General features: G+C 43.3%; 1 protein-coding gene and 1 pseudogene across 2 annotated transcripts; one reads left to right on the top strand and one right to left on the bottom strand.

Moving 5' to 3' along the window:
- The first annotated feature begins 195,143 nt into the window (after window positions 1-195,143).
- On the top strand, window positions 195,144-197,145 carry LOC144828686 (elongation factor 2 pseudogene; annotated as a pseudogene).
- A 201,369-nt stretch (window positions 197,146-398,514) lies between these two features.
- On the bottom strand, window positions 398,515-984,927 carry MMP16 (matrix metallopeptidase 16). Of its 2 annotated transcripts, XM_078687068.1 has the most exons (11): window positions 984,652-984,927; window positions 715,005-715,153; window positions 700,192-700,314; window positions 691,536-691,840; window positions 623,696-623,773; window positions 597,915-598,076; window positions 583,358-583,575; window positions 490,246-490,384; window positions 442,203-442,353; window positions 412,172-412,287; window positions 398,515-402,670 (listed from the first exon to the last, which is right to left on the bottom strand). In XM_078687068.1, the coding sequence occupies exons 1-11, from the start codon at window positions 984,775-984,777 to the stop codon at window positions 402,336-402,338; spliced, it is 1,902 nt and encodes a 633-aa protein (XP_078543194.1). In that variant the 5' UTR covers window positions 984,778-984,927; the 3' UTR covers window positions 398,515-402,335. The 2 variants fall into 2 exon arrangements, with proteins under 2 accessions (XP_078543194.1, XP_078543195.1); XM_078687069.1 differs by lacking the exon at window positions 623,696-623,773.
- Between the last annotated feature and the right edge of the window lie 168,506 nt (window positions 984,928-1,153,433).

Raw genomic sequence — 1,153,433 nt, 5'->3', positions numbered from 1 at the left:
CAAAGAGAAAGTGTAATACTAATTTTTGAAATCTGAAAAACTAAAGCACCTGTTAGATTTATCCTTTCTTGAGGAGAATAAAGCTATATGAGGAGATTTGCCTTTCCAAAGGAAATTTGATAAAGTGAATATACTTTCTTAAAATTATACCCTGAGATGTGAACAGGAAGCATGGCATTAACATATAATGTCAGAGGAGTGAGAATCATTTTAATAGAATCATGCTGCCATACTAAGAGAGAAAGAGTGGCTGTCAGCAAGCAATACTATTGTTTAGGGTTTTGATAATGTATTCAATTTTAAAGTTTCCTTAATCGTCTGTGAAAACCACGATCCTTAGTATTTCATTTTGGAGGGTTCTAAAGCATAACCTGTGTGGTCAAAAAGTTACTTATTACATAAAACATTTAAAGGTAATACTTCACATTTATCAGTATTAAGCCAATAACCTGATAAATAGGAAAATGTAGTAACTTAGAAAAGGAGAAAGAGAAGGTGTAGGGTTGTAGAAATACATGAGAATGTCATAACCATAAACTGATATTTTAACTTGATGAGATCCAATTTGGAATCCTGGAATATGAGTGTCTTGTCAGATTTTGATTAGAAAGGGTTCAAGTGCAATAATAAAGAAAAGAGATGATAACGACAACCTTGGTGTACTCCTCTGAACAAAGGAAAATAGTCTGAGAGCATACCATTAACAAACATTACAGCTTTAGGGCCTGTATATAACAAGGAAGTTAAAGTGATCAATTTGGGTGAGAAACCAATTAATTTTAATGCTTCAAACATAAAATCCTAACCAATCCTATCAAAAGCCTTTTCGGTGTACAGAGCAATAGCACCAATAGGGAGATCTAATGTGGAGGCTTTGCTTAGCACAGTAAAAATGTCTTCAGCACTTTCAGAGGCTAATCGACCCCTTTTTTTTAGTTTTAAAAAGGATTTGTATTTGATAAATATGTAGAACATAATGCAATACGTCATTTAATAGTCTATAAGCATATAATAATAATGTTAAGACACGAAGGAGAGAAAACCAAAAAGAGGGGGAAGAGAGAGTGGCAAAAGAAGGGGGGTACCAGATACCATCAATCAAACAAACACTTATAGATTAATATTCCTAAAATGCATAAATATAAGAATGAACCAACAGAATACAATTCTGAAATAACAAAGTGAATAAAAATTCATGGAGGTTTAGGTACCTCTTCAATTTAAGGGTTACATGAGTATAACTTATTAGCAGAAGAATCTAAAAAATATATCATAGGTAACCAGAGACGATCCCTTTTAATACCAAGAGCAAAAGGATGCTCATATGCTCTGTCCAATCTGTGATTACAGGAGACTCCATATCACCATGTCTGAAAAGATACAGAAGACGCCTCTTTCAATGACTTTGTGATCTTTTGAAAGCAATAGCAAGTAGTAAATCAATTATATGTAAGCCTCTGGGTTGAGATGACCAAACCTCTGAAATGTTCCCCAGGAAAGTATGAGTTGGAGAAAAAGGGACATGTGTGTAAAAAATAGAGTTTATCTGTTGCCAGATATGCTTCCAAAAGTTGTGAATAGAGGAACATTCAAATAGCATGTGTTTAAGATTGGCCGGAGAAACAGAACATGACCAACAAGTAGAGGAAATATTGGGGGCAATCCTGTGTAGTTTGGCAGGAGTAATTAGGAGTCTACTATAAATAGAAAATACATATTGAGTGGAATTTACTGCTCTAGAAGATTTCCTTATTTTAGTCCAAATTTTTTCCATACTGGAATTGAAAAGGAAGTCTGCAAATCAGACTCTCAATAGCATTCTACCTCTGATTTATCTTGAGTAGTGTGAAAGAAAATTAAATGTTTATACATTTGAGATGCAGGAGAATTACACAAATTCAACTTTATATCAGGTGAAGAAGGACTGAGATTAAGATTAGAGGGGGGCGTGGCCTGGTGGAACCTAAGATGGCCGCACTTTAACGAGGCTCCTGTGCGGTACTCCCAAAGGCCCCTGACATTCGGCATTAATCCTCAAGCCTCACGATCCTAGATGCTACTCCTGCGTGGGGGAAAAGCTCCGGTGCTGGGCGATCCTGCTCCGGTCCTCCCTGGTCGCTTTGAAGTGCTGAGGCGCCCAAATGCAGTCCAGGGCCTCCTGGGGCCTATATGGTAGAGGAGGACGTTCCGAGCACCGGCCTCGCGTGATCCCGAGGCCGGCGAAGGAGGGACTATCGTGGCGAAAAGATCCGGGCAAGTGGCGGGCCCACCGGCGGACTGATACTGCCCCTGCTGCATCCCGCTTGTGGCCCCACTGTCCCGGCGGCCGTGTGGGGGTCCCTGGGGTCCCCGGTGCAGAGTGAGCTGCCCGGTCTGCATCCGCCATAGTGAAGATGCTGCGGTGGCCGCCTGAGGCCCGGCGGCCCCTGGGCGGTGAGTAGCACCCCTGGCAGGGGCTCTGCGGGGACAACAGACTGCCACCCGGTGGGCAGAGGAACCGGCGGCTGGCAAAGTGGGCCCTGGAAGACACGGGCGAAGAGTGAGATAGCGCTGGCCCTGGGGGAACTGACAGCCACATTGAGGAAGCGCCCATAGCAACACACGGCCTGCAGGCAGGTCACACGCCCGGCAATGGCCTCAACCATGGCAAGCAGGCCACGCAAGGGCTTAAAGGGGTAGAAAAGTGTGGATTACCCCCAAGATCCGTAATCCGGGAAGACAACAGTGGACAATTTCAGAGGGCATAATAGCAAGGCGGGAGCGGTTCCCGGGGCAGTGTGAGACCCATCGGGCAATGCAAGTGGAGGGCGCGGAACAGAGTTGAGGATGGCGCGACACCTGGGAAACAGTGGAAGGTGCCCCGGGAAGACAGGTGCCGCAGAAACGGTGAGAGAGGGCCCTGACCGGAGTGCAGTGCCACGGGCGGAGGACTTGGACGTGGTACCCTGTTCTCGCGGAGCGGAGTTGAGAGGGTCTCTTTGATGGTAGGGCCTGGCATGCTGCACCCAAGGGCGGACTGGAGGACCGTTCACCATGTGGAGGGGTCGCATTGATTGGGGGTCCGACGGGTCTCTCCGCTACTGTACCTGTGAGAGACCCCAAGTGACCGTGATGCTAACATCAGAAGGTGTGCTGAAGAGGTGCCCAAGGGTCTACGTGAGAGGGAGCCCTTCTTCCCCTGGTTGGTGGGACTAGCGTAGGCGGAGTCGACCATGTGTCCCAAGAAATCCCCGATGACCCAGACCAATACCATGGACAACTACACAACCGTCACGGGCGGAGGGGGTGAGGCGCTAGCCGGCGCCATGACAGATGCGCAGGAGCCATCCTTCACATCGATCATGCAGGTAATCCAAGCGCCGGGGACTATGCTGGAATCTAAGATCAACAAGGTGTCCATCGAAATGGCTCTACAAAGGGCAGTCTTGAATAAAACATCGGAGAAAGCCACTCAAAATGCAGTGGATATCGCGGAGCTCCAGAGCACAACCAAACAACTACAGCAGCAGGTCCAACGCCTCTCGCATCAGCAGAAGGTGGTGACGGCCCGCCTGGAAGATCAGGAAGGAAGGGCTCGCAGAAACAATATCCGCGTTGTGGGTGTGCCGGAGAAGATGGAGGGGCCGAGTGTGGACTTGTTTCTGGAGGACCTCATCCTCAAACACCTACAGCCCAAGCGCCTCTCAAAGTTCTTTGCTATTGAGCGAGCCCATCGTGCACCGGTCCCTCCGCCACGCCCGGGGGCCCCACCACGGACAATTATTGCACGGATCCTAAATTATCGAGATCGGGATGCTATCCTACAGGCGTCCCTCCAACATGGCGATCTGCGGCTCGATAATGCTACCATCCGCCTCTTCCCGGACTTTACGCTGAAGGTACAGTAGGAGCGCCGGTCCTTTGACGGCGTGAAGAGAGTGCACTGGGAAAAGGGCATTGAATATATGATGCTCTTCCCAGCAAAACTCAAGCTGTTGGCTGATGGGAAATCCTTTTTCTTCACCTCCCCGGAGGATGTCCATTCCTGGTTGGAATAGCACGTGGGCGGGTCCGGAGGCCACGGATCGGGGGCGGCTGTAGAAATACGGCCCGAGGTCACCAACCTCCTCAATCGAGTCAGCGGGGAGAGGACGTCGACAGTGGGGGGATATTATGCCCCCTACCAGGAACAGACCTCGCAGCCTGTCGGCCTCGCCGGACATGGGGTGAGGTGGCCCGGACTGATCGGAAGCGCAGGACTCGGCGAACGTGCACGTGAATTATTTTGACTCTTGCATGTTTGCATTGACTGCGCACTGGGGGTTGCTCTGGACTCTCTCCCGGAGGTTAGATTGCGGGGGGAGCCCCCTATGGGCTGGAGAACCTAATGGGGGGGCCACTCAATACTGTTTTGAAAGGAGGGAGGTTGTCCATTGAATGTGTTTTGGAGGCATGGCAGAAAATTCGGGGTGAATAGACCAAGTTGGGGCAGATGACAGGTTACCTTATGGGGCTGATGGGAGACCTCAAGTTGCGGATCTAGGTAGCAGTACTCACCCCCTGATTTTTCGTTGAAAGGGCTACAGGCGCTCTGCTTGTTGGGGGATGTCTGGCCCTGTTGGCAGACATAGCAGGGTAGCAGGGAGGGGGGTACGTTTTCGGGATTGGGGTACAAGTTCTTCATGTGATTTTCTCTTTCTTCTTCTTTTATGATGTGCTAGTTATGGCTCCGAAGGCACTATTGGTAGGCAAGCGGGAGGCGGGGGGAGGGGGGATCTGGCAATCGTCTCCACGGATGTTCGTGTTGGTTCTGTCCCATGCTCATGGCACACGCCCGACACATTAGTATTTTATTGTGGAATGTTAATGGCCTACAGAACAAGATAAAGCGTACCATGGTCCTCCAATACCTACATAGACATGCGCCTGACATTGTCCTACTCCAAGAAACGCACCTACTTGGGAACCACTATAAGGCCCTTAATAGATTTGGGTACACATTGCGAGCATATGCGGGCTTTACCACAGGCTCTAGGGGGGTGGGGATACTCATTAAATACTCACTACCGTTGACTATCGGGAGACACTGGCTGGACCCCCTGGGGTGCTATGCGGCACTGATGGCTCAATGGGAGGGTAAGACAATCAACCTCTGCTCGTTGTACATCCCACCTAAACTGCACGGAACCACTCTCCCAGACAAAGGGAAATTACTGCTGGAAATGACATAGGGGATCCTGATCCTGGGGGGAGACATGAATGCCGTACTGGAGAGGGGCCTAGACAGGTCACAGAATCCATGTGCCAAAGGGGAGAACTATCATTTCCGTGACTTTATACATGCGATGGGCCTAGTGTATCTCTGGAGGGCACACAATCCCCTGGTTCGGCAATACACACACATATCGGCTGCTCACGGCTCAGGGTCGTGTATTGATTACCTCTTCACACAGGTGGGGTGTATGGGTCTGTTCCAGGGTGGGTGTCATAGGGCCAGAGGGATATCAACCACTCCCCAGTGGCAGTATGTCTTAGGGGACCCAAACGTGAATGGGTTAATCCACCTTGTTTAGATACGTTCTTATTTCAAGACCAGGAGTTTCAGGAGGGGTTCAGGGAGCGAGTAGACCAATACTTCACTGAGAATGTGGGGTCGGTCAGCTCGCATAGTATATAAGACCGTAGCCAGAGATTATGTCCAGGCAGAGGTGGGTAAGAGGTGTAAGGACAAGCTCGCGCAAATAGACAAGCTGGAACGGGACTTGCAGGATCTGGAGGGGGAGGGAATTGGATCCCTCAAGCAAAATCAGGACAGGGGACATAGGAGACTGCTCTTGAAAAAAGAGATGAGAGATATGCTCACTGACCAGGCGAGATCTCATGCTCTAGCAATACAGAGACGAATCTATGACCTGGGGGATAAGGCCAACAAAATGATAACCTGGTTGGAGAAACGGGATCGGGAGCGGAACTGGGTGCCGGGTGTTCAGCGGTCGGACGGGGCGGTGGTAGCCACCGGCAAAGAGATAGCGGCAGAATTTGCACAATATTATGAGTCTGTCTATAGATCACCCTCCACCAGGAGAGAGTAGGAGTGCCGAGATTTTCTGGCCCCGATGCGGCTGCCTACCCTGGAGCAAGTAGATAGAGACAGCCTAGAGTCCCCAATAACGGTCCAGGAAGTGGAGGATGCCATGAGTGACATGCAGGCGGGGAAGGCACCGGGGCCCAACGGGTTTCCGGGCCGAAGCAATCGGGGGTGTGTCAAGCCAACTCGCGCCCCATATGCTAAATATGTTCAACAAAGCCAAAAAGTTGGGGGCACTTTCCAAGGACCTGCAGTCGGCGACCATCGTGGTAATCCACAAAGAAGGCAAGCTGCAGGAGTTATGTAGCTCCTACCTGCCAATATCTCTACTTAATTTTGAAACGAAGATACTCGGAAAGATCCTGGCTACTAGATTGGGGGCTGTTATCCAGTCGCTGATCCACCCCGACCCGTCGGGCTTCATGCCCCACAGAAGCACACGACTGAACCTAAGGCGTCTGTTCGGGGTCATGCAGGGAGTGGCGGCTAGGCCTGAGGTGCCTGCGGCCTTATTGTCACTGGACGCCCGCATGGCGTTCGACAGTATGGAATGGCACTATATTTACGCTGTCCTTAAGAAGATGGGTTTCGGAGACCAGTTTAGGAAATGGGTACAGCTGTTATACACCGAGCCACTCGCAAGAGTCCGGGTCAATGGAGTGTTCTCCAGAGAGTTCCATCTGATATGAGGCACGCGCCAGGGCTGCCCCTTTCGCCCACCTTGTTCGCGCTAGCGTTGGAACCGTTGGCGCACTGGGTTCGGGCAGACCCCATGGTGTGGGGCATAGACCTAGGTGGGGGCTACCAGGAATGTATTTCGTTATATGCCGACGACATCCTCCTCTATGTCCAGAGGCCGGAAGCTTCCATCCGAAGACTAATGTCAATTCTGCGTGAGTTCGGTGCCTATTCCAGGTACCGTATAAACTGGGACAAGTCCCTGGGGCATGTCCTAGCAGGGCCACAGCCCCAGATGTCGGAGGACTGTGATGGTTTGGCCTGGAAGGACATCTTTAAATATTTAGGAATCTGGATCACGCAGTCATATTCTGAGTTTTTGCGCTTGAATGTGTTAAAGCAGTTGGAACATCTTCACGGGGACGTAGAGCATTGGAGATATCTCTCTCTCTTATTGATGGGGAGGGCCGTCTTATTTAAAATGATGGCCCTTCCTTGCCTGCTCTATGCTCTGCAGTGTACTCCCTTCCCAGTTCTGGACCACATTTTCAGGACAATTGAAACTGAACAGCGTTCTTTGCTTTGGAGTGGGGAGTGTCCAAGAATAGCTCTTAGGAAACTGCAAAGGGGACCGTATGAGGGAGGGCTAGCTGTGCTGGATGTTTGCCTCTATTACTGGGCGACGCATCTGATCAATGTTAATGGATGGGTGTTTGCTCCATTGGAGGAACCAGCCTACAGGATGGACCGGATGGCCTTTGGGAGCGGTTCCTACCTTGCGGCCCTCTATGCCAGGGGTCGCCATGGCCGACCTCTACCTCCCCAAACGGCAGCGGTGGTGGGAGTGTGGAAACGAGCAACAAAATTACTAGGGTGGGAGTCAAAGCTCACGGAGCAGACTCCCCTATGGGCCGGAACCTTCCTACCGAAAGTGGTGAAATTGCGGACTCTACGTCAATGGAGCTTAATTGGTATCGATGTGCTGGGAGATGTATGGAAGAGGGGGAGGATGGTAGGTTTTGCAGAATTACAGGCTGAATTCCAGATGGGGAATGTGGAGTTCCTACACAACCAACAACTAAAACATGCCCTACACCGTCATCTCCCGCAGGGGAAAGATAGACCTGAGTACGCTCCGCTGTAGGATAGATTACTCCTGGACCCCATGATTGACAAAGCTATCTCCCTCACATACAAGAAGCTAATAAATGGCTGACACACTAGGGCCCCTGCGGAAAAAATGGGAGTCTGATCTGGGACTTTTGGAAGATGATGATTGGGGGGATGCTCTGCAGTGTCCGGAGAGGTGGCTATTCGGGCCAGGTTCAGGCTCGTCCAACTGCGTATCCTACATAGGTCATACTCACCACGCACGACACAATACCTCATAGGTTATGTGGACTCTCGCTTTTGCAACCGGGGTGTGGAGAGGAAGGGACCTTCTTCCATATATTGTGGGATTGTGCCAGAATCAGGACGTACTGGTCCAGACTGACAGGCATTATGTCAGAAGTGGTAGGAAATGGACGTTCCGTTGGAGGCCAGATGGCATATCTTAGGGGTCACCAGTGTCGTCACTTGGCCGAAGTGGAATACGATTTGGATAGCTCTGGCGAGCATGGTAGCCAATAGAAATATCATGAGGCTTTGGGGCAGTGATCTCTTACCTACGATAGAAGAGTGGGAGAGAGATCTAGATTGGTGCCAATGGGCTGAAAAGGTCATCTACAAAAGCAGAGGTTGCCCTAAGAAATGGGAGAAAATATGGGCGGCTTTGAGGAGGTATAGGGGAGACTGGCTGGACTCACAGGTGGATGACGTACAGTCCTGAAGGGAACAGAAGTGAAACCTGTTGCACCTGGTCCGGGCATCCGCCGAGGTGGCCCAGTGCGATCTGCGGTGCATTAGGATCCTTGAGCTAGGACTCTTCTATGACGGGACATGCTATACTCTTGTCGGGGGAGGGGGATTGTAATTTGTCTGTACTGCTGGGTTCAAAATTGGAGATCTACTGGGGCTTTGTCATTGTGTGGGGGGAGGGCACTGTCGGGGTAGCTGGGGCGGATCTTGCTAACTAATGTGCGCATGTTATGGAGCTGATTTGTTTCAATAAAAAGATTTTCCAAAAAAAGAGAGTAAGATTAGAGGATAATTAATTATAAGATGATTGAACCACTGCAAATAAGGACAAGTACTGGATTGATATGAGGAGGGAAGAAAAAAGCGAGGTTGAGCTACCGAAAAGGGTGCACAGACCCCATTGTGAAAAGGTTGATGAGACCATCTAAGTCCATTGGCTAACCAATCATTCCAGAAACCAGATTTGTTATTGGTTTTAATATGTTTATTATACCAAATTGATGAGTTTAAATACTGCATTTGTTCACCTTGAGTAAATATGAAAAATGGCTGGAAAATTGTACGAATATTCTTAAGAATAGCAAAAGATAGTGCCAAGGGAGTATGAGGTAGGGGCAATATACCCCTCAAAAGAGAAATGATAAAAAAAGACTTTTCATGGTCTACCCACACAGGAGAGGTTATAGGATAATTTTCTGACAATAGAGATGCAGATTGTTTAAGAAAGAAAGCAGTATGGTAAGAATGAAAATCCAGAAAACTAATAAAATGTTTTTATATAGAATAATGGATCCTAATTATTTTAAAAAGGTCAAATTTAAGACTGCTCGACACAGCATATCTATTTGGCGGGTGATTCTGCATAAAGGTAAAATATCTTCTTATCATGATAAATTTCCTCTATATTTAAATCCTGTCTTACCTAGCATATTTCACGATGTAGTGGGGAAACATTGGGCCAGATCGGATGTAGGATGCTTGGGCGATCTTTTTGATTACAGTGGTATAATCTCTTTTGAGAGACTCCAGCTCATTTATAAGCTGCCAAATCATATGTTGTTAAAGTACTATCAGATCCGAGATTACTTCTCAAGGCCTTTGAAGCTGACTAATACAACAGGGTCTGAGGTTTGGGATTTCATATATGATGAAGCATGGGAATCTATGATTAGCAAGGTATATAAATGGTTGGGCAGCTATAGAGTAGATGACTGTGAAAAACTAGCTAATCAGTGGAGTAAGATATTGGAGTTTCCTGTAGGAGCTAACATTATAAAGCAAGCACTGCGCAATATGAAAGATGTGGTGCATTCTACTAATTTGGGATTGCAACAACATCAAACAATATGCCTCCTCTATACTCCAGAGAGGATAGCTAAGTGGGCGGTCAACAGTATATTTACGGATAGGATAAAATGCCCAAGATGTGATATGCATAAGCCAGACATCAAACATATGTTTATAACATGTCCAGAGTTGAAAATATTTTGGCAAGATGCTCAGAATGTCCTCCATCAGAAACTGGGGGTGGAAATACCCTTGACAGTAGGGGAAATCATGCTGGGTTGTAGTAATGTCGGATCCAAAAGTAATGGTTTATTAACTATTTTATTAGTCTCTGCAAGGCTGACTATCGCCCGAGAATGGATATCGCCAAAGCCCCCAAATGTGATGTATTGGTGGCTTCTTGTTCGACAGACGTACGATATGGAACAGGCATTGGCTAAGTCAAAAGGCATCCGGTCAGTCGCCAAATGTAATGTAATGTGGGGGTCTTGGCTTTAGATAAACTCCCGGAAATATCAGGATATCAACGGCGGTGTATATAGCTGGGTGTGGTCCAATAATTATATATCTCATATAAATTTATGTTTGATCTTCCCCCTTCTTTATTAATTTATTTATTCCTTATTTATTTTCATGTGCTCCTTGCCTATTTATTTTATCTGTGATATTATTCTTTGATATTGGCTATATGTAGTATTGATACTGCTCTGATGTATTTGTTTGTATTATGTATTACCCAATCGCTAAAAAAAAAAATAATAATAAAGAATAAACAAAAAGACATACTGAAAACTCATAATGAAAACGGGGGTTGTGGAGCCACATAAGGAAGACTGCACAACCAACTGGGAAATTGGGAGAGGAAACATCATCCTGATGGGATAAAAACTACACACTGAGGAACCATGAAGCTCGCACCTTAGAAAATATGTTATAATAAAAGTACATTAGAACACTAGAAAAACATGAGAGGAGAAGGAAAAAATACATAAACAGACACATTAACAAAACAATCAAGTAGTAGATGAACAGGCAACTTCCATTTCCTCTTCTTTACAGTTGTCCAAGAATTGCTTTAGAAGCTCAGGATCTTTATAATTGATAGTTTTATTTTTATAAATTACCTTAAAGAGGCAAGGATGAAAAAGACCATATCTGGCATTCAAATTCCGAAGCACAGGTCTCATATCCAAACATTTCTTCCTCCTATCCGCCATTGCCTTAGTAGAGTCTTGAAAAAATAAAAGAGCAGATCCCAGCCAGGAAATTCTGCCTATAAGTTGTGCTGCCTGTAAACATTTAAGTAAATCAGCATATTCCCAAAAATACAGAATAATGCCTCTTGATTTATTGGACAAAGATGTTGCTCACGGGACGCAACCTAGACGTGACCTAGACGGTGTGCTCTCTGTATGTTCAATGCTGGAATTTCAGGAAAACCAAGTAGTTTTGGGAGGAAAGATTGAAAAAAGGAGAGAGGATTAGATCCTTCAAGTCCTTCCGCCTAATGTGCAAGTTGTTATGTCTGCTGCGATTTTCAAGGTTTTTCACTTGTTCCTTAAGAAGCAAAATTTCCATATGTATACAAGATACCTGGTTCACAACAGTTTGGACAGAGTCAACTTGGTTTTCTATTTGATACATTTTTTGTTCCATATAGGACCATTTGTTATCGAGATTCTGAAGATGAATGTTTGTTTCCTCCATGTAGGTTTAAGTGCACATAACTCTTCAAGAATCAACTCCATAGATATTGGTGGTGGAGATATAGCAGGAGAAAGTGGATCTTTTTCAACTTTTTCAACTTGTTTACCTGACGAAGATGCCGAATAGGAGGGCAACATGAGCATGAGTTTAGAAGTATGACGAGAAGTGTTAGGTGACAGAAGACCTACGGGAAGGGATGCACTTTGCTCTGACTCTTCCATATTATATTATATATTATATTATATATAAATGGGCGAATGTGGTTCCTGAGAACTTTATGCAAGAAATTTTACCAAAGATTAGGCCCCACATAATGACCTGTCAGGAGGCTGGCACATCCGTACAAGCAATTATGAGCAGCTTTGAATCTATTTGCTCAGAGGTCTCTACCGCTCTAACTGTCAAACGCACCCAAGGTACTCCAAAACTACATAGGTGGTTTGACGATGAGTGCTCAAAAGCTCATAAATTACTAATGGGGGCACTGAAAAGTAGTCCGAGAGATAGGGTCAAGATCTCAGAAGCTAGAAGGGCGTACAAAGCTGCTATTACGGGGAGAAAGAAAGCGCTCAAAGAAGCGGATTGGGACAACTTAACTTCAGCAGCAGTTGTTCGGGATAGTTCACAGTTCTGGGCTACTGTGAACCAACCGTTTCTCTCTGAGTCAGAGAACTGCCCTATGGACTGTGTGATACCTGACGATAAGTGGTTAACTCACTTTGGCACCATTTATGGTCCTGGTGAGACGACCGATCAAACTGCATCCTGGGAACCCTCAGTGCGTCCACCATTGGTCTTTACCACAGGAGAGGTGGAAAGGGCCATTCTAGAAACTTCTAAAAGGAAAGCTCCAGGTCCGGACGGGGTACCTGGCGATTTTTACTTGTTTGCTCCAAAACTGTGGGCGGGGGTTTTAAGTCAGGTTTTCACAGCGGCAAACAGCAATACTTTCCCCAAAAGTTGGGCAACCGCGGTCATTGTGCCAATCTTTAAAAAGGGTCGGTGCGATGACCCAGGTTGCTACAGGCCCATTTCCCTTCTGGACTCTGCAATGAAGATCTTAGGCAGAGTCCTCTTGTCCCAGCTGAGAGAAAACATCAAGAAGCGGGTGGGGCTGTCCAACCTACAGTATGGATTTAGGGACAAGAGGGGAACTGTGGACCGATGTCTCAATCTGCAACTATTAATATCTAAGTACACAGTCGCCAAGGAGGGGTCCTTGTTTCTTGCATTCATGGACCTCTCCTCGGCCTTTGATATGGTCAACAGGGCCTAACTGTGGCCAGTCATGCAGGAGATGGGGGCGGATGGCTCTTTGGTGAACTTTATAGCCTCTTTACATCAGGACTTGTTTGCCAAAGTGAGAGTGACTAAAGAGGGCAGGTGCACCAATTGTTTCAGATCGGAGAGAAGGGTACGTCAGGGCTGCATCCTGGCCCCCCTCCTTTTCACGATCTATATAAATAGGCTTGAAAAACATCTGTTGGCTGTGGAGGGGGATGTCCCGCGTGTAGGAGAGAGAAAGATACCAGCTCTCCTATACGCGGACGATGCTGTCCTGATAGCTCGTACTGGGGTGGGTCTCCAACGCTTGTTGGACTCTTTCGGTGACTTCATGGACCAGCTTAATCTCAACATTTATACCATGAAGTCCCATACCATGGTGGTGACCCGAAAGAGGGGCAAAGTTAACGTATTGCACTGTAAGGGGGAGGTTTTATCCCGAGTAACATCGTTCCCCTACCTGGGCGTCACCTTCGACGAGAAGGGTACATGGGGTCCACAGATGAAGGTAAAAAAGCTGGCTATGACTAGAGCCGCTTCGGCTCTTGTGGGGTTCGCAAACAGACTGGGGGCAAGACCCATGGAGGCTCTTTTAAAATATATAATGCAAAATGCATAGCAATAGCCTTGTATGGTGCACCACTATGGGGGTACTTGTCTCATGATCTTTTACAAAGGGCAGAAAATAAATTTCTTCGACAACTACTTTCTGTCCCTCAATCTACCCCTACCTTCTCGTTGCACGCAGAGTTGGGCCTAGACTACCTATCAGACAACTGAAACTTGCTCCCTTAACGTACTGGCTGAAGCTATGGCTGAAAGAAGAATTATCTCTTAATCATGCTATCCTGATGGATGTTATGTCTCTTGATCACAGGAAGAAAATCCCCTGGCTAGAATATGTCCGACTAGCTTTTGAAAAACTAGGTCGCCCGGGACTATTCAATTTGCCATCATCTATCAGGGTTGAGAACATTAAATGGGTCAAGAAACATTTCATGGAGAATGCAAGGCTGGCACGGGAGGAGCTCGAGTTGTCAAAAACATCAGTAAGAGCACATTATATATTGCTATCCTCCCCATCTCTAGAGCCTTACCTTAGCTATGTTAACAAACCTTTACATAGACACCTCCTAATTAAATTTAGATTTAGTCAAATTCCTTACGTGTTGGGCTGCTTCAAGCATTGGAGCACGCCGGAATTGGGTGTCCCATGCAAATGTGATGATTTTTCGAGCCAGGATACGTTGCACTTTATGATGTTTTGCAGTTTTTTTAGAGAGAAATAAATATTTAGTGCCCGTTTTAAAAGATACTGGTTTTATTCAAGTTAGGCCTGCATTGCTATACTTACAGTCCTTAGGTAACATCTTCATTACATTCTCTGTGGCTAGTTTTTTAGTTGCAGCGTTTAGAATTAAGTCAAGGCTCAATAAGGGCATTACTGTACTATGAATGTTGACATATACGCCCTGTGAATTATGATTGTACATATGTCCTGCTTCCCATGATTGCTTACTGTGTGGCTAATTTTGATGAATTGTATGTACCCTTTTAACTGTATATATTATTGCGTTTTAATGTACTGTATTGGATTTTATGATTTTAATCAAATCGAATTAAGTGTATTTTGACTGACTTTGTTTACTCCATGTAGGTTTGAGTGCACATAACTCTTCAAGAATCAACTCCATAGATATTGGTGGTGGAGATATAGCAGGAGAAAGTGGATCTTTTTCAACTTTTTCAACTTGTTTACCTGACGAAGATGCCGAATAGGAGGGCAACATGAGCATGAGTTTAGAAGTATGACGAGAAGTGTTAGGTGACAGAAGACCTACGGGAAGGGATGCACTTTGCTCTGACTCTTCCATATTATCTTGAAGAATACTAAAAGGGTGATAGTCTGCCAACAATGCAGATTCAGGAGGACCTTCAACACTATGATGAGTAGATCTTATTTATGCCATTAACAATGCAGTATCCGTAAAACACTTCTGTTAATGAATTGATAAATGAACAAACGATGCCTCGACTGTGGTAGGATAAATCTCAGAGAATCCAATGAAAAATTCCACTAAAAAAAGTAATAAAGGCCACAAAAAGATATGAGAAAGCAGTAGAGGTTTAAAAATAAAAATGTGAAATCATCTGTGAAGACCCATTTGCAACTTGTAGAAGGAAAGAATTTATTGTATAGTTAATAAAAACCATTACAAAAGTGAAGGTACATTAGTTTAAAATACATTAAAAAAAACATTAAGAAGTATTTATATTCATAAAATGTCAGGTGTAAAACTCACTGCATCAACCTGTTTTATGTTAATTCTAAACAAGAAATGGTCTTTTTTCAGAGATTGAATGTCAGTGTAAATCGATCCATTTGCTGTTACAAAGCAGTTGGGACAGCTCTTCCTTCTCAAGATTTGGTCGGTCTGCTGCGGGTTATGTAAAACCATTAAATGGTGAAAGATAGCTGGTACATTTTCTTGCCGAGGAGTCGAACAAGGGTTCTTATTGCCTCTTTACATTATATCTTGATCTAAATTTTTAACGACCCGTTACAATGACACCTCTTTTGTTCTCAACAAACCTAACTGATCTACAAATGAATTGTGGATCCGCAGTACACAGAACTTGTATGATGGCGGATCGACAGGTACGTGTTCCATAGTCGTTGAATTTTGCCTTTAACCAACGTCGTCGTTCCTGGTCCAGGGTGTGACAGATGCAAAATAGGTGGATAAAATCTTGTTTTATGGCACCACATAAGTCACACTGCATGGTGTCCGTTTTCTTCCAATCTGGTTGATCTGCATTTGTTGGCAGGTTTCCCATCCTTAAGCTAAGGTATTTCAATTTGACAAATGATGAAAAGGATAACCCGAAATAGAATGCGGGTTTTGGCATAGTGTATGATTGAATTACCATCCAGGCATGTGCGCGATGACTGAAGATTGACTTGTCATTGATTAGCGAATGCCTGTTTGCTGCCCTTTTAACTACTTGCTTAAATGATGATGCAGGTAGCTTAGTTTGCCACAATGATGCAAGTTCGGTGGTATCAAGAGACAGTTTTAGGAACTTAGTGTATTGGGAGTTCGGACTATTTTGCATTGCCTGTAGAAGGAAAGATTATACTGTATTAGAAATATTTTTCATGAATAACACCATCATAAGGTATAACAGCAAGGAAAAACTTGTAGACGCAAAAATATGAGCATCACAGTGTCAGATGTTCTGAAGCTGTGAGGAGAGGAGTGCCCGAGTCGGTAAACAGTAAAAAATAAAATGGCGGCGGCGAGACCAGTGAGAGAAACGTGACTGAAAATATTCCAGTTCTTGCTCACCCCAGGTACGCCTCTTGACTTGCAAGTAAGCAGGAGCCTCTCACGGCCACAAGCAACCCATTTTGGATGCGGCAAGATAGACTGCACTGTCTGGAGACTTCCCGCTACTCCGGTCTGTCGTGGAGCCTCAGGTAAATGCAGCCATCTTCAACAGCGCCGAAGCCACGCCCCCAGAGGCTAATCGACCATTAACAAAGCTGGTTTGCTAAGGGACTATGATATCAGGTAGAATAGGGTCAATGCACTGGAAAAAATCTTGATTGTCATTTGGAATTCATGGTATTTTGGAAGAAGCCCTGAGATGCACCTTTAGCAATGAATGAGTGAAATAAAAGTAAAAGGTTGGGAAGGAGTAGTTTAGCAAAATGGCTTTAGCACTCAATAGTAAAGCCATCGGGCCCAGGAGCTTTCCCTCTTGAACTGCACAAGCAATGTCTGAAAGTGAGATATCTGCCCCTAATGCATCAAAATCAATATAGTGCGAGGGAAGAGAAGCAATGGTTTGAAAGTATTTGAACAGGTCTGATTGCAGTGGTTATGTTTCTGGAGGATATATTTTTGTATAAATTGCTTTGTATGGATTCTATTTTGGTTATGTATCTCCAGATTTTTGAATAGTTGGCCAGCAATTTCCCCATTCTATTTTGCCCTCAATAATAACAAGCTCTGCTCTTAAACAAGTAAGAGGAAGCAGCATTTTTGGTTAGTCTATAAATGGTGAGTTTGGCATCAATAAGATTTCGTAAGGAGGTCTCATTTTTAGAATGATAGTAGGTATATTCAAATTATTTATTTTGTCAAGTAATTGGATAGATTGGGCTTCCATAGATTTTCTTGCTTTGCAAGACAACATTTATTATAAAACCTCTTGCCGCTGTTCTAGAGAAATCCCAAATCATTGCAAAAGAAGAATCAGGCGTAGCGCTAATAGCAAGAAATTCAGAAGCAAAGACTTCAAAGTGGTCTGTGAAGTTAGAATCTAAAAATAATGAATTGTTAAAGCGCTATCTACCTGCATGCAGTGAAAAGGATATGAGGTCAAGGTCTGTGTATACTGGTGCATGGTCCGATATCCAAATTAATCCTAGGTCAGAATGCAGGATATTATGGGCCAATGATTTACTTAGAAAAAGATAGTCTATACAGGATTGTGAGTGGTGTGGGTTCGAGTAAAATGTGCATTCCCGGAGATCCGGGTCACATGGCCTCCAAATTTCAACTAATAATTTATGCTTTATTGTGGATTTGAATTGTGAGTGCATTTTAGCATGACCAAACTTGACTTTTGAATGTCTATCTAGTATGGGATCATTAATTTGATAACTGTCATCACCAAATATAGACCTGGGCGGTGAAATCCACTCCATTCGTGCACTTTGCAGTGTTTTCCACACTCCGCATTCCATGGAGCATGCAGAGTTCTGAAAAATTCCTCACTTACACACAACAACATTAAGTTGGCGAGCAAGGAAAATCCAACGCTAGACTACCTCCCACCGAGAATTCTAAATGCAGGTGGTTGTGGATAGTCGCGACCGCTCACATTGAGAACTCTACGGTTTGCATTGAGCAAGCTGCCGCTCAAGTAGAACATCTACTCGGATGGCAGAAAGAAGCAGCGCCCTCTTGTGCTGCACATGGTGCCATTCACACTGATTTTCCAGCACAAGACAAACACCCGGTGCTAAAAATCAAAGCAAACAGAGCAACCTAACGCACCCTGCCATTTGCAGAACTCTGATTAGCGCTGTGGAGTTTGTTTTCTAGGTCACTTTGCAGAGTTCTGCCCAGGCCGAAATATATTCATCATCACATAAAAACAGTTTTTCAGACATTTGGTTCAGAAAGTATTGTCAAAAGAAACTGGACGATATACGTTAAAAATAGTTAAAGGTAACTATTTTTAACGCAAGTTTCGTTTTGCAGTATTTATGGGAAATTTTGGCTGCACGAGGGTTGGGTCTCCGGCTGATCACTGCAATACAGGCAATGTGTTATAACCCTTCTGCAAGGGTCCGTGTGATGGGGAATATCTCCGATATAATACAGGTAGCGCAAGGGACAAGGCAGGACTGCCCATGCTCCCCAATCCTCTTTGCAATATACATCGATCCCTTTGTTAACCAGCTAATTCTAAACCCCGCAATTGAGCCATATCGAACTAATGGCTATGAGACTAAAGTTTTGGCCTATGCAGATGATATTGCCGTAGTAACATCTAGGCCAGAGGTGGCAATCAAGGAGTTCAAAACTATGGCAGAGGAATTCGGAGCGGGTCTGGCTACCGTCTCAATAAAAGTAAGACCCAGATAGTCTGTTCGAGACAATGTATATTTCAGGACCAATGACAGATCGATACAGCCACGTATTTAGGAGTAAAAATTGGCTTCAAATTGGATCAACTTTGGGCAAATAATCTCGACCCCATGCTTAAAGATATCAGTATTGAGCTTCGGCGAATTGACAAATTACATTTAACAATAGTGGGAAGGGTTAATGTCTTGAAGATGAGGTTTTTCCCCAGAGTTTTGTATCTATTCCGTTCAGTCCCCCTTGAGCTTACATTTGATATATTTCAGAAAATAAATACTATGTTTTCGAATTTTATTTGGAATTACCCAAAAATAAGAGGTGCTCTGAAAACATTACCGCTTCTGCGGGAGAGGGGAGGCTGGGCTGCTCTGAATCTGCTTTTGTATTACTGGGCAGCCTCTTTGCAACAGATGGGTACCCTGGTGGCAGAAGATAGGGTGGGTAGAGAAGATGGTCTACCGTCCATTTATCAGCTGTCTATGGGGAGGGAAGCAACAGGGCTATTTCTTAGGCAATGGGAGCTGAGGTACTATAAGAATCTACGCTTCCTTTGCATTAAAGCAGCAAGATCAGTCTGGGTTAAGGTGAAGAAGATCCTGAAAATTCCCAAACTTAGTAGATATTCTCCATTATGGGGGTCATCATTGTTTCTAGCTGAAGTAACGGATGGCATGGCCAGGGATTGGGAACAGATAGGTATATTGCATGTTGCAAGTATGTATAATGAAGGAGCTCAGTTAATCCCCTTCACGAATTTCATGGAGAAATGTGGAATTGATAGGCAGACTTACTTTAAATATATACAAGTAAGAGGGTGTCTTAAAAATTTGGAACAGGGTTCATTTGATTTAGGGCCTATACCTATAATGGATCAAATATATCAGGGGTGTGTCCGGATTGGGGATATCTATAACATCCTGATGGAAACTATACCAGATGATCTGGGGAAAACAGAGGCAAGATGGGCGGAAAAACAGGGGATGGAGAGATTGATTTAGATATGTCTTTCGAATTAGGGTAAAATATCTTTTTGGCTGCCAATTTAAAGTCACAGCATTATAAAACTCTTTTTAATTTGTATTATACTCCAGCCAAGCTTTTTAAGTGGGGAAAAAGACAGTCGGATTAATGCACAAGATGTGGCCAGGGACCAGCAGACATCATACACATGTTTTTCCTATGCAATTCTTCTAGCTTACTAATAAGGGGGATCGAGAAATTTTGGCAAGAAGTAACCGGTCAAGTGATTAGCATTACCCCATCTATGATGTTATTTGGATATGATAACCGGGCCAAGTTGTCTAGAGCTCATAGGGATTTTGTGGTTATTACAACTGCAGTAACAAGGTTACTAATAGCTACAAGGTAGAGAGACACGGAACCCCCGTCATATATGGTTTGGCTCCACCGGTTATTATCTGTGCATGTGCAGGAAATGTCTCTTTATATTTGTAAGGGCTGGTGTGCGAAAGAGAGAGGATATCAGATCTGTAGGCTGCTGAGCAGGTGGATTGGGAAAAAACTTTGTTATGAGCCCGCACATAGGATGGGTATTGGTTAAATAATGTCCTTTAAGGGTTTGAATGTTGTCTTTTGTTGCTGAATATTGAATGCTGGATTGTTATCATTTGTATTTGATTATGTATAGGCGTTTTCTCTGTTCGATAATAATGTAAGTAGGAACCATTATAATGATTTAAATTGGAAGGTTGCACGGAAGGAATTTGAATAATGGATATATATATCTTATGTACTTCAAAATATATTTGTATCTTGTGGCTAAAATAAGAAAAATAAAAAAATTGTTAAAGGTATGTTATCAAGAAGAAGTTTAACAATGATCCATCGACCTTCCGAATCAGACCCTTGATTAACAACTGTAACATGAAACTTTTTGTGGCAAAGAATCAGTACTCCATTGTGCTTTCCAGAGCTGGAAAAGTAAACACATAACATCCCCAGCATCTGTTTAATTTGGCCACCTCATGTTCAGAAAGATGTGATTCTTAAAGCAACAAAATATCAGTGTAATTTAACTAAATGGGGTAATATGCTTTTCCTGTAAAATAGGGTTACCCAACTATTTAATACTCCATGTGGTAACCCAGAATTCAGTAGCAAAACAGTAACATGAACAATCAATATGTCTACAGTTGCAAAATGTAGAACAAAATGAATCAAATATTGGAAGGAATAAGAGTTTTGCTTCTTAAGGAGAGGCAAGGAAAAAGAATGACAGGACGGAAGATTGGAAAGAAGAAAAGATCGAATGGAACCATATAAGGAAACATCAGTAAGAGAGTAATGAAATAAAGAGACAGTGCAAGCCATACAAATGATGACTGAGGCACATACCTACAAAGCAGAACAAAGGGGAGGGAGGGTGGCCACACCATAAGACGACTGCGACAGTACTCCAACTCCACAGTATGGCATAGTAGCCTTGACTTGAATGAAGACAACACATACAGAATTAGATGAAAGAGAAGATATTACTCAATGAATATTAAAAAGAAAATAGGCAAGGAAAACCAAGTGACATTCAAGTAATCTTTAAAGTGTCCAGATCCTATGCTTGTGCCGCTGATTAAACATCTTAATCAATCAATCAATCAATTTGATCTTTATTCGTATATGAATATATCCATAAAACACAGGTCAAATAACAGAAGACTAATATATTAAACAATAAAAATACATTTGCAATAAAAAACAGCAGCATCGTAAAAAAAGGAAGGAAATTCTTAATTGGGACTTGTAAACAGATGAAATAGCAGCAAGAAATACATTGGACTGTTAATAAACAATCAAATAAATGACAGTCCTGCTACATAATACAGTACCAAGAGATAAAATATACATCAATGGCATGCCATCTGCAAAAGTGTAATATTTGACATTTTGGGGCGACAATCCTGATGTTTAAACCGTGATCTTAAATTTGCAGATAAGTACACTTAATGGAAACAGCCTTCAATGGGTACCCATTGAAGCACATGCACAAACTGCCGCCTTCAGAAAGGATCCCACATGAACAATTAAATCATCCCCTTCCAGCTCAAGGATTTTCATGTAGGCTGCCTTATAATCAACTATGGCAATTTTCTTTAAAAATGGAATCAAGAACCATTTAGTATATTTTTGATAAAAACTGTGGAAAAATAAGAAATGTAACATGGATTGGGTACTATGAACATTGTAGAGAAATTGCATGTGATCGAGATTGGCGTTGTACCCTAATGGGAAGCAAAGTAAAACATTTTAAATGTCTGACCTTAAGTGAAAGAGCAATGCTCTCTCACAACGATCAATGGTTTTTAAAAGGTAGCTTGATGGTAAGTTTGATGACAAGTGGGATGCATCGACTAGGGACATGTACCTGGCAACAGAGGATTTTGAAGTCTCTTTTGCATATCTTCCATTTCTATACTGTATGTATAAAGCCTCCCGATGTTATGTGCACTATATCAGTTAGTTTTAAAAAGATATGTTCAAGATTCATGCTGTTTAGGCTCTCCCTCACAGCGGCAAGCCAGGGTATGTCCCTCCACTTTTCACATTTGAGGCAATCTATTATTATGTCTCTAGTGAGAGTCACTGACGGGTTTTTCCAGCTTGAAAGCCGAAAAATAGCTGGATGAGCTCTGATATAGTGCTCAATGTATGTTTGTTTCAATTCCTTGTGGCAAACATACTGTGAAGAAGAAATCGGGGCCCCCAGGAGTTTGCGACAAAATCTACTTTCCTCAACCTGGATGCTACTATACTTTGTGAAGCCCCAAACTTTAGCACTATATGTTGCAGTGGGAATAAACTGTCATTTAGCAACCTCTGCCTTTTTTGGTTGAGGGAGGAAGAGTATGGAGATAATGGCTTTCAAAAACTTGCTCCTACTATGTGCCACATGATCAGCCCAGGAATCATTGGCTGCGAATACCAACCCCAAATAGGGAAAAGTGCAAATGCAATGTAAACATTCAGAGCCTATATAAATTGTATTATTAAGATGCTTTTTTGGACCACAGGTCACTAAAAAATATTTTTTTTAATTGGTACAAAGGTATAAGCCAGCCATAAAATCTACAAATCCGCAAACTAAAGTGCCTAGTGCATTGGGTGTGCAACCCATCAGGACCGCATCATCAGTGTACAGCAGGGCAGGGAGTATATTGCCATTAATTCTGAGAACATCATTAGTAAGTTTAATCAGAGTGTTGTGAAGACCATTAATATAGAGGATAAAAAGGAGAGGGGCCAGGACACACCCCTGCCTGACTCCTCTGCCGATATTGATGTCCCTTGAAACCTCCCCGCCTTTACTGATCCTCACCCGAGCTTTTAGGTCCCTATGTAAATAGGCTAAAAAGTGAACTAAAACCTCATTCAACCCATAATTTAAAAGAATCGACCATAAGCGTGACCTGTTGATGTAGTCAAAGGCCGGGGTAAGACCCATAAAAGCCAAATAAATAGGGGATTTCTGGGTTATGGTATATTTTCCAATAATCAAGTTAAGGTTTAGGCACTGTTCAACTGTACCGACTTTACTTCTAAAACCTAACTGACAAGAATTTAAAATGTGTTCTTCCTCGGTCCATAAGCTAATCTTGTTAAACAGGATCCTACCGAGAATTTTCAAAGTGTTATCAATCAGGCAGATAGGTCTATAGTAACTTGGTTTTGATTTATTGCCTTTTTTTTAAATTGGGACGATGATGCTGGTAGACCATGTGCTCGTAATTGTGGCATTGGTTAGGTTGTTAAAAATGTTTAATAAAAGGGGCGCCCAAAACTGAAGTTTATGTTTGATGAGGTTAATTGAAAGCCGATCAGGACCCAGAGCTTTGTTGCCCAAACTTTAATGGATGACATCCTCTACCTCTAGCAAGGATATATGAATCTTAGAAGCAATTTGATGATTGTAGAGATACTCAATTTTTAATGGGGCTAAATAGATTCTGGAAAAATGGGCTTCCCAAGCTTCGCTTGTTATGTTGCAGCTTATGGGGGTTAATGTATGGCCCATAGACCTCATATCTTTGACTGCTGCCCAAAAAACATTCCCAGTCTTAAATCTGGCAGTATATGCAACGGTGTCTCAACGCTCCTTTATAATCTCATCTTTCCGTAGGGTAATTGTAGCCTTATAGTGGTGCCTCAAAGAGTTGATGAGAGCCAGGTCTCTCGGGCTCTTTGTAAGGGCTTTGCGGAGTACTCTATTTACACGCGAGCACTCACTGTCGAACCATCTCGGTCCATGATGTGATTACACCATAGGCCTAGATATCATTAATTTGTTTCCCGCACAAAGTTTGCTAAAAGCACTAATTACCTCGGGATTATGGTCTGTTGGCAAAAAGCAAATATTAATAAGTAACAGATGTTCTCTTATCATTCTGAGAAATAAATCATTGTTGTCAACGCCACTCCAAATCAATCTTAAATTATCGTTAGAAGATGCTAGGTTGCTTGACCCACACTCTTTAGCAAATTCCCTTCTCAGGGCAATTCTTAACGTTAATGTAGTGGAATTACGGTCACCTTGAGTAGTAGGTACAACCTCAGCTATCATCAAGCAATCTTCTAAGGTACGAGATATAAATACATAATCAAAGATGGAAGCACTGCCTCTGCCTCTATATGTTGGCACAACCTGTTTATCCTTATGGGTACTGCCGCGATTTCCATGACATTAGATAGATTAGTCTTGGACAAGTGATCCAGTAATTCTATCCCCCTATTACATGGAAGTACATAAAAAGAGGAATCTATGTCTAATGTATTACCTCTGGAAATCCTGGCATTAAAGTCGGCGGCCTAAGCAGATTCCAGCTAATTTATCATAAACCTTTTGGCTCTGTAGGGTAGCAATGTAGTTGAACAAATTCAAAAAAATTCACGTTCGGTGTAGTAAAGAAATCATTATTAAATTTATAAAACAGATGGAAGCTCCCCATGTGTAGATCAAGGCCTGGAATTTGTCGTTATTTGTAACAAGAGCCTCATGCATTAATGTTAAACCAAATTGAAAGCCCTCCAGATGGGCTGCCGACCTTAGGAATGGGGACAATAATGTTAAAAAATTCAAACCCTTCTAAATATAAATCCTGTGTGGCCCAAGTTTCCTGAAGCATGAGAATGTCATATTTATAAACTATTTTTATCCAGTCTGGTATGTTTATTTTGGATGCCAAACCGGCAACATTCCAACCTAATATATTTAGATTGAGATTTGTCTCACTTGGAGGAGTAGTAGGATGGGTCTCTAAAATATGATGACCTGAGGGAACGAGCATATTCAATATAGTGGTGGACTCATCTAGTGTCGGGAAAAGTTCCAGTCAATCCTAATTATCAAGACCAGATAGTAGGGAGAACCTGTTGTGCGTGGTTAAAGTGAAAGTGTCCTTGGTTCTTGGCCCTGGGAGTTGCTTTTAAAAATAGCCCAACGGCAATGACCAGATGTGAGTTGATTTGGTAATATTTGGCTCCTGTGGCATGAGTAGTGATCTGACCAATGTCGGATAACAAAAATTAAGAACAATGCAGTCTCCCACAAAATTCTTTATGGATGAGCCAACCCGCCCAATCCTGCGTACCATGAAGATATCGCTAGTATGTGCCGCCCGGAACCCCCTGTGTTTTACCAGCCACTCTACACTTTTATTTTGCAATTGGTCCCATGTCTCAACCAAGACATAGGGGCATGCTGCTGGGGGTAAACTTATTACCTCCCTGCTCGGCTCATGAATTTCCATAATCACAGGGACTAAAACACCCTCATGTTGCATACCACCCCTGAATGAACTCTTTCTGGGACACTCCACTGTGTAGCACTAATGGCAGGTGGCATGTGTGTGCTTGTAGCAGGGAAACTACTAGCGATACCGACGGTAGGTGGATTATCATGAACAATAGTGGATTCTGATAGGAAACATTCCTTAACTTTGCCGCAAGTATCACAGGTACCAGTAGATGGAATAGATGTTGGCACTTGTAAATTAGTAATAGACACATCACTAGGTAAAAAATTAGAATTCAAGTTCACCCCGATAGAGTCAATAAAGGTATCACCGGGATTACTGCAAATTGGAACGGTAATTAAAACGTCCGTCTGGGTGGAAGAAGTTTGGTTTGATGCTTTTGTAGGGACAAGCTCAGCAGTAGGATCAACCGTGCCTGCATTTGCGGGGAGTGAAGAGCCCTGTACTCACAAGCTCAGGGCAGTGCGGGGTAAATTAGCATGAGGAGGTTGTTTCCTTTTTGAGCAAGTTGGTTTAACCATCTTACTTTTGGGTTTGGCCTGAGGCTTCAGAAATTATAGTTGGATTCGAGTTTGACAGGGAGTCAGCAGCACTTACTCCGTTACGATGTGCATTAAATGAATCCTCATTATTAAAACTAAGTCCTGAGGCAATGGAAGGTAGTAGGGTGCTCATAGCGGTAGACTGTGTGCTAAGAGTAGAGGGATAGGCAGCTCGACCAGTTGGGGTTACCCCTGTCGTGAGATCAGATTGTGTTGTCACAACTCCCAGGGACAAGCACCTTTCTGTTAATTCGATCTCAATGGCTACTATACAGACAGCCTTTTCCAGCATGCTGTCTATACTTGTTGCGGGATGGGGGCAGGGTATCCCGATTCGATTCCCCTTGAATAGTTAGTAGGATGACATTTGTATCTTTAATTCTGAGTGGCACTCACCTCGATAGATTAGGTGGATGGCAGGCGAAAGAGGGGTGGCCCAGTCCAGCCTCGTCCTGATGCGGACCTGTGCAGACGGGCCAGCCCTTGGCCCGGGCTTTGCCAGGGCTAGACCCCAGCATGCTCGCACTCGTCCAGCTCTGCGGGAGCCCACTGCAGTTCTCAACATGCCTCTGGGTGCTTGATGTGGGCATCAGTAGTGGCAAAGGTGCCTGGAACTTGAAGTCCTTGGTCGTTGGCCATTCCCCTCACGGCGGCGGAGTAGCGGGCTTCCCGCGCTGCAGGAGCATGCTGATATTTTTAACGTGACTCCGGGCATGGGATTTGGGCTTCGGTGGTGGCAAATGTGCCTGGGACTTGAAATCCTTGGTCGTTGGCTGTTCCCCTCATGACTGCAGAGTAACGGGCTTCTTAACTGCTTAAGTGCAGCCAGCTCTTTATAAGTGGTTGTTTTTTCTTTGTATGTCACTTTAAATAGGCAAGGATAGATTAAACCAAATCTAGCATTCCTAGCTCTCAGCTGAAGATGCATGTCACAAAATAGTGTAGGACGAGCTGCATAAGCTTTGGCTACGTCCTGTGAGAAACAAATTCTATGACCGTCCCAGAAAATGTGTTTTGGTTTTAAGGGCTGACATGAATTGTAGCAAGTCAGTATATTGCAATAGGAATAACATGACTCCTTGTGGTTTTGTTAACACTCTGGGACCAAGTCTGTGAGCCCTTTGTCTGTTAAGACGGGTAATAGTAGACATATGAAGAAGCTTTTGGCAGAAAAGTCTGAAAGTAGACAGTTGGATCAGAGCTCTCTGTGTTTTCAGGAAGTCCACATAAGCGGGGGTTATTCCTGCAATTCCTATTTTCAAGATCCTCTGTTTGTTTTTTGAGAAGAGCTATTTCTGACTTCAAATGGGAGGTACGAGAACTCACAATTTGCAGATTTTCTGTTTTTTGTTTCACCATTAGAACATGTGATTCCAAAGAAGACCATTTGTCATCCAGATGTTGTAATATCTTGTCAGTTTCTTCCATGAAGGGTTTTAATGTGCACATTTCTTCAAGAATCACATCTGCAGAAGCTGGCATGGATTTCACTGTAGATGGGAGAGCTTTTGTGGCATTTTATTTGACCCCACAAACCTTTTACCCTGCAACAATGTTTTTGGAATGGTATCTAGATAAGATACAGATTTCTGGGAAGTTGCGTCCTCCATCTTGTTAAAGTATGAATCTGATAATGTATTAATGTTGTAGGTACCAGAGGGTTTAAGGTTTCTTATTTTACCCATATAAGATAAACAAGACTGAAATAGGGAAAAACTGCTGGAGATTTCAAGTTCTCAATGAACATGTACAGCAGAAAATTATATAAAACACATTGGAAGCTTTAATAGCGCATGGAAAACAGTAGGTATAAACAATGAAATAGTGAACGGTATAATTTTTTATTTTTTTTTAAATAATAGCAATTATTTACCTTTAGAAAAGGGAATTTCAGCTAAGAGAGGGAAAGCAGCAAGCTGGATGCTCCAAAACAAGAAGGAAAATCTCAGGAAAATATGCGGAAATGTGCTATAATATGAGAGCCTTTGGCAGTGTCAAACAGCATTGTAAGGTATAAAAGGGCTCCACAAAGCATTCACACAAAGTTAGATGAGATTCGGAGGTAAAATTGCCTCTTGATGCATGAGAAAAAACTGCAGAGTACTCACCTTTAAAGTCAGGCAAAAATAAATTGGACAAAGAATTAGAGGCCAATAGGGAAGAAGCATGCAATTGTGAGGAAATATAATGTTATCAATACATGAGCGCAGTAATTAAAAAATGCGCTGTTGTAGTGAAGAATGCAAACGCTGCCTCTCAAAATGGCAGGAATGGCCCGAGGTGTGGCGAAATATCCCCCTGGGTGAGTACGAGCAAGATCAAGGAACGGTAGAATCACGAAAGGATCCAGTGACTCACCATTTCACCAGGATGAGATGCATTGTTGTCCCCCTTCTTTGGCGAATTCCAATTTATTATATTCTGGAAGTATTTGATTTACTATTTTGTAGGGAGTGGGGTGTTTTGGGTTTATCTATTGCATTGGGGTTAGGGAATGGAAATGTTGTGGGTGGAATCTTGGGGCGATTGGAAAGCGGGATGTTGGGTACCAAGACGGCCCCTGCTGCCTGGAGCCTGGTGTTGCTAGCAATACTTTGCACCATATCTGTGGTCTTTCTCTTCAATATCCCTTGACATTCTGCCTTTTTTTCAATACCCTGTTTTCCAGTATTGGAACTGTGTGCCCTGTGATGGCATCTTTTATTGTCACAGTGTGTGTGCTCTGTTCCTAAAATAATATTGATAAAAATCGTTTCACTTAATGGGGCTCTTTAAATTTTCTTCAGGTCCAGAAATGTCACTAGTGGCACAGGAGACAAACAGCTGCAGTGTGCATCTAAACAGCCAACATATATGACAATATTATATAGCTGGCTGGAATACCACTATGCTGTTGCTGGTTTAAAGGCACATCTCTAACAAACAATAAGGAAAAGAGCATTTGCTTTCAGAAAAAAGCTATTTTTATATATTAAAACATCATCCCTAAAGAATGCTTGGGAACCCTAGAAGGCAGGCTGCCCAATGCATAAAAAGTGGAAGATTAAATATTAGGAAATTATACCCTCATAGTGACGAAAGTCCTAAAAGCAATTTTCACTGTGTACATCCAGCTATATGTTCTCTAAGACAAGCCCAGGTGTGATTATAAATACTTAGTTCTGCATCTAAGTCTGAAAACATGTTAGAAATCCCATTCAAAGTTAATTGCCACTTAATTTTCAAAATGTGATTTTCTGGTAAAATTAGATTTTTAATTGCTTTACGTAAAATGCCTTTTTTAGGTTTCAGAACTGTGAGAAATTGGGTTGTTGGTTGATTGGGGTGTGAGCCCTGGTTAAGCAACAGCCACAATCCCTTGCAGGGTGAACTACAAAAAGTCACTAAATTAAACTGTGCGTAAGCCTGGGTAGCTTGGCACAAAAAACAGCCAGGCTTAACTTAGAAGTAGTGTGTAAAGCATTTATGCAGCACTTAAAAAGTAATAAAGTCAAAACGCAATATAAGAAAGATCTCCCAAAAGGTAGCAAAATAGAGCATAGTTGATATTTTTTTTTACACCAAATGACAAAAATCCAATCAGTTGAAAAGAATTATGAATTTTGTGAGACTTAGGTTCAAAACACCACCTAAAAGATCAAAGCCGCAATCATGGACATGTAGTCGCGCAAGACCCAACCAAAGTCGAAAGCTAAGGTCAACGTCTATGGATGGTAGTTTATATATAAGAAGTGGATTGGGCCCAGTCAGCGCTTACCTTTGGACTTAGAAACATTTCGGAACAAAAATGTCTGAGAAGGTAAAGTTCAGCAGGGCAAGGCTGCAGGAGGTTTCTGATAAGGGAGCGTCATCTTTGGATGGCCTTGGGTCAATGCCGCAGTGAAGATTTTTACATATGAACTTAGGGGCTGATTGCAATGTTGGTCGGAAAGCAAACCGTCGGATTGGTTCTGACCGACTCGCCTTCAGCGAGTCTCACCGACCGATTACGATGCATACAAACACCATTTGGGAAGTCTCCCATTGACTTCAATGGGAGCCTGTGTTCCGACCGACAACACAGGCTCCCATTGAAAAAAGGGGTGGTTATGGAACCCCTGCACCCTGTGGCGGGCACCCCATGGTGCCTGCCACACTGTGCATGGTATTGAAGAAGGGTCCCATGGGTACTCCCACGGTCCGTAACCGGAGGCCTCAGGTTTAAGGGGGGGCTGCGAGGGACTCCCAAAGTCTGTTTCCGACAGCCTTTTCATGTCGGACAGACGGATTCGGAAAGGCTGTCCGAATTCGACATCGTTATGCATTGGTCGGAAATGCAGTCCATAGAGCTGACCAATCGGCTTCGACCGACTCAGAGTTCTGAATGCTGGTCGGACCCAATTCGGACTGACCACAGGGTTTGCTTTCCAACCGAAGACATCATAATTGGTCGGTTGGAAATGTTTCCAATGGAGCTAGAAACATAGGTTCCGATACGGTTTAGGAAAATCCGACTGCCATTCAGAGCCTTTCCGGCCAACATCATAATCAGCCCCTTAGTCGTAGAAATGAAATAAAAAAACTCCAGTGGGACAAGGTGGAAGGCTATATCCGAAGACAGTTCCATGAGGTATAATACCACTCAGGTGAAGGATTGCACCTCAAACAGAAATGGTCCTCACACTTTACCCATCTCCAGCTTAACAACACCCTAATCTCCAATTGCCATACGTCCACAACCACCTCCAAAAGAACTCTGAAATAGCAGATCTTATACTTAACCAGGACCTGGACATCCTCATGCTCACTGCCACTTGGTTGAATAAATCATCAGTACCTATTCTGGACACACATATCACCCTAGTCATGACATCATTAGACCATAACGCTCAGGGAGTTTTGTAGTGTGTTTATACAGATCCTCACTTTCTGAGACATATTCACACACTAGTTGTCTGCTCTGTTGTGAATACTTCAGGGGTGACATCACCACAAATAACAACTCAAAGTGCTCTCTCTGCATGTTCTATCACCTGCCAGGAGAAACCCACATGCTCATCGAACAGATCATGGAGATTATCTCTTCTAACAACAAAAAACAAAACAACCAGGTTTTCCTTGGCGACTTCAATATTCACTGGAACAATTCCAGTGAGCCTCTCATGAACAGTTTCAAATCCTTCCTGCAGGACCTCAACTTTATCCAAGCCTGCAAGAGCCCAACCCATAATAAAGTCCACCCTAGACATAATCATTGTAACTGAGAACACTATAAAAATTGAATCCATTCTCCCATGCGATTGGACTGATCACCACTGCTTCACTTTCTTCATAAAAAAAAGATAATCACCTCTAAGGGCCAAGCAACAAAAGCCAAACACTGGGTCCAAGATACCCACAACATTAACTCACTCCCTTTGTCGACTCTTAGTAACAACATCCTGCTCCCGCCCTCCTCCATGAACGATGACCATGACCTCACTGATCACTACATCATCTACATGTCCAAAATCATGGACACCCTTGCCAAAAACTGCTAAAAATAATCCAGTCTAAAAGATCCCACCCCTGGCCCCCCTGAAACTTTAATGACAAATGACAACACCTCGGACAAACTGAAAGAGCATGGAGACATACTTCCTCCCTGGCCAAGCTCAAACTTTTACGACAAAGACGCAGCATCTACAATAGGCACATAAGGAACTCCAAAGCCCCTTTCTTCCAAAATCAAATACACACTGCAACTAATCAATGTACAAAACTGTTCAAAATTGTCAAAAACCTTTACCTAACTGCAAAACCTTTGCCTCCTTGTTTTCTGAGAATACCATATTAATCACTAACGATATCCAGAACACTATAAAGTTACTTCCACATGAACTCCCTACACCCCTTCCCACTTGATCATGAAGCAAGTCTGAGAAATCCCCAATCTTACCCAAAAATAACGCCACGTGGACTAACTTGAAAACACTTGAAGAAAATTGCATCTTAAATCTATTGACCTCCTTCAAATACTCCAACCACTTCAATGATTCCCTCCCCTTCAAAATCCTAAATGAGTCCATTCCACTCCTTCTACCACTATGGACTATGAAAATCAATGCAATGCCTCACTCACTCAAGTCTCCTTACCCAACTGCCTCAAAAGTGGCCAGGTTACCCCTATCCTAAAATAACCCAACTCCGAACAATGGACTCCAACAATTACCATCCTATCTCCAACATCCCTACTTTGGAAAAAGTCTTAGAAAAATGTGTGCCCCTACAGCTTCACAATCACATTGAGCAATTACAACTCCTCGCCTTTTGCCAATCTGACTTCCGATTTGGTCATAGCAAGGACACTGCTGTGTCCACATTGTCGACAATATCCTATGCTTACTCAACCAGATGGAATCTTGCCTCCTAAACCTCCTGGACCTGCCAGCAGCCTTTAACACTATCAACCATGCTACCCTTCTACACCTTCTAGAACACAGGATGGGTCTCTCTGGCGCAGTGCTGAAATGGTTTTCCTCTTTTATACACAACAAATCTCAGTGCATCCTAATCAATCACACTCTTTCTGATCAGTCTCCACTGTTGCTGGGCATACCCCAAGGCTCTATCCTCTCCCCAACATTAATTTTTTAACCTATATACGAATCCACTTACTGAAATCCTCAAACTCTCCCACCTCTCTTACCACATGCATTCTCACCCAAGAGGAAATCCAAATCCTCAACAACACTTTGACAAAAACACAACATTGGCTGACTCAAACGCATTGCCCCCAAAACTGAATTCTAACTGATCACACTGCCCACCACCACCCCTAACATCAAAAACGGTCTTCCTCTTCTTACTGCCTTGAATTGTTCCCCACACTTCATTGACTGTGCCAAATCCCTAGGTATAACCTTGGACTAAGACCTCTCCATGTAAAAACACATCAGCGCCATCACTAGAGGCGCTAACCATCAGTTGCATATTCTTAGCAAACTAAAACCTTTCCTCCGGCAAGCAGACCTCACAAATGTGGCACATGCACTTGCGTTGTCAAAATTACAGTAGTACAACCCTTGTTGGTCTCCTGAAAACCTCAGTTGCACCGCTGAAGGCTACATTGAACGCAGCAGCGAGGCTCATTACTGGATCAAAAAAGTGATCATATCACCCCTGGCTTTACAGTCACTGAAATGGCTACCATACATGGCCAGGATTCATCTAAAAATTGCTTATAGGACCCATAAAGAGCTACACCACAATACCCTCTCCTACTTGACCCAGAAACTGACTCTATCAGGTGGAAACAGATCTTCCAGAAGCAGTAGCTCCTTACTTCTTAAGCCACAAAAATTCAAGAAAAAGATAATGTACAACTGATCATTTTCTGGAATTGCATCAGAAATTTGGAACTCTCTCCCTAAAGACATCAGATGCAACCCATCCACATGCATATTCAGGAAAGAAGTAAAAATGTTAATACCAAACAAATTATTTTCACACTGAAGACTCACCTCCGTTCCCTCTTGGTCAAATCCTCCCACCTATTTGTTTGTTGCCTCTTGTCACGCTGGAATATGCGTAGGCCTGGACTAGTGCTAGATTATGTACTCCTATCTCTGTTTACCATATGTGCATGCATGTACTTCTATTTCTTCTTGTTCTATCCCATGTTTTTGTACACTATCTGTAAAATGCTCTGTCCCCGAAAGGGTCTTGTTCGCACTTTATAAAACACCAAATAAATAAATGTAGTAAGAGAAGTAGCAAAGTAAATCCGACAGGTGATGCACCTCGGGCGGATAGGCAAACAGGTTGGTCCCAGTCTCCACCTCCTTCTCCGTGCACTTTCTATCCACATTTTGTCTGTCCTCAGATTTGGAAATTAGCCATCTGGGCACTTTTAGCACCTCAGCCAAGTTTCCAGGACTTGTGGGACACCACTTAGGGGTTCAGGAGGCAATCAGGGTGGATCCAGGAGCAGGTTCAAGATGGTGGGATCCTGCTATGGCCCTGTGGCTCTGAACAGAAGGCCAGCAAACTAGCCCTTGGAGTCACTTCTGGTAGTCCTGGGTGCAGGTGTAGATGCAGGGCTCAAAAGCGGGGCTGGGCTCTGAGGGTTCAAGAAAGGCTTCAGATAGCAAATCAGTCCTTCCAGGTACAGTAGCAGTCTAGCAGGGTGCACAACATGTCACAGCAAGAGGCAGTCCTCTGAGAGCTTTTCCACAGGTCCAGTAGTAAACTGAAGAGTGGTGCTGAAGGTCCTATTTTTATACCCTGGTACCCTCCTTCTGGAAGGTGGAAGAAGCTTCTGGAAAGGTTGTTTTAAGGGGCATGGAATTTCCTGACTCCCCTGCTCTGGATCCAATCTGGCTGCAGTGACAATACGGTGTTGTCAGGCCCTTTGTGTGAAAGCAGAGCACAGGTGATGCTGGTGTAAGTGGGCTGTGCTGAAGTCTCACCCCATCCTGTCAGCAGATGGCCCATTCAGACACACCTAATCTATCTGTTTTGTGACTGTGAGAAATGTACAAAGCCTGTCAGCTACACCCAGTCTTGTGACCCAAGACAGGATACAGGCACAAACGGGCGAAGGGCAGGAAAAAGCATACCAGTTCCAGGATTCTTGTTTCCAGTCCAGGGAGGGCCCGGCTTGGCAGTTTGGGCTAGACTGTTCCCATGAGGAGTAGGGTCAAGACTGATTTGCATATGGCTGAGTCCAAACTGGGGTGGTGTAGTGAGCAAAAGAACAATGGATTTAACCCAGATCTCTTGATTGGGAGAGTATGTTTGATTTATTCAGCATTCCATCCGTCATTTGTTGCAGCAGCACTTTTCGCCCTAAGTGAGATGGGTGTGCCCGACATGTGTCCCTTGCTCGCTGTGCTACTGGATTCAAGCTAGCTTGGCTGATGAGGGGTGATATACCCTGAAACTGGTCCCAGGATGCTTGTTTCCACTCCAGGGAGGACCCGGCTTGGCAGTTCAGGCTGGACTGTTCCCATGAGGGCCAGGGTCAAGACTGATTTGCATATGACCGGATCCTAACTGGGGTGGTGTAGTGAGCAAAAGAACAAATGATTTAACCCAGATCTCTTGACTGGGTCAGAATGTTTGATTCATTCAGCATTCCATCTATCATGTGTTGCTGCAGCACTTTCTAAAAGTAGTAATATCAAAATTGTAATGAAAAATCCAACTTTACCATTACAGAGGGTTTATCATTCCAATGCCATAGGTACCAACCATGACATATCTACCTCCTCTCAATTGGGAATTACTGCTTATTAACTATAATACGGAATCCCCCATGTTATCCTACGCGACGGGTAGGCCTCACAGTAGTGATAACCGAATTTCGGAGGTTTCTCTATGAGGACATGTAAAACGTAAAAGTACATGTCAAACCTTTTAATAACACTGCCATCTGCCCTATGGGCTACCTAAGGCCTACCTTAGGGATGATGTATATGTAATAAAAGGGGATTTTAAGGTTTGGCAAGGGGATTTAAATGCCAAGTGGATATGGCAGTGTGATACTCCATTCAGGTGGCAATAGCAGTTCTGTGACATGTTTTAAGGTGCTATTTTAGTGGGCGGCACAATAAATACTGCAGGACCAATTTTGTATTTAATTTACAGGCCCTGGGTATATGGTACACCAGTCTACAAGGAGCCCATAAGTAGATGTTTAGTAGAGTGAGCACAATTGCTTTAGCACTGGTTAGCAGTAGTAAAGTGCACAGAGTCCTATGGCCATCAAAAATTAATTCAGAAAAAAATAGGAGGTTGAAAACAAAATGTTTGGGGGTGACCCTGCAGAGAGGGCTGGCTCCAACAAGAACTCAGAGCACTAACCTGGGGCTGTTCCTCCTGAGGGATTGACCTGTATCTGCCAGGCAACTGAAACCCCACTCTGCTATTTCTCTAGACTGACCTTTTGAGAGAAACACACATGTGAGTACCAGGAGAACAGGGGAAATGGGATGTGGTTAGAGAGAGAGAGAGAGAGAGAGAGAGAGAGAAAGAGAGAGAGATAGAGAGAGAGAGAGATGTGCTGCTGATTGGTACTGGGCAGGCTGGTCTCGTTCATCTATTGACGAGAGTGGTGCATTCAGTCTGCGGAATGTTAATTCCCGATTGGGTGCTCAGGTGTTACTGTGATCATAAATGCTGGAGGTACGTGCTTTCTCCCCTAGAATTTAACATAATCTCCAAATTGTCATGGTTTGGTTCTATTTCTACATAACTAACACCCCCCACCCAGTTTACCACTGTTGCTTCTGGAATTCTCGGACTCTATTGGCTGTTCATCTAAAGAAATGCAGAGATGACAGTGAGATTACGCCTTTAACTATAGTTCATACATTTTATTCAAGATTACCTTTTCTCTTCTCTTGTTTCTGGCTAGCTAGCGATTTAACTGAGTTACCATTACTGATCTTTTGTGGATTTTTCCTGGATACGGTACACTTGAGTTACACATGAATGTTGTCGCCACATGCAAGGTGCGAATGAGTTTTTGGTGTAAGAGTCCTTTACACTCTCACCAATTATTCTTCACCAAATGACTTGGAAAACTTAATTGTGCATACTACCTTTTCTCAAACCTTTCAAAACAGATTAAAATGTGTTGGTTCTATAATTAGTTACAATGTCCTAGTCGTGCATTCTAAGGTTGTCTCTGTTCAACCATAGGTTTCTTTTCGATTTTAGAAATCATGTACGGCCATATGTGCGAACGAATAATTCAGGTAAATTGCTTTATTTGCCTTATCTTAAATTATTGAAAGTTTTGTTATTTTTGTTATGTTCTGCTTTTACTTGTCACCATTCTCGGCAGTCTTGGCGGTGGCACCTCTACCTCTGGAGTCCAGTGTGGTCACTGGGAGCAAGAAAACAGGCAAATGAAGGTGCATGGAAGTGCACCTCAACCGCAGAGTCCTCGGTCCTCCAAGAATCCTGGCTAACAAGTGAGGTTGATGGTTTGTGCGTGGTTTCAATAATCTTGCCATGCCCAAAAATGGCCACAAACTCTGAGAGTGAGTTGAGAAGTCTTAAGGGTGCTTAATAATGTGAAAAGGGGTCCTTCATGCATGTGTCCATTCCCCTTCTGAAGCCAATGAATGTTTGTTTGTATGACTTATTGGGCCATCAGGGCTAAATGTATGTGCCTTGATGTTTGTCTGCCTAATTGGGCCTGCATGGCTAAATATATGTACCTCCATGGTGGGTGTCTCCCCTGCCCGGATACATTTGTTCATTACCGTTATAAGATCAGTTAGTATGGGTGGGGATATGCTAAGAGGTCGAATGGAAAGACAAATTAACAGGGAATCTCATTCATTGTATACACCTGCTGCTTTCCCCACATGGATAGGTTGACTAAAGACCAATGTAGGACATCAGTTTTAGTTTTAGACAAGAGTGGATCTCTATTATCTTCCACCAGGATAACGTCTATTTAAGGGGATGCTGAACAAATGAGCATATAAACATATGATATGTTAGAGGGAGGACTTCTCCTTTGCTCCAATTGATTGTATTCCGCTCCTGTTCAAGAACGCAAATGCGTTTTGCGTTCTTGAACAGGAGCTCCTGGATAGGTTCATAGCAAGGTCAAGAGGAATTGATGCAAAAGAAGGTGATGAATGTCAGAACCTAGCTTGCAGTGGGTTGCAGATTGTCTATAATCACAAGCTAATGCACAGGATAAATCTGGCACCTCACCCATAACCTCCTCAAAACATTCATGGACCTGGGGTGAATATAATTGAAGGGTAAGGGTATGCTGGAAGAAACACTGTTCCTGACACCGTCTGGAGAGAAATTACTTACTCAAGGATTCAAGGGCCCCTAGCTCCTACATTCATACAGGGACTAGAACTGCTCTCCAAAAGTCCAGGGATTGACCTCCTTCTTGCCCACTTCAGGGACACAAAAGCAGAAAGACTTCTGACAACAAACAATCCCTAACTGACCACAAAGGACTGGATTCCACAAGAGACCAGGTTTAAGGGAGAGCTGCCTAGACGTCTGCTTCTGGGAGCTGGGAACTGAAGGTCTGGCCAGAAGGAACTTTCATAGCTACTGGGGAAAAGTGGGACTTATTAATTTTTTCTACCTCTGTAGGTACAATTATTTACCAGGATGACCCATTTGGTATAATCAACCCCAGATAAATTGCAGACAGGCTAAAAGAGCACCTATTACAAACTAATGGGGGTAGTCCAAACTGGCCGAAGGACCTGGGTGCAAAACAATATAAAAATCGATTGGTTCTCTTGGCTACAATAGATAACAATACTCAATATTGTATTCACATCAAACACAGTTCATATGCAAGCAAGAGAGAGAGAGAAGGAAAATACAATTGGACACTGTATCATGAAAATCAATTCATTTTTTTAGACTGTAAAAAAAAAAATACTTTATTTGATTTGGTTTAAATCATACAAAGGTGGTTGACCGCTAAAAAAACTGTGGTTTAAAATTCATGTCTGAATACTAGTTAATTAGTAGACTTTCCCTTTAAAACATTGTAATCAGTAAGACGAAGGAAAGAGAAGAAAAACTGTGCAAATTGTGCCTTTTAGTCTTATGGAGTTGTTCAACCTTGCGGGATCTGGCTCTTGTGTATTTGCTTTGAAGTAAATGTCTAAGCGTTTTCTGAATCAAGTTCCGTGTCTTTCTTTTCTAACGCTTTTGCAGCTAGATTCAAAAGCTTTAATGATTTGCATGCCAATTGCACTGTTGACCCTCCTAGACATTTTATTACTGCAGACCTGCATGTCCTTATCAGTTCTTTTATCAATAACGGCCGCAGCAGTCTTTTCCGTTCTGATAATAGTGCTGGGCAAATACAAAGTAGGTGGAGCACTGATTCGTCATCTTGTCCGCAAAGGCGACAGTCCATTGAAGGCCAGGTGCGTTTCCATTTGGGTGTTAAATCTTTAGTTGGGTACACTCCCAGTCTCAGTAGAATTAATTCCTGTTTCATTCGGTTTGCAAAGTGTTCCAAAAGGTATGGTTGTGGCTTTAGCTTTTTATATGTCGGAAACACCATCCATGCATTTGATTTCATCAACAACGAGGCTTTGTCCTGGTCTTGGGACATTTGGTTGACCAATTGTTTGAACTCTGAGTAGGACAGTGCAGTGTGCCATGCTTCCTCTAACTTTAGAGCCTCTATTGATTTTTTTAGGAACGAATAGGCCGAATTAGTCAGTTTTGATTGTTTTTCGACCTCCAGCCAGCAGTAGTGTACCAGGGAGTCGTCCTCCGCTGCTCGCATTCTCCAGTAGTACTTGACCAGCGCTCCCTGTCTTGCAATAGTCTGTTTTTTTAGCCCAAATTCAAGTCTTATTCGATCTTGTGAGATATGGCGCAGGATATGGAACAGTTTTTTGAAGAGGCTGGATTGGGCGATATTCAAGGATGTTGCATCTTTGGCGTTTAATAGTTCGGAACCGTATGTGATTGAGGGTAGAAATTTTGATACCACGAACTTTAATAAGTGGGTAGTGGAACAGTCACTAATTTTTTTTTGCAAGGTTTTAAATGCAAAGAGTAATTGATTAGCTTTAGTTTTCCGGTGTTCTTGATGTTGCTTGTAATTAAGATGGCTATCCAGCGTTAACCCCAAATACTTGTATGTCTCCTCGCGGTCCAAACTGTTGCTGTTAATCGTCCAAGAGAATTTTGGTATTTTTTTCTGTGGACTTGAAAAACACATGACCTTTGTTTTTTTTAAGTTTATCTGTAGTTGGTTTAGGTCTGTGTATTCTACCAGTTTGTTTATTAATCGTTGTAGGCCACGAGGCGTTTGGGAGAGCAACACAATATCATCTGCGTATTGCAGACTTGCTGTTCTCTCATTCCCCAGTTTTGGAGGATCGCCTAATGTTGAACGTAAGTGGTTGTCTAGGTCAGCTTTGTATATATTAAATAAACAGGAGGCCAACACGCACCCCTGTTTTAGGCCATTGATGGTAGTGATTTTGTTTGTTAGGCTTCGACCATCTCCCATTTTTATTTGAACCCATGTTTTCGAGTAAAGGTCTATGATTGCATTTAATAAGTTTGAGGGTGCACCCCAGGATTCCATTTTTGCCCATAGGGCTTGTCTAGGGACCTTGTCGAAGGCCGCCTTAAGGTCCACGAAACACGCATACAGTACTTTGGAGTTTGCGATAGATTGATTGGCCAGGAGTGTAACGGCGGAAATGTTTGCTAAAGTGCCCATTCCGGCTCGAAAGCCCGTCTGTGTGTTGGGGATCAGTTTGATGTTTTCTACCCAATCTTCTAGATCCTTAAGCAGGTTTGCAGCGTAGATTTTTGCCTCGACGTCTATGAGGGCTATTAACCTGTAGTTTAAGGGGTTTGCGCGAGCCCCTGCTTTAAATATTGGGTGCAATATACTTCCTCGCCAGGAATCGGGGATAGTGTGGGATTCCCAAATGTTGTCAAACAGTGTGGCTTGTTGTCAAACAGTGTGGCTAGATGTTTGGACCAAACTTGTACGTCTTTTTTTAATAGGGCGTTTGGCAGACTGTTGGGTCCCGGCGCTCCGTCTGATCTCTGCTTTTTTATGATATTCATTACTTGTTTTTGTGAGGTCTGGTTGTCGACGACCAGTTGATCCGACCCTGATGTTTCCGGATGATTTTGGTGCAATTTTCCTTCTTTTTGTTTTGCTTGTGGGTTGCTATGATTTTCCAAATACGGGTTACTGGTCGTCTGGTTATATTTTTAGACTGAAAATTAATTCAATTCTTAATATTTTTAGACTGAAAAATTAAAGAATGCATTTAATCAATTAAGTGCTTTAAGGTTGCTCTTATAAGTGCACGGAAAAGTACTTGTGGGAGTGCTCAAGTGACGTCAAAGAAGTGGAAAAGAAAAATCTAAAAGATATAGACAATGTCACAGAACCGTATCACTTTGAAAAGCCTGTCGTGGGAAGGTCTCACACAAGTTATACAATGAATCCATATCAGAAAAGGAGGCCAATTAAACAAGGCACATCTGTCTTCATAATGATGCGAAAAATTATCCAGGCTTTTATGATAGTGTCGTCGATGTTTCGACCCAGACATTAAGTGTGGAAATTAAAGGGCTAACATTGGATGTTACGGAGTTAGGGAAAAGATGTCATGATTCACACTCCTTTCCCGAGAGCGATCTCCCTTTTAGAATAATTGGGGGTGCCTCTGAACCAGACTCTCCAAAGTTGAAGCCAGTGACCCTAATAATTAATTCGTTCATGGGCCATCTCTTTTTGTTATTTTGAACACTAATAGGCGGTATCCTTGATTTCTCCCACCCGCATGTCAGGCTAGCTAAGAAGCCTACCCACCCATCCACGTATTAAGATTGTGTGTGACTCTTTCACACCACTGAAGGTTACTCATGGTCCTCCTTTTACGTCCGGAAGAAGACCCACCTGTTAGGCCCTTAATTCCCGTGCTTAATATCTGGGTCGAAACGTCCATTCTATGTATTAGATCACACTTTCCCTGTTTTAAGGTGCGCCAGGCGCAAACAGGGAAAGTGCACCCTCTACATAAGAGGGCCCCTGGTGGTTGTGGTAATAAGGCAAATGAAAGATTGGGTGAAAGGCAGCAAACTAACTGCCTTTTAATGGCTTTTATTTGATTTTCTTCTGTAGCACTTATGGAGTCATTGTTTTACAAACATGTACCAGGCTCCTGATCCTAGGGAGCTTAGGAAAGAAGCTGACTTCTGTGTCCCAGAGAGAACTGTGGTGTGAATATGAGACATGTGAGTTAAGATGAGACCCCTTTAAGGTACCAAACGTTTGACAAGTTGAAAGAGTCCCTACCCTCTTCAGGGAAGTAAGAAGACAGGAACCACATAGGGGAAAAGCCATATGAGAGGTGCTGGTGAATTGTCTACAACAAGGGGTGGTGATGGACAGAGTCTCTGAATTAAGCAGAGTACTCTCACCCAGTCAAGAGATCAGGGCTAGATCCAACACCGTTTTTTAGCTCATTGCACCATCCCAGTTTCAGAACCTGGCTGTATGCAAATTAGTCTGTCCCTGGCCCAGTGCATCATGGGAACAGGGCAGACCAGACTACAAAAGCCAATTCTTACACTGGGAAGGAAACAAGCTTCCGGGGACCGGTTTCTGGCATTTCAGCCGTCTTCGGCCCGGCTTGCTTGAATCCTGATGGTGCAATGAGCAAGGGACTCACATCTGAGTATACCCTTCCACGCTTAGGGTGGACAAAATTATTTACAACAAGGGGTGGTGATGGACAGAGTCTCTGAATTAAGCAGAGTACTCTCACCCAGTCAAGAGATCAGGGCTAGATCCAACACCGTTTTTTAGCTCATTGCACCATCCCAGTTTCAGAACCTGGCTGTATGCAAATTAGTCTGTCCCTGGCCCAGTGCATCATGGGAACAGGGCAGACCAGACTACAAAAGCCAATTCTTACACTGGGAAGGAAACAAGCTTCCGGGGACCGGTTTCTGGCATTTCAGCCGTCTTCGGCCCGGCTTGCTTGAATCCTGATGGTGCAATGAGCAAGGGACTCACATCTGAGTATACCCTTCCACGCTTAGGGTGGACAACATTATTTACAACAAGGGGTGGTGATGGACAGAGTCTCTGAATTAAGCAGAGTACTCTCACCCAGTCAAGAGATCAGGGCTAGATCCAACACCGTTTTTTAGCTCATTGCACCATCCCAGTTTTAGAACCTGGCTTTATGCAAATTAGTCTGTCCCTGGCCCAGTGCATCATGGGAACAGGGCAGACCAGACTACAAAAGCCAATTCTTACACTGGGAAGGAAACAAGCTTCCGGGGACCGGTTTCTGGCATTTCAGCCGTCTTCGGCCCGGCTTGCTTGAATCCTGATGGTGCAATGAGCAAGGGACTCACATCTGAGTATACCCTTCCACGCTTAGGGTGGACAAAATTATTTACAACAAGGGGTGGTGATGGACAGAGTCTCTGAATTAAGCAGAGTACTCTCACCCAGTCAAGAGATCAGGGCTAGATCCAACACCGTTTTTTAGCTCATTGCACCATCCCAGTTTCAGAACCTGGCTGTATGCAAATTAGTCTGTCCCTGGCCCAGTGCATCATGGGAACAGGGCAGACCAGACTACAAAAGCCAATTCTTACACTGGGAAGGAAACAAGCTTCCGGGGACCGGTTTCTGGCATTTCAGCCGTCTTCGGCCCGGCTTGCTTGAATCCTGATGGTGCAATGAGCAAGGGACTCACATCTGAGTATACCCTTCCACGCTTAGGGTGGACAACATTATTTACAACAAGGGGTGGTGATGGACAGAGTCTCTGAACTAAGCAGAGTACTCTCACCCAGTCAAGAGATCAGGGCTAGATCCAACACCGTTTTTTAGCTCATTGCACCATCCCAGTTTCAGAACCTGGCTGTATGCAAATTAGTCTGTCCCTGGCCCAGTGCATCATGGGAACAGGGCAGACCAGACTACAAAAGCCAATTCTTACACTGGGAAGGAAACAAGCTTCCGGGGACCGGTTTCTGGCATTTCAGGGGTCTTCGGCCCGGCTTGCTTGAATCCTGATGGTGCAATGAGAAAGGGACTCACATCTGAGTATACCCTTCCACGCTTAGGGTGGACAAAATTATTTACAACAAGGGGTGGTGATGGACAGAGTCTTTGAATTAAGCAGAGTACTCTCACCCAGTCAAGAGATCAGGGCTAGATCCAACACCATTTTTTAGCTCATTGCACCATCCCAGTTTCAGAACCTGGCTGTATGCAAATTAGTCTGTCCCCGGCCCAGTGCATCATGGGAACAGGGCAGACCAGACTACAAAAGCCAATTCTTACACTGGGAAGGAAGCAAGCTTCTGGGGACCGGTTTCTGGCATTTCAGCCGTCTTCGGCCCGGCTTGCTTGAATCCTGATGGTGCAATGAGCAAGGGACTCACATCTGAGTATACCCTTCCACGCTTAGGGTGGACAAAATTATTTACAACAAGGGGTGGTGATGGACAGAGTCTCTGAATTAAGCAGAGTACTCTCACCCAGTCAAGAGATCAGGGCTAGATCCAACACCGTTTTTTAGCTCATTGCACCATCCCAGTTTCAGAACCTGGCTGTATGCAAATTAGTCTGTCCCTGGCCCAGTGCATCATGGGAACAGGGCAGACCAGACTACAAAAGCCAATTCTTACACTGGGAAGGAAACAAGCTTCCGGGGACAGGTTTCTGGCATTTCAGCCGTCTTCGGCCCGGCTTGCTTGAATCCTGATGGTGCAATGAGCAAGGGACTCACATCTGAGTATACCCTTCCACGCTTAGGGTGGACAAAATTATTTACAACAAGGGGTGGTGATGGACAGAGTCTCTGAATTAAGCAGAGTACTCTCACCCAGTCAAGAGATCAGGGCTAGATCCAACACCGTTTTTTAGCTCATTGCACCATCCCAGTTTCAGAACCTGGCTGTATGCAAATTAGTCTGTCCCTGGCCCAGTGCATCATGGGAACAGGGCAGACCAGACTACAAAAGCCAATTCTTACACTGGGAAGGAAACAAGCTTCCGGAACCGGTTTCTGGCATTTCAGCCGTCTTCGGCCCGGCTTGCTTGAATCCTGATGGTGCAATGAGCAAGGTGAATTGTCTGCCATCAGTCAAAGCACAGAAGTGGCCACACTGCAGAGCTGGCTAGGGTAGTACTGAGAGGAAATTTCCTGACAGGCAGGGCAAAACATGACCTAATGCAACTATTTAGGAGGTAGACCAAAAGGCCAGCCCAGTCTTTGGCATAGACACCCACCCTAAACAGGTGGGGTGCAAACCTTGAATTCATCGCCTCACGGGTTCACTCCTCCATTTAATATAATTGTACAGGCTTTGATATTTGCAGAGGGTTTTGCATTCTAGAGAAGCTCCATTTTGTATCTAATTAGTAATATACACACATTGTGCGCCTTTTGCCGCCTGTTCTAGAAAAGTCTTACTAAGATTTCTTTGATAATTAAAAGTTAAAAATAGCGATAAAATAGTAAATAAAATATCACAGTGTGACATATTACGAATATATTTTGACAACTTGGAAGTGCATAATCTCAAACTTTTGTTTAGAAATGTATTTTGTTGCACTGCATTACAGAAACTCACTTCTAAGCAATATTTACCATAATTGCAACTACTTTCAAAACATTATCTTTTAAGTCCTAAGATACAGAAAAAAGCACAACCTTTTTAGAAGTTTTAAACTTCGAGATATTGAAACCCTCAGGAGCCCTAAACTGCAAATTGTGACAACACTTTAGAGATTTCATCTATCTTGAAACCACTTAACGTGTCATTCATTCTTGAATCAGCACATAGATGAATGCCCTTGACATTCGTAAATTGATGTGTATTATTCCAAGTACTTGGCAAATGTACAAAATTGCAGTGGGATCTCCTGGTAGTTTTCCCATTGTCCTGTGCTGCAATCGAACACCCAAGAAAAAAAGTAAAATGCTGCTCTCAACAGCGAAGTAATTGAATCCAATATGTAGGTTAAAGAAAGGTTAAAAAGCAAACCACGATTTCCCATAATCATTGTTTTTATTGTATAGCTAAAGTAAAATGTTCACTTTGTGAAATGCACTTAATATTATGGGACAACATAATTCTCAGATTTGTCAAGTAGCAAATTTCAGATTAATTTGTGTAGCTTGGGCCTTATCTAAAGGGTCCCGGAGCGCAAGGGCCTGTGTGTCTGTTGTATGTGCCCACTGTGCACTGCAGCACTACAGAGGGCCGCTTGTACAGTCCCTGCTGTAATACAGATGCCGCCAGCAAACATAGAGCGCCATCTTAAGGGGGCATTTCCTCATTTGCAGACGTACTGACTGTGGCCTCTAGAGGGGTAAAAGGTGGTTCTGTGGCGCCCTGGCATCCTCTGGCAGGCGAGTGCAGTTACTCATTGCACCCGCCTGCAGAAGGATCTCTGTTCCCTCTTTCAAATGCAGTTGGCTGCTATCTGCCTGTGAAAGGCAGAGCAGCTGCTTCCAACAGCTACATCATCTTTCATTACTGCACTGCCCTCTGGCCGCAGCAATTTTGCATCTGCGCTGCAAGTAGTGCATTAATAGTAATAAGGCGAAAATCCCAGAGGCATCACCCCTCGAGGACCGCCTCCTTACGGACTTTATGCAGAAAAGGGCAACGTCACTCACGTATCGCAAACTGATCAATAACCTTATGGATCCAACAATAAAGCTGAGGGACAAATGGGTGGAAGATCTAGGCGACATAGACGAATCCGAATGGAACGAGGCTTTGGCGTCACCTAAGGAGGCTGGCGTTTCGGCAAAGTTTTGGCTTATGCAGCTCAAGATCTTACATAGGGTATACTACACAAGGACGATGCTCCATAAGATACAAAGGGCGCAAACTCTGTATTGCCTTCGCGGATGTGGGGAAGAGGGGACATTGTTTCATACTATTTGGGAGTGCCCTAGCATTCAGGAGTTCTGGAGACAAATCATGCGTACCATGTCTCAAACACTGGGGATGTCCCTGATTCCCGAACCACGGAAGTGCCTGCTCAACATATGGGGGCCCAATGACCTTACGCGACACGGACAACAGTGGTCCATGATAGGCATGATGATAGCTAAACGTGACATAGCGCAGAAATGGGGAGCGGTGGACACCCCGACACTGACACAATGGTGCTCCAACATGGACAGGGTTATGATCATAGAGCGGACAGTATACACCAGTAGAGCATGCCCACGTAAGTGGAACAAGATCTGGACCCCATGGAACGTGTACAGGGGGGACATATGTGAACCGCTGGAGGACGAAGACATATTGACATCAGATGAAGAGAGCGGGGACGACTAAGGAGGGAGGTGGGGGAGGGAAGGATGGAAACCCGAGGGAATACCTAGTTCAACGACGGGGTAGGGAAGAGAAGGGGAGGAGGAATGGAAGGAACTTACTGATTGTACTGTAGAATCACCCTACTGTGTATGGCTAACGCTAATGGGCACCCTGAGTGGTCTTAGATTGGCACCCACAAAATGGAAGCCTGGTGATTGAAATCGGACAGGGGGGTGTTACACACTTTCAGGTAGATTGAATGACCGAAAGTGGCAACTTCATGTTAATGTTGTTTATTGTTCTAAAATAAAATTGGACCTGTCAGTATCCACAGGCTGAGTACGAACCACCTGCACATAACCATGTTCAACGCCGCTGCACCTCCGGGGTGGCGGCATACAGGCTGTGTAATCAAATGTGTAATGTATATATACGATAAAATGGAGGCCGGCCCCAGAGGTTGTAGGCCAGAAGCTGTGTGCTGTTCGCAAATAAAAAAAAAAAAATAGTAATAAGGCACACAGGGCCATAAGTATCATACAAATTCGCATTCGCAAAGGCAGAAATTCGCAGAATTTTGGCCTTTGCGAATGCGAATTTGCTAAATGGGATGTATGAATGAAAATCCAGTGCAAAATAGGGAATCGCTAAATTTGCGATTCCTTATTTTGCAATTGCATTTAAGGAATCGCAAATTTTGCGATTCCTTAAATGCAGTGTATGAAGCTAAAAAAAATTGCTAATTGTCCCTAAGGAATCCGCAAATTACCACCAACTTCAAGTTGGTGGTTATTTGCGAATTTCTTGAAAAATGCCCATTTTTGCATTTTTCAAAGTGCCATGTGACGCACATGCATGCACCACATGTGCACCCATGCTTATTTCAGGGGTGCAACAGTGTGTCCTTTGGACACCCCTGCACCCTTGAAATTATTCTAAATTTGCGATTAGCAAATTGCGAATCGCAAATTGAGAATAAATTCCCATTCCTTCCTATGGGCCTCCTGGCCCATAGAAATGAATGGGAAAGTATTCCTTAATTGCGAATACGCAATTTGCGAATTCGCAATTAGGGAATATCAAGAAATCACTAAAAAATTGTGATTTTCTTGATACATACCAATTAGCGAATCTGAAATAACGATTTCTTAAAAATCTCTATTACAGAATCGCTAATAGGTACCTTGATACATAAGGCCCAATGTCCCTACTTGCACTTGGCATTTGAAGGTGTATTGTTTTTCAAACAAGAACATTGCCAACATTTTGTAATACGGTCTCTAGTCCCCCTGTGGTGCAAACGGGAACAGTGCACCATATTTGTTTGCATTATTATATTTTTATTTAGTATTCAAACCATAGTATACATTATATTGATGGTATACCAGATGCTATACATACAATTATGATCGTTTACGGATATGTACAGTACATATTTGCAAATATAAGTAAGCAAACAAACCCTCCAGCTGCTGTAAATCCAAATACCCCAAATGCCCCACGCTTGTCATGTACCAGTGAGAATGGCTATATGCTTATATATTAATAAGTGCTACAGACTGAAATGCGAAGGGGGAACTTTTTCCCAACTAATAATTTAATTTATATAATCAGTTCAGAGCAATAAAGGTTGATAATCAAATCGAACATGACAATTGCTATTCTCACAACAATGTTTCTTGTTAATTGAATAGAACGTGCCCCTAAAGAGCCCTAGTTTCCTCCCTCCCCATGGTCTCGACTCTGTTCCACAAGCACGCCAGTTCGGCCTCTCTTATGGATTAAAGTAAATGATGTAACAACTTTCCAGCTACTCCTACCACCTTTTCTATAGTGTATTCTATTCTAGTCTACTGTTGTTTTATCAATATAAAGGTTCACCGACTATTCTTGTCAGTGTTAGTGGTGCCAGAGGTAAGTAAGTAAATTATTTTTTGCAGATTAATTAAAATCATTACAAATGTAAGACACCGCGCATCAAGATAAAACAAGAGCAAATTGCAAAAATAAAACATTATAGGGTTAAAAAAAAAACACTTGTTGTTGATAGCGTCGTACTGTGCCAAAAGAGTTGACTTCATTCATTACGACTTTACGACCGGGCGCTATCAAAATGTGCAAGTGCGCATGTACCAACTTCAAATTGGAAAGGCTGATCAACATTTTGCAAAATGCCAAGGGTAGAATTGGATTTAAAAAGACTGCAGCCCCTAGGTGAAAGGGGGCTGTATATTTGGTGATAATTAGAAAATGCCACCTAAGTCGGCTAGTGTGTTCCGGTTGCTTTGTTATGTCCCTGCCCAGGAGGAGGGGCAGATTGTTGTCTTGCATGACAGAGTGTGCTGATAATAATTTGTTCATTTGTAATAGAAACTTGGCAGAACCACAGGAAAGCTGGATTGTTTTGCTTTTTAAAAGAGTCATCACCGCACTACGGCAGGATCTTATCTTGAGTGCCCGAAGGGCGGGGCAAAGTAATTTCTGTCTCAGTTGGTTAACAGCAGGACAAATGCACACAAAATGTAGTCAGCTTTCGGCCACATAAATGGCAAAGTGCATTTGGCTACCTTTGTTTCCAGGGCGGAACCTGGTATTTTGAGGGAAAAGCTCCCATTCGGATTATTAGAAAGAGATGCTGGATAGTTTGAGAGATGTGGCAAGTAAGGTATGGTTGAGGACCCTAATTGCTATAAGATTAGAAGACTGTCCAGCAATACTGTTTTCAAGCCATATTCTTTTTGACAAGTAAACAAGATTTTAGCATGGCTGTTTTGTTGGTGATTTCTTTGAACATAGTAAAGTTGATGTTTAGCTCCCAGACCTCGGAGAGACTAAGGAAATCCAAGGCTTGGTGGAACACTGTTAGCCAGCAGGGCCGGACTGGGAACCGAAACCGGCCCGGGGCGGGGGGGATGTTGGGGGTGCGATCGCGCTCTTTGCAAGGGCCGGTTTTCGGCCGATTTTGTTACAGGGTCGTTTTTGCAACTATGTAAGGCCCTGTAACAAAAACGGCCCCCAGGGGCCCAGAAACGGCCCCCACCCATGAGGCCCACCGGGATATTGCCCAGTGCCCGGAACGGCCAGTCCAGGCCTGTTAGCCAGTCATTTTTGTTGTTGTTGGTGTGCTGGCTTTCCATTTAGGATCAGCACAGAGCTTGTGAACAGTGCCGATTAGATTGGACTTATATTTGTTATATTTCATACGGCCGCGCGCCAGTAACATCTCCTGATTCAACTTCTGCCCTGCCATATATGTGTATATTTTTGTTGTTTATTCCGTGATGTAAGGCACCTGTTGTTGTTTTTTTGTTGTTTTTTCAATTAATAAAAAGATTTATAAAAAAAAAAGCTGAAGCAAGAACAGGGCGTCCCCACGGAAGGATCACAGCAGATTCACTGTATGCTAGGGTCAGCACTGACACCGCATCCAACATCTCTGGGAAGTAGGGTGCTGAGGTCCGGGAAGGGAGTTGAGCTGACAGGAGGGGTCAGCGCCCCCAGCAATAATGCAGCATGTGCTGAACTGGAGGCTCTTCCGTAATGCATTATCATGCACTGAAGATGCTGCACTCTTGCCCTTCTCCATCACTCTATCTGCCCTGCACAAATTGATTTGCTTTTTTTAATTCCACCCACGTCACAGTTCCATCTTTTTTGCTTTAAGCGCAACCCATTGTTCTGTTTAACCCTGCCTTCCAAGCGGTATTGCTGCCTAAGAATTAAGAAGCAGGCTCATCAGAGTTATGTCTGACTAAGATGTCCCTTACTCAGGACAAAACCCCGCCAATTGTGCACTAACTAGCTCAAGCCCTGCTGCATGCAAAGAACAGCTGGAAAAGCTGGTACTCTGGCAAAACAGACATTTTAATAAGGGTGTGCATCGGTAAACTCCACTACGTGGCGATGGGTGGTGTTTTTGCCAAGCAGAGCGTGGAGTGGGCAAAACTCTGTGAGTGAACTCCAACGGCGGAGTGGAGTTTACTGCCCACCCCTATGCAATATTTCATAAAAACAACACAGTGAAAACACCACAAAAGACCACACTCCAGGCTGGAAACAGAGAATATGATGTTGTAAATGAAACAAGAGCAAAATTACAAACATCCATCCAGCAGAATTCGAGATATTAATTTTTAAAGATTAAATGCAAAATATAACTCTTAGAAGAAATTAGCATCTACAGTGTTAGTTGGTCACACTGGAATGGTGCAAAGTCAAGAGTTAAGTTCAGCCACGATGGAGTATGAACTGGAAACAATACCCACGCAGGCCCGACTGAGAAAAACAGTGAGATATTCTGGTGATTTCCACGCAGTTAAGTGTTGCACCGAATTTCTCTATGCAACTGCAGTGATCCGATGGGTCAGTGAGGAAAGCTTCAGTTCTGAAGTGTGGCAGTTCTGAAAATGATGCATCGGGTTTTTCCATGCTGCAGAGGCAACTCATAGATCTTCTTCATGCAGTGGCAGTCCTGCGTCGGTTCTGAAGCGGTGGTTCAGAGTATGATGCATGGGTTCTGAGTCCCATTCACCTTTCTGGTTTCTGCGACAGGGACGATGAGTCGATTTTGTCTCGCAGCAGAGGATGTATAAGTTCCACTGGAACAAACCCCTAGGTCCACCTCCAAGGATCCAGGACTTGGGTCGTACTACTTGGCAGGACAGACTAACAAGCAGATGAGCCCAAGGGCTGAAGCAGGAGGGTTGTGTCCCTGAGACGAAGGCAACATGAGGCTAGCCAGCAAGACCTTGGAGTCACTCTGGTTTCAAGTGACTTAGGTCCAGTCCTTCTCACCCAGGCAGAGATCAGCAGGCAGCAGGACAACACAGGAAGGCAAGACGTCAGCAAACAGCAGTTCTGACAGAGTTGCAGTCCTTGAGCAGCACAGCAGATCCTCTTCTTCCTGGAAGAGTGGCCACAGGTCCAGACGTATACTGATTTAGTAGTGCTGGCGGTCCAGCACTTATACCCAGGGGTGTCTTTGAAGTAGGGAAGTGCACAGAGGCTCTCCCTTGCTGTCCTAGCTCCAGACATACTACAGGGGACTCAATCCTTTGTGTAGAGACAGGACACAGCCCTTTCAGGTGTAAGTGGTGCTCAGGATGGCCCACCTGCATTCAGAAAACCACCCAGGCACTCCTACCCTTCCTCTGTATGTGACTGTCTAGAGGAAATGCAGGAACCCAGCTGTCACCCATGCCATACATGTATTCCAGAGACAGGTAGAAGGCACGAAATGACTAAAGTAAGTAAATGCCTACTTTCTAAAAGTAGCATTTGCTAAACTGGAATTGCGATTCTCATATTTACATGTCTAGAGAATCCCGATTTTATTAAAGACACGGAGGCTGACATTATGCAAAGTCTTTTATTGCAGACCCAAGCAGCCGCATACATCACAATAGGCTAAGCTCTAAAACAGAACAATGGCAACACATAAAGCCCATGAGACAGCAATAATCTGCCTCTTTTAAATGAACAGTCCAAGAAAGGAAGAACCTCAGAAACTTGTAAAATCCAGGTCAAACACGAATGAAGAAGAGTGAAAACGATGAGTAAATGGATGGTGGAAGGAAATCCAATGAAGATAATGAAGAGAAGCAGGAATCAAGGATTTTCTGGAAAAGAAATCAGAAAATAAGTTCCGGAGAACAAAATTGCAGAAAGGCAATACAACAAAGAATACATTACAATCAAATGTAATAAACAACAAAGTAGTATAGCAAAATATTGCATTTAGAGAAAAAAATATTACAAACAATAATATCAATTATAACACTCACCACCACCAGAGGGTGGGAGGGAGGGATAATGTCAGTCTCCGTGTCTTTAATGAAATCGGGATTCTCTAGACATGTAAATATGAGAATCGCAATTTCATAACAAGACCGGAGGCTATTTTATGCATGTTGGTAGCTTTCTAAAACAACATTAGACATGTGCTCAATAGGTTTACAATAATGACGAGCAAATGTACTTGCATTAGACCAATCCGCAGCCTTAAGGATGTCATCTAACTTACCTCCAGACCAGAGAGACTTACTGGCCATAGCGGCCCTTAAGGAATGAGCTTGAAATTTATGTAAGTCAACACCAGCAAGACTCATAGCAGTTTTGATCCACCTAGCAATAGAAGTGGAGGAAATACCTTTATGGGGTTTAACAAAAGAAATTAGCAATTGGGAGACACCCTGAGGACGGAGAAGAACCATCCTTCGATCATATTCCTTCATGCATTCAACAACGCAGAGTTTAGGGCAAAGGTCAAAACGAGGATAAAAAATAGAATCAGACATAGTCTTAGTCCTCCTAAAAATGTCAAATTTAACACCAAAGACATTGTAAGAACGTCTTGAAATTTCAAGAGCTTTGACGTCAGAAGCTCTTCTGCAAGAAATCAGACACAACAAGGTAGCCAATTTAATAGAAAGATTTTTTCTGTTCAGAAAAGAGTTAGGAGGCCAATTGTTGAAGAGATCAAGAACCAAATTGGCGTCCCAAAGGGTCTCATATTTGGCTTTAGGGGGTCTCTTCAAACGGATACTTTTCATAACTCTACAGACAACAACATTTTTACCAATTGTTTTACCATTAATGAGAACATGACCAGCAGATATAGCAGATCTATAACAATTAATAGATCTCTAACTCAGCCCTCTATCAAACTGTTCAACCAGGAAGTTGACTATGTCAACAATAGGGGCCTCCAAGGGATCCAGGTCCCTTTCCAGGCACCAACGTACCCATATTCTCCAGATACTATTGTATCTGTAGTATATGCCAGGAGCCCAAGATTCCTTGAGGAGGGTTGAAGCCGACTCCGAAAGTCCTGAGATTTCATTAGATCTCCTGACACCTTCCAGGCAAGAAGGGATAAACTCTTGTTCAGAATAAGGGGGCGAATTCGACCGTCTATGTCGGTGAGAAGATCTCCCGGGGAAGGAATCAAGAAGGGGACACTGCAAGTCAGTTCCAGTACGGTTGGGAACCACGCTTGAGAGGTCCAGAAAGGAGTTATCAAAACGAGGCAAGATTGTTCTCGTCTCACTTTCTGAAGGACCCTCTGAATCATCGCAAAGGGGGGAAAGGCGTAACCCCGGACGTCTTTCCAAGATTGTAGGAAGGCATTGACTGCCAGAGCACCCGGGTCGGGCATCCAGCTGAAGTACTTCGGAGTCTGAGAAGTTAATCTGCTTGCGAATAAATCTACATCTAGAGGACCCCATATCTTGTTCAGGGTGCTGAAAACAGAAGGATTCAGCTTCCAATCGCTGTAGTCGATAAGGAATCTCGAATTCCAATCCGCTGAGAAGTTTGCTTCTCCTGGAAAATATTCTGCCTTGAGGGATATCTTGTGTTCCAGACAAAACATCCAGAGTTTCTTGGCTAGGTTTGACAAGTCCAAGGACTTTGTTCCGCCTAGACGGTTGATATAAGCTACAGCCGATATATTGTCCATCTTCAGAAGGACGGACCTCCCCTGAAGGGAGTGCCTGAAACTCATAAGGGCATATAAACCGGCAGTAAACTCTAGGAAGTTTATGTGATGACAAGATTCTTCTTGAGACCAAAGGCCACCCGTGTTTTGATTGAGAAAACAGGCTCCCCAGCCGTGAAGGCTGGCGTCTGATTCCAAGACAAATTCTCGCTTGGGGCCAAAGATTGCTTTGCCATTCCAGGCTTCTAGATTGTCTAACCACCAATTTAATTCTGAGCGGGCTTCTAGATCCAAAGAAATCCGGTCTTCGTACCAAAGTCCGGACCTCAGAGCCCTCGCTTTGATCCTTTGAAGGGCTCGATAATTGAGTGGTCCAGGGAAAATAGCCTGAATGGAGGACGATAGAAGACCCAAGAGTCTCTCAAGTTCCCTCAGAGATAAATCCTGATGTCTCAGAACATATCTTATCTCCTTTTTTATTTTGGAAACTTTTTTCGAAGGAAGAAGAAGAAGACAGCGTATCGTGTCCACGGTGAAACCTAGGAACTCGATGGACATTGTTGGAGTCAAAGACGATTGTTCTTTGTTTATGATAAATCCCAGGTTCTCCAGAAGCTTCATAGTGAAATTCAAATCCCGAACCAGTTGGAGAGGATCTTGAGACGTAATAAGGATGTCGTCGAGGTAAATAATCAGACGAATCCCTCTTGACCTTATATGAGACACTACCTCTCTCATCACTTTGGTGAAACACCAAGGGGCGCAAGAGAGTCCGAAAGGAAGAGCTTGGAATTGATACAAGCGATCTTTCCAAAGGAATTGGAGAAAGGGTTGGTGAGCCTCGGCCATGGGGATGGTGAAGTAGGCATCTTTGAGGTCCAGTTTGACCAACCAATCTTTCTCCAAGAGGAGATGCCTGAGAAGATGGATGCCCTCCATCTTGAAATGCCTGTAAGTCAGGAACTTGTTTAGGTCCCGTAAATTGATGACAGGTCTCCAACCTTTTTCCTTTTTTTCCACCAAGAAAAGGTTGTTTATAAATCCCAGCTGATCGAATGGGACTTCTAAGATTGCGCCTTTCTGAATCATAGAAGAGATCTCTTCTTCTACAATTTTTTCTTGCTCCAAAGACATGTGAATCTTCCTGGGAAAGGAAGTTTGAACAGGAGGATGAATGAAGTCTATCATAAAACCTTTTACGGTATTTAAAACCCAAGAGTCCTGAGTAATCAGTTCCCAATTCATTGAAAAATGTTTGAGTCTTCCGCCTACTTTTAGTGGAAAAGAAGGAGAAGGAAGAAAGGCAACATTCAACTGAGGGTGTGTTAGAATTGCTCGATCCGTGGGATCTGTAGCCTCTGCCTCTGCCTTGGCCTCTACCCCTTTGTGGGTAGAACTGCGGGGTATTAAACTGTTGCTGTTGGTATCCTCTTCCAAAGCCACGACCTCTTGAGAAGGGCCTTTGATTGTAACGGCCGGAAGATTGGCCTCGTCTTCCGGCCCGACCAAAAAGGTTATTTTTATTAAAAACCTTGCGCATATTTTGCTGCGCCTTATCAAGAGCGGTAAATGTGGAAACGTATTTTGCAAGATATTTAATTAGGTCCTCCCCGAATAGAAGCCCTTTAGGGTTTTTTGAGGGTTCTTTATCGGCCAGATCTCCTAATTTTGGATTTATCCTAGTAAGGACAACTCTACGTCTCTCAGAATTAATGGAAGCGTTAGCATTCCCCAGGATAATAGCCCTCTGGCTCCAACCTCTAATCATTTCAGTGTCCAAAGGAGTACCGTTGATGTGAGACTCCTCTGCCGAGTCCAAGATTCTGGCCAGAGGGCCCAGAACGTCCAGGAGACGATCCTGGCATCCCTTAAAGGATTTCTCAACCCCTTTTGTTGGGTCACGCCCAAGTTAGAACAAAAATTTTATAAGCTCTGGGTCCAAATTAGGTGTATAACAAACCTTGTCCTTGAGAGAAGGCCTTGAGCATTCAGCTCTGAGAACGTTCCGAGTCCCCCTGTCAAGGAGATTCCTGAGCCACTTTTTAATAAATTTTGACACGTGATCTTGAGGCACCCAGTCAGAACTCCTGGGATGTTTAAGGTGTTGAGGCGAAAGCATCTCCTCCCCCAAGGGGTCGAGGATCACGCTTTTGGAGGGGGAAGGGAGCTCATCCGTAAATTCATCAAACGGCTCTTGACCATCGTTAAGATCGAAGACATATTCATCAATGAATTCAGAGGAATTAACGGATATGTCATCGTCCATATCAAAGGTTGTGCCGCCAAGGAAACCCTGGGTATTAAGGGCGCGAAGGCCTCCACTGTTAGATGAAGTGCCAAGACCTCCATTGTCTGTCGAGGTGCCAAGACCTCCCAAAAGGTTGCTATTAAGGTGATTAGTCTTCTTAAGCCTTTTATCTCTTTGGTTCCCACTAAATTGAGGGTGGGGATGAGTGACGTCCTCCAAAGGGAGTGGACGTTTGGGACCCATTAACTCAGACAAGCTTTCCATCATGCAGGATTTAACCTCCATGTGGAGCATAGCTTTAAATGACCCTTTATCCAGGCCTGGAGTAGGGGCCGATGCCCCCATCAGAATCTGATTCTGACATATGTGGCAGAGTAGGGGTGGAGAAACAGGTAGGGAAACAAATAGCCTCTTTAAATGTGTAAGGGCTAGAAAAGGTACAAGCACCAGGAAAAACAGAAAGTATCAGAAAAGGTTCTGAGACTTAACAACAGAAAGGGAATAAAGAGCTAGGACTCCCTATAAATAAGGGTGATTTCCCTTCTTTTTTTTTTTTTTATAAATCAAAATCCGTTTTAAAGTGGATAAACGGAGGTAATGCTGAAGGCAGGTAAAAGCAGCTGATCGCGTCGGTAAACTGCTCGAACACGAGCGCAATCGTCTGTCGTCATGGGAATACTCTGAGCGAGTGCAACGCGGTCGAGGAAAGGCCCTGTGTAACAATAACACGCAGCGCGTGTGTTGCCTGTGGCCTTTCCTCTAATATACCAAAACCAAAAGGGGGCGAACGCGAATAACGGAAGAGAAGGTGTCGGAGTGTTTCACCAGGAGAGAAGCGGGGTATCTAGAAGGTACACGCTATCCTAAAGAAGAGCGTGTCCAAATGCCAGGGGTAAGCGCAACAGTTTAGTGCAGTAAGGGTATGTAGGCGCTAACTTTTGCTGCGCGGGGGGGGGGGTGACGAAGCAGGAGACATCCATAATGATGTTAACATGCCGCCCACGTCACTTTTGCCAAACGAGAGGCGAGCGGGGAAGAAGGAGAGCGCTCATCGCGCAAACAAATGGGTCGGTAAAAGCCGAGGTAAAAGGGTGACACACAGCTCAAGGGAGGGTGAAGGGAACAGAGAAAAAATCTCCATAAATTGGAGATTGGTAGGAAAGGGGGGTAGAAAGGGTGGGAAGTAAGCCACACTTCAACTAAAAAACACACTCTGAAAGAAAGTTAGAACAATCTAGCATAAATAAATATCAAAGATATTATAAGGTTATAAGTACAACAAGATATACTGTAAGCAAAGGATAACAATTTCTATGTAAGCAAGAAAGAAAGTTGTCAACTTCTCTGCTTGGAGCCGCATTTCAAAGAGGCAGATTATTGCTGTCTCATGGGCTTTATGTGTTGCCATTGTTCTGTTTTAGAGCTTAGTCTATTGTGATGTATGCGGCTGCTTGGGTCTGCAATAAAAGACTTTGCATAATGTCAGCCTCCGGTCTTGTTATGAAATTTAAAATCCAACTTCACTAAAAGTTGTGATTTACATTTAAAAGATGTAATAAGGTAATCTCAATGTTATCCCAAAGGAAAGATAGGCCTTGCAGTAGTGAAAAATGAAATTGGGAGTTTTCCACTACCAAGACATGTAAAATTAAAAAATATATATCCTGCCTTTTAAATACACTGCACCCTGCCCTGTGGGTTATACAGGGCTCATCTTAGGAGCATCGTATATGTACAAGAAGGGAGGTTTCAGCCTGGCAAAAGGGTTTACTTGCCAAGTCGACATGGCAGTGTGAACCTGCACACACAGGCTCTGCAGTGGCAAGACTGAGATATGGTTAAAGGCTTACTTATGTAGGTGGCATAATCAGTGCTACAGGCACACTAGTGGCATTTAATTTACAGGCCCTGGTCACAAGTAATGCACTTTTCCCGAGACTTATCAGTAGATTACATATGCCAATTGGAGATGAACCTATAGTGCCATGTTTAGGGAGAGAGCACAAGCCCTTTAGCATTGGTTAACAGTGGTAAGGTGCATAGAGTCCTAAGGCCAGTAGAACAAGGTCAGAAAAATGGAGGTAGTCAGGCAAAATGTTGGGGGAAGACTATCTTAAGGCAGTTAGGTATAACATAGAGTAGAAACTTTAGAGAATGATGAGAATGATTATCCTGCATTTTTAACATGTCGACAATAAAGTTCATTCACAGTACTTTTTGGTCAGAGGCAAGCACTTGGAAATTGAGAGCAAGTATTACTTTAATGTTGTGCTGAAGTTTCTAATAGAGATCTACAGTTTACTATGACTTAATTGTGTGCTTGTTCCTTTAGAAGCTGGATTCTCCGATCACTAGACAACATTACCAACTTTGAAACTTGCTGCTATGTGATCTGTTGACTTCCATCTAGATAAATCCAAATGCATGTATGGTATGCTCAATGCTTCTGTGGTATCTAGCTATGGTTCTGATAGCACCAATAACAAGTGGAGATGGGCTGTGGACTTACCCCTCGGCCGTCACCTACCCAGCCGGACTTTGGGCAGTCTCTCCTTCGTCTCTCCATCCATCCTGTCCTCATCCTTTCTCCCTCCTTAACCTTTACCTCACCCCCTTGCCCTTCTTAGCTCCATTTACCTTGTCTTCTGACGCACTTGAAATGTTTTCTTGGAACTGATGTAACTTGTAACTGATGTAATTTTGTAACTTTGTGGATCCTTATGTAAAGTGCTCTGATACCTCTGGGACTAGCCACCGCTATATAAAACTCTAATTAAAAAAAAGACCTTCCAGTGACACCATTGAGTAAGGACCTGCCCCTTCCATTGGTCAAATATTCACAGCTCTTTAACTAGAGGGAGTGTATAACCTAAAAGATACCCACTGCATCTCATCAGGTGAATCTACTTGATGTTCTCATATAGACATTGAGCCATGAATCCAACAGTGCTGCAGAAATGGTGAAGTGCTCCTGGATCTTAAACCTAGAGCTAGAGGTAACAACGACTAACTAACACAGGGATCTAAACACCAAAAGTAGTGTTGTCCCCTTGTTGGCAAATGTATACCCACTTTCATGTATGTATCCTAACAGTACCCTATCAGGAATGCCCACCATATGGGACAGATTAAAGGCCTTATTAATATATAAGTGAGCAGCTCATTACTTTATCAGGGAGATGGAGTAAATCATTCAATCGCCCTGATGGAGTTGCTGCCCGCCTAATTTAGATAAGGCCACCAAGCTGGCACTCATTTCTAAAGCATTGACAGGAACCGCCGTCACAACAGTTCCTGTTACTGCTGCTTACAGTTTGTTGCAGGGCTCCCTCAACATGATGGAGCTGTGTGCCAAATTGATTTCTTTTTTATTGTCCAAAAGAAAATCCAGAAGCGTTTTTTTTCTTTTTATGGAAATAAAAAATAAAATGTTCCCTTCTCCTTTGAAGTCCTCTCTCATAGTGAGGGGAGCATTTATCAGTTTATACTGTTCGTAACTGCCAGGGATTTCCCTTGTGGAATTAGAGCTCTGCCTCTGATGGCCCTTACTCCACAGGACTGTTGGAGGGGATGATCACACCTTTTTAACCAGAGGGAGTGTGTACCCTAAAAGATGTCTCCTGCACCGCATTAGGTGAATCTTCATGATGTCTTCAGATAGACATTGACCAATGAATCCACAAGTGCTGCAGAAATGGTGCAACAGAATATACATACAACCAAGATATAAATCAGACCATTTGTGTGAAAGATGGAACAAAAAACATTTGCCCCCAACAAGTGCTGCCTCTAGGTTAACTGTCTAACAACACAGGGTCTGGCTCTAATTAGCAAGGCTGAGCCTCCAATCGAGAAAAACAACAACAAACTTGCCTATACTGATCCTTATTTTAACCCCTTCGCCGCACGGCAAATTGCGCTTCAGTGTGATGGGGGAGCCGGGGCTGGGCGTGGCGCTCGGTTACTCGGGACAGCTCCGGGATGTCATGAGTCACAGTAGGCGTGTGCTCATGACGGCCGTGAGCCATACGAACTCCGCCCACTGATTAATTCTCCCGCACAGGCTGGGAATTAATTAAGCGTGGGCGGAGTGGCAACGTTCGGACGGCTCCCGGCCGTCATGAGCACACATCTACTGTGACTCATGACGGCTGGGAGCCGTCCTGAGCATGGAAGGAGTTAAGACTCAAATCTTCCAGGTAACAACAAACAAATTACCTTCTACCTACTCGAAATTTATTTGAAAATATATATTTTCTATTTTTCAATAATCAATTTGTTTTCACATATAACACGGTTTGACAATTGTACACATTACACCACAAGACCAAAGAGAAAATTGACCAAACAAAAGCAATAGATGACTCTGGGTCAATACACCAATGATAAACAGCATCAAGGACGACTCACTCACCTACAAGACATAGACCTCAGAACATATAACCTAGTGATCTTTTCTTTTCAGAATATTTTGACACTGATTAATCAGTCAAAAACAAACAGTGTGAAATCTTAGACGGAAGAAATTTCTGCACCATGCCAATGTATGGACATTATTTCACAGATCATTTACACAGGCAGAAAACCTCTTTACATTAATAACACTTGTTAAACAAAAACACAACTAGAAGGTTGACACGTTTCGAACCCTGTAGATTGTTGGCTGGGGGTTCTCTTCAGGACCAATCACTATTTAGCGAAATCAGCTGATTTCGCATTTAGACTCAAGCAAGTGTAGGCTTACAAGGCTTGCAGCACTGGTTGTGCCACCCACAGACGTAACCCTGGAAAGGTAACCCATACCTGACACTGCAGGGTCTGAGGGCAATTTGTAACTGTCATGTCGACCTGGCAGCCCCAACCTTCCCTTTTTCTACACCCTTAAGGTAGGCCCAAGGTACCCCTGTGCTGTGTATGGATTACAGTGTATTTCGTTTTTCACAGTTGCAAGGCTGTCTGTTCCTATTGGACAGAATGGGGAGTTTGTTTATAACATCTTATGAACATAAAAAGCCCTGGGAACAAGGTTGGAACATAAAGTTTAATATGCCTGAACTCAGAATGTTAAAATGCATCTTTTAGGGAGGGTGATTTTTACATTCTGTGTTTGAAAATACCACTTTTAGAAAGTAGGTATTTTCTCGCCTACCCATCCAGTGTGCCTGTCCTAGGTTTGTGTATTGCATGTCTCGCTTTTGGATGACAGGGGCTGGAGAGGGGTAGCGGCTCCAGAAGTCTGATGGGTCAGGGCTGGGCTGAATAGACCTGGGTTGCATTTAGAGTAGTGGGAGGAGATTTCCCTGCACTGGAATGGGCCTGGTCTGCCTTGCACAATGCTATCTCCACCCCTGCCAGGAGGCTGCACCAGTGAAGACAGAAATGGCTTTGGCTGGGTACAGACACTCTGCCTTCAGAGAACAAATGATTTGGTGGTATAAATATTGGGGCCCAGACCCCAGAACTTTAGAGCTTTTGAAACAAGAAGACTGCCAAGAAGTAGAGCTTGGGAAGCTGTGAGGAGGGACTTCCGCTTTGCTGTGTGCTTTGCTGTGTTGGCCTGCAGTGGCCGCTTCTGACTTGAGCAGTGAAAGGAATGGACTTGAACTTTCTGCAATCTCTTTTTGTGAGTTTCTCCAAGGGCTTGAGGTAGAACTGGACCCCTGTTCAAGAAGTCTCTGGAACAGCAGCAAAGACTTCAAGTTCTTCTGCCCTCAGCACTGGGGACTGTGTGTTTTGTGCTGCAACAGATGCAAAAGCAGCCTGACACTGTCTACGAGGCCGCTGCAGACCCTGTGTCCTGAAGGCGCCGCAGAGTGCATCGCAGAGTGCAACGCAACACTGGTCTCTGCGACAATGCCTGCTGATGCCGCCACCGAGCCGCTGATTGCACCGCGACCTGTGGGCACCGCACTTCGCACCGCCTCAATTCACGACGCTGCCTTGGTATCTCCGACGATGCCACTTTATGCTTGCACCACGGTTCGAGGGCCCCGATCATAAGTTACACAACGCACCATCCTCATCCTGCACTGCAACCTTGGCCTACCATCGACTCCAGTTCATCAGCCGACAACAGCGCTTCAGCAACCGCAACGCCGCTGCTTGCACCATGACCTGGCAGCACCACGATGAGCACTGCATCACTTTGCACTGCAGCCATTGCTTTACCGACACCGCTGGACGACTGTCACCGAGCAGCTGCCTGCACTGTGACCTGAGGGCACCACACGTCGCACCGCTGCACTTTGCACCACAGCACCACACGCCTGCCGACGCTCCTGACTTCAACCGTGAGGAGTTTGATCTGCAACGCGTGTGACTTCGAGGGCACGACGACGCCGGCACCAACCTCCAGAAGTGACGCCTGTGAACACAATGCTTTCGGAGCTCAACGAGAGGTCGCCTCTGCCCTGCACTTGTAAAAGTACTGTTTTGGGGGTCTTCCCGACACTGTAGCTGGCCCGCGATGCCACGGTCAGCCAGAACTATTTGGAATTCATTTCACGGCGCTGTGATAGCACCAGGCAGAGCTATTGACTTAAAGGAACTTTATTTCAAATTTATTTGGATAACTGAAGATTTTTAAGTACTGTATTGTGGATATTTATCGTTTTTGGTCTTGTGCTGAGTATATAAAAATACTGGATATTTTTCAAAACTGGTATGGAGTCCTTTTTGTAGTGCTTACACTATGTTACTGTTGGTTATGTGCAAATGCTTTACACACTGCCTCTAAGATAAGCATGACTGCTCGTACCAAGCTACCAAGGGGTGAGCAGGGGTTATTTTCGGAGTGTAACTCCTTTATCCTGACTAGAAGGAAGGGTCCCTACTTGGACAAGGTGCAAACCATTGCCAACTAGAGACCCCCCATTTATAACAGAAGGTGTCCTCTCAATTTTCAAGTCACTTTCATATTCTGCCTGAAAGGAAGCATGTGGAGCGAGCATTGACTCCACATCTGAAGGTTTATAGTAGAAGGTCTTCAGAAAAAGATGTAGACTCGGAGACTGAAGACAAGGCCATTGCAATGGATCTCTCCTTTTATTTGATATGTTCTGCAGGGAGAAGTCGAGGATGAAAATATACATTTAGTTAGGGTAGGGTTATAAAGGGGGTGACAGGTAACTCAGCCACAGCTGACCTTACTCGCTTCAGGTCACAGGCGGCAGCCAAGCATGCCTCACCAGCTCAGGCTCAGTACGTCTTATGCTGTTAGACTGACGTGATACCGGAAGCACTCTGATGTGACGAAGAAGCAACCTTTGACCTTGATGGTGAGGCGGGCAGGACAGGAAACACTGAGTGCAAGTTGAGTCAGGAAGGTAGCAGGCAGGGTGCATAGGCATGGAGAGGCGCATGGAGGGTGGAAGAACGAAGCGATCAGAAGAAACAGTAGGGAAGAGAAATGTGTGGATGGAACAAAGAGAGTTTTTATATAGCGCGGACTTTACCCGAAGGTGTCAGAGCTCTTCACAATAGGAACGTTAATGATACACGAGGAGAAAAAAAAGTGAACAAATTACAAAAGCAAACGTTAAGTTACATGAGGTAAAAGTGACAATTGTGAGCAAACAAAATACAAGAGGTAGCAACGGTGCATTACCGGAGGGAAAAAATGACGTGTGCAAGTTACAAAGGCGTACAAAGTACAAGTAGAAGTATAATACTGCAATAAATGGCAGACACTCAAACACAAGAACAAATGTTACGTAGGCAATGGTGGCACTTGTGCAAGTATCTAAAGCAAACAAAATGAAGAAGGTAGCAAACAATGTGTTACAAGAGAAAAGTGATATGTGCCTGTCACAATAGAGTACCAGACACAGGTAGAAGGATAATACTTCAATAAATGGCAGACCACTCAACACCACTCAAACTACAAGAACACACTGGGAAGGTACTTCCATAGTCATGGAGAATAGAATTTCCTATAATGGAAGGTCTTCCTTCAGATAATGGAGAGGGCGAGAATTATATTTTGAAGTGTCTTTGAAGGAGGAGAACTTTGAGGTCAGTTGTGAAGGCCTGGGAGGAGGTGGTGGTCCGGAGCTGCGGCGGAAGTGAGTTCCAGATTCTCACCGCATTGCCAGAAAAGGATTGGGCCATTGATCTTTCCTTCTTGAAAGTGGGAGGTTCAAGCAGTACATTTTCCGCATTACGTAATGGTCTAGAGCCTCCAGAGAGTTTCAGTTTATTCGCCAGGTAGCTAGGAGAGGAGGAGTGCAAGGCTTTGTGGGTGATACAGGCAGTCTTGTAGATAGATCTGGCCTCAATGAGAAGCCAGCGGAGGGTGGATAGCATGGGTGTGATGTGGTCGCTTCCTTTAGCCCCATTATCGAAACAAGCTGCTGAATGGAGAACAGATTTAAGGGGGGACAAGTGGGATTTGGGGAGGCCAGTAAGAAGAGAGTTACAGTAGTCCAATCTGGAGAGGATCAGCAATTGGACTAGGGTTTTAAGGTCTTGCTCCGGGAAGAAGCGACGAATTCCCCAAAGAAGGCCCAGTTGGTATCGAGCAGACTTTGCAACGGAATTGATGTGGGAGATTAGATTGAGTTTTTTGTCAAGTATGACACCAAGGGATTTTGCGCTGTCGACAATGATGGGTTTATTGTTAAGTAAATTCATCTGATCCATCCAAGATTGAACCGGGGGAGGAGAAAGTGAGGAGGAGAGGAGGAGGAATTCAGTTTTGGAGGGATTCAGAATCAGTTAATGAGTTGACATCCAGTTTTGAATGGAGTCGAGGCAACCTTGAGGTAGATTTGAGTGTCGTCTGCATAGAGATGATAGTGGATCCCGGATTTACTTAGGAGATTTCCCAGTGGTTCTAAGTAGAGATTAAACAATGTGGGTGCAAGTATGGAGCCTTGAGGAACACCTTGACCTACCGCCAAAGGAGATGAAAGACTGTTCGATATTTTGATCATTTGGGATCTATCAGAGAGAAAGGAAGCAAACCATTTGAGCACAGTGCCCACCATTCCCATTCTCTGTTGAAGAGTGTTGAGGAGGATGTATGACGTTACAACGCATACATTCACAACCCATACCATTACAATGACACTTTTACAATGCAGGATCCATTACAACGCATGCCATTACAACGCATGCCATTACAATGCAGATGCTATTACAAAGCATGCCATTACAACGTAAGTATGGGTAAGTCTTTTTTTTTAATTTTACTTAATGGGAATGTAATAGTAGTGTAAATGTTGGATAGTGTACGGGTTAAAATTACTACTCTAACTCCAGGGGGTGTAATAATAGGGTAAGTGTTGAATAGTGTAGGGGTTAAAATTAAATTTAATACTTACCCATACTTACGTTGTAATGGCATGCGTTGTAATAGCATCTGCGTTGTAATGGCATGTGTTGTAATGGATCCTGCGTTGTAAAAGTTTTGTTGTAATGGTAGTGCGTTGTGAAAGTTGCATTGTAATGGCTGTTTCCCGTTGAGGAGAGTGTTGTGATTGACAGTGTCAAAGGCTGCAGAAAGGTCAAGGAGGATTAGAAGATAGGACCCGGCCGAATTGAGTAACCGCAGCGCATCATCTATCACTTACAGCAAGGCTGTTTTAGTGCTGCAGTTTTGGATGAAGCCGGACTGAAAATTGTCAAGAAGATCATTGTCCTTGATATGATGAGAGAGTTGTTTCGCTACACATCTTTCTGTGATCTTCGCAAGAAAGGGTAGCTTAGTGATGGGGCGGAATTTGTTGAGATCATTCACATCAGCAGTGGGTTTTTTAAGCAGAGGTTTGACCTGCCCAGTTTTGAAGGAGACAGGAAGGGAGCCTTGACAGAGGGAGATGTTGATCAGAGTGGTCCAATAGGAAAGAGAATGGGTATAGAAGTCAATGTCACTAGGGATGGGGTCAAGAGAATGGTTGGAGGGCTTTGTTTCGAGTATGCAATTGAGGAGGGTATCTTTAGAGATGGGGTCAAAGTTCTGCCAAATGGCTAAGGATGTGCGCTCCTCTAGAGGGGTAGGATGAATGACCTGATCCACAAGTGATTTCACATTTTCGTCAAAGAATATAGCGAAATCCGCTTCTTTCTTTGTAGAATCCTCCAACTTGGAGGTTGGGGGAGAGCAGTTGGGATTCTTGAAGAGATCGAATAGTTTTTTGGGTCTATTTTTGGAAGAGTCAAGGAGGGCTCTAAAGTGCAACGCTTTCCCAAGGAAGATGTGCTAGTGGTACTTGGATCTTGCTGAACGAAGCGTGGTCAAATTATCGGTGGAGGGCGCTTGCCTCCATTGTTTCTCCCGGCATCTTGGGTGCTTCCTTTCTTCATAGAGGGATTTGTTGAACCAAGGTGCTGAGGGAGTGGGCCTTTTCTTTTTGCTTTGGAGAGGAGCAGCGTTATTGATTTCGACTGCAAGGACTGTGAGGCATTGGGAGGTGAGCTCATCAACATCTAGGTTCGGGTCTAGCCTTGGAAGTGATAGAAAAGCTGATTCACAGAGGGAACCGACATTAATATTTTAGTGTCACGGAACCCGGAGGTAGCCCTCTTAGGTTGGCCAAGAGTTATAGAGTGGGATAGGTGAAGAGCGAAAGGGATGAGGAGGTGGTCAGACCAGTCTACATGAATAGGGGTAGCGATGGAAAGCATGTCTGCTTTAGAGATAACAAGGTCCACGATTGAGCCCTTGGACTGTGTTGATTCTGTGCAGTGTTGGATTAGATCGTTTGCAGAGAGGAAGGTGGCCAGCAGTATCGCAGAACCGTCTTGCGGTGCGCCCCAGTGGAGATTGAAGTCATCCACAAAGGTCTGATTGTCACTTTGCGAGTATTGGTCGCTGATGAAGTCAGTGAGTTCCTCCAAAAACGAAGGGCAGCTACAAGGCGGGCGGTAAATGGCATGGAATCTGAGGGGTGAGCGGTGGTGTAATTGAAGCTCAAGAGATAGGCATTCAAACGTGTGGAAGGAGCTGATAGGAAAAGCCTTAAGTTGAAGGGTGTTTCTAAAGATGACTGCAAAACCTCCCCCAACTTTGTCAATTCTGTCATTCTTAACTATAGAGTAGCCTGCGGGTAATAGGAGATCAAACATAGAGTGAGAGGTATCGTTAAACCAGGTCTCTGTGAGGAAGAGCATGTCGATATTGTGAAGGGTGATGATATCGGAGATTTCAAGTTTGTGTTTTATTGCAGATCTGCAGTTGTGGAGCAGACAGCCCAGCTCTGTCACAACTGTTTTGGTGACGGGGGCACTTGGGCTATGAAGGGTGATAGGGATATTGTTCTTATACGGGGGTGCTCGGGTGGGTTTGGATGGGTGCTTGGTTTTGACAGAGGAGATGGTTGGAATAGTGTAGATAGTAGGGTTACTAGGAGGTGCAAGTTGAGGAGGGGTGGCGTTCAGGGGCTTGTGTGAGTTGAAGATGTTTGTAGACGAACAGACCGAGGGATGAGGAGGGTACACGGTCAAAGGGAGAGAGGAAGAGGATTGCGGGAATGCCAGCCTGCACACAGATAAGGATAACTGCGCCTTGCTTTACAGAGATGCTGTAATATGTCCTGATAGCCGCATGACAATATAAAGAATGCTAACTTCCAGTCCCCCCCCATATGAACAAGACCCTGGTTGCACACATAGGAATGGTATTGAACTGTGTAGCTGCCTACGAAAATTACTATATGCCATTAAATGCTGCCACTAGCAAACCACTGTCACTGTCTGATTTATGATGCACATTAGCATAAAAAAGATATGCGTATGACGGGGAGAAACACAAATATGAAAAAATGCAAAACAAAAACATTACTCGCTAATTCTATTGGTAAGCTGGTGTTTTTAGCACCCATATAAAGAATGAATTGAAAGAGAGGCCTGAAAAGCTAAAACTTGTTTAGTTGCTGTTGAACATCTTTTGAAGTAACCACATGTTCAAATGTATTAAATGCTTCGGGCAAGACGAGGGAATTGTCTTTAAAATGTTTTAATGCGTCTTTTCTTTTCTTATTAAATGGCAAGAAACGTTTTCATTTAATCAAACCGTCTATCTCAGTATTTAATTGTGGTACTTTACTTACAGCAATAAGGCTGTTTGCTAACTGATAACCACCGTAGACAAGCATGTTCTCTTTCCAGCTATTCTGACAAGATTGCAAAATGACTCGTTGCCAGAAATCCACACACAATCTCTTCTGAAAAACTCCAATCACTGAGTCCTGATAATTATTGTGACTGGTGGAGTGAGCCAATAGAATCTGAAGAATCACCAAATTCAGCTGAGCTCTATTCTTATTTGTAAGGCAAATGTCTCTTAGATTCACGATGGTTCGATGTGTTTATGTTTTTACCTCGATTAAAGTCAGAGCACATATGTACAATTACGGACTAGGATTCAGTCATCCCAAAATTATCTAATTTGGCAGCAGCCATACAGACTGCATCTTCCAGAACCAAAAAGTGCAATTCAAATAGTAGCAAAACATGTTTCCTAACCTACGTGGTGATTTCTTTTCAACAACACCCAACATTCTTTCAGTTTTTGTAGCGCAAATATGACCTGAATGTATTGGTGCGCTTTACATGAGTGCCATTTCATTACTTTACACACGGTCACATTAATTTAGATTTTTCATGCACCGGAAGATTAGGGGTCACATTTAATGTTATTTTATGCAAAGCGGTGGCACGAAGGAATTGCTGTGCTGCACTGTGTGAAAGGGAGAGAGATAAAAATGACCCACATTTGCAAAGATATGGAGCATTTCTGCTCTTTCCTTTCGCTGGCGCACTGTGTGCTGCCTAGCACCCATGCAGGCACCCTTTCATCATTGTGCAAAGGTGACTCCATTACGGACAGGATTATTTTTGTGCATAGATGGAACACCTTGCTGAACAAACCAATCCTTTGAGACACGTTAGCAGAAATAAAGATGTTTGTCCTTTTTAGGCATCTGTCAGGTGTGTAACTATTTTGGCATAAGCCTAGGTTTACAAGTCTTTGTAAATCTGGGTTTACTTCAAAATATATGAATGGAGGGATGGGAACGCCCATGCTGCTTCCATGTAATGCCTACCTGATCCAAAGTAAAGCAAAACAAAGCTATGTGCTGCCTTGTCCTGCTTTCGAAAACGCGCAAATCCATTGTTAGACATAGTCCTTTCTGCAGGGTCATCCCCAAAATATTTGGCTTCAGCCCTCCTGTTTGTCTTTTTTGTTAGCATTAGGAATCTGTGCCCTTTACCACTGCTAACTTGTACTCACTTCCTAAAATATGGAAACATTGGCTTACACCAGATTGGCATATTTAATTTACTGTAAATTAAATGCTACTATTGGTTATTCAGTACTTATTGTGCCACCCACTTAAATAGCCCCTTAAAACATGTCCCAGGTCTGCCTTTGCAAACGGGAATGCAGTTTTAGACTGCTACTCAACCTGGCAAAATAACCTCCTTGCCAAGCCATAAACTCCACTTTTATTACATGTAAGTCACCACTCGGGTAGACCCGAGGTAGCCCATAGGGCAGGGGGCATTGTAATTAAGAGGTTGGACCTGTACTTTTAAGTTTTACATGTCCTGTAAAAACCTCCTAAATCCACTTTTCACAATTGTGAGGCCTACCTTTCCCATAGGATAACAATGGGTTGCCTCATTACATTTAATAAGTACTAACTTTTGACTAGGAAAGGGTAAGCATTTCAAGTTTGAATTTTAAATCTTCTTTAACTGTAAAGTTAGGTTTTAAGTTACATTTTTGAAAATTCCAATTTTAGAAAATTGGTATTTTCCTGCGCCAACTGTTTGGTGCCTGCAGCCTGTTCCTGGGTCACATGGCTGGGTGTAGTTGGCAGTTGGACTCCCAGACAGTCACATAATAAAGAGATTAGGTGTGCCTGAAAGGGCCATCACTGGCTCAATGGGAGGGGCAGAGCTGAGCACTGAATAGGCTGTGCCCTGCCTACACAAAAGGGACTTGTCATTACTGCATTGTTCAAGCAGACAGACAGAAGCTGGTGCAGGGGAAGCAGAAAACATCAAGCACTTCAAAGGGAATTCTCTAGAAACTTTTTCTTCAGAGAATGCACAAGAAAAACACTTAAGAACCTTATACCCATTCTTCAGCTCACTTTCTGGACCTATGGAAGAACTTGCAGAGGACTTCCTCCTGCTTGCATTGATGTGCACTTAAGAAGACTGCTTTGCTGCATTTGGAAGGCCCGCTTTGCTGCCTTAAGCCTTCTTTGAACCCTCAGAGGCCTGCCTTGCTGCTGGAGGCCTATGCCGCTTCTTGAACCAAGGACTACCTGAGTGACCCCAAGGGCTAGTTGACTGGCATCCTGATGAGAGCCTCAGGGCCAGAAAATAATTCAATGATCTTGAACCCACTTCCGGTCCCAGCCTGAGGGAGACCTAACACCAAGTGGTCCCCCTCCAGTCCTGGACCATTGGTGGTGTTGTTAAAAGTGCCCGGATAGCCAAAATCCCAAACTTTGGAATTGTAGGGTAAAACCTGCTCTGAGAGCTAGGAACAGACAAGGAACGTCCTTCTCATCTATCTGCCCAATATGCATTGCCGGTCAGTCTGACAACACAGTACGTTCTTTTCCACAGCAGAAAAACTTTTTCAGCAGTCCTTTGCCAAAGGGGTGTCTGGCCTCATGGAACTCTCATTGGCACCAGCCTCCATCTTCATTCCACTGGAGATTTCGTCTTCCAAAACTAATAAATAATTTATTAAAATGTACTCTATTTTTCTAAATTGGTGTGGGATGTTTCTCGTGTTGGGTTTTCACTTTATTGCTGTTGGTGTGCTTCATAAATACTGAACACATTGCCATTAAATTAAGTCTGACTGCTATCATGCCAATCTACCAGACGATAGGCACAGGTTAATTTAGTGACTTTTGTGATTCACCCTGACAGGAATTGTGGCTGTTGCTTGAGCAGGGTCAAAACCCCACTGAACCAATAAGGTTTTTGAGGGTGAGGCAGTGTCCCCTAAACATCCACTCAGGTGTGGGGTTCCTCAGGGCTCCTCCCTGAGCCCCACTCTGTTTAATGCCTACATGGAACCTCTAGACAGGATAGTCCAACCCTTCGGTGTGCGTATTGTCACCTACGCGGACGATACCCAACTGGTGGTCTCCTTAGACCACGCGGAGGGATCGTCCCACACCTTAGGCCCCTGTCTAGAGGCGGTCGCCAGATGGATGCAATCTTCCTGTTTAAAACTCAATGGGGAGAAGACTGATGTCATCTTGCTGGGTAATTCTTCTCCCTCTGTCTTTGCATCCATCTGGCCACCATGTTTGGGCGCGCCCCCCATTCCCAAGCCCCAGATAAAAAGCCTGGGGATTTGGTTTGATCCAGCCCTGAACTTTTCGGTACAAGCCACAAAGATAGCGGCCACCTGTTTTGGGCTGATGAGGATGTTGCGGAAGGTGCTCCCCTTGCTTCCATTTCAGGCTAGGAGGATCCTGGTCCAGGCCCTTATATTATCGCGCCTGGACTATGGGAACGCACTCTTTATGGGAGCCCCCTCCTTTGTTATCCAGAAGCTCCAAGTCACCCAAAACAGTGCGGCCCGTCTACTCTACAACCTTCCTCGCTGGCAGTCAGCTAGGAATGCCCTAAGGGAACTTCACTGGCTCCCTATTGCGGCGAGAGTACAATTCAAGGCGATGTGTATTTTTCACAAGGCTTTTCATCACACTGGCCCTGCAATTCTACAGTCCTTGGTCACTCCCTATGTCCCGTCTCGTTCCCTCCGCTCTGGTTCCCTCCAGTTGGCTACTTCCTTCAGAGTTAGGAAAACCCGTTGGGGCGGCCGCTCCTTTTCACAGACTGCGGCCAAGCTCTGGAACACCCTCCCTTTACCCCTCCGGGAAACTACTAATCATCTTTCCTTCAGGAAAGCTCTGAAAACACACCTGTATGCGAAGTCATGCTGATCTGCCCTGAGTCCGCGCTAGTAAGTTTCAGTCATAAGCGCTACGAGGCCTCCGGGTAGATAGCGCTATACAAGTGTAATTTAATAATAATAATAATAATAATAACACAATTTCTCACAACCATGCAAAGTGGCTTTGTGCAGCTTAGTAAATGCCAAATATTATTGTGTCAGGGCTGCTTCACAAAAATGAAGCAACCTCAGCGCAAAATCAGAGACTATCTGGGTGCAAGTAACTTGCCTAGAATCATAGAATGTTAAGCCGATGCTGAAACTCTAACTCAGTTCTCCAGTTCCAAAAACAGCAGCTCTGGCCATAACTTCACATCCCCATGCTCATCCTATTGTTTATTTCAAATTGTTGCTGGCTTAGGGAAACTGAAAGTAAAGTTTGCCACTATGTATTAAAGTTACAGCTCCACATCAGCTTTAAATAATATGTTGATGGTTATACTAATGATATATCAAGCTTGTGACACATTTATGGCATTTATCAGTCTTGTAAATAGAAGTTGTTACTGTTGCCCAATTTATTCGCTTTAGAAATATTTTAGAGATGAATTTCAAAGTTAGCCCTGACAGAATTCCAAGTCACATCAGATATTAGCAGTGAGCATTCAAGTAACTTAGCTACCTAACCAGCTGTTTTCAATCCTGCCTTTAATATTTCATTTTTTTCCAAATACTTGCTGCAAATGGAATTGCTTATTGCTAGGGTTCGAAGATTCAATTATGTGTCTACTAATCGTCTGCGAACCTGAAGGTTAGCTTTATATTGTCCATCAGCACACCTGAATCACCCCTCCATTTATCTATTTATTAAGGTGATTTAAGATGCCACAGAATGATGGTGGTGATAAAAGTTACAGTGCAATTTTAGTAAAGAGAAGGTAATTTTAAGTAATGATACAGATTCCTCTTCCATCAAGTTTTTAATAATTGTGGAACTGATACATGGGACAGATGCGAGAAATTGGATACAAAATACTACAAGGAGAGAAAACCAGCCACAGGCCTGCAAATCTCAAGGGTCTGGTGGGACAATGAACTATAAAAGAAATAAAAACGAAAAAAAAAACATTTCAAACTGCGTAGCACCATGGATGCACCCAGACCAAGTGCAGAAGACAAGAGGAACCCCACGAGCCCCACGGAGGACCAGCATGGAACCCCGTTTTTGGGGAAGGGCAAGGACAAGAGGAAGACGGGGTTCAGTCCGCAGGAAGACCGGATCATCATCACGGAGGTCATTTGACCCTCCCAACACTATCCGCCACCTCCACTGCGGCACTGGAAATCCAAATGGAAATATAGCAGGCCATCGTCAACAACGTCAATGCAGTCAGAGTGGCGAGTGTCATTACTATGTTCACTCGCGTATGGAAGTATGGCTGGATGTAGGGACAATGATTGCACATGAAGGTACACCATGGTAACTTACATCTATGCGCATGTGTATCGCTGAGACACATGGCAAATTGGTTGACTGTGAAGGTGAGTACTAGCTGTGTCCCCATTGCACATCAACAAAACTCTCACGACCCCCCAAACTAGGCACACATTCATGTGTTGAATAGGGCTGTGGGTAGGACTGAACAAATCAATAGCAAGCCAGTAGTGATGGCCTACATCACATGTGACAACAGAACAGCATGTCGCATACCCACTTACACACATCTGTGCAGACACATTCTGTTATGATGTATGACTTTGCTCCACATGGTCAAAGGTTGCACGCCATACTCACATTGCTGAAGTCATGTAAGTGCGCATGTCGGCCAGCACTTATCCCAAATCAATGTCTGGCTCACAGAGGTTGAACTTGCAAAAGGGACACACCACCATTGCACATGCATCAGGCAGTCCCTCCCTCCTGTGTAGGGACGATGCTCATTGTTGCACACGAGTGGACAATCTAATCAACACACCTCACAGTTAGACACCAGTGGGGTGATATAGAGTTTATTGGCATGTGCGTGTCAGTACGGACGAGGCAATGGCCACATCAGGCAGGGACATGCTTAAGACACTTGCATGCAGCATGGGTACATGTTGAGGTTCATACATTGTTGTTGCAACAATGGCCGAAAATCATCACGGATGGCAACGCTCCCAGCCCACCTTGCCTTGCTAGATGAGTCATGTGTTGTTTGGTGTCTGCCTATTGCCCCGTGTGAGGGGGCACGACTCACTGCCCATGTTATCTACATAGTGCTCTGCCACCAGAGTGCGCTGATTGTCTGCTCTGCTGACAGTTATCAGGTGAGAGGGTCTGACAGGTTCATATGTCGTGCTAGATTGCCATGTGTGTGCTCTCCCCCAGCAGTGTTTCCGAATTGGCAATGTTGTAAAACGACGCTGTGTTGCTCCGAGCATGGTCCTGCATCACCTTGCACAGGTGTGTTCCACGCACATGCATCCTGAGTCTGGACGATGGCAGATGTGGAGAAGGGGACTATGACTCAATGCCATAATAGGTTCGCACTAAATAAGTACATTGGAAACAGAATGGCTATCCATTCTGCTCCCTTTCGATATTGATACATAGAATTATTTACACACAGTAGCTGTTTTTTAACTACCGCCTTCCTTCTCGTTTAGAATTCATTTTTTGACCCTTTTAGCGTGGTTTTCAGCCATTAATTATAGTCTGTCTGCATCCAGACATGTACTAATAACTTCCTCTTGAGGCAAACGTTCTAGCGTTTGACCCGTGTTCAACCAATCAGGGTCCCTGCATTCCGTGATATCTACACTTCCGGCGTTCGCGCCGTCACTCGTCCATTACCCGGTATCGAGTGAAGAGCCCGAGGATCTGCGTCTATTGAAACTTTTAAGGTAGGACATGACTAGAATTTTTAACGTTTGACCTTGGCTCAAATTTGGCTTTTTAAGAAACTTCAATTATAACGTGTGCATTGTCAAACGAGTTTACGCACTTGTTTGTGTATTTTTGTAGACTTATTCCGTGATTGACCACACAGCTTGTCAAGGGACCCTCGTTTGACCCTATGTGCATCGACACAATTTGATTCAGGTAGCATTTCACTTTTCACAACTGGGTGGTCGGGGTTTTTTACGCACTACAGCGTAACGTAGACTTTTTAACTTTATGAAGTACCCTATTTCGATCTCTTTTTATATAATTCACAGAACTTTCTTGTACCAATTTTCTAATGGATTGCCTGCAGTGGGTTTACTCCACTCCTTAATTCACTGGTAAGCCATAGGATATGTTTGCAATGCCTAATTCACTGCGTAGTCAGTAATTATGATTCGATCTCACATTACTCCCTTCATGGGCTTCAGTTTTGCTTTTATTGTTCACTTTTTTACCAGCATCTCGTGTTTCACCGCCAACACTGTAGCCCGGCAGGGTTGGAAATATCACCGGTCGAGGGGTAAGGTTCCCTCCATGGGTAGATCTTCTCCGTTTTCGTCTCTCTTGTGGTTCTTCCCCTTCTTTTTGCTGGTACTTTGGCTTCATTCTCTTTTCTAATTCTTGCCCACATGTAGGACTTTTACTCTGACTCTTTTTCCTTCTTTTGATGCTTTCATGTTTTCTTAATCAACATTTTTGTTCTCTATTTACATTCTAGTTTTCTACTCCATTCCTTAAATCTATAATCTATTCTCTTTATTCTACTTTTCTCTGCAGCTCTCACAAACTAATAGTGGAACATCACAGGTATTATTCGATATTTTTTTTGGTGCACAGACATAATATCGACTCCACAATATCGAATGGACAAAATATCGAGTAAAAAATATCGAATATAATAAAATATCGAGAACAAAAATATCGTTGTTAAAAATATCGATTACAATAATGATAATAAAATATCGAGTCCAAAAATATCGACTCAAAAATATCGACATGACAAAATATCGATTAATAGTCTAAGTAAAAAATATCGATATTATGTTGAAAAAAGGTAAAAAATATAAAGTGTAATAGTAATATAAATTGTAGTTAATGTTTAGGAGCGGGATGTTGGGTTAATAGGGGATAAGGGTGGGGAGTAATTTAAAATAAAGGTGGGGAGTAATTTAAAATAATTAATTAATTAATATATGTTTGTAAATATTTATATATTTTAATTAATTGGGAAATAATTAATATTAATTAGTTAATTAATTTATATAAATTTCTATAACAATTTTATTAGTAATTAATTGGTAATTAAATAATATTAATTAGTTAATTGGAAAATAAATCATATTAATTATTTAATTAATTAATATAATTGGTAATAAAATGTTATGTAGTAATTAATTGGTAATTAATTATTATTAATTAGTTAATTGGAAAATAAATAATATAAATTAGTTAATTAATTAATATAATTTGGTATAAATTGTGTATTAGTAATTAATTGGTAAATAATTGATATTAATTAGTTAATTACATTATTTAGAGTAATTGTTATAAATATAATATTTTGTTATAGTTCATTAAATAATTGGTGAACAATTTATTAATAATTACATGAAAATAATTACAGCTAATGTGCTAAAAAAAATTCATATTTGTTATTGGTATAAATTGTAGTTAATGTTTAGGAGCGGGATGTTGGGTTAATAGGGGATAAGGGTGGGGAGTAATTAAAAAGAAATAATTAATTATGATATGTTTGTGAGAAATTTAAATTATCATTTAATTGGTAAAGATTAAATATTAATTTGTTAATTAATTCATATAATTTGGTACATATTTATCATTAGTAAATAAATAGTAATTAATTAATATTAATTACTTGATTTAATTATTAATAAATATTGTTTTTCCATATATTATTATTATTAAATATTTGTTTGGGAATACATATTATAAATAATTATATTTAATTAATTACAGCTATTTTGCTAATATATTAACTTATTAATTATAGGTAATTAATCATTAATAGTTAATTAAATAATATTAATTAAATTTGGGTACAGAAGGAATTTTAGTGTTCAGGGTCAGTTTTCTCTCTTTAGGTAAAGGGGTATTTTTATGTTTCAATGTCAGTTTTCAGTTTTAGGGTAAAGGGGTATTTTTAGAATTCAGGGTCAGTTTTCAGTTTGTGGGTAAAGGGGTATATTTAAGGTTCAGGGTCAGTTTTCAGTTTTTGGGTAAAGGGGTATATTTAGGGTTCAGGGTCAGTTTTTATTTTGTGGGTAAAGGGGTATATTTAAGGTTCAGGGTCAGTTTTCTGTTTGTGGGTAAAGGGGTATATTTAAGGTTCAGGGTCAGTTTTCAGTTTTTGGGTAAATGGGTTTATTTAAGGTTCAGGGTCAGTTTTCTGTATTTGGGTAAAGGGGTATTTTTTAGGGTTCAGGGTCAGTTTTCAGTTTGTGGGTAAAGGGGTATATTTAAGGTTCAGGGTCAGTTTTCAGTTTTTGGGTAAAGGAGTTTATTTAAGCTTCAGGGTCAGTTTTAAGTTTGTGGGTAAAGGGGTATATTTTTAGGTTCAGGGTCAGTTTTAAGTTTTTGGGTAAAGGGGTATATTTAATGGGTAAGGGTCAGTTTTCAGTTTTTGGGTAAAGGGGTATATTTTTGGGTTCAGGGTCACTTTTCAGTTTTTGGTGAAAGGGGTATAATTAATGTTCAGGGTCAGTTTTCAGTTTTTGGGTAAAGGGGTATTTTTAGGGTTCTGGGTCAGTTTTCAGTTTTTGGGTAAAGGGGTTTATTTAAGCTTCAGGGTCAGTTTTAAGTTTGTGGGTAAAGGGGTATATTTTTAGGTTCAGGGTCAGTTTTAAGTTTTTGGGTAAAGGGGTATATTTAATGGGTAAGGGTCAGTTTTCAGTTTTTGGGTAAAGGGGTATATTTTTGGGTTCAGGGTCAGTTTTCAGTTCTTGGGTAAAGGGGTATTTTTTGGGTTCAGGGTCAGTTTTTAGTTTTTGGGTAAAGGGGAATTTTTAGGGTTCAGGGTCAGTTTTGGGTTTTTGGATAAAGGGGTATTTTTTAGGGTTCAGGGTCAGTTTTCAATTTTTGGGTAAAGGAGATTTTTTTGGGTTCAGGGTCAGTTTTCAGTTTTTGGGTAAAGGGATATTTTTTAGGGCTCAGGGTCAGTTTTCAGTTTTTGGGTAAAGGAGAATTTTTTTGGGTTCAGGGTCAGTTTTCAGTTTTTGGGTAAAGGGGTATTTTTAGGGTTCAGGGTCAGTTTCCAGTTCTTGGGTAAAGGAGTATATTTTTGAGTTCATGGACACTTTTCAGTTTTAGGGTAAAGGGGTATTTTTAGGGTTCAGGGTCTGTTTTTTGTATATAAAGTGTGAGAATTTTTTTTATAAATATTACAAATAATTGAAAGATTTTTGTGAAAAAATGTTGCTCATTTTTATGCTAATAATAATTTTTTGAAATACTCTGCAAAAAATATACTACTAATATATGTTAATAATATTTATAAAATATATATAAATATTTGACAAATTTTACACTATAACATTATACTAAAGTAGCTATTCTAATTTATACATGGTCAGTCTTCAGCACCTTTCCACATATTACTTTCACTTGAGTAGGAATAGTAAATAATAATTGGTCAGTGTCCAGCAACTTCTCTAATAATACTTTGACTGGAGTAGGAATAGCAATTATTAATTGGTCAGTGTCCAGCACATTTGCATATAATTTTACATTAGTGTGTTATTATATTACAAGACAATGCAAAATGGATGTTTTCAAAAAACTTTATTACAATTTTCCAATTTTTTCATGTGTAATACAATACAATCACTATCAAATATAACATAAACATTTTTGGAAATGTTGTATTTGCAGAATAACACATTATCATTTATGTACATGTTTTAATTTGTCACACAAAATTTTTTCACAAATTGTTTTATGTCAAAACAAAATATTATTATCAATCACTTTCTGTAACAAGTATTTATATTGAAATAAATAAAATTCAAGTTATTTTTCTGTTTGTTCCATTTATATTTAATAATGTTAATATTATATATTAATATTATTAAATATTTAATTTTAATATATACATTTTTATAAAGTAACATGACAATTATTATATTTGCTCAAGATATGGAAATACTAATTAAGACATTTTGTTTCAAATATTTCTGACAATGTTGTTTTTAAATTATACATATAAATATATTATGTTGTTAATTTTATAACTGTAAAGGGGAATAATATGTTTAATAATAATATCTGGTATTGGTAAAATATTATTTATGCAATTATATACTTTTATAATACTTAGACTTTATTATAAAAAAAATTAATTAATAAAAATAATAACAAATATATTTATTATTATTATTATTAATTAATAAACTTAAACATTTATCTTTTCTTTTCAGAAATACATACATTCAGAGAAATAAAAATACATTATTTAAGGGCATTATTTATATAGTAAATGGTTATCATTTTTGTATTAATAATAATAAATAAGTTATATTATTTATTATTATTAATTATTTACAAAACAATTAATAATGTTTAGTTATAAACAAACACAAACTTATTCCTATAAATGTACACAAAAATACATTTTTTACATATATCATTTCAAGTGTTACATAATTATTTTATATTATTAATATATATTAATTAATATACATTAATTAATATTAAAGAAATGTAAAAAATTTTAACAGTTTAAATTATAATGAGTCTACTTTATTAATTTGTTACAATAACAATGTGTATGTATTATATTTTTATACTATAACATTGTATTTTCTATGATACCTTTTCAAAATTGGTTTAAGGGGACTACTTTTTACCGCGTAAGGTTATTGCGCTTCATTCAAGACTGGAGAAGCTCGCGGTTGGGAGTTGCTTCGTGTGGAGAGAGGTAAGGTAAATTTTATATACCATTTATGACTGAGTGGTAATGTTTGAGGGTATATTCGAACTGTGTAGTGTTTTTGTGTGTATGTATGATTTGTTAATGTAGCGTTTAGGTGTAATGTCGTCGTTATAGATGCGTCGTGTATGTTTTAGTTCTAGTGTTATTTGAATTGTTAGGAAATGTCTTCTTACATGGTTAATGTTAATTGTGAGTGTATTTACAAATTTTATGGGCTATTTGTGGGTGGGTTTCGTTATGTATGTTTTTTTACAGGTTCCGGTTTCTCGCATGAAAACTACATGGAAGGAAGCGTGGTTTTTTTCGGAGATACTAATGTATGACTTATTATGGTTATATTTTTACGTGTATCTCCTATTTTTCGTGTTTGCCAGGAGCGGATTTTAATAATTTTAACCTTTTTTCGGGATTTTTGAGGGTTTTGTATTGGATTGATACATTGGTATGCGTCACCATTTTTTTTAAAGTTGTGTGTATATCACTTTAAATACTAAAGTGTCCACACTACTGTTTTCGGGATTTCCTGGAGCGTTTATTTTATTTTTACATAATTTTTGGGTTTTTGATGGTTTCCCATATTGGATTTTTCGTACTTTGTAATAGATTGTATGGATTGTATTTTGCTTCATTACGTCTCTTTCATCTACAGAAATTGTAATTATTTTTATATTTCTATTTATTGGGTGGGAAATGTCGATCTTTATGTAATGTGTATGTGTGATGTAATTATAAATATTGCATATTTGTTCAGAAATAATGTGCAAAATTTTGATAAGTTTGTAAAACAAATATGTCTTATTTATAATTGTTTAGAAATGTTTATGATTGTTATATGTATCATTATTGTAAGAAGATATTAGTATATTTAGTCGATATTTTTATGGTAGGGTTTTAGCTATTATTGCCAGATATTCTAATCCTCTAGTTGTAGGGTATAGTGTGACTTGACTTTGCAGTAGTCTGAACATTTGTTTAGTTTGTTTACTTAGTTTTGGACCAATTTGGGTCACAGATTGTTCCATTCTTAGTTCTTGATAGCTTTGTTCTTTTATCAAAGCTTCTAGTAGGTTATGGAATGTGGGTCTTGTTCTGCTTGTGGTAGCTTGGAAAGCATTATGCCACCCTTCTACACTGTTGTTGGTTTTAGACTCTTGGTTTAAAGTACTAAGATAGACATTCCACCATGGGATTTGGAATTTGGGTTGGCGTCGATGTCCAGATCTGTGCAACCTTCCCACCCAAGTATCTTCGAAATAATCCAGTAATGGGGTTAGTTTATCTTCATTCCTCTTGTAATATGTGCTGTCAATTAATAAATTATAGTGTTCTGCTACATCGGTAACAGGAACGTAGGCCAGTGCTATCAATTTTTTAATTTGATAGGCAAAGGTGCTATCTGTTGAGTACAAAATACTTAAAGTTGATTTTTGGAGATGTCTCCATATGCTCTGATTGAAATGATAGTAGCAACCCTGGATTGCTGTGTGGGGAAATAATTTCAAAATGCTATTAATCATAGCTAATTCGAAATCAATAATGATTTTTTCTGGAAAATAATTATTGATTTCATTTTTGAGAACATTTAATATTTCTGTGTAAGTGTTTTGCTGTTTGTTTGGTAGCAAACAGTAAATGAAAGGGATGTTATAGTTATGGTATAACCCGTGGATGGAATATAGTTGATAAAAAGGTTTTGGGCATGGTTTAAATGTTCCATCCATCATCCATTGGGGACACTGTTGGATTTTTCTTAAATTACTTGCAGTTGCAAACATTATGATTCTGTTTGTACTGCTTTCATTGTCAAAAAGGATACATTTGTCTTTATTGTGTGTGATGGACATTTCTGGTGAAATAATAATTTCCTCAAAAGTAGTAGGGTTGGGTGGGGTTGTGGAAGTGCGTCTTTTAGTGTATGCAATTGTGCGTTTTAGGGAGTCAATAGAGGGTAGTTGACCTGAAGCATGGGCTGGGACTTTTAACAGTTCCTCTTTAAGGATTTGTGTTGTTGGTCTATCACTTTGTGTGCTAGCAGTCTTTATACTTTCTAAAGCATCTCTTATTTCAATTTCTGTGACATTGGGGGGATGATTGTGTTCCCTGGTAAATAGCACATTAGTTTCCTCTGTAGTAGCCCTTCCATAACATTTGTTTGAGTAATATTTTGTACATTTCCAGAAAACTTTTCTACCACTTTGTCTTTCCTGGCTATAAACATAACCCATATAACATAACAGTAATTTATTTTTCTGTGACATAACAAATTCTGCACCTTCTGTCATTTTGTTTTACTTGTTCTAGGAAAGAGTAGAAAGAAACAAAATCAAATAACATATATTTCACTTAGTGGTGCTAACATAATTAATGTTGTATTTATACTTACGTTTACTAAAAGTAGTAATCACAAATGCAGAACTGTATTTTGAAGGACGTTCTTGTATGTATTTCTTTATTTACTGTTGGTATGAAAATATAGAAATGCTAAGTTAATGTTTATACATAACAAACGTTTTTCCTAGGAAAAAGCAGTTTTTTAATTTGCTTAGTACTACATTTGATGTGAACATTACATATACTTACTTGTTTAAATAGTTGAGTTGTAGTATTTGGTGGAGTACATCAAGGTAGTAAAGTTTAGATCTGTAGAGAAGATAGAATAAATACATGTCACATATGATAAAAATTATTTTGAAGCGTTGGGAAATTGGAAATATTTAAAAGTATACTAACTTCTAAATATGTACTTTTCTTTGCTGTAGGTAGAATAGATGTATGATGTATTCACAATATCTGTAGAGGAAATATAAAATACATAAGAATCGTATCAGGCAGAGGCAAGATGGCCGCTGAGGGATGCAGTGAGTGAGTCGCATTTCCACCTCCTCCCCACTGCCAGGGTTTTTGTGGTTCAATGGTGGAGCCTCGCCTGAAGAGGATTGCCGCTGGTTACTTTCTGCCTCCTGGGATCTGTACTGCTGACACCTTGCCCTCTGTGGTACAACGTGGTAACATTGTAGCACGAACTGTTTTGCGCATTAAAAGGAGACTAACCGAAGCTACCAGGCTGATTTTAAAAACCTGGGTTAGGATGCCTCCACGCCCGCAACGCGGAAACGATGTAAAAGATGGCAAGGGAGGAAAAGCTACAGATCCAGACGCTGTGAAAGGCTCGATTTCAAAAGAAAAAAATAAAGCGGACCTGAAAGCTGCTGCCCTAACCATTGCACAGAAAAGCGCTTCTAGCTTCAAGAAGACAACGGTAAAGAGAACCGGCCCGGACAACACGGTTTCCTTGAAAGAGCCGGTGAACGTTAATAAGACTAAAATCAAAGAAAACACGCTGCGCCAGCCTACGGTAACAGAGAGTTTTGCTAACGTACCGGCATCGGTAGGCGGCGGGACTGTGGGAAGCAAACCTGGTGATTTCAGTATTTTTACCCCGGACGCCAGAGCGGGAGAAGGAGCAGGAGCAGGAGTTGGAGCCGGCGTCAGTGTCGATGTTGATGTTGAAGCGGGAGCCGGAGCCGGTGCTGGGGTTGCTAGGCAACATGTAAGACCTACAGAAGGGAAGCCGTCTGAGATACTGCCTGTGGCCGCTACGGCTGGGGAAGGAGATCGAGCAGGCACAGGTTTGGAGGACCCCCAGGCTGAGACTGCTGAGACTGGTGTAAGGTACAAACCTGAGAACCACGATTCTAAATGCACTGAAAATTCAAAAGTGAGTAAAGAATTGGAGGGTTTAATAGACAGTCGGGCTATGGGTGCTCAGTTGCCAGATGAAAACAGGAGCTTTGCCATGCCGGTTCTTGGGCGGGGGGTAGAGTCAGAGACTCACCCGTATGCACAAATGGCTAGTAATGGAGGTATGGAAGGTGTTGTTTCTAACACTTTAACCTGGGCAGAAGTCATGGATTTAGATATGGGAAATGGAGTGAATAAAACAGGAGGTGAATCCTCTGCCTCTACCTCTGCTGAAGTGGGTATCACTAATGGAACTGCCTCCGCAGAGAAATTTTATTCTGTTGATGAAGACTCTCATTCTCAATCGCAGTCCTTGCCTTCTGACGAAATTAGCACAGATGAGTCCACTGGTATAGATACTGCCAGCAGTTCCCCAGCTCAGAAAATTACGCAGAAGAAACGTCTTTCTAAAAGAAAGCCCTCCACAGCAAGCAGTACCACTGATCCTACTAAAAAGCTAGCTTGGGACTACTCTACTACTACTTTATCTTTTTTGGAACAAGACAGTCCTGCTACGTTGATTGGTGATCAAGGTTTTACGCAGCCTCCTCAACCTCCGGTTACGCTTGATCTATTATTCAATACTTTGAAATTAATGCAATCTGAGGCTAGGGGCGAAAGTAGGAGGGCAAGGCAAGAATCAAGGAAGATTCAGAACAAACTAAGAAATATAAGCAAAAGGCAGGACGAGATAGTGGAGAGAGTTGCCCATGTGGAGGAAAGAACTGGCAAAGTAGAGGACGACATGAGAGATTTAAAAATGTATAAAGAGGAGCATCAAAAGGTGGCCGAAGACGTTAACTGGAAACTGGAGGACTTTGAGAATAGGCAGCGACGCAACAATATTAGACTGTTAGGCGTGGAAGAAGGTCTTGAAGGGGAGGATCCCAGAATGTTTGTTGTAAATCTGCTAAAGGGGGCTTTCCCAGAACTAACTACGTGGCAGTGGGAAACCGAAATTCAAAGAGCTCACCGTTTTCCACTTTTTCTTAAAAGGGGACAAGATGGAGCTCAGGGGGGGCGCCCGAGGGCTATGTTAATCTTTGTAGGGAATTTTCTCCTACGACAGTTGATACTGGATAAGGCTAAACCTGAGTCTAGGCGTACATTTAACAATGTCTCTTTCTTTGCAAGACCGGACTTCTGCCATGCCACAGTGGAGCGCAGATGGAGGTTGAGGCAGTTGGTACCGCATATTCAGGCATTGGGTTCAGAGGCGTATTTGCTATACCCCGCTAAATTGAAAATAGTGACCAAAGGCCAGTTTAAATTCTTTTTCTCCGAGATTAAGGCGAAGGCTTACATGAAGGAAGTTTTGGGTTATAAGGAGAAATAAATAAAATGGTTTCTTTGGAATTCTGAACGGCGGTGGGGAGGAGTGGCGACTGCTGCTTCCCTGGTGTCCACACATAGGTCATGGTTGACCTATTTGCCTGTAGGGGGGGTGGGGGTGGGGTAGTGAGGGGGGGGTCAGGGGTGTGGGAGGGGGGAGAAGGGGGGAAGAAAATGGCACACATCGCATGCACTGAGATACACTTTGAGGCAGTTACAGGCCTTACACAAATGGTGGAAGAAGGAAAAAAAGGATGAAAAAGAAAATTGGAAAGGGAAGATGGTACCGATTTTTGATGTTTTTTAATGGCTTGTCGAATTATTTCACTGAATGTTTGTGGTCTTAATGATCTTCAGAAAAGATTACGTGTTTCAGCTTTTTGTAAGTCATTATATCCAGATTTGATCTGTCTCCAGGAAACTCATGTGGAGGGAGGTAAGGGTTATCTGTTGGAGCAACTGGGCTTTAAAGTATTGGCATCCACTAAACAAGCCTCAAAAACACGTGGGGTAGCAATCTTGGGTAGGGGGAGAGATTGTACCGTGATTTAGAGTAAAGAAGACACATGGGGAAGATGGGTTATCATCGAAGTAGATTTTAGAGGTACTAGATTTACACTGGTTTCTGTTTATGGTTCAACATGTGATGAGCCAGATATATTTCAATTTTTGGATCAGGAATTATCGACCTGGGCGGAACCCACTGTTTGCTGTGGGGATTTTAACATTAACCGTGCTGCCAGTGTTGAGCTACAATTGGGCCATTGTTATACTGGACGTAAGAAAAGGGTCCAAAGGGCCATAGTAGACATGGCTGTACATACTGCTCTATCAGATGTTTGGGCCAATCTACACCCGATGATTGATGGTGATACTTTTTTCTCTGCACCACATAGAATCACGGTGAGGTTAGATTACTTTCTAATCTCTAATGTTTTGCTTTCAAATGCACAGATCAGGAAGTTACCCCGCCTGGTGTCAGACCATAACCCACTGTTATTGACAATTAGTTTAAGTGGTATCGCAAGGAAAATATATAAATGGACATTTGAGAGAGCCTTGCTAAAAGATGAGAACTATTGTAAGCATATGGAAAAATGGATAAGTGAGTTCTGGCTTAATAATAAGGGAAGTGCCAGTAGTGGCAACATTTGGGATGCCTTTAAAGCAGGAATAAGGGGTGAGACAATTAGCTTTACAACCTTTAGACAGAAAAGAGAAAGAGAGAGGATGGAACAACAAATTAATTCGCTCCTGACTGCAGAGGCAGAACTGTGTAGATTAATTACGAGTGGGAGCCCACTGGATCAAAAAATTCTGGAAATTATGATGTTAAAGAGTGAAATTGCTGAAAGGATTACTAGTAAAACTGCAGCAAAATACCTAGCAAAGAAGGAACAGGTGTTTGAGTACAGCGAAAGGGTGGGACATATTCTCGCTGTTAGAACCAGACAGAAAGTTAATGCAGGGGATATTAAAAATATGGTAGATAATTCAGGTAACTTGATCTCAGACTCTGCAGGTATAAGAAATGAATTTTGGAAATATTATACAGGACTGTACAATTCTGAAGCTGAGGTAGGCAGGGATAAAATTAAAGATTATTTAGGAAATATTCAACTTAATGAATTGGAATTGGAAGATCAGATTAAATTAGACTCTGCTATAACGTTAGAAGAAGTGACGGTAGCCTTATCAGAACTCCCGTCCTCGAAGGCTGCAGGACCGGATCTTATTCCGATTGAATTTTATAAAACATTTTATTCAACTATAAGACTGGAGTTACTGGATACCCTTATACAAGCTCAGAGGGAAGTCTCGGTCCCAAACTCATGGGGGGGTACTGAAATTATAGTTATTTTGAAAAAAGGTAAACCGTCTACTGCCCCTGGGTCATATAGACCTATCGCTTTAATGAATGCGGATGCGAAACTGTATTCCAAAATATTGGCAACAAGGTTGTCTACTGTTATAGATAAATTAGTATCCCCAGTTCAACATGGATTTATCCCCGGGAAGGGCACTACAACACATGTTAGGACAGTGATTACCTGTTTCGACGCCATGGAGATTGCCGGCGGCCCTGTCGCAGCTCTATTTCTTGATGCCGAGAAGGCTTTCGACAGGGTCGCATGGGAATATTTGTGGGAGATAATGAAATTATATGGCTTTGGTGATAATTATATTAGGGCAATTCAGGTACTATATAAGGCGCCAACAGCTAGAGTCAAGGTCAATCGAGATCTAACCGCGGCTGTACAGATAAAAAGAGGCACTAGACAGGGTTGCCCCAGTTCTCCTCTCCTCTTTGCACTGTATATGGACCCGTATCTACGTCATCTTAAACTTAATCCTAGTATTCCCCCTCTTTGTTCAAATGGTCTAGAAGTTAATGTGTTAGCGTATGCAGACGACGTCGCTATAATCACCACAGACCCATCTAAAGCAATGGGTGAGATTGAGTTAGAGGCCCGTAAATTTGGAATGATATCTGGATATAAATTAAACAGCGCAAAAACGCAGATCATAAAAAATGCAATGGTCCAATGCAATGACATACGGGTGGTTTCTGCAGCAGTTTATTTAGGGGTTGAGATCTCGCCTGATCTTGATACTGTGGTAGAGCGTAACATCTGCCCTTTAATGAGGAAAGTAAGTTTAGAACTGACCAGAATAAACAATCTTAGACTCACGTTAGTGGGCCGCACTAATGTAATTAAAATGCTTATACTCCCCAAATTTCTTTATTTTTTCCGCACAATACCTCTTATGTTTGAATCAATCTGGTTTAATAAGCTGGAGTTGATTCTAAATAAATTTATATGGTCATATGGAAAGACCAGAAGGGCTTATAAATTTATGACTTTACCAAGGGCTAGCGGAGGATGGGGGGTTCCGGACTTTAGGTTATATTACTGGGCCTCTGTACTCCAATATACCCAGGGTTTGACGGGAGCAAGTGAATCAGATTTGAATGTTAAATCCTTTTCAACTATGGTATATTCTCTTGTAATGGGTTCAGATACTGCAAATGCTTTCTTAAACTGCGCTGATTTTTCTTACTATAAACGTACACGCTTCAAGACAGTTATTGCTGCGTATAACACCTGGTCAGCGGTAGCGAAAAGATGTGGATTGGGTAGATACAACAGATATACTAGATTATATAGGAATAAAGCATTACCATCTTTAATCTTTTCCGATGCTATAATGGCAGAATGGGATATGAAAGGAATTAAAAAGATAGGAGATCTGTTGGGATTAGATGAAAATATATTACAATTCTCAGATTTGATGTCAAAATATAACATAACAAGACATAGTTTTTTTAAGTATTTGCAGATTAGGAGTTTTTTCAGTAAGAAAAAAGGAGGAGAAAGTGGATTTTGAAAAAATAATCTTATGGAATCTATAGAGCAGGGCGGGGAGTGCTCTATTCGTTATTTCTATGCCAGTTTAGCAGAATTAAAAAAGGATGACACTGGAAAATTTGGTGATAAATGGGCAGGGAAATTAGGGATACAGAGCCAGTGTTTCCTGGACTCACTGGAATTAGGATGTTCTGTTTTGTGCTCTGCCTCGCTCCAATCTCAACACTTCAAAACTTTATACCAACTTTACCACACACCGGATCGTATTGCACAATGGGGTGCGATCACAGGGATTACCTGCTTTCGCTGCAGTGCACCGGCAGCAGATAGTATTCACATTTTTGCACTATGCCCACATTTAAGCATTTAACTGAAGGGAATTGAAGAATTTATGGGTCATACACTTGGTTTGAATGTGATTTTAACACCAACTATAATTATGTTAGGGGTTAGGGGATTTGATGGTGACTATTCTGAATTTTTATTTTTAGCAATGGCGGTGTATAGGTTACTAATTGCTAGAGCTTGGCGGGATCCTTTACCTCCCACAACGCAACAATGGATTGCTTTATTATTGGGGACTTTCAACCTTGAAAAGGGCATATATGCTAGGAAAGGTAAAAGGGCAAGAAGATTGGGTATGAAAATATGGGAACCAGTTTATCATTGGAAAGAGAGACTAAATGTAAACTGTGGATGAATTAACAATATTTTGTTTTTCCCTCTTATATGTGTTTTTGGTTGTACGAAGGGAAAAAGATTTGTTTAATGTTATACAGTATCTCTTGACAGTAATTTTTTGTTTACTTAATTTCTGTATATATATTATGTATCTTGTGTAGGTTGTGTATGCTGTGTGCCAAGAAAATTTTTGTTTTATCTAACAATAAAAATATTTTTTTTAAAAAGGAAATATAAAATACATAACATGGTGTTAAGAACATAGTTATTGTTTTTATTGGAAGTTTTAGACAAATTGTATACTTACATTTTTTACAAGGGTAGTCTTGTCTTTTGGTATAGTTGATGTAGGATGTTTTTATTGGATCTGTAGGGAAGATGTAATATGCAAGATATGTTGTTTAGAAATTAGCATTTTAAATATTGGTTGTTTACTAACAAAAACATATATACTTACATGTTTAATTAGTGTAGTTCTATACATTTGTAGTGTTGAAATCAGAAAATCGCTGAATATCTGTGAATAAAATGTTTTAAATTAAGTATGAATCTTGTGAAATACTGTTTAAAAACAGCTGTTGTTGTATAACAGACCATTAATATATACTTACAATCTTATTTTGCAGGGGAAGAAATAGGAGCATGTATTAGGAATTTTTTTGTAGTACTTTCTATCAGAAAAGTAGGAGGAGATAAAAATTAAATAAGTGGAAGAGTTAGGAGATATAAGTAAAATAATAGACTACTAATTTACATTGTTAAATAATGGAATGTAACTTACTTGAATGATTAGCTAGTGAGCTGGATCTTTAAAGATGTTTGTTCAGGAACAAAATCTTCAGAGTGTTGGCATCTTCTTTCTATGGAGTTAGCAGCAGCAAATGGTAGAATGCATTTATCCCTTTTATAGTATGTGTATTTTGTGTGCTTGGATTTGATTGGTTGTAGGATGAAAGGAAGGATTGTATAGGCTAGTTTGAATTTTTTTATGTTAATTGGTGTGTTTGTTGATGTGAGAATGGTGGTATGTGGTGCTTTCCGCATTAAAACAGGTTAGTTGTTAAATAAAATAGATGTGTAAGTGTAAAAATATTATGAAAAGTTTAGTTACATGTAAGGATTCTTTTTAAAATGATAGAACGCATTTAATATAATGTATAGCAATGATGATAAATAGTAATGTTATAAAAGTAACAGGTATTATATGTAAAATGTTTTTTGTATAGAGCAATGACTTTTATAGATCATTAATATGGTATTTTAGACATGAAAGGGTACAAAAAATAACTCGATATTTGTTTAGAAACGATATTTTTGTACTCTATATTTTAGTAGTCGATATTTTTGTAGTGTTAGGTGTAATTTCATGAACAACGATATATTAGTAATCGATATTTAATAAGACGATATTTATGTACTCGATATTCTAAATACTCGATATTTTTAGTCGATATTTTTGTATTTTGTGTAATAAGTATACAAAGTCGATATTTTTGTCGTCGATAATTATTCAACGATATTATTGCTAGTCGATAATGTGACCGTCGATAATATTTCAGTGATCCGTTTTTTTTCTGTTGAGCCGTTTATTGACTTCTGTGTGTTTCCTAAACAGTAATACTCAGCTAATCACTTTCTCGTTTTATTTAGAATGATTTCACAAAAAAACTTTTTGTCTCTTTCACGTTTTTCTTAAATAATCACACTCATCCTCACCAATCCTGGGACGACTTCACTCCCTTAAAATCCAAACTTAGCTTATACCACGTGAGGTTGGTTGGGTTTCCACGCGTGTTTTTCATCATTTCTAATAGCAAGAGGGCTGATGTTGTAAAGCCCTTAGCTTTTCCCTTTCTTTATTTTCAATATATTTATTTGATTTATTGTATTCTTTCCCAGCCCTGAAGAACTCGCGGACCAAACACGTGTCGGCTGGCTTGTCTCTACATTCATTGCACGTTTGAAAAGGATTAAAAGATTTCAACCTGATCCATACAAGACCTTTTTCCTTTCATCTTGAAGAAACTTGTTATATATATGTTCTTTTCTCTACAGACAGATATTATGTCGTTTTACTGTCTTTTTTGTGTGCCTAGGCTATATATTGTATGTACTCTGTGTGTGGGTTTTCCTACACCCTAAATAAGGGGTTTTTAAGGGCATATCCCCTTGCCTTAGTTTGCACCATACTCACTCAATCTTTGTTACTTATACTTATTTGTGTGACTAGCTGAGCGCCTAAGCAAATCCCTGGTCCTGCTAAAAACCCCTCCTTCTTAGAAACATGTGTTGTTTGGTGTCTGCCCATTGCTCCGTGTGAGGGGGCACGACTCACTGCCCATGGTATCTGCATAGTGCTCTGCCACCAGAGTGTGCTGATTGTCTGCTCTGCTGACAGTTATCAGGTGAGAGGGTCTGACAGGTTCATATGTTGTGCTAGATTGCCATGTGTGTGCTCGCCCCCAGCAGTGTGTCCGAATTGGCAATATTGCAAAACGACGCTGTGTTGCTCCGAGCATGGTCCTGCATCACCTTGCACAGGTGTGTTCCACGCACATGCATCCTGAGTCTGGACAATGGCAGACGTGTCCACTTTTGTGGTGGGTAATGTGAGCAATACCCATGATGCTACAAGTTGTTGGGACCTGTGCTGTGGGTAACAATCGGATGTGGCTGCAGGTACGAGTTACTAGTCCATGAATACCTGCGCAGCTTCATGTGCAATGTGTTCCAATAGTCCGTTGTTGTTGACACAAGTCATACTCCAATTCATCTACGGTTGTGTTGGATAGGCAGGCTTCCATGGGACACTCGAATGTGCATGTTCGGCAGCGGAACTAGGGCTGGACGCAGGTGATGTAGGCAATGCGAAAGATGAGCCAGTAACTGATCCGCAACACTGCCAGTGGCACTGCACCCAGTAAATGCAGCATACATGCACAGTATTGTTCCACGTGACGGGAGTTGAGCATGTGGCCGATATAGCCTGCCATTGCCTTGGTGTGTCTTGTAGAACTGACACTGTTCTGATCTGCAGGAGTTGTGTGGAGAATATGCCACAGCTCTGTGCAATGATTCGAATGTGTATGCAACGTTGGACTGAACGGGTTGCTGTTTCCGTGAGTCGCAAGGGCATCCCATGCCGGGGTACCTCAGGCAGGGGCTTCTGTCTGTGGGGTGTGGATAAGTCAGATAGTTCATTTGTGCAATGCGTTGTGTGGAAGTCGTCTACATCTGCCATGGCATCTCTCTCAGGGCGCATTCTGGACCAAGGTCAGAGGTGCAGGTGTCCTCCCGCCTTCTACATTGGAACAATGGAGCTATCATCCCTGTTGTTTGTCTGACTACTACTTGCGTTTTCGGAATGTGATGTGGCTTTGGCCCCGAGATTGGGACACAGCCTTGTGCTCATGGTGTACGGATGGCGATGCACACACACATGTTGGCATGTGGAACCAGGTGCCCTGAAGGCCTTGCGCAGCTTGTGCAATCTCTCTCGCTCTCTCCCTCTCTTTCCTTAGTTGGGTGCTTGGCGCACCTTCTTCTCTTGGATTTAGTCTTCCAGGCTTTGTCCTACGGATTGTCCAGTGAGGACCCGCTAGGACTCCTCAGAATGGCTGTTTAGTCTTTTGGTTGTATGGTGTTTTATGTTGGTGATTGCATTGCTGTATGACTGATTCTCCACTTTCTGGCGAGGCATGTATTTTGATTTTCCTGCTTAAGCGACCTCAAGCAACATATATGTTTTGTGATTCGTGGTGTTGGTGTGCAGTTCCTTGGTCCCGGTTTGGGTGTGGGCCCCGGGGGGCGGGAGGGGGGTATGGTTGCGGGTCAGGCTGTAGTGTCGGTGGGTGTTGTGGCCCTCTTCGGTGTCCGTGCTGCATGTTCTGTTGCCCTTCTGATGATGCCCAGGGCTACCTATTGTGGTGCAGGCTGCCGTCCGACTTCACACCAGGTCAGAGCAGGTGTAAAATTCCTGCTGCTAACTCACCTTATCGCGTGTTTTGTGTTCTTATCGCCAATCTATCTGGTCTTTGTGAATGTTGAGGTGTGGTGTTGTCGCGGGTTTTGTCACAGGAACGCCTACTCTGCATCTCATTAACGATATTTGCGGGGTCCTCTGTGGCGATGTTTTTTGCGGCTGCTATCGCAGGAAAACTGGTGCTGTGGACTGTTAGCACCTGCTTGTGAATGGTGGGGTAAATTTATCACGACTTTGGCTGCCCAAAAGTGCTGTTCATTCGGCGATAGCTCCTTGTGAATATGCCCCTCTGTTGCAAATATATTACTAAGGCATGATGTGTTAGTGCACTGCTTTTTAACAAGGAGCACATTGTCCATTGAGGAAGCCACTACATCTGCTCAGGCATGTATTTTTGTTGATAAAACTATAAGGATAATGTGTTGAAATCGAGTTTCAATGAATAGTTATCATTTTTGCATCACAAATATAGTATTTTGATTAGTTATTATTGTAATATTTGTTTTCATCGGACATCAAACAAATACAAAAGAATGTGCTTTATTTGTGCGTTCCTAACAGCTGATGGATTTTTAAATATTTGTATGCTTCAAGTTCTGTTGTGTGTTAGCATTTTTTTATAACATCATACAGCCTTTCCTTTTACGCTGAGCAAGGTTGTCACAGTACACATTACAAAATCGTCACACTCAGCGGTCTGAGAAACAAAAGTAAACATCAGTCTCAATGTTAAAAGAAGGATCCATACGAGCCTTTAAGTATCAAGGATTAAGCCTGGTGAGAGTTCAATAAGTCAACAAACATGCATACCTGAATTTCATCTAGTTTTCCAGTCTGGCGACCTATTTGCACGGTGAGGCCAAATAGCATGTCTAAACTAGAAATGCTATAAGATAAATGTAATAAAGGTCTTCGGTCCGTTCTACTTTCTGCTATTTTTGAATATCAAAACCCACTCTCTCTCACAGAGGGGAGTGAACAGCGTGTTTATTTTGAGAAAAAATGATCCTTGTGATCACAGTGTCAAGTGAGAAAAATAACAGGAGAAGTCTTTCGCAAACACGTGTTAAATCTATAGTTATTCTGCCTTTTCCCAAGCATTAGATATTCAAATTAGTATATAAATACATGAATATATGAACTTTACGCATGCTATCAAAATGTTGGATAAAAGAAAAACATATGGCACATTAATGAAAACTTATGAATTAACTAGGCCCTAGCAAAAACATAATATATGGAGAAATGTAAAAGAAATGTAAGATGAAAGGTAAGACACAGTTCGAAAATGTAAGTCTTTTGCATTTGTGTAGGCCTGCTTAGAAAGCCAAGCTTCATTAAAGCAATGTTTTTCAATACCCTGATTGGGAAGCAGGCCACCACAGACAGGTTTATTTTCTTTTTCACTCTCGCAACATAGACTCCTGCACAGACTTAAATGTTGGTTTTATGGATGACATACTCTAAACGGTAAATAATGCTTTATTCAAAAAAGGTGGTGAAAACAAATATATAACAATGATTAGCACTTGTTCATTTTTACTATGTCAGAGAATCTGGTTGGATTACAATCCTGAAGATGCCTTAGTTCTTCTGGTAAAGCTCCTTAATGGGAGGCATAGCTCTAGCACATGGATACGCACCACTATGTAGTGTGTGTGTGTGTGTGTGTGCAAGTGTGCGTGTGTCTGTGTCTGTGTGTGTGGGCAGGTATAACCCACACCGTGGGGACCGGTTCAGTCCTCACAGCATGAATATATACTGCCCTTGGTAATGAGTATCTTTGTGTGCAAACATACAGTCTCTGAAGCCCTGACATGAATATATACAAATACCTTTTTCTGCATAGCAATGGCATTGCAATATATTTTAACTGAACCATAGCAAGAGCATAGTGGGGCTGTTGTAGAGATATATTCTTGCCATGTATGTTGGAGGTGTTTATACATACTGCAGCACACATCTACTATTTAACCTTCTATGCCACCGGTGCATTTTAGACACTATTTCTAATGGTCTTAAAGTGAAGTTTCATAGGCCAAAAATTGAGCTACAATGTACAGTACATGTCTTAACCCCTTTGACGCTCATGACGAGCTGGGCTCGTCATGAGGTAGCCTCCTGCTACGCTCATGACGAGCCCAGCTCGTCATGAATAATGGGTTTTTGTAAAGAAGAGCACAGGAGGGGAATTTCGCTAGCGCTCATGTGGTTAATGGGAAGCACAAGTTGTTGTTGTTTTATGTACTTTATACGATATAAAAATATCATAAAAGCATGTACAAACGTGATTTAGCAATCAAAGAAAACCATTGTTACATACAACTAATGACAATAATAATTTATCTAAAAAGTCATAAAAAAAATTAATACAGTATATACAATAAAAACACATGTCATATAACGGGCGCAATAATACAGATTTGGGACCCTTGAATCACTAACTAACTCTTGTTGTGTTTTAGCAGCTTAGTACGTATCAACCAGCACAGGTCATACTGAGATAAGAAGGATCTGTTTTAAATGTGCATAATGCTACCTTGTAATCCATAAACCCCAGATTTTTACAAGTGGGTTTGAGTCATTTCCTCCTGGCAGTCCTATATGCGGGACAAGCAAAGAGGAAATGGGGGATAGCTTCTGAGAGTGCCTGACAACCCGGGCATATCACAGAAAATAAACTATTGCTTCTCCAGCCCGCTACCAACTCATTAACAGGTAAGAATTCCTAACCTGAGCTTCATGTATAGCGTTCTATCTCGTGGAGATTGTATATAATCGAGATAGTATTCAAATCTAGCATCGGGCTTATGCTCCAGAAACTGTTCTATGAGAGTCCCCAGTTGGATTTTCGCGTCTCCTCCCCTTTTACCCATTCCCAGTATGCCTTCTTGATTATTTGCTTCGCTGGTGGGGTCTGACTTGCCCATGAATCTCTATACCCTATCACTGTTACCAACTGTTTTAATTTGCAGATCCATTTGATCTTGCTCCCTGTGTCTAAACTGATAATCTCGCTCAGTGCAGCAGCATAGTAGGCCAGTTCTGGGGTCCTTCTTAGGCGCACCCAAAAAAGTAGAGGGTGTAATCTTACAATCTCTGAAATGGAGTGCTTTCCAAAATCCTTTCGGAGTGGCGTTAGAGGGGTAGAAAGAGGAAGAGAAACCAGACCTCTGTAAAACTTGTTTTCTGATTTTTCTAAGTCACTGACATTCTCGAATCCCCATAAGTCCGACCCGTAGAGTGCTGAGGGCAAAGCTTTACCATCGTTGACCACGAGAGCTGGGCCTATTGGTCAACTAGATGAAAGCTGCTGTTCTCTCAAGATTGCCCCCACCACCCGCTTGTGATTAAGGAGCATCTTGGCCAGATGGGCATTCCACTTCATCAAGTTGTTCATCCGAATGCCCAGATAGTCAAAAGACTCTACGGTTTCTAGGGTACTGCCATTCAAAGTGATGCCATTCTTAAAACGTTGAGACGGGGAGAGTGTCATTAATTTCGTCTTACTAGTATAAATGGAAAGTCCCCGTAAATCGCAAAACTGACTGAACCTGTCTAACAATTTTTGTAGTCCACTAGGGCTTTTTGACACCAATAGGGTGTCGTCGGCGAATAGGAGGGTGGGGGATTTCTCCCCCGCCAGGGTAGGAGCGTCAGTTGAAACCTCTCTCAAATGGTCTACCACCCCATTTACAAAGAGAGAGAAGAGAGTTGGAGCCAGCACGCAACCCTGGCGAACCCCCCTATTCACCGCCACCCTTCCAGTCAGCTGTCCTTGGTTACCCCACCTGATTCTAGTGTAATTCCCCTCATGGAGGCGCTTGGTAAAATCGAGGGATGGGATGCCCAAATCAGACAACACCTGCCAAAGCTTGGCTCGAGGGACCAGATCGAATGCGGTCTTGAGGTCGATAAAGGCTAGATGAAAACTGCCTTTCCCGATGGTCACTACTTTCCTTCTTTTTCTTTTTTTTTTATATTGAGAATTCATAAGACACAATATACAGCACTATGCAGATTATCCCAAAAATACAAATACATTATAAGTACATTATAAATACGATCTTCCAGCAGTATATAAAACGGGAGAGATACAAAAAACGATTCGGCAAATCCCATTAATTAAAATCTGATTAAATTGATTCCATTCATTGGTTAATGAGCCGGCTCCCTTAAAACAGATAGGGCTGCTAGTAAAAACATGATGCTTAAAATATCTAAAATAAAATGAGATATATCAGGTTAATGAGAACAAGAGAAAACAACAATTATATACAATATCGTATATCCTATGGCATTTTTAGCACCAGAATAAGCCTGCTACATTCTGGTGACCCGCCAAGCAGCCACTGGTGCCCAGATCTTCAATCCCATTTCTCTTGTTTTTTTACCCTTAAGTTCATACAGGGCCGCCTCAACATTATGCATACCTAAAAATCTGGACATCCACATTTGAAAGGTTGGGGCCTCCGTATCTTTCCAAGCAGCTGAAATTTAGTGTACACAGTACAGCTGTAGAGATAAAACTTAGGCTTCAGTCTCAATATTTAGATTCAATTTGCTTTCACATCCTACGATCATCAATGTTGGGGATAGATTTGGAATATCTTACAGGATTCTGAGATATCCTGTCTGTTCCTTACGGAAACTTGGTTGTCTGATTTTTCTTCCCCCGATTTGGCTAATGCCGTTCCCTCCGCCTATAACATCTATAGGGAAGACAGGCCATCTGGTAGAGGCGGAGGAGTGGCTATCATAGTTAATAAGAATATTGCATGCCGTACGTTCTCTGTAGATAATATACAGGGCTGTGAAGCATTAGGCTTCACTCTCCAGCTCTCATCTTCCCAGGCTTGTACTGGTATCCTGGTCTACAGACCACCAGGCTCGGTGGGGCTGTTTTTGGAAGAACTACAGGCAGCCCTATCAATACCATGCCTTAGGTCCAATCATTGTTTTCTATTAGGTGACTTAAATATTCACATGGACAATAGTTCTGATCCGGACACTCTAAAACTGTTAGATATCACTTCCGTGCTTGGCCTATCTCCTTATGTGGCAGGACCATCTCATAGTAAAGGCCACACGCTGGACCAGATTTTTTCTACTCTTCCTATCTGTGTTGACCCTCCCATGCCAGTTCTGTGGTCAGATCATTTTCTCATCACTTTTTCCATCTCTGTCATGGCTTCATCACGGGTCAAACCAGCTGGGTCATTAAAGCATCTCTCTAAGTCTTTCCATCTTCTTACTAGAGAGATGCTATCAAATGCTTTAACTAACTTCCCGTGTCCCACCTCTGACAATGTAGAGGACTACATTGTTCTCTTTCATAACTGGCTCACAGATCGTCTAGAGAGCTCGGTTCCGGCCAAGAAACATAATTCTGTAGATAAGAGAATATCCGCCCCTTGGTTTACCCCTCATCTAAAAAAAGCACGACAAGATCTTAAGAAAGCAGAAAGAGCTTGGAGGCGTTCTTATGATCATACTGAGAGACTAAATTTTAAGACGCTGACTCGAGCTTACCATAAATTAATTTGGGAAGGTAAAAAATCCTATCTGGAATCTAGAATAAATGAAGCGGAGCATTCTTGCAAGGAAATTTTCAGGGTGGTTAAAGATTTCACCTCTCCCTCTGCCTATACTCCGACCCATGCTCACTCCGAAGCCTGGCTGAAGGAATTAGCTGTCTATTTTGTACAGAAAATTACCTCCATTCAATCATCTCTCCAGGCCACTTTTCAGCAGCATACGACAAGTTCGGGGTGTCCCTTGCCAGACCATGGTCCCTTTCTGTGCGATTTTCCCTCATTAGATCATGAGAGTTCTCTTGCTATCCTGACAAATCTTAAATCCGGATCTCCACAGGACCCTTGCCCTCCCAAGTGTCTGGCAAATATGGCACCTGTTCTAAATGACCTGATAAACCCTATCTTGAATTTGTCGCTCTCTTCCGGGGTAGTCCCCAAAGCTTGGAAGAGCGCCATGATCCTGCCACTCATTAAAAAACCAGCGCTCGACCCTTCAGTCCATGCAAACTACAGACCCATCTCCTTACTCCCTGCTCTGGCGAAAGTGACTGAGAGGTTTGCTCACAGATCTATTTCCAACTTCATCGAGGAAAGGGGTCTGTTGCATAGCACTCAATCTGGCTTCCGTGCAAATTTCAGCACGGAGACCGCGCTCCTTGAAGTCACAGATGCCATCAGGGAGGAGTTGGATGCTGGAAAAAAAGTGGTACTGATTATGCTGGATCTGTCGGCGGCTTTCGACACCGTTCCCCACGCACTTTCTCTTTCCAGACTATGGGAATTTGGTCTGCGGGGAACGGTGTGGAATTGGCTCAAATCCTTCTTAGCCGACCGTCGACAGACAATCTGGGCGCCTCCCTTCTCCGCCGAAATGTCACCGCTTGAAGTGGGGGTCCCTCAAGGTTCCATCCTGAGCCCCCTCCTCTTTAACATCTTTATGGCCCCCATGGCGGTGACAGCGGAGTCTCTCGGCGCCCGGATTGTCAGCTATGCTGACGACACCCAGCTCCTCTTTGTAAGTAACAAGGATGGCCAGTTTGATGGTGCCCAGGTCAAGAGCTGTTTGAGTGCTGTTTTTGAGTGGTTTGGACGTCATGGGCTGAAGTGCAACTCCGACAAGTCGGAGTTGCTCTTCTTTGGCTGCACATCTGAGCCTGATTGGAAAACCTGGTGGCCGCAAGATATGTTTCCTCCCACTAGCTCGTCTGTGAAAGCTAAAAATTTGGGAGTGGTGATTGACAACAAGCTATCTTTCGGACCACATATCTCATCTCTCACTGGGAAATGTTTCGGCATCCTGCGGATGCTTCGTAAATTTCTCCCTCTAGTCTCTATCCAGCACAGAAAAATTATTGTCCAGGCACTGATTGGCTCTAGGCTGGATTATGCAAATATTTTGTTTCTGGGACTTCCCAAATATCTGGTCAGGCGTCTGCAAATCGCCCAGAATTCTGCAGCCCGAGCCATCTTTGGTCTTCCAAGAAAAGCCAGAGCCACTGATCTTCTTTCCACACTGCATTGGCTCCCAATTGCTAAAAGGATTCTATTCAAAACTTTGACCACGACTTTCAAGGCCCTACATGGCATAGGCCCCAAATATATTTCCAAACGACTGTCTTGGTATAACCCCCCCCAGATCTCTCAGATCGTCGTCCTTATCAAAAATGAGTGTTCCCATTATCAAACGGGCAAGGACAGGAGGACGGTCTTTTCGCTACTTGGCTCCTCATGCTTGGAATGATCTTCCAATCTCTTTAAGACAGACCTCTAGTCTTCTGTCCTTCCGTAAGGCCCTTAAGACTTGGCTTTTCCCTTAATTTGATGCTGTTTCTGTGTTTGCACGCCCTCTTAGTGTTATGTCTCTCCCTTCTTCGGTAGGGTGCCTTCGTTAAAGCGCCGGGATACTCCAGTAGAGTGGCCGTGCGCTATAGAAGTATACAAATAACATAACATAACATAACATTTATTTTAACATCTAGCAGCCCCTCCCAGAATGCCTCAATCTCCGTTTTAATAAATTCAAGTTTCTCACAGTGATAAAACATGTGGGTGATATCAGCTGGGCCTTTAGAGCAACTAGGGCAGTTGTTGTCCGCCCTCTTGCCCCAATCATATAGCTTGGAAGGGGTATAGTATAGATTAAATAATATTTTAAAATGTTGAGCTCTTAGATTAGAAGAGCGTAAAAATCTTTTATCCATTAAAAGAGCTCTATCAAGGTCGATATCCGGATCCTCCAATTTGGAAGCCCAGGCTGCCTCTGTTTTACCCATATCATCCTGGGATCCCTCCATAAATAGCCTGTATACTCCCTTGATTCTTCGGCCTCCTCCCTTCAGATAATCCAAAATGCTGCACCTCTTATCTAGAGTGATACGAGGTCTCTTTGATTTGATTGTATTGACCACCTGAGCGTATTTGTAATCTTGGCTACCCTGGAGGGAGTACCTCTGTTTCAGATCTTCTAGAGAGCTACACTCGTCCCTCACCATGATTTGCCCCAGTGTCATGATACCCTGTCGCTCCCAGTGTCTCCAACTTCCATCATTACACAAATTAGGGAAGAGGCCAGAGTGCCAAAGTGGAGTATGGGGGTTGTATCTAGGTATTCCCAGAACTTTCTGGACTGTCACCCGAACCCCCCATATCCCTTCCAATATTTTATATCTTGACTTTTTATAATACCTTCTTTCAGTTCTCCTTAATAATACCCCGATTGCCTCACTACCTAACGCCAGCTCAAAAATAGAGGGAATAACATCTTGTTTGTTGGAGATGCTTACGCTGTTTCCCACAGGATCAAATAATATAGCCATCTGCGTGAGGAGACAAGACCAATGATATTATCTGAGGTTCGGCAAACCAAAGCCTCCCCTTTCCTGTGGCAAGGACATGTATTTGATAGATCTTCTAACCTATCCATATTGCCACAGGAAGTTCATGAAAATGGCTTCTATTTCTTTAATAATTTTTTCCTCTATTTTGAAGGGGATCGCCCGAAATTTATATAGAATCTTAGGAAACATGGTCAGTTTGATAACATTAGCACACCCTATTATTGAGAGGTGCAATGTGTCCATTCTTTTCAGATCCACCACCATTGATTTCATAAGAGGGATAAAATTATCTCTAATAATATGCTCCGGCTGTGCATTAATCGTTATCCCTAAATACACCACCGAGTCAATGAATCTGGAGTCTGATTTAATTATATTCTTAGAGCACAGTACCTGGGTCTTTCCCTCTTTTAGGCAATACCCTGACTGTCTCCCGAATAGGCTCGTAATACCCACCACTTCCCGCATAGCCACGTTGGGTTCAGTGGTAATGACAGCCAAATCGTCGGCATATGCCAAGATTTTTGTTTGAAATCCCTTCGTGACTACTGGTTTGATTACGGTGTTGTTCATTATCTGGCGTATTAAAGGATCTAAGTATAAAGTAAATAAGATGGGTGAACACGGGCACCCCTGCCTCGTCCCCCTTGTAATATAAATCTTCTCCGAGCTCTCACCCATCATTTGGATCTTGGCAACTGGGGTAGAATACATTGCCTGAATAGCCTTCCGGAATCTTGAAATTCGAACCCCCTTTCCTCAAGCACACTCCACAGAAAATCCCACCTGACGCGGTCGAAAGCTTTCTCCGCATCGAGGAGGACCATTGCGACCCCCTCCTCCCCGGCAGCATGGATGTCAAACAGCGTGATAGCCCGTCTGATATGGTCCGTAGTTCCCCTACCGGGGATGAATCCATGCTGCCAGGGAGAAACCAGGGCCCCAATGATCCCCATCAAGCGGGTAGCTAATATCTTAGCATATCATTTATTATCCGCGTTTATCAGGGATATGGGCCTATATGAGCCTATATTTTCCTTGGGCTTGACCTTTTTATAAAACACCACAATGTTAGTACTCATGCATGATTCCGGAATTAAGCCCGTATTTATGATCCCATTGAACAGGTCCAAAAGAAGTGGGGATGTTTCTTCAGATACTCATTTATAAAACTCAAGGGGTAAGCCGTCGGGCCCCGCCGCCTTCCCTGCCGCTAGGTCTTGTAAGGCCTCCGACAATTCATCTAGGGTAATGGCTTGTTCGAGGATTTCTCTATCACCCTGAGGCCACTTTTGTTCCCATTCCCGTCCACTCTGTCTTTGGTTCCTCTGTAACCGATTCCTCCTGATACAACATTTGGTAATATCTTTTAAAGACATTTAAAATTTCCAGCGGCTCCTCATAGCTCCGACCCTGCTCTTCTATGTGTGTGATGATATTTTTAGAGGCAACCTGACTAATGCGGAGTGCGAGTGCCCTCCCAGCTTGTTCCCCTGTTTCATACAGCCTGCTTCTCTGTGTTTGATATTCTGCAGCTGCTTTTTTGGCTAGTTGCTTCTGTATCTCTGCTTTGATGGAACTCACTCTTTCTAGACTTTCTGTGCCCTGCCTCCCCTGGGATATATCCTTTCTATGCTGCTCCTCAGTATCCGTCACTTTATTCATGAATTGTTCTCTCTCTAAATTAAGTCTTTTCCAATTTCGAGTGGTATAGCTGGTGGTTTCTCCCCTTAAAGCAGCTTTATAGCTATCCCAGACAGAGTTTCGTGATGCACTGTATCTGTTTGCATCAAAGAAAGCCTGTGACCAGTTCTTAATATACGCCAGATAAATACTATCTGTTAGAAGCTTCCTATCAAAAGTCCAGGGTCTTGATTTTTTAGCCGGCCTATTAATGTCCATTGTTAGCATCAAAGGGTTGTGGTCTGATAATATCATGGGTAGCTTGCAAATTTTAACCGAACTCAACTCCGTGGCGGATATCATAAAATAATCTAACTTAGAGTATTTCTGAAATGGATGTGAAAAATATTTAAATCCAGACTTCCCTGGTTCAATACTCCCCCAGACGTCCCTCAACCCATGTGATTGCATGATCGAGCATACTGCCCGATATACCCGGCGTTTACGTCTGGTGTATTCGTTTCCCCCCACGAAGTCTGCTGAGATATTCAAATCCCCACAAACCACTATGGGGGCTGGCCAACTCGTAAGTTCCTTCTCCATGCGGTCAAAGATATCAGGATCGTCACTATTGGCCCAATAGATACAACAGATGGTAATGCCCATATTCATTTCACATATTGCCCACCTCCCCATAGTGTCCGCCTTACATCGTTTGGCTCCTCCCAAGCCCACCTTACTTATAATAGCCACCCCCCTGATAGAAGGCGTTTGGGAGGAACAAGAAAGAATCTCATATCCTTTTAAATGTAACCAATGCTTTTTCCCCCAGGGCAAGTGGGTCTCCTGTATGCACAAGATATCCATCCGTACTGATTTAACAAATTCCTCCAGTCTTCCTCTTTTTTTCCAGTCATTTAGGCCCCTATATTCAAAGAGCAAATCCTGAGCTTAGACAGGCTTCTGTCTTAAATGCTTACTTCTCTTCAACTGGCCAATTATCATGCTGGAAATATATTTGGAATACAGATCTTGTTTCAACTTTATGAATAAGATTATGTTTGCATTAGTGTCATAAATCCTCTTTTTTGCATTTGCACCCCCCACCACCACCCGACCCCCACCCGCCTACCCCTCACCCCCTCCACCCTACCACCCCCCAGTCCCCTGACCCCCCTAACCCATGCACCCTCCCTCGTGAAGCGCTCAAAGTCTGTGCATATGATGGGTGCAGTATAGCAGTGAGGACTTCCTTACTTACTACTTAATTCCAGAACCTCATGATCCCAATAACATTATAATGGAGCAATCAGCAACACTTCTGGGGCTTCTAAGGTTTCCAGACTCATGCACTATACTCATAAAGTATACTATACAATCTTAGAAATAGCATGAGGCTGGATGAAACAAGCTAGGGAAAAGAAAAAAGAAGGAGAAAGAGAATGAGAGGGGAACACATAAGGAAACAGATTAACTGATTATCTGTTCATAGAGTCCAAGTACTCCTGCGCCTTAATTTCTGACGCGAAGTATTTCTTCCGCCCTTCATGAATTATTTTGAGCTGTGCTGGATTTATAAGGTATGCCTGCATTTTCTTGTCTCGGAAGGGTTTAATCAGTTGTCGTAGTCTCCAGTGCCTCTCGACCGTAGTATGGCAATAGTTCGGTCGGACAAAGAATGATACCCCTTCACTTGTTCTTTTAGCGTCAGGTCTTGCCTTTTCGGCAAAAGATTGTCTCAGGACAAAATTACCCAGAAAAATTAAGTTTGCCCTGGGTTTATCACCTTCCTTCGCATTGCGGCGTATCTTGAAGGGGGTCCGATGTGCCCTCTGGATTTCAGCGGCCCAGCTCCAACTGGCTAGCTCGGGAAAAGATTGCTCAAAGAGTTTGATGACGTAGGCTCTTACATCAGATCCCTCTGAGCCCTCGGGTATGGCCAAGACCCTTAAGTTATTCCTCCTGAGCCTATTTTCCAAATCATCGAGCTTCCATTGTATGTCCATTGCCTGGGCACCATACGATTCGACCTTCGAACAAGCGCCTTGAGACCCTTGCGGGTGAGTAGTGCGCTATACAAGTATCAATTTTTACTGGTAGCAGCAGCGGCCTCCGCCTCTGTTGAGACCACCATTTCCTCCAGATTCGTCACTCTGCTCCCACATTAACACAAGCCTTAGATAATTTCCTTACTACGCCCTACATTTTCCTCATTGCCGCTTGGGCCTTGCGATTATCTTGCCTGGTCTCCTCCCTATGTGCTATGATCTCCTGGTGAATTGCTTCCAGCATTGACAGTTGAGTTGATTCGAGGTTAGGGCTCCCCTGTAAAGGTGTTATGGATGAGTGGTCCCACCTCAGACCCCCTTGGGGATGTTCCTGACCTTTCAGAGGGGCGGCGGATTTTACTGCCGTTGATGGATGTCCTGTTCCGGATCGCTTTCTGATTCTGCATTGCTCTCACCTATGTCAGAGCTATGTCCTCTTCCTCCTCAGACCAAACAGCCTCCTCTGACACTGAAAAAAAACACTCACTGGGAGCCTTCTCTCTATCTATCTGAGGAGCCAGGGTGCCCGAGGGGTCAGAGTTTCCAATAACATCTTCGGGAGTATTGACCAAGTCCTGGATCTTATAGTTCTTATTTGGCATTGTGATTGATCCCGGTGCAGCATTTACTCGAGTAGCACCCTCCTCTGCATCGCCCATATCCCCCAATCCAACATTCTGGGGCGCAGTAGCCAAGCTTGAGGCATTCCCCAGCGAGTTAACTACCATTTCTTGAGAGGTGCTTTTGGATACTGGGGTGAGGGTACCTTCATTATCCTGGAGGGATCGACTGTCTATGGTGGCTTTTATACTACCATCATCTGCCAGACCCGCAGGAATACCATTGCCAGCGCCCTCCGTTTGGTGAGCAACCTCACACTCCCCCGTTATTACAGCCTCAGCCTCAGTTACTTTAGTCCCCCTCTCCTTACCGCTGCGGGTAACTATCTCTGCAATGGTTGTAGTTGCGGTTGTCTGTCGGGTCTTGACAGTGGGCTGCTTGCTTTTTTTCTCAGGCTCCTGATAGGGTGTTTGTGCTTTCGCCTTCGCCGGTGTTTCAGTCTCCACTCCTGCGCTAGTTATTCCACCGGTTGCTCCTGAAGCGCCTGTGGGATCATTACTAGCTTTCTTTTTTAGAGATGCTTTTCCCCCCCTGTTCACATTTGAGGCCATTGCTCTCACTCGCTGTTGCTCGGGCTGTGGGCGTGAAAAACTCGAGACACTCCTGGGGCTCCACGCCCTCCGTTTGCTCCGCTTCGCACTGCTTCCGAGCTCCGCTCCGAGCTCCACCTCCAGCATTCTCAGGCCGCTCCGCCCACCAATGCCGCGAACACTGCGAACACCGCCAGAGAGCCAGCAGCCGGGAGACAGGAAAGCCTGGATTACAGCCGCCGCCTCAGAGAGACAGCTCGCCGATCCCCGCAATATTACCCGGTAAGTTATCGCCGCATACATTGGGCAACAGGGTTAGAAGCTCCCTTTTGGTTGCTGAATGGCATACTCCTTGAGGCTTGACCGACTATGACCTCACTGCCTACTGCATCTCAGCCGCAACTACGCGGCCGCCATCTTGCCTCGACTCCCCGATGGTCACTACTTTCCAATGTAGCAATCAAAATCTAAACACTTGGTCCATTGTGCCAACTTTCTGTCTAAACCCTGCTTGGAATTGCGAAAGGACGTTGCCGTCATCCATCCATGACCATATCCTCATTAGGAGGACCTTGCCAATCACCTTCTGTGTTACGTCGATTAAACTAATTGGTCTGTAGTTGGCAGGATCCTCCCTATTGCCCTTTTTATATATTGCCATTACCTCTGCACCCTTCCAAGAGTCTGGGACTGGATGGCCTCTAGCTATCTGGTTCATTAAAAGCAGAATGAAGTCAGCCTACACTTTTGCTTCGCGTAGCAAGAGGTCGCCAGGGAGGCCATCTGGTCCCGCCACCTTTCCTACCCCGGCTATAGCAGAAGCAACTTCTTTGAGGTTAAAAGGTCCAAATAGTTTAGAGTCCTCATGTGCATCGTCGGATGCAAGTCCGCCAGCTGGTAGATTGGTGAGATAGTTCCAACATCACAATATAGACCAAGAAAATGGGCATACCATTCATGTTCTGTGATGTGGTTAGGGATTGGATCAGATCCCTTCCGGATGCCTTTGTTAAGTATTTCCCAAAATACAGTGGTGTCTCTCAATTGGGAGGCGACTTTAAGTTCCTGCCAATGCAGTTCTTCCCAATTGCGCTTAGCTAGCTCTACTGCCCGAGAGTACTCTTTCCTAACTATTCTAACCAGAGAGGGGTTGTTACTTTGTAGTGCCAAAGAAAGACTATGCCTCTTTTCCCTGCAAACGTCTGAGTACCACCGGTTAGAAGGCCTGGGGAGATTTTTTTTTGGTACTCTGATTGCTAGGGTGTGGAATGGCAAAGAACATTCCCAATCCGTCTATCATCTTTTGATAGAATTCAGGCAGTGGGAATTCTTTATATCCTCTGCGGCATCACTAATTGACACCAACGCTATGGTCTTATGCTCAATGAGTTCTCTTATACTATTCAATTTATCCTCCTGATATGCAACCTTATGCCATTTAAGACGGCGGTTACAATTGGAGGGTACTACCTCTTTTCTTGGCATCCTCACTGAATTGGAGGACTTAGAGACAGCCCAGTTGTTTCTTAATTGCATACAAAGGGGATTGTGGTCACTATCCTGGGTTGCCTTCACTTCCATATCCAAAAGGTCACCCCAGAGTCGAATGTCCAGCAAGATTTAATCAATCCATGAGGGGCAGCAAGACCTATTGTATGTATTGGACCCTTTTACATCAGAACGTGTCCTACTATTCAACGCTCTTAGATTGTACTCCGCGGTTAGGGCGTTCAATTGGATGGCCCTTACAGTCCACTTTTTAATTGAGGCTAAACTGAGCAGCGGAATAGCTAATTTGCTATCCTTCTCCCCAATACCCAACACATCCTCCCCACTCAGCGGTTCGAAAGTACAGTTAAGATCTTCCGCCACGATGATAACAGAGTTGGGAGGGATGGTAGACAGTACGGACTCCAATTCTGCTATGGTAGCTGATGGTTGGTTCCCGGGTGACCCTCTGGCATACACATTAAACATTTCCACATTGGGACTATTTGGAGGACCCTTCACCGACAGGTGTAAAATGCCGTTTGATGGAGTAATAAGCATGGTGGTTTTCCAGTTTAGAGAAATGCTGAGCCAAATATGGAGACCCCCCAATGGACGACCCCTCCCCTGGCTTACTGCTGGGATAAAGTAAGTGGCAAACCCAGGTTTATATCAGGGGACTAAGCTCCATGACTCCTGGAACAAGCAGATGTCTTGGGTGTCAATAAAATCATTCCACTCTGGGAGCAACAGTTTTTTTTGTAGTCCTGCTATGTTCCAAGAGGGAAGGCTGATTACCACGGATTTCCTTACGGTCCTAATGCACCCGTCACTAGTACTCCTCCCCTCCTCTCTGCCATTCTCTAAACTACTGGAACTTGCAGGCTCGTCTTCCCTGGGCTCTTCCTCTGCATCTTTACGGGGATCCAATATCCGGGCCTCATCCAGTCAATCAACTATGCTTAATACAGACTCTCTCCCCTCCCTCTCTAATGACCATAGTGGAGAGGAGCGTATCTGTATTGCAGAGTGCCCTGGTGGAAAGGTGCGGAACTCTAGTGCCACTAGGTTCTCAGTAATTACGGGCTTAAATATCTGTATCTCAATATAGTGACTCTGCTAACTTCCCAGTGTCACCCTCCTTACATTTGCCACATCCTCCATTATTACTGACCTACATCCCCTTATATGTCTCACCCAAAGTATAACTTTATTTTGAAGGGATTCGCGGCTTTCATAGCTTTGATCGCTCATGAGTTTTGGAACCTTGGTCATATAGATTGTGGGGAGAGATTTCTCAAAGGGGCTGTTTCCCATATGAGAGCCTGGTCTTCAGTGGGTACCCTGGCCTTCCCTAGTCGGGACAAAACTATGGTGGCTTACTTTAGGAGGTTGTCGAGCTGATTGAACCCATCTGTGTCCCACGAATGAAGCTGGCTCAGGATGAAGGTTAGCATTTCTACCAGGGTTGGACCTTTCGAAAGGTGTCTGTGCACGAACCATTTGCCCTGTCACTGGCCTCATCCCTGCTCCCTCATACTTCCCCGCCAGAGGCCTCATATATCTAAAGTACGGGGAGTAGGTAGTGTGGATGAAGCGGGAATAGCGGATGGTCTGTGCTCACCGCTGAAATTAGCTAGTACAGAAGGGGCAGGAGTGTCAGTTTGTCTGTAACTGAGTGCCTCCACCTTCTCTCTCATGGAGGCTAATTCTCTTTCAAGAAATTCTACTCTTAGTTGTAGGGCACTATTATTGGTACAGGAACTACTGGTCGTTGTGCTGACAGGTACTTCTATCACATTATCTCTGCACGAGATCTTAACTGTACTGCCTTCATCTATGGATTCCAAAACTGCAAATCTATTTGAACAAGGTACTTGAGCCTTAGATACACCTTCGTCTAAGGACCCTTTAATAGTTGCTTCTGGTGTTTCGCTTGCATTCTCTACTGGGGAAGAGGTCACTAGGGTTCCCTCCACCGATCTATGTACTTCACCAATAGTGTGCCTTTGAGGTGTTTTCTTACTAAAGATTGAAGGAATTACTCTTCTGTGTGACCGAGCTAATGCTTCATCCAATGGATTGTTGTTAACAGCTGAGAGAGTTGTGTTACTGTCCCCCAAAACTTCCTCACACTCGTTTACAAAAGCTTCAATCCTAGTTAGGACACAATTACTAGCCGCATGGGATACTTTCTTTGATTTCTTCCCTCTTTTAGTTGGTATTGACCCCCCCTCCATTGCCTTCCTCTTTCCCATTACTTATTACAGCATGAGGTGGGCTAAATAAATTCGGGTGAAAGTATCACCGGCCCCTCTTGTTGTACAGTTCGCTAGACCCCGTGTTAAACAAATGTAAACAGTAGATTTTTAAGAGACCAAACGCAAAAGAGTCACTACTCAACCCGGGCTGGTTACAGTAGACAGTACCTTTTGTCCTTGCTTCCCGCAAATCAAGTGGAAGAGGGGGGGCCCGGCCTCCTCTGGCCCTTGACAGCCACAGACGGCCCGCCCTTTGCCCGGGCTTAGCCAGGCGCTGCCCGCGCGTGTCCCGCGGGGCGGAAGCAGGTTGCTGGCGACATCCGGTGTCAGGGGGAGGGGCTGCTGCTCCGCTAGTGCCTCCTGGGACGATGAGTCCCTCGCACCGTAACCCCACAGCTCTCTCACAGGGCAAGGTGTGTGGCGCTGCGTCTCCCGCAAAGCAAGGTCCTTTAGTGCCCCGGTGTCAGGGGGAGGGGCTGCTGCTCTGCTGGTACCTCCTGGGACGAAAGTCCCTCGCTCCGTATCCCCCAGCTCTCTCACAGCTCTCTCACAGGGCAAGGTGTGTGGTGCTGCGTTAATTTTGCTATGCAGAAATTCTGTGAGTTCCTCCCATAACAGTCACCTGTGGATTGCGGTGGAGGATTTTTCTATTTGGCAGTCTGCGCTTTTAAAGGCTGGAGTTCTCGTTCAGTAAGCTAGCAGCGATATCTTTTCAGCCGTTTAAGGGACTCAGAAGCGCGGGGAAAATAACACCAGTTCACAATGCCGGCTGAGATTTGTAATTCCAGAATTTGGCCCTTTAAGTACTTGAATATTGTGCGCTGCACCCTCTGGGGCTTACATACAGACAATGTAATACAGTCTCGGCAAAGGCTAATTACTCCAAACGCCCCTCCATATACTGGCAATGTCTCTGTAATTACTTTCAATTACTTTAAAATAGGGCTCCCACGGAGTCTCAGTTCTGTACCTGGTTTCGCGGCCAACTCGCCTCCTGCTCTCTCTCCTCCGCGTTTCCAACTCGTTTCCAACTCGGGCTTTGCAGATCAGAGCCGCCGCCGCTGCCGACACCGCAGCATGACGGTCCCCGCCGCTCCGAGCTTGCTGTCACAAGCCTCAGGCCTCAAAAGTTAAAGTTCGGAGAGCAGACACCTCCATAAAGCGAGTGCTCCGCTTCTGACCTTGAGCCGCTGCTGTAGAATCCCGATGTTTAGCGCCACAATCCCCGGCAGTCCATCAGCAGGATTCTCTGTCAGCACGCCGGCCTGCCGCACGCCAGAAGCACCATTGTTGGAGGAGGGGCAGCCTGAGGTTAGAGGAGAGCACAAGTACTTTGCCGCTGTTTAAAAGTTCTAAAGCCAGTAAAGAGAGGAAAAGCGACCCCAACAAAAATGGGGTCATTTCTCACATTTCCTACTTACAAATTGTGAGTGAAAGCAATCTGAAACAAATCAGCAAACCTGGAAAGCTGTATATTTTTGAAAAGTAGATAAAGTTCTGTATTCAGAAAGGTTCCTTGATGCAGATTCTGCACTTGTTCTCGCACTACAGTTGACGGACAGATAATGGTAGCTGTCATTGCTTCACCAAAAAACAGCACAGCCCTGACAAAAGGTTTTCCACTCAAGTTAGGTGCGCAAATTATACTGTATGCTCAAATTCCAGGAGTGGGGGATAGAGTCATAGCAACTATGGATTGCAGGTTAGGATTAATACTAGCTGCACACAAGGGTCTGGTCTTAGCAAAGGTGTGAATCACTGCAACAGCTTCACTGCTGAAACAACGTTATTGGTGACCAGGTCTTACCAAACAGACAAAATATTTTGTCCTTAAGTTTGACATCTGTCAGCAGATGAAGGGCTCCACTGTAGCAAGTCTACCACAAACACCACTACTGATTTCAAACAAACCTCTCGCATGTGTCTATTTGGACCACTGTGGCCCCTCACAATCTGATGGGGCTTACAGGTGCATCTTGGTGGCAGTGGATTTATGCTCTAGATTCCTGTGGGTTTGGCCTCAGAGTTTGGCTGATGCCCGAACTGTTATAAAGGCTTTACGAGTCTTCATAGGGATATACGCAATTGGCACATTACATTCTGGCGGTGGCCCTGCATTTAGCTCTCGGGCTTACAAGGAAGCCATGGGAAGTTCGGGTGTTGCATTGCGGTATTACTCTCCATATCATCATGAGTGAAATTTGATTGTAGAGAGGAAAAACCGGGACTTAAAGCAATCCTTTATAAGAAAGGGTATTAAGAAGTTGGGTCAATCACCTGTATGATGTCCTGAGGGCATTCAATGACATGCCAAGAAGCTCCCTGGGAGGCCGTACACCATGTGAGGTCCTGTTTGGGATGAGAATGTGGGTACCCGACCTCGATTGCCGCAGCACAATGGCTGATGAAAAAGCTGTAGACATCAATATTCATTTGACTGTTTTACAGGAACTCAATGAATTCCATGCATTACAAAGCAACATCCAAGTAAAAGGCACATCCACTGGGGAAGTTAAAGCTGTTCTGGCAAGACCTGCCTGGGTCCCAAAGATCAGGAACCTGGTCAGAGAAAAGATTGTGGACAAAAAAGAATTTGGACCATCATACAGAATGCCTGTACCTGTCTTGGCTGTCGAAGAAACAAGAACAGTTCTTTTTCTTCCTCTTGCCGGCAAAAAAGAAAAGAGATTTGTCTCCATTGATCTGATTAAACCACACTATGTAATGAATAGCAGGTTGCGTGGGCTCCTGGGTAGCCATCGATCTCCTCTCGCTACCATACAGGAAGCTCAGACAGAAAGATTAATAACGTTTGAAGATTCTACTATATGAAGTAACTGAGTTGCCAACAATGGAATGGAACTTGTGCCTATTGAACTTGAACAACAACAAAGCACAAATGAAACACAGATCTCAATTCGGCCTAATACCGACATTTGTGTGAATATGTCTCAAAACGAGTCATCTGCCAGTTCAACAAAACCTGCTGAGCTACCAAAGATAGATCGAACAGCGTCTGGCTACTTCATCGATTTTGATCTCTATATAACCAAAAAAAAGAAAGAGACAGAAAAAAGACAATGAAAGAATAAAAGGAGAAACCAATAATGGCACCCATTGGCCAGAAAAGTATGCGAGAAGCAAGTCAGAGCAGTAGGAAACAAGAAGACAGAGAAGCAGAGAAATACAAATGATTACACATTGGGTTAAGGATTATCTTTATCTGTTTTCATATTTCCTTTGTCTCTCTCACTGCTCTTCTTGTCTCTCTTTGTTTCTCTCTTTCGTTCATCTAGCTTCTACATCTTGTTTCTGCCTTTTTCTTTTTCTCTTCAACTGTTACAGTGTTCTTTTCTGTTTTCTTTTTTGGAAGAAAGGAGGATATGTTATATACGGTGATGGATTAAACCCAGATCTTTTGACTGGGTGTGAGTGTTTGATTGGTTCAGATGCTCCGTCCATCACCACCCCCTTTTGTACCGCTTTGGCCGCCATAAGTGTGGCAGGGTATGCTCAGACGTGAGTCCCTTGCTCACTTTGCCACTGGATTCAAGCAAGCCGGGCTGAAGAAGGCTGTAATGCCAGAAACCGGTCTGGTTTCTATGTGTTCATGCTTTGCCAGTGAGGTCTTCCTAGAAATATGTAGTATGGAATGCTGGGGGTCAGAGACTACAGCTGGAGAAGGGCTGAGCAGCTTACTGGCTGCTCCTGTTGGGGCTAGTCCTGACTGAACATCTGGAAATGTAACTTGTACAATAAATACTCTTGAAATACTACCTGTCTGGACCAAGTTACTACAATGTAATACTTTAGGTGACACCAAAACAACAAAAATCCAATCAGTAGAACCAGTGATGTGCAATTTAAAGATTTAAGAAAACTTAGGGGCCCGATGTAGGTAAATCTGATTTACTGACTCTAGAATACCGAATTTTACCGATTCAGTATTCTAGATTCGGTAAATCAGATGTAGGAAAAAATTCGGTAATTTTTACCGAATCTCTATGATTCGGTAATTACCGAATCGGTATTTACCAATTCGGTAATTGCCATTGATTTCTATGGGCCTTGAGGCCCATAGGAATCAGTGGCAATTACAGAATCGGTAAATACCGATTCGGTAAAATTACCGAATTTGCAAGGGGGACAGGGTGTCACTTTGACACCTTGTTGCACCCCTGATTCTGGCTTGTGTGCCATGTGGCACACATAAATGCCCTTAGGGCATGTATGTGTGCCACATGGCACAGGTGTACATGCACACAGGTGCATGTACACAGGAATTCGTTATTTACCATGACATAGTATGTCATGGTAAATAACGAATTCTTAAGGGCCGGTGGCACTGTTTTCAGTGCCACCTACATCCCAAATTTGCGATTCGGTAAATTTACTGATTCGGTAATTTACAGATTCGGTAAATTGACAGAATCTGTAAATATACCGAATCGGTAAATTTAAGGCCCCCTACATCTGTAACTCCAAATACCGGTCGGTAACGGCCGAAATCGGCCGTTACCAACCGGTATTTGGCCTCCTACATCTGGCCCCTAGTGTCTAAAAGCACAATGCAACTACTGTGGTTCTCTGGTCGTGCCAGACTGGAATAAGTTCAGGACGACTGCGATTGAGTGAGTGCAGACCACAGGGACCCTGTTAGGTCCACTATGCAAAGTATGTTAAATCCTCATTGCAGAGGGTTGTGAGGTCCTACGTCAATTATGCCACGCACAGCAGTTATTCAGGGCTGTTTGAGATCCTGTGTCAGGAATGCATCTCACAGTGGTGGTTCTGAGGAGCTGCAGAGCTGTGATGTGAGGTCCTGTGTCAAGGATGCATTGTGTAGTGGCTGTTCTGAAGGGTTGTGAGATGCTGCCTCAGGGATGTGTCATGAGGCGGTGGTTCTGATGCAAGGCTGCAAGGTGATGCATTGAGCTAAATCATTTCTGTTTGGACCACAGCTGTGCTGGCAGAACACCTTCAGGGCCACTTCCACTTTGGGGCAAGACTCACAGCAGGGAGTGTCCAGGTGCAGGTAACAAAGTGGTTGGAATATTTACTGTCGCTGAGGGTCTGATCAGCAGGCCAGCCACGTAGCCCTTGCAGCCTCTCTGGTGGTCCTGGGTTCAAGATGCAGGTCCAGTCCTTCCCACTCAGGCAGTTTATCCGAAGGGGGGTACCCAAATAACCCCATTGAGTTTTGGTTGGTTATGTAGAAGAACAACAGCTGTGAATCTAGCGGGATACATTTAAACCCCTTAGTCTACATACATAAATTATTATTGGACATTACTGTAATTTGTCATAATCTTTGTCAAATATACTCTTTCTCCAGACACCTCCTGCAGAGTTGCCTAATATTCAATGTTTATTTATACATTACATATACATATTCTAAAAATCAAGCTATACATTCATCCTTAAAACTGCAGTCACACTGTCCTCACATAAATATCTCAATAAACAGACAGCCCAATGCACACTTTCTGCTGGATCCCTCATGAGATAGTTCACTTTCAAATCAACATAGTCGTCGTCTAATTTTCACATACTAAACATCTAATGTCATTAGGCCAGCAGTTCATGAATTATTCATATTTTTTAATTATTTATATGAACTTCTCCCATTATTTAGTCAATGCGTTTCGGTCCATTGATTTCCGGTTTCTTCATGACTTTACAAGGGAATATAAACCTGCTGAAGTAAGCCTAACAATCGTGAAAAAATAAATTTTAGATTGTTTTATTCAGAATTTTTCAATTTTAAATAATTTAAGTTGACATACCTTTATTTCCTTTGGTGTTTCCATATTGTCTATTTTCTATAGGAGGGGTTCGCAGTACCAGTGGCTTGCCATGTGTTGTGCTGGGCTTACTACTATTTTCTTCTTTTGAGTAGTAACTTACACTCAGGGGCCGATTCCGATTCGTTAGACGTCAGAAGGATTTCTTTCCAACCGAGCCATTCCGATGGGCTCAGTCGGAAAGGAATCCAACTCGGATTTCCGGCAAGCCCGTCTGCCATCCGGAAATCCTCCAGTAGTGGTCGCCTCTTTACGACCGAGGGAGTACGATGGCAGATTTTCACTGCCTGTTCGTGTCATTGTGTCCGGCATGAAAAGGTAGTCGGAAACTGTCTCTGGAGGCCCTCAGCAGGGCCCCATGGGCGTAAGGCCACCGAATGGTGGCCTGGGGGCATCTACGGTGCCACTCCGTTGATCCCTGCACCCGGTGGCAGGCACCTTGGGGTGCTGGTCACAGGGTGCAGGGATGAACTTCACCCCTGCATTTCACAATGAAAGGATGCTTTCCGGTCGGAATGCATGCTTGCATTGTGAATCATATGAATGCGACCGAACAGGGTTCAGTTGCATCGTACTAGCAGGGTTGTAACTGACCACAGCAGGTTGGTCGGTTATGGCTCCTGTCCGACATCAGAATAGGCCCCTCAGTGTTTGTCAATGCCAAAAAAATTTAAACTTACTCATAAGTTACCTTTGTGAAATAAGCCCTTTGTATGAGAAGTAAAACATAATAACAATAATATAGAACACACAAATATTGTAGAAATAGTGGTATGTGTATGGATTCATATTTATTATATACCATATTGACTTTAAAGCATACATTAACTTTCACAAATAGCATTGAAGTTTAAAAACTGTATACTTATAATACTACAATTTATATAAACAATTATAATTTCCAAACATAAAATAAAAGTATATACATTAAATTGTGTGCAAAACATAAGCAATATTTAAGAAAATATTAAAGCACAAGTAATAAAAACCGTAATGCAATTAAATATATCAAACACTAAGAGGCTTCTTACGATGGCAACTCTGACCAACACCATCTCGGACTCGGGACCGACCGTAAACCGCCCATAAAACTAGCCCCCATGAAAAAATTGGAGTGTATGTAAAAGTCTGCACCCTCTGGCAGGCACCCCATGGTAACTGCCACACAGTGCATGGATTTACAGGGTGGCACCCTAGGTACCCCCTCAGCCAACAACCGTAGGCCATGGAGGCAAGGGGGCCCTGCTAGGGGCCCTCAAAGTCTCTTTCCAACAGTCGACCCTGTCAGACAGTCCGGCATGGAAAGGCTGTGGGAAAATCAGCATCGTATTCCTGACAGCAGACACGCCATCAATAGGGGATTACAATGCGCTTTTGACCAGAAGGAAGACTCCGAAAGCTGGCCGGAACCAAGTCGGAATGACCGGACGGTTTACTTTCCGACCGCCAACATAGTAATAGGTAGGTTGGAACGCAAACCAACCGTGGGGGTCGGAAAGCTTCCAACTAGCGGTTGGAGGCTTTCTGACCAATATTGTAATTGGCCCCCAAATATAAAAAAATTCTATATATATAAAATACCATCTTGAAAAATAAATTAACAAAAAAAGATAAAAATACAAATATATTAATTCAAATAACAGACAAATCAAATAGAAAAATAAAATTGATGAAGTAAAATTGGCAACTCCCTCTAGCATCTGTGCAAAAGTAGGGAAAGTGGAGTTCACATTTACTATCCACACTCCAATCTAAGCAAAAGAGGGAAATTGATGAACTCTGGAAGGTTCAGATTTACTATTCCCACTCCAATATAGGCAATAGTAAGAAAAGTGTTGGACTATCGAGGTGCTAGATTTACTAGCCCATTTTCAATCTTAGCAACAGTAGAGAAACTGTAGGGGCCTGATTACGAGTTTGGCGCAACAGCGTTGGCGTAATTCCGCCTCCGCTGCGCCAAACCCACGAAGGACCGCTGGCTGTATTCCGAGCTGAACTCATGTAACACAAGTTCAACTTGTAATGCGGTCGGCCGTCCTTTGCCTTTCAAATGGCGATGCCTGGAAAGAGGCACCACAATGGGAATGGCAAAAAAACATCCACCACAGCATGGACATGACATCCATGCCATGCTGGAACTTTGTGGGGATACAGACAAAGGAGCACATGTTGTGCCCCCTCAATGTATCCCCATGGCAGGGGGCAAATGGGGGCCCACTTTGTTGCTCCACCACCAGTGTAGTGTAGTTCCTATATTCCCAATAGGCTCTGCGCATTGGAATAACATATCCTATAGATGTGACGTAGGACTGAGGTCTACTAGGTCTCTATCGAATATATTAGACTTAATTGTGAGTGCCAGCTAGCTCAGAGGTCACTAGAAACTTTCTCGAATTCACAAGAAGAGATTAGTTTCTGACAACTGCATAAACATGCCAACTTTGTTTCCCCAGGATAAAACTGATTATCAGAGTCGTGGAAACAATAGATAGATATTTCACTCAGTCAATCGTGCATGCTTTGTTTCACCAGAGGTGCAGAGAAATAGACAGACGGGCGTTTTCAATAAAAAGGTTTTATTGAACAGTCTTCTTTCTCAAGCATAAGAAATGAACTGCTACAATCGTAAAACTGGTTGTAAAATATAATGCATACAGTATAAAGAGTAGAATAAAATAATACTGTAAGAGCATTGTATGGTTCCTAAACCATTGATAAATACATACATAAATAACAGAGACTAAAAGTACTCAACTGGTGCTTCTAAAATACGCCTACCCGATGTACCTAACTTAAGCTTAGTACGAGGGAAGAGGTAAGTGAGGTGTAGCATAAATGTAGTATTCTTTTGCCAAGAATCTGCCCAAGATTTCTCTTAGGGTCTAATCAGCTCCGTACCTTAGTTTGGAATGAAGTTTGGAATGAAGAAGGTCAGGCTCAGGACTCAATTTCCCAGCAACCCGTTAGTGTAGCCTGGAAACACTGGACCTGGATTTTCTCGGCAGGAGAAAAGACAGCGTCTCTCTCAGTGCGTCTGCTGGAGGGTCGGCTTCTTTTGGCACTTGCTGTAGCAGGATGCGTCGGGCAAGTAGATAGTCGAGCTCCAATTGCTAAGGCAAATGTGGGCATATTTATACCTTGAAGTTGACGATTTTGTCGTAAAGGTGGACATAATAACGTCATTAAAGACTCTCGGTTCTTTGAAAACTCCATGAGTTCTTGGACAAGTCAGTTATCGAGCAAGGGAAAGTCCCTAGCTGCTGGAAGCTTGCCCTGCCGTATTTAGACTGCATGTCTAAATATGGTTATGATTCTTATGCCTTTATAAGGACTTAGGGCCAGATGTAGGTCGCCAAATACCGGTGGGTAACGGCCGAATTCGGCCGTAACCGACCGGTATTTGGTGATTGAGATGTAGGGGCCATAATTACACAGATTCGGTAAATTTACCGAATCGGTGAAATTACCGATTCTGTAAAATACCGAATTGGTAATTTTACCGATTCAGTAAATCCCAGATGTAGGTAGCACTGTTCACAGTGCTACAGGCCTTCAGAATTCGGTATTTTACCACACAATCCTATTGGGTGGTAAAATACCGAATTCAGGTGTGCATGCACATGTGTGCATGCACACCTGTGCCATGTGACACACAGACATGCCCTTAGGAGCATGTATGTGTGCCACATGGCACACATGCCTGTACTTGGGGTGCTAGAGGGTGTCAAAGTGACACCCCCTGCACCCTTGCAGGATTCGGTATTTACCGAATCTGTAAATACCGAATCGGTATTTCACATTGATTCCTATGGGCTTCAAGGCCCATAGGAATCAATGTGAAATACCGATTCGGTATTTACAGATTCGGTAAATACCGACTCTTACAGATTCGGTAATTTTTCACCTACATCCTCCTCCTTCCTACTTACCGACTCTTAAATACCGATTCGGTATGAGTCGGTGTTTTGGAGTCGGTAAATAGGAATTACCTACATCTGATTTATACCTAATTAAGGGCATGAATCAGGAAATTTACAATAGTGTCCTAAAATGGTTTACAACACCCACTCCATGCCATTATGTTCATCTAAGAGTAAATACTAAAACATAGAAGCCAGAGTATGTGTTTTTACAATCCCACCCTAAAAATACATGAAATGTATTTTAAAAATGGTCGGACAGAAAATGAGCATTTGTACAGTATGCATCTAAAAGCAATGATTTCATTGTAAGCATAAGATATGATATTTAGTAATGCTAACCAAATGAATCACGAAATTTACATTTATGAAATGGCTCTAGATACAGAAAAAAAAATCGAGACCATCCCATAGCAGAATATACAAGCTAGTTTGATTTGTGCATTAGGTCAATATTGTTTCTAGGAAGTAGTCAAAGAAATCTTGTTCTATAAGAATAGTTCTACTTTAAGCAGATTACTTTGTGCCAACGTTCAGTCTGTTTTTGAAAAAAGTCAAATTAAATTGTAGTGAAATAGAATTCCAAACTTGGAAGCTTTTATTTTGAAAAAAGTCAAGGTCGCATTTCAGTGTTCCAAAAAGAACGCTGTGTGATAATTTCAAAAGTTATTCTCGGTGTCAGGAGAAAACATTAAGTCATCAAGGTTGGCAAATAAATTGTCTACCACAGTAGATGAAAGTTCAACCACTTCATTAAGAAGGTCAATTGTACACAGATGTGAAGCATCGCCGTCAGCATCAGTCAGGTTAGCAATGTTCGCAGTAGATGGTACCTGTGTGCCTGTTGGTCTGCGTATCTCACCTCCAGTTGGATTTGCCAGTGAAATCTCAATGAATGCAGTCATCGGGATTGGTAGCCGTTGGGGGCAACACAACACATGAGCCGTTACCGGACCCAGTAATGCGTCAGCGTCCGTTGGCATAGCCGAGGGTACTGTTAGACAGATATCTAAAATGCATTCCTCTCCGCAAAGCAGGCATCGTAGGACAGGTAAGATGCAATCTTGCCAGATTGGTCTGAATGAAAGGAAACATGTGATATTCAGATCTCTCAAACGAGCCAAACTAAGGATCTGTGTTATTCTGTCACGATACCTCATGGCCTGGAGCGCATTCTCCATGCTGACTTGGGTATCGCTGGTGGCCGGATTTGCCATAACGGATCAGGAGGAATAAAAATAGTATCCCTCCTGCGAGTCCCAAAATAAGAGGCAGGCCGCCGAACACAGAGTGTACGAAGTTAGGAAAAATGCCCAGGACTGCTTCTAAGGGTGCTAACAGACCTGAAAGAATCGTCTTAAATACATGTGCAATACCGCTGGTATCAGACATGTTAAAGATACGACTTAACATTTCTTCGAAATGTATTGGGCAGTTTGTTGATATAATGCATGTATCTCTGCAGAGGACCTTGCAACTTGCAGATCATACGTCTCTCTGGGCGAGGTCAGTGGCACAGTTTTTTGCAAAAGAATGGCTTTCATTCTGCTTAAGGTATCAATTCGTATAGAAGAGATGTTCAGTGAAGGCCATAGCGGCGACACCCCATCTGTCTTGGTTTCGGAAACAATACTTGCATACAACAAGTGACCCTGGCTGACACAGTAACGAGATAGCCTATTCCTGGCATCATTCCACAACAGCTGTGATCATTTAACATAATGTAGCTACCATTGGAAAGCTGCCTAAAAATTGGATCTATCCCCGCTGTGGGCGAACCCTGCAGGTGGCAAGAAAGGTTATTGGAAGAACCGTCACAGGCTCCGTCTAAATTAATACCTTGACACAATAGTGTACCGCTTAGTGAGTTTTTACAATTTCTACCACTAAGAAATACCTCCTTTCCCCCACTCCAACATTTTTGTGTGTATGGTAAATCCAAGGTTGACTTAATGTATTCTTTATCCAACCTTTCATACAGGCCTGCTGGTATGTGCTTTAAGCAATACTGAAACTGGAAAGTCGTCACTGGTATCGTGATGGTGCCATGTATTATCCATTCAACTGATGGTTTATCAGAAACGGTCAAAGGTAATCTCTCCAGTTTTTCTATGCTTAGCACCGTATAGTCTGCTCCCTTCTGTGCCAATGAGATTTGTTTTTCTGTAAGGTTAAACACAGTAAACAATGATGTAGTGTTGATTAAACGCCAGGGCACATAGTCAGAACGAAGGTTTTGTAACGTGCAGCCTAACAGCATTATAGAACGTAATTGAGACTGGCCATGTTGTAACATTAGCAAATCCTGTTCCATTATGTCTATGGTAAAAGATACAATGCTGTCCAAAGAATATATTCTGGACGATAGAGTTGTTAACCCATTGTCAACTACAGAGAGTGATTTCTCTAAATTAATACGATCAATTTCTCGTATTCTTTCAGCTGTTTCAATTTGCGTGACGTTCCATGCTTCTTAGTATGCAACGTATATACCGGCGTATATGAAACGTTTATGACATGGATTACGAGGTCCCAGTAAGAATTCTCGTAAATCAACGCAATCTTTAAGCAAAGATAAGTGTTGTTTTATTTCTGGAAGTGTGGATCTCTGGAGCAACTCAAGGCATAGTTTTCCTACACTATAGGTTGTTATTATCCCTGGATCTTGTCTTTGGATATATCTTAGATCTGGCCGAGTTACTGTAAACCATTGTGTCTTGTTCAGGAATCTATCTTGACAGTTATTTTTGTCTGTGGACCAGATTAACCAATTTTTCCATTTAGGATTTGTTCTGTTCTGTTGTAAAATATAGTTTACGTCTACCTCCTCACCTGAAGTTAAATTACTATCAGGTGTTGGCTCAGGTATGGACGGTTTGTTTAAATCTTTTATCTTAGCAATGCCAAGACAAGATGTCTGTTGAAACGTGTCTTTTAAAAACATCATTTGATCTGGGATCATGCAGGCTCTAAACAATGCTTCTAAACCTTGTACTTGCCAGTCTTTTGTGACCCAAACAGTTTGGCCAATTGAGCATAAAAGGCCGCAGACCAAATTTGTTTAGTATTTGTCAACATACTTTTCATGCCTGTCTTATTTACATTTTTAAAGTAAAAACTTTGTGGGTTTGTAACATTAAAACCTTTAAAATATGGACATTTTCCAATAAATGTTTTAGAGCTACCTTTTGCAGATGTTGGGCAATGTCCCCATTGATTATAAGTTAAAACATTTCTAGGGTTTGCAGATTTATGCAAGTAATGATGGCCAAAATGATTAAAACAATAAAATTCTTCATAATTTAATGAACCTTATCAGTATTCATGTTTTGTAAATTTAGCTGACATTTCTAAATCTGCCATCATATTATTAACAGTTTCAAAGTCCCAATCATCAGAAAATGTGCTGGGTGAAACTAAGTCACTCAAGGAAACCTTAAATTGGTGTGGAATTTTCAGCAGCTCGACAGGGCTATAACATGTCATAATCAGTTGCATCCCAAGCTACTCTACCAGGTAGAGGAACTGCTGTGATGTTCACTGATGACAGTTATCGTTGTGGCTTCAGGAGCAAGTTGATGTTCTTACTTGCTGTGTCCATTTTAATGTGTTTTCCATCTATCAGTTTCCCCAAACTTAAAACAAGAATGAGCCATAGCAGGAGATAAAATACACCTACTCCAAACTACAATTCAGCTCATGGTGAAACCAGATATGTTTTGGCAAGCTCTTGACCAAGTTTTGTTAATTTTTCCTTGAAAGTTTTGTTTGCTGGTGTAGTTTCAGGTTCCCTGGGATCCTCAGAAAAGTTATCAAAGTTGAAAAAATAGCAAGAGGCAGTTCTGTCAATAGTTGGTATCGCACCCGTATTCTTTGAAATCGCTGGAGTTGCTTGTTCCCTTGACATGTTTGTATAGTCAGATGTACTTCATTGTAGACGGGAGTTTCCTGACGAACAGTTATTTGGGTTTCAAGAGGCACAAGTTCCATGGATGTGTTGCATAGTCCTTCATTTATTATTTTAGAATCTTCAAACGCGATGAGTCTTTCAGTTTGAACCTCTTGGATAGTAGCAAGATTTGGTCGTCTGCTACATCTTGGGAGCCCACTGGGCCTACTACTTATTATCGGTCACATGGTGTGGTTTTACCAGGTCAATTGATACAGACCGGTTCTCCTTTTTTCCAGCAAGGGGCGGCAGTAGCACTGTTCTTGATCCGTGGACTGCTAGAACTGGTACTGGTTTTCTGTAAGAAGGCCCAAATTCCTTCTTGTCCGCTATTGTTTCCCTGACCAGATCCCCAATCTTTGGAATCCAGACAGGTCTTGCTGGGACAGGTGGTTTTTCTTCAGTGGTCATTGGCTTTTCGCTGGTGTTGCTTAGACTTCTTCTTGTTTCATTTAAGTCCTGTAAAAAAAACCAAACGATCTTTGAAATCAAAGGGTTTTTGTTCCAACACTGAAGTGTGACGATCGAGATCTTCAACCAACATTCTAGTACTAAAAAGGATTTTATATGGAGTGATTCCACCCAGAGAATTTCTTGGCAGGTTATTAAGACTACGTTGGACATTTATTAGATGTTTGACCCACCCATCACCCGAACCTAACACCCTAGCTGTTATATATTGCTTTATGTCACGTTTTTTTCTCTTCACAACCGAATTTCTCTCAGTATGGAATGGATTCAAAAACCTCAATGCAACGCCCAAGCTGGCCATGGCCTCCTTGTAAGCCCTAGAGCTAAACGCAGGACCCCGGTCAGAATGTAGCGTGCCGATTGCGCATGTGCCGATAAAGACTCGCAAATCTTTTATAACAGTTTGGGCGTCAGCCGAGCGCTGAGGCCACATCCAAATGAATCTTGTGCATGAATCCACTGCGACCTTGATATATTTTTAGTTGCCATCCCTTTGTAAGGGACCACAGTGGTCCAGGTAAACACATGCTAATGGTTAATTGTTATTAATGAAACTGTGGCGGAACCACCTGCGTGTGCCGAGGCACGCCCTTCATGTGCTGCTAAGATTAGTCCTAGCCTGTGTTCCATGTTTGGGATTGCTCTATCCCCCATTCCAGGGATTCGAGCAAACGGAACATTATTTGCATCAGTTATATAGGAGTACTTGAGTGGATAGTCTTTTCAATCAATCAATCTGTACATTTATAGAGCACGCTACTCACCCGTGAGGGTCTCAAGGCGCTGGAGGGACGGGGGGGATGTCTCTACTGCTCGAAAAGCCAGGTCTTTAGGTGTTTCCTGAAGGTGAGATGGTCCTGGGTCAGTCGTAGGTATGCGGGGAGGGAGTTCCATGTTTTGGCTGCCAGGTAGGAGAACGATCTTCCTCCGTCGGTGGTTCTGCGGATCCGTGGGATGGTGGCGAGGGCGAGGCTGGCAGAGCGTAGCTGGCTGGTGGGGGTGTAGAACAAGAGGCGGTTGTTGAGGTATTCTGGGCCATTATCGTGGAGTGCTTTGTGTGCGTGGGTGAGGAGCCTGAACGTGATCCTCTTGCTGACAGGGAGCCAGTGCAGGGTTCTCAGGTGGGCGGATATGTGGCTGTGGCGGAGGATGTTGAGGATGAGTCGTGCAGAGGCGTCCTGTATGCGCTGGAGTCGTTTCTGAAGTTTGGCTGTGGTTCCTGCGTATAGGGCATTTCCGTAGTCCAGTCGGCTGGTGACGAGGGACTGGGTGACGGTCTTTCTGGTTTCGGTGGGGATCCACTGAAAGATCTTACCGAGCATGCGCAGGGTGTTAAAGCAAGATGACGAGACGGCGTTGACTTGCTTGGTCATTGTGAAGGAGGAGTCCAGGATGAATCCCAGGTTGCGTGCGTGGTCCGTGGGTTTTGGTGTGGAGCCCAGCGCTGTGGGCCACCAGGAGTCGTCCCAGGCGGAAGGGTATTGTCTGAGGATGAGGACCTCCGTCCTGTCTGAGTTCAACTTCAGGCGACTGAGTTTCATACATTCTGCGACGTCTTTCATTCCTTCCTGGAGGTTGGTTTTGGCGGTGGCTGGATCTTTGGTGAGGGAGAGTATCAGTTGGGTGTCGTCGGCGTAGGAGATGATGTTGATGTTGTGTTTGCGTGCTATGGCGGCGAGGGGGCTCATGTAGATATTGAAGAGGGTTGGGCTGAGTGAGGAGCCTTGAGGAACGCCGCAGATGATCTCGGTGGCCGCTGAGCAGAAAGGAGGTAGGCGGACCCGCTGGGTTCTGTCGGAGAGGAACGAGGTGTTCCAGTCCGGGGCCTTTCCTTGGATCTCTGTGTTGAAGAGGCGGATTATCAGGGTGCAGTGGCATACGGTGTCGAAGGCAGCCAAGAGGTCTAGGAGGATGAGAGCGGTTGTTTCTCTGTTGTCCATCAGGGTCCTGATGTCGTCGGTGGCTGCGATGAGGGCGGTCTCAGTGCTGTGGTTAGCTCGAAATCCAGACTGGGATGGGTCAAGCGAGTTTTTTGCCTCGAGGAAAGCAGTCAGCTGTTTAGTGACGGTCTTCTCGATGACTTTAGCCGGGAAGGGAAGAAGAGAAATGGGGCGGAAGTATTTGAGGTCTTTGGGGTCTGCTGTGGGTCTTCAGAAGGGAAGGTGGCCGACGTGAAGGAGTTGTTTATGATGATCCGGAGGTGGGGTGCGGTGATGAAGTCGGCTTTGTTGAAGATGTGATGGGGGCAAGGGTCAGAGGGGGAGCCAGAGTTGATGGTGTCCATGACGTGGGTGGTGTCTTCAGTGCTGATGGGGGTCCAGGTGCTGAGGATGGTGGTGGGGTCGGTGGTCCGGTGACTGGAGGCAGAGTCTGGGGTCCGAAGCTGTCGTGTATGTCTGTGATTTTGCGGTGGAAGAACGTGGCGAGGGAGTTGCAGAGGTCTTGTGATGGTGTGATGTCATTGTTGCTGGCGCTGGGGTTGGAGAGCTCTTTGACGATGCTGAAGAGTTCCTTGCTGTTGTGGGTGTTGCTGTCTAGCTGCTCTTTGAACGATGCCCTTCTGGTGGTGCGGATCAGCTGGTGGTGTTCGCGAGTGGCGTTCTTGAGGGCAGTCATGTTTTCGTAGTCTGATCGTGGCGCCAGGTTTTTTCTGGTGTTCGGCAGGATTTCTTTAAGTTTTTGACGGTGTCGGTGAACCATGAGGAATTCCTGTTGCGGGACTCGCCTGAGGGGTTCTTCAGTGGAGCGAGGTCGTCAGCACAATTGGTGATCCACTGTGCGAGGTTGTGGGCTGCGTTGTTGGTGTCCGCAGTGGCGGGTTCTGGCTCAGTGATGAGAGGAGCTGGTCTGTGGTGATTTTGCTCCAGCATCTGCGGGGGATTTGTTGCGTGCGGAGGTGGGATGTAGTCTTTTTTAAGGTGAAGTGAATGCATCTGTGGTCGGTCCAGTGTAGCCCGGTGGAGTGGCTGAAGGAGACGTGGTTGCTGGCAGAGAAGATGGGGTCGAGCGTGTGGCCAGCTAGGTGGGTGGGGGTGTTCACCAGTTGCTTGAGTCTGAGGTTGGCGAGGTTCTCGAGCAGGGTGGTAGTGTTGTTGTTGTTGTTTTTCTCCAGGTGGAAGTTCAGGTCCCCTAGGAGGATGTATTCTGGTGAGGCTAGGGCGTGCGGGCTGATGAAGTCGGCGATGGTTTTGCTGAAATGTGTGCGCGGGCCGGGGGGTCTGTAGATGAGCTTTCCTCTAAGGGTGGTCTTGGGGTCGGTGTGAATTTGGAAGTGTAGGTGTTCGGCGGCGGAGAGTGTGTCTTCATCGTTGGTCGTGATGTTGATGGTATTCCTGTAGATGATGGCGATTCCTCCTCCGGTTTGGTTGACGCAGTCCTTCCGGGTGATCTTGTAGCCGTCCGGGATGGCTATGGCGATGTCGTGGGCCGAGGAGGCATTCATCCAGGTTTCAGTGAGGAAGACCACGTCTGATGCTGTTGTGTCGAGGAGGTCTCAGAGTTCGACGGCGTGCTTGTGGATGGAGCGGGTGTTGAGGAGGATGCACTTGAGGTGGTTGTTGTCGGTGTTAGGTCCGGTGGGATGTCTGCAGGTTCGGAGGCAGGTGAATTTGCAGGCTTGACGGGTGAAGCGTCCGTAGGTTCGCTTCAGGGTGGCTCGGTAGCAGGCAGGTGGTCGTCCGGTGTTGAGTGCGTTGAGGACGGCGGAGTCGTATCTTCGTCGGGTAGCTTAGCTTCGGCGGGGGCCAGGGGTTCTGGCGCTGGGCGCGGTCCAGGCGCAGACGGGCTTGCCTGAGGCACGCCAGCGGCGCGGCCTCCCTCCATATGAGGGGATGTGGGAGATAGGAGCAGCTGGGAGGCGGGAGTGGGGCGGCGAATGGGAACAGCGGGGGCGGGGCCGCAGGGACGCAGCGGCGGGAAAGGTGGCACAAAGCGGAAAACGGGGAAGAGGATACAGAAGGTAAATTGGGGTAAAAGGGGGGCACAAAGGGCACAACAGGTGAAGGGAGTACAAAATAAAGGCAACAAGGCAGCAAGAACGGAAAACGGAAAGAACGGAAAATGGGGAAAAAAGGCACAGAAGGCAAATCGGGGTAAAGGGGGCACAAGGGGCACCACAGTAGAAAGAAAGGTGGTACAAAACAGATGGCAACAGGCAACAAAATGTAAAGGCACAAGGCAACAGGAGAAACGGGGGACAAAGACCAGACGAGGTGAAAGGGGACGGCGAAGGACTCATGTTACAGCTGGCAGGAGCAGGCGACAGCTAACAGCGGGGGCAGCGACACAGAGGGACCGTGTGGCGGCTGGGGGGGGCGACCTACCTGATGGCAGGGTCAAAGGTCGCTCCCCTCACTGCCACCCGGGCTCCATATGAGGGTCTGTGGGAGGGAGGAGCAGCTCGGAGGCGGGAGCAGGGCAGCGAATGTGAACAGCGGGGGGCGGGGCCGCAGGGGGGCAGCAGCGGGAAATGGTAATTTACTTACCTAAATGGCGCCAGCTTATGGGAATGCGAGACACACGATAATGGAGTAAGATAAGATGTGATCCGTGTGGGCCATTACTCACCCGCGATTGAGGAGCATGAGCCCCGTGATGATTCTGGAATTCTCCTACCTCGTCTAAATCCGGAATCTTTTTTTTTTTATTTCGAAGACACTTGTTTGTTAAGGTTCGATCAAGATTGTGAGGCATAGATAAAGGCTGTAATTGAAGTGGCGATAGGAGTATCTGATCACCCAGTCCTGAAGAGGCCAGATTGGTTGGAAGGCCGAAACGCGACCGCGTCGACACTTTCATTCTGGAGGAGTCCTTTATGTTATCTTGTTTTGGAATTTGTATCCATGTGACACGATCCCATTGTAGGTTCTGTATAATTTTCTTTCAGAACCACGTGTGTCTGACTACCTCCTAGTGTATCTTCTAGATTGAATAGGAGGACACTAATACTGTATTTTTTGTTGGGTGAACAAGACTATCCTTGTACATTGTTTTGTGTAAAAACTGTGGTGTGGTTTTGTATATAACTGTACATAATTGTATATAGAGGTATGTTTAATTGTGTATAGTGGAAAAAAATTTTGATAAAGAAAAACAAAGTACTTATGGAAAAAGAACCGGTTGGTGATTACAGTAAATAAAACTTGTTTTCACGTCCTTTACTTTTAGCGATGGCTTTGTTAAATAAACAATAGTAACAGTGGATTAAGGCCACCGAAATAGGAGAATTATTAGTCACCTATTTGTTAAATACTTTGTTATTTGTTCCTCCTTTTTCCAAAATTTCCTTTTTGCGCAGCGGGAAATGTGGCACAGAGCGGAAAACGGGGAAGAGGATACAGAAGGTAAATTGGGGTAAAAGGGGGGCACACAGGTCACAACAGGTGCAGGGGGTACAAAATAAAGGCAACAAGGCAGCAAGAACAGAAAACGGAAAGAACCGAAAAACGGGAAAAAAAGGCACAGAAGGCAAATCGGGGTAAAGGGAGCACAAGGGGCACAAGGGGCACTACAGTAGAAAGAAAGGTGGTACAAAACAGATGGCAACAGGCAACAAAATGTAAAGGCACAAGGCAACAGGAGAAACAGGGGACAAAGACCAGAGGAGGCAAAAGGGGACGGTGAAGGACTCACGTTAAAGCTGGCAGGAGCAGGCGACAGCTAACAGCGGGGGCAGCGACACAGGGGGACCGTGTGGTAGCTGGGGGGGCGACCTATCTGATGGCAGGGTCAAAGGTCGCTCCTTTTGGTAGTGTTTTACCACTGTCTTTTAGTGAAGCAGTTACTGCTTGCATTATTTCGCTGTCTATCTCAGTTTTTGAACGAGTAATTGCAACTACGGAAGCCGTTTGCACAGCTGCCTTCGGGGCTTCATCAGCCAATGAATTCCCTTCAACGGGAACGCCATCACGCTGATGAGTCAGTGTATGAATCACGTGAGTCTTTTGTAGTTCTTTCTGTAAAAGAACTACTTGTTCCCAAAGCATTTTACGCTTGATTGTGCCACCTTTTGCGTCTTTAAAACCATTTTGAACCCAGTTCTGCAGATATTCATTGTAAGACTGGACGCAGTAATATGAATAGCACACTATGAGTGTGGTGAATTTGCGATCGGCATTTTCAAGTGCCATCTTGAAAGCTTGGAGTTCAGATCGCTGAGCTGTACAGCCTCCTATAGATTGAGTTTTTGTGACCATAGGTCTGAATTAACCACCGCGCCAGCGACCTGTAACAATCGCGCACGCTGCACTATAAGCTTGTTCAACCCAAAATGCGGGCTGTGCTGATCCGTCTGTATATATTATACAGCCGTAATGTTCTAGAGGTAGAATTTCAGTAGGCAGAGGACATTCTTGTTTGTATTGGAGATATTCTTGTGTCTTCAAGTAAGGGTCAAAAATGTATTCAACGTCTGTTGCAGCAAGAGAATTAACCCATTGTATCCATCTCGGATGTAGAGCTTTTGCATTTGGAATGCTTGCCTTTGTCGCTGCCTCTAAGGCAGGTACAGGTGTAACGACTGTAATGCATTTACCCTGTGCGAGGGCTCTCTCCTTTGCTACCGCAGTTTGATCCGCTGTCCGCAATTTTTCTGTTGAAGTGAATTTCATTTCAGCTTGTGTGTACAAGTGTGATTTGTAAGCTATTGGTACCTTTTCACCTTCATTAACGTTTAGGTATGTGAATCCGCATTACACTGGGATGATTCGGATTACAAGGTTGCGTACATTGTCGCATGTTTGTAAGTGTGTTGTTGCCAACATATCAGTTTGTACTGAACGCAAAATTTCTCTGTTTTTTTAAGTCTAATTTGTAGGTTTTAAATCAGATTTGATTAGTTCGTAGAGAGGTTTAACCCTTTCTGCGTAATACAGAATGTAAGTTCTTCCAAAGTTTTGGAATCCATAAATATGACTGTTAGATTTTCAGCAATTTTTGAGGTTGGAGCAGCGCACATTTTTCTAAAAAGTTTGCTGCCAGGCTTTTGCCTTCACTTGAAAGTTTGTATCCTAAGAATAGGACGTTGAAGTGGGCAGTTCTTGATTTTTTAAAGCTGAATTTATACCCTTCAACGGCGAATCCAAGTATTATGGTGTTCACCCTGGTCAAGTGCCTGTCCAAATCATCATCTGTAAGATAGATGTCATTGACATAAGATAATGCCTCATCATCATACGTTTGTAGTACCTCTGTTACTCTGGCTGAAAACAATCCATGACTGTTGTTGAATCCCTGGGGGAGAAAACAAAAGTGCTGTTGTGTCCCCATTATTGAGAAAGCAGTCAAGTACCAGCTTTCAGGTGCAATGTTTTGACAGAAGAAACCGTTTGAAATATCTAATGTAGTTTTGTATTTCTTGCGAACAATGTTATTAATTAGTGCTGCACTGTGTGAATTTTGTACTGCAAAAGTTTTTCAACAAGAGTTTAAATGTCTGTAATTCAAAACTAGACAATATGTTTCGTCTGGTTTGGAAACAGAAAACAAAGGATTGTTCATTGACGAGGTGCATATTTCAATCACCCCTTGGTATTCAAGTTGATCTAAGATCTCTCTGACTTGCTTTTTAGCTTCCTGCTTTACTGGATACTGCCTCTGAGCAGTAGGTTGATTTTTTAACTAATTTTATGGTGAGGAGAGTCCTCATCCCATCCCACATGATTTGTATATAATGCTGGAGCCTGGGCTACAACCCATTTTCTGGCATGTTTTTTTTTTCTATTAATTGGAATATGATTTGAAAAGGCTGGCAGAATTATTTCTTTGGGCACTCCCTGACAAATTCAGGTTGCCAGTCTTTTTCAGCCTGAAGGATGTCATAACCCTTGGATTGTTTTTCCCAAAAGAGTGCTTTTATTTTTCTAGTTATGTCCCCCTCTATCCGGAGTGTTACTTCATATAACTCATGGGGTACACTAACTCTGGTGTCGGCAGTTTCAACCTGAATGCATTCATTCAGATCCACTGTCTCAAGATGATCTTTCAGGATCCTGCGAGCTATGGGGACCTCTGCTGCGCTGTCCAGCATTGTCTGGGCCTACTCCCCATTCTTGAGTTGTGTCCTCAAGATCCTCGGCATGTCTGAGTTTAATACTTGCTACCTTATTTTTGGAGAATAGATTTTTCTTATTTTTTCGAACGTGTTGATCGTCTTTGGACTTCACTCATTCTTCCTTGTGTTCTGATCGTCCTCTTCTTTTGTATTTCTGCGAGGAAGTCTGAAAAGTACGAGAGGAACGTGTATCAGTATCTTGATATCTATCAGGTTTTCTCAAAGTATCCCTATTTCTAAGGTAATACCTCTCTTCAGAGTGCTCCTTTTGAGGAGATCTACCTCTGGATTGAGAATTCTTCTTTAGGAAGTGACTGTCTACTATTTTTCCATTTCTTTTTAGAAGTAGTTAGATTATTTTTGATAATACCTTTTTTCAGGATTTTCTGTTGGTTCGGGCTTTACAGGTTTCCCTCCCAAACTATCTCTTCCTAGTTCTTTATAGGATTTTTCAATAATTCTGGCAAGTTCATACGGTTGCTAAGTAATATTGAGTTCTTTTCATTTTTTGCGGATTGCCATGGATGCTGCTTCACCTTTAATGTTAGCTAATAAAATAGCTGAGACCTGTTTGAAATATTGCAGTAATTTCATTCCAAGATTCAAGGTTGGTTCTGGTCCGTATTCATTTTGAATCTGTCTCAGAACGTCTGGTATCACCGCCATGGACGGAACACCATGTGTTTTTGTGTAAATTGAAGCAAAGACTATACCCCAAGTGTCACAGTCCTCCACCTGTGGTGCAATCCCCATTGGTAAACGGATTGTTAGAATCCTGTCTTTCTCATGAGGTGTACTATCAGGAAATACTGCCTCTATTTGAGTAATTTTCTGGGCTAACCAAAATGGAATTTGTTCCCTTTTTGCGGGCAATTTACCGATTACTGACTATATAGTCTGTGGTGTGATTTTGTTTGTGTTCCCCTGATGAGGGGTGTGCTGTGGAATTCTTATAGCAGGTTGTACTGGTAAAGTCTGCATGACATATTGTACCGATTGTCTATGTATTTTAATTAATTGTTTTAGCTGAGCTAACAGTTCTACATCTGACATTCTTTCAATGTTAGGATGTGGTGTATAGCTGGCTAGTACCGGCCATGTTGCTCTTGGTCTACCTAGTGGAACAAGCCTGGTAATGTGATTTTGATGTTGTAGGGCACCTTTAAACCAGAGCTGATGCTCTTGGTAAGTTAGTGGAATTTCACCGTCCTCAAAAGGAACGTATTCCGCTGGATGTTCCTACATCTTGTAGAACTGGAACACATGTGTTGTTGGATTTGCTTGTGGAAAGATTGTCTGCCGATATTCATGTGCCTCTATGACGAATATAACTGTACCACCTCTCGGTGATAGGCCATTTTCTATAGGTTTTATAGCAATGGCTTTTTTTACGTTTTCCGGGATGATTATGGCATCCGCGTCACTCCTTCATTAAACGCTATAATGTCTAAACCCGGTTGGGCTGCTGCAGCTCCACCGGTTGCGTTGTTGTCGTTATTCGACATTGTTTAATGAAAGTTTTTGGAACACTGTATCCTTCAACGTTGAACAAAACCAAAACTAATACAGAGGATTTTTCATCCTACTCAGTTTATGGCGGATATTTTATCCTTTAACCCACTCCATATGTCTATTGGAGTATTTACGGGATAAAGTGGTCTCTGTGAAAAGCACGACTGAGTTACTCTAGTATCTAGCGATAAATTAGTGACTCACCAAATGTTGGGTGCCATGTAGTGTAGTTCCTATATTCCCAATAGGCTCTGCACATTGGAACAACATATCCTATAGATGTGACGTAGGACTGAGGTCTACTTGGTCTCTATTGAATATATTAGACTTAATTGTGAGTGCTAGCTAGCTCAGAGGTCACTAGAAACTTTCTCGAATTCACTAGAAGGGATTAGTTTCTGACAACCGCATAAACATGCCAACTTTGTTTCCCCAAGATAAAACTGATCATCAGAGCCGTGGAAACAATAGATAGATATTTCACTCGGTCAATAGTGCATGCTTCGTTTTACCAGAGGTGCAGAGAAATAGAGAGATGGGTGTTTTCAATAAAAAGGTTTTATTGAACAGTCTTCTTTCTCAAGCATAAGAAATGAACTGTTACAATCGTAAAACTGGTTGTAAAATATAATGCATACAGTATAAAGAGTAGAATAAAATAATACTGTAAGATCATTGTATGGTTTCTAAACCATTGATAATTACATACATAAATAACAGAGGCTAAAAGTACTCAAATGGTGCTTCTAAAATACGCCTACCCCGATGTACCTAACCTAACCTTAGTACGAGGGAAGAGGGAAGTGAGGTGTAGCAGAAACGTAGTATTATTTTGTTAAGAATCTGTCCAAGATTTCTCTTAGGGTCTAATCAGCTCCGTACCTTAGTTTGGAATGAAGAAGGTTAGGCTCAAGACTTGATTTCCCAGCAACCCGCAAGGGTAGCCTGGAAACACTGGAGCTGGATTTCTCGGCAGGAGAAAAGACAGCATCTCTCTCAGTGCGTCTGCTGGAGGGTTGGCTTCTTTTGGCACTTGCTGTAGCAGGATACGTCGGGCAAGTAGATAGTTGAACTGCTCCAAACCACCGTGTGTTTGCTAAGGCAAGTGTGGGCATATTTATACCTTGAAGTTGCCGAGTTTGACGTAAAGGGAGACATAATAACGTCATTAAAGACTCTCAGTTCTTTGAAAACTCCATGAGTTCTTGGACAAGTCAGTTCTCGAGCAAGGGAAAGTCCCTAGCTGCTGAAGCCGAGTTTTCCAATAAATTGTTGTAGATTTTCGGAACTAGTGGAAGTAGCCCTGCTGTATTTAGACTGCATGAGCTATGTCTAAATATGGTTATCATTCTTATGCCTTTATAAGGACATAGTGATTTATACCTATTTAAGGGCATGAATCAGGAAATTTACAATAGTGTCCTAAAATGGTTTACAACACCCACTCCATGCCATTATGTTCATCTAAGAGTAAATACTAAAACATAGAAGCCAGAGTATGTGTTTGTACAATCCCACCCTAAAAATACATGAAATGTATTTTAAAAATGGTCAGACACAAAATGAGCATTTGTACAGTATGCAGCTAAAAGCAATGATTTCATTATAAGCATATGATATGATATTTAGCAATGCTAACCAAATGAATCACAAAATTTACATTTATGAAATGGCTCTAGATACAGAAAAAAAATCGAGACCATCCCATAGCCGAATATACAAGCTAGTTTGATTTGTGCATTAGGTCAATATTGTTTCTAGGAAGTAGTCAAATAATCTTGTTCTCTAAGAATAGTTCTACTTTAAGCAGATTACTTTGTGCCAACGTTCAGTCTGTTTTGGAAAAAAGTCAAATTAAATTGTAATGAAATAGAGTTCCAAACTTGGAAGCTTTTATTTTGAAAAAAGTCAGGGTCGAATTTCAGAGTTCCAAAAAGAACGCTGTGTGAAAATTTCAAAAGTTATTCTCGGTGTCAGGAGAAAACATTAAGTCATCAAGGCTGGCAAAGAAATCGTCTACCACTGTAGATGAAAGTTCAACCACTTCATTAAGAAGGTCAATTGTACACAGATGTGAAGCATCGCCATCAGCGCCAGTTGCATTAGCAATGTTCGCAGTAGATGGTACCTGTGTGCCTGTTGGTCTGCGTATCTCACCTCCAGTTGGATTTGCTGGTGAGATTTCAATGAATGCCATCATCAGGATTTGTAGCCGTTGGGGGCAACACAACACCGGAGCCATTAACGGACCCAGTATTGCATCAACATCCGTTGGCATAGCCGATGGTAGCATTAGATAGATATCTAACACGCATTCCTCTCCACAAAGAAGGCATCGTAGGACAGGTAAGATGCAATCTTGCCAGATTGGTCTTAATGACAGGAACCATGTGATATTCAGATCTCTCAAATGAGCCAAGCCAAGGATCTGTGTTATTCTGTCACATTACCTCATGGCCTGGAGCGCATTCTCCATGCTGACTTGGGTATCGCTGGTGGGCGGATTTGCCATAACAGAGCAGGAGGAATAAAAGTAGTATCCCTGCTATGGGTCCCAAAATGAGAGGCAGGCCGCCGAACACAGAGTGTACGAAGTTAGGAAAAATGCCCAGGACTGCTTCAAAGGGTGCTAACAGTCCCGAAAAAATTGTCTTAAAAATACATGTGCAATACTGCTGGTACCAGACATGTTAAAGATACGACCTAACATTAATGCAAAATGTATTGGGCAGTTTGTTGATAATAATTCATGTATCTCTGCAGAGGACCTTGCAACTTGCAGATCATACGTCTCTCTGGACAAGGTAAGTAGCACAGTTTTTTGCAAAAGAATGGCTTTCATTCTGCTTAAAGTATCAATTCGTATAGAAGAGATGTTCAGTGAAGGCCATAGCGGCGACTCCCCGTCTGTCTTGGTTTTCGGAAACAATACTTGCATACAACAAGTCACCCTGGCTGACACAGTAACGAGATAGCCTATTCCTGGCATCATTCCACAACAGCTGTGATCATTTAACATAATGTAGCTACCATTTGAAAGCTGCCTGAAAATTGGATCTATCACCGCTGTGGGCGAACCCTGCAGGTGACAAGAAAGGTTTTTGGAAGAAGCCTCACAGGCTCCATGTAAATTAATACCTTGACACATTAGTGTACCGCTTAGCGAGTTTTTACAATTTCTACCACTAAGAAATACCTCCTTCCCCCAATCCAACATTTTTGTGTGTATGGTAAATTCCAGGTTGACTTACTGTATTCTTTATCCAACCTTTCATACAGGCCTGCTGGTATGTGATTTAAGCAATACTGAAACTGGAAAGTCGTCACTGGTATCGTGATGGTGCCATGTATTATCCATTCAACCCATGGTTTCTCAGATCGGTCAAAGGTAATCTCTCCAGTTTTTCTATGCTCAGCACCGTATAGTCTGCTACCTCCTGTGCCAACGAGATTTGTTTAGCTGTAAGGTTAAACACAGTAAACAATGATGTAGTGTTGATTAAACGCCTGGGCACATAGCCAGAACGAAGGTTTTGTAACGTCCAGCCTAACAGCATTATAGAACGTAATTGAGACTGGCCATGTTGTAACATTAGCAGGTCCTGTTCCATTATGTTTATGGCAGAGGATATAATGCTGTCCAAGAAATATATTCGGGACGACAGAGTTGTTAACCCATTGTCAACTACAGAGAGTGATTTCTCTAAATTAATACAATCAATTTCTTCTATTCTTTCAGCTGTTTCAATTTGCTTGACTTTCTTATGCTTCTTTGTATGCAGCGTATATACCAGCGTATATGAAACGTTTATGACGTGGATTACGAAGTCCCAGTAAGAATTCTTGTAAATCAATGCCATCTTTAAGCAAAGATAAGTGTTGTTTTATTTCTGGAAGTGTGGATCTCTGGAGCCACTCAAGGCATAGTTTTCCTACACTATAAGTCGTTATTATCCCTGGATGTTGTCTTAGGATGTAGCTTAGATCTGGCCGAGTTACTGTAAACCCTTGTGTCTTGTTCAGGAATCTATCTTGACAGTTATTCGTGTGTGTGAGCCAGATTAACCATTTTATCCATTCCGGATTTGTTCTGTTGTAAAATATAGTTTACGACTACCTCCTCACCTGAAGTTAAATTACTATCAGGTGTGGGCGTAAAATATAGTTTACGACTACCTCCTCACCTAAAGTTAAATTACTATCAGGTGTGGGCTTAGGTATGGGCGGTTTGTTTAAATCTTTTATCTTAGCAATGCCAAGACAAGATGTCTGTTGAACAGTGCCATTTAAAAACATCATTTGTCCTGGGATGATGCAGGCTCTGAACAATGCTTTTAAACCTTGTACCTGCCAGTCTTTTGTGCCCCAAACTGTTTTTGTCTCAATGTTGTCTTTCCAAATGTCAAAGCCTAAGGTGGACAAATGAGCATAAAAGGCCGCATAATAAATTTGTTTAGTGTTTGTCAACATACTTTTCAATTTCATGCCTGTCATATTTCAATTTTTAAAGTAAAAACTTTCTGGGTATTTAACATTAAAACCTATAAAATATGGAAATTTTCTAATAAATGTTTTAGAACTACCTTTCAGAGGTGTTGGGCAATGTTCCCATTGATTATAAGTTAAAACATTTCTAGGGTTTGCAGATTTATGCAAGTAATGATGGCCAAAATGATTAAAACAATACAATTCTTCATAATTTAATGAAGCTTCTCAGTATTCATGTTTTGTAAATTTAGCTGACATTTCTAAGTCTGCCATCATATTAGCAACAGTTTCAAAGTCCCAATTATCAGAAAATGTGCTGGGTGAAACGAAGTCACTCAAGGAAACCTTAAATTGGTGTGGAATTTTCAGCAGATCGACAGGGCCATAAATTTAATAATCAGTTGTATCCTAAGCTACTCCACTAGGTAGAGGAACTGCTGTGATGTTCACTGATGACAGGTATCGTTGTTCACAATGAGATGATTTGTGTGGCTTCAGGAGCAAGTTGATGTTCTTACTTGCTATGTCCATTTTAATGTGTTTTCCATCTATCAGCTTCCCCAAACTTAAAACAAGAATGAGCCATAGCAGGAAATAAAATACACCTAATCCAATCCAAAATTCAGCCCATGGTGGAACCAGCTATGTTTTGGCAAGCTCTTGACCAAGTTCCGTTAATTTTTCCTTGAACGTTTTGTTTGCTGGGGTAGTTTCAGGTTCCCTGGGATCCTCAGAGAAGTTATCAAAGTTGATAAAATAGCCAGAGGCAGTTCTGTCAATAGTTGGTATCGCATCCGGATTCTTTGAAATCGCTGGAGTTGCTTGTTCCCTTGACATGTTTGTATAGTCAGATGCTACTTCATTGTAGACGGGAGTTTCCTGATGAACTTTTATTTGGGTTTCGAGAGGCACAAGTTCCATGGCTTTGTTGCATAGTCCTTCTTTTCTTATTTTAGAATCTTCAAATGTGATGAGTCTTTCAGTTTGAACCTCTTGGATAGTAGCAAGATTTGGTCATCTGCTACATCTTGGGAGCCCACTGGGCCTACTACCTATTATCGGCCACATGGTGTGGTTTTATCAGGTCAATTGATACAGACCGGTTCTCCTTTTTTCCGGCAAGGGGCGGCAGTAGCACTGTTCTTGATTCGTGGACTGCTAGGACTGGTACTGCTTTTCTGTAAGAAAGCCCAAATTCCTTCTTGTCCGCTATTTTTTCCCTGACCAGCTCCCTAATCTTTAGAATCCAGACAGGTCTTGCTGGGACAGATGGTTATTCTTCAGTGGTCGTTGGCTTTTCTCTGGTGTTGCTTAGATTTCTTCTTGTTTCATTTAAGTCCTGTAAAACAGCCGAACGATCTTTGATATCAAAGGGTTTTTGTTCCACCACTGAAGTGTGACGATCGAGATCCTCAACCAACATTCTAGTACCAAAAAGGATTTCATATGGAGTGATTCCACCCAGAGAATTTCTTGGCAGTTTATTAAGACTACGTTGGACATTTATTAGATGTTTGACCCACCCATCACCCGAACATAATACCCTAGCTGTTATAGATTGCTTTATGTCACGTTTTTTTCTCTCCATAACCGAATTTCTCTCAGGATGGAAAGGACTCGAAAATCGCAATGCAACGCCCACGCTGGCCATGGCCTCCTTGTAAGCCCTAGAGCTAAATGCAGGACCCTGGTCAGAATGTAGTGTGCCGATTGCGTATGTGCCGATAAAGACTCGCAAATCATTTATAACAGATCGGGCGTCAGCCGAGCGACGAGGCCACATCCAAATTAATCTTGTGCATGAATCCACTGCGATCATGACATATTTATTGTTGCCATCCCTTTGTAAGGGACCACAATGGTCCAGGTAAACACATGCTAATGGTTTATCTGAAATTAGAAGGGGCGTCTGCGGCGGGAGTTTCACTGTTGAAACTTTAATTTTTTGGCAGATTTCACATTCCAAAACATAATTTCTGGTTTGTTTCCTCATGCGCGGCCACCAATATCGCTGTTGTAATAATGAAACTGTGGTGGAACCACCTGCGTGTGCAGAGGCAAGCCCTTCATATGCTGCTAAGATTAGTCCTAACCTGTGTTCCATGTTTGTGTTTGCTCTATCTCCCACTCCAGGGATTCAAGCAAACAGAACATTATTCGCATCAGTTATATAGGAGTACTTGAGAGGGTTGTCTTTTGGTAGTGTTTTACCACTGTCTTTTAGTGAAGCAGTGACTGCTTGCATTATTTTGCGGTCTATCTTCATTTTTGAACAAGTAATTGCAACTATGGAAGCCGTTTGCACAGCTGCCTTCGGGGCTTCATCAGCCAATGAATTCCCTTGAATGTGAATGCCATCACGCTGATGACTCAGTGTATGGATCATGTGAGTCTTTTGTAGTTCTTTCTGTAAAAGAACAACTTGTTCCCAAAGCATTTTATGCTTGTTTGTGCCACCCTTTGCGTCTTTAAAACCATTTGGAGCCCAGTTCTGCAGATATTCATTGTAAGACTGGACACAGTAATACGAATCGCACACTATGAGTGTGGGGAATTCGCGGTCGGTATTTTCAAGCGCCATCATGAAAGCTTGGAGTTCAGCTCGCTGAGCTGTACAATCTCCAATAGATTGAGTTTTTGTGACCCTATGTCTGAATTTACCATCTCGCCAGCGACCTTTAACAATCGCGCACACTGCACTATAAGCTTGTTTACCCCCAATTGCGGGCTGTGCTGATCCGTCTGTATATATTATACAGCTGTAATGTTCTAGAGGTAGAATTTCAGTAGGCAGAGGACATTCTTGTTTGTATTGCAGACATTTTTGTGTCTACAAGTACGGGTCAAAACGTATTCAACGTCTGTTACAGCAAGAGAATTAACCCATTGTATCCATCTCGGATGTAGAGCTTTTGCATTTGGAATGCTTGCCTTTGTCACTGCCTCTAAGGCAGGTACAGGTGTAACGACTTTAATGCGTTTACCCTGTGCAAGGGCTCTCTCCTTTGCTACCGCAGTTTGAACCGCTGTCAGAATTTTTTCTGTTGAAGTGAATTTCACCTTGTGTGTACAAGTGTGATTTTAAGCTATTGGTACCTTTTCACCTTCATTAAAGGTTAGGTATGTGAATCCGCATCTCACTGGGATGATTCGGATTACAAGGTTGCGTACATTGTCGCATGTTTGTAAGTGTGTTGTTGCCAACATGTCAATTTGTACTGAACGCAAAATTTCTGTGTGTTTTTGAGTCCTATTATTAGGTTTTGAAATCAGGTTTGATTAATTCGTAGAGAGGTTCAACCCTTTCTGCGTAATTCAGAATTATAATTGACTGTAAGTTTTTCAGCAATTTTGGAGGTTGGAGCAGCGCACATTTTTCTAAAAAGTTTGCTGCCAGGCTTTTGCCTTCACTTGAAAGTTCGTATCCTAAGAATAGGACGTTGAAGTGGACAATTCTTGATTTTTTAAAGTTGAATTTATACCCTTCAGAGGGGAATCCAAATATTATGGTGTTCACCCTGATCAAGTCCCTGTCCAAATCATCATCTGTAAGATAGATGTCATTGACGTCAGATAATGCCTCATCATCATACGTTTGTAGTAACTCTGTTACTCTGGCTGAAAACAATCCAGGATGTTCCTGAAACCCTGGGGGAGATGACAAAAGTGTTGCTGTGTCCCCATTATTGAGAAAGCGGTCAAGTACCTGCTTTTAGGTGCAATGTTTTGACAGAAGAAACCGTTTGAAATAGCTAATGTAGTTTTGTATTTCTTGCGAACGATGTTATTCATTAGTGCTGTACTGTGTGAATTTTGTACTGCAGAAGTTTTGCAACAAGAGTTTAAATGTCTGTAATTCAAAACTAAACGATATGTTTTGTCTGGTTTGGAGACAGGAAACAAAGGATTGTTAATTGACGAGGTGCACATTTCAATCACCCCTTGGTATTCAAGTTGATCTAAGATCTCTCTGGCTTGCTTTTTAGCTTCCTGCTTTACTGGATACTGCCTCTGAGCAGTAGTTTGATATTTTAACTGAATTATATGGTGAGTAGAGTCCTCATCCCATCCCACATGACTTTTATATAATGCTGGAGCCGGGGCTACAGCCCAATTTCCTGGTATAGGTGTATTTTTTATGAATTGGTATATGATTTGAGAAGGCTGGCATAATTATTTCTTCGCCATGTGGGCACTCCCTGACAAATTCAGGTGGCCAGTCTTTTTCAGCCAGAAGGATGTCATAACCCTTGGATAGTTTTTCCCAAAAGAGTGCTTTTATTTTTCTAGTTATGTCCCCTCTATCTGGAGTATTACTTCATATAACTTATGGGGTACACTAACTCTGGTGTCGGCAGTTTCAACCTGAATACATTCATTCAGATCCACTGTCTCAAGATGATCTTTCAGGTTCCTGCGAGCTATGGTGACCTCTGCTGCACTGTTCAGCATTGCCTGGGCCCACTCCCCGGTCTGATTTTAATACTTGCTACCTTCTTTTTGGAGAATTGAGTTTTCATATTTTTTGGAACGAGTTGATCGTCTTTGGACTTCACTCGTTCTTCCTTGTGTCTGATCGTCCTCTTCTTTCGGATTTCTGCGAGGAAGTCCGAAAAGTACGAGAGGACTGTGTATCAGTATCTTGATATCTATCAGGTTTTCTCAAAGTATCCCTATTTCTAAGGTAATACCTCTCTTCAGAGTGCTCCTTTTGAGGAGATCTACCTCTGGATTGAGAATTCTTCTTTAGGAAGTGACTGTCTACTATTTTCCCATTTCTTTTTAGAAGTAGTTAGATTATTTTGATAAAAACTTTTTTCAGGATTTTCTATTAGTTCGGGCTGTACAGGTTTCCCTCTCAAACTATCTCTTCCTAGTTCTTCATATGATTTTTCAATAATTCTGGCAAGTTCATACGGTTGCTAAGTAATATTGAGTTATTTTAATTTTTGGCGGATTGCCACGGATGCTGCTTCACCTTTAATGTTAGCTAATAAGATAGCTGAGGCCTGTTTTTGAGCTCTTTCAGTAATTTCATACCAGGATCCAAGGCTGGTTCTGGTCCGTATTCATTTTGAATCTGTCTCAGAACGTCTGGTATCACCGCCATGGACGGAACACCATGGGGGTCATTAGGATGGCGGCCCCTATCGGTTATTGGGACCGCCCGCCGTAAGGGTGGAGGTTCCGTGGGGGGTATTAGGATGCGCCTGCCACTGTGGGGGGCGCATCCTGCATTTTTAGCATTGTGGCAGGCGGTGCTCTCATTACCGCCCACCACAATGCTAAAAATGCATGCATACATTTGCATGAACAAAGTAGCAGGCATCGCGTGGTGCCTGCCGCTTGGTTTATGCAAATGCAAGGGTGTACCAAAGGTACCCCTCTGTGTGCACCCCCACCTCTCCTTCTCTCTGGGGGCCCCCAAAGTGAAGACCGCATGGAAAGGCATCTATACAAGCCCATACTAATATGTCTGGCAGTGTCTATTAGACACCGGCACCATATTAGACCTTTTCCGCCCCGGTCGCATATTGGTGTGGGCATATTTATACCTTGAAGTTGCAGAGTTTGACGTAAAGGTGGACATAATAACGTCATTAAAGACTCTAGGTTCTTTGAAAACTCCATGAGTTCTTGGACAAGTCAGTTCTCGAGCAAGTGAAAGTCCCTAGCTGCTGAAGCTGAGTTTTCCAAGAAATCGTTGTAGATTTTCGCAACTAGTGGAAGTAGCCCTGATGTATTTGGACTGCATGAGCTATGTCTAAATATGGTTATGATTCTTATGCCTATATAAGAACATAGTGATTTATACCTATATGAGGGCATGAATCGGGAAATTTACAATAGTGTCCTAAAATGGTTTACAACACTAGCATTTCATGGCGGGACTCCCGCCATGAAATGCTGGCATTGGATGAACTCGTAAAATGCTGAGCCAGACTGCATCAGTCCCAGCTCAGCATATGGCTGCACTACTGCCAGCCAAAGACTATTCCCTGGCACAGGCGGCAGTCCACTGCCGATATGACTTTGAAAGTTATAATCAGCAAAACGGTGAAATGCCACTCCTGCGCCACCGCAAGACCACCAGACTCGTAATCATGCCTAAGGACTTTGGGAAGGTCAGATTTACTATACCCACTCCTCCATTTTTTGACTAAAATGTTTAAATATAGACCAGAACTATGTGAAACATTTAAAATAATAAGTGTTCATTAAATAAAAAACGAATAAATTAAATGTAAAGAATACACACATTTTATATTACAAATAATCGAAGTAAAATTAAAAGCACTCCTTCCCTATTACAATAAAAAAAATTACAATTAATATAAAAATAAATTAATGAGTTAATAAAAATAAACACTATTTATAATAAGTTAGTTATTAAAACATTCAGAAGTAAAACAATTAACACATATAAAATAAATCAACACAATGTAATAATTTGAACTAATCAAAGAGTAATTAAAATTAAGCAAATAATTAAAATAACTTAACCAATTCATTAATGTGCATAATTAATTATCAATTCAAAGTTAAATTGCATAAAAATACCTATAATTTTAAAATATTAATTTACATTTGTAAAAACTCCCATCCTCCCTGTCCAGAAATCCTCTACAAATCCAACAGTCCCCTATTAAATTAACAATTTATAATTACATTAAAAATTAAATAGTATCTAAACACGTATCGACTATATTACAACAAATTAAACACAAATATTGGTATAATACTAATTACTCATAATACTAAATACCTCATATTTATGACAGTAATTAAAAAACAAAGTGTTTTATAAGAAAAGTAAATAAAACAATATCAATGCATCTTTAATTAAAAACCAATATTAAAGTCCCAAAAAAATGCTTAATTACTTTATCTATTTTGTTCGGTCCAACTATAGTTTTGGCTTCACAATATTTTTTACACAATATTTTTTTGAATACTGATAAAACCATGTAGATTCCTCAGGTTTCAGTAAGGGAAAGTTCCAGAATCTGTGGGCATTGATAAATGTCCAACCACCCAGTGTTCCCACGTTTGTCTCTAAATGATACCCTATTTGTGTGGATGGACCCATACTTGTGACAGCTGGTCAAACTTGAAACATGTGATGGCAATGTAGAATCAATATGGTCTTCATGTTTACAGTTTTGGTCCTTTCATATAACATATGGTATACAGGTCAACCCACACATGGACGGAAGTGTTGCATTCAGGGAATTTTGGAAATGCAGACTTTCACCATTGTCTCGAAGTGCCTGCGATTTCTGTCACATACATATGGAAAATGTGCGCTTTTGACACACACCCTGATGTGGATGATGCATTGGGTTGGAAATGGTGTGGGGATGTTCATTAGGTATTTTGGGTAGGAAAAGTGTGTGGATGCTAGTCATACCACCCTGCAGTCCCCTTTCTCACTTAGGTTTTAAAAATACACTAGTTTGGTATGGTTATCTGGGTGCTTTCCAACAACAGGCCAGAATACTGCATCCATCACCCACAGAAAGAAAGAGGAAATTGGTTTATGCATATTTTGGATGTTCTGAGCATGGAATGAACTAAAATAAATTAAAGCCACGGTGGAGAGACAGAATATCGAGTAAAAAATCATCGAGTCATTAATATCGTGGGTCAAAAATATCGACAGCAAGAATATTGTGGTCCAGAATATCGAATTAAGGTAATTAACATCGATTTTGAAAATATCAAAGTGCTTAATATAGTTTGCAAAATATAGTTGTTAAAAAGATCGTATTTTTTATTAATGCTATGTATTTTAGTATATATTTTATATGTATATGATGTAGGCTTTTTATATAAGAATTGTTTGTATTTTTAATAAGTGTGTTACATTTATTGTAGTTATCAATTTTTTTTCTTTTAATGTTGCATTTTTAGTTGCATAGCGGGTTGTGGGTTTATAGGGGAATAGGGTGAGAAGTAATTTAATTATATTAACTTTATTTTTTATTTATTAATATTTGTTTAATTGAGAGGTTATAGTGCTAAATGTGTAAAGTAACTCATTATCAATTAATAATTGATTGTTAATTAATTGCTAATTAATTATGGTAATTGTGTAAATAATTTTAGGTGTGTGTTGTTTATAAGTGTAAAGGGTGAGAAGTGATTTATTTTTCATTTATGGATTAGTATGGATTAGTAATCGGTTGCTAATTAATTGTAATTCATTAATTGGTAATTGTGTAATTAATTTTTGGTGTGTTTTGTGGTGTTTATAGTTGTAAAGGGTGAGAAGTAATTTATTTTTCAATTATGGATTAGTAATCAGTTGCTAATTAACTGTAACTAAATATGGTAGTTGTGTGAATAATTTTAGGTGTGTGTAGTGGTGTTTATAGGTGTCAAGGGTGGTAAGTAATATATTTATAATTTATGAAGTAATAATTGGTTGTTCATTAATTATAATTAATTAAGTGGTAATTAATGATGGTAGTTGTCTAATTCATTTTAGGTGGGTGTTGTGTTTATAGGTGTAAAGAGTGGGACGGATGGGAATTAATTTATTTTTAATTGATCATTTAAAAACTGGTTGTTCATTGGTTTTGATTAATTAACTGGTAATTAATTATGGCAATTGTGTAATTATTGTAGGTGTGTGTTGTAGTGTTTGTAGGAGTCAAGGGTGTGAAGTAATTTGTTTATATATAGTTTGTTAATTAGTGTCAATTATTTGATATTTAATTTGTGTAATTGTTTATTTTTGTCTGTGTTGGCATTACTAAAGGGGTAAAGTGTGGGTATTATTTAAATATTAGTTCTTAATAGTAATCTTTTTTACTTTCAAAATAAATTTTAATTGTGTTTTTTCTATAGTTTAATTTAGGTGTGTGCTGTGGCTATTATAGTGTTAAAGTGTGTGTAGTTAAGTAATGTTTATTGTTTTAGTAATAATTTTTTTATTGATTATTAATTATGTAAATACATGTAATTAAACATTTCGAAGTGTTTTGTTATTGCTGTGATGTTTAGGGTAGGATATAAAACAAATACATTTGTGTTTTAATAAACTTTTTGTTTGTAAATATAATCTAGTTAAAAAAATGTATAAATGAATTCATTATTTTATTTTATATATTATTCGAAGGTTTTTGTTAGTGCAATTAATATTATAATATGTGTTATTGTTATATGTTTAATATAATTGATTTATGATTTTTTAAATATTAATTAGTAATTTGTAATACTTTTTTTTAATGGTTGAGTGTGAATAGTATTTTTTTCCCCTCCGCTATCCAACACTTTCCCTACTGTTGCACTCACTGGAGTTGGAATAGTAATTATTACCCCTCCGCTATCCAGCACCTTCCCTACTGTTGCACTCACTGGAGTGTGAATAGTAATTTTTACCCCTCCGCTCTCCTGCACGTTCCCTACTGTTGCACTCACTGGAGTTGGAATAGTAATTTTTATATCTCTGCTATCCAGCTCTTTCCCTACTGTTGATCTATCTGGTGTGGGAATAGTAATTTGTACCCCACCGCTATCCAACACATTCCCTACTAATGCACTGTCAGAAGTGTACCTGAACTCTTGGCTTTTCCGTGGAAGCTGATGACTTGAGGGAGGAGCCCTGTTGAGTAATTCCGAATTCCCTCACCTCCCTGGACCCGGATTTCTCCAAGACCAGGAACGGAAGGGAAAGGGGAAGTGGATAGACAAGAGAGACTGCCACACTGGTGCCTAAGGACTCTTCTACGATGGCCCAACTGCACCTAAAATATGAAGCACATCATTAATACAGTTCCCACAAGAATTGGCTTCCTACACTACTTGTATCCACTAGCTGCTCAATTTACCTTACTCAAGTGTGGAATTTGCTGCTCTCTAATTCTTCATATGATATATAATAGGCTTCCTAGAAATGTTCATGCATACAGTTCAGTGCTCATAGATTGCAGGTTGTAGGAAGAAGGTATGTTGGTAGACAGCAGTATTAATTATATGCATACAATGAATACCCCATTTACAACGCTCAAAGGAATGATGACTGGAAGATGCAGGAAGCTATGAAGATTACTGATAAATGTTCCAGAAGAAAATCTCAACTGAAGTTCAATGAGATAGCAGGTCAGCCCTAGGCTATAAGGCTGTTTCACAAAGGCTAATGCAGGCTTAATAACACAAGAGAGTTCACAAATGAAGAAACAAAGCAAGGAGCAATCCTACTGCATTGTCGTTTTCAGAACTGCTGTCAGGAATAATGCCCAGGAACTCTTCAAACGCCAAAGTTGCTGCCAGGAAACCAAACACCACAGGACTGGCACGAATGCTGGAACTTAATTTACAGTCTGACGGGAAAAACTGCTGAACGGTGAAGAGAGGCGGAAAGAAAATGAAGCCTCTGAACGGACAAGAAACGGGACTTGCACACGGGCCGATTAATCAACCAGAAATAATGGCCGAGTGTGCTGAGAGGCTCGTAATAAACCAAAGAGCCCAAAAAACTGGAACAAAAGCCCTCAAAAGACTAATTACAGTTCAGATTCGGAAGCGCTGAGGAAGCGCGACCTTCCAACTCAAAGCGACAGTTGAAGTGCGCAGAGCAGAGGGCTCTCGCGCACGAAATGGCGGACAGTCAGCGAACACTAGAACGCTGACCAACGAAATCTGGTGGCACAACCAGGAAGCCTTTACCTCCTATTTGACCACTGTTGCGCCACTCTCTGCCGCCAACTCCACATGGGCAAAAACGGAGTGGCACATGAAAAATGCCTGACCTGAATCGGGTGAGGATGAAGGCGGGATCTGACAGTACCCCCCACTAAAACCCCCTCTCTAGGCTTCTGTGGGTAAGTCTTGTGAAATTCAGATACCAGTCTGGGAGCGTGTACATTTGAACTGGGCTCCCAAGAACGATCCTCAGGGCCGAAACCCTTCCAATCCACTAAGTAGAACAGTCTATTCCTCTTCAATTTGGAGTCCAGAATTCTTTTCACCTCAAACTCTTGATCCGACTCCACCCGAACGGAAGATGGAGATGGCTCACATCTCAAATCGGGTGGACTTGGTTTGACCAAAGAGACATGGAAAGTAGGATGGATTCTCATGGATTTTGGAAGCACTACTCGCACGCTAACTGGATTTATCATACGATCTACTGGGAATGGACCTACATAACGAGGTTGAAATTTTTGGTTCCCCACTAATCTCATATGTTTAGTTGAAATCCAAACTAGGTCCCCAGCCTTAAAAACTGGACTTTCTCTTCGTTTCTTATCTGCTTGTTTCTTGTATCCTGATTTTGCCTTGGATAGATTGAGAGATGCAGACTGGAAAGCTGTCTGCAAATTCTGAATCACCTCTGCAGCTGCTGGGACCTCCACTTCCTCCCGACCAACTAGCATATTGGGATGACGACCTGAGTTTAGGAAAAATGGAGAGAAACCTGTAGCTGAATGAATTGAGTTATTATAAGCAAACTCCGCTGTACTCAATAACGAAGGCCACTCTCCTTCCTGATCCATCAAATACAGACGAAGATATTGCTCCAGGTCCTGATTTACTCTTTCCGTCTGTCCATCTGTTTCTGGATGAAAACTGGTGGACAGACGAGAATCCACCCCCAACCCCTTCAAAAAGGACCTCCAAAATCTAGAAACAAACTGTGGTCCCCGGTCAGAAATGACAACCTTCGGAATCCCATGCAACCGGACAATGTGTTGAATGAATAAAGAGGCTAGTTGTGGGGCTGTGGGTAAGGTCTTGAGGGAAATGAAATGACTCATCTTAGAAAATTGGTCAACCACCACCCAAATTACAGAAAATCCCTGACTGGAGGGCAAATCCACTATAAAGTCCATGAGGATAGTATGCCACGGGGACGGAGCTGATGGCAGGGGCATGAGTAAACCCTGAGGAGCCTGTCTAGAACTCTTCCCCTTGATACACTGCTCGCAAGTGGCTACGTGCTGTCTCACCTGAGCTTCCATTCCAGGCCAGGTAAAAGTCCTCTTCACCAATTCCACTGTCTTGACTTCTCCCTTGTGTCCAGCAAGTGGATGATCATGTAGAAGCCGAATGACTTTTTCTTGCAGTTCCTCACTGGGCACAAACATCTTTCCCAGAATGTAAGGTTTTCCCTCTCGAATTTCACGATCCTCTCCTTCCGCCAGCCAATTATGAAATTTCTCTTTTTGAAATTCTTCCCTGATTAATTTTCCCAGGTCATCTTCAGCCACAGTTGCTACGACCTTTTCTTGTGGGATGATATATCCTTCAGAAACCTTTTCACTCTGTTCTTCTGAACTGAGGCGGGATAATGCGTCTGCCTTTCCATTTGCAGATCCAGGCTTGTAGGTTAACACGAAGTCATAATCTGCAAAGAAGAGCGACCATCGCAATTGACGAGGTGTGAGGGTTCGAGCTGATCTCAAAAATTGCAAATTGCGGTGATCTGTGAAAACAGTTATCACATGTCTTGCCCCAAGCAAATAATGCCTCCAAACCTGGAAGGCATCCTTGACGGCCAGTAGTTCCTTGTCTGCAAAGGAGTAGTTGATTTCCGCAGGAGATAGTTTCCGCGAATGATACGCCACAGGATGTAACTGGCCCGTCTGATTATGACGTTGGGAAAGGATTCCTCCTATGGCCAGATTTGAGGCATCTGCTTCAATGTAAAAAGGTTCTTTTAAATTCGGGTGTTGTAAGACCAGGGCCGACACAAACGCTTCCTTTAGCAATTGGAAAGAATCTTCAGAATCTTGGCCCCAAACAAATCGCGCATCCTTCTTCAAAAGGCGGGTAATGGGACCCACCTTTTTCGAAAATTTTTGGATAAACCTCCGATAGAAATTGGCAAATCCCAAAAAACTTTGTATCTCTTTCACAGATCTGGGAGCTGGCCAAGATTTGATTGCCTGGAGTTTGGAGTCGTCCATATAAACCCCTCTAGGAGACAGAATAAATCCCAAAAACTCCACCTTTGAAGAATGAAAAACACACTTCTCCAATTTCACGAACAGGTGATGTTCCAACAGACGCTCCAAAATCACTCTAACATGTCCGACATGCTCCTCCAAACTATTCGAAAAAATGAGGATATCATCGATGTAGACCACAGCAAATCTATCCAAAAATTCTCGAAGCACATCATTTACAAAATGCTGGAAGGCAGCTGGGGCATTGCATAACCCAAAGGGCATGACTTGGTATTCAAACAACCCCAACCGCGTTCGAAAGGCTGTCTTCCATTCCTCTCCCTCTGCCATTCTAACAAGATGATACGCTCCTCGAAGGTCCAACTTGGTATAGATGCAAGCGTTCTTGACCTGATCTAAGAGTTCAGAAATGAGAGGTAACGGGTAGCGATTCTTTTTTGTCACTAGATTTAAAGCTCTGTAATCAATACAGGTTCTCAAAGAACCATCCTTCTTGGGAATGAAGAAGAGAGGCGAAGACACAGGAGACTGGGAGGGTCGTATGAATCCGCACTCTAAACTTTGCTCAATGTATTCCTTCAAATGCAAATTCTCTGGCTCAGACAACGCATAAATACGACTGCAGGGCAGAGTTGCTCCTGGCTCCAGCTCAATACGACAGTCGTAATCCCGATGAGGTGGTAATTTTCTGGCTTCTTGTTCATTAAACACCTCTGCCAAATCCTGGTATTCAGAGGGGATCTCAGGAAGCTCTACCGCACAAATCATTTGTGCTTGATCAGCCAAACTGGATGACAACGTGGTCTGCACCCTTTCAATTTGCTCACAGAAACAATGTTCACGACAGAAAGTTGAATTCATTTCCACAGTACGCCTAGACCAATCGATCTGTGGATTGTGTTCTGTGAGCCACGGCAATCCCAAAATCATCTGAAATTGAGGCGCGTCAATTAAATTGAAACTGATATTGCTTCGATGTTCTCCGGGACCTACTACCAAAATTGCTTCGGTGTCGAAGACAATAGGACCAGATGATAAGTTGGTACCATCCACTGCTCTAACCGCCTCCGGCCTAGGTTTCTTCTCAAATTTTATGCCCATAGTTTTTGCAAACTGGATATCGCAAAAATTCCCCGTGGCACTGGAATCCAACATGATGTCGACCTCTTCTTCTCTGTTTTCCCCAAAGCGAATTTTGCAGGACAAGATCAGATGTGGAGCTGCTGACTGGAGAGTGTTCGCTAATGATTGAGGTTTGGGAGTTGACTCAAAAGGAGCTCCCACCAGAGCAACTCCGTCTACTGGTGGAGCCTGTCTTTTACCCATTGCTTAGATTTTGGTTTCTTGGTACATTCTCGGACAAAATGACCAGACTGTCCACAATACATACAGAGCCTTCCCATTTGGCGTTTCTCCCTTTCTTCCTTGGACAGCGGACCACGAACTGTGCCAATTTGCATAGGTTCTTCAGGAACAACCCCTTCAGAGTTCTTAACTGGTTCCGCTCTAACACGATCAAATCTAGGAGGGACTGGCTTAAAGTCTTTTCTCTTTTCACTACGACGTTCAGACTGACGCTGATCAATTTGTAGCACAAGATCGATGAGCTCGGACACATCCGTGGGTCTCTGGGGAATCTGCGACAATCCATCTTTCAACTCATCCTTGAGGCCTCTGTAAAAGATTGCTGCTCTTTTTTCAGGAGGCCAATTCGTTTCCACAATTAATTTATTGAACTGAGCAAGGTATGCCACCAATTCTCGATTGCCCTGTTTCAAATCCAATAGTTCATTATCAGTAGTCTGGGAGATGGTTCTTCTGTCGAAAATTCGTAAGAACTCTTTCTTAAAATCTTCAAACTTGTACAGCACAGGATCATTAGAGGAGACCAATGGCATAGACCACGAAGCTGCGTCTCCACTCAGGTAAGAGAGCACGAAAGCCACCTTGGATTGATCCTCCTTAAACAAAATGGGCTTACATAAAAAATGGAGAGAGCACTGAGTCATGAAGATCTGCGCCTTATTGGGATCCCCCTGAAACCTCTCTGGGGCTGCCAAGGGAATGGTGGGGGACATGGCATGCACTACTTGAGTGGTAAGGGACGATGAAGCAGTTGGGGAAGGATCAAACCCTGGGGCTCTTAAATTCCCAAAATTAGGACTAGGACTTGAGGACATCTGATCAATTCTTTGCCGAAGAAAACTTGCCTCTTGATTAGATTTTCTAACCTCCTCCCTAGTCTCACTAAGTTGTTTCTGCAACCCTTCCAAAATAGAGGCTAGCGCTTTTACATCTAATCCCTCAGCCATCTTGCTCAGACGGAATAGAATTGAGGCACTTCAATCTGTCAGAAGTGTACCTGAACTCTTGGCTTTTCCGTGGAAGCTGATGACTTGAGGGAGGAGCCCTGTTGAGTAATTCCGAATTCCCTCACCTCCCTGGACCCGGATTTCTCCAAGACCAGGAACGGAAGGGAAAGGGGAAGTGGATAGACAAGAGAGACTGCCACACTGGTGCCTAAGGACTCTTCTACGATGGCCCAACTGCACCTAAAATATGAAGCACATCATTAATACAGTTCCCACAAGAATTGGCTTCCTACACTACTTGTATCCACTAGCTGCTCAATTTACCTTACTCAAGTGTGGAATTTGCTGCTCTCTAATTCTTCATATGATATATAATAGGCTTCCTAGAAATGTTCATGCATACAGTTCAGTGCTCATAGATTGCAGGTTGTAGGAAGAAGGTATGTTGGTAGACAGCAGTATTAATTATATGCATACAATGAATACCCCATTTACAACGCTCAAAGGAATGATGACTGGAAGATGCAGGAAGCTATGAAGATTACTGATAAATGTTCCAGAAGAAAATCTCAACTGAAGTTCAATGAGATAGCAGGTCAGCCCTAGGCTATAAGGCTGTTTCACAAAGGCTAATGCAGGCTTAATAACACAAGAGAGTTCACAAATGAAGAAACAAAGCAAGGAGCAATCCTACTGCATTGTCGTTTTCAGAACTGCTGTCAGGAATAATGCCCAGGAACTCTTCAAACGCCAAAGTTGCTGCCAGGAAACCAAACACCACAGGACTGGCACGAATGCTGGAACTTAATTTACAGTCTGACGGGAAAAACTGCTGAACGGTGAAGAGAGGCGGAAAGAAAATGAAGCCTCTGAACGGACAAGAAACGGGACTTGCACACGGGCCGATTAATCAACCAGAAATAATGGCCGAGTGTGCTGAGAGGCTCGTAATAAACCAAAGAGCCCAAAAAACTGGAACAAAAGCCCTCAAAAGACTAATTACAGTTCAGATTCGGAAGCGCTGAGGAAGCGCGACCTTCCAACTCAAAGCGACAGTTGAAGTGCGCAGAGCAGAGGGCTCTCGCGCACGAAATGGCGGACAGTCAGCGAACACTAGAACGCTGACCAACGAAATCTGGTGGCACAACCAGGAAGCCTTTACCTCCTATTTGACCACTGTTGCGCCACTCTCTGCCGCCAACTCCACATGGGCAAAAACGGAGTGGCACATGAAAAATGCCTGACCTGAATCGTGTGAGGATGAAGGCGGGATCTGACATGCACTCACTGGAGTGGGAATAAAATGTTTTACTCCTCTGCTATCCAATACTTTCCATACTGTTGCACTGATTGTATTCTGAAATGTAAGTTTAATTTATTTTTAATAGTTTAATGTTTTCATTTATTATAGATTTTTGTTTTTTTAGATTTTAAACCATTAACATATATTTTATTTTTTATATTATTTTAAACTTTTCACATAAATTAAAAAGGATAGTTTATTAATTGTTTTAAAGTAAATATATGTGTATAAATTGTTGTGAGGCAGATTACAATGGTGGGCGGACTTGAGTCCGTCCCGCACCTCCAATTACGATGCGACCGCAACCGCAGCGGCCGCATCTGGCAATTTAACATTGCGGTGGGTGCTGCTGGCTGCAGCACCCGTCGCAATGTTAAATGGCCATGTTGTGCATTTCCCTGCACATCGTGGCAGGCACAGTGTGGTGTCTGCCACCTTGTGCATGGAAATGTAGGGGGGTACTTAGGTACCCCCGGTGCACAACTGGCCCCCCCACCACAGAGGGGGCTGGTAATGGGGCCCCCGAAGCAAACCTATGCCAGCCTTTCCATGGCGGTTCCACCGCCGTAGAAAGGCTGGCTGATGGCAGCATTGTGATCGGACGGGCGGCGTCTGCTAGCCACGGCCACCATATCCCCAGGCTGAACTGCTCCGCCAGGCAATCACAATGGTTGTCTGTGGCGGAAGCGTGGCGGGTGCTCTTTGCGCCTGCCACACTTGCGGAACGATCCCCCCCACCATCCTGATGTGGTGGGGGAAAATGGGCATTCAGATGGCAGAGGGACCGGCGCTGCACGGCTGGCGGTGGCAATACCTCCGCCATCATAATCAGCCCCTTTGATTGTGTGTTTATGGTTTTTTATTACATGTATTTGTTATATTTTATTCAAATCTACATTAAATGTTTTTTTATGTTGTTAATATTATATTTAATATTTAATATATATTATTTTATTAACTGGTTATTTAAAAGTCAATATTTTATACATCTATATTTTTACATCGATATTTTTGAGTGGATAACTGTCTATATTTTTTTTCTTCGATGTTGTGTCATTGTACCGAAAGACACATCACACTAGCGTCCCATATGTCTATTGGTTTCAGAAATGCCAAAAGTTGGCCAAGTTCCCTTGGAGCTTGACAACAGTAGGCCAAAATACTGAAGCCACCATTTCTGGAAATAGAGAGGCAGACACATGCAGGCATTTAGAGAAGAAATATGTGCAGGAATTTATGCAGGCCATCCCATCCTTGACCCCTTTGGGTCTTTAAGTTTCAGAAATGCTACGGTTGGAAGGGTTCACTAGGTATTGGTCCAACCCTAGGTCAAAAGGCTGCAGCCATCCCCTGTGGCAAGAGAGGAACTGAGCATTTTAGGCACAGTTCAGACATTTTGGGAATTAAAACATACTGAGATCCATGAAAGTTACAGCGCTTCAAGTATTCAGAAATTAATAGGATTGGTAGGGTTCCCTGGGTGCCAGCTGACTAAGGGCCTGATTACAAGTTTGGCAGTGTGGGAGCAGGACCACCATGCCGCCACCCCACTCCCAGACCACAAAACCCATGTGCGTTTTGCACCCCATATTACTACTTTTACAGTCACTGGCGGGTGGTGCTTTGGCAGTGCCTTTGAAATAGGCACTGCAATGGGACCATCAAAGGAAGTATCTGCACAGGATGGACTGGTGCAGTCCATGCCGTGTAGGTACTTGGGTGCAACAAGTGCCACCCTGCATTCACCTCATGGACCTGAGGAAAAAGGGGGCCCTGTTGGGTCCTTTTTGTTTCCTTTCTGCCATGGTTTTCATGGAATAGGAACCACCATAAAAACCGTGGCAGAGAGGTTAGAAAAAGGCACAGACTCCCACTGCCTGAGTGGAGCATAACACCAGCCTGCTCATACCAATGCCCATGCTGCTCTCATAGTATGAGACCAGCGTCTGGGTTTGATGGGAAGTCTGTTCTCCCAGGGACTGTCGGGAGCAGCAGAACGGTTGAGCCCTGAAGTGTGAGGCGGCCACAGGAATAGGTATGTTTCAAAAATGTTTTTATTTCATTCTCCCCCTGCCCCCCTGTCACCCACTACCTGTCCGACGCCCCTGGTGTCCTGCCGCCCCACTACTCCATAGTGGCAGTAGCCACGACTGTGTGAGACGTATCTTGATACATCCAAGTATGAACATGCGTAAATTATGGCACTTGTGTGAGTACAAGGAGAAACTCAAAACAAGCAGCTTTAATGATGGGCAACTGCCCAGTATTGCTGTATGCTTGATGTAGCACTATTTGCTAAATCAGAATCCATTGAACCAAAGGAAACAAAGGTTGTTGCTCTAAAGGAATATCCAAGATGATGATCTTCTGGTAATTTATGTTCTGAAAGAGATGTGGTTGAAGCCTAGGAAAGCCCAGAGCTCACTGTTCACTTACACTGAAAAGCATATCTGCTCCCAGTGGAAAGCTATAGCCTGGTGACAGTGCACTTAACATAGATATGTTATACTGTTATTCAGATTGTCTTGAAAATATTATGAACATAGCAATAACGATACCAATGAAGACAGTTGATACACAAAACCAAGGAGAACAGCAACATTCGTTGTAAAATAAATTTGCAAAATATGCTGTGTCTCCTCTGCAGAGCACAATGTTTGAAAGTGAAATGTTTCTCCTGCTGAGGTGAAATACACATGTGTTTATGTTAGACAATAGAGAAATGTATTCAAGTTATCATCTTGCATTTATGTTGAATTGACCTACGGCCACATAGCAATACCAAGAGTCCTCCTTGTCCAACATTGTACCATTCTCTGAACCCTTATGAGATGAAAGTGTTCTTGGGTCAATCAGATGCATGCAGAATATAGGAAACATTGCATAAAATGGTAGAATAGGTAGAAATAAAAGAAGGAGCAGCTAGTAACTTACAGGCAAGACCAAGATTAGAGGGGTTACAAGACCCATGAATTGTGATCTTATCATACAGAAGTGAATTCCCTAAAGGATTAGCACAAGAAGAGATGTCAATGAAAATAGGATTTCCACTGGAATCATAATAAACTTTTAAAAGGAAAATATTATAAATTTTGAAGAAATGTATGATTTATTTGTTCATACCACGTAACATTGGTCTATTTCTGAAAGCTATAAAAACAAAAGGGAATGAAAGGTAAGAAACTAAATTCATGCAAGAGCCATATCAAATGTGGATCATCTGTAAATGAAAAGGTGATGCTGTCAGTCTGCTGAATACAGACATAAATGTAAAACACCTCCTTTTCATCAATAGTTTTGTGCTATGCAATCAAAAAATAAGGTAGAAATAGAGCAAGCCCAACTTAGTTGTATTAGACCATGCATCTAGTTTATACCTGTTGCAAATATTTCAAATATTCTTAAGAATGTTTAAAGCAGAAGATATGATATCAGATAGTATAGACATATTTAGATGCAGTGGGGAAACCATTATCAATTACTGTCAACGTAGTCTACATAACTTCTGTGTCAACCTTCCTTGATCTTTCAGCATCTTCTCCTGCCAAATAAGCTCTATTCTCTTCAAAAGCACCATTGATTAATGTTGCAATAATTGCCTTTTTTTCTCAAGAAATTTGGACGTACAAGAAAATCAATCAAGTTGATATCATTCTTTATTTGTAAATGTGGTTCATCACAGCACTGAGCCTTGAGTGTGACAGTCACGGACTGGCATAATTTGCCTACACTAAATATAGTCAGTGTTATATGAGAAAACGTAGAACATCTAGGATTGTTGCAGGGACTGAGGGCCAGATGTAGGAGCCTAAATACCGGTCGGTAACGGACGATTTCGGCCGTTACCGACCGGTATTTAAGAATTGGCATGTAGGGGCCCTATTTTACCGATTCGGTAAAATTACCGAATCGGTAAATTTACCGAATCGGTAAAATACCGATTCGGTATTTTTACCGAATCGGTAACTTCCCGATGTAGGTGGGACTCTTCTGAGTCCCAAGGGCCTTACAGAATCGGTATTTTACCACCCAATCCAATTGGGTGGTAAAATACCGAATCTAGGTGTGCATGCACATTTGTGCATGCACACCTATGCCATGTGACAGACAGACATGCCCTTAGGGCATGTCTGTGTGCCACATGGCACACATGCCTGTATTTGGGGTGCTAGAGGGTGTCAAAGTGACACCCCCTGCACCCTTGCAGGAATCGGTATTTACCGATTTGGTAATTACCGAATCGGTATTTCCCATTGATTCCTATGGGCTTCACAGCCCATAGGAATCAATAGGAAATACCGATTCAGTATTTACCAAATCGGTAAATACCGAATTTTAAAGAATCGGTAATTCAATTACAGATTCTTCCTAAATCTCCCTCCTTCATATTTACGGATTCATAAATACCGAATCGGTAAAATTCGGTATTTATGAATCGGTAAATACGATTCTCCTACATCTTGCCCCTAGTCTCTCTACCACGTCAGTACATGCAGGCTCAAATCCGTCTAGCTCACAGTGCCTCACTTGAGCTCCTAACCTTTCCAAAGTAGCTAATCATTTTGGCAAACCTGGAACATGAAACTTTCGTCCCCAAGGGAACCGTGGAAATGGATCATCATCTTTCATTTCTTCCTGATGCATGGCCATAGTAAATAAAGGAAAGACATAAAGAAAGTTTACAATAAATGTATTGAAACTATCGTAGTCTATTTTGAAGTAAGTGTACAGTGAAGAGTAAACAAATACAACTGAGCAACGTAATCAACATTACTAGCCAACTGTATACAATAAACAACCTAATAATGGTAACTGGTATACCTATCTAAGTCTACCCTCACTATATTAGTACAGGGATATATTAGTGATCTCTGGGATTAGCAACGGACCCATACCTGGTATGTGTAGTTATGTGGTCTGCTTCATAGGTGTAAACTCAGTTTATATAAGGGTTCTGCTTCCAATCCAGGACCAGTATCTATGCTAGGAATTCTCCTCTCTGCCACCCAAGGGGGTGAGACACCATTTATATGATAAGATATACTGTGTTAGAAAACTGAAGCGTGTTATGTCTAAAAATGTTTGGAGATGTTGCTGACTGGGCACAAGACAATAGTACCATGTTGTTCGACCTTGTACGAGATGTTTAAACTAAATTCAATGAAGAGTAACTGAATAGCAGATAGTATGTGCAGCGTATTTCTAAAATATTATCATGTCACAAAAACAAATACATTATGTGTGGCTTTGTAAAGCAGAGGCAGCCTAAGACAGCTAATACTTGCAACTAAAGAGAGAACCAAACCTGGACCGAACGGAAAATTACTACATGATCAGGTCTATGTGCCCAAAAGGCAGTAGCTTTAGACAATTACCTTTCCATACATATATTACCACCTAGTGGCCATAAAACTAACCCAATCAAATCATACAGTGACATGCCAAAGGCACTGTTTTGAATTCTTTTACTTATATCATCATCAGACACATTTCTTTTCATTTGACAACATTTTGTACCCCAAACGTTTTTATCTTTAATAATATCTATCCAATATGCATGACCAATTCAAGAAGTGATTCAAGAAACAACCTTTAAGTCAGTTGATTAAAATTGTAATACATTTTTCAGGCACATGTCAGATCTTTTGCCATGATTTAAATAGGTAAAGCACCTTTCGAATTCCTTAGAACTAACAATTGACGGTACCTGACAGTGTTCCCATTGTATTAAATATTATAGCTGAGAAGAACTAGAAGATCAATGAACATAGTGTTGACCATAAGTTTAGATATAAACAAACTCTCTTCAATTATGGGAATTCAGCTAAGGGTTGTTGTTACCAAATGAAGTATATCAGTTAAACAATCGGGGGGTTTAAATGAGCTACTCACCCGTGAGGGTCTCAAGGCACTGGGCGGTGCAGCTCCGGTTCAGCCGAAGAGCCAGGTCTTGAGGCTCTTCCCGAAGGTGTGCAGAGTAGGGGAGCATCTGATGTTGACTGGGAGCTCATTCCAAGCATTGGCTGCAATGTAGGAGAAGGCTCTTCCACCCGCTCTGGTTCTGGGAATGCGTGGGTTTCCGCCAGAGTGCGTTCGGCAGTGCGGAGGTTCCTTTTGGGTACGTGGAAGAAGACTCTTTCGCTGGGGTATTTGGTTCTGATGTTGTGGAGGGATTTGTAGGCATGGGTGAGTAGATTGAAAGTTACTTTCTTCTCAATGGGGATCCAGTGGACGTCTTGCTGGTGTTGGGTGATGTGCTCATGTTGTGGGATGCTGACGAAGAGTTTGGCTGCGGTGTTCTGGATGGTCTAGAGTTTGCATAGTAGAGATTTATTGATTCCAGCATAGAGCGTTTTTTCGTAATCCAGTCTGCTTGTTATGAGTGTGTGGATGACGGTCCTTCTGGCTTCAGGGAGATCCACTTGAAGGTCTTGCGGAGGATGCGGAGGGTGTTAATGCAAGTGGCGGAGACAATGCTGGTCTGTAGGGTCATGGTGAGGGAGGACTCGAGTATGATTCCGAGTTTCTGGGTGTGGTCCGTGGGGGTGGGGGTGGTGCTGAGGGCAGAGGGCGGTGGGTCACTAGGAGTTGTCCCACGCAGAGGGGGAGGGTCCAAGAACTAGGACTTCTGTCTTCTCCTAGTTGAGTTTCAGACAGCTGCTGCTCATTCAAGCTGCGACGTCTTACATTCCTTCTTGGAAGTTGAGTCTGGTGGTTTTGGGGTCCTTCGCGACGGAGAGGATGAGCTGGGTGTTGTCGGGTTAGGATACAATGCTTAGTCTATGCTGTTTGATAATGGTGGTGAGGGGAGCCATGCAGATGTTGAAGAGCGTGCGACTGAGTGATGATCCTTGTGGTACTCCGTACTTGGTCTCTGTGGGTTCGGAGAGGAAAGGCGACCTCCAAGTAGCCAAACTCTCCTGCAGATGCCTCGAAAATGATGGAGAAACAGCAAAACCATGGAGGACCTGACCGCCTACAAGAACTCCATGACACACTACCACCAACGCATAAGATCCACATAGAAGACCTTCATCTGGAACAAAATCCTCACCAACTCCAGCAACTCAAAGGAACTCTTCAATATCATCCAGCAATTCACCAAACTCCCCAGTGAAGCCACGGACGTCCCTCCCTCCCAAGACCTCTGCAACAAGCTTGTCTCCTACTTCCACCTGAAATACAAGGCCCTCTATGACAACTTCAGCGACCAGACTCCAGAAATCTCCCATCCCTCCAGTGCTGACAGCCGGTGTACCGTCACCACCTGGACCCTGGTCACCATCGAAGATGCCACCATGACCATGAAGAGTACTCACTCCTGAGCCCCAACACACCCCTGCCCTCCACATATCTTCTACAGAGCCGCTTCCACCATAGCCCACACAACCAAACATCCAGTTGTGGGGGCCCCTCCTGGTACAGGTGTTCAATGCTAGTTGTAGCATTAGTTTCTTGCCTACCTGGGTAGTCTCCACTATCGTGCCTATTTTTAAAAAGGGTGATAGGCATGATCCAGGATGCTACAGACCCATCTCCTTATTGGATGCAATTACGAAGGTGGTAGGCAGAGTTCTTCTTGAGCGTCTTCAGGACTGGGCTGAGGAGAACTCTGTTCTGTCAAACCTGCAATATGGCTTTCGCGCTGGGGTGGGGACTACTGTGCAGGGTATAAACCTTTCTCTATTGGTGGGGAAATACACAAGGGCTAAGAAAGGTAACTTGTTTTTAGCATTTGTGGACCACACAGCCGCCTTTGACTGTGTGGTCCATAATAAAGTGTGGTCAATTTTAGAAGTCATGGGGGTTGAACCAAACATTATTTATTTTATTAAACGCTTTTATTGTGAGGCCAAGGCCCACATCCGCTATGGTGTGAGGGGAGAATGCTCAGAAGCCTTTCCGATTAAGAGCGGGGTCAGACAGGGTTGTGTCTTTGCCCGCTCCTTTTTAACTTGTATATAAATGGACTAGGGGAGGCTCTTCTTAAGGATAACCAGGATTTTCCTATGGTAGCAGGGCGTCTGATCCCAGCCCTCCTGTACGCGGACGACGCAGTACTGATGTCTCGTACTCAAATAGGTCTTCAACGTGTTCTGGATAGTTTCTCCCTCTTTATGAAAGATCTAGGTTTAAGAGTAAACTCGTCCAAAACTTTCATTATGCGCTGTGGGACTGGCATTAAGAAGCATAAGGACATGTTTGTGGCAGGGCACAAATTGGTGTTGCAAAGAAGTTTTCCTACTTGGGCATTCTCTTTGCCCATAACGACACCTGGGCTCGAGCAGTTTTAGCTAAAAGATTGGTTTTATTACGTACTACATCTGCTTTAATCACTTTTACTAGGAAATTAGGGAAAAGACCCCCCCGTAGAACTTTTAAAATTGTATAAAGTGAAGTGCGTTGCAGCGGCACTCTATGGCAGCGGGGTGTGGGGTTTTGCTGATTTACTCCCGATCCAGAGAGTGGAAGGGTTAGGGCTTCCATTTTTCTCCGACCTGATCAGGGTTGAACCTGTGCTTTTATGGCACAGGCTGTGGTCAAAAGATGAGGCCAATTTAAATAGAAAAATCCTTGCGGATACGTTGAACCTGGAAGGAGCAATAAGGATTCCATGGCTAAGATATGTGTATAACTTTTTTAAGGATCTTGGCCATCCCGAGTTTTTCACCGATCCCCGCTCCCTTAAGCTTATAATAGGGAAGAAGCTAAGAAAAGAGGGTATGCTTCTGCTAGACTCTAACAGAATGTCGTCTGAAATCTTAAAACCCACCGTTATGCACAATCAGATGGTTTTAATCACTTTTAGCATTCAGCCTTACCTGACCTACGTACAAGGTGCCTATGATTGGTTCCTATTGACCCGTTTTCGGTTGGGAATTTTTTATCGACTAGTTACCTTTCCCACACCAAATGACTGGTCCCAAAATCTCCAATCAATTTTATATTTATATCATTTGTAGAGCGCACTGTAACCCCGCAGGCATCCTGGCGCTGAGAGATAGGTCAAAGGAAAGCAGTCAGCCGTGAGAGCAAAAAGAAGGTATACCAGCAGTAGTCTATTAGTATTGCACCTGGGGGATTATACCCTCAAAAAGAGCCAGGTCTTGATTTCCTTTCGGAACAGCAGTAATTTGTGCATTTTCATGCCCTTGTGATAATTTGTCCCCACAGTCCACAATCCATGTTACCCTTTTTTGTAAATTTTATACTGCTGCGTTTTTATGATTGTCTGTGCAAACAATCGAATAAAGCTTTCTTGACTTGACTTGACTGGCCACCATAGCAGGCATGGTTGGTCCGTCCAGAGGGGCTGCATGGTGTGGCTGAAGTGGATGTTGTTCCCTCCTGCAAAGATGGGGTCGAGGGTGTGTCCTGCCTTGTGGGTAGGAGTGGTGATGAGCTGTTTCAGTCCGATGTTCGCGAGGGTGTCCAGGAGGGCGGTGGTGTTGAGGATGCTGAGGTTATCGAGGTGGAATTTCATGTCTCCAATGAATATGTAGTCCATGGAGGCGATGACGTGGGATGCGATGAGGTCAGCAATGGTAGTGGTGAATTAAGCGTGGGGTCCGGGTGGGTCTGTACACAAGGGTTCCATAAAGAGTGATTCTAGGGCTGGTCTGGATCTGGAATTGAAGGTGTTAATGGTGGCGCCGGAGTCGCTTGTGGTGGAGGTGAAGAGTCGGAGGAAGCTCTTGTGTGAGATGGTGAGTCCTCCTTCTGGGCGGTTGGGGCAGTCCTTCCTCTGGATCTAGTAGCCATCAGGAATAGCGATGTCGGGGCGGAGGAGGCATTGGCACAGGTTTCTGTGAAGGAGGCAACATCTGGAAAAAGGGTGTAGAGGAAGTCCCAGATCTCTACAGCACGCCTGTGCAGGGAGCGCATGTCGAGGAGTATGCACTTCAGGGCTTCAGAGGTGTTGAAGTCCTGCATGGGGGCAGCGGCCGTGGCGGTGCAGAGGGTTGTGAAGGTTAGGTAGCAGTGGTGGCAGGAGAATTGCCCGTTGGTGGTAGTTTGGACTGGACTGTTCCCATGAGGCACAGGGTCAGAGCTGATTTGCATATAGCCAGCGTCTAACCCAGGGTGGTGTGGAGTGCAAAAAAACGATGGATTCAGGCCCAGATCCTTGTACTGGGGTGAATGTATGACATTGTTCTACATTCTGTCCATCAACTGTGTTTTTTGCAATTTTCACCCCGAGTGGGCTGGGTATGCTCAGACATGAGTCCCAGGCTCTCCACACCACTGGAGTCAAGCTATCCAGGCTGAATGAAGGCTGATAGCCAGAAACCGGTCCTTGGCTGCTTGATTCCGGTCTGGGAAAGACATGGCTTGGTAGTTCGGACTGGACTGTTCCCATGAGGCACAGGGTCAGAGCTGATTTGCATATAGCCAGTGTCTAACCCAGGGTGGTGTGGAGTGCAAAAAAACGATGGATTTAGGCCCAGATCCTTGTACTGGGGTGAATGTATGACATTGTTCTACATTCTGTCCATCAACTGTGTTTTTTGCGTTGGTGGTGTTCGGCATGGACAGCTGGCAGTTGTTGTTCCTTCTGGGGTTGAGTGCGAGGAGGGCAGCTGAGTAGTAGTGCTGGATGGTCAGAGATCCAGGGTCACTGGCGCTGGTCGTGGTCTGGTCGGGGACGGGCATAGACGGGATTGCCTTTGGCCCGCCTTTGGCACAGCAGCCTCCAATACATAGGGAAGGGGGGATGGAAGTGCAGCTGGGAGGCAGGAGTGGGATCCAGCATGGGGGAGAGCTCAAGGTATAACCATAGTGGGTGAAGATATTTGTCCCACCATAGTCAATGTGTAAGTAGCTATCTGTAGAGCCAACTGATTTCAGTTGTTGGTGTTTTGAGAAGAAACTTAAGGAAAACAACTATTGTATATCATCTGCAGTTGATGTAGATCTATTTACTGGTGGTGGTGGTGGAGTAGCTGCAATTTTAGGAATCATGTGTGGTGTTGCAAAAAGTTATATAAATTAGTACTTGACGTTAACAGCAAACTCAGGCATTCTTGAGATGGGACCAATGATTTTAACTTGCTGAGTTTCTCTTGTGGCAACTGCAGAGTAGGAAGAGAACATAGTGGTCTAATCTGGAAGCACAATGCCATCGGAAGCAGATCATTGAACAGAATTTACTACATGATACTCTTTGTGTTATTCTTCAAAACTTTCTGTCCCTTTTTCAGAATCAGGCAATGGTGGAAGGATTATGGTGTGAGTGCCTTCTACCCCCAGAACTGTAAGTTTACTATTACACTTTGTACTAAATGTACTACTTCGTGTAATTCTTCATTTCCAAATGTAAATTTACTTCGAAATGTAGACTTACATGTCTTCATGTCCTCTGTTTAGGGGGTTAAAGTTTGAATAAGCATACTAATAACTTTACAATTGTATTTTGCATCTTGCGTGCTTCCTAGGACCTCAGCACTCAGGGGGGGACCTCCAGTACAGAGGCAGAGACCTATGCATGGAAGGGAATGGGAGAATTCTGTACGTCTATACCAATTCTACCCATTCCCTTTCAACATCATATATACTACCCACATCATAGGATCTGCTTATTACCTCTTCAGCTTTGTGATGCTACCCCTTCCACATTCTGCCTGAAAGATCCAGACCAAAATAGTGTGTTGGGAAAAGGATTTCTGTGAGGAAGAGACAGCCTTTGAGATTACATTTGTGTTAAAATATTAGAAATAACTACATAGCTATCACCATTCACCATCAGTGGAACATAGAAGGCAGGGTAATAGTAGGAGATTACACACTCTGTCAATGCATTGGGGGATACTAAAGACAAGTGGCAAGATGAGAGGAGGCAGGTGAATGAGAAGTGCCCCAGGTGTTAGCTGGCACAAGTTCTTCATGGAGAGACCACTGGATCCCAAGTCCTTCTCACCTCCATTTAAGTGGCAGTCTTTTCTACAATACACTACTACTTGCTCATTGATATATCACTTAACTCGCTCTTTATTTTTTGTTTTGCAATCTTTATTTATTCAAAGTTAAACATTTTACAAGACACAAGAACCTTCCATATGTAGGCATGAGAATGATGCACATGGTATACAGAGCAACCCATCATGATACAGAATAGAGGGGAAGAAAACAATGGGGGAGTAAAGGGCACATTAGTAATCAAAATGGGACTAGCTTAGGGAAGATAGTTCCACTCAGTTTCACTCACTAAAAGCACACCTGCATTCTCTCTTTACATTCAACAACTATTTTGAGTATATTGGGTGCTTCAGCTGGCACAGGAGTCATTGCAACTGCAGCAAGGCAGCATGTACAACAGATCTTGCACTGCAACTCAAACATGTATGTTCTAATGGGAATAATCTGACCAACACACTAGAGAGGATTTCGATAACTTGCCACAATGTCAACACCTGCTCCTAGGAGTGCAACAATAACCTCACTGGAACCACACAGCAGACAGGTGGTAGGCATTGGTAAGTTACATTTGTTAATGTTGGTTTTTGGATCAAACTTTTTTATTTATTATTCAGAGAGTAGATGTATGTTTTTGTCACCCATCTTATTGGCAACATGCTCTATATGTATTGCTATTGTTTTAGATATTATCTATTGTCTTATAATTATACCATTATAATTGCCAATTAAAGGGTAGTACTATAAGATATCTGTTAGGCCGTCTCTACTTTGCAGGGGAGCAACCTTTGCGGATCTCAAAATGAGTAGTAAAACCATATAAGTAAAAGTTTCTTGTCTGATTTGCAATGGCTTTCTCCCCTATAAATGTCTCTCTCTCTTGTCAGCTTCTGTCATACAAAAGCCCTAAGAACCCTAGTCTCTACCTTGAGAACACAGATGACATCAGGATGATCCTGACAAGAGCTATTTTGCCTTCTACCATCCATCAGTTAGGTATGTCTGGGAACCTTTGATTTAAATGTTTTTCAGTTCATCATTAATCATTTCATTAAGTCAATTATAAGTATAGCAAATGGTATAGGTTTTTTAAACAGTGATGGTTTTTTTCCTTTCTTGTATGTATCTATAATGTCAATATTTGTGGTCATGATGACTTTTATAGATTGACAATATCCATTGAACATAATTTACATCTATATAAGTGCTGTATTTGTAAATGATTTAGAAACACAAACCAGAAGGGCATACGTTCAGTAGTTGATCTCATAGAGATATCCAAAAAAACAAATCTCTGTTCCAAGAGCTGGTTAGCTCACAGTGTTGAGATATAATGATTTAATCAGTGACTCATACCTTAATTTCTTATTTCATTATGCTCACATGGTACTAACTTTAATATTTATTTGTAAAGCAATGCTTATTAAAGTACTGTTTTAAAATGTAGATGCCAAACTGTACTTGATGCACTTCAACTGTTGATATCTTCTTCTAGTTAATGGGAAACTGCATCAGATGAAGATGCTGAACCATCTACAAGCTGGGAAAGTCACACAATTCAAAGAGTCAACTCCTCCAATTAACAATGTCAGCGGCCAGCACTTCCCGACAAGAAGAAGAGTAGGAGCAGGAGCTGGTCAAGGAGGAGGAAGAAGATGTGAATGAGGAGCAGGACATTGTAACCCCCACACAGAACCTCTTCAAAAAGGCTACTACATGGCTGGCGATTAGTCTTTGTCCTAAACCACTTTTGAGGATTGCCAGTTCCCAGTCATTAGCTAAGCAGCCACAGATGCTTGTTCTGCCAACTCATCAGTCGCCTCCATACTTCCCTCAACTAACAGGTACCTATTTATTATCTTCAACACACTCCTCCCATGCAGGTGCATCTCCAGTCTTCTCACAATCATATGAGGGAGAGAACACGCATGCTGAGCATCGGGCATCCAGTATCATTTGGAGACTTCTTTACTTTGGAGCTATCTTATTTGTAATTTGTCACCTTCCCACAACCTCCCAGGTGTTACCTATCTCCATTCTGGACACCCAGCTGCCCACTTCAGCTGACCATGCATGTGGGGGATTGGAATGGTCTTGTGCCGCAGCTGGATCAGTTTTACCAACACCAACACATAGGCCTGGGCAAAATTTTAATTACACTGGTGTAATCCATGTAATTTGGGGAATTTCGCATTAAGCTTGTTACAATCAATTCTCATAATTACACTAGTAAGCCACTTTGTGTAATTACTCTCTATTAGCAGTAAAAACTTAAATCAAACACATGGGAATAACAGAACACAAGTGGCTGCTGTTTGTGGTGCTTTTGATAGAATAGATGTATCCTTGTGCCAAACATTGATGCGATTACGCATTTGAAGATAAAATAGAGTGCAAAGTAAGAGATTTGCCTGTTGCATAATTATGCATAATTTCATGTAATTTGGCCTTAATTTCATCCTATTACGTGAAATCAAACTACACAAATTTGACACTCCCAAACCAGCAGCAGACTAATGCTTGGAAAGATATTTATGTATTGGGGGTTACTGACTGTGAGATAGCTGCCTTCCTTAAAGGATTCCCTCCAATGATTGACAAGCAGACCAGTGCCTTGGATAACATTGCAAAATGTTACCGAGACATGGCAAGGATGCACCAAGAATATTTTTGAATTTTTAGGGAAGGGAGGTCAAGGCAACATACCTTGGCCATGAAGATGATAGAAGCAATAAGCAAAAGATTTCAATGGCAGTCTTCAAGGAAAATTCATGCAAAAGATTTCACAGAGGCACCTCAGCATAAGCACAACACAACACCTGCCAACCTCACACTTCTGTCAATCAATCAGGTGGCTTGTAAAGAGCGACTACTCACCCGTAAGAGTCTCAAGGTGCTGAGGGGAGCGAGGGAGCTGCTGGTCTGTTGAAGGTGCTGTGGTTCAGTTGAAGAGCCAGTTTTTGAGGTCCTTCCTGAATTGAGGCAGTGATATTGATTGCCTTAGGTGCAGAGGCAGGGTGTTCCCGGTCTTTGCTATGAGGTAGGAGAGAGGAGCAAATTTAGTAGATGCCCAAAGAGTAGACATCAATACTTGCCACAGGTTTCCGCGTCCATCATCGGCAGGTTCTGCATCCAAATTACTGTTGGCAAGGTGAAAGCTTCCTCCCCATTATGTACTGGCATCCAGTATCATTTGGAGACTTCTTTACTTTGGGGCTATCTTCTTTGAAATTTGTCATCCCAGAACCTATTTCCTTTCCTGTCTTCATCTAATTCCTGTGCTCAACTTGCCAGGTGATAATAATTGAATTTGGACAGGTTACCCTACATAATGTCCGACAAGGACTCCCAGGAGACCAATAAATTATCCTCTATAATTTTACCCCAATTATTAACTCCCCCTTCAATCAGAGGGTTTATCAACTTGTCTCGGAGACATTGAGATTCCCCGGAGTATTCCATATTGGCGTGGAACTACTATGGTATGGTATTCCTAATGTCCATCTAACTTGATATCAAAGCTTGCAAACTGCCTCCAATATCTTTAAACTAACATTCTTTACGTACTTCAGGCAGCCGAATTTAAAATGGAAATAATCCTCCTTGATGGGCAAATTTTTATCATAGCTTTGGGAAGTGGGGTAAAGGTGCAATTATTCAAAAGTAGATATCTAATTTTCTTTAATTGGAAAGCCTGACAATCATGATAAAAATCTGGACTCATGGTGCCCCCATGTTCTTTTTTCCAACATATTTTCCTCCATGGCACTGTCACCCCTTTAGTGGGCCATATGAAACTGCTGAACTGCCCCTGTAATTTCTCAAACCACTAATACTTAAATTCAAAAGGTATTGCATTGAAGATAAATGTGAATTTTGGCAATGGAGTATTGTTATGGTGCTTACTGTATAATGCTCTAAAGAGAGTTCATTTGGGGAATGACTTGTTACTTTAATAGATTTTACAGATGTGGGTGCAGAGGTAAAGAGGCTGTAAGGAAATACCCTGAGTGAACAGAAAAAGGGCAGACATAAATATACATAAATATATACATAAAAATACATACTCTAGACAATACAAAAATCAAATTTAACATATGACAACGTAACATGACACATACCAAAAAGACATCTGTCACAAAATAACCACAACACTTACACAAAACAATATTTATATAAGACCATAATTCGAATTTCTTTTTACACATGAACATAACATATATTGTATATAAATATAAACAAAAATACAACAATGACACCATAGATAATACTTCGCATGATGGGAAAGAAAAGAGAGTACCATACAAAGAAACATTCAAACAAGAAACAAAACAAGGATAACAAATTCTCAGATTCATCAATGAGTTGGTAGACACACTGAAAGATAAAATTCTACATCTCAGGACATTAGTCCGTCCCTGCGAAGTATCCTAATCTACGTTTTGCAGCACATTGATTAATGACATACCAAAGGCAATCACCCCTACTGTCTTCTGAAAAGGAAAACACTGAGCCAAGTCATAAACCAAGAGAAAAAACGAAGGACGAATCAAAAGAACTCACCTTCTCAGGGTAATACCCGTTTTGAAGGAGAGAAATCTTTTAAGTTCTTATAAGCTGTGAATACAGCTGCTACTCTGTACACCAAAGGAATCCCAGTCAAAAGTAAAATAAGGATAATTTATCATACTTCACCCAAAAGGCACGTTTATGTAGAGAACCCTGATTGCCAGTAAATAGGTCTGACCTTTTGGAGGATGAAAAAATACTCCTAATACGGTCACAAATCAAGTAATATCGATGGGTCCAAGGACATTACCTCAAATATCTGGATATGGTATTTCTGCAGAAAGAAAACCACAAAACATAAACTTTTAAAAGAAACCGAAAATAAAGGACAATGTTGGCGAAGCACATAGATAGCCACCATAAATATAGGTCTAACCTGAGTCAAATAATTCCAGTAAAGAGAGGTCGCAATCCAAGCCACATGAAGATGGAGTCCAGCAAAATTTTAATCTTAAATGGAAGAAAAATTTATTCAAAATCCTCTCACTTAGGGGGCATGGCCAAGATGGCGGCGGAGTAGGACGTGTATCTGAGTCCCTTCGGCGCCACGAGATCTGCAGCCTTGTCCAGCACCCTCTCGGGGCCCCCATCCATCCGTGATTTCTTGCCTGGTTGTATCCCGTTGCTGCACCCATCCGACTGGTGGCTCCATTTCGCCCACCGAGTCGGTAATCACCGTGATTGGCAGTGCGGCCTGTGGTGCTGGCGGAGGGCCTGGCGGCGGGAGAGCCCGTCTCGGAGGGAGCGGCGAGGCGAAGGTGTTCCCCAGACGGAGACCAGCATACGAGGTACCTCCGCTTACTGTGGTCGGCGTTGGATGGGGCCGAGAGGCGCGGAGCCCACGATCCTCGGCACCCGTGAGTGTGAGTCACAGTTTGCAGACGGCGGACGCCGGACCCAAGAGCGCGGAGGCTCGGCGATGCTGCCCACCTGAGGCCGGGGCTTCTGGGCCTTGTGGGCCTATCATCGCGGAGCTGACCGTGGTTCTCTCGCTGGGCGGTATCTGGTGCCGGCGACCTCGAGGCCTTCCAGGGAGAGTTGGCGATTGGGCCCCTGCACCCTGGTGACGTGTGAGCATCGGCGGAGGAGAGCTCACGGGGCAGGAGCTCCGACCCATCCGGCGCACCCCTGGGGTATGTGTGGACCGGCGTGGGCCGAGACGAAGCAGTGGCTCTAGCCTGTGTGGACTGCGGCCTAGCACAGCCTGATTCCAGAAGGAGGCGTCCCTACCCGGCCCGCCCGGACTGTATCTGTGGAGGTGAGAGGCGGAGGGGTTCGACCTGCCTGACAGCCTGTGGGGAGGAGCAGTGGTAAATGTAAATGTAAATGTCATGGTACTTATAGAGCGCACTGTCACCAGACGGTCACCTTGCGGTGTCACCTATTCGGCTTCCTGGCACTGATACTCATACCGCTGTGGAACCCCTCCTGGCTTTCCCTGTGAAGTGTCCACTCCTGGGCACCCCCAGGGTGAAGCCAGGCATCCTTAGCGCTGTTGGGGCCGGTGTTGTGGCTAAGCAAGCTATTGCCCAGAGTTGCAGCGTGGGGGCCGTGATTAGAATAGGCACCGAGGCGAGAATTTACAGGTCTGAGGAAATTGAGCCCGAGACCCCGCCGAGGCGGGAATCGAACCCTGGTCCCTGGCCAGAACTCTGCATCAGGGTCTGCCGCTCAAACCATTGAGCCACACTCCTCCACTTGATCCTTGGCCGACACTCTGGAGACGGCCTGCGGCAGGAGCGACCCAGTGTTCCCTTTGAACGACCTATCTGGGGGTCCAGCACAGTGTTTCGCCCTCGCGCTGGCCACTGCCTCCGCGTGCAGCCTGAAGTGGGGCGTCTGGAAGTTGAGCTGAGTGGTGCACCGGAGCAGTGACCCGGTGGACACCTGGAGCGCAGGGGGCCTAGGTGGCTTTGCGTTAGGGCCCCCCTACTGATGCTTGGATGGCGATGCTTCCCTGTGCAGCAGAGGTGACACCCCCTTGCCTCCTGCGGGTCCTAGCAGTGGGGTGCGAAGAGGGTCAGCATGGCGACGGCCAGATTTAAAAAGGATAAATTAGGGAAGGACGGGTTGCCGAAGGGTGAGGTGCAAGCTGTGTCGCCGGTGGCCGATAAATCTCCGCGACAGGGGGTGGCAGAGGAACCTGCAACCAAAGCCTTTATGGTCGAACTCTTCGTGGCCATAAAGGAAGACATCGCGGATCTATGCTCCCAATTAGCGTCGGACCTACGAGAAGTTCGGAGAGACGTGAATGGAGTGAGGGATCGTGTAGCGGTGCTGGAGGAGCACGACTTGGGGACAGCGGAGGACATACACCAACTTCAGCAGGATGTCATATGGCTGACGGAGCAGAATTTGGACCTTCAGGCCCATGCTGAGGACTTAGAGAATCGGTCCTGCCGCAACAACATAAGGATTCATGCGGTGCCATGGAAGGGTGAGGGGTCGGACTTACGGGAGTACGTAGAGGCCCTTTTTAAGCACATTCTGTGTGATGAGGATGTACAAGAGATACATATGGGCCAAGTGCACCGCGTTGGTTTACTGTGGGGTCCAAAGGCCCCTCCGCCCGATATTCTAGTATGCGTTCATGACTTTCAGCTGAAAGAACGGATCCTCAGGAAGGCACGCAACCTCACTCCCCTGCAGTTCCGAGACCATCGCCCCTTGCTATTCCAGGATTTAGTGGCGTCGACATGGCAGAAACGGTGGGAATTTAGACCTGTCACCGCTCACTTGTGGGAGCACAACATAGCCTATGCCTGGGGGCATCTGTTCCGGCTTATCTTCAGGTGGCAGAATAAACTGGTCCAAGTGCGCTCACTCACAGCGGCTATGGATCTCTTGGGCATAGAACATCCTAGGCCCGAGACTGAAGGTGGTGGGTCGACTCCTAGACGGCGACGACGTTCCCCGTAATGGTAGAGAGTGGGCAGTTCCGTGTCGACGAGGGGGCCCGATCCGTCGACATGCCTCCAAGAGAGGGGAGCCGCGGTGGCGTCCGTAGCCCTAGTGACGGAGGCAGCAGCGGACGATGGTGCAACGGTTCCGTGAGGTCCTGAGAGGGTAGATTGCTGGCGTCGTGGGGGACCACCCCCAACAGGTACCTCTTGAACTCTATGTCCTTCTGTGTGAGTGAGTCCTGCATCGGGAATTGGAAGGTTGTTGACTGGTGCCACCTTTCCTTGCCTTTGAGGCCTGTATTACGAACTTTCTTACGTTGCTTTCTCTTTGTCCTACTCTGTTCTGTATTGTTGGGATTTGGTTCTACATGTGTGGTGGGCGTTGAGGGTGGGTGGGTGGGGAGGGGGGGCTCCGCATCAGATGCTGGGGGTTCGTGGATGAGTCTGCGCTATGGCTGTCCCCAGTCAGCTGCGGGAGGGTGCCTGGGAGGTCGATACAGAGATGGTGCAGTCGAGGGGGAGCTCAGAGCTGGCTCTGGTGTCTTGCTTGGAATGGGGCATACTGCTCACCCCTGCTGGGGCTTTGTGTGATAGCATTCCTACCCTGCTGGTGGTGTAATGACTAGGGAACTGAAAGTAGTGAGCCTCAATGTCCGTGGGCTCAATAATCCTGTGAAGCGCTCCGCAGTTCTGTCCCTACTTGAGAATGCGGGTGGGGATGTATGCCTCCTGCAAGAAACCCACCTCCTCCCTAAGGATGAGCGGTGCATGCGAGACAGGCATTATCCCTTGCAGCTTTGGTCCTCGAGCCCCACTAAGAAAAATGGAGTAGCACTGCTGTTTAGCTCTCGTGTAAGATGCAAAGTCCTGGCCCAGCTGGTGGATATCAGAGGGAGGTTTCTGGCGGTGCGGGTTCCGTGGGGGGACACGACTTTCACCCTTGGGTCCTTGTATGCCCCGAATACCCAACAGGAGCCATTCCTGCGCATGGCCTTGGCACAGGTTCTTGCTTCCCCTGACGCGCTCATATTGATTGGTGGGGATCTTAATCTTGTGATGGATGAGGGGTTGGACAGGTCTGAACACAGGATGTACCACTCCGGTGCATGGTCCCGGGAGGGGAAACAATGGCTTGCAGAAGGCGGGCTTCATGATGTGTGGCGCTTGCAGCATCCCGAAGAGCGCGACTATACTTATTACTCTGCTGCGCACAAGGGTAGTCAGACAAAATATCGAAATTAAAATATCGATATACAATAATATCGATGTTTTAATATCGATGGTATAGAATATCGATGTGCCATAATATCGACAGACAGAATATCGAGATTAAGGTATGTATGTTAGTAATATCGAAATTTTGTTGTTTAGTGTTATGTATTTTATTTTGTTGTTTATATGTTTGCTAAATATGTTTAGAAATGTATGTTTCAAAATTAGTAATTTTGTTAACATTTTGCGTTTTAGTATTAGAGCGGGTTGTGGGTTTACAGGGGAATAGGGTGGGAAGTAATTTAATAATAATTAATTATTTAATATATGTTTGTAAATATTTTTAATTAATAATTAATTGGTAATTAATTAATATTAATTAGTTAATTAATTAATATATGTTTGTAAATATTTTTAAATAATAATTAATTGGTAATTAATTACTATTAATTAGTTAATTAATTAATATAAATTTGTACATATTTTTATTTAATAATTAATTGGTAATTAATTAATATTAATTAGTTAATTAATTAATATAATTTTGTACATATTTTTAATTAATAATTAATTGGTAATTAATTATTATTAATTAGTTAATTACATTAATTAGATTAATTTTTTAATATATATAATTTTTTTTTAATGTTAATTAATTATTTGGGGAAATTTAATATTAATTAGTAAATTAAATTAATTATAGCTAATGTGCTAATATATTTACTTTATTGTTATTGTTAATTAATAATTAATTGGTAATTAAATAATGTTAATTAATTTTGGGTAAAGGAGTATTTTTAGGGTTCAGGGTCAGTTTTCAGTTCTTGGGTAAAGGGGTATTTTTGGGGTTGAGGGTCAGTTTTCAGTTCTTGGGTAAAGGGGTATTTTTGGGGTTCAGGGTCAGTTTTCAGTTTTTGGGTAAAGGGGTATTTTTAGGGTTCAGGGTCAGTTTTCAGTTCTTGGGTAAAGGGGTATTTTTGGGGTTCAGGGTCAGTTTTCAGTTTTTGGGTAAAGGGGTATTTTTAGGGTTCAGGGTCAGTTTTCAGTTTTTGGTTAAGGGGTATTTTTAGGGTTCAGGGTCAGTTTTCAGTTTTTGGGTAAAGGGGTATTTTTAGGGTTCAGGGTCAGTTTTCAGTTCTTGGGTAAAGGGGTATTTTTAGGGTTCAGGGTCAGTTTTCAGTTTTTGGGTAAAGGGGTATTTTTAGGGTTCAGGGTCAGTTTTGGGTTTTTGGGGTACAGGGGTATTTTTAGGGTTCAGGGTCAGTTTTGGGTTTTTGGGGTTCAGGCGTAAAGGGTAAAAATAAAATAAATTTAAATTTAATTTAAATCAATTAAATGAAATTAAAAAAAAAAAAGTACATTAAATTATTAAATTTTTAATTTATTTTAAATGTATATGTATTACTTTTAATTTGTTAATTATGTTTTAATGTTTTTATTAATATTTGTTAAATTATATGTATTTTAACATTATTTTTACATTATTATTAATACATTTAAAAAAACGATATTTTTAATTTCGATATTTTTGTACTACGATATTATTTTTTCGATATTTTTGTACTTACCTTTATGAAGATAGGATCCCGATATTATTGTCCTCGATATTTTTGTTGCGATATTTTTGTATTGCGATATTTTTGTGGTCGATATTATGTCATACATTCGCGCACAAGACGTATGCGTGCCTCAACCACTTCCTAGCCACATCAGCCCTTCTACCACACCTTTCTGAGGCCGACATTGCCCCTCGCTCTATCTCCGACCATGCGCTTCTATCGGTAAAAGTCTCCCTGAGCAGCCCGCGACCCCCTCAGCTGGCTGGAGGCTTAGAGACTCCATGTTGCACGCTGACTCCGTCGTTACAAAGATTAGGGACACAATCACTCACTATCTAGCCGAGAACACGGAGGGGGACACTGCGATAGCTTCAATTTGGGAAGCCCTAAAGCTAGTGGTCGGGGGGATTTCATTGCGCTTGCGGCCACATATGCTAAACTGCCCAAGAAGAAAAGAGAGGAGCTGGAGGGTGAAGTGCGGGGTCTAGAAGCTATACATAAAAGGACTGGTGCGCATAGGGTCTGGAGGGAGCTAGAAAAAAAGAGGCGCATGCTCAAACACCTGGATCTGGATAGGGCAGAACACGCTCTGTTGCGCCTGCGCCACAAATTCTACCTGAGCTTAGATAAAGGAGGCAGGATGGTGGCACACAGCTTATGCGCGTGGGCCCAGGCCTATGCCGTTACCGAAATCAGGGATCATCAGGCGACACCCCACACCAATGACGCCGCAATCGTTGTCTCCTTTCGCCACTTTTACCAGACACTATACACGAGGGAGGAGACATTGCCGGCTGATATAAATCAATATCTTGCGACAGCTGGCATTACGCCCCTTTTCCCTGATGCGGTGGAGGAACTGGAAGTGGAGATCCGCGTGGAGGAGGTAATTTCTGCCATCTCCCGGCTTAAGCTGGCTAAATCTCCCGGGCCCGATGGATTCTCGGCCATTTTTTATAAAACCTTCTGCAGGGAATTAGCTCCATTTCTAACCCGGCTCTTTAATTCTTTCCTTGACACCGGATCGGTCACCCCTACTATGTCTGATGTGGCCATCACGGTCATCCTCAAGCCTGGTAAAGACCCTGTCGAATGCAGCTCCTATAGGCCAATCTCGCTCCTTAACATAGATGCAAAATTATTCGCGGGAATACTTGCTGCACGTCTTAGCCCCCTCATGGACGGAGTGATTGACCCTGACCAAGCGGGCTTTATACTTACCCGGCAGGGTGGTGATAACTCTGAGAGACTGCTACATCTGCTGGATGTAGTGCATCGGTCGAAGGCGCAGGCCTTTCTACTGTCCATTGATGCGGAGAAAGCCTTCAACCGAGTGGATTGGGGTTTCCTCTTTGAAGTGCTGAGGGCGTATGGTTTTGGTGCCAACTTCTTGCGCTGGCTTCAGTGCCTCTATGCAGCTCCCAAGGCGGTGGTACGAATCAACGTCTGCAAGTCGGCATCCTTCCCCATCGCCAGGGGGACGCGGCAGGGGTGCCCCCTCTCGCCGCTCCTCTTCACGTTCTACATGGAGCCATTTGCCCAACGCGTCCGGTCACATCCTGATATCACCGGCATCCGCTTTGGGGCGGACGTGCATAAAATCAGTTTATATGCAGACGATGTTATCTTGGCGCTGCAAAATCCCTCCTCCTCCCTACGGCACCTGTCCGCAGAGATCCAGGCCTTCCACAGAGCGGCTACGTTTAAATTTAACTTCTCTAAATCACAAATTTTGAATACATCTATTCCACCTGCTGATGTGGCAGATCTGCAGAGGGACTTTGACTTCCGTTGGACCCAGTCCGACATCATGTACCTTGGCATTCGTCTGGCCCCGACATTGACTAAAACACTCTCCCTGAATTATACCGGGCTGATTGAACAGGTCTCTAAGTCCATATCCGAATGGTCCCGCCTTAACTTGGCTTGGTTTGGTAGGTTGGCGGCCATTAAGATGACACTCCTCACCAGAATTCTTTTCGTGTTTCAGATGCTACCTCTGACGCCGCCGAAGGGCGTGCTGAAGAAACTCCAGGGGCTGCTTAACAAGTTCTTCTGGAACAATAAGCGTCCACGTGACATGTTCACAGCGACTACGTACCCGAAGGCGGCCGGGGGTTTGGGCTTCCCTCAGCTCTTGGCATACTTCCAGGCTTCCTGCCTACATTATGTAGTAGAGTGGAATAGGCCCATTTTCAGTAAACATTGGCTTTTTATGGACCAAACGGTGGCAGGATGCAATATTTGGAGAGAGCTTTGGTTGCCGCGTAAAGATAGTGCGTGGGGCTGTACTCCTCACCGGTGACATCCCCGACGCTAAAGGCTAGGGACCAGTTGTCGCTTCATAAAGGGTGGACCTCCTTCCCCTCGCCAATGCCACCGATTGTAGACAACCCTGACTTTCCCCCCGGGCGTGCGCTGCCGGTCTTCCATCGTTGGCGGGAGAAAGGATGTAAGAGAGTGGGTATGCTCTTTGACCTGGATGGTCTGATCCCCTTCCCTGTGTTGCGGTCGGAGTACTACCCACTGGATGAGGAAGATGTTTTTTACCACGCACAAGTGGCACACTGGGTGACTCGTCCGGCCAATGTGGCCCTTATGTCGCGGCCTCTTACAGCTTTTGAGCACTGGCTCGTGTGTAAAAAAGACGATTGGAGCCTTATCTCCGAGTTGTATGCTATGATCCTGCGTTGCTCTTGGAGGCAGCGCACGAAGGCACAAGTGCCGTCGGAGGTAGAGTTAGGGCGTCCTCTCTCGACTAAAGAATGGGAATAAGTGTTCTATCGTGCGCATCACATGTCTTCTAACACGGCTGGAACTGAGTCGGCCTATAAAACAGCGACATACTGGTACTACACGCCAGCCCGCATCACAAAGTGGGATAAAGCGAAATCAGGTCTCTGCTGGAGGGGATGAGGGATGTCCGGGAACCTCCTTCACTTGCTGTGGCGTTGCCCGAAATTAGAACGTTACTGGACGATGGTGCTTGATGAATTGGACAGTGCGTTCAAGATCACATTGCCCAGACTTCCCGAACACACCTTGCTCGGGCTACCTCATCCTACCTGTTTCCCGCTACGCTCGTTGATTGGGCGACAACTTGCGCTGGCGTTACTGGCTGCGAGACAGGTGCTTTTGACGCGGTGGGGCTCCCCGGAAGTGCCTGACATACGCGATTGGCTGGTGCGTTTGTGGCACGCCCTTGCTAGGAAGCGTCTTTCCCTGAGTGTCGACGGAAGGGGTTCGGAATATGCTACCCTGTGGGTGCCGTTTCTGCAGCTCCTGTCCAAAATAACATGCCCAAAGTACCTGCAAATAATACAGCTCATCCCCTTGGAGCCGGTTGGCGCCGTGCCACGCACTTGAGGCTCTGGGAGTTGTGTGACCAGGAAAGGGGTATGCCTACGGGATGGTGGATCCTAGTTGTGACTGATGCGGAGTGGGGTGGGTGAGGCTGGGTGGGGGTGGGTGGTTCGGGGATGTGGGGCTGGGTTGGTGGGTAACGGGGTTGTTCGCAATGTCTTTCTCTGTTTCTGTTGGACTCTTCTTCTGTAAAATTGCGGACAATGTGCATCCGGTGGGCGGTTGCTGTTGCCTCAGATACGCGGGACCAACCTCCGGGTTGTAGGTCCAGACACTGTGTATGATACTTGTTCGAGTACGCCCTGCCAGCGAGTCGATGTAGGCAGCTGTGTACAATGGTGTTTGGCTGCATAATAAAATGTTTGATTCTAAAAATCCTCTCACTTAATTAAAAAAAAATTTTTTTTGTTTGAACATAATGGAAAAGCGCACAATAGTCACCTGGGGAAAGTTTGGATAACATTGCCTATGAAGGATAAGGTTTCCATAAGAGGGATATTCTCTGGTGTACAGAAATAGTCTGAAAACACAAAATATGAAAGCTTATTCAGATGTGTGAAGCCGAGCAGGGAGTTCCCTTCAAGCATGAGATACCCCAAAACACATAAATTTACCTGACGAAAAAAGAAGGGGCGAGCCTTGAAACCAATAAGTCTTCAAGGTTTTTAGAGCAATACTTCCGAAGTAAAAAGTGGGCACTAACCCCAGGCCACGATACGGCCTAAAAAACATAATAAAACATCTTGATATGATTCAGATCGAACATACAAAGTATTTGCTTCAATCATACTCCTGGTATGTTTCATATCATATTTCCTTTAGCCTAAGGATGATACCCACGCACACAAAGCACTCCACAACACAGGACCCGCCTACCTAAACAACAGACTCAACTTCTACACGCCCGCCAGCTCCGCTCCGCCAGCCTCGCCCTCGCCGCCATCCCACGCATCCAACGAACAACCTCCAGCGGCAGATCCTTCTCCTTCCTCTTCGCCAAGACCTGGAACACCCTACCCACCCACCTGCGGCAGACCCAGGACCTGCTCACTTTCAGGAAGCTCCTCAAGACCTGGCACTTCGAGCAGTAGCAGCAGCCCCTCCCCTCAGCGCCTTGAGACCCTCACGGGTAAGTAGTGCGCTTTGCAAATTCAATGATTGATTGATATGTCTAAAGAGACACACAAGTGCGGCAGAGGCGCACTAACATACATATCTCAATCAGTTGACAGGTGAACATAGTGAATGGCAGGGGCTAACAGGCATAATTTATATAACATTTCTTAAAGCCTAAGGATGATATCTTTAAAAAAAGACACACAAGTGCGGCGTAAGCGAAATAACACACCTCTCTCTCAATTAGGGGACAGACGAACATAGGAAAGGGCAGGGGCAACTGGTAACGGTTGCCACATTCACGTTCCTTCTCCTTACGAAAGTAACAAGCGACATAGTTCGCAATGCTCAAATGTCTTAGTTAGACTTAGTTCAAATTGAGGTTTGAGGTATTTTATATCAAAATTGAAAGCAAAGCGAGTCTGGGATATCCTGACAGTATTTTACATGTAGTCAATTACGAGACCAAACAGCTGGGACCAAGGAGCTATCTCCGCGCTTACCTGTAAGTGTGCCGACGGCATCCGAGATGAGTGTACCGACGGCGTCCGAGATGCCGGAAACAAAACGAATCCCGTGTTAGGCTTCAAATAGCAAGGCGATTTCCAGAATGGGCGTAGCCACCTAGGGTGCACCCATAATGTCATCACGCTTACTATGGGTGCTTACAAAAAAAGCTATTCGCAAAGGAAAAACTAATCAGAAAACAGTAAGGGCAGGGCCAGAGCTATACCAATCCTAAACATAGCCACATCAAGAGACATACGGGGGAGTGGAGGGGTCAGAATTGTAAGGACAATGATAAACGCAGTCGGAGAAAAAAAGGAATAAAAACAATGAGATTCCAGGAGAAAAGGGGGGTGGGCCAGCTTCACCAGAAGTACACCACAAAAATGCTCAATTATTTAAATGCCAAGACTTCTGGCATTAACATAAGATATGAAAGTATAAGCGCGCAACGCCAAAGCGAACATCCGAGCAACTCCACAGCAACGCAAATAAATTATGCGCGCAACTCGCAATGCAACAGTATTTAGTGGAAAATAATAACTATCAGAGCGCCTTCTTTAATAATCCCATAGAAACAAAATGGAAACACCCAAGAGATTTAAACCCAAGGCACTTGTGAATCTTAGCCATGGAGAAAAGAAAGCACTTGAGAGACTGCAGAATGATACTAGCATAGTTATAAGAGAGGCAGACAAGGGTGGCAACGTTGTCGTTATGAACACACAAGATTATATGGGTGAAATCATGCGACAACTGAATGATAATCAGTGCTACCAAAGCCTAAGAACGAATCCCATGACTGAACTGACTTGTGACATTAATCTAAGACTCACAGAATGGAAGGACATTTGTCTACTCTCTGAAAATGAATATCGCTATCTGAAAGTGGAGAATCCCCAATACTCTTGTATCTATGTCCTCCCTAAGATACATAAGGAGGGGGAATTTCCCCCAGGGAGGCCTATCATTACTGGCATTGGTTCCCCAACTGAGGGGATCTCAGAATATGTTGATTTGAAATTGCAACCAATGGTACATAACTTACCGTCCTATATCCATTATAGCAAGGATATTTTGACCAAACTTAAAGATTTTAACTGGTCAAGTGATTTACTTTTTGCAACTTTAGACGTGGGGAGTCTTTATACATGCATTGATCACCAATTTGGTATCACATCAATCAAATCTTTTTTGGATCAGGGCAGTACTGACCAATTTGAACATCAACAAATGATTATTGACATGACTGAACTATTTCTGACTAGGTATTACTTTTTACATGATGGCATCTGGTATCACCAAAATGTGGTACAGCAATGGTATCCAGGTTTGCTCCCTCTTACACCTGCCTCTGTATGGGGTGGTTTGAGAGGGAGTATGCCTGGGGCAGAAGTGCCTCCCCCTGGATGGAACATATTGTGTTCTGGGGGAGGTACATAGACAATATCATCTGCCTTTGGTCGGGTTCAGTGATCTCCCTACAGAGCTACCTTGAATATATGAATAGTAATCCTTTTAATGTCAGGTTTACCATGGAGTACAACCATGACACAATCAATTTCTTGGACCTGACCTCCTATTCGAAAGAGGGGGTTATACAGAGCACCTTGTACCGAAAAAGCACTGCATGCAACAGTGTCCTACACACTAGTAGCGCGCATGCTGGTTCAACCATTCAGAATATACCTTTTGGTGAACTAGTACGAATCAGGCGTAACTGCAGTGAACAAGGGACCTTCACTAGGAATATCAGAGATGCAAAAAAATCAGTTCAAAACCAGGGGATATGCCCATAAAGATTTAGAAAGAGCTGAACAGAGAGTACTCACCCTTGATCGAGAGGCGACCTTATCTGATAACACTGACAAGAGCAGAATCGACCAACATAAGGGGAGGGTGCTCTTTGTAACCCAATATACCACACACAGGAGTGAAATCTTTTGTTTGTTTAAACGGAATTGGCATTTGCTACAAGCAATACCATTTTCTTAAGCCCCTACATCTCAGTATCCAAATACCGGTCGGTAACGACTGAAAATCGGTATTTTCGTCCGTTACCGACCGGTATTTGGATACCTACTTCGGGCCCTATGTCTCTTGTTACTTTCGTAAGGAGAAGGAACGTGAATGTGGCAACTGTTACCGATTGCCCCTGCCCTTTCCTATGTTCGTCTGTCCCCTAATTGAGAGAGAGGTGTGTTATTTCGCTTACGCCGCACTTGTGTGTCTTTTTTTAAAGATATCATCCTTAGGCTACAAGAAATGTTATATAAATTATGCATGTTAGCCGCTGCCGTTTGCTATGTTCACCTGTCAACTGATTGAGATATGTGTGTTACTTCGCCTCTGCCGCACTTGTCTGTCTCTTTAGGCATATCATCCTTAGGCTAAAGGAAATATGATATGAAACATGCCAGGTGTATGATTGAAGCAAATACTTTGTATGTTCGATCTGAATCATATCAAGATTTTTATTATGCTTTTTTAGGCCGGATCGTGGCCTTGGGTTAGTGCCCACTTTTTACTTCGGAAGTATTGCTCTGAAAACCTTGAAGACTTATTGGTTTCAAGGCTCGCCCCTTCTTTTTTCGTCAGGTCAATTTATGTGTTTTGGGGTATCTCATGCTTGAAGGGAACTCCCTGCTCGGCTTCACACATCTGAATAAGCTTTCATATTTTGTGTTTGCAGACTATTTCTGTACACCAGAGAATATCCCTCTTATGGAAACCTTATCCTTCATAGGCAATTTTATCCAAACTTTCCCCAGGTGACTATTGTGTGCTTTTCCATTATGTTCAAACAAAAAAAAATACTTTTAATTAAGTGAGAGGTTTTTTAATAACTTTTTTTCCATTTAAGTTTATAATTTTGCTGGACTCCATCTTCCTGTGACTTGGATTGAGGCCTCTCTTTACCGGAATTATTTGACTCAGGTTAGACGTATATTTATGGTGGCTATCTATGTGCTTAGCCAACATTGTCCTTTATTTTCGGTTTCTTTTAAAAGTATATGTTTTGTGGTTTTCTTTCTGCAGAAATACCATATCCAGATATTTGAGGGAACGTCCTTGGACCCATCGATATTACTTGATTTGTGACCGTATTAGGAGTATTTTTTCGTCCTCCAAAAGGTCAGACCTAATTACTGGCAATCAGGTTTCTATACATAAAAGTGCCTTTTGGGTGAAGCATGATAAATTATCCTTATTGTTGTTCTCACGTCTGTTCTAGATAATGTTACTTTTGACTGGGATTCCTTTGGTGTACAGAGTAGCAGCTGTACTCACAGCTTATGAGAACTTAATAGATTTCTCTCCTTCAACACGAATATTACCCTGAGAAGGTGAGTTCTTATGATTTGTCCTTTGTTTTTTCTCTTGGTTTATGACTTGGCACAGTGTTTTCCTTTTCAGAAGACAGTAGGGGTGATTGTGTAGCCTTTGGTATGTCATTAATCAATGTGCTGTAAAACTTGAATTAGGATACTTCACAGGGACGGACTAATGTCCTGAGATGCAGAATTATTTCTTTCAGTGTGTCTAACAACTAGTTGAGGAGTCTGAGAATTTGTTATGCTTGTTTTGTTTCTTGTTTGAATGTTTCTTTGTATGGTGCTCTCTTTTCTTTCCCATCCTGCCAAGTATTATCTATGGTGTCATTGTTATATTTTTGTTTATATTTATATACAATCTATGTTATGTTCATGTGTAAAAAGAAATTCGAATTATCTTCTTATATATATATTGTTTTGTGGAAGTGTTGTGGTTATTTTGTGACAGATGTCTTTTTGCTATGTCCCATATTGCGTTGTCATGTGTTAAATATCATTTTTGTATTGTCTAGAGTATGTATTTTATATATATATATATATTTGTGTATATTTATGTCTGCCCTTTGTCTGTTCACTTTCAGCCCTGATGAAGTTTCCAATGAGAACGAAACGCGTTGGCTGAACTGCAAGTTATTTATGAAATATATTGAATAAAGAAATTTTTAGAATACGTCAGAGCAAATTCCTGGATATTCTTTTATCCCTGTGCACACCATTGAAGTATTGCTCTAGGATCTGGGACACAGTGACACCACAGAACGGTTGGTGCCTGGGTTTGTCGCACGGGACTGCCACATGCAATGAAATGGGTTTAGAGGTCATGGAGAAACAGTCCACCGTCCTTTGTTTTTGCTGTTAAAGGAAACCCACTGACTTTCACTATATAGAAGTGGTGTACAGTTATTTTACCCAAAGGTCAGCTTCTGTAAAGATGACTGAGGTTCGTTGAGACCCCCAGCTATGCCCTTGAAGGTGTTTGCAGTCTTTCACTGCACCTGCCTGCAGGGGATCTCTGCGCCCCTATAGAACGGAGTCTGGGTTGCTGCCTCTAGTGAAAGGCAGCCCATCAGCTTGAAACAGACGGGCCACCTTACACTAATGCACATTTCCCAGTGAATATTTAAAAACATTCAACACCCCCACCCCATCAAGGGTTACTCTATTTTGTCAGAATAATTCACACACCAATACACAGACTAGAACCTAGTTGACTGCTGATCCACTGTTGGTAATAAAATTCCTACTCACAACGGGTTGAGACACGGTCAGGGCAATTCTCTTTTCTATTTATTTTTAGGTAACCTCTCAAACACATTATATATAACAGGGTTTCCTCAAAATGTAGTAGTGTCTCATCTTAACGTCGAGGTTCAAACAACAACTGCTGCGTGGACCATAAATGCTTTGCAGTTAACCATAGCAAGCAAGACAGGGTTTGTCTTTAAAAGGAAGACGTTCAAGGCAATTTTGAGGCAGAGAAAGGGACTGCTTGAGACAGTCTCTTGTTATTGTCATATGGACTTGGTCCTCTGATGTGAAAAAATGTAGAGCCTCAGAGAGCATGGCTGGATTCACTTCAATTGCCTTATACTGTCTTATGGGCACAGCTTTGTTTGGAAGTTTTTGGAAGACCCACTTTGTTTCACAATGTGTTTTATTTCAGATTCCAAGGAAATCCTATGGAATCTCAGGGACTGGAATTATTTTGTCCCGAAACATGTTAATATGCACAATTCACTGCTGGTGATTGCTCATATGAACTAAGGTCGGGATTAGCATCATAGAAATCACCACTTTTTAATTTATTGACAAAGCTTTATGAGGTTTATGGTGTGGCCAGAAGTAACCTGTTGGCATTGAAATTGCAGCTAATAAACAAGGGAGAAATAAAATATATAACTAGAGTTCTCTAAAGGGTAAGTGGCAAACAGTATGTTGTTAAAAGTGATCCTTAAATGGTGTCTATTATAACAATGGGATTTGCCGTTGTTATTTGAATTACAGGGACTCTTTTAGCATATTGTATTGTCATGTCCCCATTTAAAACAATCATTAAGAACATTTCCATAACAAGCCCTGAAATACAAAATGCTAAAGGTTCAGATTGCTTTTGAATATTTGACACAGCTGGAATATTGAGATGCTTGTATTCCTGTTGCAAACATCGATAATAAACACATTTAGAAGTAAGCAAATTAAAATATGGAATTGTGAAAATAATATGAATAGGGGCCTGGTGTATGAAATGTTTTGGGGTTGCAAATTCAGCTTTTCACAAAATAATAGGCTTTGTGAAAACAACAACATAACATTCATGAATTGCAAGTATCTTTGCAACTCGGACTCTATGCATTCTGACTCCTTTTGAATTACTACAAAATGGGGCCGAGAAATGCATGTCCCCACTTTCTAGCTGTGTAAAATATAGTTTGAGACACCCCAGGGCAGTCCAATATTACTAGGCCCCAATCGTGTGAAAGAAGGTCTTTCCCTACTTGTATCCTGGGGCCTCCAAAACTGGAAAACGTAACCTCTTCACTTCTAGGCCTTCGCCTCACCCCCTTGCTAAGGCTTTTTTGGGGGTATTTGGGGTAGTTTGCCCATACCTCCCATAATCTTTTGTCCACATAAGGTATCCACACCAAATATTTTTCCAACATCCTGAGGATTCTAAAGATGCGCAAGGTTTGTGGATTCTGCTGGAGGGGACTGAGAAATTTGCCAAAATATAGGTAAATTTTGTGTTGTTGTGGGAAAATGGGATAAAAGTGCAGCAGACAGAAGTGTCTGTTTTTTCCCCCTGCAAATGGCATCAACAAAAGGTTTGTGGTGCTACAATCACCTTCTTCCTAGCTTTCAGGAACAGGCAGCCTTTTGTCAGAGAACCAACATTTTCTACACAATTTTGGCATTTTACCAGGTCATGGTGTAATTTGTGCTTTTAACCTCCTTCCAGTTACTGGTAGAAATATGTGTGAAACAAATAATGATCCCAGAAAGCTATGCATTTCTGAAAAGGTGATGCAATTTTTAATTCAGGAAGGGGTTATTTATGTAGAACCTTCAAGTTTTCCTATAGAAAGTAACAGTTGAAATAAAAAAATATTGAAATTTACTTAAATAAAATAACCATTTGTGCCTAAGTTTTCACCTGTAACTTCTTGAAACTATGGCAAATCTTTACAAGCAATATTCTGTTATGTCCGCTGGACCCTTCTGGTTGTGGGAATATATAGGGCTTGTAGGTTCTCTAAGGACTCAAGGTACCCAGAGCCTATACCTGAGCTGCACCTTGCAATGGTTTTTCATTGTGTACCCGGATAAATAGCAATTCATTTACTAAAATATAATAGGTTTTAAGGAACCTTATGTAATTCCGAAATGGGAGCAAGATGCGGGGTTTAGAATCAGTAGTTATTTGCACATCTGTGAATTTGTGGGTACCCATTATTAGCATGTGAATTAGAGGGCATTTTTCAAAATAACTTCTTTTTTACACACTGTCTTACATTTGGAAGGCAAAAATGCATAGAAAGACAATTGGTAATAAAACGTGTTCTACTATTCTGTGTTCCCCTAAGTCTACTGATAAAACAGGCACCTTCCTTGTGTGGGTAGGCCCAATGGCCCTGACTGGAAACGGGCCAAAACACAATGTGGGCACATCATGTTTTCCACTGAAAACTGACCCCTTGTTTGGAATGTGCCTAGCTGTGGATTTTGGGCCCTAGCTCAGCTAGCAATTAGGGAAACCTAGCAAACCTGCACATTTTTTTAAACTACTCGGGAATCCAGGGTGGGATGACTTGTGTGGCTCTCACCAGGTTGTGTTACCCCGAATCCCTTGCAAATCTTAAACTTTGTAAAAAACAATAAAACATGTTTTTCTCCCATATCTGTGAGACCTGGGGGAAAGCTGTGTGGTAGGAAATTAGTGTTGGCCCAGTGATCCCACATCTTTCCCACACAGAATTATGAGGAAAATATTAATTTTAAGCTACATTTTAAATCTGCACAGGATTCTGTGGAGGAAAACGTTGGGGAATCTGTGCAGGTCACACCTCGCTAGACTCCCCTGGGAATCTCATTTTCAGAAATGTCTGGGTTTGGTAGGTTTCCCTAGATGGCCACCAAGCTCAGGACCAAAAACACAGGCGACCCTCTTGCAAAACGAGGTCAGCCCCCATGCTCCACACAGATAAATAAATAGTCCCTGGTGCCTAGTGGGCTTTCTGCCTCCCGGGGGTAGATTGGAGACTATTGCATTGCCCTAGGGGAGGCAGAAAGAAATTGCCCCCATTTATATGGGGTGGAGGCATGGCCATGCCCATTGTGGGAGGCCCCCATTCATCTTTTAAAAACAAAATACCTGGTGTCTAGTGGGTTTCCTCTATCCTGGGGTGCAGATCAGAGCTAATAACCCCATTCGCCCCCTAGGGGGTTCAAAGACTGTCCCATTATTGTTTGGGGTGGTGAGGGGGTTTAGGCAGCGCCCACTACTACATATGAAAAACATAACATAATCCCTGGTGCCTAGTGGGGCGTGCTGCCATCCCAGGGGGTGTAGAAAGCCATTTTTCTAAATTTTATTTGGGTGGGACTTGGTCTTGCCTATTGTGGGCAACCCCCACCTATCTTCTATATTAAAAAAAATCCTGGTGCTTAGTGGGCTTTCTGCCCCCCCACACTCAGGCAGATCGAGGATATAACCCCCTTGTGGCCCCAAAGGGGTTGCAGAAAGGCTTTCCCATTTGTATTTTGGAGAGGGTGGGGGCATAGGCATGCCCATTGGGGAGAGCCCCCAGCCTACATATTCAAAAACATGTCCCCCCAGGAGGGCAGGCCTGTGGCAGTTGCCCCCATATGCCTCCCAAGGGGCATAAAGACTGTCCAATGTGTGTTTGGTCAGGGTTGAGACATTGGCATGCCCATTTTGAGCAGCCCCCACCCTTACGTATAAAAAAAACCATAATCCCTGGTGCCTAGTGGTCTTTCTGCACTGAGGGGGCAGATTGGAGGTTATTGCCTCATCTTCCCCCATGGGGTGCAAAAAAGACTACATTTGCCCATAATATAAAAGAGGGAGGAAAAGCCTATGCCCAAGAGGCCGCCCCCATTGGTGTTCAGTAGGTGGATCCCTGCGTGGAGAGTGCCCTCCTAGGGACGAGTACCATTGGAAAGGGGCGGTCCTCCCCTTTCCAATGATGCCTCCCCTGTCTGCCTCTGTGCTCAGGGGAGCTGAGAGAGCCTTGTGAGCACCGAAGCAGTGAAAATGAAATGAGCTGATTTTCTCAGTTCACTTTGGTTTTAGTGAAATAACATCAGCGTGCTCCCAAGGCTGTTTTGGAAGAAAGGCAATCCCTCTGGTGGGGGCCCCAGAGGGGTTTCCAGTGTCATGAGCGTGGACTACCGGAAGCCGTCTGACCCACATGTGCACTGGTCCGTCAGATAGCTCCCAACTGTCCGACGCACCGATTGGGTGAAAATGGGGAGTCAATAACCCTTCTAGCACTGAACTCTTAAAATAGCGAGGAAGAGCAGTCCTAGGTTAATTCAGGTAGATGATATAGGCTGGAAATTTGGGGCTCAGCAAAATGTACAACAGCACTCAATAAACTAATTTCCAGCCAATGCTTTTTCTTATAAAGAAAAAAGAATTTCAGAAGAATTGCAAATTGAATCCCTTTTTTAAGTGGCCTTGTTGTATAACTAGGGTGCAAGTCAAGTAGTACCCTAAAGATATATCACAGGAGGCAACTAAAGCAGTAGCAGTAGGTCTAGTCCATTTCCATTATTTCCAGGGACAGAGTGGTGATTTGTGCATCAGCAGGTCCTAACCATAAAATCCTGCAATGCCCCTTGACAGGCCCATTGCAACGCATCAATAGATTTTCACAATAGTAAAAGTATGGCTTACTGTCAGTTGTTTTCACAATACTAAAATAGAGGTCTAATTGTCAATCCATTTCATATTTAATCCAACCTATTGGCATGATCATTAGCATGATCATTAGCAAAAGATCACCACCTAGGCAGCCCTAGAACAACTTTTTGGCAAGCTAATATACAATTAGGAACGTTTACATGTAGCCTTTTGGATACATGAATACTTTGATTGGCTACAAAGATCCATTACTGTCCCGTATCCTCTCCCTCAGGAGAGGGCAAAATCTTTCAGCTAGACTCAGAATTTAGCAAGGCTTAGTGATCTCAAGCTTAGGAAGGCTGTGTGGCAACCAGAATGCTAGAGGAAACAAAAAAAGTGCATACCACTCTTTTATTGAACCATTGCTTCCCCTGCATATTATTGTTTGTTACACTGTATGTGTTTGGTGGGTGTACTCTTGAAGACTGGGATCGCTGTTCATCTGTGGGGAATCCACCTATTTGCTGGGTGACTTTCCTCAACCACCTTGCACCCCCAGAGGCAGGGGCTCTCTCTCTGCCCACCCTACAGTAATGGAGGCCATATATCAGCTCTCCCTGAGCTGTTCAGCGTTGTCAATCAACTTGCTCCTTCATCTGTGTTTGGGGATACAGTGAGCTGTAGGAAGTGTGGACAGTGGTCCTAATGCCCTAGAAGGAGTCACTGCCCATACAGACTGCTCTGATGAGGTCTAGGGGCTACACTGTTATTTTGCAGTGCCTCACCTCTAATCCAAGGTGCTAGTTTCCACAAAAAATCCTGCCTTGGCCAATGAAATGCTTATGATATCTCTTCTAGGGCCTGGAGCAATTGGTGCAGCATTAAACACATCCAGCACAATCTGCAAGAGGAATTAGGGATATCTTGACCACAGCGATCATTTGCGATGGGGTTGATGCCTTCTTCTCTTATTAGAGAGCTCCAACTACTTGTTCCACCATCCAGGAACCTTCTTGGCTCTATGTTTTATACAGGGATTTACTCAGCCCCTATCAGCCTCTAGCCCTCCTCCTTCCTATCTTTGGCAAAAAGCAGATTAGCTGTAGGACAGTGGACTTGCACTCCTCCCCAGCCCTGGTGACTGACTGCACTGGGGTATTCCTCAGTACCACCACAAAGGTACTTCAAAGCAGACCATAATCTTTGCCTGTATTTTGCAGTCACCCAGTCCTGCAGCCAATTGTCGAATAATTGTACACAACTGCAAAGGTGCACAGTATCAAATTTCCACAGCACTGTAGCAGAACTTGTCTAACAGACGATTGCTGGAATCTCGTTTTAAGGATCCCCAGAAGGTCCTCTCTCCATTAGCCCTGGGAGTGTGCCAGAGAGGCGGTGACAAAAGACCTGGAGGAATTCCACAAATTCCAAAGTACATATCTGGAGTTAGTGTACTTCAAAACATCTGCTATTACGGTCCCTCCTCAATCTCTTCTAGGCTTTGTCTCTGCTGTCTAAGCCAATGCTGTGGCTTAAGGTGAAAAGTATAGTTTTCTGTGATGGTGGGTCATCCAGCCTACCTAGAGGTGCCACAACAACCCTCTATTCCATAACATCAATAAACAAAACAGGTCAGTGCATGGCCCAAACCTTTATAGCATTCTCGCTAGATTTCAAGGAGTGCGGGTTTATGGACATCACAGTGATTCTCCTCCTTATACCATGTTCCAATCGAAAGTTACAGGTAAGCCCAAATTATACATAAAGTGCACAAGTAAAAACAAACTACAGATTGAGAAACAGTACTCAAGACAAATGGTTCTACAATTAAAGGATAACAGTTTAGACTGGGCATCATATGTTACATTGCTTCATGTGTGCAGATGCCCAGCTGAGTCACTCAACAGACTTACTTAACCTGCACATGTGCACCCATGTGTGCATCCCATGTCATGTGCAACCTGCTCAGAATGTCTTACCGCAACTCTTCACAGTAGCACAGCAGTATTGGTGGTTGCAGCTCAAAATTGATTTGAACAAGTAAATCACAGTAGATGAGACTCCATTGGGGGTCCCATACCAAACTAGAGTCCAAGAAACAGAGACTCAAAAGCAAATAAAATAGGTTTTCATGGTTAGAACCCACTTTGCTACATTAGTGATTCAAGATGATGTCTGCAGGCAATTGCATCAGTAGTATACTGACACTTGAAATGGAGTGACATATATTCACAAACCTGAAGCTGTGCACTTTTTAGGTCGAGCTTAGAGGCAGCGCACATGCGCTGCTCTGCATGATTTGTTGTAGTGGAGTATGGAATAGAAGCCGCGCCCACTCTCCGCCCATATTTGCCGTTGGCTTGTGTCATTGTCCTTCGTACAAGCTGGCTTCTGATATCTTAGCAAGCTTGTTAGTCCCTCCTTAGTTCTGCCTTGTCTTCATTTGTTACCTCCCATGTCGACTGGTCCCTTTACTTCGGTTGTTACACGATACCCCTTCTTTAGTCTGTCAGTACAATTTTTATTAATACGTTTCTCTTACTGCAGGCAGCACATGGTCACCCGCTTTCTATTATAACACGGGCACCCGCTATCACTTTAACATGGGCTCAATCCCCACCCATCCCACTTAATCTATCTCTGTCACCCTTGCGTCTGTCAGAGAGTAGCTCTCGTCTCCTGAGTCCGTAATTCTCAGGGTAAGATGTGTTCCTCAGGCTCTCGGTGGTGGGGCGCGCCCCCATCACATCACCATGACGTGGCAGGCGTGTCCCCACATCGATTGGACCCCGGGTCTCCCAGTGACCAGTAAGTGACTAAATCACTTCCGGGTCACTGTTGAACGAAGGCCAGGCCGGTTAGACCTGGCCTGACCAGGGAGGGGTTAAAAGGCCAGGGAGCACGGGAGTCGGCCTCTTTGACCCCGCGCTCCAGGGCTTGCCCCTTCACCCTTCAGCCTCAGTAGGCCCTGGGACTCCCACTGCCTACTGTGCCTTTTGAAATAAAACAAAGGCACAATGACAGTGTCCTCTTATGTAGATGAATACAGATATGCATCTGCCACCCACCCGCCTCTCAGCATGCTGCTCGGTTGTTCTCCAGCAGAAGTAGTACAAGGTGAGGGCCAGCACCTTGGAGTGGCCTGGGGTTGGGGTTTAGTTTGTGGTTTGCCAGCGAATACATGGCAGTGTCTAGTGGAAAAAGCAAATCTACATCAAATCTACATCATGTCATAAATGGCCCTGGTAATCTATCTCACAATACACAATGCTTCCAGTTCTGTCTCACCTCTGCATCAGTAGGCACAGCCACAATTTGTATTTCATTTACCAAATTCAAAGACAATTTGTGCAATTGTGTAACGTAACAGGTGCTCATGTAAAGTGCTCCAATACTTTCCGTTCGAGTTTGCTCTATAAATATATATGCAATAACAAAAAAAGAATTCTGCAAGAGAGCCTGATGGGGAGGGTCAGCTTGGATTCAGAGATGGTTCAGAGTATGTGCCGCCCCCCCTGCAAACAAAGTCGGGTTGTGCAAGAGAGGGGTGGCCCCTGGTGACGTGGGTGCTGCCTGCAGTCCAGCCAGGCGCAGGGGCACAGAGGCTGGATAAAGGGGAGTGCCTGGACACCAACTGCCGTGGAGGTATACACGCAGGCAGGACTGGTGCCAGAGGGGCTGGGCGTGGACCCCAGACCGAACCAGGCACAGTGAACTTTACACAAAATTCTTCTGACACCTAAGGCCTCATTTATGAAAAGTGAAGCATCGCTGCGTGAAAACAGCGATGCGTCACTTTTCACTGTGCCCTCCTTGCGAGACCAATGATGCATCATATTTACAGTATGACGCATCATGGCGCAAGGAGTTACAGATACGTCCGTATTTCTGACGTATCTGAAGAGGCAAGGTGTTTGATGCCATCATGAACTTCAAGAAAGAAGAGACCGCCAAACTGATCGAGAAACTGGAGATCAAGCTGGACAGTGAGGATAAGGACAAGGATGGCAAGCAGCTGCTGAAGGCGGTCATGAGGCGCTGGCTGCCAGCCGGAGAAGCCCTGCTCCAGATGATCACCATCCACCTGCCCTCCCCGGTCACTGCCCAGAAGTACCGCTGCGAGCTCCTGTACGAGGGCCCCCCCCCCGACGACGAGGCTGCCATGGGTATCAAGACCTGTGACCCCAAAGGACCCCTGATGATGTACATCTCAAAGATGGTGCCCACGACAGACAAGGGTCGCTTCTATGCTTTCGGACGAGTCTTCTCTGGTGTAGTGTCCACTGGCCTGAAGGTCCGAATCATGGGGCCCAACTACACCCCCGGCAAGAAGGAAGACTTGTACCTGAAGCCCATCCAGAGGACCATCCTTATGATGGGGCGCTACGTGGAGCCCATCGTGCCTTGCGGAAACATCGTAGGTCTGGTCGGCGTGGACCAGTACCTGGTGAAGACTGGCACCATCACCACCTTCGAGCACGCCCACAACCTGAGGGTGATGAAGTTCAGCGTCAGCCCTGTCGTGCGCGTGGCCGTGGAGGCTAAGAACCCGGCCGACCTGCCCAAGCTGGTGGAAGGGCTGAAGCGTCTGGCCAAGTCTGACCCTATGGTGCAGTGCATCATTGAGGAGTCCGGGGAGCACATCATTGCCGGCGCCGGGGAGGTGCATCTGGAGATCTGCCTGAAGGATCTGGAGGAGGACCACGCCTGCATCCCCATCAAGAAATCTGACCCCGTGGTGTCCTACCGCGAGACGGTGGCCGAAGAGTCCAGCGTGCTCTGCCTCTCCAGGTCTCCCAACAAGCACAACCGCCTGTACATGAAGGCGCGCCCCTTCCCAGACGGCCTAGCCGAGGACATCGACAAGGGCGACGTGGCTGCCCGCCAGGAGCTGAAGACCCGTGCCCGCTACTTGGCCGAGAAGTACGAGTGAGACGTCACCGAGGCCCGTAAGATCTGGTGCTTCGGTCCCGACGGCACCGGGCCCAACATCCTGGCCAACGTCACCAAAGGAGTGCAGTACCTGAACGAAATCAAGGACAGCGTGGTGGCCGGATCCCAGTGGGCCACCAAAGAGGGTGCTCTATGTGAGGAGAACATGCGCGCTGTTCGCTTCGATGTCCACGATGTGACCCTGCACACTGATGCTATCCACAGAGGTGGCGGCCAGATCATTCCCACAGCCAGGAGGTGCCTCTACGCCTGTGTCCTTACTGTGCAGCCCAGACTCATGGAGCCCATTTATCTGGTGGAAATTCAGTGTCCCGAGCAAGTGGTCGGCGGAATCTACGGTGTCTTAAACAGAAAGCGTGGCCATGTGTTTGAGGAATCCCAGGTGATGGGCACCCCAATCTTCGTGGTCAAAGCGTACCTACCTGTAAACGAGTCTTTTGGTTTTACAGCAGACTTGAGGTCTAACACAGGCGGTCAAGCTTTCCCCCAGTGTGTGTTCGACCACTGGCAGATTCTGCCTGGTGACCCATTTGATGCCACGGCCCGCCCATCCCAGGTTGTGGCTGAGACAAGAAAACGTAAGGGACTTAAGGAGGGAATCCCAGCACTGGACAACTTCCTGGACAAATTGTAGAACAGAAGCGGTCCTCCCAGCACCAACCAAACCAACTGTCATTGGACTCTTGAAGATTTAGCCATGGTAACGTGGGCGAAGCTGGCGCATTGTTAGACTGCAGTGACATCTCTTTGCCTTGAAGCAGAGCAACTTGATCTCCAGAGTACATTCGTATTCAGCCTTATAGGTTTATCTGTGTTGCACATTATTTTTGGGGGCTCCACGCGGTGCCGTTAACTAAACCATTTCCACTTAACCACACGACTAAGTCGCCTGGTTCATATTTATTTGCGACTCAAAGGAACACAGGTGCTTTTTAGGAAGGAACACTTTGGGAGGGATGAGGCCTATGAGGTAGCATCTTGAGGGCCAGCTGACAGAGAATTACTATGCCAGTTGGCTATAAAGGCTTGCGGGTACAGGGACTCCTGGTTTCTTTGGGGCGGGAGAGCTCGTTGGGAGCAGAAAGTGGAAGGCAGGATCTTGTTCAGTGTGGTTGTCAGCATGAACATCAAATGTGTTAGTGCCATTTAACCAATAAATCTGATCTGAATTCTCGAAAAAAAAAAAAAGTTAAATAAGCATTCACTTTGGATTGCCATGACTCTTGTGTCATTGGAGCAGCCTAGGGCATAAGTTACCCTGCCTCAGGCATGGTTCTCAAGGCCTCTATATTTCCATTTTGCCTGCCGCACGTGGCGGTCACTTCTCAACCATGGTAGGGCTAGCTCAGCGTCACCAGATGTCGACATCAGTCCTTTCTCTTGTTATTTTTCTTTATTAAAAACACAGATGGAAACCATAACCTAAAAGGACAAGCATTTGCAATGCAATAGGTCTCGCATTCACGCAAGTTTGAGGTATTTGCATTGTAAATGGCAATGCCTTTTATTTCTGATGTGGGTTTTAAAGCATAAAAAAGGCTTTGTCGTTTACAATACTAATAGCTTAAACTCTCGCAAATGCGAGACATATTGCATCGCAATGCTTGTTTTTTTAATGCACTTTTCCCTAGAATGGATGTAGAATGAGATTGCAGCATTTTGTGAATGCAGCGCTTAATCTAATGTCCCCTCTCCCTTGGAGGCCTCCATTTCTGCATTCACAGCCATTCGGTACGATCTGCAAAGGAACTCTCCCTCATTCCTATTACGAGGCAAGTTATTTTTGTGAATCCTACCAATGTCATTTTGCTCTGTGATGGATTAGTACATCCTTCACAGTGCAAAAATATTCTTGTATCACATACCCGTTGCTGTGAAAAAACAGTGCCGGTTTTGTGAAACAAATGAGACAATGGGCCTCTAGTTATACACTGCATTTTGTGGTTAGCTATGTTTCTCCAACTCAGATTTACTTGTAACAAAAAACTGCATAAAAGACTGCCTTTTTTAGCATCTGGTCTCCTGACCTTCAAAGAAAGTGACAGTGAACCTTTATTTGTGGTATGGCTGCAGCAAAGTTTCCTCTGAGCAGAGGGCACTGATGCAGCTAAAAGCATTTCTTTCTTAACGGCATTTGCCTTTAATGAGCTTTGCCACAGTCAGCTTTCTATCCATTCCAATCATTCAGACATGGTCTATGCCTCAAAGGTTAGTAGTTTATCAGCTGATCAGAAGAAGCTCTTCTGCAGCCCTGGCAAGCAGTGACTCATGCATTACAGTCAATCTAAAGCATCCTGCCCAGTCAATAGAAAACTATAACCTTTAGAATTTCCGTTTGTGTCTTTCTCTTGAAAATAACTTCCTCAGTGCACATGAAAATGCTAATTCGATTAAAATGTCGACTTTCCCTTTCAAAAGCTATTTTACCGACAAAACATTTGCACAACTATAACAAATGTTAAGAACATGATGGCAATTTAGCCTACTTCAATTAAATGAAAATAAACTGTCATTTTAAAATATGTTTGCTCTTTCCCTTTGGCGTAAGGTCTCTATGTTAGCATTGATCAAGGCTGATTAGCACTAAAGAATAGGCTTTATCAGGGTAACTAGTGTTTCATGTGCTGAAACTTGTAATTTGTCGGACAAAAACTACCGGTTCATGTTCTTATCCTGCTATGACTACAGACGTCAAAAGTTGATAAAATCCAATAAAAATTGTTTAAAAAAAAAAAAATACGTTTTATCAGATGTACAAGAGAAGGGCACAATAACAAAAGATAGAGGGCCAGATGTACGACCGGTTTTTGCATGAGCAAATGGGTTTGCAACTCTCTGGTTGGAAGGGGCGTTCCTTTCCAAATAGCGAGTCTCAAAACCATGTACTAATGTTTTGCGACTTCAATTGCGGTCGCAAAACACTCACAATTACCACCTACTTCAAGGAGGTGGTAATGCATTCGCAAATGGGAAGGGGTCCCCTCAGACCCCTTCCCGTTTGCAAATGCATGCAAAAAAAATTTTTAAGGGCAGGCAGTTGGCCCACATCTCATTATAGGCATGATTTGGTTTTGAATCATATTTTCTCTTCACTGTTTTCTTCAAGCTTATACATTATTCGAAGCATGACCAGATGTGATATGAGAAGAAAATATCCATTAGAATTGTGAGGATTCACATTAAATGATTGTTTGGACTGTACTTAGTGCTGTACTTTTAGTAGTACCTACTGAAGTCCATTTTGCACAGAATCATGATTGATTTACATGATCAATTATATGTAAATAAAACTCTATATAGATTTTTATGATAAATGAAATATGCATGTCAGCAGCTCCCCCTGTCCAAAAGCAATGCTAGCTCCCGCAGGAGGCGGGGAACCGTTAGGGACAGCGGGGGCATTGGGGTTCCCCCCGTGGTCCCCAATATAAGGGCAAGCCCCAGGGGATGGATTCCTTCTGGCCCGGGAGGGGGAGGCTACTCGTCCCCCTCCCTTTTAATTATTTTTTTTTAAACGGAAGGCCGGACCCAGAGGATGGGAACCCCGGGGCCATAATTGGCATCTGGAGGGGGGCTGCGTAGCCCCCCTCTAAAAATTAAAAAACATAAATAGAGGTTGGACATGCTCAGGGAATGAGGTCCCCAGGGCCAGAAGTTGCCCAGGGAAGGAGGGCCACTCAGCCCCCCTCCCGTAATAAAATTAAAAAAATAAGACCAGGCCCCATGGGATGTGGTCCCTGGGGCCAAAAGTGGCCCAGGGAAGGGGGTCCCCCTCCCATATAAATAATAATTTTTTAAAAACGGGAGAAGGGCTGCGTGGCCTCCTTCCCATTTTTTTAAAACTGGGTCAGGCCCTGGGGTTGGGGTCCCCAGGGCCCACAAAATATTAACAGAACGGGAGACACACAGCCTACCTTCTGAAAAAAATTAAGAAAAGCCCGCTTCCTCCCTGCACTACTCTGCAAAAGCACCTCCTGGTGCATTCTAGGTTGGGGGATTAAGTCCCCTTGAATCCTCAGGGTTCCTGGGGGCAAACTAGCCCAGCAGCTACCTCCAATAAGTCCTGCACAGTGGGATTGCTGAGAGGTGATCCGAGGCCATGCCCCTTTTTACACCACTCTTCAAACGCACCTCTTGGCGCATTACTGGTGGGGCGAAGAGGTTCTCTTGTGTTCTGAGGACCTCAGGACTAAAGTGGACTTCATCCCCCGGGCAGTAGTGCGCCAGGAGGCACATTTGCAGAGTGGTGTAAAAAGAAGGCATGGCCTCAGACCACTCTCAGCAATCCAGCTGTGTGGGGCTTACTGGAGGTACCTGGTGGGCTATTTGTCCCCCAGGGACCCTCAGGATTCAAGGGGTGTATGCCAGAATATTGAGTAAAAATAATCATGGGGCAAAATTCTATGGACTAAACATGGAGAACCAAAGTATTATGAAGGTAAGTGCATGTAGTTAAGTATACATTTACTGTTCTTAACTCCACATCTACATTCCTTGAAGGTAAATGGTACAAAAGTGTGAAGTTAAGTTCAGAAAATCTATACTTACCTGTATGTTCTTACCTTCAAAATATTTTGGCTCTCGATACTTTGGCCTCCAGATTCTGGCCCCACAATATATTCTGCTCTGTAGTCTGGTGGAAGACCATTAGGACAGCAGATATGTTGCTTAATCACAGGTATATGTCGCTTCAATTACATCACCCCTCTCCCTGTCACTTAAAACCCAGTGCTTCCTTATCACTCTACATCTAACGCAAAAAGGCCTCTGTCTTGAAAGTTTTAATTTCCCATCAGGCCTAAGTCTTCACCAGGTCTCGCCTTTGGGACCTAATAAGTATTTAGTTATGCATCACAATATCCTTGGTGCAACAAGATTAACTGTTGCATGGGTAAACACTTAGAAGGTCCCAAAGGCGAGACCTATTGGATATGCCATTGCTTGTCTATACTTATTTCCAGGACTGGGGACTCATTTTTGTTGATGTGGTAGCAGCTAAATATCTCATCTTAAGATCTGGTGGCTGCATGGATCACCCACAGAGTGAAACACATTTTTGGAGCCTTAATTTTTCCAAAAACTCTTGACTGGATTTACAACAATTCCCAAAGAGCATTATTGGACTAGCTTGATCTTTTTGCCAAGTTTTTGTAATGCTCAATTTTCCTATGTAAAAATGAAAGGGGATTACGCGATGTGGGACCGCACCCTTTTTCTTGACCCCCACTTGTTGGATGACCCCCAAACTTTTCAGGAAGGAGCAGATGTGACTTTTTTGGGAAAGGTTTGGGAAGATTAACCAAATGATGACAAAGTTATAAGCAAACAAAAAAATTTTTTGCCTATGGAAAGGCAGACCTAACTATAACCACCCAGTGACAACCGCCACTGGGTGATATATATATATATATATATATATATTCACTGAAAAAACCATAGGTTTCACCCATGTTATAGTTAGCTGGACATTTCTCTCATACAAAACCATTGAAATTCCCCCGTTATAGTGAGTTCAGCTAACTATAACTCGCGCGCCCGCAATGCACTGCTGATGACGTCACATACTACATCACTCATCACATGGTCAGTGACATCACTGATGACATCACTGATGACATCTTCGACTGAATGTGTGTCTATCTGAAAAATAAATATTTTTATATATGTATATCTAAAGGTCGATGGAAGAATAAATGGGTAAATAAATGTCTAAATGGATGTATTTTTTGTAAATTTCATTGTATAACTGACTTATTGAGTGTATCTTAGTGAATACATGTATTAGCGAGTAATATTTAAATATATAAATATCTGTATCAGTGTCTCACTTTGTATAAGTGGCTGCATGGGTTGGTGAGTAGCTACATGAGTGTCTATATGGGTTATTAGTTGGTTTTTGAGTATCAGAATGAGTGTCTGTGTGGTTTGGTGGCGGGTATTACTTAGGGCACAGATACCTGAATGACTGACTCACTGTTTGTATGTGTTTTGAAGACAGCGTGTGTGCAGGACTGTACGGGTGGATGAATGTGTGTATGGGTGTGCTAGTGAGTGAATGACTGCCTCAATAGTGTCTTTATGAGTAAGTACATATGTTTTAAACTAGTATATGTGAGTATTGATGTATATAAGTAAGGATATATGACAGTGACAGATTGAAAAAGTTCCTGTATAAATTAGTATGTGTTTCTATAACTGATTGTTTAAGAGAGTAAGTATGTGTGTATAGCTGTATATGCAACAAATGGATGTTTGATAGTTTATTTGCATGTGTGAGTATGTGTGTGAGTAACTCTATGGATGAGTATCGGTGTGTAACAGGATGTATAGGTGTATGAGTACATATGTTGAGTGAATACATGTTTAAGTGACTATATAGAACTGTTGGTGGATGAGTGGATGTGTATGTAGATGTTGGAATTACTGAATAGGTTGTTGTAACTGGTATTGGTATCTCCATTTTTTGGGAAATTTTAGTATCTATTTTTGAATGTGTGTATTATACGTTATATTAGGGTGAGAGGAGGTCTGCCACTCTTTCACATGGATAATTTCATCAGTGATGCCATCAGTGATGTCATTTGAGATGTCATCAGTGATGTCATCAGTGATGTCATTTAAGATGTCATCAATGATGTCATGAGTGATGTCACTGACCATGTGATGAGTGATGTAATATGTGACATCATCAGCAGTGCATTGCTGGCGCACAAGTTATAGTTAGCTGAACTAACTATAATGGGGGAATTTCAATGGTTTTGTATGAGAGAAATGTCCAGCGAACTATAACATGGGTGAAACCTATGGTTTTTTCAGTGAATTTCTAAGGTTTTTTAAATGCTAATTCCTAACTATAACATGGCTGAAACCTAAGGTTTTTTCAGTGAATTTCTAAGGTTTTTTAAATGCTAATTCCTAACTATAACATGCCTGAAACCTATGTTTTTTTAGTGAATATATATATGCACTGGAAAACTAAACACCCACTTCCTTTACAAAGAAAATGAAAGTTTGCATCTCTACAACCTCTCTAATTTTTCAGCTTAGTCATCTTCCACTCAATCAGCATAACAACCACAAATACACACACCTACTTGCTACCATTCTTGCCTAAGCTTATCAATTATTCTTTTTAATTCAAATTCAAAGTGTAGGCCCTTTATTCAGCCTTCTTGGTAACTACTACCCATGAATAGCAGTGGGTAATTTGCAGACTTCCGTCCTTTCTTGCGTCTTTTCTACTACACACTGGGGCAGGTTTACAAGCCCCTTGCGCCATTTTTGCATCATTTCTCCCACAACCATGTAAATCTGCCCAACTGTGTGTACTTTATGCACTATCTTTCTTCCTTAGTTGTTGTACTAGTTTCTCTTGCTCCCACTGCGGAATCCAACACCCTATCTGTGTAATGACCTGGAAATCCAAAGATCCACTTCACTGACAATGCAGTGGGTAGTTTGGGTCTCTCCAACCTTTCTTATTTTTCACGTTTTTCATCTTCCACTCAATCTACACATCATCCACACATACACACATCTAATTGCTGCATTCCTTAGCTGTTCTTATCAACTATTATTCTATTTTATATTCATATTCAAAGTGCAAGCCCTTTATCAAGCCTTTTTATTGTAACTACTGTTCCAGGAATTCTGCTCATACACAGAACTGTGCATAAAGACTTAGGACCTCAGTGAAGTACGGTGTACCAAAACCCACCTTACTACACAAACCCCCTACCACACTAGCAATCAGTGACTTATTGGTTCTTCGCCCTAGAGCAAAAACACCAATGACTAGTCAACCCATAACATGCGACTTAGATTACATGAAGTAAAGTGGATAACAAAAACACTCTTTCAATATAGTCTTACACCAGTCCAAAACAAGATGTAAATAAAGACATGTGCAACTTTGAAATGTTTATTTCTAACGCCATAATCTCATGCACAGTACCTTAGAAAATACAGCCAAACATATTATCAGAAACAAGGTTGTCAGCATTGTTACTATTCGATGAAATACAAACGGAAAAAGCATCCTATAATGCTAAAGGTAAACACATTTAAAATATACCTACATTTCACCCTCCCTACCTAGCAGATTAGTTTATAACTACAGAAAGTCTCATAGGATTACATGGGCAGACCCATACCTCTGGTACTCAGCAGTAGTGGATCACATTCAGTGCTCCACAAACTGTCAAGATACCAATGTTCTCCAACTCTGTGTAACTTTGCCTCCACAATGGATTATGGAACGTGCAAGTATCAGAGGTGGCCACAGCTCCATATGTATTATGGCTCGAACGTGCGAGGATCATTCTGAATAACAGACACAGTATTCAAGATAACCTTGATGTTCCATGCTCTCACTATACACACAAAACTAGTGAGGAAGTTTACACATCTAGCATACAAAATTATTCTCATATAAAGCAAAATACTCAGCCTTCTCTAAACAATATCACAACGTGTCGTGTGCAAAGCAGAGCAGGAAAGCAAAAATAGCGTGTAAGCTTCTAATAAACTCATGCTAACTTAACAGGGTGTGAGTGCAACGCTGTTAGGATGCTTACTTATAATATTCCATGATGCCACGTGAGTGTCAGCGTGCGCGTGGTACCTGGATTCTAGGTGTAGAATGTATGGATGCTCAGACGGCAGTTGCTGCCGAGACAGCGATGTACTGCAATGATTAAAGAAGAGCTTAACGTCTTACTGGAGTGTTACCTTCTTTTCATTGGCGACGAGGGTTCCCAGCATCAGCTGATCTCACGAGTGTTGCCGGACGTCCTGGAGGTTGTGTTCTTCCACGACAAGGCAACTGCGATGTCGTGTCAATTCCCCGAATTTCTGGCTGAACGACGGACGTATTTCTCAACTTTCCGGGTCTTCTCCTGCATGCCGTGAGTTCCTCTGCCGAGGATTTATCTAAATCTTTGCTGTTTGCCTATTATTCAGCCTGCTTCTTCAACAACGTTTGGTTCGCGAGTTTGTCTCTGCACGAGCCTCTTTCAGTGTGCGTGTGCTGCAGCGTAAGTCTCCCAGCGTTACCATGGAGACTTAGCATCAACATTTTGCCGAGTCAGTGCTTCCATTTGACAATGGCCTGCGAACCTTACTGAAAGCACGCGCATTTTTCAGCGCGTTAAAGGGCAAGCTCTCCATATTTCATTTCTTCGTGCTTAAGAGGATTTTAAGCAATTCTAACAAGCTGGGAACAAACTGCAGTGCAATGGAGAAGTTAATCCTGGCAATTATTTGATTATGCTTTAAAAAGCAAGCATTAAAAACATTTTTTTTTAAATGAACTTATGAACTTGGCTGACAGTGCACAGAGCCTCAGCGCGAGAGGAGTTCAACATTGAGGAATAAAGACATTTTAAACATTTAAAAATAAAAAAGGATAAAACATCTTGAATTGAATGCTGACTGTATCGCATTGCACACTAGGGAAAACTGTTATTTGGCACTTAAGCAATTTTAAAGTGTTGTATTCACATAGTCATTTTTTTTATTTTTATTCGCTTGGGGCAGCAACTCACACACGCAAATGGAGAAAGTAGCGTCACCACCTCCCCTTTTGCAATCTCCTGGTCCTCCTCCCATGATTTGGAAGCAAAGGATAGCCACTTTTGAGGCTTACATTGATGCAATTGATGGTGACATATTCACTTCAAAAAAGAAGAAGGCACTTCTTGTGTACAATCTGGGGTTTGAAGGCAGATCCATCCTAGAAACGCTGCCTCTGGAGGAAGTGAGAATACTCAACAATTCACGTGAGGATGGTGATTCACTGGTCATTGAAGAATATGCTTCATTGATAAGAATGCTTGATAAGAGGTTTAATCCCAAACGCAACATTGTTTTGGAACGTCATACATTTTTGCAACGTGCACAGATGCCTGGAGAGTCAATTGATGACTTTGTCGCAGCTTTGAGGATTTTAGCAGTGAACTGCAACTACAGAGAGTTCAGAGATGAGATCATTCGTGATCAGTTGATTGAACGCACATGTGACAAAAAAAGTGCGAGAGCAGCTTTTGTCGTCTGATGATCCTGATTTAGAGACTGCTTTGACTCTGGCTAAATCTGTTGAACATTCACAGTTCTGTATGAAAGAGATGATTGCACCTGCTTCTGCTTCTACATCTTCTACTGTAACTGAGATCAATGTACTCACTCCCAAGCCTTCGAAGTCTTCCAAGATTACGAACACGAGTGCTTCCCGGCCGTCAGTCTCTAAATCAAAGAATGATCCTCAAGGCTTATCATGTTATCGATGTGGCAGTAGGTCACATCTGGGGAATTTCAAATTTAGTTTTGCTGTTAATAAATCTTGCTTCAAATGTGGGAAAAGAGGTCATCTGGCGTGTATGTGCAAGGTTTCTGTTGTACAAAGAGGATCTGCACATACCGTAAAGAATATAGAGGAGCATAATGTGGATTGTGATGATGATGACACCTGTTATGAGTTGTTGATGTTATCGGCTTCTCCCATGGAGGCTGAGGGTATAGTGGAAATTGCATCCCTTGATGAATCCCAGAGGAGAAAATCTCCTATGTGTGCTATCAATCTTAATGATAAGTCAACCACATTTCTTGCTGATTCCGGCTCTCCTTTCACTTTAATTAATGTTGGAGACTTTGTGGTTCTGGGTGAAATCTCTTTGGCACCATCATCTATCAAGATGTTTGCTTATGGGGGTAAAAGAGCAGATGTTTTCGGCAAATTCAAAGCGAAGCTTGATTTTAAGGGAAAGTGTACATTATGTATGATTTATGTCGTTGAGGATGGCGTAAATGTATTAGGTTGGCATGAACAAGGGGAGCTTGGGATCATTCTTGACCCTAATCATCCTAGTATGGTTTATCTAGGGGTGAGGCAAAGCACTATTATGCCTCTCTTTCGGATGCTGAGCCCGTGCATTCTGTGTGTGCTTTGAGGGAGAATGATTGGGTTCAGAAGTATCCTGATGTTTTCAGTGATAGACTAGGCAAACTAAAGGGTTTCCAACATCGTATTGTTTTAAAAGAGGGTGCTAAGCCGATTGCACACAAAGTTCGCAAAGTACCTCTTAGTATGCGCAATGAGTTGAAGTGTGAACTTGAGAGATTGTGTGCCTTGGGTGCTATCGAACCTATTGAGGGGTCGGAGTGGTTATCTCCCATAGTTTTGGCACGCAAGCCCGATAATTCCCTTAGGATGTGTGTGGATTTGCGCGACTTGAACTCCTGCATTTGGATTGATAGCCAGCCCTTGCCCAACATAAATGAGATGTTGTCTACTCTGGAGGGGGCAAAATATTTCTCTACTCTTGACATATTCTCAGCGTACCACCAAATTGAATTATGCAAAGATTCTAGACATCTCACGTCATTTGTGACTCCTGAGGGGGCTTTTGGTTATCTTAGGATGCCTTTCGGACTGGCGTCGGCTTCTGCTGTGTCTCAGCGCCTTATGGGTAATCTGTTTAAAGCCACTGCAGGGGTTGTCTTCTTTCAGGACGATATTCTTATACATGGGAGGTCTATTCTTGAACATAATGAGAGGGTTAAGACCATTTTGGACATTGTAAAATCTTATGGTTTGACTTTAAGGAAGGATAAGTGCAGCTTTCTCAGGGATGGCGTAGATTATTTAGGTCACCATATTTCGGCCAAGGGTGTGGAACCTAAAATGAAACTGTTGGATGCCATTCGCAATGCACCTGAACCGCAGAACAAAGACCAATTACGTTCCTTTTTAGGACTAGTTGAATATTACGCAAAATTTGTTACCAATTTTTCTGACAGAACTGTGTGTTTACGTAATCTGCTGAAGAAAAATGCTAGGTATGATTGGTCTGAGCAGTGTGCTAATGATTTTAACTCTTTGAAAGAGGTAATTGTGCAGGCACGTCCTCTCAAGTTATTTGATCTCAATGATCAGTGCATCGTCGTTACAGATGCCAGTAATGTTGGCCTGGGTGTGGTTTTAATGCAAAGGAGATCTGATGATAGAGAGGAGGTAATAGCTTTTGCTTCCAGAACTTTTCGAGGTGTTGAAAGTACCTATTCAACTATTGAAAAGGAAGCTTTGGCCTTATGGTGGGGTGTACAATATTTTAGAAATTTTTTGCGGGGTAATCATATAATAATCAAAACTGACCACAAACCTTTGGTGGATCTCTTCACAACCAAGGGTGGTAGAAGAGCCACACCTCGCCTAGCGAAGTGGCAGTACAGACTGGATGAGTTCAATTATCATTTAGAGTATGTTCCGGGGGTAAAGAACAGTGTAACTGATTGTTTGTCGAGGTTACCCCTTTCTCACGATGATTTGGAGCTGGAATGTGACCAGTTGGAGATGGTGTGTGCTGTTAGTTCTGTGTCTGAGACAGACGCTTCGTTGTCTGAGGTTGATTGGAGACGTGCAATTTCTGAGGATGTTGACTTATGTAAAGTGATTGACTTTGTAACTAATGGATGGCCCTGTGACAAGTCTTTATCTGCTGAGTTGGTTCCATTCAGTAGAGTTAGTGATGAGTTGCCCTTGGTGGATGGTATTTTACGCAGGGGGGTTTGTTGGTTGGGCCCTAGTCGCTTTGTAAAACAGTTCTGGATTTAGCTCATGTTGGTCATTTGGGTATCCGTGCTATGAAGCGTAGAGTGCGTGAAGATTTTTGGTGGCCTGCTGTGGATCGGGCAATTGATCACTGTGTGCGTGATTGTGGAGCCTGTGTTTTAAGCGACAAGACTCAAGTTACTTGTCCTTCTGCTGTGAATCCTATCTCTGTTAAAGAGGTACCATGGTGCAAATTAGCGTTCGATGTAGCTGGTCCATTTTATGATTTGGGTAGTTCTCCCAGGTATGCATTAGTCTTAATTGAAAACATGTCAAAATGGGCGGAGGTTAAATTTGTTGAGGGTATTAATTCTGCCACGGTGATTAATTTCTTTACGGATGTTTTTCTGAGAGAGGACTTCCCAGAGGAATTAGTATCTGACAATGGTACCCAGTTGGTTCCTGCTGAAATGGAGGATTACTTTAAGAAACATGGTATTAAACCTGTGCTTACCTCTTTATATCATCCATGTAGCAGTGGTTTGGTTGAGCACCTGAATCGTGTTATTAAGGATCAATTACAATTGGCTTCTACAAAATGGCTTACATTGAAAGCAGGTGATTTCGGACATGTTGTGGGCTATGAGAGTTACCCCTCATGCTAGTACGAGTGTGTCACCTTTCACTTTACTCAGGGGTAGAGTAGCAGGTTCTAAGCTTAATAAGGATTGGATGTTAAGGAAGGAAATTGATGTGGGTAAAACTGGACGAGTAGCTGATGTTAGGGGTGCTGCTCAGGCAAAATATGCACATAAAAGCATCAGAACATCTCCTGTATGTCAAGGTGATTGGGTGAGGATCAAAAAACCTGTACTTGTGCGCAAGGGACATGCTAAATTTTCTCCTCCTGTTCGGGTCAAAGAGGTAAAAGACCATGTTGTGGTGCTTGACAATGGGAAGATTTGGAAAAAGTCCTGCATTTCTATTGTACCCAAATCCAAGGTTGATTTTGTGAAAGACAAATTTGTTTTGGGTTCCCATGTTTCTTCTGGCGTCATTAAGAATCCGAATGTGAGTATTACTGATAATGGTTCTGTTCCTCAGCAAAGGTCTTTAAGGATCAAATCTGTTCCTGCCAAATATTGTGATTTTGTTACATCTTGAAAATTGTCAGATACTGCTATTAGTTTTTCTCTGTGTTTTTTTTTCTTTTCTTCTTTTCTTTCTCTCTTTTGTGTTTTTGTTTTCATTTCTGGGAGGGGGAGTTGAACTTCTATGTTTTAAATGAAGGGAGGGGGATGTGTTAGGATGCTTACTTATAATATTCCATGATGCCACGTGAGTGTCAGCGTGCGCGTGGTACCTGGATTCTAGGTGTAGAATGTATGGATGCTCGGGCGGCAGTTGCTGCCGAGACAGCGATGTACTGGGACGATTAAAGAAGAGCTTAACGTCTTACTGGAGTGTTACCTTCTTTTCAAACGCTCAGCCCACGGCACCCTTTCTTGATCAAAGCACGTGATATAAACGTGGGCCAATTAGGAACGCAGAGTCCAAGCCTAAAAAGCAGAGTCAAGTTCATATTTCCCAAAAAAAGATATTCGCTCTTTGATAGAAAGCAGTAACTAAATAATAAAGAATACGTAGAAAAATCAAAGAGTCTCAATCCAACAGCGTGTAAGCACAGTATGTAGCAACAGTCTCCAACAGGAAGTCATTGTTCTCATCTGAAAACATTTCAGCCATCCAATTCAATAGTGGGAATGAACATACATGTTCCTCAATGACCGGAGACATTATCACCATCGGAGGAAAACTCGGGTCATCTTCAATGTAACTGCGTGCCAAGAACTCAAGGACCGCTGCAAAAACATTCCAACGTCCCATTATTCCATGTGTTGCTGCTAAGGCCATAATCCCGCCGCCAGAACAGAGCAAGTCATGAACCAGTAAGAGGCTCATCAGCTGGTCATAATCTGCATTGGGAGACACCATACTGCAGAGACACAAATCCAGGGCCCAGTCGAAATCACAGCTCAGGCAATGGAACGCAGGATGAAAGCATGTGAAAAAGGAAAATCGAAACGATAATCCATAAGCTGCACTCAATGTAGCCAAAGGCAGCGCTCCGTAATAACTAATCATTCGGTTGCAAAGCAGCAACAGCCGGGTCTGCTGCAGGGTGTGCATCCATATTTATGTAAACAAAGTAATAAAAGCACACCGGCAACTAATGCGAGTATTAAGCACAATCCACCAAAGATGCTGGAAAAAATCGAATGAAAAAGTCCCAAAAAGACACCAAATATACTTTCTACAGAAGTCACAAGGCCACTGCTTCTAACTTTAAAAAAATAAGGTAACCCCATAATCAAGGACACATTAAAGATACTCTAAATTAACTCCCCAAAATTCAAGAGCACGTCTGTATTTAATAAATCATGCACTTCTGTGCGGGTGTTTGCTACATGAAGGACAAATGTTTCTGTACCAGATATAAGAGCGACCTCTTTTTGTGACAATAGCGCTCTTATACGACTCATTTGGTTGACTCTGCTTTCAAGGTCGAATTCGAAAGCCAGATGGAAACTTCCCATGCAGAGGAGTTAACACAACTTTTTTTTAATCAAACCACACGCTCAGTTACCGTAATCATGTAAGCGATGCCTGCTAACATTGCACAACAATCTCCATTATTTCAAAGTAAATAACTCCTGTTTCCAGTAAACTGAACGTTGTTATGATAGCAGGTGTCAGACTACCTTTCAAAACTCAGTCCAAATTAGGCGCATCTTGTATACAAGAGCCATGCAATTGTATGTGTCTACAAATTAAAGAGTGATCTGGTACTATAGTGCAATCCTCGCCATTCACATAGACTTCTTTTCCCTCCCTCAGACACCTATATGTAAATGGTAATAACCAAGCTTCATGCAGATAAGCGCTCCCTAAACATCCATATCCACCTATAGCATAGTATTTCATGCAAACCTCAAACTTAAACAGGTTAAAAAATAACGTTATGAATCTGTGGATAAGCCACACACCTGAATTGGATCTCCAATGAGTGACCACTTCTAACCATTCTCATAGCTCGTCCTGTGCTCTGATTTGACAGTGAGAGAGTGATCACACCATAGTTTGTACTGCTAATCATTCTCAGCATACGCTACGAATACCCTTTGACGTTACACGTCGCGTCAAAGCTTCCGTGTGACGTCATGTACGGCACCCCGTACAAAAAAGACACGAATGTTTTTAATTGTTTAAAAACATATATTCATGTATTTAATGAACATACTAACAGAAGACTTAATCTAGGATAATTATGGAATACATTTTTTTTAAATTTTTAAAAATCCTATATTACTTCTATATGAGTGGAGCTGCGTGGCCCTCCGCCTGGTGCCCTAGACTCCACCACGCCGAGACCCGGTTCATAAACACGCGTGATCATCACCACAAAACAATTAGCACGCATATCGCTTTTCCGCAAATGCTTTTACAACTAGTATGCATTTACCACACATGATAAATGCATAATCTTAATAATGTTTTTTGTTGACCAACACGTGTTGTAATGACTGTGCCTTACGTCCTTCAAATTAGTATCTAGGTATACGTGTGACCAAGTCTGATAAGATCGGAGGCCAAGGACAAACACCGTGGTATCTGTGGCACGAAATCTCATCGATCACACAGAAAATATGCGCAGGGTAAAATGAAAGTAACAGGTATAATAAAAATAACAGAGGAAAACTACTAAAATGGCGGTTGGACGGGAGGATGTAATCAACGTTTGGCGCCTCGACACTATATTTCAAATAAATATACATACAATATGTTTATTAATATGTTACAAAAGTATAGCACCGGATGACACACATGACCGGGGAAAAGAAAGCGGCAAATTTAATACCTAAAATCAGGAGAGGGTTGCTCTTACGAACTTGAAAAAAAAGAAAAAAAAGTACACTTGCAAACAAGCCTGCGCATATGCGTAGAGAGTACAACTGATGCAGGTAAAAAAAACGGAAAGTTTTACATACTGTCATAGAAATATAGCTCTGAAAATTGCCCCCGTAATTTGCCCCCCCGCCCCCGGGACCTAATAAACAAAACGGACTTCTAGTTTTTTTCACCTTTTCCACCACGTACAAGTACTGCACGAGTACCCCGCCATTTTTTACTTTTTTCAAAATAAAAATTGAGCCTAAAGATCCATGTACCACCCCCCTGAACAAGACTATAGGGTCAGAATGTTTCTACCCTGCCCCCTTTCCTTATTTCTCAACTTTGTTATACTGTTTTCTTGTGACTCGGCTCTCGGGACAAACAAGATGGCTGCCAACATTTCCTGTTTTAGAGTATTGACAACCAATCAGCATGCAGCTCTTGCTCGTAATTGTACGTATTTCCATACGCGTACGCCGCGATTTTCATTAAAAAAAATAAAAATAAAAAATAGAGCCTAAACATCCATGTACGACCCCCTGAGCAAGCCTAGACGGTCAGAATGTTTCTAGCCTACCCCCTTCCCCTATTTCTCAGCTTTGTTTTACTGTTTTCTTGTGACTCGGTTCTAGTGAGGAACAAGATGGCCACCAACACTTCCTGGTTTTGTGTGTTGACAGACAGTTCACAGCCAATCAGCATGCAGCTCGCGCTCGTAATTGAACAGATTTCCGTACGCGTGCTGAACTCCATCTCTAGATATCGCTATGATTTTACCTGCAATTTTCTCGTAAACTACTGAACGGATTTACAACATTTAAGAAAAAGCACAATCTGCAAACAGAACTCTACCTCTCTGCCAAATTTCGTGTAATTCCGTTCAGCCGTTCGGGCTGTAGCCCTGGCTAAATTTCCCTATGGAAAATTAAATGGGGAAAACATGTTTTGGGACCCCCTTTTTCACGGCCCCCACTTGATGAATCACCCCCAAACTTTTAGGGAACGAGCAGAACCGAGCAGGCCATTTTCTTGGAGAAATTCACGAAGATTCGTCCACCGACGCCAAAGTTATTACAAATAGAATGTTGTGGATTTCCTATGGAAACTAGGTCCTAACTATAATAATAGGTAATTAATATATATATATATATATATATATATATATATATATATATATATATATATATATATATACACCAAATTTGCCAAAAATGTAGCCCTTGGCTTAGAAAGATCCCTTTTTGTTAAATGGTGTAAATCTGTTCCGTAGTTGCGATATTTAGAGGCGTGCAGGATCAGCGCACCCTGCACATTAGGATCCACGCACCCTGCTGATCACGAGCTGCATTCTAATTGGCTGTGAACACTCCAAACCAGGAACTGTTGGCAGCCATCTTGTGCCTCAGTAGAAGTGAGGCACAAGAAAAACAGTAAAATGAAGGCAGAAATTAAGAAGAGGGGTCAAGGTTGAAACACCATGATCCCCTAGGCCTGCTTAGGGGGTCCTACAAGGACCTCCAGGGCTAAAAAAACCAATTTTTGTTTAAAAATGCAGAGATGCGTGCTGGGTGTGCGGATCCAGCCGCGTAAATGAAAAAACAAAGCGCGGGCTCCCATGCTTCGTTTAAATAAAGCCCCCGGGTGGGCCAGGTCCTGGGGGCAGAAAAGCAAAAAGTGGGGGGGGGGCAAATTATTAAAAATGGGTGGTCCGTGATGGACCCCCAAGCCCGGGGACCACCACCCCTTGGGGCTTTGTAAATGTTGGAAGCTGGAGCCCTTGATGGCGCTGGGGACCGCCACCCCGCAAGGCCGGCTCCTGCAGTGTCCCGGGATGCGCACTCCCGGGACACTGCTGTTTTCTATGGCAGGGTGGGAGCCTCACGGGGAGCTGCAGGTTAGTAGCTCCCCATGTGGAAAAGCAATGCTGGTTCCCGAAGGACGCGGGGAGCCAGTGGGACCGTGGGGGCATTGGGGCTCGCCCCATGGTCCCCATCATTGTTTATAGGCCCCGGGGGAATAGAAATTAGTGGCCCCCTGGTGTGTATGCACAGGGTGCTCAACTCCCAGCTCAGCCCCCTGGTGTGAACACGCTGGGTGCGTGACTCCCAGCGTGGCCCCCTGGTGTGAACGCACTGGGTACCTGACTCCAAAACGTGCTGGGTGCGCACCTCCCAGCACACCCTCTGGTGTGAACGCGCTGTGTACGCGACTCCAAAAAGCTCTGGGTGCGCGACTCCAAGCAAAAAAAAGGATTATTTTTTAAATATACATCAAGCTTATATGTTTACATCTTGGGTGGCTCTGAAAAGAGCCCTTGAGTTTATTGGGAGATTAAGGTACCTACAAGTACCTATGCAGAGTCTAAAGTTGTTGAGGAAGACTATGTTACCCTCATCTGTAAAATGTACACCATCTCTCCTATAGATGCAGTCCATATTAAAACGCAGATTGTTGTTGTAAATGGACCCCATCCTATAATTCTGAGATAAGCAGAAACAGCTTTATTGACATGTTTCCTAGCTTTCCCAATTTGTGGACAAAATTAATTGGACCAGTTCCATTTCTGTCTTTGGCATATGTTAGAGTAGACAAAGGCAGTTTGTGGGAAAAGTAACATAAATTCTGCAAAGGTGTCCTTTATTACCATTTCCAGACCTACCCCAGTCAAAGTGCCTAGGTCATTGCCACCACAGTGCACAATTATGAGGTCAGGGTGTTGAAGATGCAAAAAGGATTTAACCAATGGCATTAATTGGTGCCAATTTTATCCTCTCTGTCAAATCCATTTAATGTCTACATTTTGCAAAGCTAGGTCTTTGTCGATACCTCTGCTTTCAGCATACCCTTTGCACCAGAAAACATAGCTGTGTCCCAAAATCCACATTCTTAGGATCTTGAAGGGAGGTCTGGATGCACTCAGAAGATATCTGTAGGTGAAGTAGGCAGTTTGTAAAATAAGATGTTTCTAAAATGGATGACAAGGTGCAGTTTAAAAAAAAGAAGAGAAATGATTGGCTGATTGACAACATTATACACTGAAAAATAGGGTGCATGTTTCTGTGTTTTAAAAGCATGTTTCTTATTGGTTAGTAAAAAGTTTCTGAAAGGTACATTAGATAAGATCAGCTTGTTCTTTGGAAAGTCAAGCACACTTGCTGTTTAAAATTGTAACTTTGTGCGCTGAACCTGTGACCTGTGTGTTCACTTGAGTGTTCCATGAACTGTTACTTTGGTAACAGGCATTAAGCAGAATGGGGGTAGGGTTGAATGTTATGTCAATAGGCAAGGGTTGAAATGTGTAACCAATAGAAATGTGCGTTAGCTTTTGAATTAATGTGGGAAGCAATGTGATTTGATATTTACAGGTATATGTGTGCAGAATGAGAGGGAAAGTTTGTAATTTTTTGGTTTTGCTAAGAGCAAGGCACTACATTCATTGTGTGCATAAGAAAATCTGGTGTGTGATTCAGATATTTCATAATCTACAAATCAATTTGAAAGGTGAGTTATTAAGTTGTGAGGTGTTCTATGTGGTGCCTTTGTTTTTAAACATAAAATATAATTCAAACATTTGAAGTTAGTGATATATTTTCTAATGAAGAAATATTTATTGCAGTTTTTTGTAATGTGTTTAAATGTTGTTTAATAAACACTTTGCATAGTATTAAGTGTGTTTTGGGCTTGGAAAATGAGTCAGGCATTCAGACAAGCAGTTGTATAGGTAAATGTGTAGAATGTGTGTGGTCCCTTAACCCCTTCCACACTGCTCAGTTTCTCCTGTTAAAGTCCAGGGAATGCTGTTGCTTGTCTGCAATCACACTGTGAGTCTATGTCCACTTTTACAACCATTCTGACAGAAGCATGTGCTTATTTAATCTCTCTGCAGACACATAAGTGCTTATAAACGTATCCTGATGTCAAGTACTAGCAGTATCAGAACCCAGTCACTGTTTATGCACTTGAAGAATGAGTCAGGCATTCAGACAAGCACTGGTACAGTTAAATGTGCACAATGTATGCAGTTCTCTAACCCCTTTTAGACTACTGAGTCTCTCCTGCTAAAGTCCAGGGAATGCAGTTGCATGTATGCAATCACACTGTGAGTCTGCGTCCACTTTTACAACCATTCTGACAGAAGCATGTGCTTATTTAATCTCTCTGCAGACACATAAGTGCTTATAAACTTATCCTGATGTCAAGTACTAGCAGTATCAGAACCCAGTCACTGTTTATGCACTTGGAGAATGAGTCAGGCATTCAGACAAGCACTGTTGCAGTTAAATGTGCACAATGTATGCGGTACTCTACCCCTTTCAGACTACTGAGTCTCTCCTGCTAAAGTAAAGGGAATGATGTTGCCTGTCTGCCATCACACTGTTATTCTGTGTCCACTTTTTCAACCATTCTGACAGAAGCATGTGCTTTTTTAATCTCATTGCAGACACATCAGTGCTTATAAACTTATCCTGATGTCAAGTACTATCAGAATCTAGTCACTGTTTATGCACTTGGAGAATGAGTCAGGACTTCAGACAAGCACTGGTACAGTTAAACGTGCACAATGTATGGGATACTCTAATCCCTTTTAGAACACTGAGTCTCTCCTGCTAAAGTCCAGGGAATGATGTTGCCTGTCTGCAATCACACTGTGAGTCTGTGTCCACTTTTACAACCATTCTGACAGAAGCATGTGCTGATTTTATCTCTCTGCAGACACATACGTGCTTATAAACTTATCCTGATGTCAAGTACTAGCAGTATCAGATCCCAGTCACTGCTTAAGCACTTGGAGAATGAATCAGGTATTGAGACAAGCACTGGTACAGTTAAACGTGCATAATGTATGCGGTACTCTAACCCCTTTTAGACTACTGAGTCTCTCCTGCTAAAGTCCAGGGAATTGTGTTGCCTGTCTGCAATCACACTGTGAGTCTGTCCACTTTTACAGCTATTCTGACAGAAGCATGTGCTTATTTAATCTCTCTGCAGACACATAAGTGCTTATAAACGTATCCTGATGTCAAGTACTAGCAGTATCAGAACCCGGTCACTGTTTATGCATTGGAGAATGAGTCAGGCACTCAGACAAGCACTAGTACAGTTAAATGTGCACAATATATGCAGTATTCTAACCCCTTTTAGACTACTGAATCTCTCCTGCTAAAGTCCAGGGAATGCTCTTGCCTGTCTGCAATCACACTGTGAGTCTGTGCCCACTTTTACAACCATGTTGATAGAAGCATGTGCTTATTTAATCTCTCTGCAGACACATACGTGCTTATAAACTTATCCTGATGTCAAGTACTAGCAGTATCAGAACCCAGTCAATGTTTATGGAGAATGAGTTAGGCACTCAGACAAGCACTAGTACAGTTAAATGTGCACAATGTATGCAGCACTCTAATACCTTTTGATTTCTGAGTCTCTCCTGCTAAAGTCCAGGGAATGCTCTTGCCTGTCTGCAATCACACTGTGAGTCTGTGTCCACTTTTACAACCATGTTGATAGAAGCATGTGCTTATTTAATCTCACTGCAGACACATAAGGGCTAATAAACCTATTCTGATGTCAAGTACTAACAGTATCAGAACCTAGTCACTATTTATGCACTTGGGGAATGAGTCAGGCATTCAGACAAGCACTGGTACAGTTAAATGTGCATAATGTATGCGGTACGCTAACCCCTTTTAGACTACTGAGTCTTTCCAGCTAAAGTCCAGGGAATGCTGTTGCCTGTCTGCAGTCACACAGTGATTCTGAGTCCACTTTTATAACCATTCTGACAGAAGCATGTGCTTATTTAATCTTGCTGCAGACACATAAGTGCTTATAAACTTATCCTGATGTCAAGTACCAGCAGTATCAAACCCCAGTCACTGTTTATGCACTTGGAGAATGAGTCAGGCATTCAGACAAGCACTGGTGTAGGTAAATATGCACAATGTATGTGTACTCTAACCCCTTTTAGACTACTGAGTCTCACCTGCTAAAGTGCAGGGAATGCTGTTGTCTGTCTGCGATCATACTGAGTCTGTGTCCACTTTTACAACCATTCTGACAGAAGCATGTGCTTATTTAATCTCACTGCAGACACTTAAGTGCTTATAAACATATCCTGATGTCAAGTACTAGAAGTATCAGAACCCAGTCACTGTTTATGCACTTGGAGAATGAGTCAGGTATTTAGACAAGCAGTGGGACAGTTAAACGTGCACAATGTATGCAGTACTCTAACCCCTTTTCGAACACTGAGTCTCTCCTGCTAAAGTCCAGGGAATGCTGTTGCCTGTCTGCAATCACACTGTGAGCCTGTGTCCACGTTTACAACCATTCTGACAGAAACATGTGCTTTTTTATCTCTCTGCAGACACATAAGTGCTTATAAACTTATCCTGATGTCAACTACTAGCAGTATCAGAACCCAGTCAGTTTATGCACTTGGAGAATGAGTCAGGCACTATGACAAGCACTGGTACAGTTAAATGTGCACAATGTATGCAGTATTTTTACCTCTTTTAAACTTTTGAGTCTCTCCTGCTAAAGTCCAGGGAATGCTGTTGCCTGTCTGCAAACACACTGTGAGGCTATGTCCACTTTTACAACCATTGTGACAGAAGCATGTGCTTATTTAATCTCATTGCAGACACATAAATACTTATAAACTCATCCTGATGTCAAGTACTAGCAGTAGCAGTACCCAGTCACTGTTTATGCACTTGGAGAATGAGTCAGGCATTCAGACAAGCAGTGGTACAGTTAAATGTGCTCAATGTATGCAGTATTCTAACCCCTTTAAGACTACTGAGTCTCTCCTGCTACAGTCCTGGGAATGATGTTGCCTGTCTGGAATCACACTGTCAGTCTGTGTCAACTTCTACAACCACCCTGACAGAAGCATGTGCTTATTTAATCTCTCTGCAGTCACATAAGTGCTTATAATTGTATTGGGCTATCAACTAGTAGCAGCCTGGGAACCCAGTCACTGTCTATGCTTTTGGAGAATGAGTCAGGCATTCACACAAGCAATGGTACACCTTGCTGTGAACTACTAGTACTCTAGGTACTCATTTACTGTGTATGCATTTGTAAAAAACGTATTCATTCTAATAATGCTTCAATTAGTACCTGTGTACTTCAGTGAATTAATTGTTATTACAAAACGAAGTGTTGAAATATTTTTTATATACAATGTGTTTGTTTAGTAATAGAAACTTATATTTTATTGATTTATTAAAATAATTTTATATATATTTATTTTTTACAGATATTGTTTATCATCATTAAAATAAACTTAGCATGACTAAAAAAACAAAAAAGAGAAAAGAACAGAAAAATGACTATTATTTGAAGAAAATTCAACAACAAGTATTGGATGACCAACACCATGTGGGGAAAAAGAATAAGTCTTCCGGTAAGAGAACAAAGGGATTTATTTTAAAACTTTCAACGCCTAGAAACAGTGTTCAGATTGTGAAAAGTACAAAGATTGCCTCAACCAGAAAAATGAATACGAATGAAAAAATTGTAAAAAATTGAAAATTACATTCAAAAGACACAATGTTTGGTAAAAGGATGCAGAGTCAGTATAAAGAAATAAGAAAGAAAAAGTTTTACAATAGAGTTGTCTTTAATTTGTTGAAAAATTGAAAAATACAAAAGAAGAGCACCATTTTATAAAAAGAAGAAAGAAATTGAAACTATTGTTGAGAAGGCTTTTGAATTAAATAGGAAATTATTCATTTTAGTTTTAAACAGATTTCGATCACTAGATAAACCAATCCATTTTATGAAGGCCAAAAGTAGAAGAAAAGAGTAATTAACAGAACTAAATTTTGTGATTTTTTTGGGGTGAATGGAAACACAGTTCACGTTCAGAACCTTTCTTTAATTATGAGAGTTATTTTCAAACCAATACTTTATTGCTTGCAGTTGGTCCAGTGGTCGAGCTTATGAGGTTAAAAATGGTTTTCCTATTGAGAAAGGAAAGATGATTTATAGAAATGTAGAAGAACTAAATGCTGATGAAGTTCTAGGGAGACGTCCTAAAGCCCCAGTGTATACTTGGGATTGCAGTAGTATTTGTAGTGTACAACAGGAATCTATTGATATTTGATGCAATTTCTTATGAGAGTATAGTAAAAAAAAGTGTTAAACAAAAGATTAAGATGTTGTAAGGACTAGATCCTTGCAAAGTGAGAAGAAATACTGGTTTGCACGGTCATTCTCTGGCTTGTCTTTCTAGGAAAGTATGTCAAAGTGTTTTTCATCATTTCAGATGTTAGCTGTACATCATTCTCAAATGCGGAAGTTAGTCAGAATATTGTATTACGCAAAAAGTCCAGCACTAATGTTAAGTGAGTTGAACAGTGCTCATTTGCGTGGGTCAGTATCAGATGTGAAAAATGTTTGTGATGAAATTAAGTTTTGTTACTTTGGGCCTGAACAAGAGAGTGCAGAAACTGACACACTAATAGAAGAAGATGTTGAAGAGAATGTGGAACATACTACTACAAAAAGTTTTGAAGAACAAATTACAAAGTTTAAGGTGATTTCAGGTGAAAGGCCAAATTATTCTTGTATTTGTTGCCGACGAACTCACTATAAAAATCAGACTAGGAGTGTTGATCGATATTTAAAAAGTGAAAGAGAAAATAATGATGAGTTGAAGGAATTTGCAACTTATTTGTTGGAAGAGAATTGCTTTGATTTGGGTTCTGATCAACGTATTTGTAAATATTGTTTTAACAAATTAGAAGAGAATAAAATGCATGCTTGAGCTGCTCCATAATAATCTAGAGTTGGTAACAATTCCTCCAGAACTGATAGATTTAAATACGTATGAGTCTATTCTGATTCAGTGTGCGCACCCATTTCAGGCTATTGTTCGTATGGAGCCTAAAACAGGGAAATTGCCTCCTACAATTTACAAAGAGGATTAATAGAAATAGCTGTATATTTACCTCTAGATTTAAAGAAAAATATTAAAACTATTGGTGTAGAAAGTGAACCACTAGTTATTCTAGTTAATGGTGTTCCTTCTAAGAGTAAGAAAATCTGGCACGAATCAGTGGATGTTAGGAAAGGGAAAAAGGCAACATTATATCTGATAAAAACAATGATTAGTATAAAAATGTGTATGTGGAAGAAGAAGAAATACTTTTAGGAGATGATAGTGAAATGTCAAGTGTTCAAATTGAAAAAGTGGAATTGTCCAAAAGTGAAGAAATCTATGAACATTATAGTGTACATCCACTTCATTCAAAAGAAGTGACGGGGAATACTAAAGAATTATTCCAAATAAAGAAAGCAAAGGGGACTCCCATGAGTGTATGGGAAAAAGGTTGGGAAGCTAGTTGTTTTCCGCAGCTGTTTCGAACTGGAAAAGGTGGATGATATGACAAATGATCAGTGCAGATTCCTGCATCAGTATATCAAACAACAAGATTGTATGCAGAAGATGCAAGATTTCGACTATGTATCCCATATATATTTCATCTTTGGTTGAGAGTAACTTGTCTGGACTTTCATATGCAGTTAACCACATATTAAAAACAGGAGTACATCTTCAAAATGTATATCAGAGAGATGATCATTTAGAATCTCAGCTGATTAATTGGATGGCATGTCAGCTTGGTACTAATGAGTATTGGTACCGTCATCATGGAAAACTTAAATGTATACTAAGGAATTTAGGAACTACTACGTGGTTTGTTACCATAAGCTGTGTTGAATACACTTGGGATGATTTACTTGAATTTCTTTGAGAAGCAAATTCGAATATAAAAAATATTGAATACAAGACACCTGAAAAATTGATTGTGCTCTTTGGATTCTGTTAATGTATGCATATATTTCAATCATAGGTTTGAAGCTATGATGTCTTTTATCTGCAATAAAAAGAATCCTCCTCTTGCAGAAGTTGTGGATTTGTTTTGGAGAAAGGAGTATCAAGCTAGAGGTGCTCCTCATATACATATGCTGTTATGTATCAAGGATGAACCCAAATTCGGAACTGATTCGGATGACACTTTTTTGTCTTTTATTGAAGAATATGCCACATGTGCTATACCAAAAAGAACAGAAGAAAACACCTTAAGGCAACAAGTCTTACGATTCCAAAGTCATCGATGTGGTAAATACTATCAACGAAAGTACAAGTCTAAGGAAAAGTTTTATACCAAATGTCGTTTTGGATTTCCACGTCCTGTAATATCCAAAGGAAGAGTAAACAGTTTTATGTCACCTATGATACATACCATCACTAGAAAATCTCCTAAAAATGCAATTTGAGAAGAACTGAAGAATCAAAATATATCAATGATTATAATCCAGTTATTCTCTCAATGTGGAATGCTAATGTGGATATTCAGAATGTTGGGGATAATTCCATTACTGTTGCCCGGTATGTGACGTCTTATATAATAAAATCAGAAAAGACAGAGTTGAAAGAAATGTGGGAAGACATTTCTCACGAGAAGAGTCTTAAAAAGAAATTGTACAGTTTCAATTTGAAGATCGAGAAATTGGAGCATATGAATGCTCAGATCGGTTATCATCTCCAGGGTTTATACTCAAAATCTAGAAGAATCATTTGGGTGAGTCTAGGTCTTGCTGCAACGTGAAATCGAGTACTTAAATCTGTACAAGAAATCGAATGTTTAGCAGAAAAAGAACCAGAAAGTACAGATATTGTCAAAACATTGTGGACACATATTATCCAAATAGAAGTCATCATCTTGAGAACAAATGTCTTTATGAAGTGCTGCAATATTACACTTTTAAAAGGAATACTACAGAATACATAAATGAAGGAAAATATGCAGTGATTGGTTTCGAAGGATGTTTGGTGAAACAAAGGAAAGGAAATTTGATTAATCACAGAAAACTGTGTTGTGATACTCCTGATAAAAGGGAATTTTACTTTTTAGCACTTTTGCAACTCTTAAAACCGTGGCGTACAGAATTGGAATTACTTGGCGATTCTCAGTGCTATGAAGATTCCTTCAAAGCTTGTAAAGATACCATAGAATGTACAGTTTTGCAAATTATCTCACAATGTTGAACGATGAAATTGATCAAGAAGCTGAGATTGCTAGAGACAGTTCTCAAGACAGTCAAAGTTCTGCTCCACTGAGTCAAGATCCACTAGGACAACTTATTCTTGAAACTGAAGTGGCAATCATTATGAGTGAAGTGGAAAAAGCAATGCATCAAGCTCAAGAAGATATTATGGACTTAGGAAACTTGGAAGAACAACTAAATGTTGAACAGAAGGAAATATATCAGCAAGTGAGACAACAGATTGATCATGCATTTCTTCATGAAAAGAAAGAATGCACATGCACATGCACACCATTTCAACCTATCCGCACACACCTTTAAAGGAATTACAGTACATCATTTACTTATGCTACCTGTACAGCATGAAAATAAATTGGAATATAACAAAATATCTGGAGAAATTTGCTATGAAGTTTCAAAAGTGCTAAAGAAAATGAAACTTCTGATTATTGATGAGGTAAGCATGGTCTCAAACTTACTGCTTGCTTTTGTGCACTTAAGAATGCAGCAAATTCTTAAAACAGAGTACGATGTCTTATTTGGAGGAAAACATGTGATAGTTTTTGGAGATCTTCTGCTACTTACTCCCGTAAAAGGACAATCAGTATTTAAAACACTTGTACATGAAGGCACCAAAAAGTCTTTGGGAAGTGTTGGAAATGTTAACATTTGGTCATATTTTGAATACAAAGAACTCATTAAAAATATGCGACAGGCAAATTATGTTGATTATGGAACTATTCTTCAAGATATAAGAGTTGGAGTATTGACACAACATGGCAAACAAGCTTTGCAAAGTCGACTACTTACAAACTTGTTTCCAAATGAAAATATAATTCCTGAAAAAATATATTTAAAAAATCAGAAAATAAATCTATGCTTAATGCCAGCACTGTGTGAGTGTTCTATATTTAATGAAGAACTTTTGAAGCTAGAAAATGAACAAATAATAAAAATGAAGCCATTGACAAAACAGAGCATGAAGGAATTACCATTATTTAGACGGAAACATTTAAAACAAAATTGAATTCTTTAGAAAAATCTATATCTAAAACTGCTGGTTTAGAAAAGAATTGATATGTATTGTAAACTGTCGCGTAATTTTACGGTGTAATTTGGATGCGGAAAAAGGTTTAGTAAATGGAGCAATGGGTAAAGTTGTTGATTTTGTTAATTGTCAAAATAGAGATGGAATAGATTTTTGGAAAATCAAATTTGATCAAATTAAAGAAGTAAAACAAATTGGTCATTGTTCAGTTTGTTTTTTGCTCATTAAAGATTTATATGTTCATAGAAAACAGTTTCCACTTTCTCTGGCATATGCAGTGACTATTCATAAATCAATCAATCAATCAATCAATACACTTGTAGAGCGTGCTACTCACCCGTGAGTGTCTCAAGGCGCTGGGGGGGGGGGAGTACCGCTACTACTCGAAAAGTCAGGTCTTGAGGTGTTTCCTGAATGTGAGGTGGTCCTGGGTAAGACGTGGGTGGGCGGGGAGGGAGTTCCATGTCTTGGCTGCCAGGTAGGAGAATGACCTTCCTCCGGCGGTGGTTCTGCGGATCTGTGGGACGGTGGTGAGGGCGAGGCTGGCGGAGCAGAGTTTGCGTGTTGGAGTGTAGAACGTGAGGCGGTTGTTGAGGTATTCGGGGCCTATGTCGTGGAGCGCTTTGTGTGCGTGGGTAAGGAGCCTGAACGTGATCCTTTTGCTGACTCTCAGGTGGGCTGATATGTGACTGTGGCGAGGGAGGTCGAGAATGAGTTGTGCCGATGCATTCTGTATGTGTTGGAGTCTTTTCTGAAGTTTGATTGTGGTTCCTGCGTATAGGGCGTTCCCGTAGTGAAGTCGGCTGGTGACAAGGGATGAGATGGCGTTGACTTGCATGGTCATCGTGAGAGGAGTCCAGGATGAATCCCAGGTTGCATGTGTGGTCAGTGGGTGTCGGTGCGGTGCCTAATTCTGCGGGCCACCAGGAGTCGTCCCAGGCAGATGGGGATGGTCCGAGGATGAGGACCTCCTTCTTGTCTGAGTTCAGTTTCAGACGGTTGAGTTTCATCCATTCTGCGACGTTCTTCATTCCTTCCTGGAGGTTGAGTTTGGCGGCGGCTGGGTCTTTGGTGAGGGAGAGTATCAGCTGGGTGTCGTCGGCGTATGAGATGATGTTGAGGTTGTGTTTGCGTGCGATGGTGGCGAGGGGGCTCATGTAGAAATTGAAGAGGGTTGGGCTGAGTGATGAGCCTTGGGGTACGCCGCAGATGATCTCGGTGGCCGCGGAGCGGAAGGGGGGGAGGCGGACTCACTCTCAAGGTTTAAGTGTAGATAATGCTTTGGTAAATATTGGAAATACTGTTTTTAAAGAGGGTATGGCATATGTTGCTTTGTTCCGAGTCAGAACTTTATCTGGACTGTATTTGATTGATTTTGATGAGGGAAAGATTAGTGCAGATGCAAACTGGGTAAAAGAGTATAATCGGTTAAGAAGTGTGTATGCTCCCAATTTAGGTGAATATCCCGTATATGAAAAGCGTGTAGTAGGTCGAAAAAGAAAATATGAGAATATCTGTAGTGAAGCTACAGAGAAGGAACAAAATCAAGTTAATGTTGAGATTGCAAGCAAAAAGAAAAAGGACACTATTGAAGAGATTGTCGGGTATCTGTTAGAAAATAGTTCAGGTATCAAGTGCTATGCCAATGTAGTGGTAAATTTTGTTTTTTTTCTAGAAAGTTTGCAACAGCAAATTATGGAGAATCGTCAAAAAAAATGTTGTTCCTTGTAGCATTGTATTTCTGACAAATTGAGAACTGATAAAAGGAAAACATGAAGTGTTTCTGATATTTGTAATCTTTTGGATGTATTTATTTATTTTTTTAATCCTCATTTTGCGATTGTGTAGATAAAGAGGTTTCGGGAGTCTGATGGTCTTTCGTTTTGTGCCTTCACTGCCCCGTCATTGTCGGCTGTCTTTGGGGAGTATCCCTTTCGATGTTATGATTCATCAGTTTTCTCCACTCAACCTTTATCGTGTTCAATAATTCCATTGTTTAGAGGGGGAGCTAGCCATCTTGGCTACTCGGCAGTAATAATTTCTGCCTAGAATTATTGTCATCGCCTTAATCATTGGATTTTTGTTTACCAGTGGCCCAGAAGGAGTTAATGATTTATTTGGAAGTGCTCCCAGAAGTTTATTCTTTTGGAATACTTCCCTTTCCTATCAAGCTTGTTAATTTTTATTATAGAATTTAACCAAATTGCATGTGTTGGCTGTACTGGTTTAACCCAGTTAATGCAAATCTCTCTCCGCGCTAGCAGTATCAGAACAAACAACAAGCTTTCCTGTTTTTTACTTAATTTACTCGTACCGGCATCTGTGATGTTATATATCCCAAAGATAATAAGAGGGGTACTTACAGTTATGTGGGTTCCCAATACCATATTCAACGTCTTACCAATCTCAAGCCAGTAGTTGGATAGTGCGGGGAAGTTTTAGAACATATGGGTGTCATCCGCTCTTGCCTCTCCGTACTTAGGGCAGGACTTAATGTTGGTTCCTTTAAATTTTGACAGTCTTTTTGGGGTCCAATATGCTCGATGAATCGTGAACAAATGATTCCTTTTTAATGAGGTTGGTTTTATACAGGACCAACATTTTTCCAGAGACTTTTGCCAGACGAGCTGTAAGTCCAAATCCTGATCAGGCATATCTTTCCTCCATGTTGCTTCCGGGACTAAAGAGTCTTCTTCTCCGGACTCAATGAGGGCCCAATACCATTTTGATATTTCTTTCTTTGTTGGTGTTATTTTTATCATTTCATTTTCAAGATTCTCACTGCCCCTTTTTCCCTCTGGTAAAGATTTAGCCCAGCTGGTTAGATGATAATATTTACATTTTGACAACTTGCCATCTGTGAGTTCGTATAGTTGATCCCATGGGATTATATCTTTGTCTACTAACAGTTGGCCCCATCTTTCAATTCCTGCTGTTTTAAGTGGTACCGCTAGAGAGTCTTTTAGACATTCTGGTGTCCCTGGGGAATCCCATATTGGAGCCTTCGTATTGTAATATGGCATGTTTACCGTGCTTCTAATCTGAATCCAGAGCCTTGCCGCGTTGTATAGAATCTTTAGTTTTTTATTTTTTTTATTTTGGATGGCCTAACTTAAATAGGAAGTGGTCTTTTTTTTCAGTCATATTCTGTAGGAAGCTTGGGTAGTATTGATGTTTCCCTAATAGTGGTCTAAAGTTCTTAAATTGAAACGACCTGTAATACTCAAACAAATCAGGACTAGCTATTCCGCCTTGCTCTTTCCTCCTCCTAAGTTTATTCCAGGCTATTCTCGTACTTTTCGATGCCCAGATAAAGCTGGCTATTTCACCCTGGATCTTCTTTAAGGGTTATTTTTTGAACTCTAATGGGATTGTGTTGAAAAGGTAAGTAAACTTGGGGATGATGGTCATTTTTATTGCATTGGATCTTCCCAAAAAGCTTAGTGGTAATCCCGTCCAGACTTTAAGAAGTCTTCTCATTTCCTTAGCAACTCTTGTCAGGTTTAATTGTGGGGTTTTTTCAATTTCTTTTACCAACATAATTCCTAGGTATTTTATTTTATCCCTACTGTATGGTGTATTAGGATTTGTGTTCCAGCTCATCGCCTCGGTTTTCTCTTGGTTTGTTAAGTAGCCTGAAACTCTACCAAAGTTGTTCATCGTATCTTCTATTACTTGGTAAGCATCTTCATAGTTATCTGTAAATACCATCAGATCATCCGCGTATAATGCCACTTTTTTTGACCAATTTTGATGTTTAAAAGGTGTGATTAGGGGATGGTTTCTAATCGAGCAGGCCAGTGGTTCGATGTAAAGGTTAAAAAGTAGCGGCGACAGCGGGCAGCCATGCCTTGTGCCTCGTTGTAGCTCGATGTTACTAGTCAGGTTCACGTTAACTATTATTTTTGCTCTTGGTTTGTTATATACTTCCCTTACCATGTGGCCAAAGCTTTTCCCCAGTTTGTTTTTCTCGATAATTTCATTAAGGAAGGCCCAGTTTACTCTATCAAACGCTTTGGCCGCATCGTAGGTGATTATAGTTAAGGGTAGTTTTTCACAGGTGGCTACATCTATTGCTGCAAATAACTCGTGGATGGTCTCATGAATTTGCCACCCTTTTATAAAGCCCTTTTGGTCTAAATTAATCAATCTTGGCCTTACCTTGGCTAGTCTATTTGCTATGACTTGCATAAATAATTTATAGTCACAGTTGAGTAACGATATGGGTCTATATGATTCACACAGCTTTGTTTTTTTTCCAGGTTTTAGGATAATGCTAATTGTCGCATCATTCCAGGTGTCAGGAATTTTTTCGTGGTCCAAATATACCTTGTTCATTAATTGATCGACTAGAGATTCTTTTAACGCCATGTAAAACTCATTTGGAAGCGCATCAGGGCCAGCGGCTTTTCCTCTTTTCAGGCCACTTATAGCCGCTCTAACTTCCTCAGGCTTAATTTCGCTATTTAGTTCTATCAATTCTTCTTCTGTTAATGTTGGAAGGGGAACAGCCTCAAGATAATTCCTGATCTGTTCTTTGGTTGGATTTGTATCTTCTTTGTATATGCCAGAGAAGAATTTTGAGAACTCCTGTCTTATTACAGCGTCTTCTGAGCTTTGTGACGTTTGATCTTGGATCTGGATGCATGGTATGTTGTTTCTTGACTGATCTGTTTTTATTCTCCATGCCAACATTTTCCCGCATCCTTCCCCATATTCATAACTAGCTAATTTGCTGTTTTCCCATTTTTCTCTCACTATGTTTTCCAAGTAGTTTGCCAGAGTCTCTTTAAGCTTTCGGCTCTTTTCTTCTAAATCTTCCTTTGGTTCTAAGTAGGTTCCATTCTCTAGTTGTGTCTCCACTACTTTGATGTCCGATTCCATTTTTTTGATCTCTAGTTTCTTTATTTTCGTTTTATGCGCTCCTAAACTAAGTAACTTTCCCCTGACCACAGCTTTGTAAGCGTCCCAAATAATTCGTTTCGATGTGCCGACTGCATTATCCTCGAATTAGGTCCAGACCGCAGGCCCATCTGCGCCATCAGGCCTCAGTGTGTGCTTTCATGACTGTGAGGGCGGGAAGGGCTGCATTAGCACTTGGTGTGTGGTTCCATGAGGGGACCTTCCAGGTCATTTGTCTGCATTACAGTAATGGCTGCTGAGCCTGGCTGGGTGTGTTGGTAGCTGAGACACGCCCACACACACAACTTACAATACAATATCAGGACCGGGCGTTCATGGGGCTGGGGTGTCTTCCCTCCACGGTGCACTTGTGCCATTACTATGTCCCATTCTTTCTGTCTTATTTTGTATTTCCCGCCTCATTTCTTCCATTCTGTACCTGTGTCTAGCAATCTAATGCTCTCTCTTCTCTTTATATCTCTCTCCCACTTCCTCCATATCGCTCCCTCACTATTTCCCAGTCACTTTCTCTCTCATCCTGTCCAAAACTTATGTCTGGCTCGGGCGCTTTAGTTATTGCTTCTTCTCTCTCTCTGGTCTCTCACTGCTTACCTTTCGCCCCTCTCAGCCTCTTTTCATCTCTCTCAGGATCCCTCTCTTCTCCATCTCCCGTTGTCTTCTCTCTCTGCCACGGTCCCCAGCTAACTTGGTCTAGTTCTCTGTTCCGCCCTCCTTCTTTCATGCCTCTCTGGTCACCTCTGGTCCTCTCCCCACTGTATCTTGCTATTTATCTATTTCTCTCTTATACAGTCTCTCTCTCTCTAATTCTCTCTCACTCTGTTTGTCTCTCTTACTATGCTCTGTCTTGTTATTAGCCCGTTCTCCCAGGGGCGTAGCTAGAGCTTCTGGCGCCCGGGGCTATCCCTCAAATTGGCGCCCATGGAAGGTAGCGGGGGGGATGGATGCTGGGTAAAAAGAACAGCGAGCACTTGAAAGAGGTCTAACAGACACGTGGTATCGCCGCTAATAGTTACCTCGATCATGCAAGTTACGTGCATGACACGGGCCAAGGCTACACAGTTGAATACACCGGCAGTATAAAGACATACAATTGATGGACGGAATGCAGAACAAATCAATACATTTACTCCCAGTCAAGAGATCTGAGTTAAATCCATCATTCTTTTGCTCACCGTGCAACCCCAGTTTAGACTTGGTCATACGCAAATCAAGACTGATTTGCATATGGCTGGGTTCAAACTGGAATGGCACAGGGAGCAAAAAGCGAAGGCTTTAGGCCCAGATCTCTGTACTGGGGTGAATGTGTGACATTGTTCTGCATTCTGTCCATCAATTGTTCTATTTGCAATAATAATATATAAGTAGAGAGGTATCAAGGTTGACTTGTTAGCAACCTCTGGCATATTTAACCAAAAATATGACCAGAGCAGTGGCAATGTGTTGGTCTGAATAGATGTTATTACACATTCCTAAACTGAGGCTAGTAATAACTCATCGAATTTGTTTCTGCTTTTGAGCACTCCTCAGTACTTTTTTAGTTTTTAAAAGTTCATAATTGTGCTGTATGACGGTCAGATGCTTGCTAACCAACCTGATTTCAGATCTGCGCTGTGTTTATTCGCAATCGTGGCTGCGACTCTCTTGGTGATGGCTCACAAATATGACTGGACACTTTCACTTTCATGCACACTGCGTCCCCTGTCCAGCTTGCTGGCCTGATTTCCTATAACATGCTGTTGGCTTTTTTTTCTTGGGAGATTATTGATGCCTGAGATGCTCACTGTAGGGCCATTGTCTCCGGCCTGGGTCAGGCTTGCCCTCACAGCAGCTCACTTGTAGTCAGTGTCCAAGGACAGTCAAAACCTTGTCTTGTTGCAAACCATTGCAAAGCTGTAAGAGGAATATGTCCAGAAATCAGATGTCAACCTAAAGTCTTAAGGTGCCGCCTTTGTGTGTAAGTGGCATAACATCCAGAGTCACACTGAGAAAGCATGAGCTGTTCTTGGTGGCCTTTGGTGGGAGGAAGTAAGAAACCTTTGGTAAGGCAGCTGGTTTTCTTTCCTTTGCACCCTGCATTCTCAGTGACTATGGCTACTCTAGAGCAATGCATGTAAAACGTGACTTGCACTAGCATAGAACACATGCTTGTACATGCTGATCCCTTGGGCTGTGCCTACACACATACTAGAACATAAATTTCACTTATTAGGTGGTGGCTATTTAAAGATCAAAATAAGGAAAAAAGATACCTATTAAGATTAAATTGTTCCTATCCATTGCCAACAACACCAAAGACAACAATCGCGAATTTCGATCTGAAGCAAACTTCAGTTTCTTTATCGCCTGCTGTTCGGTGCTCAGAGGCATGACAGGCTGTCTCCTAAACCCAGGCTAGCTTGAAACCTATGCTGAATAATTCTGTATCTGGGACCCTATGCTTCTTTACCCCATTCAGTTCTGAGTTTTTTCTTGGAGATCCATCTATGAATTTAACCATACACAATAAATAAAGCTCCTTAGGGAGTGCCAGTTTTCCTGATAGAGTTAGAGTGTGAGTCAAAAGCAAACCAGCTGAAACCTGGAATGGCTTAGGTTCCTCTCACAAATTAAGTTACTGAGGGAAATAATGACATTTTAAATGTGGCTGACAAATAAGGAAGAAATAATCTTTGTGATATTTTTTTAAAAACAGATGGAAACTTCATAGCTCTACATGATTATCAATAGGGGATGAAAGATCTAACGCACATTTTATAAACCCATAAAAAACACCAAATAGCTTGTTTAAATATTCAGGGGTCTTCACAAATAGGGTTAAACATAGAATCCCAATGAAACCAGGTGTGAGAACAATTGCATACATGAAAGTAGACTCACATTGCCCCAACATAAGAGTACAAGTGTCCTTTGCAATACCAGTTGTTTTGTGTTCAGAAAGTTACAGCCGGTAACTGTATGCACACAAATAACAGAAGGGAGTAGTCCTTTAAAATCTAAAATATATTGATAGATGAAAAAGTCAATCAGTGAATCAAAGTTGATACATCATTAAAAGTTGCAAGGATCAGATGCCTTTAAAGCACAACTGTTGGGCTCGAAACAGAGATGATGTGCATTAAGAAAACGAAGGGCCATAGGCGTAAATATCTGGTTACAAAGTGCTGGCTACATATTGCGACCAGTCAGGATTTTTAAGAAGTACTATAGCTTGATTCTTAAAAATCCAAATCATTGTGGGTCTGAATCTGACCTACCTTATGAAAACTAATAAGATAGATCACACATTGCGACACAGTACTATTGGAGAAAATTACAGGGATGGTGGCCCCATGTCTGTTACCTTTTAGTCATTTAAATTTTTGATGTTAAGTGGTGTGATATGCCAGTGGTGAAACGTTTTGATTTATGATTGGAAATGCAATAGGTGGTCTCGCAATTGTTTGATTTACAGCTATTGACATCGCAAATGTTAGTGTATAACTATAATAAAAAAGGTAAATGAAGCCTTTAAAGCATGCAGTGTAAAAAGTGACTGCGTGTTAGGGCCCCTGAACAGTTGTACTGTACAGCTTCCCCCTCCCCTGTTACCAGCAATCACCTGGACAGCCTACTCCAAATATAATTACCACTACCCTCATGGTCAAATTTCGGCCACAAACATTTCTCACATCATGTATGATCACCTGGTTAATTATCCATCGTAGCCCTTTCCCCTTCTTGGGCCTCTGTCTTCGGGTGGAGTGGGGAGGGGGGGCTTGTCCGCTCTTCATAAAGATTGCTGTGCTTCGCCATGCCTTTGTTCTCCGGCGCCGCTGCCTCCTGGTGCTGCTATCTCTGATAGTGAGCCCTGGTACTTAGGCCTCACCGCAGTAGCTAACTTGTGTGCTGTGCGGAGCAGGCCCTTTTCTTTCCCTGCTGCTTGGCCCGGCCTCTGATACAATGCTCCCAACCTGCCTTTCATTTCCAAGATGCACGTGCGACATGATCATCATTTGCAGGGAGAGACTCCGCTTCTTAGTGCCTAAGCCCCGCAATTTCCCTTCTCTCACGTAGGCTGCGAGGGGACTCGGTGGATGGTTTAACCTCTATAGTCTTGCCAGGTCCCGGTCCGTCAGCGCGTGATGGTAGCTTGCGTCACGGCTGCATTTTAACAGCAGTGCGCAGGGGCTGGCCAAAAATGATGCCCAGGGCCGTCATTCGTAGCGCTTTCGCGCACTACATGATTGACGGCCCTGCCCACCGCCACTATGCTGGGAGGTGGTGCGTGCGTCCCATGCAGTCGGTGCGGTTTCAGTTACGTAACTGCATGTCAAGTAGCATGCGGCTCCTCAGTCAGTGACAGACTGTCAGCTGCAGGTGTAGGGGAGGGCGGTGTCTCGATGATATGTGTGTCAGTGTCCACTGTCCCCAAATAAACGCTGCCGCCACGTGCCACTAGGGTCGCACAACTGCCACCCCCGAAATAGTGCCGCCTGTGGCGTACCACCCCCCTCGCCCCCCCCCCCTAGCTACGCCAGTGCGTTCTCCCCCATTTTTTGCTGCTCGCCCGAGTTCCTCTTACTTTTTGTCTCCCTTGTCCCTCTTGCTGGTATTAGTCCCTACTTCTCTCCCGTTTTCTGCTTGTCCTGCTGTGTATCGTGTCCTTCCTGTTTGCTTGCATCCAGCTCTCTGCCTTTCTGACTCTCTCTCTGTGCCTTTCGCCTCCCCTGCTCCCATCTCTGTTTTCCTGTCTCTTGGAGCCTGCCACCGAGTCCCCTCGCAGCCCTTTATTCATTCACTCCGGTCTCTGCTTCTTTCAATGACATTATTCAAGTTTCTCTCTTTGTTCGCCCCAACCCTCGCCTGTGGCCCCTCCCTCCCTGAGCAATGGACCTAGATGGCTTTGAGAGGGTCGAGCCCTGGGGGAGCCTCATCCTATTGGAGTGGGGGAAGCAGGGAGGCGCGGGATGGTTGGCATCATTTCTGCCTTGATTTATCCAAATGTGGCGCCGGAGCCGCAGGTGTAATCCTGTTAATTACACAGAGTTTATCTTCCAAACCCGCACAGAGGCTGTGGGGACGGAAGTGGGCATTGGGAACGAGAGCGAGATGGGGCTATGTTATCGGAGGGGAAGAAAATCTGTCAGTGGAACTAGGAAGGGGGCCAGGGATGGATTTTGGAAAAGGGAGGAAGAGATGGGCGGGAAAGGAGAAAGGCGGCTGAGGAGGAGGAGGAATGGGGCGGTGATGGGAAAAAGCAAAAGTCGGGCTGGTGATGATACATGGGAGAGTTGAGAAGGGCCAGAAGAGAGATATTAGGGGGATGATTGAAAAGGAGGATGGGTCACTGGGTGGCGGCAGAAAGGTTTGCATAAATAGGTAGAAGGAGACGTGGATGGAAGGTGGGAGAGACAGTGCGGTGAGGAAGGAAGGGAATATGATTATTTTGCAGCAACAGTGCTGTAGCTTTTTGGAGCTCAATGGGCAGGTCTGAGGGTGCTGGCGTGTTTGGGTCTCTCCAGGAGGGTCCATGGGTGTCTTTCCGGAATCAGTGGGAAATCTTCAGAGCGAGGTGCCTCAGCAAGCTGCGTGATGTGCCCCTAAGCATCACATCAAATCCCTTAGGGGCTCTGATTGGTGTCTTTTGAGGGTTAGCGGGGTGCCTGCAAGTGTCCAGGGGGTCCGCAGGAGCTACATCTATGGTGCTAAGTGGGTGTCGGCAGGAGCTACATTTGGTCCCTAACTGTAGAAAATTGACAGCGATCAGTGTTAGCATTTAGCTGAAGCCATTTTGTTTTCGGCAGCCATTTTGTCTGCCATGTGCTCACCATGTGCCTTTCCCTTCTTCTCTGTCGTTTACCCTTGTGCTCTGCTTAGAGGACTAGCTATACTTAGACTCTGCCACCATGCACATGCACAGAGGAATTTGTAACTGTTCATACACATGCTTAAGTCTGTAACTGTCAGGTTAATTTCACCAGAGTCAGCAACTGCTTGCTCATCCCTTATTGTTGACTATGCTTTTCTGTATGACCATTTATGTATGTAACTCTCCTATCTGTGCTTGTACCGACTTCTTTTGAGCCCCTGTGTGGGTATAAAAGACCCATGGTTCTTCTACTCCTTGTGCTACTTCATACACTGCCGCAGGGTGTTGTGTGAAAGTAGTTCCACCTAATGAGGTTTAATAAAACTCTTGTTTTACATTTCAGTTTCCGTGCCAACTTCTATTTACTTGTCTGAGGACTTGCGTGCAGAGAAGGGCGAACCCCTAGCACTGGTAGGCCTGGCTGAGGCCCACCTCTACATAAGGAGCTGAGTTTTTTCCTGCAGAAGGTCTGTGAGATGTCTGCAGGTGCTCAGTGATTTAAGTACTCTAATTTCACATTATTATTAAGCCAGACAGATTATTTAACAAATACTGTGCGAGCCCGGTCACATGGGACATTTGAGAAAAGCCATGTTTCATGGCGAGGGACGATCCGCAGCCCTTTGTCCTGTTAAATTTCAAGAGGGAATGTACTCAAGTTTCTTGTAGACAGGGGTTAATTTCCCGTCCCCTGGAATCCTCCTGCAGAAAGTTGGACTCGCTCGCTGCACTCACTCAGTACACTACGGGGCTGGTGTGAGCACACAAGTGTGACATGTCACTGGCTGCCCTGTGCCAAAGCACCCATGACCCGCACTAGCCCCTTGCACCGACATCTCTATCAGTCCCCCAATCCAACACTCCATGATAAAAGAAACAATTCACCACAGCCCGTCCCCAGGCACACACAGTACGTGGGTCTAATAGGTAGGCGGGGCCCGGTGTACTTACAGCCCTGCGGGCCTGGCTCTGGGGGCCCCTCAGACGGACTGAAAGGATCCAATAAGGGAAACTTGGCACCCAACGGCTGCTCCTGGATGGTCACAACCTCTGGGTCTATTCTCTGTGCCATCGGTAGATGGTGCAAGATCAGGGTGCACTTGTCGATGCTGTTTGTTTCTATCAGCATCTCTACACTCTGCGGTAAGAGGTGAGTGAAGCTTGCAGAAGTAACTCCAACAACTTGTCTGTCCCGCTGGCCCCTCCTATCTCTTCTGTGTTCCTTGAAATGGCATGACAAACAAAATCAAAAGCAATACGAATAAAGGAAAGTGAAGGTGAGCAAGAGAAAACAAAGGAAAAGAATCTCAGCCGAAGAATTGTATTTCGGGGATGCCCCCTGTAGCATTGCAAAACAAGCGCTCGCCATTCCTGCTGTTTATTTTTGCATCACGCTTTCACTTTAAAATGAAAAGCGCAATGCAAAAATAAGCACGGTGTCAAAGTGAACAAGCTATCGGCGTTGTGTAAGGTAATTAAGGAGAGTGTCTAACGCCGCAAGTGAGAGATCCAATCCCGGTCGGCGGGGCCAAAAGGAGACAAGGTGGCAACAAGGAGGGACTAAGAAGATTCCTGAACAATGAGAAGCCTGCATTTAGCCTAAGCTATGACGCGAGCCAATGGGAAGATGGGGCGGGGCTTCAAGTCCCCTTCCTCAACTGTATTGATTTCAAGAAGCCCTTGGATGCCGAGAGTAGCGCATGAGCGCTGCTATCGACAGCTGAGAGCTAAAAATAGGCCCTGGGGGCCTATATAGGCAAGTGAGGGGGGTCTGCATGCATCACTCATGACATGTTCTATGACATCATTTATTACATTACGTCTCAAATGACATCATTGATGACATCATCCAAGCTTTGTTTTTTCAATTATTGCTCCATAAATTAGTTTGGCATTAGAAGGCCTAAAACTAAGTGCAAAATAGCGCAGAAGAATATGAGACATCATTAACCCGTTAACCGTGGCCATTTTTTCGCGGCAGTGCGGCCGTTTTAAAGAGTGCGCGGGGCTGCATCGGCCGTTGAACGGGCGCAGCACTAGCCAGGTAGTGCTACGAACGTTCAACGGCCGACCGCAGCACTTAACGGGTTAATGCCATCACAGATACAACTCCCTTTGGTGTAGAAAGCATGGGTTATATGCAACATTTACCCTATATCATATACGTCATGGGTAGTGTAGTTAACATAAACAATCAACCACAGATGTATGAGAAACCCATACAGTGTTCAATCTATATACAACGGTTAAGAAAAAGTTTCCAAAGATACTCAGCCTCTGTTTAAAAACGAATGACATACTACTGGGAAGTTGTATCTGTATCAAACCACTGACAGTCACCAAACCTACATTGAAAAAGCAAGTTCATATGAGTGGAGAAGTGGGTATTTGTAAAGAGTATTCACTCCATAGCAGAGGTTACTCTGTACCACACTGTTTGCAGACAGCGAAACTCTCATAAGAAATACACTACGGAGTATTATAAAGAAAGAACTAAAAACAGTGTACACTCTATGCAACACTTAGTAAAAAAGAGACTATTCACTTAAAATAGGCAACGTCTGAAGGTGCTAAAGATTATACTACCTGCTGCCAAAGTTTACAGATAGCTCATCTTCTGAAGCAAAACAAGCAAATGTACATAGCTTACCACCTTCTGCAAACAGCCTTCTATGTTATGTATAAACTGTCATGCCGAGACGATTCTGTCTAATAATCCAAGGTTGCTTACAATACTTAGGGGCGTATTTACAAGGAAGTGGCAGAGCGCGGTGTTAGCCTCCTTGGCTTAATGCTGCGCTCCACCACTTCTGAAATGCAGGGCTGCACCGTATTTACTACAATACAGTGCAGCCTTGCGTTTCCCCTGCACTGGCACTTATTTAGCTGCCTAGCGCCAACGCAGGCAACCTTGGACCACAGTGCAAGGGTGCCTGCATTGAGAGGAATGATTGTTTATGTGCAGGAAGGTTTCCCTTCCTGCCTATAAACAATCTGAAATAGCGTTTTGAAACTACTATGCGTGCAGCTTAATGCAGTGCACATAGAAACTGAAAAATGTCACAGACACCTTCCGGCACATAAACAATCAATTGGCAGTTTGCTGATTCCATGTGCACTGCACAACGCAGCATACAAAGAAACAGAAAAAACAACAAGAAATTAAACAGTTCTCCTCCTTGTGCCAGGGTAAGACCAGGTTTTCCCTGGTCTTAATTTTGGTGCTGCCCCATATTTACGCCACCATTGTAAATATGGGGCAGTGTCAAAATCAATGTGTGTTGTGGTGGAACGCCCACCACAACACCCATTGCCCACCCCTTTCATACAAAGTATAGTGTGAAAGTGGGCTTTATTTACAAGGCAGCGTTAAGCCACGTTAAGTGGTTAACGCGGGAAATATAGTTTACAATGCAGTGTTTACACCGCACGACCTTTACCACGCAGCCATTACAACGCAAGTCATTACTATGACTTGCGCTGGATGGTGCTCTTGTTTATGGATTAGTGTGATTTTCTATTCCAACACCTTCCCTACTGTTACATGAATTGAAGTTGGAATAGAAAATCATATTAATCCTCAATTCAGCCCCCTCCAACGTAAGTGGTTGTAACGACTTGCGTTGTGAAAACTGTGATGTAAAGTACTGCGTTCAAAATGATCGCGTTGTACTGTCGTACATCCGGTTAACGCTGCCTTGTAAATGAGGCAAAACCCCTATCGCCACCACAATGTTGAGAAAATTGACATTATGGTGGTCATAGCGGCTTGTAAATATGCCCCTTAGTATGTCATATGTAGAATATTTTCCCAGTTGCGCACTGTAGGAGAGTGGGGTCTGCAATCCTATGGTCACCCCAGATTTTTGCTTTTTGCTTCACTGGTTTACGACTTTCCCTGGCTGTGGGCCTGCTAATCAGACCCACAGCCTAGCTGTTCTCTCTCTAAATTGACAACCATGTACTTTAGCTGCATTTACCAATTGGTACTGGGCCACCTTATCAGTCCCTGTACAGTGTACCTTAGGTACCCAGGGCATAGGTGTACCCAGGGCCTACCAGGGGCTGAAGAATGTATTATGCCACCCCTGGCTGGCCATCTAAACAGACACAACTGGCTGCACGACAGCTGGGGCAAGGTGGTGTAATCACCCTTTGCAGTAGATATAGTATACCTATATCTAACCCTAAAATGGACACATATATTCCTATCAGTCACTCCTCTGGCAGGCCTTATCAATCCCGAAGGTAGAGTGCTTGGAATTATGTGAGATGGTGCTCTGGCATGAGCTGAGCCCATCTGCAGCTTGCGGAACCAAGTCCTAATAGATGTTCCATGATAACGCTATACCATATACTCTTAAGTGCATTATAATCCTCGCGGTTGAATGCTAACTCTGGTATAGCATTATCAAAACATGTCGAGTAAGGTGTCATACGAATTGGAATACTACCCCCTCGCCAATTCTGGTGACGGGGGTAACATTCCACCCTTCTAGAGGGACACGACATGTATGTAACTGAGAACCCAGGTTAACGTTAACTCGAGCCTTGGCATCACAAAATGGATGCTGCCACCACAGACACACGTCTGACCTCCTGCTGCTCGGAGTCCTTCCAGCGAGGGAGGCTTGGACAAAGGGTTTCCTGCCTTGGGAGGTGCTAGCACCACCCCAGACAGGATTTTGTGTATTGGGTAGAATAGGCCTGAAAGGAATGAGACATGCCTGGGGCACACAAGGTGTCCTGTGCATACTCCGGTTCAAACCAGTTGCTGGGGCATCCCTGCCCCAGCTCTGGCGTGAAACCGGACAAAGGATAGGGGGTGTAACCACCCCCCTTCCTGGTCCCACCCAGGGGAGGGACCTAGTCACCAGTACAGCCCCCTTTAGCAGGATAAAGGTAGGAGCTGGTCCCATTCCAAATTAGATTAATCCTGAACTACTCTACAAGAAGAAACTTTGGACTTCGACGTTCTGCTCCACAGAAGACTGAAGAAATCTCCCTTGTGGGCAAAGAGTGTCCACCCTGCAACTGCAGGCACCACCAAGCGTCCAGCGGCTTCACTTTGTCGTCTTCCCTCGAGGATCCAGACTTCAGAGCCCGACGAGATCCGGATTCCCAGACCTCTCCGACCTCAACTCACATCTGCAGCACAGATGAGACCCGTGGGTGCGACGAGACACGTGGGACCGGCCATCTTGAAAGAAACTGCACTTCACTTCACTTCCAGCACGACTCCCGAGGAAAACTCGACCAAGTGCTTTGGGGATTGAGAAGCCCCAGCCCCGAGCAGCTTCTGCACCGAAGATCAGCCCTCCAGATTCCACGAGATCTGCGTGGGGCCCTTCTGCTTGTTTGCTGCTCGACGCGTTGTCTGGTCACTTGCCGGCTGGCTAGTGGCCTCCTAGACGACGAACCTTGAAATCTTCACTGCTGGTATGGTTGCTCCAGACTGGCCCTTGCTCCCTTCCAAAAAAGGGGTAGCCCGGACTCTCCTAGTCCGCACCAGATGCCTTTTCAACTCACCGCGTGGGTTGCCTTTGCCAAGGCCTGTTGACGCCGAATCCAGAACAGACACCGCCGACAGCGAGAGCCTACGTGGGACAGCTCGTGCCTCCATCCTGGTTGTCGAAGACACCTCCTGGTCCACGTGGCTGCAGAGTCAAGCGTCCACTCTCCACCTGATTGTGACGACGACATCTGGTTCCTTCCTGGTTCCACTCCAGTCACTGGCTAGTGACTTTGAACATTGTCCCCTCTGCTTTCAGGTCTTCAGCATCTCTGATCCACCCTTGGATCACACCGGACATCTTCCTCCTGGTCGTCTGCAGCATCTTTTCCTCCAGGCTCCACAGACTTCAACGCCGGAACCCGACACAACTTTGCACCTATGCACCCGCAGCCCGTGGGTGGGGTAACAAGAGCATTTCGGTGCTCAAGGGTAGATTGACTCTCCTAGTGTCCAGTTCCACAGTCATTTTAGTCCTAACTAGTCAGGATTGTCTGTACTCACCTTTTTCTTGAACTGTACTGTCCATAGACATTGTTACGCATCAAGCGTTCCGTGGGGCTCCTATTACTTACCTAAAGTTAGGAAAGCGTAGTCCCAGCGATCCTACAGCCTCTGGACAGCTCCATTCCTTCTATCGATTTCCTTATACCATTTACTTATATGGTGTGCCGTGCCCCTAGGGCACCATTGTAATTTTGTGCAACTGATCGTATTTTTCCTAAGAGATTGTCATGTGCTTAGCCCTCTGACCCCATAAAGAGTTCAGAGGTGTTTGTTATTAATAAATATATTATTTATTTTCATAACAACCTGTGTGGTGTCCTTTCATCTGGTATTCAAGGGGTTATATTGTGGTAAAACAGCTGGCTTCACATGCCAAAAGAGTTTAGCCTAAGACTGCTTTGTCCATGCTACCATTAGGATAGCTGGTCTATAAGGTTGACTTACAACCAATCACCATAAGGGTTGTTTGGACTGATACAAGGTGATCACTAGAACTAGTGAGCATCATATATCAGGCCACCTTCTCACATACACTTTGTCTACAGAGCCTAAAAACATGTGTGGAACATGCTGAAGACAAGTTGTGAACTTTCACCTGCACACAGGGTTACTCTTCAATGCAAACATTCATAACATGTTCAATACGTGTACACAGTTAAGGTGTATTAAAAGCAGATGCGTTTTTTAAACAAGTACATCCATTAGCTGGACACAGGCTGTACAAAATTAGATAAAGACGTACTATGGTAGTTACCCGCTAATATGCGCAACTACAATGGGTGGTCAGATGAATATCTGGTAATAATCTTTTTGAAACCAATACTGGGGATGGCTCACTACTTACAGATATGATACAACAAATTATTCATTCTACTATTGTTGTAATTCTATCTAGGACCCTAATTCAATATTCCTGATTCATGCCCTTATGTGGTTATAATAAATAATATCCTTATAGAGGCATAAGAATCATATCCATATTTAGTCATAGCCCATGCTGTCCAAATTAAGCAAGGCTACTTCCCCAGGCTCCTAGAAAGTACGACGAGATCTGTAAACAAACCAAACCTCCAGCAACCTGGGAATTCCCCATTGCTTTTGTTTTGATTTCGTCCTAAAACTCCTGTGAGCACTGTAAGAACGGCCAGTTCTTCGTGACATCTTTATTGACGTCTTATGTCCAACCTTACGTCAAACCCGGCACCTTTCAGGTATAAATATACCAACGTTGCCTTAAGCAAACACACGGTGGTTTTGGAGCAGAGCGGCTATCTACTTGCCCGAGAGCCTAGCTGATGCGAGAGCCCACGGACGCCGCCCCTCCCCTTTGACGCACTGAGAGAGACGCTGTCTTTTCTCCTGCCGAGAAATCCAGCTCCGGTGTTTCCAGATACCCTTGCGGGTTACTGGAATATCGAGTCCTGAGAGAGAGATACCAGACCTCCTGCTTTCTATTACCCAGGTACGGAGCTGACTAAACCCTTAAAGAGAATTCTTGACTCAGATTCCTTGGCAAAACCAACTTAACTTAAACTGTTACTTACTTACTCCTTCCCACGTATTAGGCTTAGGCCAGGTACACCGGGGTAGGCGTATTTAGAAGCACCAGTTGAGTACGTTAGTCAATGTATATTTGTATGTATATATTTTATCTATTTTAAAGTATCATATGGCTAAGAAACCATATCAATGCTTTTACAGTATTATTTCATAATACTCCTTTTACTGTACGCACTTTACTTTATGCTAAGTATTGCAATTGTGGCAATTCATTTCTCTTGCATGAGAAAGAAGACTGCTCAATGAATAAGACCTTTTATTGAAAACGCCTGTCTCTCTTTTCTCTGCACTCTGGTGAAACACTTGACTGAGTGAAATTGCTGTCTATTGTTTTCACACGACTCTAGAGATACACTCTTATTCTGAGGGAGCAAAGTTGTCATGTTTTATGGTTGTCAGAAGCTAATCCCTTCTTGTCTATCCAGGGAAGATAAACTCCTCCTTGTTTATTCGAGAAAGTTTCTAGTGACCTCTGAGCTAGCTGGCAAACCTTAAGTCTAATATAATAAGTAGAGACCTAGTCTACCTCAGTCCTACGTCTACACTGCTGTTTATATTATTCCAATGCGCATAGTCTATTGGGAATATAGGAACTACACTACACTATTAAGCTGCAATGTTTGTGAACCCTCAATGTGGGGGTAGCTTGGAAGTGCTTGGCCCAAGTCTTTCAGCTTACAAAAGGCACAATCCCTTTTACTCTGCTACTGCTACAGGGTCTACCAGTACCTCTGGGACACTTTACTGCTGATCAATTAGCAATCTGGTGTGAGCATTCCATTCAAGTTGTGTGGAATTTGTTTCAATTTGTGCTCCCTCTTTACAGGAAAAAATGATACAGAGGTCCTTGCTGAAGTAAGCATGCCATCTTCCAGGCGAAATCCCAGTATTTTACTGATCAAATTAGATCCGCCGATAATTCATCTAGCATGCTTTTTAAAATCAATAAAGAAATTACCGAACCCCTAAGAGCCCCACTCCTTAATCCTACCAAGACTTCTGCGGTGACATAGCTCTTAATTTACAGCAGAGTCCTGAAAATTGTTCAAGAATTTTCCTCCTCTGAGGAAATTAAGCCTGCTACGTGTTGCACTCTGGTAGTCCTGGCTACTATGCCTAACCTGGCACTGTTTCCAGCTATTACAGTTCCGCGTATTATGGAACTACTACTTGGACTCAACTCTGGGTCCCTGCTGATCCTTGTAGAGCCTCCACACTTAAGCTGGTGCACGATCTTATAGCAGAGTCTGTGTGTAAAATTTTTAATAACATCCTTTTATCTGGACATTATCCAGTCATCTGGAAGGAAGACACTGTCTCACCTCTCCTTAAGAAACCAAATGCCGACCCCTCAGAATTAAAGAACTTAAGGCCTAATTCTCTTCTCCTCACCCCAGCCAAATTGTTGGAAAAATGTGTTAACTTTGAACTCATAAAATTTATCAAACACACGACATTCTGGATAGCTCCCAAAATGGGTTCCGGGCAGGACACAGCACAGAGTCCACCTTGGTTGCAGCTTCTGACTGTATCCGCATACAGGTCAATCAGGGCAGCTCAGCAGTGCTGGTCCTGCTTGACCTTTCGGCAACGTTTGACACCATATCCCCAGTTCGCATGATTCAGCGACTGCGGGATGTTGGTGTCACGGGGAAGGCCTTACAGCTCCTGCAATCTTTTATGCACGACAGGACTAATGTAGTTAACTATGGCGGGTTCATAGCCAAATCCTTCAGTCTTCCTTGTGGGGTCCCCCAGGGCTCTTCGCTTAGCCCTGCTCTTTTTAATCTTTATGTGACCCCCTTGGCTTCATTGGTGAGATCTTTTGGTTTTCAAGTCCCCTCCTATGCGGATGACACGCAAATCATTATTTCAATCTCTGATGATTTGCAGCTAGTCGCTCAAAGGTTTAACGCCTGCATGACCAGCATAATACACTGGATGCAGGACAATTCTCTTAAAATCAACACGGTGAAAACTGAAGTTCTGTCTTTCGGCACTCAGCCCCTAATTTGGTCTGCCGCCGGGTGGCCTGATACCTGTGGCCCTCTTCCTGTCCCGGTAACAACTGCCAAAAACGTTGGTGTTATTTTGGACATGGGGCTGGCTTTCGACACTCAGGTGAAGCGCACAGTTAGCACCTGTTTTATATTCTTAAAATGCTTAAGAAAGTGTTGCCTTCCATTCCCCAAGATCTTCATCGACCTACCATCATTGCCCTAGTCACCTCACGGCTTGACTACTGCAATGCCTTATAACTCAATATTAGTAAAGGCTCACTGAACAAGCAGCAGGTTGTTCAAAACGCTGCAGCAAGACTTATCCTGAACATTCCCAAATATCACTCCATTAGTGGAGGAATTCAGAACTTTCATTGGCTTCTGATTAGGAAGCGCATCACCTTTAAGGCTCTGAATTTGGTGTACAAGGCTATGCATGGTATTAAATCATTGCATCTTGCAACATTATTCCACTGGTACACCCCAGGCAGATCCTTGAGGTCCTCCAACCAGAAAAAGCGTGTCTCGCCTAGATTTTATTGTTCCAGATATGGGGGTCGTTCTTTTTCCGTGGCGGCCGCCAAACTCTGGAACACTCTACCTCTATCTATCACCAAGGTTAACTCACTTGCTTCCTTCAAGAAGATGTTAAAGACCTGGCTTTTTGCATCATAGTTGGTGATTGTCTGCTTACCTATCGTTCTGCTCTTAGCGCCTTGACACCTTTTTGGTTTAGTGCGCTTTACAAATCTTTATCCTATCCTATCCTATCCTATCAGAAAGACCACTTGCTTACATTTGATCTGATATGTTAGGAATATACCATTCCCCCAACTCAGTTTCTACTACATGAGCAGTTATTAGGAGCCATCAAAACACTAGGGTGTGATGGACACAGAACCGCCAACACATGCAGTAATACATGCGCTATACACTTTGGCAGCAGGTCGACACCTAATTACTTGGTTTTACAAAGCCATCAGAGATGGAACACACTGGGCTCTCTCTGAGTCAACTCCATCAGGAATGGGAGGAGGCTTTAGCGTGCCCCTCCATGACAGTGAATGGATGCTAGCACTTAAATCTCCTCAGGCAATCTCTAGAAATGCACCTTTTAAGGAAATTCAATATTTGATTCTTCAAAGGGCATACCTCACACTTTCTTGAATAAACCGTATGTTTTCATCGGCTGATCGTGCCTGCCCAAGATGCCGAGCACTGTCAGCTGACCTTAGGCACATGCTTTTGACAAGCCCGGATTGTGCCAGTTTCTGGCATTCGGTACACGTCCTATTAGCTGCAGTTACAGAGCTAACAACTTTTAACTCATGAGAAGCTACAGAGCTGGCCATTTTTCCAATGAGGAAAAGTTTTAAAGTGTGGATACACTTTGCTAATTTAGCCCACCATTTAGCCATGCACATACTAACCAAGAGTTGGTGTACACAACAGCCCCCATTCTTTCTTCAGTGGTGTTGAGCTTTTCTCCGTTGGGGTGAAGCAGAAAACTCTGCACTGCATTAGGAGGAAGCCTGTACAATAAGAAAACGTCCCATAACAGTAGCTTGGGACACCAAGCTAATACAATTCAAAGAGCATATAGCAGAGTTTCCCTCTATGACCTCACATCAGTCTACTCCTCCTGTTTCCTCTTCTGATGGGGAATAACAGGGCATATGGTGGATCCGGCCCCACACTACTTATTCATGGCCACCCAACTAATATTGTGCTGGATCTGGCCTCGCACTACTCACTGACAGCCTCAAAAGCAGTATTGCGGTGGTCTGGTCTCACACTACTTACTCACGGCCCCCTAACCAGAATCCCTTCCATCCACTAATTTGCCTTAACTTGCTTTCCGCTCCTATAGTCCTCTTTGTTTTACCCTTTCCAAGTTGAACTTCCCAAACTTTTCTTATTATCTGTATAAATTGCTTCATGCTAGATTGACGGAGGACCATAATATCTGCTGTTACAGACATAGTGCCACAGTTGACTAACCCAACTACTTAATAGTAAGTGTTTTTAGGAGGGTGAATTCATCTGTATGTATGGCAAAAAAAGCTTTTTGTACTGTATTACTGTATTGAATAATTTAAAAGCATCATAAACATATTTGAATCAATATGTAAACTATAATTAAAAAAACACACTTATTGGAAGATGTCATCAGTGATGTCATTAATTATGTAATTTGAGATTTCATCAGTGATGTGATAACATTATGTCATAGAACATGTCATGAGTGAGGTTCGGACAAAATATTGAGTTGGAAATATAGGATGCAGAAATATCGGAAACAAAATAATGTAGCACAACAATACCATGATGCAGAAATGTTGTCACAAACCGCCACCTCCCTGGGGCTTTGAATTATTTTGGGCGGGGGGCCTCATGGGCCCCCCCAAGTGCCGGAGACCACCACCTCCATGGGGCTACATGATTTAAATGTGGGGGGCCACGTGGCACCCACAGCCCTGGGGACTATCACCTCCCCGGGGCTCCTTCCAAAACTAAAGTGTGGGGTGGCTTGAGCCCCCTCACACTGCCCCGGGGACCCCCACCTCCCTTGGGCATTGAATACGTAAATACAGGGGTCCGTAGCGGACCCCCAACCCTGGGGACCACCACCTGGAGCCCGGATGGCTCTGGGGACTGCCACCCCCATGGCCGGCTCCTGCAATGTCGCGGAGTGCCCACCCCGGGGACATTGCCGTTTGCTATGGCCATAGCGGACACTGCTTTGCTTCTTGGAAGCGAGAGCAGGAAACCTGCTCTCACTTCCAAGAACCAAAGCAGTATTGCTTTTGGGCAAAGGGAGCTGTATGTTAGTAGCTCCCTTTGCCCAAAAGCAATGCTGGCACCCGCAGTAGGTGGGGAGGTGGCAGGGACCGTGGGGGCATTAGGGCTCCCCCCATGGTCCTCAACTTGAGGGATGGCCCCTATGGGATGGGGTATTTGGGGCCAGAAGTAGCCTTGGAGGCCAGCCACTCGTCTACTTACCTTTTGATGTTTTAAAAAAAGGCTGGGCCCTGGGAGCTGGGGTCCCCAGGGCCAAAATTGGCCTCAGTAGGGTTGTCACTTGGCCCCACTCCCCCCCAAAAATACAGGCTGGCCAGACCCTTGGATATGAGGTCCCCGGGGCTGGAAGTGTCCCAGGGAAGGGAGCTACTCGGCCTCCCTCCTGGGAAAATAAAAAAAAAACAAGGCCAGGCCCGAGGGATGGGGTTCCTGGGGCCAGAAGTGTCCCAGGGGAGGGGGCCACGCAAGTAATAATTTGAAAAAATATATAAAAATGAGGCCAGTCCCATGGGTATGGGTCCCCAGGGCCAATAGTGAACCAGGGAAGGGGAGGCCACATGGCCCCTTCCCTTTTTTTTAAATAAGAAAATGTTCAGGCCCTGGGGGATGGTGTCCCCAGGGCCCAAAAAATACTAAAAGAAGGGGGGCCACACAGTCCCCCTTCGAAAAATATTTTTTTAAAGGAAAATCCAGCATCTCGCCAGGGGCCCCGCCCCCTCCCTGCACCACTGTTCAAACACACCTCCTGAGGCGTTCTCAATTGGGAGATTAAGTAGCCTTCAGTACTAAGAATCCTTTGGGGTCAACTAGATCACCAGGTACCTCCAGTAATCCCCACACACTGAGATTACTGAGCGGTGGCCCGAGGCCACGCCCCTTTTTACACCACTCTGCAAACACGCCTCTTGGCAGACTGCTGGTGGGGTGATGAGGACCTCTTGTGTCCTGAGGACCTCAGGACACAAAGGGACTTCATCCCTGAGCATCAGTGCACCAGGAAGCGCGTTTGCAGAGTGGTGTAAAAAGGGGCCATGACCTCAGACCACTCTCAGCAATTCAGCTGAGTGGGGCTTACTGGAGGTACCTGGTGGGCTCATTGGCCCCCAGGGATCCTCAGGAGGCAAGGGGACTTCATCCCCAACCAAGAGCACGCCAGGAGGCACGTTTGCAGAGTGGTGGACAAGGGGGGCATTGCCTGTGTCCACCTGTCAACGATCCCACTATCTGGGGAATACTGGATGAATCAGGTAAGCTAGTTGGTCCCTAAGGACCCCCAGCAGCAAAGTGGACTTTAATGCCCTTCCAAGAGCGCACCAGGGAGCACGTTTGCAGAGTGGTGGGGAAAGGGGCATGGCCTGCTATTTGAACTTAGCAATGATGCTCTGGAGGACTTATTGGCAGTAATACTCCCGTTAACTCCACTATGTCACACACAGTGTAATTGCTAACAGGTCTTCGGAGGCCACACCTCCCCTTTTTCCACCGCTCTGCAAACGTGCCTCCTGGCACAGTACTGGTTGGGGGATGAAGCCTACTTTACTCCTGAGGGACTTTGGGGGCCAAGAAACCCTCCTTGTATCTTCTGTATCCTACGCAGTAGAATTTCTAAGCGCTGGTTGGAGGCCTAGCCCCCTTTCTCCACCACTCTTCAAACGTGACTACCAATTAAAGAAACATTTGTAATTTAATAGGTCTTGCATTTTTATGAGTTAGAGCTATTGGTGTTGTAAATGTAAAGGGTTTTTACTAATGTTTTTTGGAGTGGATGTACGTTGTGCGTAGCGGAATTATGTGGTATGTTTTGCAGTGAAATTATATGGCTAGAAACTATGTAGTATTTAGTGTATAGGAATTATGTGGAGTGGGATTATTGTTATGGAGAGCAATAAGTCTGTGTTGTGGAGTGGTATCCTCAGGTTTAGTCTTCCTTGTTTCCATAGAAGCTAAACTATAAACTCAATGAGACAAAAAATAAGGCAACAATGAGGAGCACTTCTGGACCTAATCAGAGGTATTAGCTGGACCACTGGAATTATGCAACTGGGTCTGCACCAACGTTCGCAAAATTATACATTTTCCGCCTTAGCCACATAATAGATCATCTGCAGCCTAATCTGTAGATTTGAACAAAAAAGGCCTTGTTTCTAGCTCAAATGACTCAAACATTACCAAAAATACAGCGACAAGTGTTACAGCCTGGTGGAAGGTCCTTTGTAAACCTACTTACTTATTGCTAAATGTGGGTATTAAATTGGTACTAATGGTGTGCAAGCCACTCTTGCTTCGTTATGTGGCTCTCTTGCCTCTTTCTGAATTTCTGTTGCTTCTTTCTGCACTTTTCGTTCTTTTTCTGTACTTTTCGTGCCTCTTTCTGCACATCTCTTCTACTTTCTGCACCTCTGTTGCCTCTGTCTGCACCTCTGTTGCCTCTTTCTGTACCTCACTTGCTTCTTTGTGCACCCCTCTTGCCTCTTTCTGCGCCCCTCCTGCATCTTTCTGAACCTCAGTTCCTTCTTTCTTTACTACTTTTGTTTCTTTCGTCAAATCTCTTTCTTCTTTCTGCACCCCTCTGTTGCTTCTTTCTTCACTTATCTTGCCTCTTTCTCTACCCTTCTTCCCTCTTTCTGCATCTCTCTTGTTTCTTTCTGCATCCCTTGTGCCTCGCCTCTTTCTGCACCCCTCTTCTCTTTCTGCACTTCTCTTGCTTCTTTCTGTACCTCTGTCCCTTCTTTCTGTACCCCTCATGCATCTTTCACACGCCACTTCCTTCTTTCTGCACCCCTCTTGCCTCTTTCTACACCTATGTTCCTTCTTACTGCACTTCTTTTGTTTTTTTCTTCACCGCTCTTATTTCTGTATCCCTCTTGCCTCTTTCTCCACCCCACTTCCCACTTTTTGCATCTCTGTTGCTTTATTATACATTTCTCTTGCTTCTTTCTGCATCTCTATTGCTTTTTTCTGCACCCCTTGTGCCTCTTTCTGTACCTCTCATCTCTCTTTCTATAGTCCTCTTGACCCGTTCTGCACCTCTCTTCCTTCTTTCGGTATTTCTTTTGCTTCTTTCTGCACATCTCTTGCTTCTTTCTGTATCCTTTGTGCCTATTTCTGTATCCCTCTTGCCTCTATTTGCACCTCTGTTCCTTCTTTCAGCACTTCCTTTGTTTCTTTCTGCAGCTCTCTTGTTTCTATCAGCACCCCTTACTTTTTTCTGCACCTTTCTTACCTGTTTCTGTACCTCTCTTGCCTCTTTCTGTACCTTTGTTCCTTCTTTCTGCACTTCTTTTCCTTCTTTCTGCCACCCTCCTGCTTCTTTCTGCACGCTTCTTCCCCTTTTCTGCACATCTCTTTCCTCTTTCTGCACCTCAATTACCTCTTTCTTCACATCTCTTGGTTCTTCCTGCACTGCTCTTGCCTCTTTCTGCACGCTTCTTCCCTTTTTCTGCACATCTCCTGGTTCTTTCTGCACTGCTCTTGCTTCTTTCTGCACCTCTTTTGCTTCTTTCTGAATTTCTCTCTCCTCTTTCTGTACCCCTCTTGCCTCTTTCAGCACCTCCATTGCTTCTTTCTGTACTTTTCTTCCTTCTTTTTACATCCCTCTTGCCTCTTTCTGCACCCCTCTTGCCTCCTTCTGTACCTCTGCTGTTTCTTACCGCACTGCTCGTGCTTCATCCTGCACCTCTCTTGTACATTTCTGTACCCCTCTTACCTCTTTCTATATTCCTTCTGCACCTCTGTTCCTTCTTTCTGCACATTTCTTGCTTCTTTCCGCATCCCTCTTGCAAATGTCTGCACCCCTTGTGAATCTGTGTGCAACCCTCCTGCCTCTTTCTACTCTTCTCACCTCTTTCTGTACCCCTCTTGCCTCTTTCTACTCCTCTTGCCTCTTTCTCTACCCCTCTTGTCTCTTTCTTCACCGCTGTTGGTTCTTTCTGTACCTCTCTTGTCTCTGTGTGCACCCCTGTTCCCTCTTTGTGCATCTCTTTTTGCCTGTTTCTGCAACTCGCTTGCCTCCATCTGCACATTTCTTGCCTCTTCCTGCACCTCTGTTGCTTCTTTCTGTACCTATTTTGCTTCTTTCTGCACGTCTCTTGCCTCTTTATGCATCCCTCTTGCCTCTTTCTGTACCTTTGTTGGTTCTTTCTGCACTGTTCTTGCTTCTTTCTGCACCTCTGTTGTTTCTTTCTGCACTTCTCTAGCTTCTTTCTACTCCTCTCTTGCTTCTTGCTGTACCCCACTTGCCTCTTTCTGTACCATTCTTCCCTCTTGGCGCACCTCTCTTACCTCTCTCTGCACCTCTCTTGATACTTTCTGCATCCCTTTTGCCTCTTTCCACACCTGATTTGCTTGTTTCTACACTTCTTTTGCCTCTTTCTGTACCCCTCTTGCCTCCTTCTGCACCTCTGTTATTTCATTCTGCACTGCTCGTGGTTCTTTCTGCACCTCTTTTGCCTCTTTCTGCACTTATCTTGCTTCCTTCTGTATCCATCTTGCCTCTTTATGCAGCTCTGTTGCTTCTTTCTGCACTTCTCTTGCTTCTTTCAGCACTTCTCTTGCTTCTTTCTGCACCTCTCTTGCCTCTTTCTGCACCCTTCTTCACTCTTTCTGCACCTCTCTTGCCTCTTTCTGCAGGGCTACTTTTAAACGGATCTCAGGCTTAGCCGTGCACACATGCAAGTGTAGAAAAGGGCTGCTGGCCTCTAAACTGCTATGCCCTTTTATATGCTATGGACTTAGAGGTAGTTTTTATCCCCTAGCCCTATAATGCACTAGGGCCTTACAGGGGTCCTCGTGCCAATCACAGTGGTATCCCAACCCATAGTGTACCCAGTATATTGTATTCTAAGTGTCTTTCAGCATAGCACTGGCTCCAGGCCTGGTTAGGCAGAGCCCAGGCCATTCAGGGTCAGTTACCACCAGTACCAGTCAGCTAAATGTTGGGGGGTGCCCAGGGCCCAGGATGACTTTGCAACAAGGCATCTTTCTGTACCTCTGCTGGTTCTTTCTGCATATCTCTTGCTTCTTTCTGCCACTTTCTTGCTCTTTCTGGACCTCTGTTACCTCTTTCTGCATTTCTCTTGTTTCTTTCTGCACCTTTCTTCCGCTTTCTGCACATGTCCTACCTTTGTTGGCATGGTTAGATATTAGCATTTAAAAAACTATAGAAATTCACTGACAAAAACAACTATTTCAGGAACGTTATAGTTAGAAATTAGCATTTAAAAAAACATAGAAATTCACCGAAAAAAACATAGGTTTCAGGGACGTTATAGTTAGTTGGACATTTCACTCGTACAGATCCAGAGAAATTTGGCCGTTATAGTTAGTTGAGCTAAGTATAATTTGCGCCCCTGCAATGCACTGCTGATGACATCACATATTACATCACTCGTTGTTAGAACTGAGGATCTCTAGTTGGCAGAGGTAGGTACCTTTGATAAAATAGGGTCCCTTGCTTCTAGTCAGGGTAAGGGGGCACACTTCTAAAACAACCCCTGCTCACCTCCTTGGTAGCTTGGCATGAGCAGTCAGGCTTATCACAGAGGCAGTGTGTAAAATGTTTGTGAACACATACAGTAATACAGTGAAAACACTACAAATGAACACCAAACCAGTTTAGAAAAATAAGTAATCTTTACTAGAGTTAACACAATACCAAATTACAAAAATCCACAATACTGTAATCAAATATAGGCTTTAAAATGGTAGAAAATAGTTCAGTTCAATATAGATGTTAAATGCGACACTTTACTCTCAAAGTACCTTCGATGCATCACGCAATACAACAAAAGGGTAGCAGGGAAGGTGGTGCGTCGGTTCCTTGCTTTGGGGGAGGTGATGCGTTGATTCCCTACTGCAGCGCAGGGGAGGTGATGTGTCGGTTCTTTACCGGAGAGAAGGTGATGCGTCGGTTTCTTACTGTGATCCGGTGTGATGCAACAAGGTGGCACCTTGATGCAATGCAACAATCCGGTGCGATGCGAGAAAATGACATCTTGATGCGATGCGACAACATTGGATGTGATGCCTGCACGCCCGAGGGCCGTGTGGCGAACTCTGTAACTTCTGATCCACGACAGGCCCTGCGACATGCTTCTTTGGTGTTGCGACACGCTTTCTTGATGATGCGATGGTGAACAGCTGCAGCGGCGGCACACTTCTTCAGTGATGCGATGGCAACTGCTACGGCGGCGACACACTTCTCCTCGTTGCGTTGTGCTTCCAGCTCCCAGCAACTCCCAGTCTCTTCAGAGGGCCCCAAACAGCAGTAGGCACGTCTTTGCAGGCAGAATTCCACAGCAAGGGAATTCAGGGGAGCTGGGTTGAAGTATTGTATCCCTAAGACTTCAGGCAGGAGGCAAGCTCAGTTCAAGCCCTTGGAGATTCTTCTTCAAGATTGCAAAAGTACACACAAAGCTCCTTTTCTCCTTTCCTTGGCAAGTAACCACTGCAGGCCAACACCAACAGCACAGCATAGGGGCAGTCTCCTCTTTGCAGCTTCCTTCGTTCTTCTCCTTGGCAAACCTTGATTTCCAGAAGTGATCTAAAGTTCTGGGGTCTGGGTCCCCTCTTTTATACAGCAAAATTGTTTGTCTCTGAAGGCAGAGAGTGTATGTGCCTGGTCCAAACTAGTTCTGGACAGTCCTGGAGCACTTTATTTACAGGACTCCTTTTTCCTTTGACAATGTGGGCCAGGGTAATCAGACAACCTAAGAATATGAAGCCAGCATTATGGAAGGCAGGTACAACCCTGTTCAGGCCCAGGTGCAACTCCTCCCACCACTCTATATGCAGATAGGTCTAATTAGCCCTGTGTTATGTTATGTTAAAATCAATTTGTAAAGCGCTCGTACGCCCGTGGGCTTCATGGCGCTATAGGAAAAGTGAAGAATCCGTCCAACATAACACTAAGCAAACAATGGCTAATGGTAGGCTTGAGAGAACAGCCAAGTTTTTAATCCCTTACGCAAAGGTGAGTAGATCCTTACTCTGCCTAATCGGTAAGGGGATGGAGTTCCAAAGTGAGGCTGCTAGATGGCGAAAGCAGCAGCCTCCCTGTCGCTTCCTTTTAAAGCGAGACACCTCCAGTAGGGATTTATGAGCAGAGCGCAGGCTTCTGGTAGGTATATATTTAGAGATCAGACGATGAATAAAGGCAGGGCCTTTATCTTGTGTGGCCTTGAAGGTGATACAACCTGCTTTAAAGGCTATGCGCTGGGAAATCGGAAGCCAGTGTAGCTTTTCTAGTCCTGGTTTAATAGAAGACCATTTTGGCTGTTGTAAGATGAGTCTAGCCGCCTGATTCTGGACAAGTTGAAGTCTCTTCAACAGGCCCACTGGAAGTCCCAGATAGACGCTGTTGGAATAGTCCAAGCGGGACATGACCAAGGCGATAGTAACCTGGATTAAGGCAGACTGGGTGAGGAGGTGAGCAATTTTTTTTATTTTCCTCATTTGGAAAAAGCTTGCTGAGACCATGGCGCCCACCTGGGTTTTTAAGGACAGGTCCGAGTGGAGCGTGATGCCTAGGCTCTTTACAGCAGTGGACCTTACAGGGGGGATGCCCAAGTCTGCTGGCCAGAAGTTAACACTCCAGCTGGATAAACTGTTCCCGGGCAAAAGTAGTTCTGTTTTGCCCGGGTTGAGTTTTAGATGGTTTTCGTTCATCCAGCAGTGGATGTGTTTCATGGTGTTCTGAAATTCGGACACAGCATCAGGGAAGTTCAGATGAAATAATAGCTGCAAGTCGTCCGCGTAGTTGAACACCGTGACTTTAAACTTCTTAAGGGAATAAGGAAGAGGGCGGAGATAAAGATTAAATAATAAGGGGGATAATGACGACCCCTGCGGAACTCCACAGGTGGACGTATGCCTAGTGCCTATAAAGCTGCCCAGTTGAATTGCCTGAGTCCGGCCCTCGATAAAGGATGTAATCCAGCTCAACGCTGGTCCTCTCAGGCCGGCCTGTTCGACACGGTTGAGCAAGATGTCATAGTCAACCGTGTCGAATGCAGCCGAGAGGTCAAGCAGCACCAGGGCTTGGTGTGTATCGACATCCGCATTGGCTCTAAGGTTGTCCTGAACCGCCAGGATCACCGCCTCTGCTGAGTGACCCGGGCGGAACCCTGCTTGATTAGGCTCCAAGTAGTTGGTGGTCTCGATGAAATTAGAGACACTCTTAGAGACATGAGCCTCCAACACCTTTGGGAGATAGGGCAGCAGGGAGATAGGTCTATAGTTTGTAAGATCCGAAGGATCCTTCCCTTGTTTTTTTACCAAAGGTATAAGGAGAGCTTTTTTAAAATCTGTGGGGACTCTGCCTTGTCTGAGGGATTCATTGAGAATAGGCAGGAGTGCATGTGGGAGGGATAGGCCTAATTCTCTAAAGATAGAAGGGGGACAGATATCATTAGGTGACCCTGATTTGATCCGTTGAAGAAGTTCCGACAATTGTTTGGATTCAATCGGGGGGATGTGGTCTAAGATCTCTGGATTCATGTATGCGTCCTCAGTGATGTTGCTGGCAGGGTGTGGTGGTATACTTTGTTTGATTGTAATGATTTTGTTAATAAAGTAATTATTCAAATCATCACATAGAGCTTGAGATTGTGCGATAGGTAGTGACGTACGCTCATCGTTACAGAGGTCGTTCACTATTCTAAAGATGTCTTTAATTTGATTCTGGGATTTCAGAATTATGCCTGAAAAATAATCGGTCTTCCTCTTAAGGATGGTTTTTTGGTAGCGACGACGGCTCAGGCAGTAGACCTCTTTATCTTGTGGAAGATAATTTCTGCGCCAGATTCTCTCTTTTTGCCTGACCTCTAGTTTGAGTTGTTTGAGGTCCTCAGAGAACCATTTGTGAGCCTCTTTGTCGCGTGAGCGGGAGAATTTTACATTAGGGGCATGAATATTGGCAGCACTTTGGATCCACAAGAAGAGCGCCTCATAGATATCATCTACGTCCCCCATGTCGTCAAATGGTGGCAGTCCTGCCTGTGCTGACTCACCCTGTCTCCTGGAGCCCCCCAGCCTCTGTCACTCAAAAACCAGACAAGAAATACACAAACTAGCAGAGGCAGGCTTGGATAGTAGGCAAGAAAATACCTATTTTCTAAAAGTGGTATTTTCAAACACAGAATGTTAAAATCAACTTCACTAAAATATGCATTTTATCATTCTGAGTTCAGACATACTAAACTCGAATTTCTACCTAGTTCCCTGAGTCAGTTCGGATTATAAAATGTTATAATCAAACTGCCCATTCTGGCCTAAGGGGAACAGGTAGCCTTGCAATACTGAAAAATGAAAATGGCTGTAATTCACTATCAGGACATGCCACACACATCAAGGCATGTCCTACCTTTTACCTACAATTCACCCTGCCCTTGAGCTTACTTTAGGGGTGACTAATATGTAGAAAAGGGAAGGTTTAGGGACTGGCAAGTTGGTGCACTTGCCAAGTCATCATGGCAGTACCAGACTGCAAATACACTCAATTTATGGTCTCAGGGAAAATTTAGAGACTTACACGGATTAAATCCCCCTAATGCTACTGATTACACAACAACCGAATAATCCGTGGTCTTTAAACAACAAAGGTACCTCTAGATACAATTCTAGAGTCACAAACCGCCACTAGTGCTAGTATCCTAAGTGCAAAAAAAGGGTCAAGATGCAAAGTAGAGATTCATATAGAAAGTGAAATAGAGCGAACCCATTCAGGATTATTGGTATCCCATCATTTCACTTAAAGTGCCCAGTGTCATTATCTGGGGTTCCAAACAACTCTTTTTCTTTCCTCTCCAATCAAAGAGGAATGTTGAATGAGTTGTATCCTCTTGTAGGGTTCTTACCAGAAGAAAAAACATCAAAGGAACTCTTTCTTTTTAGAAACGTGCAGTGCCAGAAAAAGAAGAAATGTGTAGTTAAAATAGGATAGGCAACAGAGACAAAAGATGGTATTCCTCTTTGTTATAATCTCAAATTGCGTTCCTACTTAAAAACAGTGCTAGAGAAAGACAGCAGTTATAACTATTCACTGCTTGTATCTATCTATGGTCGACATGTTTCAGCCAATTGGATAACTCTCCCTGGCTTTCTTCAGGACCTCAGCACACACAATCTTTGCTACTGCGATAACCAAATTTCATACATACTGATGGGACATTACTATACCCTTTTGATCAGTGTTCAGATCCTCTCTATATACATGATGTATAGGACATCAATGCAATAAGAGGACTAGACCTCACCTCTCTCGGCACCAGCTCCAGTCAAAGAGGCCCGCTCTGTCCGTCCTTGCCTCCAGCTTGGACATTGCTGGGATGGAGGCTGCGCACAGGCTCTGCAATAGCAGGCCTGAGGCACACTTTAGAAGCTGCTTCAGTGGGTGGCACAATCAGTGCTGCAAGCCCACCAGCAGCATATGATTTACAGGCCCTGGCACACATGGTGCACTGTACTAGAGTCTGACAAGTAAATCGAATGAACCAATCATGGAGTCACTAATCCATGACAGCAATTTATAATATAGAGAGCATATGCACTTTAGCACTGATCAGCAGTGGTAACGTGCCCTGAGTCATAAAACAGCCAACAACAGGTCAGAAAAAATACAGGAGGAAGGCAAAAAGTTCAGGGATGACCCTGCAAAATGGGCCATGCCCAACACTCATGACATGGTCAGTGACATCACTGATGACATCACTGTACGATATGCGTATGGTGTGCAGTTCTCATTTTTCATGTTTAAAAAAGATAAATACATGATATACACTATAAATATATGAAATCATGTGTATATGCCTTATTAAAAGAGTTATAAAAGTGATATTTACATAAATAATATGGATATTAACTTCTTATACTGAAGTTACGTGAGCCACAACGCTCATGTGTAAACTCACATACGTATTTGCGGGCTCGCATCAGGAACGCGAATCCAGCGCAAGTTATTTACTTTTAAAAGTATATATTATATATATAGTATACCAAGGGATTTATATACAAATTTGTAAATTTGTATGTAACTGGAATAAAGATATATTATTGTAAAATATATTTTTGGAATCGCGTCTAGTGTGCACTGACTGCTCGTCGTGTACACGAATCCCATGTGACTGTAAAATAAAGCATTTAATTGGTTAAGAAGCCTTTTATTCTTGAACTTGCAGACCCCCACCGACATTTTTCACTCATCCAGGAACATCTGCAAAAGATACAGCTATTGTGTTTTCTGTTCTTGTTTATTGAATTTTTCGGTGTTTTTTTTATCCACTAGGAAAATGGCTTCTTCTACTCCACCACAGGACATTCCTGGAGAAGAGGATTTAGAAGAACCAATTAAGTAGCACAAGGAAAGAGTCTTGTGGGCTTTTTTTTCTATTCCACCAGGCAAAAAAAAGGTGAATGCCAAATGCGTTGCAGCTTGCGCAATTTAGTTCATTTTACCTATTTCTTTCTTTACCTAACTCTGATCTGCCATATGCCAGAGTTTACTACCTCCCACCCTGCCCCTCCCCCAACCCACCGCCCGCAGCGCTCCCTCCAGCATCTACTACTGCTCAGTACTAGAAGTGTGCTTCCATTCACCAGTAAATGTTTGACAAATGTTACTTCTATTTCCCAGTCTTTTTCTTTTACTTTTCTCCTTTAAAAAGTCCATTGTTTTATTTAGTGTTTTTATTCTGTTCAATATCAATATAAATAAATTTTGTTTAAATTCAAAAGCATTATCTACTGCCCTTTCAAGTTTTTGCTTCTTCTTATATGTTGCTGATCATCTTTTATACTTACAATCTTTCATTAAATTTAGAATTACTCTTTTTCGAAACATACGTGCATTTATGGCTTTAAATTGTTTTCTGTCTATTTGTGACATGAATTGTTTTCCCCAAATTGATGCAATCACTGATCAAGAACACACTCATCCATACAGCCCCTCTCACTATCACTGACTCACACGTATAGTCATTTCTATACACCAACTCTCACATACACTGCCCTTTACATACATAGTTACTTGGACATGTACCACTGAGACATCCATTCACTCACCAACACACCCATACACACACTCACCCAACCACACAGCCCTTCACAGATGCACTCATGAACCCATACACCCAGTGAATCAACCACTCAAACATCTATTCACAGAGTCACACACCTCCCATCTACCCACACACACACTCAGGCACCCATAAAAATACTCAGGCAACCACTCGATAACCCATATAGATACTCATATAGCTACTGACCAACCCATGCAGCAGCTTATACAACAGACAGACTGATACAGACATTTACACAGTTTAGTCACTAGCCCATGCATTCAGTGAGACACATGTAATCACTCACTTAAACAGTCAGTCACACACCTACTAAATGCAGACACTTATACACCCATTCATTCTTCAATACACCTTGCATATATATAATACATATTTAAACTTTATAGGAACACACAGTCACTGGATGATGTCATCAGTGATGTCATCAGTAATATCATTTGAGATGTCATCAGTGATGTTATCAGTGATGTCACTGACCATGTAATGAATGATGTGGAGAAAGGGGTCGTGGCCTCCGAACACATGTAGACCATCCCACTGTGTGGGATTTACTGGAGGTAACAGGGGGTCTTGTTGGCCCCCCAATGACCCTCAGCAACCAAGGGGACTTTAACCCCGACCAGCAGTGCAACAAGAGGCGTATTTGCAGAGTGGTGGAGAAAGGAAGAATGGCTTCCGTACACCTCTCATCAATCCGACTGTGTGAGAATTACTGAAGGTAACAGGAGGGGTTGTTGGCCTCCAAAGACCTTCAGCAGCCAAGGGAACTTTATCCCCCAACAGCAGTGCACACGGAGGCGTGATTGCAGAGTGGTGCCGAAAGAGGGCGGGATTCCAGCGTTGTGCTGGTAGCTTTTTTCTTTTTCTTTTTTTTAACAAAAGGCAGGAGAGGCTGTGTGGCCACCTTCCCTGGGCCAATTTCGGCACTGGGTACCCCATCGCCCAGGGCCAGGTATTTTTAGAATGGGGAGGAGGGACTGCGTGGCCCCCCCTCCCTAGGCTGATTGCAGGCCCCAGGGCCTGGCATTTTCTTTTCCTTTTCCAACCAAATCACAAGATGGCTGCCAACACTTCCAGGTTTGAAGTGTTGGCAGCCAATCACATCTCAGCACGAGCTTGGAAGGGGTCACGGATCCTACACTTTCCTATATATACAACTGGAAATGTCTTTACATAACTCAGCAACTACAGAACGTATGGATTTACACCATTTAACAAAAAGGTCCCTTTCTGGGCCAACAGCTACCTTTCTGCAAATTTGGTGTAATTCAGTTCAGCTGTTTGGGCTGTAGCCTTGCTTAAAATTTCCTATGGAAATTAACATTGCAAAAATACATTTTGGGACCCCCCTTTTTCTCGGCCCCCACTTGACAGATCACCATAAAACTTTGATGTCAGCAGCTGAAGTGGGCGGCGAACTGGTTCTGAAGATTTCGCGAATATTTGTCAAAACACTCTAAAGGAAACTACATCCTACTATAACTACCTACTGGCAACCGCCAGTAGGTAATATATATATATATATATATATATATATATATTACCTACTGGCATCAGTAATATCATTTGAGATGTCATCAGTGATGTTATCAGTGATGTCACTGACCATGTAATGAATGATGTGGAGAAAGGGGTCGTGGCCTCCGAACACATGTAGACCATCCCACTGTGTGGGATTTACTGGAGGTAACAGGGGGTCTTGTTGGCCCCCCAATGACCCTCAGCAACCTACCGCCAGTAGGTAATATATATATATATATATATATATATATATATATATATATATATATATATATATATATTACCTACTGGCAGTTGCCAGTAGGTAGTTATAGTTAGGATTGATTTCCATAGGAAATCCGCAACATTCTATTGGGAATAGCTTTGACGCCGGTGGACGAATCTTCGCAAATTTCTCAAAGGAGATGGCCCGCTCTGCTCTGCTCCTTCCCTGAAAGTTTGGGGGGGATTCGACAATCGGGGGCCGAGATAAAAGGGGGGTCCCAAAACGTGTTTTCCCCATGTTAATTTCCATAGGGCGGTTGGACTCACTTTTAGCCCGAACGGCAGAATGGATTTCCACAAAACTTGGCAACATTGTAGGGACTGGTAGCCCGATATGCCTTTGCTATGTCTCAAGATATGTGCTCCAGTGTATTTTGAGTAATTTAGGTTAAAAAAAAAATATATATCTGGGCGGAGCCTAACCACACATCTGATCTGATTGGCTGTCAGCACTTCATCCAAGAAGTGTTGGCAGCCATCTTGGGACCAATATACATGATAGCACCTCATTAAAAAGCATTGTAGTTAATAGAGGGTTTTACGACTTTAGTTACATTATAAATCATTTGTTGATGGTACCATACTCATTTTAGGAATTGTGGTGTGTTCTAATGTGATTTTACCATGTGAAAAAGCCTTCTGCTGTGATATCATGAATCATGTTTGAAAGAAAACTAATATCTCATGATTTTCCCACAGTGGTTTGGAAGGGGATCTATAAGCTAAACTGAAAGCATATTTTCTGTAAATTCACATTATCTTTCTCAGTCATGTGAGAATGAAGTCTGACATTCTCAGTAAAACATGTACATCCAACAAGGACAGAGACTGTCAGTTGATTTCTTTGTGTTCTACTGCAGCCTCCTAGAGTGTTCTAAAGAACAACTGAAGCGCTAACAGTCCTACTTATTACAAAGGTATAGCACACCTGAAGCCATCGTGATGGGAATAAAGTGGTAACTCTTAAAACATTTAAGTTAAAAAGGAACAAAATGAGGGGGTATATTATGCCATAGAAAGTATTATTAGTGCTGCAAAAAGAAAAATTAGGGCACATTTTGAGTGACTTCTCAAATCCTCTTCTATTTCATTAAAAAATTCTGACATGCAGTCTCCCAAGATGGCCACCAGAGACAAGAGCCCAAATGTAGCCCAAATATCACCCAGATGTAGCCCAAGTATAGCCCAATTACAGAATGTCCCAGAGTGTTCTAAAGAACAACCAGAGCGCTAACAGTCCTACTTATTACAAAGGTATGGCACACCTGAAGCCATCTTGATTGGAATAAAGTGGTAACTCTTAAAACATTTAATTTAAAAAGGAACAAAATGAGGGGGTATATTTTGCCATAGAAAGTATGATTAGTGCTGCAGAAAGAAACATTAGGGCACATTTTGAGTGACTTCTCAAATCCTCTTCAATTTCATTAAATAAATTCTGACATGCAGACTGAAACATGCACTTTGAATACCAGCAGCAGACTTCCCTGGTGAGCAGTAGCTTTACTACAGTGATCTAATGAGCAACTAGAGTGCTAACATTCAGAATTTATGGCAAATGTGTGACACATCTGAATGCCTTCTTGATGGAACCAAAGTAAACAAGCATTGAAAATGCAATAGATCTCACCCTCGTTTAAGTTAAAGCCATTCTGTTTGTAATGAGGTAGCTTTTTAGCTTTGCTTTTCTTAGTGTTTTTAAAACTTTCATGTAAATAACATGCATATGTATGCATATATGTATATTTATGCATGCATTTACATTTGTATTTATATAGATATGCAGATTATATATGTTTATATATGTATGTATATATATACACATACATAAATTCATATGCATATATATGCATATATATATATGTGTATATGTGTGCGTGTAGAGAGAGGTAGAGAGATAGAGGTGTAGAGGTAGAGAGATAGAGGTAGAGAGGTAGAGGTAGAGAGGTAGAGACTAGTAGAGAAAGAAGTAGAGAGAGGTAGAGAGAAGAGAGTGAGTAATAGAGTAGAGAGTGAGTAGTAGAGAGTAGTAGAGAGCAGTACAGCGAGTAGCAGAGAGTGAGTAGTAGAGAGTAATAGAGTGAATAGTAGAGTGAGTAGTAGAGAGTAGTTGAGAGTGAGTAGTAGAGAGTGAGTAGTAGAGAGTAGTAGAGAGTAAGTAGTAGAGTGAGTAGTAGAGAGCAGTAGAGAGTGAGAAGTAGAGAGTAGTAAAGAGTGAGTAGTAGAGAGTGAGTAGCAGAGAGAGAGAATAGTAGAGAGTAGTAGAGAGTGAGTAGTAGAGTCAGTAGTAGAGAGAGTAGTAGAGGGTGAGTAGTAGAGAGTGAGTAGTAGAGAGTGAGTAGTAGAGGGTGAGTAGTAGAGGGTGAGTAGTGGAGAGTAGTAGGGAGTGAGAGATACAATAGTATAGAGTAGTAGAGAGTGAGTAGTAGAGTGAGTAGTAGAGACTAGTAGAGAGAGAGAGTAGTAGAGAGTGAGTAGAAGAGAGTAGTAGAGAGTGAGTAGTAGAGAGAGTAGTAGAGAGTGAGCAGTAGAGAGAGAGTAGTAGAGAGTGAGTAGTAGAGAGTAGTAGAGAGTGAGAAGTAGAGAGTGAGTAGTAGCGAGTAGTAGAGAGTGAGTAGTAGAGAGATAGTAGTAGAGAGTGAGTAGTAGAGAGTAGTAGATAGTGAGTAGTAGGGAGTGAGTAGTAGAGAGAAAGTAGTAGAGTAGTAGAGAATGGGTAGTAGAGAGTGAGTATTTGAGAGTAGTGGAGTAGGAGAGAGTAAATAGTAGAGAGTAGTGGAGAATATTCCAAAGTTTGGCACAGCACCACTTGCACAATAAGTCCAATCAAATCATATCACTTAGAGTCCTTATTGAAGCGCTGAATCTTGATGTATATTCAAATGCTTTTATTTTCCTTAAGTTTATGTACCACAGCCAGTCGAAACGTTTCGCTCTGTACAACAGAACTTCTTCAGGGCGTTCTTATTTCCTTCAAGTTATGTCGGTATCCTGTTGTCATATAACTAGATATTTCTTCCAAATGTTAGACGAGACGTAAGTACATTCTTATTCAAAGTGACTAGGTATCAATTTTACCCACACAATTCGGGCAGACTTGAGTAATTTATAGCATCCTCAAAGTCAGTCTTTCAAAAATTCCAAAGTATAGGACATGATAATCCAAATCCAAATGTTTCTCAAGAAAAGTCATTTTCAATCGTTCGGAATATCGGTGTTTGGGCAGATATGACCCAGGGACCCCTAGTATGCAAGGGGAATTAGTCCCCCCTCTGCAAACGCGCCAGTGGCCTGCGTTGCAGAGAGGTGTAAAAAGGGGCATATCCTCATTACACCTCTGTGCAATGCAGCCCCCTGTCGCATACTGGAGGTTCCAGGTGGGCTAGTTGGCCCCCAGGGACCCCTAGTATGCAAGGGGAATTAGTTCCCCCTCTTCAAACATGCACGGGGGCTGCATTGCAGAGAGGTGTAAAAAAGGGTGTGGCCTCATTACACCTCTCTGCAATGCAGCCCCCTGGCATATATTGGAGGCTCCTGGTGGGCTAATTGGCCCCCAGGGACCCCCAGTATGCAAGGGGAATTAGTTCCCCCTCTGCAAACGCGGCAGGGGGCTGCGTTGCAGAGAGGTGTAACAAGGGGCATAGCCTCATTACACCTCTGCAATGCAGCCCCCTGGCGCATACCGGAGGTTCCAGGTGGGCTAGTTGGCCCCCAGGGGCCCCCAGTATGCAAGGGGAATTAGTTCCCCCTCTTCAAACATGCACGGGGGCTGCGTTGCAGAGGTGTAAAAAGGGGCGTGGCTTCATTACACCTCTCTGCAATGCAGTCCCCTGGCGCATACTGGAGATTCCTGGTGGGCTTTCAGGTCTTATATAGTTAGGAATTAGCATTAAAAAAAACTTTGAAATTCACTGAAAAAAACATAGGTTTCAGGCCTTATATAGTTAGGAATTAGCATTTAAAAAACCTATGAAATTCACTGAAAAAACCATAGGTTTCACACCAGTTATAGTTAGGAATTAGCATTTAAAAAACCTATAAAATTCACTGGAAAAACCATAGGTTTGACACCAGTTATAGTTAGCTGGAAATTTTACTACTGACATTAAACCATTGAAATTCCCACGTTATAGTTAGTTGGACTCACTATAACTTGCGGGCCTGCAATGCACTGCTGATGACGTCACATATTACATCACTCATAACATGGTCAGTGACATCACTCATGACATCACTGATGACACCATCCTTGTGACATAGTGACAGACCTCCTTTCAGTGTAATGTAACCCTTGAAACACATATTCAAAAATAGAAACACAAATTTTCAAAAAAATAGAGATACCCATACCAGTTACAACAACCAATTCAGTAATACCACCATCTATATACACATCCACTCATTCACCAACAGTTCTATATAGTCACTCATACATATATTCACTCATCATATGTAGTGAAACACCTATACATCCTGTTACACACCGACAGTCATCCAAAAGTTACTCACACACATAATCACACATGCAAATAACCTATTGAACATCCATTTATTTGCATATACAGCTATACACACACTACCACCTTACTTCTAAGGAAACTTACACATACTTACTCTCTTAAACAATCACTTATAGAAACACATACTTATTTAAACAAGAACTCTTTCAATCTCTCACTCTCACATATACTCACTTATATACATCAATACTCACATATACTAGATTAAAACATATGTAGTTACTGATAAAGACACTAGTGAGACAGTCATTCACTCACTAACACACACATATACACACTCATCCACCCACACAGTCCTGCACATATGCTGTCTTCAAAACACATACAAACAGTGAGTCAGTCATTGATGCATCTATGTGCTAAGTAACACCCCCACCAAACCATACAGACACTCATACTGATACTAAAAAAAATCTAATAACCCATATACACACACATGTAGCTACTCACCAACCCATGCAGCCACTTATACACAAAGTGAAACACTGATACAAGCATTTAAATATTTAAACAATACTCGCTAATATATGTATTCACTAAGATACACTTAATAAGCCAGTTAACCAATCAATTTTTTTTTAAAAACATCCATTAAGACACTTATTTAAACATTTATTCTTCCATCGACCTTTACATATACATATATAAAACATATTTATTTTTCAGAAAGACACACATTCACTGGATGGTGTCATCAGTGATGTCATGAGTGATGTCACTGACCATGTCATGAGTGATGTAATATGTGACGTCATCAGCAGTGCATTGCAGGCGCGCAAGTTATAGTGAGTCCAACTAACTATAACGTGGGAATTTCAATGGTTTTATGTCAGTAGTAAAATTTCCAGCTAACTATAACTGGTGTCAAACCTATGGTTTTTTCAGTGAATTTAATAGGTTTTTTAAATGCTAATTCCTAACTATAACTGGTGTGAAACCTATGGTTTTTTCAGTGAATATATATATATATATATATATATGTATATATATATATGCACAGAAAAAAACATAGGTTTCAGGCCTTATATAGTTAGGAATTAGCATTTAAAAAACCTTTGAAATTCACTCAAAAAACTATAAGTTTTAGGGGTGTTATAGTGAGCTGGACATTTCAGTCTTACAAAACCATTGAAATTGCTCCTATATAGTTAGTTGTACTAACTATATTTCGCGCACCCGCAATCCCCTGCTGATGACTGATGACATCACTGATGGCATCATCCAGTGAATGTGGTTTGCTTCGTTATTTAAATATGCATTATATATATAGCAATTTGCATTGAAGAATGAGTGGATATATAAAAATAAATATTTGGATGGAGGATTTAGTAGCAATGTAATTGACTGTTTACTTTAACAATGTATAGTGTCTCACTAAATATAGTGGATAGTGACTAAACTGTGTGAATATCTGTATCACTTTGTCATTTGTTGTGTAAACTGGTTCTCCAGTTGGTTACTAGCTATGTGAAAGTCTATATTAGTTATTAATTAGTTAACTGAGTATTTGTATGGGAGAGTGAATGTGTGTATGGTTTGGTGGGGGTGTGTGGCTGCCCAAATATGTGTGAATAGTTGATTCAGCAGATATATGAAGTTAAAACTACATGTTCTAACAGTTGTTTGGGTGAGTAAATATCTTGATAGGTGTGGTGATTAGCAAATATATTTCTCAATGGTACATGTCCAACAAACTAGAAAAATAAAAGGCAGTGAATGTGTCAGTTGTTGTATATAAATAAGTATACATAAGACTCAATGATTGTGTAAGTGACTATATGGATAACTGCATACTTGTAATAATGATTTTATAATACACTAAGTATGTCTGTAGCTAAGTAAGTATGTAAGTAGGATCCATTGTTTGCATAAGTGATTAGGATAACTTCATATGTGAATAGGTTGTGTGCTGGTGTGTAATGTCGATATAGTTTTTTCATAGTGTTCTATTGTTCATTGACAGCATGTATGAGTGAATTTACAGGTAAGTGATTAGATGTGTGTATACATCTAGGAATCACTGAGTGGGTTTTTAGATACTTGTATTGCTGTGTCAATGGATTCAAATATGATACTATGTATTTTACAAAGAGTGATGAAAGATGTTACTAGTGTATGAAAAGGTGTATGTGATTTTCACATGGATGATGTCATCAGTGATGTCATCAGTGATGTCATTTGAGATGTCATCAGTGATGTCACTGACCATGTCTTGAATGATGTAATATGTGACATCATCAGCAGTGGATTGCGGGTGCGCGAAATATAGTTAGTACAACTAACTATATAGGAGCAATTTCAATGGTTTTGTAAGAGTGAAATGTCCAGCTAACTATAACACCCCTAAAACCTATAGTTTTTTGAGTGAATTTCAAAGGTTTTTTAAATGCTAATTCCTAACTATATAAGGCCTGAAACCTATGGTTTTTTCAGTGAATTTCAAAGGCTTTTTAAATGCTAATTCCTAACTATAAAAGGCCTGAAACCTATGGTTTTTTCAGTGAATTTCAAAGGTTTTTTAAATGCGAATTCCTAACTATATAAGGCCTGAAACCTATGTTTTTTTCAGTGAATTTCAAAGGTTTTTTAAATGCTAATTCCTAACTATATAAGGCCTGAAACCTATGGTTTTTTCAGTGAATTTCAATGGTTTTTTAAATGCTAATTCCTAACTATATCAGGCCTGAAACCTATGGTTTTTTCATTGAATTTCGAAGGTTTTTTAAATGACAATTTGTAAATGTATTAATTGTTATTTTTTTATACTGATTTACTACATTTTTGCAGGCAGGTGTTCACAGGGCACGCCCCTTTTTACAACACTCTGCAGTGCAGCTCCATGGCGCTTACTGAAGATACCTGTTGGAATAGTTCCCTCTAGGGGGCCTCTGGATTGAACAGGAATTAATTCCCCAACTTAAACTGTGCAAACGCACCCTGTAGAGTGTTCCAAATTGGGGGATTACGTTCCCTTGCATACTAGGAGTCCCTGGGGGCCAGGTAGTCCACCTGAAACCTCCAGTATGCACCAGGGGACTGCATTGTAGAGAGGTGTAATGAGGCCACACCCTTTTTTACACCTCTCTGCAACGCAGCCCCCGGGCGTGTTTGCAGAGGGGGAACTAATTCCCCTTGCATACTGGGGGTCCCTGGGGGCCAACTAGCCCACCAAGGGGCTGCGTTGCTTTGCCCCGGGTGGGCGGCGGTCTCTGGGGCAGTGTGGGGGCATTGGGGACCACCCCCACTTCTTTATCACTATGCCCCCATGATTATGTCCCCCCGGGGGGTAATTTAAAAAAAAAAACAGACCGGGTTTAAAAAAAAGAAAATTGGGGCCTTTTTTGTCCTTGTGGGACCACCTGGGCAGGCCTAGGAGGTCAGGGTGTGTCTACCCTGCCCCCTTTTTGTGTTCTACACATTTGTTTTTCTGCTTTCTTGTGCCTCGGTCTACGGAGCACAAGATGGATGCCAACACTTCCTGGTTAGAAGTGTTGACAGCCAATGAGCATGCAGCTTTTTCGGGAAGGCATGCTGTTTGACTGCCACTGTCTGTCAACACTCCAAACCAGGAAGTGTTGGCAGCCATCTTGTGCCTCGGTAGAACCAAGGCACAAGAAATCAGTGAAACTAAGGTTGAAAACACGCAAAGGGGGCAGGGTAGAAGCACCCTGACCCCCTAGACCTGCTCAGGGGGTCCCACAAGGACCCCCCAAGGCCCCAAAATATATATTTATTTTTTAATTTACAGGCGTGCGTACATGTACCTATGCGAGGTACACGTACGGTGCACGTACCCCGCGATTAAAAAAAAATAATAATACATTTTTTTGGCCTTGGGGTTCCTTGTGGGACCCCCTGAGCAGGCCTAAGGGGCCAGGGTGCTTCTACCCTGCCCCCTTTTTGAGTTCTACACATTTGTTTTTCTGCTTTCCTGTGCCTCAGTCTACCGAGGCACAAGATGGCTGCCAACAATTTCTGTTTTGGAGTGTTGATTGACAGTGGCAGCCAATCAGCATGCAGCTCACGCACGCAAAGGTATGCGCATGGTACACGGACCCGTGCGCATACGGTGCGTGCTTATAGATATATAAGTTTATAAGTTCCTGTATAACTAAGTATGTGTTTCTATAAGTGATCGTTTAAGAGAGTCAGTATGTGTATGTTTGTGTGTATAGCTGTGTATGCAAGTAAATGGATGTTTGATTATTTGCATGTGTTAGTATGTGTGTAAGTAACTCTATGGATGAGTATCGGTGTGTAACAGGATGTATAGGAGTACATATGATGATTGAGTACATGTATGAGCGACTATATAGAACTGTTGGTGAATGAGTGGATGTGGAAGTAGATGTTGGAATAGGTTGTTGTAACTGGTATTGGTATCTCCATTTTCTTGAAAATTTGTGTTTCTATTTTTGAATGTGTGTATTAGAGTGAGAGGTCTGCCACTCTTTCACAAGGATGATGTCATTAGTGATGTCATTTGAGATGTCATCAGTGATGTCATGAGTGATGTCACTGACCATGTCATGAGTGATTTAATATGTGACGTCATCAGCAGTGCATTGCGGGCGCGCGAGTTATAGTTAGCTGAACTAACTATAACGGGGGAATTTCAAAGGTTTTGTATGAGTAAAATGACCAGCTAACTATAACTGGTGTGAAACCTATGGTTTTTTCAGTGAATTTCAAAGGTTTTTAAAATGCTAATTCCTAACTATAACGTGTGTGAAACCTATGGTTTTTTCAGTGAATTTGCAAGGTTTTTTAAATGCTAATTCCAAACTATAACGTGGCTGAAACCTATTTTTTTCAGTGAATTTCAAAGGTTTTTTAAATGGTAATTCCTAACTATAACGTGGCTGAAACCTATTGTTTTTTCAGTGAATTTCAATGGTTTTGTAAATGATAATTTTTAAATGTATTAATTGTTATATTTTTTATACTGATTTACTACATTATTTTAAATTATTTATTTTTAGATATTTTATTTTTTAAGTTACATATTCTTAATATAAATTGAAAAAAAAATGTTTTCACACCTCTCTGCAACGCAGCCCCCTGGCGCTTTTGCAGAGGGGGAACTAATTCCCCTTGCATACTGGGGGTCCCTGGGGGCCAACTAGCCCACCTGGAACCTCCAGTATGCACCAGGGGGCTGCATTGCAGAGAGGTGTGATGAGGCTATGCCCCTTTTTACACCTCTCTGCAATGCAGCTCCCTTGTGCGTTTGCAGAGGGGGAACTAATTCCCCTTGCATACTGGAGGTCCCTGGGGGCCAACTAGCCCACCAGGAGCCTCTAGTATGCGCCAGGGGGCTGCGTTGCTTTGCCCCAGGGGCCGGCGGTCCCCAGGGCAGTGTGGGGGGATTGGGGACCCCCCACACTTCTTTATCACTATGCCCCTGCGATTTAGTCCCCCCGGGGGGGTAATCTGAAAAAAAAGACCGGGTTTTTTAAAAAAAAATTGGGGCCTTGGGGGTGCTTGTGGGACCACCTGGGCAGGCCTAGGGGGTCAGGGTGTGTCTACCCTGCCCCCTTTTTGTGTTCTACACGTTTGTTTTTCTGCTTTCTTGTGCCTCGGTCCACCAAGCACAAGATGGATGTCAACACTTCCTGGTTTGAAGTGTTAACAGCCAATGAGCATGCAGCTTTCTCGGGAAGGCATGCTGATTGGCTGCCACTGTCTGTCAACACTCCAAAACAGAAATTGTTGGCAGCCATCTTGTGCCTTGGTAGACTGAGGCACAGGAAAGCAGAAAAACAAACGTGTAGAACTCAAAAAGGGGGCAGGGTGGAAGCACCCTGACCCTCTAGGCCTGCTCAGGGTGTCCCACAAGGACCCCCAAGGCCCCAATTTTTTTTTTTTGAAAAATCACGGGGTGCTTGCACGGTGCTTGCACGGTGCTCGCACGGTGCGCGCACGGTGCGCGCTTATAGATATATACATTGTTTTTCAAATTCGATTTTCTCAACAACTATTGAAGGGATTTACACCATTTAAACAAAAGCGTGATCTGCGAATCAGACTCTACCATTTTGCCAAATTTGGTGTAATTCCGTTCAGCCGTTCGGGCTGTAGCCGTGTCTAATCGTCCTATGGAAATTAACATGGGGAAAACATGTTTTGGGACCCCCCTTTTTTCTCGGCCCCCGCTTGACGAATCTACCTGTGACTTTCAGAGAAGAAGCGGAGCGGAACGTGCCATCTTCTTTGAGAAATCCGCGAAGATTCAACAACCGGCACCAAAGTTATTCCCAATAGAATGTTGCGGATTTCCTATGGAAACTAGGTCCTAACTATATATACCTACTGGCGACCGCCAGTAGGTAATATATAATTTTATATATATATATATATATATATATATATATATATATATATATATATATATATATATATATATATATATATATATATATATATATATATATATATATATATATATTGAGAAAGGCCTCTGTCTAGGCTGAAACGTTTCTTGTACCTGGGATTGAGGGCGACATGATCTAATAAATTGATGCCGAATCCTGAAACCACTTTGTGCCTGTGCCTTTTTCCACAGAGTTTTTCTTTGTGAGAGCCGGATGTTTTGTATATATATATATATATATGCTCCAAGATGGCTCCTGATTGCAAGACCCCTGGCGCTCCAAAGATTCGGTGCAAAAACTCCTCGGCTGAGCCCAGCCTTAATTATCTTTCTCACCCCCTCACTGCGAGGGATTAAGTTTGCACTCACAAAGGTTCCACAGTTTTCCAATTTTTTAGTTTATTTTCTCGATTTTCAGCTCATCAGTCAAAAACAACCGACGCGTTTCGCTGCTCCCACACGCAGCTTGCTCACGGTTAAACATTAGACTTATTCTCAACCCCACCTATTTCTACAGGGTAGGGCGCCAAATACATTACAACCATTTCCTGTATCACAACCGGAAGTTACCTGGGAATTGTAGTTTTTAGGTGTCATAAGGAACTACAGAAGTACGTTATGCATTACATGATCTTATTAACATTCTTTTATGTTTTTCCAATATTGTGTGCAACAGTACCATGATATAATACAATTTCATGCGTATGTGTGTCATTATGGCTACTATTGTATATACTTCCGTATAATTCATCCTCATTGTTTTGTGCCCCCTAGTGGGCTTCAAGAGTTAACGTTATTGAACCAATTAGCATAGAGTTGTTAATTTCTCTTTTTTTTACTCTCTACACATCAGTTACGACATTATCTCCGTCATACTTATTCTGCCCTCTAGTGGGCTGATCATATGTGTTGACCCATAACGTCTCTATTTGTTGCACACTCATTTTCCTTACAATATTTACATCTATCCCAGGCTGCCTCTCCTTGATTGTTAAATGCAAAACAATTCCTGCATATGATTCAATTAAACATCCCCTCTCTTAAGAAAAACATTCTGAAAATTGTCTGCTGTCATTCAACTTTTTGATACCACATATTGTCCCAAAGTTCTTTTGTCATGCGTCAAAGGTGTACATGCAATTCTTCACTCTGGTATAGGAGTAATGCATAACGTACTTCTGTAGTTCCTTATGACACCTAAAAACTACAATTCCCAGGTAACTTCCGGTTGTGATACAGGAAATGGTTGTAATGTATTTGGCGCCCTACCCTGTAGAAATAGGTGGGGTTGAGAATAAGTCTAATGTTTAACCGTGAGCAAGCTGCGTGTGGGAGCAGCGAAACGCGTCGGTTGTTTTTGACTGATGAGCTGAAAATCGAGAAAATAAACTAAAAAATTGGAAAACTGTGGAACCTTTGTGAGTGCAAACTTAATCCCTCGCAGTGAGGGGGTGAGAAAAAAAAATATATATATATATATATATATATATATATCTATATATATATATATATTTTTGCAGCAAGCGTCCCAAGATGAGAGGAGCGGCCACAAGCTGGTGCAGGCGGCGAGGTTCAGGACACCCTCGCAAATCAGTGATTACAGCAAAGTTTTCTTCAAAGGAAGACGCCGCACACCACCTCAAATTTTGACTTGTTTGTTTATTTCTTGTAGGTTCCCCACCTACGCGTTTCAGACAGGTAAACTGTCCTTGATCACGGTTACAAACACGTGTCCATCGTTTGTGTCTACCATTTATACTGATAAGCTCCACCTGGCAGTTTAGGATGCATTGTGGGTTCAGTAGTTTATTAAGCATTTGAATATCTAGCAATGCGTTTTGACCAGCCGGATCGCGGCAATACAATGGCATTGGTGAACGTTTGTTATTATTGGTCAGAAATTGTATCATTGAAGTAATTTCATGATACTATTAATATGACCAAATAGGAGCGATCATGGACTGAGTGTCCATGTGGGATGTTACCCGGCTAAGTGCCCGTTGGCACTAAACTTTGCTCCTAGTGTAATCGAGGCTAAGTGCCTCCGTTAGGTAATGTCATTGTATGCTTTGATCAACAGCAGGTTAGGCGCAGAGTTAAAAGCTATTAATTACATTAGGTCAAGGACAGTTTACCTGTCTGAAACGCGTAGGTGGGGAACCTACAAGAAATAAACAAACAAGTCAAAATTTGAGGTGGTGTGCGGCGTCTTCCTTTGAAGAAAACTTTGCTGTAATCACTGATTTGCGAGGGTGTCCTGAACCTCGCCGCCTGCACCAGCTTGTGGCCGCTCCTCTCATCTTGGGACGCTTGCTGCAAAACTATTGACTCATGAGAGAGAGCCCAGCATTATTTGGCGTGCTTTGACAGAAACAGATTTGTAAGGGTGTATTGTCGCAGAAGATTTTCTGTGGAACCACAACGGCGCTGCACGGATTTCCGCTACCTGCCGGCTCCTAACCCTTCTGCCAACGGAACCTCGTCCTAGCACGCAGATCCTTCAACCCACACACTAGCAAGACGCCACTGGTCTTTCCGCCGGTTGAGCGCCGACTGGAAGTGTCGGAGGGCACCACCAGCGACGGGAGACTCCCGGGTAAGTGAAACGGCGAAAAGCAAAAGAAAAACAAATCTTGTGGCGTGTCATAGCGCATGGGAATGCTGTAGCGAGCAATTGGCATAGCGCGCCTTCCAACTACTGAAACGCGCTGTTACTTTGTCACTGCTTCCAGACAGGAACCAGACTTTGCTCACCTCAAAAAGACAGTTTATTTCTTGTGTTGGGTATCACTAACAACAACATCGCATTTCTGAACTGCGCAAATCCCCATATAAAATAAATAACAACCACGTGTAAAAAAGGTCACGAATGTTAAATCTGCACAATCAGAAAATCGTAATTTATACCTGAATCCCAAACCCCCTCAAATTAAAATGGAACAACGCACAGCGAAAAGGCTAGAAAAAGCTGAGAGTATATTTGTCAAGAACACTGCAGCATCCAGTTCAACAACTGTCAGAAGTGCAACCAGCACAATTGTCAAATTAACTACTAAGCAACTCTTTTACCAACTAGAGAAACTCCAAAGAAAAGAAATCTCCAAAAGTTGGGAAATAATCACCCTGAATAAATACACGGAGCTAGGACTAGTTCCCAGGGGACTTCGCATTTTCACCCTACCGAACCACCCAGATACCAGTGCAGAAATGCTTGAAGAGTGGGGAGAGAACAATATGGAATGCTCACGTAGAATGATACTTATCATTGTCAAACATGCTAGAAAAGACTTAGAAGTCTTACATACCAAGATACAAGAAATGGAAGATCAAATCCAAGCACAAGGAGAAAGCGAAGAAACCATCAAAAATCTACGGCAAAACATGGATAAAAATCTCGACAAACATGACAGTGAAATTCAAGATAGAAAGGAACGCAAGTTCAGGCGTGATGAAGCAGACTTCGAAAATGGGACCATTTTCACATTTGCTAAACGTTTTGAAACGCTAAAAATGCAACATCAGACTGGACCAACAAATGCACATCAAGATAATACTGTTAGTGAAACCGAGTCCGAAGTAAGCGACGGGGAACAAACTAGAGTGCCATCAAAAAAGCTTACTTTTTTAGAAGAGCTAGAAATGCTCCACAAAGACCAACAAACCCCAAAAACACGGGGAAGAGGACGTGGCAGCATAAGAACAAGAGGAGGTGGAAGGGGACAGGCATCAAATCCTACACAAGGAGGAAAACCCGGAGAGGCAACAAATCAAAGATACCCTCTTCGCAACAGGACATTCAAAAAGTAAAAAAGGTCAACAAATTGGATCAAAAGTTAATAATCAACCTATCTGACTATAAGCTGACAACCATTGAAGAGACTATTCTGAGCAAAGGCTTAACCTTTTGCCCTGACAAGCACCATGATGAAGTTGAGACTAGAATTGACATCTATAAATATGTGCGAAAGCTGAAACTAAAGAAACTCTTCTCGCGAAAAAAACAAGGAGAGGAGTTGCCTACAACCAGCATCATCGCACAAACAAAACATCCAGAAACCTTTTCAGTCGCGGACGCGACAAGTTTACAAACAGCTCTTGAACTAGCTCACCAAGTGGAGCAAACGGACTTGACCAACACTCAATTCCTGTCTCAAATGGGTCAAGTGATAGGTACACATCCAAAGACCAATTTGAAAAAGAAGTCTAAATTCTGTCCTGTTCTTTACCCTGGCAATCGTGTTGATACATTTCATGATTTGGTAGTGGCGGAACTGGAGACAATGAAAAATACAATCAATAACAAAGAAAACGTAACTAAGAACGAACGCATCGCTCTAAAAAATCTCCAATCCAATCCAATGATTGAAATAAAACCCGCAGACAAGGGTGGGAACATTGTTGTTCTTAACAAAACTGATTATTTAGAGGAAGCACATTGCCAACTAAACAATGGGACCAATTACCAACTATTGGAGCACAATCCAACAATGGATATGATGCGGACTTTACATAAACAAATTGAGACATGGCAAGGAAGTGGCCTAATAAGCAAAGAAGAAAAGAACTTCTTAACAGTCACCCATCCCATCATGCCAACGGCATATTTCCTTCCAAAGGTCCACAAGACCCTGATCAAACCACCTGGACGCCCGATAATATCGAGCTGTGGCTCTCTATGTGAAAACGTATCTTCCTATGTTGATTATTTTTTAGCTCCTCTAGTCCCAACCCTGAGCTCGTTCATTAAGGACACGGGCGACTTCCTACGAATCATCATGGGAGTCGAATGGCAACCAGAGTATTGGTTAGCAACCATAGATGTCGTGTCATTGTACACATCGATCCAGCACGACATAGGTATGAACGCAGTAAAATACTTCCTCAATCAGAGACCGATATCTGAGTTAAGACACACAAACATGCTGACTGACATGATGTCGTTCTGCCTGGAGAACAATGTCTTCACCTTTGACAAGAAAACTTACAAACAAGTCTGTGGCTGTGCCATGGGAGTCTCCTTCTCTCCGAGCTATGCCAACCTCACCATGGGTTGGTGGGAAAAAAACATAGCTTGGAGAGAGGAGAACGAGCCATACACCACGGATGTGGTTGTTTGGCTCAGATTCATAGATGATCTGTTCCTCCTGTGGAAAGGGACCAAACAAAAACTGATGGAATACATCGAGATTTTGAATGTGAACGAGGTAGGATTACAGTTCACATCAAACATCCAAAAGAATGAAATCGAATTTCTCGACACGAAAATCTACATCAACAACAACAAACTGGAAACCACAGTATTCAGAAAAAAAACATCTACAAACAGTGTGCTCTATGGAACAAGTTTCCATCCCACTTCACTCAAACGAAGCATCCCCTACGGGGAATTCCTACGAATGAAACGGAATTGCTCGGAAGAGATTGAAATGGAAAACAAATTTACAGAAACTTGAGATCGCTTTATCCGGCGTGGATACAAACAGGCGGACATAACTAAGGGCGAGCAAAAAGCAAGAGCCAAAACAAGAGCTGAAACACTGATACCCAAAGGCAAACCTTTACAGAACGATGATGAAGAAAAACCACGACTGATTTTAACATACTCACGAGAAAGTTATAAAATCCGTCAAATTTTGGAAAAATTCTGGAATGTACTGAAAAAGGATAATGAGATAGGAGCGTCAATAGGCGATAGACCTCTAATCACTTTTCGCAAAGCGCCCTCCCTACAAGACACACTAGTTAATAGCCACTTTAAAAAGGAAATCAAAACTTTGAGTTGGCTAGAAAAACGACAACTGGGATTCAGTAAATGCACAACATGCAAAGCATGTACGATTGGCCAGAACATAAAAACCATAAAAGATCCGAAAGGAAGAACATTTGATATAAAGGACAAGATAACTTGTGAGTCATCATTCGTAGTATATCAGATTGTTTGCTTCTGATGAAAGAAGTATATTGGTTCAACCATCTGCCCACTTAAAAAAAGAATACTCGAACACACTAGAGCCATCCAGAACAATGACATGAGCTACGCAACGGCAAAACATCTGAAGACGCATCCTGGCAAAACATGGAAAAATATGAAATATGCAGGAATTGCCATGGTGGGAGAAAATGAAAGAGGAGGTGATCGAGTAACAAAATTGAGACGCCTCGAATCCAAACTGATCATCAGGTTTAAGACCAGACAGCCGTGGGGTCTCAATATGGACGAAGAACTGAGCGTACACTTATAATCATCCTTTCTGAACTGAACATTGACCTTGTAGATAACTAATTGTTGAATCCAAAAGTTTCATAACCTGATTGACCGTGCAATTTAATTTGACCTAATGTAATTAATAGCTTTTAACTCTGCGCCTAACCTGCTGTTGATCAAAGCATACAATGACATTACCTAACGGAGGCACTTAGCCTCGATTACACTAGGAGCAAAGTTTAGGGCCAACGGGCACTTAGCCGGGTAACATCCCACATGGACACTCAGTCCATGATCGCTCCTATTTGGTCATATTAATAGTATCATGAAATTACTTCAATGATACAATTTCTGACCAATAATAACAAACGTTCACCAATGCCATTGTATTGCCGCGATCCGGCTGGTCAAAACGCATTGCTAGATATTCAAATGCTTAATAAACTACTGAACCCACAATGCATCCTAAACTGCCAGGTGGAGCTTATCAGTATAAATGGTAGACACAAACGATGGACACGTGTTTGTAACCGTGATCAAGGACAGTTTACCTGTCTGAAACGCGTAGGTGGGGAACCTACAAGAAATAAACAAACAAGTCAAAATTTGAGGTGGTGTGCGGCGTCTTCCTTTGAAGAAAACTTTGCTGTAATCATATATATATATCTATATATATATATATATATATATATATATATATATATATAGATATATATATATATAGACAGCCGCTTCAGTGCGGACCCGTGATGGCGCCAAACGACGCTATCCTGACACGGGAGACCGGTGTCCAGGAGCAGTTGAATAATGACAACAGGACACCCAGCATTACAGCGCATCAGCCCACAGGGGTTTTATTTTGTTTTAATTTACTGCTACATTGAAGAACTCACTAGAGACTAATGCTCATGCACTACAGGATCCAGAATGCCGCAGGTTGCGGACACGCCCACAAGGGCAGGCCCTTTAAAATTCAGTGCATGATGAACCTTCACGGTATGCAGAAGCCAATGAGAAAGGGATTACATTCCCGAAACCGGTCTGGCTAAGGAAAGATGATGACTATTTCTTCTGCGTCTCCTGCTGCAGCTGTTCCTTAAATGAAATGGATGCAAATTTGCGATCAAGTATATATATATATATATATATATATATATATATATATATATATATATATATATATATATATATATATATACACACACACAGATAGGTATCCTGAACATATTTTTGGTCTCGATATTCCGTGTATATTTTTAAGGGGGGGTGGTAAACTCTGCTACAACAGCGGATTTCAAGGAGTTTCGCCCACTGCCCACTCCATAACACCTCCACCATGGCTGCCATGTGGAAGAGTTTATCTCCTGCTTAGCTTGCCAACATTAATTTGGCAAGTGCGAAAAATTGAGTGCTACACCACCTCTCAGCAAGATTGCTCAACACGGGCAGGCTTGCACATTGCTACCACTCGCATCAAGAAAGTTGCTGCTCGAGTTGCGAAAACTGCTGTTCAAGTAGACAATCCACTAGAACAGCAGAAAGAAGCAGCAGTGCCTGGTGCACCATGTGGTGCCGTTCACACTCATTTTACAGCATGGGACAAGCACCCAGTGCAGAAATCAGCTTGACAGACCGGAATCCTGCCGCTTGCAGAACTCCATAGAATTCCACGGAGTAAAACGAGTTCGGCCTACCTCTAGATATTTTTGTAGCATGACATATTTTGACATACAATCGTTGGCTGGCAGGGCATAGTAAAGAGAGAACTGTGTTCACTGTACATTAGGAAGGTGATCTTGGAAGAGAAATAAGGAGAAATATTTGTAGCCTAGATGCTAAAGTTGGAACCGAAGTTTGAGCGGAGGGAGTAGAATGTTGGAGTTGCGAGGGACGCCGAGTAGGTTTACCGGCAGGGAGCATGCCCGCACCAAATGGACCACGCGGACCTTTCCACCCCCTTATGTGACCTTGATGCTTATTAAAGCCTTCATATACATTCACCACAAATTTCTGAAGAGTCATATGTATATATAGTATTTGAGTGCTCATTGTTATGCATTATCTTCACGGTTTTGGAGTGGAAAACACAGGGCTGGTCCTTGTGATGTCCTGAGGAAGAGCTGAGGGGTACAGCTCGAAACTAGTTGGCTATCTACTAGGTTTCCGGTCCTATTAGACAACCGGCCCTAGCTAGAGACCCACCCCACCTTTTAATATATCTGCTAGGAGCACGAATAAAAGTCTTTTTCACCCACTAGTAAGATATTTTTAATTCACACCACGCCACTCACTTTTTCTCAATACACCACATAGTCCTCACTAATAGTGCTCCTACGTATTTCGCAAGTCGTAGCACGCCTCAACCCACAGCGGGTTGGGATGGCCCCTATGATGAAGCATGTCACCGTGAGGCAACTCCGGTGAGTGAGGGGACTCAAGAAAAAGGGTATCCCCCCCCTATTTTTCTAAAAATCACATCCATCTATGATAGTGACTCTGACAGCATAGCTAGGTTCCTTATCCGACACTTCGAAGCTTTTTGACACATGGAGTTGTGGAATAGTCATATGTGATTGAATTGAACAGTCGTAATACAGCACCACGCCCACTACAACAACAGCCACTTCTAGGGTTCTCCGATAAAAGGGGACCATGCTCTGATGCCAGTGGTCAGTGCTGAGACATATTCAGGAGACAGCATTTGAAATTAGACTAAGCCGTGAAAGACATATACAAAGCGCAGCAGCCACATGATCAAGAACTTCATATATGAACACACGGAGTCACCATCAGTTTTAACAGGCAAGGTTTTCAAAGAAAATGAGGTTGTATTGTGTTTGGGCATGGCTTGCAGAATTCTCAAGGAACATCAATATCTGTGATGGTGGAGGACCTCCAGAGTTGTGAGAACCCATATGTGGAGCATTTAGAGCCTGTTGCGCACTGCAAACACATCCATTGTCATAATTTGCAGCAGTGTCTCTTTGTGGAGCAAAACAGCACACGTATATTGATGTGCAATGGGACCCGTGAACTCGACTTTTGGACTGTGGCTCAGACAACCCCGTTTTGATTTTTACTATGTAAGTAAACAACTCCATGCAAAAGAGTCCTAGTTCCTTTTTGACTTGGCCACTGTAATGTTTATGAGATAAGGCACTTGTGATACTTTTTCTCAGAGTGGAGAGTGGCGGTAAAAACAGCCTGGAGGTAAGTAACCCCTGGCACATTTGAGCACCATTTTTCCTTAAATTACCCAAATGCCCAGATGCCACCGTTCGTACAAATGAGCGCAGAAAACCTCCAAGCGGAAATCTCCAATACACTGGACCAATGTGCCCCTAGCCCTAGACTAGAACAACCTCCGAAAAATGGTAATCAATAGATCTTAAAATATTAAAGAGAAAGTGCAAAGCACCAGAGCACATGTGGAGACTATCCAAACAAGACAAGGACAGACAGTCGTATAAGATGGAAATGAAAATCTACAACAATGCCATTAAAAACACCAAAAAGTCTTACTTTGCAAAGCGTGTGACAGCGATAGCAACTCATCTAAAGAACTCTACAAAATAGTTAATCCATCTAGCCTGTCCCAAGTCCTGTCCCCTCATTAGAAGGCTGTGAGGCAATCAGCAGATTTTTGCCGATAAAATCGCTGTGTATTATTCCTCATTTAGAGATCAGCACCTACCAGACGATACAGATTGGGAAACTTTAGACCCTCACCTTGATGCCCAATTCTACCTCAGTAACTTCAACCCCTTTACAGAGGAGCAGGTTACAAAAGCAATGGTCGAAGTTAAATCAGCGTCCCCATTAGACCCATGTCCTTACTTTGTTTTCTCCCGGATTATGCCAATTATATGCCCATACGTTACCCACATAGTTATCCAATCCTTACATTCTGCAGTATTTCCAGAGATCTAGAAAAAAGCCATGGTGGTTCCCCTACTAAAAAAAGTGGACACAGATGTTCAAAACCCGGCAAATTATCGACCAATACCTCAGCTTTCATACCTATCTAAAGTGATGGAGAAGTTGGTAAATAAACGATTAACCAACTACCTTGAGACTAATGAGCTCCTGGACCCTAACCAAACCGGCTTTAGAGCCACTAATAGCACTGAAACCTCCCTCCTGGCAGTGCTAGACAACATCAGATCTGTGGTCGACCAGGGTAGAGCCGCTGCGCTGATCCTGTTGGACCCGTCGGTGGCTTTCGACACTGTCTCACACGACCTCCTGTTGAAAACACTTCATGGAAAAGGTATACACTCTAAAGCCCTTTTTTGGCTTTGCTCCCTTTTAAACAATAGAACACAGACCATACAGCTGGGCACTTTTTCCTCAAAGCAAAAACCCATTAAGTATGGTGTTCCACAGGGAGCTTCCTTGAGCCCTACTCTCTTTAATGTTTATGTGTCCTCACTGGCCAAGATCAGCAAAAAATGGGCATCAGTATCTGCTCTTATGCAGACGATACACAACTGATGATTGCTCCCGATGGACACGAAGACATAAGGATCAGACTAACCAGCTGCTTTTCGGAAATGGCAGCCTGGATGTCCCACCACTGTCTGAAACTGAACGCAGACACGTCAGAGATTCTACTCTTTGGAGGAGCACACTAAGTCTGGAATGCATTCCATGGGCTCCCTGTGCAACAAAGGGCCACATTTAAACTGCTAAGCCATGCGAACAAAGTCTTACGCCATCTTGGCCCCAGAATTCTTCAAGATAGAGTTGAATCCTATGCCCCCACACAGAACTTAAGGTTGCACCACCAGGGACGGGCAAACACTAAATGCGTCAAGAAGACCAGGGCAGGGGGTCGCTCCTTTTCACACCTAGCAGCGACCCACTTGAATGAACTTCCATTAGAACTTCAGCTTACCAACGACAACCTGGTGTTCATGAAAAAATTAAAAACGCATTTGTTTCCTAAGATCTGACTAGCAACCTAGAGACCCTCTCTCAGAACCCCTCCCCCACTTAGGATGTGCACTCCTTAGCGCTGAGATATCCCCACGGATGAATATTGTGCTGTATAAATAGAGTGAGTCTTAGGGGACAGAAGTCGTTTTTCGTCATAGTCCCATCTCAGTTAGATGAGGGGCATTACAACTAAAGAGTTTTCTCACCAGCATTTCAGCGGAGTAACCCCTCTTGCACAGACCGATCAGTGCAAGAATCACAGCTGAATTGAACTAAAATAACATTTTGGTATGGCTGGTTATATTGGTGGAAATGTTGCTGTATAACTATATTTAATTTCCACCGATTACAGTATCGCCCTACTATTGCACATCACATATGCGAGTTGACGGTATAATTGGGAAGTGAGCCTGAGGACATTTGAATAAGACAGCACCAGAACTGATTCATAGCAGAACCAAATATCTCTCGTCTTCTTAACGTATGAGGAAACGTCCTACTGTGCACAATTCAGAATGAAAGCCTTGTACTGACTCCTGAAACAAAGGTTCTCCCGAAGGGGCCGGGCTGACAGCTATGGTTTGTTCGTGTTTGACAGCTAACATTCAAGGGTCATGGGCCTCGCGCCATTGTTTCTGTACAAGCCATCACTTGTCACTCGCTATAGTGAGGGCTGTGTTCACTTTATGCCAAGGTTAACCCAGCAACTCTGACTTTTTCTGTAATACAAGAGAGACCTGCGCTCCTCGCGTTGTGTCTTTTATCCATCAATTAAACGGCAGCCGAGCGGACCGTGGATAACAAGGAGGCCTCGCATGTCACTGCAGGGGGGGTTTAAAAATAGGCAAGCGATGGAAAAGAGTGGAAATGTAATCAATACCGTGATTAATGGCAGTAATTTCACGCGAACATCTGGGCAATTAGGCATGCTCTCAAGGAGGTGTTTCTTCCTGTGATTTGTGAAGGGATAAATGAACTTCAGGCCTACGGTAAATTTACATCAATATATTCAAGTGAGCAGAGGCAGGAACTAATTCCGCTTGGGACTGTTCCAACTTTCGCATTCCAAACGTGTTCACAAACATTTTTGGTTGTCGATGGCTCAAGGAAGCTAAGCAAAGGGTCCCGTTGTTCTCTTCATCGGAGCCTGTGGTTTTACGTCCAAGCTGGCTCTCAAGCAGCAGACAGTACCAGCCTGTTTGCAAACCCCCTCCAGGTGGCCAGTCTCCCCCATCTCGCGTTTACGCCCTGTCCTTTCCAGCCTTGCATCCTTTTCCCCAATAATAATTCTACTGATGACATGATATGGTGTATAGAAAAGGCCGCAGTTTTATTAGATGTGATTCATAAATTTCACAAATTTTGGTCGGTCATTCATAAACATCATGTTAATTTAACAGTGTGCATTGTCCTGAAACATTTGTTGTTGTTCATTTTTTGACAGCATTGTCCTTATTCGAGGTGCCCCTTTACACAAGTCTCTGTGCTTATGGTTCCAGGCTTCCCTTGCTACCGAATTTGTAGGCATCCGTTAGGACCCGCCCGGGTTGCAAGTGCCATTCCGCTTGCTTTGGACCCTTGCTCGCCACTCGCCTGCTCTTCAGTGCCCCTGCTGTGTGGCATCCCAAGAACCCGGTGTGAGCATTTCATCTACTCTGTCTGTGTCTGTGTGCTGTCATTCGCCCACTCAGTGCCCCTGCAGTGAGGCAACCCAAGGACACTGTGTTCTTCTCAAGGGGGGGGGGGGGTGGAGTTCATGAGCCCAGTCACGGTTTGCCACCCTTTTTGAAGCCCTGGCTGGTTGCCACCTCTTTTCTTGATTGAGTGGCTAGCGGTTGGCTTGTGGGTGACCAATCTGGTGCGCACCATTATCGCAGGCTTTGCCGTGGGGGGGGGGCACTCTCCCCCCGGGAAGGCGTTTGCCACGGGCCCCTACGGGGTTCAGCTTCGCCTTCCCGGATCGTGTTTCTATTGTCCTTCTTTACTTTGCAACTGCTCACCAGACATGAATGAGTAAGTCTAAAACAGTTTTAATTAAAAATTCATGCCAGGGTGTTGGAGGTAGGGGACTTAAATACTAAACACTAGTTGCAAAACACTGGTCTCCAATTCCGATCAGTGTGGAATTTGCCAACCCTACCTATATACTAATTGGAAGATTCACAGACCTCCATTTGCAGTGGGTCCTAACCTCATGAATGTTAATTAGGTAGATTGCAAATTGCAACTTACTCCATCCTGAATGCCATCACAGGTAAGGTGGCATGATAGCATTAGCAGTCCCTCAAGTCTGTCTTTTTTTTTTAAATGGTTTCCTTAAAGGTAACATGGCCATTTTTCAAAATAAAAGTTTTTTTTATATTCTGTTTGAGAGTTGGCCATGGTCCCCTGGACCACTTCGTACTCACAAATTACACAAAGGGAAAGAGACCCCCAAAGGGTTTTGTGAATGGCTTACCTCACCAACTTGGGATTCAGTAATTTTGTAATGCGTTACAACCTAATTATAGTAAAAAACATTGCTACATCTCCTGCCAATTTGTTATTGGGAAGGAATGACAACAGCATGCCCCTTCAAAATTGTGAATCAGTATCCATTCATAATCTCACTTTAGGGGTCGTTAAAATCTCACCTACTCTTAAAATGTAATTAGTACGTAGTAAAAACATATTTGCGGTTGCAAGCATACCTCGGATCGCAGTGTTTGCAACTGGAAAAATATACGCACCACGGTCTAACTTCTCATATGTAAATGGCCCTGAAAATGTGAATGGATACATGATGCATCGAAATCATGAGTACCAAATAAGTGGTGGGGTTTGCACAAAACTCGTTCAGTGCACGCTAATGCACTTTTTACTCTGTTTATATCAGCCTGTCACATACAGTAAGCATATATGTCTTTTGGCCTAATTATGAGTCTGGCGGTCGTGTGACTGCCAGACTTACGGTGGCGGTGATCCGTCCGCCACATTATGACATGAAAAGTTGTTGCAGTGGAGGACCACCGGTGACTGTTCTCTGGCGGTGGTGGATCTGCACCACAATGTAAGATGCTCAGCGGGACTGGCGCAGTCCCTCATAGCATATTATAAGCTCCGCCAGCCCTTTCTTGGCAGGGCTCCCGCCATGAAAAGACTAGCGGTGGAGGAACAAAGGGGTCCCACAGGGCACCCATGCCTCCGCCATTGTGCTCCCCTGTCAATATGCATCAAAAGTTTCCTTTTTTGCCGTTCCGATGGCAGTGCCTGTTTTCCAGGCACCGGCATGGGAAAGGCGAAGGACCGTCTGCCATACGCGAGTTCAACTTGTAATATGGGAAGCAGTCCTTGCAAGAGTTTTGGGCAGGTGCCGGCGGAGAGCTGGCGCAACTGCGCCAAACTCATAATCAGGACCTTAGACTTCAAACAGTCACATAGGTTGTCTATTGGCTCTGTTGCTCGGATAGGAATTTATCTTGAAAAAATTAAGAGAAAAGAGGTGTTTGACAAAACAGGAACACGTTGGTTTAATTAAACACAGCGGCCAGGACAGCAGCAACAGAGTGGTGTTTGAAGATTGTCTCGATGTGCAGATGGGCATTATATACAGTTCTTGAAGTACAATAAATGGAGTACACATTCTTGTAGAGCACATACATTTGGGCCTAGTCATGAACATAAGTTCAGCCATCTGATAAGGGGGCACAAGAGTCTTTCGATTTTGTGAAGAACCAATGTGGGCCAGTGTGTATATGTCCAGATGTTCTGCATGGCGAGTCATGATACCCCGTGTGTAGTGTGCATGCTGTGTTCTGATTGGTTGAGTGTGCCCAACTACATGTGGTGTGTGACTTTGGATAAAGGGATGCACGTTTCCAAAATACCACAAACGTGTTTTATTGGGGTCAGTTTTCTGTGACATTTTGTGGTGTAGCTGCCTATCTGAGGGATCGATCTGGGTTTTCCCTGTTTGCTTATTTGTCTTTGGGCACCCCACCTGTGACCTATTAATTGGTAGGCGTGGGCTTGGGTGGCAGGGCCTGTCTGACCACATATGGGGGGATTGATGGGGAGGTCATCTCGAGTGGATTTGACAGCAATGATACAAGTTTGTTAATATGTGTACAAACAACAAGGAGATCATTGATATCACATTTACCAACTTCTCACCGCTATGCATACATTTGTTGTGGCATACATCAACATTGTATTGACTGTTATTAACAACTCTTTTTGTTTTTGAGGGCTCCACACTTACAGTCATTTCACTATGGGTTCAAACAGAGGACAGAAAAGGCACTAACAGAAGGTAAGAAAAACCAAAGGTGGTGATGGACGGAGCGTTGACAATACAAACACTCACCCCCAGTCAACTGATCTGGGTTTAATCCATCACCGTTCTTTAGCTCACTCCGCCACCCCAGTTCAGACATGGCCATATGCAAATCAGTCTGACCCTGTGCCTCATGGGAACAGTCCAGCCCGAACTGCCAAGCCATGTCTTCCCTGGACCGGAATCAAGCTTCCCAGGACCGGTTTCTGGCATTACAGCCGTCTTCAGCCGGGCTTGCTTGACTCCAGTGGCAAAGTGAGCAAGGGACTCACGTCTGAGCATACCCTGCCAACTTAGGGCGAACAAAGAAAAACCAAAGGTGGTGATGGACGGAGCGTTGACAATACAAACACTCGCCCCCAGTCAACTGATCTGGGTTTAATCCATCACCGTTCTTTAGCTCACTCCGCCACCCCAGTTCAGACATGGCCATATGCAAATCAGTCTGACCCTGTGCCTCATGGGAACAGTCCAGCCCGAACTGCCAAGCCATGTCTTCCCTGGACCGGAATCAAGCTTCCCAGGACCGGTTTCTGGCATTAAGCCGTCTTCAGCTAACAGAAGGTATTCAGGCCTACATTGTGAAATGCTTCAAGTAGAATATATATTTTCATGTATTATTTCCAGACACATATTCCTTGTTTTACTGGGTTTGAAAAATAAAAATGAACCAGAGAACCCACACCCATGTTTATTGGACGTGATTCCACAAGTGATAATACCAGGTGCTGATTCAACATCAGAGAAATTGTATACGAGATTGCACCCAGAAATATGGTGTGCTGATTTATTACCACACCTGGTAAATCCATACAGAGTAATTATAGAACACTATTTGTTTCCATTTTCATAATTAACACCCATTCTAATTGTTGGTATAGTGATAAAATAGGTGGAAACATCACTGAACGGCTCTTCCTGCTCGAATGCTTAATCAGGAAAAATCACAATAAAACATCAAAAAACACATTTTCATGATGAAACTCACCTTTGTTCATACAATATGGCATCACACAAAGTTCCAACAAGTGGGTAGATCAATTTATTCAAAAGCCATGATCATGTCACATCCATAGACATATCAAGGGATCAAAATGAAGAAGTAGGGTAGGATGTAAGCACTGGTGCAAACATTTAGTCAATGTAGTCCCACCACACACACTTTCAAATGACATGACAGAAGGGCACATTTACAAAGACCTTATACTGGACAGAATCCTACTTCAGGTGTAGCAACCTAAACAATGGTAATAATAGGAGATTGCAGTACAGAACCAGCTGGTATTTGTTAAAATTGAGATCCTTGGCGTAGTTTCCCCAGTTTTTTTGCCTCCGACCTCCTGTTTAGCTGACTTTATTGTTGCTGGCTTTAGGATTCCGGGCACCTTATCACTGCTAACTAGTGCTAAAGTGCATATGCTCTGTACTCTAAACATGCTAACGTCGACATATCTACAATTGGCATATTTAATTTACCGATAAGTCCCTAGTACAGTGCACCCTAGCTGTGCAGGCATGTAAATTAAATGCTACTAGCAGGCCTGCAGCACTAATTGTGCCACACACTTAAGTAACACTTTAAACACGTCTTAGGCCAGCCACTGCAGAGCCTGTGTGTGCAGTTTAAACTGCCATGTTGACCTGGCAAGTTATTCTACTTGCCAGGCCCCAACCTTTTATTACATATATGTCACCCCTTTGGTAGGTCCTGGGTAGCCCTAGTGGAAGAAAGTAGTGTATTTAAAAATAAGACAAGTACTTTATATTTTACATGCCCTGGTAATGAAATACTCTTAAATTCATTTTTCACCACTGCAAGACCTATCCCTCCCATTCGTTAGGATGGAGACTGCCTTATAACATTTTATAAGTGTAGTTTCCCATTGGGATAAGATAGGAAAATCACATTTGGTGTCTGCAGACTCACAATTTAAAAACACAACTTATGATGAAGTTGGTTTTTAAATTGCATTTCTGAAAATGACATTTTTAGATAGTTGGAATTTTCTTACTTTAACCTTTCAGTGCCTCTGCATGTCCCTAGAATACATGTCTGGGTTGAATTACAGTTGACCTTTGTGATTTCACTCTAGAATGTAACACACAAAGGCAGCATTCCATCTATCATTTGGTTGATTAGCACTTTTCACCCGAAGTGGGATGGGTATGCCCAGAAATGGGTCCCTTGCTCACTGTGGCACTGGTTCAAGCTAGCCTTGCTGATGAGAGGTGCTCCTTTCCAATCCAGGGAGGACCTTGTTTGGGACTGGACTGTACACTAGAGAAGAAGGGTCAAGACTGGTTTGCAAATGGCTGGTTCTAAACTGGGGTTGCATGGTGAGCAAAACAGTGATGGATTTAACCCAGATCTCTTAACTGGGTGAATGTTTGATTTATTCAGCATTTTGTCCATCATTTGTTCGCGTAGCACTTTTTGCCCTAAGTGGGATGGATTTTCCCAGATGTTGGTCCCTTGCTCACTGTGTCACTGGATTCAAACTAGCCTGGCTGATGAGGGGTGATACCCTGAACACTATCCCGGGATGCTTGATTCCAGTCCAGGGAGGACCTGATTTGGCAGTTCGGGCTGGACTGTTCCCAAGTGAAGCAGGGTCAAGACTGACTTGCATATGGCTAAGTCTAAACTGTGGTGGCACGGAGAGGAAAAGAACAATGGATTTAACCTAGATCTCTTGATTGGAAGTGAATGTTTGATTTAATCAGCATTCCGTCCATCATTTGTTTGCGTAGCACTTTTTGCAATTAGTGGGATGGATATGTCCAGACATAGGTCCCTTGCTCACTGTGCCACTGGATTCAAGCTAACCTGGCTGAGCAGGAATGATACACAGAACCCGGTTCCGGGAGGCTTGCTTCTAGTCAAGTGAGGACCTAACTTGGCAGTTCGGGTTGGACTGTTCCTATGAAGAGCAGGGTCAAGGCTAGGCCTGGGCAAAGCACTACGCTACGCTCGCATAGTTTGCAAAGTTTGCGCAACTTCGCACTACGCGAACTGCACATAGCACATTGCGAACACGCGTAGCGTAGCATAGTGTAGCGGTCATTTTTGCTTGCTCACGATCCTCAACGTCAAGTTGGCGACCGCGAGCAAGCAAAATGACACCCTGGCGAGGCTTTTTCCTCGTTCGCGATCAGCAACATCAAGTTGCCGATCGCGAGCGTGGAAAATAAACCTCCCTGCGAGATTCTCAATGTGGGGAAGTCTGGTTTCTCATTGCGAGTGGTCACGTATGCTCGCGACAGCTCGCGATGAGAAACTACCAGACCGCGTTGAGAAAGCTGCCGCTCGAGTAAAAATCTCCTCGAGCGGCAGAAAACTACAGCTCGCACTGTGCAATATGCCTTTTTCAATGACTGCACAGTGGCGGATGCTTGTCCGAACTGTGCAATCATTGAAAATGGCATCTTGCACAATGCGAACATGCTACTACGCAGTTTGCGTAGTGCTGCGCGTAGCTCGCGTAGTGCGAAGTGCACTTCGCGTAGCTTCGCAAAGCGCTACTTCGCAAACTACGCCCAGCCCTAGTCAAGGCTGATTTGCATGTGGTTGGTTCTAAACTGGGGTGGCATAGTGAGCAAAAGAATGATGGTTTTAACCCAGATCTCTTGACTGGGGGTGAATGTTTAAGTTATTCAGCATTCCATCCAGCATTTGTTCATGTAGCACTTTTAGCCCTAAGTGGTATAGGTATGGCCAGATGTTGGTGCCGTGCTCACTGTGCCACTGGATTCAAGCGAGGCTGGTAGATGAGGGGTGTTACCCCAAAACCAGTTCGAGGATGCTTGTCTCCTGTCCAGGGAGGGCCTGGCTAGGCAGTTCAGGCTGGACTGTTCCCATGAGTCGCAGGGTCATGACCGATTTGCATATGGTTGTCTCGAAACTGGGGTGGTATGGTGAGCAAAAGACCAATGGATTAACCCAGATCTCTTAACTGTGGGTGAATGTTTGATTTATTCAGCATTCTGTCTGTCATTTGTTCAATTAGCCCTAAGTGGGATAGGTAGGCCCAGACGTGGGTCCCTTGCTAACTGTGTCACTGGATTCAGGCTAGCCTTGCTGATGAGGGGTGATACCCCGCAAAAGTTGCCAGGATGCTTGTTTCCTGTACAGGGAGGACCTGAATTGGCAGTTTGGGCTGGACTGTGGTGTCATGGAGAGCAAAAGAACAATGGATTTAACCTAGATCTCTTGATTGGAAGTGAATGTTTGACTTAATCAGCATTCTGTCCATCATTTGTTTGCATAGCAGTTTTTGCAATTAGTGGGATGGGTATTTCCAGACATAGGTCCCTTGCTCACTGTGCCACTGGATTCAAGCTAGCCTGGCTGAGCATGGGTGATAACCCGAACCCGGTCCCGGGAGGCTTGCTTCTAGTCAAGGTAGGATCTAACTTGGCAGTTCGGGTTGGACTGTTCCCATGAGAAGCAGGGTCAAGACTGATTTGCATATGGCTGGTTCTAAACTGGGGTGGCTTGGTGAGCAAAAGAATGATGGTTTTAACCCAGATCTCTTGACTGGGGGTGAATGTTTGATTTATTTAGCATTCCGTCCATCATTTGTTCATGTAGCACTTTTAGCCCTAAGTGGTATAGGTATGGCCAGACCAGTGGCGGTTTGTACATTGGGGGCGTTGGGGCATTGCCCCACTAATCAGCATGGCCACATTCTTCCTCCTCATTAACTTAACAAGGAAGATTAACTTTACTTCTCTAAGCACAGAGGCAGCGGCCCGCAGCCGGAGTCAATCAAGAGTCAGCTGAACGGGGTGGGCGCGCGTCTGGGGCATGACTGACAGCAGCAGCAGGGCAGGCCCAATGCGCATGTTGGGGTTTGGACTGATCATTTTACTGATCTGCCTGAACATGCGTGCTGCAGTGCCCTGCATTAGGACAGCGAGCGAGGGCGAGGGTTGCCAGTGGCCAGTAGCCGCAGCCCCCAGTCTCCTATGGGCAGGGACAGTCCCTGCTCACACCAATCCTGACGCTGCTGGATCAGCGTCTGAATTGGATGAGGTAGGTTAAACTTGCCACCAGCCACTCACTGTCTAAGGCGGCAACGCGGACCCCGGTCCAGGAGCACACAGCAGAGGTAGCGGGGACCGACCCGGCAGTCAGGTAAGTTTTCAAGTTTTCTTTTTCTTTCTTTTTACCTCCCCCCATGTGAATCCCTCCCCCACGTGAATCCCTCCCCCACGTGAATCCCTCCCCCACGCGAATCCCCCCGCGCGAATCCCCACCGCGCCACCCCAGCTCAATGTAAGCTTTAGACTCTGATTGTTATCAAAACTCAAAATGTACTTTTGATGTTAAATAAAAGAAACTATAGACGAGCATCTATTGTGCTTTAATCTTTCATTCTTGGCTAGACCTAAGGAAAAGAATCTGTTTTCAGCAGTACATGGATATCGAACTCAAAGTAGACACACACCCATATACACACACACCTCAGACGCACATTCATATACACTCTACGCACATGCACGCATCAGACAAGTATCCATACAAAGCAGGACAGACAGTATGGTCTGGAACTACCGACCACCCCCTCCCTGTCATGTAAAACACCACATCCACCCCTAAAGTAATTAGCCATACGAGGATTTTCTTTGGAAAGCAGGGGGTCTCACGACCCCCCGGCCGTATTTATTAAAATATGAAAACAAATTAAAAAGTGTTAAAATAAACATTATTTACACAATCATTAACATGCAAAATTCTGACATTAGATTTACAGCAATGTAGACAGGTATGAAGGGCTAACCTTAACAAATGTCTAATACAGCGTGTTCCTAACCGAATCTAACATCCTACGTATGAATTTTGCATCCTAACATTTTTGGGTATACGGCAAGGTCGTTAACCGGTGTCAGATCCTTATTGTCCAGCTACGCCTTCACGTATGAGTGCGCATGCGCAACAGCGCCCGGTTACCGGAAGAGTACGTCCCTCTCCTGGTTACCCCGTATGCTCCGTGAACTCCATTAAACCAAAAAGGAGGGCCCTTTCACTCGCGCCATTTGATGACATCATAGTGTATGTGCGGGGTGGCTAAGAGCCCAAGGAAAGCGTGACTCCCTCCCCCGCACCCTTCCAACCAAGTGGATATCCTGCCCCTGAAGTTCTAGGAGAGACCATTGGACCCTCCCCCTGGGCGACCCCATTCGAGAATGGGGCCGCCCCTAAGGACCTTAAATTGCTACTCACCGATCATGACCTTACCGCCACAGGCAAGCATAGTTGACCGACTATCTGCCCCCCCCAAAAAAATTCCTACACTGAAAGGTCATACCTACCTCGCAAAACCCTCTAACCATGTCAATATGTTCTTTGTTAGTAAGTCATTGCCTGCATTAGTCAAGTGGACCCCATCCTGTAAGTAGAAAAGATCCCCCCAGATGCACCCATGTGGAATACTCTGCAATTGAGGTGTTCGGAACAGTTTCTCTATCTTGTTGTTGATCCTCTTTACCGAGTGATTCAATGCCCGAACTGAATCTTCCCCCCTCCACTGCAGTCTAGGTATCAACTGAGACCATAGTATAATGTAATCCGGGAGCAACTTCGCCAGCCAACCCGTGGCAGAGATATTCTCTTCTAACAGGACCCTTGTGCCAAGTGTTACTAAATCGTTTCCCCCAGGTGTAAGATAACAACTGAGGGCGATGGGGCGTGTTTGTTGAGTAATCCTGTAAAGAAACCCCTAAGCTGATTAAGGCAGAGCCCCCCTTTACCATGAAAGGAAACCTTGAAACCCCCATGCTCCGCCCTCCGTCTACATTCACCTGAAAGGAAAACTGGTTTAGCACGTTTAATATAGGAATGACCAACAACCCATACTACATGAGTCCTCGTTCTGTCCTTTTGCGTCCGTCGTGTTGAAGATGGATGCCGTTGATGACCCGGCACCAGTTTCCGCTCTGCGTCACAGGCTTGAGAAACTGAAAGATAAACAGACAACAAGGCAGGTGTCAGGGTGATTTAACTGCACCTTACAATATGTGCAGCCGCACATAACGCTTATAGGCATCGGGAGACCATCTCCCGATCCTCTTTACACTGTTGGCATGCAACCCTCTCGCTGTTGCTTCAGTGGCCGCCCCGATTCGGAATGAATGTGTCCCGAAATCTTTGGGGTTCAAACCCGCCTTGCTGATTGCCATTGCCAACACTCATTTGAACTGAAACCTGGTCAATGGGGTACCATCTGCATGTACTAACAGTGCTCCTATTGCCGAGCCCACCCGCTGTCTGATAAATGCCTCTACATGTGCCACTGGGCAACACGGATTGGTCGGCGCCCGGTACAATACCAAGCTATCCCCCCGGGCCTCCTGGTCAGTTTTCGATTTCCGTATGTTTACCCACATTGACTCACCCCTTATATTAGTGTTGGCCAGCTGGAGACCACCTAGCGTGCCCAATTTGTTGTTAGCCACCAGTTCACTTACCCGCAATGCCCCATAAAAAGCCAGGTAAAATGCGGCTTTAAATAGGAGTACCTTACCTGGGAAGCTACACGTGTCAGACAAGTCATCCAATACCCCTGCCAACCGTTCCAAACCTATTGGTTATCTGGAATCGGCGCTGCTTGCTTGTAGGCGCCGCCATCCCCTCAATGCCTTCCGCACTATAAAACTGTTTGTGGGATCCTTGATACCCTTTAGCTGTGCAAAGAAAGAGATGGCCGTTTTGTGTCTGCTAGCTGTGGCCGCTGAGCGCCCCTCTCTGTGCAATGTGTCCATGTATGAGGTAAACCTCCCCTCCAGCTCCCACTCAGCCTCCCAGTCCTGTCCCAAGAAACAACAATAAGACATAAACGCCCCTTTGTATGCTGTCCTGGTCCTGGGTGCTAGGCTGGCTGCCATGAGGTTCTGTAGTTGGGGCACCAATTTGCCATAGTGTTGTTGGGAAGTGTGCTGGTGTAGCCTCTGCAGATGGAAGGTGTTCTCTGAATACTTGCATTTTAAAGCGAGAGAGTGCGTCAGCTGCGTTGTTCAAGACCTCTGGGACATGTTTGGTCCTAAACTGTACATTCAATTTCAAGCATCTTAGCACAATCTCCTTCATGAGGCGAAGTATAAACTTACACCGTGCCGCCTGTTGATTGCTACATTCCACTACAGTCATTGGTTCTGACCAGAAGATCACAGATTGGTTAGACAATTGTTCAGGCCAGACCGTAAGTGCAACCCATATTGGAAAGAGCTCCAAGAACCCGATGTTTGCTGTCAAGCTGCCTTCCTCCCACCACTCGGGCCACAGTTGTGCCACCCACTTGTTGCCAAGTATGGCACCAAAACCCACACTGCCAGCCGCGTCAGTTCATAGACCTAACTCAGCCGACGTAGTGGGGGGGCCGCACCACACTACTCTGCCGTTGAAATCCTCCAGGAATGCCATCCATATTCGCATGTCCTGGCGAACCTCAACTGACAGTCTAGTGCGATGGTGTTTGTCCCGCAGGCCCTTCATGGCCTGCGCGATTGAGCAGGAAAAGGGGCGTGCCATAGGTATCACTCTCAGTGCGAAATTCAGCTGTCCCACAGTCTGTTGCAGTTGCTGTAGTGTGACGTTCTTTTTGACCAAACATTGCTGTAGGGATACTCTGAACTTCATGATCTTTTCTTTGGGAAACCTGAAACAACCCTCTACTGAGTCCAATTCAAGGCCTAGGAATTCCAAACATGTTGATGGACCCAACGTTTTTCCTGGTGCCAGCGGGACCACAAAAGCCCGCATGAGCACGCAAAATTCCTGCAATGCCCACGCACACTCCTGTGAGCCCCCTGTCCCCAGCAATAGAAAGTCATCCAGGTAGTGCATCACATGTCGGTGCCCTGTTGCTTGCCTCATAACCCATTCTAGGAAAGAACTGAAAGTCTCAAAGTAGGCACATGACACAGAGCAACCCATGGGCATACACATATCCATGTAGTATTTACCCTCAAACGAGAAACCCAGCAGGTGTTGGTCCAAGGGATGTACTGGGAGTAGTCGGAAAGCTGATTCAATGTCTGATTTCACCATCAGTGCCCCGGGACCCAGAACTCTCAACATCTCCACTGCCTGGTCAAAAGACGCATACTTGACGCTGCAAATGCCCTCGTCAACTGCGTCATTCAAAGATGCGCCCTGGGTGCCGAGAAGTTATGTATGAGCCTGAATTCGCCCTTTTCTTTCTTTGGGACAACCCCGAGTGGTGAGCAGACAAAATTAGGTAGAGGGATGTCAGTGAAGGGGCCCGCTATCCTACCCAGGTGCAGCTCCTTCTCAATTTTTGAGGCCACTACAACTGGATTGTGTTTGACTGACAGCTGATTCCTAATTCTGCCGTCCCGGTATACCCACCTGCTGTAATGTGAAAACCATGTGAGAAACCTTCCTGCAGCATCCTTGCGGAGGCATGGTCTGGGTACCTGTTCAGCCAAGGAATCACAGCCAGTAGTCAATGGGTGAGTGAGCGACCCCTAATTCTTCCCACCTATTCCTGTTTCCTTCTCCCCCTGTTTCCCGAGGTGTTACCTCTCGAACGGCACGATGTTTCTGGGTGGGAAGCGTGGCCGCATATGGAACATGCATGTCTGAATTTGCAAGTGCCCGCTGCCCTGGTGCATGTTCGTCTATTGAAGTCCCAACACACGCCCTTACGGATCCCACTGCCTCTGGTCTTACCAGTCACATCCCCCCTGCGCTGGCCGAAAGGGCTGCTGGTATTTGATGGGATAGCTTTTGTTCCCGCTTGCGCCCACCCCCGCTGCCTGACCGCCTGAAAACTGGCCACATCATCCCAGGATAATGATTGGTCAAATTCTCTAGCTTTCCTGAAAGCTATGTCATACTCTTTCCATCCATCCCCCCCATGTTTGTCACTGAACATTGTAATCCTACTCTGGTAACAAGCCATCTCTGCCTGTAGGTTGGGTGAACGTTCTGCGGTGATTGCCATAAATACAGAAAAGGCTCTAATCCAATGAATCAGTGTCTCCTCCACCCTGAACTTAGCCAATTGAGACCGCCATTCGCTAGGAAACATCCAATCTTTTTGTGACTTGACATACTCCATCTCTCTGTTATCAATTAGTAATGAAAATATGTTCACATATTTGCCCGACCAAATCAGCTCCTTCACCGCTTGTGACACATGTTGTGCAAGGCAAAGCAACCTCCTTACCATGTTCATGGACTCGCGTTGGCTCTAAGATCTTGTCTTTTCCCGCATCGCTTGCTGAACCTGTTGTTTGGGGAGAAATAGGTGCGCCTGGCACTCCACCTCCACCCCTAGTGACCATGATCTTTGTTACCATTCTTTGGGCCTCCGCCGAGGCATCAGCCGCGGAGGGTAACATTCCCCCAATCCCCAACCAGGGGAGTACTGCCGCTATTTGTGCTGCCAGTTCAGGGGGCACCTGACCAACCCCAGAGAGCTCACTGACCGGGGAGGGTGATGCTATTTAGTGCCCCGTGGATGGCGTCAGGTGTACCCCTGGGCCTCCTGGAGTTACTGCTGGTATCACTGGTGTCACTAAGTTTGGGGGCGCCGGCAGCGTGGCTGAAGCCGGTGCCATCGGTATGCTTATCGGGGTTGGCGGAGTTGGTGTGGGCACTTCAGGTACTGCGGGCACTCCGTCAGGGACCGTCCCAGGTGGCCCCCCTACTACCCGTGACTTGGGGGCCCGAACATAGCTCTTCTTGGCTCTGCCCCACTTAGGCAACGCATCTAGTTCCCCCCTGGGTTGTGGGGGCACTATCACCTGCTTGGGTCTCCCTGATGGCCCTGCTTGCACCTCAAACTTCTGACTCATCTCCGCCACGGTCCTCCCCAACTGATCCACTTTCCCTAATCTCCTGTCCATCGCTGACATTCTGCGCATCATAGTCTGAAACATGAGTTCCATGCGGGAACTTTTTGCACTCCGCCTAGACATTCTTTCTCTGTGCTTCACAAACCTACACTGCACAAATGACACACTTATGGGCACGATGTGCCTTGTACCTGTACCAACGTTGGAGGCTCACTGGCTGGCCGTAAGCACCACGTGACTGTGACCGCAACACACCAGCTAGCCTGGGTGCTTGGGCGAGCGCACGCTAGCCCGGTGGCCCAACAGAAGCAGTGAAATGCAGGCCTGCCCGCGTCCTCGGATCGCAATGTCCACCGTACACTCTCCGGCAGCTCCGTCCGCAGCGCCCTCTGAATGTATGCCTACGATGAGAGAAAAGTTAAAAACAATCCTGGCTCGAAGAGACAGTGACCTTCGTAGTTGTAGGACCCCCATTCTCTTAACAAATCTTGCGCTGAGGTAAGAGTGCACAGTTTCTCAATGGAGCATGCGCACTGCTCTCTTTGTCCTTCAGATGCCTAGAAACACTCAACTGCAGACCCTGAACTATTGAAGACGCATCTATTCCTGGAATCTTTCTTGTAGAATCTTTTAGAATTTGCAAACAAGGTCTTAATGCTTTTCTAGAAGTGAAATGATGCCTTCTCCAGTTAGGATATTTGACTGCCTTTTTAAGACAATCACATCTTTGTATCTGACCATTCAATGTGCAAGCATTAGCCATGGTGTTCTTGACAGTACCTCTCTCCCAGATTTGGATGCATTCTATGGAAACTCTTCATCAGTCTAGGAGCATGAACATGAGAGGATGTTTCCCAAGACCTTTCTTCTGGCCCAAACCCCTTCCTCTCTACCAGATAATACAATTTATTCCGAGAAATTGTTGGGTCTAAGATTCTGCTAATTTCAAACACTTCTTCTGATTCCACTCTGATAGGTAAGGGTGATTTCTTCAATCTTACATTTTGAAAGTTCTTTTTCAAAAGGGATACATGAAAAACGGGATGGATTTTAATTAGTTTTGGAAGCTGTAACTTAAATACCACTGGTCTGATTATTTTCTTGATTTTAAATGAACCAATAGATCGTGGTTGAAATTTTCGATTTGCTTTCATTCTAAGATGTCGAGTGGACAACCAGACTTCGTCTACTTCTACAAATACTGGACCTGATCTCCTCTTCTTATCTGCATGTTTTTTTTATAAGATTCTTTTTGCCTTTAACAGATTCTCTTGAGCTTTTTTGTAAGCCTCCTGTAAATCTTCCACTATTTCTCTAACTGCAGGAACTGAATCATCTTTTCTTCCTATCACTACACCGGGATTTCTTCCTGTGTTCAAATAAAATGGATTATAACCGGTGGAATCATGCACTGGATTGTTATAGGCAAACTCTGCCGTCCAGAGCAGGTCTGACCAATTACCCTCCTGTTCTAACAAAGAGAGTCTCAAACACTGTTCCAATTCTTGATTTACCCTCTCAGTCTGTCCATCTGTTTTTGGGTGGTAACTGGTGGAGAACCTTGTATCTATTCCTAAATTGTGCACACATTTCTTCCAAAAATTAGACACAACTGGGATACTCTATTAGAGATTATGATCTGTGGTACACTATGAGATTTAACTATGTGGTGGTTAAACAATTGAACTAACTTAGAGGCCTTGGGAATGCTTTTCAATGGAACAAAATTACTAATTTTAGAAAAACAATCAACAAAAACCAAAATGGTATTGTACCCCTGACTGATTTGGAGATCCACAATTAAATCAATCAACACGGTGTACCAAGGATGAGGTGCATTTGGTAAGGGCTGTTATAACCCCTGGGGTGCTTGTCTACTGAGTTTCCCTTTAATGCATAACTCGCAGGTTGATACATACTGTCTTATGTGAGCAGGACTGTTAGGCCACCAAAAGTGCCACTTTCCCAAATCTATGGTCTTTTTAGTACCTTTATGACCCGCTAAACAATCATCATGACAACTTTTTAAAGCCTTCTCTTGAAGATTCTTTGTAGGTAAGTATAGCACATTCTCGAAGTAAGGAAGGCCATTCTTAATCTTTCTTCTTAAATCTTCTTTTGCCCAATCCTCTATATCCTTTGGCGGATAGATTTCTTGTATTTCTTTTGTGTAGTCAACAAACTGAGTGGCACCTACTATCTTATCTGAAGGAATGACAAGTTCTTCTTGAGGAGGCTTTGCATTTTCAGACATATTTAATTGTGAGAGGCCATCTGCTTTTCCATTCTTTACTCCAGGCTTGCATGTTATCACAAAGTTAAAATCTGAAAAGTACTCCTCCGGTCACAAAACCGGAAGCATCAGTTTTGACATAAAAGGCCTACTCCGGATATGGATGCATCAAAATAGGAGCTGTGGCGAATGCTTCCTTCAAAAAATGAAAGGCTAGTTCAGCCTCTTCTGACCACAAAAATGTCACTCCTTTTTTCAGTAATTTAGTAATGGGGCTGACCTTGGTGGAAACATTGGGTATAAACCATCTATAAAATTAGGCAAATCTGATAAAACTTTGGATTTCTTTCACATTTTTAGGAGTGGACCAATTCTTGATGACTTCCACTTTAGACGGATCCATAGCCACTCCTTCAGCAGACAGAACAAATCCCAGATATTCCACTCAATTCGTGGGAAATTAGCATTTTTCTAATTTTACATAGAGAAGATTTTCCAACAACTTTTGTAAAATTGCTCTGACGTGTTCCACGTGGTCCTCCATGTTCTCTGAAAAGATCAAGATTTCATCTATGTATACAACTGCCACTCGATCCACAAATACTCATAAGACATTGTTCACTAAATGTTGAAAAGCTGCTGGAGCATTACTCAAACCATATGGCATCACTTGGTATTTTAAGAGGCCGTGTTTGGTTCGGAAGGCAGTCATCCACTCATCGCCTTCGGCAACTCTTACTAGGTGATATGCTCCCCTCAAGTCTAACGTGGTGTAAACCTTTGCTCCTTTTACCTGATCCAACAATTGCAAAATTAAAGGCTAAGGATACTGATTCTTTACTTTAACATGATTCAAGGTACTGTAGTGTATGCAGGGGCGAAGACTCCTATCCTTCTTTGGAATAAAAAATAGTGGAGATGATAAAGGGGGAGTGAGAGGGCAGAATAAGCCCATTCTTCAGATAATCATCCAAATATGTGTTTACGTACTAGTTTTCTGCCTTTTCTGTAAGCGCATAGATGCAACTGCAAGGAAGGATGGCTCCTGGTTCTAATTACATTTTGCAGTCATACTCTAGATGGGGTGGAAGTTTCTCTGCATTTTTCTTGTCAAAGATACTGGCCAAGTCTTGGTATTCTTTTGGAATTTCCTTCAACTCCATGACACAGATCATATTGGTAAGTTGGGCTAAAAAAGGAAAATAAAAAGCCTGAGTCATCAGTGGTACTCTCAATCATTCCATCAACCTGTCGAAAATATAATTCTTTCTGAAAGGCCTCTCAATGCTAAATACCTGAATACTCACCAAGGTAAAATAGACTTTCTCAGAACTACAAAAAAGATGAACCGGTTTTGCTTTACTGAATCCTGGAACAGCTGTAATTCACAATCCATCATAGATTTTTGATTACTGCGTCAGAAGGCGGAGATAAGACACTTAAAAAAGGAGCAATATTGCTCAAATATACATAGACTCACTAGACTGCATGTCCATTCTCAGAAATATGCTTCTTGTAAGAAACTGAGTTATGAGTTGAGGGGGTTAGGTACCCACCTCTAGTAAGAACCATAATCCTTGTCAAATTGGATCACTAAATTCACTAAATAAACCTGGGCTCAAACCACAGGTAGCTACAACACAGAGCAGGAAGGTTTAAAATACAGCAAATGCTGAACATATGTAACATAGTTATGAATTTCTAAAGCTTTCATAAAGTAAAACTGCACAACAATAAAAATCTCAAAAGGACTTTTAAAACAAGAGTACAATTTAATAAACAAAATGGCACCTAAATGACAAAGATTAACTAAAGTTTTAAGTAGAACAAGCTCCAAGAAGCATTAAGTGCCAATGATAGTCAGTGGCCGCAGTAGAAAATGACCTAGGCGCAATATGATGCTGACCGCAATGGAGCACTAGTCGGATATATTGTCGCATTTGTACTGGGCCCTACATTTTATCAGTATTTCTGATTTAGATTCATCTAACCTCTGGTTAACTTATCACACTCTATTGGTCCTCTGATGGATCTTGTTCTGTGCTGAAAGGGACTAAATATTTTGAGGCTGAGCAATCATCTAATGAGGACCAGAAATAAGATAATTGTTATATTCAAATTATATTTCATACACTCAAGAAACCCAATGGACCAGTTAAATCAATTGATTTGCCCACAACGAATAATGAGTCACAATCAGCAGAATTTAGTTTAAGTTGCAGGTTTAGTTATTCATTTAGAAGTAAAGACCATTAAATAAACATCATACAGCCGAGAATTAAATTAGTACTGGGTTTAATCAAGTAATATTAATTCTCTGTAATCCAAAATGATGACAGGGAAAAATCTTTCTCAGGTGAGGGAGATTTTGGAGTCTATTGCATATGGGTCAATAGGAAATCAGTTGAGCCTCATACAAACCCTTAGGAAAGTTCAGTAATTTCCAAGTGACCAATTCCAGTTGGAAAGACAGAAATCTGTCTCAGTCTGTCACTGTAATACCAAATTCACAGCAGCATGACGCGAACTCTTCAGCCAAAAAGGTTCAACTGTGGTAGCACACCTGTCGGCAGCAGATCGTAGTATTATGTCATAGTTTGCTTTAGTCCTCAGGTGTCCAAGTCGTCATCGGTCACTGCTGCAAAGCTGATCACACACACACCTTCAGTTCCAAAAGTTGTACAATTATACTCCAAAGGTTTCCAGGGTGACACCCCTTGGCATCACCAGAAATGTCAGACCACTCTTTCCTATTAGTCATCTTCGATAGGAAGAGGATGTGCTGTGTAAAAAGAATAAAATCCTGAAGAATTAAGTAATTCAGGTTACGTGGTTTCTTTAAACGTTGCAAACTTAGGGGCATATTACCAAGGGCCTTATCGCCGCTTTAGCGGGAATTTTTCCCGCTAAAGCGGCGATAATTTTATCGCCCTACCTAGCTGTCGCTAACACCAGTTAGCGACAGCTAATAGGCGATAGCGGGCATTTAGGGGCCCACTATGCATGTCAGCGATAATTATCGCTAATGACATGCAAAGTGGGCGTGCCAAGATGTTAGCGACTGGAAACAGTCGCTAACATCGCTATCACCTATTACCAACTTTTGGAAATAATCGCGCTAAGTGTGATTTTCTCCAAAAGCTAACGCCTGCCCAGAGCAGTTCTTAGCCATGTTATCCAATGGAAGGTGGATAACATGGCTAAGAGCATTGTCACGATAATGCATGAATATCGCTGATTTTACAGCGATATTCATGCATTTCCCATGATTTTTAACGCTTTTGAGATAAACCTTGATAATATCAAGGTATCTCCGCGGTAAAAATCGTCGGAGCCCGGCGATATTTTAATACCCGCTAACCAAGCTTAGCGATAATTATCGCTATAGCTTGGTAATATACCCCAAAGTTGTATGAACAATGAACTATTTTAGAGAAAAGGACAACATTGCTTAAGGAAATGTCAATAATTCTTTCTCAAGCATCTGTTTTAGCATGTATCAGATGATGCTGCCATTACAGTCAACTGTACTGAGGATAACAAAGGAAACATTTGAGAGTTAGAATACAAATGGCAACTTCACTCAATGTACTCACAGACTTCAGACTATTCAGTTCATGAGTTCACGATTTGGAGAAAGAGAAAGCAGAATCTGAGGCCCACATGAAATACAGCTCATACACAATGGGTTTGTACTGATTTATGGACCTCATATTAATAACAACTGATAATATTTTCATGTATGAATGCATTGATAAACACTTAAATCAAGTCATAATTAATTCATGTAAGTATAAGGTAAATGTCAAAATTACACACATATATAGGAAAAGTACATTATTAATGTCTCTGCATATATGCTATTAGGCACAAACATTTAATATACACGTTAGATAAATTTTGCAAATACTCTTTTAACCAAAACCTGTGTAACACCAACTTTTCTTTTGTCATTTTCAGTGCACACTTTACAGCATCAAATAATTAATTTGTAAATTCTCACATGAAGAGTAAGCTATCACTCATGAGATTTCCTGTATTCATTAATATCACGTTATCAAATCATAAGATCAAAATCCTTAATAATGGTTAATAATTCACATCTATTAAACTAAACAGAAATATAACACAATCTATTCTAGCATTTTCATGCTTTTACAATGCAGTATCTGAATCAAAGTTGCATTTGTTGTTTTGCAAGCTTAACATACATTTTTCATCATTTATGTAATGTATTGTCAAAATCTTTTCTTTTTGTCACAAATTTGTTACATTAAATATCTGCTCTATAAATTTCCCCTTTGATGGTAAATCAAGCCATCACACTATTATCTCTTATCCGATGTCACATTTATATTGCTGGTGTTGTCAAAAGAGTTAACCTAAATTGCTCTAGGGCTTTTGTTTCGTGATAGTAAGTACATTGTCTCCCTTCTAGTTCAATTTCTGATTTCTTTCTTTTCAATCCTCTGGTTTCTTTCTTTGCTTTTATGCATTTATAGAATGTAATGAACATTATCATAAGTAATATAAATATAGCAATAGTCAGTATGGGTGTTAGTATTGTTCTTACTAAACTACTCCCAAGGTTGCAAACCACTTTTTCACAGAAGTAAACCCTTTCCCAATTGATTCCCAAGCAGCATCAGCCTTAAGTTCACCCAAATATTTTTCTAAATGGGTAATGTTGCTCATATATTCCCTGAAATTTTTACATTTGTCATGGATATAAGTACAACATTTTTGAACTTTCAGCATCCAGCAGACTCCGCCCTCTTTTGCAAGAAGTACGTCTAATGCAAGGCGGTTTTGTAAAACCATAGATCTGATAGCAACCATTTCAGTATCTATGGGAAGGAATCCTTCAATTGTACCAGTTGATAGACGATGAACTACAGCGGAAAGTTTTTTAATTTTGTGAGTAGTTGGAATCACCCCAACTGATTGTATTATTTCACCAAATGTATCTCCAATTACTTTTTGTTGGATCCATCTGTTTGTCCCACATGGTACTTTTTTGGGAATAATATTCCCATATAGCAGCATCCTTACAAATGTTTTGGTAATCTGTAATAGGCATTTTTCCAGCAGATATAATATATTCCAGCCGGGGGGGGGGGGTTGTCAGCTGAGGGGAAGGGTGTTCTTGGGAGGAAATGGGGGGTGTGGGTCAAGCAGGAGTGCTATTTCTAGAGCAGGGTCACGCAGAGGGAGAGGGTCTTATGGCCGATGCATGAGCAATGCGCGCGGGGAGGGGTGCTGGGGGTTTAATAAACGGGCAGAGAGGCCATGGTGCCTAAGATGGCTGTCGTGTCATGGGTCTATGCTGGCGGGATAACACAGTCAGTGTTTAGCGATATCCATTCTGCTTACAACAAGGGGTACAGTGAACACAAATGAACGCCGCTTATGTACATATACATTGCCATTTTCAACAACTCAGGATTTGCCTCAGTCAGTCTGTTCTTTTGGGCCAGCGGTCTCCACTTATCACTCACATTTCAGATCCTCTGTTCGCAACAATTATGGAACTATCTTGCCTAGTCAGGTCCCTTACCCCATGACTTTCAGTACCTACAGGAACTGACTCTCTACCACCCTTACTTGTACTAGTGCTTTAAGACCCAGTAGCTGCTATTTGACTGACCTGAGCCAGATGTCTCACCAAGACCACTGGTACATCCACTACAGGTACTGCACCTTCAAGGGGACATGGGACTTGGCGATTGTGGGCAGCATGTACCCATTTAGGCAGATCACAACATTTTAACCGTAGTTGTGATAACAAGGATCACCTGGTAGGGCCCCCTCCAACGAGGCTCCAAACACGGTTTGCATACTTGTTTCTTCACACCCAGTCACCGGAACTAGGGTCATGGCACTGCTCCTGTTGAGGTGAAGTGGCAGCTTCCTGAACCTGCTGAGACACAGAAAATACCACATCAGCCAATTCCTTACAGTAATCAAGTACCAAAACATCAGTTATGTTGACTAAATGATTAGCAGAGACAGCAGGCTGTCTCATAGCCCTACCCATAATGATTTCATATGGGGATAGTCCAGTGCTTCTGTCTGGGGTAATTCTCAAACTCATCAACACCAAAGGCAAATCATCGGTCCATTTTAGAGGTGTAGACGCACACACCTTCACCAACCTGGATTTCAGTGTTCCATTAACTTTCTTAACCACTCCAAATGCCTCTGGTTGATATGCACTGTGTAACTTCTGCTCAATTTGTAATGCTGCACAAAGTATCCGTAAAACATCATTATCAAAATGAATTCCTCTGTCCAATTCCCAAAAAGTTGGAAATCCAAAATGCGGTATGAGTTCTCATTGGAGTAGTTTTGCTACAGTAAGACTGTCATTATGCCTAGTTGGGTATGCATCCACCCAACGAGAGAATAAACACACAATCACCAAGACATATTTCAAACCGTTGCAAGGGGGCATTTCAATGAGTCAAGTTGCATCCTATGAAACCGTCCTCCAGATCTTCCCACAAGAATCATTTTGACCAGTGTTTTCTTTCCCACGTTTTGCTGTTGGCACACTACACATCTTTGACACAGAATTTCAGCAATTGCTCTAAATCAGGGATTAAACCATGTTTGATGAAAGAGCCGCTTCATAGCATCCCTCCCAACATGTGTAGGACCATGATATTTTCTTACCATGGGTGACAACAAACTATCGGGTAGGACTGGTCTTCTATCCATGTACAACTACACCTCATCTTCCTGTATCTGTGCACCCTCCTTTAACCCACCCTTGTCTTTCAATTTCTATCACTTCATCTTGCAAAGCTTACGACTACAACTGTCCAAAATCATGGACCACCCCGAAGCCATACTGTCCATCCAAACAAATTGTAACTCACAATTGTTCAGTAATGCTGCAAGCGCATGTTAAAACAACTAAGTCAGCAACCTGGGCAGAATCCACTCCCTGCAACCAGGATGCTTCCACTACTCCCACAACAGTACAGATGGCATACACAGCTCTCAAGTTTCCTTCTGCATCTCACAAACATGATCCATCCACGAACAACAACTGATCTGACTCATGTAATGTAACATCCAGAATGTCCGATCGAGGCTTTTTGCACAATACTGTCACATCCGGGCAATCAAGATCTGCTTCATCAATCACAACTTCATTTCCTGGCAGGGGCATCAAGGTAGCCGGATTCAAACTCTTACATCACATCAATGACACATTCTCAGCACCCAAAAACACTTGTTCCTATTTTGTTAATTTGCTACATGTGAGATATTGCATTTTAATACAAGTAAGCACAATCTAAGCAGAATGTGCTGAATGTATTTTTAATGGATAACCCATCATAATGCTCTCACACTGCTCCAAACTCAGACATGTGACAGAGACACCTTTTAGACATCCAGGCAAAGCTGCGACAACAGGGTCTGAAGTAGCCAAAAAGTATACAACAGGCCTGTGCCCAGTCCCACACATCTGCGTTAAAACTGACGATGTGCAGCCTTCGCACTCACTGGTGAACAGAGTAAAACTCTTGTTAAAGTTGGGCATTCCCAATGCTGGAGCTCAGCACAGACTCTCTTGCAGTTCATTGAAAGACTGCATGCATTTATCAGTCCTTGGAACTGGATCTGACACATCTTTATGTGTAAGTCTTTGGAGAGGTTTGAATGTCAATGGAAAACTTGGAATCCATTGTCAACAATAGCCAATCGTTGCCAGGAACGCTTAAACTTCCTTTTGTGCGATAGGAGGATTCATCTGCAGAACTGCAGTAATCCGATCCTGCAACACTTTCCTAGCTCCTTTTTCAACATGGTGTTCCAAACAAAGAACTTCTCTCCCACAGAATTGTAAATTCTCTAGTGATACCTTATTTCTACTCACTGCCAAAAGATTCACTAATGCAATGGTTTTACATATGCAAGCTTCCTGATTGCCTGATGCTATTAACAAGTCATCAATGTATTGAACCAACACAGAGTGATTTGATATTAACACTGACTCGAGGATTTTTTTCAATATTGGTTTGAAGATGGAAGGACTTTCCATATACCTTTGTGAAACTCAGTACAATGCTAAGACACAGTTTCCAAACCGGAAAGCAAATACAAATTGACTACCTGGTGCAGGGGGATGGAAAAGAAAGCTCGCCACTAGTCATTGAGACAAAACTTTTTGGCTTCACATGGAATCTGATATAGTATCACAGCTGGAATTGGCAGAACCATACAACATGGAATCCCAATCTGTTTGACCTTGCTCAAATACTGCACAATTCAATATTTCCCATTCATTTTTTGCATTTCCATAATAGGCAAATTACATGAGCTTCCCATAATCTCTTGCACAATTCCTTGCTCAATCAATGACTCAATTAAAGGTGTTATGCCTGCAATCGTCTCTGGGTTCAGGTTATATGGTAAGATTCAAGGACATTTTGCATTTGGTTTTAAAGTAATTCATATTTGAGCCACCCATTTGATCGAACTGATATCCTTTTCTGTGAAATCCCAAACCTCTGATAACACAGTGTTTCTTCATTCCAAAGTTAAATCATCCCTCATTGATAAGGGGAATAAACCTTTGGACCCAGATTTTTGTTGAGCCAATTTGAATACAATGACTTCCTCATTAGTGTGAAATTCAATTCCCTTTGGGCTACTGTTGGATCTGGGGGTCTCTAGTTGGCAATGGTATTCACCTTTGTCCAAATAGGGACCCTTACTTCTAAGTCAGGATAAGGGGATTACACTCCTTAATAACCCCTACTCGCCCCCTTGGTGGCTTGGCACGAGCTTACAGGCAGTGTGTTAAGCATTTGTGAATATACATAGTAATACAGTGAAAACACTACAGATGGTCACGACACAGGTTTTATAAAAATAAGTATTCTTTATACAGACTTAACACAAGACCACAAACGACAACAATCCACAATACTACACTTAAGATTGCTTTAAAGATGATAAAAGTTACTTAGTTCAAGTTGATGATGAATGCGACAAAGTTCTCAACAAAGTACCTGGATGCGTAACGCAAAGTAAGCAAAAGGCTCGCAAAAGGGTAGATGCGTCGGTTCCGGGATCCAGGGGAAATGATGCGTTGTGCCTCAATGCTTGCACAGAGTAGGGGATGCATCATGATCCTTCTCGGCCTGCGGGCCCTTTGCGATGGGCAAGATGGCGCCTTGATGCGACGTGATGATCCAGTTGCGATGCGAGAAGATGGCGCCCTTGATGCGACGATGCAATGACGCTGCGATGATGATGAGTAGGCACCCTGGCAGCTTTGCGACGACTCTGTACTTTGGAGCCGCAACAGGCCCTGTGACACTCTTCTCCGGTGATGCGATGGCGACCCTCTCGATGGCGTCACGCTTCTCCGGTGTTGGGACAGCAGGCAGCTTCAATGAACACACGTTTCCAGGGAGATGCGGCAAAGGCTTGCTTCTCCGGCAATGCGATGATTTCAGCTGCAGTAGCGACACGCTTCCTCTCGATGCATCTCGCTTCCAGCTCCCAGCGACACGTAAATGTCTGTAGATAGAATTCCCAGCAAGGAAATTCCCAGGGGGAGCTGGAGATGAAGTCTTTTGACCCTGAGACTTCAGCAGGAGGCAAGCACAGTTCAAGCCATTTGGAGAATATTCTGTAGATGATGAAAGTCCTTAAAAAGTTCCTTCTCCTTTCCTTGGCAATGAAGCAACCGCTGCAGGCCAACCCAGCAACAGCACACTGGCAGAAGGGCAGCAAAACTCCTGCAGCTTCCTTGGTTCTTCTCCTTGGCAAAAGGTTTCTTGTTCCAGAAGTGACCTAATTTCTTTGGATCAGGGTCCCAATATTTATACCCCAAAATCCTTTGTTCTCTGAAGGCAGAGGGGCCTCTGCCTAGTCCAAACCAGTTCCTGAGCACTTTGTTTATATGACTCTCTCCTTCCTTTCACTTTGCAGGGCAGAGACATCAGCCGCCCCACTGGAGGTGGAGCCAGCATAGGGGAGGGAAGGCACAGCTCTGGAGCACTTTGTTGACAAGATTCCTTCTCTCCTTTCACAGTGCAGGGCAGGCCCTATTCAGGTCCTATGTGCATCTCCTACCTCCCATCTAGATGCAGATCTCTCTATTCACCACTGAGCTGCCCCAGCCTGTCTCCTGGAATCCCCCAGCCCTGTCACTCACAAACCCAGACAAGGAATACACAACCTAGCAAAGGCAGGCCTGGACAGTTAGCCAAGAAAATACCTACTTTCTAAAAGCGGTATCTTCAAACACACAATTTACTAAAAGATGTATTTTATTATTCTGAGGTCAGGCATATTAAATTTAGATTTCTACCATGTTCCCTGAGTCAGTTAGGATTATAAGAATGTAATAATCTAACTACCCATTCTATCATATGAGAACAGGTAGCCTTGCAATAGTGAAAAACAAAAATGGCTGTAGTTCACTATTAGACATGCTACACACACCAGAGTATGTCCTACCTTATACTTACAATGCACCCTGCCCTTAGCCCTACCATAGAGGTGTCTAATATGAAGCAAAGGGACGGTTTAGGACCTGGCAAGTGGGTGCACTTGCCAAGTCGACATGGCAGTACTAGACTGCACACAGGCCTTGCAATGGCAGGCCTGAGACACACTTCACAAGCGGCTTCTGTGGGTGGCACAACCAGTGCTGCATGCCCACCAGCAGCATTTGATTTACAAGCCCTGGGCACACATGGTGCACTGTACTAGGGGCTGGCAGGTAAATCAAATAACCCAATCATGGAATCACCAATTAGTACATCAATTCAACATAGGGAGCACTTGCACCGTGGCACTGATTGCAGTGGCATAGTGCCCAAAGCATATAACTGGCAAAAACATATCAAAACAGATAAGGCAATCCGTCAAAATGGAAGGGAGACTCACGCTTTTGATGCCAGGTCTAACAGCTACAAGTTAACTGCACTAGAATCAGTTGACGACCTTTTACCTACATTTATCCTACCATTGTTCTACATCACAGTTGTGGCACTGACCTTTTACCTAGTTAGGTGCTGCATAAATGTTGTGTGGTTTTCTCCAAAACTATCCTCATTTATTATGCATGAGGATTCTAATTATCACAGCAGGATTACCATCTTCTGCATAATAACGCTGCATGAGGTTCACCATTATTGTCATCCTTGGCCGACATGCCCACAGTACCATGACACATCTAGATAGAAACTCTGCGGGTACTTTTCGGGTATATAAGTACCACATCTTCACTGGGTAAAAGAGAGGAGAAGATGCTTCCATGCTGACACGAGCCGCTGAGGTCCCTGCACAATGACATTCTAACACACAGTGGTCTAACATCCCTCGCGGGATGTCCAACTCGAGACCAAGATGGGGGTCCTATGTTCTCTCACATCAGGTAATGGGGTTGGCTCTTTCCTAGGGGGATTCTTGGCTCTACACCTAATTACATGCTAGGTACACTCGGGTACAGCCAGGCTGGCTTTAATCCAGTGGCAAAGTGAGCAAGGGTCCCACGTCTGGGCATACCCTGCCAACTTAAGGCAAACAAAGCAACCACAAGGAGATGATGGACGGAGCGCTGAACAAGCATTTTGGTTTGCCCTAAGTTTCAAGGTATGCCAAGACGTGGGTCCCTGGCTCACTTTGCCTTTGGATCCAAGCTAGCCTGGCTGATAAGGGGTGTTACCCCAAAACCGGTCCCAGGATGCTTGTTTCCAGTCCACGGAAGACCTGGCTTGGCAGTTTGGGCTGGACTGTTCCCATGAGGCACAGGTTCAAGACTGATTTGCATATAGATAGGTCTGAACTTGGGTGGCGAAGTGAGCTAAAGAACAATGTTAAATTCAACCCAGATCGGTGACTGAGGTGAGTGTCTGAAAAGTTTCAGCGCTCTGCCCATCATCCCTTTGTGTTTGCACTGTGAGCTAGCTGGTCTACAGGCTAACATATCCTTTGGGGTGTCTGGATTCAACGTGGACACTAATCCCTTAGTTTGTGTTGTCTAAGCCCACAGATTCTTTATAGATTTGTAGGAACTACATGCCATGACGCCGCCAACGTTGGTTTGGTTCATATATAACGGTTAAATCTGAGTAGCTCAGTCGTGCTTTCTCAGCGATGTCAGGAGTGAAAGAGAAAATCCGCCACAGCTTAGTAGGTGTACCCTATGTATTGGCTGTAGGTATATTCAAGCTTGAAGGATTATAGTTCCCTTCATTGTGCATAACTGTTTATCTCTCTTTCCTTGAAAAACCTTTTGAAATGTCTGGCCAATATGAGGCTGCACCTGCATTAAATGCAAATGCAGGGGAAGCTGAACAGGAATGTGCTATAAACATTTTGGAATATGTCAGGAATGTACTTACTTTAAAATTAGCAGATGTTCGAGTCTCAGCATTAGGTTCGACTGTTACATTTGTGATTGAGGCACACAAGGCATATAGGACATAGGTGTTCTATTCATGGGTCAAATTCCCATCCGCAGATGAACATACACATACGTTTCATTCTTATATAGCGGATGGAATACAGGAAGAATGCAATCCATACAAGGACAGAGAAGTCCTGTTAACGTACCAAGAACATATAGACTGGTGAAAGGTGCCCTCCCACACACCACTGAAAAAGTGAGACTCGGTCCGCTCAAAAGAGATGGAGCAACTTGGCCGGTCCTAGCTGCTTACACACCGCCTTCCAAAATTGACACATTGCCAATAGCAGACTTACGTCCACTTCACAAAGAAATAATAAATCTTTACAGAAATCTTCCACAGTTCGTTATGAGAATACTAACACTACAACCTACAAGGGTTACTCCAGCAGGTCAACTACAAGGGACCGCAACTAAAATCACCCCACAAACACTGAATGCAGTTATGGGAAGATTGCCCACTAAACCTGAGCAAACACCATTCTGGATAGCACAGAAAATAGCACAGCTACAGGCTGTTTTTCCATATACAGGCCCACAAGAAAAACACAGAAAATTAACAATCTGCTAGCCGCTGGGAATAGCATCCCAGACAGAGGACTTTACCACATGGGACACTGTTTTTGCTACCATCTATACCAGAACTCATGGCACACCATCAATAGCAGTGATACCAGAGGTATTAAGACTTAGGCCCCCATTAAGATGGTGGGCGGATCGCCCCCGCCAGGCCGGAAAAGGGTTTTATATGGTGGCGGTGTCTATCAGACCTGGGATGGGGATTTTACAATGCCTTTCCGTGGCGACAATGTGAAGTCTGCTTTGGGGGCCCGTTGTGGGCCCCCAAGGACTCCGGGGGATGGTGGGGGGTACCTATAGTACCCCCCAGCACCGCGCGGTCACCAGCAGCTTCTATTTCACATAGAGAAACATGTATAATATCTACCTATGGCTTAAAAAGACTTACTTTGTTTCTCCCTGGCTACAGCTCTGGATAGCAATTGGTCTACTGTTCCTAGTTCTCTGGATAGTTGCAGTGACTGATTTTCTTGCTCCTGAATGGACATTATCTCCCAGTATGCGCTGCAGGACAGCATGTAAACTTGGTCCTGAACCCACATACATCATCTCATTGTGAACATAGAGACCTGTCCTTTGTGAACATTACAGCAGTTCCGATTCCTGAAGGAATAGTTCGGGATAGGGTTTCATATGATGTATTTTGTCCCACTGTACATTTGAAAATACCACATGTATTTAAAATTTCTTTAAAAGATATCATCACATCCGGTACATGCTCTGATGATTGGGACTTTGAAACTGTGAGTAGTATGCTGTCTAATTTTGAACAATCTTCTGCATTCTCTAAAAATGAATTCGATGATGATAAATCTGATTTTGATACAGTGTATTATTACTGGAATTATGGTCATCATTTCTTACACAAAACAAGTATGCCACGTAACATTTATACTTACCATCAATGGGAACATTGCCCAACACCACCAAAAGGTAGTTCACAAAAGGTAGTTCACAAACATTTGCACAGACGTTTGCTTATTGTTCTGGGTTTAACACTTAAGACCTGACCTCATTATATTATAAGGTAGCACCTAATATGCTCACTAATACGAAACAGATACACTCTGCTTCCTTTATTTTCAAGCTGTCTTTACGGGGTTTCGAATTTTGGAGGGACACCATAGACACAAAATATGTCTGGGGGACTAAAGATTGGAAAGTTCAGGGAACCAAGGCATTATTTGAAGTGTGTCTCATACCACAGCAGATTATCTCCCTGAACAACCCGTGAAAAAGACTTCTTATCTTGGACTAGCCAAGAACAAGGACTTGAACACGCCTCAGATTCCCTCACTTACACACTTTGAGGGATGGCAAACCTATACACAGCATAGTGAGGACACGCTGGATGATATTATACGTGAGGGTTCATACAATTCTTCAGACTCCAATTAGAAAGGTTGGTTGGTTTGGCCTATCGACACAAATGGGTGTCAATCAAGATTCAATGGTACCACCTAAGGCTTTAGTATCCATAGGCCGGACCAACGCTATGTACAACAAGAATATCCAGGGGTGGTGACATCCTGCAGTGTTGGGAAGTTATGCCTATATTGGCTAAGAACCTCAACACTGTCTCAGGTGAAACAACAATTGTCCTTACTTTCAAAAGACATGGTTCTAGGTCCCTGGAAACCACATCGCAAATGCTTCTTATGTGCTATTTGCAATGAAGTAAGGAAGATCTCTCAACAGGAAGGTGCAGAGAGATTGTGTAAGATTGATAGGGTTAACGTCGAAAAGGCTTTGGCAGTTGCCGACAATGGCATGACCACACTAACATCCCCGATGCATTCACTGGGCAACATTGTGTCTTCTGCAATATATATATAACAGAACAGGATGTGTCAATTCTTCAACATGGGCAATCCACAACACAAGCATTCCTGCAGTACGAACAAGAATATCCTCTGCCCAATGAAATAATGCATCTAGATCAGTATGAATACATAATTTACACTGACATATCTGCTCAGCCTGCCGTAGGAAGTAAAACAGCCATACAGCGCCACTTGTGCGATTGTAAAAGGATGTATGCGGGATGGCAAGTTCTGTCCTAGCAATATGCAGACACAGTCTCTAGGAGCTTGCAAGGCATAGCTGGCAGAACTAAAAGCCCTAATACTGGAATTTAAAAAACACAGATCAAGAATTCCCCACACTAATTGTGTGCGATTCATTTTATTGTGTCCAGTCTTACAATGAATATCTTCACTAGTGAGAGCGGAATGGATTTAACGATTCAAAATATTGCACAATAAAGCACAAGCTGCTTTGGAAACAAGTGGCAGAGCTGAAAAAAAGGCTTGCCACAGGGTCAAGTGATGTATATGCTGAGTATTCAACATGTTGGCGTACACGTTGTAGAGAATTCATTGACTGATAAAGCCGCCAAGGCAACAGTGCGAACTGCTGCCATTGCTACAATCACTCGTTCTAGAACGAGGAGAGACGGACAGATAATGGTTGCTGTCATCGCTTTATGTAAAGGCAGACAAGCCTTGACAAAAGGTTTTCCACTCAAGAACTCCTACAAGGTAGATGGACAAAATATTCTGTATGCTCAAATTCCAGGAGTGGGGATAGAATATTACTAACCAGGGATCACAGATTAGGTTTAATGATGGCTCCTCACTAGGGACGAGGTTTAGCACATGCAGGTATTACTGCAGCAGTTTCACTACTGAAACAATATTTTTCATTGCCAGGTCTTACTAAACAGACCAAGGGTTTTATCCTTAGTGTGACATCGATCAACAGATGAAGGGTTCCACTGTAGCATGTCTGCCTCAGACATCACTACAAACATCAGACGGACTTCTCGCATGTGTCTCTTTAGACCACTGCTCTCCTTCCAATCTGACGGGCCTACAAGTTCATCTTTGTGGCAGTGGATTCATGTTCTAGATTCCTGTAGGTTTGGCCCCGCACTCGGCTGATGCTCAAACTGGTATAAAGGACTTGCAAACCTTGGCATGACCACACCCATTTATTTACTGGGCAACTTTGTGTCTTCTGAATATATATAACAGAACATGGCGTGTCAATTCTTCAACATGGGCAATCACAGTTATGATCCATCCTGTTATTAAGCTGGACACTACATCATTGTGCTCTGGTCATGTGCCTTGGCAATATATCAACAGTATGTCTCTGTTTTCTGCTTATAATCTAACGGAAAGGCAGACAACTATGTCACAAAGAGATGCGAAGTATACAATGTTGCACATTGAAAAATTGGAACAATTACCTTTCACCGTGGCTGTCACCTTCCACAGAATGGTTAATCCATGGCCATATAACATCGCTAGTGACTACATTCCTATTTCAATATTGTCTACAGTACCCCAAGTAGGCAGGTATGACTCATTGGGTAGGGAATACATCCATGAATCTTGGGAATTACCTTACATATTTAGATGCCAAAATGGGGACACTGAAGTCTTTCTCAGCGGTTCAGACTGTGAGAATTCGTTAAGTGGGTCTCTAATTTGTCAGTATATTATGCTTCACAGAGCTTGCAATGCTTCGGTTGCAAACCTATCTTGTCATTTGAAAGGATCCCAAGCTGCTGTGATTCATCCAGTGTTTAAACTACTCTTGAATGGGAGTATTTGATGTTGAATGATCAAGGTTGTTGTGGGATGCTGCCAGGCATAGCATATCTGTTCACAATATGTTCCAGGGTACTTGTTGCATGCAAATATTGTTCTCACCGACCCACACAGTCAGGTAGGCACCGTGATGACTGAAAGCCATATTTTTACAGAAGGAGGTGGCCTGAACCTCAGTTTGAGAGACTTTTAATCTCCAGGTTGCAATGTCTTCAGCTGAGATACATGCACTAGAACTAACTTCCCACTCCATTTTGTTGAAATGGTGTGTTGTAAACGAATCTAGGACCCTAGCTTAACTTTTCCCGATTCATGCCCCTATATAGGTATACTTTACCCTATCCTTATATAGGCATAGAAATCATTACCATATTTGGCCTGAGCCTTACAGCCCAAATACGGCAAGGCTACTTCCACTAAGTTCCGAGAATTCACAAAGATTTCTTGGAGAACCCCGCCTTCAGCAGCTAGGATCTTCCCCCTGCTTGAATATTAAGTTATCCAAGAAATCCTGGAGTTTTCTAGGAATTGAACCTTTGAGTGACGGTATTAAGTCCATTCATGCGTCAAACTCGGCACCTTCATGGTATAAATATGCCTACATTTGCCCAAACTAACACACGGTGGTTCTTGGAGCAGATCGACTAACTACTTGCCCGACGCCCTGCAGCAGCAAGTGCGGAAGGAAGCCGACCCCCCAGCAGATGCACTGAGAGATGCTGTTTCTTCTCTTGCCGAGAAATCTAGCTCCAGTGTTTCCAGCTTACCCTTGCGGGTATCTGGGAGATCGAGTCCTGAGAGAGAGATACAAGACCTCCTTCATTCTAAACCAAGGTACGGAGCTGATTAGACCCTTAGAGAATTCTTGATTAGACTCTTGACAGATTCTAGGCAAAGAATACTAAACTTAAAATTACTCCTAAACTTATTTCTTCCCTTGTGCTAGGCTTAGGTCAGGTACATCGGGGAAGGCATATTTTAGAAGCACCAGTTGAGTACTTTTAGCCATCTCTTTTATCATTGTATGTATTTTACGCATTTTATCTATTTAAAGCAACTTATGGCTTAGAAACCATATCATGCTTTTACAGTACTACTTTATAATACTATTTGTATTATATGCCTTGTACTTTATAACCAGCATTACTATTGTAGCAGTACATTTCTCATGCTTGAGATAGAAGACTGTTCAATAAATACTTTTTATTGAAAACGCCTGTCTCTCTAATTTCTCAACAACTCTGGTGAAACTAAGTATACACGATTGACTGAGTAAAATAGTTATCTATTGTTTCCACAACTCTGAAGATTGATTTATTATTCTTGGGAAACAAAGTTGTCATGTTATATGGTTGTCAGAAACTAATCCCTTCTTGTACTTTTGAGAAAGTTTCTAGTGACCTCTCAGCTAGCTGGCACACACATAATTATGTCTAATATATTCGGCAGAGACCTAGTTGACCTTAGTCCTACGTCTAAACTGCAGTATATATTATTCCAATGCGCAGAGCCTATTGGGAATATAGGAACTACTCTACATGGCGCCCAACGTTTGGTAAGGCGATAATTTAACGCTAGATACTAAAGTAACTCAGTTGTGCTTTTCACACAGACCCCTTTCTCCCGTAAAAACTCCAAAAGACGTCTGGAGTGGGTGAAAGGATAATATCCGCCAAAACTGAGTAAGGCGAAAAATCCTATGTATTAGTTTTTGGTTTGTTCAACGTTGAAGGATACAGTGTTCCAAAATATTGTGCACCTAATCTTTGTTTCCTTGAAACTAATTCAGCAAACTCTTCAATAAGTAAAAAATAATGGTTACTGACGAAGAATTAGCTGCAGCAGTAGCTCAAGCGATCTTAGATGACGCTGAAATACTAGAAAATGACAGGGATGCTATACTGCTCTCGGTAAATGTAAGAAAAAGTATAACTTACAAACTGATAAATAATGGAGTATCAGCAAGAGGAGGCAGAGTAATCTTTGTCATAGAGGCACATGAATATCGGCAGATAGAGGCATTCTATTCATGGATTCAGTTTCCAGCAGCAAATGTAGGAACGCGAGAGTTTCACTACTACAAAGCAGAGGAACCTCCAACGGAATACGTTCCTTTCAAGGATATTTAAATTCCATTAACTTACCAAGAGCATCAGCTCTGGTTTAAAGGTGCCCTAAAACATGAAAATCACATTACCAGGCTCGGTCCACTAGGTAGATCTGGAGCTACACGGCCGGTACTAGCCAGCTACACACCACATCCAGACATTGAAAGGATGTCAGATGTAGAATTGTTAGCACAGCTAAAACAGTTAATTAAAATACATAGACAGTTGGTCCAATATGTCATGCGTACATTAACAGTCAACCCAGCTGTAAAAATTCCACAGAACACCCCTCACCAGGGGAACACAAATAAAATACCACCACAGACTATACAATCGGTCATTGGAAAGTTGCCTGCCAAAAGGGAACAAATTCCGTTTTGGTTAGGACAAAAAATGACTCAAAAAGAGGCAGTATTTCCTGATAGTACACCTCATGAGAAACACAGGATTCTGACAATCTGTTTACCTATGGGGATTGCACCACATTTAGAGGATTGTGACACTTGGGGCACAGTCTTTGCTTCAATCTACACAAAAACACATGGTGTTCCGTCCATGGCGGTAATACCAGATGTTTTAAGGAAGATTCAAAATGAATACGGTCCAGAACCAGCTTTAAATCTAGGTATGAAATTACTGAAAGATTTCAAAAAGGTATCGGCTATACTACTAGCCAACATTAGAGGTGAAGCAGCATCAGTGGCAATCCGCCAGAAATGAAAAGAAACAGACATTACTGAGCAACCATATGAGCTTGCCAGAATCATTGAAAAATCCTATAAAGAATTAGGTAGAGATAGTTTGGGTGGGAAACCACTAAAACCACAATTAACGGAAAATCCTGAAAAAGTTTTTATTAAAAACAATCTCACTACTCCTAAAAAGAAGTGGGAAAATAATAAACAGACACTTCCTAGTGAGAAGTGTTCTCAGTCCAGAGGAAGGTCTCCCCAATGGAGGGTTAGATCTCCTGAACGGGGAGGAAGATCTCCCCAATGGGAGCCCTCTGAAAAAAGATATAGCCTTAGAAATAGGGATACTTTAAGAAAACCTGATAGATATCAAGATAATAACACACGTCCCTCTCGATCTTTTCAGACTTCTTCGCAGAAATCAGAAAGAAGAGGATGGTCAGAACACAAAGAAGAACGCGTCAAGTCCAAAGACAAAGAACCCATTCACCAAAGTAAAAAAGCTCAATTTTCAAAGAAGAAGGTAGCAAGCATAAAAATTAAACATGCCGAGGATTCTGAGGACACAACTCAAGAACGGGGAATGGGCTCAGACAATGCTAGACAGCGCAGCAGAAGTGACCATAGCTCGCAAGATCCTGATGGATCATCTGGAGACAGTGGACTTGAATGAATACATTCAAGTTGAAACTGCCGACACCAGGGTTAGTAAACCCCACAAGTTATGTGAAATAACACTCCGGATGGAGGGGGACATAACTAGAAAAATAAAAGCTCTCTTTTGGGACAAGCTTTCCAAGGGTTATGACATACTTCTAGCTGAAAAAGACTGGCCACCTCTTGTTGTTAGGGAGTGCCCGCACGGCGAAGAAATGATTATGTCAGCCTTCTCAAATCACATTCCAATTCATAAAAAATATACATATGCAAGGAAATGGGCTATATAGAAATTGCGTAGGATGGGATGAGGACTCTCCTCACCACAAAATACAGTTAAAAAACCAACCTACTGCTCAGAGACAGTACCCTGTTAAACAGGAAGCTAAAACACAAGTCAGGGAGATTTAAAATCAACTTGAATATCAAGGGGTGATTGCAACATGCACCTCATCTATGAACAATCCTTGGTTTCCTGTCTCCAAACCAGACAATTCATATCGTCTAGTTTTGGAACACAGACACCTAAACTCCTGTTGTAAAACATTTGCAGTACAAAATGCACATAGTGCTGCACTGATGAATAACATTGTGCGCAAAAAATATAAAACCACATTGGACATTTCAAATGGGTTTTTCTGTCAAAACATTGCACCAGAAAGTAGACACCTGACCGCTTTCTCAATCTTGGGGACACAGCGACTTTTGCCGCCTCCCCCAGGAATTCAAGAATAGTCCAAGGTTATTTTCAGCCAGAGTAACAGAGTTACTACAAATGTACGACGATGAGGCATTATCTTATGTCGATGACATCTATCTTACAGATGACGACTTGGATGTACACGTGAAAAGAGTGAACACCATAATACTTGGGTTTGCTTCTGAAGGGTATAAATTCAATTTTAAGAAATCACAAATTGCCCACCTCAATGTCCTATTTTTGGGGTACGAGTTATCAAGTGAAGGCAAAAGCCTGGCAGCAAACTTTCTTGAGAAGTGTGCGCTGCTTCAACCTCCAAAAACACTGAAAAACCTACAGTCAATTCTAGGTTTCATGAATTTCGGTAGAACATACGTTTTGAATTACGCAGAGAGGGTTAAACCTCTCTATGAACTAATCAAACCAGATATCAAACCAACTAATTGGACTCAAGCACACACAGAAATTCTGCGTTCAGTCCAAACAGACATGTTAGCTAAAAAACAGTTACAGACACGCGAAAACGTTTGCAATCTAGTGATCTGTGTCATCCCAGGAAAATGCGGATTCACATACCTGACATTTAATGAAGGTGAAAAGGTACCAATTGCTTACAAATTACACTTGTACACACGAGCTGAAATGAAATTCTCATCAACAGAAAAAATTCTGACAGCGGTTCAAACTGCAGTAGCAAAAGAGAGAGCTCTCGCACAGGGTAAACGTATAATGATCGTTACACCTGTACCTGCCTTAGAGGCAGTGACAAGAGCTAGCATTCCCAATGCAAAAGCTTTACATCCGAGATGGATTCAATGGGTTAACTCTCTTGCTGCAACAGACGTTGAATACCATTTTGACACTAATTTAAAGACACAAGAATTTCTCCAATACGAATATGAATGTCCTCTGCCGGCTGAAATTCTGCCTCTGGAACATTACGGATGTATAATCTATACAGACGGATCAGCACAGCACTTCTATTGGGGGTAAACAAGCCTGTAGGGCCCGATTCACAGAACTAACTTAAGACAAAATCCTAAACTTACTACTTTTGGTATTCACAGAAGTTAGGATTTTGGCTTAAGTTAGTCTAAAGACAGACTTAAGACAGACTTAAGACAAAATCCTAACTTAAGTCTGTCTTAAGACAAACTTAAGACAAAATTCTAACTTCTGTGAATACCAAAAGTAGTAAGTTTAGAATTTTGTCTTCAGTTAGTTCTGTGAATCAGGCCCATAGTGCTGTGTGCGCGATTGTTAAAGGTCGCTGGCGCGAAGGCAAATTCAGACCTATGGTCACTGAAACTCAATCACTCGGGGACTGTACAGCTCAGGGAGCTGAACTACAGGCTTTCAAGATGGCGCTTGAGAATACCGATCGCGAATTCCCCACACTAATAGTGTGCGATTCGAATTACTGCGTACAATCTTACAATGAGTATCTGCAGAACTGGGTTCAGAACGATTTCAAAGACGCAAAAGGTGGCACAATTAAGCATAAAATGCTTTGGGAACAAGTAGTTCTTTTACAAAAAGAACTACAAAAGACTCACGTGATTCATACACAGAGACATCAGCGTGATGGTGTTTACGTTGCAGGGAATTAATTGGCTGATGAAGCCGCAAAGGCAGCTGTACAAATGGCTTCCGTAGCTGCAATCACCCGGTCAAAAACAAAAATAGACAGCGAAATAATGCAAGCTGTCACTGCTACAGTCAAAGACAGTGGTAAGACACTCCTGAAAGGCTTTCCAGTAAAGTACTCATATATAACTGATGCAAACTCCGTTCCTTTTGCTCGAATCCCTGGAGTGGGGGATAGGGCAATCCCAAACATGGAACATAGGTTAGGACTAATTGTAGCAGCACATGAAGGGGTAGCATCTACACATGCGGGAATTTCCGCCATGGTGTCATTATTAAAACAGAGATACTGGTGGCCGCGCATGAGGAAACAAACTAGAAATTATGTTCTAGAATGTGAAATCTGCCAGAAAATAAAAGTTTCTACAGTGAAACATCCTGCACAGACACACTTTCTGATTTCAGACAACCCACTAGTGTGTGTTTACCTGGACCACTGTGGTCCCTTAACTAGGGATGGCAACTATAAATATATTATGGTCGCAGTGGACTCCTGCACAAGATTCATTTGGATGTGGCCCCAGCGCTCGGCTGACGCCAGAACTGTTATAAAGGATTTGCGAGTCTTTATCAGCACATACGCAACTGGCACGCTACATTCTGACCAGGGTCCTACATTTAGATCTAGGGCTCACAAGGAGGCCATGGTCAGCTTGGGCGTTGCATTGCGGTATTCTAGTCCCTTCCATCCTGAGGGTAATGCGGTAGTGGAAAGAAAAAAACGTGACTTAAAGCAATCCATAGCAGCCAAGGTATTAGGTTCGGGTGACGGGTGGGTCAAACATCTAATAAGTGTCCAACGTAGTCTTAATATTCTGCCAAGAAATTCTCTGGGTGGAGTCACTCCGTATGAACTAATGTTTGGTACTAGAATGATTATCGGGTACCTGGACAGTCAGGCTTCAGTGGTAGAACAAAAAGCCTTTGATATCAAAGATCGTTTGGCTGTTTTACAGGACTTAAATGAAACAAGAAGAAGTCTGAGTATTACAATACAGAAACAAACGACCGCTGAAGGAAAACCACCTGTCCCAGCAAGACCTATCTGGATTCCAAAGATTGGGGATCTAGTCAGAGAGAACATTTCGGTAAAGAAGGAATTTGGGCCTTCTTACAGAAAAGCCGTACCTGCCTTGGCAAACCACGGAACAAGATCAGTAGTACTACCGCCCCTTGCTGGTAAAAGGCAGAACCGAGTTGTGTCAATCGACCTGGTCAAACCACAATCATGTGGCCAATAATAAGTAGTAGGCCCAGTGGACTCCCGAGAAGTAGCAGGCGTCCAAATCTTGCTGCAATCCAAGAGGTTCAAACTGAAAGACTTATCACATTTGATAAACCTGCAGTAAGAAAAGAAGGACTATGCAACAAAGCGATGGAACTTATGCTTCTGGATACCCAAATAACAGTTCGTCAAGACACACTGATGAGACATCTGACTACATAGATATGGTAAAAAGAGAAAAGGCTCCAGTGACTTTGAATAACCCTGAAGCTATCCCAACAATTGACAGAACTGCTTCTGGCTATTTCATAAACTTTGATACCTTTTCAGAAGATCCCAGTAAAATTGAAGAAATGCCAGGAAAAATAAAAACATTCAAAGAAAATTTAACAGAGCTCTTTCATCAACTTGGAAAAATATATCTGGTTTCACCATGGGTTGAATTTTGGATTGGGTTAGGTGCATTTTTTCTCCTGCTCTGGCTCATACTTGTGTTAAGCTTGGGAAGGATGATAGATGGAAAATATAGTTCTATGGACACAGCAAGTCAGAAAATCAACTTGGTCCTGACACCTCACAAATCATCTCATCATGAAAAAAGAGACCTGTCATCAGTGAAAATCACAGCCGTACCTATACCTGGTGGTATAGCATGGGACACTACTGACTATGACATTTATGGCCCGGTGGAACTGCTGAAGATTCTACAACAATTTAAAGTTTCTTTAAGTGACTTTGCATCACCCAGCACATTCAGTGATGATTGGGACTTTGAAGCTGTTAATAACATGATGTCTGATTTAGAAATGTCAGCAAAATTCACAGAACATGAATACTTACAAGGTTTTCAGATTATGAATAAATGTGTTGTTTTAATCACCATGGTCATCATTATTTGCATACATCTGCTAACCCTAGAAATGTTTTTACTTACAATCAATGGGAACATTGTCCAACACCACCAAAAGGCAGCTCGAAAACGTTTTATTTTAGAAATTAAAATAAGACAGGAATGAAAACAATGTTGACCAACACTAAACAAATTTATTCTGCAAACTTTTATGCTCAAATGTCTACATTGGGTTTTGACTTTTGGAATGACAACATTGAGACGAAGACCGTCTGGGGTACAAAAGATTGGCAGGTGCAAGGTTTAGAAGCATTATTCAGAGCCTGCATAATACCAGAACAAATAATGTTCTTAAATGACACTGTTCAACAAACATCTTGTCTTGGCATTGCAAAGATAAAAGATTTAAACAAACCATCTATACCTAATCCCATACCTGACAGTAATAACAATACTGATAAGGACTTAGACGTATCCCACATTTTAAAACAAAACAGAACTGATCCTGACTGGAAAAAATGGTTAATCTGGCCCAGAGACACTAATAACTGTCGAGATAGATTCCTGAACAAAACACAGGGGTTCAAAATGAACAGGCCAGATCCGAGATACTCCCAGAGACAACATCCAGGGATACTAACTACTTATAGTGTAGGGAAGCTATGCCTTGAATGGCTACAGACATCTACACTCTCGGAGATTAAACAACACTTATCTTTACTTAAAGAAGGCAATGATTTGCGAGATTTCTTACTGGGACCTCGCAAACCACGCCAAAAACGTTTCATATACACCGGTATATACGCTGGGTACAACGAAGCTTGGAAAGTAACGCAAATGGAAACTGCAGAAAAGATACGAGAAATTGATCGTATTAATTTAGAGAAAAGTCTCTCTGTAGTGGACAATGGGTTAACGACTCTGTCCTCCAGAATTTATTCTTTGGACAACATTGTATCTTCTGCCATTGACATAATAGAGCAGGACTTGCTAATGCTACAACATGGCCAGTCCCAATTACGTTCTATCATGCAGTTATGCTGGACGTTGCAAAATCTGCGTTCAGGCTACGTGCCTTGGCGTCTAATCAACACAACATCATTGTTTTCTGTATTTAACCTTACAGATAAACAAATCTCTTTCACACAAAAAGGAGCAGACTATACGGTGCTGAACATTGAAAAACTGGAAAGGTTGCCATTGACAGTTTCTGAGAAACCTGTCACTGAATGGATAATTCATGGCACCATAACAATACTGGTGACGATTTTCCAATTTCAGTATTGTCTACAGCATATACCAGCGGGCCTGTATGAAAGGTTGGGTAAAGAATACATTAAGTCAACCTAGACTTTACCTTACACACACAAATGTTGGAATAGGGGAACAGAGGTATTCCTTAGTGGTAATAATTGTAAAAATTCACTAAGTGGCACACTGTTGTGCCAAGGTATTAATTTACATGGAGCCTGCGATGGTTCTGCAAATAACCTCTCATGCCACCTGCACGGAACTCCCTTCACAGTAATAGAACCAATTTTCAGACAGCTATCCAATGGCAGCTACGTTTTACTGAATGATCACAGCTGCTGTGGCATGTTGCCAGGAAAACTTTATCTCGTTAGTGTGTCCTCCAGGGTTACTTGTTGTATGCAAGTATTGTATCCGAGGAGCAAGTCAGACAGAGGGACGGCATTATGGCCTTCACTGAATATCTCTTCTATACGGATTGATACTTTAAACAGAATGAAAGCCATTCTTTTGCAAAAAACTGTGCCACTGACCTCGTCTAGAGAAATGTATGATCTGCAAGTCGCAAGGACTTCGGCAGAGATACATGCCCTATTATCAACAAATTGTCCTACGCATTTTGTAGAAATGTTGAGCCAAATCTTAAGCATGTCTGATACCAGCGGAATCGCACATGTATTTAAGACAATTTTTTCGGGACTGTTAGCACCTTTTAAAGTGGTCCTCGGCATTTTTCCAAATTTGGTACACTCTGTGTTCGGCGGACTACCTCTCATCTTGGGACTCGTAGCTGGGATACTTTTTTTATTTCTCCTGCGAACAATGATACCCAGATATCCATGGAAGAAGCCCTCCATGCAATGAAGTATCGTGAGCGGATAACACAGATTCTCGGCTTGGCTCGATTAAGAAACTTGAACACCACATGGTTTCTTTCGTTCAGGTCAATCTGGAAAGATTGCATCTTACCTGTTCTGCAATGCCTGCCTTGCGGAGAAGAATGCGTGTTAGACATCTGTCTTACACTTCCATCAGTACTGCCATCGGATGTTAACGCTTTGCTAGGTCCTGTAACGCTCATACATCGTGTTGCCCCCAACGGCTGCCAATTCTGATGACGGCATCCATTGAGGTCTCACCGGCAAGTTTAACTGCGGGTGAGGTACGAGAAACTACAGGCATACAGGTAACATCGACTGCTGACGTTGCTAATGCTTCCTACGCTGACGGCAATGATCCACACATATGCACATTTGATCTGCTTGATCAAGTAGTTCCACTTTCGCCTACTACGGTAGGCGGCTTCTTTGCCAGCCTCGATGATCTGATATTTTCTCCTGACTCTGAGAATAACTTTTGATAATATTGAAACGGCGTTCCCTGATCTCTGAAATTCGTCCTTCATTTTTCAAAACAAACCCTCCGGCTTACAAACTTTTCTATAAATGCAACTTTTGAACTTTTTCCAAAATTAAAAAAAAAATGTTGGCACAGAGTATTCTGCTTAAAGTAGAGCTATTCATAGAGAACAAGATTTCTTTATAGAACTTCCTACTGACAATATTTTGGCCTAGCCATCATAACACAATGGTTTCAAATATTATGCTTCGGAATGTCTCAATTTAATTTTTCTTTTCTGTACAGACTTAGGAGACATTTCATGAATGTATATTTTCATTTTGCTTTGAAAATATTTGAAGGTATGCTTTCTTATTAGCTCATACAGTGTACTTTCGCTTTTGTTTTTTCATGTAAACAAGCCTTTTCAAATGCAAATTTGTATTTTGGGTGGGATTGTGAACATTTACTTTAGATTTGATTAGTGCTTATAGGTCTAGTCTTATTGAACTTAAGATCGTGGAGTGGGTGTTGTAAACAAATCTAGGACCCTAGTGTAACTTTTCCCAATTCATGCCCTTATATAGGTATACTTTACCCTATCCTTATATAGACATAGAAATCATTACCATATTTGGTCTGAGCCTTACAGCCCAAATACGGCAAGGCTACTTCCACTAAGTTGCGACAATTCACAACGATTTCTTGGAGAAACCCGCCTTCAGCAGCTAGGATCTTCCCCCTGCTTGAATATTAAGTTATCCAAGAAATCCTGGAGTTTTCTAGGAATTGAACCTTTGAGTGACGTTATTAAGTCCAATCATGCGTCAAACTCGGCACCTTCATGGTTTAAATATGCCTACATTTGCCCAAACTAACACACAGTGGTTCTTGGAGCAGATCGACTAACCACTTGCCCGACGCCCTGCAGCAGCAAGTGCCGAAGGAAGCCGACCCTCCAGCAGACGCACTGAGAGACGCTGTTTCTTCTCTTGCCTAGAAATCCAGCTCCAGTGTTTCCAGCTTACCCTTGCAGGTATCTGGGCGATCGAGTCCTGAGAGAGAGATACAAGACCTCCTTCATTCTAAACCAAGGTATGGAGCTGATTAGACACTTGGAGAATTTTTGATTAGACTCTTGGCAGATTCTAGGCAAAGAATACTAAACTTAAAACTACTCCTAAACTTATTTCTTCCCTTGTGCTAGGCTTAGGTCAGGTACATCGGGGTAGGCGTATTTTAGAAGCACCAGTTGAGTACTTTTAGCCATCTCTTTTAGCATTGTATGTATTTTATGCATTTTATATATTTAAAGCAATTTATTGCTTAGAAACCATATCATGCTTTTACAGTACTACTTTATAATACTGTTTGTATTATATGCCTTGTACTTTATAACCAGCATTACTATTGTAGCAATACATTTCTCATGCTTGAGAGAGAAGACTGTTCAATAAATACCTTTTATTGAAAACGCCCGTCTCTCTAATTTCTCAGCAACTCCGGTGAAACTAAGTATACACGATTGACTGAGTAAAATAGTTATCTATTGTTTCCACGACTCTGAAAATTGATTTCCTATTCTTGGGAAACAAAGTTGTCATGTTATATGGTTGTCAGAAACTAATCCCTTCTTGTACTTTTGAGAAAGTTTCTAGTGACCTCTGAGCACACACATAATTAAGTCTAATATATTCGGCAGAGACCTAGTTGACCTTAGTCCTATGTCTAAACTGCAGTATATATTATTCCAATGCGCAGAGCCTATTGGGAATATAGGAACTACACTACGGGTGCACCCGAAATTTAACATTTCTTATACGAGTGGGATAGTACACCTATTTAAGAACATAGGTTCTGGACTATTAAGCACCTTTCAGACGATCTTTGGAGTCATTCCATCATTAATACACTCTGTGTTGGGAAGCGTTTTTAGAGGGATTCCGCTAGACCTACTACTTGTAGTGGGTATCCTGGTTTTAATTTTCCTGCTACGCAATCGACGTCCCAAATTCCAAGGAGATGGAAAAAGCACTCTTGGAGCGACGTTGTACAAGTTGTGAATCCCATCTAGCCTCGACATACCTATTTAATGTGTTCTTATACCTTCCCTGATATTCCTGTTTTTCTTTCTGATGGGCAACACATTCTCATTCTCCAAGGGCTTCAAACTGCATAAGTCTCACAGGTGGTTTGACATCATTCAACTGTCTCCACAAATTTTTAAGAATTTGTATATTAAATGTTCCATATTATGGAAAAGCTAAAGGTCCATCATTCTCTGTATACTTCATCTAATTCGCTAACCATGTACATGTATTATAGCCTGTCTCATGGGTCATGTACAAGGCAGGTGTACCTTCATGTGGTATTGGTCCTCCTTCAATACACTAACAGGTAGGGAAGGGTCCAAGGGATATTTACAGTCCAGCGCGGATAGATTCCCAATCCACCAATACAAAAAAGATCCGCAGGTCTACATAAAATAAGGAAAAAACTGATAGGACTAAAAGGTAAAGAGTGACACATAAAAGTGCACAGAGCAGAAGAAGGGATCTAGACTGTAGAGAATCTCAATAATGAGAATAGATTCCCATCAGTCACCGAGGTGATGTGCTTCATCATCTGGGGATCTTATCTCAGCTGCATATTGGTGCAGCCATAGAGCTAAACCTCCTTGTTGACATCAAGGAGATGCTCACAAAAACATGAATCTAAAATTCAAGAAGCATGCCAAAATCAGGTGACTGTGTAGTGCAGTGTAGTGATGAGTGAGTTAAAATTGGTTACCAGAGAAAAATTATGTTTAATTGATATCCTATGGTACCAAAAGATAAAAATGTGTAGAAGGCGCCCTCAATAGATGTGTAGGCGCACTACAAAAGCGGTCGACATGTTTCAGCCATGTATAGTGGCTTTCTTTAGGACCTAGATCTAAATACTGCACATGAAAATAATACAGAAATTATTACATTGAACAATACAACCTTGTACCTGTGTTCTACAAAGGATGGCACCAGGGCACAAGTGTCACACTCCTGTTGGAGAGAAATATAATTGTAATAGTGTAAATCTGAGCATCAGTCAAAACCAAAACAAGTCCTATCAAACAACACTTCAATTCGGACTGTGTGTTACAAAAAAGTCCTAAGCACAAGAGATGGGCTTAACGTATGTAAAAAAATGAATCCTTACCCGTATCAAATCGGGAGGGTACTCACCGCTCCTGGCAACCGCTCAGGGCGTGAGGCAACGCTCTGTTGAAAGACGGAATAGTTTAGTGGAAAACTAATAACAATAATAATGGACCTCATGTTGTTCCATCATACATATCAGAAGAAAAAAGGAAATGGAGAAAATCAAACTTCATAGCTTATTTCTTAACTAAGAGGCAAAATAGCGTCCTGCTCAGAACATCCTACTAGTTCGAGAGAATGCCCCTCATGCAATGCAATATGGGGGGATCCCAAGGAAATGATAAATTATTTGTTGGGCCTTCTAATACCTGTATTTCAATTAGTATGGCATCGGCGATGCGTTTTGCAGTACTAATGATGAGAATTAACCAATCTCTGGTGCATTGCCATGCGATCAACGACCAATCCTTGAGAAATTGTTTGTCATCCAAAAAAAGCCTAGGACCGTTAGTGACGATTAGGCCTGTGGGTGAACAATTTGCCCGGAGGTACTCTGTCATTATTGCACCATGCGTACTAGTGCGTGTATGTTATTTTTTAAGAATCAGAAGTTTAGCCCAGTCGTCTACCCCTACCCCTACAGTGATGATGGAATCAATGATACTTGGGGTAGTGTCCAGGATGGATCTAGCAATGTCACCATCAAATGAAAGACCTGTGAGTTCTGCCATGATGGAATCGTTAGTGATCAAACTGCTATGCTAGATGAAAGAGGGAAAATACAGAAAAGACTCAAGATGAAGTAAACAAACTAGAGCGTTGATAGGACATACAGTCGGCAATTGCCAACCGTAACAAGGGGACCCGCAGCCACAGCGGCTTATAAACAATACACTAACAGGTAGGGAAGGGTCCAAGGGATATTTACAGACCAGAGCGGATAAATCTCCAATCTACCAATACCAATACAAAAAAGATCCGCGGGTCTACATAAAATAAGGAAAAAACTGATAGGACTAAAAGATAAAGAGCGATACACAAAAGTGCACAGAGCAGAAGAAGGGATCTAGACTGTAGAGAATCTCAATAATGAGAATAGATTCCCATCAGTCACCGAGGTGATGTGCTTCATCATCTGGGGATCTTATCTCAGCTGCATATTGGTGCAACCATAGGGCTAAACCTCCTTGTTGACATCCAGGAGATGCTCACAAAAACATGAATCTAAAATTCAAGAAGCATGCCAAAATCAGGTGACTATGAAGTGCAGTGTAGTGATGCGTGAGTTAAAATTGGTTACCAGAGAAAAATTATGTTTCATTGATATCCTATGGTGCCGAAGGATACAAATGTGCAGAAGGCGCCCTCAATAGATGTGGTCGACATGTTTCAGCAATGTATAGTGGCTTTCTTCAGGACCTAGATCTAACTACTGCACATGAAAATGATACAGAAAGTATTACATTGAACAATACAACCTTGTACCTGTGTTCTACAAGGGATGGCACCAGGGCACAAGTGTCACACTCCTGTTGGAGAAAACAGTCACCCATCCAACATGCTACCAGAAAAACTGTTGTAGCATTTGTACTGGGCCCTACATTTTATCAGTTTTTATGATTTATATTCATCTAAACTTTGGCTACCTTATCACGCTCTATTGTTCCTCCAATGGATCTTGTTCTGTGCTGAATGGGACTGTATAGTTTGAGGATGAGCAAATATCTAATGAGGACCAGGAATAAGAAAATTGCTATATTTAAATGATATTTCACTCACTCAAGAATCCCAATGGACCAGTTAAATCAAGTGACTTACCCACAAAGAATAATGAGTCAGAATCAGCTAAATGTATTTTGAGTTGCAATTCTAGTTATTCATTCAGAAGTAAAGAATAAATAAAGAGCACACAGCCCTAGAATTAAATTAGTACTGGGTTTAATCAAGATATATTTTAATTTCTTGGAGATCCAAAATGGTGACAGGTAAAAATGTGCCTCAGCTGAGAGAGATTTTAATGCCTATAGCATAGGGTTCAATAGAAAATCAGTTGAGCCTCATACAAACGCTTAGGAAAGTTCTGTAAGTTCCAATTGACCAGTTCCATTTCAGAAAGACAGAAATCTATCTCAGTCGGTCACTGTAACACCAAGGTCACAGCAGCATGGCCCAAACCCTTCAACCGAAAAGGTTCATCTGTGCTAGCACACCTGTCGGCAGCAGATCGTAATATTATTTCACAGTTCACTTTAGTCCTTAGGTGTCCACGTCGTCAACGCTCACTGCTGCAAAGCTGGTAACAAACACACACACCCTCAGTTTCAAAATTTTGGACAATTAACCTCCAAAGATTTCTTGGGTGACACCCCTTGGCATCACGAGAAATGTCAGACCACTCTGTCCTTTTGGTCGTCTTCGATAGGATGATGTAGTATGTAAAAAGAATAACATCCAGAATAATTAAATATTTCTGATTACGTAGTTTATTTAAAGGTAAGCTTGGAGAAAAGGAAAAAACTGATTAGGAAATGTTGATAGTTCAGATTATGTTGCCATTACAGTCAACTGTACTGAGGATTTCAAAGGAAACATTTGAGCGTTAGAATAGAAATGGTAACGTCATTAAATATTCTCATAGATTTCAGACTATTCAGTACATGAGTTCATGTTTTGGAGAAAGAAAAAACAGATTCTGAGGCCTATATGAAATACAGCTCATACACAATAGGAGGCAGATTTACAAGCCCCCTGCACCACCACTACGTCACTTTTCGTGACGTACTGGTGGCGCAGATGGCTCCTCCATATTTACAAGGAGAGGAAAAGCCACCCTGCGTGACTTTTCCTCTCCTCGTAAATATGGCCCCTTCACAGGCAGCACTGTGCGTGGAAGGGGCGTTCCATGGGTGTTGCTGTGGGTGTTCCCACGCAACACCCATGGAACAAGACACATTTCCAGATTTTTGTGAAATCGAGAATCTGGAGATGCGTGTGAATGCTACGCCACCCTAAAGGTGGCGTAGCGAGGCGCAACGAGGAGAAAGGTTTTCATTCTACAGCATGCATTGAAAGAGGAAAAAGCCTCTTGAAATTGTTTTTGTGCGGGAAGGTGTCCCTTCCTGCACACAACTAATCCCCCCACGACGCAGGCATCCTAGCACCATGGTGCAAGGGTGCCTGCGCCAGAGCATGGCTGCAGTTTGTGCGCCAGTGCAGGGGTAGCACAGAGATGCGACATATTCTTGTAAATATGTTGCATCTCTGTGCTTACCAAACTAACACAGCACGGCGCAGCAAAATTACTTGCTGCACCGTGCTGCGTTACTTTGTTGTACATCTGCCCCATAGGTTGTACTGAATTATGGATCTCACATTAATAACATCTGGTATGATTTTCATGAATGAATGTGTTAATAAACAAGTCATAAATAATTCATGTCAGTATAAGCTACTCATAAAATTTTGTAAATGTCAACATTACACACATATTGGAAAAGTACATTATTAGCCTCTTGGCATGTATGCTATTAGGCACACACATTTAATATACACGTTAAGGAAGTTTCACAAGTACACTTTTAACCCCTTCGCTGCGGGGGTTATTCCCCTGCTGTGCTGGTGGGGAGGGGGGCGCGCACAGCGCCCGCATGCTCATGACGAGCTCAGCTCGTCATGCGGCACGGCGCTCCTGTGCTCATGACGAGCTCAGCTCGTCACTGGTGCATTGCCTCCCGTGGAACGCTCAGCACAGGAGGGGAATTCTCCCCGCACCTGAGCGTTCCACGGCTCATGACGAGCTGAGCTCGTCATGAGCACTGGAGCGCCGTGGCTCATGACGAGCTCAGCTCGTCATGAGCATCGAAGAGGTTAATCAAAAACTGTGTAACACCTACTTTTCTTTTGTCATCTTCAATGCATATGTTACAGCAGGAAATAATTAATTTGTAAGTTCTCACATGACAATTGTGATATTACTCATAAGATTTCTTGTATTCATTAATATCGTTATCAAATCATAACATCAAAATCATTAATAATTGCTGAAAATTCACATCTTTTAAAATAAACATAAATATAACATGACCTATTCTAGCATCTGCATGCTGTTATGATGCAGTATCTGAATCAAAGTTGCATTTGTCATTGCAAAACGTGAATATGTAATGTGATGTCAAAATATTTTCTTTTCGTCACAGATTTGTTAAATGAAAGATCTGCTCTATCAGATACAATAGGCAGATTTAGCATGCTCAAATATCCTACCCTCTGGCTTTGATCCTTTAAGCCCCAATCCACCACATGAGTAGGATTCTAAAGACATCTCAGGACTTTAGGGGAGAAATTTAGATTTACATAGGTGTGCTGTACAGGTCTAGTTGCTACTGTCATCTGGGCATTTCAAGGATAATGCCTCTTGTAGCTTGCTGTGTCCCTCTTGCTTTAACAGAAGGTAAACTTTATGATCATTGGGAGTCCATTTCTTTTTCCTGGCTAGAAAGGGAGATCATGTCCACTCCTTCATGGCTTTCCTCAGGTCTCAAACACTCAGACAGTAGATTTGTAGGGTAGTTCCTATATTCCCAATAGGCTCTGCGCATTGGAATAATATAAACAGCAGTGTAGACGTAGGACTGAGGTCGATTAGGTCTCTACTGACTATATTAGACTTAATTAGTTTTGCCAGCTAGCTCAGAGGTCACTAGAAACTTTCTCGAGTAAACAAGGAGGAGTTTAACTTCCCTGGATAGACAAGAAGGGATTAGCTTCTGACAACCATAAAACATGACAACTTTGCTCCCCAAGAATAAGAGTGCATCTCTAGAGTCGTGTGAAAACAATAGACAGCTATTTCACTCAGTCAATTGTGCATACTTAGTTTCACCAGAGTGCAGAGAAATAGAGAGACGGGTGTTTTCAATAAAAGGTGTTATTTATTGAGCAGTCTTCTTTCTCATGCAAGAGAAATTGATTGCCACAATTGCAATACTCATAGTAAAGTAAAGTGCGTACAGTAAAAGGAGTATTATAAAATAATACTGTAAAAGCATTGATATGGTTTCTTAGCCATATGATACTTTAAAATAGATAAAATATATACATACATAAAAACATTGACTAACGTACTCAACTGGTGCTTCTAAATAGGCCTACCCCGGTGTACCTGACCTATGCCTAATACGTGGGAAGGAGTAAGTAAGTATGCAGTTTAAGTTAAGTTGGGTTTTGCCAAGAATCTGAATCAAGAATTCTCTTTAAGGGTTTAGTCAGCTCCGTACCTGGGTAATAGAATGCAGGAGGTCTGGTATCTCTCTCTCAGGACTCGATATCCCAGCAACCCGCAAGGGCGGCTGGAAACACCGGAGCTGGATTTTCTCGGCTGGAGAAAAAGACAGCGTCTTTCTCAGTGCATCAAAAGGGAGGGGCGGCGTCCGTAGGCTCTCGCATCAGCTGGGCTCTCGGGCAAGTAGATAGCCGCTCTGCTCCAAACCACTGTGTGTTTGCTTAAGGCAACGTTGGTATATTTATACCTGAAAGTCCTGTAAAACAGCCAAACGGTCTTTGATATCAAAGCATTTTTCTTCAACCACTGAAGTGTGACTATCAAGATCCTGAATATGCATTTTAGTACTGAACAATAGTTCGTACGGACTGAGACCTTTTAGAGAATTTCTTGGCAGATTATTAAGACTACGTTGGACACTTGTTAAATGTTGGACCCACCCATCACCCGAACCTAATACCTTCGCCGTTATAGATTGCTTTATGTCCCGGTTTTTTCTTTCCACTACCGCATTTCCCTCAGGATGGAAGGGACAAGAATACCGCAATGCAATGCCCATGCAGGTCATGGCCTCCTTATAAGCCCGAGAGCTAAAAGCAGGACCCTAGTCAGAATGTAGCATGCCAATTGCGTATGTGCCGATAAGGACTCGCAAATCTTTGTAGAACAGTTCTGGCGTCAGCCGAGCACTGGTGTCTACATTTTAAGTGAATCTAGTCTTAAATATTATGGGGACGCATTTCTCCGGCTGGATTTCTGCGTATAGATAGCCTGATGCTTTCTAATAAAAGGGTCCTGGCAATACTCCGGTCGGTTCATGACTGCGATCTCTGTTGCAGTTTGGACAGCTCATTGCAAATCTGTAGTGTTGCAGGCTCATCCCCGGCCACCAGTATTCTGATTGTAATTTTTTCAGAGATTCCTTGATCTCTTGGTGCCTTAGACCCAATCCCATGTGTGCCGCTTCAATCAAGAAGACTCTCCTGTTCGTGTTTGGAATTACTCTATCCCCCACTCCAGGGATTTGAGCAAAAGGAACAGAGTTTGCATCAATTATGTATGTATTATTGAGTGGATAGTTCACAAGTAATGCTGCATAGTCGCCTTTTGAAGACGCTTTTACCGCCAGCATGGTTTCCCCGTCTATGTATTTTTCTGAACGCTTTTTTTGTGGCTACGGAAGCCGGTTGAACTGCTTCTGCTGTGGCTGTGTCAGCCAATGAATTTCCTGCAACATGAACGCCATCACGTTGATGACTCAGTGTATGTATCACGTGAGTCTTTCGTAGTTCTTTCTGCAAAAGAACTACCTGTTCCCAAAGCTTTTTATGCTTTATTGTGGCACCTGTGTCATCTTTGTAATCATTTTGAACCCAGTTCTGCAAGTCATTATTGTAAGACCTGACGCAGAAATGCGAATCGTACGCTATTAGTGTCGGGAATTCACGATCGGCATTTTCAAGCGCCATCTTTAAAGATCTTATTTCAGCTCGCTGAGCTGAACAGTTTCTCAGTGATTCAGTTTTGGTGACTATTGGTCTGAATTTACCAAAGCGCCAGCGACCTTTAACAATCGCGCACGCTGCGTTGTAGGATTTTTCCTCTACATCGTAATGTTGTGCAAATCTGTCCATGTAGATTACACATGTGTACTGTTCGAGAGGCAGAATTTCGATTGGCAGAGGATGTTCTTCTTCATATTCTAGATCTTCTAGTTTTTTCAGTTTCGGGTCAAAATAGTATTTCACGTCTTCTGTAGCAAGAGAATTTTCCCATTGTATCCATTTTGGATCTAATGCCACAGCAGTCAAATTGCGTGGGCTTGTTAAGGCCTCAAGGGCTGATTCTGCTGTTAAAACAGTTATCCTTCTGCCTTGGGCTTGGGCTCTTTCTTTTGCTACAGCAGTTTGAACCGCTATTAGAATCTTTTCAGTTGAACTGAATTTAATTTCAGCTTGTGTGTACAAGTGTGATTTGTAAGCTATAGGTACCGTTTCTCCCTCATTAGAGGTCAGGTACGTGAATCCGCATCTTCCTGGGATGACTCGGATTACAAGGTTGCGTACATTTTCGCAAGTTTGTAATTTTGTTTTAGCTAACATGTCTGTTTGCAATGATCTTAAAATTTCTGTGTGTTCCTGAGTCCAATTAATTGGTGTGAAATCAGGTTTTATTAATTCATAGAGAGGTTTAACCCTCTCTGCATAATTTAGAATGTATGTTCTTCCGAAATTCAGGAAACCTAGTATTGATTGTAAGTTCTTCAGCGTTTTTGGTGCTTGGAGTACAGCGCACTTCTCTAAGAAGTTGTCTGCTAGGCTTTTGCCTTCACTTGATAATTCATATCCTAAAAACAGGACAGTTAGATGGGCAATTCGTGACTTTTTAAAGTTGAATTTGTAACCCTCAGCTGCAAACCCAAGTATTATGGTGTTTACTCTTTTCAAGTGAGTCTCCAGGTCATCGTCTGTGAGATAGATGTCATCGACATAAGATAATGCCTCATCATCATATATTTGTAGCAACTCTGTTACCCTTGCTGAGATAATCCTGGGCTATTCTTGAATCCCTGTGGGAGTCGACAGAATTGTTTGATGCGACCCCATTATTGAGAACGCGGTCAAATACCTGCTCTCAGGTGCAATGTTTTGACAAAAGAATCCATTAGAGATGTCTAATGCCGTTTTGTATTTTTTGTGCACGATGTTATTCATTAGTGCCGCACGTTGTGAGTTTTGTACTGCAAATGTTTTGCAACAGGAGTTTAAGTGTCTGTAGTCCAAAACTAGACAATATGAATCGTCTGGCTTGGAGACAGGAAACAAAGGATTGTTCATTTGTGAGGTGCATGTTTCAATCACCCCCTGGTATTCAAGTTGATCTAAGATCTCCCTGACTTGCTTTTTAGCTTCTTGTTTAACTGGGTACTGCCTTTGTGCAGTGGGTTGACTTTTTAACTGGATTTTGTGAGGAGGAGAGTCCTCATCCCATCCCACATGATTTTTATATAATGCAGGAGCTTGGCCCACTGCCCATTTTCTTGCATATATGGATTTTTTATGAATTGAAATATGATTTGAGAAGGAAGGCATAATCATTTCTTCGCCATGAGGGCACTCCCTGACAAACTCTGGTGGCCAGTCTTTCTCAGCTAAAAGGATGTCATAGCCTTTCGAAAGGTTATCCCAAAAGAGACCCCTTACTTTCCTAGTCTTATCTCCCTCTATACGCAATGTTATTTCGTATAATTTATGAGGTTTGCTAACTCTGGTATCTGCAGTTTCCACCTGAATGTATTCATTCGTGTCCACTCTCTCCAGAAGATTCATCAGGATCTTGGGAGCTATGGTCACTTCTGCTGCGCTGTCTAGCATTGTCTGGGCCCACTCTCCGTTTTTCAGTTGTGTCCTCAGTATCCTCGGCATGTTTAATTATTTTAATACTGGCTACCTTCTTTCTTGGAAATTGTAATTTTCCATTGGAATAGGAAATAATATAAATTGGAATAATATAAACAGCAGTGTAGACGTAGGACTGAGGTCGACTAGGTCTCTACTGACTATATTAGACTTAATTCGTTTTGCCAGCTAGCTCAGAGGTCACCAGAAACTTTCTCGAGTAAACAAGGAGGAGTTTAACTTCCCTGGATAGACAAGAAGGGATTAGCTTCTGACAACCATAAAACATGACAACTTTGTTCCCCAAGAATAAGACTGTATCTCTAGAGTTGTGTGAAAACAATAGACAGCTACTTCACTCAGTCAATTGTGCATACTTAGTTTCACCAGAGTGCAGAGAAATAGAGAGACGGGCGTTTTCAATAAAAGGTGTTATTTATTGAACAGTCTTCTTTCTCATGCAAGAGAAATGAATTGCCACAATTGCAATACTCATAGTAAAGTAAAGTGCGTACAGTAAAAGGAGTATTATAAAATAATACTGTAAAAGCATTGATATGGTTTCTTAGCCATATGATGCTTTAAAATAGATAAAATATATACATACATTAAAACATTGACTGACGTACTCAACTGGTGCTTCTAAATACGCCTACCCCGGTGTACCTGACCTAAGCCTAATACGTGGGAAGGAGTAAGTAAGTAGCAGTTTAAGTTAAGTTGGGTTTTGCCAAGAATCTGAATCAAGAATTCTCTCTAAGGATTTAGTCAGCTCCGTACCTGGGTAATAGAATGCAGGAGGTCTGGTATCTCTCTCTCAGGACTCGATATCCCAGCAACCCGCAAGGGCGGCTGGAAACACCGGAGCTTGATTTTCTCAGCTGGAGAAAAAGACAGCTTCTTTCTCAGTGTGTCAAAAGGGAGGGGCGGCGTCCGTGGGCTCTCGCATCAGCTGGGCTCTTCGGCAAGTAGATAGCCGCTCTGCTCCAAACCACCGTGTGTTTGCTTAAGGCAACGTTGGTATATTTATACCTGAAAGGTGCCGGGTTTGACGTAAGGTTGGACTTAGGACGTCAATAAAAGATGTCACTAAGAACTGGCCATTCTCTTAGTGCTCGCAGGAGTTCTAGGACAAATCAAAACAGAAGCATGTGGAATTCCCAGGTTGCTGGAGGTTTGGTTTGTTTAAAGAACGCGTTGTACTTTCTAGGAATCTGGGGAAGTAGCCTTGCTTAATTTAGACTGTGTGGGCTACGACTAAATATGGACATGATTCTTATGCCTTTATTAGGATATTATTTATTATAGCCATAAAAGGGCACACATTGGGAATATCGAATTAGGGTCCTAGATAGAAATAAAACAGATTCAGTCCTCTTCGAATCTTCCACACGTCCATCAAGTGGCAAAAGCTTGTTGGTTGGAATGACTCTTGGGGATGCCCTAGCCAATAGGATACAGATTCTGAGGATTGGCGCTGCTCACTTTGGGAAAATTCACATGGGTGGGTGGGTGTGTGTGTGTGTGTGTGTATGTGGGTTTGTGTTACTATCCTTGTGGGGACTTGGGTGTGATAACACACTCACGCTGTGGGGACTTGATTGCACTGTGGGGACCTGAACTCAGGTCCCCACAAGGTAATGTCCTTTAAATGATAAAAAATGACTTCAGGAACATCTGTGTCAATTTTTACAACTTTTTAAAAAATTGTCTTGTGGGGACCTGTGTTTCAGAAAGTGTGTTTATATTTTTGCTCCCTCTGCCCCCATAGACAGGAGGCGGTACTGCAGCCTTAAACACACTTTGCATTTAAACACACTTTCTTCACCAGGAACACAAGTTAGCAGCAGAAAGCACAGATATTTAAAAGGAAAAGCTGCAAAACCCGGGGTTAAAACATATTTTTCATGCAAAGTAACATTTTCCCCATTTAATAAAGAAAACTTTATTTACATGAAAATGTTGCATTCAGACTATTTGAGTTTAAAAATTGTTAAACATTGTTACAAGCAATTTGGATACAATTTGAATCCCAGATTACATCACTATTGTGGTATGATCCTTATCTGCAATTAAAGAATGATGGTGCAATATAAACTGATCTGATCGTGTTTTACAAATTAGATTACATATTAATATGCACTTTGGAATACGTTCTTAAGATGATGGCTAGATGAGTGAGTGCCTAGAGTTGCATTGTGCTAACAGCTATGCGCTCTCAGATGCTGAACGACAGTAATGTCATGCCCACAGGAATGGGAAGTTTAATTTTAACAGAAAAAGCATGTTCTTAGAACATTAGTGACATTGTTAAAAAATATATTCAAATATTGCCATAAGTTGAAATTACATTTAATTGAATTGCTTGATTTTCAAAGTGTTCCTAATGCTTTTACAAATTAAATCAGCTTCATTCCCATAGATGGGTGAAGAACAGCCATATAACAAGCATTGGCAAAGCCAACAGGTGTTACCTACGAGACAGCTACTGGCTGTGACAGAGTTTTTTTGCCCTGTTGTACAGCTGCATGCCTGCTCTGCCTCATGGATGAAATTGATTTTTTTTAAAGCACTATGATGCAGCCAAAACAGACTACTTCATGACATTTATTTTTATTGCTGGCAGTAGGGTGGGGGCGTGTGAGGGGTCAACACTATCAACGGAGGGGGTAGGGAAAAGAAAAATCACTAAAGCTGCCACTATTGATCACAGTACATAAAGAAGTTGTCAGAGCCTCGTTGGCCTTATTCAATTATAAAATGCAGACTCTGATATATATCAACCGTAGTGAAGTAGGTGCAGAGGCACAGAGTCCTGGTTCACCCTAAATAGTTAGTATGTTTTAAAAGCCAAAAAAGGGAAGGTGGATAGGAGACCAAAACCCTAGCTTGCATTTTGGCTCACCGTGCCCTTACTGCTGCATTGGCACCCATGCTTATTACTGTTTGGACTTAGTGCTTCAGCTAAGGTGCAAAGTTCTGCTGTAAAATGGGCACCTTCATGTTGATGTCCACTTCAATTTGCCCTTCCTGCGTATTTAAATAAAGTTTGCCTTCCAAGATCATACTAGTTTAACTACAACATACTGCAGTAGCATAGGCTGTGCTCAACCACCTGCCTTATGAGTGAGAAAGTCTTCAAGTCGGAAGGGTGGAGAGGATGTGGCGTTATGCTAGAGCTGAAAACTTCAAACTCAAATCTTGACGTTAGCTTGACATCCTGTGATTCTGGTCAAATCACTTAATTTCCCTGTGCCTATGTTAAAAATAGCAATGTGTATGTACATAAGCGGCGTTCATTTATGTTCACAGTACCCCTTGGTGTAAACAGAATTGATATCGTTAAAACTCTGACTGTGTTGCCCCACTAGCATAGACCCATGCACACAAGTACACGACAGCCATTTTAGGTACCATGGTCTCCCTGTTCACGATCGCTCATCAGCGCACTTCCCTGACCCTGCAAGCATCCCCCATGCACCCTGACTGCCCCCGCTCTCTCATGCACAAGTCATGAGCCCTCCCCTCCCGCATGCCTCTGTCCCTAAGAAATCGCACCCCGCGCCTGACCAACACCTCCTGTCCCTCCATGAATACCCCTCCTTTGATGACCTCTTCCTCTGAGCCTGAATGTCTGCACAGACCGCTGGTCATCCCTTAGCCCGAGGATACAGTTTATTGCCCACCACTGTATGCACTCGTCTCTCTTGAAAGAAGCCACTATTGATCATGTCCGCCCCACCCCCTGAGATTCGATCAAGCACACACATTCCAATGGAATCAGCAGAACCCTCAGCCGCATGACAGCCCCCTCCTATTGCATGGAGGATAAGGGCCCTACTGTAGCCACGTGTTGGAATACCTCCATACTATACAAAGTGTTGATTGTAATAAAGGATGCCTGTGTGCCACCAACCTGTGTATAAAAGACGAAGCCTCAGAGAAACTTGTTAGAGCACCTCCCGAAGACACTATGCGAGTGTCCCAAATGACAGGCTCTCCTCATGATAAATAAACCTTTTTCTTTGTCTTCCTGCTTCCAGTGCCCGTCTCTTTGTTTGGTAATTATTCAAGATGGAAACGAAGAGTCGCCCTGCACCAGCAGCCTGGGCATCGGGTGCGATATGGGCTGACTTTTCTACACCTAAAGAAATTGTACGTGACTTAACTGGTGCTCATGTAAAGTGCTTCAAAGTTGAGTGACACAAGCACAGCACTAGTGGGAATGAGGCATTTGCAGAAGTATGTGAGAAGTGGCTTCTGTTGCTTCACCATTTATTTATTTATAAAGTTTTATATTCATTTATTTATTTATTTATTTAAGCAAATTGTAGAGCACGCAAATACCCGTGGGTGTCTTGGCGCTGTAGACTGGAGAGGCAGTAGTGAAGTGGTGTACTACTCATTGCTATTTATTAGCTTCCAGAAAGCCGGCAGCGATGGACAAGATTTAATTTGCTGAGGGAGGGTGTTCCACAGTCTGGCCATGGCAACAGTGAATCGTTCGTCACCCCAGGAGACCTTGTTTGTGCGGGGATCGTGTTGAGATTGGCGGTTGAGGGTGGTAGGTTTCTGCTAGGTAAGTGGGCGGACCTGTGTTATGAATGGCCTTGAAGGCAATGCAGAGGGCCTTGAATTTTATGCGACTTGTGATTGGAAGCCAGTGCAAGTTTCGCACCACCAAGGAGATGGATTTGTACTTGGGGGTACCTGTAATTAACTTCGCAGCGGCATTCTGTATCATCTGTAGTTTGTTAGTAATCTTTTTCTGGACATTCAGGAGCAGGCTGTTGCAATAGTCAATTTTGGACATAACAAGGGTGCTAATCAGGGTTTTTCCTGCGCTTGGTGGAAGGAAGGGTAGCAGTTTCTCGATCATTCTAAGAGTGTAGAAGGAGGATGAGACAATGGCATTGGCATGGGCTAAGAAAGTTAGTTTATCATCAAACATGATGCCCAGGTTTCTTACTTTCGGTACTGGGGGGGGGGGTGGGGGAGGGGGGGGTGGAGGGCCCAGGGCTGTAGGCCACCAAGTGGGGAACCATGTTGGGTGTAGATTGCCAAAGATCATAACCTCAGTTTTTTCAGAATTTAACTTTAGGCAGTTTTTGGCCATCCAGGAACTGATGGCAAGCATACCAAATTGAAAATGCCGCAATTGCTCCTCCATCGTTGTTAATTGCGTGCACCAGCTGTTTGTCATCAGATTAAGATGTTGACCCCATCCCATGGGCTTTGATAACCTTGGCCAGGTCTGACACATAGTTATTAAACAATGTCGAACTCAAGGATGATCCTTGTGACACACCACATGGGAGCGTAAAAGACGGGGAGTTATATTCGCCGAGACTCACTAGCTGAGAGCGGTTGGCCAAGAACGACTCCAGTAAATCTTTGGCTTTGAGTTTAACCCCTACCGCGCTACCGCGTTTTCCCGCTGTGCACTGAAAAAAAAAATGGCTTGTTTGTGACAAAGCCAGCTCGTCATCCGCGCAGCGCAGGTAACGCTGCTGACGAGCTGGCTTTGTCATCAGCGCCGAAGGGGTTAATGCACATATTTGAGACACGGTCGATCAGGTTTACATGATCAACCATGTCGAAAGCTGCTGACAAATCCAGCAGTATCAGAATTGCCGTTCCACCTTGGTCTCGGGTGGCTCTAATCTAGTCTGCAGGTTTGATAAGGGCGGTTTCTGTGTCTTGGCCTTTCCTGAAGCCAAACTGTGTTTCATCCAGGAGATTGTTTTCTTCGATGAAGTGAGCTGGTTGTGTGTTCATTATTTTGTCAAAAGTTTCTGCTGGGAAGGGGAGGCTCGTGATGGGTCTGTCATTTTTTGTGTCTGGTGAGTCGAGATGCTGTTTCTTTAGCAGAGGTTTGATGGTTGCCTTTTTCCAGGTTGCTGAGTAGATACCGGTGTTGAACATGGCATTACAGATGTCTGTGAGTTTAGGGGCTAGTTGGTCGGCAAAAAGTTTTGATACCGAGGCTGGGCAAGGATCTGGAGGGGAACCTGATTTGATGGTGAGAATGAGGTCATAGATGTGTGGATGAAACTTGTTTGAATTGCGAAAAGGATGGAGACTTGCTGCAGTTGTCAGTTGGGATTGGCAAATAATTTTTTGGTTGCAAAACCTGCAGTCCAACAGTGCCTGAACAGCCTTGTAGGTATCCTGGAGAGCCTTGCTTGGCACGTCCTTCTTGGACTGTTTGCTGGAGCACAATTGTAATAGCCTTGTATGCGCATAGACTGGTGTCTATGGGTTGCTCCTAGCTCAGAGCGAGGCACACTTTGTTCACTGAGTGACCTGGGTATGTCTGAGTTGGAAGATCTCTTTAGAAATGGCAGAGTGGTATCTTGGACCGAGGCGGTGGCTGGAAGGGCGATGCCTTCTGCATGAACACAATTTCACTTTTTTTAGAACTCAACACGCTCTCCGGGCAGTGCTTGGAGATGAGCACGCTGAAGCCATGGAGATCCCGACGCTGTCCATACTGTTGCGCTCATAGTCTCCTATTAAATTAGTCTCTAGGCTATATGCCTTGGCTTTACAGACTAGGGTGCCCCATACACAAAGGCTTGGCTGGCCTGGCAAGCAGATATTGGGATGCCACTCACGGACGATATCTGGTATTACTGCTGTCAGGTCACTCAAAAAGTTTCTCTGAATGGCCAACATAGGCTAGAACATTTTAAGTTCTTAAATAGGGTTCATTACACACCAGAACGCCTACATAGATATGGTTTGCGTGATACTTATAGCTGTGAGTGCTGCGATATGCCGGTGTTGACTTTTTCCACCCAGCATGGCAGTGTCCACCTGTGGCGGAATTTTGGAACCACATTTTCAAGATGTTAAATGAGATTGTGGATTTAACACTCGCACCAGATCCACTGATGGCGTTGCTGGGATACACGAAGCCTCTGCGCAAAAATGTTCGCAAATTGATTGCCATTGGTTTACTTCTGGCTAAACGTGGACTTGCAATGAGATGGATGCGAGGGCCCATACCTACAGTGGATGAGTGGGAAAAATATATGGTGTATAGTAATATGCATTCGGACATTTAAATGAACTGCTTCCGCCCTGTAACCGACCAATACGTTTTTGGAGTCTATTTGTACAATACCAGCTGTCACGCCAATATGCCAACGAAGAACAGCAAGGATGATGTATGTATGATCACTGTTGCTCACTGAGCATTCATATTGTGGATACTGAAGTCTAGTGGACAAAACCCTCTGAGAGTTGGGACATGCCTGTCTGCACCGTTGCTCTCTCTCTTGTCACAATTGCAATTGCTCTGCGCATGTTCACAGTGAGAGAATTTGGAACATTTCAATTTAGCTAGCAATAATACCTCATTGTAAGCAGTGGGTGCAAAAACACCCAGCACAAATAACATTTGTATTGGGTGCTTAGTGTGTCTTTACAGCAGATGTGCAAGTTAATATGCATATAATTGGTTTTTGCACTTCACCATTTATGTGCCATGTCACAATCTGCAAAAACAGGTGGTATAATAGAGCACAAAATGCAAGTGAGCCCAGTTTGCACTTGAATGGTAATCGGGGGAGGGCAAATACGAGCATAAATTCTTTTTGTACCAGTTTTGTAATTCAGGTTGAAAAAAATGATGCTGCATAGCTAATGTGTGTCTTTTACCCAAAAAATGACAGTGAAAGAAGTAGCATAATAATAAGTACTCTTTCCGGAGCACAAATCTGCCTTGTCTAAGATCTGTAAAATAAGAGAATTTATTGCCAACCTTAATGGCGGTCAGTTTAAAAACCGTAGGAGAATGGAAGGTTGAGTATGTTTTATTGGGATTCCAATACATGACCTACACACAGACTAGCAGACTTTTCAGCATCTAGCGTTTGACTCACTGAGCAATTTTGACAAAGGGAATAAAGGTATTTTGTCAAAAGGAGCTGCTGATTCATTGTTCCACTAAAATGCATAGCAATGCAAATGTAACGCAATCAAATAGGCTCACTTCAGAAATACTTAATACCATGGTCCTTGTTCTTATTTATGTGGGAAAGCCATATTGGTAATCGCCAATACCATATGCTACAATAATTTTAGGGACAGAGCAGTGTTATGCAGTATAACACAAGGAACAGGAAATACAATACAGCTTATTGCTTTTCGAAAAAATTAAAAAACGCTGTACTAGTTCAGTTAGATTATCAGTTTATACAATATAAAGAATTAGATGAAGGATAAAAGTCAAATTAATTCAATTGTTCTTGTTAGCAGTTCAGTGGGTTTCCATAAACCCATAGGACTGCAAAAGGGCCCAGTACACACTATTTTAACAGGTGCAAATTGGATCACTTTTTTAATGTTCTGTTGTTTTTAAATGAAAAGTGATATAATTATGCTACCTCTCTTCCTCGGGGTACTCCACACTATCATGGCAGGATTTGTTGCGTGTGGAAAGTTAAAATATAAAGACTAATGGAATGCCTTCTTGAGGGGCCGTTAAACATTCTGTTAATCCATTTTACAAATATTTTATAAATACAACGGAATTATTTGTATCTTTTGCTGTTGGGATGTTCTAATCCCTTAATGGAAATATACTGCAGAAAGAAATATGCTTAATTTCGTTTACACGTCCCAAGTATGTTTCTGCAGGGGCCTGGGCTTTCTTGGAGGTTGCGACGTTTAAAATGCTAGGATTACTTGAAACTGAATTTGTTTGAAAGTGACTCCAAGATGATGAGCGCCCGAGCCACAGCGTGAGGCAGCTATGCTTAACAAAGCGGCAATTAGCGCCTCTCTTCACCTGGGCTAGGCTGCGAGGCACACCCTTCCTTTAGCAGTAGAACAAAACACGAGTCAAAGGATTTCATTAACATATCTATAGTTGCCGAGCAACTGCTCCCATCCCCCTCGGCCCGGCTGGAATCTCCAAGCATTAGCAGGACTTTAAGATGCGCTGCCTTTGACCTCTCCGAAGAAGCAGTGTAAAGTGAGTTTCACAGGGAAGTCTGGCAGGTGTATATACATCCTGTAGGGAATGCGCTCTGTAGTAAGATCATGCAAATATAATTTTAAAACGTAGTGACTCCTTCAGTATGTCGCAATGACTGTGTTATAGACAAATATTTGTTTAATCGATGGTTTCATAAATGTCAGTTAAGCAGATATAGTGCAGTCCCCCGTGTTTGAAATTATTTTAATGCACAGAGGCCATAGTTCATATCTAACTGTGGCTCCATAAGCTGTCGAAAATAACGAAAATATTCTTAATTGTTGTAATCATGCACATTCTCTTTGAATGAAAATGCCAGAAACATTGAGAGGAAAAGGGAAGAAAATACACACAACCTTTAAAAGCATAGGTCCTAAGCGAACCCCAATTTTACTTCTTATTTTGGGGCATATTTACAAGCCCCTTGTGCCGCTTTTGCACGTCGTTGCGTCACTTTTGTGACGCATCAGCGGCGCAAAAGATGCGCCATGGTGCGGGGTATTTACAACGTGACGCATCTGGGAGATGCGTCACATTGTAAAGCTCTGCGCCAGAAGGAGGCGTTCCTGCGCAGGGGGGGGCGTACTGACGCAGGAACGCCTACTGAAAGAGGCTGAGTGAAATCTACAAGATTTCACTCAGTCATTTTGGTGCCCATGCTGCGTCAAAACCCTGCGCCTGCTTGATGCAGGCGTAAGGATTGACGCAGCATTGGAAAAATAGGGCCCCCGAGCATTGCTGGAGCTGCGTCGTGCTTGCGACGCAACTCCAGCAATGCGACACTTTTACGCACAGATGCGTCACGCATCTGTGCCGTTTTTGCCCCATGGTCCGCCGCATTGTAAATGCAGCTCAACCATGTTGGCGTAGGCATGGCACACAATAAGTGGCGCATCCCTGCTGATATGCAGGGATGCGCCACTTATTGTAAATATGCCCCTTTGTATTTAGCATTCAACCCATTGCCCCTAACATACAGACATAATGTGGAATAGCCACACACAAACTAGTCAGTAGTACAATTCCACGTTGCACTAGTGCTAATATATTTAGCGCACACAAGCAGTCTATCTATGCTACGCACTCGAAATACATGGCACCAAAAATGTTTTTCCAATAGCAGAGTGCAAGAAGTGAAACTAAGACATGCATAAGAATCTTTTGAAAATGCGAACCTTTTGCACACATTTGCTATATAGAGCCCCTGAAGTTAAAAATAAAAATGTTCTGTGATAAGATAGGTAATGCAAATGTAAGTTGGCCCTGGTTTTAGGTTTGGAGATAGAGAACAGAAAATATGGTATGGTATAGATATTATATAGGGCTAATACCCAAAGGGCTGAAGTGACTCATAGAAGGATAGTTCAATGCTCTATAGGTGGTGAATATTAGTAATTTTTACTCTTATATCAGGAGTTGCAGGTTGTCATGCACAGCAAATTGTAATTACAAATTATGATGCTGTTTATTACATGGTTGTTATGCTGTTTGTAATAATTTAGCATGCCTGATTTCTTGTTTCACTGTTAAATGTATGAATATTACGGACTGTTGTGCAAACTTCACAAAAAGGATGTTTACAATGTTAGAAACGTTGTTGTCTATAGTAAATTACAATTGTTACACTGTGTATCCCACAGTTGTCAACAAGTCTCCAAAACTTTAAATTAGAGACTAGTTGCCAGATGTACAAAGCTCTATGGCTGTCTCAAACCTCACAATTCAGAAAGGGCCAGATGAACTAACCTACTTTGTGATGTCAAATTGTGATGTCAAATTCGCAAATTATCTGGATTTGCAACAGATAACTGGATTTCCCTATCTACTGATCAGGTTTTAGGTGTCTGTAAACTTCTACCAACTCCTAAATTGGGCTTTGGAAGGGCTACCATTTGGACAGAGACACACTTTATAAACTATGTCATTATTATTCTTGAGGTGGGTTGGAATTTGAGCCACTTTAAATGAGAATTTTGCAAATTGACCTATTAGTGCATAGGTCAGTTCGCAAAATGAGACTAGGTTCACAAAAAGTGTGTGCGACTAATGTTTGTGAATCCAATCTTAGTAGATCTTTCTTATAATCAGAGGGCATATGCAATTATTTCTGCAATGCAAATAGGTAGGAAAATGAAAGAGGTGTGACGAATTACCAAACCCTTAGTTGTGGTGGTAAGTGATTCGCAAAGTGTACACTCTCGCTTTGGTCAATCGTGCCAGAGGTATTGGGGGCAGTAGAAATTGGTCCATATGAAACATATATTTTTAATACACATCACATGTACTTTAAATGTACATCAACTAGCTGCTTCTTAAAAAAAATGTTTTCCTTATTGGAAAGCAAATTGAGGGATGAGGATCTGATATGCTTCATGTAAGGAGTTTCACAAACTGGATTATACTTCAGCCCTTCCCTGGTTTGTGAATGGGAATGATACATCTAACAAAAGGAAATAAAAATTGTCATGGTGTTCCTGCAAAGGGGTTACTGATTGTCAAGATCTTTTTCCCATGATTGTCATGCTAGGTGTGACAATCTGCATGCAGTATTGTTGTCTCATTTGTTTTATAGATATGGACACAGGTTGCTCTGCACATTTATATAAAGTTATCCTCACTACATTAATAACTGTGTCATGCATAAGGACATTTGTTTGTCATGCTGTTGTCACAAACAATGCCATTTGGTTGGGCATTTATGGTTTTTGTAAGCTGCTATGCATTATGTACTTTCTTACAGAAGAGGGAGGGTAAAGACCGGTCATTCATACAGTACCTACAGTAGTAGAACAACTACCCAGTTAGGAAAGTGTAGCTACTACTGTAGCCATATTCGCAGAAGCCTACAAAGACTACAGCAGTAGATCTGAGAGGCCCACTTGGTAAGGAGTAGCTACCCTAGTAATAGCTATAAAAGCCTGAAGCCTTAGGTGGATAAGACCCATTCAGGACTGCAAATGTTGCTATAATATGAAGACCATGATGTAACCCAAGCCCACAGGTGTAAGCCTGAAACTTTTGAACCAAGGATGTCATGGAACTGTCCATTGGTTTCCTTCCTGTTGGGCAAAGATTTGTTAGGAAGTAGGGATTGTAAAATTGATTCCTCTGAAGTAGTGTGCCTGTATCAGAAAGAGATAACGTTGTAGGTTTGTGGCCTGTGGCTCTATCGACGCCCTAAAAAGATCAATCAGGGATGATGCCACAGGAAGAAGCAATTCACTTAGGGATTGCAGTGGAATGTTACATAGCCCCAAACATCCTCCTGTTCCAGGAAACATACATCATTCTTTCCAGGTTGTCTTCCCACAGATTAATCTGAAACCTGTCATCATTATCATTTTTCATTTTTCAGACTTGCCATTCAACCTGGAGCCGTATTACGAATATGGTGCATTTTCTTTGTTTGTACCAGGGTGCACCTTTCAAAAGGTGCTCCCTGTGCAAACAAGCAGAATACCCCATATTAGGAAGAATGAGCTCCCTCCAGGGCAGCGCATTCCAGTGAAATATGGAGTGGCTTTGAAGCAGCCACTCTGTGTTTCATTGTGTATGAGGAAATCTGCCTGTACTTTTAAGAGGGAGAGCTATCCCCTTGCAGGCAGGTGTAGTGAGTGACTGCACCAACCTGCAAGGTGATGTCTGGGAGTCCTTAGGACCCTCTTGACCCCCTCCAGAAGGCTGCCATCAGGGGATGCACTGACTGTGCACTACCTTTTTGTTCAACGCACTCAGTGTGCCTCCTGAGTGCTTCTTCGTCTTTGCGCCCCCGTTTCTAGTACAGCCCGACACATAGGGGCCCCATGCAAATGAGGGAACATCCTGTGATGATAGCACTGGCACTATAAATGCACCAGCGCTATCTGTTTTACAGAAGGGGCGGCACAAGAATTTGCAGCTCCTTCTGAAATACAAAAGTGCCTTGGGGCACACAAAGCGGGCGCAAGTGCCTGTTGTGCCCCCGGGGCTCTTTGTGTAATACGGCCCCAGGTGTGCTCTTGCCACCTTGTATGGTTTTTTCCTACCATTACCTGTAACACAACATGCTATGTTGCATCCATGCAATACATGATAACCCATATTCTAGTGTAGTGTACAGTACAACTCCCTTGTACTAACTAGCTCTTAGGATATGACTTATATGAATAATGATGTATATTTTGGTTGAGTGTATATTGCTACATATTATATAATATCTTATAGAAATTGCTCAAACAGCCTGTTTTGTGCCTAAGCTATACACTATGGCCTATACAATCTTTATCTGTCATACTGGCTGACAAGCCATTCGGCCCAGCAATGGGTTATTAAATTATCTACTCAGCAATAGGTGCTACCTATCCTTACACAACAAATGCTAACCAAGACCTTCATCTTGTAGTGGGTTGCCATCCTGACTAGGCACCATGATATCTTGGAAAAAATCTATATTACGATTTTTCAGCTATTGAGATGGGAGGAGGACTCTTTCTACACACCTGCAAGCTGTGCCAGTCCTACTATATTTTGCACTAATTATCCAGAACCCCAATGAGTTTGTGGTAGGACAACGGTTTCTTTTCATTTGTTCCTCCTGCTTCACACTATTTTAGCCTGTACTTGCAATGTAATGAATTTTAGAATGGTCATTGTATGTGAATACTGCTTTTAAAAATCTGTCATTATTTTTACTTAGCTCCTGCCCTGAGTGTCATAAAATTAGCTTGCATTTGCACTTTAACAGGGCTTTTTCCCCCGGTGGCCATCTTCCGTGTGCCACACCCTCCCTCGGGTTAGCGCTCCAGTGGCTGCACGCCGTCCTGCCTCGCACACTTATTAATGGCCCAAGAACGAACGCACAGCGGACGGGCGCAGCTGGTGCGCCAAAGGCTTGCACGTCTGTGCCCGTCCACACCCGACTGGGACCAGGGGCCACGACCCCTGGCCAAACTAGAACGAATATCTGTAGATACTCTTCTAAGCAGCTTCTGGAGTACTGTAGACCGCAACACCCTGATTGCACCTGATTAAATTTTGAGGATGAGTGCACTAGATGTGCTAGCTTGAAGTTTGCTTTTAATACAGTAACTCACAAGGAGGTTTCTGATAGAGTTTGTTTTAGTCCAAGTAATGTAAATACTTCTATTCATACTAGCCCACGGATTAATTCCTCACAAAATAACTGCCTTTCACCCTATAAGGAATTTACCTTTTTTTATTAACTGTTGATCGCTTCCAAAACATAAGGAGGACATCTTTGATCTTTTAATCACTGAGCAGCCTGCTGCTATTTTCCTCACCGAAACTTGGCTACATAAGAGCTCTGGCCCTGATGTAGCTATAGCACTGCCTACAAATTATGCCATTGTCAGGAAAGACAGGGAAGTTAAGATAGGTGGAGGCATTGCTGTAATTTATAACAAGTCTTTCGATTGTAAATTTGAAGATGTTCCTGCCATAGGCTGCGAGTCCTCCCTATTCAAACTTATATTGACACCTCAGTTCACCTTGTCAGGTATACTAGTGTACCGGCCCCCTGGGCCTTAGGGACCATTGGCTTTGTTGTTTCCCAAACTGGTTGACCTTCATCTTCTTACTGCGGCTAATTTTACAATTTTGGGTGATCTTAAATTACATCTTGATGACCCGACTTGTGTAAAAAGTGCTGCACTTATTTCTGAGTTAGCAGCTATGAACATGCAGCTTTGTAACTCAGGATCTACTCATGTGACTGGTCAGTTATTGGATCCTATTTTTGCCACTTTACCCAATATCTACTGCCCTCCGGCCCTCCCACTGTGCTGGTTGGATCACTTTGTGGTTGGTTTTTCAATAAAAGTTGCTTCCAGTTTGCACACAGTCGCATTGGGTTGTAAACCCAAATCTAGAAACTAGGGAAAACTTGACATTGGAGTTTAAACAATCTTTTATCCGACAATGCTCCGGTCATCAAACAAATAACTGCCGATTGTGGGGCAATTCATAATTGGATTTTAAACTCTATAGATGTTTGTCTCCCTCTTTCTAAGAAGAGGGAAAAAAACAATCACTGCCCTCCTGCCCCTTGGTTTACGGAAAGCCTAAAAAAGGAAAAAAACAGATGTAAAGCTCTAGAGAGACAGTGGAGGAAAAACAATGCTTCTGATGTCAAACTTGCCTATAAAATAACCATCAAGGACTAGCAATCCTTTTGCAAAACAACCCAGGCTGAATATGTCTCTCTCACTATCTCCAATGCCCAGAACTGCTCTAGATCTCTGTTCAAGGTGGTCAAAGATCTATCTGGTTCAGAATGCCAGACCACCCCCCTTATCCTCAATGACTCTCAATGTGAAGATCTGGCCAATTGTTTTTTGAAGAAAGTTGAAAAAATATATTCTGAACTAGAGGGTGATAAACGTACCTATGCCGCACAGCAGGATAACACTTCCTCTGGTACTGTCAATAGCATAGGTCCGGAGAATTGCAAGAGTACTGAAGCTACCAAAAAAATGGAAACCTGATCCCTTATTGACATGAATTTGTTTAAGAAGCTAATTGACAGCCTAAAATCTGGCTCTCCGTGCGATTTACTCGCCATTTCCGCGCTGAAGCAGCTTGAGTTGTCATCACTCACGCTAATTAATGAGCTGCTTAATGCTTCCTTACAGGAAGCTATAGTCCCCTCTGATTGGAAGCATGCAATGGTTCTTCCACTTTTAGAGAAGACTAATGCAGATCCTTCTCAGCTTTCTAATTTTCGGCCAATTTCCCTGATTTCGGCCTTCTCGAAAAATGTTGAGAAGCACATTAACTCGCAGCTGGCTCAGTTTGTTGAATCTCACAAATTTTGACATACCTCACGATCTGGCTTTAGAGCAGCAGGTTTTTCTACGGAAACAACTCTTTTAGGAGTCACAGAAATCTTCCAGTTCCACTTGGACAGTGGGAACACAGTCGCCCTTATTTTACATGACCTCAGTGCCGCATTTGATATGGTGTCACACCCCGTGTTACTTAAAGCTCTGCAACCTTTGAGCATTGATGGCCCTGCACTCAAATGGATTTATTGCTTTTTGAGGAGTCGTAAGTTTCATGTTTTCTCCTCCACGGCTTGCTCAAAAATCCATTCATCCCTGAATGGGGTACCCCAAGGCTCTGTGTTAAGCCCTTTACTGTTTAACGTTTATGTTCGGCCTCTGGCGGTGATTGCCCAAGAAGCAGGTTTGGCCCTATTTTCTTATGTTGATGACACCCAGATCATCTTCTCTCTCTCCGCAGAGAGGGAATCGTAGTCATCTACTCTTCAGTTTGGTCTGAGGAAAATTGCATCTTGGATGCATACTAATTCACTAAAACTAAATGGGGAAAACCTGAGGTCCTGATCCTAGGAAAAAACAGGGCCTCTGGGGTCCTCAGCATTGGCCTTCAGAAATGGGAGACTTAACCCAACCCACTCATCAAGTTCGCAACTTAGGCTTTATCATAGATGATCAGTTACCTATGAAACAGCAAGTCGTGAAGGTGGCCTAGACTTGTTTCACTTTCCTCAAATGACAAAAAAAAATTATTTGGATGCTGCAGAGAGCCACTCAGAGAACTATAGTCCAGGCCCTTGTCACTTCTAGACTGGACTACGGTAACATCCTGTACCTTGGTGCTAATAAAGCTGTCACACAAAGACTGCAGATATAACTGTATAATTTCTCATACTTTTGTAGTTTAAGTTTGGTTTCTATATAAATAATAAAACATCTTTTCCTAACTATAACTAATATTCAACCTTTGTTTTTTTTATTGGATTTGCATGTTTGTTTTATTCATTTATTTATTTTTATTAAGTATCACAAAGTAAATTCATGATTGTTTTCCTTCTTATTTATTGGTTTGGAGTGGCGTAGTGGCGTATGGCATACAGTAGAGTGCGGAAGAGTAGAGTGAGGTAGTGAACTGGTGTACTCTGTCGCAGCATAAAGTGCAGGGTCATTGAGTGAAGTGGTGTGGACTGGAGTGGTGTAGAGGGTAGTGGCGTAGAGTAGAGTGGAATAGAATGAACAATTTAATTAATAAAACAAATTTCGTAGAGCGCCCTGCATCACAAAATGCGATGCATGCCGTGCTACGAAATTCGTTTTAATTATTAAATTGTTTACTTACCTCCAATTATCCATATTCTGGTTTTTAGCACCTCCTCCCCCGCCCGCCTCTCTGCCCCACCGTCACTCCCTCCACTGGCCGCGGCTGGAGTGGAGTATTGTACAACAGAGAAGCATAGAGTGGAGTGAGTAGCATAGAGTGAAACAGCATCAAGTGGAGTGGCATAGAATGAAGTGGTGTAGAGTGGAGTGGCATAGAATGAAGTGGTGTAGAGTGAAGTGGTGAAGAGTGTATGACCTACACTGAAATAGTGTAGAGTGGCGTGGCATAGTGTAGTGTGGAGTGGTGTAGAGAGGACTAGTATATAGTGGAGTGGCATAAAGTAGCGTAGAGTCATTTGTAGTAGAGTGGAATAGCATAGAGAGGAGTGGTGTAGAGTGGAGTGGCATAGAGTGGAACTGTGTAGCAAGGAGTTGCTCGGAGAGGAGTGGAGTAGAGTGGAATAGCACAGAATGGATTCACAGAGTACAGTGGTGAACAGTAGAGTGGCGTACAGTAGAGTGGTGTACAGTGGAGTAGACTGGAATGGTATAAAATGGCACAGAGTCCAGTGATGTAGAGTGTAATAGCATAGAGTGGCGTGGGGTGGAGTGGCATACAGCAAAGTGGCATAGAGTTGAGAGGCATAGAGTGGAGTGGCGTAAAGTGAAATGACGTAGAGTGGAAAAGCATAAAATGTTGTTGCGTCGACTGGAAAAACAGAGTGGAATAGGGTGGAGTGGCATTGAGTGGAATAGAATAGAGTGGATTGCCGTACAGTTGAGTGGCATGGAGTGGAATGACTTACAGGAGAGTGGCTTTGAGTGTAGTGGCATGGAGTCAAATAGAGTAATGTAGTGTCTTAGAGAGGAGTGGTGTAGAGTGGAGTGGAGTGGAGTGGTGTGGTTTGGTGTGGTGTGGATTGGTATGGTTTAGACTATAGTGGTATAGAGTTGAGTGAAGTGGTGAAGAGAGGAACAACATAGAGTGGAGTGGTGTAGAGTGAAGTACTGTACAGTAGAGTGGCATAGAATGGAGTGGTGTAGAGTCAAATATTGTAGAGTGGAGTAGCATAAAGAGGAATGGCGTAGAGTAGAGTGATGCAAAGTGGCATACAATGGAGTGTCATGGAGTGGCACAGAGTGGAAAAGCTTAGAGTGGAGTGGTGTAGAATCGAATGGTGTACAGTGAAGTGCAAAAGAGGGGAGTGCCGTAAACTCCAGTGGCATTGATTGGAATAGTGCAGAGTGCAGTAACAAAGTAGAATGGCATATATTGGAGTGGCATAGGGCCTAATACCGTAGGGTAGATCAGCATAGAGAGGAGTGACATAGAGTGGAAGAGCGTAGAAGTGGCATAGAGTAGAGTGGCGGAGAGTAGAGTGGCGGAGAGTAGAGTGGCGGAGAGTAGAGTGGCGTAGAGTAGAGTGGCGTAGAGTAGAGTGGCATAGAGTAGAGTAGAGTGGCGTAGAGTAGAGTGGCGTAGAGTAGAGTGGCATAGAATGGAGTGGTGTAGAGTCAAATATTGTAGAGTGGAGTAGCATAAAGAGGAATGGCGTACAGTAGAGTGATGCAAAGTGGCATACAATGGAGTGGCATGGAATTGCACAGAGTGGAAAAGCTTAGAGTGGAGTGGTGTAGAATCGAATGGTGTACAGTGAAGTGCAAAAGAGTGGAGTGCCGTAGACTCCAGTGGCATAGATTGGAATAGTGCAGAGTGCAGTAACAAAGTAGAATGGCATATATTGGAGTGGCATAGGGCCTAATACCGTAGGGTAGATCAGCATAGAGAGGAGTGACAGAGTGGAAGAGCTTAGAAGTGGCGTAGAGTAGAGTGGCGTAGAGTGGAGTGGCGTAGAGTGGAGTGGCGTAGAGTGGAGTGGCGTAGAGTGGAGTGGCCTAGAGTGGCATAGAATTGATTGACATAGAATGGAATAGCATAAAATGAAGTGGCATACAGTAGAGTAGGGTTGAGTGTAGTTGAGTAAGTCAAACAGTTAGAGTGGAGTGGTATAGAGGGGAGTGGCATACATTGGAATGGCATAGAATTTAGTGTCAGAGGAAGTGGCACTGTGTGGAATAGCAAAGAGTGGAGTGTTGTAGAATGAAATGTCATAAAGTGGAGTTGAATAGACTGGAGTGGTGCAAACTGGAATGGTGTAGCGTGGAGTGGTGTAAAGTGGAATAGTGTAGCATTACCTGTTGGAAAGTGGAGTGGCATCAAGCGGAGTGTGGTAGACTGGAGTGTCCTATAGTAAAGTAGAGTTGAGTAGAGTGGCATAGAGTCAAGGGGCGTAGATTGAAATAGCATTGTGTGGAGTGGTCTAGAGTGGAGTGGTCTATAGTGTAGTGGAGTGCAAGGTAGTGCCATACAGTGGAGTAGCGGAGAATGGATTCACGTATAGTGGCTTGGTATACAGTGAAGTGGCATACAGTGGAGAGTAATAAAGTGGAAAGGTGTACATTGTAATGACATAGAGTGGACTCGAGTAGAGTGGAATGGTGTAGACTGGAATAGCATACAACGTTGCGGCGCATACAAGTGGTATAGCGAAGCCTGGAGCGACATGGCTTGGAGTGGAGTTACATAGAGTGGAATAATGTAGATTGGAGTGGCACAGGGTCGAGTTGTGTACAGTGGAGTTACATAGAATGGAGTGCTGTAGACTGAAACAGAGTAGAGTAGAGTGGAGTGGAGTGGCATAGAGTGGAATATGGTAGAGTGGAGTGGCACAGAGTGGAATGACTTAGACTGGAGAGGCATAGTATAGAGTGGTGTAGAGTGAATTGGCATAGAGGCAAATAGAATAGAGTGGAATGTTGTAGAGAGGAGTGGTGCAGAGTGGTGTGGTATAGAGTGGAGTGGCATGTTTTGTAGTGGTTCTAGCTTAAACAGACGTAGGATGAAAGTGTCTGAACTAATGTAGATTACATTGGGCAAGAATATAGAATATGGGGTAAAAATCAATCAATCAATCAATTATAGTACTTACCCATGAGGGTCTCAAGGCGCTGAGGGGTGGGGGGTGCTGCTACTGCTTGAAGAGCCAGGTCTTGAGGAGTCTTCTGAAGGGAAGTAAGTCTTGGGTCTGCCGTATGTGGGTAGGGAGGGTGTTCCAGGTCTTGGCGGCGAGGTAGGAGAATGATCTGCCGCCGGAGGTCGTTCATTGGATGCGGGGACATAGGCGAGGCTGGCGGAGCGGAGCAGGCGAGTGGAGGTGTAGAAGCTGAGTTTGCTGTTCAGGTAGGCTGGTCCGGCGTTGTGGAGTGCTTTGTGTGCGTGGGTGAGGAGCTTGAAGGTAGACAGGGAGCCAGTGTAGGTCTCTCAGTTGTACGCACTCAACCCCGGTAGACACACCAACTGCAAAAGATCCTCGCCCCATACCACCCATGGACAGTTCTCGAGCAGACTCTGCCGCAGATCCTTCACCACCGACCAAACCATCACAACCGCCGATGGCCTGCATGATGCACACACCTTCGAAACTCTGACATGCATTCTCCTCAACGTATGCTCCTGCACTGACGCGCCGTAGAGATCTGGGACCGGATACACACCCTCTCGCCCGACGTCCCCTTCTTCACGGAAACCTGGACCAACGCCACCTCCAGCCCTGACATCACCACGGCCATCCCCGAAGGCTACAAGATCCAGAGAAAGGACCGCCCAGGAGGAGGACTCGCCATCGCACACAAGACTGCCCTCCAACTTTCCACATCCAGCACGAACAACCCCCACTCCAACACAGAACACCTCCACTTCTAGATACAGACAAGCACCAGGTCCACACTACGTGGCACCCTCATCTACAGACCACCAGGACCTCACACCCACTCCACAACTACCATCGTCTAGCTCGCTGCACCCCACGCCATCACCTCCATGGACTACATCCTACTCGGGGACCTGAATTTCCAACTCGACAATCGTGACAACTCTCCTCGACAACTTCCCCAACCTCAGTCTGAAGCAGCTGGTCAACACGCCCACTCACAAAGCCAGAAACACCCTCAACTCAAAATTCGCGGGAGGGGCAAACAACCGCTTCAGCCATACCACCTAGCCCCCTTAGACGGATGACCACTGCATGCACTTCACCTTCAGCACCACCAATGCACCCAAGCCCACAACACACCCACCACAAACGAACTGGAGCAAGGTCACAGAGGAACACCTCAACACCACCCTCCTCCAAGACCCCCCACACCACTACCGACACCAACTCCGCAGCCTTAGAATTTCACCACTGGATCTCCCACTGTGCTGACAAGCTTGCACCCCTCCCCGGCAAACAATGCCCTCTGAAGGCCACCTGATTCACCAAAGAACTACAAGAAGCAAGGCGCTCCTGCAGACACCTAGAGAAAACTTGGCAAAACCAGAATACCACGGAAGCACGGAACAACCACAGTTGCGCCCTGAAGGAATACCGCCAGCGCATAAGAGACACCAAACGGACGTTCATAGGAGATCCAGACCACACGACCAACTCCAAGGAACTGTTCAACGTCATGCAGCAGTTCACATAACCCCCTAGCGAAGCCACGGATATCACACCCTCCCAAGAACTCTGCGACGAGCTCAGCGCCTACATCCACCTGAAGATCAAGGTCCCTTACGACGACTTCAGCGAACAAATACCAGACACCACCCCCCCAACTCTGCCGATAAGCTATCCATCAGGACCTCGAACCCCGCCACCGTCCAACACATCACCACAACCATGAAGAAAACCCACTCAGGAGACCCTATGGACCCCTGTCCACCGCATATATACCAAAGGGCCGCCACCGCCATCTGACCTGAACTAGGATGGACTGTAAACACCTCCTTCTTGTCCGGCATCTTTCCAGATGACTGGAAGTGGGGGGAGGTTAAACTCCTCCTCAAGAAACTGACGGCAGACACAACAGACCTGAAAAACTACCGGCCAATCTCTCTCCTCCCCTTCTCGGCCAAAGTCACAGAGAGACACGTAAATGCCCAACTGACCGCCTTCATCAAAGAGAACTCCATCCTGGATGCCTCCCAGTCTGGATACCGCCATAACCACAGTACCGAGACTGCCCTCCTCGCCACCACTGATGACAGCCGCACGCTACTCGACCAGAGACATACTGCGGCCCCCATCCTTCTGGACCTCTCCGCAGCCTCAAAACCATTTCAGACTGCACGCTCGCAGCCAGACTTCACTACGCAGGGATACAAGGAGCCACCTTCAAATGGATCCAATCCTTTCTCTTCTGCCGAAACCAATGTTAATGCATCCCCAGGTTTACTTGTCATGGTAAATCTGGGAATGTGCCAGAATATGGGTGGATGCATGAGAACACCCAAACTCCACCGATGAAACACCTTTTTGGCACTGACTAATGCGATCTATATTAATACGATCGGTATGGATTTTTCAACATACCTATCATTACACACATGACTGTGGAGACTTGAATATGATGGTAATCTCACATTATCACTGTGGGGACTTAAACATCACTGTAATATATTTGTCAGGACTTGTACATGACTACAATCATGCACTATCTCTGTGTGCTATCCCTGTGCATTCCATTAATCACACGCTATCTCTGTGGGGACCTGGGCATGTCTGTAATCACACACATTCTCTTTGGCAACCGTGGTAATACTATAGTCACACAATATCCCTGTGGGGACCAAGCCATCTCTATAATCACACACTATCTCTGTGGGGACCTGGGCGTGTCTATAATCACACACTATCTCTGTGGGGACCTAAACATCTCTAATCACACACTATCTCTGTGGGGACCTGGGCATGTCTATAATCACACACTATCTCTGTGGGGACCTGTGCATGCCTATAATCACACACTATCTCTATGGGGACCTGGGCATGTCTATAATCGCACACTATCTCTGTGGGGACCTGGGCGTGTCTATAATCACACACTATCTCTATGGGGACCTGGGCATGTCTATAATCGCACACTATCTCTGTGGGGACCTGGGCGTGTCTATAATCACACACTATCTCTGTGGGGACCTGGGCATGTCTATAATCACACACTATCTCTGTGGGGACCTGTGCATGCCTATAATCACACACTATCTCTATGGGGACCTGGGCATGTCTATAATCACACACTATCTCTGTGGGGACCTGGGCCTGTCTATAATCACACACTATCTCTGTGGGGACCTAGGCATGTCTATAATCGCACACTATCTCTGTGGGGACCTGGGAATCTCTATAATCACACACATTCTATTTGGTGACCGTGGTAATACTATAGTCACACACCATCTCTGTGGGGACTTGAACATTCATTTAATTACACACAAGCTCTGTTTTGGCTTGAACATCACCAGCTTTGCATTCTCTGTATGGGGCTTTTCGAATACTGAAAAGTAGTAAAGTTAGACTGTTGGTCTAAGTTTACATTGTTGAAACTGAAAAGTACAAAAGTTTGATTTTTTGTCTAAGTTTACCATTGTGAAATGGGCCCTATTTTAATGAGGACTTAAACACAATCACCTTCATGCACTATCTCTGTGTGGACTTAAACATCGCTATAATAACACACTATCTTTGTGGGGACTTGAACAACACTGTAATAAAACACTATCTTTGTGGGGACTTAAACATCACTATAATAACACACCATCTCTGTGGGGACTTGAACATCTCTATGATAACACACTATCTCTGTGGGGACTTGAGCATTTCTATAACTACACACAACCTCTGTGTGGACTTGAACATCATTAGCTTCACACCCTTTATAATGGGATTCAAGCTTTGAATGTACACACTATTTCAGTATCTCTGTGGGAACTTAAACATCTATTTTGGTAAAAATGTGAGCAGTGACTCAAGCTCTGGATTCCACTTGACCATATTCCTTTGTTCCTTATGTTAATTTCTTTATGTGTTAGTTCCCTTATCTGCTAAGATTTTAAGCACTAATAAATAGGTTAAATGCAGCTTTAAGTGTCTTTCGTTAAGCATGTTATGGTATTTCCTGGCGCATTAAGATAATCTGCCTTTATTGTATACCCCTATTATATGTGCAGCAATTCATATATGAATATATTATAATGTTGTTTGTGTATATTGTTGCTAAAATAAGCATTTAGCCATGTGCCTTCGACTGTATTCAATCACAAATAGTGTTATGGACTAGGTCCCCACAAGGATGGTAGCACGTGTTCAAGTCCCCACAAGGATGGTGCTGTGCGCACGATTAAATAACAATATATTTGCAAATTTGAAGCAGGATCCTGTATCATTAATTTTTTCTTAACATTTTTCTGTTAGTTGTGTGTTTTAAAAACATTGGGAAAGGTAAGTCCCCACAAGGCAGGTATTCACACATAGTCCCCACAAGGATGGTAACACGTGTATGTGTGTGTCTGTGTGTGTGTGTGTGAAATGTACAAGGGTAATGCTAGTGTCCACCCAAATAAAACATAAAATCCAGTTTTGGGCGATCCCTGCACCCCTACAAATTCAGAGGCAGAAGTCTGGTGGAACAAAACTGAGCTTTCAGCAACTATTATTTTAGTATTCTGTTTCGCTATTTTGAAGTACACCCCAAATATCACGTGAAAAAACCCAGCAAACCTGTTAAGGCTGTCTTGACACTCCTGCAGGATCTGACACATTGATGTCAAGAAGAGGCCCATTGTGATGGAGGGTGTTCTGGCATAGAAGCAAAAACATGGTGCAGGACTGGGTGTTAAATAAATCTGCTTGTGACAGGGTGAGCCTCTCCTCTTTAAAGCTAATCAAGTCCGTGGGTCTATCTCAAAGGGCATCCTATCAAGGGCACAACAACACCAACCTATGCTCAAGGCCTTTTGTCCTCGTTCTAGGAGCAAGTGCACGTCTTATTCACACCTATAGAAAGGATAAAGACTAGCTGGCAAAACCTGGACAGCAAATGCAGATTTAGCTTCCAGTGACAGAGCAAAGAAAACTTTCTAGAAGTTATTTTTCCATGACATCAAGAACAAATCCAACAAAGCAATTTGAATCAGATTTTTAGTAACTACTAAAAAAGTGGTTAAATTATTTGTCTAGCTAGACCCATTTCCAAGATACAATATTAGCCTTTATTATTGCATCTGAGTACTTTCTTATGGGCAGCCAATCCTCCTACAGTGAACATTTCATTGAGGGACTAGACACGGTAAGGACATGTGGAACTTTAAACATGTATGTGTCCTTCTTTTAAATACCATGCTTCTTTCCTTTATGGACACTAAGACCTACATTAGGGATGACTTATTAGTATTTAAATGGCGGGTTTTAGGCCTATCTGCAGTGTCAGGCTTCAATGGTAGGCCTGCAGTTGGTTTCGTTCTGTTACTGCAGTGGGTGGCACATTGTGTGCAGCAGGCCACTTGTGACATTTAACTTATAGGTCCTAGGCACACTTTGTACCATATACCAGGGACTTATAGGTATGCTTAATGTGCTAATCAAGTGTACACCAACGTCATAATGTTTAAAGGGGGAGTACATGCACTTTACTACTGGTTAGCAAGGGTAAAGTGTGCAAAGTTTTATGGCAAGCAAAAACAGTCAAGGCAAATATCTGAGGAATTATCACACTAAAGGTGGCCCTTTCAAGCACTCTTTTTCTTGAATGACTTAAAGTTACCATTAACCCATTGAAAATAATGTATCCACATATGATCTATCACCTACTTAAACACAAATCTGATTTCAGAAACCAGACGTTGCTGTGATGATCTGTTTGATGGACTTCAATGTTAGCTTCTATAAATCCCAGTGGAACTGTTTTCTGTTATACAGAGCCTTATGCTCATTTACATTCTACATAACACACCTTTTACCCTACTGAAAGTAAGGGAAGAAATTAGCCTTCATCATTTATGATTCAGTGACTATTAAATGCTTGCTCAAATGTAGTTCTCTGGTGTTATTACTTTTCCATCCCATTTCCTATACCTCATTAATTTCTCCCATGGCCTGAACCAGGAAATGCAAATTTGGTGACAATTAAATATTCCCCCAATTGGAACTGATTAATCTCATCAATTTCCTTTTCCATTTCATGTACCTGATGCCACCTCATTATTGTCTCACAAAAGCCACAACCCAATACATTATATATTTCCTATGAAACATTTGATGCGTACTGCTCTTCAGGACCTTACTCTTTCAAAATCTAACCACCTTGCACTATCCGAAGGCATTGCTTCTATATTATAGGACTAATCAATCAGGAGTTTGTTAAAGCGCGACTACTCACCCGTAAGGGTCTCAAGGCGCTAGGGGTGGGGGGAGGGTGCAGGTTCCATTCTATCAAGGAGGGGGTCTGTCGAAGAGCCAGGTTTTGAGGTTTCTTGCGAAGATGGGGAACGATGTTGTCTGTCTGAGGTGGAGCGGAAGGGCGTTCCATGCTTTGGCAGCGAGGAAGGAGAAGGAGCGGCCTCCCGATCTGGTCTTTCTGGTGCGGGGGACCACAGCGTAGGAGAGCTGGGCTGATTGTAGGGTCCTTTGGGGTGCGTGGAATTTGAGTCGGCTGTTCAGGTATGCTGGTCCGGTGCCGTGGAGGGCCTTGTGTGCGTGGGTGAGCATCTTAAATGTGATTCTCGCCTCAACGGGGAGCCATTCACTCAGATGTGACCACTGCAATTCTTCTTTAATTAAACCATGAATGGAAAATACCAAACCATTATTGTTTTAATGCGACAACTGAAAAAAGAAGAGAAATTTGTAACTCTAAAATATTTATAGTACAACTATAAATTACATATACTATACATCCTATTAAGTGGGAAGAACAAATCATAGAAAAATTCCAGTGCCACAGCAAACTTCATGCAAAAGCAAATCACGACCTTGCCTGACCACACACAGTGACTAATATACTGCATTCATTCCAAAGGGACATCACCTTCCCCTTATTATTTAAATAATTCTGAAAATGCAAAGAGTTCCTCTCCAACTTCTCATACAAAATACACTCTTAAGATACTGGGGATACTTTCACAAATTCTCAAAAATCATAAAGCACCTTTGGTGGAAATAACCATATTTTATGTGGTACCACCACATACTTTTTCCCTGACTGTTTTTGATGGGTGTAGAACTTTACCCCAGATAACCAGAGATAAAGTGCTGTGCTCCCCCTTTCAACATAATGAAATTGGCATCCCCAGGACTGACATGGTTAACTTACCGATAAGTCCCTAATATATGACACAACAAATTAAATGTCACAAGTTGACTATAGCACTCAGTCTGACAGCCACGGTAGTGGCAATGTAAGCATGCCTGCAGGCAAGCCACCAGGAGCCTGTCTGTGCAGGGTTATTCTGAAAATTCATCCTGTCAAAATAACCTCTTTTGACAGGCTGACACCATCCTTTTAAATATTATTTAGTCAGCCCTACATTGGCCTTATGTGCACATAGGTCAGTAAGCAAGGTATTAAAAAGTAGGACATGTAAAGGTTTAATGTAAAATATGTCCTTACATGGAAGCAGCCTTTAGAGCTACATTTGCTGTAGCAGGGGGTAGTTATTTAACAGAGAAGCAGTAAGATACAATTTTAAATCTAACATGTTCTATACCCACTTAAGAAACAGCTACACAGTTCATTTTAACATATTTATAACATGTTTGATTCATTGGTAAACTTACTTTTGTAATAAATATGTTACAACCAATATTTTTAGAAAGCTACCTGTTGCCTGCCTAAAGCCTCTAGAAGCCCATTTGCATGATCACTCAGCTGTCACTCATGAGGTGAGTAGCTCTCAAGATGTGGTGCGAACTTTCTCCCAGAGATAAGACAAAGGTCTTTGGGTATAGGGAAGTATTCTGTTTTTCTGTCAGGCTGACCATCTGTGCTAAGCTCAGGAACTTAATTAACTTTATAGGGGCCTACTTTCTCACAGAGAGATGTAGCTAACTCCTGGGTCTGACTCTTCCTTTGTCCACCTAGAAAGTCAGGCTCCAAGCCCAGTGGGACAGGATCTACCTTCAGAACCAGTTTTCAGTGACCACAGAGGAAAGTTTGTTCATTTCTATGTTCACGGCTCTGGGGTGGACACAAGAGCTCTGTACAGTAGAGGAAAGTTTCTGCCATGTTAGTTTTGGACACTGGGGGACACTGTTGGATTTATTATAGGAAAACACACAGGAAGTGCTGTAAAAGTGCGTAGGATCACCCCAGGAAATGTTTACCCCATTGGTTAGGAAGTGGGCAGGAGTTTCCACCACTCACAGGCTGCCACTGGGCATAAATGAGGCACCCACAGTACCCTCCTCAGATCATCTCTGGACCTGTGGAAGAATATAAAAAGACTGGCTGTGCTGTCTGTGACCTGAGAAAAGCATTGGAGAGTGAACCTTCTATTCCTTTAGTACCCAGAAAAAGAAGTGAACTCCAAGGGTCATAAGGATGCCCTCCTGCTTCTGATAAAAGCACGCAACAAGTTTCAAGAGCCATTTTTCTGCATTTTTAGCGGACCATTTCCAACTGGAACAGCACTGGAGCCTGCTGCTGGGCTCTGCTTGGCTGGTGTTAAAGTTTACTCCTCCTAACAAATCCTAAAACATGGGATGTTCTGCTAACATTTTGCTCTCAGAACCGATGGGGGACTGGGACCAATCTGCCAAGCTGAGCCGACGAAGGTGCATCGCTGCTGGGCCAAAGAGTCAGGTTCCTCTCTGCAGCAGCACATCCGAAGCACAGAAAGGGTATCCAGCCCTGTGGATTTCTCTTAAGCTACAACCTTGTTCTGCTGTCAGAATCTGAGCTCCAAAAAAGTGACTAAGTGACTAAAACATGATTAAGATACATCACAAAGTAAAGGTGTGAAAAGTATTTAGCCAGAAAGGGGTCTTTCCTGGGTGCAAAATTCAAATTTCTCCCATCTGAACTTTCCCGCCAAAGGTCAACAGCCTCACAGAGACCCTATCCACTGGCTATTTGAACACTCTTCAGCCACAATCTCTTGCCTTGCCTGGCTGAGGATTTTTTACTTCCATTCCAGTCTAAAGGTACAACTCTTTACTAGGACAAATCTCGTCCTTGTCCTATTGGCCCATACTTGATCATGGTTAGCCTTAAACCTTAACCTTGTCCTGATGAAGCACAACCAGAAGGCAGCGGTTGAAATGTAACACCTTTTAGTGCCATTTTGAACCTTAAACTTAAAAAATTCACAACTCAACTTCGACTCACCAAACATGGCCACCAATCGCTGAACATATCTCGAGTGTCATTGTGATATATCCCGTGCAGGCCCATTGTCTTTTTCCCTATGTTAGCATGAACACGTTGCAGGCTGCTCTCAGCTTTGTGCATGTTACTATACAAACTAATTTCAACTGGGCTTTCAAACACGATCCTGACATTGTTTTTGCGTTCTGTTTCTGTTCTTTACTGGGATTTAGTCTGAACAACAATGCCCCTTGTTATTCTGTTTTGGCCAGGATCTAAAACCTAGAAAAAACACATAAATGCAGCTGTTGTTTGGGAACACATACTTTTTGTCATATAGGTATGCACAGACATGCAAATAAACTTGGAGACAGATTTTGGGAGAGGAGATCGCGACTGCACCTGAGATGAAGAACTTTCATCTGTGCATGCTAAGGTACGGGGTCCGCTGCAAACACCCAAATATATTTTGATATAATATCACCTTACTTCAGTAGAAGGAGAGGGAAGTTAGTTTACCCTGTCTAATATTGTGGCAGCCCCTTATATGATTTAATGACTGCTTACTATGCTGGCCGCATTTGTGTAAGGCATTTCCTTACTTATTGTGGGATGTATACAGCATACTAGAGCACGATAGTTGAAAAAAAATATTTTAAACTTTTCTTGTGTCTCTGTCAGATTTTTTTGTGGACAAGTACGTGTGTGAGAGTGTTTGATCTGTTACCGTGATTCCTGAGAGGGTCGATAGGTCCCTCTGAGTGTGGCCACAGCACTCAGCTGATGCTCTAACTGTTATTAGGGATTTGCATTTCTTTGTCGGAAATTATGCCTGTGGTGCTTTCCATTCGGACCAGGGTCTGACTTTTGCCTCCAAGGCGTACCGGGATTAACCCTGGGCGAAGCACTACGCTACGCTCGCGGAGTTTGCGAAGTTTTCACAACTTCGCACTACGCGAGCAGCACGTAGCACAGTGCGAACATGCGTAGTGCAGCGTAGTGTAGTGCAGCGGTCATTTTTTGCTTGTTCGCGGTCCTGAACGTCATGTTCGCGACCGCGAGCAAGCAAAATGACATCCCGGCGAGATTCTCAACGCGAGGAGGTCGGGTTTCTCATTGTGAGTGGTTGCGCATGCTCGCGACCGCTCTCAATGAGAAACTACCTGTTCGCGTTGAGAAAGCTGACGCTCGAGTAATAATCTACTCGAGCAGCAGAAAATTACAGCTCGCACTGTGCAAGATGCCGTTTTCAATGCTTGCACAGTGCAGGATGCTTGTCTGCACTGTGCAATCATTGAAAACGCATCTTGCACAGTGCGAACATGCTACTACGCAGCTCGCGTAGTGCTACGTGAAGTTCGCGTAGTGCGAAGTGCACTTCGCGTAGCTTCGCGTAGCGCTACTTCGCGAACTACGCCCACCCTTAACCGGGATTCAATGATGTCTATAGGGGTGCAGGTGCATTTCTCATCTCCATATAGGCCCGAGGGCAATTCTGTTGAGGAGCGGATGAACTGTGTCTTAGAACAGTCTTTAACAGTGAAGGTGTTAGGTATGGACATGACTGGTTGCTCATCTTTATCAACACATGCTTAGTAACCTCCATAGAAGATCTTTGGGTGGGCAGACTCCATATGAAATTCTCTTTGGCATCAAGATGTATGTTCCAGACCTTGAGGATCTAGACATTGTGGCGGTATCCACGACCTTTGATATAGATAACCACTGTGCTGTCTTACAGGAACTACAAAAATGTTGTGATGTGCTGGCTAACAGTCATTTGCCTGCAACTCTCCCATCGGATATAGATGTTCAGATTCCTAAATCGTATGCCTTGAGGTGTTCCCACATATAGTGTTCCTTTAAAGCCAGTGAGCACCATCCTTGCTGATACTCCCCGGCTACAGAAGCAGGATATTGAGTCTTCAATTGACCTGGTACCTGTTACAACTTCTCCACATTCCATAATGGACATTGTTTCTTCTATTCCTCCAGTTGAGACTCCTTCTTTGGTACAACACCCAAGTACCCATCCAGAATCACAGCCTTCTTTATTCCAGCTTAGGATTACTTTATCAATCAACATAACTTTTCTTCGGACATTTCTTCGTGTCTTCTATTTTGCCCCCACCACCAGCATGGACATGTGTTTTCATCTCCTGGGTAAAGTGCATTTATCTTGTTACACCCTAGACAAACATCTGTATTGTGTTTTCAACTGTATTTTTTTCATGCGGATTGGATTTGTGACAGTTTTTTCCTTTTGATCAACGGCCACAGCCAAGTGAAAAGAGACCAGTCCCTTGTTAACAATTCAGCTGTTCCAGTCACTGACAGAATTGTATGGGATAAAGTATAATTTTATGTATTTGGTTCTACAGACATCCTGCAGGTACCATATGTGTTCCGAGTTTTCATGGGTGATGTCATGGTACCTGGGTTGTGTTTGGATGAGTGGGGTGTTGATACTGTAAGTTCGATGTTTTCTGAACTGCAATATTACACTGTCTTTGAGTCTGAGGATTCATACTTAAATTCCACTAACTATGCCGATTTGTTGTGTTATCAACATTATGGACATCATTTTTTGCATAGAACTGACGGACAGTATCTCCAATATAATTATACTCAATGGGAGCATTGCACAACTCCACCTTTAGGGTAGCTCAAAAACATAAAAAATTAAGTACACATATTTCACCAATTATAATGCATTAGATCCTAAATGATACTGATTCTAATTGGTTCCTACTACCTCAAAGAAAAATGCTTACTCAAACCAAGCTCATCTATACAGAGTCCTTCATTGAGGAACCAGCCCAGAAAGGCTATGATTATGGGAACAACACTATCGACCTGAAGTCAATTTGGGGCCCTAAGTCCTAGCAAGTCCAAAGAACAGAATCTCTAGTTAATGTATGTCTCATACCTACACAAATATTTTTTTCTAAATGACACAATCCAAAAGACTAGTCTGGGTTAAAATTGAAGAATTGAATACTCCAACTATTCCATCTCATGCCCCTTTTGATGACTGGCATTATAAAAATTATGCTGAAGACCAACTAAATAGTATAAAACAAAATGGTACAGTTAATCCTTCAGTTATGATTTCGGTAGGTGGTTACTATGACCGATAGACACTAAGGGCCCCATTAGGATGTTGGGCGGGTCGCCACCACCATGCGGGCGGTGGCGATCCGCCCAACATCCTTCCCCGCCCGCCACCCATTTCCCCCCCGCCATATTACTATGGCGGGGGAGACCACGGCGGACGGAAAGATTATCTGCCGCTTGTCCGCCCGATCAAGGAGTTGACCGGGCGGAAAAGTGTTTCATATTGTGGCGGTGTCTGTTAGACAGCACCATCCATATTAGGGTGTGTGCGGGGACATGCTTTTGCCGCCACGGAAAGGCATGCAGGAATGTCTTAATGGGCCCCCAGGGACTCCGGGAGGGTGGGGGGTGCCCATGGGGGTACCTATGGTACCCCCCAGCACTTCACTGTACGACATGGCAGGCACTAAGCGGTGGCTGTCACGTTGAGCATTAGTGCACAATGTGCATTTCTAGCATTGCGGCGAGCGGTACTGCCGCAATGTTAAAAATGCGGGATGCACCCGTCAGTGTGGCGGGTGCATCCTAAGGGCCCCCACGGGACCGCTGCCCCTATAACAGGCGGTACCATTTTATATCGGGATGGCGGGCGGACTTTCCGCCCGCCATCCTAATGGGCCCCCAAGATTTGTCATGCTCATTTTCTAAACTCCACATCTGGGTGGTTCAATTAAATAAATCTGATTCCCGATATTCACAATCCGCTCACTAGAACACTGCTACTACTTACTCTGTGGGTAAATTATGCCAACAATGAATAGAACATTCCACATTGTTCGCGGTATAACAGCATCTTTCCCTCCTATCTGAAAATATTAATCTGTCCGATTTCCTTTTGGATACCAAAATCCCCCTGTTCAAAATGATTTGTTAATGCTGTGTGTAATGAAATTTGGAATTGTTGCAAATAGAAGCTGCAGTTTTTTCACTCTAAATTTAACAAGATAATTTGGAGAAAGTCTTGCTATGGTAGACAACAGTATTAATTCTCTGTCATCTCCTATCTATAGTTCAGATAATATTGTATTGTCTGTCATTGATATTGTGCAAAGCTATGTATCCACAATGTATTATGGTCAGACTCAACTCAGATCAATTATGCAATTTAGCTGGATTCTCCAAACACATAAGAATGGGTGCATTCCTTGGCATTACCTTCATTCTATTGCTTTGTTCTTACCTCTTAATTTAATAAATAAAGAGCAATCAATGGCTATGAAAGATGCTAGTTACACCATGTTAAACATAGAGAAACTCGAACAACCTCCCTTCACTATAGCAGAAAAACCGTCAGCAGTCTGATTGATAATTGATACACAGGGTTGTTTCTTTGCCCATCTCGACCATTGAGTTCACTGCCTGCATGAAACATTTCCTAGTCGGTAGATATAAACCCCTTGTTAGCAGCCACATAGATGAGTTGTAGTTCCCGTCCTTTACGTATCATTGTGAACAGGCTGAGAGAGAAGTTTTTCTTACAGGGGAGCAATGTGACTCCACTGCTGGTCATTTTCTTGTTGCCAACATGTAAAGATTCATTGTGACTGTAATATGTCTGCCCCTAATTTAGCTTATTAACTACAAGGCACTCCTGTTCTCCTAATTATTACCACTCTCACATTGGTTTCCAAAGGAAGCTATCTTGTCCTTAATAATCAGGACGGTATACAACCTTTACAACGCAACTTTTACCACGCAGTGCCTTTACAACGCAACTTTTACAACGCAAACCATTACAACACATTGCGCTGTGGGGCGCTCTAGGATAGGGAATATGCTTAATGTACTATCCAACACCTTCCCTACTATCCACGGGGACTGGAGTTGGAATAGTAAATTAAACAATTCACTATCCAGCGCCTAAAAGCACTATGCGTTGTAATGGTATGCGTTGTAAAAACCGCGTTGTAAAAGCATGCGATGTAAAAGCATGCGTTGTAATGTCATACATCCATCAGAACTGTTGTGATCTGTGGGCAGGACTTCTATATATGGCATCCGTTTCCCAGTTAGTCACTAACTGCAAAAACGTCTTGGTTCCCCCTCTGCACAGGAGTGTAGGTAGTTTATTATTGCCTCTATTCCAACTTTGAAGACAGATTTCAGTCAGCTAAGCAGACTCAAAGCATTGTTGTTTTAACAAGATGTGGCTGTCACTTCAGCTCGCGAAACCTCTGAGTTGCAGGTGGTAAGAACTTCCAATCTTTTATACATTCTATTTTTTCCAGTGTTTTCAGTGGGTTCCTGCTGCTCGTCTTGATTTGGGGTGTTATAGTGTTGTTCTTGTTACTACAAAATAGATGTTCCCTTTGCTGTCCTTCCAGGGCAGGCATTGTTGCGGCTGTACCGTGAGTGCATGCTACGGCTCTTTGGAGTAGTGGCTCTGGATGCAGAGTTTTGTTTAACCATCTGATATGCTTACTTCACCTGTGTACTACTTGTGATTCATTGCATCCAGTGCCCATTTAAACGTGTTCTGTAAGTCTGCCTGGCTTTGCTATTACAAGCTGCCCTCGATTTCAGACTGTTGATGAGTCCCTTAGTGGCCCATTACCAGGACATTAGGCATGTGACTCGTTCATAACCCGGCATTATGGTCAGTGGGCGGAAAGGGTCCCTGTGCAATGACACAGCGTCTTCTGTATCTCAGTTTCATCAAAATCAATACAAGTTGTCCCATGATGCTCTCATTGAAAACTGGCACTGAATAACATGTGTATTCCCATGACCTGCTCAACTGGATGGCTGATATTTGTACCTCGGAAGGTTTGGATTTCATATTGGAATCGTGGGCATCCTGCATTTTGGGTCCTGACGACATGCTATAATGAATCATTATGACGCAAATTATATATTTTTTTCTCTCTCTCCCTCTTCTTGATTTTTAATGCTATGCCCTTTGTCTATGATACAATGGCTGCACTGAAATTTGAAGCCTTTGGTACTGCTTATCTCCTGAAGTTCTGTTGTTGCTTTGGTGCCGCCATCCTGACCAAAGGGATGGTATCATATGTCACCTTGCTCCTGTAGAAGGGGAGACTGAAAGAATATCGAGGTACAAAAATATTGATGCAAAAATATGGATGTCCAGAATATCGAAGTTCTATCTACATAACGGTAAGTACAAAAATATCCAAAAGAAATTGTTGTTAAAAATATCGGGTTTTTTTTGTTTAAAAATAATGTTAAATAAAGTAAATAATACATGTTTAAAAAAACAGAGAAAAAAGTATTACAAAATGTTTAAAACTATAAGTAATACATATAATGAAAAAATAGATTAAACATATATATGTATAAAATATGATATATATATATATGTACTTAATATTTATAAATAACTATTTTAATAACTTATACATTGTAAAAAACATCATATTAAAAATTATACATTCATATATATATATATATGCACATACATCAATAATATAAATTAAAAACACAGAAGATATATAACAAATAAAAATATTATTTATGAAAAGATATTTTTAAAATACATTTTACACTACATTAATTAAAACTTCAGAGCAAATGTTGGATAGCAGAGGGGATACAATTACTATTCGTACTCCAGAGAGTAAAACAGTTTGGAAAGTGTTGGATGGCAGAAGGGTGAAAATGACTATTCCCACTCCACTGAGTGCAACTGTAGGGAAAGTGTTGGATAGCGGAGCGGTAAAAATTACTATTTCCACTCCAGTGAGTGCAACAGTAGGGAAAGTGTTGGATTGGGGAGGGGTAAAAATTACTATTCCCACTCCAGTGAGTGCAACAGTAGGGACAGCGTTGGATAGCGTAGGGGTAAAAATGTACTACTACCACTCCAGTGAGTGCAACAGTAGGGAAAGTGTTGGATACCATAGGGGTAAAAATTAATATTCCGACTCAAGAGAGAGCAACAGTAGGGAAAGTGTTGGATAGCATAGGCATAAAAAAAACTATTCCCACTCCAGTTAGTGCAACAGTAGGAAAAGTGTTGGATTGCAGAGGGGTAAAAATTAGTATTCCCACTCCAGTGAGTGCAACAGTAGGTAAAGTGTTGGATAGTGTAAGGGTAAAATGTACTACTCCCACTCCAGAGAGTGCAACATTAGAGAAAGTGTTAGACAGTGTAGGGGTAAAAATTACTATTCCCACTCCAGAGAGTGCAACAGCAGGGAAAGTGTTGGATAGTGTAGGAATACAAATAACTATCCCACTCCAGTGAGTGCAACAGTAGGGAAAGTGTTGGATGGCAGAGGGTTAAAATTAATATACTTATCAATTAAATTATTATTACAATTAAATAACCAATTCATAAATAATTAATATTACATTAGTTATAAATATGAATAAATACAAAATATTAAAGAATGTATTATAATGAAATTAATGTTAAATAAAGTAAATAATACATGTTTAAAAAAACAGAGAAAAAAGTATTACAAAATGTTTAAAACTATAAGTAATACATATAATGAAAAAATAGATTAAACATATATATGTATAAAATATGATATATATATATATGTACTTAATATTTATAAATAACTATTTTAATAACTTATACATTGTAAAAAACATCATATTAAAAATTATACATTCATATATATATATATATGCACATACATCAATAATATAAATTAAAAACACAGAAGATATATAACAAATAAAAATATTATTTATGAAAAGATATTTTTAAAATACATTTTACACTACATTAATTAAAACTTCAGAGCAAATGTTGGATAGCAGAGGGGATACAATTACTATTCGTACTCCAGAGAGTAAAACAGTTTGGAAAGTGTTGGATGGCAGAAGGGTGAAAATGACTATTCCCACTCCACTGAGTGCAACTGTAGGGAAAGTGTTGGATAGCGGAGCGGTAAAAATTACTATTTCCACTCCAGTGAGTGCAACAGTAGGGAAAGTGTTGGATTGGGGAGGGGTAAAAATTACTATTCCCACTCCAGTGAGTGCAACAGTAGGGACAGCGTTGGATAGCGTAGGGGTAAAAATGTACTACTACCACTCCAGTGAGTGCAACAGTAGGGAAAGTGTTGGATACCATAGGGGTAAAAATTAATATTCCGACTCAAGAGAGAGCAACAGTAGGGAAAGTGTTGGATAGCATAGGCATAAAAAAACTATTCCCACTCCAGTTAGTGCAACAGTAGGAAAAGTGTTGGATTGCAGAGGGGTAAAAATTAGTATTCCCACTCCAGTGAGTGCAACAGTAGGTAAAGTGTTGGATAGTGTAAGGGTAAAATGTACTACTCCCACTCCAGAGAGTGCAACATTAGAGAAAGTGTTAGACAGTGTAGGGGGTAAAAATTACTATTCCCACTCCAGAGAGTGCAACAGCAGGGAAAGTGTTGGATAGTGTAGGAATACAAATAACTATCCCACTCCAGTGAGTGCAACAGTAGGGAAAGTGTTGGATGGCAGAGGGTTAAAATTAATATACTTATCAATTAAATTATTATTACAATTAAATAACCAATTCATAAATAATTAATATTACATTAGTTATAAATATGAATAAATACAAAATATTAAAGAATGTATTATAATGAAATAAATGTAATTACTTCTGCTATAAACCCACAACACGCTCTTAAAAAAACAATGAATATAATTATCAATTAATTAATTAAAATTAATGACCAGTTAATAATTAATTAATTATAAATACTAATAAATAAAAATTCATATTTACCTTATTTATAATTAAATTACTTCCCACCCTATTCCCATATAAACCCATAACCTTCTCCTAAATAAAATTACCCAATTAATACTAGTATATATTAATTAATATTAATTAATAACCAATGAATAATTAATTATAAATAATAACAAATAATCATTAATTATTACTTTCTCAAAATCAAATTACTTCCCACCCTATTCCCCTATAAACCCACAACTCACTACAGAACTAAAATGCGAAAAATTAATTTTCATAAAAGTAATTACTACTAAAAATGTAACACATTAATAACAAAAACTACACTTATACCAAAAAATTACATTACATACTTTTTAACACACATACTAAAATACAGAACACTAATATAAATATCGATATTATTAACAACGATATTTTTACAAACGATATTGCTGCCTTCGATATAAAAAAAGATATTGCTTACCTTACAGTCGATATTCTGTCCAAAGATATAGCTGCTGTCGATATTATTAGACCTCGATATTTCAAAGTCGATATTGTTGTAGTTCGGAATAAACAACTCAATATTTTGTCTGTTCACTGTTTAACCTGTATAAAACAGTGACAGCTCCTTTTATGATTTATGGCTTACTTAATTTGCTGACAGTATTTGTGTTAGGTGTCTTCTTACTTATTGTGGCTTGTATACTCCATGCCAGAGCAGGATATTTAAATTAATCATTTTAAACTTTTCTTGTGTCTCTGTCAGATCTTGTTGTGAACAAGTATGAGTGTGAGAGCAAAAGGGTGTGTTCTGTTACTGCGATTCCTGAGTGGTTCAGCAGTGATGTGTTCTGGGGTGTCTAATCACTTGTTCGTCTCTGACGGGGTAGTAGGGCAAGTGAGACACTATAGCTAGTTGGTCCTGGTGGTAGGATGACTCAGTCCCTGCCTACTACGGTTCGATGGTCCCAAGCATAGTTCTGTGATTTCACAGAATCCCTGCAACATCACCAGGGATTGGAGATAATCTAATACACAGAGTGGCCTCATATTGCCCTTTGTCAGCACATCAGCCAATCCTAGAGTGGAGCACGAAGGGCCTGCTATAGATCTCGGCGGATGGGTTACTTTGTCACAACGGTGGCGGACAACCTGTCCGCTGAAATATAAAGCTTGTAGGATATAATGTGATATATATTTCAGCGGGCGGAGCAACCCATCTGCTGAGATCTAAATCAGGCCCTAAATTCTGAAGTGCTCATTGGCTGTGGATTCTGTGCCAGGCGCTGCACTCTGTAATCACTGTACAGTTATGCTCTGTTGGTTAATGGTTAACAAACAGCAAATCTTAGAGTGCTGCACAGTATTCAAAAATGCGTATTGGCTGTCAAGTCTGCACATGCCTCTGCAGTGTTTAAACACTGGTACAATCCCCACTCTATTTGTTTTCAGTGTAGGGACAAAGGCAACAGAGGCCTAAAAATGCAACGCAGGCTTTGCCTCCCTCTGGCTCCTGTCCATGCCAGCACTTTTTGGCTGCTGCAATGAACTGACACACAGTCAGTTGGATGAGGAGCACATCTGCTGCAGTCGCGGACAGCATGTTTCGCGGGTGGGGAGGTGGAAGGTTTGTGCATGGAGGGGGGCGCACAGGGAGGGGGTTAATTTAACACAAAAAAAATAGACTTATCTTTCCGCTGGCCTTCCCACATCTTCTCGGCTCCTGCTCCTGCTCTCCAACCTCTGGCAGAAAAAGGAAGCAGGCAGCCAGGCTCCCTTCAGACCCTCCCCAAGGCCAATCCCAATGCTGCAAGCAGTGTTGTGATTGGTGGGAACGCCGCCCAGCTAGGGGCTTACTGGAAGGCCTGCATGGAGAAGATCGCATGACTGGTTTGGGTGGCACCAGAGGGCCGACCAAACAGTCATTGCACCCTCAGGGGTGGGCACACCACTCCTCCCCTGCCAACCCGCAACCTAACATAAAATGGTAATAACTGAAAGTTATTACCATTTTATGTTTCTGCTTCTCGCAGTGTGAGAAAGGAGAGGGTCAATGCTCCTCTGCCCTAGTGGAGGAACCGCCCCTGATCTGCTGTCCAGTAGAGAGCAGCCAGACTTGCTGTCAGTCACCTACTCCTCTGCCACCTTCCCTTAAATTGTGCCTGACTGCCATGTCTTTCTTCCACAGGTGCCTGTTGCTCTACCCGGCTCTCCAGCATGAGCCTTCTGGGAGTCTGAGGACCCTGAGCTAGCTGTGGAGGAGGGCCCCTATGTAAAGCACCTATTGCGTATGTCGGGTGTTTATATTTACAACCAGCCCTCTGAGGAGGCAGTGACACACTGAATACCTCTCCTTCATTGAACATACAATACTTGAAAATACAACGCAATGGATTTAATTAATTGATACTGTTAAATATTAAATGCCTACAATTTCGGAATGTTGAGCAACGAGTCAAAACAAAATGTTCCATGTATTAGCAAAACACATTCACTTTCACTTTCTCTCAGAACTAGTGATTACCTACACAGTAAACCCTTGGGGTTACCTTCCGCCCAGACAACTGTGCCTTCGTTAAAAAAATGATACATTCTTCAATTTCTATCAGCTTTTATTCCATTAGCAAACGTTTGCCAGAGACTTTGTGTGGGCAAAGGTTAGTAGCACGTCATAGTAAGTGCAGCTCGCAGAAAGACTTGTGCATAATTTTGAAACCTACCAACAGAGCTGGTTCAAGGGTCTAGCACATCTGGGCGTGAATTTGTGTTATGATGGCAGGGTTTGAAAACTTCAATTCTTCCATTCAAAATAGATTTATTTCTCCTCTTTACAAGGAAAAAAGTTAACATTAGATATTTGTTTTGGAGGGATGTGAGCACAGAGTGTATATATGTATATTGTATAGAAACTGGCCCTCAGCAGATGCAATTGTGCGGATGAAATATATGTATGCACAGGTTCGCTTTACTCGTTATTTGTCAGAATGGCCTGCATATTTTAAGCTGATCTGTGAACAATAATTGTTGTTGGGAGTAATTTGTCTCTGGAATCGACGTAAATAAATTATATTTAATATAGCGGATGTCATACCAGTTTAGGACCCTAAACACAACTTTTTTAGTGATGTTACTTTGCTTGCACTTTCTTTGATCAGTTTTCCAATAAATGTTTTAGTTCCCATTGCTCCACTTATTTCACCTATATCGCATGTGTGTTTGCTATCGCCGTTCTTACAGCGAAGACAAGCGACCTAATGTACACTGTGGTTTATGGTTGTAAAGGTCACATTTGAGCCTTTGCAACTGCAAAATGGCTTTTTCAAATGTACAAATACCAAATTGCAATTTGATAACATTACCAGATCACAATTTAAGGGGCATATTCACTAAGAAGTTACGGAGCAGGGCGTTAGCCTTTTTTGGCTTAAGTCACGCTCCGCCACTTCTGAAATGCATGGTTGCACCGTATTTACAACAATATGGGGAAACCCTGCATTTCCCCCTGCACTGGCACTACATTTAGCTGCCTAGCACCAATGTGTAAGGGTGCCTGTGTTGTAGAGAGTGACTGTTTATGTGCAGGAAGATGTCCCTTCCTGGATATAAACAATCTTAAATGGCAATTTGTAACTTCTACGTGTGCTGCTTTATGCTGCACACATAGAAGTTGTAACTCGTCATTTTTAAAATTATTGTTTATGTGAAGGAAGGGGCACCTTCCTGCATATAAACAATCATGCATGGCGTTTTGCTTTTTTTTATGTTTGCTGTACAATGCAGCACATATACAAACAGCAAAAACAAGGAGGAATAAAGCATTTCTCCTCATTGCAACCAGTTAAGACCAGATTTTCAATGGGTGAATCACTTTGCTATCTGATTGTTAAAAAGATGGTGCACTGTATTATGCTGCCAGGTTTCTCCTTACGATTCCAGATTCGCATAACTCTAAATATAAAGGCTTAGTATTGACCAAATCAATGGTAATCATTTTACAATCTTAGAAGACTGAAAGGCTGGGTTGAGTTGCTAAATCTGAACTTGTACCTTGTAGGTCAAGCTCAGATACCAGTAGCGAGTGTTTAACTCTCAAAGCCATCTTTGCTGACTAGTAAAGACAAACATCTGAATATGCTGGAAATGTTTATTAATTCCATCCCTCTAAATGCACATATAGTCATCTGACCTGTTGCTCACTTTGTAAAAAAGACTGCGCAAAATACACCAAAAACTGAACAAAACAAACTCTATGACCTTCACTGTCAGTTAGGCGGAATAGGGAAGGTTTTCACCACATGTGGTAAATACCAATATCCCAATGTGAGGTATTTCCAATGTGGTAAATACCTCCTATTCCAAGTTTTTTCTTGTAAATAAGGCATAACATGAGGAATTGACTTTAACACACTGAATTTAGTATGTTGCCTTTTGTAAGCCACTCGGATAATTTTTAGCAGGATAGATCGGGAAAAATAATAATTTGCACACATCTCGTTATTCCAATCACTGTGCAAAGAAACATATTGCTCAGGGATTGGAATGTATTGCTGAACTGGAAATGAGGGCCTACCCCATATGCTTAGATGCTAACTATTTGTTTTACTGCTGCCTAAATGCAGTTGTGGCCCATGCAGGTAAGAGTAGTTGTGGGGGGAGGAGTCGAAAAACAATGACGAGTTAAATTTAAATGAAAAAAAACGAAAAGCACTTGCCTTGGGCTCGCCTCATCATCTTCTCGGCATTGCGCTAAGCACAAGGTAAGTAATTGTTGGGTTTTTTAAATTTAAGTTTACCTCATAATCATCTGATGATTCCCCCTCCACACCCTCCCACGCCCAACCACTCTTACCTTCACGGACCGTGCCTGCCTAAATGATGCTGGACTAGTTTTCATAAGATAATTCCAAAAACATGTGTAAGGGACGGACCTTGAAAGAAAGCATGGCGAGGTACCCTAAGGTTCTTTTCATGTTGTGTTTGTTTTCCGCTTTTATTGCATCACTGAAAATGTTCTTCTCTCTTGGTATTTCACCAAAGGGAGCAGCCACAGGGCACTGGCTTAATAACAATGAAGTTATCTAAATCATCTTCAATCATTTAAAAGAGAGTGATAACTGTACTTTATGTCAAGCTGTGAAAAACTAAGCTTCATTTTGCGGAACTTTAGAATGGTGATGTAAACCTGTCCTTAGCTCAATGCAACCATCTTATAACTGTGCATATTGCACTCCCAGTGCATCATAGGTAATCTCTGGTGAGGATTTTTGGCTTTGAGATAGCTCTGATGCCGTTGTACTGCTGGGTCTTGGCAAAGAAGCCTACACACATGTGGGTTTGATCATATTCAGCTGATGACAGCAGGTCTGCTTCAATGGTTGTATTTGCTAGTTTTAGCAAGCATTCAGAGCCATGTTTATGACCCGGGTTGCTTTGCTCTTGCACCAAGCAGTGTGGTGCAAGAGTGACACAAACCTTAAGTCAGATTTTTGAAGTGTCTTTGAGCGATCTGCGCTGTGTTGCATTACTCTGCCCTGGGAAGGTGTTGCATCGTGTTCTCACGCAACTTCCATGGTTTTTGACGATTCCTAGATTTACGAGGAGAAATATCTTTATTTCTCCACGATACTTCCTCTTTCTATGTTTGCTGCATTGTGAAGCACACATAGGAAGGGAAATATTCCTCTGAGGATTTTATTTTGCAGGAAGGTGTCCCATCCTGCACAAAATCAATCCTGCATGCAACACGGCGCTAAGCAGCCCATTGTGTGCCAGCGCATGGGGAAAAGTCAAGAATGCTCTGTATGTTTTAAATATTGAACATTCCTCCGCTTTCATAAATTTGCCCCTAATTGGTTGGCAACATGGGTACCTTTTGAAAGTGGTGCTGCCAGCTACTTGATAAATCCCAAAAAATATTGTGTGCTGGGATGAATCATATTACACGAGTCCTCAATTTTTAATTCTTTACATTCGCACTTGAAACTAAACTGCAGGCAAATATCACCCGCATTTACTAAACGTGACCAACCTCTCTGAACACTGTGGGACCCTTGCTCTCCCCTATGGCTTTAAAAGGGATGTAAAAAGGAGGGGTGCTTAAAAGAGGCGTGGTCTAAAAATCCTTTCCAAGGTGCAAGGCCTTGTGCCACACGAACTGTATTTTGGTGCCTCTCTGGGAGCTTTCTGTTATTGCATCTATCATACGATAAAGGATATGCACCTAAAACAAGTCAGGCCTTTTGGCTTTGCAAATTCTTATTTCAAATAAGCCTGTTGTCTCTTTGGATTCTGAGGCTTTATTCTTCAAAACCTCATTTGTATCTTTGTTCATCTTCTGTTTGACACTATTTGTATCAGTTTCTCAGCTTTTTGTAAATGTTCTAAATATCTTGCAGTGCAGTAGCCCTATATAAAATTCCTAAATATTTAAATAAAGTAATACTTTGCCAATCAAATTACCATGTAACAAAATGTAGACTTTTGTTTTTAAAACTGTTTATGTGATGGCTCAAATATTACCCCATCACTAAATAGTTCTTCAGCTAAATTGTCTACCTGAGTCTTCTGTTCCTCCATTCACAGAATTTCTGATGTGAGATCTGTCAATATAGATAACAGCCGCAGTCCGTGCAGATAATACAGGTGAGGCGATGGCGTTGGATGGGGTGGTTTTATTTCGATGGACAATGCAGAGGGAAAATTAAATAAATAATTGCTTTTCCCTCTGCATTGTCCCTCGAAATACCTCCCCACCCGGCCCCACCGCTGTTACCTGCGTGGACCGCAGTTGATAGATAAGAAATGTCACTCACCTCAGGTGTGTGTTGGACTTGGCCCTTTTTGAAGGGTCATCCCTGGACTTTTTGCCTTCGTCCTGGTATTTTTCCTGACCTGGTGTTGGTGGTTTTAGGACTCTGGGCACTTTGTTACTGCTGTCCGTTGTAAAGTGCATGTGCCCTCTAGGGTAAACATGGTAAAATTGGTCTACACCTGTTAGTCGTATTTAATTTAACTCTTAGTCCCTTGTAAAGTGGTATCTCATATACTCAGGCAGTAAATTAAATGCTACTGGTGGGCTTGCAGCACTGCTTGCGCCACCCACCAAATTTGTCTTTCCAACCTGTCTCAGGCCTCTGCCATTGCAGGGCCTGCGCGTGCAGTTTACCTCTGCTGTGATGTGGCACATAAAGTGTAGGGTGACCAGGCGTCCCATATTTGTCCAGACAGTCCCGGGTTTTTCCCAGCTGTCCCGGCAGATTTCAGGAAATTAAGCTCATGTGCCGGTTTTTAGAGAGGGTCGACTGAAAACGGCGGGAGGTATATTTTTATGTTTTGCAAAGCAGGGATAGTTAGCAGCTGTTATAAGAAAGTATTTTAATTATTAGGCCTGCTACTGACTTTAAAAATTGCATTTAAAGTATGTTCTTACTGCCTCTTCTGTAACTTACTGCTAGGGTAGTCCTTCTATTTTTGGGAAATGTCCCAGTTTTTGGCTTTAAAATTCTGGTCACCATAATAAAGTGGGTGCCGCATCTGTGACTCCCCTTTTGCTACATATCAGTCACCCCTAAGGTAGGCCCTAGCAAGCCCTATGGGCAGGGTGCGCTGTAGGTAAAAAGTAGGACATGTGCCTTAACTGTGTGGCATGTCCTGGTAGTGACAAAAAGCCATTTTGTTTTCTCACCTCAGTGAGGCTGCCCTCTCATACGAATGCATTGGGGATTCCCCGATAGTTGTTTCAGTGGTATTCCTGACATGAGAGAAGTAGCATGGTAAAGTTTGGTATGTTTGTAATAGTGGTAATAAATGCTGCATAATGGTGTTCACAGATTTATTATCACTATTTTAGAAGTGCCACTTTTACAAGTGGCCATGTCTGTGCGCTATGTGTCTCTGTGCCGGCCTGATGTGTATTGCATGTCTGGCTATGGATGACAGGGACTGGGGAGGTGCAGTGGCTCCAGAGGGGCTAGGTGAGTCCGCAGTAGGCTGAATAGTCCGATCTGCATTTGGAGTAGTGGGAAGAGTAGTACCTGACCCTGAATAGGACTGTGCCTACCTTCCACATTGCTGGTTCTGCCGCTCTGTGGTGTGTCTGGGGCCAGAGCCTACACTAACAATAAGGGTGGTGGTGCACTTGAAAAGATGTATGGAGGTACCCCCCAAATATGGTTTGGACCTGGCACAGAGCCCTGTGCCAGGGGGAGAACAAAGATATGATATGGCATAAGTATTGGTGCTGTGACCACATGAGAGGGGAACTTTGTGCTTGACTAGGATGAAGAGGACTGCTGGACGCCGGGAGGAACCGCCTCAAAGGACTTCCCCTCTGCTTGGGGGCCCTGTGAGCTGGCCTGCCTGGGCCCAGCTCTGCCCTGTGTGGCCTGAAGCCTGGAGCGTGTGGAGCACCTTTTGCCCTGGTTGTAGCCCTCTGTGCTGTGCCACACGTCAGAAACACGTGATCGTAACTTGGCTAAAATACTTTTCCAGAGCCTGAGAAGGAGGCTCCTGCTTGCCAGCGCATCATGAGCAATTCATCTTTATTGCCCCTTTCAAACCCAAGAAGGTGGCTCCTGCTTCTAAACACGGCAAGAGCCGCAGCACCGCGAAGCTGAAGTTGGCAGAGGAAGCCTGGTTGTGGGTGGGACTCCAGTGGTGACGAGGACAGCCCTGTATGCTTTCTGAGCCTGAGGAGAGGGCTCTGTCTACCCTCAGAGAGAGCAGTGCTTTTTGCCTGAAGCAGCATGTGGCCGTGCAGCATGTGCTGGGCTGCATTACCGGGACCAAGACATGTCAGAGACTTCGCTTTGCATGCTGTGGCTGAGACTCGAGAGGAATCACAGGAAGCCGAGCAGCTGTTGCCTGATGGTGGGCGAGGCTCCCCATAATGGAGAGCCCTGTGTGTCTATAGAGGTTGATGGAGGCGGGGACGGAAGCCAGTTTCCAGCCTCGGGGGTTAACATGAGCTGTGACGGCCAGAGATGGCCCTGACAGCGGGTGAGTGCCTTGAGGACCAGAGTGTCTCTGGTCCCGGGCTGCGCTGTCCTTTCCCAGCTCCCAGGGCCATTAGACCTCACATGGGTGCGGAGGTAGCACTGAGGTCATTCCTACCTTTGTCCCCATAAGGGCAGCTGTGCCACATGGTCGTGGGCAGCTGCACGCTTGTAGACTATTTTTTGTGGATGTGGCATTGCAGGGCGAGCCCAGGATGCCACCCCCATTTAGAAATGTGCTGATCTGGGGATTCACTGTGAGGTGATGTTCATAGGTGCACCCTACAAGTGTTCCAATAGTGCATTGCTAATTATGTGTAGGCACACTGCGCTATGCTGATTAATGCTACGTGCAGTTATGTTCATGCCTAAGTGAGGCATGAGGTGTTATGGAAATGAGGCATTACTGATGATAATGTGTTTATGCTACATACAGTGTCTACCAGGAGTTACTTGTTGTCTTATCTAACTGTAATGGGCATTACACTGGCCCAATTGGCCTTGTGATGGATGTAATGTTATGATAGTGGCCCGATTGGCCCAATCCCTGTAAAGTCATACCTAGTGCCACATGGCACAGTGTGTATATGTTATTATGTTCTAATGTGTTTTATGAGTAATGCAAAGGCTATTTTTACATAACCTTGTGTGGAATTTCTTTTGTGGTGTGCCTAGTGTGTCGCTGCTGTGTGTGTGTTGCACAAACGCATTACACATTGCCTCTGGGATAAGCCCGACTGCTCTGCCAAGCTAGCACGGGGGTGAGCAGGGGTTATCTTTGGTGTGTAACTCCCTTGTCCTGACTAGAGTGGTAGTTTCTGCCTGGCTTAGGCGCATGCCCTAGTCAACCAGAAATCCCATTTCTAATCAGTGGATCAATTTTGTTTATTTTCAAGCATTAAAATTAAGTCCACAAGTTGGTTTATCAGCCGCATTTATTACTGTTGATCACAATCTCCTGCAGCAGTGGCTGGAAATGTTGGGGGTCGAGGGTGCAGCACTGGCCCTGCTTTCCTCCTTTCTGAATGAAAGGAGACTAACAGTGACGTTAGTCAGGTATCAATCGGAGCTATATATCCTCCCTTGCGGAGTTCCTCATCTCTGAGCCCATCTCTTTTTAATGTCTATGTTTCGGAACTCGCCCCTTTGATCCGAGAATGTGGTTTCAGCTTGACATCTTTTGCTGACGATACCCAGATAGTAGTGGCAGCATACAGACGTGAAGCATCTCCTGCCCTACAGTTTCAGTACAGTATGAAAGAAATAAACAGATGGATGGGAACACATTGTCTTAAACTCGACTCCAAGAAGATCGAGGTCATAATCTTCTGTAACCTGCAACCCAGTTGGGACAATCTCTGATGGCTGGCGCAGATGGGTCAACCACCAACACCAGTGCAAAAGGCAAAACATTTGGGAGAGTGGATTGATAAACAACTAGCACTCTCATACCAGACAAATGACATTGTCTCTGCTTCCCACTTTCTAATAAATACATTAAAGAAGATCCTGCCATACATTCCTCTGGACTCTAGAAAGATGGTGGTAACAACACTAATCCAGTCAAAACTGGATTATTGCAGTGGGCTCTACCTGAGCATACAGAAGCAATATCTAAAAAAGCTCCAGGCTGTTCAAAACACAGCTGGTCAGTTGTTGGCAAACATCCTTAAGTACGAATCAGTAACTAAGGAGATCTACAGACTTCACTGGCTCCCGGTAGTAGAGCGAATTAAATTTAAGTCACTATGTCTGTCTAGCATACAAGGCACTGAGCAACACAGGACCTTCTTTTCTCAGAAATCTTTTTCTCTGGTATGAACCGGCCAGACACTTATGCTCCATCAGTGCTAGACTCATGAAAGTACAGAGAATTCGATCTGCAGGTTGGAGCGGCCGAAGTTTCTCCTATGGTACCGCAAAGATCTGGAATATGCTGCCAATTGAGCTCAGAAGTGCAAGCTCCCTCACCATTATCAGGAAAGGGCTAAAAACCTGGCTAGTCCAGAATTAGACACCGGGCTGGGCTTACTGCGTTCATAGCGCCAAGACACCTCCTGGTATTTGCGTGCTCAATAAATCTCATTAACATAACATAACACATCTGTTTTCTGTTCACCCTTGGCCAATTTTCAAAATTGAATGCTACAATGTATGCAACCTATTTAACAGAACATCTCGCCTTTAAATCCACCTCCATTTCGAACTTTCGCACCTCCATTTCAAACTTTCTTCATTAAACTTAACTCGGAGCCTTTGGTCCCCAACTCTTGATAGTTAGATTATGGAGCTGGCTGGCATTCATAGCAGTACTTGTGTAAAATCCTCACACAAACTACAGTTTCAAAAAGTTTCTCTCAGTGGAGTGGGTTTTTGAATATTTTCTTGAGGAAGCTAATTGCTTTTCAAATATAGTTTTTAAATAATGTGTTACAGGGATAAAATATAATACGAACAAATGTGCCATTAAAATTATTTGTTTAATGCACAGAGAGAAATTCTGACTCTCGGATGTATGAAATTACAACGCATGCTTTTACCACGCATGCCTTTACAACGCTGTTTTTACAACGCATGCCTTTACAACGCATAGTGCTTTGGGGCGCTGGATAGTGAATAGTTTAATTTACTATTCCAACTCCAGTCCCCGTGGATAGTAGGGAAGGTGTTGGATAGTAAATTAAACCTATTCCCTATCCTAGAGCGCCCCCAATGCAATGCGTTGTAATGGTTTGCATTGTAAAAGTTGTGTCGTAAAGGCACTGCGTGGTAAAAGTTGCGTTGTAAATGATGTTTCTCCTGACTCTCATTTACGCTTGTTAGTGCAGCTTTTGTAACTGGAGATTGCTATAACAGTATACAAATCAGTGATGGGACGATAAAACTCTTCTTCAAAGTTCTTTCATGGAACTTGACCTGTTCAAAAGAAAAAAATAATTAGGTACAGATGCTTTCTGACGCAATTTATGGATATTGAAGCACATTAAAGAAACAGAATTATCACGTTTCTGAGTTTAAAAAAATACACCCCATATTTAATGCATGAATGACTATTCACTCACGGTTTTGTCACAGGACAGAAAGCCATGTTTCCCTAAATGTTTGAGGCATCCTGCAGCTTTGCATGCAGGGCTGCAGGAAAGGATTTCTAATACGTGAATTTGTATTGAGACAATTCAAGATCTTGATCGCTCTGGAGTAGGAATCAGAATCTGGTTACCTATTTGTTATTTCTTCACAGAGTAGAAAAAAAATGATCTGTCTTGAAAATTGTACTGAAAACATGAGATATACAGAAATTGTTGAAAACCAATTGACAAAGTTATGTTTGCTTTCATACCTCAAGTGTCAAGTTTTAGACATTTTATGGTTGCTTGGAATGTGAGAACTTCATTTTCTAAAAAATTCCTGCATTTTCACTGGAGAGAAACCTATGTAATGTCTACTTTCATTGTTGTTCAGCTGATGCCATCTACACCTGCATTACCAGCTAAACCTTCCTGCTGATCAAGATGAAGGGCAGAATAGCACAAACACTGCTTACTATGTCCTCACATGTAAAAGCCCAGAAATGGGTCCATCATTGACAGGTACAATCAGCAATCTCACTTTTTTATCATGCAAAATATCTAAAGGATCTTGCAGTCTTGAGACCAAAGCACCAGGGCACAATGTCTTCACCTTAGGCATCTTGGCACACAGACAGAAGACATCTTTTTTTAAACAGCTAAAGATGCACCCCTACAAGGAAGACCACCAGGCGTGTTTGGAAGTAGTTCAACAGCATAGCAGGTGAGCATGAGCTAAGTTTTAAAAACACAGCACAGCCTATTAGATTTCTCCTGACTTGCAACTTTACCAGTACCTATATATAAACTCCGCCCTAGCTATATCGCCTCCTAAGACGTGGAAAACTGCTGTAGAGAGTATTTTAATTGTGTGCAATTCTCGAAAAGACCTAGAACTCCACCCAGCTGCTGCCACCACTTACACAGAACATTACACAAAATAGACAGCAGATCTGGAGACCTGGCATTCCAAGGGTCCGTGGTGAGACCATAATCTGATGTCAACAATGGTAACAGACTCAAAATAGCAAATCCCTGCACAGTGTCACTATTACATACCCGCTATGAATCTCAAACTGATTATTGGTGAATAGATGCATTGGCTATATATTTAGCAGAGACCCTGTTCATGTATATTTTCAAGTACTAAGTAGACTGTCCACTAACACACTCCACAGGTCACTCATTGATCTCTCAATCGGTCAGCCAGCCTACGATCCATTCCTCCTTGTATATTCTACATTTCACCTTGTATATTCTACATTCCAACAATTCTTATTTATACTTTAGACAAATATGACAAAATAATTCTTTCAGGTTGATATGTATTCGCAAAATCGGCAAATAGGGCAATAGCAACTATTTAAAAATAGTGTGTCATATGTCTATGCACTCCTAGAGTTAATAAACACTACATTAAATAAAATGTGTTTTTATTACTAAAATCAGTGAGACTGATTTTAGCCCCAACAAGGTGATTTTTAATTTCTGGGGAGACCCCACTGACTGAGGAAAATATATCCTCACTGATTTTCTAGGAAATTATAAGCTGCAACCTGTCTTTAGATCATGATCTACATGTTATACAAATTATTTCAATTTTGAACGGAAGTGTGGTAGTGTATTGTGTTTGTATTTGCAAAAGAGAATACCGATCAACAATCAGAATTCTTTTTTTAGGAATTGGTCAGTATTAGCTTTGGAAAATTGCAAGTATTTATACACTAAGCAAAGTTAGGCACTTAAAAGAAAGCATTGCTTGATTGTAAAATTCCTTAAGAGATTCGGTTATATTTGTCAACATTTGTGTAAAATGCAAATTGTAACATCAATATACTTGCAGCACAATGTTCCTATGAACACATAATATATTATATCACAAATCAACCATGCCAAGATAAGGGCAGCCAAATTATTCTGTTCTCTTTTTTATTGACAGTTATTTTTCTTAAATAATTACAACAATAAAGAAACAATGGTAAGTAAATAAGATGCAATTGTATAAAAAACCCATATTAACCCTTCCCTTTAATAAGACACTTGCAGCAGACAAGAGCTGCTGCACCCAACCTCCCTCCAAATCCAAATAAATATGTTAATAAATATAAAATAATTCACCACACAGCCCTTAACCTTTTGACTGCCATTAAATGAATCATGGATTTGATTTAATCTTGGGACATCAGAATTATGTGAAATTGCCCACAGCAGTCAGAGGGTTATAGTGTTGTAAACATAAGCAGGTAGTTGTAAAGGCTTAGTTAGACAACATGGTCTCGAGGAACCTTTGACCTTTAATAATTCAACATTCAGAGAGGCTGAAGAGGTAACTTAATAGTGAGGTGAACTGTTACATATAATCCCTAATTAATGCTTCATCACAATTGCATGGACTTAGTGGAAAATTCAACAATTGATCGAGCATTCAGGAGGAAAGAAAATGTGTCCATGCACTGTAACATCTTTCCTGAATATAATGAACAATTACAATATACTTTAGCACCATTTAGTCAGTCTTGCACACAAACAATTTTTGTGTTTGTCCATAGAAGTACTAACATACTTTTTCTTACACAAAAGGTTACTGAATGAAACCTTGCAGTGACAAAATACAATGAAAAAAAACTCAAACAGCAAAGGAAACTAAATACTGAGAAAAATAAACATTGTTCACAGGAAATATATAAATACGTATGAATACATAGTCCTTTTTCATTGGGAACATTGTGTATCTTCTGTACAATCATTTTCAAATATTGCCATCAATTACATTTGCTACTAATAATTATCTCTCTATTTGATTGTTAAGAGATTGGATTGGTCAAGGCTGTTCACTGACATATAAAATGATCTTCCATAAAGGGACATAGGCTCTCCACCCACGTGGTCCATATTATTATGTCATAGGTATGGTACTGATTTACTAATATCAGAAAAAGATGCCTATACTGTGAGACATTACTAACTCGTGCTCATCAGAAACTATCATTGTTGGTAAGCAAGTACAGAAATGTCTCTACTATTAAATGGTATATTGGTTTTCAAATCCTAAGGATTTATCAAATGCAACACCTTTCATTAAATGCCTGCACATTCAGAACAATATGAAATGCAATAATTATGATGTTTAAATAAGGTTTGAAGTGAAAAGCTTATGAAGTTAAAAGCTGTCTTTTCTTTTTCTGCATACATACAAGAGTGGGAGAAAAGTGTGTCCCCATAGAACAAACATAACTTTCATTGCAACCTTTTTTTAATAGGCTGTCTTTGTGTTCAAAGAAAGAGAACTGAGTTTGTTTGTGGATCTATCAGAATCTCAAAATGACTTAATTACCACCTATTTGGGATGTATGACATTACAACGCATGCTTTTACATCGCATGCCTTTACAACGCAAGTATTACAACGCAGTCCATTACAACGCATAGTGCTTTGGGGTGCTGGATAGTGAATAGTTTAATTTACTATTCCAACTCCAGTCCCCGTGGACACTAGGGAAGGTTATTGGATAGTAAATTAACCTATTCCCTATCCTATAGCGCCCCCAGAGTAATGCGTTGTAATAGTTTGCGTTGTAATGGTTGCGTTGTAAAGGCTCTGCGATGTAAAAGTTGCGTTATAAAGGTTGTTTACCGTTCACAGAGGATTTGTGACCTCTGAAATTAATATTTAAATCCAGTTTTGAACGCAAAATCAGGAATTTCAAAATATGAATAAAGATGTTTACAGGCCCTTTCAGAATGCTGAACTGAATCTGGAGGTAATTCCCACCTCACTTGTTATACCCTCCACAATTACAGATTTGCAGATATAATAATAAATGGTGCCCTGTAAAAGCATTAGATCGGTTTACAGGGAGACTCTAAAGTGAGTCTAAATGAACCAGTTAGGAGAAAGCATCAGGATACTCACGCATAAGTGGCACAATGTAAAGTTATGGAAATAGAGGTTTGCAAGTAGGTTTTGAGGTACACAAGGAGAGAATGGGAACATTCACCCAACAATCTAAGCTGAGCAAAGAAAGCTTTAAAGGTGTATTAGAGAAGGATGTTTAAAGTACCCCACACAGCAAGCAGAGAATTAGAGCAAAAACACAAAATATCTTTTAAAGTTAAAGAAAGGGAGTATTGCATAAATTTTCTGTTAAGCAATTCCAAGTTGAAGCACAGGCAGTCATTCTTTTATTCATCATACACATATGACAAAAGAATGTTTAATGCAAGAACCTGGCTATCTACAACAGTAGCATTTAACCATTCCCTGCATGGTGACTATATTAAGACCTGTTCTCATTCTGAAAAATCCATATAAATTTTTTTTCAAATGCCAAACAATTAGACTGTGGCATTATTCTCAACACATTTTAATACCATAAAAGCAGTTTCCTAAAAACAAATCCTTCTTGCCTGTGCATAAATCTTCTGTAGAACAGGCATAACAACATTAGTTTGTGTCACATAGGTTTTCTAATTTAAAATGGATTTCTCAGATTGCAGCCAAATGATTATTGATATTTACAAAATCCATATTGATTCTGGAATTGTATTTTAATTGTCATTCCTCCTTGTCATCCTTAGCGTCCAGTGTTATAAAGAGGGATAATCATTTTATAGTATTGAAAGACATCTCTGTAACTTTAAATATGTAGAGTTCAGTAATCTACTACATAATCAACAAAATAATGATAGCAATGATGACATATTTGTACACTTTCAACCTACATAAAGTAGGTTTGGAGCATGTACAAGCGGACATATCAGACACATTTCACATCTTTGCCTTACTGGAAACATTAGGAAATTATCATATTGTAAGTAAGTCTGAATAAGGGTTTTAGGGATTTAGGTTTTTCGTACAATATAGCCATTCATCTTATTTCTGCAACACCGATAGTCACAATTCATCAACAACTACATCTTACAGCTTGTACAGTTGCATTTGCTACACCATTATTATGGTATATTCATTTGGTTATAATAACACTGTGCCAAGAGCATTCATATTGCCTGCTTGAGAGCACATGGTTAAGTTCACCTTAAGGACTGCCACAAATTATAACATACAAGGGAACAAAAGTAATTGCTTTCAGGTGTACTAGTAAAGAATGGTGACATGATTGTGGTTCTAATAGCCTTAGTGAAGTTAAAGTGATTGTTGTTGCTCCATACCTGATTGTGAAGAGCATTTCAAAGGTTCTTCTTGATCTCTTCCACAGCACTCTATCCAGAATGTTTTCTTTTAAATCTGCGTACACTAATAGTAGGTGATGTTGCCAATTTTGGATCACCAGAGTCAACATTTATAAGTTAGACTCTGAGAACGTTTATCAAACCTTTCTCCCAGACTGCTTTCTTCATCTGCTCTATCGATATACAGCAGATCCTGGCAGACATCAGGATACTGTGGAAGCAGTTCATGCCACTGGGCTTGACACTGAGGTGACAGTTGACACATGGAACATCACGATTTGTTTTGAATCTTTATAAGACTTTCAGTGAGGTATGCTAGAAGCTATGTATGTTGCAGCGATCACTCAATGAGATTCTTGACTAATATAAATATATGGTAAAACGTTTTGCTAGCAAAACATGGATATAAGGGACAGATTACTGTTGAACCTAAAGTTAAAGTTCCCAACCAAGATTGTGGGTGTAAGGTTGGAATTATCAACTAGATTTATAGGTGGAAGTAGTTAATATGTTCCCTAATAATTTCTTCAAATCCGCTCTAAACCTACAACAATTGCTCAGTAATTTGTCTAAAGTCTCCTAACAAATACAAAAATCATTTACATTAAGATGTTAGAAAAAAAATAGGAACCTAGGCTGTGTTACCACGAGGAACACTGGACTTAACTGTGACAGAAAACACGAGCTGTCCTATGCATACCATATTTCATTCCAGGAGGAAAGGGTTGGGATCTCGTTTTAGCCATTCCTGTCATTCCAACCACCATTTGTAGACACTTCATCAGCAGCTGATAGTCGACAGGTCGAGTAAAAATGTTGGTCTTTTGGTTTCTATTCACAATAGCCCATACCAATTGATCTCCTATGTTGTACCATCCGAAACAGAAACCTGTTTGACAGCAGGCAAGTAACATATTCTTTAAAATATGTCAACAGTTGCTTGCATGCAATGGCTTTTGAGACATTGCCGAAGAGTGAAAGGTTAGAAACGAATCCATACCTGGTAGGAGCAGTCACTCAGGTCTGCGACTTGTTAGGCTTTGAAAGATTAATTGCTGGGGTAGGGGAAGCCACTGGGACTTTGATTTACATTGAAGGAGAGAGTCCCTGTGGAATGAGAAGCACCAACGTTCAGCAAAATGTCGGAGCCACTTGACATTTTCGCCTGCTGACCCACCTATCCAGTTTAACCATTGTGATTCAGCATACAAACTCTTTTCTACCTGAGAGCAGCATGTTTCTTTTCATTAAATTAGTGTGTCCAAAAATAGTCTCTTGTCACATTTTATCTAACGTAGGAGGTGGGTTATACTCTGTCCTAAATCAACTTGACTGAGCTTTTGCTTGCTGGCTCCGTCGTGATTTATGTTTGAATTTCTTCCTCATTTTTGAAAGGTGATTCATAAAGATTAAGGGTAGAGTTGAAGTTTGGCGCCAAAAGATAATTATATTACATTTATGGAGGCAATTGCATGGCTAAACTGTAAATTATACTCTAAGTTAACCAATCACACAACTGATGGAAACCTTATTTGCTTTGTAAGCAAAACAAAGAAATCAGTGGTCCTTTCTCAGTCTAATGGACATAATTGCTAGTCTCGATTTGTGATTGCAGATGCTTTGATATTTCACAAAGTTCATTGTTTCACAATGGGTGGGGGTTGAAAGTGAACAATTATAGAGAAAAATCAAACGTATATGAATGTGTTACAATAAACTTTCCGACCCAGTCAAGTGGCAGGAGAAAGTTAAGTACTTTCGCTCACTCAATTGACAAAGCCATAGTAATAATCAGTAAAAATGTCCATGTTGTAGTAAATGCTGATCATTACTGTTCAATCATATATCAGTTTGAATACACATACATGTTTAAGATATATGCATATGTATTCATGCAATCAAATGTTGCATAAACAAATGAGAAGGCCTATACAAAAGCAGCTCCAAAGATTTAATGCTGCATTCAAAATGTTCTAGTTAGTAAATATATGTTCAGCACCGTGTGGTATCGTCAGTCAGAAAGGAACTTTATTCATAATGAATTAATAACCGATTGTGACTTAAAGTGAACCAGTCACTGCATTCACCTATTGGATTTCCAGTAAATGCAAGTTTAGAACATTGCAACTGTTATTAATCATTGCTGCTTTACATTAAGGCTAAAAAAATCGAAATATCTCTGAAATAAATAAACAATTTGATTTTAAACTGTGCGTGTTTTAGAACGCTGTTTCCCCAACATACCATCTGAGACGCGTTTTGATTTTAGTATCCATAAAGTTGGGGAGGGTCAATTACCTCCCTTCCCAGAATGGGTACAGATGTTTTAACAACCTCTTTGTTGGTGCTGTTGTGTAGTTGGTAGCATAACTGCTGTTGCACCTTATTTTGTAGCATATCCCAAAACCCCTTGTCTGTGTTGTGCTTGGTGCATATTTAGGGTGGGTGTGTGCTGATGTGTGTGATTTAATGGAAAACAAAAACTGAGAAAGCATATTGGAGGAAACCAAATCAAGGAAAATCAATTTTAAGGAAAAATTGAACATTAAAGGAAACATTTTGAAGGAAGGATAGTTTTAAGGAAAAATCCAAAATTACATTAATCTTGAGTCGAGTTTAGGAATTCTGTGGGTCATTTGGGTTTAGAGATGGGCAATGTTTAGTGTGATCAGGGGTTTTTCAGGGCCAGGAATAACTGGCATTCAGGCAAAGAAAAGGTTTTTTAGGGATCAGAGATGGCTGGAGTGGCAGCGTGGCAAGGGGTTTTAAGGTTCACAAATCAGTGGTGTTTAAGAGTGTGGGTGGTGTTTTCAGATTTTAAACATGGGTAGAGTGTAAAGGTTTTGAGGGGTTTTATGGTTCATGGATAAATGGGTTTTAGAGCTGAGGAGGGTGTTAAGGATTAAGGGATGGAGGGATTTTGGTGTTCAGAGATGAGTACATTAGGGTGATGAGGAGTTCTTTTGGGTTACTGATGGCGGGTGTTTAATGGTGGTGAGGGCTTTTTAGAGTTTGGATGAGTGGAGTTTGGTGTGTTGAGGTGTATTAACAAATATGGGATGCTTATGGTTTAAGCAAATAAAAGGTATTTTAGGGTTGGGGAATGGATGCATTTAGGGGTAATGGGTGATTTTTGTGGTTCCTGGAGAGTAGACTTTTGGGGTAGAAAGGGCTCTTAGGCGTCAGGGATGAGTGTAGTTTAGGTGTGGTGAGGGGTTTTAGGAGACAGGGATTGATGGCATTTAGGGATTGTGAGGAGTCAGCGATGGAGGGTGTTTACAGGTGGTGATGAGTCAGCTAATTAAAAGCATCTAAAGTAATTAACAATGTAAAAGTTAGGAATATGAAATAATGTTCCGTGAAGTAAAGCACTGAAATTAATATTTCTGAAAGTAAGACCTACAACCATTGCATTTACACTGATAAATAAGCATTTAAAAGACAATTCTGACCGAAAAGACATTCTATGAAAAGGTAAATGTCATTCATTCTGAAAATTTCCATTAAACAGTTTAAATGAAATGGTTTCTCAGTAATGGCATACCATGAAATTGCTTTTCTATGAAATCACAACCGGGTGTATGTGGGAGTACATGACATTCTGTTATTTAGGGCAGCAACATTATATGCAGGGTCTCTTTGAGCAGAGACAGCTCTCCTCCCATGGATACCTACTTAATCTATTGGGACATAAAGTGGAGGGTGAGAAAAGTGAGTGTGCTGACTTTATCTAGACAGACTGAAAAACACTACACATAAAGGACTCTGTTCTAGTGATATCATAAATGGCCAGTGTATAATAAGCATCCTAACATTGTTATCCATTACACCTTGTTGTGTACTCTCCTGGTTTTCGAAAACTAAGATCTGATGTGTTTAGGGTTTTTTCCTGCATCTCCAGGGTTTCAGCAGGAAGCAATGACACTGAAGTGTATGAAGCATGCTGTTAAGTAAGCTCTACTGGACAACATACATGTGCTAATAGAACAATTCACAAGGCAAAATGGGAGCCTCCACAAAGCAAGCAAGGCCTTTTCAATAAGTGAGAATGAGTTATATTTCAGTGAAGTGTAGACATTTTTCCGAGCTGTGGTCATCCAAAATGCAGTGCTGCTTGTCAGTCAGGAAATTGCTTACCAGGAATAGGAATTACATAGGAAACATTCTGGACAGGATTTTAGAATCTAGTTTTGTATTAAGGAGTATCCAGAGATATGACTCTGAAATTTTTCAAGATCATTTAACTTATTTTCTTCAGACAACACCTTACCAAAACTACGTGATGTTTTCTCCACAGCAACTTGAGATGTTTCCCCTTCTAAAGAGCCTTTCTGCATGTCTACACGTCACAGATTTAGAGGTCAAAGTACCCCAAGCAAATGTAAGGAATAGATTCGTTTTTCACGAATTTTGTGAAATAATTGAAAGTATTATCTTAGGTTTTCATCTACGGAATCCACTACAGCAGTCAGACCAAAGTAGTGTTTCTGCTGGAGTCAGCCTCCTGCTTCTTGTCATTGTATTTTTAGGTTTTACAAAACTTGGTGCAAGGATGCTTAGTATTTTTCACATTTGAATACATTCCGGCATGATGTCTGTCTGACTATCCTTTATCTCAAGTATGTCCTTTTAATGCTATATAAAGGAATTTGACGTATCTCCAAAAAACCTCTCCCAAAAATACAAACTATTTTCTTACGGTTCTGTAAAGTTTACTGTTTTATTAGAAGAAATTGTAATTGTGTAAATATGAATGCAGGATTTCAATCTGGTTGAAAACAATATATGTGACAAACCACAGAGAAAAGGTTTTAAGGAATAAGTATGTCTTTCTTCACACAAAAACTATTCTTGAACTCTAACTGTAAGTTTAAGGTATCAAAGTCAGCTGTAATAACAGGACTTGAAAATGCTGATCCCTTCGTGTATGAAATATTAGTTTCACAATATGTACAGAAGAAATGTGTATCTTTAGAGAACTACACAGAGTATTATCAGCATTGGCTGTTGTTATCGCTGATCTAGTATTTTGCAAATACCCTATTAAAAAAAAAAAAGCCCAATGTGCAATCCCTGTTTAGACGCACTTTGCCAGAGTGCAAACTAAAGGTCAAAGGATAAACACGAGGGACAGTACTCAAAATTGAGATCATGTGCAGGTCATATAGTATCAATATATAACGTAATAATGACGGTCAACAGTTCAACTATTGGGTTCAAGGCAAGCTCTTCATTTGTTTCAAGAGCTCCAGTACATTCCCAGCGCTGCATTTCACACATGCTAGGCTCACAGGGCACGTACTGTCGCGACATCTTTAATAGGTTTCCGGCCCAATGCCCACGAGCTCAGTGCTCCATGGAGCAGTTACTAAAATCAATAGAAAGGGCAGTCAGTGGCTGACTTTCCTATCTGGAAAAAAAGAATTGATATTAACCTGCTCTGCAGGTCGCACTGAAGTGACAATACTGTTGTCATTAAAAGTAGAACAAAAAAATGAACTGCTTTGGTGGTCCTGTCTTTTCTTTTCATGATTGGATGCGTTCATAACCTCCAGTGACTTTGCTTGCCCATTCAGAACTGCAAACATGCGATATGTTAAAAATGCACTAGACATGGTACATGCAGCCATCCTATTTGCTTCCCACTGGCACTGCAACTTTATATGTGTGCACTGTATTCAATTGCTGAGGTAAATCAAAGCGCCATTCAATACAAGTTAGAGCAGAAATGCATTGGTCTGCAACCAAAGGCCTGTTAGTAGGGAAAGCAAAGCCAACCGTAACACACAATGCACCTTGCAGCCTGATTTGTGAAAATAATGCACTCTTTATTTAACATGAGAGCTGACACAGAACAAACCTCATACCTGCTTTCTGCATATACTTTTAGCAATGTTACTTTTAAAAAAAAGACCATTTCTTGTACTAACTGGACGAGCAGTTGTTTTTCTTCTGGTTCCATTTGAAATGTGCCGCCTGCCTTCGATTCGCAACAGGCTCAATCATTTTCTCCAAAGGCTTCATCAGAGTAACACTATTGCCAACAGCTTCCAAAGATGGCTTCTGTTTTACAATACAGAGGCCCACTGCAAAGAGCTCTGAAGGCAGGGAGAAATTCACTATAAGTTGCCTTCCTGAAGCGCCAAGTCAAGGCTTCCGGCATGACACCCCCGGGAGAGCTACAAAAAAGAGTTTTCAAGAAAAGAAACAAAGGGATCTATTTGAATATATGAAGGCTATAAATTAGTTAACAATGAGAACGTAGCTCAGAACAGCTGTATAAAACACAACAATGAATGTCTCATTAAGGCTGTTACTATATTGCAGATATTTTGGCCCCTTGTTGGTTGAAGAGCGGCTGTCAGAACAGTCTGAGGTCCCGCCTGTCATTCAGGTCTCCTGCTTGACCAAACCGGATGGTGGAGTTCAAACATTGCAGACGAGAAAGCAATTCTCTTTGGAGACAAAGCTGTTTGGGGTGTTCACACTTGCCTGTAAGTTCAGCTGTGTTTTGCTTCTGAATCTCAGTAGGTGTTTATTTTGTAGCTAACAACACATTAGCTTTCACAGAGGGAAAGTTCCATTTTATTAAAAAAATGGATTATAGTACAGGATTTCTTTGTTCCTCTTCTTTTGGAAATCCTAGAAATTAGCTGGGCGTTGAGCGTGCAGAGGAAAGGCTTATGACAAAGAAATGCATACTGCAGGACTGAAGAAACGGCAGATACCATGTATCATGGAAGCTTCCCAGTTGAGTGAACTCCCACTCATGCTCGGGACAGGCAACCCCCTTGGGTTATAAAGATCAGCCTGATCCAGGCTGACAGACTCCTGCTCCCAGCTAGGAAACAGCATCACAGCTCTCTCGCTGAATTTTGAGTTAAAACAAGCCGCTAGGGATAAGAATCCTTCATCACACCCACTCTTGCATAGAGCGCTTGCAGTACAGTATGTGCCGCGGTGTTCCTTTGCGCTTGAACTGAAACACAGTGTAAACCAATACAAGGAGGCACAAGGCCAAAATGCAGGGGATAACTATGGCTATGGCTTTCACAGTGCCGGCTGTGTTGTCCAGTTTGATGACAATGTCTACGTCATCTTCAGGTTGTTGTCGGTCCTTGTCCCTTTCTGTTGTTCCATCACATCCCATGAAATCCTTCAGTATGGATCTGGGGTATCCAGGCTCCACCCTCAGCTTCTGGTTGTTGAATTTCCAGTACTCCTTTCCTTTGTAGAAGTAGGTGAAGCCTGTAAAATACAAATATGAATTGTGTTACTTTATTGCAAAATTGGCTCTATCACTTTTTCTTTTTATCAAGAAAAGCAGAATTCATTTTTGAAGGCAATCCATAGATTTTAGTAATGGGATAAAAGACTACTGCCTATGACATAGTTATGGCAAAAGCACAATTGCAGGCTGTTTACCAACATGAAGGCCTTCAAATGTTGCAACTATCGAATTGCTTAAGAGTAAACACGTCCAATATGCTAATACTTTAGGAACCTTTATAAATAAATTGTTTAGCAGATAATGTCGACAATAAACTAAACCATGCATACTGAAAGATATTCAAACAGCTGAAAATTAAATTGGCATGTATTCTAAAGTCTCTTCTATTATGATGAGAGAGTTAAGTAGGATATAGAAACATCTGCTCCTTTCTCTTTGGAACCTGAAATCTATACATCAAGGATCAGTATAATGTACAATTTCAAAAATCATCTTCCTTTTTTTTTTTACATTAAATAGGCCTTTTTTCAGGCATGTCCCACGTCCCTAAATTGACATCTTCTGCATAGGTTGATGCACTTCACTGAAGTTTCTGCATTTGGCAGTTAATTCAATGCTCATTAAAGTGTAGTATGTGAATATTAGAAAAACACATCTTTATTGATGCACATTGGATAGAATTCATTTACTTTTCTGACACTCTACTAGGTAGGCTCAATTTCGAATGACCATTTGGAAATTAAGTGGTCCTACATATGCATCCATCACATACATCATACACACTAAGAAAAAAGTACCTTACTACAGATTTTGGTTTTATTTTTCATAACATAAACCTGGCTTAAATATGCAGTAGAGGGTGTAAAATAGGACACTCTTCAGGGTATGCCTGGGTTCCATGAGGGTGCAAACCGAAAATGTTTGACATTTTATCCTCTGGCGGGATTAACTACAGTGGCGGCTCCTCCACTATGGCAGAGGAGTGTCACCCAACTGCCTTTAAGCAGTGCATAGTAGAAACATAAAATGATAATAACTTTACGTTATTATAATTTTATGCATTTTGCTGTTTGCGGGCGAGCGGTGCTGCTCTGTTTTCGGAGCAGGGCAGGTGAGGAAAGGTTTGCCCACTCCTAAGTGTGAAATGACTGTTTGGTCAGCCATCTCGGACCGCCCAAACCAGTCATGCGCACTTTCCCCATTCTCCATGCAGGCTGCTTTACAGCCTACATGGAGAACATGCCCAGGCATCCAGTCCCTGGTTGAGCGTCAAACCAGGACCCTCAAAACCAGTCACAACGCTGCATTGCAGCAATGTAATTGGTATGGGGAGACTGGGTGCTTACCAATCACAATGCTGCATTGCAGCATTTTGATTGGTTAGTGGGATCTACTGTGCTTCCTGTTCCTCGAGTTCCATGAGAAGAGCTGGAGCAGGGACACTGGACATGGCAGCAAGATAAGTTTATTTTTTTATATGTATATTTGCCCCAGTCACCCCTTCTGCGACACACCCCCGCGCCTGCCACGCGCGAGCCATTCTGGCTGCCTCTGATTAACCAGCAGAGAATACCTGCAACACAGGGGTTTCCTTCCAAAGGGATACTGAAAGGGTTGTGAGACAAAGATATTTACGAATCAAGGTGTTTTCCCTAATACCAGGTCTGCCTCTCACAGCTTCATAAATGCAAATCTAGCAATTATTGCAGAATGATTTTGGTTCTCCTTATTATTCTGATTACATCGCTTCAGATTTCACAAAGTTACCATGATCATAATTGCATATCTATGAATTACAAAATTGTAATTATTAATTTTAAATTATGCTGATCACAACTTTAATTGGTATCTGTATAACACCTCCAAATAGATTCACTGCTTATGATTGTTCTTGATAAACCAACCCAGCTGTTTTAAGTATGTCCTCTTTATCTTTTTTCAAGCTGTTTCTGTCCATCCAGGGACCTATGATCTTTACTTTTCCTTTGTCATCCATAGGTTTTGGTGATGCTGCAATCATCTTTGATTTGCTCTCACCCTCTCAAGTCAGTCTAAATGAAAACTCCACATAAGTTATTAAGAGGTCGACATGATCATTCAGCTTCTTGCTGTATTTTAACTAAGTTAACTGCCTTCCAAATAATTGTTCCTTGCTTGAAACCCTTCCAAATCAAGTGTATATACAGATCTTTTATGTAGATTCATAGCACCAGTTAAGCACCACTTATTTACACTCATGTTTTATATTTGTTGTGAGAAAACTTGTTCTCTAGCAATGAATGGATTTATGCAAACATATTAAATATATGCAATACACAAGGAACGAGGCTTTTGGCATTTCATTTTTTAATTCAATATCATTTAGATCATTACTATGTCCATATTACGGTACTCAGGTTTTGACATTTCTAAAGTAACAGCTTCCGCCGACGAGTGAAAAGATGGACAGATGTTTCAAGCACACTTTAAAAAAGCAGTTGGGTTGTTTGCCCATAAACAATGTCCCTACAGTGCAGACCCTTGCTTGATTTTGTCAAAGTAATAAAATTCAAATGAATTGTAGACAATTATATCCTTACCCTTCATCAGGGGAATAATTCATAAGAAACACAATCAAGTGCCCAGATATATACTCAATGATACAACCTTTAGGTGACTGCACTATGCTCCAGCGTGAAGTATACCTTACAGGATGGGCCAAGTGGACCCGTGTCATCGCTCACAAGTCTGTTCGTCGGCTAGATTCCCCTGATGAAGGACACGTCCCGAACTGCATTGGAAATTTACATAAAGCGATTCACAAATGTAATCATACAGAATGATTTACTGAGAGGATTTCTATTGTCTATGGATACAAAACATTTGAGTGTGACATAACACGATGTTTTCAATTAAATAAGAGAAAGGATATAATTGCCTAAACTCCATTTGAATTGTATTACTTTGATAAAATCAAGCAAGGGTCTTTACCCTATAGAGTGCCCTGTGGGAATGTTGTTTATGGTCAAACAACGCAACTGCTTTCTTCAAGACTTACGCCCTAGATCAGAGGGTGATACCCACATGCACGCTACCCATAAACAAACCAACTTAATCACAGTAAGTTTGAGCAACTAAAAGAGTGCCACAAAAACATTTTTCTATTTCTTTATTTCAAGCACACTTTACACATAATTATTATGACTATGTTCTCAGTGGGTGGAAAAGATTTTATTCCTGCTCTTCAAATTATGCAATCGCCAATCAAATACAGGGTGGGACATGGTCCTGAAAATGTTCTTGAATACGTTTGTGCATACTCTTCAACCTTTAATGGTAATCCCTATGACTGAAGGGATCACTCCCCTAATCTAAGAGCAGATTTACTCCCATGTAATACTCAAACATAGTGGTGGAATATTATTTGTAAAACATGATTGCTGTGCAGCTTAGTTAAACTTTAGTAAATAAATGGTTTTGTCAATCGAGCCACTAGTATTTGTATGGTATACACGTCTGAATAGACCACCTAATCAGCGTGGCAGATCTCGCTCTCAACTTTACACACATTGACTACCTTGGCAGGACACTTTTGGATCACAATCTCCAACATATGCACTTGCGATGGGATTAGAGCCCTTCACCCATGCTGACATGGAGCCTGCAAATGATAGTGCTAGAAGTTCAGGACTTTCTTAGCTGGTTGCGCATCAGAAAATTTCAACATCAACATCAATGCGGACACTTACGACCTACCACCTGATTGAGTGGGACGCCTTAAAGGTGATGATCAGAGGACACATTTTTCACAGTGCCCTTAACAGATAGATAGGGAGAACTCACAGGTAGAATGAATGCCCCTCAGGCCTGAGAGACAAGTGCAGGCTAATACTGCATATAGGGACTGCCTAGGGCCGGCGAGGTGAAAGCATTCTGCATTACTAGAAAGACTGCATTGCCGCAAATATGCTGCCCACACAGTGAAGACACACCGTGAGGGAGATAAAGCTAGAGCACTACTTGCATGGCCAGTCCACCAGGAACAGCCGTGGCAGCCCATCCTGTCCATTCGAGTAGATACTGGAGCCCACTTATGCACACAATGGGACAACCTGATGCATTCACATGACACTAGGCTTCACTATACACATCCGTAGCCACGGTGGAGGAGATTGTTTTTTTCTGGCAATAGTGAACCTCCCTTGAGCATCACCTGAGCAAAGGGAGGAGTTTAATGGAGACATCTCCCTCATTGAAGTGCATAAAGCCATTTGGACACTTCACACATGCAAGACACCAAGCCAGATGGACTACCGCCTGAATTCTACAATAATAATAATACTGACATTTATAAAGCACAAACAGCTACCTCAAACACAGGTGTCCCGGCACTAAAGCAGCAGGCAGTGCACAGAAAGAGACAGACAGCAGGGACCTAACCCACCTACTCTGACCTAAAGAGCCAAGTCTTGACCACTTTCCTAAAGAGTGGCTCTGGTTCGATATGGCGAAAGTTGCTTGGCAGGGAGTTCCATAATATGGCAGTCCCGACCGTGAAAGATCTGCCACCAAGGAGAGCTTTCCTAAAGCGAGGGGTATAGAGCAGATTTAGTGATGTGGACCTCAGAGAGCGATTCTGCTTGTAGCAACATAACCGCTGTTTCAAATAGCTGGGACAATTGTTGTGCCTTGCACGGAATGCCAAGGTTAGTGCCTTAAACTCAATTCTTTTGACCACTAGAAGCCAGTGGAGCTCTTTTAAATGTGGAGAGATATGATGATGGAATGGTACACGTCTAATCAGTCTCGCAGCCGCATTTTGTACCATCTGTAGTCTTCTGATTAGATACAGTGGCAGGCCCAAATAGAGGCCATTAGCATAATATAGCCTGGATGTGACCATGAAGCTCATGAAGGAGGCCTCCGACTGCTCTTTAAAGGCGAAAACCAACTGGGTATCATTGGCGTCCGATATCGCCGTTACTACCCAGTTAGTTATCAGTGAAAACAGTGGAGCCAGATACAGTCTAAAGAGCAGTGGACTCAACTCTGCCCCCTGAGGAACTCCACACCACAGATGTTTCGGTTCCGACTGATGGGGTTGCAAAGCGACCTTCTGTGAGCGATTGTTCAGGAATGACGTCAGCCAAGCAAGTGCCATCCCCCAATGCCCATCTCCTGAAGTCTCTGAGCCAACAAGTCTTACACCGCGCTATCGATTCCTAGGCTGAGGCGTTATATGACAAAGCTATGGCTGCTGCTCGTCTCCAACCCACGCTACACAAGGCAATGATTATATCATTCCAAAGCCTGGTAGGAACCTGAAGGAGTTGGAATCCTACAGACCACTAGCACTCCTAAACATGAACTATAAAATACTCGATGACTGACTAGCCCCTTTGGTTCCATAGCTGGTTCACCTGGACCAAAATGGATTTGTCTGTGCCTGAAGCACCTCCCTGAGCCTGCACCACTTGTTCCATCTCCTGGAATATACCATGCCCCAACCACATGGCTCCACGCAGGTTGCCTGCTGCTAGACTTAGAAAAAAGCCTTTGACTCACTGGAGTGGTCCTATTAATTTGAGGTGATCCCACAATATGGCCTGGGGACACGCTTTGTTTATCTGATCAGGCTCTTATACACTGACCCCTCTGCTAGGTTTAAAAAACTGTTGCCTCGCCCACACAATAATCAATATTCACACAGGCACCCACCAGCGATTTCCACTTTCTCCACTACTCTTCTTAATAGCAATGGAGCCTCGGATCCACTTTACTCTGTAAACAGGGCCAGCTTGGGATGTGCCACTCAGTGGTGGTCTCCACTGTGTCTCAGTATACACAGGCAACATGTTCCTGCACATTATAAATCTTCATGACTTCCAAAAAACAATAGAGTGAACACTTAATAGGTTTGCAGATGTCTCCAGCATCCGGGTTAACTGGGCTAGGTCCTGTTTATTCCCACTCGCTGTCACAAAACCTAACCAAGCCCTTTCAGAGCAATGGCTCACTTCTGACAAGGCAGCCAGTCACGTTCCGGTATCATGGCATACAAATTTACCATACCCCATTGGGCCTGTTGGATAGAAACCTCATCCATGCGGGGTCCTCTTACGAGCATAGATGTCTTTTTGGCAGACACTGCCATACTCAGTGCAAGGCCGAATAGCCCTCACCAAAACAGTAATGTTGCCACAGCTTTTATACTATTTTGCCAACATATACCTATATGTAACCAAAACCTTCTTCCGCTCCCTTGAGCGACTGGCAGGCAATTTAATATTGTATGCTACATGTTGCAGTGTAGCCCTTGTCAAACTCTACCTTATGAGTCGCCAGGGCATGACCTGACCTCCAAACTACGATGGCTGGCAGGCTGCCAACTAGAAGACACTCTGACTGCCTCTCCCCATGGGACCTACTTTGTGTACTGTACTTGTTTCACCCCCATTCCAGAATGTCGCTACCTGAGTTCACCCTTGTGAGGATTGGTATCGATGCTTTAGAAGAAGTCTCTTCCTGACTCGATCAGTACTATTGTACACATCCCTCATTCGCTCATTGTGAGCAAAATGGAGTGACATGAAACTGAAACAATAATTTGCACCTCACAATTCATTACATACAAGTACTGAGAAAGGGAAGCGACTTGATGTGATGGTTAGCCTGTTCCTTGCGCGTTCATGCTGCAATACCGCTTACCACTCTGTGGCAACACTGGGAAATGGAATTAGTTTGCCCCTGTACAGACATGGAATGACAGTATATCCTGGCATATCCTGCTCTAGTGTCTCGCAATGCTCAATTTAGTTTTATACAATATTATATACTTTGTAGAGCTTACCTCACTCCCTGCGAAATCAAACACTATTTTCATCGCACAGAGTTGCCTGTCCCCGTGTCATACACCTGATGCCAACTTCCTTTATATGTTTCCTGGCATGCCCATTAATTTCCCAGTACTGGCTAGGAATTCCGAATCACTTGACGCGTTGCATGGGCCACTCTGCGTTTAAAACCTGAAAGGTGTGATTGCTAAGTCACTTATGCCAAACCCAGAAGAGCAAGGAAGGGGAGTGGGTCATAGACCTCGCACTACTCATCCCAAAATGCCTGATCATAAGCAGATGGAAGTACCCCAACCCCCCCACCCCCCACAATTTCCACCTGATCCCTGATACCCAGGCACAGGCGACAGTTATAAGGGGGTCGAGGTATGTCCTGCCTTTCCTGGGGGACTCATAGTTGGGCTGAATAGGCCAGGTCTGCATTTAGAGTAGTGGGAGGAGTTTTCACTCGCGTCTGAACAGGCAGTGTCTCTTCTGCACAACGCAGTTTCCACCTCCTGTAGTGAAGCGGGGCCAGAGAGGGTAGAACTGGTTTGGCCTGGGCTCAGAGACCCTTTCCACAAAGAAGACAAAGAGAAAATGTGGTATAAATATTTGGGCCCTGACCCCAGAACTTTAGAAGTCTTTTGGATCAAGGAACCTGCCCAGAAGAGGAGCTGGAGAAGCTGTGAGGAGGTAGTACCACTTTGCTGGTGTGCTTTGCTGTGTTGGCCTGCAGTGGCTGCATCGGTCTTGAGCAGAGAAAGGACTGGACTGAACTTTTTGAAACTTCTTTATTTGAGTTTCTCCAAGGGCTTAAGGTAGAGCTTGCCCCCTGTTCAAGAAGTCTCAGTAACAGGAAATACTTTAAGTTCATTGGCTACCAGCACTAGGAACTGTGTGTTTTGTGCTGCAACAGGAGAAAAAGCAACCCAACGCCGTCAACAACACCACTGCCAGCTCCATGTCCTGAAGGCACCGTAGAGGGCACTGCTGCACATCGCATGGCAACCCTGGTCTCACCGATCACAATGCCCGACGATGCCACCGGCGACCTGCTGCTTGCAAAATGACCTGTGGGTACCATACTTCGCACCGCCTCGCTTCACACCACTGCCCTGGTATCCGTATCCCCGGCGACGACGCACCACATGAACTTCGATGCCTCTGTTTGCACTGTGGTTTGGGGGAACAGCTCATAAAATTCACAACGCACTGCCCTGTCCCACACCGCAGCCTTGGCCTGCCGACACCAGCGCCATCGACTCCGGTTCATCAATTGACAACAACACTTCAGCAAAGATGACGAGCATGCTTGCACGGTGACCTGCCAGCACCGCAACGAGCATCGCACCACTTTGCACTGCAGCCCTGGTCTCACCAACACCGTTGGGCGCATGTCACTGAGTTACTGCGTGCAAGGCAGCTTCATGGCACAGCACCACTGCACTTTGCACCGCAGCCTTGACGCCCGTCGTCGCTCCCAACTTCAACCACACTAAGTTAGATCTGCAACATGTGTAGCTTCAAGGGCCCAACGACTCGTGCACCGACCTCCTAAGCCAATGCCTGCCGATGCCAGCTCTTCGGAGCTCATCGCAAGGTCCCCGACGCCCTACATTTCTAAAGGTACTTTTTTGCGGGTCTTCCTGACACTGAAGCTTGCCTACGACTGTGCAGTCAGCCACAACTGTTTGGACTTGTTGTTCACAATGCCGTGATAGCCCTGGACAGAGCTATTGACTCAAAGGCACTTTACTTTAAGTCTATGTTTGCTTATTGATATTTCTAAGAACTGTGTAGTGGATTTGTATCGTTTTGGGTCTTATTTTGCACAGATAAAATATTGCATATTTTTCTAAAACTGGTGTTGTGTCCTTTTGTAGTATTTTCACTGTATTACTGTTGGTTATGTGCAAAACCTTTACACACTGCCTCTGAGATAAGTCCGACAGCTCGTGCCAAGCTACCAAGGGGGTGAACACAGGTATTTTAAAAGTGTATCCCCTTATTCTGACTAGGAAGCAGGGTCCCTACATGGACAGGGTAACAACCTGCCAACTAGAAACCCCAATTCCTAACACTTACTGTCCTATATTTGTGTTTGGTCCATCTAGGAGCATTTCAGTCTCACAGTGTTCTAATTTAGGGGACTATTTGGTTCTTTTGTATTCAGGACTCCAAAATAAGTGAATGTGGTTCCCCTTTATTCTTCTCTGCTAACCACCCCTACGCTCAGTTTTTACTTCCCTCCCCATTATTACTATTTTATTTGTTCACAAGAGCCCAAAAGTTGCAAAGTGCTGCCTGCCATTTTGCATTAGCACCCATTTTGTTTTTTATTTTTTACCTTTTACTATTCCATCTTAAACAGGTCAGCCACCATGTTGGAATGGTAAATTCAAAATAGCAAAATAGCTGATATGCATTGAAACGCATTCACAGGCATGCATCATGATGCATGCACCCCTAAGCATTACAATGCATGGACATGCATTGTGACGTATGTACACATGTGCATTGTGAAGGCATCTTGAAATTAAACGTATTTTCTTCCTTGCATACGCATAGAAAGGAAAAAAATGGTAAAGCTGATAGTTCTGCTTTTTTAGGGCAAAGACCTTTTGCCTTTTCCATGGCTTGCATTATATGAATGAATGAAATTTGAATTAATTCTACATACTCAATTCCTAAGACATTACTAACCATTTTCTTTATCAACAAAGGCTCCCTGTGGAGATTCTGGGATTCCTTTCCAAACAGTGATAGGTTTTGGATAACCAGGATCCATTGCTCTCATTTCTTCACTGTACCGCCAATACCTAAATAAGCAATAAAAAGAAAATGCGATCAGAAGTCAGAGGACAATTAGCAGACCTAAGTACATTGGATATTGCTTTTTAAAAAACAAGATTGTCAATGTTTTTAATATGTAAAAATGTAGATACATGTTGTTAGTGGTCATCCTAAGAACATAACATTTCAAATCCCATTGGAGTAATCTCAGAAGAGCTAGAAACTACCATTAATATATAGGGGCATTAATGGTATATTTGTATTAATATGTTGCCACTTTGAGTTTTCATTGAGGGCAAAATGATCAATATAGCAGTTAAAAGTCATGTGATGCTATTTTCCGAAATTCCATGTGGTCAAAGGGCACATTATGTCACTTATACATATATAAAGTAAAGTAAAGTCCACATTTGTAAAGCGCACAATCACCCGTAAGGGTCTCTAGGCGCTGGGGGGCCGTCGGGAAGATCAAGCGAGCTATTGCCCAGAGTCACATGGTGCTGGGCTGACCTGCCGCCGGAGCCGGGGATCGAACCGTGGTCCCCAGATTCCAGCGTCAGTCGCCCTGGCCGCGGCGCCACACCTCTTCCACCATATATGATTTTTCTGACATTACCTTACTGGTATTTGCTCTCTATATGTAATATACAATCCAGAATGTAATGTTTCAGTGGTTTTATTCCTGTTAGGCGAATGGAGTTACACAACTATTTGTAAGGTGGCAGGCTCTTCCGCTGTCTATTAGAGCCAGAGTGACCTTAAGAAGCTAATAAAACCATCATTCCAAATTTCCTTTTCCAGTCCCTTGCAAAAACACAATCCACATTTTTCAAACAATTCAAAGTTATGGTCTAAAGTTTTATTTGGAACAATGCAGACTTTAAAAGCAACTAACTAGATTAAACTTACCAAATGAAGAAGAATCAGGCCTTGTGATGCAGACTTTCAATCTGTACTATTATTATCAACATGATTTCTAGGTTTCATTTTTCAGGAAAGATATATGGTTATGATAACTCTTTTAGAGTACACATTACAGGAGCTTGCAATTGGGTTATTCTGTCTTCTGAAGATACCTCGCGGTCCAAAAAAGGTTGGCTTACTTCAGTCAGTTCATTTTAATTATGAAAAATGTGTTTTGTTAAATATTCAATAGCACTGTTAGCAATATGAAATTTCCCTAGAAAACTGTAAATGGTTATCTACTACAGCAGTGGTGCTGCTCATTACAAAATCTGGAACCGCAATAGGGCAACCAAATATTCCCCTAGGAAGCTGATTAATGAATATAAGGAGACAATGTTCCCAGAGGAATTATTTGTTGGAAAACTTCTGAATTCATTGGTCAAACTATCCAATACTGTGCTAATCATCAAAAAAAAAATATTAAATATGCAACACAATGTCATGGATGCTAAGGCTATTTTGGATCTTTAATGCAATTTCCATTGAAATCAATGGAAACTCCATGACGAGTTACCCTTGTCATTAGCATCCAAGTGGTTATTAATAATGGAGCATAAATCACAAAAATCAAACCTCAGGCACTCAGGCGTACTGATCTCATAAAAATATATTTTTATACTGGTACTCAGAAGTTTCTCTTGATCATAAAAAATGTTTTCACAACATTCAGGGTTAGATATACAGTTTGGACTACATTGCCCCCCCACATGATTTGATCATATAACTATCCAATCCTTCTCATGAAATCATTTGGGAGAGCTAAATCCTCCTAATAATATGCTTTCTTAAATACTGAGTCCAGTTGAATAATGTTCGTCTTACTTTCAGTTTTCACATGGACTGATAAACAAAATATTACTGTAAATGATGTTAGAGAGGAGGAATCGTTGACGTGTTAGTCTCTTATAGCCAACCAGTCCCGGAGCCCATCATCAGGACACAGTGCAACTGGATGATGCAATTTGTGATTTTTTCGAACTCGGATTACAGTGAGTTTTGAATTTCACTTTACTCTGATCTAAAGCGAAATCATCATTAAGGGGTATGTCCTTGTTTAGGCCATTCCAATACTGTACCCTGATTTGCGAATCAATTTCTGCCTCCTTTGAGGTGTTGGTAACCAATCAATGGTTTGTCATTTCAATTGTGGTTGCAATCCAATAAAAGATACCATTGCGACTTGAAACAATAAATGTGATTTCTAATTAACCACACAACCCATTTCTAACTCCCATTATGTGTTTAGTTTATTACACATAAGACCTTCACAATTACCAACCTTTTCATTTTGCAAATGCAAAAGTGCTAAGTATGCCTCAGGGCTAGATAAGATCCTTGGTGACTTGTTCTTGGATGAAGTTGATATTTGGAGTCTCTACTTTGCCATGATCTTCAATGATATAATGAGGGGGGCTCTCATTCCTACACATGGTCAGGGTCGGAAATCATCCCCATCTTACAAAAGAGAGCCCGAGACTTACCAACTAATTTCAGACCCATAAGCCTTACACATAACTCCCAACATTGTTTAGTAGGATAATCTTAAACAGCCTCCATGAGTGGTTGACTACCAATGAAATTCTGACTCCTCTGCCAGCGATATTCCGAGAACGCACAAGAACAAGTGTTTCAGTTCCAGCTATTGTTTCAGAAAACTGTTCCTTTATTCATGGGCCGTCCCAATGTTTTTTCTGTGCACCTGCGATCCACATTTGACCTGATCCCGAGATTGTCTCTCTGGCAGGTGCTTTTTGAAATAGGGGTCCCTAGGTACCTTGTTGATGTTTTTATCCGACTCTATGAAAATAATTTTACGCAGGTCAGATGCAGCTATTTAAGTGAGCTAACTGATTCCATTCCTGTCAATAAAGTTGTCAGGCAGGGATGTGTACTTGCACCCACCCTGTTTATGCTGTATATTAATCCTTTAGTCCATTTCTTGCAGAAATGTGAAAATGACTCCCCGAGTTTGGCAAACATGATGGTCGCTGCCTTCATGTTTGCGGATGACACTCTTCTTCTCTTCAAATCACGTGTGGGCCTCAAGAGAGTATTGGACCATTTTGAATGCTTCTGTAAACAAACAGGTTTGGATATTAATGTAGGGAAAAGCAAGTTTACGGTCCTGAATCCCTGTCGACCAGACCGAATCCTATGCTAATTTGGACCCCTTTGGAACTTGTACACACATTTGATTACCTGGGCATCACACTTACGTGCAGTTAGACTGGCTCACTCATATATACTAGCGTAGGCTAAAACTGGAAAAAGTAGATGGGGGAATCGTAAAAATATCCCAAGGCTCACAGTTTCGTCCTATCCCACCGGCCATTCAGATCTACAAGCACCAGGCCCTAGGTACAGCTCTCTATGGTGCAGAACTTGGGGGACATTTGGATGTGAACTCACTACTGCAGGCAGATAATCAATTTATGCGCCAGTTGACAGGGTTGCCTGTAAGTACTCCCCTACTTCTGCTCAGGCTGGACCTTGGGCTTAGACCCATTGTTGAGATGATAGGACAAATACCGATCATTTATTGGAAAAGAATCTGGGCCACCCCCAAACTGTGATCTTATCACCAGTGCTTAGAAGAAATATTTCATAATATTAGCTCATATAACGTATCCTGGCTGAGATTCGTAAAAGCGACCCTTGTTAAGATTGAGTGCGAGAGTACCTGGAACAATCTAGAGAAGGCTGGTGAAATTCCCAAGATGCTCATTAAGTCAAAGTTCTGGCACCACAAAGACGAATCATTACATTCTCAGACAAAGCTTGGATCCGATGCCTTCCTTACAGTGAAGCACACCATTTAACACATCTTGGATGAGATAGAGCATGCTACGGAGAGGAGACTGATCCAGCAGTTCCACTATGGAACTTTGCCCATTCATTCTTTCAAATCCAACTAGACGCGCGCCTCCAGGGAGGAGGGTTGTTGGTGTCCCTCATGTGGCTACCCCAGAGAAATGCCTTGAGCATGTCCTATTTTGTGCGCATCCTACCAGAGTAGTAAAAAACCTGGATACTATCCTTGATCTGCAATCTGGGTGTTAGAGAACATAAGATGGCACTGAGAATTATTAAATCTGACTGTAGCCAATTAAAGGCCTTCGTATTCTTTCATTTTCTAATGGCAGTTTGGAGAGTTAGATAAAAACGTTGCACCTCCCCAGAGACCTTAGGTAGCATCACTGTATGTATTGTATAAAACTTTCCATATTTCCTTATGCACAGCCATAGGCTACTTAATCCTTTTGAGACTGTTATGAACTTTGTATGATTTTATAAGGTTTTATGATATGTATTTTAAGTTTTTAGATTGTCTCTTATAACCTGACAAGTTTTATATCGATACCTTTGATTCTTATCATCAATTTGATTTTATGGCATTATTGTCGAAATAAAGCTTGAATGGTTTAGTATACTGGCCCCATGACCTTTAATAATTTTGCTGAGATTTACCTTAAAATATTAAGATACCTCTCAACGCTTAGAGAAAGACTTTTTAATCGTTTTATGGCAGCAGAAATCAATGTGGGTACCATACATTGAACATTGGACATAGGTTAGACACAACAAAATATTTTTCCAAGTATGCCAATATTTACTTGCTTTTATGGAAGAATTAGACATATCACTTAAGAATAAAGAGTGTCTAATATTAAAAGGTAAATTACATTATGCTAATGTTAAGAGCTTTATGGTATAAATAATTCTTCCTTTTAATAGTGTCAGACATTTTTGGAAATTTCTAAAAACAAAAATGCTACTGAATGATCTCATTAATGGGCCTCTAGGGACTTTTGTTTGTGGGGGGCAGCTTCCGAGCATTGGGGGAAAAAACTTGCAAAGCCTGTTCCTCTGTTGAGGGGACGATTGGGCCCCAGACCCCTTGATTGACTACCACAGGGTGAGAAAGTGCACTAGACATCAGTGAAAAGAAGGGTCACAAGTTTAAGCACGATGCGTGTCTGGAGACATACACCTCTCCTAGCCAAAAAAGAACATGCAAAGTGGTGAGTATTTCCTTTCCATTCGTACCTCTCCTAAATGGGTTCCTGCTCAGGAATGACAGTATACCCATGATCCCTGTGCAGGAATATATTTTAGGATGGTAGGGCAGCCTGCTGGCATAGGGGCCAACCCACCAAAGTGTCTAGTTACTGTAAAGCCTATTTTCTCTTTCTTGGGGAAGATTACGGCACACCCCTTCCAAATAGCCCACAAGGTAACAATATGTTAGAGATCAATAGCAGCCACCATTTTTTAAGACAACACTCAGATCACTGCACCCCACAGGCATGGAAAATGATGAGAGAAGCAGCACTGGAAAGGGAAGCAACTCCACTTTACAATGGTGTAATGATACCCCTCTGGAACAGATTCCTGCCTAAAGATTGCAGAAGTGTCCCTCCCAAGTTTTAGGTGCACATAATAAAGGATACATACAAAGCAAAGTAAAAAAAGTGAATACTAAGTGAACAGTGACAGTGACACATAATTCTACTGATTGACAGTATAACACACACATTCACCTGCAGCAGTTTTTTCCTTGTAAATCATTGGTATACACTCCTGTGCCTTTGTATATATATCCCCCTGAATAATAATCCTGCCCAAATGAAAGACTGCACCGAAAATGGGTTTTCTGGTTCAATACTAGTCAGGACCTAAGTATAAAGTTAATTTTATCCCACAAGTTTGGACCACCCAACCAACATGCTCAGAGCACTACCTCTGTGATAGTAAGGACATCGTAACCACACATACAACAGGGGCCATATTACAATAATCCCTTCTGTGTGATTGCAGAAACATCTGGTCTCCGAGGAGGCATCCTTATAGATGCCACAGTGCCCCCTAAAACGATACATGCTTTGGAATCACAATCCTCTATACCGGATGCTTTTTGGAGGGAAACACAGGCTTCCATTTCCAGTGCTGCCTCGCCCATAATTTTATTTGTATGAGATGCTGAAATCTGTGCCTCTTTAAATAACGATGACCAGTGCCAATAACGTGCCGGTGCCTAATCATTCCAGTCACAGACATACAGCGGGAATGGGCAAGTAGTTTTGGAAAGAGGAGTCGCTCCTCTCTTCAGTGGTATAGCTCCTCGCAACCCCTTTTCCTGTTTGGGCATAATGGCAATACCCCAATTACCTTTGGGGATTTTTGCCCTTCGACTAATTCTCTAGATGGCTGTGCAAATGTTTGTTTGAAAGTAGTCCGTTTTCTGCTGTATTTTGGACTTCATTTTTTTTATTTACTCAACGCCATGTGGCCCCGTGCACACATCTGGCCATGATCAGGCTAGGTGACACCTTAAAGTCCCTAGTTTTCTACTTTACAAGCTGGCAATTATACAGGCATACCTGTGATAAAAATGAAGCAAACGAGTGAGTACTGTGAACCAAGCGCAGTGAAGCAATAGACGTTTGACATGGACCATCCTGACCGCTTTGCATGATCTAGTTTTGCTTAGTTATTTCCTCTTCTATTGTTATACATGTAATCGCATTTCCGTTTCTATTCTGGAAGCAACAGAAACACTTTTAGGTCATCTCTGTCAGGGATTTTGGGATGATTTGCTGTGTTATTAATTTTTGTTCTTGCTGCCAATATTGCATTTTGGATGTTCTTTGTTATCAACCTACAAATCAGACTGAATGTTAATATTGCTGTTGAAGTTGCAACTGGCTTTCTGATCTTTGTGTTGCAAGTAGAAACATTGTTTATAACAACTTTTTTTTTCTCCGTGTAGAGTGCGTTCTATTGTTTTTTTTTTAAGTGGCTATTAACAGAGACTCTGCAGATGTTTTGTTTTTTTGCTATTGTTTTTTATTCTCAGTTTTTGTGCATCTGAGGGTAAGGACAAGGTTGAAATTCTGGAGGTGAATTTTCCATTGGTGATGTTCCAAAGGCGATCATTCCTATTTAAGTGAATCTGAAGGGTATTGAGCATAATTAAGCAGTTGAGTTTTCATTAATTACTACAGCCTGTATTGTTGAGAGGCAGGGGTTTGATCACATTCAGGGACTGGGACTATACAGAGCACAGCAAAGCAACTCTCTTAGCGACCCCTTTACATTGCTCCTTTACCTAGATTTGCTGGATGTAAAGTTAATGCTACAAATGTTGTGCCCTTTGACTACTTTCATTCTTTTGAATGACAGGTTCCAAGAGAAAAATGTGAGGCAAACTAACTGACAAGATTTTGAAGGTGCACATAACTACTACGACACCTCAGTCTGGGGCACACCTGACAACTCTCACCTCACTTATGGAGTTGAAGAATTGTTACGGTCTTAATTTGCATTTACTTTGCTCCTAGCAGTATTGCACAAGTCATCTGGGCAGTATTATAGGTGTCCTATTACAAATTTAGCTCCACCTATCGTGTGCCAGAATAGGACACGTTACAATGCAAACATTTACAACGCATGCATTTACGTGATTTTTACATCGCAACATCCATTACAACGCATTCCATTACAATGCATACGATTACAATGCATACCATTACAACGCATAATACTTTTAGGGCAACAGTAGGGTAAGTGTTGAATAGTGCAGGGGTAAAATCTACTATTAGTATTCACTGAGGGGTAACTGTTCCTGAAGAAAGAGAAGAAGGCAACCTATTGTGGTCGAAAAGAATGTCAGAGTAGTCTCTCTCAATAAAGTTGGATTTTTACGACAGTGAGGGAATTATTCCTTTTGAATATAGTGCCCTCACACACCCTTGCAAGTGTCATGTTTCATCATCGTGGTTACTCCTCGTGGTGGTGGCGCTGCTGTCCTCCACGGGCCCCGCACGAGGGCTCTTTATCGGAGAGATCTTTTAAGGAGACGCCGCAGTTGTGCATGTGCGTGTGTGGGCCTAGGACAGTGAGTGCGTTAAAATTACCTTTGCGGGACCCAGAACCTAGTTTTATTCGGGAGTCTGGAAGGTAAGGTTAAAAAACAGAGGATGTGGAGCACCTCCTTGAAGCAAATGTAGAGGATAAATGAATGTCTTCCTGCTGCTCTCAAAATCATTGTGAATGAGTGAAAAACTAGATTTAGGTCAACATGTTTCATGCTTAAAGGTGGTCCCTAATGGATCCAGGAGTGCTTCGTCAGGACCATGAGGTAAAAGTAAAAGAAAGAGTGATCAGGAATCAGGGAAAAGATGCCCTGTATTCCTACTGTACCCATAATCAGGTGTTGATGCATCTAAGCGCAAGTAGGAACATCTGGTTTGAGTTCCTTAATCCAACCTAGTGATATGAAAAGGGATTAAAAAAAAGAGAGAGAGACACACAGACATATAGAACTACTTGTGAATCACATGTTAATGGTGGCAATCACTAGGACTCGAATGTACTCATAGTCAGACATTAAAATCCACAGACATACTCGTGGGCATGCTTAGTGAAATATGCCCTTGTCAACATACTAACAAAGTTGCATTTCCTGATAAGGACATACTGCCAGACAGTCATAAGTGCCAAATTTAGCGTGCAGCTGCTCCCGGGCACTGATGTACACACAGGTATGGTGTCACCTTGGACTGGGTGCACATAGCCAGAGGCGGTAAGTGTCTAGCAAACACATATCTTATTCGTAAACCTAATGGTTTACAGGGTGGTGTTTGTGCTGAATCATTAAAATCATTAGAATACAGGCTTCACTGTCATGCTGCTCGTGGCAGTTCGTGAGCCATATTAGTCAGACGCGGTGGGCATACTGCATGCATATACCTCATTCGTGAACCAAACTGCAAACAGAGTGATGGCACAGCTGACTCAACGCAACACTGCCTTTTTGATCCGGACTGTCCAATCGCCTTAACAAATGCGTAATGTGACCATCACCAGTGTCTCAAAAATAAGACAATCGTGGCTACAGTATTGAAGGGCGTAGTGCCATACATCTACAACACATATAACAATTGTGAGCAAGCTTGACCGCATTCCCCTTAATTCAGAATGGTGGGCCACGCCAGCGCTCACTGTGGTTATGCGGATGAGTTTCTGTGGATGTATGAAGAATAAAGTCTGCCCATCATTGTTATAATAGACTTTACTTTGGATCCTTGGCAGAGATAGAAGGAATACACATTACATTCACTTGCCCCTGTCGACGCCAGTTAACTGCCCTTCCGCCAGTGAATCGCCGATGCTACCGGAAAGTCCGGTTTGCCAAGTTATAGTCGCGAGACTGAGAGTGGGCGGAACTAACGTTTCAAGGGGTGTGGTAGGCCGGAGGTTCATGCCTATAGACTGCACAAGTGTTACTGTAGTATATTGGAGCGGTGGCGGACATATTTGAGTGGTGCCTGGCTGCCAAAGGAAGAATGTAAATGTCTTACTTAACTGGTAATCAGTTTGTGGCAAATAATGTCAAAAAAGAAAATCGAATATCACATGGAAGACTGTATAGTTGTTGGATATAAGTCTGGTTATAAATTATCAATGATTAAATTAAAAGTATCAAGAAAGTGGTACTGTGATTAGTAGTAATAGAAGGCGGCCCGGTTGGAGTGTAGCCGCCGTACTCTAACCAACCTCATCTCTGCTGATGTAGGTTACGTGGCACATACTCATGCTGTAGGAAAAGCCATGTGCTGTTTACAGTATTGTGGATGGCAGGGCCTGTGGTATTGTGTGGGTGACTTCATGTTGATCCAAGTCTTTTGAGCTGCCACATGTACTGGGTAATATCCTATCCATGGACTGCATCAAGTATGAAGGCTCCCTAGGTGTTTCCAAAATGCCAGTTATGTTATGGGTCCCTTCCCATATGGACCTTTAATGTCTACCAGGGTCCGCACTGTCTGCACAGTGTAGGTGGGGGCACACGCAGAATATAGGTAGGTGATGGTACATCTATCAATGGGAAGGAAGTAAGTGTGGGCAATCTACCCTCGTGTCACCTATGGTCACTACAAACTGTGCTAGGGAGTGTGCCTGGGGGTATAAGTACACTCTAGTTCTAGGTCATTAATTCTGCCCAGGGTATCTTGTCGTTCAGCCCCACTGAGTCGCTCTTCAATCTGTGGACCCAACATTGTTCCTGACTAAATAGTGTGCTGTTTGTCCGGTTAGGATTAGACTCGATAATTGTCCATCTAAGACTGTCTGGGTTGTGATTCTTTCTGAGAAATGACTCAGTAGTTTGGTATTAGTTATTCTACAGCGTATGGTGCTTTTATGCTCTCCTATTCGAATTTTGACTACTGATCTCGTAGTCATCCCCACATACCAATGTTTGCATGGGCAAGTGATAATGTATATACAGTTCTTTGTATTGCAGTTATTGTGCCTCCTCTGAAGCAAAGGTCTGGCAAAGCAACCCCCCCACACAATCCACCCTATGGGCTCTAACCCCGGTGGAGGGTCATTACCCCTGTGGGTCCTGTACTGTGTGTCCCCTCAGATCGGCTTCCAAACAGATTGACCTTGAGCTGGCCAGAGCTTGGCATCAGTGGAGGCACACTAACTGCAGTACAAAGAACTGTATATACGTTAATCCCACTCAACACATGGGGATTTCCCACTCAACACATGGGGATTCCCTAAATGAGTACCTATTTCTTTTGGACCTGGGCTTTGCAAATGTATTGTGCTCCCCACCGATACCATTTACTCAGACCTTTAATGGGAGAGGACTGAGTTTGATTATTGATTTTATAATTATTCCAAATAGATTCGCTCCCCGCTTAATGAGCTAATGAGCGGACGCGCGCTAAGAGTGCTAGGAAAACCGTAAGTCTTAGACACCAAGGAAAGATATTGTGTTTAAAATCGCTGCTTGTTTTAAAATCGCCGCTTGTTCTAGGCGCATCCTCTTTTACTTTTAAATCACTGCATTGCATTTAAACCACCACGTGCACTCACCCCGGTCCACCACAGGCTTAACCGCCTGATTGTTGTGGAGGGTGACACCAAGGAAAGATATTGTGACTAAAAATCGCTGCTTGTTCAAGGCGCATCTTTTTACTTTTAAATCACTGCATTGCTTTCAAACCACCACTTGCACTCACCCTGGTCCACCGCAGGCTCAACCGCTTGATTGTTGTGGAGGGCGATGGCAAAATCAAATCCCGGTTAGCCTGACTTCCTGTTGGGACATAGAGAGGCCGAGCTCCGACGGTCACGTGACCTAGAGCCCCGTCCTCTACTTAATCCGATGCTGGCTGTCCCGCACCGCGGGCGCGCCACTGGTGCACAGGCGTGCCAGAGGCAAGCCCGTCTGCGCCCGTCCGCGGAAGACCGGGGCAAGGGGCCACAACCCCTGGCCCATCCTCCGCCCAGTCAGGAGATACACCTCTGACTCATTGCACAGACTAAGAGCCAAAACCCCTCTACCCTGCCCTACCTTCTGTAAATTCGACCTGTCCCTATTGCGGATTTCAGCTCTCCACTGTTCACCCAACTAAAATATTACCGCAAAGTAGTCTTCTTTTAAACTGTAGGTCCCTCCCAAAACACACCACCGCGATCTCATTACTACTGGAAGAACATAGTCCTGACGCCCTGTTCCTTACAGAAACTAGACTCCATCTCAAGTCAGACTCCGATATTGTCCAGCCTCTAACCAAAGGATATCAAATTGTGCGTGAAGACCGCACACTTGGAAGAGGAGACGGCCTAGCAATTATATACAAAGATTGCTATAGCTGCCGCAGCTCCCCCATTCAATTCCCAACTGCGAAAGCCTTTTATTTGCCCTAGATTTCTCTCCTACAAGCACTATGTCAGGAATACTTATATACCTCCCTCCCGGGATCCAGGGACAGTTCCTCGACTCCCTGTCTTCCTCCATAGCTAATCTAGTGTGCAGCTCTTCCAACTTTACCCTCCTGGGAGATTTTAATTTTAATTTTGACAATCCCTCAGATAATTATGTCTCTGAAATCATCTCCAGTCTCGCCGCACTACAGCTCCAACAATTAGTGCAAAAACCTACCCTCTAAAGGTTACCTCCTAGACCCCATCTTCACTAACTGTCCAGGTCTTTTGGTGGGAAAGCCCCTGCCTCTTTCCTGGACTGACCATTTTTTAATTCCGGTCTCATGGGATCGTTCAGCCCCCCACCAAGCATCAAACTTAGTCACCCGGAAAGAACGCAACTGGTCCAAACTTCCCCTAGCAGAGTGGACATCAGCGTTAGACTCCCACATACCTCCCTGCGTTGCGGACCCCTCAATTGCCAATGAAAACTTTAATAATTGGATTTCAAACACCTTAGACTCCGTTCTCCCTATCACTGTAACAAAACCAAAGCGCACTACTAAGAGCTCCCCATGGTACTCCCAGGACCTGCGAGAAAAGAAACGCCAATGCAAAAAACTCGATAGACATTGGCGTTTAGACTACTCCCTGTCCAGGAAAACGGCGTACAGAGCCGCAATAAACGACTTTAAAAAAGAAATAAGAGCAGCGCAAGCAGCTTTCTATGAGAGCAGAATAAACGCAGCGGCATCAAAACACAAGGAAATTTACAAAATCGCAAAATCCCTTCTTAAACCCACGGAAAAACATCAAACACTCCTCAACCCCAGGCTCGCTGTAATGACCTAGCAGAATTCTTCCATAATAAAATACAAACCATTTACTCCTCCTTCCCACACACTCAAGTCCCTACTTCAACAACTACCCCCCGAATCACAACCTAACATCTTAGCAACACTCGCCAATTTCCCCCTACTTGATACACCCTCACTACAATCCATTATGCACCCTGAGAAATCCGGATCCCCTTAAGATCCAGCTCCACCTCGCTCCCTGCTGGCAGCCACCCCCATATCCTCTCCACCATCTTAGATCTATTCAACACCTCACTGGCCACTGGAATTGTTCTGCTGCCTTGGAAGCAGGCTATGGTCAAAGCACTCCTCAAAAAACCTAATCTAGACCCCAACACTCCAGGAAACTATCGACCTATATCTCTGCTACCCTGGCTCAGTAAGATCCTGGAAAAGCACGCCAATAAGACCCTGACAGAGTTTTTGGAGACCCACCAACTGCTCCACCCCACCCAAACAGGCTTTCAACCCTTGCATTGCACCGAGACTGCACTCAATAATGTGACAGAGGAGGCAAGGAGGATCACAGATCAGGGAGGCACTGCAGCCATTATCATGCTGGACCTCAGTGCCGTCTTTGACACTGTAAACCACAGCATACTTCTGCAGAGACCTATCAATCTAGGAGTCTCCTCCTCAGCACTCTCCTGGATCGAATCCTTTTTGAAGGAGCGATCCTTTCAAGTCTTTGAAGGCGACACTGTCCCCACTACCAAACCCCTTGACTGCAGTATGCCACAGGGCTCCTCCTTGAGCCCTACGCTTTTTAACGCATACATGAGCCCCCTGGCTGAGATTGTCCGCCCATTCGGGCTAAAAATAATCACCTATGCTGATGATACTCAGCTCGTGGTAGCTTTGAACCAGCCCCACACCGCTCCCAACAACCTCAGGGACTGCCTGGAGGCTGTGACCTTATGGATGACATCCTCCTGTCTCAAATTAAACGGAGACAAAACTGAGCTAATGCTACTAGGCCACCGCCCCAACCCTAAAATTGACCACCTCTGACCCACCTGTCTGGGACCTCCCCCGCCGCCCAAGGACACAATCAAGAGCCTGGGTATTTGGCTGGACAAGTCCCTCAATTTTAACTACCAGGCAGCAAAACTTTCAGCCACTTGCTTCGGCCTACTCAGGCTCATTCGAAAAATTACCCCCCTCCAACCCCTTAATGCCAGAAGGATCATGATCCAAGGCCTTATCTTATCACGCTTGGACTTCGGTAACGCCCTATATTTAGGGGCCCCACAGTCCACCCTCAACAAACTGCAGGTCATCCAGAACTGCGCGGCACGTACCCTTCTCCAGATCCCACGCCACACCCCAGTTATAAGAGAACTTAGAAAGCTCCACTGGCTCCCCATCATGGATAGAATTACATTTAAAGCCTTGTGCATCACACACCGAGCCTTCTGGAGATCAGGCGCTACCATCAACCACATATTAGCCAACCCCACCAACCAAACAGACAGCTCAGATCCTCCCACTCATACCTCCTGACTGTACCCAGAATCAAGAGGGTGAGCAGCGGTGGTCGTTCCTTCTCCTATAACATCTCCAAACTCTGGAACTCCCTGCCCCTCCACCTTCGCAGGGAACCAAACTTGCTGTCTTTCAGGAAAAAAATCAAAACCCAGCTGTTCTTAGACTAGGACAGGCTCCGTGACCTCCTAAACGCAATTGTCCGTAGCGCTCGGACGCCTCAGGGTAGCTACCGCGCTCTATAAATACTCTTTTCATTTCATTTCATTTCATTTCACAAGAATGCCATAAGCGACTATTTCCCCATGAGCCTGTCCATATCCCTCCCTATAAAAACCCACAGCTCTTATAGAAAGAGGATACTTGCGGCTCAAGACATGATAATAGATCAAATAAATGGCTACTCACTAAAGTGGGATAAAGTAGACACTAACAAGGATAGTACAGAGTTCTGGCAGGTGGTAAAATCCCCATTCCTAATGACAGAAGATACCCCTTCCATTGAGATCGTTATTGATGAGGGAGACTGGGTGGAACACTTTTCCAAAATCTTCGACAGGGAGGGAAGGTGGGCGGCTCTCCCACAAGTGATGTAGGTCAGAGAATACTGCCAACAGACTTCCCATTAGATCTAGCCTTCACCAGAGAGGAGGTATAATGTGCATTAAAGGCTAGCAAGGGGGAAAGGCCCCGGGGCCAGACGGCGTCCTGTCGACATCGTCATACACAATATTTAACCATGGGGCCCAATAATAATGTGAGTGCTAGCAGCCTGCTGTGCGATTGGACTCATTGATTCCTGGTCAGACTCCATCATGGTACCCATTTTTAAACAAGCATTGGCATAGCCAATAGGTCTTGCCTATGGGACCTTATAAGTGTTTAGTTACCCAGCACAATATACTTGGTGCAACAACATCAACTGTTGGATGGCTAAACACTTATAAGGTCCCAAAGGCGAGACCTATTGGCTATGCCAATGCTTGTTAGGAGATGTGCATGCCCTATAAGAATGTCAGATGTGTTGGTCTTTCCCTGTATTTACACAAAGCAAACCGTATTTATATAGAACCTCCTTGGTCAGACTACCCTCTGGTTTTATCAAATCATTCTCAGCTGTTGTTTCCCCAGAACATCCCTTTAATCCTAGCCCTTGGAATAGAAGCCAGACATTCCGGATTGGACCAAAGGGTCCCTCGATAAACTAAACCATGGAATCAAGATTACCTGAGGGAGTTTCAAAAGACCGGACAGGACCTCGCTGTAAGGGGTAAGCTCTTTAACAGTCCATATCTGATACCAAAGCATGAGTACTTTATAATCTAACTTGTGGGCCAATTGTCAATGAGCAAAATCCAAATAAAGAGGAGTCAAAGGGGCACTGAAGGATAGGTCTATCAGATATCTCAGAAAGCGATTTTCTATGCCTGACAAACAGTTTGTGTTACCAGTACCCAAGAGTTCTGCTCCATAGAGAGCCCCCCCCCCAAGGACTTTGATATTGTAGATTTCCAGGGCTGGGACCATTTGCCTAGACAGTGTGTGTCTATGAATTGTGAATATGTGAGGACAAGCGGTACAAAAGTGCAGTTAAAGTCACCCATTACTAACCTGGGAACATTATCAGAGAGTTTGGAAAAGACATGGTCCAAGATGCGGATCGTGTTTGTTTCCTCAGTACCCACACTACTTTATTATATACATTAGAAATCCTAGTTTTCCAGCCACTGTAAAGTGTGATCTCTAACACTAATATAACTAGGGAATCATTGTGGATGAGTTTGGCTTTTGACTCTAATGCTGTTTTGACTCAGACTGCTAGACCTCCTGAGGGTCTACCTATCTTTTTTCTAGTAGCATTTATACCATACGCAGAAAAAACACTACTGGGAGGGGTATACAGACTCCAAGTTTCTTGAAATAAAATCACATCAAAGGAATCCGCAAAAGTACACCATTCTCGATCAACTAGTAGACTGGAGATCCCTGCCACATTCCTGACATGGACCCTTAAATAATGATCACACACTCTGGGGTGGCAGGGTTTGCTAGAGCAATCCTTGGGTTCCCCCCTTTGGAGCCCTACTCCTACTTTTGCCCACAACAATTGGCTCGCAATGAGCCTCAGATTTTATGGCCACCACTGGATGGATAGAGACTACTGACTGGTGCGCATTTGGGGCTTACCCTTGGGAACCTAGGTTGTTGTCTGGGGACTTCAAACCCTCATCCCAGAGTAATTTTGCCCTCTCAAATCACTCATGCTGCGTATGGGAAGCCCTGCCGGGACAGGTCTGAGTAACACTAAATCTTGCCTGACTGGAGGTCTATATCTGATGGTAATAGAGGAATTAACAGAAGGAATAGTGCGGGCGTTAATTGAAAATAGTCCAACAACCATGTTCTTATTAAAAAAACTAACTAGGATCATAAACCACTGTGAACCTGAAAGGGGTAATCTTTCTACATACTCAATGTTGTCTCTAATAATTGAATAGCAATGTTGAGTAGACCTAAACCAGTGGGTGACCTTGTTTTTGAGTGAGTCCTGGTCTTCGTACCCATCCTTGGATAGTTTGGGAACCTCTGTAAGGTATACCACTGCTTGGTTACCCTGAACATTGGGTCTGGTGTAAACACCATCCCTCACTACCCATATCCCAGTGGTTCCCCATGATCTAAGTTGGAAGAGCACCCTTCAACTAATGTGACCTCGCCGCTCTCTGTCACCATACCACCTCCCCTACCTTGGCCAACACCTCGAGGGTGTACTGTTGATTTAATTTACGAGTCACTGAAACAGTGACCTCAAGGGCATGAAGGAGGGGGTGATGAGGGTCTAATTCTGGCAGCACAGTACCTAGTCTTTCATAGCACACCCTAGAAAGTCCCAGACACCTATCTTCACTTCTCTTTTTGGTGGTGGACAGGGATGCTGTGGGGGAACCGTCTCACAATTCACCCTCTCTGTTAGACTAACAACCGCCATTCTCAGTGCTGTAACCTTGCCTCTTAAAGACTCAATTAGCTTTTTCAGGGCCTTTATCTCACTGTGTGGAACTTACTGGAAGTAAACGGAGGGGTAGTTGGTCCACAAGGATGTCCTTGGGGTTCAAACACCCCTCTTATTTCCTCCAGTAGGTCAATACAGCAGGATTGCGGAGTTCTGATAGCAGGCCACGCCCCCTTTCTCCATCACTCTGCAAATTCACCTCCTGGAGCACTATTGGTTAGAGGATGAAGACCCTTCACTGCTAAGGGTCCTGAGTGGCCAATTAGCCCATCTGTTACCTCCAGTAAGCCTCACACAGTGGAATTAATGAGAGAGAGGTGGTCGCAGGCTACGCCCCTTTCTCCATCACTCTGCCAACGTGTCTCCTGGTGCACTACTATTTGGAGGATGAAGTCCCCTTGGCTCTTGAGGGTCCTTGGGGGCCAACTAGCCCTCCTGTTACCTCCAGTAAGCCCCACACCACTGGATTGCTAAGACGTGGTGAGAGGCCACGCCACCTTTCTCCACCACTCTACAAAAGCACCTTCTGGCTCACTGCTGCTTGAGGGATGAAGTCCACTTTAGTCCTTAGGCCCTTAGGAGGCAAGGGGACCTCATCGTACTACCGAAGGTGCGGCATGGGGGTCAGAGTGTGTCTACCCTGCCACCTTTTCTTTTTTGCTTGTGACTTGGTTCAACCGATTCACAAGATGGCTGGCAACACTTCCTGGTTTGAAGTGTTGGCAGCCAATCAGATCTCAGGCACGAGATCAGGAGGGTTTGCGGATCCACAGGGGCCACAGTTGTATATCTGAAAAGTCTTTACATTTCTCAGGATCTCCTGAACGGATTTACACCATTTAACAAAAAAGTGCTTTCTGAACCAAGTGCTAAGTTTTTGCAAAATTTGGTGCAATTCCATTCAGCAGGTCGGGCTATACCCATGTCTAAAGTTTTCTATGGAAATTGACATGGAGAAAAAGCGTTTTGGGCCCCCCCCTTTTTTTCGGCTCCCGCTTAACGAATCACCCCGATACTTTCAACACAGCAGCTGGTGAGTGGCGTATTAGTTTTGAAAATTTCACAAAGATTCGTCAAACAACGTCAGGGATATTGGCAAATGAAAAAACACTCTTCCTATGGAAACCAAGTCCTAACTATAACTACCTACTGGTAACCGCTATATGGATAGAAAGTTATACAGCAACTACGTGTCTACCTCATTTCATAGTGAGGGATTCTACAACCCGCAGACGTATTCTGTAACACACGGCTGGCTCCAACAACAACTATTACTCAATGAAAGAAGGAGCCATGTAAGGTGGCAGCATAAGGCCTCAATAGGATCTGCTTGTCAATCTGCCATGCCAAACAGCTTTCACCTGCAGCAATGCAGAGCAGATTGAGAAATAGGGTTGCAAAAACTTCCCCTTCCTTCTGCACTGCCACTACTTAAGAGTGCAAGTAGGACCTGGGGGCGGTGAGAGAGGCAAGGACCCTTCTCCATTACCTTGATTAACATCTCTGTCTCTTCTACTACCCTCCAAGTCTTCTCAGTGACTGAGAAGAGGAAGAGGAGAGGTAGTGACAGAAGCTGCTGTTAAGAAGATTAGATAGTAGCGACATTGGGCCAACACTACTCAGATGCCATCATTTATGGTAATTTATGGAACTAATGCCATATGGGTTTTTTCTCACTGAATTTTAGAAGACATAAGTCTCAGCTCAGGCTCTAGCTCATTTTCTGCCTCAGACGGTTCGAGTTTGACCAGATCTCCGCTGCAAGGTTGAGCCTAGGCTGTTGAGTGGTGTGGTGCATTGTGTTGGGAAGTCCACCTACCGGTGCAGAAAACAGCCACACTCCATTATGCAGTATCTCTCCTGCCTGAGCTATGATGCTGATGCTGAACAACGGGGAAGCACTGATAAAAGATGAGTAATTTCTATACACATACTGCGGCCTGGAAGTGAAATCATAACATTTCACAAGAAGTGAATGTGCTATGAACAATGACTACTCGGAAGAGTGGGATTTGTTTTGTATTCCCAAAGGTGACTGATATCCTGTTACAGCTCAATTATATGAGAAAACCGTGTGTTATTCGATTCACTTTCATTTACTGTAGTGCATTCCTGTGACTCAATGTGCTTGGTATGGCTTTAAGAAGCGATAACCCATCAATAAATGTTTGTCTTTGCCCGGTCTCTCTGACATGTGTTACAGCTAATAGTATTTTCTAAACGTGTATTGAAAAAAGTCATTTGCTCTGAAATACTTCTTTTTTTACAGATCTTGAACTGCAGCCCGACACAAAACGACTTTCAAAATAATGGGCAACCATTCAAGAAGACGACATTTCTAGAAAACAATACACTTCCAACACCACAGATTGCAAATTATGTATCTGGTCGTTCCCGTTGGATGCAAGTCTCTAAATATCCATTCGCCCACAAACATGTACTCAGCTCTTCTGAGTATCGTGCGTAATATTGTGCGACTGTATAGCGTTTGCCTTTGGTGTTCTGGATTTAAAGTCAGAAAAGGTTTAACAGCAGCCCTATTATGCCCATGTCTATATTTCATTTTGGGAAGAAATTATCATAACTTTCAGTAATATATACCTATTGCTCACTAACAATAAATACAGAAATTATTTGACTCCTATTTGAACATATATAATTAAAACCCTTCGGGCCTGATTCACAAAAGTAAACTTAGGCCATAAGTCTAAGTTTAGACCAGAAGTCTAACTTAGACCAAAAATCTAACTTTACTACGAATAAAGTTAGACTTTTGGTCTAAGTTTACTTTTGGGAATCAGGCCCTTTATTTTTATATATAACAGAAAATAATGTTGCTAAATATTCTGGTCGCAGTTAGAAGCAGGAGCAGAGCAGGCAGGCAAAGGTGGAACATGCAACTAGGAGGTAAGTGACAGATGCAGCCACCCAATGTCCACTCTCATCCCACCTTCAGTGATGACAGGTCGTAAAGGCTCAAATGCCTGAAAACCTATTACAAATCTGCAGCACACTGAATTCTTGAATCACACTGTCATGACATAGAGGTGATTGCACTGAGACGCCCATGTGAGGTCACGAGCAGCTTGGAGGCAGATATTAGGGTAGAAGGACCACTTCGACGCAAGCAGTGAGTCTCTGGTGAGTCTCAGCACGTTTTAAGGCTGTTTGCTTGACTCACTGGGCTGTCTGGAAAAGGAGCTCCATTTACTTAGGCAGACAGGAGTCTTCTTGATGGGTTCATCGTTTTGCGACTGACTACCAACACAGACTCTAAGTCATAGGAATCTGCAGGGTGCTGCTTCTCTCGACTAGTGCTCCAGCCACAACAGGTGCCGAGCACACAGGGCCTTCCTGCTTTATCTAACCATGGACTGCAGAGTCAGATCTAAGCCCTAGAATGCATCACACAGGAATTGTAATACAAATAGTAGTCTAAAAAAAATGAACACTACTCGTGCAAGAACAGCACCTCTGAATTCAACCTGTTTGTTCCCATCGCCCTCCACCAAGTCACCCAGTCCACCAGATTGTTCTAAAGTAGCCTCTTTTTAATGTAACTAATTCACCAGCAGCTTTGTTTGGAGTGACTCACAATTTCATGCCTCGGACATGATCCCATCCCTTCTTACTTATGAATTCTTGATCGACAAGCTACCACTAAAAATAAACTAAAAATAGTTCTTAACGAGTATTTTTATTAATTCAACTTTTCTTGTTAAGCAATAATTAAAATAGCACCCATCAATTATTTTCTACTACAACCATTCCTGGTTTGCTTAAACTGCAACAACAATCTCTGTTCTGCTATGCACTCTTCCTCTGTTTCTGGCCTCATGTAACTCACAGTGCCAGGCAATCCAAGTCAGGATCCAAAACAAGAACTCAAATGCACATTTTTGAGTTATTGCCTGCTGGGGTAAGCAGACCACCATGCCTGTGACAGCTTTTTCAATTACGCAGTTTTTAAAAAATGTATCCCGTTTTCCTTAAAGGAAAACAGGATGTATTTAAAAAAGAAAAATGAAACTTTTCAGTTGCGTTTTTTAAGGGCAGGCAGGGGTCCGTGGGGCCACTGCCTGATCTTAAAAAATATTTTCGCACCCATTCACAAAGAAGAATGGTCCCCGTGGGACTCCTTCCCATTTGCAAGTGGTTTACCACCTACTTGAAGTAGGGGGTAAACTGCAAGTGTTTTGCGACCTCATATGGGGTCGCAAAAAAATAGTAAATGGCATGGAGTCTTGATATTAGGAAGGGACGCCTCTTCCTAATAGCGAGAGTCATAAATGCTATTTTGCAAGTCAATGACTCCCAAAATAGCGTTTGTACATGCCATGACCCTTTTTTGTGGTCATAAACAGGCTGATCTCCTGTTTGTGAGCGCAAAAAAGGGTTGTACATCTGACTCTTAGAGCGGTGCACTATTCTCATCCGGTCCATTATCACAAGAGCTATGCTTAACACAGAATATAGTTTCATATAAAATTATAGCTAATGTCTCACCGACAGGCCTTCTTCTTGCAGTCTAAAAGGATGCCTACACATTTGCACAACAGCAAACAGTCACCATCCATGTATTAGTGAACCTATAGTTGACTGAACCATGATTTCCTATTCATTACAATGTCCGTCAATTTTTTCTCGCCATCGTTGCCCCGAAGGGCTATGATATACTAAGCATGTAAAAATATTGGAGGTTGTTTGGCTTTAATACATCACATCATCATAACCAGTACACTAATTACTGCCCCTAACCCAAAGTTTCTAGAATCTCTCAAACAAGTCTTGAAATCGTCACTTAATATCAATACAATTACATATTTTGCTTTAATTTATCACCCAAGATCTCCAATATCATTCATCAGGGGCTGCTCCTTGGCTATAGCGGAGGAATGTCGCCCCACTGGTGAAATCCATGATAAAGAAAAATGAAGTGACAGTAAAATTATTTTATTGTAATTTTATTTTTAACTTTCAGTCTATGAGTCTAGGGTAAGGCGGCCATGTTTGAGGATCAGCAGCAGGGGGAAGAGTGATGGTAGGCACTGAAAGTGTGGATGTCGTTTGGCCGGCTGTCTTAGGACAGCCAAACAGACATGTGCACTTTGATATTTCTAGGCTGTTTCTCAGAGATATCAGCAGCGCTCAGGGGCACAGGCTCACTATCCCTGCTGGAGCATGATACTGGCCCGCTCTGCCCAATACAAGAGCTTCTCTCATGCTAGGAGTAATTACATGAGAGAAGCACTGGGATTGCATAGGAAGTCTGGGAGCCTGTGCAACTGAAGGTTGCAGTGACCTTAGTGGAGGAGCAGCGATGTGTGGCGAAGGAGCAGAAGATCGTGGCAGCCGGCAGCAAAAGGTAAGTGTGTATTTTTTTTTTCCTGTGCTGCCCCCCAATGCAGATTGGCAGCGGCCATCATTGTCCTTCAATCAGGATCTCACTGATTATGGCACAGAACAACAAGTGATGATTGCTCTGGTCTTCCATCTAGGATACTTTAATCTTTACCTGGGCAATATATCTGAAGGCTACATCATGGCCATCAAAAAGCTCTCAGCTCAAGGCAACTAAAAACAATTTTACAATTCTAACACAAACATAAACAGCAAGACCCTTGTCTCAGAGGTGTGGTCTGGTCTGAATCTACTAGATAATATCAGCTTGAAGTCATTTTTGCAAAAGCCCAAAGCTGAGAGATCATGATAAATTACATTCAAAACTGCGCCAAAGAATTATTCAAGATTGTGAAACTCAACTCAACACCAATACCAGAATCTCACTGCCATCAATTATATTTCAAATACATTGAATTCCTCAGCTTTTTAACCAACAAAGTTGCTTTGCTCAGGAACTCCATCTTCACTCTACGCATACTATTCCAGGAATCTCTTATGATTTCAATGCATTGTAGATACTACTCTAATTTCACACCACTCACAGAGACAAAACTCTGCAAGATCATTAATGAGTTAGAGACAACTTCCTATCACTAAGATTCCATTATTGTCTCATTGACAAAAAAGAAACATTAAACTATTTCTTATTTATTTCATTGGAAAATAAACAGCTCTATGAAAGAAGGCATATTCCCTGACTACACAAGCGAGGAAACATTCCCCCACTGCATAGAGACAGTAAGATAACACATACATATTAATTGTAGGTAAAATTATCCAGGCCAGAAATATTCCCAGGCAAAATGTTTGTTTCCTTAATACTGAGTACCACAATATTGTGATGGTAAGTTTAGATATGTCTGCATAGACTTACTATTCTAAACTCCACATTCATGAGCCATGAAGATATATATTGCCAAGATACAAATTTTCATTGTAAGATATAGAAAACCTATACTTGGCCATATATATAGTCACCTTCCAGATATGTTGGCACTCAATATTGTGGTCACTTAAACTTTGTATAAAAATAGCTATTACGTTAATATACCCTAAAAACCATCTGATGAATTTAAACATTCAAAAAAGGAGTTATTGGGTAGATACCAATCTGGCTTTTGAAGAGACTGCAGCACAGAAATAGTAGCACTTAAAATGCTGGGCCATATGCTCTGCATGTTGGACAGGGATGATACCTGACTGCTCATCCTTCTTCACTTGCTGGTGTGGGCCTCACTATAGCCTCCTCCAAGTCCTTGAGATCCTCGTGTGCATTAGAGATGAAGGCTCAACTTGGATTTCATCCTTTCTGAAAAATCAAAACTAGCTAGACATGTAGGCAGCATATCCGCTGCCCTTACCCCTATTGAAGTGCTGTTCCTGTTCACTTAGTATATGCAATCACTAAGAAATGTGATGAACTATGCATTCCAGCTATTACCCAACAGAGTAGTACTTAAAGTTCTTTGCAATCCAGGACACTAGTGCTCCAGAAAATTGCCTCTTGAACTTACAAAAGTGGACGTCTTCAACCCTTCTCAAGCTCAGTCTGAAGAAAAACAAATTTATTCTTACTCCTGACCAGAAGACTGAATATTTACCGAAGGTTGCCCTTCTTATCTCAACAGTTATGATTTATACCATTGAAAGATCAATGATGACAGTCAACTAGGTATGTGGATTGACTCCTGTCAGTCCATGGATTCACAATTGTAAGTCTCAAGACACAAAAGCAAGAGCCATGGTTCACACTATAAGTCCTTTCTTCAATGCAGTGACGTCCATCATTTAGTCAGCCCTGCAGTTATTTTTAATTTATTATGGGAATTCTATCTCAGTTGCCAGTCGAATGCCCTCTGTAACATCAACCAAATCTATTCTTCACTCTGCAACAACGCTTATTTCAGGGCATGAGAATATTTGACCAGATTCCTCTGTCCTAAGTGATTTCCATTGGCTACACTTAGAAGCCAAAATAACGTCTAAAATGGCTTGCTTCACCTTTAAAAGACTACTCCAACAGCAGTCTGAGGATGTTCGCTCATATCTCAAGATCTTGGACATCAACACAAACATGAGAAATCTACATAAATGGAAACATAAAAAGTCAAAAGTTGTAAAGTGCTACATAATCTTTTTGCGGATTAGCCCCTTGCTTTTGGAAGAAATGTTCCAGACACCTTAGGACACTGATTGACCATAGCACAATTCTGAAAATAGGTTGAAAACCCATTTTTATAAGCTCTGTCTCAACTGGACCTTGCTTCACCTTCACATGCAGCCCCACTTCTAGTTGACCCACGAATTAGGCTACCTTTCTTTAGTATCAACATTCTTCCAGACCACATTTTCTCCCATTTGGCTTTACCTCATGATGATTTCCCTGATGTACTTTTCTCTCCCTGTCCCCATGCCCACATACAACTCCCTGTTCCCCCACCATTATGTGTTAAAGACTTCTACTTTATCATCCGGCAAATTCACCTTCTTTCTTCGCAGCTCAGAATCTTTTAATTTCCTTTCTATTCCTCCAACTCTGCCTCATATCATCTTGAGATTAATATTGCATTGTTGCACTCCTAATTGTTGATGCCCTGACAAATGTGCTCCTGGTAAATGATGCCCTGTACCTCAATCTTGATGTGGTGTTCTGCACAGTGCACAGACACTTTAATAGTACAGTTATATTCTATCAAAATGTAAACATAAGAAGGGTAATTGCAAGGGGCCTCTTATTTCTACTAGGAATTTGGGCATTTGTGAAACTCAAGTCCAAGGAATCGACCATGTTGTAGTAAGTTATGCACAATTGCTACATGAAATGAAACGCTATACTAACTCATAAATATGTAATATGCAGAGTATGATAGGTCAAAGCTCAAACTTGAAAGCATCATGCTCCTTCAAAATCTCAGACTGGAGTGGTTTGAATCCTCTTGGAAATCTACCCTCTACCTCAAATTAACCCAAGCCCTCCAACTTCACAAATAACGTGTCCTATATCTACTCCACATCAACCAGATACTCTTCCTACCTTCATGTTAATCATTCCTCAAATGAAACACCCTCATTTTCCTCTAATGCCATTGTGCCTCTCCATCCCACCACCCTTTCTTTCCTGCAACTACCTTCTACATCACTCCCTTTACTCAACCTCCATTTTACCACCAGTGTAAGGGATTTTTGCAGAACCATGAAGTATGAAGGTATCAATTGTGAGAATGCACATGTTCCCCACTGAACAGGCTGCTGCATAATTGTGCTGAGATGGAAATTTGGCCTCCTTAACTCTATGAGGTACCTCAGGTAAACACTCAAGGCCTATTTCAAAGGAGATGATGTAAAGCTTGCGGCTAGCTAGTTTATAGCACATTTATCACAGTCTCATTTAAAACAGAATTTACAGCCACACTTAACAATACTTTAAACATACATACATAGTAAACAGTAAATCAAACTGTATAAAATCACAAAGTACAGCACTAGGTACCAAACTTGCACTCAATAGTTTCTTCTTGTGGTCATTACAATGATCAGGATCGCTAGGCTGTTTACAATGCAAGGTTGAGAAATGCTAATGATTTTGATCCTCTCCTATAGGAAACAAAGACAAATGTCATCCTATGTTCACCTTGGACAGATTGTAAACTTCTTTCATGAGAAATCAAGGACTGATGGCATCATAATGAATGAGATATAAATAGCAATCCATCTGTCAAAAATGATGATCCTCTCTATGCTGTTTGTTGTCACTAGTTGACTGATATCTCATTACAAGATCCAGTTAGCAAAGCCCATGTCAAATTAAAATAGATGAATCTCCGTTTTCATTGTTCACAATTTTACAGGTGTACTTTGTTCAAGGATAGATGCTTTTCATCCCAGTTTAGGCTTCAGGTGTATTGAAATTTCAGTTTAAACATATTGTGTACTAAGGAACCTGGCAACATTAGTTCAATAGTTCAGTGTCAAGGAAGGACAGATCTTGCAAATAGAATGGGTCGGCTGGACTCTGACTCATGGGAGAAGTTGGGGAGTGAATTACCTAAGGTAAAGGGGCCATGCAGAGGTTTATTCAGAACCATATGCCTGCTTTGGATCTGGGAAGTAAGCAGGCCAGTAAGGGATCTCCCCACAGCAAGGAAGGGTCAGGGGACCAGTGTGAATAATAATATATTCTTCCAAATTCAGATACGATCAGACTAATCCTAGTGATAAATGCATGCTCAGCACCTCACTGGATATATTATTTCTAGAAAGTACTGGGAAGAGGGAAAATTGGGAGACCAAAAAAGATCAGCACAAAAGAAGTTGTTATGGGGAAGCATGCTCGCCGGAATCAGCATTCAGCTCATTTGAATAGGTTGAATAGGTAATTGTTGGACAGTCATGCTCCAATGTCTGGTAAGGAGCAGAGAGAGCTTGCTAGCACTTTGGCACAGTATTTCTGGTAACCATGGGATGGATGTAGACTACCAAACAAATAAGAGCAGCAACAACATCAAGGCAGAGCAGCAAAGCTTCTCCAAGGCATCTGCCTAAGCCTCAAACCAGAGGAAACTGGCAGCAATCACTCTCCGTTCATGAAGGCACTGGGGCGGTCTTCACATATGTTCATGTGAATATCTTCCAAATGAAAAATGGGGCAAGATTAAAAATGCAGTTCTTTTCAGTTTGACAGCCAACCACTGGAAATGATTATAGGTGAAGCTTAACAATTTGAATTTCCAAAAATTCAAACTGGACCTGCCTGTACCAGATTTTCTTCTTTCCTTGGTGCTGTAGGTATGCGTACCCGGTGTGATTGCGATCACTGCCTTCTTGAACATGTTGTGATATTGACAATCAGTATTCCAATTACATCACACTTAACAAAAAAAGTATTACTCTTACCAAATATTACTATATTTAATCTATCTAAAGAGAAGTATCCATGGGTGCTGCAAATATACATCAAAACTAGATATATTTTGTCAACAGCAGTGACATAGCTTATGGATTATTTTAGGGATGCTATCCATCAAAACGTTTTTGTGAGAAAACTGGTCTAAGTTTTCTTCTGTCCTGAATATCAATGAACTGACCAGTTAGGCATCAGATTTGCAGTGTGGGCGATAATCTAGATCAATGACCCATCAAACCCAGCCGCAAAGGGAAATACAGAGGGAACATCTAGGAAAACAGAAAAGAATGTCAGCTTTGGAGAGGGGGTACTTACACCTAGAGAACTATGGCCTTAGACTCCTTGTCTACAACAGTGCATTTCCATATTATCACATTCTTCCTCCTGGACTCATGCTTCTCTCCTCTCCACCACACACGTCTTCCCCTCCTCCCAAACCGCTGCACCCTAGTATATTTGCATGCTGCACCTGAAACATTCCATTATCTCAAAACTTTCCATGATCACAAGTTATAATATCGTTAAAATGACACACCTTGAGTGACTGTATAACTGAAATTAAAACGGGGCATCAGTTAACCAGCGGGGATGAGAGAAGCCTTCCTGAACTGCTTCATGCTTGAAGCTTCATGGAAGAGGCACAGCCAGAAACAATACACTACAATCTTGAAACATACAGGTCTGGCTTGCTTAGATACTTTATCACATCTCTTTGTAATGGATCAAATTAGTTTTGCCCCATGATTTTCTTTAATCAGATGCTTACATAGGACGAAATGTATAGACTCAAAGTTCTGTAGGTAATTATTCACTTCTTGCTTGGAATAGAAGAAGAACTAACACTGCACTGCTACTATTGTTCTAAATTACATTATGGGCAATTGTAAGAAAGGCATAAAGTAGAATACATCACTGAAAATGCTCTTGTGTCCCTGTAGGCCAGTCCATTTCTGTTTGTGTTGAAGATGAGTACTGCAGAAAATGTTGATAAGGTAGGCAGTGGAGAAATATTAAATGAGACCTAAGATTGTCTGTCAAACCACACTCAAAGGCATCCAACAGCTGTATTTTGTGTCGTTTTAACAATGTCAATCAATATTGCTGTACATTTTCAGTTAACCATAGTTCAAACACCCATTCTGATATGCTGGTATTGTTTATTAGGTTAGCTAATGGATGATATGTAATAATTTCAATAGCTAGTGTGAAAGTTGGTTCTTGAAAACATGATCATATTGGTAAGAACTTAAAGGAATTCATTATAAAGAAGAAAAAAATTAAAAACTGTGAAATGAGAGCAGATTTTGTCCCATAGAAGGATCTGCTCCCACTCTTTATTTATGATGCATGAGCTCCAGATAGGTTAGTACTGTAATCACTTTTAGTTTGTACAGATTGATTTTCATCAATAGTTTTAGTATCTCTTCCCGAGTGCATACTGGGGATGTTCTGGTATAATTTTGTATCATGAATCACAACTGAAGTTACTTTTAAATGTGACATAGACTATCTTATTGGTCAATCACATGGGGGTGTTCCAATTACACTGTGCTCTGGTCGTAACACGTCTTTCAAAATGTCTTGTTTTTCAGTTTTTTCTTGTAGAACAAAGAAGTATGAGTCTTGAAGAGGGGAGATTGGACGTTTCACAATGATTTTGAAGGTTGATTCAACTAATTCATTAAAATCCAGTAGCACAGAGGATAGCAAACTTGATAGCTAAGCAGAGGATGAGCAGAAAGAGCTTTCTGAGCTATCCACTGACACATGCACATGGCAGTGAATGGTTTGGATACACACAGATGGGAGCAGGGTTTCATAAACATTTCAGGAGGATAAGCATCAGGCACCTGCTGAAGATCGATGTATAAGAGTAACAGGTTGGATGGGGGGGCTAAATAAACTTGCATGTAGGGTAGAGATGAGGCAGGCATGTGGCAGCAGTGTGAGTGATGTTCTATGGCGGATGGAGAAGTGGATACGTTGGAGCATGGAATGGGAAACATTCAGGTATGGAGGCAAGGGACATTAGTGCAAAGGAGCAGAAAGAGGACCATCTGACACATGTTCTAGTGTAGGGTGAAAATACTTGAAAAGAACACCATTGTGAAACACGCTCTGGCACATTCCTTACAGAGAAAAATTATAACTAGGAAGATAGAGGAGATATCAATTAATGACTTGGAAGTTCCAGGATTGGGGTAAAATCAACTGACAGATAGCAATCAAAAGGATAGAGATGAGAAGCAAAGAGTGTTACCATAGCAATGACATATTGAGCGAAAGGATATTTTGTATGTGGTGTTAGCATCCTAGTTTTCCAATTATGTGTGACTGAATGACTTCTAAACAGTTTTGCTGTAACCTATCAATCATGATATAGAGAGGATTATCGAAGTTTCACAAACTTCACCTCACGTCCGAGAAACAACCATGGCTGCCGGAGTCATTTTCTCCTATTCGCCAAGCATTATTATATACATTTAGCAGACAAGGTGGGGTTTGCATTTAATTGGTATCTGATTTCACCCACATTTTTATTAAATACTGTTCACAAAATCCTATTTTTTTCAAAGTGCCAGTACTAACCTTTCTCCCTTGAAAAAATAGGTTTTCCCAACATCTTCCCACCAGACAGCAGTATCAATTCCATGGGAAGGAATGCCACTTCCTAGTGTTATCAAATCATGAGGGTAGCCTGGCTGAAGTGTGGTATCCTTAAAGACCCAGAACTTGTTACCTGTAAAAAAGGAAATATTTTTTAAAACATTGTAAAGACATCCAAGGTCTCATAAAAGATCAGTTCATATGTCATTCTATGAAAATTACCTACCATGACAAGTTATATTTTGCATTAGGTTTGAGGAGAAACAAGCATTTATGAATACATTGTAAAAGCACAATAACATCTCTCATTAAAATTGCACTGTTGCTAGTTCACTGTTTTTAGTCTCGCTGTTAACCAAATTGAATAATCTTTCTGATCCTACTTTTAATAAAGAATTAAGCAGTGGAGATGGCGAAAACAAAATAATCAGATGTCAATCTTCCTTAGTATCACTGGACAACAGAAACATTCTGAAACTTTAATGCATTTTGAGTTTTATTTTTAAGAATGTGTAAGAAGGGAATTGAAGGTGCTGTTGGCCACAGACGAGACTTTAATATTGTAGAGGTGGGGTGTGCGGCTACTGCGATCAGCTAACCTCCTTTTGGTTGCTGGCAATGTTACCCCCACCTTCTAGCCCACCCTTCTCTTTTCAAAATGCTCCTGTGCTGACAATTAGGCCACAACCACATTTGACCTCTGTGGAAGACTGCTAACCAGAACAGACACCGTACTGCATTCTGCGCTTTATTTTTACCTTGTTCTATGAGTAATGTTGAAGGTGCTAGTGGCCCCTTTGAAAATAATTAGAGAGGGTATGTGGCCACTGTGATCAACTAACGTATTGGCTGCTGGCAGCTGGACCCAATCTCCTAGTCCATTCTTTACCCTCTGGATGTTTCTCTTGCCAACGCCAAAGCAACAAACAAATTTGACCTGTGTGCAAGACTGTTGAATATCACCAAACCTGTATTGGGTCCTGCACTTTATTTTTACCTGGCTGTTAGTGGGGTGATGCAGATGCTAGTGGCCATGGAAGAGGCTTAATATCATAAAAGGACATGGTATATGGCTACAGTGATCAGCCAGCCTCCTTTTGGCTGTTGGCAGTACCGCCCCACCTCTTAGCCTTCCTTGCACTCCTTGAAGTTTTCTGTGCTGCCACACGGCATTCTATACTTTATATTTACCATTCTAGGAAGGGTATTGGAGGGGCTGGTAGCCACAAAAGAAACTCTGCTAACCATTTACTACAGGTTTGCAGTCAGATCCCACTTTCTAGCCCACCCTCCTCCATCTGCAAGCTTTGTAAAGTTGAGGCAAAGACTACTAGGACCAGAAAGGCCACAACTCCTCCCCATTTGTATGGTCTACTTTCAGAGACCACTCATGAGATTTAATGTATTGGTGCTTTGGTTAGCAGTATTGTGTTGTAGTCATACTAATCTACGTTGCATTGCTCTAAAATAATTTGATTTGAGCTACGAGCTAATATGTTGTGCTATGGGAAATGCAGGTTTCACATAGATGCACATTCTAATACATAGGAAAAGGTTGAGGGGTAAAATCAGGGTTGTAAATGTAAAAGAGAAAATATAGTGCAACAGAAGAGTCCCAAGGGGCAGGACCATCACCTATTAGGGGGTTATAAAAGAAAAGTATAAAACTGCTGTTGTCCTTATGATTTGAGTATTTGTGATTAATATCTTGCTGCTTTGAGTCATTATTGTGGGCTTTAGGCTCCAAACTGCTAGCTTTTCTTTCACACATTTTACTAGGGATACTCAGCTGTGTTTTTAAATTTTTTCTTTGTTTTTGCAAATGTTTGATTATTTTACATTGGGCCCAATAAATATATGCATTTTCCCTAAAACACATTTGAGGTTAAAGCAAGATAGCAAAGTACCACAAATCTTTGCTTCAATATTCCTATGAAAATCAATTTGCCTTTACGGACTGCAAGAAGAGGATTGTTTCAATAACAGAATTAACTGGAGAATCCTTAAATTCTAGAAATTCATCAATTGGAAACCTTTCCCTGATCTCATTGCTTGCTTGTGAATTTTGATGTATCAGCTCATTAAAGCTTGAAGACTCTTATGAACTATTCAACAAGCAGCATCCTTAAGCAAAATGTTATACTGCTCTCCATTGTCATCAAAAGAAAAACTGTTCCATCTGAGTCCAGTGACTAAGAAAAATTATTTCAAGCCTCATTAGGATATAAAGACAGTTCTACCAATATTTTTAACTCAACATGAAAAACACACACTCCCTTCAAGACCATAGAACTCTTTATTCTATAAAGTTAAGCTGGTCCCTAGGAGGGGCCAAAGTGTTAACCCGTGAAATCAGTGGTCTGATGCAGAGTACAAATCTGAACAATGTCAGACTGTGTGCCTATCAGGTTTTTCTGGGACAGAAGGACAGAGGGGCACTAGACTATCTCAGATATTCATATAAAGAATTTAAAACATTGATCAAGATGAAGAAAAAGAAGGCAACGACAAAAGGCCTGGACTTAAGTGATTTTTTCAGTTTAGACAATGGATTATAAGGCACTTTGGAGGATGGGGACTGACAATCTTGTGACAGTAAATCCTCAAACGGACCGATAACCAAAAAACAGTGCAAGGAACACCTAGGCAAACAGTATGCCTGTTTACCTGTGAAAGTTGCAAGAAGGTAGGCTAGAGAGTTGAGGTGTGTTTTGGGTCATTTCTATGGAATGCAAGGAAGTAACATAATGTCTAAATACAATTGCTGGAACAGATTGATTTAGGAATGTGACTTCCAAAAGAGACCCAGTTTCCCGGGCTGAATTCCAAGGTACTATAAATAATAGTAAACTCACAGCCAATCCTTAAATGAAGGAAAGTCTCCATTATAAAGCCCATTTGTGAAATATAGATCAGAAGTCCCCAAAGGCTACAGGCATATCTCTTTTACTGATATTTCTTCAAAGACATATGATACTTCTCCTTTTGGAACGTAACTGACTTATTTGTTGGCCCTCTCTCCCATGTCCTTCTTTGTGTAGAGAAGACCTTCCGACAACAGATGCTTTATCACTGTTAGTGATCAGTCTAGATGAATACTGGCAATATGAAAGTCACGTTTATAGGACCATACAGATATGTGTGTAAGGATAATGTGTATGAAGCAGGAAAAAATACTTTTAGAGTTATCTCCAGGACAATATGTTTCAATAGCATTGGAGGAGAGATGGACAAAAAGGAAAATAAGGGATAGACTGGCAGGAAAGCCATACTGTCACCAACACTGCTTAGGCTAATTTGGACAGAGTGTTGAGGATTGAATAATTCATGAATCTGAAGTGACTGTCTCCTCCCGTACTTTACTTATTCAATGATTTTATTTTATAAAATGTAATACTTAAATCTTGAATGTAATTAAAATGCTAGACTTTGAATCAATATAAACAGGAAAACAATCCAACACTTGTTTTGCAACACTGTTAAATAACTAGATGCATAACTAGTCTACAGAGCTAAACTATTCTAATTGTAGGAAATCCAAAACAAAGAATATATTTAATAACAATTAAAATTATAACACATGAACAAACAATCTATAATGGGATATTTAAAGAGAAGAAAAAATATTAAAAGAAGCAGTGCCATGAAAGAATATGTCATGATAAACATATTAAGAAAGAACATAGAAAGATTACATTTAAATGTAAATATCATCAGAACATTAACTTAATAACATAGTACAGAAAGTAATATAAAGACATTCGTCAATACATTAATCAAACTGGTGTTGCTATAATGGCATTGATAAGATTTAGAATAAAGCAGACACAATAATTATTTTAGGTATATGCAGACTAACTGAAAGATTTCTGATAATTATATATACCGACATTATACACAATTTAAATTCTTACAATACTTATCTTAGCATTTAAATTGTGTTTTTATAAACGATATGCCTCCTTAGCTCCTCACAGCCTTCTGGTCAAGGCATTTTGGCAGCCCCCAAACCTATTCCTCTGCCTGATCTCTTGATAATCTCTGTGCCCGGTGTCTTCCTCAGCAGCACCTCAAGGTCTACAAAGACATGGTTCCACAAAGTCCAAGTCAGTAAATGTTCAAAGTGTCCTACTACCCCTGATGGGTTCATCAAGGAGGGGTCCTTCCCTCGTTCCCTCATCGTTTTCTGCAAGCTCCAGTGTCAAAGGTTTTAAGAAGGGGTTGATGGTTCTAGGCAGTGGGATTCTTTGTCCAATTCAAAGGTGACACAAGTGCTGCCCTGGGTGGGATGGGTGAGAGGCCATCTTGTGGCTCTGGAGGTCCGTTCTGTGCCTGGTGCAGCGTGGAGAAAGAAATGCTACCAGCATCAAAGTGCCAGCCCTCTGCCATTTGGACCAGAGGCTGCCTGGTTGCCACCCTGCTCACCACGGGCTGGGGGCAAGAAGTCATCCTACTGCGCTTGATGCAGACTATGTTTACGGCGTGATCCCATAGTGCCGCAGACTGCTGGAGTGTGGCGCTGGACAGGGAGTCGAGGAGGGTGCAGCGCTGGAAGGGAAAGGGTCGCCTTTTGGAGAATGCACATGATGGCAAGAAGAACACCCCCTACTTTCAACTTCCCTTTGCTCAATACTGCAGATGTGCCATCTCCCCTCCCCTTTCAAGAGTACACCTCGCCAGATGCAGGACTGATGAGGAGTGCTCCAGACTGTTGAGTCATGGAATGCCACCTCATGTCTCCTTCAATCTCGTGATTTGCCAGTTACAGGAACAATGAGGAGGCCCCCATCCCAGCATTGACGAGAAGATCATTCTTTGTAAATTTATATTTTTATTTCTCCAACCATTACCACTTCTACTTTTATTAAAATGTAATCTCGAGTGAATCTGCAACTTGTGTATATGTAACTCTAACCACTATTATCGGTAGTAGACTTTTGTGCTAACTACCATTCTAGTCTGATTTTAGAGCTTACCTATTTGTATTTTTCCTCGAGTGAACCTGCAACTTGTATACATGTAACTCTAACCACTAGTATCTGTAGTAGACTTTTTACTTACTACCATTCTTATGTGGATTTGGAGTCTTTCTATTTGTATCTTTTAAGTAACCTATGTACTCCGAAATCCTTTTGCAATGTAACTGGTCCTTTTGTAAAACACTCTGACACCTTTGTGTATATAAAATCGTATTAAATAAATAAAATAGAATTCGTCCTCCCCTGCCACATGCACAGCGTCTTGAGACTTTTCAAGATAGAGACTTCAAGAGGTCAATCATCACAGCTGAGTGCCCGCACCTAAATGCCACTACCAAACTGTTTTTTTTTCTCACCATAACATCAAAGGTACTTCCTAGAGCGAGAATGGAGACAGACGTCTGACTTCTCTCCTATTGTTTCTCTGAGGAAGGCATATCCACACTTGCCTGTCAGTGTCAACGTAATTAAACTATAAAGATTTTGGCCACTCTCTCTTCCTCTACCAGATGTAGACATATTCCCCTCCAATTTAGTCTATCACGTGAGGAAGACTTTGAGCTACCTGCTGGTCCGCATAGTAAATTAACTTAGCCCAGTAGGGTGGATCAAATTCTGAATCTAATTTAGGGCTGGCTCAGAGAAATCTCACCAAATCCCAAAGAATGGGAAGGAGTGTAATATAGCAACAATAGCATTTAGTTACACCTAGGGAACTTCATGCTAATCTTCTATCTAGGCTGACCCAATGCAAAATTGTTATTTAGGCATAGGTTTCTCGAACAATGTGAATGCAGTAAAGCACTACATACTTAAACAGAAGCACTACAGCCACTATAGTCAATTAAACGTTGGGATATTTTGTTTTGAATGCTTAATTATATTTTAAAGCCTGCATGAGCCATAACCAATGTATTAAAGGTCCCCATAGTTACAAGCTACATCTGCACAGATATCATGCTGATTTAGGGAGTTCTCTCACTCGCTCAGCTAGCACATAGGGCCACACAAGTGTGCAAATGTGTTCATGTGAAACCATCTCTGAGCCTCTTATCCCAACTGTGCAGCATATACCTTATTTTAAACGGTGGGCACTGGAGGTTTACTGGAGCTTTCAGTGACCAGGGCTTGTTAGGGGAGACTCACAGCAGAGATCCAAAAAACAGGTTATTCAAAGGCAAAAACTATAAGTGAGCTTGATTGGGTCAGAACCCCATCCATCACAACCACAGATATACCTTCCCTAGAAAATATGAAAAAGTAATTGCATGCAAACAAACATATGCATGCGTATGTCACACCATGAAACATCGGACACTGACATGCAAAACACAAGAGTGCATTTGTTACGTAAAATAAGCATGAGTGCACCGATTACGTACCCAATACATGCTTCTTCTATGCATGTGTGTAAAACACTTTCATCTACACTTTGATGTAAGTGTGTGTTTTAGGTGAAAAAGATCTACCTGTTTTGCAGTTTTGTGTATTTCAATATGAAAACTAATTTAGGAACTGACTTAAATATAACGTATGAATGCTGTAAGTTACACTTCTTTTGTACATGAGCCCTTAAAACGGTAACATGCATAGGCATCCCTTGTTGTGAACATAGGGCCCGATTCACAAAAGTAATCTGATACAAAATCCTTACTTTATGACTTTCAGTATCCACAGAGTGCATTTAGGAGTAGTAACGTTAGGAATCCTAACTTTACTACTCCTTAATGCCTTTTGTGAATACCGAAAGTCGTAAAGTTACGATTTTTTCTCAGATTACTTTTGTGAATCGGGCCCATTGTATTTAATGGTTCATATGTTACATTCTGGTGGCTGGTGTAGTTTGGTGTTGCACACCACAACCTGGAAGTGAACTGTAGATTTTCCATTTATCCAGGGTATTTATAACATGTTGTATACTTATTTCTACATTCTCCTTCTAAAATGCGATGTGTACGTACATACATACAAAAGACAGACAATCATGCATACATATATACATAAGAAATCAATTTTCTGTCGCTTCCGGAATAGAATTTGTACTGCAATCACGTGAGTCTTTCTCTTCGCATTTAGCTATTCACCTGTTGTTGGGGCTATCTTGCACGAGTAGATCCCATCCACAAACGTCGCCAGTGTAATAAAGTGGGATTCACACAGGATTGTGTTCAATAAGTAATATTTATTCAGCCCCATCCAACAGTTAGCTAACAACTGACAATCCTGGAATTACCAGTTATAGGAACCTTGGTGTCATGTGGTTCCAAACACTAGGTTCCAACATGGAACCAGAATACCCAGGAAGACAGGTCATCACACAATACAAAAAGGGTTTATAATTTTAAATACTACCTGCATTTAGACCAAGGCCATATTACATATGCGCCGAATTTTCCTGGTTAGTGCTGGGTGAAACAAGGAGCAGCTCAGTGTTTCACTGGGCAGGCAGCAAACCATCTGTAATTTAAAGGGGGATTTGAGATCCCTTGGAGGCAGGTGCAGTGAGTGACTGCACCCGTCTGCAAGGAGATATATAGGGGGGGTCCATAGGATCGCCTTTCCCCTCTCCAAAGGGCTGCTCACAGGGGATACACAGACAGTGCACTACCTTTTAGGTAGCACACTGTCAGCGCACCTCCTGACAGCTTCTCTGCGCCTGCATCTGTAATACAGCGCGGGCTCAGAGGCAAAGGGATTCCCTCATTTTCATGGGGCCAAGACCCCATGCAAATGAGGGAACACCCTCAGATGATAGCGCTAGCGCTTTATGTGCGGCAGCGCTATCGGTATTACAGAAGGGCATGCAAAAGCCTCTTTGGCTCCTTCTGTAATATTAAAGTGTTCTAACGGTGCCCAAAGCAGGCACAAAAGAACTTTGCAGACCCAGGGCACTCCAGTAATACTGCCCCAGGACCTGTGTGATCCACCAAAATGTTGGCTCACGACCCACCAATAGGTCCTGACTCACAGTTTGGGAAATACTACTCTAACCAATTTTCTTCATTATCAGGGTATCTCCTTATAAGCACATTTAAAAACACAACAGTTTCTGAGAAACAGTCATTTGCAATACACAGGCATGGTGCCTATTCACAAATCGAACTGTTGTAACCCGGACTGCAGCCATTCTGCTTCATGGGTCTACTAGCCATTGGGAACATTTTCCTCTTCTTTTAGGAGATACCTTTTTGGACAGATAGGGCCACATACATTAAGCTTTTTTCTGGTCGCAAACAGGCCGATTCGGAGGCATTGAATTCGCAAATTTGGTAATCGCAATTTGCGAATGCAATTACCATTCATTCTTGTGGGCCTATAGGAAGGAATGCAGTGACATTACCTACTAGCGATTCACAATTTGCGAATCGTTATTAGGTAATGTTTAGGAATCGCAATGTATTTTGCGATTCCTACATGCATAATGAATCACTATTTAGGAATCTTGAGCCATATGTATGAACACATATTCCCATAGACACAAAATGGGTAAAACCCTTTCATACATCTGGCCCCTTGTTCTTTAATACTTGAATACCATCACTCATTTAGCATGATTAATCACTCTCTAGTTACGTCATATCAATTTGTTTTATGAGTATTATGCCAGTTTAGTAAAAATATTTGCTGTCGTTATTAATTCAACACGCAACATACTGAAACCTTTCCAAGTTGAACATTCTGCCCAAGATGCTGCTTTGCAATACAAAAACATATGAAATGAAAAAATACAATGAACAAAATAGAAAGCACCAGGTTTGTGCCAGAAAGAGGAAACTGTAAAATTCAAAAATCTGTTTTTATCGTGTTGTATACTGAGTTGAACTCTCGGTGGCTTTTAATATGAGAACCTCACAAAAAAAAATAAAAGACGGCTTTAACTCTCTTCAGCTTTCCTTCCTCCTGTCTTCTGCCTTAGAGATTTTCTGCAGGGGTTTTCTATCCCATTTTGATTAGGAAAAGGGGATAGAATTTCGTCCCATGCGGGATTTGTAGGCTAAATCGTTTATCAGCTTCTTTCAGCTGCTTGCCCGCGATTTCCCACACTGACACTTCCGAGTACAATACTTCAGTTCCCCTCCCCTGACACAGTCCGGGGACTGGTTAGTAGTTTTCTTTTCGAGCGCCGCGTTTTGTTTTGTCTAGTCCATAGGTGCACAGAGCCCTGGTCGGCATGAAGTGCAACCCAGCCTTCCGACTTCTGCTTAGGCCTAACTCAGCAGAAGTGGCCATAATGTCAGCAGGAAGCCGAATATATTAACAAATTAGACCTCTAGTTCCTGTAGGAAACTGTACAGCTCACGAAGCATTTTGCAAACTTCCACCAAGCAGCATCGCCTTTAAAAAAGCCTGGCTTGTTTTCATGACCTTCAGGGTGGAGCCCTTCACTGGAAAACCACCTTTCATATGTGGAAACTCAACAATGAACATTTCCTTTATGCTAACTACTGTGGAGGTCTTGAAGAATATTTCTCAGGGACATTTCTCTTCCTTTTGCCATTCTGATGCACTCTCTGGTGACTGGCATCACCAAATGTCTGATAAAAAAGCAAATAAGTGGCCCAACAACTGTACACGTGTGTTTTGAAGTTTTTAGTGTCATAACTCAATCAGAAGGAACATAATCGGAGCAACGACTCTTAATAAACAAGCATTGGTATAGCCAATCGGTCTCGCGCCAGGAATGCCTAATTACAGTGATGGTGTAAGGGGCACAGCGGCACAAACACAAACAGGCAGAGCCCTGTGCACTGGGAAGGCCCACATATGCAACAGGAAGAGTGTACAAACAAGAGGGATAGAATGCAGGGCTCCATCCATTCAATGGGGAGCATATGTGCTAATGGCGATTAACAGACACCATCGGGGAGAGCATACCTCCCCCAAACACACATCAGGTACAGGCAGAAAGTGTGCTGCACATACAGTAGGGGGGCCCCCTTAACTGTGGATGGTGAGCGCTACTCTCTACATGGGATGGATGGGTGTACAAGTGAATAAGGTCAGAGATAGAGATTGCAGCTGTCAGTGCCACTTTGCTGTCAAGCTTAGCTTCACCAACAGGGCCCTGGATGTGGTGCCATCTTTACATGCTTGTTTTTTTCTCTAGGATCTCACGATGATCCTTAAATTAAAATATCACTAAGAAATGTATAATCGATTCCCATCTATGCTTAGTATCACAATATGTGAAAAGCCTACTCTAGAAAGTTTTTTTTTCTCCAAAACAATGCTTCATGTATGCGTATCAACAAGACAAATATGGAACACAGAATGGTGTATCCAAATTAGAAACTCAAGAAGTCTCCAAGGAATACAGTTTCACCTACCGGGTGGTATAGTAAGACCTGGAGGCAACTGGATTGTTTGTTGAGGAGACTGCATATTGAGCTGTGGCACAACTACTCTCAAAGTGTTGCCATTGCGTGCCTCGGTGATGGCAACAGTGACGTGCAACTGTGCTCTGCAACATGCCACCAGCAGTAGAATCTGGAACACCCAATCCACACAGGGACGGAGTAATAGTAGTGTGCAGGGTGTTGTTGTTCGGACACTACGGAGGCAGAACATAGAGCATTGTGTATTAGGCTTATGGGTGGCATCATCATTAAAAGAGACGCTGAGGGTTTGCAGAGTGAAACTCCTTCTGCCGGGTGAAGGTGAACTTCTGATGTTTCAGGCTGGATTTGAGAGTCCAGTTTACAGATGGGTTCTGGTGGTTGACAACGTGTGTTACTGAAGTTGGTGCGTAAGTCCACCTTGCACAGTCAACATTCTGCATAGAGGGCCAACTGAGCTACAATGCCTATTTTATGTGATGGCTGCTTAGTGAGTTTGGGGTGTCTGACAATGGAAAGAGGACTGATTGAATCCATACATAAAGTTGAGCCTGAAGTGGACTTTGATGAGCGGCAGGATATGCACTTTTGGGACTGCATAGAATAGCTATGTTTGAACTATTGCTACTTTTACTGTTGACTGCCCCTGTAGGATATGTATGCAACATGGACCTGTACTGAGAAGGCTGGTGGAAGTGACAGCGAACAGCAGGCAGCATGGAGCGCATCCTAGGTGTAGATAGAGAAGCTAGGGGTGTGGAGCTCATCTTCAAAGTGACTGCTGGGGATGTGGATCTTCTTAGCGCTGCGGTTGGGACAGAGGGGCTAATTAGTGATATACTGGCATGAGGAGCCATTGATGTTGTGACATGAGGTGCCTGACTGTTTACATGCGCACCAGCAACAGGCTGAGCACTAACAGTAGATAGAGGCTGGCTCTTGCCGCTGCTCCCAGTCACTTCACCCGTAAACAGCAAATGATGGACAGCGCAAATGAAAAGTGGGACAGGCTAATAAAAAGATAATGGCGATTGGCTCTGGGGCGAATGAAAACAGCAGCGCTCCTGAGGAGGGCTATTTAACCAAGAAAAAGAACTTGCTAAAATGGTCATAAATGAGAGATAGTGTACCCGGTCCCTGCTCTTGAGGATTAGTACACACAGGAAGAGGAATTACAAATGCATTCCATGGACAAATGAGGAGAAAGAATATGAGAGCGACGATAAAGACACCAAATGGGAAGCCTATGGTGGGCTGAAATCCACAATAGTAGATACAGCATTTCTCTTTGAGACAGTGTATGCGCTGTCAACAGCCAAGAACTAAAACACATAAAACGCATAGCGTTAAATTACTCTGCCAATAAAAAACCCCTGTAAAAATACAGATAAGGTCTACAAACCAGTACAAAGTAGACCTATTCTTGAAGGCTATTTTACTCTAACCATAAGAAAGCAACAAGCATTGAAAATGCAACAGGTCTCGCCCTCGTTTAAGTTAAAGCAATTCTGTTTGTAATTGGGTGGCTATTCCCCTATCCCGGTCCTGATGAAAGCCATGTACCTTAGGGACAGTATGGCTGAAACATGTTGACCTTTATATAAAAAACTCACACAGCGGTGATTGGATAATTACTTTCTTATTCACCGCACTTCTGTTTTTAAATCCCACATGGCTCCCTCACTAAATAAAGTTTCATTGGGGAACTCTTGATGGCTTTTTAATTCACTACTCCCTTAGGGCCCCCACTCACTTTTGCAAGTGCATCCCTGTCGTCAGGTGCATGCCCGTCCTCCACCAAACGGGGTTTCTGGAGGGCGAGGACTGGCAGATGATCAAGCATGACACCTGGTGGTGTGTGATGCCAGCCCATCACTTTTTGTGAGATGCCCACAGTACTGCTCGTCTATTCACATTTACTTGGTTAATTTCTAGAAGTGGTCTTTATTTGTGATATATGATTTAACTGGAGGCTGACCTACTTCTAGAGCCCTATTGCCTCTTGTTCCCTCCTCCGGTCGTCACCGGGGTTTTTTTGTGGTTTCATGAATTGAATACATGACCTGGTGTGAAGAACGGGAAAATGTAAAAGGGGGAATAGAAATACCACGAGTTTTGTGTATGATATACTAACAGGGCAAACAGCTTCAAGTACTAACATAACGTGTCTAATGAGGTGCAATGTTAAAGAAAGCAAGAGTCCACTGGGACACCACAAGATAAGCAAGCTGGACTACGTGGGCTGCAGATAACCAGCGAGAGGAAGTGAGACAATCGATAAGATAGAACTGCGAGGAGCGACCAAGAAGTGAAAGGCCCGCGTGTGATTACCCGAAACTGCACTGCGCTATGCTGCCTTCCGGAAAGGCTGGCGCTACAGACATGGCGCATTGCAACAAACAGATTATCACAGTCGATTAAGGAAATTAAACGATACGTTGACAGTTGCAAGCACACGTGCAAGCAACCTCTCCCCACTCCACGACCTCCAGACACCATACAACACATGCAGTGGCAGTGCAACTCCGCACTCACCACAGCAACCGCAGATGTGCAAGTTTACCTTACATACGAACGACAGTAACGCGCACAGCAGCTGGTGCGGCCACAGCTCATGCATCACTCGGGATCTCACGGTGCAGGGCACAGCACTGCAAGTGGAGACAGATTGTGTGAGAGCAGTTGTGACGTGATTGTGTTGGTGGGTGGGGTGTTGCCCTTGAGGTGTGCGCTGTATCCAGAGCTTAAAGCGAAATGAAACAAGCACAGTCCGCTTTCACTTTCGTCCGTCTGAAAGTTTTCATGTCTTTATGGGGCCATGTGTTTGCCATGTTTGAAACACATGGCACCATAAAGATAAGAAAGCTTTTACGACAAATGTAAATCAGGCGAGCCGGTCCAAGTGGGCCATCTGAAAAACAGAAAAGTCTACATCAAGGAAAGCTCTTTCCCAATGCCTGGACACTATTTAGCACGGTGACGCCGGCCAATGGGAAAGAGGGGCGGGGCTTAAAGCCCGAAACATGAAAGCCCTCTGAATCATTAAATCTCGCAAGTGCAGGTGAGACCTAAAAATGTGTCTATTTAAAATCTCACAAACGCATATACATACTTTGTATGTAGATACCAAAACAGAATGCTTTTCTCTTTTTAACTTGATCAAGAGCTCGTACTGAAGTACTGATTTGTTGTTGTACTCTATCCCTCTTTTCTACATAAATCAGGCTACTTTTGACAGGTTTCAGGGTAAATATCATACTGTATGGTATTATCAATGTTGGGAGAGTAGGGGGTGACCATACAGAAGGACGATTCAGTGATTAATGCTTGTCTAAATATAAACTAGTTCAAGGGGTGTGATGCTTCTGTAATCACACTTACTTACTTATGCCTACTACCCCTCCTGGGGCTTAGACCATCAACCAGGACTCTCCATCCATTTCTGTCTTGGGATTTTCTTTTAATCCAACTCCAGGGGTAAGTCATCTCCTTACAGTCAGCCTCAAGGACTCAGCAACAGGTGTTTCTTGGCCTTCCTCTTTTCCTTTTCCTTTCCCTTGAAGGTTCTAGGTCAGGGCTTGCCTGCTGGTGTTTGACGCAGGCTTGTGGAGAGTGTGACCCGTACAGCCACAGCATCTTTTCATGATTTCTACATGAGCAGAAAGTTTGAAAGTCTGTTGAGTCAGGTTGTAGTTGATTATGTTGTTTGGCTAGCGGAGACAGGTGTTGATAAAAGTCTGGATTTTGTTGCTGCCCTCCAAGGGTCTGCTCCATGCAGAATGACCAATTTTACCTTGTTATTAGAAAGCCTGATCTTGATTTGAAGTGATAGGTCGCTGGAGCGCTATATCTTCTTTAGCTGAATGAAGGCAGCCTTTTGCTTTTCTGATTCTTCCCTTGCCATTGAAGTCTGTACCACTCTGCTTGGCTATGACACTGCCCAGGTAAGTGAAGCCCTCAACTTCGTCCAATGCATAGCCTGCAAGCATGACTGCAGGTGTGCTGGCCATGTTAGACTTCAGGATCTTTGTTTTTCCCCTGTGGATGTTAAGGGCAAGCTGTGCTGATGTGGCTGACACATTTCTAGTCTTCTCCTGCAGATGGGTATAGGATAAGGCAAGGTTGTTTGCAACGTTCATGTCATTAAGCTGCATCCATGTTGTCCACTGGATCCCCTTTCTTCTCCTTGCTGTGGATGTCTAAATGATCCAGTCTGTGTTCAGCAGGAAAATAAGTTACAGAGCAAACAACCCTGCCAGACTTCGGTCCCCACTTTTAAGGGGTATGTGAGTTATCCTCCATGGAGTATCTTGCAAGTCACTCCCTCGTAAGAGTTCCTGATGATTCTTATGAGTTGATAGTGGCAGAGGAGTTTCCAAAGGGTCCCTTTGTCCACGCTGTTGAATGCCTTCTCATAGTCGTTGAAGTTGACATAGAGAGGTGAGTTCGATTACATCGATTCCTAAATGATGCACAGTGCTGGAATTTATCTGTGCAGGGTCTATCTTTGCGGAAGCCAGCTTGCTGGTCTTGCAACTGAGCATCAACTTGTTCTTTCATTATGTTCAGGATGACTCTGTTAACCCCTTCCATGCTCATGATGAGCTCAGCTCGTCATGCAGTACACTGCTTGTGAGCTCATGACGAGCTGAGCTTGTCATGAACAATGGGAAATAAGGATCTGCAGCACAGAGGATGAATTGCTGTAGCATTGATAGTGTTAAAAACATTGCCTGGGGCTGATAGCAGAGTTATCCCTCTGTAGTTTGCACAGTTACTCAGGTCACCTTCCCAAGGGACTTTGATGAGATATCCCACCTTCCAGTCTGATGACACCTTTTCCTTTACCCAGATCCTTCCACACTTGGGAGAAAGCATGCTTACTGATGTTTCAATGTCTATCTTTAGTTCTTCTGCAAGAATATTGTCAGACCCTGCTGCCTTCCCATTTCTCAGATGTCTGATTGCTTGCCGTGTTTCTTCCTTGGTTGGTCTGTTGCAGATGACTGGCAAGTCCTTGTCAGCTGGTTGACTGTATGGTGGAGACTGCAGCTTGGACTAGTTCAGCAGTTCTTCCAAGTGCTCCCCCCCATCTTCGCCGTTGAGCTCTGTTACTCATGATTGTCTTCCCAGATTTGCCTTTAACAGGTCTTGCAGTATTTGCCAGAGAGTTTCCTGGTTATGTTGCAGGGTTCTTTCAAGTTTCCATGACTTGCTGATTCCTGGGCTTTTGTGAAACGACCATTGAGGGAATCTTCACTTGACTGCTCTTCATCTTCTCTTTGCTTTTGGTGTATTCACCTTACGCTTTCACCTTTTTTTGCTGTTGTTCAGCTGGTGTTGACAGCAGCTTTCTTTTACTTTCTCACTTGGATTTTACAGAGTCTCGGTGTAGATATATTCTTTATGCTGGTGTTTCCTGGGACCCAGTAACTCCTGGCAGGTTGATGTCACTGTTTCTTTTATCTTCTTCCACTGACTTTCTAATGGATCTCTGCCACGATCTAGTCCTTACAGTAAACGTGATACTGAGGGTGTCTGAGTATGCTCTCTTTATCTGGGCATCTTTGAGGAGGGTCGTGTTATATCCCTGCATTTGGTTTGTTGCTCCCATCCATTCTTTCTTCAGCTTTAGCTTGGCCATAACAAGATAATAGTCATCCACTTCTCTCATCACTCTCACATCCTGCAGGTTCCTTCAGAACTTCTTGGCAATGCAGACATGGTCGATCGGATTCTCTGTTGAATGGTCTGGTGACACCTGCGTTGCCTTGAGTAAACATTTATGTGGGAATACACTACTGCCTATCTCTAGACTGTTCAGGGCACAGAGATCTGCGATCTTTTCAACATTCTCATTCATGTCACCAAGGACACGGTTGCCCATGGTTTCGCCATACCTAGTGTTGTTGCTCCCAATTTTTTGGACTGAGGTCCCCCTTCAGTATGGTGATGTCTCTCTCAAGGCTTTTCTCCAGGATGGACTAGAGTCTGTTGTGAAAATGTTCTTTTTTCTCTTCTTTGCTTTGATTTGTTAGTGCATAGCTGGTGTTACTATCAATGCTACTCCCTGAGTGTGTGGGGAATTATACAAACTTGCCCTGCATGGCATCAGCATGTGGGGAATTATCTTCCTTGAGTCCAGAATGAAGCAGCATTCATTCTAGAACCAGTATTTACTGTCCGGACTGTGTCCAACTGGTCTTGATGATGCCATGCAGGGCAAGTTTGTATAATTTCATCTTCGCTGACACTTTGCTGTCTTACCGGTCTCATACATGGTCCTAACATCCCATGTACGGGTGGTGATGGTCTTGGTCAAAGGCAGGTGGATCAGTTTTGTTGCTTCCAGGAATTTCTGGCTTTCACCATAAGGCATCATAGCTCTCAGTGAAAAAGATTCCTCTTTCCCTAAGACCGGGATGTGTTTTGGTCTTTTGGTTGACGTTTCTGTAGCTAGGTTTTTTTTTACATGGTGGGGTAGTAAGCCCCACGCATAACCTTCTCTTTCGCAGTAGGGCTTGAAACTGGCCTTGGCAGAGATTTCAGAAATCTACTTGCCTGTAAAAATAAATCTACTTGTCGTTTTTGATGCCATTCATTGAGGTAACAAATTACAGCAGAATTCTAATTATATCACTGCTCTGATAGTTGCCTTTCTAATTCTGCTAGTGATCATATTATGATTCAGAAAAGGGGGTGGTGATGAACAGAGTGCCTGAATTAAGCAGACCACTCTTACCCAGTCCAAATATCAGGGCTTGATCCATCACCGTTTTTTAGCTCACTGCACCATCCCAGCTCAGAACTTGGCTATATGCAAATTAGTCTGTTCCTGTCCCAGTGCATGATGGGAACAGGGCAAACCAAACTACCAAGCCAATTCTTGTACTGGGAAGGAAACAAGCTTCCGGGGACCGGTTTCTGCCATTTCAGGCGTCGTCGGCCCGGCTTGCTTGAATCCTAATGGTGCAATGAGCAAGGGACTCACATCTGAGTATACCCTTCCACGCTTATGGTGGACAAAATGATTCAGAAAAGGGGGTGGTGATGAACAGAGTGCCTGGATTAAGCAGACCACTCTTACCAAGTCCAAAGATCAGGGCTTGATCCATCACCGTTTTTTAGCTCACTGCACCATCCCAGCTCAGAACTTGGCTATATGCAAATTAGTCTGTTCCTGTCCCAGTGCATGATGGGAACAGGGCAAACCAAACTACCAAGCCAATTCTTGTACTGGGAAGGAAACAAGCTTCCGGGGACCGGTTTCTGCCAGTTTCAGGCGTCGTCGGCCCGGCTTGCTTGAATCCTGATGGTGCAATGAGCAAGGGACTCACATCTGAGTATACCCTTCCACGCTTATGGTGGACAAAATGATTCAGAAAAGGGGGTGGTGATGAACAGAGTGCCTGAATTAAGCAGACCACTCTTACCCAGTCCAAAGATCAGGGCTTGATCCATCACCGTTTTTTAGCTCACTGCACCATCCCAGCTCAGAACTTGGCTATATGCAAATTAGTCTGTTCCTGTCCCAGTGCATGATGGGGTAGTTTGGTCTGCCCTGTTCCCATGACTGGGCCAGGGACAGACTAATTTGCATATAGCCAGGTTCTGAGCTGGGATTGGGCAGTGAGCTAAATAACGGTGATGGATCAAGCCCTGATCTTTGGACTGGGTAAGAGTGGTCTGCTTAATTCAGACACTCTGTTCATCACCACCCCCTTTTTTGAATCGTTTTTGGCCACTATAGGTGTGGCAGGGTATACTCAGACATGAGTCCCTTGCTCACTGCTCCATCAGGATTCAAGCAAGCCGGGCCGACGAGGCTGAAATGCCAGAAACCGGTCCCCGGTAGCTTGTCTCCTTTCTGGTGAAGAATTGGCTTGTTAGTTTGGTCTGCCCTGTTCCCATGATGGACTGAGCCAGGGACAGACTAATTTGCATATAGCCAGGTTCTGAGCTGGGATGGGGCAGTGAGCTAAATAACGGTGATGGATCAAGCCCTGATCTTTGGACTGGGTAAGAGTGGTCTGCTTAATTCAGACACTCTGTTCATCACCACCCCCTTTTCTGAATCGTTTTTGGCCACTATAGGTGTGGCAGGGTATACTCAGACATGAGTCCCTTGCTCACTGCTCCATCAGGATTCAAGGAAGCCGGGCCGACGAGGCTGAAATGCCAGAAACCGGTCCCCGGTAGCTTGTCTCCTTTCTGGTGAAGAATTGGCTTGGTAGTTTGGTCTGCCCTGTTCCCATGATGGACTGGGCCAGGGACAGACTAATTTGCATATAGCCAGGTTCCGAGCTGGGATGGGGCAGTGAGCTAAATAACGGTGATGGATCAAGCCCTGATCTTTGGACTGGGTAAGAGTGGTCTGCTTAATTCAGACACTCTGTTCATCACCACCCCCTTTTCTGAATCGTTTTTGGCCACTATAGGTGTGGCAGGGTATACTCAGACATGAGTCCCTTGCTCACTGCTCCATCAGGATTCAAGCAAGCCGGGCCGACGAGGCTGAAATGCCAGAAACCGGTCCCGGGTAGCTTGTCTCCTTTCTGGTGAAGAATTGGCTTGGTAGTTTGGTCTGCCTGGTCCCATGATGGACTGGGCCAGGGACAGACTAATTTGCATATAGCCAGGTTCTGAGCTGGGATGGGGCAGTGAGCTAAATAACGGTGATGGATCAAGCCCTGATCTTTGGACTGGGTAAGAGTGGTCTGCTTAATTCAGACACTCTGTTCAACACCACCCCCTTTTCTGAATCGTTATTGGCCACTGTAGGTGTGGCAGGGTATACTGAGACATGAGTCCCTTGCTCACTGCTCCATCAGGATTCAAGCAAGCCGGGCCGACGAGGCTGAAATGCCAGAAACCGGTCCCCGGTAGCTTGTCTCCTTTCTGGTGAAGAATTGGCTTGGTAGTTTGGTCTGCCCTGTTCCCATGATGGACTGGGCCAGGGACAGACTAATTTGCATATAGCCAGGTTCTGAGCTGGGATGGGGCAGTGAGCTAAATAACGGTGATGGATCAAGCCCTGATCTTTGGACTGGGTAAGAGTGGTCTGCTTAATTCAGACACTCTGTTCATCACCACCCCCTTTTCTGAATCGTTTTTGGCCACTATAGGTGTGGCAGGGTATACTCAGACATGAGTCCCTTGCTCACTGCTCCATCAGGATTCAAGCAAGCCGGGCCGACGAGGCTGAAATGCCAGAAACCGGTCCCCGGTAGCTTGTCTCCTTTCTGGTGAAGAATTGGCTTGGTAGTTTGGTCTGCCCTGTTCCCATGATGGACTGGGCCAGGGACAGACTAATTTGCATATAGCCAGGTTCTGAGCTGGGATGGGGCAGTGAGCTAAATAACGATGATGGATCAAGCCCTGATCTTTGGACTGGGTGAGAGTGGTCTGCTTAATTCAGACACTCTGTTCATCACCACCCCCTTTTCTGAATCGTTTTTGGCCACTATAGGTGTGGCAGGGTATACTCAGACATGAGTCCCTTGCTCACTGCTCCATCAGGATTCAAGCAAGCCGGGCCGACGAGGCTGAAATGCCAGAAACCGGTCCCCGGTAGCTTGTCTCCTTTCTGGTGAAGAATTGGCTTGGTAGTTTGGTCTGCCCTGTTCCCATGATGGACTGGGCCAGGGACAGACTAATTTGCATATAGCCAGGTTCTGAGCTGGGATGGGGCAGTGAGCTAAATAACGGTGATGGATCAAGCCCTGATCTTTGGACTGGGTAAGAGTGGTCTGCTTAATTCAGACACTCTGTTCATCACCACCCCCTTTTCTGAATCGTTTTTGGCCACTATAGGTGTGGCAGGGTATACTCAGACATAAGTCCCTTGCTCACTGCTCCATCAGGATTCAAGCAAGCCGAGCCGACGAGGCTGAAATGCCAGAAACCGGTCCCCGGTAGCTTGTCTCCTTTCTGGTGAAGAATTGGCTTGGTAGTTTGGTCTGCCCTGTTCCCATGATTGACTGGGCCAGGGACAGACTAATTTGCATATAGCCAGGTTCTGAGCTGGGATGGGGCAGTGAGCTAAATAACGGTGATGGATCAAGCCCTGATCTTTGGACTGGGTAAGAGTGGTCTGCTTAATTCAGACACTCTGTTCAACACCACCCCCTTTTCTGAATCGTTTTTGGCCACTATAGGTGTGGCAGGGTATACTGAGACATGAGTCCCTTGCTCACTGCTCCATCAGGATTCAAGGAAGCCGGGCCGACGAGGCTGAAATGCCAGAAACCGGTCCCCGGTAGCTTGTCTCCTTTCTGGTGAAGAATTGGCTTGGTAGTTTGGTCTGCCCTGTTCCCATGATGGACTGGGCCAGGGACAGACTAATTTGCATATATCCAGGTTCCGAGCTGGGATGGGGCAGTGAGCTAAATAACGGTGATGGATCAAGCCCTGATCTTTGGACTGGGTAAGAGTGGTCTGCTTAATTCAGACACTCTGTTCATCACCACCCCCTTTTCTGAATCGTTTTTGGCCACTATAGGTGTGGCAGGGTATACTCAGACATGAGTCCCTTGCTCACTGCTCCATCAGGATTCAAGCAAGCCGGGCCGACGAGGCTGAAATGCCAGAAACCGGTCCCCGGTAGCTTGTCTCCTTTCTGGTGAAGAATTGGCTTGGTAGTTTGGTCTGCCCTGTTCCCATGATGGACTGGGCCAGGGACAGACTAATTTGCATATAGCCAGGTTCTGAGCTGGGATGGGGCAGTGAGCTAAATAACGATGATGGATCAAGCCCTGATCTTTGGACTGGGTAAGAGTGGTCTGCTTAATTCAGACATTCTGTTCATCACCACCCCCTTTTCTGAATCGTTTTTGGCCACTATAGGTGTGGCAGGGTATACTCAGACATGAGTCCCTTGCTCACTGCTCCATCAGGATTCAAGCAAGCCGGGCCGACGAGGCTGAAATGCCAGAAACCGGTCCCCGGTAGCTTGTCTCCTTTCTGGTGAAGAATTGGCTTGGTAGTTTGGTCTGCCCTGTTCTCACGATGGACTGGGCCAGGGACAGACTAATTTGCATATAGCCAGGTTCTGAGCTGGGATGGGGCAGTGAGCTAAATAACGGTGATGGATCAAGCCCTGATCTTTGGACTGGGTAAGAGTGGTCTGCTTAATTCAGACACTCTGTTCATCACCACCCCCTTTTCTGAATCGTTTTTGGCCACTATAGGTGTGGCAGGGTATACTCAGACATGAGTCCCTTGCTCACTGCTCCATCAGGATTCAAGCAAGCCGGGCCGAAGAGGCTGAAATGCCAGAAACCGGTCCCCGGTAGCTTGTCTCCTTTCTGGTGAAGAATTGGCTTGGTAGTTTGGTCTGCCCTGTTCCCATGATGGACTGGGCCAGGGACAGACTAATTTGCATATAGCCAGGTTCTGAGCTGGGATGGGGCAGTGAGCTAAATAACGGTGATGGATCAAGCCCTGATCTTTGGACTGGGTAAGAGTGGTCTGCTTAATTCAGACACTCTGTTCATCACCACCCCCTTTTCTGAATCGTTTTTGGCCACTATAGGTGTGGCAGGGTATACTCAGACATGAGTCCCTTGCTCACTGCTCCATCAGGATTCAAGCAAGCCGGGCCGACGAGGCTGAAATGCCAGAAACCGGTCCCCGGTAGCTTGTCTCCTTTCTGGTGAAGAATTGGCTTGGTAGTTTGGTCTGCCCTGTTCCCATGATGGACTGGGCCAGGGACAGACTAATTTGCATATAGCCAGGTTCTGAGCTGGGATGGGGCAGTGAGCTAAATAACGGTGATGGATCAAGCCCTGATCTTTGGACTGGGTAAGAGTGGTCTGCTTAATTCAGACACTCTGTTCATCACCACCCCCTTTTCTGAATCGTTTTTGGCCACTATAGGTGTGGCAGGGTATACTCAGACATGAGTCCCTTGCTCACTGCTCCATCAGGATTCAAGCAAGCCGGGCCGACGAGGCTGAAATGCCAGAAACCGGTCCCCGGTAGCTTGTCTCCTTTCTGGTGAAGAATTGGCTTGGTAGGTAGTTTGGTCTGCCCTGTTCCCATGATGGACTGGGCCAGGGACAGACTAATTTGCATATAGCCAGGTTCTGAGCTGGGATGGGGCAGTGAGCTAAATAACGGTGATGGATCAAGCCCTGATCTTTGGACTGGGTAAGAGTGGTCTGCTTAATTCAGACACTCTGTTCATCACCACCCCCTTTTCTGAATCGTTTTTGGCCACTATAGGTGTGGCAGGGTATACTCAGACATGAGTCCCTTGCTCACTGCTCCATCAGGATTCAAGCAAGCCGGGCCGACGAGGCTGAAATGCCAGAAACCGGTCCCCGGTAGCTTGTCTCCTTTCTGGTAAAGAATTGGCTTGGTAGTTTGGTCTGCCCTGTTCCCATGATGGACTGGGCCAGGGACAGACTAATTTGCATATAGCCAGGTTCTGAGCTGGGATGGGGCAGTGAGCTAAATAACGGTGATGGATCAAGCCCTGATCTTTGGACTGGGTAAGAGTGGTCTGCTTAATTCAGACACTCTGTTCATCACCACCCCCTTTTCTGAATCGTTTTTGGCCACTATAGGTGTGGCAGGGTATACTCAGACATGAGTCCCTTGCTCACTGCTCCATCAGGATTCAAGCAAGCCGGGCCGACGAGGCTGAAATGCCAGAAACCGGTCCCCGGTAGCTTGTCTCCTTTCTGGTAATTGGCTATGTAGTTTGGTCTGCCCTGTTCCCATGATGGACTGGGCCAGGGACAGACTAATTTGCATATAGCCAGGTTCTGAGCTGGGATGGGGCAGTGAGCTAAATAACGGTGATGGATCAAGCCCTGATCTTTGGACTGGGTAAGAGTGGTCTGCTTAATTCAGACACTCTGTTCATCACCACCCCCTTTTCTGAAGTGATCATATTATAGCATGGTTTGGACTCTAGCAAGGCTTTATTTTAGCTGCCTTTTCACAAATCTTCATACAATGGATGGACATAGGTGGAAAGAGGCATTTCGAAGGTTGGAATACCCTGAGACTCTCTACACACCTACACATCTACATGTTTATGGGTATTTATCAACTCCCCTCCAATCTAATTCCACACAGCAATACGTTTGATATTTACTCCTGACAAGGGCAGAAGTATAACCTTTTCCAAGGTAGGAAAAGAAGGAATGTATGGAAAGGGAATTTGCTGTAGTGCAGCAGAAAATTACATTTAGGTGTAAATTTTCCCTTGATGAAACATCAAGAGCAGTGAATATAGCAGTAGCAGGAAATCAAATTGAGGTGCAAAGTCTCTTTTAGGTGCAAAGTCACATCTAGGCACAAAATCACCCGGGGTATACCATCAGCAGGTGAGGGGATCCCTTCAAGGTAGAATAAATTAGGAGCAAAACACTTTTATGTTCAGCATCATATTTACATACAAAATCATCTCTGTAGTAACAGCAACAGGAGTGTGGAAACAGTTTTTACACACTTCGCATCACTGTATGTGCACTGCAATGGTAAGCCATCTTTGAATAGATGGACTGACACACAAGTGAGATCAAGCAAGTATTCCCAATTCCAATAGCCAATAGGTTTGGCTTATGTTTGAAAGTGCATATTGTGTCATTGATGAGTTAGACACTCAATATGTCTGCATATATGCAAGCTGACCCTCATCTTAGCACTTGTGTATCCATTTATCCATCCACTGAATGATTCTTACATATCCATGATAGAGTTATAGAATATAAGTAGAAAAAAAAGAAAACATGGTGCCATCTAAACATGATGGGCATATGCTTGCAATAACAATACTAAATATAGCAGTTGGCGTTTGTCTTGCAAAAATATTGTAAATAGTCTCTCATTGGTTTAAAGTTTAAGCTTGGTTGCAACATTTAGAACAACTCAGTTGACCATCTTGGAATGGTAAAACAGTGATACATTATAAACAACATCAATAAATAATGTTTTTCTGGTTTAAAGAAAGTGGCCACATAGGATGCGGCACACTGCAAATTAAATGAGCAGCAAGCAAGCAACTGTTAGCGCTGCCTGGAGAGGTTTATTTATTTATTTATTTATTTTGAGATGCAGAATCTTCTTAAGAAACACTAACATAAAGAGAGGAGAAGCAAATAAATAAAAGGGGATCTATAAAAGGAGTTAATTCAAAACTAAAGGAAAGTCTAACCGACCCTGACACTGAAGCATACTATTTTTCAGGTTGAAGTACATGTAATCAAAGAATTTCGTCATTCACTGGGCAAGAGAGCCAACGACTGTTGTGGGCTGTTCATGGTCATGGATGGAAGCTGAGAGAAATCGACACACAGACAGACCACTGGAGAAAACTGAGCTGACCCAAAGGCTCTCAATATATGTATGTGGAAATGTATTCATATATTTGTATGATGCATTATTTAATGATTTTTCTACTACAATATTCTGACAGGAAGCTAAGAAGTGATTTTAGCAAGTATTATGATAGTGCAACTTTTCTCCCCTTTGGGTTTGTCAGAGGCAGTAACTAGCACTAAAATTATCCCCTACAGCAGTAATCTGTGAAATTCCATGTAACAAACTACCTCTCTGTAGGCTTTAATACAGATAAATAACAATACACACTTAAATACCTACTGATTATAACATAGGCTTTTCACAATCAGTATGGCAGGCCTAATGCATTTATCATAGTTTTTCACAATACTTTCAAACTTTCCAATCTTTATTTCGACCATATGGTCATAAAAGATACACATACAATAAAATCACTTAAATTCTGTCACAGTCATTAAAACATCAATACATGATATTAAAATCAAAACCAGAAAGTACAATAATTGTTACAAGTGAGCGATTCTACAATCTACCCAGCATTTTTTAAAAGACGACTACGCGTATGCCAAACATTCGTTAAGAATTTGGAAAGTGCAAAAACAATTGGGCCGGAAACCTCGCATTTTAAAATTCTGTACATCGGTGCATATTCCCTGCCACCCAAATTCTTAATCAAGGGCAGCAGCCAGTACTTTCTGGCTGCCTTGTATGCTGGGCAGAAAAAAATCACATGCAAATCATTTTCCTCTTTATCAGCGCAAAGAGGACAGAACTTGGTAGAAGGGACTTGTGACCAGGTGCTAGTAAAGGACCGTAAAGGCAATGTGCCGTACCTCCACTGGAGAAATAACTTTCTGGTGAATATGGGATAAACGGGATCAAGAGCTTTCTCAAATATATAAAGATCCTTGATTTGCAGGAATGTGGAGGAAAGGGACCCCTCTGTCTGGGTAGCTATAGCCCTTACCCTTTTGTGTTCGTGGAACAGATTCGCCAGTGCTCTCTTAGAGATTCTTGGTGCTGTATTTGCTGGTTCGGTCCACAATTCAGGGAGCCCCACATCTGTGCAAACTGACTGGATATTTTGGACCCAGGGAATACTGAGCGCCTTGGGGTGTTTTAGTAGTTCGACCAGTTCCGCCCTGTAATCGGCGAGATCGTCACTGCTCCATAGCCTGCGCCAGAAGGCAATGGGTCTTAGACTTATCTCGTCGGCGAGTGGCCGTAGCCCTAAATCAAGCCTCAAAGGGAGAAGCGGGGTGCTACGGGGCAGTGCGGTAATTTGTCTTAAAAACTTATTTTCTGTGCAAGACAAGTTCCGACATGGAATGTGGCCCCACAGTTCAGCCCCGTACAAGATCGCCCCCCTTGCCTGTGCCTTATATATTTGAATCAGGGCCCCCAATGGGCGATAGGTCGAACCGGTCATCATCCGGGAAATACCCCCGGTAATTTGTACTAATTTAAGGTTAGCCCTAGTTTGATGGCTCTCCCAGGTCATGTTTTCGTTGAGCGTCACGCCGAGGTATTCGAACGTGGCAACTCTTTCCAGTCTCGCTGCTCCCAGTAGGGGATTCGGGCGCTGTTTGGGGCTTGGGTTCAATACCATATATTTGGTTTTTGTGGCATTGATTTCCAGCCCTCTATCCAGACAGAAGGCCACAAAGGCATCAAGTATCTTTTGAATGCCCATGGGCGTTTTGGATATCAACAGTGTGTCGTCCGCAAACATTATTGCGGGCACACTGTTGCCATTCAGTTTAGGGGCGTCTGTATAGTCGGTGGCGTTTAGATGAGCGATTATCCCGTTGACGAAGAGGCAAAACAGGGTCGGCGCCAGCACACAACCCTGTCTTACCCCTCTGCCCACGGGAAATCTATCAGTCAGCTCCCCCGACCTCCCACACCTCACCTGGGCATAATTATTATGATGCAGCCTCTGCAGGGTCAATAAAATATCTGGTGGAACGCCCATCCCTGCTAAGATAACCCAGAGTTTTCCCCTGGGCACGAGGTCGAAGGCGGCTCTTAGGTCCACGAAAATCGTGTACAGACTACCGCCCTCGAACCTCACTGCCCTCCAGTAGATCAAATTCAGTCTAAAGACCTGGTCCACAGTCGATACCCCTTTCCTAAAACCTGCCTGATATGGACTGAGGGCGCCCACCTCCTCAATCCATTCCTGAAGCCTGTTCAGGAGAACCCTGCCGAACAGCTTCTGTGCTACATCTATCAGGCTAATCGGTCTGTAGTTGGCTGGGAGCAGGGGGGATCCTTTTTTGAAAATCGGGACCACCTCGGCCCCCAGCCAAGTACTGGGGATTTCCATCCCACCGAGGACACCGTTAAAAAGGGCTGCGAGGTAGGGCGCCCAGACGGTGGTCTCCTGCTTATACAGGTCTCCCGGTAGCCCGTCGAGTCCAGGCGCCTTCCCTGAAGCCAGGCCTGAAATAGCAGCCATAACCTCGCTCAGTGTTATTTGATCCACCTGCAAGCCCTGTCTCACTGGTTCAATTGATACAGGAAGTTCTCCGGACTCAGCGCTATATAGCGACTGGAAGTGGGCCTGCCATAATCCAGGAGCTATATTAGGCACCACTGCCGAATGTAGACTCCCTGATCCCCCATTCACCATTCTCCAGAACAGGCGTTGATCTTGTACTGCTAGGGCCTTTGTGAGCTCTTCCCACTGATTTTCCTCCCATTCTATTTTGGCCTGTGCAAGGAGTTTCTTATAGGCTTGTCTACATTGCTTGAGACGTTCCCCTCCTTTGCCCTCCTTAATTACTCCAAGGAGTTTTGTTTTGGCCCTTCTACAGGCTATGTTGTACCATTGTGTTTTGCCTTGGGGCCTCTCTTTTAGCTTTTGCACTTTGCATGAAAAGTGGGGTGCCGCCGCTTTTATAAGATCTTTATGGGCATCAAACAATTTACTCCTAATATCTATTTTGTTTGCCACACTATCAAGGTCCCCAACAGTTTCCAGGATGGGGGTAATCTCTGCATAGAGCAGTGGGAGTTTATCCTTGTTTGTGACCATATGCTCCCACCTAATTCTTCTCCTGTTGTTATCCATAAGGAGTGTGGGATGGTTCCCTTCCTCATGGATCGCTAGGCCCTGGGGTGCTGGGTGGACGAGGTCTAGCTCGAGAGCATTGTGGTCACTGTCCATCCTATCAATTACCCTAAAATCCTGTATTGTTGACCACTTTGCTAGTTGAACCAAAATGTAGTCCAAGTGTGACTCCCTTCCCTGGCGATTATAAGTAATTTTGCCTGGAGTGTCGGAGTTGGTGCGCCCATTACACGCTCTGAGCCCGTACCTTAACGTGAGGGCAGTAATTTGCAGCGCTAGCGGGGTCCAAGCTTTCGGAGATGGCACATCAACCCCTGGTACTGCCCACCTATCTTCTTCTACTGATAGGAACCCTTCCTGGAGGCCGGGGAGTGGCTCAAAGTGAGAGTTAAAGTCTCCACCCACCACATAGTATGAATCAGTCGACAGTTCAGATAAAAAGTTCGAGAGTTCATTAAAAGTCGGTGATTCTTTTGCCTTTCCCATTGGCCTGGAGTAGATATTGACCAGCAGGAGGTTAACTTTGTTTGGCCATGTTAGTGAGACCGCGAGGATGTCATCGGAGCTGCATGGGAGCCGTGTTGCCACACAGCCCAGGTGAACAGCAATCCATGTCGCAAGGCCCCCTGATGGTCGGCCTTTGCCTTCCCACCTAGCTGGGATAAAGAAGGATGCGTAGCCTTGATGCTCATAGTCCTCTCTGGCCCAGGTTTCCTGAAACATGCATATGTCACCAGTTTCTATGTACTTTCCCCAGGCCGGCTCTTCCAATTTGTTTGCCAATCCCGCGATGTTCCAGGAGATTATCCTCAAATGTTCGGAGGTGGAAGATGTCATAGCGTGAGGCATGGGGGAGGTAAGTCCATAGTCCACTTGTGTTGCAGGGCTTGTGGCTGGGACAGCAGAAGGTGCATATGACTCCATGGATCCCAACTCCCCCTCGCCCTCAGGGGAGGGAGCCATAGTTATCCGCTCAGCAGCAACTACTCCATCAATGGCTAGGTAGGAGGATTCAATTCGACCGTGTTCTGGGGCAAATGAGTCATTCAATGGACCAAAAATTGCACCGGGGGACACAGTGGGAGGATCCAGGGGGCCACAGAAGCCCGATACCCCTGGCGCATACTTACTGACAGTGAGTCAGTCGACCCCGTCCAGCCCGTTCAAACAGTTAAAGCGATTAAAATCGCAAAGGGGTGTGTCCGGCGGTTGGAAGTACGGACGTTGGACAAAGCCTTTGTGATTTCGTCTGTAGTCCACCCTTGTCCAACCATCGTTTGTTGGGGCCTGGTGCCTGGGAATTGGGGGAAAGAAAAAGGATACTGGGAGGGTCTGTATGGTGGAGTCAAGGGATCGGTTAATTCCTTCACAGATGTGTCGAACCGTGCCCGGGTCTTTAAAGGTTACCATAATACAGTCCCCCACTATGGTTTTCCTGGTCTTCCCTAGCCATGGAACCCTTCTCACCATGATGATCTCGTTGTTAAAGTGGGGTGGCAGGGGACGGTTCCAGTTAAGCCATTTGATTACCTTTTTCTTCAGGGATTGATAATCCTCGTTTTCTCCTGATCTTAGATGGGGGGCACCAGCTAGGACCACCATAAGTCTGTTAGCCTCAGGTGGGAGATCTGGCCTCCGTGGTCTAGGATTTGGGCAAGTGGGCATGGGTGGGGGGGTATTAACCTGATCTTGATGGGTTCCAGTGGGCTCTATTTGTGGACTGTGTGGGACTAGAACCACCGGGTCAATGGGTCTGTTACTTGGGTTATTGTGCCGTGCTTGGAACTGGACAGCCATAAGGGGTTGCAGAGGGGTGGCAGATGGCATGCTTCTGGGGGGAGCTTTGTTGACATTGGTTACTTTAGAAGATTCCCCACCCGAGGAATGGGTTTCCACTATCTTAGTCTGTTTGCTTACTAGAGTATTCAGAGTGGTAAGAGAAGTTTCTAGTAAGGTGAGCCTAATCTCGACTTTTTTTAAACTGTCGGTGATGGGCTGCAGAAGGGAGCGGAGTAGAAATTCTATGCTCCCCTTAGCAGAGAGTGGGTTGTTTGGATTCAGTGTAATAGCCTCTGGCTCTTTGGAGGTAGCAATTATGCTGGGGTTTGAGAGCTTAGGTGGTGGCACTATCTCCGTAGTCTTCCCCGGTACAGTGGTGTTAGTACTTTTCTTGCCAAAGTCCAAATGTGATATTTTGGATTTCCCCCACCCCCCCGCTGTTTTCCGAGCCTGTTTACTAGGTGGGGGCCTATGTATCTCCGCCATGACATTTAATTTAGGCTTGATCTTATTAGGCAATTGTGTAGGTTGGGTTTGGGTTACCAGGTTAACAGGGGTATGGGAAATCTCTAAAGGGGCTGGTTCTGTGTCTTTTCCAAGTGCTATCCCTGGGGTAGAGGGAACTTCCCTTAATAGAGCAGGGAAATCCTCTAATGTTGAATTATCTAGACTACAGGGTAGCGCGCCTACCTCTTGAGTGGTGGGGTAGGGAATGATATCTAGCAAAGACCTAGTTTTCATGGATTCAATGGAGCGCCTACGCTCCGCCCTACGTTTCTCGAGTGAACCTTCCAAGTCCGCCTCACCTTTATTGGGTTTGAAATAATTGTCCAAAGTCCCGGAGCTGGAGGCACCATCCCTTGAGGGGGTTTCCCGTGGTGGGGGCGAAGGCATAGCCTTGGTTATGACGCTAAGGGGGATCAAGAGAGGGGGCCCGGCCCGGCCTCCTTCGGCCCCTGACGGCCACAGACGGTCCCGCCCTTGTCCCGGGCTTCTCCCGGTCGCTCCCGCGAGGCGGGGACCTGCACTCCTTTAGATACTACAGCTATGCGATAGGCGGGGGGGCGTGGCCAGCGGGGAGAGCAGCCCAGGTGTTGCTGGTTGGGCGCGCAGGGGCTCCTGGTCGTTGGAGTCCCCTGCCTTGCTCGCAGCCCCGCTGGTTCTCTTGACTACCCCCGCGCTCCTCCTTAGCTCCTCAGTTCAGTCCTTCAGGCGGGCGACGCGCTGCGGGACCCGCGAAGCGGGTCCGGCGAGTCGTGGGTTTGATGACAAGGTCCAAAGATCCGCTGGGCAGCAGGTCCAACACGCTCCACCTACAGGCTGCAAGTTCTGTAAAAAGGTGTCCCACGAACGCTGGGGTACAAGCAGCTTTTGACTCCGTTGGCGGGGGGCGTGGCCAGCGGGGAGAGCAGCCCAGGTGTTGCTGGTTGGGCGCGCAGGGGCTCCTGGTCGTTGGAGTCCCCTGCCTTGCTCGCAGCCCCGCTGGTTCTCTTGCCTACCCCCGCGCTCCTCCTTAGCTCCTCAGTTCAGTCCTTCAGGCGGGCGACGCGCTGCGGGACCCGCGAAGCGGGTCCGGCGAGTCGTGGGTTTGATGACAAGGTCCAAAGATCCGCTGGGCAGCAGGTCCAACACGCTCCACCTACAGGCTGCAAGTTCTGTAAAAAGGTGTCCACAATAAGCAGATTAGATCTATGGCAACAGAAATATGTTTCATAGAGAACAAATCTGGCCTGTAGCTGTCATCATTGGCCTATCACCATAAACAACTGTGGCCTCATGTACTGATTGTATTCTTTCGCACAAGGCATCCATTAGGCATACAATAATAAAATTACATACTACCCAAACTTACAGTTGGCAGGCCAAATACCTATCTCACCGAAGAAAGCCTAACAAGGTTTCTGCTGTACACAATTTGGCAGAGGGGATGACCAGCACCAAACCCCTTGCCTACTATGGTAATCTGTGAGATTCCATGTAACAAATTACCTACATTTAATTACCTATTGACTTTACCATATGCTCTTTACAATCAATATGTCATGCCTGCTGCCTTTTATAATAAACAATCAGGCACATATCCTTTTTCATTGGCTTGTCACACAAAACAATTTAAGTTCATTTTACTGAGTGTAACATTTCCACAAGGCAACCATACAGTCATAAAAGTACAAATGTATTCAAAATTACAGTTACCAAAGAAGAATACAATCTCTCCTAAGAGACCCAAAGAAGGAATGGATCACGAACACCAAATCCCTTGCCTCCTATTGTAATCTATAAAATTACATGTAACAAAATACATGCCTACAAAATGTAATAATAATCTATACTTAAAAGACCATTGTTTTTAACACATGCTTTTCACAATAAGTAGGCCAGGCCTAATGTCTTAGTAATAATGTTTCATAATAGACAGATCAAACCTATGACTTTTCCTAATGAATCAATGACGCCTTTACCCTTTAACATTAGCTTTGCAGTTTATCCAACACAACCCTATTCAAGTGCAACCCTATTCAAGTGCAACCCTTTTCAAGTGCAACCTAATCAAAATTACAAATCTATAGAAAAACACTGCTCAAAAACAACATCCAAAATGCTCTTAACAGGCCTAACAAGAATCATCACAATCAAAACCTCCAGGTCAGAGTGGATGGCCAAAGCCAAAACCCTAGCCTACTAAATTAATCTGTGAGCTTGCATGTAAAAACCTGTCTTTAGCCTGTAACAAAATGCACGGCTTACTGCCTTTAGCATAAACATTTCACAAATAATAAGCTGGACCAATTGCATTTATTGTAATGTTTCATAATAAGCGGACTAAACCTATGGCATCGGATATAACATTTTCAGTGTACCAACAGGAATACAGGTAATCACCATAACCAACTCGGACAGACAGTTTCGAGTGTATGCTTTTCACAAGGCAAGCATCAGACAAACATTCATAAAGTTAGAAAGGTATACAAAACTATAGTTAGCTAAGCAAAATGCTATCTTTTCTAAAATTACCTAAAAAGGATCCTCACAGAGCAAACCAGATCCACAGTTTGTCACACTGGTTGTCTAAAACCTTGGTTTACTATGGTCATATGTGAAATTCCATGTAACAAAATACATATCAGTAGGCTTTAACACAGCCTAATACAAATCTTGAGTGATGGTCATGTGGAATTACAAGATGAATAGTCTGACATGGACAGGACAGTAAAAGGAACACTCTTAATTGTTAGAATTCTGTGTATGATACTTTTGCACAAACGCGAATACCACTAAGTAGTTCTGCCATCCTTGTAACTGAAGGGCTTGGCAGTGGTAGTTAAGACCGGTTGAAGCACAAATTGAACACACTGTAACAGTCTCCAAACCTTAGTATGATTATCTAGTTGTCACTATCTTTGTCTTGGACTGAATTCACACCATTGCCTTGAAAGTGCATTTCAGAGTCTATAGGTGTCTTCTAGGGGTAAATGGCATTCTACTTCATCTCCTGCCATTACGGCGATTATAGGTAGATGCTCTTTATCTCTCTGTAGCTTATCAAATTTTGTTTTGGGCCTTAATGATTCTTAGTCAGAGCCTCACAACTATTGTTTATCAGTAACCTAGCTGAATGGACAATGCTACTGTGGCACTCTCCATGCCATCTTGCATTTGCCTTCATACAGGGGCAGCGGTGTGGGACAACCATTCTCCAGACATCTTTCTAGTTTTGACCCCTCACTTTCCTTACAGGTAGACCAATGATACAGAAGTTATTACTTCAAGAACAAACTTAACAGTCTTCTATCCTGTATTCTAAGAACCTTACTTTATAAGTCATAACAAGTACTGGTTTTCAAAGTCCTCTCTAATGGTTGTAGAACTTCGGTCATGATTTCAATTTCTTGACTTTGTCTACTGTCATTTTAATCCCACAGAAGGCTGAGATCAATACTCACCTGATCTATTTGATGTCCTGGGCTTCTTTTGTACTAGGGATGCATATGCAAATGTTATCCAATATGTCAGTTGGAATCTGAATGTGCTCACCATCAACTATGTGGATAGTACATACCAGGGTCTTTTTCTTGGAAATCAATGTTTCTGTAACATGCCTTGTAAGTTTTAATGTCTTCCGCTTGCCCAACTTAGTATGGATATTTGGATATTTTGCAATTAAGTGACATTGCTTTGGTCATCTAAAGAAAAGAAAAAGCGGGGTCCTGTTTTTCAAGAAAATTGCTAGGGTTCTGATGTATCATGAAGATGAATGAAAATAAAGCTGCATTCTAGGTCCATATATGTATCTAGCAGCCAGGGGTAAATCAGAATAAGGGCTCCCAATTTTCATGCCCTTACCAAGCACTCCCAACTGGGTCATTTAACTACCCTCCTTCTGTTCCAGGTATCTTACTTTCCTGGTTACTTGTTTGGAGTCATGTGTTACACTGATTTGTATTCCCCAGGTGCTAGACTGTCAGTGTCCACTGTAGTATTGAGATCCCCTCAACATGGAATAAACACTTGTGTTCAATGAGGTGCAAGAATTGCCTCTGTAATGCACACACAGGCCAATTAATGGGGCCTCATTTCCACTTTGCCAATTCAAGATGTTTCTTGCCCCAGGAACCAGCATCAGATCCAATACCACCATTGAGTCACAGGGTCTTGTTGGGTCTGGTAACACGTTTACAAAAGTTAGTCTTTCCCCTTCTAGTATAGGGCCAATGCTAAGGTCACACTCCTTCTGACCTATTTCTTATCTGCCTCATTCCACTCATGTCTTCTTTAATTTTTATCCACAGATACGTGGTGTGGGCATGGCCCCAGAGGCCTTAAAAGTTCAATTTCATTTGTTCCAAGGGGTACCTAGGAAGTTGTGCTCTCTTGGTTCTTGATATCTCTCCACTCTGCTTTGATGGCATTTCTTGCCTAGCGACCAGCTCGTGGATGCTTGCTTACTTGTACTTCTTTTACTACAGCCTTGTCTAGGAGCTTCAGCCTAACACCAGCGGGGTCCCTCCAAGCCGGTGTCCAGCTGTCGGGTTTAGTAGACATTCATCACCCCAGGCATCTCCACCAAGGATGGGGCACGGCACATCATAATGATTTCTTTGCTGCCATCTTAGAACACCCCACAGACAAAGTATAGCAGCCCACTGGTGGTGGATGGCTGACTGGTCTTCAATTCAGAAGCTGCAGCTGAGTACAGATGTAGGTGATGCTGCTTCAAATGAGGATACATACATATATATATATCCAACAAAGTGGTTCCCGTTTTCCCTGAATTGGCGCTACATAGCGGTGCGTCGCTCCTGCGGCAGAACCAAGCCGCTCACAAATCCAACAGCGTAAATTCCGAAGAACAAACGGATTGAACCGCAACTCTCAGCCACTGTTTTCAAAACAATTATTTTTTTTATTTTTTTTCGAGCACAGATTTCAACCAACGCGTTTCGGTAGTTCAGCTACCTTGCTCACGGTTGATTACACCTGAAGTTGCACATTGTTTTAAACACACCCAGATTACCCACAAAGCATGCAATTCCCAAACTTCCTGTTTGTTTCGAAGCTAGGAATTCTGGACTATGTAGTTTTCATTAATGAATCCATCTCATCATGGTTATTAAACAGTATTTCTAGACATTCTGTCTATTTCATCATACCCTTTACGCTGCGCAAATAATTAGTGCACTGTGAATTATAGCCCTCAGGTGGGCTTGCCTCCTAGCTTTTCGCAATTTCTAATGCCCTCCAGTGGGCTTTAAAGGGTGTGAACAGAAACAGTTAAATTCGAGAAGTTAGGGTTAATTCCAGTTTACAAATGGATGTACAGTTCCTCCGACTGGTTCAAGCCTAGGGGGGTCATGGTTCGAAAATTCAGAATGTGTTGTGACTCTTTTTGCCTTGAAAGTTTTTCTCGGGGGCCACCTCGATCAGATAGGGACATTGTTTCTATTCCCCAAAACTTTAAGAGTTTCCAATTTCCATCGTGATGGCTCTCCATGTGCGTGGCTACCGCGTTATTTCTGTCCTTGTTGACTGTAGCGCGGACATGTTGTAGGATTCGTATTTTCAATTCACATATGGTGCTCCCTATGTACTTCAACTTGCAAGGGCATTCTATCATGTAAATTGTGTATTGACTTTTGCAAGTTATAAGTTCTTTTATTTTCCAATTTTTTTTGTTAGCCATGACTAATTCTTTTGTGGGTTTAGCAATCTCACACACCTTGCAGTTATAGCATTTGACGAACCCCTTTGTTTTTAACCATATGTTCTTTGACCTCTTACTCTGGAAATGGCTGTGGACCAGCTGGTCTTTTAGATTTCTTGCTCTTCTGTAAGTTATGGTTGGGTGAGCCCTCATCTTTTGTCCCACTGTGGGATCTAGTTGCAATATCTTCCAATTCCTTTTTAAGATCTGAAATACTGTTTAATAACCATGATGAGATGGATTCATTAATGAAAACTACATAGTCCAGAATTCCTTGCTTCGAAACAAAAGGAAGTTTGGGAATTACATGCTTTGTGGGTAATCTGGGTGTGTTTAAAACAATGTGCAACTTCAGGTGTAATCAACCGCGAGCAAGGTAGCTGAACTACCGAAACGCGTTGGTTGAAATCTGTGCTCGAAAAGAAAATAAATAAATAATTGTTTTGAAAACAGTGGCTGAGAGTTGCGGCTCAATCCGTTTGTTCTTCGGAATTTACACTGTTGGACACATATATATATATATATATATATATATATATATTCTCTTCTTGGAGCTGAATAAAGGTTATTTATCCTTAAACAAATGTTGCTGCTCACCTACCAAGTAAATTAGCCTTTTGTAAATGATAATCTCGTAGAAAACATAGACATGAAAGCTAGTTCTTGCTTGTCTTTTAGAAAATACTTTGTAGGTTGTGTCACACTCGATATATATATATATACATGGCATTTAGTACAGGTTTAGTGGCTGGTGTAAAAAGTGGCTATTGAATGTATTGTGAGTGCATGACTAAAGATTCCACGTGTTCCTCATAGTGTCACTTTTGAACTAGCTTTCATGTCTATGTTTTCTACGAGATTATCATTTACAAAAGGCTAATTTACTTGGTAGGTGAGCAGCAACATTTGTTTAAGGATAAATAACCTTTATTCAGCTCCAAGAAGAGAATAGCCCTAGTCCAAATACCATCATCATATTGAAAATAAAAATTAATGCAAATGACTATCCTTCCATTGTATGTTTGCCATGAATATCTGTGGACATATGCTGTCTATTTTCAAAAGTCCTTTTTATCTTGAACGAAAATACATGTTTGTTGGCAAAGCACTTACTTCACAGTACACCATGTCAAAACCCTATGCAATGCATCTTTTTCTCACAAGCAATATTTTTACTCTGACAGTGTTTGCTTCCTCATCAGGCAACTGCAACAAAAAGGGTTTTGGAGAAGATGACCTCCACTATCCCAACAGTAGTTGGTAGTATTTAGAGTGACTATTGGCTCAGGGGCATATCTGAACCTTGAAATTAGTCACCTTTTGGCGGTTCCCAAATGTTTGGTGGGCATCCGTAGTCAGTTTTGACCACCGTCCATCATACTTTTAAAGTTTGTTTGTTTTTCAATAGCAAATCCAAATGTGGGAATTTGTTTCTGAAAAAAAAAATAATGGCCTCCCACACTTAGGTGTTTTTGACCACAGTGTAAGGGTCATTATTTGTTTTTTCTGTCCCTCCCTTCAGTGGAAGACATAAAACAAGCATTTGCAATGCAAACGGTCTCGCCTCTGGGACCTTATAAGGATTAAGAAACGCAGCATATTGTGCGTCCCCGGAGCTTTTACAGTGCTGAGTTGCTGATGAGAAAGCGGTGTCCTGTGATTTTGGGCAAATAACTTACAATACAATCAGCAATTTCGGAGGTGTGGTGGGGTTGGGGTTAAGGGGTAGGGAGAGACGGCACACGGTAAGCAGGCTGCCATGAGCAGGAAACAAGACGCAATGGTGACAATGAAACCAGTGTACTGTGATTTTGGGCAAATCACTTAAAATACAAGCAGCGCTCTCGATGGGTTGGTGGTTGCGGGGTGACAGGTAGGGAGACATGGCACGCAGTGTGACAGGAACAGCATTTGAACTTATAAATGACTCCTTGCAACATTTAAAATACAGCAGTGAAACAGCATCAAACATGCTGTGAAGGATGTACAGTCAGAGCTGCGGACGTAGAAGATTTAGTTTTGGTGTCAGCTCAACATCCTGTGATTTTGGGCAAATCACTTAAAATGCAAGCAGCGTTCTTTGAGGGGTGGTGGGAGCAGGGTGAAGGGAACGGAAAGACGGCACAGGGTATGCAGGCTGCCATGAGCAGGAAATAAGTCGCAATGGTGACAATGAGAGTGATGTCCAGTGAATTTGGGCAAATCCCTTAAAGTACCAGCAGCGATATCAGAGGGGTGGTTGGTGCGGGGTGAAGGGGTAGGGAGATTTAGAACAGGGCGAGCAGTAAACAAGACACAATGGTGAAAATGAAAGCAATGAGGGGGTGGGGAGATACAGAACACAATGTGACTTGAACAGCATTTGAGCTTATAAATGACTCTATCTGGCAACATTTAGAACACAGCAATGAAACAGCATCACATGCTGCGAAGGACATGCGTTCAGAGCTGCCAACTCGGGAGTACGAGTCTTGACATAAGGCTCAATACCCTGCAATTTTGGGAAAATCACTTAAAATACAAGCAGCAATCTCTGAGGGGTGGTGGGGGCAGGGTGAAGGGAGAGACGGCACAGGACGAGCAGGCTGCCACGAGCAGGAAACAAGACACAATGGTGAAAATTAAAGTGGTCATGTTGTGAAAAGGTACACGGCCTCCAACGTAAAACAATAATTAAACCTGAAATGCAAATGCAGACCAAAACTTAAAGCACAGTGTCCGTGGAGCGAGCACTGTGCTGATACACAAGCTGAGGCAAACAAGAAAAGAAATAGTGCGCACAACGGAACCTAAATAAACATTCATTTATGAAGGGCACGAACAGCAACGAATTGAAAATATGGGAGGTGCTTCAAGACACAGTCTAGATTACAGCAGGCCTCGCAGAGCAGCACATGTGCTGCCCTGGCTCGACCTTAAAATTGCTTTGCACCATCCACCCTGAATTCAGTGGGTAGTGTAGTGCCTTTCTTCCATTGCCCGCTATTCTGTTAGAAGACAGGGACTCCATTGACAGAAAGCTTAGGGGATGCACATCTCTAAAAGAGGCAGGCAGACCAAGTGTTGGGTGGACAGGTTACTACACTATATTTGTAACAGAGTACCCTGGCTAAAACACTCTAAATCAGGCCCTTAGCATCGAAGTGAATCATTAGACAGAAAGCATGAGGATATGGTAAAGGTGTTAATGAAAAAAGGAGGAGATTCTACTTTACTGACCTCATGCGAGCCAGGACAATCTGCTATGCTTTAAGTGTAAGAGCTATAAAATGGTAAACATTATGTGCACAATAATTATTACAATTTCTAGATCAAAGTTATTCAGAAAATTGTGTACACCACACATTTCTGACCCCAAAGTTGTTGCATAAAATTGACAGTAGAAAAAGTAACATATACACTAGATGTAAATGTGGAGTGGGAACCTGCATTCATATGTGGTGCTGGGGCATTGACATACCAGTTTTCTGAGCTGTTCCATTGCAATGACAGCCATATGTCTATATGGTATATGCCCACAAAGCAAAAGGGTAAACATTAGATTAAAACTACAGTTAGATAAAACAAGGGTAGCTCACATTGGGCATCAGCCTCAAGCTTCTTCACTTAAACATTAGGCACTAGGGCGCACATGCATCTAAAAAGTCAATCACGATTCTTTAGTTGTGATTCTTAAGGATTCGCAATTAAAGAATAGCTATTTCCTATGCATGTAGGAATCGCAAACAAAATTGCGATTCCTACAAATTCCTTAAATGGCGACTCACAAATTGCACGTCGCAATTAAGGAATTGCTTCCCATTCATTCCTATGGGCTAGAGGCTCATAGCAATGGGTACTTGCAAATTGTGCATGCAATTTCAAGGGTGCAAGTGTGCCAAAAGGACACCCTGTTGCACCCCTGAAATTCTAATGTGAACACATATTGAGCACACATATGCCCCAAGGGCATGTGTGTAACCAGGAAGTTTGAAAATGCACTTTAGTGCATTTTTTCAAAGTTTTTGCTAATTATCGTCAAATTTAATTTGGCGGTAATTGACATCCCTTAGTAGCGAAATCGCTATTTTCAATGGCATCATGCATTGCATTTGAGGCATCGCAATTTGCGATTCCTTAAATGCAATCGCAATTTAAGTCATCGCAAATTTTCCAATTTTTGCATTTGGGATGATGCATCCCAAATGCAAAAAATACTGGTTGCAAAGGGTCAGATTCTGAGAATCAGACCATTTGCGACCGTTTTTTCTTTTGATGGATGTGGCCCTCTATATGATTAAAATTAATTTAAGTGTGATGTGAGGTTCAAAAATCCAAAGTTTTAACACATATGCATGTTGTGTTTCAGACTCATAAGGGGCGATTCACATAGGTAACATTCCACAGAAGTAAATATATAAATGTTAGTTTACTCCTACATTTTCTAGTAAATTCATAACTTTAGGATATTCACCATTTTACAAGTTTGAATGTATTACAAAGTGCAGGTTTACATGTCTCCACCCCCATGGAGTGGAGCCTAATTTACAAGTGCAAATGACAAATTGCAGGTTCTCACAAGATGCAGAGTTCTCCCTAAAGTAAAGCATAGGGAAACGTTTCAAAATGTATTAAAGTTTAAAAGAAATTAGTAAAAATGTGTTCATGATAAGCATTAATGTTAAATTAATTTAAACTATTTATTTTGAAAGTAGAACAAAGCACTATTAACTTAATTTTGAATTCAATATTTCATTATTGTAACTATATCAAATTGAATGAAAATCTTAATTTATATAACAAAGTCCCACCTAAAGTACAACATTAATATTCATTTGATATACAGTAAAACATATTAAAAGCTATAAACTGAATTAATTAAAGTTCATTTAATATATTTTTTATAAAAATGAAGTTAGATGTATGTATTCCTTTTTGAAAAATATTATTATCATATTCTAAACTAATAGGTGATTGTTATTTATTAAAAAAATATATTATATTAAAAAATATTTATATTAAATGTATTCACATTTTTTAAAACTTAAAAAACGTTACTTAAAATATAACATTAGTTCCCATGGCCAATTATTATAAGTCTTTGCCTATAATAATTTCTTTGAAAGTGTGTTGCAGTACCAATGGTTAGCCATGTGTGGTGTTGAACTTGAGTTGGAGGACATTTACTATTGTTTTTAGATCTTTTTGGCTGTAGTTACTTTAAAAGTGCAGTTTGTGAGTAGTAATGGGCTTACATTATTATCCCTGGGTCCCTTCCAAATTCCCCCTAACTCTCCCTATACCCCTTGTTACTCCTCTGTTACCCCTCCCCATGTAGTAGTAAAGTATTCTCCATTTAACAGCCACTACCCTTGTCCATCCGACATTTCAGCAGTAGGGATGGAGATCTATGTCAATACAATGTAGGAGCGCATGTAAGTTAGTAAATAGCATTTTGTAGAATGTGAGTAGTACTATTAAATGTACTACAATATGCCATTTGTGAATATGCCCCATAGGATTAGCATTAAAAGAACTGATGGACGTCTCAGATGACAAGCCACTTTAAGCTGCAGATAAAGAAAACAATTAGATGACTACTCATAATCGAAAATAAATGATAAAATATAGAATACATTGTACTTATATTTAATGCACGACAAGGATGATATCAAGTGATCTGAAACCAAATATTGTTCCTAAGCCTATTTTGCAGTCTACTATTTATAGAGTCACAAGGAATACTGCTCCGGCCTTACTGTTTTCCTTCATAATCATTACCTTGTTAAAATGGCCATACAGAGATATGAGCAAAAAAGCAATCCAAATTAATTTATGACCCTGTGGGTACCACTAAGGTCGTGAATCTGAGTATGCCAGAGTAGTATTTACCGCACCATATAAATACAATAGTCTGGGTTGAAGTATTTATGAGGAGTAGTAAATACCTCCTTTTGCAAGTTGTGTAAGGTCAAATGAGGCATTACATGCAGATTTAATATTTATGGCATTGAAATCTGATATATTGTGTTTTTACCACACATTTTAATAGCAGAGGCCCATGCAGGTAAGAGTGGTGAGGCCAGGTGGAGGGAGATATCGACAGACGATGACGAGGAAAAATGTATTATTTATTTGTTTTTCCCTCATCAGCGTCAGTCGAAACCCAGCCCCACAGCTTTTACCTGCACAAGCCGCCACTGCATTTTACCCTGGTTAGACCTGCTGGAACCAATAAAGGTAAAATTGAGATGGTGTGATTGGGTAACTCATATTTACAATCCCTGTGCAAATTCCAATGTATACAGGGATCAGAATTGATCTCCAAATGTTGCATAAGATCCTTAGGAATAAACGTATCAATTAGTTCTGATATGTTATTTTCAGTGCTGCAGAACATTGTACATTATGTAATGTCAAAATACTTCATCAAAAACGTTTGATGACATTTTACAAGTTGTAAAGGGTTGCTGTGGGTTTAAGAAGGGTAAGACCAATATCTGAATCTCAATGGGATATTGGATTGGAAGTCTCATGTAACGAGGCACAACAGCATTTTGTTGCAAACCTAGCTTTGGAAGGTCAAAGCATTAGGTTGGCATATACATGTTATGGATCCCTTCAACATCTATGAGTAAAGGCTACTCAGAGTTAACTAAAGTCAATAGTAACACTTGTCTCTGACTGAAAACATCTTGGGTTTCCATCATCATCAGGAACAGAAAGGCAGGATAATGTTTGTGAACCAATCGTGGACATTTAGATATAATATAATCCACATCTTAGACAAGAGAAAGACAGAACAACTCATAGAAAAGCTTTTGGACTGGGATTCACAGGGTTTATTCCCAGCAATTTCCTATGCATACTCACATAGTAACACTCTAAGGGCCTGATTACAAGTGCAGGTGTTATATATCAACCCAGATAAATAACAATACCACAGGGTTTGTTATTTAATGGGTGAGCTAAAAATAACATACCAAAATAAGCATAATATGGTAAATACCGTCGGTTTTCCCCCCCATTAAATTTAACAAAGGTTGAATTATTTAATGCATCCGATAATTATTGGATGCGTTACATGCCCAACAACTCTGATACATGCATAAATAGAATATAATGAGCAACTCGTAAAAAAGGCCAGCGACAAGTAAGTAATTTCAGAATTCACAGAACTTGTACATATTTGACCCTAAGCACCAGGGCAAATGGGACTTGAAGGTGTAGAATTCACATCGTCCATTCTGGTAGGTATTTTTTTGAGTGCTTGGTCTGGGGAAGCTCAAATTCAGGATTCAGAACATAACAGTGGTTAGGGTTGACTTTACAAATATGAATTTATTTCTAACCAAACAAACTGTTTATAGGAAACTTAGGATAATGAACGACTGGGACACATAAACATAACTTTCTAACCTAGATTATGAACTGCACAGTAACAAAAGGATCTGTGTGACAAAAGTAGTGACCCATTGAGCTTTGCACACAGAATACTGTTCTGCAACCTGCATAGTACACACTCTTCGCAGCACGCACAGTAACCCTCTGCGCTACCTTAGATGAGTCAAAACTGCCACAAGACAAAACGCCGATCTCTCTCCAACAGGTACATTAATACCAGAGTTTTCTTGGCACTTTTATTTGTTGCTTGAAAACTGATGGGTATACAAGGAACTTTTAAAACTACTGATAAACAGAAAAATACCGAAGCACTTAAAGAAGTCCAACCATCATATAGTATATCCAATAAGGAGTTGCTGTAGGCTCATAACTGTGTTGGTTTAAATGTATTCTTTTCACGGTTGTTCCCATTTCTTGCGTAAAGAAATTCGTTACAAACAGGCAGCTGACGTGTGTTTCGTCGCCTAGACTTATTCAAGGCTGAGGTCTGCGATCATTTCCGGAATTCCATATATTGTAAAACAATACTCTAGTACCTCACAATGTTGCATCCTCTGATGTTGAGAACACGAGGACTCGGTATCAAAACCAGCATATCTGTAAGTGCCGGTGCTGGGAAAAGTATATCGAACTGTGATAGTGGCAAGTGTGAATATGTTTGTAGTTGTAACCACACTTGCCACTATGACAAAAGAACATATGCTTCCCCAAATTTATGTACGGGTTGGGATCTGTGGACATTGAGTCATAGCCACCTTTTATGCACTTTTAAAACTGCTGCACTGCTAAAAAAAATTGGTCCCCAGGAGCAAAACCGATCCTCCCTCCTTCCAGCCTGCCAGGGAAACCCCCGGGCTAATCTGGCCTTGCTAAGCACCTGTAAAGTTTGTGACTCTGCTGCCAAAAATAGATCTTTCTTCATATCACAGTTAATATGAACAGGTAGATAAATTTTTTGTTGACTTTTTTTTTTACATTTAGATGTATTCTTACCAACAGCAAAGAGAAACACAAGTAATAATATACAAAATCAAATGATTATACACTTGATTTTAGGTTTGCTGATTAAAAATATGTTTCAGTGGAGGAGCCAAGATGGCGTCCGGGTAGGACGTCCAGTCCCTCGGCTCCGAGGACCATCTCCTCCTTTGCAGCAATCCTGCCGGCTATCCTGAACCGCAGTGGCGAATTGTGGAAAATGATGACTTCCGGCGACCCACGGAGAAATCCTGAGGCTGTAACATCCTTGCAAGCGGGAGAAATGACCGATTAAACTCTGCGGCCCACAGCAGCTCTGAGACCGGGGCCCCGAGTAGGCAGCGAGGCCGGCTACCAAGTGCACAACACGGGATGCCAACGATCGCAGTGAGCCGGTCGGATCATATCATGTGCGAGACGGCCGAACTTCAGCACGCAAACCCCGTTGGACTGTCGGTACGGATTTAATCGTGCCTGGCTCTTTGTACGGGGCAACCGCACGGCTGCAAGTGCCCTGTTTGCTGGCCGCCGAGAAACGGCTTGAGTAATGTCCCGCAATCGGCGGGAGGCTCCCGAATTTCTACTCCCGCTACTTTTTGCTAGAAAACGTCTCTATGGGTCTTAGCTTGTGGCAACATACTGGCATCGTCTACCACTATAATAGTGCACGGAACTTTGGCTTCCCACCTTGAGTACCCTGGCCTGACTCGGAGTGTCCGCACTCACGCCTACAGCGGACATGATGGAATACAGCCTGGGGGAGCCTGGGCTACAGTGTGATGGTGGAATTGTGGCGCAGGGGGACGCACTCGGAGGGGAGAGTAGAGGAGACCTGGGTTATGGCGATCTTTTGGCAGCTGTTCTCTCCCTCCGTCATTTCATGGCCCACTCTGTTCAAACCCTGCTCGACACGGTGGATGATATCGTGAGCGCACTGGGAAGATTGAGAATGGAAGATTTACAGGTACATAGCGATTCTCCTTGTTCCACGTCCGTCTCCAACAAGATGGCTGCCCTACATTATAATGGCGGATCTGAGACTTCGACCCTCGAAACATACCATGCTGAGGATGTTGCATGTCTGGGACGATGTGAAGACCTCGGACTGGTATCGCGACGGGAGTGCTCGCCCCAAGCCATACTCCCCATTGCCCGGGGGTCGCCTCGGATGTTGTTGGACGTTGACAATTTCCTTCCTGGCTCGGCTCTGCAATATACCATGGAGATGGTTCATTTCTTGCCCAGGCTGGGACCATTGGACTTGCGCGCAGCTGACACGTTTGGGTGGTTGAATCGATTTGACATTTTTGGGTTGCTGTTCGCGTTCTTTTGGGACACTTTGGTACGCAGTGGTGAACGAGATAAAACGGGACAGGGATGAACGCCTCCTATCATTGACTGATGAGTTCCTCGTTGCTGACCGAGCTGGCTATGCGACATGCTGATTTCTCTGATTATACAATTTGCCGGATTCGTGCTTTATAAATTGCTTTGCTAGTAATGTTTTCGTCAACGGATTTTACGCTTCAAGCCATTATTGGAACTATGGGAGGGGGATACCGGGGACTGATATGTGGGTTGTGGATTGCTACCCTTGCTTATGCTGTGGGCTGCCTATGTGTTTCCGACTTCTTTGCTTGTACTGCTTGCCACCGCTAGACGCCATATTTTGCGCTGTTATTGGCCTTAAGGGAGGGTGGAGCCGAGGGACGGGTGGTGGGCTCCTCCCCGCCTTTCTTTCTTTTACGAGAGTTTTAGATTAGGACTCTTTTCTTACTCTCTATATTTCGGGACTCCTTTTACTGGGCGACAGACACACTGCTAGGGGGGGGGTAGGCCGTAGCCAGCTGCAGGGGTGCAGGGTGGGGAGTGGGTGTGGGGGGGTTTTTTGTTTTTGGTTCTATGGGCCTTCTATTCTTTTTCTTTTTCTTTCTTTCTGGGTTTAGACGTTTATCTCCTAGGCGGTACGCAGCGATTCTGGTTTTTTGTTACGATGTGCATTTATCTATCCTGATCGTAATAGACCGGCATCCAACCTGTTGTGCTATGATATCCTGCTCTTGTCTATCCTTCGGAACAAGAACTTTAAAAATTAGACCTCAATATTCCTGAATCGGATCCTTTGCGCTTTTTGTATTGCACCGTACTGTATATGGGAGCCCTCGGGCTCTTGGTTGTGTTGTATCTGCGATTTCTATCAATAAAGGTCTTCCAAAAAAAAAAAAAAAAAATATGTTCCACTCCCCTGTTTCTGCAAACAGAAGCTCCTCTCGAGCATAGGAGCATCCACTTTACGAAATTATAATTTTTTTTCTTTTGGCTCCATGAGGAACGGAGTAATAAAATAAAAAAAATAAATGAACTTGGTGCAGTAGGGAGCTGGCAGCCAAAGAAAATTTCTTGAGCTGAACGATAACGGTACTACAGCCTGCAAATGAAGCATCTGCATTCTTATTGACTGTCTAGCTGCCAACATTCTTTACTGGGTGCTGATATAAGTTATAGTTGGTCTGCCATATTGCTACGGCATGGTGGACCTGCTGCCTCATTTTTCCCCCAAAGAACCCAGCAGTGGCTCCAGTTGTGAATGCAGTAGCCTCTATAAGGGAAGAATATTCTCCAATATAGGGGTCCATTACGATGCCGTCTGGAAAGGCTCCGAACGGCATCCGATTCGGTCAAATCTGATTTGGAAGACTTGTTTCCGACCAACTCGGACACATTTCCGGACGACCGATCTTGAAGTGGGGAAACTGTTCGAACTGTCCGACTCGGTTCCGAACGGCATTCAGAGTAACGGTGTTGGTTGGAACTGACTCTTACAGATCTATGTGCCGCCTTTCCAGACGAGAGATTAGGATGTTGGATTCGGACACCCTTTTCGAATAAGTTGGTCCGACACAGATCGGCTGTCGGAATTTGACTTTGGGGGCCAGTAGCAGGCCCTCCTTCACCCAGGTCCCTCTCAATCAGGCCTATGGGGGTAGCCATGGATCCCCCATTTTCCTGCATGCACAGTGGGGCAGGCTCCATGGGGTGCCTGCCACAGGGTGCAAGATTTACCCCAACCACACCTTTTTTCAATGGGAGCCTGAGTTCTCGTTCGGAACAGAGGCTCCCCTTGAAGTCAATGGGAGTCTGACCGAACGGTGTTCGGACACACCGTAATCGGTCGGATGGACTCCCTGAACCCAAGTTGTTCGGAAAGCATTCCCGGAACTGATTCGGTTGGACTGCTTTCAGGACGACATCATAATGGGCCCACAGTCGAGAATTTCACATTTGTCAGGCTGGGTGTGGCCTGAATGGCAGAGGTGGACCCTCGGTCAATCCTTAAATGAGGCACTAGGGAAAAATGAGAAACATGAGTCTGTAAAGTTACTAAAAGAGAAATAGGTAAATGTCGTCAATCTTTTCAAGCTCCAGGAACAAAGGATCGGAAATCTAACTGCTCTTTTGCTTTCACTTTTACATAATGTTTACATGCTAGAATACCCAATAATGATATTGCAGACCATTGGAAGAGACTTTTTCAATCTCTGGCCTTCTTGAGACAATTATATTCATGTAGAATCCCTTGCAAAAGTATTGTGAAAATCAATAGTTAGCCTGGGACATTTTTGTCTAGGTGAGAGACACAATCATGGCGTGGATGTTGTGTTTCATATTGAAGATATCACTAAACAAATGTGCAGCTAGATTACTTTTTCAAAAAAGGACTTTATTTACTTCTGATGAAAAATACTTCTTTTCCAGTAGGGGCGTGTTCTCCTGAACACTCCTTCAGCTTAAATATCCCAAGTGCATTCATAGTCATGATTGGGACTAGTTGAGGCTAGTAATAGCTCATACACCATGAGGTTGAAGTGCTTCCCCTTTACCAGTGGCAACACCTATGGTATGATTCTGTCATCATTATATCAATGCAGAGGATCCTGTGAAATATCTGTCTTATATCCCATTTCAGAGCATTTCTTACCTTTGAAGAAAACAAAATTTCCATCACTGTTTTCATACACTGCGTCAATTCCAGGGAGCAGGCCCCTCCAGAAGTAGGTAATCTGCATAGGGTACCCATCCATCACTCGGTTGTTCCTGACTCTCCAAAACCATTGATCCTGCAATCCAAGTACAAGTCTTTGTTAGTGGACATCTCTAAAAACAGCAGCAACATTTGTACAGAAGATATCTCCCACTCTAATTCAATATTCAATCGTGGTTATATATGTAAAACATAAATCTGCCTCCTGATTGACACACTTGCACCTGGTGCGCGTTGTTACAACTGTGTTCCTTCGCTCTTACTTAGCCTTTATCCCTTGCTGCTGAAGCTGTTCTAATGAGACAGAAGTCATGAAGCTGCTACTGTCATATTCACTACCTGAACAGTTCTACAGCCCTCTCTCATCCCCCAACCACTAATTTTAGGTGAAGAACCAAGGAGCATGGGGCTGATTATGAGTGACGGTCAACAGACCACTAGACTCATCGGGCTGCAGTCCCACCAAGCATATTATGAGTTTCCTCTCCACCACGACTTTCATGGCAATTCCTCTTCGATGAAAACCGTGGCAGAGAGGAAACAAAGGGGGCCCTACAGAATACCCTGTTGCCTCTGGGCCATGGAGTGCATGCAGGGGGGCAATTGATGTGCCCACCTGTGTGTGCATGCACCCCAGTACCTACACACCATGGACTGCAAGAGTCCATGCCATGCAGGTATTGTCTTTTAAAATTCCCATTGCCATGCCTACTTCATAGGCACTTCTGTGGGAATGCCCAAGAACCGCCAGCAAGTGACTTTAAAAGTCATAATATGGCGGGCGAAGTGCACAAAGGGTTGGCGGTGCAACGGCAGGGCAGTCGCAGTACCAAACCCATAATAAGGCCCTAAGTAATAAAAAATAATAAGGTCATTCACATTACGCCAGACCAGGAAGGACCATTCACTCTTGTGCCTCCCCAACATCTCTGCAACCTACACGCACAGAGAAAACAATCCTGTTATGAAAGTGAAAATCCGGCCTATTTGCACAGTCTGTAAGTTCGAATCAAGAGGGATTTTGACACTCAATGAACCAAATTAGAGGTTACTTCTACAATGCTGGGGTTTTTAGGATCCATGAACTCAAAATGTTATAGTATGTTTTAAGTGTAATTTTCTGCCTTAAATATAAGATCTATGTTTGCTACAGTATGACTGACATCATTAGTGCCCAGGTGGATATCCCAGCTTGAACATCGGAGGCCAGTCTGGTTTCAACCATTAACATCCCCATCATGTCTTTAGCGTTGATTGGAAGAATTATGTTTACAGGCCATTAAGCCAGCCACCACATGCCAGAATCCTGTTGCTCCATGGTATGGCCCAATCTTAAGTTCGGTGCCAGTCCATGCCCAGCTCCCACATGCCACAGTTCTGCCTCCAGGGCCCCATGCATGATCTCTGCAATACCTGAACAAGTCCCTCCTCCCCCTCACATGCCACAATTGTGCTTTCTGTACCCTTTAGAGAATCTATGAAGTCAACCCCTGCCCAGTCCGTACAAGGTTGATGATTGTTCTGTGAAATAAGCTTAGGGGTAATAAAGAGAAAAATGGAAGGGTAGGTGGTTATAGAATAGTTAATGCTGATTTTTAGGTATCCACCGCAGATGGCACACATGCGCTGTCTCGGACCGAGACATGCTGTATCTACTGTTGTGGGCTTCAGCCGCCCATAGGCTTACTGTTGGCTGGCATCATTGTCGTTCTTAAATTCTTTAACCTCATTTGTCCATTGAAGGCATGCATCATACCACTTCGTCTGGTTAGCCATCATAAGAGATCGGACCAATTACAACTTTTCATCCACACGTTCCATTAAAGCAACAGTTCTTTGGACTACAGTTGTAATTGATTCGTATCACTTTATACCAGTGCTTGTTCTTAGTTTGTCTGTTTGCATGAAATCCAAGAACACTGCTCTCTTTATTTGACCTCCATAAACCATGGCCTTCGAGCAGCTCTTCCTTCCCGAGGGAAGCCTGGATTCTGGAAGGAGAAAATGCGATAGCTTGGCATTGCCCTATTCAATGTTGGAGGTAATTAACCAATTAGCAGGCAGCTTGTGATTAACGCCCACCTTTCCTGCCCCCACAAGTGGCCGAAGAGGGTTAATTGTGTTTCATTGAGGGTGTGGAGTCAGGGCGCCAGGTACCTGCTCTCCCCACCTCCTCCTCATCTTCTCTCCTACCCCCGCCGCTTCTTCTCAATTAATTTCTGTTTAAAAGGCTCCTTTGCTGTGACTTTCAGGTACACAATATTTGCTAAATCAGTTGTTAAACAGTTATCAAACTCTCCTGTACAACTGCTATTCTGAAATGGCAGAAAAACACCTCCCATATAAATGAGAGGGCATGAACTCCTCCCATTTAAAGAGTCATGATGGCGCTATCAATGGCAATCTGGTGGCCTAGGTATCTCTTGCCTTTTTTAATTGCTTCCATTGAATCAGACTGTAAGGTTTGTCTAATATATTTTTTCTTGTTTTCAAATGCTAGTTCAGCCAGAGTACAGTACAATCATTCTATGAAACTCATTTTTAATTCCACAGTATTAAACTAAACACTTCAGTGAATTAATTTGGCACAAGGGGCCCGATTCACAAAAGTAATCTGAGACAAAATCCTAACTTTATGACTTTGGGTATTCACAAAAGGCATTTAGGAGTAGTAAAATTAGGATTCCTAACTTTACTACTCCTAAACTGAGAGAAATCCTAACTTTACAACTTTCGGCATTCACAAAAGGCATTTAGGAGTGGTAAAATTAGGAATCCTACTTTACTACTGCTAAACTGAGAAAAATCCAAACTTTATGAATTTCAGTATTCTCAAAAGGAATTTAGGAGTGGTAAAGTTAGGAATCCTAACTTTACTACTCCCAAATGCCTTTTGTGAATACCGAAAGTCATAAAGTTAGGATTTTGTCTCAGATTACTTTTGTGAATCGGGCCCAAGGTTATTTACTAACAATGGTTACTGATAATCCTATACATGGTTTATGCTTCTGTGAGCCAAGGAGAGGCAGGAAGGAAATGAAAACACTGCTGGAATCGCCTAAACTCAGCAATTACACATCCAGTTTCGTTACCAACAACAAGGGAGTTAACAAATGCATTTTGCTTACAAACCAAACTCACTGAAGAGTTAATATGCTGCATTCCGTATACATGCCACATTAGAAAACTAACCAGCATAAAAACAAACAAAATAATTCATTGTTTGAGTGTATTTCATTGCCTCTGCGTTGCGGTGTTGGGCTGAACAATGATCGGCACACCAAGATGGCTTTTTGTCACTCACCCATGCCCGCAGGGTAGTTGTTTTTCTCTTCTTTTTAAAAAGCAGACATTGTGATTTTGCAAAGCTGATACTTTAATTAGGCTAGCTCGTTTCTGGTTGGCAGCTTTTGGTTGGGCAGATCTTGGGTATGATGGAAAGGGAGCTATGTGGTCTTGAATGTCCGAACACTAAAGCAGGAGTTACGTATGAACATTATATTCACAACCTTTTTATTTTTATCCAAGATAATACTGTATTCTTTTCCTTCTAGGCTCAGTTGAACAGTTGAATAAATAAAATAAAAAGCAACGAGAGAAGTCCTTGAATTAACCTGTCACTGGTAGCTACACTGGGCTGTCATGCAGCCTATTGTTTGTGTTTCTCTGTTCACTCTGCTACTACAAACATGGGATAGGTTCGTGGTCAGTCCTGTTGAGTTTGAGGCTATTAAATTAGAACCCCCTCTCCCAACACTCTGTGATGCTAAATCTCGGTGTATATCTGCATACTGGGCAAATGGCATGGGGTTTAAAATTACTTTTTGTAAATTGAAATCGTACCTTGGTTACTACTATTAGCAGAACAGTATTCTTGATTCTGTTGCTCATAATATAAAGCGAGGGATAAAAAGGCTGAGGGTATCGAGCATCAGTTGCTCATGTTAACCCTCAAAAATAAAAATAAAAATACCTGACCATCATATGAGTAAAGGTAGAAACTTTAGGCCGCATTTCTTGACATCGCAGCACAAAGTACATAAGAAAGCACATGGTTTGTTATGTTGCAGAATTTGAAGTTAAAAGTAAATGATCAGTAAAAGCCAGCCAGTTGGATAGCTCAGTGGGTTGAGTGCCTGCAGCAGGCATGTGTGTTTAACATGCAACTCACAAGTATGAATTCCTCTTAAGTGCATTCTATTCTTGAGAGGCGAACAAAATAACTACCATGATTTTACTTGGTACTTTTAACAGCACGTATTAAAGGAAATTGACACATTTAATTGCTCTCTATCAAATGGAACATTTAAATTTGGATGCCTTATTCATGTAGGCTCGGGGTTACAAAGGAGTAATGGTGCATTAGCTGCGGGTGCTTGAGTGCAGCACCTAACTAGGGAACCCTTACCATCTGGTCATGCAATGGGGAAACACATTGACACTGACAAAGCGAGTAGCTCTCTCATTGTCGAGACCAATTGGCTTTCCCAATGCATGTTTATTAAAAGGTGCCTTCCTGACCTCACTGCCAATTTTGACTTCGAATAAGATTGTGCATCCCAAATGTGCCCAATCAGGGTGATGTTTTATTTGTATTTGATGCGTAAACACTGAGGTATCCAGCACTGCAAATAAAAAAACAAGCAGTTGCAATGCAACAGGTCTCGCATTTGTGAGAGTTTGAGGTATTGCCATTGTAAATGACAATACCTTTTATATATGTGTTTTGAAACCCTGAAAGCGGTGCGTAAATATGCACTTTGTACTTGTAGTCCTTGCTTATGACAAGCAAGACTGGCAGTAAACGAGGCGCAGTTACTGCCAGCCTTGGTTTTCGCCAGCAACGATTATGAGTAGAAAAGTGCTTGTTAAGGCACCGCTTGCAAGTTTTTAAAACATATACATAAAAGGCATTGTCATTTCAATGCCAATAGCTCAAACGCGAGACCTATTGCATTGCAAATGCTTGATATAATTGTAATTGTATATTTAACTTGTTAATATGTCAATTCCATCACTAGTACCTTATGTATCTTACTTAGTTCTATTGTAAAGCGCTATGCCACCGTAGGGTAAAGTTTGTGCTATATAAAATTGCATTAAATAAATAAATGAATAAAAATGCCCTGAAACTTTCTAGTTACTCAGAGATTTCTGTGCTTTAACCCTGTAAGCTGTGTGTTAAAATGCTGTCCATTTCGTGTTCTACAAGCCCACCCATGAGCGCCCTCAGCACTTGTTAGCCTTCATCACCATGTCATCGCGCAATGACGCTGAAGATGTTACTGTTGTAGTCTTTGGAGCCACACGCCTCCCCGTGGTCGTAGAATGCTGAAGCCCACGAGGCAGCACGTGCAGGCCATGGAATAAAGGGGCCACTGTTTTGCTGCCATTAATCAAAGCGTCACAGATACATCCCAGTTCTTGAGAATGGTTCGGTGACGCACAATGGATGAAAACGGAGCCCCACGATACTTGAGGCAGTGCGGAGTGATATTAGAGCTGTTTAAAAATAAGTAGACGGAGCTGTGCCGCGTCGGTGTGGCAACAGAAGAGAAGAGATGGTTGTTAAACCGGGCTGTGCTGTTTCACGTGGCATGACATCTGACTCGAAAATCAATGTTTTTATATTTTTAATTTATGTGTATGAGCATACTATCTACTCCACCGGATGTGATTGCAATTTGTATACAACGCCTTCACATAACGCAACAAGGTGGCCGAGTAGTTAAGGCGATGGACTGCTAATCCATTGTCGGATATATATTTAGTTTTCAATATTTTGTTTTGAATTTAACAATGAAGTATTTTCCCCAAGCATGAATCAGAAAATTGACCTGTCCCATGTTATTGTAAGGGAAAAACACAAAGACCTCTTTTATGCTGACTCTCAGGGACCAGTCACTTCCTGGCATTCCACAGCACTGATTTTACATAGTTTGGGGTCGTTTCTTTTAACAATTAAAGTGAAGGATACAGTTAATTTTCCAGATGTTCCCAGAAAAGTCTAAAAAAACAAAGCATTAAGAAAGCAAGAAGTACAGCTTCTATTTTGAGTTGCAACTAAGATTTTTTTTAAAAGCCTGCTGCAGTAAAATGCTGGTTCGCTTGGGAAGCGGGACAGGAGATGTGCCCGTGCCTGAACGTGCGCGTCCACAGACCCCAATCGCCTGCGCATGCCCCGGTCTGTACCACTTGAGAGGCAAGTCGCTGACAATAAGTCTCGCTGGCGACAGCGCTTCGCGCTACGTCACCATGTGTGAGACCTAAAAAAGAGGACTATTAATGAACATTTGATGTTCCATTAGCAGTCCGGGTAGGATACAATGTGGAGCCAATGCACAGAGATTTCTGCTACAGGCACTTTAACCTACAAGTAAGCTATTCTTACCTTTTTGCTCTCTTTAGAGACAGTAACAATATACTAATTTTCTGGCAAGCCAAAAATATAGCTCTCCCACATAATTGCTTTTGATTAGTCTGTAAGCCCCCTTCCCACTTTATTTGAGTGTGTACTTCAGGCCCACAAACCATGAACATGCACCTTTGCCATCACATCTCAGGCTGAACCACCAACGGCCTGCAGGCATGTATCACATATCTCATGCCTTTAGGTACAGAGGTTATCTGCCTCAAGGTATCACAACTGACCCGTGCTCGTTGCATGTAGTGATGCATAATAACTACATACCTACATGCAGTAGAGGCCTCTGATTTTACCTTGGAGAAGACTACTACTCCAGCCCGTACTTACAGGACAGAGCAGGATATGATGAATCTACCAAGCAGACAACTGCTTTGTCTTCTACCCCTATGAGAACAAGGGGCGAGAACAGAGGTAAATAGTGAGATTTACTCAAGAGCAGGAAACTCCTCTAACATCCCTTGTCCCAAATTACAAATCAACCACCCTCTCAGCCTTTTAGCATTGTACTAGAGAACTGATGTTTCATTTAATATATTGTATTGTGATTGTTTGATATATATATATATATATATATATATATCTATATATGGAAAACAATCCTCAGAAAAAGCGAACTCCTTCAACAGGAACGAACCACACAAAGGTTCTCAAATTTACGTGCGTTTTATTAGCCTTCACACAACATGACGTGTTTCAGCCGGGTCGCCCCGGCCTTGATCACATGACGTGTCAGGAAGAAAATCCACCCTTAAATACTACAAATCAATGTTGAACCCTCCCATACATCACTGGAAAGGGAAAACAGACTAGTAATGTCTTATAAAGTGCATAGTGCAATCATGCAAAAGCACATTCTGTCATATATGTAAGAAATACATTTTATACAGCATTATTCAACATGATTCAAATATAACTACTAAATTTTAAAAGCAGAATATTAAAAGAATATCATTTGTTGAATTTACAGAAATCCGGGGCAAGTGCCCAAATCCTAATCATAAATTGGACTACTAGTTCTATTAGATTCTAATAACAATTGATTATAGTAAAACCCATTTGTGAAATTAAAAAAGTGGTTGATTACAACCCTTCATTAAATGATGAATTAAAATAAATGAATGAAAGTGCGGATGCAAATAACAAGTAATCTGATATATGTACCACAGAGATGAATACATTATTAGACATACTAATACTCTTATAACTAACGATTTGAAAATTTAGAAAGGATCAGTTAGCAATCAATAAATAGATAAATAAATATATATGTGTATAAAAATTATTAGAACACAGATGAAATAAAATTTAGACGATATAGTGGGATCATAAACAGGTCAACAATAGATTAGTAACCCTCTCTCAGAAACACCACAAGTCAAGCTAGAACAAAGTAGAAGACCATATAGGTAATAAACTCTACAAGGTTACGTTAAAAATCCATTATATACACGAGAATGATGAATTTACCCAAAAATATAAAATCTAAATTCATATATACACACACACACATATATAACAATCTGTATTTAAAGAGCATTAAATCATCATGGAATAGACATTATATAGAATTAGCCAAAGAATTAAACTGATATTGAGCCCAATACCAAGTATATATCTAGAGTATTCTAAATACCAAGACAAAGTAGGCCAATGTGTTCATAGAAAATTAACCATATCCTCTCCCGTGTTCAACCCATTAGGTATCTTAGTATTTAGTCTCACTATCTATTTGCTCTCCAACTGGCGGAGCTTTTTCTCCCTATCTCCACCACGTATTGGTTTTGGAGTCAATTACATAGTATTTAAGGTCCTCCAATTTGTTACGATGTACAAGTTTAAAATGGCGAGCAACTGGATACGATGGATCAGAATTCACAATTGCTCGCAAATGTTGGAGGATCCTATTAAACACAGGGAGTTTGGTACTGCCAATATATGATAGATGGCATGTACATTCTAGAACATATACAGCACAATCTGTTTTACAGGTGAAGTAACCATTAATCTTATTAGGTACTCCTGAAAAGGGGTCAACAAATGATTGTTTATTTATACCGAATTTACAAGCATGACACGAGAAGCATTTTACAAACCCTCTCTTGTCAGTCAGCCAGTTCTTTTTGTCTATCACTTCAGGACTAGTTTTAACTAGAGCATCTCGCATAGATGGAGCTCTTCTGAAAGTGACAGTAGGCTGATTTAGTAGTTCTGGTGACAAAATAATATCAGTATGGAGAATAGGCCAATGCCTATTCACAATTTTCCTGATATCATGTTCTTGACTACTGTAGGTAGTTATTAACCTTACTTGTGTAGGAGCAGTTACCACAACCTGAGTCTCATCAGGTACCTCATTGGCTTCTATAGTAGCGGAAGTATTAAGTTTATCCAGGGCCCACTGTAAATCTTTGGCACTATATCCTCTTTTTAGAAATCTCTCCTTTGCTTCATGTAGACAAATGTCTAAGTCATCCTTTCTATTACAGATCCTTTTTATACGTAAAAACTCACCATAGGGAATGCTTTTTATGAGGTGCCTAGGGTGAGCACTGCTGGCGTGAAGAATAGAATTACCAGCTGTTTCTTTGCGGTGTAGTTTAGTGCAAATATTGCCATGATCAATAAACACCTCTACGTCTAAGAATTCTACTCTAAAATCACTGACCTGTGCCGTAAATTCCAAATTAAGAGAATTGCTGTTAATCTTCCTGACAAAATCTATGGCTGATTCTTTTGTACCTCTCCATATGACGAACACGGCATCAATGAAACGCCACCATTGGATGACATGTTCTAAATAGTCATCTTTATGGGTCTGCATGAGGACGTGCTTCTCCCACCAGCCAACGTGCAAGCACGCATAGCTTGGAGAGAAGCACGCCCCCTTAGTAACACCCCTTAATTGATGAAACAACTCTCTGTTGAAAATAAAGAAGTTGTTGTTTAAACACATTTCTGTCATCTGGAGTAACATTTTGGTATGCTCATTATAACAAATATTTCTACTAGACAGGAAGAATTTAACAGCATTCAAACCATCCTGATGATTAATACTTGTATATAAGGAACAGATGTCCATCACTAACAAGTGATAACCATCCTCCCAAATCACATCTTTCAGTTTATCCAAAAAGTGACCTGTGTCACGAATAAAAGATGGCAAAGCAGCTACATAGTCGTGAAGAAAATAATCAACGTATTTAGACATTGATTCAAGTAAACTACCTTGGGCCGATATAATGGGGCGTCCTGGCACTGGGGTCAACTGTTTATGAATCTTAGGGAGTAAATACAAGGTTGGAGTAATCGGATGCTCTGTTCTTAAAAAGTTGTACTCATCCTTGTCAATTAAACTTTCCCTCTTCCACTTAGATAGTTCTTTAAAAGTTTGATCCTTTACTTTCAAAAGAATTGGAAAGGCTACCTGTTTGTAACATTGGGCATCACTCAATTGTTTTCTAGCCTCTTCCAAGTAAGCATCTCTTGGCCATAAAACAATATTGCCGCCTTTGTCTGCTTTGTTGATTATGATATTTTTAGGTCGAGCTGGCGTTGGAGCGCGAAGCGCTCCCGCCAGCGAGACTATAGTCACCTTCCTCCCTGTCAAGGGAGTAACAGCTGTGAACGAGCCCGATACAGACCTGGGCACGAGCCGACCCAGGTCTGTGAACGTGCTTCAAGGTTGAGCAGCTTGTGCACGTTTGTTGGACGTCAGGCGCTGCAAGCCCGCCAGACCAATTATCCCAGCATGAAACTCTACTTCCTGAGGCGCCACAAGACCAATTATCCCAGCAGGAGTCTCCACTTCCTCAGGCACCGCAACAATTATCACAGCATGAGACCCACTTATCACAGCATGTCAACAGGCGCCCCAGGCTGCTGGAGCACTCAACTATAATTAATGTGCAGTTGAGTGCTCCAGCAGTGTGGGGCTGCTGGAGCACTCAACTATAATTAATGTGCAGTTGAGTGCTCCAGCAGTGTGGGGCGGCTCTCTGCATGCTGTGATAATTATCACTTTGGGGCCTCATGCTGTGATAATTACTGCGGCATGCTCTATTTGCAGCACTGAACATTTTCAAAGAAGGCGAAGCAGTGACATTCATTGGAGACACTCACCCTCACGCCCTCACCCCCTCACCCCTCACACACCTCCTCACCCACCTCCTCACCCTCACACCCTCACCTTCACACCCCCTCACACACACCCTCACATACCCTTACCAGCACAGCAAAACACAACACAGCACAGCAAAACACAACACAGCACAGCACAGCAAAACACAACACAACACAGCACAGCACAGCAAAGCAAAACACAGCACAGCACAGCAAAACACAACACAGCACAGCAAAACACAGCACAGCACAACAAAACACAACACAGCACAACAGAGCAAAACACAGCACAGCACAGCAAAACACAGCACAGCAAAACACAACACAGCACAGCAAAACACAACACAGCACAGCACAACGCAGCACAGTACAGCAAAACACAGCACAACACAGCACAGCAAAACACAACACAACACAGCACAGCAAAACACAGCACAGGACAGCACAGCAAAGCACAGCACAGCAAAACACAGCACAACACAACACAGCACAGCAAAACACAACACAGCACAGCACAGCACAGCAAAACACAGCACAGGACAGCACAGCAAAACACAGCACAGCAAAACACAGCACAGCAAAACACAGCACAGCAAAACACAGCACAGCACAACACAGCACAGCACAACACAGCACAACACAACACAGCACAACACAGCACAGCACAACACAGCACAGCACAGCAAAACACAGCACAGCACAACACAGCAAAACACAGCAAAACACAACACAACACAGCACAGCAAAACACAACACAGCACAGCAAAGCACAGCAAAGCACAGCACAGCAAAACACAACACAGCACAGCAAAACACAACACAACCCTCACGCCCTCACCCCCTCACCCCTCACACACCTCATCACCCTCACACACCTCCTCACCCTCACATTCACACCCCCTCACACACACCCTCACATACCCTTACCAGCACAGCAAAACACAACACAACACAGCACAGCAAAACACAACACAGCACAGTACAGCAAAACAACACAACACAGCACAGCACAGCAAAACACAGCACAGCACAGGACAGCACAGCAAAGCACAGCACAGCAAAACACAGCACAGCACAACACAGCACATCAAAACACAGCACAGGACAGCACAGCAAAACACAGCACAGCAAAACACAGCACAGCAAAACACAGCACAACACAACACAGCACAGCACAGCACAACAACACAGCACAACACAACACAGCACAGCAAAGCACAACACAGCAAAACACAGCAAAACACAGCACAACACAGCACAGCAAAGCACAGCAAAGCACAGCACAGCAAAACACAACACAACACAGCACAGCACAGCACAGCAAAACACAACACAGCACAGCAAAGCACAGCACAGCAAAACACAGCACAGCACAGCAAAACACAGCACAGCACAGCAAAACACAACACAACACAACCCTCACCCCCTCACCCCTCACACACCTCATCACCCTCACACACCTCCTCACCCTCACACCCTCACCTTCACACCCCCTCACACACACCCTCACATACCCTTACCAGCACAGCAAAACACAACACAACACAGCACAGCAAAACACAACACAGCACAGTACAGCAAAACACAACACAGCACAGCACAGCAAAACACAACATAACACAGCACAGCACAGCAAAACACAACACAGCACAGCAAAGCACAGCACAGCAAAACACAGCACAGCAAAACACAACACAGCACAACACAGCACAGCAAAACACAACACAGCACAGCAAAACACAGCACAGCACAACACAACACAGCACAACACAACACAGCACAGCAAAACACAGCACAGCACAGCAAAGCACAGCACAGGACAGGACAGCACAGCAAAGCACAGCAAAACACAGCACAGCAAAACACAGCACAACACAGCACAGCACAGCAAAACACAGCACAGCACAACACAGCACAGCACAGCACAACACAGCACAGCACAACACAGCACAACACAGCACATCACAGCACAACACAACACAGCAAAGCACAGCACAGCACAGCACAGCACAGCAAAACACAGCACAGCATAGCAAAACACAGCACAGCAAAACACAGCACAGCACAGCAAAACACAGCACAGCAAAACACCGCACAGCACAGCAAAACACAGCAAAGCACAGCACAGCAAAGCACAGCACAGCAAAACACAGCACAGCAAAACACAGCACAGCAAAACACAGCACAGCAAAACACAGCACAGCAAAACACAGCAAAACACAGCACAGCAAAGCACAGCACAGCAAAACACAGCACAGCAAAACACAGCACAGCACAGCAAAACACAGCACAGCAAAACACAGCACAGCAAAACACAGCACAGCAAAACACAGCACAGCAAAACACAGCACAGCAAAACACAGCACAGCAAAACACAGCACAGCAAAACACAGCACAGCACAACCAAGCACAGCACAACCAAGCACAGCACAACCAAGCACAGCACAACCAAGCACAGCACAACCAAGCACAGCATAACCAAGCACAGCATAACCAAGCACAGCATAACCAAGCACAGCATAACCAAGCACAGCATAACCAAGCACAGCATAACCAAGCACAGCATAACCAAGCACAGCATAACCAAGCACAGCATAACCAAGCACAGCATAACCAAGCACAGCATAACCAAGCATAGCATAACCAAGCATAGCATAACCAAGCATAGCGTAATAAAGCATAACAAAAAATAGCATAACAAAAAATAGCATAACACAACACAACAAAACATAGCATAGCAAAACAAAGCATAACATAGCAAAACACAACATAGCATAGCATAACAAAGCATAGCATAACAAACACAACAAAACATAGCATAGCATAACAAAACATAGCATAACAAAACACAACATAGCATAGCATAACAAAACACAACATAGCATAGGATAACAAAACAAAGCATAGGATGGCAAAACAAAACACAACATAGCATAGGATAACAAAACAAAGCATAGGATAGCAAAACAAAACATAGCCTAACAAAACATGGCATAACAAAACATGGCATAACAAAACATAGCATAGCAAAACATAGCATATCAAACACAACAAAACATAGCATAGCAAAACAAAGCATAGCATAGCAAAAGATAGCATAGCATAACAAAGCATAACAAAGCATAGCATAGCATAACAAAACATAGCATAGCATAACATAACAAAACATAGCATAACATAGCATAGCATAGCATAACAAAACACAACATAGCATAACAAAACACAACATAGCATAGCATAACAAAACACAACATAGCATAGGATAGCAAAACTAAACAGAGCATAGCATAACAAAACAAAGCATAGGATAGCAAAACAAAACATAGCCTAACAAAACATGGCATAACACAACATGGCATAACAAAACATAGCATAGCAAAACATATAATAGCATAGCAAAACATAGCATATCAAACACAACAAAACATAGCATAGCAAAACAAAGCATAGCATAGCAAAACAGAGCATAGCATAATAAAGCATAACAAAGCATAGCATAACAAAACATAGCATAACAAAACATAGCATAACAAAACATAGCATAACAAAACATAGCATAGCAAAACAAAGCATAGCATAGCAAAACACAACACAACACAACATAGCATAGCATAACAAAGAATAGCATAACAAACACAACAAAGCATTGCATAGCATAACAAAACAAAGCATAGGATAGCAAAAAAACATAGCATAGCATAACAAAGCATAGAATAGCAAAACAAAACATTGCATAGCATAACAAAACATAACAAAACATAGCATAACAAAACAAAACATATCATAGCCTAGCAAAACATAGCATACCAAACACAACAAAACATAGCATAACAAAACATAGAAAAACAAAGCATAACACACACAACCACACACACACAACCACACACACACAACCACGCACACATAACCACAACCACACACACAACCACAACCACACACAACCACACACACAACTATCTATCTATCTATCTATCGCCCTCACTCTATCTGTCTATCTATCGGCCTCAGTCTATCTATCTAATCGCCCTCACTCTATCTAATTGCCCTCACTCTATCTATCTATCGCCTTCACTCTATCTTATCGCCCTCACTCTATCACCCTCACGCTATCTATCGCCCTCACTCTATCTATCGCCCTCACTCTATCTATCGCCCTCACTCTATCTATCGCCCTCACTCTATCTATCGCCCTCACTCTATCTATCGCCCTCACTCTATCTATCGCCCTCACTCTATCTATCTATCGCCCTAACTCTATCTATCTATCGCCCTCACTCTATCTATCTAATCGCCCTCACTCTATCTATCTAATCGCCCTCACTCTATCTATCTATCGCCCTCACTCTATCTATCTATCGCCCTCACGCTATCTATCTATCGCCCTCACGCTATCTATCTATCGCCCTCACTCTATCGCCCTCATTCTATCTACTTATTTAGATACTGATCGCCATCACTCTATCTATCTGTCTAGCTATCTATCGCCCTCACTCCTATCTATCTATCTACCTATCTATCTCGCTCACTCAATCTCTCTATCGCCCTCCCTCTATCTATCTATCCCACTCACTCTATCTATCGCATCACCACAGCATCACTAAGGGGCACAACAACATCACTATGCGCTACCACAACAACATCACTATGCGCTACCACATGATCATTGAATGCCACAGCATCACTAGTCGCCACCACAACATCTCTCAGCCCCACCACAGCATCAATCTGTGCAACCATTTACCAACAACTGGGTCAAATATGATCTCTCAATGTTTCAAGCTTTATTACAAATGTCACAAAAAGAGGTTAGTATTTCACTTCTGTTCTTGGATTTTCGTCACAATAAAATACATTGAACATATTCTTCAGAAAAGTTATTTACAAAAGTTTAAGCTATTGCCATTATAAATTACAATAACTTTTATTTAAGTATTAATTATTAAAAAAATTCAAAGCCATTGTTATTTGTAATATCAATACATCTAAGTCACGTGAATACAACACATATTGCATTACAAATGCTATAGGTGTCACAAGTTATAACTATTGGCATTGTAAATGACAAAGCTATTATTTTTGCTATTTTCAAAACCAACACATATATAACAAATGTGTCATTTACAATACCAATAGCTCAAACTTTCCTAATGCGAGACCTTATGCATTGCAAATGCTTGTTTTCTTTAGTAAGCTTATCCATAAGGCGGAAGTATTGTTGTTCTTTGTACTGAATTTTCTTATTCATACACATACATTTTTTATGAAGAACCTTAAGATCACTAATCACGCAGTCACCAAAAATGTCTATGGCATCTCTTGCCATGACAGGCAAAAATGTAGATGCTGGGCGAAAAGGAGTGAGGGCAGCATTTGAAGACGATATACCCATACCTAAAAGATCTTCCTGTGTATTCAAACCACTTTCATCATTATCATTTGCCAAATCATTCACTGTACGAAGAGCAGATACATCAGCTACTTGAAAACGAGTACTGGGCTGATTTTCAGCATTAATCACTGTTGCTTTAACATTTGCTTTCTTTAATTTATGGAACTTAACAAGTTTTAACTTTCTGATAAACTTAAAAATGTCAATACGAGATTGTACATATTTAAAGTTGTTTTTCGGACAGAAAGAAAGTCCCAAAGACAGTAACTGTAATTCTGCAGTGTTTAATTGAAGCTCAGTCATATTTATAACAGTGTTGACAGATGAAAGATCCACATCATTTGACTGGTTCGTCAGCGTGTTTAATTTCTTTTCTTGAACCCTCCGCGCTTTCCTCCTCTCTTTGCGCTGTTTGTTCCTTCTGCAGCATTTTGCGGCTGCGCTTGGGGTGCCCATGACCTGAGTGTTTGGCGCCGGTCCTCTATCATAAACCCCAATTCTTCCGAGGGAGTGAAGCTTTGGGGTTCCGACAGGTTTAAATGTTGTTCATTTTCTCCTGAGATTGATTCTGCATTGCTAGATAGCAGACTTGATCCTGAACTTGATGCGGTATCAGAAACAGTTCCTTGATTCACCGAAATTAAAGGTGGTTGGACCTTGTTAGTTGCCAATTTTTTAACATTATCGAAACGCTTGGCAAAAGTGAAAATATGTCCAGTCTCGTAATCGCGTTTGTCCCTCGCAAATTTAGTTATTTTGCGATTCATTATGGTACTCTCATGTTTGTCAAGGCGTCTCTGTATCTCATCTCTTCCTTTTTTGACCGCATCTTTTTGATCTAATGCATCTAGTTCTGCAATTAACAGTTAAATTTCTGCCGCTATTTCCACTCTATCAATCTCCGCATATTTGACAAGCATTATAACCATGTTCATGGAGCATTCTAGATTATTCGTAGCCTACTCTTTTAGCATCAAATGATTAGGCTTGTCAAACGAAGGTGCAATTAAAACACGCAATCCTCTAGGCACCCTTCCTGCCTCTTTATACTTTTCCGAGGATTTTCGTTCCCACCACTTCGTTAGTTCATTTTTTTGTAATTTTTCAAGTTTTTTTAGTAGACTTTTAATATCTTTCACCTCCGTGGCCTGAACATTATGCTGCTGCCCGGTACCAGAAGTTACCGGCATATTCGCAAACATTGCATCCGCACGTTCGTCACGGTTCCTGAGCACGTCGGTTGTGGACGCCATAGCGTTAAACTTCAGGCAATTATAAAGATATGCACAGTATAACGAATTAGTTCCAATAGTTATTTCTCAACCAACCGGCAACCTGATGTTTCAAACAAGTATTCGGTATATAAGGTGAGGGAAATATTGAGTCGATTAAGGTCCTTTTCAATCCTCACACCCACAGTTCTTTGGCAAACGGGCTCCTCTCACGTACGCGAGCAAAACGTCTCACCTGCTCGGTAACACACTTCAGACCAGGAATCCTCCGATGCCGTAGTCCAAAACTTTGCCCGCAGCAAGCTTGCAGCCTCGCCTTCGTTCCGCTCGGAGCTTCCTTGTTTCCGCCTAGTGGGGGGCTGGAATGCTGTACCACTTCCGGGTCAAGTCCAATACCGCGAACGGTAACAGCCGCCAAAGAAACCAGCCACAAACGTGAAGAGGGTCCGTTGAACACGCCGACAGCCACTGCATGTTAGAATCAATGGAAAACAATCCTCAGAAAAAGCAAACTCCTTCAACAGGAACGGACCACACAAAGGTTCTCAAATTAACGTGCGTTTTATTAGCCTTCACACAACATGACGCGTTTCAGCCGGGTCGCCCCGGCCTTGATCACATGACGTGTCAGGAAGAAAATCCACCCTTAAATACTACAAATCAATGTTGAACCCTCCCATACATCACTGGAAAGGGAAAACAGACTAGTAATGTCTTATAAAGTGCATAGTGCAATCGTGCAAAAGCACATTCTGTCATATATGTAAGAAATACATTTTATACAACATTATTCAACATGATACAAATATAACTACTAAATTTTAAAAGCAGAATATTTAAAGAATATCATTTGTTGAATTTACAGAAATCCGGGGCAAGTGCCCAAATCCTAATCATAAATTGGACTACTAGTTCTATTAGATTCTAATAACAATTGATTATAGTAAAACCCATTTGTGAAATTAAAAAATGTGGTTGATTACAACCCTACATTAAATGATGAATTCAAATAAATGAATGAAAGTGCGGATGCAAATAACAAGTAATCTGATATATGTACCACAGAGATGAATACATTATTAGACATACTAATACTCTTATAACTAACGATTTGAAAATTTAGAAAGGATCCGTTAGCAATCAATAAATAGATAAATAAATATATATGTGTATAAAAAATTATTAGAACACAGATGAAATAAAATTTAGACGATATAGTGGGATCATAAACAGGTCAACAATAGATTAGTAACCCTCTCTCAGAAACACCACAAGTCATGCTAGAACAAACTAGAAGACCATATAGGTAATAAACTCTACAAGGTTACGTTAAAAATCCATTATATACACGAGAATGATGAATTTACCCAAAAATATAAAATCTAAATTCATATATATACACACACACATATATAACAATCTGTATTTAAAGAGCATTAAATCATCATGGAATAGACATTAAATAGAATTAGCCAAAGAATTAAACTGATATTGAGCCCAATACCAAGTATATATCTAGAGTATTCTAAATACCAAGACAAAGTAGGCCAATGTGTTCATAGAAAATTAACCATATCCTCTCCCGTGTTCAACCCATTAGGTATCTTAGTATTTAGTCTCACTATGTATTTGCTCTCCAACTGGCGGAGCTTTTTCTCCCTATCTCCACCACGTATTGATTTTGGAACAGAGTCAATTACATAGTATTTAAGGTCCTCCAATTTGTTACGATGTACAAGTTTAAAATGGCGAGCAACTGGATACGATGGATCAGAATTCACAATTTCTCGCAAATGTTGGAGGATCCTATTAAACACAGGGAGTTTGGTACTGCCAATATATGATAGATGACATGTACATTCTAGAACATATACCGCACAATCTGTTTTACAGGTGAAGTAACCATTAATCTTGTTAGGTACTCCTGAAAAGGGGTCAACAAATGATTGTTTATTTATACCGAATTTACAAGCACGACACGGGAAGCATTTTACAAAACCTCTCTTGTCAGTCAGCCAGTTCTTTTTGTCTATCACTTCAGGACTAGTTTTAACTAGAGCATCTCGCATAGATGGAGCTCTTCTGAAAGTGACAGTAGGCTGATTTAGTAGTTCTGGTGACAAAATAATATCAGTATGAAGAATAGGCCAATGCCAGTAGGTAGTTTTAGTTAGGATCGTTTTCCATAGGAAATCCGCAACATTCTATTGGGAATACCTTTGGCGCCGAATGAGGGATCTGCCTATAATTTTCCTTAACTTTGCCTCGCTGCGCTCCGCTCCTTCCCTGAAAGTTTCGGGGGGATCCGTCAAGCGGGGGCCGAGATAAAAGGGGGGTCCCAAAACGACTTTTCCCCATGTTAATTTCCATAGGGCGGTTGGACTCACTTTTAGCCCGAACGGCTGAATGGATTCCCACGAAACTTGGCAAAATTGTAGGGACTGGTAGCCCGATGTGCCTTTGCTATGTCTCAAGATATGTGCTGCAGAGGATTTTGAGTAATTTAGGTTAAAAATATATATATATCTATAAGCACGCCCCGGTACGCGCACCGGGGCGCGTACCAGCGCGCTACACGAGTTCGCGCGCGGAAAGCTGATTGCCTCTCGGGTGTCCAAACAGTCCAGAGCAGCCGCCATCTTGTGTCTCGGTAGGATAGAGACACAAGAGGTGGCAAAAACAAAGGGGGAAATGACCAAAAGGGGGCAGGGTAGACCCCCCTGACCCCATAGGTGTGATGTGGGGGCCATAAAAGGGCTTCGCGGGGCAAAAAAAACAAAAAAACATTCCGATTTTAGCGTGGGGATAGCCCGGTACACGCACCGGGGAGCGTACCGGGGAGCGTACCATGGGGAAAAAAGAATGACAGATTTTTTTTAAAATGTAGCCTTTTTTTATAAATTGGAGGTAGTTCTAAAAAGAACTGTTTTTTTTCTTCTTTTTGTTGTTTTATATTTTTTTTTAATGTTTTTTTGAACATTTTGTACTTTTTTTGGCTTTTATGAACTATTTTATATTTTTTTGGTTATTTTTATGGGGAGAAACAAAAAACAGGGAATTGTAAACGTCTCAACTGGAGCAAAGAAAAATAAGGAAAAAATTATGTTTTTTTGGGGCAATTGTGGTTGTCACCAGCACGGTTGATGAGCTTTATGCTCTGCTCACCATAGGTGATGGTCTTACCACAAAAAATGCAAGTGATCTTGAATTCATCAAACTGTGGTTGTATGTTTGGGACCATCTCCCTTGTCTCTGGTCCCGATGGAGTGGGTTGCTTTCTTTTGGAGGTGCTGGGTGAAGATTGGGGAGGGTTACTGGCCAGTTCTCTCACCTCTGCCGCAGCATAGTTGTTGGGATGCTTGCGATGCATGTGCCGAATCATGGTGTTATTGCCAAATGAATATTTCTTATTAGGGTTCCCCCTTGAAAGTTCAGAGCCATAGATTTGACAAGTCACCTTTGGCGCATTCACTTTCTTCTTGCCCTCTGGTATGGCTATCTCCATTTTTTTGAAAATGTTAGTTTTTATTTTTGAATATGTGTTTCAAGGGTTACATTTCAGTGAAAGGAGGTCTGTCACTCTGTCACTCTGTCACAAGGATGGTGTCATCAGTGATGTCATGAGTGATGTCACTGACCATGTCATGAGTGATGTAATATGTGACGTCATCAGCAGTGCATTGCACGCGCAAGTTATAGTGAGTCCAACTAACTATAACATGGGAATTTCAATGGTTTTATGCGAGTAAAATTTCCAGCTGACTATAACTGGTGTGAAACCTATAGTTTTTTCAGTGAATATATATATATATATCTATCTTTCTTACCATTCACTAGCACTTCCCCTCTTCTTCAAGGTTCTACTTCACTTGGGACACCGAGCACCTTTTGGTTTGCCTTTTTTGTTATAAATATCATCAAATGAGTAAACGTGTTTTTTGACAATTCTATTACGTGTATGGTTTGGACTCTTTGTCTGACATTAGTTTTCCACCCAAGTATATGCCATTGAGCATTCCAGTTATTAGTATCAGACACATAGGCCACAGGAACCACTGTCTCCTGTTATATGATACATACCCTGGTTCCGTGTGAGAAGGTAACCCTTGTTTTGGATACAACCAACTGAAGTAAACCACTGAATCCAGTGGGTGTCACCCTGGAGCAGAAACGTTTCAGGCTTTAGATCAGAGCGGGACTGGTATAGGGAGCACTGCCAAGCCATAATACCCCAGCTCTCGTTCAATGCCCTGTTCAGCCTTGTGGGTAAGCAAGATGGAAGTGGGTGGCAATGGATGCAGACAAGGCCTTGTTGCGAGAGTTTACATTTAGGGCACAGAGGTGTGAAAGGCAATGTTCCATCTTAACATCCAGCCCAGATTCGGTAACATAGGTAGATATCAGTCTCATTATTAATGACTAGAGGCGAGTCTGTTTACCAATGGCTCAGGCTTTCCTGTCCTTTGATACTATATTTTAGCATTATATTGTAGTTTGTTGTATAATAGCATACAATTAACCATGTATAAAGCTTCTAGGTTTGGCTTATGTTCACTGATTCAAGAGCAGAGGGCGGCCAGCACCCAACAATAAGCTGGATTTATATTTTCATTGCACCAGTAAATAGCCTTTTAGAACCTTTTGTGTACTTTGAAAACGTGGAGTGTGGGGTGGCAACTAAAGATGAGGTGAATGAAAGAAACAATATACAAGGAAAAGAGAATAGTGAGAGTCAGAATGGAACCACACTGGGTTAACAGAAAAACCTGCTTTATTGTTGAGCCATTTCCTGCAGAACCCCGAGTCCAGGGACCACCAAAGCAAGGCCTGCTGTGCAGCCACTCATCTTAGAGGTGCCCCGGCTTCAGGTAACCTAGTACCTTAGCAAGTACTTTTGTAAATGCCAATCGATTTGCCAAACTGTTTACAAAATTGTGCATCGTTAAAATAAATGGTAAAACATTATTTGGAACAGACATCACACTTGATTTACGCCCCACAAAATTCAACATTCACATCCTGATTTTTTTTAATGGGATACGCTTCTACTCGGGCTCTTAGTGCCAAGCTGTATACCCAGCTCAGCTGTCTTCCCATTAATTCTTTGGCTTGTCTGCCTCTACATTTCTGTTTACCTAGGATATTTTTAGCCTCAGCACCTCGGTGATGGTTTATTAAGCAGCTTCGCATGTCTCATTTACCTAATGAATATCTGAGTGCAGAACACTGATAAACAATCTTGAGTGCAGTCAAGTTTCAGGCATCGATGGGGCTACGTTGTCAGTTGTCACATAGATTTGTTTTCTTGTGCTTGTCATTTACTAGACTAAAAGAGTAATTCAGGTTGAGACATTAACACACAATCTGTAGCTTCAATGTGTTTGATTCCTTATAAAGTCGATGAATATAATTCCACTCTGAGTGAAACCCCATTTGGAAAAAAATGTTTCATTCTGTGTTAATTCATCTGACAAAGTGTTTGCCACATTTAATTGTCTAAAATTCATATTTTTACTAGATCTGATTTTCGAATTTAATAATACCCTTCTCAGTGATAATACAATATAGCACAAGCAGTTTGCAAAGTTATGCAGATCACTGGGAAATAATGTATAAGCAAACCGAAATAACATCACCTCCACAGGAATATATAGTCAATGCCTTTAAAGACACGGTCAGGATATTACTTTTAGGAGATGATTAGATATATGTGAACAACTGTACAAAAGAACCCATAATTATAGTGAATAAAGCCTGCAGTTGGATGATGATTATAAAACAATAAATAATGTGCTTATAAAAAACAAAAAAATGGCATCACCCAGCACTTATACCGGCAGGTTGTCAATGCTGGGAAGTAGATGCTTAGAAATAGGACCACCGACGCTTATGCAAGAATGGATATCGGCCCTCTAGCCTCTGACTACAATAGTAAGAGGCATCCTTAATTGGTTTGGCAATGGGCTGCTCACACCAAGATGCCCAAGGGTCACTGCTGCACTAATGATAGTTCCACCTCTGCAGAAGTTTTCTTGAGCCTGGACCGGAATCAAATGAGTGCAACAGTCAGTGATGAAATATGTGAAATGAGTCATGCAATCTGTTCCAAACCATAGGGGCCTGCATTTTCTTAACTTCACCCAGCCACAGATGGGCAAAGGGTCATGGCCCCTCATCTTTTACCGGAGAAGAAAAGTGTTTGTCAGAATGAGCAAAGGTCAGCCTGACAGACACTTGCAGTGAAGTACTAGCTCATCACAGGGTTGGTTGAAGAGAAGACTTAATCCATTGCAGCCTGTCAGAGTGTGATTCCCACTTGCTAGCTGAAGACCAACTGCCAAGCGTGGAATCCCACCCAGAACAACACACAAAAAGAAAACTAGAACATAGACATCCCAAGGATTCTACACAATACCTTTACACATATTAACAACACTTCTTATTCAGTTCAGGCAGCCAGGAGATAGACATGCTCTAAATGTGCAGGCTCCTGGCTGCCTGAGATGAACTTTGCCAGGCTGAGTATTTCACAGCACTGTGGGCATGATCTCCACAGCCTGGCAAAACTACCTCAAGGCCCTACCCCTCGTGACGAGCGGAGCGTCCCTGAATGCCTTAGACCTGGGCACTTCAGTTTTAAGCCCTGAAGGGTCCAGAGCCGAGTGTCAATCAGTGACACCTCGTCACAGAGTGCGGTGGGCTCAGCAAGTCTCACTGACCCTATCTGCTGCCTTCCCTTATTGGCTGACCTGAGGTCATTTCATATGGTGCACAAATTGAGCAATTATCTAAAAGTATCTGTATTTTATTTTCCAGGAGTGTTGTTGAGTAAAACTGGGTTGACCTTTGTGACTGTTTTTCTTGGACTGACTGGCAGACTAACTTATCACCTTATTACACACACTTCAAGTTAGAGAAGGTCTCTTGGCAAAGAGCTTTACAAAGTGGATGCCTAGGCCTATAAATACTTCTAAGCATATAGGGGTGATTCACAAAAATATTTATGAATATGGAAAGTAGTATTAAAGGAGGGCTTGTTTATGTATTCTTGCACGCTTTGTGAATTGGCCCCAAATGTCCAAATCCCTTGATTGTGGGAATTATGATTGTAACATACTGAGTTACTCGGTTGAAGAACAAGTTGAAATAAAAAATATTTTTTAAAAAATACATATGACCACAGGAAAAAAAAAATCCAAATCCCTATTAGCAACAGTGCAAAGAGGGCTAGTCCTTTCATTTTCGACTTATTTATATGAATATTTCCTTAATACTCCAATTGTAGATTTTTAGGGCCAATTTTAGAGTCAGTAAAAGAGTACTATAGAAATACCATTTCTCATACTAGTAAATACTTTTGTGAGTTGGCCCCATATCCTTCATATGAACACTTTTTATGTCTAGGAACGAAGAGGGTAATATGCAAGTGGGCATTTTGAATATGACAACTCTGCATTACAGATATCTAGCAATGGTATACATATTAGCATAGTGGTTAGAATAGATCCACTGTCAGTAAAGGCTCTATCTAAAATATTTTTCTGCAAGAATATAACTTTTAAAGAAATGCATTTCTAACCAATGCAACCCAGGTACAAAACAAGAGACAAAAGAAATAAATAAATGGGACACTAATTATACACTTTTAGGAATAATGCCTTTAATTTAATTCTTGTAAAAAAGAAAGCTGCAGTAATAGTAGTGCAGAGACACAAAGTCACTTTTACAAACAGTGGGTTGCAATAAATGGGGTTGATAATATAAAAACTAATCCCAGAGAAGGTCAATCCCTCTGGCGGGATAGTCAAAAAGGTAAATGGGAAAGCATACAGAGCCACTTCTAAGCATACAGAGCCACTTCTTGGAAGATTTCTCTCCTCACTGTTTTACCTATGACTTTTTTCTTAGGTATACGTTGCCATGTCGTATTAGGGCGGAAAGTTTCCAGGCACATTCAGCACTTGTTCCTCCTTGAATGTTAATCAATGGCTCCACATGACATCCTTGACAGATCGTGTGGCAACTTCATTGCCCGCAATGTCAAGTTAAATCTCCTCAGATGCCACATAAATGTTATCCTAACCTAGGAAAAATGGACTCAAATTTCTCAGGCAAAGACTACAATGTAATTGTATCTAACAGCTAGAGGAAACCATGACATTTGACTATCTAATAAACACATGCGCAATTTTAGTGAAGACCCACATTTTTATCAAGTAGACACTTAAGCTGCGGACAGACTATAATAATTAGATCTCTTCTTGCTTCGTGTTGTTAGAATAAAATAGAACTCTTAGCTCAATATACCAAACTAACTAACGAACTATGAACAAGTGGTCAATATAGTTTTGCCTTTCAAATTCCAGCTATCGTTATTTTTAGATACATACAGTTCTTAGGAATCAAATCTGAAAGACATAATTACTAGCAACCTTTAAAGTAACCTTGTCTTGCTGTAGAATTGTTTATACACTATATGCAATCATCTTTTTATGGAAAAACTAATATTTTGTCATGTCTTGTTTAAGGAAATTCCATCTGTCTGTATTTCAAATCATGTTATTGTGTTTTTAAAAACACCACCACCAGAGAGATATAAGAATAAATGTATACCTTTTAAAAGCACTGGAATATACTGACCAATTAAAAAGTCTGCTAACATTTGTAACTTTTATAAAAGATGTTTTAGTGAAAAAAAAGTTAATTAGGGTGATGTAAAATGAAAATAAGACATCTAGTAATTACTACACAAACAAGAGACTGTCACAGTATTACTAGAACACTATAATAATCAAGATAACTTATACATCAGGAATGAATATTGCTAACTAATATCACTGATATGATAAAGAAATTTCTGATTTTGCAATGTACCTTAATACATGCCATCTTCATTAAACAAAAGACATACAACAGATGGACGGAATGCAGAACAAATCAAAACATTCACCCCCAGTCAACAGATCTGGGTTAAATCCATTTTTCTTTTGCTCCTTATGCCACCCCGGTTTAGACACAGCCATATGGAAATCAGACTTCATCCTGTACCTCACGGGAACAGTCCAGCCCAAACTGCCAATGCAGGTCCTCCCTGGACAAGAAACAAGCATCCTAGGGCTGGCTTCGGGGTTTCACTCCTCATCAGCCAGTCTAGCTTGAATCCAGTAGCACAGAAAACAGCCTAATTAAGAAATCCAAAGTATCAGAATACTAATTATTATCAAAGGGGAAATCTTAAATGAAAACTCAGAAGCATTTGTCCCAGTTGAAATAATTCTTGAAGTTTAAACTATGATTATCCACTGACTCCTCAAATTCTAAAAGTGTGAATGGCAACGTCAAAGGAACTAATCAGTTAATAATACATGTGATACTATCACTAATTAAAAAAAGAAAGATGTAATACATTATGTTTTTAGAGAAAATCTGTTAACTGAGAAGAGTAATTAGACACCTAAGGATTATATTGGTCCTTGCTACTGCCATTTGTGCACATGTATTATTAAGCCAATAGAACTGAGTCTTGAGGTTGCCTTTGTAGAACTGTAGGATATCACCCATACATTGCCTAATTTTGTAGCAGGTGGTAGAGACTGTATTCATGGGGAATTTTACAAAACATTTTCTGAAGAAGTACCTCATACTTTCTATGGCACTAATGTCTAATGAGCAAGCACTATGTTCCAGAAAATGTGCTCTGATCTCCATTTTCTTGGAAAAGGTAAACACCTGAAACAAAGTGCCTTTAACTATTTATGTCCTTATGTATTGTGAATGTCATTAACAATACAGATTTATTCCAGCCATAATAACTTTTTCCTAAACTTTTTAACAATACCAATTCTTGCCACAACTATCCCTAATATATCTATTACCAATCCTTGCAACAATCTGCCTGGATGCAAAGAAGGCCTTTGCAGGGTCATTTGACATTTTGTGTTGGTGATTGAAAAATGCATCTTTAGCCATTCATTATAAAAAATGAGTTAAGGTGCTGTATTAATGCCCAGAGGTCCCAGTATCAATGCTAGTGTGAGGCCCTAAAAGATCTGCAAGGCAGAAAGTCATCTGCAAAGTATACCCATTGCAGAAAGTCATCTGCAAAGTATACCCATTGCACTTTTGTCAAGCAATATAGATGTATTACCCCCATTGTCACTTAATATCAATCTCGTAGGTTCGATTGCAAAACATAGGCCTGTAGGATAGTATCAATAATGAGGTTTTGTGGCCAGCTTTGGGACTGAAATACTTCTAATCCATGTCATAATGAATACTATTTCAGGTAAATGTGTGATTGTCCTTTGAATTATCTTGGCCGTCACTGGCATAATTGGTGACCCAGTTTTACTGGGGGTTATCATAGGCTAATTGTACATATATGTTGCTTTATGGTGGTGATTCCTGTCAAAATTATCACTATTGCATTCACTGTGGGAATTATTCTGTGCAGAAGTGTGGTCAATCCTTGTATACATTATATCCTGATATATTGTGGGCATCCTTGGCATAATGACGGCCATCCCAGACAATATACCCATTGCCTGGGCTACCCACATATTGCCCAGACTCTGGCAATGGGTAGGTGGTATTTTTCCACATGTATCATGCATATGTGTGCATTCAACACATATGCAGTCGAAATGCTCACACAAGTATCGATACATATGGAAAAATATTCACCACCACAGCAATATATTCACAGCAACACAGCAGGCACCTCTGTAAAGTCTATAGACCACTGGTGCTGCGGTCTCCTGGTGGCCGCGGTGTTTCTGCGGTCAGACTGCCTAACTCGTAATAAGGCCCCAAACGTCCTTTATCAAGCTGTTCATTAGGTTGTGCATGGATTTGTAAATGCAGTGATGGGTGTTTGCCAATTCTGCATCTTCTGTAACTTATTGTTTGTTTCAATATCAGGTCAAATTCAAAGGTCCCTACCAGTTAAGCTCTCATCCAGTTAGGACTTAGATGAGGAAGAGAGACTCTGATGTGACTGTTCATATTACTTACTAGTAATATACTTCGGTCTGATCCTGGTCTTCCCATCACAGTTCTTGCACCCCTTTATCTACCTTCCTTATTTTATTTCCTGAGTACTGCTTGGTAATAAGGCAATATTTGTGTAGAGAGGTCTTATATGGACTCAATAGGGAAGCAGCGTGCTAAAAGTAAGTGGTGTTTGGAATGTAGGTGTGAATGTTCTGATATAAGCAAAAGTCAATGTAATGAATATTACAAGTAACTAATCAAGGTATTAAACAATACATAGAGATTACTTTAAGGATACAAAATTCATCTCCCAAGAGCAAAAGTTCTATGGGAAACATTCTCCAAATCCCAAAGTATACGTCTCCATGAAAATGATGTGCATAGGTGTTTCTTGAGTAAGATTGATCATCAACTTCTATTAGTTAGTTACTGGAAAATGATCAAACACTATATATAATACTTGGTGTCAGCTTCACACTAGCCTCTGGTCACTATGTTTCTATACTTATATGCTGATTTTTATTTTATTTTATTTTTAACTCATTTATCATGTGCATGCTGTCAGAAGGCCCTTTTAATCTATTGACCTGATTAGATGTCTGCCAGTAAATGTGCAGTTATCTGATTTTTTAGTACTGTGGTTATTAGAACATCCATTTAATTGTCCCTTGCTGAATTATGACAGATAAAACCTGTAGAAATGTACTAGGTGAAAACCTTGCAGCACATATTGATACATTGGGAATTTAGATCACAAAGCACTGAAGTCAGCATGGAAGTCCTCATTTTACAGATGAGTACACAGAAGGGTGTTCAACTATATTTTTCTGATTCCATGCTTCTTCTTCAATTAAAAATAAGGAAATAAATCCAGTTAACAGCACAGAAAACTGTTGCTAATACATTTTGGTGTAACAAACTCAGAGATAAACGTATGCGTGTGTGTGCGAATGTGTGTGGGTGTGTGTGTGTGTGTAGCATCTTAAACTTTTATTTACGTTTACACAAGACGAATGCATGGCGGTCCACCTTGAAATGTCTTTACAAGTTCATGACAAATCAGTGGAAGCGTTTTCTGTTTAATCTTTTATGGGATAAAAGAAAATAACAGATTCAGATGGCACTGTAAAACTAAGGATCAATAGTACACTTTGAAAGGCAAGGCAGGACAACATACTGCGCTTTTGTTTTCTCAGAGGAGATTAAAGTCAATTGTGACTCATTGTTGAAATGGCAGTCTCAGGATAATGAGATGTCAGTCCTTTCCTTTCTCATGACCTCACATTATGGCAGTCAGAGATAACTCGAAGAAAGGGACATCTTCAACAGAGGACACAAACAATAGGTCTTATACTTCTGCACATGGGCCGAGTGTAATTTTGAACTTTTAATGGAGTAATTTACTCTGTCAAATTATGTATTGGAGTTGCATCCCTTTATGGTGAAAGATGGGCATTATTAAAATGTCTAAAGATCCTGCTTTTACATTTCAATATTTCATTTTTTCTCTACTCCTTGAACGCTTTTATTATTATAAAAGGTGGCGCTCGATGCAAGGACGAGGCGCTCAGAGCAATATGTATTATTTGTACTGCAACCCGCCCCTTACCTTTCAGCACCGAAAACGTGCAATCCATCAGTCTCACAAATATTACTTTTGCCGGACCTAGATTGCAGCTCCTTGTGAAAATGGCAAATAACTGGAATGAAGTCTGCATGGTACAGCAGACCTCCATTTCAGGCTAAAAAAAGTTTGATTACAAATGATAGTGTCTCTTGCAATGAATATACCTCTACTAGGATCAAGTCACACCAACTGATTTTAATATGAATGGCATAGGCTGACCTTTATCAATGTCATTTTAAATCACTATTATCAGGACTACATTTGTTATGTATGGCTTTCACTGAAAGCCTTCACGTCAATATCAGATTCAAAATCTGGTTATTCATTGCTATGAGATAGCAATAAGGCATAGCAATGGTGGGAAGCAAAAAGTGATTTATACTGTTCTAATTCATAAAAGAATTCCAAGCTGTTCTGATGGGGTTTTCAGACAGCCTAACTGTGTGGCACTGACAAAAAGAAGAGAACACAACGTTTGGGTTCTCAGTGACACAATAGACAACTTGAGCTTCACTAGTATTGTCAATTTGATGTCCCTCAAAACCCCAAGATGAGAAACATCCCCATTATTCACTGACGCCGTCTAAAATTTTATATATCAACAGTCAGAAGGAAGTGCATATTAAAATTCTACAGACTGCAACCTCCAGCCACTTTTGAAACCACTTTAGTATAAGATGAATTTCTTCGTCAACAGCTGAGCAAGATTGTCAACTGTCATTTCAGAATCCTCCTGTACCTAAAGTTGGTAGATCGTGAAAAAGACGAAAAAGACATTCACGCTTAAAAAAGACAACAGGCATTTCACAGTTTCAAGTATGTATGTGGAACTCTTTAAGATTTGCAATGAATCTTCAAACAGCTTTGGGCCCGATTACGATGTCAGGCAGATCACCACCGACAGGCTGTCGGTGAAGATCCGCTCGACATTGGACTCAACAGTCCGACCTCAGCCTCACGATGCAGTAGGTCAGAAAGGTACGGCCTGGGGAAAAGAACTATGAATCGGAGATCCATTCGGGCCATCGGTTGAACAGATAATCCCCAAATGGCGGCAGTGCCTGCTTATGCACCTCCATCGGGTTTATGATGTTTGTTTCCCACAGCCTTTCCTTGTCTGCCTTCCTGACATGGAAAGGCTGTCAGAAAGTGACATTGGGGCCCCCTTCCTCCCTGGCCCTCCACTATGGGGTCTCAGGGCAGCTATGGTGCCCCCTCTAAACATCGCTGCACTGTGTGGCAGGCACTGCATGGATGGTTGAAAACATCCATTATTCGATTGCAGCTTGTCCTGCTGCCCTTTTCTGGCCACCACACAGGCTGCTATTGAAAAATGGATGTTTGCAAATTCAGCCGGTGGAACCGCTTACTTATGGTCGGGCGGTTTCATTCCGTAACGGTATCGGTCAGACGCTTGGCCGATCAACATCGTAATTAGGCACTATATCACTATCCATGCCTGTAAGCAGCAAATGGGTTTAACCTGTATCCAATCATGGTGTTAGGAAAAAAAATTGTTTTAAAAATATTGGGAGACAGAAATATCAGAATTTCATTATTGTAACACCCAAATATATTGATGCACAAATATCATTGACAAGAATATTGGTTTTTGAGGTTAGCAATATGCTTGTAAATATTGTCTGAAGTTTTTATCATTGTTCTCACTATTATAGTGGTTTAAAATAAAAAATATTATTTTAATGAATTTTACTTGATGTGTTAATTTTATATTACTTTTATGTGTTACTATTGCTTAATTGTTTTTCAAATATAGCTTATAATTTAACTGATTTCGAATTTTTTAATTATTTTTTTATAGTAATTCATAGCATTGTAGTGGATTGTTGGGCATGTAGGGGATAAGGTGAGAGGCTAAATAGGTAATAATAATTAAGAATTGCTTAGTAATTTTTTTTTAATTATAATATTAAAATCTATTATGTAATTTATGCAATACTAGTTTATTTTCATTATATATTATATGCAAGCTGTTAAGTTTGTCAGGGTGTAGGGAAGGAAATTAATTAAGTAATACTTAAATTACATTTAATTATGAATTGTTAATTAAGTATTTAATTGATGTTTAATTATGTAAAATATGTAGTAGTGATTTATTTTACTTATATTTTAGATGTCAAATGCTAGGTTTTGTAGCGGTATAGGATGGGAAGTTAATTAAGTAAGAACTGATTAACTATTCATTATTATTTATAAATTATTTACATAATTGAATTTAAAAAATTTAATTTTGGAATTATTACTTAATTTCATTTTATTTTTGGTGCACAATGTTAGGTTTGTAGGGATCTAGGGTGTTAAGTTAATGAAGTAATAATTAACTGACACATAATTATTGTTAATTATTTAATTTATTTTAAATATGTAAGTTATGGAATACTTATTTTTTTAGTTACATTTTAGGTGCTTACTGCTAGGTTTTTAGGGGTACAGGATGGGAAGGCAATTTATGAATAGTTTTTTATTGACTAGTAAATATGTAAATCGATTCATTGTTTTCATTTTTTTAATACACAAATATATTTTTTGGGGTTAATTATTATTTGTTTTATTAAGATTTGCATATCTTTTAACCTTCACTGTGTTACTCCTATATGTAGTGTGTTTGATTTGAAGTATATTCCATACTCTTGCTTAGACTGCAGTAGGAATAGTAGTAATTGCAGTTCAACACTTTCCATACTATTTTTCTGTTTGGAGTGGGAATATTAAAGTTCATCCCTCTGAAATCCAACACTTTCCCTACTTTTGCGGCAATAGTACACTTCACCCCTCCAAAGTCCAACACTTTCCCTACTTTTGCACCGACGGGATTGGGAATAGTACATTTCACCCCTCCGAAATTCAACACTTTCCCTAGAATTGCAGAGCCTGGGGCTGAAATAGTCAATTTTTCCTACTTTTGCACTGTTCGGAATAGGAATAGTAAACTTTACCCCTCTAAAATCCAAGGCTTTCCCTACTTTTACCCTGTTTGAAGTGAGAATAGTAAATTTCACTCATCCAAAATCCAACACTTTCCCTATTGTTGCACAGGCTGGAGTGGGAATAGCAAATTTCACCCCTCCAAAGTCCAACGCTTCCTCTACTATTGCTTATACTGTAGTGTAATAGTATATCTCACCCCTCCTAAGTCCACCACTCTCCTTTCTGTTGCACTGACTGAAGTAGGAACAGTAAATTCAACTCCTTTCCCTACTATTTCAGTGACTGAAGTAGGAATATTAAATCTAACCCCTCTGAAGTCCACTTTCCCTACTGTTGCCTGAACTAGAATGGGAATAGTATATTTAATATTCTTAGGGTCACATGCATCAAACCATTTTGCGATCGCAAACAGTGCGATTCGCAAAAAATCAGCTGTTTGCAATTGCAAAATGGCCTTTTGCAATTCAAGACAGTTTGTGGGACTCGCAATTTAGGTTAACCCCTTTTTATTGCGATTTCCCAAATTGCGATTGCATTTAAGTAATCTTAATAATCTTTTTCGTAGCGGTGTTTAATAAACTGACAGTTTATTAAACACCGCTACGAAAAAGATCCTGTGAGTGCTGTCTTCCTTTTTCTAAACCATAGAGGATTGTGAAGCGTGAATATGGATGCGGGACACCACCGCAAAACAGCACCCACCCCACGAGTGACACGTTTGGTCTTGGTGTAATTGGAGCAGTAATATATATATATACATAATATATATACATATATATAATTATATAGGTTTATTTTAAATTAATTGTATTAATATTTTAAATTAATATGATACAAAAATGTATATCTATCTATGTATGTGTATATATATATATATATATATATATATATATATATATATATATATAACTAAGCTTCTCCTTACTTGCGGCAAAAAGAAGAAAGCAAAGGACACTTCGGGATTCGGTAGAGGCTTGCTTTATTCAGGGTACAGCACTACCGGTTTCGGTGTAAGCCTTCATCAGATGCCCCCAGAATTGCGTGCTTCTCAGGTCTTCAATGGGCTCCGCTTAAGATGTTTTTCAGTGGCCCCACCTGCTTCCGTTTCCGCCCACTTGCGCCAATAACGGGGACTACTAGTCCCACAATGCTGCATGTTGGCAGTCCGGTGTTGGGGGAAGCCGCTGTGGTGATCTTGCTTTCTCTGCCTCTCCTCCCATTCTCTCCTGACTCAAACTTGCCTCGCGCACCAAATAGGAGACACCAAAGGGTCTTCAGCGTCTCACCTAGATCTCTATGTCCGCCGTACTTCAGCAGCTTTCTGGCACCAGGTAAGAGTTTAAGGCGGGTCACGGCTTAAGTCCAATTCCTTGGATACACTCAATGGTTGCCCATGTGTCCGTGTCCGCTTCTTTCGAGAGGGTCCTTCGTTTGCTCACGGGCAGAGCAAAATATATAAATCAGCTTCTCCTTACTTGCGGCAAAAAGAAGAAAGCAAAGGACACATTTGGTAGAGGAAACACGCAGCACTCTCCCAGGTTTGTGAAAAATAACCTGTTTATTTTTACATTGGCATAGCCATTCCTCCTCCTTCACCTACGCGCTTCACCCCGCTGCGCTTGATCACGGTGCAACACGACATCAGTCCGTCCACAGTTTCTATGTTTTATACCAAACACCCAATGTACACATTATGGTGTATTATGGGTTAGGTAGCCCTAACTTGATTCCTTCACCCAAATTGTGCAATAAAACTTTATTTGTTCCAAACGCTCTTGTCAGTCACACATCCGTTGTTCTAGGGCTTACCATTAAGACCAGAGATTCGTGGGTGATGTTTTGGGAGGACACACGAAATGTATGGTCTTTTGTATCTCTCATAGACACATTTAATGTCTTAGTTTCATATTTCTGCCAATTTTGCAGGCTTTACACTGGATGCATTTGGTAAATCCCTTCTGAAGTCCTTGTAGCCATGTTTCCAGGCGTTTGTTTACAAAATGGCTATCAACCAGTTTGTCTGACAGCGACTGAGCTTTTCTGTACGATATTTGAGGCCAGTTTCCCAATTGTTTGCCAATGTCAGGTTCTTTCACTAGGCTGTTCCAATATTTCCTTAACGTCTTGCTTTCATCTCTCCACATTTTACATCATTGTAGCGATATCCTCTTTTAAGAAAGCATTGTTTTGTCTCCTGAAACTTGATGTTCATTTCCTTTGTGTTGGAGCAGTTCCTTTTCATTCTAATGAACTCTCATATGGAATGTTGTTCTTTACACTTTCAGGGTGGAAGCTCTTCCCATGTAGCAAGCTGTTGGTAGCTGTGCTCTTCCTGTACACCGTGGTTTCGATCTTGTTAGATTCCACATACACTTCGGTGTCTAGAAACATGATTTCTTTTGCACTGATGTTGTGCGTGAACTTCAAACCAATATTATTGTCGTTCAGTATGTCTTCTCTCCAAGCTATGTTTTTTTCCCACCAACCCATTACTAAGTTGGCATAGCTTGGAGAGAAGGAAACTCCCATGGCGGTACCACATCTTTGGGAATATATTTCCCTATTGAAAAGGAAAATAATATTTCTTAGATGCATCTCGATCATATCTAGGACCATCACACAGTGTTGCAGTTGTTCCACGGTTTTTTGTTTCAGGAAGTATGTTATCGCCTGTAGACCTATGTCGTGGTCAATAGAAGTATACAGCGATACGACATCAATGGTTACTAACAGATAGTCTTTCTGCCACTGGGTATTCATAAGTATTCTAAGAAAGTCCCCTGTGTTCTTTATATAAGATGTTAAAGTGGGTACCAATGGTGACAGGACATGATCTACATAGATAGAGACATTTTGATACAAGGATTGACAACTCGAAATGATGGGTCTTCCTGGGGGTTTATTTAGGGTGTTGTGCACCTTCAGAAAAAAGTATATCATTGGTATTATGGGTGCATTATTCTTTAGTACCTCTTGATCGTTAATGAGACCTTTTTCAATCCATTGTTTCAATTTCTCATTCAGATCTTTGACTAGGTCGTTAATTGGATTCTTTTTAAGTTTTTCATAGTTATTCTCGTCATTTAATTGCCGCATGGCCTCTGCGATGTAATCTGCTTTATCGAGAACAACTATGTTTCCCCCCTTGTCAGTGGGTTTGATTTCTATTGATGTATTCCACATAAGTGTATCCAAAGCTCGCCGTTCTTGTTTGCTGAGGTTTTCCTTCATTTGCCCCTGTTTAACATTGTTTAATTTTTCCAGGTCAGCTGATTCTAGATCATAGAAAGTATCCAATCTATTTCCTGGATGTAATATGGGACAGAATGGGATTTGACCCTGAACTTGGTGGTTGGATGTGCATCTGTTCTGACTCCCATTTCCTGTAAAATTTGTGAATCCGAAACATTGTTTGCGTATGGGATAGCTTCTTTTTTCTGCAACTTCGTCTGTTTTTTCGTCCCTTCTTTATGTTTGCCCCTGTCCTCTTCCTCTTCCTTGACCCATTTCCCATCCTCTCCCTCTTCCTCTTGGTACTTGCTGGTCCAGATACACTAGTTGCATTTCTTCTAAAAAAGAGGTACGTTGTCCAGATGTATGTTGCACCTCTCCTTCACTGAAGTCCGTATCTGACTCACTTTGGGTTGTAATTGGTAATGCCAATGGTTGTCTTTTATTCCCTTTCTTTTGTTGTTTCAAGGTTTCAAACCGTTTGGCAAAGGTAAGTACTGTACCAGTTTCATATTCGAGCTCATCTCTACGGAATTTCGGTTCCTTGCCTTCTGCAACTTCATTATCATGCTTTTCTAAATTCCGTTCCATTTCTTTTCTTAGTTTCTTGGACTCTTCTTCTTAATTTGATGTGTGGATGCGAGATTCTGGTTCTGCTATTTTTTTATGCAACTCCTCCACATTCATTTTCGCATATTTCTCTATTAGTAGTAGCATGTTATGTGAGCACTGCATATTATTTTGGCTCCATTCTACCAGCATCTCCGGACGGGTGTCAGGGTGGTTACATGGGAAGAGCTTCCACCCTGAAAGTGTTAAGAAGAACATTCCGTATGGAGAGTTCATTAGAATGAAAAGGAACTGCTCCAACACAAATGAAATAAACATTAAGTTTCAGGAGACAAAACAACGCTTTTTTAAAAGAGGATATCGCTACAATGATGTCAAACGTGGAGAGATGAAAGCAAGAGCAGTCACGAGAGCTGAATCTCTAATAAGAAGGAGAGACGAAAATAAAGAAAATCAAACCAAGGAGCCAATAAGAATGGTAATGACCTACAGTAAAGAAATCTTTAAAATCCAGAACTCCTTAAGGAAATATTGGAACATCCTAGTGAAAAATCCTGACATTGGCAAACAACTGGGAAACTGGCCTCAAATATCGTACAGAAAAGCTCCGTCGCTGTCAGACAAACTGGTTAATAGCCATTTTGTAATCAAACGCTCGGAAACATGGCTACAAGGACTACAGAAGGGATTTACCAAATGCAGCCAGTTTAAAACCTGCAAAATTAGCAGAAATATGAAAACCATCTTAGACCCACGAGGAAAGATTTTTAACAACAACGACACCATCACATGCAACACCACGTATTTGGTGGATTGTTTGGAATGCCAATGCGGTAAACGTTATATTGGAAGCATGATTTGCCCCTTAAAAAAGAGGATCCTTGAACACACCAGAGCAATCCAGAACAGAGATCTGACATATGCTATGTCAAAACACATGCTAACCCATGAAGGGAAAACATGGAAAGACATGAACTATTTTGGCTAGCGACAGTACCTGTACATGAGAGAGGGGGAAATCGAACCCTCAAACTTCGAAAATTAGAATTCAAACTAATCATCAGATTCAGGACCAAGTTCCCAACAGGGTTGAACAGGGACGACGAGATGTATGTACATCTGTGAGAGATAAAAAAGTATAATGTACATTGATGCTGAGAGAAATTGTGAAATTCAAAATTAAAACTGAAGCACACTTAAAGGGAAAGGTATTGTAATTAACCAGAGTAGGGAGAAGACCGGGGCACTGAGCCTCAACAACGAGCGGAAATTAAGGAACTGAGCCTCAATAATGGATCGAAAAAGAACAGGGAGAAAGAAAAAGAAGAAGCACTAGTCACGGAAAAAAACACTCTCTGCAAAAAGAACAAATAATTCAAATTCAGTCACTAAGACATTAAATGTGTCTATAAGAGATACAAAAGACCATAAATGTTCCCGTGTCCTCCCAAAGCATCACCCACGAATCTCTGGTCTTAATGGTAAGCCCTAGAACGACAGATGTGTGGCTGACAAGAGCGTTTGGAACAAATGAAGTTTTATTGCACAATTTGGGTGAAGGAATCAAGTTAGGACTACCTAATCCATAATACACCATAATGTGTCCAACAAAACATCAGTCCCTCCACAGTTTCTATGTTTTTTACCAAACACCTAATGGGATGAGGGGGTGCAGCTGTGGCTCCTGGGACAGGCTGTTTTGCTGCTGAACCGCACTGACAAAATGGTGGGCAGCGGCTGACCTAACAAGACAGAGGCTGCCAAGGACTCTTGGAGGGCATTGGTAACACCAGGGCCTTTACTGCTGGCCACGATCAGCTGTGATGGTGAAAGTGATGGGTGGCCAGTGGTATGGGTGCCGAGGAGTCCACACGGTGAAAACAAGATGGTGGGAGGAGGTCATTTGTCGGGCTGGCGGCCCCAGGAAGAAATACATGTGGCGAGCGCTTGGCCCACACAGCGGCCTGGCCCATCTGGCAGCATAACTAATGAAGCTGAACCCGGTGCTCCGCACTGACAAGGCGTGCTACTTTGGCAGGATGGTGAGAAGCACCTATCTCTCTCCACTACCCCTGTAGAACAGAAACATGGTGGCCGATCCCTACTGCGGCCTAAGAGGTGAGGGTTAGCCTTGGAGGCAGCAGCACCTTGTAATGCTTGGCGGTCCCCTACTGACCATCACCTCCTTCCTCCCTGGTTTATTATTGGAGATCAATTCCTCCTCATGTTATTTGACTGTGGCCAAGAAGGGAGAGCCTAGAGGAGGACGCAGAGCACTGTAGAGGCAACCAACTGCATGATCACATGCAGAGCACTATTGATTGAGTGGGCATAGCCCAGATAGAGGAGGGCCTGGTGGCACTTCCTGAAAGTGATTGACTGGTGTGGGTCTCTGGTACCCCTGGAATGGTGGATTGAACAGCTCAGGCCAGCGGCTCTCTAGCTGAGACTCCATTAGGAACTGGGGCACAAAGACTGGAGGAGAGCCCCTAAGTCCTCTGACTCCAACACTGTTGCGGTTGGATGGGTGCCAACCTGAGGGGCCTCTAGGGCTGCAGAGGGATCGCTGGCCTTGGTGAACGTGGCCAGCTGTTAGGAATATGGGCAGGGGCCGGTCTACGGTGGGCTGGTGATGAACTGAAGGGGGCTCCGTCTATTTTGCAGCCCCGCGGGCTGGTCAGCTAGGAGTGGAACACACCTGTCTTGTCTGGGGTGGTGCCAGAGTCCTACTGGCACCCTGAAAACTTATTGACTCCCTTTTGCTGTAAATTCGGCTCCTTAAGAGGAGGCACCCTAAGTAGTGCTCACGTTGAGGAGGATCACCTCAGTGATTGGCTGAGTATGCTCCCCAGTCCTCGACCGGGAAGCTTTAAACTGCTACCATCCGGGGATCTCGCCCGTGCACATTCTCAATTGCAGTTGTTGGTTGGGGACAATCATGGGGCACCATAGGACCAAAACGGATAGGCTGATTTTACCAGCTTTCTCTCTGTCACCTCCATCGGATGGCTGCCCAGTCAAGACTCTGGAAACTGACTTGACCATATCAGGGAGCGATGCCTCCTATGGACAAACTAGACCTAGTATTGCAGGAAATAAGGGAATCATGTCTGGTGATGGAACAACGATTGGGGCCATAACCACTGATGTGAGCCTGTTGAAAGATGACAATTGCAAGTTATCCGATAGAGTTAAAGCAAATGAATTGAAATTGTCTTCAGGTCATGAACAACTTACTACGCAAGTGGCCAAACTGCAGCATCAGTGTATCTTCTACAGGACAATGCGTAGGACACAGAAGGGAGAGCCCACCACAACAATCTTTCCATTATAGGATTCCTGAAGGGTGTGGTGGAAGCGTGTGCCACCCAGTACATAGAGGAAGGGCCCTGAACTTCTGTGGCTCCTACTGTTCTCTCAGCCATGTTTGTGAGTGAGAGGGCCTTTAGGGTCCCTACCAGGAAACCAATCCCTGGTGCTCCTCCGAGATCAATTGTGGCCAGGATCCTTAAACTTTGGGATCTGGATGCCCTGTTTCGGGCAGCCAGGGACTGAGCAACTGTCCTGGTAGACATCACTGGGCATGCTCGTCGTTGGACCAGTGCTGCAATGCCCGATGGGCACACTCGAAGGAGGCTCTTTGTCAGTGATCTTTTGTCTCCGACAGAGAGCCCCTTTGAGAGTGCCCATCGCACATAGCAGCACCGGCCCAATGAGGAGCCTGCCCAATGAGGAAGCATGACGCTCTTCTGGGTGAGTGAGGGCCTTAGTTTCAACAAGGAACTATTCCCATCCTGTGGTTTTTACAGTTCTGTCTGCCAAATTTTCTTTAGCCTTTTAGAAGGAAGAAACAGGATGAGGTAAGTTTGTTGATCTGATCAGTGAAGCAGAGTTAAGAGGCATAGGTTACCCCAAATTTGGTACGGGGGGGACAGGACCTAATGATTGTGGTCACCAAGCCGTGTTCGAAAAAGATTCATCCTTACAAAAGTGAGCACCTCCGTTTTCTCCAAATTCAGCTTAAAACAATGACTGCTCATCCAACTGACTATTGATCTCATGCATTTATTGACACAGTATGCCAGCTTTTCTATATTACTTGTGATTGACACTGCGATCTGAGAGTCGTCAGCATAAGAGATGGTTGACTAACTGAAAGACTGAATCAGCTTAGGTGAGGAGCGTAGGGCTCAACAATGATCCTTGCAGGACACCAAAAGGCAAGAAGTAAGGACCAGAGGTAAACTCCCAAAACGTGACCAATTGTTCTCCGTAAGTGAGAAATTAACAGCGGAGATAATAGGCTAAGCCACCGATCCCAATCTACGCTAGGTGTTCCTTCAGGACTGCATGGCTAGCAGTGTTGACTAGAAATCTGTGATAAGTCCACCGCAGCCGTTCCTCTGTTGTCCATGATATGTTGAATTTCTTCCGCAGACACTAACAGTGCTGACTTTGTGCTATGGCCTTTCTGAAAGCCAAACTGAGCTCCATCCAAAATCTCATTTTGATCTAAATACTTGAGAAAGCAATATTCAAATGCCTCTATAGAATTGTTGCTAACATAGGGAGACGTAAGATGGGATGATAGTTTTTTTCCTCACCTGGATTGAAGGAGGTTTTTTTTAATCAAGGGGAGAATGGAGCCTTTTTTCCATTCTGTGAGAAATATCCCCACATAATGTACTGTTCAGTAGAGTGGTGAGTGGAATGGATACTATTCCTGATACATTTTGGAGGGTTTTATGTGGGCGTGGGTGGGACGGGCCTCCTGATTTAGTGCAACCTATCAATTCTATCACTAGATCTATAGTTAGGAACAGAAACTTGCAGAGCTCCGAGTTACAATGACCTAGGGTATTACTTCCTAATGTCGGGAAGTAGGCAGTCCAACTAGCATCAAAGACCCAATAAACGATCTATACTTTGGTCTTAAAAGATTCTACTATCTTGTTGCAAAACAGTTGGCTAGGAATCCAAAGGTTTGCAATAGGTGGTCAGGAAAGTACCTGAACCATTTTAAAAAGCTCTTTTGTTGAAATTTTCATTGAATTAATCTTTAAAGTAAAGTAACTTGTTTCTATTCTATAATCATAGTTTTATATTCGTGTATGATTTGTTTGCACCTAGCTCTTATCTCTGAGCAATAATTGCTCATCCAAACATTTTACTGTCTTCGACACTGCTGTTTCATCGCTCTGAGATTGGAAGAGAACCATGGTGTTGTAGGCTGGCTCCTATAAATTTTAACAGATCTAATAGGGACTAATTTATTAACTGCCAGTTTGCTGTGGCTAAATTGGGATCACCCATGAGGGATGGTTGAGCAGTCTCTAGCATATTGATTAGTTCTTATCTATCAATCTTATTCCAGGCTCTGACCTTTTTTTCCTGCCCTTTTTTATTTGATAGAAGTTTAGCAGATGGTATGTTTATGCTAAAACTGATCGCTAGGTGATCTGACCAGGTAATTGGAAGAATAGCTTCCAGTTGCAGATACATATGATTTGAAATAATACCATCTAATGTGAGGCCTGCTGTGTGAGTTGCTGTTTTCACAAACTGCTTTAAGATAAAACCCTCATGTTGTCAATAAGTGAGGCTCAGGGCCGGACTGGGACCCGAAATCGGCCCTGGCAAAGTGCTCAGCCGGCCCCCCCTCTACCCTGGGGGTGTGACCACACTCTTTGCCAGGGCCGGTTTTCGGCCGATTTTGTTACAGGGCCGTTTTTGCAGCTATGCTGCAAAAACCGGTCCTGTAACAAAAACGGCCCCCTGGGGCCCAAAACTGGCTCCCACCCATGCGGCCGACCGGGGGATTACCCGGTGCCTGCAACGGCCAGTCCGGGCCTGGTGAGGCTGTTTCTTTGTTATCATGATCTTCCAGATGGAAATTGAAGTCACCTAGTATGGTGTAATTAACATACTTCATACATGACTCTACAAAGTTGCTTAAGGCAGCTAGGAATTCAGCTTTGGGACCTGGGGATCTTTTTGATCAGTAAGCTACAGAACGTGCAAATATTGTTTATTTTACATTTGAAAGAAAGTGCTTTGCTATCTGCTACTGTAGAGGGCTTACATACACAACCGTGTCCAACCTGAGTAACTCCAAGGGCTTGTTGGCTTGCCCCCTGTTCAGGAACTCTCAGGGCAATTAAATATTTGCACAAACAACCTCTACTAGGCTCTGCTAATCCAGAGTCTGACTCTGCCTGACGTGCCCTCAACCAGTCCGGGACCTTTGCAGAGTGTCGGCAGCCACTTTTAGGCATCCACACACATAATCGCGGTGCACAAATCAAGAATCACTGTGTGTGCCGGCCTGGGCACAGACCATTGTGTTTGTCGACTTTGCCTAAGCTGCAATGCCCGAAGGCACTCCTGCCCAACCTGGCACACTGTGCACACATCAAGGAAAGATGGGCGTCTGCCCTCTGTGACTGCATCATCTCCAGAAAGGGGAGACTCCAGCAAAGTGGGTCCGGATCCAAGGGCTGATGGCACCTCTCCAATCCCCCGAAAAAGGTACTGTGCACTTTGGGACTTACGAGGTCCCTTCCACCCACCAGCATTCTTGAGGGAGGCACCAAACAGAGCAAGTAGGTCAGTCTCCTGCAATCTTGACATTCCATTTTAACTGTATTAAATTTGGAAGCATTGCTTCGCTCTGAGCCAGAGAAAAAGTCTGTTCCCGAACCACGGCAAGGAATGCAGTCATTTCCCCAGCGTAACCATAAATAACCTACTAAAAGTGCAAGGGCTCTCTCGGAATGTAAATTCATGAAGTATTCGTAACTTGAGATGCCTTAATTAGATTGTTAACCTTTTTATACTTGTTTGAAGAGCAAGAGAGGTATTATTTTCACACCTCATTGTGGAGTCTATCTGTGGTGTTTTCACTGTGTTTCTGTATCACACATGCAGAACTGATTTACACATTGCCTCTGTAAGTAAGCCTGACTGCCCTGTGCCAAGCTACCAGAGAGTGAGTGAAGGAAGATTTAAGTGTGTAACTGACTTACCCTGATTAGAATTGCGGATCCTACTTGGACAGGGTGCATACATCTGCTAACTAGAGACCCTACTTATAATGACGATGAAGAGAAAATAATGTCCACCTCCCAAATGCACCCTTCAACCTGAACCAAGAACTGCACTTTAACTCCAGTAAACCATTCGAATGCCTGAGACTGGGCTTGAATTAAAACATGGCAGTGTTACATGATACGTTGATCATTCTAGAAGTAACTATGGACCTCTTTGAGTCTTTATTAACGTAGAATCTACAATTCCCAGTACGAAAATCAGCACTGCTGAATACAAGGGACATAGACACAACTGGCTGGTGTAGGGTAGTTCTATGATCTCCACAGGCAATCATTAATCCAAGCAATGAAAGGTCAGCTCTTTTTCCTAAAAAAAATCGTTAATGGAGATCATCTCTGTACCTATGACGGACAAAAGACCACATTGCCAATACTCTAAATTCCATTGCAGCAACGGTGGCAGCACTTAATTTTCTGCGGCTCAAAAAAGAGAACTCAAACAAACATTCTCCAAAATATAGGGGATCAATTCAATGAGGTTACTGAGAAGCTGTGCAACCCCTCCACCCGGCTCAGGTTTAATACCAAAGCAACTGGTGGGAAGAACATCACTGCCTCTTTGGTATGGTAATTCAAAAATTAGGAACATTACTGAGCATTTTACCAATGATTGAGGCCTTACAAAAACGTCAGTAGGAGATACTTTACATATTCATTGGACACAATAATTTATCTGGGAAAAAAGAAGCAATGTGAGAGATTGTCCTCAATTTAGCTTACTAAAATTGCTCTGGAAGAGAATAAACAATCCAGCAATCCAGCACAAATTATTTTCACATTTAAATCTTACAACAAAACATCCCTCGTTTTGGCTGCCAGTTTTATGTCAACTCAATAGAAATATAAATGAGCGGATCAAAACTGATTTCTCAGCCAAACTCACTCATTTGGTAGGTCTGAAAGAAAACGTATTAGTGGTTGCACTGAGTTTTCATCAATTAGCCTCTTTAAACAGCATCGGTTCAGTTGGAAAATTACCTATCTAAACAATAATTCTACCTCAGGCGAAGTAGAGGTGATTGAATTGACTCAACTGGTCGCAGAAAACAGTAAAGGGTTATGCAGAGTGGAAAAAACAGAAAACCAGAAGCTCAATAAGTGTGAACCTACTTAAAATAGCGATGGGAATCAGCTGACATCAACTTTATGGATCTTTTGTAGCAAAGACGAGAAATCTTCAAATACTAAGGCAAAACATAAATCAACACATCTGAAGTCGTCCAGTGCTTGTTAAATGAACAATAGTGTTCAAATGGCCTAAGATGTATGAAGAAGTACATGAACCAGCCACATACAAAATTGCTAAACCCCACAACCCAAACAGACCCACTCTCAGATTTAAAACAGCGCAAACAATAATACAAAAGAAGGGGCTGGAAGTTGAAGCCCTATATTAAAATTAAAATTGTTGGAATACATGATCAAATGGGCATTAATTACTCAAGTACCTAGCACCTCAGAGTACAATTAAAATGCAATTCATGCTGATTAATGGTCTTAATACATAATAGAACTATATTTTGATAAGAAAATAAATGATTGGAATTTCATTGGTCTGACACCCTGAACATTGCAATAACTTAGAAGATTGGCAATTAGATGTAGTATCTCGATCTTTGGAACTCCAGGTCTGAATGGAATTCCAATTATAGGGCCTGATTACGATGTGGGTCAGACGAGCGTCTGACAACCATCGCCGAAGGGCAAGTGACCATACCACAATGAGTTGGAGGTCCCACCTGCCCTATCATAATAGGACCACGATGCAGGCAGTCAGAAAGTGCCATTTTCTATTGTGGCTAGAGTTGCAGCCCAGAAAAAGGGTTGCAGCAGTAAATGGCACTTAGCGCACATTCATGCACCGTGTGCCATGCACCATGCGGTCCCTGGGACACGTTGCATGGATGTGTGGGAAAAATGCATGTTCCCCCAAGGCCATTTATCATTGATGGTGTGGATGTCAGTGGATCACCACCAATGGCCTATTGGTGGCGGTCCTACCAACATCATCATGAGGCCCCTAGTCTTTAAGACTGATTCCGACTCAGCCAATGACAAAACTCTTTCACACTTGTCTAGACTCCAAATCCTTTACACACTCAAGGAGAAGATCCGTTCTTCATCCTTTATTTAAAAAAGTCTGTTGGACCACCCCCAATAACTATCAGACAACTGCCTTTCTAGATGTTGAGGCAACCAATCTTCTATCAACATTCCAGTCTGATATTAGAAAACTTCATAAGACCAGGGACAATATTCGCCCTTTATATCTACAAGTCCATAAAGCAGTCCACAGTAGGATCTTTCAATGCATGTTTTGACAATTACAGCTCTGCCTCTGACACAGTCAGTAGATGGCTGCTGTGAAGAAAGAAAAACGGTCAAATTGGGGGAATCCCTGCTTAATGCTATGCAGGATAAAAAGGTAAGAATTACTGTTAGAGATGGAACTAGAGTGACTAAAAGAATTCAAATGAATTGTGACTTCAAACAAGAGTGTGTGTTTGATCCTGTCTTATTAATCAATTGCAAGGAAGGCACAATGGGTTTTGTGTGAGATGTTGGAAACTTTCGGCCAAAATTGGGAAACCTACACATTCCCGGTCTTCAATACCAACAATACCCATTAGGACTGCTCAGTCCCTCGAGGACATACATTCCTACAACCAAGAAATGATTGAATTGTAAATATATGTAAAATAAAAATTACTGCTAATGAAAGCTGCCAGGCAAGCGCAACTGGTTTATGGTATCCGTGAAACTTTAGCAGACGAAATGAAATGAAACAAATATGGATTACTGAAGTACAATGAAAATTCAAATCGCGAAGATTTTCAATAATCTCTGAGAAAAATGACTACTACTGACTACTACTAAAACTCCACCTTTTATCATTCAAAGGTCTAGGAAATGAGCACTAGGATAAGTTGGGTTTTTATTATTATACAGAGAGGATTAATTCTCTTCACTATACAAGTGTAATGATTTTGCTTCCTGCTGGTATTTCGGTTATCTTTTTCAAAGTACAAAAGATTTGGATAGACCAACTTTAATGCTTAAATAATTAAAATAATAAATGGTAGACAGGTCCTTCTGTGGACAGTCAGGAGTTGTGAAGACTGACCCTCTAAGCCCGTTCTCATAAAGAAAATAGACGCAGCCATACTCATTAATCAATCAATCAATCAATCAATCAGAGGCTTGTAAAGCACTACTACTCACCATGAGGGTGTCAAGGTGCTAGGGTGCGGTGGGCTTCAGGGCAGACTGGGTGGAGGATAAGAGATACCTAATGAGGCATCATTAAAACTACATGTCATTGCACATAAAGCTCCCACAGCTTTGTTAGTGGTTCAGTGGGTGAAACCCCTACACAGCTTGCATTGACAAGGGTGCTCTCTGTCATCTCCTCCCAAAACCTGAATAAAGGATCTGGCACTCCAATTCGAAAAACAGAAGCCCGACTTCATGCCAACCCTCTCCTTGTATTCTGCTCCAAACTTCTCAATTTCTTGTGTTGCTTCAACAGTTGCTGATAAGTTTTAACAAGCATAATATGAGCCTTTGGTTTTGCCATGAAATGCATAATTCATAGCATTTAGTAAAGGAAAGTCTAAATTCTTTTGAAGGCACAGAGGTAAGTAATACCCCACGACAAATTTTGTATTCTAAGCCAGTGCCTAACTCCTGCTTCAAGTTGGATGTATCATTTTGCTTCTACTTCCTGGAAATCAAGGGATTTAAAGCCATCAACGTTTCTGTCAAATCATTTAACTGAGCTGTCTTTGTTCTTCTGTCAGCTACATTTATGGTTATTGTCGTAGTACCATATCCTCATTTTTACTTAGTGATTCCTCTAGAAAGAAAAGAGGGCTAGTTGATCGTACCCATAGATAGTATAGAGACATGTTGATGCTGCTTGGTTGACTGCAGATTATTTTCCACTGGACAGTTTCTCTTAAGCCTAATGGAGACTGTATTTTTTTCCGTATATTCTTGGCTCCAATCGAGGAAAGGTTGGTATAATACTCACCTCCTTCTCATTAATAAAATCTACACTTTCAGCTAGGAACATTTTCATTTTACATCTAATCAGCGAACTGACAGAGTTAACTAGAATTGTTTTGATAATTATTTATGTTTCAGTAAGAAATGTATAGCTTATATTATGTCATTTCTGACCCATACGAAGGAAAAAGTTGGTGTCACGAGTAAACAAGTATGACGATGATCTGTAGATACTTTTCCTAGTGCTTTCTAATGCTAACATATGAAAAATATGATGTGTATTACAAAATTGGGGAAGGGCTACTTATGCCAATATGGTAAAGTAGCACTTTCCCTTTTGTACATTAGGCACATAAGCCTCATTGGTAACTTATTAGTAGCACTACTTATGGGTGACGTAGCCACCATAAACCTAATACTTTTTCAAATGTTTAAAGGGTTCCTCTTGGCATGATGTGCAGTTTGGCTACAGCCATTCAGACCTGCAATGAAAAGCTAAAGTCACACTTATAAAAGCCACACCTTTGGGTGGTGTATGGTCACAACACATACACCAATGAAAGTTAAAGAGTCTCCCGGTGCCCAGAGTCCTAAAACAGTAGCAAATCCAGTTGCAAAACAAATATATATATGGGCAGGCTATGCAAAAGGACGACTTTCAATTCAAGAGGGAGTCATGTCACTCCTCTGTTGTAATTCACACTATACAGGGAATGCAGTGGTGGCTGCCATCAATTGAGCCTGGTAGGGCGGCACAGAGGGAGATGCAGGGGGGAGAGGGGTTGGGAAATTTAACAAAAATAATAAATCACTTACCTGTCTCTCCACTCCCACTGATGACTCGTTGCTCCAAATAGTCTCCTGCCCCAGAAGTGGATGGGCCTGAAAGCACAGTCTCCCCACCCAATCCAGATGATGCTCGCATAGTAAGAGGGCAGCATCAGTATTGGTCTGAGTGGCCTTGTTTGTCACTCAGACAGTGCTTTAGAGTCTGTGGCATTTCTCCAACCCGGCTGTGCAACAAGGCTGGGTTGGAGAAACATAAGTGCGCATATCTGTTTGGCCGGCCTTCGCAGGCCAGTAAAACAGACATGCGCACTTATATGTGTCCACCACTGCTGCCTGTCATGGCCTGGCCCCTCCTACTCCCAAGTAAGCAGCGCAGAGATAAAGAAAACTATAATAAAAAAATGTAATTATGATTTTATTTATCATCTGCTGGCAGTGGACAATGCTCCTTCCCATTATAGAGGAGTCACCCTTGAGGGTTTGTCCTCTAAAGTCACACAGAAGAGGAGGTGTTCTCTATCTGCAGGTGGAAACTTCCCTTGAACATTACAAAACTGAACTCTCCCAAGTCCACTGCTCCTAAGTTACAAAGAATGAGGACCATCCAATGGGTGGTCTGATTTTAACATCCTTGAGGAACGTTTGGGGAAAGCAACTACTATCCTGCACATCATGACTGGCTGAATTATTTATTGAGCACACTATTGCCGATGTGTCTTGGTGCTGAGAATTAGGATTGGCAGCTTCCAGTCTAAGATTTAGGTATTAGCCAGGTTTTTAATGCCTTTCTAAACAAGATCTTATTCGTTTGCAATCATGCAATCCAATATGCTACTTTACTACTAAAGGTACCTGTTGAGTTCCTTGCAAAAGTATCAGGCATTGCTCCATACATTCACTGTATGCAACTCACCTTCTCATGGAAGCCTGAAGGCAATCCGAACTACCCCAAGGGGACAAGTGACCGCCCGAACTGCCCAACCTGAAGGGGAACATTTATTTATTTTAGTTCCATGAACTGCATATAAATCCAACGGGTGTCAGAGCACTTTATACCAGAAGAGTTGCACATAGATAAGCACCTGAGTTTAATTACTTTAAATGTCGATGAGTGCGCTTGAGCTTTTCTTGAAAAAATAGGAGACTGTGTCACATGCTCATAGAGTTTGGTTGAGGCTGCTGCTTAATGGGTGTGCACAGGCACCCTCGAGCACACACATACACACTGCCCACTTCCACTTCTGAACAGTTCACATTTGAAGTAATGGTATTATAACTATCCCAACTCAACGGTACTCATTTTATATTATTTGGATAGCCGTGAGGCCGAGGGAACCTACTGCATCTGTGGCTGTGAATTATACTTTTCGGCCAGCGTTGGGTTCACGAGGTGGTCCACCGACATAGAAAATAAATGGTTCTTACTATATTTCGTTGGACACGTTTTATTACTGTATTACTATAGTGCAGGTAGTGTATATGAGGCCAATCGCGCTTTAATTGGTCTCTTTGATTTCAATTGTTCCCTTTATTGAATGTTTCCTAAGACCTGGTCAATAAGCTCTTTTTTGTGGGTGCCTAACTAACATAATTTGCTAGACCGGATCAATTCCAAAAAGTTTGCTATAGAAGTAAATATTGCTGGCAGCATCAGATATTCTAAAGCCAAAAAATGAAATATGTGGTGCCTGAAGTTTCGAAGGTGTGATAATTAGCAAACGGTACAGAAGTGGTGGTCGTTGTCTAGGCAGCCAGCCCTGCATGCTGTAATTCAACGGTACTTTCCCCTCATTAAAGTCAACAGAAAGCTACCATATTCACATTGGGATCACATTCACTGCTCGCCTAAACTTTAAAAAAAAAAAAAATAATCAGTATACTGTTGGAATGGAAGTGCATTTTTTCAAAAGCTGCCACTCAACTTGTATCAGTGTGAATACACCCATTGACTGGATTCCCCTGGAAATTCGCGAGTCCATTAAGGAATTACACAGGTTCTATTGACTGTGATGTAAGGAAGCCCTGTGGACGAAAAATGCATGCCATTTGTAAGGTTGTGGTGCATGGCACAGACTCGGGGTAAAAGCAAGTCTGTCTCTGCTGTGAAAGTTGCCTCTGTCCTTAACGTCTCTGAGAGTAGGTTCCTTTCAATTGGGAAATGTAGCTGTCTGCCATGTTTTATCACTACCCCTTAAAAGCCCCCCTTTCCAAAAATGCACAGGATGAGGCGGTGCAAGCTTGGGAACCACACTGTGGGAAAATGCACAGAACTGTTAATCTGATAAGCAATGATCTCACAGGATATTAACCACCTCGTAATGTAGTTATTTTTCAAGAATCACCACACATGTATTGCATGAGGATACACATTCAGGTAGCATGATTTTTTCCCCACAATATTTCACTTTGCACGGATGATTGACAGTGACGTTGGCGATTAATGACATCTGCCTCATACACTGCCATTTTCCGACAACCCTACATTTCTCCGCGCCTGCTGGCTACGTGGCAAACCGATCGCAGTGTAGGCCTCATGCGGTTGTAGGTACCGCTCGGATTATCTCCCCCGTCGGGTGTGTAGCCAACAGTTAGTTACATGATACAGAGCTCAGTAAATAAAACCACTTCACATGGGCTGGCTCAAATTTGATTTGAACTGACAATAACACGAGACTGTAAAGACAAGACATGAACGAATAAGAAGGGATTTCTAGAGCGCCAGTTACTGAGATGTGCAGCATTTGACTGTCGGCTACATATCTGCGCTGAAAAATTGTTTTAAATGTAGGTTAAACTTTGGATTGTTTTAATGTGATCTCTGGTCCCAATGTTGGGGTGTCTTTTATGTACTCACGAGTACAAAATTACACTTGTGTCATTTTTGGTGTGTATCTTGTGAATATCTGCATTATGAGAATTTTTACGAACTTTAAACTTGCTCATGTTTACTATAGGACATTTGACCGGTGAGTTGCAGCCCTTCGAGGCCGTTTTTTTCAAAGGTAGAGGCTCGCTGATGGAAACTCTGCTATTTTCGAGGAAGGGAAGGAGGGAGAGGGAGAGAGAGAGAGAGAGAGAGAGAGAGAGAGAGAGAGAGAGAGAGAGAGAGAGAGAGAGAAAGAGAAAGAGAGAGAGGGAGAGAGAGAGAGAAAGAAAGAGAGAGAGAGGGAGAGAGAGAGAGAGAGAGAGAGAGAGAGAGAGAGAGAGAGAGAGAGAGAGAGAGAGAGAGAGAGAGAGAGAGAGAGAGAGAGAGAGAGACTGACTGTTAGGAAGGAAGCTCACCATATACTTTGTTATCGGTTCTTTTTTATTTAATAGCCCAAACATGCTGTGCTTTTTAAATCACATTTATTGGTATTTTCATTGAAAAACAAGCTTGTAACATGGTGTGTTCTGTTGTTCATAATAGGGGTGGCAATGTGCCATTCAATAGTAAGTGTCGCAAATAAGCAGGGTGGTGTGGGGCTTGTAATTGGGTTCCCTAAGTCCGTCTTGTTGTATACATTGTAGACAACACATTAGTGCATTTTTAGTACTTGAGCAATATTATCTGTGCCAAAATCTCAATACCAATACCGCACCCCCCATTCCCTTGCCCGGTCCAATTACCACTCTAAGGGTAACGTGTCAGAGCACTTCTATCGTTGGAGATTATGTAGATTCTTGGGATGTCAGGAGTGGGGAGTCACCTGGTCAGGGGTTTAAGCCTTATGAAAATGGTTCCTATGGGCCAGGCATGAAGTCAATCTGAGGGGCGTCCATCTTTCATGTAAGCTCCCTTCAGTTTCTTGTAGTGCGCAGGTGAACTTCCCAGTGAGCGATCTTCATCGAATCGAAGCTCGTCCAGCAGCACGCTTAAGCCCACCCGCTAATTGGCATCCAGCCTAAGATTAATGCTCTCATATTCAGCTCGGTCTATTAGGTAATTACACCATTTTGTTAGTTAAGGGCTTCTGGCACTCTTCCAATTAAGTATGGCTAAAATCAATCCCAGATTGATAAATCTGGGGGTAACTTTGCGTTTTGTAGGCCTAGTAAAAAGTCACGATAAGCATGTCGAGGCTAGCAGCACAAAATGTTGGCTTAGTCAAGTCATTAAGTAGTGTCAGCATGTCTGGCCAGAAGTTAGTAAGATGTCTGAAGCTCCACCAAACGGGCATCATCTCGACACTCTCCTCACCACATCTGGGGCATGCCGCCTAGGTGGTATGATAATATTTGTTTATTCTGTCCCAATGTGAAGTATTCCTTACGTACATAGTAAACATTAAATAACTTAAATATAGCATTCCTCAACACTCGTGGGATATTATTTAGGACTCGCACCCAGTCCTCGTCTGAGATTGGGGTGCCAACATCCATTCCCATCTTTTAGTGCAATTCATGAAGGGGGTGACCATGTCGTCCTGGAGTGCACTATATAAGCTGGTAATCACTTTATGTTTACCTGGAATTGTGCATATGATATGATATCCCCTATGTGTCTTGGGCACATCTTCTACATCCCCCCACCTCCTCCTGAATATCACTGAGAGCGCGCCAAAAAAGCAGGAACTGTCCTGCTGGCACGTCATACATAAGCTGCAGACCCTCAAAGGATTGTAGTTTCTCACTGGCATACAACTTTCCCAGTTTTTCAACACCTAGTGCAGCCCATTCCAGTAATTGAGTCCTGGCATCTGTATATAAGGAGATCGACATCCAGCCCAATGGCAATTCCAGTGAATAGGAGGTCTTCGTTCTAGATTTCTGCAGATAGCCTCTCCAACAGCTTTTGGCCATAAGCTCTTAGAATCAGCTCTGACTCTTATGGGCCCCAAAATCAAGTGACACCACCACTTAAAAGTTGATGTTTTGGTTCCCTGGATGACCTCTCCCTGGGCGTGGCTGCCACCCAAAGGGTCCCTCATTGCATTTGTGCCGCTAAACAGTATGCCTCAAAATCTGGGGCTGCAAGGCCACCATCGTGGGTTGGGCGCTGGAGTTTAGTAAGCACCACCCGGTGCCGACCCTTGTTCGAAACCTAGTCTGTGAGCAATGTATTTAGTTCCTTGAATTTATTTCTGGGTATGATAATGGGAAGGGTAGTGAAATAGTATAGTAGTCTAGGTAATGCTATCATCTTAGCAATCGCCACTCTGCCCATTACAGAGAGGGGGAGTGTCTTCCAGAACCCTATTCCTGTGTGGAGAGCCATAATCGCTCTCCCCACATTTCCCTTCAGAACGTCAAGTTTGTTTCTTAAGGGTTGGACACTAAGATATCACACGCATGTCCAACCATAGCAGAATATCGTTTTCATATAATGCGATGGGATGAGTGTCCCCGGCACTTCTACAACATCACTGTGATGCACCAGCATGCCATCCGCAGCATGGCCCCCGTGAATTCAACAGTCCCTTTAGATCTAGGACTGCGTGTGCTGCGAGCAAGAAAGGATGGTGACAGATGACAGCATGTCCCTGGGGAGCTCACACTATGTGCTGCTCAGTCCAATAGCATTGGGCCATGCCCTCTAATGCCCAATCATTGCGTAATATGCAAATGCACCTAGTGCACTATAGCCCATAAACAATAGGAAACAGCATGCATCAAGTGTCAGTGGACAACTTCTTGTGTCATGCCCTAACACCCGCTCCTCCTAAGAACTACATTTTTCATGTCAGAGCCCAGAAACGCATGGTTTTCATTCTAATTAGGCTAATTACATTTACATATTGCTTTTGATTCACCTCCATTGCTCCTCAATGTCAGTGACTTTTAAAAGGAACTGTATACACTAATTCTTGATTATGCCTCTAACACTCCCTCGCCTTCTTGGAACTCCCTGTTCCCTGTCAAAGCCCAGAGAGGCATGATTCCCATGCTCATCTCTCTTGCAGCACTTTCATGCCACGTTGTACAGACATGCTTCGAGCTGCACTTCGTTCCACTGTATAATTAGCCAGTGGAAGAGACACCCCGTAGCTGCAGCACTTCCTACAGGAGGCTGACCTCGGCAATTCTCCTGTCAGTGGGTCATACATTGCTTACCATTGCAAAGTGCATCTGACTTTAGCAGACCTTCCTCCCACACCTGACGATGTCCTTATCTCAGACGCGTCAACTGTATACTCCCGATAGCCGACAATAACAGTTCAGTGGGTAAGTGCGTACACATTCTGCGTGTATGCTAGGGCTAATACCTTTTCCAAGAACTATGTCTACATTGAATTCCTTTTCTTTCTCTTTTTCAATTCACAGCAGTGTATGAAACATAAATATTCGTGTCTGTAGCATTTTTCATCCTCAATGCGTGCTTAATTTGACACACCCTACTCTCTGCCAGACGGAATCCCTGTTACTTCTCCTCACTGGTGTGTGTTTTCATGTTTCTTGAGTGAATCACAATAAAGGGGATCGTCTTTTATACTAGTTGCATACAACTCTCTTTCCCAGAGCTCTCGGCTGGGCCTTATGTGAGTAAAATACCTTTTCTCACTGGGATTATGTGCACTTCACTGATTCTGGCTCAATATTGTTGAGATGCTTCAGGTAGAATGTGTCTTCCCTTTTCACCCATTTCTCTCAAGTGTATTTAATACCCCTGCTTTGTTATCTTCAATTGTTTTATTTCGGGTGTCCCTCATTGTCAGGTCCTGATGAGACCCCCATTAACAGTGGGACGAAACATCATAGACTTACATTGCAAACGAACCATTTTCAGCCTCTGTAAAATAACAAGAAGGCTGTGGAAAAAACATTGTTTAATTCCAAAGTGTCATCTTTATGTGTTAAGATATGTCATATTTCTATCACTTAAAATGTTTTGGTTCTACTTTCATTTGGAACACTGAGCATAGTGTACACATTTTTTCAAATATATGTACGATTTTGTAGTAGCAGTATTTGGTCTCCTGATTGCATTCTGTAAGAGTGTCTCTCCTTCAACATCCTTTTTGAGTATTCTGCCATTTTGCATGGTTATCAAATATGTTTGTAATGTCCACAAGAACCATTGTTTTTCCCAGATACCTAACACCCATAGAAACATGAAAGCCTATGTACCTATGTCTTTCCTTCATTACAAGTATGGTTAAAGTAAGAAATCGGGTTATTAGTTGAGAGCCCTACTTAAGTTACAAGCACAGTCTGTCATGGTGAACCACAAATGTCGCTATATAAACCTATGCTCACCCCTCTGCTAGTTTGGCATAAAAGCAATCAGGCTTAACATAGAAGAAATGTGTGAAGTATTTATGCAACACTGAGTCAGTAATAAAGTGAAAACACAACACAAGAAAATTCCCGAACCAGTTTAGAAACCTAGAGTTCATTCTAATAAGTAAAATGACACCAAAATGAAAAAGTTTCAGGTAAAAATAGCACCAAGAAGCACAAAGTACCAATTGCAGTTATCTGGTCACGATGGACTCATACAAGGTCAAAAGTTCAGGCTGACCACAGTGGGGAGCTGATCCGGTACAGGGAATCTCACACAGGTACAGTAGTGTTCGGATTCTACGTTCTGAGCATGCCACCTTTGTACCAAATGCCAACCTGTGTGTGGGATCACTCTTTTTGTTTACTCCTAAACTGGTTATGTTCAGTTCTTCTCCTTGCACAGGGTCTGGCACCAAACTGTCTTGTTTAACAAAGGACAGGCAGTCCCAAGTATTCAGAAGTCAGGAAGAGGGTTAGCACATCCCTCAGTCTACCCTTTGAAGCTCAGGAAGGGCTGTGTACAACCACCCAGGACATCCAGCTCAGGAGAGGAACACCCTCACAATACCCAAGGCCATTTAGTCCCCTGTCTGGAAAGAATACACAGCACACTACAGGAGAGCTATTAACAGTCATGTGACCCTGAACATTGGCAAAAAGGCACATTTGCATTAGGCTGGAATATGCAAGCATTTTTACATGAGTAACTTAAAATCCAACTTTATCACTAAACAGGATTTTAGATTACAATTCAAATGAGTGAAAGAAGTATTTCTCTACCTGCTCCCAAACTCATGTTACTTATTTAGGGCCTGATTATGAGTATGGTGTTCCTAAGACCGCAATACCTGCATTGGCAGTCCAACTACCACCTCATCAATTAAAAAAAAAAGATAAATGTTATACATTTATAGAGCACATGGTTACACCGCCGGTGTGTCCCCGTGCTAGTAGCAGAAAAATAGCAGACAGTAAGGGGTGCGAGTCAGACAGAATCAACATTTCTCCACTAGGCCTGTAACAGGTGGTCTTGGACGAATTGTTGACTAGCTGGTGGGAAGAGCCTTGTCTTCAGCTTTCTCCGGAAGATCATTTCACTGGGCTCTGTTCTTATTACAACTGGCAGAGTATTCCAGTGTTTGGCTGCCAGGAATCTAAAGGAACGACCAACCATCCTAGCCTTTTTGATTCTAGGAATCCTCACTAATGCTTTGCCTTCAGATCCCAGGTTTCTGCTGGGTATATAGGCAGCTATCATTGTTTGAAGGTATTGTGGTCCTTTATTTTCCAGAATACAGTGGCGATGACACATTGTCTTGAACAGTATTCTCTTTTCAACTGGTAGCCAGTGAAGTTTGGCTAGGGCTTTTGATACGGATGTTCTTTTTGGTAGATTCAGCACTAGGTGGGCTGCTGCGTTGTGTATTGATTGCAGTTTCATTCTTCTTTTAGATGCGCCTAAATATAGGACATTACTGTAGTCAATCTGAGAGGTGACCACGGCGTGAACTATAGTTTACCTGGCATTGACAGGTAATAGGTCGAGTACCCTCCTCAGGACTTTTAGTGTCCCCAAGCATTTGCCTGTGACTTTCTGAATCTGACTCTCAAATGTCAGATTGGAGTCGAGCCAGACTCCAAGATTTTTGACTTCTGTTTTGGGAGTTGGAAGTTGGCCGAGTGTCTCAGGCCACCATGCTGATGACCAGATAGATGGAGCTTTTCCCACTATAATCACTTCCATTTTGCGGCCATTTAATTGCAGACAATGGTTAGACATCCACGCTGTTAACTCTTCCATACATCAGGAAAACCGGTAGGTGGTAATTCCTGGGTTTTGGGACAGTGTGATGATAAGCTGAGTGTAGTCAGCATAGGGCACAATAGACACCTTGTGGCCTTCCACAATAGTGGCAAGTGGTCCCATGTATAAGTTGAACAAAGTGGGGCTTAAGATTAAACCCTGGGGAACGCCCTGGAACAGGGGAAAGTTCTTGGATGTATGGGCGTCTTGTGTGACCTGGAAACCTCACGACGACAGGAAGGACATCATCCATCGCAAGGCCATGCCCCTAACTCCACTCGTCTGTAATCTATGGAGGAGGAGGCCATGGGATATGGTGTCAAAAGCTGTGCTGAGGTCCAGCAAGAACAGCGCAGCTGTCTTAAGGTTTCCGTAGCCAGGAGTAGGGCTTTCTCCGTGGGATGTGCAGCTCAAAAACCTTATTGTGAGGGGTGCATTAGGTTATTTCTGTCAAAGTGATTGGTCAGCTATATATTCACAGCCTTGTCTGCTATTTTTGCAAAAAAAGGTAGCAGTGAGATGGGTTGCAGGTTCCCAAATACTGAGTGGTCAATAAGCAGCTTTTCCCTTAAAGAGCGAACCATAGCGTGTTTCCCTTCATAGGGAACTTCTCCCGATTGTAAGGAGCAGGTGATTAGCTCAGATATCAGGAGTCAAATGCAATTCTCTCCCTGGATCAATAATTCTGGGTGAGCTGGGTCCTTCAGGGATCCAGATCCTATTCCATTCTCTAGCTTTCTCAATTCATCTGATTCTGGCATCTTAAACTCTTCTATGGTTTCTCCCTTAAATATGGCCATAGGGCAATCGTTGCTTCTGCCCTGTTGTGCTTCCATGGAGAAAGTGTTGCAGCTCTTAGCTACTTTAGCTGTGAAAAGTTTCACAATTTTATTGCAGAAATCCTTCGTGGAAATATTCGGTTTGGTTAGATTTTCAGCTGACAGTAGGGATTTCAAAATGATAAACATTTCTTTGGAAGAGTTTTTAGCTTTTTCTATCTTCCCAGTATAGAAGGCACTGCAAACTTTTTTAATTAATGTGTGGTATGTTTTGAGTTATTTTTTATACTCCTCCTTGATTTTGGTGCAGTAATGTTTATGCCATCTGCGTTCTAGCTGTTTGCACTTTTGTTTCGCTATCCTTAATGTCTCATTAAACCAAGGTGCCGACGCCATTGCCCTCTTGGTATTTTTGTGGTCCATGGTGCTACTTCGTTCAGAGCTTCTGTTATCCATGCTCCCACTTGTTGATTGGCTACATTTACGTCCTTATCCATATCAGGTAAAATAAAAATTTGCGCCCGTGTGAAGGCATTAATGTTAAAATTGACCCATTTCCTACGGGTAATTATGTTTTTAGATTTTTCAGCCGTGGGACAATGAGTCGGAATAAGGAAATGGATTATATGGTGGTCAGACCATGGGACTGGCAAGGGTACACCAACTTCGAGATCTGTTATGTTGGAAAAGATTGGATCTAGGATGTGGCCAGCTTGATGTTTTTGGCGTGCTACCCTTTTACACTAAATTAAACATTCTGAGGTCTTTGCACACGGTTTGCGTCTCAGGATTTTCAGTTTCATCAAAGTGTATATTCAGGTCCCCTAAGAACAGAAGTTTATTGTGGCGTATTGCTGTGTGTATCACTCTTTCTCCTAGGCTCACTGTGAACTGAGTTGTTGGGCCAGGTGGGCGATAGAACAGGAAGCCAGCTATAGTGTCCTTGTCTGTTAATGAGAGAGAGAAGGAGAGCACCTCACACTGTTCAATGTTGGCTTCATTTATACAACATTTCATAAGAAATTTGTAAAGTATTGCTATTCCTCCCCCTATTTGTCCTGCTCGGTCCTGTCTTGCTATCCCGCATCCTTTGGAAGTACATCCAGTATATCGGGGTGGAGCTTTCATTTAGCTATGTTTCACTAAGAGAGATTAACGAACGAAAAATACGGAAATTTAAGAGGGACACCCTCGACTATAAACTTGGTGAAGTCTACACGTGGGCAGAAATCTACGCCCAAAAAAGAAGGAACCGTCCACACAATCCAAACACTGATACTTCATCAACGGATAGTGACACGAGCCACAAATCACGTACGACACAACCGACCCGGAAAACACAAGACGACCTGTCAGCCCAACAACCTACTACCAGCGCAACAACTGACACCAATCCTTTTTTAGAACAGGGCCAATCCCAAAAAGGAGACCCCGGAGAGGGAAAAGAAAAGGAAAGAGAGAGAGATCCACCGAACACACGGAGCACAACAGGTACCCTCAAAGACAAGGAGAAAGAGAAGAGAACCAAAAAGAACCAGACGCAGAACAACTAGTCATAAATATAAGTGACTACCACTTCAATACATATGAACTAAGATTACTACAAAAGGGAACATCCTTTGTACCCACCACGAGTACAGATAATCTGGAGTTAGACGTGAGCTTCTTCAAGCTAATGCGCAAAAGACTCAGACATTTTTTCGACAATGTACTGCCTGAACGACCACAACAAGAAAAAGATCAACTTCGAAGATTAAGACCATCAAGCACTTTCCAAGCTCCCATAAGCCACAAAACGCTTGACCTGTTTGAAAACATTGTTAAACAAGACCGAAACAATATCAAACACACCAAACCTAAAAAGAGAAACATAACTCAAAAAGACTTAGATACTCTAAAAAAAATTGCATCTAACGACAACATCATATTCACCAAAGCCGACAAAGGAGGAGCTATCGTAATCATGAATAAAACCATGTATGAGACAAAAGTGATGGAACACATCACCAACATCAATACATACAGTAAATTGGATGGAAATCCCACACTGGAATACTCCAAAACATTACGAATAATTGTCGAGAGAGCCCATAAACAAGGCACAATCACAGACAGGACAAAAAATTACCTGATAATGTCTAACCCTAAAAGCCCTACCTTACGCATGGTACCAAAAATACACAAAAACACAATGGATCCACCCATGAGACCTATAGTATCCACCATAGGAAGTGTACATGAACCAATCGGACAACTAATCGATAAGTATCTACAACCTACAGTACAAGTAATGCAAACTTATGTTAAGGATACTTCACAATTTCTGCTAAAACTACAACAAGTGACATGGGACCCACAACAAAAAATAATTCTATGCACGGCAGACGTCCGCAGCCTTTACACGAGTATACCCCATGACATGGGAATAGAAGCTATGGAAGCAGCACTCATGCATACGGAACTAGACCAGGATTTCCAGACTTTTCTAATGGGACTCATGTATTTTACATTGTATCAAAGCTATTTTAAATTCAACGGATCATGGTATCAACAACTCACCGGAATGGCGATGGGCAATTCTGCGGCCCCTGTGTATGCCAACATCTTCATGCAGTGGTACGAAAACAAACACATACTAACCAAAAAAGAGTGGACGGATAATTTGAAAATGATCATAAGGTACATTGATGATCTATTCATCATTTGGACGAACACGGAAGAAAAACTACAATCTGAACTGACAGAATTCAACAAAATAGACCAACGAATCCAACTAACATGGGACATATCAGCCACCACGGTCAATTTTCTGGATGTCAAAGTTTCGATAACACCGCAAGGATTCTCTACGGATCTATACGTTAAACCTACAGACAGAAACAATATGTTACTTCATTCAAGTTTCCATGAACCCAATGTTGAAAGTTGGGCTGAAACCGTCAACATTATCGGCGCCCTCTTGCTCTCCTTAAACCTTTTGTGCGCGTAAAACAGCCGCCATTTTTGAGCACCATGGCTTCCCTGCTCTCGCCGAGAGCCAGCGCGCCTCTCTCCCCCTCCTAGCCTCGCTGACAACCCCCCCCTGCCTGCACCTGCCGCGAATCATAAAACCCCTCTTCGTCGCTGCTCTGCCCCAGGCCCTCGTCCTGTTCCCAGCGCAACACCTCCCTTCTTCCCATTCATGATCCCCGGCCCTTTGATGCAAACCCCTTTTCCCCGTGTGCCCGTTCGTCTTCCTCGTTCCCAGGCCGACACCCAGCCCTGCCGATACTGCTCCTTGCCCCTCCCCGTACAATAGAAAGTTTCCCCCCAGCAAGGGATCCCCGGGTTGATCAAAGCCCCCCGCCCTACGAGATCCGATCGAACCCCACACACTCCGTGAATCGGCGGAATATCCAGCTGCGCGATGATCATCACCTGTTGTGAACGGGGCGGGGACTTCCACTGTAACCTTGCGTGGGAACGGGCTGGGAAGGGGGGATTCTGAGGATGTCTTTCCGTACATCAAAGTATCGACGAGAATGTGTTACATGCAATAAAGAGATAAACTTGTGTATAAGAGGCCAGGCCTCAGGGATGCAGTTAGAGCACCTCAGAACGATACCTTCTGTCTGTTTCGTTGTGTTCTCCTCCGGAGAGAATAAAAACCTTGTTTCCTGCCTTCCAGTCTCCAGCGCCTGCCTCTTCAATAGTTTAACTTCTTTATGGGTTCAAGAGGCGACACCACCGGGCAATACTTAAGGATCTTATATTCTGGTTGGTAGTGTCACCCTTATTTCAACAATTGGCGTCCCAAGCGTGGGGCCCATCAGCGACCCATGGATCCAGTGGGAGAGGTCCTGACGACAAAGTGAACGACTGCAACGATCGGGAACGCGTCTGTCCGATAGACCCTCGTCTGACAGCCGATCATCCGAACTTCACTGGTTCCGAACAGACCTCTCTCGAGTGATCTACGGTCCTGACTGGGAACCATCAGGAGTGCCGCGAGGATAACGGAGAAGAGAGGACGATCGGGCGCTGGATTCGGAAGACAGGAAACTGTCCATGCGGTCCGGGTAAGGTCGTGTAACCACGACAAGTTGCGAAATGATTGCTTGATTGCTTGTTTGTTTAAAAATACTAGTATTGCTCTTTTTATTTATTTGGAGATTCACTGTCTGCAAACGGAGAAACAACGGGCTCTCTCTTTGCAAGCAGTGGAGGATAGGTAGGGCAGCAGCCGTGCTTATTTTTTCTCCCCCACTCAATAATCACTTGAAACGGAACTGTTGTTCGCAAAACTATTGTTTCCTGGAGATTCCCTGTCTGCAAACAGGGAAGAGACCACCCTTTTTGCAGATAGTGAAAAGGGTAGGTAACGCAGATCTTTGCGGACCTACTCATTCTCCCCATTGTTATTTATTGGTCTTTTGTTATTTTGATCCATGAGGTATTCACTGCCTGCAAACAACGTAGAATAGAAATATTCTGTCCAGTCTTTGCACCTAGTGATAAGATAGGCAGTGCTGACTTTTTAGTCCCTCGTTACGAGCCGTCATGTCTGTCTTCTCCCCACTGATTAGTAGCCTGTTTAGCCCGGACCGCCTATTAGAGATGGACCATCCAGCCCCACTGGAAGGCACCCCTAATAAGGACATGTTCATGAAGCATGGATTGACCGCTATAGCCTATAGTAAACTATGGCATAAATATACGAAAAAGGGTCAAGAAAGTCAGTGGCCCCTGATAGGATCCTTCGATGATGATAAAATAAAAACGCTAGAAACTGCCCTGGGTAAAAACAAGACAACACCCACTATGCTTGACAGTTTCGGCATGTGGCGAAAAGAAACTGAACAACGTAAAAAGAAAACTGAGAGTAGGCTGGAAAAAGAGCTGCGAAAAGCAGCCCACCTAGCTGCCCAGAACTTAGAAAAAGAGATAAAGGAAAGAGAGAAAGCTAAACAGAAACTAGAAATGGAAACGCCAAGCCAGTGTCCGGTTAGAACTCCCTCCATGCTCTACCCTGATTTACCCTCGAAACAACGAGCCAATGAGGACCTGCTGTTAGGTCCTCCTATCATCTACATGCCCCCTCCATATGCCCCTTCTCAACCCTTGGCGCAGCACGCGCCACCCCCAGGTACAAACGAAGGTACCGCCACAGCGTCGGCCCCAATGGCCTCTGTGCCAGCCGAACCCCTTGTATTAAAACCCGCATCAACAACAACGTTAGACGACCATGAGACTCGAGGGGCTGGCCCTGCAAGAACAAACAGACTAGACAAAGATGAGCGAGCGGGGATCGACAAAATAGCAAGGACACTGGTAGAAAGAAAGGAGGATGAAGAGTACATCACGGATGTGTTCAGCTCGTATACAGGGAGTCACAGACGACATTTTACTGTACGACTGTGTTATCATGTCTTGAATGCATACGAGGACCGATATCGAGACAAAGGTCCCGAGAGCCTAAGGACTCTGTACCGGAAGGTCGATATCGGGGATGAGGGCGAGTGTGATGTGTCGGACCTCCTTACGCGTACGCTTGAGGTTTTCCGCCACCTCACTGAACGAAAGCCGGGAGCTAAATCCGCAGCCTCCGTAGTGACCGAACCACCAACCAAGCAATCTAACACCATGATGCCGATACGAGAGGCTGCCCCTTACTGGGTTCCTCCTCGGGGTACAGGGACTCACGATGATGCAAACAACCAAGATGCGAAGGGAAGGGTAGTGTACAACTGGGTCTACCAGCCGTGGGACCGGCAAGAGATACTGACATTCCGGAAATCTCTACCCGACCTACGAAAAAACCCCACTGCCTTCTATACTGAATTGGGTACAGCCCTGGGCTCAACGATTATGACCCTGGCTGACATCGACTTGTTCTTCGGGTTATGTCTACCAGCTGATGTGTGGAAGCAAATCCGGAAAGTCGACCACCTTGAGCTGTTTGGACATACCTGGTCACAACTCGATGATCTGGATAAACAACGGGGACCAGGACAAAAGCCTTTGAAATCCATTCTAGACCTCCCAGATAAAATCGTAGAGAAATTAAAAACCCTAATCCCAGAAAAGAAAGTGGACTGGTCGATAGTAACAGCCTGTCGCCAAAAACCCCAGGAGGATGTATCGGAATACTTCTCCCGGTTTGAAACGGTGTTCTCCGATTACAGCGGCCAGGACATGACCACTGCAACCGGACACCATCTGTTTGTCCAGAATTATGTTAAGGGCCTATCATCGGAAATCTCCCAGAAACTACAGGCCAGCGAGAGTAGTTGGGCAGCCTCCAAACCTACAGCGATTCTCCAAATGGCCCAATATTATGAGCATCAGAAAAATGAAAACGATAGGGCGACAGAGAAAAAGAAGAAGGACTTAAAAGAGAGGGTGATGATTGCCAAACTGCAAGGGGTGACTATAGGACGAGACCAATACCGGGGAAACTACCAGACAAACGTCCCTAAGACTACATTTCCCCAGGACCGCACTCTGACTTCCTACAGTGGACGCACAGACCTTAGAGAAAATCAGTGCGCTTTCTGCAAAGGGACTGGCCATTGGAAATCCCAGTGCCCAGTTCTTCTGGAAATGATCAGAAACAAAGACCCCAGGGACGTAGCAAACGGACCGAGACCTAAGGGACAACAACGAGGGCCCCCAAATGACGCGACTAACGACAGATCAAGCAGACCAAATACGTTCGACCGACCCAGGCAGAACCAATATCAACAATCTGACTATGACGATACTCACACCTTCGCATAGGACAGCCAAGGGCGAGGGAGGGATCCAGTCGAGCTCTATGTTGACCAGCAGGGCCCTTATGTCACTGCTAAGGTCCTGGGTACCAAGTCTCCATTTCTGGTAGACACTGGCGCAACACGTAGTGCGTTATCTAAACGACTGATTCCAAGGGCACCCTTGTCTGGCTCACTCATAACATCGACAGGTTTCGATGGTACGCCCTCCACCAACCCTTTGTCTGCCCCGATTCTCTTTGACGTAGAAAACAACACCACCGACACCACGTTCTTGCTTTCCTCCAATAGCCCTGACGCCATTATGGGACTTGACTTACTGAAACACTTCCGAGCGACGATCAGGTGTTCCCAAGATGGAGTTCGAGTGTTTCTTTACGACAACCCCGTTCTGCTTAGACATTGCTCCCCCCGACACATGTTTTCCATCACCGACGTTGACGCGTCCCTGCTTGACACTCTACCTCCGTATCTGTGGGCCAAAGCGGATTCGGACGTAGGGCGTATGTTAATTGACCCAGTGCACATTACTGTCCGACCAGACGCAACACTCCCAAAACTCCCACAATATCGGATATCGCCAGAGGGCGAGAAGGCATTGGTAATGATTATCCAGTCACTGATAGACGCAGGAGTGGTAGAGGAAGTGGTTAGCAACGTTTGCAACAGCCCTATCTTGCCCATTATCAAGAAGCAGGGAGAGGGAGATGAGAAAGCATACCGTTTCATCATCGACCTCCGAGAGATCAACAAAGTGGTGGTACCCCAGTACCCTGTGGTCTCAGACATCACCACCATCCTGACCTTGATTCCATCCACTGCCACCACCTTTTCCGTCATCGACCTCAAGAACGCATTCTTCTCCATCCCCATCCACCCAGACAGCCGATATCTCTTCGGCTTTACCCTAAAAGCCCGCTCATATAGGTTCTGCCGAGCGCCTCAAGGCTACACGGAAAGCCCTAGCATTTACAGCCAGGCCCTCAAAAGACAACTAGACCAAGTCCAGTTACCCGACGGAGTGGTGTTGGTACAATATGTCGATGACATCCTTTTGGCAGCCGACACCACCCCTCTAGCGGTTACCGCCACCATTCAACTCTTGCACTTCCTTGCGGAAAATGGCCACAAGGTCTCCAAGAAGAAGTTGCAATTCTGCCTACCCCAGGTCACTTACCTAGGCCACCTCTTGTCCAAAGATGGAAGAAAACTCACCCCAGATCGAATCCAAACCATTCTAGATACCCCTGTCCCCAAGACCCAGAAGCAGGTTCGCTCCCTATTAGGCCTCACCTCCTTCTGCCGACAATGGTTACCAAACTTCAGCCTCGTTGTAAAACCACTGCTTTCTCTGCTAAACAAAGACGTCCCTTTCCCACTCCCTTGGACCCCTGAGTGTCAAACTTCCTTCACAGAACTGCGAGATGCCCTTTGCTCAGCCCCTGTCCTAGGTACCCCTGACTACAAAAAGCCCTTCTCCCTTTACACTCACGAAAGGGAGGGGTGCGCTTTATCTGTCCTGACCCAGGCCATCGGCCCTAAGCAACGACCGTGCGCCTACTTTTCTGCCACTCTTGACCCTGTCGCCAGAGCCTTGCCTGCCTGCCTTCGAGCTGTAGCTGCTGCTGCAATCTCTATCCGACAGAGTGAGGGGATTGTACTCTCGAATTCCCTCACGGTACTGGTACCCCATGCAGTCGACACCCTCCTGAACCAAACCAAGACGCAACATCTGACGAGTGCACGACTGACTGGATACGAACTGACCTTGCTTGCCCCCCATATCACCCTGAAAAGATGCACCACACTGAACCCAGCAACTCTGTTACCCTTGCCAGAGAACGATCCCAATGTGCACCCCGTACATGACTGCGTGACTCTTACGGACGAACAGACCAGGAGTAGGGTCGATCTCAGAGACACGGCTTTCCCTGACCCTGACGGGGAGCTGTGGGTGGACGGTTCTTGCATCAAACTCTCCGATGGTACCACTTCCGCTGCCTATGCAGTCACCACGGCTCGAACTGTAGTAGAAACAGCCCGCATCACCCAGCGATCTGCCCAGGCAGCGGAACTGATTGCTTTGACGCGAGCCTGCATCCTGGCAACAGGAACCACAGCGAACATTTACACCGACAGCCAGTATGCCTTCGGGGTGGTTCACCATTTTGGGCTCCTCTGGAGAGAGAGAGGGTTCTTGACCTCACACGGCACACCCATTTTGCACGGGGATTTAGTCTCCGCCTTAATCGAAGCTGTCCTCCTCCCCAATAAACTGGCCGTTATCAAATGCCAGGCACACAAGAAAGTGACAGACATTATTGGACAGGGAAATGCACTAGCCGACATCACCGCCCGAACGACAGCTGAAAATAGAACGACAACACATATGTACGTGACCAGGTAACAAGCAGAAAACTGGACTGACGCCAAGGACACAATTAGAGACATACAAACGTCTAGCACACAACACGAATTGACTGAATGGACACGGGTGGGATTGAAAGACGATGAAGGCTGCTGGCGGACAAAAGACACGAACAGATGGTTGCTACCTGATTCGTACTTGATTCCCATATTAACCATGGCACACTCCCCTGCCCACATAGGATCAGCCCCCATGATCGAACTTGTCTCCAGGGTTTGGCACAATGACAAGATCCCAGATTCCGCCAAACGCCTGGTCCAACAATGCTTAATATGCCTGCAACACAACCCCGGGAAAGGAACTGTAGTACCCCGGGGGGGGATTTGGGGTCCCAAACCACCCATTTGAAGTCCTGCAGATGGACTACATCCAGCTAGACAGATGCCAAGGCTTAAAATATGTGCTCGTCGTGGTGTGCGCATTTAGCAAGTGGGTGGAAGCATATCCAACCCGTGACAACACCGCTATGGCCACTGCAAAGGTTCTGTTAAAGGAGTTTTTCCCCCGTTATGGCCTCTGTCGTGTTTTATGGAGTGATAATGGCCCCCACTTCGTAGCCAAAGTTATCCAGCTCATCCTAAATGGGCTGGGTATTAAACAGAAATTCCACGCAGTCTTCCACCCTCAATCTGCTGGGCTTGTCGAACGACACAATGCCACACTAAAGCTTAAACTGGCCAAAATAGTGGCTACCACGGGCCTGAAATGGCCAGACGCCCTCCCATTGGCACTGCTATCGATGCGCTCTACCCCCACCCGACATCACTTAACCCCTTATGAAGTTGTCTTCGGTCGACCCATGAGCGTCTGGTCTGCCCCGAAACCAACTTCCATTCATGACGTTCCGGACGTCCTAATGTCTGATTATCTGTACAAATTGACTGAAACTTTGTCTGTCCTTCATCAGCAGGTGCAGCAGGCCATCCCCGATGCTTCCAGGGGTCCGGGTCACGCCATCCAGCCGGGGGACTTCGTGCTGATCCGGAATTTTCAGCGATCAAAGAGTTTGGAACCCCGGTGGACGGGCCCCTGGCAAGTGCTGATCACCACTCGAACCGCACTCCGAGTGGAGGGGAAGAAACACTGGCTGCACGCTCATCACTGCAAAAAGGTCTCTCCAGCCCTGGCCACAACAGACACCGTCAACACCCAAGAAGAGCTCCTGAACCAGGACCGACCATCGTTGAACTGCTATCCTGATACCGAGACACTCGAACTTTCAAAACATCCTGACCCCACTGTGCCATCTCGAGAAGGGTATTTCCTGCGTCGAAAGGAGGGAGCTTCGGCTAAGTAGGCCACGGACTAGGTTAAAGGATCTCAGAACGGTGACCCGAACTACCAAGGGTTACCTGGAGAGAAGCTAAAACTAAGTCTGTGGTCCTGCCCACTACCGAGCACCTTGAAGACGAAGATGATGGAAGCGCCAGATAAGAAGATGATGGAAGCGCCAAATAAGAAGCCGACGGAGACAGCAGGAAATACCCACTACAGAAATCCGAGAACAGACAGACTCCATAGCTCAAAGACAATTGCACTCTTCATCGTAATCCTCCTCTGTTTTCTCCTCATGACTACGCTCTGGATTATGGAAGAACACGCACCTGCTCACGAAACATTCCTAACCACTGCTCAGCCTACCACCATGAAGGAACATTATCTAATTTCGCTCTCTCCTCAACTAAGAGAGAGGCGAAAGGAGTTTTGGAACAACTCTTTCGTGCAGCTACTTCACCAGCACAATCTTGCCACCAACACCACCAACTGCTGGATCTGTGGGTTGCTACCCCATGCCACTGGACATTCAATACCATTCATCCCTTCACCCTTCTCTGTCCACGGCTCCTGCCTTGCCTGGCTGATCCTCCTGCAAGAGAGCTATACGGGCAATGCCACCTCCAGCAGAACTGCAGCACATTCTTCTCACGGGGCCGGGCGAAACAAGACAAAGACACACTTCTGCCCGCTGACCCCCAGCGACTCGATCCAAATGGACATCCCAGCTAAAGAACGAATCGAAATGCAGGTGTTCAACAATCCAACCAGACCCACCTTCTCCTATCTGCGGAAACGAACGGCTGCCACTCTGACTGTGGCCCTGTCGGTCATCAACGTCACAGGCCACATGTGTGTAGAAGGACTTGGGACACAGCTGGTGGGTCGCAGCGCTTGCCGCTTTACCAGCACTCTGGATTCCACGGATCCACCTTCCTTTGTGTCATCCCCAAACATGTACTTCATCTGCGGCACAAAGGCCTACACCTGGCTCCCCAAAGGCTGGGGGGGCACTTGCTACATCTCCTTCGTCCTTCCTCCAACTTATGTGGCCCCAGCGAATCACCACAGGCAAAAACGAGCCAAAGACGTTGAGCAAGCCGACTCAACAGGGGCGCAGTTCCTCGATGCTATGAAAGGACTCGTCCCCCTCTGGGGCCCGATGGCAAACAGCCGTGCCATCCGACATTTGACTCAGGCAGTCGAGACAACCATGAACATCACAGCGGGCATCTTTGCCAACAACACTGCCGAGCTCCAAGCGGTCCGTTTGGTGGCTCTTCAGAACCGCCTCGTTCTAGATGTGGTTCTAGCGGACCGTGGAGGAGCATGCCGCATTATTGGGTCCAGCTGTTGTACATACATACCGGACAACTCGCCCTCAGTGTACAAAGCCATCGAACATCTTCACAGACTCTCTTCGGAAGTTCACCAAGAGCAAGAAGAATGGTCGCTTGGTGGTTGGTTCTGGGACACCGTCAAAAGCTGGGGCTGGAGACTGCTCACCATTATCCTGATTCCCGTAGTTGTGATATGTGGCCTATGCTTAGGAATTCAATGTCTGCCACCTATGTGTTCTTTATGTGCGAGTTGTATTTTTCCCAAAACTGTGGACATTGGAAGCGAACATATGAGAGCATTGTATGATACCGAAGTTAGGAATTTGATGAAAATTGACATTGAGTAAAGCAAGGGGGCTAGATATGTTGAAAAGGGGGGACTGTTGAAAGTTGGGCTGAAACCGTCAACATTATCGGCGCCCTCTTGCTCTCCTTAAACCTTTTGTGCGCGTAAAACAGCCGCCATTTTTGAGCACCATGGCTTCCCTGCTCTCGCCGAGAGCCAGCGCGCCTCTCTCCCCCTCCTAGCCTCGCTGACAACCCCCCCCTGCCTGCACCTGCCGCGAATCATAAAACCCCTCTTCGTCGCTGCTCTGCCCCAGGCCCTCGTCCTGTTCCCAGCGCAACACCTCCCTTCTTCCCATTCATGATCCCCGGCCCTTTGATGCAAACCCCTTTTCCCCGTGTGCCCGTTCGTCTTCCTCGTTCCCAGGCCGACACCCAGCCCTGCCGATACTGCTCCTTGCCCCTCCCCGTACAATAGAAAGTTTCCCCCCAGCAAGGGATCCCCGGGTTGATCAAAGCCCCCCGCCCTACGAGATCCGATCGAACCCCACACACTCCGTGAATCGGCGGAATATCCAGCTGCGCGATGATCATCACCTGTTGTGAACGGGGCGGGGACTTCCACTGTAACCTTGCGTGGGAACGGGCTGGGAAGGGGGGATTCTGAGGATGCCTTTCCGTACATCAAAGTATCGACGAGAATGTGTTACATGCAATAAAGAGATAAACTTGTGTATAAGAGGCCAGGCCTCAGGGATGCAGTTAGAGCACCTCAGAACGATACCTTCTGTCTGTTTCGTTGTGTTCTCCTCCGGAGAGAATAAAAACCTTGTTTCCTGCCTTCCAGTCTCCAGCGCCTGCCTCTTCAATAGTTTAACTTCTTTATGGGTTCAAGAGGCGACACCGCCGGGCAATACTTAAGGATCTTATATTCTGGTTGGTAGTGTCACCCTTATTTCAACACCAATCTAATAAGAAACCTACCTTTTTCACAAATGGCTAGAGTGAAAAGAATAACCTCCAAGGAACATACCCTCAACATCAGACTCAGAGAAACCACAAATAAATTCATCAAAAGAGGGTACCCACAAACATTGATCGAACAAACAAAAACAAAGATTGACAAACTCAACAGAACAAAACTTCTAACGCCCAAAGTTAAACCAGAACAAACACGCATGGTTGTTGTTTCAAAATTTTCAACATCCAGCAAGAAATATAAAAAGGTCATTTTGAAACATTGGTCAATACTGAATATGGAACCGGACTTCAAAGAAGCATTCAACCAACCACCCATATTCGCATTCAGAGCCAGGAACTTAGGTGAAATTTTACAGCACAAACCCACCAAAATCAAGGAGTACTTTGGAACCAAACCTTGTCTCAACTGCGGCAATTGCAATAGCATAATCAGAGGCAACACAATTAATCACCCAACACAAGGTTACCCAATTAAACTTAAAGTAAATGCAACATGTGACACCAGCAACTTGATTTACGGAATAAGATGTCCATGTGGAAAGATGTATGTGGGCAAGACAGAACGTCGCATCAAAGTGCGACTCACAGAGCACAAATCGAATATCAGGCTGAAAAATATGAAATCAGCTTTGTCAGCACATTTTGTGGATGAACATCACAACATTTCTCAAATAAAGTTCGTCATATTGGAACCTGTTCAAAAAATTGAGGGGAGAGACAATACAAAACACCTCCTGAGAAGAGAGAACTCTAGGATACAAAAACTGTCCACACAGAAGCCGACAGGCTTAAATGAAAGAATTGAACTGTCATGTTACCTGTGAATTAATTTGCTCTAATGACTGTACCTTGTTAACACTGTGCTCGCTCATACAATCACCAGACACATATTTAATATTTCCCTCTACACTTTACCTTATCTGTCAGCACCATGAGTTAGCTCTACACATAGAGCAACTCACTATGATAATCCACCTATTTTTTGGGTTCGAGCCTCATCGGAGATTTTTTACCAACTGTAATTTAAATATCTCACCCCAGTTAGACACCTACATTTAACTCACTTGTTTAATTCATCACGTTTTATTAAAGTTTTCCATTAACCCACCAGAGAAGAATTTCCTCAACAATACGAATCCGCACGCATTACCGAGTAACAACCATAGTCTTTCGACTATGTCTATGGTCACATGACCGGAACTTTTTCAAAATAGGAAAACGCGGCCAGAGCTCGTCTCTGTGTTGCTGTTACTGAAGACCGCCAACAGATTTAAGCACGCCGAACAAAAACCACAGGTTAGCTTGATAGAACCACTAGACTTAAACAGTAATGAGCGCTTCATCCAAACGCTCGCGTAATATGTGCTGACATTCTGCTCTCTTTACAGATGTAGAATAATATACAAGGAAAGGCTTGTAAGTGACACATCGTCTTTTTCACGTTTTTTCACAATCCGTTTCACATGTAATTTGAACCACACCGATACGCTTGTGTAGGATCACCCGTTAGGCACTTAAAACTCGACACCATTGAATCCATCACGTTTTACCATGAAGAGATAATGTTTTTTATGATTTACTGTGATTTTCATGCAAGATCGTAATGGTTACCATATTATGTTTACAGTGTCGATTCCCTGATGAAGGGCATGTAATGACTGCCCGAAATGCATTGGAAAATTTTGAAATGACATGGCCTGAAGTTAATTTGATTAATACTACTTGAAAGATAAAGTAAGATGAAATGCTGAAACGAAATGCAAACCAATTAAAATGGCACCTATGAACTAAGAAATCAAAGAGTGGAAGTCTTCTTTTTTTAGAAAGACAACAAATGTGTGCCCTAAAGGGATGGAACTAGAGGTTCTCGATTTCCACTTTCATTCACTAAGAAACATAGCATCAGGCCTTTTATCCTTCAGTACTTCAGCGATCTCAAATGTATGTTTAGCTAGAGATCGAAAGTTCATCAGAATGCAAGACAGTTTTTCCGTCTGCTGTATATCAACATCAAACAGTCTCAGATTCTTATGGCAGTTATTGCAAGACAACGTGCCTTTATCAACATCTACCTTATGTTTAAATCCCTTTCAAATTGGTGGTGCCAGTTTTATTATTTCTTCCGCCGTATACTTAATCTGTAGGCCGTAGTTCAAACCTGCAGGGGGTCTAGCCCCTGGGCCCGGTCGGGCGCGGATGGGAGCAGATGGGCTTGGCATTGGCGCGCCGGCGGCGTATCTTTTGCAGCATGTTTGATTTATATGGCTCAGGCGCCACTAGAGCACGAAAGTCCCCCGGAAGTGCAGCAGATCAGAAAAAATGACTGGGTCCCACCCTCAGCTCAATCAGCAGGAAGCCGCGGCGGACCAGGGCAGGGACGAAGCCAGGAGAAGTGAGGTAGGATACGTGCGTGTAGAGGAGGAAGTTTGAAAATGATTGTGCAGGCTGTTATCGTTCTTGGTTCTAAAATCAAGTAGTAAAATAATTCCAACTATAAAATTTGATACTAAAATACCATATCTAAAACAGTATAAATAACGACCAGTATGGCCAGCAGCCCTTGGGCGTCTGCTAGGAATCAGCTGTCTCATCGAACGATCATGACCATGGAAGTTGAAGCAGCACAAGACTGTTGCTACCACCCGGAACTTGGAACCGACGGTGGCGGCAGTGGGGAAAGCAGTGATCAATGGCAGCGATGCTAATGCCGGCACCACTGTGCTGAAAATGACCTGCATTTCAACCAACCTTTTCATGGCAGGGACCCTGCCATGAAAAGGTCAGCGGAAAGGCAGGGAAGGGGCCCCAAACAAGGCCCCAGGGTGATTTTGCTCATGAAGTTGGGTGCATGGGGGCACATGTTGTGCCCCCCTCTGCTTGCACTGTAGTGCAAGGTGGCGGTGCCACGGTGGTGGCATGTGCTGAAGGCTGTCTATGAACTGAAGCATGCCGATGCCATTGAGGAAAATTGAATTTTGCCCTGTCATGTGTCCCTACGTGTTCCCAATTGTATGTTATATGTGCATGATCGATATGCATATTTACCCCTTGCCCGAATGAAGACGCAATTACAGTTGTGTCCAACGTTAATATGCCAGTTATCTAGTCCTCGTGAAAGCAACGAGTATTAGGCCTATGTTGCCAACGTCTTTACATTGTGCACGTTAAATCATCGAGTTGTCCCCGTTTCTAGGCCTCACAAGGCCCGGACACCAGATTCAAGTTCAAGTCTCCTGAATCACTCCGAGGAGCGATGCAGCCCCTCCCGCATCCCTGACCCTTCACTTACTTCCTGTCAAGCAGCGCGGTGCCCGGCCTGGCCTGCCTGCCTGTCTGCCAAGAATATATTATGCCTCTAGTTATCAGTTCAGCTCCCCGGCTTCGCATTCCTAGCTAACGAACCGCATAAACATCTTCATCTATAAGTCTAGTCTTTCTGTCTCCATGCAAGAGAATTACTGAATTAGTATCCATAGAAGATTCATAGCACACGCAATACATGTAGAATATATGCCTGCACCAGCCTTAGTGTCAAGTAGCCTTTGCCCTGATGACTTTTAGATTCTAGCAACATGTACTCCAAACACGAGATATCAGATATGCTATAGGTACATGTCGTCCTGATATCCCAGACTTTAGTCTCCTCTTCTAGTGCTAGAAGTCAGAGCCCCCAGCTCTCCCCAGTTACACGTCATGGCCCGTTTGCGCGCACCAGTAGGTTAAAGGTTCCAGCTGCCCAGGTAGCCCAGGTAGCCGCCTCCATGTATCCACCCATTTGTGACACTTCTGTGACGTTTACATCACATGTCTCCGTGCACGCCCTATGCACGCCTTCTTTGTACGCCCATATGTTCTTATCTTTCGTTTGTCACTTGTTACGCCTACTGTATTCAATGCAATTATACTGTTTTACTATATATACTGTATGATGTTAATATGATATTAGGCTATCATTCTTGTCCCTTCCTGACCCTTAGCAGGTGATGGAACCCGATGGTCCATTGGCTCGAGCCATCTGATTAAAGCCCATACGACTCAGATACCACGGATTCTGCCTCTTATTTATTGAGCTATCCTTTTCAGTTAATGCATAGAAAAATAGTACCGGTAATTAATTATTTATTTACCACATAATGGCGCCCGAATAGGGACGAGCCCCTTCCCCACGCGCCGGCGATGTAACGCAGGCCCCCTCACCCTTCTACAGCCGTGACGGACCCCTACTGTGCACGTGCAGATATTTCTGCTTCAAGTCTCCCTCAGGCCCACGGAGGAGACGGAGACTGCGGTCCGGCATCCAGACGAGGCGGTGAGGAAGGCGGATCGTCCCGACCAGAGCCCAAGCCGAGAGAGCAAGGTCCGAGGTATCCGGAGGCCCACCTGTTTCCGAAGCCCGAGGCGCATGCGTAGTGCGTAGCAGTAACCAGACGTCGTAGCAGTCCAGTCCAGTCCGAGGCCTTCAGTTTTGCTTCCCGGTGAGTACCATTGCTGGGACGTATCTAGACGGGTTCATTAATTTGTGCCCGGTCCGACGGGTTTGGGTACACAGATCCGGTCCGACGTGTTCACCTAGGTGGATACGGTATGATGTGTCTCTTTAGGAGACCGGTATGTTCTGTACTGTTTTAGCAGTGCATCCAGTAATTCTAGTAAGTCTGTTCTCGAGAGGTTCAAGTATTGTGTTTTCAATGTATCAGGTAGTATCTGTTCGAACTGTTATTAATGTGTTCTTGATGTCGTGGTATGAATGATTGTTTTGCTATTCATTACTGTGTTCATTGTGTATTGTGTTCTAGTTCAAATATGCCTCTGTTTTCGAAGTTACGTCAGATAAAAACGCGAAAAGCAGTACTCGAAGAATCAGTTCCTGTCCCTCCTAGGGACAGTCCTGGACATTTCATGTATCATAAGCATGGCTTAGATGCCATACTGTATCTAGATTTATGGGTTGATTACACGAAAGATCTCGAAGAGAAATATAGATGGCCTGTTTCAGGAACATGGGATGCCGAGTGCATCATGAGAGTAGAAGAAGCATTATGGAAAAAGAAAGCCAGACAATCCCAGAAAGATGCCATAGAATTATGGCGTAAAGAATCCCATAAAAGAACAGAGAAAGAATTCAGAAAAGCAGAATTAAGTAGAGAATCCTCAGAAAAAGCCCAAGAAAGGGAATTACTAGAAGAAGGTGAACGAGTTAGAGCAGAACAGTCAGACAGACAGAGAAATGCCCTTATTAAAGGTATGTATCCCCTTCTCGCCGAGGGTTTGCCTAAAGCGACCCCGGAAATATCCCGTAATTTACCGCCACCCTTGGTCCCGACTAAGCTACGTCATAAACCGACCGCAGCTGAAATTTTTCTTTCTTCCTATTTAGATGACACTGTCCCAGAATATGCTAATACGAACCCTACTCCGCCAGTTACCCCGCCAGTTCAACCTCAGCACCCTGTTAATAATGTAATTACTGTGCCTCCAGTCGTTGGTCCTGTTAATGTGCAAGTACCCCAGGATCAACCCACATTACGTACTCCTACTTTGCCAGTCACGTTACCAGCAGCCGCACATTCAGTATTAACTGACGATTCCAGTTCAGGAGGAGCAGGGGGAGGTACTCCTATCACCCCGCCTCAAACAAGGCGACGGACGCTGAGAGATGTAGCGTTGCAGCGTACGCCAAAACTGACTACGTACGAAGCCCTCAAAAAGTATCTTAATGAGTGCGGATCTGATTGTAGATATGACCCAGTGCCAGGCGAAGATAGCATGTTAATATATTCCATACGTTTACGACGAGTTGCAAGCTTCTTGGTTACCATATCAAATATGGAACAACATCTAGACAGAATATATCACTTCATCCGTACAGGGGAGAAACCAGAAAGTATTCACGAAGCTATGGTACACAGGAAAGTCGAGATTCAAGGCATGATTTTGCAATTTTTAATAAATTGTTTAATAAGAGAACAGGATTATCCTGATAAAAACAAAGAAGATATGAAGGTCCTGACAAGATGGAGTGACAATATAGCAGAAGGAAAACACAGGACACAAAATTGTATAGAAACCATGTACAGAAAGATTCGTAAAGAAATTATAAGTATACACCAACAGGAGGAAGCAATGAGAGTAGCCGAGAAAGAGAATGACTCTTCAGACGAAGATATAGACAACGAGAATCCCACCAGAATAGCGTATGTAGGTAGAACAAGACCTTCTGATAGACACACCCGCCTAGATTACAAGAAAGTTTTTCCTCCTCCCGTACCAGAACAGTGTTCTCTTGAACAATTATTCCAGGCTACCGATAAAGTTCTGAAACTACGAATAGGTTACAGTGAGCTTAGTACCATGCATGAACAAGAACTAGGCCGATCAGCAGTCCGATGGATTAGTGATTCTACCACGTATTCAGACGAAGTAGTGGCTCAAATGTTTCTGAAACTGCCCCCAGGCGAACAGCGACTGGTGGGTATGTATATGATCCAGCACCTCATTACACTGTACGAGGATCAGCATTCTGATCCAGGTCCTTTATATAATGTATTGAACAAGTTACTCCTAAACAGATGGAAAGGTCTAGGTACCGATTTAATTAGTGCCATTTTAGAACAGCGCCACAAATACAGAAAGTTCCTGACTCCACATTTTGTTCCTGTTTCACCTCCGTTCTACATAGACAGACAGAATCCGTTGCGAGAAGTGCATCCTGTTAAGGGAACGGGGGGTGCGCTCGAACGAGTATTTGTTTACACCCCTATAACGAAAATAGAACTACTAGAAATTAAAAAGTTAGTGCCCCGTCACGATAAAGATCCAGCAGGGTTCCACCGTGAATTAAAAGACATGCTCCGTATGGGAGAATACACGTATCCTGATATCATCAAAATGTTAAAGGTCCTGTTGCCTGCGGGCATATATGAAAAACTCAAAGAAAAAGAATGGGAGGTGGGAGAGAAAAAGATTGACTGGACCGCGTTAGAGAACGAAGATAACACACGAGTCCCAGGTACTGGTCTTGGGGAAAAAGCCAAAGATTTGCCCGAACTGTTAATACAAGTCTTGCCAAGATTACTAGCCACGAAAAAGGAAGATTGGGATGCCATCTCAGCCTGTAGACAGAAACAAGACGAAGACACTAGTGATTTCTATTCTAGATTTGAGAAATGTTTCATTATTAATAGCGGTTTGAAAACAAGTAGTGAGTCGTATCCACATCTTTTTGTTACCAAACTAGTCGAGAATTCCTTACCACAAGTTAAAAATCGAGTATTGAAGGTCGAGAGTACTTGGCAAGCTAATACCCCGTCCCAAATGCTCCAGATGTTACAGTATCACCAGAACAGAATCAGGGAAGAGCAAGAACACGAAAGGAGACGTATGAAAGATACGAAAATGAAAGTTCTAGTCGCACAGTCTGTTCCACCAGATAGTCAGAAGAGGGGTCCGAATCAGACTAGTCATTCTGCAGCTCCCGTTAAAGGGACATGCAATTACTGTAAACAGCCAGGTCACTATATAAACGAATGTGCAGTTCTGAAACACAACATAGCTACAGGTAAGACGAAAGAGAGACCGCGTCCTCCTAGACAAGAACATGTTCCGCAAAATTCACAGCAACCACCGCAGAATGCACAACAGACAGTTACAGTACCGCAGCCTATAGCTGCCACACAACATGTTACACAACAGATGTACCAGTACGCACAGTCAGAATATCCCGAATATCAGCAGTATTCATGAAACAGCCTAGAGAGGGAGGTTGGCTTGCCTCTCATCGAGGTTCCTGTAGATCAAGAGGGTCCCTATGTACACAGTCAAGTATTAGGGAAAGACAGAAAGTTTCTGATTGATACAGGGGCAAGTAGGACTACCATCAGTCATGACGAGGTTCCAGGGGCTCCACTCTCAGGCTCAAGAAATGTTTCCCTGGGATTTTCAGGAAAGCCGATTGTTAATGAAATATCGAAACCAGTTTCCCTAGAAGTTGGTCCATTGTCCCGAACTACAGACTTGTTACTTACGAAATCATGTCCTGAAAACTTACTAGGTATTAAAACATTGAAAGAATTAGGAGCCGTTATATGCTGCTCTCCGGAAGGAGTGAGATTGTTTTTACGTGATTTTAAAGGTCATTATGTGTTACGTGATTTTGATCCAAGATTACTGAATGTACCACAGCATTTATGGGGGCAAGGTCCAACTGATGTAGGTTGTATGCATATTACACCATACCGTGTCACTCTGAAACAAGGTGTTGTATTACCACGAATTCGACAGTACAAATTGCCACCCGAGGCTGTAGCAGCCTTATCGAAAATTATTGACGAGCTCATTGCCCAAGGAGTAGTTGTAGAAACTGACTCCAATGTATGTAATTCTCCTATCATTCCGATTCTTAAACGTACTGATCCAAATGCACCTCCAGTTTATCGATTAGTGATTGACCTTCGAGAACTTAATAAATGTATCATACCCCAGTACCCAGTGGTTCCAGATATCTCTTCCCTATTGACTGCCATTGATTCTGAAGCTACGTTCTTTACTGTTATTGATCTCAATAACGCATTCTTTAGTGTCCCCATTCATCCAGACAGCCAGTTTCTTTTCGGATTCTGTTTAAATGGAAGAAGCTATAAATTCACACGTGCACCTCAAGGTTTCACCGAAAGTCCTAGTATTTATAGTCAAGCACTTAAAAGACAACTAGACAGTATTCACATGCCAACTGACACTGCCCTGCTCCAGTATGTCGATGATCTATTGATCACAGCCCGTACAGAACGTGACTGCGAACGTGCGTCACTTACAGTCTTGTATTTTCTGGCAGAAATGGGGCACAAGGTGTCCCCTTCGAAGCTGCAATTCTGTGTCCAGCAAGTGGTATACCTAGGACACTTACTGTCCAAGAGGGGTAGACAGTTGACACCTGACCGTATCCAGTTAATAGCACATCTTCCACAGCCCAAGACACAGAAGGAGGTACGAGCTTTTATCTGCCTCACTTCTTACTGCAGACAATGGATTCCTCAGTACGCATATCTAGCCAAACCACTGATACAGTTAACGACACAGGAGGCAGCCACATCGACTGTCCTCCCTTGGACCCAGGAACATACACTTGTTTTCAATGAGTTAAAGAAAGCTTTATGTAATGCACCTGTGTTAGCGACACCAAACTACAGTAAGACTTTTACACTTTTTGTCACTGAACGTGATGGTACAGCATTATCTGTCCTCACGCAAGATCAAGCAGGACAACACAAGCCTTGTGCTTATTTTTCTAGCACATTAGATCCAGTAGCCCAGGCTCTGCCTGCGTGCCTCAAGTCAGTTGCAGCCACAGCTTTAGCTATCAGACAAAGTGATTCCATAGTGTTAGGACACTCCCTGACAGTACAAGTTCCACACTCCGTGGAAGTTCTTTTAAACCGAACAAAGACTCAGCACTTGACAATTGCACGTTTAACAGGATATGAATTGACACTGTTTCAGCCACACATAGAAATCAGACGCTGCAATGTATTAAATCCTGCTACTCTGTTACCCTCGATTACATCAGACCCTGCCACACATGACTGCGTGGAAGTTATTACCACCATGACAAAGCCAAGACAAGACTTGACGGACATTGCATTACCTGATCCCGACCTGACACTTTACGTGGATGGTTCATGTATGAGAACAAGTACAGGAGAACTAGTAGCCGCGTATGCAGTGACTACTGAAACTACAGTTATAGAAACACATCGTACTGACACCCTGTCTGCTCAAGCAGCGGAGCTTATTGCACTGACCCAAGCCTGCATACGAGCCAAGAACCTGAAAGTAAACATATATACAGATTCACGTTATGCATTCGGAGTCGTTCACGACTTTGGAGTCCTATGGCAAGAAAGAGGTTTCATGACCTCTCATGGAGCCAAGATTCAGCATGGCCCCCTCATTCAAGCTCTGTTAGAAGCCATACATTTGCCGACAGCCATTGCCATTATGAAGTGCAAAGCACATACGAAAGCCACTGACACCATTTCCCAAGGCAACGATCTAGCAGATCGAACAGCCAAGCTTACAGCTCAGACTCCAGACATTCCAGTTAACACAACAAAGACAGATGTTCCAGTCCAGACGACTTGTATGGCAGTTAAGGACCCTACACAAGATGTACTAGACATACAGACACATGCTACCCCAGATGAAATCAAGAAATGGTCTGAACAAGGAGGGGTCCAGACAGATCAGGGATGGTTGACGAAGGGAAAAGCCACATGGTTTCTCCCCGACTCTATGGTTCAAGTCATTATTAATACCGCACATAGTCCAGCACATTTAGGAGAGAAAGCCATGTTAGACAGTATCCAGAACCTCTGGTTTAACAAGCATTTACGAGCAGCAGCCAAGCAGAAAGTGCGTACCTGCATGATCTGTTGTCAGTTCAATCCAGGTAAAGGTGTTCCGGTGGAACAAGGTGGATTCCATCCTCCTGACCACCCTTTTGAAGTCCTCCAGATGGATTATATTCAGATGGACCGATGTCGAGGTTTCAAGTATGTCCTCGTAGTTGTATGCGCTTTGTCCAGATGGACAGAAGCATATCCAGTCCCAGATTACACTGCCGCGACCACTGCCAGGCAGTTGGTTCGTGAGTTTTTCCCCCGCTATGGTTTGCCCAGAGTCGTGTATTCAGACAACGGCCAGCCATTCTCATCCGAACTCATGAAGCATGTTTCCCTGTTGTTAGGGTACCAGTGGAAGTTCCACTGCGTGCGACATCCCGAGGCAGCTGGCCTCGTCGAGAGACATAATCAGACTCTCAAAATCCGTCTTGCAAAGGTCTGTGCCGAGAAAGGTGTAGATTGGATGGTAGCCTTGCCAGTCGCCCTTTTTTACATGAGAATGGTCGCTCACTCCCGTTGAGGTCTGTCACCTTTTGAGGTTGTATTCGGTCGTCCCCCGAACATGTGGGGTACACCTATGCCACGTAAAATTACCGATGTTGACAGTAATATGCTGACAGATTACCTAGCTTCCTTGATGTCTGCACTACTCTCTTGTCGTTCACAGGTCGCGGCTGCCTTTCCAGACAACACCCAAGTGAAACCGCACGAGGTCATTCCAGGCGACCTCGTTCTTGTTAGGAACTTTGATCGTTCAAGCCCGCTGGAGCCCCGCTGGAAAGAGCCGAAACTTGTTCTGATGACCACAAGGACCGCTGTGAAACTGGAGGGCCGCAAGGGGTGGCTACACTCCAGCCACATCAAGCGTTTTCATGGACTCCGTCCAAAGACTTTTTTCAAGGACTGCCCCGATACTGATTCTAAACTTCCCCTGTTAGAGAAAACTCCGCAGCAGGAGTATAAACTCAAATTACGGTCTAGCAAGTCAGACAGTTTAATTGTCTAAGTCCCTCTCGGGTGAAGCGGTTAGACAGGTTCCTGACATGTATGAGATAGACCCCCATAGTGAGAGAGTTAGACGAAACTCCAAGAAAATACGTTATTGTAAGAATCTGCGCAGCAGATGTGTGATTACTTTATTGTTTATGTTATTTCTGAGTCTTACGATTACATGCATAAGTTACGTTTTACATGTATTTTTTCCTCCTATTGATTCACATGTACATCTTTTCTCTAATGATACAGTAGAGCACACTTTTAGTGAACTACCCCCTCACGAGTTATCCTACCGACTTGCCATGCGCAACAATACTTTTATACGAATGTTACACTATTCACACCAGACTAGTAATGCCACTAATTGTTGGGTGTGTGGTCGACTCCCCCCTTTCCAGACACCGAAGGGAGTTCTGCCACTCTTTCCCTATCCGTTTTCACACAATGGTTCGTGTGGAGCATGGTTTACGATAACATCATCCTCAGACGATAAGTCCCTTCTGAATAGAACATGTTTCCCAGACAAGGAAGGTCTTTCCCATAGGACAGGGTTAGATCTAGAAAATGAAGTATATGATCTAGGTAATTTCTCCTCGAATTTCATGGTTTTGAATGTTCAGTCCGAGACCACTCCAGACTTGCCTGCTATTACAGTTCTACCAGTGAAAGGCGAATTATGTGTCCGAAAGAATGGTACGGTACATCTAGGACACAGTGATTGTCATACTATGGTCGAGTATAGTGACAGTGGGAAATCTACTTTCAAAGCCTCACGTCATTCGTATTTTGTATGTGGTCAGACTGCATATGTACGTCTGCCCCTAGATTGGGATGGAACATGTTACATTGCCTTCCTACTGCCACCAGTTTTCCTAGCCCCATCCGATTATCACAGAACTACACATCTAGTACACATCAGACATAGAAGGGAGATCGAGTCCCCAATTGTCGATCAAACTAAAACTGCATTAGAACAGTATACAGACTTCAATAAAGGTTTCTTTTTCTTCATAGGTCCTGTCCAGAATAGTAAGCTAATACGTAGGTTAACCAGAACCCTTGAAGCAGTAGTGAATGAGACTACTTCCGCTCTAGGTAACTTAACAGAAGAGCAATCTGCTATGAGATTTGTCGTTCTTCAGAACCGCCTTGTTCTTGACGTCATACTGGCCGATAGGGGCGGAGCTTGTAGAGTCATCGGATCTAGTTGTTGCATTTTCATTCCTAATAACGCACCGTCTGTTTATTCAGCAATAACAAGACTTCATAAAATAGCCCATCAGCTACACCAGAATCCAGGCACCTGGACATGGTCCAGCTGGCTCTGGAGTATAATATCTGCCTGGGGATGGAAAGTACTGTCATTCCTGGGAATAGTAGTAATGATCATATTCAGTTGTTGTCTATGTTTACAATGTGGCCCTGCGATTTGCGGCTTGTGCGCTACCTCTTGTATTCCAAGTCCAAAGTCCCATTCCCAGAAGATTAGAGACGAGCAAATGATGCTATATGAACAGATTGATGGTATCATGAATATTGATGTTTCCTGAAGGAAACGTAGGGAACAAGGAGGGAATGAGGAAAATTGAATTTTGCCCTGTCATGTGTCCCTACGTGTTCCCCATTGTATGTTATATGTGCATGATCGATATGCATATTTACCCCTTGCCCGAATGAAGACGCAATTACAGTTGTGTCCAACGTTAATATGCCAGTTATCTAGTCCTCGTGAAAGCAACGAGTATTAGGCCTATGTTGCCAACGTCTTTACATTGTGCACGTTAAATCATCGAGTTGTCCCCGTTTCTAGGCCTCACAGGGCCCGGACACCAGATTCAAGTTCAAGTCTCCTGAATCACTCCGAGGAGCGATGCAGCCCCTCCCGCATCCCTGACCCTTCACTTACTTCCTGCCAAGCAGCGCGGTGCCCGGCCTGGCCTGCCTGCCTGTCTGCCAAGAATATATTATGCCTCTAGTTATCAGTTCAGCTCCCCGGCTTCGCATTCCTAGCTAACGAACCGCATAAACATCTTCATCTATAAGTCTAGTCTTTCTGTCTCCATGCAAGAGAATTACTGAATTAGTATCCATAGAAGATTCATAGCACACGCAATACATGTAGAATATATGCCTGCACCAGCCTTAGTGTCAAGTAGCCTTTGCCCTGATGACTTTTAGATTCTAGCAACATGTACTCCAAACACGAGATATCAGATATGCTATAGGTACATGTCGTCCTGATATCCCAGACTTTAGTCTCCTCTTCTAGTGCTAGAAGTCAGAGCCCCCAGCTCTCCCCAGTTACACGTCATGGCCGTATGCGCGCACCAGTAGGTTAAAGGTTCCAGCTGCCCAGGTAGCCCAGGTAGCCCCCTCCATGTATCCACCCATTTGTGACACTTCTGTGACGTTTACATCACATGTCTCCGTGCACGCCCTATGCACGCCTTCTTTGTACGCCCATATGTTCTTATCTTTCGTTTGTCACTTGTTACGCCTACTGTATTCAATGCAATTATACTGTTTTACTATATATACTGTATGATGTTAATATGATATTAGGCTATCATTCTTGTCCCTTCCTGACCCTTAGCAGGTGATGGAACCCGATGGTCCATTGGCTCGAGCCATCTGATTAAAGCCCATACGACTCAGATACCACGGATTCTGCCTCTTATTTATTGAGCTATCCTTTTCAGTTAATGCATAGAAAAATAGTACCGGTAATTAATTATTTATTTACCACACCATGGCACCGTCACCATAACATCACCAGCCCGGCAGTAAGATCGGAAGGAGGATGTCGGTGGCTTGGTGGCATTCTCCTGACCGCTGCAACGACGGTCCAGCAGTTCCACTGCCAATATCATAAACAGGCGCTTGGTGAATTAAGGTAACTCAGTATTAGAATGTGGGAGAGTTAGCTTTGCCACTGTGAATAACAACTTTGAGAGTTTTTCACTGCTAGGACATGTACAACTTAAGTACATGTCCTACTGTTTAAAAACTTTGTAATCTGTTTGATGAGCTTCTAGGGCCTACCTTAGAAGTAAATTCAAAGTATTTAAAACGAAGGTTTAGGCATGGGAAAAGGTTTATTTTCCCAGGTTGAAATGTCAGTTTAAAACTCCATTACAGGCCGCGGTGGCATCCCTGAGATGCTTTTCAGGGCTATTTCAGTAGGTGGCATGTTTGGTGCTGAAGCCCACTTGTATCATTTAATTTAGAGGACCTGGGTACACGCAGTATAATTTACTAGAGACTAAGTAAATTTAATGTGCAAATTAGGTATAGCAAGTTCACATTGGTTAAGGGAGAGAGCACATGCACCTTTCCACTGCCTAGTAGGAGTAAACAGCACCGAGCTAATGTCAAGAAAAAGAGTTGCACGAAAAACAGGGTAGTGATTGCAAAACGACTGTAAGAATACCATGTCAAAGGTGTCAGGTTTAACAGTAAAACATATTTAGAGAATTTTAACTCTAGGACGCTTTTTTGATGACGTTATTTTTTCTAACTGACTTCACTGAATTATGTAAGGCAAGATGGACAGGAACTCTGCTGGTCCGAGTATTTTTGCCGTTCTTGATGTAATTAAAAGGTGCACTATAGTGGAGTTGCCATTACTCTGAAACCACACTTTCTGAAACTCAAAAGATCGCTCTGGACAGATTAACTCTAGTGGTAGCCTTTGGTAGGCTCAATGAGTGGTTCACTAGAATGTACAGCCTGACGAGCTCTCACTTTATACCTCCTGCTCACCTATGGATTTTCAGACACAAAGGTCGAAATATCTACAATTTTAGACCGTTTGTTCGAACCCTTGACATGAATGGATGGCAGAATAGTATGACACATTGTCACTTTTGACTTCACACCGGATTCAAGTCAGACACTGTTTGCATAGTCATACGTTTTTGTATATTCAATTGCATGTGCATTTTATGAGTACTGCACCATCAGCAGGCAGATTTCAATTATGAATTACTTTGAATCAAATTGCATATGTACAGTATAAAATATGAAAACAATTAGACAGCTCTAAGATTCCTCACAATGCATCGCCGGCTCAGATAAAATTGGAATTTAGATTAACTAACCAATTACTCACACAACAAGGCCAATTTTGAAAAGTATGGAACAGAATAAAAAATGATAACCTAAATCAAATGTCCCAACTATTGTGGCAGGAAATAATATGTAAATAGGAAATCACATGCCTGGAAATATTTACATTCTGCACTTGATGAATACTCAGCGACTCCTATTTGGAACACTTCAATAACTACAGAATCATTAAAAAACATCTATTAACAAAATAACAAAACATCTATCGCTGTTTATGGATAAGGACATTTTTGTAAAAAGAAAACATGCCTGGCCACGTCTGAATGGTTTCACAAAAGTGAAAGTACAACCATACCTGGAAACCTCATGGTCTCTGAACCACAAACAAATCTTTATAAAAGCTCGTTTTGGTGCATTAGCCAGCCTATGTCATCTCATGCCGTGGTTAAGAACAGAGGAATTGTCGCTCTGTCGTTTATGCAAAATGGAAGAGGAAAACATTATACACTTGCTGTGTGTATGCCTAAAACTGAAAACTAAAAGAACAATTATTCTTAAGGACATTTTAATGCACGAGGAGTTCGGACTTGCAGGCAGGCCTTGATTAAGTGTTTACATTCTGATGATATAACACTGAACTCAGCTTTTGTAAAGTTTTTAATAAGAACTCGAACAAAACTAGACCAGCAAAATTAAATTGACATGTACTGTATGATCTATATAAATATGTAAATAGTATTATGAAACTGATATCAAATTTAATCTACTTAAAAAGTATTGCATCATTTACTCGTGTTTTTACTACTTATTCGTTTTTTCTTTTTTATATCTGGACTTTTATAGCTGGAACGCTTGTTATTACATTGTAAGATTTTAATTAATCAAACAATAAAGAATACATGAAATGAAATTATATTTATATTCATGTTAATAAAAATAAAACTCCTGTAAGTCATTACATTTGTGTGATGCTTCTTTGGTCTGTTGGGTTTTTGTGTTTCATGATGCTGCAACTATTATGCATTACGGAGAAAGACCACTTTGTTCTGAGCATATATTGGTTAAACAGGACAAGCAAGCAGTGTTTCTACATCTCATTTTCTAAAAATGCACTAAAAGAATTCTTGAAATCCACTGTTTTCTTTTAAGTTTCCATATGTCATAGTAACATTACAGTCTATGTGTTCAACATTAATTTGTTTGCAAATGGTCACTAATGAAACGTCTCTGGCTGCTGAAGGAGCAAAAGCATGTACTCATAAGTTGATACAGTCGTTTGAATTTTCAGGTAAGTGCGAGTTTGTCCCACCTTCCATAAAAAAACGTACACGGGGGTTCTTTTAAAAACAACTGCACACTTTGTTGTTTTATTAGCTGATGTTTGTAACACTGTGATGGCTCTTCAGTTATGAAGACTGCTGCTTGGTACAGAGTACGCTTTGAGTTAATGTGTTAAAGGAGATTCTGAAATGGAGGAGTGAAAATAAGTTTATGCACTACCACCTTGTATAAGTATATATACACAAAGTGATAGTGTATGGACCAATTTTCACTCCTGTCTTTATCCAACCAATTTGAATATGTATATGTACAATACATGCAATGCAAATGCTGCATTGAGTTGAGTTTATCAATGATGTCATAGAAGATGTCATGAGTGATGTAATATGTGGAGCAATTAGCAGTGCATGGCGAGGGTGTAAGTTATAGCTACTTTAGGGGACTAGTTATAGTTACTTGAAATAACTATGACTGCTGAATTTTTATGATTTTGTGTGTGTGAAATCTTAACCCAATTATAATGTCCCTGTAACCTTTGATTGAATTTTTTAATTCCATTTTCTAACTGCAGCGTCCGTGTTCCCTATGTTTTTTCAGTGAAGTTCTACAATTTTTTTATGCTATTTCCTAACTATAAAATTTTTGTAACCGGGGTATTTGAGTGAGTGTGTGAGTGGCTGTATGGGTGTGTACATGGATGTGTGAATGCCTCTCTGGGTTTCTGAGTGGGTGTGTGAATTTGTATGGGTGTGTGAGTGGTTTCTGGGTGGGTGATAGAGTTACTGTATGGGTGTGTGAGTGGTTGTGTGTGTGAGTAGTTTAGTGGGTGTGTTAGTGGCTGTATGGTTGTGTGAGTGGCTGTGTGGGTGAGTGTGTGGATGGGTGTGAGTGAGTGTGAGTGTGTTTGTGACTTGCTGTGTGGTCTGTGAGTGGGTTTGTGAGTCTTTGAGTGGGTGAGTGGCTGTACAAGTGTGTGGGTGGGTGTGTGAGTGATTGTGTGGGGGTATACATGGTGACTGGGTGGGTGTGTGAGTACCTGTGTAGGTCTGTGATTGTGTGTGTGAGTATTACTCTGGGTCTCTAAGTGGGTGTGCGCATGGCTGTATGGGTATGTTTCTTTAAAAGTGGGACCTGGATCTGTAGATCCAACGCAGATTTACATGGAGGCCACGCTGAGCAACGTTGTGCATTCACTGATCCTAATGCACCCAAAAACAAGGTTTTGGACTATTTCGTGCTCATGGGGAGACACTCACAGACCCCTACTTCAGTCGCATGGGAGAAGAATACTTCTTTTCTGGCCCATATTATCCTATTTACAATTTATTTACCCCACCCCGGGAACAGTGTCGTGATTGACAAAATGGCAGCTGCAGCTTTTCTCTCGCCTTGCTGTTGGCGCGTGGATCTGTGGATCCTCTGGGGTGGTCCAACTCTCTAGATTTACATAAATCTTTTTTCTTTAATAACTTCAAAACTAATGAACGGATTTACACCAAATTACAAAGAGCACTCTTTCTGGACCATGATCTAGCTTTCTGACAAGTTTGGTGTAATTCCATTTAGCAGTTTGAGCTGTAACCATGTCTAAAGCCACTATATGAAATTGCAGTGGGGAAATGCGTTTTTAGACTCCCCTCCCCCCATTTTTCTCAATCTCCTTCTGCCGAATCATCACAAAACTTTCCAGGCAGCAGCTGAAGTAACTGGCAAACTAGTTTTGAAAATTTCATTAAAATTTGCCAAGTGGCACCAAAGTCTTTAGCTAACCCAAAAACATTCCTAGGGAAACTAGGTCCTAACTATAACTACTGGCAACCACTGTTTTGGTAGTAATGGAGTTTTATCATATAGAACATTCAAAGGCTTAAGAATCGGTTTTGACGCTTTGACTGAGTAATAAATCCAATAATGTGTTTGCAAAACTTAGTAACATCACTTTACAGCATTTTATTAGTATAAGTTTTCCACGGCAGGGTCCTTGACGTGACTATAGTGCATCAGCTGTGGGCCATTGCATCTCACTTATTAGGAACTGCATTATTTTGTCAATCTCACTTTTAAAAGTCTTTGTGGTGTTTCTATGAGTGACTGATGAATCACACTATGGCCCTCATTACGATGTCAGTCGGAGCTGCTTCCGACCGACACCGTTTCGGTTAAGGAACCGCCCGACCATAGGTCAGCAGTTCCGCACACCGAGTTACAATCCAACTGCACTATGTGCGATTGGAAACTACCATTTCTCAATGGGAGCTTGTGCAGTGGGCGGAAACTGCCCTCAGAAAAAGCTCCCATTGAGAAGTGGGAGTTTGTGAACATCCCTGCACCGTGTGGCAGGCACCTCATGGTGTCTCTCCCATGATGTTCAGGGAGACACCATAGGTGTCCTCCAAGCCCAGATGCAGAGGGCTAGGTGGGAAAAGCGCCCTGCTAGGGGCCCCCAATGTCGCTTTCCAACAGCCTTTACATGTCAGAAAGGGCAACCCGGAAAGGCTGTCAGAAACCAACATCATAATCTCGATGGGGAAATCCATCCTTAAGGTATAATGATGCCTTTCCGACCACGGGCTCCATGAGCCCATCAGAAAGCACCGGTCGGAGCCTTCTATTTTGGTCCGAACCGCATTGAAATTAGGCCCTAACTGTTTTCAGGGGGGTATATATAGAACCGCTCCTGATAGGGAAATAGTTTGCGAAGCACTGAAGTAGCTTTGCTGTAATAATGCAGGGTCTGAGATATCGACCTGCTTCTTTGGAACATTGAGGGCAGAGGTGTGGTGCGTACAAATTAACGTAGATCAGATTGGTAGTCCTCTACACACTTTTAAACTATCATGGCTTCTTTATGCACACTCTGACTACAAATCACACACTTTACTCTCATTACAGCATCTTCACCATGGGTCAATATGGCAATTGGACCCCTTCCATGATGTATTCCAGTCAGAGGTGAGAAACCTGATGATGATGCATTCCACATAGGATGGGTGGGGGTCCTTTATCCTTTAGACCTACTGTGCCTTACTTGATTTGATTAATGGTTAAAACACTCCCTGGTAACCTAGATTTCGTGTGTTAATAAAGAATCCCTTTTGCATAATTTGTGAATTGGGCTGCTGTCACTCTCATTATCACTGGGTTTCGTGGGCATATACGTTCTGGTGTTTGTAATCTCCCTAGATTTTGAACTATCCCATATGAATATCCAGCCGCTTGCCTGCAAATAAAAGACAGCTGAAATACCCCTACGTCACCTGGGAGTCTGTAGGCCAAACAAAAGAAAATGTAATGTGCTGAATAAGTGCCGTATTTTAATGTCCCCACCCCCAATATGACATCGGTTTCATTGCAATTTCAATTTCAATTGCAAGAAATTACTGCATATCGTAAACATGTGTTTAGTAGTTTGTCAGTGCTTTCCATCAACAATACATTCATTAGTTTATATTTTTTTAATGTATCACCTCGCATTCGGAGTTTACCTGGTGGGTGGTGCTGTGGCATGGCTGCTAATACTCACAATTCCTTCCCCAGTTTAATCTAAGTTTAACAAACTAAGATGCAGAAAATAAATTACCTATAAAAATATGAAAGGGCAAATTACAAACATACGATAAAAGATGGGAATGTAATAAATATACATATTAATGTAACAATGTAGTCATCTGTGCAGAACTACTATTTGGAATGCAATTCGAATTTTCCTGACCGAGTGAACAAACACGATTCATTGTATGTATTTAACAAATGAAAAAGAATAAAACTACACCATTGAACAAAGTGGGTGCATGTTAAATTAAAAGGTTGTCTGGCAAACATTTGCCATTTTCTTGGCTTATGCTGTATTTTTGGGGAACTTAATCGAAAATAATTATTTTAAAATACCTATCATCAATGGTTATCTAGTACAAGCAAGGCTGTTGCTCCAAGAAGGATGTGTGAAATAAAATATTCGGTATTTTGAAGAAATTGATGGACTGTAGAAAGTATGCAGTCTAGGGCATCCGCTTGACATGTTAAGTAACAAATCTTCATGCTATACTTTCTTTGTCAGTTGAAAGTAAGGCAAGATTTAGATGTTCATTTTAATGCGCCAACCCCTGTTTTATGCACAGAGCGATAAATAAATATAACTCAACATGTCAACCTGATGGATATTGAACAAACAAAACAACCCAGAAGCCTCACACACTTCCCGGTGATTCTTTTCGTGTCAGATGAGATGCCCTATTTCGAAATGACAAACAGCCCACACAGTAAGTCAAACACGGTACAAAGTTAAATAAACTCCATCGCTCCCACAAAGAGAAAACTTCAATGGATACAGAGAGATTCCCTAGAGCCAGTAAGAGGCCAAGCTTTACTCATAATTAATCTACGCTGAATACTTTAAAGGACCGAATTGTGTTCATCTGTGTGTGGCACGGCATAATTATGTGCCCTACCTTTTGATTTTACCAAGATAATGCCAACATAAATGTGTCCCCAAAGTAGAACAAAAAAAAACATACAGGCTAGGATTGGAGCCATGTTCTGCTTATTGTTGAGATGCCTGACGACTGACTGCTGGGAACCAGAGCCATGAGGACTGTGAGCGTGTTTTGTTTAATAAAAATGCAGTCACACAGACCCTCATTTCGAGTTAAGGACTAAATTCCGATCCCTATGTGGACACATGTTTGCATAGGGATCTAAATTAGAAGTTGTGTTATAAATATTACACCCTTGCAGTTTGCCTCTTATAAATTCCTGTAGGTCAACCCTGCTGAAATCTACTGAAAGAAAATGTCTGCAAAAAAGGCAAAACATGCACAATTAAGTGTACTAAAACTCGATTCCACATGTTATGCCCCATTTTCATTTTAAAAACTCAGAACAGGAGGTATTTTCCATACGTGCTGAATAACTCAGCGTAGGGTTATGGCATTTACTACCTGTGTTAAATACTCTATCCTATTCTGACAAACTCGTAATTAGGGCCTTAATCATAAATCACAAAATCCACCATTTCCTACCTTGAAAACAAACATTTCCCTTCGAAGAATAGCAAGCGTGTTAAAGTTGCCATCACAGATGTTAGGCTTGGCTCCAGGGTAAGATGGCTTGTCTCCGGTGGGTGGTCGTGGTGGCTTAGGCTGCCGGTCATTTTTCCGTGGGTCTATCGGAGGGATGGAGCGATGAGGGGGTACCGTGGGTAGAGGCTTTGTAGGAGGCTGGATCTTGTCTGGTGGACCTAAGTAAATGGCATCAGGATAGGGTCATTTTATAATATCTGTGGTTAGATGGCCCACACATACAATACATTGTTATAGCAAATATTGTGTTTTCAATTGCTCGATGTGAACATTACATTCTAAGTCAAAGAAATGTCACCTGAGTGATTTTGTCACTTAGAAAACCCTCCCCTATCTAGAGCAATGACTCTGTGGTTTTTCTCGGACTCTATTGTAATTTTGGCACACACATGCTAGTGCCGGGGCACTCCTCGGAGAAGCTGTGTACTTTATAAATCTATCATTCATTCATTCATTCGTGCAATAAACCAATAATCAACAAATATCTATTATGATTCATCTGCTGGCACTCATTTGGATTCATTCTCCAGTACATCACCAACATTTCAATGCTGTGAGTTGCATGATACTTTGAAAATGTGTTTGTGTTTGATCTTTAATTGTTAAATGGAGAAAATAAATAGAGAACAAATAGTGTTTTTGGTTTCAGAATAAAGCATCCTCTAATATCATCCTGAACATATGGTATATTAAATTATCCCTACACCACCCTGGCTGTTCATGTTTACTAGTTTATGGTAAAATGTGCTCAGACTATTATCGCTGTTCATCAATTGGCAATTATTGTGCTTGACCATCTATGAAAACAAATCATGAGCCACAAGGATCAAAAGTACTACAACCCCTTTACTACAGTTAGCTATGCCTAATTCAGAGTGAGATTTGGTTAAATGGCCATCAACGAAATTACCTCAAATCTGTGTAAGGGGAGGTATCGAGGATATTACCAAGGGCCATATTTCGTTTGGAGACATTTTAGAATCTATTTTTTTAAGGGGGGGCATTTAAAATGACATGGGTAACAAGCCTTCAATTAAACCTCAGTAAAACCCTCCTTACAATATAACACGGTATGATGAATGAAAACATTAAATATTTATATGGCTGGAGGTAGGCCGCCTTTGCTGCAAAGTGATTTTGCTTTTGAGGATAAACTCTCAAACATATTTTAAACTACTGTGTAGACATCCAAAACAATATGGCCACAGAACTTGGAAAACCTCCTACTTCTATCTCAGCAGCTAGAAACCTTGGAGGAACTTTTAAATCCCAAAGTGCACCCACATCTTCAACTTGCTTCACACTTCTACAGTCATTTAGAAAGATCTTGGACATTCTTACCTCACAAGCCTGTAAACTGTCATACACTCGCTTTTCAATGCCCATCTAGACCAGTAGCGATCGGTGGTGGGAGTGCTGCTGGGCGGTGACGTGGGGCGGGGCAGGGTGGGGGGTAGTACACTATGGAATACAGCCAAATACAGGTAAGTAAACATGAAAAAAAATAAAACTAATTTTGTTGGGCGCACTGCATCGCATTTGGTGCTGCAGTGCGCACACAAAATTTGTTTAATTTATTTTCATGTTCACTAACCTGTATTTGGCCGTATTCCGTAGTTTACTACCCCCTACCCTGCTCCCGCCCCACAACACCGCCTGGCAGCACTCCCACCACTGACCGCTACTGATCTAGACTAAAGCAATACCCTATAGACTGAGCTCCACAATATCCCAAGCAGTATCTAGAAATCGTTTAAACGCTGCTTCCATACTCATCCGTAATTTACACAGATTTCCTCATATTGCAGGTAATCTAATTGACCTTAATTGGCTCCCGAGCCCAAGAAGAATCAGATTTAAAGCTCTGATAATTACATCGAGAGCTTTTGCCAATAAATGACCTTACTACAGCCAATGTATATTTCAATGATAGACTCCAAATATGCCTCACATGCTTAGGGTGGCATCTTTTTGGGAATTCTTCAAATTAAGCACTCTAGATTGTGAAACCGAGCCTATAACGATTGAGAGTGACTTTAACAACCAGTATAGCCTGCAGCAGAAGGGCTATATATCTATTAGGTGATTAAGGCAGGGGAAACCCAATTTACCCTTGTAGGCTTGGGCACTGAATCATTGAGGTCAAGAGGTGCTACAAGGGACTTGATTCTGGGGAAAAATGAGCTAAGTTAGGAGTCGTATTGAATTATCGCACTCCAGTGTATCAACAAGATATCACGTTTAAAAGTCAAAAAATAGAATTAATCAATGGAAGGAGAAAAGGACACACGGAGAGAATAAAATTGTATTCAAAGAATTTTTTTTATATATATTTAGTAATGCAGCTTCAAATGAAAGTATGGGGAGACATGTACAAATAAATGAATTCAAGCAAAAAAGTTATTAACAGAGGTATAAATGACATCAACACATCAGTTCACAACTAAACATCAACTCCTGACAGTTATAACAGACAACCAAATTCATTAATTAACAATGGTTGTGTGCTTGTGCCAACGCAACATTTCTGGAGATGATGGAAGTGTCGACGTTTCAGTCTAATATGCTGTCGTCATGAAGACCATCACCAGGACCAAACAATTCATTGCTGGGAAAACCCCCTGAAAATTCACAATGGAGAACTTCTCTTTAAAGTGAGAAGTAAAGCTAGGTTATTCCTTGACCCGGTTCCCGGATGGAGTACGCAGAATCGCTGAACTCAACGGAATTTAATTCCACACGGCTGCATTCTGTTTTAGACGACTTTTGGATAGTGTTGTACTACTCAGCGTTAACTAACACGCCGTAGTTCAGATCCATTCATATTTTTGCGGTATCAACGGCCTTTACTTCTCACTTTAAAGAGAAGTTCTCCATTGTGAATTTTCAGGGGGTTTTCCCAGCAATGAATTGTTTGGTCCTGATGATGGTCTTCATGACGACAGCATATTAGACCGAAACGTCGACACTTCCATCATCTCCAGAAACGTTGCGTTGGCACAAGCACACAACCATCGTTAATTAATGAATTTGGTTGTCTGTTATAACTGTCAGGAGTTGATGTTTAGTTGTGAACTGATGTGTTGATGTCATTTATACCTCTGTTCATAACTTTTTTGCTTGAATTCATTTATTTGTACATGTCTCCCCATACTTTCATTTGAGGCTGCATTACTAAATATATATAAAAAAAAAAATCTTTGAATAAAATTGTATTCTCTCCGTGTGTCCTTTTCTCCTTCCATTGATTAATTCTATTTTTTGACTTTTAAACGTGATATCTTGTTGATACACTGGAGTGCGATAATTCAATACGACTCCTAACTTAGCTAATTTTTCCCCATAATCAAGTCCCTTGTAGCACCTCTTGACCTCAATGATATATCTATTAGAACATTCCACCCACTGAGGGTAGAATGCTCTAAATTAAAAAGGGAGACATACAAAGACAATCATTGGAATGTTGGAGCAGAATGTTAATACCAGCCGTTATAAGCGGCAAACCACTTTATTGTCTTTAATGGAGCTCTCAACATTCGCATTTTATTTTAATTTTAAAACGCACCCACACACCGCACCAATCATTCCTGGTACTGACGAAAACTCCATATTGTGCAGATGTGCTCAGTGTGCAGGAATGGAATGCCGTCACTCACACTGATCACAAAAGATCTTGACTCCTGCTAGATCTAAAAAAATGTAAGTGTCTTTGGAGTCCAGTGTTGATTAAGACGTGTTGTTAGCACTAACATGCTACAATATATTAAAAAAGTCTACAATTTCACAAATAAAACTGTTCTTTGTATTTGCTTTATAGAGATGTGCAGCGTAGGTGATATTAAAAAAACGCTTCATTATCAAATCGACTAGTTCTTAAGTGTAACGTGGAGCATTTGTGTAGAGTTGGCCGTGTAAACGAGGAGGAACGTAACACAAACCTGCATTTTCTTTCAGGATACTATTAGTACCTGCATGTGTTTGGCAGCCTAAATTTACGCGAGTTACACAGCTGCTTTATTATTATCAGGGAAGCAACAGAAGCCGAGTTGGATAATACACACTCTGAACACTGACGGAAAGCTCAGCACGCGGCAGCTCTCGACTGTTCGAATCCCTCTCGAAGTTCACACGATCGCAGCTCAGTAATGATGTCAAGCAAGCACTTCCTGAGGGACTTGAGACGTTACGGCAGAGAGCACAGCTGCAAGAGCTCGGTTGTCCGAATGAGTGTAAAACTCCCATGTCTAACTGCTGAGTACCAAGTACACACTCAGAGAGGTCGTGAGAAGCAGCCCCCTCACGGCCACTCACCACAGAGAGGCACTTTTCTCACAGGCAACATGCCTGCCCCCCCAGGCGCTTCCTCTTACTGCGCGACAACATATTGTGCTTGCCGAGTGCTCAGCTCCGCTTGTAGTCTGCCCTAACCTTGCCTGTGTTCTGATCTGATTTTCTTCAGAAGCAAAAAACACCTCACAATCCCTGCAGATCCCGTTTCCGTTTGTTTAACCGTGATACGACAATACTCCAATGATTGAAAATCAAACCGTGAAACTTCAGCTCTTTGACCTAGAGTGATACAAACGATTATTTAACCCCAATTAGTGAACGAGTCGAATCTCAAATAAGATTTGAATTTGTCATAGTTTGGTGCTAGGCATTCAGTGACTACTTTTTCATCTGCACTAAATTATGTGTCATGGGCCTTTATAAAGTGTATAAGGACTGGCACATACTTTTGTTTGTAATTAGGTATAGCAGCATATTTTGCGCATCTAATAGTTTGTAAGCAAGACTATATTTGTGAAGCTATTATTTTGTCTTTGTAGTTGTAAGGCAGAGACACCATTTGGCACACACATTTTTATTTATTTTCTCGCACTCCCACAAAGCTTCCTGCCCAGTTCCCCATCGAACTGCCCGTGGTTTAAAAACCTTTTTCTTAATTTTCTGCTTTCAAAGAAATGTTTTCTCTGAAGGCCAGCAGTTGTCAAATTGTGCTGTACTGCTTATATCTTTTTTTGCTGCCCTTATGCCCCTTCATTTTCCTTTTTACCATTTTAATGTACATTGCCATCTTCTGCCATGGTAGAGCAGTAAAATAAAGATGTCTGCCATATGTTAGGATGCATGCGCATGCACGTCACAACACACACGTAATGAGGCATGAATGCGCTTGCGTCATGACAAATAGCCGCCACCTTGAAATGTATTTCCTTTAATAGCAATAGTTACAATATTGCTGGCTATACCCATGTACGAGTCTTGACACATGTATACATGCCTTTGCCAACAAGCAGTGTCAAAGACAATTGCCCGGATATTTAAAGTAAAGCGGCACCACCAGGCTGCTTCAGAGAGGATTGTTTGTGATGCACAATACTGAAACTAAAGAGGTCGCCACTTGCCTATGGGCTGAACTATTCATGTTTGTAGGTTGTAAAGTACGAACAGTGCCCCAATGGGCACTTGAACCAAATATACAATTTACTAATCACATAAGGTCTGTATTGCTTCAACTCTGCTTCTCACATGGACAGCTGAGTGGCCACCCGAAGGGTCAGTAGGGAATCAGGAATGATGGCGCTTTGGCACGCACACACATTTCAGAACTACCAGGTAGAATATGATAGTCAAGCATTCTGTGATTTAGGAACTGATAGTAGGAGTGTTCCTCAGGGGTCAGGGCAGTTACTCTTCTCATGACTGCTTCCTTAAGATTTTAAAGCGATTTCACATTTGTTTGATAATTTTCAATCATGAGACAATTTTAATTTCAGAACACACACTATAGTGTTAGGAAATGGGGAAATTGTTTGCTATAGAAGTTAAACTATTGAGAACAATCCTGATGAAAAGGCACCAGTGGTCAGAAGAACAAGGACAGATTCCAGAGGAAAAAGATCAACGGGATACACATTCACATCAGTTGATGTTGGAAACTTGATTAAAACTCATTGTTGAAACTAGACTTACAACATGCAGTACAGGAGAAATAGTGAGTGGGTGATACTGAAGACGGTCTATTGCAATTGGGGTGTTCTAATGTACACATTTATGTTCAGTTTTGTTCAAGGATGCAGATTCATACAAATTACAGGCTATCCTTCATTGCTAACGAGACCAGAAAAGTTTGTTCACATGTAGTAGGGAAAATTATTTTAAGAAATAAATGCTTTCATAGCTCATATGGGAATGCAAGCAAGATGTACCACTATGGAAAGGCTACAAGAAACATAATATCAGGAAATCAGGAATTCAAATGTAAGCACACTGGTGGGTATACATTAATATACAATGAGAACTGGTTTTGGTTATACACATTATTGGAGTTTTACACACACTGACCGTAAGGTACAGGGTTGTAACATCAGAGTTCACAGTTTTAGGGTCCTCGACTTGCCGAGGAACTTTTGGCCTAAAAAAAATCTCTGTATCAAATGTGGCTAATTCACATTTAAAACCCTTTTCTGAGTTGTCAGAGCTTCGAAATAGTATTCTTCAGGAACACATTTGTTGTCTTGGTGCATGCTGGGCTTGCGTTCTCCAGCCCACCCTATCAGCATGACCACCAGCTCCTTGCTGGGAGTGAGCCAGGAGAGTTCAGGGGCAGAATCAGTACAACATAAGTCATTCACAAAGACACTAGTATCTGACAGGGCTTACAGGGGGCTGAAGCCCTGCAGGATTTTGCTTCAGTATCCAAGTGCCTTTGAAACTCTACCATGCCACTCGGTTACATGCCAACCACCAACGTCTGCCTAAGCTCACTACATGCAACGGTCTTTCATCAGCAGAGGAGACCGTTCTAGTGTCTTACATCCTGGTCCCAAGCCAGTGGATTACAGAGATAAATAGGTATAGACAGGCAATACAAGGACACTGGGGCACTGACTGAGAACTGTGAAGTTTTGTTTTTCCAATAAAAGCAGCTACACTAGGCAACACCCTGTGGACGGTGCCCTTGATTTGCCTGAGTCTGATTGAATATGGATCTTTAGACTACCTTCTTCACTGTTGATACCAACTTTTACCCTCAACATCTTGTCACTGTCATGAGGATTTTATTGAGTCTCACTCCTATATATCTGAGTAAACAAGACCACTCCCTCTACTAAATGGAAGGGCCGTTGTCTGTCATTAGGGTATGCAGGAGGCTCCAAACATATAGTCAAGAAAATGTAGCACCACAGAAGTCTCCACGAGGAAACAAGAATATTCATCCAGGGCTAAGAGCGTGTATTATTCTGAGGAGATTGACCTACAGATCTCTGCTGCTAAGGTTGTTCGAACCACAAATGACAGCTTGTCCAGAATGAGTGGCCTTTGGATTTAGGCTCTACTAGAGGTCAAACAGATGAGGTAATGTACGGTGTCCGCAAACATAGGGCCCAAGACTGGATACCACAGGGGTTCACTGTGGCTGTTATGTGCAGTATACATTACTTGCTGGTGTAGCACTGAGGTATCCACATGTGGGTCTCTAGTATGATCTTTCTGTCTCTAAAGGCTAAAATTGCTTGTTGAAATTACTTCCTCTTCTCATCTACTTACTCTGCTTTCCATTTTCTCACTTTTTTCAAATCTTCTCCTTCCCCTCTTTGTGGTTGGTTTGACACTGCAATTGTAATTACGTCAATTGATTGGGCAGAAGTTGTGCGCTTCTACTTACAATGAGAGGTTTTATTACACGTCTAGCTTGTTTTAAAGTCTATACTCAAAACAATATTTCATGAGTAGCATGTGTGTATTACAGTACTTTATAGATCTGGCACAACAGCTTTAGGTTCAGCCAATCTCTTCAGCTCTCTTCACCCATTGGCTTACTTACTTGTCATTCATGTTCAGTTTCTGTCCATTACAACTTATAGAAAGGAGCAATGGGTCAGCCCACTTCAGCCATTGATTCTATTGCCCCTTGAGTAACATAATTTTACCTGATCACATGTGCCAAAAATGAGTGTGCTTCAGTACTGGGGTTTGTGCACCAGGCACATTAGCTTGCAATATCTTTTTTATAAAGCTCTTTTTTTATCTTTCCTTCACTTTTTTATTGTGTTGGTTTTTTGAGCCACCAACAATACCTTTTCAAAAAGGTAACTCGTTGCAAAGTTTAGCTTTTACCTACTTCTAAGTGCAGGTACATCCTTGCCATATTTATGAGGCGCAAAATGTGGTACAAAAGGGGGTGGTGATGGACGGAGCATCTGAACCAATCAAACACTCACACCCAGTCAACAGATTTTGGTTAAATCCATCACCGTTTTTTTTAGCCCACTCTGCCACCCCAGTTCAGACATGGCCATATGCATATAAGTCTGACCCTGTGCCTCATGGGAACAGTCCAGCCCGCACTGCCAAGCCATGCCTTCCCTGGACCAGAAACAAGCTTCCGAGGACCGGTTTCTGGCATTTCAGCCGTCTTCAGCCCGGCTTGCTTGAATCCAGTGGCAAAGTGAGCAAGGGACTCACGTCTGAGCATACCCTGCCAACTTATGGCGAACAAAGTGGTACAAAAGGGGGTGGTGATGGACGGAGCATCTGAACCAATCAAACACTCACACCCAGTCAACAGATCTGGGTTTAATCCATCACGAACTGCAACCCACTTAATACATTATTTTTTGAGGTTAATGAATGATAAACACTGAAATGTCATTGCACTCCTTTTGTCAATTTTTATTGAAACAATTGAGCAGAAATGGGCGGGCTGTAGCTTCCTGTAACTCATGAAAGTAGGTACCATCGCTGTATTAATGTTACTGTATAGGGACCAGAAGATGCACCTAGACATACCCGGTTGCACATAATATTGTTATGCTACAATATGATGAAATTGTTCAATAAATTCAGTTTTATTTTAAATAAATTTAAAAGAAAAGTATATTGTACATTTTGTAATGTTTTCTGAAATAAACAATAAGGGAAGTGATGTTGGGCTTATAGGGGATAAGGGTGGGAATATTCCCCCAAAAATATTAGTATATATATTTGGATGTGTATATTAAATAAAAAAAATTCTAAAACAATTCAGAGTGCAGTGTACGATTTATAGTGAATAAGGCTGTGGACATTTAAAAATGTTATTTGAAGTTAGAATTTTTTTTTTTTTAAATTGATTTTTACTTTTTGAAAATCATTTGAAATAGTTATCATATTTTAGTTTATATTTGAAAACAATTTCGAAAATGTGTTAACATATTTTTTATTAAAATTGTATTAAATATTACGTGATATTTTAAGACTTTGTACCACTAACCAAATTTAGTAGTCTATTGGTGTTATTTTGGTTCATTTCTGGAAGTCACTGTTGGGTGTTGCTCTACATCAGTAAAGGCAAGTTAATTTTTACCAATTTTTAAGGTGTTTGTAAGGTTGAGGGTATGTAGTAAGGTTGTATATATGATGTGTGTGTGGTATCATTGGTAATTATTTTATGTTTTATTGTTTTTTACGCTATTTGTATTAAGTTATTTTATTATGTATTTTAGCAAGTGAAGGGTTTTGTAATGTAAGTTATGTGTAGTATATGTATTGCTATTTTTGTGTAGTTTAATATTATGTATGGATAAATTTGGGCATGCAGTGTCTTGTGCGGTAACGTGTTTTATCTATTTGTTGCAGGTTCCCTTTTCCTCAATGTTCCTAAGGGAAATCAGATGTACTTTTTATTGCAAGGAAATATGAATTCGTTTTTTATAAACTCATTTTTTATATAGATTTCCTTGTTTTTCACGTTTCCTGGAGTGGTTCCTTTCTTTAAATATATTTATCTGGTTTTCCTATGCAACCTACAGCATATGGATTGTTTTGAGAGGTTGCTTTTTTACGTACATTTTTCCATTTTTGGTAGGCTTTTACTATTGTTCTAACTACTTTTTGGTGGATTACTCTTTTAAACTATGTGGATTTCTAGAGAAAGATCTGCAGCAATAAAACTGTAAGTTTATTTTATTAATTTACTGTTGGGAAGAAAGGTGATATATTTAAAAGAAAGATATGTTGATATATTTATTATGTTGTTTTGTTGAAAATATGTAATGTATTTATTTAATTATGTGTAATTACTTAGTTCGTTTTATTTTTTTAATAATTTAAAATACATTTTTAAATGCTAGTATTAATATTTCTATTATCTCAGTAAGGAATACAAAATGAAGTATAATAGAGGGCCTCATTACGACCATGGCGATCCATGAACTGAAACATCTTTCTGCCAGTTTGTCCGCCCCAATACCTGGCAGTCTGACCACCGGATTACAAGCAGGGTGGGGGGACCGCTTTAGGACCTCCACCTCTGCCCCATTCCTGCTACCTTGGTGGCAGTGGGAGGGGCAGAGACAGACAATGGAGGTGCTCCCTGCTCCTGCACTGCCTACCACATTACGACCTGCCTTTCCGCCCACCATAAAAAGGTGGGGACACTGCCATGAAAAGATCAGCGGAAAGGTAGGTAAAGGGCCACTAAAAGAGCCCCAGGGTGAATAAGGACACGTGAACTGTGGCCAGAGCTCATAATGTTCCCCTTATGCCAGCACTGTCGGTGCGTACACTGTTTGCCATTAACAACATGCTGCATGGAAACAGCTCGCCCGACTTGCAGAGGGTGCAGCAGTGCACCCGCATTGGCTTCAGGCTCTCTCCTAGAGCCAAAGCATTCCACTGCTGCGGCTATGCAGCCGACACACCACTAGCCAGAGTGATCCCGTATTGTCTGGATGCTGCCTAGGTGGCATGTTCTCAACCACCGCAGCGACTGGATGACTGTGTTTTATTAATATTTAAAAAAATATATTACAATTTTTTAGTGTACTATGTTGTCGTTTCTAAGGTGCCTGTTAGAATTTATAGGTTGTTTAGGGGATAGATTTGGCCATTACTTCTAAGTAGCCTTGCCCTTTGCGATTTATAAATAGTCTTACTTTGAAATGTAGCATTTCAGACATTTTTCTTGTTTGTTAGGTTAGTTTAGAACAGATTTCTGTAAGTGATTGTTCTATTCTAAGTTTTTGGCAGCTTTCCTCTTTTTGCAAGTTTTTTAGTAATTTGTATATCATAGGTTGAGTTCTGCCTAGTGTAGATTAGAAGGCTTTATACCACCCTTCCACTGCGTTGTGCTATCATAGACATTCAACCATGGTATCTGGAATTTTGGTTGACATCTGTGTCCTGACCTATGAGGTCATCCAACCCATGTATCCTCAAAGTAGATAATTAGGGGAGTAAGCTTGTCTTCATTATTTTGGTAATAGGGACTTTCTCTTTTAGTGTTGTAATGGTTGACTACTTCTGTCACAGGGAAGTAGGCTAATGCAATCATTTTGTTAACTTCAAAGGCAAACTGGCTGTGGGTGGAGTATTGCAAAAAACACAGTTGATGGACAGAATGTAGAACAATGTCATACATTCACCCCAGTACAAGGATCTGGGCCTAAATCCATCGTTTCTTTGCACTCCACACCGCCCTGGGTTAGACAATGGCTATATGCAAATCAGCTCTGACCTTATGCCTCATGGGAACAGTCCAGTCCGAACTACCAAGCCATGTCTTTCGCAGACCGGAATCAAGCATCCAAGGACCGGTTTCTGGCTATCAGCCTTCATCAGCCTGGATAGCTTGACTCCAGTGGTGTGGAGAGCCTGGGACTCACGTCTGAGCATACCCAGCCCACTCGGGGTGAAAATTGCAAAAAACACAGTTGATGGACAGAATGTAGAACAATGTCATACATTCACCCCAGTACAAGGATCTGGGCCTAAATCCATCGTTTTTTTGCACTCCACACCACCCTGGGTTAGACACTGGCTATATGCAAATCAGCTCTGACCCTGTGCCTCATGGGAACAGTCCAGTCCGAACTACCAAGCCATGTCTTTCCCAGACCGGAATCAAGCATCCAAGGACCGGTTTCTGGCTATCAGCCTTCATCAGCCTGGATAGCTTGACTCCAGTGGTGTGGAGAGCCTGGGACTCACGTCTTTTGTACCGCTTTTGGCAGCCATAAGTGTGGCAGGGTATGCTCAGACGTGAGTCCCTTGCTCATTTTGTCACTGGATTCAAGCAAGCCGGGCTGAAGACGGCTGGAATGCCAGAAACCGGTCCTTGGAAGCTTGTTTCGGTCCAGGGAAGACATGGCTTGGCAATTCGGGCTGGACTGTTCCCATGAGGCACAGGGTCAGACTGATTTGCATATAGCCATGTCTGAACTGGGGTGGCAGAGTGGGCTAAAGAACGGTGATGGATTAAACCCAGATCTTTTGACTGGGTGTGAGTGTTTGCTTGATTCAGATGCTCCGTCCATCACCACCCCCTTTTGTACCGCTTGTGGGTGGAGTATTCCACACTTAGGGCCTTATTAAGAGTACATCAGTCCATAGGACCACCATACTTCCGACAATTGTGGCGGTCGGGCTACCAGGGATCCAGTCATGCAGGGGTCAGGGAGCTGGAATATGCTACCAGTGGCACAGCGGCACCGCTGAGCATATTATGAGTTACCTGTCTGCCACCCCTTTTATGGTGGTGAGCCCACCATGAGAAGGGTGTCAGAGAGGCAATCAAGGGGGCTCTAACAAGGCCCTCTGCCGCTCCTGGGCCTGGGGTTTCATGCGGAGGGCACATGTTGTGCCCCCCCCCCTGGATTTGCACCTCCAGTTCCTACACGGTGTAACATACATGCAACACTGTGCAGGAATGTGCGGTCATTGCTCTCATGATGGCACTCTGTATGTTAGGGTCTCCGATAAGCCTAACAGACCACTGCCATCAGACCGCTGTTGCAATGCCCGCCCACTGTGGATTACCCTAAAGATCCAGAAGGCGGGCATACTATGGGGCCGATTCCGATTCGGGAAAAACCACTCCGAATAGCCGTACGGAGCGGTTTTCCCGTACGAATCGTACCCTGCAACCTCCCCCGTACGTACGATTCATACGATTCGTACCAGAATCGTACAAAGGTACAAAGACCGTACGACTCTAATCTCTGTACGATACTCTCTGTGAACCCGCTGTACGCGACATCCGTACGGCTCGAAGCAGGTTTTTCCCGACCCAGCAAGTACGATTCTTGTCGGGTACGCACCGTACGACGCTTTTTTTAACGGGAGCCCAAAACGTCAAGAGAAGCAGAGTACGCCTCGAAACAGGTACGGATCGCCCCCCCCCCCGGGTATGGTGCATACACCCCATGTCTGCAGGGGTATGGTTCGTACCCCTGCGATCATGGGGTGTACGGTTCATACCCCTGCGATCATGGGGTGTACGCACCGTACCCCATGATCACAGGGTGTATGGTACGTACACCCTGCGATCATGGGGTACAGTGCATACACCCCATGATCGCAGGGGTACGAACCGTACCCCTGCGATCATGGGGTGTACGCACCGTACGGTGTGTATGTGATTGTGTGCCCTTACCTGATGTGGACCGTACGAATCGCGTCCTCATACCCCGGTCCGGATTGTACTCGTCGGGTCGTACAGCATGTTTACGAATCGTACGGAGAGGGCTCCGAATACGATTCAGATGGACGCTTTTTTTCCCGGAATGGAATCGGCCCCAATGTGTTTGGTGGTCATCCAAAGAACAATGCATTGGCGGCAGTGCTGGTCAACCACAAAAGTCAGAATTAGACCCTTAGTGCAGATTTCTGTAGGTGACACCATATACCTTGATTAAAATGGCATTAACATACCTGTATGACTGTGTGGGGGTATATTTTAGGAAAGATTTGGCGGCAGTGCTGGTCAACCACAAAAGTCAGAATTAGACCCTTAGTGCAGATTTCTGTAGGTGACACCATATACCTTGATTAAAATGGCATTAACATAGCTGTATGACTGTGTGGGGGTATATTTTAGGAAAGATTGGATCATAGCTTGTTTAAAGTTAATTATAATTGTTTTGGGATAGTAATTGGTTGTCTGTTGCTTAATGTGGTTTAGCAGTTCTATTTAGGCGCTGCCTTGCTTGTTTGGAAGTAATGTATGCAAAAAAAGTATATTCGTTTTTTTCTAATTCAGCATGTAAGATGTATAATTGATAGAATGGATCTGCTTAGGCATGGTTGACAGCAGCTCTGGCCCATTTACAGGGAAATATTTGATCGCACTGTAAGTTCAAAATAAGAAAGGACTGGTAGGCCAATATGTAGTAATTGGCAAGAAGGTCTAAAAGCATTGGCCTGCTAAGAAAAGTATAAAATTGTAGACCAAGGGCAATTTGAAAAAAATGGGGCTGAGGGCATTAATGCCAAACAGTGGGAGGATTGGTTTATTTATGTCAATGGAACAAATGAGAATAACTTGTGCATTAGGATGATATTTTTCTTTGTACTTGGTATGTCAAAAGAACCACAACGTAAATTATAATCCTGACCGTGCTGACTTATTAAAATAACCTTCTGACATATTCAAAAAGCATACTTGAACTTTGTTTGACTTACAATGAACTCAGTCTAAACTGTAAACAATAATATTAAAATGGTTGCATACCATATATCTTCTGGATGCCTTGTAAGTCATCATTAGGAAGTTTGAAGTTGTCGGTTTCCATATATTGGTAAAACGGCGCCATGATGGCAGTAGGGTCATTTGAATGCTCCAAGCCTAATGCGTGACCAAGTTCATGAACAGCTACCAGAAATAGGTCATTTCCTGCGGAAAAGCACAGAAATAATTGATCAGCTAAGTCATTATGGCAAAGGTACCTGGAAATTACATTTAAATTGTTCGATTAAATCACAAAGGTATTGAAACTAAATGCAATTAAAACAATTAGATATGTTTTGGCATTATCAACATTCATTTAAGGGCACAATCAGTATCATACATCTTATCACATGTACCAACATTGTACTTCCCACTAATTCCCATTGAATCCCACTAATTACTTCTGTTCTGGTTGGGCATGCAAAACATCGTTTTCACATAGAAGTGAACGTACGTTCCCCATGCACTTAGAGAAAACTCCAAGGAGCCTAGTCACACCTTGCATTTTGTAGTATGATTAGTAGTACAATAGTAGCACCACTTGCCTACAATAAAATGTTATTCACTGAGGCACATGCGGATGTCTCTGACCCTACCTCTCTCACCTTTAATGTGCAGAGATCTCTGTTCTGATGTAGGGATGCCTACTTTTTTGTAGTAAATGTGTGAGGGACATGGAGAGTGGCTGAAAAATAGGAAAATATTGGTACAAAATGGAAGGGGTTTGGAGAGGAGTAAGGATGGGCTTAGGGAGGGCTAAGAAGGAATGTAGGGAGGAATATACACCCACCCACAAACGAGTACGTGCATTCCTTTTAACACACTGCACTTGTCAATTTACTATGCCAAAACGTATCCAAAACAGTGGTAAAAACACTCTTTTTCAGAACTGAAGTCCTGCCACACATATGGGCTGCCACTGGTACTGCAATACCCTCGAACAGAAAATAATGGAGGCAGAGACTTAAAAAAGAACCCTGAAGGAACTAATGTAAAATGAATTATTTCTTTATTCCAATTTAAAAATAAATATATATGTATTTTAATGCCAAATAAAGGATATATAATTAAACATGAATACAATGTTGTTATAAAATATTTGAATAACTTTTTTAATTGAAAAATGAAAAGTAATTAATTGTTTTAAACATTCTTGAATGTATTATATTAATATCTTGTAGTAAATTTTAATATAAATTAAATACATATAAACACTTGCTTTGGGTGAGATTTTTGAAAAAATAATTATTTTAAAAACTGCTTTTATTTAACATATTTAAGTTAACTTATCTTTTAAATCAAAATCAAAATAATAGTGCAGTAACTTTTTTTGTACTTTGTTCTGCATTTAAAATAAAAATATTAAATTAAGATAAAATAATATTCAACATAAAAATATGTTCAGTTTTTAAGTTTTCAAAATGTACCTATACTTTACCATGGGGAGATCTGTGCCCCTGTGTCAGAAAGCTCTAGGTGTGTGCGAAAATGTACCAGTAGTGACTACACACATACATTTAGCTCAACCCTCCTGGTTTGAGTTGGTTACGCACCTACACTTTGTAGAAAATTTACACTTAGAAATGGTGAATAGCCAGAAGTAGTACATTTATTGCACAGTGTCAGAGTAAATTACACCTGTAGATTTACTTGCATGTAAATTTACCTTTGTGACCACGGCTGTCAAGTGTGACTAGGATATTATCTTCATTTTCCAAGGATAAAAGCCTGCTTTTTGCAGCTATAATTAAAAAAAAAGCTGACAGGTGTACTATCAGGCCTCCAACTCAATTTTTTAGTCCAGTCATATTCTAAATCAGAGCCTAGAACCAAGGAGAAGAAGCATGCATTGAATTCTACTATTTCTATAAATGTACATCTGTGGGAATGTACACTTATGTGCATCCACTGTTAGGCAGATTCTAAGTTAATCATAGGAGGAAATCTGTCAAATGTAGATTGTTACATGCCTGTGCAGAATATACCCATGTTTTTTTCTAGTGCTTCTTTGTATAATAGACACAGGTGATTACCTAACATGCAGATTATAGTGTTTAATGTGTATTCTCATGTTCATGTTAACTTTGAACTGAAGTACAATTTCACTAGATTTTGGTCCTAATTTGGATGAGGGATGCAAGGTCAATTAGTCAATAGGCAGCTGAGTAATGAAATGACTGCTTGCGCCATCTTACATTAAGCCCACCCACCGTAGTTAGGATTTTTTATTTGCAAAAGGAGGAATTTTATCTGAAAACGCTTCCGCTAACACGGCAGGAGCCCTTGTGGAAAATGTATGCAGAACCGGCTGTCCTACCATGCAGTGGTGACATGACAGACTGCCCAGCATTCTGTTTGCTCTTCAGACACAAAACCCAAAAAGCAGGGTATTATTTTAGAAAAAAAACTCCAAGGGCCTGATTATGTGTACGGCGGTCCCAGGACTGCCTTACTCGCAGTGGCGGTCCGACCGCCGCAAACTCGGAGGTCGGATCCCCTGTTTACAAGTGTGGTGGTTGGACTGCAGCTACCCTGACACAAGCCCGCCAACACTGCCAAGATCCTGGACCATGCTACAGTCGGGGAAGCTGACCACAATTGCGGCAGTGCCGATGCCACACCACCATGCATATTAAGAGTTGGCTTTCCAACAGACTTTTCAGCCTTTTCATGCTGGGGATCCCGCCATGAAAAGGTTGGTAGAAAGGCAGAGTGGAAGCGTCAAACAGGCCCCCCTACCATTTTCACCCATTGGGCATTGTGGCTGGGGGCAGGTGGTTTTCAAAGATGTATTAGCTAAAATGTTAAGTGGTGCAATTGTCCTAAGTCTATGGGTCAGAGCGGAGCATTTGTTAACTATAGAAAGGTACCATTAGACCTGTTATGCTTAGTGCGGTCGTCCCCAAACTTATTGCGAGCTTACCCCTACCTTTTGCTGTATCATTTTGTTAGCCTTAGGACAATGATCACTTTACCAACACTAATCAGTGCTAAAATACATGTGCTTCTCCCCTAAACATGTTGACATTGGTCTATACCTGATTGGCATGTTTAGTTCACCTGCAAGTCTGTTGTAAAGTGGTGTACCACATAACCAGGACCTGTAATCTAAATGCTACTAGTGGGCCTGCAGCACTGGTTGTGCTATCCGCACATGTAGACTTATAACCTTTCTCATGGATGCCACTGCAAGGCAGGTATGTGAAGTTTTACAGACACTTCAACTTGGCATTTAAAAGCACTTGCCAAACCTTGAACTCCCCTTTTATTACACATATATCACTTCTAAGGTAGGCCCTAGGTAGCATTAAGCACAGGGTGCTGTGTATGTAAAAGGTAGGACATCATCATCTTTATATTCTTCATTTTGGCAGAATAGCCACAAAAGAGCATGTTAAAAGACAGTGAATAAAAATAAATAAGACAATAAAATCATCATACAGAACCTTCGATTCATAAAAACCTTCATACAAATCTAAAGTTCCTAAAACCCAAGAGACGGCAGACTGATAAGATCCTCTTCCTTCTAATGCCTTGATATAACAGACAAAAAAATGCAACATGCTCACTTCTTTCCACCACCTGAGAGTAAAAAGGACAGAACCTGCCATGGCCACAGGGGTAACACTCCCATTTGGCTGCAAAGGAGCAATGTGCGTGGTCCCCATGCAAAATTCAATATAGGCAAGGAGGGGGTTCAAACTCATCTAAGAATGACTCCAGGTGATAATCTACGTTAAACACGATGAAGGGTTCAGTGAGAGATCAAGCCCTAGGAGAGTATAGATTTGAGTTGTCAATATGTCGCCAATAGGCATCTTTTAACTTACTTGGATACTAAGATGGCATCAGCGGGGGAGTACCAGAGGTTCTCGTACCTAATTAGACCCAGTCGATCTTTTATGGTCCTAAGGCAAGCAATCTTACAAGCCTCAGAACATCTTCTAGTTCCCCCAACAATGGCATAAGCTCTGGCACTACCCAAAGTATCAACCAATACAGCAACAGTTGAAACCCAGCTAGATCATTGATTCGTCTAAGACCATCGTCTAACTGTTGCGGGACAAGCAGTTCCTGGCTGGAAGATGGTTTAAACTCCTCATAAAGCTGTTTCTATTATCTCTTAGGGTCTATTGTCTTGAAAACTCCATAGGGTTGAAAACCATGGGCCGGATTCACAAAGGTAACCTGAGACGAAAGTCTAACTTTACAAATTTGACTCTTCAGCTAAGCCTGCCTTCTCGGTTCCAAGCAAACAGAGGGTGAGCACAAGTTAATTTATGGTTTAAATCTCTTTATTGAAATTTCAAACAACACAATTATAATCATGCAGGTTTGGCTATCGTACCATCAATATTGCATAGCATGGTGCTCAAAAAAGACTAGATCAGGTCTACAAGCACAATATGGGACTCATTCCAAAACAGGAAAATCTTACATGTAATGGAGTTGAAAAGGAAAAGGGAAAAAAACACAGCACTCGTTAATTTAAAGTATGTATCTAGTTTACCCTGACTAAGATTGTGGTCCATATGTGGACAAGGTGCAAACCTCTGCCAACTAGAGACCCACTTTTTAAAAGAGACAATTTTTTTTATATTGGTGCCTTTAGCATGTCTCATTCTTCCATGCTCTTTAGCAGTGATTCTTAACCTTTTGACTTGTGTAGACTCCCAATTAATCATTACAGGAATCTGGGAATCCCCACAGAGTCAATATTGGGAGCCAGGGACATCCAGACCAAACAATTTCTGGGATTTGTTGTTATCTTATGTTAGTTCGATTTGTGTGGCGCAACTTATCAAGCGTGATGGCATCCAGGATCTAAACTTCAAAATAAAACACAAAAATACAAAAACAAGCATACACCAAACAAATGTTCAAATATTGACACACTTTGCTTAATTCAGAATCAAATGTAGGGAAAACGTAAACATTTTCAATTTTGCTTCTTTATTTGTATATAGTTTATTAATTTAAATGTAGTAATGTTATTATCATTTAAATTTGTGAAACAGTCATGGTACCCCTGAGTAGGTATTGTGGACTGACAGAGGTCCGAGGACTACAAGTAAGAACCACTGCTCTATAGAATCTGATCATAAAAGAGGCAAAGGCTTATTAGCAAAAGACAGCTCTTTGAATAGATATCATTTACATGACAATCAAATGTGCTGGGGTTTGTTAAAAGCTAAAAGTTGTTTCCTAGGCTATCCTTAATCAACATTGACTTTTCACTGCATTTGAACAAACAGCTAATGCTGCATACAAAGAAAAAACAGATTTATTTAATTCACTGTTTGGGATGCCACAGCACCTGCCTCAACCCTAATTTCAGTGTCCATGCCTGTAATTGAGTCGAGAGAATCAAGAGTTGAAATTCACCAATTATAGAGCGAATATCCCATCATGCTCAACTCTAAAAAGAATATAACATGATCTCTCTGTGAAAAGCCATTGCATCACAAATTTGAATGTATAAATATAGACAGAACTGCATTATCTTTAAATGAATGTCATGTGAGGAAAAAAGAGACTGGCCAATATGAGAGATATGTGAAGGGGACAGGACATTTTTAAATGCAGTTGGAAGGGTCAAGTATTATCTAGTGGCAAGGAGGAAGGGAAATGGCATATTGCTAAAGATTAGGGTAGATACCCAGTCACTCAGATGAGGGTGCAAGGTTGAACAGGTAATAACAGATAAGGGGCCATAAGTTGGGCGGTAATGTGAACAAGGAGTGAGCCAAGGCTGTCTAACAAGGACCTGGGAGGATCCAGACTGAAAAGTGAGGATGGACCTGGCAGTGCTAATATATTTGGAAGGAGCTGGGCAGAATTGTGTAGGCAAGGGCAGACAGGAAAAGCCACTGCAGACTGACAACTAGTTATGCTGGAAGAAGAGAATCACAATTGTCTCAAGGATCTCTTCAATATGTGTATACACTACCTGTCTTCTGAGGAATTTTCTTTCAAAAGACATTCTTTTTTGCTGTTCTAAAAAGTAACTACCTTCAAGATAAACACATGCAAACAAAGTTCAGTGGATGTTTGTCTATCAATGGCTACCATATAAGCAAACTGACAGAGTAAGAACTGAAATCCAGCTAGGCCATCCTGGAAGACACACCATGATGCATGAGTTACCTTTTTCTAATGGGTGCTTAAAACAGGGTTTCCTCTGGATTGTTGTATGGCATTGAAAAAACAGTAATGAACCACAACTCATGGCCAAATGCCTCTTTCAAGGCAATGGTCCTCTACCTCATCACACAGAGCCATGATATAGTTATCAGAAAATTTGCCCAGAGGATATTAATACTTCTCTTTAGTACATGGTCTCCTAACTGAAGATTAAAGTTTGGTTCTTACAAGTCATGGAGAAGCATATTTTGATTCTGGATATCTTTTTAGTTTTGGTAAAGGAAAGGACTTCTGACATAATGCACAGCTTAAGCAGAGGTACATGAAATGACAAGAAGGTACTGTGCCATTCTAAACATTACTAGAAGTAAACAATGAGAAACTGACAAAGACCCTCATATAATTATTTCAAATTAAAGCTTCTTATAGATCAAAGTTCATGTCCAATCTTGAATGAACGTAATTGGGCAAGTTGGAAGGAAGGGCAACAAAGATTTTGAAATACAATATCCTGTTTAAGGCACATCACAGTGTAATCCTTCATGGTTTGCCTTCCCAGTGAAACTCAATTAAAACTGAGATAACAAAGTAAGTTAGGAGCCACTGCTTATTTTAATGATGCCCTTTTCCAAACTGACCCCCAAAGTACATCACCAAGAATATCTTACTATAGGCTCAAAAACTGGACTTCAAAATCACATTTATTAAGAAATTTAAAAATAGTAACAACATAGTAACATGAAAGAAAAAATATATGCAGAGCAACGATCTTTACCTACGAGGTTCCAACTTTTTAAACTTTTAAAATGTTACTTCTGTATTATTGCTTGTGGGAAACGGGTCTAGGACCACAGGGGGGCTGGTTTTAAAATTGTGTACTGTGGGAATTATTAAGAGCATTGTCGGAGGGCTCTCAACTAAAAAAACGTTGTTCTTACTGATTAATCTTTGTGCAATTTGATTGTGTTATACTCCTTAGTTCTAAACGGAACTCATCTGAGCCCGGGCGGCCATCTTTGCTCAGCCACGCTCTGATTGGGGTCAGCGCTCCAGCCGCTGCACGCCGTCCTGTCATAATCCCTATTTAATGGGCGAGGATCGGACATGCAGCGCCTACGAGGTTCTGACTTTTTAAACTTTTAAAATTTTATTTCTATATTATTGCTTTTGGGAAACGTGTCTAGGACCACTGGAGGGCTTGTTTTAAAATTGTGTACAGTGGGAATTATTAAGAGCATTTTCAGGGGGCTCTCAACTAAAAAAACTTTGTTCTTTCTGATTAATCTTTGTGGAATTGGAGTGTGTTATACTCCTTAGTTCTAAACAGGATTCAGCTGAGCCCGGGCGGCCATCTTTGCTCAGCCACGCGCTGATTGCGGTCAGCGCTCCAGTCGCTGCACGCCGTCCTATCATAATCCTTATTTGATGGCCAATGATCGGACACGCAGTGGACGCGCGCTGATGGCCCGCCGAAGGCGCGCCAAAGGCAAGCCCGACTGCGCCTGTCCGCGTCCAACCGGGACCAGGGGCTACAACCCTGCTTATTTTCAGACCGCCCGGCTTACTTATTCCGTTAACCAACTCTTAGAGCTCCACAATTGTCACCACAATGACTGCGTGCAAGTGCAATTTGATACGGCTGATTGTATGCCAAATAGTTGCGATAAGTGTAGCCTGAGTTTGAACTTTGAGCCCCAAAAAATTCAACAAATCCTCTGTGACCCAACGCATTGTACTAAAACTCGGTATTCGAGTAGCCCGAATTCTATTAGCTCTGTTTTTAACTTTTATAAAATGAGTTGTTGTTCGCTTCCAAATCACAGAGCAGATATATTTGATTTTTTGACTAGCGCACAACCGGACACTATTTTCTTAACTGACACCTGGCTTCAGGGGAGTTCTGGCCCCAATGTAGCGGCCGCGCTACCTGCTGATTATTCCATTTTAAGATGTGATCGTGAAGACAGAATGGGTGGTGGGCTTGCTATTATTTTTAATAACCGGTATACATGTAAATCTGTCAAATTATTTTTTAAGGGATGTAAGGCTATGTCTTTTCAATTAGCCTTAACCCCCCATTTCACCCTTTCAGGAGATTTAATTTACCGCCCACTTGGGCCGGCTGCCGTTTGGGCCGCCTCTCTGCCAGATCTAATCGCCCCTTATTTGTTAAGAGCAGCTAATTTCACGATCATGGGGGACCTTAACCTTCACTTTGAATGATCCTACATGCTCGGTTAGTACTACTTTAATTACTTATCTAGCTGCTATGAATATCTCGCTTCATAGTAATGGTCCCACTCATGTGGCTGGCCATTTATTAGATCCCATTTTTTCAACCCTTCATAACGTATGCTGCTCCCCTGCTATCCCTGTCCTTTGGTCTGACCACTTTTCAGTTGATTTTAAGGTTACAATAGATTTAAATAACCTTTTTAATTCTGCTGTAGGTAATATGTTCAACTCCAGGAATTGGGGGAAATTAGACATGGAGGTTTTTGATACTCTTTTAATTAATACCATCCCTTCCATCAACCAGGTCTCTATGACAGACCTGGAGCTGATTAACAACTGGATCTCTAAATCTGTGAATACCTGCCTCCCCTTTTCTACTCAGAAGGTAAAAAACGATCACCCTCCTGCCCCTTGGTTTTCACATTGCCTTAAAACAGAAAAAAGTAAATGTAAAGCGCTGGAAAGGCGTTAGAGGAAGGATTATGCGTCTGAGTCCAAAATTGCTTATAATCAAGCAATTAGAAATGATCACTCCCTCTGTAATACTGCTCGCACAGACTATGTGAGTTCTACTATTACCAACGCCCGAAACTGCCCAAAAATCCTTTTTAAATTGGTGAAGGAACTCTCTGGAGCTGGTACCAAAGCTCCCCCTCCTATTCTCACGGAATCCCAATGTGAGGATCTTGCAGTGTTTTTTTTTAAACACAGTTCAGATAATTTACTCTGCATTAAATCCTGCACATTTGAACAATACACAGCCAACTTCTGCTGTTCCTCTACGATTCTCGGCCGAAAGTTGTACAGGAAAACGGTTCGAATAAATTAGAGCATTGGCTCTCGCTTGATTCCATCTCTTTTAGTCAGATTCTCGGTAGCCGGCAATCTGGTTCTCCTTTAGACCGGCACGCTGTCACTGTGTTGCAGACAATTGAGCCATCGACCATGAAATTGATTATGGGGCTAATGAATGCTTCCCTGCAAGAAGCAGTGATTCAACCTGAGTGGAAACATGCTATGATTCTTCCATTATTGAAGAAAGCTAGTGCTGATCCAACACAGCTATCGAACTTTCGCCCCATTTCTCTGCTTCCTTTTTTTTCAAAAGTGTTGGAAAAACACGTGAACCAACAATTGAATCAGTTTGTTGAGTCCCATGAGCTTCTACATCTCTCTCAGTCAGGTTTTCAGAAAGGTTTTTTGACTGAAACCACACTCCTAGGAGTGACTGAGTTGCTGCGTAGTCGGGTGGATGCAGGTGACACTGTGGCACTCATACTATTGGACTTGAGTGCCGCCTTTGACACTGTCTCTCATACTGTATTATTGCAAGTGTTACGATCTATTGGTGTGACTGGGCTCGCCCTTAGATGGCTGGAGGACTTCTTGGAGAACGGCACATATCAGGTTTTTTCCTCCGCTGCAACATCTAGAACCCATATGTCCCCCTATGGGGTTCCACAGGGCTCTATTATTAGCCCCTTATTCTTTCTAATATATGTGAAACCGCTGGCTGACATTGCCACTGAATCAGGGTTGGCAATTTTTTTGTATGCTGACGACACTCAATTAATCTTTTCTCTTTCTGATAAAGGAGTGTCACAACCCTCATCCCTTCAAGCAGGGCTCTGTAAAATTGCAGGGTGGATGCACGCCAATTCACTAAAACTTAATGGGGATAAGACCGAGGTGCTGATATTGGGGAAGAATAAAGAACTATGGGGCCCCAAACACTGGCCATCTGAACTGGGCCCCCTTCCTCAACCCGTCCAACAAGCACGTAATTAAGGTTTTGTGTTAGACGATCGACTTTCCATTAAACATCAAGCAGTTATGGTGGCTGCGACCTGCTTTGGCATCCTTAAATGACTTAGGAACATTTTATGGATGTTGCCTGTTTCTACCCAAAGAACGGTTGTCCAAGCTCTTGTCATTTCTCGCTTGGACTATGGCAACATCCTTTTCCTGGGAGCCAATAAGTATGTCATACACAAGCTGCAGGTTGCACAAAATGCTCCAGCCTGCCTGCTTTGCCACATTCCGAAATCTGGCTCCACTGCTCATTCTTTACAAGAACTCCACTGGCTTAAGGTTGAAAGTTGTATTAAATTTAAGGCTTTACCCTATATGTTTAAAATCAAAACCGGCAAGGCGCCTGAGTATTTCAATTCTATTATTCATCAATATGTCCCAGCTCACTCTCTTCGTTCATCCGCACAATCGCGATTTATGGTGCCTAGGCATAGATTGTCTCGCATGGGCGGCAGATCTTTCTCCTGCCTGGGCCCTACTTTGTGGAATTCCCTTCCCTTATCACTTAAACATGAGACAACTTTTATTCGCTTGCGTAGGGCATTAAAGACTTGGCTTTTTGATCAATAAAGTTCCCCTCTTTTTGGTCCTTCAGGCGGCGCCGGGAAACCCTTGGGTAGCTGTGCGCCTTATAAATTTAAAATAATAATAATAATAATACCTACAGAGTATCTATATTAATTCATGCTTCCTGTGGTATACTAATGTGTTCCAAAACTGAATAAGTAATTTCCAATCACACAAAGAATTGCTTTACATAGGTGTGCACACATTGCATGCTAGTGGATAACAAATAAAGGATCCACCCAGAAGCTGTGCCCTACCTGCCACTTTTTATTTTATCCAGTAGTACCCTCGCTTCCCTGCATCATTTAATTTTGGCATAGTTTTAGGACCCCGTCTTGTTAGGGACGTCTTAAAATGTAGTTCTCATGCGCATGCTTTATTGTGCCCTATGATGGGGAAAACCACATTGATTCCCACACTTTGTAGTTTGAAGGCCCTAGCCCCATTTCGGTCTGCACTATCCATGGTTGTTGGCAGCTTATTATAATTATTAAAGTGGAGTACCTGCACACCTCCTCATGTAAAACAACTCAAGAGGCATGTTTGGGCAGATGAGACTCATTCGGTTTTATTATTTTTAGGTGCATGAGATGTTCAAGGATATTATGAGTATTTGCAATAATGAGTTAGAACATGTGCATGGTCCAAATTACTATTTGAGCAGATGGTTTAAGGTTATCTATACATTTTTAAGAAAATTATTTTTGTAAAAATGTTGGATGCAAACGGTGGATGAATAATAATCACAAAGGACAACCTCTCTCCCAAACCTACCCACTTCTTCCTCCAAGGTCGGCTCCTCCACTAGAGGAGCGTCGCCCCACTGCTTTCTCGCAGTGCGAGAAGCAGAAACATAAAATGGTAATAACTACCATTTTATGTTTCTGCTTCTCGCACTGCGAGAAAACAGAAGGGTTTGGTTGGGGGGTAGGCGGGTGGGGTCTAGGGCAGGGAAGGCCGCTGACTGTTTGGTCGGTCCTGTGGGGCTGCCCAAACCAGTCATGCGCACTCTATAGTTCTCCATGCAAACTGCAATGCAGCCTACATGGAGAACATGGCCTCCCCATAAGCCCCTTCCATGGTGGTGGCCCGACCAATCACAACGCTCCACTGGAGTGTTGTGATTGGCTTAGGGGAGGGGAGGGAGGCTGCCTGCCCCCTGAAGACGCAGGACACGGCAGGCAAAAAGGTAGGTTTAAATAGTTTTGTATTATTAATTATAAAATTAACAGTCCCTCATGACTTCCCCGTGCGACTCTCCCCTCCCGCGCAATACCCCCACCAGCGAGGCATGCCAGCCGCAACTGTCTTCCTCTGCTGTCCTTTGAATTCAGAGCTGTTTGGACAGAATTCATATTTCCTTCCCCAGAGCAAACCCATGGAAGGTGTGTCTGCTAGTCCACATGTAGACAGTGACTCCCTGCCTTTTGGAGTGGGCTCTGTCCAAGTCTCCACTATGAAGAGAGAAACAGTGAAGAGATAAATTGTGCTCCAACCCGATATCATAGCTGCCAAGCTTTCAGATTGCTTATGTGTGACATTTTCATAATTTCAGTGTAATAATGAGTGACATTCAATGACTATGAGTGACACTTTCTCTCTCAAAATCAAGCAATGAAGATGAGGGAAACGTATAATTATCAGACACCACACCAATTCTAGCAATGAGAAACTCCTTTTGCAGATGTAAAACTAAGCAATGTAGTCCACAGGAAGACATTTATATCAGAAACTACACACTTGTGAGCAATGAAAAGCTCTATAAAAAATCTTTAAACTCCATGTCCTTCCATTAGTTTTATACAAGGTTACCTGAAGAAGTAAGACCAGAATAGTTGTAGAACATTTTGTTCTTTAAGTCATGTGATGTATTTACCCCACAAACACATTCTGAAAGACATGATTATTCCCCCATGATTATACAGTATTCACCTTCTGTGCTCTGCTGGGCTCTCGTCTCTTATGCCATCAAAAGCCCACAGAGCATCTTCTCTTTGGCCAGGTTGTTGGTCAGGGTGTGCAAGTGAGCTTCACACAGTACTGAGAGATAGTAGCAAGCTGTAGGTTGCTGCATGCCTCTCCTCCAGGATCGGTGGCCAGGGCCCCTGTATGTAAATAACTAGCCAAGCACCTGAGTAGGTGGAGGCTGGCAGGGCTCGATACCCATGCAGACTGGAGGGAAAACAACATCCTGCCAGCTCAACTCTCCTTCACAAGCTTGCTGAGCTCTTGAACTGGCCTCTAATGTAGCAACTAGGGAAATGTAACAGCTGCCAATAGTGGTCCTAAACTGCGACACATAGTGCTCTGCCAATGCATTTCACTGTAGTACAGTTTATTAAAAATGTTTTCACAGTGCGCAATCCAGAACTCGCAAGTATGAATGTGCTGTCATAGGTAATAATGAATAGAAGTAGGCCCGGTGAAATAAAGTGTTTGCCCAGGATCATACCATTTGGTCAAACAGTACAGAGGGGGTGACGGCAGCCGCGTAGCTAGGGGGGGGGGGGGCGGTCTGCCCCAGGTGGCACCATTTTTGAGGCGGCCGCTCGGCACTGGAGGCCCATTGCGGCCGCGGCAGCCTTTAATTTATTTGGGAACGATTCGAAGGTAGGAACACAGTGTGAGTGTCCCAAGTAAATTATTAAGGTGGCCGCGGCCGCAACGGGCCATAACCAGAGCTGCTTTGCAATTCGTCACTCACCTTATCGGAAAACTGATGTGACATTACTTTATTAATTTTCAGAGCCATTTTCGGGTTAGAGTTCGGTGCCCGCGTTGCTGCTGGGACGTAGGGAGGCGGAAAAACAACAGCCTATTTCAAAGGTCTCAGGTTGAGGCGCAGCTCACTGAACGTGCTCTGAAAACATTGTAGTACAAGCTGTCACCTTGAAAACCATCGCACATGCCCGGTGTTTCAGATACTGCTCACCAGGAGATACCTATTCGGATAGCAAACTTACTGTAACCACGCGCACGTTTTACATACATGTATGTATGTACTAGAAAGCGTACTAGTTTAAGCAGTTTCAAAGCGATCTGTTTGAGAGCTCAAACAATGTTGTTAGGGTGGCTTTCAATCTAAATCAGGCTGTCTTAAAGATATAATTTAGGCAGATATTGAGTTTATGGAAGGATACTAGCCATACAGTGTTTGAGTGCTAATCCCCTAGGGCTTCCAGTGCCGCGGCCGCCGCCCAGACTGACAGTAAAAAGTCAAGTAGTCAAGTGCGATGCAAAGCCGCGCGCTCCAGCCTGGAGCCTGCACTCTGACGTGACTGACTGTCACCTGCTTCGGTAACTGCAGCAGACTGCATGCACAGTGCACACAAACGCGGGACTTACTTTTGGCAATGAAAGTCCCGCGTTTGCACTGTGCCTGCCTGCTGAGATGTAGTTAAAACTTAAAAGCTGGCTGGTCAGGAGTGCAGGCTGCACTGTTCAGCACTGCGCGGGCCTCGTCCTCCGACCGTTGTTTGCCCCACCCGCCTCGCTCAGAGTCCTCCAGGGCCGTCAATCAGTTGTAGCGTGTGCGGCGCGCGCTAGTGCTACCAATGACGGCCCTGTATGGACATTTTTTGGCCAGCCCTCGCCTCACGAACGTTGAGACAGAGGGATGGGAAGCTGCCTTTCAGAAGATGAAGAGAGGAATGAAGAGAGGAACGGTAGTCGGACCCTTTCGGAAGATGGGGTAGGTTTGGATTTATATGTATCTTTTTTTTTCATTAAACCCCTCCGGCCAACACCCTCCCTCCCGGCACGACGGCCCCATTTCAACCCTCCCCCCACCCACCTGTGGTGCCGGCCGGCGGCCGTGACTGCTCTGTAGTTGTGGTGGATGCCATTTTGTACACCTTTTGCTGTCTCTAGTGGGAAATCGGTCGCAGCTGATGATCCATGTCGGGGCATGTCACGCCACAACATTTGCAGAGTTGGTATCTCGAACTGTGGAATTAATTGGTCATGTACAGCATGTGTTGGTTCTAGGAGAGCAAAGTGCTTGATGGGAAGGGCATATTTAGCAGATGGGACAAACTTTTGTGACAGTGTTTCGGTCGCGCGGAGACAACAAGTTGATGTCTGGATAGTTGATCTTCCAGAGTCTTGATGTTTTCTTCGGTGGGACGGTTGGGAGACGTGGGAGTGTGGATGAACTTGTGCTGTGAGTAACAGGTGGCCCCGAAGATGGAAAACCTGGGCCCCTGGTCTGAGGGTGATGATGCCAGGCAGCAGGTTACACTTGGCAGGAGTGTGGCGCAGGCCCCTATGGCCCTTGTGTTCCCTCCCACCAAACCTAGCAGATGGGAGGCTCAGGGGTCCCTCGACACATTGTGCAGGGCGGAGGCATCTTTTTGCATTGCACCACTGACCTCCAGGCAACCAGAGGAATACTTTGGAGTGGAGTGTGCCCATTAATGCACACAAAATGTCTTGGCTACACAGTCTGCCCTTTGAAACCCATTTGGGCATGGGCAAAGTCCAACAGCTCTTCTTGGACTGCTGCAATGGCGGCTTCAAGATGTTCATCCAGGTAAGAGCACTGTGCAAAGCAGGGTGTCTGGGAGGGCCAGGAGTCGAGCATCAAGGTTGGTATACTAACTCCAAGGCATCACCTATCGGAGATAGAGAGGACGGGCCTTTGGCAAGCATCGCCAAGACAACAGCACAACGTTTGAATTGTCACCCCCTTTGACTCCAGGTGAGGTGCGAGGGGCTGGGTTCACAGTCAGGGGATTGTGTGTGCCCACTATGCCATGCATGTCGCACCTCAATTCACATGCATAGTTTGTAGTCCCTTACCAATACATCAGCTTGTTGTGCATGTGTAGTGTGTGCATGTGGGAAGATATGGGCATATTTGAATTGTATTTGTGTACATCGGCGTCTTGCCCATTCATATTGTGTGTAACAGATATAGTGGGCATAGACATGACTATGGAATTGGCAGGTATTGTTTTTGTAGCATGTAATCGCTCATTTGATTTATTTGGAGTGAACCTCGGGTCAGGAGGAGAAGATGTGCACATACATGATTTATTGCAGCGGGCAAGCCAATTGCGTTTTTGTGCATCTTTTTGTGTGAGGGTTCTGTTTTTCAGTTTATGTGTGTGTGCACTGTACCGGAGTGCTGACCTAGACAGGATTGTATTGTTGTTTTGTTTTGTTTATGTTCAGTGAGGCTCGAGACTGGATGGTGGAATGGTCCTTGGCGTGGGTGAGGCACAGGGTAGCACTGCTGCTAGTCTCATGACCAGCTCCAGAGTGCTTACCCTCCCTCTCCAGTGCTTCGCAAACCTGTGCTTCACCAGTGGCAATTTTCAAAAGAGGGCATGCACTGTGTTCTTGTGAACGGGCCATTGAGTTGGCATGGCAATTCTCTGACTGTACTGAGTGAGCAGCTACCATGAAGTATTTTTATTGATGTCATTGCTACAGTTTCAAAGTTGCTTTTTTGCCCTTCTTGCTTTCTCGAATTTGCTTGGGTATGCGCCATTTGCCCACTTGTTTTTCGGAGGGGTTCTGAGGGAGAACCCCCAGAGGCCTTTGTTGGATGGTCTGGCTCACTCAAGGCGCTGGCTCGCCACAGGGCACTCATCGTGGGCTTTTACGCCACACCACTTTCGGATGTCACCAGCCGCCACTGTTCATTAAAGAGGTGAGAGAGAATCAGTCATTTTCGTTCATCTGCAAGCTTAGCTCATTGACTCATTCCCATGAAATCATCGCCCTTTCGGCCGAGTCTGGCTGCCATGCACTGTCACTGTGGCAGTGCTCCCACTAGCTACCAACAGCCTCACGTCCTAGAGAATTCTGGGCTGGGGCCAGGGGCCCATTTGTACAATACTTACAATGTGACCATCATAGACCATTAATACAGTACCAGAAAAAAAAGAGAATAATATGACAAACCTGGATATGCGCTATACCTCTGTACATCATGACAACTTGTATTATGCTGTAATGACACAATGTGTAAATGTATTCATGCTCACTAGAAATGTAGACAGACGTGATGTTGTATGTGTACCCAATTGTTACTAAAAACTAAATAAACAAAAAAAATTGTGGCAGTGCTTCCAGCCTCCTAACAAGAGGAGCGCTGCGCTTCAGGCCCGGCCTGGCATGCATCACATGGAGCTCCTGCTCCTCCAAAGAGACACTCTCACACCCAGCTGCAAGGGGCGGCAATCCGAGGGATAGCCCGGGGCACCACAAGCTCTAGCTACGCCCCTAGGTGACGGGCAAAACCACGTTGAAAAGTGGCCTCTTTACAGCAAAGCAGATCGGAAAGGGAGATCTGTCTTCCTGCTACCAGATGTCCCTCTTCAGACTCTTCAAAATGGCATGTGTGCATGCAGGTGATAATTACTACTGTAGTGTTAAACGAATCATACGTTATAGGCGCACAGGAATCAAATCACGAACCTAAGAGCAGAATGCATTCTTCCAAATAGGTTTGTCTTTAACCATAGCCAATGTGGACCTCTCTTAATTGAGGTCTTTGAGAAAACATTGGGAAAAGTGACCTAAGTGCAGCTCATTTCTTTAGGCCGTGTGCCCGGGTGGTGGTGAAATGGGGGGTGGGTGGCGATGGTGAAAAGCATCTGCCTGATATGCTCACTCAGTGTGTACCACCTCCCTCTCAGTGGCACAGAGCAGCACTGACTGTGAAAGGAGCCGACTCACGTCTAGACAAAGAAGCCGGAGACACTTGTCTGAAGAGCAAAGCTGCTGCCACAGTGACTGCTTGCAGCCAGTCAATGGTCAGAATGCAGAGATAGTCGGGCAGGTGCCTTGCCATGAAAGAACAGGGACAGCATCGTCCCCAGATCTACATGCTACCACTGAAGAATGAATATGAATTTTGTTTTTCCCACCAGGCTGGCCCAGATCACATGGTGCCGAGAGATGTCAGCCAGGCTCGACTTGATTGAAGCGAGCTGCATCCCTGCCCACATTGTCAGCCTCTGGTGGAAGCAGGGTCGCAGACTAGTCTCCCCCCGGGGTGCTTCGTGCGGGCCCGATAGGGCAAGGTGGTGGGGAGGTCATAAGGGAGGGTTTAGGGGTGGGCCGGTGGTGCCTATAAAGGTTTTAGGGAGGGAGGTTCTGGCCTCTTTCCTAATCATTCACACCACCGGGTTAGGGAGGGTTGTTTAAATTGATTAGGCCACAGGAGTTAGTGGGGGGCATAGACACCTTTGTGTTTAGTCCCAGTAGTAAGAAAATCTTTACCTGTTCAGGAGCTCGATGGCCGACCCGGACTGCGACATGGTGCGGGAGGCACTTTGTGTCCTGGGGTAGACAGGCTGGGTTGACCTCCTCTGTCCACATCTGTGACTGAACCCTATGATGAAGCATGTCACCACTAGGGTGAGTGAGGGTTCTTTTAGAGAATAATCTTTTCTTCTTCACCTAGGCCCTTGTTTTTTGACCATTTAAATTAAATTAATTTACTCACTGTGTTGTTGTTCCTCATTCGAGACATACTGTCGTTTAATAATTCACAAATTGTAGGCTCTCTTTTGTTGTTAATAGTTATGAATTTTGGGGTAGGAGAGTAGCCAAGCATTCCCTTCCTCTTTTGTTGTACATACAGACTGGGACAGCTGTCAGGAGCAGCAGCAAGAACCAGCAGGGCGGTCAGTGGGTGTGGGTCTCTGCTGGGCAGCAGTCAGGTAAGAGGGCAGGGACAGCCAGCACAGCAGTGAGGCCCAGTGGTGTTGGGGACCCTCTAGGTTGGAGCAGCCTAGGGGGAACAAATCCGGCAGAAGAGGTCAGGAATGGGAGAGTGATGCCGACGGGGCACACAACAGCTCTGGGACGCTGGTCGGAAGCAGCCGGGAGTCCACGGCAGCCAACCTGCCACTGGAGGAGCGCGCAAAACCAGTGGCGGGGAAGAAGTGTGCTGGAAAGAGTGGGGGGGGGGGGTTGTGAAAGAGTCATAAAGAATAGTGCAGGAGAGAGTGTGTGAAACAAAGGTGACTGAGGATGAGTTGGTGTTGGATTATCAGGAGGAGAGTGATGAGTGGGAAGAAGACGAGCTGCGTGACGATGATGATGGAGAGAAGGGGCCTCCTGGGGTCCTGGAGAGGGCAAAGAAGAAAGTTGGTGTCTTTCAGTAATGTAGCAAGGGTAAGGAAAAGGCGGGCTGCAGAGAAAGCCCAGCTGCCGAGCCAATGACAAGGATACCCAAGGAGGACCCTTAGGAACGGGGGAGTGGTGGACAGCCTGGGGTGATGGGGCTGGGGTAAAAAAAGGAAAATCCTGCCGGTCGGTGGGTGTGGAGGATGGGAATGTAAGGGAGTTTGGACTAACAAAGGATGCAGCAACAGTGCCAAGAGGCATACAAACAAAGTGTGGGGAAGTCATGCTTGGTGGAAGTGAGTGTCCAGATGGAAAACATCGAAGGGACAAATGAGAAGGATGACAAGATAGGGAACAAACGCCACAAAAAACTGCCTCATATGGGTTTGGCGATGCCATTAGGTTCTCACCTCTCAGATAGGACACCAAGTAGGATCTGGAAGCACAAGTATGTGGATGTCTTTAAGCTATTACACAGGGAAATACAGGCCAAAGAGGGATCAAAGGAGGAAGAATGGGAATTGACGAGACTACAGAGAGTACCCATAAATATGGAAAATTGGACCTCGGCATTCTTGATATTCACATGTATATACTGCGAAAAGGACTTGGACAGAGCCATTGCGCTGTTGAAATATATGGACATAATAAGGAAAGCCCAGATGCATTTGGGGGTTTTTGCATGGCTCAGCTATGATGAAGAGTTTAGGGCCGGAGTCGGCCTCAACCCAGATATGCCTTGGGGGGAAGTGGATCAAGAGTTGTGGATGCAGTGGATGTCGACCACGCAATCGCGCTATCCACACACACTGCTAGCAGGCTACCGCTGACCTATCGGTCCTTTCAGACGTGTCCTGCCCAGCAAGGGGTGGGTGGGGTCAGTGTTGGGGCAAGTAATACCAGCGGCATGGGAAAAGGGGTAGGAGCAACAACAGGGACCTGCCGGAATTTTAACAAAGGTTTTTGTTCACAACACCCCTGTAAGTTCAAGCATGAATGCTCACCCAATGTTTTACATTGAGCACACCAAGTGAACAGTGGAGGTCAACAAAGTGGAGGTGACAAGCTGGATCAAAGGGCCCCTACTCCAGTTAACGTTAAGGCCATGGGTTCATGGCTCTCAATCTACTCCGACAGGGAGGCAGCGCTGCGTTTGCAAAGGGGTTTCAAAGAAGGTTTTTGAGTAGGTTACCAGGGGCCTAGGGCACGCCGGTGGGCAGACAATTTGAAATCAGCCAAAGAATTACCAGCAGTGGTGGCAGCAACATTGGGAAAGGAAGTGGAAGAAGGGAGGATGGCAGGCCCATTCACCGACTGGCCATTTGAGGTCCTGATTGTGTCACCTTTGGGGGTGCTTCCTAAAAAAGATCCGGGGGAGTTCAGAATGATTCATCACCTGTCATGGCCAGAAGGGGAATCAGTCAACAATTTCATTGCAGAGGACAACTCAAGGGTGCTGTATGCCTCAGTGGACGATGTGGTACGCTTGGTGAGGGCGTGTGTAGGGCGCGCGGAAATGGCAAAGTGTGATGTCAAGTCTGCTTTCTGCCTATTGCCCATTCCTCCAGTGGATTTTCCGCTACTGGGAATGCAGTTTGACTAAGCCATTTACATGGACAAGGTCTTGCCATGGGATGCGCCATATCCTGTGCCCTTTTCGAGATGTTCAGTACATTCTTGCAATGGGTGTTCATCAAGAAGAGTGGTCACAGGGAGGTGTTGCATTACCTGGACGATTTTTTGTTCATCGAAAAAGGGGCTTTGGAGAAGAGCATTATAGCAGGTTAGGACTTGGTACAGTCTTTTGGGGTACCTCTAGCACCGGAAAAGACAGCTGGGCCCAGCTGTAGGTTGACACTTCTTGGCATTGAACTGCCCTCAGTGAAATGGATGGCACGTTTGCCCCAAGAATGTGGATGACATGCAGGCATTCTTGTCACAAGTGATGAGGGAAAGAAGATTGAATTGAGGGCCATTCAGAAATTGTTGGGTTTCTGAATTTTGCATGCAAGGTGGTGAGAGCAGGGAGGACATTCTGCAGGTGGCTTGGCATGGCCATGTCAGGTGCAGTAATCAGAGTCAGGACCTCGATGGGGGTCAGGGCAGATCTGGGAGTGTGGCAGATGTTTTTGGATGATTTCAATGGAGTCTCATTGGATTTTGTTGAAGAGAACACTGTATAGCAGGTGCGGATATTTTCTGATGCTGCAGGTGCTTCAGGTTCTGGTTTGTTCTGGGATGGGTGTTGGTGTACGGAAAAGTGGCCTGCGCATTGGTTGAGGGAAAGGCGGAACATTGCTTTTTTGGAGTTCTCTCCATTGTTGGTGGCATTGGTGGTGTGTGACAGTGAGCTGCAGTGCTTTTCCATGTAGACAATACCACGGTAGTGGAACTGGTGAACAGGCAGAAGGCTAGAGCCCTGAGTGTTAAGGCTCCTGTGCAGGTTCATGTTGAGCTGTTTACGGTTGAATGTAGTTTTTCATGCCAAACATGTGCCATGAGCTAGCAATGATGTGGCGGATGCTTTATATTGTTTCCAGTGGCAGCGGTTTAGGAGATTGGCACCTGGTGCGGAGCAGTGCAAGATGCAGTTGCCAGATGACATCTGGGCCTTGGGGGGAGTGAGAGTATTAGGCCCGGTTGAAAAATTATTGGCAGAATCGACTTGACGGAGTTACAGGGTGGCTTGGTCCGAGTTTGGAGAGTTTTTGGGGCCTGGAGTTCCATAAAAGAATATCACTCAACGAGAGGCAGAGCTGGGAGTTCTGAGTTTTCTGTTACGCTGTATCGACAAGGGGCTCTCGCAAACTACCATAGCTGGGAAATTAGCAGGAACAGCTTTCTATTGTAAATTGTATCTGGGTTTTGATCCTGCCTAAGACGAAATGCTGAGCAGGATGTTGAAAGGCTGGGGGCGGGGGATGGGAGGGTTGGGGAGGGGAGCCATTACTTTTGAATTGTTGAGGGAGTTGTTGAGAGTTTTACCCATTTGCTGTTATGGCACAGTTGAGGTGGCCATATTTAGACTGTGCATGAACACAGTAATTTGGGAATTTGGTTTTGGCAAGCAAAAACAGATCAATCAGGTAGGGGGGGTGGGTCTGGTTGAGGGAAAGTGGATGCAGTGAAGTGTGCCCGGTGTGTGAATGACAGGGGTCTGAACTACATGAGAAACGTTATGGAGCGGAGATTTTTTGCTATGCATCTGAAGAAAGAGTGACATTTTTTCCATTGCTGGCAGTGTTACACAGGACCCTTCGAAGAGTGGGGTGGGAGCCAGCCAACTATGGGACACATTTATTTAGAATAGGCGCAGCTACGTCAGCGGCGTGAATGGGATGGTCGTGGGGTCAGATACACCAGTTAGGACGTTGGCACTCCCGTTGTTGTGAGAGATATGTTTGGAAGTGATATTGGAAGTGAGGGTAGGCACAGGAAAGAAAAGGGGGTGTTGGAGAAGAAGTTTGTTTTTCCAGAGTCTAATCCTTCTCTCTTTATACTGCAGGCTGCGTAAGAGGACCAGGGACCAAGACAGCCACCTGGATTGTGGGACACTTTTTTGTACACTGGGCAGCCAAATATTCGGACTAGCAGCTGTATGGACGGAATCTGGGCTTGAGGAGCAGCCACCATTAATTTAGCTTGTGGGGTAAAGGAGGAATGAGATGGGGTACGCTGCCGCCGTGGCTCACCAAGATGGTAACTCAGATGGGCTGCCCAGATATGTTAGTTCTGCACTTGAGGACGAATATCAGGCGTGGCATTACTGCAGAACATGCAAAGGGACTTGTAGGTTCTGAAAAGGAACCTGGCTGGAACATGTATAGTATGGATTGAGCTGGTGCCTAGAAGAGTTTGGAGGGGGGCTGTCATTCATGCAGCTATTGGTAAGGTTCAACTGACATGAAACAGAGCAATGAGAGTGGTTTGCCGAGCGCGGGATATAAATTGATTGCTCATGGGGGTTAGAGACTGGAGGAACCTGTCTTATTCAGGGATGATGGGGTGCACCTTTCGAGAATAGACAATGCAATGCCTATTATATTAAGGAAATATGGGATATGATCAACAAGCTCTGGAATGAGATCATATGGTGCTGTAGGGCCATGTGAGGTGCAAAAGGTGCACAAAGCAGGTTGGGGCAGGTAAATGCCCTACGGGGTTCCCTGGGTGGCAGAACTTTGGAGGGGTGGTGAGTCATGGACGGACAGAGCCACCCCTCAGGTGGGAGATACACAGGTGAATGAGGGCGGAGCGCTGGATGCAAGGTACACCAGAAGAAAGGCAAGAGAGAATGTTTAAGAGGGCTGTGAAGGTGGGAAGGGATGTATGGAGGAGTTTACAGCAAGAATGGGGAGGCGTGACTCAGGTGAGATGTTTGGAGAATGGTTGAACCGTATGGGTTATTGTTGTTGAATAAAGTTATAGAGTTGTATTGTTATATTAATAAATGTTGGAGTATGATAACCTTGTCCTAAGAAAATGGCCTTTTACGCTCCAAGTCAGCGTCAAGTGTAGTTATTGTGCAAGGGGCATTACAAGGCTCATATATTTAACACTGCAAGTTCAACACAGCGCAGTGCATACTGCCGACAACACTCACAGCCACTGCCGCTTACTTATGCATCGCAGGGCAGCCACCTTGTGCATGCCTCGTAGTGCTCCTTGGGTGCTATAAATGCATGACTAATGCGGTGATGTGGACCACCACACTGAAATGCGTTAGTCTAGCGCATGATGCGTGGTGCTTGGCAGGGCTGCGATATGCAGAAACCATAGACATTGGAGGAAACACTGGCAAATACACATAACTTCAGGAATTTTGCATCATGCTCATTGTGTAAATGTCCCGAAATTATATAATTATGCTACGTTGCATAATTACATGCCATTCAATGCAATGTGTTACAGCGAGCATGCACGAATAATGCAAAAGGTCAGAACATGAACAACTCTTGTTCGTGCCACTTATATTTTTTTTGTTGCTATTTGTTGACTGTGAAATAAACCCACCATCGAAAAGTAATGCAAGGAAGCATTTAAAATATGGCGCAAAATGATACATTTGCATTTTGTGTAACTATGCATAATTTTCCAGGATTTCACATAGTTATGCAAAAGCAAGTGATGCAGATTTTGCATACCCCTAGCACTGGCAGTGGGTCAGTCACTGACAAGCTATATAAACCTACACATATAAGGCTGACCTTGTATCTAATTTGTTGAATATATTTGTGGACTGGACATGTGTCAACTCTTTTAGTTCTTCTAGTATGTTCTCTCTGTTCCTTCCTGGTTTAGAAGCATAGATAATTCCTACCCTCACACACCCAAAACCCCCACCATAATTAGGAGCCAACTATACAGAGTCTTCAGATCCTCCAGGTTTTGAACTACAAACACCACTAATGTTAAAACCCAGGAAATAGACTTGCATCCCTGTACACAGTAAATCCACCTCCTTTGCAGGTTACAAAGTATACCGCACATCATGTTCCATTGAAAAAGCTTGTGTCTGAATTGTTCTAAGTGTTCTTAAAAGCTGTGGTCACGAACAACAAACATTACCCGCCCTTATAAAATATATTCTAGTATGAACATGGTGATCATCAATTTTACGGTGTGTTGATAGTGACCAATTAGTATTTTTGATCATTATACATTTACAGACATTTCCGTAGTTGCATTATTGCATTATATGTGCTTTCCTTTCACAATGTTCTTTTCTTGTACAGAAATTCATGTTATTTTAGTCACTGTGAATAGAACGTGGTTTGCATAGCATGGGGCCTTGGTTTATCTAGTTTTGTTGGATCAAGCTACTTTTGTATTTTTTATTGTGTTTTGTTTGTTTCCTAAAATCTGCATATACCAGTTATTCTCTAAATATATTTGAATATTTTTGAGGCCTCCCTACATTGCTTCTTATTTAAATTTATTACAACCCCGATAGATGTGCTGCACTTTACCTAGACATAGTTTCAATATTCTCATGTGACCTACGCCTTGACGGTTTATCCAAATCTAACTGGAGAGTCAAGGAAGCTTATGGACACAAACATTCCATCAAAGACCATTATCTGGTATCTTAGTGATTGAGGCGGCGACCCGCCTGCGCTTTGAAAGAGGAATTGAGATCCCCTTGCAGGCGGGTGCAGTGAGTGACTGCACCTGCCTGCAAGGAGATGTCTGGGGGTTCCATGGGACCCCCTTTCCCTCTAGAGGGTTGATATTGGGGGTGCACTGATAGTGCACAACCTTGTAGGTGTGCCTCCTGAGAGCTTCTTTGCCTCTGCGCCCGCATCTGTAATCTCTCATTTGCATGGAGCCACACCCCCACACAAATGAGGGAACATCCTCTTGAGGAAACGCTGGCGCTGTATGTGCACCAGCACTTTCAGTATTACAGAAGGAGACGTACAAGCATCTGCAGCCCCTTCTGTAATACCAATGTGCCCTGGGGGCACACAAAACAGGTGCAAACTCCAGTTGCGCCCCGGGGGACACCTATAATATGGCCCCAAGTGGCATATAATTTAAGCTAAACCCTGAACATATGTAATAAAGCTTTAAAGTATCAAACTGCACTTTGCTCAAACTTTACAATTAACACACTATTACACATTAAGCACACCAACTGTGTGGAGCCTGTTTAATGTTATGGATTGCAAAGATAAATAGCTAAAATACAATGAATTCAATAATTGCTGCCACTGGATTTATTCATGATGATGTGATAATTCTGTTTTGATAATTCCAACTTTATCTAAAGAGTTTATTTCAAAATATTTCCTGATATAGTGGGACTAACAACATTTTATACGCGGTTTCTGTTTCTGTTCCCTTTCATTGAAAAAACATCCTATGAGCATGTTAATATGAAAACACATTGATTGACAGCAGAGAGGTCAGGCGTTGTACAGGTTAAATTGCCCTCTTACCTCCTGAAGCAGGGTTGAACCTCATTGGTGGGGCAGTGAGGGGAAGATTGCTCAGCCACTGCCCATGCTGTACATGGCCTGTGGATAAATGGAGGACTTCAGTATCCAATGCTGGTAAATCAGCACCTTTCACAAGCACTGCATTCTCATGAAATGTGAGAAAAGGAGCCATGAGGTGCAATGCAAAAGCTACAGTGTAGCACACACTGCATGATACACTGGTTAACAATGCTGAAGCCTGGAAGTACACAGGGTGCATGAATGAAAGGGGAAGCATGTGCAACATGTCTGTCTGCCTAGCGGCCTTCTGCATAGCTCAACGCCCTAACACAAATTAGCGCGCGAAAATTGATGTTACAAATACATTGCAGACCACTTCCAAGGAGGTTTTGTTAATAAAATGGGTAATTTGCAAAGGGTGCATGGTGCATGGCAGTGCAGTGTTAAATTGAATGATAAAAGAAAAACTTAAAATGTGCACTTTTTATGGTTTTAACCAGTTACTTACCCATTAATACAGATTTTTCATAGAACAGCATGTCACAGCTCATCAATATCTATACTAACACATTAAACCAACATGTTTCCAATGTCAAGGCCCTGCAGAAGTCCATGTCTCACACTACGCATAATACATTTTCACCATTTTCTAACTAAAAGAACAGCATCACTGAGTTATGGTGCCATGGGGGTAGGCATTGGGGTGTGTGGTATTGTGAACGTTCATTGAAAAGGAAGAACTATTACTACTTTGTATGTGACTATATCACCTCTTCCATCATTTCTAAGACAGTAATATTTTGTGCCTACATCCTGCTTCGCATCTGCAGAACTCATCAAAAGGCACAATCCTTCAACGTACCATGCCATAGAACCTTCAGGGATGCACTAAACTACTTAACAGTGTCAACATTTAATAGTACAAACGTGTTTAACAGGAAAACTGTAGAGAACAGGCACATTTCACATTTAACACAAATCTAAGAATGATTACTGTAAGCAACTCATACATCAGGCACATAACAGTTTGGGAACATTGGAGCATGCCATCTAGGTCAGCTATAAAAATACAGTCATGCATTAAGAGTTGAGTATGTTTAGGTTACAAATGTGTTCCAGTGGCTACCCAAAACCTTGTAAACTATCCACCTATACAAGTATGTTATACATTGCACAGCTTATACACTTAAATCAATATATTTTTAAATATGCTCCTTTGTTAAGGCACTGACTGACCATAAATGACAGCTTCCTTGTTGCAGCATGAATACTCTTTGACACTGAATGATAAACAATTACTGCTTTTTTGCTGAAGTCTATGCCACATGCAAATTGTAATTAAAAAATCCTTAGACATCATTCTGTTGGAGTTCTTTCTTCACAGAGTATTCAGAAGTAATTTAAAAAAAGTGAAAAGAATGCGCTGCTGAATTAAATTAAGGATATTATCATTACAGAGATGCGGAGGACCAATCAGTCATACGGCTTCGTGCAGTCCAGAAGAAAGCAATATAAAGTAATGTCAAAGCCAAACGGTCTACCTTTTAAACTACAATTGTTCTGTGTGATAAGCATAGATCTGCAACGTATGTATGCTGTTGTAAGACTCCAAGTAAGAGTTAGGATGGTGCTGCCACTGGTGCTGCCACTTGGTTGCAGTCTCTGGATAGAGTCAATTATTGATTGATCCTGGAATATGACCTGCACTCATCAACATGAACATCTCCTACGTCATTATGTACATTGACTGCCAGCATAAGTAGGTAAGAGCACCTATTCATAGGATTGGTTTAGGTACAAAATGATAGCAGGGTTAATGCACTTTATTGGGTCAAACGTCTCAGTAGGGATTCTAAAACTTCAAAGAACGAGTACCTATATTTCTCAGAAGACCAGCATACTTTTAAGGGGACAGGACTGGCACTTGTTGGTGGTCTCAGTGCAGGCACAAAGACAATAGCTTTGAGTGGTCATGAATATGAAGTTTCTGCTCCTCTGAATGAGGCACAATGCTGGGAAGAGACAGAAGGCTTGGTAGGACTTGGGTAGAATCTGGATGGTGTCAGATATGTCTTCTATTTAACTGATACAAATAGATGTAATAGATTAAACAGGCCTGGAACATGATTGTCTGCTTCATACTTCAGACCAGTTACAATGCACAGAGCATGGTGCGTAGATGACATCAATTGTTGTTTTTGCATTTGTCACCCCGAGTGGGACGGGTATGCCCAGACGTGGGTCCCTTGCTCTCCATGCCACTGGAGTCAAGCTATCCTGGCTGAAGAAGGGTGAAACCCCGAAACCGGGCCTAGGATGCTTGTTTCCAGTTCAGGGAGGACCTGGCCTGGCAGTTAGGGCTGAACTGTTCCCATTGGGCACAGGGTCAAGACTGATTTGCATATGGCTGGGTACAAACTGGAATGGCATGGTGAGCAAGAAAACCGATGGATTTAGGCACAGATCTCTGTACTGGGGTGAATGTGTGACATTGTTCTGCATTCTGTCCATCAAGTGTCGTTTTTGCAGATGGCATCCTTCATATTCTCTCACTTGTCTGAAATGAGATTCATTCTCAGATCTTCTAACCTTTAGAGAAATCCTGTAAGCCAAACTCCAAAGCAGGTTTTTGGTATCATGCTCTTTTTCTTAGAACAAAAAGCGGCATGGGGTTCTCAACCCTTGTTATATCACATGCCATGAAACCTACAAGGAGTAATACTGATATTTTTCAAGAAGAACAAAGCAATTGTTGTTGTCTGTTTATGGAAACAAATATTCACACCAATTGTGAACATTTTGTCCTCAAATGGCATTGCAAACGTAAGGGTTTTAAAATATGGAGGAGTCTTATATTGCACAGCTAAAAACTCAAACTAGCTAGAGATAATTAACTACCATAAACCAAGCCAGCATAGATGAACAAAGTAAGTAAGGGCCTGATTATGAGTTTGATAGTCCGTGGACTGTCAAACTCACTAGGGCGCGGCAGTACGGCCACCATTGCACCGGCGGTCTGACCACTGCATTACAACTTTGTCGGTCAGACTGTCATTAAACCGCCCCAACTGCCAGGAAACTGCATTCCCTGGTAGTGGTTCGGCAATCAGGGGCTCACAATATGCTGCTGGTGCCGCTGCGGCACCGCTGTGCATATTACGAGTTTCCTGACCACCAGGAGTCTCATAGAGGTTCCTCATCCATGAAACTACTGGCACTCAGGGAACAAAGGGGGTCCTACAGGGCCCCCCTTGCTGTATGTATGTTGGTAGATGTAGGGGTGAATATGTTGTGCCACCCGGTATGCATGCACCCTCAGTTCCAGCACAGCATGGACTTCAGAGTCCATGCCGTGCTGGAACGTGCTGTGGCAGTCCCACGGTGATGCAGCATTAAGGCTCACAGTTGAGCCTTTTAACTGCACCACCACAGGAACACCATGCTGCCCACCTACCAGACAATGATTTCACTCATAATCTGCCAGGCGGGCTGCATTCGGGTTTCGTGGTATGGTAGCAGGGTAGTGGAGTACCGCTCCACTCCCACAGCACCAAACCCGTAATCAGGCCCCAAGACTTAAAATAGGTTTCTATAGATTTTGTGAATAAGAATTATGTTTATGGTATGAAGTGTCATAGGTAGACATTCTATTCAAGGTAAGAAAATGTTTGGTCTTCATGAATTACTAAATATAGATTTAGTGAAATAGTCCTTCATTGCTCTGAAATTGTGCTATTGCCAGTAACCAGAGTTACCTACTCCTACAGAAAGCTAACAAAGGTTCCAGGTGAAACACTTAGCTCAGACATGTGGGTATTAGTGTGGAAAAGCTGATCCCAAAATGTGGAGTGGGGAGAATTTCTTCCCCCTGAAGTTACTGATGCCCATGTTATTGGTTACTGCGAATGATAGAGGAAAACACCAGACCATTTAGCGCCTGACTTGTATTGGACCCAAGTAGAAGAAACGCAGAAGAAAAGATATTTATGAATAAGGATGCAACACATCAAACAAGCTATTGATGCAAATAAAATCCAGTGAGGTTTGGATAATTTAGTTCTTGCATTAAGTATATATGATACTCCTGGAATTGTGTAGACGCTCACAAGAAGGTACTGCAGACACTCACAAGATGCTACTTCAGATTTCCCTGAGGTTAGTCCAAATAACTTCAGGACATTTAGTAGTGAGACCACACTTCAGACTACCCTCTCTCCATTCAAGAGTCAAGGAGCTATGCAAACTCTTCTAACTTTAAAATGTGCATTTAGGCGTATTGTAATTGGACTTAATGAATGTCCTTAAGACAGATATAAAGTTAAATTGAAGGACATTAACCAAGTTATCTGTATGTCTGACTGAAGTCACCATCTTTAAGAAGTAAAATCCTTTTTGCTGGAGAAAACAACAAAGCCCCTTGGATTCATTTTCAGGCAACATACACCCAAATTAGAATATCTTTCTTCTAGAAGAGGTATGAATGTGTCCCACTCTCCCTAAAAAGAGCATGCATCAACACTCCAATTATAAAACGGCTAAGGTGCTTTTGGATGCAGAGAGACCTACTGAAATATCACTCTTTGCTAGCTCAAGGACAATCATAGAGGGAATGCTGAACAATTTTCAGCAGTTGATATGAGGTATTTTCCTTCTAGGCCTCTCGAATGCATGTATTTGTTAAGTGAAGCACTTCATTGGGGGTGATTTAGTTGATTGTGAGAGTTGTCTGAGTATCCCCCAGTAAGTGATATAATGGTATCTTAAGAATACCTTTCCAACGAGGTGATTGCAAAGAAGGCTTGCTACTATGAGGAATTCCAAAAAAGTTCTTATTTCTAAATGAGCTTCAAAGAGCAATATGACTTGTTAAACACACTGTTTAATAAATAAAGAATACTGAAGGCAAGAGGGTAGAGAAACTTTAAGCTTATGCTCTGTTGAAGTGGTATTCACCACTCCTTGACTAACATTATATGGTACAAGAGGATCAACAAAGGAAACATCCTGCAGGTGGCAGAGGCAGAAGAGGATGGCTTTGATAAAATGCTCATCTTGGAGTTTCATTAAAGAAGGTCCGATTGTTGGGCATCTACCCTTTTACAAGTCACTGAGTAGCCTTCAATTTTCAAACACTCCATTTATATGCCTGTGATTCTGAGAATTCTTATGATAGATTTAAAGGGTCATATGCAATTTTTGGTGATTTATAGTACTAGCGATCTAACAAATGCCATTGATATATTTACATTTATGTCATCCCTTTCTTAGTGAAATCTAACCACTACAAGTCCTTCTTCCTAATTCATAAGATAAATGTACCAATATACTAAAGGGACGCAACTCTATGTGTAAGTTTCACTACTTATCCACATCCCACGGTCTCTGAATCTGTCACTCTCTCATCCAAACAAGTTAGTCAATTAACTACCTAATGCTCAGTCCAACCAAACCTGAATGTGTTCTAATCACCAACAATGTCTATCAATGGCACATCCAGCCAGTGCTCTCAGATATGAATTTGGAAGAAATTATGCCCCAGTTTACAACTTGTGCCAAAGGTTGTATGTTACTATGCCTCCTTGACCCACATTTTTTAAATATTTGTTAATGAATTTTTATATTGGTGGTTTATTTTAATGTTATTCTTTCTTTGTTTCAGTTGGAATTGCTTACCTTTAACTTGATCTGCAAATGTATCTGAATAATTAGTACTGTATTTAATGATGCAAACTATTTGTAATTAATGTCAAAGGGCGTGATTTAGATCTTTGTGAATGGGTCGCGCCGTCACAATGGTGACAGACATCTCATCCGTCAAACTATAAATCCCATGATATCATTGTGACGGAGTAACTTGTTTGCCAAAATGGAAATCAGGCCTTAAGCTTTTTTACTTATCATTATCATTGAACCCTTGTCTTTATAGTTAGCATTTCTATCCTACTGGCCTGATTTTTAACCAAACTTTGAAATTACACATTGCCTAAAATTCATTGACATTATTAAATCATCACAAGAGGTGACACACCACCTGTTTTGACATATGCTGAACAAGTATAACATTTATTTTCATAGTGTGTCAATTTAAAAATGTGGACAATAACCCACCATAAGTCCAAAGAATCACTAAAACATTCTTATTGTATCAATAACAGAAAAAATAAATGTATGATGGATTAAAGGTAAAGGTGACAAGTTGTTAAAAAACATCTGAATACTGAAGCAAAAACCAAGCTACCAGTTAATGGGTTAGGTATCAGACAGCAAGCTACTGGCTTGTAATTTATCTAGGAGTGTGGTAGTGGTTAGACCCTCGTGACAAAGAAGCACGTTCTGCTTACCCTCCCCTCACAAGGAATTATTTTTGTTGTTTTCTTATTAATTCAGTGAAATATAGAACATCCTAAACCCATTGACATTCTCAAAAGTAAATAGAGTAATAAATATGAATATGAATACAAATAGGCAGTTCAAATATAATATCATTGTCTGTACATAAAATGCAATCTTCCACATACTAAGCAGAAGCTCAAAAATGATTTCCCACAGTTTAAGCAGGTTTAAGTAATGTTCGCATTGATCCCATTCTCAATCATTCACCATGCATGGTAATCACACATGTTGAAAACATAGTAACTAATTGAGTGGTCTAATTTTATGATAGCAATGGTTGAACGATAAGCATAGAAATATAAATCAGATTTTGATAACTAATTGACAGTCCTATAATTGTAGAATACCCCAATATGCTTATTGTGGGGTGTGGTGGTAATATATTAGTTAATTAATTTTAACAATATCTAAGAACTTCATTATAGTACTGACTTAGCATAGAGTACAAAGCATATCAATCAGAAATATGTCTAAAAGACTTAGCAGAATAATTTGATTTAACCGTATCTAAAAATGTGGATGGATGATACCAAATTATTGCATTTTCTAACAGTTAGCTCTACTTAAAAGTAAAAACTGTAAAACTTAAAAAGTAGTCTAGTTGATTTTTGTTTACAGTATCTAATGTCAGTGTCATATGTTCCTCAATATCCCAGGTATGAAAGATTTTTGGAAAAACCTCAGTTTTCTTTAAATCTGAAACATCATTTTTCCACAATCCTAGGGATCTTGTACTCAGATTCTCAATTAAATTTGAGACCAGATCTATGATAGTGCTTATGCTTACAGCGTCAATATCTGATACAAAATGACAACTAATATTATACAAACTTTTTCCAAGATATTAATACCTTTATAGATAGTTCTATAGTTCTCCAGGTTTCCTTCCAACATTAATTATAAAATCTGATAACTTAGAAAAAACATTAATTTTCTATCTCAATCCCATGTGACTCAGATTATTAATTTAAACATGTGGCAGCCTTAAAATAGGAGACAGAATCATTCTTACAAAAGGTGCTAATTCCTTTCAAAACACTATTACAAAACTTTATAAAGTACTTTTTTGGGTTATAGGATACATTTAAAAATATTATTGATGCTGCTGTTATTAACAATAATGTTCATCTATTCACTATCAAAGTGCATATGTGCAAATTACATATTTTTATTTCTGGAACATATATGAGTGAATCACGCAAACTCACAAAATAATAAATGTTCATGTCAGGAAATGCTAGATCTTCTCCTGATGTAATCCTGTATAAAGTGTGAAGTGAACATTTATGGATTTTATTTACCTAGATAAATGTTAAAAACTTACTTTCAACTGCTTTAAAAGAAATCTCATACAGAATACAAGGAACAGCAGAGAAAGCAAAAGTGAATGAAGATAAAAACCAACATTCTAATTAAAATTCTGCCTACCCATAATTGGCCAAGGATAGGGCTGACATCTAGATAATAAAGATTTCTCTTACTTTGCATTGTAAAGGTCTTTATTTGATAGACATCAGCTTCTTTAGAAGTGGCATATACCATGAATAAATGTGGCTGAATTGTGTTTGGAGGAATACAGGTGTATTTCTTTTTATTATGACATTTGGTTCTCCAAGGGACTATTATATGCAACTTTTTGTGATAAGAAGTTACAATTTTAGCAGTTTTAAAATTATTATGTTTTCCAATAAGGTTTGTAGAATTGAAAGCAGGATTCTGTAGCAAGTTAAGATTGCTCACAAAAATAATTTTACTATGAAGGGTTAAAAGTTATTGAAAAACATTTAATGAAAGCTTGGGGTTATCTTCTTTAGGGGCATACATATTCACTAAGATAATTTAATCCAAAAATGTAGCACAATTCATCCAGGAAAAATAGCCCTCTTTGTCAGCTTGCCAATTTCAACCTCCAGACACTTAGAAATAAACATTGCGACTCCTCCATGAGCAGAAGTCATAGATGAGAAACATCTAAACCTTAACCATGTTTTAAACATGGTAAAAATCAGCAAACTACTCATAAGAATTTCCTTTAAATGAATAACAGCCAGATTATGTCTAAGCACCCAAGCTTAAATAGCCCACTGCTTTCATCCATTGTTCAAGCCAATAACAAAATAATTGTATATTACCTTCTATCATAAAAAACAGTTTGTACCCTTATAATATCAGTTACTAATTACACTCTCATTGAATTCCTTATGAGAATTACATATGGCTGAGCATATACAACGCAAAAGGGCCTCATGTATAATATCATATAATCCAGCCTTTTACAAAGTGCAAAATGTTCTTACTTGCAACATGGCTATCATTTATAAAGTAGTCCACACATGAAATTAAAAGCAACAATTTTAGCTGCATAAGTATTTAACAACGTATACATTCTTCAGAAAATGTTTTAAAGTACAAATTATCAATATACTTCCAGAGGTTTCAAAAGTCTTCTAAAGTGCAATTTTAATATGAATACTGTCAGTCTACAATGATTCCAAGCAGCCTATGTAATACACCCATAAAATGCAATGCAACATCATATAACTCTCTGATTTGTATGCCTTTTCCCATAATTCATCCAACGTGTCCTTATTTGTTGGCCCTAAAGTAGCATCTCCTAGTATCAAAGAAAAAAAACTGAGCTTCTTTAACACTTACATTGAATTTCCTCTTATAAATGGTCTTAAGCTTTGTTCACACAAGTGAGGCTTGTATCCCAAAACAGCAAAACTCATATAAACATATTTTAAAACTCTCTACACTTGCTTGCTGTGTATATATATCATATCTGAAATAAATCTAAATGTGCAATATATTTTGCACTTCCAATGACTTATTTTGAATTGCTTTGGTAGAAATGAATTCTCTTATCCTTTAATTCAAAAATTCACCAAAATAGGTATTGGGTGTTTGGCAATGGGGACGATTTGCAAGGGAACCCTTTGTGCTCTCATAATTGTAAGGTCTTGACTGATGTCTGGAATAATAGGTGTTATAATGAATGAGTCAATAAAAGTGACAATACCAATGTTATCCTCTTTGTTTTCAGGAATACCTATACATCTAAGGCTGAAACATCGCAAATGTTTTTCTATCTCTTCTTGTTTGTTTCAAAGACATGCCAGTTAATTTTCAAATTGTGCATTCGGATTCAGAGATTTAATCAATTTATCCTTGAAATCCAAAAGTTCGATGTTTGGTTACCTCACTTCCTCAATTGTATCCAACAAATGAATCATGTTCCCATTCATTTCATATAACCAATCCGTAGCTCTAGAATTGATTTGAAGCTGTACTAATTCACTAATCTCATTTAGAATACTCTTTAGTAGCAGCAATTTAGGATCATTAATTTCAGATCTAATGAAGAAAGTAGCTGTCTCAGACACCAGTATATTAATTTTGGATCACAGTTTCCTTTCTGACTAAAGTTTCAATCTGTACATGTGACTGCAGTGATGGCAAGATCTAGTCCTTTGACATGGACGGAGAAGGAATCAGCCCAAGAGTTAACTATAGACTCAGCAGTAACCTCTGTCCTGGATTCAGTGTTATGCACAGCAAAATCACTGTTGATGAGGCAGAGATTGGGCATCCCACTGTATGTCCCTTCAAAGCTTCCATTTTCCTAATGGCTTCACCCTCCTGCCAATACTCTGATTTAGCACTGCATCTGCAACACCTTGCTTCAGCACTTATTGGCTGATTCTGATCTCCTTGCTGCTGATCTCCTTGCTGGCTTTGCCTATTTCTGACAGGCGTAAGGAGTTTGCTGGTGGTGGTGTGGACTGTGGATTCTGAATTTCTACTTGGCTCTTTGGTTCTTGATTTGAGCGATGCCTGGCTTTTGGCTGCAGACATGGAGTTTCAGAGGAGTTAACTGACCTAAATTGGGAAACTGGCTTGGTGCCCTGTTATGTGATGTTACCTGCTCTGCCCCACACTGCACTTGCCTCTACAGTGTTGGTCTGGCCCTATGATTTCGCCTGTGCACCTTAAACTATGTTGGCAAGTGTGCAGATCACTGGTGGCATTGTGGATACATCTTTGGCTTAGTAAGTGGAGGTATCATAGCACAAGGTTTCAAAGGAATGTCGGTGCATACTGGGCAGAGATTGAGGCTGGAGACTGAAGAATTGAGTCAGCAATCCTCTCAAACACTTACAGTCAATATTATATGCACCTAAAATGCTAGGTGGGCACTGTATTCTCCTAAAAGGACCTGCTGTGGGATGCATAAATTCTCATATTGGACTGATTGCTCTTTCTGTTGCTACTGTTAAACTAGTATCAAGAACACAATTACTCAATCGCTTTCGGCCATAGAGTATATAATCAAGTTGTTTAATTGGGCATTTTGATGACAATCACACAAATTAAACCACCAGCGCAACAATAGTTCTGAAGTATGTGATATGGGGATCTGCAGGCCATTTCGACAAATACAGCTAGAAATCAAGGGACAGTGTAAGGAGGGGTAAGTTGAAAAAATAAAAAAGCAAACTGATTCTGTAGCTCTATTCGATACCAAAACAGATTAACATGCAGGGCAGCTCTTACATTTCTCTACAGCCTGTGGCATCTGTTGTTGTCCCCTCTGCCCCGCCCCCAGCGTCCCATGAAATACATAAGCATAGTGAATTAGGAGTTAATCAAGTGGGGCATACTAAGCACATTCCGAGTTAGAAACTGCTTCAGAGTCTGCTGATCTGTTGAGTAAATTACAACTCAGAGCCCTAAACAACAGGACTGTACAGGTATGCAAACTCAGTCATCATTCAACATATTTCCACTGTTTCATATTTGTGAAATGGATTTGTTATTGGCATTAAAATCACTGACCACCACAAAAAGAAAAAAAAGAGAACAAAAATATCACTAATCATTAACACCAAACAAAATTTTACTAAAGCTGTCAGTAGTAGTCTAATACATGTTCATGATTGAAAATGTGTGAATTGAATCTAACATGATACTATACACCAGTTAAAATGTCTAAGGGCTTGACATGAGTTTTGCGGTGCTGGAGTGGTACCGCCATGCTCCTTGCCTGCTCCCACACTGCCACACCTGTGTGCGCAACCCCTGCCAGATTAGGACTTTTTATCATTGGCAGATGGTTCTTTGGCGGCCCCGTATCAGTGGCTATGAAACAGGCTCCACAATGGGAACATTAAATGCAGTAGCTGCATGGCATGGACTAGTGCAGTCCATGCCACGCAGGGTCTGGGGTGCATGCTCAAGGGGGGCACAACCTGTGCCCCCCTGCATGCACCCCATGATCCTCAGGCAACAGGGGAACCTGTAGGGCCCCTTTGCTTCATCTCCGCCATGGTTTCGTTGGAGTATGTACCATCATGAAAACCGTGACGGAGAGGAAACTTATAATATGCTTGGTGGGACCATGGCAGTCCCACCAAGCATATTGTGGCCTTAAGACCCGCAGCATCACTGCCAGGATTCTCTGGTCCCTGGCGGTTGTGCAGTGTAATGGCGGTCCGACTGCCCTATATGTAATAGGGTGGTCTGACTACCAGTGCAGTGGTGGCCTGATTGCCACCGATGTGCCACCATCAGTATGGCATTCCGTGGACCGCCAGACTCATACTCAGGCCCTAATTCAATTTGAGTAATAATTCGATCAGTCCAACTATCAATCCTTTATAAGTGTCTGGTATTTAAAAAACGGAAGACCTTTTTCACTATTTTTGCCCTATTCACCAAGTATTAAATCACCATATTTCTGTTAGCAAATAACAATGTCTAAATAAACTGTGGGTGGACTTGAAGTTGGCATATGTGGTCTGTTAATATAATAAAAAGTGTTAATATAATAGTATGGTAGTCTTTGTGTTTACCAGTAAGGTGTGCCCATATTTACATTATGGCAGGGACACAAACCTTGGTTACAATTTTTTGTAACCCTCAACTTTTTTTGGTCACCAAACTCATGTTTTCGCAAACACCTTTAATAGGTATACATACATATACACCTAAGTATTTACAGGAGCTTTCGGTCAATGTCCTTCATCTTTTGGTGTGTTCAAGTGACTTTCTCAATTTGCTTCCACCCACCACAGCTTACCGCATGGTACAATGAGTCAGCTTACGTCTTAAACTGGCAGCCTTGCGCATTGTGTGAAGGCATATGTCCATAGCTGTTCAAAAACATGTACACTTCAGTGCCAGGGTTGGAAGGCTTTGATTACAGGCCATTCCTTTGATTTTAACTACTATCTATTTTCGTCAGATTGTTTTGCATATTGCCTATGTTTGAAAAGAATATACGAATAACATTTCACACCTGCCAAGGTTAGACTTCATCATTTCACAGAACAACCTGGAAAACAAACCATTTAGATGCTATTCACAAAACAGATAATGGGACTAAGGGCACTTCAGGTAATTTGTACAATTCATGGGCAGAAGATTCAGCAGTAGCTCCCCAACTCATTATCTGCGACATAAAATCTCAGTATTTAGCATGCTAGTAGGATGTTAGTGATATGTAAAACTAATTTCAGCCGCTAGTCTTAATCAACATTATCATATGGTTGTTCAATTGCAATTTATTGTAAATAATTCGGTAAGGAAGGTTCACAACAACTGAAAATGTATTTTACAGAAGCCTCCATTAACTTGCCACAGCATTCATAAAATAAAGCCTGTGAAAATGATTCATTGTGTTCTTTTCAATACAGAATCTATCAAAATATTCCCCCTATAAAACTGGATAAACAACATAAGTCAGAAAAATGGAAGCATAGTTCCAAAATTGAGAATTGTATTTCTGGTGTATGTTTGTCTCGTTTCTGGAAGGTCACATCCATAAAGTCCACAAATGCAGTAGGGCAGCAGGACGTACACTGTTGTCATTTAGAATATTGAAACAACTGAAAACATCAACAGCTGCACAAAACTCCTAAAGTTTCTTTTTTCTTTAAAAAATGTTTTTATTCATAAAGGCATCAAAATGTGAACCAGCAAAATACATATAAACAGATAACCATTTGATATAATTTTTTCAAGAAAAAAACACTTAACAATAAAAAAGGAGGATAAAAATATAACTAAATAAATAGTAAATGGAGAGTTTTTGCCTATTTCGGCCTAACGGTTTTTAGCAGTCTGCATTTTCATTCAAAAATATGTCCCCATATTGCCAAACATTTGGTCATAGACCGAATCCCTCTCGACCCAGCCAGTTAGAGTTCTATGTCGTAGATCTGCCTCAGTAAAAGACAATAATCCGTCACAGTTGGAGGTTTCAGGGATGTCCACACCCTAGCAATTGTTAATCTTGCTGCTACTAGTAAGATGGTAACCAAGCTATTACAATTTAAATTTCTATAACTATATCCCAACATAACCTCAGACATCTGTGAAGGTACTCCTATCCCTACTTTTTGGTGTAGAACATCCCCAACTTTCCGCCAAAATGTTGCTAATTCTGGACACGTCAAAAACATATGCTTAATATCTGCCGCATATAACTCACTTTTTGGACATTTTGTCCGTTCGTTGTTAGCATTATTACCCAGTGATCATTTTACAATTCTATCCGGAGTATAATAAAACAGACAGATCATACGGTGCTGCTGCAATATCAAATTAGTCACATGTACAGCCTTATCTATAGTGTTAAGAGCCTGAGAGATCGTACCAGCCGTTACCGGTGCCCCCAATATCCCACTCCACCTTTCCGCCAATCTATAACAGTCGTCGGGTCTCCCAATGCTAAGCGATTTGTATGCTCTGCTTATCAAAGATTTTGATCCCCCAGCATTGAGAAGGCCCCATATCTCAGAGTCATTTGTATTCTCCAACTTTAGATGTTTCACAAAAAAATCTTGAATCTGATAATACTTAAAAAGCATGAACCCCGGTAGCTTATGTTTTACCTGTAAACTCTCACATGACACAAAACCGTTATAATCATATAGATCTCCCATACAAGTGACTCCACTACTATCCAATTTCTTTCCAGCCAAATCGTGGAATATCTCAGGTAATCCTGGGTTCTGTCAAAGAGGTAACTCTTTGTGATAACATGAGATATTTGTGCTTAACACAATTGAACGACAGGTTAAAACCTCATCTCGTATGGTCTTAAATTTAACCCTTTTGAAGTAGTTGGGATCATTAAGTCTGTACAAAAACATGTGGCTCTCTGCCCCCAAAATACACTTATGACTAAAAATAGTATTGGCTGGATTAATAAGACTGCGTAATCGAGTGAAACAGGCTGACCAAAAGTATGTTTTGAAGTCTGGGAACTCTAAACCGCTTTGGCTAACGGGAAGTTTTAACCGACCTATCGCTCGCCTTGCCTTCCTATAACCCCAAATAAAACTACTTAATCCTCCTTTCAATTTTTTGAAAATTTTATTTGGGACGCGGAGATGTATGGCTCGAAAAAGGTAAAGAAATTTAGGCAGAATTTTCATTCTAATAATATTGACTCTACCAATTATCCCAATCGGTAGTGTGTGCCATTTTTTTAAAGACCTGCTCGTCTCTTTTAATATTTATCGTAGTTTAGTGTTAATATTTGATCAATCCTTGCTGTTATTTTAACCCTTAGATAAGTGACAATCGAGCAAGTGCCAGGTACAAGCCTCTCCGGTTTATGGTTAAAGAGAACTTGTGTCTTATTGATGTTTAGTTTGCAGCCAGATATTAATCCAAACTGTTCCGCCGCTTCCGTTATTATATTTAATGCCTTCCCCGGTTCTGTTGAAAAGACCGCAATATCGTCTGTGTAGGCGACTACCCTCAGAGTGATTGCACCTGATTTAAAATCCCTTATTCGCAAGTAATTTTGCAACGCAGAAATAAAAGACTCTATGTATAAGGCAAATAATAAGGGTGACAAAGGGCATCCCTGACGGGTGCCACATAGTACCGGGATGACTAAAGATTTAAGTAAGCCAATTCAGCACAGGGCTTTTCATAAAGTGCTTGTATCTGTAGTAAAATTGTCCCTTAATTCCAAAAGCTGTCAACATAGCCCACAGAAGTTTCCACCCCACTCGATTGAACGCCTTTTCTGCGTCTAATAAAATCATACCGAGTGGGGTGGGGTTAATATAAGCAAGATCAAATGCACTTACTGCCGTGTTTATATACGAGGTGGTGTCCCTCCCTTAAATAAACCTATCTTGATGGGGGGAGACTTAGTTGGGCATTATTGGGGCCAGACGATTGGCCAGAATTTTAGCGTATATTTTTGCACCTGCATTTATCAGTGAAATTGGTCTAAATGACCCACATTCCTCTGCTGGTTTACCTTTCGTCAGGAAAAATATTATTTTGGCCACATGCCATGAATCAGGCATTTTCCCTTTAGTTCCAATTTCCTTTATCCCTTGGCTAAACGGCTCCATCATAATATCCTCAAATACTGTAGAAAATGTAGAATTCTAATGGTATAGCATCTTCTCCCACAGCCTTCCCTGAAGGTAGCCCACCCATTGCTAATTCTATCTCACTATCTGAAACACTTTCTTCCCAAAAATCAGATTCCCCACCCCCCATCTTTTTAACAGGATTATCTTGAATATAGTTACAGCTGTCCTCTTGTGTAGGTTGTATCGTAGGAGTGTAGAGTGTTCTATAGTAAAAAGCAAATTGTTCTAGAATCTGCTGTGGTTGCTCGTATTCTTTACCTTCTAACCCCCTTATTTCTTTAATATGAGCCTTAGCCCAGTCATCTGCAACCTTAAATGCAAGTATTTTGCCTATACTTTCCCCAAATTCGTACTGTGTTACCCTATCTTTATTGTACCTGGCAACACTTTTTTCGCTCCATGTTTTCTTTAAAACTGATCGTAATTCTATTAGCTTAAAATCTAACTGGTTAATGTCCCCTAAACCCTTTATAATGGCCTCAGCATGCTGAACCTCCACCTTACGAATCTCAAGTGTTGTATTAATTGTGTTTGCTCTTTTTTTAATTTTGTCACCATATATATTGCTGGGTAAGTCCTCTAATGACTGCCTTACAAGTATCCCACTCCACTATAGGGGCAGCAGTTCCTACATTTTCCCTGAAAAAAGTCTCCAGTTGACTCCTGGCCACAACCACATACTCCTGATCAGTCAGAAGATATCTAGGAAACGAAAATGAAGGACTGTACTGCTAACCTCGTTCCCAAAGTCGTTCCTTGTTTATTGAGCCGGGACAATGGCGTGGTCACGCAGAGCAAGGTGTCCTGGCTCCGCGCTCTCTTTCTCACAATGGGTGTCCACTGGACCCTAGCTGCGGAGAGTAGGTTTTGGTGGGCAACACGAGGGCTCCCAGCGAGCCGGAGGATGAGCACGGAGGAGACCCCTTTAACCTTTTTTTATTCTATCTTTGCTTTCATTCTCCATCACACTTCTCAGTGTTGCACTGTCACAGCGTAGAATGCTGTATTATTTCCGTATTATTTCCGTCCTCATTTTTAGGTGCTTGATGCACGTAATAGCCACACGTTTGTATAATAATCGTGCAGTCTGAGTGCACGCGGAAAAGGTGGAGACATGTTCCATTAAGTACAAAGCGTTTGGGGTACATTTAATGAAAGTCCTTGTTTGCGGCTCTTAAAAATTCGGTGATGTTGCCCAGGTGCACGCGGACCTGCCCCGTTCATCACCCTGTCCAGAGCGGGATTACTCTGCCATGTGTGGTATTTCACATTAGGCATGGATGCCTGCCTGGGACTTTTAACCGGCAGGGGCGCTTCTCCAGTGTCCTCTGTGCTTTCTATGGGGTTGGAATGCATGCTCTAAAGCCGCCTGTTGGCTGCGGGTGCCACAGCCTTCTGTGTATATGCCTTCACTTATTTCACTGTCTTTTAGCTGAAACACGTGTGTGAAAAAAAGTGTTGTGCCTTGTTCTCATTATTAACAATTAATTATCAATTATAAAAACAGTTATTTCCAGTTTCACAAACAGTCCTATGTTCAACTAGGACCATTCCAAACCTCCTGCAGGTTTGAAACAAGGTTGTGACTCTCCCACCATCTCACACCACAAGCGGCAATGACCTTCAATCCAACTGCAGGAAAACAATATCAGTATTCACCATCCATGTTTTATGAGTCTTTGCTTGCAAAACCTGAAAGTAGGTATTGCATAGTGCACTGGACAGTACATTTAGACAGTGGACTATTGGACAGGATTTTAATCTTTTTATGTTGATTTACCACGGCAAAGGGGAGGCTGTTTAATTTATCCTTCTTAGACCTCAGCTCAGTCTTTGACAGAGTTAACAGGTATAAGCTCTGGGCTGCATTGGGGTACATGGGGGTTGACCCCTTGTTGGTCGCTTTTCTGTGTGATCTTCAGGAGGGTTTTACTGCCTCTGTGAGATATGGGGCCAATTAAGAATGTACCATGCCTTTTAATCTGAGGAGAGGGGGGCCCCAGGTGTGTATCCTGACCCCTTTCTCTTCATTCTCTATATTGATAGCTTAGGGTCAGTTTTATCCAATCAAGGGTTATATGTACCATGCTTGAGAGGACGCCCTGTAACCCACTCTTCTATATGGGGATGATGACGTCCTACTTGCACATACAGTCAGGGTCTGCAGCATCTCATTAATTTGTTTATCTCTTTCATGAATGCCCTTGACCTGTCAACCAATCATACCAAGTCCCAAGTCATGTTTATTCACCCCAGAAACACCAGTGGAAGTACATTTGTGACAAAGGGCAATCATATATGCAGAGTTGAGCACTTCTCTCTTTTGGGGATCCTTTTGGACTCCCTTCTCTCATGGCAACCTTTGCTTAAGAAAAATGTCATGTTGTTTAAGAGGGGTACATATGGTATTACTTAATTCTCTAGGCACTTAGGCCACACACACGTAGAGAACACACATAAAATCTATTAGGAAAAATATATCTCAGTAGCTTGTTTTGGATGCGGTATCAGGGGCATTCATCTGTTGCCCATCTACAGGTTGCTGAATATTTTTTGCTGCGAGGTCTTGTACATGTCCCCCAGGGATCTCCTAGTAAGATCCTGCATGAAGAACTGGGCTTGGAGTACATTTATGATTTGGTTGGTCTACGTCCACTTCTCCTATGGCTAACCATTTGGCTGAAACAGGATTTAAGACTTAACAAAGAATTAATATGTGATTGTTTAGCTCTGGACAATATGTCCTGCATACCCTGGCTCTCATTTAGTAGAAGTAACCTTGCTCCACAGATCGCATTCTGAAAGGAAACATTGTCTGGGTGAAGTAGGCCTTCTTCTTTAGTGTGACAGTGGTGCAAGAGGCTTTTGTTTTGAGCAAACACACGATGAGCCAATTTATTTTAGTAAAATGGGTTATTGGTATGGAACCTTACCTGAATCTGGGGATGACCAGCTTCCACCGTAGGTTGCTAACTTAGTTGAGATTAAATTTGTTTCATCAGTTGGGGGAGCTGGTCTAAAATATTGGAACTACAAGCGAGTCCTTGTGACAATTTTTCCATTCCCGATACATTTCACAATATTATGATCTGTCCCAGATTCAATCGTTTGCCCTATCTATTTATCCGTCCACTGAGACCTGCACTCCTGTTTTTACAACTCTTACAATCTCTTAGGGTGTGTTATTTTGTATCCCATTCTTTATCTGTAATTTTTCATTGCCACTGAGCATTTTTCTGAGAATATTAGCCTGTATTTGTATGAGTTTTAATCAGACTTTGTTACTCTGTAGAGGCACTTTTGATGCAGTGTATTCTATTTTACTGTATGTGATCTTGGTAATATGATATTTAATCACATTTTGTGATTAACTGTCTGTTTAAGAGCGTGTATTTCTCTTGTTTGGAGGCTTTGTTGTATTGTTTGTATTTTTATGATTTTATGAGTAAATCGAATTAAGTTAATACTGGCTGAAATGTGATATTAAGCTCAAACAGAGGCAACAGTTTGCTTTCTGTCTTCTTGATTATGAGCGGCTACCAACATCATAAAGACACAGAGTGATCCCTGTGCCCTCCACAGTGACTTATTTTGCAGATTGTAGACCATGATGGCCCCTCCTTATAAAAATGTCCCTAAGAGATGCTGGGATGTAAAACTGTTTGAAATGTGAGGTTAGGGGATATTAATAACGCACCACATTTTGTAGTAAGGAAGGTTTGATCTGCCAGTCATACAGACTGTAGAGTTCAGTGTTCAGGACTCGGTGAAATAGACAATAATACATCTCAACAGTGCTTTTGTGAATCATTAACCGGAAGCAACGAATGATGTATCTGAGGTATATTGGGGTAGGTACAGGCTGCTGGACTGAATGGCATCTTTTCAGTTAGTTTTTTTTTCAGTTCCCCTTCTCATTTTGTATTTATAATACATGTTACCAGTCTCAATACGAAGTTGCAAGCATGACATAAAATATAAAGCAATATAACGCAAAAGCTTAAACATATAGATTGAACAGAATGCGACTAGGAACAAGCATTGGCAAAACCAATTGGTCTCACCTTTGGGAACGTATAAGTGTTTAGCCAGAGCTATTGGCTTTGATAATGTGTTTAAGCTATGTTGTGGAGTAGTGTGGCTTGTGTGCAGCATGTTACAAAGTTTTAGTAAAAAAAGCTGGCGGGGAGTGGCCCTGCAGAAGAATGAATGTGGGAAGGATGCTGCTACAGGAGAACATACACAAGAGAGTAGACCAGGTCTACAGGAGAACATTTATTATGTGGATTTTCTCATAGTGATGTGATGAGGGACTCATGCTCCAAAAAGGTACAGCAAGTAATCGCTGCATGCCGCCTTACTTCGGGAGTGCAGATCCGAAACTAAGTCACACATTGCCACATAGACACGACGCTGAAATCAGCAGACCTTCCTCTCTTTCAACTGGTCAACACAAAAGAGAAGTAGGTCTGATGCCCACACGGCGTGGCATCCATTGTAGACACCAGGAGGTCACCAGGTCTTTTGTGCCATAACCTCGTCTATGCAAACTAAGTAGGTTTGATGCACAGGGGCATGGTGTCTACTGCAGCCACTAAGAGTGTCAGTTCGCCGGAGTATTTGCAGTTTCTATTCGGAAGCTACTCCTGCAATCTTAAGCCCTCTCTTTTCCACCCAAAGCAGCCAGAGATGGCTCCTAACTGCATGACAAGCTATATAAATCAAATAAGCGTGATTGGATAGTCATGAAAGGGCGCCCCCTCTTTAATCTGATTGCAATTGCATGGTTGGCATTGAAAGAACACTGATTGTGCTGCTTCAAAGCCATTAAATGGGACTCAGTGGTCTTTTCACCACATACACTCCAGCCCTGTTACAAAGAAAACATGTTGTAAGCACTTTAAATTTATAATCTGCCAACTAATTTGCGAAATCAGAGGCAAACATCAAACCTTCTGATAGTGTACAGGCCCATTCAAGAATATCAAAGCACAGCGTTGGGGACAAATGGATGCGGCATGCTAGAAACAAAAGGAATCTAAGAAAGGGAATTAGAATAAATCAAAAACTCTGTTCTCAGGCTGAAGGTTTCACGCACACCTTGAAGAGGTCAATTTGGCTGGCCTTGTAATCAAGCAGACGGATTCCAAGAGAATAAATAATAATCAATAGAGGCAAAGGTGTCAGGAAGTGGCGAGCGGTGAAAGTTTGCTAAATGTGTAACAAAGAAGAGCACGCATAACAGGAGGGCACCGCAGGAGGAGTGGCAGCTGCTCTGGGTGGTAAATTTTCAGAGACAACAGGGAGCGAGGAAAGACGCGGATAGGGTAAGGTGGACAACGGGAAAGAGTAAACGCACAATGTGTACTTGTGGGGGTATGATTTGCTTAATTTGAAATGGTGCTCATGTCTGACCCTGATAGGTATGCGTGATGGACGGCTGCCATGAAGAAAGATGAAACGGAGCATGTACGAGCAGAGGCAGGCAGACAAACAACAACAAGCACGTCTGCGAAAGTGAAAGCGACCGCAATGGGTTCATTAGTAGTTTGAAACCAGGAATGCATCTGCCAACCTGCACGCCGCTGCTCACTCCCGAGACCCTAACGCCATGGGAGTCAACATTTAAAGAAAAGGCGGGACATGCACCTGCCTTTGGCCAATTGCGTGCTTTCATTTTTGAAAGCCACACACAAAGGCCAGTAGAATGTGTAGAACTTGAAAAACCACATGCCCAAGTTTTGACAAAGTCTGGAGTGATTCCAAGAGGCCTCCGCATAGAGCAGTGCATGCGCGCTGCGCTAGGCTCGAACTTTAAAAGCTGGGATGGTGAGATAAAGGATCGACCCCTCCTCCAGCAGGACTCAAAGATGCACTACATCCTCTACAGACAAGATGGGTTTCTGACACCCAAATGGAAGGTGGGCTTGCAGACCATCAATATGGAGGAGAAACTCAACTGAGGCAAGGCAGAGATCATTTTTGTGCATTCACAAATTCATACATACCTATAATAGCAAAGGTTTATGCCTAAGCTTCCTATTTAAGGGTTCTATTGTTTAATTAAAAAAAAGGGGAATAACAGTTATTTTCAGATACATTTTGCACTTTGTGACTTTTGATATGTGTTACTTTGTTAAAGTGTTGGCAGCAATCTTATACACTTGTCCATATTTTGTGGCTTATATTTACAGCTGTACCATGGCTAGCACAGCACTGATACTAGGAACAGCAATGGTCAATGCTTACAACGACATAGCAGTGGCGCAACAGAGGCCTCCACAGCCCCCATAGCGGAGAGGGAGCACAAGATGCAGGGGGTCCTCTTAGCACAGTACCCTGGCCTGAGATCTCCTAAGTGAGTCCGGAGGGTGGCCCCTCCATGTACTTTGCATGGGGCTGCCTAACACTTTGTTATGCCACTGCAAAATATCAGTTCACCATAGCGCAAACACAGCTTCATGCACACATGATTTCAGTGCAGTCCATAGAATAGAGAAAGCGATTCTGTAACAGGACATTACCTCCTCGTCAGCCCTCCCCGTCCCAGTCCTTACCCATGAGCATAGCTCCTCCCACCAGAAACTCCCAAGCAACTAAAAACCCATCCCTTCCCTCCAGGCCACACCCACACCCTAAGGCATATAAACATGTGACCCGCCCATCCACATCCTGTTTGTTTTTTCTGCGGAATTCATTTCCTGGCAACTTCGTTGTGGGGAGGTGCTGGACCGGTGCCTCCTTTCGGGTGAGTGTGAAACGGCCTGCTGGGCGGCCGTTTGTTCCCCTGTTGTACCTGTTTTCTTTCCATGTACGTTCGAGTCCCTGCTTTAGCGGGACCGTGGGGTTGGGGGGCCTTGACTGCCTGGTGTGGGGTGGTGTCTCCCTGCTGCGGCCTCCCCTCTTCCGGGTATGTTCCCTGCCCAAGCGGGTTCTCCCGGGGTGGGAGGGGGGGTGTGTTGGGCGCGGCTGGCCTCTCTGCTCGCCTGTGGCGTGGCGGTTTGGCTCCTCCTTGGTAGTGTGTTTGGAGGCTGGGTTCTCGTGACGGGCCCGTGTTTCCCGCTGTTTGCTGCCATTGGTTTGTCCGGGTGTTCGGGGGCAAGGATGTGGTGTCCCGTGCACTGCTTCCGGCTTTACACTCGGTTTTCGGGTGTTTGCGTTGCTTCAACCTCGTTTGGTTCTGAGCGTGTCGCATTTCCTCCCCAGCCTACTAAACGTTAAGTGTGTCCTTCTGTGATGCAACTGGTGCTCGTCAAACACGCGCCGTTACGCTTTCCAATGTTCCCGTGTCTGTTTGGGTCTTTGGACTGCCTGCTCTTTCTCCTGTGCATCCCTTTGTCCTTCCGTCTGGGGGGGCACTGGTGTTCTGATTGTGTTGGGCTGCGCCTCGGCTACGTCTGTTTCAGGTAGTGACTTGATCCTCTTTGTACGGTGGAGCGTGTGGGTGTTTGAGCCAGCCCTTCACGGTGAGAATGTGCTTTGTTTTCTTTACAAAACGCTTGCCTGGGGACGATTCTTTGGGGGGTCGGGACTCTGGGTGCTGTCGGTCCTTGGTTTCTCCCTTAGCCACTTTCTCCTGCCGTGGGTCGCTCTCTGCCCCTTTTGTGGGGCTTTGTTTTGTTTCTGGCGGGGACCCGTGGTGGTGGCACGACTTGTCTTCCTGCTGGGGCCTCCCCTCTTCCAGGTTGATTCCCTGCCCGGGCGGGTTCGCCCGGGGTGGGGGGGGGGGGGTGTTGTGCATGGCTGGCTTCTCTTCTCGTCTGTCCTCCTTTCAGGTGGGTGTGTGACGGTCTGCTTGGCGGCTGTTTTGTTCCCCTTGGGTACATGTGGTTTCATGTGCGTTTGAGTCCCTGCTTTAGTGGGACCGTGGTGTTTGGGGGGGTCCGGGACTCCCTCTTTATATCGTGTTTGGGCTGGCCTACTGTCCTGTTGGGGTGTGGCGTTCCCTGTTGGCCCTTGTGGATCTTGCATTGCTTGGTCTGGGCACTACTTTCTCTGTTCTGTTCCCCTACTGGAGATGTGTGGTTTGGGCTCCGCTGTGACTGGGGGGTGGTGGTCGCTGGGTCTTCCGCTGCTCCTTCTCGGTTGTCATGTGCTGATTGCTTTGCTGTCGTGACCCCGGACGTGGTTTCGGGTGAGTCCTGTGGGCGGGCTTCCCGGTGTTCTGCTACGTGTTTGGGATGGTTTGGGGTTCCCTAGGCCCTTGGGAGGTGGGAAGTCTGTAGACTTTTTCCCCTTTTTCCTGTTGATGGGGCTTGTTGGCCTCCTTCTTTCTGTGCTCTGTGAGCGGTGTGCTTGAGGGGGGGTGGAAGGATGTTGTCACACTTGTTTTTCCCCTGGCTCTGACGGCGGGGTGTCCTTTACAGTGGTTCACTGTGGTATCCTGGCTGTGGTGATGGTCGATCCCTGCTGGCTGGTGTGCCTTCTCGGTGCCTGTTGGTTTCTGTGGGTGACGTTCCTTCTTATTCTATGGTCCTGCTTGTTGCGAGGCCTTGGATCCATCTTTTTCTGCCTCTGGTCTTACGGTTCTGTCTGTGCCTTGCCCCTGCTTTTGGGTTCAGTTGCTTCTGTGAGGAGCAGAGTGGCGCAGCGGAAGCATGCTGGGCCCATAACCGAGTGGTCATTGGGTCGAAACCGTCCTCTGCTAAAGGCTGTGGGGGTTTTCTGTGCGGCCTACGGCCTTGCCTCCCTGGTTTCTCCTGCTGTGGTCTGCTCTCTGGAGTTAGGCGTAGTCGGGCCTGGTTGGTGCCTGGTTGGGAGGCCACCTTGGACTGCCGGGTGCTGTGGGCTGAGATCCCTCTGATGCTTTTTCTGTGTTGGGACTGCTGTTGCGTTTCCTAGCGGATGTGTCCTTCGGTTCCCTTGGTTGGGCTGCGGCTTGGTCCTCTGTGGCTGTTCGATGGCTATTGTGCTTTTGGCCTGGGGAGGCGGTGCTGCTTGTGGGGCTGCTGTGGTGGGGCTTTCCTTCGGGGGCTCTGTCCAGTTTGGGGTTCCGTTGGTGCCCTTGTTCGGTTTGGCGGCTGTGGTTGTTCTTGTTGGCTCCAGTCCGTTTTCTTGGTGTGGGTGGTTTACGAGTTGTGAGCGAGCTTTTGGTCTGCCTTTCGTTAACTTTGTTTGCCCGACCCTTTTGTGGTGTGGTACGCGGCCGATGGGTCCCTTCCTTCCACATGTCCCGGGGTTTTCTGAGTGCTTCCTCTTCTTCTGGTCCCTCCTTGTTGGGCTGGGCTACTGGATGTGTTCTGCGCTGCCCTGTTCCGGGTTCTCTGGCGATGTGTCGGGCTTTCTTTCTCGGTTTTCAGGGCTTCGTTTCTGTTGGGCCTGTGTGGTACCCTCTTCTTTGGGGCGCCTGCTTTCATATGACAGTTCAGGCGGCTTCGTGGTGGTTCCTGCGTTCAGTGGGGGTGTTGTTCATTTCCGCTTTTTGGGGCTGCCTTTTGGATGGTCTGCGTCTCCTGGTGTGATTGCTGTCCTTTGGCTCACTGGGTGGTTTTGTTGAGCTACTCTGTTTGACCTGCTCTGGGGTTCCGGGTGTTCCCTTCCTTGGACGGTTGGTTGGTTCTTCCTCTTCTTTCCTTCCGGCTCCGGCCTTTTCACTGGGTGTTTGCTGGCTCCTGAGTCGGTTTGGGTGGATTCTGTTCTTGGAGTCTTCCTTTCTTTGCGCCTCTCGGGGGCTACTGTTCATTGGGTGGTTTCGGCGCCTCGGTTGGGGGGTCTTCCTGCCGGTGCCCTGCTGGCTGGCTCTGTTGCAAGGACTGCGGTGGTTGTTGGGGGCTCAGTCTTCCACTTCTCCCCGGTGGCTCCATGTTCGGCGGCTGTTGTCTGCTGCTGTGGGGTTTGTTCCTTGGGCCCGTTGGTACTTGTTCCCCCCTGGTGTGTTTTGCTCTGGGGCTTTGGGTTCCGGCTTCTTTGGGCTGTCTGCTGTTGTTTCCGGGGGGTGTGGCCTTTGGCCGCGGGTGGTCCTGTTGGCTGGTGGTTCGCTCCTCTTGCGTGGCTGCCCTTTTATGTCCCGTGAGCGGTTGCCTCTGTGACTGTCTTGGGCTTATTGGGCGTTGATTGTTCTTGGACCTGTTACTCTATGGTGTGTCTTGTGCCTCTGCTGCCGCGGGCTCGCACAGGAGATGGGTTCATATCCTGCCTCTGTTTTCGTGGTGTCCCTTGGTGGTTTTGGTTCTTGTGGTGCTTTCGTGTTGACCGGGGAGCTTTGGCTCGATGGTTTGTCTTGTGCCTCTGGTGGCGCAGGCTCGCACTGGTGTGAGTTTGGGTCCTTCTTCTGCTTTCTTTCTCACCTGTGGTCGGTTCGGTTGGCCTGGCCTCTTTCTGCCTTGGCTCCTCTTGAGGTTCCTGTCGGTCTGGTCGGACTGTGTGGTGGTACCTTGGAGCTTTGGCTAGTGGGTGTTTCCTGTGCCTTTGGTGGTGCCCGCCCTCGGAGGCCTGGGTTCGCTTCCTGCCAGTGCTGTGATTGTGTCCCCTGGTGGTACTTTTTGTAATCCCCTTTTGGGTTTTCTGTCTGCCGGGGGTTTTGTTCTTGTGGCGTCTCTCCTGCGTGGGGTGTTTCCCTCCCTGTCCGTGTTGAGCCTCTTGCTGACCTGGTTCGGGGTTCCGTTGTTGGTCCTGTTTTGCATCTCCGGGGGTCGCCTTGGGTTGAGGTTGTTCTCTGGTTTGCTCCGGCACTGTCTGGGGGGTGGTTGCCCTGTCCTTCTGTTGGGCGGGGGCCTGCTGTGTGCCTTTCCTCGATTCGGAAGCCCTTCGCCTCTCATGTGCCGGTCGTGGGGTTTTCCTTCCTGGATCTCTGTCCGACACGGGGTGTGTCTGCATTGGGTTCCGGTGCGGTTCTTGGGTTCTGGGCAGTTGGCTTCGACTTGGTCGGCCTGTGTCCTCCCTGCAAGCTCTGTGGGCGGATGTGTTGGCCTTTCATGCTTCGGGCATTGGCCGGAGCGCCCCTTGGTGTCCGGGTGGTTTTGGATGGTTCCTCCTGGCGCCGTTCTTTCGTTCCTTTGCTCCTTGTTGGGGTTTCTGGTTCTGCCTGTTTTCTGTCCTGTTCCTCTTTCTGGGGTTTAGGTGCAGCTCCTCTGTTTGACGGTTGTGCGGGCTCTGGAGGTGTTCCTCCTTCCTGCGGTGCCTTTTTTATGGGGTGGTTTTCTCTTTTTGTTGCCTTTGGGCTGACTGGTCCTGTTTTGGGGCCTTTTGTGGCTGCTCTCAGTCGGTGGCTGTGTTGGCTGTGCGGCCTGCTGTTGGGCTTGTGGTGTGTTGGCGCCTGGGTCGGTTCGAGGTTCCTCGCCTCGGGGGTGGCTGCTTCTTGGGCTTGCTTCCGGGGGGCCTCCCTGGCTGTGTTCTACGTGTGTGCTGCTGGGTGTTCTCCTCGAGCTTTTATGTCCTCTAGTCGTTGGTTGATGTGTGGGACTGTGTCTCCTGGGTTTGGGGACGCTGGGTTGCGTTCTGCTCGGGTTGTGTACCTTCCTGCCTGTGCGGCTTGAGTCTGTTTTGCTCCTGTGTGAAGCCGATTCTTGCTTTGGTATCTGCTCATGGGTAAGGACTGGGACAGGGAGGGCTGACGAGGAGGTAATGACCGGTTACTCACCGGTAATTTTCATTACTCCGAGTCGTAGCCCTCCCCGTCCCAGTCCTGGTTCCCATCCCTCCCTCCCTGTTCGGCTTCTTGTGCTTGGTGGTACAGGATGTGGATGGGCGGGTCACATGTTTATATGCCTTAGGGTGTGGGTGTGGCCTGGAGGGAAGGGATGGGTTTTTAGTTGCTTGGGAGTTTCTGGTGGGAGGAGCTATGCTCATGGGTAAGGACTGGGACGGGGAGGGCTACGACTCGGAGTAATGAAAATTACCGGTGAGTAACCGGTCAATAGCATACCACCATCTATATAGTTTATCCCTCAAGTTCTTGCATGCCACTCAATTCATATGCATCCAGTTATCCTTCATAATATTTAAATATATTGTGATCAATGACTAGACAGATGTCGTTGGACTGGGTGTGATGGCCATAAGGCTATGCCTTCCTATGCTCCTACGTTTATAAATTAACCCCAAAGGAAGATGAAGGAGAGCAATATGAACTGTGTGTCGCATTTACCCACACTGGAGTATAACTGTGTTTTTCAACTAGAAGACAATAAGGGACTCTAATTCCTAAATTAATATAGATCTATTTGTTTTGTTGTTTTTAACAGAGTTTCGTGTAACATATAAATGAAATAAAAAAGTATGCACATTGGGATTACATTTCAGAACATTTGTTCTTTCGACTCTTTCAAACAGATGTTAAGATGCGACAAAACAAATGAAAAAAATAATTTCAGCGAATAATAAAGCTTGCAGCAGAACATTAACTCTGGCATTCTTGTGAATTACCCCTATTTTATGTCTAATAGCAGGTACTTTTCATATTTCAGATAACTTTCTATTATCTCTTTCAATATAGACTGCATCTGCTTTCAGCAGCTACAGGTAGATGATAAATTGATGAAGAAGAAAATTGATGAACACATGTGAGAAAAAAGATAGGATGGACTGTGGATGATGTTTACGTTAATGTAATCACTTTGTGACTACAACACAATCCGTGGTCATTAAACTGGTGTTAGGGAGGGCTTGTGCATTGATGCCAATGAATGACCTTCATCCGGATGCTTTGCTGTACATAACCGTGCGCATCCTCCATTTCATTTCTGGTACGCCGGAATACTGCGGAACCACAACCAACCACAGTCTACTTTGTGGGGATTGACAGGAGCGTCAATCCAGTGCAACGTATTTTTGGGTCAATAATCATAAACAACAAATGTAAATAATACTGATGTTTGTGGTGACCACACCTGAATCAATATCATTCAAACCTGTCATGCTTCTGCATGAATTACTAGGTGACATACATCCCTGCTCTCTAGGACGTTCAGGTACTTTCAGTGAGTGACTTACAACTGTGGTAAAGCGTGGATGTCACCCACACAAATAAATTGCGAGTCATTGAAATGTCTATGAATCAGCACCTCCCATCATACTTGCCAGGCATACTCACCTGATATACGCATTGTAAACCGGCATAAATGTTTCAAATGTTAATATGCACAACCTTCCCCGTCAGCACTATCACATATTGACACAAAGATGTTACAGACAGGTATTTGGCCACCCCTTCATAGATGATGGAAAAGATGGTGCGTGAAAAATATTTTGACTAATACATTCTCATTTATAGGTCTTGCGGAATGCAGGAGTAGAAATGAGATCGGGAGGTGGGCTGATGGTATGAAAAATACGGAACATGGAGAGAAAAGTTTAAACATTAATATATGTACAATCCACCTTCCAAATCACCCTCTCATAGGAGCTAGAAATCATCATCAGGTTAACCTCATCGCTGCGGCGGCTATTCCGCCGCAGCCCTAAGGGGGCGGGAGGGCCGTGCGGCGCGCCCATGCTGATGACGGAACCGCTCCGTCACCAGCCGCGGTTGAGCTGTGCTCATGACGGAGCGGTTCCGTCATGGCCCCGCCCACTTAATAGAACGCGCCGCGCAGGTGCAAAATCAGCGCCGCGCAGGCGCGTCAGGCGGGCCACGATGGAACCGCTCCGTCATCAGCACAGCACCACCGCGGCTGATGACAGAGCGGTTCCGTCATCAGCACGGAAAGGGTTAAGTAAATCGGCCAACCTAGAAAATTGGTAGCTGGTCATTATATCATTGTAAGTTGCATTATACCTAAGGCTCCCTTGTTTCCGTTTTATACTGATTTTCACAGATAAATACAGACAGAAAACATTCATTTTCTTGTCTGTATTTATTTTTAAATGTGGATAAAAAAGGAAATTGGTTTGCATTTTGAGTAATTCTAAATACTGTCTGACATGAATGCCAGGCCAATAGATGTGTGGATTGATTGATAAGAGGGTTAAAAAAGCAAGGGATTTTAGTAAAGAGGCTTTAACAGCAGTAGATATGCACAAGGTTGATACTGAAATTTGCATATTTTCCTATAAGTGCACTGATTTATCTTCTGTGGGTGTTCACAGCCTTGAAACCTTCCAGACATTCAAGCATGAGTGCCTATTTATCAGTTAAATAAATATGGAAATATACTAATTTCAGCAAATTTTTCCAGATAACCCAAAATAAATATGGATAAATAAAGATAAAACCAGCAAAAAATAAATATGGATAAATACAGACGGAAATGGCAAAAAATAAATACCATAAAACTGGTAGCCCTCATTTATACCTTATACCAACATACAAACAGCTAGTTGTATAGTGGAGACATTTTCTACACACTACATTGGAGGTAGGTGAGGATAAAAAAAGAAGGGTCATAATTCCTGAAGAAAGCAGTAGGCTTATTTTAGGCAGATTTGGCTTAAGTAGTTTAAGACAAACAGGGTTCTTAAATGGCAGATCTTTATTAATCTTGTAGGTAGGCACAGAATAACATTATAAGAAATGCTCACCACCACGCATTTTTAAATATTTGGCCCAAAGTGCCAAACAAGCAAAGTATTAGATAAAAATTGAGGCAGTACTCCATTGCAAAAAAAGTCCCAACAAAAAAAAAAACCTTCTGACGTTCATCTCAAGCGAGGAAGGACTAAGTGATGAAGCATTAAACCAGGAATTTATGAGGGCATTGGTCCTGTTTAGGAAAGTACCTGTAGGATATTAGGCACCGGCGGCTCAGTGAAATTCACTGGTAGTCCAAAATCCTTGAGGGTCTGTTGTTTTGTTTTGATGTGTTGTATTAGTAAGTAATGAGAGGATTGGCTACAACCTTTGACAAAATTAAATCTCCCTCCTTAGCTTCCTTGTTAACAAGAGCGTTGTTCAGACCACTAATGCATGCTTAAAATTGCTGGAAGAGCACGCTATAATGCTAAGATACATAACAACCCAAGCAGTAGCTTAACAAACGCAGACCATCCATATGTTTGTGGGAGATGGCGAACACAACTCCAAAGTGGGGCTTTTATTGATCAGGAAAGAAGATAATAAGATCAGCTTGCTTCTTATAAAGCACTTCAAACTGCAATGCTTGCCGTTTCTAAGCACTGTCATTAACAGCTGCCACTATTACCTTATTTAACTGCAGTAAATTTTCTGACACAGAAGGTATAGAAGGCTGCGTTTGCCATCTTCAGGATTTGAACATCTTGTCCGTGTTTGATTATTTGAATCAGGGTACCATCCTCCACGCATACTGATTTGCTTGAATATGTTTATGCGCTAATCACAAGCCAGTGGCTCTATGAAGACATAGGGAAATGTATTTGTGATCTGATAACTGCTTTTGTGGAGGGACCAGCCTAAGTGGAATCAAACTTGAACTTGAAAACTTGGCTACTTAAGAAGATGTTCAGTCACCAAAAGAATATTTAAAACTCTCCATGATATTTTTATTAATTGTTGAGACGTCCTATATGTAACACAACATATTACGTAGAAGCTACTTCCAGTTCAACTAGTAGGAAGAGGCCACCATTCATGGATTATAGCTGACAGGGGCTGGTGGTAAATGGAGGGACCTAGGTGGTGCTCCTCTGTGCGCTAGTTAGCACACAACTGGGTTTGGGTGGATCTCCGCTGGTGGCCTGTTCAGTCTTCTCCCAAAGAGAGTGAACCGTTCTGTGGGTCTGGGTGGGAACCATGTTGTGTCCCACAGTTGTTAAGAAATTAGAAGATGAGCATGCTCTCTGTATACAGCCATAGTCCAACCATGAATTTTTAACAAAATCCCACACACCTAATTGAATTGAATAACATTTATATAGCGCAAAACAATAACCCGAAGGCATCAAGGCGCCTACCAAAACAGATCAAAGAAGTAGCAAATCACTGCAGATACGCTTGCACAAAGAGGAATGTTTTCAAAGCCCTTTTAAAAGCTTGAAGGGTAGGCAGGGATCTAATTTCCAAGGGGAGGGCGTTCCACCCCTTAGGCGCAAGAGTAGAGAATGCCCTACCTCCCCATTTCACTCTCCTGAAACGGGGAACCGATAGCAGGAGTCTGCTCGAGGACGGCAAATCCCTTGCAGGGGTGTAACGAGACAGAATAGATCCAACTCCGGTGCGGCTATTTCTAGCCAGAGCCCTGTACGTCATACTCAAAATCTTAAAGTGTATGCGGGACTCAACTGGGAGCCAGTGCAGCAGCTTTCTGGCCGCAGTAGCTGAGGTACGTCTGGGAAGACCCAGAACAAACCTGGCAGCGGCATTCTGGACTACCTGTAAGCGCTGCAGCAGGGTCTTATTTATGCCCGCATACAGCGCATTACAGTAATCTATCCTGGAGCCAATAAGGGCAACGGCCAGCTGTTTCCTCGCCTGCAAGGAAAGGTAATGCCTGATTTTCCTTAGGACATAGATAATGCCCCAGCAGGAAGAAACGGAGCGGCTAACCTGTTTGCCCATATCAAGGAAGGGGTCAATCACCACTCCCAGATTTTTTGCGGAGGAGGTGGGGGTGGGGCAGGCTCCTAATGAGTCTGGCCACCAACACGATGACCAGATGTCCTCTTTCCCTCCAAACACCATCACCTCCGTCTTCTCTCCATTTAGTTTAAGCGTATTCAAGATCATCCACTGACCGACCGCCTCCATACAAGATCTAAAATTGGAGGCGGTCTGAGCGCTAGTCTGGGAGAGAGAGACGAGGATCTGGGTGTCATCCGCATAGGAGACTATCTCCATCCCATAGGATCTAATAAGCCTGGCAAGTGGGGTCACATAGATGTTAAATAGGGTCGGACTAAGTGCCGACCCCTGCGGGACCCCACATTGCACAGGATGGGATGGAGATAAAAACTTCCCCAGCTTCAATCTTTGAACTCGGTGAGTGAGAAAAGATGTGAGTAGATCCAGGGCTGTACCTTGCACCCCAATCTCCCTCAGCCGTGATGTTAGTACTGAGGGGGAGAGGGTATCGAAGGCCGCTGTGAGGTCTAAAAGGATCAGGAGGGTGGTCTGGCCCTCATCAACACGCGAACGGATATCGTCCAGCACTATGGTGAGGGCTGACTCGGTGCTGTGTTCCCTCCTGAAACCATGTTGAGAGGAATTGAGGCAATCCGAATTCTCAACAAAAGCGGCGAGGTGCATGTTAAGATGCGCCTCTAACAGCTTTGCTGGGGCCGGGAGCAAGGAGATAGGCCTAAAATTTTTTAGGACCGACGGATCAAGAGAGGGCTTTTTTAAGAGTGGTCTTACCACCGCGCTTTTCCATTGGGTGGGAAAGGATCCATCTCTTATAGCTCTATTCATGATGTCCGTCAGGACAGGCAGGAAAAATTCCCTGCACTGCTTAAAAATCCTAAGGGGGCACACATCCAACTTAGAACCTGATTTAATTTTATTAAGGAGGTTATCCAACAGCTCCACCGAGAGGGGGGGAAAGGAGTTTAGGGTCCCCATCGAAGGCTTTTCAGTCATAGCGGAAACTACGGCCCCTGCAGCAGGGGGGGCACTCATAAGAGATTTCTGAAACTCCAAGACAGAGTAGATGTCGGATATTTTTGTCTGGAAAAAAGAGGCGATATTATTGCAAAGCTCTTGAGACGCCACTACCGGGTCCGGGGTTTGCAATGTTATCAGTGAATCTACCACCCTAAAGAGCTCTTTGGAAGAGGATAGAGATGTTGTAAGGGTCGTAAAATATACCTGCTTTGCTTTTATAATTTCAGCCTTATATTTCCTGAGCAAGGACTTATGAGTTTCCCTATCTTTGAAGTCCCAACCTGCGTGCCAGAGGCGCTCCTGTCGCCTTACCTCCTGTCTCATGAGTCTCATATGTTCTGAGTACCAAGGAGCTGAGGGCCTCTTCCTGGCACGTTGACGAGATTGAAGCGGGGCTAATTGATCTAGAGCTTCGGTCATAGTTTTTTCATAGTGCAAAACGGCTGTAGACACGGTTTCTTCCAGAGGGAGGCAAAGATTGGAGGCCCATGGGGCGAGGGAACTATTAGAGATATCCCTATAATTTCTCAGGAATTCCTGATTACATGGAGTATTTGCAGGCTCAGATGTGCGCTGACAGCAGAGCTGAAAGGGGACAGCCAGATGGTCAGACCATGAGAGAGGGATGGCGTCTTCAATCGATAGTCTCTCATCGTTAGAAAAGATTCCGTCGAGCGTATGCCCAGCTCGATGAGTGGCCCCTTTGACGTGCTGGTTAAAACCGCAGGCTGACATACTATCTAGCAGGGATATGGTGTCCTTGCTATCATGCTTTTCTAAATGAAAATTAAAATCTCCTAGGATAGTAAATTCTTTTTGGCCAAAGAAGGGTTCTAGGGCTTGGAGTAACCGCTGGCCAAAATCCGTTCGAGGACCTGGGGGGCGATATACCAGCATTCCATGTAGGAACGCTGAATGGTCATCTTTTACGGAAAAGGAAAGGGCCTGAAAGCTGTCCTTTGGATCAGTGACAGCAACAGTATGGCAATGGAAGTGGTCCCTATATAATATAGCGAGCCCTCCTCCCACCTTGCCAACTCTGTCATGGCGCGCTAGGTAATAGCCCTCCGGGATTGCTTCAATGAGATCAGGGCCGGAAGAGTCCTTCGCCCAGGTTTCAGTAATGAAGACCAGGGACGGCTTTCTATCGGAAACGAATTCCCTAAACAAGATATTATTCTTCACGAGTGATCGGGCGTTTAGAAGGATACCCCCTTCTCTCTCCACCCGAGTTGCCGGAACCTATAAACTTTTCAAGCGCGTTTTAGCTGGGTTATGGGTTGAATGTCAAAGCACATTTGCATTACTTGATATTACTTGTTTCATTATTGTCTACAAATGAAGTACAGAGTGCATGACATCCGTCAAACCCCTGTTTTAAATGTAAGTACAACAATTACTTGTCTTAGTAATATTGGCATACAGTGTAGTGTAATTCAGAATTGAAGACAAAAACACTCTTATATGTACTTATTAATTATAAAACAGGTAATACATATACACTGTCCGAGTTGCTAATGGGATGAGAAGGGCACCCAGAGAGAATGAACATCGGGGCCATATGAAAGAATTCTTGCACTGATAAAATAAAACTGAGAAATCCATTTGCACAAGTTTTGTTGCTTGCGTAATATGGGATGGAGCTAATATTTTTTTACCCAAACATAGTCCCATCTTTTACTTACTCTTTACTTCTTGCTGTATGCATAGAATAAAAAACTGTGAAATTTGTTCCCTTATTACACAAGCAGTATAAGTTGTGCAAATGGTTTGACCGGTTTGTCGTTTTTTTTGCACCAGTGCACAGTTTCTGTAATATGACCTCAGGTGATGGGAGCCCTTGTAATGTCCAGGATAGACTACTCCCTCTATCTGGGAGCAGGAGAAAAACAGCTGTCTAAACTTCAGGCTATCCAAAACGCGGCGGCCAGAGCCTTACTGAACCTCCCCAGACGCCACCCTACATCCAAAGCTATTCGTGAGCTGCATTGGCTCCCGGTCAGACGTCGCATTCAATTTAAAGCTCTCTGCCTGGTTCATAGATCTCTACACGGTAAGGGACCTGACGGCTTCAATAACCTACTGCCCCGATACGTACCCTCGCGCTCCCTGAGGTCAGCCACCCACGACCTAGTTTGCCAACCCAGAATGAAGAGAGCCCGGTGGGGGGGAAAGTCTTTTTCCTACCAGGCAGCTAAAATCTGGAACTCGCTACCTCCAGCACTTCGCGCCCAAAAGTCTAAAACAACCTTCAGGAAAGATCTAAAGACCTGGCTTTTTATCTAAACCGATCTGCCCCACTGCCTTTCCCTCCTTTGTATCTTCAGCGCCAAGACGCCACGGCATTAGTGCGCTCTACAAATATTTCAGTCAGTCAGTCATTACCCATTGAAATGTGAAGTAAAAGCACACAACCATGCGATCCCTTTTACCTGTATTCTGCGCTCTTCTTAATTTTTGAGGTGTCATAATAATATTCCAATGATAAAGCAAAGGCAAAAGTTAAAGTTTTCTGAGACACAAAGACGGGTTTTTCATGCAAATCGATAGCAACGCAGAACCTATTAATATGCAATGAAAAAAAACATTTTCCATTGGAATTGTTAACAAATGTCAGTTCATTCTAAGGGATTGCTTGAGGCTGAATTTTATAATGGAAAGGCCTGTGCGTTTTGCATGGTGGATTTCAGAAGTAGCATGGCAGAGCAGATCTTGAACTTCCTGGAGCCTTTCCTGCTTCAGATTGTATCGCAAAATCCTTCATCACCGCTGACCCTAGCGAAATTGCAGCTGTCTCAGAAAACCGAACTCCTACTGGGTCAGCTGAAGCAAAATCCACAGCAGGCCTTCTGTTCCAGCAGAACAGCCAGCAAAAATACTTTCCCAGGCCGTAATGATGTTTCCACGGGGAGTTTTTGTGACTTCTAGCTGATGATTTTATTCGGTAATGACACCAGCATTACTTGATTTATCCACATTTTTTACCTTTAACTTTGGGTCAAAAATAAAGCACGGTAAAAGCGAGCCAAAAAAACGAATTAGCATAACATGAATGTACAAGTGGGTAATAAAAGACTGCCATCTGCTATTACTGCTTATGTGACCACTAGTTAAATGGACAAAACTCACAATACTGTGTGCATAAAGTGGGGAAGTCATATTCCAAAACGGATAGTTGCCAAATAGCGCCTAGAACAGTGTGTCATGAGCTTTGCTTGGCAACTAATTCCACATCCAACTGCAGAAATCTTAACCAGGGGGAATACGGCCTCTCACACCACTTGGCCTCGTTGCCATTGCACCTGCTGAGCTATTGTTGGTCAGGCAGATTTACTAAAATATTGAGTAACAGCGCAGCGAGCAAAGTTACTGCACTGTGTTGCGCAAGGGAGAGAGCAGCACAGATCCTTATTTACTGAATATGGCCTGCTGCTGCTTTCTCTCTCCCCTGCACAAGTGCACAAACAGGCTGCCTAGTGCCACACACATAACTTTGCACTAAAGTGCAAAGCCGTTTGGAACATCTAGCATTGGAATTTTCCTTTAAGTATACACCTCCAGCATAAAATTCTTTGCCTAGTCAGTTTTTAAAACATTTTACAAATTGGGTGTGCGCTCTACAGTGCACCACACATGCAATCTATCAAGTCTTAGAACAACTAAATATATTTCTCCAACTTCGTACTCGCCTCAAGGATGCATAACCTTTTAAGCAAACCTATCTGACAATTTTGAGTATATAGAGTGTTATATTAAAAAAATGGACGGATGTGTGGAATGTTCAAGTACCAGCCATGTACACAAAGTACTGTAAAGTGCTATTTGCACTGCAAATAGGGCACAAAACTGTATCTCTAATAAGTAAATACCTTTTCAGCACTTTGTACCGTGTTGTGTCACTTTGCGTGACTGCGATGGTGCAAACACTTAATAAATCTGCCCTCGTGGTTTGTTCTCTTCTCGTTTTGAATGTGTATTATTGTAGATCATTCGACACAGGATTTCGTTGGATATGAGTTCTTCAATTTAGGGTGATTAGTTGTGAAAGTGGACCCTAACTATGTCTGAAGAGGATGGTAACTATAAATGTCAGTTATTTTATTTGTACGTTTTGTTCAGGTTGTGATGCATACCCCTCAACTGTGGAGGATTTCTATCTGTACCACCAATGTGTGTGTGCCATATACTATCCCTGCCACGGAATGAAACAACCTCCAAATTAGGTTTTTCCTATGTTTGTGAATTTCAAAAACAAAAGCAGAGTAGAAGTCATTACTTAAAATTACAGGATAAAGTAAAAATGTTGTAGGAGAATATACAATATTTAGCAGTGATGGGGCAACATAGAAAATCAAACAGCACAGATGTGGATCTATGGAGACACCCCAGACAGCACATAAGTCACAACCCACATATAATTACTGACAACACAGTATTGGGTCTACTGGACGAGCCCACGTGGGGAGATGGCACAGGCCAACAACCAAACAATTGATAGCTCAGTAGTGGGCCTGTGGAATCCACTAAGAAGCAGAGTACATGCAAGACAAGAATCAAGCTATAGATACCTCAGATAATGGCAGGTGGAATCCAGCAAGAAGCAGAGCATGCACGACAGAAGAATTAGACAATAGAAACCACAGTAGTGGGTTTATGGGATCAATCCAGATGTGGAGATGGCACAACCCAAGAATCAACCCCACAATTCAAACCATGTAGTGGGTGTTTATAGATCCTCTACTGTAGCTCCACCTAGAAGTGGAGGAGGAAATCACAATAAGAACAACAGGCACCACATTAGTGGTATTACGAATTATTGTTAAATCATTAAGCAGTACTGGTTTGGAAGAAATTGCTAATTAGATTTAAGATGACGGGGAGAAGAAATGGATAGTAGAAACAAAGGAATAAAAATGAAGGAGAAGAGTTCAGTCCTTAGGTCTTTTTCAGCCCCAACACACCCAAACAGGGAGGACCATATGAAGACACTCAACCCCACTGCCCTTTTCCTGGATGCCTAGGCTGGACGTCTTAGGGAGTAGGTTAAGTATATTTACAGATGATGGGAGATACTGGGAAGGATTACCATAATATTAATAATCATATGTTAATCGAGATGCTGCTATTTTACCTTGGCGTTGATAAGTGGCAAAATATACATTTATAAAGAAGCCACATTCATATATTGTTTAATTTAATCCATAGTGTATGACATACTTGTATTAACCAAATGAATTGAAACAACAGGCCTTACAGGGAGTAGGCCCTAAGTTGGCCAAAGTTAATTAACAAGTCTTTTACCATATATTGATTGTGATGCTCTTTTACAAATAGTTCTCATGTTTTCCTTTGCTTCACAGGTGTCATATTGTCTTTGTTAGTTAGAGCAGTTCCTTTGTTCAGTTAGAGATACCATTAGATTAGGGAACATTAAATCAGATCCTTGCCGTGGGTTGCGCTGTGCATGAGGATAAGAGAGGACCTCCTGTACCAAAAAGACCTGACTTCAGATACTTTTCAAGGTCGTGCAGCTGTATTCACCATTGTTCGGTGATGAAATCTTAGGGAATCTACCTGCTCCCAGGAGATGGTGTCTCCTGACTGGCTCATCCGGAGAGAGCCAAAGCTGCTGGAGACTTGTGTTTGATTTTAATTGTGCATCTCTTAGCACAATTTAGCTGATACTGTCCTGACTTCACTGAGGGAAAATCTTTCCCTTAGCTCTGCTGATTTCTTGAACCTTGGTTCCTGAGCTTCTTGCTTTCACACCTGCACCTATTTCCCCTGTACCCTAATTTGGTTCAACTGATGCTGACACATTCCATTTAGAATTTCCAAATACCATTCTTGATGATTTATTTAGCTGAGGAAGATTTTTATGGAACCAATGTACTTTCTATTTTGTATTCTGTATTTGATTATATATTGCATATTCTTTTATGTATACATTTTACAAATTTAGATTCCATAACCGAACTGACATGGTTGCTTATTTGATCAAATGATTTACTGATTATATTAACTTGTAATTTTGAATAATTTGTGACTAAACCTTGATGGTTTGCACATTATTCTTTCTGATGTTCTTGTGGAGCCAAATTGGTCACACTAGAATTTAAATTTGGTGCTGATGCTAGCTCCTTTCACACACTTTCATTTGATAATCAAAGTTCCATATGACCAGTCCTGCAATCTGTTTGGCATTTACTCCAGAACTTATAGAAATAAGAAAGTGCGCCGGACCACGTCCAATGTGAAGATTTTTGTGCTGTGCTCTGGTGGGCGGAGTGTATAGATACTTACATTAGTGTATGACTGAAGTTATTATGTTATAACAATTTTATATCTTTCATCTGTTCATCTGCACCAAAATCGATGAGTGTGAGCATTCATGAGGTATACAGACAACACCATTTGAGCTGTTAATAACTTTCAATGTGAGTTACAGTTTGTACAGATCCTCAGCACACAATAAGGAAGGAGACAAACTGGGTTTGTTTCATCTCTGCTGATTGCAAACAGCTGCGTCACTCTTATGATAGTTTAGGTAAGCAGAGTAAATCCACAATTGTTATTTACAACCTGCTAAGCAATAGGAAATGCAATACCTCATTTTACATGCAGTGATATACATAGTGAGACTATACAAGTAGTCTGAGTATTCCGAACCTGGCGCCATGTGACTTCTTGATGAGTTAGCTTTGATTATGACTGAAAGAATAGCAGAGGAAGATTCCACCATGGAATTTTTGAGCGATAGTATAACACTTGTCCAGAGACCCTCATATTGCTATCATTTTAGCCCAATTTATAAATAATAGCTAAAAAAAATTCTAAAGCAACCTTCAAATGAAGGTATTGAATCCAGTAAATTAAAAAGGATAGATCTTGTTGATATAGAATCTTGGGACTCACTTTCAATCAAAGGTCCGAAACAGCAATTACGATGCAACCACAGATTCCCATTTCCCTATGGTGCTTATGCAGCGGCTGCAGCGCAAGCTCCAGTACATAAATGGGAGTCACTGTAAATCCCTTCACTGTGTGGCAGGCACTTCACAGTGCCTGCCACACTGTGTAGGGATTTACAGGCGCGCTTCATAGGTACCTCCTCGGCCCCCAACTGAAGACCATGGAAGAAGGTGGGCCTAGCTAGGGGCCCCCAAAGTCACTTTCCAATAGGCTTTCCATATCGGGAAGCCCGACATGGAAAGCCTGTCGGAAACTGACATCATAATTTCGATGGGGGAAATGCCATCCTTAAGGGATTATGTTGCAGTTCCAACTGGCCGATGGGCTCCTTGATTGACCGGCCAGTTTGAATTCTGACCGCCGTAATCGTAATATGGGGGTCAGAATTCAAAAAAAGGATGCCAGTCGGAAAGCCTTCGACCTGTGGTTGGAGGCTTTGCAATCGACATCCAAATTAGGGCCTACATGACTCTGTGTCCTAAACAAAAATGCATGGCCGCATTAACACACAACCAAAATAATGCACCTTTAAACATCTGTCAATAAAATAAACAGATTAGTTAATATTGACAATCACCATTTCTGATTCACCTACTGACCTGTAACCCCCAATAATTTTCAAGAACATTCTTATAGTTAAATCAGTGAACATGTCAGGCAGAGCATTCATTAATGAACCACTATCCTCTAGAAAGTTCTCCAGGGAGGGAACTCAAAATGTGTTACATCAAACCAACTTTGAAGAAGCCAGGAATAGATACTCAGGATCCAAGAAATTACAGCTCAATATCAAGGGGACCACTTTTATATAAATGATTTTTTAAAGTAGAAATGATTCAGCTTTACATGAGCAAAACAACCTCCTTTTTGACAGAAAACATGTTTGAGATCTTATCTAATAGGCAGAACAGAAATCCTCTAAACCTGGCAGCTCAATTTTCACAAAAGATAGGTGTTTCCCAAGACTCAACATTTGTTACTTTTTTATTCAACATGTTTCTAGACCCACTTCCAGAGTTTATAAATGTTTTAAAACTCACCTTTTACAACTACTCTAATGATACCTAGATCATTATTAAACTATAATGCTCACCAGACCTCTTTACATCTGGACTCACAAAGTGTGTACCAGCAGTTGACAATTGGTTACTACAAAATCACTTGAAATTAACAGAGATCTTAGTATGTGGCATATGCAAAACAAATGTCCGAACTACAGCCCAAATTACTTAAACTGGATCCTCTTACTTCATGGCCATATCAACAAAAATAAGGAACTTGGGGGTGATCTCACTCAAAAGTCAGGTTAACTATGTGACAAAAATCAGCATCATAAGAACATTCCAATGGAATTTACCCAACCTATCTAACCTCATAGGGTCGAGGCCTGAATAGCCCAGTACTGTTACAAATAGATTATGCTAGCATAATGCTAGCCGCTCTGGTCCTGGTTGGTGCACACAGTCCCTCATAGCCCTCCTTGTCATTATGGTCCAGGGCATTCTGGTCCTTCTACCTCTGCTCTTCTGGTCCTTGTCCACTGGGTCTAGATCCCTTGTTCCACATCCCCCTGGCCCTTCTGATTCTTCTAACCATGGACCCAGTACTCCTAGTGCTGTTATACATTGTCCTGTTCCTCACTGTCTATTTGTTCCTTGTCCCCTCTGGCATTGGCAACCGTCATCCTCATACACTAGGTCTCCCTGGGACTGGTTGTTCTAGTCCTTGCCCTCATTACTTTGGTCGTCCTAGCCCTCTTAGTGGTTCACTACTTGGCACTACTTTTCATCCTCCTGCTCCTCTTACTTCTTTACCCAGCACCCCTCCAAACCGCCTCCAAACCTGCTGTCCACATTTTTCTTTTTTGGCTTACAGATTTCTTTTACTGAGACATCACTGTCAAGTACAGAAATGAGGGCCTACTGCTTAACATGTTGAAATCAAAACTACCATTCCCAAGATGCATTGAGTAGTTGACTAAAATGTCAGTGTGGCTCAAGGGGCCACTCATGACAAGGGACCAATAAGCATCAATGCACAAAACCTACTCTGCTGGGTGAATATTATGAAGAAATGTGTTTATTCACAGGGATCAGAGGGAACTCTCCCTCTGAATTACCAGATGCATTAATTATCTCCCACCTGCTTTCACTTCCCCTTTTCACAGAAGCCCCATTACAGTGTCTCACTCAATTTATCTCCTGCAAAGGCCCCAAAAGCACTGTGCTCCCAAACATCAATAACCTACTGTATGTTTCCCTCTTTATGGGGCTCAGATACCACATATCTGTCTGCATTCCATGGTTGCTGCTATGTTGGACCCGGCCTCGTGGCGTGGTTCGTCTCTGTCCCTCCACACCCTGTGAGCGTAAGCCTGTACCCCGAGTCCCCTGCGCAGCCTCCCCGTTAGGGTAGCCTGCACCCCGAGCCTGGTCGTCCTACTCCAGTTAAACCTAGATCCCCCTAGAACCTCGACCAGGCCTGCCTTTCCCGCTCCACGTCCGGCTCCGAGCCCCTAAACCTTGCATGCCCCACAAGGCCCGGACGCCATCTTCCCTTCCCGACATCCCTGTCTCCCTGGGCCTAGCGTGACCCCGGCCCCGCGAAACCCAGACTCCAAAGGCGCGCCAGTCCCGGAACCCTCCGAGCCCTGCTGACGCTGTCGCGGCTCGAGCTGAACTCGTATCCATCAGAGCCCTGCTGACGCTGACGCGGCTCGACCTCTAAGACCACCCGAGCCCTGCTGACGCTGTCGCGGCTCAAGCTTGAACCTGCAACCCTCCGAGCCCTGCTGACGCTGTCGCGGCTCAAGCTTGAACCTGCAACCCTCCGAGCCCTGCTGACGCTGTCGCGGCTCCTCACGAACTTCTCCGGATCGAGCCCTGCTGACCTCGTCGCGGCTCGAGGAGTACTCTGGTCCGGCGGGACCATCGAGACCACCGTCACGACCAAGCCGACTCGGCGGAGGCGAGGCAGCCAGTACGACCATCATCCTGTATCCCCCAGCTCGAGGATTGAGAGCTGTGCGTAGGGTACGCCTCGTACAGACCCAGAGAATAAACGACTGTCCCGCTTCCTCCTTCCTGAATCCTCCAGGACTTTATGGTCCCTCGACCACCGTGTATATAAGAGTGCTTCCTTCATCTATTACTTATATAAAGAACTTGTTATTAGAATCCAACGGTGTGGTGTCTGTTCATAGTGTGGTGTAAGCTCCGTGTGTACGATCCTAAACCCGAAGTCCTCCCCGGCGAGGACCTCACAATCAAGACTCGGCAAGTTCTGGGGAAGAGGTGGGTCTTGGGGGGGGGTCGGGGTGAGCACAACCGGCCCTCTGAGACGTCCCCTTCTAACATTGGTGGCAGCGTCGCGATAAGAACCTACGTCTAGGGATCGTACAGCACTGACACACTACCCGAACGAAGAGCAACCATGAGCATCACCAACGATGAAACCACCTTCCAGATGGAACTTCTGGGAGGTTATACACACCGGCAGCTGAAGCAATTTTGCATAAATCGCCAAATCCCGACAACGGGACTAAACACCAAAGAGGACTTTCAACAAGCTCTAACAGCCTGGATGGAGACCGGAGCCCAACCTCCAGCACCGACAGAAGCCGATGGAGGGGGAGCCCCCCAGATCGACCCACGCCCCAGAGCAAGAAAGAGCAGAGTCCCCGACGCAGACTCACAGCACAGAGAGAGGTCTGTCTCAAGAGGAGATGACCGACCGAGAACGCAACCAAAACCACGAGCTAGAACTAGCGCGGTTGAAGATGGAGGTAGAACTCAAGCTGGCCGAGAAGAAGCTAGCCATCGAGCAGCTGCGGCTGCAAGGAGAACTGGAGGAGAAGAAACTCCAGCGAGAACATGACGGAAAGAAGCTCCAGCTGGAGCACGAGCGCAGCGTATTGGAAATAGAACTAAAAGCCCGGAACGAAGACAACCGAACCGCAGCAACCCGAGAGTCCGTTCCCCCGGTGGAACCCAAGGTCCACATCCCCAAGGATGTGGTCAAAGAATATTACAAAAACAATGACATCCAGCAATGGTTCAAGGCCTACGAGGTCGCCATGACCTCCAACCGAGTTCCGCAGAAAGATTGGGGAGCCGGGCTGTGGGGTCGATTCCTGAGTGAGGGGAGAGACACCCTACTCGACCTACCGTCGGCCGAACAGACCTCCTACAGCCACATGAAAGAGGCCCTCCTCACAAGGTACGGGCTCACCCCAGAAATATACCGCCAACGCTTCCGAGAATGCAAGAAGATCCCCGGCACCACATGGGTAGAATATGTCAATTTCTACAGCCGGGCCCTGGAAGGGTGGATCAAGGGCAGCAAAGTATCCACCTTTGAGGGACTCATCGACCTCATTGCGTATGAACATTTGTCCCTGAATTGCTTTGTGGAACTCCGACAGCACCTCCTGGACAGCAAGTGGGCTGACCCACGGAAACTGGCCGTCGAGGCCGATCGCTGGGTGAGCACCAGAGTACCCTGGGGGCCCGGGGCAGACTCTGGCCGAAATGAACAGGGATCTTCCCGCCAGAGGGGAGGGGGAAGTCAGAATAGACAGAGGGGATCCCAGGTAGGGTCCCCGCGCAGCCCCCCCAGAAACCAGCCTGGCGCCTTGCCTCCCACAGCGCGCGCAGTGTTCCCCCCAGCTAAGCCAGGGCCCCGGGTCAGCCAAGCCTGCTACCATTGCCAGCAACCAGGGTACTATGCCAATGACCCCCGCTGCCCTTTGTTCAAAAAACCTGCCGGAGGGGGAGGAAGAGTTCGAGGGAGCGGACCCCGCAGCGATGATGTTAGTCTCCCTGGGTGATAGGGAGATTGTCCCAGGAGCCCCCCTACCCGACAACACAGAGAAATACCGACAGCAGGTGACTGTCAATGGCCACCACATAGGGGCGCTCCGAGACACTGGGGCCAGTATCACCGCCGTCAAACGGCACCTCGTCACCGAAGCCCAGATTGTTCCCCACATCTCCTGCAGGGTGATCGCAGCCGATAACTCCGTCCGCACCTGCCGGATAGCTCAAGTCCCGTTCGAATGGGGGGGCGTCTCCGGAGAGTTACGAGTGGCGGTCCGCTCAGACATGCCCGTGGACTGCCTGCTCGGCAACGATCTAGAGAGCTCCCCATGGCAGCGGGTTGAGAAAAGGACCCACTTGGAGATGGTGGGCCTGCCCGAGTGGGCCTGTGTGAGCACCCGGTCGATGACCGCCCGAAGGACCACCCCCGAAGGGGCGACCATAGCGGCGGCACCGACTACTCCCGAGGACCCCGAGGTCCCTGAATCCCCTGAAACCCCTGAGCTATTCCCCGGGGAGAGCGTCCCCCCGACGCAGGGTCCCTCGGCCCCGACGTCGAACCGACCCCAAGCTTGGACGAGCTGGCCCAGTGGCGCCAGGAAGGAGGACCGTCCCGAGAAGAATTCTGCCTAGAACAGACCTCCTGTCCATCCTTGGTTGGGCCGCGGCAGCAGGCCACCGCCCAGGCCGCCGGTGACCAGTCCGGCTCCCACTTTGTCTATTGGGAAAACGGCCTCTTGTATAGCGAACAAAAGTCCGTCGAGCTAGGGTCAGGCCGAGTGCTGGTGGTACCCCTACGCTTCCGTGGCTTTCTCCTGAACTTGGCCCACGATGTGCCCCTGGCGGGACACTTGGGTCAAGACAAAACATATCACCGCCTAGTCACCCACTTTTACTGGCCGGGTATGCGCTCCGATGTGGAGGCCCACTGTAAGTCCTGCCCCACGTGTCAGTCCAGTGGAAAGAGCGGGGGGAAGCGCAAGGCCCCCCTCCAACCCTTCCCCGTGGTCAGTACCCCCTTTGAGAGGGTGGAAATCGACATCGTGGGCCCCCTCGACCCCCGGACCTCGTAGTGGGGCGGGCCCTTATGGCCATCTTCTCCCGGGTGGGATTCCCCCGAGAAGTCGTCAGCGACCGAGGGACCAACTTCATCTCCAAATACATGAAGTCCCTGTGGCAACAATGTGGGGTGACGTACAAATTTACCACCCCATATCACCCCAGGGTAACGGTCTGATGGAGCGATTCAACCGGACCCTCAAGGGAATGATTATGGGTCTAGAAGAGCCCCTGAGGCGTAAGTGGGACATCCTCCTTCCCTGTCTCCTCTTCGCATACCGCAAAGTCCCCCAGAAGTCCCTGGGGTTCAGCCCCTTCGAGCTCCTCTACGGGCACCCCGTCAGGGGACCCCTCACCCTGGTCAAGGAAGGGTGGGAGACGGCGGCCCCAGAGCCCCCTCCCGATGTGTTTCGATACATTCTGGCCCTCCGGAACCAGACGAGGAAGTTCAGAGAACTGGCCGAGGCCAACCTCGAGGCTAGTCAAGAAGAAATGAAATGGTGGTATGACCAGAATGCCACTCTGGTCGTGTTTCAACCCGGACAGCAGGTCTGGGTGATGGCCCCCGTGGAGCCCTGTGCCCTGCAAGACAAGTGGACAGGGCCCTTCAAGGTGGTAGAGCGCAAGAGTCAGGTGACCTACCTCATCGATGTAGAGTCCCCCAGGAACCCCTTGCGGGTCCTTCATGTGAACCGCCTCAAGCCCCACTTCGCCCGGTCCGAGTTGAGCTTGCTCCTCGCCACGGACGACGGGGAAGAGGAAGAAACGGTGCCTCTCCCCGATCTCCTGTGTACCAGAGAGAAAGACGGCTCCGTAGAGGGAGTGAGTCTCTCCTCCTCCCTCTCTCCCGAGCAGCGCGAGGACTGTCGCCAGTTGTTGGGACAGTTCTCGGACCTCTTCTCCCTCACCCCCGGCGTCACCAACTGGTGCGTCCACGACGTGGGCACCGGGGACAGCCCACCGGTACGGCACAGAGCCTACCGCGTCCCTGACCGAGTCCGGGCCTGTATCAAGGCCGAGGTATCAAAGATGCTAGCTCTCGGGGTGGTCGAGGCCTCTGACAGCCCATGGGCTAGCCCTGTGGTCCTGGTTCCGAAGGCAGCCGCCCCCGGTGCTGTTCCCGAGCTGAGGTTTTGCGTTGACTACCGCGGGCTCAACGCAGTCACCAGAACCGATGCGCATCCCATCCCCCGAGCAGACGAGCTTATCGATCGCCTCGGGGCTGCTCGCTTCCTTAGCACGTTCGACCTGACCAGTGGATACTGGCAGATCGCCCTCACCGAGGGAGCCAAAGAAAGATCCGCGTTTTCCACCCCTGATGGTCACTACCATTTCCGGGTGATGCCCTTCGGGATGAAGAACGCCCCCGCCACCTTCCAGAGGCTGGTGAACCAGGTACTGGCGGGGTTGGAGGAGTTCAGCGCTGCGTATCTGGACGATATAGCAGTGTACAGTTCCCACTGGCCCGAGCACCTCCAGCACCTCTGGGCGGTGCTGACGGCCCTGAGAAGGGCCGGTCTCACCATTAAGGCGAGCAAGTGCCAGATCGGACAAGGGTCCGTAGTCTACCTCGGGCACCAGGTCGGAAGCGGCCTCGTAGCCCCCCTCCAGCCCAAGATCGATGCCATCGTGGCCTGGGAGGCCCCCACGACCCAGACCGAAGTGCGGGCGTTTCTAGGGCTCACGGGGTACTACCGACGGTTCATCAAGTGGTACGGCAGCATCGTAGCCCCCCTCACGGAGTTAACCTCCAAAAACCAGCCGAAGAAAGTCAGCTGGACCTCTGCCTGCCAAGAGGCGTTCAAAACTTTAAAAGACGCCATGTGCACTGCCCCCATCCTACAGGCCCCCGACTACTCACGAGAGTTTGTAGTCCAGACGGACGCATCCGAGCATGGCATCGGAGCAGTCCTGTCCCAGGTGAACGAGAGCGGCCTAGACCAACCAGTGGCATTCATTAGCCGAAGGCTACTCCCTCGAGAACAAAGGTGGAGCACCATCGAGCGGGAGGCCTTCGCGGTGGTTTGGGCCCTGAAGAAGCTGAGGCCCTACCTGTTCGGTACTCACTTCCGGGTCCAGACCGACCACCGACCTCTCCGGTGGCTAATGCAGATGAGAGGGGAGAATCCCAAATTGCTGCGCTGGTCCATCTCCCTCCAGGGGATGGACTTCACTGTTGAGCGCCGGCCTGGCTCTGACCACGCCAACGCAGACGGCCTGTCCCGATTCTTCCGCCTCAGCGAAGAGAACCCCCAAGAGGATGGGTAGTTCTCCCCGCCTTCAGCTGGGGGGGACGCGTGTTGGACCCGGCCTCGTGGCGTGGTTCGTCTCTGTCCCTCCACACCCTGTGAGCGTAAGCCTGTACCCAGAGTCCCCTGCGCAGCCTCCCCGTTAGGGTAGCCTGCACCCCGAGCCTGGTCGTCCTACTCCAGTTAAACCTAGATCCCCCTAGAACCTCGACCAGGCCTGCCTTTCCCGCTCCACGTCCGGCTCCGAGCCCCTAAACCTTGCATGCCCCACAAGGCCCGGACGCCATCTTCCCTTCCCGACATCCCTGTCTCCCTGGGCCTAGCGTGACCCCGGCCCCCGCGAAACTCAGACTCCAAAGGCGCGCCAGTCCCGGATGGGGGGGTAAAGGGCTACCCGAGTGAGATAAGCCGGGGAGTTTCGATGGCACCTCCGGCCTCCCCTGAGAGTCTGGTATCTGTCACACCTTTGGCCCTCCCCTGTGGGCCAGTTTCGATCACCCCTCTGGCCTCCCCGAGGGATGGCTCCAGACCCGCTGGACGTCTGGGAATTCCCGGACCCAGCTTTCCAAGGGATCAAAGAGCCAACCGCCGGACCTCGCCAACGGCCAGCCCCCCCGGGCAGGAGACCTCTGCCTGCGAGGGCCCGGAGATCAAAGAGCAAAAGGACTATAACTGGGCCCGCCCGACAACTAGCGGGCAGTTGTATCTTGGACCTGAAGCCTGCTGATCTGATCGCGGCTGACCCTAAGAAGACTCATCCTGAACCTCTGAGCCCTGCTGACGCTGTCGCGGCTCAAGCTGAACCTGTAACCATCGGAGCCCTGCTGACGCTGTCGCGGCTCGACCTCTAAGACCACCCGAACCCTGCTGACGCTGTCGCGGCTCAAGCTTGAACCTGCAACCCTCCGAGCCCTGCTGACGTTGTCGCGGCTCGAGCTGAACTCGTATCCATCAGAGCCCTGCTGATGCTGTCGCGGCTCGACCTCTAAGACCACCCGAGCCCTGCTGACGCTGTCGCGGCTCAAGCTTGAACCTGCAACCCTCCGAGCCCTGCTGACGCTGTCGCGGCTCAAGCTTGAACCTGCAACCCTCCGAGCCCTGCTGACGCTGTCGCGGCTCCTCACGAACTTCTCCGGATCGAGCCCTGCTGACCTCGTCGCGGCTCGAGGAGTACTCTGGTCCGGCGGGACCATCGATACCACCGTCACGACCAAGCCGACTCGGCGGAGGCGAGGCAGCCAGTACGACCATCATCCCGTATCCCCCAGCTCGAGGATTGAGAGCTGTGCGTAGGGTACGCCTCGTACAGACCCAGAGACTAAACGACTGTCCCGCTTCCTCATTCCTGAATCCTCCAGGACTTTATGGTCCCTCGACCACCGTGTATATAAGAGTGCTTCCTTCGTCTATTACTTATATAAAGAACTTGTTATTAGAATCCAACGGTGTGGTGTCTGTTCATAGTGTGGTGTGAGCTCCGTGTGTACGATCCTAAACCCGAAGTCCTCCCCGGCGAGGACCTCACAATCAAGACTCGGCAAGTTCAGGGGAAGAGGTGGGTCTTGGGGGGGTCGGGGTGAGCACAACCGGCCCTCTGAGACGTCCCTTTCTAACATGCTACTTGATGATAGTTGCTGTGTTGCCAGATTAAAAACAATAACCAATCACAATCTCCTTTAAACAGAAGCCTAAAGCTAACAAAAGACCTTCCACAAGAAATACAAAAAGAGACCAGCCCTCATAAATCATCAAAAGGAGCATCATGAAAACTAAAAAGACAATGTATTCTCATGAGTGAATAAAACATATATGAAACATGCTTTAAAAAAAATGTTGTACTCTTTGCTGAAGGCCAAATGCTCCCTGACTCAAGGGCAAAATATCTGTGCACCATATTCTGAAGCTTCTGTTTGATTTCCACATGTCTTATTTGAATATCAAAATATCATGAGTGTTTTTATTCCAAATTGATTTTATGTTTTTGTCATCTGTAAACAGCTAAGCGTAATTCATGAACTTACCTTTTTACAAACTATTGTACATTTGTATATGCACTTACTTTCAAATGCTTCACACCTCTTCCATTCCCCATTACAAGAATGCCACCACACTACCATTGTCTGGAGTCCCTTTTTCTTTATCGATAGCTAAAATTAAGACCTTCTTCACACTATTTATTAAGCAGCGGGTCACATTATACATCATCTCTACTATTTAGTCTATGGGCGGCTCAACAGCAGAGGTACGATACTATTTAGCTGGGCGCTGGGTAAATATCAGAGATTTTGTACTATTTGGCTGGTGGCCCGGTAAATAGATGCTTCCTTGTTTTTCTTAGTTAGTCAGCAAATGCAAAAAAATAGATTTAATTGAGAGATGTTGCTGTCCTTTCTAACTGCTTAAGAAATTAGGATAAGTGTACAAATATAAATTATATCCTAGTTCTTCAGCTATGCCTGGCTGATGCTGCTTCCGAACGAATAAAGGTGAAAGAAAGCAAGTACCATGCACTGGTTATGGAAAATCAATAAGCTCACAACAATATATTGTACTTTCTGTTTCTTTCTTTCTTTCATTGTGATGCACAGACTGCTCCCTAGCCACTTGAGGGCAAATGCAACCATGCATAATGTCACTAACAACAGCAGACCAGAAGAGTGGCCTTGCAATGGTGCCATGTTCCTGGTGGAAGCACAGTTAATTGGCCCCTTGGTTCACTGGCCTTACTGTAAAATACAGCATTAGGTTCAGTGCCTTGGGCCCATACCACTCCAGGGCCCTAGTGCCATTCCAACAGCTGCATGACTGGTAACTATCTCCATGGACCAAAACAACATAATACAATTTCAACATAGTTCTGACCTTATAGATGGTTAGCAAAACAAGGCAACTGCTGAATATTTCATGGCTTTGTAATTTGTGGTTGTAAAGAACACAATGGAACATTAAAAAGCTAAATGTATTTGGCTTCAATGTAAAGTGCAAGCAATGAACATGCCAGTTATAAAGAACTTTTACTAGAAATGAGAAAATTATACTGCATGGCTACCTAAAAGGCGAATATCACATTCATTTTTAAGGAACTATTGCAATAGCCTTTCTAAAGCATCTCATATCAGGGTATAACAGCTTCATAATATTGCCACCACTTTGCCATAGCGTGATCGGCACAAAGGATTTAAGAAGAATAAAAGTTAATTAACTTTTGGAAAGGTATGTGGAAGATATTATAGTCTTTCTTAGATGACGTGGATGAAGCTTACCTACTTCTACACCATTGCTTGACCTGCCTGCAAAACTACAGCACATATTTCAGTTAATTTATATCTAAACAATTTTATCACTACATAATCAATGAACAATAATATGTAAATCTGTCATTGAGTCTTCTCCAGCAATCAGACAGATGGGTACTAATCAATGGCTTACATCAAGGAAATGGTTAGTCCACATCCCTTTGAATGAGGTAATTTTGAGCAAATATTGAAAATCCAAAGAGTATAACTACAAGCCCCACAATGCTACAAGCTGTTGGCTGAAAAGTCAGGAATGGCTGATGGTATCAGATGTCCTAGTGCCCCTTAGCAGACTTGTTAAATGCAAAATGTAACTCTTGACTTTCTGCCTTTTTATAGTAGACAATCGGATCAATGAGAATATCAACAGCAAAAATGTCGAGCTACAAAAATATTGACACAAAAATACTGTTGTCTAAAATATCAAAGTCTATCTTCATAATGGTGAGTGCAAAAATATCGGAAAAGAATATTGTTGTTAAAAAGATTGTTTTTTAAAAATGTTTGAAAAATAGTGTAAAATGATGCAAATACATATAAATTTTTTTAAATAGATCGAATTATTAGAATTTTTTAAAACTATGAATAATAAATATAATATAAAAATAAATTAAACACACAAATATAAAACATATAATATTTGTATTAAATTAATATAACAAATAAATAATCATTTTAATAAAGTATACAATGTTAGGAACATAAAAAATTATAAATACATATATATAACATACAACAGTAAAACACAAATAAAATATATATATAATAAATTAAAAATATTAAAATATTGTAATGTTTTTACAATTACATTTGGCACTACATGAACTGCAACAGTAGTGAAAAAGTTGAATAGCGAAGGTGATACATTTACTATTCACACTCCAGGGAGTGCAACAGTAGGGAAAGTGCTGGATAGCGGAGGGGAATAATGTACTATTCCTACTCCAGGGAGTGCAACAGTAGGGAAAATGTTGGATAGCGGAAGGGAATAATGTACTATTCCCACTCCAGGGAGTGAAACAGTAGGGAAAGTGTTGGATAGTGTAGGGGTAAAATGTACTATTCCCACTCTAAAGAGTGCAACAGTAGGGAAAGTATTGGATAGTGGAGGGGAATAATTTACTATTCCCACTCCAGCCAGTGCAATAGTATGGAAAGTGTTGGATAGCGGAGGGGAATAATTTACTATTCCCACTCAAGGAAGTGCAACAGTAGGGAAAGTGTTGGCTAGCGTAGGGGTAAAATTGACTATTCCTATTCCAGAGAGTGCAACAGTAGGGAAAGTGCTGGATAGCGGAGGGGAATAATGTACTATTCCTACTCCAGGAAGTGCAACAGTAGGGAAAATGTTGGATAGCGGAAGGGAATAATGTACTATTCCCACTCCAGGGAGTGCAACAGTAGGGAAAGTGTTGGATAGTGTAGGGGTAAAATGTACTATTCCCACTCTAAAGAGTGCAACAGTAGGGAAAGTATTGGATAGTGGAGGGGAATAATTTACTATTCCCACTCCAGCGAGTGCAATAGTATGAAAAGTGTTGGATAGCGGATGGGAATAATTTACTATTCCCACTCAAGGAAGTGCAACAGTAGGGAAAGTGTTGGCTAGCGTAGGGGTAAAATTGACTATTCCTATTCCAGAGAGTGCAACAGTAGGGAAAGTGTTGGATAGCGGAGGGGAATAATTTACTATTCCTACGCCAGTAAAATAATAAACCTTAATTAACAAACAACTAATTAATTAAAAATAATTTATCTCCCACCATATTCCTGTATAAATGACACCACCAATGTTGTAAATCATAACACAATTAACATAAACAATTAACAATTAATTAGTTAATTAATTAATAATTAACAAGCAATTTAAAAACAATAATAAAGTAATGCACACAAATACCACTAAAAACCACAGGAATTTATTTTTCTATAAATATTTTTTTTTAAATATAAAAATCAAGTTACTTCCCACCCTATTTCCCTATCAACCCACAACCCGCTCTTAAATAAGTAACACAAATAACATAACTAATAATGAATTATTAACTATTAATAAATAATTAGGAATACATTATTAAAAATATAAATTAATTAATTATTAATGAATAACTTTCCACCCTACTCCCCTATAAACCCACAACCTACTCCTAAAAAATGAAACAAGTCACATATACACCACTTATTTATTAATGATTAACAACCAATTAATAACTAATAAATAAACAATTTGATTACCATAATTAACAATATAAAATGTTAAATACTAAATATTAACGAACAAAAAAACAGTATTTAATTAGTTACAATTAAATTACTTCACACCATATTCCCCAATAAACCCACAACCCGCGCCTAAAAAAGAACACAATTAAGATATTTATCAAATATTCATGAATAATAAACAACCAATTATTAACTAATTAATAATACATTAACAGAATTAATAATATTAAATATTAAATGCCTATATTAGGATATTTACCAAATATTAATGAATAATTAACAACCAATCAATAACGAATTAATAATAAATTAATTAACACAATTAGTCATATAAAATATTAAATGCCTACATTTTAATTAACAATTATTATTTATTAATTAATTATAATTAAATTACGTTCCATCCTATTCCCCTATAAACCCACAATCCACTACAGAACAAAAACACAAAATGTAATTTAAAAAAATTATTAACTTCTAAAAATTATTATTAAATTGATTAGAATTAAATTACTTCCCACCTTATTACCCTATAAACCCACAACCTGCTACGGAATTAACATTCTAAATTTACTTATTTTTTTTTCTCGTAACTTCTAAAAATTAAACACATATATTTAAAAATAAATGCAATACTAACACAAAAACATAGAACACATACATTTAAAATATACACTGAAATACATAACACTAAGGGCACGATTCCGATCTTGCCTGGAAGGGCTGGAAAAAGTATGAGCCGTACGCGTGTTTTCCGCCCGACTCTTACAGCTGTACGAGCAAGCAAGTACGACGCGTGCAACGCGAAATTCACCGACCGAATCGATTCCGGGTCCGAACCGCTCCATACGTCACATCCATAAGTAAACCGTACTGTGCAATGGATGTTATTTCCAACCAAGCCAGTACCATGCATGTGTCGGACAGCCGATTCGTGGCGAAGTTTACGACTCGCAAAACATCTGGGACGTTGCCTTTGGGGGTCCGCGTCAGACCCCCACTCACCCGCAGTATTACGACTCATGCGGATGGCACCAACGCGTCCCCTCTGTAGGGGGCGCCTTTGTGCGAGACCTGCCCATTCAGTCAATGGGAGCCCATGTATGCGTCGTGCGACCGGCTCCCATTGACTTCTATGGGAGTCCGACCGAGCCGAATCCGGCAGCATGCGGACTCGGTCGAACTGCAGGAGTCCGGCTCGGTCGAAAAACACTCCGGTTCCGGCTCGGTCAGAGAGCTTTCCGACCGAGATCAGAATCTGGCCCTAAATAAAAAAACTATATTTTTATCAACAATATTTTTGCAAACGATTTTACTTTCCTTCAACTCGATATTCTTGTCAACAATATTCTGACTGTCAACATTTTTGTATCCCGATATTTTGGACTCGATATTAGTGTCAGTCGATATTTAAAACTCAATATATTGACTGTTCACCTAGCCAACCATAGATTAAACAGCCCAGTGAGTGAGAGGGCAGAGATAGTCTTTCAAATGCAAATAGGAGTATACTGCTGCTAATGGCTAACAATAACACTTCCTGGAAAACTAGCGAGCCAAAAAAGATGTAATTTACCAAAAATGAAAAAATGTATGGGTCTATTATAATAGCGGGTGGATGGCGATCAGCCCGCCAATGATCAGCCGCCCGCGTCCCATTTCCCCCCGCCAAACTACGATGGCAGGGGGGACCCTGGCAGATGGAAGGACCGACCGACGGTTTTCCGCCCGTCGACGAGTCGACCAGGCGGAAAAGGGACTGAATATGGTGGCGGTGTTTGCAAGACATCGCCAACAGGATGAAAAACCAACAGGAAGCAATCCTCCTTTTAATTTGAAGTAGAAGTTAGTGTTGGAAACGTGCCAAAATCTGCTGTGTGGGTGGTCTAGAAAAAAGGGCATGGTGTCAACGTAGAAAACAGCTTGGACCAGATCTCAAAAACATTTTCATTAGTACTAATTGATTGCCTTAGAGCAAGCACCTTTGGCAGTTATACTATCAAAGCGAATTCCTCGAGGTGGTAATGTATGTCAAGGTTTTTAGTTATTTGTTGTTCTCATTTTGTTGTGGTTGGAATATGTTGTGCTGGTTTTTGGTTATTGTATTTTTGTGCTGCACTTTTGCATTGTCTTGTTGCATTGCACTGTGGCTGTCATGTTGTTTTCTATTTTGTTGAACTATGCCATGTTATGTTTTAAATTTGATGTTATGTTGATTTGTGTTATTGATATATAATGTTGTTTACTTTAGAGATGTCAACAAATGCTGTTACATGTCTAGTCAAAGGTTACACATCTTTCAACTTCCAGTCACAAAGATCATTTAACATTATCTGCAATAATAAAATACTGTTGCTCCAACAGTACCACTATTTAACACACTAATATGCCCAAAACAGTGGCAGAGGCCTTTCACTTTACTGCTTACATTATGTGATATGGCCTTACTGTGTTAGTGCTGCCTGTGCCTTCAGGCACTGCAAAAGGAAGTCCATGGTGGACCCTCCTACACATTGCTATTCTGATTAGCTGCAGCCAATCTGAATGGCCCGCCTCAGTGATTTATTCTTATTGGTGAAAGAGTGACCAAATGAAATTTGAAAACAGTAAATAATTTCAGCTACCTGATAGGCCACCCTTTCAACCAATCATAATAGGGTCCCGAGTTAGACCAAACTGATCGACTGCTGGCAGCGATTTAGGATAAGTGTAAAACAAACTTTCACAGATTGCCCCTATCTTGAGTATGGGCAAGAAATCTCACACAAAGTATACTTGCATCCATTAATCCCATAGCATTGAAATAGAAAATGTATAACAATGATATATTTTGGTTCAGAAAACCCATACCATAAAAACAGAAAATGTATAAAAACATGTTTCTCGGTTGCGGAGATTAGCTAAAGCAGTGTTAAATGCACAGAGAATCATGGACCTGTGATAAGAGAACTGAAAGAAGTGCCCCAACTCCTAGTGCAAGCAGAATAGCATACTAACAACATAAAATGCATAGGTGTAGAACAACAGAACGTCTGGAACATTCTCTTTCCTAGAAGCACAGAATACCTGACATCAGACGAACATCTCATTTCAATATTGTCTCACTGCACTCAGTTCAGTATTGTATTCTTTGCAAGTGAAGCGTTTCATATTACATAGCAATGTATAGAGTGACATTGAGAGTGTGTTAAATAATACTGTCAATAATATTGATAAAGTGAGAACCTGAGCTTGAAATATGATTATGATTTAGATAATATCCTCGACAAAAGGACGTTCAGTGGTTCAGTGGTTCTGCTACATTAAATAGTACTGTGAGTATCTGTACGAATAGAAACATACTGATATCCTGATTAAGTTGCGAAATTTGACTAAATAAATATATAACCAATGATTGGCGAGGTTTTAAGAGGGATTTTAAGTTTTTGGAAAGAAAAAAAAACACGGATCATAGCATTGTATAAATATGAAATCATGTCAATCCTGACATGTCATTTTTGAGGTGTAAATTCCTTGTGTTTGTGTCCAGAGAAGGTTCATCAAAATACATTTTGGAGGCTTAAATGTGTCAATACTTATGGGAGGTAATTACTTAAAGAAAACAATTATATAAATAATTGTACAAATTATAGTTAGGACCTACTTATCAAAAAAACAGTATTTATTGGCTTGTTAATAACTCTGACTTAATTTGACGAACTATACGAAACTTTCCCAAAACCAAAGTTCATCAATCTCAGCTCCTTTCTTAAAACCTACAAGGGTGATCCGCCAGTGGGGACCAAGCAAAAAAAGGGAGGCAAAAAACAATTTCTCTATGTAATTTCCATGTGGATTGTAGCCCAAACATCTGAACGAATTACACCAAACTGGTAAAAAGCTACATCTTTAACCAGAGAGCGTGATTTACTGTACATCCATTCAGCACTTTCTGAAAAATGAGGGTTTCAATTTTATGTACATCTGGATGGCTCGGTTTGTGGGACTCTCGCAGGAGTCACACACAACTTTAAATATTAGAGCAATCTGATTGGACAAGAGGGCCTATTTTCCTGCCAGCAGTCTCGAGGATGAATGTTACGGCTGCCATTTCAGGGCACGGAGACTCAGTCTCTGGGTCCTAATTATTTTTTTTTAAGTATAGGGTGCAGGGTAATGGTAATCTGACCACTTGGACCTTGTGGGGAGTCCCAGAAAATGCTCTCCCTCACCAAGGGCCAAATTTACAACTTAGGGGGCGATTCCGATGTCGGACAGACTCAGGTCCGTCCGACATCGGTCAGGAGTCGTAACCGACCGACCTGCTGTAATCGGTTACAGCCCTGCAAGTACGATGTGATCAAACCCTGTTCGGTCGCATTCGTATGCTTCACAATGGAAGCATGCATTCCGAGTTCATTGCTGCACCCTGTGGCCGGCACCCCAAGGTGCCTGCCATCGGGTGCAGGGATCAACAGAGGGGCACCATAGGTGCCCCCAGGCCGCCATTTGGCAGCCTCACATCCATGGCGGCCCTGCTGGGGGCCCCCAGAGAAAGTTTCCGACTGCCTTTTCGTGCTGGAAACACTGGCACGAAAAGGCAGTGAAAAACTGCAATCGTACTCCCTTGGTCATAAAGAGGTGACCGGGGGAGTACTGCAGGATTTCTGTAAGCCATCCGAAAATCCGAGTCGGATTCCATTCCGACCGAGCCCATCGGAACGGCTCGGTCGGAAAGGAATCCGGCCGGCACATTCCGATGCGGTCGGAAGGGCTCCGAAGTGAACATCATTTGGAGCCCTTCTGACTGAAATCGGAATTGGCCCCTAAATGTTATTGTTGTTACAGCGATCCCACGGGACTACAAAACAGCAATGTATTCACCAAACGATTGGTAGGTACAGGATAGATAAAGCAAAGATCTCAATTTAACTGAAGATTGCTTCTTAAGATTTAAGAGTGCTCTTTTAGGTTTGTAAGATATAAATCACTATGTATTTATAAACTAAAACAAATAAAATGTTTTTGTGAATTAAATTGAAGTGTAATTCTAAATGCTATAAGGCATAACAGTGGATATCTGGGGTAGATGTCATTAGAGAAAGTTTGTTGTGTGTGAACAATGGCACTAGGCACAAGCAAATAACTGACGTGCTATATAAGTGAGCTTAACATTTTCCCTGCAAAAAAACGTTATTAGAAATATATGAGCTAGATTTAGCCATCAACAAACTTTAAAAAAGTGATTCAGTGCAGCAATGATGATAATACACTGGAATGTCAAAAATATGTCAAAAATATCACTTTCATTTACAGTTCATGAAGCATAAAGGATGCATTACCCGTTATATTCAATAGACTAGACATCTTTATGCCATCGGAAGTTGTGGGTAACGATTAATGCTTTTCCTGCATGTTAATGAGTCAATGAGTCAATCAGACACCTATAATAATGGTAGACTATATTGATACTATCTCATTAAAGGAAAACAGTAAAAGAAAGCTGACTCTCAAAGGTGGTCAACAATCATAGACTTGTTTACCCTATTTTATTCTCATCAGTTTCGTGTAATTGACTTAGTTGGATAACATAAAGCTCTTCAAGGGCATAAACCAAAGAACCCAAGTAGTCTGGAAAGGTGAGCTATGATATAATGAAGAACTGTAATGCCCAGTTGATAAGACATGTATTGCAGGCAGTCTGTTCTAAGTTCTGTTGATATTGTCTCCCTAGTGCCAACATAATAATTATGTAATTTAGATAATTATAGACCTCAGGGTTTTATCATGAATGCGCCCTTTCCCAGTTTCCACTTATAGGTTAGAGAGACTTGCACCAGCTTGGGGCATATGGTGCTCTTTAGGTGCATTGATGATCATGGTATTCCTTCAGTCAAACAGTCTCACACTTTCCTGCATGCACTATAATAGAAAATAAGTGTGAGTTTAGTATTGCTTCAAAGTGGGAAACAGCCATTACAACGTAGCTGTTACCACACATTACCTTTACAACGCAAGTGACATTACCACACATTATCATCAGTGATGTCATTTGAGATGTTATCAGTGATGTCACTGACCATGTCATGAGTGATGTAATATGTGACATCATCAGCAGTGCATTACGGGCGCGCAAGTTATAGTTAGCTGAACTAACTATAACGGGGGAATTTCAATGGTTTTGTATGAGTGAAATGTCCAGCTAATTATAACGCCCCTAAAACCTATGGTTTTTTCAGTGAATTTCTAAGGTTTTTAAAATGCTAATTCCTAACTATAACGTGCCTGAAACCTATGTTTTTTTCAGTGAATTTCAAAGGTTTTTTCAATGCTAATTTGTAACTATAACGTGCCTGAAACCTATGGTTTTTTTAAGTGACTTTGTAAGGTCTTTTAAATGCTAGTTTCTACCAATGCCTACAGGGGTACGACATGCGAAAAAAGAAGAAAAAACCCTCAGAAAGAGGCAAAAGAAATGCAGAAAGAAACAACAGAAGTCCAGGAAGAAGGAAGACAAGCAGAAAGAACAAACAGAGGAGCAGAAAGAGGCCTTGTTGCAAAAGCATCCTGTACCCTCAATTTTTTTAGGTGGGTACTGCTGATAACTGACTCTGACTAACAAGTCCTAGAGCCAGTGCAATGCCACTTAGAATACACTTAAAACACCTACATACACTAGGCAACACTATGCGTTGGGGTACCCCTGTGATTAGCATGAACTCTTCTGTAAGCCCCTAATATATAATAGGGCAGAGGGATTAAAACTACCTCTTAAAACGCGCCGCGGGGTGCATTTGCACACTGGTGAAGGGAGGGGAAGGCCTGAGGTGACATGTGTGCAAACACGCCCTGTGGCATGTTTTAAGCTGGGGGATTAAGTCCCCTTGAATCCTGAGGCTCCTTGGGGTCCAACTATCCCACTAGATACCTTCAGTAAGCGCCTCAGAGCAGTGTTGCACAGAGATGTAAAAAGGGGCACGGCATGGACCACCTCTCTGCAACGCAGCGCAGTGGCGGTTACTGGAAGCACCTTGTGGGCTAGTTGGCCTCGAGGGGCCCTCAGAATTGAAGGGGAATTATTTCCCCAAATTAAAACATGCCACAGGGCATGTTTGCATACATCACCTCAGGCCCCGTCCCCTCCCTTCCCCACTGTGTAAACACGCCCTGAGGTAGTTTCAAGTTAGGAGATTAAGTCCCCTTGAATCCTGAGTGTCCCTAGGATCAAATTAGCCCACTAGGTACCTCCAGTAAGCACCATTGCAGAGAGGTGCAAAAAGGGGCACGGCCTGCACCACCTCTCTGCAACGCAGCGCAGTGGCGCTTACTGGAAGCACCTGGTGGGCTAGTTGGCCCCCAGGGTCCCTCAGGATTGAATGGGAATTATTTCCCCAACTTTCCCCACAGGGCGTGTTTGCACACGTCACCTCAGGCTCCATCCCCTCTCTTCACCACTGTGTAAACGCGCCCTGTGGCCATTCTAAGTTGAGAGATTAAGTCCCCTTGAATCCTAAGGGTCACTAGGCTAAAACTAGCCCACTAGGTACCTCCAGTAAGTGCCACAGACCTGCGTTGCAGAGTGTTGTAAAAAGGGGCGTGGCCTCTGAACACCTCTCTGTGTTTGCAGAGTTCTGCAGGGAGGGGGCGGGGACTCCGGCGCAATGGCGGTCTTTTTTTAAAAATTATTTTTAAGAAGGGGGGCTGTGTGGCCCCCCTTTCTTTCCTTTTTTATCGGCCCTGGGGCCTGACTCCTTTTTTATTTTTTATCACCAATTTGGGAAGGGGGCCATGTGGCCCTCCTCCCTAGGCCATAATTAGCCCCAGAGAGCCCATACCCTGGGGCATGGCCACTTATTTTATTTTTGTTTTTATTTTTTGAGGGGGGCTGCGTGGCCCCCCTCCTCTGGCCATTTATGGCCCCAGGGACCCCATCCCCGGGGCCAGCTTTTCTCATTTAAAAAATATATATATATATTTATTTATAATTTGGGAGTGGGGCCGGGTGGCCCCCCGTGCGGGCCACTTCTGGCCCCAGGGACCCCATCCCCCGGGGCCTGGCCATTTTCTTTTTAAAATTTGTATAGAGGGGGGCGCGTGGCCCCCCTCCTTAGGCCTCTTATGGCCCCGGGGACCCCCTCCCCCGGGGCCGGCCTTTCTATTTTATTTTCTGTTTTATGGGGAGGAGGGCTGCGGGGCTCCCCTTCCTGGGCCACTAATCGCCCCAGACACCCCATCTCCTGGGGCTGGCCCTCTCCATTGGGGACTGTGGGGGGGTCCCCAATCCCCCCACGGGACTGCCGGCTTGCGGCCTCCTGCAGGAGCCGGCATTGCTTTTCCACATGGGGAGGTGCTAAGATGCAGCTCCCTGTGCGGAAAAGCAATTGGCTTTGGTTTTTGGAAAACCAAAGCAGTTTGCTATGGCAGGACGGGAGCCGCGAATCTCCCGCCCTGCCATAGCAAACATCAGTGTACCGGGGTGGGCACCCCGGGACACTGCAGGAGCCGTCTCTGGGGGGTGGCCAGCCGCGGTCGGTAGGGGAGTACCTGCCGGGGCGGTGACGTGGGGAGGGGGAGGGGCTGGGTGGCGGTTAGTAATGTATGGATAATGGAGGTTTGCAGGTAAGTAAACATTTAAATAAATCAAACGAATTTCGTTGCGCGCACTGCATCCCCAAATGCAATGCAGTGCACTCAACAAAATTTGTTTGATTTATTTAAACGTTTACTTACCTGCAAACCTCCATTATCCATACAGTACTAACCCCCACCCTGCCCCTCCCCCTCCCCACGTCACCGCCCTGGCAGGTACTCCCCTACCGACCGCGGCTGGGGGTGGCGGTCCCCAGGGCCATTGAGGGCTCCAGGAGAGGGGCCTCGCGGCCCACTCCCACCATGTACAAAGCACCGTGGGGTGGTGGTCCCCAGGACTTGTTTTTTTTTATTTATTAAGTGCCCCGGGGAGGTGGCAGTCCCCGGGGCATGTGGGGGGATTTGAAGCCCCCCACACAGGTTAAAATAAAAAAATAGAAGCCCCGGGGGTGGCGGTCCCCGGGGCTGGTGTGGGGCTGTGACCCTCCCCACATATATTGAAAAATCCCCGGGGGTGGTGGTCGCCGGAGCTAGGGGGGCCTTTGAGCCCCCCAACCATTTCTGTTAGAAGCCCTGGGGGTGGCGGTGCCCGGGGCTGGGGGGCTATGAGCCCCCCGCATGTATTCTATTGAAGCCCCAGGGGTGGCAATCCCCAGGGCAAGGGGCAATATTAACATTGCCCCCGGGATTTGGCCCCCCCCGGAGCTAAAAAGCAAGGAAGGGCGGGAGCCAGCGCTTTGTATTATTTTTTTTATCGGCAGGATCCGCGCACCCTGTGTGGATTTTGACGATTAAAAATATATATATATATTTTTTGGGGCCCTCGGGGTCCTCTAGGGACCCCTTAAGCAGGCCTAGAGGGTCAGGGTATTTCTACCCTGCCCCCTTTTTGCGTTTTGCATGTTTATTTTACTGTTTTCTTGTGCCTCGGTTCTACCGAGGCACAAGATGGCAGCCAACACTTTCTGGTTTGGCGTGTTGACAGCCAATTAGCATACAGCTTGTTAGCAGGAGGGTGAGCAGATCCTGCGCTGCCAGAAATATGTATGTGAACTACTGAACAGATTTACACTATTTAATAAAAAGGCACAAGTCTGAACCAAGGGCTACCTCTTTGCCAAATTTGGTGTAATTCCGTTCAGCAGTTCGGGCTGTAGCTGCAGCTAAAGGTTCCTACGGAAAATTGCATGGGACTCCCCTTTTTTCTCGGCCCCCGCTTGACGAATCAACCTGAAACTTTCAGGATAGGAGCAGACCGGAGCGCCCCACGAGATTTGAAAATTTAGCGAAGATTTATCAACCGGCGCCAAAGTTATTGGAAATAGAATGTTGCGGATTTCCTATGCAAAATAGGTCCTAACTATAACTACCTACTGGCGACCTGGGCCTTACCCACATTTTTACAAGACTACAGGGATTTTTTGAACAAACTAAATACGGTGGAATGGACTACAGATATGTTGTTTGTGACACTAGATATTACAGCACTATACACATGCATCAGACATGATGACGGATTAAGAGCAGTCAAATATTATCTCGATCAACGAGATATAGGATTATATCAACATAATAAAATGATTGTAGAGATGATCCGTACCTGTTTGATGAATAATGTGTTTCTATTTGATGCAAAGGTGTATAAACAGAAGAGAGGAGTGGCTATGGGGGCATGCTTCTCCCCCAGCTATGCATGTTTACATGTTGGCTGGTGGGAGGAGCATGTCCTCAGAAGAGACCACAGGGCTATTTTTGACACACATATTGCCCACATGTGGAGGTATATAGACGATGTTATTATTGTGTGAAAGGCAGTTTGGATCAGGCAAATTAATTTGTAAATAGTATCAATACCAATGATCTTAATTTAGCCTTTACTAGTTACATAAGTAGCACACATACAAACTTTCTTGACATTGAGGTCTCAATTCTGAACAATGTCATTGTAACTAGTCTATACCAAAAACCCACAGCTGGCAATACGCTTTTGCATGCATCTAGTTTCCACCCACGTCACACCATAGAAAGTCTCCCGTATGGTGAATTACTAAGAATCAGGAGGGCATGTAGCACTGATGATGCATGGAATAAATCACAAGAAATTGCCAAAGCTAGATTAGTAGCTCGGGGCTATGGAGCTAATAAAATCAAAATGGCATTAAGAAAAGTGAACTCATTAGATAGACATCACTTATTGCAGCCATTGATCCATGTACAGAGTAGTGGAACACAGTTATCTACAGGTGCTGGCACTAACAGGGCCAGCAACACTGACAATTCTGAATGTAGATTAATCACTACTTATAGCAAGCAATCCCATGCCATAAGAAAAATTATCAACACTCAGTGGCCTATTGTGCTAACTGATGGGGTCCTAAAGGGAGTCTTACCTATAAAGCCTAGCATTACCTATCGCAAAGCATACTCCATGAGATCAGCTTTGGTCAAGAATAGTCCAGAATTGCTCCATAAAGACCAATGGTTCTCTACCAAGAAGGGCTTTTACAAGTGTAGCAGTTGTAGAGCTTGTAAATTTGGCTCCAACACTAAAACATATAAAACTGCTTTTTCAGACAAGTTATTTGATATCAAAGGTAACTTTAACTGTAAAACCGATTATGCGGTATATGTTTTAAGTTGTGTGTGCGGTCTCCGTTATGTGGAAAGCACAAAACTTCCAGTGCAGGCGCGCATTCTACAACATCTGCGAGCAACAGTAAATTCAGATCAAACTTATCCTGTTGCTAGACACGTCAAATCTGAACATGGAAACAATCTAAATGTTCTCTCCTATTTTGTAATTGACAGTGTCCCCGCAAACAAAAGAGGAGGCAACAGAGACAAAGCTCTACGTCAACTGGAAACACACTATATTTTAGAACTTGATACCAAGAACCCTCATGGTTTGAATATGTGTGAGGACATGTATCATTATCTTTGAGCAACTATGGACCATGCGAGTTTCTGCGAAAATCAAACAATAATTTCCTGCATTAATGGTTACAATATCCTGCTGGAGATTTAAAGATTTAAAGCATTTATGGTTATAGCTGTCATGTATTTTATGCTGTGAATAGGCGACTAAATGTATTATGAACTGATGATTTTTAATATCTATTGTCGCATATATGAATTCCAGTATCCACTCTATTTCACTGTATCTATATTATCTGCAACAATTGCTGATTCTCTCTCTAGAAACAAGCAAAAAGAGGTTCCCGGCTGGGAATATTTCAGAATTATCACTACTGCACTTTTTATTCACGGTTTGCACTTTTTGGCACAAAAGCACGTTTTTATTATACAGGTCATTAGCATTTGCCCTTTTTTTCTTGTTTATATGACCCAGTAGCTGGACTAGCAACATTTTGTACATCTTGATAAATCTGTGAAAATATAAATATTAATGCATTTAAGCAGATATCAAAAAAAGAATATTCATTGCAATAGTATGTTATGTTTTTTTAAAACATATTTGAGCATAATATTTATTGTTTTAGTAATTACATTTTGGATGTTATGAATTTTGAATTCCAAAATATATTGCAGTGTTCAGTATGCATATTTCAAAATGCAAGGTGATGTGTTTAAATTAATGCATTTAAGCAGATATTACTCAGCAGGGTCTGTTTTTTCTTATTTTTCAGGATTAAATTAACCTGATTACAGTCTGTCATCTATATCTATTACAAACATGAGAGGGTCATGTGACCTGTTACGAGGAGTGCAGGGATTGGTTATGTCTATTTTAAAATGTTTGCACTAATAAACGCTTTCATCTGGTGAGCAAGGCGACAGGATCGCCGAAACGCGTCGGATCGCGGCACCCTTGACACTGCAATGACAAAATAAAAGAAAACTTTGCTGCACAGATTACCGGATTGGTGTCCGTTTTTTCTTCCTCGGAGTGCTGTTTACACGGTGCGTCAAGGGAGTGTTGGCGTATATATATATATATATATATATATATATATATATATATATATACACACACATATATATATATATATACACACATATATATATATATATATATATATTATATATATATATATATATATATATATATATATCCATACATATATTTATTAGGGAACATGTTTTAGTTTTTTAAATGGTTAGCATGGTCATTTTTAGGGCTTATGGTGGATATGGATTTTGGGGTGGGAAGTGTAATTTTAGCGTTTAGGGTGGGTAAGGGTTTTTGGGTGAAAAGGGTAATTTTGGGGTTTAGGGTGGGTAAGGGATTTTGGGCGACAAAGGTAATTTTAGGGTTTAGGGTGGGTAAGGGATTTTGGGTGACAAAGGTAATTTTAGGGTTTAGGGTGGATATGGGTTTTTGGGTGGCAAGATAATGTTTAGGTTTAGGGTGGGAAGGGTAATTTTAGGGATTAGGGTGGGTATGGTTTTTGTGTGGTTTTTGTGTGTATATATATACACACACAATAAATGTGTTCGTACCTACCTGTAATTATTTTAGCAAGTATATGCCTTTACCATCCATGCCTTTACCACGAAAATGTAAGCATTTTAAAGGGAAATATAAACCCTTTAAATATAGACAGAAAGGGTTTATACTTACCTGTTAAATACTTATATGTACTAGTAAAACATTTACCACACATATGCCTTTACCAATCATGCTTTCACAATGAAATTAGTTGTAAAGACATATGAGGTGTAAATAAATGTGTGGTAAAGGTTATGCATGGCATTTGTATTATAATGGCTAGTCCTAGGTGGAGTTCACAGATTTCCATGTAGCGGAACTACATGAAGGGACCAAAAAACTTCTCCTCGCTACATGGAGTTCAGCAAGCGTCGTAGTTTGTTAGATTGCGCCATTCACGCTTTTTGTCCAACATTGGATAATCAGTGCGAAAGGCATCATGTGCAGCGCAAGAGGGTGTTACTTCTTTCTGCCACTCAAGTAGATGTTCTACACAACCTGCAGATTTCTTAATGTGAACAGGAGGTTTCTCAATGTGAGCGGTAGCAGCCATCTGTGTTTAACGTTGGCGAGCATGAGTGATGAAAAAACGAGTTCTCTGAACTCTGTGCGCTACGCAGAGCGCATAGTGGGAAAAAGTCCAAAAACTCTGCGAGAGGAGCAGAATTTCATGACCAGGCCTAGTGGCGGCCGCGTTGTAAAGGCATGCAATACAATGGAATATGTGGTTCTGTCATACATCCCTTAAACCCCAGATTAGCCACTTGTGTATGGTGAGGATGAAAAAAAATATTTACATAAGATGAACAGACTCATAATTACAGTTACCTATGTTAAATCAATAGTTTTCATAACACATGGCCATAATGCTGTACTACAAGCATCACACATATTTTGAAAACAAATACATAAGTTTAAATGTGTAAGTCTGTACTGCATATGTAGAGATCTTACCATCATGGTTAGGGTTTCCTAACGTCCAAGGCTCATCTGAGTCAAAATGTGTGTCACCTCCTATTCCAGGTCCAGGAAAATAAGCATGTGCCAAAAATCCGCCCTCCCCATCGAAGGGAGAACTGTCTCCATGAAAGCCTGAAGCAAAAATGATTGTTATGTCCACGTCCCGTTTCCCATGTTCTACTTCACTGAACGGTACTTCTTCAAAAGTCAAAGGTGTTACATTCTGCCACACATCGAAGGCACGGCGAATGGCTTTACGGGTTTCCGCATCACCAACTTTGGGAGTGACGTTCTTTATGCTGAAATTAAAAGAAAAAATTATATCAGTAACTATTCTAAAATTCATGTTTTGTTTAGGATTACCATTTCCTTATTAAATGTATTATTTCATCCTACAAATGGCACCAAACCTTTTTCCTTGTACGTGCAACACCTCAGAACATTTATATGAAAAAAAATTCCATCCCTAGGTCGGACAGGTTTAGCCTTTAAAATTGATGGTGAAAAAACACTCAGTATAGTATTTTGATTGCCCAGGTAATGTAGCCAATAAGTCCCTCCATTGTGCCCACAACACAGGCAGTTACAGACACTGAAGGTATCCTTTATTTAGTTCATAAGGGTTATTTACCAAATGATTAGCAGTGAGAATCTGAAGATCCCCTGAGAAATCTGGAGTTACCAGAGTAAAGTTCAATTCTGATCCCTATTTACTGGATAGTCCTCATTTTCAAACTACATTTCGGATAGCGACTCCACCTGCTTTCATCTTTCATTCTCTGTTACGAGGCACATCCAAATGAAGTCCCCCGTGCCAGCATTAGGTTGGCTGTTCTTCTTATGCAGTAATGCCCAACATAGATCAAAGCAAGAATTTCAGAATAATACTAGATTTCTGACCCAGATTCATCCATCCTGGACACCTTCTTCTGGCAGATGTATAACTCTACAGTACCTCTCAGTGGGGCTAATCTGATTCACATTAAAAGGCTGGACAGGCTGACAGGGCAGGAGATGGGGATGCAGTAAGTGATGGTGGTCTTTTGATGTAGAGTGAAAATGCTTCCTAAAGATTTTTTTATATAATTTAATACAGCAGAAAGCATTTACAACGCCAGCAGCCTTTTAACATTGCTTTGTGGCTAGGGGTTTCTCAAAAGAACAGATATATCTCTGAAACGGAGCAATTTACTTAGTAAAATAATGACTCGTGCTGGCAAAAAGATTCCATAAATTGTAGTCTTTTACAACTTCAACACAATAAAAAATGAGAAAAGTCAATTGCGAGCATATATTTCGGAATCAATTGCTGTAACGTTCCCAAAATAAAACTGAATTTATTTGGTAAGTGTAACTCTCTTGATTAAAGGCAACACGAGCAAAACAAAGCAAAGTTAAAGACGCTCACCAACAAATTGCTATCTTTGTACAGGCAGCAGGGCCTCATCACGATGGCTTTTCAATAGGAGAAAATACAAGGTGCCTTTCTGCTATCGCATTAAATACAGAACCCAACTCATTAACCCAGGCAGAGCCAGCGCCAATTCTGCAATGGAAAACATCTTGGCCTCATATCAGCAGGATGTACATGTGCTTGGCTGGACCCAGAATGATTCAGGCTCTCTTTGAAGTCTGATTTGTCAGATCTAGTTCCTGAATAATTAAACTATAATTAGCATGGGCACGTCATAAAACACACGCATCCAGGTGTTTCTTAAATGTTTGGCAGCTCGGTAATGGCCCTTTGGTCATGGCACGAAAAGCCACACATCTGTACTTTATGTTTCTTGGGAAATGCAATGCCCCCTTCCCCTAAACAGCATTTCACATCCACACGAGAAGTGCCAATGACAGAATGCCACCCAGACAGAACAAATACGGATGTATAAACGACAGCAAAGGCACCGATTTCCCAGGTTGCCTGCGAATGTCAGAAAAGAGGTACTGCACGCTCAGCCTAGTGGTAAGAGCGTAGGGTAATTCAGACTTAAAGAAGCTTTGGCAAATTTGTATGTCTTGGTGGTGAAACGTTTGAGATTTGACAATTGTTTTGGGGCTAGATAAGTACCGTAAATGTGAATGCACATCAAAGGAAGACATATTTGTAATATTTTAACAAACGGAGTTCAAAGATGGCCAGCGTGAACCTTTTAATGGCATCTATTACAATAATAGATACCCGTTCCGTGGTGCCTGCTGTGCTTGTAGGTGCATATACATTTGCAGGGAAGCCATCTTGAAATTTGTTTTGACCATTTTAAGATGAGCCTCTGCTGACAGTGCCACGGGTGGCAAAACACCTAAAGAAATCAAAACCAGGTGTCAAAAGGGCAGGACAAGGGAGCGCCAAGTGGGGAGTAGTGGAGGAACATTGGAGTAGTGGGAGGAAATAGTAATAAAAGCGAGCAGGAGGGAGGAAGTAACGAACATACTGTGGTGGAAGGAACATGGAGATCATGTGGGTGGGGAAGTTAAGGGGAAGCAGCGCACAGGGGAGACAGCATAAGTACACATGCTCCTATGGAGTGCCTAATGAAAAGGGAAAAAAAGTATCGCCCTGAATGCAGGTAAAATCAGCAGTGGAAGCCATCGACCCCAGAGGAGACAACTGGGATGGACAAATAAAGCCATCTAAATATGAGAAGGAGCTGACTCAAAGCTCACCTAAAGTGCATGTTATGAATTGGAAATAATAGATCTGCTTACAGACAGCAAAAGCTAAAAAGGGTCAAGCTCAAAAAAGGACGATCACCGAGTTAGTAAGATTGTAGTAAATGACACAGAGAGAACATGCTAGTTTAAACAAGCATTGTCAAGGCCAATAGGTTTCACCCATGTGAGATGTATTGGTTTAGTCAATGTTTTAAGAAATGTTGCACAGCAGCACAAGTAAAGAAAATAATATCGATATGAGGTGGCCCCATAATGGGCCCAGATTTCCTCAGACTTCACATAGTGCAGAATAAACTCTATGAAAGTGGAAGGACAGCACAGCATCCTATCTACAAATCACTAGTCTCCTACTGGTAGCCTGGTGGTTGTGTTAGAAGGACAGCAGGATGGTGTTTTCCCTTGCTCTAGTGCACAAGAAGGCTCAGATTTGCACCATGGAGCATGGGTGGGTTTGCCCTGTTTGAATAGGATTTGTACTGGAAGCATACCCTTCCACTACAAATTCCAATGTATAGACATAAGCAGAAGGTTCCAACCCACTGGAAGTGTGCTGTATACTGAAGTACACATGCATTAGGTTTTGATGCAACGCCTGGTATGACTACCCTAGCCAGATACAAATTTTAGAAATGAAATTCTTAAAAAAATATTGATGATTCCCATCAGTACTCCCACAAAATGTTGTCACTCTGAAGCGGGTTTGGACTATGTCAGAGATAGAATAAACGCTTGCCCACTGATCCTTTGGGGAAAGGCGTGGACCTCGGAGGAATTACCATTTTCCAGGGCGATTATTAGAGATTGTATGAATTCGGAAAAGGCCCTGTCTATCCATTGGCTTTGTTACATCAAGAACACTTTTAATAAGATTGGTTTGGGACACTACTACGACAATTCTGTTGGTATACAATCTAATATGAAACTAATCATAAAAAATGCATATTACAATGAAATAAGAACGTCTAACAGTGACAGTGATATATTTTCTTGTGGGCCAATGTGCCGTCCTCAATTTCACTTGTTTTCAATCACGTTTCCCTATGACTAGGTTTCGTCTTTGCACATTGCACTTTCTTGTGGCTTTTCCTAAACAGGCAGGGTTTGCTAAACCTGTGTACCAAGAAGATTGGAGAATAAGGGTGGTGAAACTGCCCATAGCCAAAGGCTAATCTGAAGAAAAAGATCTGCAGTCACTCATTCAATGAGAAACAATCTTCAAATGTCTAAGGAGGGCATTGATAGTGAAGAGCTCTGAAAATGCTTGAAAATCATGACTCAACAAGTTTATATTCTGTGCCAATCTAATCAGACTAATGGTGCTAAGGCTTTAAGAAGGTATAGAGGTTATGAATTGTGGGTTAGGAATCAAGCCTTACATTGCCTTTTTTGCTTAACGGGTAGCCGAAGATTGTCTTTAAAGGATAGCAGATGTTGTCCCATCACCTCAGACCAAACATGAGCCTAGTCACATGGGTTTTCATGTTTTGAAGCTTGGATAGCTAATGTGTTGACAGGCCAGTGTAGATCGATTTGCAGTAATCAAGCATGTTAAAAACAATTGCTAGTAAATAAGGCGAATTTTTATCCAGTTGCAGCAAGGACAGCATTATTAGGTAATGTACAATTGTATCAACTTAGAAGCCAAATCAGTGGAAGAGGGGAGAAGTCAATAGGGCCCGAGTAGATAGCAAAAGGTAAGCTACATTCTATACTAATTGCTTGGAAAAAAAATTGTAGACCTCCTGGAGCTATCCACGATTTTCAGATTAAATAAAGAGTAGAAAATCTAATACCGAAGAAACAAATTCAGGCAATTTTCAAAGCAATATTTTTTCTTTAAACAGGCAACATGCAGAAACTACAATGCTGTTTAATTATAACAAATGTGCTTTAATCTACTTGTATTTGGGATTTTTACATATAATTGCTATTCCACACCTTCCAACATAACCAAAGGGGCACCACCTGCATTATCTGTTTTCTTACTTTCTATGTCTGTCTGTGCTCCTTGCGCCTTGATGCCCCTTGGGGTTAAGTATGCGCAATACAAGTTCCCATTCATTCATTCATTCATTCACCACAGCTGTACTTCTTTTGCTGGCCAAACAAAAGCAACACATATAGAATTCAGCTTCAAGACTGCTCACTAAATGCCACCTCGTCTGATAACAACACTATGGGCTGATTTAGAGTCTTGCAGAGAAGGCACTCTTCTGCCAAACTCACAGTCTGCCCACTCGATTTAGAGGTGGGTGGATGGAAAATATGTCAATCACAAAGTATATGCTCTGTCGCCGACATACTCCAATGGCCTGACAGAGTGCAGGTTGTCAGAGGATAATCATCCAAAAACCCACCCAATTTAAGTGGGTGATTGGATGTCTTTTCAACTGCCCCTCACTGCCATGTAAAGCCTGGAGGTAATGGAGAGTAAAACCAAATGATCTCCCTCCACCCATGGCATGGGAGAAAACTCCCTTAGTGTGAATTTGTGTATGAAAAATTAAAACTGTGTAAAAGTTTGAAGGCAGCTGTCCTGTTTGATGGCGTTGTCCATCAAACGTTTTCAACATTGACAGGAACTGTTGTGATGGTGGTTCATGTTAAATTTATGAGAGGTCTACAAGGTTGGTGGCCAACTCTAGATTCGGCTGATGGATGTTGCTAGGGATGATGGGGTCAATGTCCTCTGCTTATCCCAATAAAGCACCCACTATCCACCAAACCCTAAATAAGCCCCTTTACTTTGTCAATACTTTTTTTGTGCTATATTATCCTGCATATTGCTTCTATCATCTGGATGGGACAGTGTTGGGATTCAACAACATAAGAAAGTCATAGTGCATAAGTGTGCATTCTATTGTTATGTTTTGAGTTTCATTAAACTTTAATGCCAAGAGCAGCACACCAATTAACACATTAAGTGACAATGAAATCTGTGTTATAGTTCATCTAGGGTTTGGCACTGCATTGCCCTGTAGGACAAAGGAAAAGAGGTGGGATGACTATGTTTCATTCACCAGTTTTGTAATACTACAAAACATTGTTGGAATGTTGTGTGTGACAAAGTCAAATAGCAAACCTTCTAGTATAGGTCCTGTCTTCTACTTTGATTCTACCATGTTAATTAAAGTAGCCCCACATTGTTTACTCGTAAAATAAGTAAGACAGATAGCACCATTACTAAGGTAAATACTTCACCTCTTAAGTGGCACTTTCTTTCTCCTTCAAAATGTTAGTGCTAAAGAAACAACACTACCAAGAATTTTACATAACAATTATGCTGTCTATAAGAGACACAGACTTTGAATATTAGTACTTTGCCACAGAAACTTCATAAATATTTCAAACAAATAAGACACAATATATTACTCACAAAAATAGAGTTTGACAACCTAATTAGAATTCTCTATATTACAAGGCATAATACCACCACCCAATGACTGCTATTTCCCTGGAAGAAATTTATAGTGTTTGAGAACTCATTAAAACTCAGGTATTCTCTTATCAAAATGGCTAGCTGTTCACGTAGTAAGCATCACTCTTATGTGCTACATAGTGACGAATGTACAGGTTTGTGGCATAAATATATACCCGTCATCCGAGCACCTATGAAGGATATTGTTGCAATGCAGCTAGAGCAGGGAAAAACAATTAATTTGGGACTTAGCCTGACATCGATGCAGTGCTGTTATTCTACACATGATGCACATACATTAAATAAGTGATCCATAGGTCTTCCCTGTAATCAAATTGCATCTCCAAAGACAACCACGTGGTGGACTGATTAGAAAATTATAAATGAAAGTCTAAACAACGTAACAAGAATCAATCAGTAATATCCAATCAATTATTTGGCTATACTAAATAATACATTATGTGCTATGACAATTTTATAATTCACCTAGCCATGAATCGCTGATAATTTATCTTCTACTGTTCTTGACATAATGCAAGGACACAACATTTTAAAAACGTGTTGCTTTTCCCATGCCTTATTGACTAACAGATATCTAACATGGAACTACCCAGAGGAAGGAAAAATTGTTTATGAGAGACATCGGTCAAACAGAATAACGATGGATCAATTTTCAACACAAGGTTAGCGTGTAAAGAGTCCCTATCTATCCAGGTGGGCATAACAACTTGCCTTTGCTTATGCTAAGATTTGTCACCCACAGGCCCAAATGATCTGTCAGGTTCAATATCACAGGATGTCTCACCCATGAATGGCAGCACATCCTAATAATAGAAAAAAAAGCCCCAGGTACATTGTAAATATGGTGGAGGACGGGACAGGATACAGGGTGAGGTACGGAGGGTAGGTACTGTCAGGAACCCATGTATGGTGAGAGAAAAAACTGACATTTAAGCTGTTGGTTTCAAGCACAGGGAATGAGGCAGGGGGCATGCTGGGAGACTGCTACCCACTGGCAGAAATCTACCCACTGTTTCTCACTGCAAGTGGACCAATTTACATCTACTATGAAGTGTTATTGAAGCAGGTCTTTTTTCAACTTAATGAAATTGCAAGTCACTATAACTCACAGCTTCTCTCACCCCAATATCTACCATTATAGGAAACAAAGATATATTTTGTTTCCTAATTTCCCGAATGAGTCTCGGAAATTAAGAAGGGGATTCTTTAGAATGCCATAGCTGACACAATGTAGAGACATTTGTTAATAATATCTAAATTGTTATGATGACATCAAGTGCCCTTAACGTGTGGTATGCTGCTTATGGGCTATTAATGTACAAACATAGACTTATATAACAAAGAGCAAAAGAGACCAGTCTATGTGAATAATTTAAAGTAACAAAGTACACTCTATTGTCACTGTTGTAGTGTGCATCTCTTACGCAAAACTGACTTTGGTGGAATTGGAATGGAGCAAGGCATTACTTATCTCTTTTGTGTGGGTAAAACACAGATCCTTATAACAGAACTGAGATATCTTTAAGTGTACTTTCCTCTTTCCCAAAATTCTCTATGGAATACGCCAAGTAATAATCACATCTAAATTTTTGTTTGACTACAATAAATTGCTCACCAGTATTATCTGGTTTGATAATCTGTGGTTGGAACACTTAGAACAATTTTAAGGTCATCCTTTTATTCATTAGTACACCTTTTCATGCATTCCAGGTAATCAAGGGTATCCTTCATTGGGCATGTGCATCACAGACTCAAGAACATGAGAATTTTCACCACATACATACGTAGGCAGACAGGTCAGAGAATCCATGACATCTGTAGTGGATACAGTCTATAAATTGACATGTTGAAGATACTGTAATCTACCATTGTTCAACAGTAATAGCACTGATAAGTAGATACATCTCAGGGGATGGAAAATATTAAATCAGAGGGCTGATTCACAAAAACATTTATGAGTATGGCAGTAGTATTATAGGGGTATTCATTGAAAATACTCTTTCATGCTTTTGTGAATCGGCCCTGAAATGTCCCTATTAGTAAAAGTTTAGACAGGGTATAGTGTTTTCTGTGTGTACTAATTCAATGTGAACATTCCCTGAATATTAGTATTTTAGTCCCTTTTTAGATATTTTGGGACCAATTGGGAATAGGCATTTAAGATTACGTAAAAGAGTATTACAGGAGTATTACTTTAAGTATTCCAAAATGCCTTTGTGAAAAGGCCCGTAAATTGTTGTTTTGATTAAGAACATAAATCAGGAGCATTTCACAAAAAGACCATATGTGAGTGTGATAGTTTACCCTTCTGTAAAGTTATTTTCTGCGTTTTAGTCCTATGTCATGTAACACAGAAAACCTCTACATAAAGCCAATGGATTGCCATCAGGAAAGAAATACTGATGGGCGGACCCACATTTCACACCACCTCCTATGTAATAATTGTCCAAAGAATTTGTCTCCTTGAACAGTATTTTCTAGGGTGTATGTTTAGGTTCAAAAAATTATTTAAAAAGAAAAAAAAACTATTACTTGTACCTGTAAGTGATATGTTTGTGATGCCACTTCTGCCCCGTCAATGCATATCGTTTCCGCCGGACATTAAATCTGGAACCACCTCTTGTCTGATCTGGCACACCACACCGAGGCTTCTTCATCCAACTGGAAAAAGTTAGAATTCAGAAGTTATAGCACACAATGATCTACACAGCAGACTAGTTACAGACAAAACAAGTACTACAAACTAATGGCTTCCTGAAATTAAATCTTGCCTCCTGTGAACTGTTGTTATTTTATTTTAACAGCTGATAAAAACACAACAAAGTAATATTAAGTCACATAAGATATTGTTCTTCTTTGTTTGCATTACTATTAACTTTCATATTTTTTCTCCCTCACACTAATTTAGGAAAAATGTAATATTTTACCTCATTTATACTTTTTTGTTATTTTTTTGTCATGTAGCATAGAACTAGCCAATTAAATGACTTTTCTGGACGGTGTGACAAATTGTGCATTTTTAGAGCAGGGAGTAAAAGCCCTGGAGAGTCACACCTACTTAGAGTGCAGGTAAAGTGTCGGTCAAATCTAGTGCAGGAAGGCGACAGAGGAAGGTTTTCATTAGCAGCTCATCAACGGACTTTAAGAAGGAGTGGGCAAAGCACATTATTAAAGATAAATACCAATCAGACCTTTGTCACAGAAAATCAAGAAGCAAACGGAGCACACGGAATTATAAAAGTGCATGGCTACAAAAGTGATTAATAATATATATTTTAACTAATACGATGCCACTGCAAGCACTCTTTAATTGATAGACAATGGCCCTGGCAGGGTTTCTAATTGAATATTAGTGGGCAGTAGTCCTTGCCTCCTTGTTGTCGCTCTGGCAAGTGCTTCAGACAACACATAGTGCGTTGTGCACCAATACTGCCCTGGATCACAGAGGTATAGCTATAGGTAGTGAAGCAAGTGCAGTGTCGCCAGCCCGACAACGCAGGGGCCATTTTACTTTAGCTATGTTGTTTTTATTTTTCGAAAGCAGAGGGAGGGGCACCATTTGCATTGCCCACATGAGATACTAAGACACTCTTCCTACATCACTGAAGGATCGTTGTTTTCTTCAAGCGTCCTCTTGCTTTGCTAGTATGCAGCCCGTCTTTACAACTCTTGGCCTGTCTTGAGCTATTGTTTCAGGGACAGGCAGATTCAGACATGGGTAACAGGCTGTACATACAAGAAGAGGCACCAAAAATTGGCATCTGACTTGCTGACTGTCCGTGCTCATCAGAGATACATACTGGTCATCGGAAACACATACTGGTCCACTCTGTGACCCTAGTACATACAAGATACTTCACATTTGGCATGATTTTGAAGGTTAAGATGCAATACACCCTAAATGTGGACAGTTCTAGGTGTCTGAATTTACATCTAAGACATCTTAATGTAAACATGAGGAGAACAATCCACAAAAGGACCAACTCTATATTGGACAGCCAAGGAGTGCAATTTGCTAAATAATTCTACAACATAGTCATAAAACTTATTTAAAAAGGAACCACCTCTCTTATTTATGATTTCCTGCAAAATACCACACAGAAAAATATGTATACTAAAAGGTTGTAGAGAAAATGTAACTCTGGCTAAGAGGGAGAAACACTGAAATCTTGTTGGCAGTAAGGAGAGGAAATGGCTTGAAAGAATAAACATTTGCTCTCCAGAGCTGAAGGAGAATGTAGAACACCAGCACTTAATAATTAAATGGTTCCATTAGGCCTCATAATAATTCATAAAACACTACTAAGTAATCTCAGTAGAAAAGCTTTCCTTTTTATGCCAAAAGACTTATTTTGTACAATATCCATACATGGAGTGGGTTATGGGTCAGTAAACAGCTCATTAGTGGTTCACTTTACCGCCAACAACATTTACTTGCTTCTTTCTTTTCTTGTGTTTGTCGTTTGTCCTTCCACCATCTGAGCATAACTGCGTTACACTGCTTCTGACTAGTACAGTTCTATCATTCCACTGCTAACATTCAGAAAGCTACCTTTTCTTTTTGTTTCAGCACTCTCTGGGACTGATTGTGTTTCTTGCTCTCTTCCCTGGTTGCTTCTTCCCTTTCACATCCCCGCCCCTGTACTCTCTGGGTTGCTCGTCCACATGTCCATTACTTCTCCTGTCCATTCCCATACCATTTGGTTTTCCTTGGCCTGTTTAAAAAAATGATACTTCCTCGCCAGCTCCTTTGTTGCTCCCACGCCTCTCACCACTCTATGTTGCTTGGCACCCTCCTTGCTCCACTGTTGTTCCCACCATCTCTGTGGCATAGAGTTTGCGCTGATTATCACCCCTCTCGTCCATTGTTAGTTGCAGTCTCTCATTACAATTTTAGGCCTGGTGTGACAGTACATCTCTCTTCAAGACATATTGCTACAAATTCATTAAAATATAAATACAATGGACCTAAACTTCATTTATAAATGTATTCCATTCTCACCACATGCTATTGACGGTTTGGTGCATCATTTTACCTTCTAGAAGGTGCTTCATTTGAACATAAAGGTGGTTAATATACATTGCAAAATTATCACATTGTGCCAAAGTATACTGATATACTATAGAGCAGTAACTTAGGTCTTTTATGCCTTATCTACACTTACTGTAGTAGAAGGTAAACTTTTAAAACTTCCATTTGGGTTATGTCTTTTATTAAAAATGTTCTAATATCATGACACTAAGGCCACTGGAAACTGATTTTTGTTTTTGAAATAGCTGTGTCACCGTTCAAATCAGAAAAACAAGAGTGTTTTAGTAAATATACATCCAGAGTTTGGTATGACCTTGAGATGCTTTCTTAAGATCTTGACTTGTCTGTAATGAAATTGATGTTTAAAAGAAGCCCTAAATCAAAAAGGTCATACACCTCTTCCCATTATTATTTGCTATTGCAGTTGAACCAGTTGCTAATAGCGCAAGTACTGGAGGAGTCTACATGGGAGTGGAAGTACAGGGAGTTGTGCATTACCTCCTAATAAGTCTTCCTTGCCACATGAGTAACAAAGTGAGCCTCAGCTGCACACCGGAACCCTCCAAAGCAAAAGTTGGCCTCTCATCCCCACACAACATGGCCGACCCCTATCACCCTTGACCTCTATAAGAGGAGGGCCGGCCCAACCCTCCGCCTGAGAACTACCAAGCATAAACATGAAGCCAATAGCAACACCAGGAGGGACGTGTCGGAGTAGCAAAGATGGTGGTGTTCTCCCAATTACTTTACTTTTTTACTGCACTACCTATAGTGATACCATGTAGGATCTTCAGTGAACTTGATTCATTATTGATTAGTCTTGTATGGGGAACGGATAGGTGCAGAGTGTCATTAACTAAATTGCAAAGCCCAACACTAATGGGAGGATTAACAGCTTCAGATTGCGAGGCCTATTACTTGCCGCATAGTTGCAGTGGTTTGCACAATGGATGTATTCCCAAAGATTCCCTGCAGAGGAAAATATGCAGTTTTAACCAGATCTATGTTCTGTGTACAGAATCCTTTGGCTCCGAGAAGGTCTGTTAGGCAGACACACTGCATTGCGGGTGGTGCGATACTGTTGGCTTTGTACTCTTCCGCAAACTCATGCTCTTGTGCCCTATATCCCGGTCACCCTGTTGAGAAGTTCAGAGCAAATTAATTCCAGGTGGGCGATTGAGTGGCCTTGTGGAATGGTCTACACCTGGGATGCATAGAATAGGGGATCTTTATGGAGATGTGGAACTTCTCTCATTTGAGGATTTTTCAGCTTCTTTTGAAAACGTGAAAGGGCAATTTTTATCACATTGGGCGACAGTAGCCAGGGTGCGCCTTCATTGGGGCATGGGTGTAGAGGAGCCTCAACAGCACAGTGCTTACCAGGTCTTATGTAATATGTAAGGTCATTCTATGGCAGTGACGTGTCTTTATAAGGCATTACGGAATTATATTGTAACACATCTAGTAGAACTTAAAGAGTAATGGGAAGAGGATTTTGCACATCTTATTTCAGAGGCAGATCGGGAAAAAAAATGCTTGTTTATATACTGTATCTAGGAATGCTAGATTTAAGCTGATTCATTTATATTATTTACAAAGGGCATATTTGACTCTGGGTAAACTATGTCGGATTTTTACAGCAGCTGATGTGGCATGTAGGAAACAACCTTTACAATGCAGTCATTGCATCGCACTACCTTTACAACGCAGTCATTACAACGCAACATCCTTTACATCCCATGCCATTACAACGCAGTCATTACATCTCATGTCATTACAACGCATGTCATTACAACACCCATTGCAATGAAATATAAGGTAAGTAATGGGGAATAGTAATTTTTACCCCTTCCCTATCCAACACTTACCCTACTTTTGCACTCACTGTGTGGGAATAGTACTTTTAACCCTTACACTATCACACACTAACACTACTGTTGCACTCAATGGAGTGGGAATAGTCATTTTTGCCCCTACACTATCCAACAATTACCCTACGGTTGCACTCACTGGAGTGGAAATAGTAATTTTTGCCCCTACACTTTCCAACAATTACCCTACTGTTGCAGTCACTGGAGTGGGAATAGCAATTGTTACCCCTACACTATCCAACACTTACCCTACAGTTGCCATAAAAGTAATATGCATTGTAATGGTATGCGTTGTAATGGAATGCGCTGTGAATGTAGTTTCTAAAAATGCGTTGTGATGGCATGCAAGGTAAAATCATGCGTTGTAATGGTTGTTGGGATGTAAAAACTGCCTTGTGAAGGCATGCGTTGTAAATGTTTACGTTCTATCGTCATACATCCGTGGCATGTCCTCAATGTGGTGAACAGGGAGTGGAAATGCTTCATATGGCGTTGTCTTGTCTGCTATTGATGGTTTTTTGGAGAAAAGTAGTGACCTGCATTAATGAGGTTATGCAGAGATCTATCCATTGTGCTCCCCTGATTTGTCATCAGGAGGGATTCCTAGCTCGGTCTAGCACAAAAATACTACAGGATTTTTTGACTTGGCCCTGGTGCTTGCTAGGCACAATATTACTATGCATTGGAAAGCTACTAGTACCTCCAGGTTTGAACAATGGAAGCAGGAATTGATTCAGGGTCAGGCTATGAGAGCTCAGTGTTACACAGAGAAGTGACGAAAGTAAGGGGATCAATTGAAAGAGAGTAAGCATTGATCCTTTATTGGATTGTCTTAGAGACCCTGACACAGTAGATGTGTCTGTAGAGGAATGTAAGTAATAATAATTTCAAGGAGAATAGGTAGTAGTAAATTCTGAAAATATACCTGGAATGGAGAATGTGTACTGGCCAATTCTGAAAATGTATACTTTGAGGTGAGAGAGGTGTAGACTATGATTGTAACACAGAGATACATGATGTGATAGGGGCTGAATCTTAAGGGGTTTGGGAGGAGGGATGGTGTTATTGGTTAATTGTAGCAGGATTTGTATCCAGATCAAATTATTTGTGAAATATCTATTTCATCAAAAAATGCTAATAAAATTATTTTACACCATAAAGTTGATGAAGATTCTCTTTGAAATAAAACTGTGCCCTTTATTACAACTTGTTCTAGATGAGGGTGTATATCATTGCATATGTTGGATTTGCATTCAGTCACAAATTTGGGATCCTTCAGTTTGGCAGCAGTTTTAGTGACAAATGATATTTATAAATACATGTATGTGTGTTTTACTATAGCGCGTACATAACCTAAAGGTGGTGAAGCACTAGGGTCAAAGACAAGCATAAAGTCAACAAGCGAAAGCAGAAGTAGCTGGGGAATGGACAGTTATTGCGTTATGATTTAGCGTTCTTTAAAGAGGGGAGTCTTTATGCATAATGTGCACATAATAGTCACAGTTCAAAAGAAAAAAGCATTCTCACCTTAGAGTGATTGCACTACATCAAAGGAAGGAAGCAAGGGATAAAACAAAAATACAGACCTATTATATTTTTTAAAGAAAACCACATTATAAAGATACTATATATAACAAATACGAACATATTCATAACAACCGTCACGCTGAAATAAATTGTTAAATACAGCCAATAGCACATTGAAAGGAAATTCATCCCTAATCATGGGTTTCTTAAAAATAAAATTGTAATAATTTAGCATATAATACAGAAAATGTTGCACACAAACAATATTATCTTACATCTAACAAAAGTAATGTTATTTATTATCACTGACATTTCTACTGTAGTGTAAAATATTTTTGGAAAACGTATGCAGTATTACACTCCTCAGAACACAAGCCTATGTCACAAACAAGCACAGCAGCACACATGCATGATACAAGTTTGCCATCCTAGGCATCTTTTAAAACTTGTCTTAGTGCTTAGTTAATTTTGCTTTCAAGTTATGGTCCTTCTCTGGGAAGAGTATTCGATTTGCATAAATGGTGAAATAAATCACTTTTATAACATATAACATAAATAATTATCTCGACTCTCTTCGCGGTACATTAAGTGGTATTATATTATCATCTGTGCTGTGTTATCAGAAGCAGGCTCTGTGTATTGTAATGTGCTGTTTACACCACTGTTTCTTTTACTCTATGCATAGTGCTGTTCTAGTGCTTGGGCATTGGAATGCGGAGTGCCACACATGGAGGTTTGGTACTAGCGTTGGTGTCTCTTTCATCCCCTGATAATTCTTGGTGGCATCTTCAGCTCTGACTAAATAACGCAGTATAACCATCTCCTCCCAATGTCATTTTAATTTTCACAGTAAGGTTTTTGCGTCCTGGTTGAGCAAAAGTTCTTCCCTAACATTTTTTTTTGCAGTTTTATATAATAATACAAGCATTTGTAAAGCGCGCAGTTACCTCAGGCGAGGTGTCCCGGCACTGGGGGAAGTCGGGAAGATTAAACAAGCTATTGCCCAGAGTCACACAGTGCTGGGCTAACCTGCTGCCGGCGCCAGGGATTGAACCAGGTGCCCCCGTGTTCCAAAGTCAGCCGCCCTGGCCACTGCCCCACAGCTCTTCCCTGTATATAGCGACAACTTTATTCAAAGATATGAGAGCGCCTCACATGACACCAGTTGCATTACAGAGGGACACATTCATTACATTTTTTTCGCACTGGCAGATTAAGTGATTTGCCCAGAATCATGGGATGCTTGAGCTCCAGTCCCACCAGAGAAAAATCTGGTTTTGTAGCTTCAAAGTCGGCCGCCGTAGTCCTTAGGCCACATCCTCTCCCCATTAATTCGGAGGTGATGTCAACATCTAGGCAAATTCACATTAATGCGTGAATAAAGCAATCAAATGCTGAAAATGACCTTTTAACTTTTGCTAAGTGTCCGGAACAATGTTACCCCCTTTGGCAGTGCTTTTAGTAACACATATAATGTTATCCTACACATTTGTATTTTGGGTTGAAAGTAGCAAATTATGTAGCATATTTATGTATGTATGTTGTATGCATTTATTTATTAGTAGTGCTGTACCAAAGATCGAGTTACAAGTTAAGGGTTTCAAGCTAGATGTAATATACTACATGAACAAATGTAGCAAACAAATGGAGGTCAAACACCACAGCAAGTACATTTCGTAATAGCGGGCATGTTCATGAAATGTATAATAGGTGTAAACAAGAGTGTACTAATGTCAAAAAATGCAAATATAGAAGAGAATAACATGGGATTCCGTCAGTCGAAAATTAAAGGAAGCATATTTTCTGGATCAAACATATTTGTGAAAACTACATCCTCTTCAAGAAGTGAGGCTCACCCATCATCGAAACAACTGTCATTTTAATAACTTTTTAACATATCATGAACAGATACTGTCCTGATATCCAGTGGGATGGGATGATAGGCTCTGGGTCACTCCTGGATACTGCAGGTCTGATTCACAAAGGGCCGCCACGCTCGTGGGGGAGCCTCCGCACTCGGGCGGAATCTCAGCAATTGGGGAGAGGATGTGGTTTGACGGCTAGACTGCCGACTTTGGAGCTGGGAACCCAAGGTACCTCAGGGTCAACTCCACATCCTGTGATTCTGGGCAAATCACTTAATCTCCTGGTGCCTACCAGAAAAGAAAAATAATTTGTCCATGTGTAACGTAACTGTTGCTCATGTAAAGCCCTCCAATACCTTCGGTTCGAGTTCCTGCTATATATTCTGCAAACATAAATAAATAAATAAATAAAAAATGAGACTGAGAGCTCTCAATTCAAGACGACGGCGGTCCTCCTCACGAGCGCTGAGGCCCCTTGTGAGTCAGTCCCACCTTGTTTAAAATTGCTCTGGGGTTTCTGTGAGAGGGAAATATCCGGAGGTGTCTGAGCTCCTGTGGTGGCGCCGGCCACCTGGGACGACCAACTTCTTGACAAGATCTGATAGGGAGTGTGAATGAAGTGCCTTCTGGGTAATGGCTGTTTCTGGAAAGCTGCAAACTCTTCCTGTCTCGGGCTCCTTACATTTCAAGCTACGCAGAAGGTAATACTGCAGGTAACACTGGTGTAGGAAAAACCAGCACAGCATCGTGCCGCACTTTAGTTTTATCTGAAGTAAAAACGCTAATAAGCTGCATTGCTGCAGCAGTGGCCCGTCTTCACTCTCTAAGACGCAGCACAGCCCAGCTATTAAGACGCAGAGCTGTTCAATACGACAATTTATGTTCTGGAATAAAGCAATGTTTCCAGTCCCATTTGGCATCTGTATTCGTGCAGACGCTTTCAGAAACGGCTCCCGTAAGTGATTAAAAAATCATTCATGTCAGCTGTTTTATCAAGTGACTGTAATGGAGGACGGCGGTGCGCCATCTGACGGCTGGTTTCTTTCCAAATGTTGTTCTTGAAATTGAAGTGTAATTTTTAAGTGAAGTGCGATAGATGGTGAAACTTTCATTATGCCACGAAGGATTGGTAGGTTTCCTTAACGAGCTGTGCAGGAGACGGACATTGGTCTGCAAAAATAAACAGCAATGAATTCTCATATAAACTTCTACAGGCATTCTCTTGTCTCTTATTTCCCGATAGTGTACAGACATTACATAGCACAGAACTTTAAAGGAATGATGCACAGAGTGGCTTTGTCCTGTCTCCGCCTCTGAGCCACATAATGCGAAATCCCATTTGCAGAAGAGCAGGCAACATGTGTGAGTGCTGGCCACATATTATATGGTGCATCATGGGCCAAAATGGGCTCTCTGGGCTTCAAGAGCACAGGACAGCACACCAGTTAGTCATTGGGACTAACTCCACCATGTCTCCACACTCACACTCTAAATGATTGCAACATTTCAATGCATTGTCCTTTGACGTTGGTCAGAACGGTGATGGAAGGTGTATGCAGTCGCTTACTTTACCATCTTCCCCAGGAGATCCCTTAGAGAGCCTGTTGTTCAGCCCTTCGTCCAAGTCCCCTTTCTCCTGTATTCAGTTTCCCTCAGCTCAATATGGCGCACATTGTGTAGCACAGAGTCGATTACATTTCTGCAGCTACTTCACAAATGGATACTTAGCATGGATGGTGCTGAAAAGCACATCATTTGTGTGTCAGACTTGCATAAAATGACATGTAAAATGAGCCACAATGGTTTCTGACTGATACTAGGGATCTGGCATACTACGCTTGATGGCCAATATAGATGCCTCCCTTGTGGTAATCCACTGAGCAGAGGCACAGTACTACAAGGCATCACACAGGCATTCTGCACTCTATAATCAGTGGCCCCCTGGTTTTGAATGGCATGGGGTGGGGCTAGAGGTAAAAGACAAGTTGCATGCAGTCCTTCCCTGCACCTATTAAATTTGATTACTGCCTCTGCAAGTCATCCATATATGACCCTGCCAAGCTTACGACCACCACAGGGATTTATAGGAGACAATTCATATGGCACACATCCTTCTACCTTTGGGATATAAAATGACACTTTTTAAGGAATCAGACTTTCAGTTCATTGGCCAACGTTATTTTGCTTATCGCTATCATAACACCTGCTCTTATGAAATTACTCTGATGCACCTGATTTAAATTGTTTACAGCATGCACGTATTTAATTTAACTATCAATTAGTCCCAGCAGATTTAAACCATGTTGATGATCTTGGGTGTGGAATTTAGAAAACGCAGCGACAAGGCTCCGCTTATCAGCAGGCCTGCCTTATTTAAGATTGGTAAATGTTGCATGTCCTGCAAGTTGCAACTCCTCAGGCTCCAGTGGGCCCCAGAGTAAAATCTACCTATATGGTGGCAGACAAATTGCACTGTCTAAAGTGCTTGTTCCACCAATGTATCTGGATGAGATAACTCCATGAAAGGCTACTAGAGAAACTGTGGCATGTGTTTGTGCTAAGAGGATCATAGCATAATTGACAAATTAACATACTGAATAAATAGCTTAAATATGCCATGGAGTTTAGTTATGATCGTACAGTCATTATCCCTCAACTTTGGAGGTACATTTCAAGTATCCCCATTTGGTGGCAAAAATTCAGCAAGTAAAGATTGGCATTGCCAGATTTTACTCTAACATGTTCACCTCCAAATGAATCATTTGATGAAGAATGCAGTCATTTTACCCCCACAGGTAACTGAGTGTGCCAGACAGGGGTGGCTCATCCACTAGGGCAGACAAGCGTCGCCCCACTGCTTTCTCGCAGTGCGAGAAAGCCAAAACATAAAATGGTAATTACTTTGAGTTATTACCATTTTATGTTTGATTTGAGCACAGCCTGCGGGCGAATGTGGAAGCTGATATAGTTGTTTACATAGGTGGGTCCTTGGTTGTATTTGTGCGTGAGTAGTTTGAAAAAGGTACGTTTGTGATTTGGGAGTTAATGGTGGTCTACGAGATTTGAGGCTATATGGGTCTGGAATGGGAGGTTGAGGATGGGTCTGGCCGCTGCTTTCTAGAGCTTCTGGTATCTCTTGTTAGATTTACAGAGATTCCAACATAAAGTGTGTTACCACAGTGTAGTTTGCTGGTGAAAGGACTTGACTTGGGTGATGGTTTGACAGATGTTGAGTGGAAGCCATTTGCAGTGAGTTCTGGTGAAACTAAGTAAAGCACTCTTAATAGCAGAGTTCAGCAAGAAAGAGCATAAAGTAATTTGGCGATGAGTGGCAGCAAGGCATTGCGATATATAAGCTTCTAAAATGGGAAAACTGTTGAAAAGAAGAAGAAAATGTGAGTGCTACTGACATACATGTGGTAGGAGAAACCAGTCAGACAGCATCAAGTGAGAAGACGAGAGTATACAATACAAAGCCTACAAGGACTGCTAATGCCACTTTACAGTGGAAGACAGGTTTAAGAGGTAGGAGGACCAGTTGGGAGCAGAGTTAGAAAGTGGTAAAGTAGGATGATTGATTGTGTTGAAGGCAGCATAAATTTCCAGGAGTATAAGGATGGATGGGAGTTGGTTGTGATATGTGGCAGTTATGATTTCTGCAACGGGCATCAGAGCGATTTTAGTGGAGTTGAGGGCACGTAACCAGATTGGAAGGGGTTGAGCTGAGTCATGCTACCTATGTGCTGCTCAATTGTGACCCGCCCATCACCAGGACAGCCAGTCTTTACCCCATGCAGAAACCCAAAAACAGTCAGAGTGACCGACTACAGTTGAATTCAAGGATATTCAGGGGGAATCTAGATCCCAAGTTTTGAGGATCGACTGCAGGAGTCAAGGATCCCAGGATTTAAGAATCTACCACAGGATTTGAGAATCACATAGTCTTTTAAAGACACACCCAGGGCTTTCCTGCCAGTTGATGAGAGGAAGCCTTTGCCTGGGCTGTGCTTTTAACCTGCATCCCCCTGCTTGGATTCTGATGCTCATCTGTGTTCCTGGCACATCATCTGAGACAATTTTCAAGTCAGATGCCAAAATCTTCTTCTCAGAATATCCTGCTTGTGGTGCATCTTGGAACTTCCTCTGCCTTGTAATTTCCGAGAATTTCCTGGTAACATTGAACCTCTTGTACCCCCTTCAATACGGTCTTCAGAGCCCTCAGGTTAGTGATTTGTTAGGGAGAGTTAGATGTATTTCTTGGTTTGTGAAACTACTATTGGTTTTTGAACTGCCCCTCACACTTACACACTGGAACGCTACCTCACCTTCTAAATTGCGCTGAAAACTGTCTCTTAGGCCTCCTTCACAGAGTTATTAACATATCCTCATTGAACATTTGCTTCTGTTTGGTGCATCAAGTCGCTGAGGTTTACCAAATGTACATAGGACATCGGAATAGAAGCTGGCAGCTCACGATTCTCTTGGCTCTGATATGATAAAGATACTGTGCCAGTGATACATTGAATGTTTACTATAGTACACCAATTGCTAGAGTGATTCTTGGGAATTTGTAAGTTTCTATAAATACTATCATTCATGTAAAATCCATGTTAAAGAGAAAAAGTAAATACAATAAAATTCATGTATGTAAAGACAGTCATAGAATAATAGAGAGGTCATTAGAGAGAGACTAAGAACACCCGGGTGGACCTTCATTTAATGAGACAAGCTATGTGACGACAATCTAAAGATATCTCTTAAGAGCCTTCTCACATATACATTTCCCTGTATCTTTTTTCCCACTTTGCCATCAGTGTCGAGCACTATTTTGGACGTGCTCAGCACTGTCAATGGGACAGGAGACAAGTGGATTTAATCTTGTTCATGCAGCAACATCTACTTGTTAGTGGAAAGTCTAGACTGACAAAAGAATTGGGAACAGGTACTAGATTGTAGTCAATAGTTAAAAAAGGAGGTAGACAGAGTAGCACATTGGAGGTGAGAACAAGTTTGGTTATGGTTGGTAAATTGAAAGTGTCAGATCGGGCACCTGAAGGGTTAGCAGAAGTAAACGAAGGTAGCTGTGAATATCTTAGTAGTTGGTAGTGATACAGGAGGAGGGAGGTAGAGAAGGAAGTAAAGAAGCAAAGGTGTGCAAAATAGTTGTAATTTCTGAAGAGAAGTAGATTGCAAAGTCTGAGGTGGTGACAGAGGATGCAGATAGTTGTTCTAGGAGGTGCAGCAATGCTGTTTGTTGATGTGTGTTTGGGGCGAGGATGAAGAGAGGTCATGAGGATGGAGGCAGGCAGATTAAGTATGGTCGAATGCTGTGGAAAGTGGGGCAAAAGTGTTTCCGTACTTGTACCATTTATGAAGACTTATGCACATCTGTGTTTTTGGTGGAATTGATATGTGATGTGATTCACAGTTGAGGTCTTATTGTTTTTGGGGGTGGAGGTCCAGGTTAAGATCTTTTGTTTTTAGAGAGTGTTAGTTAAAATTGTGATGAAGGGTCTGACTGAATTTTGTAAATTATGTATTTTGTAATAATGGAGAGAAGGCATTTTGTATTTGGTCCATAAATGCAGGGAGAGAGGTGGTAGAGTGTTTTCTTGTAGACAAGTAGGAGGTATTGTTGGGGTTTGATGAGAGGAGATGTTGACTGAATAGCAAACGATGGCATGATCAGTTGGAGAGGCTTCAATGTTGGTTAGGGGATGTGACAATGTGTTGGAGATCAGTATCAAGAGTAACCGATTGCCTTTTTTATGTCGGGGTGCAGTATTGAGTAGTAGGTGGTCAGAAAGCAGCTACATGAGCAAGGTGTGTTGCAGTTGATTGCAGAGGTCTATGTTAATGTTTCCCATGACTATGAGGGCACTGTTGGGTGCAATTGTTTCCAGGACATTGTTTAGGTCTTCAAAGAAAGAGTCCAACCTACCTGGAGGGTGGCAGAGGGTGATAACGCTCGCCTTGAAAGGGGCAATTATTGAGGATAGATGGCTTTCAAAAGAGAAGTGGGTGTAAGGACTGGGGCTGTCTTGAGTAATGTGTTTAAGAGAATGGCAACTTCTCCACCTTTGCAATGTTGCAAAAGGGTGTGGGAGAAAGTGGGATAGTCAGTGAGGAGAGAAGCAGGAGTAGTAATGGTGTTGTGCTCTGTCTGGGATTTAGTGAAGGCAGTGAAATATAGGAGGTGTGAATCTAAATATTGAGTGAGGTCTTGTCGCAGATTGACCTCCCAAAGGGAAGCTTTGACAGGATATGTGCCCAGACAGAGCTGGGTGAGCTCAGACTTTTGCTTGATATTTAGTCTAGGAGCGCAGATAAGACATGGCAATACCCTGCAGAGAGAGCATTGGGCTACAAGTCAAAACATATAATACTGAGATTTAGTGGACATATTGGAGCAAAAGTTCAAGAACGCTCTAGAGTAGTACTGCGTAGGCAACTGAAAATCTTTTCGAAATGCACTTCATTTGGACTAAGACATTTAATTCCATTTTACTAATGTTCTAAACTGCGTTTGGCACCATCGTAACTGTATCAATAACAGAGCAAAATTGCACCCTATTTATGGCCCTAGTAAAAGCTTGCTTCAATTAGACTTTTAGACTGAGCAATTAAAGTCACAATTCATTATGACTTCTTAATTAAAAAGGATCTAAATTTCAAGCATGCACAGTAAGCAGAATGAGTACCCCCTGGGCAGTGGTGTAAGGCAAAATGATGCCCCCACTGCAGAATGTGAAGAGGTGGCCCTCAGTCTTCCATTCCTCACACATATTCATTGGCCATAGGCTGAATCTGTGCCTCTGAGAGTTATGGGGCCCCATTCAGGCTGGGGGCCACCCAGTGCAGTAGGGGCTGCGCGGGCCTGTGTTACGCCGCCTACCCCAAGGGTATTGGATATACATATTGAGTGCTAGTAGTACTTACAGTTTTCTCATTTAGTAATAAAAAATATAAACCGAAAGGTCAGCTTATGTTTACTTCTCAAAATTTTGGACTGCAGTCAAACATAAATGTGGAAGTGAGTTTAAAAGGAACTCTTACTCAATTGTGTTTTTGTCCACTTTCCCTGTAATGTTGATGCCGTAAAAATGCTGCATAGCAGCTATAGCTGATTGCATGGTCTCTGCAGTGCGTAGCACGGACATCCGGGGATCAGTTGGTGGAAGGTAGCCGTATTTTTGTAACCATACCTGGAAGACAAGAACAATGCACATTACAATTATACACCCGACATGTTGGTTCTTTATTTGAGCAAAATTGCATAAGAGTTTATGTAATAATTATTTTCCATTCATTACTTTGAAGCATTCATTTCTTGATAAGACACCAATGTTTTGTGCATATATTTTTTATCTTTGTTCATTCTATGAAAAGACTTATCTTAGGTATTGCAGAAAACTGTGCAAGGAAAACCCAGGGAGTTCATATTACTAAACACAATAATGATGAGGGGGTGAACAAAAAGGGGAGGAATTACACAAAAGAAAAACAAGCAATGGCAAAGCCAGTAGGTCTGGCATTGATTGTCTAGAAGTTGAACATTTACGTCCCAGTAGTTAACTGTTTTAGATCATTCACACCAAAAGAAAACTGTGAATGCGGCAATTATTTAGACCACAATGAAATATTGCAAATATATGCAGCAGAAACACAGAAAATAAAACTGCATTTAACATACCGCCTATTTACAGCACTTAGAAACTGCAACCGTACAGTATATAGTACTGTAATAAATAACTCATATTTTTGTTATGCTCTCCACAGATTAAGTTTATATTGCAACATCATTGATTCTAAATGTTAGCCAATTTAGAACATTAATTAACAGATACGTACAAAGGCTCTGTACTCTGTAACATGATATGGGCGATCACACCAGGTAAATCTTACATTTATATTAAAAGCATAGTTGTTAAAAAATAATTCAAACATGCTAAATAGGTAAAAAAAAACACAATACGATACACAATTACACAATTGCTTGCAGAAGGGACAACTTGCAAAATAACTGAATCTCCAACATTGCCACACACATGATGAACAAAAGAAGTCAGCTGCTGCTGAACCATTCCCACAAAATGAAAACCTGAACTGCCATGCACAGGCAAAATGCCATCACTCAAAACAAGTGACAATGTAGTTACCGAATTACATTACTTTCCTGTGGGCTTATCCAAGAAAAAGACTGACACTCCAAAAAAAGCCACTAGCTAAAGAGAGATGACTCATTCCCACACTGCAGGTATACTTTCCTGTGCAGTGGCGCAAAATGTTTCTGACACTCTTACTATTAATACCTGAAGAACGCTAACCCAAATCCTCCTACTATTTGCAAAATTATTATTAAAATGAAGCATTTTTTTTAGATAACATTAGCCTGCTGAGAAACTAAAGCCCAGACCTAAAATGGGGTCACATGATGCGTTGGGAGGAAAGAAGAACAGCTGGAACAGAAAGCAGTGTGGGAGTGAGTTCACTTTGTCGACTCTTGCCAATGTCTAGGTGCACCTTGAGGTTACAGGTTGCTTTAAACTGTATATCTCTTTCTACTGCGCACCCAGTAAAACAGGAAGCATTTCCAGATTCTGAGAACTGCATAATGTGACAGACACTCTGCCCCTAGACTGAAACTGCAGTTTTTTTGCTCTGCACTACTTCCTGTTTGCGAAAATCACGTTATATAGAAATACTGAGCAATGCATCTTCAGATGATGGGGGAGGGTCTGTCCTCAGGCTCATTCCAAGAGACATCCAACTAACTTGCCTGGAAATGCTATTATACAAAGGGCAAGATGTTGGTGAGAATTAGACAAAGCACTACATTTTCTGAGTAAACTGCCAAGGGGTAACATTCACTTTTTAAAATTCTATATAGAATTATAGAGAGAAGAGTCTATGAAGTCGCTCAAAACTCTGAGGTGAAAAACATCCCCTGTATTCACAGTTACCCACTTTTATGTATGCCCCCTACTTTAAGCTCCCCAGTTGACATCAGATCCGCATGGGTAGATAAGTAATGAAGGTACCGTACACAAAATGGCGTCACTTGTGTCTGCTCCCTGCCTCTTTTCAAATCTGGTATTCTGTCTGAACACCCGCAGGCCATTCCCTGATCTAGGACTCAATTTCTTTTTAAATAAGGTACTAGACATCCTGCCTGCCTCCCACACCACCCTCAGCATAACCATTAATACACTCCTATATATAAAAAAATAATAATACCTGGCTTCCCGAAACACACTTCACCAACCTCTGCATTTACACTCTCTCCTGTCCAAATTGGAAGAAAATAACACCTGACCGCCTGCAAACCACAGCTCTCTTCCGTTACCTTTCCTCCTCCCATCCAAGTTGAAAAAGACTGGGGCCTTCCCATCCACCACCCTTTTATATTCTCTCACCACCTGCCCAAATATTAAAATAATAATGAGCCTCATGTCACCCACCCCATCACCTTCTCGCATTTACCCTGGCCCTCCTGCCCCCATTGAAAAAAGGAATGTGATGTCCTACCATATACTCACACCACCCTCTCGTTAGTCCTCACTTCACCGCCTAAAAATATTGCTTCGCCTCCTGCTACCCAACCAGTGCATGTTGTTTGCTCCAACTCACTTTCTCAGAGAGTCATTCCAGCTGTTTGGACCTCTTCTGTGCCAAAACCCACACTAATAGGGAATACACCAGTTAGAAGAGAGGAATTGAGCGCCCCCCTTATGACGTCAGAGTGGTGGAAAACATTGTTCCCACTGCCATGTCATAGCAGTGAATAACCTGATTTCAATCCGCTTATTGGCGCTTTTTGCTTCAAATGGAAGCCACACATAGCAAAGGGAATTGTACAAGTAACTTGACATTAAAATGTTTTCTCCAAGGGGGAGTGGATTGTATTTGTGGAGGTCGGCATGTGCATTTTATGATCTGAGGGACGGTATCTATATTTTACAGATCCTAAAACTATTGTATGGCTGTGTATGCTGACAGTCAAAGTTAATTTTGTTAATGATAACATTTCCTTTCCGTAGGCTTTATTCTCATCTCTGCCGAGAATGTATTTGTAGACTCCCACCCATTCATTGCTGAAAAGCGTACCAAACTATGCTATGTAGAAGAACTGCACAGCAGATTTTAGCTGCTTTGAAATTTATCATTGATATGACGGCACAACGAGCTCTTAAATTAATTCTGCAGTATTTCCAGTAACAGCTTTCCAAATGGTTCTATTTATATAATCTAGTGCATTGCAGTTTTTGAAATAATAAAATAAAAAAATGTTTGCTTGCATTCTCGAATGTGTTCTTCAAACGCAGAGAGAAAATATATATTTGTATTGTTTTACTTCACTCGTTAAGAGACATAACAGTACCTTTCATTCTCTGAATCACCACTAAAGTGTTTGTTGTACTAAAGAGGTGTCAGTTTACTTTATAGGACTGTGAGTTACTAAATGACGTGCATTGACAGAGTTACTTACTATCGAAGAGCTTTGCAAAATCCTCAGACACAAATGAATCTGTTACATTATTTGGATTTTCTAGACAGTGCACTACTTACATAGGACCATACATTTGGGAGGGCTTTTCCAAATTTGGACTTCCATCTGCCAAATCCTAGAACTACCAGCTGCCTGGAGGAGCTTTGGCCTACTGTCCAGAAACTCTGCTTGGGGGTGCACAAAGTGATATGTGCTTTCCATTTAATTTACTATCCTTTTTGTATGGCATCCTGCTTATAACTTCTTCTTCAGTGTACTAATCACATCGTCTGATGATGATGGGACTATATAGTGCCTCACACGGTTGTCAACTCACCAAAATGCCTGGGGTAGCAGAAGTGACATCACTCACAGGCCCTTTGACAGTAACTTTCACTGAAACACACAAGCTTACACACACTCACATCGAGACATACATACGCTCTCTTTCACGTAAACCCGCTCTCACGAGACCGCAAGCACACAACATATGTTTTAAATCGTTGTTTTACTTACCTCAGCTGCCAGGGAAGGTCCATATTCCAGTTAACCGAACTCAGTTTGTTTTTACACAACTTTTGAATTGTCTAATAATATTCACTATTAGTGTAAATAAAAAAAAAATACAGGAAGGAAGAAGAGTGGAGTCCCAACTGACGTCCTTAAACCTGCTGCTGTGTTCCAGTCACTGATTTTGCCCTACCTCTGAGGCCAGAGGACACAAAGGCCGCACCAGGGATAGCAAGGGATACGACAAGAGTTGCAGCTGCGACCCCTAAATTACGTCTATGGTGACTCATCAAGAACATCTTCATTGCTTTCTCAGCCCTCCATTTTCTCTACGGACAAGCTGCCTTTTCATTTCAGAATACAAAGATTTATTTCTTAGCCAAACTCTGTGCTACAAAATATTGACTCATGATTGAGTAGATGCTGCCGGGCACATCTGAATAGTATGTATCTGAGATATGTATAAATGTATTTTCTCTTCATCTTCTTCTTCAAACAAGCATTCCTAAGAAAAGTGGAAAAGTTGTTTTTTGATTTAATTAAAATGTGTGCCTAATATTATGAACATTTCTGCATTAAAATGAAAACACTGCACTTGACAAAACTGTATTCTCCTGTGCTTCCTGAACTAGGTCTGAATTAGGCCAAACTCCCATTTTGGATATCAACAGTCATAATGTGGGTTTTCATTTATCTCTTCAGCGCACATAACCAAAAGGTACACTATGTGAAGCTCTGTATTGACCTGCCGTTCTCAACGAACTATGGAGCAAGACTTTTTGCAAGATTAAAGGCTCTTCCTGCCAGTAATACTGTAAACCATTCATTTATGAAACTTCAAAAGATTTTATGTAACTAGATCTGTGCTGCCACATCTGATGCCATTAGTTCTGGTTAGAGCACAATAATATTCAGTTAGGGGATAGTGCAAGTATGGTGGTATTAGGTGACTTTGTATAATTTTGCATTATGATTTGTTTAGCTTTGCTCACCTTTTACTGACTTCCATTGATTTCTATTGGGAATTTTCCTATACAAGATTGCACATTTTGTAATTGAGCCAGACTGGTTTCCCCTGGACTCAAGAGATTGAACCCTTGCTGGTTAGTCTCATACTTTAATAAAATTGTTTTGCCTTGACTTCATGTCATTTTCTAGCTGCATTTTATTGAGCCTTATGCTAATTCCAATTAATTATTTACTATGCATTTTGATTAACAATTATTTTTGCCTTCTGAATTGCACCTTAAAAGTTTTAATAAACCTCAATGGTTTGCCTTTTACTTCTGACTCCAGAGGATTTGTTTCCTTCAAATGCAAATTATTTTATTTGTGTTTTGGATCCATTTAAAGACACATTGCCTCAAACTGGCTTGAGGTTAACACCATCCCTGATCCTGAGTAGGCATTTTATCTTGATTATCTGATGAATATGCATCAATAGGAACATACAGCTAAACGCTTCAGACCACTTATACAAACTTTGGCTTGCGACAGATGTGAGAAAGCAGACAGCTCTGGTCTGAAATCCATTCGGATCAGGTAAGAGCAAGTACAAGATCACATGAGTTGAAGAAGAACACTATAAAGAAATGACAGATAATATAACAAGAAGCAGCATTTTCTCCAGTGTCCTATTTGATTTACCACTGTTCAATGCAGAGTGAAACACCAATGAACAGAATATGTTCACATCAGCTGGATCAGTAGAATGTGTTTCATTGGATTTCCAGTCAAATAAATCCATCACTAAGGGTTTAGGTTTTTCTAGTATCATAATAAACTGCATTTTAGAGGATAGTCAAACGAAAATATGTTCTTACTTTCAACCTCTATTCCCGTACTCCTTCTGTGTATGAATACCTCAAAATAAAATGAAGAAATATAGCACACATTACACAGACAATAGAAATGTAGCACACCACTTACAAAGATGAACTATTATGCTAAATAAACTTAGAGAAATCATAATAAATAGCTTCATTACAGGCAGTTAGTGCCGTCCAATCTATGGACTTAATTATTACTTCTATTACAAGTCCAACACACCGCCAAGGTATTTCAGATTTTTTAAAGTCTTTTTACCTGTCTCAAGAGGAAAGTCCTGTATTAGTTATTTTAGTCAGGTAAACCCAAGACAACCCATCACCTCCACACCCCCATGTCAACCTGCAACTGTGATAAAGGTTCTAGTGACCAAGCATGAGTCAGTATGTGTGCTAGATAAGATAGCTGTTTGTCTAAGAGAAGTCTATAACGCCAAAAGGCAAAATCAAAGAGATCTGTTTGGTTTTTCACCTAGATCTTAGCATTCTAGATATATTGTTCTATTTAATGCTGCTTCACGATGTAAATGGTAATGTGCCACAACTATCATGATTTTGCAAGTCTGGGTCACATCATGACCTTATGATATGAAGATTGGTAATTGCTTATTCTTGACATTTTAAGAGTGGATTCTGCAAAGATAACCCTCTACCATATCATGATTCACTAGCATTAAATTCAGAAACATTAGTCCTCTGCCAGACTCCGAACACAAGCAGAACTTTGTTTGGGTTCAGTCTCCTTTTATCTAACAGATATTCTGATATATTTGTTAGATGAAAGATGTTCAGAATTCTTGAACAATTGCAAGGCTTAGTGATCCTGGACAATCACATTTGAAACATCTACATTCCACCTCTTCTGAAACTCTGACAACTTTTCCAGTCTAACATATAGCCTCTTCACAATGAAATCTGGCATCCTCTGTAGTTTAACTTTCCTCTGAACATCAGTTAAGAACTGAGATCACTTGAGAGTGGCTGCCGCCATTACAGGTGATCGGAGACGTTTCAGCTCTACAGTAATAAGGAAATTAGAGATGGGCTTTTACACAAGGTTTTCAGGCTCCCATGAATTCTAAAATATTTAATGTGCAAGATTCATACTTTGTTATTAATATCCGTACAAAAGGAGAACCTTTGGCCTTGGTTACTTAAACTCAAATGGCTGGTGGAAACTGTGTGAGCTGTGCCAATTTAAGGAACTGTCTTGAACTATGGCAATGCAATGTAAACCACATAAGCCTACACTCCAAGTCCTCCTCTTTTTCAGCTTAGTTGTGACATGGCACCCATCCTCCCATGACTACCCGGCCATCTATGGTAACTTAGGGAGCTCTGCGAATGCTGGCGGTGCCATTATAGCATCACATCAGGTGCATGCCGCGTTTATGATCAGAATTTGTTATCAGGATTTCCAGTCTCAGAAGTGGGGGCCAACTCATGACTGAGAAGAGGAACAGTAGCCCTATCACAGAGTAATAAAGATTGCTGGTAAATAATTGGGACATTCTCAAGCACAGCATAGCATTTGAAGGCCGACGATTCCTGCAAGCTAATAAGCATGCAAGGCAAACATTTAAAAACAAAAGCCAGGTTTGAAAAGGATTTTGTGTGTAAGCATATTGCTAGCTAGACTGGTAAGTTCTTTAGTGACACAGTCTTAACATGGATCATCCATAGCAGAATTTAGCACTGGAAAAATATTTGCTTCAGCTTCATTCGGAGCAGTTTATGGTACAGGACCTGTATATTTGTACATCCCTTCTATTAAATCGGCCCGTTATGCTGGGATAGATTTTCCTCTCAGCAGCTTTCATTAACAGACCGGGCGCATAACCTGCCGCACTATGCTGCGAGTTCCCAGTCGTTATACACTGGTGAGGAAAAGATCTGTCACAGACAAACATAACTGGCACCCATGTTATTAGCAGTTGAGACAGAACAACTTATTCCCACAAAAACGCGAATGAATGAGTTGCAAAATGCACTTTGTGCATCGGAAATGTGTTTCCGGCTTGCAAGGTTCCTTTTGCACGCAATTTGAGCAGGAATGAGGAGAGAGCATGAAAGGGACCTCCCCCCCCCCCCGTCTTCTCCCCCCCCCACACGCCCCCCACCCCCCCATTCTGATTGGTTACGCTTGGTATCAATGTTCTAGGATCGCCACAGAAAACACCACGCTCGGTGAGTGGAAGCAGCCCCTTGTTGGATCTTTTTAATTTGTGACAGGTGGTGCACAGCCTCAAGATAAGCATATACAATATATACATATGATATATATATTATAATGTTTCTGTCCATGTAAGGAACAGAAGCTACTGTTTATAAAAAAAATATTCACATGCTGGGAACTTGTACTGAGTGATGGAAGTTTGCTGCCTCTCACATGCCTTCATCCCTCCATGCACATGCATTTGTTCACAAAATCCTTCCTGTCGTATAAATATTAATAATAAGAGAGCTTTTTCAGCTCCTTGCAAATGTGCATTTTGCAATGAGACTCATTAGTCGACCAATTATAATGCAGATTTAAGTCGAGCTTGCAAACCGGTCGGTCTCCAAAAAACATTGACTGGTTTTCGACCTGGTTAAGTCGCTGCCTCTGCTATGCGAAAGCCATCTTGGAAAGTTTCAGAAAGTTGACCTGGGAATGCATTCCGCCAATGGTTTGATATTGGCTTTGTGGTTTGTAACTCTAGTTTAATGATTTCAATGGTTGAGCAGGTGCAGTGGCACAGGGGCCAAATAGTTTAAGAAACCCACTGAGCACTGGTTGTTGCTGTATTTTACTTCTAAACGAGCAATCACAAGTGCAGTTACCTTTCAGGCACTAGTGCAATGACTTGAATGGTGCTGTTAGTGCAATGCCACGGGGCCTAAAGCTCTAGGAAACCCACTGAATACTGATTATTGCTATATTTTACTACTAGACAAGTAGTCAAGTGCAATTACCTTACAGAGACTAGGGTCATGATATGAATGGTACAGCATGTGCAGTGCACAAGGGCCAAAAGCTCTAGAAAACCCACTGAACACTGATTACTATTATATTTTACCACTAAACAAGTAGTCACAGGCGCAATTACCTTTCAGGCACTAGGGCCATGATTTGAATGGTGCAGCTTGTGCAGTGGAACAGGGGCCAAATGCTCTAGGAAACCCAATAAACACCGGTTATTGCTATATTTTGCTACTGAACAGGCAGTCAGGAGTGCAGTTACCTTTCAGGGACTAGGGTCATGATTTGAATGGTACAGGAACACCGACTATTGCTATATTTTACCACTAAACAAGCAGTCATGAGAGCCTTTTTGGTTCTTTTGTAACCATTGAACCCAAAGTAACTCATAACCTAAAGCATTTAAATCTATTGAACCTAAGGAACTGTCCCCATTGTTTGCGTCATGTAAGTCGTACTCCCCTTTCGAAGCCCCTGTCCTGGAGCGACGAATGGAAGTAGGACTACCCTTACTCGTTGATCTACTCAATAGCTCCTTTAAAGTGGACCAGGTTCCACAGCGCTGGAAGCCAATGTAGTCCCACTTCTTAAAAAACCTCTTTTACACCCAACCAGGCCTCAAAATTATAGGCCTGTTTCTCTAGTTCCGTTTTTTACCAAGGTCACATAGAAATATGTAAACCCATAAACTATCGACCTATATTAAGGTGAAGGAGCTTCTTTTTAGGACTGAGTCTGGCTTATGCCCCTTTCATAGCACAGAGTCTGCCTTATTGCTGGCCTCTGAGTCCATCCACAAATTTGTAGACAGGGGTGACACTGCAGTGCTGCTGTTGCTGGACCTCAGTGCAGCTTTCAACACTGTATTACACAACCTCCTACCTGAATCGTGGTGGAGCTGCGGTGTCGGTTACAAGGCCTTGCAGTGGCTCGCTTCTTTTTTGCAGAACGTGGCAAAAAATGTTTTCAATTTCAGGTTTTCCAACTGCAGCATGAATCCTACTCTATTCAATCTGTATATGCACCCCCTGGCTTATATCATAGAGCATTACAGTTTCAACATTACATTATATGCCAATGATACGCAGCTGATCATCACCTCACCCTGTCACTGAATGATGTCAATGTGGCTGCTCTGTAAAGGGCTTGTCTGTCAGAGGCAGCCCAGTGGATGGAGCTTAATTGTCTCAAACTAGATGCCGGAAAAAAAGAGTTCCTTATCTTAGGCAAGCAGCCTTTGATCTGGTCCTCCACCTAGTGGCCAGACTCACTTGGTTCTTTTACCTGCACCTAAGATTAAGAACCTGGGAATTTGTTTCGATGCTGAACTCACTTTTCACAGTCAGAAGCTGCCAGGAAGACAGTAGTCCAGACTTTGGTTACGTCCAGGCTGAACTACTGCAATGTCTTGTACCAGGGATTCTCACAGTCTCGATTGATGAGACTTCAACAAGTGCAGAATGCGGCAGCCCGTCTGCTGCTGAATCTTCCTAGATGGGTTTCCAAGGGCTCCACGCCCTCAATACTGCACTAATTACCTCTGAAGAAAAGGCTTTCCTTTAAGGTCCTGTGCTATTGCTAAAGTAACGGCCCTCACTACCGGCACCCCTTTTTTTAAGCCTACGATCTGCAGGGGCTTTGCTGGCTTGCATCCCCACTGTAAAGAGAGCCTGCATTGGAGGTTAACAAGTCGTGGAACTCTCTTCCTCTTCAAATCAGACAAGAACAAATGGAATGATTGCTCTGCAAAAATTAAAACTTGTTTTTAAGGTCAGCCTGATTGTGTTCCCTTACTTGCCTGCTGCATTGTTCATGGTCCTTGGTGAGTGAGACCCTAGCACTGGGCCACTTCATTAGAAGTATGTATGTGCTGTATAAATTACTTTATTATTATTATTGTTATTATTATTATTATTACTGTAATAAAAGTTGTAACCTATTGGACTTTTCTGTCTACCTACATCTTATGTTACATTCAGCAAATTTATGTGGCATGTTTTCACAGTCTTTGTATGGTCCTAAAATGCTTCTTAATCTGGACACACTAGCACCTTGGCAAGGGCATTCTCCATTCTATAACATTAGCACTTCAGCCATTGCAAACACTATACACATACTTATAACTTAACATACAGCATATGCCATTTGCAACACTGCTAAAAAAACAAAAGCAAAGCCAAAATATCTCAAATAGTCAACACCTATTGGCTTTGCCAATGCTTATTTTCGGATTTGGAGCCCTAATGTTTAAAAACAAAATGCTAACTAGCAAGAAGGGTAAGGGCAGGCACTAGTCACTGCACCGGAAGTGTTTGCTCCTTTTTAGACTGCTTGATGTTCAGCCTAATCCCAGTCTCCAGTTGATCCGATGACGCTTCCTGGGATAATGATTAAGCTGTTTTGGAGTTAATTGGCATTAAGTGCTTCAGGGCATGCTCTTAAAAGAATTACAATTCTTAGACATCCGGTTTGCTTGCTAAGTAGCTGCTTTGTATTGAGCCTTAAATCAAACGTTGCTTCATGCACATAACTGTTTCCATGCCTGGCCTGTGCAGGTCCGACCGCAAAGGTTTCTCCATGTAACCTGGGCGTTCATTAAAGTCTGCCATGGAACCGAAGACAAAAGTTGTACAATTGATGTTTGCTTACTCATTGCCTCCCCCTCCTTGAAGACAGTGGGAGAAACTGGAGCAAGCGCATATGTGAGCTTTTATAACAAAGTCATTTACTACTTTGTTTAACAAAGTAATTTAGACCGAACAACCGTTATCTGCACATATGATGTCGTTTATCTTTTTCATTGACTAGTAGCATTGATATAGTATGGACCGAGCAGCAGCGCGTGGTGGACAGTATAGAGCAGCAGACGAAGGCAGGTGTGTGAAGGCTTAACTCTGCAGAATGCAGAGCATTTACCATGCGTGTACCTGTGGCTCTCCACAGATGCGCGTATATGAATGCAATAATATTTACATAGCAGGATTTATACTATGCAAACTGTGCCAATGCAAATCAAAGCTGCATTTTAAAAAAAACATACAGCTGGACATTAACAGAGGGTCTTGAAGTTGCACACACACTTGCACTAACAAAAGCAATAGTGGCCCGCCCCTGCCAAAATGGCGGGGTGAGCTGGGCCGGAGGAGGGAGGAGGAAGGTGGAAGGTGGGTAGGGCTAAGGGGACAAATAGAAACTCTTATGAACGCAACCAGCCACCGCATCACGCTCCTCCAGGCTTCTCTTTTTTTTGGCAAAGGCTCCAATACAGCACTGCGGGCAGTCTTGACGCTGCATGACAACAGCATCAGGGTTGACCTGTGAGCTGGCAACGTGCGCTCCCAGGTAGACTGGGAGCCTGTGCAGGGGCGTAACACAGGCCCCCGCATCCCCCGCGGTGCGCGGGGACCTCTAGCTCCAAGGGGCCCCCTTGGCACTGCACTCTGGCTGGAGAGCTCTTGATTGAGCCCGGAGGGGGCCCCTCTAAGTATTGTGCAGGGAGGCCCCCTCACTTTCCGTTACGCCAGTGAGCATGTGCGTGCTCATTCCAGCCCCAGCAACGCAGCTGGGGCTGGAGAGAGCTTCACTGCGCATGAGGGTTTGGCTGGCCTCAGACGGCTGCCCAAACCCTCATGCACAGTGAAGGGAATGCCCACCACTCCCCCACCAGCAGTGTCATCCCCGGGACCCACCCCCAAGACTTGTCTGAGTGCTGGGGTCGGGTCCAGGGGTTTAAAACCTATTTATTATAATTTTATTTGCGGGTGGTGGCAGGAGGGGCAGCTCTCCTCCACCCTAATGAAGCGGCCGCTGCTGGACAAAAGGTGGGCTGATGGAGGGAAGGGAGGGTAAAACTCAGGGTTTCTGGAAGTTTTCTACAGGATTAGAGAGTAGTGGTCGCTATCAGATGAAGTGGTAGATATTTCCATATGATGGGAGAGTAACAGAAGAAAGATTGGCTGCAAAATAAGAGATATTACTTAGAACATTTGTTTGTAGCTGTCCAGTGATGCATATAAACTAATGCACAAATCCAATGCTGATATATTTGTGTAAAACGTACAACATGTGGATGGTTGCGCTGCATCACTACAGACGCACACTCATTGACAGCTTTGGCTTGAATTGAATGGCAATGCACAATAAGGCTTATAGGTTACCCTTTCAAAAAGAGTTACCCCTCTGCCAGGAGAAACTATCAATATGCATACACTGGACCCATGCATAAATTCACAATGGCATTGGCAGGACAGTGGTTAATTGCAGCCTGTGGTTACCGGTGCTTGGCACTGTCACTTTATTGTCAACATAGGACCTTATGAAAGCCTGCCTGCCACATGGTGGCAATGTTAGTCTTATTTTCTGAGGAGCACATCTGTTGTTTAAGAATTAAATATACATTAAAATTACTAATACATGCCACCCAAAGCTACAGGAATAGCCTGGGCTGCATGTATTAGATATTTTAATGTGTTTTAAAAGTCTGAATTGTCACATTTGCATGAGTGTGATGGCTGGTAGTAATAATACTGTCATTGTCAGCGCTAGTGGGAGCAATGGGTGGAGCAATCTGCAGTTGCCTCCTGACAAGGGCCCTTGCAAATGAAGCACTGGTGATAAATACTGTACGCTGGCCCCGTAATTTGCCCAATGCTGTGATTCTCTCTCAGAGATTTCCACTTTTCAACTATCCTTTTACAGTACTCATTTTCTCAGCACTCATATCCTCTATAATATACTCATCTTTTATTCTCTAGTGTTCCTTGCCCTCCACTGTAAAGGCACACCCTGGGATTAGCATCATTTACCAGCAGTTTAACATCGGTTTAACCGTCTCAAAAACCATGCAATACAAGATACAACAATCTCAAATAGTCTAATAACTTTTGTAGTTACAGGGAAAATAGTTATTGCTGGTGGATGATTTAATTGCATTTTTATAACTGAATCAAAACTGGTCTGGCGTTTTTATCAGTTAAATATTTGATATGCTAAAGGTAAATAATATTCCTGCTCCTAAATGTACTCTAAAGCTGTGTAGAAGCCTCGCCAATTATTCTCAATGAAATGGTTAGTCCTACCTTTAAATTCTCTAACACATTGAAAAGACAGCAATCTTGGTTATGCCTCGACAAAATACGTTTTATCTACTCTGTAGACTTAAGCCTACCTCAGATGGCTTCAAACTGAATCTTTGTATTACATGTCTTTTCATTGCCCTTCCTCTTTGTGAATGTCGACAAATAAAAAAAATGTATGAGGCATTGGTGCTGGGACCACTACATTCTGCTAAAAATATTTCTTAACGTATTCATTTAGTTTTTTAAGCACATGGGATGTGTTTAAAAATATAGATTGCTCTATTTAAAAGCAATCACAGAGATGGTGGTAGGCCCACCCCAGCAGGCCACCATGCCTGTGGCTCTAACCAATCATAGAAGGGTCTCACTTGCAACCTATCTCAATCATATAAATGAGGTAGATCAAATTGCTGCCCATCACAAATCCGTATTTTGTGAACGAACCCATTAATACATAGTTTGGCTCACAAAATAGCACTGTATTATATTGCCGGTGTGTAAATTGACCCCTAATTCTACCTCTTCCATTATAATAGATTCCTAATAAGAAATCACAAACTGCAAATCACTATTTGATGTAATTTATGATTTCTTAATAGGAATCTTAGTTCATCAAGCCCTCTGTGTCTAGTTCTCTTTGACTTCTGATGATCCAGTCTATGAATTCAAGAAGAAGGCATGTGTTAACTTGAGGATTGTTATTAGTAAGGATATTACATGCTCTTTCTGTTTGGCCTTGTTACAAGGGGGCTACTGTTATATAACAATGTTCGTGGCAACACAAATGTGTTACTAGTCCATCAGTTATGGCCACAAAGGCAGGATTACAACTCTGACAACCCAGGGCTTGACTCTAAAGTGGAAACTTGGCTAGGTAACTTAACATGTGACAAACTACCACATGTATATACGGTTGTTTTAACTCATTCTGACTTGGGTTGCTTCTGGTATTAACTATGTTTAGCTTCTTTAACGAAAAGACCAATTCAATGATACATTTTAATTTCATGTATATTAATGTTTTTATTATAGGTTCAGTGTGTTGAGATTTTTTTTTGTTTACAACAATAAAATAACATGAATCAAGATTTGCTTTCATGACAAAGGCTATTCATTGTTCAAAAAAGACTGCACAAACTTCGAGGCAGCAGTAATAAGTTCAATGTCTATTAACAATAGGATTTACTCTCATCTATAACGGCAGCTTTAGTGCTTCTTTTGTCTTCTTTCCCTTCTTATTCTAAAACTTAAAAATCGGTTAGGTATATACAGTATACTTTGTTAGAAGATAAATAGATCGATTCAGTATTATAGTTCTTCTATGTTATCCTTCATTTGTTTTTCCACTGGCTGAATTTGTTTACCTTCAAAATAAAATATCTTGGAAAAAATTATAATTTAAGGGGAATATTTGATGAATACTACCTTTCTTTGTCCTACATTTAGTTCCTTGTTACTAATTAGCCAGTATAATAACTCGGTGGGTTAATTCACTTGTTACATAACATGTTTCATAACATTTTATCATAGACCAAAAAGCAATCCACAGTCCATTTTCATATAAACTATAAAAATAATTATTTTGTTGTGGTAATTTTCACCCAAGGCAATGGCAGAACAGAAATGCTATGTCCCCTCTGCTGGAAGGTAAGTTAGGGTGCACATTTCTTGGATAGACTCAGCAAGTGCTCTATGTTTTTTGTGAGACAATGAAGAGTCTTGTATTGGTTGCTTGTGCAAAGTCAGTGTGGCTTTAGAAATAATGTTCCACAATAGGATGGTGTTTCTGATTGTGTTTTTAACAAATGTGTATGTTGCCAACGTCAAGAACTGTAAGAGTCCAGAACAGTTATTATCCAAACATCAAAGGCAGCTGATGTCAACCGGGTATTCAACCTGGTATTCCAAATTTCGCTGGGCAACACCAAATATAGGGGTTTGTGTAATAGTGCAGCATGACTTCAAATGAGCACAATCATTGAAATCAACGCACTTCCTCATGAAAGGCACCCAGAGGATCACCCAGAGGATCACCCATCTAAGATCCTCATGGTCTGCTCCTGTGGCAAATAAAGTCTATAAGAAGACAATGACTTTTGCTAGTAACACACCACCTAACTCTACAAACTATGCAAACACAATTTACAGTGCAACGCAGGTTCATTTATCACACCCAGAGGTGCCACACCTTGATCCAAAATATATGTTGATGGAGAGTGTGATGGAGCACGTACATCTGTACAATTCCCCAGAGAAAAACACAACAAGGAACACCAGAGCTGCATGGAGTCCAAGCTAGCAGACAGCTAGAGGCACTCGTGTGTAACTACACCTCTCATTATAGTGGGAACTACATTTAATTTTAAATGTGATAGGATTAATGTGTAGTCACTCTATGTTCTTCTGTACCATCTCTGCTCTGTGTATTATCAGTGGATTTCTTGACTTAGCTAAGTGTCTGCATCAGGTTTTTATTGCAGGTTATAGCTATGGCTTTTTCATTTTGCGACTGAGTGGTTTTTACCTCACCAGAATGTACTGCTCTTGGCTATTTTTGCTATGTTTACTTCACTGATTCTTTAACATGTTGGCATATTCATAAATACTACGAGCATCTTTGTTACATGCATGCCTTGGTTGACCGGTCAATGGTGCCTCCAGAGTTCCTATATTGTGTTATTTATGTGTAGAGCTGTTTACTGTCTCACTTCTTAATGAATTTGTGGATGCTCTGTTTCCATGCTGAGCATTGTTCGCATATGTTTCACTATCATTCTGTGTTCTCTCTCTTTGCTCCACTTGCCTCTTACATTGATACCCCCATATCCCGTGGTTGATTTGCTTTTGGATTGGGATTGTACTTTGGTAGACATCTTCTTCATTTGTGGCTGCACTATGTTCTCTCTTGCACCTTGCTCTTGTTAATGTATGTGAGTCTTCCACATGATGTGTGTGGTTTTCCCACAGCTATTTCATTTTCTATAATATCGTTCTCCTTTGTATTTGGAGCTGTCCTCATTTCAGATTTCGCACCAACAAAGCTTTTTCTGTGTGGATTCTATTCCTACCCTTGAGCCCCATTTTCCTTGGCACTTGGACTCTGTGCACTGCCATTCAGTGTCACAGCGTGTGTGCTCTGCCCTTAAAATGGTGCTGTTAAAAATTATTTTACTCAGATGGTCTATTTACATTTCCTGGAAGGCTATGTTAGATGGCATAGAATCTGTATTAGTGACATGGGAGTTAAATGTCACATATGAGTTGCAGTGTATTCCCACCACCCGCATGTATCACAAAAATATATGACTGACAGGAGCACCACTGTACTTACTGTATTGGAATGTAAAAGCCATGCAGTGGAACGTGGAGACAAAAAATACATTTGCCATGTACTTGTTTTTTATATATTAATAAGTAATTTTTGAAGCGTGCCTTGTAACCCCAGAAGTTTGAGTACATGATCTTTAGAAAAGAGGTGTACTGCAGATTGGAAATGGTGTCCACTCACAAAGAATAAATACCCAAAAGCTGTGTTCACTTTGTAGCTTAAGCTAATTTTTCAGTGAGCAGTTTCCGGTGAACAGGCCTAGTTCTAGTCATATCTTTATCTCACAGCCATAGTTACGGAATACAAGAACAAATTTTATGGACCTACTCCCAATAAACTTAAAGAAATATTTTTATGGAGAAAGTATATTTTGATAGCTTGAGCTGAAAAGTAACTTTATAAAAGTGTACTTTATGCTACCTCATGCAAAACTCGTTTAGAACTAGTTTTCCTTCCTAGCCCAGCAACCCTGCCCCTTAAGGATAATGGTTTGGTCTGTGGGCCCTGGGGGGGGGAGGAGGAGGGGCATGGGTGTTTTAATGACAGGTCTCTTAACAGAACTTAGCCATCTAGGAGACAAACAGGAACAGTAGGTAGAATAAAGGACTGCCTTCAAGCTTCTTCTTCTTACTTGGAGTTCCCACATGGGGCTGACAGAATCTGATCCCATTAATTCCCAGGGTCCATGTAGACTTTCAGGCTTAAATCCCAGCAGGAGGAAGACTCGTTTTTTTTACCCTAACACAAGGGAGATACCTCACCTAAATAGGGGAGTGGCTAAGGGACCGACAGACCCGCCCCCCCAGACTTAAGAATTGTTTAGCCATTTTGGGCTTAATGCTCTGCTAATTTTTATAGTAATTCAAAAAGTAAGTTCTGCCAAAGTAGATTTGCAGGGTGTGAAATAGTAGGCTGGACTGGGCGGGAAAATATTTTGAATCACTTTCTAGTGCACAGGAGAAGACCGGCACCTCGCACCCACTTTCTCAGACAACATCTGACAAAAGAAGACTCTCCTAGAAGAAATGTTCAAAAGAATTTCTTCCTCCAAGTGGTTGATCTTCTTTTTGCCTGCTCCAGGGACACAAAAAGCAAAAGGATTATGACTCCAAGAAGCCCTGCAGGAAACCTGTTCGGAGATGGCCTGGTGTCTAAAAGCCTTCTCAGAGTATGTGGGGCTGCAGGAAAGACCAGAAAGAAAGTTTTCAACAGTATAGGAGAAAAGGAAGACTTAATGATATTTTTTAACTCTGGAGGACTGAGACAAGGTGCTGAAGCTTGACCAGGGAGGGTATACCATCAGATGCGAAAAAAAACAGGTCTGTCCCAGTTGGAAGCCACTCTGAAAACTGGTCATTGGGAGCGCAAATAAAGGCATCCAGCCTTGATCAACCCTGCCCAGCTAGAGGCTCCATCCTTGCCCAGCTGGTGGATTTTGAGAACCAAACAAGTGACTATGTGTGAAGGTAAAACTTTGAACAATGGCGAGGGGGCAAATCTATCCCTGTGGCGATGCAACCTAAGCAGATAAAAAAAAATCCAACGCGGGCCTGATGGTAGGGTCATGAGTGCTCCACCTCTCATAGCAGAGAGTTTCGCGCATTACTATGCTGAGTTATATACACCTAGGGAACCCCTGCAGGCCAGTGTTGTGCAGCGCTTTCAATATGATTTACCGCCATGCGCTCTTTCGGGTGAGGCGTGCGCAGCACTTGCCCTTCCACTTACTGACGAGATCAGTGCTGCGCTGTGGGATCTCAGTTCCGGCAAGGACGCCAGGTCCAAATGGGGTCCCCTGTGAATTCTTTATGAAATACTCCTCCAAACTTCTTTCTCGCCGGCTACAAGGGTGGTATTCCTGGGCCGCAGAATGGGGTGGTGGAATACGCTAACCAGGGAAACCCCGCTGTGGTAAAATGGTCATCTTCCGCAGCTGGCTGCATTATCCGGGTTCCAGGGATGGGAAAATATTAGTATTTCAACGCTGGGAAACGTAGTGGGGGGCTTGATGCCGAAGTCGTTTCAGGATCTGCAACACGAGTTCCAGATGCTGAAAACCCAATTTTACTAATATCTGGTCATCCTACAACTCAGGAGGGTATAGGAGGTAACCTCTACAAATGACACTTGTTGTTGCTGGGACTGACCATAGCAAAATGAGACATATTAAGGGGGTGGAGGACGCTAACTCCACCCTTTCTCTTGGCCTGGAAGGATGGACTGGATTTCTGCATGGGGAGTTGGTGATCCCAATATTTAAGGCCAGGGGCTGCCCATAAAAACATCCCAAAATTTGGAAGAGGTGGATGGATTATCGAGGCCTAGACCGGGAGCCGGTACCTCCGATCGACATATCGGCACCTTTAGTGATGCATGGGCCCGTTGGGTAGATGCTTTGGGGGGCAGCGAGGATCAATCCATGTGGGACTGGGGAAATGCAGTGGTAAATAGGATGCAGTAGCGAGTTCAGGCATTGGGGGATTTAATGTGTTTCTGTTCTTTTTTTTTATAATTGAGCTTATAAAGAGAATGTGTATATCAAATGTCCCTGGAAATGATTCGGAATGTTTACTGTGGCAGAGGTTTCCTGGGTTAAGGAGCTTTGTAATGTATTTGACATTTGACACAATAAAAAAATCTATTAAAAAAAATAAAATTCAACGATTTCCTGCACTCACCTTTTGGCACCAAGACCAATGCCCTAAATGGGAGTTTTATGATAACATACCTGCCTTTGATGAAAGACTTTCAACAGCTTGAGCCTTGGACATGCCCCAGTGGAAGACTTTGGCCTTCAAAGAGTAAACCCAGAGTGACCGGGGTGACCTGCTATGATGGAATGGAGGTCGAATACACACAGTCACAGCATGAATGGGGCCAAGGGTCCCAGTCTACCGCAAAATGGGAGATTATTTTTGTCTCTTACACATTGTTCTATATTTCTAAGTTGATTTGGGAATTATGTTTTGCTGTCGTTTTTAATTTTAAAATTCTTAGTACTGCTAAAACATAATTTTGTCTTTAGAATTGCTTGCTGCTTGTGCCATAGCTAACAGCCGAACAGAGTTTCACTTACATTTGTTATGAGACCTAACCAGGGTGTGCTTATTAACTTGGTAAGGGTTTGTTTGCATTTCCCAAAGTAATAACCCTCTTGCGGACTGATGGCCTTCCACTGCTTGTACTTTTCCTTAACACCACTTCACAAACTCTTTGTACTGTAGCTCATTTCTTAAAAGAACACTTTTTAGGATCCTCTCTATTTTGGGGGACGCATTTTACAACGATCTCACAGCCAACACATATTTGTCGCCCTACCTACATCAGTAAATTGAAACTTGTACACTGACACAATTCTCTTAGAGCTGATTTATTTCAGATACAGTATATAGATATTAATGATATAAAAACAACTGAAATACTGCAGCAACACATGTTACTGGATATTGAAACAATATTAGCTGACGCTGACTACAACTAGAATTTTGAAATTAAAAAAGTACCTGCTAAATTATAATCTGCCAAAGTAAGTACCGAAACACTGAACATTTTAGATGTAATTCTTAATTTACATTGAGGAAAGATGGTTAATTGAAATGAGAGGCCAGTAAGCATGCCCTCAGTGCCGCATGAACATTAACAGCTCATATTGTAAAATCCATACATTATTATCCAGGATCATCTTTCCTCCATGAATCTTAATTTGAGCTAATTGAGCATGAGCTTCACATATGTGCCACATTTTTAATTCCACATTGCTTTGTGTTAGACGATGATGCCATTGGTCTATATATCCACATTATCCCAGTGTGCTAATAATCATTTAGAAACAATCTGTAATTAAGCGAGTCATAACCTGTACGTGTAAGAAACGTTTATAGGTGCCTCCATTTTTCTACCTTACTGATGTAAGCAATTCCTCACAGCATCAGCTACAGCAAAATGGAAGTAATTACACATCTCTAAACGATGGCCTTTGAACAGAGGCGGCATCTTGCTGTGAGCACGCTGTGGCATATCCTTTGTGCAGTCCAAGCAAGCACGCCCTGCGAGGGGAAGTGAATGACAGGGTGATCGACATGTGGCTGCTCTCCTAACCACACCACCACGCACCGCCTAATGTGCATGATCAATGCGACACCGTTCGCTAGCGATACTGAGATTGTGGAGAACTTGATGTCTGAGGCCAAGCTAATGTCGCCTTTTTACTGATTGCCCGACCTGAAGGGCACTCAGTACCCCCATCATCCTGCTTGACATTAAGTTGCAGAGATGATTAATTACAGACGATCAATCACTCTACCCTGTATGGTTATGTCTGGGCACAGTCATGAAGCGGTCATATGCAATGGCGGCATCAAGATTAACATGGATTATGACAAGCCTGTGCACACGCTGAAATGTCAAAACTTGACAAGGCAGGAGTATACAGTCATCACAGAATTCGAAAGGTACATGTATTCAACACATGAAATCAACACAGTATGGTCAAGATTGTGTAGTCTTCTTTTATTTGAAAGGTTGCCCAGCCAGCATGTGTTTCGTCTGGAGATGTACCCCACGACTTCTTCAGGGCTTATGGCAATGAATATGGAATAGAAGAGCTCTCTGCCTGTTGTAATTCCGTTCCGGCTGGTATGTAAAGTGGTGAACCTTCTCTAATGTTGTCTTTAGGGATGGATGCGGTTCTTGTATAAGGTGTGTTATCCTGGATACGGTGTCCAAAATGAGTATGAGGATCGGCGTGAGTCGAGTATATCGGGCAGCGAGTACGCGAGTTGCAGAGAGCGCCCCTCCGAGGTTCCAGAAGTGGCCCGGAAAAAGATTAACATGGACCTGTGGTAATACACAATCTCATGGTTCACACTTGTGTGTATTGGTGAAGCCATCCGTCATCGCTCAGAGTTTGTGGCAATGATATATGCTAGTTGCAACAGCTCTATTCAAACAGAGCTGGCTCATATCACAGGTTGACCTTTCTGGCTTTCACCATTTGGGGTGAACGTGGCTCATCACACAACAGATGACCACAATCACTTCACTAACATTGGACTGCAGCAGTGGTAGACGTGCAGATATAGTACTTCAATACACCCAGGAGTCAATGGAATGATGTCCCTTCAGGTGCTCTACTTACGAACTTCTCGTACTTGAAGATATACATCTTTTACTAGAGCTCTCGCTTGCAAGGTTCCTTTTAGTTCTCCTTCTAGAAAACGTTCATACAAATGCCCCATGAGTCCTCAACAATAGAACACAGGTAAGTGCTTTAAAGTCCTCAAAACAGAATACATATTAGTGTTCTGAAATAATTAAAAGACAATGCACAGCACTTTTGAAAGTTCCCAACTGAACAAATAAATAAACAAGTAAATTAATTAATAAATACATTTCATTGCCCATTCCTCGCAAACCATGTTTTCTCTGCTCCTTTTCAGAAGAGACACTGTACATATGACCACAATGTGGTTATTATTCTTGCCTCAAACATCATGGACAATCACTGCTTCTCTCCTTTCTACATGATGAATACATATAAACAACAATGTATATCTTCAGTATGCATCTGCCCAAAGAGTCTCAACAGAAGGAACAAGAAAGGTAATTGATAAAAAAGGCATGAGGGTGGTTATTTGTTACCAAAATGGCATGAGAGAATATTCAGTTGTAGGGTGAACTTGTGATTTTTTAATTGTGATAAAATAAGTGCAACAACCCTTCTGAACTTTCCTATGTCATGTGCACCATACTTAGCCATTCTATAATTTATGTCTTTACCTTTTATTCCAACAGCTGATTTTTGACCAATAACAAAGATTCAATGTGGACTAACTCCACAATAGGGATTTTAGCAATTTGGGCCATTTTACAACGATGCATTACCAGCCCCAGTGCCCCAAGACACTACCACTAAATGATCTGGACCACCAAATGTGCCAATGTGGTGGATTGCATTGATATCAACACCAACAGAAGCAAGAACATTTTTGCCATTGTGAAGGACTTCACCTCACCAGTGACTGCTTCCAACTCGATCACCTCCTCGCAAGACCTTAGCAACAATATCACTTCTTCAGCAACAAATTCATCGCTATTTTCAGCAACTTCAACCCGCAACAAGACCTGACAGATCTCCTCAAATGTCTCCCTAAAGAAACAATGCAAACCAGATGGCTCATTATCTCCCCAGAACACTTGGCTGCCACCATGAAGTCTATCCACTCAGTGACCACATTGGGTGTCTGCTCCCACCCCACCTACTCCAGATGTCAGCAATCCATCAGCATCATGCTCACACCCATTCTGAAGGCCTCCACCTCTTCGGGAACCTTCACAATACTTGTCTTCCAATTTCTGAATAAATCATCTGCAGACCCTTCAATGCTGGCCAACTACAGACCGATCAACCCTGCCACCATTCCCAGACAAGGCTTTAGAAAAAATCATCAACAGACAACGAATACCTAAACAGTCACCAACTTTTCGACACCTCTCATTCTGCTTTGAAACCAAACCACAGCATGGAAATTGCCTTCATTGCTGCCACTGATGATATCCACATGAATATGGAGAGAGAAGACATGGTGGCCCTCATTGTCCTAGAACTCTTAGCAGCATCTGACCCAGTCTCTCACCCTATCCGTATCCAATGCCAACAAGACATTAGAATCCAAGGACACACACTCCAATGAATCAGCTCCTCCCTGACTGGAAAGATCCATTCAGCAAGCCTGGCACAGTATACCTCTAATGCCCACAACCTCATCTGCAGAGCTCAGCGGCGGTCTTCCTTGACCTGACCCTCTTCAACGCATACATGATCCCTCTAGGCAGCTTTATCCATTCTCACAATATCAACATCCTCTCCTATGTGTACAACACTCAACTCATTCTCTTCCTTACAGACAAGACACCCAGGGCCCGTATCAAGTTTAATGCCTGCATGTCTAAAACTGCACACTAGATGAAGACCAACCTCAGGATCATCTTCAACATCAAGCTTGAAAGAACTGCCCAAGTCAATGCCCTCGTCACCTCCTGCTTTTCCATTCCCTGAAGATGCTGAGAAAGATTTTTAAATCGCTCCAAAGCAGAATCTGGAAAACCATTGCGCACACCCTGGTCACAAGCAAGCTGGACTATGGGAGCAGCCTCTATGCTGGGATCAACTAGAAACTCACCAGAAGTCTGCAGACCATTTAGAATTTGCCAGCCAGATCACTCTAAACCTCCCATGCTGCACTAACATCACACCACACCTAAAGGAGCTCCACTTGCTTGCCATACACAAACTAGCATAATTCAATCTTCTAACTCATACTTTCAAGGCACTACATAACAATGGCCCAACATACCATATCAACCAAATCTCCTTTTGCAAACCTTCCAGATACGTCCGCTCGTCTGATCTCCTACTTCCACACATCCCATGCATACAGAAAATCAGATCCGGTGGCCTAGCCTTCTCCTATACCACTCCTAATGAGGGGAACTACCTGCCACTACACATGAGAGCTTCCTCACTTCCTGAATTCTTCAAGAAGGTGATAACCTGGCTTCTCGAGTAAGGCCCTAGGTTTGGCTAGGCTCACCCCTGCTCAGCACCAGGATATCCTCCCGAGCGATAGTGATCTTTACAAATTTAAATTACACAACATAATATAACATAACCGAGCCAATGTTTCTATTTGGAAAATATTACTATGATGGATGTGGTGAATGGGTGACTTTTAAAGTGTTTTGTCTACTAAAGATCATTAGTTACAGCACAGTGTGGTATGAAGCGCGATGCAAATATGGATATTTATTTATAACAAGGTGTCATATAAAAAGAACATAACTTTCTTCTTTTAAATGAAAACAAGTTTTCTGCCCATTTAAAGATCAGACTAACTCAGACCAGGCGTCAGAGTGATGCATAAGTAGATAGGATTCGTTCATTTTATAATATTTCATTTTTTTCATTAGTATGCAATATTCCTAGAACGTTTGCAGTTCATTGTCACACAGTGAGTACACGTAAATGAAGCTGCAGTATTTTTGCATAACAAAGTATACATCATAACATTATGAATGTGGAAACATTATAATGGAAGAGAATGCGTTTACTATAATCATGCGCCATGTAACCAGCTTTGTAATTGCCTTCTGCAGCATATTATATAATGGGTACATGGGTCGAATACTCTATATGCAAAATAGCATAATTATCTTTCGAAAAACTTTACACAAATTCCATGACAGTTTCTTGAAATTATACCATCAAAGAGAGTGATAAAAACCCGTGGTTTGCTTTGAAGTGCCCGTGAATTCGTGTTTAATGGGTCGAGAATAACCTGGACTGAAATCTGAGCCACTAGGGCTGAGATAGATCTATTTTCTACTTGAACTTGTCTCCTATTTAAAGAGAGATGTGGGTTCCGAGAAAAAATCCGAGAAAAAATAAAATGACACAAAATAGTATAATGTAGGTTTTAAGAAAATTCATGAATTTTAATTAACTCAAAATTTAAGAATTTCGTAAACTTCAGATGCGTAATTAAAACTTCATCCAAGCCTACAGTACACGCGGCAAGATAAAATAATACGCACTGCATAGTAACGAGAATGAAAAAGTGGGAGGGATACTGACCCCTCCAGATCGGTTGTGTTTACTAGCATCAAACAACAATTTTTGTTGCAGGTCGGTCCAGTGAATTAGCATAAAAATGACAATACATTTTTGTGACTGATAACAGACACATTCACATGTACTGCAATTTCCGTTTACTTGTTATTATTTAAAAAATATATTATATATATCTACATACAAATGTTAATGTTCAGAAGTAAAACATGAATGAGGTGCATTTTACTGCGCACACTGGCCTAGACGGATGTTTGGCTCTATGGCTATGCTTTGTGAGAGGACGTACCGATTAATGACACGTGAACGGTCTCATTGCGCGGTAACTGATTTATCTCAGGCCTAGTGGCTCAGATTTCACTCTGGGATATTCTCTGCCCATTAAACACGAATTCACGGGCACTTCAAGGCAAACCACGTTTGTTTCATCACTCTCTATTATTTAACACGCTGCCTGGGAGAAAATGCCTCGTATTAATCTGACTACAGGCAAACGAAGTCTGCAAAACGTGCGCTAATAACATGCACTGCTGATATATGTATGATGACACTACAGGCTCTCAGTTTTGGAGTTAGTGCTGCAAAAAGAACTCAAGATGCGTGACTCAGACGCTCTCCGCTATAGGGAGCACTTGCCTGGGTGAAGGGGCACACCAGACCTGCGTGAAGGGGCCCATGCCTGCGTAAAGAGGCCCATGCCTGCTTGAAGGGGCACATGCCTGCGTAAAGAGGCCCATGCCTGCGTAAAGGGGCACATGCCTGCGTAAAGGGGCACATGCCTGCGTAAAGAGGCCCATGCCTGCGTAAAGAGGCCCATGCCTGGGTGAAGGGTCACATGCCTGCGTGAAGGGGCCCATGCCTGCGTGAAGGGGCCCATGCCTGCGTGAAGGGGCCCATGCCTGCGTGAAGGGGCCATTGTATGTGTAAAGAGGCCCATGCCTGCGTAAAGAGGCCCATGCCTGCGTAAAGAGGCCCATGCCTGTGTGAAGGGGCCCATGCCTGTGTGATGGGGCACACCAGACCTGCGTGAAGGGGCCCATGCCTGCGTAAAGAGGCCCATGCCTGCTTGAAGGGGCACATGCCTGCGTAAATAGGCCCATGCCTGCGTAAAGAGGCCCATGCCTGCTTGAAGGGGCACATGCCTGCGTAAAGAGGCCCATGCCTGCGTAAAGAGGCCCATGCCTGCATGAAGGGGCACATGCCTGCGTAAAGAGGCCCATGCCTGGGTGAAGGGGCACATGCCTGCGTGAAGGGGCCCATGCCTGCGTGAAGGGGTCATTGCCTGCATGAAGGGGCCATTGCCTGCGTGAAGGGGCCATTGCCTGCGTGAAGGGGCCATTGCCTGTGTAAAGAGGCCCATGCCTGCGTAAAGAGGCCCATGCCTGCGTAAAGGGGCACATGCCTGCGTAAAGAGGCCCATGCCTGCGTGAAGGGGCACATGCCTGGGTGAATGGGCACATGCCTGCGTGAAAGGGCCCATGCCTGCATGAAGGGGCACATGCCTGAGTGAAGGGGCCCATGCCTGCGTAAAGAGGCCCATGCCTGCGTGAAGGGGCCCATGCCTGCGTGAAGAGGCCCATGCCTGCGTGAAGGGGCACAAGCCTGGGTCAAGGGGCACAAGCCTGGGTCAAGGGGCACAAGCCTGGGTCAAGGGGCACATGCCTGCGTGAAGGGGCCCATGCCTGTGTGAAGGGGCACATGCCTGCGTGAAGGGGCTCATGCCTGCATAAAGAGGCCCATGCCTGCGTGAAGGGGCACATGCCTGGGTGAATGGGCACATGCCTGCGTGAAGGGGCCCATGCCTGCATGAAGGGGCACATGCCTGCGTGAAGGGGCCAATGCCTGCGTAAAGAGGCTCATGCCTGGCTAAAGAGGCCCATGCCTGCGTGAAGGGGCACATGCCTGCATAAAGAGGCCCATGCCTGCGTGAAGGGGCACACGCCTGGGTCAAGGGGCACATGCCTGCGTGAAGGGGCCCATGCTTGTGTTAAGGGGCACATGCCTGCGTGAAGGGGCACATGCCTGCGTAAAGAGGGCCATGCCTGCGTAAAGAGGCCCATGCCTGCGTGAAGGGGCACATGCCTGCGTGAAGAGGCCCATGCCTGCGTGAAGGGGCACAAGCCTGGGTCATGGGGCACAAGCCTGGGTCAAGGGGCACATGCCTGCGTGAAGGGGCCCATGCCTGTGTGAAGGGGCACATGCCTGCGTGAAGGGGCACATGCCTGCGTAAAGAGGCCCATGCCTGCCTGAAGGGGCACATGCCTGGGTGAATGGGCACATGCCTGCGTGAAGGGGCCCATGCCTGCATGAAGGGGCACATGCCTGCGTGAAGGGGCCAATGCCTGCGTAAAGAGGCTCATGCCTGGCTAAAGAGGCCCATGCCTGCGTGAAGGGGCACATGCCTGCGTAAAGAGGCCCATGCCTGCGTGAAGGGGCACACGCCTGGGTCAAGGGGCACATGCCTGCGTGAAGGGGCCCATGCTTGTGTGAAGGGGCACATGCCTGCGTGAAGGGGCACATGCCTGCGTAAAGAGGGCCATGCCTGCGTAAAGAGGCCCATGTCTGCGTGAAGGGGCACAAGCCTGGGTGAAGGGGCACATGCCTGAGCGAAGGGGCATATGTCTGCGTGAAGGGGGCACATGCCTGCGTGAAGGGGCCCGAAGCCTGTGTGAAGGGGCAGATGCCTGCCTGAAGGGGGCACATGTCTGCATGAAGGGGGCACATGCCTGCATGAAGGGGGCACATGCCTGCATGAAGCGGCCCATGCCTGTATGAAGGGGCACATGCCTGCGTGAATGGGGCACATGCCTGCGTGAAGGGGCCCATGCCTGCATGAAGGGGCACATGCCTGCTTGAAGGGGCACATGCCTGCGTGAAGGGGGCACATGCCTGCGTGAAGGGGCCCATGCCTGTGTGAAGGGGCACATGCCTGCCTGAAGCGGCCCATGCCTGTGTGAAGGGGCACATGCCTGCGTGAAGGGGGCACATGCCTGCGTGAAGTGGCCCATGCCTCTACTTGTTGGGGAAGTTGAAATGGGCCATTCAAGGTGTGCAGCGTGTACATGTGAGGTGCTCCGCTTATACATACATGATCGGGAAAAAAATATTTTCTTTTTACCCAGTATCACTAACATTCACCAACAACTGGCGTTTCATGATGTCCCATTTTGGCAACTGTGATTACAAGCAGACAGACAGACAGACAGACAGACATTCTACTTCGAGCAGATGCAACCAAACTTGGAATCTAACATATTTTTTACAAGACGGTCCATGTTGTAAGGCGCCGCGTCATGCATGAATGCACACACACACACATACAACAATTGTGCACAAACATCACAGGCCTGCCAACTCACATGGTGCCACCGTGTGTCACATGATTTCAGCTCCTTTCAAACGGTCACCCCGTAAGGAGCCGAAATCATGAGGTAGCAGGTCAGTAAGCAGTGGATATCGATTAAAAGATGTGAAAACACCCCAGGACATCGGCAGCCTCCATGAACTTGCGTTTTTTTAATGTTTTTTGGGGGAGATGAGCTGGGGGGCCCTGGTGAGGTGCAGAGTGCCTCTTTGAAAGCTTTCGGCACCAGGCGCACGCCCCCTCCTCCAACAGTGACATTATTTTGTAAATTGGGAGGCAGGACATCAGCACATGCTGTGTCTATTACTTTCATAGGTGTGCTGGGGCTCCACACCATGCAACTTAATGGCGTAGTGAGGGGGACTGGGTTGTAAAGCAGACAAGGAAAATGGGTTTCTTGCTAACCTGCGGGGTAAAAGATGATAGACATACACATACTGTGCCAGTAATGTCAGCACCACTATAGAAAGTCCCACAGTTGTTGTGCCAATGTTAAATAGGATATAATGTTAAATAGGATACAAGGTCAACCCCTTTCAACCATTGGCCCATCTGACTGGAAGTGATGGCATTCCGTTCTTGTGCAATGTGCACACCCGAACAATAAGGTAGTCCCCTTCATTGCAAAATGACTGTTACAATGTGTGCTTTTACAGTAAATAAATAGTTGGCTTTTAGGTGATGCTTGCTTTACTTGAGCGAGGGCCATGCGGCTCCCCTAACACTGCTATCGGGGAGCTCCTGTATTATTTATCATCATACAAAAAACTTTCAAAATCAAAATAAGTACTGACAAAGCGAAAGGCTCAGCAGCCAACACAGAGCTACTGTCTTTGACAATTCCTGTTACTTGTAATGCAAAATCGTCCATTATTATGAATTCAAAAAGTCCTAAAAACTATTCCTACAACTTCTTTCCAATCTGTTTTTGAAAAGAGTTTATGAATTTGATATTTCGACTTATTACCCCAACGTTTCGTTGCCCTCTGGAAATTGGTGTCTTATTCAGCGAATTAGAAACTTTGAATCTCAGTGAAATGAATCCACTAATACAAATTCGCCTGTGTGGGTATATGTGTGTGTGTTTGTGTGTGAGGCACACACAGACACACTCCTGTACATATGCATTCGACATTCCATTTGTTTCTGCAATCCCTTGCACACCCAATAAGGTTCTTCAAGCTGCCATTGGAAATGGCAGAGTCACAGGGGACCAATGGACACAAAGTGAGCACGAAGAGAAATAAACATGAAAATGTTTGTACATATGTATGAATGTGGTACTTGTGTAGCACAAACCGAGCCAAAAGGCAACAGCGTGCTGCACATGGAAAAAGAAAGACAATGAGTGATTGGAGAGGAAGTGGGGTCTGCCAGTAGAAGTGGACTATCACTCTATCATGATGTGGCGCTCTTGAAAGAAGTTAAGTTCTAGTAGGAGCGAGGTGGTCATGATGGATATAGGGATGCCCTTCCAGATCCTGGGATCCTGGGATTTAATCTATCATCTTCTTCAGCTCCAGCCTGATTGTGTCCTGGATGCAGGTGTGTGAGTAGCAACGGGAAACGGAAAGCTTGTCAGACAGAGAGGATATGTGCTTCCTGGTTGTGAGGAACATTTAGGCGATCTAGCAATGTCATGATGCATACATGAAATGCATGAAATTAAGCATTTCTAACCCAAAGAATCTGTACAGCAAAATGGTGCAACATTAGGCCATTGTTGTGGAATAGTCACGCAGAGGGATAATGAATGTGATTATTGATGACAGTGACAGCACAGACAGTATAGTATGCTCACTATACTTATGTTTTTGTTTTTTTACCTCAGACGTGTTTACAATTTGAGGCACAGAGAGACAAAGTGATCTGACCAAAAAGACATGATTGTTACTTTACGTTCCATAGCTGAGATTAGACCCCAGGCCTGTGATTGCCAACCTGGGCAATTTAGCTGCTAGGTGATAAGCGCACATGTCTTTTATAGACTGATATTGATGGGCACATCTTGCCTGACATTGAGCAAGGTCTGTTACATACGATAAACGTGCAACACAAGAATACAAAGAGTTTGTTACAATATGTTTATATCTTTCACGTATTGGTGCATTATCTAATTTAAGCTGACTGTACAACCTCCTCTAGACTGCCTCTGAGTTTACCATATATGACGTCTGAGAGTTCAGCCTGCGACTATTGATACAAGCAGCTGCCCACATTGGCACCAGCGAGAGTGGATTCAGTGTTTGAAGCCAACATGCTCCACTCTCCACCATCCCTCGCCCAGGCTGTGGCGAATCTAGTAATGTGGAAAACGTACAACTGGAGTCTGAGAGGTAAGCATTACCGAAGTAAAGTGAAGGAGTGGCGTATAAATAGGCTGTGGGGTTTTAGGTTTAAACCTATAATAACTGATAAAACCCCACTGAAAGATAAACAGCCCTCACCGGTGAAAACATATAAACACTGAAAAAACACCTGCACAACCACAAACTAAATGCCATTCATAGAAAGGAAAAAGAGTGAAAGAATCATTTTTTTCTTCCTGAAGGTGTCAATACAATGTAACTTTGTTAAACAAGCTAGCAGTAAGGAAGACTGGCTAACATTATTCTGCTTGAGTTTTATTCTTTAGGGATGCCACTAAAATGTTGTTTCTTCTTCCTTTTACTTTTTTCAGTTTTGTGGCCTTTGGTCTAAAGATGCAGGGTTTAGTTTCAAGTTTTAGGTCTAGTTTAATTATTGTATAAACTGTAGAGAATCAGAAAATATCAAACTCATATTTGATATTTTGGCTGATTTTTATTCTTTCACTGATAGGTAAAATGGCTGGTTTCATAAAAATCTTTCCTAATATATGTCATCACATCTACCCACAGAGAATGGGTAAAAACCCTTAATACATCAGACCATAGTTTCTAGTGGGTCAGTATTGATAGTAGGTGAATTACCAACACCTCAGGCTTTAAACATTCAATGCAAGGTATAGTGACAAGTATATATATATCACCAAGCATCTGGGATAGTGGTGAAAACATGACACCAGACTTTTGGAAAGCATTGAACTCAGTATCACATGTAATGCTCTGCAAAAAGGTTATTTCCAAGTTCAACAAAGATTGGAGTGATATTGTTTGTATTTGCAGTGATTCAGCTACTTATATAAAAAAGTTCTGTGATGACCTGTCAAAATTGATACCCGAGCTGAAGTGATTTCCTGTAGGAGATCCTTGCCACTTGTTAGATGGTATGCTGAAAGCATCTTTACAATCTTCAGAGTTAATGAGGGATGCTATTGACTTTTTAGTCCATTCTGGTGCACTGTTTTCTTATGCACATGAACTAAAACGCAAATATTTATCATTTTGTGCTTTATGTGGCATCAAAGAAAGAGAAAGGTTAGCAGATCCTAAATGTTGGACTGTCTCCCTGGGCACTGTGTTTGCTGGATCCAGCTGGATGTTAAATGAATAAAGATACTTTGATTCTTTTTCATCAATCTCTCCTTTTATTTTTTCATATGCTTATTGTCAGATGTTGGATTCACATCTATCTGTACATATCATTGTTATTTCTCCATTTTGATATCGAATTCAAACGTATAACAAATCTACCATCTTCCCCAATGCATTTCGGCACCCCGCGCCTTTGTCAAGGGTTCAATCTGTTGAAATAATAATATATTTAACTCATTGCTGTGCATCATTTTGCCACCAAAAATACATTTCTACATGATTAAATTCAACGTTGCAATCACTTTACTGAGCGTAATCATTTCCTAAATAAACAATGTTACAATATGTAAACTCTTAAAGTGAAACCGTCATGATGATGTCAAATGGCTGTGAACAGTCACCCGCGGGTGAAAATGAGTAGTCGAATCGTATTAAATAATAAATAGTTAGATCCACGGAGCAATGTATCGGAGTGTTCTACGGATATATATGGTGATGTGGATGATACTAATGCTAGGAGGGATGTGTGGATGCATGTATGTAACTATTGTTCAGAGTATGATTAATTATCGCCTAAATGTAATGGTCACATACAGATCTGACCTATTCATCATCATGTTGGATATCATAGAAATGCTTGCTTTATACATGAAAAATTATAAGTAACACATAAATTCAATCCTTTCATTAAGACCCTTTGGCTTCATGGTCTGCAAAAAATATATCCAGTGATTTTCTTTTTTGAGCAAAGCTTTTCTATTGTCTCTTCCTGCGATTCTTTCAACGTTTTCTAAAATGCAGGCTTTTAGTTGGTCTGTATGGTGTTGCGCTTCAACAAAATGAGTTGCTATGGTGGATTTCATCATTTTAGTCTGTATATTACTTTTGTGCTCATTGAGTCTTACTTTTAGTTTTCTTTCTGTTTGTCCCACATAATTTTTGCCAGAGTTTACATATTCGTAGTCACGAGGTCACATCAACACATATAGACCCTGCGTCCTCTGACGCATTTTGTAAGAACTCCCAGCGTGCGCTACGCGGAGCAAAACAGCTATGTACCAAACACGCCATTTCGGTAAGCACCGTTTCCATACTTTTTAGATAATCTCGGCAGGTTAGAAATCCCACGTGTATTTTAGTTACACAAGCAAGCGCCACAAAATAGCACACCTTGTTAGAACCTCGGACTTTCAGCCACCGTTGTTTAAATAACAAAGTAGACAGTTCTTTTTCGCACGCATCGAAATGGTTTCATCGTTTCTGTAACAGCTAGGTGGTAACATGTAACGTTGTTTATTTAGGAAATGATTACGCTCAGTAGAGTGATTGCAACGTTGAATTTAATCTTGTAGAAATGTATTTTTGGTGGCAAAATTATGCACAGCAATGAGTTAAATATATTATTATTTCAACAGATTGAACCCTTGACAAAGGCGCACCGAAATGCATTGGGGAAGATGGTAGATTTGTTATACGTTTGAACTCGATATCAAAATGGAGAAATAACAATGATATGTACAGATAGATGTGAATCCAACATCTGACAATAAGCATATGAAAAAATAAAAGGAGAGATTGATGAAAAAGAATCAAAGTATCTTTATCCATTTAACATCCAGCTGGAATCCAGCAAACACAGTGCCCAGGGAGACAGTCCAACATTTAGGATCTGCTAACCTTTCACGTTACTATAACACTCCGGAGTGGGGAGTGATACCCAGGAGCACGTAACATTTTCAAATATCTTCACAGCAACCACGCAGTGCGCATCCAGCAACCATTAAATAGCATCAAAGAAACAGTCATCCCAACTGTGTCCCTTAGCTGATGATTCTCAGCCCAAGGGGCTATGAATGCTCAGAGGGCCTTTTCACAGAAGATTACGTGGGAAGGAAAGAGCGAGCGCACATGACCCAAAGACTCACTGAAGAAGTATTGTATGGTGTACTACAATAAGATTAATTTGCAAAAATCTATTTGGAACTCATATACACTATAAGTACACTGTCTATATACCATGTTCTTTCAGTGCAGAAAGCAAGCAATAATAAAAGAAAACCGTTCCATAAACACCGGAAAAACACTTTTTCTGTTGTTTTTAGTGGCGCGAAAATGTGTAACCACTGAGAACAACAGTTTTTTAAGATATTGAAAACACTGAAAAAACCCCACCAGAATTTACCAAAAATAGAAACTGAAAACAGGAAAGCCTACGTATAAACAGCAGTAAATGCTGAAAATGCTTTTAACAAGTATCAATACACAGGTGACCCCAACGACGTGCAAGTGTAATGGGAAACCCGCTGTTCCATTATTTATTAAGCTTGTGTTTTAAGCTAGTGGGAAAAAGCAAGACTGACCTCTAAACGTGACCCTGTAGCTAATTGTTCTGAGAGCTCTGTTCAATCCAGCTCTTTTAACTCGTTGTCATTCACACATTTCCAGAACCAATCTTGACTTTTTCCATTTGCCAGTCAGTCTATTCTTTAAGTTTTTGAGAACTTAATTATTAAGGAGAATGCCCAAGACCATCATACAGCATGGCTTTACATCAAGTCTTCCACTATGAATCTCTGTTAACATCCTTCGCTTTCCTTAGACTGTTTCCAACTCTGATCTCTTCATTTGTTCATTGGATCAGATTACAGGTCAATTGGGCTCAGTTTTTGGAGAATCTTGGTCAATGAATATGTGTGTGTAATCACACGAGCGTGTGCACAGTTGCCTATTTATGAGCGCATGCGGGCTTTGTTTGTGGTACCATCCGTTGAAATCAGCAAGGTGATGGTACAAGCTTCGGTTGTCCCAGAAACCCTGGGGTGAAATAGTCAGAGTACTACACCTTGTATGTGATGCAATTTTCCTAACACATACACAACCTTTACAAGGCTAAGGCTACTGGAATCTGGCCAGCACTGGCATACTCACAGACCAGAATCAGGCTTAGGATAATCGCAACCTAGACCATGCCATTCTGGAGTCAGGGACTGCGAAACCTTGTCCCTTAACATTAAAACTAAGACCACTCCCTCAAACTCTGTAGGCTTGAAGCCAAATTTATTAGTACTTTGCACACATTTTGCTTCACAACTGAGACGCAAACCTGCACAAAGTGCTGTATTGAAATGACTTTCCAAAGCAAAACTTGCTTTCTGCTGGAAAGTAGCCCAAAGGTAAAGCAATATGGTAATTTTACAGGTGGTATTTGGGTCTTCCATGCACCCACCAATGGGTTTTGACACAAATCCCTATCTACAAATGTTAACAGACAGAGCTTTACAGAAAAAAGTGTGAGTGTTCATCACTGGTGTAACATTGGTAAAATGTTTTGTTTTCTCCAGACTTTTCCATCTTTGCACGTGTGCTGTACTGTAAAGCCCACATACAAACTTAAAAAATATAAAATTATGTCAAAGCATAGTTTTTTGTACTTGAAGGGAAGCCTTCCAGAACGAAACCTATGCTAAAAAGCATACAGACACCTTTGCATTATGACAGTTCAAAGGGTGCCAATGCGAGGGGAAGAGAAAATGTGCCATATCTTAGTAGATATGGTACCATTCCACTCTCTCACTGTAATGCAAAATTACACAGAAACTTTGGTTGCTGCGCTGTGTTCGTCCCTTCTTTGTAAGCCTGCTCCTTCGTTCTTTCACATGTTCAAGCTCTTAGGGAACCCAGAGACTTGTTACACCAATTCCATAGCTCTCCTTCAGTACAACGTTCTCACTAAGTCTTGGCTCTGAAAATAATGGTATTGATTAGGGAGAGCAAGAAGATAAGCGTCATTGTCCCTGGTGATATCCAATTCAGGAAGGACCTCAACACCTGGCTCTTTAACTGAGCTGCAGATCCACCCCCTCACACTCAGTGCCTTTAGACCCTCTCGGGTGAGTAGTCGCGCTTTATAAGCATCCTGATTAATTGATTCATTGATTTTGATATCCTGGAAAGAGTCTGGCAATGCAAAGACTGCAAGAGGGAAGAGATTAACAGGACAGAAGAAGGTACAACAGTACATAAATACAGTACCCTTCACCGAACTCACATGCAAGTGAGTACGCAAGGGGACCAGTCATTACTGAGCTTGGAACTGCAGACGATCCTGCAACAATGTTGGGTAGCATATTTCATTCAAAGAAACAGACAGATACAAACACACACAAAGAATACGAATGGCGAAGACAATGGCGCAGTAGTACCCCCTTATCTCAGTATGCTGTAAGTGTTGGTGGCGTAAGACCAGAACCCTATGGACCAATTCGGAATGATAGCCCATCACTAAATGAGAGCAAGCTAGGAGACAGTAAGCACATGGTTAATAACTGGGAATACATCCCCATCTACAGTGCTTTAAACAGAAGAAGTGAGAAATGAACAGTATACTAATAAGTATTTACTTCTGCCTATATTTTTTCTGGTCCTCACAAGTAGCACTTTGATGAGACTCAAATCAAGTGCTGGGACAGATTGTTCTCACTCTTGATGCTATGTATCCTTGACTATAGAATCTATGTCCTCTGTCTATAGGACATTGTGAGGAGCAGCACATATTTCAGGAGATGAATATGAAAGTCAGGGGTGGCTGGTACTCTTTGAAAGTGGTTGCACCAATTCCCAAATAAAAACAAAATAAAGGAGCCCCTTTGCCCCGAAACCCCAAAGTAAACCACCCCTCCCTTCAAAAGTACAAAATAACATACCGCCCTTCCACCAAATCCCCCCAAAAAACATAACAGTAATTACAATATAAAACAAAACCCCTACACTTACATGCATTACACATATCAAATAAAATAAAATAATACTGTATTTACCCACAGGTTGCACATCCTCCTCAGTGCTCTTCTCCTTCTCCGATGCATGAAGAGCTCCCCTACCCAATCCAGACACTGCTCTCATACTGTTAACCAGCATGAGAGAAGCATGTGGATTGGAGGGAGCAGGGTTGCTGGATGCTACTTCAGACCCTGGCGGCCTGTGCTTGGTCTCCACCCAGCTGTCTTAAGACAGCTGGTTGGAGAGCTTCAAAGTGCACGTGTCATTTTGGTCGGCGCAAAACACCCGAACAAAGTAACATGCGCACTTTGGAGTGTCCAGTCAGCCCTGCTTCAGTCCTCTTCTGCTGCCAATCTGTAGAAGAGGACAAGGCCAGTATGTCTCTGTGCTGGCACAGCTGCAGTGTGCTAACTGTGCCAGTAAGAATGAAATATTTCCATTGCCATTTTATTTTTTCCTGTGTAGCTTGCAGAGGGTGCGGTTGGGGGGATGCTCCCCCACCCTCTAGAAGATATCACCACTGATGACAGTGCCAGAAGTCACAAAATGACAACACTAGTTCTTTATGGGCAAACTAAGTAGGAGATATAATAATGATATGTTTTAAGTAGAGGTTGTGCTCTAAATGAGAGAATTTTAAAGTAGTCAAATTATCCATCTTGGAATATTCAAGGGCTCGGTGGAGCCCTTACAGAATGAAAAACTGTGACAAGGCCTTACAAATTACACTTGCTGATCAATTTTGCCAAATTTTTATGGCTTAGGAAAATGAGTTAGGAAAAGGGTAATCAAAGAGAAAAATATAATTTAGAACCCTGTTGTGGTTTGGCTATTTTAGCACTTATTTTAAAATTGAAGGTTTTGTCTTAAATCAGACAGATATTTTATCAAATATCAGTAGCACCTTCAAAAGTTGCTAAGAAATTGTTCATTTTCTTTAAAACATAGTGCATTTTTTGAAAGGCACAACAAAAGAACTCTGTACTGTATGTGGCTGACATTACATTTTTAGGTCAAGCTTAGGCAGAGCATGCCCTGCTCTGCCAGGCATGCTGTATTCAGGTATAGACTTGAAGCTCGCCCACTCTCTGCCCATATAACTACCCCATGCCGCACTTTCCTTTAAGTGGTGGCCGTGACCCTTTTCTTAGACAAGCTGCATCTAGGGATAGGAGCGCGGCCGCCATTAAAGTGAAACCGCGGCATGGGGCGCTTTTACAAAAAAAGCATGTTTGTCAAGTTGACAAACAAATGTTTTTTATGTAAAAGCGTCCCATGCCACGCTTTCACTTTAATGGCAGCTGCGCTTCTTTCTTTAGACACAATTCCTCTAAGGTTAGGGGTGCGGCCCACATTAAAGTGAAATCGTTGCATGGGCGCTTTTACAAACAAGCACTTGCAATGCAATTAGTCTTGGATTTCCATGAGTTTCATAAATGCGAGACCTATTGCATTGCAAATGCTTGTTTATGACTGTATACTAGTTCTGAGTGTAGTTTTAATTATACTGAAGTCATTTTCTGGTGAAATCTGAGTAGTTCCAAAGTTTGGGTTGCTCTAAATTTGTGAAATTTTACACAACTTCACATTATGCAATTTTGCATACTTTTTTGCATGCAGAAGCCTTGTTTACACAGAAAATGTCTTGTCATTCTCCTGCCACTTTCTCATGAGACTTTTTACATGAATTGCTAGTTCAAGTGAAAAATGTGTCTTGCAGTGCTTGCAAACTGCAAAATATTTTGCTGTAAAATTGTACTTTAGCAAATTTTTGATGGAAGTTGAAGACATTTATCCTCAAAAAAGAAATTACTTTGCATCTACTTACTTTATACATTGTGACTGTTTTAGGCAGTGAAAGCAATTTAGGTCCATGCACTGTGGTTTTATATCCCACGTACCCAGCACATGCATTGAAATTGTAGTTATATCTTGTTTTTTAGGTCGAGCCTGGGTAACGCTTACGCTGCTCTGGGAGGCATGCTGTATTAGAGTATAGACTTGAAGCCCCACCCACTCTCCGCCTACATTTTTATTGGCTTGTGTCATTGTCCTTCGTAAACACTGGCTTCTGATTCGTTAATAGTTTGTTATTCCTTGCTTAGTACCGCCTTGTCTTTATTTGTATCCTCCCATGAGGACTGGCTCTTTTACTTCTGTTGTTACACGGCATGTCTTATTTAGTCTGTAAGCACTATTTTCTTTAATGAGTTTCTACTACTGCAGGCATGACATGCTTTTCTGTAACATTCAGCGTGGCATGCGCGCCTTTTTTTTCCAAGCAGCCTGGGACAATGGTGGGCCCCTCTTTGAAATTAAATAAATCTTGCATTTACAAGAGTTTGGTCTATTGGCATTGTAAATGGCAATGCCTTTTATTCATGTGTTAATTATCAAAACAGATAAAGAAAAGGCATTGTAATTTACAATGTAGATGAGGAGGATGGGTTTAGATTATTGGACAGGAAGATCTGGCGCTCAAGCGTGTGTGATTCTGAGTAAGATTTCTGATCTACAGCTAGCGGTGCAAACAGGTCAGGGGAAACAAACCCAGACAACAAAACAACCCCTGCAGTGGTGTAGGGAGGCCTACACTAAACAGATAAATACAAAGTCCTGTGCACACAATATAGAGTAATAGGTCCTGATGTCAGAACCCATAATTTGAGACAATGTTCATTAGAATTGAAAGAATGAAGGTCAAACTCCGAATTTTGCATGAAGGAAAGATTTATAAGTCAATCTTGATCAGTACATTTTGACATAAGCCAGCCGATATGTGTTTCGTCACACCGTGTGGAAGATATGACTCTTCAGGGCTGTAGGTTCCTTATGTGTAATGGTGATCGCAATAACGGTGATAAATCCTGACCGGCTGCGAGCGAAACGGAGTAAACAGCAGTCAAGGAAATGCAGCCGCGGTCAGTAGTAGGATTTTCTGCAGGGCGGTGACGTGGGGAGGGGAAGGGGCAGGATGGGGGGTAGTAATGTATGGATTACGGACCTTAAAAGGTAAGTAAACATAAAAATAAATAAAACAAATTTCGTTGCACACACTGCATCGCATTTGGTGATGCAGTGTGTGCAACAAAATTCGTTTTATTAATTTTTATGTTTACTTACCTTTTAAAGTGCGTAATCCATGCATTACTACCCCCCACCCTGCCCCACCCCCTCCCCACGTCACCGCCCGGCCGGTACTCCCACTACCGGCCGCGGCTGCTAGACGGGTGACTAGGGCATGGAAGATACTAGATTGTTCCAGGGAGCACACGACAAATCTGCCAGTGAAAGTGCTGACAACATTTCCCAGCGTCGACTTTCTAAAATCCATGAGCTGATCCTTCCTTTGCAATAGTAGAATCCAGGCAATCATGAGCATCATCTGACACCCATTGAGGAAGGCATAATCAGGTTTTGCGCAAACTAGAAATGGCATTGCCAACTGAAACAAATAGTTCCAGCCTCCTTGCCAGTCCCCCACAACATAATAATGCTCCTTAGGCCTTGAAGAGTTAATATTACACCTGAAATATTGCAGATGATATTACATCATCCCATTGAGTTAATCACAGCCACAGCAAAGAGAAAATAAAACAATGTGCATCAGGATCAAGAAAAAAACTGCCTATGGAATTTTTAAAGTATATGCACATAGGGATGCATGGCTTAGAGAACAATTCACACCTAACCCATCCATTAATGAATACAAGCACACAGTCATTTTTACAAAGTCCAATACACATACAGGCACAGAGAAACTATCAAACAACTATGCATCACAGCATATAGAACAGAAGTACTGCAAAAGGGTGTGAAGAAAGTAGCAGATGGCGATGTGCATCAGTGGAACGCAAATCCACTTAGATCCATAGAGATGGAAATCTGCACAAATATTTAGGTCTGGCCTTTGAGGTAGCTGTAGCAGTATTATCCGACTATTGTTTTTCCAAAATAGCCATACAGAACATACATCGATAGAGGGGCTTTTGGATCGTGAGCTTCATTCATTGGTCTATAACTGGTCATCAACATTTTCATTATTCTTCTACTCGCTGCATCATTAGGCAATGTGCTATGGGTCTGCCCATTTTACCCATCAGCTCCCATCACTTTCTGTGACTGCACAAAAGTCATGAATACTCGTCACATTCGCCTATATTAGTTTCTGTTTCTTCATCGGTAAAGCTGGTTCAAAGAATGTTTTATTTTATTTTTTTATAATATTTGAAATGCCAGCTATTCATTTTGCCATTTGAATGGCAATTTTTTTTTTTTAAGTTGTTCTTTTGAAGTGTTTAAGTGATATTGTAACATTGAAGCAGTCTGCAATTTGAGTGCTTGGTTGGATGGTGGATGGTGATTCACTCTTGTTATCTTCACAAACAATATTCAGAAAGCTGAACAGCTGACAGACTTGTTATCTAACAAACATCACTAGCAAAATGGCCACATCAGTGGATTTTTAAAATGTTTATAGCAAGCAATATGGCAGCCACTATACGAGTCTGCATATTTTTCTGCTTTTAAATTTTTGGCTTATGCTTGCAATATAAAATAAGAAAATTATGTCAAAACTCTTTGCTTTGCCAAAGATTGTTCATAGGAGTGTCAGCCACAGGGTAGAAGAAGTAGGGGATTTCTAGAGGGCGAATGAGGGCAATGTTCTTTACTGGAGAGGGTAGTGTCAGAGGGAATATCTGAGTAGCTGGGAAATTAAAAAAATCTATGTTTATGGTTGAGGTCAGGAGTGGAAACAAGCACTAGGGATTGTTTGGTGAAGAGGGAGAGAGCACCATGACTTAAGAAAGAGGGAGGTGAAAAAATGAACACCATAATTACAGTCACGGCCAATGCAGGTAAGTGCAGTGGGGCAGGGCGGGGACAGAGCGGTGTGTGGAAGTTGAAATACGATGGGATAGTCAAAATAAAATAAATGAATGAATAAAACCACTTACCTTGCACTTTCTACATTGCTTACCCGACAATGCGGTGAGTGCAATGTTAGGGGTTTTAATTATGTTATTTTGACTATACCGTCATATGTTGACTTTCAAATACCCGCCCACCCCTACCCCACCACCCCTATGCGCTTAACTGCACAGGCCCGACTCTGCAATTATTCTGCTAATAAGTCGATGGCAAAAAAATACCAGGGCTAGAAGTCATATCAAGGATAGCAGGACAACAAATGTATTTTTTCTGTGCATGTTCACATGCATGTGTGCAAGTGTTTGCATGTGTTTGTGAACCTGTGCCTAAGAGATCGTTTTTGACGTTTTCTGAAAATGTATATAATAATACAGGATAGGTAGCATTCTTCATTTTCTCTCTGCTGATCCTTTCTTGCATGCATGTTTTTTCCCAACTATTCAAACAATCAATGGGTTACTGCTCCAACTGCTGGCCAGAACTTTCAATTATGAAAGCAAGAGTCAGTAGATGACTGATGTGAAAATGACCACATCTACCTACTAGAACCATAATTAACTTGTTTCAGCACAAAATTACTCTGCAATTAAACCCTGTGCAGAGTCCACCCAGTGAAGGCGTTTTTAACTCTAAATGGCATTCAAAGCAGGCTGTCATCCCGGGGTACTATAAATCACTGCCTCCGTGAAGGTCACCATTTGTCAATGAGTCACAGTTCCAAGTATTCCCTCTACTTTCTCCTCCGCCACCTTATTGTTTGCTTTTTGGTTTGGCTAACATTTGAGAAGGCCTCTTAGTGCCTGTTGCAGTCCTGCAATGTGCTCCCTGGACTGGAATCTCAACCCTTTGAGTGAAGTTTGAGGGAGGGATACAGCTTTGCTTATACTTCCATAATGTTGTGACATGCGCGACGCGACACATGCATACCTCTGCAGCGGACCTATTATATTGCAGGTGATCGGCATTAAACTCACTCGATGTGCTCAATTATTGTGTATCTGTTTTAAGACTATTGCAATGAGCAATCTCAATATAAATTAAAACAAACCTGAATCAAGTGAGTTATTGAGACAAACTTCAGGCGTGCCTTTATCAATTATGTATACAAAGCATTAGCATGGGTTGTAAAATACATTGTTGCCGATCTTTTTGGAAACATTGTCATTTAATACATCTGATCATACAAATGAAGTCATGGAGGAAAAAACGAAGGCGTTGCTTTTTAAAGCAGAGAGGTGGCTGATGAGTTAATGAAGGATTTAAGTATCTGTGAACTCATTTTCTTTCATGTATGGGTAAATCTAATGGATGTCATATACGTCACATTAGCAAATTATTTGGGTAAGGAGTTCTAAACTTCGAGTGCATTTAATGGTAGTATATCATAAACAAGTTAACAAATGACACATAAATGACGTCCGGGTCTGCTTTGTGTAACCTATTTCTTTTCTGTGTGGTTGTTTGTGCCTTTGAAAGAGGATTGTAGCTTTAGGTCTTGTTGTTATTGAACCGCAGCCTTAGAGTCTACATATTGCTTACATTGTTTGGCTTAATTGTCACGCTTATTTGCTTGGTTCTTATTCATTAGCTGTGTGGGCACAGAGTCCTCTTCTTCAGTGTGTCCTTCCCCCCCGGAATGGACACATTACTATGTCCTTCTAGTGCTCGCTTTTTCAGGAGCTTCTTTTTATTTTTTGTTTAAGTATTCTACAAGAGTGCATGTGTTTTCCAGCTGCCTTCCTCATGTACTTCTCTCCCACCTCTGTCACGCTACATGTTTCTCTATCTCAACCCTGTGGTTCACCATCACCCCCCCAGTGCTACCTTCTCGCCAGTGTGCTTTCTCCGCACCCGCTCCATGTTGCTGTTTTTCACCAGTTTAATCCATCCCATCTGCACCCCCATGTCACTTTCCCCTGCCTGCACTCCTGTGGTGCTTTCGTCCCAACCTGCATCCCTCTGTGTTGCTTCCACCCTGCCTGCCTAAAGAACACCAGGTACTCACACCCCCATGTTGCTTCTGCCCCTCATCCCCCATGTTGCTTATGCCACTCTACTGCACCCACACGACAAAAACTTTTCGTAAACAAAATCGTTAGATATGCGGCATAGCATTGGGGTTGCTGTTCCGCATGGCTAAAACCCTTGTCAAATCCAATAGGTCCCAAATGCAAGACCTATTGGCTTTGCCAGTGTGTGTTATCTCAGCACTCATGAATATGTGTAATTAAAACTGAATCTTCACCCTCGTAGAGTCACTTGAGTATCATAGGTGAGGTATGTCCTGCTAGAATGAACAACAGGTTACAACAAGCAAAGGCAAAGTCAAAAGGTCTGCCTTAGCATGCAGTGTAATTTTCATTTTTTTTATATTTGTAAGCATATATCACAACAATAACAAAAAATGTATGCTGCCACACAATAAAAATTTAATACGTTCAAAAAAATTTCTTACGTGGCTGTTTTGCTAAAGATGATAAAAAAACACATCACTCAGTTGTAGCGGGCATTTAATTATTGTGAAAGTGACAAGATAAAATAACCCTCAAACTAAACACTCAAATTGTAGGCATACAGCAATGTTACAATGTCATTTTAACTCTCTATAACACCAACTTAAAAAAACAAAGCAGGCAAGAAATAAATCAACATATATCTGGGCACCCGAAGTGGAGACATTATAAACAGATGATATTTAACACTAAAAAAAAGCACCCTTTAAGCGGGCGTTGTCACTGAAGAGAAAATAATTATTTTTAAGCAGATGTGAAAAATGTGTGCAAGCTTTGTCCAATCACCCAACGTAAAGGGAGCCAATGAGTAAAGAGGAAATGCTCACAGTCTCATTCTTTATGCTGCAGTAGGCGTAAGAAAAATGTGAATCACAATTTAACAGATCAATGAATGAAGCCTGCTGCCCAAAAGCTCCTCTATGCATGCATATTATGTATTTTTTTTGTAAAAACAATAGCTTGAGAAAACAGCTAAAGCTGTCTCAAGGGCCAGACCAAATACATGTGCACATAGAAAGGTGTTCTTTGTGAATGGGCAGACACCACTGGAATGCATTATTCCAGTTTTAAAGAGGGACTGCTGAGAAATATTGATTTTGTTTCTGAGAAACTTTTTGCAAAACGCCTGCCACCATAGGGATTACATAGGGGGTACGTGCAGAGACTCATTTACCTTCCAAAATGAATGAAAAGCTTAGTTCAGGATTTTCTTGGTGGCAAAACCTTATATTTATTTTGGAAGGAAACCATATTTCTATAGTCATCTAAGGAATCTGATTTTATTTTGGTGAGATATTTTTCCTGAGCTAATACACGTTCCTCTGATGGGGGTAACATTTAATAACATGACAGGCAAGTGCTGCGAATCAAAGATGCACAATAATCTAGTAGTCAATCAGGGGGTAGCCAATAAGCAAAGGGGCCAGTGCCGTTTAAGGCAAGAACTTAGTCATTAGGATTTTTTTACTTCCTTTTTGAACGAGGCAGTGGAAGAAATGTGTCGGACTTCGACTGGAAAAGAGTTCCAAATCTTTGGGGCAGCAGCTGAGAAGGCTTTATGACTCGTTCTCATTTTGTGAAAGAACTGTGGTTTCAGGAGCAATGAGATTGCACTTCTTGACTGTCTGCAGCCTCCAAATAGTTGTCATTTTAGAGCCAGATACATGGGCGTCTTGAGATGCATTGCTTTGTGGGTCATGCAGGTTGGGGAGATCTGACTGTTTCTTTTTGTACCTGTGATCATCTAGCTGCGGCATTACTGGAGGCTCTTAGTGGGGTCAAGTTATATTTGGAAAGTCCACAGAGCGTGGAGCCACCATAGTCTAGCCTGGGCAGTACCAGAGCTTGTACCGCCATCTTGAAGTCCTCCTGTGGAAGGAATGGTTTGAGGTTCCTTAGTATGGTCATCTGCTGTTTAGCACGGGAAACATCCTTTACAACGCAAGTTTTACCACGCATTGCCTTTATGACGCAACTATTACAACGCATGTCATTACAACGCATTGCGCTGGGGGGCGCTTTAGGATAGGAAATAGATTTAATTTACTATCCAACACCTTCCCTACTATCCACGGGGACTGGAGTTGGAATAGTAAATTAAACTATTCACTATCCAGCACCCCTAAGCGCTATGCGTTGTAACAGCATGCGTTGTAAAAACTGCGTTGTAAAGGCATGCGTGGTAAAAGCATGCATTGTAATGACATACATCCGTTTAGCACCCTTGCTTACATTGCTAATATGAATCTGCATGTTCAAGTACTTATCTAGTGAGATTCCGAGGGGTTTCGCAGAATCGATAATGTGGGAAGTGTAGTTGAAGGCTGTAAGGTATTTCAACCAGTGGGTGATCTTGGGGGTGTGATTAGGCGGAGCAATGAGAAGGAATTTCGTTTTGCAGGTGTTGAGCATGAGGTAGTTATCCGTTAGTCAGTTTTGAGTATTCATAAGGGTAGAGTTGAGTGAGATGAAGCCTTCAGGGGAGGTGATTTACAGATAAATTTGAGTGTCATCTGCATACATATGGAAGAGAATGTTCACAGAGTTTGGAGCCTTTGCAAACGGTTCCAGGAATAAGTTGAAGAGTATCGGTGGAGGTGCAGACCCTGTGGAACCCCCTTAGAAACTGAGGAGGGCTGGGAAAGGGATTGATTCATCTTGACTTTTTGTGATCTATTGTGAAGGAAGGAAGTAAACCATTGTAATACCAGCCCTGAAAAGCCCATCCTGTGTTCTAGGTTAGATAAGAGATTGTCGTTGTTAACAGTCAAAAGCTGAAGATAGGTCAAGGAGAATCAGGAGGCATTATTTGTTTTGTTCTAGCATTTTTAATGTGACCTATCAGAAGCCAATCCAGAACACAAATCCAAGACACCCTTTATCCCTCCTTCATGCCCCTCCCACCAATATATAGAAGTCACAGAGCCATGGGGTAACACAAAAGGAACCAAAAAGGGCCTGGGTAACTTAAGATACAGACAAACAATAGTCTGATCAGAAAAAGCAACAAGAGGCATAGGAGAACTGAATATATCAAAAGATCTCCTACCACTATATGGAAGAGAAGGACAATCTTGTAGATTCAATCCACAGTAATGAGGTTAGCACAGCAGACAAGATTTAAAAAACAGAAGATTAAGACATATACACATAATTTAATTTCTGAAAGCTTAGTTAGATCGCCTATAAGTCAGTCTCAAACAACATTCTTATTCATACATTGTATCAAAAACTCTTAGCACCACTAATTGATAAAGTGATAAAGGTGAGTACTCAGAGAATGTGCTCATGTGGATAAGGAGTAGAAAAAGTAAACGTAAAAAAGGAGGGGGTACTTTAGACCTTTTCACAAATCACATTATTGACATGGAAGCCTGTCCTGTATAGAATTTCTATATATCACATGTCGCATCTAGAAGTGGTCCAGTTTTTAGGTTACAATTGGCACTCGGCATAGATGTCCAAGCGATCCATGCTTAAAGAGCGTCTAAGTTTTGACCAACACCTGAGGAGGGGAAGGGGGCCACTGAATGCCTCAAACGCGGGTCTTCATCAGGACTAGGAAGGTGAAGGAGCGATCTGGATGCCAAAGTCATCCAACTGAGAAAATAGACCTGGGTAATTTCATGAAGCAGAAGGGCCCACAGACTCCCCTCTGATGGGTGAACAATCTCCACTTTAATATATGGTCATAACGGTGACCATAATGGGAAGAACACAAGCCTTTAAATTCAGCTTAGCCGCGTGGTCCAGCCGTGCTTCCACTCAACTGGCTATGGCTAGGAAAAAATCCACAATTGGAGTCTGGGGAATGCAAAATGCAGTTAATTACACAGGCTGTCTGGTTAATGGGTGCTGGTGAAGTACTGGTGAGTCAGAATACCATACATGGACTGTCAAAAATGCACATGGTATTGATCTGTTGGCTTATCTGATTTTTATGCCTAATTGTGTCTCCAGAGGCGTATTTTAGTCCTAGTTCATTGTTCTGCTAGAGTTTGCTCCTGTTTCTTTTTGGCCGATTGAAGTAATGTGACAATATGTTCGCTGACTCACTGCACATCTCTTCCTGCATATTGTACTCATTGCCCTCCTATCAATATGGCAATAAAGAGGGCCTGAACACACCACACGTCCTGTTATTTTGTCTGCCCATCTGACATCTTGATTATGGAGCCTGTGAGAACATTTAAAGTAAGTTCTGTGGGACAGGGCTTCTTCTAGGTCTCCCATTTTGACTACTGGCAAGTAAGAAAGTGTGTGGTTCACAGTGCCAGGAGTTTAAAGGGTTCAGTATTGAATGGGAGCAGCCATTGTTCATTATATATTTATGCATCCTGTTTGTTGGATATTATAGAGGCGAGCCTCTGATTATTCTGGTATAATATTTCTTATCATCATGCTGTTTTAATATGGTTGCTTACCTGTGGGCCACTTGTAGTGGTAAGCTAAATATACTGTGATAGTGAGAGAACGCTGGCTTAGATAAAGTGCTTGGCTTAGGAACAGTGCTCAGCATTAAATACAATTCCTCATTTGAACTGGAACAGCCTTGAAAATCCAAATTGCCTTATTTTCTAGATAATATGTAAAAGAAACAATTGATGGACCAAGCCATATACAAATCAGTCTTGACCCTGTTACTTGTGGGAACAGTCCAGCCCGAACTGCCAAGTCAGGTACGCCCAGATGTGGGTCCCGTGCTCTCTACACCACTGGATTCAAGCTAGCCTGGCTGATGAAGGGTGATGCCCTGAAACTGGTCCCAGGATGCTTGTTTCCAGTCCATGGAGGACGTGGCTTGGCAGTTCGGGCTGGACTGTTCCCACAAGTAACAGGGTCAAGATTGATTTGTAAATGGCTTGGTCCAAACTGGGGTGGTGTGGTGAGCAAAAGAATAATGGATTTAACTCAGATCCTTGTGACTGGGGGGTGAATGTTTGCATTGTCCAGCATTCCGTCCACCCGTTGTTTCTTTTGCATATGTCGCCCTAAGTGGGAAAGGTATGCCTAGACGTGGGTCCCGTGCTCACTACACCACTGGATTCAAGCTAGCTTGGATGATGAAGGGTTATGCCCTGAAACCCGTCCCAGGATGCTTGTTTCCGGTCCCGAGAGGACCTGGTTTGGCAGTTCGGGCTGGACTGTTCCCACAAGGTACAGGGTCAAGACTGATTTGAATATGGCTGGGTCCAAACTGGGGTGGTGTGGTGAGCAAATGAATGATGGATTTAAACCAGATCCTTGTGACTGGGGGTGAATGTTTGCTTTGTCAAGCATTCCGTCCATCAATTGTTTCTTTTGCAAGTATTTTCTAGATAAGACACCTGGCATCAGGATTATTACTAATTGGTGATAACTCGAATTGCTACACTTTGGTGGGCCTACAGATCTCCAGACTCTCTCCGTGCATCTGCCAACTGGCTTATAACACATTCAGATACCAAACACATAAATACTTTTCTCACTCAATATTCTGTGAGCCCCACAATTTAATCCTACATAATGATGATGAGTGGTGATGAGGGATATGAATTTACGTTTAACTAGCTAAAGGAAATTCATGTAACCATGTGCCTCCATTGAAACATTGTAGAAAGTATGAAGTAGATGACAACAAATGACCACATCCTGTGGTGTAAATCACATCTCCCAAGCATATACATGTGCTGCTGGGAATCTGTCGGGCTCACATGTACACTCTGTCCATATTTTAAAACTATTTATGATCATTTAAAACTGGAACATGTAAATAGGAGGTTTTGCCAATTTGTTGATGACATCATGTTTCTAGAATGCTCCTGACAGAGAGAATGAGCTGCTAGAGATGTACTGTGGGTAAATTAATTCAATGTTCCTGAGGTAAAACAAGTACCACACTTGGTGCTAAGGAAAGTGACAGCATACAAGTAATAATAGTTTTAGCAGTTAATGTCAAGACCCAGTAAGCTGTTGCATTGAAGAAATCAAATCTTATGCTGACATGCATTGCAAATTACGTACAAAGACCGTTGACAGTGTTTAATTCTGTCGCAGTACATGCCAAGCAATTTCCCTTGAGCGACCAGCATCACAGTGGATTCACGCTTCGCATTACAGAAGGCATTAAATACAAGCATTTGCAATGCAATAGGTCTCGCAGCATTAAAGTTTGAGTTACTGACAATCTAAATGACAATGCTTTGCATGAATTTTTTTTTAATTTGCAATTGGTATATAAACATTGTTTGTGAGTAGTTAGCTGTTGCTTATGCTAAGCTAAGTTGGCAGTAAGACAGAGTGCTAGTCTTGCTTGTTATAAGCATGCTGATTTAAAGCGCTCTGATACCTGCGGGTAAAGTTTGCACTATGTAAAAGTGAAAACTAATAAATAAATAAAAAACAGCCTACCTGTACCACGTCCGTTCTTATGACAGAAGCATGCACAAAGAGAGAAGGGATAGAGGTGTGCACAGGGAAGTGCACACATGAAACAATGGAAGCGCAGAGGTAAGCATAAACGCGGGGCACGGGGAGGCAGAGGGATGCACACAAGAGAAGCTGAGAGGTGCAAGCGGGGATGGGGAGGCACATGGATGCGCACAGCACGAAAGAGACAGGGAGTGTACAGGTGCACAGAGGAATGCATAGGAAGGCGCACAGGTGCACATAGCGGGAGGCAGAGAGGAGTGCACACAAGCGAGGTTAAGAGGTGCAGCAGGAGGGGCAGATTCTTGCACATAGAGGTGAGGACACAGGGGTGTAAGGGTGCAAACGTCAACAATAGATGAGGTAAATTACACGGAGCCAGTTGTTTCCTACAGCTACCATGTTGTATGATTTTAGTACCAGTGTCATTGTCCGCTTTTGTAGTGGGGACGAACCAGTTTCTCTAGTTAAACGTAGAAAAATGAGATGCTTTATACGGAATTAGAAGTGTAGCTTATTTGGTTTATTAAATCCTACTTAAACTCTAAAGTGAATAATCATGCTTAACAACAATTTATATACAATTAAAGTCACAAAATTATCTTCATAGTGATCACACGTTAATTAAGCTTTATATACATAAACTTACATTGTATCAGCGTTGAACACGAGAATACAATGCTAGTGTAATTTAAAAAAACAACTAATCATGCCGTGCACACATTTTAAATGATGCACAGAAATTCAAATAAATAAAAAGTTTAAAAAAAGTTACTAGCATGTATGAAATTGATCACTGAAAAAAACACTAGGTCCTTACTAATAATCATATTGGCTTTGCCAAGCCTTTTTAGCCATGCTGTACCGCTTCGCGTATGCTGTGCAGCATTGGTTATTTAAAAAGAAAAAAAAGCATGACACAGATGCTGCGTCATTTTGTAGGTAGGCACATGTCTTCAGCATGAATGCGCATGCCTACGAAATGACCTACGTGTTTATTTCTTGTTATTTACCTATCCGAGATGGATTGGTAAATAAAAAAAAATTGATTAAATAATGCTATGCCTTGCAGCCAAACGTTTACTTTAGAGTTTAGACCAACATCCTGAAGCAATGGGGAATAGAGGTGGGTGATGGTGGAGGGGAATAACTGGGGGTAGGGCGGCGGGTTGTTAGGGGGACGGAGTTCACATAGAACTAATACGAGGGAGGGTGTGGAGATTAACGTGAAAGCAACATGGAGAGGGTGGGTGTAGGCGGTGGAGCGAAGCACAAGGAGAAGCACTACAGGAAGGGGGCCAGGCGACAGAGAGCAACACGGGAGATATTTACATTAGGGAGGGGAAGAAAATTACGCGCAGCGTGCTATTTACAACAATTAAAGCACAAAGCCAGAATTTTCTCTGCAAACTTCCTAAATAAATAATATTATCATTGCCTATTCGTGTTTATGGTACTTACAACAACCAACGTCCCTTTAACCGATCTCTAGGAAATGCGTTTTTAGAACATTCACTGGCACTTCATAACACGATTTCTGCCCAATCCTCACAAAATCGACTCAGAAGTGTCACTTTTGTGGTACACAGCACTAGCCCGCGCCAGAGCCATCTGTCATCAATATAAACATGCGTGCGTACCCATGCGCCCTCCTTACGTGTATTCACTGTCAGGGAAAATGCAGACTGCCTGGGAGCGTGTGTGCACGGGCCAGTGGGACCCCCAACCCCGGACCTCCAGCTCTTTGTGCTTTCCAATACTGACTCAGTCACCAATGCACTATCTGTACAAGTTACTGCCACATCACGGACTACAGCGAGGAGAGACGAGGATACAAACTGAGCTGACACCGGCCCAGCAGACAGACGAGCTGCATGCAAGGCGTCAGTCAACTGCAGTATGTCCCCTGAATCTGAGACGGGGCTGGGGGAGCGCTGGAGCGCAGCCTGGAGACAGACACACCGGCATGCCACAAAAAAAAAAGAGCAACCGGGGAAGTGAAACCTACTGAAATTTAGAGGAGTAAATTAGATCGCATCGCGCAGGATTAAGCCACGAACACACAAGCAGGAGGCAACAATAAACAAGGGCGAAAGCGCCCATACCACATTGTACCAGAGTGACGAGAAGCCAACGTGAATGCGCTAATTAAAAATACATGGTGGCTGGGGTGAGAGCCGAAGGAATAAGCACGGCAAAAAATACAACGGAGTGTGAACACTGCCTGTTTATGAGCACCGCGCGCCCCTCTGCAGACTCCCCCTGCATTCCACGAGGCGCGCGTCGCGATCTGGCTTTGTCCTATGGGACAACGCTGCGCGCGCGGCCAGGTCTTGTATCCACATTCCAACTCGTTGTCGGCTGAGCCGACAGCTATAGTTCTCTGGCGAGAACGTGCTTCGCACGTTACTAGCCGAGACCTAAAAACGTATCTACTGTACAATAGGGTGGGTGCTCTTTAATTTGCATGGGATGAACCCACGTACTTTTTGAAAAGCGTGCAGATGTATTGGGTACCATAGACCTTGGGCCAGTCACTGCACTCCTTCCTCCTTCCTCCAGATCCACCAGACAGATGATCTTCAATCTGCATAGTCTGGCCGACCAGAAAGGGCTCATTGACCTTTAGCCCTTGCGCACCAATGTCTAAAGTCAGACGTTGGTTTGCACTCAGTTCTGCTTATGGAAGATCTTGGTATACCAGCTGCTGCTCAGCTGCCTTCGAAAATGTGGTCATGAAAAGTAAAAGTAACTACTAATAATACTAATATTGTCAACGTGCCAATACATCAATGTGTCAATACTTCAAATTGAGCTGGATCACGCTTGCACAGCCTGGATTAACAACGCGTTTTAGGCGTGTGGATTACTGAAGGGTCAGTGTTTCCTGCATTACAACCTCTAGCACACACTTCAATTATCTGCTCAATTTCTTCTGTCTGGTAAGTTTCATCAGCAAACTGGAAGCCGGATGTCAGTGATATTTGAACTACAATTTCAAGATATCAGCTACAAACCATCCTAGATATAAAACACAAACCCAACCACTTGTAAATCTGAAACAGTTACTGTTTCAGATGCAGGATTTCATCAACATATAACATATATAAACTAAATATCTCTCAAAAAAGATAGTGGATTATAAAAAAAAAAAAAGAATGGTGAATGGTTCTCCATCAGACTGGGCATTCAGCCAGGCTTCTTCATCCATTGGTTTGTTGTTTTGGCATTCATATTTTTATTCTGCCCACTACAGCAAGGGCAATGTACCTCAACCATTGCCTAACTTCACTGTGAATGATGATATTCTGCTATTTCATATGGTGCACATCTGCACACAAAGTAGTTGCCTTCAGTGCTGACTGCCATGTCAAAGTGTGCTGTTTTGAGACTAAAAACAACTTTTTGCTTGTAGCCTTTGCGGGCCCAGCAGATCTACCAAAAATACATTTGTACAACAACCATGACAAAACTTAGAAAAGTGGCCCTTTGCCATCCACTTATCAACTTTTTTTATAGTGAGAGGTGCATCCAAAATCTTGCAGGTTTAGTGCTTTAAAGGTATTTTGTACATAAGCCAACCAGCGGTTTGATAGCCCCTTGTCCACTATGAGGCAATCTGTGATAATGTCTCAATACAAGGTAGCCTCAATATTGGCCCACACAGTGACCCACAACAAAAGGGGCGCTAACTTAGCTTTGTCAGAATTATACTGGAGATTAACCTTTGAGTGTGAGCTTGGCGGGGTACACACAAAAGCAGTCTACAGATGCGGTTTTCCTACATTTGCAAGGTGGTGACATCCTCTTAACCCCATATCTCAGGTCCACAAAGTGCTGCTGAAGCGCACTGCAAGTTGTAAATATTCAAAAAGTGGGATACTGTCCCCCTGCCAGCTGCCTGTGGTAGGTCAAATAAAGCACTCGCCACCCTACTGATCTTCATTCATGAATGATTAATCTGCAGTTGCCATGACCCAGCGTGGCTAAAAACCACCCCAGATAGTTAAAATCATTCACACAACCCAGTGTTTGTCCCTTCACCCTTAAGGTGGATATGTTTTTCTTCCATGGCCCACATGCCATTATGTGTGATTCCCCATAGTTTGTGGACAGATCTACATCACTCATCAAAGCTATAAAAGATTCCACCAGCAGATGAAGAGCCCCTGGTGTTCGGACAATGAGCATAGCATAGTCAACGTAAAGCAGCGCTGGCACTGGTACATGGGAAATCCTCGGAATGTCGCTAGTTACTTTAACCAGGGCAGGACACAAATTATTAATATGAATAATGAAGTACAAGGGGCCAGACTACACCCTTGGTGCACCCTGTGGCAGCCGCGGCCGGCAGTGGGAGTATCTGCAGGGTGGTGACGTGGGGAGGGGGAATGGCAGGGTTGGGGTAGTAATGTATGGATTACGAAGCTTCCCAGGTAAGTAAACATTTAAATAAATAAAACAAATTTTGTTGAGTGCACTGCATCCCCAAATGCGATGCATTGCGCGCAAAGAAATTCATTTTATTTATTTAAATGTTTACTTACCTGTAAAACTCCGTAATCCATACATTACAACCCCAACCCTGCCCTCCCCCCTCCCCACGTCACCGCCCTGTGGGTACTCCCACTGCCGGCCGTGGCTGCCCTGTGGGCTAGGTTCAAAGAGTCCGAAGATCCACCTGCCAGTCATACCGAACCTTTGCTTCCAGGTTCTCATGAAGTGTGTGCAGAAAGTTAACCAATGACAACTCCACATCTAAGTTCAGGAACAACAGCCATAGTTCAGGTCTATTAACACAGTCGAAGGCTATTGAAAATCTACGAAGGCCAGGTACAGCGGACAGCACTTAGCTATCATATATTTACCAACAATCAGGTACAGATTTAAGCACTGTTTGACTGTATGCGGCCCCTGTGGGAAGCCAAATTAAAACTGATACAGGAGGTAATTAAAATGTGTCCACAACTTCAAGGAGTTGGATATTACCCATCCAATTACCTTAACCATACTATCAATGAGGGATATCGGGTGATAACATTTCGGTGACATAAAATCTCCCTTTTTAAAAATTGGAACTATTTTAGAGAGGGACCACGAAATAGGGATCTTAGGGCTTTAAGAATTGTTTAATGAATTTGTTATCAGGGGCCACCAAAGATCCATGTTGCACTTAATTAGATCCATGTGAACCCCGTCTGGACCCCGAGCTATACCATTAAAACTTTGCCTAATAGTAACTTCCTGCAGGGTGACATACAAATCAGGTGAATGAGATAATTTACCCTCCAGCTCATTGCTCAAGCACCCATCTTCCACCAAATTATAGATTGCACTAAAGTGTGAAACCCAGGCTGTGCCTTGGATCACTGCCAGTGGCGGTTTCTCCCCGAGGGCGTCGGGGCTCCGCCCTGTTCCTAAAAGCTGCTCAGTTATATATAATATATTTTTTTAATACGTTTTCTAACGTCTTCTAATTTAAATTTTGGCTACATTAGTGCTACAATTATACACAATTAACACAGCAGCCACTGTCAGCCTGTCTGCCCCAGCACTTCAGCCCCGGCCACTCATCAATACCGCCGCCGTGACTTCAAGGGAAGCATGTCTCATGAATGACTCCCCTTGCGGGCCCAAAGAAGCCTAAATGTTTGCCGCCCGACAACCTCACAGCCCTGAAGGCTGTAATGTCATCAGCTCGGCAAAGACCTAGCTTCAGGGCCGAGTCTCCAACCCCTGATGGCATGGAGGGAAAGTTTGCTCCGGCGTTTTAAGTCTAAGCCCGGTAATGCTAACCCTCCACGTCAATCAGAGAGTGGAGAGCTTGTCACCCACCCCTTTCCCAACTCATTGCAGGGCGTGGTGGGACCCACCCTGTGATGAGTTGGGAAAGGGGTGTGGCAGGCGGGAAGCCGAGGATTCGATTCTGCGCAGACTCGACCTCGGACTGCTTCCCGCGTGTCTGCACTAGAACTTTCTGGAAGCCAGTAAGCCACTGCAGAGATGACTCTCTCTGACTCGAGCCGAGTGCCAGACCAGTTTGCTGCTTGCCGGGCCGGTGCCACCACGACTGACTTGACTGCAGCAGAAGGTTAGTAGGACATATTATTAATTAATTCTGGGGCCTCTTGGACAAAGGCAGTGTTGTGATTATGTATTTGATTTGTGGTAAAAGCCTTTGTTCGTTGTAAAGGCATACCTCCCTGCCCAAGTGCCCATTTAGCGTTTGTTGGGGAGTCACCTGGTTTCCCTATGGCCCAGCTGTCGGGGAGACTTCGGATTTCTGCCATCTCAAGAGTCTCCTGTAATCCCATCAGAAGGGTTTAAGGCTCTCGGAGAGGAAGCAGGTTTTGCTCTGGGTGCAGATTTCCACTTCAGGAATGAAACACGGATTAAACAGCAAAGACATTAGCATAACCCATCAAAACACTCATCACTGCAACGGCAATGCCAGGATCTCACAGTCAGTTTAATTTGCCTCTGAATGTATTTTACATTACAGAGACAAGAATTACGTGGGGCGCAGGTTTTATCGTTTGACTTTCTCCATTTTTTGTTTTGGTGAGTGTTGCTTCTATATGGAATGGAAAACCTAAACTGCATCAGAGCCAACCATTTTTTGTACTAGGGAAGTGTGTAGTTCGTTTAAAGTCAGTTTTCCCCACATTGCTTGGCACTGCAATTCGAAAGGGGAATGGGTGGAGGATCCCTTTGTTTCAAGAGCTCCTAATCCCTTTTACAAAGCTTTCTTTCTTGAATCCTTAGTGTTTTATAGATATTACAGTCCTTACGCATAGCCATGAGATCTTACAGAATAATAGAAAGGTCCATCTTTAATCTATGATTGGCAACAGTGGGTATCAAACCAGCGCGCGTTCCACTGTCTACTACTGATCAGCTGTATAAGTAGTTGCCTGATACTCAGACTGAGGGGATCATCATAATCTAAGAAATAACCCCTTAGCAATTTGAAAGATGATCATCTAGATGAGAGAAGTTTATGTAACCTTTATAGACTGTGATTACCCCCCCCCACAATTTATTTAGCAGTCTTGCCTAATATTATAAAACTTAGAAAGTGTAGCAATTGAAATATCAGGGCCAGAGTCATTTTGCTGCTATGTCTCGGCCAAGAATAGTATGTCTGGCTTGTGAGTCATGTATAACCACTTTATTTTTGGGCAAAGATCATGTGTTATTTATAACCCAAATAATATTTAGTTTTTTGTAGCTATTTGCCAACATAATCTGAAAGTGGGTTGAGGTCGCGTTCAATAACACTGTGGTAAATCCGCAATATGCACGTATTGTGCTGATGTTAAGATGTGTGTTACCATGATAAAGTTCACCATCTTACCCAAGACTTGCTATGGTCTTGTTTATAATGCCCGCCATGGAATAATGGTCAATGGCTGACACTGTCTTCCAAATCAGACTGGGGATGGAGAGCTAAAATCAAATCAAATCAAATAACTACAGTTCAGCTGCTCCTACTAACATGAAGAGGCTTCCTTCTGAAGATAGCATACTAGAAATAAATGTAAATAAAATAATAGGGAAAAACACAAACTCCGGTTATATGCATTTTCATGACGGCATGCGGAGCACTGGTTAATAGCCAGGCACCTCCAACAAACCAAGAGCAACTGAGCTGCACAGGCAAAATGAGAGCTGGTTTATCCAAACAGAAAGATGATTGACTTAGCCAACCTCCCTTCAGGCAGAATCCTGAGCATATAGAACAATTATTAAATACATATACATTTTCTAAATATCTCTAAAAAAAGTCCAAGCTGAAGTACCATGTGTAACCTAACTTCAATGCAAAAACATTAAAAAAAATTAACTAATAAAAAACAATTCAAACAAGCTATTTTTACAACAATTAACCACAATTCTACAGGGAATATGAATACATTGTTGGGGGAAAGGGAAGGTCAGATTTACCATTCTAACTCCATTCTAACAAACACTGAGGATAGTGAATTTACTAGAGGTCACTAGATATAACTAGATATGACTCCTTATTCCCCTCCCTCAAGTCAGCCCTCCCTTCCCCGCCGCACCTCGCATCTACACCGTCACCGTCCACTCCCTCTACAGACAGAGAAGACCGCGACATGACCCCCCTCGATCCACATACAGCCCGTCAGGCTCCCTCCCAACCCGCCACATCCCACCCCCCACGCCCACCCATCCACAACCTACAGGAAAGCCAACTCTCACCCTCCTCCACCCCCCCTTACCACCTCTCCCCCCATAGCTACCGCCCACCACCGAGGACAATCACCCCCCGGTCAACCGGCAGCTCACAGCCAACGAGCCTCCCCTCGAATATCCCCCCCACTCTCCCACCTCCGAGGACAATCACCCCCCGGTCAGCTCGTTGGCTGTGAGCTGCCCCGGTCAACTGGCAGCTCACAGCCAACGAGCCTCCCCTCGAATATCCCCCCCACTCTCAAACGTCCCCCGTCTTATCCTCCTCCTGACCCTCCCCCTTCCCGCCCATGTCCAATATCTCACCCAGCCCTCTTCCCACACAACCCCCGCCCTCTACCCCGATCCCTATCTCCCAACCCACTCCCTCGCACTACAACACGCTCGGCCCCACTGCAGTTGCCCACAACCCCCCCATTGATTCCACTACTAAGCGGCTCACAGCCTTGGAAAAACAGGTCGACTCCATCACCCAAGGCCTAATTGAAATACTCCTCAACCTCGGTATAGCCTGTATTCCCCCTAAACTCCCTCCCCGAACGCCTCTCCTCGCCAACGACAACACCACCCAGGGACTCACAGTACCCCAAAATGCACAATATAATCCCTCCAAACATCCCAACATCCCAATACCCCTCCCCAATCGCCCCTCCTCGCCAACGACAGCATCACCCAGGGGCCCACAGGAGCCCTCAACGCTCACCCGATCGATCCCTATCCCAAGAGCCTGGCTTCCAGTCCCAAGAAACCTGAACTCTCCAGAGCCCCATGGACTAGGCCCCCGACCACTACCTCATCTCACATCCCACCTTGCTCTAAACACCTGACCACTAGACCACTCAGATCAGAAGCGCCTATGTCAGACAGAGAAGCAACATTACTAGCCAGGTCCTACGACTCTCCCATCTCAGTCTCACCTAAATCTAAAATCCAAGTAATCACTGGTTATCGGAAAGATCAACTCACCCTCAAACGACAAAGATTACCTGTCCTCACCGCCATACCCAGAGAAGCTAAAGACAAACCAACCAGCATGCAGGAGAGAATCACCAACTGCCTCCTTATCAACTGCAGATCGGCCTCATTACATGCAACGGACATAGCTGAAGCCATCCTCACACACGACATAGATGTTGCGTTCCTCACTGAGACCTGGCTAAATAAGTCATCTCCCCCCTGCCTAGACATGCTGGTTCCTCCGGGATTCTCCCTCATCTCCAAAGACAGGATAGAACAACGAGGAGGTGGAGTTGCTATCATCCACAAGGACAGCTGGATCATCACAGAAACCTCCCCCTTTGAATACAACTCATTTGAATGTCTATCCGTTTCCATCAAAACCAAAGACAATGATTCTCTATTTTGCCATCTACTCTATCACCCCCCGGGCAGAAACAATGAGTTTGGAGACCAACTATCCAACCTGATCGCTCAAGACGCTCTCGGTGATTCCAAAAACCTAATTCTTGGTGACCTAAATCTCCGATGGAATGAAACCCGCAACCCTCTAATTAGATCGCTATCCAACCTCCTCGCAGATAACAACCTCACTCAACATTGCACCGAGGAGACACACTACAAAGGAGCCACACTGGACGCCATCATTGCACAAAAGAATTCAATCACGATCAACCACATACTCCCCGTTGACTGGTCAGATCATCATATGATCCTATTTCACATTAATCACCCCATCATCCCGTTCAAACCTCCCCAAGACCCACCCAAATGGTCAAGAAACCTCTCTCAAGTCCCCCTAGACATTCTAGAAGGGCAGCTAAGATCACTTCTCCCAGACAACTCTCCACACCTTTCGACCAACGATCTCATTGACCAGTACAACTCTGAGCTAGTCTCCATTCTCGATAATCTAGCTCCTCCAAAGCTCAAAAGAAGCCGTACAACGCCCGAACTATCTCTAGACATCAGCAACACGACCATCCCTCAGGCCCTCCCTTCCGGCCCCCCTCCCCTACCTTGGCTAAGCTTTCGCCACGTGCAGGAAACGGAGATAATCTCGCTAATCTCGACCTCCAAACCATCAGCTCACATCTCAGACCCCATTCCCCCCTCACTTGTCAAAAAAATGAAGCTCACCTTAGCACCAATATGGGGCAAAATCATAAACAGCTCCCTACAAAGCGGAGTGGTCCCCGACTGTCTAAAAATGGGACAAGTCACTCCTTTGCTGAAAAAACCCGGCCTTGACTCTACAGACTTGAACAATTTCAGACCGATATCCAACCTCCCTCTACTCGCCAAAACAATGGAACGCTGCGTGCTCCTGCAACTAACTCATCACCTGGATAACATCAATCTCCTGGACCCCCTCCAATCTGGCTTCAGACAAGGTCGTAGCACAGAAACCGCAATGCTGAACATCATAGACGACATTCACGGTTCTCTTGACGCTGACAAGTGCTGCCTTCTCATACTCCTCGATCTATCCGCAGCGTTCGACACGGTAGACCATAAGCTCCTCATCAAAACTCTGCAAGTAAGAGCCGGCCTCGGCGAGGTAGTTCTTGACTGGTTTTCTTCCTTTCTCCACAACCGCTCGCAAATAATAAAACTGAAGAACTTCACCTCCGAAACACAGCAAGTCAACAAGGGTGTCCCCCAAGGATCAGTACTTTCTCCTCAGCTCTTCAACATCTATATGGAACCGCTCGCCAAACTACTCAGGAATGCCAACATCCTCTTCCACCTCTACGCGGATGACACGCAGATCTACCTGGAAACCTCTTCACCCAACGACATCCATAGACTAAATGCTGTCTTAAAAGATGTTCAAGATTGGCTGACAAAAAACCACCTGAAACTCAATCCCGACAAGACCGAAACCCTTCTCATATCAAACAAAGAAGACAACCCTCAAGTCACAGAGTGGCTGAAGTCGATCGATGCTCTTAAAGGTTCTCTCACGCCAACGGACTCCGTCAAATCTCTGGGTTTCACCCTAGACCCCAAACTCACCTTGACAAACCACATCAAGAACTCGGCAAAAAGTGCCTTCTTCAACCTCAGACTGCTGAACAAAATCAAACCTTTCATTCCCAACAAGGATCTTAAACTAGCTACACAATCTCTAGTCCTATCTAGACTGGACTATGGGAATTCAATCCTTACAGGTATCCCCAAATCACACTTGGCGCCACTAAAAACAACACTACATGCGGCAGCAAGAATGATCACAGGATGCAAAAAATTCGACCACATCTCCCCAGCACTCAAAGAACTTGAATGGCTTCCGGTGGAAATGCGTAGCTCCTTCAGAACGGCCTGCCTAACCCACAAAGCCCTCCACACCGGTAAACCGGAGTACCTGGCAACCAAGCTCAAAAAAGCAGGCCAAAGCAGATATTTGAGAAGCTCCAACTCCCTGCTGCTCATCCTTCCAAAAACCAGAAAGAAGAAAACTGCGGACTGCTCCTTCACTGGAAATGCCCCCAAAATATGGAACTCTATCCCTCCACATATCAGAACTCTACCGTCCTATGCGGAATTCAAGAACCAACTCAAATCCTTGTTCCTCATCCGCTCCCTAGGTCCCAGATAACCAGGATCTCCCACTGAACTATGTGTTGCTATGTATCCTTATACCAAAAGTCCCACTGTTACGCACTTTCCCTCCCCCAATATTGGACTGCCTCTACTTGTTACATGTCTTGTTGTTCACCCTGTCACACCTGTTACTGTAAAGCGCTCTGCTACCTTCGGGTCTTGTTAGCGCTATAGAAAACTTCTAAATAAATAATAAATAAATATAAAATACTTTGAAATTAAAAAGAATTGTACAACATTTTACAGGGTAGTGGAAGGAGGGCGGGGGAATGTACTATTTGGATCCACATTTAACAAGCATTGAAGAAAATGAATACATGGTGGGGTCAGATCCTTAATACAGTCCAACAAAAATTAGGGAAAGAGGACACATTATTGGAGTGACATATTTACTATTTTACTCAAGTCCCACAGCTAGAGAAAAAGCATAGTTAGAGGGACAGGATCACTGTGCCCATTTAAAAAAAAAATGCATAATATGATACAAACGTTCAAAATATCTAAATTTCAATTAAAAATCTTACAATTTGATATCATCATTTTAGAAAAAATATGTATCTATAATAATTGTCAAAGGATTATTCAAACAGTTTTATAGTAAACAATGTCCATCAAACTCTCACTAAGTACAAAATTTCTTTTTTAAAGTTGTATGATTAAAAACAGTTTAAAAACAATTAGGTTGCAATTTTGATATTGAATACACATAATATTTAAAATATATAATTTAGTAATTCATTTTAGATTACCCAACCATTTCCCCAATATATCCCACAACACATAATATACATGTAATATGTTCCTATAAACAAAACATATGATCAAATATTTAAAAAAATAAAGTAAAATAAAACATTTACCTTTAAAAATTGTAATAATTGAAAGTTGAACAAAGTTAGATAAATTAAAACAAATTTATTTTATAGACTACCTGTATAAACATGTAACAATATCGTTTTATATGTTGAAAGGTGTTAAACAATGCATAATTAATGCAATCCAAAATTACATCATTTGAAAAAAACCTATTCAGCATGTACAGAAATAAATACATATAAAATACTGACTATATCAATCAAATGAAATTAAAAGAATATATTAAGAAACCCACATCTACCTCCCTAATAAATAACACAAACCGAAATGCCGAAATGTACACTTATTGAATAATTATGAAATGTTCCAAAATGTAAACAAATAAACAACAATATAAAATATAGACTATATAAATAAATTAAATGAATTAATATAAAAGTTAAAAAACACTGCCTATGCAGTCACCCAATAAACACAACCTGAAAAATGTATACATCACTATATGCTTTAAAAATAATACCATATAAATAAATAATGAAATAAAAACATGATAAAATACAATAAAATAACATTTTAAAAAGTGACATTACAACAAACAACATTTGGAACTTTGACTTGATTGTAAGAAAGCAATGAACAATCTACTTACAGTATTATATTTGTCCACAATATCTCTGTAACCACAATATTTCCACCATGATGGTACGGCCACACAAGATTTTTAGGTTAACATTTAGGTGGAATATCTTTATCTGTAATACAAACACTAACCTCATTATTTCGACAGTTTGTCGTGCATTATATTGCCCTGTTACCCTTTCCAAATTTGTCAGAGGAACATTTGTTTTTAATTTAACATCTTAATTATATTCCCAGCAGCCACGGCCCGTGGAAGGAGTTTCGGTGGGGCGGAGAGGCGGGGCGGTGGTGGGGGGTGCTAAAAACTTGAGTATGGATAATTGAAGGTAAGTAAACAATTTAATTAATAAAACGAATTTCGTAGCGCGCCGTGCATCGCAAAATGCGATGCAGGGTGCGCTACGAAATTCGTTTTATTTATTAAATTGTTTACTTACCTTCAATTATCCATACTCCAGTTATTAGCACCCCCCGCCCCGCCTCACCGAAACTCCCTCCACGGGCCGTGGCTGATTCCTAGCGCTAAATATTGAAGAGTTCCTCTGTGTAATAATAGGTAACACATAACATTTCCACTATACTTTTGAGTATGTTACAAAATTCTCATAAACACTGTTTGACCAAACTTTTGTGAATACCAGACGTGATATCATGCACCACTTGATCCTAAATACATCACATGGTTGACGCCTTTTCTCATCCTTTGCCCCACTATGGTCTTGTATAGACCGCTGACAGGCAACAAGAAGAACAAGGACTTGAAACTACAAAGAGAAAAATGGACTCTAGGAGTCTGGTTTACTTGTTCCTGACACTCCCTCCTTGGCCACCGAGAACATGGATAGTAAGGGCTGTGCCAGAGGTACCAAGAGGCAAACCTGTGTGATGGAAACTTCCAACCCTGTCAGCACATAATTGATGACCCATGAATATTTATCTTTTCTGTTCAATAACCAGACATTCTAACAGCTCTGTCAATGGAATGTTTGTCCTTATCGATCACAATAATATAAACAGATTTGCATGTTTCCCTTGAAAAAGTACATGAACCTTCTAAATCCAAACTATTAGGTACATCTAAAGTACCCCTTACTATACCCATGATTCTTTTCAGGCTGCTCATATTCTGAATTTGAAAAGGTTTTATCACCTTTACCCAGCCACTGCAGCCATTACACACTAACAGTAGCAGAATGCCAAGTACACATTCCGCTGGTATAAAGTAACAAGTTATTAAGCGAACACCTGTCAATCATAGCCCTTGACCCAACTGTGACAAGAATCGTAATTAGATTCTCCGCAGCGTAGGGCAATAGTCGGCCGCAAAGGTTAAAATGAAAAGGGAAAAAAGTATTAATTTCTTGCTGACCTAATTCAGATTGATGGCAGTAAAATGGCAGCAGAAAGATAAACAAGCCGTAAAAAACAGTTAAGGAATGGGGCGGCAGAATATTTGAAATCAAATTGTTTGAGAAAATAAAAAAATCGAAATCCAGTCTGACATTTATTGTGACCTTTAGGTGTAGAAAGAGTATTTATAGAAGACAGGCGAGGACTGCATGCTTTCAATTACTGTACGACACTCGGAGGCAGCACCAATGAAGGTGTAATGGCACACGGATAACTTCCAATCTTCCAGTGCTCTGAGTTTACTTTGTACTGTGATACAGCCTTAAAAAGAAAATCATCTAAATAATAATACATAGTGCATAAACGTGTTAACACTTATAACTTGATATGTGTACTCACATTTAATATTATTAACAATGGATCTTAATTTATTTTCCTATGGTTTATTAGTGTCAAAATATCCGGGTTTTTTCAAATGTAAAATATCATTAAGGTATCCATAACAATATTATTTATCACACCACAAATGGAAATGTATAAACATGCAATATCCTCTACAGATACAATATTCCTACACCCAGTAATTCTGTAGGTTTAAAACGAGTGGTAATTTATCATGGTGCGTTTAAAAAATATAAGACTTCAATTCTTGCCATCAAATGAAAGCATTATAATTCTTTAGCAATCACTGGCAACGTCATTTGGCCTGGCTTTGTGAAAGGATATGCACAGACAGACCTGAATAGAAGCACAAAGAGACCGTACACATATGCGCATATGCCAGCTTTACATGCACATGTAGGAAATATCACAGGCTCACCCAGAAAACCTTCCAGACACACTTGGTCAGACAGGCTACAGCACCAGATGGTCAAGTATGTCGAGACCTACTAAACAGTCTGCCATCTCTGTAAAAAGTAAAAAGATAAAATGCTTCTGATATTGAACGCATTAATAACGGCAGTTTAGATAATGTGTGTTTTTTGTTTTCACTACTGGTATTTTACAATATAATACAGCTTTATCCTATTATGTTCTTAATGCTTTAAGTGACTGATACTAAAGTATCTGCGATTTCCAACCTCAAGATTTGAAGATCAGCAGGATAAATTGAAGACCACCAACTTGATTAAAACTAGCACCTGCTGTGTATGTTAAATTATGGAAATGTGTAACGTGGACAAACTAATTTTTGCATAATTTCGCAATGTATTTCTATGTGAGCCAGTGCTCATTGCTACCTTGATAGGCAACTACATGGCATATCTGGGCTGTGTTTAATGTATGTTAGGAGGTCTGTCTAACGTGTGCTATTGGATATATGTGGGTCATGCCTCATATGCACGTACTGTTCTGAGGATTGTGATCGCCAACTATGGGTCTAATTATGAGTTGCGCAGTACTAGCAGTGAGCAGACTTCACACCCATAAATATTGGTACCATGCAGAAACCCCATACCAGTTAACTGCAATCAGGAATGAATTCGCTTTGAATGGAGAATATCATGCAAACCAAGTTGCAGGTCAAATTATACATATAATTCACTATTCTGTGGTGATTACTTCTCCGATGTACTACCTCCTATAAAGTGGTGCTAATTGGGAGTGTTGGGTTAGTGTGAAGGGTGGGGCAATTGGTGTGGAGGTGTCATGAGGCAAGGCTGCCTGTAAGCTAGGACAGAATCATGTAATGCTCCTCCCTTGGCATAGGAGAGGGTCAGGCGGGGGAGGGGGCAGGGGCAGACTGCGCTTGTCACTAAAGTCCCTGCCAATCTGCCAATTATTTTCCTGCCCACTTTTCGAAGCTGGTAAAATCAGACCCAGTTAAATCACACCAGGAATATCCAGGTCCGAGAACCCCAGCCGTCTGGTGATTGGGTTATGTGGCATCTGACCTGGTAATACCACAATGCCTAATACATAGTTGGGGCGTATAGGAAATATCTGTGATGTTTTCCTAGTATACACAGTCTGTCTATTGTATTCTGTTGACATTTTGGCAAGGTTGTTGCCACATGAGCGTTCATGTTCTTTTCTGCTTGGTCACATTCTTATAGACATCTACAACGAGCAAACTCAGTCATAGAGGAAGTGGAGCTTTGTGGTGTTCACATGAAAACTGCAGAATCACAGTATCCACAGAAAATAAAAATGATGACTTAAGATAGGCAACATTTTAAAGGCAGGGATACTACTAGATGAGCAAAAGTATATGATATACCAATGATATCCACTATCTGAAGAATGTGATAATAGACACATATTACAACTGGTGGTTGAAGGAGGACTGAGCTCAAAGTCCATCTCTGCATAGATTGGAAGAGCTATGTGATAGACAGCTGCGTTTTCCAGAACAGAAAGTGTGGACATCAGTTGGTGACTGCCTTTTTGGTGCCAAAGTACCGTTAACTTCTTTTAACGCACAGTCCCCTCTAAAAAAAGTTCCCATATTATATTGTAGAGAGGCTGGGTTAAATTTTGCGGGTGCCAGTATAGTCTGATCATAAATCTTTGGGAAATTTGCAAGAGCTGCCTTGTCCTTAATTTCCGATGTGCCTGACATAATACAAAGAAGTCAGTATACGGGGAAATGAACAAATTACAGCAACTCTTTCTATTTCATGGGTAGGAATCTAGAGGCAGGTGTCAAGGCCAAGGAAGATCTATGAGTAGACAAGTTATTATAAGAAACCACGTCAACATACTTCAAGCTAAATTCAACAAAACAGTGCCTTGTACTCATACATTCAGTTGGTTTATTTACTGTACCCTTACACTTCAGTTATATAGCAAGTAATCCAGTGAAGAACATCGGATCTATCAAATAGCTGCTTCTCTTGAGCCTCTGTATGCCACATTGCCCTGTGGCAAATGTCAGTCAAGACAATTGACCCCACATGCTGTATGTCATAATGTTGTAGGCAGAAATATGGTCCCTCAAAAATATTGCAGGGATACTATAAACTTCAACAGTATCACAAAGGTAGCATATAAATGTAGGAGTAGATTTACTATTTTGGGCTCTACATCTACATACCATGAATATATATTCATTGACAAGGTACACACATATATACGTGTCATCTGTGCAGCCACTCCGCAAACCATCTTGCACTACTTGAGGAAGGTGAAATCTTGTACTAGAAATATATATTTATAAGTATATATATATATATATATATATATATATATATATATATATATATATATATATATATATATATATATATATTCACTGAAAAAACCATAGGTTTCAGGCCTTATATAGTTAGGGATTAGCATTTAAAAAACCTTTGAAATTCACTGAAAAAACCATAGGTTTCAGGCCTTATATAGTTAGGAATTAGCATTTAAAAAACCTTTGAAATTCACTGAAAAAAAACATAGGTTTCAGGAGTTATATAGTTAGGAATTAGCTTTTAAAAAACCTTTGAAATTCACTCAAAAAACTATAAGTTTTAGTGGTGTTATAGTTAGCTGGACATTTTACTCATACAAAACCATTGAAATTGCTCCTATATAGTTAGTTGTACTAACTATATTTCGCGCACCCGCAATCCACTGCTGATGATGTCACATATTAGATCATTCATGACATGGTCAGTGACATCACTGATGACATCTCAAATGACATCACTGATGACATCACTGATGACATCATCCAGTGAATGTGGTTTGCTTCGTTATTTAAATATGCATTATATATATAGCAATTAGCATTGAAGAATAAGTGGATATATATAAATACATATTTGGATGGAGGATTTAGTAGCAGTGTAATTGACTGTTTACTTGACCAATTTATAATGTCTCACTAAATATAGTGGATAGTGACTAAACTGTGTAAATATCTGTATCACTTTGTCAGTTGTTGTGTAAACTGATTCTACAGTTGGTTACTAGCTATGTGAAAGTCTATATTAGTTATTGATTAGTTAACTGAGTATTTGTATGGGAGTGTGAAAGTGTGTGTGGTTCGGTGGGGGGTGTGTGACTGTCCAAAGATGTGTGAATAGTTGATTCAGTAGATATATGAAGTTAAAACTACATGTTCTAACAGTTGTTTGGGTGAGTAAATATCTTTATGGGTGTGGTGATGAGCAAATATATTTCTCAATGGTACAGGTCCAACAAACTAGAAAATAAAAGGCAGTGTATGTGTCAGTTGTTGTATATAAATAAGTATACATAAGACACAATGATTGTGTGAGTGACTGTATGGATAACTGTATACTTGTAATAATGATTTTATAATTCACTAAGTATGACTTACTATCTAAATGAATAGAAGAAGTGGTGTTTGTATAAGTGTTTTGCTAAGTAAATATGTAAGTATGATCCATTGTTTGCATAAGTGAGTAGGATGACTTCATATGTGAATAGGATCCGTGCTGTTGTTTAATGTCGATATAGATGTATAAGTATTTTTGCTAGTGTTCTATTGTTCATTGACAGCATGTATGAGTGAATCCATAGGTAAGTGATTAGATTTGTGTATACATCTATGAATCACTGAGTGGATTTTTAGATACTTGTATTGCTGTGACAATGGATTTAAATATGATACTCTGTATTTTACAAAGAGTGATGAAAAATTGTAATAGTGTATGAAAAGGTGTATGTGATTGTCACGTGGATGATGTCATCAGTGATGTCATCAGTGATGTCATTTGAGATGTCATCAGTGATGTCACTGACCATGTCATGAATGATCTAATATGTGACATCATCAGCAGTGGATTGCGGGTGCGCGAAATATAGTTAGTACAACTAACTATATAGGAGCAATTTCAATCGTTTTGCATGAGTAAAATGTCCAGCTAACTATAACACCACTAAAACTTATAGTTTTTTGAGTGAATTTCAAAGGTTTTTTAAAAGCTAATTCCTAACTATATAACTCCTGAAACCTATGGTTTTTTCAGTGAATTTCAAAGGTTTTTTAAATGCTAATTCCTAACTATATAAGGCCTGAAACCTATGGTTTTTTCAGTGAATTTCAAAGGTTTTTTAAATGCTAATTCCTAACTATATAAGGCCTGAAACCTATGGTTTTTTCAGTGAATTTGCAAGGTTTTTTAAATGCTAATTCCTAACTATATAAGGCCTGAAACCTATGGTTTTTTCAGCGAATTTCAAAGGTTTTTTAAATGCTAATTCCTAACTATATAAGGCCTGAAACCTATGGTTTTTTCATTGAATTCGCAAGGTTTTTTAAATGCTAATTCTATTAGCGGATAACGTTTTTATATATTAAAACGTTTTTTAAATCTCAAATGCCTGCTTTGCTAACAGAGTTTTTAAGCACAGGCTCTTTTGTCTCTGGTGGCCATCTTGGGAGACTGCATATCAGAATGTTTTTAATGAAATATAAGAGGATTTGAGAAGTCACTCAAAATGTGCCCTAATTTCTCTTTCTTCAGCACTAATCATAATTTCTATGGCAAAATGAACCCCTCATTTTGTTACTTTGCAAATTAAATGTTTTAAGTGTTAACACTTTATTCCAATCAAGATGACTTCAGGTGTGCCATACTTTTGTCATAAGTAAGACTGTTAGCGATCTAGTTGTTCTTTAGAACACTCTGGGACATTCTGTCATTGGGCTATAGTTGGGCTACATCTGGCTGATATTTGGGCTACATTTGTTTTTTTTTGTCTCTGGTGGCCATCTTTGGGCTACATTGGGCTACATTGGGCTTGGGCTACATTGGGCTACATTTGGCTCTAACATATATATAGCCCAATGTAGCCCAATATATATTTTTTCAAAGTTAATTTTCGTAAAAACCACTGGAGCACATATCTTGAGAGATAGCAAAGGCACATCGGGCTACCAGTCCCTACAATTTTGCCAAGTTTGGTGGAAAACCATTCAGCCGTTCGGGCTAAAAGTGAGTCCAACCGCCCTATGGAAATTAACATGGGGAAAACACGTTTTTGGACCCCCCTTTTATCTCGGCCTCCGCTTGACGAATCCCCCCCAAACTTTCAGGGAAGGACCGGAGCGCCGCGAGGCAAAGTTAAGGAAAATTTCAGGAAGATTCCTCAACCGGCACCAAAGTTATTCCCAATAGAATGTTGCGATTTCCCTATGGAAAACAATCCTAACTATATATACCTACTGGCTATCGCCAGTAGGTAATATATATATATATATATATATATATATATATATACCTACTACCACAGCAACAAAAAAAAAGGACAGGGACTCTCGGCTACTACTGGAATTTATTGCGTTACGATGAGCAGACGCATTTCGGTGACTTTGCCTTCATCAATGCTCATGACAGTAAAACATACACCATTGCAGTTCCTTTTATATTTCAGCAAACCCCGCTCCCATAGGAGGATGTAAAACAGGCAACGAGGAGGGGCTGGCCATCACAGTTGAACACTTGTTCGAGGACTAGACACTAGCAATATGGCCCCTGTGAAATCTGTGCACCTTTGAGGTCACATGGGATTAAAAGGGTTATGAGGAGCGTGCAGGGTCACGGTGGTACCCTCAGCCAAACATTACATTCTACATCTAGTTCTAGCCTTGCTTTCAGGCACTGCGTGCTTGCAAAGGTTAGCTCAAATCACTTTTTTAAGGGGGTTGTGGGGGGGAGGGGTGTCATAATTATTATTCTGCTTACGTTTACAGTTAGCTACTGAGTAATTCTTACCAGTTAAATCTCTGTATTATGAGGACTAAATACGTTAATCTTTTACTTCGGGCTGCAATTGCTAGATGGTAACTTCCAATGTTTAATATGCGCCATTTGTTATTTCCTGTTATGCATGCGTAATTCCTTCATTTTTAGCCTTTCACTTTCACTTCCATTTTCATTTTCTTTTTTTCCACAGCAAACATGGCATTCTCTTCCGCGAATAAACATTTTTATCACGGCTCAGCTTTGAAATGTACTTTATGAAATGCCACCCCATATATATTAGAGCTGTTTCTGGCCTACTGTATGCGTTTCAAAACATGTGAAAGAGGAAAGTTCACTATAGCTAACATGCTGGGTCGCATGACATTACTTCGGTGTCAAGCCTTTAGCAGTGGTCGCTCTGTATGTAAAACTGAAACCACACGTCCACACATCAGTGGCACTTTGAAGCATGGCTAACTGTTCCCAGGATCAGAGAAGCCCTCCTTTACAGAGCAAGGCCATGCGACTTGAATTTTATGCTTAAGTATTGCAGGCGTAGGTATCACAAGAATCCTCACCACCTGCATCTGTGATGGGCGTGTTCTATTGTTCTGAAGCAGCCAGTGCATACCATCTTCCAAGAAGCCTTCTCCAGGCACTATATATCCTAGTCTGAATGTATAATGATGGTATTGGAACTGACTGCACGAAAAATAAAAAGAGATTACAGACGTGTGCTCAGTTCTTGTCCAAATCATCCTTCAATATGCTGATGATGGTATTCGCAGAGATATGCAATGTGATTCGGATGTTACCCCATAACCCAAGCGAGCAAAGATATAAAACAAAACTGTGTTACATTAGGTGGTCATTAAGATAATAATATTTTATTTTGTTTAATTAAAATCTTTGCAAATACATGTCAGAAAGATTCTTTGTGCACAGATAAATACCTATAAAAACTATAAAAAGCTGTATAATTGAAAAGGGTCAACAATTGCATATTATTAATGTGTACAATTAGCCGTTTAAAAAAAAAAAGATTCTCATAATCTTTTACATCTCATTTAGTACCAACAGCCATGTCTACTACAACTTCTCAAGTAGATGGCACAGCTTAACCAGGTCCATTGTCCAAGCTAGAGGCTTGGTAATTAAAGTGCAAGTGCAACTAATACAAGCTAGGGGATTGATATACTTAAGTCTCCTTTAGGTGGTCATTAAGTCATTTGCGAATAGAAAAATTGCTTTTGGATTCTGTTATGTAAGGATGCTTAAAAATGAAATGACATGTCTAAAAAGGGATGGCCTTTAAATGTAATAACATCTGTTATTTCTTAATAGCATGTGTAAAGATTGTGAATTGCACACACCGAGCCACAGCACCACTCTGCCGCTCTTTCTTTCCACAGTCTTTACTTTACTTTCTTATCAAGGGGTTCATATATGAACATGCCCTCATCAGTTCACGAACCACTTAAGCACAACTCTTGCTGTTGACAAAGGGTAGTAGACACTGGCTCCATTTTATGTTCTTCTAAGAATCTTTCAACTCAAGGCTGCTCTGTTCCAGGTCATCAAGGGATTGGGTTCGTCAGATCCTCACTGTTACAGCTAAAGCCCTTACTATGACTAAGGTTTGAATTCCGACCCTGGGGCAAACAGGAATTTGCCCAGGGATTGGAATTCCAAATTGCATGATGAATATTGCAGCCCTATAAGATATAATGTACTTATAGTATGAAAGCCGGGATATCCGACACATTTGGGATTGAGCAACCCATCCGCAAAACTCTAAATCAGGTCCTATGATTCTTGCGTTTGCTCTCTTAAATGTGTTTTTGGAATATCATCTGCGTACATATGGAACTGATAATGGTCAGTTGCATGTAATAATAATACATGAAAAATATCTTCGACATTAATGTTGAATCATATATCAGTAACAATTTCACACACACATCACATTTCGTGTTTGTTGGCTAATATAAAAAACAATGGGACAATGTTTCATAGATGATAACCAATATTTATAGAGATGATATTCTGATAAAGATACCACATCTTTTATGTTGGGAGATGAACTGTCCAATCCCTCTCATGTAAGCATTGAATGGAACTGGGTATGGGGGGGGTCCCTGTTGGATGGTGCACATGTGATCAGGTTCACTGTTGATAATGATGAACCTACCTTGATTTCTTGGGTATGGTTTGACAAAAGAATGACAGCAGTAAAATGTTGTGCCGGTGGTGTCTGCTATTGGGTATCTGTTTCCCTAAGTATTTAGGGCCTGCGCATTCTCTGTACCAATAAAACCTGCACAGTTCAGGATGTACCAAAGGAATGTGATCTTCTCTTCATAGATTCAAGCAGACGTTGGCTGCTTTATTTCTCATCCACCACAGTTTGAAGATATGTATCTTGCGTGTTCCGTTGTAGGTTCTTTAGTTGTGGTACTGCCAGTCTGATTCGGTCCAATTAGTCTTCTATGTCTTTCATGCTGCTGACATCATTGAAAGATATTCAAGAGATATCAAAACACACCACCTAATATTCTTATAAATAGTGAAGACCATTGTAGGAAAATACCCAGGAATGACAGTGGTCAAATATTGACCTTTGTGTAACTAATACAATTACAGAGGCTTTGGCTTATACTTATTCCATACATTACGAAGCCAACATAAAAATTAGTGAGAATTCATGTTAGCCTGTTCTTTATAAACATGAGAAGGACAAGGGAAAATAATTAGCTTTATATGAATGGTAATGACTTTGATGGACAGATCTAACTGGGATTAAAGCTGCTATCGCCAGGTCAGCTATTCAATGAGAGTAAAATATTAAAGCGGGGCAATATGGGATACTTATAAAACTTGAGGTTGGTCAATAAAATTGAAAATGTTAAATGTTTTGCTCAGTGTTCTGAGAAGATAGTCAACCTATCAAAAATAGAATGTCATTATCCAATAATCTGCAGGGCTTAAAAATGGAAATGTTTGATCGATAATGCAACTTGATATTCTTCCACTACCTGCTTCATTGCAGCTAGATGTAGATTGGTCCAAAGTGAATCTCGTTAATTAAAGCCAAAAGTTTTACCCCTAAATAAGGATGCTCTCCCCATACTAAGAGACAACTCCGTATAGTTTTAATACCTATCACTGTCATTAAGAGGGCACTCACATTTCTCTCCGAAATACCGCAATTTCTTGATTGTAAAAAGCAACAAATGATAAGAATTAGAACACTACATGTTTGAAAATATCATTATTATTTCAGATTGTTTGAAAAGATCAAGTCACAAATCTGAAATGTCAATTGAGATCCAGAGAAGTTGGAAAGTAAATGCCTGTAGGAGCAGGGGGGATAAAGCCAAAGGCCTGCAATGACTGACATAATCTCTTTTGCCTCACGGGAGTGCCATTTTTCATTAGTTCCATAATGAAACATCCCTTCTGAGAGTAAATAGGATTCAGGGGCATGGACAGCCTTGCATCGAATGCTCTTTCAGGCATTTTTAGTGTAAGTCTGTGTCAAAAGGCAGGCAAAAGATACATTTTTTAACCAACAGCAGACAAATAAATATTCTTGCTTTTAATTTAGGAGACAATATGCTACTCATCACACAGTGCACTTCCAGACTGATCTCACATGGAGTATTTATTGCAATAACAGGACAGAAAAAAGGTAAATTAGAATTAATATTAATGCAAATATGTTAGGTTGAAACTTTTGTGTAGTTTCAAAGAATGAATATATACATTAATAATCGTGCTGTTCTTGGTCACTCTTCCACAGTTAGCTAAAAATTTAATTTCGCTTATTGGGACAATCCAGTGATTGATGTCACAGTACATCTCAAAATATATGCGGACATCATCAAATAAACCGTCTAGAAGCCTTACTGTTGTTGATTGTTAAACTGATTCGTTCGCTCCCCTGGTGACCCCTTTAAGCCAGACTACTCTTGGTTGCTTCAAAACAAAATATAGAGATTGCTTTAAAGATAAAATCCGGAATGCAAATAAGTATTTTAATAACTATTTTATGAGTGTTTATTAGGACATGTGCTTTTGATGATAAAGTCAAGCTGGAATACTAGAGAAGCTGTTGTGAGATATACGTTGCTGGCTGCAATATCCAAAAGCCACCTTGTGATAATACTGTATATGCACAGATTAAAGTGAACATCAATTGCCCTTTATAGATGAACTGCCATTTGGCAATTTGGAAAAAACTGTGCTAATGTAATGAATGGCTGCAGGCAAAAATAACAGTCTGGACATTCAACTCCTGTTTTATTGTTGGTATAATATTACTAATTTTTAGGTCTCGCCTGTCGATGCGCATGCGCATCGAGCAAGCGAGACTATAGGGGCTCATCTACACTTTATCTAACTTGCAAGGAATCGTGGCGATTCCTTGCAGTGCCCGTGACTTTTAAGCTCAATGCGCATGTGCATTGAGCTTAAAAGCGCGTGCACAGCCGCCCGCATTCCTCCGACACCTTTGAAGTGAAGCTTAGCTTCACTTCAAAGGCCCGGTTCTTCACACCCACATGCCGCTCTGCCCTGCTCCGCCCCCTCCCCTGAGTCATCCTGCCTGCGTGTCGCATTTCTCCTCCCCCCTCCCCCCTCCCCTCTCTTCCCTCCGTCTTGTTAAATCCATTTCTCCATTCCACTAACATTCTTTCCAGACACTTCTCTTCACAACCGCCCAACTTCAACGCCCGTCTCCTCACTCTATTCTTTTTACAACCAGTTTACTCCCCGTTTCTCCACTACCTCTTTGCTGCTCTCCCTCTCACTTATCTTCGTTTCTCTTCTCTCTCCCTCCTCTTGTTGTCTGTGCGTCTCTGTTTACCCGCTTGTGTGCCGCTCTTACCTGTGTGTATCTCTGTCTGTTGTTACTTGTTTATGTCCTTTGCTCTTTCGGTCTCCGGCAGGCCCCCTCACCCCCACCCTTGCACTCCTTCCCCAAAGCACGATATGACTAATAAAAATGAGTCTTCCCAACCCTCCTCTTCTCTCAGCCCTACTACTGCTCCTTCAAAAACGTGTGCTTTTTTCTTGTAACGTTTTGATGTTTCCGAACATCGGCATACTTTCCTAAGAACTCACATGGCAACGCGGAGACCCACCCACTATGCCTGGCAGTGGGGGTTGGGGTTATTGCTCTTCAGACTAATGATAAACACACTTCCAATTGAAAAAAAGTCTCAGCTCATCCACTGCCCTGTTGTAAAATTTAAATTCTGTGGCTTTATACTCACTGAGCAAAAACCCGTGTGCCGTCTTGTGTCCATAATAAACAAGCGCATTTCCCCGTCGCAGCAAAAAGGGTTCGATTGCAACGAAGGACAGACTGCTAATTTTAGGCTTGCACTCCGACTGTGTCCATATTTTTCTCTCATAGATATGATCACAATAAAGCGTCTCTATAAACATTTATTTCTGTATTTAAGGGATATAAGATTTTGCCTTTCTGCCCGTCTTAATTTGCTGCTCCCCATGGTCACTGTTTGCGTGGAAGTCCCCAGTCACTGTTCCTTCACGAGACCGTCCTCTGGGGCACAGATGGCTCCCTCCGAACTCCAGACACAAAGGGCAGACGGCACTCCTAGAGCAGAACGGGGCGAGGGTCAATTTTGTTGGTGCTTTGGGATGTTTAAAAAATAAAGAAAACAGTAAACCAGTAGAAGGGTAGATGTGAAAGAAGGAGAGGTGAGGAGTGTTAAAAGCACTCTGTGCCGCTGCATTTCTACGTAGGGCTCTGCCTTCGCAGAAGTTTTCATGGCTCTCGTGGACACCCTTGGTGTGTGTGTGTTTCCTGCCCTTTCCTGTGACCCTGTTGCTTTTCTGTTGAAGTGTTTTCTGGGGGCCTACTGGGGGAAGGAGTGGGATGTGTCAGCCTTCCTGCACCCAGCACACTACTCGCACTAACTATCACACTCTCACAGACTCTCCCTCTCTCACACTCTCACAAACTCTCACTCTCACTGACTCACTCACACTAACTCTCTCTCACACTGACTCTCACTCACACTGACTCTCACTCACACTGACTCTCACTCCCACTGATTCTCTCACTATCATGACAGACTCTCCCATTCTCTCACTCACTCACTGTCACTACCAGACTCTCACTGACTGACTCTCCCACTCACTAACTCACTCATTCACTGTCCAGACTCTCACTGACCGACTCACCCACTCTCTCTCACTCACTAACTAACTGACTCACTCACTGACTGACTCGCCCACTGACTGACTCGCCACTCATTCTCACTCACTGACTCACTCACTCTCAACACATATTGCAGTACAAATGCAATAGGTGTCACATTTGCGAAAGTTATGACTATTGGCATTGTCATACACAATGCCAATAACTCAAACTTTAATGCTGCGAGACCTATTGCATTGTAAATGCTTGTTATATTTCTATGTGAAAGCATTGGAACCTCAACATTTGCCAAGTAAATACCAGACAGCATGAACTTCACAATACCAGAAATACTTAAAGTTAGAGTGCTGTGAGGTAAAGATCACGCAGAGAACTTACATGGACGCGGCATTATATTCATTGGCATATTCTGCCAATGACTCACCAATGCCATAAAAAACAGTATGAATCCAAAGCAACTTTTAAAGCCTGGCTGAATTCTGATAAATGCATTGATAGAAGGTCTGGCCATCTAACTTTTTAGAAATGTGTTAATCCGATTTCTGACCGCAGGAAGACTGGGAGATGTAAGAAAGTGATTACGATTATGAAGTAGTCATAAGAGTAGGTGACTTTTAGGAAAGACATTCAAGAGGAACAATGCCTGACTGAGACTAAAAAAAGAAATGCAGAAACGGTGCAGAGGCTGAAGGGCTGATAATTAACAGAAAATGGATGCATTTGTGGTATGCAGCTATTGTTATAGATAGATAAGTAAACCCTTGATGCAAAAACCTACGTGAGAACCCTCCCAAGCGATATATTTCATTGTGCAGTTCTCCTGAAAGTCTGCAGGTGTGACATACTCATCTCTGAAAAGTCAAAACTTTGCAGAATGCACTGGCTCCCACTGATAGCTTGCTGCACTAGGAGTACACAACCAGGTGGGTTGAGGGCAAGTCAATTTGAAACTGATCAGCTGGGCTCTTCCAGGAAAGTGGGCTTCTTACAGGTTTTGTGTCTCTGTTGGTTAGCAAGAGATCAGCCAACAGGCACCTGGAGCCAATATCTTTGTCATGAGTGCATGTGGGAGCAGGCCCAACCCTTAGGGTTCTCCTCAGGATCTCAAGAGCAGCTGCAGATCATCATATGTCTTATGCAGCACCAGCAGTACCTGAAGAGGGTGCACAGGGGTGCCATATTTATGCATGTCACTAGACATTAGACATGGGTGACTCTAAGGCCCTCCCAATCAATTGGGAAAAAGTTCCCAGGGGTAATCCTACCCAATTTTGTAACTGTTTCTGTGTGCCCTATTGCAAACAATGCCACAGTACCCCTCTCTATCTAAAACTGACAGAACCCTTCTTCCCCTGTGCAGAACTCCTGTGCCCACCCTAGATGTGTGGTTACGGAATTGGGAAAAACCCTTCCTCAAGTCACTCTAAACCAGTTCTGTGGTAGCCCCTCTTTCCACTGGGTTTGCAGCCAGCCTGACTAAAAGACAAAAGAGAGACAGGTCCAGATGTGAGCTACATCTGCTAGTGACATGGTATGCATCCTTTGAAGATATGCACGGGGTTTCACACAGCCCCCAGGCAATCCTGAAAAGGGAAGGCAACCTCGCCCCACACCTAAGGACATTGTCTCAGCTCAGAGAGCCAGTTCCCTCCTAATCAAGGAGCTATTCAGTGACAGCTCATGACATTCAGTGACAGCTCTTCCAGAGGCTTTAGGCATACAAAGGTGATGTTTTAAAAATACCATTTGTAAAGTATTTATTACAAATCTGACTTCACCAATGAACTGCATTTGTAATACATATTTTGAAAAATGTTCCAGAATTAACCTTTTAGCTAGTTCCTACATGGCAATAACTTTATTTAATTGTAAAATTACATCCCAATCCCTATGGAACAGTTAACCCTTCTACAGTGAAATTTACTTTTGGGGCTTGTCTTTGTGGGGACATATTTTATATTGGACCTTTACAGGTTTAACTTTCACAGACCATGCACTATGCCTTCTTGGGCATTAAGGCCTTTTTAGAGATGACTGACTAATATTCAAAAGGAGCACATAGGCCTGTCAAAATGGGTTATTTTGACAGGTTACATGTGGAGATTTTGCCGTTTTAAATCTTTTGGCAGACCTGCAGTCATGTTTGCACTATCCCTCTAGTTGTGGTACAATCTGTGCTGCAGTCAACTGGTCACATTTAACTTGCAGGCCCAGGGTACACTGTGCATCATATACGAGGGATATGCAGCAAGTTAAATATGCCAATTAGGGGTATAGCTTGGGGTCAGAGCACATGCAGTGAGGTCTGGCTAGCACAGTCCCATTGCACAGAGTCAAAAAACCAACAGCCTTAGCCCAACAAAATAGGGGTGATCGTGCAAAAAGGGGTCTTTTTTTACAGTTAAGTATAAAAAGGCAAGTTTTTACATTTTAAATAAAATCCAACTAAAACATCATAGTGGCTCTAATCACAAGTAGTTATCCTGATGGGATAGGTAACCAGAGTTACTGACCACATGGAGATTATAGGACCCATGAGAACACAATGGCTTGGAGTGTTTCACCAGGACACCTCACCCCATAAAAGCATAAACGAGGAAATGTGTGGGAGCAATACAAGAAGAAAATACGAATGACCACAGGATGTGAGTGCACTACTCTGAATTACCCCAGTAATTTCACTTGCCGTATGGAACCATAATGGCCAAACTTTGAACCTGTGATATTTGCACACACTGCTTCCCATCTGTCAGTTTCTGGCCCACTCATAATGGGCCCTTAGAAATGTTTCCCTTTCTTTTTACTTGCATGCGACAGAGTGAATGCCACCAGAGGGAACTTGTTTAGCATCTTTCACAGAAACATTGAGAAATAATTGAACAATCTTCAAATATGGTGAAACTCCCACAGACCCCATACCCACTTCATGTATTGATTTCCTTCATGTGGTAACATCTTCCGAGTTCTCATCTTATCTGTGTGCAAAAAAAACTAAGTTGTCAGTCCTCACCTACCTGTGGCTATTCAAATCCTCTTAATGGCCTTTTCACAGAGATTTGGGACTGTCATTCTTCAGCAGTGGCTCATTGAAAATTGGCCATGCAGGCCAAGTCTATGTTGATAGCTCATCACCCTTTTACTGTCTTAATTTCAGCAAATGATAACAATTCTAACCTGCTGATGGTATGGTATAACATACCTTATATATTTGCCAAATCAAAAATCTTACTATTGACCTCCATACTAAAAAAACTAAAAAAACTATGCAGCAAACAAGGTTTTGGCAGGTGAACCTTCTATGAATTCTACACTTCCCAGGACCCAAGCTTCCGTTATACCTTCATTCTTAAAAGTGTCACCTTAGCAATTAGATATGGCACTACAGTAGCAATGAGCATTACACAAATGTGTAAAATAGGAAATAAGCAGCAGTGTTGACAGTGTTGACAGTGATCATATGATCCAAGTCCATGTCCTCACTACTCTGGCAAGCCCATTATGTGGTCCAGGAGTAAAGTGCCTGTCTAAACAATTGCAAACAACAATACAATTGTTTTTACAGAAGCAGGGTCATTAATGCTGTGACCAGGTTCTAGAAGTACGAGCTGAACTTGCACTTGTGTTCTGCAGCTCTTCCTTTGGTCACATGCCCTTACTTACTGTCCTGCAGAATACATGGAGCATACAACCTACAGAATGAGATCAAGTGAACCTGCCAGATGGTTCATTCCCCAAAATCCCCGAGAAGATGAACGCAGATGCCTCCTCTCCTGTTGTGCACACAAAAGGATGTAACCCGTGGTGCATGTGCAAAAAAAGGCTATTAAGCCTGATGTATGGCCATTCACCATGGCACAAAGGTATGCCAGAGGTACTGCACTTAGCATTTGTACCAAAAGAATACCCCCGAAAACAAATACAGTTACAGTAAGGTAAGCCAGGTTTGATGTTTGGTTTTTGAGTACAGCACACATGTAAAATGTAGGTATTGTATGCAAACAACCATGTGCCCCCTCATTTGCATCAGTTTTTTTTGCATTTAATGTAAATCCAGGCCCAGGCTAAGTTGATCTGATATGTTGCATGTGTCATTCTGCACTAAAACGTGTAATTTTATGTTGTGCAAGCATGTATGCAAACACTCAGTAGATCGGAGCCATTGTGCCTTGCAAACTTTAGAACAAGATGAACAACAGACAAAAGGATGCACTGCAACTTGGAATTCCACTATTGACAACTTAGTGCCTGAAGTATAAACCTATCTTGTAGTTGCAAAAATTGTAATTCGCAAAAATAGATACATTTGCAACCGCAAAATGGGGTTTTACAACTGCTGTCATTCTTAACATCCTTAAAAAATGTTTTCCTTTTAACACATTCCTGTTTCTTTTCAGGAAGACAGGATGCACATTTCAGCAAGCATCAGCAAAGTCAATAGGTCTTGCTTTTGCAAGAGTTAGAGCTATTGGCGTTGTAAATGACAATCAGGCACATGCATCAAAGCCTTTTGCGATCGCAAACGGTGCAATTCGCAAAAATCGTCCTATTACGATCGCAAAATTAGCTTTTGCGATGCATCAAGGGTCAAGGCCCTCGCAATTTAAGAATTTGCAATTAATTGCGAGTTCTCAAATTGCGATTGCTTTTAAGGAATCGCATTTTGCGATTCCTTAAATGCAATGCAAGAAATACTTTGAAGTAGAGATTTTGCTACTAGGGGGCGCAAATTACCATGAAGTTGAACTTCATGGTAATTTGCTAAAACGTTGAAAAATGCACTTAAGTGCATTTTTCAAAGCTCCATTTCACACACATATGTGTGTGCAAGATGTACTCATATGCAGATTTCAGGGGTGCAACAGGGTGTCCTTTTGACACCCTGGCACCCTTGAAATTGCATTCTCAATTTGCAATTCTCTAATTGAGAATCGCAAATTGAGAATGTCTTCCCACTCATTCCTATCGGCCTCTAGGCCCATAGGAATGACTGGGGAGGTATTCCTTAATTGCGACTAGCAATTTGCAAGTTGCAATTAAGGAATGTTTAGAAATCGCAATTTTTTAAGCGATTTCTACATGCATAGGCTTTTGCGATTTCTTAATTGCGATTCCTTAAAAATCGCAATGAAGAAATAGCAAAAACCAGCATTGATGCATGTGCCTGTAAGTCTTTTACCCGTGTGTTATGGAGTGGAATGAATGTGTGTGGTGTGGACTGGAATGATGTGTGCTGGATTGGAATTCTTAGTTGTGTAATTATGTGGTGTGGAATAGTCTGGTGTGGAATTGACTTGTTTAGTGGAATTATGTTTCGAGGCCTGCAGTGGAATAATGTGGACGGTCATTTTGTAGTATTGACTGTGGAGTGGAATTATGTGGATTGGTAATTTGTGCTGTGGAGTGGTATGTAGTTGAGTTAAATTATGTGGTGTGCTGTTGAATTTTGTGGCAAGATGTGGGATTCTTTGGTGTGGATTGCATGTGTGTGGAGTGTTGTGTAATTGTGTTGAATTGAATTATGTGGTTTGTTGTCAAATTATTTGTTGAGTTGAATTGTGTGGTGTGGAACTGTATGGCGTTCAGTGAAATTATGCTAATTGGAATTATGTGACATGGTGTGGAGTGTATTTTTGTGGATTGTGGCATAGAGTGGTTTTATGTGGGAGTATTGTTAAGTAGAATGTAATTATGTGGAGTTGAATTATGTTGTGCTGAGTGGCAATATGTGGAGTGTGATTCTGTTGGGTGGTGTTGAATTGTGAGGCAGTGAATTAAGTGGTGAGTAAATGTGTGGTGTTGTATGTCACACTAAATATCCAAGTGTGACACAAGGTGCGCAGTCAAGTGGTGAGCTTCTGTTTATTTCACATCTTCTTCAAACTATTCAGATAGGATTCACATTAATGAAAATTACCTGTTTTGCCCAAGATTACACAATGTAGTCATGTGAGAGAGTTGGGATAAAGTATACTGGTTCAACAGTCAACAATTTAAGCTCCAGATCTTTTCTAAGAAATTGTATGTACATATGCCTGATGGTGTGTGCTGAGTGCATCTAAATTGTATATGCAGTAGCTGCCATTTTGGCAAATAGTTTGAATTATTTTTTATTTCTATTTCAAGATGGCTGATTGGCACTTAAGAACAAAAAAATTTAAAACAAAAAGTTTGCACAATGCTGTATAAATGTGTTCAATTAAAAAAACACAAAAAAGTTTGTGGGGTCGGGTCCGAGTGCTTAGCAGAGCAATATGCAGTTGTAACAACTTTTAACTCAGAGGATTCCAGAGCTAAGGGGAAAAAAAGGAAGGTGCGTTGAGCTGGCGCAAATGATCAAAGGGGGAGGAATGCTCCCAGCTCTTCTGGCTTGAATAGCATTTAGTTGGTGCAGCTCAAATGGAGGATAAGCGGATAGAAATAGCAAACAGGATTAGGAGCAGATAATCAGCTGAGGGTCATAAAATTCAATGAGTAACACTTCAAACTTAAAGTGGAAATATAAACATACAACGTACCAGGGTCATTAAAAAATTTATATCGAGGAACCACTTCTTTCAAAAACTGTCACTGTGAAGTTGTACTTGATTATTTGGGTAAGTATAACGAGGTGCAGTCAAAAAACCTCGAAATAAACATATTGCTGACATTGGTAACATAACTACGATTTAAAATGATCAAAAATAAGTACTGCGACAGATCGGGACAGGCTGGAATCCTGACCAACTAAGCTGGAGTTTGTGCTCCCTATACACCATGGACATCTCATCAATATTTGCCATTGGATAAAAATTTCAAAAATCAAATTTTAAGGAAGATTAAAGTAAGTTATTGAGCAATGGTGAGGTTATTTGTGGCAGGCAATGAGCCTACCCGTGAAATATATATATATATATTTTTTTTTTCACCAGATGATCCCTCTGATTCAGCGCATTCACGATAGGTGCGAGTAGTGCAGAAAAGGAATCGAGGTCTGCATTACGTATTTTCATCAAGGAAAGGATTACTCGTACTCCAGGAGATTGATTTACCAGGCTTATTTAATCCAGTGTGCAACAGCCAACACCATCAAGTTCTCTCATAAACCAACACGTTTCGACCAATTTGGTCTTGATCGCGGTTAGCGGTGATCCACATTTTGTGTCTATCTATACACAATTACCCAATCGAATTATGGGAAATGTAGTGGGAAATGTAGCTTTCATTAACAAATGATATAATATACAGTGCATGTTATATACAATACATTTTAAACAACTTGCCAACTGCTGCCTATTAATCTTCCATACAAAAGGTGACCCTAAATCCTAGCGAGCATGAAAATACATATTGCAGAAAGTACAATTTTCTATAACCCTCCCCACCCATACTTGGCCGTATGCTTCACATGAAAGGTAAAGAGTGACCCCTAAATCCAATTGCACATGAAAATACATAAAGGGGAAAGTGCAATTTTCAGTAACCCTCCCCACTCCCACTTGGCCATATGCTGCACATGAAAGGCTCGGCTGTAGCAAAATCGGCAAATCATAACTGCAGCAGCAGCACCTGAAAACACGCAAGTTCCCAGGGCACATTCCTCACCGAATCTTGAGCTTAAATCCAAGACCAAGTTTGCCCATAAAAGAACAGTTATGTGAACATCCCCTGTGAATCAGAAGTGAAGCAATGGCAGGTAACAGCCTCCAACATGCACAATAATGAGAGAAAAGCAGAATTTCCCCCCCCCCCCAACTTCATCCAGCACATTATCACAGCCTTGTGGGGAAAGGCTGGGGGTTAGTGAAGGGTTTCATGAGTGATGAATGGGTTTTCTGCTTCATGCATATCGATTGCGAATGGAATAGATGAAAACCAGCAGAAGCTGCTGCAATGCAACATACTAGACAGAGCAACTACATTTCTGGGCTATCTAATGTGCCGGCAGCGGCCACCACAGCTCTCTGTGATCAGTTTAATATTAACACCATGCCATGGCTCTCAATGGTGAAGGTGTTGCTGCTCCTAGGGCTTGGGCTGCACTGGCTGCTATGCATGGGCATTAAGCAGTGGCAAAGGGAAGTGGGCGGTGTCTCAGCATCAGCTCTCCCTATGTGTTTATTATTCATAAAAATTAAACATAAATGCTGTGTGTGTTTAAAGAAAAATATTGCTGTTAGCGCAGCGCATTTGTTTTGGAGCCAACTTACTCAAAGTAACCAGAGTATTTCTCAATTAAAAAATAGAAGAAAAAAATAAATATGTGTTGTTGCAAACATCAGGGGCACGCCGTTGCCTCGGAAAGCCAACTAACACAACCTTACTAACACAAGAGCAAGTGAAAAAATAGTGCTGCGTAACTAACTTAAATGGCAAGAAGTGAAATAAGACATGCAACAGAGCCAGTAGGCAAGGGAGGGAACAACACACCAAAAGGAGGGCCAAATAGCCACGATTTACCAGTGAAAAGTAAGGAATTCAGAAAGGCAAACGAAACAACGAATGAAAAACGATGGGCATGGTGAAAGCCAATAGAGTAGATACAGCATGTCTCGAAGAGACAGCACATGAGCTGCATAGGAGAGACCTAAAAAGGGTTTTTATTGAGAGGCAATCACAGACACTGTGGTCTGCTGACCCTAGTAGACACCATCCCTATGATGGCCTCCAATCAGAGTGAGTTGCAACTTGTGACTTACCTCATGAATATTAGTGAAGTAGGTTGCTTTGCAACCCACTCCAAATCCTTTTTTGTGAGCTGACGTTCACAAATTAGCCAGTTCACAAAAATACGTTCTGGCCACCAAAATACTGATTGCATACTGTGACCGGTATTTGCAACAACAATGGATGTACATCAGGCGCTCAATGTTCAATATGCAGGTATTCGACCCTAAGAGCAGTGAACATTTTGGGTGTCTGTGAAGGAGCTAATATTTCAAGTGACCGTTTTGTAGCTACTACGAAAATAAAGTTAATTTGCATGGCTTTGTTGCAACGCCTTCTACATATGATTTTGTTAATGAAAAAATACTTATCATTTCGGTAAGAACATTTTAAGTATCTTTTATTTGAAGTTCTTCTGCTCGACATATAGTAATTGATGCTGGCACAACTATTAAGATTGTAATTACTTTTGCTGTCCTTCCTGCCAGTAATTCCATGTTGCAAGCAAATTAAGATATGTACGTGCTTTGCATTGAAATATTTCGTGTATAACAACACTTGTTAAGGTCTCACTTTTATGAAAGCATTGAAAATTCGGATCACAGTGTATATCTTCCTCAAAAAGAATTGGAATGAAGCATTATAACTTTGTGACAAAATGATTTCAACTTCTTCATTATCAAATTGGAACCTTTCATTCAGAAGTTTGCTTCCATTGGCTAGGCGTAATCTTCTGCGTTGATTTACATAAACTTCTTCTTCCGTGTAAAGATGATAAATCACCCTTTCAAGAGATGAAGGCAACACATTAGAGCTGTGAGTGCTGTCATAATCAGTCTCAGTCTGAAGACGCTATGGACAATATCAATTATTTTAAGACGTGGGCGAGTGTGGCATTTTCACCTGATGTGCTGGCGAACAGAGAGCACTGCAGCACTTAAATGGCACTTATATAATACATAATGAAACCAAAATTTGAAAGCAGCGCTAAGGCTACAAGAAGAATATACACATATTGCCATTTCGAAAAAAAATGAGCCTCTTATTACTTGAGGCACTATACCATCTGCAGTTCCTGGTTCTCTCACCCGACTGTACTAGTCAAATATAATAATGTGGAACTAGGGTTTAAGATACGTTATAGTTTTGCATGAGTGGCACAAGTTAAGTGGAAAGCGCTTCCTAGATGATGTTATTGGGAATCCCCAATAGCTGCCCAACATTAATCTGGTGTGATTATTTAGTGGGTAAAAGGGCATGGAGATTAGTTGTGCGCATATTTGTTTTCCTCTGGTGAACTGGTGAAATATATGATTTTCACACTTCATGACACTTTTGAAGTTTCCTGGCATACCTCTGACTTCCCAAGTGCAAAGTATATTTGTGCATTTTATGCGGTGTGGAAAGTGCATGTAGGTAGCTGTGAGTTTGAACAAGAAAATATTATTTTCTGTGAAATATATGTTTAGCAGAGTCATTTGAAACCCCTATCATAAATTTACAACTAGGCCAGGGCAACTAGACATAAGCATCAGGGAAAGATCAAATTATGTGGCAGCGTTGACTAAATTATACACTAAGGAAAGGCAAGTTGTGTGGGCCATGCAGCAGATTGTGTGGCAGGATTAGGTCACTGTTTTGTAATTGTTACACGTAAATACTGTATGGGCAAAGTTTTACCTCATTAGTATATGTTTAACACCTGAATTCGGGAATTGGCATCTATAAAGTGAGCTACCAGCGTTTTAGTTACTTTTGATCCATGCAAGACGGAAGTAATTTTTCTTGTTAAAGTATGCAATTTATGTAGAAGAAAACAGAGTATGTGCCATATACGGCAAATCTATAACTATGCAGAAAACAAGCACCTACCGAATTGCATATTTCCAATGCAAAAGTTGTGATTTCTAAAATAGATACATTTGCAACCGCAAAAATAGTTTGTTACTACTGTTTCCAATTCTTAAACATACTTTAAAATAAATATTTTCTTTTTAACACATTCCTGTTTCCTCTCAAAAAAATAGGATACCTTTTCAAAAAAGTTTTATAATTAAGAAGCAATCACAGGCACGCTTGTTTGCTGATCCGAACTAGTGTGACAAAGCCATTGATATGGATTCCCAAACCAGTCCATCGCTCCCAGAAGACAGATCTAAAGGGCGTGGTTTTAGATCGCCCTAGAAGTCATACCCATATAAAATGACTGTTCTCATTCAAATCAGCGGAATAACTTAAAGGATTGATCCAAATCTCTCTGGAGTAAAAGTAACACGTAATGATAGATGGAGATAGCATGTAGTTTTCCTACTTCAATTAGGCACAGCCTTGGCCCTTAATGTTCCTAATTTTATAAGATGTTTGGAACTCATTTGCCAACACTTAACGAAATGAGCACTACCAGTAACAAACAGCCCTTTATAGTTTTGACCCGAAGAAAAATTAAGGTTGAGGGCCTTCTTCTCATCTCCCTGTCTCCACTTCTGCCCTCCACAAAACATGTTCTGGTTGGACAAACTAATCAAATCAGTTAATTCCTAAAAAAATGTGTATCTTATGCATATGTGTATTCATTTGGAAATAAACTTTCTTTACAGGGGTGTTCTACATAGGATCATAGTGGTACATAATGATATAGGCAGCTAATACAGAAAGATGTTGGAGATGATTAATGGGGGCGAGGCGTGATTGTGACAGTAGATTACTTTTATGATTACAATTTACATGTTTACCATAGAATACAAGGTTGAAAGGATGAATAATAGCAGGAGTCAACTATATGCTGGGTGTGGGGTCATGTAATTTTTGCTAAATCAAGGGGATGAGAATTAACAGTGGACTTCACCATCAGTTTTCCATTCTTTTTTTAGTTCTCTTTCCATTGCCAGTAAGCAAAGATAAGGTTGAGATTACAAACGAAATAAAAGAAGACAGATAATGATATATCATCATGCATGCAACTGGGACACAATGCCCTTTGAAATGGGTAAAGGTCTATGATTGAACCAAGGTTCAAATCAATCAATCAGGGTCTATAAAACACAGCTACTCACCGTAAGGGTCTCAAGGCGCTGGGTGGGATTGGGGGGGGGGGGGGACTGCTGGTCCATCAAAGGCACTGGGGTTCAGTCGAAGAGCCAGGTCTTGAGGTTCTTCCTAAATTGAGGCAGTGACGGTGATTGACTGAGGTGGAGAGGCACTGTGTTCCAGGTTTGTGCTGCGGGGTAAGAGAAGGATCTTCCTTTGGCCGTGGTCTTGAAGATACATGGGGCGGTAGACAGGGCCAGTTAGGCGGAGCAGAGGCTTCTGGTGGGAGCTTGGAATGCAAGGCGGTGGTTGAGGTAAGCAGGCCCTGTGTCATGGAGGGCTTTGTAGGCATGTGTGAGGAGCTTGAAGGTGGTCCTTTTGTTGACTTGGAACCAGTGGAGGTCTCTCAGGTTGCTGGTGATGTGGCTGTGGTGGGGGGGTGTTGAGGATGAGCCTAGAGGAGGCATTCTGAATGTTCTACAGTTTCTTGAAGAGTTCCTGGATGATGCCTGAATAGAGTGCATTGCCGTAGTCGATTCTTCTGCTAGTGCCTGTGTGACCATCTTTGTGGACTCGATGGAGAGCCACTTGAAGAACTTTCAGAGCAGGCATAGATTGTGGAAGCAGGATGATGAGTCGGCATTGATCTGGCACCTCATGGTGAGGGAGGAGTCCAGGATGATGCCGAGTTCTGTGTGTGTTCTGTGGGTGTGTGTGGTGGGGTTCCAAGTGCTGCGGGCCACCAGTAGTCATCTCAGGTGGCGGCTTATACTTAATTCACAAATATCTCTATGATGAGTTCCCAGCTTATCTTTCAAGTACGCTCAAAGTCATCAGCCTCACGTTTGCAGCCAAAGCATTCTGGAAGGACAACAAGGTAAAGGGATTATCCAAGGGGTAAAGTATTTTTCAGTACGGGTTCCCAATTCATGGAACACCCATGCACAGCAACTGTGTGCCAAATCACATTTCACTTCTCACCTGGCAAGATACAACTAGAAAAATGCTTTCTTCCATGTATTGTACTGTATAAGCATACTCCCCCAGTCACTCTGTCTGAATTTTATTCTAAGATAAATTGTGTACGCAACACTGAAATTTGATGTGATCTCATTTGGTGTTTAATAATGATTGATAGGAGATGGACACCTGAGTTCCATGAGCTTAGCTAAATGTGTTATCTGAAATATATAAAATGAGTATGCATTTTAATTATAAATTACATGGTATTGGTCCATCATTGGTATGACAGTCTTTTGAAAAGATACCCAATGTAAATATTTTAGGGCCTGAAATTAATACCAATCCACACTTGCAAGTTTGAATAAAAATCAGTGACAACATCCATACTCATTATAGCAGATCCCAGTAAACTGTTAGTAAGCCTTTTCATTTATTTTCAATATTTGCAGAAAGTCTCATTATATGCTCTTGCGAAATATTGTGAGAAAGATGTTTCATCCTGGAAATCACAAAAAGTTAAGTGAAATTTTGAATATGGACATACTACATGTGTGGTGTTTACATACTTGCTTTTGTGGGTCAGTTTGTTTTGTTTGCAAATCTGTATGTGATGACTGCCTGTATGTTCTTTTTGCATACATATCACCCTATAGTGTTAATTGTTTGCTCATGCCATATGGGAAATCCAGTCTTGTTAGCTTTGTCAAAGCTTGATTTTCTAGTCACAGATAGACACAAATAACCTCTTTGGACTCACCCTATGATGCCTAAATATCAGGTGAAACTTATGCCCAGCACCTAACTGAACTGCCTTAAAAACTCACAGGCACGTCGTCAATATATTTCTTCTCAATTTAAGATATTAGGCAAGAAATATATATGGTTGGCTTAACAGTTAAAGGCTATGGCCAAGTCCTTTGTATATGGAATCACCCTTCACACGATCCTGTGAACAGTAATTACCAGTTTGAGGTCTGATGAACATATACATTGGCAGCAAAGGAGTCAGGGGCTGTCTAGATTGAAGTAAAACATCTGAATGCCAGCATGCATTAAAAATAATCATTGGCCAGTGCCAAAGCACTAGTACGGCCACACAGCATAGACTTTATGATGTAGGGGACAAGGCCAATAAGCTGCTGGCCTAATTGGACAAAAGACAAACGAAAGGAAGCTGGGTCCCAGGACTACAGGATGAGACAGGGGGCAAGTATAAAACAGGGGCAGAAATAGCCGAGGAGTTTGCCAAATATTATGAAGTGATCTATACATCTCGCTCGCATCGCACAGAGGTGGACTATGGAGACTTTGTACAGGACATTTCCTTGACGCGACTCAGGAGGAGGACAGGGAGAGGTTAGAGGAGACTTGACAGCCGATTAAATCAGTTCAGCAACTCGAGACCTACAAACCAGGAAAGCAGCAGGACCAAATGGCCTGCCACTAGAAATGTATGAGGCCATGCTGGATGTAACAGCTGAACACCTCCTAAATATGTTCAACCAGGCAAAGCAAGAGGGTATATCACCTCTGGACCAAAAGACGGTGGTGAGAACGTTAATTCCAAAACTGGGTAAACCGCCCACTGAGTGTGGGTCATATAGAGCAATTTCACTACTCAACTATGAGGTGAAAGTGCTCACCGAGCTCTTATCCATGCGCTTGGCTGGTGTGATTTAAACCCTTATCCACCCAGACCAATCTGCGTTTATGCCCCATAGGAGCACTAGGTTAAATCTCCAAAGCTTGTTTGAAATACTCCATATAACAGAGAAAGCCCTCCTATCCATCGATGCTAGAATGGCATTCGACAGCAAGGAATGGAATTACCTTTTCGCAGGCTTAGAAAAGTTTGGTATGGGTCCCACATTTATAGGATGGGTTAGGCTCCTATATGAACAGCCATAAGCCAGGATGCGGGTTAACGCCACTATATCCAGTGTGTTCACCTTACAAAGGAGGTACTAGACAGGGATACCAACTATCTCCAATGTTGTTTGCGTTAGCCCTGGAACCACTCATGGCATGGGTACGACAGGACCCTTTGATCTGGGGGATAAGGATAGGGTAAGAGTGGGAAGACCGAATATCGCTCTATGCAGACGATATTCTGATATACGTGAAAAAAACGAGACACTCAGTTGACCGCATCTTACAGATCTTCCGCATATATGAGGAATACTCAGGATACTGAATTAATTGGGATAAATCACTGCTATATTTCCTGGACGGGGAAGCTCCCACCTTGACATCTAGATGTGTAGTACCAATACAAAAGAGTGGTTTTAAGCATCTTGGGGTCCATATAACATGAGATCCCCAAGAGTTCAATCGACAGAATGCGGGCCTACAGCTCGATAGACTCTTAACAGAAACAAAACATTGGCGCACACTTCCCCCGACACTGATGGGTCGGGTGGCAATGTTCAAAATGATGGCTCTCCCACGCCTGTTATATGCGTTGCAAAACACGCAACATGAGGTGCCCTCCTCCTTTTTTCAACCAGTGACTGTGGAACTCAGTGTGTTTTTGTGGTGCAGGCGGCGCCATGTATAGCACTGTGTAAACTACAAAAAGGGGTCTATGACGGAGGCCTGGCAGTACCGGACATCCGTGGTTATTACTGGGCAGCTCAACTAGTGAATGTGAATGGATGGATGTTTGAGGACAGGATGGATCCAGCATATATTTATTTATTTATTTTTGTGTTTTTGTGTTTTATAGAGGGCGAACTTGACCTGTGAGGGTATCAGAGCACTTTACATGGTATACAGTGATGAACAAACAAAAGGTTTAAAGTGCAGAAATATACAAGATCAACATGTAGGGTTACAATCACCGTGATAGTCTGTAACAACAAGGGCCCATATGATCTCGGCGTGAGGAGTTGGTGATCTGGGAAAGCTGTAGTCTTAGATTGGTCAGGCACGATGTGGAGGTTGAGGGCAACCTTAGATGAGGAATTTACCCATTAGGAAAGTTTTGGCCTCGTTTTTGAAACGTGCTAGAGAAGGGATTCTTCTGATGGCAGGTGGGAGAGAGTTCCAAATAAATTCTTGGTGCTGCTCCTGTGAATGCCCTGTTGTAGGTTCTTTTTTTCTGAAAGGAGGCGGGTTGGAGTAAGAGGTTTCTAGCGGACCAGGAGTTCCTGCTTCCTCTGGATATCACTAATTTCTGTGCCAGATAAGCAGGGGAGTTTGTGTATAGGGCCTTGTGTATAATGCATGCACGTTTCAGCTGAATTCTGGCCTCTAGAGGGAACCAGTTCAGCACTTTTATGTGTGGCGAGATGTGGTTGAACTTCCTGGTGCCTGTAAGTAGTCTGGCGGCCTCGTTGAGGCAGGCTTTTAGAGGCGCTAAGGAGATCTTGGGTATTCCTGTGAGGGTGGAACAGCCATATTCCAGTCTAGAGATGACTAGAGCTTGAACTGCCATTTTTAAGTCCGGAGCATCGATGAAAGGTTTCAGCTTCCAAAGGTAGCTCAAGCGGAATCTGGCTGCTTTAGCCATTGAGTTAATGTGGTCTTGCATGTTCAGGTTGCAGTCGAGTCCACAATGGTCAGTGGGCAGTTCATGGCTGTGATGGCCTTGATCCACCTTTGAATCTCCGGGTTGGCTTTTGAAGGGGAGATTACGAGAAATTCAGTTTTCTTTGCATTAAGTTTGAGTTGGTTATTGGCTAGCTAATGGACAGTCAGCTTCAGGGTCTCATTCAGGGAGAGGATCTCCTTGAGCAAAGAGATATTGATGTATATTTGGGTATCGTCCGCATACATATGGTAGGAGATGTTGGCGGTACGTAGAACTTCGGTGAGTGGATCTAGGTAAAGATTAAAGAAGGTGGGGGCAGTGTTGAACCTTGGGGGACTCCGACCGTGACAGGGGTGGGAACTGATAGGTTGCCGTTGATGAGGAATCTCTGAGAGCGGTTGTGGAGGAAGGACCTGAACCATTCTAATACCACGCCATCCAAACCCATCCTGAATTTGAGGCGTTCAAGTAGTTTTTCATGGTTGACCGTATCGAAGGCGGAGGATAGATCAAGGAGGATTAGAAGGGAGGATTTGCCTTGGTCTAGGGCTTGGAGGGCATCGTCCACGATGTGGAGAAGTTTCGGTGCTGTACCCTGGTCTGAATCCAGATTGAAAGTCATCAAGTAGGTGGAAGTTGTTGATGTGCTGACTTAGTTGCTGTTGTACACACTTCTCCATAACTTTAGCTAATAGCGGGATATTGGAGATAGGTCTGAAATTGTATGGGGAGGCTGGGTTCAGTGAAGGTTTTTTCAGAATGGGGAGGACTTGGCTGGCTTTCAAAGGGTCTGGGATCGAGCCCTGCTGGAGAAAGGCTTTGATAATTGTAGTCCAGCAAGGAACGATGGATTGGGAGGCAGCAGCGAGGCAGTTGGAAGGCAGAGGGTCATTGAAGTGGTTATTTGGTTTTAAGGTAGAGAGGATTTTTGAGATATTGTCTTCGTTATAGTATTCGAAATCAGTCGAGCAGGCTTGGTTGTTAGGAGAGGCCAGGATGGTTGGTGCAGAAAAATGGGACAGGACAGGAAGTGATTGGGAGTAGGTAGTGGTACTGAGTTCAATTCCTAATGCCGCGATTTTATTCACGAAGAAGGAGAATTCATCTGAAGATATTAGCGATTTGGGGGATTCTTTCTGTGTTTTAGCCAGTTTATTAGGTCTCGCGCCTGCGATTGCAGGGCGAAGCCCTGCTGTCGCAAAGCGAGCCTATAGTGGTCGTTTCGGCTTTCAAGGACTAAAGAGGAGAGGACAAGAGACTGGCACACGCACGCAACCTGCCGGAATCGGATCAGGTCGCGCGCGCGAACATGCGCTCCGATTCCGGCAGGCTGTTCACACACACACAATGGATATGAACACGCACACACAAACAGACAGGTACACATAGACACACGTACACAGACAAATGCACACACACACACGCAGACACACGCGCGCACCCACGCACAGACACACGCAGACACACGCGCGCGCGCACACACACACACACACACACACACACGCAGACATATGCAGACACACGCGCACACACACAAATATGCACCCCTCCCCCCACCACTCTCCGGGCTCATTCTGGTACAGGCTCCAAAAATGTGGGGCTCTCCCTCGGGCATGGGAGCCCCGCGTCACCACTGCTCCTCTGGCTGGGCACTCCGTGGGCGCGGGCTTCCAGCAGAAAACGGAAGTCCCGCCCCTCGGCAGGTTTCGGCAGTGCACACGCACGTCTATTCCTGCTTCCGCTCATTCCGCACTCTTGCCCTGGGCTCGCATATCTGGTATGGGTTTTACCTTGTTTTACAATAGCGATCGTTTTTATTTTTATTTTTGTAATGCGATTTTGTATAGCGCGAACTTTACCCAAAGGTGTTGCTCTCTTGTTTTACTGGTCAGCAATCTCTACTTTGAACCTGTGCAGTTGTTGTTATAGAACCGAAACGTAGAGTAAATTGTTAACTGTCTGCTAAGGGTTTAAAGAAAGGTAAAACAAGACGTGTGTGTGTGTTTTTTAATGAAATGGTGTAATGTTTTGCCAACCTGCTTTTGTGTAAACGTTGATTCGTCTTTTGATTGTATCTAAAACAGGCATTTTTGTGTACTAGTTCCCTTTATTTTTAGTAACCTGTAATTCTAAAGATTTCTTCACAGCATCGATATTTCATTGCATTTTACTTTTGTTCATTTTTCCATTTGCAAGAGGAGCTCTTCTTCCTGCAGTGTAAAACCGTTATCTTCATCTTTAACCCTTTCAAATCCTTGATTCGGTTTTCATAGAGAGCGGCTGAGGATTCTCTCTTAGGGTCGGGGAAAGTGAATCCGTCCGCTGCACACATTGACATTGATGTGAAATATGGAAATCCACCCTGAAGTGTGCAGTCCCTGGAATTTGTGTGTTACAAACATAAATGTGTCTAACTACAAAGACCGGTCCATGTGTGTCAGACACCGGGTGTTCTGTTTGTATCTTTTATGTAACTCATGTAATCCTACGTCCTTATGTATCGAAACTGGTTCATTTTGTAAAGCGTTCTGACACCTTAAGGTAATGTTCGCGCTATATAAAATCGCATTAAATAAATAAATGAAGTACTGTCATTCAAACTGAGGGCCTCAGGCAATGCCAGTCTAGAAACACCCTGTCATCAAAACAGAGGCAATAGACTGTAATAATGTCCCACCACTAAGCATTTACTTTGGATCAGAACTCTCGTGGCAAAAATGTAATCAGCTGTGATCCAAACTCATTTTACCACTGTACAATGGATCGTAACCATCTGTCAATGGTGGCACATGATCATGTGGAGCCTGGGCCAGCTACTATTAGAACTTCATACAATTACATCAGAGACTTGTCTTGAAGCATTTTCTTAAGTCGAGCCTACTAGAGAGCGCCTGCTATGTCTGTTGTTAGGTCACACCTGATTGTTGGTTCACTCGCTGTCTGTTGTGAGCCTAATTGTGGACATGGAGCCTGCCTGTTGCTTACCATAGGTTAGTTTTCTTGCCACTTTCAATTTTTAGCATCTTATTCGTCTTGCATATCTTGTGTCTGTCCCGCCCCTGGATCAGACAATTTACTTGTGACTTCCTCTGCGCTTGTTTACAGTGTATTTGCAGTAGCCATGCTGCACAGCACCAGCAATTCTGTAGAGCATTGGCTAAGAACCGTCACCAAAGCCCAGAGGTACCAAAGGCAAGGCTTTGCCAGTGCTTGTTTGTATTTGTTCACCGTGTTTTCCGTTGTTCTTTAGTAATTTAAAAAAAACTGTAATGTATGATTCCTTCCCTGTACATGCCAGCCCACCTCCCACGCCTCTCTGTCATGGCATCCCCTAACAGTGTTATTTATGAGCTTTTGGTCTGCAGAGCTGCAGACAGAAAATGCCCATAAGCAACTAGCTAATGTTTTAGTGGTACCCAAATCTCCTGCCAAGGGCCAGACCTCGACACTTTCGCTGCTTAAGTGGGGGGTTCACTGCTCCTCAGGCACATACACATATTCGGTCTAATACATCGCTAGTTCTGTGGTACCTTTGCTGTAATAAGGAGTACTGTGCTGCTCTTTCAAGATAAACAAGCATTTGCAATGCAATAGGTCTCGCATTTGCGAGAGTTTAACCTATTGGCATTGTAATTGACAATGCCTTTTATTTACGTTTTAAAAACCAACACATAAATAAAAGGCAGTGCCATTTACAATGCCAATGGCTCAAACTCTAACAACTGCGAGACCTATTGCATTGCAAATGCTTGTTAGATTGGAGTTTGACCAGTTCAAAGAGCTTTTGGGGTCTATTCTTGGCGTTCCCCAGTTCTGATCTGAATCTTTTTGCAATTGATGATGTGCTTATTGTAGACATTTCTCGCCTGGCGGAGAAGCTTTAGATGCATTGCAGAGGGGTGTTGTCTCCAGATTCTTTCAGATTGCCGTAGAGATCTCCTCTCCATATTGAGGGAGCCAGTGAACCAGGGGTTTCTGTCTTTGATTTGTGTTATTTTTAGTTTAAGAGGGGCAAGGTCGTCCAGAATGTTTGAAATGGTTGACGAGTAATGCTCATTGAGGTCGCTGACCATGGTTATGTGCTGGGGGGAAGGTCAGATTTGCAGCGGGCCTCTAGTTTCATCAGGTCGAGGTTCTTAGTGTCTCTGGTCCAGCATTTGGGAATCACCTGTTGAGACGACTTTGTCTTGCGGATCCCGGGTAAAATGAAAGAGATGGAGTGATGGTCAGACCAGTCACAAGGGTCTATGGAGATGAACTTGACTGCGGAATCCTTAGAAATGATCCAGTTGAGGATGGCCCCTTTTGAGTGGGTTGGCAGAGAGCAGGCTTGAGTCAAGGCTAGGCTGGTTAGGAGGTCTTTGATGGCGTTGACGTGGCGATCTTTAGTGTCATTCCAGTGCAGGTTGAAATCACCCAAGAAAACCTCTGTGGCATTGGAAGAAATCTTTGTTGTCATGATTTCCAAGAGGTGATCAGTGAAAGAGTAGTTGAAACCTGGGGGGTGGTAAAAAAATGTGCAAGTTACCAAGGTGTAATGAGTTGGTGCAGATGGAGAGTGCGAGGTATTCGCAGGAGTCAGTGGAGAACGTTGAGAGTTCTGTGACAAGCAGGGAGGATCGGTAGATGCAGGCAATGCCTCCTCCTTTCCTGTTGGAGTGTCTGTCCAATCTGGCGATGTTGTAATTGGGCGAGACTAATAAGTCCAGGCAAGGTGAAAAGTACTCATTTAGCCAAGATTCAGTTAGCATGGCTAGGTCTAGGTTTTTGTCCAGGACGAGGTCAGCAATATCAGCGGCATGTTTGACTGCTGATCGGGGTTTATAGACTGGCAATGGGAGCGAGAGGCCCACAAGACATACTTTACACCAAGCAAGTGGGTAGAAACCTCCCAACACATACTAAAAAACCTCCTAACACATACTAAAACAGTGACTAAGTCATGATTTTAGCTACAGAATATCTGGGTTGGGAGGGCAAACTCACCTAAATGACAACTCTATGGGCGGGCAACCTTCTGAAGGGAATAGGTAAGCTGGGGGGGGTTTTGCCAAATGGGATTTACTGGGGCTGGAGACACTGGGAGACATTGGGAGAGGATCTGCAAGGAGAATATTACATGGGGAAAGGAGAGTGGCTCAAATATATTCAGCTAGGACATGCCCTGCGAAGATAACATCAGAAGAGGAGAGACCTTGGAATCTGCCTCACTATTAGAAGATAGGATATTGACAGAGTGATTGCAGGACAAAGCTATATCCTGGCTAAAAAAAAAAAAGATAATTAATAATGCCCCAGACCCCATGGGCGCCCTCCGGACAACATGGGAATGAGACGTGGGCTCTCTTGAGGATGAGGAATGGGCAGAGGTGCACCGAGGACTGAGAGAAGTGGCGATACAGGCAAGGTTCCAACTAATACAGCTTAAAATACTACATAGGGCATATTACCCCAGGTCAGTGCTTCACCAAATGGGACGTAGCGAAAATGTGTTGTGTCATAGGGGATGTGAGTCCGAGGGGTCCTTCTATCATCTATTGTGGGAATGCCCATTCCTGCAGGTCTACTGGTAGAAAATAGCTGAGGCAATGACAGAGGTGGTGGGTATGGAAGTTCCACTAGAACCAAAATGGTTTCTTCTTACAACCACTGGAAATGATGATTGGCCAAGACATGTAAATCAATGGTTGCACTAGCTGCTGTAGTGGTAAATAAATGGGGGCGACCACCATTCTGACAGTGGAGGAATGGGAAAATGATCATAACAGGTGCTGGGAAGCGGACGTTACGATATACAAGAGCAGAGGGTGCCCTAAGAAAGGGGATAAAATATGGGGGGCCTGGAGGGAATACCGAGGCTTATAAATTGGACTCTGTGATGCAGCATGTTTACTGTTAGTTGCGATTGAAGGACATCTTATTATGCATAGGACCACAATAAGGAATGATGACATAATATACTTGTTCTTAATATGTACAGATCATTGTTTAGGTACCAATAAAAAAGATTTTTTTTAAAATAAATAAGCATTGGCAAACCAGTAGGTCTTGTCTGCATTTGAGTCCTGAATAAACATTAAAAATTGAAGTAAAAAAATATAAAAGCAAACAATTATTGCTTTCTGTATACAAAGCTTCACTAGATAAAAATGTAATTTGAGATGGAATATAGTCCCTTCTGCGTTGCAATGTAAGAACTCCATAGGACGTGGATTGATACGTCAAACAACCAACAGTGTGAAGTGAGAGATAAATACTGTTTTCGGCAAAGCCAAAGCACATTCTGTGTATATCTTACAGAAATTGTGACAATCCGTCTTGCAATCAACTGTGCTGTCAAACCAGAACTAAAATAGCCATGGGGTTTGGTCACTAATATAAGTTATAAACAGAACTACGTTCATTGCAACACTATTATCCAGCTACTCCCCATGTATCAACCTGCGCAGATGAATTCCATGCACTATTATGTGAGGACCGATATGTATGACTGCAATTTCACCAATTTCAAAGTTGATTTATAGCTTGCTTGGAATGTTGCTCATTCGAATACGTCTCATGGTAATCAGACTGGGTGGAATATATGTGGAAGTGCACCACAGGCCATTTACCTTTGTTATTTATGTTTGTCCTGGTCATACTGTGAAACTGAGAACATTTCTGAAATTAATGATTTTGTTTTTTAAATTATGTGAAACGATTCAAGGTGATACCTGATGATGCCTGAGAATAATTATTCTGTAAATATTTGCTTTACCGTCTTTAATTTGGGTTAAACATTTTTCTCACTTTCGAACTTCAATATGTATAATTTATACTGCGAGATTTCTGTGGATGTCAAATTCAAATAAATAAATAACCTTTTACTTTAGAGGTGTGAATGATTCAGGCTCTATGGAATCCACTCAGAATGTGAAATATCCTCACTTTTGTTATACTACAGTTCCAGATTACTAACAAGAAGAATGAAGGAGCAGTGACGACTCCTTGATGGAGTGCTGCGGGGCGGTCGGGCGGGGTTGGGGAGGGGCAGCCTGGGGGTAGTAAACACTGGCATACGGCCAACCGGAGTTAAGTAAATAAATAAATATATAAAACGAATTATATTGCGCGAGCTGCAACACCAAATGGCGGTGCAGAATGTGCAAAGTAATTTGCTTTATTTATTTACGTGACTCTGTTCGGGACAGACACAGGCCCGGCCCAGGAATTTTTATTTGGGTGGGCCAAGGGTGCATTCGGGTGGGCCACTGAGGGCCCGATTTATCTCTTATATGTCTAACCAGGCCTGCTTCTGGGCCCCCCTTTATCTCTTCTTAGTTTTACAAGGCCCAGTAAACTGCACTTTTTTCCAAATCTCTTTCTAAATTTTATTACTCTTAAAAAGTGTTTTTTTCCCGGTAATCTCTCTTTGATGGGAAGAGGAGGTTTCTGAGGTGGGAGTATCAGGCAAATTACACTACTTAGGCTCCCTCTGTGTGAGCCTTCAGGGAGAATCTCTCTTCATTACTACCTCCACCTGACCCCTGACTCTGCAGCGAGCTCTCTTCTATGCCTGATTATCCACTTTTCCACCACCCCTCTCCAGTGCAACTTATCTAACAGCTGACCATGGGCCCCTGCCCCATCCCAGCCACCATTTGGTTCCATTTTCATTGTTCCCGAAAAAACATTCGTAAAATCACTTTCAAACTTGAAACATTGAATATAGCAGTAAAGGTAATTAGCACACACTTTAAAATATGTTCCACAGATGCACTAATGACTGGACTGTTAATTACATAACCAAAAATAGAAAGGCCAGACAGGGCCGGCTTTAGCGCTGGTGTGAAAGTATTTTTTGGCACCCCACCAATGACCTCTTTCTCTGTAGATACCTTTATTACCACCCTCCACCAGTGTCCCTCATCTCTCCGTAGCCCCCACCCCAAGATCTCTTCCTCGATTCCCTCACTGCCACCCCCCAGTATTGCCCTTCATCTCTCCATAGCTCCCCTCACACCATGACCTCCTCCTTGGACTCCCTCACTGCCACCCTCCACTAGTGCCACTCATCTCTCCATAGCTCCCCCCACCCCATGACCTCCTCCTCGGATTCCCTCTTTGCCAGCCTCCAACAATGCCCCTCATCTCTCCATAGCTCCTCCCCCTATTGACCTCCTCCTCGGATTACCTCACTACCATGTTCCACCAGTTCCCCTCATCTCTCCGTAGCCCCTCCCCCTATTGACCTCCTTCTTGGATTCCCTCACTGCCACCCTCCACCAGTTCCCCTCTTCTCTCCGTAGCCACTCCCCCTATTGACCTCCTCGAATTCCCTCACTGCCACCCTCCACTAGTGCCCCTTATCTCTCCGTAGCCCCCCCCACTCCATTACCTCCTCCTCGGATTTCCTCACTGCCACCCTCCACTAGTGCCCCTCATCTCTCTGTAGCTCCCCCATCCCATGACCTCCTCCTCGGTTTCCCTCTTTACCACCCTCCAACAATGCCCCTCATCTCTCCGTAGCCCCTCCCCCTATTGACCTCGTCCTCAGATTCCCTCACTGCAACCCTCCACCAGTTCCCCTCATCTCTCCGTAGCCCCTCCCCCTACTGACCTCCTTCTCGGATTCCCTCACTGCCACCCTCATCTCTCCGTAGCTTCCCCCTCTCCATCCCATGACCTCCTCCTTGGATTCCCTCTTTGCCGCCCTCCAACAATGCCCCTCATTGCTCCATAGCCCCTCCCCCTATTGTCCTCCTCCTACGATTCCCTCAATACTACCCTCCACCGCTGCCCCTCATCTCTCTGTAGCTCCCCCCTCCACCCCATGACCTCCTGCTCAGATTCCCTCTTTGCCACCCTCCAACCATGCCCCTCATTGCTCCATAGCCCCTCCCCCTATTGTCCTCCTCCTCGGATTCCCTCAATACTACCCTCCACCAGTGCCCCTCATCTCGCTGTAGCTCCCCCCTCCACCCCATGACCTCTTCCACAGATTACCTCACTGCCACCCTCCACCAGTGTTCCTCATCTCTCCGTAGCCTCTCTCTCATATGCATTTCATGTGTTGTATAGTGGTACTCATATCAGAGTAGGGTGTCACAGTACTTTACATCATGCACACATTATACAGAGACAATAAATCAGTCTACAGGGTGTCACATAAATTAATGAGGATTACATGGAGTAGGAATCACATCATCTGTACTGGTGGGCAATATATTTTAAGAGGGTTTGGTCTGGAGAAGCACAAACTCAGGATTTAAAGAGCACTCAAGTGGTTGCGGGTTGGCTTACTGATAAAAATGTATATCTGCCCAAACAAACTCCTTTTAGCAACATTAGAATAATGAAAGACTGGGGAAGTTCTAACTATAACGCAACACAAAAAAAGCAAAGTTTGTATGCAGCTCTTTGATGACAGTTCAGAGGTCACTGCCCTAACTTAGGATTGTAACTTCTGAACTGCAAGTAACACAAGGATCTATGTGATAAAGGCAGTAACCCACTGAGCTATCCACATAAAATACAGTTTATCAGCATTTAAAAACTACCAACAGACAAATGACTGCTCTCCAGGATGATCTTAAATCACCAGTTATCTGAACATTTTTTATTGTTGTACATCGGTGGCAGATTCACTGCGAAGGCCAAGGCTCATGTTTGGGTGGGCCAGGCTCATCTTTGGGTGGGCCTGGCCCACCCGGCCCACCCTCTAGAACCGGGCCTGGACAGACACTTCAATCACACAATGCCTGAAGGATGAGGATCCAAAGCCAACTCAGTGTTTTTGTAACAAAAGGTCTTAAAAATGAAGAGTTTACATGTGAGGACACATACTACGGCATTGTGTACTCATGCAGATTTCCCACTTACATGAATATCTGCATGAGTCAAATTTACTCAGTAGTAGTCCTACTTGACATCAAGTGGGCTATTCACAAAGGTAAATTAAGTATAAAAAAACAACAACAAAAACATAGGGTTATGGCCAAAATTAAGTTTTTTATAACTCTTACAAATTCACAGAAGGATTTCTTTTGGCATAAATAGTTTTAAGTGTGTAAAAATAAATGTATATTTAGGTGGAGTCATACATCTATGCAGGTACTGTACCATTCATTTTTGTGAATCTGGCGTTTTGTCTGTCATAGATTTCCATGAGTGCTCATGTGATTTGTGAACCCCCACAACGTTTTAAATATATTGCACATGTAGGAATAAACTTACAGAAGTAGATTTCTATCTTTGCGATTCGGAGCCAATATGCCTGTAGTGCATAACCCCACAGCCCAAACACATTAGGGCATTTTAATGCTAAAGAATGCTATATTTTATTTCATTAAGCATCCCAAATGGCAGCTTATTTACAAGGATCTTCATAACTACCGTTGTGACAAAACATAGAGCACTGCCATTAATCTAGGTCAAAGCTGGAATGGCTACATTTTGTCCACGGTGTGATGCGGCGGATGGAATGCCAGAGACAGGATCAATTCTCATTTTCTAAATGGAAACGGAGAGCGCTGCAACAACAAGGCCATCATTAATAACTAAGAGCCAGGAGCCCTTCTAAAATTAGTTAACAGGGAACAGCATATTGCCTTCTAAACAAAAAGTAAATGCAAGAGGCGCACTTCCTTTTTGACGTGGCAAGAGTTGACATTGCAGATAATCTCTTCAAAGTGCGAAAGCTGGCATTTTCTTCAACACAACACGGCCAGTCATTGGCAGTCCATGTCCCTGTAATCACTGATGTCACAAACAGCTCTCCGCATCCGTTGGGGTGCGACAAATACAAACACTTCCGCTTATTAAGAGGAAGAACTGGCATGACTGAATGAATATAAAGATTACATACTTCAGTACTATGCTTTCGCTTATTCAGTGCTCTGAAGTAAAGGATGTGGGACGGATTGCCAGTTCAGAATCGACATATAAACACATACCATTGGGCATATATAATGTAGCAGAATATACAATGTCTTTGTTGTGCTTTGAGCACAGTAGTAGAAAATCCTTTAGAATTAGGCCGTGATCAAATATTTTCTTTGAACAAATGATATCTTGTGCATACCAAATTGCTATGGCATAATAAAAAAGCATTTTCAATGCAATAGGTCTCGCACTTATGCAAGTTTGAGCTACTGCCATTGTAAATGACATTGCCTTTTATTTAAGTGGTGATTTTAAAAACATAAATAAAAGGCTTTGTCATTTACAATGCCAATAGCTTAAACTCTCGCAAATGCAAGATCTATTGCATTGCAAATGCCTGTTTTTTAGTGAAATCTGTCCTGTGTGGGCAACGCACACAGATCACACAAGGGCTGCAGGAAGAACTGTAGTAAGAGATTTGAGGCCATCGTCATCTTGGAATCAGGCCAAGATTCATTCAAAAGGGGCTTGCATCACAAAACACATACGTACTCAATGAGTGTTAGCTCACAAAAGATTAAAAGAAAATGTCTCCTACAAAATACAGCTAAAATCTAAAAGACCCTCCCAAACTGTCGCTATGATTTACAGTCTACCAGATTCCACCTTCATAAAGTCAAGCTAAAACATCCTCATACTCGGGAATTTGAAACTCATGGTTGAAGCCATGGTAATTTCAAACCGTGACTACAGCTCACCCTTCCTTAGTGGACCCACCCCGAAAAAAAACGCAGCCCCATTAACATGTGTTCTTCATGCTGCCTCTCTTTCAATGTACGCAACAGAGGTGTACACTACCTACATCCAACCTCAAAACGACACTACTGCTACAAACATAATTAGCAGAACAAAACGCAAATATATTGTAAACCAAATAAAACTTAAAGGACATTCTTTTGAGTCGGGGAGAAATATAATCGCTAACACATTTTTTGGGGAGTGCAGTAAAAGCGTTACACTTCGACCAACTTCCAGGTCTCAAGAACGGTGTTGGAGATTGCCGGAGAATGACAAGCCTGGACGTACAGAGGCATATGTACAATGTGAAACTCAAATCTCTGTACACGTTGGTGACAGTCAAACAAATCGAACAAAGAACATATAAAATATAGCAAAGCAAGACGGAGATCCCAAAACGATGCTACAACCACCGATAGCCCCACTAGTTTAAGGCTCACATTTATACTGAATGTGTTTCCTGTAATTAACCCCCCAGAGTGCTGGCAGCGAGGAGCAGTAAAATGACCAGGAGGCTGTAATGAACACCACATGTTCAGGCTACAGGTCGCCCCTTCCAAAACAGCAGCACCCCTAGAGAGTAGAGCATGTTATTGTGGGCACAAACGGCGGGCCAGTCCCATCCACTCGCCGGGCATTTCCGTTGTACAGCAATTACTACCTGTGATCAGCAATGCAATATGTGCAGTCCTGCAAGCTGGTCTAGACCATGTACACAGTGCACAAGGGAACCTTACTGCTCCCGGTACCCTATACCCACCTGAAGTACATGGGGGGAGGGGGCATGAGAATCGGGTCACACTGCAGCTAAGACTGGGCATGCTTTATTTAGCCGGAAACTCCGACTGCCCATTTCCCATGTGTTTATCAGCATATTGTGCCTACCGAGTTTTTTTTTTCTCGACACCAGGACCAGGCAATAGCATAAGTCGACAGTCATGTCATTGAAAAAGTCCAGTTTTTCCTGGTGTGTGACACCAAATGAGTTCCAATAGGCTTTCTGCAGTTAGCGAGGCTTGCTGTAAGGGCATTGCTTCACCCCCCCACTTACACAAATAAAGAGGATGCCGCAAGTAAGGCTGACGGTTTTAAATGACCCAGGGCTGTTCTGCATGACTAGGTGATGCAGTTCACCGTCTGCTGAGGCAGGCGCCCTGCCGGGGAAGAAGGCGACAATACGGATTCCTACAAGCCTCCGCCGGGCTCGGGTTAAAAGGAATCGACGCTCTCTTAAAAATAAGCAATGAAGTACTAGTAGACAGTAGTGCTTTTGAAAAGCAAAGTGCTCTTAAAAAAATAAAGTATTCCCGCTTTATTGAAAGTTAAAGCACGAATAGTTAAACAGTGACACCGTAAGGAGATAGTGCTTGACCGGTGCTCTGCAACTGCAAAGCGGAAACAGAAAGGAGGGAAAAGAGATGCAATTACCCAGTAGCAAGCAAGGACAGTGGCACACGCAAATAATAAGCGGCCGCGAGGAACGAGCAGAGGAGGGGGCCACGCCCCCAACCAGATGGCTGCACGTAAATAAGTGCGAGCGGAGCGAAACTGTAGTTAGGCGCCGCTGCCTCGGGACTACACGGAAGTTACCATAGGGCCAACAGAAATCAAGAAAACAACAGCAATGCCAGACTTAAACCAATCGCGAGGGGCAGGAGAAATTACACGGAGTTGAAGCCAATATACAGATTACTTTAAGTCTCGCTGAGACACCGCATGCAGCGCATGCGCTACCAAGGCGAGACCTAGAAATGTACAACCTTTTGTTCATTCCTTACTTCCTTTAGGAAACTATTTCCTCATCAGAAGGGTTGTTGTGTTACATAGTTAGATTAATTTAGCAAGGGCTGCTACATACATGATGTTACCCTAAAGAACATGCCTTAAACTGAGCTTGTCTCAAGATAAAGATCATTGGTGGGGGATAAAAAACAGGAACTAGTGTATCACAAGAGTAAACTACACGTTTCTGGGAGATTTCACTGATGTAAATTCTGAACATCTCATGAAATTGCGCGCAGTTGTTTTTGCAGCTTAATATTAGAAATAAACTAAATATATCAAAGCTAATTAACACCTAACACAACTTTGTAACCTTTGACTTGTTATCCATAACATCTGTTTTAATCAAGCTGTCAGAACTTAATTTAGAAATACACATAAGAGAAGCCAATAGCTCGTGTCAACGGTATATAGCAGATTGGCACATGCGTCCTCTTATAATAAGACATCTTATGATTAAATTATTCGGCAAATATATTTATATGGTATTAATTGGTGCAGTCAGCTAATTGCTAGAACAGGTTATCAGGACTGTAGCATCTACAGTACAAAACGTGACACTGATGTTTCAGACTTTTGCATAGTGAAAAGGGTTTTCACCAGTTTAACACAGAGCACGCACAGTCTGGGGCAGCAACCCATGCTAACTCTCACACACACACAGAACAGGTAACTAGAGAGCGTCAGAAGAGCAAGATTTCCTCAAACAGACCATGTGCATAGACAGCAGCTGGGTACGTTTGCACACACACAACCAAGACACTAAGGAGTTGCAGCATACCAGGCGGGTGTGCAGATTCTCTGACATGGCTACATAACATTACAGGCAGCACACACGTGCTTACACAGACAGATCAGGAGCAGGATTGACCGAAGTAAGGTTCCCTCACACAAAGAGCTCGTTACAACTTAGCCACCAGCAGTGCATAAATCATCTCTCTCTCTCACACATACACACAAAACAGAAACACACACATACACACTCATGCACACACACACATCACAGCATAGCCATCAGGAGTGCATAAATATTTTCTGTCTCTCCCACATATACACAGAAACACACACACACATCACAGCATAGCCATCCGCACTGCATAAATTATCACTCTCTCTTACACACCCACACTATTGCTTTCTCTCTCTCTCTCTAGGGCACAGACAGGGGAATGAACGGTTGCGTGAACACATATAATCAAGTACAACATGGACAACAGTATAGCAAGCCTTCTTCGGCACACAAGACAGGTACAGAGCCACAATACAGAGTCCAGCTATACTCACAGCCTTCTTCGGCACACAAGACAGGTACAGAGCCACAATACAGAGCCCAGCTATACTCACACACAAAAAGTAAAACAAATCACAGAACTAGCAGCAAAAACTGCAATACTCATTCACACAGAGTAGATAACACATGGACAGCAACAGAGTACATACCCCCATAAAAAGCACAGATAACAGCAGTGCAACCTTCCCTACACAAAACAGCATGGCAGCGGTGGAGCAAGCTTCCGCCCTTTTAGCCTGGGTTAAAGCTTTGGGAGTGTGAGACCTTTCCCTTTCTCATTATGAGAATGTTTTACTAGGGCATATTGGGTTAGCTCGGGCATTTGGTGCTCTGGAACTTACACCAAACCAGAAATTTAGGAACAGCAGCAGAAACCTTGTTTTCACAATTCTCAAAGTTACTAATAAATCATAGGTTTAATGTGAGGCATCTTAAATAGTGTCATCAGTGTATAATAGCAAAGGATCTTTGATACAGTTTGGATACATTTTGCAGCACACAAGTGGGGTTGTCCTTTGTCCAATTTACTGTTGCCATCATGGATAGAAACAGAGGACTGAGCAGTAATAGAAGAGACACCGAGCCACACACAGTGCTGTCAACACTCCAGACTGACATGTATGTGTCTGGGAGGGCACGCCATGTACTGTTTCTCCTCGGCTCAAGGTAGCGATTACAGAAAATGGCGAACCCAGGAATGCCTCTGGCCAAGATGCAAAACCTGCTTAAATCTTCCCTCCACACTAGGCAGCATTCAATGACACCAAAAGAGGACTGATTAGGTTCCCAGAATAAGTCAGCCATGCATCTTTGCAGCCCCAGGCTGCATGCCTGCATCACAGTTACTGTATGCTGGCTGGCAAGGTGTGCTTGGCAACAAGTACGACAGTGTTGTGGAGATGAGATATGCCCGGAAATGCAGACTGACTTTGAAGCAGCTATTGATACAGGCTACAAAAGAGGAATGAAAACTGGTTTATGAGACAACTGACATGGACATCCTGCTTTCTTCTCCTACTGCCAGCGTCATCCGTGCATTCACACACCTGCCTTCCTTGGTTGCAACAAATGTAAGCATAGGCCCAGACCTTTACCGAAGCTCTTCGTCTAAGACGTAAATGTGTACATACATACAGTGTGGCAAGATTCACCCTCTGAATGTGGAGTGAAAATCCTGAGCATGTGATGCTTACTTTCCCCAAGCTCAAACCCTATACTACCAACGCAATAGTTTTCTCTGAGTGAGGTAAAGTGCTAGTACACTAAAACGAACATTAGGCTGGATAAGGCTTCTCACTTGGGTATGCACACTGCTGTGTCTAATACACAAGGCACTGATGCACAGATGTCTCTATGGTGTACAAAATGATAATAAAAATAAATGAACGAAAGGTGTACATAGAAATTGACCAAACATTGTGGAAGATCACTGCAGTTAAACTGCCAATTGAAGACAAGCAAATCCCAAAACCAAACAACAATATGGAGGGATAGTTTCATTAGTACAATTTGTTTTACTGAATATTTTTGTCACTCACAAAGGAAATGGCAAGCAGGCTCGTGTAGATTGGAATTATACTTCTGCATTTCCCATTTCCCTCCACAAGATTGCAGATGGCCTAATAGTAGCTTGAAGTAGTCCCTGATTTTGTATTCTGACCAGCTGCTCATAGCATATGGAAGGTTGAGCTTTTTAGGTTTTAAGTCATGTGGCTCATCTATTCTGGTATGCCACTTATCTTAGGATGTGTATGTGCTTACAGAGTGTTAATTTCACCATCTTCTCAATACTGATAGACTGGTAGCAATTTACAGTACAGCCTGACTTTACTTCCAACGAGGTAACAAGTAGGGAAAACCTTTACAGTCACTTTGGCATGTATTGATATTTCTAGTCACTTAAAAAAACAAAAGTTACAGGGTCGTTATAGTTAGACAAAGATTATACATGCACAAAGCCATATAAATTCAGCTGTTATAGTTATCTAAGCTAACTATGACTAATGCACCCAAAATGCATTGCTTATGACCTCACTTATTACATCACTCATAACATGGCCAGTGACATCATGTTTTATATGTAGTTATCATCTACACATCATAAACACAAAGGTTCTATTTAGAGCCACCCTTTTTCCCCAAACACTGGTTCATTTTCTTTTTAAACCCTTCTTCTGTAATTTTTACTCAACTCTACGGATCTGTTGCGGTTCAACAAACCAAAAGCACATATTCAATACACAGTAGCAATTTAGGGTTCACTTGTAAAGGTCTGTGAGTGAATGTATGACTGTTTGTGTGGATCGCTGAGTGGGAGTGCCTGTGTCGGTCTGTGAGTGGGTGTGCGATTCTCGGAGTGGGTGTGTGAGTGTCCGAGTATGTCTTTGAGTGGGTGTGTGCGTGTCTGTGTGGGTCTGTGAGTGTTTGTGTGAGTGTCTGAGTGAATTTGTGAGTGAGTGTCTGAGTGTCTGAGTGGGTCAGTGATTGGGTATGAGAGTATCAGAGTAAATAGGTGAGTGGTTGTGAGAGGTTCTCAGAGGGTCTGTGAGTGGGTGTGAGAGTTTCCTAGTGGGTCTGTAAGTGTCTGAGGGGGTCTGTGAGTGGGTGTCAGAGGGTCTGAGTGTGGTTATGTGAGTGGGTCTGTGGATCTGTGTGGGTGTCTATGTGGGTCTGTGATTAGGTGTGTGAGTGTCTGATTAGACTTGTGAGTGGGTTTGTGAGTGTCTTAATGGGCCTGTGAGATGGGCGTGTGACTATCTGAGTCAGTCTGTGAGTAGGTGTGAGAGTATTTGAGTGGGTATGTGAGTGGGTGTGTGTATGTGTGTAATGGGTGTGTGAGTGCCTGTGTGAGTATGTGAGTAGCCATGTGAATGTCAGTGCAGGTGTCTAAGTAGGTGTGTGGGTCTGTGAGTGGGTCTATGAGTGCATGAGTGGCTCTGCAAGTGGCTGTGTGAGTGCCTACATGGGTATGTGAGTTGGTGTCTGAGTGGATCTATGAATCGGCGTAAGAGTGTCTATTTGGATCAACAAATGAGTATCTGGGTGTTTATGTGGTTCTGCGAGTGTGTGTAAGTGTCTGTGGGTCTGTGAGTGGGAGTGTCAGTGCCTGCATACATCTTTGAGTGGGTTTGTGAGTTCATATCTGGGTCTGTGAGCGGGTCTGAGAGCGCCTTCATGGGTCTCTGGGAGGGGGTTGTGAATGCCTCCATAGGTCTGTGATAGGGGGGTCCACATCCCCAGATATCTATGTTTCTTACCGCCAGTAGGTAATAACGCACACCTGGCTGGAGAGCAATGTACATTAATGGAGAGTGTTGGGAGATGATAAAAGACCACACACATTTTCCATGATGAGGTTTGATTCTAAATATTTTGTTCCCTCTCCTAGCAGCTAACAAGCTGTTGTTTTTCCAGTGGTAAGTGACAACACCTCTAGCTGCCAAGCAAAGTTGATTTATGAGATCTCGAAAGAGCTCCCAGTTGGCCAAAATTGGCCTCAGTCCCGGTGACATAATTCCCAGTTCAACAGGTACAAGAACACTCATAATTGCCTTACAAAAATATGAAAGCTTGCATTCTACCCAGCTCCCACACAAAAACATAGAATGAAATGTCAGCTCAAAAGACAGAAATTACAAGAACCACATCTATCACAGCAGACTGTTACTTTCATATCTTTTGTATCAGTGAACGAGGAATTCATGGTGTACCGCAAACTCTTGGATTGGAACTATATTACAGCCAGTATGTGCAACAAAGATATACTATTAAACTAAGCATGTTTTTATGATTACCAAGGTCTACTTTTTTAATGTGCATTTTTTGAGGATCAATTTTGTGAATGCATATATTATAACACAAGCATTAGAAATGCAATCGGGCTCGGATTTATTTGAGTTTGAGCTAATGGCATTGTAAATGCCAATGTCTTTTTGCCATGTGTTATGGAGTGTGTGCATGTGGTGTGTAGTGGAAGTATGTTGGTTGAATTGTAATTTTACCAATGGTGGCATGCTGTGCTTTATATGAATATGTTTAAAAGTAAAGTGTACCATACTGCGATTGCTTGGTGGAAAAGTGCACTGCCGGCTGGAGGTGTGTGTGCCTGGTGGAAGGGTGCACTGACGGCTGGTGGGTGTGTGCTTGGTAAAAGCGTGCACAGATGGATGATGGTTGTTGGTGTTTGTGCATGGTGAAAGCATTCATTGACGGCTGGGGGTGTGTTGTTGTGTGTGTTGTTTTCTGTGTGCTGGTGAGTGTGTGCTGGTGAGTCTGTGGGGGTGAGCCTGGGGAGTGAGTGTGGTGGTGAGTGTGTTGTGTTGAGTGGTGACAAGTGTGTGGTGTTGAGAGACTGAGGTGTGTGGTTTGTGTGTGCGTTATGTGTGTGTGGTGTAAGTGTGTGTGGTGTTTTCTGCACACTCACACACTGCCCCGTAACATTCACACACTGCTCACCCGCACACTCCCAATGTCACCCTGCATAGTCACACACTGTTTACCCTGCACACTCATTCTGCACACTCACACAATGTGCACCCTGACACACTGTCTCTGCAGTCACTCTGCACTCACTGTCACTCTGCACTCACTGTCACTCTGCACTCACTGTCACTCTGCACTCACTGTCACTCTGCACTCACTGTCACTCTGCACTCACTGTCACTCTGCACTCACTGTCACTCTGCACTCACTGTCACTCTGCACTCACTGTCACTCTGCACTCACTGTCACTCCTGTCACTCTGCACTCACTGTCACTCCTGTCACTCTGCACTCACTGTCACTCTACTGTCACTCTGCACTCACTGTCACTCTACTGTCACTCTGCACTCACTGTCACTCTGCACTCACTGTCACTCTGCACTCACTGTCACGCTGCACTCACTGTCACGCTGCACTCACTGTCACTCTGCTGTCACTCTGCACTCACTGTCACTCTGCTGTCACTCTGCACTCACTGTCACTCTGCTGTCACTCTGCACTCACTGTCACTCTGCTGTCACTCTGCACTCACTGTCACTCACTGTCACTCTGCACTCACTGTCACTCTGCTGTCACTCTGCACTCACTGTCACTCTGCTGTCACTCTGCACTCACTGTCACTCTGCTGTCACTCTGCACTCACTGTCACTCTGCTGTCACTCTGCACTCACTGTCACTCTGCACTCACTGTCACTCTGCACTCACTGTCACTCTGCACTCACTGTCACTCTGCACCCCCACTCTGCACACCCACTCTGCACACCCACTCTGCACACCCACTCTGCACACCCACTCTGCACCGCCACTCCCCACTCTGCACCGCCACTCTGCACCGCCACTCTGCACCGCCACTCTGCACCGCCACTCTGCACTGCCACTCTGCACTGCCACTCTGCACCACCGCACCGCCACTCTGCACCGCCACTCTGCACCGCCACTCTGCACTCTGCACCGCCACTCTGCACTCTGCACCGCCACTCTGCAACGCCACTCTGCAACGCCACTCTGCAACGCCACTCTGCAACGCCACTCTGCACTCTGCACCACCACGGCACCGCCACTCTGCACCGCCACTCTGCACTCTGCACTGCCACTCTGCACCGCCACTCTGCACCGCCACTCTGCACCGCCACTCTGCACCGCCACTCTGCACCACTGCACCAACATTGCACTGCACCGCCACTCTGCACCGCCACTCTGCACCACTGCACCAACATTGCACTGCACCGCCACTCTGCACCGCCACTCTGCACCACTGCACCGCCACTCTGCACCGCCACTCTGCACCGCCACTCTGCACTCTGCACCGCCACTCTGCACTCTGCACCGCCACTCTGCACCGCCACTCTGCACCGCCACTCTGCACCGCCACTCTGCACCGCCGCACCGCCACTCTGCACCCCCACTCTGCACCCCCACTCTGCACCGCCACTCTGCACCGCCACTCGGCACCGCCACTCGGCACCGCCACTCTGCACTCTGCACCGCCACTCTGCACCGCCACTCTGCACCGCCACTCTGCACCGCCACTCTGCACCGCCACTCTGCACCGCCACTCCGCACCGCCACTCCGCACCGCCACTCCGCACCGCCACTCTGCACCCCCACTCTGCACTCTGCACCGCCACTCTGCACTCTGCACTGCCACTCTGCACCGCCACTCTGCACTCTGCACCGCCACTCTGCACTCTGCACCGCCACTCTGCACCCCCACTCTGCACTCTGCACCGCCACTCTGCACTCTGCACCGCCACTCTGCACCGCCACTCTGCACTCTGCACCGCCACTCTGCACCGCCACTCTGCACTCTGCACTCTGCACCGCCACTCTGCACCGCCACTCTGCACCGCCACTCTGCACCGCCACTCTGCACCCCCACTCTGCACCCCCACTCTGCACTCTGCACCGCCACTCTGCACCCCCACTCTGCACTCTGCACCGCCACTCTGCACCGCCACTCTGCACTCTGCACCGCCACTCTGCACCGCCACTCTGCACTCTGCACCGCCACTCTGCACCGCCACTCTGCACCGCCACTCTGCACCGCCACTCTGCACCGCCACTCTGCACTCTGCACCGCCACTCTGCACCGCCACTCTGCACTCTGCACCGCCACTCTGCACCGCCACTCTGCACCGCCACTCTGCACCGCCACTCTGCACTCTGCACCGCCACTCTGCACCGCCACTCTGCACCGCCACTCTGCACCGCCACTCTGCACCGCCGCACCGCCACTCTGCACCGCCACTCTGCACCGCCACTCTGCACCGCCACTCTGCACCGCCACTCTGCACCCTGCACCGCCACTCTGCGCCGCCACTCTGCACTCTGCACCGCCACTCTGCGCCGCCACTCTGCGCCGCCACTCTGCGCCGCCACTCTGCGCCGCCACTCTGCGCCGCCACTCTGCGCCGCCACTCGGCACTCTGCACCGCCACTCTGCACCGCCGCACCGCCACTCTGCACCCCCACTCTGCACCCCCACTCTGCACCGCCACTCTGCACCGCCACTCGGCACCGCCACTCGGCACCGCCACTCGGCACCGCCACTCGGCACCGCCACTCGGCACCGCCACTCGGCACCGCCACTCTGCACCGCCACTCTGCACCGCCACTCTGCACCCCCACTCTGCACCCCCACTCCGCACCGCCACTCTGCACCCCCACTCTGCACCCCCACTCTGCACTCTGCACCGCCACTCTGCACTCTGCACCGCCACTCTGCACTCTGCACCGCCACTCTGCACCCCCACTCTGCTCTCTGCACCGCCACTCTGCACTCTGCACCACCACTCTGCACCGCCACTCTGCACTCTGCACCGCCACTCTGCACCGCCACTCTGCACTCTGCACCGCCACTCTGCACCGCCACTCTGCACTCTGCACCGCCACTCTGCACCGCCACTCTGCACTCTGCACCGCCACTCTGCACCGCCACTCTGCACTCTGCACTCTGCACCGCCACTCTGCACCGCCACTCTGCACCGCCACTCTGCACCGCCACTCTGCACCGCCACTCTGCACTCTGCACCGCCACTCTGCACCGCCACTCTGCACTCTGCACCGCCACTCTGCACCGCCACTCTGCACTCTGCACCGCCACTCTGCACCGCCACTCTGCACCGCCACTCTGCACTCTGCACCGCCACTCTGCACCGCCACTCTGCACTCTGCACCGCCACTCTGCACCGCCACTCTGCACCGCCACTCTGCACCGCCACTCTGCACCGCCACTCTGCACCGCCACTCTGCACCCTGCACCGCCACTCTGCGCCGCCACTCTGCACCGCCACTCTGCACCGCCACTCTGCACCGCCACTCTGCACCGCCACTCTGCACCGCCACTCTGCACCCTGCACCGCCACTCTGCGCCGCCACTCTGCACTCTGCGCCGCCACTCTGCGCCGCCACTCTGCGCCGCCACTCTGCGCCGCCACTCTGCGCCGCCACTCTGCGCCGCCACTCTGCGCCGCTACTCTGCACCGCCACTCTGCACCGCCACTCTGCACCGCCACTCTGCACCGCCACTCTGCACCACCACTCTGCACCACCACTCTGCACCACCACTCTGCACTCTGCACCGCCACTCTGCACCGCCACTCTGCACCGCCACTCTGCACCGCCACTCTGCACTCTGCACCGCCACTCTGCACCCCCACTCTGCACCCCCACTCTGCACTCTGCACCCCCACTCTGCACTCTGCACCGCCACTCTGCACTCTGCACCGCCACTCTGCACCGCCACTCTGCACCGCCACTCTGCACTCTGCACCGCCACTCTGCACCGCCACTCTGCACCGCCACTCTGCACCGCCACTCTGCACTCTGCACCGCCACTCTGCACCGCCACTCTGCACCGCCACTCTGCACTCTGCACCGCCACTCTGCACCGCCACTCTGCACCGCCGCACCGCCACTCTGCACCGCCAATCTGCACCGCCACTCTGCACCGCCACTCTGCACCGCCACTCTGCACCGCCACTCTGCACCGCCACTTTGCACCGCCACTCTGCACCGCCACTCTGCACTCTGCACCGCCACTCTGCACCGCCACTCTGCACTCTGCACCGCCACTCTGCACCGCCACTCTGCACTCTGCACCGCCACTCTGCACCGCCACTCGCCACTCTGCACCGCCACTCTGCACCGCCACTCTGCACTCTGCACCGCCACTCTGCACCGCCACTCTGCACCGCCACTCTGCACCGCCACTCTGCACCGCCACTCTGCACCGCCACTCTGCACCCCCACTCTGCACCCCCACTCTGCACCCCCACTCTGCACCGCCACTCTGCACCGCCACTCTGCACTCTGCACCGCCACTCTGCACCGCCACTCTGCACTCTGCACCGCCACTCTGCACCGCCACTCTGCACCGCCACTCTGCACCGCCACTCTGCACCGCCACTCTGCACCGCCACTCTGCACCGCCACTCTGCACCGCCACTCTGCACTCTGCACCGCCACTCTGCACTCTGCACCGCCACTCTGCACTCTCAAACTGCACTCTCAACTCTCAATCTCCACTCTGCACTCTCAAACACCACTCTCAATCTGCACTCTCATACTGCACTCTCATACTGCACTCTCATACTGCACTCTCATACTGCACTCTCAAACTGCACTCTCAAACTGCACTCTCAAACTGCACTCTCAAACTGCACTCTCAATCTGCACTCTCAATCTGCACTCTCAACTCTCAATCTGCACTCTCAACTCTCAATCTGCACTCTCACAATTGTCATATACACGTATGTGAGTGTGACAGGAGCAAGGCGGTCATGTTTTCTGCCCCCAAGACCACTGTAATCAGATGCTTTACTGTCTGCTAGAATAGTGCAACTACTCCATATAAACAGTCCTGAAGAATTCCAGTTAGACTTCTGAAAGGGGAAACCTGTTGACAGACAGCCTTTAGAGCGAAAGACAGTTCCCCCCAGCTTATCCCAGATTTGCTGCTTTTATGAACACTACACATAAACTTTGAGAATGCTATTAGGCTTTCAACGTCTTGCCCCTTATTAAAAAAATATTATAGTATGCCACTTGTAGTATGTCATTGCTCTGCATTGTGCTGCTTTGGCATTTCATCTTGAAAAAATACTTTTGGATTGTCTTAAGATATGTAAAAAAAATATACACAAACCTTGAACACCTAAAGAGTGATATTTAAAGAGGAATGAAAGTGAATCTCTGAACTATATGAAACCAGTCAAAAGGTTCCTATCTCCCACTTCCGATAGATGCTTGCTTTTAGAATTCTTGAACTAATGAAGCCCTTTCCCGGCCTGGCATGGAGCAGCTGCGCGCTGAGCGCTGCTGAATGGTGAACGCGCCCGGCCATCTGGATTCACTTACGGAGGCACCCTGACAGCTCCTAATTATAATTAATGTACTTCTTTGCGCGAGCACGCACGAAAAATGCCCAACATGGCGTCCGAAAACTACATTTACCCTATCACTTCAAGCCTATTAAAACGACACCACAACGAAGACGAATCACTGGCCAGATGAGATACCAGACTAAGGAATGTGTGGAATTTGTCTCGCAAAAGCCCTAGGAGATACTTTTTTTTTCTCTTCTTTAACATTAGGATCTCGAAACTCCTCCCACTTACGTGGGCGGAGGCCTCGCCCTAAAAACACCACATGGATGCAGAGAATGATCTTGTGGCTTTTGCTACTCATATAAACTGGGATCTAATTCATACTTATGCATTCAAGAACGACTGTCTAATTCAGGTTTATTTATTTATTTTATTTAGGGGATTTGTAGAGCGCGTAGTCACCCAGTGGGTATCCCAGCGCTGAAACCATATTACTCACGAGGGGGTGTAGTCCGGGAAAGTGACAGTTTTAGGGGAAGAGAAGAGTTTTGAGTGCTTTTCTGAACCGAAGGAGGTTTGGTTCTGTCCTAAGGCTCAGGGGGAGTGCATTCCACTTCTTTCCAGTGTTAACTGAGAGGCGGCGGCCACCTGTGCGGACCTTTTTCACTTTAGGGATCGTGATAAGGTTTCCGTGCTCCGAGCGGAGCGCTCTGGTGGGCCTATAGGGGGTGATCCAGTTGTTTAGTATAGGAGGGCCAGTGTTATGAAGAGTCTTGTGAGCAAGGCAGAGGGCCTTAAAAATGACCCTTTCCCTAATCGGGAGCCAGTGCAGCTTCCTGAGCGCAGGCTTGGCAGATGATCTGGCCGGGGTGTTTGTGAGGAGTCGGGCGGCGGCATTTTGAACCTTCTGAAGAGTTTGAAGGGTGGATTCTGGGGCGCCCAGGTAGATAGCATTGCTGTAATCCAGCCTCGATAGAATTAAGCCCTGGATCAGCATGAGACGCGACTGAAAAGGTAGAAGTGGAATTACCTTCCTGCAAGATTTAAGTAAACCGTAGCAGGTGCCGGCCGTCTTTCTAGCCTGGGTCCTGAAGGTGAGGTCAGTCTCCAGCCACACTCCAAGACTTTTGACCTCCTTCTTGGGAGTGGGGGGTTCGCCCATGCAGGCGGGCCAGATGTGAGAGGGGAGGTTCGCGGTTTTTTGTCCAAGGAGCAGAATCTCTGTTTTGGAGCCATTTAGCTTCAAAGCAGAGTCACTCATCCACTGATATACGTTGGTAAGGCAGTCGTGGAGATTGGAGGGCTCAAGCTTGGGGTGGGAGAGTGTCACCACCAGTTGTGTATCGTCGGCGTAGCTGACGATAGTGACTCCAAAGGGTGAGACGAGTCCCTCCAGTGGGGCCATGTAAACGTTAAACAACGTGGGGCTCAGGGAGGAGCCCTGAGGCACGCCACACTGGAGGGGGATGGAGGGGGAGCGGCTTTCGCCTTCCCAAACTTGGTAGGAGCGGCGGGAGAGAAAGGACGCAAGCCACCTCTGAGCTCTGCCTTTAACCCCAACAGTCCCAAGACGGTGGATTAGGACCTGGTGACTGACCGTGTCAAAGGCCGCACTGAGGTCTAGGAGGACCACTGCCACTGATCCTCCTGTATCGATGATTTCCCTGGTTCTTTCTACTGCCACGAGGAGGGCGGTGTCCGTGCCCTGACCTGGTCTAAAGCCTGTCTGCGAGTCGTTGAGAAGATGGTTTGACTCGAGGTAGTGTGACAGCTTTTTATTTACCAACTTTTCGGCGACTTTACCTATCCAAGGTAGAAGTGAGATAGGTCTGTAGTTGGAGAGGTCTGTGGGGTCAAGCGACGGTTTTTTGAGCAGCGCTTTGACGACAGCTTCCTTCCAGTTAGATGGAACCTCTCCCTGTTCCAGTGAGATATTGATCAGGGCTGTCAATTGGGGCACTATAGTATGCGTGATGTTTTTAGCGAAACGTATGGGAACTGGGTCGCTAGGGGCACCGCTCTTAGTTGAGGTAAGTATGACTCTCACTTCTTCTTCTGAGACTGGGCCAAGTGCCTCCAGGGAGGGTTTGTCGTCGGGGGGTGTCTGCTCTTTGGCTCTCACCAAGGAGTCAGAGTTGGGAGGTGGGAGGGAAATGAGAATTTTTTTTATTTTGTCGTCAAAGAAGGTGGCCAGCTTGACGCATTTTTCCTCGGCTTCATTGGGGTCCATGGGTTTCTGTGGGGGTTCCGGGACGTGGAGGAGTTCTTTGAGAATGGAGAAAGTCTCCTTGGATGAGCAGGCGGAAGTTTTTATCTTTTCCTCATAATAAGTCCTTTTGGTGTCATGCAAAGCTAGTTTGTAGGCTTTCATGGAGCGGTAGTAGGCGCTTTTCTCTTCTGTTGACTTGTTTTTCCTCCACGAGCGTTCTGTCTTTTTACATTGTTTTTTAAGGGCTGTAAGGGCAGGTGTGTACCAAGGGGAGTGGCCGGTTCTTTTCACGTGTTTTAGCGTACTGGTCAGCGGAATGGAGCTATCTAGGGGTCGGAGTAGCCAATTCATGAATTCTCTATCTGCGCTGTTTGGGTCCATGGACAAGGGGGTGATGGTATCGCGAAGTTTGGCCTCCCATTCTTCTGGTGCTAACTTGTGCCAACGTCTGGCTTGTACCCTTGTTTTTTGTTTGGGCGCTGGTGTCGTGTCGAGTGACCAGTGCATAGGAATCAGCATATGGTCTGTCCAAGGCAGGGGGGTGGGGTCCTGGGCACACAGGTTCCCAATGTTGGAAAAGATAGGGTCTAGGAGTTGACCTTTCTCATGGGTTGCTTTGGGGTTTTGCAGAAGGAGGTCAGCTGTGGTAAGATCCGCGAGCAAGTTTGCTGCGGTATTGTCCATAGGATCCAGAAAGTGCATATTAAAATCCCCTAAGAGGAGAAAGTTAGAGACCGAGATAGTCTTCAGTAGGATGTGGTCCATCAGTGTACTAGTGAATTCGCCTAGAGGGCCTGGAGGACGATACACAAGCAGTCCCGAAAGGGAAGTGGATGGCGTGATCTGAATTGAGAAGTGGCAGTTCTCGCAGTTTTTAGCAGTTCCGGTCTCGATTCTACATTTGAGGTGATCTTTGTAGATTATAGCTAGGCCACCGCCTCTACCGATTGGCCTATTTAGAAAGCATATTTGGAAACCGGGGGGGATGGCAGTGGCAACATCAAAGTCACTGTGCGGGGTCAGCCAGGTTTCCGTAAGAAACAAAAGATCTAGCAGCGAATCTTGGACGAGGATGTTAATTTCGTGGGCATGCTTTACTAAGGATCTGCAATTCAGAAGGCCAAGCCGTAGTCCTTGGTGGCGTTCCGCTTCCTCAGATTTATTGCAGATGCTACATCCTACATAGGGGGTGTCCTCCATGTGGATGTATTTGCACTGGGGATGTTTTCCCGGGTTCAAGGCAAGCAGTGAGTCTCTGGGGTATGTGATGCGCTTTAGCAGATCGGGCATAGTGGCTAGGCCTACGGCCGTCTGGGCCCGGACGGGCCCAGACGGGCTTGCCTTTGGCGCGCCTTCGGCGCGCTGACGGCGCGCCCGCTGCGCCCGTCCGCTGCGCTTCCGGCTGGTGCTCATGTTTTATAGGAAGGTGAGGAGTGGGAGGGGGGGGCGTGGCCACCCGATGAGGGCGTGTCACTCACGCAGGGAATGGCGGCGAGACTCGGGTCAGGGCGGGGAAAGCAAGCAATCTGCTTCCCTGCGCCGACCAGGAAGAAAACAAAAAGTTTGTGCAAAATAGGCTTTAAAGTGAGGAACAGAGTAAAAACACAGTATCAACACAAATTTAAAATTCAAAGTGCTCCCGGCTACTTTGCCTCAGGAGTGTCTTTCGAGTAATGTGGGAGCGGCGCTTGCCGTCAGCGCGCAGTTATAGGTACCTGGGAGGGGGGGGCGTGGCCACCCGATGAGGGCGTGTCCCTCACGCAGGGAATGGCGGCGAGACTCGGGTCAGGGCGGGGAAAGCAAGCAATCTGCTTCCCTGCGCCGACCAGGAAGAAACCAAGAAGTTTGTGCAAAATAGGCTTTAAAGTGAGGAACAGAGTAAAAACACAGTATCAACACAAATTTAAAATTCAAAGTGCTCCCGGCTACTTTGCCTCAGGAGTGTCTTTCGAGTAATGTGGGAGCGGCGCTTGCCGTCAGCGCGCAGTTATAGGTACCTGGGAGGGGGGGGCGTGGCCACCCGATGAGGGCGTGTCCCTCACGCAGGGAATGGCGGCGAGACTCGGGTCAGGGCGGGGAAAGCAAGCAATCTGCTTCCCTGCGCCGACCAGGAAGAAACCAAGAAGTTTGTGCAAAATAGGCTTTAAAGTGAGGAACAGAGTAAAAACACAGTATCAACACAAATTTAAAATTCAAAGTGCTCCCGGCTACTTTGCCTCAGGAGTGTCTTTCGAGTAATGTGGGAGCGGCGCTTGCCGTCAGCGCGCAGTTATAGGTACCTGGGAGGGGGGGGCGTGGCCACCCGATGAGGGCGTGTCCCTCACGCAGGGAATGGCGGCGAGACTCGGGTCAGGGCGGGGAAAGCAAGCAATCTGCTTCCCTGCGCCGACCAGGAAGAAACCAAGAAGTTTGTGCAAAATAGGCTTTAAAGTGAGGAACAGAGTAAAAACACAGTATCAACACAAATTTAAAATTCAAAGTGCTCCCGGCTACTTTGCCTCAGGAGTGTCTTTCGAGTAATGCAGTTCGAAAAGAGGGCGTGGCCTCGGAGTGGGCGTGTCCTGCTGAAGGCGAGTAGAATGGCGGAATGCACTTTAGGCGATATCGCCCTTTACAGTGCTCGTTTTCCTAAAAGGACAAGTGCCTGCACACACCACTTGTGTGACAAGGAAAGGGGTGAGTGAAAATAAAATACACAATTTTTCAAGTTTTAAAAGTTGTTAAGGCTTTACAATGCAAAACAACTCCCGGCTGTGCCTCAGGAGGAAATGGCTATCTGTCTGTGCGCTAGCAATCAGCACTCCTTAAATGCAGTTCGAAAAGGGGGCGTGGCCTCGGAGTGGGCGTGTCCTGCTGAAGGCGAAGCGAATGGCGGAATGCACTTTAGGCGATATCGCCCTTTACAGTGCTCGTTTTCCTAAAAGGACAAGTGCCTGCACACACCACTTGTGTGACAAGGAAAGGGATGAGTGAAAATAAAATACACAATTTTTCAAGTTTTAAAAGTTCTTAAGGCTTTACAATGCAACACAACTCCCGGCTGTGCCTCAGGAGGAAATGGCTATCTGTCTGTGCGCTAGCAATCAGCGCTCCTTAAATGCAGTTCGAAGAGGGGGCGTGGCCTCGGAGTGGGCGTGTCCTGCTGAAGGCGAGGAGAATGGCGGAATGCACTTTAGGCGATATTGCCCTTTACAGTGCTCGTTTTCCTGAAAGGACAAGTGCCTGCACACACCACTTGTGTGACAAGGAAAGGGGTGAGTGAAAATAAAATACACAATTTTCAAGTTTTAAAAGTTCTTAAGGCTTTACAATGCAACACAACTCCCGGCTGTGCCTCAGGAGGAAATGAATCGCACCGTCTCGCTGTGCTTGAAATACCCAATAAAAGTAATTGTGCATTGCACAATTATAATCAGATTACAATTGAAAAGAAAATTGAGTATCATTATGGCAGCAGATATTAACTCGCCATATGTGTTGCACTCAGAAAAGGCAAAAAAAATGATACGAAGCAGCAACATAAAACAATAATGATTAACTTTGAACCCATTCTTCACCACTAGGTCTTTCCTAGCTATAGGCAATCCAGACTTCATTCCAATAGTTTGCAGTATCAAAGGGCGCATTTTAAAGCAAAAAACACAATTTAGCCTGTTCAATAATTTCAAGGAAATAGGTGTTTGTATGTGCTTTTGGGAAAACAGACGAAGAAAGAGCTTTGTATATCGGGCCAGTTCCATCATGCCATGTTTACGTTCCTAACATAGGAGGCGTTATCTCTTCTATAGATGTTATCTTGCTTTCCCATGACTAGCCGCAAAATGAGTCAAATGTCTGCCCAGTAAGTTTGTCTGCGAAAATGTGGAGTCTGATGCGCGCCTTTGCAGGAGCGGCAAACATAATGATGACATATGTGTTGTTGGGAATCTAGCCATTTAGAGGAAGTGATCACCCCAAGCTGACCCCCAGCACTGTGCAAGCACACTGCTTACAAACATTAATCTGCCACAATTTCCCCGGAGGGGAAGGGAAATTACGCACAGGCTGGCCCTGAAACAGTCTATTGTTTAGCTGTGGAAATGTGAAATGTATAGATCCTTAGCAATAAAGGGACATTTCAGGTTCATTCATAGTGCCTGTTGTTTCTCGCATTAAAACGCCCCATTCCAACGTGAATGTTTTCACATTTCTGAAAAATTGTCCATGCGTGAATCCAAAGGGTGCATCACGTTCACTGTGATAGATTATTTTGGGAAACGTATTTTCGAATGCTCGCAATGCTCGTAGGATGCACAATAGTTAGCGGTGCACTGCGAGGTCCCAGAGACAGGTCATTGGGTAATAGCTGTAATCGTGAGCTTGCGTGCTCCGTCATCAGCAGAAGCATCTCGAGTCCACGTAGAGCTTCTACTGCGGTCGGACTAACGCAAGCGCCGAGCGAGAGCCAAACCTCCAGCAAAGCTTAATTACAGACCACAGATGACTCAGTATAGAGCAGGCCTTGGGATAAAATGACAGAAAGCCAGAAAGTAATGCAGCCCTTGCCTCGCTCTGCAGATCCAAGATGGTATCTATCGATCCCTTAAAGCCACAGTAACAGCCGGAGCCCTTAGCCGAGGTGGACGGTGGGAAGAGGAGAAACATTCCAAACGCATTCGAAGACTTCATACCGGGCTCGTTTCTTGCCACATTTCACCGGTAATGAGTGCGAAGTTACGTTTTATTTCAGATGTTATCACGGGGTCACTGCTCGACTTCCGTGCAAAAAAATGTCAGCCTCAGAAATATGCTCTCGAGTCACACAGGGTCATTCCACTGTCCATCAGGTGGTGTTTTTCACATATTAGAATGAGTGAAAAGTAATAGTGAGAAAGTCCTGCTAACACGAGTGTGAATGCTACTTGACATGGCGTTCAAACACATTTAATGTTCACGTATACAGAGCTACGGACACAGATGACAATGTCATAACAATAGTGAAACAAATCAAAAAGTTCGCCAGAACTGGAGACCATCAAAATAGCACGGGGGCAGGAGAAATAAATCACAGCTATAGTGGTACATGAAAAAAACAGATCTAAGTACAAGTGGTAAATCATATATATATATTTTTTTCTGAATGGGAAGTGCCTTGCGGTATGGCAAAGACCTCCAGCAAGTCACTCCATTTTGTTTTTGTGTGTATGCTTATCTTTTTTTAACCCTTAAGTTCCTTTAAGCATACTCAGTCAGTCAGTCAGTCAGTCAAAGATCTTTATTCGGATTATGCATCCATAAAAGTACATAAAATCACAGCATCGTACAATGTCATATAGAGATGAAATTCAGATACACTTATAGAAAAAATTAATAAAAACATAATAAAATCATCTAAGTCATCACAATATATATTTACTATCGACTATAGGAGTAAAGAGTATCAATCAATTTTAGATGCGCATTAAAACAGACTGTGGGTGGCAACTCTTCAGAATTATTTCTATAATATGTGCAAAGGCAATTGTTTGTGCAAAAGTAAGTAAATGTGCAAATTTAGCAATTCAAAGTGCAGACTTTTCAGGGCATATTCAATGACATTCTTGATCGGATTGCAGATTTAAGAAAGCAACTAACTCTGAAAATCACTTCATCACAACTTAACCTTAATAAATTGTCAAGGGCTAAATTGAAGTCAGACTGATCATACTCAGTCAGATACCTCCTCTTTAAATGTGAGTACCCCCCTCTCCTCAAACCTGGGGCTCGGAACCCGTTCTGTTTTGAATGAACCTGGCCCTGGGACGACTCCTCTCCTTCCCACAAATTTGGCGCTAGAGACCTCTCCCTCCTTCCCACAAATTTGGCGCTAGAGACCTCTCTCTGCCAGAAAGACTGAATGACTGACTTCACAACCTTGTAACCATCTATCCATCTATTGGCATTTATAAAGCTTAAAATGTTGATTTGGTAGAACCCATGCCAAAAGAGACCTACATCATGAAATAGGTGTCATCTACACCTCACTTCTTAGCTTCCTCCTTGAGTATGAGGCAATACAAGCCATAAACCTAAAGAACAGGTGGAGACTGTAAGCATCAGTGGAAAGTCCTTGTTATGGTTAAAGCAGAATATAACTGCCAATCAAGTTCTTCTCTCGAAAGCGTTTCCTCCTATTGGCATGGTAATCAAAGCATGGTACCAAACAGTATTCAGCCAAAGTGAGGGAACAGGGGATCTTACTAGAACAAAGAATTTGGGAAAACTGCATGCTGGCTCCAGAATTATTGTGAAGACAGAATAGATTTTGAATTTGTACAATTTGGCGCCAATTAACTCCAATTTCTGCATAGCTGCAGGAGATGTCTATTGCTCCTCTTTGGTAGTTCTGCTTGAGAAATGTCTGGGAACGCTTCAGCTTTAATCATGCCTGCACCAGGTCAGAAGCCCCCCCTTTTTTTTGTTCTTAGTGTGCTCCTCTTTCTGGTGCTTAACTGGCCAACTCGCAGGTGTGCTGCTGATAAAGATTTTGGTTTTTGGAACGTTCTTGTTTCTCTTAACTTTTGTATTGTCCTGAGCACACAAACACATTAAGTGCACCTGATAGCAAAGCAGCGGAGATAGGCAAAAGAAGGGGGTTCTTTGAAGTTCTCGGTCTTCCTCCTGCCAAGCGGTGTAGGTCCCTTGGAAAGAAGACAGACCCTGGACTGTCCAGTTCCGCCACCATATCAACTGTTGCCCGTAATTACTGCTTCCGCCACTGCTGGAGGGGACTCTCAATCCCAGAAACCACCGGCCCAAGTAGGAGGTGCTGCTGCTGGCAATAACACGCTCTTAAGCACTTTGACTTTCCAGCGGCGCCCGTCCTGCACCCATCAGCACCCAGGAGGAGGCTGGGCTGGGCCCATCCTTTAACTTTCACCACCGTTTATGCAATCTTATGGGGTTACTGCCACTGGGGTAACTGCATAATGGGGGGTTTGGGCTGGCGACTACCATAAGAATTCCACTTTTACTCCTTTCATTGTGTACTTAAGCTACCCAGGCTCTGAGTGTGGCCCGCTTTTTGTTCCTTTGTAAATAATGTATACTAACTGTGTGATACTCCATTAGTGGATAACTACTCCTTGATCACAAGGATACTACTAAGCAACCCTCTTAAGCAAATATGGGCAAAAGGAAGGCAGGGGAGGGTGTAAATGGTCCACGAAAGATGATGAAAACTAAAAGAGAGTCTGAAATAGTGGGGGGAAATTGTGTTATCGACCTGATAGATGACCTTCTGGTTGAGTGTGAAGAATTGTTAAATCCTGCTGTTACTCATACCAGCACTGCTTTATCGTCGAGTGAATCCCCGAAGCCAGCTACCTTAATCCACCACTAAAGAAGAATCCCTAATATGTTTGTAAAACCCAAGTCTCGCCGTGAGGCTATACAGTCCAACGAGGACCCAACTAACCCTGCAGACCCCGTATCTGTTTCCCACCACCCATGCCCTCCTGTGAAGATGTTGTTATTTGTAGTAATCGTTTTTTATCCCTGCTTGAACTAACAGATGATATGTCACTGCCTGGTATTGGTATTCATTGTTCCTTACCTGCTGTAGTAGTTCCTCCAACCCCTTCTAATGTTGATTGCTATTTCCTGATAATGGAGTTAAAGGCTGAGGTGGGAGAACTCAAAACCATTACCCAACTGCTGGTCGTTACAGTTAAGCAACTCCAGTCAACTAGGAAAGTCAATGCAAACATGCTTAATGATCAGACTGTTGCCCAGCCATTGGCTGACATGCTCACGGCTTAAGAACCTCAATCTTACTCTAATATTGCCTATTTTGCTCAAAGTACACCAGATAATGCAATTAGTCCTCCGTCTGCCTTTGGCCATGCTCCTATACCTAATATGATGAACATAGCATCTCGTAATTTCATCAGGCCACCCATCAACTTATCTGAAAGTGTACCCACTAGTTGGGGGGGGCTTAGCGAGAGGAGGAAAAGGCCCATTACACACCGTATTCAGAGGTACAATCTTGTTTAGAATAGAATAGCTATGGCCAAAAACCCAAAACTCCTTTCCCATAGCAGACACAAGTGAGAGGACTCTCTCACCAATAAGGTAACACACTAGATTAGGCAGTTTAGGGGTTGCCGCTCTGATTCGTGAAGATATTCTTAGTGCTCGGAGAACTCCAACAGCGAACCTGCTTTATGATATGAGCGAGCTGACATTGATAGATGGGATGTTGGGGATAATTTGGTTACCCTTAATGCTAGGTATGGTCCACCAAATAACTCAAGCATACAGTTTAAATATTGTCGGCCAGGTACTGATTTGTTCTGTGGGGGCCAATACAGAGCGAGCACGTCTTCACCATTGACGGATGTTGATTGACATGGGGTACCTCCTAAATCTGTACCTCTCCTGACTTATCCAATACTCGTGGACTCTGATCTGTCAACCAGGCCCAAATTGGATAGTGTCTTGACCCCCATGCATTCATACTAACATTTTGGATGTGAACCCAGCCTGTGTATTAAGTTCTCTGGGATGTCTTGTTAATAGCATGGCTGCAACTACTGCTGTGCCTACGGAGAATGTTAATAACCAAGAAGTTAGTTGTGGCTGCGGGCATTTCTCCCATATAAGGAAAACCGTAGACATAATATACCAACCTAAAAGGCTTGTTCCAACCGATAGGCCTAATGCAGCCACAGCTATTAGATCTCCAAACACATACAATCCTGAGCGGGGCCAAGGAATGTCAAATCAAATCATGTTGCCATCCATAAAACCGAAGCGAGGGCTTCTTTATGTAGTGCAGTGGATGATTCTGTAGCTAATTCCAGCTTGTCTGTTAATTCCTGGTACCTGGCAGGGATCTTCTCTAAACATATTGACCCCGGGTGGTTTTCTTTAAGTGGTGTAAATGATATTTGATTCTTCCAGGAGACTTGGGCTACTGACAGGGTATTTATCAATGTATACACCACATATAGTATTGAAGCATTGGCCCGAGGAACTCAGGGAGGGCACGTGGTGGGCTAGCAATTTCTGTAAATAATTCTATTGCTTGTGCCCATAAACAGTTGTTGATTGACTCACATGACTTAATGGCGATACAGATCACCTTTCCATCAGGGTTGGGTTTGACTATTCTTAATGTATATGCCAGGTCTGTGCCCACGTAGTCTGACTCACCTATCCTGTCCTTGCTAGACAATCTGGTTGATACTTATCGCCCCAGGCCTAGGTGTTGGTAGTTGTTGACTTTAACACCACGTTTGAACCATGCCCCCTAAAAAGTTTGACAGAGGCTGAAGATGAGTTCTGGGGTATCCCTAACTTAACGCACCAAGCAAGAGGCCTTTGTAACACCTGCGCAGCCTTCCAGCTCACTTCACTGGTTGTAGGGAGGAGTCTGAGGGCGTGTAATGGTTGGATACGCTCAGACCTTAACAGGCAGAACACATTCAAAAGAGGCCATAGCTCTAGTGTTACCAATTATATCCTGTTGGTTGTAAGAAGTAGGCAATTGGTGAGGGATATGATGATCCCAGTTCAGACAGATAGCGATCACAACCCCCTGCTTTAATCATTGGAAGGTTGTCCCCTTAAAATGGGTTCAACTGGTAGTCGACAAATTTGCCAGGAACCATTATTGAGTAACTATCACCAAAGGGTTTCATGGCCTAAGATCTTAGAGTATAGTAAATGGCAATCAAAGAATTTTTTTAACACACTTTATTAATGACCGCAAAAAACAACATGTGTATCATAAGAGTCATTCATTAGATACAGTCCTTTTTTCTTTTTTCTTACAATAAACCCAGTAGCCATAGTACATAACAGTTCTGTTCTCATTACTTTGTGCAGCGTAAGTGAAATCAAATACTTTGTGCGGCGTAAGTGAAATCAAAATCACAGTCCGTAACAGCAATGCTACCAATCTAACTTTGGGTGTGTGGTATTCGGAGCATCAATTCAAAGTTGTGCATGTTTATATTCAACTAGTGAAAACGTATACAAACCCCTACCACCCTACCCTACCCTCCCTACCTCTCTCCTGGTCAGCCGTACTGCAACCTCCACGGCAGGTGAAGGGTATCTATATATAGTCATCCTTTTAAAGGATGCTGTTTCCAAGGTGAAATCACAATATCTCATTGTCTCGAGTCCACAGAACCTAATACCGGAAAGTCACTGAACTCCTACGTATGTTACTGGGTCACAGTAGCTTGTGAGGGGGACAAATCAAGTGCCTCCAATTCAATCAGCATGGCCTCCCAATCCAGTGCGATGGGTTGCTTCCTCAGCCCTCTCTCCTCCTCCCTCCAAAGAGCAGCGCCCTCCGCCCTTCCCCACTGTAGCATGTCAGTCTGCCAAGCAGTAACCGCAGGACCTCTGGGGGACTTCCACCTCATCGTAAGAGCTCTGAGCGCCAAGATGAGGGCCAGGTCCAAAAACGTTAACCACACCTTTTGTACCTTTGAGCGTCTATGAAGGCCTACAAGGCAGTTTAGGGCCTAATCCGGAACCCGGATCTGTGTCACTACAGTTAAAAAGTGGCTGACTCCGCCCCAGTAGTCCCGCAGGCGAGGGAAAGACCACATCATGTGGATAAAGTTTGCCTCGTCTCCTTTACAACGGGGGCAGCAATGAGGGGAGTCCGGAAACATCCAGTGTATTTTTTCCGGGGTAAGATATGACTTATGGAGGATCACAGTCTGAATAAATGTAAGTCTTGCATTTCGCCATACTTTTTTGGGGTGTTCTAGTATTCATTTCCATGCTTTATCCGTGATCTCAACTCCAGAGTCCTTCACCCAGTGTGCCCTGAGGGATGTAAGTGAAATCGCTGCATGTGCCCGGACCCCAGTATATAGCCAGCATACTAAATTCCCTCCGGGTCCCACATAGTGGAGGAGGTGTACCAAGTTGTGTTGTGTGGGTTAATTCTTCTGTGGGGCCCATGTGGTCCTAATATAATGCGGCACAGTGGCGTGTAAATGATACAGGCGCGGTGGTGCAACTTTGGGGCCTGCGAGAATGAGTCATGATCCAAAAAAGTGCCATCCCCAAAGAACGCCCCCACCTCCTCCACCCCACTGTCTGCCCAGTCCTGTGTTCTGGCCCATGCAAGTCTCCCCTGTGGTGCAGGGATGCCTAGTAAGGGAATGTTTGCGTCTAGAGCCTTCCTCCAACAGAGCAGGGCAATCCTCAACAGGGGGGGACAATCGGAGGGAATCCGGGCCCTCAGTAGCAGCAAAGAAAGCAGCTCGCCTGAGACCAGCCTCTGCGGCTTGAACCCGATTTCCTGCAAATTCCTTCCTGCAGTCCAGTATGAAAGCCACTGGCGCTTGCTGGCGTAATAATAACCTCAGAAGTCAGGGACCCCGAGACCTCCGTTTGGCGTCTCCAGTTGGAGCTTCCAAAGACTTATTCGTCTACAGCCAGTGCCCCAGATGAGGTTAATCAATATGGTGTTCAATGTATTAAAAATGGACTGTGGGAGGACTAAGGGCAGATTCACAAAGTAGTATAATAGGCGAGGTAGCATCACCTTTTTTGAGATGACAATCCGTCCCATCACTGATGAGGGTAGGGAAGACCAGAATCCGACGCTAGCACGGAGCCCTGCTATTGCCGGTAAGATATTGCCCTCTATTTGATCCTCCTGTGTTCTGTAGATGTGAATGCCTAGGTATTTGAAAGTGGTGGGGGTCACTGGCAAGGTGTAAGTGCTGACTTGCAGATGGGTTAGGAGTGGTGCCTCTTGGAAGAAATAACTTGTCCATTTATCAGGGTTTATGGCCAGGCCTGATAAGCGTTCAAAGGTGGCAAATATGTCAGGGAGAGGGGCATTGTCGGCAGTGAGGTCTCGTAAGTATAGGAGTATATCATCAGCATAGATAGATATTAGGTGATGTACTCCGTCAATATGGATGCTCAGCCGGTCCGCCGATTCCCGAAGGGCCAGAGCCAGGGGTTCTCATGCAAGTACAAACAGCAGGGGGGACAGAGGGCACCCCTGTCTTGTGCCTCTGTGAATATCGTATTGGTCTGATATGTAGCGGCCCGTACAAGCCCTGGCCGTAGGTGACGTATATAATAGGCGAACCCATTTGAGGTATGTGTCTGGGAAACCAAACAGTTGCAATGTCGCAAACATGAAGTCCCAAGATAGGGAATCAAATGCCTGTCTAAGATCTAGTGCCGCACATCCTGCGTGTTGGTAAACACGTGGGGTGGCCGCCATTACAGAGTGTAAATGTCGGGTATTCAGAGAGGTGCTGCGGTTCGGAAGGAAGCCGCATTGATCACTGTGAATAAGTGTAGTAAGGTGTGGTTGTATGCGGTTGGCCAGGGCCTTACTTAGTATTTTATATTCAGTGGATAGCATAGAGAGGGGTCTGTAATTGGACATCTCTAAACCGTCCCGCCCTGGCTTGGGTATGGGTGTGACCAGTGCTTGCATGGTGGAATCAGGCAGACGGCCGGTCTCAAAAGCGGCCTTAAAGACAGTCTCCAATGCAGGTACTAAAGACTCTGAGTAGGTGAGGTAAAATTCTACAGGGAGCCCGACAAACCCAGGTGTCTTGTTGCTGTTTAAGCCCTTAATCGCTGCTCGTATTTCTTGTTGAGTTATTGGACCATCAATATCTTTCTGGATAGCCTCCGTTAACACTGGGAAGGGGAGATCTTGCAGCAAGCAAAGATATACAAACTATTCTTGCATTACTTTGCCAATTTGATATAGGGACCTTCCCACCTGAGCTGACACTAAAGGCTCATGGAGATTTATTGAGGCACTGAGACCTGTATTCTTATCAAAACCCCCTGAGAAGAAATCTATAGTAGAGAAGTTAAATGATTTAACAGTGAGTGTAAACAGGCAAAATCCGAGTTGAGGCTGGCTAGTCGAGAGGGTGCTCGCTAACTTGTGGCTCAAGCATGTAATAGTGACAAATCAGCTCTTGTCAAGGCCAAGCTGGCCTGGGTCAACAACAGTTAGCCAGATATAACGATAATCATTCATTCTGGAATATTTTAGCACACAGGAATCTAGATGGCATTACTACTACTGTTTATTTCATCCAGCCCGAGAAGTGGGTGGACCACTTCACCGTGCTCTATGACAAAAGATATTTTATTCTTCCTAAGGATGGTATAGAACCCTCTGCGAATCCATTGAGCCAGCATGTAATGAAAACAATGGAGGCACTATGTGTAGCCTGGATGAAACTCTTAAGGCTATTGATTGATTTAAAACAGCAAAAGACTATCGGCCACATGCATCAAGGTAAATAGCATTCGCAAACGGTGCGAATCGCATTTTTCGGCCGTTTGCGAATGCAATTTCCTGATTTGGGATGCACCAACCCTTTTTAGAAATTCGCAATTTAAGAAAGTGCACAATTGCGATTTCTTAAATTGCAACTGCATTTAAGGAATCTCAATTTGAGATTCCTTAAATGCAATTCATCATACTTTTTTAAATTGCGAATTTTGAAATTAGAAATGCAAATTACCTTGAAGTAGACCTTCATGGTAATTTGCGAAAATCTAGAAAAATGCTTTTAAATGCATTTTTCTTTGTTCCATGTTACACACACACATGCCCTTGGGACATGTGTGTGTGTAAGATGTATCCAAAAGCAAATTTCAGGTGTGCAACAGGGTGTCTTTTGGACACCCCTGCACCCTTGAAATTGCTTTCTCAATTTGCGAATTCACAATGATGAATTGCAAATTGAGAATGCCCTCCCATTCATTCCTATAGGCCTCTAGGCCCATAGGAATGAATGTGTAGAAATTCCTTAATTGCGATTCTCAATTAGAGAATCGCAATTAAGGAAAATTACCGAATCGCTAAAAAAAAGCGAATTATTCATGCATTGCCGTTTGCGAATCCTTAATTGCGATTCCTTAATTTTCGCAATTAAGGATTCGCAAACAGCAACATTGATGCATGTGGCCGTATGGGCCTGAATGAATACCAGATGACCTGTTTAAGTCAGAGCCGCTTGTATGGGCCCCTTATATAAATCTTTTGTCCAACTTTGTAGCTGATGGGGGAGAAATACCAGATACCTGGAGACGGGAGGAAATCATTTCCATCTACAAGAAAGGAGATGCCTACGTCTCATCAAACTATAGACCTAATAATCTACTAGACAACTTGCAAAAAACGTTTGCTAGGCAAGTCCTGGATAAGTTGTTAACTTGGATTGAGGACAATGAGATCTTGTCTTGTATCAAGCAGGGTTTTTCACAAAAACCAGTGCAAGCGACTTGGTGTTTAGGTTTATTCTACTCACCTGGAAATACGTAGTTAAACAAGCTGAAATTGTATGTAACTTTTTTTCGATCTCCGAGATGCTTTTGAACTTGTGCCTCAGGAGCTGCTATGGAAAGTTATATTAGGGATGGGTGCTCCTGCTAATTTGGTTAGTTCGCTTGTTAGGCTACACAAGGGTAAATATGAGCAGGTTAGGTGGGGGAGACAGGGAGAACTAACTACAAAGATTCCTATCTGGCGTGGGGTACACCAAGGATGCATTCTAGCACCTACACTGTTCTCCCTGTACGTTAATGAAGTAGTCAATCAGTTGAGAGATTGTGCCAAGACTCGCCGGTGCTGAATCGCAAGAAAATACCAATTCTGCTGTTCGCAGTCGATTCTCTACTCATTTCCAGGACCTCTATGGGCTTCTAGAAACTAGTAGACTCGTTTTTGCCTTTTGTGATGCTAGGGGCCTGGAACTAAACGTGGAGAAGACTAAGTTAATGGTATTCAGTAAGAGTAAGAGCAGAAAAAGAGAAGTAAACATAACCATGAAACCCCGTGAGAGGGTGGTCACTTTTAACTATCTCTCAGTTAGTTTGACCGACACTTTGCAGTGGGTTCCCCAGCTCAAAAAAAGTTATCTGAGCCTGTGCCATGAATCTAAATCTATAATTAGACTCCAGATACAGACCCAGGCACGGTCCATAACCCCCACGCTAGAGGTCTACCAGAAGAAAGCCCGAAATGCTGAACTTTATAGAGCAGAGCTATGGGGTCATTCCGACAAGCGCAAGCTGGCGGTGAGTACGAACATATTTGCCAGATCCTTTGTCTCTGTTCCAGCTAGTACCCCGTTGACCCCATTGTATCTTGATCTTGGGCGAAGGAGAGTTGGCAACATGGCCGCATTAAAACCCTTGTTGTTTTGGCTGCATCTATGGTCCACTCCGGAACTAAGGGAATATAGTGATTCACTGGGAGAAGTCCGAAATATGAGCAAATGGATTGCATAGCTACATCATGTTGCTACATGGTGTAGATCCTTGGGGTTGATTAACCTATGGGACTGCCCAGAGTGCATTAACAAAAAAGATATAGCTTCTGTGAAAGCCAAGTACTGGGCTCCTGTGGCTGAACAGGAGCTACAAATATGACTGTAGGGCAGTTAACTAGTGAGTTTTTAAAGGTTTTAAGTTCCAACCAAAGTTTAAGCCCTTTCTTGATTGCATTACATCGCTATTGGCGAAAAGTGTCTATGTGAGATTCCATCTAGGCTGCCTTCCCCTTAGGGATTTTAACACCTAGGCCCCTGAATCAGACTCAATCACTTGCCCTGCTTGTGGTCACACTCACTCGGGAGACTGTTGAATATATTCTGTTATTTTGCAACGAATACCATTTTGTTCAAAGAAGGGAGATCCGACCTGTCTGTTGCAATCTGGGAATCATACATTATTGGCTTGCTTTGAGGATCCTAGGGACTGATACATCAAATCCTATTGCCTTAGCTGTAAACATGTTTTTATTGAATGTTTGGTTTAGGTGAATAACATATGATAATGAATAAACAGCCACGAGCCCTAAAAGATTATGACATCCACAGATTGGTATGGATTAGGCACACAACATGGCGGACCCCTCGGTCTATGTTTTAGGATTTTGGAAGGTTTTTGTTATTTAGAGCTAACCGCTCCATCAGAGAATATTGTACAAGATTAATTGGTTATTTATTGAATATGGGACTGTGCATGTATCTTGGCTGCTATAACAATGTATTGTATGTATTTACGGCTTTTGCACTTTTATGGTCATGTGACTGAAATAAAGTATTACAACTGTCTGTGCCTGCAATGCAGTATTCAACTAAAATATTTTGTATGCCTGGCCAGGTATTTATGATAATCCTGCTACTGTCAAGACCTTAATATTTTCATGGAAGAGCATTACATTTTTTCATTAAGCTCAGTTTGAAGTAGCAATGAGTTTTTTTTCAAGTAATAAAAAGTCATTCCTTAGATCAATATGATCTATTGTACACTTCAAAGCTTCCCTCAATCTAGCTGCTAATGCATGCCATTACCACTAATGATTTAAGCAAAGGAGAATATGTGCCAACAGTAACTGGGACAAATGAGTGTGCAATCCACCTGAAGCAATCAGTCTACAGCACTTGACAAAAAAGCAGCATAGAAGAGGGAAGATGTAGAAAAAGTAAGAATAACTTAAGGAAAATTAGAAGCTCTGCATCAGACCCTCTACCACAGACAATGCAGTGCAAGGCTCTTTTGTCTGGGAAAGGAATATTTGCTGGCAGATTTGCTAAGGAAGAGTGTATGCAAGGGGGATTAGTCAAAAGTGTCACAGAGTTACCTAATGGAGAAGTGTGTACAGCATCGACCCAAGGGTTGGACTATGAACCGATGTTGGACCGATTTCAAGTCAAATCTCATATCCATTCCAACTCTAGTGATGCAGAGATAAGGTAAGGTCACATCAGTGTGTCACACGATAAGCCGTGTGACAACCAAAGAATGAAGTACTACTTTGACAGCATGGCATATTGTCTCTCTGTGTTATGCATGTGTGATCCTACTTGAAACAGAGACACAAGCAATCCAATCTAATGCTCCTTGGATGTAGAACTTCTATTTTAATAAATACAACTTTGTTATGCTAAGGTCAAATGACGTAAAATTAATATGAACCACTGCTTTGAGTCGTGCATTTCAACATCGTGTTACTTTGCTTGATGTACTTCATAATGATAAAACAGCAAACAGTACATTTGATGGTAGTGAAGCATTCAATACCTCAATCAAGAGCTCTTTTAAATTATGATTTGTTAATAAATAGCAGAGTTTGCTGTTAACAGTGAGACTGGATGCTTAATGCAGGTACGTTTTGAAATACAATAGCACATTTTATAATGCAGCATTAGAGCTACCGACCAGTAAAGGCCCGCTCCAGCATCAAAGACCCGAGCCTTAACAAGGGAGCTGGCCTTTTATGGATGGTAGAGGCGCTACGGGGGGACTCTAAGACTATTAGAACATTACACCCCTAGAGGGCAGAATGTTCTAACTTGTAAAACAAAGGGCTTTGTAAAACATTGGAATGTTGATGCTCAGGGCTTCTACCAGCCATTAGGAGACCTGAGCACTCCATTGTTTTAAATTGAGCCCTCAACATTCCAATGTTATACTATGCTGTAATGCACAGAATAAAAGAGAGAAGCTGGTCTCCAAATTCACCTTCTCAGCCAGATGCTTTGCCCAATAACCCTACCTCAACAACAATTTTAAAAAAATGGCACTTTCTGTCCTAGACCATGTTTTTTCAACAGACAAGTTTAATAACAACAAATACATTGAAAAAGATGGGCAAAGGAACCGACAGGAAATGTAGGATAGAGCCTTCACTTGTGTAGCAAGTTATATATTAGGTATACACTTTCTTGACACCAAAAGGCTGAACATCGTGAAAAAAGACACCAGACTATTAGAGGCACTTACTCCCAATAACTTGGCAATGGGAGGTACCTGTTCACAAGTGGTTTCAACATTCTAAACAACAACAGTATCTCAGGGTCAAATGTAGAGCTCACCTGTGGACACAAACAACAACAAAATACAGAAAAAAGGGAACAGAACAATATGCCATATGGTAGAAACTCAAACAATGGGCAATTGTTCCCATCAGTAACCATTCGATACCGCCCTTTTTAACATCATTTGGGTTCTCCTCGCCCAGAAGACAAGACAAAACAACATAGCCTACTGATGATTTCTTCAACTATGTGTAATGTTAAATAAACGTGTTAGCAAAAGAGGGGTGGTATATTCAAGACGATATAAAGTGTTTGTGGTTACTGAGTAAGCAGTGCAGAAGAGTGAATCAAACAATAAATGTGAGTGCATAAGGAAAATTGGATCAGTTGAGTGGATTATGAATTTTAATGATATCTCCCAAATGTCCAAATATTAAAAAAATTGTGAAAATACAGATTTAACATAATATCTGTAAGCAATATTGGTCGACATGTTTCAGCATATCAAGATGGAATATTTCCAATGCTTTCTTCAGGACCTGTTGAAAACTACTGCTTATAGAGTGGGATTAAAGTGCGATAAAAATAAATCACCTGTAAATTTCAGGTTTCATGACCAACCACTTACCATTTGTAGTGGTGATGGCACCTCACCCCACCTGGCTGCAGCTCAGGTTGTTAGGAGCACCGCTCTGTCCGTCGGTGTCTCCGCACTCTCGTCTGTGCTGACTGGGGAGGCCTCCGAGGAGGACCCTAATGATGTTAAAAAGGGCGGTACCGAATGGTTACTGATGGGAACAATTGCCCATTGTTTGAGTTTCTACCATATGGCATATTGTTCTGTTCCCTTTATCTGTATTTTGTTGTTGTTTGTGTCCACAGGTGAGCTCTACATTTGACCCTGAGATACGGTTGTTGTTTAGAATGTTGATTACTGGGGTATGTATCTAGTCGGGGTCGTTAAATTTACCCTTGGACCCTTCTAAAAATGTTTGGTTCGTGCACAAGTGGTTTCAACCACTTGTATGTAAGTCCGTAGTAGGATAGACATTTAAAGGAAAAATGGGTTGTTTTAAGAAAGAGGTTACTGCATGAACGAGTGATGAAGGATCAGAATCCTAGCCACCTTCCTACTATTGTATTCAGTGGCAATATATGAAATTTGAATTTTAAACATAAAGCATACAGATCACCGTGAAGAACAACATGTAACTAATTTTCATATCCAATGGTTAACTTAGGACCTGATTACAAGTTTAGGTGTTAATTAACATACCCAACAAATAACGATAGCACAGGGTACAATATTGATCAGGTGGAATTATGAGTTTCCGGGGAATAACATGCACATTTTGATGTTTAATGCATTCATAATCTGCATGATAAGGTCAATACCACATGTTTTTCCCCTGTTAAATTTCGGTAGATTTAGAGTGCCGAAATATAATGAAGGTTGAGTTATTAAACACAGCTGATAATTATCAGATACATTAAATATCTTCAAAATTTTAATTCAGAGTGAACAGGGGTTAACACATTGGTCAGAAGTAACCAACCCACTCATAACCAGGCCCTTAGCCTATTTTTATTGCACATATGAGGATGAGTGATACATTTAAGGTTCGGTAACACAAATCTCCCTATCAACAGCAGCGGTCCGTGCAGGTAACAGCGGTGGGGCCGTGTAAGGGGGGATTCCATGGGACGATACAGAGCGAAAATTAGCTAAATTATTAGTTTACCCTGAGCATCGCCCCTCGGAATCCCCCCTTACATGGCCCTACCGCCCCACCGCTGTTACCTGCATGGACCGCGGCTGCCTGTTAAAGAGCAAGAGGCTCTCATATGGACATATTTTGCACATTTACACATCCTTAATTTGCATGAATGGACGATTGCTTAATTTTATTAAAACTGCAGATACGATACATATAGTTATAATAGGAAAATAAGTATATTTCAAGATGAAAAAGAAGGCACAAGTGATTGATTGCATTTCAGAATCAAACGTCATGTCACCTATGAAAGAATTTCTTTGAATATTACATTCGAATAATTGACTTCTTTTCCTGTTTAGAGGCCACATTAAGGGAGTCAGTCATTCGCGGAGAAGAGCTGTTAAAATGACGTCCAGGGGATAGGAAGGTTCAGCAAATATTCAGGTAAGACTCAGATGATACGAAAAAAGTACATGATTAAAGCTCACAGCAAAACAATTATGAAAATGTATAACCGCCTGCCTCTCTGTTTCATTTACACGTTTTACGTAATTCTGCTTCCACATAGTGAGGGAAAAGGGAATAATAAAGCAGTAATGCATTATCAAATGATGCTACATTTTAGTTTTAAATAATGAGAGCTCTGACTCACCACATAATGATTCAAGGCTGAATTGCACATTTTATTGGGTTATTTTGTATAATAAAATGAAATTCTTTTTAAATCAGTAAATCATTTGCAAATGTAAATGCATATCCTAAATCTTGCCCACTTTATTTTTATTTCTTCATTACATTTACAGAGTATGTGTTTCTTATTTTTGCGCCAATATATTATTTTCTTGCCAAGCTGATAAACGCAGTCAGTGTACTTTTGTTCTCTTTGTGTGTTAAGAGGATCAATACTTAAAAAAAATAAACAAGCTAGGTTTAGGGTCAAGGAAGGCCATTAATTCGAGCAGGACAGGTAGTGGTGAGGTTGCTCTAATGTGTGGAGAGAGGCATCAATGCCATGGTTAGTCGAGCAATAGGAAAATGTTTTCTGTTTTTTAATAGAACCTGTGTTTTTCTACAAATGTTTAATACCCATGAGCAGCCCAAGATCAGGGCGGACTGGCTGTATTGGCCATCGGGCATTTGCCCGGAAGGCTGGAAGGGTGGAGACTCGGGTTGTATGATTTTACAACGAATTCCGTTGTAACGCATGCCTTTACCACGCATGCGTTACAACGGAATGCAGTCACCACGCACATCCTTTACCACGAAAATACCTTTTACACGCATACTTTTACGACGATTTTCGTTGTAAAAATATGCATGTAAATGGTATTTTCATGTTAACGGATTTTCACTCTAAAAATGTACTTTTTTTATTTTACTCTCTGCTAGAACACCGTCCATTCCTCCTTACCTCTCCTCTCCTTTCCTTGTTTTTCCGTGGTGACGTTGTACGTCATTAAGAGGAAGCGGAAGTGTTTTCCGTTTCCTCTTAAGACGCCGATCTCCTTCACTTTTTTTTCCCTCAAACAGGTGCATCTTTTTCTTTTTATACCCACGCTTTTCTTTTGTTGGGGGGAGACCCCCCAAACCCCCCCTTTATTTTTTTTTACTTTAGCACACATGCCTTTACTACGTTTTTCGTAGTAAAGGTATGCGTGGTAAAGGCTTCTCGTGTAACCACGCATGCGTTGTAATGCATGCGTGGTTATGGTGTGCGTGGAAACGGCCGCGTTGTAGTGGCCGTTTCCCGAGACTCGTTGGTGTTTGATTTTGTTACTGGGGGCTGACAGGGGTCTGTTTTGCAGTGATGCTACAATACGGCCCCAGTAACAAAAGCAGCAGTGCTGTTGGCCGGTTTTGTTAAACAGCAGTGGTTCACTCTTACCACCCCCCCTCCAGGATGGGGACCGGTCCGACAAAATTGCAAGAGCAGCTTTGGGTTCCCAGTCTGGCCCTGCCTAAGATCACAGGTAACACACTGTCACTTCGATAGGTAGTTGCCGAACTGCTGTGACAAGCTGCACCAGAGAAAGATGGACAGATGTACTGATATTACTGTCAGGGTGGTATTAATGAAAATGAAAACAATAGTTTACCTTAAAACACTTTACAGCAAGAGTCCTGCTCACAAGTGCTATATAACAGGCTACCTCCATCCATCCAGATTTGTTTGAATTCGACAATGTAAGAGTCGATTACACTGGTGCAATTACCTGTTAGAGGACCATGCGCATATTGTTGAGTTCATGCTACCTCTGACCTTTAGGTTGATGAGTAAACATACCTGCCAACTCACACAATGGAACCGTGTGATTCACGATATCAGCCCCTATCTCACTGTCTCCCAGTGATGAGCCGATATAACACGGTGGCAGGGAAAACAAGCTGAAAGCCACTGTAAATAGTAGCTTTCCAGCTCGATTTTCAATGCTTTGAACTGCCCAAGTCCATTAAGGGGTGTGAAAGCACTCCAGGACATCGGCACCAGCCTCAGCAAGCTTGTTGTTTGGGGGGAGGAGGGGCTAGGGGGCGGGATGCGGTTCAAAAGTGCCTTGTAGGGACTTCTCGGCATGAGACCAACCCCCTTCAAGGCCGCCCCCTCCTCACATGACGAGATTGTTCTGCAAGTTGGCAGGTATGAGTAAACTATGGCTCTTTTGGACAGTGATGTACATGATGTGAAGGGTAGAAGCACATCATATATATTCTAGATTTCCAGAGTGAGTTCTGGAGTATGTGCCAATATTACGGACCATTAGAAAATTCAAAACCGACCATATCAACACTTCTGCTTATCATGTTACGATAATTCATTTGATTAAAATGCTTCTATATGAGGCTTTGTCCCAACTACAAGAAGATGAATGAGCACAGCTGCAGAGAGGCTTCAAACAGAGGTCACGTGGGATTCGTTCCTTACAATTTCTCACTATGTGAGACAACTCTCCTGTTCACATTCAAATAAAAATATACAGTTAACCTGTAGTGTATACATGTTCGTAAATATATTGTAAATGGGATGGTTTCCACACTGATAGGAGGGGCTTTAAAAAAAATGTGAGGCACAAAATAATTGGTCTCATTGAACAAGCTTTGTCAGCGAACTCCCTGATCATAGTAACGCTGCAATTGCACAACAGTATTAGACCCTTCTCCACATAAAAGAGAGTTGACAAACCTGGAGTAAAAGGGTCAGTGTTATAATTTACAAACCTGGAGTAGAAGGGTTAGTGGTAGAGTTTACAATCCTGGAGTAGAAGGGTTAGAGTGTATAGATTGGGCAGATTTACTAAGAGTTAGCATTTCTAACTAAGAAGGGGAAACTCACCTTGATGTCACACTCTATCATCTGTAGGATCCCAACTTCAGTTCTGTTTTAAACTGTCCTATAAGAACCCTTAGAACCGCTTTAGTGTGAGTGAAGGAGTAACGCCGGCAGAACTAGCATTTGTCCCCAAAAATAGAGGCTCAAAATCAGCAAGCAACCCTTCAGCAGCTGTTTTTTTCTAAAGTTGCTGGTACCTGATTCAGTCTGTAATTTCCAGCGTCATTCCAGTAGCAATCAGAACCCGAGAGCACGGGAAGCGCAGAATTTAACTCAATGCTATGGATTCCAGTCCAGATCTTGCAGGCGATCTTGCGGGAATTAGAGGTTTGAGACCAGAATGAGCGCGTGAGCTGAGCGGCGGCGGTAAAGTGGTGCAGCGGGAAGGCCAGCAGAACGCGAACGCGTGAGCCGCGGCTAAAATCACAAACCGCGAACAATTAAGACACAACTTTACGAACCGCAAGAACTATAGCGGCATTGGAGCTGTGGCTCTGTGGGAAGCCGGGAGCACGCTGAACCCGGGAATCACAGCAGGATTGCGGCAGGAGGCACATAGAGGCCGCAGCGGAGCCGCATGGAGTCGTGAAGGCTGCGGGGGAGCCTGCGAGGGGCTGCAGTGGACCTGGTCCTGGTCCCGGTTCTGATCCTGGTCCTGGTCCCTGCCAGGTGAGCAGAGGCTGCAGAGATCAGGGGGCACCGAGATTAGCTGCAGGTTGCAATCAGTCTTGGTGTGGTCTGTTTGAGGGGGCTGACAGTGGCAGAATTGTGAGGGTATGGTATGTGGGTATGGTAACAGCATTTTTAGTGTGTTACCACCTGCAGCCACCTACAGCCACTCTTGAACACTTTTGACCACTTTTGAGAGCAGCTCAGTAGTTGCAGCAGCGGTGTCAGCATCAGAGGCAGCATTGGAGCATTGGAGGCATAGCAGGTGAAGCAGTGAAGCGGCTACGGCAGAGGCAGAGGGAGCCCACGAATGCCGTTGAACTGCGAAGTATTGATACTGGTGACATAGCGCTGCAGCGCAATCCAAGGCGGTAGATGGAGCCTAGGAGTGTCTGGAATTGAGACAGCGCATCAGCTATTTAGCCTAATTCAGACGGCGGCGGCGGGAAATCCAAGGCGGCAGTAGTGGGAGCCCTGGAAAGCAGCGGAAACTGTGATCTGTGTGCTACGAGCCGCTCTGGTGAATCTGTGTTTCAGCGGTACAGGCTGTTTTTGGTGAAACATAAGGCAGCAGCAGAATCCTAAGGAGGCGGCAGCGGTGAAGCGGTGAAGTGGTTGTGGCTCTCGGAGATCACTAGGCCAGGAGAGCCGTGGAGCAGAGACTACCATAGAGCCACAGAGAAGGATCATCGCAGGATTAGGAGGACTTGATGTTGGCCTGCATTAGCGACGCGGTAAGCGGTAAGTGGTAAGCGAAATGTAGTAAGTCTGCCACTCAGGGCCACATAGAGCTACACAGGGGCTGTATACTGTGGCCTCAAGGCTGAAAAGGGGAGCTGTGGGAGCTGCAAGGTGCCAGTCGCAGGAGCCAGCGAGGGGGCTATATCAGCCAGGCCCTCACTTGTCACCTGAAAACTGTCACCTGAAAACAGTCAATCCTGTGTGGGAAGCAGATAACCTGTGTAGAAATAGTGAGAGCGAGTCCAATTTCCAATTTAAAACATTTATAAAGCGCAACGTTCACCGTACGGTTTCTTGGCGCTAATGAAGGTCCAGTAACTGAAGCAGAATAAGCAGTCAATGACAAGAGTGAGCCAGTTTACACGGAAAAGGCCTGTTTGAAAAGGAACGTTTTGAGGTCTTTCCGAAAAGAGACATAATGAGTGGCAAAGCGTAGGTGGTCGGGAAGGGAGTTCCAAAATGTGGGAGCCAAGATAGAGAAATTGGATCCACCCCACTTTTTGCGCTTAAAACGTGGGATTTGAAGGAGAGACTTGGAAGAGGAACGGAGCTTCCTGGAGGGAACGTATTCGCTTATCAGCGAGGAGATGAAGGCAGGGGCAGTGCCTTGGCGGGCCTGGAAGGTCATGCAGCCGGTTTTAAAAAGGGAGCGTTCCCTGACAGGAAGCCAATGGAGCTCCCTAAGGAGGGGTGTCGAGTGATGGTAACGTGGGAGGCCATAGATAAGCCGGGCCGCCTGGTTCTGTACCATCTGGAGCCTCCGCAGGCTGTATGCCGGGATGCCGTTGTAAAGGGCATTGGCATAATCCAGCCGCGAAATTACTAGTGCGGCCATGATCAATTTGAGTGCCTGGGGGGAAAAGAAACGGGAAACAGTGCAGATTGTTCGGAGGGTGAGGAAGCAAGAGGAGACTACGGAGCTAATTTGTGATTGAAGGGTAAGATGGTTATTCATTTTGACTCCCAGTGTTTTGACCGTAGCTGATGGTGTGGGGGCGGGACCAAAAGAGGGGGGCCAGAAAAGGGAGTTCCAGGGACTGGACGAACCACCAGTGAGAACCAACTCGGTCTTATCCGGGTTCAATTTGAGGTGGTTGTGGTTCATCCAGTCCCTGATAAAAATCATAATGGACTGGAAGTTAGAGACAGAGAGAGAAGAGGAGGATAGGTCAAAGATGAGCTGGAGGTCATCTGCATAATTAAATACAGTGACCTCCAGCTGCTGAAGAGCGAAAATAAGAGGAGAGATGTAAAGGTTGAACAGTAGGGGAGAAAGAGAAGAACCCTGGGGGACACCACAGGTGACGGGGAGTGGGGTAGTCGTGAAGTCTCCTAGCCGAACCGCCTGGGTGCGGCCCCTCAGGAAGGAGGAAAGCCAGACCAGGGCTGATCCCTGAATTCCAGCCGCCCTGACACGGGACAGTAAGATGGTGTGGTCCACCGTGTCAAAGGCGGCGGAGAGATCGAGGAGCACCAGCGCCTGGTATTGGTTGTGATCCATTCCCTTCCTGAGGTTATCTAGGACCGATACCACAACTGATTCGGTCGAGTGCCTAGGGCGAAAGCCAGCCTGGCGGGAAGCCAATCCCCCGTTTACCTCTACATGGGCACTGAGTACCGCGGTGACATGGCGCTCCAGCACCTTGCCCAAATAGGGCAGCAGGGAAATGGGGCGGTAATTGGCTGAGATGGACGGGTCAGCGCCAGGCTTCTTCAGGATGGGCACTATGGTGGCTGATTTGAGTGCAGGCGTCACGACTCCCTGGCTCAGGGAACTATTGAGGAAAGTGATGGGGGGTTCGGGACAGAAGGAATAGATTTGTTGCAAAATTCGTGCCGGACAGATATCTGCCGGAGAACCCGATTTTACTTTAGGGAGAATCTCCAGGAATACTTCCTCAGTGAGGGGGGGAATAGAGGTAAGACAGCATTGAACGGTGGGAGGGGGAGGGTCGATAAAGGCAAACGAGGGGGGAGCGATGTTAGCCTTGATGGTTACAATCTTTTCTAAGAAATAAGTGTTTAGTTGGTCACACAAAGACTGGGATGGGGGAATTTGGGGTGAGGCTCTGTCGGAAAAGGCTAGGTCATTCACTATACCGAAAATCTCCCTGGGTTTATTTTCAGCTGACGTTATTTTAGTTGAAAAATAGGTGGTTTTGGCAGCGAGAATTGCCGTTTTATAATCGGCAAGTGATGAGAGATAAAGGATTTTTAGTGAGGGACAATAGTCTTTTCTCCAATGCCTCTCTGCCTGTCGGACGGTCAGTTTAAGCTTTTTTAAGTTGTCGTTAAACCACCTATTTGAGTCCTTGGGTCGACGGGTGGAAATACGACGCAAGGGAGCTTCTGAGTCACAGCCTCCAGCTAGCCAGACATTAATTGCCTCGGCTTGAGAGTCGGATGAGAGGCCAGAAAGGGTCGGAATGGAATTTCGAAGCCGAGAGGTCAAAGAGGGGAGATCAACTCTGTTCCAATTTCGCGCCCAGGTGTTTTTGACGTGTGGGACTTTCGACACCGGTTTGATAGAAATGGAAAAGGAAATAAGGGCGTGATCAGACCAGAGACAGGGGGATACAGTCAACGGGGAAACTGGGAGGTTGAGGGACCACACCTGGTCAAGTATGTGACCGTGAGAATGGGTGGGAACAGAAATGTGCGGAACAAAGTTCAGGGAAAGAAAAAATTCTGTAAATTCTTTCGAGGCAGTGCACTCAGAAGGGTCGGAAGGCCAGTAATTAAAGTCACCGAGCACCAGGACCGAAGCGTAATTGACCACCAGGGTGGCCAATAGGTCTTGGAATGCTGGTAAGAACAGAGACGAAGACTGGGGTGGTCGATACATCAGGAGGCATGTGATGGGAGGGGAAAAGGAAAGGGAACGGGCGACAAGGAATTCAGTGGAGGGGATAGGGGGAAAGGAAAGGGTTTGAAAGTTCAAATTGGACCGAGCAAGTAATGCCACACCACCGCCTGCCCTGCCCGCCGGGCGATCAGCACGGAAGGCAACATAGGAAGGGGGGAGGGTGGCCAGGAGAACGGGGAGGGACGAGTCACAGAACCAGGTTTCGGTCAAGAGCTGTATGTCCGGCTTCTCGGAGTCGAGTAGGACAAACAGCTCATGATGGTGTTTGACTGCTGATCTGGTGTTAAGTAAAAGAACAGATAATGAAGGAATAGAGGGGGGGGGAATCCGGTAAGGAAGGGAAATGCGACGGTAAGGCCGGCAAAGACGGCGGCAATATTGGGGAAGAGAAAGGGGCAAGCTGTAACGAGGCAATATGCCTACTGATGGATTCTGAGAGTGGCCATTGGCCTTGGAGGGAGGTGATCTCCTCAGAGGAGTAGCAAATAAATTTGGCATGGGGACGTGCCCCTAGCCCCGCCCGGCCGCGGACAGGCGCAGACGGGCTTGCCTTAGGCGCGCCTTCGGTGCGCAAACGGCGCGCCCGCTGCGCACGTCCGCTGCGCGTTCTGGGGTTGCACATTGATATAGGAAATCTTAGGGGCGGGAAGGGGGCGTGGCCTCTAGGTGGGCGTGGCCAGCCGCGATGGAAGCCGGAGGGAGGGGGTCACGTGAGCGCTAGGTCCGCTACACGGCGCCCTCGAAGTACAAAGTGCTGAGGCAGTAGAATGATAAGTTTTTAAAAACACAATAATCACAGTATTACAATGTTAAAACCGCTACTCCCGGCTTTTCGCCTCAGGAGACTCGGACCAACAGAGCGCTTGCGAGTCAGCGCTTAAGAAGGGCGGGAAGGGGGCGTGGCCTCTAGGTGGGCGTGGCCAGCCGCGATGGAAGCCGGAGGGAGGGGGTCACGTGAACGCTAGGTCCGCTACACGGCGCCCTCGAAGTACAAAGTGCTGAGGCAGTAGAATGATAAGTTTTTAAAAACACAATAATCACAGTATTACAATGTTAAAACCGCTACTCCCGGCTTTTCGCCTCAGGAGACTCGGACCAACAGAGCGCTTGCGAGTCAGCGCTTAAGAAGGGCGGGAAGGGGGCGTGGCCTCTAGGTGGGCGTGGCCAGCCACGATGGAAGCCGGAGGGAGGGGGTCACGTGAGCGCTAGGTCCGCTACACGGCGCCCTCGAAGTACAAAGTGCTGAGGCAGTAGAATGATACGTTTTTAAACACACAATAATCACAGTATTACAATGTTAAAACCGCTACTCCCGGCTTTTCGCCTCAGGAGACTCGGACCAACAGAGCGCTTGCGAGTCAGCGCTTAAGAAGGGCGGGAAGGGGGCGTGGCCTCTAGGTGGGCGTGGCCTGCCGCGATGGAAGCCGGAGGGAGGGGGTCACGTGAGCGCTAGGTCCGCTACACGGCGCCCTCGAAGTACAAAGTGCTGAGGCAGTAGAATGATACGTTTTTAAAAACACAATAATCACAGTATTACAATGTTAAAACCGCTACTCCCGGCTTTTCGCCTCAGGAGACTCGGACCGCGGTGGGGGGCACAGTGTGTGGGATTTAACATTCTGGTGCTGACTCCAGAAGGAGGTTTGAAGGAGGCTCGCTATTGACTGTCTGTTTGGCAAGAGGGAGGCAGTGTGAGTGGTGGAGGACGTTCTTTCTTCTTGCCTCGGAGCTCCTTCCAGAAGCCATCGTCCCAGTGGGTCCCGGATAACTCCCTGATAACTCCCGGATAACTCGGGGAACACAGATATCATTGGATGCTCTGACTTTTGTTCGGAAACATGAATGACCAGGAATAACCTTGAAGCCCATTAAATGCATGCACATCCCTTAGGCCATCCAAGGTGCTGACAAACTTGAGGGGTATCTCAGGGCCCGAGCTATTTTGGGCGGAACATATTGACCTGTGTTGAGCTAAGCAGGGTGTTATCAAGCAGGGTCCCACGGAGAACCCTCAGAGAGGTGGATATTACTTTAAGAAATTGTAAACATTTCCAAGAACGCGCTCAGTAAGGGAGAGGGCATCCGGCCCTCCCATTCTACGGTCACTGAAAACTCAAGCACCGAGAGTACTAAAAAAAGCCTAAGCACAATTACAAGATATGAATCAGACGCTAATATTGCCAACAGCGCGGATGTTCGAAAAATCCTTAAAAGTCCCTTATAAATTAGATTTTTTGTAAGATCCGACAGGGTTTATGATGTTAAGTCAAAGCGAACCAGAAAAAAGAAATTTACAGGCACCTATCAAGCCTCTTAGTAACTTGAGTGTAATTAGCCAACAAATTGGGCAAAAGCAAGAAAGTGACAAGAAAACACATAATATGGATGTAGAGGCCAATACGCTAGTGCAACCAGTAGATCTAACACCTACCCAAATCAGTGACCTCGAATTATTGTGTATAACACCACCTTGCCAAAAGGATTTAAACTTAGGTAATATTATTGAGGCATCAAAAATTTAGATGTCATTTGAAGAAATGATCGTGAAACCTGGAAATATAATAACGTCATCTAGGTTACCTATAGAGGTCAAAGTTGAAATAAGAAACACTACTGTCCAAAGTAGGGTCTTGACATTTGATAACCAGAACATAGCAGAAGAGAGAAGTGGAAAATTAGATGAATCTATCCAGGAAAGCCAGCTTGGAAAAAAAGGACACGCATCTCCGCCGTCAGAAACATTAATGTATTTAGAAAAGGATGAAGTTATAAACTTGGAAACATACTGTACAGATCAGTACACACAGAGAAACGAATCACCCAAAATATTACCCAGTCATCAAGTTAGGCAACACAAAACACTAAAATCAAGTGAAGAAATAATACAAGATCCAAGAACTGGTATAAGAAATAAATCGGAATCAGCACAACCGGATAGTGACAATAGGAATAATCAAAAAATTCCCCTAGCACCAAGCAGGAACTTTCAGTGGGACAAAAACACTAAGAAAACCAGGATTTGGGTTATTTTTTTATCAAACTTCATCACTTACTCTTGAAGCATTGATACTTCAGTCGAATAAAATGGATATTCAAATCGAAATATTGGGAACAGTGGTAAATGCGGTGGCAGGAATAGATCACAAACTAGCTGAACTAAACAGTTTGATAACTAGAGCTCAAACAGATTCATTAACCACCTATCTGGAATGTTCTTGTGCACCAATAATTAATAAATTAACATCAGCACCTGAAGTCATTAACACAATATTGGAAGATGCCAAGGCAAGCCTTCAACTGAATGATAATAAGAAACTATCAGATAATGAAGGTATGTGTGCAACAGTGGAAAGTAAACTTACAAAGACGGAGGATTTAACCGCTCAAAGCGATATAGATGCTAAGGACCGATCATGTTCCAAAATAGTGCCGAACAAGCGACAGGAAAACATCAAACCAAGAAGCGGCGTACCGTCTGATCAACTCGTAGGAGAGCTGCATGATGAACAAGAGGATAAAGAAGTGGACTTGACATCATTTACAATGACAAAAAGACGTAGGAAAAAACTACGCAAAGCAGGAAACAAAGCTAAGGCGGCGCACCTAGTAAAGTCAGACTCTCAAGAGGGAACGCCACTTAATACGTCTTATAAAGAGTAACTTCACTTGGAGGAACTAACTGGAAAACAAAAAGTTGATATAGGTAAGAACCAGCCAATATCAATTATCACAACAAATACTCAGTATTTTGATATCTTTGCAAAGCTAGGTAACCAATTGAACTCTCAAAAGATTCGGCAAAGGAAAACCCAAATAGGTGAAGTAACCTTAAGTGATACCTTAGAACCTTCCCTTGATAAACCCACGGAGGTGTGGGAAAATATCCCATCATAGGAGACCATTTATGATAAGCAGGGAAACGGCTGTGTGGAAAAAAGGGCCAGGGAGGTCACCCAAAGAGGAACACAAAACAAGGGGGAGCAAAGAATGAATCTGCTAAACTCCGAAAAAATTAAAGCTTCGGTAATTAAAATGGATGCAGAACAAATAAATACTGGCATCGCAGCACAAAGATCAACTCATGGTGATGTTAACATAGTCCCAAACCCAAATTTGAACTCAATACAACTACCAAGCCATCATGCTTTCACAAGTTGGGTACAACCGAATAACAAAGTTAACCACAAACCTGGGAAAAAACAGAAGCAATAGCTCAAATAGAGGACAAAAGTCACACAGTAAAACGGGACCATCTAGTTGTAGTAAGATGCGGTAAGAATAAACGAGTTATAAATAAAGTCCAGCATCAATCGGAAAATTGCACCGAAAGGGAACCACCAGTTCAAAGTACGAAACAACTTATTTTTAAACCCGTATATGAGTCTCGAGGACAGCAAGACATGTTGAATAGAGGCAATCTTCTTCGCCTTTTCCAATCGGTTCCATCATTAGCTAATGTGTCAACTAACAACATTGAATGTGTTGGTTTTTTACAAAACCCAGAAGGTTCACTGCCATTATCAGTAATAACATTAACATCTCCATCTGCAATGGAACAAATTATGAAGGAACAAGAAATTTTTCGTAGTTGGGGAATAATGATTAGCAAAGTTGCCCCAAAGGAATACCCCACGCCACTGATAAAAGCAGAAAAGATGCTAACGTGAAAAGTAAAAAAGGGCGCCCCAGTCTTCTCTGTACTGAAAAATCCATTAGGAAAAACAGACATAGATGTCGCAAATCCATCGGTCGAAAAAAAGATAGAGAAGTATGGAGGGATAAATGAGAAATGGATAACAATGGCCTTACATGGGAATGATAGCCAATGACAAAATAACCAACAAAAAACATGTAAAAATGTAAGCATTGACAGCGAAACAATAACAATCTGTTCATGGAATATAAATGGATTAGGTAAAAAGTTAGATAACGTAACCCAAATATTTAAGTCCTATCAGATCATATTACTGCAAGAGACCTGGGCAACGGACCCTTTTATTATGCATGGATACAAAGGATACTTTGAACCTGCGACTAAGCAAAACAACACAGTCGCCCTTGTTGCGGCTTAGCTATATTTATATCTATTGATCTAAAAGCAGAACATAAGCAATTGGCCACGAACAATCGTAATGTTCAAACGGTAAAGTTGAGATACAAAATACATGACCATGAAAAATCTTGTAAGCTGGTTAATATATATATTCCTCCTACACTTAATTCAAGGAAGACTATGTGTGCTACTCTTTCCAGCTACCTACTGGAACAAATGGTCGATGATCCCTTCGTGGACTTTATAGTCTCAGGAGACTATAATTTAAGTCTGTTAGTACCTTTTACAAGAGAAGACATCACCCAGTCACAAGACCAACAATGGCTTATTCCTGCACAATCAATGGAATCAACTAATAAGTCCAGGCAAAATAAAACAGGCCTACATTTTGTGAAGGATATGGAAGCTTTGGGATTAAGAATAGTCAATGGTAGATTCCAAATGGATTCACCTCCAGCATGGTCATAATATACTCAAAATGCTAAATCACAAATTGATTACACAATGATATCACTGAACATCTTTAACAACTTTACGTCATATTCTTTAAGGAAGCTCCCTGAGAGGAATCACAGCCAGCAAATAATTACTACAATACTTACGAAAACTTATCATCAACTGTATTTGTCAATGCCAGGTCAGGTTGTAACAATCAACTATAAGAAACTAATTTGGAAACCAAATAATAAAGATCACACCCATGAACTAGCACAAAAACTGGTTATTGAATGCTTTCAAGAAAAAACATCTACATCTGTAATAAATCATTGGGTGAGCATTACATGCAAATTAGTTAACCAACATGACCCCCCCACTGACGCTAAGAATAAATATGTACCACGGACAGAAAAAAAGGAAACAAAAATCAACTTCACATATACAGTACGGAAAATGAAACAGGCTCGAAACAAACTCAGGAAAGAGCTGACTAAGTTTCCAAACAAAAAAGAAACAATAGCCAACTTTAAATCAAAATCTGAGGAAACTAACATGGAATGAAAAAAACAAAGCTAAGAACGATCTTTGGACAAAAATCTTTTATGCTAGTAACCAAGCAAATTCAAGGGAGTTCTGGAAAATGATAAACAGCCTTATAAGACCGGGTAAAACTGTAGTAGCATCAGTATTGACTGAGACTGAATGGGTGAATTTTCTGGAACACCACTTGAACCCGGATTGCAGCATAATTAAAAGCGAGAACCACCATAAAAGGAAGGAAACATCAAACCCAGAACAGGACAATGAATTTGAAATACTACTAGAGCAAGTGTCCAAGCTAATAAAAAAACAAAAAGACGGGGCACCAGGCCCAAATGGTATTCCTTTTGCCCTGTATAAGGAGGATCCAGTTATATGGGCAGAACATTTAACCAAGGTTTTCAATGAAGTAGTTCGGATAGAGGTAATACCTTAATCCTGGAGAGGGTCACTAATATCCCGCATCTTCAAAAAGGGAAATTGGGCCCTGTCTGACAACTACAGTCTAATAACACTACAGGTTACGGACGCAAAACTGTTTGCAGGGATTCTGTTGTCAAGCTTGGGCAAAGGATAATCACATTCTCCCGCCTAATCAAACCGGTTTTATTAAAGGCCTAGGAACAGCTGCTAACATCATAGCTCTATCGGTATTAATGAACAAAGCAATTTCAAAAAAACAACCTTTGTTGATTTCAAATCAGCTTTCGACTGTGTGGATAGAGAACGATTGTGGGAAAAATTACGAATGCAAGGGATCCTACCCCTATTATTACAGCTGATTTGTCTCCTATATACAAACACTTGTGTGAGAGTGCGCATCGGGGATGGTCGGTCACTTACTAAAGAGATACCGGCAACAGGTGGATTAAAGCAAGGGCATATTGGCCCCCTTATTATTTAACCTTTTCTTAGCAGATTTGACAGAGGTCTTGAATGATATAAATGCTCATCCACCAAAACTTGCAGATATAAACATATCAAATCTACTATATGCAGATGATGTCGTTCTTTTAAGCAATACTAAAGTGGGCCTGCAACGTTTAATTGCGTGCATATTTGAGTATTCAAAAGAAAATAGGATGGTAATAAATTAATCAAAATCCAAAGTTACGGTGATTACAAAAAAACTCAAGACGGAAATACAAATCCAAATGGTTTTTGGGAAACCAGCAATTCGAACAAGTTGAAACCAACAGATATTTGGGTGTCATATTCAATAATAACGGAAATGTTATCCCTCAGAAACTCGATATCTATAGGAAAGCAAATGCTTTGACAGCCGCATTTAAGACTATCCACAAATCAATTAGCGACCTAACTTACCGCCCTTTCCTAAAGGTGATATCTGCTAAATTGCTACCCTCTCTAACATAAGGCAGTGAGGCCTTAAATGGAAAAGATGCAGTTATTATCAACAATGCTACCTCAAAAACCTTCACAACTCTTTCATCTGCCAAATAACACATCACAAGCTCAAGTTAGGCTGGAATTCGGTCTGAATAATCAGCTGTACGTACGAAAGGGTCATGCAATCAAAGTCTGGAACAGAATAAAAAACGACTAAGACAATTTAATGTCCCAGTTACTGTGGAAAGAAATTAAAGGAAATAGCAAATCATCAGCCTGGAAATATCTGGATGCAGCTTTGGAAGAATTTGAGGTTAGGGCGATTTGGGACTCCACCATAACTCAGGAATCATTTAAGAAAGTTATTAATAAAATAACAGATCCCTTATCGTTGATAAGTGACAAAGCCACCTTCCCCAAAAGAAAACATGCATTGCCCATCATAAATGGCTTCTCAAAAAAGATGGTACAGCAATACCTGGACACGGCATGGTAGCAGAAAAACAAACACTTTTTTATTAAAGAACGATTTGGCGTACTGCCGGGTCTATCCCACGCACCAGCTTGGAAAAAACTTGAAAAGGACACACTATGTAGGCTGTGTAAATCTGGAGAGGAAAACATTATCCATCTATTATGCCTCTGTCCTGAATTGAAAATGGAAAGAGTAACTATACTAAAGAGACTATTTAACAAAAGAGGGATAAGGACATGTAGAAAGGCATTGATTCGATGTCTTTCTTCGGATGATCTACTCATGAATTCTGCTTTAATAAAAATTTTAATAAAAGTTTGGAAAAAATTAGAAGAGCAAGAATTAGGAAACTAATAATGATTATATTTTCTTTTTAAAGTCTTAATGTATGAATTTTATCGTAATCATTTCCTTCTAAAGATGTATAGAATTTTAAGGATTTGTGGCTATTCAAAGTGTATATAATGGATTACTGTATGAATTTCTTTTATTGTAAGATTTTAATTAATCAAACAATAAAGATCTATCTATCTAAAGTGTTAAAGGTGGGTGGAGCCCCTCACATGAGTACGTAGAAGGTATAGTGTCTCTAAAAAACAGTGCTGGAATTGGAAATAATTTGCTCAAGGAACCCAAACATAGGGGTGGTCACAGTATGGCAACAAAAGCGGTGGAGACACGATGGGGGGAGTCATGAAAAGCAGTGTGACAGTTAACATATATTTTTGTTTTATAACTTTGCCACAAACAAATTAGCAACAATGTGAAACGTGACAGTAAATGTGTCCTCGTTTAATTGGTTGCAAAGCCTCCATTTTACATATCTTATGTGGTAAAGTCACCTGCTACGAAGAGCTCTGCATGGCAAGTAGATCTCATGGAATAATAATAATGGTAAGATAACTCTGGTGGTTATTGCACTTGCTGGAGAGATCTGTGTTTTGACTAGTGACAGTTGTAAGATTATTCTTTACGCATAATCTGTGCATGTGATGTAAGCTCTCTGACACCCTACACTTGGATAAGTAGCGCTATAAAAGAACTAAAAAATAAACAATTGCTATTTACATTTTTATTTAAATAAATACTCATTGAGACTGATACATCTGACATTCTTACAGCGTATGCATATCACTGCTTTAGAGAAAATGAACAAATTCAAATGTTTGCCTCCAAATCATAGTTTCCCTTAAGAACTCGTGAAATAACAACAAGCTGTGTCCCTTTGTATCCCTCCCTTGCATGGAGGTCTAAGTGCTAGGATTCAGGTGACTTCCAGCCAAGGTTATACTCCAACAAAAAGGAGGGCTGATGGCCTCCTAAATTCGGCCTTTGTTTTGGGCCACCTGGAATCGAAAACAAAAAGTCCTCTTGCTCTCTGCGTGGTGTGGCTCCAAACACAAATCAGAAATGTGCGAGGACTGCAGAATTTTGTTTCATCTTGGCCAATTTCACCATGATAAATTCAGCTTATTTCACTGGGGTCAGACAGAACTCCAATCCGGCTCAATAACAGCTGCCAGATCCGGGAGCCGGCTCTATCTCCCTGCATTACTGCACTGCTAGAAACACTCATGGCTACCTAACAGCAAGATCTGTCACAGATGAAGGACTTTTAACCATCACAAACCTCCCATCAAACTTCCATAAAAAGGTCACGTGGGTAAATATTTCAGAAAATGTAGGAACTTTATGCATGCAGCCATGCACCAATGATTTGCTTCACTTTCTCAATTTCTCTGAATTGTAAATTTGTATATTTGGGGAACGCTGGTTTGCATAAAAATGAATTTAAAATTTACCTAAATTCTCTTGCTTTGAGCTACTTTTTATCACTTAATTAATCACACACAATTATTTGGAACTGGTACTTTTCAAATCAATATCCAAGACTAAACTGTGAGAAGAAAAGAATCACAGTGTGCATCGCTACTTACAATATATAATAAAAGAGACAGCAAAACCTATTACACATACAGCAAACGGCGGCCTTTTGATGACTGACATTTCTAGATTTCACCTGTGTTACAGAATAGCATTTTAGGACTTATGCATTCAGAAGAATTTTCAGCTGTTCGTACTGAAGCAAAAAAACTGTTTTACAGCACACACTGCAAAAAAACTGCAATAGCTTCCTAGAGAACTTAGCATCAAATCTTCCAATGTTCCCTTATTGCTTTCATGGTGGATACCCCAGAAAAGGGAATGACGCGATGGAGCCTGTAGAGCTTGGGCTTAACCACTTTTTCTAAATATAGAATTTAATGAGGACATTTCTGCCCTAGATCCTATTGAGCACCATCTTCTCTAAAGTCACTACCGATGATAAAAGCTCCTCTCTCTAACATCAAACAGTGTATTCCATGGATGTGGGGATTTGCTGAACACAATGAAAGTATTAATAAAAGAAGCAAACGACAGTTTTCAGCATTGTGCCTCAAATCAAGCGTCTTCTCTCTCCCAAGATTAAGCCATCAGTGCTATTAGTACAATCTTTTAGAAGATATCATTATGTGTGATTCACTTGCTTAGTCCTTATTTCCAGGGCTACTACCAAGACAATATATGCATTAAATCAATATATTAAAGAAGGAATCTTTTTTTGCTTGTCATCAGTTTATTGAAAGCATTTGAAAATATTTGCTCTGTATGGATTCCTATGTCCTATAAATACAATTCATTTAGCATAACAGAATAGATTTTGCATGCTGACATTCTTTTTCTTTATATTCTGACGAGGAAGCACATTTCAGGCACAAATATAAATACCTTTCCCTGTACCTGATAGGGTCCCAGAAATTACTCAACCTTCAAAATGTACAATATTTATTTAATGTAATGAATAGAGAGTGATTCAAATTTCAACCAAGGATGCATAGTACCCCAGTTAGTAGGGAGTTGCACTTCATTTTCAGGTGAAAAGATGAGTGAATGTGAGTTGATGAACACTTCCCACAATGTTATCAATGGCACAGCATCATCCTTAGCTCATGGCTGAGTAAGAAGTGGGGCAAAACAGTGGTATCACTTTGCACCTCTTTACTAATGCTTTTTGACTGTACAGTGGCGGTTCCTCCACAATGGCAGAGGAGCGTCGCCTCCTCCCTGGCACAGAGCATTGTTTTATTTTTCGTTTGCTAGCTTGTGTATGGAAGGAGAGGAGGTGTGCTTGTGCACTCACTAGTCCCAAAGTGCTCATGTGTGTTTGGCCGGTCATCTCAGGCCGACCAAAACATACATGCGCACTTAGGTTTCTCCAGTCCGGCTGCATTCAGCAGCCGAGATAGAGACACGCCCATAGACTCCCTGGTCTGAACAAGGCCTCTTTTCCGCCCACTCAGGCCCATCCTCATGCTGCGCTGAAGCACAGGGATTGACTGGGAGTCTGTTCCAGGGGCTGCTGGGACCCAGGAAACAGCCAGCAGGAGCAACGTGATTTGGGAGGTCTCCCTACCAACCTTTGTTACTGGTTGCCGCCACTGTGACTGTGTAATTATTGTGTGCTGTATCATGCACTTCCAAGCTACCTAAAACAGTGCCATCTTTTAATGTGATGCAATTGGTGCCTCCGCAAGCTCGAGGAGGTGCCTTTCGCATGTCAGGCTGAGACGAGATAAGAGAGGCCTGCAGAGATCTTTGTGTGAGTTGCATTTTTCAGGGGATAATAACAATGACATGATCACTCTTGTGGTTAATGATGAATACTAAATGACGGAGCGATAAGTGATTTGTCTAGTTATAGGTTTGACTCATGATAAATTTGCAAAGAGGGTTAAGTTTCCCACTGCAAAGCACAATCTTTAACATGCAGGTCACAGACCTGTATTTTATGTAAATAGATCACTGGTTACTGCTTTTGTCACAAAGATTCTTTTGTTACTTGGAGTTCATGAGATACAGTCCCTCTAATATAATATCTTGAGCAGCAAACTGGCACCAAAGCACTGCATGTAAATCACAAGTATAGGTTTAGAAGCCTATTGTTGTTTCCTCAATCTTTCATTATTCTAAGATTGCCAAAAGGATTTCTTTGAGTATTAATAACATTTTATTATTATGACACCCCAGATCATTGTTTTACGTTTCAAATCATGAGTGTATGTGAAGGATTTACTAACACTTTATATCTGGTTTGGATTGCAAAAGTAACACAAACCAAGCCCAAAGCGTTGTTTGGGGGTTTCAGATTCAGCAGCTCAAATCCTGAATTGCATTGGATAGTAGCCCTAGAGTAAAATAAAACGACACTATGGCCTACTTTGTGTCAAGGAGGCATACCACAGGTGGTACATAGATGTTTTTAAGCACCAACGCCTGTTGTTTATACAAATTCCTAACTGCTATCTTTAGTACACAGGGATTTCCAAAACCAAATTACACCTCTTCAAAACTGGCGTAAAGTTGGAGAAAAGGTTTATTTTCTCCAAACCTTTTTAGCGTTGCATGAATGCTACACAGTTCAGCACACATACAAAGTGATCAAGAGTAAAATGTTGTCAAAACATAATATTTTGTACAGGAAGGGTACCAGGAGAGATGAGGGGCACTATTGCAGGATGGTAATGAGGGAATCTCTGAAGAAAGAGGTCATTGCTGGGGGTGGGTGGTTGCCAACAAAGATTGTAGCACAAAGTGCCACCAACGATAAAGTCAGTCTTGGCCTAATAGGCTACTTTGTTAACAGTTTCATAGTACCTGCTTTACTTCAGAGAAGGGATTGTGAGGGTTGTATGCCAAAAAAACTAGTGAAACCAGGTTCAGATGACCTATTTCCATTCAACTGATTTCCTCATAATTTTTACCTGGCTGATGAACCGAACCTTTTGAAAGCCGTTCCTGGTGAATGTCACTGTTCAGTAGTCTTTTTATTACCAAATATTTGTGGCTGTTTTTTTTATGGGGGCAGTTGGAATCTGCTGTTCCCCCTGTATTTTACTCTTTTTTTTTTAATTTCATAGATTGCCCAAGAAACCTCAGTTTCCTTTTCACCCTATTCCTCCTGCTTAAGGTCTCCCTTTTTTAAATTAAACATTAATATAAAAAGTAAAAAACAAAATCTATTCTATTCATAACTTTTTAAATAATGGTACTGTATAATAAACACAGATTATACTATTTGGGGGTCATTTTATTATTTATATTTTAAGAACAACATGTTAATTTAAAATACTATAAGTAATTATATATTTAATTAAATCAAGTGAATAATGGCGTATCATTGTTTAATTTGTCTAAACTTAAAATACATTTTTTAAATCAAATTACATTATTTCTCAAAAACATCTTTTTATTACTTTAATTTTACTTACAATACTCTTTAAAACATTTTGCTATACTTCACAATACTTTTCAATAACAATATTGAAACATTTCAGGACGCAGGACGCATTTTGTTCTAAATAAATACCACAAAACTGGTCATGAAGCGAACAACAGCCACTTGCATTCTATTTGTTCTAGTTGTTTCCATGCTTCTAGAATACTTTTATCAGAAGGACATCTCAATTACGTGACATGACATTTTACATACTAAGCGTAACACCATTTCTGAAATGATATAAGATTACACTGGAACAAACAACATTTTGCCCAGGCCTACTTATAGCCCAGTCTAAGAGCAGAGCACATCCACCTTCTCTTCAGTAAGACATCTCATGACTGAAACCTTTAGGGAGGCGTTTAGCTGGTCTCTGGTATTGATAAGAGCAGTGTTATAGGAATAGAGGATAGAGATATTTCAAATCGTGTTGAGTTGGACTCTACCTCCTTTCTATCTATCCTGCTTCAGACGCTCGCATTTTCATTGATGCTCTTTAGTAGCCGCAAGCCTACATGTCCAGCGGGTTACAGAACTCTGCAGCAGTAACAGTCTTGGAGACATTCAAACCACTGTCAAGTCATCATACTAATATCTCACATTCTACATTGAGCTAAAAATACTGCAGAAACAACAGCACTAGTTGCAATCTGCTACATACCACAACTTTTGCGGTGTCTACCACTACTCTTAAGCAGAATCGTGGTTTTTGGAGAATCCAAATAGTATTAGTTGCACATTCATTTTTATTACATTAAATATTGTTCATGGTGCAATTCAGTTCTATCAGGAGTAATGTGTATGTTATATATGTTTAATCTTTGAAGACTGAAACACTTGAAAAATATAATGTAACTGAATTAGAAAAAGAACCACTTATTTTAGTGGCACAAACGTTCATACGTTGAGAGGAATTCAGGAAAAGTAGATCAAATAAACAGAATTTTGATAAATCAGCCTTTTGTTAACATAAAGCATCAAGTCCCATGACTATATATCACATGGAAATAGTTGTGTAAGATAAATCTTTTTATAAATGTAGGGCCAATTATATGAACAATGGCTTGAGTTTGTTTTCCAACAGACATGCTCGATGTGCAAAGCATCAGTGCCACAGGTATATGCAGTGCTAACATCTTCTAAAGATGGGTCACATTTGAAATTGGTATTCAATTAGACAAATGGCTTCTGTTTCCTAAAAAATCTGACACAAAGCAGCATAATAAAGTGACTGAAGAGAAAACTCGCAGCATAAGATCAACAATCTCGACATGTTGTACTACCACAGCTCTGACCACAAGGCTTTTGGCAAAGATTTGTGCTTTAGCAGCTAATTACTTCCCTGGAAATAAAATGAATAATCATCACAAATCATTCCTAAAACAATATCATGCCAATATTGTTATGTTTAAAAGAAAATTACATTCGGTATCTATTATAGTATGGCTTCGATTCACAAAGAAAATCTTAAATATGTTCTGGAAGCGTTATTCTTAAATTCGAACCAATTTTCCCATTTTCCTGGCAGCCACAACGAATTGCATGCTTCATAGAAGTATTCATATGCATAAGTTCAAAATGTTGCATGTGTACTTTCCCGAATTGGTTCAATATTAAACAAATGCACATTTGCATTTGATTACGTTTTTCCCCCTGGATTAAATATTTTTTCTTGTGGTGAAACCCTTTTCCCTCTACACCTACCAGTTTCCTTCCCCATTTCGACCTTGTAAACTGATTTACCCCATGTCTTTACAGGAGTAAATCTCCAACTTTTTTCTATGATGAATCTTATTGTGTTCTCCACTTTGGCAATATGTACCCAAACTGAAACCATAATCTGTCCATGGGCCAAATTAGAGCAACTATTTGCACACATGGCCAAATTCAAATTTGTGATTCACAAAATGTAGCTTTGCCCCCACAAATGGATTTAATACACTTCATGCATTGGCTAATCCCCTGGAAGTCTGGATTATTAGTATTTGACGGAGTAGGCACTTAAAAAAGGAGCTGAACACCACAGGCTTGTAAGACTATGGTTATTCATAAAACATTTGCAGATAGCATCCCACTGTGAAAGAGGTCCAGATGTACTCCTGTAAATTTAAAGAGTAAATTGGTAGGGTACACCACCAATGTTTGAGGGCATGTTGGAGAAGGGATTTACCAAAGTAGGAAACAGTTTCCTTATAACCAAAAGAACAAGCACTGGCAATGCCAACAGGTCTGGCTTATAAAAGAAAATTCCGTTTGGCTTTGCATGCTTGTCTCTTTTGTTGGCAGTGACTACTGTAGAAGGACAAGGATACCTGTCAAGTCTGCTTGAAGTCATTCTCATCAAGTGTGTTTAGCTTTTGCCAGAGAACTAATTTTTAAAGGATGCTTCAGATAATGTATGACTGCTACACTGAAGGGCATGGGTATGCTTTTGGTAGAGGAAACTAGTATATGAGGAGTGTAAGAATTCTTCTTCTACTGCATGACTGGTATTCTATGAGGGGTTTGAGAGTGCTTTCAGTAGTTTTTAGCTACCAGTTAGTGAGCGATGTGATGCTTTCAGAACTTTTATCATTTTAATTTTCCACCATATAGGCTTTAACAGATCCAATAATTGTTTAAGACAGGCTGTGCACTTATTTAATGATGGATGAGTTTTTTTTTTTTTTTGCAGAGTTTTATATAGCGCGAACTAGACCCGAATCGAATCAGGTATCAGAGCGCTTTACATAGCACCAGTTACGTTACATGAGGACACACTTTCATTTTTAGGCACGGGGAGATTAAGTGATTTGCCCAGAATCACAGGAGGTTTTTGGCGTCGTTACTGAGACTCAAACCCAGATCCCCAGGTCCGAGGTCAAGCGCCTTAGCCGTTAGGCCAACCCCTCTCCCATATGAGATGATGAGTCTGCTTGTGATCCTTGTTGATCTGCTTTCCCAAAGGAGTCTGCCCAGAGGTTGCGGGAAGGGGCATTAATGGCCCAATCTGCCCATTAATTTACATTTGAGAACCTATAATAGTGATGGCTAGCAGGCTGTCCCCACCCACTAGCATTGGTCACTGACTCCAAGATCATATGCACCTGGTTGTGTTTATTGGCATTTGAAAACACCATTTATACCAGTGATGAATTTTATCCCCCTCCTTTGGGACCCCTTAATGCTCGCAAACATTTGTACTCTGATCCAGAACTCTTCATCCGACCTCACATGAACAGCTCTGCAGCTGTCTCTAGCAGCTCCACTCTCTGGCTCATGCAGTCGTAAGGCATCAAACCCAAAGCCCTCCATCTCCCCTACATGCACATGCACAAAATGTGCATGCACATCAAAGTCCCCTATATGTGCATGGTGCATCTATGGCACAGGGAGTTTGATGGAAGCATGAGCCAAAGAGCACATACGCATGCATGCACCGAATAGTGCCCAACTGGCATACTAGATACGCTATTATATCACAGCATTAGCACAGCATATATCCCACCCATTGTTGTCATCATTTACTGGGATTAAGGGGTGGAAGCTCAGTGGGAAGCTAAACAGTGCTCAAAACAATTCACAATGTCCTTGACACTGGGGTGAGGGAGGCAGCATACCAGAGTGGCATGGCTATTTGTGTGTTTATTGCAACATTCAATGACTTCCCACTCACTCCATGTGTGCTGTGTCACTATGTTTGAGGAGGAGGTCATCTTAGGAGCAGAAAATCCATTGAGCATTATGCCACATTGCACTAGCTTTCTTGCTACTGCCACAGGTTACAAGAAATACTATAGCTGATTTTCAGCAGCGACCAGCACTGGAGCTTGTTGTGCCACATCAGGGTAAACATTATCATAGTTGATCTCTTATGGAGCAGTGAGCAATAACAAAGCACTTTCTTTGCAGTCCATGTGGGAATGGAGAAACTTGTTTAGGGGCAGAAGGCAATGAAGACTCCCTGTCTCCAGCTGTGACAAACAGAGTCTTTTCCCTCTGTTGTCCTGGAGCCTCGACCCAAGATGAATCACATAAAGTGCGCCACATCAGTTTTTGGAAGCTGCTCTTGACTCTCCGTCTAGTGGTGCAGAGTAGCCAAAGGTTTACTCAAGAAGGCTGTATGGAGTAGAAACTCAGGACTACTCAAAGCACATGACACATAGGTCTTGATTATGAGTCTGGAGGTCTCACAGGGGTGTGGTGGTTCCGGTCTCCTGGCCACCCTATTACAATTAGATGCAAAGGAAATGGGGAACCCAATTAACCCTTGTAGGCTTGGGAAAGTAAACTATTAACAGGTAAATATGCCTACACAGGATTTGTTTAGGCTTAGGTTCCAGTCGGTAACGTACAGTAAAAAAATCTACAATTCAATTGTTAATTACCTCCTAAAAGATCTATAAAAGATACAAATGAAACGGGTGTGAATTCTTCAAAAAACAAATTTATGTGATGTAATAGAAAGAGTTTAACATAACAGATTCAGTCATAATTAGACATCCCCCTTGAAATGTTCATAAGGGTCATACAACAGTTCATTTGATCCTCCTGAAGATGGTCTAACGGATGCGAACACCAACAAGACCGAAACGTCGACAACTGCATTTGTTTCCTTTTTGATTGGTTTTCTTTAGAAAGTGTTTACTGTTTTGTTCAGATTCACTGTTCTATTTATGTATTTATGTTTGGAATAGATGGTCGCATTAATGACTCTGAGGTGTCAACATTGTAGAATTCTTTTGTATACCTCAGTCATTTTTGTGCTGCTCTAATTCTTTGTATCCTTTCTATTTACATCAATTAAACTCCCTTCCTATTGTATTTGTCAGAGAATTCCCAATGTAAAACTCCTTCTTACTATATTTTCTAGGGGTTGAACCATACAAATCACATTCCTTCTTTGTTTGACACAGAGTCTGCATTAACAGTGTCTCTATGAGTTATAAGCAATGGAACTATTTCATAGGTGGAATAACAACCACTGCCCAATCAAATGCCTTAAAAGGAAAGCACCAACAAACAGGCAGAATCAAATTCTGGTATTTCCTTACTATTGGACCTACAATGAGCATCCCCTTTAGCACTTCACCCTGTAAGTAGCAAGGAAGAGCTGTCAAAAGCTTATTCAAGGAGGTGGTGCATGCACAATGACACAAAATAAATGTCTATCCAGCCATTGGTTATAATGGTATTTTAAATCACATACAGTTAAAAACTAAGCATAAAATTCACAGGACACACTAAAAGCAGACGTCTAGGTTTTCCTGAACTAGAAGCCTGTGTGCAAGAATGTGTCTCAGGGTTAAACAATGAAAGGCCTCGCCCGATGGTGTTTGCAACTGAGTTCACAAGTAGAAACTCTCCTTATTGTGTTTGTCAAGAGAGTTCAAAATGTAAATCCCTTCTATATAGTATTTGTTATGGGGTTCCACCATGCACATTCTTTCCTATTGAACTTGCCATGAGGTTTGCATTAATAAGGTCTCCCTCATTTGTGAGCAATGTAACTATTCACAGGCATGCTCACCCAGCTGCTGCTCAATAACATAAACCAAAAAAAAGAAATGGGTGGAGCCAAAGCTCTGTTAAGGCATTGATCCCCTTTAACACTGGACTGTTAGTGTAGGGGAGTACTCCAGTGCTTTCTCACAGAGGTAGAGTGGGTGAGAAATTGAGTAAATTACACATTAACATGTAAATACATTAAATCAATGTTTATTCAGTGCATCCTACTGTATGTGGCTAAGAGTTCACTAACTAACATCCATTTTCACTGTATTTGGCACGGGGTTACATGTTTCAAGACTTTATTTCATGCTTTGGAACTCCAAGGAGATCCTCACAGAATAAAAACATACAAATATTAAAATTCATAGATATAAAAGACATTACACAGTGCTGCCAAGTATCACGCATCAGACGTGACACTAACGCATTTCAGTGTGGTGATCCGCATCACCGCACTGAAATGCATTGTCTCACATATGCATAGTGCTTCAGCAGCCTCACGGAAGTGCTACTTAAACTATATTACAGAGTGACTTGGGCAGCTGGCAGCGCGGCACCGATGGCGGACGCGCCGTTCCCATGCAGGCTTGAGTCTTGCAGTTAAGACTGCTGGCTCACTGTTTGATGTGCAACAATGTTTCATTGTCAGTATTTCCGTGGCACGGTTCTTACAGCCTGACGTCACGGTAGTGCCCAGTGTAATTCGACATCTGGCGCCGTTGGGGCGAGGGGGTGGCGTCACGTCCTGCCTCTAAAGGCGGGGAGTTTCTTTTTCAAAGGAAGCGGGCCGCGGCTCGGGTTGAATTTGCCACCGCAATTATGGAGCATGAAGCGCTGCCTACTGTGAGTGTTCACACTTGCCAGGGTCCGGCCGCCGTTGTGTGCTGTCTTAATTATTCATTATTACCAAGCTCACGTGATGGGAGTGATGTAGGAAGTGGAGGTGAGTGACAAAATCCTGTCTGGAGTGGCCAGGCGCACAGTGGCTGCTCACTGTGACTTGCCTGTTCATACCGTGGCGGCGAAGGCCGTGGCAATCATGGTGCTGCAAAGTGCTCCGCTCAGAGGTCACAGTACTCTTCCAGCACCACTGACTGTGCAGCTTGCACCTACAGCCCGGCCCGGCCGTCCATGCAGTTGGGAGGTAAATTATGGCAGAGGGTGGGCGAATTATTTTCAGGGCCCCGCAGCCTGGATAAGTGTAGGAGTCGGAGAGGTCCTTCAGCTACTTGTCACTTAACTTACAGTATTTTCGTTATTTGTAACACAATGCTGATAATGTGGATCAAATTAAACATTTTGGTGTGTTGTCAGAGCACGTAACCTCGTTAGGGCTGGCCTGCCGCCTATTAATTGGGGAACTTTAAGTTGTCAGCCCACATAAACCCCAAAGAAGAAAACGTACGCTCGACATGATATAGACTACCGATTTAAGGTGGGCACACAGACAGGCAGCGAGTTGTCAGTCGGACGGGAGGCATCACTGTGCGCTTGAAAAAAATGAATCCTTATGTTTTCACATAATTCTGCAGACGCATGTGATGTTATCGCACCAGCTAATGTGGATTTACTACATAAGCACACATTTTTCAAAATCATAATAATCACATGAAAAACATAATTCTTAGCCAAAACAGGAACTTTATTAAAACATAACATTCAGTGGATCTGTGGAAGCCTGACCTGCACACCTCCTACAGCAGAGGCAGGAGAAATCGACAGGCAGCAATTTTGGCATTGCTGATGCAAGGGAAATGTGGATACGCAATTCATTGCAGTGCTCCGTTCTGGAATCTAGGGAGCTAGTCTCGTAAAATATTTGGTCCAAGACGTTACTATGGGAGCAGTGTGCCTCAGAAAGCATATATTTTCCCTCAGATGTACAGCATTTGTAAAGTGTTGGCTCAAGGGGTGGTGAAGGAGGAGCCACACCTCCTGAGAAGCCTTGTGGTCTACAACAAACCAGTTTCTTATTGTTATGTTAACACGTTCTTCTATAGCGCAACAGCTACTCCACAGGGAGTGTCCCGGCGCTTTGGCGAAGAAAGCCTTCAAGGGCAGCAACACAACTCAACAGCAAGGAAAGGCGGCAAGCTTATCTGGTGAAAAGCCAGGTTTTTAAGGCCTTTCTAAAAGACAGAAGGCTGTCGGTCTGTCTAAGAGAGAGAGGAAGCTCGTTCCAAGCACGAGGAGCCAAATGATGAAAGGAGCGGCCGCCCTGTCTGACGCGTTTAATGGTCGGAACTACCATTTGAGACAAGGAGGCGGACCGTAGAGCTCTATTGGGTTTGTAAAAGACAAGACGTTTCCTGATATAACTGGGGCCAATATCATGGAGGGCTTTAAAGGTCAACGTCAAGCTTTTAAACAGGACTCTCTTGGCTATAGAAAGCCAGTGCAACTCTTTAAGCAGATCAGAGGCACTTGCGCGTCTAGGAAGCCCATAGATGGCGCGGGCAGCTGAATTTTGGACTACTTGAAGTCGCCTCACAAGGTATTTGGGAAGTCCTAGATACAGGGCGTTTGCATAGTCCAATCTAGACCCAACAAGTGCTTGAACAGTGACCCTTCTGTGATTAGTAGAGATCAAGGGGAGAAATTTTCTAAGCATCCGAAGGATGCCGAAACATTTACCCGAAAGGCAAGAAATTTGGGGCCCAAAATTTAGGTCATTATCAATAATGATTCCTAAATTCTTAGCTTTATCACTTGCCTTTGCAGGTGGAAACAAGTCTTGCGGCCACCAGCTTTTCCAGTCAGGCTCGGTAGCACAGCCAAAAAATAGCAGCTCCGATTTGTCGGAGTTGCATTTCAAACCGTGCTCTCTGAACCAGCCGAAGACCGCCTCTAAACAGCTTCTGATGCGGATCCCGTCGAACACCTCATTCTTGTCGTAGGTAAACAAGAGTTGGGTGTCGTCAGCATAAGACACGATCTGGGCGCCAAAGGATTCCGCCACCTCTGCAAGGGGGGCCAAAAAGATGTTGAAAAGCAGGGGGCTAAGAATAGACCCCTGAGGGACCCCTACTTCCAGAGGTGCCATAACGGCGGAGTGTGGAGGCGCCCAGATCGTTTGTCGACGGTCGGCTAAGAAGGATTTGAGCCAGTTCCACACCGTCCCCCGAAGACCGCATTCCCAGAGTCGTATTAGGAGGGTATCGTGGGGAACGGTGTCGAACGCCGCCGACAAGTCCAACATGACCAACATGGCCTTACCTCCCGCATATAACACCTCTCTAATAGCGACAGTGACTTCCAGTAGCGCGGTTTCCGTGCTATAATTAGCACGAAAGCCAGATTGAGTGTTGTGCAACAGATTATTCCCTTCGATGAAGTTAGAGATTGATCTGTGCACATGTCTTTCTGCCACTTTCGCTAGAGCGGGGAGGAGAGATATAGGCCTATAGTTGGCGTGGACGGTAGGATCTAAAGCTGGTTTTTTCAGGAGTGGAAGAATGAGAGCAGACTTCCAAGCCAAAGGGACCACACCAGAAGACAATGAGGAATTAAGGATGGAATTGATGGGACCATTTAGGGCTGGGGCTATTTTGTTAAGACAAGAAACCGGGCAAGGATCTAGAGGTGAGCCCGACTTCAGCCCAGTCAGATGAACTAATGAGGAATCAAGGCTCAACGGGGGGAATTCCCAAAGAGTGGGAGCCATAGCAGGTTTAGAGGAGGAGAAGGCACCTGGTAGATCGACCTTAGTGTGGTTAGAGAAAACAGCAAGGGAATCTTGGATGGTCATTATTTTATTGACAAAGTAATGTGCCAATTCAGTCAGCCAGGGTTTTGAATGGGGTTGGGCAGGGGTACCAAAAGACGGCGAGGTAAAATCCTTAACAATTTTAAAAATTTCCTTACATGTGTTTTCTGAATCGTCAATACGACGTTCAAAATAGATTTTTTTCTCATTCCACAACAGCTTATGGTAGGATCTAGTCAGATTTTTTAGTTTTGCTTTTGCCAAGGGATTGTAATCCTTCCTCCAAACTCTTTCAGCTCTCTTACAATTTTGGCGGGCTTCCCTAAGCTGAGAGGTGAACCAGGGGTTCTCAAATGGGTGTAATTTCTGATATTTACATGTTTCCCTCCTCTTCATTGCTTGATTTTGTTTGCGACATAGTGTCACTCATAGTCTTAAAATGTCACTCATAATTTCACTGAAATTATGAAAATGTCACACATAAGATATTTGAAACCTTGGCAGCTATGATTACAACGAATTTTAAAGTCAGCTTTTCCCAAAATGATCCAACTAACTGATCAAGGTCAAAGGATTCATAAGAAAAGTATCAATATCAATTTAAGAAACATTCTAAAAAGTTAAAAATTTGAAAACAGAACAGTTCATATCATGGATTATATAAGAAATGCAGTACCTAAACTGCGCTTCGCACAACATACTAAAATAGAAGGGGTCATAGCAGCTTACGTCAACATAACAGTAAAGCAGGACAGACAAAGAAAACATGTTTCAAGTCCTGGATACCATTTGGACACAGATTAAAAGTATTAGGGTACAATACCATTTAGCGGTCAAAATTGTAAACAAAGAATATCTAATCTCAATAAAGTGCAAAAACGCCTGACCCCATGTGACAAGTTCCATGTCAAATATGGTTGCAGATTTTTCAGAATCACAGTGTTCACTAAGACCTCATATCTCCTTTGTACCTTGGAATCAATATCCAAGCGCTGATTTAGCTTTACTGAACAGTGAGTTAAAGAAATGTATGCTTTTTGATCTAACTCGAATTAGCCTAGAGCATACATAATGTTTCAACAAAAAAACTGAATTTTCTCTCTTTAGATGGAAGATTAACTTACATAAAAGTACCTTAATGTCAAAACTTCGCTTCTCAACAAGCATGCTGCCCAATTTACCACTCCCGTCAGGCCTAGTGCAAATGCGCTTTTAATCCTTAGTTCGAGTCTTTGGGCAGCATCCGATGCTAAAGTATTACATTAGGATAATCATCTCAGGATTTGTCCTTCGTTCTTATCCAAAAAGCCCCACCCTGCCACACTGGGATGGGGTAATCTTGGCCTAATACACTGCAAGAAGGTGGGAGAAGTGTCTCCTACCGACAGCATTGAAAAAAGCACCTCTTGCCTTGGCATGAGATTGCACCTTGCTAACTTTGTTTGTGATATGCTCTGTATCTCTGAGGGAGCTAGTTAAAATTATACCTAAAAAGCGATAAATCTGGCACCCCAGTTTTTGATAATCCAAATGCCATGAAAAGTTTACACTTTTACAGCCCTTCTCTCCATGAAGCATAAGATTTAACTTTTCGATGTATTTTTAATTAAATAGTGCAAATCTGCAAATTATTGGAGGATAGCCAAATGGCTGTTTAAGCCTTTTAGGGTAAGATCAAGGATAACAATATCGCCTGCATAACGCAGGCAAGTAAAAGAGCGTACTCCAATGTTAGGGGGAAACCAGGGTCTTTAGATATAAAACTAGGAAGATTGTGTATGTACAGTGAGAACAGCAAGGAAGCAAGTAATCATCCTTGCTTCATGCTGTTAATTGTTAGGAAATCCATAGATAAACCCTGATCTCCACCAAACGAAACTTTACAACAAGTTGAGGAGTGTAGGCTTATAATTAAGTGCAAAGGGGACGTATCTTTTGTGATTTTCCAGTTTAGTTACGTAGTGGTACGTCTCCCCCCTTTTTGGATTGACTCCCTTGGGTCCCTTGTGTGATTTTGAATTATAATTAAGTGCAACAGAATTCCAGGATGCCAAGATTAAATAGCTTCCCCCACAGTGTTGGTTGATCAACTTTATCGAAATCTGTTTCGAAGTTAATAAATGTAGCAGAAACTGAAGAGCCCCTGATGGTAACATAGTTTTCATTCATAAACTGCAAAATAAAATTTGCATTAATAAATTCTGTTATTTCTGAACAAAAATTCACTTGCACCCCCCACCTTCCTGTGACTTTACAGGAACTGTCTTTACATGATTTTTAAAAAACACTTCGATTGAGAACTCGACGGCAGCATTGTGACAAAATATTATAGATAAAGCAGACAAAAAAAAACTATGAACACTGACAAACTCAAAAGGCATATTTACCTTATTAGTGATCAACATTATGATGGCAAACTGTATGAGATGTAAGTGGTTCAAAGAGGTTACTTACAACAAATAACACAGGACTATTCATTGCTGCTCTTAGCTAGTCCTAAATCCTAATTTATACTCCTGTCTGTTTTATCGATCAATTTGAAAACATAGGTATAGGCCACTGCTAAAGTCCCAATAGCCCACCACTAAAACATGTGGTTTACCAATTTGGACACAATGATGTGATGTCAACATTTGGCCCAGATATATCCTTGCAAATTCAGAAGGGCTTATTCACCAAAAAAGTGGGGAAAGTGGGAGAGGAGATCTCCGTCTCCAACTGCATGTAGTTTTCCGACCATATAGTATTCACAAACACTCCCAAGAGTAAAGCTAAATAAACAAGCATTGGCATAGCCAATAGGTCTCGCCTTTTGGACCTTATGTGTTTAGCCATGCAACTGTTGATATTGCACCAAGGATATTGTGATGCATAATTAAATACTTATAAGGTCCCATAGGCGAGACCTATTGGCTATGCCAATGCTTGTTATTTATGATACTAGGTACCAATTTCTTGACTTTAAGACTTTGATAAAGGGGGTACCTGCTGTCTATTTCTTTTCAGTGTTAGACCTGGCCGTTGCTAATCATTTGCTCTGTATTCTTTTTTATACGGTTTAGTTGTTGTATAGTACTTAGGATAACAGAGTTAAGATAGAGCAAATAAATGAAAAACACATCTTGAATTTATAGTCACAACATAAAGTTGCATTAAAGACTAAAAATATTGACCCTGATTCATAGAACTATACCCTTCCAGGACACAGACCAAATACCCTGAGTGGCTGAGGCTGGAGTCTTCTGCGCCCGGACAGCGGGAGACACCGAACAGCAGAGAAGTGGGCAGCGGGAGACACCGAACAGCGGAGAAGTGGGCTGGTGCTGCCGGATGCCTCGAGAGGCCCCGAACTGAGAGGGGGTCCTACCCAACATATCGAGGGGCTGGGCTGAGTCTCGGAGCAGCATCGAGGTCCTGCCTGTAGAGGATGCGGTGAGCCTGGGTAGAATCACTGAAGATGCGCCCACCTGTGGCCACGGAACACCAATTGCCATTTCCTGAGCTCTGACCTCAACTGGGCTCTGAGGCGGGAGCAGAGAGCGGAGTACTCAGGCATCTGACACCAGGCTGAGAGACACGGATGTGGCCTGATACAGGGGATTATATGCAGAGTGGAGGCTTCTAGTGGCGGCCTGGACCCCTCACCAGTTTTCCATCAGAGGTTTGTGTGGAAAAGCCCCTGAGGGCTGTACCGAGACCCCAACCACAGGTTGGCCTGCTTCAGCTGCGGCAGGGGGAGGTTGGTGCCTGCAGCGGGAGGCCATGGCACTACAAGAGAGTGAAAGCACCACCCACCTTTAAAGAGCTCAGAACGCACTGAACCCCGGGACACTAGTGGACATAGCGGCCTCAAAAGGTGCACTCCATGCACCTGAGTAGAACATCCAGATCAGGGAACGCAGCATACTAAACAAGCATTGGCCGCACGGCAGTGAAAGTGGCAGCAGGGGGAGGGGGCATGGGCGATTTCCTTTCGGGAGCGTGCGACCATATGGCGCAACCATATGGCGCTGCGCGCTCCCAAAAGGAAATCGCCAAGATGTGCACACGTTGCATTGCAAGTAATGCAACGCGTGCACTTCTTTGCTGAAAAAGCTCTGCCGATGGCATTAGGTCTCCTCCTATGCAGCGCATGCACCCTGCGTAGGGGAGACCTAAAAACAGCTTAGGAAAGTTGTATGGCTTTCCAGCAGAGTGTTATTCTCCCTGCATATAGTTCTCAATAGCAGAGAACTCAGTACAGGGGGAATATGACCCCCTATAAAAATACACTTTTCTCTGCTGGGAAAAAAATGTTATGTGGAGGAACCGCTTCCATTGTACCTCCAGCAAATCCTTGGGTGATCAATGTCTAGTCTTATCCTGAATAGGGATTTTTTGCCAGCCGTTTGCAGCAGTAAAAATCCTGCAGTTTCCAGTGGGGAAAGGAAAAGGAAGGGAGTTTGTTAAAGCCCACAATGTGCATGTCTGTGGGCATTCACAAACTTCTGAGGCTAACCACTCATTGGATCATCAATTTCCCCACCTCTTGAGTTGGATTTACAGATGCAGAGAACTTCAAACTCTACGCACACATAAATGGGCTAATGTCTGCTAGGAATCCCTTTGTGAATTCCTAGAAGTTGTAAAAAAAAATGTACATTTGTAGGTAAATAAGTGAATTTATGTTGGTAAATCGGGTCATTGGCTTGTATGGGCAAGTTACATGAGCAGTGGTCTGTACATTAATAGTATGCAAATACTAGGCAAAGAAGACCCAAAGTAACATCCATATGAATCAGAATCTGTCTAAGCAATGTAGATCAATGGATTGCATTTTTCTTGTGTTCAAGGAACTCACATAAACGATTGTCTGGCTGCTATCAGAAAAGGTCTGCTGTCAAACACGTTGCTCACCAGGGTATTCTTTCTCTCCCATGGGCAGAGATGGGTGGCATGTCGAGAAAAAACAACAATTCTCCCATTTCTGACTCATTTATGTGTATCAATTATCAAAGAAAAGACAGCATGTCTGCTTTCTTACTAATAAGGAAAAGGATATCTGGTTGTCTCACATAAGTTCTAGTACGGCTTTGCATAACAATGCTTCAAAACGCATGGTCCATGCGTAGGACGAAAGCATGAACTAATGTTTAAAAACCAGCTGTGTAGCCAGGCTCTCATTTTTCGGATTAAACCTCTTAGCACTGTCTGCTGCATAGTTGCACTATGTCCAAATAGATTGTCCTTATCTCATTCAGCAGACTCCCTCTTTCTATGGTGTCTCTAATCGGCCTTCGGCCACCCTCCTGCTTAGAAGTGAAAGGATTGGGAAAGTGCCAAGCCTATCGCTGTCTAGCACAGATTTGACTGATGTCTGACCACTACTTTCCTAGGATGCATCAAATATAGTTTTGAATGTGAATTTCCTCACTTTGGATGTTTTTTACTCTGTAGAGGTTTCACGAGAGACAGGTATCAATAAAGACAAGCAGTAAGGTATAATATGTATTTTAATAGGATAACTATATAAAGTAAAAAAATGAACTTCTTTTTATGTGAAAAGGTGAACTATTATCACAAAGCCGTATTTCAAAGTATGCAATGCATCCACCAGTCAATCAATCAGTAGATTTGTAGAGTGCTACTTGTCACCTGTGAGGTTATCCAGGCCCAAGCAGGGTCTAGTTGATAGCTGAACAGCTAGGTCTTCAGGGACTTTCGGAGAGATGGGGAGGTACATAGATGATAGGGTAGCTCGTTCAATGTCTCCGCTTCTAGGTAAGAGAAGGAGTGACCTCTGCATCTGCTATGTCGGATGTGGGTTGGAGAAAGGGGCACAGATGGGAGTTGTCTTGTGGGCTGATGGAAGTTGAGGCGGTGGTCCAAGTTGGTGTGTCCGCAGTTGTGTAGTGCTTCATATGCATGTTTCAGGAGCTTGAACTGGCATCTTTTCTGTACAGGGAGCCAGTGGAGTTCCCTGAGATATGGGGTGATATGGGTTCATCTAGGGAGATCCAGGTCAAGTCTGGCTGCAGCATTCTGTATGTTCTGTGATTGTCCAAGGGGATAAGCTCCGATCCCTGCATAGAGAGCGTTGCCATAGTCCAGTCAGCTGGAGATTCGAGCGTGAGTGATGGTGCATCTTGAGCTTTGGGTTATCCATTTGAATATCTTACAAAGCATGCAGAAGATGAAGTGACACAAGGAGAGACAGAGCTGACCTGAGTTGTCATGGTTAGCTTGTTGTCCATAAAACAGTTGCAATACACTATGACAGTCTTGTCAGTACCACTTTAAGGATTTATGGAGCCATCAGCAGTGTAGTTTGTGGCAACCTCTTCAGAACAATTTTGATTTCAGCTAATTCATACCCTTGTAATAACTAACAATGTTGAATCATAGGTTACATTTTCAGAACTGGACACATGCAAAAACAGTCCGGCATCTACCTGTCATATAGTACCAAAAGAAAGGTTAACAGCCATTCATAAAGCTATTTCTTTTTTGTTCATGGATCTAGATTTTCTTGTCCTTCAACAGAAATATTTCTCTAGACAATCCACCATCTTGGAAATGGTAGTTCATATCTGTGACAATACTTCTCACCTCAGAATCATGGTGTTGGATTAATATGCAAAGAAGACAATCAAATTGACATCCATTCACCTTTGCCAGACTGTAGAACTCGATTGCAGCCTGTCAAAACCATTGCCTCCAACTGATCACCCTTTGGTTAACTCTGATCACAAATGCATCAGTGCAGTTCGGGCCACAACGATGTCCTGCCACGTCTGAGTGCCTGGCGAATGGACTGTCTTTGACTAATGTCAGATAGCTCCCAGTATGCTCTTTGCACAGATGAGAGAGGGGTGAGATAGAAGAAGGTAGATGAAGTAAGGTAAGAGAAAAAGAAAAATTAATAATGGAATTGCCGTAAGCTGGCCAAGAGCACAAGAGTAAAGGTTGGGTAGGCCAGCCATGCTCAGCTGCCAAATTAAAATATTCATTTTTAATAACTTTGTTATAAGTGTTCTGGGCGGGGGGTGCGGCTAGTGGGGTTCATGGGCAATCACCCACTTTGCCCACGCCTTAAATGCCTCGGAAGGCTTTATCACAATCCTGTTCAGTATTTTTGCACAGGTACATTACTGCGAGGGTGTTGAGCAGAATCATTATAAAGCTCAGGAGAGACTGCAGAAGGCACAACTCTGTTTTAGGAATATATATGAACTGGTCACTGGCCCTATGACTGTACAAATGGTGTTTTCTTCTATGGGCCTGATTACGATGAGACTCGGAAAGCCTCTGACATCAAGGTCAGAGGCATTCTGAGTCTTATTGCGGTTTCAGTTTGACCATCATCTTTACGATGCAGGTGGCCGAAAGTGAACCCGGCCGGTCATTACGACTGGATTCTGACGGGCTCAAGGAGCCGTCAGCCAGTTGGAGACCAGCATGTAATCCCTATTGACGGCGTTCCCATCATAGGGATTATGATGTTGATTTCTGACATGATTTCCATGCTGGACTTTCCAATATGGAAAGCCTGTCGGAAAGCGACTTTGGGGGTCCATAGCAGGCCCCCCTTCTCCCTCAGCCTTTAGTTTGGGGCCGAGGGGGCACCTATGGTAGCCCCCCTGTGAATCCCTGCACTGTGTGGCAGTCACCGTGAGCTATCTATGAGAACTTGTGCTATGGCCGGTTTAACGCCGCAGCACAATCTCCCATAGGGAAATGGGAGTTTGTGACCACACCATGTATGGTCGGATTGTAATTATTGTATTTGTAATTAGGTATGCGGAACCACCAACGAATGGTTGGGCTGTTCCAATACCGATACAGTGTCAAGCGGAAGCAAGTCCACCCGACATCATTATAATGGCCCTATGTTGGTGTTTATTACCCACCATGAACTTTCCAGCATGCACTTTATTTCTATGTTTTATTGAATTATTCCTGCCATACAAAGTTTAATCTCTTCTCAGTAAAAGTGGAAAAGGCACAACTAGAGTTGTAAGTGGGCACTGCCTTCTGCAAGTAGATGATGGTGAAAGTGGTTTGATAACGTATTCTATAGCAGATCAAAAGAATTAGCTAAGTGTTAACTGTAAGGTAGAAGCAACATCAATTCTTATTTAGGTTAAGAGCTAACAAAACATTTGCACCAATAAAATGATTTATGACAGTGCGATTTTAGAAGCAATACTTTTAAATCCTTCCACGTGACAAGGTTACTTGCATTGCATTTTAAATGAAAGGTCACACTGAAATTCCATCACGTAGATATAGCATTCAATAAGTGGCACTTTGACTGTCTTTCCAAATTAAATTAATTAATTTTCGAAAATCTAGGCAATTTCTAATAAAAGAATGCATGAAACTCTTTTTTTCTTAAAGAATCTACAGTATAGTAGTTTGTGTTTCACTTCCAACCACCTAACAAAACAGTAACAGCACCTTTAACAGCAGCATCAAGCGTGAGAACCTTTCAAAACAACCTTTTTTTCCAGATGGGGAAAAAGCTCCGTTTCTAAAGCATTTGGCCATAAAAATACTGAATTAGCCTCACTCTCCATCAGTGGCTATTTTGAGCCTGAGCCCTGCACCGGTGAAGGACTCTTTCAAGAACAACTAACAGGAAATTTCAACGAAAGCTATATTGATACGTAAAGCTGGTATGGTCTATTTATGTATGTAGAGCGTCTACACCTTATTGAACTTTCTCGCACAATCTGTTGTGTTAATATTGTTTCATTAATGCAAATGGAATGTTTTCCAATGGTCAACACAACATACCTCACATTATAATGTGAATGTTTTTCTTATGAAAAAACAAATTATGTATCTTAAAATTACAATATCGAATTACCATTTTCAATTATATCACCCTCCCCCCACCCCTTAAAATGAATCTTGATAAAAGCACCTTTAGCAGAAAAACAGCTGTAGTTGGTCTATAAACATGATACACCTACGTTTGGCAATATTTGACCATTCACCTTCATTGTTCAAATTTTGACCAGTGGCAGTCTTCAAGTCATAGCAAAAAGTATGAGAGGTTTACTCTGTTGGTCCCTCGTTGGGCGAGGATGTGGTCGGTCGGCTAGACTGCCAACTTTGGTGCTGGAAACTAGGGTTTGAGCCTCAGGGGCACGTTCACATTCTGGGCAAATCACTTAATCTCCCTGTGCCTGAATGTGTAATGTAAATAGGATGCTCATGTAAAGCGCTCCGATACCTTCCTGTCGAGTTCGCCTATATAAATATGCAACAAATTAAAAAGTCAGTGCAATGAAGCGGTGGCTGTGTGCTGCGGTCATTTTCATGGTGAAAGGTAAGCACATTTCTTCCTCTTCCTTTTTAGAGGGGATCACGTCTTTCCTAAAATATTTTTTCTAGCCTAGCCTGCTTCATTCAGATTCCTTTTTTAACTGATCCCTGCTCACGAGAAATAGCATCATTAAATGATACTGCCATGAAAATGTATCATGGATAGATCATGTACATAAGGTGACTTTTGTTACAATTTATGCCAATAAATTTGATTATACATTTTGAGACCAGCATTTAATTTGCTAACAGACTGTATACTGCAAATTCATTTCAGACGAACCTCTGTCTTGCCAGCCGAGGACAGAGGCCAGCTTTGTGGTGTGCTTAGGATAATATTTACCTGGTTTGGATGGATGAACTGAACTAGGATGGGCTTGACAGCTCACGTACCTTCGACTGTTTAACAGTTTTCGTGCCCATGCACCCAAGAGATTTGAAATACTGTATATGAATCACTTAATGGCTGCTTTTCCACAATTTTGTCCCAGAATTTGTTTTAAAGTTCCTTCATAATGATGCTTGAGTCTTTAATTTGTAATGCGTAAAGAGGACATGTATAGGTACTACTGAATTTAGCTGGGACTGTTGTGAATTACTGCAGTTTAACCAGGCTACTCAAATCTATTTGGTCAGTGGTTTTGTATTTAACTGTATTCATCTGTGCTAATTGCAGTTTGCTGCAGAAAGGGGATGGGGACTTGTCTAACCAAACATTTTCAGTTTTAATTCATATTCTAAATCTTTCTAGAAACATTTTCTCAATTTGAAGTTTTCGAGTTGGGTGTTGCAACAAAAATTAACCTATTCCATTTAATAAAACGCAATAACACACTGCAAGCTGACATTTTTGAGGGGGAGTGTAGACTTTCTTTAATCATCGTTAAGCCTGCCAACAAAGGATTAAAAATAAAAAGTAAACAGTCCTTGAAGAATATCTATAGGAGGGCAACATCGTTTTACAATGAATTAATCAAAGACTCTGGAGTGAACAATGCATCTTCAACACCTAATGCCTAATTCTTCTTGAAGCCCTATTATTAAATGTAGTATTTAATTTGCCGTTTTTCCATAGAAATTGTGATCAATACATTATATTTCCCACATAGACATATAAACGATAATGAGAAAGAAGACTTTAATAATTCGATCAAACAAAGAGGCAGACTTTTCCCAACAGTTACATTTGTTTCATTTTTCTGGTAAGTAAATTATTGTAACTATCTCTAAATATGTAATAATGTACCATGAGGCGTGCGTTGTTGAGATACTGCAAGTACCCGAAGACAAATCTGTAGCTCTTCGAATTCCTCCTAATCCTGAACAAGGAAATCTCCATTCAAACCTGGCTCAGAAACATAAACCCGGAAGGATACAGAGCTCAACTTTCAACCAAAAACTTATCACCCGGAATCACCCTTGACTCCACTCTCACCCTTAAAGTAACACATCACCAAGAACACCAACACTGCTTATTACTAGCTCTCTCTACTGAAAAAAATGTTCTCTCTAGAAAACAACTTTAGAACTGAAATTCAAGACTCGCATCTGAATGGAGGCAACTCCCAGCTCATGGTCTTCCAGACTCCACACGGGCCTCGTTTAAGGGCCTCCTATATGCTGTGGCTGCATGTAACCATCCCTGATGGAATCCCACTTAGTCCCCTTGACGACCTGTGCCCCTTTCAAGGCCAGCTACATCATCAGTAAAGGCATGACAACAAGTATCTCCACTCCCTGACTGACAAGTTCTTCATCACCAATGACTACCCGCACCTGCAACTAGGTGACTATCAGACTGGAATCAAAGAAGTGCAAGAAAGAAAAATATAGGCAATAGGCCTTCTCCATACACACATCCATGGCCTAGAAGCGCATCCTCGAATTCATCAGGACCATGGCCACATTTTGACATCTTATGACAGGGTTGAAGACAAGCCTCTTTACCAGGGCTGTACCTTAAAATGCATTGCTTCTCCTCCCCATTATAGAATGTCAGTTTTTTGCCCCTCTTATAGAGAGCATACATGCATAAAGTATTAGATTTATGACCTAGTCGAAGTGCAGAGCAATACTGAATTTGCCAAAACATTCTTCACCAGGTGGCAAGAATGTCTATGATGTAAAATAAGCCGTGCTGTTGCAGATCAGTACAGGAAACTGAAGCTTTTTTCTTGAATACTGAAACTGCTAGTCCCGGTGTCTGGTGAAGCGTCTTTTTGCTTCGTTCCAACTATAATGTATTTAACCTAATTAAAAAAAAAGATGGCACCTGTCACTTTTCTGACTCACCAAGATTCGCTTTGCAATTGCTCATTGTTCACGGTACAGGTGAACTGAACTGAAAAAAACTGTAATTTAATTGCTTGACTTTGGGAACAGGAATTACTTCTTATGCTTAGAATAATGGTGCTTGAAAAAGCATTTCAGAAAACTAAATGCTTAGTTAGCCAAATGACACCTGCAGTTTGTCCAAGCAAACGGAAATACATTTCTCGCATACAGGAGTCAAAATGCCAGGTCAGTCATAGACTCATGCTCATGATTGTTCAGCATTAAATTGTACCAGAAAATACAACTATGCAAGGACTTCAAATAGGAAGCAGCTTGTTACACATCGGGGTTCAGTAAGTAAAATATCGCAACCAATGTTATAAAAAGAATATGTGTATTGTGGTTGTTAAAGAAGAAAAGTGAAAAGACAGCTATCTCAACCTATTATAAGGCTTAAATGGTCTTTGAGCTGAAAGTCGTCTGAGATATTTATAAGTCTGCCTTGACAGCACAGCTGTCTACAAGACCTATAGCCCATAACAAAGAAAGAATGGGTCTGAATCATTTAACCAGTCATAATGTCAATCTTATCTTAGATCAGCCCAGGGGAGAATTTTCCATTCACCTCATGGTATGGGCTGTTTGGTGTATCCTTTCATTATCGTTAGGCTTGTTTACAAAAAGAGCTTGGAGCCCTTCCATTGCTTACCATTGGTGTGTTTCAGCATCACCATTCTTTCCAGTGTCCCTATTTAGCTAATCCAGCCAAAACATCACTTCTGGTGCTTCCAGTGGAGCATGGAACAAGCACAGATTGATTAAACATATTCAGTCTCCACCCGCTTAACTAAACATAATTGAGGTACTTGCCACAACGCCACAAGGCCCTCTTCATTTGTTATGTCCTCTTCAAGGGTTGCCCTCTCCACCGATCCCAACCTGGGGATGTCTTAATCTGCCAGGAATATTGCCCTTCAGTCGTCTGGTCCATCCCCCCATTCTGCATACACCCCGTCGAGGTGAACCCTAAACCCTTCATTTACAGCAGTCTGGGTGTTAACTAGATTGCCGTTACTATCCTGTAATGCCAATATTGGTTCGCAGGACTCCTGCTGTCTCACTAGATGTTTCTCTCCACATGTAGTCTCTGAGTATGCACTAACTTCATTGTGTCCCAATCATGGGCTCTGCTACTCAAGCTACCCCAGTTGTCATGGATATAATAAGTGATCTCCTCACGCACCATAGCCACAAATATTGGGTCCGTCAGCGCCATCTGGAGTGTAGCCCGACTGCTAACTCCCAAGAAACGGAAGTCAGGTGTACCGGTTTCCTCATGTGTCGCGGAGCTGCAGACCCTCCCGCATTCACACCGGAGGACCTCACTAGCGGGACATGCCACTTACCCCGCGGTTGCCGAGAAGACACATCGGCAATGCAGCTGGGTTAGGGGGCTGATTCTTCCTAGACTAGACACAAAGGAGCAAAAAAGGCAAGGAGGCCTACAGTGAAAGTTTTCCCATATTGCCTGTCTCATCTAAAAAAAACATTGTTGTAAATACTGTATTTTTTGCCTTTGCCTCAAATTGTAAAGCACTCTGATATCCTTCGGGATCAAGTTCGGGCTATATAAAACTTTATAAATAAATTTAAAAAAAAAAATTCTTCCCCATTCCTGCTGCTCCCTCTTCAGTTTTTTTAGGTCGAGCCTGGGCAGAGCATGCACTGCTCTGCGAGGCATTCTGTATTCAGGTATGGACTTGAAGCTCTGCCCATTTTCCACCCATCTTTTCAATTGACTACTGTTACTGTTGTTTCTAAGTTGTTGCTTTTGATTCAAGAATAGGATTAGTAGTCCCTGCTTAATAAAGCGTTGTCTGCATTTGTAAATTCACATAAGGACTGGACTTTTTACTAGTGTATTGCAGGCACAAATTCTATTTTTTTAATGTCTTTTGACTGTTTTTTAACTTATTTTATGATTTGGTTGTTTATTGTCTGATGAGACACTATGTTTTTAACTAATACATTTATATTTAGAGTGTAACCCTTAGGGGAGGAATTAAATAAATATCAATCTTTTTTACTGAATTTGATCTCAATGTCTAGAAATTAGTGACACTTGCCCTAATGTTTTGAGTTTTTATATGTATATTGTAGGATGTTGGTAATAACGCTGAAATGATTACAGAATTACTTGTAGTTCTCTCTCTCAGTCCAATGAGATATTTCGATTGCGATACCACAGGGTTTTTTCTTTGTTTTACAAATTCTATTGGGCCAACTTGACAAACTAATGCTTTTTTTGTAAAAGCGCCCCATACTGTGCTTTCACTTTAATGGCTGCCAAGCACCTTTCTTTAGATTCAGCTCATCTAAACAGCGACTGCCATTAAAGTGAAAGCGTGGCATAGGGTGCTTTTACTAGCATTTGCAGTGCAATAGGTCTAATATTTGTGAGAGTTTAAGCTATTGGCATTGTAAATTGCAATACCTTTAATGTATGTATTGTTATTTTAAAACATAAACAAAGGCATTACAAATGCTTGTTTTTCTTGTCTCACCATTGACAGTATGCGGGATTGAATACATCCTCAGATGTGGGGTGTCGCCCCACAGGTAACTCTTTCATGCTCATCGCAATCATATTTACACATATTTCCCTTAAAAATAAATATATTTTGACACAAACATATACTATTTTAAAAAAGAAAACATGTTACACAATATTGCGTTCAATTTTAAACTTGTAATATGACAGTGCCTTTTTATATTTTTTCTTTGTAGTCAAATAATACTGTGTAGCCATTCAAGATTGCACGTTATTCAATTGCAAGAGGAAGAAATTACCAATGTATTGTCCTTCCTCTGTTTCATTAGATGGTTTGCGGGAGCGCACGCACAAGCACACACATTTTCCTGCCTTCCCATGATGCTTCAGTTTCCTCCACAGCCTTCTCTTTCTGTGTTTATTAGGCAGAGCCTAGTGCAGCGCGCACGCGTTGCTCTGAGAGGCTTCTTGTAACTACTCTATACTATTCTGTGTGGGTCTTACTCCCCCCACGCATTGGGTTGGCTTTTGCTTGTGTCATTTTGTAATCCTAGCCTGCAAATAGCTAAAGGTGGGTGCATGTTCCACTTCTTTTGAAAAGGTTCTCTCCCATGGCTTTTTGCTGGCGGGAGTGAGCAGCGGCGTGCAGGGCGGCAGCTGCAGTGCCTCCTTGTGTCCCCTGCACCACTCCCCCTTGTCTCCCTGTGCCCGCACCCACCACTCCTCTTGAGCTGCTTGTTCTCACTAGGGTCCAGTCACTGCTCACCGGACTGAGACCCGTGAAGCCGCCGCTGCCCCACTCCCCGCCCTCCCCTGCCGTGTTTTGGTGATAATGAAACGGACACCGAGGCCTGCGAGCTGGCTCCGACAGCGCCCGCTCCATCATAATCCACACTCCGCAGCACTACCCATGGATTTCTTTCTGCGTGACTCATTGCCCTAATAATCTCAGATTGTTTTGACATGTTCTTCCACTGTCTCCCCGGCCCCACGTGTGTCAGAAGAGCCTATCTCCAAACAATGTGGGAGGGGGCGAGCCGCAGAGGCAACATTATTTGATATTACCCGCCTGCTGTCTTTCAGAATTTACAGCGCGTTTCAGAGGGAGCGGGCTCTTCACGTAAACAAACTCCTGTGGTTTACAACAAATCCTTGACAAGACAAGCGAGCTGAAATACACCACCGGCCGTCGAAGACGGACTGGCAACAGGGGAGGTGACCACAGGCTCGCATCATAATTTACTTGTTGAAACTACCCGCACTCTGGAGGTTTAAAACACGAGCCCTGAAGAAACTGCAGTAAAAGGGAGAGGATGTGGCCTGGCGGCCAGAACTGCCAACTTTGGATCAGGAAACCAGGTTCGATCTCGGCCCCGGCTCAACATACTGTGATTCTGGGCAAATCTCTTAATCTCCCCCTGCCTACCAAAAAGTGAATGTGTCCTTGTGTAATGTAATCAACTGGTGCTCATAAAGCACTCCAATATCTTTGGGGTCGAAATTTGCGCTATATAAAATTGTAAATAATACAAATCAGGTGATTCTGCTATCCGAGGCATGACAGACAAGGCCTATATGCGCACTACTCTAAAAGAATGAGACCCGCTCAGACTAATAGGCGCCGCCTATATTTATGTGTTATATAGCACACTACATCACAAATATTATTGCCACCAAATTTAACTGTTCTCAGTTTAACAATCTCGTGTGGATAAAAGGCTGAGTCTGAATTGACAGGATTTGAACTTGTGAATTCAAGATGTTAGCAGCGAGTGTTAACTCAAGAATCACTTTCTCTGCTCTAAAGACGGCTCAAAGATGCCGCCAAAGCCAGTGCTGCTTTCGTGATGCCTTAATTTGGGTCCACAGTCACTTTACAGGAATGAGAGCGAATGCCCCAATGGCCTAGTGCTGGATGTAAGATTGTTAGCCACTCATGAAGGAATCAGAGTGTAATTCAATATGTCCATAATAATGCATTGGCCTGGCAGGGGTAGTTCAGGGGCCGAATCACAAAGGTAGAGTTTGGAAAGTTGTTTTCTTGGGTTACATCTACATTTGGAGCAAATTTCTGACTAGCTTGAAATTGAAAAGAAAATTAAAGCACAAAGTAACAAAGATTTCCAAGGATACTCCATAATGTAAATAATTATGGCTACCAAAATGTTAAAAGTTTATATTTCTGGTTATATGTTGCGCATGAGAGTTTTTGCAATATTTGCATTTTTCACTGCTTCTCCATTGAGAAAACATTTTCTCTGCCCAGAACCTGCTTACTCTACTCTACACCCTTACCACTTTAGTGGCTCCTCCCTCGTCTTACCCACTCAGAAAACAGATTTAAACCTGCCTTTTTACATAAGAAACCTGAAGGTTTTCAACGACTCGCAATAGGGTTGGGAATTACAGCAAGCTCACAAGTGTGCGGATGTTCACCACCTTTCGACACACATAAAGCCAAGGACTGACCTGGGAGAGACACTAGGGTTCACCAACTAGCTTATGATGTCGCTGAATGTACTGGTACAGAACAAAATTAACTTTGTCCTTGTGCAGTGACATTTTGTTCCAACAAATACCCCGTCTGTGCAGTACATATAAAAACATGTTTCAGTTGGTAAGTAGAAATGTTATGTCTATTTGAACATTTTTGCAGTTTGGCTCTTGGAATCTTAGGTTGCACGTCACTTGTCTGTCCCTTTGCATCTCTTGTCAGAGGTATTTAGGTGCAGAAAAACGGGTTGAGAGAGATCAAAGGTGTTTCTTCACTATAGCATGGTATGTTTACATTTATGAAGTATGTAGAACTCTGGTAGTATTTACATGTGACAAGTTACAAATCGTTCCTGCCTAATGCAGTTCCCTTTACTGGTTTGTGGACATGTGTAAACTGGTTTAAAACCACAGTCGATTCTATTGATGTTAGTCGTTGTGGTGCCCCCTCCCCTACTCTCCATCCTCTTCCTCACCTCTCCCTCCCCCCGCTTGCCGTCATCTTGCTGACTTCTCCTGCCCCTCCCCCACTTCACCCCTATCTTGTTGACCCCTTCCATCCTCCTCCTGCTGTCCCTCGTTTCATTTGATGTTCTTCCAGTGTACTGTGCATGCTTGTTTAATATTTAGTATATACTGTGCAGCATGATGTAAAGGCATTGGCAAGGCAATAGGTCGCAAAGGCGAGTGCAATTGACTTTGCCAGTGCTTGTTTTTACTAGCCTCCCAAGTAATGTGCTCACCATTCTTCGGAGTGTATAGAACGATGAGGCTGGGCTTTTATTTTCGCTAACCTTCTGTCCATGAAAGAGGACATTCCAAGGTTCCATACGCTACCTATATGGTAATCCAAAAATTAACCCCAGATCACTTCTGTTAGTCTCCAGCCTCCTCACACTTCTCTCTGAAATCTGGCACTCAAAACAAACTTCTCACCATCCCAGCCTAACTCAAGAACCACGGATGCAGATTCCGCTGTGTGCAGGGCTCATCACTCTGGAACACCTAACTGCTCATCTAAGACATGTCCTCCTCACTTTGGAACAACTAACTACATGCTCATCTCACACCTTTCCTCCGTTGCCTCTTTCCTCCTTCTCAATCGACCCCAGCCAGATTGTCTCACCGCCAAACATGCTTTATTTAATCACTCTACAGAGTACATCTTTTGCCTCCCCCACCTCAGGAACCTGCAAGCACTTCTCCTTTCATTCCTGTTTATTTTTTGCATTTTTATATAGCGCAAATCAAGGTATCAAAGCGCTTTACATAAGCACTAGTTCCATAACAGAAATTTGCCCAGTGGGGGATAATGTGCTGCATGGCTAATCACTTATAAGGTCCCAAATGCGAGACCTATTGGCTATGCCAATGCTTGGTTTTTTTAAGTGATCCGGCATTTAGGATAACTTTGTTTTCTTAAGATTTCTTTTGTGTGTTGTTTGTTTAATGGGTGTTATCTTCAGGTGTGATCCTTTGTTTATGTTATTCTTTTGCTAAAAAAGCCCCGGAAGAACTCTTTGGATTTTTTGTGATTTTGTTTTCAAAACATGTAGGGGGTCATTAGGATGTCGGGCCCGCCCGCCACCCTATCGGAAAACAGGACCGCCCACCTTAAGGGCAGTGGTCCCGAAATGTGCATTAGGATGCACCCGCCACAGTGGCGGGCGCAGGCCTCATTTTAACATTGTGGCGGGCGGTGCTCACTGCACCGCCCGCCACAATCTTCAAATTAAATGCACGCATTTGCATACACGAAGCGGCAGGCACCCCGTGGTGCCTGCTGCTTGGTGTATGCAAATGCGGGGGGGGGGGTACCACAGGTACCCCCCCTTTGCAACAAACACCTCGGCCTTCACCAGGAGGGCCCGCAGGGGGCCCCCAAAGCAAAGACCGCCTGCCTTCACGGAAAGGCTTGCCAAAATGCCAATTGTAATATGGCTGGCGGTGTCTAACAGACACCGCCACCATATTAAACATTTTCCGCCCCGGCCGCAAGGCGACCGGGGCGGAAAACAGGCGGGCGGTGTTGTTCACCGCCACGGTCCCCCCGCCATCCTAATATGGCGGGGGGGAATTGAGCAATGGATGTCGGGGGCGGATTGCCTCCGCCAGGCCGGCGGTGGCTACCGCCAGCCTGGCGGAGGCAATCCGCCTGACATCCTAATGACCCCCGTAGTGTTTTTACGCTATCTGCAAAGGTATTTAATGTACACTTTCAATATTACTGAACAAGTGTGTGAAGTTCCACCTACTCTAACTGTATGTAGTGCTTTGTTTAGTTTGTGGCTGCACAACGGATGGTTATCATGCTCCTTATTTTCTGGTGAAGCAGACATATTACTACTATTTCTCCCATGTTCTCACTAAGGCTGCAAGTAAAGTGTGCGCTTTATTTAGTGCATCACAACATTTTACAGTCTTGACACGCTGTCTGGCACAGTGCATCTTGTTAACAGAGCTGATAGTTACTGAAAGAAAGAAAGTAAATCTGCTTTTTGAATTCAATTTCTGAAGCAGCACATTGTCACTGCTTTTGTACTTTCACCAATATTGATCAATTTTTTTTCACCTAATTCTACAATGATAAGTCGTCATTTATCTAGTGCTCCATAGCCCATCAATACGTTTACTAAAGGGTGTAAATAAAAAAGTGTTATTAATATTCATTAAAATTCCAGAATACAGAAGAGTGGAAAGGCAAGAGAGAGTGGCCATTTTAAGTCATGTCAACAAGGACACTGTTTCAAGTACTAGAAACAATCAGACTGTGACATGAAAACCCAGGGCTCCAACCAGTGTCTGTAATGACATGGAGTGTGGTGAGAACCCTGGGATAAATCCTTGTGAGATTTCAGCTTGTGAACTCTAGCACTGCAGTGTGTAAGTGGCAAACGTTTAGTTTATTGAGCCATTCTGGTAGTAATACAATAACATCGTTTCCTAGGATTGTACTTTATTTTTTCATACTTTAATATATCACATCTTTTAACAAATCACATTTAAAATGTTGTATAAAATAACAAAACATTACATATAAATATACTAACTAGAGGGTTGAGGACAGACTTGTTTGCTTTGTCAATGCTTGTTAATCAATTGTTTCAGGTAGGAACTACAGTGATCCATTCTATTCCTCAAATATCTCTCAATTAAAATATCTTTTTTTTTAGTGAGATATTTAGGACAATCTATGTCCAATTTGCTTAGAGTGTTTTACTCAGTCCAGATTACAAAACCACCCAAATAGCACTCCACTTCTGTAACTGGGCTGGTAGTCATTTCCCTGCTCACATTTTGGCTTCCATTTAATGTTTAAACTTTTTTTATGTATTTATTTTAACTTTGAAAACGTATGCACACCACATGTAGACAGCAACATTTTTATCTTTAGTCATTTTTACCATTTTAATGCCCACTGCACATATTTGCAAAAATTGAAAAGTAAAAATAAAATTACAAGCTTGCCAAGTTGAGACCTTTTGGCTTTGCCAAAGCTTGTTACTACAGCAGACACTACAAATACGAACATCACAATAGCACCACTACTAATATCATAACGACCACCAATGCAACCATTAATACTGTTATCACCAATACAGCCACCACTGCCAATAGCAATACTGCACACCACCAGTCTCCAAAGTACCACACCAAAATTAGCACCACCGAATTAACGTATAGTAATGCTACCAATGCCGCCAATTCTAGGACCACCATTAATACCACCAGCACAACCACTGCCACCTGTACTTCCATCATACATGCCACCACTGTCATCACAGTAGTAACCATACTCCCACCACTAATAACACCTACAGCAATATCAATAACACCACAATGCTACCACTACTGCCACTAGCAATACCACCACCACCAATATCACTACTAACACCAGCATCCATCAATAAAAATACCACTAATGCCTCAACCACTATTACCATCATAACCAATATCACCACCACCAAGACTGCCTCCCATTACCAATAACACCGTTACCAATACTAAGCCCTTACCACCAATACCAGTCAAAGAAATACCACCTCCACAATAACCAGAGCTACTGGAATTATGCAATTGTGAGGCTGCAGCATTTTCCCATAATTATGAATTTGCTGCATTTGCCATATAATCTGCTGCATAATCTGCAGATCTGAAGTTACAAAAAAATGCAGCAAAACTTGTGCCACACAGTAGAAGGCCATTAACAAAGGTTGACGGGACAACTTTCTATTGCTTATATTTATATTTGAGTGTTAATAAGGTGCAACCAATGCCCAGACACTATCAACCAATGTAAAAACAATAAAATATTGGGAAGTAATGCTATGACAAAATGTGCCACATTATGCCCCATAATTTGCCTTAACTTGCTATGTAATTTAGTTAACCCTGATGCATAATTTGGCACTACCCTGCCACATAAATCAACTAGTCCTGACAGTAACACTACCACCAATAGCATGCCACCACCACAAATGATATCACTAAAACAGCTACCACAATGACCAATAGCAATCCCACCATTGATAACACCACCACTGATGCAAATACTACCGATATCACCACCACCCTCTTCAATACGAGTAACATCCATATCAGTGCTACAACATCAACATCACTTTGAATACCACCACCAATACTATTCCCCATCATCAGTACCATTGCTAATACAACTACCAATACCACATCCCACCACCAAAACTACTACTAATACCGCCATTAATCCCACTATCTTCATAGCTTGAGATTGTGTACTGGATGTGTGTATGTTGACATTTGCCGGAAAATGTGAACCTGTCAGCTTGAAAGATGGGGTGCTAGTTGTGATGACTTTGTAAATTATGCAAATTAGCTTGATGATGATGGCCAGCAAGAGGAAACAGTGCTGTTCCATCAGGGTTGGATGATGTAGCAATATTTCTTAAGTCACACAATGAGGCATGATGCTGCATAAAGGGTGCCATTGAGGGAGCTTATTTTAGAGTCTGGCAGGCCGTGGAGCAGGGCGTTGCCATTAAAAAGATGCAAGGGTGTGAGGCCTTCAACAGCAGTTCTGGAGTCACTTTAAAGGTGCAATGTTTTATCTTTCTTTCATTCAGAAAGCTAAGACTAAGCTGTCTTCATTTTTTTTATATTTAAAGACCTTTATTGCACAGGAGTTCAATTACACAGCATTTGTAGCCTACAACCCATGGGGGCCGGCAGCATAGAGTGGCGATCAGATGAAATGCAATCAAGATAACACAGCCTTTCTGCCGGCAACCCTGGGGTCCGGCGGCGCAGTACTATATATGCATGCAGTCATCTCATGGTAAATAGTGTATCTAGTAAGTAGGCTTGTGTTTTTTTAATTTTTGTAATCTGTCTGTGTTGCTGTAGATGTTTCAATGTGTCCCCGGTATCTGCGCCATTTGAGTAGGAGTCCAAGTCCATCGCATGAATCAGGTAAGAGCTATCTCTGTCAGTCACTACGTGGACTGGTGTTAGGGGAACTGACAACTGTTCAACCGGGATATCATAATAGTGGTCGCTGGCATTTGATGATATAGCTCACTATGGCAGGAAAGTGATCATATGAGGCCGGCAGTGTTGAGCAGAGACTGCTGTTTCCAAGGTCGGTGTGTCTAGTGATCTGCCATGTTTGGGGTCCCCCAGTAATAGCTGTAGAAATATGGGTATTTATGGCAAGAAGCATCGCCTCGGCTCGGGCGTTTAAGTCCGAAGGGTGTTTTGTCTTAGTCATGTCCCGCAGACCGTGTGTGGTGGGGGTCGCGTTATGTCGCTGCAGCGAGATTGTGTAATGGCAGCTGGAACTTAGTGTCCAGCAGCGTAATGGTATCGTGCAGAATGTTGTGGTCTATAGCAAGAAAAGGCCTGGTCTGGGAACTCGACCAGTAGGGTAACAAGTATATGAACCAGAACAGTGAGGGGTCAGCAGCAGGGAAAAAGAGGAAAGGCACAAGCGTCATTCAGTGAGCTACGGGGGGGGAGATGTCACAGCTGTGGTGGGGTCATCGGGTCCAAGGTGGAATGTGGTAGGACAGCGGCCTGAGTGTGTGGGGTCCGGGTCGGGGTCCATGGTCAGCCCCGCTAGGGCGCAGCCAGATCAGCGATCGTAATCCGGCAGTGCGTCCCGGGCTCTGCGCTTAGAAAGCGTAACAGGCCTGAGAGAGGGAAATCAGTCAGCCCTTGGCAACTAAGCGTGTGGTGTGGGCTACAGGGCTAATAGCGTGAGTGCGGGGGCAATGCGATTCCAGCATGTGTAGCGTCACAGGACGGCGGGGGCACCAGTGGCGGCTTGGGCATGGTGTTGCCCAGGAGAAGGTGGGGGCGTGGGGGATATAGCCAGTGTGGTGGTGTCTTGCAGTGTCCTGCGTCAATGCGGAGGTTTGGAGTGAGTCAGCTCAGGTTATCCACTGCTCCAGACAGGCTTGTTGGAATGATTTAAGGAGAGCATCCCAGTGTTGTGCAATGGGGAATTTCCGGAGGCCCGCTGTTTCCTCTCGGAGGAGCACTGTGCTCTCTGCCCGTGCCCAATTAGTGAAGGACGCATACCAGTGTTGGGTGTTTGGGGGGGCACTGGCTTTCCAGTGTTTGGTAAGTAAGCGTTTAGCTGAAGGACTAAGCTGTCTTCATTTTATAGCAAATATGTTTCTTGAGAATGAGTTCCTTGTCCCAGGAAATATGAGTGACTTGGCATCAGGAGAAAGTTGGGACTCAAATCCATCCAGATTCAAATTTTGTTATCCAGATTTTGACTAGTTTTCTGGTTGTTTGTGGTAAATGGTAGGAATTCTGTTTTGGTGAGGTTGGGCTTCATCAGCATGTTATACTTCCAGTTGATTGATATTCAACAAGTACCAGTTTCTCTTGTGATTCCTCATCAGCGTTTTATGGTGATTTTTTTTTATAGAATATACAATTTCATTCACTTTGTACATCATTTGTGATTGCTGTGCCTCGGATTATTTATAAATTGTTATAATGTTAATCCCACTAACTGAGTATACTGCAACTATTGCACATCTAAAATATCTAATTTCAGTAGGTTTTGAAATAATCTGGTTGGAAGTTCTAATGAATTCTTCTGTTTTTGAAATGAGTTTATTCATGGTGAATCACTATGAAGATGTAGGAAGATTCATAGACTTTTATTTATGAGCATGCATCGATGAGTCTGGGAAGATAGCATAGGGGAGCTTAACATGAAACACGAGCGATACACTGTATACATTTCACAAAAGAAGTTTGTACCACAATGATAGGTAACCTCCATATGCAAATAGAAACTGATTTGGTGGCAAAACATGCGACGATATCTGTCCCACGATAGCATTCCTTTTATGTAACTGTTGTGAGTCCAGGACATATAGTGCTTTCTGTTCCTTAAGTGTGACCATTTTAAGAGATAGATTTAGACATTTCCCCCTGCTTCCCTTGTTGAGAATTCGACTGATGCTCTTTTTCCGAGCTGGTATGGTTTTGTGAGTTGTCATTTTATATGTGTCCTACAGGTGATTGTTTTTTTTAAATTATTTTTATCAACTCTTCTGTTACATTTACAATGTTATTGTTTTGGTCCCTTCAGTCGATATACTAACCTTGGGCATTCAACTTTATTCGAGGGTTTGCCCAATTGAGATATCGTGAGAAGACCAGCCTATGCGTGAAATAGATGAACGTGGTTAATTAACTCATTTACAGCTTATTTTATGTTTTCTTAAGGCACTCCAACTCCATTTTTGTAGTCTATTTGTTCGTACATTAGGGTGAGCAGAGGAAGGCTAGGTAGTCGATTTGGCGGAATTGATGGCGATAGCTACATGCAACACTTTTCAACAACATGAATTGCTGTTTGTTAACCAGCACAGTAAAAAAAATCTTCAGACCTGCATGAAAGGTTCTGGAAAATAAAGACTCTTTTTTCAATGCATTATTTCATTGACACTGTGTAAATGTACGTTTGTATCCGCCAGAATATTATGTTGATATAGAGCGTGGTAGTCTCGTGCTGTAATGTACTGCACCATGTAAATTAACGAAAGATTTGTTTATTAGATAGTTCACTAGTTATCCCAAATGTCCTAGCAAACATACATTAAATGTGCAATAAAATCTAAAACAATTCATGTTAGCAGACAGTGCGGCAGACAACTTAATGGGAATGAAAACAAAATTAGCTATAAGTGCATTTGGAGGGGAAAATGAAAGTGTTCTAAATATATCAGATATGTAAGTGAACAGAGGATGTTTGAACTGTTCAAAATAAAAGAGATACTACTTATTGAGGGTTGAGATGAAGTGCTTTGTGATGTAATAAAGCTCATTTTATGCATGGAAATCCTATTTGTTTTATGTTTCTGCAGGAGATATGCCTTTTCTCCTCTTCTTACCTGGTTCACACTCTCTGCATGCATAATCGTCTGTAATCCACTCTTTTACAAACTCAGGGGCCAGTTTAAATTTTGGCAGACGGAGCAAACTCTGTTGACCTGACGGAAGACTTAACATCAGCCAGTCCAACACTTCTCCGCCCTGCCTAATTTAGAAATTATCACAAAGCCGGCAGTCATTTATAAAGCATTGGCAGGAACCGCCATCACTGCAGTTTCTGCCAAAGCTGTTTAAAGTGTTTTATACTGCTCCATCAACATGAGGGAGCCGTCCATCAAGCTTATTTTTTTTTATTTTCAATCAGAAAATACTCTGCTCCCCATGGTTTTCACTGCCCCTTACCACCAAGGTTTTCCTGCCGGTGAGGGGCAATGAAAACTGATCTCTAGTTTCGTCCAACTAAATTAGGTAGGTGGAATTAGAGGTCACCCTCCAATGGCCTTCACTCTGTTTGGCCGTTTGAAGGGTTTAATCACGGTGGAGATGCAGTGGTCTCTGCCGTGATTAACCCAAAGGTCCACCCGCAGGAGGCCTAAAGTCTTGGTGGTATGGATGACTTATCACCAAGATATAAATCAGGCCCTCAAGGCATTATTTTGAGTTTTGCCACAAGATAACCATTAAAAAATGGCACATATCCCGTCCACCATATCACAAGTTCTACAGGCTATAATGCACTTCAAAAGGGGCGAGCAGGACATCCTCCACATTTAGGATGGAGTATCCCATCCAGCAAGCTATAAATAAAGCTTTAAGTATGTACACATCTAACACATCTATGTGGACTGAACTACAAGCATAGCATACAGACTTCCAAAGCCTTACCAGGTAACCATTCTGCTGCTGGTATTTGTATTTGTTTTCAGTATTGGCTGTATCAGATGTGTAGCTGGTATTTCAAGTACTGCTGATAAAAATATGTTTTGGAATTTGGCCACATAGGTTCACTGTGGGAAAAGCAAATCGCTTGAACATTTACTAGTAGACTAGTAGTGCTCATAGGGTGTGGGCAGGCAAAATGGCCGCCTAGTTGTGTTTCCCTGGAGCTCCCGCCGGCACATGGAATATCCTGCATAATCCTTTGGTTGCAGCCACATTTAATTGCCCCTCACAGGCTGATAAAGATCCCCAGCCCTGTCCCTTGCAGTTGTCAGCACTTGGTGACACCAGTCACGGCCAGCATGATTTGCGGGTGGGGTTGTGCGCGGGGTTTTATAAAAAAAATTACCTTTGCCTCCGCTCCTGCGTCGTGTCTCCTCTCTCTACTCCTAACAGGAAGCAGGCGGCCTCTATCACCTCCCCATAGCCAATCACAACACTACACTGGCAGCGTGTGATTGGCTAGGACCTTGACCCTGATATATGGGGAAGCCGTTTTCTCCATGCAGGCCGCATTCAGCCTACCTGGAGAAAACTGGAGTGTGCATATGACTGATTTGGTCAGCCGTGGGGCCGACCAAACAGTCAGCGCACACAACAGTGAGCAAGCTACTCCTCCCCTGCCTGCAGCAGGACTGCCCACCGGCCCGGTTTGCTGAGACGGTCAGCTTGATTGGGAGGAGGCCAGCAAGCTGGAACTGCCAGAGGCTTGCGGTGCCCCCCCTGAGGTGTCGGAGTTGTGCCCCGCTGCTTAGCAGGATCCAGAGGGGCCATAGTAGATCCTGTGGGCATCAAAGTGGGCCAGCACATGATTTGTGTCAATGCCTGCGTGGATCTGAGCCATGCATGCAGCACCGGTTGAGATAGGAGGGTGGAGGCCGCCGGTCCCGCAGTGCTGGGCTCGGCTGGCCTCCCATTTGGGTGGCCCCTAGAGATTTACATTGGCTCTTGGACTGGTGGACCATGCAGATCAGAAGAGCCCAGTTGCACGCCATGGCGGGCTTGCTTAATGGGCCCTCAGGGAAGTGCACTCAGCATTACGATTAAGGCCTAAAGGAGGGGTAATGAGCTGACACTGAGCCCTGTGGGCTGCAATCCTGGACTGGGGGCCATTGAGACACAAGCTATTGTTGAGAGGAAGAGGTCAGAGCTCCCTATTTGGATGGAGCTGGGTGCGCCCCTCTGGTGACTGATGGTGTTCCTAGGCCTAGGAGAGGGCCTGGAGTGGAGGTCCTCTTGAAATCAAATTGATTGTGCCCCTTTCTGCTGGGTGCCTAGGAGTGGGACTGCTGTACTGTGCCTATGAAAGACTGGATAGCTGACCGGCGGCAGAGTGTATATTGGTCATAGTGTTCTTGGATGAACAGATGAACAAAGATAAACCATCAAAGCCAGTCCAGGCTAATAAAATTGACAATTGTGCCCAGCCCCTGCCGGTGGAGGGTGCAGCGGGGTACAGTCAAAACCATACACAATGGGGGAGCAGGGGTTAACCAGGATGGCGGAGATCCTGGCAGAAATCAGGGGCTCTCAAGAGATCACCCTTGCAAAGATTGATACAGTGGCACTTGATTTTCCCAAAATTTCAGAGAGGGTCTCTGAGGCTGAGAGTTATGTCCAGAGATATCATAAAGGAGATGGCAGCCCAGAAAAAGTCAGTGTCTGAGATACAAACCTTTTCGACCTGAATGGACAACAAGCTTGGGAATGCAGAGGGCTTCCCTAAGAGGGCAAAGGGTCAATTTGTAGAGCTGTTTTTGGAGGATTGGATCACAAACACCCTGAAGCCAAAAAGACTTTCTATAGTCTTCACAATAGTACAGGCCCATAGAGTGCTGGGGCTTCCGCCCAAACCAAGTGCACCATCATAGTGCACTTGTTTAACTTTAGAGATAGGAACGGGATCCTTTAGCATGTTCATGGAGCCCCCCAGTTTGAAGGCAGGAATATTAAGTTCTTACCCAATTACACCCGTAAAGTGAAGTACCTCCATAGAGACTTTATACCAACCAAGAAATGGCCGCGTAAGCTAGACCTTTGCTACAGTATCATGTTTACTGCTGATGGAGCGAGATAGAAAACAAAATTTTGTTTAAACTCGCAAAGTCACATTTCCATAACATGAATAATAATATTAATGATTTGTGATATGTCGTGCTAATACAACCTAGATTAAACTTTACACGTGGGGGGACTAACATGTGTGCTCATAAACGTGCATAAATGTTGCATCTTTTTGTTCGTGCAAAATAATAAAATAATTTATTGTTTTCGTTTTTGTCATTACTAATTGCTGCAAACTTAAAAGATGCATGTGCTTGTTTTGCTTTTCCTTGTCTGTGTGATGTCATTTCTACTATTCTAGGTGCATATGGGTCTCATAGAAATACGGAGACTGGTAAATATAAACGCTGCTTTATTTGTTTGCAATGGCTAGGTAACATTTTGATTAATCGGGTGGGTTAATTAATTAGTAAATCATGGGGTGGATACAGAATCTACTTTATTTCTTACATTAATACTTTTCTTGTGTTTGTTTTATACTAGAAAACATAAGTTGCCTGCTTTTGGGCCTAGTCATTTGAACCACAGAAAAAGAGCTGACATATAATTCTGCAGAAAGTCACAAGACGCCCATTCTGAATTAAAACGTTTATTGAAGCTGCATTCACAAAGCAAAAACTGATGAGCTGACATCATTCTGTCGGACATGGCCAAGGTCGAAAGTGAACATTTTGTCAGTCCTTAACTTGGCATCCGCGGAAGTGTAATGAATGTCTATGGAAGCTGCGAGGATGACTTAATACAAAGTTGCAAACGCAGGAAGCTTCTGGCTTCACGTGGAAGAGACAATGGTCTTTGTGAAGACATGATTTAGTGGAACTTTTTGAGAAACGGGTGACATGTCACTTGTCACTCTCAGCCAATGGGACGTCGAAGATTTCTGAAAACTTTCCTTTGCTAGTTTAGTTAGCGTAGAAAGGTATAAAAAGTCATGCCCTTAGGGTTGGGCTGGCTGCTGCTTTCTGACTTTCCGATGAGGGTGATGTGCTACTGGACTTTGCGTGGAGCACGTAAGAATCCTCAAAGAACTTTACTTTAATTACTATCTATTTAGCACAGTTAGGGAATTAGGTTTTAGAAATGCTAAACTTTATATATTCACTTTAAATTTGATTCAATTGCTTAAATTGTATTTTTCTCATATTTCTTACCATCATGCTTGCTTTATTGCAAATAAATTTCATTTATAAAACTTTCAACTTATATACCATAATTTAGAAAATAAAATCTTACTTTTGACAAACAAGCTGGTCTTGGTTATTCAGAAGTGTAGGTTACCATTAGCTAGATCACGTCACCTATGGTGGTCGTTTAAATGGTTGGGTTTTATTCTAATGACAATATTCTTTCTGCAATTGTATAAATATGTATATAGTTTGTAGATAATGTGTATATAGATTTATTCTGACCACCTGATTCAGTAGGCCCAAAATATATCAGGTTTATAAATGGGTCCATATTTAGTATAGAATTTTGTTTATAGGTTATGAAGTTGGGTAGCGTTGTTTATGATATATTTTCTATAGCCCGCTGGATCAATTCTCTGGTAGCAGAAATTGATGGTTGCTAAGAGGTAACCAAGGTAATATGTTGGTTGCTAGGGGTTACGTAATGGTATGGAATTAGGATCGATGTTTTAACACATGTTGAGTTTGTTTTTCGTGCCTATCTGTAAGCTATACCGGTATAGATTGTGTGGCGAGAAATTAGTCACGCAAGCCATCTGTTCTGTTTGTAGTGATATCGCCGAGTATCACAAGAGGTATCGCCGTGTACCATAGTGTTGTCGCCGAGCAGCACAGTTTTAGGGCTAGGTCTGAATCTTGTATAGTGAGGGTTTTCTAAGAAATTAAAGCAGCATGAGAATAGGGACAAAGCGCCTTCCATAAAACTCACTGTGATGAGAGTATTAGTTATATCCGAGCTTGAGTGAAGGGTAAAATTAACGTCGGTGCATGATTATCTATAAACAGGTTAGAGTCCTGTACGGGTACATGTTTCATATCTATAAACAGGTGAGAGCCCTGTACGGATAACGTCGTTATTTTGCTAACGGTGCATGATTTCTATAAACAGGTGAGAGTCCTGTACGGATTTCATGTGTGTTTGAAATTAGGGAATTTTCCGTGTAAAAGTGCGAGTTTGAATTGTATTTTATGTTCAAGTGGAACTCTTAGAACTTTCACTTCGCGGTGGGTTCAGAGCAAAGCGAGTTCATAATTATACGTGTTAGAAGGGTGGGGTAAGGTTACTCTACTGACAATTGAATATTATCCTTAGTGTGAATAGCGCCGTCTATTCCGAAGTGTGGATACTTGAATGTATGTAAACTATCCTAAATAGTGAAACGAACAGATGTTGTCTTTATAGTCATTGTTAAGAATTAATTTACACTGAAAAGTGTCCTTAAAATGGCGCTGTGAAAAGATTTTGTGAAGGAGGGGTAAGCGCCAGGAGTGAGAAGCGAGAAACCGCAGCTGCTGTGTACGTCACAGAGCCGCGCTGGGATTGGGTGACCTACGTCACAAGCTGTATTCTGATTGGCTCTTGAGTCTCTGACGGCCTGTGAGCTGATTGGTACTTCGGAAAATCTCCAAATTTATTGGTTGAGCAGAAAAGTGACGTAGCTCAACTGTCATTGGCTTGTTGGTGTGTTTCGCGCACGGATTGGTTGTTTTGCGGAACATCCCGGAAATATTTTACGAACGATTTTGTGAATTAAATTTAACTTTTAAAAATGAGTTATCATTTTAAACATGTTGAGAAAAAGACAACATTATTTCAGAAATTTAAGAATTTATTTTCACCTGACAAGAAAATCGAAACGCGAGGTGGTAAACTACTTCATAAGTATAAAACACCTGCAGCGTATATGGAAGGTGAATACGGATATCATACTGTCTTATGGTTCGACAGTTGGAAACGCTATACTAAAAACGACGGTGTTTTAGCTTGGCCTGATGAAGGTTCATTTAATGTAAGAGTTTTAAGAAATTTACGAGAGAAAATGAATGCTCTTGTTCCAAAACCGAGACCAACTCAATTTGAAGCTTTAGTTGAGTGGGAAGACGAGATGTATCAGTTACAAAGAGAAGCTAGTGGAATTAAAAGACCTTCTAAAAATCCATCATGGAAAAGAGAAACTCATGAAGATAGATTGCGAATGTGGAGACAGGGAAACATGAGTGAAGGATTGTATTTAATTCATGAAATGGTAATGGGTTCTCCTACAGGGAAATCTATGGAAAGTGAATCTGAGGATGCAGTTATGGAAGAAATATATACAACTACTAGAAAGAATCAGCCTAATCAGCCTTTGAGACCTCCTAGATCATGGTCTACTCCGGTGGTTTCTACTGAAACTTCACCGAGTGCACCTCCAATTAGTGAAGCTCCTAAACTTTATCCAAATAATTGTGAAATCACTGAAACTCCTAGAAGATCAGAATTCGAGAATGCTCGAAATGAAGGTAGACATTTTACAATGACTCCAAGAGCAAGGGAACCTCCAAAAGATTATGCAAGAGAGACAAGAAATGTTGAAGATGTTGATTATAATGAATATTTAAGGTCTAAAGAAGAATTAATTAAAAGAATGACAAAAGGCATGGAAGCTGTCACAGTTCCAGTAACAATTGGTCCTGTTCAGCCTGTATTTGAACCAAGAGAAACAAACAAAAATGGATTAACTATTCCTTTAAATACAGAAATTCAAAAGCCTGCTGAAAAATTTTATTCAGATTTAACTGAATTAAACACTTCTAGATCGAGAATGCCTGATTTAACTTTTAATGAGGATTTATCTCCAAAAACACCAATGGGTGCTATGTCAGATGTAGGGAGTCCTGAAGTCAGGGTAACCACACCAAAACTTGATGTGGCCAAATTAAAAGCGAATATTGAAGAATTAATAATTGGAACAATTGGCCCAGATAGTTTAAATTACTATCGGGATGATGAACTACTATTCATTTGCAAAAGCATTCAGTGGAAAACGAAAAATAAATATGATCAATTAGAGGATCTAGCTGCAGAACTTGAAATCGATGTGAGTAAACAAAAGAATTTTGCAAAGCATTACAGATTAGACTTTTCAGAAAGTGACATTGAGAGTTTGAACTCAATGGGAAGAATAGTTCACATTAAAGATTTGATTGTCTATATCAAAAAGTTAGGAGAACTGAATAAATGGAGAGTAAAATGGACGAAAAAGAAGGAAGATGAAAGATTGGATAAATTGTCAAAACAATTTCCAATGAGAGAAGTTGCAGGTGGAGGATATGTTCATGTCCCGTGGTCGAGACAGGACATTCTGTTATTTACAAATGACTTTCCAAAATTGAGGGAAAAACCAGTCGAGTGGTACAGGCAAGTTGATAGATTTATCAAAGTGTCAAAAGTTCTATGGATTGATTTAGATGGATTTTTTGACATTGTAGTTCCATCTGATCTTTGGACAGAATGCAAAATATCGATTAGTTGGCCAAAAGCAGAACCTGAGCGAATTAAAGAAACAGGTGCCCCAAATCCACTTGTAATAGATTTCTATGAGAAAGTAATTGTTTGGATGAAAAACAAAATTCCACCCAAAGAAGTTGATTGGGTTAAAATAGAAAGAACAGAACAGGAAACAAAGGAATCAGTACATTCTTTTTATGAAAGACTATTGTTAATTTTTAAACAATACAGTGGTTATGAAAAATTAGATGAAAAAGACATGAGTCATTTTATCTATAGATTTGTTTATGGACTAAAACCTGAAATTGGAGAAATGATCAGAACTAGTATTGTCGGATGGCAAGCACTATCTGTAGATGATATTCTAAGAAAAGCAAAATATTGTAGCGATGAAATAGAAGTAAGACAGAAGAAGCTGAAGGAGAAAGCCATGTGGGCTCAGGTAAAGGTGGCTGAGCAACAGATTGCCAGCATGGGAAATAAGAACACTAATTTTGTTCAAACTGGAAATACAAACCAGATACAAGGAAAGTTTAAAGGTAATAATTTCCCAAAGAAATTTAGCCCAAAGATAGAAGAGCTGAAACAAAGATTACCTTGTTTTAATTGTGGCGAAATTGGACATTGGAGGGACGAGTGTCCTCATCCTCCTAAAAACTTAAAGAATCCCTTATTAAATCCACAGATGCAGAATGGTGTTGACCTGCAGCGACAGCTACAGATGCAACAGGGGTTAAACGAGTTTAATATTCAGCGACAGTTACAACAACAGCAACAACAACAGGTGAATAATCGTCAAGACCAATTGCCACAACCACCTTTTCCGAATTGTGGGGGAGTTCAAAAATATAATCCAAACGTGGGATTTCAGGGATGTGAACAGGTAATAAAACCACAAAAACAGCAAAAGCAGCAAAGGGTTCAAATGCAAAATGCTTCACAACAATTTTTATTAGCAGAAAGTCAAGACAGTGATTCTGATGATTATTGCTGACGGTGCCCGAGAGAGGAGGAAGAGTGTGTTGTTGGAGCCACTCTTGAGGTTGACCAGTCTGGTCCTTATGTAAACGGGAAAGTTAATGATGTAGACATCACTTTTCTAGTGGACACTGGTGCTACCCGTTCTACTGTTAGATCAGTGGAAATTGAAAACCTACCTCTCTCTGGGGATACCATCCAAGTTGTGGGAGTAAGTAATCAGCAAATTAAAACAGACTTAACTGATCCAGTACCAGTTGAAATTGGAAATTACAGAGACAAACACAGATTTGTGGTTTGTAATAGTAGTCCAGTAAATCTATTAGGCAGAGACATCCTATGTAAAATGAATTGCAGAATATATTGTTCTCCTGATGGAGTTGAGTTACAAACAATGGAGGAAGATGGTTTATACAGGATGACAATGATGATGATGGAAGCAGAAGAAACAAAATTGTTTCCTGCATTTGAAGAAAAGGATTTACCTGAAGAGCTAAAAGAAACAGTGAAATCTGAAATATGGGATTTTACTGGGAATGAGATGGGTCTAATGAAAAACGTAGATCCTGTAAAAATTGCATTGAAACAGGGAATAGAATTTCCAAACACTCCACAATATAAGATGAAAACAGAAACAATTGAAGGTATTACACCTATAATTGAAAAATTAATCAAGCAAGGCGTATTAAAGGAAATGAAAAGTAGCTCTTGTAATTCACCAATTATGGGAGTTAAAAAGTCTAACGGAACATTTAGGATCGTACAAGATTTGAGAAAGGTTAATCAAATTGTCGTTCCATGTTGTCCTGTGGTTCCAAATCCAGCAGTAATTCTATTTCAGATTCCACATGATGCTGAATGGTACACAGTCATTGACCTTTGCAATGCATTCTTTACTGTTCCCTTACACCCAGACAGTTATGAAATCTTTGCTTTCAGATTCCAAGGTAAGACCCTTGGATGGACAAGAATCCCTCAGGGCTATACAGAAAGTCCTTCAATCTTTAACGAACTGTTAAAAAGATCATTAGAAGATTTAGACTTACCAGGTAGGTCTACGTTAGTGCAGTATATTGATGATTTGTTAATAGCTGCAAAGACAAGAGAAAATTGTGTAACAGACACAATAATTCTGTTAAATCGCCTTGCAGAAGAAGGACATAAAGTGTCCCCAGCAAAACTTCAGTTTTGCAAACAAGAAGTAAAATATCTTGGTCACAGAATTGCAAAAGGAAAAAGACAAGTAACAATAGAGAGAATAAAAATGATTCAAGCAATGTTACCGCCAAGAACACAAAGACAGGTCAGAATGTTCCTGGGAATGGTAGGTTACTGTCGACAATGGATAAGTGGATTTTCAGTAATTGCAAAACCACTACAAAGACTGACCAAATCAGATGTAAAAGATCCAATTATTCTCAATGATGCTGAGATGGAATCTTTTGAGAACCTGAAAAAGAGCTTATGCCAAGCTCCTGCTTTAGGTATGCCAAATTATGAGAAAGATTTTGAACTGTATTGCAGTGAGAGAGAAGGATGTGCATTATCTGTATTAATACAGAGACATGGAAATTTAAAGAAACCTATTGCATACTTCTCTGCAGTTCTTGATCCAATTGCAAAAGCATTACCAGGTTGTTTGAAAGCAGTTGCAGCTACAAGTATCAGCCTTGAACAAAGTGAAGGAATCATTATGGGATTTCCTGTGAAAGTTTTTGTGCCTCATTCAGTTGAAATATTACTGACAAGAGGTAAGACTCAACATTTAACAAGTAGCAGATTGACAAAGTATGAGAAAATCATACTGGGAGCAGATAATGTTTCGATTTCAAGATGTTTGAATCTGAATCCTTCTACATTACTGCCTGATTCTGAAATCGTTGATGACATTGAGACAGAACATGAATGTTTAGATGTCATGGAATTCTGCACTAAACCAAGAAAAGATATCAAAGACAGACCTTTGTCTGAATCGGATTTTGTCTACTTTGTAGATGGCTCATGCTTAAGATCCGAAGGAGGTGTCTTGAAAGCTTCATACTCAGTTTGTACAGTCACAGATGTTGAAGAAGCATCATGTCTTGAAGGAGTTCGTTCAGCACAAGTGGCTGAATTGATTGCTTTAATTCGTGCATGTGAAATATCAAAGGATATAAGAGTTACCATCATTACTGATAGTCAGTATGGGTACGGAGTTGTGCATGATTATGGACAACTCTGGTCACAGAGAGGATACATGACATCAACAGGATCACCAATTAAAAATGCAGTTTTCATTAGAAGATTAATTGAAGCAATACAATTGCCAAAAGAAATTGCCATTGTCAAGTGTGCAGCGCACACTAGAGGAACTGATTATATTTCCAAGGGAAATGCCTTCGCAGACGAAACAGCAAAGTACTGCGCAAGGAAAAATTATTCATACAATCGGGAGAGGAGTAAAGAAACTGATTCAAATTCATTAATGCTAACAACTGTTGTAGAAACATGGCATGAGATTAGAGATTTACAAAACGAAGCAGATGATGAAGAAAAAGACCTATGGTTAAGATCAGATTGTAGACCACGTGAAGAAGATGGAGTGTGGGTTTACAAAGATGGCAGAATAGTCTTACCAAATTGCTTGATTGCTGACATGGCCAGATTATATCATGGTCCTGCACATCTAGGAAGAGATTCTATGGTCAGACTTTTTAGAGAAACATGGTTCAATACCAAATTTAGAACAATTGCTGAATCTTTTTGTCAAAGGTGTTTGTCATGCCAACAAATGAATCCAAACAGAAAATCAGTGGTGGGGACAGGAATAATTGGTCGAGAGGGTGGTCCCTTTACCAGGTTACAAATAGATTTCATTGAAATGCCCTTACACAACTGTTTGAAATATGTACTTGTAATTGTATGCTTATTCTCAAGATGGGTAGAGGCTTTCCCTACACGACATTGTGATTCAATTACAGTAGCAAAACTAATGCTCAGAGAAATCATCCCAAGGTACGGTTTTCCAGTCACTATTGAGAGTGATGGAGGAAGCCATTTTGATAACAAACTGTTGAAGTTAATTTGTGAAGCTTTGAGCATTGAGCAGAAAATACACTGTGCATACAGACCAGAGGCATCAGGTGTAGTTGAACAAATAAATGGAACAATCAAAAATAGAATTGGAAAAATGTGTCTTGAGACAGGTGTTAAGTGGACTGATGCTCTTCCACTTGTTTTGATGTCATTAAGAAGTACACCAGATAAAAAGACAGGTCTGAGTCCTCATGAAATTTTAATGGGAAGAGTTATGAGGCAAGTTTTTGTACCTGTAGGTAAACTGTTGAGCATAAATGACAGTGCAATTTTGGATTACTGTAAAAGGTTATCTGATATGGTAACTTCTGTGTCTAATCAGGTGGGAACTGAAGCTCAATCAAATGAAAAAGTTTTGACTCATGATCTGAGACCTGGCGATTGGGTCAGAACGAAAGTACATCGGAGAAGGAATTGTCTATCTCCTAGATGGCAGAAACCTAGGCAGGTAATCTTGATCACTACTAATGCTGTAAAGTGCAGAGGATTGAAGCGCTGGATTCATCCAAGTCATACTATTCCAGTACCAACTCCTGAGAGTTCTGATGTTGAAAGTGATACCACAGATGATTCTGATTCTGAAGCAGAAGACAGAACAGAAGGTGAAGTAATTCCAGATTCTGAAGATCGACAAGAAAGTCGACATCTGGAAACTGTGCCAGTGAATGGAAATCTGACAAGAAAAGACTTAGAAATAATTGAAATAGATTCTGAAGGTGAAGAGAATCTGTTAAAAGGAAAGATAACTGAGGATTCGGTTGTCTCTATTGAAGACAAAGAAGCTGAACCAAAAGAAGTTTCAGACCAGGAGAGTATCGAAAGGCAGAGAACAAACTCTGAAGTAAGGAACAAAAATCCGAAATCTGGGAAGCTAGAGGTAATTGAGGAAGAGGAGGAGAACGAATTACCAAGTACCAGTGATGGAAGACAAAGTGAAGTTCCTGAAGGAGTGAAATTGCCGAATAGAGAAGTTCCTGAGTCAATTGAAATTTCAGACTACGAAACTGAAGAAAGTGACGTGGAAGGTGGAAGTGAAAACAGAAAGAAAAGGACTTGGAAGTCAGAATCAAATAATTCTGAACCAAAGAAGAAGTACGTGAGAAAAGCAGACTACTGGCCTGGTGGAAGATTGAGAGTAAGATTGATCAAAAAGCCAATAGAACAAGTTGAAGAAATAAGTAGTCAAAAGAGTCCAGGAAAAGAAGTTGGAGTTGGAAGAAAAATTGAAGTGATATCGAGAAAAGGGAAGAGAATAATTAGACCAAACCAGAAATACAAGTCTCCTGAGTGGACTTACTTAGTAATTCCACCTATTATTGACATATATGATAGTAGTGAAGAAGAAAACGAAATCCAAGAAATTAGTGACAATAATTGAAGTACAGAATTATTAAATTGGCAAAAGGCTGAAGAAAATCTGTTAGTTGACACAAGGTCGAAGAAAAACTGTTTAGTTGAAGAAAACTTATGTATGACATAAGGTCGAAGAAATCTTGTTTAGGGTTATAAAAGAAAAATATATTTTAAAAGGGGGGTGTATATAAATTTTAAAATTTATTTTTATTTTTGAGGCTAAAACTAACCTAAAAATGCCTTATGTTAAGGAGAGCACTTCAAAGTGTTCTGTTTTTAAAAGATGCTGTAAGATGACTCTGGTATGTCTGCTCATTTTGGTTCTGCTCTGGTTGGTACTAGCTGTGATTATCCCTTTAGAAATGAATAGAGAATTACACAAAGTTAACATAACAAGCAAAGCTCTGGTTAGCCAAACTAAACATAGTGCATCTGCAAAAGTTATTGATCATCAGCCTAACATTCATCAAGATAAATCAATAGGTGATTTTTCAAGTAATACATTCACAAAGCTTTTGAGTGAATATGTAAAGGTAATGGATGCAAAAGACTGCTATGTCTGTGTTAAATTACCTGCTTCTGTTTCTGAGGGAGTAACATATAATATGCTTCCTCTCACTTATGCTGTAACATGTAGTGTATTAACTAGTTTATTTTATCAAACTGGTCGTTTAGAATATTACTATTCAAATTATGATGAAATTTTTGCTAATGTTAAGATTGATAATGCTTTAAATAAGCATAAGAAAGCAAAACAAATGAGAGAATATTTCCTTGTTACTAACGAACTCACTTACGAGTATGCTTACAAGAATAATCTAACATGTAAATTAAGTGCTGAAGGAAAGAAATTTTTGAATATGGTTGAGGAGAGAAGAGCAATTTATAAGAGAAATGAATTAGTCAAGCAGACTAAGTCAGCCTTCTGGCAAAAAGAGGATGAGAAATTAAATGGCAAAATGCTTGAAAATATTGCAATTCACATAGACAAACCAGTTAGTGGAAAGCTTTGCATTAGAAGAGATAATACACTTTTTGATAATTATTTTGTAGGTGCAAGTAACTGTGAAGATACTTATCAGATTATGGGAGGTTGGGGATTTAAAGGTGGAAAAGATCCTATCTTTCCTGGAATTTATTTTGTTTGTGGTGACAAAGCCTACTACAACCTTCCAGACCATTGGTATGGAACTTGTTATGTGGGAATTGTTTTTCCTAAAGTATTTCATGTTGACAGAGATTCAGAAGGATTGTTTAAAATTCATAATTATGTAAATAGAGCTAAAAGAGAAACTTTTACTGAAGTTCTGGGAGATATTTTTCAAGCTGTAATACCTTTTGTTGGTATAACCCTAAATGCAGGGAGAATCAGAAAATTGTCCACTATAGTTGATAGATTATCAACTGACACTGCTGATGGGTTTCAATTAGTGAATGTTGAAGTCATTGCAATTAGATCCATGGTAATTCAAGATCGTCTTGCTTTAGACATACTCCTAGCAAAAGAGGGAGGAGTCTGTGGCATTTTACATGTCCAACATTGCTGTACATATATACCTGATGAAAGTAAGAATATTGAAATGTATATTAAGAATATTACACAAATGCATTCAGAGATAATTCCTTTAGAAGAAGAAGATTTTACAGGGAAACTTTCAAAAAGGTTTCAAGCAATTAAAAACTGGTTTCATAATATCGGAAGTTCAATTCTTGGCAAGATTCTGGCACCTTTGATTATAATAGTATTCATTTTTATTTTGACCAAATTAGGTTGTTTGTTACATAAAAGAAAGAAACAGTTAAAAGAAAAGAAAAGAATCTATAAACTCAGAAAAGAAGAGGAAAGGGAGATCGAGTTACAGGAGTTACATAGAGAGCGTCATGTTAATTGCAAAGATTATGCTGAAACAGACTTTTAGGTTTACTGATACAAATGAATTTGAATCGATTTCTTAAAAATTTAATTTACCAAAATTTTGAGTGCTGGTGTGGTGATTTGTTAATCACCAGATGAGGGAGTTGATGGAGCGAGATAGAAAACAAAATTTTGTTTAAACTCGCAAAGTCACATTTCCATAACATGAATAATAATATTAATGATTTGTGATATGTCGTGCTAATACAACCTAGATTAAACTTTACACGTGGGGGGACTAACATGTGTGCTCATAAACGTGCATAAATGTTGCATCTTTTTGTTCGTGCAAAATAATAAAATAATTTATTGTTTTCGTTTTTGTCATTACTAATTGCTGCAAACTTAAAAGAAGCATGTGCTTGTTTTGCTTTTCCTTGTCTGTGTGATGTCATTTCTACTATTCTAGGTGCATATGGGTCTCATAGAAATACGGAGACTGGTAAATATAAACGCTGCTTTATTTGTTTGCAATGGCTAGGTAACATTTTGATTAATCGGGTGGGTTAATTATTTAGTAAATCATGGGGTGGATACAGAATCTACTTTATTTCTTACATTAATACTTTTCTTGTGTTTGTTTTATACTAGAAAACATAAGTTGCCTGCTTTTGGGCCTAGTCATTTGAACCACAGAAAAAGAGCTGACATATAATTCTGCAGAAAGTCACAAGACGCCCATTCTGAATTAAAACGTTTATTGAAGCTGCATTCACAAAGCAAAAACTGATGAGCTGACATCATTCTGTCGGACATGGCCAAGGTCGAAAGTGAACATTTTGTCAGTCCTTAACTTGGCATCCGCGGAAGTGTAATGAATGTCTATGGAAGCTGCGAGGATGACTTAATACAAAGTTGCAAACGCAGGAAGCTTCTGGCTTCACGTGGAAGAGACAATGGTCTTTGTGAAGACATGATTTAGTGGAACTTTTTGAGAAACGGGTGACATGTCACTTGTCACTCTCAGCCAATGGGACGTCGAAGATTTCTGAAAACTTTCCTTTGCTAGTTTAGTTAGCGTAGAAAGGTATAAAAAGTCATGCCCTTAGGGTTGGGCTGGCTGCTGCTTTCTGACTTTCCGATGAGGGTGATGTGCTACTGGACTTTGCGTGGAGCACGTAAGAATCCTCAAAGAACTTTACTTTAATTTCTATCTATTTAGCACAGTTAGGGAATTAGGTTTTAGAAATGCTAAACTTTATATATTCACTTTAAATTTGATTCAATTGCTTAAATTGTATTTTTCTCATATTTCTTACCATCATGCTTGCTTTATTGCAAATAAATTTCATTTATAAAACTTTCAACTTATATACCATAATTTAGAAAATAAAATCTTACTTTTGACAAACAAGCTGGTCTTGGTTATTCAGAAGTGTAGGTTACCATTAGCTAGATCACGTCACCTATGGTGGTCGTTTAAATGGTTGGGTTTTATTCTAATGACAATATTCTTTCTGCAATTGTATAAATATGTATATAGTTTGTAGATAATGTGTATATAGATTTATTCTGACCACCTGATTCAGTAGGCCCAAAATATATCAGGTTTATAAATGGGTCCATATTTAGTATAGAATTTTGTTTATAGGTTATGAAGTTGGGTAGCGTTGTTTATGATATATTTTCTATAGCCCGCTGGATCACTGCGCAACTTAGGGTGTAACATGAGGGAAAAGTGCATTTCTTTGTCACCCCTGTTGAGGCTAATAACTGGCTGGATACTTTAGGGCGTATACTCCCGCGAGGACCCCTGGAAAGCAAAACTGTTGGAAGTGGCGACAGTCGTCAGAAAACTAGAACACGCAGACACTCAACAGATTCCCTGCTATGCTCTGGTGCCCTGCCATACCAGAAGAATTGTGGTATGCCTGGATTGAACTCTAAAGAGCTCCAACTGTGTACCTGACACTCCTGAATCGTTCCTTCTAGAAACTTGTAACTTGCGCATGTGCAGAGTGCGGACACTAACACAGAGTCTCACAGTCCGTGTCTGCCGTCCACCTGAGCCGCCCGCCGACCACCGCTTCACAGAGACCCCTGACCCCCTGACCCCCTGACAGCAACGGTGAGCACCGGCGGCTTCCAGGCACAGGCGCAGGCAGCGCTCCTCGCAGGAAACGCCGGCCAAAAACGGCCAAAAACGGCGGGAACGGCCCGAGAGAGGCGGGAGCCCTGGCGAGTACCGATTCGCCCAGGAGCAGCTGCGGGAGCTTCTTGAGGGCTTCTAGAGGGCTATAGAACAGCAGAATCCGCGAAAACGGCCGAAAAACGGCGGGAACGGCCCGACGGAGATGGGAGTCACAGCGAGCCATCCCTTGGGTCGTCCTGTGAGTCGGGCCCCCCGGCAAAAAACACCTGAAAAAACTTTCCAGCAGAACTGGTTGCCCACATCCGGCCAGACAGTCAGCGGAGGAGGAGCTGCAGTCTGCACCCTGGGGAATAGGTGAACAGGTGCCAGCAAGGTAAGAGGCGGTAGCTGGAGGGAAAGAAGAAAAGCAAGCGCGGCAGCCGTTAGAGGCGGTCGCAAAGTAAGAGCCGGGGGTGGACCCAGGGAGGCTGGTTGGCTAGGCCCCCCCAGCCTGTGGTTTCCCCGTGTGCCCGCTTGCTTTCTCGCTGCTTGACACTCGCAGTTTGCTACCGCCTTCTGTCATTTGCCATTCCCTGACACCCTTATCACAAGCAACAAAAAAACCAAAACAGAAGCAATTCAGTCAACACATCAGATAAACCAACAACAACGCTACTCACCACAGCTCACTACGAAGTAGCATGAGGTCGGGGAAACCACGAGGCGAAGACGCCACAGCAGCTATGCCAAAGGGGAAGACAAAGAAGGTCAAGGGGGTCCCCCCATGTATGACCACTGAGGTGGTGAAAGAGGCGGAGGAGGAAGTCGAAGGGACAGTCGTGGGCAGGGGAAAGAGTCCCATTAAATCAACCCAGGAAGATCATGGCTGTAGCACAACAGCCCCCGTTACTGACTCTGCAGGCCTCGCACAAACCCCCCAAGGCACGTTACATCAACCTGTCAATCCTGGTTCACTAAGCTTGGACGAGGGAGCCAATAGGACCAACAAGGATAGTACAACCAGCAGCCCTGTAGAGAAGAAAGAGGGAAATAATTTGAGAGACATAACACCACTCCCTGCACATAGCGAACAGGCCCCGCATTTAAAAGCAAGCAAAAGGGCATTGATCACAGACTTTCTTAAAGTTTGTCAAAGACTTTCCACGGGGAGTGGGAGTGGGGAGGTACCCCTACCACATGACTCCGGTTCCAAATGCAAATGCAAAAACATACAATACAAAGCTCACATGGAGGGCACAAATAAGGAAGCCCCACGGTCTGCATCACCACCATACCGGCCAAGGTGTTACAGTGAATCCTGTAAAGCCCACACCACAAAGTCAAGAAGGAATTCCGGGTGTAAGGGGTCCGGCCCTCTCTGGTCAAACGTTTCAAAGACCCAACAAACAGCTAAAGACTCAAAGCAAGCTAAGGGGGATCCACCCTTTCAATTACCACAAATGACCCACACACTACCGGCGCGTGCCCTAGTACACTGGGCCCCGGACGCAACTGATGACTTGGTTTTTCTAGAGCAGAGTGTACATATAATTCAGAACACGTCCCCGACTACAATTGAGGGATTAACCCCGCAGTCTCAGGTGCAACCCCGCGTTGAAAAACCGTGCCCAACGCCACAGGCAAACTCTCACAGTCCAACGTCCAGACAGCTCACGCCGGGTTTGGGAAAAAAGCATTGCTCTCTTTCCACCGGACAAGTTAATGAAGACATGGATGCTATCAAAGACAGTCTGCCATCGAAGCCACAGGAACTAAATTTATCAGCATTTGAGACAGCAAAACTCGAAAGAAGTACACGCGACCTATCAGCTCAATACAATCAAGGTCCAGGGAAGGATGAGAGTACCGACAAAAGGCCAGGGAATGACCGACTGCGTGAGCATTTTACCCAATCAGACCCCTTTGTCTACTCTGCTATATCACCCATCCCCATCCCCAGACACTCTCAGGGGGAATCGCCAGAGATCAGCCAAACGGTTTCCATTTGGCCGCAACTATTAAAGACAATGGAAACCATAGGAGCGGCCATGTCCTACCACGCGGACAAACTGGATACTCAAGTTGACCTGCTCAACCTCCTGGCGTTCCACGTCCAGGGGATTGAAGCAAACTTACAAGACTTAAACACCATGATCAATAAGGTTCAACTAAATAAGGATCAGACTTTCTACACTTGCCACTGCTCCAACATAATAGACAAACTGGCCACAGTACCCAGTCTGATGACCCAGATACTGGGGGCTGTTAAGGATTCACCAAAAGACTCCCCAACGGAAACAACCACAACAACAAGTGAATCAACTGGCAATCGGCACTCTAAAGAGGGCCCCGGCAGGCTGACAAGGCTGCCCAATGCTAGCAGGGGCGAAGAGAGTCCGGAATCTCAAGACCATCTACACTCCCCCCCAGCAAATGAAAACAGGTCGCCAGCAAGCCTAGACGAATATAACTCAGTTAACCGCATAGAGGCAGCCGAGTTAATTCAGGAGCCAATTCCCAACGTCGCTCCAATCGCAAATCACATCAAACAGGCTCCAACGCTCACAAAGAGAGAACGGAAGCGACTAAGAAAAGCTAGAAACGCGAAAGCACATAACCGATGGGTTCCACAAACCTCTTCGGAAAAACCCATCAACAACTCTGAGATCAAGGAAGCCAAACAGCACCCCGAGAGCGTTTTACCACAAACTAGAACAACGCCAGAGCAAGGGTGCATGCCGACGGTTCACCCACCCACCAAGGCACCCTCAACTTTAATTCCAAAAGGAGCAATAGGTGATACAACTACAAACCAGAGCACATTAAAAGTGTTCAGCATCTTTAAATCCGCGGGACAAAAACCAGATTGTAAGGTACCACTTCAAGAGCCGGGAAAAAACATAAACATTAATCAAAGGAAGGATTCAAGCGATAATAACTCACCTAGCAAAGCCCCAGGCATCAAAAGTCAAGCCAACTCAGACAATGCCGCAAAGATCAAGGGAACCAATTCACGAGACACACAGGGCGGAGAACCTCATGCACCATCAGCTCCAGTCTCCAACGGACAAGATTTTGCCAATAGAGTACAGATGGTAAACTCACACACATTAGAGCTAGAGGGGGACCAGGTAGGATCGGCCCCTCCACCTAATGAAGAGGGCAGACGACCAAAAATCCCAAACAGGTCCACGTCAAGCAACAAAATCGAGTTTACTCCACAATATTGTTCAAGAGGGTCCTACGATATCCTGAACAGAGGGGCCATATTAAGACTTCTAGACGAACTACCAGGTCTGCGACACCTAAAATCGAGCGACCTCGAATTAATAGAGTTCAAACCAAACCCTCTTCTATCAGGCTCCGACTCGACGATTACAACGTGGACCAATCACACCATCACAGACCTAGTCCTGTCTCATAGGGAGGCTTTCGCCGCATGGGGCATTGAATTAAAAAAATTGGAGCCCGCACGATATCCCAGCCCGCTGCGGAAACAAAACCCTAAAATAAGCCTCTTAAAAAACGCCAAAGGGCCTGATTTAAGAAGCGGTATCGAAGCGGAAGCGCAGCGGCTAAGGCAAATCACAATCACTTTCGCTCACCAAGAGGCAGATATGCCCGAAAGGCCCCAACACCCTACTCGGGCACAATCCCAGAGGAATGCAGCTTGAACTGACAGTAGACTAACGAAGGGGGATAAGCAGGGCTGCACGATCTGCTCATGGAACATCAATGGTTTAAATGCAAAGCTGGAGGAAGACGACTTTATTGAGTTTATAACCCAATTCAAAATACTTTTGTTTCAAGAAACATGGCAGATCAAAAACTCGCCTCTAGTGGGATACAAAGAATTCTTTGTTCCAGCCCAGAAGGATGGACGCTCCGGCAGGGCCAAAGGGGGCCTATCCATTTTCACATCGACAGAGTTTACCTGGACATCAACTAGCATCGACTTAGACTCTACATGGATGCAATGTATCAAAGTGGAAATTTCCCCAAACCTGGGTCTCTTGATCGTGATTCTCTACATGCACCCCAGCGGAAAACATAAAGGGAAGAGGATAAAACAACTAGTCACCACAATCAAGTCACTGAAATCAATCTACCCAAGTGAAAACATGATAATAACGGGAGATTTTAATCTGAACCTAATTTGTGGTCAGGAGGAAATCCTCCCCATTCACATCGAGCCACGGCAGGGCAACCAATGCAGACAAAATGCATTGGGACGGAAATGCGCCTCAGAACTGGAAGCTCTTCATCTGTACACCCTAAATGGGAGAGGCCATCTGGACAGACCAGCCGCCCTAACGAGGGTCTCCAAGAACTCAGGCTCCACCTTAGATTATACCCTGGCTGACCCTGATCTATTTCATCATATTAGTGACTTCCAGATTCAGGAGCGCGGAGAAAGCGATCATTTTCCACAGACCCTTATCCTGAACATCCAACCTACAAAGTCGGTGAAGGCCGCGCCTCTGTCCTTGAACACAAAAATCTTTAACCTAAAACGGCAACACTGGAACGAAGGGAATCGCCCTATCCTAATGGCGTCATGCCACGCATTGCTCCAACTATCTGAAACATCGAGAGACACAGTTAAAACTTGGGAAAACTTCGTAATGGAGATCAACAAGAAACACCAATCCAACAATAGAGGACGCAAACCCACAAGAAAAAGAGGTGGGGAATGGTACACCCCGAAACTGCGCCAGCTAAAAAGGCAATTAAACGCATTCCTAAGGGCCGAACGCAAAATAGACCCTCAGCTATCACAACCTACGCTGAACAAAATCGAATCTCTAAAAAAAGAACTAAAAAGAGAGATCAATCTGGCCAAGCGAATGCATAAGGAAAAATTAGCGTGCTCCATACTCCACGCAAGCAAATTGCAGAATTCAAAAGATTTTTGGGCAAAAATAAACTTTATGCTAAATGGCAAACATCGCCAGCTTAACTCAGACATGACGGACCAGCTCTGGAGTAGTCACATTGACTTATTATATAATTCCCCACACAATTCACTCACGGATAATAACGCTGAGCGTCCTGAGGAGCTCCCTCGCTCCAGCCTGAGCACAAAGCTATCTCCAAAAATCATTAGGAATTCACGGCCATCAAAGAATATGGGAGACATGGAATCATTCTCATTAAAGCAGGTCTCAAACACCATAAAAACATTGAGAGCAGATGGAGCACCCGGACCAAACGGGCTTCCCAATGCCTTATTTAGGAAAGACCCAACGTTTTGGGCCAGCCAACTAACACCTTTATTTGGTCACAGCCTAAAGACCGGGAACATTCCCGAATCATGGAGAGGCAGCATTCTTCACCCAATCTACAAATCCGGGTCCCGCGCAGACCCTAACAACTATAGGCTGATAGCCTTATTAGATGTGGAGGCCAAGATCTGTGCTTCCAACTTGTTGGTGGAACTGGAATCCTGGGTGAACAGCACAGCGATAATTCCTCGGACACAAACAGGCTTTCGGCCAGGACTGGGTACCTTGACCAACCTATCCGCGTTAACCCTCCTTGTTAACAAAGCAAGCCACAACTCCACCCCGCTGTACACTTGTTTTCTGGACCTAAAAGCAGCCTTTGACAAAGCGCCTAGAACCAATCTTTGGGCCAAAATGAAAGCCTGGGGTGTGCCGCCAAAGTTGTTGGGAGCAATAATTGAGCTTTATTCAGACACTTGGGTCCAAGTGAAAAAAGGAGATGGTCAACGCCTGACAAAGAAATTCCACACAACCATTGGTTTAAAGCAAGGCTGCGTACTAGCCCCCAGCCTCTTCAACATCTACACCGCGGACCTAGAAAGTGACCTGCGTACCATTCAGGGGGATCCACCAAAATTGGACAACTCACCTATAATAAGTCTTCAATATGCAGACGACATTGTGCTCCTCTCAAAAACCCCCATCGGTCTACAACGCTTGATCTCCAAACTGTCGCAGTACCTCTCCAAAGCACAACTGATTATAAACCTAAAAAAAAAAAACATACTATGCTTCTGCGGCTCAAGAAAGAAAAAACAAAACTTCGTCTGGAAGATACATTCTACCTCTCTAACCCAGGTAGTTCAATATAAATACCTGGGAATCCTATTGGACCACCGATTAAAGTTTAAACAGCATCTGGAACAGGGGAAATCCAAAGCCAAGCAGCTTCAATTTGCTTTTAAAACTGTCCAAAAGCAATTAAACGGACATTCCACTGGCCACATTCTTAAGATTGCAGCCGCTAAATTTCTGCCATCACTAACATATGGTTCTGAATTATTGGCAACCCGGGACTTCGCAGTGTTAAATCTCGCCCAATCCAGGCTGTTCAAAAACCTTTTCTCAATCCCGCGTCATATCTCTCAAGCCCAAATTTGTTTGGAGTTTGGTCTTACTAACCAGCTTCCAGCAAGACAAGGAGCACTCGTCAAATATTATTGGCGCATGAGGGACGCAGCAGACGAATCCCTGGCGCACCTTTGCTGGTTAGAAGTTGAAAAACAGGCCGGGCTTCCGGGCTCAATATATAAGACCTTGAGGCAAGCTCTCAAAGCATTAAAACTGGAAGAATCCTGGCTTTTGCCCATGACTTATTCTGCTTTCAAGCTGATAACCAAGAAAGCAGTCAAACAAGCATCATTACTCATGGATAAAGCGGCAATGGCTGGCAAAAACCATGCCTGGATCGTTTTGCCGTCATATACCCACCTAAAACCTCAGGAATATTTGAAAGAATGCTTTAGGGACCACTACAAAAGGAAACTAACCCTGTTAAGGCTGGGCTGCTTTTCGACCAAAGATCTCACTCCAAGATGGCTACGGCTGTGGGAAACTCCCGACTGCCGCCTCTGTGGCAACGGCGCAGAGTCTTTACTGCACCTTATATGCATATGCCCGGCACTTCAGAATCTTAGAAACATGCTTCTTCAATCACTTCTAAGAGAAGCCCAGGTGAGAACTTGTAGGGCGGCGGTGATAAGATGCCTAAGTGGAACTTGGATAGAACTCTCATGTAAAACCATAAAATTTTTGAACCTCGCTGCTATAGAGCTGGAAAACAGGACAGCAATCAAAGAGGTCTCCGGACAATAGGCCAAGCTTTGGCCGCCATGGACTCTTCCACTCCTTTCCCCTCCTCTCCAAACGGTCGCCTTTTTGTATTACGAGTTAACGTGCCCCCTATGTGAACTCCTATTATTCTCCCATACCTTTTCACCTCTCCCCTTCTTATTACGAGTTCAAAATAATGTGTATCCAGAACGAACACACAAGACTCCTTTTATTCTTTTTCCTTTTAGACCTTTCCCCGCTAATTTTGCATATTTTATGATATTAGTTTTTAAGTTGATTCAAAGTTGATTTTGTGTTGTTTTTATGATGAAAATGTTGCTTGCATGGTGGTAAGTCCACCCTTTTATGATTTTTTTAAATCAAATAAAGTATTATCTATCCTGAATCGTTCCATTCTCATAGGGAAACCAGACACTATTGCAGTGATGCCACAGATCAGGAGATGGAGTGACTGCGTGAGCACTGTGCTGATTGAGCATGTATACTGATGTCTCTCTCTTCTGTTTTTATTACAGCATTAATATTAGATATGGGGGCAAGTGGATTGGAGAATGCTCTTTTGTCTATATTTGTGGGTGAGTGATTGAAGATTCCAATATTCTTATTATATCTTATGCTTATGTTGGCAACCAGTTACATGTGCTGGCGGGAGGTCAAGGTGGGTCACGGTCCTGTCGGGATGGTTCAGTGCACCTGGACTTGCCATCCTGGTGGCATGATAGGTCCTCAGCTCTTTGCGTTTTCTGTAGTTGAGGCTGTGGCCTCTATGGGAGAAGATGGGGCTGTGGGGCCTAAGTGTTGGCCTAATTGGATTTGGCCATTGGCCATTGTTGTTTGGACTCACAGCCTGTGGATGGGGGGAGTTGTCACTTGTTTTGGGCTCAAGAGGTTGATTGGGGGATTGAGGGAGTCTGGCTTTATGATAATACATTTGGATATGTGTTGCATTGTATGTTTCAAGGGGGAGGGAGTGGAGTGTATGAGGAGCGTGGTGGGATTTAGGCACACATGGCTTCAGCTTCTTATTGTTACTGGGTGAAAATTTGTGACCAGGACTGTTCGGGGACTGGGCCAGCCTTATAAAAGACAAAGGGTATACTCCTACCTTCGATGATACAGGATCTCCGTGGCATTCTTGCAGGAGACCCCCACGTGGGGAACATGCATTATACACCTATGGCACAGGTGGCGAGGGCAAATCTTTTCAACATCATACTTCACCTATACCAGGGGGACCCTGATTTGGGTTGTGCCTAGTGTTCCCTTTGTGGTTAAAGCAGTGAAACGTGATCCTGAGGGTCGTTATGTGATTGTCTCTGGAGTGCTGGATGCCAGGGATGTATGCTTGGTGATTGTGTATGTCCCTAATGTTGACAACACTGAATTATTTGGGTCAGTATTGAATGCAGTCATGGAGCATTTGGACTTGGGGATAATACTGGCTGGTGACCTGAATGATGGGCTGGATCAGCAGCTCCCCCCACGGGGTAGACACCAAGCCTGCAATGTTTAGTGCTCGCAAGGTGCTGATAGGGGGATTGGGACTGCATGGTTATAGAGACTGCCCTTCCCACAGACTACAACGTATTCCTGCTATGTGCCTGCAATGGGGACACATAGCTGCCTTGACTATTATTTTTTATCGGGTGCCCTGATTCAGTTTGTAGAAAATGCTTCTTATTTGGCAATCTATCTGTCCAATCATTCACCCCTACTGGTCTCGTTCCAAATGAACAGGGAGGAATCTGGGGTGCCTTTACAGAGGATGCATATTGATGCGCTGTTGGACTCAGTGTTTGCGGGTGGGGTGACTGAAGTCCTTGATCACTACTTTGCTGTACAATGGGATAGCGCGACAACGAGACGTGGAATGGGATGCGATGAAAGTTGTGCTGCCTGGAGAATGTTTGAAGGTTACATATGGTGTGAAGCAACATTGGATTGGCTGGAACAGCAGCTTAGCGTCCTGGAGTGGGAGGTGGCTGAGCAGCCTCTTTGATTGCCAGAATTTAAGGAGCTGTTAAGACACCTGGGACAGGCTAGATAAATTTGTCAGCTCCAATTATAGACAGCGACTCCATATAGAAGAGGACAAGGTTAGTAGAATGCTCACCACACTCATTTAAGGCGAAACTTGCTGCTCACCCATAGAGGGGATTAGGGACGCTCAGGGGAGGATGGTGAATATGCAACGTGGTATTACTAAGATATTTGTATCGCACTTGCAGAAGGTGACATGGCACCACCTGATGAGGGTACACCAATAGGCGTTAGGTACCTTGCCAACTTACAAATGGCCTCTTTGTCATGGTAGGAAAGAGACAGTTTGGACGCCCCCCATCACTATGAAAGAAATTATGGCAGCAATAGTGGCATTGATGACAGCCCAGGCCACCTAAGGAGAAGGCTTACTGGCCGAATTTTATCAACAAAGGGTGGGGGGAATTGTTTATTGGTAGAATATAATGAAGCATATGGAAAGAGGGTGCTCCCTGCCTGTATGAGGGAGGCTTTTATATTTATGCTCCCTATGCCTGAAAGGGATTCCACTCTGGTGGCCTCCTACCACTCTCTGTCAATGCTTAATGTTAATGTGAAAATCCTCAGTGAGATTTTGGACACACGATTGCTGGAGTACCTGTCCCAACTGATTAATACAGGTGTATCCCTTGTAGAAATACCCTTTGTAATTTTAGGAGACTGTCCCTGGTGATGCACTCCCCGATCCCGGAGGACCACCAGTAGGCACATGCGAAACTGGACATTGAACAAGCTTTTGATTCCTTCTTGTGAGAGTTTCTCTGGGAGGTATTTTGGAAAGTTGGATGCAGCTGTTATATGGTGCCCCCTTGGCGAGAGTAGGGGTGGGAGACATGGTGTCGCAGTGCTTTGCACTGAGTTGAGGGACACAGCAGGGCTGCCCCCGGTCGCCCCTGTTATCCGACTTGGCAAGGAGGCTTTGGCATGCCGATTACATGATGTGTTGCAAGGATGGGGGATATGGATCGGACAGACCACCCATGTGCTTTCCCTATATGTGGATGATGCTTTCTTATATACTTGCGTAGTCCGACCTATTATGTTGGAGGCCCTCCCGGAGTTTGGAGAACTTACCGGGTTACACATGAATCACTGTTCCCACTGGGACAGCTGGCGTGTAAGCAGGTGCACAACTTGCCTCGACTGCATCTCTCATTGGAGACTAGGTGGTCAGATATCTAGGCATAGGAATAATGCATGGGGCTTGGGAGTTTGAAGCCAAAATTATAGGCAGGGTGATGAAAGGATTGAGGCCTACAGTTAAATTCTGGAATACCCTTCACCTCTCTCTGATGGGGAAACTGGCATTGGCGAAGATGATAATATTACCCTGCTGCATGTATATTTTCAAAGGGACCCTATTTTAAATCCATAGGAAATTTTTGGGGATTTAGATACATTGATAGAGGAACTGTTATGGGCAAATGGGAGAAAGAGAGTTAGTTTGGCCACTCTCAAGTGTCCCTGGTTACTGATTGGCTGGGAGATATGGCCAAATGGGTGAATGCTGAGGAGCGTCATATGCGCAAAATGAGTAGGGACAATAAGCTAGCAGATAACCTGCAGGCCTGGGCAGCGATACTCCCTGAATTGTCGGCTCCCCCAGACAGGTTACCCCCTTAGATGTGTGTGTCGTTACAGATGCGGGGACTGCATGGACAAGTTGAGGATTGTAAGATGACTTCTACTATACTTCATGCAGTTGTTATAATAAAATGTCTATCTTTCATATGTCTTGTTGAACCTTCATTATTGTGCAGTACTCAGACATTGCAATGTGACTTTGTTGGAGCCAGAGGGGCTGGGTGGGGGGGGATTACAAGTGGTGTTTCTTTGTTGAAGGATATTTTTTCCCTCTAAATATGTAAGCAGTTTGAAAAATTATGATGAAGATTATGAAAATAAAAAAGTAGTACTCACTGCACACAAAATTGTGTAAATAGAAATGTAGCAAGTCTGCATTTTCTCATGCGTAATTTGAAAACATAAATAATTTTTCACTCACTAATTTTTTTTCTGCTTCTTCGCAGGGATTTCTTCCCCTTGTGGAGAATCCAATTAACCTACAATCCCATCAATTTACTGGGGGTAACTTCCACTTTTGCAATATATTCTTCTAATTACTGGATAACAAAAATCACTCTTGCTATATGTGTTAGGTCACGTTTTGTCGATTCCACAAGTGAATGGGCCTTTGGAAATTATCTATTTGTACCCATACCTTAGCCTATGGGCAGCACAAGCAGCTTTATGAATTGGATCAGTAATTACCGCTAGTTGCGTAACTAGATTGTAAGTAAGTGCGCATGCAGCGTTGTGAATTTGAAGATACGTTGCCACACTGGGGCGAAAACACATTTATAGTGCTCGGCGTCAAAGCAGAGTGTCCATTCACATAAAACTGAAGATGCTCAACAATTGTAATTTGCGCAAATGAACATATCTTCTCAATAAAATATTTGCAGATATTTATGTGCAAATGGAAGTTTGATTCCTCCTATCGAAGAAAGTATTATTTTGGCAATGTACACATACTTGCACAAAGAGTAGCAAAGCGAAGTGTGTAGCTCCACATTTGCACCACGCCCCAAATCTACTAGTGAGTTGTGGTTATCACCCTAGTTCACTCACATGAACTCCAAATGAGTAGGTGCATTTGTAAATTATGGGGCTTTCACATATTGTGCTGCTGTAGTCAGGCACAAACTGAAAGGCATATGTCTCAGCGCAGGTGGAAACTAATAGTGTGCAGTATGAAACAATGGAAAGGAGACATCTGTAGTGCACTTTGCGAAAAGCATAAAACCAAAGCAAAATAGATCTTGAAGTGAATTGTAGTGCATTATGGAAAATATATAGCACAAGCTAGAAAAAGAATATGCACGCATTTACTTTGTATTTTGATAAAAGCACGTGAAAATTTGCATTGGAATAATGAAAAACAAAAAAATGGCCACTTGTGACATGTAATGAAATCAAAGTAGAGGAAGTGCTCACTAAAGGTCTCTGTCATTTGCAGAAATCAAAATTGACTTTTTCAAAACCGGTTTCAGAATGAAAATATTGTCTACATTAGCAGGACCGCAATGCGAGGGAAAGAAAATGTCCGAGATTTCAGGCTATTTAGCCTTCGTATTCGGCGTGCTGATATGTAAACACTGGCCGCAGTCTTCTGAGCAGAACTTAGGACTCGATTACGATGGTGTGCCCCCCCCCCCCCCCCTTCCTGTCTGCATTTACCTCCTTTCCTGCATGGCATAGACTTTACAGTCCAAGTCTTGCAGAACGGGCTTTGGCGCTCCCACTGCGGTGCCTTTTTTTAATAGGCACTGCTGTGGGAACGCCAAAAGACCGCCAGCCAGACCACGAGATAACTCGTAAACTGGCAGGCGGCTGGCGCTGTGGGAGCGAAGCGGGGCAGTGGTGTGGTGGCCCACACCGCCAAACTCATAATCAGGTCTTTAGTCTTTTATAATTTAAGCACTGATGTTACCCTGCCCAAACTGCATTCGAAAATTTCCCAGGAATGGAAGAAACTATTCAGTGTGACAGAATACTTCAAACACTGCCTATGGTGTTCTATCTATCTATTGAGGTGTTTCATAAAGCACTGATTCACATCTCACCATTACCAAAGCACTAGCATCTATTGAGTAAAATAGGTAGCAAAGGTATATACAGTACTGCAGTGTGGTAAGGATAGTAGTCTGGCAGTTAAAGCTCAATGGAGTGAATTGGTACTGACATTCTTCAACCACAAGCCCCAGGATACATATTAGGCAAACGTGTTCTTAAAAAGTTCAGTGAATAGCAGCTTCCTGAAGAGAACAAATGTGTTTTCAGCTCTGAGATTTAGGGCCAGGGTTTTGGACCCGACACCCACAATTCACTGTCCGTCCGTGTTTCTGAAGATTGAAGGAGAACGGTGTCATCAGGTGTGCCAATGCTGATCAATGGATTCTAGTGGGGCTGTAGTGTGGATGCCATTTACTCTAGTCGGCCTTTTCAGCGGGGAGTCTGTGCAGGGTTTCAGTGAGATTGTTTGGCAGGCCTTGTCACTGGCATTACAAATGTTACAATTTTAAGGCTTATTAGAATGCACAACTATAATGAATCTGCCGCTGCTACCAGAGAGGTGCTGATAGTGCAGACAAGTGACAATGTTGCAACACACAGATCACCATGACTGCCCCCTCTTTTTTGCTTGAATCAGTTCACTCAACTAAAACATCCTAAATAAAAATGTTTCCCCGCATTACTCCTTTCACCACCATAGACAACAGCTGATTGGCTAAGCTGCCAGCAGTGTAGTCCTGCTATCCATTCTGCTCAAACCAGACTATATTTATGTAATTTAATTTAGTTTAATTAAACAAAAATGAAAAATATATATCTCGAATAGCGATTTTAACAATCTAATTACTCTCTTCTTTTATGTTTTCTGTTATACGACTATACAGGAAACACGTTGTGCTTTGGCAATTGAAAGCAAGCTAGCGCTTATTTATCAAAAACGACTTTTTTAAAGTAAAAATGTCTTGCTATCACGGCTGTCGTGCTTCGGGAACCAGTACAACAATAATCAACGTTGGCAACTTTAAGGCATGGTGGTGCATTCATTCACCTCTTTGCAGTGTGTCTTGGAAGGCCTCTTTGGGGATGGCTCAGTTAAAGAAGAGTGCCTTCCAGCGTCCATGTGTACCAAAATGCACCTCTTTCATCTTCGTGTTGTCAGGGACAGTTTCAGCAACAGCACAGTATACAATTGTAGTTTCGTACAGTGACGTCCCTCTCTGGAGACATGGGTCTTATGTTCCAATCAGCTGTCATGGAAATGGATGCTGCAGCTGAGGGACCAATTGCAGCTGAGGAAACAGCTGCGGCTAAGCAGAGGCTTGTAACACTAGCTCGGAGGGTTTTAATTTTTATGGCCTTTCCTGCTCTTAGACGCTCATTACTTTTTCTGTTACAGTAGGTGGACGGTGACAACATGCCTAACACATTTGAAGCATACACAGTGACTGACTATACCCCGCCAAACCAACCCCTCTTGATGTGAATACCCAAAAAGACGTGTATGCTTAGGGCGGACAGGCCTTTTATTCTACCAGCCATTTCCTCTGTGGGTTGGGACCCTTGAAGGCTGTTTTTTAAGGCATCAGAGACGCACCTGGTGCTCCTGTACTTTTTCCTAGCTCCCCAAGGTTAATTGCAGCATTTCGGGGGGGGGGGTTCTAAAGAGAGAGCAAGAGAGGGAGGGGTAACGTAGAGAGGCAGTGATCAGAGAAAGAGAAGAGAGAGAGGAGAGAAAGAATGGATGGATGGAAAGAGTGCTCGCACAATTACAGGATAGGAGGGGGGCTGGTTTGCGCATTTTTGCCAGGGCTGCTTTTGGTCACTGATATTGTTGCATAAGTATTCATTTTCCAGTGAAGAAAGGCTCGAACAGGAACAGCTGATCTCTTAACGGTGGAACTAAAGATGAAAATTCTGTTGTTACAGTTATAGCTTTGCAATGTCCTCACTCTTTTACATAGTCATGTAATTTGCACTGAGTGGCATAGGAAAGTTGTGTATGAGAGATCTCACAAAATAAATGAAGATAGTCTGAGTTAAGAATGATTTGCTGATCTTAGCTGATGAAGATGATAGATATTAAGCAGGCTGAGCAGTTTCCCGTAATCTGAAATCCAGGATTAGTCTTTTGTATTTGAAGAGGCTCAGTGCTTTTACTGATTCATTAAAGTGATAAAGACATCATCTGAGTGCTGGAGACTAACAGGACTTGGCCAGGCTGGACTTTCTGGGTCAACCTAGAAAAATACTTCAATCTTGAAGGAATAGGTCTCAAGCTACTAGGCAACTGTCATTGTAAACACATATTGTACCTCATTAGCATAATATGTAACTGTGGCACACAAACAACAGCAAAGCTCACAGTCTACACAAAAAACACACACACAGAGACAAACACACACATTCTCCCCACTACCCCGCTGTAATTGAAAGTCCAGTTCCAGAAAAGGAAGGTATGGCACTCCTGTTAAAATGAAAAAGTATTGATTCTTCATTGATAATGGCAACCTATTGTCCAAGTGAATCAATTATATCAAGTACTTTTCAAGTCAGACAACAGGTAAATCTTTTGTTCTTAAAGGGAGAGGACAGTGAACAGGAATCAGAAATCCCAGTACATTGCAGGAAAGATAGTGCTCAGTTTAATGCAATGCAGAGCGATAATAGTGCAGATAATGGGTGTTTGGAAGGTAGCAGAGTTGTGAGGCTATGAGTTAAGATCATATCATACAATAGAGGTGTCACTTTTATCTCCATCATGGGACCCCAAGATAATACACACAGTACACAAAACCACATTAAGAGTCCACAGGGGGTCTCATTTCTTTGCCTACAGTCACATGATTAGTAAATCTCATAATCTGTGACTGGAGGATTCTAGTTAGGTTTCGTTGTATTCACAATATCGTATACAGAGCCATTGTGTGACATAATTATCATATCCTAAATATCTTCCTATTAGAATATAGGATTTTCTATAACTAATTTGAAGGGGAAAATATTTTTGTAGCCCATATGTATATCAGATTATATTCTGAAACCAGTTTTCTGGTACCACTCCAAAAAGCTTGCATTACTTTTTGTAGAAGTCATAGAGAGTTAATGAAATGCCATAAAGGAAGCATGGAAAAACAAGCATTGGCAATTTCAATATGTCAGGCTTATGTCATTTGAGATGTCATCAGTGAAGTCATCAGTGATGTCACTGACCATGTCATGAACAATGTAATATGTGACATCATCAGCAGTGCATTGCGGGGGAGCGAGTTATAATTAGCTCAACTAACTATAACAGGCTAATTTCTCTGGTTTTATATATGTCAAATGTCCAACTAACTATAACGTCCCTGAAACCTATGGTGGTTTTTTTGGTGAATTTCAAAGGTTTTTTTATAATGCTAATTATTAACTATACCGTCTGTAAAACCTATGGTTTTTTCAGTGAATTTCACAAGTTTTTAAAATGCTAATTTCATAATTTAATGTTTATAAACCCTATATCTTTTCTTTTGTAAAAAATATTTTGGAACTCTATTATACTTCTTTTTTTTACTTGAAAATGTATTAAATGTTTTATATCTTCCCCAAAAAATATGTATATCTTTTTTCAAAAACTGCACTCCTAGTAGTGCACCAAGCTCCATCACCACGCGAATCCTAGCCACCATATTGCTAAACTCGTAAATGATGCGCATTTCGTATCCAACAGATTTGTGGCACTGCGGCCCGCATAACATATATGTATGAGCTCGCGCCATCTGCTACTTTGGTATCCGATGGGTACGCAGTACCAAGCAGCGCATTACGTCATGTACGTATGGGATCATGCACGCTGCGCACTGAGTATGCGACGACTGCACGCTGCCAGGCCCTGTGGTATGTCATAGACATATGGTGTCCCACCGGGTAGGCCATTCCCTCAGTTTTTTTTTTTATGTCTCAAAACTAAATCTAAATAACTTTAAACTGTATATGAGAGCGAGCGATAATCTAAAATATTTTAAACATTTATATATTTCTAACTAGAATAAACGTATATTATGATAAATATATTTTCTCAAAACCGCATCAGGTGCGCCCTCGATACGCGATTGCCACGTCACCTTAAAAGAAATCATTTGATTCGTTCATAACATTTCCCATTGTAACAGTTGGAGGACCCCCAGCCATTTTAGTCATTCTCTCTACAGCGTTTGATGAGACACACCCCTTCTGCTTAGTGAGCTGTTTTGAAAAGTTTTTTTGCTGTGTACACATATCTTATACTACACACAATATGCAACGATCATCTTGATCAATATTGATGGTCTGTACATTAGCATTCCACGTGTGAAGGTCATGCATCTCAAATGTTACATCAAAAAACAAATGTTTGTTACCCGATGCCCCTGGTGTGTGTGTGTGTGTGCACATTATTGTGCTGCCTTTCAGCATGGGTATTTTTGGCTCGAAGGGGTATCATCAGCCATGGTCAGAGTGCACATCCTAGATCACATGTGACAAACAGTAAACAGTAATGTGTAGATTTGTATTGCTGTATACTCTGTTGTCAGGCTTTACCAGTATGTCGTGTGTCATATGTGAGACTTTCAGATTCACGTTTGACATGCATTGCTTGACTGTAATGGACATTATCACTGAATATGACGTAGCCTCACTGCTGATCCTCCCTCCATCCAAGCACATTCACATGTGTGCGCGTAATTGAAGACACTATGAGCCTGTTAGAAACCAGAAAATTCATCCCATATAATATCAGTAAGGAAGAACGATTGGCCCTTACCTCGCTGAAACAAAATGACTCCATTGTCCTAAAATCGGCTGACAAGGGTGGTGCCTTGGTCATACAGAGCAGAGAGGATTACATCAATGAAATAAAGCAACAATTAGGAGTGATTGATTGCTACCAACCCACACCAAGAGACTCCACGATTAAATTGAAAACTCTTATCAAAGGGACAACACAGGTGAGACTAGATCTGGGTTTCCTGAGCCAGAAAGAATATGAATTTCTGAACCAAAAAGAACCACGCATTCCTACTATCTACACCCTTCCAAAGGTGCACAAAAGACTTGAAAACCCACCTGGCAGATCGATTGGCTCAGGGTGCGGCTCTGCACTGGAACAATTGAACCAGTTCATAGATCATTTCTTGCAGCCTTTTGTTCCCCAGACCAAATCCTTTGTACGGGATTCTATGCATTTAATCCAGCTACTAGAGGGTCACCCCTTTGACGAACAAAAGCAAGTATTAGTGACCTTGGATGTAAAATCATTGTACACATCCATTCCACAGGACAGGGCAATGGAAATAGTCAAAACAACTTTAGACCAGAGACCAAACCCACACTGGATACCCACTTCCTTCCTCATCACACTGCTTGAAATAGCAATGAAGAAAAACTATTTTATATTTGACAAACAATTTTACTATCAGTGCAAAGGAGTGGCCATGGGAGCTACATATCCTCCCAGTTTAGCGAATATATTCATGGATAGCTACGAGGAAGAGCATCTGTACAGTTACACCAACCCATACCTCAACAAGATCGAGGTATGGAAAGATACATCGATGATGTGATTATGATTTGGAAGGGTGATGAAAAAGAGCTACAAGAATTCCACATCTGGTTGAATCAAAGAAACAATGACATACAGTTCGCTATGACAAGCAGCAAGGACTCGATAGACTTCCTGGACCTCACTTTGAAAACAGAAGAGGGTAAACTATTCTGTGACCTCTACCGTAAACGTTTGGAAAGGAACACCTTATTGCTGTACGGGTCACACCATCCAAGACACTTGATATTGCCCTCCGTAATGATGTGATCTCTGACCTCATTCAGTCATATGTCTGTCTCATTTTAAGGACCTGCTGGTCCGTACTGTAGGCCTGAGCCAGCGGGCAGCGCTGCCCTAGAGACACGTGGTTTTGCCTTTTAGGGCACTGTAGTGAGCTGATTAATAAGTGTACATGCACACAGGCTTGCGCCAGTGCATAACATGCACACATTATGCTTCTAGCATGCGCATTGTTCCTTTGTATGTAAACGTTGGCATAACATATTATTTAACCTTGTGTATTCTCATGCACTCCAACTTCTCTTTGAACCACGATTGCCACTTACAGTTGGTAGATCGTACTTCAAGAAGGAAGGATGCACTGAACTACTGTTCTCTATTAAGCTTGAAATAAACCTTTATTTACCTCCAGACGTTTCCACCATAATTTTTTTTCTCCCTTTTCAGACACTGAATTGGTAGCGCCGAAATGGACAGAGCGGTCTTAAAGTAGTAAAGTTAGGACTCCTCAACTGAGAAAAATCCTAACTTTAAGACTTTCGGTAGTCACGGAAGGCATTTAGGAGTCCTAAAGTTAGGAGTCCTAACTTTACTACTCCTAAACTGAGAAAAATCCTAACTTTAAGACCTTCGGTATTCACAGAAGGCATTTAGGAGTCCTAAAGTTAGGACTCCTAACTTCTGTGAATACCGAAATGAGTAAGCGCCTTCTGTGAATACCAAAATGGTAGTAAGTTTAGGATTTTGTCTTAAGTTAGTTCTGTGAATCGGGCCCCAAAAGACTAAGAATGTGGGATTTAAAGGAAAAATGCCCACCTTTCCACAATGTCAAATTATAAGTCTTCCACCAGTTAAGAACAGGCAGACAAAATTGCAGCGCTTCACGTCTTTTGAATGGTGACATCATCATGCTGATCTGCTCTCTTACTCACTGTGAGCCTGTTGCTGTATTGTTTTCAAAACAGCTTAATAATTAATCGGGGCATTATGGTGTTTGCGACCCAAGGCCAAAACTAATGTCGCTATGGAGAATTAGCAGAAGACACAGCCCAACTCCTGTGTACACACGTTAAATGCACTAACAACCATATCCTTATTCCAAATACATTTGCAGACATTATATGAACCAACAACACTTAAAATGTGATGTGCATGGTAAGAGATTGGGATATCTTCAGTTAGAAGAATAATGCACATTTATCGGACAATGCGGGCTTAACAAATACACGTACAGATACAACACCGTGGATTTTGTGCAAAATCATTCTTTGGGAATTGGCAAATACCATTCAGGAAAACCAGCTCAAAAGGGTTTGAAAACTCTGTATGGGGTTATTTTGACATTTTTGTCCATATGAACAAGCAATCAGATCAAAGATTTAAGCTTAGTCTGATTCAGTCGTGGTTTGCAGGATATTTTCGAAGTGCTGAGCCAGCAGGGTGGATGTTGCGTGGGAAAACAAATTCATTTTCCTCTGGAAGAAACTAGATCAAGCAGTTGATGCAATAATGTTAGCGCTCTTAGCAGCCATTGCGATTGATTCCGAGACAATGGCGCAGACGCATGGCACTGGTGCAAAAGACACAAGGCCAGTCCATTTGCACTATTTCATTATTTTAATTTTTGGATTATTGTGTAACAGAGAATGAGGAAACACTATTTGCACCAAGGTGAAAGTCCAAGCAATAAATAAAGATTCCTTTAAATTCTACATTTTTATTGTCACATTTGCTGCACTTCAAAGACAGAGGTCAAATGTCAGGCTATGTCTTCTGACATTAACATGGGGATTGATGTTTACAATTCCTCACACTTTGCAGTCAGAAAAAGTAAAGTGAATTGTGTGTCGATCATGCTATGGCACAGGGAATGTGAAAGGTCGTAAGAAGTCATTTTATGTAACAAACAACAAAATGTAAATTCCTGTAAATTAACTGTACGCACTCAGCAGTTAAGAAAGCAAAAATGAAGCACATTTGTTTTGTAACTCTGAAGAGTGATGGAGGCAAAGATTTTAATATGATCAAATCAAATCACAACACTCTACAGAGTGAGGCACAAATTATAAATAACCACTGAAACCCGATATACAAACATTTACATTTGTGTGCAGTATAGTTTTATCAGTAAAATTGTATGTCTGTGCAAATGTAGTGATTATTTCTAAAGAAAATATGCTGTCTATAAATGACAGTGCACTACCACATGATGTTTTAGTTACATTAAAAATACACCTGCCTCCTGTCCGTTAAAGCTAGGTGGGGTGCGACAGTTTGTTGTTCTAAAAATTGGGCCATGGTCCTAAAATGTTTAGGAAGCACTTGTCTATAATATATAAAGATTTTTGATCATATGCTAGAAGTGTTTAGACCTAGCAGTTTATATAGGTAATTTTCAAGGCTAGTGATTTAATATAGCATAAGAGAAGGCTAGATTAATAAAGAATGGAGAATATAATTTTTGCAGAAATTATTAAAGAGTAATTGGTGAGAGAAAGTATCCTACCAGTGCACACTTACTGTAGGGGTGAATTGAAGAATGAATACATTTTATTGTGTCAATTAATAAAAAATTGTTACAAAAGAGATCAAGCAAAGTGTCCGCACCACTCACTTTCTTCAATCTAGATGATACATATTTAACAGATCTAACATTCATGACTAAAACATAGATAAGATAGATCTAACAGCGCAGCACTTAGTAGGTGCAAAACAGATAAAATCGATGTAAAATATATGTTAAACCTGTAAACTGGTTCTAGTCCATGACTAAGGCTTTGCCTAAAAGTTCTTTCACCTTGTGTGCGAATTTCACTAATCGGGCCAGTTCCACTGGGATCTCCAAGTTCAAAATAAGTTTCATGGCATCTGTGCAAGTACGTGTTCCATATTTTAACCCCTTCTACGCTCATGACGAGCTGAGCTCGTCATGAGCGTTACCTGCGCTATGCGGATGACGAGCTGAGCTCGTCATGTAACGCGTGTTTTTTCAAATCGCAGCGCGCAGCGGGAAAACCGCTAGCATGCATGCGATTAAAAACCGAGGTTTCAGTAAAGTGCAACATGCGTGGATCAAACAATGACATGTGCAAACCAGGTGAACCATAGATTCCACATACTGATGACACAGTCTACAAAGTAGTAGCAGCCTCTAAAGTTTTGCAGCGCCATGGTTCTAAAATGTTTAGGAAGCACTTGTTTATAATATATAAATATTTCTGATCATATGGTAGAAGTGTTTAGACCTAGCAGTTCATATAGGTAATTTTCAAGGCTAGTGATTTAATAAAAGCATGAGAGAAGGCTAAAATAATAAAGAGAATATAATCTAAGCAGAAATTATTAAAGAGTAATTGGTGAGAGAAAGTACCCTGGCAGTGCAAAGCTTCATGTAGGGTAGTTACTGTCACTATTTTTTTTCCTAATAGATCTTTTAAATGATATCAAGAAACAAGGGCTCACTATTCTCACACATAAAACTCGCATATTGCATATATTTATATGCATTTTCAGAGATTTAGAGAACCCAATAAGTACAGAATGGAAATCTATGAAGAACACACATTTCCACATGTACTCATATTATAAAGTATGTTATTGAGTGGATTATTCACATCGAGAATACACAGCCGAAAGGTGCAAATGCACATACTTTTAAAAAAATCCTTAACCAGAGGTGAAACATTTTTTCTTGTAGAGAAATCACTTCCCCTGCCCTCCCAAGAAATACACATTTATTTTGCACCCTAAAATAGACTTGCTCCTGCTCGCCAAAGAAGCAACTTTCGAGTGTGTGTACAGACCTGTTAAAGGTGTGTGAATAACCTTAAAATACTTGGGGCCCCATTATGATTGCGGGTGGATCGCCACCGCCCTTATGGCGGTGGCGATCCGCCCGCAGAAAACCTCCGCCCGCACTGTGATCTCCCCCCGCCACATTACCATGGCGGGGGGAGCCCGGCGGACGGAAAGACCGCCCGCCGGTTTTCTGCCAGGTCGGAGAGTCGATTGGGCAGAAAAGCTGCTAACATGGTGGCGGTGTCTCCCAGACACCGCCGTTACCGCCATGGAAAGGCAGGCGGAAATCACTTGCGGGGCCCGTTGTGGGCCCCCAGGGATTCTGGGGGGTGGGGGGTGCACATGGGCATTTCAAAATACAACGTGGCAAGAACCGCGCGGTGCCTGTCACGCTTGCATAGAAATGCATGATGTGCATTTTTAGCATTGTGGCGGGCAGTGATTTCAGTACCGCCCGCCGCAATGCTAAAAATGCGGGATATCCCCACCAGTGTGGCAGGCGCATCCTAATGGCCCCCAAGGGACCCTCGCCCTTATGGCGGGTGGTCCTGTTTTGCGTCAGGATGGCAGGCAGACTAAGTCTGCCCGCCATCCTAATGTGCCCCTTGGTGTGTGGGTGTTCACCAACTTTGTATTTGAAAGCCAACCAGCTATGCCCCTCTATGCATCCAGGTGAGAGAATTACTGCTACAAACTGGCAAGTGATTGGAAATTGCTGCTGTGAATTGGGGAATTATTGCCGGAATGTCACTTTTTCTTGCACTTCCGCTGATGTGCACAAAAACCTTTCTGAATCAGGTCCTAAGGGTTTGTTATTTTCAGACACAAAATGAGTCTGAAATTAATAGTAAGGATGAGAATTTGTTATTAAGGTTCTGAGATTGTAGACATTTCAGCAGCTTATGCGTTTACTCACAGAGGAAAGCTGTGGTCCTATCACAAACCAACATTAATATCAACATATGTTTTTGCACTACTTTATCCGTTTCACCACTTGTGTATTACAGTTATTTGTTTAAAATGGGAATTGCTCATGACAAAGCATCGAATAATTCCGGCTCAGATGCCAGTTGAAGCCTTTGCAATTATCGGCCCTATCACTGGGTGATTCAAGAATGACTCATCACTGATGTGGCAGTAGACCTAGTTAATAAGGCTTTTTAAAATCACTGCTAGTGTCCAAGCTTTTTTCCGCAGCATTTAGTAAGTAGCGTGTACACAGGATTGTGCGCCATGCTCAAATATTATGTAAGATGCAGTTAGTGTAAACAGGCTGGCAGTAACTCGGATACATAAAATGCTTCCTACACAAACGATAAAGTAAGCCTACTTGTCACATTCTAATAGTCATCACAGTAGCTCATCTTATCACTGTTATATTTGATGCTTTCTCAATCTTTCAAAAGTCCCATTAGAGCGAGTAAACCTTTTTGCTTACAGAGGCACAGGCAAGAAAAAAGAAACACAAATATCATATACAGAATGGGTGAATTTAGCAATAGTAAATGACTATTACATGGACATTAGGATCTTCATTCAGAGGTAAGTGCAACACCAAAAAATATGAGTGCAGACAGTTTTTAGGGTTGCTCCCATATGGGTTTGAGTGCTGATTGCAATACCTTAGAGACAGGACTCAGTTTTACCACCTGCTTTAAACAGAGGCCCTGTTGCTCATAGTATCCCTTGTGCACAAGCGCTGTTTGTGCTTGTAGGGAACTTTGATATTACAGAAGAGGCCACAAAAACAGCCCCTTCTGTAACATACGATGTCAAATATGTCTGTACATTATCCTAAGGGGCAATACCTCCTGGGGACATGGCCCCATTGAGATGAGGATACCCCTTTGTCAATGTGTCACGATGGGTTACAAATGGGAGTCAATGTAAGCAAGTGTTGGAAAGTGCACTGACAGTGTGCCACATAAAAGGTAGCATACTACCAGGGATTTCAAGAGAAAGACTAGTGGGAGACAGTATCGGGATCCAGGTACCACATGCATCAACACACAGGCACGTGCAGTAATTCACTGCACTTGCCTGGAGGGGATCTGTTCCATGACTGACAGCTAAAGATTGAACCATGGTTCCAAACTGTGGCTCTGTCTTACACTGAAGTGCTCTCCCTTCTGCAGGAGAGCACATTCTTTCCATAATCACACACAACGCCCCCCTCTGTGCTGGGTGCACACAATTGGAGTGTATCACCGAGCAGACTAGACTGTGCAGTCAGTATCTAATATGCCCTCTGTTGTTAAATGCAAGTGTACAGCAATGCCAGATAAAACATTCAAATTGGTGCAAAATGGCAGCAAGTACCCTCTGCACCAGCTAAGGCAAATGGTTTCTGCTTTAGGGTTTATTGGGCACAAAACCATCGGTCATATGGCATGGCACAGGGTTTGGGCACCTGTGAGTAATGCGTTCAAAATTACCAGTGCTACCTAAGCCCAAACTACAGAATGAAGCATTAGCAGCGTATTCTGAGTAAACTGTTAGTACATTCGAAATTCAAGTACCCCCTTATTACAGATAGATGTGGTCTAGAGTCTAGGTCATGACTCTGGAACTTTCAGATTTCTCTTTTATCCCTTTGGTACTTGAATTATGTGACTTCTCGGATATTAGTATTTATCAGAGCTTCAAATTGTAAATGTGTGTTATCTAATCACCATCCAATGTAAAATTCCCACAATGCCTCATCATTCTATCCCGTTATCGTTATTTTTAATCAGTTTTTACACACGTCTAAGCACCACACTGGTTTGGGTAAATCACCTTAATCTTATTTTCCTTTTGTTGCATCAAGGCCTGAATTGTGATGGAAAGAGGAAATGGGAAATGCACCTATTAACTAATGTGAGTAGCCTTATGTTGAACCAGACATTCATTAGCTTTAGGAATATATGAGATTTAGAAGTGGTTGTTTAGGTGGCAGATAAATAATGTCTATTTTAATCTTCTTCAGGACATCGGTGAACATGCACAACTCTTTTTTAAAACAAAGTACAGGAGTGCTGTTTGCGCTGCTCTGCGAGGCATGCTGTATTAAGGTAGGGACTTGAAGCTCCACCCACTCTCTGCCCATATTTTTCATTGGTTTGTGTAATTGTCCACTGTAAACTGTTACTGTTCATTGGTCAATACGCTTAGTAGTCCCTCCTTAGTACCGCCTTGTCTCATTTTGTAACCTCTCATGGCGACACCTCCTGTTACGTGTGTTGTTACTCTGTAGGCTTTAATTACAGCCTGCAGGCACTATTTCCTCAAATAGCTTTGTCTTGCCTGCTCTTGCAGGCAGGACATGCTCTCTCCTAATGCTTTTTAAAATAGTTTATAGCATGGGCACCGAATGCATTTACAATGCAATAGGTCTTGAATTTGCCAGAGCTTAAGCTATTGGTGTTGTAAATGACAATGTATTTTATGTATTTGTTTTAAAAAGAGCACATATATCAAAGGCATTGTCATTTACAATGCATATAGCTCAATCTTGTAAATGTAAAACCTATTGCATATTTGCTCAACCTTCAGTTATGTTATTTATTTATTCACAAAGAAATGTCCATAGGGAAGGGTAGGATGTGCAGGCTCCTACCCCTGTTTCAGTGACTACTGTGGCCCCTCCACAACTACCAGCATCATGGTTCTAATAATTTGTGCTTGTATTCTCACCTTCGGCCCTGCTACAAGCGGTAAAGCAGTGTGTCATAGGTAAATTCACAAGCAGCATACCCTCTACTAAGGCACGAGGAAGAGATCACATCAATATGGCTGCCACTTTCTCATTTACTGCAGATGGATAAGTGACAGCTCCAATTTCCAGCTCTTGCTTCAGATGCCTCCTTCCCTACAGTGATACTATCAGTTTAATAACATTTTATTGAAAATAGGGCACGGACATGTTTGTGAGGACAGCAGTTGGGTAAAAATCAGGTCAATAGCATAGCCACGTCTGCGCGTGCTACGTGCAAACGTCTCCTCGGGACAGAGGAGCGTAATTGACGTCTGAGCCGATGCGGAAATAGAAGGGACGTCATCAGCCCAAACTATATGACTAACAGAAGAGGCGTTTAGCTTGATAGGTAGGTAACTCAGCCTCACTGTAAATTGGAAAATAATGAGCCTAGTGTTAAGAGAAGAGGCCCCCCAATAAAAGGGAAAGAGCCCGCCAGGAATAGGACAGGGAATGCAGCAGTCAAGGAAATGACAACCACAGCGCAAAACGAGGTATAAAAAAAACACAAAAAGAAAAAAACAAGCGGGCTTTAAAAGCCAGGATGTGCGGTGTAAAACACGACTTGATGACTGCGACCCGGGCAGCAGATACAAGATTGGGAAGCTTATTTTTGCTCCGTAAATAGAACTATGCATATTTTGACTAGAAAAAAACTGAATTAGAATCGAAAAGGTATGACAGAGAGGACGGCGACGTGCTGGTTTTTGCTGACCGTATTTCCCATTTCTATTAAGTGACTCGTGAATATTCAATGGAGCTTGCTGTTAAAGCTCGAGGACCGGGCGGAATGCATGCTTAGAGCGCTGCGTTTAAGTTTTCCATTTCAGAAATGTCAGTGTGCAAAGAGGGCTATCACGGGTATGCTTGTTTTTGAATAAAAAAAAAACAAGCATAAATAGCATTCATCAGGCAGAGCTGCGAGCTGGCATGCAAGGATTGCTTCTGCTGCAGCCTAATACAGCAATGATTTTGTGGCATAGAGGGTAGCATTTCTTTGCTGTTCTATACGTTGGTTTTGCCATGCTTGTTATATATAAGGGCCTCTAGCCGCTTTTGCATCATAAATGCATACCAGAAACATTGCTTTAGGCTTATTTTGTGTCCCTCCGTGCGTTATTATATTTACCAAAACGCAGGAATAAATGTGCACGGCACGAGACACCCCCCTTCCACATGGACCTTTTAAGGCATGGGCAAAGTGGGCGACTGCCCAGGACCCCAGGCTGTCAGCGACCCCCCATAGAGCCAGCGCTGTTCTGCAGAAAGGCTTGCACTGATGACCTTGAATATAAGTGAGCTGCTGCGGTGTTACAATATTGAAATACTGGCTACTCTCCCTGAATATTAGATGTAAACACATTTGAGAATTTGGACAAGCGCGCCTGTGCACTGTCAGGGACCTGCCATAGAGGGCATGAAAGAGCTGAAATTGGATTATAAATTCAAAGCTGTTCAGAACAGGGGAACCCCAAAATATGTTTTGGCCCAGGGCCCTCAAAATCCTTAAGATGTCCTCCCTGACTGTTTTACTTACTTTGTGTTGTTTTATTTTCGTCTGCCTCTGCCCCTTTCCACCATCCTAACGCTTTTTTCCCCAATGTCTATGTTGCACTTTCTTTCCCCTCAAGTCTATTTCACTTTTTTACTGTAGTTAAGCAGAGGGAGAAGTGTGGTGCAGCGGCCAGGGCAGCTGACTTTGGAGCACAGGGTTCACAGTTCTGTCCTCAGCTCAGCACCATGTGACTCTGCGCAATAGCTCACTTAAAATTTCCACAGTGGCTGCCAGTGCCTAGAGACCCGTAAGGGTGAGTAGTGTGTGCTTTACAAATACAGATTTAGATCTGATTCCACAAAAATGAGCAACGGTACTACTGGTGTAGAAGTTCTGGATGCACACACATACACAACTCAAGATAAAAACAGAGCACAGTTTTAAAGGAATTAACATTCAAGACTTTTTTTTGAATTGCTGAGTTAGTCAGAATTTTCAGTGCCAGTTTCATTGTTTGCAGTGTTAGTAAAAAAGGGATTCAATGCTGATAGACCAGCCAGATTCAACCCCATCATTCCACTGGCTGCAGCAGCGGTGTAGGGATCCCCTAATCCTCCTAATGTGTCCTGAGACGGCTGCTTTGTAATCAATAGCCACAGATTAGGCCGCCTCTGCCCCCGTCAAGCCTTATGTTTATTCCATCTCGCAGACTGAAGAAAGTTGTGTCAGCCCATCACCTCCTCCCTGTTTACATATTTTGCAGTGCCATCGGTTTCTTCGAACTGTAGGTATTGCGCAGACAGGGCCTCTGTATTCTGAGAGGTTATGAGAAGTGGGTGTGAGAAAATATGAGCCGTGTAGCCCATGTGTAATGAGGAGATTAGTAAATGCATTATTGATATATAGGCTTCCAACGCTGACTCACTGCTTCCTCACTATAGAACAGGCAGTGATGCCGAGTTTACATTGCCTGCCACGTGTCATGTTTTTCATGTGATAGTATTACCTCATTCGATGTATCTAAGGAAACATATTCAATATATTTGTTGTCTGTGAGACAAAAATATGGAATTGGTAGAAGGGGGACTACCAGAAGGAAGACGTTGGAAGAGTGAGCATCAGAACTCACCACTAGCTGTCAACACCGGGCTCCATGGGCAGCAGCCTCCCGGGGAAATGCCCAGCCGAATACAAGTCCTGTCTGGCCCTGATACAACTCACACTAACATGTGCTCCTCCCTTGTGCGGGAAGACAGGTATTGTTGTGAGTCCAAATCACATAGCTGTGGATTCTCATGTTTATGTCATTTAACTTGTGGTTTTTTAGCTTATCAATTTTTCTTGTTTTCCTCCACACACAATGTGCATGGCTTATTTAACGGTTCACCTGTGCATCTGAAACTGACGTGTCTTTATCATTATTTGTAATGATTTTGTTAACAGCTAAGAACTTGATTTTTTCTAATCTTCGGATATGCAGAATTTAGCAATTGCATGCTGTTACACGAGTTGTGGTTCTCAGAGATGGTCTTTTTGTAAATTTGAATTGGGTTTACATTCCTAAAGTAAATTATTAGGGATGAAAGTTTTCTGTAATAACTTTGATATGTGCGCTATTCTAAATCAATCAAAGTATTCGCAGAGGTGGCAGAACCTCTGTTCAGGGCCAGTGACTGTTGGTTCACCATCAATCGGGGCTGGATTTAATATGCCAGGCCCTCTTAACTTCCCGGCATGCCCCACAGCTCTCTGAGGAAAGAAATCATAGCATTCACAGACAAGAAGCACATACACAACCATCACCAGCAAAACCGTTGTGAATTTTAAAGGAGAAGTATTCTAAATAATTAATACAATGCAAATACCCAGAGACTGCAAACTAAAAATAGGAGCTGTGTACATTTAAGGGATTAGGTTTAGATGTAGTCACCTTCTTTTCTCTTCCTAAAGACAAATTAGAGGCTGAATTGATATCACAAGGGTAGTTTCACCTAAGAATGAAATAGAAGTCTGACGAACAGGCCATGCTGCTGCAAGAGAGCACTGAACACATCTGAAACATTTTAAATGTATTCCCTTTCTTCAGTTCTTCGAACTGCACGTTTGTGCTGCCTTTTGGCTACTTCAGGGGACCATGCATGGCCACTTCAAGTCGACCCCCTTACACACTAGCAGAGTTTAGTATTCAGTTTAGGCTCACAACTAAAACATGTAGATCACATACAGGGTACGTAAGACACAAATCTGTCAGAATGTTGAAAAGAGGAGCCGGATGGCAGACTACTGTGATATAACTTTCAACCCAACAATTGCACACAGAGTGGTCTAACGGCTAGGGCGGTCAACCTCGAATCTGGGGAACTGGGTTTGAGTCTCGGCAATGACGCTGAACATCCTGTAATTCTGGGCAAATCACGTAATCTCCTGGTGCCTAACAAAAAATGAATGTGTAATCATGTAATGCAACTGGTGCTATGTAAAGAGCCCTGATACCAGATTCGGGTCAAGTTCACGCTATATAAAACTCTGTAAAAAAAATAAAAATAGCAGAAACAAGACTCCCACAGGCAATTTACAAACTATCTAAGTTCAGGAACCTGGGCCCGACGTAAGAATATTACATTCACAAAAAGTGGTTGCAAATTGTGCACTGAATTTATGTGAATGGAAAGGAATTATGCAAACTGACCTATGTACTAATAGGTGGGTTGACAACACTCTGAATAGAAGGGGGACACAATGTGACATTTTTGTCAATATTCTGTAAGGGATAGGGGTCCCCTGGGGACTGATGTCCATTTCCAGGTAGGTTATTATCAATTATGATTTAGTGGAAAATATTAATTTACCTCAATAAAAGTCACACGTCCCAATCTTTATGTTTTTTATTTGCAACCGGATTACAGAATCGGTATTTTGAATGGGCGCTCTTCATACACCTCTTCGGAATACTGATTCCTTAATGTTTACTTAACCCATTTAATGATTCGGAAACCTTTTCTGAATCACTAACTGAATTTAGTTCACTACCAAAAGTGTTTTAGTGTCACTAATCCTCAGATTTACTGAATTTGATGGCTTGACTGGTAGAAGACTTTGTACATCAGGCCATAGAATCCACATGGTTCCATTGGCGGACATAGCAAATGATTCCAAAGTAATTGTCTAGAAATAGTTTGTAAACACAAGGAGATGATGGACGGAGCACAGAAACTTTTCAGACACTTACCCCCAGTCACAGATCTGGGTTTAATCCATCATCGTTTTTTAGCTCACTTTGCTATCCCAGTTCAGACACAGCTATATGCAAATAAGTCTAGATCCTGTGCCTCATGGGAACAGTCTAGCACGAACTGCCAAGCCATGTCTTCCCTCGACCAGAAACAAGCATCCTAGAACTGGTTTCAGGCTAACAGCCGTCATCAGCCAGGCTAGCTTGAATCCAGTGGCAAAGTGAGCAAGGGACCCACGTCTGGGCATACACTGCCAACTTAGGGCGAACAAAGCAAACACAAGGAGATGATGGCGGGGCGCTGTAAGTTTTCAGACACTCACCCTAGTTCACTACCATAAGTGTTTAGTGTCACAAATCCTCAGATTTACTGAATTTGATGGCTTGACTGTTAGAAGACTTTGTACATCAGGCCATAGAACCCACATAGTTCCATTGGCAGACACAGCAAATGATTCCAAAGTAATTGTCTAGAAATAGTTTGTAAACAAAAAGGAAATGATGGACGGAGCGCTGAAACTTTTCAGACACTCACCCCCAGTTATAGATCTGGGTTGAATCCATCATCGTTTTTTAGCTCACTTTGCCACCCCAGTTCAGACACAGCTATATGCATATCAGTCTTGACCCTGTGCCTCATGGGAACAGTCCAGCCCGAATGGCCAAGCCATGTCTTCCCTGGACCAGAAACAAGCATCCTGGAACCAGTTTCTGGCTAACAGCCGTCATCAGCCAGGCTAGTTTGAATCCAGTGGCAAAGTGAGCAAGGGACCCACGTCTGGGCATACCCTGCCAACTTAGGGCGAACAAATCAAACACAAGGAGGTGATGGACGGAGCGCTGAAACTTTTCAGACACTCTCCCCCAGTACACTACCAAAAGTGTTTTAGTGTCACAAATCCTCTGATTTACTGAATTTGATGGCTTGACTGTTAGAAGACGTTGTACATCAGACCATAGAATCCACAAGGTTCCATTGGCAGACACAGCAAATGATTCCAAATCAATTGTCTAGAAATAGTTTGTAACAAAACTTTACTGGTAATAATAGTAACTAAGGAAAATATTGATTGGAGTTTGAATTATTTATCCAGTAGTTTTATAGAGAACTTGTCATCACCTTGCATACGGTTTAGAGAGCCTAAAGAGGGCAAGCTGATACAGGCCATGTGTTCTCTCTTTTAAGAGCAGATAACTTACCTCAATAAAAGCAAAACATACCAACCCTTACGATTTTTATTCAGTATGTCAAATTTTCGAAATTTGATAAAATAAATATTTTTTACTTGGGTAGTAGTCGCATTTATTTTAAGTTCCAAGGGTCATTTCTGTTTGAAGTATCCATTCTCTTCTACCTGCTTCTGTCATATTTTGACCTTCAATTTGATCCTATATGATTTGTTTCTCAATTAACTTACAAAAATCGTCCTACTGTTTGAAGAACTTTGATTACAACTATGAAAGTTATGTGTGCTGATGCCTATTTCTCTACAATTACTCAATTAGTTGTGAAGTTATGTGCAGTAAGCTAGGGTTCATCCACTCATAAAGTAATCATCAACTTCTTTTTTGTTTTCATAGCCATGCTTTTCTCGTATTTGTAGATTTACATTTCAGGTCTCTAATTCCCAGAGAACTCACTTAGTTCTTTTTAATGTCTGTAAAGGCAGCATCCATAAATCGCATGCTCTTACACGTCCCAAGGTGCTCTGTGATGGCGTTTTAGTACACTTGAATTCAGTCTGTAGTTTTATGGGAGAATCAGAGGCGATGAATAATTTGTGAGATAACTTTGATGTTTTTTGCGATATTCTGTCTCTCCAATGTGCACTGTTCTGAGGCAATCCAAAACATTCAAGGACTGGGCAGGGCAATGACTGTAGGTCAGAATCAATCAGGGCTGGATGGGCTCTAAAATGTCACTCTGGAGTGAAGAAGCCCTCTTCATTCAGTGGCATGCCACGCAGCTCCCTCGGGACAGAAACAACAGCATTTACTGATACAAGAAGCACAGTGGAAGCCAACACCAACACCATTGCTGAGCATTTCAAAGGAGACGTTTTCTGAATAATTAATACAATGCAAATATCCAGAGACTGTGAGCTAAAAAGTAGGAGCTGTGTAAACCTAAGGTATTAGGTTTAGATGAAGTCACCTTCTTTTCTCATTCCAAAGACAAATAAAAAGGTAAATTGATATCACAAAGCCAGTTTCATCTATGAATGGAATATAAGTAAGACAAATAGACCCTGTTGGTGGAAGAGAACACTGAGCACACCTGCAACATTTTCAATATTATTCACAAAGGTAAACATACACTTTTAGTCTAAGTTTACTATGTTTTGCTGTTCACAGACTACGAGAGTAGTTTTATGTGTAGTAACTTTACAATTTGTCGTACGTTTTATGTGCAGCGTTCGCTGTAGCCATAAAGATACTACACATAAAACTGCACTCATAGTTTGTGAATAGCAACAAAGTAGTAAACATACAGCAAAAGTGTAAGTTTCCCTTTGTGAATAAGGCCCTTGAAATCATGTATTTACAACAAGCCTTGAAAGTACGCCTTAGTGCTCCATGTTTTCCTCCTAGGAGCACTATGCATACAGTACCCCTTACACTCCAGCACAATTTAGTATTCGGCTGGGGGAGAACATCTAAAGCATGCAGAGCCCTTTCCAAGGGACAGAATATTGAAATGAGGAGCAGGATGCCTACAACTGCACACACTGTTAACTCAGCATTAGGTCACTGCACCGGTGGCCATCGATGGGCAGACTGACTGAGAGCAGGGTAATCCACACCACCAGATTTCATGAGTAGAAACAGAGCTGCTTTCAAACCAAGTGTCTATAAAGAGTCAGCATGGGTGTGTTAGAGAAAACCAAGAGCATAATGGCCAAGAGAAATATGAATGTGTATTTGCTTCATATATTTATCTAGTGGTTCTATAGCCCGTTAATATCAATTTATGTGAACTTCTGAGTATTTGAAGACGATCATCTGATAAAGGGCCCAAATCACCCTTGTTTTTACATGGGCTATTTATGTAAATAAATTCCTACATCCCAATTCTTTTGGTTTGGATTACCATTTCCTGTTTTTAATTTAATACATTAACGACCCATGAATTGCATGCTGCTATCCCCTGTTATTTTCCAAGAGCAATTTCAGTTTTCAGCTTGTCATTGAGAGAACTTTCCATTTTTGTACTGCTGTGAAAGTACTGCTGTCTTTTTTCACTGTCCGACCTTCATTGAGTTAAGTTTTCATCAAGTGTTACCATTTGGGAGCACTATTGTGAATAATACGTATTGCTAATATAATGGTAGTTCCAGTTGTTAGTACATGAAATTGAGTTACTTTATTAAAAACGGCCTACTGGTTTAAGAACTTCGATTACAGATGTGAGAGTTTTATGGGTTTATTTACATGCCTCTGAAGCTGTGTTACCAACTCTGAAGCCAGTGGTCAGCACAGATTCAATCTACCAGACCTACTAGTTGTCATGTCGTGACCCCAATAACGACAGACACTTAAGGTTATTATCAATGGAGCTTTATTCTATGCTTCCATGCATGTCCTCGTCCCTACTCTAACTGCCCTTTCCTCTCCATGCTCCGCCTCTTCCCCCAACCCCGATGCTCCTCCCATCCCAACTACTAGACTGCACAATATTACACTAGTTGATGTCAATGTTTAAGGTTGTTTGTGCAGCTTGGAGTTGACCTTAACTCAACTAGAGCTATCAATCAAGATTCACCAACATGCCAAATATACACAGCTCTACTTGAAAGTCTCCATTGCTTCAGACATTCAACACCTCAAACACTGCTGGCACATCTTCCAGAAATGGATGCCCAGCATATATCTGAAGGTGAACCAAACCAAGGCAGAATTCCTGTTGTTTGACAGGACCAACAAGCAATAAACAGTACAAATGTGGCTGATTGGCGTGAACATTGATGGCATCGAACCCCAACTTTCTTTGAATGCAAAAATCAGTTGGATTTTCCCTGAGCACAAATCTCAACCAACAGAACGCACTACAAAAAAATAAAGACACCTGGTACCAGTCTCTCTTCTAAAGAGCGCCAATCCCTTTGTTCCAGAAAGGGGCTTCAGAACTGCTTTTTTTCAAGCCCTGTACTCTTGCATGCAGAGGGTGGCAATGCCCTGCTGCATGGCTTCCCAGACTCCACACTAGCACTCATTCAGGGTATCTTAAATGCCGCAGAAGGTCTCCTCCTCAAGGGCCTTAACAAATATGATCACCTTACTTTCTATCTTGATGGACCTCCATCGGCTCCTTTTTCTCACCTGCATCATCTTCACAACCGGCTGCCTCATATACAAAATCATCACGACCAGTACCCCTGCTTATCTTGCAGCGAAGCTCACTCATCATATCTCTAGTGTTTCTAAGCACACTAGCAGCCAGGATACCATATGAGAGCAGAGTAGAACATATACAAAGAAATTTGAGGCACCAGGCGTTTTCCATCTAAGCTCTCAGGTTCAGGGACAACATCCCCCTCTCCATCAGTGCCATCCCAATGCTGTCCCAATTTAGGAAAGAGTTGAACACTCCCCTCTATAAAGAACACTATATACAATACATTAACCACCCACAACCAAGGTAACTCCCCTATCACTGTATGACTCTATACTTGTCTATGACCATGTACAGTGCCTCACTGCCTTCGGGCTAAGTTGGCCCTCTAGAAATACTATTTGCATACACACATACATACTTACATACATACATACATACATACAAATCATTATTTGGCTCGGGAATAATGCATCATCATCTTTGCTTTTATAAAACCATCAATCAATACAAATACAAGTTTGCTAATTACAAAAAAAGAGCTACCATAATAATATTTCATCACAATGTGAACACATACCGCACTGGAAATAGTTGGATTGTTTAGATTAATGAATAAATATAACAAATATAAGGAGTGTAAGCTTTTTTGTGGAAATATGGAAACACTGGAAACCTACTTTTCATCCCTCTTGCAGAAAAGTTTGTAGAATGCTTGCAATATGAGGGTTCTCTAAAATGGTCTGTGAGTCGTTGGTTTCTTTCATCATTCTTTTACCAATTTGGTATTCTACCATACTGAGAAACACACCAGCATCATGCTTCAGTTAATAGAGGGCTTTCCCATGCAGATAAACCACTCCATTTGCTGGATCACTAAACTGCCTGCAACATTGTCGCACTATTCAAAATAAAGAACTATGGTATGCTGCACTTTTCAAACAAGCTTTGGCAAATGTGTAATCTAACTCTGTTGAATTAATTCTAGTACTAAATCATTATTGTGGACATTGTTATTAATCTTTAATGCATCATTGGTCGGAACTACAAAACAGCAATCACACTACTACAAAAACTAATCTATAATATAAAGCATGGTTATCATGTAAAAAAAATTACAACACGACTTAGCCTCAGCTTTTACCAATCACTCCTCTTCAAAGCCATATAATTTTCAAATACACTCCCCTATTATAATCTATTTATGTATATTTATGTTTCCTTTTTAGGTTTCGCTGGAGGGCGGAGCTCTTAGCTCCGCCTCCAGAGAAATCTCTTGATTTCCAGTAAGGAGAATGGAATACGCCCCCCTGTCCCATTGGCTAGCTCCATAAATGGAGGCTAGCCATTGGAACAGAGATCTGTCCGTCAAGGCCGGACCAGATTCGGGGGCGTTCCCGAGATTTTTTCCCAGGGCGGAGTTACGTTTTTTCCCGTTCCCTCCCCTTTCACTGAAAGTCTGTCCATTCCCGCCCCCTCCGTGTGCCTTTCCGCCCCCCCCCTCGCTGTCCTGTGCACGTTTCCCGCTGTCCGTGTCCTCTCCCGCCCCCTCCCGCCGTCCGTGTCCACTCCCGCCCCCTCCGTGTGCCTTTCCGCCCCCCTCGCTGTCCTGTGCACGTTTCCCGCCGTCCGTGTCCTCTCCCGCCCCCTCCCACCGTCCGTGTCCACTCCCGCCCCCTCCCGCCGTCCGTGTCCACTCCCGCCCCCTCCCGCCGTCCGTGTCCTCTCCCGCCCTTCCCGCCCCCTCCCGCCGTCCGTGTCCTCTCCCGCCCCCTCCCGCCGTCCGTGTCCTCTCCCGCCGTCCGTTCCGCAGTGGAGAAACTGTCCAACCTCCTACAATTCACACAGTGTGTGTGGCCCCTGGGATGCACAGCGCCTCGAGGAGGGAAGGATGAATGTTCAGACAGCTGTGCATCTGGACCGGCACGTCAATAAGACAGCAATGCCATTGGAAACCCCAAGCCAGACCCATCCTGGGAGCGGTTAATGGGCACAGCGAAGAGTAACGAAAGCTAAGAGGGCTGAGACTCCTTTTAATTGCAATCTCCACGGGGTGTCCATCACTGTGCTGTCACCGTACGTCTGCAGGCGCTGGTCGTCTAAATATAAGCACATACTAAGTGGCATGCGTGTGCGACCGCAGCAGCGCCTCCGTGCCCTTTCACCCCGACCCGCTTGTGGGGTACGGAGCGAGAGTTCAAACAGCAGCAGCCTGCACTTACTCCTGTCTGAGAGGACGAGACGGGCGCCCAGCAGCGGGCCGCACTTACTGCTGTCTGAGGGCAACAAAAGGGCATGCACAGGCAGAACTTAAACCTGTCTGACGAGTGAGACGGGCATGTGTAGACTGTATTTACTCCGGTCTGAGAGGATGAGACCGACGCGCAGCAGCAGGTTGCACTTACTACTGTCTGACGAATGAGACGGACATGCACTTACTCCTCTTTGAGGGGGTGAGGCGGATGTGCACTTACCCTTACTCCTCTCTGTGGGGGTGAGGCAGACGTGCACCTACCCTTACTTCTCTCTGAGGGGGTGAGACGGGCACGCACCTACTCCTCTCTGAGAGGGAGAGACAGGCGCGCACTTACTCCTCCTCTGAGGGGATGACACGGGCGTGCACTTGATTTAGTTCTGCCTTCGAGGATGAGCAGGGCATACACAGGCTAGGGACGTCTCCTGAGCATCGTAGCCTCATTTTATTGACTGATTACCCAGGGAAGTTGTTCTGACTGCCGAAGCTGTATCTGGTGGCCTCAAGGTCAACTGCAGGGTGATGGTTTAAAAACTATTTTTCCCCAAGGGATAAACTAAAACTTGAAATCCTCATCCCTGGGGCATCCAGGGCCACTGCGCCGTCCGTGTCCACTCCCGCCCCCTCCCGCCGTCCGTGTCCACTCCCGCCCCCTCCCGCCGTCCGTGTCCTCTCCCGCCCCCTCCCGCCCCCTCCCGCCGTCCGTGTCCTCTCCCGCCCCCTCCCGCCGTCCGTGTCCTCTCCCGCCCCCTCCCGCCGTCCGTTCCACAGGTTCCGCAGTGGAGAAACTGTCCAACCTCCTACAATTCACACAGTGTGTGTGGCCCCTGGGATGCACAGCGCCTCGAGGAGGGAAGGATGAATGTTCAGACAGCTGTGCATCTGGACCGGCACGTCAATAAGACAGCAATGCCATTGGAAACCCCAAGCCAGACCCATCCTGGGAGCGGTAAATGGGCACAGCGAAGAGTAACGAAAGCTAAGAGGGCTGAGACTCCTTTTAATTGCAATCTCCACGGGGTGTCCATCACTGTGCTGTCACCGTACGTCTGCAGGCGCTGGTCGTCTAAATATAAGCACATACTAAGTGGCATGCGTGTGCGACCGCAGCAGCGCCTCCGTGCCCTTTCACCCCGACCCGCTTGTGGGGTACGGAGCGAGAGTTCAAACAGCAGCAGCCTGCACTTACTCCTGTCTGAGAGGACGAGACGGGCGCCCAGCAGCGGGCCGCAATTACTGCTGTCTGAGGGCAACAAAAGGGCATGCACAGGCAGAACTTAAACCTGTCTGACGAGTGAGACGGGCATGTGTAGACTGTATTTACTCCGGTCTGAGAGGATGAGACCGACGCGCAGCAGCAGGTTGCACTTACTACTGTCTGACGAATGAGACGGACATGCACTTACTCCTCTTTGAGGGGGTAAGGCGGATGTGCACTTACCCTTACTCCTCTCTGTGGGGGTGAGGCAGACGTGCACCTACCCTTACTTCTCTCTGAGGGGGTGAGACGGGCACGCACCTACTCCTCTCTGAGAGGGAGAGACAGGCGCGCACTTACTCCTCCTCTGAGGGGATGACACGGGCGTGCACTTGATTTAGTTCTGCCTCCGAGGATGAGCAGGGCATACACAGGCTAGGGACGTCTCCTGAGCATCGTAGCCTCATTTTATTGACTGATTACCCAGGGAAGTTGTTCTGACTGCCGAAGCTGTATCTGGTGGCCTCAAGGTCAACTGCAGGGTGATGGTTTAAAAACTATTTTTCCCCAAGGGATAAACTAAAACTTGAAATCCTCATCCCTGGGGCATCCAGGGCCACTGCTGGGTGCCTGCAAAATTTGCCGGCTATACAAACATACTTCACAAACTCTGAATGCCACGGACGTGGAGTCATCCACATTTCTGGGTGGGTACAGTTGGCATGACGTGGCATCCAACCATTTGGTAATATGAACATTCCACCGTTATGATGGATTTCCGCAACAGCAAATTGAGTCCAATGGGTGGGCTTGTCAGTGTCCATTGATGGTCACTTGTAAAAGGGCAGTCACCTCCGGAGTACAGCCCCAGCTCACTGGCACGTGACACACCCATAGGCAGAACACTGTTTTCATGTGACGGTGCAAACACACATTATTCGGTTTTTTTAGCCAAAAGGTCTCGCCTTTGGGACCTTATAAGTGTTTAGGTTTCCTTGGTGCAACAACATTAACTGTTGCATGCCTAAACACTTATAAGGTCCCAAAGGCGAAACCTTTTGGCTATGCCAATGCTTGTTATGTATTGTGGTCTTATGAGTGTGTTATAGCAAGAGATTGAGAACTCTCAATTTAATGAGGCACGAAAAAGCTACTCACCATTAGTCATATATCCTAGCACTGGCTGCCATATTGGAATAATTTATGGTCATTATTCAGGGTGTGAGTAATGGGTTCCGTGTTCCGTGTGTCCAAAAGGTTTTAGAGGACTTGGTGAGAGTCAATCTGTCAAGCTTAATTTGCAATGTACAAATCAACACATTTGCATAGATAGGTGCCAACGTAACATATTTGCATGTGTTATGTATTTCAGTTTGGGTCTCTTACCAGAAGAAATGTCCAATGGAATGCTGGGCTACGATATGTCAATAAATCTGCCCTGCCTACCCCGTCACCCCAAAATTATTTTCAACATGCTGCTGAAGTAATTGAAAACAGACGTTTGTTCTTCATTGAAGTTGAATAAGAGTTGTACAACACTTCCTAATTCATTTGTTTGTTTTGGCTACCGCACAGCTGAAAAAGGGGTTTGCATGAACAATTTCTATTTGACAGTGGGGAAACTAGGTCATCTGTCAAATTGTTGTTGAAACGTTTGGCATATTCAGATAGTGAACGTTTCTCCTCCATAGTGGCACTCGCTACCGTGGGAGGAGCCACTTCAGGGAAAGTTTCCTGGATATTCTTATAGTGTCTGTGATTGATAGTGAGAAATATGCCACCAAGAGTTGGCAGCTGGAATTTTTCCTACATAACTGGGGTATATTGCCTGTGTCTGCTTACCAAGCCTCCCAAACATGCACCTATGTTGCAAAGCATCATTTTTTCCCTAAATCCTGACACAATTTCACTGGTCTTCATCCAAACAGAGTGAGAAGTACGGTTCTGGAGAAGATGTGTCTGAACTGACACCCTCTTTGGAATAATGAATGATACCTTGCCAGATATGATGGTGGAGTAGGTGTCCTTGTCATTGGGACAAACAACTTTTAAAAAGCTTTAAAATGTGGCACAAGCCATGGATGGAGCATTTGCCATGTCTTGGTAGGATTCTCCATCGCTGCCCTTCGTTTTGAATAAGGTAGCGGGGCAGATTTTGAGAAGATTAATATCCTATTTCAACTTGGCATTAGTGGCAGCCCTAAGGCTAAAATTTGGGATTAAAAGCCCCATATGCACATGCCTGGTGGGAATTGTTTGGTGGGCTTCCTGCCTTAAGAAAAGTAAGGTACTATTTGAGATAGGACATTTTTGTGGAGGAAAAAGTAAAAAGTCTAATCTTGGGAATCTAAAATGTGCCTTTGATCAACTCGGGCTCGACCAAAGTCTAGTGCTTTTACTTTCCACTACCCAACCAAAGGCCTGTTTAGAACAGACTTTGATAGCCTAAGTTTTCACTTGGGCAACAAAGCTTGTGGTAAGAAAAGGGGGTACCAAAGGATAAAGGATACCTTTGCTACAAAGAAAGTCCAACTGTATGTGAACTGGAATATGCCACAGGGAGTTAAATGGTTTTGGACACCCTTATGTTTGGATATTTTTCCCCTAAATTCTTTAACATCTAAATGGTATGTAACTTTTGACATTTGTAGCCTTTGTCTGAATGGTGTTCAAGATCTGAAGCCATTTTATTTGCTTGCCCTGCTTTACTATTTTACCACCGTAAATTGTTAAGGACTATATTTCTGAAATTGTCTGTGTGATCGTCGTTGGAGGCCTAACTAATATTGTTTAATCTCCATGCTTAAATGGTCTGTTGTCGAATTTTTTACTTTTTAAAATGCTTTTGAAACGTATACTGATTTTAGTATGAATACTAATTTAATTGTGTTAATGTTGCTATGACAATGAATTAACAGATACTTTAATGACATTAAGGAATGATGTTATGTTCTAATTTGAATAAAATTGTTTCGTGTATTCTTTTTTGTGGACCTCCTCGGGGTTCCAAGTCATGAAAATAAACTTGACTTGACTTACTGCTCTTCTATATATCAGGACCTTAGTGTGAATTTAGATAGGACAGTCCACGATTATTCATATATATCTATTCTGACATGGTGTGAGGGTTTGTTTTCTACTTTGCTTTTGATGGGTTGACTTGTGTTGTCTTTGTGAGAAAAGACTAGTTCGTAGATAGTGGAGTCAGTAACCCCTCAAAGGTTCTTTAGTTCTAGAATTCATTATCCAACAGCTGTTTACTCTTCTCTAACTCAAATTCCTATTAGCTTCATCAAAGGATTTAATTTCCCCTAGTGTGATTTGTTGACAGTTGTTAGGCCACCATTGATGAAATGGGTCACTGACTGAAGCGAGACCTAATTCTTCATGAACGTGGGTAGGTATTTCCATGTGTTGGATTGTTTTATGCCCTTTTCTGTTCACTATTCTACCCCTTTGTCCAAAACCATCTTTTTGAAAGCACTTAATGAATTATCAATATTTTATTGTAGACACATTCCACAATAGCCTCACAGAGTAAATTTAGCCACATGGTCCATCATCACCCCATAAGAAGGTGCCTCTACCTTGAAGTTCATCTACTTAGGGTCCCCATCGGACTCCCTGTGCTACCATTCCTGGCCAAGGTCTTAGAGAAAATCATCATCAACAGACACGTCACCGAACACCTCAATGATCACCAACTACTTGAACTCACTCAGTCTGGTTTCAGACCCGACCAAAGCATGGAAACTGCCCTAATCACTGCCATGGATGATATAATAATGACTCTGGAGAAAGGAAACCGGGCGACACACATCCTCCTAGACCTCTCTGCAGTATTTGGCACAGTCTCTCACCCCATCCTCATCCAGTGCATACACGACATCGAAATCCAAGGACATGCACTCCAATGGATATGATCCTTCCTGACTGGAAGGACCCAGTCAGTCAGCCTGGCACCGTACAACTCGGACACCCGTAACCTCATCTATGGAGGTATGCAAGATCGTCCCTGAGCCAGACACTCTTCAAAGCACACATGATCCCTCTAGCCATTATCATCCGCTCTCACAATATCAGCGCCCTCTCCTACGTGGACAAAGTGCAACTCATTCTCTTCCTAACAGAAAAGCCATCCAATGTCAGGATCAAGTTCAATGTCTGCCCACTGGACGAAGACTAACTGTCTAAAGCTGAACACTGACAAGACCGAAATCATGATCTTGGGGAAGAGCACCTCACCGTGAGACTCCACCTAGTGGCCAACAGAGCTCGATGACCAGAATTGCTCTCAACCTCCTAAACCGTAGTCACATCACATCACACCTTAAAGAGCTCCACTGGCTTCCCATTCACTACAAGCCCAATTCAAAATCCTCACCCACACTTTCAAGGCACCACATAACACGGGCCCCGCATACTTCAACAAACGTCTCTGCTTTCATGAATCTTACATACACCATTGCTCGCCTGGACTCCTTGCACATATCCCACGCACTGAAAACCAGATCTGGGGGCTCAACCTTCTCCTACATTGCTCTTAAAGCATAGAATGACCTGCCACTACACATAAGGCCCTCCTCCTAACTTCTTGAATTCCACAAGAAGCGGAACACCTGGCTTTTCGAGTAGTCTCTATAGGTATGCCAAGACTCACACCTGATCAGCGTCAGGATATCCTCCCGGGTGATAGTGAAGGCTACAAATCTGCATAGCATAACATGACTTACATACCCTTCAATATCAACATACATCTTGAATCTATAATAGTAAATGCAGTCACTTGAAATTGAAAATCGGACATTTAGATTGTAGGGGTCATGCTGCTCATTGGACTATATGATTCTCTTGTCTTTCTCCAACGCCAGTAATGACTACGAAGAGAGCTAATGTCAGCCAGCAAAACATTTTCAATCACTGTCTGGAAGTGAAAAATCATGAAAAATGCATCTGGTATTGTCACAATAAATATGTCCTAGCAAAACAACATTCATTGATATCAAGAACAAGGTTCCATTTTTGGAAGCATATTTCTTCCTGCTCAAATATGATGTCATCTAACCAATATTTGTTTTGAAAAAAAGTTGTATTTAGACTTGGCAGCCTGGTGTTTTAGCACTGAAATATCAGAGAGCCAGTTGAAGGCAATATTCTGCACATGTAAAGGATTTACAGCTTGAGTTATGCCAAGTGCGTAGGCAGTGTTTAGCTGCCTAAAGCAAGAAGTGACCTTTTGGATGGATTCAGATAGAGTTGGTGGAGAAACCCATACATTTTAAACGGGTTAAAGAAATGACTTTCTACTGTAGGAAAACAAATAAAGGATAACATATGGGTTTCACAGTACACCGCCACTGCAAGATAACCCTTTAAATGATGAGCCATATATTTTTTTCATTCAATAAATTCAAAGTTTATCTCATCCTGATTCCTCCTCCAGGAGAGACAAACAGAGCACAATCTGTAATCATCGCCATCACCTACAGCAAGGGGGTTGATGTGAGGTCAGGTGTGGAATTGCTAGCTATTAGCAGTGAATGGGAGTGAGACCAAGGTTCCTGAACTAGCCCAATGCGTTAATGCCTGGGCCACTGTAACTAATCCATCTCAAATCAGTATTGTGCTAACCAATCTGCTCCTGGTCACCTGCTCCAGTCTACTACAGTGCGAAATGGTACGTGTATTTCAAAGGCTTTCAGTGCCATATATCCTCTAACACTGCAGCGAGAGTGAGAAAGTATTCTTAAATCTAGGAATATTATTTAATTGCATATTTATTTTACAATCCTTCTGGGAACTGTGTAGATATGACATTTCAACAAGATGGTCGTCGTTTACAGGCAATGCATCGGTAGTCACCTTTGAGGTAAAGCAGGTTGGAGGTTGCGTCTTCCTCTTGTTTGCACAGCGTTGCACTTAGGGGACCCCGCTTACCTATGATGTACTAGCGAGCCACGTGAGCCATGACAATGATCCTAGCAGCTCACACACATTAAGATTAAGGGTTCTCAGTGCTTCCTCCCAAAATTGTTGTCCAGGTAAAGAGATCAAACGACAGATACACTTGTGCTTAACGGCAAGATGTGGTGAGCCCGTCTGGGAGGAGCAAGAGCTCCTTAGGGTGGATTTGAGAAGGCTCAAATATTTCAAGAAATGTGGGTACCTTTGGAAAGTATTTTTAACGCACTTTTTATTACTGTGCTAATAAAAAATACAGAGGAACTTCGCGAACAATTGTGCACTTATAAGTCAGCCGATGCGCACAGAAGCATAATTTATCTCTAACAAAAAATATATTTATGTACATATCAGACACCATATTATGAAACTTCACTAACCTGCTCTGCGCCTGCACACAGGCACAGACTATGGCTTCAACACTTGTATACAGTGAAATCATAATAGCTGTAGAATATGTACTCGCCTTAAAGTTTAACAAGTGAGTAGAATAAGTAAAGAAACACAAAGTAGTCGTTCGGTCACCATTCTGTGTTTCTGGGGCTAGTTACACATCAACATAGAGCAGCAAGAGAATCCTTGTTCTGTGGCCATCCTGTGTGTAGTGTCATCAGAAGAATATGTTTATCTCCAATACAAAACTTTACTAATCATCGGACTTTGTTCCACGTACTCATTTCACGAGACAAAGCGTGATATAACCTAGAATGTTATGAAATTATGTAAATTTATATAATGCAACAAATGCCCAAAGGCATCAAGGTGCTCCTCACTAATCCTGAAGGTAGACTCAGCCCATGGAAAGTACCCATAATGAAGTATCTAACCTTATTACAGATTTCTAAGGCCTTCCTGAAAGGAGTAGCAACTTCATGAAGTCAAGTGGGGTAGATGGGTTCCAGAGCCTGGTAGCTGCAACCAAAAAGTCTCTACCTCTCCATCTTTTTCTCTGAGCTCTGGGCATAACCACTAAATTGTGGGCTGCCGAGCGAAGATGTCTAGTAGGGGAATACCATTGGAACATGGTTTCAATTCCCCCCGGGCTGGCGCCGTTCAGTGATTTACGCACAATTCACATAGCTTTTTTTAAGTGGCACCCTTCTGTACAGATTGTTACCATCATTTGCACTTTTTGAGAGTTCATTGCTGAATATCTTGTTATCCTGTAAATGTTCTCCAAAACTACCTCAGAATGATAAGCGAGCAAAACTTAAAACTTTAGCTTGGTGAATCATCTCTTCTCTTTTTTCTTCTTTAGCTCTTTTAGTAGAGATATATGACTATAAAGGAAACCTAATACAATCAGCGTAAGATCCTGCTTCTTGAATCATACCTTAGAGCTCTATACTGCTAGCTTTAAGTATAGCCTTTTCTCCTAACGATTACACATTCAGAACACATTTTCGTTCCAAGACCACTGAAAATGGCACATAAAACTAATCTTACTGTTAATAAGCACAAATAAGGAAAAATGATCAGTCATGTCTATTTAAAGCTCCGTTTTCAATATTCATTTTGACGTCATTCTTACGTTCACGTTTTTAATTTTTAAATCTATTTCTTCCCATTGTTTCCTTGAATAACTACTATATGACTGGGCAAAATATACATATATGGGTAATGAAATCTTCAATAATATGTGTACACTACACATATAAAACCGTTTTTACTTTGTTATTATGATATAAAGTGTTGTTTGGTCTATGACAGTTTTTTGTCATTTCTCATTTCTATCCTTGAAAAGCACTTCATAGTGTGTGTATCGATTGTTCATTGGTAAAATACATACAAGAAAGTACAATCATGAACTAAAGCACACGTTTTTGCAATCTTCGTGTGAGCTAAATTTCGTACTACCAGTTAGTCCGCGTGTAATGGGGAGAGCTGGGCAATCATTACCATAACACCCAATCAAAAGCAGGAGTGAAGTGTAGCCATTCATGACCATATGTCGAACTTCACTTTTGTGTGGAGGAGCAAGGACAAAATAGTTGTCATATCATGAATCTGACCACTTGGTTGGATCCCATTGGGTCGTTCATCTTGATCAGGACAGTGGTCAATAAAGTTATCTTGTAACTTCCATAGGTGAAGTCCAGCCCTTGCTTGAAATAAATAGAAAGCACCTGGAAACAGACTAAATAAGACAGAACAGGACTCACTGATGGATAAAATACATAGATTTTACAACTCATTCACATCAATATTAGTATTACTGAGCTCACCTTTTATTGTTATTGTTATTGTTAATGTCGGTTTATATAGCGCCAAATCACCGACAGGTCTCAGGGCGCTTTTGACCGCAATGCCATAACAGCCCGGGCAGCAACAGGAGGCGCGTTGGATCTATACTGAGCTCAACGCTGTTCTGAATAGAGTTGTCTTTAGGGCTTTCCTAAAGCGAAGCAGGTTTCCTTCCTTGCGAAGGGCTTCAGGCAGCTCATTCCACATTTTGGGCAGTAGGACCGAAAAGGATCTCCCTCCTTTTGTGGCTAGCCTGAACCGACGACATACAAGCAACTGAGCCTCGGAGGACCTTAGGCTTCTTTCGGGCCTGTAGATGACTAGTCTTTCCTTGATATAGGAAGGGGCTTGCCCGTAGATAGCCTTGTGGGCTATACAGAGACTTTTAAAAGCCGACCTTTGCGTCACTGGTAGCCAGTGAAGACTCAGCAACAGCGGGGATGCATGTGATCTCCTTGGAAGTCTGAAGATTAGTCTTGCCGCATCATTTAAGACTACCTGCAGTCTATTTGTTAAGGCTTTAGGTAAGCCCAGGTAGAGCGCATTTCCGTAGTCCAGCCTCGACAGTATGGTGGCAGAAACTATCGTTCGGAGCGTGGACTGGGAAAGAAGTGGAACAAGTTTGCGCAGTTGTCTTATGATGCCGTTGCAGGTACCCACTACAGCAGAGATTTGATTGGTCATTGAGAGGGCGCCGTCTATCTTAATGCCAAGACTTTTGACCGCGATTGCTGGCTTAGGGGTGGGCCCTAATTCCTGTGGCCAGTAAAGGTCACACCAGGGGGAACAGGTGGATGACACAATTAACACCTCCGTTTTCTCGGGGTTAATCTTCAGGAGGTTCCTGGACATCCAGTTGACTGTGTACCTGAGAATCTCCTGTGCCAGCAGCTGGGCCCGTACGGTGTCATCTATGCTCAGCAACAACTGGGTGTCGTCTGCATAGTTAAACACCCGACAGCCCATCTCAACCAAGGTGCTTATTAGTGGTTGCAGGTATAGGTTGAACAGTAAGGGGGACAGGGCGGAGCCTTGGGGTACCCCACATGTCAGGTCTCCTGCTCCTGATACCTCCTCTCCCAGCTGAATCCTCTGGGTTCGCCCGGACAGGAAGGATTCCAGCCAGAGGTAAGCAGAGCCCCGAAACCCAAACCCGGCCAACCTATCCAGGAGTATGGTATGGCTGACGGTATCAAACGCCGCTGATAGGTCTAAAAGTATCAGGGCGCTTGGTTTCTTTCGGTCAGCCAACCCTCTAAGGTCGTCCAGCACCGAGAGCATGACTAGCTCGGTGCTATGGTGGGCAGGGAACCCTGCCTGCATCTCATGGAGCAGATGGTTAGACTCCAGGAACGCAGCCAGAGACTTCAGAACATGCTGCTCAAGCACCTTGGATAGAAATGGAAGCTGGGAGATGGGCCGATAGTTTTTTAATACTTTGGGATCGGCCCCTGCTTTCTTGATTAGGGGCTTCACTCGGGCCTCTTTAAAGCTAGCTGGCAGCTGCCCCGTATTCAATGACCTATTTAGCATGGACAGAATGCGTTCTTCTAGGCTGAGGCGGGCTAAGCGAAACACACTTGGAGGACATGGGTCAGCTGGGGAGCCTGACTTTGTTTTCCTCATTAAGGTTTCTAGGCTCAATGAATCAATCGGGGGAAAACTAGACAAGTACATTCCACCTGGAGTTTTAGCAAGATATAGTTCAGTAGAGCCAACTCTGGTACTTGTTATTTCTTGTAAAATAGTCTCAACCTTCTCTAGGAAATATTTAAAAAAGTGTCACAATTGAAGGTGGTCTCTATGGGTTGAGTTCTTTTACTTAGTTCCGTGAGGATTTTAAAAGTTTCCTTCTGAACGTTATCTGCCTTATTAATGCGATTTTCGTAGAATGTCGCTTTAGATTCCTGTATATGTTTTTTATATGCCCGGGACAACTGACAATTTACAAGACAATTAGCACCAAAAAAAAAAGAGTTAAACAAAAGCTCACTATCCTATAATCAAAATAGTTTTTGTATACGTAATTTATTAAGAATATGCACATATTTCAAATAATCAGCTTCAAAGGACCGTATATATCGCACACGAAATATAACATTAGCCAAACAGAAAAAAAGACAGCATAATAGATAACATGCCACAGATTACAGCAGATTAAGAGATCTACTTCATAAATAGGCTTTCAGGGATGATATAAAGGACATGAGTATCGTCATATAACAGCATTTACAGTTAAGCATTCCATAACATCACTCCTGTAAGACTTAGGATTTTGCTGCTGTTATTATTTCAATTCCACCTTGATGGATCCAGTTTGGAGGCAGACAAAGAGAGTAAGTCCATAGAATGTAGTTAAAAGCAGCTCATCAAATGTATATAGGGCTGAGATCCTGAATAGACTTCCAAATTGCGATCAGAATTTTAAAGTGCATAATTTTCTTAATGGGAAAAATATCTAGGAAATTATGCTGAACAGACAAATTATCTGAATATGTAAAACCACATGTCAAATTTATTGTAAGATTCAACCCAGCTTGCAATTTTAGCAAATTATAACTCAAATGTTCAAATAAATAACTGAGTAACATAACACACAGTCTTGATAAAAACACTTCATGAATTTAAAGTATTGGGGTTGGAGGCGAGTGTAACCCAGAGGTTAGTTTTGAAAAACGTGCATTTTTTTCTGCCATAAAAAATCTATTTCTTAAATAGTGAAGATGCATTACCTCAGATTGTAATTATGCCTTAAATCAAAAAGGGTCTGCTTGTCATCCATGTATTTCCAAGGACAGGGGTTTCAATCAAGTATCCTAGACGGATTTTGTAAACATTACAAAGCAAAGGTCATACTGCAGAGCTCTGAAGAATGCTGCTAAGGGCCACAGCAAGAAGATGACCTGACGGAACATTGAATCTGGTCTGATAAAAAGAACTTATTAATGTTACCTCTCAATCCCCTCCACAGTCTCCAATAATTCACACAACAGTCCATCGGCTATGGTATTAAATGTCCCAAATAAGAATATGAAAATGATGGCTGCAGAATGACCTTGATCATGCAGTAGCAGCATTTGATGTCCAGTATCAAGAATAGTTAGTTGATTCTGTAGTTATGGAGGGTAAAACCCAGACTGAAAGTCAGGAAAACAATAATTCCCTTCAAGATAACTGAACAACTGTTCTATCACTATGATTTCAGTACACTTTACCAAGAAAAGGAGATGTGCTATAGGTCTAAGTTCCAATGGTAGTTTTGGATCAAGGAATGTTTTTTCAGAACTAATGTTAACAAACTATTTAAGAAAAAGGCTAAGATCCCCATCAAAATAATGCATTGATAGCAGTAGGTATATCCTTTACTAAAGGACAGAATACTATATTTGGGGCCTGATGTTTTTAATGAAGCTACTTAGCAAATAATATCATTAGACGAGATAAGGTCAAAGTTTCTAAACTGCAGCACAGGAGTAAGCAAAAATCAGCTATAACTTAATCCATGTGTGATTCATGCATTGTTGGCAGTTGTTGCTTCAGATCTAGCAATCAACAGCAACTCAATCCCTACTCAAGTGTTTTTTGGGAGATTTGAGTCTTATCTCCAATGGATGCTCCAAACTACAGCCCCAAGTCAAATAAGCCCATTACCAGCAAATTAATGCAGTATGTAGTATGAGTAGAACTTACGAATACGAGTAGTTAACTAGGATGAACTCAATTCAACTAATGATACAGGCTCTCCATTGCTCGATATTGGTGACTGTGTTTCCTGTAAAAGGCAAGGGTGGACAACAGTTCTAATTTTGTTTTGCTTTTCAGCAGCTTTTGTATCATTCATTGTTGTCCATTGCTAGATCACCTTGAATGGGAGATAAGTCTGATGGTAGGAGTCAAAAACTACTGATGCATTTATTCTGAGATTGTAGCAATGGGTGCACAAGAAAGTTGCAGAGGGTAAGCTCTCTCTCTTTAATTTATACATAGAACCACTGATCTGAGATCATTTGGAAAGATAATCTTTATTTCCAGATGTTTGCCAATGATAGACAGCTGGCAGTGGCTGTAATGAGGGGGTTCCATGCAATATGTATGCTTTGATTAAAGACACCAGCCATGCCCTAAGATAATGATAGTCAGTATAGGGCTCCACCTGGGGCAATATTTTCATAACAAGGTGCAGTGGGCCATCCCTTACTCCAGCACTGCAGTTATATAACTCGACATCCGGACAGCTCAGACCTGTCCTTACAGAGAAAACATTAGAGGAAGATAGTTGTTGCTGTCATTCTACAGTCTGCAAAAAATCATCACTCTTGGGCAGGGATTTAAGTGGGCCGGGTCCTGCCAGTGCTCAGCATTGGCTGTTCTAAAAAGCAGGTGCTGAGACGGGTCCCTATCAGGTTCTCCATTTTTACCCTAACCATCAGGGTAGAAAAAAAAAATCTTAACTCCGTAGCAGTACCACCCTTCACTGCCTTTGATGTAACTTCAAGGAGACTCGTTTAAGTTCTTTCATTCTCATAATTTCAGAACTGAAACATTTTCATATTATATATAACAAAGCCATAGTTGTTGCTTATTTATCTCATACAACTAACAACCATTGACAAAACCAATAGTGCTGGCTTGCTGTAGGTGTAATGTTACTTTATCATATTTCAAGATGCAATGACAGAAGCAGCAAAATTCCAGTCAGGCTGCACACAAGACTAAGCACAGATGTTTACCTTATGTGTTTTTAAGCCACGCCCTTAATTACATCGGCCACACCCCTTTGAGAGGCCTCCAAGTTTTTTCAGCCCACTTAAAGCCCTGCCCCTGGTTTTCAAACTATTAACATCAGACCTTGCTCATTAAGCCCACATTAAGTTGCTTGAGTTGAGTTAATTTATTATACACAGGACTACCAGATACTTAAACGTCTGCAGTTTGTCCAGAACCAGGCGGCACGCCTCATCTTCCATCAACCGAGGCACCACCACGTCCGCCCCCTACTAAGGTCTCTGCACTGGCTCCCTGTCTCTGAACGCTGAAAGTTTAAGCTGGGCTGCCTTGTCTTTAAATCTCTGGTGGGCACAGGCCCTACCTTTATCTCCTCCCTCATTCATCCTTATATCCCCTCTCGCAATCTTCGCTCGGCTCGCTCGGCTTTACTCACAGTCCCGCGAGTCAAGCGTAAGAAATGGGGAGGTTTACGGTTCTCATTCCTTGCTCCATCGTTTTGGAATGCCCTCCCTTTGGACATTAGGCTTGCCTCTCCCTACACCCATTTCAGATCCCTCCTTAAGACTCATCTGTTCCGCACTGCGTACAATTAAACGTTTTCTTTTCTCTGGCCCTTTTATTTTGTTATTTTTTTTCCTCTTCTTTTCTTCTTTCCTGTTGCTGCTATGCACCCCCGCGCCCTGCCCAGGCGGTGCCTTCTGTCCTTTCTATTCCAGCGCCAAGAAACTGTATAGTGTACGCTGCGCTTTACAAATACTTTTCACATCACATATACCACTAGGAAGCACATGTCCTAAACAAGGTGAAAAGAGTTATCTGTAGACTTGGGGAGCAAACCCCCGTAACCCTCTCTATACTTGCCCATTTGTTTTGCAAACGTATTTTCAATTTAGGGTCCTAACATCGAGCCATACAGCCAGCATGGGGGGAAGGGCTGGTTTAACTAAACTCTAAATGAAAACTACTTAACATAATGAAATGCTTCTCCTGTCATTAATGTGTTACAGAACGTGTGCCCACCAGTTACTGTGGGCAGCTCTCCTATCTGGCAGCTTCTGTAACATATCGAGGTTGTCCATCAGTCTGTCGCCCCATGGTACATACTAATTGTACCGAAACATGTTGCCCAGCACTTGCTGAGTCGCATAATCTCTGTCCATCTTTATCTCCTGTCTATTTCTCTTTCACATTGTGTCTTTCACATGAGTCGGTGTTTAGCTCTCTACAAACCTTCTTTTTCCTATTCTTTTCTTTACTGTGTCCTCTCCACACATGTATATATCCATTAATTTCGTGATAAATTCTTCTCACTTGTAATCTGTTCTCTTTCCTTACACCTCAGTTGTTCTGGATTGCCCTATCATCTTCCGGTATCCTTTTACTTTAGCCGTCTCCACCACCTTTCCTCCACTCGGCTCCACATCTCTTTGTGTTCCTTCCATCTTCAGTATAATTTTCAGTAGTCTCTCTTTTTGGCTTTCATACACCGATTCTTCCCTCGTTTTCTTCTCACCTTTAACGTCCCTCTGTACTTAGTATCTGTCTCTGAGAATGGTACTGATGAAGTGGGTTAGGAGGGATGGGTAGGGAGCATTGGTGCAGGAGTTCTAGTTAAACTGTACATAAAGAGTGTGACCTTGCACAGTCACCACAGTGGGTAGATAAAGGAGGCCTGTTCTGCAGATACATCTGATAATGCATTTGCAACTCCTCCAGCCTCAATTTCAATGACCATGGCTCTAGAAAGTATCACCCATAAGGAGTGTGGTCCTATCAGTATATGATGGAGTGCAGAGCTGTAAATCCTTGATGCGTGATGTGGGGGCAGGGGTTGCATTCTGCAGCCCATAAGAGAGCTTGTGGACATATCTTAATGGTATAATAGCACAGAATTGAGTACAATGGCTCAGTTAGGTCTGGCAAAATGAAATGATTGTATTGGGTCCTAGTAGTGGTATGGCTCACCCTGTACTGGAGATGTGCAATATTTCCATTCTCAGTATTTTCAACCTTTGAAACTTATTTTTTTAACAATTGTATGGTGCATGAGAGTTGATCAACTTCTATCTCCTCATGGCCTGGAATGTTTAGTCTGTGCCTTTGTGTCAAACGACTTGGACTATGAGAAGGCTCTCCATTCAGAAGTCCCCCTGGTCCTCCTGAAGAGATGTTATTCAGTGTTAATCACAGGCCCTGCACTACTACCCTTCTGAGGCATGCTGCTTGGTTTGTTGATACAGCGCCCACTCACAGTGATCTGGCATAGCTTTCTACCAGCTTCCTGATCCAGTAGAACATGTACTTTTGATGAAGGTCTTTTAAGCTGTGCCAAGTCATGGTTCGGTTCACCCGACGAATATAACGATTCCCCTTGGTATACAGACCCACTGTTTGTAAATTTGTTAGTTGAAAATTACAGGAATTCTGAATATTCAACTAGAATCAGCCCACGAGGATCATGGAGTATACAAGCCACACATCTGCATGTTTTCCATGAGATTGGTCCATTATTCGATATTCCACCATGTTCCAACTGCTATCTCAAGATTGTGCGACTACTGTTGTAGGCAAGTAAGTCCTGCTTCACGCTCTGTGTCACGCCATTTCAAGGTCTGCCGATCAGAAGTTCCTTTTCTTTGCAGCCTACCATGCAGGATTGTGGGTGCAATGTTCCTGTATGCAGCATGAGACTCTTATGTAGCCTTCTTTCCAGCTCTTTGTTATCGTATTCTAATATGGTCTTCTTTTGTATAGTGCTATAATCTGACCTAGAACAGGGAGAGTGGTTTGCATGAACAAGGAATAGCGAACATGATGGCCATCTGATGAGAGTATCAGAGTAACCGCACACTACTCCATCTCCCACCCCCTCCAACCACACCCCGCCTCCATTAAGATCTCCGGTGCCAGGGAAACGATGCAAAGCTGCCTTACATTAGCCTCAGCCGTCCCTCCCTGCTCACCTAAACTGACACCATTCGGTGGCATGTTTCTTTAATAGCAGCCGCGCGCTGGTTGGGTGTCTTCTTGCTGCTGTCATGGATACCTTCCGCCATTCCTTGAAGCAGCCTGGTCCTGCCTGCTCGGTAACAAGTCCTCATTAAGATAATGCACAGCAGTTGTAAGCGATAGCCGAGGCCTGGCCAAAGGATCTGGGTGGAACTGACGGATTCGGTTTCCGACCAAATTCCGTGTCCAGAGCCCCCCTCGCGCTGTGCCCGTGTGAGGAGGGGGCACGACTGCACCCCCGCGAGAAGCTAACCAGACGGCGGCCGCGTTTTAACGATGATGAGTGGTGGGATTTTTGCGTGGGGCATTTGTGTGCACAAAAGACTGAGGCGAGGGGAGAGGATGGGGGCTGGGGGGGGGTCGCGTCGCACGGATATCTATGTTAAAAGGAAGCTGCATTTACAGCTCCCCGCGGCTATGAAGCCGGCATTAAAATAGTTCGGGCAGGAATTTCCTGAACAATGCACATCCTGTATCCTGTCGGAGTAGCTGGGACCAGAGACCTTTTACCGAGCTCTCCTGGAGCGAGGGGCGGTCCCTGCGATGGGACCAGGCAAATAAAGGGATGTGAACTAGTCGTGGACGTGCCCTCAAGTCGCAGTCTTTAAGAAGCGTAAACACAATCTCTGGTTGCAACCCTAAAATAAACAACGGCAATGCAAAACAAAAGAATCCGTCTCCTTTCTGATAAAGTTGTGTGATTCTAGGCTCGGTTTCATGATAATGTGAAAAGGCACGCTAAGATGCTATTACCCTTTCACCCTTAAACCCTTTCCAGGCAGCTGCATTAAATCTGTACAAAAAAAGCGGGATTCTCCACTTAAGGGAATCAGATTACAAGTAAAATAACGGCAAAAAAAACATACACAAGCCAAACTTCTGATACTCTCGAGGAATCCTGAGATAAAAGGTATCTACTTCCAGCACTGCTGACTAACAGCCAGCAGCGGCTCGCAAACCAACAGCGAAATATACTTACTTACTTACTATATAAACAAAACGTTCCTGTACTTTTGTTGGCTTGAAAGTAGTTATGGTTTTAACGGGTGCTGGCAACTTTAGCCGTTCTCACCCCCGCTCTCACGTTCAAGCACAGATGAAACCTCTGGAAGTGCCCAGACGTGGCGAGCACACAGCAGACACAAAGAAAATGTTTGTTCTCCCAAGTGCTAAAATAAACTCACAACAACATCCATCGTTCGCCAGGTCAGTTCTTGAGAGAAAACGTCACAACACACACACAGCACATCAGATAGAAAACAACAGCATCCTTGCTTGGCCGGTCGGTTGTTGCGAGGCACGTCATAGCACACAGAACCTTGTGCAGAATGTAACAGTAAAACTCAGAGCATCACACAGAAACAGCATTCTTCGCAAGGTCAGCTGTCACAACGTACACGGCACAGGACATCACACAGAATAAAAGAGTAAAACCCAGGACGTCACACATAACACAACAGCATAATTCCCACGGTCAGCTGTTGGGAGAAAACGAGCCACAACACAGGACATCACATAGAACACAACAGTAACACAATAAACACAACAGTAACACACACTACATCGCACAGAACACAACAGCACCGTCCGCTCGGTCGGTTGTCGGGTGAATACATGTCACAACACATCACACAGAATAATATCCGCTGCTGACTGATTGACGGCTTCTCGCCGGTCACGCTTTGAAGTGCAACCCCCCCCCCCCCCCAAACTTCCACCCCCTCCCCCAAACACACACAAAACCTGCGGGAAGACTTCAGACTCAGACTTCAGCGAGAAACCACAAATGGTCAGTCACACTGACATCTCTCTCCTGCCCTACAGGCCGGGCCACGTGAAGAGTCACACACTGAACCCACTGACAGGCACAGCGGAGGACCCCGTAGCGCGCGATGCTGCGATACCCACGGCCATGACAGGAAGTTTGACCAACCTCCCCAAATTGTCTTCATTGTGTCCCAAGCTGAAGCCCCCACCCCCCCCAAACCTTGAATGTACCATAGAGTAAGGTAGAAGAACCCCTCCCCCCACTCCACAGAAACGTCGAAAATATAATCCACCTACTCTTTTCAGTCCTTTAAATGGAAGAAGAGAGGCGCGGGTACCCAATGTCCAGAGTACCTGTTTGCTCTTGAGAAGTGTCGGCACTCTCCCATTAAATGTACTGCAGTAGCGCTGAGAAGCGCGGGATCTATTCACTCTCTCAAACTAAAGAAGCCCAGGTACTCAGTAGCGGAGAGTACCTGCCCACTTAAAACACTGACATTTCTCCAGCAAAATGGGGAACATTCAAATACGACCGGGAAGGGCGGAAATGTAACTTACACACAGATCACATTCCGATACACCCTCAAGTCAGATACCCTATCAGATGTCAAGATTGGCAGCTGTCATGTCTGTATCTCGGATTCTGCCATTATCAAGCCCACTTCAGCTAAAAATACAGCACAATTACAAAGGCAGCAGCACGGAGGGCGCCCACACACGAGGGTCCGGTGGGCTGTTGAGGAGCAGGCTTTATTTATTTATTTATTATCAGCGCTCTCCCCAGGGGTTACAGCAGCATCCTTCCTGCGTGAGCGAGGCATTTGCGGGCGTGACTCTCCTCCCCGAGCCGCACCGGGCTGCTTCCCAGATAACGGGCTCTCGGCCCCTCTGCTCGCACCGCAGCCAGAGCGCCCTCCGGAAGCACCAGCATCCCTGGAGCAGGAGCTGGGCCCCAACCCCCAGCATGAAAGCAACACCCAAGACAGATAGATGTCTGTAAAAACACACAGCATCGTGCCCTTACCTCTACGTTGAAATTCTGCTCCTCGGCGCACGCAGCCCATACAATCCACAGCAATGCTTGCAAAAAAAGCAGCCACTGATGCGCGAAATCCAAAGGTCTCCTGCTTCTGAATGTGAGTAAGATCATAGTGGACCGGGCGTCAGTGGAAACGGGGAACCTTCTTCCTGCCCACAGCCCCCCGTGTCCGCGCCAGCAGCCGTTGTCGGGCTCACCCACAGCGGGGGAAAGTCTTGTGGGGAGTGGGAGGGAGGCTGGGGTCCAGGCGCGGGCAGCAACCGGGCAGGGTCCTATTCATTACCAGCCTCCGGGAAGCCTGCCGGGCTCTGAGGAAGGGTCACTGCCCGCTGCCTGCGCCTCCAGCCTGGGTCTCTGCTCCGGAGGGGCCTGCTCGCCGCTCTGCCTCTCTTCCTCTGCCTCCCTACAAGAAGGTTTCATCTGTGATCTGCATAACTCCTCCTCTGGAGCCGGACTTGGAATTAAAGGAGCCGGCCCTTTAAGAGCAGCGCACTTCTGCTTCTGCACAGTTTCTGGGCACCGGGGTTCTCAGAAAGCAGCGCGCACACAAGACCCCTTTCAAAGAATCCGGAATGCACCCCATCTAGCCCGCCCTGGCACCCTGCCTGCCTACATTTCTCGTGCCCGTTATTTATGTCCAATAATCTCTAAAAACAATTCAAGAAGAAACAGTGCATTCCAAGTTCTATGTTTTTTCTATTTTTCTTATTCTAATTAGTGTACCCTAGACCGACTTCAATTAAGACAGTACAATCCCATTAAGCAATATTTTCGTTTTGCAAAAGCTCTTATTGTACTGCTAACAGCACATCACTGTGGATAGGATGGAGCCCGTCGGAGCAGAGGCCGGCAGGGCTGATGCGAAGCAGTTACCGCTGGACCGGGGAGGTCGGGCGTAGGGGCTGGGGGATAATTAGTTACCTGTCTGGTAACTGGCTCTCTTGCATGTCGGAGGGTAGCGGGTCACTAACGCAAACACAGCGTAACAGACAGCAGGGTAGCACCTTTTTAAGTAAAGCTGAACAAAGGGGCCCGCCCTGCTGAGAGCGGCATCTTTGCCTCTGCCGATTACATGCCCTCATCTCTACCGGTGGCAAAGCTTCTTGCTCCTTCTCCTTGCCCCCGTCCTGAAAGTCCCCGGTGGCACATCTGGGATGGGAAAAGGATAGGATGCGACCAAGCAGCCACTGAGCTAGCAGAGGGGTAGTAGGACTCTCAGTATTATACTGTGCCATCCATATTGGGCAGGACACCCGGCTGCACTAGCTGCTGAATTAAAATCCACCACCTGGCAAATACGGTTTCCTTTGTGAAATACATCATTGTATTTGTATCCTGCCTACTACCCGACTAGGCGATGACGCGCTTTAGGCCGGCAGCAGTTATCTCCAGAATCCAAGGTTAATGGCTGGTTCAGTGTTATTGATTACCATTTGGTATTAGCATTAATGTTGTGCGCTCATGCAAACCATTCCATGCATTTACTCCATTTTCTTTCTTTGTGGTAGATTAAATTAATAGGAGTTAGGTGTGATCATTAGTTGGGGTATGTGAGTTCATGAAGATGGTTTGTGGGTTAAAAGCTCAGGTAGGGGAGATTAGGTAATGTTAGGTTGCTGGGGCAGCTTGCAGTAATATATTAACCAGACCCCCCAGGATATAGCGGCATGGATTAGCAAATTTAGCGGCACAAAAATGGAAATTTAGCGGCACAAATATGGACATTTTGCGGCAATTTTGCGGCATTTTATGTGGCCATTTTTCCTACAACAAACACAGATATCTTATTTTTTTTTGTTATTTAACAACATGAAGCTATGTATATTTGGTTTCTTTACAATGTAGACACTTTGGGGCAGATTTACAAGCCCCTTGCTTGACGCAGCGGCGGCGCAAAAGATGCACCATGGTGCGGGGTATTTACAACGTGACGCATCTCCCAGATGCGTCACGTTGCAAAGCCCTGCGCCAGAAGAGGCGTACCATTGCAGGTCAGTTTGTGTCTTGCAATAGCCTTAGAGCTTGTTGCCACTGTACCTGCTGCACTAATGATGGCTATACCTATCGCCCCTTTACAGTGTATTTTGAACACAACCTGATATCCCACCGGATGCCCGTTCGACAGACCTAAACACTAGAGAAAGAGCCGTCAAAACCGCCAAGTGGTCACTTGTTAAACAGTAGCGAACTGCATGTTGGTACTTGTAGTTTCGTTGCAAAATGTCAGCCTGCAAATCGTCTCCGATTTAAAAGCGGGGACTGGTTGAAGTTGACACCCATGACATGGGGCCACTTGACGCCCGTGTTAAATTTCTCGCCTCTAGGATTTTTCCCATGGCTCACTCCCAGGGGGAAATGGTCTGCAATAGGTGAGCTCAACCCTCTGACTTCATCCCTTGTCCAGCGCGCCTCTGCAGATACCCCGTCCCATGTGCACCTCAGCTCTCTCGGCTGAGTGGTTCTGTCTGTTTATCTTGAGGGACAGACATCTCTGCACGGCGCTCCGTCTCCAAGCCCGCGAATAGGGTGACCAACTGGCATTGGTGTAAATTCAGGACGGTGAGTGTAAAAATTCAGGACAAAGGGTCAAAATTCAGGACACAAATTCAGGACAGGAGGTCAAAATTCAGGACAAAACTTCAGGACAATAGGTACGTTTTACAGACACATCAGAGGTCGCGCAATAGTATATAAGTAAGCCCAGCCATTTCCAAACATATTCAACCGTTTGCAAACCTATCCATCATGTATCCTTCCATCTATCATTTCACTCATCCATCCCTTCATCCATCCCCTCATCCATCCTTTCACTCATCTCCATTATCCATCCACCCTTTTACCCTATCCATCTGTACACTTATGCATCCACTCTTCATCCCATCCATCCATTCACTCATCCATTCAGCCATTTACCCTTTCACCAATCCAGCCATCCTTTCACTTACTAATCCTTCCACCCATCCACTATTTTAGTCATCCATCCATCCACCCTTTCTCTCTCCATCGACCCTTTCACTTAGCCATCCTTCCTTCCATCCATCCTTTCACCCACCCATCATCCATCCATCCATCCATCCATCCATCTGTCCTTCCCCTCATCATCCATCCTTTCCCCTCATCATCCATCCATCCTTTTCCCTCATCATCCATCCATCCTTCTACCCACCCACTCTTCATCCATCCATCCATCCATCCATCCATCCATCCTTTCACCCACCCCCTCATCATCCATCCATCCTACCATCCATCCATCCATCCATCCATCCATCCATCCTTTCACCCACCCCCTCATCATCCATCCATCCACCCTTCCCCTCTTCATCCATCCATCCACCCTTCCCCTCATCATCCATCCATCCACCCTTCCCCTCATCATCCATCCTTTCACCCACCCCCTCATCAACCATCCATCCATCCCCTCATCATCCATCCATCCATCCTTCCCCTCATCATCCATCCTTCCCCTCATCATCCATCCATCCATCCATCCTTTCACCCATCCATCCATCCTTCCCCTCTTCCCCTCTATCCATCCCCTCATCCATCCATTCCCTCATCCATCCATCCATTCCCTCACCCATCCATCCATCCATCCTTCCCCTCTATCCATCCCCTCATCCATCCATCCATCCCCTCATCCATCCATCCATCCCCTCACCCATCCATCCATCCTTCCTTCCCCTCATCCATCCTTCCTTCCCCTCATCCATCCTTCCTCTCATCCATCCTTCCCCTCATCCATCCATCCTTCCCCTCATCCATCCTTCCTTTCATCCATCATCCATCCTTCCCTTCACCCATCCATCCATCCTTCTCCTCATCCATCCATCCTTCCCCTCCATCCATCCATCCATCCATCCTTCTCCTCATCCATCATCCTTCCCCTCATCCATCTTTCCCCTCATCCATCATTCAGCTACCCTTCCACCCATACATCCAGCTATTTACATTTTCTCTCCATCCGTCCCCTCTCACCAATCCATCCATCCTCTTTCATTATCCATTTATTCAATCTTTCATTCATCCATTCACCCTTTCACTAATTCATCCAGCCATTCACCCATCCCTTCGCTTACTTACTCACCGACCTTTCCATATTAATTTTGGGCTGAGCCCTTTTGAGAAGTGGCCCATCAAGAACTTCACCCTCGCTGCAGGGGCCGTTCCAGGACTGGGACAGAAGCCACCCAGGGCGGAGACAGGATCCACCACAGGGGGGGACAAGAGCCATCACAGGTGTAGGTGGACTGGAGCCACAAAATGGGGGGACAGGAGCCATCACAGGCGGGGGATGGACTGGAGCCACCACATGGGGGGACAGGAGCCATCACTGAGGGGAGGGCAGGAGCGATCACAGGAGAGGGAACAGGATCCACCAGGGTGGGCACAGGGGTGGGCATGCAGTATTCTAGTATCATCTTGGGCTCCTCGCCCCCTCCTGCACAAGACAACGAGAAGACAGGCTCTCTGTCCAAAATGCCATCCCCCACTGTGATGTACAGTACTTACAGGAGATACTCTAAGAGAACTGATTGAACTGATTGTCCTCCATACTTTGTTAATCAGTGTGGGTGCGATTGTGCCATTTCTTTATTTTCTTACATTATAGACTGCATGTTTGAAGAACCGAGGTTTGCTTACAATTTAGTGACAGTAAGTACGCTCTGTGAAGAGAACCACGTGCTGCCTCTGTGTAATCAGGGGTGTAATCTGGCCGAGTCTCGGATGTTTGGGGCCCTGGGTAGAAATGGAATGTGTGAGCCCCCCTCTAAATAGCAGATACAAGACGCATTCAGGGCTGTTTGCATGTGAATAGATGTCGCTGCTCCTGAACATGCAGCCCCTCCCTCTCAGTCACCTTCGTAGCGCCTCTTAACAGGTCAGCAAGGGCTGGAGGTGTCAGGGCTGCTGCCCCCCCTCCTCTCAGTCACCTTCGTAGCGCCTCTTAACAGGTCAGCAAGGGCTGGAGGTGTCAGGGCTGCCCCCCCCCTCCTCTCAGTCACCTTCGAAGCACCTCTTAACAGGTCATCAAGGGCTGGAGGTGTGAGGGTTGCCACCCCGCTGTGCCTCTCCAATGCTGCTGAGTATCTTGGCTGCTAGCCCAATTCACAGGCGATAGCCACATAAAGCAGACCCCCCAGGATATAGCGAAAAATGCCGCGATTTCTACAAAAATGCCGATTTCGCAGGCATTTTTGTAAAAATCGCGGCATTTTTAAAAAAGTGCCGATTTCGCAGCAAATCGCAAAATCGCAAAATCGCGATATCCTGGAGGGTCTGATTAACAGAGATTATTGTACACATGTATGTTACTTGGAGAAGGTTGTTCTCAGAGAGAGGAGGCAGGCAGAGGATGGAAGGGAAGCAGGGGCCTTTTGAAAGATGAAAGAAAGGTGAGATCTCTGTTGTGTCCCACCTTCAAAGGCAGCACAACGCCTCAGAGTCTTAGAGTGCTTTTGTTTGCTTGCTCTTTTCATGTAAAGTTGGGCACCTTGTTGAGGAGTTGGCCTCCTGCCCCTTCCCCCGGGTCTTTTCCCCATCTCACTGCTCCCTCCCAATCTTGTCTCTGTCTCTTCCCGGAAGTTCCTCTTTGGGGTTGCAGATAGACTGCTAGCCTCTCCAGCATAATGTCATTCATGGGTAGTGACGTAGCTAGCCATATGGAGGTCCCAGCTTTTGCCGCCTGCGGCGACTCCATTGAAGAGTGGGGCGGGGGAGGGGGGTGCTGGCGCCCCACGACGGCTGAAATGTAGAGCATGGGGGGAATTTGCCTCCCCCGAGATGGCAGGCTGGAGTGGGAGGAGGCCTCAAACCCCCAGTATTGAGAGATGTACTCTGTGCTCAAAGGAAGCCATAACCTGAAGATCATACAAGCAAGGAAATATATGGGTAACTGGGTACCCAGTGGGGTTCAAATAAAGCAAGTCAAATTACAAGCAGATAGGGCAAGTGCCAGGCAATGGGGCTGGGACAGTGCATGTCCCAGCCAGAATAGCAGAGCGGATGAAGTGCCAATTTCATGCCACATCAGTAAAGCACAAGGAGAGTCTTCTGCTTGTCATGTCAGAAGAGATGGGGTAAATGTTGTCTCTTACCAGGTCATTGAGGCTAGGTAAGTATAGTATCTTGGCAGGCCAGTATTATTATTGCAGGGCTTGATTGAATATTTTACATGGCAGGTGAGACAGATTGGGGTAGAATCATTCATGTACAAAATGTGTTAGGTTGCAGCAGACATCACATGACAGAAAGGATGGCTGGAACAAAGCCAGTCATATGCTAGGTCAGTTGGGGTAGGGACTACCCAGGCATATGCCAGATTAGCGGATATAGTGCATACCCATTCGCTTGCTAAATCAATGGGGCTGTTGTGGAGCCATAACTTAGCAGGTTAGGTGAACCAGGGAAGAGGCAATCATATTCAAATTAATTGGGATGGTGGTAGAGAAGAATCACATGATAGTGAAGTAGGGCTGTGACAAATACAATTACTTTGGAAGCCAACAGAGTCAATGTCGAGAAATTTAAATGCCATGCCTGTGAGGCTGTGGCAGACAAGTTCAAAGGCTCTGCCTCAGCTCCGCTATCTTTTAGGATCTTTTCAAGTCAGTATGGCTGAGCATAGAAAGTGAAGAGAGTAGGATACAATTGCACTCTTTAATTCTCAAATATAGTAATTCTAATAAAACTTTAAAGTGCTCAGGTGGGTATCGCCTTCTGATCCAATGGTGTGAAAATATGAAAGAATAGCGTCCTCCCCGATGGGAAAAATGTCCCCACCGATCACTTAAAAATCAAATTCTACATGTAGTTTCTTTCGAGAAATGCAATTTAATCCATTCGTACATCATACATCATTGAGCTCTTGGTCTCGTAGTGCCCGCTTTACCTCTAGGAAACTTCGACGCTGCTTCTGCACTCTCAATGTGAAGTCTGGAAAAAACATAATCTTGCTGTTCTCCAGGGTAAGTGGCGGGGCCGCCCTTGACGTTTGCAGAATAACATAGCAGTTTCGAAAGTTAAACATCCGTGCCAGCAGCAGCCAAGGGGGCGCCACTGGCCTCGGACAACCTCCACTCGATGAGCTCTTTCAATCATGAAACATTTGGAGAGTCCTCTGGGTTGTAGATGCTTAAGGACCAATTTTTCCACGAAAAGGTCAGACGCCTGCCCCTCTGCGCGTTCCGGAACGCCAAAAATGCGAATGTTGTTCCGTCGCATTCGACCTTCATAATCGTCCAGCTGCAGGGCCATCGCTTTGTGAGAAGAGCGGAGGCCAGTAATTTGTTTGTTTGTTAGGGCGGTGTCAGTGACCAGGTCGTTGGCAGTGTTCTCTACTGTTCCTACCCTCTCTGCAATCTTCTTCATGTTCTCTCGGATCAGCGCCACATCTGTGGCCACCGTGTCGATTCGCACCTCAAGGGAGGTCCGTATCGCCGTGATTGCCTCAAGTAGATCCTTATTCGATGGTTCCGTGGTGTCCCCTGGTGTCACTGCCTCTGTTCGGTCTTCAGCCTGCTGCTTCAGCCAGGCGAATTACTCTAACTTGGTCTGGGTCGTTGTTAGAAATGGGATTTCTGGTTGGCTAAGGCTTGTGCCAAAGCCAGGCAGAAACCACCACTCTAGTCAGAGCAAAGGAGTTACACGCCAAAGATAACCCCTGCTCACCCCCTTGGTAGCTTGGCACAAGCAGTCAGGCTTATCCCGCAGGCCATGTGTAAAGCATTTGTGCACGCACACAACAGCAACAACATCCCAGGGACACTACAAAAGGAACTCCACACAAGGTTGTATCAAAAATAGCCTTTGTATTCTCAAAACACATCAGATAGTAAACACATAACATACACTGTGCCAACTGGCACGGGCAATATTCACAAGGGATTATTTACACAGGACAGGGCCACGTGGGCCACTGTCAGGATCAACACTTAGCAGAAATTGGTACAAGTAAAAATAGATCATAAACATACAACCAGTGGCTAGACCCTACCTCCGAAGTATACCTCACATTAGGGGCGTAACTCACACAGTGAAACATAATCTCACTAGCATAACCACATGAAATGCAAAATAACCTCATAATCATGAACCACAGTTTAGGGGTATCAGATACAGGGTGCATAAAACATACTAAACACATTACATTTCCTAGCACCACATCACTTTAGCGCATAATCACATTAGGGCCTTGCGCCCTATACATCTACCAGCCCCCTGGCCAACTGGTCATCTCCAAAGGGGCTCAAATGCCCTGTGTCCAGATTGTCAGGGCGCGCTGCCAAGGCAGCGCCAGTCAAGGGTGCGCCATCTGTACAGAACCTAAATGTTGCAGCTGCCGACTACTTGCTGGGCAGCTGGGCACAATAACGGGGCCTAAACGCTGCAGCTGGCACTAAGTGCTGCACAGCTGTGAAAGGCCTGCCACCTCTGTGCCACTTCTTTCCCCTTCAGGGACTCTTACTCAAATGGCGCCTAAACAGTGCAGCTACCCACTACATGCTGGGCAGCTGTAAATCCACTGGGGCCTGGCACCACTGTGTCACTCCTGTCCCTCTCAGGGACTCCTAAATCAAAACTGCGCCTGTCGTTGGAGCCACCTGGCTCAAAGAAAAATAGGGGCCTTGTAGCCGTCTGGCTCTGGAATCAACTTTGCCCCAGGAGCCCACTGGCTCCTTAAATAATCAGAGATGCCCCCAAAAGTTGGAGCCATAGGCTCAGTAAATACATAAGGTACCCCTGGGGGAGCCACTGAGGCTTTGCAACCAACTGGGGCTTCGATGGAGCCCTCAGGCTCTAGGAACAATGTGGCAAGAATGTGGCAAAGGATATGGGACCTTTAAAACGTTGGTGCGGCCCACTGCCATCCGGGGCCGCCCTAAATGCAACCCTGCCACTGTGGGAGCGGCCCGCTGCCATCCGGGGCCGCTCTAAAGACACTGTCCCCACTGTGTAGAGCACTGGCACCTGAAACAGGACATGCCCACTCAGGGTTGGACCACACTGGGCTCTTACGATAATTAGTGCCCCCACTGTTGGAGCGACCCTCCCTTCAGGCGGGGGCCGCTCAGGACACAGGCCGGCTTGGACCGGCACCATCAAGGCACACCCGGAGCCCCCCCAGGCCTTGCCAATTCACTGGGCTGTTCTCGGGGGATTCCAGCCTTCACTCAACTCGGGAGGCGGGACTCTTCACTGGGATGCGGCCTCCGGGGCTCCCTTCACTCATGGGAGCCCCGCACCACGACGCCTGGCACTAACGTGGGGCGCATTAGGTGCCTCTTTACCCGGTCCTCCTCAGGCGGCAACAGTGCTTCTCTCGGTGCGGCGGCAGCGGACAGGGCTCTCCTGCTGCGGACAGCCTCGTCGGGTACCGCTGCACCGTGCTTCTTCTGGGGACAACTCCTCGATGCTGCAGGGCTCCCTCCGCTCATGGGAGCCCTGCCGAGCTGCCATACTCCTTCTCTCCCTACCTGGGAGATCCCACGCAGCACGGCTCCCCCCCTGGCAAAGGGGGGAAGCAGAAATGACGAACACCGGCCCCGCCCACAACCAGGCGGCGGGCTGGACTTCAGCTTCCGGTTCTCCTCCCGGGCTTCAGCTGCGATTCTTTGGCAAAGAAGGGTAGGCTCCCTCGATATAAAAAGTGCACCACGGGGTGGGCACACGTTCTATTAAAAGAAAAGGAATGAGCGCAAAGGCGCGGGGTGGGCACCCGCGCATATAACTAACCAAATAAGCGGGGTGGGCACGCAGGCCATCTCGGGGGAATCCCTCGCCAAGGATTCCTTTTCCTCTTCAGGCAGCACCACGCTGCCAGGCCCACACAGTCCTCTTTCCCTGAGGCATTTAGAGTACAGCGCTCCCAAGGCGCTTAGGCTATAACAAGCCTTGGCAATGGTAAAACAAAAAGGTCCCATAAGTCCATCAGGCATCCAGGGGCAGGGCAGGGCCTGGGAGGCAAGCCTTTCCCTGGGCCCCAGCAGCAGCACGCAGCAAGTCAGGAACAAGAACATTTTTCATGAGGTCACAGCCCCTTTTTAGGTCTCGTGACCTATCAATGCGCATGCGCATTGAGAGAAGCGAGACTATAGGGCTTTAAACAAAGTTTAACTAACTGTGGCGATTTGGTGCTGTGCCCGTGCGCTTTTAGGTCAATGCGCAAGCGCATTGACCTAAAATGCGCGTGCACATCACCAAATCGCCGTCTGTTCCCTCAGTCGCACTCCTCCCACACCTTTGAAGTGAAGCTTAGCTTCACTTCAAAGGCCCCTGCTGCTTTCACACCCTCTCCCCGATCCGCCCCCTCCCCTGCCCGCCTTGTCACATTTCTCCTCCCCCCCCTTCTCTGCCTTCCCTCCGTCACTCTGCCCCCTCCCCTGCCTGCATTTTACAGACTTCCTGGAGGAGGGAGAGAAACATTTGCTGCTTTAGGCTACCAGCTTTGAGGGACTGGTATACAGAACATTGTACACCCAGTATGCCAAAGTTTTCGGTGGTAAACGTGATTCGTCCTATATTAATATTTTAGGACAAGCTACACAGAGATTTTAAGAGTAAAGAAGGCGGTTGCTTAAATAATCCATACAAAAGGCTTTACGATCTCCAGTTACAGCTTGCAATGCCGTGCTGCATAGCTTTGTACTGAATCACAGGCCCGTTGCATGTGCAGACCCATCCTTCTAGATAAACACACTTTCGAGCTGGGATCTCTATTTGTAATGTGCCTTTCACGCACTCAGCTGGCCAGAATTGCTGCGCAAACAGCCTTTCATTGTCAGAGTAAACTTTGAGGAAAATTACACTCCACCAGTAGGAATACTATACAGATAAATGCCTCTAAACGGCGAATAAAAATTAAACTGGCTAATGTCGCTGAGCTGTTACCACTGCGCCATTCCGTGTTTCTTTCTTTTTTTTTTTATTACTTTTACTCATGCTTAGATTGGAATTTCTGAAACCGGAGCATGACTTCAGCATTTCACTTCCTTCCAGAGATGATTTTTTTTTTCCATCAGCCTACACTCCTGTGCCTCGCGATTGTGACTCCAGCAGGAAATGGGAGGCAGAAAAAAAGCAGCTTTTTAACTTTGTTGAAACAATGAAAATGTACTTCGGAGTTCCTTTATTTTAGTTCGTATTCGTAGCCGCGGGAGCGCTTTGCACGAACCATATAATTACGCTCAGATGGCGGTTGAAAGCATGTGCGTCTAAAAATAAAACTGCTTACCTGGTGATTGGTTACCTTACTTCCTGTTTGCACGTGACTGGATAGGTAATCCTGGTAGTGGGATTTTTCAACTGGCCCCCTATGGTATCTGAACTTGCAATCAAATATGATGGCTATGGTTTAGTAAACTATACATTTACGGAACGCTTTATTTGTATCCTTTCTTGGGCCGTGCCCCCCCCCCCCCATTCCGCTGGAATGTCCAGTACTCTGGGGGCTCGGCGATCAAAGTAGACCTGGCGTAATATTTCATGTTAATGATTTACTGCACTTAAATGAATATCTAATTAGCAGTTTTTAGAAGTTGTATGATCCCCCTCATCAAGGACAGCACTTTTAAACATATAAATAGTATTCAATGTAGTCTGTTTAATAACATACTTTGCAGCTAAATTTCCTGGGTCTGCACATTATTCCTACACTTGTACAACCGACTTATCAAGATGAGACGTTGGTGAGTACCTCCTAAAACGTATTTATATTAATGTAGATTTTATTTTAAATATATATATTTGTACTGATTTACCTTGTAACATTACATTTGTGTTGGTTACAGTGCATAGGCTCTCAGTACTTAGATCATGACACCATACCTAAATGATGTAACTCACAGACCACGAAGATACAATGTTACTCACAGATGACCCGGGTAATAAATGAAAATACATTTGGACTGCTAAAGGTCACATTTCGCTACCTACATAATATTAGTGGCACTCTCCAATATTCCCCATACGTGGCTAATAAAACTGTGGCAGCTTGTAATATTGCAACCAGAAGGAGCCTTCTCATACAGGCTTATGTTGATACTTCTGACAAGGAAGAGGAATTCCAACACACAATACATTTCAGGATGCCACAACCACACCCACCACCACTACATCCACCACCACATCCACCACAACCACCACCCCATCCACCACCACCACCACCACATCCACCACCACATCCACCATCACCTCCACATCCACCATGACATCCACCGCCACATCCACCACATCCACCACCAACACATCCACCACCACCACATCCACCACCACATCCACCACCACTTCCACCACTACCGCATCCACCACCACCACCGCATCCACCACCACCACCACATCCACCACCACCCCCACCACCACTACATCCACCACCACATCCACCACAACCACCACCCCATCCACCACTACATCCACCACCACATCCTCCACAACCACCACCCCATCCACCACCACCGCATCCACCACCACCACCGCATCCACCACCACATCCACCGCATCCACCACCACCGCATCCACCACCACATCCACCATCACCACCATATCCACCATCACATCCACCACCACATCCACCATCACCTCCACAACCACCACCACCACCACCACCACTTCCACCACCACCGCATCCACCACCACCACATCCACCACCACTTACACCACCACCGCATCCACCACCACCACATCCACCGCATCCACCACCACATCCACCACCGCATCCACATACACCACTTCCACCGCATCCACCACTTCAAACGCATCCACCACCACCACATCCACCACTTCCACCACATCCACCACCTCATCCACCACCTCATCCACCACCTCATCCACCACCGCATCCACCACCACCACATCCACCATACCCACCACCATCACTTCCACCACCACATCCACCACCACTTTCACCACATCCACAACCACCACCACCACATCCACCACCACTTTCACCACATCCACAACCACCACCACATCACCACATCCACCACCACCACATCGACCACATCCACCACCACATCCACCCCCACATCCACCATCACCACCACCACCACATCCACCACCACATCCACCACCACCATATCCCCCAGATCCACCACATCTATATGTGTGTGGCTCTGTGTGTGTTTAGGGGCAAATGCAATGTTCTTGGATTTTCATCACAATAAAATACACTGAACATAATCTTCACAAAAGTTATTTACAAACATTTAAGCTATTGCCATTATAAATTACAATAACTTTTATTTAAGTATTAATTATTTACAAAATTAAAAGCCATTGTTATTTGTAATATCAAGACATATAAGTCACGTACATACAACACACATTGCATTACAAATGCTATAGGTGTCACATTTGCAAAAGTTAAAACTATTGACATTGTTACTGACAAAGCTATTAATTTTGCTACTTTCAAAACCAACACATAAATAAAAAAAGTGTCATTTACAATACCAATAGCTCAAACTTTCCTAATGCGAGACCTATTGCATTTCCAATGCTTGTTATACACAGAAATCCTTTGTCTCCAAAGGTGCAGGCAAGGAGTGAACAAGATGCAACTGGTTCTGGAGCGCTTTGTTTTACTCAGCCCATCTCCCTATTCATAGGACAGGCCAGGGATATCAGACACACCCAGGGGGTGGAGCCAGCATTGTGGAGGGAAGGCCTACCCTATTCAGGTCACAGGTGCAACTCCTCCCTGCCATCAACATGCAGATCTCCCCATTCACCACCGGGCAGACCAATCCTGACTCCTGGAGCCAGGCACACCAGCCAGCTCCAGCCAATCACAAGCCAAATAGTCAATTCACATTCACTGCACAGACATGCCAACTTCTAAAAGTGGCACTTCTCCACTAGACAAAATAAATCTGCGCACATCATCGCGCAACATTTAATCTCATGAGTACGCACATACCAAACTCGACCCTGCACTCCCCACACATCAGGAACTTCCCTGGACACACATATCCCCATGCATTCCTATGGGAGGGCAGGCCACTCTCACCACACATACACAGGGAGCACACTCACTTACACTGGACCACAGCGAAAAAGTGCACAGAGGCCTAAAATCACCAACACCAGGTTACAGAGACAGGCTAGGAAAATGCAAAAAGTTTCGGGGTGAACTTGCCAAAAGGGCCAAGTCCAACACAACCCCCTTCCAGCCAAAACGCAGGGCAGACCATTCACTCCCTTGATGGGCTTCCCTGCTTTTGGCGATAGAACATGGACGTCAGCCCACACTGCAGGGACACCCTCTGTTTCTACGCCACTCTGAACCCACATGGTTTCCTCTAAACAAGAACTCTCCGGCCCAACTAGGATACCCCACTGGTATTCTTTAGTTGTCCACGACCAGGACCAGGCCCTAGGCCATCCCGATGTCACAGGTCCTTGCCAAACCATAGAGTGGGGGGCAGTAACCCCTAGCACACAATAGCCATTCTCCACTCTCCTTCTCAGTGTAGTTCCAAACTACCACTGATCCCTCAACCTAGGGTCTGCACCCTCAGGCTGACAAGAGGTCACGGACAAGAATGCCCTCCCTACTTCTACTTCGGGGTTTCCGCACCCTCCCAGGGAAGCACCCTCTAGAACACAACTCTCTCACCAGTTCAGGACCTCTCTCCATCACTGGTCTACCTCCTGGGATCTACATTCACCGGATGCACCGGGGTCAGAGGCGAGGACTCCCTCCCTCTGCACCCCCTTCCAGAGTTCTGCACCCTCCCACTGTAGAGCAGGGTCTCTCTCTTTTAAGATGGGCCGCACCTGCTCTCAGGGTAGTACTACCATAGGGATGTATGACGTTACCACGCATACTTTTACAACGCCTACCTTTACATCGCAAGTTTTACAACGCATACCATTACAATGCATAATGCTTTTGGGCGCTGGATAGTGAATAGTTTAATTTACTATTCCAACTCTGTCACCGTGGATAGTAGGGAAGGTGTTGGATAGTAAATTAAACCTATTCCCTATCCTAGAGCGCCCCTCCAGAGGCCCCACAAATGGTCAAGCACTCTGGGCGGTCAAATGCCCAGCGAACCAGGACTTCACAGGGAGCACGCATACCCCCCTTGAGGGTGGTACATCACTAATGTGTCGTGTGACAGTCTACTTGTCTCTCAGAACAGAAGTAGCGTCACCATAGTCACTCACGGATGGCTCAGCCGTTCTGGCTGTCCCCTGACCCCCTGGCTTTTCCACTGGGGTTGGTTGTCCCCTCTCACACCTCAACCAGGACTTCTGCACCCTCCACTTAGGAGCAGTACTGCCCAACACCAGGACCACCGGAGTTCTGGTTATAGAAACTCCCCGTCCTCTAGAGGCAGGAAAATCCCTCAAATGACCTGCCAGTACAGCCTAGGCCTCACATCTGGCGCTCCCTTAGCGAACCCTCTAGACCCTGAGACAGGGTTTCAGGCACATGGAGACACACGGTCCCACCCACTCCTTCTCCTCAGAGACAGGACGTGGGCCCCTACACCCTTCCCATTCTATTGGGACCTAGCTGGGCTACACATGAACCTCTTCCCCCACACAGGACCAGAAGATACACAAGCCACTCCTTTTGGAATCACTCCCCAATACCTCTGCAAGACCTCTAGCACACCGCCAGAGGTCCACCTTCTCGTCCAGTGCCTCTGCAGGACCTCCTGCACACCACCAGAGGTACACCTCCCGAGCAAGCTCCTTTTATCACAAAAAGAACTCACACCAACTCCTCAAGTTCAACACACCACTCATCCACACGCCCCCTCCAGACTGGTGAGACAGTTCCTCACTGCCCCTGACTCTCAACCTGTACCCCTCTTACTGAGCACCAGGCACCATACTCTGGGCACTGGGAATGGGACTTCATGCACTGAACACATTTTTGCTGCCACCACTGGCTCCCAGCGTACTGGGGAATCCAGACACACATACTACACTCAGGCGATAACCACCCTCCCGAGCTAGCCATTTCTCCTCCACACCCCCTCTCTCCTATCCACCCACACCTCTGGGGACAGGAACAGGGATTGGGCACTGGACCCAGCAAGGGACTCCCTATCTATGGGAACCTCCCCACCTACTGGCGTCCCACCCTGTTATTTTCTCTCTTGAGGAAGATATATACACAGAAACATCATTCCATGACAGGAGAGATAAGAATTGCCCCTGAGGAAGGCACCACTAGGTGCCGAAATGCATTGGGCTCCTCAAGAAACAACTAATTCAAAATGCTGTGTACAATGTTGAAATGCTCTGAAAATTAACATGATAAAAGTATAATGTAATGTATGAGTGTAAATTGTTATAAATATGAATAACAAGAAAAAGTATATGAGAATAAGAATGATTAAAAATTAAACTGACAATTAAGGTATATCATTTGGTAGATAGAGGTTTAAACTATCAAGAAAATAAGGTGCGGAGCACCAGGTGAACAGTGCACGATTAGGTGGGCAGGAAACACAATTTAAAAAAAAATGACACTCTTGAGGAAAAACAAAATTAAAAACAATAATTCCCAACATGTGACTATCTAAAATGCAGAGTTTTGTAATGTAGCTAGTTGTCGCTGTGGTACTGTGCAAACACAAGTCCTAATCCTCACCACTGATCACCAATGTTAGAAAGGGGATTTCTGGTTGGCTAAGGCTTGCGCCAAAGCCAGGCAGAAACCACCACTCTAGTCAGGGCAAGGGAGTTACATGCCAAAGATAACCCCTGCTCACCCCCTTGGTAGCTTGGCACGAGCAGTCAGGCTTATCCCGGAGGCCATGTGTAAAGGATTTGCGCACGCACACAAGAGCAACAACATCCCAGGCACACTACAAAAGGAACTCCACACCAGGTTGTATCAAAAATAGACTTTGTATTCTCAAAACACATCAGATAGTAAACACACAACATACACTGTGCCAACTGGCATGGGCAATATTCACAAGGAATTATTTACACAGGACAGGGCTACGTGGGCCACTGTCAGGATCAACACTTAGCAGAAGTTGGTACAAGTAAAAATAGATCATAAACATACAACCAGTAACCACTGGTAATTACTGTACTCCACCTCTACCTGTAACATAAACTCCATTAGGCACAGTCACATCAGGCGCGAATTACATTCTCCTCCCACCTCACCAGCATAAACACATTATGCAATCTCCTCACTAGTCTAAACATATTAGACCCTTGCTCCGAAGTATACCTCACATTAGGGGCGTAACTCACACAGTGAAACATAATCTCACTAGCATAACCACATGAAATGCAAAATAACCTCATAATCATGAACCACAGTTTAGAGGTATCAGATAGAGGGTGTGTAAAACATACTAAACACATTACAGTGGAGAGGTGTGGCTCACTGGTTAGAGGCGGCAGACCTGTAAGCAGAGAACGGCCCGGGACCAGGGTTCAATTCCCGACGCGGCAGGGTCGTGGACCAGGGTCAAAACGGACTCGATAATTCTCGCCTCAGTGCCTACTCTAACCAGGGAACACACTCGGCAACTCTGGGCATTAAGCTTGCTTCATCTCTACAACGGCCCCCCACAGATGCCAGGGATGCCTGGTTTCACCCTGGAGATACCCAGAAAGGGACGATCTCACAGGGAAAACCAGGACGGGTTCCCCAGTGGTCTACAGCGCCAGGACACTCGGGTAGAGTAACAGTGCGCTTTACAAGTATCCCACACACACACACACACATTTCCTAGAACCACATCACTTTGGCACATAATCACATTAGGGCCTTGCACCCTATACATCTACCAGCCCCCTGGCCAACTGGCCATCTCCAAAGGGGCTCAAATGCCCTGGTCCAGAATGTCAGGGCGCGCTGCCAAGACAGCGCCAGTCAAGGGTGCGCCATCTGCGCAGAACCTAAACATTGCCGCTGCCCACTACTTGCTGGGCAGCTGAGCACAATAACGGGACCTAAACGCTGCAGCTGGCACTAAGTGCTGTGCAGCTGTGGAAGGCCTGGCACCTCTTTGCCACTTCTGTCCCCCTTAGGGACTCTTACTCAAATGGCGCCTAAACGGTGCAGCTGCCCACTACTTGCTGGGCAGCTGTAAATTCACTGGGGCCTGGCACCACTGTGCTGCTCCTGTCCCTCTCAGGGACTCCTAAATCAAAACTGCGCCTGTCGTTGGAGCCACCTGGCTCTAAAGAAAAATAGGGGCCTTGAAGCACTCTGACTCTGGAATCAACTTTGCCCCAGGAGCCCACTGGCTCCTTAAATAATCAGAGATGCCCCCAAACGTTGGACCAATTATAATACTGCCAAAGCTGGTAGTAAACACTGCGCACTGTGCATGAGTAGTCTTCACGGACTCTGTTGGTCCACTTAATAAGTAAACAAATAAATCATATACATATTATGTTTTTCTAAAAAAAAAATTGTTATTGTTAATCATCCACATTCATTTTTGTATGTGTTATACAGTTAATGTTGAACAAATGAATATACCATAATCACTTGAATCACATAAAAAGAAATCAACTTTAGGTCCATTAATACATGAATCCAGTGAGATGATAATGAACAAAGCGTAACAATCTATACATAAATCAATATATTCTTGACGATAACCATCTTGAAAATGCCCGATGCATTTCGGGACAGTTATGTCCCTTCTTCAGGGGAAATCTGTGAAAGCAAAACAATTTCTCCAAATTTATGCTCAAGTGTCAATATTGTCAATCAAAAATGACTATACATAAAGGCACACCATGCATGGGTTTTAGCTAAACAGAAGTGCAAATGCAGTGATACTGATATTAAACGAAGCAGCATGTCGCGAGTGCTAGTGCACTGAATCAACCATATGGTGCACTGAAAGAGTGAGATCCATAAAGTATCGAATAATAACCACGTGATTAGGAAAAGGTATGCAACTGATAAAAGGTGTCAACAGAAACTACGCCCCGTGATGCTCAGTGATGAAAAAAATGTGGATGTGTGAGAGCACACTGGTATAAAACTGAACTACCTGGTTTGGACCACGTTCTAACATCTGTGAAAGAACAGCATGAAACACATTGAAACCACCTATAACCAATGGTGCTTAAAAAATATATGCAGCACCAATTCAGCATCCTCACAGGTCGAAACACCGCCTACCTGGATGTGTATGACGATAGACCCTATTCGATAGTGGGCTACTGCTCCAATGCTGGAGATTATGGTGAAAGGCTGCAAAAATGATAACACCATCCCCCTTAGTCTAATAATAAAACAGCTGTAGTGCTGTACAGTATTGCGTCACACCTATAGCATTGCTGTCACTCACCCACGAAAAATAAGTAATCGATCGCCTTCTTGCTCCTACGAGTTATACATGTAAGCTGTGATGTTCCGTTGTGCGATAAATTTACCAAATCTGTAGAAATAAACTAAACGTTACTGACCAGAATGCTGGGGCATAACTTAACTAACTGTTTAAAAGTGCTAAGCACCGGAAAATGCCATCTTACTTGTGTGAGGCACAAAGTGCTCGCAAAGTGAAGACGTCTCTCTCTCTCGGAGTCGCAATGCAAACAGGTAAACACAAACCCGTCTAAGCCTCGCGTGAGATGTTATATGCCATAAACATCAATAAAGGACTGTAGTAATGCGCGAGGAGCGCCATCTTGGAGTAGGTTGCAATGAATGCTGCAATAACGTTAGAAGCTATGGAAGTCTGCCAACGGGTAAAAAACGGGGAAATAATCATTTATAAAAACAGAGCCTAAATAATCCAGGAATCTCACACAGGGTTGCAGAAGAATAATGGATGATGGAGTGCCATCCTGAGTGATTATTGGTGGCCAAGGTGATGTCGTGAAAACACGTGTGTTATGAAAATGTTATTGGCAAATCTATACTAATCTCTCTATTCAATGTATGTGATCTAAGAGAAATCTAGCGCACAGAGGCATTGATATCTAATGGTATAGAAACAACAGAAAATGATGCAATGTGTGTACACTGCTATAAAAGAATCGAAAAAGTGCTCACAGGATTTATATAGATGTGAATGATGGAAACCCCAAGAAACGCAAGAATACAACATGGTGCCGTACATGTTACTGGGCAACATAGTATCACAACAATGTTCATAACTATACAATCAAAAAAACGAAAAAACAAATGCAAATACATGACATGTGACATGTGCATATAAGAATCCATTGCGGTCGATGACTGTGAGGGCAAATAGAAAACTATCACATGAACATTCTATCATCAAGGAAAGTCCAGTTTATAAAAAGCAGCTCATATCGAACCGATCATTCAGCCCAATTGGTTGCATGGTACCTAAAATTTGGATCCAATGCAATTCGCCTTGCAACAACAATTTATTGCCATCCATTCCTGGTTTACTTTGAATTTGTTTAACTACTTGCACCCTAAGTTGGGAAATTGAGTGTGTAGCTTCCTCCCAATGAATCGCTAGACTGGATGTTGTATTCCTAGTCCGAATCGTACTCTTGTGTTCCGTGATTCTTACTCTCAATTTGCGTGACGTTTTGCCAATGTAAGCTTTCCCACATGGGCATTTTATGCAATAAATTATATTGACAGAAATACAGTCACACGAGTGTCTTAGTTTGATCTTTTTACCAGATAATGGGTGTGTCAATCTGTCTCCAACCGTAATGTTGTTGCAGTGAAAGCAACTGTTACATCTTTTGGTGCCTAAGTGAACCTGTTCTGCCATGTGCTGTTTAGGGTTAGCCAAAAGTGTACGGAGATTACTACCCTTAGTATATGCAAAAAGGGTTTTTTCTGAAAAGATTCCATTGAAATCTTTCTCATGTTGGAGTAAATCCCAACGTGTGTGTATAATATGTTTCACAGCATGTGAAGCAGTGGAGAATTCCGAAACGAAAACCATACGAGTGTTGGGCTGTGCTGGTTGTTTTTGTAAACATTAGTCACACGTTTTGGTCAATGCTTTTTGACGACAAGCGTCAATAATCTGAGTAGGATACTCAGATTATTGATTATCCAACCCTTTATAAGTTATTGTATCCCAAACGTTGGAGCCATGCAAAGGCTCAGTAAATACACATGGTACCCCTGGGGGAGCCACTGAGGTTCTGCAAACAACCAGGGCTTCGTTGGAACAATATGGCAAGAATGCGGCAAAGGATATGGGCCCTTTAAAATGTTGGGGCGGCCCACTGCCATCCGGGGCCGCTCTAAGGACACTATCCCCACTGTGTAGCGCACTGGCGCCTAAACCAGGACATGCCCGCTCAGGGTTGGAGCCACACTGGGGTCTTATGATAATTAGTGCCCCCATCATTGGAGCGACCCTCCCTTCAGGCGGGGGCCGCTCAGGACACAGGCCGGGCTTGGACCGGCACCATCCAAGCACACCCAGAGCCCCCCCAGCCCTTGCCAACTCACCGGGCTGTTCTCGGGGGACTCCAGCCTTCACTCGACTCGGGAGGCAGGACTCTTCACTGGATGCGGCCTACGGGGCTCCCTTCACTCATGGGAGCTCCGCACCACGACGCCTCGCACTAGTGTAGGGCACATTAGGTGCCCCTTTACCCGGTCCTCCTTAGGCGGCAACAGTGCTTCTCTCGGCGGCAGAGGGCGGGGCTCTTATGCTGCGGAGAGCCTCGTCGGGTCCCGCAGGACCGTGCTTCTTCTCGGGACAACTCCTTGATGCCGCAGGGCTCCCTCCGCTCATGGGAGCCCTGCCGAGCCGCCATACTCCTTCTCTCCCTACCCGGGAGATCCCACCCAGCACGGCTTCCCCCTGGCAAAGGGGGGAAGCGGAAATGACGAACACCAGCCCCATCACAACCAGGCGGCGGGCCGGACTTCAGTTTCGGTGCTACTCCCAGGCTGCGGCGGCGATTCCTTTGGCAATGAGGGGTAGACTCCCTCGATATAAAAAGCACACCACGGGGTGGGCACCCGTTCTATTAAAAGAAAAGGAATAAGCGCAAAGCCGCGGGGTGGGCACCCGCGCATATAACTAACTAAATAAGCGGGGTGGGCACCCACAGCTGACACGCAGGCAATCTCAGGGGAATCCCTCGCCAGGGATTCACGTTCCTCTTCAGGCAGTGCCGCGCTGCCAGGCCCACACAGTCCTCTTTCCCTGAGGCATTTAGAGTACAGCGCTCCCAAGGCTCTTAGGCTATAACAAGCCTTGGCAATGGTAAAACAAAATGGTCCCAGAAGTCCATCAGGCACCCAGGGGCAGGGCAGGGCCCAGGGAGGCAAGCCTTCCCCTGGGCCCCAGCAGAAGCACACCCCTGGTAGATTCAAGTCAGGAACAAGAACATTTTTCATGAGGTCACAGCCCCTTTTTATACACAGAAATCCTTTGTCTCCAAAGGTGCAGGCAAGGAGTGAACAAGATGCAACTGGTTCTGGAGCGCTTTGTTTTGCTCAGCCCATCTCCCTATTCACAGGACAGGCCAGGGATATCAGACACACCCAGGGGGTGGAGCCAGCATTGTGGAGGGAAGGCCTACCCTATTCAGGTCACAGGTGCAACTCATCCCTGACATTAACATGCAGATCTCCCCATTCACCACCGGGCAGACCCATCCTGACTCCTGGAGCCAGGCACACCAGCTAGCTCCAGCCAATCACAAGCCAAATAGTCAATTCACATTCACTGCACAGACATGCCAACTTCTAAAAGTGGCACTTCTCCACTAGACACAATAAATCTGCGCATATCATCGCGCAGCATTTAATCTCACGAGTTCGCACATACCAAGCTCGACCCTGCACTCCCCACACATCAGGAACTACCATGGACACACATATCCCCATGCATTCCTATGGGAGGGCAGGCCACTCTCACCACACATACACAGAGAGCACACACACTTTACCCTGGACCACAGTGAAAAAGTGCACAGACGCCTAAAATCACCAACACCAGGTTACAGAGACAGGCTAGGAAAATGCAAAAAGTTTCGGGGTGAAGCTGCCAAAAGGGCCAAGTCCAACTGTCGTTGTCCAATTATCACGGCCAGACACCATTGTCCATTGCCAAGGGAACACCACCAACGATCAAGGCGCCGCTGCTACTCCCCGCCGCCTGCAGTGAATACCTTCACTCGGCCTGTCGGTTTTCGCAGGAAGCACCCTACACAGAGGAGTATCTGACTAGGTCTGTTGCGTAATGCGTGTAGCAGGAATGTTAAATGTTAAATGTCGTATACTTGTAAAGCGCACAGCTGCCCCAGCAAAGGGGCGTTCCGGCGCTGTATACCGCTGGGGAACCCATCCTGGCTTTCCCTGTGAGATGGTCCCTCCTGGGCATCTCCAAGGTGAAGACAAGCATCCCCAGCGCTGATGGTGCCGTTAGTGGAGATTAAGCAAGCTATTGCCCAGAGTTGCTGAGTGGGACCCATGGTTAGAGTAGGCACTGAGGTGAGAATTATCGAGTCCGCTGACCTTGGCCCAAGACCCTGCCGTGTCAGGAATCAAACCCTGGTCCCGGGCCAACCTCTGCTTCCGGGTCTGCCGCCTCTAACCAGTGAGCCACACCACTCCACAGGAAAGATAATACAGAACAGTTTCCCAGCTGTGGGCGGCTGGTCGAGGATCAGGGCCAGATCCCCTCAGTCATAAAAATCACCTCTTCACTGCTGTGTGTTTCGCCCCTACCATGTGGCAAGTGAGTCGTGAGGGGAGACTGAAGACTCAGAGGTCCATGGAGCAAGAGTCTCTCTTCCAGGCATATCGGGGGCACCTGAGCACCAGCACCTCCACTATGCCCACTGCTCCATGGGCAGAGATGTCATAACTTGCATGGGTCAAAGCTGCTCCGACCCTCCGGGGCCCTGCAGCTGTACCCTCCAGGTCCCAGTGCTCCAGCAGTGACCCCCCCCAGCGACCAATCCCGGTCTCATAAGCTTGTTCCCAGACTGGCTGTTGTGTCCATGGGGTAGCACCAGGTCTGAGACCTATACATTGTCTCTTGCAACCACAAAAAAACCCTCAGGCCCGAGCCGCAGGCCCATAGGAGAGTGCAACTTCACTTGAGGGCCACTTCTAGCCTTCCCTCGCTAGCCACTCCTTGTCTGTACCGCGTGGGACCGCCACATTACCACTATGTCCTTTGTCCATGCCCTAGTGCTCCCGCTTCGATCGGCTGCCAACCGTCTCCATAACAAGTCCTCATAAAATTTCTCCCAGCGGTGTTGTTAGTACATGAAGCATCAAGCGATCCAGGGGCCCCCAGCGCACACTCACAGGTCGATATTGGCCGCCCGCAGCTTTCTCCTTGTGGCCGCATACAGGCCTCAGGCTGCGTCAGACATGCGCGCACGTGTCTGCAATGGCCGACACCTACACACACAACGGGGGCCGCCGCACCATCCTCTTGGCCCCCGTCACTCACCGCACTTCCAGGGATGGTCCCTTCAGCCGCTGCAAGGGATCGGGTTAAGCCCACACCAACGAGGGGTGCCTCAGGTACACCGCTGGGGCTCTGTCTGTACAGGCCGCAGCTGCGGTCTTGCGTGGCACGCGGTCGGCATGGCGCCGCACTCCTTCCGGCCGGGAAAGCCACGAGGCCTCGGTTCCTGGAGCACTCGCAGGGCACTAACACCAATCAGCCCCAAATTTGTCCAGGTGGTGTCCGGGCACCACAGCAGCACTCCGACGGCACTAGGGTGGGATTCGGGCCAGCAGGAGCAAAGTTATACAGGATAGTTTGGGAGTGGCGCTCCGGAGTAAAACCACTGAGCTGCCATTCCCGTCGGTGGTTAACCACACCCCCTATAGATCATATCTTAATCTTTTGGATCCTGGTGAAGTTGGAATTGCCTCTGCAGCTTTGTATATCGAGGGACATAATATCGACTTGCAAAAGTATCGGCCAAAAAATATCGACAGACAGAATATCGACTTTGTATCTACAAACAGGTAAGTACAAAAATATAGATTAAAAAAATATAGTTTACAAAAATATAGTTTATAAAAATATCGACTTTATTAAAAACAATGTTAAATTAAATTAATATTAAAAAATAATTACTAAAATATACTTAAAAATACTTAAATTACCTTATAAAAATAAAATAATAATGAAAGTTATAAGAATTTTTTTTACAATCATATTTGTTAAAACATATATATATAGTAACATAATATAATACAAAATATCCAATATTATTACCGTAGGATAGCGGAAGTGTAAAAATTACTATTCCCACTCCAGAGAGTGCAACAGTAGGTAAGGCGCTGGATAGCGTAGAGGTAAAAATTACTATTCCCACTCCAGTGAGTGAAACAGTAGGGAAAGCGTTGCATAGCGTAGGGGTAAAAATTACTATTCCAACTCCAAAGAGTGCAACAGTAGGGAAAGCGTTGGATAGCATAGGGGTAAACATTACTATTCCCACTCCCAAGAGTGCAACAGTAGGGAAAGCATTGGATAGCGTAGGGGTTAAAATTACTATTCACACTCCAAAGAGTGCAACAGTAGGGAAAGCGTTGGATAGCGTAGGGGTAAAACTTACTATTCCCACTCCAGAGAGTGCAATAGTAGGGAAAGTAAATACTTCATCTGTTATTTAAAAATATATAAATTAATATCTATAAATAATTAATTTAAAGTAATTACCAATTTATTATAATATAACAATTAAACAATTAAAATTATGCTCTATAAACATGATGCGCATATTAATTAAACACGCCAAGATTGATCTAAGGGATCTAACAAAACAACTTGAGGAAATAGAAGGTAAAGTACAAAGTCATACTGATCAGACGGATATAATAAAGATACAAAAGGAAATGGATGCTAGGTTGGAAAATATGAAATTGAGATACAAGAGCGTAAAAAACGCAAATTCAAGAGAGATGAATTAGATTATAAATACGGACGAATTTTAACATTTGCTAAACGTTTGTAACAAATTGAAAAAGAATTATCCAATGCAAAAGTCTACACCAAATAGTACAAGTGCAAGTGACTCGGAAGTAAGTGAACCTGAAACTTCGAATGGAACAAGCAGTATCCCAAAGGTGAATTTTTTTAGAGGAAATGCACTTAATGTACATGGATCAAACAATGTCAAGAGGGAGAGGATGTGGCAGAAACACAGACAGAGGCCGAGGAAGAGGGGAAAATGCATCCCCAGCACCAGAAAAATCAGACGGTCAAAACGCAAAAAGGCATTACCCATTACGCAATCGAAAGTGAATAAAAATCTCATCATAAATCTATCAAAATACATATTATCAATGGATGAAGAAAGTGCATTGAATAAAGGATTATCTTTCTGCCCGGAAAGCCATTTTAATTATACAGAGGCAAGGATCGATCTGTATAAGTACATCAGGAAATTGAAATTGGCTAAACTACATGCAAATAAAAATAAAGGAATTTCTCTTGAACCTCTAGCACTAATAGAAAGAACTGAAATGGAACTGATAATCAGTATTGACCAGGCACAAGATTTGAAAACGATGTTTGATCTACTATACAATCTGGAGGATGATGAAATGACAGAAGAAGAAGTACTGGACCATCTTGAAATTGACATCAATCAAAAGGTGAAAAGCGGCCTAAAAAAGAAATCAAAATTTTGCCCGATATCGCCCCCTGGAAACAGAATTGATCAATTCAGTGAGGCAATAATAGAAGAACTAGAAAAAATGACAAATACTAGAAATGTAAATCGAAAGGAAAACCTCAATAAGAAAGAACGGGAAGCCATTGAACACCTAATGGAAAATAAAGAACTGACAATTAAACCGGCAGACAAAGGGGGCAATATCGTACTATTGGATACTGTGGATTATCTACAAGAGGCACAGACAACTATCAGAAATTGCAGAATAATCAAATAAATAAAATGGTAATGGATTTGAATTTTAATCTGATAAAATGGTACAATGAGAAATTGATTGATGACGATGAATTAAAATTTCTAACTAAAGACTTTTCAGTGATTCCTACAATCTATTTCCTACCTAAGGTTCATAAGACACTTCACCAACCCCCAGGGAGGCCGATTGTATCTTCATGTGATTCTTTGTATGAAAACCTCTCTAAATATGAAGATCAATTTTTAGCTCCAATTGCACAGAGCATGAGCATGAGCTCTTATATCCGAGACACAGGGGACTTTTTGAGGATACTCAACGGGATTACATGGAATAACCAATTATTGTTAATAACCATTGATGTGGTATCATTATACACATCCGTTCGACATAAGATAGGTTTACAGGCTTGTAAATACTTTTTACAACAAAGGAAGGTCACAGAAATGAAACACACACAGATGTTGTTAACCATGATCGAAATATGCTTAAAGAATAATATTTTTTATTTCAATAAAGCATTGTTTCAGCAAAACTGTGGAACGGCCATGGGAATATAATTTTCTCCCAACTATGCTTACATAACGATCGAATGGTGGGAGAAGTTGGTGGCATGGGACACAGAAAATCAAGAGTATCTGGATAAAATTATATTGTGGGTCTGCTTTATAGATGACCTATTCCTGATTTGGAATGGCACAGAACAAGAGTTTCAGAGCTATTTTCAAAAACTGAATAATAATCAAATAGGTCTGTCATTCACATGCAATATGAGCAGAACACAAACTGCCTTCCTTGACACATTGATCTATATAGAAGATGACAAAATACACTCAACGCTCTATCGAAAAGAAACAGCTATTACTACTAACAGCATACTACATGGGACTAGCTTTCATCCGAAGCCACTAATTGCTGGTATCCCCTATGGGGAATTCATGAGAATGAAGCGGAACTGTTCAAAAACTGATGATGCTGAAGAAAAGATCGAAGAGACTATGGATAGACTAAAATCAAGAGGATATAAAGACTATACATTGAAAAAATGCAAAAGAAGAATTGACCAAAAGACAAGGGAGGAAATCCTGATACCAAAAATAAAGACAAATATTGAAGAACAAAAACCACGCTTTATTACAACATATAGTAAAGAAAGTGGGAAAATCATGGGAAAATTGAAAAAATATTGGCATGTGATTGAAAAAGATCCAGATATAGGAAAATTACTGGGATCAAAATCTACAGTAACCTATAGAAAAACAAGATCATTGAAAGACATGTTGGTAAAAAGTCATTTCTCGCAACAAGCAGACAGCAATTGGTTACTGAATCAACAAAATGGATTCTACAAATGTAACTCCTGCAAGGCGTGCAAAATTGGCAAGAACAAAAAATCAATTATAGAACCAAATGGGAACACAATTGTTTTGAGTGAGAAGATCACATGTACGTCACAATATGTGATATATATTATTGAATGCAATTGTGGTAGTAAATACATAGGAAGTACTACTTGCACTTTGCGCAAACGCATTCTGGAACATATTAGAGCGGTGAAAAACAAAGACACTTCATAAGCACCCGCTAAACACATGATGATATGCCAGAAAGGAGATTGGAGATCAATGTTACTATGGCATAAAAACAGTCACGTTGAATGAACGGGGAGGGAACAGAACTAGAAAACTCCGTCAAATGGAATCCAAATATATTGTGAGACTCAAAACTAAGACCCCGAGAGGGATGATCTATGATGAAGAAATGTACACACATTTAGAGTGATGAGACCTAAACTGATAAATAAACTGTGCGGAACCTGTAAATATGCGCGAACTGTGAATAAGTGTACCAAAAATTGTAATTCTAGAATTAACATAATGAAATGCCAAGTTAATTATGAGTACTATACTCTGAAACAGCTTAAACATAGGAATTGCTAAATGGCAATGTTAAGGTTTTATCTACTAAGATATGACTCAATGACAATGCAAATACTTAATTTTTGCAAATGTGTAAGATGAAATAGAATTACAGGGCATATTAAATTGCATGTTAATATCCTCCACGAATAGACAGGGATTGTAAATTAATTATTTTCTTATTTTTCGTAATATTAAATGATTATTGAAATAACAAACACTACAATTCCCAGAATGCCACATAATGGCCAACTGGGCTTAAATAGTGTAGAAAGAGAAAACTCACTAACCGTGAGCAAAGCTGAGGAGGCTGAAACGTGTTGGTTGGGATCCGTACGAATAAAGCAAGTTAAATAACTCTCACTCCGGAGTGCTGTGCATTTTGTTTGCAAAATTGAATTGCGAAGCCAGGATCCGGCTTCTACGCCAAGCACCCACTGCCAGAGCGCGCTGTTGAAAGGTACACATTGCGGACATATATATATATATATATATATATATATGCCAATCTAAAACACCATACACGATGTTAAGTGAACCTTGTTTATTGGCAGACAGCAGCATACTTAGCAAGGCCCTCCCAGCATTTATGTCCTTTGCCACACCCGTTTCGGGTTAAAATATCGCTTATTCACTGGCCTGACATCGGGGGAAATAGCTATACAGATTGAATTGCACTTGCGATTTTGGAGTGAGTCCCGCCCACATGGGCATGTGCTATCAATGCATCATAGTCTTCGTAGTTTAGGTAAGTTTTAAATCCACATTGGGTGCCGCTGTATAGTCCCCTCACTTGCTTCACAATCCCTGTTGGTCACTGTTGAAAGCAAAGCTGAGACGCTGCTTCATTTGCGTCCCACCAAAGGGACACGTTACTCCGTACGCACCCCTAGATCACAGGCGCATGGACCCGTTAATTTCTGCAGCAGGGCAGCCCTCACGTCCAGGTCAAACCGCAATATATACCAAGTGAAAACACCCAAAGGATGAGAGCGCCACACACAACGTTAAGTGAACCTTGTTTATTGGCAGACAGCAGCATACTCAGCAAGTCTCTCCCAGCATTTGTGTCCTTTGCCACATGCGTTTTGGGTTCAAACATCCCCTGTTCACTGGCCTGACATCGGGGGAAACATCTATGTAGATTGAATAGCACTCGCGATTTTTGAAGTGAGCCCTGCCCACATGGGCGTGTGCAATCATTTCATCACGGTCTTCGTAGTTACATATATATATATATATATATATATATATATATATATATTTATATATATATATATATATATATATACACACACATATATATTACCTACTGGCGATCACCAGTAGGTAGTTATAGTTAGGACCTAGCTACCATAGGAAATCCGCAACATTCTATTGGGAATAACTTTGGCGCCGGTGGAGGAATTTGCGTGTAATTTTCCAAAATGTAGGCCAGCTCCGCTGCGCTCCTTCATTGAAAGTTTCGGGGGGGATTTGTGAAGCGGGGGCCGAGAAAAAAGGGGGGTCCCAAAACGTGTTTTCCCCATGTTAATTTCCATAGGACGAATTGACAAGGCTACAGCCCGAACCGCTGAACGGAATTTCACCAAACTTTGCAAAATTGTAGGGACTGGTATGCAGAAGTGCCTTTTGTATATTTGGTGAAAATTGCTCCAGTGGTTTTTACCAAAATTAACGTAAAAAAAATATATATATCTATAGGCGCGCTCCGAGCGCTCACCGGTACGCGTACCGGGGAGCGCACCCGGCGCGCCACGGAAGTGCGCGAGCGGAAAGCTGATTGGCTCTCGGGTGTCTTTCAACATTCTAAACAGTCCGTAGAGTCCGCCATCTTGTGTCTCGGTAGAATCGAGACACAAGAGGTGAAAATAAAAAGGGGGAAATGATTAAAAGGGGGCAGGGTAGACCCTCCCTGACCCCCTAGGTTTTCTGAGGGGGCCTTGAACGACCCTGAAGGGCAAAAAACTATTTTTTTTTTTTAATTCGCGGGGTAAGCGCTGGGTGCGTTCCCATGTACGCTTACAGGTACGCGTACCCTGAGCGCACCACGGGGAAAAACAGAGTAAAAAATTAGAGCAAAATAAGAATTTAGATTGCTTAGAGGTAGAGTAGCTCTGAAAAGAGCTGTTGTGTTATGTGGGTGTTTTTTGTACCTACAAGTACGTACCGATGCAGAGTCTCAAATTCAAGAGGAAGACTCTATTCCCCTCATCTGTAAAATGTACAGCATCTCTCCTATAGATGCCTTGCATGTTGTAACGCAAGTTGTTGTGGTATATGGAACCCACACCATAGTCTCTGAGGAAAGCAGAAACAGATTTATTCACATGTTTCCTTGCTTTCTCAATCTGTGGACAAAATTGGTTGGACCAGTTCCATTTTTGCCTTTGGCATATATTCGAAAATACCAAGTCAGTTTTTGGAAAAAGTGACATCAATTGCCCAAAGATGTCCTTTAAAAGCATTTCCAGACCTACCCCAGTCAAAGTGCCTAGATCATTGCCACCACAGTGCACAATTATGAGGTCAGGGTGAGGGAGATGCAAAAAGGATTTTACCAATGGTATCAATTGGTGACTTCTCAATCCTCTCTGTCCAATCCACATAATGTCCACATTTGGTAAATCAAGGTTGGAAATGCCTCTGTTACTTGCATATTTTTCACTCCAGTAGACAAAGCTATGACCCACAAACCAGACTTTTGGTATCTTGAAGGTAGATGTGCTTGTATTCAGATGAGTTCTGGAAATGAAATGGCAGTTTGAAAGTAGGAGTTATGAAAAAAAGTGGTTAAGATTCAGTGCAATTGAAAAACAAGAAATGATTGGTGGTTTCTTAAAATTCACCACTCAAAATTAGGGTGCATGCTTTTGTTTTTTGAAAGAAGTAATTTTAATGGTTGAGAAAAAGTCATTGAAAGAAACATTGCACAGGATAAGCTACTACATTGAGAGGTCAAACACCCTTGCTGGATTCTTTTGCAACATAGTATGATGAACTTTTCAACTGTGTGCTGGGTAAGGTGGGAGTTACCATGGTAACAGGGTGAATGAGCACTGGGGGATGGGTGAATATTATGTGAGTTTCAAAGTGTTGAAATGTAGATTAGAACCAATTAAAATGTTAGTTTGGTTTTGAAATAGTGTGGGAAGAATTTTAATTGGTTAAGTTCAGGGATATGTCTGAAGAATTACAGGGAATCAGGGCAATTTGTGGTTGCAGTGTTTCAGGAGCATTTCAGAGATTCTGCTTAAGAAAATCTGGTGTGTGTGACTGACACTGTTCTATATCTTCCAAAGCATTTTTAAAGGTGAGTAATGATTATTTTAATAAAGATAGACTGCTGTATGCACTATGGGGAAGATTAAGAAGCATATTGTGCTTCTTTATTCTTGCATTGTGTGTCATCTTTTTTTGTAATGCTGTTTAAAAATTGAATGGTGCATATTGGAAATGTATTCTGGAGATGAGTTAGGTTTCTGCCTTGTTTCGTTGTGGTCATTTAAATGGGCTGTGCTCTGTGTTAAAAACGATTTACTATGGAAAATGTTTTCTGGTAAAATGTCTGGCTTTTAAATTTTGGTCAAGGATTACACTGGGTGTTTGTGTGAAATAAGGAACTATATTTTCACATTTTTCAATAATGTCACCTGTGTCTGCTGACAGTTTGCCTCTCTTAGCTTAAAGGGTACTCTGTGCCTGTGTCTCATGTCACTTTGCACGTGCATAATCTCTCTTTTTCTGTGTGTCATTTCTCTCTTTCTGTGTGTGTCATGACATGTGTCTCATGTGCCTAAGATCACACTGTGAGTCAAGCTTGATTTTAAATGGATCTGGGTGAATAATTTGCTTAGTTGATGTGTTTAAAAATATGGAAATACATGTATTTTTAAAGTCAGTTAGGCTTTAGCATATGTACTAGTAGGGAATCTTAGGCAGCATGTCTGTTAGGCCTCTTACTTCACAAATAGGCTCTAAGCTGTGCAATCAAGATCCAGGGTGTGCCTTTGAAATGAAAAAGGAATGTTATGTCTTGCTTATATATATGTGGTCTGTTTTTTGCCAGTAGACACAGTGAAATAGTATGAGCAGAGACACACATATTGCATGCAGAGACAGACATGGTAGATTACATGTAACATCCTGGTAATGTGCCTAAGATCACACTGTGAGTCAAGCTTGATTTTAAATTGATCTGGGTGAATAATTTGCTTAGTTGATGTGTTTAAAGTAAGGGTGGGCGGCCAGCTACGCTCCGTGCACGGAGTGCACGGAGTGCCGTCTCCTACGCATTTTGCGTAGCGGGCGTAGCCAGGCGGCACTACGCGCGCTCCGCAGACGGAGCGTAGCCGGCCGCCACCCGCCTCCCTCCCGCCCTCCCTAAATACATCAATAAAAGTATGAAAAGCTATTAAAAACACTTACCTTGTCTGCCGCGTCCCCGGGGCTCCCTCTCGCCGTCCCGCGATTCTCGCCGCCATTTCGGGTCCTAATGCGCATGCACGGGCGGCCGCGCATGCGCATTTCTCATGAGGAATGCGCATGCACGGCCGCCCGCGCATGCGCATTAGTATCCGGGTCGGTGGCGGCGCGAATCGCGGGACGGTGAGAGGGAGCCCCGGGGACGCGGCAGACAAGGTAAGTGTTTTTAATAGCTTTTTATACTTTTATTGATGTATTTAGGGAGGGCGGGAGGGAGGCGGGCGGCGCGGAGTGGGGCTACGCGGAGTGCGCGGGTGGGCGTAGTTATGTGCCCACTTCGCATAGCTCCGCGGAGCTCCACTCCGCACACTACGCCCAGGGTTAGTTTAAAGTATGGAAATACATGTATTTTTAAAGTCAGTTAGGCTTTAGCATGTGTACTAGTAGGGAATCTTAGGCAGCCTGTCTGTTAGTCCTCTTACTTCACAAATAGGCTCTAAGCTGTGCAATCAAGATCCAGGGTGTGCCTTTGAAATGAAAAAGGAATGTTATGTCTTGCTTATATATATGTGGTCTGTTTTTGCCAGTAGACAAGTGAAATAGTATGAGCAGAGATACACATGTTGCATGCAGAGACAGACATGGTAGATTACATGTAACATCCTGGTAATGTGCCTAAGATCACACTGTGGGTCAAGCTTGATTTTAAATTGATCTGGGTGAATAATTTGCTTAGTTGATGTGTTTAAAGTATAGAAATACATGTATTTTTAAAGTCAGTTAGGCTTTAGCATATGTACTAGTAGGGAATCTTAGGCAGCATGTCTGTTAGGCCTCTTACTTCACAAATAGGCTCTAAGCTGTGCAATCAAGATCCAGGGTGTGTCTTTGAAATGAAAAAGGAATGTTATGTCTTGCTTATATATATGTGGTCTGTTTTTTGCCAATAGACACAGTGAAATAGTATGAGCAGAGACACACATATTGCATGCAGAGACAGACATGGTAGATTACATGTAACATCCTGGTCATGTGCCTAAGATCACACTGTGAGTGAAGCTTGATTTTAAATAGATCTGGGTGAATAATTCGATGAGAGTTAGAAAGATGGAAACTGTGAGCAGACACAGGTGACATTATTGAAAAATGTGAAAATATAATTCCTTATTTTATACAGACACTCAGTGTGATCCTTGTCAAAAATGTTAAAGCCATACTTTTTAGCATGAAACATTTACCAGAGTGAGATGAGACACACACAAACAGACAAATGACACATAAAAAAAGAGAGAGAGATGGGGCAGGCACAGGGTGAGATGACACACAGGAACAGAGTGCGGTGAGACACAGGCACAGAGTACCCTTTTAGCTTAGAGATGCAAACTGTGAGCAGACACAGGTGACATTATTGAAAAATGTGAAAATGTAATTGCTTATTTCATACAGAGACTCAGTGTGATCCTTGTGAAAAATGTTAAAGCCATGCTTTTTACCATAAAACATTTACCAGAATGAGATGAGACAGACGCAAACAGACAAATAACACACACAAAGAGAGAGAGATGGGGCAGGCACAGAGTGAGATGACACACAGGCACAGAGTGAGGTCAGACACAGGCACAAAGTACCCTTTAACCTTAGAAATGCAAACTGTAAGCAGACACAGGTGACATTATTGACAAATGTGAAAATATAATTCCTTATTTCATAGAGACACTCAGTGTGATCCTTGTCAAAATTGTTAAAGCTATGTTTTTTTACATAAAACATTTACCAGAAAGAGATGTGACAGACGCAAACAGACAAATGACACACACAAAGAGAGAGAGATGGGGCAGGCACAGAGTGAGATGATACACAGGCGCAGAGTTAGGTGAGACACAGGCTCAGAGTGAGATGAGACACAGGCTGAGATGAGGTACAGGCATAGAGTGAGATGAGACACGTATTTTCTGACCTGGAGTGCTGCTGACAGCTGGGCTTGGCTCCGCTGTGTTTCCCTGGCCGGGCTTGGCTCCGCTGACCCCCTGTTCTCCGGTGTGGTGCTTGTGGGCCGGGCTTTGCTTCGCTCGTGGTCCGGCCGGGCTTGGCTCCGCCGGGCCTCTCTGCACTACATTCCCCAGCAGCCTCACTGCAGCAAGGACGCCGACGCCGCTGACGCTACCTGGAGGCGCATAAAGGCTCCCTTGGTTATTCGTCCCGCGGGACGCACGCGGGCGCGCCCGGGAGAAGCCCGGGACAAGGGCGGGACAGTCTGTGACAGTCCGGGACTGGCCGAGGCTGGGCTGGGCCCCCCCTCTTGATCTTTCAGGCCTGGTATTTTCACATCGGATTGTGACTGCCCTGCCTTGCACTGTATACTAAGGTTTTATATTTTTACTATTGTTATTATTGCTGATTCACTTAATTCAGCCTGGTTGTAGTCTCTTTGACATTTTATATTTATTTTTTATTTTTTATTTTTAGTTGGTCATTTTGTTCTTCTTAATATACAATGTCTAAACAAAAGGTCTCTAAAAATCCTCCTGTAACAGCCACCATGGACAATTATCTTGTGAAAGTGGTTAGCCAAATCAATAAGGAGCGTAGGATGTCGTTAGGGAAGGAGAATCTTCCTATTAACTGTTCTACCCTCCCTGATCCTGTTTCTAATACTATAGCCCTTACGGATGACCACCCAGATCTTGTCAACCTTGACATCTCAATAGAAACTATAGTCCAACCTGAAATTGGCCCAGATATTTCTGCTGTTCTCTCTGTATCCCCCAGCGTATCGCCTGGCCAAAACACACCGGCCCCTAGGGCATTAAGAGCCTGCAGGAAAGCACCCACTATACGTGGGGGATACCGTACTCGCAATAAAAAAAATAGAGGTGAGACTGTATTAAAAATCTCTCCCGGGGTTGAAGATTTAACCACTAAGAATGCCCCATCTTTTTTGAACTCTGAACAGTTTGATCTTTTAATTAGCATTATTGATTCTAAGGTTGATAAGATCATCAAACCTTTGGTGGATAAGCTGGATCAGCGTTCATCTGAAGTAAATAGACTAGGGGGGTTGCTTGACGCGCATATAGCTATGGATGGAAAGTCTAGACCCATCAGTGTTGACCTTGGCCCTCCTATATTACCTATAAATCTACCGACAAGGGGTGGTACAGCCAAAGAGGTAGTAATGTCGGCCTCATTACCTATAAACTCACCTCCCACCTCTTCACAGAGTAAGCCAGCAGTTAACGAGGTGGGTCCACCGAAACCAATTAGACGAAAACGTCCTGTGAATCTACCTCCAGCCTGTGCTCCTTATGTGGCCATTTTGACCAATGTCCCTCTCTACGAGACTGATCCAACTAGACCCCAATCTGAATCCCATGATTCATTAAAAAATAAAACGGTCTCCTGGCTACAAAATAACTGTGGCTTTCCAACCACATATTCAGACCAAATTTTAACCACCAGAAGGGTTGATTGGATAGGTACGTCCAGCAAAACTTGTAGGGGTGATTGTGTTATCGTTAATTTTAAACACCCCCAACATGCGGCTACAGTTTTGCTAAGGGCTGGATCCATAATCTCCGGGGATGATAAAATTTGTGTACGTCCTCTTGGCTTTTTTTTATAGTCATTTAATTAAACCCCCCCCCATAAACCAGGAAATAGAAATCCCCGGTCTAATCACTTTTTGGGGTTCGGGATCCGTGTCCAGAATAGATTCCAGGCACTAAGCTCTCTGGATTCCAATGACTGACTCGCTGGGACGGGGGTTAGTGCCTCGTGCCAGTTGATTACTGCCCAGGTCCCCGATGCGTGTGTTTTATCTCCTGACATCGACCCAAATATGGTGGAGACCCAAAGCAAAGAAAGATGTATTGGCCCTGGAGTATCAGGGAATAGTACCAATGAGGTAGCTGTAGGTAATACTTCCCCTCTGAATAATATCAGTGCCAATGTATTTAATGGCATCTCTATTGTAAGTTGAAATGTTGCTGGGCTAAAATCCAAACAGGACACTTTGGGTTGGAAGGATTTTATCAACACCCATGATATTTTGTGCCTCCAGGAAACTTGGTGTCAGGAGGATGTACATTTTGAGGGGTTTGTAACATTTAATTTACAGGCAGTTAGCTCTGGATCAGGGAGAGCAAAAGGAGGTCTTATAATTTTGGTGTCGATTAATAAAAACATTAGAATTGTGAAATATCTAAATGTGGGACCTCATGTGCAGATATTGTGGCTCCGCAATGACCAAGGTCGACATGTCCTCCTAATTAACTACTATAATAACATTTTTGATGATAGTAGGATATCGGTTGTAAAAAATTTAGCTAGTGCTATTGACGACTTAATTGACCAATGTGGTGTTTCTTTTGATTTTATATGGTTAGGAGATTTTAATATTTCTTTATGTGAATTGACCTTTCAGAAAGCTTGTGGGGTTGTTAATAATGCTGGTGTTGTAGACCTCCACTTCAGGCACAATAGCTATGGAGAAATCCTGTATAAATGTATTAGTAACTATGATCTTGAAATTTTGGACTTTGCCAAAGATGTTAATGGGATGATTATCCCTACTTTTAAAAACTGGAGGACAAGCTCGGTGATAGATCATGTTATTGTGTCATCGAGTATTACCCCTTTTTGTGAAACCCCCAGGATCGAAGTTACATCTTTGAGTGATCATAACTATATTGTTCTAGACTGCACGCTATGGAGTGAGAGCCCTGTTGCTGTGGGCCATACAATCACCAACATAGAACCCCACAGACCCAATGGTGTCTGTGAGTTAAATGGGTTGGTGACAGAGCAGACGAATTAATAGGTCACATCATTTCTGATTGTTTAACTGACATCACCCTAATTCTTGAAAATAATACTGGGTCCGAATGTGTTTTAACTGCTTTTAAAAACATTAATTTATTAATTGATGTTAGGTTTACCAGACCAATTAAAGTTAAAAGTAGCCATGGACAAGGTTGGTTTAACCATACTTGCACCAGGCTACTAACAGAGCTAAAGAAAGCCTTGGCCATAAAACCTAGGAACATTACTCTAATAATTGAACGTAGAGCAGAATATCAATTTGCATTAAAAAAAGGAAAAGAGAGTTACAACAGGAAGCATGGGAATCACTAAACTTAGCTGCGGAGATTCACAACAATACTTTATTCTGGGCTACGGTTAATTCCCCCTTCCTCAGAGACGATAATATCCCTGTACTGAGTTCTAATGTTTCTAGTGAATCTTGGGTAACTCATTTTTCCAATATATTTGGCTCAGATTGTGGTCCAGCTACCACACGATGTAATTGGCCCATACTACCTTTAAATTTTACTGTGGCTGAGGTCGATATAGGAATTCGTGCAAGCAAGGGGGGGAAGGCCCAAGGACCCGATGGGGTCCCAGTAGACGTTTATAAGGCAGTCCCGGAGATCTGGAGCCCCCTCCTTGCAAATGTATTTAATACAGCTATTTGCACTGAAGCACCGACCTCATGGGGGGAATCAATTTTTATCCCTATTTTTAAAAAAGGCAATCGATCTGAAGCAAAGAATTAAGAATTATCGCCCCATTTCCCTTCTGGACTCCTCTGTAAAGGTTATGAGCAGAGTCATGTTAGCTAGGCTCGAGGAGTGGGTTGAAGATAAGGCAATTTTGTTCGAAAGTCAGTTTGGTTTTAGGAAAGGTAGGGGCACTTTGGACCAATGTTTGAATCTTGATCTCATAATTGGGAAATATGTAGAAGCTAAAGGCGGTGCTTAATATTTATGTTTTGCTGATTTAAGCAGCGCCTTTGATATGGTTGATCACAGGATTTTATGGCCTATTTTTCTGCGGATGGGCGCCCCTGAGGGTATGATTTTCTTCCTTGCCAGGTTGTACCAAAATCTCCAAACCTGTGTGCGTTTTGGAACCAAGGGAGAATGTACCCCCAAATTTGACGTACGACGCGGCATAAGACAAGGCTGTGTTTTAGCTCCACTACTGTTTATTTTATCTATCAACGAAATTGATGGGATTTTAAAAGGTGTTCAAGCAGACGCTCCCAGGCTAAATGGCGCATCACTGCCGGTGTTATTATATGCTGATGACGCCGTGCTTCTTTCTAGCACCCCGTTGGGTCTGCAAAGATTGATGGATAGATTTTCTCTGTTCATTAGGGACAGGAAACTACTCATCAATAATGACAAGACGCATATTATGACCTGTGGGGCTAAAAATAAGAAATCTACAGCTTTTTTCATTGAAGGTAATAAGGTGCAATCAGTCGATTCCTTCTGCTATCTTGGAATAACCTTTTCCCATGATAGAAAGTGGTCCAATGAATTTAATAATGTCAGTAATAAAATGGCGAAAAGTGCCCATGGTATTTTTAAATTTGCGGCAAAAATTGGGGACAGACGAACAAGAGATGTGCTCCAAATTTATCAAGCGAGATGCGCTAGTATCGCATTATATGGGGCGGCTATTTGGGGTCATAGTAGTACTCATAAATTGCAGCTTGAGGAAAATTCCCTTTTAAAGAAACTCTTATGTCTGCCCTCATCAGCCGCCACTGCATTGATCCATCGGGAACTTGACATTAACTATTTGAATGATCTTTTAGCCTTAGGACCACTAATGCTATGGTGCTCTATCTGGCTCCAGGAGGAAAAGACTTTAAATAGATCTATAATTTCAGATTGTCTCTCATTGGACATGTATAGGAAAATCCTGTGGATAAGATATGTTATAGATTGTTATTCACAAATATTTAATCTCAATGTTTTTGCCGACCCTAAGGCTGCACTGGCTATACCAAAATCAGATGTGAAAGCAATCTTTTTGGACACTATGGCAAAGAAGAGGGCTCTCTCATGTCAGTCCATGACAACTGTTTCCTTCTGTAGTAAATATTCTCTTACTGAAGGTTTTCCGCCGTATCTTGTGCTGGTAACGAGGCCTTCGCACAAGTTTGTCTTAACCAGGCTCAGGTTTGGAATTGTCCATGAGCTAGTGTCTCTGCCTATCATTAAGCAACACCCTAAAGGACCGTGTCAGTGTGATGGTACATCCAAACAGAGCACTCTGCACTTTTTACTTATATGTAAACTGTATCTGAATTACCGAATTTCGTACCTTAAGCCTTTATTCGTTAAATATGGGATACGCACAGTGGATGAGGCAATGAGTCTTATTTTTAACATGACATCTGCTGATATTTGTTTTTATACTGCCATGTTTTTAATCAAATCCATCAGTGTACATAAAAGCATGATATTTTAGCATATTGGTCTGTATTGTATTGAAACCTTTTACCTAATTTTTAACGACTTCTGTATATGTATATTTTTATATGTGCTTTTATGGTAAATTCTTCTTGCACCGAATAAAGCTTCATGAACTGAACTGAACTGAGACACGCAAAGAGAGAAATGACACACACAAAGAGAGAGATGGGGCAGGCACAGACTGAGATGAAACACAGGCACAGAGTGAGATGAGACACAGGCACAGAGTGAGATGAGACACAGGCACAGAGTGACATAAGACACAGGCACAGAGTGACATGGTGCAGGCAAAGAGTAAGATTAATTATGAAACTGTACTGCTCTGTTACTGTGACACAGTTGCTGTGGTATAAAGTAACTTATGTTGTAAACTAGTGTTTATATCGTTCAGTTATTGTAATTGCTATGTAGTATGTTTGTAGTGGTCTATATTATGTTATTTTTTCTTTACCACAGATTGTAATCAACAAATTGTTGAAAATCGGGACGAAAGATTCTGTTCATTGTTGTATTCTGTTTATGAGAAATGTAGTAGTGATAAAAGTAAAATACAGAGTGTTTCTGATGTTCGAAATGTTTTGGACATATGTTCTGGTTCTGGTCAATTTACGCAGAATATTCAGCAAGATTGTCAGGAATTTTTAATGTTTATGCTTAGTGTACTGGAAGATGAAGGTATAAATATTGAAAACCTTTTTGGCCTTTCTTATCAATGGCAACATGACTGTCAAAATTGTTTGTTTGCATGTAGCACTAACATAGACACTGAAAGATTCATATATTTTACTTTACCTGACTGTGAATCAGTGTCTTTTAAAAATCTAATTAGAGGATCAAGTCAAAACATGGAGTGTAGCCAATGTAAATCCGAAATGTCATCAACATTGTTAATACAAAGATATGGACAGTATGTAATTTTAATGCTGCAACGTTGTAGAGCTGATGGTAGAAAAATGGAATCTTTAATCAAAATGTTTGTAGCTGGTCAAGTTTCAATATCAGGAAGAACTTTTGTAGCTGTTGCAATTATTTTCATGATGGACCTTCTACAACACCTGGACATTACACTGTTTATTTAAAATGTCTGAAAGGTTGGATACATTGTAATGATAGTCAATTAGTTTTTAAACCATGTTTGCCTAAAGAGATACCAAATTCTTACCTAATATTTTTAAAGCCAAAATTTTAAGTGCAAAATTTGGCCTTTTAGGATTACTGCTGTTAAGGTTGATTAGTCTGGTGTTGTAGAGTATTTTGTAATTGAGGGTGCGGAGCTTGAAGGTGATCCTCTTGTTGATATTGAGGCAGTTTAGGTGCATCAGGTGGTGAGTGATGTGGCTGCATCAGGGAATGTTCATAATCACTCAGGTGGAGGTCTTTTAGATTTGTTGTAGTTGTTGTAGGTGTTTGGCTGGAATTCATGTGTAGACTGTTTTGCCACAGTGTAGTCTGCTGCTGATGAGGGACTCTGTCACTGTTCTTCTTCTTTTGGTAAGGATCCACTTATAAATGTGCGGAGCATGTGGAGGGTGTTATGGCAGTACGAGGAGACAGTGTAGACTTGCTTACACATGGAGAGGGAGGAGTTTAGGATGAATCCTAGGTTGTGGACATGGTTGGTAGGTGTTGGTACTGTCCACAGTGTAGTCAGCTAGCAGGAGTCGTCCGAGGCTGAGGGGGTGGGCCTGAGGATGAGTACTTTTATTTTGTGTGAGTTCATGTTTAGAGAGCTGCTCTTTATGTAGTTGGTGATGTCCTTCATTGTGTCATGGAGGTTGCTTTTGGTGGTATGTAGATAATTGGTGAGGAAGAGGATGAGCTCGGTGTCGTCGATGTAGGAGATGATGTTGAGGTTGTGATGGTGTGCTACTTGTGTGAGGGTGGCCATGTAGATGTTGAATAGCGTCGGGTTGAGGGATGAGCACTGGGGGACGGAGCAAATGATGTCGGTGGTTTTGGATCAGAAGGCTGGGAGGCAGACGCTCAGGATTACTATTGAACAATTTCCAAACTAAGAATTTGACGCATACTATTTGGCCGTGTGGAAAAGTACGTGAAACCATAAAGGACTTGTTATATATTTTGTCAGCATATATTTGTAAGTAATATTATTTACAGTGTATGAAAATTAATTATAATGTTTTGTTATGTTCTGATTGTTTGAGATGTGTCATATTTACGTAAGAAATTGCTCTTAGAAAAAAACATTTAAGATATGTTTTATTTCTATTTTTTAGATTGTTATTGAGAATGTTGAATGTTTTTTTTAAGATAATCTTATTGATTGTCTTTTTTTTGCCCGATGTTATGTGATGAGTACTATAGAACTCACTGTTTCTAGTGAAATTCAATATATTCTGAGAACAGCAAAAAAGGCAAATGTAATACTTTACAAATTATTTTGTGTTGTAAAAGATATATTGTAACTGCATTTTTTTGTGTCTTCCACAGATGGTAATTTTATAATATAGAAGTTTTTTATTATTTAATATGTTTAAGGTAAGTACAAGTAACTGTTAACAATGGTCGATGGAATGTGCTTCAACCGAGCTGAAGTAACAAAACATGGACGGAGAAGATAAATGTGTAAAGATGGTTTGTATCTTTTAAACATATTTCAAAAAATGTTATACTGAGTGAACCTGAAGTGCTTGGGCGTGGCGCACAGCTGGTTGTTTTCAACAATAGGTGTAAAGGTAAGCGGCGTGTCGGTTTAAGGTGCTCCTGCAGGTGACGTAACTGTTCAGATGCGTCCTAGAGGATTAAGGGGTTGAGTGCGCTACAGGGGTGTAGGCGCATCCCTGCGATGGGCACACTTGTGCAGGAACTGTGTGTGGTAAAACAACACAGGGAGTTTCCCAAAGTTCAAAATAAAGTTCTCTTCTGGAAGGTTTCAAAGATTTTTAATCAAAGTCTTTCATTCTAGTGTTTCATATTATATTCATATGAGTTGACAGACCATCGAATTAATCCATTTTTTCGGTAAGTGGCTCCGATGCATTTCGGACAAAAGTGTCCTTTCTCAAGGAGCACTGGAACAAAGAGAGTATATGCCAATCAATGTATGCAGAATAACACCTGATAAAACATAGTCAAAATTGTGTGAGTGACTCAATATGTCGACCTCATGCGCCCAGTTGCCAGGGAGTGTCTCAATTGGAACGGAGAAACGAGTGGGGGAAAATGCGGTGATACTAGTCAGGATATTTAAATGCGGTTTTCCCAAAATGCATGCAAATGTGAGGAGATTTGAGTGGTAACGACTTAAGACGGGTGATGAATCGGAAATAGTGATGGGTGGTTTACACGCAGTACGGAAGAAGGTGCTAAAGTGAAAAAGTGGGCGTTTAATCGGTACAGAAGAAAGTGAACAAGTGAGACAGTCTAGCCATCGGCTCAAGCGGGCTTACATGTGCAAACGGATGAAGTTCTCGGCGATCCTAAAAGGAGATAGGATCATCGGTGTCTGCAAAAATAAAAAGAAACTGACGGCTGTGAGTAGTGAAAGCCGCGTGGGAAAGCGGAGAAACTTACTAGGTCTGCCTGGATGGCGGGGCCGTGAAACGGGTTCCTCAAGGGTGAAACTGCGCCTAGCGAATGCGGAGTAAAGGTTGGTGATGGGAAAGTGATGGAAATGGAAGAAGGACTGCGGAAGTTGGTGTACTAAAGCGATGAGTGAAGCAAGTGGCCATATTGAAAGGGAGGATAAATACCAAAAGGTGCCAAGAAAAGGAAAGTGATGAACAGGGATGGTGGATGAAAGCATGTAGCAAAACAAAGTGGTCATGCATCAATGAGTGTCCACAATTGGCATTAGAGAAAGCAACTTAATTCTGTCCGGTCATTAAGACCACACGGTTTCTGAGATTGTAGTCTGTAAATCCAGGCAGTTTCCCTCTGCAGTAAAGTCTTGTTGTTGTCTCTGCCTTCAACTTTAGGGATAATCTCAAGGACCATGTATTTGAGTTGAGCCACACTGTGGTTGGCTTCGTTGAAGTGAACGGCAATGCTGGACTTGGTGTTTTTAGTTCCTATGTTTGATTTGTGTTCGTTTAATCTCGTTTTTATCTTCCTGCTTGTTTTGCCCACATAGGTTTTACCGCATGGGCATTTTAAGAGGTAGATCAGATTTGAAGAGTCGCAAGTGGCATCTACAGTTAGCTTAATGTCAAAGCCTCTCATAGGGTGACAGATGATATTTCCTTTCATTACATTATTGCAATTACTGCAATGATGACATGGTCGTGTGCCAGTGTGGGTGACAGAGGTGCTCGCAGTTATTTACTTGGATAGGATTTCTTTGAAGTTCATTGGTCTAGTATAAGCAAAGATCGGGGGATCTTGGAACAGGTTTCCAAAATCTGGTTCCGATGCGAGGATGCGCCAGTGTTTCATTATGATCTTTTTGTACTTGTTGCTAGAGGTGGAATATCTGGAAACTAATACCATTCTCTGGCTGTCAGTCTTTGATTTGCTTTTGAGGGCTTCAGTCCGGGAGGTAGAGGACGTGCGGTCCATAGCTTCCTTAAGGATTGTCTCTGGGTATCCTCTGCAACGAACTCTAGATGCTATGTCTGCAACTTGGTTCATCCTAGTGTCTGAATCGGAGACGATGCGGGTTACCCTCAACATCTGGCTGTAAGGCAAATGTCTTTTTAGAGAATCTCGATGGAAACTGCTAAACAGTAGAGCGTTATTACGATCAGTACTCTTCCGGAAAAGGTCTGTCTGTACTCCTTGAGGGGTAATCTTAATGAGAACATCCAAAAAGGCGATCTCTTGCTGGTTGATTGTCCAGGTAAAGTCAATGCGGTCATCTTTGGTATTGAGATCACTTAGCGCGAGTTCTAGACTTGCCTGAGAATCTTTCCAAACAAATAGTAAGTCGTCGATGTAACGTACGTAAAGTTTGAGATTGTCCATCCATGTTTTGTTCTGATAAATGTGGTTGAATTCAAAATTGCCCATGTATAGGTTCGCATAGGTGGGAGCCGCACAATTTCCCATAGCCATTCCGGACATTTGTAAGAACCAGGTTTCATCGTGTTTGAAATAACTATGGTACAGGGTGTATACCATAAGTTCGAGAATAAATGGTTTCAGAGAGTCACTAATTTCAGATGAGAGTAAGGCTTGTTCCACCGCGTTGATCCCTCCTTCATGGGGGATAGAAGTGTACAGGCTTCTTACGTCCGCAGTACACAAGATGAGTTTCTCGTTCTCAAAGAATTCCATTGTGGAGAGTTTATTCAACAGCTGTGTGGTGTCTTTAATGTAGCTGGGTAATTTTTGAACCATAGGTTGCAAGTGACGGTCAATAAATTTGCCTGTAGGTTCGTGAATCGAACCCCTGGTCGAAACAATAGGACGAAACGGTGGATCCCTCAAATTTTTGTGTATCTTAGGTAACATGGTGATAGATGGACTCCGGGGATGTTCGGTGATCAGGTATTTCTTAGTCCTGTCATCAATGATTCCTTCCGCATGGGCTTTTTCAACGATGTTTAGAAGTTCCATTTTATACTCCATAGTCGGGTTGCCATCGAGGGGCAAGTATACGTTCGGATCCATGACATGCTCTGTGATTCTCTGTTTGTACAGTTCAGTATCAAGGATGACGAGAGCGCCTCCTTTGTCGGCTTTTAAGCACTTAATAGTGGGGTTCTGTGCGATCTTTTTAAGCGTGTCGAGATCCTTACTGGTGATGTTCTTGTGGGTCTTTTTGCGGAAATTGATCATGGAAATATCCTGTTTCACTAGAGTCTCAAAAGTATCAATACTTTTGTGGCTCACTGGAGGTATGAAGGTGCTAGGGGGCCGTAAACCCATAAGTTGATCCGGTTTCGGGTCGGTGGTTGGGTCAAGAACTCTCTCAAAGAAATGTTTGAGTCGAAGCTTCCTTGTGAGTTTAAATGTGCTCACATCCAGTTCAAGTAAATTGGTGTCGCTGGTGGGAACAAATGACATGCCTTTCTGCAGAATCCTAGTCTCGTGATCGGTAAGGTGAACCTTCGAGATGTTTATAACTAGCGATTCTTCCTGGTTTTCTTGTAGGGTTTCGCGGGTTGTTGGTTCTCTCCGTTGTTTTTTGCCTGCCCTCTTGCCCCGTCTGGGTCTGCGGTTTTGTCTGGGCCTTCCTCTAAAAAAGACTCGGCGGTGGTCAGGTCTTTATTTGAAGTTGGGAATGTTTCACTAGATGAGGGAGCAGATGTCGATGCCCCCGTGGGGGTTCTTTTCGGGGGTCGGTTGGTATTGTCACTCCCTGAGGATGAGGTGTCTGTGTTAGGGTTGTAGGGTTTGTTTCTGCGACGTTGGGCGTAGACATCCGCCCACGTGTAAACCTCTCCTAACTTGTAATCCAAGGTGTCCCGACGGAATTTGCGTATCTTACGCACATTGATTTCTTTAGTATGTTTATCAATTTGTGCGTTGATTTCATCTAGTGTGTCTTGCAGTTCTTCGGCGGTGCTCAATTCCTTTAGTTCACTTTCTATGGTAGTGATTTCTTGAGTGAGCTCATTCAGGATACCGGACAATTCCTCCACGATTAACAAAATGAGATCCTCACATTTGCATGCATTTTGGGAAAACCGCATTTAAATATCCTGACTAGTATCACCGCATTTTCCCCCACTCGTTTCTCCGTTCCAATTGAGACACTCCCTGGCAACTGGGCGCATGAGGTCGACATATTGAGTCACTCACACAATTTTGACTATGTTTTATCAGGTGTTATTCTGCATACATTGATTGGCATATACTCTCTTTGTTCCAGTGCTCCTTGAGAAAGGACACTTTTGTCCGAAATGCATCGGAGCCACTTACCGAAAAAATTGATTAATTCGATGGTCTGTCAACTCATATGAATATAATATGAAACACTAGAATGAAGGACTTTGATTAAAAATCTTTGAAACCTTCCAGAAGAGAACTTTATTTTGAACTTTGGGAAACTCCCTGTGTTGTTTTACCACACACAGTTCCTGCACAAGTGTGCCCATCGCAGGGATGCGCCTACACCCCTGTAGCGCACTCAACCCCTTAATCCTCTAGGACGCATCTGAACAGTTACGTCACCTGCAGGAGCACCTTAAACCGACACGCCGCTTACCTTTACACCTATTGTTGAAAACAACCAGCTGTGCGCCACGCCCAAGCACTTCAGTTTACATTTGCCCTCACTGTTCTCGGGGCAGGCAGCACGCATTTAACAACATGCAGTACGAAGAGATCTCGAAATCCACAGAAGCTCGAGCTGAAACCTTAGCTTTTGACACAGATGCAACAGAGAGGATATACGCTCTGATCAATGAGGACCTAACTCAAACTGCGACCAGCAGAACAAAGGAACAGTGCATCAAGCAACTTTTATACCTATCAAGACGTCGCATCAACCAGAGACTACACGCTAACACCTTGATCAAGTACCACAAGGTACTCCGCATCCCCCGTGGCCTACGGATCGCATTAAAGCCATCTCTCTGTAAAAACTCCAAGACATTTATTGAACGATGGAATGCCATCCTCAATAAGTGCAGCCTGGATCTCATTTTGTTAATCGTGGAGGAATTGTCCGGTATCCTGAATGAGCTCACTCAAGAAATCACTACCATAGAAAGTGAACTAAAGGAATTGAGCACCGCCGAAGAACTGCAAGACACACTAGATGAAATCAACGCACAAATTGATAAACATACTAAAGAAATCAATGAGCGTAAGATACGCAAATTCCGTCGGGACACCTTGGATTACAAGTTAGGAGAGGTTTACACGTGGGCGGATGTCTACGCCCAACGTCGCAGAAACAAACCCTACAACCCTAACACAGACACCTCATCCTCAGGGAGTGACAATACCAACCGACCCCCGAAAAGAACCCCCACGGGGGCATCGACATCTGCTCCCTCATCTAGTGAAACATTCCCAACTTCAAATAAAGACCTGACCACCGCCGAGTCTTTTTTAGAGGAAGGCCCAGACAAAACCGCAGACCCAGACGGGGCAAGAGGGCAGGCAAAAAACAACGGAGAGAACCAACAACCCGCGAAACCCTACAAGAAAACCAGGAAGAATCGCTAGTTATAAACATCTCGAAGGTTCACCTTACCGATCACGAGACTAGGATTCTGCAGAAAGGCATGTCATTTGTTCCCACCAGCGACACCAATTTACTTGAACTGGATGTGAGCACATTTAAACTCACAAGGAAGCTTCGACTCAAACATTTCTTTGAGAGAGTTCTTGACCCAACCACCGACCCGAAACCGGATCAACTTATGGGTTTACGGCCCCCTAGCACCTTCATACCTCCAGTGAGCCACAAAAGTATTGATACTTTTGAGACTCTAGTGAAACAGGATATTTCCATGATCAATTTCCGCAAAAAGACCCACAAGAACATCACCAGTAAGGATCTCGACACGCTTAAAAAGATCGCACAGAACCCCACTATTAAGTGCTTAAAAGCCGACAAAGGAGGCGCTCTCGTCATCCTTGATACTGAACTGTACAAACAGAGAATCACAGAGCATGTCATGGATCCGAACGTATACTTGCCCCTCGATGGCAACCCGACTATGGAGTATAAAATGGAACTTCTAAACATCGTTGAAAAAGCCCATGCGGAAGGAATCATTGATGACAGAACTAAGAAATACCTGATCACCGAACATCCCCGGAGTCCATCTATCACCATGTTACCTAAGATACACAAAAATTTGAGGGATCCACCGTTTCGTCCTATTGTTTCGACCAGGGGTTCGATTCACGAACCTACAGGCAAATTTATTGACCGTCACTTGCAACCTATGGTTCAAAAATTACCCAGCTACATTAAAGACACCACACAGCTGTTGAATAAACTCTCCACAATGGAATTCTTTGAGAACGAGAAACTCATCTTGTGTACTGCGGACGTAAGAAGCCTGTACACTTCTATCCCCCATGAAGGAGGGATCAACGCGGTGGAACAAGCCTTACTCTCATCTGAAATTAGTGACTCTCTGAAACCATTTATTCTCGAACTTATGGTATACACCCTGTACCATAGTTATTTCAAACACGATGAAACCTGGTTCTTACAAATGTCCGGAATGGCTATGGGAAATTGTGCGGCTCCCACCTATGCGAACCTATACATGGGCAATTTTGAATTCAACCACATTTATCAGAACAAAACATGGATGGACAATCTCAAACTTTACGTACGTTACATCGACGACTTACTATTTGTTTGGAAAGATTCTCAGGCAAGTCTAGAACTCGCGCTAAGTGATCTCAATACCAAAGATGACCGCATTGACTTTACCTGGACAATCAACCAGCAAGAGATCGCCTTTTTGGATGTTCTCATTAAGATTACCCCTCAAGGAGTACAGACAGACCTTTTCCGGAAGAGTACTGATCGTAATAACGCTCTACTGTTTAGCAGTTTCCATCGAGATTCTCTAAAAAGACATTTGCCTTACAGCCAGATGTTGAGGGTAACCCGCATCGTCTCCGATTCAGACACTAGGATGAACCAAGTTGCAGACATAGCATCTAGATTTCGTTGCAGAGGATACCCAGAGACAATCCTTAAGGAAGCTATGGACCGCACGTCCTCTACCTCCCGGACTGAAGCCCTCAAAAGCAAATCAAAGACTGACAGCCAGAGAATGGTATTAGTTTCCAGATATTCCACCTCTAGCAACAAGTACAAAAAGATCATAATGAAACACTGGCGCATCCTCGCATCGGAACCAGATTTTGGAAACCTGTTCCAAGATCCCCCGATCTTTGCTTATACTAGACCAATGAACTTCAAAGAAATGCTATCCAAGCAAAAAACTGCGAGCACCTCTGTCACCCACACTGGCACACGACCATGTCATCATTGCAGTAATTGCAATAATGTAATGAAAGGAAATATCATCTGTCACCCTATGAGAGGTTTTGACATTAAGCTAACTGTAGATGCCACTTGCGACTCTTCAAATCTGATCTACCTCTTAAAATGCCCATGCGGTAAAACCTATGTGGGCAAAACAAGCAGGAAGATAAAAACGAGATTAAACGAACACAAATCAAACATAAGAACTAAAAACACCAAGTCCAGCATTGCCGTTCACTTCAACGAAGCCAACCACAGTGTGGCTCAACTCAAATACATGGTCCTTGAGATTATCCCTAAAGTTGAAGGCAGAGACAACAACAAGACTTTACTGCAGAGGGAAACTGCCTGGATTTACAGACTACAATCTCAGAAACCGTGTGGTCTTAATGACCGGACAGAATTAAGTTGCTTTCTCTAATGCCAATTGTGGACACTCATTGATGCATGACCACTTTGTTTTGCTACATGCTTTCATCCACCATCCCTGTTCATCACTTTCCTTTTCTTGGCACCTTTTGGTATTTATCCTCCCTTTCAATATGGCCACTTGCTTCACTCATCGCTTTAGTACACCAACTTCCGCAGTCCTTCTTCCATTTCCATCACTTTCCCATCACCAACATTTACTCCGCATTCGCTAGGCGCAGTTTCACCCTTGAGGAACCCGTTTCACGGCCCCGCCATCCAGGCAGACCTAGTAAGTTTCTCCGCTTTCCCACGCGGCTTTCACTACTCACAGCCGTCAGTTTCTTTTTATTTTTGCTGACACCGATGATCCTATCTCCTTTTAGGATCGCCGAGAACTTCATCCGTTTGCACATGTAAGCCCGCTTGAGCCGATGGCTAGACTGTCTCACTTGTTCACTTTCTTCTGTACCGATTAAACGCCCACTTTTTCACTTTAGCACCTTCTTCCGTACTGCGTGTAAACCACCCATCACTATTTCCGATTCATCACCCGTCTTAAGTCGTTACCACTCAAATCTCCTCACATTTGCATGCATTTTGGGAAAACCGCATTTAAATATCCTGACTAGTATCACCGCATTTCCCCCCACTCGTTTCTCCGTTCCAATTGAGACACTCCCTGGCAACTGGGCGCATGAGGTCGACATATTGAGTCACTCACACAATTTTGACTATGTTTTATCAGGTGTTATTCTGCATACATTGATTGGCATATACTCTCTTTGTTCCAGTGCTCCTTGAGAAAGGACACTTTTGTCCGAAATGCATCGGAGCCACTTACCGAAAAAATGGATTAATTCGATGGTCTGTCAACTCATATGAATATAATATGAAACACTAGAATGAAAGACTTTGATTACAAATCTTTGAAACCTTCCAGAAGAGAACTTTATTTTGAACTTTGGGAAACTCCCTGTGTTGTTTTACCACACACAGTTCCTGCACAAGTGTGCCCATCGCAGGGATGCGCCTACACCCCTGTACCGCACTCAACCCCTTAATACTGAGTGAACCTGTCAGAACCCATCATCAATCAGTGAATACGATAATGACTTATCTAAACCCTAGCCGCCGCAGGAGAGATGAAGAATCCGCAAGGAAATATACTTGGAATGCTTTAGTGCAACAGAGGAATTCTAAGATGGCCGCCTCGAGGAAAGACACAGTGGCGGTCTAGTGTATTACCACACACCTGTGGGGAATCTTTGGTTAGGCGCGTGCTCCCTTAGGAGTGCGCACTTCACCTAAGACGTTCCTGAGTTCAGACCCGTTTTCAATTGCTTCATAGATATTCCTGAAGAGAAAGCCCAAATATTTGTGAGAGCGTTAAAGAAGGTTCCCGGTTAAACTTACCTTAGTTATCGTGCCCTCAACTAGAATTCAGCTTCTGAGTTGGAAGAAGCCCGCACATTTCACAGCGGTTGATTTTCCCATCGCGGCTCCTTCTGGGCAGACGGACTCAGTCGTGTTCAGCATCTGAAGAGCAGAGAGAACAAGAAACCATACAAGAAACCTAAGTGATACCTTATAGTTGACAAAGGTATATTCTTGGAAAATAATCGCATGACAAGTTACTGAGTGACTAAACTTACCTGACATTATAGAGAATATTGAATGTACTCACTCGATGTATTTTCTCTACCCTAAAAGAAGAAACGATAACATTCGTGATAAGCAAGGTCTTAAGGGAAAAGAACACATTGAGTAAGGAATACCAGAAAGACTGTTGAATTAAGAAGGAACATTAGTGAAAAACACAAGATATTCAAGGATTGACAGAATAGATAACAAGCAACTGTATAAAGAAAGGTTAGTAGAAAAACACAAGGAAATTAATAATATAAAAATTAGACAATAAATTGAGAGCTCTAGGTTAATGAATGTTACGTAATTATAGGTTATAAGCAGTGAGAAAAATAAAGAACCGCAAGCTACAAGGTTGCAGATAAATACTAGAGGAGAGGCTAGTTTGAAAGTGCAAGGGGTAGGTAATTAGTGGGGTTAGACTAAGTTATAGATGAGGAATACAGATAGAGTAGGGTAGGTTATTAAATAATTGTTCTTTGTTAGTTTTCGTTCAGTATCCATGTGAAGGGATTGTCTGTGAATAAAACAAGACAGCCAGAGAGAAGGTGCCAAGGAGGAAATGCAGAGGTTGCGAGCCAGTCTCTTCTTCTTTATCATTTTTTCCTATCCCCCTTCTCCCGTGTGTTTTTTTAGAGATTAGATTAAAAAGTTTGGTCTCTGGAGGATCCTAGAGGGGGAGTTGGGAACTAGCGTCATCTGTTCCTGTGCAAGTATTCGGTTAGAGTTTCTGGGCTTAGTGGTCCTGACAGTAGCAGTGTTCTAAACCTGTTGTTGTGAGTATTTTCGACTTATATAAGGAATTACTATTTTGGATATTACCTTGAGTGTAGTTGAAGAACTAATCGTATCTGTCACAGGCAATGAGAGTGAAGAAAAGGAAATTAGTGCTGCAGACATGAGCTATGATTTCGAAGTTGAAAGCTTTGATGCAGATTTTCTGGAAGCATTAAATGATGTTGAAATTTTAGAACAAATTAATTCAGAAACTGCTAACGAGGGAATTGCTCTGTATGACATATCTGATGAACTTGTATTGGAAGGTCTGTTAAATTATGAGATTTGAAGGGTGAATTATGAGGGTGAAGTTGTCAAAGCTATTTTGGCTCTCCCCTCAAACCAAACTCCAGGACCAGAGTGAGTTCCTGGGAATCTCTTTAAGTCCTGTGTGGATCTATGGGGTCACACAACATTTTAATGTTGTAGAATGTGGGAATATCCCTCCTTCCTGGAAACAGTAGGTAATAGTGCTGGTATTCAGAAAAGGGAGTCGTATTGGCCCAGCCTGCTACCAGCCAATTTCTTTGATAGTTGCTGAAGTTAAGATCATAGGCAGGGTTGTTTGACATGGTTGTTGAACTGGGCTGAAAATGCAAAAGTTACATCTGACATTCAGTTTTGCTTCAGGCAGAGGAGAAGGAAGAATGAGCAGAATCTTAATCTTTATCTCTTGGTTGCTAAATATTCACTGGTAAGGAAAAAGTCAAACCATCTTTCCTTCATGGATCTCAGCACAGCCTTTAACTTCACTGATAGGACGAGGTTATGGGCTGTGCTGGTGGCCATGGGGGAGGTAGATCAAGTGCTAATTGTCTTTCTGTGCAACCTGCAACGCAGATTTCCGTATCTAAAAAGACCACTTTTGTGTCACTGATGTAGTAAGTGAAATTGAGTTTGAATTCCGAACTGTTCAAGATTTTGAAATATTCCTCAAATTCTTCCTCACTGCCATCCCATACCAACAATAAATCGTCAATGTAACGAAGCCACGTTACAGTTTTATTTTGGAATCTTTCATTTTCACCACTCCAAGCCCAATCTTGTTCCCAGAGTTCCATTGTTAAACAGGCATACGATGGACTAAATGAGAATCCCATCGCCGTCGCTTTTGTTTGCTTATAGATTTGATCATCAAACATATTTTGTTCTAGGCACATTTTTATCATTTCCAATAGCATTTTATTATGATTGGTGTACTGTATGTTTCTTTCAGCTAGGAAATGTCCACATGCTTTCAAGCCAATATCATTTCGAATATTTGAATACAATGATATCACGTCCATGGTAATCAACTTGTATGTTGGCTTGTATGTTGGCTGCCAGGGAACCCCTTGAAGGTGAGTCAGTAGATCGCTCGTATCTTGAAGGTACGATGTTAGACCTTTTACATATGGTAATAAGAACAAGTCGAGATAATTTGCCATGGGAAAGACTATCAAAAAAAGAAATAAACAAATGGTGGGAGGTGGCAGCTCTCAAGAAATACGTGGAAGTACAGAGAGTCCCACGTGGACTACGAATCAATCTCATGCCAAACCATCAGGATACTAGTAATGAATTACTTAGTGAATGGGGAGAATACATCCTGAAATCTTCATTGGGTCTAATGGAAATCTTAATTAGACACATAGACATATCTTTGAAAAAACTTATGAAACAATTAAAAGATATGGAGAAGGAGTTAGCGACGATGGATATGGATACTGACATGAAGAAATTCAAGGAAGAACTTGAAGTCTACATCACATTTTCACGCGGCAGCCTGGCCGCGGGGAGAGGCACCACTGCGAGCTGAAGAATACATCAATCAACAGTAAGTGGGCTGCTGTCGGTACTTTTCATGACAGCGCAGCACCATTTTGGAAGTGCTGAATGAGCCTACCTGCTTCCATCTGTAAACTCACTTAGAGGATTAATAAATGTATGGAAAAAAGTGGGACACCAGAAATGAACTTACTGAATGGCAAATTTTACTTGCATTACGAACTCCATTCCCCATCATGCACCAGGGGTATGTGGTATGAGGACACGCCCAGTGGAGGGGAAGGTTGTTAATAAAAGTTGGTGAATGAACAATGCAGGCTTCATTTCGTGCTTTCTCTGCCCAGGAAGAAGGGGCTGCTGAGCCCTGAAACGCGTTGGCAATACTAATCTTAAAACAAATGAAAACCAGCAGGCTGCACAAACAGAGCTGGAAGGCTGGGAATGGTTGTGTTCTCTCCCAAGCTCCAGGGCACTTTGCTAAAACATATATATCTATATATATCTATATATATATCTATATATATCTATATATATATATATATATATATATATATATATATATATATATATATATATATATATATATATATATATATATATGAACATTAAGATTTATTTGATTGTTGTCAAGTTTACAATATCCAAACAGTATCGAAACCGAAACTATGAAAGTTAATCTTTTTCAGCCCTTCCATTGGCCAAGAATCAACCGATGAGGATGGTGAACTCAAGTTTTAACAGAACCAATTACTGTGTACCTTTCCATTAGCAATTTTTTAATCACGGATGAAGGCTAAACACCGAAATGCGTCTGTGGATAATTGTTGAAAATAAATTATTTCAAGACTACACCGTAAGTGCTCCATAAACACTTTTCTTTGGAGTTGTTGTGGAACACGCTAATGCCACCCTTGTGATATGGAAGGACCTGTCCTGAGTTTGGTGGTTGTAGATGGTACAACTGTTAAAGAGAATATATATATATATATATATACATGTATATTACCTTCTGGCGGTCGCCAGCAGGTCGTTATATTTAGGACCAAGTTTCCATAGGAAGAACAATTCTTGTTTGCTTATAACTTTGGCGTTGTTTGATGAATCTTCATGAAATTATCCACACTATTTCTTTGTCTATATCAGCTCCTATGTTGAAAGCTTGGGGGTGATTCATCAAGGGGGGGCTGAGAAAAATGGGGGTCCCAGAACATGTTTTCTGCATGCAATTTCCATAGGAAACTTTAGACAAGGCTACAGGTCGAACGGGTGAACGGAATTACCCCAAATTTGGCAGGGAGAAGGGTCTTGGTCTAGAAAGCACTCTTTTGTATATTTGGTGTAAAACCATTCAGTAGTTTTGGAGAAATATCAACATTTACAGATATCGATATTTGGGAATTCTGCCATCTGATTGGCTGAGGCGTTACAAGCACGAGCTTGCTGCTTATTGGCTGCGAGCTGTGCGAACGGTTGCAACTAGGAAGTAGTGGCAGCCATTTTGTGATTCCGTTGAAATGAGTAAGGGGAAAAAAGGGCGAAAAGAGTAGGAAAGAGGAGGATAGGAGCACTGTAACCTCTGTGGGGAAGTGCGAAGCGAAGTAGTCACTCCTACCGGTCTGAAAGTGCGGTGTTGCTCAGAGTGACATGGTGCTAAGATGAGATGCTGCTTCACTCGGGTATGAAACCGAGAGCCTAAACCGTAAGCTTATTGCTGTAAAGTGATGTTTTCTGGTCTTTGTAGCAGACGTGTGCAAGTAGTGTTAGTAGGCATTTATACCATACAAAGAGTGGTAAGCGAACTACTGACCCCTACCGTGCGTTTATACTATACTGAAAATGAAGTACTCACGCCTACCGGTGTGAAGAATCGGGGATCAAACCGAGCTGATTGCTTTAAAGTGATGGGCTCTGGGCACTATATGTAACTAACTAACTGCTGTAGTATAACTGTGTAAGTAGTGTTAGCATGCGTTTATACTATACAGGGAGTGGGAAGCGAACTACTCACCGCTACTGGTCTGAAGACTCAGGGATTAAACCGTGAGCCTAAATTGTGAGCCCATTGCTGTAAAGTAATGTGCTCTGGGCGGTGTAGCATACCTGTGGAAGTAATGTTAGTTTGCGTTTATACAATACAGGGAGTGGGAAGCAACCTACTCACCCCTACCGGTCTCAAGCCTCGTGGATGAAACCATGAGCTCATTGCTGTAAAGTCATGTGCTCAGTATAGTATTCCAATGTAAGTCATAGTAGAATGTTAGTATGTAATGCTACTTGAATGTAGGTATGTGATGTTAGAATGTTGGGCTGTAATGAAGAGAAACTTGGGGAGTTTGTACACGGTGCTGGAGAAGACGGTTGCCTTGCTGTCTGCTCCTGTTGGTGAATGTTTAAGCTGTCTTGTTATCCTACAATAAATCTACTTATCCTATACACTGCTGTCTGCCTCTTCACTACATAAATTTGTCGACAAGCGGGAGAAGGTAAAAAGAAGGCAGCACTCACCAATATTACGAGCTTGCTTGCGTTCTGCTGAAGACCCGTTTTCTTTATGAAGCTGTTTTTACACATCCCATGGTCGTCGCTCATTGAACTATGTCATCCGACCTCTGGTAGGATATATATTTTTTGATTTTGGCTTCCTCTGCCTCTTCACTACACTCTGGTTGCTGTACTAGACGTGTGCAAGTAGTGTTAGTATGCGTTCATACTAATTCTGTAGTTATGCAGTATCCAATGCATCATAGTCCTAGGGAGCGTCAGCTCCTAGACGCAGCTCATACAATGTCCCAGGGTGTGCATCTGCGGGACATTTATGTTTGCTATTACAGGGCGGGTGCATGCCTTCCACCCCATGATAGCAAATCCTTGTTTGCCTCTTTGAAGCGAGAGGAGGAAAACCTTGTATCTCATTAATAGAGCGGATCGGGATGGTAAAAATTGAGAAAAAAAATGAAGCAGGGTCTCACCCATTCATTTAAATGAGCCCCATGGTGGGTAATGTTCTGGGGCCATTCCTAATATTATTTTGCGGGGTCTCTGCAGCACTGGGAACCTTAATCTCACATGTAAATTAGGCACGGGAGGGCACAGAGACGTTTCGCAGCCTAGTGGATTGCCACGTTCCCGGGTATTGTTTACTGTTTGTGCGGGGGGCTTCGAGGCCAACTCAAGTCTGGGGATCGTTACCCTCCAGGGCTTTACTTAAATATGCAGGCTGGACCTCACTAGTCCCTGAAGCCTCGGTGGCCCTCGGCAGTGCCTTATTGGTTCTGTAATCACATGGGCAGTACTCTTGGTGTTATAAAGTGATTTAATCATAGAACCCTTGCAGTTGTTGAATTACGCAGGCTTCATTTATGTAATAGTTTGTTGGTTTATATTTGGTAGGTGCACCGGTGCAAGCTCTGACTTCGGTGTGCCTCTCTCAGGGTGGCACAGCAGGTCTCCGGCCAGGTACGGTGTCTTGATACCACGATGGAAGGCACCAGAATGCCCAGGGCATCATCACGGGGTGAGTTCCCGCTCCACCCATTTTGGCGCAAGCAAATCAGTGTCTGAAAAGGAAGAAATAATATAATACTGGAAACGTCTTGAGGTTAATTAAGGTTTATTTCAGCTTAATAGAGAACACCAGTTGAGTGTATCCTTCCTTCTTAAAGTACGATCTACCAACTGTTAGTGGTAATCGTTGTTCAAAGAGGAGTTGGAGTGCACGAGAATTCACAAGGTTAAATAATAAAATGTTATGCCAACAATTACAAAGAAACAGAGCACATGCTAGAAGCATAATCTTTGTGTAATGCAGTGGCGCAAGCCTGTGTGCATGTACACTTAGTAATTAGCTCACTACAGTGTTCCAAAAGCCAACGCCATGTCCTGTAAGGCAGCGGTGCCTGCTGGCTGAGGCCTACAGTACAGTTCAGCAGGTCCTTAAAATGAGACAGAGATGTGACTGAATGAGGACAGAGATCACATTATTACGCACGGCAACATGGCTTGTTCGCACCTGCGCACCCAGGCTGATACACCTCACCCCTCACGCAGCACCGCGCTCAATTGCAGCCCCTGTGCACCCAGGACCCACTGCTCACCTGCTGTCATTGTTGTGTGTACAAACACGAGGGGCAGCAGTGTTCACAATTCATATGCAGTGTTGATTGCAGGATGGTGTACACCACATGGATCCCTTTCCAAACACAACGGTCAGTAGGGTTCACAATTCATATCCAGTGTTGATTGCCAGGATGGTGTGCACCTCATGGATTTCTTTTTTTTATTGTGCATTGTGATATGCGAGGTGGATGCGGCCATATCATCTGAGGCAGTGTGGAAGAACTGGGACATGTGGCGTCATCGTTATCCTATTTATATGTACGCAAAGTGGGCTGGGCATGCGTACACCAGGCCAGCGTAATGCTGTGAATAATTGTTCCAGGGACCTGGGTTTTGTTCAGTTCCTGCCTGGCCAGGAAGTGTACTTATGTGTCTTTCTGTTGCACTTTTGACGTCGCAGAATGTGAAATTTACAATAATGTAGCATGTACCGGGAGAGCGGCAACTATCGCTAATGAGATGCTGTTCAAAGACATTGAATGGCCAACATCACATGTCGTTGTCAAGCTTGTGGATATGCGGAAACACGCATGTCAATTATATGCGGTAATATTGAAAGTGTTGCTATCGCGAAGCGCACACATGTGAATGTGCTCGGATGGAGGGAGGATCAGCCATGAGGCTACAACATACAAAGTGATAACGCTCATTACAGTCAAGCTATGCATGTCAAACGTGATTCTGAAAATCTCACATATGACACACTACTATACTGGTAAAGCCTGACAGAGCATACTGCAACACAATTCTACACATTACTCTTTATTGTTTGTCACATGTGATCTAGGATGTGCACTCTGCCCGTGGCTGATGATACCCCTTTGAGTCACCAATACCCAGGCCAAAAGGCAGCACAATAATGCGCACACACCAGGGGCATCGTGTAAAACACATTTGTTTTTTGATGTAACGTTTCAGATGCATTGCCATCACACGTGGAAGGCTAATGTACAGACCATGAATATTTAACAAGATGATCGTTGTATGTTGTGTGTAGTATAAAATATGTGTAAATAGAAAAAACCTTTAAAAAAAAAGCTCTCTAAGCAGAAGGGGGGTGTCTCATCAAACGTTGTAGAGAGAATGACTACAATGGGTGGGGTCCTCCAACTGTTACAATGGGAAATGTTATGAACTAATCAAATGCTTTTTTTTTAAGGTCACATGGCAATCGTGCATTGAGAGTGCAAGGAGGCCGCACCCGACGCGATTTTGAGAAAATATATTTATCACAATATAAGTTTATTACAGTTAGAAATATATAAATGTTTAAAATATTTTAGATTATCGCTTGCTCTAATATACGCTTTAAACTTATTTAGATATAGCTTTGAGACATAAAAATAAAGAGGGAATGGCGTACCCGGCGCAACACCATATGTCTATAACGTAACACAGGGCCTGGCAGCGTGCACTCATCGCATACGCAACGCGCAGCGGGCGCCACCCCATAAGTACATGACGTAACGTGTGGCTTGGTACTGCGTACCCGTCGGATACCAAAGTAGCAGCTGGCGCGACCTTATACGTATATGATGTACGCGGGACACGGTGCCACAAACCCGTCCGATACGAAATGCACGTCATTTACGAGTTTAGCAATATGGTGGATAGGATTCGCGTAGTGATGGAACTTGGTACACTACTGGTATGGGACTGCAGTTTTCTAAAACAAAAAAAACAAAAAAAAACAAGATATACATATTTTTGGGGGAAGATATAAAACATTACATAATTTTTAAAGTAAAAAAAAAGGTTTATAGAGTTCCAAAATATTACACACAAATGGCAAAAAATATAGGTTTTATAAATATTAAAATATGAAATTAACATTTAAAAAACCTTCGAAATTCATTGAAAAGCCATATGTTCTACAGACGTTATAGTTAGGAATTAGCCTTTGAAATTCATTAAAAAACCATAGGTTTCAGGGATGTTATAGTTAGTGACATTTTACTCATATAAAACCACAGAAATTCGCCCGTTATAGTTAGTTGAGCTAACTATAACTTGCGCCCCCGCAATGCACTGCTGAAGACGTCACATAATACATCACTCATGACATGGTCAGTGATATCACTGATGACATCTCAAATGACATCACTGATAACATCACTGATGACATCATCCATGTGATAATCTGATGCATATACTGATGCTCTAATATAAACTTTGAAACACCCATTCTAAAATGCAGACTACTATTTTTGAAACCATACACAAAACAATACCAGATACTACATACCACTCACTATTTCCTAGGTCTACACACACATCCTGTCACTTATAAATGTAGTTACTCATCAATACAGTGCTATAATATGCACTCATACATCTATACATACAGTCACACTCTGCCACTCACCCAAAGAGTTATTACACACCTAGTCAGTAATGCAAAGAATCAATCACATACCCATTTACTCATGCATACAGTTATACACTCCAACTCCGTAATTTATAGACACATCACATCACTTGTTTATACAGATACTAACACATACTTACTGTCTTATACAATCACTGATAGAAGCAGACACTCATTTATACACCGACTCTTCAACTAACTAAATCTCCTGTAAAATTATTTATATACTCCAACACACACATATAGGGCCCGATTCACAGAACTAACTTAAGACAAAATCCTAAACTTACTACCATTTTGGTATTCACTGAAGGCACTTACTCATTTTGATATTCACAGAAGGCACTTACTTAGTTCGGTATTCACAAAAGTTAGGAGTACCAACTTTAGGACTCCTAAATGCCTTCTGTGAATACCGAAAGTCTTAAGGTTAGAATTGTTTGCCGTTTAGGAGTAGTAAAGTTAGGACTCCTAACTTTAGGACTCCTAAATGCCTTCTGTGAATACCTAACGTCTTAAAGTTAGGATTTTTCTCAGTTTAGGAGTAGTAAAGTTAGGACTCCTAACTTTTACCTAAAAGCACTCAGCGATCTCCAACCCCAAACGCTGGATTTTTCCAGTAAGTGGCAGAGGTGCCTCGTTCCGTCGCAACAGCTGCGCTCTGGGATGAAGCCTGATTGATCCGGGTCAACCAGACCTTGCATATGTAGAGCCAGCCACACCGCCAAAATACTAGTGAATATCTTTAGATCCCCATTCAATAAAGAAATTGGACGGTATGAGGTGCACTCCACAGGGTCTTTACCAGGCTTCAGTATCACAACCACCTCTGCCATTTTCATTGTGGGGGTTATCAAGCCTGTGTCACTGAAATTGTTAAATAGACAGACCAAGAAGGGAATAAGCACCGGGACAAAAGCCTTGTAAAAATCCTTTGGGAATCCATCTCCCTCTGGCGCCTTGCCTGCCGGGAGTTTCTGTATAGTGCTCAGGATCTCCTTGGGACGGATATCTGCGTCCAGTGCCGCAGCATCAGTTGGGGGAAGGGGTGTAACTGCTGCCTGTTGAACATAGTCTCTGGCTACAGTCTCGTCTAAGTATGCCGCCGTATATAATGAGGTATAAAAGTCCTCAAAGTCGGCTGCAATGTCTGCGTCCCCCAGAAGAAGCTCTCCCCGGGGGTTCTTTATACCAGCAATGTGATGTGCTTTTGTCTTCGACCCCAAGAGATGTGCTAGCAACTTCCCAGCCGTGTTTCTCCCTTCATAATATTACTGCTTAGTATGTAGGAGTGCGTACTCTGCCCAATCATAATCCAGCGCCTTCAATTGCTTCCGCACAGTATTAAGTTGCCTTTGTGCCTGTATTGCTCCCGTACAGTGGTGAACCCCTTCTAACTCCCTGACCTGTGCCTAAAGCAGCTCTCTCTTATGTCTCAGTTCTTTATTGAGCCCAGCAGTCTTGTGGCAAACCCACATGGGTGAAACAGGAACTACCTTTCCCAGAATGCAAAGCACTGGCTTGTACTCACCTGGGCATGATGATGTCAACTTGGGGATACATTTTCTTACATACTGCCTTTGAGAAAAGATTGCTATGCTGAAATGTGTCAGGCATTGGACTGCTTTGTTATGTAATTCACTAAGAATGCACTCTTTGAATAAATATGCCTCTGATAGAGTGCACTTTGCTTGGATTTCATATATATATTTTTAGATATATTACCTACTGGCAATCACCAGTAGGTAGTTATAGTTCGGACCTTTTTCTATTCAAAATGCGTTTTTTCTTTTGCCAATTTCTTTGATGTAGTTTGACGAATCTTCGTGAAATTTTCAAAACTAATTGTTTGCTCAGGTCAGCTCTTATCTTGAAAGTTTCGGGACGGTTCGTCAATAATCACTGGCCTAGACGCACTGAACCTGCATCAGATTGTCTGCAAACCGACACACACCACTGGACATATCCTAGATGTAATTTTTGCTAATACTGAACTAGTTACCTTTCAAACAATAACTCCAGTCACATGGTCAGACCACCACTTGCTTGCTCTCCAACATAAAACAACACTAAGCATCACACCTAAAATTACCTTACATCTATCCACCTATCGGCCGTGGAACAAACTCAATTTGGAACACTTAAAAACACAACTAATATCAAGTACAAATCTGGAAACAATAAATTCTGTTCAAAATCTATATGAATGGGTACAGGCACCTATTGACATCCTGATACCACTCAAAACCACACAACAGAACAAAAGAATAAAAGCGCCTTGGAGAAACATAGAAATAAAAGACATAAAACAACAAATTAGAAAGCTGCACCGTACCTGGCTCAAAACAAACGCCAAACAAGGCAAACTTCACCTACAGAAAATTTACAGGTTATACCAGTCAGCTATCAAAAAATCTAAGAAAAGGTACTATTCAGACAGAATTCAAAACGCTAAATGTGCAAATAAAGAATTCTATAAAATACTCAAAGAATATCGTAAACCAAATTACTTAGAAGGAACTCATCCTGTTACTCAAGATTTCACAGACAAATCATTACACGAACAAAGCAGACATGTTGGACTCGTAATTAAAACAGAAACAAAGCACCAGCACTAACCCTTGTACAAAACAACTATCCAAGAATACTCTAACCAAGCCTCTCCGTTCCTTCTAACACATCTCACACAATTAATTTATGGACCTGGTCAAAGCAAGCAGGCTTGCCGGCAGCCCTTCTGACCCCTGTACACCACAAACTTTCAAGACAATTCTTTAACCTCTTCCATGCTAATGACAAGGTCAGCTCGTCATGCAGTTTACTGGAGCTGTGCTTATGACGAGCTGACCTTGTCATGAACAATGGGAAAACAACAATATCAGCACCCAGCGGGAAAAGCCTTAGCATTCAAGGTGTTAAACAACCTCTGCTGCCTCTCCAGTAAGAAGAATTATCAACAATTCCTTAACTACCAGAATATTTCCAGAACAAGTAAAATAAATAAAATCACACGTACACCCTTTATTGAAAAAAACAAACTTAGACCCGCTGAAACCTGACAACTACGGACCCATTACAAATAAACCTTTCCTGGGCAAACTGATAGAAATAGCAGCATTCGCCCAGATGTCACAATTCATTGAAGAGAATGACATACTTTCAGACTTCCAAACAGGATTTTGTCCGCGAAGAGGCACTGAATCTGCCCTCCTTGCCATCTGGGATGACCAGAAGAATACAGTTGACTGTAATGGGGTTGCTGTGCTAGTCCTCTTGGACCGCTCAGCTGCCTTTGACACGGTTGACCATGATACTCTCAAATAAAGACTCTATAAAGCCAGCATAGGGCGAACTGCTCTAGACTGGATCGCGTCCTGCCTTCGAAACAGAACTAATGTCATCCATACACCACCTTTGTCGTCCAAACCGTACTCCACAAAAGCAGGGGTCCCTCAAGGTTCTATCATCTCGCCCATGCTATTCAACGTCTACATGAAGTCATTACCAGTACTGGTCAAGAAATCTCACCTCACTTGCTATACCTATGCAGATGACACTCAAATACTCCTGTAACTGGAATGCCCCAAAGACATTGGAAAATCACCAATTTTCTGCTGTTTCAGAGCCGTTTCCAGTGGATGACTTGGAGCCGTCTCGAATTGAATGCTTAAAAAAACTGAAATACTCTTGTGTGGCGATTGGAAACATTACAACCCGATTGCCGCATGGCCTAATGAACTGGGATCACCACCTAAAGTATCAAAGGAAGTAAGACACCTCGGAATGACCATGGACTCCAAGCTGTCGATGAATGCCCAAGTGGAAAAACTAGTAAGATCATGCTTTGTCACTATAAAAACCGTGCAACAAATTTTCCCTCATTTGGGATTTCCACACAAGGTCCAAGCTACCATCTCCCTTTTTCTGTCCAAACTTGATTATGCCAATAGCCTGTACCATGGATCACCTTTAGTGACCCTGAACAGACTACAACGGATTCAGAACTCGGCTGTCAGACTACTCTTGCATATCAAACCGCGAGAAAACTTCTCTCCTGCCTTGAAAGCCCTGCATTGGTTACCGGTTGCCAGAAGATCCACGTTCAAGCTGCTTTGTATCACCCACAAACCAATACATGGAATGGGACCGCTCTTCATCAGGAATAAAATCACCAAACACATTCAACAAAGGAACCTCCACTCTAAAGGAGCATCTCGCCTCAAAATCCCAAGATACAAGAAAAAAAACATCAGTGGCACATTCTTCTCTGTTCAAGCAGCCAAACTATGGAATCTTTACCTCCCAACATAAGGTCCACCGACAACCACTTTTTCTTCAGAACACTACTCAAGAATTGGCTCTTCCCCACATAAGCACCATACACACACAGACATTTACAGCATATCCCTCTGTATATAAGCATTTGTTTCCCTATAGATATGTACCTATCTTTGCGTATTGCTTTGTATAAACATGTAAAATAATGATGTTGTTGAGAGAAAAAAAAGAAAAATCTACATATACTTACCTCCTTTATGTATCTATATGCTTTCAATGTACTTATGTATCTATATATTTATCATTTTCTTCTAATTTAGCATTTCAAAAGTACTGCCCTATTTCTCAGCCTATACTTCTCTTAATATATCTTCTAGCCCAACCTTCTGACTCATCTCGTACTTCTTTCTACTACTCTTTCCAGTGCACTACCCTATCTCTCGTCCTATACATCTATCAATACATCCTCTACATCCCCTCTCTTTTATCTGCAACCCCATACCACTACTATGATCCCCCCAAAAAACCTTTCTAGACTCTCTCCTACTGTACCCCTCCATGCATCATCTGACATCTTTTTTACTATACCGATCCCCTAAAACAAACCTTTCTAAACTCTTCCCTCTGACTCCTCCCTTGCAAAATTCCTTTTTACTCATCAAAAAGCCTCCTCCTACTGCTAAGACCTAAAAAAAATGATGATTCACTCTTTTATCCCTCATCTATCCTTTTCAATCAAAATTAACAGACTAACATGATCACTTCTCAAATTCCATATTCAAATATACTAATTCACTACAGAGTAGCGTGCTACTTGCCAATAAAGCGTCTCAACACCCCATCAGGGTTACAAGCCCTATATAAATGCAAACCTTTTCCCTTTTCTACCCCCCAACCCTTCTCAATCCAAATAACTAACATATCCACCACTAAAATTACTTTCATGTTTCACCATACTAATTCAACACTAATCCTTTAGGGTTCCAGAGTAGCGTGCTGCTTGCGCTTCAAAACCCCATCAGGGGTAGCAAGCGCTTTATAAATACAAACCTCTTTCCCTCTTCTATTCCGCCACCTACCCTTCTCTACCCAAATAACTGAATAACCTATCCCCTACTCAAATTACTTCATATTTTACTATACTAATTTTCAACACTAATCCTTTATGGGTTCCGGAGTGGCGTGCTACTTGCCAGAAAAGTGCTTCAACATCCCTCAGGGGTAAATAGTGCTATATGAATGCAAACCTTTCTTTCCCTTTTATCGCTCCGCTATGCTTCTCACTCCAAATAACTGACTAATATCCACCACTGAAATTACTTTCATATTTCACAATATTAATTCACCACTAACCCTTTATGGGCTTCCTGAATAGCGTGATTCAACACCCCATCAGGGGTAACAAGCGCTATATATATACAAACCTTTTTTCCTCCTCTATCCTTCTGCTATCATTCAAAATCCAAAGAACTGACTAACCTATCCACCACTTAAAATGTACTTGCATGTTTCACTATACTAATTCAACACTAATCCTCTATGGGTCCCTGAGCAGCCTGCTACTAGATGAAAAAGCGATTTGACGCCTCGTCAGGGGTAGTAAGCACTATATAAATGCAATTACAATACAATACAATGTGGGGGCTGAGAGAAAAGGGGTGTCCCAAAACATGTTTTCCACATGTTAATTTCCATAGGAACTTTAGACAAAGCTACACCCCAAACTGCTAAATGGGATTACACAAAGTTTGGCAAAAAGGTTGGTCTTGGTTCAGAAAGCGTACCTTTTAAAAAAAATTGTGTGAATCCATTCAGTAGTTGCTGAGAAATTAAAAAAATTAAAATATTGATATCTGAAGGCTGAGGAGGATTCACAAACCCTCCTGAGCACAAGCTTTATTCTAAATGGCTGCCAACACTCCAAAATTATAAGAAAACAATAAAAGGGGCAGGGTAGAAACACCCTGACCCCCTAGGCCTGCTCAGAGGTTCCCACAAGGACCCTCAGGGGCAAAAAAAACATTTTTTTTTAATTGGCCAAATTTGCGCTGGGTGCGTGAATCTGCCAGAAAAAATAAAAATAAAATAAAGTGAGGGCTCCTGCGCTTCGTTTTCTTTGAGCCCCGGGCAGGCCAGGTCCTGGAGGCAATCCCTAATTATGAAGCGGGCCTGTGGGGGTTTAGATTATGATATGCGGAGGAGCACTCCTCCCCCCCACAGCCTGGGGGACCACCCCCTCCCCTGGGCTTTTTTTAAGAAATGCATGGGGGCTCCAGCCCCCCCATGCTGCCTTGGGCACCGCCACATCCCCAGGACTTTAATAATTACACGCAGGGGCACGCAACTTCCGGCAGCGCCGGGGACCCCCACCTCCCCGGGGCTCTGATTTAAAAAATATATATATATGGAGAGGGGATTGAGCCCTCCCACAGCCCTGAGGACCACCACCTCCCCGGGGCATACATAAATCGAGACTCCCAGCCCTGGCGACCACCACCCCCCAGGGCCGGCTCCTGCAATGCCCTGGTGTGCCCACATCCGGGACATTGTTATTTGCTATGGCAGGGCAGGAGCACGGCTCCCACCTAGTCATAGCAAACTTTGGCTTTGCTTCATGAAAGCAAGAGCAGAAAACCTGCTGCATGTTAGCTGCTCCCCTTGTCCAAAAGCAATGCCAGCTCCCCCAGGAGGCGGGATAGCTGGCAGGGACCATGGGGGCATTGGGGCTCCCCTGTGGACCCCAACGTAAGACCAGGTGCCGGGGAATGGGATCCCTGGGGCCACAAATGGCCCAGAAGGGGGCCTCTTGCCTCCTCCCTTTATTAAAAAAAAAAGCAATGGGCAAGCCCCGGGGGATTCGGTCAACCGGGCCAAAAATGGCCAGGCCCCTCCCTTTTTAACTTAATAAAGAAAAGAAAGAAGGCTGGGCCCTGGGGGATGGGGTCCCCGGGGCCCAAATTGGCCTCAGGAGGGGGGATAAGCAGGCCCCCTCCAAAATAATCAAGCATTGGCATAGCCAATAGGTCTCACGTTTGGGACCTTATAAGTATTTAGTTATGCAGCACAATATCCTTGGTTCAACACCATCAACTGTTGCATGGCTAAACACTTATAAGGTCCCAAAAGTGAGACTTACTGGCTATACCAATGCTTGTTTAGTGAAGCTTGCTTTGTTACTCTAAGAGAGAAAAGCTTGCTTTGCTGCTGCCTGATTTGTATGTGACCTGAGATGAAGAAACCTTGCACTACTGATACCCTAGCTGAACATGTCCTCTGAAGCTGGGGAGTTTCCATTGCTTTTGCCTCATCTTATCTAAAAACAAAGAATATATCGAAGCCTTTGCATAAAATGCTCTATGAACCAAGGGCTGTTTTACAATGTTTGATGTGAGATGACATTACAGTGTGCAGAGTTGTCAGAGAATGGAGCTTGTGATAAAAACTCCAAGAGGTGTCAAGAGGTGGGGCATGTGATGTCAATGCAGTGTGCTGTTAGTAGGTAGGGTCTGTGATGTCATAATAGAATGATGTGCGGTCAGTCGGTGGGGCTTGTGATGTCACTGCAGTGTGCTGTGTGATCAGGGGTTCAGGCAGGACTGTAACGTCACAAGCTGGGCCATAGCTTTGTCTGCAGCTCTGCGACCCCAAAACGAGCTTGATTATGAACAGAGTCACTGGAATTATGAGATTCTGCAGCTGCTGCATTTCTCGCCTAGTTATGGATCTGCTGTATTTGTGCCAAACACGAAGGAACCACATGGTTCCCTTCCAAGCTGCACTGCCAAACGAATCCAATGAATCAAATTCATATTTAACTCCTTTGTTACTCCACTTTTCACTTCTTTTTTCATCTTTTCATCAATTCATTCAATCCATTTTACTCATTTTCTTGACCGTTTACAGTTTTTCACAAAATACGCAGGAGTGTCAAGTGTTCCACATGCCACGCTTAGAATCATCTGCGCTCGTGTCCCCATACTTGTAAATGAAAATCCTGTTATTTTACTGAATTCCTACACATTCAAAAATGCTTACCGTGGCATAAGCTTTCCTAACTCATTCGGTATTATTTCTTGGTAACGGTTTACCGTTTCCTCTCCTTTCTTATAAACACCTACTTTCCCTCAGGTGATCTATCTTATGCATTTACCAAGATGTGGACCGGATTTCACTGATACACTGACTGTTTCACTCTCCATATCCCAGAATCCTTTAGAAATGTCAAACTAAACTCCATAATTCAAACATTAAACGATTCGTGGCACTAAAAAATAATAATACCTCGGGTGTTTAGACTATTCAGTCATAATAATATACATGAGATGGTATAATAACCAACAAATCAAATTAGCCCACAATAATATGTCATCGTAATCCATTAAATGAGTGGTTAAGTCCATGTGATTCTGTCCATACGTGACAGAGAAACAAAGCTCAGATCGCGCTTTAATCACTGTTTTGTACACCATTTTCGGTCTGGGTGCAATCTCTCCGGTTTGGACGGAAAATTCATTTATGATGCAAGACAAAGTTGGTGAGATGCACTCCCGTGTTATCCATTGCTGTATTTGTCACATAATCCTCATATTCGCATACTTTGCAGATTTTAACCAAATAAAATTGGATCAAAAGTTAGTAAAAACGCACGACATTTGTTGCGCAGTGAAAGGTCCTGAACTAAGGTTCACTGGTTACTTTACAGAACTTATTTTTGTATTTGATTTTGAATTTGAAAGTGGTACTAATAAGCTGAAAACTTTGCTAAAACTCTAAAGGAATTTTAGTTTAGCTTTAGGCAGGAACAGTCAGGAGTCCAGCAAGTGAAATAGAAAGGTTTATTTCAATCCAAACAGCACGGGAGCACGTCTGCACACAGCAACCTCCAACTGTACGAGTGCCTAAAGCCACAGTTGGAAGTTACTGGTTGAAGACGTCTCGAGGAAATGCATCTCTTGAAGGTAAACATTCCTCAAGAGATGCGTGACAACAGAACCAGAACATATAGCACGTGTGAGAAGTTAGAACAAGATGCACGTGCAAATGACAGCTTACAACAGAATATATACTTCTAAGCACTCTACATCTTCTCCCTCCCTATAGAATAAATAAATGAAGAATTTACAAGCAAACTTAATTTAAATAAAAATCTCTAAAGCGTGAAGGAAATGAACAATTCCTATGAGACCTAGAAGGTAAATCAGAAGAGGGGGCAGGGAAGGAAGAACATGAAGCTTCCGCATTTTGTAACATGTCTTGAGAAGGAAAGGTAATATCACTTAACATATTTTGAGAAGGTAAAGGAACATCATTTAAGTTGAGAAGGTAAAGGAACATCATTTAAGACTGGAGCTTCCGGCTGAGTTGCAAAGTCATAAAATGAACAGGAGGGGCTCTCATCACCATGTTTGGTTCTAAGAACCTTCTTAGCATGCTCAGAAGTTAACTTTACAACAGCACGTTTGTTACGCCACCCTCTTTTATCTAGAAACAGTGACCCTTTAGATACCTTGAGGACTTGAGTTGGAAGTGAAAACTTTGATAAGCCCTTCTTCACTTTATCAACAGTCTTCACCATGACCCAGTCACCTACCACAAATGAATCTGGGGTTGAAATTATTTTGGAATCAAAATTCAGTTTCTGCACTTCTTGTTGTTTCTCAACATTGCTTTTAACAACCAATTTATCTGAACAGGCTATGCATTTGGTCTTTTCTGAAGTCAGATCCTTTATCCAGGAGGGACAGACAATACCAAGTGGATTCCTTTTTTTAATAGTCTGAAAGGGGATATGCCTGTGGTACAATGAGGAGTAATTAAGTATGCCCAAACTTTTTCCCTTAAAAAATCCTCAACATCCATATCACAAGAAGTTGCAGTCTGAATGCCCTCCTTCAAAAATCTGTTCATGCGCTCAATCAAACCATTAGACGAGGGAGAATAACCAGCAACCCTTAAATGTTTCACATCAAAGCTCTTTAAAAACTCTTCCATGACACCAGAGCAGAAGTGTGAACCATTGTCGCTGACGATTTCTCTTGGAGGACCCTCAGTCCTAAAAACACGTTTCAGGAAACGTATTGCTGACAATGAATCTGAATTTGCACAAAAATCAAAATCAAACCACTTTGAATGATAATCCACAATAGAAACTATGTAACGCTGAGATTGTGAAAGAATCTCAAACGGACCGGAATAATCAATGGCCAACTTGTTCCAGGCCTCCTCAGGCACTGGAACACTGTGCAATGGTAAATTCTGTAACTTCCAGTGTTTGTCTGAAACCAAACAAGTACTACAAGAGTCAATCCATTCATTTACATTTCCATCCATGGCAGGCCACCAGAAATGTTCCTTCAGCTTGCGTGACGTCCCACCTACACCTAAATGACCCTGGTGAGCTGCCAAAAACAATTTTTTACGCAAGGCCAAAGGAGGAACACATCGATCACCTCTAAAGATGACTCCATTGATTACTGTCAATTCACCAGATACTTGCGCAAAAGATTTTAAAGAGGCAGGAAGGGAACGTATCCTGGGCCAACCGGATACTATCAAATTCTTCACAGCGACAAGAACATCGTCATCTGAATAGCATTTAAACCAATCTTCTTCTGAAATGGACAGTGGAGAAAAAAACAAGTCTTCTAAAGAGACCACAACACACTCTACATCATCTTCCAGAACCTTATCATTATCATCTAAAGGTAACCTTGATAGAGCATCAGCTCTCATGTTTTTGCCTCCAGCAATATGGTGAATGGTAAAATTAAATTCATGCAATTTGGACAGAATCCTAACCAACCTTGAAGAGGCTTTCCCAGTGCCATTTCCATTTAAAAGATGTAATAGAGGCTTATGATCACTATAAAGCAAAAAGTGAGAACCCCAAATGTAGACCTTAAACTTTTCAACTGCCCACGCACAAGCAAGAGCTTCTCTTTCAATGGTACTGTAGTTGCGTTCAGCACTATTAAGTGACCTAGAAGCAAATCCAATAGTATGTTCTAAAGAACCATTCCACTGACAAAGAATTGCGCCAAGGCCCTTCTGACTTGCATCCACATAAATACCACATTTTAGACCTGGCGTAAAAGATGATAACGCAGGCGAGTTTACAATTACCTTCTTGATGTTATTGAAGGCCATATCAGCTTCTGCATTCCACAAAAATGCAATCTCCTTTTTAATTAACACTCTAAGGGGTTGAACCAACTGGGAATAGTTCATGACAAATCTTGAGTAATACTCAGTGAGACCGAGAAAAGATCTCAAAGCATCCTTATTTTCTGGTATAGGCACGTTTGAGATAGCTTGGGTAAGTGATAGCTTAGGTCTGATACCTGTAGTAGAAATAGAATGACCTAAATAATCTAACTCTTCTACAAAAAATTTACATTTCTTTTCACTAAGAGTAATGCCAACATCTCTGAAACGTGTCAAAACAACTCGCAGATCTCTGACATGCTCATCAACACTCTTTGAATGAATCAAGACGTCGTCTTGATACGCTTGAACACCCTTAATATCATATAAAACGCTATCCATAAATTTTTGGAATACTCTTGCGGCGCTCGCTAACCCAAAAGGGAGTCTCAAGTATTTGAAAGCCCCAAAAGGGGTTATAAATGTGGTGAGCTCTGCTGAGCATTTTGTCAAAGGAATTTGGTGATAAGCACTTCTAAAATCTAAAAGTGTAAATAACTTTGACTCTGCAATTCCAGTGAGAAGTTCTTGTATCCTTGGTAAAGGATAGCAGTCAACTAAAATGTTTTGATTCAATGACCTAAGGTCAGCACACAAACGAATACTTGAGTCCTTTTTCTTTACGACCACAATAGGACTGACCCACAAAGATGAGTCTACTGATTCAATTATTCTCTCTTCTACCATTTTCATTAACACTTTTTTTAAATCTTCCCTCACACTAAGAGGTACATTTCTCAACTTATGTATCACAGGGACTGCATTGGGCTTGAGGCGAATGCGATGTTCGTAATTTTTAATCATGCCAACTGTATCATTAAAAACTTCTGGAAATTCAGAAATAATTTTGTTTACAATTTCCACATCAACAGAATTAACTGAACAAAAACTACTTTCTTCATTTATCTGTACAGGAAATTCGGATCCTGGGACTAACTTGAGGCCCATCTTGGCAAGATCTTGCCAACCCACAATGCATTTTCCATCAGTGGCTACGTAAACTTTTGTAAAAATACATCTGCCCAAACAAGTCACACTTGTTATGAAGAAACCCCACATCTCAATCTCTTTTCCCCCATATCCCTTTGGTATAACATCTAAAGGATCAAGTGTAATCTTCCAAGACCAGTGTGTATTAAATAAAACATCTGATATAATTGTCATGGGTGCGCCAGAATCTGCCATCATATTAATTGCTATGTGATCAACAATGACCTCACAAGTAGGATCTTTCACTCGTTCCATACCAGTGGAATCAACCATTAGAATGGAAACTAAGTGAATAGAAAGAATCTCCTTTTTTACTAAACCTCTTTGTTGAACCTCTTGAGAAACACCAATATCAACCGAACTAATGGTTGCATTTTTCATTTCAGAGTCAATAACTTGAACATCCGAATCTTCACCTGTAAAGGAAGAAATATTATTGATTTGAAAACCTTTTTTGTTTCGACAAACAGAATGAAATTGTCCATTTCTTTGACAAAAGGTGCACTTTTTGCCTTGAGCCGGACATACAGGACTATTACCAAGGTGTGTCTTAGATCCACACCGAAAGCAAAATGTACTCGACCTCCTTTGAAATGGTCTTTGAAATGGTCTATTCCTGGAAAATACTGCATTTACATTTGAGTCAGGTTGATGAAAAGGTGAAATGTTTTCAGTAATGCATTTTGAAGAGATGATTGATCTCTCAATCCCTTTTGCCATCTCTAAAACCTCAGATAATGAAGGGTCTCTACAGCTCAAAATTCTTTCTTGTATTTTTTTGTGGCAGCATTTGTACACGAATTGGTCTCTTAAAACCGTGTCCAAGTATGCCCCAAAGTTGCATTCTGACGCAAGATTCCTTAATGCAGAAATGAACTCTTCTACAGTCTCATCCTGCTCCTGACGTCTTTTCATAAAATTGAACCTTTCAAGCATGACGCTGGGTTGTTCAAGGAATTTTCTATTTAATTTCAAAATTGCAGCAGCATATTAATTCATGGCATCTCCACTACCAGAGGATGGAAGTGGATTTGGTAAATTGTTAAAAACTTGTCTTCCTTCTTTGCCCAAATTACTGTAAAGAATTGCCATTTTTCTCTTTGCGGAGTACTCATCCGCTCCTATGGCAACTAAGTAGCTCTCAAAATTTTTAAACCAAAGTCTCCATGGTTCTTTTGGTTTACCAGGGACTGGTAAAAAAGAATTCAAAGTTACAATCTGTTGATTTGTAGCCATTTTCTCCTTTTCTTTTTGTTTAAAAGTTATTGAAATCCCTTTAAGCTTTAGACAGCAAAATGTTAACTAATATTTAAAATTATGTTGCTTGGAACAATAAATGAATTAGTTTAAATCACAACTCCTCTTTTTTTTTTTCTTCTTTTTTTTTAAAGAAAACGTCCCAAAATGCTTAAAATTGTTATGTCTCTCAATTAGAAATAAAATTCAGAGTTATGCACTTTGATTTACTTACATTTTGAAAGCGCTGCTCATGAATAAGGTTCTCTCACCTTCCGATCGGTTAATCGCCTCACGATCGGTAAACTGTAACCATGGTAACTCACACAAACTCTTTGGAAGGAGACAAAATGGCGTTGATGCGTGGTTACGCTCCTGCGTGCATGCGTGTGATGACGTTTGTCTGGGGCGAGACCGAGATCTCGTACACGTCACAGGGAAACGGCCAATGAGCTTGTGAATTCTAAAAAAGGATTAAAATATCAGTTTTCTTGTCGAGAGAGTCGTTTTCAAGCGGATTTTCGGGAGATGGAGTTGAGACGAAGTTTCCAGACGATGGATGAGGACGTCTTAAGGTCGTGCAAAGTAGGTGATATGCTGTTTTCTGTGAAAAATAATCCTTCGTCGTCAAATGTAAAGGAATTTTAGTTTAGCTTTAGGCAGGAACAGTCAGGAGTCCAGCAAGTGAAATAGAAAGGTTTATTTCAATCCAAACAGCATATCCACGGGAGCACGTCTGCACACAGCAACCTCCAACTGTACGAGTGCCTAAAGCCACAGTTGGAAGTTACTGGTTGAAGACGTCTCGAGGAAATGCATCTCTTGAAGGTAAACATTCCTCAAGAGATGCGTGACAACAGAACCAGAACATATAGCACGTGTGAGAAGTTAGAACAAGATGCACGTGCAAATGACAGCTTACAACAGAATATATACTTCTAAGCACTCTACAAAAACAGTGCTTACAACAATATGTGCCGAATTACGCTGCATAATTTGCCTTTTCTTGCCTCGTAATTTAGTCAGCATAAGGAATCCCTCTCCTTCCGCATAATTCCAGTGGCCCTGATTATGACTCTGCTTAAATTGTTATGGTGCGGTCTGTACATGACGTCACACCTGTTAAGCTTGTCACCAAAGCTCAGCAGAACGCCACGCTTTGCACTAAAAACAACTACTCATGCTGCTGTCTGAGGTGTAATTGAGGTGATTCCAGCCCCACCGGCCTCTGAAGCTGACCGGTGGGTGAATAGGGATTTCTCTGAGCCACTCCATGCATTTGAGGATTGGCGTTTTTCTCAAGTCCCATCTTCTACCACCCCTGCATGCGCCCTTCTACCGGCCTTGCAAAGCTGTCTGTCTGCTGGTTGCAGGCTCGGGGCATTAGAAGGATACCTACATATATGCAGAAATGGCAGCATTAATAGGACACACTGTGCAACAGCCCCATTGGCGGCGGCTTACAGATGCCCACCTATGGATTGATACCAACAAAGCTGAGGAATGCACAAGAGATCGCTAAGTGGCACTGTACAGACTCTGAGATATCGGTACAACTCTCGGAAAAGCAGGCACATCACCACCAGTGGTCTCTCTGGCGACGTCACACTATATAAATATATATATATATACCCACAGCAAGAGGCAGCTCTACAAACTCCAGGCTGACTGCACTGTTCAGCTGCGGCACCGGATAGCGATAGAGAGACGTCAAGAGCTCGCCCAAGTCACTGAGCTGAAAATAAGGGCAAGAAATGACTGTCACTGAGAGTCACGTAGGAGAGAGTGCATGGCACGAGGAGTGAGGGCACAAGACAGAGAGTGAGAACCCATGAATTTCTGAACAATGTGGAAAAAAGAACAAAAGCACGTGTCACAACAGAGATTGTCTGAAAAAGAGAAATAGCGTGAGGAATAAAAAAACGTAGAAAAAGAGAAGTCACACAAGAAAGAACGACTGAGACAAGGAGAGGTCACAAGAAAGATAATTAACAAGGAATAATTCCCGAGGAATTTAGAGAATGCATACAGAAGAGAACACGAGGGATGGCGGCGCAACAATAATTGGAGAGGCAGAGGCAGAGCGAGGCGAGGCGCGCATGCTTGTGCACGTAACCGCAAGCTGGTGGCTGGCAGGTAGCACTTTGAAAAGCCCCTTACTAAAGTCGAGCAAGCAGCATATGCGCTGCTCTAGGCTCGACCTGAAAAAAGGCTGGGTTTGCCCCGGGGGATGGTGTTCCCAGGGCCAAACATGGCCCAGGGAAGGTGTGCCAAGCAGCTCCCTCCCATAACAAAAAAAAGAAACCGGCAACTCGCCGATGCCCCACCTCCTCCCTGCACAACAATGCAAACGCCCCTCCTGGCACGCTCTGCGTTGGCGTATAAAGTCCTCATTGCTACTGAGGGTCCCTGGAGGCCAACTAGGCCACCAGGAACCTTCTGCAAGCCTCACACAGTGGGATTGCTGTAAGGTGGACGATGAGGTCCTCTTGTGTCCTGAGGACCTCAGGACTAAAGTGGACTTCATCCCCCAAGCAGAAGTGCACCAGGAGGTGTGTTTGCAGAGTGGTGTAAAAAGGGGACATGACCTCAGACCACTCTCAGCAATCCAGCTGTGTGAGGTTTACAAGAGATAACATGAGGGATAGTTGGCCCCCATGGGACCCTCTGGGGGCAAGGGGACTTCATTCTCCAACCAAGAGCGCTCCAGGAGGCATGTTTGCAGTTTGCAGAGTGGTGCAGAAAAGGAGCGTGGCCTGTGTCCACCTCTCAGCAATCCCACTCTGTGGGGCTTACTGGAGGTGTTTGGTAGGGTAGTTGACCCCTAAGGACCCCCAGCATCGAAGGGGACTTTAATCCCCATCCAAAAGCACACCAGGGAGCGCGTTTGCAGAGTGGTGGGCAAAGGGGCAATGGGGCCTGCTATGGGTACTTACCAATGCTGCTGTGTGGGACTTACTGGAGGTAATAGGAGGGATAGTTGACCCCCAAGGACGTCCTTGAGGGCCAACTACCCCTCATGTTACCACCAGTAAGTCCCTCACAATGGTATTGCTAAGAGGTCTTCGGAGGCCACTCCCCCCTTTCTCCACCACTCTGCAGATGTGCTTCATGGCACACTATGGGTTGGGGAATGAATCCGCTTTACTCCTGAGGGACTTTGGGGGCCAAGAAGCCCTCCTGTTACCTCCTGTAAGTCCTACGCAGTGGAATTCTCTAGCGCTGGTTGGAGGCCCAGCCCTCTTTCTCCACCACTTTGCAAACGCGACTACTAGTTAAAGAAGCATTTGTAATGTAATAGGCCTTGCATTTGCAAGAGTTAGAGATATTGGCATTGTAAATGTAAAAGTTTTTTACTAATGTTTTTGGGAGTTGAGTGGATGTACGTTGTGGGTAGTGGAATTATTTAGCATATTGTGCAGTGAAATTATCTGGCTAGGAAGTATGTGGTATTTAGTGTATAGGAATTATGAGTGGGATTATGTATTATGGAGACTAATTATGTGGTATGGCAGTGTGTGTTGTGGAGTGGTAACCTCAGGTTTAGTCTTCCTCGTTTCCATAGAGGCTAATCTGTAAACTCAATGAGACTAAAAAAAGAAGGAACTACTGAGGAGAACTTCTGGACCTAGTCAGAGGTATTAGCAGGGCTACTGGAATTATGCTACTGTTTAACTGCACCGACTTTCGCATAATTATACATTTTCCACATTAGCCCCATAATCCATCATCTGCTGCCTAATCTGCATATTTGAACAAAAAAACCCTTGTTTTTAGCTCAAACAGCTCAAACGTTACCAAAAATGCAGCTACAACCATTACCGTGTGGTGGAAGGTCCTTTGCAAACTTAGAATGGTCACCTGTTACTTTTTGCTAAATGTTGGTGTTAAATTGGTACTAATGGTGTGCAAGCCACTCTTGTTTCTTTCTGCGCCTCTTTTGTCTCTTTCTGCATTTCTGTTGCTTCTTTGTACACCTTTCTTTCTCTGAACTTCTCTTGCCTCTTTCTGTAAATCTCTTCTACTTTCTGTACCTCTTTTGCCTCTTTCTGTACGTCACTTGCTTCTTTGTGCACCCCTATTGCCTCTTTCTGCCCCTCTCACCTCTTTCTGTACCCCTCTTCCCTCTTTCAGGAATCCTCCTGCCTCTTTCTGCACCTCTGTTCCTTGTTTCTGCAATTATTTTGTTTCTTCCTGCACCTCTCTTGTGTCTTTCTGCCCCCTCTTTCTTTCTCTAACCCTCTTCCCCCTTTCTGCATCTGTTGCTTCTTTCTGTACTTCTTTTGTCTTTTTCTCCACCACTCTTCCCTTTTTCTGTACCTCTGTTGCTTCTTTCTGCACATCTATTGCTTCTTTCTTCACCCCTCGTGCCTCTTTCACACCCCTCTTTCTGCAGCCCTCTGCCTCTTTCTGTACCTCTGTACCTCTTTTGTTTCTTTCTGCACCTCTCACTTCTTTCTGCACCCCTTTTTCCTCGGTCTGTGCCCCTCTTCTCTATTCTGCACCCATCTTGCCCCTTTATGCACCTCTGTTCCTTCTTTCTGCACTTCTTCTGTTTCTTTCTGCAGCTGTCTTGCTTCTTTCTGCACCCCCTTGCCTCTTTCTCCACCCATCCACCCTCTTTCCACACCCCTGTTGCCTCTTTCTGCACCTCTTTTCTTTCTTTCTGTCTTTCTTTTGTTTATTTCTGCACATCTCTTGCTTCTTTCTGAACCCCACGTGCCTCTTACTGCACCCCTCTTCCCTCTTTTTGCACCCCTCTTGCCTCTTTCTACAGATTTGTTGCTTCTTTCTGTACTCCTCTTGCCTCTTTCTTCACTTTCACACCCCTCTTCTCTCTTCGCGCAGTCCTCTTGCATCTTTCTGCACCTCTGTTCTTTCTGCATTTCTTTTGTTTCTTTCTGCATCGCTTGCTTCTTCCTGCACCCCTTTTGCCTCTTTCTGCACCCCTCTTGCCTCTTTCTGCACCTCTGTTCCATCTTTCGGTGCCTCTGTTCCTTCTTTCTGTACTTCATTTGTTTCTTTCTGCATGCCTCTTGCTTCTTTCTGTACCCCTCATGCCTCTTTCTGTACCCCTCTTCCCTCTTTTTGCACTCCTCTTGCCTCTTTCTACACCTCTGTTGCTTCTTTCTGCACTCCTCTTCCTTCTTTCTATACCTCTCTTGTATCTTTGTGTACCACTCGTGCTTCTTTCTGCACCCCTCTTCCCTCTTTATGTACCCCGTTGCCTCTTTCTACACCTTTGTTGCTTCTTTCTGCACTTCTCTTGCTACTTTCTACACCTCTTTTTCTTCTTTCTGCACCACTTGTGCTTCTCTCTGCAACCCTCGTCCCTCTTTCTGCACCCCTCTTGCCTCTTTCTGCACCTCTGCTCCTTCTGTCTGTACTTTTTTCGTTCCTTTCTGTGCCTCTCTTGCTTCTTCCTGTACCCCTCTTGCCACTTTCTCCACTCTTGCTCCCCTTTTTTGCATCTCTGTTGCTTCTTTCTGCACTTCATTTGCCTTTTTCTCCATTCCTCATCCCTCTTTCTTCACCTCTGTTGCTTCTTTCTGCACTTCTCTTGCTTCTTTCTGCACCTCTGTCCCTTCTTTCTGCAACCCTTGTGCTTCTTTCTGCACACCTCTTCCCTCTTTTTGCAACCTTCTTGCCTATTTTTCAACCTCTGTTATTTCTTTCTGCACTCATCTTGTTTCTTTCTGCGACTCTCTTCTTTATGCACCTATCTTGGTTCTTTTCCCCCCCCTCTTGCCTCTTTCTCCACACTTCTTCCTTCTTCATGCATCTCTGTTGTTTCTTTCTGGACTTCTGTTGCCTCTTTCTCCACCCCGCTTCCCTCATTCTGCACCTCTTTTGCTTCTTCCTGCACTTTTCAAAATTCTTTCTGTATCCCTTGTGCCTTTTTCTGCACCCCTTGTGCCTCTTTCTGCACTCCTCTTGCCTCTTTCTCCACCACTCTTCCCTCTTTCTGCATCTCTGTTACTTTTGTCTGCACTTCTCTTACCCCTTGCTACACCCCTGTTCTTTATTTCTGTACTTCTGTTGCTTCTTTCTGCACTTCTCTTGCTTCTTTCTGTACCTCTTGTGCATCTTTCTGCACCTCTATTCCTTCTTTCTGCACTTTTTTTTTCCTTTCTACAGGTCTCTTGCTTCTTTCTTTACCCCCTTGCCTCTTTCTCCGCCCCTTTCCCCTCTTTCTGCACCCTTGTTGCTTCTTTCTGCAGCCCTGTTGCCTCTTTCTGCACCTCTGTTCCTTCTTTCTGCACTTCTTTGGTTTCTTTCTGCACCTCTCTTCCTTTTTTCTGTACCCCTCCCGCCTCTTTATGTACCCCTCTTGCCTCGTTTTGTACTTCTCCTAACCATTTCTGCAACCCTCTTGCCTCTTTCTGTATCCCTCTTGCCTCTATCTGAACTTCTGTTGGTTCTTTCTGCACTGCTCTTGCTTCTTTCTGCACCTCTAGTCCAAATATCTGCATTCCTCATGCCTTTTTCTGCACCCCTCTTCCCTCTTTCTGTACCTCTCTTGCCTGTTTGTGCAACTCGTTTGCCTTTTTCTGCAGTTTTCCTGCCTCTTTCTGCATCCCTCTTGCCTCTTTCTGTACCCCTCTTACATGTTTCTGCACCTCTCTTGCCTTTCTCTGCACACTGTTCTCTATTTCTGTATCTCTTTTACATGTTTCTTCAACCCTCTTGCCTCTTTCTGCAGTTCTCTTGCCTCCCTCTGTACCTCTGTTGCTTCTTTCTGCACTTCTCTTACCTCTTTTTGCACCACTATTGCTTCATTATGCATCTCCCATGATTCTTTCTACACCTGTCTTGCTTCTTTCTACACTCTTGTTGTCTCTTTCTGCACTTGTCTTCCCTCTTTTTGAACCTCTCTTGGCTCTTTCAGCAATTCTCTTGCCTGTTTCTGCACCTCTCTTGCCTTTTTCTGCACCTCTCTTGCCTCTTTCTGCATCTTACTTCCTAGTTGATGTGTTGGCAGCCAAATATAGTTTAGTAGGATCCACGAGTCCACTGCAAGACTCTCGTCCCCAGGTATCGAAATTTTTTAAACTTTCATTTCTCTAACACTACTGAACAGATTTACATCAACTAGCTTTCTCCCAATTTTTGGGTGATTCTCTATTCGTGTTCAAAAACTGAAAAATCCCCATAGACATAATATGAGAAAAACGTGTTTTGGGACCCCCTTGTTTCACGGGCCCTGCTTGATTGATCACCCCAAAATTTTCAACACAACAGCTGAACCTGAAAGCAGACAGTTTTACAAATGTCGTGAAGATTCATCATGCCATAGGAAAAACAATTGCTTTTCCTATGGAAACTTTGGCCCCAACTAAAACCACCTACTGGCAACAAGGGTCTTGGGAGGCAGGAGACTAAGTCCCCAAGTCTTGTAATGGCTTGTAATGGCTGCCAGCTACAATTTTTTCATGTTGTTGGCAGCCAATCGGAATACGCACTTCAGCTGGAGTCTGATTCCTGCAGGAGTGAGATGGCTTAAGGAAAAAAACTTCCCAGGGCCAATCAGAATGCAGTCTTTTTTCATTGGAGATCCTGTGAGACTCTTGATGTAGACCCTCAGACACAATGGTCCAGATATGTAAATTTGATTGTACCTTTATTCTTCAGAAAATACTGAACAGAATTCCATCAAATCATAAAGAGTACAATCTGCAGACCAAGATCTAGCTTCCTGCCAAATTAGGAGTAATTTTGTTGAGCAGTTTTTGCAGTAGCGCTGCTTAAAGACGTCTATGGAAAATGCATGGGGAAGCTTGCTTTTGGGACCACATTTTTCCTTGGGCTCTCACTTGACAGATCACCTAAAATGCCTTTCCTGTGGAACAGCTATACACACCCTGTGGACAACCGCCACTGGTCTGTCTTTCTATCTATCTATCTATCTATCTATCTATCTATCTATCTATCTATCTATCTATCTATCTATCTATCTATCTATCTATCTATCTATCTATCTATCTATATATCTGTCTGTCTGTCTGTCTGTCTGTCTGTCTGTCTGTCTGTCTGTCTGTCTATCTATCTATCTATTTATCTATCTATCTATCTCTCTGTCTGTCTCTCTATCTATATCTATATTCACTGAAAAAACCATAGGTTATAGACCATATATAGTTAGGAATTAGCATTTAAAAAACCTTATTTTACTCACACAAAACCATTGAAATTCCATATATAGTTAGTTGCACTAACTATATATCGCGCACCCGCAATCCACTGCTGATCATGTCACATATTACATCATTCATGACATGGTCAGTGACATCACTGATGACATCACTGATGACATCTCAAATGACATCACTGATGACATCACTGATGACAACATCCAGTGACTGTATGTTTCTGTAAAGTTAAAATATGTCTTACATATTGAAGAATGAGTGGATGTATAAGTGTCTGGATGAAGGATTTAGTAGGTGCGTGACTGACTGTATGAGTGAGTGATTAAATATGTCTCACTGAATGCATGGGTTAGTGACTAAACTGTCTTAATTTGTGCATCATTATGTCTGTTGTGATGTAAACTGCTGCATGTGTTGATCATTAGCTATACGAGAGGCTATATGTGTTATTAATTGGTTGCCCAAGTATTTCTATGGGAGATTGAGTTTGTGTGGGGGTGGCTGTAAGGTGTGTGACTCTGTGCATAGATGTGTGAGCAGTTTATTCACTAGGTGTATGAGTTCAAGAGTGCATGTGGAAACAGCTACATGGGCAGTTGACTGTGTGCATGAGTGTATTGATGAGTGAATGGATATCTCAATGCTACATGTCATACTAAATACATATGTAAAACACAGTACATGTGAGAGTTGGCATATATAAATAACTGTGCATGAGAGCCACTGAATGAGTGAGTGGTTGTATCGATCATTGTGAACTTGTATCAGGGATTGTATAAGAGAGTAAATATGTGTTAGTATATGTTTCAATAAGTAAGGTGTGTTTAACTGTATAGTTGAAGAAATGGAGGAGAGATTGTTTCTTTGCATGACTGACTGGGTGTGTGAGTAACTCCATGGATGAGTGGCAGTGTGTGAGTGTCTGTATACACTGAGTGTATCTAAGGTTATATTAGAGTCTGAAGAGGTTTATCGTATTAGCACAAGAATGATGTCAAATGAGATGTCATCAGTGATGTCATCAGTGATGTCATTTGAGATGTCATCAGTGATGTCATCAGTGATGTCACTGACCATGTCATGAATGATGTAATATGTGACATGATCAGCAGTGGATTGCGGGTGCGCGATATATAGTTAGTGCAACTAACTATATATGGAATTTCAATGGTTTTGTGTGAGTAAAATAAGGTTTTTTAAATGCTAATTCCTAACTATATATGGTCTATAACCTATGGTTTTTTCAGTGAATTTCAATGGTTTTTTAATAGCAAATATCATAAGCTGTCGAATGTCAAGTACGTGGTAAGTAAAAACATTTTCGTGTTTATGCACACTGATCTGCTAGGAATGCTGCCCCCCACCCCTCATTTCTATTAGGAGTACTCTCTCTTTGCAGATAGTGAAGGGTAGTTAACGCAGGCCTTTGCCCCCGTTGTAATCCGTCGTGCCTGCTTCTCTCTCCATTTGATTGATTGTTCTCTTTGGTTCATTCTCTATTTACAAACAAGCACAGAGTCGCAATACTCTGTTTAGTCTTTGCAGATAGCGAAAAATCGTGTAAAAAAAGAAAAGGAATCGAGCAAAATCAGTAGGCCACTAATGGGATCTCTTTTTGACCTCCCTAAAATAGAAACATTAGGAACAACCTGTTGATAATACCAATGTGTATGTACATAAGCGGCGTTCATTTGTGTTCACAGTACCCCTTCTTGATTGTTTGAATCGAGCATTGAATTGTTCGAAGTTGGTTCTCTTAAGAATCTTCTCTGCCTGCAAACGAGGAAGAATAGGAATATTCTCTCTCCCTTTGCAGATAGTGAAGGGTAGGTAACGCAAACCTTTAACACGTCGTGCCTATTTCGTTCCTCATTGATTGATTGTTTCCCCAAACATTGACTGTTTGGGAATTGGTTCTTTTTGGAGGTATTCCCTGTTTGCAAATATACGTAGGAAAATCTTTGTAAATAGTGAAAGGGTACGTAATGCGGACCTTTCTCCCCCGTTGTAATCTGTCATGCCTATCTACTCCCCACTGATTGATGCACCTGTTTCACTCGGACCATTTACTAGAGATACGTCATCTGGCCCGACCAGAGAGCACCCCTAGTGAAAAGGACATATGCAATAATAACGAAGTGATCACTGTATCCTGTTAACAGAAACTTTAGCATGAAACAACCTGGAAAGAAAAGAATAGGAAAACGAAAATCAGTAGGCCACTGATGAACATAAACTTTTATTAAACAACGAACAAAGAAACGATAACATAACGTAATGATAAAACCTATTAATGTCCTAGAAACAAGAAAACGTTAGAAATATGCCAGTGGTGAGAGACCAGAAAAACAGTAAGAGAAACCAAATCACCCCTCGCTGTCCCACCGCCTGCCACGCCAAAAAAATCGATAGACTAGGGAAAATGCAAGTCAGTAGAACATCCGCCCCCACTCTGGAAACTTCCAAGGTGGGGCAGGGTTGCGGCTACGCCCAGCCGGGAGCAGCCCATATAAGGCGGATCCTGCTGCCACGCCTCGGCCAGGAGATCCTAACGTAGGGTGTAGCCGGAGGAGAGGCCGAGGCCAGCGGGACCCGGCCAGGGGATTGCCTTTACAACGCTGAAGAGTTTCAGGGGGGGGGAATGTCTCCTCGACCCTCCCCTCTCTCTCCCAGTCCGGCCGCGGTGGCCCTTGAGAGTTGCAGGTAGTCCCGCCACATGCTCTTCCGGTCCGGCCACCAACGGTCGGGGGGCCGAGGCCGACGGGATCCGGCTGCAGCCGATAAACCAAGAAACCCGTTCATGGGGCCAGAGCCAGGGGCGTCCGGCCGACATCCACCGGAAGCCCGGCCCGAAGACGGACGGGACACTTCTTCTCTCTTGAATAATGGCTGCGACAACACTGGGGGGGGATGTCTTGCACATGCCTCCGACCCCCCCCCCCCTCGTCCTCATCGCCTGGTCCGGCCATAACAAATCTCAAGCGAGACGCCGTGGGATGCACTGGGAGGGAGAGACGATGCGAACAGGCCTCTCCCGCCTCCCCAGTGGAGGCTTCCCACCTGCACCCTCAGCGCTCCAAGCGCCCGAAAAAAGGGTTCTTCCACTGTGGCGATGCTGCAACGTCTCGCCCGGCAGGGTGGAGCCCGTCCGCTCATTTGACCCCGCGATCGCCAGTAGCTACCGAACTCTCAAAATGGCGGTCGACCTGGCAAGAGCGGGCCCAGCATAAAGAAATGGCCCGGTCACTGGAGTCCTCCACGACCTTGAAGATTCTACAGGAGCCGCGGGAGTCTCTGACCCCCGCAGACACCCCCGATGGGGAATGACTGCCATGATCGCCCGTGGAGTGACGAAACTGTATCCGCGGGACGTCGGCGCTCCCATGCTGGCGCCAGCCTCACTTTGAATTACTAGAATCCTGCAGACCTCAGTTCCGGTGAAAGCACAGTGTGACCCGGTAGGAAAAATTGTTGCACCTCCTCCCCTTTTTGACTGATAGTTCAAACCACCGATCCTTTCCTTTGCCCTTTTAACGGAACTTTGGACTGCCTCCCCCTCTTTTACATTTTCTAGAGAAAACAAAACATTAACCACTACAGCAATAGACACCAGAACTGTTTTCAAATTGAAAACCAACAACATCTTCAACAGAATCCTTTTTGTTTCTGCTGTGACCCTGCTACAGCACAGGCATTGTCCCCAGAAGTAATTCTGCAATGCCGGTAAGAATAGCTGTGGTGCCTACTGGACTCACTCACCCCCGCGGCGCCCCACGCCGTTATTTGCTGGGCGGCAACTTACTAGACATCACCTTCGTGACATCCAGATTTCAGCGCTTTCTGCTGCCTTGGAACTATTCGCACAACAGACCGCTACTGACAATCCACCCCCGCGGCGCCCCACGCCGTTATTTGCTGGGCGGCAACTTACTAGACATCACTTTCGTGCCATCTAGATTTCAGCGCGTTCTGCTGCCTTGGAACTATTCGCACAACAGACTGCTACTGACGACCCACCCCCAGGCAACATCTTCTGAATTTTCATAATTTGAAAGAACTAGTAACATGTCCTCATCAGGAATTCAAAAGAAATTGCCACGGTCTCTTCGTTGTTTAAATGTTTTTACTGTTTTTGTTTTGTTGTATATATTTATATGTTATTAAAGTTTTATATTCCTACTACTTTGTTGGAATGCTATATATTTTTAATGTGACACATAATTGTAAAAACTTTGATGTACAAAGAGTCATTCCTGGAATCTTCCGCTTCAGGCTCGGTCCCCTCCCCAATCACAATACAGGATGGTTTTCAGATAGTAGGAACACGTGTGGTGTGACGGATCTCATCGGGTGTGGGCCTTGATCTACTATAACTCCTTTAAAGAGGGGTGATTCTTTACAGCTGGAGCCATAAACTACATCTGCAGGGCTAGCTGATAGCCTGGACAATCGGACACAGAGGAAGAGGAGTGTCAGAGGGTGCGGTAGTGAATAGGGCGAAAGGGAGGTGTCGGGCGGGCACAGAGTGTGATTCTCAGGGAAGAGCAGCGCAGATGGGGGGAGGTTTATTGCCCATGCATAAGACAGAGAGCGGGGGTGACCAGTGCCTGGGGAAGATGCTTGCGAGGGTGGGGAGCCATGCTACGAATCGACAGCGTGCAGAGAGTGGGTCTGGTCAAGGCATCTAAAATGGCTGCCGTGCACGACAAAAGTGTGGCATTTCAAAAAAGGCAAGATGGCGCAAACAATGTTTTTCAACACTTCCTCATTTCCTTCGAATCGAACGTTAACAGACGTTGGTGCATATTACCAAAGTTAAGCGATATTTATCGCTAACGATGCTTACCAACGAATTTTTTACCGCTAAGCATCGTCAGAAATTATCGAAGATAAACCTTGCTATTATCAAGGTTTATCGCAAATGCGATAAAAAACGGCCGCAATGCATGAATATCGCTAAAAAGTCAGCGATATTCATGCATTACCGAGCTAATGCTCTTAGCCATGTTATCCACCTCCCATTGGATAACATGGCTAAGAACTGCTCAGGGCAGGTATAACTTTTTGGAGATATTCGCGCTTAGCGCGAATATCTCCAAAAGTTGGTAATAGGAGATAGATATCTTGCATGTTGTAATGCAAATTATTGTGGTATATGGAACTCATACCATAATCTCTCAGGAAAGCAGAAACTGATCCTTTTGGGACCGCCTGAAAAGGCCTACGGGGTGAGGGGTACTCTACTTTGCCCCCTTTTCACGTTCCGAACTATTTTATTTTACTCTCTTCTGTAATTACACAAAATAGCAGCGATAAGATGCATCGGAGACACACAGTGAGAGAAAGGAGGCCGGAGATGAAGAAGAGATGTCAAATACACATTGGAGATAATATAGTGGCAGAAGGGAAGTAAATATGAGTAAACTTACCATGTAACATAAAAATGTTGCACTCTATACTATAAGTCTCATTTTATACTACAATCACTTCGCTACAACCTCATAAATTAAAAATAAAAATGAATAATGTCTCAAACAATTTTTGATTTCTAAATATAAATTTATTCTTCAGAATTTTCTAAATTTGAAAGAACTAGTAACATGTCCTCATCAGCAATTTCCTCATGAAAAGTCTGCAATGATGATTCTTGTAACTCTATGGTCTCCAAACATTCGATAAATTCGCCATCAACAGATTGATCAAAAAAATCATTCAAGTCATCTCCTCCTTGTGACAATATTTCATTATTGGTGCTGTCAATTTCAATCAATGTAGTGGAATCATTCAAGTCATCTCCTCCTTGTGACAATATTTCATTATTGGTGCTGTCAATTTCAATCAATGTAGTGGAATCATTCAAGTCATCTCCTCGTGACAATATTTCATTATTGGTGCTCTCAATTTCAATCAATGTAGTGGAATCATTCAAGTCATCTCCTCCTTGTGACAATATTTCATTATTGGTGCTGTCCATTTCAATCAATCTAATGGAATCATACAAGTCATCTCCTCCTTGTGACAATATTTCATTATTGGTGCTCTCAATTTCAATCAATGTAGTGGAATCATTCAAGTCATCTCCTCCTTGTGACAATATTTCATTATTGGTGCTGTCCATTTCAATCAATCTAATGGAATCATACAAGTCATCTCCTCCATGTGACAATATTTCATTATTGGTGCTCTCAATTTCAATCAATGTAGTGGACAATTCAAAAGAAATTGCCACGGTCTCTTCATTGTGAGCCATTTTATTTTGAAATTGCTTGCTGTAAATTGCAGAAAAAAATAATCACTTTCATTTATCGTTTTTAGTAATACATAATATAAAACTAACTTTATCAAGTATTTAGTATAACAGAAAGGACTGCAAATAAATAACAGAAAACATTTTTCAAATTATCTTCAAGTGTACAACATAGTTCCCCTTACAAATTAACAACTCACCTTTTTAAAAGTAGGAGAAGTGTTAGTACTGTGTAAATCAAACACCAGAAATTCACCACCAAAAATTCCTCACAAATGTACCTCAGACAGTAGTATCACAAAATGGCTGTGGTTTCCTCTCATTTGACATATATACATAACCAATTAACTTTCATCACACACAAATACAAAACCAAAGTAACATTTTAATTGGTTCTAAATTTCAACACTTTCAAATGTGTTTTCCCCATGCAATTTTCCATAGGACATTTACATACGTCTACAGCCTGAATGGCTGAACGGAATTACGCCAAACTTGGCAAAATGGTACATCAAACCTAAGAGGTCAGGAAGGATCTACTATGCCCCCTTATGGTCATTTCCCCCTTCGCTTTGGCCTCCTCTTGTCTCTCGATCCTACCGAGAGACAAGATGGCGGCCGCTACGGACTGTTTGGAATGTTGACAGACGCCGGAGAACCAATCAGCTTCGCAAAGCTCCCGAACGCGAAAAGTACGCGAAGCGGAGCGCTGTTACAGATATATATCTTTTTTTGAACGTTAATTTCTCAAAATCCACTGGAGCACATATATTGAGACCTAGCAAAGGCACATCGGGCTACCAGTCCCTAATATTTTGCCAAGTTTCGTGCAAATCCATTCAGCCGTTCGATTATTGACATTTAGATACGTCTACAGCCTGAATGGCTGAACGGAATTACACCAAACTTGGCAAAATGGTACATCAAACCTAAGAGGTCAGGGAGGATCTACTATGCCCCCTTATCGTCATTTGCCCCTTCCCTTTCGCCTCCTCTTGTCTCTCGATCCTACCGAGAGACAAGATGGCGGCCGCTACGGACTGTTTGGAATGTTGACAGACGCCGGAGAACCAATCAGCTTCGCTTCACAAAGCTCCGTTGCGCGAAAAGTACGCGAACTGGAGCGCTGCCCGGTCCGCTGTTACAGATATATATCTTTTTTTAAACGTTAATTTCTCAAAATCCACTGGAGCACATATATTGAGACCTACAAAAGGCACATCGGGCTACCAGTCCCTACAATTTTGCCAAGTTTCGTGCAAATCCATTCAGCCGTTCGGGCTAAAAGTGAGGCCCACCGCCCTATGGAAAACTCAATGTTAAAAACACGTTTTGGGACCCCCTTTTTTCTCGACCCCCCCTGGACGAACCCCCCCCCCAATTTTCAGGGGCTGCTCAGAAACAAAATGTGCCATTTTCCTGAAAATTTCAGCCAATTCCGTCCACAAACGCCAAAGTTATTAGACATAGAATTTTCAAAAAACCCATAGAGAAAAAATCCTAACTATATATACCTACTGGCGACCGCCAGTAGGTAATATATATGGCAGTTGTCAGTAGGTAGTTTTGCTTACTGTTTTGCTTATAACCTTGGCGCAGTCTAATAAATCTTCACAAAGTTTTTAAAACTAGTATGCACCTGACTTCATCTGCTTTGTGGAAAGTTTCCGGGTGATTCGTCAAGTGGGGTCCCAGAAAAGGGACTGTCCCAAAATACATTTTACCCATGCAATTTACCACAAGGCTTTTGAACACGACAACAGCCTGAACTGCTGAACAGAAATGCACCAGATTTGGCAGAAAGCTAACTCTTGGTCCAGAAAGAGCCCTTTCTGTGATTTGGTGTAAATCCCTTGAGTAGTTTTTGATTTATTAAAGACAAAAATACATTTGTATATCCATGGACGCAAATCCTCTGCTGATCCAACAGATCTCATGTTGAGATCTGATTACCTGCCAATACTTCAGCTTGAAAGGGTTGACAGTCATCTCGGGACTCGGACTCATCCAAGTCCCAAGAAAAAAGTTACAAATAAACAGAAGGGGTCAGGATAGTAATACCTTGCCCTCCTAGTCCCGGTGGGAGGGTGTCCGTCAGGGTCAAAAAAGTATTTTAAAATAAAAATTGCAGCAAATTTGTGAATCTCTGCAAAAATAATTAAAAAAACGAGCACTATCTCACTTGCTTTTTTAAACCTTGGCCCCGTGGGTGGGACAGGTGCAGGGGCAAGCAATAATAACTAAAATTGAGGAGGGGTGCATGTGGCCCCTTTCTCCTTGGACAATTTTGATATGGGTATCCCCAACTCCCTGGAGCAGGCCAATGTTTATTAAGTGGGAGGGGGCCTGCGCAGCCTCTCTCCGAAGGCTGTTTACAGCCCCGGTGATTGCCACCTCCCTGGGGCAAGGCCTATTTTTTACAAGGGAGGGGGACCATGCAGACTCCCATCCTGGGCCCTTTACGGCCCCTGTGACCACCATTTCTCCGGGACCAGGCCATGTAAAACATCTTGGAAAGGGGCAGCACCCCCTCCCAGGCGGTTTTTGGCCCTCTGGGACCACCACCTTCCCAGGTCAAGGCCTTGTAAAACATTGGGGAGGGTGACTAGGCGGCTTCCCTCAGTGGGCCGTTTTCCACCCTTGGGACTACCACTTCCCTGGGGCAAGGCTGTTATACAGCATGGGGAGGGGCCACATCAACCCCTCCCAAGCTGTTTTGGGCCCTGGAAACCAGCATCTTCCCGGGGCCAGGCCATCAACTGAAAGGAAGAGGTGGACCACTCAGCCCCCCTGCCAGGCCCATTTTCTGCCTCTGGGACTACCACCCCCAGTGCATGGCTGTGTACTTTAAAAGTAGGTGTTCCACAATGTCCTCCTCTTGTTGCCATTAATGACCTTGGGGACCGCCTCCCTCCAGTTCCATCTCCCTAGGGTACCCTCAGGACATAGATTTTTTTTTTTTTTTAACTGTTTTTATTCAGTTCTTGACAATCCATTCATAACATACATTACAGAAGATCCATAAAACAGAATGATAAGCTGAAGAACAAATAATATAATATTACATCATCTCGAGAAAGAATAAAGCCTGAAGGGGGAAATTTCACATCGAAAACATACATAGAAATTTAATCAAAATACGACCCCCATATTTTTTCAAATTTGCGCAGTCCTCCAATCCTTTGTGCATAAATAAATTCACTTTTCCTTACTCTCTTCATTTTCTCATACCATTCATCTCTAGATGGAACTACATCTGACTTCCAATACTTAAGAATCAGAGATCTAGCCACCGCAACTATAATATACACCAGTTTTGCCAGTGACTCGGCCAGATTAAGGTCTAGATCAACACCAAATATAATCAGTCTTTCATAGTTAATAATCGTACAATGCAAATGAAGTGTAAGCAAAGAAAAAATGCCCTTCCAAAAGGCCCCTATTCGGGGGTAGTAGGCTACTATGTGGGACCAATTAGCCTGATCTGGTCGGGAACATCTAAAACAGGTGAACGACGTATTACTGAACATTCTAGAAATGACTGCAGGTGTATAATATAGCAGCCATTTACTAAAAAACAGCATTCGCCTCCAGTTAGCGCCTCTCAATACCGAACAAATTAAACTTATTTAATGTTTTCCACATATTGACTGTGAGGTTAAGACTTTCATGTTTCTGCCATTTTTTAGTTGCTTTAGTACTCAAGTCCTCCTCTCTATTCTGCGCTAAACTTCTTCTCCATTTTCCTGGTTTCATAAATAGTGAAGACCAAAATAGATCGTTGGATAGATCTGAGGCATGGCTAATCTGTGCTATGTCAGTTTGAGCAAAAACTTCATATAGTAAATTATATGAACCCATAAGAAGAAAATTTACCCCAGTTAGGGAAAGCATCTCGTTAGGAGTTAACCAAGCTTCATTTTCTAAAAAATTCACTAGTGAAGTAAACCCCGATCTGACCCAATTTTGTATAATTTCTGGCCCTATTTTTATACCAAGGCCTAAAATAGCATCACTAAATTGAGTTTTTAAACTAATGAGAGAAAGAGAGTATCTCTTCAGCATGGCGTCTCGTTTTAAAAAAAAAACAATTCAAAACCTTATATCTGACTAGTTTAGGAGATTTGGGTATGGACAATGGAGAAGAGATTTTGGCTTCTTTACATATTATTTCAAAGAAAAAGTTTACAAATAATACCTTACTCGACATTAGATGTGTAAATCTCGAGAGATACTGTGCAAAATAAGCAAAATAGTAATCTCGAAGGTTTGGGAGACCGAGACCTCCTTGTTCTTTTTCTTCATATAGAGTATTAATGGCGATTCGAGGTGTCTTTTTAGCCCAGACAAAGGCTGAGAACATAGATTCAATTTTTGAAAAGAAAGAGCCCGGTAATGAACATGGAATAGTGGAAAACAGAAAATTGAATAGGGGAAGTACCGACATTTTAATTAATGCCACACGGCCAAGAATGGACAAGGGTAGGGTATTCCATCGTAAAAACATGTCGCAAACTTTTTTTATTAAGGGTTCGAAATTAAAAAAATACAATTCGCTTACAAACGGCGTAAAATAGACGCCCAGATATCTTTTGGGTCTATTATTGATACAGTTTTGAAAATCCGGGTGTAGTTCGGGAGTAATACTGCCACAAATTAAAATCTCAGTTTTCCTCTTATTAATTCGATACCCTCCAAGTGCTTCAAATTCTGCAAAAACAGAGAGAGCCCGTACTTGCGAATGCATCTCAGGTTTAAGGAGAAGCATTATATCATCTGCATATAATTTGATTTTATCCATAGAGGCCATAGGTGGTAAAATATCTATAGAATTCCTGATTGCCACAGCCCGAGGCTCTATATGAAGAAGGCAAAAAGAACAGGGGACAAAGGACATCCCTGCCTTGTCCCTCTTTGGACTGAAATTGAGCCCACCATGGATTAGTTAATAAGCACATGGGCTTTTGATCCTTGATACAGATTTTTAACTAAAGTTATAATTTTTAAGGGGATTCCCAAAAATTGTAAAATAAAGAAAAGTGTATCCCAGACCACCAAATCAAAAGCCTTTTCTGCATCTAAAAGAAAAACTAAAGCCGGCACCTTACATGATTCAAAATAATCTAAGACCTCTACCAAATAGTGAGTGTTAGTAATGAGTTGCCTACCTGCAATGAAGCCATTTTGATCTGAATGTATCAGTTGCGGAGAAATATAATTAAAACGTAATGAGAGTAATTTAGTGATGATTTTATAGTCCGCATTTAACAGAGTAATGGGTCTATAAAAATTAGGATAATTTGCTTCCTTCCCTTTTTTCAGGAAACTAACCACAGTCCCATCATAAAATGATGATGGAATTGGGCCACCTTCCAGCATAGAATTGGATAATAAAAGTAATAATTTAGAGAGGGATTTGAGGAATATGACAAAAAATTCTGCAGGAAAGCCGTCTGGTCCACATGCCTTGCCATGTGGCAGACTTTTAACTACAGCTTTTAGTTCATCTGCCGAAAACGAAGATGCCATTGCCACTTGATCCAAATGAGAAAGAGTGGGTAAATTATGCTTGTCTAAAAAATTGTTTCATCTATTTTGATCCGTAATATGGTATGAAGTATACATTTTCTCGTAATGAGACAACATAGTCTGTCCTATCTCTGCTGCATCTGAGGTATCAATATTATTAATTGGAGATTTAAGAGATCAAATTAAATTAGCTGCCGCTTGTTCTTTGACCTGCCATGCCAGAAATTTCCCCGTAAAATTGCTGTGTTCGTATGTTTTTTGGGCTTGTCTGCAGAAGATTTCTTCACTTTTCTCAAAATAGTGTAAACTCAACTCGCGTTTTGCAGCATTTAATTGATTATGTAGCGTGACAGATGGATTGTGGTACATTTGCTCTACCAAATCCTGGATATTCTGATGTAATACATTCTTTTTATCCCTAAAAGCAACTAACTCCCGCACATCCCTTCCGATAACGATCCCCCGTATGAACGCCTTAAGTGAATCCCATACCACATGAATAGGGGCGGTCCCCAAATTTCGCTCAATAAAGTCATTTATTTCATTTTTCAAGAGGGTCACCCAAGTTGCATCAGTCAGGTATGATTTATTAAACACCCAATGCTTTACAACTTTAATACTCTCCTCGAACATTAATTCTAATATTAACATTGCATGGTCTGAGAAGCCGTTATGTAGAATTCTTTGATGGCTATTCTTGAATTTTGAGGAAATCAGCAAAAAATCGATGCGAGAAAATTACCTATGTCTTTCCGACCAGCAAGAATACTCTCTTTTATGGGGATTTATAGATCGCCACAGATCAACAAGATCTAAAATCCTTACGTTATTCGAGATTGTCTTAAATGCTTTAGGTTTTGATTGTTTTTTACCACCCGTACTAGAGTCTAGATTGAGGTCCATTAGTATATTAAAATCCCCCCCAATCACAATATCTCCTCCAACCATCAAAAGAGACTGAAACATTTCCTCATAAATTTCCGAATTATCATTAACTTGAGCATAAAAGCTTGCAAATGTGATGCGGGAAGGCCTGTTCTTGAATTTACATGTTGCCCAACACCATCGACCCCGGCTCCCTGCCTTTGATTGCAAGAGCTCTATCTCCTTATTATTATTAATAAAAAGTGCAACTCCCCTCTGTGACTCTGAAAAGAAAGAGAACCCCCGATACGAGGCCCACCCTTTAAACATAGAAAAGTTGTCAGCTTTTGAGAGAGGGATGTGTGTCTCTTGAAGAAGAATGACCGCGGGACTTTCAGTCAAGACCCATTTCTCTATTGCCCGCATTTTATTTTTATTATTTAGACCATGCACATTAAAAGAAACAATTTTTATACCCTTTTTAACCATTTATACCATTTTTAACCATTCTAAAAGTGTTTACTTAAATTGATAATATGATTACTCCCTCTTTGCATATCATACTCCTTTTTTTTTTTAACCCAGCAGACTACACTTTGTTCTAAATACATCACAATATCAACTTTTATCTTCAGCAAACATACCCAAAAAATAAAATAGAAACAGAATTTTGCCAAGAACTGCATTTTTTCTATTTTTTCCCCCCACCCCTCACCCCTCCCCCTTCTTCCACCTGTGGCACCCTCCTCGCTCTACCTCCCCCCTCCCACGCACACCACAGGAACCTCTCCCTTCCATTGGAGGTGTCATGTTGATACACCCCTTCAGTCTCCCGCTTCCAGTCTGTCTTGCTGCTCATCCGGGCTTGGATGAATGCAAACCATCTCAAACTCAACCCGGATAAAACGGAGCTGATACTGACGGGAGGCGGTAGCAACCCCTGGTCACCTTCCTTCTGGCCCCCTTCCTTTGGTCCCCCTCCCACTCCTTCCCATTCCGTTAAGACCCTTGGAATTACGCTCAATCACAACTTAACACTCCACACCCATATCAGTTCTGTTGTCTCCTCCTGTTTTTTTACTTTACGTATTACCAGGAAAGTTTCCCGGTTCTTCTCCCCCTCAGCACTCAAATTGATTGTTATGGCCATGGTCTTATCCAAGATCGATTACGGGAACATCATTTACAATGGTGCCCCCGCCTATGCACTCCAACGCCTCCAGACGGTGCAGAACCAGGCAGCTCGCCTGGTGCATGGCCTACCGAAACACCATCACTCCTCCCCCCTTCTCATTGCCCTTCATTGGCTACCAATCAAACAGAGAGCCCTTTTTAGGTTTTGCCTGGCCGAAGGCTGCGCACTGCGCAGCTTTTTGGCGCAGGCGAAATCTAATGTTTACTATATGGGCTATAGGAACGTCCCCCGGCTCCCATTGGCTAGCTCCATGAATGGAGGCTAGCCATTGGAAGCCGGATCTGTCCGTCAAGGCCGGACCAGATTCGGGGGCGTTCCCGCAATTTTTTCGCTCTCCGCCTCTGCGATGTCGTCATCGCGGCCATGGGTGGGGTTTATTTTTTTTGTAGTCTGTTTGTTTTCTTCCCATTCCGCGGCCGACCGCCGGCCGAAGAAGTCCAGGTGAGTGCTTTTTTTGGTGCCGTTTGCCGTCCCCCCCTCCCGCTGTCCGTTCCTGCCCCCCCTCCCGCAGTTCGTGTTCCCGCCCCCTCCCCCCTCCCACTGTCCGTGTGCCCGTAGGTTTAAATATTGCTTAAATGTTGCTTTAGAGGATCTCTAGTTTCATCCCTGTGCAGGCACACATGTCTATGTCTTGTCTTGTGAAAGAAAGACTTCCAATCAAACGATTTCTTTGAACATTGTTTTATATTTCATTTCATATTAAACTGAAGTTCCCAAATATATTGTATGGTAAATTCAAACTCATGTTATGCAATTTTCGCTTCAGGCAATGTCTTTATAGACGTATCCAATGCATTTCGGGCATTGTTTTCATGCCCTTCGTCAGGGAATAGACACTGTGAAACAATGATATGAATAACTGTTAGTATGGCTCCTAACAGTATCGCTATACAATACACATAATTTCAACAAACGGTGTAATTAAACATAAGTAAGATGCGTTGTACTGTTTGTGGTGTTCATACATGTGCGGTAAATCAAAATAGCAAACTGGTACACTCCAATGCTACGCTCCTAAATAGATCAAAACTGCTGAGGGTGAATGAAAGGGTGCCGTGTCACTTACGTGCCTGTCGTGGAAAGGTGTATCGGGTTCTGCAAAAAAAAATGGAAGGAACCGTGTTCCTTCCACTTTTTTTTTTTGCAGAACCCGATACACCTTTCCACGACAGGCACGTAAGTGACACGGCACCCTTTCATTCACCCTCAGCAGTTTTGATCTATTTAGGAGCGTAGCATTGGAGTGTACCAGTTTGCTATTTTGATTTACCGCACATGTATGAACACCACAAACAGTACAACGCATCTTACTTATGTTTAATTACACCGTTTGTTGAATTTATGTGTATTGTATAGCGATACTGTTAGGAGCCATACTAACAGTTATTCATATCATTGTTTCACAGTGTCTATTCCCTGACGAAGGGCATGAAAACAATGCCCGAAATGCATTGGATACGTCTATAAAGACATTGCCTGAAGCGAAAATTGCATAACATGAGTTTGAATTTACCATACAATATATTTGGGAACTTCAGTTTAATATGAAATGAAATATAAAACAATGTTCAAAGAAATCGTTTGATTGGAAGTCTTTCTTTCACAAGACAAGACATAGACATGTGTGCCTGCAGGCAATGTCTTTATAGACGTATCCAATGCATTTCGGGCATTGTTTTCATGCCCTTCGTCAGGGAATAGACACTGTGAAACAATGATATGAATAACTGTTAGTATGGCTCCTAACAGTATCGCTATACAATACACATAATTTCAACAAACGGTGTAATTAAACATAAGTAAGATGCGTTGTACTGTTTGTGGTGTTCATACATGTGCGGTAAATCAAAATAGCAAACTGGTACACTCCAATGCTACGCTCCTAAATAGATCAAAACTGCTGAGGGTGAATGAAAGGGTGCCGTGTCACTTACGTGCCTGTCGTGGAAAGGTGTATCGGGTTCTGCAAAAAAAAATGGAAGGAACCGTGTTCCTTCCACTTTTTTTTTTTGCAGAACCCGATACACCTTTCCACGACAGGCACGTAAGTGACACGGCACCCTTTCATTCACCCTCAGCAGTTTTGATCTATTTAGGAGCGTAGCATTGGAGTGTACCAGTTTGCTATTTTGATTTACCGCACATGTATGAACACCACAAACAGTACAACGCATCTTACTTATGTTTAATTACACCGTTTGTTGAAATTATGTGTATTGTATAGCGATACTGTTAGGAGCCATACTAACAGTTATTCATATCATTGTTTCACAGTGTCTATTCCCTGACGAAGGGCATGAAAACAATGCCCGAAATGCATTGGATACGTCTATAAAGACATTGCCTGAAGCGAAAATTGCATAACATGAGTTTGAATTTACCATACAATATATTTGGGAACTTCAGTTTAATATGAAATGAAATATAAAACAATGTTCAAAGAAATCGTTTGATTGGAAGTCTTTCTTTCACAAGACAAGACATAGACATGTGTGCCTGCACAGGGATGAAACTAGAGATCCTCTAATTTCACGTTTTTCGTATATTCATTGACGCCGTTGGGCCCTCGGCGCCACCTGGCGGAGCACCTTAAAATTTCTTCAAATAAGCACTACACTTTGATGAAACATTTTCTAAACTGCTGTGCATCTATCCAATTCTCATTTCCATTAAATGTTGCTTTCCCAGCATGTTTTGCTTCCCCGTTCTGCTTCCTGGAGGGGTGCCCGCAGCTGGTATGACGGGCATAGCTGCAAAACAGGCTGGCACTGCTCGCCCAATCACAGCGTGAACGGGCTGTGTGTGCGCTACGTGCCAGGCACTCGAGCTGTCGACGATCAGAGGGAGAGGCTGGCACAGGTCTTGATGAGGGGTGCCCGGACCCCGCGCCCTCTGCCCTGGGCGGCATGGCCTGCGGCCATCAGCTTCTAGCTGCCTCTGTATGTTGTAATTTTCTTTAATAAAACTCATGCTTTGCATCCCCTTCCCGGGGATGCCCTGCAGTATGTCACCTCAGGCGCTCTGTGCCCTCACTCCGACCCTACTACTTTAGCACTCTCTAGTCTATTTCTCCTCCTACCCTCTCACCCTCTCTCTCTATTCCTCACATATCTCTGTGACGCTTTTCATCTCCCCTTCTCTCGCCTGCATCCGCTTCTTTCCTGACCCCGTCACGTTTCTCTGCCCTTTCTCTTGAAAATATGATTGTTCGTGCCGTGTCTAGCGCACAGACGCCCCTTATGCGGCCACGGCTGGCGCTGTGTCAGGAATAAGATAACATACATGTTTGTAGGTGGTCGCAGGGAGAGCAGCTCGAAGGTTTAAGGCCGGACTGGCCGTCCTGTGCTGGGCATCGGGCGTTCCTGGGGGGCCTGGAAGGGTGGGGGGAGCGCTTGTTACTGGGGGGTGGTTTTGTAGCACTGCAGCAGGTTTTAAAGCGCCGCAGAGTTCCTCGTAGATTCAGCAGTTTCCAGGCAACAAGAAAAGTGTCAAGATAACTCCGTGATGAATGTTCCTGCTGGAGCAAGCAGAGTTTTGTCTCCTGGCAGCGTTGACTCCTCTAAGGTAGCACAGAGGGTTAATATCCCTGCTGCTAAGAGCCTGTACAATACAGACCACAGAGCAGTATTTGATGTGCACAGCTCAGTGGGTCACTGCTGTTGTCACAGAGGTCTTTTTGTTACTGTGCAGTACTTGTGTTATAATCGTAATATTGGTTACAAAAGTTGTTTTTTTCCCCCAGTGTTTTTATTATCCTAATTTTGATAAAAGGGTTTACTTGAGTAAAATGTATTCTTGTTAGTTTGTGTGTGAATGAATGCATGTATATACCTGGATTTGTATAGTGCTGCTAATCGGACTAGAGGGTATCCATGCGCTGTCCATAGGCACGAGGGGATTAAATGATTTGCCCAGAATCACAGGAAGTTGCGCCAAAAAGCCGAGACTTGAACCTGGATCACCCGTCTCTGAAGTCGGCAGCTCTGGGCTCTGTGTGTGTTGGGGCTCTGTGTGTGTTGGGGCTCTGTGTGTGTTGGGGCTCTGTCTGTGTGGATTGCTTTTTTTTAGGTGGCTGTGTGTGGGTGGCTCTGTGTGTGGGTGGCTCTGTGTGGGTGGCTCTGTGTGTTTGTGTGGCTCTGTGTGTGTGCGTGTGGGTGCAAATGCAATAGGTCTCGCATTTTTGAGAGATTAAGCTATTGACATTGTAAATGACAATGGCATTTATTTATCCGTTTTCAAAACCAACACATAAATACAAAATTTGTCATTTACAATGCCAATAGCTCTAACTTTTACAAAGGCGAAACCGTTGCATTGTAAATGCTTGTTAAGCTTGGCTGCCTCACCTTCCAAGCCCGGGCGGGCACTGCCCCAGCATTCATCAATTCCGCTATCATCAATTACTGCCCTGCTAGAGACCTACGCTCCTCCGCCAAATCCCTGTTAGTCATCCCCCGGTTAAAGAAAAAACGATCCGGTGGCTAGAAATTTTCGGTACTTGCACCCACCTTCTGGAACTCCCTCCCCCCCCTCTCAGATCCTCCCCCTCCTACGAGAAGTTTCGCAAGGCTCTTAAGACCTTCCTTTTCAGCAAGCTTTCAGCCCATAGCCCTCGATGTCTCCCTCAGTTTGAAATCCTATAGCGCCAAGAAACTGCTCAGTGAACGTGCGCTCTACAAATAACTAAAAAATTCAAAATTCAAATTCCTGCCCTACCCTACCCCCACCCCACCATAGTATATAACATAAATCATCAGGTGGAAAGAATAAATGATTGAAACAAAAATCCGATTATCACATGCAAATAGTCTGTCTTATGTCCGAACTTAGCCATTTTGAATCACGTGTAATTACTCCTGTGCTGCCTCAAGTCCGATAGCATATAGAATTTGCCTTTGAAGAGCACTCTAAGGGGCCGATTAGGATGGCGGACGGACTTGCGTCCGTCCGCCACCCCTGAGTAGGAGGGACCGTCCGCATGGGCAGCGGCGGTCCCTCCATGGCAATTAGGATGTGACCGCCAGGGTGGCGGTCACATCCTCGATTTTTTACATTGCGGCGGGTGCAGCTTCAAGCTGCACCCGCCGCAATGTTAAAAATCCATGTGTTGCATTTACATGCACAAAGCGGCAGGCACCGCACGGTGCCTGCTGCTTTGTGTACGCAAATGCAGGGGGGTACCATAGATACCCCCCATGTGCACCCCCCACCCCCCATTCACCCAGGGGGCCCGCAACGGGCCCCCAAAGTGAATGTCCGTATGCTTTTCCATGGCGGAAAAGCCGCCGTGGAAAAGCATATTTACACAAACATCATAATATGGCGGACGGTGTCTCATAGACACCGCCTGCCATGTTATAGCTTTTCCGCTTCCGACCGCGGCGGAAAAGCGGCGGACGGAATTCCAGACCCACCAGCCATCCTAATTTGGCTGTGGGTCTTTGGAGTCTCCGCCGCGGTTTTTCCGCATCCTCCAGGCCGGCGGACACTTCCGCCGGCCCGGAGGATGCGGAAAAACCGCCATCCTAATCGGCCCCTTAGTTTTGATTGCTGAGCAATCATTGCTTGTGCCCCATGGGCTTTAAAGAGATGAAGAATTTTAACAAATTCTTTCCTACGTCTTGCTGTCACTGCAGACATATCAGAGAAAATCCGGCATTTCACTGTGGCATTCACCGGAAACTGTCTCTGACGGATTGCTCTGGAAAGGATTTGCTCCTTAACTCTAACATCTGTAAAGTTAATGAGGATAGTCCGAGGTAGCGTGGAGTTTGAGGGGAGATGTGCAGGAACTCGATGAGCTCTGGTAATAGTTAAATCCCCTTTGTGCTCCGGTATCACCCCCTGTTGGAGAAATGATGAAACCCATTGAAGCATATCTGACCCCTCAATTCCTTCGGGGACCCCCACAATGCGTATGTTGGATCTTCTGTTGTAGTTCTCCAAATCATCCAGCTTATTCTCAAGGGCCCTAGATGTTTTGGATGCATCTCCAAATTCTTTCTTAACTGCAACCATTTGATCCTCAAGAGAGGAAATCCTTTCCTCTGCCTCAGTTAGACGAGCAGGTAATGTAGACACTAGCTCTTCGATTTTGTCCATTTTGTCTAACCTCGGATGAATTGCTGACAGCTCCACATTTTGTGATCTCTTTATCTCTCTTAGTTCATCTAATATTAAGTTAAGCATGTCTTTTACGGACATCTTCATTTCTCCTTCTGTTTCCGTATCCATCTCTAATAGAGGGGCTGTAGAACCTGCTGCCTCCGGAGCCAGATTATTATCAGATATAGATGGAAATAGGGATACTGTACTCATTAAATTCTCTTTTCCTAGAGCAGCAGAATCCGGTGAATCAACTGTTATTTGCTTTAGATCAGAAGAAAGTGCAGATGCAGAAGCAGGAGAGAGTACTGCTGAATCAAGTTGTACAGGTGGAGCTGAATTTGTAGGGGTGCTAACAGCTAAACTAGAATCCTTTGTAGACACAGAATGATTCTGGGTTATTGCCACATTAGTAAAGGTTTCCGAAGTCAGATTGGTATGCATGAGAGGAAGAGTTTTTTTTTACAAACAGAGGAAATTGTTTGGACGGAGGGGGTGGTTGTAGTTGTGTGGGCTGAGGAGAGGAAAGAGTATCGAACTTATCTCCATTGTGAAGCCCGACAGCTTTGTCCCCCATACTCAAATGAACTAGATCTTCTGTTAATTGATCCTCCTTCTCTGAGCAGTCGGATGAATGCGCTGAATCCACCTCCTTTATATTGCCTCCATCTGTTAACTTAGCCATAGCCTCAGCCTCTTTTGCCTGCTGTCGGCGTTGCTTAGCTTTGCGCGCATTTAGTATTTTACGCATACCAACAGTGACTCAGTCTTTCTTGGGTTAAAGTTATTACAAGATAGTGCAGAGTCTTGCCGAGTTTTTTTTAGAGAGTGTTCTATAAAGTACAGACAGACAGACTGACCCTTATCACTCAGCAGGAACAACCTTTAACCACTGTGTTCTTTGAGAACAAAAATATGTTTTACACACCTTTATCTACCCGGATGATATTACTCCACTACTCCTCTGCTCCTTCTGTTTTTAAGAAATTTCGATAACGAAAACTTCTTTTCCGAAACGATTATTCCCCTTTAAAGTATTTGAAGAAGCCCAGCCACTGCTGACTGATAACACAAGCGCAGCGTGTCCTCTCTGCTCCTTTTGTATTCCATGGGATTTACCAGTCTTTAACAGTTTTTAACAGTCTTGTGTGTTTTTAAATGCTATCTGCCCTCAGAATGTTGAATGTTGAATGAGAGCGTCGTACTTTTCCTCAGGAAAGTGGCGTGGTGTTATCAGCCTTGATAAGCCTTACTCCGCTATTCGAGTCAGGCCGTTTAACAAATAAGAAAGCTGCCGGGTGATTACCATCTGCTATCACACCACTGTTACTTTCCCCAAAACGATAGCTCCCCTTAAAGTGCCCGAAGGAGGATTGCCAGCTGCTAGCCGCTAATACAATACACAACGTGTCTCCTCTGCTCCTTCCACGCTTTTCCACCGATGCAGGCTCACCTCAGAATGCTCGGGGGCAATTTTTGACAGATAAAGAAATGTTCACTTCAAAGCCGCCATTCTCCACTTTACTTCGAGAAAAAAAAAATGGCGTGGTCCTCTCAGCGTTGCACCGCTATTCCGTCAGACCATTAATCAGTCAAATCCTTGAATCGAGAGGCTGCCATCAGTTATTTCTTCGCGTCGATACCAAAATTAACTCGGGCATCAAGAGAAAAAGCCTCGAAGACGCCGCTTTCTCTCCGCTCTCCCCTACGGAACACAGACACCTTCCACCATCGCAGACCTTGTGTGGGGGAGGGGCAGCAGCACGGAGCTCATGTGCTACGTGGAGGCGTGGAACTCCACCGTAGCCCCTTCCCTCAGGACATAGATGTTTGGTTTTGCTTGGGAATAAGTAAGCTGCCTGCGTGTCCGGTACTCTTTGCATAACACTATTTGGCCCGCAAGAAGTTTTTAAAGTACAGTTTAGCTCCTTCATTTGTCCCCTTTTAAAGACTTGAGAGTATATCTCCAAAGACATCTCCCCATGGTGAACACACACAGAAGCAGGGGTCATCAAATAAAGGTCACATTGTTAAACCGAATAAAAATATATGTTCGGTAGAATCAGATAGGATTGTAGACCCCTTGTACACACCATGCCTTGCCTAACTAATACTAATCTGTGCCTCTTTTTACAAAGGCAGGCACAGAGAATCACCAGAAATAAGGCACACAGAATATTCAAAAGATCAATCATGGAGCATGATTGGTATGTTACATAGACAGAGCATTTTGTTGGGCCAATATCAAACATGCTCTCTCTCTTTTAACTAACCTTTATAAGTACATTTTCCCCTTCTCCACCTTATAACTGGCATACATTTTTAAATGTAGTGTCACATTAAAGTATAGACCCAGCCCTGAGGAAGACCTTTGAGAGAACAGCAGCCCCAACTTGATGGTCAAAATGTATCGGCGTACTACAAGAATAGCCAGGGGGCACACAGTCTCATGAAAGATTAAGTTATATATGAGCAAACTAAAGAGAGTATTCATATATTTTAAGATAATTGGGATACAATACCTTTTTCTTTAGCCCCAACCACATAGGGCCACATGATACCTGCAGGATCAATTGTTTCAGAACCATGATATGTTGGAATATTTGCATGTCTAAACTGTATTATGCCTGTACTGTATAAATGTTACATTATTATTATTTTGTCACATTGCACTATGAAACCATATTTCATAGTATAATTAGATAAAACGTTTTAATGGCAAATCATTATTTGTTTTATCTCATAGTATGTTTATTGTTTGTGATGGTACAGATGGCAGTTTAGAATAAGTCATATTCATATACATAAACATCAGGGAGAGGTGGGGCACAGCAGCCTTAGCGGCTGGCCCCAGATTGCGGGAGTCACAGTTTGATCCCCGGTACTGGCAGCAGATCAGCATCATGTGACTCAGGGCAATAGCTCACTTAATCTCCCCGATGTCCCCCAGCGCCTTAAAATCTTAAAGGGGGTAATATGTTGAAACTTTACAAATCGCAACTATTATATAAATTTTACTTATACATTAGGGAGACAGTAGACTGAGGCGCCATAGGGAGCACACTGAGAAAGAAACTAGAGGCCTTAATTACCCAATGGTACGTGTAATGTTTACACGTCTACCAAACTGATATACCAACCTGTGGTATTGGGGGTACCTGGGTGGGTCTGGGACACCCAGTATCAAATGGCCAGGCCCTGGTGGGTGGGATTTTCAGGGGCCAAAATAAACCCAGGGAGCGGGGCTGCGCACTCCCCCTACTCTATTAATTCGATGGTTGAGCCCCATGGAAGGGGTCCCAAGGGGCCAAAATCAGCAGGGGAGGAGGATCATGCGGCCACTCTGCCCTTCTGTAAAGGACAATGATCCTAATTTTTTGGGCTTGACAAAGGCAAAAAAGTGTATTTTCTCAATAATTCCACATTGAAAAATGATCTGAAATCCTTGCTGGAGGTGAATGCATCATTGATTTATCGAATCGCAATCAGTAATGACTGTAACAAGTTGGTTATTTCTTGTCGTCTCCTGGTGATAGAAAAGTGCATGGTTCTCCCTTTAAAATACGCAAAATCACTTGCAAGCTCCACCCATTTGGCCCTGCATGGTCAACCTTAGTAGTAGGCAAAGGTCTTCCCGCCTTTTCCCAGGTTGATGAACAGCTTACCAAAAGGCATACAAATGCACTTTCTGCAGATTTTGGTGATGCGATCTCTATGCAGAGGACTATGATGGGGACATCTCCACCAAACAAAGAAACACTTACTTCATATAGTTAAGAGGAAGTACCCTTGTTTGGTGGAGATTAACCTCTTTGCAGTCTCATCATCTTCTCAATAGGATAATTTAGCTTACTTATCACAGGCTTCTGGAAGAAGACGCTTGATGACCAAACACATTGCCAAAATAAAATGCACAGAAAGTCGTTGGAGACATTTCCTCCTGGAACATAATGCAGCTGTAGTGTATGTACTAGACATATACCCAACGAATTAGCACTTACCAATTAACCAGTAGAAAGTACTTTAGTTGGGTAGACAGTTTGTGCAAAACTGTGGACTCTTGGTGGATAAAGGTGCAGGTGAAGTTCCGTTCTTGTGCATTCACACACCTACTGAAACACCCACACAGCCACTGACAGCTTCTCACACACCCATTCAGCCTCTCTCACATCCACTCACATACCCACTCACATTCCCATACAGCCACTCACATACCCGCAAAACCACTCACACACAATATACAGGTGAGCGTAACACTAATATTTTTTAGTATTTTTTCTAATTATGAATCACTCTCTCGAGATGTTAACAAGTTGTCGTTGTACTTAATTATACTCGCTCGTAGAGAAATTTGTAAATCCTGGTTAAAAGATACCGCACCCACCTATTTAGACTGGATTAATGCAATCAAACATACATTGAATTTAGACAGGGCAGATTGGAAAAGGAGAAAGCATTTTTGGATTCCTTGCATTGCCTGGTTGTATAAGCTGTAAAACAAGGTCCAATGGTTATGCCTTTTTGCAGAATAAAATACCCCAGGATCAGTTCCATGGCTGGCAAGTTAGATGAACTGAATTGACCTTTTTTTATTAGGATATTTGCGAAAAGCGCATCCAATAAGATCTTCGGAGTTCATAACATATACAGGGGTTCATCTGCTGCGTAGTGGATGGTAATGATTAAATATACTCCGAGAATATCTTCTGGCGTATGAGGACTAATGAGAAAAAAAACACTCACACACCCACTCAACAATTCATACAGCCACTCACACACCCACTTACAGACCCATACAGCCACTCACACACATACTCACAGACCCATACAGCCACTCACACACCTACTCACAGACCCATACAACCACTCACAAACCCACTCACACATCCATTCACAGACTGATACCGCCACTTACACACCCACTCGCTGACCCATACAGCCATCACACACCCACTCACACACACAAAACCACTCACTCACAGACCCATACACCCACTCACACACCCACTCACTGACCTACAAATCCATTCACACACTAACTCTTAAAGGTAACAGTTAGGAAATAAACATTTAAAATGCCTTCAAATTTCACTAACATACAAAGCTTAAAGGTAGGAAATAACATTAAAAAAACATAGAAATTCACTGAAACATCCACAGATTACAGGAACATTATAGTTACAACCTTAGAAATTCTACAAATACTACAACTTACACACCTGCAATGCACTGCTTATGACCTCACATATTACATCATTCTTGACATGGTCAGTGACATCACTGAAGAACCCCGCCATGGGTCAAAATAGTTTTTTACATTTTCCTGCAAATCTGCAGGAAACGTTTTTAAAAAGCAAGCGTGGTTAGCTGTGTTGGATTTTATTTGCCCCCTGGGTGGGCAAGGTGTCTGGGGGAATTCATTATTTAATATATAGGGGAGTGGTGCATGTGGCCCCCTTCCCAGGCCACTCCCAGGCCAGGAGACCCCTGGGGCCCAGCCTCTTTGCATAATGGGAGGGGGCACTCAGCCCACCCCGGGCTAATTTCTACCCTGAGGACTACCACCCTCAGGCCTGGATTGAAATATGGATGGGCGGGGGTATGTGACTCTCCTCCCATGCTGTCTTCTGGCCCGAGGATACCCGTAACCCCAGAGCCTGTATGTTCAGACAAATGGGGGGCACATGGACACTCTCCCTGAGCCATTATTAGCCCTTGGGTGCCCCACTCCCAGGTCAGAGCAGTTTCATTGTTGACAGGAAAGCCTGTTTTTGCTTTTAATTGGCAGTAGCAATTTTAAAGCTCCCGCCCTGTGAGAGCCAACACTAGGTCCACTCCCATGGGACGGGAGCAGGAAAAATACCCACCAATTGGGAGCAGAATTTTCATCTGATTTCCTGTCGGCACTGAAGAAGGCAGGGAAAATATTGCTCCCACCCACAGGGAGCAGCATTTTTAGCTTCTCTCTGTGGGTGGAAGGATTGCCAGGCTTCCACTGGAGGTGGCCTCCAACAATGATGAAGGGGGATGCCCTGGGTGGGCTCCAGGGCCCCCAACCTTTATTGGCAAGCCCTCTAGGTGCTAAGGTAACTATAACTCATGCCTTTGCCATGCACTCCTAATGATCTCACATATATCCCTCATGACATCTTCTATGGCATTATTAATAATATCACTGCAACATATGCAGTAAAACTACTGATGTGAAAACTGTGCATGGTAGGGGCGAGAGTTATAGCTACCCTATGGAATCAGTTATAGTTAATTGAGATGACTCTACCTATAACTGCTTAATTGTTATAGTTTTGTGTGTGTGAAATCTGAGTATAACGTCCCTGTGACATTTGTTTTTTTCAGTGAATTTCTGAATTAAAAAAAAATTCTATTTCCTAACTATAACGTGCCTGTAACCTTTGTTTTTTTCAGTGAATTTCTTCAGTTGATGTAATATGTGAGGTCATAGGCAGTGCATTGCTAGGGTGTAAGTTATAGTTTGCTCAGGTAACTATAGCTGCAGATTTTCTATGGTTTTGTGTGTGTGTAAAATTTGGACCTAACTATGACCTCCCTGTAAGTTTTGTTTTGTTCATTAAATTTTAGATAGATAGATAGACAGCCAGACAGATAAATAGATAGATGGATAGATAGATATTCATTAATAATTACTGTGAGTGGTATGTAGAAGTAATACAAAGTAATTTAATTGTATTTTATTATCTTTCAGGATCAATTTCCGGTAAGAGCGAGATTATGAAGGCCTTCATATCTGACCCTTCCTCAGTTTCAGGAATATTCAGAAACCTTAGATTATTTCTGCGAGAATGGTTCTTCACTCTCTCCAGATCTTCTCTTAGAGCTTGATTATGCCTTCCAAGTTTGGAAATCTCAGATACATTCTTCTCGACATCCTGTTTCACTATGCCTACTTCTTCCTTCAACTTCTTAGTATGCAGGGTTACTTCATCCAGCTTCTGCGTTAGCTCAGAACATGAAGCTTGAATTCCTAGTTTATTTGCCTCTGAGATCTCAAAGCGCTTTTTTATATCACTCTTTAGATCCAATAATGTGCTTGCCAGCAAGATTCCTGCATCTTTGCTTGCTTCAACCTTTCCCATATCCATGCTACTTTGTGTATCCCCATTTACTTCTTGGAGCCGAACTTCCTGGTCTTCAGATGAAGCCAGCACGGCATACCTATTGCTCAAGGGGACTGTTATACTATCTCCCTGGGGTGCCCCAGTCTCATCCCTCGACGTGCTCAATTCCACAAAGCCATCAGAACTATTTGCACTCTTGTCTTGATGGTAGTATCTGATGCATTAGCCCTGCTCAAAGCCCCACTCCCAGGTGTTTCTGAGGTGCACTCTAAAGTACGCTCTTCTGAGCTGGGGTTTGAACTCCCTGCGCCATTTTTCTGCATAACGGGAAGCACACGGAAAAAAGATTTATGTGAGGGAGTAATTTTAACTCTAGAGGGTATAGCAGCAGATCAGCCGCGGCCGGTAGTGGGTGTACCGGCCGGGCGGTGACGTGGGGAGGGTGAGGGGCAGGGTGGGGGGTAGTAATGTATGGATTACGGACTTTAAAAGGTAAGTAAACATAAAAATAAATAAAACGAATTTCGTGGCACACACTGCATCGCATTTGGTGATGCAGTGTGTGCAACAAAATTAGTTTTATTTCTTTTTATGTTTACTTACCTTTTAAAGTCCGTAATCCATACATTACTACCCCCCACCCTGCCCCTCCCCGTCCCCACGTCATCGCCCGGCCGGTAGTCCCACTACCGGCTGTGCCAGCAGCAGATTTTTTTTTAACCTTTCCCTCGTTAGTTTTCCCAACTGGAGACTTTCTAATGCCCTGCCTTGTGAACTCCCTCCTCGTCTCCCCCGCTTTGCCTTAATAATAGTTTTAACTCCTTGTGGCAATTCTGGCAATGCGTCCGATGAAATAGGAAGGAGATTTGCCTTACCTCCAATGTTCCTGGTCCTCAGCGTGTACCTGGAAGGGACCTCACCTTCCATGTTATTTCCTGTTTCCATATGCAGTTGCAGCCCCCACTCCTCCTCAGCTCTCCACCCTTCCGCTGCTTCAGCTGTTTTGCCACTCTGCTCAGGCCCCTCTCCTTGCCTCCCCCCACCTTGACATACTGCAGGCAGGCTTGACTTGTTCTGACTCTGTCTGTACCTCCAGCTCTAAACTCAGCCTGCGACACTCGCTGAAGATTTCCTGCTACCTCCCTCCAGCGCATCCCTGGGGACCCCCGTATCCACCTCCGGTCTCCTCCCAGCCGAAAAACGCCACGTTCCTGGATCATCCCACGTGCTAGGAGCTCTGTAAGTGTAAGCTCCTTTTCCGCCTGTTTTACACTCTATTTTCGGCATTCATACAGCCACAGATCTGCCGCTCTCTCACCAGCACTTTCCCGTAATGGCGCCCACAGCCGCTAGCATCTAGCTAGTAGCCGACATGTTCCCCCGTAAATGTTGAATTCGTAAAATATTTGATAAATAATAAACATATTTTATGTTTAGATGTTTCGATTTCAATATGAAATTATATATATATATTTTTTTTAAGTTCAAGTGAAGGTTTATTGAAGAATTAAAATTGTTGTGAAAACAATAATTCGTAGAAACAGTTATTTATCAATGCATAAAGGCATGAAAGAATACTCAAGAATACTGTTAATATACAAAAAACCATTAAGGCAATAAAAGTGTAACGTAGAAGATGAGATGAAAACATTCATAGGTTCATAAATATTGCAAATAGCAGTACATGTCCACAATACATGATTAAAGGAGTGCAATAGGGATTAACAAAATAATCAGAATTATATACAATTAAACAGTAGCAAGTCAGGGAGGCTTGGTAACTTCTTGTATTGAGGGCTCGGGGGAGGAAGCGTTTTTTGCTGCTGTATTTAAAAAGTGTGTATGGGGGGACCAGAGGTGTAGTCTTTTCGTAGCTAGAGAGATAGGGGGGACTAGAGCTGTATCTAAGCGTCCTATCTAGCATGGTGGTATGCGGTATGCCATAATTATATTTACTTTTATTGTTAACTATTTAAAAAATTTAATTACACATTATTTACTATGAGATTTTATTTTAAGCCCCTATTTCAGTTATTTTCTATGGGAAGGTGTTGCAGTACAGGTGGTCAGCCCTGTGTAGTGCTGGACTGAAACGGAGAAATGTACTAATGTTTTGCGCCCCTTTTTGGCTGTGGCAACATTAGACGGGCAGTTTGTGAAGAACAGTAGTCTTACTCTTTGTAGATAGGTTCATGCCCCTCTCTTAACCCTTCTTTACTCGTCTTTAATCACCTCCCCTTTAGTTGTCAGCATTCACCATTTCCCAATCACTCCCCTCTCTCCCTCCAAAATGTACTGCTAAAACATACATACGTGTGCAGAACTTTGGAAAGGAGACTGAGATCGCCTCACTGAAAAAGATAGGAGAGGCGGAGGCATACCCTACGCACGTAACTTTCAGCCACATGCATCAAGCGTTTTTGCATTCGCAAACGGTGCGAATCGCAAAATTTGGCCGTTTGCGAATGCAAAAACCTTTTTTGGGATGCATCATTTTTTTTTTCATTTTTCGCAATTTGAGAAAATGCAATTTTTTGCGATTTCTTAAATTGCGATAGCATTTTAGAAATTGCAAATTTTGCGATTTCTTAAATGATATGCATGATTTTTTTTTATTTGCGAATTCGCAATTAGGAAGGGAAATATGACCATGAAATAAACCTTCGTGGTAATTTGCGAAAAGTTTCAAAAATGCACAAAAGTGCATTTTTTAAACATATTTTACACACACACATGCCCTTGGGACATGTGTGTAAAATGTACTTACGTGACATTTAAGGGGTGCGGGGGGGGATCCTTTGGATCCCCCTTGCACCCTTGAAATTGCATTCTCATTTTGCGATTCCTTAATTGCGAATTCGCAAAATGAGAATGCCTTCCCATTGATTCCTATGGGCCTCTAGGCCTATAGGAATCAATGTAAAGCGATTCCTTATTTGCGATTCGCAATTAAGGAATCGCAAATAAGGAAAATTAAGAAATCGCAAAAACTTTTGCGATTTCTTGATGCATAGGAATTTGCGAATCCTAAAGTGCGATTCCTTAATTTTCGCAATTCAGGAATCGCAAATTCCTACAATGATGCATGTGGCTGTTAGTGCTTAGCATTTTGGAGCAGGCTTGCATACCTATGCAGTTCAACAAACGTACTACAAAATGAAGTTTTTGAATAGGCTCCGCCATATGTTTCCCTACCTTTAGTCGGAATGGCAGCACTGTGATATGCACAACGTGTCAGATTTGGATTCCATGTCAAATTAATAATATTGTGGAAATATTACTGTCCTTGAGGTGAAAATAAGGTGGTAAACCTCTGACATGTTCTGTGCTGACTGTAAAATATGTTCGTCTCGAAGCCACACTGTCTGATCGACTTTCCATTTTCTAAAGGCATATTAAATCAGATTTTGATAACACTCGCATGGCCACAAAGACAACTCATTTTGAAATGCCACGTTTTATTATGCACGAAATATATATGACATTTCCCTTCTGTTACCAATATGGCCCTGCTTCAATGTGCCTCAAATAGTTTGTAAATAATATCTATGCAAATGACTCTGCTATAAAGCCATCCTACACGACGCCTATGCAGGAAAAAATGGCAACTAGATATTCCCACCAACTGCTCTTGATCAGTGCCAAGCCACCTGCGCAAAGGATTATTGCGTAACAACTCAGAGAAATACAACTCAATAGCAAGACATTAACGCCCACAAATGATGATTTATGCGCAGCACTCAGAATGCTAGGTATCACAAAAATGCCTTGGGAATGTGCAAAGTAGCTTGCAAAAACAATACCTCAACAGAGAAGCCACTCAATTGCTATATTTGATATATATGTATAGCACGCACAACCACACAACATGATTACCGAAAGCTGTACTGATAAATGTTCCTTTGGGAGGGATGAAGGGGGGCAATCAAGACCGACTACCATTTTGTGTGTGTAAAAGGCCGCTTTATTTGAAACAGGTGCACATCACATATATATTAAAAACTGGCAACCGCCTCACAAAACTATAACCTCTCTAAACATCGAGGTACCTGACCCCTTAGGTTTTGTTTCCCCCACCCCAACGATCCCCACATGATACAATCCCCCACCCTGAATATACAAATATACAATTCCATTACATCCTCATAGTATCCACTTTTCTCCCCTACATCCTAACTCCAAAACCTGCCAATACCTACAGACCTATCTGCCTTCTTGCAACTGTAACTAAGCCCCTCTAATGTAACTCCAAAACTGTTTACGCTTTCCCTGCTCCCATTCCCCGAATCCCCAAACATAATGATAAAGACCCGAACTCCAGCCAAACTTGGCCAACATCAACCCAAACTCCGCCTGCACCTGCTCAAAGCGACAAAATACATACAAATTTTCCCTTGTGCACCTGTCCCAAATGCCGCCTCCCAAAAAACCCTGCTCGCAAATAGAACCCCCCCCCCCCCACCAGCCAAATCCTAAGGGTGGGAGGGCGGGACAAGCTACTAATTACGCTCCCAGCCACCAGGTTTCAATACCTAAAATGGTGGCTGGGAGGAAGTGAACCTCAGCTATATAACCTAATTTGGGCTTGTTGGTTGTATTGGGCTGCCTTTGGGCTATTCCCCGGCAGCCCAAAAACGGCAAAATGGCCGCTCCCATGTTTGCCCAATTCCCCCTCCCAAACCTGCCCGGGGGGCAGACCTCGTGGCTCGGCTGCCCCCCAAATCCCCCTTGGGAGGGATGAAGGGGGGCAATCAAGACCGACTATACCTACAGACCTATCTGCCTTCTTGCAACTGTAACTAAGCCCCTCTAATGTAACTCCAAAACTGTTTACCCTTTCCCCGCTCCCGTTCCCCAAATCCCCAAACATAATGATAAAGACCCGAACTCCAGCCAAACTTGGCCAACATCAACCCAAACTCCGCCACCCAGGGAAAGTGGGGTAGGTGCTCACACCTCCTCCCCCCTTTCCCTGCCCCCCAACCCCCCCAGTCACCTCCGCGTAACCCTGAACCTACCTTCACTCCCGGCGAACCCCCAACAATTTCGCCAACACCTCCCGAAGCTCCAACAGATACAAATCCATTCCAATGCGGGAGAGATGTACCCCGTCCCCTCTGAACATCTCTGGCGCATCGTACTTGATGTCCCTGTGCCATATGCGCGCAAAACCCAAATGCCGGCAGAAACGCACCATCTCCACATTTAATTTCCGCCTTGCCTTGTCCACCGCCTGCGGCTTCACCGCCCCCTCCACACTCTACGCGGCAGCAGCTCGGTCCATACCACCGCACAACCTGCCCAACACCTGCACAGCTCCGCCAAATCCCGCCGCATCGCTCTCATGAGCACCAAACCCAACTCCTGCACTAGTTCGTTCTCCCCCAGGTGGAGGACCAACACGTCGGGGCAACGCCCCCCGCACACCAAACCATTCAACGTCGTGACCAACTCCTTCCATCTCATGACCCCCCTCCCTGACCAAACCACCTGAAACAGATCCGGATTGAAACCCAGGTTATCCCCAAAATAACTGTCTTGGGCCTGCCACTTCGCCCTCTTCACAAAAGAATGTCCCACAATCCAGACCAACATGTCCCGGGACGTGGGGCCCGCCACCGAACCTGAAATGAGAAACAAATGGCAATCAACACTGTCCCCCAGCTCCAAATCGCGCGCTCCCGATGGGTCTTCGCTGCGCACATAACGGCGGTAGCAATCAGAAGTCCATCTACCCAAGCGCATGATGGCCCCCCTCCCGCACCCCCGACGATGCGCCTCAGACGCCGCCCCAATCCGAAAAGAGTGCGTGCCAAATTGACGTCCATCCACTCCCAGTCTGCCCAAAGTCTTCCGAAACACTCCCAACAGCTGAGATCCGGTCGCACTCTTCCCATTCGCGTGCTGAAACACCAAACCACTCCCTGCACCTTCACTCCTCCATTTCCTGCCCCAATGCACCGGGCACTCACTTCCTTCTTCTCCTTTTTTCAGGACCACCCATGCCCCCACAGCCCTCTGATCTGTCTTGGACCACCGCAGCCACAGGCGCACCTCTGACTTTTCCACATGCACTTCCGACCATTCCACACCCCGTCCGGCCTTAGAACCCAACAGCTCAGACACCCGGAAAGCCCCTGCGAACATCCACACCTTCAACGTCCCGAACAGGCATGCCTCCCTTCCATCCCTGCACACGCGCGGCAACATACCCACCACTCTGCCCAACAGCTCTTCCGACACCGGCCACCGCACCGCCCCCCCACCCGCATTCCCGCGCCCAACCCTCCAACATCCTGGTCCCCAATTCACCTGCGGACGGTGCGTATGCCCAAAACAGCTTCCCCATGAAACGTATCCCCGCCATCTTACCCGCTATCGTCACCCTCGACAAACCTCTTCCAATCAGGTCCAGTAAGTATTGTACCACCTCTTCCTGCCTGTCCCTGCCCGGCGGCCGCCAACGCGCCCCGGTCGCCACAAACTCCCCCCATGCTGACACATACGCTGTTCTGGTTGACTCCGCCAAAGATCCTAGAACCAGCTGCAACATCCGGTGTTGCCTATGTCCCACATCAGCGCCGACATTGGTGTCGGGTCCCGTTCCGCGTCCTTGGCTAACCCACGGAATCTCCCCCACTGCGAACGAGATAGAGCGTCCGCAATGTCATTGTCAACTCCCGGGACATGCACCGCGCGAAAAGCAATGTCATGGCGCAAGCAGCCCAGCACAAACACTCTCAGCAGTTTTAACACTTGCTCATCCCTAGCAGACCGGCGATTCACCACTTGCACCACCGCCATGTTGTCCACATTGAAAGTCACCCGTCGATGTGCCAGCATTGCCCCCCACAGCCAGATTGCCACCACCAACGGAAAAAACACAAGGAAGGCAATGCTCCTCCAGCCCCCTGACCACTCTGGGGGCCACCTCTCTGCGCACCACTTCCCGTTCCAGTAAAGACCGAAACCCTCGCTGCCCGCCGCATCCGAGAAGATCTGCACATCGCAAACCAAGTCCACATCCCGCTGTAAGGGCACTCCGTTGAACTGGTTCAGGAAAAACCGCCACATCCGCAAATCCTCCCGCACACCCGCCGACACGCGCACGTGGTGGTGTGGAGGCCTCCGCCCCGCCAATGCTCGGCCCAGTCGCCTACAGAACGGCCTTCCAACCCGCACCACCCTGCACGCAAAGTTGAGATGTCCCAACAGCACTTGCACTTCCAACACCGTCACCTTTTTCCTGGCCACCATCACCTCCAGCAGCTCCAGCATCTGCCGCTGCTTGTCCACCGGCAGCCGTGCTTCCATTGACCTTGAGTCAATCTCAATGCCCAAAAATGACAGCGCCGTGCCTGGCCCCACTGTCTTCTCTGGTGCCAGCGGCACCCCCAGGTCCAACATGATCTCCTGAAACCTGTCCAGTGCCACCTGGCAGTTCGTGGAGTCTGGGGCCCCGACCAAGAAAAAGTCATCCAGGTAGTGCGTGACTCCTTGGTGACCCGTGCGTGCCGTAAAAAACCACTGCAGGAACGTGCTAAAACACTCAAAAAGCGCGCAGGACATCGAGCAGCCCATCGGCAGCGCCTTGTCCACATACCAGCGGCCGTGAAACTGGATTCCCAGCAGGCCCCAGTCGTCTGGGTGAACAGGCAGCAACCGGAAAGCCGACTTGATGTCGCATTTGGCCATCACCGCACCTCTTCCTTCCTTGACCACCAAAGCCATTGCCGCCTCCACCGAGGAGTACACTACCGTGGCCTCGTTCTCATTGATATAGTCGTTCACCGACCCGCCGTCCGGCCAAGACAGATGCTGTATGAGCCGGAACTGCCCTGCCTCCTTTTTGGGCACCACACCTATTGGGGACACTATCAGTTCTGCCATTGGCCAGTCCTCAAAAGGCCCCGCCATGCGGCCTTCCTGTACCTCCCTGTCCAACTTACTCTGTACCACCTCCGAGTGCTCCCGTGCCGAACGCAAATTGTCCGCCCACCGCCGCACCCGAGGACCCTCGTACCCTAACCGAAACCCGTCTTGAAACCCGGCCTGCAGACGTTCCGCGCCCCCCGCGTCCGGGTAAGTGCGCAGGGCCGCCGTCAACTTGTCCAGTCTAACCAGCGTACGAGCCCTTTGACCCAGCCCCTTTTCCACCCCGGCCGCTGCCTGACAGCTGTCCGCTCCCAGGGCATGCCGCTCCCGCCGCATGTGTACTGCCATGCTGCTGTCCGGTTGGGCCCCAACAGCGCAGCACTGGGTGCCCATATCTGCCGCACCCAGGGCACTCGTGTCGAAAACGGCAATGCTCTCTGGCGCATGCCCCTTTATTAAAATCCCAACAGGGCCCTGCGGTTCCGGGCTGGATCTTAGCTCCGGCCCCCACCCCTCCTCGGGTGGGGCACCCTTGAGAGGGCTGATATATGATCGGAAGCCCGCTGGCTGTAATGATAGTCTTGCCCGACCCCGCCAAGCCCATCGTGTGCTGCCACAGATCGCAATCCAGCTCGCCCCACTTCGCCTCCGGATCCCACGCCATCCTTGCCCTGAACTCCTCGTCGTACTGCGCCCACGCAAACCCCCCCCCGTAATCTGTGCCTTCCAGATAACATCCATGTACTTAAAAAGGGACACCGATCTATCCGGGAATTTCTCACAATACACACTCGCGAAAATCAAAAATGCCGCCGTCCAATTCTCTATCGTCAGCGGCACCCTCGGGCGCTTCTGCAGCTCATACTCCTCCTCTTTCGACCCTTCCTTCGACCGAACCTCGCGGTGCAACAACTTCAACAACTCCACATATTCCCCCTTCCATATCTTCTCCTTAGTGGCCGCCATCAAATGCGCCCCTAGCGGCTTCGTGACCCCCATGTAAGGGAGCCGTTTAAACTTCAATTCCTTACTCTCAGGCTTAGTCGCACCCCCATCCTCCGCTGCTGCGCTGCCCGCACTCCCTTCCGCCTCTGGCTTTGCAACCTTGCCCGCCGCCGGCAACCCCTCCGGGCCCCCGCCCCCAGGGACCCCTGCCTCCTTCCCTCAGGCGCCGGCACGGCCACATCCGTCCCCACACCCCGATCTACCACATACCTCCCCTTGCACAGCCGATCCTCCCCCCCACCTCCCCATCCCCCCTACCCCTACCGACACCATCCGCGGCGCCTCCCTGCCTTTACCTGTAACCAAAGTATCCCCTCGCCGATCCTCGCCTCTCCTGTCCGGCGCCGACCTGTCTCCCGACTGTGTCCGGGCCGCCGCAGCACCCAGGCCCCGTGACACCTGCAAAAAAGGAATGACACCATTATCGGACCCCCGTCCGCCCAGCCCATCCCTCACTTCCCCTTCCTCCGGACTGTCCTCCTCTTTCGTCAACTCAACCCCTCCCCACCAATACTTCCGGTGCGCCTGTGGCGGCGCCGACTGAACCCTCCCAGAGGCCCTCCTTTCCCCTCTGCCCCCACTCAAATTAAAATAGTCCTCTTTGCCGGTGCTCCAGGATCTCCGCTGTTCCCCAAGCCGCTGGGGCCCTGTGGGTGCGGGGGCCGGCGAGCCCACCGGGGGCCTTCTTGAGCCAGCTGCGCCGTGATCCCTCGTGGTCTCCAGGCTCGCCGCAGGAAGCTCCACCCTCCCTTCTCCTTGGCGTCGCTGGGCCGCCCCAAGCCTTACCAAGTCCGCTCCCCCGCGCCGGCCTTCCCCCTGCAAGAAAAAAGGTACTGCTGGTGTGCCGGGTCCCTGCCACCGCGCGCCACCGCCTGCCCGATACCAATCCCCCAGCCATTCCCCGCCCCACCCTCATCCTCCTCTTCGCTCCAGCTAAGCCCCCCTACCCCTGCCCCCCGTCCCCCGCCAGACCCAGCTCCTCCCCGTCCCACCCTGCCCCCCCAGCTCTCTGCCGCCACCCAGCCCAGTCCCTTCCCCACCTGCCCAGACGGGCCCGCCTCGCCCCCACCTGCACCGCCTCCTCCGCCACCGCCACACGTGCCTCCCGGAGACCCTCCTCCCATGACGCGAACACATCCAGCCCCTCCCACTCCCTCTCACTGCACTCCGAGTCAAACAACAGCTGGGACCCTCCCCCCACCCGCCCCTGCTCTTCAGCCATCTCCCCCCCGCCCGCTCCCCCAAGATCATCCCCCCTTTCCCCTGCCCTCTGCCTACAGACCCCGCCCCTCCCCCTTTCGCCCCCTTTTTTCCCACCCCCCTGCCCCTCCCCTCGCCTCCCCTGCCCCCAGCCTGGCCGGCGACGGGCTCTCCAACAGCCTCCCTCTGCCATTCCCCCCCTCCCTCCCCGACCTCGCTCCAACCTCCTTGCCTCTCCGTACGCCCCTCCCCCGCTCCAACTCACCCTGCCCTCCCAGCCTCCTGGGCGCACCCTAGGCCTCGCCCGTCCCCCGCTCTCCCCGACACAATCTCCAGTGCCCGTGCGGCCGCGCGACTCTATGCGCGTCTGCCTGGCCTCACAGCCGTGGCTCCCGCCCGCTGCCCCGCCCTCGCGCCCGCCCCCAAACGACACCAAGAGACGCGGCGAGGCGCCCCTGGGCATGCGCCTCGCCCGCTCTCCACCAGACCGCTCCCCTCCGTCTCCCGGGGCCGCGCTCCTGGCATCGGCGCTGCCCCGGAGACTCACCTACAATCTGGGCCCCTTCCTCGGCGGCGAGCAGGCAAGCACCGCCGCCGCTACGCCGAAGGAGGCCTGCCGAACCGGCCGCGCCGCCCGCTTCCCTACCAAGAGGTCCATCCGCCCTGCCTCGCTCAGCAGGCGGATGGCCTCCAACACACGAACGTCCTCCGCAACCGCCATAATCAGGTCCGAAAACCGCACCACAAAACGCACGACAAGCTACTAATTACGCTCCCAGCCACCAAGTTTCAATACCTAAAATGGTGGCTGGGAGGAAGTGAACCTCAGCTATATAACCTAATTTGGGCTTGTTGGTTGTATTGGGCTGCCTTTGGGCTATTCCCCGGCAGCCCAAAAACGGCAAAATGGCCGCTCCCATGTTTGCCCACTTCCCCCTCCCAAACCTGCCCGGGGGGCAGACCTCGCGGCTCGGCTGCCCCCCAAATCCTCCTTGTTATGACGATTTGAAGGTGTCAAACTAAATGATATGTTGAGTGTAAAAGGCATTAAGAGCTTAAGAAAACACTGATTACTGCTTCATACTTTTCACATCACGATCACATTACAGAGGGCCAACTCTGCTTAAACTAAATACTTGTGCCAGGACTCGGGTTGAATATTTTTGACTCTTCTATTTAAATATGAAAAAGAGCATAGCAAAACCAAACATCCCTATATGCCGAAGTCTATAGGCTAGCTTTTTACTGTTATTGAATGATTGAAGGGGGAGGGGTGGGGGCGGATCAAGAAGACCTGCTTAAGGCCAGGGTCAGAATGGCACAGAAAATAGTCTCGGGCACCAAAATAAAGTGGTCCGCATTAGGAAATCACATAGCTAAAAAAGTGGCACAAATTAGCAAATTTGGGGGTAGTTTTGAACTTTTAAAAACGAGCTGCATTAGTGTTTTACAAGGTAGCAGTGACCGCATGCATTTGTGCTTGTTTCAGGCAACCTTTGTGGCAATCTTAGCGAAATCAACAGTAAAAGCTGACCTTCCAGACCATAAAACATGACAACAAACAGCCAAAAGAAACGGCCCAAACATCAGATCAGCCCATCAGGCACTGCCTGATTGCCTTATAGACCAGGCAGGTTGCACCCCCGAAGTCTCTGCAATGATTATAAAGAGCATGGTGCAGGAGGTACAACTACACACATGCTATTGTATTGTATTTTAATTGCATTTATATAGCGCTTACTACCCCTGACGAGGCATCAAAGCGCTTTTTCGGAGGGTAGCACGCCACTCCGGGACCCATAGAGGATTAGTGTTGAATTAGTATAATGAAACATGCAAGTACATTTTATGTGGTGGATAGGTTAGTCAGTTATTTGGATATCAAATGATAGCAGAAGGATAGAGGAGGACAAAGGTTTTTATTTATTTATCGCTTGTTGACGCACGCTATTCTGGAAGCCTATAAAGGATTAGTGGTGAATTAATGTGGTGAAATATGAGGTAATTTCAGTGGTGGATATTAGTCTGTTACTTGGAGTGAGAAGGATAGCGGAGGGATAAAACGGGAAAAAAGATTAGCATTCATGTAGCACTTGTTACCCCTGATGGGTATTGAAGCGCTTTTCTGGCGAGTAGCACGCCACTCCGGAACCCATAAAGGATTAGTGTTGAAAATTAGTATAGTATAATTATTAAGTAATTTGAGTAGTAGATATGTTATTCAGTTATTTGGGCAGTATATTAGTATATTTGAATATGGAATATGGAATTTGAGAAGTGAACATGTTAGTCTGTTAATTTTCATTGAAAAGGATAGTGGAGGAATAAAACAGGGAACGTTTTTATTTTTTTATTTTATTTTTAGGTCTTAGCAGTAGGAAGAGAAATGAGAAAACGGGCAGCATTTCTGGCCCTCGTCCCGTACAGGCTCAAACAGGCAACTACCCTTGTCCTCTCCGCCCTTAGCCTCGATGCCCGGGCTTAGACCCACTAACCCTCGCCTCGTGTAGCTGTAGTAATCAGGTGACCCCTTCAGCCAATGGGAACCCTAGCCCTAACACTATCCAATCACAACACTAGCCCTAAAACCTAGAACCAATAGGAGACCAGGACCTTACTGCCAATCTTAGCCCTAGTCCAAGCACCCAATCAGTTAAAAACCCTGATCTCTACATCCAATAAATGCCTTAGCCCTACCAGAAGTCCCAACCCAAGTCCAAGCAGCCAATGGTACAGGTAGCCCTAGTCCCTACTTCCAATAGAAATCCTAACCCTAGCCCTAGTCCCAACCCTACAATGATTGAATCACAGACCCAGAAACCAATCAGAACCCTCAAATACCCAACCAATGAGGACATTAACCCTAACCCAACAGAAACACCAGATACAACCACCAATCAGTGTACACATGTGCCAACAACTAGCAGACCATATAAGGTCCCAGCGACCTCAGACAAGCTTTGCTGGCCAGGGAGTTGGAAGTTGCTTCTCCTGTTCAGAATCTCCTAGGAGACAGACAGGCTCAATCCACACTTTTGACTTCTGCAGGAAAAGGCTTCACTAACTCGAAATCTAACAATACTGTTTGAATGAAGCTTTACTCCCCCTGCTGGCCAAAAAAGGAAGTGCACAGGCCCCAGTAAATACAGTTTAAACATCTCACAGAAGCACCCTCTGATATAGAATATCCCTGTTGCTGGGGGGAGGGGAGTGGGAGGGGGGGGAGGCAGGGGGCTGACCTCACTGGCTTGTGAACAGAAAATGGTGGCTGGGGGTGCACTGTTTTAACACACAGGTCTTAGCACAGAGCAAAGGAGAAATTTGGAGGGAAAACAGATTTGTTAAAATATTATAAAAGTAACTGAAGAAGGCTTCCGAGGATGCATACATATCAACAGTGGCCTTGTTTAAATGCATTTAGAATATATTAACAAATGCTGCTTAAAGATTGCTGCCATAGATGTGCATACATCTATGGACACATCTTTGAATACATTTGTATAATTTAAATACATTAAGTTCAAGGACAATTTATTTTTTTACATTTCCTAGAATTATACAAGGTCATTCTGAGATGTCCACCATTTATACGTGCGTACATGCACTCACAGATAGCCAAATTAAAATATGCATAACATTATTTTTAAGATAGATGTCCACCAATAATGCATCCAAAAAGTAAATTAAAAATGAAAAATGAAGTGGACGGCCAGGGAGAAGGAGCGTCAAGCTGGGAGGAGAAGGGAAGCAATGGAGGAGCGGGAACAGGCCATACAAAAAAAGCTAAAAAGTGGGTATGGGAGCAATTGATTATCTGGGGACAACAGGGGAAGGAAGACACAGAGCAAGGAAGTAAAAGAAAACCATAGTTCTCTGAATGTAAGCAACCTGAAGTCTAAGTTTAGCTTTGTGAATTGCGCCCTTGGACTTCAGGTCTCAAGTTAGACTTCAGGTCTAAACTGAGACTTTATGTCTAAGTTTACCGTTGTGAATCGGGTTCTTAGACATCAGCTCTAAAGTTAGACTTCATGTGTAAGTTTACCTTTGTGGATCAGACCCTGAGTGTGATGTTTTCTGTGAAGCGTGAGTGCCAAGAGATGGGTGAATGCACAATTGTACATACTGATGCTGATCACAGTTACCTCATCCATCTTCCTTGTCACAATGCTTAAAAAAATGAGGAGACTCCACACTCAGGAGAACGGCAATGCACCCGTCCTTACAGTAAAAGAAAAAAACACTCCCATATGTCCTAATTTATGTTCCTATTTATGCATTTTGGCTTGTCTTCCTGTTCTCATAAGTAATCCAAAGACTCACCAGACATCTTGTTTTGTTTTTCTCCACGAGGGACAGGTTCTGCATGTCTCCTTCTTTGTACGTTTCAGTCCTGTTCTTTTCCAGTGTGAGAGTAAGGGATTTTTATTTTGATTCATAGCAAAAGGAGGGACAGGGGCTAGGTAGGTCCACCAAACATGCCCCGTGTGCAGTCGTAAAAACAAGGGTATGCAGTTCCTGAAGGGAAGAGACAAAGGGGGCTGGGAAGAGAAGAGAGGGGAGTTTGTTGTTGGTAGGTAGCTACCTACAACAAACTCCCCTCTGTCCCTTCCCTTCAGGAACTGCATACCCATATTCTTATTTTGATATCAGGCTTGTGATTCCTTTTTAACTCTTACTTTCCAGGTCTACTATATAAAGGTGGGGCATTATTTATGCAGGTTCGTGCCAGGACTGAGGCCTCCTTAGCAATTGTTCAAAGCCATTGTGATGCATGTAGGATAGTCCTACTGCTGGAGCAAATTATGCTTTAGTTGCATTATGGCAAATGGAAGCACAACCTAACCCGAGTGCTATAGAAGGCCGTACCACTTTTCCCATACTGTTTCACTGGGTAGTGTTGCCCCTTCACCTCCTACTGCATTGTTTCAGTATTTACTTTCAGGCTACAGTGGTGAGGGTGCCTGTGCATTCTTCTGGAAGGCCATACAGGGGCTTGATTATGTATGAACCTTCTGAAACTGCAGGGGCGGGGGTCTCCAAGGTTGGTACCATTTCCAGAGCTGCATAGTGCCTCTGTGCCTTGAATTAGAATTCTTAAAGGCATTCTATACTCATTATCAACATTATCATGTGTGTCTCTGTTAGACCTGGCACCATTGGCGTGGGTCTTCCTTCCATTTTTTTGCTGTTGCCTCATGTGTTTTTACTGGTGTTAGATGCTTTGGGCACCGTGCCACTGCTGTCCAGTGCCACAGTGCGGGTGCTCCCTATTGTAAATTGATGTATTAATCAGTGGTTCCATGTTTGGCTATTTGGTTTACTTGTCAGACCTTAGTCTTGTGCACTGAGTGTGCCCAGGGCGTGTAAATCCAAATGCTGCTGGTGGGCCTGCAGCACTGGTTGTGCCACCCACAGAAGCAGCCTTGTAAAATGTGTCTAAGGTCTGCCATTGCAGAGCCTGCGTGCAATCTGGTACTGTCATGCTAACTGGGCAAGTGCACCCACTTACCATCCCTAAACCTTCCCTTTTCTACATATCAGTCACCCCTATGGTAAGCCTAAGGGCAGGGTGCATTGTAAGTATAAGGTAGGACAAGCCCTGATGTGTGTGGCATGTCCTAATAGTGAATTACAGCCATTTTCGTTTTTCACTATTGCAAGGCTACCTGTTCTCCATAGGCCAGAATGGACTGTTAGATTATTGCATGTTTATAATCCTAACTGTCTCAGGGAACATGGTAGAAATTCGAGTTTAGTATGCCTGAACTCAGAATGATAAAATACATCTTTTAGTGAAGTTGGTTTTAACATTCTGTGTTTGCAAATACCACTTTTAAAAAGTAGGTATTTGTTTGTCTAACCTTTCAAACCTGCCTCTGCTAGGTTTGTATTCCTTTATCTAGGTTTATGAGTGACAGGGCTGGGAGATTCCAAGAGACAGGATGAGTCAGCCCAGTGGTGAATAGAGAGATCTGCATCTAGATGGGAGGGAGGAGTTGCACCTGAACCTTGAATAGGGCTGTGCCTGTCTTCCACAATACTGGCTCCACCTCCCGGGGAGCGGCTGAAGACTCTGCCCAACACACTGAAAGATGAGAAGGAGTCCTGTAAACAAAGTGCTCCAGGACTGTACTTGCCTTCCACAATGCTGGCTCACCTCCTGTGGGCGTCTGATGTGCCTGCCCTGCACTGTGAAGGAAAAGGAGAAATCTGGTAAACAGAGTGCTTCAGAACTGGTTTGGACTGGCAGGGCAAAGGCCCCTCTCCTATCAGAGAACAAAGGATTTCGGGGCTATAAATATTGGGACCCTGATCCCATGAAATTAGATCACTTTTGGACTACAAGAAGAAACCTTTACCGAGGAGAGGAACCTGAAGAAACGGAGGAGAGACCATTCCCAAGCTGAAGTGCTGCTTGGGGGATTGGCCTGCAGTGGTTGCCTTACTGCCAAAGAAAGGAGAAAGGAACTTTGTGTACTTTGCTTTCAACTTGTGAAGGATCTCCAAGTGCTTGGAAAAGAGCTTGCCTCCTGCTGAAGTCTCAGGGACAACAGACTTCACCCCCCAGCTCCCCAGAGTTCTTGGGAAGTGCCTGCTGCTGTTTTGGGCCTTCTGAGGAACTGCGTGTCGCAAGGAGCTGGCAGCGCGACTCAACAAGAAGAAGCGCGTCACCGTCGCTGCTGCTACCGTCGCATCGTGGATGTCGGCGCTGTAGTTGTCGCACTGCACCGTATCGAGAGAAGCATACCGAAACGAAGAGGAAGCGTGTCGCTGCTGCTGCCGTCGCAACGCCGAAGGAGGGTGTCGCCGCTGTAGCTGTCACATTGCACCGCATCGAGAGAAGAGTCTTGCAACGAGGTCGGAGCGTATCGACGTCGCTGTGCCTGCCGTCGCAACTCTGAAGGAGGGTGTCGCCACTAGAACTGTTGCAATGCACCGCATTGAAGAAAAGGGACTCGCATCCCCGAGAAGCGCGCCGCCATCGGAGCTGCTGCAGTTGCATTGTGGATGTCGCCGCTGTAGTTGTCGCGTCATGTGGAACCTTCACACATCGTGGGAGGAGAGTGTTGCAGGTGGAGCTGGTGCCGTCGCATCGTGAACAAGGGTGTCGCTGCTGCAGTCCACGCATCAAACTGAGACCTTCTCGCATCCCCGGAAAAGCGTGCCGCATCTGGAAGATCTTCACATCTTTATTTCTTTGCACCTGAACTTTGCCGCATTTCCCTCGCTGCGACATTGCTTGTCGTGGAAGCGCAACGCAACCTAAGGTCCAATGACGCAGTGTTGCATCTTAAGAACTGAACTAAATCTACCATCTTAAAGTAACAGTATTGTGTATTTTTGTCATTTATGGTCTTGTGGTAAATCTATATTAAGTATACTTATTTTTTATATAAAACCTTGTGTGGTGTCCATCTTTAGTGTGGTCATAAATGCTATACACACTGCCTCAGAGATAAGCCTGTCTGCTCGTGCCAAGCTACCAAGGGGGTGAGCAGGGGTTATTTAGGAGTGTAATCCCCTGATCCTGACTAGAGGCAAGGGCCCCTATTTGTCACAAGTACCTATCTGTGCCAACTAGAGACCCCAAATCTAACAGTCTCTTTTATACTGTTGAATCATGGGTCTCTTGAATTCCCCCGGGTTGTGGCTTCTTATTTGTATTCTGAGATTTGCACAGGGGGTAACAAAGGCCCCCACAGTCCCAAGCTCCAGGGAGCCCCTTCAGCCCAGTAGCCTGTCAGCAGAGCTCCTGAGTGTGGTCGGAGGGGGCCCCCCTTCATGCACTTTGCAGGTGGGCCCCATCAGGTTTTGTTAGGCCACTGGATTTGCAGTTCTAAGTGAGTTGAGCTAGGAGAATGTAGATTGCTCGAATCACAAATCATATCACACATCTCACTAATAAGAGAGACGTCAATACTTTAAACTGATAAGAAATCAGAAGAAGTGGCTTGTAGAGCTGATTACTTTCAGCCTTTAATGCTTTTTCTTAATTTATTGTATTGCAATGTTTTTGTATTGTTTTGTTTTTCTTCTAGGGGTTTTCTCCAAGCATTGCCCAAAGACAAAAGGACACAGCGAGGATTATCCTAGATGATTACTTCATCTTACAATCTTTAGATATTGGATGAGGTGGTCTCACCCACGTAATGTGGCATGCTTCATCATTAGCTGCCTCATCCCACCCTGGTAAGATGGTACCACCACGGCAGACTCAATCTCACAATTGTTGAGGGAGTTCTAAAGATATAATAATCTGGATGAAATTTCGGGGATCCAATTCTAATCAGAAACTTTTCAGTTTAAGCCTCTCTTACCAGCGTTGCACAATCCAATGCTCAAGAGATCTAAGACTTATTGGAAGACAGTACCACTGAACATCATTGTTAGAAATGGGGTTTCTGGTTGGCAGAGTATGCACCCTGTCCAAGTGGGAGCCACATTCCTTGTCAGTGTGAGTCACTATATAACCTAAATTATCATTTGCTCACCCTCACATAGCTTGGCACAGTGCAGCCAGGCTTAATTTAAGAGCCAGTATGTAAAGTATTGGGGCAACACTTAAAGATTACAACAGTGAAAACGCCTTAAAAAGACTCCACAACAAGAAAGTTTGACTTTATAAATAAAACAAGACACAAACATCGAAAATCCAATATGTAAGAGTTGAGATATGAATTTTGAAGGAGGAAATGTCAAAGTAGCGCTTAGAAGCAACTAGCGCTTAAAGGGATTAACTGGTCGCGCCGGACTGGGAGAAAGTCAAGAGTTCAGACCTACTGCAAAGAGCGTTGGCAAGATACAGGGACACACTTAAGCCTACTGAACAAAAGTACCTTGATCCTAGGTTTGCGTTGACAGTGGTGGGGTGTGATGCTTCAGTGATCCCTAGCGCAGCAGCGGCGATGTGATGAGGCCTGTGAGCAAAGTGCCGGTCCTGAGGTACAGCAGGTCCAAGTGTGATCCAGTGACTCCGAGTGCGATGCTCTGATCTGATTCCAGCGGCAGCAGACTGTCTGTCAGTAACACTGCAGCAGAAACATAGGTCCATGTCCAAGAGTACAGGACTGGATTCACAACTCTTGGCAGGACAGACTCATCAGCAGATGAACCCAAGAGTTGGAAAAGGTGAGTTCTAAGTCTTTTGTGTCCCTGAGACTTAGGCAACAGATGGCAAATCAGCAAGCCCTTGGAGTTACTCTGGGTTCAAGTGATGCATGTCTAGCCATTCTCTTCCAGGCAGAGAAAGAGAGCAGATGCAGCAGGGCAACCCAGCAAGGCAAGAGTTCAGCAAACAGCAGATCCAGCAGAGTGGCAGTCCTTTAGCAGCACAGTATTTCCACTTCTTCCTTGCAGAGTTGAAACATGTCCAGAAGTTTACTACTTTGGTAGGGTCATAGACCCAGTACTTATACTGAATTGGGGCTGATTTTAAAGAAGGGTCTTTGATGTCCACACGGTCCTTCCTTCCCAGCCCTGGCTCTAGACTATCAGTAGGGTGGAATCAGTCCTTTGTGTGGAGTCAGGCTGCTACCTATTGAAGTGTAAGTGTCAGTCCTTCCCTCCATTCCAGCCCAGGAAGAGCCATCAGAATGCAGATATATGCAGATGGATACTCAAACAAGCTTAACATTCCTTTGTTTGTTGCAGTCTAGAGGGAATGCACAAAGTGTACCTGTCACCCACGCCAGACATGTATTGAAGGCAGGCTCCAAGGCACACAGAGCTAAGAGCAAAGGAATACCCACCTTTTAAAGGTGGAATTTCTAAAATAGTAAATTGAAATCCAACTTTACCTTTAAAGAGGATTTATCATCACCATTCCAAAGACACACAACATAATGCAGCTACTCCTTTCTGATCAGGAAATATAGCTTTCTTATATAGCGTTTGCTACTCCTGATGAGGTTTTGAAGTGCTTTTCGGTGAGTAGCACGCTACTCCGGAACCCATAAAGGATTAGTGGTGAATTAGTATATGAAATATGAAAGTAATTTGAGTAGTGGATATGTTAGTCTGTTATTTGGATTGAAAAGCATAGTGGAGGGATAGAAGATCAAAACGTTTTGCATTTATTTAGCGCTTGCTACCCCTGATAAGGTGCTTTTTTGGCGAGTAGTATGCTACTCTGGAACCCATAAAGGATTAGTGGTGAATTAGTATACCGAAATATGAAAGTAATGTGAGTGGTGGACATGTTATTCTGTTAGCTGGATTGAAAAGGATGGTGTAGGGATAGAAGAGAAAAGGATTAAGAATTCTTTTTTTTTGGAACTTATAGCAGTCGGAGGAGACTTGAGATGAGTAACAAAGGGAAGGTGGGTGAGGGGGAAGAGTCAGAGGGAAGGGTTTAGAAAATCTTGTTTGTGATATCTAAATAGTAAAATAGACATGAGATAATGCAAGGATGGGTAGAGTAGAGATGAGTCTAGAAATGGTTGTTATGGGGATCATAGGAGTAGTATGGGGTTTGAAATGAATGAGAGAGTGGAGGTAGAGGATATATTAATTGAGGTACAGGGTGAGAAATAGGGCAATGCATTGGAAAGAATAGTAGAATTATGTTTGAGATGAGTCAGAGAGTTTAGGTAGAGGATATATTGGGAGTGGTATAGGGTGAGAAATAGGGAAGTGCATAGGATATGCTGAATTGTGTGCACAAAAGTGCTTAGTTATATACTACCATAGTCAATTTTTATTTATTTGTTTGTTTAATAATCACAGTAGATCTGAAAGGCAATGGTGTAGTTATGCTACCGAAGACAATAAATGAGAATGTGGCCTAATGGCTGGAGAGGTCGACTTTGAAACTGGAGAACCGGGCTTGAGCCTTGGCAGGGGCGCTCAACATCCAGTGATTCTGTGTAAATCACACAAATCTCCCAAAATGAATGTGATCATCTGCCATGCAACTGGTGCTCATGTAAAGTGCTGATACCTTTGGGTCGAGTTCGCTCTATCTAACCTAAAAAAAAGAAAAATGGATCGCCATGTTTCGAGTTCACTTTCTTGGGCTTAAAGTCATTTTTTTTGTTTGCGCCACACTCACGTCACCTTTATTATAGTTCAAATCACTTGCTTCCTTTCAGCTCTGATGACCCTGTGTGGAGGCACCTAGTATAACCCAATCTAGAGCCCTACACCAGTTGAAATGCAGAAACAGCTTTACTCTGTATCCCCATGGTGGAGACAAAGCCACAGGGCTCTTCTCCCGCCCTGTATTAGAATGACTGCTGCTCTCACCTGCTCCCCGGAGACTCGGATCTCAGGAACGCAGCCCACAGAGGCCATGGCGAACATCAAAGGACAGGAGGACCAGAGGAACCACCGTAGATCCCTTCCTCCACTGGCAACCATTTTCCGGGTTATGATTTCATCCTATGCAAAAAAAAATACTAGTGCGTAGCCTGATGGATGAGTCTCAGCGAGCTCATTCACTTCAGTGGACTACTTCATTCAGTTATGGATGCTATGCCGTAAATGGTTCAGAAACTAATGTGCTCCCAATAGCTTGACCAGCTAACTGAAGCAGAACATAAACCACAGCTCTAAGACCCACATAAATTCTTGACCAAAGAGCTGAATGTACAGTAGAACCTGACAGAAGAGGGTGCCTCTGATGAAATGTGCCACTATATCAGATTTAAAAAAAGGGAAGCTCAACCCAATGAGATGGAAGAACGAGATTATATTTCTTGAAATGCGAAAAGCGGGAATGGTTCCTAGTGTGCAGTAAAAAGAAAACTCCTACATGATCACAAGTACATCTATATTTTTCCAGATGTCTACCATACCATGACTCCAAAATTACACACAGAGTATTAATATGGGATAGATTTTTAAGACTTTGAGATCAAGTCAGGCATCCTTTTTTCAGTCAACCTAAATTGTCAAGTTAGGGTAGCCTTAGTAAGGCAAAGCTTTGCTGAACAGCTTGAAGGACAGGGCCATAAAGAAAGGTGGCAGTGAATAGGGCACAGGAGAAAAGAGAAGCAGGTATATGGACAAAGGGGTTTCAAGGTTTGCATTTCTATTGTCATATGTGGCAGTGATAGAGAAAAGAGCTTATGGTTCTTATGCAGCTGTTTAACACGTCTCTGACACCACCCATGCGTCAATACATTGGATGATGAGAGTTGCAATGGCAAACTTACCTAGATAGGTAGGAGAAGGGCCCCTGAGCTCTAGGAAAGCATTTAATGGAGAGGGGCCTGCTTTTACCTGGACCCAACAACTGAGGACAATATATACAACATTCACTGTGATGATTTTGAGGTGAAATGCTGGAAATGCACTGCTTTCTGTGCTACTGGGTAGCAATATGTTCAAAGGGTGATTATTTCCCCACTGCAAATTAATAAATGTTCATTCTAAAAATAAACAGTGTAATGAACAGCTTAGAAGATACCATGGTTTAATAATTTAGAATGAACTCATTTCTACCACACACATGAAAATAGAGACTAGAAGACTTCAACCTTCTAATGTTCCTTTGCTTTTAAACCTAGTCAGTCCTTACTGATGTAGTCGGGGAAGTTTCCTCATGCTTTAATGTCAGAGTCATGGTTTGATGCCAAATGTGTTTTCCAAGTAGATATGATAGACTAGCTCACTTTTTTGAAATGTTACCCTACTCCTGAATGTGCTACAGTCCACCCTTGGAGTTGGTACTACACACAGCCAACCACTTGCACTGCAGAGAGGGAATAACACTAACCATAGGAAAATATGTAAAATACATTTAATTTAATGACTTAATTGGGAAAAATGTATTTATTATTGTTTTCTTTTAATCATTAAATACATTTGCATCATTAAAACTTTCTAGTTGTTCATATTTCAATATACATAAAATATGGTGATAGTCTATTATAAACTATATATAAATACATTTTAAAATTGAATCACAAACAAAGAAAATAATATATAACTTACATCTAAGGTTACGACACATTCCACACAAATAGTACTGCAAGATCTTGGGAAAAGTTATCTTTTTAATTACATTTAATTAATTATATAACATTTAATAAAAAATGAAATATTAAAAAAATCGTTATTATGATATGTGTTAATGAAAGTTTGTTTTCCCCTGCACCTATGATAGTCCAAGGTCAATTGGCATGAGGGAAAAACTAAAATATTAATTTTGTTATCAACTCGAAAATGTTCTTTATAAAAAAAAAAACAGCTTCTTCCTATTGGAGAGCCTTCTCATCAGTGGCAGAGATCTCCACAAAACAGCAGAAAGTAAATAAAAATATATTTACACTCATAAATACTGTCATAGGATTCTCCACCACCATCAATTAAGTGTTGGGTGTCATAAGTAGATATCTGGGTGTATATCTTCTCATGTAAATCTCTGAATTCCATTCATGAGGAGGTTCATAGACAGGTGTAGGTGTAGATCTACACATGAAGATTTCTACACATGCTAACATACCTTTGACAATAGGGTCTTATATTCTTAATATTGCTGACTAAGCAATGGTATAGTTGAACTCCATTTCAGACTTAAAAAGAATAATTGCAAGACCACAAAGACACAAAAAAAGATTTTAGTAGCTAGAAATTCCTGGCCATTTAAAAGAAAGTCAGAGAAAGAATTACTTTAGTCCATAATACAATGAAAATGCTCCAAAACTGTTATGGTTACAAACCCAGATGGATCAGCAGCCTCCCCTCATCCCTCAGAGCCTTGAGACCTTTACGGGTAAGTAGGCATGCTATATAAACCAATCTGGATACAGCCGAACTGAACAACTACCGGCCTATTGCCAGACTGCCCCTTCCAGCCAAAATTTTGGAAGGTTTCTTAAACACGCAGCTAAGTACTTTCCTGAGAATAGGAGAACATCTAGACCCATGCCAACATGGTTTCCGTGCAGAACACAGCACGGAATCCGCCCTAATTAAGTCGGCGGAAGACATTAGAAGAGTGTTGGACGGAGGAGGAAGAGCCGCCTTGATCCTGTTGGATCTATCCGCGGTCTACGACACGGTCCATCACAAATTGTTGGTGGACCGGTTGAGGGCCTGCGGAGTTCAAGGAAAGGCCTTGAAGATCCTGCAGGCCTTCCTCTCCAACAGGACTCAGACGGTGGCACTGGGGGACTTTGAATCACACCCTTTCGAGCTCCCGTGTGGAGTGCCCCAGGGTTCCTCCTTAAGCCCGACCCTTTTTAATGTCTATGTCTCTACCCTAGCCCCGATAATTCGATCCTTTGGTTTTAACCTCACAGCATACGCTGATGATACACAAATAGTGGTGTCATTGCTGCCGGGTGAAATAGATAGCACAGCAGATAGGTTTAAAGGCTGTATGCGAGAAGTGGGCAACTGGATGGCACAAAACTGTCTGAAGCTAAACTCGTCAAAGACAGAAGTACTTCTCTTTGGCTCCAAAGACAACTTCTGGTCCCCAAGATGGTGGCCTGAAGAAATGGGAACCCTCCCCTCCCCTGTGACCAAGGTGAAAAATCTAGGTATTCTGTTTGATGACTCATTATCCTTCAAACCTCAGATCAATGCTCTTGCCTCTTCCACGTACTTTATCCTTAAAACCATTAGGAAAGTATTACCATTTTTAGAGGTAGAGCATAGAAAAACAGTGGTCACCGGTCTAGTACTGTCTCGGCTAGACTACTGTAACAGCCTCATGCTGAACGCTCAACAGGGCGTACTAAATAAGCTCCAGATCCTACAGAATGCAGCCGCACGCCTGATAACAGACACCCCCAAGTTCGTATCGATGGCCCAGGACTTGTCGAAACTGCACTGGTTGCCAGTGCGGAAACAAATAACCTTTAAGGCACTCTGTGTGGTTTTTAAAGCATTACATGATCTCGGCCCCAGATGTATGAAGCTATTATTCCACTGGTATAAGCCGGCAAGAACCCTAAGATCAGGGCAGCAAGCACTGGTCTTAGTCCCCAGAGTTAAGAAAGCAAGATGGGGGGGCAGGAGCTTTTCCTTAGGTGCAGCAGTTGCTTGGAACAAACTTCCCCTCGAAATCAGACAGCTGCCCAACCTGCTTTCCTTTAGAAGAGCACTGAAGACCTGGCTCTTCTCCCATTAAAGCTTCTCATTCATGCACACCAGTTCAACCAGGTTAGCGCCAGGACACCTCCGGGTAACAGTACGCTCTAGAAATGTCGAAAATAAATAAATAAACCCCTGATTGATTGAATAATTGACTGAACCCTGATACAATGCAATATCTGGCTAATGTATTGCTTGTTTAAATATTGTCCACCACCCTTTACCCAAATGTACCCAATTCAAAGCCAGTGTAAAAATACTAACCTTCCACTAATTTATGCACTCTTACTCAACAAACAAAACAACACATACCACAAATTACTAGCATCAATTAAAGATACAACTAACAATTACAACTCACAAAATAAAGTGTGATGGACATAAACAGGCAATTCTACAAACAGACATCAAACTATACCTCAACTACGTACAACAATTCAAGGTGTTTCCATTTTAATGAACCCTATGAAGATAACAAAAAAATACACCATAAACAATGAACAGTTTGATTTGGACTTGAAATAAAAAAAAACGTATATCACTAGTGTATGTTCAACTAACTGAAGTAACAAATCATTAAAAGTTACTACTTGAACTTCCATTCTACCAAACTAATGAAGAAAAACTAACTCCATTCTTGGACTGTATTTTAAGGCAATTATGTGTGTTGCATATGCTGTTCGGGTCACGGGTGCTGACCGAAGTTACACATACCATTTTGACAACGTATATGTGGAACTATAGTCTAAACCAAGATGTCAAAATTAAATATTCTGTGGAAGGGTAGAATATCTCATTCCAAGTCATATTTAGAAGAAGCTACTTGAACCTGTAAATTTATTGAAGTTTAAAAAAGAATGTAGTTATCAGGACCGATAACAAAAGGAAGCCCTTTCACCAAAACTGCACCTAAACCTTCCAAACAAATTTGACAAATGCTCCAAAAGTTCAAATATTTGAAAATATTAACCGGGGGCTACAATAACTAGAAACCAAAGCTCAAACATTACTTTGGCCTACTCCCTCAAAGACAATATACAACACCAAACTGAAAAACATGACTAAAGCGTACAAAAAGAAAACATGAATAAATACTTTTGAAAATAGCAAAATTTAAACATACAAAAACATAAAAGACATCAGGATGAAATAAGATTAATTAATATTTTTTTACTTTAAAACGATTGTTCTTGAAATTAAATATATAATACTATCAAATAAACAATATCCACATAGAAATAAAATGTTTAATTTGAGCACAGCATCACATAATTAATGTAAAATAACACTTCCAACATTTTAATTTTCAGCCTGCATATTAAAAAATCAATACTTTAAATTGTCAAATAGGGCAAACATATAATAAAAAATATATAATGAAACAAATGTCATGATAAATCATTAAACAAATCAACTTTTAATAAATAATATAATAGTACTTAATGTTTAGTACTTGAAGGTCTCAAAGTCAAAAAACAATTCATAATCCATATATAGGAGTACAAATCCAGAGGAAAAATGCAGATGTAAGCTCAGTTTTTAAAATATAATTAATTAAAGAAATTCCTCTCAAACTCTAGGAATCCCTCCAAAACTTGAAACATTGTTCCAAAGGAAATGGTCAATAAAAAAAGATATAATTGAAGAAATGTTAAAAATATTTGTATATAAAATATTACAAATGATTTTCTTCTCAAAAGTAAAAGAAAGAAAATGCATCATCAATCTCAAAATAGTCTTTCAATCTAATCAACTTCATTTGCAAAGCAAATACATACATTCCCTCTCCAAAAAACAATAAAACAAAAAAATCCAAAAGAAGCAAAATACAAACACTAACAATATAATGTGTACAATAACATAACTAAAATACACTAGTAAAAAACATTCAGTATAATCTACTAACCAAATAACTAACTCTAAGGCTACTAGCATTCATTGATGAGACTACAGAGCCACTCACCTTAACTGTATAACCTGAAAGTATTCATTGATGTTATTACAGACCCACCAAACTTAAAAGTAGAAAACAAAATCTCCTTACCTAAAATACAGAGTCACAACGCTAGACTTGCCATCCTTGTCGACTTTCACTGCATATTAAAGATCCGAAAAGACTACAAAGTAGGCAGCGCTAATAAATAGTTAGAGTAAGAAAACTAAGAAGACTTTAATTACATTGAAGTCAATTAAGAAACTATATCTAGTACTTTGGCATTTATTAAAATGCCTTGTAATATTACAAAATAATTCATGTGCAATATTAATCAATGTATTATTAGTGTCTTTACTATTTCTAATAATTTTATTACATTTTAAAAAGACATATTTGACATAAATTAAATGTTGTTTTAAATATACATTGCACTCTATGTAAATAAATGTTTACTCAAACCTCAAAAAATTCTAATGGTTTATAGTTTTAAAAATATAAATGGATCTTGCTATCAAAATAAAAATATAAAATATTATTTCATAAAAAATATATATTTAAATAATTGACCTTTTCTATAATTATATGTGTTTTAGCTCTGCTGTTTACATTTATTTATTCGTAGATATGTTTTATGTTATCAATGTTTAAATTTATTAAGAATGCATAATTGATTTTCTATGCTTTATAAATATGTTTTTTTTTAAATGTAATATATGTGTTATAGGTTATGTGTATACGTGTTATAGGTTATACATTTCATGATTATAATTTCACTTAGCTCATAACAGCAGTTGTATATATTGGAGAAAATCATATTTACCATTTTAAGTCAATCCCGCTTACGCATAAATAAACATGAACTGCAATGATGCATTATGAGAGATGTGGTCATTGACTTCTTACACTGTTGAAGGAGCTGTAGACCTTAACTAAGATTCCATACAGAACACAAGCTGTTTTTGAATATATATTGCATATTTGTATGTGTAAGGACACAAAATGTACCTGAATTTATAACAGAACCATAGAAAGAAACAGACAACAGAAGGTAAGTTAACCTTAATGCATCGTAATCGGCCCCTTGGTCTACTTTCCGACCGCTGCATTACAGTGCTGGTGGTCGGAAACTAAGCCGGGCAGTCATTCCAGCTGGCTTCTGACGGGCTCAAGGAGCCCGGCGGCCGTTTGGAACCAGCTAGTAATCCCAAAGGGCGGGCCATTCTGCCCTTGGGATTATGATGTTTGGTTTACGGCATGGTTTCCATGCCGGCTTGTCCGACATGGGAAACATGTCAGAAAGCGTGTTTGGGGGCCTCCATCAGGGACCCTTTGTGTGTGCGGCCTCTGGTTGTGGGCGAAGGCGGCATCTTTGATATCCCCCTATTGATCCCTGCACTCAATGGCACGCACCTTGAGGTTCATGCTACAGAGTGGAGGGATGAACAGCATCTTCCATTTCCCTATGGAAGTATGTATTACGGCTGGTTTACGGCCATAGTGCATGCTCCCCAAGGGAAATGTAGGAATACGACCATGTTTGGTCGCCTCCTAATTAGGAGGACGGGACCACCGACCAGATGCCGGGCGGTCCTAGGACCGAAACGATGTCGACATCGTAATTAGGCCGACAGTGATTTGACTTACCCGTCTTCACTTCACAAGAGATTGCTGCAAAACCTTCAGTGGAGAGCATTTCATACATACTCTTGTCCCATGGCAAGAGGCTCATTGGCCTGCAGAACCACCACCTGTCTGCTGGGCTTCTAGGTTGGCCTTTGAGGCCACAGAGTGCATTCTCCCCCACAGATCATTCTAGTGTTTCTTAATTTCCTTCAGTAAAAGCCTAATGTAAGGTACAGCATTCATTCTTGTGGCAACGCTTTCCCACATTTCTCTTTTCTGGGTAATAGTGGTATTCTGGACAAAGGCACAAATCTACTGTGGCTGCACCCTAAAATCTCATTAACTATTGCAGTTCCATCTGTGTCTGAAAATCTGTGGTTCCATCTTTCAGGCACAGAGATGAAAAAATAAATGATTCAAATAAAAAAAACAGTAGAGGTAAACAAAAATGTAAAACATAAAGTAGATCAAGATCAATAATTTCCCCTATGTCTTGCAGCTACCAAATGAGAAAGTGGAAGAATTGTTGCTTTGAACATGGTGTGTTTTATAGTGTGGTCTCCAGAAATGCTTACTTAGTACATCAAACTCAGGTGGGGAGAGGATGTAGCCTTGCGGCAAGAGAGGTCGACGTTGGACCTGGGGAACCGGGTTCGAGTCTCGGCAACCACGCTCACCATCCTGTGATTCTGGACAAATAACTTAATCTCCCCGTGCCTAACAAAAATGAATGTTTTCATCTGAAACAAAACTGGTGCTCATGTTAAGCGCTCTGATACCCAATGTCTCTGGTCTAGTTTGCGCAATATAAAACTAAAAAAAAAAGTGTGTGACGTTTGGGTCCATCTTTACGTTACATGAATATAGCAAGGGGAAACAATATCCACTATGTAATTAGTCCATCAGTAAACCCCTGCAAGGCTGCTGATATTACAGACAGAAAAAAAACACCACTCTAACTCCAATAGATTTTTTTTTATATAATTCTTTTTATTGCAATATGAAAAGAAAGGAAAACAATATTACAGCAATGACAGTCCGCATCAGTGTATACAACCTTTTAATACAGCCATAACAAGGCATCTTTACAGGTATTATCAGAATGTCCTAGGAGTTAATCTCCGATCTGCATCTTCCCAAGTAGGCATGTCAACCTCACTCCTGTAGCCCCATATGATTCAAATCCAACCTCCTGACATGCATAGATGGCATTCCCCTATTTTTGTTCCACCTGCCCCATATCTTTGTTAATTTCTGCAGGCACCCCCCTCCCCTCATAAACCACCCTCTCTGCCTGCATGCACCAGTCCCATGTCATTTTCCCAGTCCCTCAATCTCGGTGTAGTGGTAGTTCTCCACATACTCGCTATATTACGCTTAGCTATAGTGAAGCCCAGGGGGACCCACATTTTATCAGCTGCTGAAAGATCATCTGTATCCCATATATTTAATAAGCACCACTTTGGCGAAATTTCGATGTTACTTCCACATATCTGCTTCATACTGGTTGCCAACAACTTCCAATGGGGTTGGAGCACCGAGCACTCCCATATTTGGTAAAAAAAGGTACCATCTAACCCAAATACCCTCGGGCACCCCGGTGCTTCAGTCCTTCCCAGCTTTTCTAGGGTTGTGGAGGAATAGTAAATTCGGTGTAGGACTTTCTATTCCACCATTCGGAGCCAAGCACGTATTGCCACCTCCATGGGGGATGACTGCGCCTCCTGCCACTCATCTTCATCAAGTTGTCCCAGGTCTTTCCCCCACCTTTTTTGGAGTCGAAGCAGTGGGTCTGGGGAGTTATTCATTATTTTTCGGTAAGTTAAGGAGTTGGCCCTCTTATGCATAAAGTCATCGAGCAATCTATCTTCAGTGGTGCTGACTCTGTCAACTCCGTCCCCTTTGCTATTAGTGTCCTCATAGCATGTATGATTTGGTATAGTTCTATGGGGGCCAATTGGTAATCCTTTCTGAGGTCCTCAAAGGATTTCACTGTTCCATCTGTCCACATGTCTTTAACTTGTGAGATACCTATAATGTCCAATTTAGCCAGCGTGCCCAGTGTGCGGCTTCCCACGGGGGGTCGCCTGAGTGATTTTACTTCTCCATCCCAACACTGCGGAGGTGACCTGTCAAAGGCGGACTGTCGTTGCAGTCGGGCTGGGGCATGCAATGCCACAACTTTCACTGTAAACCACTCTAAGGTAACCCCCAGTTGCATGTTTCAACGATCCTTTCTATAGGCTGGATCCTCTTGGGTAAAATTAACCCAGTGGTTTATCACTACTAATTGGGCCGTTCAATAGTATTGTTGTATGGCCGGGAGTGAAATACCCCTGTCATACCAGCTCAGAGACAGTTTTATTAGTGATAACCTAGGGGTTCTACCATCCCATAAAAGCGTCCGGGTGAGTGACTCTACCTCCTTAAAATATGTAAGGGCACTAGAAATGGCGCATTTTGCAGTATTGAGGTCTGTGGATCCCTAGTTATATATAGTCCCAAGTAACAAAATCCCTCTGTGACTACCTTGGCCTCACAATATCGGGGCAACCGCACTCCCTTCCTGGTGAGCATGTAAATTAAAGTCTTGTCCCAAATTATCGTGTAGCCAGAGTATTTGTGATAGAGTTCAAATATTTATAATATTCTATGAAGTGTGTTGTACATAGAAAAAATCATCATGTGTGGAGCCGCAAATCCTATCCTCCCAATCTTCCATCCATTTAAGCCATCTAATTAAGGGGTCTCCCAGTATCCAGACCACCAGGGGTTCCAACACAAGGGCGAATATTAATAGTGAGAGGGGGCAAACTTGTATCGCGCCTCTCCACAATTGGAAAGCAGGTGACAGTCCCCCATTTACTGCTACTTTAGCTAAGGGATCTTTATATAATAAACTGACCCAGGATAGAAATTTCGGCCCAAAACTGTATTTCTCCAAAACTGCAAACAGGAAGGGCCATTCAATAGTATCCAATGCCATTCGGGCATCTAAAGAAACCATCACTGTGTCTTCCTGAATTGTAGACTCATGGCCCAGAACTGCATACAGACACCTTAGGTTCAGTTCTGTGTTTCTATTTGGAATAAAGTCTGATTGATCCAGATGTATTTGTGTCTTAATAATATGGGACAATCTTTTAGCAAAGAGTTTGACCAAAATGTTAACTTATGCTTTAAGACACAAAATCGGTCTATAAGAAGAGCAGAATTCTGGTGGTTTACCTTGTTTATGAATTGCTGCAATTTTAGCTTATTACTGATCAAGTGATAATGTCCCCCTTTTGCTACTTTCTTGAAACATATTTTTAAGATAGGGGTGATCTTAGTAGCAGTGAGCTTATACAACTCAATGGGGAGGCCATTGGGACCCACCACCTCTCCGGCATTCTCTCTGTCGTTGTCAGTCTAGGCATTTTAAAGCCATGTAGGAAGTCCTGTGTTGCTTCCCAGGAGACCTCTGAGGAGGAAGAAATAGAGTATTACACCTATAAACCACCAAAGGAGGATAGTTGCAGGTCCAATGGTTAAACTTCAGTCAAAATTGCTGGGGGATTTTCCATTGAATATATAAATTGGGAAGTAGAATCTCCACCAGCATGACGGATGGAATGAAATCTCTGTCACAGATGCCAATATCTAAATCAGGCCCTGAGTGTTGTGGATCATGTCCACATTGTTATGTGCAGATTCGGATCTTATACTGAAGTGTGTAGTGGACCGCCAGGGTGTGAGAAGAAGGCAACCCAAGCGCAACTCAAAATGGAAATCTCGCAGTCTTCCCGTTCTCTGGCTCAATTCGGTGGATTCAGGTCCTCGATCACATCATCCAGGTGAGTCTTTCAAAGTGTGCAGCCTGGGAGGAAGATTCTGACTTAGAGATTCTGCCTTAGGCATTGCAGCAAATGGTGACAGCAACAGCACCTCCCACCGAGTTACCTTGCCTGAGGCTAGGTTGAAGAATGTCCACTAGATGTTGTGCGTGCTACTCGGACATCTGTATGGAAGTCGGCATCTTCAAGGGACTACGGGCCTGGATTAGAGAGATTGGGGTATTCCAAGTCACCTGCTAATTTCGTGCTTTTGTGTAATCATGTTTGTACTCTCCTGGCTTCCAAGGGTTGTGCAAAGTATTGTTTGCTCAGGGAGAAGAATATTGAACCCCATCTCATTCAGTATATATGTCTCACCCCCAGAAGCCGTCTAAAAAGCGGCCATCGAGGCCAAGCCCTGCCTCCTAGATTGACTGTTTCTTAAGCAGGAGGAGTCTCCAATTTGGGCGTTGGGGTGGAAGACTTCTCTATTCTTCAAAGACTGAAAGACCTTCGCTGAATGGAACAGAGGGAGACGTCACAATAGAAACAGGTTACGCACAGCAAATTTGTTTTTTCCCTGTACATCTTGTAATAGTTAAAAAAAAACTCATACCTCAAGGGACCAAAAGGGTTCTTCCCACTAAAGAGAACAGTAACTTTTCCTGGGTATCTGGCTGTAAGGTAGGACCGCTGGTGCTTGTTAGGCTTGGCATCTTTCGCTTGGTTTTCCCTGACATTTCAGACGCACGGATAAATAGAACCCACCAAAAACCCAACAAGATAGCAGATATACCATGATTTTGGATACTGTAATCTTTACCTTCTTTAAAATCGTATGAGGTTATAGGGTCAGGATAATATAGTAGTAGGAAATGTATTATACCTACAGGTTAGAGGGGTTGTTAATTGTGATTTATTATGCACTTAGAAACTGTGGTAGCTTAATGGGAATAATGTGTATGGTTTTTATATGATTTTGCTTTTTAACACTGTATATTTTTGTAACATTGTGATCAATTGGTTGAAATTTGACAATATTGTGTATGTTTTTTAACAATGTCTTTCAGAAAGTGATCTGAATTTTAAACAAAGGAGGAAAAAATAACTTAATAAAATATAGAGTGTAAACGTCATATTTTCGTGTTGGCTTGATATATATTGAAAACCGTGTTGCTTTAAAGATTAGGGTGTATGAAAGATAAGAGTGTGGAGAAAAGCATATGTAGTCCAGGGATTCCTTCTTAACTTAAATTCCCCTGACATTTTACATATACCTCCTGTATTTTTAATGCTGTGCTGGATTTCTTTTTTGCTGGCCTAGTTGCTTTGAGCACTTTGCCACTGCTGATCAGTGTCAAAGTGCAAGTTCTCCTTGCGTAAATTGTTAGTACAATTGGCTCTCCCTGATTGGCATATTTGATTTACTGGTGAGCTTCTAGTAAAGTGCACTGAAGTTTACCAGGGCCTGTAAATCAAATGCTACTTGTGGGCCTGCTCAGAAACAACAATTGATGGACAGAATGCAGAACAATGTCATACATTCACCGCAGTACAGAGATCTGGGCCTAAATCCATCGTTTATTTGCTCACCATGCCATTCCAGTTTGTACCCAGCCATGTGCAAATCAGTCTTGTCCCTGTGCCCATTGGGAACAGTCCAGCCTGAACTGCCAGATCAGGTTCTCCCTGGACTGGAGACAAGCATCCTAGGACCGATTTCGGGGTTCTAGGGAGGACCTGGGTTGGCAGTTCGTGTCATGAAAACATAAACATAACATTTGATGACTCCTTTCCTCTGATTGTCAATGTATTAGTTACACTTGGGTTTAGCAATGCTTGTTGGGTTAAGTTTGCTCATAACACTGTTGTATAGGATATATTTGGTTTGAGCAATGTTTGATGTCTAAGTACAATAGAACTCCAAAGAATATTCCTGAAACTTCACGTGGAACATGTGCGCTCAACTGACTGTAATTGCACGTGTTATTGTCAAAACCCAAAAGCCTATAAAAAGCTTGCCGGTGCCCAGAAAGACGCTTCGCTTCTCAGCAAGACGTCGCTTTAGAGCTCCAGGACCCTCGCGTCTGATTCCAACTTCCAGCGCCCAGCCCCGCTTGTTTCCCTTCACTCCCTTTTACCTTGCCTTCCCTCGACGAGCCCAGCAGCTGCAGGATTTTCTTCACTTTGGCCATCGGAAAGATTTCACGAACTCCGTCTTCTTCGTGTGTTCCAACTTCCGGTTTCAGCATCGGAACACATTTCAGGTCGGACCCGTCCCTTCCTTTCTGGTCCCAGTTTCTCAAGCTTCCGGTGACCTGCAAAAAAGAAGTAAAACTATTTAATTTAAACAAACAAAACAAACCTTGGCAAAAACAATAATCTTGCAACTTTACTTGGTGCAGAAGATTATTTCAGAGACTTGTAAGGCAGAAGAACTTTGATTCAAGGACATTTTGAATGTATTCTGACTTCAGTATTGTATTCTGAAAAGTGCATAACTAAGAAGCAGTGACTTTTAACTGCTGGACTTAAACTCTTAGTTATTTATTCGTAATTAGTGCTTCTCTTTGGGGCTTGTATTCTCTTGTTTATTTTATTTCACAGAACCCCCTTTAAAGATCAGTGCATTTGAATATAAGGTAAGAGAAGACCTTTGCATGCATAAAAGTTTTGGTTATCGTTAACTAACAAGTTGATTAGTTAGTTCTGTGTCACCCTCATGAAAACGCAATCCTGACTTAATGTGTGTTTATATTTCAAGGTGTCATAATAATGTAAGAAGCTCCAAAATCTTGCACTGATTGAAGTATTGGAATGGGCTTTTCCTAATGTTAGTATGTACGTCAAAGTTTCTAGGAGTCATATTTTCAAACTAATATAGAAGAACTGTATACAATTATGCTGATCTGTGTTGGGTTATTAATACTGTTACAGCATCAAAAGAATCGCAATTGATTGGAGAAAGCCCAGAATACTTCAGGAGAAACACAGACAGACTTCTCAAGAAGAGATCCTGTGTTTGTTTGTTTCTCTTTCTCTTCCACTTCCCCTTCCCTTTTGGGGCCAATAGGTTGCGTCAAGTGTTGATCTCCTTGGCGCGCTTGTTGGTTCTTGAAGGTATTGGGACTAGTCATCTTCAAGACGGAAATATCTGGACCCTTGAGGCGGCATCTCTGACAGTTCGGTCTGGACTGTTCCCATGAGGCACAGGCTCAAGACTTGTTTTGCATATGGCTGGGACTAAACTGCGGTGGCATGGTGAGCAAAAGAACGAAGGATTTAACCAGGATCTCTTGACTGGGGGTGAATGTATGATTCATTCAGCATTCCATCCATTATTTGTTTGCGTAGCACTTGTCGTCCTGCAGCACTGATTGTGTCACCCAAAGGAGTAGCCCTGAAAAGGTAACAGGCGTGCCACTTCAGTGTCTGTGTGCAGTTGTTTACTGCCATGTCGACTTTGCAAGTGCACCAACTTGCCAGGCCCTAACCTTCACTTTTTCTACATGTAAGCAACCCCTATGGTAAGCCCAAGGTACCTCCCTGGGCAGGGTGGAGTGTATGTAAACGGTAGGACATCTACTGGTGTGTGTGACATGTCCTGATAGTGAAATACTGCCAATTTCATTTTTCACTTTTTAAAGGCTTTCTTGCCCCTTAGGATAGAATGGGAGTTTATTTATAACATCTTATAAATATAATTTCCCATTGGGACAAGTTGGCGAAATAAAGTTTAGGCTCTCCGAACTCAGAATTTCATAACACAACTTTTAGTAAAGATGGTTTTTAAATTGTGTGTTTGAAAATGCCACTTTTAGAAAGCAGGCATTTTCCTGTTTAACCATTACGTGTGCCTCTCCTGTTTGTGTATTGAGTGTCTGGTTTTGGAGTGACAGGGCCGGGGATGTGCATTCACTGTAGACAGATAGTGTGGTGGGGGGGTTTAAGGTGTGCCTGGTCCTTCCTGGATGACTTTGGGCTGGGCTGAATAGACCCTGGCTGAATTTCGAATAGTGGGAGAAGATTTCCTTGCACCTGAATAGGGCCGTTCCCTTGCACAATGTTGTCTGCACCCCATGTGGTCAGAGCTGGTTTGGACTGGGCTCAGAGACCCTCGCACAAAGAGAACAAAGACATTTTGGGGTATAAGTATTGGACCTAAAACCCCAGAATTTTAGACTACTTCTTGAATCAAGAGAAACCTTTGCTAAGGAGAAGAGCTGGAGAAACTGAGAAGTTCTGTTCCTTTGCTGTGTGCTGTCTGGCGTTGGCGTGCAGTAGCTGTTTCTGACAAGGAAAGGAGAAGGACATTGCTCTGTGCTGTGTTCCCCCTGCTTATGGAAGATATCCAAGGACTTGAGTAGCGCTTTCTTCCTGTTCTGAAGTCTTAGGGGCACAAACACTTCACCCCCAGCACCCCTGAACTTCCTTGCTGGGAGTTCTGACCTACCAACAGGTGCCTGTGACTGCATTGGGCCTCTGGAGGTTGTTCCTGCAGTTGGGAGCTAGAAAAGCAATGCAACTACAAGAAAATAAAAGCATCGTTCTGCTTGTAGAAGTTTTCCCGATGCAGCACTGGAGTGTGAGAAGAATCACCACGCATCTCTGCGCTGCTGCCGAAACTCACGCAGCATCTGTCGCTACTGCAAGAACCGACGTTTCGAGGGATCGCGGCTGCAAAAACTGATGCAGCTCCGCTCAATGCCGCCGTCTCGATCACCGACGCATCCCGGATTTCCACGCATCATACCTGTGTGGCAAGTTTTCCAGATGCATCACCCGCAGTCCACAACCATCTTGGAATCGACACATCACTTCCCCCTACAGACCGGATTCGACACATCACTTCTCCTGTGTGCAGCAGAACTGCAGCATTACCTCCCCGGGGTCTAAGGAAATGATACATCTCTTTGTTTTTCAACGCTTCCCATGTCTGTGGCTATTTGGCTTTGTGAATTTTGTCACAGCTACAGGTACTACAGGTGTTTGAAACCTTTTTGGAGTCACATTCTCATCACATGCATGTTGGATTTTTGTCGATTTGGTCTTGTTGAGTTTAGATAAAGATACTTTATTTTTCCTAAACTGGTGTGGTGTCCACTTGTGGTATTTGTGTGTGTTTTGAGTACAAATACATTACACATTGCCTTTGGGATAAGTCTGTCTGCTCGTGCCAAGCTACCCAGGAGGTGAGCAGGGGTTATTTAAAGTGTGTATCCCCCTTACCCTGACTAGAAGCAAGGGTCCCAATTTGGAGAAAGGTACCTACCTCTGCCAACTAGAGACCCCCATTTCTAACAGTGCTTCATTAACCAAACTTTGTGTGGTTGGCTGCAGTGATCATGAGGTCTCACATCATCTACTGCTTTGTTCTGCAGTTTTTGTTTCCAGTTTGAGCAGGAATATGGGCACTGCCAAAAAGAAAGAAGCTGTACCAGTCAAAGTCCTGTTTAGATTAATCCTGTAGCTCTCCATCAGGGCACTGATATTCACCAGTCCCAAGGATAACTTTACTGGCACAGTTTCTTGAACTATATTTAAATGCTCTGCTTCCTTTTCTATGTGAAATTATGTACCCTACTGTCACGTCAACATCACAAAATGAACTGGGGGTTCATAAACAAAAAAATGTAAGCCTGCTGAAGAACTTTTATCTCCATGTCAAGGGCAGGCTTGGGTAGGATTAGTATCATTAAACAATGGATGCCCTAATTCTCCTGGGATTTTAATGGACAGCATTACCAAAACAGAGGCAGTGTGGTTGCCTCTTTGCAGATGCAGGCTCTTGTGGTCACTTGTGCCAGTCTGCAAAGAAGTGACAGTGTCCTGCTCTTTCAAAAGAGTACTCTTGCTAGAGGGATGCACCAGAGATAGTTCAACAGTTGAATCATCCATCCCTGGTTCTCATCTAGAGTAGCTTGACTTGAGGTTTACCAGACCACTAAATAGGTTGCCTAGTGGGCCAATAAATTGGTGCCCATTGTGGACATATGGCCCCAGGAACTGCTCTGGACACTTCGGGTATGGCACCAAGGAAGTGGATTGGAACTGGAACTTGGATTGATACTGAGGTGCCCCTGGGCATCAGGGCCCTTCAAAGTTGCAGCCAGACTAACTGAAAAGCACTCTCAACTGTGGGCCAAGGACCTAATAGGGCAATGCCTGCACTGGGATCAGGGCTTAAATAGTATAATCTTGTCCAGCTGCTTATGTTTTGATGCAGATGAATCCCATGCCACTGGGGAGGAAGAGCCAGGGGCTTGGAAAGAATGGAGTGAGCCCTGATGAGGTACTAAAGTAGACACTTGAAGGACCTCCAATTGCACAATGACGGCCTAGTACAACTTCTGCACCTCAAAAAATTGTACCTGTCGAAGATCCACTTATTCTTTGGTGCAGTGGGCCCCTGGTCCCATGGTGAACAGTCTATAGCACTGTTTTAGATGGATTCCCTGAAAGGCTGGTACAGGGGTTGCTGGTTCATCTCTGTATATATACTTTTGCTAGCTCCTTCTTTGTAATGTGCGGGGTCAGTGGGGATGGCCTTCCTCCTCTTCACCATGTGCTCAACTATGGGGATAGACATGAGCTGCAACAGAGACTGGCCACAGAATGAGCTGAGCAAACTAAGAAAAGATTCTGATAGAGAGGTAAACGTTCTAGAATTCTCAGTCTAATTAGGTAGTCACTCTGCATCCAGAAGGAGAAACATGCTTAATCCTGTGGTACTGTAGTGCCTTGGAACAAGCACATGCAGAAAAAAAAAATGCTAAATGTAATAGTATATGGGAATAGTAGGAACACAATTGACTTTAGTCCCCAAAGGGTCCTCTGCTTTCAGCTTTGCTTCACAAATTCATTAGACCATGACAAAAGAGTCTCATTGGAACAAAGCATCTGGTACCAGGAGAAAAGTGTTCTTTTCATCAGGGGGCTTATTTATGAGAGGCTTGCGGCTGGAGCGTCACTTTTTCTGAGGCTCGAGCTGCACAAACCTCTAAACCCTACCTATGAGGCCACGCAAAGCCACTTTGCCTGACTTTGCATGGCTTCATACATATGGAGTAAGACAAAGCAGCACAAATTACTGCGTTGCTTTACTCTGCGCCACAGAGATGTTCCATGGGCATTGTGGTGGGCTCTCCAACTCAACGCCCATGGGTTTTAATGCCCAGATTTTCTTAATCACGTAAACCTGGGGCAGCGCCAAAACCTTATTTCTCCACAGAGCAGACCTAATGAGGAGAAATATCTTTATTTATGTATTCTTACTTCACAGTGCATGCAATGCTGGAAAGCACTGTGGTGGTCTTGCAGCGATGCAGCATTAAGGCTTTCATTTGAGCCTTTTTGCACTGCACTGCCATGGGACCGCCTTGCCGCCCGCCAACCAGACCATGATTTCACTCGTAATCTGGCAGGTGGGAAGAGGCCCTGTTTGGGGGTCTGGGGTAAGCCTGGGTGGAGTTCATGGACTTCTGCTACGAGGAACTCCGCCAAGTGCAAAAAAACTCTGCCCACTTCGCAGAGCTCCTCAAGCAGCAGAGTGGGTGGGATAAATGCTGTTCGCAGTCATTTTCACTGCCAGGTGCTTGTGTGCACTGTGCAATCATCGCAAACTGCACCATGCACAGCGCAAGAGGACGCTGCCTCCTTTTTGCCACTTGAGTGGAGTTTTACTTGAGCAGCAGCTTTCTCAACACGAACGGGCAGTTTCTCAAGCGAGCATACGCGACCACTTGCAATGAGAAACCTGACCCTCTGCATCGAGAAATCTTGCCGGGAAGTTGATTTTCCAAGCTTGCGCTCTGCAACTTGTTGTTGAGAATCATAAGATGGGAAAAATCCGGCCGGGAGATGGATTTACCTCACTCGCGCTCGCCAACTTGATGTTGCCAAACACGAGTGAAGGGAAAAACTCGGTGAGCGGAGTTTTTCGGAACTCCTTGAGCTCCGCGTGACACGGAGTGCAGAAATATCTGCAAACTCCGCGAGCGGAGTGGAGTTGAGTTCACCGTCCAGACTAAGGGGTCGATTACGATGGTGGACGGAAGGCCGACCCCCGTCCTGGAGTAGGCGTAAAATGCCTTTTTACAGTCCGCCAGCCTCGGCCAGTCCGTCCGCCATATTAGGATGGGAAGCACTGTCAAATGTCCATACGCCGCGGAAGAGCACGCACCGCCGCGGAACTACACCCGACCCCGCGGCGGACGTAACCAATCCAGAGACACCGCCGTACGGAATGACGTCTCCGACCGTCCTCTAAATCACGATGGCGGAAAACACACATCAAATCGCTGCGGAAAAACAACCTGCTTGAACACGGCGGATTCACTACAGCAGAGAGGCAAAACATTGCAGAGATACCCACCACAGGCAGATCGCCGTCATGGACCTAGCGCTACACGCATTCCCTATACTCTTCGTGCTTCACCACCAGCAAGTCATGGACCGTCGTCGACGACGACGCAGGTACGCCAACACACCAATTGCTGTCGGAAGGGAGTACCTTCCGGGGCCGTGATGTGGGAAGGGAGAGGGTCATGTTGGGGAAACAGCATTTACGTTAGCACCAATATATCTACAATGCAAGGAGACAACCAGGAATGACAAAAACAAACCACTACACACGATTGACTTTCTTTATTGCACTTAATAGGGGTATAATCCTAGAGTAGCCAAGAGCATGGGCACTGGGTAGAACAGAGCAGGTACATCGCCCGCCAACCAGACCATGATTTCACTCGTAATCTGGCAGGTGGGCAGAGGCCCTGTTTGGGGGTCTGGGGTAAGCCTGGGTGGAGTTCATGGACTTCTGCTACGAGGAACTCCGCCAAGTGCAAAAAAACTCTGCCCACTTCGCAGAGCTCCTCAAGCAGCAGAGTGGGTGGGATAAATGCTGTTCGCAGTCATTTTCACTGCCAGGTGCTTGTGTGCACTGTGCAATCATCGCGAACTGCACCATGCACAGCGCAAGAGGACGCTGCCTCCTTTTTGCCACTTGAGTGGAGTTTTACTTGAGCAGCAGCTTTCTCAACACGAACGGGCAGTTTCTCAAGCGAGCATACGCGACCACTTGCAATGAGAAACCTGACCGTCTGCATCGAGAAATCTTGCCGGGAAGTTGATTTTCCAAGCTTGCGCTCTGCAACTTGTTGTTGAGAATCATAAGATGGGAAAAATCCGGCCGGGAGATGGATTTACCTCACTCGCGCTCGCCAACTTGATGTTGCCAAACACGAGTGAAGGGAAAAACTCGGTGAGCGGAGTTTTTCGGAACTCCTTGAGCTCCGCGTGACACGGAGTGCAGAAATTTCTGCAAACTCCGCGAGCGGAGTGGAGTTGAGTTCACCGTCCAGACTAAGGGGTCGATTACGATGGTGGACGGAAGGCCGACCCCCGTCCTGGAGTAGGCGTAAAATGCCTTTTTACAGTCCGCCAGCCTCGGCCAGTCCGTCCGCCATATTAGGATGGGAAGCACTGTCAAATGTCCATACGCCGCGGAAGAGCACGCACCGCCGCGGAACTACACCCGACCCCGCGGCGGACGTAACCAATCCAGAGACACCGCCGTACGGAATGACGTCTCCGACCGTCCTCTAAATCACGATGGCGGAAAACACACATCAAATCGCTGCGGAAAAACAACCTGCTTGAACACGGCGGATTCACTACAGCGGAGAGGCAAAACATTGCAGAGATACCCACCACAGGCAGATCGCCGTCATGGACCTAGCGCTACACGCATTCCCTATACTCTTCGTGCTTCACCACCAGCAAGTCATGGACCGTCGTCGACGACGACGCAGGTACGCCAACACACCAATTGCTGTCGGAAGGGAGTACCTTCCGGGGCCGTGATGTGGGAAGGGAGAGGGTCATGTTGGGGAAACAGCATTTACGTTAGCACCAATATATCTACAATGCAAGGAGACAACCAGGAATGACAAAGACAAACCACTACACACGATTGACTTTCTTTATTGCACTTAATAGGGGTATAATCCTAGAGTAGCCAAGAGCATGGGCACTGGGTAGAACAGAGCAGGTACATCAGAGGCAGCACATGAGAGGGCCAAGTGCATCAACAGTCCATGGCAAGGCACAGGTACATCTGAGGCAGCACATGAGAGGGCACAATGCAGTATCAGAACAGCAACAGGGCAGTGGTCGTAACAGAGCAGGTACACCTGAGGCAGCACATGAGAGGGCAGAATGCAGTATCAGAACAGCAACAGGCCAGTGTCCATAACAGAGCAGGTACATCTGAGGCAGCACATGAGAGGGGCTAAGTGCATCAACAGTCCATGGCACAGAGCAGGTACATCAGAGGCAGCACATGAGAGGGCACAATGCAGTATCAGAACAGGAACAGGGCAGTGTTCGTAACAGAGCAGGTACATCAGAGGCAGCACATGAGAGGGCACAATGCAGTATCAGAACAGCAAGAGGGCAGTGTTTATAACAGAGCAGGTACATCTGAGGCAACACAAGTACGTGGGTCAAGCGCCCCGTCACATGGACATTAATAATGCAAGGGTGGTTACAATGGACAATCTAGACACCAAGTCAAATGACATGTGAGTGATGGGAGCTACACCTCACAGCACTGAATCTGGTGGACTGCTAGACCTAGTCGCCTCGGACACACTGCCAGCACCAGAAACAGGAGTGTGAGACACAGCCACAGCTCTAGTGACTGACACATGAGCCATAGACCCAGACACACTGCCAGCACCAGACACAGGAGTGTGAGACACAGCAACAGCTCTAGTGACTGACACATGAGCCATAGACCCAGACACACTGCCAGCACCAGAAACAGGAGTGTGAGACACAGCCACAGATGTAGTGACTGACACATGAGCCATAGACCCAGACACACTGCCAGCACCAGAAACAGGAGTGTGAGACACAGCCACAGCTCTAGTGACTAACACATGAGCCATAGACTCAGACACACTGCCAGCACCAGAAACAGGAGTGTGAGACACAGCCACAGCTCTAGTGACTGACACACGAGCCCTAGACCCAGACACACTGTCAGGACATGTCCCTGTACAGTGACCAATAAATACCATGCCAGCATCTGAGACATGAGAGTGGCGGACACACACAGTGCCTGTACCTGAAACAGGAGAGGGCACAACTGACACAGTGCTACTACATGAGGCATGACAGCGAACAACAGACACAGTGCCACTATCTGACACATGAGAGTGAACTGCAGCTGACCCACTAGGACCACTGAAATGATGAGCCACAGGGCTGTATGGGCCAGGAGGCAGGGTGGCTCTGGGAGCTGGTGACAGCTGTAATGGAGCGACATTGGGATGGTCAGGTGTCACTGGTGTGTGTCTCCGTTTCTTTGGGAAATGTAGGGGCACACAGGACATGACTGGACTGGTAAGTGGTTTGGCCTCATCAGAAACATCACCCATCAAAGGGGATCATGTGCTGGTGGGGGTCTGCTCTCTGGGGACGTGCTGGACCCTGCTTGACGTTTGCTGTGGCCCTGCCTTCTGCCCTCTGCATCATGTGTAATGGGGGATGCAACAACAGTGTACTCCTTCCTCTGCTTCGGCGGGGTGTGGATGGGAGTAGAGATATGGGGGGACTCCACCGCTGACACATGTGTTTTACGTTCCTTCACCAACATCCGCCTCAGGGCAGGCAGGGGTGATGTATCCCTGTCCTTGATGGAGCTCGTGTCCATGGGAGAACCCTTGGCCCTGGGAGGTGCCTTGGCCGTAGGAGGTGTCCTGTCTCTGGAATGTCCCTGATCCGTGGGCGGTGCCCTGTCCCTGGGAGTTGGCTTGTCCTTTGTAGTGTCCCTGTCCATTGTAGTGTACCTGTCCTTTGAAGTGTCCTTGTCCCTGGGAGTGTCCCTGGCCTTGGGAGGTGCCCTTTCTTTGTAGTGTCCTTGTCCTTGGGAGTGTCCCTGGCCTTGGAAGGTGCCCTTTCCTTTGTAGTGTCCTTGTCCTTGGGAGTGTCCCTGGCCTTGGGAGGTGCCCTTTCCTTTGTAGTGTTCTTGTTCTTGGGAGTGTCCCTGGCCTTGGGAGGTGACCTTTCCTTAGTAGTGTCCTTGTCCTTGGGAGTGTCCCTGGCCTTGGGAGGTGCCCTTTCCTTTGCAGTGATCTTGTTCTTGGGAGTGTCCCTGGCCTTGGGAGTACCTTGTGAGGGGGATACTTGTGTTACATGTGCATCCCTGTCCCCCCAACACCCCTTGAGGATCCTGTGTGTCAACACCAGGGTAGCTGATGTTGTGTTCGGTTAAAGATTTCCTTGTCCTAGGGGATGGTGTCTGTGCCCTCCGTGCCCTGCCTTGCTGCCTGTGGCTGCTTCAAGTGCAATAACCCAAAAATGAGGCTGGTCTGAAATGTCACTCTCCCCTGAGACATCAAGTGGTGTGGATGGGGGAACTGAAGTAGAACCTTGTCCATGCGACTGTAGAATCTCTGCAGCCACTGTGTTTGCTAATGACTGAACTGTTCTGTGGAGACCAGCAACATCGCCATGCATCCCCTCCATGAATGCTACCACCTGCACCAACTTCCTATCATGGTCTTGGAATGCATTGATCATGTTGGTCTGCCCTACACACAGCTGTCGCAGCAGATCAACAGCCTCAGCAGAAAGTGCACTTTGTGTCACAGGGGCAGGGGCAGCGGTGCCTGCACCGAAGGCAACTCTGCTCCCCCTACTCTGGCGAGCACGAGCAGTACTTGTTGCAGTTGGTGGCAGTGTGGGCCCTATGTGCTGTGTACTGACTGAAGGTGTTGATTGCCCGATCCCTGTGTCTACCAACAGTGCTGACTCACCAACACTGTCTGAAGATGAGGACAATGGTGTATCCACATGTGAGTCCTCAGGGACAGTTCTGTCCCCCTCTCCGGGGCTGCTCTCTTCAGTCTCATTCTGCGTGTGTGTGAACTCGGATCCGGATGCATTGGCACCACTCATCTCAGTCGTCTGTGGTTCAGTGCCCTCTGCCAAATCTGAAAGAGAGAGAAAAGAGGTTTACCTAAGTGCCACACTCACGTACTGAAGGTAACAAAATCACAACTGTCCTCACAGTCGACTAACATGTAACACCCATCCTACACACGAACCACCCCTAACAGACATCCTCATGTCAAAGAACCGGGGGTGCCTGTGAAACATGTACATCAAACAAACAGGGCAAGTGCATGCAGACCACCACACATGTGATGCCATGGGACCACAGACCTCAACGGCATGTCCTGGGACCCTGCACTACAATGCAACTGGTATGTCCACCTGGCGGACATGGATGCTAACGCTCACTCCGCTAATGGCACCAACATGCAATTGCAGCACAACATATACACCACAAATGTCACTACTGTGTCTGAACAGCAATACATGCATGCACTCACAAGTCACAAAACCATTCAGTGTGCTTACCGCTAGTTTGCTGTTGATCCCCTCTCAGCCGTGCGGACAGGTCAGGATGCGTCACAGCTATGATACGGTGCATTAGAGGGGTCATGGTACGTCGTGCAAGCCGGGTTGATCTTGGAATCAGCCCCAGTGTAATCGCCGCCACATTCCTGCAGAGCCTGGAGATGTCGTCCTAGCGCTTGTGGCAGTGTGTGTGTCGTCTGTTGCACAACCCCACTGCCCGTACATCACATGCTATGGTCCTCCACATGGCCTTGCGAAGGTGCAGATTGACCTACCATGATGGGAGACAAGAGGGGAACGTCAGTGGACAGTTGGACATTCACAAACATAATAGCAACACGTATCGTTCAGCAGCCATGCACAGTACAACACATGTGAAGGTCCCACAGTACACCGCCAAGCTTGCAGAAGCCAGGATTCAGTGATCACCTCATGCACACCAACATGTCCCCCACTGCTCTTATCACCTGTCCGGGTGCACCGTAGAGCCGTTCATAGTGGCGGAGCACACCGTCCACAAGGACATCCAGCTCCGCTGCGGTGAAGGGACGAGACCGGATCTCTCGCAATCTCGACATGGCAAGGTCCTGGACTGTGGCACTACAGCAGCAGTTCTTGGATAGCTCAGCAGCAGCAGGTCGAGGTGATGGGTGCAGGCAGCAGTTATTGGATAGCTCAGCAGCAGCAGGTCGAGGTGATGGGTGCAGGCAGCAGTTGTTGGATAGCTCAGCAGCAGGTGGTCGAGGTGATGGGTGCAGGCAGCAGTTGTTGGATAGCTCAGCAGCAGCAGGTCGAGGTGATGGGTGCAGGCAGCAGTTGGTGGATAGCTCAGCAGCAGCAGGTCGAGGTGATGGGTGCAGGCAGCAGTGGCTGGAAGCAGTGAATGTGTGCTGCTGAAATTCACACATTTATAGGGCCCTGAGCTCACATCAGTGGCACACGTCTGCAGCAATTGGTTTTCCCGGGATGCCTCATTCAAAATGAACCAATGACTGGCCCTGGTGTGGCGGTGCACGGCTTAAGCTATTTTTGAATGCGCTTACGCGGGCCGCGTTACCTGTTTCCATTGGCTACATATGCATGGACCGTCACGGTCACACACCGGCAACCGCATGTGCGCGCTACCGCGATGGTGCATCATTTGAAATTAATCACTCACTGGCGTCGCTATGGCGGAGCACGTATACCGCGGGGGCAGGGCAGGCTAACACATACATTTGAATATGCAATTGGAAATGGCAGTTGGTACCCCCCCTTACAGTCACATTGCAGCACCCACTGCAGACCGCCGGCCCTGGCCGGTCACCCACCGCTGGGTGCTGGCAGTGGGTGAGTGCCCTGTGCATTGAGGTCACCCTGGCATGGATGGCCCTGGCTGGTCACCCACCACTGGCCCTGGCCAGTCACCTACCGCCGGCCCTGGCCGGTCACCTACCGCCGAGCCTGGACGGTCACCCACCGCCGGGCCTGGCCGGTCACCCACCGCCAGGTGCTGGCAGTGGGTTAGCGCCCTGTGCATTGAGGTCACCCTGGCATGGATGGCCCTGGCCGGTCACCCATCGCCGGCCCTGGCCGGTCACCCACTGACGGGAGCAATGCTCCGTGATGTGTGTCCTGTGATCCGCTGACTTTGTGATGATTGTGGTTTGTGGGATGTTGCAGTACGTTCTTTTGTGATGGTTGTGATTCAGTTTCCTGACCTGTGCTTGTTGTTCTCTGTTTGTTCCTAGGTCACTCACACTGAGCCAGGATTCTAAACAACATTGATCCCTGCACCTGCTGATGACAACAACAGAGACATACCTGTATATAAACATGGAGATCACACAGCATTGAGCGTTACAGGGATTTTTATTTACAGGGTGTGGAAAAGTGTTTGTGCATATTTACAAAAAGGTGGTGGTGGGGAAGAGTGAGTTGAAAGTCATGTCAGATGAAAACACCGATGGGGATACCACATTGTGTGATGTACACCTAGTCCAACAGACGTGGGACAATGCTTGGCAATGTGGGACAAGATAGTTCGCTGGGTCAATGCCAGGCTCAAGGAAGGGTGAAGTCATTTTCGGCCCCTCTTCGGGCGGGTGGATGGGGCACTGCCACTGCTCTGTGCTGGGTCCAGCCTCAGACGGCCCCTCCGTCTTGGAGCCGGAGCAGACCCAGCTGTGGGGGCAGGTTGTTCTGGGTTCACCTCCCTGTCAGTGGCCTCCGTTGATGGTGGCGGTGGTGTTGGTGACCTGTCCCGCTGGGCACTTGGGGGAGGGGGAGGTGGTGTGGCACGGGATAACCACTCCCTCCAAAGTGCCGTTTGCTGCCCCATGAGGTCCACAATTTGGCCCATACGTGTGTCCATGGACCTCAACAGCTGGCAGGTCTGTTGCGAATCTTGATGGGCCCGATCAGCCTGTGTCTGCGACCGCTGGTAGAAGTCATTCACTCTGGCAATGGCTTCCAGGGTCTCGTTCCCATGATGGTCTGGGTCTTGCCCCCGACCTCCCCTTACACCTCCACTCCTGTTGGTGAGCTGTGGCCTCACCTGTGTCCTCCCTCGTCCACTCCCCCTGCTTGCCTGAGACGTTGATGGCCCATCATCGTCCGATGGGTCAGGCAGGGTGGCACTGGCAGGGGTGGTGGTGGTGGTGGTGGTGGTAGCTGCACAGCTCACAGTGGCAGTTGTCTGTGTAGTACCACTGGACAAGGTGGTGGAGGCAGGGATGTCCTGGGAGCCTGATGGCCCTGGAAGTGTGCTTGGCACAGCATCGTCCTCTGCACCCGAGGTGTCCTGGGAATCCTCTCCGGAGAGACTTGGCTGTGAGGGGGGCGACTGCTGCTGGCGGTTGGTGTTTTGGCGTGTCAAGTCGTGATCACCTGAGGGACAAGAATGTAAGAATCAATGCTGTGGACATGACAGATTTATTGTAGTTACATTTCAAATCTCTATGGAATCAGGACATGGTTGTTGGTGTCATCATATTGGTGTTGCACACATGAGTGGATGTTTTGGTGATGTGGAAGTGGGGAGACAATACCTGGCTATGTGTGTTCCTGTCCTGCTATTGGATGGTGCCCCTGTGCAGATGGCTACCTACCTGTAAGTTTGAAGTGTGAGATGCACTGATCACCAAATAGTCGGCGGACTACATCTTGCTCTGGGTTGGGACATGTGGGCCTGTTGGGAGTTGTATTGCAGGACCCCCCACACCCGCCCACCCTCCCAGGAGACATGTGAGCCTGTTGGGAGTCGTAGTGCTGGACTCTCACCGCCCCCACCCCCACCCTCCCAGGAGACATGTGGGCCTGTTGGGAGTTGTAGTGCAGGACCCCCACCCCCACCCCCACCCTCCCAGGAGACATGTGGGCCTGTTGGGAGTTGTAGTGCTGGACCCCCACACACACCCCCACCCTCCCAGGAGACATGTGGGCCTGTTGGGAGTTGTAGTGCTGGACCCCCACCCTCACCCTCCCAGGAGACATGTGGGCCTGTTGGGAGTTGTAGTGCAGGACCCCCCGATAAACCCCTACCCTCCCAGGAGACATGTGGGCCTGTTGGGAGTTATAGTGCTGGACACCCACCCCCACCCCCACCCCCACCCTCCCAGGAGACATGTGGGCCTGTTGGGAGTTGTAGTGCAGGACCCCTCTACACCCCCCCACCCTCCCAGGAGACATGTGGGCCTGTTGGGAGTTGTAGTGCTGGACCCCCACCCCCACCCTCCCAGGAGACATGTGGGCCTGTTGGGAGTTGTAGTGCAGGACCCCCCCCACACACCCGACCCTCCCAGGAGACATGTTGGCCTGTTGGGAGTTGTAGTGCAGGACCCCCCCACACACCCCCACCCTCCCAGGAGACATGTGGGCCTGTTAGGAGTTGTAGTGCAGGACCCCCCACACACCCCCACCCTCCTAGGAGACATGTGAGCCTGTTGGGAGTTGTAGTGCCGGACTCTCACCACCCCCACCCCCACCCTCCCAGGAGACATGTGTGCCTGTTGGGAGTTGTAGTGCTGGACAGTGTGATAGTGGTCATTGGTTTGTACTAACCAGCCTCAAGTCCCTCTTCTATTCCTTCCAGGCTCTCAGGGTGCAGTATGCCAAGCACCTTCTCCTCCCATTCGGTAAATGGTATGGGATCTGGGGGTTTGCCGCCGCCAGTGTGGTGTGCCCGCAGGTGGTTCTTGGCCCGGATGCCCTTCACCCTTGTCTTGAGGTCGTGCCGCCGCCTCTGGATGTCGTGTTTGGTGCGTGGCACGGTCCCTGAAGCATTGACTCTGGTCACTATCCTGTCCCACATGGTGGTTTTAGTTGCCAAGGTGGTCTGCTGGACTAGGGTACCAAACAAATGTGGTTCCACACGGATGATTTCATCCACCATGACCTTCAACTCACTCTCTGTGAACTTGGGGTTTTTCTTGGGTGCCATGGTGTGTGATGTGCAAGGTGTTGGTGGTGTGGGGTGTGCAGGTGTGTGGTATGTAGGGATGGTGCTGTGAGGGTTGGTGTGGTGGGTGTGTTGGTGTGCAGGTTGTATGTGTGTTTGTGTGTCTCTGTTGTTTCTGATGTTCTGCCTCTTTGTTCCAGCTGTGCTGTGATGCAAAGGATTGTGGTACTGGGAGGGATTCCTTTTATACTCTGTGTGGTGGTTGTGTCCCAATGGTTTATGGCGGTCAGGTGTTTTGTGGGTGTGTTGACTTGGGTGCTCTTGTTTGTGCTGGGGAGGTGTCATTGGAGCGTGTAGTTGTTGGAGGTGGGTGTTCCAGGTGGGTGTGTCTTATGTTATTTTTTGTTGGCTATTTACTACCGTTACTGCCATTTTTACTTCGGTTTGACTGCAGGGGTGATATTCGTTGGGTCCTTCCGCAGCCAAGCTCCGTTTGTCGATGCTTTTTTTCCGCGGCGGTCGTGGAAGTTGGTGAGTTCCGTTGGGATGGCAGGGTTATCCTATTCGTGGGCCCGGAACCTCCGAAGGTATGGCGGCGGTTGAGCCTGTTTCCGTGGCCTTTGCATCCGCGGCGGATGGTGTTTCTGTGGTTCCGTTCGCTTGCGGCGGACTTTGGTGTGATCCGTCCGCCGCGGTCGGTAAGTGTTGACATAAATATCCTAATCGCACCGGCGGTTTATCCGCAGAGCGGTCGGGAGAATTTTTGCCGCGACCATGGCGGACGCAACCCGTTTCCGTCCGCCATCCTAATAGGCCCCTTAGTGTGGGACTGATGCGATGTTGTGACAGCCCACTCCCATATGGCCACATTTGAAATCAGGCCCCTAGTGACTGTTTAGACCAGTAAGAAAATGCAACAATTTTTTCAGGGTCAAGGCACCTGTATTCTCCATTCAAGTCAGGCATTCGGAGGGTAGCACAAAGAGTGCAGTCATCGGATGGCTGCTCATCTAATTCTAAATGCAGAGGTTGTACAGGTCAGTTTCTGTAAATGGTCGAAATCGTTATTGGCGGGACTTAAACTAGAGCCCTGCAGCATAAACTATTTTGAGGTGACCGCTCAGCCCTCCACAGGGCTTGGTCGCCCCACTCACTGCTGCCGCTCCTGCCTGCCTTTGCCGCCTCCTGCCTGCAGATTCCTTCGCTCGCTGCCCGCTGCTCCTGGGAATTTCCCGCTGCTCCTGGGAATTTCCCGCTGCCCGCTGCTTCTTGGAATTTCCCGCCGCTGCCTCCCTGTGGCCCCGCCCCCCTGTGATTCCATTCGCCGCCCCGCTCCCGCCACCCAGCTGCTCCTCCCTCCCGGCTCCTTACTTATGACGCCCCCAGAGCGACCGCGCAGCGGACGCGCGCAGCGGGAGCGCCGATTGAGCGCCAAAGGTGCGCCAAAGGTGAGCCCGTCTGCGCCCGTCCGCGCCTGGCCCGCGCCCAGCGCCAGGACCCCTGGCCCTCCCCGCCGAGGCAAGACGACCCGACTGACCTACGACGCCGCCACTCTCAACGCACTCAATGCCGGCCGGACCCACGCCTGCTGCCGAGCCACCCCGAGACGCACCCACAGACCCTTCACCTGCTGCACCTGCAAGTTCACCTGCCTCCGAACCTGCCCCGCACCCGCCAAGACAAACACCAGCAGCAACCACCTAAAGTGCATCCTGATCAACACCTGCTCCATCCACAGACACGCCGTGGAACTCTGGAACCTCCTCGACGCTACATCACTGGACGTCGCCTTACTCACGGAAACCTGGATGAACGCCTCCTCTGCACCCGACATCACCATCGCCATCCCGGACGGGTACAAGATCATCAGGAGGGACCGCATCAACCAGACCGGAGGTGGCATCGCCATCGTCCACAGGAACACCATCCGCATCACGACCGACGCCAACGACTCCTTCGCCGCAGCCGAACATCTCCACTTCCAGATTCACACCGACCCTAAGACGACCCTCAGAGGCACCCTCGTCTACAGACCCCCGGGACCACGCACACAATTCAGCGAAGACATCACAGACTTCATCAGCCCGCACGCCCTCCCCTCCACTGACTACATCCTCCTCGGGGACCTCAACTTCCACCTGGAGAACAGCAAGGACCGCAACACCACCGCCCTGCTGGAAAACCTCGCCAACCTCGGACTCAAGCAACTGGTCAACACCCCCACCCACTACGCCGGCCACACGCTTGATCCCGTCTTCTCTTCCAGCAAGTACATCACCTTCAGCCACGCCGCCGGACTCCACTGTACCGACCACAGCTGCGTCCACTTCAGCTTCAAAAGATCCACGACCCACCACCACCCGCAACAGGTACCTCACAGGAATTGGAGCAAGATCACCGCAGACCAGCTCACCACCTCCCTCAGCCAGAGCCCACCCACCAACACAACAGACCCCAACGAAGCAGCCCGCAACTTCACACAGTGGCTGACCGCCTGCGCCGACGACCTTGCGCCACTAAAGAACCCTCCCATCAGACCCAGAAGCAAGAAGGCATCCTGGTTCACCGACGACCTCAAGGACTCCAAGAAGACCTGCCGCACCCTCGAGAAAGCCTGGCTCCTCGACCGGACCACCGACAACATGACCGCCCTCAAACACGCTACCCGCAAGCACCACCAGCTCATCCGCACCACCAAGAAGAAATCCCTGAAGGAACGACTGGACAACAACGCCCACGACAGCAAAGAGCTCTTCACTATCGTCAAGGAGTTCTCCAACCCCAGCATCGGCACCAACGACATCACTCCGTCACAAGACCTCTGCGACTCCCTCGCCTCGTTCTTCCACCGCAAGATCGCCGACATCCACAACAGCTTGGGCGCCCCACCCACGCACCCAACCGTCGAACCAATGCCCCCCACCGCCACCCTTCGCACCTGGACCACGGTGACCACCGAAGACACAGCCCGCACGATGAACACCATCCACTCCGGATCACCGACCGACCCCTGCCCACACCACGTCTTCAACAAGGCCGACTCCACCATCGCACCCCAACTCCGGAACATCATCAACGCCTCCTTCAACACCGCCACCTTCCCGGAGAGCTGGAAGCACGCCGAGATCTGCGCCCTCCTGAAGAAACCTACAGCGGACCCCACCGATCTCAAAAACTTCCGCCCCATCTCGCTCCTCCCTTTTCCTGCTAAAGTCATCGAGAAGATCGTCAACAGACAGCTGACCGCCTTCCTCGAGACGAACGGATCCCTCGACCCCTCACAGTCCGGCTTCAGAGCCAACCACAGCACCGAGACCGCCCTCATCGCAGCCACCGACGACATCCGGACCCTGCTCGACAAGGGGGAAACAGTGGCCCTCATCCTCCTGCGTTCGACACGGTCTGCCACCACACCCTAGTCCAGCGCCTCAGCAACATCGGTATCCAAGAGAAGGCACTGGAGTGGATCATCTCGTTCCTCGCCGGAAGAACACAAAGAGTCCGCCTCCCCCCGTTTCGCTCCGAGGCCACCGAAGTCATCTGCGGCGTCCCGCAAGGATCTTCACTCAGCCCCACCCTCTTCAACATCTACATGAAACCTCTCGCAGCCATCGCACGCCAGCACAACCTCAACATCATCTCTTACGCCGACGACACCCAGCTGATCCTCTCCCTCACCAGAGACCCCGACACCGCCAGAACCTGCCTACACGAAGGGATGAAAGACGTCGCCGAGTGGATGAAGGACAGCCGCCTGAAACTGAACTCGGACAAGACGGAAGTCCTCATCCTGGGATCTTCGCCCTCCGCCTGGGACGACTCCTGGTGGCCCCCAGCCCTGGGCACCGCACCCAAGCCAACCGACCACGCACGCAACCTGGGCTTCATCCTGGACCCCTCCCTCTCGATGACCAGACAAGTCAACGCCGTCTCCTCATCATGCTTCAACACCCTGCGTATGCTTCGCAAGATCTTCCGCTGGATCCCGACCGAGACCAGGAAGACTGTCACCCAGGCACTCGTCACCAGCCGACTGGACTACGAAAACGCCCTCTACGCCGGAACCACAGCCAAGCTACAGAAAAGACTCCAGCGCAGCCAGAACGCCTCCGCCCGACTCATCCTGGATGTCCCCCGACGCAGCCACATCTCCAGCCACCTGAGGAACCTGCACTGGCTCCCCGTCGACAAGAGGATCACGTTCCGGCTCCTCACCCACGCACACAAGTCTCTCCACGACCTGGGCCCCAAGTACCTCAACGACCGCCTGACCTTCTACACGCCCACCCGCCAGCTACGGTCCACCAGCCTCGCCCTCGCAGCCGTACCACGCATCCGAAGAGCCACCGCCGGAGGAAGATCCTTCTCTTACCTGGCTGCCAAGACTTGGAACTCCCTCCCCATCCACCTTCGGCTGACCCAGGACCATCTCGCCTTCAGGAAACAACTCAAGACCTGGCTGTTCGAGCAGTGGCATACCCCTCCCCCCAAGCGCCTTGAGACCCTCCCGGGTGAGTAGTGCGCTATACAAATGGCATGATTGATTGATTGATTGAGAATGAATGAGTGTGAAGAGAAATCAAAAATGAAAAGACATCCAAAAGCCTGAACTGGTTAGTGTCCACAAATGCACTACGATAGGACAATGATGTGCATCCACTGGTTCAGTATTTGGTGTACAAAGATCTGCTTTATAGCTACTCATTGTCATGGGATCTACAAGTGGGGAATAGGAAAGCTTCAATATATGAGTACACAAACTGAAAAATACCCCTGGCTGAGACATAAAAGTGAGTAAATGAGGAATAATAATACTAACGACATATATAAAATATGGTGGTAAAGGCAAGGCCATTGGTACTAATTTGTCATGTGTTCCTCTATTTACCCTTCAAATGCATTAGTTCTGAGAATAAACACTTGGAACAATAAACACTTCTCAGAATCTTTGTTCCCAAGATCTTTTAGTGAGGACATTGTGAAAGGAGTGAAGGGTGTAACGGTTGGGGGTTAAGGATATAGAGGATAAAAAATTGCATTTGGTGTTTATGGTTATGGGGCTAGGGTATAATGGGTTAGGGTTATAGGGTTATATGGTTAAGGGTTTAGGGTACATGGTTACGGGTTTGGGGTACAGTGTTATAGATTAAGGGCTAAGGGTTGGGGATATGGAGTTTAGGGATACAGAGTTAGGAGTTAAGGATTAAAGGTTTAGGGCTATGGGTTTAGAGTTAGGAGTTACGGGGTTGGGGTATAGGACTAAGGACTAGGAGTTTTAGGGTGTGTTTTTATAGGGTGATGTTAAGACTAGGGGCCAGATGTAGGTAGCCAAATACCGGTCGGTAACGGCCGATCTCGGCCGTTACCGACCGGTATTTGGCTTTTGTCATGTAGGTAGGTCGGAATTTACAGAATCGGTATATTTACCGATTCGGTAAATTTACCACTTTGGTATTTTTCCGAATCGGTAAATATACCGATTCTGTTAATCCATATGTAGGTGGCACAGTTTGCAGTGCCACAGGCCCTTAGGATTTCTTATTTTACCACCCAATCCTATTGAGTGGTAAAATACCGAATTCCAGTGTACGTGCACATCTGTGCATGTACACCTATGCCATGTGACACACAGACATGCCCTTAGGGCATGTCTGTGTGTCACATGGCACACAAGCCTGCAATTGGGGTGGTACAGGGTGTCAAAGTGACACCCCGTTCCCCCTGCCAGGATGGCTTCACGGCCCATAGGAATCAATGGGAAATACCGATTCGGTATTTACCGAATCGGTAAATACCGAATCTTACAGAATCGGTAATTGTAAGGTCCGTACACGAGAGACGACCGCCGGGAAACTACAGAGGAGGGATTGCCTGCAGTGGCAAACCACTGCGAAGGACACGTACCCGTTTCCTTCCTTTTCTGGCGCCACAAAGAATCCCCTCCCGGCTTTACGTTTTACTACAAAGCAAATAACAGACATAGTGTTATTTCTACATAAGAAAATTACCAGTGGGATAAGACAACTATTATCCTTATACTGCAACCGAACATTATGCCACACAGCATCTACTGTGGCATAATCCCCTAGTAAACCCATTGCTCGATACAGAGCTTTCAGAGGTCCAGACTTACTCCATCCACATATTGGTATCGGAGTGGAAGCCCTGATGAGTCGTGTGACTCAACCGCACACGACGAAACACGTGTCGGCGTTTGTATTATTTCAAGTCTGGAGAAAATAAACATCTTGCTGTGACAAGAGGACTTACATCAAAGAACCTGCTTCTGCGCTTCCTTTTGACTTTGGTCATTGTACCTTGTTGGAACATTCATAAATGTAGTTGCGAGAGCCTGGCTATGTACAGTTTGCAGTGCCACAGGCCCTTAGGATTTCTTATTTTACCACCCAATCCTATTGAGTGGTAAAATACCGAATTCCAGTGTACGTGCACATCTGTGCATGTACACCTATGCCATGTGACACACAGACATGCCCTTAGGGCATGTCTGTGTGTCACATGGCACACAAGCCTGCAATTGGGGTGGTACAGGGTGTCAAAGTGACACCCCGTTCCCCCTGCCAGGATGGCTTCACGGCCCATAGGAATCAATGGGAAATACCGATTCGGTATTTACCGAATCGGTAAATACCGAATCTTACAGAATCGGTAATTGTAAAATAAAAATTACCTTCATCTGCCTACTTCCAATTTACCTACTCTTAAATACCGAATCGGTATGATTCTGTATTTAAGAGTAGGTAAATCGGAATTACCTACATCTGGCCCTATATGAGGTTAAGAGTATGGGTAAGGGATTGTGGTAAAGTGGATTGAGTTCAGGGGTATTGAGTTTACAGGTTTGGCCAATTGGCTAAAGTTTTGGAATAATAATTTTATGGTATATAGTATTGTGGTTAGGGTTATATGGTAAAGGGTATAGAGGTTATAGGGTTTTAGTTAAATTTAAAAGGTAATGGGTAAAAGGTCAAGCATATAATGTTTATTATTTGGGATATGGGGTTAAGGTATTGGGGCAAAGTGTGAACTACTATGACTACAATTGCTAGTGTCACAGTTGGAAATGTGTTTAAAGTCTGTTGATGATTGTTAGTTGATTAAGACAAATGTTCGCAAAAAAATGGTCTATCAGTGCTAACAGTCCTAGGACTGTCTATGCTTGTTTATAGCTGTTATGCTTCACTCACTGTTAACTCATAGCTCTGGAGCAGCATGTTCCCAAACATTGAGATAGTTTTGCAACAAGACGAATTGTGGTCAGGGGATATTAATTAAACAATTTTGTTGATAGATACCTAAATGTCCATACCTAGGAAAATGATTGTACCTGTGCACTAGTTATGCAAGTTATAAATGAAAGTTCAATACATCCATACTAATGCAAGCCAAAGAACGTCAGGCTAGATCAGATATTTCGTTGAAACATGTTTTCATAATAGTTGTATGTTATGTCTTAGCAAGTTTCATACACTTAACTTCAATGGGTCTTTATTCAGCACTACTGAGTTTAGTTCCATAGAAAGGTTACCACTTCCCATTCATAACAGCATCTCAGAGAGGGAAGCGTCTTCCTGCTATCGCCATTTCTAATGTTTCTATTGGGGGATGAAGGGAGGGATAAGGGGAGGAAAGGGGAAGGGGGTTGTATTTTTACTTTCCTGCTGTTTTTGTCTTAATTTTGATTTTATACACATTTTTTCTTGTTTCTCTTTAACCAATGGCACTCTAATACAAATGTACATTCACAAAATGGTCACACTATGCAGACTCTTCCATATTGGGGTTCCATACTGTGTTTCATCAATTACACAAATCCACCATGCAATACTCAGAATCGAACAACGCAATATTATCTTAGATTTATTTTTCAGAATGAAAGGTATCCCGATTACACACTAAAAATGATAAACTGATGATAAACCAATAAAATCACTGATCATAGATCTCACATAATGGCAATATGACATCTTCATCACAACAAAACATTAGAATATTATCACTGAATTTTGAAGGCCTTAACCATCCGGTCAAAGGGACAACGATTTTTTACTACATCCATAATCAAATGGCAGATATTACTTTCCTTCAAGAGACAAAACTAGGTACCAACCTAGCTAACTCACTTAAAGGCCACCAGTTTACAGATGTGGTGTGTTCCACTGCAGCAGGCAA

This window comes from Lissotriton helveticus, chromosome 4_1 (genome assembly GCF_964261635.1).
Source record: "Lissotriton helveticus chromosome 4_1, aLisHel1.1, whole genome shotgun sequence".
In the NCBI taxonomy this organism is placed as follows: domain Eukaryota; kingdom Metazoa; phylum Chordata; class Amphibia; order Caudata; family Salamandridae; genus Lissotriton; species Lissotriton helveticus.
The sequence above is the reverse complement of the archived record's forward strand: the minus strand, read 5'-3'. Positions and strand labels throughout refer to the sequence as shown.

What these genes read in the sequence shown, in the direction of transcription:
- MMP16 (XM_078687068.1), bottom strand. Translation starts at nt 984,777, where the DNA reads ATGATCTTACTCACATTCAGAAGCAGGAGACCTTTGGATTTCGCGCAT. An exon ending in AGCAGAATTTCAACGTAGAG is followed by an intron (nt 715,154 to 984,651) that starts GTAAGGGCACGA and finishes CTTGTCTTCCAG; the next exon opens with GTATGGTTACAAAAATACGG. An exon ending in TATTTTTTCAAGGGAGAAAG is followed by an intron (nt 412,288 to 442,202) that starts GTTAGTACTGGC and finishes TTGCTTATTTAG; the next exon opens with GTATTGGCGGTACAGTGAAG.